Raw genomic sequence first — 993,046 nt, 5'->3', positions numbered from 1 at the left:
GAAATAAAATGGAAAATGGGAAGCTGTGCCCCTGCTTGCCAGAGCTTCAGGTAAACGGGAATGGAGCCTCTAGGCTAAGGGTGGATATGGCTCAGTCATGATAGATAACGGAGTACTCCATACCCAGGATGCTGCGACGAAGATCATGGATGACCGATCGGGCAGAAGGGGTGTAGATTGCTGAACCCAAACGGCTCCTCTACTTTGTCGAGTGACATTTTTAGCCAGGCCTCAAACCAGCCACGGAGACCTGTGGCTGTGCGAGTGGATGAAAGACTTTGCTGTTGCAGGTCCGAGCATTCAAACTAGCAAGAAGTTACCAATCTTTCTCCTATCGCTATTATTGTCGTCGTGCAGATTTCATGATCTGTGGCCCTTTCTCTCTTTGTCTTCATTAGCCGGCTCACGGACGAGTATTGTACCCGTGCGCTGCAATTCTTGGACAATCTCAATACCTTCATGGCCAAACCTTGGCTGGAACTAGGGGATGTAGCAAGATAGGCAGAGAATATATTTGAAATAACCATCGAGTCTAGCCCTCGTCACGCCGGTGGCCAGAAGTGATGCTTTCACACGTTTGTAATTCAAGATCTAAGTTAGTCGACGTCTGGAGTAGATCTGATCAAGTTTCGTTTGCAATGAGTTTCTCACAGGCTTTTTTTGGGTGGTAAGAAGCCACAATCGGCCAATTTTTCCGCATCTTCATCGGAGCGGACTGGATCTGGGTCCAATATATTGATCGGTGGGCAGAAAGATAATAAAGGGAGGGAATATCCAGGATCAGGCTGATCGTGGTCTTGGCAGCATCGTCAATGCAGTGGGTTCGAATCTCACCGCAGGAACCCTTTCGAAGATCTCAACGCCCTTGAATTGTCCGGTTAACTCCTTGCAACATACAGGCCCGTGCTGCAGGGGTTCGCTCTTGGACGACGGAAAGCAGGATTTGGTGGAATTTGCGACGAAGAAACGCCGGAATAGCACAGGGACGGTTGACAAATATCCCAGAAGGCTCATATGATGATTACATCTTCAACAGGAGTAGAAGGAGTTTGACCAAACAACCACACAAAGATCGCGTGTCGAATGAACCCGTAGTCTAACACAACCCGGCGGTCAGTGTGCCTGTCCGCGGGTGATAACAAGAGTTACTTAGCTCCTAGATACCCGCTCGGAGCCCGATTGATGATCTTAGCGTATTTCACCTATTACCTATTTTTCTCATCAAGAAAACCTTCTCCCAATGGGCGGGATTAAAGGGATCTGGTGATCAAAGTTCAATTGAAAATCCGGGGTTTGATCAAAGCGGGTGGTCATAGCTACATAATCTAGGTGGTAAGACAGCCACTTGACGTCAGCCGCTCCTTTGAGATGGAAGCAGTATAGTCGCCCAAGGTACACAATTCAGCAACGAATCAATTGGGCTGATTAATTGACTGGTGAATTGTGGCTCGCTGAGCTCGGGCCAGAACAGTCAAGGGAGGCCATTATTTTTCGGAAGATTGTCTGTCCGTTCCACTTCGCTCACTCCGGATGTAGAACCAATCGCCCAGACACCGGACGATGCTGGCTACAGGCTTATAACCGGCAAGCCTGCAAGATTGCCTTTGTGCGGCTGAGTATAGGCTGCGACGCACGGTCTTTTGGTAGAGTCGCCAAGATCAGCGGTGCAGAGTGCTTGGATAAGTAAGTGAAGCCTTCGAGAACACCATGGACTTGGTGGATTGGGAAAGTGGAGGCTTCAACCAGCGGTGTTATTCCTCGGCCGAGCCTGGAACGACGGCGGAGATGATAAGTCACAAGTGGCTAGGCAATAGCGGCTGTGGCTCAGTTCTTGCTTCGGGAGTGTGGCTCAGCAGCAATAGGGAGTGCGAGAGACCAAGAATAACGATCCGGCCAGGTCAGCGATTGTATGCGGAGTACACGCTCCCATTAGATCCGCGATACTGCACAAATCCCGATATTCCCCAAAAGGATCCCTGTTGCCTTTGGACTAAGCTCATGATTCAATAGGCAAACCCTGGTGACCGTAAGCCTCAGCTAAATACGAACTCTCAGTATAGTAAGAGCTAGTCTATCGATGAGCAGCCAAGCAGGGGAACTGTCAAACCCACCCACAGACACCATTCATTAGCGTCGCACCGGGTATAAACCTTGTTTCTTAGTGGCTTAATGAGAACCTATCCCCTTTGTCATTCAAGCTTCCTATCTGGTCCTAGCGAGGGGCTCCGTGAAATATCGACAATGAGAGGGGTCAATGTGTTATCGTTATCCATGTCACGAAAGATACTTCCACGCATGAGTGTACCTCTCATACACAGTGGTGTGGGCTCAGTAGTGGAGTTAGGACCCAGTGACTAAGTACGATACTGGCAGGTAGTTATGAGACTTGGTTTCAAGTCCCCACACATAGCATAGGCTAAGATATGGTAATTCCTAGCTTGCCTCGAGTCAGGAAAGTGTCATTGCGGTGGTTGATCAGGCGGATTACATTGTCGACAACATCCGACCGCAATTCCAGACTGAAGGTACTGCCATACATCTCATGGGGTGTTCGATTCAATGTATGGGCGATTGTTTTCTTGAAGAACACGGGAGGCCGGTTATTGTGAAAAGCCTTAGTACCTCATTTGAGGGGGGTGGGGGGAAAGCTACAGAAGTGCCTTTCAGAAGAAAGCCGTCTCTTGTCAGCGACTTCATGAAATGTCCACGATGGCTCGGAAGTTACAAGCAATGGAAACAGTCGTCACTCAGTCCATCAACTGGATGAAGTATTCACGGCCAATGGTCCCAAGACAGTACCTTATCAGCCCAAAAGTACTAGGGGGGAGCAAACAACGTGTCCGACCGATTGACTTGTCCAGCTGGTGGTTCTTTTTTTTCGCATGGAAGCAACGGGGTTCATGCCCAGAGGATCGAAGCATTGGCTGACGCGTGACGAGTCAGAAACTGCGCCGCCTCACCGGTGGGGAAAGCCATGATGAGGAAGAGTCAATGGAACCCCAAAAATCATTTTATGAAATGGCAGTTAAGCGATAATGACCAATACTCAGAAGTTCTGCCTGCTGGAATATCGTTCGAGTCAGTCAATGACCATCGGGAATGGGGGAGGCAAAAGCGAGAAGAACCAGACCAGTCATGAGACGAGAGACAAGCACCTGGTGGGGGAGGTGAATAGCAGATAGGCAGGTATGTATGTATGTAGACCGTGCCACACGTATCCGCTGAAAGACGTGGTACACACCAGAAAAAGACCACCCACCAGTCATGCTGGGATTTGGGGTGATGGCGGCGATAAGGACGATCGAGGTATGACTCGGTTGGGGGTGGGGAGGGAAAGAAAGAAGACCTGGTGACGCTGTGAGGAAGGCGTTGAGTGAGTGGCACAACTACTGGAATCGGCTAGAATGGAATCATACTGTGAGAGAGAGAGAGAGAGAGATGAGTGAGGGTTTTTTTTTTCCCTTTCCTTCTACGTACTTTGTTACTTACCAGTAACCACCGGTCGGTACCAGTAAAAACCAGGTACCTTACTAGGTTTAGTTACCATCAACATAGTTATACCTAATCAATTGGTACTTAGTCCTTAACTCAGAAGAGTTGTTGCAAGGTAACATACTATACGAGGTACATACTCGGTACCTTCCAAGCCCAGCGATTGAGAGGTACTGGGTACAATCGGTGGATAGAAGAAGCACTCACTAACCAACCCCCACATTCCACGGTGACTGGTACAGGAGACTACTGTGCTACGTACATCTTAGAGGACCAGAAGGTACCAGTGACGGACCACTATAGGCCACAAAACCCAGGCCGGAGCGTTCCTGGGCAAAGGGCCCGAGTGGCTGTTGGCATCTGGCAAGGCTGGCGGGTTTCTGATAGGTTCGGCTGGCCCACCTTTGGGGGCTGGAGGCCGGATTTCAAACCTGCAGGATCCAGCCAGTGTCGACCGCCCGCCCACTGGTCCAGGTGGATGATGTGCGTACGATCAGTGATCGTCGGCCAAAGCGCCTTTCGGCTGCTCTTCATGCCTCTTCCAGTCGATCCCAGAATGGGCGGAAAATGGTGGAAGTGAAAAGTACAGACGGGGCGTTGAATACGTGATCGCTCCAGTTGTAACCTCCCCCTCCCCAAAAAAGGTGGATAGGTACGCATCGCTTCTGCCTCGTTATTAGCTCCCCAGGCCTCAACAATACCTGCCTGCTGCTAATCAACATAGCTGCCAGTCCCCAATACAGTCTTCTTGCTGCACCATTCCGGTGGTGGTAATCGCACAATCACCCCCTTATATTATTATTATTATTTTTTTTTTCTTTCTTATTTTTCTCTCAAAAAGATTACCAGAGATACTCCTCTTGACTAGATCATGCTTCTCTAGCTGTGTAGTGGTCATACGTAGGTAGCCCGCATTGAGGTAGTACGAAGCACTCGGTCGACACGGGACTTGAATGGATGCAGTCTACGGGCCAACATAATAGACCCTTGGTGGTACCTACACACAAACCAGCCAAGTGGTGATCTTGGAAGAACAAGGAATTTCTTACCTCTCATGAATTCGTTCGGATCCTTAGTCCTGTCACTTCGGATCCCAAACTACTTCCCCGCGGTATGGAGGCCATGTTTGATCGGCTATTTTCCCGTGGCAATCACTTATCTAGTGCGTGGCCAACTGGTATATCGCCATTCCTACTTCATGTTCGAGTTTGGCCGGGTTTGGAATCAGGATGCGGCCTGTCTGGCAGTCTGCAGTCGAGAACCATAGAGAATCAGGGCTCGCCTGCAATCTAGCCCGGGTTTGCACAGACCAGAATCTAGCAAACGGTGAATGCCAGTGAGTTGTTGATCTGGGCATAAAACAGCCCTTCAGAACAGCCGATGCTGGCTCGGTTGGCTCGGACCATGGGACCATAGAAAATCCCCACGGTGGGCACTCCCGCGCGGGCAGTACCTGACCCAACGGACAGTTATCTCTGGAAGCCCCAAACTACGTTGCTTCTGCGTAGGGGTTTGCATACGATAATCGTAAGAATAATAGCGGTGTTGGCTCCTCTCGGGACTGTGGCTGGCTCTGTCTGTCTATCCTCTTTTCCTCTTTTAACTCTTTTTCGATTTACCTTCCTATGGTTCCCTGAAAAGTCCGTAAATTGATGGGAACTATTGTCATGCGTGTTGCCCTCTTCGGGCAAAGTTCACCAGATCTCGGTCGAGGTGGAGCCATTAATTTCGACGGTCTGAACGTTCCTGATAAATGACCAAAGGGCCTTTGAGTTAGTGTAGATATGCGATTATCAGCCTCCGGTTCCAACAATGAACGCACTGGCCGAAGCTGGCCTAGACGGTGGCGTTGAAACCAAAAAGGCGATCGGTGATAGTTATGGAACCTGTGGCGTAAGAAATGCACCTGAGCCGTGCCCCATACATGCCCATTGGTGCTAGTAAGGCTGGCATGGTGTAGATCCAAGAAGAATTGAGCAATAGAAAGAAGGTAGCATCGTTAATGTTTCGTGTAGTATTCGTAGTTGACGGTGGTGGTGGTGGTGGTGGTGATGATGATGATGATGATGTTGATGATGTTGTGAATGACGGCGGTGGTGGGTTTGTTTTACCCGTTACCGACCTACCAGATCGCTGCGTTGGTGACTTTTCCGCTTCATTTCTTTTTTGTTGCATAATTGTGTCTGGAAATTAGTATGCGTACATGTTTCATTGCCGAAGCGAAACCTCCAGTCGCTCCACATGGAGGTTCAGCGATGCCGATCATTCAGGGTCTTTGCGGTGCAATGACCGTGGGACAGACCACCCCCCGAAGGAATCGGTCGTACGACGACGCTGCTGGAGGAGGAATGGGGAAAAGATGAAATGACCTGGTATCTGCCGGTGTTTTACTTTCGATAGCCTACTTGCAGCCATCCCGAGCCAGCAGCTGGCCAGAGTAAGTTTGCGGTGGGTTCTTCTGCCCGGGGAAGATCCCGAGATTCTGGACGAGCTGATGATTACTATGATGATGTTGATCCAATTCCATGATCCGCGTTAAGGTTTAGTTAATCCCCCATGGCCCGCCTGGCCCCAGTGATGTTTCGCTGTGCGCTGACATTCGAACATTCCATCGGCGGTTCTCCTCCATCTGCGTCTCATGCATTCATTCCTTTTTCTTTTTCTGGTTTGGGAGGAAAGACAAAAGTGACGCTGTGGATATCCTCCCTCCCAGGAACAGTTTCGGGACTCAAAAGAAATTATGATCGGATTGGCGGGTTGCATTTGGTGGTATTCAACGCACGTACAGTAGGTTGGTTGGTAGGTAGATCGAAGTAGTAGTAGGAGGAATAGTAGTAGGGACTAAAGTTCTACTTACTACTTACTCCTCTTCTTTCTCTTTCCCTTTCTGAACCATGGTAGGACAGGTTGTGTGTATTCCCATTTGGTATCATTATCCTATTTCCCTTCAAAATTCGTCTCCCAATATCTCTGGAAGAAGATCATGAAGGGGTTCCTTTGGACTAGAGACTAATTCCAATTAGATGGGTTGGAAGGGATCTCGTAGAACGAAAGAAAATTCGTCCACACGCCCACTTGATCTGGAAAGAAGGGGCCAATGAATTCCATTTTGTTCAATACTACTTACTAGGTAGAGAGGGGAATCTTGACAACCACTTGCTTGAAACTAGTAGGAAAGGATATTGGGTGTATTGGCGATAGCTTTGGGATACCTACTTAGCTGGTACTCTCCTACCTGCTTACTTGCTTTCCCAAGCAATAATCCTAAATGATAAGAAGGTTGAACAGGGAATCTGATTAAAAAATCCGAGGCGATCAATAAGGTGGATTTTCCTTCGAGGTAGATCGACGTTAGTGGATTAAAAGAAGAAAAAATGAAAATAAATATAGACCTAGAAGTAGAAAGGGAAAGGGCAAGAAAATAAAAATAAAACGTAAATTCCAGGAAAATAAAAATAAGAAAGAAGGGTAAAAGAAAGAATAATAAAATAAAAAGAAAATCGACGAAAAGAAAATGACTGGAGGTGAGGGATGAAATCTGGAAATCAAAAATCCAAAATAAAATAGAAGAAAACAAAAAAGAAGACTTAGCTGGGAAAAGGTTCCTCACACACCCTCCGGGCCTGCTTCTTCGCCCGAAACAGTAAATCGACGATAGACTCACCAGAATGGGATTTAACATTTAACCTCCCACGGACTCCCCAGAATCTCCCCTGTGAACAACCCCGCCAGGAAAAGCTTCAGCCTTGGAAATCATCATCCCCATTATCATCCCCAGTGCAATATTAGACAAATTTACGTTTTCCATCTAATAATCCTAAGACATCCTTCCTTCCTACTTGCGTCCTCCACCCAATTGTATCCAGATCCCCTTGCTGGACCAGCCTGCCTTTCCTATAACTACATCCCTCCGCTGCAACTGAGACATCCTTTCTCTTTCTTTCATTGATTCAGACTGCTCCGCCTTGGGAAAGACAGGGAAAACCGAGCAAACCGCGTCGCAGGGCGGGCTTATCGATTGTCTCCTCTCCATTTATCGCCATCGCCTTGATCTCGAACCGCACACGCCCTCTTCCTCCTCCTCCCACCCCCCTTCTCGAGCTATTCCTACAACGAACCACAAAGCAACCGCGTCTTGTCTTTTAATCCAGAGACAGTCGCGCCTCCTAGGAAACGCTTTTCTCGAGGTTCCAGTCCAACCAGAACTCTCCATCCCGGACAATTGCCCCCCCTCTTCGTCTCTTCGCCCAACGGGGATTCGCCGCGGTTACTCCAGGAACTCTATAGTCTACATTCCTGGCCTTGCGTACTAGACCACCATAGGAACGCGACGCGCCTCTCTCTTTTTCCGCTTGACTCGGTTCTTTGCTCGCCCTCTCCTTTGGGGAACTACTAGGTAATGGCTTCTGGCTGTAAGTGCGATCGACCCTTTCCTGCCTTCCCTGATATATGGCCGGGAGATTTGTTTATTTCACCTCGTCCGTCCCTCCTCCATTCCCCAACCTCGACTTCAACTTCACACTCCCCATCCTTCCCTCACTCTCTTTTTGGCTTGCTCCCCTCTGCAGAGGCGACTTTCCCTTCATTCTTTCCCTGCCTTGTCTGCTACATCACCGTCCATCGTTCGCATTCTTACCTTCACTGTCCCTCAGTGCCTCTCTCTTGTCATCACTGGTCCCTCGCTGCACCTGCATTACTCCACCGTCTCTCACTTGTATATCGCCGCCGTTGCGCCTTGCCACATTCCCTCATATACTAATAATACACTGCACCCTCCTTGTGTCATACATTATCTTGTGCACCCGCATACCACCTTCAAAACTCTCTTTAATCTCATCCCCCTTCAGAAGACCGAAGTCGTTGCACCTGCACAGCTCCCCTACATAGTACATTCAATACTACCCACAGACACTAAACTATTCCCTGCACAGGTGGAAGAGTCGAAGTTCCTCCCGCACAGTCTCGAAAGGATCATCTCGTTGAAGACACCGAAGATATGAGATCCCAGGGTAACATGTCTGACCGCCTGACCATTGAAGTCGACTGTACCTCCCTGGGTTCCAACGAGTGCCCATCCATGGCTTCCAGCTTCTCGCCTATGGAATCACCCACGCCTACTCCTACAAGTGTGTACAGCCAAGGCTCTTTGGCTTCGCCCACCTGGCACGAAGGGGCCTCGTACCCGGGACAAGGCTACGAAAGGCACACTGGAACCACGCCCATGCGCAGTGCCTTTCGACTGGCCAGCATGACGTCAAACGATAGTATGGGAATGTCCTATGGACAAATGGAGGCACAGGAACGGATGCCAATGACCGACTTCCTCTCAGGATATGATGAGAACGTTGAACATTTCTGGATCCCCCAAGAGGCGCAGAAAGCCTACGAACATGGCGTCCCTGGACTCCCATACCCTCAGGCAATGCCTCAGTATCCCACTATGGGCCGGAACAGCTACCGACAGCACGCAGCACCCTACCTGCCCGAATCCGCTACAAACCCCTGTCTGTCGCGGTCGATCTTCCATCAGCCTGAAAGGGTCCCCAACTCAATGTCCATGGGCAATGTGATACCTTGGATGGCCCCGCCGGCAGACTCAATTGCCCCGCAAACTATTGCCCCGTCGCAGGTCGCCCCAGTCACCCCCCCGCCGTCATACTCGGAATTTTCGGGCTCGATCAATACCTTCAAGACACACAGCCCGACCACTCCAGTGCGTTCTTGTTCCTTGGGGACTACCTCTGGGACGGATACTCCCATGAGTCGCCTCTCGGGCGGGATGGATTACCTGGATGACTTCAACCAATCGCCTGTTTATCGCGATGGTCTCGCCCGAGTCCAGCGCCAGCCCTCCAGGAAAGTTGCTCGGAAGCAGTCGTCTAAGCAGAGCTTGAGTCTGGAGAACCTTCCATCTATTATCAAGCAAGTCCAATTCAAGTGCAAGGAGCCTGGTTGCAAGGGTCGCTTCAAGAGGCAAGAGCATTTGAAGCGACACATGAAGAGCCACTCTAAGGAGAAGCCGCATGTATGCTGGGTTCCTGGCTGCGAACGGGCTTTCTCGCGCAGTGACAACCTGAACGCGCATTACACGAAGACCCACAGTAAGCGCGGCGGCCGGAATCGCTATGTCGCGACACTGGACGAGAACAGCCCAGACTACAACCCTGAATATCGCGGCCAATTGACCGCTGACGGGCGACCAGTCTACAACTCCAAGTCCCAAGATCTCATGGCCGATGCTCGCGAAACGAGCGAGGAGGCGTGGTTGGAGTGAACGGATATAGAGTTTAATACGGGAAGGACCGAAACATGATACCCTTGGGCACCTGAGTTGCCCGTTCCCTTTTGGGTCATTAGATGGGCACAGACACAGGGCCCGACAGACCCCGGTCGGCGCTTCACGGCGTTCTTTGTAAAACATTTTCTGGCTATATACACCGGACGATTTCCTTTGTTAATTCGAGTGTTGCATACCTTTCCTTTGTGTTTTCCTTGACGATCTTATATTTTTTTCCCCACCCATCTGGGCCCCAAAATCTCTTATGCTTTGGAGAGGCACTTTCCATTTGGCTTCTTTCTCTTTCTCTTTTCTTTTCTTTTTTTCTTTTTTTTTTTTCTTCTTCTAAAAAGAAAACCTACCATTGGATAATAATGCGTTGAGATGGATAGGCTAAAACGGCATGGAAGGGAATGGTTTGTACACGATGGGAGTGACCTGACTGCGTTCTTTTCAATCTGATTGGTCTCATCCACTACTGAACACTATACGAGATACCTAACAAGTAATATGAATCCAAACAATTGCATGACTTGAACCATTCTGGAATAAACTGGGAAGCCTGGAAAGAAGAAACAAGGAAGCCACTGACTAGTCTTCTGTTGAGTCTGATGGGGTTCCGCTCTCTGGGGGTTTTGGTCTTTTCCAGAGCGACCTATTTTTGTCGGGTATCTGATGGGTCAGGTTTACGGAGGGGAGACAGATGGTGCTACGAGGCCTAGCGTGGCTTTAGAGATCCAACAGTGCGATGGAGCTGGAACGTATCACACTTCCTTCCCGGGAGTGCCGTCTCTCAATCCCATGGATGGGGTTTGGGGGTGGCCGCGGCAAAGGAAAGGGAGGGAAAAGATTACTCATCTACCATTACGAATGAAGTAAGTTAGCTAACAACTTACCTTTACTGTATTTAGAAGTTAGTAGTGTTGCCCTCGCACGGACTGACAGGAAGAGTGGAAGCGGGAGAGAGAGGAGGGGGGGCGAAGAGACTGGAGAGAGAGCGCTTCTGGTTGGTAGTAGTAGTAGTTAGTAGGGGACGAAGCGGATGGATGTATCTCAAGTCAGGCAGACGGGCTGTGGTTAGGGACTAAAGTAGGTACATACATGCATTAGCTTTTCGTCTCTTCTTTTTCCCCCGTCGATCTTCTTCCCCCCACCCAGTCCCACATTCCAGGAGTCTGGCATTATCCCTATTGGCGGCAATCCTACCGCTCGGTCAACTGGCCCCATGGTGTGTATCTAGTAAGTTATGTGCTACTAGTAAGTAAGTACAGTAGTATCTAACTTATCCATGGATGATCACGGCTGACGCTTCCTCGCGGTCTCCATCGATCTAGTATCTATCGACTGACACCCTACCTATATGGATCTTTCCCCTCATGCCCACCTGAATCTGAAGCAGCAGCTCAGCTGCTCAACTGAGTAAATCATCGACTAAGTTTCGACTAACCACGTACTTCTCATTAGTACGCATGTCCTGGAAATAGTACTAGTATTACTGGGGATGAATTGCTCTCCACTAGGAATTCCGGCAACCGGGATGCCATCTGAGCCTAAGGGTTTAGGAACAATAAATCCCCACATGCCAGGTCCCGTGAATGGTTACGAGGAAGAAGCCCGTGAGTCTGTTGGAAGTACTCTAGCTTGGCTTGTGCCTCTTCGCCATTCCGCCCTTCCCGTGGAATGACTCGGTATTCAACATCTGTTCTTAACTAGTCCACCACTAAGATATGGAGTAGATACTTCGTTGGTTACCCAGATGTTGAAGCTCTTCTCGGATAACTCAATGAGGCTCACCGCTCATCGACGGCTTTCCCCGTTATGTCTCGAGATCTCCCCTTCTCCTACTTACTTACATGCAGAGGAAATGAGTGCCCATTCCCCGTCACACGATAGCATCATTACTTTGTCGATCTTGCAAGTATGTCCACATTGGAAATTCTGTTTCGCTGTTTCCAAAGCTAGGACCCAGATCAGGCCACCGTCTTATCAGGCTAGATGACCTCCAAGCACTCATCGTCGAGGTGTCAGCTGTTGGCGAAGATTAACATTGCGGTGGCATTCGATCAAATCATCTTCCTTTCATGCCAAGGACACTTCCATCTCCAAAGAGAGGTAGGTTGCATTGTCTTAGTGGATCTGCTCTAGCTTCCCCACCTCAACTGATCTTACATTGGTGTTCAGGCGGCCTGGACGGACTGGGTCTCACAGTCTTTGACTCCGAGGTAGTACAAGCTGAGGCGGGAACCTGTAGCACAGAACCGAGACGAGGTTGGCTTGCTCAGCTACTCTCTGCGTTACTCATACTTCATACGCACACTCAACTACATGTATGGTTCCCACAAGCGTGCATCTGGACGTCTGGCCGGCCCATCCGTAATGAGAAGCTGTCGGTTTTGTTTTTCATACGCAGGTAAGAAGAGGAAGAGGACTTACTGGTGGTGATATGCAGCATGAACGTAGACCGCCTCACGCGTTCGCGGACTACCAGCATGGCCAGTTGAGCGTTTGTACTACATTCCTGCTAGCCGATGTATTCTGGTACAGGATCCAACAAATCAACAGATGTAGCTTTGTTGGCCAACCTACGGTGACCATGCCTAGGAGTTTTGTCTTTGCAGCCTTCCATTTTCCGACAGCCGATTGTCTCGTTAGTGAAGCACGATCGCCAGCAGCGGTAAGCTTTACCTCCGCACTGACCTTCTAGAGTACATCTGGAATGTGAACACGTCTCTCGACTCTCCGAACCTCGAAGAATCGCCGCAGAATGAGAATCTACGGTATACCACTTCACAGTCTAGATCGTTGTCCCGAAGTACCAAAAAAAGCACGCATCCATAGCCTTATCTCGGCATGAATGCTCTACGGCAGCGTTACCTTCTACCTTCTCCTTTCCATTCCATGCATTTATCTTGCAGTGCGCCTCATTTTACTCTCGAAAATCCGCAGATCAAACAAACATCCCCCACGAATGCCATTTCACGAGAAACTTCAGCCTCAAAACGCCATGTCTTCTACCCAACGTGCTGAGTCCAGGCACCCGCAGAACAATACGACCGGCAAGACCATCCGAAGTAGCAGTGCATGCTAACTACTACCATCAAATACTACCCTAACTTTTCAACTTTATAGAGTGGACTCACGAGCCGCGAGTGACCACCCAGCCTTAGATTACAAGTTGGAACAGCACAGCGGACAGCAGTTCCGATGCCACTAATGCAATGCAGGCAGACACTTGTGAACTACAGATCTTGCTTCCAATCTGTAAAACCAGGTAAGCATAATATTTCCGACAACCACCACGTATTGTGTGATCGGGTCCATGGGTGCTACAAGTACAACACCTACAGGCCGATCGTCTGAGTCTCTCACCGGCCTCTGAATCAAGAATATTTAATTCTCTCAAGCCTGCATTTCTCGTCCTTCCAGCAGCCCAGCACAACACGTCTAAATTTACACAATGGCATTCATAGTATGTGCGACCCCGGTACGCAGCCACACATCACTGGGATCCCGGGATCGTCCCATTCCCTACTTCTTCCAGAATGACCCAAATAAACTTTTGACACCCACTGAAACGGTTACACTATTGTCTGTATGTGATATCACATGTGGATTGCTCCTATTGATCAGTGCCTGCATGAATCTATCTTCTTAGCATGGCAATAGGGAGATTGCTTCCGCGGAAAATATTCCATGTTCGAAACCTCATGGGGAGGGTTTGGGTTGTACACGCCGGGCACAGACCTTTTGACCTGGAGCACACAGTATACTCCGCCACAATAATTCAAATTACGTGGATCATTCTTTCAGCTGAGGGGGGACAGTAAATCCAAAACAAACCCATCATTCATCATTGTTAAGAAGGTAACTCGAGCGATCGCTTGACTCTGGTCCTTCAATCCACTCTTTTGGCCTAGCATACTACGCGGCGAGGCAGGCAGCGCACAACTATGACTGCACAAATGACCTTACTAACCAATTCATGGCCCAGCTATTTCCTGCTTACATAATATCACCACATAAATACTCCCCACCAGCAAAAAATCTTCACCGTTTCTCTTTCCTCCTCATGCAGATGCCGTTCCTCAACAAATCGAGGTGGCTGGCAACCCAAAATGCCTTGGAAGATGATGTTTCTTGAACAGGCTTGGGACCTGATGATCTGCGGATATAATATACGCCGACCTTGATATGCGAGGAGGAATTCTTGGAAGCGCATAGCTAACAGCTTGGTTATGGGCAAGCTTTTTGACAAATCTTGGAAATTTTATCCGGTTATCTTTTTCTGAATTTACTCGCATTGTCTCTTCTACTATGATGACTTTCCTTCTTTTTTGGCATGATGCAGATGATCTGCGCTGAGTGCAACAAAAAAATTATCAAGCTCAACAGTCTGAGTTTTAGAGACATGCTTCTATTGTTTGTTTAGTTATGTCTAGTTTCGAAGAATTGAACTTTTATACACAAATAATCTTCCTCTTAATCAGGTCTATACCCCAACCAACCTTCTTTTTCCCACTTGCCCAAACCAGACATGCAAAAGAAACCAATCCCCTCCCATCCTCCCCCAGTAACCCACCTGTACAGTAGAGTAAAAAATAAGATCTACACCTCCCCAAAATCCAACCCCAAAAACACCGTCTCCTCCACCAAAGGCGTCTCATAATACGGCCCAACCTCCACAAACCCCAGACTGCGATACAGGCGAATCGGCCCTTCCATACTCCGCAACGTATCGAGTCTCATCCCCCGATACCCTAACTCCCTCGCCCTCGTCACAATCGCACTCACTAACGCCCGCCCCAGTCCCATCTTCCGCGCTTCAGGTGCAACATACAGCCGCTTGACCTCGCAGAGTTGCTGCCGCTCATCGTCCTTGACTGGGAGTGGACGGAGAGCCACGCAGCCCAGCGGAGAGGAGGAGGTGTCTGCGCTGCTGCTGTATGCGAGGAGAAGGTCACCGCCTTCCTGGGGACTGTATTTCCCGGGGAGAGAGGATAGCTCCGCCTGGAAGTTTTGGAATGTTAGGTCGATGTTGAGCCAGGCGGCGTAGGCTGTGAAGAGGGTGCGGGCGGCGAGGTGGTGGTGCGGGGTTGTGGCGGGGATTATTTGGTAGGTTGGGGGCATTTTAGAGTGAGTGTATGTGGGTTTTTTCTTGGTGTAGATGTAGATTCTTGGAGATGTTCTTTGGGAGTTGGTTGAAAGGATTTTGCGGGGTGGGTGGGATGGAGTTTAGTGATTCTTCTTGGTGGTACTATCCCTGCGAGTTGGCTGGAGTGGATGATTGGGTTGTGCGTAGTGTGTAGTATGTACATGCACTCGTCGAACTATGCTGGATTTTTCATAAGAAAGAACGCTGATATAGTTGCTTCAGTCTCTTGACTCAAGGATGTCAATCCCAATTGGGAAAAGGGCGCGATGTTGACCTAATCAGGTATGGTGTTGATACCTCAGGCTACCAGTCTGTCTTTGCTTGTCGGTATGAGCGGTTAACTCTCTTCCTTTTGTCTTTCATCGTTGTTTATCCTCAAGATTCAGTGTTTGGATCGAGGACTGCTTATTATGAGGTGATTGATATTATGCACCGGCAGTCGTACGAGATTGCATTCGTGATAGAGATACGCATTTTGCGTTATCTTGTCAACTGTCAAGCCATTAGTGCTCGTTAGACTAACTACGGAGTAGATAGCATGAGCCAAGACATCCTTCGCCTTCAACATTATTATCTCTAATTAAGTGCTTGCAAAATCGACTGGATGCGATCTCTTGGTACTCGTCTTTGATAGACTGCTGAAATTGCTGGTGACACGAACCTCGAACCACAAACTTCACTGCCTATACTATCCCCCCTTTACACCCGGCTTGTGTCGGATAATAGGCTGCTGCAGGAACTGGTCGGACATTCTTGCCTGTTTCTCATTCACCCATTATTTCTTCATGAGTTGGCTTGCCTCTAATCCTTGTCGTCAACATCAGCCAACACCAGCTCTGGCGATGCCATTCGCCCATTGCTGACGGGGTTGCCCGGTTCCTGAAATTAATCCATCCTCCGGTCCTGCAGATCACTCCGCCCAGAGCGAATCAAAGTTCTTCTCGACTCAAAAGCAAGAACAACTTCTGATACGCAGCTTGAGAGCTGATTGCCTCGCTCTTGGACAATTTGGCTGGTCTGCTCGCTCTACCCACTCTTCGGCCTAACCTCCGATGGCGCCCCGACGGCTCATCCTCCAGACCGACTGCAGACCACCGCTACACCGGTCAATTGGCCAATTCGGCAGCTCATCGTCAGCGGAGGTGCGGGTCCTCACGGCGTCCTCCGCTATCCTAAGGCTGCTTTTCTGATCGATTGCGGCAAATCAGCTCGTCCTTATCAGGGCATGTGCTATCTTCAACTTTCGGTGGCTGATTTCCCCGCTACCCACATGCGGTGGCCTGGTCGCTAGTCGGACAACCGACGCGGAGTATGGCAAAGTAACTGGCGTTACACGCTACCAAGGTATAAATTGGGTCAATTGCACCCGGCATTCCCGATTGTCATTCAGCCATTGAGTTCTCCCTCACGAAGTTAACGATCGGTTATTACGCATAATGTCTTTCCTTCCTTCTGTGGGCATGCTCGCCCTGGGCGCAATGCAGCTCAGCTCTGGTGCGCTGGCTACCATTGACACTTGCTCTTCTGACAGCCCTCTGAGCTGCCAGACCGACAACGAAGCTTCTTGCTGCTTCAACTCTCCTGGAGGCTCCCTTCTCCAGACTCAATTCTGGGACTACGACCCTTCCGATGGCCCGAGCGACTCTTGGACCATCCACGGACTTTGGTAGGACCGACACACCGGATCTCTGTATCATCGCTAATGAGCTTTCCAGGCCCGATAACTGCGATGGCACCTACCAGGAGTACTGCGACGACTCTCGCGAGTACAGCAACATCACTTCCATCCTCGAAGCGCAGAATCGCACCGAGCTCCTGTCCTACATGAAGGGATACTGGCCCGACTACGAGGGTGCTGATGAGGATGAGAGTTTCTGGGAGCACGAATGGAACAAGCACGGTATGTCTGATCAACTTGATTCGGGAACTGGCATATTGACTTTCTAGGAACTTGCATCAACACCATTGAGCCCAGCTGCTACACCGACTACTACGCTCAGGAGGAAGTTGGTGACTTTTTCCAGCAGGTCGTTGACCTTTTTAAGACCTTGGATTCCTACACCGTATGCAAATAACCCCTTCTGTTCTCATCTATAGGTACTGACAGCAGCAGGCTCTCTCCGACGCCGGAATTACTCCCTCCGAGGATGCCACCTACAAGCTGAGCGACATTGAGGATGCTCTCGCCGCGATCCACGATGGCTACCCCCCGTATGTCGGGTGCGAGGACGGTGCTCTGTCCCAGCTCTACTACTACTTCAACGTCAAGGGTAGCGCCATCGGCGGCACCTACGTTGCTTCTGAGAGACGTAAGTTATATTCAATTGGAATATAAGACACAAACTGATTTATTGTACCAGTCGAGGACTCCAACTGCAAGGACTCTGGCATCAAGTACCCGCCCAAGTACAGCTCCAGCAAGAAGATCTAGACTTGAGTTGCTCGCTCGATATAGCTTCTTCACTTGAACAACTTGAATAAATGAAGTATGCTGTAAGGTGAATCATGAAAAGTTGTGAATTGTGAGATTATTGCACATAGTAGGTAGCCTGCGAGGGAATGATTCTTAGCAGAACATTCGCCGCAATCATTCATTGCATGTATACTTGGAGACTTCAACTTCAATGCTCTCAAAGGAATTGCACAATTCCCTGTACATCTAGTAAATTCCCTGTATGGTTCAACTATATAACGCCTCTCCAGTTTCCTCTTGATCTTCCTACATCTCCTCTACCACAATACAGAAAACAGACCAAATCTGCTTTGATCAACCCAGCAATCTAGTTTTGTTTATCTCATCAATAACATGAGCAAACATTTATATTATTAAAGAACCCCAACTCTCAAATCTTCATATTTATGATAGAAGACCACTCAAGATGCTTCGATAAATCTCTGTAATATACAGCACAGCCATTATCACTGCCCATGGACATCGCATTCCAAGCAGATAGTGGCATGAAATCAACAACAGAACACATACTACATACCCTAAAGAAAACATAGCAATTCCAAAAAATGTGGCTCTGCATCCCGAAGGCACATAATATCCCTCATTCATTCGCCACTCCGAAGTATCTCTCGACAGTAGACCGAATCAACCCGGATCATCTTCACCAAGAGGCTACAAGAGCAAATTCCTAAGGGCTGAATTCAGACATATGGGAACAACCCTCCAGCTTCCGATCCTATCCTCCGTCCAAAGCATCATCAACAAGGACCCGCTGGAACATCTATCCTCTGAAGCATGCTCTGCTCCTACTAGCTAAGGTTACCATATCGATTGATTGCCCGATATGGTAGACATGTCCCTAAACTGAAATCGAAGTGTGATTTCAGATAATGAAGAAAGGAGCTATTACTTCCACAGAGGTATATCCGGCCAATATCAAGTGTCCGAATAGCTGCCGCCTTCCACTACTACCTAGGTCCTCTATCTACCTACGCAGAAAACCATATGCAAGCATGAATACTACATCGTCTTCTGCCACCATCATCCTAGCCGCATAGCCTGCCTTTACCGCTCACTCCTTAAGAGAGCATGACGGCATGGAGTAACGAAAAGGACAAAGGCAAGTTGTATGTGATGAGCTGATCCGAGAGCTTTACCGCCATTGACCAAACGATGTGCACTCATCGCACGTATGAAGGAACAGGTAGCTGCGATGAGGAAGAAATCGGAAATGGTACTATGCCTCAGACTAAATGGGACGACATAGAGCTACAAGAACGTATCTCCCCTATATCAAGATACGTAACAGCCTCTCCTGCGTTGCCCACTCGGTCACATACAGGACTGATGGGTTGTTCGGAGCGATATGGTCCAGCTTGCGATGAAGTATACCATTGAAGACCTTTGAGGTGGCTTGCGTAAGACCCAGTTTGGCATTATTTTCATCCGAATAGCTGCAAACTCAACACTGGCTGGAAAGCGGGATAGCAGTTTCAGAGATCAAGGGTCATTTGTTGGAGCAATACGAACCAGCTCATATACTTCGTACAAAACACCAATCTCAGCCGAGCAGCGTCATATCAGGCTTTGTGATTGGGACCCCGGCTCACAGGGGGATATAGGACGGATGTTCAGAATTATGAGAAACTAGGGATTCCACTAGAGACGGCGTGTTTTGCGATAAATGCTGTCTGCTGTCGTCTTATTATCTACTATCCTGATGTTCAGACAAGTGGGTTTTCGCTGGATTTTGAATCAACCCTTTTTTTCGCCAGTTCAATTCTGTGGCCCTCTGCGACAATTTACATGCCATGACGTGACGCCTATGATTTCTCTTTGCCAGGGAGAAACTTCTCGTTTGTTAATCCTAGCTCGCGGGAGGTATCGGATTAATGTCCTTAACCTCTAGGAAACCGCAGGCCCTTGAACATCTGCGACCTCGGTGGCCTACTACGTGGGCAAGGTTGATACCTTCCGGAGTCAGCCGAGTAGAGACAGGCAAATCACCTCGGCGAATCCGTTGACAGTCCGCCTGGGGAATAAGACATGGACTCTGTGCGGGCTCTCCCATTTCCTCCATCTCCCCCATAGTGAAGGGGATACGCGCAAGGATCCCTCGGGATCCCTGTACCACGAGCAGGAAGCCGAGCTTGGGATCTGCCTGGCCCAACAGCTTCTGAACAGACGTACCGGGAGCATTCTCATTATGTCCCCCTACAGAGCCCAAGTCGCCCTGGTGAACCGGCTTTGGGACTAGAGGTTCTCTGAGCTTCGGCCCCGCCCTAGGATTCAAACCGTGGATGCGTCGCAGGGGTCGGAGGCTGATGTTATCATCGTCTTGATTACACCGATATATATATCCTTTTTTCAGGGCAAAAAGCCATCACCGTTCGTCAATATCAACACTCTACCCACCTGGAAACTGCATACTTATGGCTGAGGCGGTAGATGACTGGTCACAAAAGCATGGCTGGTCAAAGCAACACAGACCAGTTCGTGGGAAAGTACACATTGGTGACAAAAGCGTTGCGTAAGTATTTTCTCTCCCAATATATTGCCTTGTGCTGACTATATGTGTATAGAACGACCTTGGTCTGGTTCGCCGCGAGACCCTCACCAGCTTTCAATAGGGTTGAAATATTGGGTCCGGCTTCTAAGAATGCTGGTCGTGGCGGGAAACGCAGCGGACAAAAAAAGGAATCCGCGGCTGGGTATGATATTCTTGTTACTAATTCACAAGACAAGGGAAATACTACCTAGGCATGTCCTTGACGTACAATCTGCCCGATTCAGCGACACTTGCTATGACAACCTTATACTGCCCCAACATATCGAGGCTTTGACGATTGCAAATCAGATGTCATGGCCCTCTGAGATCTCTGAACAAGCATGTACCACCAAGTGCATGTCATACAAATACGTCTCGCCATATATGTTGCTTCCCTCGAAGAAGCAAAAACCGCTCGAGACTGGCAAAGGTCGTCAGATTCACATATCTTAAAGATATCGAGTCCTTTTTGATAAAAGCTCCCCTGCCCCGGCACGAGAAAGAGCATAGAAATTGTACTCGTGACACACCCATTGGTTCTATCATGGAACCAGATACAGATTGTCTAGGGCCCCGTGTTGCATAATGCTGAGTCGAAGATTACTTTATATCGACAAGGAGAAGGCGAATCACGCCCATTGGCATATGGGACGCCTGCGAAAACTTATACTCGGATCATCTTGGCTCGGTTTTATTAATTTTGAAGCGAGCCTGCCTGTCCTGCGTTCGCACCGCACTGGAGGGCAAGACAGCGTAAAAGGCTTCTACGGCCGAACCAGGGAGAATCACCAGACGAAAGTATCACTGAATGATGGGGGTGGAACAAACTCTCGGAGCAGGTATACCTGTCAACTACCTGGTTTATCTATATGCCCCTGGCTAATCATCAGATAGCATAAACTACTTTAATGATGGCCTTTAATGCGATAATTCTGAACCCGCAGTGCAAAATCTTCATTGCAGGAATCCAGAAAGACCGAGCTCTCTACCTGTACCAATTGTACGAGGCCACCTGGTTACTCTATAAAGAGACGACCACTCATCAAAGAGGCGGTTTTGTCGCCCCACTGCTCCCAACCACATGCTTGCAAAACTCTATCCATGCATGATCTATATCTTTGTTGATAAGGCACTCCTTAGTAATTGGGTAAGTAAATGGGAAAGGTTCATGGATCCCATTTATGCTCTGATTAAAGAAATGGAATTTGTTGTGTGTCACAGGTCTATCTTCAAGAGTATGAATATTCAGAAGTTTGACAAGCGGAAGGATGGAAATCATCATGAAGCCTTTATCCTGCCTAAACATCTTCTTCTAAAGACCTGGATTGAGCTAAGTATTGCCTGGCAGTCTGGCAAAATCACCCTAGCTGACAAGAAGGAGTGAGAGATGATTACGCGTGACCTGCAGCTGGAGCTGCTGATCATACTCGCCAGCCCACTGATATTCGAAATTTGCGAGGTCCATCTGCGGCATAGTTTGTCCAAGACCAGGCTGAAAGGTCAGCTACAGAGAATCACCATCCATATTATGCCCATCGCGCGGACATTCTGCGACGAGTGCTACCTTTCCTTTAGTGACAGCAGCCCCATTGTCTGTATTCTCGACAAGTTGAAGGCATGCTGTAACCCGTACATTGGTTTCTTTCTGCTATTCCCTGCCCCTTCTCTAATATTCAATTATTCATGGAGCTCACAGAGATACTGGAGTGGACTATTAACCCGGCCACAGTATACCTAAACCATGAGTACCTTGGAGAGCTCAGGAAGCAGTCTAAGACGGCTTCTATAAAATCTAGGTAGATATTTTTTATTTGCCTTTGGACAGGCTCTGTGACTTCTTCCAAGCAACCAACTTCCTTAAATGCACCGCGAATGTGGTTCGGGCAACCATGCCTGAAACTCCCATTGAAGCATATCAAGGGCGTCGACAGCCCGCTCGAAGAGCCAGATTACCAGTTACTGGGAGAGCTCCGGAAGGAGCGCATGCAGCTGTTCAAGAAGGATGCCTTGGAAGTCAGGAGCAAAGCAGTATTAAAAGCCAAACTCGCGAGTATGACTCGTGCAGTTCGTGTCTGTGCTGCATTTCCTGGTCTCATCTGATATACAAAGCAGAATAATATTGTTTTTGAGAATATCACCACAACTGCGCCATGTATAAAGGATGAAGGAATCATCCCTCCTCCAGAAGATAGCCAGTGGGCTAATAATATCAATATGTTTCTGGAAGGTTCGACACGCTGATAATATCTTTGGATGCTTATTAGCAGTCTCAGGACTGAAGGAGATACTTACCAAAGCACCAGAGAAGCTGGTCATCCTCTCACAGTTTCCCATTGTCGCTGTGATTGTCTATCTGGTACGTCTCTTCTTCTTTGCTTGTTCTGACTGGCCGTACTTGTCAAATGAGAGCTGGCGATAACATTGCCGAACCAAAGCGCTGCCGCCGCCTCCCGACAGCTTTTGGAACTTTGTCATTTTGAGCGCGATATGGCAACTAGGCATTATCTTTAATATGCTCTGGTGGGAAAGTTCATTGCCAGTTATGTTCGCATACAGAGACCACGCGACTTCCATACGGTCAATCATCGCTATACTGAGCAGAGTAGCGCTGCAGGTTCAAACACGGGATCAAACTTCTCTTCTCTCCTTTCACCCCATGGATGGATCTGAGAAGATTGAAGGATTAACCTTCCTATCAGCGACGAACTTGGTGAGAGTTACTGAAGAGAATGACAGAGAGGTGATCTGCTATTTGTGTCTCTTCTCGCAACTAATGACAATGCGCAGTTTCTTGGGGTTGGCCTGGAGAGGCTTATGAAAGTCATGGACAAAACCAACTGATAAGGAAGCCTGGATCGTACAGCAGACATTCTGTTTCCTATCACATTGCGGGAAGATATAAGCCATCACTCCTCTTATAAATATGCTTGTTGTTCAGATATTCTGAATATGTTTTGATGAGCTTAAACCTACGTGGACTACATGTCCATTGCAGGCTGATCAAAGGTATCCTTAAGTCATCGATACCTCTGCGACGATATGAGGAAGTCCCTCAGATTTATGTGCATCTATTATGGCGATAATCGGCTCCAGAGAAGCAATTCTCTGTATATCCATGATCGCCTAACTAAAGACCACCCAATGTTTACTCCGGAAAGTGACAGCCGATACTCCGTGGTTCTCACAACCTATAACGCACTGGGAAAAAGACATGGGCTATCCGCTGTATCCGATTGGTATAATTCCAAGTATGCCCAAAATTTTAAATCGACTGTGGCGAGCTGGGAAAGGTGTTGGTAAGCAGAAACAAGCTACAAAAATGATGAATCTAGAAAAGAAATGGATATGTGGCAGTTATCTGCACATCTCAATCTAGCCTTGGACTGACACATACTAGTCTTCAAAATCCGTCTTTCGGCAGAAGGCATCTACAGATCAAGAAGAAACAGCTTCTTCTAAGCCTAAAAGTTCGATTCCATTACTAAAGATATCATCAGAAATCTTTCCGGGACTTTGACTAGGAACCTATGCACGACATGATATTCCAGCATCTCCTCACTCAGAAGATGTCCGCCTCCTTCATGGCTGTACCCACTGCAACCAGCTATACACGGTCCCTGAGCCGTTACGACACTTCACATCTGCAGCTAACTGCAGCATTTATCCGAGCATTGAGCGAAGTCAAAAGTTGATATGTGCCAAAGTGACTATGAAAGTTCCAGACAGAAAGCTGTATGGACAAGAAGGATGCTGGTGTAGTTATCAGCGGTGCTGATGATACGACTATCGAACTTCAAGCCGTTTCAGAAGTTGCTAAAGATACCACTGTCACTTCACTGAGATGAAATAGGCATGGGGCATACCAGATCGAGGTGAAAGTCTCACTACTATTGCAACTCATGCTGAAATGTCTGCGAGACCAGGTCTTATTCTAGAAGGTAAAGGGGCATAGTGTGGACTTACTTCCCCAGAGAAGAAGTGTACATCAGTGCCGTACTAACCGGGGCTGGTAGAAGTACAAGTAGGGGATTCTGCGGAGTGGGATGAGTTTTCGAAATGCTTGCATGGCGCTGACAAAATCTCACTGATACCGTAGATACTCGGATTATGGGGGATTGTTAAGATCATACATTCTCCTCGGGTACAGCTGGGTACGCAGGAAACTACCAAGTTCCGAAGGATATTAGCAGAGTATCGATTTGAGGAGCTTCAAATGACTATTCGAGGCTCCAATGGAGGAACTTTCTTTTGGGCTGTTTCATTTTCTCCCTTACTCCTTTTATTAGATGAAGGGACCAATTAAATACTATGTAGCTAGCTATACAGCGTGCGCAACCAATATCAGTCTATTGGATTAAGAAAGATTACCATCCTAACAATATCGTACATCTCCAAATTCACATGTCATAAGTCGTAACATCGCCCTGGCTGGCACTTACGCCAGTCATGCTAGTGCGATGCATAGGCAATATACGCCCATCCAACCAGCAGCATCTCCGCACGTAAGCGAACCGCCCAGTGCGGAGATGATTTGAGCCCGGTGGATCGAGCCGTGGGCACGTGTCCGGCACTACCTCCAGCTATGGATGATAGCTAATATACACCGCATCGGTCTTCCGTGCGGATTGCGGCATGTAGCCAGCCAGACCTGCAGACTGGAATACGTGCCCATTTGAAAAAGTCGTGGCCTGAAACAGTGGATCCGATGCTGAAGGTTCTGGCATTAGTCCGCACCTGCATGGGAGAGATTCGGACAAGGAGTTGGCCAGGACCGCGAGGCAAGTCAAGAAGCCAAAGGAAAAGAGCAAACGGAAACCGAAGCCGTTCAAAGCCCCTTCAGACGAGCATTTCTTCTCTCCTCGTCCATCTTGGCCCCCACACGGTCCAAGAAATCCATGCGACCCAGGAACCCCTCCTTCGCTTTGCTGTGCACGTTGAGCTCGTCCTTGATTCCAGCCTGGTCCACGTATGCAGCCCAGTCCAGACGCGATTTCTCGACCGTGTTGATCTTCGGTCCCCGGGCGTTCTCCTGCCCAGCCGTCGCCTCCGTAACGGGCTGTTTCTCCCAGCTCTTCTTGATCGTGCCGGTCGGATTCGGGTCGAAGCGGGAGGGTCGTCGAAGGGGTCTGCGCAGTTTGAGGGCGTCTTTGGCGTTCGCGGCGTGGTCGACATCTGCAGCAGTTACGGTCTCCGCGTCCTTCTCGCCCGCCAGGAATAGCTTAGCCTCCGCTGAATCCTTCGGCACAATTTTCTCTTCCGTAATCATCTCTCCGGCAAACTTGTACGTGCGCTTGATCTTCACCATTTCTTCGGTATAGTTCGTCTGGGGTTCCTGTGCCGAAGGAGTAGCATCGTCACCTCCTGCCGCTTCTCCGTCGTTCTGTCCAGCCGCAGGCGTAGCATCTTTGCTCTCATCCTGTGCTGACGCATCTACTCCCGAGTCTGGAGCGTTCATCTTCGCCCATAACGCATCCACATCAACCGTAGCGCCGTCGATCTTCGCGAGCGGTTTGCGCTCTTCTCCACTGTAGCAGTATCGTGTCAGTATAATCCCAGATCTAGTAGACTGTCAGACAAATAGACACCACGTACATTCGCATCTTCATCGCGCGCGTCCGCACGAAACCTCCTGTTCCCCCTTCCTCGTCATCATCAAGATCCACATCCACGTCCTCATCTCCCTTCTTCCTCTTCTTATTCTTCGCCTTCTGAATCATCGCCTCATCCCCAGACGCCAGTTCGTCATCATCGCCGGCTGTTTGAGCATCCTTAGTATCCTTCTTTCGTCGCTTGGGCGCTGTCTCGTCGACAGCCTCCTCTTCGTCGGAATCGGACATGCCCGAGTCGGCGTCATCTTGGGCTGCGTCGAGCTGGAAGTCCTCGTCTTCGGCGGAGTCATACTGCTCGTCATCCAGATCAAGATCGGCGGCGGGAGAACCCATGTCTGGTGGCATTCTGATAGATAACTGTGATGTATATGTCTGTTGCTGAAGTGGAAAAGTGAAACGCTGCGAAAGACGCGAGATTCTGCCAGGGCGGTGGAGGATACGATAGTTGATTATGTAATGAATACAGCCAATCGGAGCCAGGATGCGCCGATGGAGATGCAGTGATAACGCCGAGGTTGCTGCGATAAGGAGAAACTGTGGATGCCCTTCTACAACACCTTCCAGCAATTCAACAACAAAACTTACTTACACATTGTGTCAGAATCACTCATGCCTCCAATAAACGGCAGGGCATAAAGCTGTCCCATGAACCCCTCATCTCCATACTAAACCCTCTGTCAACGGGCCGAGCCGCGCGCTCGGCCAAATGACTACTAATCATTCCATCTACCGAGGATGACCGAACCTGGACCTCTATATCAACCTACGGCGTCTCGAGGTGCCTTTGAATATTATCTAGCTATTTTTTATACACAAAGCTTGGTTTATTCAATTGGCTGCCATCATGACTACTCGGTCTCCCAACCCCGTCGCCCTAGTCGTGGGCGCCTCTCGAGGCATTGGCCGCCAGATTGCTATCGACCTTGCGAAGAACGGATACACCGGTATGCCAGACACATTCTAATCATGTATCATCGCTAACAAAGAACACTTCGTACAGTAATCATAGCCGCCAAATCTGCCACCTCGCCAGATCCCACAGCACCCTTCCCACCAGACCCTAACTCCCCCGCCTCCACCATCCACACCGTCGCCCGCGAAATCACCCTCGCTGGCGGCACCGCCCACCCCGTCCAAGTCGATGTGCGCGATCCCAGCCAGATCGATAACCTGGTAAACGAGACTGTACGGATTAGCGGTGGTCGGCTGGATGTCCTGGTCTACAATTCTGGTGCGATATGGTGGTCGTCTGTTGCCAATACGCCTCTCAAGAGGTTCCAGCTGATGCAGCGGGTTAATCCGGAGGGTCTGTATGCGACAATCATGGCGGCGTTGCCGGTATTTGAGAAGAACGGGTGGAAGGGGAGAATTGTGGTGGTCTCGCCGCCGATTTATTCGAGGTTTTTCAGGGGAAAGACGGCTTATGCTATGGGTGAGTTTGTGGGTCGGGGAATAGGGTTCTGGGTAGTGCTAACAATACACAGGCAAGGTCGGGATGAGTGTACTCACTCGTGGCTTGGCTATGGATTGGGTGAGAGAGGGCAAGTCGGATATGGCTATTACTAGTATTTGGCCTGCTGCGGTATGTTGACTATCCTGCTTTGAGCTGTGGCTGGCTAACGGTTAAATGAATAGGCTGTTGAAAGCGCAGCAACGGAGATGAATCCTGCAAACAATGGCGATTCGCGAAAGGCTGATTTGAGGAAGCCGGTAGGTTCCTATCAGCATACACGTTCCATTGTGACACACACTAATATAACATAGACGATCTTCTCCGACGCAATCCTCGGGATCTTGAACACACCAGCACACGTCGTGAACGGACTTCTAGCCCTCGATGAGGACTTCTTGCGTGATTACTGCGGGGTGACCGACTTCTCCAAGTACTCCGTCATCCCCGGAAGCAATCCAAGACGCATGATGCCGAAGGAGATGCCCGTGCTAGAAGTCGCGGAGCAGGACGACGAGGGAGTGAGGATGGACAGTAGCAAAGGGAAGGGAGAAGCGAAGCTGTAACGCCCCAGCCTTACATTACATTCAGGAATCTAGTGAATACCCTATCATGACTATATCAATTTACCTATTACTCTCACAACACATCCACCAACACCAACATCACACCCAATCCAACCAACCCAAACCAGCCCACCCAATCACCTCACCTCATTCAAGTCCCAGGATACTTCTCCACACCCCCCACAGAAACCTTACTCTCCCCCTTCATCCCTCCCCCTGCCCCCATTCCACCCCCAATACCCTCCAACCCTCCACCAAACCTCCCCCTCAACCCGCCAACCTTCCTTTCAACCCAAACCCCTACACCAACCACCACCCCCATAACAACCTCCAACCCCAGCAACACACAAAGCAAGACAAATCCAGCGCTTGTGACATCACAATCCCGCTTGAAATGCACCGGCGCTGTAACATCACCCCCGGTAGCATTATAACTACCGCTCGTACTAGCACTAATAGTGCTATTCCCACTCACAGAATCATATCCATCCCTCACAACCCCCCACTTACACGTCCACGAATGCAGCGTCTCCATCTCACTGAACCCGCTCGGATGCTTCGCTCCGGGCTGGTAAATCACGAATATGAGGCCCACGAGCGCGGCGATGAAGCCCGAGAGGGCGGTTGCTGCGGCGAGGAGGTTGAGGAGGCGGATGTGGGGGCGGGGCTGGTTCATTATCAGTATCACTTGGATATGGATGTTGGTGTATGGGAACTCACGGAGGGAACAACGGCTGTAACGATGTAAAGCAAGTTCTGGAATGCTATCACGCAGCCGCAGGCGAGTAGGGCAATGGTGGGTCTGAGATCTAGGTTCAAGGGCCAGAGATCGAGCCACACTTGTGCGTATGGGGAGGTTTGGCGGTAGTGGTGGAGGGCGATGGCTTCGCAGGCGATCGTTGGAATGGTGATTAGGAAGGTGAGGATGGCGAGGGCTAGGCGCGTGTGTCGGAGGTGTTGGGTGCGGGTGAGGAATTTGGATTCTTCTTCGATGGAGGCGGTTGAGGTTATGGTGGTGGTTATGGTGGATTCGGTGGAGATGCTGCGGTCCATGGTGTATCTTTTCTTTTTCTAATGTTTTTTTTATGGGGTGGGTGAGTGATGGGGAATAGAGAAGTGTAGAGAAGAGGAGCCTTGCCAGAAGGCTGAATAGGAGATTGAATGAAAGAAAGAAGGGTATTAATGGCAGAAGGAAGGGTATGGATTGAAGCTATAGACGGTAAGGAAGGTAGTGTACAGACAAGATAAAAAAGACCCTGACGAGAAAACCTGCAGGCATCAACTACTTATGCAAGCAATGAATAGCCCATCTTAACTTCTGCAGCATTCTTCAGCTGCCAAAAATAAGAATGGTCTCACACAAAGCGCGAAGAGGTGAAACATCTTCACGAGAGCCCTTCAGCCATGAAAGCCTAATAGCCGCCCATGGGAAATGCGCCGCGCCTATTTGCTGTCTCCTGCATGAGCGCGAAGACGCAGGAATCCTTCAAACTGACTTGATGCAGCCTTGCCTCCTTCGGCGCTTAGAAGAGGTCGGTGCATCAAGCAGCGCGAATGGATGACTTGGTCTTGGACAAAGGCACTCGGCTTCTGTGTAACACGTCCGTCGCTTCCTGTTCTATTGGTGTGAATAAGCCCGGTTTGAAACGCCACTCATTTGTGTCGAACATCATGGATCAAAAGGAGACATCGGCTGATGGGCATGATAGCTGCCCGGTCCTATCGATGGTACATTCCTGCACCACTCGTTCCATCCTCGAGGTTGAGTTGAAAGTTGGGGCCTGCGCCCCTTCTAGTATGGGAGGGTTGAGCATAAGATTAATCCAGGCCAAAGGACTGCAGCTTTCACATGATCGGTTAGCATCACTGCATCCTGTGGCTTTGATGATTCCACCAATGCCAGACAGGCCCGATGGGGCAACTTATTCTCTCTGAAAGCGCATGCCTTGCTGGGCTACTGTTATGCCTCGATCTCTCAGAGTGCACGCATCTCAATCCCCAGACTCGACCATATATCAGGCTCAATCACATCATTTTGCTCATGCGCGGAGATTTCTCTGCATATTCTCCACATCCTGTTGGCCTGTTGGAGGTCTAGACTCCGCTCTGAAAATTGCCCTAATGGGACATTCTCCGCACCGTCTGTTTGTCCAGCTTTCTTGGGTATGCAGCTTGTAAATTTCCCATCACTAGAGAGCATCCACAGTGGTATGGACAATGAGACAGACGCCATCCACCTCAGAGACGTGTATACGTTATACAGGTGTCGATCATCACCCAAAAGTAGCGCGATGAAGAAGTGGCACGGGACCTGTATACAGACTATGAATGGGCCATGGACTTCATGTCCCACCCCCTAAAATAACGTCTACGACTGTTCCAAGGCGGATATTGATCGCGCAGCTCTTGGCTAGGCGAGCGATCAGCACTGCAATCTTCCCTTCGGCATATTCAGCCAGCACATGTCTCTTCTTAGTTTTCAGCCTACGGCGAAGTGAAGCCGATCATCCGAGAACAAGCGATTTCAAAGTAAACTTCCGGTCTCCGTGGAAAACTCATCTGGGGTCCCCACAAGCCACCATATAATTGAAACACGCACACTTCTCTGAGAGTGGGCAACGGGATAATTGCAGCGGGACCATGGGGTCCTCGGGGCCCGAAATTCCTGCCAGACAGCGCGACTCACAGTCAGTCTGGACCTAGGGCTGTAAACAGGCCTTGGCTTCGCCAAGCCTACGGGTATTGCTCCGTAGGTACTCAGTACACCTGCGCCAGGACCACGAGCTAAAGCCACCAACTTGTCGCGAATCACATTTGTGCTGATTGATACCGGATGAATATTAAGCCCTGATGTGCAGATCATCGCAGTTTTCCTCAAAGCCAAGCCAATCAGTGCCTTCTGGATAGTAATGACACGCGGCGTCTGGGGTGTTGGACTCTTGAGGGACATCATTAGGCGGTCTTGGCGGGCGAGCTTCATCGCAGCGTCCCCGCGGCCGATGGTCTTGGCCGGTGGGAGGGATTCGTCATCTTCCTTCCTGGCAAGTAGATTCATCACTTGAGCACGCTTTCGCTCATTTTTGGCCGGCAACATTGGATAGAGCAAGCAGGGATCAGTACACGCTCGTCATTGATTCTACCCACTGCTGACGACAGTTACTTGTCTTAGGAGTTTGGTATCGCTTCGGCAAGGGAACATACTCCGCGCAATGGCAAATTCGTCCGCGCCCAGATGGGTATAGACTGCACAGTACATCGGTAACGCGCACTTTGATATCGACTCTCATGATGGAGGGAGCAGCATATAAAGACCCTTCATCCGGGAGGCATCTGAGGGAGACATCCAGCAGAAAACAGTCTCTTCAAGGCCTCTCTAACTTCGACCCCCTGCAAATATCGCCTGTTTCTTGTCCAAATCTTTTGGACTTCATCTTTAAGCTCCCTCAAAATGCATGTCCAGAGCGTTATCAAGTTGGCCGCGGTAGGATGCGCAGTTCTTGCCACTGCTCATCCCGGCCACCAGGAGAAGCGCGCCAACTCTGACCTCCTGGATTTCAAAGCCAACATGCGTCGTGGCTTGGAGAATTGTGCTTCCAAGTTCGAGCGTAGTGGTCTTAATGCTCGTGCCGAGGCTCGCCGTAGGGCCTTGGTGGACCTCCACCGGAGGCGCCTTGCTGGGCGAGATACTGACTCGGTCCTCAACAAGTCCCATCTTGTGACCGGTTCTGATGTCACACCCGACTCCTCCGCCAGCGAGGTCTTTGCCAATACCAGTACCTGCATTCTGAACCCAGAGGGTGAGACTGGTCCCTACTATGTCCCTGGCGAGTACATTCGGTCGGACGTCCGCGAAGACCAGTCAGGTGTCCCCGTGGTGATTGAAGGCCAGTTCATCAACGTTGAGACCTGCGAGCCAATCACCGACCTGTACTGGGATATCTGGAACTGCAATGCCACCGGTGTCTACTCCGGCCTTGTCGCCAACGGCAACGGAAATACCGATGACACTTCCAACCTGAACGCCACCTTCCTCCGTGGTATCCAGAAGACTGACTCTGACGGTGTTGTCACCTTCGAGTCTCTCTTCCCGGGCCACTACTCCGGCCGTACCACCCATCATCACATGGTTGCCCACCTGGATGTGACTGTGCTTGACAACAACACCATTACTGGCGGCACTGTTGCGCATATTGGTCAGCTTTTCTGGGATCAGGATCTCATCAACGATGTGGAGGCTACTTACCCTTACAACACCAACACCGTCACGCTCACCACCAACGCAGAAGACCGTGTCTTCTCCGACGAGACTGAAAACTCCGACTCTGACCCTGTCTTGAACTACGTCTACCTTGGAGACAGCTTAGACGATGGTCTCTTCGGATGGGTGACTGTCGCTGTCAATGTGTCTGCCACCTATGACCCTAACTACAGCTTCGTCTACACCTCCAGCGGTGGTGTTGCTGTTGATGACGACTCTTCCACTCCCGGTGGTGGTCAGTCTGGTGGCAGCCAGCCTAGTGGTGGTCAGCCCAGTGGTAGCCAGCCTACTGGAGGCCAATTCTAAGAGAGCCCTGGTATAGATGCCACGGGAGATGACAGGATGATGCGGTGAGACTCGAGAGATTGAAGGCACTGTGTGTTTCGTGATAAAGCTTCAAGTTAAGAATGATAGCACTCGTTTGAATACAACTTATGCGTGATTTTCACAAAACCGAAACTATTGCCATTGGTTGTAGTAGACGGATGAACTGTAGTCCTGAAGGGTAAGCAAATAACTCAATGTAAGTAGATGTAGAGTCTGTTTCTTCACAGCGACCAAGGCCGTAATCATTTGACGGTAAGCGAGGGAGTATTAGCTATCAGTCATCAGAACACTGAGTTACGATGAGTGTAACGGCTGTTTGTTAGTTCATAGAACACAATAATCTTGAAAACCGCCTGTATCATTGTAAAATACCCTCCACATCCCGAGCCTTTCGGAGCGACGCGATGTAGAATGGAAGGCTCCCTATTTACCCAGGAGTAGTAAGCGCCAGGATGTCAAGCACCGCCGGCGGACACCCCCGTGACATCACATGCCCACACCCCACACCAACCAATCACAAGCAAGGCGGTCATGGATCCCAAATTCCCCCGCGACAAAAAATTGGCGGGGAAAAACCGGCCCATGGGAATTTCTTGTACGTATTTGATTTCCCCCATTTATTGAATATTATACATCATTGATTGGATTCAGTATTTGGTTCATGCTGTTTCCTCGAATCTTCAGACCTAATTTGGTTATACCTCGGTACTCAAAGTTCTACTATTGTTCGGGAAAAAGAATGCCTCTCTCCAAGCTGCAGGGCGTGAAGCTCCCCGCTTCCGCGGACTTTCATGGTGCGTACTATTTTTTCTACTGAATGACTGCCAATTGTGTCCGGTGTTGAGGGGGTTAGTTGCGCTTAGGAGGTTTCAACTTGGCTAATGGGGATTGGTGGAGTTAAGTGCATCTTCGCGATGGTGATATGATGGAGCTTGTTACTCCTACTATTAGACAGGGTGGTGTCAACACCGTTTTTGTTATGGTAAATTCAACACTCTATACCGCTTTGAACTTCTGACCATATTTATATGTGGTTGGTGGAACTGCTGCATTGCAATTGGGACAATATAGTAACTTGGATGTCTTTCACCAGCCGAACTTGGTCCCTCCCGTGACCACCGTTGACCGCGCGCTTGAGTACAAGCAGCGTCTGCAGGCCATTGAGCCCAATGTGAACTATCTTATGTCTCTGTATCTCCATGAGACTATAACCCCGGAGACCATCATCGATGCCAAGAAACGCGGCATCACTGGCGTCAAGAGTTACCCGGCCGGTGTCACTACTAACTCCTCCTCGGGCGTCATCGACTACACTCAGTTCTACCCCGTCTTCGCTGAGATGGAGCGTCAGGATATGATCCTCAACCTGCACGGTGAAGTCCCATCCAAGGGTGATGTGACCGTTTTGACGGCAGAAGAGCGCTTCCTGCCAACCCTGCTCCAGCTGCACGAGAAATTCCCCAAGCTGAGGATCATTCTCGAGCACTGCACCACCGCCGCTGCGGTTGAGGCTGTCAAGAAGTGTGGCCCTACTGTTGCCGGAACAAGTGAGGACTCTTTCCATAGCTGAATAATCGTACACTAACAGCTGTTCTAGTCACGGCCCATCACCTGTCGATCATCATCGACTCCTGGGCTGGAGATCCGTTCTGCTTCTGCAAGCCGGTTGCCAAGACGCCCGCGGATCGTGATGCCCTTTTGCGCGCAGCAGCCTCCGGTAATCCCAAGTTCTTCTTCGGATCCGACAGCGCACCTCACCCGGCCGTGTCCAAGAGAGGAGGCGATAAGATCGCAGCCGGTGTGTTCACTCAGCCCCACACCACCCAGCTTGTCATCGACGCGTTCGAGCAAGCTTGCCAGAATGGCGTCTTGAAGGAAGAAGACATCACCCCTGAGATCATTGAGGGTTTCATGAGCAAGTTTGGTCGCAATTTCTATGGCATTGGCGAAGAGCAGAAGGAGTTCATCGTCATCGATAGGAAGGATGAGAAGATCCCGAACATCTTGAAGTCGGACAAGGTGGATGTTGTTCCCTTCAGACGGGACCAGCAGACATGGAGCGTGTCGTGGTCTGCATGAGTTCAGTCGACTGAGTGAAAATAGATCTCCTTGATGGATTTGGAACAAAGAACCATCCCAGTGTTCTCGGTTCACGCCCTTTAGGCTGATTTCTTGTCTCCTTGCGTAAGCATTCCCGTAACAGCCTCAAGAGCCTGTGCCTCTGCAATATCGATCTTACGGCCAGCCACGACGGTAGTATTATCACTACCAACCGCCAGCTGACCAGCCCTTTCGAGGTGCAGCCTAACTCTGCTCTCGATGTACTCGCGTCTCGCATCGGCTTTGGGTTCCGTATCCATTTTATCTCCGGATTGTGGTAGAGTCGCCAATTTCGGCCGGAGTTCCTTGAGAAGCGCTTGTAGAGCAGGGAGCTGAGACAATATGAACGTGGCGTTCGTGGTGATCGGCGTATGTTGGGTGTTTGATCCGGTAGCGGCACCGACACGTAGCTGCTGTGCAGCTGGGCTAGAAATCAAGAAAGACAAGTCCAGGTTTGGTTGACCGTTGGGTGTGACACCATTCTCCTGTTTGGCGGTCTGCGCATTCGACAGGATGGAGCGTAACTGAGCAATTACGGCCTCATTACGTGCGCTTTCCTGTTTCAGCACCCGATTCAACTTCTTGGTTTCGTGTAACTTCTTCCGCTGGGCGGAGATCGTTTCTGGAGTGGGGGCATCGGAGGGGGGCTCCAGGTTCAGATTCTAATAAGGAGCCAGGCTGGTTAGAAGAGAAGGGGAGCTGGAAGATTGATAGGTCAACATACCTCGTAGTGCTTCAGCCGAATCCATCCCATCAGATCGTCGGGTACCTTGAACGTATTGCGCAGCACGAAAAGCTCAAATTTATCGAAAGTTTTGTCGACTGTCGCCTCGAGCAGTGTTTCTAGCTGATGTAGTCCATTTTCGATTTCCAGCTGTGCTTCTGGGTAGATAACATTCCCGTCTTCGTCGGTGTCAGGTATGGTCGAGCCATTGTTCGCATGCGAGAAACCCAGGCGCTCCGGAGGCGTGCCCAGTAGACCTGTTTCAAGACTTGAAATAGCTTGATAGATCAAGTTGTTGATCGAGTTGATAATGTCATCTATGAGAGACTGCGCCGAGTCAGCCTGGGTTGTTTTCAACAGCACGTCGCCAAAGGGCCATACGAACTAGGGGCGTATAGCTGAAATGCTCTGTGAGCAGGGAAGTTGTCGCGTCACTCATCCTGATATCTTCCTGTCAGGGTTCATGATCTAGATTTCGTATTGAGGGGAGAAGGAGGTTTCGGACTTCTTAGGTAGACGCGTTTGCGCGCGAATGCGGGTTAAAACAGTTGGTTTCGGTCCGCCGCGTGAGGAGACCCAACTTCCGTTGGAGCCAAGACTGTGTACCTTGAGGACGCGGGGTTCTGCCGCCCACACATTTAGAGATTGTTCTTAGAATTCAGTCTTACTTTCCATTCCGTTTTACAGCCTGGGTGTTCTTCCATATTCAATGCTAGTCAATCCAACAACTAGCGTGGATTTATTGATCAAAACTTTTGGTGATGGCTTATGATGCGAAAGCTAGCTCCGTTCTTCAACAAGATCCGATATGGTGTAGTGGCTAACATCGCCGTCTCTCACACGGCAGCCGGGGGTTCGATTCCCCCTATCGGAGCTCAAATTTCCTTTTTTGTTTATTACCGAGTACTCCATCCTATTATTATTATTACATTTCCTTTCTACGGAAACACTTGACTTACATTTTTGCACCTGACGCTACTCGATGTTGCTTCTCCTCGAATCTCCTCCTATGGTCAAATAGTAAATTGCCAAGTCTGACTCAACATCACTCATAATGTATACACTCGATCATGAGTCATATTTCCATCCCAGGAGTGCGCTAAGCCACGTTCATTCGACTCACTTTCCCGTTTCAGACTACGGCGATCATCCAGGGCATCAGTATAGTACGTGATCTGATGCGATGCGGTGGATCTATCAGGCCTTCCATGCAACATACTTTGATCATGCTTACACATATTGTTGGAATTGGCAATATGAGCAACATAGTAGACTTCCAGTTGATGGCCTTTGGTTATGTCGCACTAATTTTTAGCAAGAATATATAACCTGTGAACATGTCTTCAATCATCTCAGCATACAATCAAACATTTCCAGGAAAGTACCAGAACCGAAGAGTGTGATAGCTATTGAGATCATGGCTTCAGAACCATCGACCGAGACGCAGCAGAAAGTTCACGATGCCCCAGAGCAGGACTACGAGCGTAGCTCGACACCCCAGCCGAATGCTCAATCAAGAACACCAACGCCTACTTCCTTCGAGACGGGTTATGACTCTGTCACGTTAGGATCACAGAAGCCGGAGCCTGTGGAGAATAGACTTCGTCCTGCAGCAGGTATATTTCAAGACTGGTTCCCTGGCAGGGTCGCTAATTCAATCACAGACATAATCAACCGTATTATCTGGGACCCTGCCTTCGATGGTACCAATTACGTTATTGGGTATGAAGATCGATTCGAAGGACGCTTGGAGTCTGGTTTCAATGCGTGGAAGAAGGAGACAACCGACGAGGAATTTATTCCTCAACACCGGATCCTCTATATCAAACGTCGTTCGGATGGAGAGATCGTGTGGGACAGGAGACGGAGAATCGACAAGATATTCTATAGTGGCAACTCTGCCTTTGACTATCTTGGGTTTTTGGCTTGAGTGTGTTTGTCGGTTCCATTATGCGGACTGGCGATTATGACTGGGATGTGGTTATTCTATCGTGAGCCTCGTGCAACTGGTCGGTGGACACTTGTGCATGGCAAGGCTGATCCGTAGCTGCCTTCTGGGTGTACCGGGCAGCCCTACTGGTTGTGATGGCTAGTACCTGCCTATCTACAAAGATATAATCTACCGCGTTGGGAGCCAGTAATGGCAGGAAGTACTACCTCTTAGGAGTATCATATCTCCCGTCTAATCAGCGTCTCAACAACCATCGCAAGGAATCTAAGTCAGTCCTACATAACTTTTTATACTGCAGCAAAGAAATAGCGGGCAATCTTTACGAACTTCATAAACATCTACGCCGCAATGACCGCAAGGCGCCACAGGATTGACTTTTCCCTGCGAAGACGGCGTAACGATTTGTCGAACACGTCGTCCGGCAGTATCTCACCACCAGTACCTGTTCTCCAGTCACCTGTGACGTTTCAAGCATTTGCATCAGTTAATGTCTCCGAGGCAACACTCAAGCAGAAGAATAAACTAGAAAGGGCACCTGTGAGGCCATCCATGTTCTTAGAAGAGAAGGATGATGACGAGGCCCCGATTTCTGCTCTGACTGGCGGTGCACCTCTGGATGTCAAGCCAGCTCATGTAGAGCGGAAGAGTGTTGAGGAGAAGCCGATGACTCGAACGAAAAGCCAGTACTTCGAAGACGCCTTTAGCACAAGGGGTCCGTTGACCTCACCCAGAACCCAGATCAGCCAGGATTCGGTCGTGGTGGTAGAGATTAAGGTCAACACCAAGGTGCGTGATGGTCTATATCTGCTCATAATCCCCAGCAATGAGAGTATGATCATTGTATAGTTCTGACCCCAGGTGCAGGTCAAAGAAATGGAGTCGCTTGCCTCGAACATTTCGTCCCATATGGCACGCATCTTCCAGAAATCCGAAACACTTATGATGACCACCATTCAAGAAGACGCGTGCATCCAATTCGGGAGAGTGAATCTACCAGCCTACCTGATGAAAGTCTTTGCGCTACCATACCTCATCGCACCGATAACCAACCTTCGTAGCACCATTCTGATCCAGGCAGCACTGCAAGAAATCCTCCATGTGGCTCCAAACCGAGGAGTCATCTTATATATTCCAATTCCAGAAGAGAACTTCGCGACCAACGGAGTGACAATGATGGGTGAAATTGCCCGTTTGGAGCGTTCTTCCCCAGATCATGGCTCTGGTCTATTCAAAACCGTCTCACGAACCATGAGTCGAAGGCTGAAATCCACCAGCTCGCAGAGCGCGCCTATTTCGGTTGCAACTACATCTTCCTGGGCTTGTGGTGGCACACAGGCGCCATCGCCGGGCAAAGAGTCACTAGCAAGTGATGCTACGGACAGCGATGTCAAGTCGAAGTCAGGTACAAAATCCAGGGGCTTCCGTCATTTTCTTAACCGTCAAGGTTCAGAACGGAACGGAAAGTCCGGGGATACGCGGTAGTAGCCTACATTGACGTGACCATTACCCCAAAACATTTCTCTTGTTCATGTTGTACTTACACTCTTTGTCATTATCATTCACTTTCGCCATCCAACGAGCCTTTTGTATTTCCTTAACAGGTCACTTATTGCCATCATGAGCAAACTGTGCGGAAGTTTCAGCGGTGATCGATTGTATTCACGGTAGCTACCTTCTTTGAATTGAATTTTGTTTTGTCTATTGGCCTCTTTACTACCGCTGATAATTCGAACAACGCCCGTGACTTAATACTTCTTTCTTGTAATCCTTGTCTGCTACTTGGTCCCCCTGTCGCTCTCGAAAGAACGGTGTACCATATCATCAAACCTCAATCTCTTTCCCTCACACACACACACACACACAGCACACTCAGTACGTATGGAGCCAAGCAGCTCTACAGGGGGTCTCTTAGAGATCCAAGGTAGCCTGTTCGATGCTCCAGAGGGAGCAGCGCTGATCCGTACGTTTCTCTATCTACGAATATGAATGTAACTAATTGATGGAAACAGATGCATGTAACTGCCGTGGCACCTGGGGGAAGGGGATAGCACGGGTCTTCCGAAGCAATGTGCGTCTCTCGTAGTATTTCACCTAGGGTTCTATGCAAATCTGACTAAAACCTAACAGTACCCTGCTGCATATGAGGTTTATCGATCCTACTGCCGACAATTCTCTTCCAAGCCCAGATACAATACTATCACAACAAGCGATGGCACACGAAAAGCTCGACTGCCAGAAGGAACTGCTCTCATTATCCCACCGCAGAAGAGAGATCATGAGAATAATCGCAGGAAACGCCATTGGATAATCTGCCTTTTCACGTCACGAGGGCTCGGAAGGATGGTCAGTCCTGAAAATATAGTGCTGGAGAACACCGAGCTTGCCATTGCAGATATGAAGAAACAACTTGATCACATTGAAGACCAAGAGGGTAGTCTTCTTGAGCTCTGGTCGTGTCGGTTCAACTCTGGGTTGTTTGGTGTGACGTGGGCTCGCTCGAGGGAGATATTGGAGAAGTCGGGACTTGATGTTACAGTAGTGACACCGGCTGATGACTGAGCGCCTGTATCGGGTTTAATTATTGTCAATGCATAGGTTGATAATATTTGGTGCGGTCTGAGATCATTAGGACAGGGATGAGGTAGGATGGTGCATTCCATTGAATAGTGACGATATTCTTTCCGACTTCAATAGAGTTAGATCAATCACCACCGCTCATATATATCGTGTCTTAAGTGATAGTGTAGCTCGGTACAAAAAACCAACCCCACCCTGCAAGCTATGCAGCTCATTTCAAGTGAAAACAGTACAGTCTTCTATCAGCTACCTTCTATAAAAGACTGAGAACTAACAACGATGATAAACCCACATATATTGTATAGATAGCAAATCACCTGACCACGCGTCACGGACCCGCGCATCCGCGCAAGAAGACCAAATCCCCGCGACGAATACACCTTACCATCAATTGACCACCAAAGTAACGAACCTCGATACAAAGACCCAACACACCATGCCTCCCGAGCGAAAACCCGCGCAAAAGCGCAGACAACTCCCCTTCAAACCACCAAGCCGAACCTCCTCTACCGCCGCTGCCCCAGCATCATCATCATCAACTACCAGCAAACCCAAAGGCAAAGCCACAACAAAATCGACAACAACAACAGCAGCAAGCAAACGAGGTCCAAAACCAAAAGAAGCATCAGCCAAAGCCTCCTCATCCAAATCCGCACGCCCCCGACCATCATCACCCAGCCCTGCCGACTCCGACGAAGACAGCAACAACGACAACGACAACGCTTCTTCATCCCCCGCCCGCTCAGACGCATCATCCCCAGAGCCAGAGCCAGAACCGGACTACATTCTCGCGGAGATCATTCACAAGGATCAGCCTTCTGATGACGTGCTCACGAACGATCCTGTAATTCCACCGAAGTTGTTGACAAGGTTACTGCATCATCATTTCCAGAATGAGAAGACGAAGATCGCGAAGGATGCGAATACGGTTGTCGCGAAGTATGTGGATGTTTTTGTGAGGGAGGCGTTGGCGAGAGCGGCGTTTGAGAGGACTGAGGCTGTTGGGAAGGGGGCTTCGGTTGGGGATGGGTTCCTCGAGGTTTGTCTTTTCTCCCTCTCTCTTTCTCATGTTTTGTGTGTTTAGTTGATTTCGGTGTTTGTTGACTATGTTTGGTTTAGGTTGAGGATTTGGAGAAGATGGCGCCGCAGCTTGTTATGGATTTTTAGATGGGTTTTCTCTTCTATATGGGTTAGGTTGGAGTTTATGGGTTGGGGTTTATGCTTTTATGGGTTATGATACCAGTGATTGTACTGTAAGTGATGCTAAACCTGGAGATTTTCGAGCGAATTTAAAAATTATAAGTTCATAAACGTAGCTCTATGTACTATGTGCTCTGTATGCGTCTATATCTAACATGAATAGTAGCTATGCCCAACTTGGGTATAAGATGCTGGTCCCATTACTCCGCAAAAACACCAAATCTTGAAACGTGATATCAACCGCTCACCAGGTTGTCCGGAGTAGTCGCCGTGGCAGGCGTGTTAGCTGCCCCGTCCGTCTTCGAAGGAGTGGCAGATCCCTCTGCAGTAGGGGTGGCCTTTTCAGACGACTCGTCCGCCTTGGGCTTTTCGCTGCCATCGTTCTTCTTCTTCACAGTAAGCGCGCCCAGTTCGACAGCCTCCTCAGGCAGTGGTCGGATGTGTGGCTGGCAGATCCACCAAGGTCTGCCGTATTCGGCAATGGTCGCCTTGGATCCGGTCAATTCTTGGTTCGGGTCTTTCTCAAAGCGTTCCGGGAATTGCTCGTATTCCTTGAGACCCTTCTTGATTGCCTGCTCGACGAGAGCCAGGACATTCTCAAACGCTGGCATATCGCCAGGTCTCGATCTTGCCAACGCATCACGGACATTGGTATGCACAGAGACCATAGGGCGGAGAAGCTGGAAGAGATGGCCCTGCATGACACCGAGACTGGGAGAGGCCGCTCTCTTTGACTTCTCGCGCTTCTGCTTCTTCTTGGGCGGGCCGTCTTCGGTTTCCTCGGTTGTTTCGGTTGTCTGTTCAGGTTCCTCTTCCACTGCGTCCGATGGAAGATAAAGCGGCTTCCTGTCCGGAACAGGCTGTTCAAGCACGTACTTGTAGATGATGTCCAAGTACCGCCGTAGCATGGCGTCGATACGATATCCACCCTTTCCATCCCTGCCCCGCCAGTATTCCCTCCCTTCACTGCCAACTGGAGGGGGCTTGCTGAAGATCGATGGATCGGACAAGTTGCCTTCCGCACTCATGACACCATCAGCACCTGTCTCTTCCAGACAACGATCCAGATCCTCATAGTTCAAGTTGTTGCCATTCGCGAAGATGACCGTCTCTGGGGGAAGGTTATCGCGGAGATAGCGAATGTAGCTCCAATCAGCCAGTCCGGTATTGTGGCCTTTCTGTTCTCTTCTCCGTCCGTGCACCGTGATTATGTTCGCACCAGCGGACAAGATCATCTTCGCATATTCGAGCGTCTTCTCTTTCGTTTCCTGGATACGGAATTTGGCAGTGACTGGGATCGAAAGTTCGTTGTGAAGTCGGTTGATCAGCCTGTAAATCAGATCCCAGTCTTCCTGGAGGAAAGCACCGTAGTGACCCCTCTTCGCAATGCCTTGGGGACATCCCAGATTGAGATCAACCGCATCGCAGTATGGAGCCACATGGCGCGCGGCTTCCAAGAAATCATCAGGATTATTGGCGCAGAATTGTACGAATAGAGGCCGATCGAACGAAGGGTTTCCGTCGAGATATGGCGACTCATCCTCGCCTTTGCCGGCGGCAGCGCGAGTAGGGTGGAAGTGCTGTACGCGGACATTCTCTTGCTCACGGAACAAGCGCGCATGGTACATGGGGGAGTATGCAAGAACCTTCTTCTGGTCTTCCGGTGTCATGAACGACCTAGTGAGCATGCGCCACGCCTCCGGGACGATTAGTTGTGATCGAAAATCACGTTCATAGAGGAACCTACAAACTCAGACCGGTCCACCATAGGTGCAATAATGTACTTCGGGCTTCCAATACTCTCGTAGAACTGTCTTCCAAGGAGCTTCTTTCTCGGTTCAGCAGCCGCAGCTACAGGCGCATTCTGGTCTGCGACGCTTCCTTGCGGAGCGGGCTGTGTCTCCGGGACCGCCATTTTCACGTTTGGGCGTAGAAACTTGGGGATGAAGTGCCCCAGCCAGGGGGGTGAGAACCGAGGGAGACGAATCTTTACGAACTAAGAGATTCTTGTCCCCGAAAGGAGCGATCGAGGTAGCGGTTTGCGGAGGGTATCTGGAGTCTGGAAATCGCAAATGATGCGGATGGCGGGCGCTTTTTTGCCGACAATTAATTTATTTCGGAGGGGATCAATGTTGATCCTCTTATCTTATCCGGGGAAAGAACATGCACACGCCACTCAGCTGTCTTCTCAATATGCCTGTTTCTCGTCGCACAAGAGGTCAGATGTTTATATATTACATGAGCTAAGACTGAGAATGGATATTTCTCTCTTTCAACCTTTGCAGACTTTGTTGATGCGCATGGCTATCATTAGCAGCTGTCAAATTTGTGTTTTCATAGTACTGCTTACCTAATCTATGTGAAGCCTTGGCGCCTTCCAATAAAGTGGGTTCAGATAAATAATGAAACCTTCAAAACAGTCCCAGGACTCCGATCCCTGGAAGCTCGTGATGAGAAACAGTGTCTAGGATGCGCATGATACCAGGAGTACATGCACGCGCCATAATTTCTGTACTGCATCTCGACGGCAGTTACTGAACCTAGCTGCAGCTGAAATCAACAATGGACTCCACCGGAGCAGGGGGTGCGTTTATAACCGTTTTGGTAGCAAATTGTATCACTGATGATGATTTTAGTCTCAAACACAATCTCTCTATCCGAGGATGGCGACTATGCCGCGCAATTGAATGGCAAAGATCTTGTCATCCATCTGGACCCGGCATCGCCTGATTTCAAAGAGGTACAGATCGTCAAGCTTAAGGAAGTTGCTTCAAAGTTCTTGAAGTTCTCCAGATCCAAGCCTGTTTTACCTTCAAGCACGCACTCCTACGCAGGAGTGAGTTCCCCAGGAAGACGCGTGCTTTGTTCTAGTGATTCACGGATCCTGGTCTGGCAATTGGACCCGTTGCAATCGCTCGCAGAAATCGAAAGCATTGAGCCTGGCGCTACATACGTCGACTTCGGAGGCGATGAGAACGAGGTCGTTTTCTTTCATGCCTGGAATACGAAAATCACAGTCTTCGGATTGGACTCTGGTCGAAGCCAAATCATTAAAAGTCCCAAATTTTCGAACAGCAATGGCTTCGGGTACCGGCCCAAAACAAGGCAATTTGCTGTTCTTCTGAAGCCGGATGCAGTTGATCTATTGACAATTCACGAATTTCGATCTTACGAGCTTATAGGCCGAGCAGTGTTGCCTACAATAGACGCCCAAGGCCTCAAATGGAGTCCGGATGGGAGATGGATAGCCGTGTGGGATGCTGCGAGTGCGGGCACCAGAGTCCTCATTTTCACGGCTGATGGGCAGCTCTTCAGAACGTATAGTGGCCCTTCGGGCATCGATAGTTCGCTCGACCTCGGCGTTAGAGGGATAGAGTGGAGCCCTGTTACCGGGCAACGCGGTGTGTCAGAGCTTCTGGTCGTTGGTAAGGTCGATGGGACTGTCGACATTCTCAAAACCCGAACAGTAAGATTACTTCGGATGGCTGCTCTATGTATGACAAAGCTAATAAATCTAGTTTTCCTGTTCTGTCACACTGTCCCATGTCTTTCAGATAGAGCAGAATTCCCCCAGTGTCTGGCGGGAACGCTATGCAGCTGACGGAGACCTTGAATATGCCGAAGCATCAAGCTCCTCTGCGTTTGGTATGCCAGTCGAACCATCCGGGGCGCCCCGGGGGGTGTCGATCATGGCCTTTAGCGCCAGCGGGACACTTCTGGGCACCGTCGATCCGACGCGACCAAACATTGTCTGGATATGGGATTTGGAGAGCACCCCGGTCCTGTTGTCGGCGCTAGTCCACGAACATACTGTTAGACAGGTCGTGTGGCACCATTCCAAGACGCAATTACTTATAACCACGGCGAACACCGCCTACGCTGCTGTTCGGTACTGGTCGCCGTATAGCCAGCCGTTAGTTACGCGCATCCCCGTTCCGCGAAGCGAGACCGGACGATACGAGGTGCGATGGCTGTCTTTCGATAAGGATGATGATTCGAAGTTCTGGTTTGGAACCCCGGACGACTTTGTACTTGGTCACCTTGAGAGTGTCGAAGATTCGCCACAGTTCAAGGTTACCACTACCATAAATGGTAAAGTCAAGGGAAGTAGCTACGGACCTGGTACAAGTAGATGATTGTCTGCTGTTGAGGCGTGCTACGAAGCGCATTCATCCGGCTGAATGATCATATCTCCAGCTGGTCCTCTGTACTACCTTACACCTAATGGCTTCAAAGCCGGGTATGCTTTTACGAGGGAGATTTTCATGAGGGAAGCCCTATAACGAACTGATACAATACCTGTGTACATAGCGGAAACTATACTTAATCTTAATCATGCCGTTGGGTCCTACCAATGTTTCACAGACCCTTATACTTTAGTACTGCGTACTATACCACCGAGCATACAAACAGGTGTACCCCGACCGACCAATCACATCCGGCATTGCAGCAGCCAATGTTAACCGAGCGGCACCGACAGCCCAGGGCTTAGGGTTCATCTACACGTGACGCTGAGTCATCCCCCACTCGAATTTCGCACTTGGGCACTCAAACTTCAGACCGTTCGATCTGTTGTGCAGCTCTCCTCCGTCGAACAGCTACATCAGACAGTCAAAATGGTGAGTACCAACGCCGAGTAGCACTCGCAGTGCAGAAGGGGGAAGATGTATCAATACTAATAATATTCGCAGGCTCCTACCAGAAAGAAGTGGTCCAAGGGCAAGGGTACGCTATAATTCCCCGTTCTCCATCATCATCACCATCACCATCATTATTATTCCCCCCTATCGAGTTCAAGAGTCGAAGATCGCCTGTTATTGTATCGAACGAAGAGAAAGAAGAAGCACACCTGACTACATATTCCCCGATAGCGATGGATGGATGGATATTACACACAACGCACATGATGAATGAATGCGATCGATCGCGAACCGATACACAAAACCGAGATGAATGAACAGAGCATGATTTACTGACATCGATTTTTTCTCCGAATATAGTCAAGGACAAGGCCCAGCACGCCGTCGTCCTCGAGAAGCAGACCGCTGAGCGTCTCAACAAGGATGTCCAGTCCTACCGTCTGATCACTGTCGCCACTCTGGTCGACCGTCTCAAGATCAACGGCAGCTTGGCCCGCCAGGCCCTTGCTGACCTTGAGGAGAAGGGACAGATCAAGAAGGTTGTTGGTCACTCCAAGATGAACATCTACAGTATGTCCCACCTTGTCTCTTCCGATGTTTGACGACTTGTATGGTATATATGTGATAGAATACTGACATTGGTAATAGCCCGCGCCGTCACCGCCGAGTAAACGTATGACGCTATGAATATTTTTCCTCGCGTCGCATTTTTCTTTGTGCAACGATATGATATCACTCGAATGAAAATTCGGAAAGTCGGGCTGGGCGATTTGATGGACATGTCAAGTTAGAATATGACTGGCTGAAATTCAACCAAAATCTGTTCCAATCATTCTTTGTAGATGACCATGTTCATGGTTTAAGAATTGCGTAGCGAACTAGTCGAAGACTCGATACATGCACTCGTAACGATACCAAATGGCTGGATGGATATCTTCAATTTTCACATGATTAAGCATCTATCATTTAGATAACAAAATCCCAAGCGACGATAAACCCTCCCCCCTCCCCCACCAAAACCACTATCATACACCCTACATACAATTCAACCTACTACTTCCCCCCCTTCGCCTTCTCAACCTGCTCCCTGGTCATCCTCTGCTGCCTCGCAGCCGTACAAAGCTCCCTCTTAACGCCCTCCTCCTCCTCCCTCTTCACAACCTCCTCCAATCCCACAACCTTCCCAACCTCATAATACTTCTTATGATTAGCAAAGAACCTCATCCAATGCGCCACAGCCTTATGAATCCTCTGCTTAGCGATCCTCAAATCCTGCTCTCTCCGCACCTTCCTCTGTCCATTAGTCAACCGCTTCTCCTCCTCGGGATCATCGATCGGGATGAACATCTCCTCGACGCCGCGCATATCCGGCGTGAGATCTTCCTTGAAGCATCCCGTTACGAAGGCGCGCGTCGCATCCCGCCCCGTGAAGAAGTTGTAGTGGCCGCCGGCGCCGTAGACGAGCGGGTTCGCGGATACGTCGTAGATGGTGCCGTTGATGGAGAGGTAGATGGGTAGGGTGGGGTCTGTGCCGTTGTAGAGGGAGAGTTCGGCGGGGGTTAGGAGGAGGGGGCCTTGCTGTTGGGGATTGTTAGTAGATGTGTATGTGGTGTGAGTGAGGGGGTAATGGGGATGAGGGGATGAGGCATACGATGTAGCGGACTAGGACTGGCCAGCGGGTGAACCAGGGTCGGTAGTTCCAGAGGATGGATTCGGATGAGGTCATGTAGTAGGAGAGACCGCACGAGGCGATTAGGAGTGTGGCCAGCACACGGATGATGTCTAGGATGGAGATGCCATTTTTGGGTGATGAGGAGGATGATGATGATGATTTGGTGGTTTTGGAGGGTTTAGATGGGGTTGGTTTTTGGCGTTGGCGGAGTTCGGAGGACATGGTTAGTTGTTGCTGTATGTTGTATGTGTATGTGATGGTGGTGAGATAGTTGGTTGTAAATTACTTGTAGGCCATTGGATTGGGAGACAAGTAGAGGTAGGTATAGTAATGGGAGAAGAGGGATAGGTGGAATGGATAGATGGTTAGGTAAAAGGTAAGTAACTAGTAGCTGCTGCTTGGCTAAGTACCCTTAGTATTTCCGCGCTCTCCGTTGGCTTGTTTCGGGAGTCGCATGGTGTGACAGGTATAGTGCTTTTATTGAAATTTAAGGGCCAGAGGTACAGCTACGGTCTTGGTTTACTTGGAGAGGTATTTGTACAGATCATAATTCTTGCATTGTTTAGATGATTATCCTGACTAAAGCATAAAGCTACTGGGTGATCAGTAGCTAGCTGCTTCTGCGCCATGTCCATTATCCTGCACACTATAAGTATGCCTTGGTCTAGTAGTCCTTCTGATATCTATATCGAAGCAGATGTGCATCTAGAGTAACCTATAACTTTAATCCAGTTAGCCAAGTTCAACTACATAAGATCTGCAGAAGCAAAGGCAAAAGGCATTCAATCTCGTCAGACATCCAAGGAAGTATTGCGCACAGAGCACGTCTAGAATGGGTTCTCGCGACGGCTAGCGTGGAAACTGCGAATGTAGGAAAAGTTTTCATCATCGAGATTGGGGAGGGAAGCTTGATTGAAGCGTGTGCAATGAATTCTGTCGAACTTACCATAGAGATTGCTGATAAGATGATAACTGTAGGATTGATGCTTCGGGGTTAGTACGACATAGCCAGTCGCGAAATCTTCAATCCATTTTTGAAGTCGCAAAAGGTGCGTAAGAACCACAACTGGTGATGACAGAAAACAAGCGAAGAAAAGAATTTCCAGATGAATTTATGTTGCGCAGGAAGAAAGTTCCGCCGGGCGGGTCTCTCACGTTCGATTTGATGCCTTGATGCCTTACTACAAGGGCTACTGCGGGTCGAATGTTTACTTGGTAGAATATCACATTATGGTATTGACTACTAACTCGGATATAATACTATCAAAGTACCAGCCTCAGTATTGATCCCATCAAAATAGCGTGAAAACTACCAGAGCTTCACATATTCTCGACGTCGCAAGATAGAGGGCTCATCCGAGGTGTCATGCCATCCGAACCGTGCCTCAATACTCCCTGCTAAGCCCCAAAAGAGGGACGACGAAACAGAACAAAAAACAAGACAACCTCGCCAATGCAAATGAATTCGTATTTTACTCCTCGGTCACCACTCCGGGCTCTTCCTGGTCCTGCTCCCAGCTGCGGGAGAAGACATCATTGAGAGCTTCCTGGAAGGTACGGCAATTCATATCGATAAGGCCCTTTTTATCTTTCGACTCGGGGTTCCGGATAACGGAAACAAGACAAAGATACCTACTATCTGTTAGCATCGTCAAAGGAGGGGCAGCTCGTCCACATACTTGTTCATCTCCATGAGGTGGATCATCGTATCATCGTGCAAAACAGCGTGGCTTTCTGCTTCCTGATTCTGCTCGCCCTTGGCCTTGCGGTCGGGGTGATCCCAGGAGTACAGCTCCGAAATGTCCACAATAACGTCAATATAGTCGGAGCACATCTCATAGCAGGACATGTCGACCGGACGGGTGTCGGACGCAATGTAGATCTTGCTGAGAACGTCGAAAAGATAAGTCTTTTCAAATCCGCAATTGTTGGACAAGGTGTTGATCAGATTCTCCAGCGTAGACAGGTTGGGAATGAGTTTCTGAATGACCTTACTGAAGGCCTCAAAGACGGAGTAGTCGTAGATGGAGGTCAGGTAGTAATGAACCGGAGCATTTTCGTAGCCCGCATCACTGAGCTCGTCCGAAATGAGCTGGACAATATCCTGGAAAGTGTCGGTGCGGTATTCATCGGTGATACCGTCAACCTTGTGAATGAAGACCTCAATGTTGATGTTCGGATAGTACTGCTGAACGGTTAAGATCGTGCGATTGAGACGCGCCACCGACTCCATGTAATCGTCTTGAGCGTCAATGACCCAAACCAGCGCGCCCAAACTTCCGAAGATGCTTTCCAGATCGAAAGACGGCTCCAGGTACTCCAGCTGACCAGGGAAATCCCAGACCTGAAAGTCCATGAACGAGCTGTTTGCCTGTGTCAGTGCAGTATGGATCGTGGAGGACATGCGTACTCACTGGATCGAATCCTTCTGGATCCGGGTCGTTGATTCCAGGAAAAGGGTCTCGTTGGGTGGCATTTTGTGGAAGACCACGCTAGCGATCGATGACTTGCCGCTCCTAGGTAATGTTAGAATATGATACGGGACCAGCTACGGTAGGGATAGCTTACCGACGCAGGCCCATCAGCATCAGACGAGGCTTAGCATCCTGGGGTTTATTGGCCGACTCAGCGGACTGCTCCATAGATTGGGTAGTTCCCTGTAGAATATTCTCAAGCATTAGCTGTGCATCAGACTTGGGGGCTGTAGTATTCTCGCTTGGGGTCTGTTTGGATGCGCTCCCCCAGCCAGGTTCGATCCGACGAGGTAGCTCCATGATGACCAAGCGCGTGAGAAGCTTTCATCAAAGACAACAAAGACAGCAGAGAAAAGAATGCCCATGAGCTATCTAGTCCTCTCCAACAACATGAGGTGAAAGCGTGAATACAGGTCACGTGCCCCGAGCTCGAATGTGATGAGAACGTGAAAAAAACACCTGGGACTCGCCGGGCGTGTTTGACACGTGCATAGACTCGTACAAAACAGAATTGATTGCTCTGGGTGTATCCGAGCACAGAGAACAACTCATTTCTTGTTGAGCCGGTCGGGCGTTGAAGGTCATCTGCAGATACCTCACACAACACAGAGTACTTTTGACATGCAGGCAACAGCAACAACATAGAATAGAGCCAATCTGGGCCAAGCAGTCCAGCACAGCACTCAAAAAGACACCTCATTGATTCCCACAGCTCGACAGACGGTGCAGGCTCATCTGCAGATAAGAGAGAGGGGCATTGGAAGAATCCTTACATCCATGGTTTCAGACTCGGTTCAATCCTTGTGCTATTTCAGAAACGATGCTTTCCACCTAAGTAATCAGCTCAGCGAGTGCAAAAAGCAACTACATCCAAAGGACTTGACAGAGACTTACCACAAGTTCAATGTCTCACACGACACGATGATATGAGATGAGGAGAGGGACGTGTTTGAACAGATTGAGTTCAAGCAAATTGAAGCCAAACGAGAGACAGTGAAGTATGAAACGCAGTGTTTGCAATCTCCGCACCAGAACCCCGGAAAGATGATCGACGGAGCAACCAGGATATGGGCAGAGTGACTGGAGGGTGGCTTGTTGCACAGGAACGGATGGGAATAAGGAAGGCTCAGCAGTGTGTGAAGTGCATGGCTGGCAAATGATCATTCAAGCGAAAGAGGAAGGGGGTCACGGGATGAGAGGCTCAATACGTTCTCTCTCGCGATAACAATAATATCAGACCAAAGAGGATGTATAGGTGGGTAGGCACGGGGCAGAACAGGCTGGATTGGAGGGCTTGCACACGAACTTGGAGGAGATGTGATGCTAAGAACACATACAGATAGTGCAATGGGAGTGGCTTATACTCAGCAGAAGTCTCAATGCCTGACAGTGCGTTCCTGGATTGCCAATCACAGTGGATGGAAGTGGAGGACAGTGAAAGAGATGCGGTGCGTCCAATGCGATAAGCGCGGGAGGTGCGGCTTGGCACGGAGAGATGCTGCTCTCCGCCTTTGGTGCGTGATCCTTTCCGCATCCCCCAACCAACTACCAGGGCAGTTATCTATCTCATGCTACAGAGTACAGGTGGACAGCTGTCAAGTTTGCAGCTGTGATAGCGACGCAAATGGCTTCATGCCGGGATATAATACAGGGTAATCTTACAACATGTGGTAATTTGCACTGAACTGTTACCATGACCATGCGGTGCCCATACTGGGCGGCCAATATTGAGGGCAACCACGAATCTGACAATAGAATTCAATGGCGGCATTGACAGAGGGCCATTATTTATTTGACCCATAAGAAGGGCTCAAGAGGTGTATGGTTACGGAGACTTGATCGGGAAATAAGTGCGAGCAATATATGCAGTCGGTGTGCATGACAACCTGTCAACCACACCTATCTAAACTACGAGGATGATGGAGAAGACCACCTCTGGAAATTGACGTGATTACAGTACTACGGAGTAGTAGATTGTATTCAATCTCGTTGAGATGGTTAAGCATGATTGTTCACGGATTGTGTAAACAACACAACTTGATGTACTCGGGATATAGAGATAGTAGAGAGATGAACTCCAATGGTAGCAAAACAGGACAAAAAGGACCCTGATCAACAAGCGTTCACCCGAGGAACTTCCTCGTAAATTAAAGCAGGCACAGCAAATGGAATGAATGGAGAAAATCCCCGCGAAAAACCCTCGAAACGGCCTCGGGGTTCAGTGCCGCCTGTTGATTGGCTCCCCTCAACCAGACCGCCTGCTGGCGTCATCACCGCCTGTCCGGCCGTTGCGCCCATTGTCTTTCCTTCCATTTATTAGTCTGCCAGGCTCGCTCTTTACCTTTTCCCCCCTTGTCATTGACGCCGTCTCTCAAGTCCTGCCAGGTGCTTCACTGCGGACTGCCTTTCCAATGACAACTCTGGTCCCCCGTGAGCCTTACTCCCAGGAGGAGCTGGACCGGCTCTATCCTCGGGACCTGAAACTCCAATTGGTGCAAGTGGTAAGTGCCGGCAAATCAATCCCCCCGATTGCCCACGCAGGACGCTGGCTAATGCATGGTTCAGTTTCTCCGTCATGGTGAGAAGGATATACATATTACAATTTTGCTTGAATATTCCTGATCTAACCTCTGCTCTTTAGGAGAACGAACGCCCGTCTCTTCGCGTTTCCAGAATGTATGCGGTCCAACCCTTCCCCCCAGCTTATCTCCAGGCTAATATTGTTTAGGCAGGACTCGCTCCATGTAATTCGTCCTTCCACCTTGACGCATACGTTTGATCGGCCCCTCACTAACTTCTTTACTTCTGCAAAGACTGGCCGTACTGCAATGTTGCGCGACAGATGATTCAAATGGCCGCCAGCAACAAAGACCTCACATCGTGGAACGGGTTCGAATGGAGGAGGAAGACGGAGGCTTTTGGCGACAAGGACCAATCTGTGGTTGCAGTGGGAGCAACTGGTGATATAGAAGGCATCTGGCAAGTTGGACTTCAGCGATAAACTTTCAGGAGGTCCTGCTGACTGGGTACCAGCCAACACGGTGAGCTGACAGACAAAGGACGGGAGACCACCTTTGCCCTAGGCCAGCGTCTGCGACACTTGTATGTCGACCAGCTGGGTTTCATGCCCAAGGTCAAGTCCGATACCGAGGATATGTATCTTCGTGCCACTCCCATTCCCCGTGCCCTCGAGTCCCTCCAGCAAGCCTTCTGGGGCATGTATCCCGCCAGTGCCCGCACCCAGGACTTCCCACCCCCGGTGATCGTTGCACGCGCCGTATCGGAGGAGACTCTCTTCCCGAATGAAGGAAACTGCCGCCGTTTCAGGCAACTTGCTAGGCTCTTTGCGAACAAAGCAGCACTCAAATGTACGTCCTCTACTCAGATCCCCCAGTCCAATGCACTCCGTCATACCATAGTAGCTGCCAAGCATTTAACCACTAATAATCTAACAAACAATCTTACAGGGAACACCTCTGATGAAATGGACTACATCAACAAGCGCATTTCCAAGTGGATGCCGGAAAGCTCCCCTCGAGTCGCAGTAGACGGCCACCCTCAACTGTGCGGAATCAACGACACCATCAACGCTACCGATGCCCACGGCCCCGCAACCAAGCTCCCCTCCGAATTCTACGACCGCAAACTCAGAGACTACATCGACCAGATCTCCGTCGACGAATGGTTCACCGGTTACACCGAGAGCAACGAATACCGCAAACTCGGCATTGGCGCTCTCCTCGGCGACGTCGTCGACCGCATGGTCAGCGCCGCCGTTGACGGCGGCTGGCGCAGTGAGTCCTCCGCCTCGGGCTCCTCCCCAACCAACGGCAAAGCCATCAAATTCGCCATGAGCGGCTGCCACGACACCACTCTCGCCGCTATCCTCACCAGCACGGGCGCCTTCGACGGAAAATGGCCCCCCTTCACCTCTTCCGTAGCCATCGAGCTCTTCTCCAAAGCCGAACAAGAACAAGCACGCGCGACATCCACATCTGGCGACGCAACCAACAAGAAGGGCCTCTTCTCCTTCCTAACTGGCTCTTCCTCCTCCAGCACGCCTAATACCCCCCAACCCTCCGAAACAGCCCGTGTCCCTCTGTCCTCTCTCCCCGAATCATCTAAAGAATCCCTCCGCTCCCACTACGTCCGCATTAGATACAACGACCGTCCTGTCCGGATCCCCGGTTGCGCCGCTAAGGCTGAGAACCATCTCCCTGGTGACGAGAGCTTCTGTACGCTGGAAGCGTTCAAGGAGATCGTGGACAAGTTCACCCCCAAGGACTGGAGGTCCGAGTGTCTGCAGAATCTCGGTGAGGGGTTGTATGGTAAGAATGATGCGGAGAAGTCGGTGGCTGGGTTCTAGAGCCTACGATGGTTGATTTGCATCTGTGTATGCGAGGTTGCTTTAATCTGTACCTACTTCTTTTCTTTTTTTTTCTTGACCACTATTGTGAGATTGGGTGATTTGGTCTAATAGATATACATATTTACTACTGTGGTCTATTGGAAGACATAAACATGGTATGCAGTATGACTGATTTGCTCTTGAGCCGTAGTAATCTATTCTTCTTTGAAACCAAACTGCTTGACCGTAGTCAAACACCAATAAGAATAATAATACATCATGATAATATGTTCGAATGTTATATACTCTAATATGATAGTATTATCCCATATCTCCTACACTCTACTTACTCTTACTGCCCATCTTTACCAGCAGCAGCACTACCCTTCCGCTTCCTAGCATAATGCTCCTTCTTAATGCGCTCCCCCTCACTATCACTCCCACTCGTGCTCCACCCACTCTCACTCTCACTCGCACTCCAAATCGACTTCGACTTAACATCTGCCCCCTCCGGCTTCTCAACCTCCATCTCCTCAGCAGCAACAGGAATCTGCTTATGTTTCTCCTGCTTCTGCTTCTTCGCCTTCTGCCTATTCTGCGCGATCTGCTTAGCAGCCTCCTTCCTTTGTTCGGCCTTCTCCTCGCCCGCGCGTTCCTGGAGGTCAAACAACTTCTCGACGGCAGGCGCATACGCCTGAGCGATAGGCATATCGCGGACGCGAATACGCATGTAATCGAAGGCCGCGACGATCGGGACGGTGATCTTAGGACGGCTGGTGACCTTGATGTCGCCGAACATTTGGTTACGGGTGTTGTTGTTTTGTGTGGGCTCGTCGTCCGGAACGTCGAGACCGACTTGGCCGACGTGGTTGCTGGGCTCAGCGGCGGGTTTGTTGTTGGCTGTGCGAGAGGCAGGGGCTTCTTCGACTCGGGCGAGCTTTTGGTAGCGTTGGCTGAAGTGCGTGAGGAGAATGGCGCGGGCGTTCATGAGACGGCCGACTTCGAGGGCTTCGGAGAGGGTGGAGTGTTTCTTGGCGATGGCTGATACGGCCATGTCGTCTTGGAAGGTGGCTTCGTGGATTAGGACGGTGGAGTTGCGGCCGATGGTGGCGAAGCCGGCGGAGGGACGGCAGTCGCCGGAGAAGGAGATCTTGAAGCCGTCGGGGAAGACGAGGGACACGGCCATGGCGCCGCGGCAGTGGGAGACGCGGGTGGTGAGGAGGTCGGAGAGGCCGGTGGCGGAGCGGAGGAGAGGGGTGAGGGGGGAGGATTGGTCGTGGAAGCTGAGGCTGGTGGTCGAGGGTCTGGTGGCTTCGAGTTGGTGGCCGGGGTAGGAGCCGTCTGCGCGGCAGTGACGGTAGACGAATTGGGTGCGGATGTTGCCTTGGTGCAGGTAGGGGGAGGCGCTCAAGGGAATCACCTTGCCGAAACCGTAGTTCTCGACAGCAGCGTATTCCTCTAGCCAGCCTGTCATCATCTGTTCGGAGACAACGAACAGTCGCTTTTCCTGTAATATCTTGGACATGTCCATCTCTACCTCGTCTGTCTGCGGGATTCCGTCGGGGTAGTTCTCCTGGAACCAGGCTTTGATGACAGAAGCGGTGCCGAGATGGTGGTCCGCGTGAAGGTGACTGATCCAGATCATCCGCAGGTTCTGCAAGACTTCACGCAGCTTCTCAGGTGCGAAGACACGCTTCAGCTGACCAAGGGTGTTCTCACCGCAGTCGAGCAGGTAGTATCCGTAGCCAGGCACGTTGAGAAGAGTAGCGGAGACGTTGCGGTACTTGGATGGAGCGGAGGATCCAGTGCCCAGGGTAATGATCTCCACGTTGGCTCCTGGGAGATCCTTTTGGAAGCTCTCGAGCTTTTTCGTGAACGCCTCCTTCTTGACACGCTTGCGGATGGTGCTCAGGCGCTGTTCGATGGCCCAAGGCATCTGGCGCTGCACCTGTGCGGGCTCAAAATGCGGCTCGACTTCAGAGTAATTGAGCGCAAACTTGGGCTCCATGTCGATGATGACACCGGGCGCCACAGGTTTCAGGGCAACAGCTTTCGGTTCTGTGGCAGGCTCTGCAGTTCTAGTGCCGGGCTGCGGGAGGGACACATTGTCATGAACAAGGGTCGGGTAGTTGTCAGGCCTCAGCAAGCCCATCCGCGTGGTCGAGGTTGCGATGCTCTTCATAGACAGGTAGTTGGGACAATAGTCCGAACTGGACACGGTATGTTCGCACTCGGGGAATCTCGCAACAAACTCGTGGAGTCGTGGATGATCACCCACTCCAGGACCCAAAATCCACAGGAAGGTCTGCAGGCCTGTAGTAACGGCGGGGGAGTTCCACTCGGGCCGATTTACCAGATCATCGACGTGTGCTGGGGTAGGCAAATCGATGATTGCCAATCCCTTACCCAGTCGGGATGGGCCCAGAACCATGTCAGGAGTAACGGTCTTGCCATCTTGCGACGTCACGCTCTCTCCCTTGGTCAACTTCGCATAGTCTGGTCCCTTGCGAACATTCAGCTCCTGAGCCTTCTTCGGGTCGAACTTTCCCCGGACATCGTGGTTCCGGATGATATAGGAAACGGACTCCTGACACCAGGTAGTATGAGGGATCTTCTCGACGGCTGCACCGGGCCACGGTTGGCGTACGAGGACCGTGATATCAGGGAGTGGCTCATTACTTCCGGGGGCAGGTCCCTTGTACTGCTCAAGGTCTTTGGTGACGGGGTTACGAACGAACATCGCGGCCGGCATCTTCACATCCGCCAACTTGGTCTCGTGCAGAGCATCCAGTCTCCAGTTCGAGTTGAACATGTCCGTGATCACAGACTGCCTAATGACTTGGTCCCGGGTTCGCGCATCAATAGGCTCTGACGTATTGTTGCTCTCTTCGAACTCGTCGAGGCTTCGCTTCCTAGGGCTCATTGAGCGAACCTGCGACGTCGCTTGCAGGTGCGGGACGGGGGAAGACCTGATAGGCATAGCCCAGACCTTGATGTTGCTGTCCGACCATGTAGGCTGTTCGCAAGGATCCTCCGCTCCGAGGCGATCGGGTTTCGACATGCCCTCCGAATCATATTCGCGCGTGAACACCGGTGTACCCTTGCGAAAGACGAATCTCCGTGCGGTGGCTAGAGTGTGTGTGAGGTTTCTACCTCCGTGGATTGTCAGAGTTCCTCGTTGCGGTACCAATTGTCCGTCGTGAACCGCGTATGACATTCCATGCTCCTTTTTGGCAGCCGCATTGGCCTGTCCACTTTCTTTGATGCGTTCCTCTTTCTCCCGCGCAAGAAGTTCCAAAGCGTTATTCGAGCTGGCTATCCCGTCAGCCAGCGTAAGGATAACACCAATCAATCCTCCGGTATTGCCCCATTGTATCTGGCCGGTGAGGAAGACGTCGGTCAGATAGGTTATTTTAATGCCACGCTCCGTACATGCGCGCTGAGTGCCCTCCGACAGTTGACCGAAGAAATAACGCTTGTCCGGGAAGTGAAGAAGGACCGTCGTGCCTGGGGTATCGGCCGTGGGCGTGGTCAGGACCTCGTAGTAGAACTTCATTGGGGGATTGCCCGTCGGTGGCGTCGGCGGAGGACCGAAACCTGATGTCTGAAAAGACTTGGGATTGTAGAGGAGGAAATTCTGTCCGCGTCGGAAAGGTAGTCGAGGGGCAGGCAGTAGATAAGTGCCCGGTTCCACTGGCTGGCCAATCTGAGATTTTTTGGATGACGCCGACGGCCCACGCTTCTGAGCAAAATCGCGCTTCTGGGATAGAGCCTTTTTATGAGAGCCGCGAGAATCTCGAGGGATCGAGGTTCGGAGGAGGACTGGCGAGGGACGTCTGGGAGCGACGGCAACTCCGCGAAAAACACTGGCGAGTAGCGCCGCGGACCGCAAAAGGGAAGCCAACTTGATGGGAAAGGGAGATGTAGTTGGGCTTAGATAAATGCGAGCAGTGTCAACGGTCCGTCATCTCATAGGAATCAAAGTAAAAAGCAAGATAAAAGAGATGGTAGGAGATGAGAGGTTGTCAATTAAGTTGTGGATGAGTCGCAGAGCTTCTCCGCCCGGCAACTTTTTCTCGGGCCTGACAATCGCCACTTTCGATCACTTTAAGCCATGCAGCTCCTCCACACTAAGCAGTAGTCTGCCACTGGTCATCTATTTCCTTACTAATACGAACTATGCAAAAGGCTCGCAGATCCTAAGGTCATTCAACTTTTGATATGGAGTTAATTTGTATCTTGATGTGTTCCCTAATAGCCAGTCCGGACAATCCATAATTCCAAGCTCCCAAATTCCAATCCCAAGTAGCCTTCCCTCTTCCAGACACCAGAAGCCATTCCGTCGAACCCCTGAAAAAGAGGATGAAAAGAAAAGAGTAGAAGAAAAGACGAGCAGCAATAGAAAGAATAAGCGTAGACAGAAATGAGCCACGTCGTGGGGCAGAAGTATATAAACACAAGATCATTGACAAAGGAAAGACGTTGGTGTCTACATGGCAGGTTCAATAGTCTTTCGAACCACTAGCGAGAAGGTAAAATAGCAAAACCGAAGAACCAGCTTTACAGTACTTATAAGGCTCGAAAGTGCGCGACATGGGGAATCATGGAAGATGAGCAGTCATCATGGACACGCGCTCGAAAGCGGCTTCCATGCTGTGGCAGAGATGAGCAAATTGTTGGGCACTGTCCTTGACCTCGCCCTCGACAACAAGCTCAAAGGTCGACTTTCCGGTAGCAATGCCATCAAAAGCACAAGCAGATCCTTGCGATGTAGGGGCGGCAGGCAGATCAGCAAAGAGAGCGAAAGCAGGGTCCGACTCGTCCATCATGACATCAGGGTTCTCAACGCCAACATCCGACTTCTGCTCGGTTTCGGCAACAGCTGGCATAGAAGCGAGAACAGGAGCCTCGTCCTTGGAGCTGGCAACGCTGGGAAGGCAAGAGTCCACGATGCTGGAGGTCTTTCCAGAGAGGGCCTCGGTGTCAATAGCGGGCTCAGGGACTTCCAGGACGGCGAACACGGAAGGGTTGCCGTAGTTCATGTCAATACCGGAGTTCCAGCCACCGTTGTTCATACCCATGGCCGAGACATCGAGTCCCTGGTTGGGGACCATGACCATACCAACGGGAGGAGCTTGCTGCATAGGCGGTTGCGTCATGGCGGGCGCTTGCTGCTGGGGTGGCTGCTGCTGAGGCTGGGCCTGTTGCGGGTGCTGAGGGTGCTGGTGGTGCTGAGGGTGGGGCTGCGACTGCACCTGGCTCGGCAGGGGAAGACCGTTGGGGCCCATTTCGTCCAGGAACGAGGAGAAGTGAGGGGACGACAGGAGCATGCGGGCGAGGTCGGTGAGACGGGCGTTCTCCTCAAAGAGGGAACGGTTCTGCAGACGCAGTTCGTGGGCTTCATTGGTCTTGGCGGCAACCTCGCTTTCGAGCTGGCCAATGTACTCTAAACAACGGGTTAGTCACTTCATGTTCAGGTCATTACACCAACAGGGGATTCCATACCCTTTCTGCGAGACCGGAAAGCACGAGCGGAAACCTTGTTCCGGAGCTGACGACGTTCCTTGCTGCTGAGCTTCTTTCCTTCTTCGCTGGCCAAGAGTCTCTCATCCTCATCCATATCCTGCTCCTCCTTCTTGGCCTTGGCCATCTGAGGCAGGAGGGAAGGAGGAGAAGGGGAGTCGTCAGGCGAGTTCAAGGCAGACTGGCGCATCTGTTGCAAGAGGCGGGAGATGCGTTCCTCAACAGCCGGGTTGGATGGGCGAGGGGTCTGGCTGTGGGGGGCTGCATTGTGGTGCATGTGCTCGTCCATGCGGCGCTGTTGCTGGAGGTGTTGCTGGCGAAGGTACTCATTGTGCTTCTGTTGCTGAGCGGCCTTGGCCATGGCAGCCTGCTGCTGGTGCATACCCGGATACATGCGTCCAACCTGAGTGGAGGGACCCATGGAGGCCATCTCATGGCCGCCCAAAGCGTTGGGGTCGACGAACTGGCTCTTGTTGCTCGGGTTCGGGGAGATGAAGTAGCCAGGAACCGATCCCATGTTGTCGGACTCCAGGTCCATATCCGAGGTGTTGCGAGTCGGGGGGCTGTTGAAATCCATGGAAGGCTCCTCGCGCTTCAGTTGGCTGCTAGGGTAGAGGTCTCCGCCCATGGGGAAACCGGGACTCGGGGCACCGTATCCCATGCCGTTCATGTGGTTGTTGAAAGTCATGGCATGAGCCAGGGCGCCTGGAGGCAGGCCGGTCTGCTGCTTGTGTTCATCATACTGGTGACTGGGACCCTGGAAAGCAATCGGGGCTTGTTGACTTGTTGTCGAGGCAAAACCAGCACTTCGTACATCGCCAGCGTTGAACTCGGTGCTTGGTAAGGTGGGTTGAGCAGCCAGGGCGGTCTTTGCGCGGGCGGGCTCTGCGGAGGTGTATGCTAGTTGATCAAGATCGAGGAATGACTCGATGTCCTGGTCGAATGTTGATGGCGCGACCGCCGGATGTTCTGCCAATGTAGCCATGGTGATGAGGATGTGTAGATGAAAAGCTGTTCGAGTAGCGCGACCTGATAAACGAGAGCGAAGACCAGCGCGATTTGGTCAAGTGCACGGTCGGAGCAGAGAAAGGGGTGGGTTGGATTTGATAACGAGAGACGATGGGGGTTGATGTGATCCGAGGTAGAAAGGGGTGAGAGGGTTACTAGTAAGCAATGAAAGCGAGTAGTCTATGAGGGATATCGAAAAGACAATACACGTAACGATAGCGTTGGAGAGGGTAAAATGGAAAACAGGAAGGAGGAGTTAGATGGGTGAAGATGGATGATAGTGATAGTAGTAGTAGTGATTGATGGAGAGAGTAAGGGAAGAGATGATGGGTAAAATGGGAAGGGAGGGATCGACCAAGGTTGGCGGACGGGAGTTAATGAGGGAGGGATAACGTTACAAGACCGAGTGGGCAGAGCAGCAGCAACAGCAGCAACACAGCAGAGCGAAGAGACCAGATGGGCAACTCGTTTCTCCACGCCAGGAATAGAAATCCACCCAGAATTTCAGGTAACTAAAAAGGCTTGCGCGTCCTTTGGCTGACTCAGCGGCTACTGGGACCCGCCCCACCCATTTTAAGTCTGGGATTGGCTGGCCCCTTGGACACTAAGGCGAGTTCAGTGGGTTAGGGCTTCCGGGGAGCAGCACCCTACTCCACTGCTGGTTAGGGAGGGAATCCACTCTCTCCCTCCCCTCCCTGACTTAGTTTACTTGGGTAGTCGCACCGGTTTTCGCCCGTCTCCTCTTCCATGTACTGTGAACCAGGAACGCTACCAAACAGAATTCTACAGTTGGTGCAATCAGGAGATCGTCGATAAGATCTCCCGGCCTTGTTTACTTTTATTGTGTACTCCCCTTGACAGGTGTTGGATTGACCGTAATGGCCAACTCTCACCACCCAGCATACACTGTACAGTAGTACACATCCCTTGTGCAGACAAGAAGCATGTAGGCCAACCTAATGGAGCCCTTCCTTCCGGACAACTCTCTGTCGGGTGACTTTGGACGAGAATGGGAGGTGTGAAGGCCGGCATGCGAGATTTTCTTCGCGAGCCGCCCCCTAGATGGTTGCCCCGAAGTCTCTTTTCTCACCCCCATTGTGAATAATGGACCGTCCATGAATTATTGTGTCTTCCCGTCCCTCTTGCCTCCCTTTCTGACACCTTGCCGTTTCAAGTCTGTTTCTCCGAGGCAATGAAACGGCGGCACAGGTGAGCACAATCTCAATTCCTGACAATGTGCTTGCACCAATCACAGTAGTCTCCTGCAAGATTGTTCACCTGGAGTGGCCGATGTATCACCACTTCATGACGTTAGTGGCTCAGCCACAGCCAATGACCGCCAAGAATCAGCCGACGGCTGCGATCTGTTCACAGCAATTGTGATCACAGTTTCCGCGAGTCCACCAATCCACATCGGCATTATGATTGATTGGAATAAAAAGGGGGTGGATAATGTAGCTGAGACTGCATGAGTCTGGAATGCCATCAGTCTTCACCAATGTGATTGATGATTCGATCTATGGGACAGATGGGGTGGCCTCTAGAGGGGACAATGGGGAACAACGAACAAAACCAAAGTATCAACACAATTGTTGTGTGGTCGAGGGGAGCGAGTCCACTTCAAGGGCACTCTGGTTGATGCATCCAGATGTTCTAGAATGGCCAATAGTGCTGACCACTTCGATCTCGACTCTTCAACTGCTGGTCCCCTGGTGTGGATGCGCCGGTGTGGAATTCTGGTGGGTAAGAAACCCAGTTCCTGGCCGACAAAAGGCTCCGGAAGCAAAGCTTGGCGCCGGGCTGCCATGGAAGAAAAAAGCAGGAAACGCAGTGATTTGACTGTGAACTGATGGCCCTGGAGAGAGAGCCCACGACGAGCCACTCTCAACTCTTTGCTTTCTCGCTTCGCACCCAGTGGTTCGGTCTTGAAACTTTTGGGTGGTTCATCCCAGCGCTATCCATGGAGTAGATAGTCTGTGTATCTATCTCTTCTATCGGCTCTAGACTCCTACTAGGTGGGCTACTATCTAACCGTTTAGAAACTAAGCGCTGAGAAAAGACCCGGTCCACTTCTCCTCTGGAAGACCAAAGGATTCTTCCCCGGCTTAAGGCTTATTAGGGCCGTTTCACGCCTCAACGACAGTTGTGCAAAAGGTACTTTCTCATACAGTAGGCGTATCGCCCATGTCCGAGCAGCGCCAGTGGCATCTTATCATCCCGGCGCACATACTCAAAAGGAACATCGCGGGACGGGTGATCATTAGATAACTAAAAATTTGATGGAGATGGTTATGGCCTGACAGAGGTGGCCACGACTCGCTGATCCGGCCGAAACTTAACCCGCTAGAGTTCAATTCTAGGCCTTGACGAAGTCGCAACTTCTGCTTCAGATCCGAATCAGTGGAAGGAGAATGGATGAAACTCGTCCGAACGGAGAACCACCGATCACTGACCGTTCCATAAGTCCCAGATGGGAGACTGCACAGTTTTCGTCCAGCACCAAAACGGTTTTATCGAGTTGAATTGTGTTCTGCTCTTCTCTAGGCTCGGTAGTGCGGCACTCGAGGCTTGAGTTGGGCCTTAGGTTCTACTAGTTCGAGCAAATCTTTTCCTAGTTTCCAGAAACCCCTGATGGGCGCAGCCGGTGCCGCAGCATCACGATAACCTTAATAGGAAACCGAGACGATAAACTATACGGTTGCCATTGCCTAGCGCGCTTTCGATGGCAGATCCCTGCGAATAGCCTCGTGCGAAAACTTTTGCCTCATGCTACGGATAAAAGTATTCTATATCTATTTGCAGATCTGTGGCTGAGACTGTACACGACTGAGTTGAAGAAAAAAAAAATAGAACGCTTTTTCTTGGCCCGGAGTCTTGTCTTGTCTTTGGGTCTCCTGAATCTTTGCGCTGGATGCTTGTTTCAGTTGCCGAGCCTTATAAGGCTTTCTTCGAGGCTGCCTTGTTTGGTGCAGACGCAAATCGGCAGCGACCATAAGGCTAGAATCGAAGACTGCACTCATGGTCTGTTTATTCGCTGAACCAGTCTTCTGAAGCTACTCGTCCGAGCGCACAGAAACAATCCAACCTTTGGTAGATCAACTCTGTACCATGTTCAGTGAGCTGAGTGTGCCGCTTAAGTAATGCACACAATTTTCCACTGCAACGCCGTCTAGACTTCAGGCAGAAGTTATCGTTCGCAGCTCTACTATTTTCAGCAACATCAACGCAGCCGCTTACTGTAGCACATGAACCCATTGCAACTCTACAAATTGCCACCACATGCCAATTATCTCGGCATCAATGAGAGATATACAACATCATAAAATTCAAGGGGCGATGTTATGACCTCACATGATGCATCGAGTTGAACCGACCGGAAACGGCAATATTGTGATGTCACCCCACAAACCCCAGTTCATATCGATACTATCTATCCTCCCCAATTCAAGACTATCGAAGATTTGGAACAGGATTTGTTGTGTGCACACATTTCTTATTCGCCTTATGTATACTGGCGCTAGTACATACACTTTCTCATAAAATAATTAATAAAACAGGGCCCTGATCCTTTCATATCATAACGATCGTCAAACAAACATTTACCTCCACTCCACTAAGGAGTCAAATCATCACACTTGAGTAGTAGTAAAGAGATGATTTACTCCTCAGGTTCATCATCCTCATCATATTGATCGTACTGGGTTCTCGATCCGCCCTTCTGGCCAGCAGCACGGGCTCTAGGGTCTCCGGGTTGGAAGCTACCGCTGGAGGCCTGGCCACCTTGGGATGCGATGTTGCGCTAAAAGCCAGCCAAGTTAGTATCTTCACTCAACATTGACTAACTCAAAAATGTCTTCAGCATGAGTAAGGAATATATATAATATACCTGCTTATCAGGATCCATACTGGCAAATCCGCCCGAGTGACTTGACTGGCCACCCTTCTTGGCGATATTCGACACTTCGTCGTGGGACCGGTTGGCGAAGTTTCCGGGGTTGGAGTTGGATGCCATTTTGATCCTTTGGTATAAACAAGTGGTTTATCGTCTATTAGATTAGATAGTAATAGATAATAGTCTTCTGATTCTGATTCTGAGACCAATTCCAATCCCACCTCAACAGCATATATATACCCAAATCCCAACAACCCCATGAAGTCATAATGTCACCCATTTGACATCAACAACGACAAACCTCTTCCCTAAGTGAAGTAAAGTACGTAACCTGATGCAATTCGCAATTAACTTTCCACAACCCTCCCCAACCCATCATCATCAATAGTCAATTCAAGTTCTCCATGCTCATCATGCTCCATCCCATCCCTGATATTGGCTCGCCACGCGGGTTGAACTCTGGTTTCCGTGGAACATGAACCCCGTGTTAATGGTTGTCGCCCTGTTTGGATAGGGGAGTTGGTGGTGTCATGTCATGGTCACGTAGTACGTTTATTTTTGGAGATTGGATGGGTTGAGTCTAGATTGCGATTGCGCAATTGTGGAGGTGGGATTGGTTTTACTTTGTATGTTTAGGTGCGGGTTTTAGATGCGCTGCTGCTGTGTTTGCTTTGTTGGGGTAGGGGTGCTACGTAGATGGGGTGTCATTGTTTATGGGGTATGAGGTGGGTGGCGATTGGAGGGTTGATGTAAGTTTGATATTTTTGGTTTGGGAGGGACAGGGTTGAGGGGTGGTCTAGATTGTATCTAGGGATGATTTTATCTCGGTGTATCGATGATGTTGTTTTGTGGGCAGTTAGCTAAGTACTCGTTGTGCTGGGGTTTATTGTTGTGGCTTATGTGGTACTATTGGAGTGGATGGGAATGATGTGTTGGAAAGATACGAAGCTTTATACTCTCATTGACCCGAAATAACAAATATATGTACTAAGAGTATATATGGCTGGCGCTAGTATGTACCTTTCTGTCTAGCTGTACCACCTGCCATTAGTATTGTTCATCATTGTCGTGACTTCGTCATATGATATCTAAATTATCCATCTTCGTCGTAATATCTCGGCAGCAACTGAGGTATGTTTGAATTCAACTGAAATCCCCGGTTATAGGCAAGTCGAGAGCTGAGACAAAAGGTTCTGGTTGCAGCAGTCTAGAACAAAGGCATATAGACAGACTTTGTATAGTCAATATTGCTCTCGGCAGACTCGATACGCTCATGGCACGTGCCAAAGATCTGGTCCCACAGGCGAGTCTGCTTGCCATAATTATGACTCTTCCTCCATCCTTTGCGGTGGTGAAGGTCATGATCCTCAATGACAATCTCGGCATTCATCCACTGCAGCAACCAGCTCAGTGTTGATGGCACTGTCATGTGGACACGAAGACCGCTGTGTCCAAAGACCTCCGCGAATGCGACGTATTGATGGCAGATCCACCACTCATAAAAGCCCATAGGAAGACCCATGAATTTGAGGCTCATGTAGGTCATGAACGGCACACCGACCATGTCGAAGAACTCTTGCTCGTGGTCTGCATAAGCAGCGAGGAGGGGGTTGGGGTGTTTCGTGAGATGGTGAGTGCGATGGTACTTCCAGAGGAAGCTAACGTCGTGCATAATGCGGTGGTACCAGTAGAACCAGAAGTCAAGCACAATGCCATAGAGGCCGATCATTAGTGGGAGCCATGTCCAGTCCATGGCTATGGGTGCTTGGTTGTAGTAGGACAGATAGATCGCCATAACCAAGCGTGAGCCGGTCGTCTTGTAGAGCGAGGCGGTAACTTTCCCCACCCCAACATCGGGAATACCGTCGCGTTCATGCTGGTCACCGTCAAGAAAGCCATAGGTATGTCCGAGACGACGAAGCATTTTAACTTGGTGAATGACCGTCGCATTGAATGAGAAGAAGTATAGATTGAACAGAGCAAATGGGCCGAGGTTGTGGCCCATATATGAGATGTAGGCCTGGTTGATGGCGAGCGGAACAGCCGCATAAAAGAGAACCCAAAGGTTAAGAGACCACTGGGGCATATAAGGTAGCTTCTCCTGCTTGGAATGGACCGGCACTTCTTGATCAAGTGCAATGGGATGAACATTGAGCAGCTCCATCAGCCAGTGGCTGAAGCCCCATTCGTCCCGGTTGCCGGTACGCCATGTGGATTTCATAGAATCTTTTGGGTTGCCCGCAGAAGTCATGATGGCGGTATGATATTTTTGATACCATGGGATGCCTTTCCTCAGGAATTGAGGCCATGATGTTTTATACTATGTCTTTGGAGTTCGGACGCTCGGGCGAAAGACCTACCTTCATGTGAAGGATACCTTTCCATTGATAATTCCAAGCATCAAATAGCGGATCACTTTTCCCAACAAAATATCAGATGGACATAAAGGGTATCCTGACATCGATCATGGTGGGAGCCTCTTTCACCTAAAGAAGCAAAAGATAAACCTGGAGGGAAACTAAGTATTCGGCACATGAAGCCCGGCAGTGCATGTTGAACGCATGGAACGTGTAGACCCCGCATTACTGTGCCTCGGAGAGATGGAAAGCACCGAGGATCACCCGCAGATCGCATCTTCGCGTACCTGTCGCTTAGCAATCGCCAATCAACGATGGAGGGGATATTGGAGGGAGAAATTGATTGTCTGTTTGGGTCTGGAGATCTACAGGATACCTGAAGAAATGGTTGCGGCTTACCGCTTTCCAACCCAACAAGTTCGCATCAGTTTCCTTTCCAGGTCTAGACTGGCTCTCTTTTGAGTTTCCAGTTCAATCTACAGCATGTGATTGTCCGAGTTGTAGAACATTAGGCAGATATACAATTTCATAATAGTATTGTTAGACGTGGAGGAAACTGCCCTCCGAGTCAAGGCAATAAGAATGGTTGGGTTGAGGTTACATTGGGTCTGAGAAGATGAACCAGTATGACTGCACTAACTAACTAGTAGTCATAGGGTGAACACCGAGCTGCCTGAATTATACATTACCTGAACTGACTCTCACTTACAACAGCACTCTTTCACTCTTAGGGAATTGTAGACTCGTGGATGCTTTAGTCTCTTGCAGTAGAAAATTGATCCTTTGGTAAGTCCTCCAAGGCCAATGATGCTTTTCCTTGGCCTGATCAAGTCGCAGCCTGCTCTGCTCAGGAATGAATCCAGTGAGTTGTAGTCAGTTTATAGTCAAGTTATAATATTTATAATATCTCGTGATGTTACAGTGACAGGCTGACTATTCCTGTTTGGGACAGACTCTCTCGACTATGTAGTCACCCCTCACTTCCAACAATCATTCGCGTGCGGATTTGTCTTCTTTCAAAGATGTTATTCCAGAGCTATGACTATGTCAAGTCTGGTATTTATACAGCTACATCTATTGCGTGTAGATGAGGCTGCACTTGGTCTCGTTACTTAGTACACACTGGAGCTCTATTCAGGAATTCTGCAAAATGCCTTTAGTTATGAGATACCTGTCAACAAGCCGGGTTATAACCATCTTCAGGCATCAGGAGTGGTATGGATCTCGTTAGTATATCGATCATATAGGAATAGAACTGACATGACAAGTGCACTGCCATAGGTTCAAATATGTAGTGGGATCGACTGTCACGACATCCCAGCCTTGTAAGGCATTACACCAACTCCTGGATTCGAAGGACTATGGGATGTTCATAATATAACCTAAGGAGCCCACGACTAATGTATGTTTTGAACATAGCTGTTTTATACACTTTGAAGAGACGAAAGAAGCCGGGAAATCAAGTGCGTGTTTCCCTTAAGAGGCAATAGAAAAGAAGACGTGGCAAAAGCCGCATGAATACTGATATTGAATTCCAATTAGTTTGCCAGCCACGACTGATATCCCGAGCTTACGATGCATATGTCATAAACTACCCAAGCCACTGTCTTGCAATAGTCCTATTATCCAGGCCTTTGGGAAGGGTAACATGGCACCCGTGGCAATCAAGCAACAAGAACAGCCTCAGAAAAGAGCGGTGAACAATCGTGCTGGAGATATCATGAGCAGTTACCATCCAAATACGTATATATTCATACGACAATAAGGCTGTCAATTCTTTTCCTTTTGATGGCAGCTCTCTATGAAGAGAGCAGGAGGAAGAAGAGCCCTACAGGGAGAGGGGAAATGAAGCCGAAACCAGCGGGAGGCGAAGATCCAGTTTCGGCCCGCAGTGCTTAATCACGTTGCCGTCCCACGAATCCGCCAGCCGTTTTTTCTTTGCCGCAGGCTTTTTCGCTCTTTCTTTCTTACAAACACAACAACTTCTGAACAACCTGAGTCTTATAGTCGAAATGTTCGCTGCAATGGAATAACATACGCTTTTTCGCCGATTTTATCTTTCCAAGTTTGACTATTTGATCAAAAACTAGGAAATTCCGAACTTTGTTTTGCCTTCCCCAAGCTACTACTATCGCGACCCTTGCCGAAGATAAACCCTGCGTCTACTATTTACTGCTATCTATTGTAGCACTGCGTCGACACCAAAGCTTTCTACCCACTCATATTGTTTACCATTCAGGTCATCTTACCATCAGTGACCTTGACTGGACTGCTTATGCTACGACTGATCAGAAATCGAAACATGAATTATCGTACACGTCTAAGAACCCTTCAGAAATTTTTGCAAAACCCTTGTGGCTAGCGGTGTGCGCCCCCCACAGCCGCCTGATCTTCTTGACAAATCTTGCGCGCGTCGCAGCTTGCCAGCATGACTTGTAAGTCCGTCTTTGCTTGAATGCCTTCTAGGTGCCTTTCTTTCCCCGCTGTAATCCTCTAAATTGGCCTGGATCTTTGCCCCTTGCATATCATCATGGCTACGAAAGCAGCCAGAAGCATGTAAGAAAGGAGAGGCACTACTATATCCTCCATCTTAGATCCCGCAAACTAGTTATCCTCAGTTACTGACATGACGGATCTCTAGCTCGAGGCTGGCGGCAGCTTCTGAGTCGAAGCATAATTGCCATGCTTCCGCCATTCAATTTTCTTACACTTCATTATGTGTACTTCATTGCGACGTCCTTGATATGCAGCGTCATATTCTGGGGGTCCTCGACCCCACGGCGCAGTGTTTCATACACAGACTCTTTGTTTCTGTGTATCAGTGCTATGACGGGTGCTGGATTGAATACCGTATGTTGCTTCGGCTTGCTTCCCCCGCCAGAGCTTGTAAAGTAACCCGTAACAGGTCGACCTTTCTTCTCTGAATTCGTTCCAACAGTCTATTCTCTTTGCACTCTTATTGTTGGGCCATGCCATTCTCATCTCGATTACGGTGCTTTTCGTCAGGATGGGCGCGTTTCAAGCCAAATTCAAGGGCATCTCACTTGAACGTGCGCGTAAAGCATTCGAGCAACAAGGCATCCTACCTGGACGTGCCCATAAAGCGGAGCATCAAGACAATCCACTTGAATGTGCCCGTGAAGCATTAGGGCAACAACTAGTAGGAGACGACACGAAGGCCTACGATCATCAGCCTCAATCGACCTCACTTGAACCAATTTTGGAACACTATCAGCTGGCCAAAATTGACGGTGCTACTGTTGACGTTAAGCACGCGGTGACAGCCGGAGCTGCACCTGCGGGAAACTGCGACAGCGTACGAATTGACGACCAAATTCAATGGGTCGACGATGATCAAGTCACCCTCAGCCATATGAGGGCACGTCAGAAGCACCATCACCACCACCGCGTTTTCCCCATGGTAGGCGTTGGGGCCCGTCTTGACTTGAATAACCACCCCCGAGATGCTGCGCCAATAATGACTCAGAATGATGAAGAAGCAGACCTACCTGCGCTCAAAGGCCTTATCAAGGGCACACAGAAGTACTTCAGATCGAAAGGATCTATCGCACGAAACTCCCAGTTCCATGGGCTTACCCCTGAAGAGCGAGAGAGACTGGGGGGTGTCGAGTATAAGGCTGTTTCCTTACTGCTGGTCATTGTTGCCCTCTACTGGGTCCTATTCCTCCTTTTTGGTATCATTGGGATGGGTACCTGGATTGCAGTGAATCATCCAGATATACCTCGAGCAAACGGCCTATCGCCTTTCTGGACAGGCGCATTTTTTGCCGTGTCCGCATTTGTGAACAGTGGCATGTCGCTCTTGGATGCGAATATGACTGCGTTCCAGACAAAGTATGATCTCCCATGTGTGTGTTACGATTGAAAGTATGCTGATCGTTATATAGTGCGTACCCTTTGCTTACCATGGCATTCTTGATTCTATCTGGGAATACGCTCTACCCATGCTTTTTGCGGTTTATTATCTGGGCGATGAGATGCGTTATCCCGGATAAGCCGTCATGGGCGACCTGGAAGGTTACCCTAGACTTCATCCTTGACCATCCCAGAAGAGTATGCCAACAACCTCAGATTTCTGCACTGTTTCACACACTAATCAAAGCATAGGTTTACACAAATCTCTTCCCAAGGAGACATACATGGTACTTGCTCGGTACCATTATCATCTTGAATGCGATCGACTGGGCTGGCTTTGAAGTCCTCTCAATCGGGAACAAGGAGATCGAAAGCTTGCCGACGGGCTATCGGGTCCTAGACGGACTGTTCCAGGCCTGTGGTTCGTATCAAGCACAACTTCGCTATGGGTAAACATCTTGTCTAATACATTGTTTTGTCTAGCTGTACGAGCGGGCGGCTTCTACGTCGTCACGATTGCGAATCTCCGTCAAGGACTACTTGTTCTATATGGTAAGCATTTTACTCCCCCCAGACTTTGACCAGAACTATACTAACGTCCCACAGTTCTTATGATGGTCAGTTTATCAGTACTCCATAGCCAAAAGAAAATCACCAGACTAACCCCCTGTAGTATGTATCAGCATACCCAGTGCTAGTCACCATGAGGTTAGTAACAACCGTTTCTCTCCTTCCCAAACCCCCACTAACAACCACAGAAACACAAACGTATACGAAGAGCGCTCTCTCGGAATCTACGCCCATGACAACGACGACGAGGTCGAAGAGAAAACCTCTCCAAACATGTTCATCCAACTAGTCCGACACCACCTTCTCGGACGCCAAAATGCATCCACCCCCGAAGCATCCCGCAGTTACTTTGTCCACCAGCAACTGCGCTCCCAGCTGAGCCATGACCTCTGGTGGATCGCCCTCGCGGTCTTCCTCATTGCCATCGCAGAATCAGGCAACTACAGCCGCATGCCCGTGGCATATTCGACCCTGAACATTATTTTTGAGGTCGTCTCCGCCTACGGTTGCGTCGGCATCAGTGTGGGCTTTCCGAGCTCGAATGCCTCGTTCTGTTCCTCATGGCATACCATCAGCAAGCTTATCCTGGCGGCTGTTATGTTGCGCGGTCGCCACAGGGGTCTTCCGGTCGCTATTGATCGCGCTGTTATGCTGCCGAACGAGTCCCTTGAGTGGGCCGAGGAGGAAGATGCTGCTATGAGACGAGAGCAGTCTCGTGCTTGGGGGAGTGATAAGATGCCTATAGGTTCGGTTTAAGCTCACTCAATTTGATTGGGCTCGGTTGATGAATATCTGTGTTGTGGGGTTGTATGGTGAAGGTGATGTTACAAAAGAGGTGTAGTAAGATGTGGTGTGGTTGGTGCAGTGATTCTTTTTGTTTCTTCTGATCTGTTATTGTTCTTGTGATTATCTTGTTTGTGATTTTGTTTGTGAAATTCTGTGATTTCCTTCGAGTCTCTAGACTATACATTATGCGTTCAATCAAGTTATTGCACATAGACCTGTCCCGGCACTTGCAGCCTACTCGGTAGTTTTTGGATAGTGGTATACAGTATGGCGCAACATACGAACAAAACAGCTTTGACCACACACGTATTCTAACTTTTATATTGACACCAGCAGACCAGACAAGATATATCCCATAAAGCTACGACTGATATATAACAAGACAGTGAAAAAAAGAAAAGAAAAAAAAAGGGTACAAAAGGAGCCTGATTAAACAGCTTAATCCTCCTCTTCTTCGAACTCGACCTCTTCCTCATCTTCATCCTCCTCCTCCTCTTCTTCTTCTTCCTCCTCATCTTCACTACCGTCATCACCTGAACCAGCCTCGCTCTCATCCTCCACCTCGTCCTCATCGTCCTCATCACTGTCATCATTCTCACTGATCACATCATCCATAATGACATCCTTCCCAGCTTCCTCCTTCTCCTGAGCCCTCCGCTTCTCGTCCTCGCGTCTACCTTGCTCAAGAATCTTAGCCTTCTCCTCTCTCAACTTCCGTTGCGACTTAACGAAAGCCCCGAGCGGCGTAGCCTCCCAGTCCAGATCCTTCAGGAAAGTCTCCACCTCAGCACGGTTTCTCGGCGTGTAAGAGACGCTCAATCTGCGTTCCTCGATGAAGCGTGCATTGGCCTCCACCTTCTGCACGAGCAGCAGGATCATCTGATTGACCTTGGCGTTCTTGTTACCTCCCGACCGGGAGCTAGCCTGCTTCAGCCAGCGCTTCAGCGAGACGACAATGGGGACAGAGAGTTCCGGGAAGGCGATGTGTTTTGTCCAGAGGACGAAGAATTCGGACAGGAGTTCGGCGATTTGCTCGCCCACGCCGTCTTGGTAGACGCGTGTGCGGAGGTAGGATTTCGGTGCCCGGATGGCTGTGTTGAAGTCGAGTTGCCTCAGAGTGCTGGATTTCGGGGGCTTGCGCATCTCAGACAGGTTGAGGACTTCGAGGAGACTGGAGGCGAGGGGAATGTAGGTGCCCGTGCTGCGGGAGAGGCGGAGGAGGGAGCGGGTGAGTTGGAAGCGGAGAGGGAAGTACTGCGCTGTGGGGATTAGGCGCATAGCACCGATGGTGATTTGCACGACGGGGTAAATGAGGGGGCGCATGGCGGATTGTTTGCCTGCCTTGGCTTCGGCGAGGCCGTCGCAGTGTTGGGAAAGGACGCGGGACCAGAAGTCCAGACTGTGTACGTATTGCCAGTTGTAGACGGTCTTGTAAGATTCCTTGGACGTGTTGGTGATGCTGCTGCGAAGGTGCATGGCGAGTTGGCGGATGAAGTTGAAGCCTGTTGTGTAGGAGACGTTCTGGTCGACGCCCCAGAGCTCCGCGGCAGAGTTCTTCATGAGGTTCACGCCAGAGAGGGTGTGCACGGTCGTGTTGCGGCTGCCCTTAACAACACCTTCGTAGGAAGCCTTGAGGACGGTTTCCTTAATACCGGCATCGCCGATAATCATGAGACGGCGGAGGATAAGGAAGGCCGTGATGCGCGTGGCCTCGGTAGTAGCAACGTCCGCCCAGATGCCGACAATGGTCTTGATAAGGACCTTGAGTAGCTTTCTGAACTGAAGGAGGTAGGGAAGCATAGGCTCGATGGAGGAGAGGGTGAGCTTCAGAGTCTGTTCATCGGACAGGTTGGTGAGCAGCTCGTGGACCGACGATGTGTGCGACTTGATAAGCGGCGTGAGAGTCTTGAACTTCTTCGAATCCAGAGACACCTTGATCTTGCCAGAGGCGGTCTCCTTGACCGGAAGGTGGTGAGCGAGAACACGGGGAATGGTGCTGAGGGCTGTCACCAGGACCTGGTGATACACGTCGGGGTCGGAGATCGAGTACTTCTGCTCTTGGGCGTCGTCGTTGATATGAGCGGCGGCGCGGAAAGCAAGAACGGCCTGTCTCATCGCGCGGACCGAGTGCTGCTCCTCCATCAACTTCTGCCACTTCTTGACCATCGCAATAGTGAGGGTATTGTCAATGGTCTCCTCTTCCTCCTCCTTGGCTGCCTTTTTCTTCTTCTTGGCCGGTCCTTCTTCCTCTCCTTCGCTCAGCTCGTCCACTTCCGCAAGGTCTCCGTGGTCGCCGAAATCGAGCAGCTCGGCATCGTTTTCCTTCAGGTACTTGTAGAATTCAGGGTCCTTCTCCTTCAGCGCCTCGAGTTGGTCCTTGTGTGCTTCGAAGTCATCGGCGTCGCTGGACTGAGAGGCGGCGTCCTCGTCTTCGTCGCTAGCGCCTTCCTCCTCAGCGCTGGAAGCAGCAGAAGCCTCCTCCTCCTCCTTCTGCTCATCGGAGCGCTTGCGCTTGCCAATCTTGGGTGTGACATCCTTCTTCCGGGCTTTCTTCAACTCCGCGGCAGAATCAGCAATATCGAATCCGCCCGCGAAGAAGTCGTCGACGTTCATATCGGCGAAAGCATTTTGCTTCTGAACTTGTTCGGGGCTCTCCTCGGTAGCCTCCTCTCGATTGGCGCGGTCTTTGGCATTATCGGCCTTACGCTTGTCCTTGAGGTGGTTGCGCTGCTTGATCTTCGCATTGGCCTTCCGGCGTTCGAGAACGTCCTTCAGGTGCTTCTTTTCGAATTTCTTGGTGGATTTCTTCTGAGATCCGGCCATTGTGCCCGAGGTGCTTGCCTACCCGACCGAACGGATAGGATAAAATATGTGGGAAAAGTAGAATAAAGGACCACGACGGCAGTCGAGATACTTCGAGCACGCGGAAATTCCGCCCAAGAAAAATCTGGAGACGAAAAAAACATCCTGCGGCAGAATGGGGCGGTGAGTGGGTCCCCGTCATGGTGACCGCCTTCCCTTCCCCTCGCGATGATGCCAATCATCTCTTCCCCTCATCGCACCATCATGTATACCCAGCGACCGTTGGCGTACGCCCCTACGCCGTATAGCTATACGCCAAACCCGGCGTTGGCGGCATCTATCAACCTTGATGAAGTGAGTCGCCTGGAGGATGAAAAGGGTTGCTAGATCACCGACTAACTGTTGCGGTAGGAAGTAAAACTAGCTTCCAGCGCGGCGGAGCGGGATCTCTACGAGTCGTTGGCTGAGATCTACGGTATTATCGTGACTTTGGATGGCCTGGAGAAGGCTTATATCAAAGATGTGGTTACGGAAGCAGAGTACACGGAGACATGTACCCGGCTCTTGAAACAGTACAAGTCCAGTTTGGGCGATGAGACTGTTGCGAACGAGTTTGTCGATCTAGAGACCTTCAAACGTACCTGGGAGGTGAGTATCAACATCGTGAACTTATTGTACGATGGAGTCTGACCATTCGGCTTGATCCTGTGTAGCTGGAATGCCCTCGCGCCACTGAACGTCTCCGCATCGGCCTCCCCGCGACAGTCGAACAAGCCTCCCACAGCACACCCGCCGCGAATATGGCTCCAGCAGCAGCAGGACCTGCAGGAGCATCTGGTAGCTTGATCTTGACGGCTACCGAGAATTTCATCACCTTTTTGGATGCACTGAAGCTGAACATGGTGTCCAAGGACGCACTGCACCCGCTTCTGTCGGAAGTGATCCAGTCCGTCAATAAAGTCACCGACGTCGACTTCGAGAACCGGGGCAAGATCATCCAGTGGCTGATCACATTGAATCAGATGCGTGCGACTGAGGAACTCGGTGAAGACCAGGCCCGGGAGTTGGCATTTGACATTGAGCAAGCATACCTGGGGTTCAAGGCCACTTTGGGTTGAACTTGCCTTGCAGGAGTTATTCACTGGTATTAGTGAGGAATGGTGCCTGGCGTCTGGGGTGCGATACCAAAGTCGAGATTAGTTCTATTGCTTTAGAAAGTTGCTTGTTCTTGTTTGCCATTGATCCATGCTCTTATCTTGATCTCGGCCCATCTTTGGGGCGGCGACTCCGATCCGCGGAACAGTCCCCGCCGGCCTTTCCTCTTTTGGAAATCACGACTTTTTTTTTGCTGCCCTGCATCCAGAACCGCCCAATCTTATTTTGCCACAGGCACACCGATATATAAGACTGGAGCCTCGATTTCTCGTTCTCCGCATAGACTTACCACCATCCGTAGTCGGACTAATCAGCCCTCAGCCTTCTGCAACATGATAAGCGCCGATCCCGACGAGCCTCTCCACGGTACGTCTTCTCTCTCGGAACTTCCCCCTAACATCTCGGGGCGATAATGTACTGATAAGCCTGCTTCAGTGTTCGATCTTCCCCAGATCCATACTAAACCGTCCGGCACTGAGCTCATCCAAGCCCTCGACCTGCTAACAGTCAAACCGCGGAGTTTCGGGCCCGTAGCCCATGAAGCGACAAAGAGCCGGACTGTGCAGCCAGCCGGAGTGACCCGCTATCTGACATCTATCATTGCCAGCCCGCTGGCATGGCTCGACACTGACGAACTCCGGGAGGCCGTCTGGGACGCCGCTGCAGCACGACTCAGCGAGCGCTCCGGTCGAACCGGTACGCAGAACTGATATTATTTTTGTAGTACTTATTGCGCCATTGTCTTGCCGCATCTAACATGATGTCTTGCTCTTCGAGCGAATAGCCATGCCCGCCATGTCCCGAGTCTTCAGCATCCCTAGTACCACATCCGATGGACTCGAAGGCGAAGAATTCACACTGACCCTCCACGAACCCTCCTTAACAGCCGACAACCTGGGCATGAAAACCTGGGTCTCCTCATACCTCCTCTCCCGCCGCCTCCACAATCTTCTCGACTCAACTCCCAACCTCGTCCCTACCACGTCCACCACCCCGCAACCCCGCCCAGACAACAACAAGACACTCCGCGCCCTCGAACTCGGCGCCGGAACAGGACTCGTGGGCCTCTCTTTCGCCGCACTGCGCGGCTCATCAGCCACGATCCATCTCACAGACCTTCCGGACATTGTGCCCAACCTAGCCCACAACGCAGCTCTCAACGTTGAATTGCTCAATCGGACAGGCGGCGTCGTCACGACGGGTGTTCTTGATTGGACTGATACCCCGGACCCGCTGCCCACTGCACAAGAGCAGTACGATGTCATCCTTGCTGCGGATCCGTTGTATTCGCCTAGTCACCCGAAGTTGCTGGTCGACACGATCACTCATTGGCTAAGTAGGGGGCTGGATGCCCGTGTTGTGCTGGAAATGCCACTCCGGGATGCGTATCTACCTCAGGTGCAGGAGCTGCGGGACCGGATGGGACGGTTGGGGTTGGCAGTGGTGGACGAGGGCGAGGAGATTGGGTATGACGATTGGGAGTCGGCGGATGGGGGGGCGTTGGAGGTGAAGTGTTGGTGGTCGGTATGGGGATGGAGCGAGAAGCTCTAGGGAGGTCAGAAGAGGGCGGGGGAAGATATTATCCACGACGTCACGATGAAAAACGAGACACGATGATAGAGTCTAGACGTAGACTGATTGATTGCTTAGAACTATAGTTTAGATGCTAGAATAGAGCCACGGATCCGTTATACATGGAACACTGTTCGATTCGAAATGCTTGCAAGGTAATGATATAGAAACGATAGTAGAATGGTTGCATTGTTCAGAGCGAGGCTGCCAACTCGGGCAATATGCCTATCCCCTATTTTCAATGATGTGCCACCCGCATTTGCAGGTCTCCAGACCAAGATTGAGTATTATAACCAAAGTAGTCGCCTTGATTTGGTCTAGCCAAGCTCCAGCCAAATATAAGCATCCCCATTATTCTGTCACGGCTAAAGAAAAGCAGTCTCGTTGTCTGATACAGGGGACTCTGGAATACATGGTTCAACTGTCGCTTTTCTCGCATTCCTTCCGTTCCGACTAGACTACAAATAAATCCCAATAAGTATCAAGCTAGAGAATCTCAGTGCTAGGCGGACATACCTTCATACTATTACGAGTGACGAGCCGAGAAGGTGCTTCTATGTCGGTCTGAGAACCCCTCGACACACTAGGTCTGATGTCTCGAAGAGCCTCGGCGAAATGCTGGGCTTTAAGATGAGATTTGGTTGGGGATTTGATTTCGGTACCCGTTGACTGCGAGGATGTATCATCCATGGTAGAGTGCAACGCAGCTTGTCCGCAGAGTGAGCGCAAGTCTGAGCCAGATAGGCCGGCTGATTGACGTGCGAGGGCCTCTAGGCTGACTTGGGGGTCAATTTCTGATTCCTTGAGGGATGTCTGCAGAATCTTGAGTCTTTCTTCCTCGCCTGGAGGCTTTGTCATAACCTTGTTGGGAAATCGCTGCAGGAAAGCTTCGTCTAGATCTGAGGGCCGGCTTGTCGCGCAGAGGACGAGGGGCGTGTCTTCATCCTGGGATAGCGCATCCATTTCTTGGAGGAACTGGGCCAGGGCCCTTCGTCGCCAGGAGTGATCGTCAGCGGAGCGACGGTAAAACAGGGCATCGACTTCGTCGATGAACAGAACACAAGGTGATAGCGTCTTGGCTAGTGTGAATGCGGCATGGATCGTTTTCTCTGCATCCCCCTCAACATCACTGACGATGTCTGCTGGTTTGATTCGGAGCATGGTCGCTCTGGACTCGTTGGCGATTGCATGAGCTAGATGGGTCTTCCCAGTACCAGGAGGTCCATGAATTAAGACTCCTGTAGGCCTAGGTTGTTCCGGAGGTGTCTTTGAGGAATCCTCAAGTTGGGTTCTCGAAAAGTGCACCAATCGTCTTATGTGGCCCTTCACATTTTGCTCCAGAATAATATCGTCGTAGGTGTGTTTCTGAGTTTCTGCTACCCGGTAAGCCTTGGGTCAGAATCTGGCTATAGACGCCCTTACCTGGGTCGATGATGCATTCTGAGAGCCCTAGCTCGAACTTGTTGCAACTCTTCCTAGTTGTATCACCCGTTTCGGAGAAGCTGGGCTCCTTAACTTCCAGAGGCTCAGTTCTTGAGGGTTCTGGCGGCTGCGGTTGCTCGCAACTATTACGCTGCAAGACTTCGAGTATGTCACTCAGTTCCAGTACCCCTTTGACGCAAACCCGCCCCAAAACTTGACAAGCAATCAGCGTGTAGTCCATGTCATCATGGAAATCAGTTAACAAAGTGTCCGGTATATCCAAGTGTACGGCGTCGGATAGCAGCTCGGAAGCGAAGCCTATGGGCAGCCTTTCTCTTATAGACCCTTTCAGTTTTCTAGCTCTTCTCGCAATACCGAGCTGTTTCTTCTCTGTTTCTGATGCAATCTTGTGTTTTAGTGACTTTGGGTCATCGAACCAAACAATAAAAGAAGGTGTGATATTAAGTTCCCGTCGAGTGTCATGGTTCATATCGCTGATGATAAGCAATACAAGCTCATTATTCTTCCAACGTTCCATGATGGCATTTCTGAAGCTTTGAATGATACCGTAGGATATACAATCAATCTCGTAAGAGTTGCGAAGGTGGAGTATAAGTCGATCGCTTTGTCTTGAGGCCGTGCTCCGGGGTTCAGATTGCGAAGGCTTCTGTTCAATCTTCGCCAAATGAGCATTCAAAATAGATTCTATTGAGCACTGACTCCGTAGACTGTTTTCGTCTCCAAAATGATATTTGATCATCTGATCTCTATCCTCGACTATGGCGTAGTCAGTGTCACTATGGTCATCACTGAGACCGATGGCTGAGTCTGTAATCTCTATCGTCTCTTTAAAGAATATTGACGGCTTATTTTCACTTTGACACACAGGGTCTGCACAAAAAGAGCGGCATTCGTGATGCCGAGCCGATTCGTCTTGTTGATGAAATTCACGAGCAAGCTTATACAGATCCTCGGGCCCAGCCGAGATGCAGGATGCACCCATATCTCCTGCTAGGTGTTCTATGATGGCTGTAGCGCAGGCAGAACTTTCAACTTCCACTGCCATGCAAGGCCATATGCCACCTCGCTTCACTTTTGGAAACGAAGTCTTGCTGAGTAGAGCAGCAGCAGCAAGGTCATATAGTTCTGCGTATCGCTTCTTTTGGAAGACATACTCATCAGCAGCTTCAGTCTGGTCCTCGTCAATCCCATTCTTGCTTCTACCGTCTCCATTAGTATCCGTACAGGGACCCACTTCCTTATCGCTTTGAAAGTTAAGGTTACTACTTTGATGTAGACGGATTGGTGCCCGATGCTCTGATTTGGTTTTAACATTCTCCGCTACAAACCAGGCAGGAAGGGCATACGGATGCTGACGGTGCAGTGCTTTGTAAAGTTAATCGTTGCGGACCCCAGACACCAACAGTAACGAGTAAACAAGGATCACACTAGGAGGGAGTACAATCTTTAGGCTTACCTCTACCTTCATCGACCATTGTGGATGGCATCACAACCAGGTCCTCATTTGAGCCGCAGACGAATGCGAAGAGTTGCACATGGTGGTGGTCTTCATTCCAAGGATATTTGATGGCTTATCTAGACTTATATGAGAGAATGGCAGGGCTGTCACTATGAGAGGTGATTAATTCCTGTTTTAGACAATTTTGTAAATGCTGCCCCTTGCTGCTGCATCACACCCGTATGAATCATGCGACGGTATCAGTGACAGCCGGTACCTGAAGCAATTTGAGTCGGCTTGTTAAAATATGCATAGCTTCGAAACCACGCCCTGTAATCGAGCTGAATTGGCTCAAACTACGTATAATGTTAATTAGTTGTATCTCACAAAGTCTCGCCCAACAACGACCGACTCGCCAGAGCTCCAGGTAATGACATTGCTAGATTTCTGCAGCATTCCCGACCCTGAATGCCACATACCTATGGTAGGTAGCACCACCACTTTCAACGGTTGAGTCCACACAACTAACTGCGAGCTTACACTGATCACAATGGCAGTCGAATCATAACATTGTAATATAGTATCCGGATGATCATGTCGGCCTTGAGATGGAAGGGATCCCATAATAGTACCTGCAAAGCTTCCACTCCGTATATTAAATACTTAGTAATCTCAAATGGCACGTCTGTTCAGCCGCATAACCCTTGCGACATGGTATGGACTGCTTCATAGCCAATAACAACGCGGGCTCAGTACGTCCCACGAGTCAGCGTCCATATTTGGGAGGCCACTGAAAATGCCTAAGAATGATTGGCTACCAAGGCATTGGATAGAGCGCATGCCGTACTTATAATCCCCTCCTGGGATGCTCCAGAGAAAAGTAGTCATGATCTTTCCGTGTTGACTCGCGAAGGGAAGCGCATAGGATGTAGATGGATAGATCGGAGGGTGGAGACAACAAAGAGTAGTTGCTGGAGCCTTCGATGAGCCAGGCATCAATCAGGCAGCAACCCCGGTCAGCCACCGATGACATATGACGACGCTCGGCACCGCCACCAGCGATAAGTGATATTGGATTCTACGCCTGTACTTAATACAAACAAATATGATGCTCAGTGCTTAGCTCTCCCCAAAATACCGCTTCTCTATTAGTCAAATCGTCTACCTTCAATCTTCAATCAACAAGCGCAAAGAACCTAGCAATCAACATGGTTATCGGTCTCCTAGCAATTACCGCCATCCCCACCGTCACCGGCGTGGCCATGGGGGTGAGTGAACAGCGCAAAGCAAATGAGAGGAAGAATGATGAGCGACGCATGGCAAAGTTTAATATTGATGTCGCACCACCACCAAATGAGGAACCTGACGATGAGGTTCAAGGGTTACGGGTGGTGCTGAGGGACTTCAAGGTGCGATCAAGTGTTTTCGCTGCGATATAGTTCTTATTCTTTGTTGTTTTGTATGTCAAGTGAGTCTGATGAGCTGACTGATTTATGTTAATATAATAGGTTTATCTCGATGATCCTGTGCCCTCGAAGCGAAAAGTCCCCGCGCACACCGCGGCAGCGTTTTATATTGAGTACCCAGAGCCAGACCATATGAAGCACCTCAAGCGGGGTTTTGGATTAGCGACCACCATCTCAGATAACCCGCCGATGTTGGGTTGGCTATACGCCGATACTAACACACATGAAATGAAGTATGGGAACCGGTCATCGAGTTGCGATCATGTTGTTGGGCCGTGGGATTGGGAGGATGAGGAGACCACGGTGACACTGGAGGAGAACAGGCAGTTTGTGGCAGTGCAAGAAGACGATGGCTGTTGGGCGCTATACTACGATCGCGATGGCGATGATTTAGAGCGTGTATTGGAGGAACAGGGCAAATTGGATAATGATTTCCAACCCTTGCGATTGAAGCGGAACTTGATTGAACAGCCTGTACAAAAAACAAAAAATGATAATTCGTGATCTATATTGAAGTGCTGGTTTGGGGAATCGTAAGGTAGACTTTTCATATTTGTACAGAAACACCAACGGGTTAAGCACAACCCACATCCATAGGAGCCTAGTCCTCAAGTCCTTGCCAGCCCTGGTTGTCGTCGTCACTGCCAGAGTCTGCGCCTGACTGTGGTTGAGATTTCCTGTTGCGGCTGGCTGAGATGAGAGCCTTCTTCTTGTTCTCCTGGCGTCTCTCGTAACCACTCTTGGTACTAATCCTCATCTTCTTGTCGTCCTTCGTGCCTTGGGTCTGCCTGGCCTTGACGCCGTGCTTCTTGAGCTCCTCCTTCTTCTTCTTGCTGAGGTCCGGAAGAGCGTCCAGCAGCCACTTCTGTACCGACTTGTCTTCATTTGTGCCCCGTAGCTTCTCGCTGACGTCGATTACGTTGGCGATGCTCTTGACATAAGGAATATCCTCCTTGGTGTAGTATGTGACTGCAATGCCACCTTCACGGCCAGCTCTGCCCGTCCGTCCAACACGGTGGACGTAGACGGCAGCGGAATTCGGGATATCGTAGTTAACAACCCCGTTGATACCTCTGAAGTCAACGCCACGGGCCAAAAGATCTGTGGTGACGAGGATCCAGATTTCACCCTTTCGGAACTGCTTCATGATTTCGGAACGTTGGCCGTCTGATAGCTCAGAGTGGAGAACAGCAATACGTGACGAGCCACCCGCCTCGGGAGGAATATCGTAGCGCAACTCTGAGTGTAACGCAACTGCTCTGGGAATTGTCTGAGTGAAGATCAAGAAAGGTGGGCGTAAACGGATGTCCGTAGATGATGCTGCGGCGGGGTGCAGGAGCTGACGAAGACCGAGCAGCTTTCCTTGTTCGGTGGCAGCATAAACCAGCTTGTGCTTGATGTTTGGAATGGCAGAGTCCTTGAGGCCAACCACCAGACGAAGCAGCGGATAAGACTTGGTCTCGCTTAGAGTGTCCTTCCGCTCCTTGATCGTTGACTTAGCGAGGTCTTCGACATTCGACCCCATCGTCGCTGACCAGAGACTTGCTCGAAGCTCAGGATGCGTGCAGGAGCGCCAGATGTCAAGTGTTTGGTCGCGGAACAGAGGGTCCAGGAGAACATCAGCCTCATCCAGAACCACATTCCTCACCAGAGGGAGAGTCGCCAACGGCTTCGTCCGGTTTGCAGAGAGCGCGTTAACCAGAAGCAATGGTGTTGTTACGAGGATGTCGCTCTTAGTGACGGGCGCCTTCCCTTTGCTGTTTTTTGCTGTAGCCTTTTCATCATCTTCAGAGCCCGACGATTCCGAATCATCTTCATCTAGGACATCTTTGCTATCGTCTTCGTCATCACGCTCTACCACACGCATGCCCTTCTTCATCAGGGTGATCTTCACACCGGTTCCCAGAGCTAACTTGCGGCCTTCGTTGACGATTTGGCTAGCAAGCTCCTTTGTCGGGGCAATCACAACAGACAAGATACCTCGTTCCTCCGGATCTTCGTGATGGTGCCGGACAATCTTGTTGATCACCGGAATCATGAATGATAGCGTCTTGCCACTTCCTGTAGGCGCAACGACCAGTAGATCCGGTTCGATACTCTTCCCGGTGCCCGACTTCTGAGCCACCGATTGGTCTCCGAGCAAAAGAGGAAGACTTCCTAGTTGAACTTCGGTAGGGACAGTAAAGCCTTGCTCAGCAATGTTTTCCGCGAGTCGTCGGGAAATGTTGTACTTGGTGCGCAGCTGTTTGAAGGAAATCAAAGGCTCCGGAAACAACCGCCGGGCTTTCTTCTGCTCTTTCTTAGTGAGCGTTTGAGCAGGCTCCTCTTCCTGCTGCTTTCTCTTCTTCTTTTTCTTCTTAGATTCCTCTTTCTGAGGCTGAGTGGGTTGAACTTCCTCGAAGTCACGCATATCAGTGACCTTGATCTTGTGAGAGTTCAAGATCGTCCGGCGCTCGACTTCATCCATCGAATCATCGCCTTCGGAATCAGATGCATCTTTCTGCTCAGACGGTCCATCTTCATCCTTTTTCGCCGATGCGCTGGCCGCAGACCGTTTACCTGAGCCAAAGAAATCTAGATCGCCAGCATTGCCATCTTCTGCATCTGAATCACCCGCGGCTTGCGTGCGCTTCCTCTTTTTCCCGGAAGCATTTGACTCCAGGAGCGTTTCGTCACGGAAAAGCTGGGGGTTCTCGGCCTTGCCTTTGGAAGGCAGGGTCGAAGACAGGGTATTACCAGCCTTGAACTTGGTGGACCTTGTCAATAACTTGAACGCATCCATTTTTAAATATATATGAACTAACAGTCCATGCGACTAGGTATATTAGGGGGACACGAGCGTCCGAGTCCCAGCGATCGCGAGCTTGATATTGATGGTTGTCGAGTAGTCGGACTTAATGAGGAAAAAGTTTCGATGCTGAAATTCTTTACCGCACGGGCCAATCAGAGGCAAGCAACCCTCACCTCCATCAAACGGATAATTCTCGAAGCTCTCAGTCATCAAGCCCGAGATATTGAGTTGCCTGGTCTGACGCTCGTGCGCTTTATGATTTGGGATTAGCTACGTATATCAATAATGGACTTTGAAATCCTCGTGCTTAATTCAGATCTGATTCTTCATTGTATCCCACTGACACCTGAGGCAGAAATCGAGCTCAAGTATCGTGGTCATGACCGACTTTCAGCACAGACCGATTGAACTTTGTAACATGCCTATAGCCTTAAAATAGTCATAGCTTTGAAATACGATCATCAGTCACCTAAGGCAGTGCCGCTTTGATAGCAGACTGCCTGCTATGGTTCACAACATCTCCCCTTAAGCAGCCAGAATATTCAACCAAATAGCCGTCCCCATGCATGAACCTAAATCTAAGACAACAACAAATGAGACGTGCCCAATTGCTCGTATCGCACAACCTCAGACAACAGTTTATTCCATCGTCTATCATACAATAGTACAGCACACAAAGGAAAACGGGAAAGGGAAGGAAGACAGGCTAAGTCACGAGTGCTTGGTATTTATCTAGTGGTGTCCGTGGTGCTCAGGCTGTCCCTTGTAGCCGACGATGTTCATCCGACCAATGATCTCGCCAACGGTGAAGAAACCAACGATCTCCGCAGCGGTGACACCAGCCAGAGCAATCTCCTTCTTGTTGGCGGTACGAACGCGGGAGATGATGTTCGAGGGAGCAAAGCTGGAGTTCTTGAAGGCGGCAGGGTTACGGAAGGCGTTGGTCAGAGGCTGGAAGTAAGCCTGGAAGGTGGCCATGTTGCTATAATCCGTATTAGTTGACAAGGGTCACGGTTCGTTCAGATTAGTTGTGGGCGCTTACGGAGGAGTCATGTTCTGGCCACGGAAGACCAGCTTAGCAAGCTCGATTCCGACCTTCGAGTAGTAGACGGTAGGGGGTATCATGGCTGCATTGACACGACGAATGATTAGCAATGCTCCGAAAGATATGACAAAAATCCGGGGATGGCTCCACTCAAGGAGTGAATCACGACATGACGGCGTCCGGCAATGCCACCGTCATAGTATCATCCCAATGGATATTCAAAGGGGTTATTCGTTGCAAACATCATGGAGAGTCCGCTTACAATCGACAAAAGCGATGACTTTTCCGGTCCTTCCACCGACCTTCCTGAGGGCGCTACCGAGACCCTGGGCGGCGTTCGAGATGGCGGGGCCAGTCGTCGAAGAGACGCGAGAAAGTCCCTCAGACGCCTTCGAGGCAGCAGAGGAAGCAGTCTCACCAGCCTTGGAAGCGGCTTCGGAGGTCGAAGAAGCGTACCTGACCGCAGACCTGCGGGTCAGGAACTGCGATTGCCGAAGCACGGCACGGGACGCCGTGGCGGGCATCTTGAAGACCACTGGAGGATATAAAACGCTAAAAGGAAAGAATGACTCTGGAAAGTCGCAGGTGGAGGACAGAAGAGTCCAATGGCGGTAGGGTCAAGAGCCGGTGATACTGGATCGTCGCGCAATTGCAGGACCAGAATTGAGATTTGAAGTTCGGGAAGTTCAGGGAAGAGCCTCCACTTCCGTGTCACGTGCACCCGCGCTCATGCCTTGTTTATCAAACCATCACATCAACTTGATCTTTGCAAATCCAACACGCTTGGCTATTTCACATCTTCCATTCATCGAGACGGCCAACCGCGCATTGATACTATATCTAAACTTACTGGGTCAACTTCGTCGCCGGTGTATCCTGACAACATCCGAGGCTTCCGTTCTGCCGAATGGCCGTGCTAATCACTTCGCAAGCGACATGTCAGTTTGAGCTGGCTAATCCAAAGATAGAAATAATTCGCCCAACACCTGTGGATGCATTTTCATTTCATATAGAAAGTTTCAATGGGCATATGATTTCACATCAAGGAATATCACGCTATATGTCACGTCGCATCCATTTTAACCCATTCCCTAACACTATGCCTTGACAGCTACCGAGAGCCAGTCATATCACCTATGGCCAGTTACCGGCCTATCATACAAACCAGAGAACATGGAGGAGTATATAGCGTGACTGGCTGTCTGGCAATCTATTAAGAGGACCAGTTTGGGGTCTCTATTTCAAACACCTGTCGTGGTTAAGCGGACAGGCTATTGAATGTCAAACACTTCAAATACCCAGATATCGTCACCTGTGGGTACAGGGCAGCATTCAGATTTGCTAACGACATGAATCCTTGATGTGTATAGGGTTCCACATGTATTTTCGACAATGGACAAACCCCAGCAGTGATTATGCTAACACAGTCATTATAGAACGAATATTGTTACAAGACCATCAATTCTCTTCATATTACATCTCCTTTTGACATATCGATACCAGCCCCCGGCTGTCTATCATCCATGGCATCCACTATAATGAGATGAAAGCAGCCTTCTGTTCCGATAAAGCCTTGGCGATGCTGATCATCATTGTTCGATTGATTGCATCAATAGCTTTTCATCTCTTGGGAGCCTTATTCGTAGTCACTGAACGCACAGCAATTATTCAATGGATCATACAGTCTGACAGCTGCCCTATGAAACACTGGTAGCACACTTCCTTAAATGTAATAACACCTTGCTCTCTTATCTTAGTTGTTCTGCGTACAAGCCTCCTTAGCTTAGCAGCCTAACAAACCACTATACGAAATGATTGAAACAGGTGTACATACTGCTGACAACCCCAGCACAAGTACGAGACGAGGCGTATGTACTGAATCGCATCCAGTTCTTATGAAATACGATACACCAAACCCCCTATCACGGCAGCTTCTGGACTTCTCCAAGTACCCAGAGTAGCACACCAGCACACCAGCACACCAGCACACCAGCTCTATAATGCTACTCAAATCAGATGATATGGCAAAGCCCCTGAAGTCCTTTCTGCCAGGAGATATGATCCATGCGATATCGATGGTAGGAAATATCTCTGTTATAATGAAGGTACGTAAACCTAGCTTGGATCCCCGGGCTTTTCTCAGGCTACCTCAATGGGGATAGTGGATACTAGGATAATGGTACTGAGTAGGAGAACTCAAATCCGCTTTTCTTATGGCAAGGGCCTCCGGTATTTGGCTTAGATGCCGGACTCCACAGCTTTCACATGGAACCGTCGGGCAACGGCTCGTCGACGATCTTCAAATAGACGGAAGAGTAATCGTCTCTCTTGATGACCTTTCGTTGCTAGGGAGGAAGATACTGGGCCTGATTGATCAATTCGAATAGGTAACGAAGGTGTGTGCTGAGGGATTGGAGTCGCATTGATGGTTTTCATGGTGATGAAGGCAGTGATAATATATATATAGAGAGGTGGGGTGGGGGATAATGGAGGGATGTATTAGGGTTCTGTGAATAGCTTCTATGACTTAGTATAAGTAGCAATCAATATACTAATATGATATACACATTTCATGATTACGTCGACGAATCTTCTCATGTAGTTAGATTTCAGACTACTGAACGTATTGGGAAATCGCTCTCCTCCTGTAGGGCCCAGTATCCCAGCCCAGAAGTAACCGCATTCTCGTCGACTGCTACTTTAAGCGGAGACCTAAGTAGTACCAGTACAGTAAGTCACTTGGATCACTCTCCGGTAGGCTATCAGGATCAGCTCGAGGACAAGTTCACTAGCAATGGGACCCCAACTAGCAATGAAGCCAAGCACACGTTTGCCCATATCAGGAAGCACGAGTGCTCATAAACGGGCAAACGCTGTGATATTGGAATGGGTTTTAGATCGAAGCTGGTGCCAGGACTTCCAGATCAGGAGAAGTGAAAAGATAGACCGTCGGACTAATTAGTGTCCCGGGTATTCATTCCCATTGTGGCTGGTTGCTTTAGCCGACCAGTAGTCTAATCTGGAAAGTACTGTGGACTTATAGGGGTCAGATTTTGTTGTTTGATGTCGATCTCAGCCCTCTGGGTTCAACGCATGGCTTCTGATCTACTGATGAGGACCAAGGGTGGACCGATCCATGGAAGGGTTCTGGGAAGGATGGTTGGTGTTCCTGATATAGTCACGTGAAAAGCCTAATGTCGGGGATCCACATGCCGCTTAGTCATGAGGCGCCACCAACTTCAAGATTTCTCTTCACCTTTTTGCGTGTCGCGCCACGACGCAATCAAAGGTGGCTTTGCATTAGCAGTGCGCCCTGATCGTGCGACTGGTGTGACACCTACATCATCTCCGGCAGGAAAGCCCAGTTGAGGCTATTTTTACTGCGTGGCGCAGAACATCTGCTGTGTATACCCAAAACCAAGCCTTCAAAGGCGGATTAAGCTTTATCCTCCATGCCACATCAATAAGGTTCTGGCAGCTGAGCATAGGATGATCTCTTCGCCATTCCACAGAAAAAAAATTGTCCGGTTGATCTGCCCTGCTATCTTTTATCGGCGGAAAATTGAGTTGCTCTATTGATTCTGGATCCATTTGGTCGTCGGCACCACTCCGTGATGTTCACAAAATATCAGTCTCGCGAGGCATACAGACAGGCTCGGTTTCGCCCCCCTACTTGATCCTGCACACATACCTAGTTCAGCCCTCTCTAGTCCGTAATAGACAAGCAATGACAAGGCGCATCACAAATGCTTGCTGTTGGACACTAAATTGTCTGCCTAACAAGTGTATACGTAACGCCCATCGAAGCCAAGATCAGTGGGTCTCCACACCGTAGACCATGGTCCAATTCTAGAATCAGAATTGAGGAAGACAACTCACTTGATTGGGCTCTCTAACTCTTCATAGTATGGCTCGTTTCATGAACAGCGATGCTGAATGGATAGCCTTACATAGCTTTGGGCCCCATCTACCTGTTGTCCTTTGATTCTTAAGCCAGGTCTTCCCCTACGTTTGCTGTCTTTCTCTTGCATTGCATTTTCTGCACTTCAAACAATCAGAATCCAAAAGAAAAGACCTACTTCAGAATGTTCGGCGACAGTATTTTCAGCTGGTTCAAGTCCTCCAAACAGGAATCGGCCCCTGAGGCCACCTGGGACCCCAACACTGTTACGATGACCCAGCCTCAGAGCCCTGCCGGTCCTACCACTGAGGGTGTCGTTACCGGTCAACCTGTACGGTTTCATCCTGATCCTTAGCTTTCTTTGTCTCTTGACACTAACATGAACAAACTAGATGCCCAACAACAACATGGATGTGAGCCTTCGTGGTGGTGGCCCTCCCCCTGGACCTGGCGGTGACGAGTAAGTAACCACAACTTGAACCCCTAACTACAATACATTCGTTAGATTAGAACTGACAATGCATCTTGAATAGTTGCTGCTGCTGCCTCGACTGCTTCTGCTGCTGCGGTGACTGCTGTGGTCCCGACGGACCCCCTGGTGGCCCTGGCGGTCCGGGTGGTCCTGGTGGTCCTGGTGGCCCCGGTGGTTGGTAAAGAATACCAACGTCTACGATCATGTTTCTTTTCCTTCTTATCGTTTTTACTCGCCACGTTCGAACTTGATACCACTATACTGAATGTGATGTTGTGGCGCAATGGATGAGCGGGAGCTTGTTTGCCGGACGGAGGTGCTGTCAATGGTAAATAAGCTCTGTGTCATGGTTGCTTTGTATGATACTATGTTATTATTGGTTATGTTCTATGCAAGTCTCTCTCGAATCACCTATCACTTGGGGAATACTTCAACGTCCTTGCCGTATTATACTATAAAGACTGTATTCTAGTCCAAAGGTATCAACAATACGGCACAATGCAATATTACCTGATCTAATTGTTATATAAGCTTTGTATAAATATCACAAGACTTGCATAGGGTATATATTCCGCGGCACTTAATGCACAAATGCAAATGGAACTGCTATGAACACAGTGGAATTATATTCCTGCTTAGGCCAAGTAGCCCAACAATGTGAGCCTTACGTGCATATCGTCAAGATCAGGCATCCTGCATAGCTGACCGGTAGCACAAGGCCGAGTATGAGCTGCATAGAAAGACTCACTATTATCTATATAAGACGCAATATGTAGGATTCCGAGGTACATGATCGACCTAGTTCGAGTATCTAAGTGGGTTATAGTTTATCCAGTTAAAAGCTATCGTGTTCTACGAAAGTAATCAGAACCCGCGGGACAATAGATAAGAGCTAGATTCTGGTTGACATAGTGAATCTGGAATTCTCGAGCGCTTGAGAGCGCCTAACAAACGCTTTGCCTGATTGACTTCCGAATTTGATGTCCTTGCAGTTAAATGAAACCATAATACCTTGGTTAACAACAACATAAGGTCCACGACAACAGTAAGGTACATCAAACGCGTAATTGAAATCTACCAATAGAAGAAGATCATTTACTAGCCATCCAACAGTGGTACTACTACTTGGCAACCGCTGCTTCATTCCGCGGGCGTTTATCAAGACATTGGATATCATAGGTGGCTGGCTGGCTGCTAACCCTTGCCGCCTATCAAGCATAAAGCATTCCAATCATGTCACGCCCAACCCAAGTAATGATCATCTTCCACTCTCAGCCAACCAGCATCCAATAATGTATAAAATTCTGTTTACGATATCTCACCGCAAGAAGCAAGAGCAAATAATGATCACTAATGGAAGGTTCTCCGGGTGAATAATAAATAGCGACGAGGGAGGGCCATGATAAGAGGTTGCAGAGGATTTGACCGGGTGCACAACAGCCTACATAGTAGGGGATTTCTTACTATTATTTCGCATATCATGCGTTTTTTCAGCTTCCTCGTTGCAGCTACGTTAGCCTCATTGGCCATCGCACACCCAGGCCCTCATAAAAAAGCCACGAGAGCCGAAATTTCGCGTCGACAGGAGCTGTCTTCTCGTTGCGCTCACCATGCCGGAGAATACAACGCAAAAAGATGGAAGAGGAGCTTGGAAAAGCGGCAGAATATTACGACTATCGAAGCTACAACGGAAGCACCTTACTATAAGACGATTCAGAATGAAACCTGCGTGCTCACGCCCGACGTGACATCCGGACCTTATTGGTGGACAGAGTCTCAGACACTTCGGCAGGATATTAGGGAAGATCAACCAGGCGTGCCGTTGTCGCTTGATATTGGGGTGATGGATATGGCGACATGTGGACCCTTGGAAGGGGTGCTGGTGGACGTTTGGCACTGCAATGCTACGGGAAAATATTCAAGTTTTACTGGGCTGCGAAACGACATCCCCAAATCTGAAACGCTACAAGACCTTAACATGACCTGGTTTGAGCCCGGACAGTCGGATATTCATACGGATAATCAGACTTGGTTGCGGGGCATGTGGCCGACGGATAGTAATGGGATGGTGGAGATGAAGACTATTTTCCCAGGTCAGTTGTACAACAATTCTCTGGGAATTTATTGACATGCTGATATATGAGGAGTTTGAACTTGCAGGCTTTTACTTCGGAAGATCAATCCACATTCATATTCAAGTGCATACCGACTGGGTGCTGAGAGACAACGGCACCCTTGCGAGTGGGAATACCGTGAGCACGGGGCAGGTTTTTTTCGATGAGGAGCTTGAGCAGGAGATCATGGCGTTGGAGCCGTATTCTTCTGTGACAGGGATTCAGAGACTCGTTAATGGTCTTGATGACACGTTCCATAATGAGAATACCGACGGGTATAATGCCATTGTGTCGGTGGTCCCCATGGATGGGGTTGATGTGAGGAATGGGATGATCGGATATATTACTGTTGGTGTGGATACAGAAGCTGTTGACCCTGAATTCCCGGTTCGATAAACTTGGGTCAGCTGGAACAGCTCCAGGCTGGATTGATAAAAGTGTGATGGCCATGTTCTTGATGAAATTACCCGATATGATAATGTTGGATAGAATTATATGAAACGCCTAGCTTGAATGATAGACAAGGCTCGCTTTTACTTGAGTATGCGAGTCATAAAACCAATCAGTGATCAACGTACTATTGCCATTAGCTCCAGGACAGGGATTGATTTAGCTTCTTCCAGAAGGATCTGTGAAGCTCCACAGTTGGGCCCTCTTGTGCTTCGAACTACATCAAAACGTTATATTATTTTCTATGTTATTATGTTGATGACTGGGTCATGTATCCATGTTTTGTGCGTAAAAATGATGAGCCAGCATGCTACCTCCAGTATTGCTATTCTCGGCTGAAAGCCAGACGGTATCTCAGAAGCAGGAGTGATGTTCACTGTGTCAAAACAGTATTCAGGGACTCAAGGAAGACCCTATAAGGCTGCATTTGACGGATCCCTGAACTGTAGCTAGAAACATTAATTTTAAAAAAAAATCTATGAGCCAAGTCAATTGCCCATAGAGGTATTTAACCGATTGCACTATACACCATGTCGGTGTATATGTTTTATGAACCTGTTCCACATGCTTTGGTTCACATAGATTGGAATTACTCTCGACAAGACTTCAATGTGGCCATACCCTCAGCAACAGCATTATACCCGCAATATAACCGTAACTCCGAGTGCTGGACGACCTTGCATAACAGGGATAAAAAAGTAGAGATGGTGGATACGACATCCGTAATGCTCCACCACTGGGTGGATGGATCGAGTCCCGCCCACCGGAGAATTGCCACTCCGGGTAAATAAGGTGGGTTTGAAGTGTGCTCTTCTGGGTCAACAATCCGAAACGAGGTGGAAGCCGTGACTTTCCGATGAATGATTGGGGAGATTGAAGTAGCTAGAGGATTGTGTCTGGGGTGAAGTGGACGAGGGACTAAGAATAGACCGATCAAATAACCTTGTCTGGATGATTTAACCGAGTAGATGTTGTAGATGCTACTGTATCTACCACTTGGACAGGATGGGATCGGAGAATGACTGCGATTGTAACATGTAGAAGCATAATAGCAGGGATGACTGTATTGTGTATATTGAAGGTGACGATCATCATCTGATGGGTTTCTTCTCTAACAACCCTCTCAATATTGTTCCATCACTGCCAGTTACTCCTGTTGCCCTATACACCCGGCTTTGCACTTGGGGAAACAGAACCGACGCCCCGATAAGACGGAGATAAGAGCCCCCACCGGTCGGATTCCACAGAAAGCATAAGTTTTGACTTGAGCAACCTATACATTGCAATGAAGGCTGCCCAGAAAGTTCTCTAGGCAAGCCACCGTTTCTCTAAAGCTTACCTGTGCACCAAGCTCGTGTTTATAAGCACACTATCCAGGGTAGCAAGTGCGACATCCTGGCTCACGGATGGTCTTTGGGAATGCGACCGCCGGGCAGTCTGGCCCAATGGGGGAGAATCCCATAAATCATGCCCCAGACCGAACCCCGCGCTTCGAGGGGCCACCGGGTAAATGCCCTTCTTAGCTTCTATCCACTTTCTAACCCATCAGTAAGCCCATGATGGACCCGTCGCGTTACTGCTATTTGGCAATGCTCCTATCGGTGGCGAAGGAACCAGCTACTTGCAGCCTCTCACATTGAAGAAAAGATCATCCCTGAGCTTTTTTTTTCTCCTTTCTTCCCCTTCCTTCAATGATGGAGGGGTAGACCGCTGTTACAAAGTACTTAAGCCCGGTAGATCCTCTTTCCGCTTGCTTTCCCATCCTGCTCATCCCTTGCGTTCACCTCTTGCGACTTTTTCCCTCCTCCCCTTAATATTTCCCCTTCATTAGATTAGGTCATCATGGCTACCGCAACTGTTCTCGAGAAAGCGAACATTGGCGTGTTCACAAACACCAAGCATGACTTGTGGGTCGCTGACGCGAAACCCACGCTCGAGGAGGTCAAGAACGGCCAAGGATTGCAGCCTGGTGAGGTTACAATCGAGGTTCGCAGCACCGGAATCTGCGGGTATGTCTTCCGTCCCTCTCACGACTGGCTTTGTATTCCCTGGCTAAATATTGGTCATCAACATCCAGGTCCGACGTGCACTTCTGGCATGCAGGCTGCATTGGGCCTATGATCGTCACAGGAGACCACATCCTGGGTCACGAGTCTGCGGGACAAGTCGTGGCTGTTGCGCCCGATGTCACCTCCCTCAAGCCTGGCGACCGTGTCGCTGTCGAGCCTAACATCATTTGCAACGCTTGTGAACCCTGCCTGACTGGTCGCTACAACGGTTGTGAAAGTGTTCAGTTCCTCTCCACCCCTCCCGTCGACGGACTGCTGCGTCGCTATGTCAACCACCCCGCTATTTGGTGCCACAAGATTGGTGATATGAGTTATGAAGATGGTGCGCTCTTGGAACCTCTGAGTGTTTCTCTCGCGGGTATTGAGCGTAGTGGCCTTCGCTTGGGTGACCCCTGCCTAGTCACTGGTGCTGGGCCCATTGGTCTCATCACCCTGCTGAGTGCTCGTGCGGCTGGAGCTAGCCCCATCGTTATTACCGATATCGATGAGGGCCGACTGGAATTTGCCAAGTCGCTGGTCCCTGACGTCCGCACCTACAAGGTGCAGATTGGCCTCTCTGCTGAGCAGAATGCCGAAGGTATCATCAACGTCTTCAACGATGGACAAGGCTCGGGCCCCGGCGCTTTGAGGCCTCGCATTGCGATGGAGTGCACTGGTGTGGAGAGCAGTGTGGCTTCGGCGATCTGGAGTGTCAAGTTCGGCGGCAAGGTCTTCGTCATTGGTGTCGGAAAGAACGAGATGACCGTGCCTTTTATGCGCCTTAGTACCTGGGAGATTGACCTCCAGTACCAGTACCGGTACTGCAACACCTGGCCTCGCGCGATCCGCTTGGTGAGGAACGGTGTTATCGACTTGAAGAAGCTTGTGACGCACCGCTTCCTCTTGGAGGATGCGATCAAGGCCTTCGAGACGGCTGCCAACCCCAAGACAGGTGCCATAAAGGTTCAAATCATGAGCTCCGAAGACGATGTTAAGGCTGCTTCCGCTGGTCAGAAGATCTAAACAGTCGCACACTTGAGAACATACTTCAACTGCACATTTTGGGTGACTGGTCACCTCGGATACCTTTCGCATTCATGACACATATTTTTGATGACACTTGATGGATGGTTTATCCCATGTAACGTTTTCCTTTCTCGATGTTGTTAGAGATCCCTGCTGGCTGGAGGCATAGAGATGCACGTAGAATTCTATTCCTTCATGTTCAACTTTCACGACATCTGCATTTGACATGTGTTGCAGGTAGAGTAGCTGTCTCCTCGCAATGACAGGCGTCCGCACAGAATGAAGCGGGAGAGTAACCCAGGACTGTAGGTTGACTGAACACTGTCTTACATTCATTTGCGCACTCCCCAGGTCCTCAAGCTTCTGCCAGGGTACCCGACATGCTGGATGAGTGAGCTGCCCCTCGAGTGTCACTATAGTACTATCTGCTCAATGTCTTATGCCACTGCCACCTCAATTGTAAAGGCTTGCAGCACTTACATTAGCGACCGCCTCTTGACAGGTCAGAGCCACCTATCAGCTACAACTACGTATCAGGCGACCGAATCCGTTGCATCCGACGCTTTGCCTGACTCTTGGTGGGATTTGGAGTAAGCAGAAATATTCACTTTTGCCCATGTTCTTTGAACGATATCTGATCCTGATCCTTTGAATGTCTCAGTTTGTTTGTTTGCGGGGCGTCAAGCGGGGCACGTGGTGGGGGAGAGTGAGGAGAACCACCATCACCGTCACTTCCTCGGTTCCATCTCCATACTACTATTCCATGCCAATGCTTACCTGCAGAAAATAAGGCCCACCATCCAGAACATTACCGAGTGATATACCGATCAGACGTGTCCAAAGTCTAGGCTGCTGCACGAGATTCAATGGACGAGAATCGGTGTAAGTGACCCGAAATTATTCAGTCCCTGCATCAGCCCCAAGCCGATAGCGGCGAAGATCCCCGATATTTGACCGAGATGGGACGACCAGAGACTCACATTGTCTTCTTTAGGCAATCGTCTCCACGTTGCTCGGCTCTTCTCCCCTATGAATATTGCTTTTTCTCATTGCCATGCTCGGCTCATTCCGTCTCTTTGTCAGTTACATTCCTTGGCTTCGCTGATTGAATCTGCGGGGTCCGGTCATACCGCGCAACGCCACATTATGCACTTTGGCCAACGCGCCATGCATTCAATGTCATCAGTCCGTGCCCAAACACATATAAGCCGCTGTGACCTCCCGGTTTGGATACGAACTCAAGGCTTGTTGTAGTCCGGGGTAATCCTAGAGCCAACATCACAATGTTGGGGTCTTTGCTTTTTCTCTTACCCCTTGTGGGCGCTGCTGTCATTGGTCCCAGGGCAGGCAGTCAGAGTTGCCCTGGGTATAAGGCGTCCAATGTGCAAAAGTCTGCTAGGTCTTTGACTGCGGATCTTACTCTAGCTGGTGCGCCTTGTAATAGCTATGGCAAGGACGTGGAGGACCTCAAGTTGCTTGTGGAGTATCAGACTGGTGAGTGTTCTTGTGTGAATCAAGGGATCCCGACTGACGGCTTTCTCAGATGAACGGCTACATGTTATGATCTATGATGCCGACGAAGAAGTCTATCAAGTTCCTGAATCGGTCCTTCCTCGCGTGGGCAGTGACAAGGACTCTCAGGACAGTGTGTTGGAATTCGATTATGTGGAAGAACCGTTTTCGTTCACTATCTCCAAGGGAGATGAGGTCCTGTTTGACTCTTCGGCATCCACCTTGATTTTTCAGTCGCAATATGTCAGGCTTCGCACCTGGCTGCCCGATGACCCGTATGTGTATGGTCTCGGAGAGCACTCTGACCCTATGCGTTTGCCAACGTACAACTACACGCGGACCTTGTGGAACCGCGACGCGTATGGCACTCCGAACAACACCAACTTGTACGGCAGTCATCCTGTGTACTATGATCACCGTGGAAAGTCCGGAACCCATGGAGTCTTCCTGCTGAACTCTAATGGTATGGACATTAAGATCAACCAGACGACAGATGGGAAGCAGTACTTGGAATACAACCTTCTCGGTGGTGTTCTAGACTTTTACTTCTTCTATGGAGAAGATCCTAAGCAAGCGAGCATGGAGTACTCGAAGATTGTCGGTCTCCCGGCAATGCAAAGTTACTGGACTTTCGGTGTACGCTTCTCTCTTCCTGATTCTATAGTCCGAATTGTATGCTGACTCTTCAGTTCCACCAATGCCGTTATGGATACCGCGATGTCTATGAACTCGCCGAAGTGGTCTACAACTACAGCCAGGCAAAGATCCCATTGGAGACGATGTGGACAGATATCGACTACATGGACAAGAGGAGGGTGTTTACCCTTGATCCTCAGAGATTCCCGCTCGAAAAGATGCGGGAGCTGGTAACCTACCTCCACAATCATGATCAGCATTACATTGTCATGGTCGATCCGGCTGTGAGCGTGAGCAGTGAGTAACTGGATCACACCCAACTATTCTTGCAGCTTCCGGCTAACATGTGCTTTCTAGATAACTCGGCGTATCTCACCGGTGTGAGAGACAATGTGTTCCTTCACAATCAGAACGGTAGTCTGTATGAGGGTAAGTATGCACATCTTCCATACCTAGCAACATCAACTAAGCTCTACAGGTGCTGTTTGGCCTGGTGTGACGGTCTTCCCAGACTGGTTCAATGAGGATACTCAGGATTACTGGACTGCGCAATTCCAGCAGTTCTTCGATCCCAAGTCAGGAGTCGATATCGACGCCCTGTGGATTGACATGAATGAAGCATCCAACTTCTGCCCGTATCCTTGCCTTGACCCAGCGGCATTTGCAATCTCCGATGACCTCCCACCAGCAGCGCCGCCTGTGCGGCCAAGCAGCCCGATTCCACTACCTGGGTTCCCGGCGGACTTCCAACCTTCGTCCAAGCGATCTGTTAAGAGAGCGCAAGGTGATAAAGGGAAGAAGGTTGGGTTGCCCAACCGCAACCTCACTGACCCGCCCTACACAATCCGGAATGCCGCAGGCGTACTCAGTATGAGCACTATCGAGACGGATCTCATTCATGCAGGTGAAGGGTATGCCGAGTACGATACGCACAACCTTTACGGAACAAGTAAGTCTTTGGAAAATCTGCAGATATGATTCGCCATTGACAGGTTTAGTGATGAGCTCTGCTTCCCGCACGGCTATGCAGGCTCGCCGTCCCGATGTGAGGCCTTTGGTCATCACTCGCAGTACGTTTGCGGGTGCTGGAGCACACGTAGGACACTGGTAGGTTCAACATGGTTTTTGCTAGTACATCGCTAATTTGTACAGGTTGGGCGACAACCTTAGCGACTGGGTTCACTACCGGATCTCCATCGCGCAGATCCTCTCCTTCGCATCGATGTTCCAAATTCCAATGGTTGGAGCTGACGTGTGTGGGTTTGGTAGCAACACGACGGAGGAACTGTGTGGCCGATGGGCGTCACTTGGTGCCTTCTATACGTTCTACCGCAATCACAACGAGCTCGGCGATATACCGCAAGAGTTCTACCGCTGGCCCACGGTTGCCGAGTCCGCCCGCAAGGCCATTGACATCCGGTACAGGCTCCTCGATTACATTTACACTGCGCTTCACCGGCAAAGCCAGACCGGCGAGCCATTCTTGCAGCCTCAATTCTACCTGTACCCTGAGGATTCGAACACCTTTGCGAACGACCGACAGTTCTTCTACGGTGACGCCCTTCTTGTCAGCCCTGTCCTGAATGAGGGATCCACCTCAGTCGACGCATACTTCCCGGATGACATCTTCTACGACTGGTACACAGGAGCAGTGGTGCGCGGACACGGGGAAAACATCACGCTCAGCAACATCAACATCACCCACATCCCTCTGCATATTCGCGGTGGAAACATCATTCCTGTCAGGATGTCCAGCGGCATGACGACCACTGAAGTTCGCAAGCAGGGCTTCGAACTGATCATCGCACCCGACTTGGACGGCACCGCATCGGGCAGTCTGTATTTGGATGACGGGGACTCGTTGAACCCGTCATCTGTGACAGAGCTCGAATTCACGTACAGCAACGGGGAGTTGCACGTCCAGGGTACATTCGGACAGAAGGCCGTCCCCAAGGTGGAGAAATGTACCTTGCTGGGGAAGTCAGCGCGGACGTTCAAGGGCTTTGCACTTGACGCTCCTGTGAACCTTAAACTGAAGTAGTCAACACGTTGGATTGGAGTTGTGATGAGAGGGGGTAAAAAAGTAGTTAATTAGTGTCTCAGACAGATCGCTTACATCGTGCCCTTACAGCTAAACCAGATGATTGACATCTCTCAATAAGCATAAACTCTGTTGCAGCATACATAAGCACGTAGCCACTAGCCAGGGACGGGACAGGACAGGACAGGAAAAGCCAGTGGCAGGGGATCAAGGGATAAGGGATACTACTGCCCACCAAGGTAGTGAACATTCAAGTCGCGCCACCAAAAAAGATACTGTCCAATCCTCTGCAGAGGAAGAAATCGCCGCATAATCAACAACAAGCCATCAAATCAACAAATTACAGTTCCACTCCACATATTGATCTCAAACTCACCCACCTCAAATCAATCTGCTACATAACACAATGACAAAGTACATACATACATACCATGTGCCAACCAGCCGCCATGCCTCGAACCCGCAACGCAAGGGATCAAACAAGGACAGGACACGCGTCTACATACTATGCACATTGCACGTACCTTGCAAATCCCATCTATCCCTACTACACGAGACAATCCTTATTTCCGGGGTGTTCATTTCAAATAAATACCCTACCGGATCACCTCACTGACAAGCATAATTCCGCCATCAATTCCTCCATCTTCATCTTTCTCCATCATCTTGATTTTGAATAAAGAAAAGAATTAATAAAAATGCATCTCAAATCCATCTTCCTCACACTCGCCGCATCGACAACCCTCGTCGCCGCCGGCAGCGACTACTATTGTCTCATGGCGCAGGATGGCACGGGCATGATCCAGGATCCGTACTGCTGTGATAGCTTCTCTCCTACGCCGGGAGATTCGATTGCTCAGCAGGGGAAGAATTGTATGTTCAGATGCAGCATAGCTTGTGATACAGTGGGTGGATGCTAATAATTGTGTGTTTTTGTTGCAGGCCAGGCGATGGATGGATATGAGTGGGTGGATCAGTGTCCTCAGGGTGGGACTGTCAAGTGTTGTTATACTATTGTGAGTTGCTGTCACTATCTCTAGGTTGGTATGGTAGGGGTATATGCTAATGATGATGGTGATGAATGTAGGGACCCGAGTTCATCTGCACGGCAGAAGCAGAGCAGAACACGGATGATGATTGAATCAACAACTGCTACTTACTGTAGATCATTGGAAAGAAAAAGGTGGAAACTGAATACTGTTCAACATATAACCCATATACAACAAAATAAAATATCCAATTATTGTACACTACCACTACACCTTAATCATCTCCTAAAAGAAGAATGTTAAACACTAACCATCCTAACAAACCTCTCCCCCAACTCCTCCGCCGCCAACGGATTCCCCCCAGTCAACAACTCCCTACAAAGCGTCGTCTTGCCCAACTTCTCCCTGCCCCCCTCGACCATAACAGCCCCAGCATCCCTCAACTGACTCTCCACCTTATCAATCTCCCCCCTCAACAACGTCTCCATAACCTTCTCCTCCGCATCACTCCAACACGTAATTTCATAACCTTTATACACAAACTCCCCATCACCAACCTTCCTCGTACTCAACAACGCCAACGGACCATGACAAATCGCCGCTGTGGGCTTATTCTCCTGATGAAAATACCGTAGTATCCGTCCTAACTCCTCATCCCCACCTAGATCCACCAGCGGCGCATGTCCCCCGGGGATGAACACCGCCGCGAAGGTCTTCAGTTCCTCGTCGGAAATGCTGGCGAAGGGGCGGGGTGATGAGAAGCCGTTTTCGCGTCGCATGCGCTCGATGAGATCTTGTTCTCGCTGGCGCTCGTAGAAGTTGCCTGCGAAGGTGAGGAGGGATTCGCTGTTTGGGTCGGGTTGTGGGGTGAGGCCCTTGGGTGAGGCGAAGGTTACTTCGTGGCCGGCGGAGAGGAGTTTGGAGAGTGGTTTGGCGAGTTCCGGGAGGAAGAAGCCCGTGGGTTGTTCTTGGGTGCCGGTTGAGGTGTTGTGCAGGGGGAAGGAGGTCGCGTCGCTGAGGATTATGAGGACTTTTTTGGGGGGCATTTTGATTGTCCTTTTTTTCAATGTGTGGATGCAGTGTGGTTGGTAATTGGGGTTGATGTGAGGTTTGAGCTGTGGTGGTTGTGTTGGTGTTTATAGTTGATGTGGTGGTGGTGGTGGTGGTGACATCCCGATGACGTAGGGAGTGGAACAGGTTGTTGGGTTGGTGTGTTTGCTATGACTTCGTTGTTCATTATGATTTAATTGATAGTGAGGTAATCTAGATCTTGAATAGAATTAGTATGAGAGGGTAGTTAGTAGTTAGGTAGTGTTGAATTGCAAGGTGTATGTTTAGTCAGTGGGATAAATGGTATGCTTCCGGTTTGTATACCTCGGATGCTGGACTTTCAGGAAAAGATGTATAATTCAATAGCATCTCCATTTAACAGCTACTACCTTAAACAACTTTTCTCAATAATTCTCTTCCATTTAGTGAATGAAAACTAATAAATGCAACAAACGAAAGAGCATAGTATGAGATTACATCAGACACATATGACTTATTCCAATCTATCATGCTCCTATTTCTCTACAATAATACAATATTAATGAATATTCCACACAACAACAACCAGGGAATAATAGTAATCAATATGAACTAAAAGAACATCATGTATCCCCTACCAACCAACTACCCCACTCTAAGGGGCCAACCATCCTCTAGGCTTACCAAGTCACGAGAAACACCTACCTACAGCCCGCAGCTCGTATTCTCGATGGCTTACAAGCAAGCAACCCGTACACCTCATACACACAGCATGCATGCTGCAGCCATGAATCCTCCCATGCAAGTGCACAGACCCTGCACGAGTCGTACAGCACTACCCTAATCAGAGAACGAGTCAGCCGCTACATACATATCCACCTTGTAGTCTATAATACCCCAGACACAACAATCCCTAAGAACTAGTAGTAGTCTACTACATCAGCACATCGTATCAATCCATCGCTAATTATTCCCTCTCCAAGAATAGATGATAGATCCAGACTCATACCCCAAGCTTCTAGAACCTCCCGAACGGCCTGCATGTGGATCCAACCCAGATTCATCATCCCGGGGGAAAACAAGAAGTTGAACCCTTCTTCTCGCTTCCTTATGTAAACTAACTAGGGCTCGGTACCCGCGGATGAACCTAGCTCGCTCGCTCGCCTATTATCGGATCTGATAAGAACAGCCAAGAAGTCAAATCAAGGTAGATGGGTAATAAGTGTGGAAAAGGAAAAAAAAAATTTTTGCACTTTTCCGAGGAAAAGTATAACTCCCCCGTCAAACGAACCATACTTGGTAGTTATCACCCTGGGTTAGCTAGCTACGTAGTTCGTACAGGTATGTGTTGGTGTTTGTTGGCGTGCATTTCGGATTCTGTCCGAGGCTAATGTACTATCCGTGCACCATTGGGGTTATTCCTGAACTCCGGGCCTTTTGACTTCCCCGGGTACTTTTTATGGGGGAGGATATTACGGTTTTCCATCATATTCCTCCAGTAGGTCTTACATTATGGCCTCTATAATCTGGGGATTCTATTTATTTAAAGGAAAAGGCGTTCCTGACTCGCTTTCCGTGCACTTTGCCGGTCTCCACTGTTGCCGACGTCTCGGCAAATTCTACCGTAAATCCGATTACATGAGGCACTCAAGTTATACACCTCGGAACCTGGCCGAATTGGACAGCTCACTCGTTTCACGATCTGCAGGGCCGCTTCCTGATGGCTGGAAAATTCTGAATGACATTTCTTGGTATGGTATGCTATGCGATGTCGTAACTCGTAATAGGGGGGGGCGAATGGAGGCTGGCTGGACGCTATCAAATCAGAAAAAGAACTATATCCCCCTCAACATCTCTTCCGCGTTATCTCGAAACACCCGCTCCGCCAATCCAGGCTCCTTCGCACATATCCGTAGACATGTTTCGGTGAATGGTTCGATGTCCACGCCAGAGAACCGCGTATGTGGCCAGTCGGTGGCGTATATCACACGGTCCGGAGCGGCTTCAAGGAACTCCCGGGCCATCGCTTCCAGGTCTCGATACTCCTCGTCTTTACTGAGACGGTACGGGGCAGAGATCTTCACGTAGGTCTCTCCGCCTCGCAGAAGCGAGATTAAAGAGGAAAATCCCGGGAGCGTATAGGGGTTAAACGATTCCCCGTTGTGTTCAACTGCGGCCAAATCTGGCCCTCCAAAGTGATCAATACACAGCTTGACTCCGAGCTGTGGGACAACTTTCTCCAGCAGGGGAACCATATCTAATGATACGTAGACTTGGATAGTCCACCCAAAGGGCCGTACTATTTGCGCATGTTGCAGCAGCGTCTCGGTCAGCTCATGCTCGCTGAGCACCTTGCCCACTGATTTGAGATTCACCCGCACGCCGCGTACTCCCAGCGAATGCCATTCCTCCAGGGTCTCGGTGTCTATGTTGGTCGGATCAATCACCACGACTCCTCGCCCGCGAGAAGGTCCGAGGGTTTTGAGCGCTTCAAGTAGACAAGAGTTGTCGGTTCCGTAGATGGATGGTTGAACCAGTACAATTTTCTCGATGCCAAGGGTAGATTCGAAACTCATCGCATCGTCAACGGTATGTTCAGGGGGCTGATAGACTGCATTCGCGGAAACTGGAAAGCGCTCTGGTTCCACAACGTGCATATGTGTATCCCACGTCCCTCGGGGAATCCGATACTTCAGTGAGATAGGCTGGGGGGTTGCCGTTCCCTCCTTGCATATTTGTCGCTCCTCCTTCAGATGTGTAGTGCTGAATAGGGCCCTCGGAGATTCAAGCAGGCCAGTCCTGGGCTGGAACGTGGTAAGCATCGTGGGCATAGAGGACGAGAGCATGGTCAAGACGTCATCAAGGGCGAGGTGAAGAGGTTAGGTATCGGTAGGAGTGATGGCAGGAGGATAGCAGTAGGTGTAGATGTCCAACACAAGTGTGACAAACTCACAAGACAGCTGAGCCGGAGTGTTCCCACAGCTACTCTTAAGGAACATTTCTGCGACGATATCATGCTCTCTATTAGGCTAGGTGCAAAGCCAAGGACGACCCGTCTAGTCAAAACTGTGGATAAAGGCATTACGGCAGCTCATCGGCTTCCCGATTGTGTTACCGGACGGATGCCAGTGAACGTGAGGAATGAAACAGTCCCTGACCCACCAGTCACCAGCGAAAGGCGGGATGGTGTCGCTGAAGTACTACGAAAACCGGTATGATGAGGTCGGAATGTGGCCGCAAGGGAGCCACTCCACGTGAGCGACATTGGATATGTCCACTTGCTTTTCGCCTGATCGGCAACCAATGACAACTGAAAACGTTTGACTACTTGAACCGAGCAAGATCGGACGTGTATCTAAGCGAACTGCAGAGCCACGGGGAGCGGAGTTGTTCACAGGCAACGGTAATGGCCCGAGTGGATGCAGGCGGAACGACCCGCCCGATCTGACATGCAGGCGAAGTGTGCACGCATAGTGCTATTGAGAATTAGAAGAATTATAGTTAAGTTAGATCTAGATATAGATGTCACTAGATGAAGTCAGCATCGGAAATGTAGTTAACTAGATAGTTTAATATCAGAAACGGGAAATAGGTGCATACCAAGAATAAATGGCGTTCTATTCCAGAACGGTGTCTAGTTGATGCATTAGCGTGTGTACCAAAGAAAAAAAAGGAGGAGAGAGAGAGAGAAAAGAGAATTACGGAAGTTGACCGAGAGGCGAGTCACGCCCCTCTGGATCCCGTGCTTCCCATTCCCCCCCCCCTTCGCTCCTTCCAGTTTACCCCCTCTCGGCCCTCCTCCTTCCGAGTGGATATTCTCTCCTTTCCGAGTTTTGTTGCTCGCCTCGCTTGTTCTCCGTCCACTCGTCTGGCCTGACTCGTATCGTGTGGCTTGCCTCCTAATCATTCTCCCCCCGGCCCCTTCGGATACGTACCCAACAAGGCAGCAATCGGTTCAAACTGGAGCTTCCCCAGATTCACTCCATAGTGCTTAATACACATCTATTATCTCGTCGGCTAATATCTCCCAAAATAGCTGATTCCAGTTCCATCGCGGTTCCTCCCGCTTCGCCATCATGGGATGGAAGGCGATTGACTGGTCTCGGTGGACCACAAATCCCTATTATGCCTTAGTGATCTTTATTATAGCCTGTGGCAGCATTCCTAAAGGTAACGTCATCTTCACGCTGTGGTGTTTCATACCAGAGATCGCATTCTGACTGGTGGGATGGGACTGCAGGTTACGATGAGGGTGGCTACAGTGCCAGCGTCAAGCTCGAGTCGTTCATGGTCGACTTCAACCTCCTGTCCTCTAACTGGACTAACGATGCCACTGGCCTGGCCAACCGCAAGGCGAACATAACCTCCTTCAATGTGTTGGGTGCTGCATTTGGTGCGCTGTTCTCGCTGGACCTGAACGATCGCTTGGGTCGAGTACGGACATGGCAACTGTCTGTTTTGGTCTGGGGATCGGGCCTTTTCATCCAAGTCTTCTCCTCCGGCATCTATGGTCTATTACTGTTTGCTAGAATCTGGAGTGGTCTGGGCGCCGGTGCCTTAACAGTGACTACGCCCTTGTACCTGTCAGAGATCGGTAAATAATCTCGGAGATTAATGTACATGGACTGTAAAAGTGCTAATATCGACGATAGCGCCGGCAAGGACTAGAGGCTTGGTAGTCAGCGTTTATATGGTGGTCTTGCTCACCATCCTCACTGTGGGTAAGCTAACGCTCTCGTTAACCGCTAGTTTCACATGTGGCGTTATCTGACATGTCACCGACAGGGTTCTTTGTCAACTATGGGGCTGACCTGCATATGGCCCCTACCCGGGAACAATATCGCCTGGTCCAGTCGATTCCACTAATCCCTACGGGCCTAGCCTTCTTTGCTTCCTTCATTGTACCTGAGACACCTCGTTATCTGGTGTCCAAGCAGCGGCCCGAGGAGGCGCGAGCTGTACTAGCTCGGTTCCGTGGGAAAGACATTTCCGATCCCGAGGTTGATGAAGAATTTAGTACAATCGAAGCTCAAGTGCGCGCCAAGGCAGCAGACTTGGCGTCTGTCAGTCACTGGCAAGCTTTCAAGGAGTCCCAATTAAACCCTAATTATCGCCAGCGGTTCTGGCTCCTCATGACCATGCAAACTATCGCCCAGTGGACCGGAGGAAACGGTATCACTTACTACATCTCTAATATCTTCCAGTATGCTGGCATCACTGGAAACGCCGAATCTCTCATCTCCTCAGGTGCATATGGCATTGTCAAGGTCGTCTTCACACTGGCGTTTACTTGGGTGTTCATTGATCTCCTGGGCCGACGTCGCTGCGCGTTGACCGGACTTAGTCTCCAGCTGGCTGCTCACATCTACATGGGCGCTTACATGGGTCTGCAACCGGGCGCCGCTAATAACGAGAACGCTTCCAATGCCGCCATTGCATCTGTCTTCGTCTACGCCGTTGGCTGGTCCATCGGTCTCTGCACCATCCCGTACCTGTATGGTACAGAAATCTTCCCCACTCGCATCCGCAACGTGAGCTACGCTCTCAGCATGACTTTGCATTGGTTCTTCCAATTCGCTGTCGTTCGGGTCACACCCAACATGTTCGTTTCCCTTAACGTCTGGGGTGCGTACCTATTCTGGGCCATCATCTGCTTTCTGGGCATCATTATCCTCGGTATTTGGATGCCCGAGACCAAAGGTGTTCCCATGGAGCGCATGGGCGATCTCTTCGATTGCCCTTGGTACCTTCGCTGGCGTGCGAAGCCGAAGGATGTCGCGTCGTCTTCGGCCTCCACTGCCGGTGAGGGCAGTGTCGATGCCAAGCAAGTGGACAGCAAAAGTGTGCCTCTGTAGACATTTCATGCACATTACATCTCAAGAACATTTTCTATCTTCGATATATACCCGACATTTTTGATACCTCACTTTTACACTACCTTTTACCTATATATTCTTACACTCGTGGAGTTCCCATCTCTGCATTTCTGATGGGGACGATGTTGCATAATTACTTTCGGATGGAAACTGGGGCTGGTTGGTTTGGGACGGAGGACATACACAAGATATAAAAGCATGCAGCGTTATTACCCTTCATGCCACTCTAGATAGCTTATTATACACTTATATGATTGTTCAACTGTTCAATTGTAATTCTACACATTCAAAAACCTCGATAGAATTACATACAGGTGACAAGTACAGATGTTTGATTAATGTATCGAACTACTATAAAGCCAACTCACTTGCAATGAAGCATTGTTCCCCCGTAGCCTGCAGCTACGTCTTGCTCCTGGTATCAAGTATGTCTATCCCACCCATAATCAACTGTAGGTGCCATGTTCGTCGTTATAGGCTCCGCATAGGAAAAGGCTTCAAACACTTCAGGTGTGATCTCGTATGCGCCAGGGTTATCCAGTGTTAGCATGGCGTTCGGCATACCGCCTATCAAATGTGTAGCAGTCACTTGTGGCATGTTGGTCTGCGACAGCTCGAAGTCGGCAACGGGCGTTTGGTAATTATAGCCTGGTAACATTGAGGGTGCGGAGGTCACGCCAGCAGTGTGCATGGAGGTAATAGGATGGTCGGCTTGGGGCGGTTGCTGCTGTACAGGGGAGACGCGTTGAGAAGTACTGGAGATGCTCGAGGGAGGTGGTGTCTGGTGTTGGGAGGGAGAATGGCTATGATGGGTTCGAGGTCGCTGATGAAGTTGTGGTTGAGTCTGGGTTTCAGTTTGTTGTTGAGGCTGTTGAGTTTGGGCCGTTGGTAGGACAATGTGAATGTCGATTTGAAGCTTTTGTAGCTCCTGGTAGATGAGACTTAGGGCTGTGCTGATCACTGTTGTACACATTAGCGGCAGTTCGTACTTTTATCATAGGCAAACATACCAGGACTTGTCCCCTTTACTCGCTCCAATGCATAGATACAGTACTTCAACTTGTCGAGGGTCCCCGGCGCAGCATACTTCAGAGCTTGGATTTCGAGCAAGAAAATGGATGCTGCAGTGTATACACTGTAGGAGAGAGACAAGACGACGTGACTGTCACCAAAAGTACGACGGTACAGATCGAACAGGGTCAGAATCGTAGTTGCGGACGTCATGCATTGGATCAAATGACTTTTGTCGTTGGATTCGCGGTTCGATTTAGAGCAAAGGACGGGGCGATGGAGAAGGATGTTGATGGTATGGTAAAGACAGCTACAACAGCGTTAGAATGGTCGGGGATGGCGACAAAACAGGCAGGAAAAGGGCACGTACTTCAGGGTCACAATATGACTTGGCGGGGAATATGGAGGAAGGTCCATGGGCAGTAGCTTCAAATAATCGGGAAGCTCCTCCCACCAGTCAGCCAGATTAGCGGCTTGTTCCTGGATGCAGTTATAATATTCTACTTCCGAAACCTGTCGGAGAGGATCGTAGATATGGATTAATATTTGGTTAAGAATTTCTGCCAGGCCGCACATCTTCATGAAGCACGAAGTAGAGTGAGCCTGGGTGGGCGGATAGTGAGTGCCATCAGGGAATTCGACGCCATGAGGCGTCCAAAGCTCGACCTCGGCCGTGTCATCCAAAATCATCCGGGGAGGGCTGACCCGGGAGTGTTGCATGGTTGGGGCACGGCCGAAGTACAATGAAATCAATTTATCCCAGAAATAACAGCTCCAGAAGAGACGGTTTCTGAGCTCGATATCCTCATCGGTCAGGTGGGCGCTATCAGAGTACTTGCGACTGTCGATGTTTATGCCAAGGTCGTCCAGGATCCTGAAAGCCATTCCACTGTATAACCACGCCTGACTTCGGTTGCCTCGCCCGAACTCCTGCGCGCTCAGGAGAAGTAAGGTCTGAATTGTTGGGATGCCGACATAGCCGGCTTTGAGCGAGTCATGGAGACCTGATACAGCGCGATGGAAGAACTGCGCTCCGCCTTCGAAAGAATCCAAGATGGGCCCAATTTTAGGCTCCAATTTGCACCATCGTACTGAGTGGGAAATGAGGGCGTTCAACAGGGCGTCGGTATAATAGGGTCCGTTGACTTTCATATCACCTACAAGTTGTCAGAACATCGCCAGCATCAGCTAACGGAAGGGCAACTAACGAGTGAATGTAGGTCGATAAACGAAGCCAAAGAGCGGTTGTATCCAACACCAGTGCGAATCGAGGAGATACTGAAATGGTTCCTGTCACAGCGATAAGATCAACATTAACCCTTATCCACTATGTCTGATGGTTCGGCCGGAATAGACTTACGGGCATGGTGGCCATCTGCTCAAAGGCCCGTTCTCGCCATGCGTTGTTGATAAGCCGTTCTTTCCTTCCTTCCAATTGCATAGCCAAACGGGACGTCGAGGAAGTTTCGTTCAAGACGCCACTTGGTAGCTGGAATAAGCTGGTCGGGCCGTGGAACGATATTCGACCATCGTGTTCGACCTTGAGACCCTCGAAGTCTCTGGCGAGCTCTTCTTCATTTTCGTCTTCTTCTTTGATGCGGGTTCGGATACCCGGGCTGGCGCTAGACTCGCCGGGCGATGCAGGGGAGGCGCCCTTCCGCGACACGGGTTCCGGGGCTTGTTGGCTTCGTAGCTTGGAAAGAGCATCTTCCAGCTGGGCGACGCGAGCTTCCAGCTGCTTCGTATAAGATAAGGTTGGAGCTCTAGCAAATAAAGAGTCAATAGTGATCGACAATTTTGCCGATAGGGCAATACAAAGCGGGTCGGGCTGGTGGGGGTGGAAAGCAAAAGTCCCAAGAAGCGAGGGTGAACAAAAGGAAAAATAAGCCACACTCACAGACTATAGACGCACACCTCGCCGCGTGTCGCACATCGCGAACATGACGGACTGGCTCCGTTGCATTTCACCTAGCCGGCCCAGTCAGCACTGCCAGCGAAGCGAAGATGATGATTCGACATATTAATCTCGGAAGTCATCCGAGTCAGGAACGTAAGGGGGACGAAGGAACCCACCTTTCGCTTGCGACAAGCCTCGCAGGAAAAGGCGCTTTTCCGGGGAAGGTTGGACTTTGTAGGCACGTCGGCCATGCCCGACTGCTTGGATTCTACGACCATGGAATTGGACAATCCAGGATGGCCGTGGGGGACGGGACAGATGTCGCAGCAGCCTCCATGGAAGAGAAGGGAGAAAAAATCACGATCACGCGAAAGGGAAAGGAAGAGGGGGAGAGAGGGGGCGAGAGGAGAAAGGGAAGGGGACGAGAGGGAGGGCGAGTGGGGGTCAAAGGGAACCAGAAAAGTGAGACGACGATGGCCACCACAAGCTTAGGGGCGCACCTTAATTCCAGCCAAAAGACTTGAACCTTTCCCTGGGTCGTGGGGGGGGGTCAGAAGAGCGGCGCGATGATGATCAGATCAGAGGTGGGCCGTTGAGAAAAGCTTAGAACTCGTGTAAAGCCTTATCGATGGATTCTTTTGGCGACAAAACATTCAGAGAGTATGTTGATAGGAGATCACTCCAGTCATCTCGACTGTAATCATTCGCGTCCTCACGGGTCATTGTAGCCGTCGACGGGCACTCCGATGGGCCGATCTTGTAGCGGGAGAGGCGGCGCCGGAGCAATTGGGAAAGATTGGAACGCAAACCGGCATGACGATATCTCGGGCGAGTGCGACTGCAACACAGCCAATCAGGAGGCCGCACACCGGGGGCTCTAACCCTTTGCGGCCATCGAATTCAGGCAGCGGTAGATGGATCAGGCATGCAATTTAAGCTTAATCGAACAGTCACGTGGCACCCATACTCAAGTATACAGAGGCTGCGTGAGCCGATCCTCTCCCAGCCAACAGCAACAGACACCTTGCGTGCATACTGAATGGTTTCTATTATACATTGTTTATATCTACACGTCCTTGTTATAGTATTATACAAATTGCTCCTCCAGCTGCACCAGCAGTTCGTGCACGTCATCTACGGGAAGGGGAATGGCCCGAGGGTTCTTCAACGCCTTCTCGCCCAATCGTTGGGTCAGGATGTCTTGCAGCTTCTGCACCCCACGCTCAGGCTTGCTCTGCAGCTGACCTGTCACGTCCACCGTGATGCGAGAGGCAGCAACATCCTTGGGACCCAGGATGAAGATGAGGTTGTATTTCATCTGCTTGGCACGTTGGATCTTCTTGTTCAGCGATTGACTACTGCTGTCCACATCGATCAAGAATGTGGAGTCAACCGAGGAGATCGGCTGGGGCGCATCGGTCCCCATTTGGCCTGGCTGAAGGGCGCGGAATCCAGAGATCTTGGCAGCCGCTTCGTGAGCCTGTTGTACGACGGCCTCATCTTGGTTCACAGTTAGGACGATGCCCTGGCGTGGAGAAAGCCAGAACGGCCAGCGACCAGCGTATTCCTCAATGAGCAGCGCCAAAAATCGCTCCAGAGAGCCGAAATTTGCCCGATGGATCATGACCGGGGTCGCCTTGCCTGGAGTCTCCGGGTTGTAATCCTCCTCACCTTCAGCGACCTGGTACTCCAGCCCAAATCGCTGAGGGAGGTTCATATCGAGCTGAATGGTGGAAAGTTGGTGGTATTTGCCCGCTTTGTCTTGGAGCTGAATGTCGATTTTGGGGCCGTAGAATGCTCCGTCACCTTCATTCATGGCCCATTCCCTGCCCGTATTGTCGAGTGCCTCGCGCAATTGGGCTTCGGCACTATTCCACAACTCCAAACTACCGATAAAGTCCTTCTCTGGCCTTGTGGAAAGGACTAAGCGATACGGCCCCAGTCCGAATGTTGTCATGACCAAGTCCACGAATCCAAGCGCCGATGCGATTTCACTCTTGATCTGCTGTGGCCGACAGAAGATGTGCCCATCATCTTGATGGAAACGGCGCACACGAGTAAGCCCACTTAACGAGCCCGAAACCTCATTCCGATGAAGCGGGCTGAAATCGGCGTAGCGGATGGGCAGTTCCCGGTAAGAATGCGTCTGCGATTTGAATAGCAGGCAGTGGCCGGGGCAGTTCATCGGCTTCAGGCCGTAGGATTCATCTTCTCCCGCTTCTCCGTCCGTATCACCAGTGGCCCCCCTACCGCGCACCTCGTACATGTCATCTTTGTAGTTCTGCCAATGGCCGGAGACTTCCCAGAGGGACCGTTTGTAGATCGTCGGGGTCAGGACTTCGCGGAAACCGTATTGGAGGTACTGCGTGCGGAGAAAGGTGATGAGTTTGTTGATGATATGGGTGCCATTGGGGAGGAATAGAGGCGATCCGGGACTGTAGACCGAGGTTGTGAAAAGGTCCTGGGAGGTTCCCAGGGCGCGATAATCGGCTGGGGTGGAAGACTGAGTCTGAGGCTGGCCGGGCTGCGGGTCAGAGCACGAACAGAGCCGGGACGAAGTCGATGAGAGCCATTGCGCCCTCACTGATGGCCAAGGGGTCAGCCGTCCTCTGACCGGAGGTTTTCGAGAAAGCAAAGGCTGCCGTAACAAGGGCGACAGTCGACGCATGGTGGAACTTAGCGGACAGAGGCAGCGACCAGACGGTGAAACTGGAGGATTTTCCTCGGTCGCCCGTGACTGCCAACGCGAGTTCCCGATTGGGAATCGCGTTCCCGTGATTGTCCCCCACCGACTTCATCGGGTGGCTGGACGTTTTGAAAGACCGATCTAGATATACTATCGTCAACTAGTCCAGCTATCTGCCTCTTTACTTTGGGATCGGCGTCCTGGTTCACCGCCGCTCACTCACCGTTGTCGCTATACTAGTTCATCACTTAATCTGTCTTTTCTATGTAAGTACTCTTGCTTCACGTGAGCCACACCAGTAACCCAGTCCTGTCGCATTCTCTTTCTATTACGATAGCACGGTGCTACAGTAGAAAAAATCATTGACTGACCTTGCTAGTATCACTATATATTCGATGTTTCTCACATGCGCATGAGCTATTTGTCACAGTATATGGAATCTCATATCATTAACCCTTGCTTCCAACGGCTCGCGTGCGCGTCGTCAGTCCGCCAACACCGTGTAGTGACTCAAAAGCGACTAAAGCCTCATAAAGCTACTATTAGCCGGTCTGTATTTTATGACCACAGATCTTGATGTCTATCAAAAGTCCTCGCCCCCGGGACAGCTCATTCCTGGGCGAGTCTTGGGTTGTAGCTTCTCCTCATGAGGAGAATGGGCAACAAGATGAACGTCAGCCATCTGAGCCTTCAAGCCCGACGCCAGCTAGGAGGAACCGCAACTATGGAACTGAGTCCATGTCTACCTCCACTTCATCCGCCTCGGGACCAGAGCTGATCATGCCTTCAATATACGAAGCACCTCTATCAGAAGGATCTTGGGTTGCGCCCACTGCTCGAACCAAGCGCTCTCTCAGACGGAGGCCTCAAAAATCGCCGAAGGACTCGGCGCAAGAAGGGCAACAGCAGTCTCCTTCGCCCAAACAAGATGTCACGGCGGCAACGCCAACGCAAAGGCCTCGCCAACCAAAGGCAACCCAGCCTCGCGCATGGAAGATCGCGGAGAAATTCCTACGCACAATACTCAATTGCGCTCTTATTGCCGCCATTGCTCACATGCTCGTCCTTCCCGAGATAGTCCAGCAATACCAGACGCTTTGTTCCTCGGACAAAATAGCAACTCTATACCCAGCTAGTTGCATCCCACCATATCCCCAGCCACAACTCCCCCGCCACCAACCAGCCCCCCGGGACCCCGTCACTAACTCACAATCGCGGCTCGAGACCCTGCTCAATTCGACCCTTAACGAAACAGACCCTCTCGCCAACACACTAAAACAAAGCGAATCCAAGCTGCGCGACATCCACACCGACCTCAAGCACGCCTACCCAGGCAGTAAACACGAATTAGACCTCGAATTCACAGGATGTCTTCAAGCCACCCGCATCGCAGCGGGGAAATTCGACTCGCTCCGAGCCGACATCCGCTCAGCGGTAGATAGTCTGATCGCCAGCGGCGACAACATCCAGACCCTGAGTCAGGACGCGCGTCACGCCACCCAAATGGCCCGACGAGAACAATACCTCGACCAGCTCACCACGCGCATGCAGTCCAAAGTCGATTCCCTCTCCAACGACCTCGCCACGCTTGACGACCACCTCGAATCTATCGGGAGCATTGTAGCCCGCGAATCAAAACAATCCAAGCCAAGCTCTTCTACTCCTGCGCCCGGGCCTAATAATCCAGGGCCCGAGCCAGGACCGAAATCAGACCAGCCACCTCGTCTGCGCGCCTTCGTTGACTCCCTCTTGGGCGTCAACTTACCTGCCATCCTTCGTCCAATCACCTCGGAGTCGGAAAGCGCCATCTCCAGCCCCGATCCCTCACTAGCTGACATATTCCGAGAAGCGTCCACCAATCATCGCCCGGTCATCAAGGTCGTCCGAAACCTATCGAATCAGCTCCAGATGCTGCAACAAAGAAGAAACTCTGCTATCTGAGCGCAAACTATTGAAAAGCTAAATAACGTGAATATGAGACATGCATATGATGGATATTACTTTTGATTATGATTCGGACTGGCCAAGAACGAGAAGTTGGGGTAAACATGCAAGTCGGCGTTTAGTTTAATTCTTGGGTGCAGTGCGCGGCGCTATTTTCCTTTGTTTTTCTTTTTCTTTTTTTGATCACCTGGCTTTGTTACAGTCACACGTGGGTCTCACGTTACACATGGCTTACACCTACCTGTCAGGAACAGTTTTCTAGTCTAGGTACTGCTTACCCGGGGGGCGGGGGCCAAGAAACCACAGCGCAGCACGGCGCGTACGTAGTATTATTATATGTGTTACATGGAATTGGGGTTACATTGGATTTAAATTGATATCATTAAGTTTCTGAGCTGCTAAAATTAAGTCTTTGATTTTGTCCAGCAAAGGAGCGTTCGTCCGGGAAAAGACAAAATTAAAACCAAAGTTAAAAAAAAAGACCCATTTCGTAAAATATCGGCAGGTAGAAAAAAAAGCGCAAGCAAGATGATTCATTCTGAGATAACAACCGACAGCATTGTAAAAACAGTAGCAAGAAAGCAGAACAACTTTCTGTCTGATAGCCAGTGTAGGTAGGTGGGAAGATAAAACCAAATAGACAACTCCTCCTTCTTTCAGATAATATGTACTTCCAACGGTTCCAAATAAGCTATGCAGTGAAAGCAGGGGAAAGGGTGAGTGGGTGGGTGTAAGTTTCCAAACGACCCATGAAGAGAAGTGAAAAAGGTTGTTGCATCATGGATTGGGCGTCGATGATGAAGGGTGTGTCAAATTTACAAGAGGGCAGCGAGGAGACCAGCGAAGAGAAGGCTGGTGGAGGCGCCGACCTGGGTGGCAGCACCGGTGTAGAGGGGAGAGGCACTGGCGCTGGCGCTGGAGGAAGCAGAGGCGGAGCCAGAGGCAGAGGCGGAGGAACCGCTGCTGGAGCCAGAGCCAATCAAGGCAGAGGAGGAGCCGGCGGCGGCGGCGCTGGAGGCGCTGGTGCTGGACTCGGAGCTGGTGCTGGAGCCGGAGCCGGAGCCAGAGTTTGAGCTGGTGCTGGAGGTGGAGGTGGAGGTAGAGCTAGAGCCAGAGCTGGTGGAAGAGGTGGAGGTGGAGCTAGAGCTGGTGGTGGAGCCAGTGGTAGAGCTGGAGGTGCCGTTGTTGACGACAATGCTGGTGTAGTCGCCAGACTTGTCAGAGTAGGTATAGGAGGAGCCGGGGTTGTAGTTGGTGATGGTGACCGACTGGACAGTCATGGTGAAGGGACCGTCGGAGTAGTCAGTCTCACCACCGGCCCACTCGATGGTGCCCTCGGGCTCGGAGGAGTCACCAGCAGCCCAGATACCAAGCTTCAGGCGCATGGGAGTCTGGGGGTAGCGAGTACCGCTCTGAGCATCACTGTAGGCAAGGGTGCGCACGACAGTGCCGTCAACGCTCCAGGTAGTGGCGGATTCAGTCCACTCAATGGTGTAAGTGTGGAAGGTCTCCTGGGGGGTCGACACAGTTGCCCAAGTAGCACGGTCGTAGGAGGAGGTGTCACCCTTGCCGAAGTAGTTGGTCTCAATCTGAGTGGTGTCACCACCAAGAGCTTCCTGAATATCCCAATTTGGTTAGCCTACTACCCCATGCATATTGGGTGATAAGGGTGCAGCTGAGCGTGCATGATAGGGTTGGCAGGGGCAACAGGGGCAGTAAAATGATAAATTATGAGACTGAGAGGGATTTGAGAGCTTACCCAGTCGATCTCGTCGAGATCGTCCGACTCGAGGACGATACTGCTGCAGATACCGGTACCGCTGGCAGCCTTCATGACAACCTCAGCCTTGCCGAAGAAGAAGTAGAAGTCGGTCTCAATGGTAGGAGCTTCACCCTTCTCGCTGATGACGAAGTTGGCACCCTCATCGGTAAAGGTGACATTGTTGGCGGTAGCAATCCATCCACCGAATGAGCCAGAGGTGAAATCAGTGGTGAAGGTGGTGGAGCTCAGGGCCGTATCAGCAGGGCAGGTCTCTGATTGCTCGGTTAGCTCTGAACAAATATGGGTGTGAAAAAGAGCAACGTACTGTTGAGAGGGTCACAGTCCGTATAGGTCTGCGCGGTGGCCAAGGGCAGCAGCGCAGCCAGCGCGGCGGCAGTTTTGGAGAAGTACATGATGTTGTAGCTGTGGGGGTGGTAAATGCCAGAAGCGACAGACTAGAAGGTTCTTCTATGCTAACAACGAGGGTTAGAGCAAGAGACCAAACGAAGGAACAAACTCCTGCTTGTGTGTGTCCGGGGTATGAAATCGAAGAGGCGGGTAGAGTCGGGGGATGCCCAATGTATTAAATAGTAGTGAAGTAACTAGTAAGTGAGTCTAGCAGAGAAAGCGAACGACAGACCCAGGAACCCGGGCAACCAAAAAGGGAAGAGGAGGGGAATATTAGACTTCCGTTACGATGGACCGGGAAGTGGGCAGAGTACTGGTACTAATAAGGTCACAGTGAATGATGCTAGCCAAGTGGGTGCCGCCATGGAGACAAATTGTATGATATTAATACTTTCCCCTGAGGGAGACTTCATCCGCTACGGAGTAGTCACGACGAGCCAACTAGACCCAAGGATGATAACTGGGGGCAAAAAGGTTGTATCCCCTGGTTTGGCCTTGCGAGGATTCTGGGCAGGCACTGGACAAGGTCTGCGTCACGGCTGAGGTGGTCAGACACGGTGACTGAAGGAGGAGCAAAGGACGACATCGATCCAGTGGAGTCTCGACTGGAGACGGCCCCAGTGAGAAAGCCAGTGTTGGCGGCTGTGATAGGCGCATGCGCATCCGCAGAGGCTGGCATTATCCACTTTTCGACTCGGTCGGGAGGATCGTTCGTTGCGCTGACCGGCCGGGGAAAGCAACGAGGGCGTGTGCACTGTGTGTCCTGCGTAGTGCGTACACACTGTACTGTAGACTATACGAAGGCGGAGCGAGAGAGGAACAAAAGCTTGTGCCTGCCGCGTGTCTTACACACGCTCTGATTTGCTGTTTTCTTGTTTTTCTCCCTCGGTCCCCTGCGCCGCTTTCATCCTCCCTTTCCAGATGATTTTTTTTTCTCATCCCCCTTGTTCTCACCTGTCTTTTCCTCCTTGAAACCGAGGGTCATCAACGGTTTAGCCAAGGGTTGGAAGGAGTCCAAGATGTCATTCGCTTAGGGTCCGACGAAGGAGTGGATAATTACTACAAGGTGGTAACGATAGGGTCACCGTGGAGCAAGTTGGTGTCGGTCCTTTTTAGGCAACGATGCAATAACTCCGAGAGCCAAGGGGGCCAAGTATTTAACCACGATTTTGCCACGGTCGCATAATTGTGCACATATAATTTCCGCGCAGCTGTGATCCAACAGTTGGGTAATCCCGCTTGCTGATCCTGTCAGAGAAGTGTCGCAGCATTGACGCTGCGATGCAATTGAGGCCAATCGATGCGAGCCATGGATCAGGTACATTGGACCTGTGGTTCAACCATTAGAACAGACTGAAAATGTAAACACAGTCGTCCAATCTAATGGTCATAATACCACTAACATCCATTGGCCGTAAGTAGTGCGAAAATAAAAACTAGAAAATTAAAAATAAAGACCCTAACTAATTCAGGGTGCAATAAGCACAACTTTTGCCCTCGGAGGGACCGTTCCAAAACTTTCTACCGGCGTTGGACAACACTCCGGAGAAAAGATTATAAGTCTGGCAAATGAATAAATAGAAACTTCGTCTAAGCGCCAGCTCGGTTGGCCAAATGTTTTGGAGGTGAGGAAGAGAAGAATGTCTCAGCCGGATAATATTATAAACAAAGAGCTTGAAGGCGACTCGAAAAGGACCATGTTTCTGGCCCTGAGAAGGAATCAAGAGAGTCAGGAACTTACTTACCCACTCCCTCAGCCCATCAGCGATAAGAAGACGCATTCGGATAGAGGGTCCGAACTACCGAGCGCTTCTGGCTCAATTTCCTGGAGATTAGACCAGGGAATGAGCTAATAACGTGCAGGAGTCAGAAGTACAGGTGGACAGGGTAATCAAAATCAGAGGGTGTCTGTCAGGCGCATCAGCCTCAATCTGAGACAGATAGGGGAGGTCGTTTAATTCATTTAATTAACCCGTCCCCTGAAGGAGGGAGGACGACAGGAGCCGTCATGAACCCCTCATCCTTCACGGATGAAGCTAAAGGATGCAGTAGATGCAGCTTGTTGGATACTTGGATTGTCCAACCTTTCCGAGTTCCGCAAACCCTTCGGTCACCTGCCGTAATCTATCCAAACTATCTGTGGGGGCTGAACTTCTGCAGTTACCATACCATACGGGCTTATCTCACCACATGTAATCATGAAATCACGTGCCTCATTGTCTCCCGCCTTGATGCCTGGAGATGCCTGGAGATGCCTAGTTTCTGCCTACCGCGAAAGGTTGGGGAAGGCGTGCCTCAGGATGCGCATCTTGTTGGGCGAATCCCAATCCAGCGCCACGTTGATCACCCGACCCTTGTTTCCCCTCTCTTCTTTGCACAAACCCCTTATCTTCTTCCCCTCCCACCTTCTTGTCAAGGACAACTAACCCCCCCGGTCCTGCAAGGCTCAAGCCTCTGTCTTTCCTCCATCAGAATATGGTTCAGAAACCTAGCAAATCTATCCATCGCGCTAATCGGACTCGTTCTATCGCCGGCGCTGCATCCTCCTCTTCCCCGCTAGATCCAGACATGGACCGGAAAGTCTACATTCCGCTCTGCTTCTGTCTGATCTCCTTTGCGGTGATGGTCTATGTCAACTGATCGAAGACTGTGGGATTTTATCTACCACGGTCTTGAACGAACGTACTATCATCTCAGATCACGGCATCATACCTATCTACTCAGGTCGTAAAGCCATCGAGTCCACGCTCTTTTGACTCCCTACGATATCAACGATAATCCACACCGCATGCCCCACCCGAACGACGCCTCGGCATCCCAACGCCCCATCCAGACCGATAATTTTCACTCACTTGAAAGCCAGTCTGGGTACTGCTTTCGCAAAGCTCAGAACCACCATTCATCACCATTGTCATCAGCCACGCAAAATGAGTAGAAAGATCGCACCGTATGGGACCGCAACGGGAAAAGGCTGGTCGATCGACGACGCAAGCGGGAGGGCACTACGTATCCCACTTACGGGACCTCGGCCGCGCCACAGCGATCATTAACAGGTGCCAGCCAAACCATCTCGCAAAGCCGCGCCATATGCAGCTGCACCTGTCTCGCAATTTTCCGAACAAAGCACGAGAAAATCGACATCGCGCAACATGTCGGAGTTAAGACATTGTATTCGACACTAAAGAGAAATCCATCTGCTTAGTGACGTACGTACCCACGTACGCTGGACCGCCACTATTGCTTGTTTGTGTTTTGCTTCTCTCGGTGCTAGGCCAGTTGCCCCGCATAAAGGGTGACAACAAACAGGCCAGCAACCAGCCTCTCTTTTTCTTTCCTATGTGGAATTGCTATCATTTTGCATTTCATTATCTACTATACCCAATAAGGTGAAGAAATTCAACCTACTGCGCCATAGCAACTGTTACTATTACCCTCAAAGCCCAAAAATAACCTTATAACACCACTACCATGCATTAGTCCTTTCTAACTAGCTCATATGATCAATATCGTAATTCAAACCTTCGTATTCTATCTCCATAGTCCATATACACCACTACCCCAATAGTTAGAGCGTACTGTCTCTGTGGCCCAACCCCGCCCGAAACAAAATTTCAATAACCCACCCACCTAGCCATGCATTAGAAGATTCCAGTCTAGACTAGTAAAAGCAACATCTGCAGGAATAATACCGCCATCACAAACCGGACCGATAGCACGCAGTGCCCTAATTCCCCACAGCATGGATAAGACAACCGCCCAAAAATAGCCGGCATAACAACAAGCCCGGTAAAAAAAAAAAAGAACATGACAGTAATGAATGGAACGAAAAGAAGCAAACTGGACCACCCGGAAGCTTAAATTCAAGACATTATTTCGGGGCAGTGCTTCTTTGTCTTAGCTAGTCGTCTACTCGGAGATTGAAGGTCTATACATAGATACATTAGTGTCGGAGGAGGTTTGAGTTTAGTAGATACTAGATATCATTGTCGCAAATGAAACGTAAGACAAAACCACTATCCCAACTAAATACATAGATAGTAGTATCAGAGCAAGTACGCCTCATACTATCCCTCCCTCCGTAACAAAGAAATCATATTACTGCGCAATACGTAGGTAGCAACCAGCCATGTATGTGGATAAGCCTAATCTAAATTACAGTAATGTATGACCTGGCGAAGCGGTTCCTCTAGCCTTGGAATGGTTCCATTCTGAGAAACTTCTCCCGGAGTTCTAGTGCAACAGTTTAGTTCATTGGCTGGTTATCAGTCTAATTTGACAAGAACGAAACTGTTATCAATTGCTATTCATGTCTGCTGCTTTATCGGACAGCAAAAAAGGAAATCAGTCCAGGTCGTGCCCGGGATCGAACCGGGATTGCTGGAATCAGAATCCAGAGTGATAACCATTACACTACACAACCTTAGTTGTTGAAACGGTGATTATTTTGACTATATGATGCTACTCATAAAGAATAGAAAATTCCAGGTAGGTATGTATATTAGTTGCTTGTATGCATTGGTAAGAAAAGTGCCATGATGTATGATGGTGAGTGTTGTGATGGGCTGTTGTTCCATGTTATCATAAGGATCGGTGAGCCCATTTTCCCTGTGTTCCCCTACTGCTAGTACTATACTTGCAGGTGGTCACTTTTGTGTCACGCTGTTAGGTAGCATAGATAATTAGCATTTGTCATTCTATATCTTTGCATTCGGTATACTTACTCTTCACGGCTTGTGCTCGGTCTGACATTCCCCAATGCAAGGTACCTATATGTATGTGGTCAATCCCTCCACTTTCATTTCCAGCACCCATCCAATCGTATTCTCCGTGCCCTGGCATATCCCTGGCCAGTAAGGGGCACAATATCTATAGCCCTTGTGTCTGTCAACAATTCCTTCCTAGCTTTCGGGTCTTTGGCACTCCCAGGTACATACGGTTGACCGTCAGATATACTTTTGGTCTAGCCATATCAACAAGCACTGAATACGCCATTGACATCGTATATATCCGGTAGATAGCAATTCAGGTGATTGCTTGTTCTCCTTCGTCATTGATGCACTCTACACATGATACATCACTCATCACTGATCCAATCGTTGTCTACTTAGCAAGACCCGCACTCTGCCACCCACCAAGAGATATACTCTACGGTCCCATACAACTTTGATTCCCTTCCTCTATCAAGTAGCAAAAAGGTCGTACCCGGGATCGAACCGGGATTGTCGGAATCAAAATCCGAAGGGATAACCATTACCCCATACGACCTGGGAGCTTCGGAATTTCGCAATTTTAGAAAATTTGAGATTATGAAGCTGATTGTGTAGGATTGGGAGTATATTACGGGTGGTTGTTATGCTTGAGACTCTCTTGTGTGGATGTATAGATGGAGCATTGTGTAGTAGGCATGTTGAGTATCCTGGCGTGCGTTTATGGATGATAGTGGGAGGATGTTGAGTGGTTATAGCATCATCAGTTGTGTAGTATACTAGTCACGGGAAATATATAAGTAGCGTACTGAATGACATCACCCGAGGAGCCAACAAAATCAATGACCTGCCAGGACTTATCTAGAGCTCGACGAGATCACCCAGCACCTCCGTATCGTCTAAACATTTATAGTGGTCGCTGCCCATCACAATAGTCCCGAAACAAAAGACACAACCGCAAGTAAATCAACTCACCGGCATCGGTGACCCAAACGAAACACCAACCCTTTGTCCACCTGATCCACATGATACCGAAAGCATCCGGCCCTGGATCAGAACATATGAATATACTTTCCACAAAATCGGCCCAGATTACATATTAGTAAAGGTAGCCGAGCATTGGAACCAAATTCTCTCAGCCTCTCTGTACAAAGTATGCATGCAAGTCTATGCAGGGCAAACCCGTTGCTTTGTGTGGGCTTAGTTTCGACAAGTCTAGATCAAAGGCCTCGACCAGGTCCCATTATCTGGTCAGCTGTGGAACTGCCTCATATGTGGGGTGCGGCCCTGGCCAGACACATGGCCATCCATAGCTCGTGGAAGGGCTGTTGACGTATCTTCGGTAGGTGAGCCGTGGGACTAGCGGGTATGAGAAAAGCCGTTGGCTGAGGGGTCTGGACTTCCAAGGACTGGGGTTCCAGGGTTCTAGGGTACCAATGTTAGAGGTGTTTTGTGGTTGGTTGTTGGGTTGAATGGAATTTGTAGTCTGCTGGAATTTGGGTTGGGCGTGCGAACCCAGTAGGATAATTTATGGGCATGCAAAGGGAGTCAGTTAATGACGGTACACTGGTAATAGAGACACTCATGCATTACGATCATAAATGCCTGCTATTATGGAGGACTTGCAGGCAGAGGTCACAGGGGGAAGAAAAAAAGAAACACAAAAAGGTCGTGCCCGGGATCGAACCGGGATTGCTGGAATCAGAATCCAGAGTGATAACCATTACACTACACAACCGTATTTGTTGAAAGGAAGAAGCTACTTTGGTTACATAAAAGAAAATACAAAGACAGCCTACAATCATCTAAGAACAAGCACAGGATACCCTGAAGAATTACACACTATATATATATATTACGGATTCCCCCAGTGTCATCTATAAAGTACTTCTTGTCCAAATCAATGTGTTTAGTGCTAAAAGTACATTTTAGGTGTCACTGGAGAGGTCAGCCACTCAATTTTAACAATCCTGCACCAAGACACAGTGATGGGTCTATGAACAGTTAACCAAGATATTCCTGTCAATGATACTACACTACTTCTAGGCAATACGTGTGTTATTGTAGACATAGCCACGCCTACAGCCACACCCAAGTTCGAAGACCATGGTTCCAATTTGCGGGCCACCGTTGGACTTTCACAGTATACATCGCGGAAGTCCTGACGGCGTCATTCGTATGTTTTTGTTTCCTGCCAGGCTGAGCAAGTCAATTCGAGATTGTGTAGATCACACTTATTGGTAGCCTCTCACACAAGGAGGCATTTGTTCAGCAAGAATCTGAGACATCAAAACGCTGAGAGCGAGCAGGTAGGGCGTGGTCTTCATTTTGCAAGTAGTGCACCAGGTTTTCGTATTGTCTTAAGCAGAGGAACTAAACTTAACGGAATTGGGTCATGCAGTCTCCAGATATTCACTCATAGTTCTGAAATTTTTTTTGTATAGGATTTCTTCATCCCATAGTTCGGTCGACTGTGTCCGCTCAACAAAGGATTCGTTGGCATCGGTTGACGACGCCAACTTGGTCAGATGGGCGTACCCCATTCGATCCCATTTCAATGCATTTGAGTCAGTACCGGAGATCGCAGAGAAGTTACATCCGGCCCTAGAATTTATTGTCTCAAGTTTGGTCTGGCGAATCCATCAGAGTTGGGTGGAATAGTATCGCCTGACACGTACCAGGGTGATGTATACTCTGGGGCCGTGTCGCCTGGGAGGTATTCGGCAATCACAGTGACAAAGCGCCCGTATCCTTTCTCGGTGAGTACAAGAGCAACATTGAGCCCGATAATACCAGCTCCGAGAGAATGTGTAAATAATCAAATTAGGGTGAGACCTTAGAAGATAGAGGCTTACCCTACAATGACTATCTTGTTATTGCACATGATTGTTTTTGCAAGCAACAAATATTGACAGAGGACTTCCCACGACATATACATAACCGGGGAAGGACTGAGTATTATCCGATCTGATCACGCCAGAACAAAAGAATGGAAATGTGTTAATCCAACACTGAAATTGTATGTTTCCCCGCGCTAAATTCAAGAAATAGCTACTAGCTCATCCGCGATATTGTCCATGCGGGTACCAGCGCGATTCGCTGTTTTCAGCCGACAAGGCATCAGACCTTTTGATCATATCTAGTCTCCCTGGTAGTGATTTAGAAAATCCAATTTGTGATGAAGGTGGTCATGGGAAAAGATTGCTGCTTCCAGTATTTAATTCAGCGAAGACGGAATTTATCCCGTTCATATGATACTCGCGTACTGGGTGAGACTGCTACTATGTCCCTAGTGAATAGACATCCACATCCAGTATGTCTTGTGTAGTGTTCACCAAGTCGGAGAAATGATATTCAATAATACTCTAACATGCTCGACAGCAGACGGCTCAACGGTTTCTTGATTTTCTCCTCTTCTTCTGTTTCTTCGGTATCTCAGTATATGCCTGTACTCTTTTATCTCTTCTCATTTATTTTATTTCATTGCCATCCCCCCCTGCCTGTCGGGTTCAAGCCAAATGTGATAACATTGTGTTGAAGTTCTTAAATATCAGATAGCGACGCAACAACAAATTGATCAATAATCCTGCTAACTTCATCAGGGGCTTCTGTTGAAGGGAAATGATTGACATCTTTCAACATCGCGATTTCACACTTCTTGAAATCCTTCGCCAGCTTATGAGCCAATTGTTCCCCATTACCAGAGCCCTCATTTTCACCCATGATAATAATGCTCGGGATCTGGATCATCTCCAGGTGTGTCTCTTCGATAGCGAAATCAAGCATTGCCTTGGCGTTGTACCGACGAGCATAAGAGGGCCATTTGGCCGCTTCCAGCGCAATCCCTGGCCGAAGGCCCATTCCAGCGTAGAAATCAACGCATTTGGATGGTACATCAGCTGTCTCCACGAGCATTTGCATCGTGAATCCTTGCTCTCGGAGCCATTTCCCATCACGGTGGGGACCCAGATAAGCCACGCCGCGGATTTTTTCCTTGTGCTGAACACAGAAGCTAGTCGCGATGTTACATCCCATAGAGTGGGTGACTAGGATAATAGGCTGCTCTTTCTCCAACACTCTTGCCGCGAGGAGAACTGATTGGAGATCTGCCGCATGCCGTTCGATGCTGTACATCCCTTCTACCATAGGCTTTGAGGACCGACCGAATCCTCTATTCTCATAGCAAATGCATTGATACCGCGTGCTCAAGCTGGAAATAACCTCCCTCCAGATGTCGGTGATGCCGAAATAGCCTGACACAAAGACAAGAACTGGTCCATTGGAGCCATGCTCCTCGTAGTATATTTCGCATTCGTCGTCGGTGGGGGCAAACGGCATGGTTGGAAGGTGGAGGGAACTTGATGTTTTCCTAAAGGCGAATGGATGCAGGAGTGAATTTCAGGGATTGGATTGGGGTGAAGCACGACTGAAGAGTTGAAAAAGGAGCAAAAAAGAACTGACAAGAACGGGGCGGGTGTGTGCGCGCTTGACAAAACGTGGGACAGTGCGAAACGCGCACATCAGACTCAGCCCTTAGGGCTTAGGGGCTCTTGCATCTGAAATGATTAAGTTACACCGTCTTCCTTTCCTTTCCTTGCCATTCTGTTGGGATTCCGGGCCAGAAGTTACAGAGTTTGAAGGATATCCCCCGAGGCCAAATGGTATTTGCAGTTTACCCTTGTTCTGGGTTTTTAATGGCCATTTATGATGGCGCCCAAGAGTGAGGAAATGAATAATTAAAAAAAAAGGGGCTCCATGAGAAACGCATGAAACGAGCACTCTATACGTTCTGAAAGGAATCTAAGATCTAAGGATGTCCGTAATATAGCCCCCGTCTTCCCATCGCAGCCACTTCTCTCCCCTTCTTTCATGCAGACACACAGAACTGTAGGAAAGGAAAGAAAAAAGAAAGAAAAGAAGAGAAAAAACCCCGATTATTTCCTCCACTGTCTCATCTTGACTCTGTGTATCCACGTCACCAGGTATACAAGAATGTAATTGGTGATGCAAAAGCCAAGGAAGACCGCCCAATCTCTCCACCGATCTGCATAATAGTAGTTGAGTGTCTTAGCATAATCATCGCCAAGACTATATTTGCAGTAACCACAATTCTGTGTTGCTGCAGGGTTTTCGAGATAACCTGGGTTCCGCTCCATATAGTCCTTCAAGTATTGACCACATGTCTGACCAGAAGGCGGGTTGAAAACAGCCAAATCAGATGACCCGCATGTAACATTCACGCCATGTAAGACAGTGGAAACAGTTGGCTCGAAAAAGAATGTCAGCGGGTCTGCCCAGAATAACCATGGGTGATAGAAGCTGTTGAGCGCGCTGCGAGGATTTGCCGCCCCCGAAAACATCAGCAAGACCACCCAGAAGAGTGAATTTGCATATCCTGCCATTGTTCCATTGTGGAATAGAGAAGCCATCAAATAGGAGAATCCGAGGCCAAAAATGGACAACAGGAGATACATGAAGTAAACAAAGCCGGCGATGCTCGGAGTAGAGAAGAAGCCAAATGTCCAATATGTGCAAAAGAATATCAGAGTAAAGATGATAATGACCCACGGAAGTTCCACGGCGATCAGAGCAGTCAGAAGTGCTCTGAAGTCGTAGATACCATTGCGTTCACGGGCTTCGAATATAGACCACTTTTCAAACCAAATGGCTTGGATATCAACAGCCAGCGTAGGGATAACCCATGTTGAAAGAAGAATACCCAGCATATGATTCTGCAGTCCGGCAGGGCTATTACTGACATGAAAAAATGTAAAAGACACAAATAGCTGAAAGAATATACTTTTAGCCAGTCTGCCGAAGTTGTATTGGCCACTTCTCCAAACCGATCTCCAGTGTCGGTGCATTAGTATGATTGTTTGCGCGTATAATGGGAGAGCGTATTGTCTGGACCCTTTTTGGACTGGCCCATCTGGAGCAGGGGCCTTTGCAGCATTTAACTTGAGAATCTGCTCTTGTAGGATTGCGCTTTCAGGGGAGTCAATCCATGTTTGCGGCCAATCTCGGTCCCCTTTAGCGACGGCAGATATGATGAACTCCGCCGGATTATCTTCCGGTGCCATGACTGCACCATGTCGGGCAAAGTAGCTCCCAATTGTGGATGCATGAGTGCCTGTTTCGCCAAAATAGATCGTGCGACCGCCAGGAGCGAGCAGCAACACATGATCAAACATTTCGAATAGAACCCCAGAGGGCTGGTGAATGGTGCAAACGATTGGGATACCTTCTGCGGCGATTTTGCGTAGGAAGCTAACTATAGAAAAGGCTGCTTGACTGTCGAGACCAGAGGTTGGCTAGGATGGGTGAGTATTCAATTCAGACAGAGTAGTCGGGCTTAACTTACTTCATCGAGGAATAACAGAGCCGAGGGTCTCGCAGCCAGCTCGACGCCAATCGTTACTCGCTTGCGTTCCTCCACGTTCAATTGACCATCACCCGTTGTACCAATCAAAGCATCTGCGAGATGTTCAAGCTCAAGCAGGGAAATGATATACTCGGCATAGTCCAACTTTTCCTGTTTGGGGACATCGGAAGCCTGACGGAGAATGGCGGAAAATTGGAACGCTTCTCGAACGGTGGCGTTAGGCTCATGAATATCCTGCTGCATACAAAAGCCACAAGACCTTGCAAATGAAGGCCCAGGGGAGCTGCCGTTGACACAAATATCGCCAGTAGTTCGGCCTTCGGCTTTTCTCTGAGAAAGGTTGTCCAGTAGAGTAGTCTTTCCGGCGCCAGAGGCACCCATCAAGGCAGTTAGCTGACCAGGCTTCACGTAGCCACAAACATTGTTCAGAAGCTGTTTTTCATCCGAACTTGGTCCAACAAAGTAGTTGAGATTGTTAAAGGTGAAGTTGAAGTTATTTTCTTCGGTCGGCCTCGAGACTTGACTGGTACTGTCGCTGTTGTCGCGTGTCGTTGACTCACTCATTGTCAGCGAGTTCCGGGCTGAACTGACCGGCATTTGCTTCTCAATGTCGTCTATTCTCGTATTTTCCTGCTGCAGCGTGTCGGGTTCTCCCTTTCTGGTTCTTTTGAAGACGGGTCCTCCTCCTCCCTTCGAATCCCGTGTCATGAGCACCAAGCCCACGGCAGTCAGAACCATATAGAGAAACCACATTGCGAGAATGATACCAAAGTTGCGCCAAAGATGAGACCGGGTGAAATCATATGTTTCTTGTAGGTAGATCGACCCAGCAACTTTGGCGGAACCCGATTTGGCTCCGCTCATCGGGCATGCCTGGTGATTAAGATCATTGTATCCGGGCCCAGACGGAATGAGTTGCGACGGGGTACACTGGAGGACGATATTATAAAATTCATTTCCCATCAACGCTTCGATTGCGTATGGAGTAGGTGTTATTCTCCGAATCCATGAACCCCAGCGATGCATTGTTGGAACAGGCGGGGCATATCCAGAGTAAAGACAGGCAACTGGTAAAGCACACCCAGCCAAGAGATGTGAGACATTCAAGCTTGGGGACCATGCACCGATCATCCGGAACATGCTAGAGATAGCCGAGTAATGGATAAAACAGATCAAGACAAAGATGAAGAACTGGGAGGCTGAGAGACTCAAGCCAATAATGAAGTAGTAACAGCACGAGAAAACAGTTGTCTGAATCAAGGCAGATGGAATATCTGCAAGTGTTTGAATGACAGCATATGCCACCGGATGAATAAAACCAAAGTCGTGCTGTTTCAATAATATTGACCGGGCATTGACAGTCTTGACTACTTCTGTCAGTGCATTCAGACAAAAGTACGCGCCCGCAAAGAATAGAGCACCACTCCGCTCAAAAGAGCCAGAAGCAGTTTTCGGAGCATGGTAAAAGCCCGAGCCAGTAATCACTGCGTTCACAATGCACAATGCCACAATCGTGAAGAATGTGTTACGATCCCCCCAAAGAATTTTGTAGTATCGCTTTGTTCCAACCCACACTTGCTTTGCTATGGTGGCAGGCTCCGTGGAATTCGGGAGAGCAAACTTGGATCGAATGCTGCGAACATCTTGGTGAAAGTCGTGTTCGGTAGATGAGCCATCAAAGAGATCGTGATAAGCTTTAATATCAGATTGGAGTTGAAGGTAATGAGAGCTTTCGCGGAAGGCTGCCGCAAGAGAATCTGGGTCAAGGTAACGAGGTCCCTGATAGTCATCTCGGATTCTTCTTTCTGCTGGCGAAGTGATCGAAGTGAGAAAGTCTGGAGTGGTTTGACGCTGGGGGCAATAAAAGCCAAGGCCCTCAAAATATGACTTAGCATCTTGTGCCTTCCCACTGAAGATCATTCGGCCTTCATACAAGACCAGGGTGCGATCGAAACAGTTCTGGTACATGCTTTCTGAAGCCTGATACAAAGTCACCACGTTTGCCATGCCGTTGGACCGGGACATGTGCTTCAGTAATTGCAAGTACTCCAAAGCTGAAGAGCTGTCAAGTCCTCTGATTGGATTGTCCCAACAGGCAAGGGCTGGATTTATCGTCATCATTTCGGCGAGCGAGATACGACGTCGCTCTCCTCCGGACACGCCGCGAATGAACGAATCACCGACAATGGTGTTTTTGGTTCGCAGGATACCGAAGGAACTCAAGAGCAGATTCGTGTACTTCTCGGCAAATTCTAAGTCGGACATTGGGTTGTGCGTTGGCTTTCGAAGTCGCAAAGCAAAATCCAAGGTGTCCTTCACTGGCAGGGTAGGGAAGTGCATATCGTCTTCAGAACTGTAAACCACCTCAGATCGGAGGGTTTTCTTGACATCCTTGCCGGTCATCCATGCGTAGTTGACGCTCCCCTGAATACCTTCAAATGAATCAATGTGGCTTGAAATGGCCTTGAGTGTTGTTGTACATCCTGATCCAGGTCTTCCAAGCACAAGCATTGTTTCTCCAGGGAAGACCACACCCGACACGTCGTAAACAAGGTTTCGCGTAGACTTGGGCTTATTGCCTAGGATGGTATAGAGGACTTTCAGGGGAGTGGTCGCAATCCGCTGGAGCAGAGTAGGGAGGTCAAGGACAGTTCGATCACCTTGGGCACGTCCAGTCACCGTGACATGATCGAATGCAACGCCGAGGGCTCGTCCATTTGGGCGATATATCGGTAAATCTTGTGGAATTGAATGTGGCTGGCGCTTCTGTTTGATTGAAGTGATCAGTCATCGATTGAATGTTTAGGTCAGTAGAGATTATTGGGGCCCTACTTCAACCACAAGGCCACCTGAATCTCCTGCATGGCCCTTGTCTACCATACTTCGACAAAAGCCGTTCAACAACTTAAGCAGTACGGATAGAACTGCAATTTCAACCCAAAAGGAAGAATAGTACTAGTGATTAATAAAAAAAAAGTTCAAAAGGCTGTTTGTTGATACTAGTCCCCCAGGCCTCAGAACGAACTCGAGACAACGGGCAAGCATTTGTTTTTCTTTTAAATATACTACTACCAGTACTACTAACTAGGGATGTAGGTGCGATGCCCACGCAAGCTCTACGGAATTCTTCTACTCGGTCCGAGCTATAAGCCCGGACGACCCTGTGGCAGGGAACCAGTTCCATGACAGGCCCAATCAATTCCACTTGAATATGGCTGTATCCAGTATCCACCGCCAGATTCCCGCAGATCACCCGAAGATCCGATGAGAAAGTCCCCACCCGCGAACATCTGTCCACTAAAATCTGATGGCAGCCCGGCATTTGCGGATCTTCGGCATCAGCCCGAAAGTCCGAAGTTACATAACCGGGCCATTCCATTCTTCCTTAACACAACTTCTTCGGTACTTTTTTATCAACTTAGTAACTTCCTTCCGCCTTCCATAGTTCCATATGGGCATTATCAAGAACTCTGTCTAAAGGTCTTACTATATCTATTACACTCACCGCGTCGCAATCTAGTCGACGGTCCCTTGCCATGCCTGCAAGTGGATCATCCTCCTTCTCTCCTGATTCTCAAGACACTCGCCCCCGTAACCAGCGTGTCTCGTTAGCTTGTGAATCCTATCGGTCTCGGAAAATCAAATGCGATGGCTCGAACCCCTGTTCTCGCTGTCGGCGTGTTGGGCAGGAATGCGTTTTTCAAGGTCGGAAGAAGCGAAGGCCACGCAAACCCGAATCGCTTCCTTCTCGCTCCCACACAACTTTGGCTCCTCCAGATAATCAACGTGTCTCTCCTGTCACCACTCAAGCACTGAATGATCCTGTATACTTCAAAAAGCAATTGGAACTGCGTGCAGGCTTTGGGGTCTCTAATGCAGCCACCGGTTGTTTTCAATTCTATGGTATCTTCCCGTCCCGATTCCTGCAAGAATCCGCTTCTGATGGCCGTTAGGCCCTTCCTCACACTTCTCTTTCATCCAAAGGATATATCAGCGTATCAAAAGACAAACCCTCAATCGTCAGGACCAAACTTCGGCTACGGATGTCGATAATTGGGGCCTGGAACGTTTTATGTTCTCTGTTGACTCGGGTGAAGGAGTTGGACAAGGTCCAACACAAGCGTATGTTTCTAATGAGATGGGTATCAAGTTTATTGATGCCTTCTTTGAGATTGTCCATCCTCAAATGCCAGTCTTTAGTTATGAAGAGACTATAGCTTCCTGGAATTCTCTGTGGAATCCACCTCGGGGTCGTGAGCCAAAGAAAGGTCAAGAGATACTTTATATGATGCTAGCACTTGGAGCCCATTTGTCCCATTCAGAAGGACGGCAAGATTTGGAGTCATCGGAAGGGTGGTCGGAGTACTTCTATAGGTTGGCTAGCAGGGATGCAAGTGATTTGACGGACACGAGCTTGCGATCTACTCATTTTATGCTCTTGAAGGTAGGGATCCGTGGCATGCCTGATTGTCCATGAGTTGTTCATTCTGACTCTCACTGAAATTGGTTTCCAAAAAGTCGTTCTATGCCTTCCAAGTCATGAAATCCCATGAAGCCTACATATACCTTGGACATGCTGCTCGGAATGCTCTCGCTCTTGGAATTCACAGAGCGCAGGTTGTCGAAGGAGATAACCTCACCATCCATCGACTAAGGATAACATTTTGGACCATATACATGTTCGAACGATCGTGTTCCCTTTTCAGCGGGCGCCCATCATCCTTTCGTGATGAGTTGATCGATGCCCCATACCCGAATGACCTTCCCTTCGCCCTCGTGTCCGAGGGGCCCTCTGCACCTCAGTACCTTCACCCCACCTGCAAGTGTGCCTGGATACGCTCCATGGCGCAACTTGGTAAGATCTCTGATCGACTGTCTGTCGAAATTTACTCCTCCAACGCCATGACCAACCCCAAGGATATCCTTCAGGTTCGGCAAGCCACAATTGCTTGTGACCTCCAACTTCAATCGATCACCCACGCTTTACCTTCCTACTTACACTTCTTTGACCAGAATGCCCCCCTCGGGGATGGTTGGCAGGAGGTTCAAAGAATCATGATCGGAGCGCACTACTATACTACACGCATGCTTTTACATCGACCCGCCCTTGTATTCGCGACTCTCTTCGACTCGGGGTCTGACGCGGAGAAATGCTCCTCTGGAACTATGCACATCAATGATTCCATCGAGATCTCGGTAGAATCAGCCAAGAACCTCATCAATCTTGTATACGATGTCTTCTTCCAGCGGTATCCTAATGTAAAATTCGATGGAACCCCCGCGACATTTTTAGTATCCGCTTGCATTACCTTACTCTATTATGTTCTTGAACACAAGTTCGACGCAGACTACGTTCGCAATACTTTCTCGATTGTGGAGAAAGGCATTAGATGTCTCGATCAACTACAGCATATTGGCCCCACTAGCGGAAAGGCTATTAGTCTTGATATAATGAAAGTGGCGAAAGATGCCTTCCTCTCCATCAACAATAATTCTCAAGAGGAAGTCGATCCCGATTTCCTACGGCTTCAGTATGTTTCAATCCGAGCACTCCTAAGTACAAAGTCATCGCTTAAGTGGCCCAGCTAACACATTCTTTACTACTATATTAGACTGCCAGATTTACCTCCTTTGGAGAATTCGCATTTATCTCACCTGGACTCCATTCTCATTGCACCAGATGTCAACTATATGTCTCATTGGCTTGAAGCCGGGTTTCAACCAGGGGAAATACCTGATTGTCTGTTCTAGTCTTGATTGACCACTCACTGTAAAAGGTGTGGGGGGGAGGAGTAGGGGTACTATAGATCTATATATAGTACATACGGTAGTAAAACCAAGCGGAACAACGAATTAGTACTAGTACCTAAGACGATGCATGAGTAATTAGAACATGCTCGGCAACTTGGTACACTTACCCTCCTTCATCGGCCAATATTTGACCATGATGGCCCCAGCTACCGATGATTTCTGTTTAGTTGGGTCTTGCCATGATTCATTGTACGCATACTACAAATACATGAGCGACAATCCCCAACAGGACATGTAATACTCAATTATCAATAATCTCATTGAGGTCACAGATCAAAACGAGGCATCCAATGAGTACTATTATGTCTTCAATGGTCTCATGGACACAGACAACAAACTAACTAATATTCTCTATATTCGTATACACATATTACCCCACCCACACAACACAATACCGCTATTGTCCCAAAATCTCCCTCACCGCACCCCTAACCTCCCCCTCATCCATAATCCTCAAATCGAGCCTCTCATTCCAATTCCATCGCATAAACTCCCCACCCAAATACCCCTCCCCATACATCATCTGATAATAATAATTAATAATAGCCGACATATCCCCCTTCTTCAACCTCTCCTCCGACTCCTTAATAAGCTTCTTCACCTCAACATCCTCCGGCATCCCAAAATCCACCCCTAGAACCTCAGAAACAATCTTCGTCAACCCTCTCTCCGTAACCACAGCCGAGCAAACATAAACCGGCTGATTAGCGGCAGCTTCGAAATTAGTAGGCTCCAACAACTTAACAATAGCAGTAGCGATATCACTCAACAGTGAAACGGCGATTTTCTTCTCACCGCCATCGTGGAAGACAGCTTTCTTAGTCATGGGGTTGGGGCCCAAGACGCCAAACTTAAGGGCCATGTCGAAGAAAGCGCCGTTGTTAAGGGAGGTCCAGGTTGTTGGGGAGGAAGTGTCTGGAATGACGGAGTTCAGGTACTGACGGATTAGAACCTTTTCTTTGGCGATGGGGAGGTTAATGGTTAGAGGAGATTCCATCATCGTGGTGAATTCGGATGGGATGAAGCGTTTGACGGAGGCGGAGATGCAGGCGTCGATGATGGTCTTTTCGGAGGTGAGTTGGGGGGAGGGGACGGCGCTGTGACGGGGTTAGGTAGGTAGGTAGATATGGTGTTGGTTAGTTATGGACGCACCTGATAACGACGTCCTGGCCGGTGAATGTGGAGATCAGTTCGTCTTTGTTCTGATAGTCGACTTTGATGACTTTGAGGCCTGCGGGGGCTGGCTTGTCCGAGTCCTTGCGCTGGATGGCGGTGACTTCGTGGCCGGCTGCTGAGAGAGCGCTTGCAATGTGGGATCCGAGGGTGCCGGTGGCCTAGAGTGTATGCTTTGTTAGATATGATGTTTGTATAGGTTGATATGCTTGTGGCAGTAGTAAGTATATGACGTACCCCGATGATTGAAACTTTCCTGATAGTAGTCATTTTGACCGATGAGAGAGATAAGCGGATGCTCAGAGGAAATCAGAATAAGAATGCCTAAGAAATACTGCAAGATACTATGCAGATTGACCACTCTAACTGGTTTCATTCCTCATACTATATACTTCATATGGTGATCGTCTTCAACGGCGATGGTTCCAAATCGGCGTTCCGATGTACCGACATGCCGACCTTGGGGTTGAGATCAATCCCGAATTGGGCTCAGTTACTGCACTGCATCTGCATACCCACAGTAATTTGATAAGCAATCCCTGTGGGATTAACTAATAAAGTCGGAGGCTCGGAGTGTCGTTTTGTCAGCCAGCAGAATAGCATTTTTCCTGAGCCTCCGAGAAGAATATCTATAGCATTGATGGCCGTTTGCCCACTAGAGAGGACGTGATGCGACATGAATACCTACTCGAGTTTGCAAGACAGCGGAGCCGCCATGGGATACTCATCATATTGAGCACTATACCTTCTGGTCTCTTCTGCCATTCCTACAGTGTTTGATGATGTCGCCCATGCCTTGTCTTGAGGCATGTTACGTTGGGAAAGCGAAAGACGACCGGAGTCATTGCCTTTTACTCAAATCACTCATGCGCATGCAATGTTCCACCATTGTCATCATGACATTTCTAGCTAGCTAGCGTATTATGTCTCTACATTCGTTATACATCAATAGTAAGGAGCATGAACGACGTAAGCAGCTGCATTTCATCGCTACCCTCCGAAAACAGGACTCAAACCCGGGAGATATCCAAGCTGTCAGGCACACCGTAACGAGTGAGCCTCATGCGATAGCTTGGCTAGACGGCGCCAGCGCCAGCGAGTGCCATCTCCTCACGCAGACGCATGCATGTTGAAAACAGGATGATAGCACAGAATGAAGGCCGAATCTTGTGAGAGGCCAAGGGACCATGAAACATTTTAACATTGAGCGGAAATAGCGGAGGGGTCATCAAGGAGAGGGCTTCCAGGAACGGCATCCAGGGCGACGGCGTGTAATGCAGGCTTGCTTGCGTCTTGGATCAAGCCACGCTGGCGACGATCTAGCTGTTCCTTGACCCAGGCTGCCACTTCCTCATCTTCCGTTACATTGGACCCACCCTCCTTTGTCGAGCCGTTTGGTGCATCATCGGCATCGGTGTTCGTGGGAGGCTGCATAAGCGACGACAGCCAGGGATGGCGAAGGAGCATGCTGTACGATGGGCGGTTGTTCGGGTTCTTGTCCAAGCACGCGCGGACAAAGGAGTGTGCTTCTTCAGAGTAGCCCGTTTCAGGGAGTGTTGGCGCGTCACCATGAACGATGGCCTTTACAAATTGTCAGTATCCTGAATGACGAGGTAAGATACAAGGGAAGCAATGACTTACGTGCAACTGGCTGAAGATGTTATTGAAGGTTTCGGGCGGGTATGGATACCGACCAATGGCACACTCGATGATGGACAAGCCCAAGCTCCAGACATCGCTCTGGACGCTGTAGGTTCCGCCTCCACTTGCTCCAGACTGCTGCACACCCCCACCTGCAATGCGCTCAGGGGCCATGTAGCTCTGACAACCAATGTTTGTCTTGGCAATACTGGCAACCAGGTTGCCGCTCACACCGAAATCGCAGATCTTGACCTGTCCGCGAGAATTGACGAGGATGTTCGTGGGCTTGACATCGCGATGTATGATGTTGTGGTCGTCCTTGAGGGTCCTCAAGCCCATGACAGTGGATAATGCCACCTTGCGAAGGATGTTTTCGGGTATTCCCTCCTTGTATAGTTTGTCGATCGAGCCACCATCCATGTATTCAACACAAATGTAGACCGCGCCTTCTTGAAAGAAAGCGCCGTAGAAGTCGATAATGAATGGAGACACACAGCGGTGAAGAATCTCCAACTCCATGATAATCTGAGCGAACTTGCTCTCGTCCAACTCCAGGCGAATCTCCTTCATCGCCATGACAACTCCAGAAAGGTTACCTTCCGTCTTCACTCCGGACGTCGTAGTGGAGTCGCCATCCTCATTGCGACTTATAATCCCCCGTAATCCCATCCCAGGTTTGCGCATGTGAGGACGGCTATGGCGAACCTTGTATACCGTTCCGTAGTTACCCTTGCCTAGTTCATCCAGACGATCGACCTCGTCTAAGGAGATGCTGAAACTCTGACCTGATGAGAATTCGATACCGCCACCATGGAGGATAGCCTTGTTTTTGAAATTGAGCGTCCCCGATTTCGTATCAATGAATTCTGAATATTTGCTGAATGCGGTTTCGGGGGGAGCAGGCCCGCCGTTGGCAGGCTGCCCAGGCGACGGCGAGCCGTTCAGACCCGTAGCGTCCGATAACTTCAACCCCGGCTTCATACGTTTCGCGGCCAGACCACCGGGCTTAGGAGAGCTGCCACCCGGGGACCCATGAGGCACAGAAGGCGAAGAGACCCAGTTTTTGGTACCGGGACGAACAGCGGTGGGAGGTATCCGGCCTGCAAAAGCACCTGCCAAGGGGCCATTTGCGCCTGGTGAAGGCTGTACTGATACTGGACTGCCACCCGATGCCGCCGGAGAAGCCCGGGGCACTAAGCCAGTCGTATTGGCATGCGCCAAAGAGGGCGGGGCGCCCTGTCGAGACAATGAGAAAGCCTTCATCTTCGCTAATATATCCTGATTCAATCCCCCCGGCTGCGCGCCGCTCATTGAAGCTTGTGGGCGATTTTGGGGCGTCCCAGCACCGCGTCGGGCGGCGTTGAGTTGACCTAGATGTGTCGACGACGGGGTGATTGAGGGTTTATCGAGAGTCGGGCGGAGGGAGGGTACTGAAGCGTACGATTGTGTCGTGGCTAGGGAGGGTGAGAGGTCGTCGTCGGTGGTGTCGGAGCGGTTATCCATATCTGACAGGGGTCTGGACGAGATGTCCGTGATCGGCTCCCCTTCTGTTGCCATTTTGGAGGAAGTATTCGAACAGCACAATTGGTATCGGGAGCTGGAGCGCAGTAGTCCGAGAGTGCCGTCAAAACAGTCTCACGGAGGTCGGGGCACCTGGTGCATGAACGGAGGAGGGGATTGAAGAGAGGGAAGGAAAGATCGGAAAGAGCGGAAAAATGAAGCTATCAAGATGTGTGAGGATAGATGGTGATAAAATTGGCAGTAGAGAGGAAGTTCAATGTTGGTGGAGCCAGAACGCTTTTCCAGAGGGGGGAAGTGGAGGAGAGGAAAGCAGGTTTCGTCGACGCGGGGCACGCCTGAGGCTGTCCTCAAGCAAGCTGATAACAAGGCACAACAGGGACGGGGAGGATGGAGAACAGATGGTGCGATCCCTCGCAAAAATATTGGTCGGGCGGCTTGAACTCCGTGACCAATAAGAAGACAAAGAAAGGCAGGTAGAAGAGAGGTCAGGACTTAGTACAGTGGTAGAGGAAGAGGAACATGAAACAGACAGAGAGAGAGGGGGGAAGAGGGTCGATGACGGTACTTAGTGGGGGGTGGGAATGACAGGCAATAAAAATAACCGTGCAGAGAGGGAGAGATGGATGAACGAGCTGTTAAAGGAATCGTTTGGAGGCGAAACCGGTGGGGATGGATGAGAAGGGGGGGAGGAAGGATAGATATGATGCAGGCTCAAAAGAAAGGAGAAGCAAGATTTAGATAGCGGCACAGAGAGAGAGAAAGCGAGCAACGGCCGACAAGCCTCGGGAGGGGAGGGAAAGGTGAGGATAGGGAAGGATAAGTTAACAGAGAAGGTTATAAAATGGGAAAGAGAGGAAAGAGAGATTGTGATTAGTCGAGACAGATGGGGCCCAGCAAATCTGCCAGGCTTGCCTCCCGGTCGCCTCAGGCTGTCCAGTTCCCGACCGCCCAATCACACGTGCCAACACCGGCACCTCAGGCACAAAGTCAATGTCTACGCAATACTTTATTTAATCTCGCCCTTTTTCATCTCGTCTACGCTACTCAACCCTGCCGTTCAGCTGCGGAGTGTAAATTGGCTCACGCAAGCATCCGTGGTCGTCCTGAATTTTGAACGTGGCAACCAACATTGTTTCTGCCTGAATATCGCCACCCCCCTCGGCCGATGGATCCCCGATCTTTTTACCTTAGGCCGGGGTGAACCTAACCAAAGTACGGGTCCCATTCCACGGGTTGCAGTCCAAAGAGAAATAAATCATGTAAGCTGATCAATCCATCCCGGAGATACTAACAAGTAGTAGCATTACTACTCCCTACATGATTAGCCCGGGATGCCCAGGATCAGATATTGTGGCTTATGACATATGAAGCAGCTCGTTTACCACCCACCCCCTGTGTAACAGTGGTCCCCTCTCCCTCTTATCATAGCCACCACCGAGGATCGCGAGAATCTTTGCCTCCTACAAAGCAGTAGCTACCTCATACACAGGGATTTGAGCACCCATCAGTTCAAAGCCCGAGATCGTTTTCGTCGACCAAATTATGGCCAACGGTCGGTGATAGAAGCCCGAGATCCATGGGGATAACGGGGTTGGTCGGCAGTAGTAGACATCATCAGTGGGTGTGCAACGCCCTATCGGAGGGGTTCCCAATCTTCAGCTGAGGATCGGATGGGGCTTGTCCTCGGCGGGAGCCACTCGCAATAACTGGCATGATTGTGTCACCGCGATGATTGCAGCAATATCCTGAGTAATAGCCACCAGTTGATCAGTCAACCATTTTTCTTAATTCCCCGGCCCTGGGCGTTTTTATTTTTTTTTATTTTTTTTTGCCTCTGTCTTATCAGGGTTTCCCCAGTCTTGGCGACATATAAACGTTTCTCATTGTCGGGCTCGCACCCGGCTTCCTTCCCTGTACACAGCCCGACAACCTTGTGATGGAATCAATGCCCCGAAGCATCCCAAACTCTAGGAGTGGATCCTTGCTTCTATCCCACTGCACAGTTCCGATATGTTGTTGATGCCAAGAGGGCGCGCTATCAGTGCAACTACTGGAGTGGATCTGCTGTCTTGGGATTGAATGCAGGCCATACTACGAAGAACTCGAAAGACTATCTTATTGGCACTCTGTATATTGGGTGGTCGGCTTTAAGCCAGGTCTTCCGTATACGGATGGTAGGCCAACCAAAGACGAAGAAGGTACCGTTTCATCATGATGGATTGGTACAATAGTAGTGCTATTCATGCTGCAATATGATGGTAGAAAAAAGAAGCAGTAAATCTGCCCCAGAAGTCTATTAATAACTTATCTGGACTACTGTAGAGTTTAAGCAAGATAGGCCCCAACATCGACCTGTGAGTCCAAAGCCAATGCAGCAGCTAGCGGTGTCGATCCTCGGCAGCGGCGGGCAGTGTCTAAGTGGGGGAGGGAGAGAGAGTTGCGCAATGCCGCATTGGAGGAATGAGACTCACACCACTTCCATCCCTTGTGGTTCCGGACATCTGGGGAAAGTGGCAAGGTTTCGTGGAGATCGAACCACTTGTTTCAGGTTCTCAAGAAGATGATTGCGAAACAGATAAGGTTTCCCTTTGACTTGAATGGAAGCGGAAATGTGAGCTGGAAGGAAAAGAGAAGGATGACCAGAGAAGACCGGGTGTGATATCAGCTTGCATTATCATTGGCCGCCGATCATGACATAACCGCCGTGGGAAGTTTCATCATCATGAGTTGCTTTGCTTGAAAGTTGTCTCGTCGGATATTAACTATGTGGCAGAGTAATGGACAAGAAGGGATATACCAAATAGACCAGTCACGATTAGAATAGACACGTATGTGGTGATATTGCTTTTATTATACTAACTCTTTTCGTGATTATGAGGCTTGTTGGCTGTACTTTGGTGTAGTAGTTACACCACTCCTCCCGACTATTCCCACTATGGCCACTCAACTCGCAGGAAAGTTAACAACACGTTCCCTTCTCCTTACTGAGAAGGGTTTCATTCAGCCTCTAGTAGAATTCTCGCCAAGAGAATGTCTTATCTCGCGTTTAGTCTACCGCTGAAGGGATTCCGATGGTCGATACTTGTGTCGCACTGCCAAGCATCTCGAAGGGCAGGGGGAAGCAGAGAAGCTCTCTCCTACCTGGTGGATATTCTGCCGTCATCCGTCGGGAGGGACAAAAGTACTAGCCCGTCCTTCAAGAGCTTGCTTTTCGATGGCTACATATTTACTTATTCCCGCTCTCCATGACAGCTTCCTTTATAAAATTGAGCTCTCTTCATGAATCCTCATAGAGCTAGAGCAGTAGTAGTACTACTACTCTCCCATACTTGACTTAATTCTACCCGTACTAAAAAGGTATCTAGTGGAAGGCCCCAAGCCTTGGCGGGTCTGGGCGCAGCGCGAAACTGGGCTGGGCGTTCGCCTACAAACGATTCTGATTGGCCATTTGGGACCCTCCCGGGTCCAGAGAGTCCGGGAAAGCCTGACGATGATGTTTTGGGAATTCCTTGTAGAAGATTTCAACAGAGACAGAGAAGGCAAGACAGACAGTCAAAGACTCACCGACACGATCGGCTTTGGTTATTAAACCCGTCGGCGTCCCGCTTCATTCATTGGAGTCTAATTTAGTTATCTATCTATAAGTACTATCTTGGTGTGTATACTGTTAGTGGCTTTTAAAGGGTCTGTTCTGGCCCTTAGTCCTGTACCTACGCATTAGGTTGAACTGTTTGAATCCAATCGTGCTTCCGTGCAGTGCCAACTCTAAATCCTATTCGCCTACCGCCTGCCTACCTTTGTTATCTATCGGCGTCATCATCTTCGACGGCATTATCGCCATCGTCTCTCTCTCTGTTTCTGCCCATCAGGACTACCTTGTGGTTGCTTCCCGTTCGCGTCGTCATCCCCCATCATCCAAACTTCCCCTTTCACTTCCCTTTCTTCATCTTTCCTTCCCCAGATTTTTCCTAGAGTTAGTTGCCTGTTCCCTCTCTGCCACCCTGGCTGTCTCGTGCTCCCGCCCTCTTGTCGATGGCCATTTTTACTGCCCCTAGATCTCTTCAAAATGCCTACCCGTCAATCTCCTCTCAGTTCATGACCCAGATGGGCGCCAATCCCGCCCTCCTTCAAGATGGCAACCCACACTCGAGCCACCCCTCGTTCCTCAACCTCGTCCTTTTGGTCTTCGAAGCTGTCCTCGAGGTCATCTGTGTGAGTTTGCCGGGCTACTTTGCTGCCAAACAGGGCATGTTCGATGCGGACGCCCAGAAGCTGGTAGCGAACCTCAACGTCACTTTATTCACGCCCTGCCTGAGTAAGTTGTCTGGTCTCTTTGGCGGTTCTTTTCACATTTCAGCTGACCACAACCGTTAGTCTTCACAAAGCTTGGGTCCCAGCTCACAGCAGAGAAGCTCACTGATCTGGCTATCATCCCGGCCATCTTCGTTATCCAAACTCTGGTCTCCTATTCCTGCGCCTTCATTGTTTCGCGATGTCTCCGGCTCAAGAAACGCCCTTCCAACTTTGTCGCCGCCATGGCCGTAAGTGCAATGTCCAGTGCTTTGTACATTTTACTTCTTCCCTGTCTTTTCGCTCACCCGTGGCAATCCTCCTAGGTTTTTGGAAACTCGAACTCGCTCCCTATCTCCCTTGTCATGTCCCTGTCGCAAACTCTCAAGGGTCTTCACTGGGATCGCGTCCCGAACGATAACGATGACGAAGTAGCCGCTCGCGGTATTCTATATCTGCTCATCTTCCAGCAGCTCGGACAGCTTGTACGGTGGAGCTGGGGCTACCATGTGCTTCTTGCCCCCCGTGAACGTTACTTGGAAGAGGCAGAACCGGACCCGAATACCACCCTCATTGGACAGGGCCAGGAGCGATACACGGACAACCCGGAGCAAGTTGATCCAGATGAGCCGTTGGTGAGGACTCGAAGCTTCGATGAACAGACGCAAGCATCCGGAGCTTCGCAGGAGGACTCGGATGCGTTCGCTTCTGGTCAAGAAACACCCGTGACCGCACGAGACTATCCCTACTCCAAGGTGTCGTCCCGTAGCGGTGGCGAGGAAGATCCCGACCGCCCGCCCCTGCTTGATGCTCCCCCTGCGCCGTTCATGCCCCGACAAAGCTCCGCCGGGGATATGCTTTCATTCCCCGCTGTACAAGAGAGCTACGAGAAGAAGGGTCTGGTTGCCCGCGTCAAGGCGTCCCTTCGTCGACTCCGTAGCCGCATCGCCAGCGGATGGGCAAAAGGGACTGGGGCCATATTCCGACGGTTGCCAACGAGGATGCAGAAGGTGCTATCCGTGTGCACAGGCTGGATCGGAAGGTTCTTCCATGGGTTGTGGGAGTTCATGAACCCGCCCCTGTGGGCCATGCTTGTCTCGATCGTGGTCGCCTCGGTACCGTCGCTCCAGAGCTTGTTCTTCGACGAGGGCACCTTTGTGAGTAATTCTGTTACCCGCGCGATCAACCAGAACGGTCAGGTTGCTGTGCCATTAATCCTCGTTGTTCTGGGAGCCAACCTTGAACGCAACACGCTTCCTAAGGAGGCACTGGATGATGTGGAGCACCCCAAGGAAGAGAAGAAGTTGATTGTCGCTTCTCTGGTGGCCCGTATGCTTCTTCCTACAATCATCATGGCCCCTATCCTTGCGTTACTGGCCAAGTATGTGCCGATCAGCATTCTGGACGATCCGATCTTTATCATCGTCTGCTTCCTCCTGACTGGAGCTCCGTCGGCCCTTCAGCTGGCGCAGATTTGCCAGATCAACAATGTTTACGTTAGCGCCATGTCGAAGCTCTTGTTCCAGAGCTATGTGGTGTGGTAAGTAACATCAAGCTCGCATTCACAATTCAACCACTAATAACGACCTATAGGATCCTCCCTTCAACCCTTATCCTCGTAATGTGCGCCTTGGAGGTAGTCGAATGGGCGTCTGCCTCCTGAGATATGAAGCTTATCTTGTTCGACTGCATCGATCTATATTATTAGGGTGATCCGGCGTTTGAGTGTTCTTTTTCTACTTTCTCATTTCCTTGTTCACTGTATTATTGACAGCAGTATGGATTGGCATGGATGGGAAAGATACCAGATTGGAGCGGCCTAAGTGGCTGTACCCGATATGTTAGCCTAACAATGATGATTTCGAGATACCTAGTACATACCAAGTTTTGTTCCTACATAGTAGAATCTCAGGGAAAGCCACCAGATCCTGAAGAGCAAAGGAGCGATATGGTCAAACACCATCCCTGACTCGTTAAGAACCAAACCGCAAAGCAAAAGCGCCACAACAACCACCTTATCTACCCCTCCCCCCTCACAGAATTCTAAAGCAAGGGGGCATAATCAAGACAAATGCAGTAAGAAACGCGGGACCTATGACTCCCCGACTACAAAAACAAAGTACAATAAAGGGATATCACCTGCCCCCAAATAAAGTTCACGGGTAGCATGCAGCGTGACTCTTTGGGGGGAGTTGGTGCTTACCGGCTTTCCCGCTATTGGGAGCCCGAGAATTCAGTATGAAGTACTTATGCTTATTGGTTGATGTATTACGTAGTTAGTTGCTGCAGTTTTGATATAGTGATATGCTGTGTAGCGTTGGTAGGTGGTGGCTATCGGTACTTTGTAGTTTAGTTCTGAGTATAGGCTCGTTTCTTACGTGGCAGGTAGTGGTGCTTTTGCTAGTACTACTATACTTGATACTTGCGATCATTTTAATTTACTCTGATATAGTCGGGGAGGGTTATACAATAGCTACTAGTTTGTGATACTGTGGCGGTATGATATCATGGTAATTTTGAATCAGGTTATGGTGAGGTCGTGTGAGATAGTACTAGTACTTGGGGTGTTGTGTTTGTTGTGTGTTCATTGTTGGTCATGGGGGTATATCTGGCTGCCGGGTATATATTGTGTTATATATGTTGGGGATTATATATAATATATTACTATGAGAATAATATTGCTTGTTTTAGTAGCTGCTATTATAACAAAGTATTAATGTACTGATCTACATGTCCATCATCCTGTGCGCCTTTTATATCATAGTGGCAAAAAGTGTGTTTGGACGACGGTGGCGTCTAGGGAACAGGTTATGCTATCTAGATGAAAATCGAAATCCTGCTGAGGATAGAGAAAAGATACATGCCATATGTACATGTCAGGTGGAAGAAAAATGAATGCAAAAAAGGTCGTGCCCGGGATCGAACCGGGATTGCTGGAATCAGAATCCAGAGTGATAACCATTACACTACACAACCGTATTTGTTGAAAGAGGCAACCTTCTTTGGTTACATAAGCAGCAAGAAAATGGATATGGTCTTCCATGCAATACTGGTTCAGGTCATTGGCATCTGTCACTGATTTGATAAGGTTTTATATACAAGTATCTAGTCTGATTAGTCTACTGACTCACTATATCTGCAACAGCATGGCCATTCCGCTCGCCTGGTGCCAGATAATATGGCAGTGGAATAACCAAATCCCTGGGTTATCTGCTCGGAAGCGCAACACTGCGTGCCCGCGGCTGGGGATATAGACTGTATCTCGTAGCTGTGCGCGGGATAGGTCATATGGAGAATCTGCTTTTGATGAGCTACCGGAACTTAGAGCTAGACCAGGTGGATGGGCGTCTGTAAAAGGATTGTAGGCGCCCCAGCCTACGGGTGCTTGGTAGGTCCTTAGGATGTAGAAGTGGTGGCCGTGCTATTTGATGTTATCTTTGTGAAAAGACCAGTTCGACAGCGAGGAGGAAACATACCATGTGGAATGGGTGGCCACTATCGTCTAGATTATTGACTACCAGGTCGATCCACAAGTCTTGGTCATGTTCGGACGACAGGGGACGGGATGTAGTTGATCCTGTTGATAGCACGAGCTGATTTTCATCCCACTCTTCGCGAGGAAGATCAATGAGTGGTGTGTCAATCTGAGGCCTCCATGAAGTTCGATTGAAGAATCCATAGGGTACGTTGTGGTTTATGGAGAGCTTTTCGATCTTAGTGTACACCACGTAGGTTTGATGCGAGTTTGCGGGGAGGCCGGAGAGAAGCGACTTTCTCGTGGCGACTTCGGAGAGTGATATCGTATTGTTTGATGGAGATATAGTTGGCGCCAGATTGTTCGGCGATTTCTTTATATTGTATGTTTGGACAGATGTCAAAGCTGGGTTGGGGTACCTGAAGCACCTAACCGTCTGTTAGCGCAATTTGAACCATGGTACCGGGCAAGACGTACTCTTTATCTAGATCAATCGTCAACGAGCTTGGAGCTTTTTCTGGGCTCGGACGGAGTATGATGTCCATACGCTGGCCCGGGTAGAGTACGCCGGCTGAATTTGAATCTTGTTGTTCGACATCAATGTTGTCCACTTGAATGAGCGAAAATTCTCGGTTCTGAAAACCTAGCGTAAATCCTGCAACGGAGCTAGTTGCCAGTCAGCTATTATTTTTGATCATAGGCAGGCGTACAACTCACCCTGTATTCACCACTCGGACTCTGTACGCTGCGTCACCCTTCGCATCCAGGTATGAGACGTTCATATGTCGAAGGATACAGTCCACTGGCCGTGCAGGGACAGCCATAGAGCAATCAAAGTGACCCACTCCATTGATCAGTAGTGAATCTGGGACGGGCTGTCTGGGGTTAATCGTCGTACTCAATAAGACTATATGGCAAGACTAACTTCGTTCCCAAATGACCCGGCACGCATATACCAGGAATAGACCTGATCTGCCGATCGGTGATACCAATCCCCAACTAAGAGTAGAATGTCCTTATCATAGCTGCCAAGTTCCTGCTGATCTGCACGAGCCAACAGTCCCCGGACTGTTGACTTAGGAGAGGGTTCATGTACGATGAGCCCCCCATATAGGCCATCGGCCCTGAGAAGGCCAGAGTGAGCGTGGTACCAGAATGTGCCGCTTTGATCTGTGGGAATTGTGAAATTGTAGGTAAACGTAGACCCCGGAGGAATAGCGCGTTGTGTCACACCAACGGCTCCATCCATAGCATCTAAATGACTTGTTAGTCAAGCAGACCAGCCTATACCGAAGCACTTGACTTACTCTCAATATGTATTCCATGCCAATGGATGGAGATTGGTTCTTCCTCCAAAGAATTGGTAACGTTCACTATCAAGCGGTCACCAGATCGTGCTTCAACCGTCGGTCCAGGGAAAAGATCTATTTTATATATAAGTATGTGCCTTGACGTAAAAAGTGAATAAGGATTACCATTAATCAAATAAACCCTTTTCAGCACTCCATCCGGGCGTCGATGGTCGGCAGTCACTACCCAGTCATGATGTTGCGTTGAAGGATTGCGGTATATATGATCCTCCGGATGGAGCTCGATCAAAGGACGTGATACATCGGGCTCATGTACCGTTGGATGTATCTGGCTAGTCGAGACTCTCGATGGAATCAAGCGTTGTAGAGGGCTTGGCTGCGAAATTTGTGCCACGAATAGCAGAAGGATCAGGCCACATATAGTAGCCGGATACAATACAATACCCCATGGCAATCGTCGTAATCGAAACGACGGTGACTGCTGCGAGTCTAACAAAATACTCCCCTGTTCTTTCATCTTCTGACAGTCTGGTAGGTTGTTCTGCATTCTTCCACATCACCCATCAGACCCAGCATGCTTGTTCGATCCCCGTGTGTCTTTAAACCCGGACCATGACTATGAGCCATTTTGAATACATGTGGGTCCAGAAACAAAACAGTGGCTAAACTACAGAATAAATGTACCTGTCAGTATGAACAGATTGAGTAAGTGATGTTCAGGTCCGCCACTGACCGATGTTTTGAAACAAGATTCAACCAAGGTTCGGCCAAACAGGTGGCTTTTGTATGGACTGCCACCCTGCCTGCTGCCAGCTTTTCAAACTCAAATTGGACTCAAAGTTGGTTCCTGTTCAGTGGGCTCAGGTACAATGCCGATATCCAGGGCCATGGCGGTGTTGATATTAGCCGATAGAGAGACTGTTGCCATTGTGGATATATCAGAAAGGTCCACCGTGAAGACCGCCACCATTAAACCACCGCTGACTGATTATCGATAAAAAACTTAGTTGCTGAGAGCCCAGAGGGGGAGAGAGAAGGATGGGAAGCCAGAAGAATTGTTCCTGAGCAGAAAAACCAGTCGGACAGATTGCCGTTCGCTACACGTGCCCGGATACCGGCCAACCAGATCCCCTTCCATGGAGACTCATCTTCCGCTCAGTCCTCTGTCTCTTGATGGTATTATCGTAAGCAGATGTCATAAAACTTCTGAAACATCCATCTCCATCCAAAGTGGATCAGACTTTACCCACCATAGAGGACGATCGCTCTTCGTTTTAGGGCGGCCTAAATAATGGCTCGTCGAATCCGATCTGCAATAACAAACACTATCCCATGTTACGTCCCACTTTGGCAGATGTATTTACGACCCAGAGAGTTGGGATACTATGGATGCGTCGGGATTCATGGGTTATCAACTGTCCGGTGTTGCGGTCTTGTCTGGACCTAGACCATGCAAAGTCCCCACTTTCGCTCAAGTTTCTCGAGATATATAAAGCAGGTTGAAAGCACCTGAAGCCACACCATACAACACCCTCAAGAGTACTAGCCGCTTCAAAATGTTACTGCTTGGTTCTACTGCCTTGGTTTTGCTCCTCGGGAGCAGGTCCGTTTCCGCCGGGTCACTGAAGGACATCAAGCATGTTGTAATTTTCATGCAGGAGAATCGATCATGGAATAGTGTATGTCTACCTAAGCTCAGCAAACTTAGGCAAAACTAATGACTGTGTACAGTACTTTGGCACAATGGCAGGCGTCCGAGGATTCAACGACCCAAACGTGCAGGTCAATCCAGATGGATTACCTGTTTGGTACCAGTCAGTGTGCTTTCATACGTTTTCGAGGACCTGTGCTAATAAGAGTATTAGAAAAGTCGATCCTGACATGTCCAATGCTACAACAACCCTCCTCCCTTGGTATTTAGGTTATCAAGGAGGGAACACGACAGACGCGATCCAGTGCATGGCAGCGGGAGACAACGGTTACGAGGATAGCCATGCCTCGCTCAATGGAGGACTGAACAACCACTGGGCCCGCAATAACACCCCCTGGAGTTGGGGATATTTCAAGAGAGAAGATATCCCTGTTCATTATGCTATTGCCGAGGGTTGGACGACCGGCGATATGTATCAAGTATGTTCTGCTATCACACTGTCAAAGCTATGTCTAATACCCTACAGGAGTCCCAAGTAACCTCCACCAATCCGAATCGTGTTACTCTAGTGAGCGGCTCCGTCAATGTACCTGGTGGTCCTCAAAAACCTGATCAAGGCGGCGTATATATCGACAACAATGTAACACCTGGTACGTCTGCTCCGGCTACTCATACACTATATCATACGTTGGAACTTAGCTGACTGTTGACTTCTAGGGTGCGATAGCTATAATATCAACTGCTATCCCCTCAAGTGGAAAACAATTTTTGAAGTCTACGAAGACGCAGGCGTCTCATGGCAGGTCTACCAGGATAAAGACAACTTTGATGACAACCCCTTGGCCCGGTTTGAGCAGTACCAGAACGCTTCATCTTCCTCACCGCTTGTAGAGAAAGGCATGGCGTTTTTGGGATTGGAAACCTTCTATGAAGCGGCTGCCAACGGGACCCTCCCAGAGATCAGCTTTATTGTTGGACCTGCGGAATTGTCAGAGCACCCACCCTATATGCCCAAGGACGGTGCCTGGCTGCAGAAGAAGGTTGTGGATGCTGTGACGAGTAGCCCCAAATACGATTCTACGCTGCTCATGATAAGCTACGACGGTAAGCTACAACTGATCAGCCCCTTATCGAGCGAGTCTAACAATATGGTAGAATCTGGTGGTTACGGAGACCATGTCATTCCTTTCCACTCACCAGAAGGCACACCTGGTGAGTGGATGGAGGACCCTTATGGTGTATTTGGAAAACTATATGTTGGACCTGGTAAATCCCGCCATCAACCCATGTCATATTATTCATGCTGACTTTTTAGGCCTTCGAGTACCCTTCTATATGGTGTCTCCATGGACCCGTGGCAACCGCGTCTTCACTGAGAGGGCGGATCATAATTCTCAAATTCTGTTCTTGGAGAAGTGGCTTACGGCAAGGGGCTATGAGAATGTGCAGACGCCAGAAATGGTTCACTGGCGCCGGGAGCATATGTCCAACCTCGTCAATGCACTAGACCTAGACCATGTACGATAATCCCCCTCTATCCACCACATTGATATCGAGCTAATCTATAAAATAGCCTGACATCAGCCTCCCGAAATTGCCAAAGGCTGAAGAGCCTGAAGTGTCCTCGGGCTCTTACGTCGGCACATCAAACTGCGAAGCAACGTTCCCAGAGCCCCGTCCTCCTGTACCATATGGGAAGCAGAATGTGACAGACTCATTGTTTTTCGAGGACGGATACAAAGAGGTTGTCGGCTACCTGACTGAGGGACGGTATCTCGTTTTCGAGAAGTCTGGGTATGCGCTCACCAATACTGGAAACACAACCAGGTTAAGCAGCAGCGCAGCACGTTCGGACCACAGTGACAAGAAACAAAGATGGGTCATTCACTATTCCAGCGGCGAAGAGAGCCAGATATTCAAACTCTCCAGTGCACTGGACGGCAAGTGGCTTGGCCCACACGGAAGTCTGCTGCCCGCTGGTCGCCGGGGTGATGCTGCGGAAGTGAAGATTACCTTCCTGGGCAATGGTCACGGATATGGTCTGCAGTATGTTAACTCGACTGTCATCACACTGGACGGTCAAGGAGGCCTGCAAATGAACTCTACCAAGCACTCCCAAGATGGCTACAAGGTGTGGAGTGTCACCTACCACTAGGAAGTGGCTAAGGACTCGAGACCAGGCCGAAGGTTAAGAATTTTCCATGGCTGGAACTAGATTTCTGCTAGAGTAGCTGGTCTACTACCCCTGCTTACTTGCATAGCGACAATATAGACGATATAGACGTGCTGACACAAACACAAGAGGCTTACATGTAACTATACTCATCATTGGACGGATTAAACACTAGCTCAAGATGACCACTTGTAGTAGCGCGTAGCTTCTTCCGAATCCGACATGGATTGAGTCACAGACATCCCCGCAACGACAACAGATCGCAGTACATTTACTGCCTTCAAGAGTATCTCCACACAGAGTAAGAAAGAAATACTCAACTTATTGAGTAAATGATAATTAACTTGCTACAAAGACAAACCCTCCCAAATCAAGCCACAAGAACAGAAGACCCATCAAATCGAAGAGAGGACAGACACAGAATGTCTACCAGTATCCGACAAGCAACGCCCGACGACCAATCCATCATCGAGGCAATCATACAAGAAGCCTTCTCTATCTACATCGCTCGCATGGGAAGGAAGCCCCAGCCGATGCTAGACGACTACACTGCACTGATCAAAGACGGAGTCGTCTACGTGATCGAGCGAGACGGTGAAATAAAGGGCACCGTCATGCTTGTCCCCAAGGAGGGCTCCATGATCGTGGATAATCTAGCCGTTGCTCAGTCTGCACGGGGTACTGGGTTAGGTCGCAAGCTTTTAGAGTTCGCTGACGAGTCGGCTCGGTTGGCAGGCTATCACACCCTTCAGCTGCATACGAATGAGACGATGGTTGAGAATATAGCCATCTATACACGGATGGGCTATGCGGAGACACATCGTGCGGATAATAAGGGGTGGAAGCGAGTTTATATGGCGAAGAATTTGAATTGATGGCGTACTACCCTATCGATGGCTATATTTGTCAGTAAAGATAGTATGTTTAGATAGTATTATGAATGATGTAGATGGTGTATGAACTGGCTGAGAATCTTATCTATGACCGGTAATCTCTCATGTAGTAGCGCGTCCACTGTGAGTATTCACCATGGCTTTGAAAATGCGATCGAAATTGACAAAAGTGTCTTAGCAATATTGAAATATGGGATCATGAACATTATGAAGTGTGAGTTATCATTGGACCAAGATGACGAGATCACACTGGGCTTAGGCCGGCCTGCAGTAATGCCTGAAAAGACGGGCAGCCAGGAATACATTCCGGAGATGTGGCTTATTTCCCCCTCCTCGCCAACCCCTCTTTCTTTCCTTCATCTTTTCTCTCACTTTCCCACCGACACAATAAGAGTGAACGAAACCATGACAAGTGAAGCAAAGAATGCCCGTTGCGACTGCGTTTTCCAGTATGAAACTCATAGAGTGACCCTGTGCGACAAAATCTTATCCCGGCCTAATAACGGTGACAACAATTGAGGATTATCGATGGAGACACCACCATGTGGGCCTCTACCGTTGACCGTTTGTACGGAGTAAAGCAAACAACTGCTTCTTCCTGTGTCAAGATGGACCATCTATCTTCTAATCTAAGTGACACACTCAAGGCTTTTCCCCCAATGCGACTCAATGCAGTATGCCTGATCTACACCCAGATTGATGAAACGGTGCCAGTCTCTTCTACGGAATATAAGCACGGGCGTCTACATATGAAGTTCACGCCCATCATCCCGAGGTTGCGGTCAGGTTGCTTGCTGCTTATCTCCCCCCGGTGTGCGAGTGAATGACAACAACGTTTCGGTCCCCGGTCGCGACCCATACTTTGGTCCAAACAATGCCTCGGGATTGGTCCTAGTCGAGTAAAGGCCAGGAGGTGGGCAAACACCAGGTGTCGTGTGCCACCAGACTAGCTACAATATTCACCGTCCACATACGAGAGGTGTCCCCTTAGCAGCCTGCGTCTGTGGCGTTTCTAGCTGAGCATGGCTGAGGCAACATGGTACCTTTTTTGTTGAACGATTGAATCATAGCAGCAGACCCTGGATTATTGTGGGTTTGACGGGTGGAAACTGCCAAGTCACCTGAGACACACGTTGATTCCCCGTTCCTCAATGCTCCATCATTTTCCACCTTCGCGGCTCAACCTCTACGATCGTTCTTTTTTCTTCGACAAGCCACACCACACCGTCCTTCGCCACTCAGCCATCTGTCGTCAATTTTCGTCCGCCTTGGCCGTCACCACGTTTGTTGTTTATTCCTGGTGCGGTCTGAATTTGTTCAGCTTCCTTTTCATTGCGAAATTCTCAAGCTTTGCATCTTAAAAGATAGTGACGAACGGGATCGGATTCCGACCGTATTTTCCCTTTGCTGGACCGCTACTTATCTCTGTCCCCACTTGGTCGCATTTTTTCCTCCCCTGTGTGCCCCAAATCCATTATCCCCTCCAGTTCCGTTCGCAGTGTCAACTCCATCAATTCATCCACTATCCAGTTATCCTCTCAAAGACCACCTTGGGCCGTCCCTGAGCGTTCCAACTCCTGTGATCCGTTCTTCTCCCAGTGTACCCGCACGGACCTGGCATATAGTACGGAGGATCCCCAGCTCCAAATTCTCCGCCATTTTCCAGGTGCCGATTACGCCACGTCCAGTCGCAAAGTGATCTGCTTCCCGCACTTACGGCCTTGGATGGGTTACCAGATCACTCTATTTTCCAGTTCGACGTACTCTTCGCCATTGTCTGGACATGCCCTCAGTCACCGACCAGACCGGTCTTTCTGGCCTTGAATTTGATGGTAGGTTCCTTTCTTGGTTAACTTCCCGTCAACCCATTCCCCCTTTCCTTGGGCTCCCACAACCCCGTAGTCGTAGGTTCTCCGAGGCTCTGCTTCCGGGCCAAATGATCTCATAGCCCACTGCGACTGCTGGTATTCGATCTACCGTCCTAAACCCCTCCCTCTTGCGATCTTTTAACCTTCCCTGTCTGGACTATCCCCCTAAGTGTTGATGGATTCTGACCTGTCATCTAAAGGACCACAACCTATTTTGGGGACTGGTTTGAACGTCTCCCCCCAGAGGCATCACCACACAAATGGACACGAGTCTTCTGCAATTGGGTCAGAAGGGAATGCCTTCAGACATCGTGTGCCCGCACCCAAGAAATCGGCAGCCAGGTTGCCTACTCACCAGCCGGCTTCTCTAAGTAGTCAAACATCCAGCGTTATTACTGAGCCCGCGCATCGCCTTGAAAAAGATGGCATGTCGAAAAATGGCGAGGAAGACCCGCAGAATAGCCTTTTCGCACAAGTCTACGAATGGCTTCAGCGCGAAAAATCCAAACGAAGGTCTCACAAGGCGACAAACTTAGCAGCGATGGATGGTGTCGCCAGTGATGGTGACGACGATGACGATGACGGTGCTAGTGTCCTCGTGGAAAGACCTCTATCTTCGGGTGCCGACGCCGCAATGGCTCTCGACAAGCTGGAGAAGATTCTCATCCAGTACGCCACTTCCCGCCAGGGAACAGACTCTGTACATTTCGCTCGACGATCCGGTCGTCGGCGCCAATACTCCAAGGGGTTGCGGAGGGGTTCTGCGTCCGAGTCCGACTTTTCGGACCACGAGGCAGCCGCCCCTAGCGTGGATGCAGTGCTGGATAACTCAAAAACCCTCGCATATAGCGGTGGTGGTGGTACTGAAGATGACGACAATGAGAACAGTGTCAGTGCGAGACGCGCAAAGGATAAAGAAGCCTGGGCGCTGTTCAAGAGTGAAATTCTTCGTCTCACTCACACCATGCAGCTGAAAGGATGGCGAAAGCTTCCCATGGAACTTGCAGCTGATATCGGAGTCGTACGACTTAGTGGTGCCTTAACCAATGCCGTATATGTAGTTACACCGCCACAGAATATCCCCGTGCCCAAGGCCGAAGATGGATCATACTCACTGGTACCCAGAAAACCCCCACCGTAAGTGCCCCTATCTACATCACACACATCACCCAGAAGCTAACTCTCCGTAGGAAGCTACTGCTGCGTATCTACGGGCCACAAGTAGATCACTTGATTGACCGAGATAACGAGCTTCAAATCCTCCGCCGTTTAGGCCGAAAGAATATTGGCCCGAAGGTGTTGGGTATATTCAACAACGGGAGGTTTGAAGAGTACTTCGAAGCTCGCCCACTTACACCCAAGGAGCTCCGCGATCCTCCGACTATGAAACAAATCGCGAAGCGAATGAGGGAGCTGCACGATGGAATCGATCTCCTTGTAGATGAGAGGGAAGGAGGGCCCATGGTCTTCAACAACTGGGATAAGTGGGTAGACCGCTGCGAGCAAGTAATCAATTGGCTGGACAAGGAGATCCGATCTGAGCACAACAAGAGCAAAGCAGCATCCGAAGCGTGGCGTCGGCGAGGCTTTGTCTGCGGTGTTCCCTGGCCCTTCTTCAGAAAGGCAGTTGAAGGATATCGTAAGTGGCTTTTGTCCAGCTGTGGAGGCATGGAAGGAATAAAGCGACAGCTGGTGTTTGCGCACAATGATGTAGGTGATTTATTCCCATTTCTCAGGAACTGCGCTAATGATTTAGACTCAATATGGCAATCTGCTTCGGATGGAGCCCAGCCACGAATCACCGCTGCTTCGGCCTGAGAACGTGCATAAGCAGCTAGTTGTCATTGACTTCGAGTATGCGTCAGCCAACACTCCAGGAATTGAGTTTGCCAACCACTTCGTGAGTCAAGTGTTTTTCAATGATATAAAGTCCCTTACTGACCCCAATAGACTGAATGGTGTTACAACTATCATGATGCGGAGCGGCCGTGGGCATGCGACACCAGCCGCTATCCGAATCCAGAACAGCAGCATCAGTTCATTGAAGCCTATCTGAGCCATCGACCCGGATTGCGCGAGCAAGCCTCCCCTTCCATCACCCCGCTGATGCGAGGCCTCTCTACCAACACTTCATCACTAGCTCCGTTGAACCTGGATGACGGTCCGGATGTGGACGTGTCTTCTCGATTCGATATCGAGAAAGCGCACGAAGACAGCACCAGCGCTAAGATCCAGTTTTACGCGCGACAAACCAGGCTGTGGCGAGTACTCAACTCCGCGCAGTGGGTAGCCTGGGGCATCGTGCAGGCCAAGGTACCTGGCATGGAGGAGGGTATTGCAGCAGATGAAGCCGCAGCTAAAGCCCAAAACGGCCACCATGGTACCAATGGCAACGGTGTGCATTCAGACGTGACAGCCGAAGTGAACCACTCCACTGGAACTCCGCCAGTCGATGCTGATGTGGACGAAGCTGAAGAGTTCGACTACCTTGCCTATGCGCAGGACCGTGCAATGTTCTTCTGGTCCGATTTGCTGGCGCTGAAAATCATCCGGGAGGATGAGCTGCCCGAATCTCTGGTACAAGTGATCAAAGCTCGCATGATCGACTACTAAGCCTATTTTAATAATATCTTGCCTTTTACGATTATGAGTCGGATGACATGAATGACGAAGCGATTCTTCAACAGACGTCGGCCTTGCCACTGTACATAGATATGTCATAGTTATGAATCTCAACGGATTTACTAGGTAGAACCTTCATCTCCGGAGCTATGGAGACAGCGTAAGGATACTAGTAGGCATAATTTACCTCCTCATCAACTTCCTCTGCGTCTCCCCCTTCGCCTTCTCCACCCACTCCTCATACTTCCCCTCCCCCTGCTTCTCCTTCATCCCCACCACCCCCTTCAACACCTCCCCAATGAACCCCACAAAATTCGACCGTCTCAACGTATTCTCCCAAGCCCACGCCCTCCTCTTCCTCTCCTCCCTCTCCAACGCCTCCACATCCCCAATCTCCTTCGCCGTAACCCTCAAATCCCTCACCACAGCCATAAGATTAAACCTCGTCTCCCCCTCCGGATACCGCGCAATTCTCTGCCTCAACACCTCAATCACCTTCTCCGGGAACTCCTCCGCCGTACACCCCCCATGCGAAATCGGATGCGGCTGCAACCCATCCAACTCATACAACTTCCCATCAACAGGCGTGTACGCAATGAAATGGTATACATCCCCTTCCTCGTCCTGGTTATTCCGCACGGTCTCGTCGACGAATGGCGAGGCGCGCGCGAATGCGTTGTGTGCGCTCCGGATCAGTTCCGAGTTGGAGAGCGCTTCGCCGCGTAGGTCTGGTGGGAATCCTGCTGTGAAGTCCTTGAAGGAGTGGAGTTCCGGGCCGATGTTGATGGGGTAGGGGTTGCTGGAGGAGGAGGAGGATGAGGAGGAGTCGTTGTTCAGGATCACGGAGAGGATGGCTTGTGTGCCGCAGGCGTTTTGGATCGTTTGGTTCGCGAAGAAGAGGTTGGGGGATGGGTCGGTGTCGTAGGTGCCGGAGGGGGGTGAGGTCGTGGAGGATGTTGAGGTCGATGGTTGTTGCGTTTCGCGGGTCCATTTGAAGAGGAAGATTACGCCGTAGACGGGGCTGGGGTTGGGTGGGAGGAAGTGTTAGTGGGTGTGGTGGATGAAGGTGTTGGTGTTGGTGGAAGGTGGTATGGGGGTTACCTTAGTGAGCGGATTGTGTCTGCGTCTAGGGAAATCAGTTCTTCGAATTGGACGTCCTTGACGCCGAGGTTCTCGATGAGGGAGGTGAAGACGCCCTGATTGATGGTTTGCTTGTTAGGTTTGCTGGTAATGTATGCTGCGATGTGCTTGGTTGCGTACCTCGTCGGACTCGATTGTACTCCAGCCTCCGCCGTCGGCCATGATGTGTGTTATAGGATGGGATGTGCTGCGTAAGAAGGATTATATATAGTATATTGTGCAGCAGGGAGGAATATAGCGACGGGGTATGATGTCTATGCTGTACTGGTGGGCAGGATGTGATGTGATGTGATGGTGGATACCTTTGGAGCTGTTGTTTGGTGATGATGCAAACAGTACACATGTGCAAACATCCTCAGCCGAATCTAGACAACAGCCTTACATTTTGAGCCTGAATATTCAGGTGTCATTTACGTGCAAGAGCACTACTTTACTATTAGTAGAGTTGAATCGTCGATCTCATGCTCACTTGTCAACCATAACACTTGGCAGCTGAAATCCACGATGGGTTGTTCATACAAGCCAAGGAATATTATGGATCAGGCCTCCAAGGGTCTACTCAGCCTTGTCCACATTGCAGATCGACCCACGCTTATCCACCATCACCAATCGACATATGAACAGCGCAGCAGACTTCGTATATCTCCGTCTATCATTAACTCTAATGGGTGAACAATATAGCTGTTTTTAGCTCAGGCGTCAGGCGTCTGGAACATGTCTATTTTGGACTCACTCCGTTGGCTAACTAACTGGACGCCTTACGGGCCTAAATGTCGATCATCTAGTAAGTCTGTCTTCAGTTACAGCTACGAGGAGTCAGAAGACAATATATATTCTGCAGAAATGCCCCAGCAATATCTCACAGACTCACAGACAAGCAACGGAGATTATACAAGTCCATTTCCTCTCACATTCAATCCAAAGAATATCATCACCATGCAGCTTCTCTCCATCCTCCCCATCGCAGCTTTGGCTGGTACTTCCCTCGCAGTACACTGGAACGTGACCCTCTACACCGACACCGAGTGTACCGAATATAAGTGGTCATACGCCGGAAACCAGAGTTACGGGTGCTACTCGCTTGAAACATACAACCCAACCATTCAGTCTATCAGGGCTGAGATTCCCGACGATTGGGTTTTCGATGGAGCGAGCGGTGGTGCTTGCAATAACTTTCACACTTTCGGGGGCTCGGGATGCTGGACTCAGGGTCAAGGCTTCAAGTCTTTCCAAGTATACCCGCAGGCAAGCTGAGGTGATGGTGAGTGTATATTGATGAACTTGGTGGTTTTCATGTCACTGATTGTTGCTTCTCCAGATACCCGGTTTGGTGGAGAAAAAAAAATAAAGACTGGTTCGGCTATGAAGACATAACTATGCCAAATTTATATGCGGACCTTATTCATACTTCAGTTGTATCTACCTTTCATGTGCTCTGTACTAGATCTATACTAGTCATGAGCATTTGGTTTTCTATAGCAAAATCACGAGACCAGGTCTTTGTTGTACCTAGATGAGCTACAATGAAATCTCTTGCTCTCGCAGGATTCAAGCTTTTAGACTCGTTTGTCAAAGTTCTCAGGGACTTAATATAGCATGTGGATATTCGCTAGGTCATCCATACGAAGATGTAGGGTCGTTTTGGAAGGCAATAGTATATAGCAAAAGTCTCCAAATAGTATAGATTATACTCGGTTTGATTCAGGCTGTAGTTGTTCAAAGATGGGAACATTAACTTCCTTGCATGAATTGCTAATAGAGATCGCTTACCACATAACCACGTATATTTCCCAATCTACAGTTTTGACGGACAACTTCTCTTGAGTTCCCAAGAACAGGATTCATCAATATATCGTCGCCTTGTTATCATTGAATCACCTTTAATTATCCATACCAGTTTATCCGAGATATGTAATACTCATGCCAACTTCACCGACCTTGACTGCGATCCTACCTTCGAAAGCAGCCATCCACCATTCTGCAGTTTCTGGAACACCTCATCAGGGTCATACTTCGCAGCAATGCTCTTGAGCCTTGCTAAATTCTCAGAACCATAGCTGGATAGTGGATCTTGATCGCGAGACGCATAGTTTGAATACCGATATGGAAGATACGCGCCAGCCTGCTTTGCTGTCGCTTCGGCAACATCCACAATCTTGCGGACAGCTTCTCGGACGCGATCCTCGTCTTTCGCATGTTTCCAGTCGGCCATTGACAGACACCCTATATTGTCAGTTTCATGATCGAGCTATGGGAGGGGCAACATACATTGCTGGCCTACTGCTTCTAATCCAAGAGGCGTTCCGCCATTCTTCTGACTCTGTTTCATGGCCAAGGAAGACATGGGCTGGAATACGTTGGTCAGGACAAGGCCATCAACGTCACTCAAGGCCTCCTGTTGTTCTCGGCGGACCTTCTCTGTTGCTTCGTACAACTCTAAACACGGCCGACTGGACATGGTTCGGAACTCATGACTAAGGATCTGTTAGCATTCAACACACTTTGAAGTATTGTTTTAACCTACTGCAAAACCTCAGGTGAGATGACTGAGGCAACCGCCTGGACGAGCTCATAGATCGAGCGAGTGCCCGGCGGAACAAAATTCATCAAGAAAGCGATATCATAGAATGACTGGAATGCAGCAGGCTTCTCGACAGGGGCACAGTAGAAGAATACTAGAAGGATTGCCTGGCTGGTAGCATGCCAGACAAGAGATGCCTTGTTGTCGACTTCAATTGCTTCATGGTACTTCATGAGACCCTTGGCGAGCTCGGGGTAAGCCGTTGGAGGGTATACACGAGCTTCAGCCCAAGACTCGGTAGGCACTGTCACTAGGTCCATCTTGGTTACGATACCTTGGGGTTTTGTCAGTAATCAAACTATTATACTTCCGAGAAAAGGCTTACCGAAGTTAGGACCGCCTCCCTTGAGGGCCCAAAATAAGTCTGGATTTTCTTGCGCATTGGCATTGACAATGCTTGAGTCCGCGAGGACAACCTGTGATCTAATTAGCGAGGATTTGGAAGGAGTGCAGTACATGCAAGTCTACCTCATAATTAGTTACACCCATTGCACCCACTCCATACTGACTGTTTTGAAAGGAGATACCTCCTCCCAGGAGAAGACCAGGAACGCCGACAGTCGGAATCCGACCTCCTGCCACTGCAAGACCATAAGGATCGAGAGCCTTATAGACGTCAAGCCACCTCAGTCCAAGTCCTACATCAGCGGTAGACTTGTCTTCCGATAGCTTGACATGGTCGAATTTGCTAAGGGAGATGACTACTCCGCCATTATTGCTGGTGAACCCGGGGTTCTGTAGGTGACCACCACCGCGAACAGAGAAATTAATGTTGAAGAAACGACAGAGAGCAAGAGCAGTTGCAACTTCTTGTGCTGACGTTGCTGTGACCACAACTAATGGTTGGAGCCAGCAATTGATTGACCTGTGTAACAGAATCAGTCTGATTGCAAATGTGCTTCGAGGATGTGCAATTGTCATACCAGGGTACTTGACGTTGGGTATCATACCCATCCGATTCCCGGAAGATGGCATTTTCGCCGAAAAACAAAGGGAAAACTTGGGCAAGATAGGATGCCCGTACAGAGCCCTTTTCATCCTCCGAAAGTGCTGCATACTTGGACAGTACGTCCTCGATTGTTGGGGTTGTGGAAGTGTCAACGTTCGCCCCCTGAACGATCGCTGCAATGACTGCCGCACAGCTCATTATGGCTTGTGTGTGAGGCTGCAATGACAGGGTTGCTTACCAGATACCCCGGTCAATAAAGGAAAAGAAATGAGGATGTTCACGAAAAGGAGAAGCTACGAACGGTATCCACCGTGCTCATTAAATAGGACTCATTGGCAACGGACATGGAGCCGGCACGCGGAACAAAGCCCAGGATTTGCGGGGCTAGAACAGCCCTAGTCTGATAGTCACACACGCTATCCTACGCCAACCATTTACTTGCCTTTCGCGTTGTCCATTATAGTACAGGGATCTGATTCCTTCTCTATCAGAGATTTTCAACTTAATCCTGGTTAAATGCAATAACGGGGGACTTTTATCCTCGACATGCTCCCCCCTCTGGACTCGATATTTCTACCATGCCACACGAGCAATGACCGGTGTGGGACATTAGATTAATTGCAGGATGGACTGGACGGTCATACCACGAGATGGTGGTCTACCTACGATGACTACTACTGTCCGTATCATAGTCCTCGTCCTTGCTATCCCAACTACCCTGGTTTGCGGTCTCCGGGTATGTACCTGACGCCTGATAAGGATGAAAAGCACAACTCATGCAATGACATGTCTCATAGCTCTACCTACGGAAAACTGTTCTAAACTCATGGGGACTGGATGACTGGATGGTAATGGTCGCTCTTGTTAGTCACCCCAAATGCTCGAGCGATGTGAGACAAATTACTGAAGCAACAGCAGATCATGGTGAACGGATTCTCGGCGCTTGCATATACCATCACCTACTATGGTCTCGGAAAAAAGACCAAGGATGTTTCAGATGCGGACCTGCTGGTTTGGTGGAAGGTACGCTGAGATAACACACCCTCTATATTGGACAGCGGCTGAGGTCACAGGCAATACTTAGATCTACTATGCTGCGCTCTGCAGCTATTTGCTTGTTGCTGCATCGGTCAAGACAAGTTTAACTGTCTTTATAATGCGGCTGTTCCCCACCCGCAGCATTAGCATCGCTGGCAGATGCATATTGGGATTCCTAGCGGCCTTCACACTCGCAGGAGCTTTGGCTCTCGCATTCCAATGTCGACCCGTTCGTGCTGGATTCGACAAAACCATCCTTGATGCTAAATGCTACAGTGTTAACACTTCCTTTGCCATCCTCATGGCGCAAGGCGTTATCATGTTTGTGATGGACCTGACCATCCTCGCACTTCCGATCCGTCGCGTGTGGCAGCTTCAGATGCCGCTTGGACGAAGGGTCTTGGTACTTGGACTATTTTGTCTTGGTATGCGAAAGCCTCACCTGAACCAAATAGTAACTGACTGTTATGTCCGCTCAGGATTCACAGCGTGCATCGCGGCACTGGTTCGCTTCAGCACTTTGACCTATGCCAGGGACGAAACAGACTACACCTGTAAGTACAATGGTATCAGTGGTTTGATGAGGATATCCAGCTCGCTTACACATTATTACCAATAACAGACACGGCCGCTAATTCGCTCATCTGGATGGAACTTGAGTTCAACCTTGGTCTCATGTCCGGCTCCCTTTCGTCCCTGCGCAAACTCATTAAGCTTCGATCGCCTTTCGGACCGCGACAAACCTCCTCTTTCACGGGAAGCCGCTCCGCCAACGTCGAATTAGGGAGATATAAAGGCTGGGGTAGGGGTATAAGCAAGAAAACGGAAATCAACAGGGTTTTTGAGATCGTAGACAGCAGCCAGGAGCACATTGCCCCAATTTACGGTCAGCGTGAATTATCCACCACCACTAATGCGTTTTCCAATGGGAAGCTTAGCCGTTAGACTTTATCTTCGCACAGGATAGATATCTGTTAACTCTGTGCTATAATCAATCTCAAATGCAATTACCTTCGCTCACCCACGCAGCAGCGGTAGAAATGCACACGAACCGTTGCTGCTAAGGAGGAGGGGCCGCTGTCAAATAAGCACAGCTCCACTAATGCCACCGGCACAGACGCTAAATCGACCGGCCGTTAGACGGCGCGGTTTCATCATTCCGGCTGACTAGTCTCGACCTGCTTTCACTTTAACTATTGGACCGATTAGCAAGCTAAGTATTTGAGGAATTAACCTGATCAGGAGCAAAGAAGAGCGACAATGAACATCCGGGTTCCGGGCGATTTCCAATGACTCATCGACCACTGATGCCGAGGCCCATCGCATATTGTCGTATGATTGTCCGGTTTTGTACCAGTGTCCTTTGAGTCTAGTATGCCCTGCGAAATGTTTGCTGAAGACTGACTAAGTGATGCTAGTTGAACTTAGTATAATTCGCTTGTCTATTCATGTGGGCATCGTTACCAATGCTGTCTAAGGGGCTCACAGCCTGCATTGTTATAACGGGCAGTGCAGTGAAAGAGAGCACAGGCCAATTGGTGGACATAGCGGCCTGCCTTAAAATAGGTGATATGTTAGACATATAGGAATATGGGAGAATCTATCGTTTGCCTATGAGTTGTAGTCATAATTTGCATGGATTTGTGTAGCTCTCGTCGTCACGCTGATCAATAAAATAGTTTGAGACGCCCCTTAACATGCCACGTGATCACCAGCACGCGCTGTGCTTGGACCCCTTTGATGATCTTCTTGTTTGAGAACCATTGATATCACGTCTGCCTTGGAACTTCTCAAGAGAAAACCCGTGTAATGAACACTATAAGAACATCCATTCCTCGCTTACCTGCATTTCTCCGCAAGAAGCCATTTCCAGTGCCTTCTCCAGGACCGCCTTTACCGCCCGGCATACTCGTCGATGAAGAGATCTCGCCAGGATACAATTCCAAGCATTTCTACCCAGCGAAGCCTGGAGAGGTTCTCGCGGATCGCTATCAAGCTTTGGTAAAGCTTGGCTGGGGCGTGTCTTCAACAATATGGCTCGCGCGTGATTTGGAAGCGTAATTGATGGCCCCTTTTGATTCGCAGATTTTAGTATCTAACGCGCCTATAGACGTATAGAAGATCCAGAGAGCGTAGTGGCACTAAAAATAGCCAACAATAATGCCAGCTTCGCTAGTCATGAGCGTGAGGTTGAGGAGCACATCTCCACGGCTGATCCGTCACATCGGGGTCGTTCGCTTATGCGGACCTTACTGGGCTCTTTCGAGGTTAAGGGTCCAGAAGGTTCTCATTCGTGTCTTGTGTATCCTCCTATGAGGGAGACGTTATCGATGTATCAGCAGCGCTTTGACCATAGAAAGATACCGTTGCCCCTTGTCAAGACAAATATTCGTGCTCTTCTTACAGGGCTTGAATACCTCCACAAGGAATGCAGGACAGTCCATACAGGTAAGTCTATCTTCAATCTTGTTCTAAGTAGATGATGCTGAAGACTGGCAACTATCTAGACCTGAAGCTTGATAACATCATGCTCTCATTCGAAGACCCGACAGTGCTTGCTGAGTTTATGGAGACACAGCTTGAGAAACCAATGGCTTTCAAAGTTGATCCAACAGGACGACCAGTGTATCAGTCCCGTAATGACTTCGGACCGCTCAAAGGCCTACGGAGTATTCCACAGCTCGTTGACTTTGGGTTGGCAACTAATCTCGAGCAAGACGATGACTGGGGTGTCTGGCCTATTCAGCCAGACCGCTACCGGGCTCCAGAGGTAATACTAGGTATTGGATGGCAAATGTCTGCGGATATCTGGAACCTCGGGGTATTGGTACGTCTAGTTGCTCGCCAATGTTGTTGCATTCGCTGATATCAAGTTAGTTATGGGATTTGATCGAAGGCAAAGAGCTATTCCAGCACATTCGTGACAAACGAGGTCGCTACGATGCTAAACTACACTTAGCTGAGATGATAGCTCTTCTTGGTCCACCTCCCCCAGAGATAATGCAAAGGTACCAATACATGAGGGAATACTCATGGCCGGAGCCTGTCAGGCGAGGAGATGGCAGAGTATGCGTGGCCGCAGAGGAGTACTTTTGTGGACCGTTCTTTGACGACAATGGTAATTCTGAGTGAAATATCTCGCTTGAACGGCACCTAAACTGACTATAATATCTTAGGCCGCTTTCTCTACGAAGACCTGATCCCCGACCGGAAATTAGACGACACAGTCCACTTTCTTGAGGATAGGGAGAGGGAAGCATTTCTGGATCTTGCTAAGGGAATGCTTACCTGGCATCCATATAAGAGGAAAACAGCAGGCGAACTGGCTGAACATCCTTTCCTTCAGCAACAGCAACCGACTGCCTGAAGTATGCGAGTTTTCGGTCGCAGAAAATCTCGGAAGTGAGATCCTCCCAGTTCGACGGTAGCATCAGATAGCCAGTCCAAGCGTTAACGCAATACTCTTTTTATATCAAATTTACTATTGGTCTGCTTTCCATGGGAGAATAATGAAAAAGTGATTCGGTCAAGGAATTTCTTAGCGAGTGCAGAAACACCCTTAGCTAGAAGAATCACTGGTCACCAAATCCAGAGAATCTTACATGATTTCTAACAAGGAAAATTATCAAGTATTGAATGGCTTTACCATAAAGTTATAGCTACAGAGGGATTATATCCCTGATATCACTGATGGACTAGTCGAAATTCGACAGAACTTAAAAAGGACACAGGGACATAGTAGAGATCGTATTTGATAGTGTTTCAGGTCTACTGGAAAGCTCATTTACAGGTAAGATAGATCACTTAGTTTCTATTTCGTAGAATAGGAGGGTCAAGGCCTTGCTAGACTTCAGTAAGGTGTCACAGTGGATCTAGGTTCGCGCTCCAATGGCAGCCTAATATTGTGAACGTTAATTGGGCCAAGACAGACCTTGACGAAGCTCCAAGTTTTTCTTCAAAATGTAAGCCCCCGAACCAGGGTTATCTGCGTCATGTGTATCAATCCTGTATCGGTAAAGGTACCAGTGTAATATCGGTCCTGTATCTTTCAATCCCGATATCAAGTTCTTAGACGCACCATATGCCTTAACAGGCATACCTATAAAGTTCACGATGCATGTCAAACCTTAGTATCCACACTGGCCACCAAGGAGTGATTAATGACGCTCAATGATCTTCACGATCCAAAATCTGCAAAGCAATGTTACGTCCAGAGTGGCGACGGCAATAGTATTTTCACCACACATATGTTGCAATAGACGCTATAAAGGGGGTCTTTTAATCCGTCGATTTCTCGGACCGCGCGTTCACATATTGACATCAAGCAAGAAACTTCGAAATGGGCCTAGACTATCTCATGGTGTAAGTATACGAAATGACATATTATGCTAGCCATGCTTATTATCTAGACATTTGACATACAACATCCCACTCGCAGTGGTGATGACATTGGCTTACTGGCCTTTCTTTACGAAGTTGGATCTATACAGAATAGCCACCCTTACTACGGTATGCCCTCTCCATCCAATGTACAACACCTGCTGATACATCCAGATTGCGGTCATATCAACCATTCCCTGGGATTCATATCTTATCAGGACTCGGATCTGGACATATCCACCATACGCGATACTAGGACCGAGAATATGCTTGATCCCCATCGAGGAGGTTTTCTTCTTCGTCATTCAGACGTACAATACAAGCCTGTTGTACATTATTCTAACAAAGCGCTTTGTTATGCCTATGTATCTTGGACCCCAAGATGCACTGAAAAGAAATCTAGGAATTGTCATTATTGGCTCGAGTCAGTTTTTGGGACTGGCTAGTATATTTCATGGTGGACGGTATACCTACCTAGGACTCATTCTAGCTTGGATCTGCCCATTCATGATGATTCAATGGTAAGCATACACGATCGATGAATGGTGCACGCTAATTCTATTAGGCTGATGGCCTATCGATTAATTGTACGACTTCCACTTCGAGAGGTATCTCTGGCGATCTGTATACCTACTCTTTTTCTATGGGTTGTAGACACAATCGCCTTGGGAAAGGGGACATGGGTGATCGAATCCGCCACTAAGTTAGATATTCAACTCTGGGGGAGTCTGGACATCGAGTAGGTGCCTATGAGAGAGCAAGCATATCAGAGTTAATGTGTCTTAGGGAAGCGATATTCTTCGTTGTAACGAATATCATGATTGTGCTTGGTCAAATGGCCATTGACAATGCTATTGCATTGGGCATATACAACATGAGTACGACTTCAAAGACGGAATTTCCATCTTATGGACAGCTCTTCGCGCAGTTTATCACCAGACGGAATGAAGAGCTCAACATGAAGTATATACATGATCTAGGCGATGCAGTGATAAGACTCAAAAGGCGCAGCCAGAGTATGTACATGGGTGGTGCCATGTTTGAAGGTCAACTTCGCATTGACTTGATCTTTTTGTAAGTGCCTTGAGATGTTGTCGTGCCGCATACTAATGTGTATAGATATTCATTTTGTCGAGTGATAGATGATCTAGTGGATGAAGCACCAGACAGCAGTACGGCACGGTCTGTAATTCAAGAGTGTGCACTGCTTCTTGAGCAGAGGTTCGCAGGAAAGAACCTGGCGAAGGGCATACGCTCTGACCCAGCCCTGCTATCGTCCATCGAGCATCTTCCTGTTGAAAGGCTGTCGATCGAACCACTTCAAGGCCTGCTGAAAGGCTTCGAAACAGATCTTGAATTTAACACCAGCAATACCAAATCTCCAATTTTGACCGAATCAGATCTCGAGAGATATGCCTACCGTGTCGCAGGAACGGTTGCCGAGTCCGTCATCCACTTGGCCGTCGCCCACGGCCGCCCACAAAATCTTGATAAGCACACGCACCAGCAGACGATCACCGCAGGCGCACTCATGGGCCAAGCACTTCAATACGTCAACATCGCCCGAGACATTGAACGCGATGCAGAAATCGGGCGTGTGTATATACCCACAACCTGGCTAGAGGCGAAAGGGTTCACACCAGCCAAGGTTCTGGATTATCCCACTGATCCACAAGTACAGATCCTGAGGATGAGGCTGCTCGATCAAGCGGATGAGTGGTATAGACTGACAGAGGCGGCAATCGGGAGGCTTCCATTGGAAGCCCAAGGCCCCATCCGCGTCACGGTGGAGAGTTATATGGAAATTGGGAGATTATTGAGGCAGCTGAATGCGCCACGTACGAACGGGAAAATGAAAGTCCCGCTTTGGAGGCGACTGAAAGTGGCCTACGGTGCGTTGGCCGATGGTATGTAGGTTACTGTAAGGTTCATATTGCATCGATCTACATGCAAGGATTAGGAAATAAGTTTTATTAGGGGAAATGGGATAGACGAATCTAATGGGCCTGTTCACATCGCTGCTGCCACTTGAAAGATTATCTACAACTAAATTTTCGAAATTCCAGCTGGGGGTAACGGCGAGGCTTAGTTGGTATGGGCTAGATGGGAGATCAATACGAAGTAGTAGGAACTTATATACATGTAGCTGCGGTACTGTCTTACTACAATAAGAGTTTAGATATATCATTTGGAGAGAAGACGAATATTCCGTAGGGTATCAATTGTGGCATTTCTCTATAGGAGGCACATACCCAAGATAATTAGGAATAGCGGAAAAAGGACTACAGATATGATAGCCATGGATGCACCAAAGATCCCCCCCTTGGGCTTCCCACCACAATCCTCCGTGATCTGATCGCTTACCAGTTTACTCCCCGCAAGACACACTGGAACTCCCGTGCCAGGATGCGTGCTTGCCCCAACAAAATAAAGTCCCTTGATGGAAGAATGCTTACTCTTTGGACGGAAACTCAACACATTGAAGAATGAATGTGAAAGCCCTAGAATAGAGCCTCGATCGAGGTTAAACTTTTCCTTCCAGCTTGCCGGTGTCTCCACGTACTCGTGGAGTAGACTTTCTCGAAGTGCTCGAGCTCCAGTTCGTGTTTCGATTGTATCAAATACAATGTCCCTTGCTTTACTGACGAGCGTGTCCCAGTCTTGGGGCTCAGTGCTGTCCATCATATGGCCAGTAGGCACCAGTACAACCACCGCATCCTTACCATTCGGGGCAGCTGTAGGATCAATTCGACTTGGGACATTCACGTAGAAGGACGGTTCGTCTGGTAATCGGTGATGCTTAAAGATGGAGTCAAAGCTGTTTTTGTACTCCTCAGCAAGGAATATATTATGCACTTTTAACTCGCCGATCACACGGTCAAAAGACCAAAAGAATGAGATGCTGCTGCAAGATGCTTCGCGGTTGCTTAGACAGCGTGCTTCTTTGGATGCAGGGAGGAGATTGTTGTATGCATAGACCAGGTCTGCGTTGACCACCACAAGATCTGCCTCGAGTTTCTCACCAGATGAGAGAATAACGCCTCGTGCTGACTGGTCTTCCGAAATAATGATTGAGGATACAGGAGAATTGAGGCGATATTCGACTCCAAGGCGTTTGCCAATCTTCTCTATGCCCTCCAATATCTGGTTCATTAGCATGGCCTATGTTGACAAACTTAGATTCTACCAACCTTTTGAAACCCCCCAGCGGGATACCAAATCCCCCCTGCCAGTTCTGCATACTGTAGAAGAGAATAGGTCCCTGGTGCGTCGTAAGGACTCATACCTAGATACATACTTCCAAAAGTAAATATCCGTCTCATCTTGTCAGACGTGAAGTATCGACTGACACGACTATGAATACTTTGGAAGGGATGCATCGTAAACAGGGACTGCAGCAATCCAAGTCGCATCATACTTGATAAGCCGGGGAAATTTTGGCGCAAAACATGAATCATTGACAGATCGTAATGACGACCAGACTCTTCCATGAAGCCGAGAAAGCCACGAAAACTGTTTCCCCCCTCATGATGCTCTATTTGTGGCTTCAACCTTGTTATATCTGTTGTTAGATCGAAGTTGTCGTTGTCAGAAAACCAGACCCGGTAGTTTGGCTCGCATTTTAACAAAGAGATTCTTTCCGCTTCAAGGGAGGTTCCTAGGTCATGGAATGTCTCGTGGAACACCTCTGGCATCAATAAAAGAGAAGGACCTTGATCGAATCTCTGTCTATCGTTAGCAAGAAGATCCCCGGAATCAGGGGGTTGACGAGTAACAAACATAGCCGTTATGATGAATCAGAGAGCATCGGCCGCCAACCAAGTCGTTCTTCTCGACGACAGTGACATCGAAGCCTTGTTTTGCCAAACGAGCAGCAGTGGCTACGCCTCCAGCACCGGCTCCTATATACTGTTAGCCGGGTTCAGGTGAATTTAGATATACGTACCAACTACAATAACTTTGGGCATCATGAAATTTGTGGTCTGATTCTATTAGTGACCTTCACGAGTTAATAGTCAAGTATTTATGGCAACAATACCAACATCGAAAGATCATAGTTAAAGTATTACTGGCCCCCTCTCTAGTACACCAGAGAATGCCGTAGCCAAAACTATGTATCGGATCCCCCCTCGCGATAGGATCTACCGAAGCTCTGCAAGTTATCCCACTTGACCGATTTACCGGAAATTGATTCCAACTAATCGGGCCAGGAATACTCTGTAGACTATACTTACATATCGGTCTTACTGAGCACCTTGCTCTACGAGGCCCAGCATCTGACTCCGAAAAAGACTCCTGCATTCTTGCCGCTCCAGTAAACTAGGCTTTCCGCATTTTGTTTTCAGTGCATATTACACACTTGTATTATTAATATAATGTAAAATACGCCCCCAATATCAGTAACACATATGAAGAATTTGAAGTTCGTTTGAAAAGACCTACCTCAACGGATCTTCAAATTCAGCAAGGGCTGCAGTAAGAGAGTGAACTTCCATCAGACTGATCACTTTATGGCTTGCGGAAGGGGAGCCATCCAATCATCTCACCCTCTCCTCCACTACTAACCTGAAACTGTTGCATGGGCACGCAGCTGGAGGAACACAGCAGGCTAAGGCGCTTTCTTGTCTTGTCCGATCTACAAGCATGGCCATGTGTAACAATATATTCTTTTGTCCAAAGTTTATCTGTTACCCAAGGAGTTGTTCCACTCAGCACACCGCTGACTTAGACCAGCCTCTTTTGATCTCCTCGCTTAAAGGTGACGTTCAAATATCCAGACATAGCAATGACTCGCATTCTTTTACGATGCCCGGTTTCCTTCCAGAATTTATGGTATGACGTGTGGCGCAAGCAGTGTGTGTTGTAACATTCCAGATATTGCCATTTTTAAAGCAGGTTTTATATGTTTAGTCGCATATACCAGGATAGCCCAAAGATAGTGATGTTGATTGTGATGCTAGGTATTGGATACTCCAGGGCATAATTTGGCCTGTCAGCAGGATGTTCTTCAACCATGTCACTCACGACTCAAAAGACCCGCCTCATACAACCCTGTCGTCTGTCAGTATTAGCATGCTTTGTCCTATCTATTGGCTACTTTACTATGACTACTCAGCTCGGGTGGGTGTCTGTTGGGGTTGAATTTGTACATCACTGGTTGTTGTCTGGTGAACACAGTTTGTATGTAGCATGATGTAAATTGCATATGCACATAAATGCGCAAAGGTGTTCAATCGACCCAAGCGTCGTACGCCTTTTTGGCCTCTAGTTGTTGATTTGATTTGCACAGTAGCTATTTGCTATTAATTTCAATACGTCGACACCTTAGGTGCGTTAGAACGGGCGCTACACTGCTACTATGATTTTTCCACACTGGCATTGAGTAGACTTGTCCTCGATTGAGCTATACTGAGACTGTTGCATGATTGCAAGATATATTCATCAGCGCAATCTAACTTCGTTATAGATTATCCTCTCGCGTAATCAAGCGTCAGAATTATTAAAACCTAGCCTAATTCACTTGTCCACGAGTCAATAATGCCAATGCCCTACATTTGTTATCGTTACGAAGATATTATACAAAATAACATGTCTCAACAGCTTCAAACAAACAGTCTATTATGATGTGGGAATGTAGTAATAGTCAGATAGATAATTCATGTGCTGCATGTTGTGCACATTCAGGCAACATTTTAAGAACATTATCCCACATAGAATCCTGTAACCCTTCTTCCTTAGCCAATGTTGTCGCGGTCGATGGCCTGCATTAAAATGTTATCATGTCAGCCAATATTACTGATTAGCTTGGAGACATACGGCCTGAATTTTCCATCTGCGAAGAAGCAGCCATGCACCTCTACATCCATGCCCTCGATCGCCGTGAGATACTGCCATGCACCCTGATCAGGGGTGCGGCAAACTAGCCTCTCCAAATAATCTGCGATAGTCTTACCACTAAACGAACGGAAAAGTCCGCTGCGGCAAAATCCGGGTGTGGCGGACGCTATGAGGACACGTGTTGGATCTATTCTGCGTGCTAGCTCCTGCATCCATAGAATGACCAGTAACTTACTGATGTGGTATCTTGCATAACAGGGATATGTATCTGGCTGGTTGAGCATTTCCATCAAGGCGGTGAATGACTTTTGCTGAGGATTTGCCCAGGCATGTGCCTCGGATGAGATGATTAATAAACGACCTTGCGTTGGTTGTCGCAGTAACAGAGGCATGGCGAGCAGTGCTGTAGCACAGGTACTTAGAAAGTTGACCTATATTTCATGAAATCGAATGAGCGACTTTGATAGTATTGAAGTGGTAGATTGTCTTGAATATCGCTTATGAAGGATAATTCTCTCCTGCTTACCTGTAGTGTCTGTTCCCTACCTGTGTTTTCGCATCTGACAAAGTCGGTTTGGTAGATGCCTGCGTTCAGGATCACTAAGTCTAGAGATGGGTATTCTTGCAGGCGAGTATTGAAAGCCGTGATAGAATCTTCGGAACTCATTTCCAATTCCAAGACGTCCACTTTGGGTGTAATATGAAGAGGCTCTGTTTCTTTCATGATTTCTTCTCTCAGAACTTCGCCCTTTTCACTATTTCTTGCTGTCACGATTACATGGGCACCGGCACGAGCAAATGCTTTTGTGCACTCCAACCCACACCCACTGGTTCCGCCAGTGATTAGGACTCTCTTGTTGGCGTAATTCGAGAGGTCTTTCTCTAATACTGACCCGCATCTTGAAAACAAAAGACGATATAGAACAGCAAATGGGCCATACGGATCAAAAGTTAGTGTATAGGGATTTGAAAAGCTGAAATCCAGCATATGTAGCGAGGAAACTGGCATGGTCGATGGCCAAACAGGTCATACACTTGGTGTGCTGGAATCTTGATGATGGTGCCTGTGTTTGTGCTAGTGACGATGCCCCGGGGAATAAGTACGTTTCTGGCCCCTTTTTCATGTAAGTAAAGGGATGATTCAGTTTATCTACTCTGCAATCTGGAAGAGATGTGGATCAAAGCGAGATGGTTTCCAGGTTGTTCTATGATTGCTGATCACCGACCTTACTGCAAGTTATGGCTAGTATGACGTAGGCTAGTGACCATTGCTCCGTAGCACCTTGCATATGGTGTTCTGTACGTTGCCTACTGCGTCGCCTAACTATTTCAGCTAGTTGCCGCTGCAAGGTATCAATCCAAGACCCCTCACATTAGATGAAAACTCTATCGTGAAGGATGGGGCGTAAGTTCTTTCAAGGGTTGCTGTTCGTAGAAAATGATGTCTGTTGTGTAACATTGTCCATTACTGGGATAGTGGCCGTAGCATTTGTGATCACGATGTGAATGGGATTTATGATGAGAAAAAGGAAAGAGGAAGAGGCGAACAAGGAAGACAGTAGTCCATCGCCTTGGTATTAGTAACTTATAGTACTGCTTCATTCATGTAGAAGTTCACTGATGTCTAGACCATAGTCCAGTCGTTATGATATTGTCGATGGAAAGTGTCATACGTCTAATGGTAATGAGGTCGCGGGGTTGCATGCCGGGTTGGAGTACAGAAAGCGAGCGTCTTATTAAAATAGAGCTTTTGGCGATTAACATTGAAGTGGAGAAGGACGGCTTCATGTAGTCCACATGCTAGACGGTGTCGGCGATCGAAACAACCTTTATAATTGAAAATTATATACTTTTCCCCTCTTCTAAGTCCGTGCCCCAGCCGAATCATGTCCACGCGAGTCAGTTTGATCCATCTCCAGATCAAAGCTCAGATTCGTGAACCCTTCCTGTCTCCGCTGCACACTGCGAAGATTGCAAGTGCTTGACATCCTATCAAGCCTTCCGCCACTATCACTCCGCCATCCAAACGCATGGAACCTCAAAACTTGTCGGAACGACGGTACGCAAGCTGTGACGATGACTAGACTTGCCTCGACATTACTATTGAACCAACAACAATGTTAGCAACAATCAATCAAGCGTAAGAATGGAAGGGGGATAAAAGATCACATACATCCAAAGAGCCACCCCACCCAACAAATATGTCTGGTCTTGCTGCGTCAACATCGGCACCGTAGCCGCCAGTCGCAGTGTACTCGTAACTAGTGACCTGAACACAACCATAAGAAATTAGCCACAAACCCAGTCCAAACAAGTCCAAAGAGAAAGCTCAAACGTACAAACCTCCCAACCCAAACATAAGAATCAACCCAAACCTCTTCTTTGAGGTCATTTGCAACTTCAGAACAATAGGCAGCGGCATGACCAGCAATACCAAATCAATAAACATACTTGCCACCACGCCCGCCATGAAGATCGGGGCTTTACTCCAGCAGCGTCCGTCTATGTCAGGGTACCAAGACTTATGTACCGGCTCGCAAGTAAACAGAAATAAACATTCAAGGACAATCATGTAGGCGACGACGAAGGCGGTCATGCCCCATAGGGTTATGCGCCATTTTCGTTGCATATCGGAGAGCCGGTAGTAGAGAATAATAAGGGAGATTTTGGATAGACCGAGGGCGGGTATGTACATTATTGCGCCGAGGAGGAGGACCTAGTTGTTTTTGAGACGTTGTTAGGTGGTGGATGAGGGAGAAGGTTCGATCGGGGATGGGGTGTGTACTCGGACGGTTCGGTTGTATACGGTAGAGGTGAGGTCCCATTCGTGGACGCCTAGGCCGGCGTTGATGTACCCCCCTGTTGTATGGAAGTGTTTCAGTTAGGATTGAGCTGGGCTCGGTTAGAATGTAAGTGATGGTGCGTACATAGGAGTAGGGACTGAGTTAATACTGCGAAGATCTTTGGATTCATTATGATCAGTCATCGTATTGGTGTTGAGAGGGTGATTTACTAACCCATGATAATACAATGACGACTATATGAAATCTCCTGTAAGCAATTCATGTGACTGGAAATTCTCGAGGACATATTTGCATGCATCAATCATTAAAGTACATCGGGCAAACTCACCATCATCAAGCAGCCACTTCCGCACAATAACCACCCGCGTATATAGTCTCAACAGGAGACCTAACGTACTGATTGTTACACCTATAGTGACCACAACCAGATTCGCAGTATAATAGTGCTTCTCTGGACTGTCTAAATCAGGCGTTACACCCACAGGTGCAGGAATAACGCCCGTGCCAGTCCCTGTCGAGGCAGCGGTGCTGGTGGCGCTCATAGCAGCGGCACACAAACATTATCCAACAACGGAGAAGAGAAACAAAGTTTTTTTTTACTCTCCTCTCATATAGGTCCCAGGCACATAAAGCAGATTAAAAGGGCAGGGGTTAGGTACACATGTGAACTTTCCTGATCGGAAGGATTCCGTCCGTTCGCGTCCGAGAGTCGTCAGGACCGGTAGCTGGAAATAGGTTAGTTATTCAGCCCCTGCTCTAGCCTGATAATTCGTGATAATGGTATCCAATAAGAAGCGCAGTCTATTTGACTTAGTATGCAAGCGAACTGAGCGTCTTAAGCTGATCTGCAGGAGGGTTATGGCAGGCTTGACTCGGGAGACATGAGAAATTCATCTATTTGTGCTGGGCATGGAAGAACTTCGGCGGCCGAATCTAGATTGAACACTAAAGGTACAGAAGGATGAGAAACCTGGTTGGTTTTGTTGCTTAGTGTGAAGAAAGCGAAGGGACGAAGGATCTGGTTAGGTGGGTGAGGTTGGCCTAGTCTGATGTCTTAGCTTTTATTGGAACTATGAGGGGCGATCGCGGCCACATTCCGATACTCCTGATCAAAAGTACTGTGCACCCACTTTGCATAAATGACAGCTGAATAGTGGGGAGAACTGTTTATGCTTCTTGTTATGCTATCTGTAGGTTGAGTAACTGCCTAAACTCGAGACTGTATGATCACCATGCCAAACTTCCATCCGCACCCGCCTGTCCACAGTAATATGATAGTTCGTCTCCTCCGATGTGCTGACCCTCGGACTTGCAGTAGTACAAAAGGTCTTGGTCACTTAGTACTGTGCAATCCGGACATTGGTCCCATTGTTGGCTGCCTGTGTTGCGGTTCTTGTAAGAAGCGCAGGCCTTCTCCGTTGCTGCCTTATTGAAGACTTTCTGTACAAGTTTCCGTTCAATCAACAGAATTCCCATGGAAATTATGGAATGGGATAACTCACCACGTCCTTACCAGGCGAGTCATAGCAGAGGCCTGTGTAATGGAGGTCTGCTAGCGCACTGCACTATGTTAGTGGCTGAGTTGCATCTCGAAGAATGGAACCTGATGCCTACCCAGTAGCGAAGACTGTGACAAAAAGAGCTGCAAAATGCTTCATTGTGCTCGTGAACTCTGAGGAATGAGTGCGTGTCGTTGAATTCTGGTTCAGGGTAGTCCTTAATATCTTGTCGAAATTGACTGACTACAGCTCAGGAAAACCCGCAATATATGATGTCTCTAGCCAAGTCTTTCAGCATCTTCTAGAGCATCATTCCTCTCCGACTCTCCTACCACGTCGAAGGAACAGTAATTCCGAGTATCTTCCGCCATGATATCGCCACCGTCAAATTATTAATATACATCTCACCGACATGCCATCCTTCAAGCAAACCAAGACCAGCAACGAAGATCACAATAACCTGAAGAGAGACATCCTCAGACAAAATATAACTCAACCGCAACGTTCAAGCTATATCTATAATACTATCACATCCCAGAGCACATCACCTGAGCAGCGACTGACCGCAGATCCACATGCATGTCTCATCCTTTGCCAAGTAGTCGATCCGTGAGTTCTTCCTATCTCAACGGGCGGAACGCACATGGCACAACCCCCTGAGCTAAAGTAAATGGAGCAGCGGCAGACAGAATCATCTATTAAGGTTTTGGGGCGTGAAACGGGCGGACCCACTTGGAGCCTTGACTGGATAGATAGCGGCTCGATCCGTGGCTGAGATTGACAACCGGTTGTCTTGGTTAGGGCTACGGGCAAGAAGCGGATCGTGTAAGTTACTCGATTCGGTAGATATTGGCTGCATAACTAGTCTTGTGCGACTTGTGATTGTCGATCTTGTGTTTCTTCGGGAGTTCCTCGGGGACTCTGGGGGATCTGCGTAAAGGTTTCGGGCATCGTTGATCGATGTTGTATGTCGTGATCTTGGCGATATCTATACTTCTTGGCGGAGCTGGATGATGTAGTAGGAGTAGTTGTGTAGAGAGGTGATAATAGGCACTTTTAAGATGCCTGGGCATATATAATATATAAGTCCATACTATTCTCAATAGAAGATACGAGACAGACTCAGCAAGTTCGGGCGTTTAACCATCAGAAGAAGAACCCGATCAAGCAACCGGAACCATGAAGCTCCCGCTCCTCGTAACCCTCGTCTCCGCAACCCTTTCCTACGCCGTACCAATCGCCAATACAACCACCATCTGCGGCCCCGACGAAGCAATCATCCTCCTAAGCAACAACACCACTAAGACCATCAAGAAAGCCGACCTCAAGTCCCAGATCCCAAACCTCACCTATCTGCCATCCACCAACAATGACAGCACACCACCCCTCCTTATCACCAGCGCCTCTAACTCCAGGAACAAGACCACCACTAAGCGCGGAAGCTCCACAAACCTGATAATTCCTCTGGAACCACAGAGTTTCCTCGGCTGGGACATCGCCATGTCGACTATCACGCACGCCAACCAGGCCCCCGTCACCCTCGCCATCCAATCCGGCCAATCCATCGCAAACAGCATTACGACCGGCGCCTCGGCCGACTTCACTCTCATCGAAGACTTCCTCTCTCTCACAACGAGTATCAGCTACCAGCAGACCACGACGAGCACGATCACGGGCACCGTGACAATGACGATCCCCAAGGGCAGATGGGGCGCCATTGTTAGTAATCCGCTGACGCATCGGAGTCGTGGGTATGTGTTCAATGGGGAGCCGGGCAACGGAGGCAAATTTGAGTATTATCAGGCGGATAGCTATGAGGATACTAGCTATACATACGGTGAGGGGAAGTTGGAGTGGGTTAAGGGGGTGGTTACGACTTGCTTGGGGGATGGGTATCCGTTGAAGAGGTGTGAGGGTGATGGGGTTTTGGAGTGAGTGTGGAATCCTGTTTGTGGTTGTGAGTATAAATGTGCTTTCCAATTAGTTTATCGCTGGAGAGACTGGAATTTGTGTATCTCCATCGATGCTGCCAAGGCATCTAGAAACTCCCCTATGGTGTTGTGGCCGGAGGTGCTCGCTGTGAAGCATTGCCATCTGCCATATGCGGAGAGTGTAATAACATCTGTGTAGATGTTGTGTTTGTAGCTAAATGAGATTCAATGCAGTCCATGCGTAGCATACCAAAGCTTTCATCATTAGTCTATAGTGTGTTTGAAGGGACATGTGCCAGGTCCCCTCTAAATATATACTCCGTCTCCGCTTTGCGCAGTTCGCTTTTCGATATGATTCTGATTAAAGCGTCTACTTTCATGCAGCATCTGTATTGTTCTGATAAAACAGTAGTAGAATCGAGGCGTAGGCTTAAACCTGGAATTAGTGGACTTCTGCGTGAATGAAGCAGTACTGTAAGCCATGAATACCAAGGCGGTGGCCACCGTGCATGTTGACCGCATATCTCCCTTTGTCCGCCCCTTTCTCTTACCTCCCCATCATCCATCAAACTCACACCTTGATAACGAAGCCCCTGTTTGCCTAAAAGTGCCTATGCAGGATACACCAAGAGAGAAGCGTGACCGTTTAATACGGCCACCGCAACTATCCTTGGTGAGTGTATCATGATAGATAGATCGACCGTGCTAACACCCTATTGTTAGATCCTTCGCGATAACAATATTCTCCAACTGGAGGAGCAACAACTTCAAGATGCACTCGAAAAGAGTCGGGAATACTGGTATCAAATTGCAAATTTGGCCTTCCAGTTGCGGGAATCAGGCTTAAGTTCGGAGTTCACAAACCCTCGTCTCGCTCTACATAGAATCCCGAAACTTCAGGTCCGTTCTGAACGGCTCCACGTTCGCCCATATGGAATGACTCCTATACGCAGTCTTTGCTGTGAAGCTTCTTCAATCTGGACTCTGTCTACAGATCAGGATTGCGGCAAACTCAAGAAGCAGATATCACACCTCACCTTCGTCCAAGTTGGCACTGCTGCTGCTACATCTTCTAACTTCATCGAGAGCGCGTTCAGTTCATGGGACTGCTTGAGCGAAGAACATCACAACGTACCCAATTATCTGGGGATCCTCGCTCTTGGATGGTGCTATGTACTATCTGCACAGCTTGTTGAGATGCGAGGTGAAGACTCTTCTATGCAGTACACTGAATGCCAGACAGGATACGGCAAAGAAAGCATACCTGATCCCTCACAAGTCCATGTCATTGATGTTGGGGAGGTAGACGAGAGCGTAGCTCGCTGGTGGTCCGCAATACTCGCACCGAATGAAGGATGGAAAGCTACGGTGAAACAAACTCCCCAAGGAGATTTCCTGGCCCCGTGGTCAGTTTCCCGTACCTGCGAAACGCATTTCTCGATCAAATATAAGGAAGCCCTCTCGTTAGACCCTGACCCAACGCCCTTATCCTCAGAGAGAGGATTTGAGGCACTTGTCGCATTCGCACGTCTGCATGGATTGCAAAGCCAATTCCCCATTACTCTTACGATCGCTCTGACGATCCCTACGCATAAGTATTATAGATTGTCTGCCAAACTGCCTCTTCCACGAGCTACTGGTTCTAAACCAATTGAAACACCCGTGAATGCTGGATGGATGAACTTGAAAGAAGACTTGCCCTACTACATGACTCTGAGTTGCAGTCCCGAAGTAATGATGTCGACCTACTGTGGAGCATTCTGGGAGCAAGATGTCCCCTGCAACCTTGTCAGCCCATGGTTACATCCGATCATCAACGAAGTCCTAGATACTTTACCAGAGGATGACATGGAAGTCCTTGCATTGATCGGTGCAATTCGCCAGCCATGTTTCAGCGCATTCTGGATCGGGGCTATTGCCAGCGGCCTAGGCCCAGAAATCCTCCACAGAGTAAGAGGAGGCCATCCACCTCTTGACCGAGTCGCCTTTCCCTGGACGGGGTGTCCACAGAGCTTCATGGACGTTGCAGGATCGGGCCCGTATACTTGCGAAGATCCAAATTACATCTTGAGAGAAGATGTCTGGCGATTAACGAATTATCCTTCAACCGACGGGGACAATGAGAGCTATCAACATGGACCTAGAGTACCTTGGGCACCGTGCGGAGCGTCTCTCACAGAGGACTGTGCTCTCTATGTCACGACACACTTGGACTGTCCCAGGCATGGATATGAGTATGACCATTGGGTGTGGTACTTGCCGGATGGTACTATAATACAGGACCGAGGTTTCTCGGAACGAATAACGCCAGCTATATCAGAGAGTCATTTCGACAATATCCATTTAAAGACACGTAGGGAGTTTGAACGAACACAGCTTGATCAGGAAGCTTCGAGGGAGGCATCAGGGCAAGTGTTCTTATGGTTCTTTTTCGGTGGAGAAGGCTTACCCTCGGAGAGAATTTTTCAGGAGGAATGGCTCAAGGAGATATGGGAAAACAACATGAGTGAGTTTGGTGGCGGCGAGTTTGATGATGGAGAAGTACCGGAACCGGTCGTCAAATCTGGGGAGTTTGTTGATTCATGGCTGGATACTGTTAGTTGACACTGCCTGGGTGTCGCACAAATTGCTTATTGGGGGGAATAGCTTTTAGTAGGAAGTAGTTTACGGCACATAATTTATGATTGCCTGGCATATTCCTATCCTTACATGGCATTCATCCTTCTTGATGTCTTCCAGAGAAACTTCGCATCATCGATCACAATCACCTCCCGAAAGCTCACGAATCAGCCCGAAACCACTGCCACATATCTGGAACATCAATCCAGGAAAGAAGACCGAGGTCATCCTCAAACGTGCTGGGGCCAATACCAGAGTCTGTCCAATTTGATGAGTCAAGTCCAGGGGTATCTTGGAAGGATGACGTGTTCGGACCATCGAGGGCAGAGTAGGGTGCATCGGCTTCGTCTGTCAGATTTCGATCGGGATTCAGTTCCACATTAGGATTGGGCCTAGATGAGGGACGGCCGTGGATATTTTGACTGAAAGCCGCCTGTAAGAAGCGAAGCGATGTCCGTGCAGATTGGCTGAATGTACCCATGTGTGCGAGGATCTTCTCGCATTTCTCCCAGGCTTCTTGAACTCTGACAAAATCGATCGAGTCGGATAGTGAGGGTACTGAGTGGGCCATTATGAGGACGAGGGCACATGTTGATGTGTCTGTTTCCGATTGTCAGCGTCATTATTTTGCTTGTACCATGTGATGTTCTGGAAGAGGCTTGAGGATAGACAAGCACGTATCACCACAACAAGAGGAAAAAGAGAATGCGTGCCTACTTACAAAAGCCATTGTACCACCACGCATCAGTGTATGGTGTCGAGTATGTCTCATAGATCAAGTGAATAAGCTCGGTTGCAGTGGACACACAAGTAGCGGCACATTTATCTACTATGCAGGATTGTAGGGTGCTCTCGGCATCTTTCCAGGCCGGATGTTTGTCTTTTCGGGATTGATGTGAGTGCTGTGGCGAAGTATAATCTGAACAAACCTGGGTAAAGATTGGTCGGTAGAGAAGTAGCCGGATGTAGTGATACCTGAGACACTAAGTATATGTGATACTTTGATATTGGGCTACGGCGAGATTGCTTACCGTGAACGAAGAATATTTCGTTGACGCTCTATAATATCCGATTCCTCAAGGTGGCACTCTGGGCAACTAGAAGCGCTCCAGCTTAGATAGGGTGGTAGGGTGTCCTTGAAGGACTGTAGCTGCCGTTCCAGTTCTAAAAGGGAATCGAAGTTTCCTTCGGACCATGGTGTCGATTTTTTTGTTTCCTCATTGAAACGGCCTCGCCACATGTTATACACATCTGAAAGAATCCTATCCAGAATTCGATAGAGCTTGATGGTTGCCACGTAGAACCCCATAGTAAGAGGAACGTCCTTCCCTGTGGCAAAAGGCAATGGAATCGGGGCGAGATGGCTGGTCATGCTTGGCCGACCGTGTGTCATGCTCACGAACCTAGACAGTGAGTCGGTCAGGTGAATAGAGCCGTTCACAGTAGAGCACTTACACATCTAACATAACACACCCATGCCATGTCCTGCGCCGTACTTCCGTTTCTAATACTGTCATCGAGGACGCATTGTTGGTTTCATGTAAGCCCAGGCCTTGGGCGAGGCGGCATGCTAGCCCAATTGCATTCCAGCATCTACTGGGGTACGGGCTGCTCTGCAAGTATAGAGCGACAATAAGAAGAGTCTGAACCACTCCGACTGTATGGATCTCGAGGAGATCAAGTCCTACGAAGCGTTTGCAGCGGAGAAAGAATGAGTGGGCTGTTGCCTCTCGCTCCTGCAGCTGAAGGTCCGAGAAATGGCATCCAAGCGCAAACATTCCATTTAGAGCACAATGGAGCACAATCGACTTGGGAGACGAGTCAGACCTTCCTCCGAGGCCGATATGCATGTCTGGTAGCTTGTTCATACCATCCCTTTCCGACTTCCATAGGTTATCGTACGCTTTCTCGAAGCTGGGTCGATCGAAGAAAGGGTAAATGCAGGCCACACGGTCAAAAAAGCAATTCAGAAGGTGATCTGCTAGTGAGCGGGGTGGGAGTGTGAAGTCATTGAGTCGGTACTGTGTGTTAGGTGACTCGTGATACTGGTAATCCATTGGGGTATTGGTACCACCTTTGGCCCGGGGCGAAGATTGCAACGGAACAGACAACCGTGCAAATCTCATCAGTGATGCAATGGAGGAAGATCCATAGAATTCCCGAGGTGGAGCTGGAGATGCCAAGGTATCATCTGGCGTCGAAATCTGCCCCATTGCCGTGACACGGCCCGGGGTGTCAAAGTGTGGAGATGCGGATTTCTGCTCCCCACGGAGGGAATTGCGGTTCGGATAGTTCCGAGTATGGTTGGACATATTTTGAGATGTATCTTCTGCTTCCTGAAGAGAAGGTAGAGAATTCTGGGGCGGATGATCTCTTGGGACTGTTCTTGAAGTATGCAGGCTCCGGCCATCCGAAAGCCGCTCATTGTGGGGAGAACTGTTACTTTCTTGACACACTAGGCTACCTTGGGTAACCCCTGAAGGTGTCGACTGCCGATTCCGATTCAAATACTGAGATTCATGTGAAGGTGAGCCGTTCTGGTGTGGTGAGTCCCTGTGTAGATCCGGTGCTGACACCCCGGCCCGTAGACATAGATCCTCGAGTTCAGTGATGCGCGACCGTAGGACCCGGATGTACCTGTTCTGTCAGCGAAATCACTGACTACTTTTATTAGAACTAACTCACTCATCCTGACTAGCGGTCCTGGGGTTATCCATGCTGTATGAGCATTGGGCAATTCCATAGGACTTTCGGTCGCATGACCCACAGATCGGTTTGCCTCCATCACAGCGGATCTTTTTCTCCCGGCATGGATCGCACGCCAATGCGACTTTCCGTCGCATGGTACGCTGCTTGGCAACACCGCTAGATTTGGGGGGCATCTTGTCCCTTCCTGAGCTTAACTAGAACATTTGCTTTGCTGCCACAAGGTTTTGCATATTGATGTTATTCAGGAGCCAGCCAGCTGGTCGTTGTGGCACCGGTCAGCTGATCGTGGACGGGCCCCGGAACGATCCGAACATTTGCAGTTGAGACAATGCCCTTCTTTTGTGACTTCTGGGGTGCAGAGAGACAACCCGCCTACTTACAACACGCCATTTTTAGAGACCATTGAGGTTGTAGTATCACAAATTCTTATAATGTCTCATTTACAATGCAAACCAACGAGTAGTTCTGACCGAGTCCAACAGCTGGCCGGATATCTCGGCAAACCTGGTAAACCTTCTGCTCGGGATGCACCCGAGACGTGACGCAGTGGCTGAACTCAGATGATGTATTTCCCGTATATAATTTATACCTTTGATTTTCTGTCAATCATTCTCATCCTGTCAGTACACAGAGTACACTTTCTGAACCTCGCTTGTCTTAAAGAACAATGTCGAAGATCGATACCCATCATCATTTTGTGCCGCAGTTCTATGCCGAAGGTACGCCAAACCCACGTTCGCCCAGACTATATCCCATCATACATTGATACTGACTTAACTGTTTTGAATGGCCTAGCGGTCGAAAATGCAGGAGGTGACCCCTCCGGCTGGCCAACTCCGAAATGGAGCGCTGAAGCATCACTGGCTTCTATGAATAAGAATGGTACCCAGAGAGCGATCTTGTCTTTAACAGCCCCCGGAGCTGTCATCGCTCCGAACGACAACGGCCGGCGCGCCTTGGCCCGACAGGCAAACGAATTTACAGCCCAATTGAGGGACGAGCAACCAGAGAGATTCGGGTTTTTTGCGGCATTGCCATGCCTGCTAGACACCGAGGGCACACTCGAGGAAATTCGGTACAGTCTAGATGTACTCAAGGCTGAAGGTGTAACCCTATTCACCAGATACGGCACCGGAAATCACTATCTAGGTCATCCAGACTTCCGCCCCATCTGGGAGGAGCTCAACCGTCGCAAAGCTGTTGTGTTCATCCACCCTACTCACCCGGCTGATACCAACCGTGTTAACCCCCAGCTACCTCAACCAGCCATTGATTATCCCCATGAGACCACTCGCACTGCTGTGGACCTTCTTACTACAGGAACAAAGGCGGCCTTTCCTGATTGCAAAGTCATACTTTCTCACGCCGGTGGCACTCTCCCTTACCTTATTTCCCGCTTGACTACTGTCACCAAATTTCCCGAGGCGGAGTACAAACCCTATAGTCGTGGCCCAGAGGAGATGGTGGAAGACTTCAAGTCATTCTATTTTGACTTGGCTCTATCCAGCTCACCGGCTGTGCTGACTCTCCTAATGAGCCTTGTGCCTCATGATCACATTGTATATGGTAAGGACGCCGCCCCTTTCCCAAGACCAATCACCTATATATTGTGATCTGATGCTAACAGCTGCAGGTTCCGATTTTCCTTACGCCAATAACAACAAAATTGCTGGGTTCAAGGAGGCTCTGGATGAGTATCCTCTAGACCAAGACTTGAGGGACCGAATCTACTACGCAAATGCCCAGAAACTTCTCGCTCGTCACTGAGCGATACGGTGACACATCTTCTGGGATTCGCGAAATGCGTGAAAGCCTTGTATATATCCTTACGCTCATTATAGTACATAAAATGCCAACAAAAGCCCATCGCACTCTGGTAAATTCAGCAGCACATCCTTTTTTGGTGGCTTAAAAAGTGATAACATAATCAAGCAAAACGCTTGTAGAAGAATTGCATGTATCCCAAGCTGCACCTTCACAGGCAGGTAGCCTGATTATGGTTTTCTTCTGTTCAGCTAGGAATTCCCATTCCCATCAGTACCATTTCATTCGCACACCATGGCTACATCAACAATAGTCACCTTACAACAACGTCTGGGCTCTCTCAGACCAGTATTCCAAGAGAGTAATTATTGGCGCCAGACATTGCCGTTAAAATTTTTAAGAACGTGATATCGGAGCGCCATAAGGTCAAAAAGTACCAAGTAGACCACAGCCATGCAAACGAACAAGAAGAGTCTTGCTTCAAGACCCATCTGGCTTAGAGGCTTGGTTCTCTGCTGGGAGACCTAGTCCTTTTGTTCACGAGAGTCTGATCTTAACCAGTGACTGACCTTGAAGTCCAGCCAGACCAGGCGGGAAAGTTCTCATGTGAAGCATGGCTGGGGTCGCATGAGATTATGGTCTATTTAAAAAGTTGCCAATGTTGCCCTCAGCGCCACCTAATTATGTGACAGGGATTCTTTCCAATTGGGTTAATGTTACATAGAGCCTTACAGGTAGAAGCTACAGGGATCTTAGGTCTTCCCCCTAGAACCATCGCTCACGCACCATTGCTTGTAAGCTCTTATCCAATCTCATGTATCCTAGCTGTACCCAAAAGTGCGTATCTGCTTGCATTAGATGAGCTACATGCTATTTAAATAGATTTAGGTATCCTTAGATCTTATCCAATACAGAAAAAACTAGGCGAGTCGTGTTTCGAATGCAACTGGACCCTTTACCCCCCAAAAGTTACCCGCCTCTTTTAGCATGTCTAGGTTCGCTGTCATTCGGTAGATATAACTTAGGCGACTATTGAAATATTGTGTTGACGTTTTCGTGGGTCTACACGGCCATAGACTGGAAACAGATGCGGAACCTCCTAGCTCGATCAAGAACACTACTCTTCTTCCTCATTTGGATTTTTCACCACCCTGAACGACAGGCGCAATAAAAGCATCTCAGTAGCAGCTCTTGGAATCAATTATCCTGGCTCTTCGTGCATGCATCAATTCTGAATATTATGCAAATCATCCAGGGATTCATTCGATTAGCAGTGCCGCATATCCGGATTCTCCACGGAACCTTCCGGCGGTATAGCCAGGAGCCTCGGGTACGTCCCGGGTGCTTAGACATTCCTCAACTTGGCTTTCCTAGATTGTACGTACGATATCTTAAGAACCCCATAACATCATATGTATTCTAGTACTGTTGGATGACAGGAAATATGGACAAGGTTAGTTGCATAAAAAACTTTTGACTGGTCGCATCGGCCCTTGGAGTCAATAAGATTCACACCCAACATCGCTTTGTCCCTAGTTCTATGAAAACCATTGTCAGAGAGTAGAAAACTCAGAAACGAAACTCGAATGTGATGTTTATATCTGATGCTTTAGATGCCGCCAGCTACTTCGGAGTCATATTCACGGGCGATCAGGACGAGACGAGTCGGCTTCCAGCGATATGAAAGACTACCACCAAGGCCTCCGCACCTGGAGTGCTTCTCACCGGTTCATCAGGGGCTTAATCGACACTATTGCATAATCTAAAACAGGCCGATAAAGGATATTTTGATGTTGCCGGTTCCTGAGACATTTTATGGAAGACCGCGTATGTTGTGTCTGAATAACCACATCACGCATCGTATGGATCCTTGTAGAGGAACACAATGCGCCACTAAAAGCAACCTTTATGGTTTTTTTTCTGTATTTCCAACCTCGGACTTATCGCTCTCCGGATGCAACACAAATCGAGCACAAAAGCATCCTACAATGCTCGTAGCACTGCTGTGAGACCCCCAGCTTCTATTAGAGCATCCAGTTCACTTTCCTCCCTTCAACTGCTCATCTGTGACCTTGTGTTCACCTCTTACCTCCAATATCAGCCAGCCAATTCCGATGTCTACTTTATCATCTATTCAAGATAGCAGTGGAGCAGTATGTGATAAAGAGACTGTTGTGGAAGAAGTCTTGTCTGGCTCTACCTCATCTAGTGGTATAGAAGTGCCACAGCAGATAGAAACAGTCGGCTCACCGACATATCCCCCACTTGCCCAAACCATCCTCGTTGCCCTCGCTTTGTATATTGCTGTATTTCTCGTCTCTCTGGTAAGTTACGGAAAATCACTTTCTTAATCCCTCCAATGACTGACTCTATATCCGGGCATATGCAGGACCGTCTAATTGTGGCTACGGCAACTCCGAAGATCACTGATCACTTTCATAGTATTGGCGATATTGGCTGGTATGGAAGCTCCTATATGTTAGCAGCATCTGCATCTCAGCTTACATACGGTCGCATCTACACTTTTTATCCCATAAAATGGGTTTTCCTTCTCTCCATCTTTGTTTTCGAGGTCGGCTCCGCTATCTGCGGTGCTGCGCCCTCCTCCTTCATACTCATCCTGGGCCGCGCGATCGCAGGCCTCGGAACAGCAGGCATATACTCCGGAGCTGTTATTATCATCGCTCTTACTGTGCCCCTCCGCTTGCGACCGGTGTTTCAAGGAGCCGTTGGTGCTATTATCGGCATATCATCGGTGTTGGGCCCGATTCTTGGTGGGGTGTTTACCACAGAGGTCATCTGGAGGTGGTGTTTCTACATCAACTTGCCCCTGGGAGGACTTGCGGTGGTCGCCATATCCTTTCTGCTAGACGTTCCTCCACCGGAGAAAGGGGACTGGAGCCTTAGAGAGAAGTTCAATCAGCTCGACCCCGTTGGGAACCTGCTAATGGCCCCTGCTGTGACCTGTCTCCTTCTTGCACTTCAATGGGGCGGTAGCACGTACGACTGGAGCAACTGGCGCATTATCTTCCTCTTCGTCATGTTTGGGACGTTATTCGGCATCTTCGCATTTGCAGAGTACCGTCTCGAAGAGAAAGCAATGGTTCCCGCTCGCATCTTCAAACAGCGTTCAGTCCTTGCAGGAATTGTGTTCACTATGTGTACTAGTGCAAGCACTATGGTCATGCTTTACTACCTTCCGATCTGGTTCCAAGCCATCAAGAACGTCGATGCCGAGAAGTCGGGCATTATGAATCTACCTCTCGTTCTCGCTATGGTTGTGGGCTCCATCGGTTCTGGCTCCCTCGTCAGCCTTCTGGGTTACTACAACCCCTTCATGTTTGCAGGCGTTATTTTCATGTCTATTGGAGCTGGATTACTCAGTACATTTCAACCGGACACCGACCACCCCAAATGGATTGGGTATCAAGTTATCTTCGGTTTTGGCCTAGGTCTTGGTGTTCAACAAGCGAATGTCGCTGTGCAGACGTGCCTAGACCCTGTCGATATTCCGGTCGGCGCATCGCTTCTTATGTTTTCGCAACAGTTAAATGGGGCAGTGTTTCTAGCGGTCGCGCAGAATCTTTTCACGAACTTTCTTACAGCAAATTTGGATGACATCGAGGGTATCTATGCAACATGGGTCATTGCAAGTGGCGCAACTACCATACGAAAATTGGTGCCACCTGCAAAGCTGCCAGTTGTTCTTAAAGCGTACAGCGACGCCATCATGAAGACATTCGTTCTGGCGTTAGCCATGTCTTGTCTGGCTCTGTTCCCGACACTTGCTATGGAGTGGAAAAATGTAAAGAGGGTAGCTAAAGGTATTGAGAATGGTGATGATGCATCGGAGAGTACTGATAGCAAGAGGCAGCCTTTGGAGGCATTATGATCTATGCCTAGATAATTTGGAGGACGCAAGGGAGCTTCTTGCCTATATCTAGCGTTGTTCGCATCGATCAGCTAAGGTATTGATCTAAGAGGATATCTATACAGAAGTGCCCGTCTAAGGAGACATGAGCGTCTCACCCAGGTACCTATGCTATAAATACAATGTCGAAGTAGAAGCTTTTACCATCATTCCTTGATAAGCACTATGCAAATAACTTATTGTAACGGTGTAATCGGTAGGATCAAAAAGTAAGATTGCCGCAAGTTTGTCGATACTCAACTATTAGCTGCTGGGTACACGTCACATTGATACAGGTCAGGTGGTAGAGATTCGCGCTGTTTGCTTGCCTGTGCTACAACATACCTGCAGTGTACCCTCTCTCCCATTATCAACTATCGCGGGCGGTGCGCTTCGGAGTTATGGCAACACACCAATGATTTCATCCACATTTTCCAAACTCCTGATCTGATTATATGCACCTTTCTTGGATGGAGAGCGACCTGAGTCTAAATGACTCGGTATCTCTAACAAATATTAAGCGCTGTTAGTTGCCGACTGATGACCGGAGAATAATGTTGGCTGGGAGTGTGACCCTCGTGTATCTTGCAAAAGTTGATCATTCGGCGATGCTGATAGGTTCTGGGTTACAGGATACCCATACCACCCCGACTGCCTGTTAGTGGATATTTGAGCGATGATTTGAGGAACTCTCCAACACACCTAACACCGGTCTAGGGAGTGACAGTCATTTCGAACCAATGTTGAGCGCGCAAGAATGTGCGGGGGACGCCTGGGTTGGTTCTGGAATCCTAGGCTATAGCAGCAACTCTCGTCTCACTTGGTCCAATGAAGAAAACACCGCATTCGATCATCCAGAGCACATCAAAATGGGTGGCGATAGAAACCCCGCTTCAGGTTTGGGGGTGCATCCAATTCAGGAGGAAGGAAGTGTCCGGGTTGGATTCCAATAGGGGTCCCCATTACGCGCGCTTAGTGCGATGTATCCCACAATCACAGGTGTGATGGTTCTTGAAAGAGCGGAGACATATCCATGATCCAAAGGCGCATTCAGCCTAGCACCCGCCCACTCATACCGTCTGGGTCAGCCGGTGGCCACACATTCATGTCACCATTGTGAGATTGGCGTCTATTCTCGCTCTCATTCACTTGACCAACTCAGCCGCCAGCAGGCTTGGGTAGCCAAAAAGCGAAGCATAAGCGCCGTCCGGCAGGATCTCGTTAAATTCAGCGTGGTGTGTGGAACGGATACAGTGCATTAGCTTCCAGGCCGCATCCAAACGCAACCTAGCGGAATTTACGGAGCCTAATTGGCGAAAAGGGATCTTCGGACGGCTGAGCCAAGAGTTGTTATGTGGTACCCCGCTCTTCCGATCGAGGGAATGTGATGCCGTCAATGTAGCGAGATAACGCAAGTGGGCGTAACGCCTAAACTTCCCAGCCAGCTCCTACAGGGATCGGGGCGGCTAACCTGAGTCACCATGCGTAAGGCCATCAATCAGAATGGCCCAATTTATCGACGGTGTTCCGAAGGTCAATTTCAGCTGCAGTAGCGGCTTCTAGTTCTTAGCGGTTAGCTTAGCGGGAGACACCAAGCAGTATGCGGCACAGTGAGCTTGCAGGCGGGAAATAAGGCGCGATATTATCGCCAGGACAAGTTGTGATTCTAGACCCACCCTACTTCGTATCATCTGGCGGCATGAGAGAGCATCGATAATATTGCGTCGTTGACGACATTTAAGGAAGATGGCTCGCCCTTCATCGACAATATCTCAGAGTTCAGTTCTGGATGAGAATCTTTTCTTTTGACGGAATATTAGATCTACAGCGTCTCTCAACCAGTGCTTTCACAAATATTCTAAAGGCAATCCACGTAATGTTCGGTGCATTTCGCTGCAACAACAGTACGTCTAAGAATTTGGAGTTCATTGATTTATCGAGAAAGGTCGGTATGGATTCTCGCAATTCTGCTGTACTGGTAGGTGATCCATTCAGTATCGTCTGGGCGACATATATTGGCGATGCTGACATGTTGTCATCAGGCGTGTGAACCGTGCCGGGCTCAAAAGGTCAGTCAGTCAGCGATCAAACCCTGGGTAGGACTAATACTTGTATAGCTCAAATGCAATGGTGATCTGTATGGCTGCGAAAGGTGCCAAGAGTCATCTACCGATTGCACATACCGCACCCCTACGCCCGCATCCTCCACGCCATTAAGCTTGAAACATCCCGCCTCAGACCTCCCGGCACTTCCCTTGAAGCGGCGGCGGACCAATGGTGTCGGAGCACTGCGTATACATTGCCCGTCGCCAGTTGGACCAACCCCCAGAATACAGTCACCACTCGTACGGCCCGAGCCTGTCTTGATCAATTCCTACCAAGACTGGGGTCAATTTTGCAACATGAACACGACGGAGCACCCAGGGCTGAACTTAACTTTAGACGATAATATGCCCTGTTACCCAACGGCTCCTTTGATCTCAGAGGCACATCTGAAGCCCTCCCATTTGGTGTCGCCAGCTACATCGTATTCAAGTGAAGGCGGCCCCAGCGTTTTTGTTCGAAACCCTCATACGCCTATCACTTCACAGGACCCGTCTAAGAATCAGGGCCAGAATTGCAAGTGCATCCACTCGCTTGCCGACACGCTGGAGAGGGTTGGAGGTGACAACGACCAAAGGAGTAATATCGACCACAGTGAGCGTCTTGATTACTTGCTCACGTCTCTGCACACCGGTGTTGATACATGTACCCGGGTACTTGATTGCACCAACTGCAATATTTGTGCCACAAACTCAATGATTTTTATGGCACTAATTCAGCAGCTTGCCATAAGGTCGAGAGATCTTTGCGACCTACTATTATCGCTCCAAGACAAGCCACAGAGGACCTTGCCAGACGACCCAGCAGATCTCCAACCCGAAGCTAGCGTCTTCATAGGAAGGTATCAAATTCAAATTGAGGCTGTATGTCGGGAGCTCGTCCACACTTTGGCGAACATCCACTTCAGAGATCTTCGTCGCTTACTAGCACGACTTCCTGATATGATTGGGAAAAAGCCAAGGGCGAATAAGATGCTTACTGAGGCCACTGAGACTTCCGAGAAGGCGTCTCATATTCTTGAAGGGATTCTAGTCAAGCGCGCTGCTGAGAAGGCAAAGAATCACGAGTTATACGGCTTGATTACGCAGAGAGGTCCTTAAGGGGTTGCTCGTTACTTCTATGCAAGGTGAGCTAACATCATTCTTCTGATTGCGCATAACCTTCTCATAATGACCCGTTTTCATATATAGATCATCCCGTTTTCTCTTCAGTCACCAACTCGCTTGGCTTGACCACCAACACCAGTTCCAAGTTCTTCCTGGCAAAAACTATGGGACAAATTGCACATTCTCGGAGTTCGGGAGTTCATTGGGGAACAATGTTGGACTGAGCATTACATTGTTAATACAAGCGTTTTTCATAGCCGATTTTTCAGCGATATCAAACCACTTACATTCTGCATTATGCATCGTACATGAAGCACCGCATCCAACAACCCGACCTTACTCCTGAGTTGGCTTGTTCGGGGCACCCTTAACCGGAATTCTGATCGAGCCGTCCTCACGCTTGGCTGGGGCGCCCTTGACAGGAATCCGGATGACGCCGTCGGTTTCTTTCTCTGGGGCGCCCTTGACTGGAATTCTGCTTACACCGTCGTCCCGCTTAGCCGGAGCACCCTTCACAGGGATGCGGATGGAGCCGTCGTCACGTTCAGCCGGGGCGCCCTTGACGGGGATTCTGATAGAGCCATCCTCGGGTACCGGAAGGGGACTTGCTAGAGTGGTAGCAATGAGAAGGGCGCTTGCCTGGAGGAAGATGGCCGAGAGCTTCATGGTTAGGTTTCGAGTTGGCAACGATGGTAGTACCAAAATAATAGTAAATTCTCCTGTGTTTGGGGTTACAGTGGGAACTAAGTACAGTAGAGGCTGAGCGATACCGCTTGCTTATGAATATCCCATAGATTAATTTCTTATCCCTGTCGCCTAACAGTCCCATGCCTCTAGAACTAGTAGTAATAGCCATACAACCGCACCAATCTCAGAATCTCCCCCGTAACTCCGAATGAGCAACAGAAGGTCCAACCACAGCGAACATTGCGAAACACCTCCACTCCTCTTTTTAAAAAGGAAATTTCGCCCAGAAAGAAACAGCCTCTATAATGAGACAATTCACCCGAAGTGGCATAGAGCACCATGTTCGCTGCTGCGAATAAACCAACCACGTGCCATGGATAGGATACGCACATGGACTAATGCGAAACGCGCATATACTCGAACAGGAACGCATGCAGCCACATGAGAGGAGACAAATGCATGTTTATGAATTAGGAAGGTCGATAAATGGCAAAGGGAGGCCAGATCGCGCCGAACTGGTTCGAACCCCTCATTTAATATGCTAGTCTGGTGGGGCTGTCGGGGCTGAGTGTGATAGCTTCAGTTAGGCTGACTGCTACTACGGATGAGGTTTCGGGGATGTATGCGAATGAGGTGTCACATTGCCTTTGGATAAGGTAGCGTTGGTTCCTGGTTGGGAGGGCAAATTGGTATTGTTAGGGTTGATTGGTGGATTAGGTAGGTCTGGATACAATTGCGGTTATCCGATGTTCGGAGGGTGATATCGGCCCATATTGAGGCTAGTAGTGGCATAGCTTAGCTTAATATTACTATGAAAATGTCTCTTTAATTGGCGTTGTATGTGCTGTGCCGCAGTTACTTATCTTGTGAGTCTTTGAAAGCACACTGCATTTCTACATCCCCTTTGTCACACCCAAAATCCGGGCGATCCATTAAAGCCATCATGGGCTTCGAGTACGAACGGTAATCACTTCTCTCCCTACAATCTACACTACGCAGAGACTAACACACAAGAACAAATGAAGGGTAACCAACGCCCGCTCCGATCCTGAGCTGGCGACCCCCAAAGATGCAGGCGATGAAGAAGACGAGGCTCTCCTACAACCCAACACAACCAACACCAACAACAACAACTTGTCTCCCAAATACTACCCCTCTTACTTCCTCAACCACATAAAAACCCTCCTGCTCTCAACCCCAAAATCTCTCCTCCTCCGAAACACCCTCATCTTTTTCCTCGCCATCTGGGGCCTCATCAGCCTCTCACACACCCTCATCCTCTCCATCCTTCCCACAAATACGCACCCTCCCATCCCGAAAACCTGCCACTGCGGCAACTCCACCACCGAAGCCCTCACTCTAGGGTGCAAATTTGACTCCCTGGCCGCAGCCTGGCTTCCAGCACACTGCCGCGACGACGAGCTCACCTCGGAGTTTGAGCGCGCTGGGCCTAATCCCGACGGGAGCTGGACGTACTACGCAGACGATTACCACACCGTGCCCATGGCTATTGAGGAGGTTGCGGCTCTGGCGGATAATCAGTCTGTCAGAGTGCAAATGACGAGGGACTGGCATGTCGTGCATTGTTTGTTTTATTGGAGGAAGATGTTCCGCGTTAGGGACTTGGAAGGGGTGATTGTGGAGCCTAGCTTTGATCATGAGGAGCATATTAAGCATTGTATTGGGGTTGTGTTAGAGGATAGTTGGGGGACTGAGGCGAGGGTGGCGTTGGATACGTAGGTTTTTGTGGGGGAGATGGGGTGATTGTATTGTATTGCTACTATCTATGGGGTTCATACTATATACTATTTGCTGGTTATCACTCTGTGACCGGGTATGCAACTGGTCCGCCTGGAGAAGTTGGTAGTCTGGCAGTAAGGACCTCGACACCGTCTGCTGTTACTAGAAGGGTATGCTCTGCGGAAGTGTCAGTACACATAAAGCTTTGTATCCTTGTAGGGATATTTCACTCACCAAACTGCGCCGTCCTCTTCCCATCCATCGTCACCGCCGTCCAATTATCCGGCCAGATCATATCCCTATACGTCCCCAGAGCCACCATCGGCTCAATCGTAAAGCACATGCCCTCCTTTGCTGCTCCAACGGCCTTATTTCCTGCGTAATGCGGCACACTTGGCAAACAATGAAATACCGTGTTGATACCGTGTCCACAGAACGATCGAATCACACTGCAATCTCTTTTCCGCGCATGCGCTTCAATCACATCCCCATAAGCCCGGAACAGCGCCCCAGGCTTGACCAACTCGATCGCCATGTCCAGACACTCCCGGGCTGTTTCGACAACCCGGACGGAATCGGGATCCGCTTTCGCCATGTCCCCGACGTAGTACGTCTCGTTGAGATCGCCGTGGTACCCGCCGTGGTAAAGCGTGACGTCAATATTGAGGATGTCACCGTCCACCAACACGCGCTGGTCGGGGATGCCGTGGCAGATGACTTCGTTGAGGGAGGTGCAGACGGATTTGGGGAAGAAATTGTAGTTTAGTGGGGAGGGGTAGGACTGCATTTCTTTTGCATTAGCACCCCGGTGAGATTCTTATGGAGTTTTGAGAAATGGGGGCGTAGTTGGCTTACATCACGCTCTATACACGCCTTGTGCACAATCTCATCAATGTAATCCGTTGTCACCCCAGGCTTGATGGCAGCTGCTGCGATGTCTAGGACTTCGCGGGCGAGTCGGCAGACCTTTCGCATGGCATCCTGACCTGCCTTATCTAGAACGGTGAATTTGGCTCTCCGATCGTAAAAAGATTGTGCACTTTGTGGAATGCCACCTTGCCAGTAGTCTGGATGTTGGATGGTGGAGGGGACTGTGCGACGCTCGGATAGTGGGTAGACGGGTCGGAGCGAGCCGGTGAAGTTGAATGATGGAAAGGGATTGTACAGAATAGTTTCTTATATACTATTTAGCTCCAGATTGATGCTTTGGATAAGGCTGATGAACTTACGCTTAGCTTGGTGGACGGCTTTGTGTATTTTCTTGGTTGTTATCAGCTTTATTTATTCGATGGGTATACGGCGTAGTACTCACCCAGCTACGCTGGAAACAATCTTGTGAGCAGAAGAAGCTTCCTCTGATTTCTAGTTTGAGACAGGTGGGACATTGCAGCGTGCTACATTCATTGTCACACCCGTCACCCAGACATCTACGTTTTGCGACAAACTTGGAGGTCATGGTGTTCAGGTGGACGCTGCTGCGGTTGAGTGTAGCACAAAGTCGCTCTTGAGTATTTGTTTCTCTGGGTAAATGAACAATGTTGGACGTTGTTCGATTAATTATAGTACTCGTAGTTTTTGAGGGCTTCCCCGCACGTTGTTCCTAGATGTACTCCCTGCCATGTTGGGTTGCCTAATGGAGACGGGCAGACTACCCAGCAGAAGCCGACTTCGGGACACCGAAAAGTTCTCAAAACTACTAGTACCAGGCACTTAAAGTAGTATTACCACTACCATTCCTAGTCAGAGAAAGTACATCGTTGAGGTCGACTAATATAGTGTGCTGTGCCATCTCCGACGGATGTCCGGCGCGACTAAACTCCGCTTTTGTTGGTGATTCCATTGGCTGGAAGATAGAATACAACATCCAGCTGTATGGACCAAGTTGTACACTATATTTTACTCCAATTTTATTATGCATTTGATTTCCAGCATAACTCCGTTCTGAGAAATGGTACTCACGTGGAATATCGCTGCTAGGCCTAGGGCTCCGATCCCCCGGATTGACTGTTAATCCGCAGTGTGGTCCCGTGGTTGTATTTGCGGCGAGTGGGGCGGCGCTAATCCTAAAGTAGATCGGGGATGACTAGACTCAAGACAAAGAAATCGAATGTCAGCATTGTCTTTCTTCCTTCTCTTTCACCATCAGACCACTATTATCGTGTCACAGTTGATGTCAGTATCGCGCCTTGAGATTGCAACATGGGATCGAAAAGCCCCGAAGGCCACCAGCAGACTCCTGATGGTATGACACCTGCGAAGCTTTAAGAAGCTCCCTTCTGACCTGTCTGCGTCATTTAGGCTCCAACTCCTCCGAGTTCAAGCCTGCCAATCCCAACCCCAAGCCTTCCCGCAATGGCTCCCAGTCAGCCGATTTGGATGGCGGAAATCTCGGCGATGACGATGACGATGACGGTGAAGCGAACGAAGAAGTGGAAGTGAAGACCTCCGCTGCTAGTGCTGGTACGTTCAGACCCCAATCCAATCATGTTAACATCTGCATTTCTGACAAGATGATACTTATAGACAAGAAAAAGAAACGCAAGAGGTCTAAGAAGAAGACCAAAAAAGCAATCGTGCCACTCAAGCAGTCGAATCCTCCCCGTGTGCTGGTTTCGACTCTCTTCCCATCGGGATATCCCATTGGGGAGTGCGTCCCTTACAAGGACGATAATACCTCTCGCACTACGGGCGAGGAACTGCGTTATAACTCGCGTCTTTGGGATAAAGGATTTCTCGACGAGTACCGTCAAGCCGCCGAGATCCATCGTCAGGTTCGCCAGTACGCCCAGAATGAGCTCATCAAACCCGGCGCGAGTCTCACTACAATTGCTGAGGGTATTGAGGACGGGGTCCGCGCCTTGTCTGGCCATCAGGGACTTGAACCCGGAGACGGTTTCAAGGCGGGAATGGGGTTTCCTACTGGATTGTGCTTGAACAATGTTGCAGCCCATTGGACGCCCAACCCTGGTGCCAAGGATGTATTTTTGGATAAGGGTGATGTGCTTAAAGTTGATTTCGGCGTTCATGTCAACGGCCGTATCGTCGACTCGGCTTTCACTGTGGCTTTCGACCACACGTACGACAACCTACTGACGGCTGTAAAGGAGGCGACAAATACTGGCATCATGGTACGTTTTCCTTCCATGTACGATATTCTAGATACATAGCTAACTTCAACAGCATGCTGGCATTGACGCCCGAGTGAGTGAAATCGGCGCGGCGATCCAGGAAGTCATGGAAAGCTACGAGGTCGAAATCGCCGGAAAGACCCACCCTGTGAAAGCCATCCGGAATATTACCGGGCATGATATCCTTCAGTATAATATTCATGGTGGCAAACAGGTCCCGTTCATCAAGAACAACAGGCCGGACAAGATGGAGGAGGGTGAAGTCTTCGCCATCGAAACATTTGGAAGTACCGGCAGAGGCGTTCTTCACGATGATGTAGGTCTCTGTTCGTTCGATGTGTTTAGCAATACTAATGCTCCTCAGGTGGGCGTCTATGGCTACGGAAGAAATACTGATGTCTCCGGTGCAAACCTGCGTCTTTCCTCTGCCAAGAATCTTCTCAAGACTATCGACGCCAACTTCGGAAGCCTTGTCTTCTGTCGTCGCTACCTTGAGCGTCTCGGGGTGGAGAAATACCATCTCGGGGTAAGTAATGATGCAACTTACATGTCAAATAATTTCTGACTCATTATGCAGATGAGACATTTGATCGACAATGGGATTGTCGAATATTACGAGCCGCTTGTTGATGTGAAGGGTTCATACACGGCTCAGTTTGAACACGTAAGAGCTCCCCGCCAAATATTATCAGCTAAAGCCTAATAATTTCCAGACTATCCTGCTCCACAGTGGTGGAAAGGAAGTGATTAGTCGTGGTGATGACTACTAAGCATTTAGCTTCAATTGAGGCTAGATATTTGTCGTGACTAACTCAGGTCATGGCTCGGTCTGCTTGTTGGCTCATTCTTACATTGTGTACAGTCGCTATCTGCAACTGTGCAGCCTGCTCTCCGTCATGAGGCGAACATCTATGCACTCTTCAGGATGTCATAAAAAGATCCGAGTGTATATGTTCGTTGTGACATATCTCTCTTTTCAGGCCCATATTGTTTTACCATCTAGCTACTGAATATCAAGTTCAGTACATCATATGATTCGGTTATACAGGCCGTTCTCATCAATCGTAAACCTTCCGGATTGGTTTCTTACCTCCATTGCCTACGTAAAATACACCAAAACGCCATGCATGTCTACTATCCTGCCAAGGTGGTGCAAAATCACACTCGTTTGCTGATTCTCTCAGAACGGCTGGCATGCGACGAAAGCAGCAAAGCTCACTAGCAGCTTTCCTACTGCCTCGAAGCACAATTTCTTTGCTTAGGCGTAGAAGGAAAACCCTGAGACCAGGAAGCGTAAATGAAAGGCTCCATGATGCAAAAGAGTATTGTCAGAGGACTACTGGCAAATTAGCGCCAGCCTTGCTACCCCGCGCCAGCTGTCCAACACCACATCGTACCTTCCTCTATCACTGATACCGTACGTGAGGTAGAGAACCCAAACATGTCATCCGAAACGTCTAACCTTCAAGGAGAGCATGTCGCACGGGTTGTCTGGGCAGCGCATATTCTCGCCTATCTTACTAAAGGAAGAAGCCATGCGCAGGTCGAGAAGGTCGAAGATGACGTTGCCAGTGATACAGACAGTGAAATTGAGACTGAAGTGGCAGTTGACGACGAGATGGACACTGCGACAGCAAAAGCTGTACCTCTGTCTGCGTCAAGAGAGTCTGTTTTGCGGAAGTTTCTGGACTGCATTTGCCAGCTGCTGTCGCCGTCCAAGGGATGGGAAGGGGTTACTGCAGCTTCAATGCGCGAAAGCAGCGGCAGATTTTCTGTGGAGGTTGCACGGAATGATGGATTCGGTTCGGATTGCGGTAGCTTTGATCCTGCAACACTCGAGTATTGCCGGATGCTGGAAGAGTATTTAACCTCTTGTGTCAGTACTGAAGGTATGCATGTGGGGAGGGATATAGTTTGACGCGGTCATGGCTAACTGTATGTGACTGCTGACCAGAGACAAATACACCAGCAAATTCCATGGCGGAATTTGAGGCCGCTTCGATCAACTATACCGCTAGTCGAGTTGACTACTGGATTTCTGCCTGTCAAAGAACATACGCAAATAGTCATATTGACACGGATTGGCATCCGCAGGCATGGCCTGGACGTGAGTCGGCAGCTCAAACCTGGACATCGATGGCTGATCTTTTGGTGTGCTCTAATAGCAAGAGAATGGCCGCAGATATTAGAACGCTTTCGGTGCAACGGGCTTTCGGCTGCGTCAGTTCACCAGAAGTGCACCACTTACTCTTAGATGCACTTGGTCCGAAAGTTGGCTCACGGCTTTGGGTGGCTTTGAAATTCGTTGCCAGGCCCTTGACGGACTGTCAGCGTTTGCGAGAAATTACTCTTTGGGAGTCAGATCTCCGACATGCTCAAATTTCCCTAGTGCCTTCCGCGCCAAAGACGACACTGCGTATGGAACACGTTATTGATATTGTCACAGCTTGGGAGCGACTAGGTCTTGGGATTGCAACCGAGCCAGTCATCGAGTTGCTTGATCCCTACAGAGAATTGTTCAAACAGGCCTGTGCCGAGTCTCTCTCGTTGCATGCTGAAATGCAGCTCATATGTTATCATGAAGAGTGCCGTGGACGACGGAGAATGTTGCAATACTTTGGGTGTAGCAAGAAGTCATGTCTTCTTTGTGAAACATTCCTGGCTGCGATGCACGATCCGATTGAGACCCGGGGTAGGCATGGCGTGTGCTATCCTGCCTGGGGAGTTCCGTGCTTAAACTCGGATGCTATATATCTCGTTACCACCGAATTAGGAAACGACCTTGTGAACCGCATCAGAGGTTTATTCAACAGAATAATTCGACCGGGGGCGACAGCAAACGTCATGCAATCGGACTTTGTGTCAGACTTCTCGAAAATTACGCTGGAAGAGTGGCGACAGAGACAGAAAATTGTAGACATAGCTAGGGCGGAACAAACCACAAAGTGGACAAAGCTGCAACTTATGTGAGGCGACCCTGTTGGCTTTCAAGCATACGCGACTGTATAACTGACTATAACATGCCGTAGTGAGGGCAAGGGTCAAGACTTACACACCAGGGCTCGCCCACGCCCAAAGTTTGAGCCCGATAACTGTTGCGTGATGTGTAATAAAACGCCAGCCCGGCGATGCGGGCGCTGTCGCAGCACCCATTATTGTTCAAAGGATTGCCAGAAAAGCGATTTTTCTTCCCACAAGTTGCTTTGCAAGAAGCTTGCTACCCTACCTGACCGTCCATCACCAGAGCACAAGCGAGCCATTTTCTTCCCAGTGCATGAGACAGAGCCTATTCTAATTTGGATCCCTACGGAGCGTCAATATGAAGAAGATTCTAGGGTGTGGTGGACAGATGCGCTCGTACGTTCATACCTTGGTCCTGATTCACCAAGTATAGGGAGATTGTATGTGGAACACAACGACGTACGAGGACGAAATTTAGGGTCCGGTAAGTTTGGATCAGCCCTGCGCAATGAAGGATACTGTGTTACCCTGCTGCATCGCGATGGATATCTAAAGGACGGTTCGCCCCCAAATAAAAGCATACTGGCTTCTGTAAGAGCCTCTGGCGCCCCACGCCCTCCCTATGCGTACAATGGCCCGATGGTTGCAATGCGGGAGGTCCACCCAGAAGATTATGCCGATATACAGCTTTCCGACTTTCGGCATCTGATGGACTACCTAATAACATATGCAAGCACGGGTGTCAGGGAATCCGTTCCGGATCTGCAGTATCGGGCTCCCACGGTTGTTCGGGGCGTGAAGATTTGCTGCGATGGGGAGATAAAACTTCATGCATCCGAGCCGTTCGTTTCAATTGACGTGAGACGCTCAACCCGAATTCATCTCTCTTCTATCCAGGGCAATTGTAATTCGCCGATTTCCGCTCTCCTTGGCATACCGCTCATTTTCTGGAAAGACCCAGATGCTGAATTCCACGTTAACCCGCCCGGCTGGGATGCAACACAGTGGGCAAGCAGCAATCAGAATGTGGCATTCATGATGATGAGAACCAACCCTTCTGATACTTCATGGGGATGGGCTCCTCTGTATTGGAACTACGATATTGGAAATGTGTGGGTTGTCCGTGAAGACGGGCAGGATCTGGATGTGCGTGAAGTAGCGATGATGTGTCACTTCGCCAGGTTCAAGCTCCAAAGAATGTTTGAGGATACGTTAGAATCAGAAGAATCCACGCTTCAAGAGAGGAAGCGCGTTTTGAAATATATTACGCGCGAAAACATGCGAGCGTTTTGGGAGGAGACTGGTGGTGATGAGGCGGACAGAAGCCATGATGATCTGAGCGACTGACCTGTTACGGCTTGGACCTCATTTTCAACAGGGTCAGGAGTGGATGTAGTTTCCAGGGTCAAGCATCCCATATTAAATGAATCTTTTGTCACCTAGTCCTCCCGCCGAGCATCTAAATTCAACATGATTATGCATAACCCGGCTCTACCGAGTTCCTTATTTGCAGCAGGAAATGATGGCATTATTTAACTACCCATGATCCACCCCTTTCGTAATACGAAGTGAACACGTAAGAATTGAAGATATCTAGGCGATAATATGCTTGGGTAATGTCGTTGTCTTACCAATAGCCTGATCTACAGCCAAGAGTCAAAGCTTTGACATAGTAGCTCGCCGTCAGGCCCCAGTGGGAATGTTGAATATGTTTCTCACTGCACTGAACTAATTATCGTGAAGTGAAACTGGCTTTGCTCTTCCCTGTATGAGTAATAGATGAGCCCTCTGTTGCCTCTTACTGAACTTTGCTGTAGTTGGGTCCATCGCATTTAGAGTTAGGCATGTGGGTCAGTGCCTTGGAATATATCGTCTCATGCACAAAATATCATCGCGGCCGCGTTGAGGTAAACCATATTGATTCTTCCGGACCCAATACTATTACTTTGATGGGCATACTGAGTTGTTAGGCGACTTCTATCTTACGAGGTCATGAGGTGCTAGAAACTGGAGGGATGAGGATGATGTTAGGTGTTTATTTGTGAGCTGTACAGCCTGTTTGAGGAAGGTTCGATAGTATTCGTGTTCGTAGAGTTGATGCGCGGAGATAGAGCGCCCGGCAACTTTCGTCGGATCCTCGGTTGACGAGCTGATATCTGAAAACCATCGCAGTTTGCGATACGCATGACTGTATCTGGTGCCCATCTATCATCCAGCAAAGACAGTGATAATTGACTAGGTCGATGTAGATGAGCTTCCCCATTTGGATGACTTCTTCACAGACTCATGCCAATTCACGGAGAATTTGCCTGTCGGGGGTGGAGGCTGGAAACGTGCTGCTAGTGAGATCCCAAATTGGGCAGCGATAACGGCCTCAGAGGACTTATAAGAAGGCTCCTATAGGGACGCAATAACATGTCAATTACGAGGCGGGCGTGGGGTGAGAGGGGTTACTGCAACGCGACTGACTCGGTAAGACGCCTTAAGTCGATGCGGCATTCTCACCTCCCGGACACCTTGACTGCCCATCCTCTGTGAACCGTCTTACCACCAGTATTTGCTGCCAGACTATCAACCTCACCTTCATTCCACGAGTTTTCTCACATGATTGAGTGAGTGGTCTTCCAGCAACTGTCAGTCATGGGTCGATGAATCTGATACCAAGGTACGTCCAGTCCTAAAGGTACCAGCTACCATCGATGACCGTTTTTTCCGGGCTCAAGCCTCGCGCGGCAGGCTAGCCTTATGCCTAGGATCCTAAATGGCCATGACGGCTCCACATGCCGCCCGTCATGGCTATTGTTTCTCCACAGCAGACAACGTAGGAAGGCTCTTCATAGGTGTAACTGTCGAGCCGTTAGACCGGTCTCTAGCCGAGAGGCACCAGGAATTAGCTGCAGGTCTTACCTTCCAGCCCACTGGCTGCTCAATCTCCAGTCGTAAAACTTGCAACCTGGTCTTGGGAGGTGGGACAGAAAACAAGTTAAATATGGGGGCCCTCTGTCGTCTTAAGCTTCTTTGCAACTTTCACAATTCCGACCGTGGGCAGACGTAGTAGAACCGAACATGTCGCGCCAAGTTGACCGGATGGCTGAGCCAGCCGACAAAAAGAAGATGCGGCTCGTTGTAGCCAGCTGCAGCAGGTAATGAGTCTCCTGTCAGCGTGAGATGCAGACAGGCATGTCCTGGTAGCAAGACGAAGATCTTTCGGACTAACGGACGTCGATAACAGAACGGGTACTCTGGGTCTCCACGAAGCCCTGGAAACGCTTGGGTATACACCATATCACATGATCGACCTGATGCTCAAGGGTAGAAAGCCTCACATCAAGGCTTTCACAGAGGGCATCCTAGCTCATAATAATCGATTCTCTGGCATCAAGAGATATGAGACGCCAGACCTTGATCGATGGATAGGGAGTTTTGATGCATGTTGACCTTGAACCGCTATCTGTTTTACAGCCGGGTGCTGACTGCCAGGTGTATAGTGCTTGATGGAAATACCAAGCTATATTGGACTCCGAGCTCTGGCGGGTTATATTGAAGACCCGGACGTCAAATTTATCGTGACTGAGCGCTCGCCTGACAAATGGGTCAAGTCGTTCAATAACACAATTGGAGAAGCGATCATGGCAGGCCACAAATTTCCACTGAACATTTTGAGGCGCTTTGACTCGGAAGTGGGTCAGTTTTTCAATCTGGCCGATGTAATGTACTGGGCATACTCTGACGGCACAAACCCCGGCCATCCGAACAACGAGGCGGCTCTTCGAAAGAACTATGTCGAATAGTGAGTGTCGCTATTCGCTTTCACGGTGATAACTGGCTGATTATAAGCAATAGCATCCGGGAAGTGAAGGAAACACTGCCAAAGGATAGACTTCTTGTGGTCCGACTTGAGGATGGACTGGGCTGGGAGGAGATCTGTCCATTCTTAGACGTGCCCATTCCCGAAGAGAAGTACCCTCGAGGCAATGAGCCAGACAAGTTCCATAAGATCATTGAAGATTATTTGGAGCCAAAATTGAAGGCTGCTATGATCAATCTAGGCACATTTGTAGTCACAGTCGCCGGGATAGGTGGCTACTTGGGTTGGAGGTATTATCGCGGGCATTAGAATCATCAGCGCTCCCTTCTGGAGCGTCCTAGGAATATGAAATTGACATTGACCGTGAAATTAAGATTCTCAGTTGACTGTGGGGAATGGTTAATCTTTATAAATGTGATCTTAGCGCGATGGCGTGATTTGGCTGCAATATGGCTCATCCCCCGACCGAAGGATGGTCGAGTCCACAGCCTCACGGGAGTACGATATAATGCAGTATTCGTGAGGCATAAACCATGTATGAGATGTTTGTAGTTATTGACTATTGTATATATACACCCATTAGTCTCCGAGCAACACCAGTCGTGTGGTAGGGCCATATTGGGGGCAGATACGGATACCATTCAGACGCGACGCTATTGTAGTCTCTTCCCACACTCCCTTCAATCGGCGAGGAACAAGTGGCATACTATAAGAAAGAAGAGTACTGAAGAAAATTCAAACTTAATATGGGATAAGACGCAAACAGTTCAGTCGGGTACTTTTATGAACGGCAAGTTCAATTTTGTGGGACTCTAAGTGTACGGGGTAAGCTTCAGGAAGATAGAAGGTGGAGAGAGGATATGATTCTACTTTGTATACCTCAGGCCTCCACTTTCCCCACACCCACAGCCTTCTTGTGTCCATACCAACCATCAACAACCATCACTTAGGTTCAGTCGCATTGGTCCACCAACGAACACCGCTGATAGGGGCTCGTGTGATGGCTGCAACAGCTTACGATGAAAGTGGAGCAGAACTTGGGGTTGCCTTTATGTCACTTCTATTGTGAGTATGCATCTTCAAAGATTAAAGCAATGCGCACCCTGGAAGAAATCCAGATTGACACATTATTAAAAATGAACCTGATCGATGAAATGCAGTACGCTGATTCCAGGCAACAGGAATTAGTTCCGGATCATGAGCCACAGTGTTGAAGCTGGCAGAGAGGCTAGTTAGGCAGAGGAATAAGAGGTCCATGGTAAGAGTCCAACTCCTTGAGGCCCTTGGTATGGATTTGGTCTTCCACAATCCCAGTCAATCTTCTTTACTGATTCAAGCCGAGATTGATAGTTTAGTAACCATCTTAAAATATTGAACTATCCAACTGGAAGAGTGCTTTTCCGTACGCATACCACTGACATCATCCCGAGGGTTCCTAGCCCGGTGACCCGCATTTGCGATCTACTGAAGAAGTATCCGCGGCAAGCCGATCGGTCAAGACGAGGCTATATATATTCTTATCGCAGAGATACCCCTCCTAACCTCTCAATAAATCTCCATATAGGTACCAGGTTCTGTACACATCTCTCGCTTCGATGCTATAACACCGGGAAGAAAAGACCATCCGGAAACAATGCCATCATTCACCCTCGCCAGTCAAACTCCCCACCTGATAATACAGCCTTCCGACGCTGCTCTCTCCCCACCTGAGAGCTACTTGTTCGTTCAGGATGGCCTTATAATTAGTTGTGGCATTCTCTACGCCTTCTGTTACATATTTTGCATGATTCGCACGTACAGTGACCGGACATACCCGTCTGCGTCAGCTAAGGGGATCCAATTCATGAGTCTGACACTTGCCTACGAACTCTTCTACGCGGTAGTGACCACAACTACCACCTTTGAGCTCCTTGCATTCCTGGCTTGGTTCCTACTTGATGTAGGATTTGTGGCAGTGGCAATCTGGCGAGCACACGAAAAGCGCGACCGGGCGTGGTTAGTACGGAGAATAGTAGGCTTCGTACTTGCGGGAATGGGCGTACTGAAGGGGTTGACGATGCTGTGGCCCGATGAAAGGGAGCAGGTCACAGCATACTGGACGGGAATTCTGCTACAGATGCCGATCGGTTGGATCTGTTTGGCGACGCTGTGGAAGGAGTGGAATACGAAGGGCCATTCGTTGGAAATCTGGTATGCGGTTCGCAATTGCCTGCTTGCGTTTTTACACCGCTATGGGAGATGCTGACGGGGATACTAGGCTCATGCGATACTTGGGCTGCTATACAGCCTACGGGGTTTTCTTCTGGAGGTATTGGAATGTGCCACAAAACTGGGAATATGTGGCGTCGGTGTGGAGTACAGTGATTATTTTGTGGACACTGCTGCCTGAAACGGTCTATCCGTTTGTCTACGTTTGGGTGCATCGCACATCCAAAGTAAAAGGCGAGTAGACACATACTTGACTTGAGTTCTAGACATATTAGCAAGATAACTAGTGGTTGCGGTTCAGGGGATAAAATATACAGATACAATGTGAGGAATAAATACAAATCAGGGAATTTTCCAGTCCGAAAAAATTGACTAGAAACTTCACAGCGATAGACGCTCAAAGTGATGGGAAAACAACGGTGGCGGTGTTGCAAAGAAAGTCAAGAAACTCCAGCAGATGCGCCCGTGCACCAACCGACTTTTGGACGTTGCTGTCATGTGGATCGCGTCTCCACTGCGGGCGCCCGTCACCGATGCCTGAATTTCTAGCATGATCTCCCTCGAACTCCTCTGTTTCATACTAACTCACATCCTGTCCATGCAGCAACCTGCGCAATTGACTTTGCTCCAACCACTGGACTCGCAATGCTCTTCATGCAGCTACGACACCGAGTAACCATGGCGCCGAGACATTGGGCGGCCCGGCGAAGACGAGGCTTGGTTGTCGTAAGGCACAATTCGACAGTGTCTGTGAGAGAAAATGGGCGAATCGGGTCCACAAATCTGACGAGGCTACTAGAAGCCCATTATAGATCATAATCTTCTCTCAGGGCCCTCAGAATAGCATCACAATGGGTTGATCGCCAGTCCAGCACAGCACTCCGATGTGTTTCTGTTTCCCCGATTGCGGTCTGGGTTCTTGCCAGCTCATACCCACTTCAACCCGGAACACCGCCATCCCAATCAGATGCACACAACTTTCGTGCATTCCCAAACACGTTATGAAAGACAACCTTGCATCTACATATGCAACTGACGTGGTTTCTGGGCGCTAGTCCAGGCGGCTCTGAGTTGGCTTCGAGAGACTTCAGAGATCCACTCATCCGCCCTGCCCTTCATCCCTTTCTTAAAAGACAATCCGTGTCGCAGCAGCACAAACATTCCTCAATTCTCATACCTTCCCACCTCAACCAGCTTAACGACTCATCTCATCAGCCATTGGGCTAATTGATGGACACAATGGGCCAGAAGAACTACAAGCGGCTGTACTACAACCTCCTGCGCTCTCAGGAAAACGACGCACAAGTTCAGGAGATCCCGATAACAGAATACCCTCAGCCAGAGATAAGGTCAGCCAAATCATTGTGCTTTGCTCCCTGATGTACCTACTGACCTTGGCGCTCATCTAGCTGCTACACGACACCGATTGCCACCGTTGTCATCGGTCAAACACACTTCAAGATCGCTGAATACCACCTGCGCCCTTATTCAAGCTTATCACACAACTCGTCGGAACTTCATATCAGCGACATCAACGAAGATATCGGACATACGTTCATTCACTTTCTCAGCACCGGCTGCTATGAAACACTCAAGCCCACCGATCTTGGCCCGGAGAATTGCCCTTGGGCTCGCGAATTCGAGCGCAGCGTTTATGCCTATCATGCTGCGAGGCGCTACAGCATCTTCGGACTCGAGGAACACGCTAAACGGTATATGCTGACTTTCAGTGAAGAAGTGTCAACGCGACAACTTCTGAAGACTGTTAGCAAGGTGTACTCGGAACTTCCGGGCCACGATTCATGGTTCGAGAGTTTCATCCGGGACAAGCTCGCTGCTGCTTTCGAAAAGGATGAATTCAGCTTTAGGTACCGCGTCGTGCGCGACGGCCTGGGTTCTGATGACGATTTCAACCGATTCTTGATGTACACGACTTTGGAGATCTACGCGGATAAATTGACTTCGCTGCGGGAAACCGCACCGAACGGACACCACCAGACCAACGGCCATGCAGAAATCCCTTCGGAGGAGAAAGGTCCTGCTGAAGAAAAGCAGTCGACTACCGAATCTCCGGATGATAAGGATGAGAGCTCGCCACGGTACTCCAATGAGCCGCTTTCCGCAGATGACACGCCAACTGTCGTAAATGCTGTGAACTCACGGCCCCAATCGCCGATCCCACCTTCAACGGCTTTCTTAGCCTCTCCGGCCCAGAATGGATACAATTGGGCTTCATCTTGCAGTGATTCTCCCCCTAGGGAGTTTCCGGCATTTGCTCCTTCGCCCCCTTTGATTAGGCGAGAGACTGTAGACTGGGCAGATCCGGATCCAGAGCCAGAGCGAGAACCAAGCTTTCGGCCAGAGACGGAGCCGCCAATTACAGATCAAAAGCCAGATCGGGAGCTTGAGTCAGAGCAACCGCCAAAGCAGGAGCCCGAGCAGAAGCCAGAGCTGGAGATAGAGCAAAGACCCGAGTCGGTGCTGGAACAAGAGCCAGAGCCCGTACCTGAGCCAAAGCCCGAGCAAAAGCCCGAGCCAAAGCCCGAGGCGCAGCCGCAGACACAACCGCCATTGCAACCCCTCCCTCCACCGGACCTCAAACGAAAGACAGAACCCGAGCCCGTGATCAAAACGGAGCCAGAGTTAAAGTCAGTACCACTCCCGAAGCCGGCGCCTGGAAATCAGGCGGCACCGGCAGAGCAGCCCGCTCAGCCTAAAAAAAAGAACAAGCCCAACTCACACAGAAGGAAGAAGAAGAACGCCCAAATGCATGCAGCGGCTGCTCAGCAAGCTGGGCCACAAGCCAACGGGTCGGCCGCGAAGCCATAATTCTGATGGTAAAGATGCTAAGAAGCGGCCTGAGACTCTGCCGTTATTCACCAAGCCTAAATCCCACGCTCTTTTGGAATATTCTCAAGTCACCCATCGGTCACATATCCTCGGCTTATAAGGATATAATGGATATTATCCACTCGCTCGCTACCTTTCTTTTGTTGATGTACTATACACTCTTTGTTATCTATGATGGAATCGCTCGCTCGTGAGCCAAGATTCTGTCTATGAACCGTGTTTTAGAGGGAGGGCAACAGGAGATCTTCTACCTGGGCCTCTATCTCGCACATACCGAATTACATCACACAAAACAGTTCCACTGTAAAATTTGGAACGTTTACCATACTCCATCGCTTCTTCCTTCTCATAAATAAAGTTAACCCAATAGGACACTGTAGAACAACGACCCTGTAGCTAGAATGATAACTTATCCGAGCGATCGACACTACATCGGCTATCATTGCTGGGGAACAACTACAGAAATTAAGTACCCTATAGTCTCTATAGGAGTATTTAGGCAGACCATTCCGCTATGCGATGTTCCCAGTATATATATCTTGCTGCATCAGGAAGGTGAGGGACAACAAGTCCATCGGGTAAGGCTGACACGGGTGTCGTTGCCTTAGGCTCGGGATCAGAACGATGTAGACAATCCCCTCGGAATGACATCACATCTTCGATTCCCGCATTCGACACATGTTTATCATCCACGAACATTTCATACGTTCTAGAATGGTTTACCCCGGGCACACCCGCTTTTGCAATATGGAGCACAGTTTATGGTAGGCTGGGTGAGCTCCATGCCGAGATCCAGGATTGTCATTCTGGCGTCATGGGCGTCGCAGTAACCACCGCCATGAGAATTGCTCGCTACCATCATATTCACGTCATGGACTCAGACCACCATCTTATCAGGTCCGCCAGTACGCGAATATCCCTGCATCATCAAATTCCTAGATAAATATGTCAACTCCTCTGCAATTGACCAGTTTTTTGGTGTACATAGCTCCCTCCCGACTTCTTTCACGGCACATCCCATATCAGATCCGCCAAATCCACCGCAGGAAATTCTCCAGCCTCAATTCAACCGCTAATATGAAAATCGCTATCACCGGTGCCCGCGGCACCGTAGGACGCGCTGTTGTCAAAGAAGCCTCTCAGGCCGGCCATTCCACAGTCCAGGTTGACCGAACCGATACCGAGTACGATGGAACGCCCAATTCCGAGATGAAGACCGCCGACACGGCCAATGACTACGAAGCCACGCTGGAAGCCTTCAAAGGCTGTGACGCCGTTATTCATCTTGCTGCGATACCAGACCCCATAGGGAAGGACGACCAGCTGGTCCACAACAACAATGTTACATCGGCATTCAATGGTTTCTACGCCGCTGCGCAACTGGGAATCAAACGATTCTGCTACGCGTCGTCAGTGAACGCGATCGGTCTCGAATATGCCACGCAACCGCTGAGATTCGAATACTTCCCCGTTGACGAAGAAGCACCACCCAATCCAACAGATTCATACGCACTGGCCAAGCAAGAAGCTGAGACCCAAGCGAGAACATTTGCTCGATGGTTCCCCGGAATGAAAATCGCGTGTATGCGAATCCATGCCGTGGCGTCCCGCGAGGAGGCACAGAAAGGACACAAGGAGAATTGGGAGGACTCGGCCGTCAAAAGCTTGTGGGGATGGGTGAGCCCGGATGCGACTGCGAGAGCCTGCTTATTGTCTGTGGAGAAGGCCGAGAAACTTAATGGATGCGAAATTTTCAATGTTGTTGCTCCGACGACGACACAGGACACGCCGTCGATTGAGCTTGCAAAGAAGTATTATCCCGATACCGAGATTCGGCGCGAGCTCAAAGGAAATCAGTCGTTCTTCACGGCTGAAAAGGCAAATAGGATACTTGGTTGGGTCCATGAGGAGTGACTTGCCGGTAGGGCATATCGCCTATAGAAATATTTTCTGCCATATCGAAGCGAATGAACCAAATCTGTCTGTAATACCAACAAATAGCAATCATCACATTTTTAAGTTTAACAGTACGTGCTATTCTCGCTACTTTAATGGATATAGATTCTCCCCACGAGTCATGGTCGAATGGGGAATTAGAACTGCTTATCTTCCCGATCTCGCCAACTGGCAGGCTCATCACGCAACTGCACCCCTCCAGATGACGCCATTTCCACCAATGCACCATCTCCCGCTTCGCTTAGAAGCATTGATCAACTGCAATTTGAACGTAAACTGTGTCACAAGAAGAATACTCTGCAAACTTGAATTTTATCATAGTCTATCATTCTTGCTTTCGTTATTGTATGGCTCTTGCACCTTCAGAGGTCCATCCGACACACTCCCGATGAAGCAATTGGAGCCCTAGATCACGACTTAAAAACACGGCTGACTAGCCAAGAAATGGCCCTCGATCTAATCATGCATGAAGGGCCCTCGCTTAGAGTGGTTAGTATCTGATCACACGCGGTATGGAGTGCAGAACATGAGTGGCCTGCCATGAGGAGGTCCTTGCATTGATGCTCCGTTATCTCTCGTCGCGAGATATCTTGGAAATGGCGTGCCTTGGGTTGGTGGCTGCGAGCTCGCAGCTTGCATCCTTTAAAGCTTCCGATCGCGGCCTACGACGAGGAAAATATTGGGAGTATGCAGATTTCTGTCTACTACTGGCAACATGGCATCTCGAAAGGATGGCAGTCATGAAACTGCCGATCAATTCGATCAGCGGCACTACTCAGACTCTTCGCAAGACCTTCCCTCTCCGAAGGACAAAGCTCAGGTTCATACGCGCCCGTATGAAGATGCGACAGATGCGACCCTTGATAATCCCTTCGCAGACCCTGAGGTTGCGGAGCGCTATGCTCTCATCTATGAGAAAGCGCAGTATGAGTGTCGACATGTCTTTGATCCTACACTTACGTGGACAGCGGAAGAGGAGAAGGCGCTCGTCCGGAAGTTGGACTGGAGGGTGTGTCTATGGGCTGTATGTTAAGGTGAATCTGTTCTGCTTGGAAATATGCTCACTTCAGAGGATAGTGCGTGATGTTCTTTGGACTTCAGGTTGACCGAGGAAACCTTGTACAAGCTGTGTCGGACAATTTGCTGGATGATCTTGGTCTCACCACGAATGGTGAGCGCAACGCTTCTTTTGATTACAAGGTCTCTGACGTGTGCAGACTACAATACCGGAAACACCATTTTCCTTGTTGCCTTCCTTTTAGCCGAGCTGCCTTCACAACTGGTGTCCAAGCAGATTGGCCCCGATCGCTGGATTCCCACGCAGATGACCATATGGTCAATCGTTGCTGCTGCACAGGCTGCTTTGAGTGGGAAGAAATCTTTCTATGCAACGAGAGCATTGTTAGGAATACTCGAGGTATTCAAAATGAACTGAATCCATGGTGCTATATTCTGAAGTCTATAGGGTGGTTTCATTCCCGACATTGTCCTTTGGTTATCCTACTTTTACACAAGCCGAGAGCTTCCAACCCGCTTGAGGTAATTTTCTGTCTCCTCTATCTCAGTCCATTACTGACGGCCATAGTATTTTTTGGACTGCACTATCTTTGACTACTATTATTACCTCTTTCCTCGCATTCGGCATCCTCCACATGCGTGGTGTACAAGGCATGGCTGGCTGGAGGTACGTATCATGTTTTCCTTTCCTTTACAGGTCTAACAGAATCTACAGGTGGCTATTCCTAATCGAAGGACTCATCACTCTTCTTATTGGTCTAAGCTCCTTCTTTCGCATGCCTGCCTCTGCTGTCGACACCAAGAAATGGTTCCGCCCGAAGGGTTGGTTTACAGACCGTGAAGTCAGCATCGTGGTCAACCGGGTTCTGCGCGATGACCCCTCTAAGGGTACGTTTGCTTTACCATTGCTTTGAACATTTGACAATCATTCTCACATTCCTTAGGAGACATGCACAACCGGCAAGCCATAACTCCGCGTCGCCTTTGGAACTCCCTCCGAGATTACGACATCTGGCCGATCTACCTCCTTGGCCTAGTAGTTTATATCCCGCAGACACCAATGACGTCCTACATAACCCTAATTCTCAAGGGTGTGGGGTTTGGCACCGTAAGTGTGACACTTCTACAAAACCAGTATAGCATGCTAACATCAACTTCAAATAGTTCACTACGAACCTTCTCACCATCCCCTATAGCGTCGGCCACATCATCTGCCTATTATTGCTCACCCGTCTCAGCGACTGGCTTAAAGAACGCTCCTTGGTGTCAATGATCCAATCGATATGGACATTACCCTGTGTTATTGCCCTCCGCTTTTGGCCTGGTACAATGACCAACGCATGGGGGACGTATGCTACCGTGACCGTGCTACTCTGCTATCCGTACTGCCACGCTATCCTGGTAGGATGGTGCTCGAAGAACTCTAACAACGTGGGAACACGGACAATCTCAGCAGCACTCTATAACAGTGAGCTGACCCCTTCTGTCTTACTACACTACAAAGTGTGCTTGCTAATAAACTTATGACAACAGTGTGCGTGCAACTCGGCGCCATCATCGGCAACAACATCTACCGGGCGGACGATAAACCCAAATACCATCGCGGAAATTCCGCTCTTATAGGAATTAATATTCTGGCTATATTGCTCTTTATTGGCACGAAGATATACTATATTTATAGAAACAAACACAGGGAGCGCGTGTGGAACGCAATGACCGAAGAGGTAAGTATTGTGTTCCAGGCATTAGCAGAATAGTCAGCTAACTTGCCACATAGGAACGGCAGGATTATCTGCAGAATACAACGGACACAGGAAGTAAGAGGTTGGATTTCCGCTTTGCGCACTAGCATTTTCTGTATAGCCATCGCTTGCAGTGACGAAGAACACATCAGCCAAACCTTACAACAGGGTTAATAGTGATTAGTAGACAAATGAACTTACGTGCCTTCGTGTCCTTATTCAATCAATATAAAAAACTGAGTCGTAGAGAAAAATATCAAACATCCCAAGCCAAACTCTATACTACCATCATATTCCCAGTGTATCCTTCTATGATGCTGTGATGTACAACCCTATGTTGTGGACTTTAGATAAAATTCTGCTATTGTAGGCTATAGTACGTAATTTTGACGTGTTCCACAACCTGGATCGGTAGCTCAGTGGTAGAGCGTAGGATTGCAGATCCCGAGGTCACGCGTTCGAACCGCGTTCGGTCCTTTTTTTGCTTTGTTTGTCTCCATCTATCCATCGGCGGAAATAAATGGCAGATATGTACTAGTTAATGTTTTTATTTATTATTTGATCTTTAAATTTCATTTAATGTCTTTATCTCTCTTTTTGTTGATAAATAAACACTACTATGACAAATTTTACACTTAACTAACCAAATAATAAGGATTCACGGCTCAAATATCTCTAGCAAGAGAAAATAGCCCGCTGAAATACTAAGCTCTTCTCAGCTTCACCTGAGCTCAGCTCAGACTCTCTATTTTTCTAGCACCCTGTCAAAGTTTCGACCTCATCGTTGGGGGAAACTGTGCAAGAATATTTCCATTCTCAGAGACATGACAATCCACATATGGGACGTAGAGGAGTACCAGACACGGCTTCCCGCCCCTGTAGCTAGCTAGGTACGTTCAAAGACGCCAACCTCTCTGTTCGAGTTCGGCCGTGGGAACGCTGCAATAAACCTCTCCTTTCGGAGGTATGACCAAGCACAAAATCCCAGCACCTTCGGTCCATAATCGTCCAATTTATAATAGAGAGTTGTACCTGTAAACGTTGTCCCAATAAATTTATTGCTGTATCATGTGCTCATCGTAACTCCCCCACGTCACTAAAACATTACTGCCTAACAGTAAGTAGTGCTTTACCCCAAGAAAGGACAAGTAAAAGTGAAGCCTGAAGGGAAAATGGAGTTCTTGGCTATAAACAGTAAGTGGTCTAAAGATATCACTCAGAACCCTTACATGTGGATTCAGGGGACTGAGACTGGATTTAGGGCTGCAGCCTGGAGCCTTCAACCTCCACTTGGAGGCATTTTCATCCTCGATCTTCATTCGAACTCGTTCCAATATCTTAATGCAGAAGAGTGAGAGTACTGGACCCTTGGACCCCGGAATTTGTGCTGCCCCACTTGTCTCCGATTGCTCGTTTTCGTATATTTATTACCCAATCGGGCTAACTGAACGACCGAAGGGTATGTAGTTATGCACCGCAGCCTGGTCATAGGGCTGGAGGACTACTATATAAACCCTCATGCGACCTCTATAATATTCCTTAGAAAGTACTGTCATCAGCCCAAGGACAGGGTATATATCACATCATGTATTGTGGTACCAGCCTTTTCGCAACGCTTATTCTAGCAGTCAGCGGCATCACCAGCGCCCTGGACTGCAAATGTGTGAGTTTTCAGACAAACGTTACTTCCAAAACCTAATTTGCATGATAGACTAACTAACACTTTGAATTCCATTACCTCTGCAGTCCCCCTCCGACCCATGCTGGCCATCTGCAGATGAATGGACCTCTCTAAACCAAACTGTATCCGGAAGACTTATCCGAACGGTGCCAGCAGCATCCGTCTGCTATCCTAGAGAGCCCAACTATGACCCAGCAGCTTGCACAGCCGTCCTGGGGAACTGGACTACATCAAAATTCCATTCCTCAGACCCAGTTAGCGTCGATAGCCCGGTCTGGTCCAACAACAGCTGCAATCCGATCTATCCTGATGGAACTAGCATCACGGGAAATGTGCATGCGGAGCAGCAAGGCTGCAGTATTGGCAACTACCCAGTCTATGTGATCAATGCCACCGATGCCAGTCATATCCAGGCTGGGTTGCATTTTGCGAAGGAGTGGAATCTGCGATTGAATATCAAGAATACGGGCCATGGGTCTGAACGCAGTATTAATCATGGGAGTTTGTCGTAAGTTGATCTAATCCAATTTCTAATACATGCTACAGTCTTTGCTAACAGGCGGTAAAGCATCTGGACTCATCACTTGAAGAAGATCGAGTTTCACGAGCACTTCCAGCCTCACCAAAGCAGTGAGGTCGGGTCGTCCGCACAAACTGCGAATCTGACGATGATGGCTGCTACTCTCGGGGCTGGTGTGCAAGACGGTGAACTATTTGCTGCACTTGCTCAATACAATGCTACGGCTGTCGGCGGAACAAATATGGTAGGCAAGAGAATCTCTCGCAAAACTGAGGCAGGACCCCTGACAGAAAATCTAGGACGTCGGAGTCGTGGGCTGGGCGACCGGTGGTGGCCATGGCCTAGCCACAGGCACATACGGCATGGGCGCAGACAACATCATCGAAGCGGAGATAGTCACCCCAGCAGGCGATCTTGTCACCGCAAATGCTTTTCAACACGAGGACCTCTTCTGGGCTATTCGCGGAGGAGGTGGTGGCACCTACGGTGTGATTGTCTCGGTCACCGTCAAGGCGTATCCCATGCCTCTGGTAACCATGATAAACCTTTCTCTTACTTCCAAGAACGCTACCGGTGAGCATGAATGGTATCGACTCGTTGCGAAAGCCCACAGCTATCTTGCTGAGCTTCAGAACAATGGTGTCCATGGATACTACACTATGAGCAGCTCCCCGCAGCTAAACATGAACGGTGCCCTGCTATTGTACAATGCGAGGAACGGCACTGCTGAGAGGCTCCTCCGCCCTTTTCAGAACTTCTTGAAGACCCAAGAGACTATTGCGACCAGCCTGGTTGCGCCAATGATGACGCTGCCGCTTTATGATGTCGTGCAGATGATGCCTGTAGTTGAAACTGTCGGCAAGACGCAGGGTGTGCGGGCATCACGGTTCATCCCACGCCGAGCTGTCAAGGAAGATGTTGAACTCTTGGCCGATACATTTGAAGTCATCATGTCTCGCAACAATTCTGTCGACGTGAGTAGCCCTCATTCTCCCCTTTCCAGTACCCATAAAGATCTCTCAACGCTAAACACTCAACGCAGGGCGTATCCGCTCCTTCGATCTCCGGCACCATGACCGGCAGTGCCACACCAGTCGACAACGCTCTAAACACGGCTTGGAGAGATTCAGTCGTACACCTAATCGTCCAACAGAGCTGGAATGAATCCCTCCCGTCAGCCTTGGCCGAACAGACCATCTACAATATGACGTACGGCAGGGGGTATGCCCTCCGGCAGCTGGCCCCTGATACCGGATGCTACTTTAACGAGGTAAGCGCAGTGTTTATGGATTTACAGATAATGTAAAAGATTCTGTTGGGTGATTAAGGCTAACATGATTCTCGTTATTGTAGGCCAACGTATTTGAGCCAGAGTGGCAGACCTCGTTCTTCGGATCCCATTATCCTCGACTCCATGCGATTAAGAGCACATATGACCCTGAGGGCTTGCTTTGGTGCCGTCATTGTGTTGGGAGTGAGGCGTGGAAGGAGCAGGTGGATGGGAGGTTGTGCCGGGCTTTTTAGGGTGTATATAGAATGATGGCAGTGTACTAAGTAGAAGTGTAGGATTGGTTGTGGTATTTATATATAAAGAGACTTTAACTGATAAGAATTTAACATTGAAAAGTCGGAGTCACTCTTTGACATTTTGACCAAAAACAACTTGTATCCCTTACTATTCAATCTTAGAAGAGCCAATGCTTTCTTCCAAGCATTATCCATTCATAGTGTGAAGTCTAAAAAAAGTCGTCAAATCATTGGCTATCTTAAGATGTTGAACTCCAACCGAAGTGAATACTATTGGGAGAGTGATAAACTATTATAATTGCCATATATTCAACGATTAGTCAGTGTGGCCGAGTGGTTAAGGCGATAGACTAGAAATCTATTGGGTTCGCCCGCACAGGTTCGAGTCCTGTCGCTGACGTTTCTTTTTTGTTTTTCTTTTTTTGCTTCCCGCCTTATCCATAAATCACAATGAATATCTGTATATTGCAAATCAGTCATCCTTTCGGATGTTTTGTGTGGGTGTATTTGTTTCTGAATCCATTATTTTACCGTGATATTGGTCAGTTGAGTGATTCCAATTGGTAGCATAAACCACAGATACTAGTACCCAGTCACTCAATGAACATGTATCCTTTGCGCCAACAACCATGAAGATGATGTGGTACAATTATATAATGCAAGTGCTTTTATTTTGATTAAGGTTATATCTCTACTACCAGGCCTTAACAATGCACTCCACCATGCTAATCGCTATCACGCCTATACCTATTGAGTGAAATTTGAACCGATTAGTTGTGTTGGTGATCCCGCAGCCGCAGTAGCTCATCTCAACCGACAAAACAAGCGTACTATTCAGTACCCTTTGAAAGCATGAAGCATCGCAAAGCAGCAGACATGGAATTAGTCAATTACCAACCAGAAATAATGGCACAAGTTAAATATTCTACAAGAGTTTGCCAAAATCAACTCAGCCTCCGCCGTCGCCATTTTAAAAAGAGAGGCCAGACATCCAATCAACCGCTCCGATGGCGTCAGCAACGAGCTCTCTCTCGCAACCCTTTAGCGCAGGAACACCACGCGTCGTCCTTGATTCCCCCTCACTATACACTCAATTGACCAATAACTGAAACCAACAACATTAAGATACCCGTGTATAACCCCCGCTACTAGTACAAAGTAGTTATGCCAAATGCCCCTCATCGTCCCATCCAAATAAACCTTACCCGGATCGACAATTCCAACCACCTTCTAGACACTTATAATACCACAACCCCCATCCTCTTCATGAACAAAGAAATACACTCAACCCAGAACCAAAAATGACAATCAGAATTCTTCATCCCCAAACGCCCACAACCCTCTCTCCACCACCCACCATGCCACCCTCATCCCGCCCCAACATCGTCTTCATTATGGCCGACGACCACGCCTCCAAAGCCATCAGCGCCTACAACACCAACATCAACCACACCCCCAACATCGACCGACTCTACCACGACGGCATGAAATTCAACCACTGCTACGTGACCAACTCCATCTGCACTCCCAGCCGCGCCACCATCCTTACAGGCACCCACAACCACGTGAACGGGGTCATGACCCTGGACAGCAAGATCAACAAACACCTGCCTAATGTCGCCAAGCACCTACGCACCGGCGGCTACCAGACCGCCATGATCGGTAAATGGCATCTAGGCGAGGGGGAGGACCATGAACCTACGGGCTTTGACTACTGGAGCGTGGTGCCAGGACAGGGGAGGTATTTTGATCCAGAATTCATTGAGATGGGCGGGAAGAAGGTGGTTGAGCCGGGGTATGCGACGGATGTAATTACGGATAAGTGTTTGGGGTGGTTGAAGAATAGAAGCAATGGGGATGGGGAGAAGAAGCCGTTCTTCCTCATGTGTCATCATAAGGCACCACACCGGTCATGGGAGTGTCATCCTGCTCATCGGGGACTGTATCAAGAGGATGTGGTGATGCCGGATACCTTTGATGATGATTACAAGAACCGGGCAAAGGCTGCGGAGGTAGCTAAGATGCGGATTGAGAGTGACATCACGTACTTCGATTTGGGGCTGGTGCAGCCTGAGGGAGGCGCTGAGGTAGGGGAGCTGTTTGGGAGTCGGTCCACCGATAGGAAGATTCCGAATGTGTCTGATGCGGATATCGACGGGTTTCGATTGATTGATAAGGATACGGCGGAGGTGTTTACGTTCAAGAGTAATGAGGAGCTGCGCCGGTTCAAGTATCAGCGGTATTTGAAGCGGTATTTGCGGACGATTCATTCGATTGATGAGAATGTGGGGAGGTTATTGAATTATCTGGATGAGGAGGGGTTGGCGGAGAATACGGTGGTTATTTATACCTCCGATCAGGGGTTCTTCCTGGGTGAGCATGGCTGGTTCGATAAGCGGTTCATGTATGAGGAGTCCTTCCAGATGCCGTTTCTGATTAGGTACCCCAAGCTTATCAAGCCGGGATCGGTCTGCGATGATATTATCTCTAATGTGGACTTCGCGGCGACTTGGTTGGATCTTGCTGGGCTGCGGATTCCCTCGTACATGCAGGGAGTGTCGTTTGCTCCGCTGCTTAAGGGGAAGACGCCGGCGGATTGGAAGCAGGTTGCGTACCATCGGTATTGGATGCATCGGGATCCTATTCATAATGCGTATGCTCATTATGGGGTCCGCAATCAGCGCTATAAGCTGATTTATTGGTATGCGGAGGATTTTGACTTGCCGGGAACGCAGGAGGGTGGGCAGCCGAAGGAGTGGGAGTTGTTTGATTGCGAGAAGGATCCTCTTGAGTTGTTTAATGTGTATCACGACGCTAAGTATGCGGATGTGGTGGTTGAGTTGACGAGGCTGTTGGATGAGACGATGCTGGAGATTGGGGACACCCCGGTGCATTAAGGGATGTGTATAGTACGTATAGTTAAGTGGGTTAGACAATATTCAGGTAGAGTAGAAGAGGCGCCTAAAAATTGTGTATGGAGTGAGTAGGAAGTGCGAAATAGAGAGCATAGAGTGACTTCAGGATTAAGCCATGTATAATTCTATAAGTCTAACAGTATAGTAAAAGGATAATAACAACATGATTCCATGTTGAAGAGGTGCATCATAACAATGACTTCATTCTATCACAACGCCCTCGAGGATTCGAAGCCGTGGCGTTGGAATGAAAAACGGACTGAGATGAGTTATTGAGAAGTCGAATGCTGCTGCTTCAGTCTCCCCTTTACACATTATTGTTGTGCTGATTAACGAGTTATTCCAACCTACTGCGTCGTTGATACCGTCGGAAATGTTCGTGGTTGCCACCTTATTTTAAACGTACACTGTAAGCTAAATCTGTTATCATACATTTGCGACCAACAATGCTGGCAATAATGCGAATTCAGCGCGGCTTTGCACGTTCATGTCACACCCTGGTTGTTGGGAGTAGACTATGTCGCTCAAATGCCACTATTCAACACATTGGGAGAAGATACCGTTAAGCTAAAGTGCATTTCCTGCTTCTCCGTATAAGGGGCCCCAGGATCATACCACCCACAGCTCCCTAGGCCAGTCCCACCATAGCCAAGACTTTTACAGGCTAGGCAGGAACGAGTACGCGCCAGCTAACTCTTGGTACTGTGTAGCTAACAACCTGCACGTTTCACCGCCTATTTTTCTGTGATGGTGTTGACTCTTCACTCAAGGACGTTGTCTCGCATGCAGACGTCCAAGAGCTTCTCGCTTCGCTGGTAATATACGGAAATCACCAAAGAAGAAATAATTTTTCGAGATTGTATATGAATTAATCTTTACTTCGACTGTACCCTAGATTATTCCCGATTTCACGTTTCGAAATACGAATATACGAAAAAACCTGTATATTGCCCCCCCAGATGGCGCTGCATCGGACAAGACCAAGTCCGAGACTGAGTAGTGCCTCTATAGCCGACGATAGTGGACGGGGCATGTTACACACCCCCTAGAACCCCCCGGAAGCAGATGGCTTGCGAATCCCGTTCTGCCAAGAAAGACAGATAAGTTAAGCTCATTTACGGGTGGATAATTGTGCTTGACTCTGATAATAGTCTTAGAATCCCGCGAATACCACCAGCCTTGAATCTCTTAGCTATCTTAGACCTGCTCCACTCCGGTGTTCCCCTGCAACTCAAGAATCTGTAAAGGATGCATTCTGCTTCGTGGAAAAACCTTTGTCGATGGACTCCGTGTCTAAAGCAGTTCGCTCTTGCAGGCCCTACGGGTTGATCGACACAGCCCCTTCGCTTGGATGATAGGACACGAACCAGTGATGTAAGATGTATTAGCCACAGATGTATAATGATGCTCGACAGAGTGCAGTGATTAGCTCCAGCAAGACGGATCGTATCAATTTACTGGCGGTTGAGACCGCCCGGAGTTCGACTACACTTAATATCGCGGATTTCTTGGCAGGAAGAAGTCCAGTCCAGAGCTGACCTCGACACGGGTGAGAATATGTGACAAATTAACTGATATTAGGACGCAGATATTGGTTTCCATGCCATGGACAGCATCACTTTGTTCCAACCAGTGTGATCCCTTGGAAGTACAACGGGGTTGAGGTTTCACACTTCCATGGATCCAGGTTAGGGTTGGTGCCGACCCACTGCGGGCCCGGAAGATGAAGAAATTGAAGGTGAGAATAGAAAGATTCCTGCGACGCCACAGCCCACAATATCATCCCACTGCATTGCATTACCCCATGGGCTTGTAAGACATGAGATGGTCGGCTATCGGAGAAGCTGGCATGATCGCGTATCGGAAGAATGTCTGCGTTCGTGTGCACAATATTCCTTAAATTTATCCGATGATCAGCCGAGGAACCAGGGTCGAACCCCTGAAAGGAATGTCGCCGAAAGGATCAGCCATATTGATTCGCGGACCCTGTAAATGCCCTAAAGGGTCTCTGCCAGCGTCTCGATAGTGGGATCGGCAGTGGCAGTTTCTAGTCTCGTCAGTGCGGTCTTTTCCGACCGATCCGTAGTGTTGGTGGGTCCCAAAGCAGTCTATATCGATATCATCACCAAATTCCAAGGACCATCGGATGGCGAGGAATATGCATTGGCATTGAGAATTGCCGAGATGATACATGCTCTGCCGGTGCATCCACCAAGAATGTTGCGACAGAGTGAAACAGCGTGGATAAGCTGGATGGGGCAGATGGAGGAAGAGAGCAAGACACGGCATCAGCAGTGGAGATGCCGAGCAGTGCCGAGAGCCGCCGATGCTTCGACCTTCAGCCCAAGCGTCAATCAATGCCTTCTTGGGGCGAAGTTGGCCGGACTGTAAGCCCGTTAGCGTTTGGGATACGCCGGATGACACGAACCTTGGTGCTTACCAATGCTGCGATGCATGCAGTGCCGGCGGTATCCCTGGCTGAAGCGCCCATCGCCGTTAGAGATTGATACCCGGGTGGATCGGAGGGTCTCCTTGGTCTTTCCACCAATAATGGGGGTATCTCACTGCCTTGTTCAGGAACAGAAGCTTAGCATGATTCAGTATTTCACGTATAAAACTCTCCAGGACTTCCGTCGTTGAGATGCTCTATCCAACAACACCTCACTCTTCCACTCCTTCTCCTTTCTTTCTGTTGACCAGACCCCGTCCATTCTTTTGATCGAAACCTGTTCTGTTGACCAGAACCTATTCAAACAATCACCATGCACTCCTACCAGCTTCTTGGCCTGGCCGCTGTCGGCTCCCTCGTCTCTGCCGCTCCCGCTCCCTCTCGCGTCTCTGAGTTCGCTAAGAAGGCCTCCACCTGCACTTTCACCTCTGCCTCTGAGGCCAGCGAGAGCATCTCCAGCTGCTCCGATGTTGTCCTGAGCGGCATCGAGGTCCCCGCTGGCGAGACCCTCGACCTGTCCGACGCTGCTGATGGCTCCACCGTATGTATTTCTCAGCCGTCTCTCATCTTCGCCAATACGCTAACATCACCTAGATCACCTTCGAAGGTACCACTTCTTTCGGCTACAAGGAATGGAAGGGTCCCCTGATCCGCTTCGGTGGTAAGGACCTGACTGTCACCATGGCTGACGGCGCTGTCATCGACGGTGACGGTTCCCGCTGGTGGGACAGCAAGGGCACCAACGGTGGCAAGACCAAGCCCAAGTTCATGTACATCCACGATGTTGAGGACTCCACCTTCAAGGGCATCAACGTCAAGAACACCCCCGTCCAGGCCATCAGTGTCCAGGCTACCAATGTCCACCTGAACGACTTCACCATCGACAACTCCGACGGTGATGACAACGGTGGCCACAACACCGACGGTTTCGACATCAGCGAGTCCACTGGTGTCTACATCAGCGGTGCTACCGTCAAGAACCAGGACGACTGCATTGCCATCAACTCTGGCGAGGTACGATATCCTCACCACCACAACCATCCAATGAATGCATTTCACTAACAATAAATCTGCAGAGCATCTCTTTCACTGGCGGTACCTGCTCCGGTGGCCACGGTCTCTCCATCGGATCCGTCGGTGGCCGTGATGACAACACCGTCAAGAACGTGACCATCTCCGACTCCACCGTCAGCGACTCTGCCAACGGTGTCCGCATCAAGACCATCTACAAGGAGACCGGTGATGTCAGCGAGATCACCTACTCCAACATCCAGCTCTCCGGCATCACCAAGTACGGTATCGTCATCGAGCAGGACTACGAGAACGGCTCCCCCACCGGCACCCCCTCCACTGGTATCCCCATCACCGATGTCACCGTTGACGGTATCACCGGTACTCTTGAGGACGACGCCACCCAGGTCTACATCCTCTGCGGTGACGGCTCTTGCTCCGACTGGACCTGGTCCGGTGTTGACCTCTCTGGTGGAAAGGCCAGCGATGACTGCGAGAACGTTCCTTCCGGTGCTTCTTGCTAAATTACTCGCTTTGGAGGTGAGGCAAGACGGCGTCCCTAGGATGTCTGGTTGTATATATTGATCCACTTGACATGTACTAGTTAGGTGGGATTACTGCCATAGTGTTAGTGAATAATGGAGCTTTGCTCGATACATGAATTCTTGAAGACACGAATAGTTTGGTAGAGGTAATGGCCTTGGCATTAGTTAATACCTGGCGATGAAGTATTTCGCGAGGTGAATTTGAGCGAGCAATCCCAGCTATATAAGCCGTCATTCATCGCGCTCTAAACTCTCTCTTTCTTATATCTTCCAAATTAAGAACTACGCTTCCCCTTAGAACAAGGTCCTTCTCTGTCAATGTCAGATTTCGAAAGTACAATCCGCTATATCTTGGTCACCTCATGATAAGCTATGATAGCACGTTTGAGCAGTGTGCAGCAAGGAAACCTCAAGGTAGAAATCCATGATATACTGCCAAAGGCCGACAGCATTTCTATATGAATGTCGTCCTCCGCGGTCTAGAGATTCAAAATTTTAACTTGACGTTCGTAGTCCACAACGGGTAATATCCTAGTGCTGTTGCCCTGAAAAACAATATCGTATCGAAACGTTGGACGGACAAAGAGAGTCCACTTACGGCCACGGACCACGAAGAGAATACAGTGGAAGCAAGTCATTATACGGATGAAGATTACACAAATGTGAACTGTCTGCAGAAGCAATTATCCGAGGTACAGGCCGTGGTCAGAGCCGAGCAAAAAATCTTTCGACTTGATACCCAGAGACTAACGCACGATAATTATATGCTCATCCCAATACTTCAGTCGGAATATATCAAGAAGCCCCATGTGAGTTCGATCTACAATGTTAAGAGAAATCATATGGATGACTATATGAAAGCCCGAAAGACAGACTAGCTCCGGCAACTTTTGGATGGATGATGTGCTGACCCCAAAGCAGAAGATCGAGCTGAAGCGGAAGTCTACCAAATATGACCCGTCTGAAAACTACTGGAGGATTGTCTGTATCAACATGGCCCTCCATCTTGCCAAGAGGAAGGAGGCTCCCGTTGACCCAGTGATGCGGCCAAGCGACCTATAAAGGCGAAGAGGCTTGAGAATCTTGCTACACCAACGAAGTATTTCCACTGCAATCACTTCAACAATGTCTCAATCCACATTCTTCTTGAACATGCACTGGCACAGAGTAACTCGGATATTTCCGCAGAACAACCCCCATTCTCCGCATCCTTCATAGTGGACAGTGATACGGGAGATCAGCGGAGGGTCCAATGCCAACTTATAGGGCTGCTGCTTACCGATAATCAGCGCAATAAAGACCTTTATCGAGATACCACCTGCTGGTGGACGAGATTTTAAGCGCAGCTGCTATTCCGTGGTGCATCATCGGGCCCGTCAGAGGCAATGCTAGCCTATCACCGGATTAAAACGCAACCCATGCTATGTGCTTGGTCAATATCTGTGACATCATCCGCGGTGAAAGTGTCCTGTCTAGGCCTGGCGAGTACTCGGAGCGTTATTCTTATCGACTACATGATCAAACTGCTAAGCCTCTTTATGGAAACCCACCAAGTAGCCGGCTTCATGCAAGAGAAGCCCACCACAACACAATCGCACCTTCAGGCGAGGCATTGAAAGCGCCCGGACACTAATGATCACATCATACCGGACATGGGAAAGCTGGCATGAACCCCGGGCAGTCAAGGCATGGTGCGCAAAGACAAAAAGCGAGTATGACCCACTGTACCCCAAAATGCCGACATACTCCAGTCCCGTCTATTTGTCGCCGCCGCCGCCTACTACGCCTACTAATACTACAACCACAACTACAACCACAACTACAACCACAACTGCTACCACAACTACAACTACTTAAGGACCACGGCACTGGTGCCGCTGGCCGAGGAGGAGGCCAAGGAGGAGGAAGAGGAGGAAGAGGAGGAAGACGAGGAAGAGGAGGAAGAGGCCGAGGAATCGTTTGAGATTACAGTCTTTGACGAGGCACATGCTGCGGAACCCGACCTCTAGCCTATCCCTTGCGCTGCAGAGGAGTATATCCAAATATTGGGGTTCTAACAATAAAGATATCCTATTTATGCAGTTGGAGTTGGATAGAAACTTCATTGCTTCATATACAACGGGTAAAACATCACCATCTGACTAGCTCGACAGGACAGAATAAAGGCTGTATCGCACAGAAACGGGCAGACTCTACGTTTACTGGACCTTCTCAGTAAATTGCTCATAGTTCTCGGTTGAAGATGGATATGCTCAACTATGCACACACTGTACATCCTGCCAAGTTGCACCGGCGCAAGTTTATGTGTCGGATCAAAACCCAGAGGTATTTGGAAGCCAAGGTCGAGCTTCATTAATGGGAAATGAATTACTTCTGGCGGTTTTGAACGTTATCCACGGATGGGAAATTGAATTCCACGCTCTCGAGGTTCAAGGCCCCGAAGAAGAAGGAATTTGGTGCTAACGCCAGAATTCAGAATCAGATGTCACCAAGCGGCATCCCGAAATGTTCGCCTTTGTTTTCCTACAATACTTGTCTGAAGTGTGGAACATGGCCGCAGCACGCACAGTCACCGCTGCCGATCGATCCGCGATGGATAGGGCGCTGAATATATACCAAGGGAACATGCCTTACTATATTCTTCTAACTATTTGGTATAATGGCATGTTCCCTGGACCTGACATGCCTATGCAAGGAGGATCACCTGTTTTTGCTGTTAGAAATTACTGGGCTATATATCAGGCAGTCTGGTTGATGAATGCTTCTCTTGGTGAGTAGGTGACCACTCCGATATAAAATATCTAATTGTATGATGCCTGGGTATATGCAATCATATATGATATAAGTAATTTATTGCATATCCGCGGCTAATGGTGGAAACGCGACTTTACAGTCCGTAACGAGATTCGTTCTAATTGTATTCCTAAGGGACTAACTGTGTGGATTAAAGATAGTGGCTAATACTATTACCCAGTCTACAAAGGCTTCTATGTTTTAGGCGGTGATGCAGCTCGTGTTAACCGTGAGCAGTTACTTAATTATAAAGATAAGCTGGCAGATTAATTTGTATACAGATCAGTGCTGGTCGGAGCTAGAGCGCAGTTTGAATGTCCTGTTTTTATCTACCAGACTTATACCAATGCATGGACTGCTATTATTATACTAAACATAACTGACACCCGCACACCTGTTGCCAACCCCATAATCATCAATCCGCCGGCGATTCTGGACCAATAATAAAGACAGGCGGGAATACACGCAGTGGAAATCCCACAACCCGGTGCTCTTCGACGACGTCGACCGCATATGTCGTGTTCTCAGGGCCTCGAAGAGTGCCCCCTCACTTACTCGAACAGTGGGCAGCAAAGCTTGGTGGTGTGAGTAACGAATTGAAGGTTCTAGATTATTTCGGGACTCCTAGCTTCACATCAGGGAGCAGAATCGCAAGTACAAAGATGATATAGACTGATACAGGCTTCCCGCTACTCAGAAGATACATAAGTTATATTATGGGGGCTCGACAGGATAGCTGTCAGAGGCGAGATAGAAAGCCCAGAGTCATGAAACATCTTATACATCAGTACTTATCCGTGGTCAACGCCAGATAAGCCACTGCAATGATCACGCTCCTGCTCACCTTATAAATGACTGGAGAAGTCCCATAGCCTATCACTGACTTCAAACCAGGCACAGGTGGCCTCAAACGCTTGGTGTTCACAAAAATTGCGGGCCATGCTACTGGTTCTTCGTGAAAAAGTCCTACTAAGAAGGGAGAGGCCAAGAGAGAGGACACATATCCCAGGTGAGGGAGTATATATGAGTGCGACACTGATAGAAGAGGGGCTAGACCATGCCAATCTTCACGTTGTGTTGAGCTCCAAGGAGTGCAGTAACATGGCCATATGGTTTGTAACGGAGTGAGAGAGTTGCATGATCCTACTCAAGGGTTATTCAGTCAACTTAGCGGACATCAACCCACCTCTGTGCAAAGGTAGTCACCCGGCAGCCAAATAATTGCATGGTCTTAGTCATGAGCTACCTTATAAGCTCAGCCGGGCTTAATCTCCAGGGACTTTGCCACAATTTGCACCTCTTCTCCCCGGCCACCTCCGGGGCTATACAGAAATAGGCCGTTAAGCGGGCGCTCCGCGTGGGTCAGAAACGAACTGTTTTTGTCAAGTTCACCGTTGGGAACTTCCAGTACTTTGTCATAAATAAGGTGCGGGGGACTACATAGAATATTGGCTGTAGACAATAAAGAGACATATATTCCCACATCTTTACGTTGATTTCTAATTCAAGTTGTTTTATATTAGCTGAAATTGTACCATTTGTATCCTAGTACAATGTTTGTACGCGAATTAGTCTCATCACCAACCGGAAATAAACTTTCTAACCACATCTACTCGATCGTCTTAGGCGGGGAATGGAACAAATAGTATACTAGAGTGTCTACCGCTCAAAGACGTGAATCTAATATTGTACTGAATGCCGAGACTACATAGTCAGGGGAAAGACCAAAGGATGGAGTGGGCAAATATACGAATGGTAGATATGGCAAGAAACGCGTGTCTTGAATACCTTCTCAAAGTAAAATTCGATTTTATTCTTGGGAAACCAGTCTCCATCTAGAATGTGGATTCAAGTTCCGTCATCCTATCTGCTGTCATCTCCGCTCTGCTTGCTTTGGTAAACTGACCAAAAGACTACGGGAGAATTGGCAGCACACCGGCATTCTCATATGCACGCATGGTGTTAAGCCACGACTGGTAGGTATCATCGCTGTGGTTCCAACCAAACTGACGTGCTTTCACGACCGTAGTGATAAAGGGTTTCATGTTGGGCGCGGGTGTGATATACCAGTTCATGAGCTGGAAGGCGTCCAGCTGGAACGCCTCCGGATCGCCACCGTACTTGGCGACAATGCGCTCCCATACCGGCTTCTTGTCTTGAGCCCACTCGGCCAGATCAAATGGTTGTGTTGCCTCAGTAGGGGCCTCAAACTTGTCCATTGGAACCTTGAAGTATCTGGCTAGCAAATGCCAGAGGAACTTCCAGACGATCACATCCCCATCATCATGGTTAATGGCCTCATTCTTGCAGTGGGGCTGGGTAGCTGCCCAGATAGTAAGGTTGGCAATTCCAGGGGCGGACGATTGTTTCTCGACGCGGTGGTAGCTTTGCAGATTACCGGGCCAGCGTGGTGCGTCACCGAGCTCTCGACAGATCAGGAAGTATTGGGCTAGTGGGAGAGTTTCGTTGATTCCGAGGTCTGCCGTATTGAAAAAAGAGATTAGAATGTTAGCAATGGAAGCGAAAGGCGATAGAAGGGGGTTAATGCGTACATTGACAGCTGTAGCCGATGATGGCCCCGGGGCGAATGATGTTGTAGCTCCAGGCGTTGCGGCGCTTTTGAACAGCAAAAAGGTCATCTTCCTGCTCGTAGTAGAAGATGTTCTCTGGGCCTTCATAGCGAGGCATGTCTTCCAATAAGGGGGTTGTAATGTCCCTGTATTGGAACCCGTAATGCTGGCCAACAGTCAGAAGATATCATATGTACTGAGACCGAAGAGATTTGACATATCTTGCTTACCTTGGCTCCGGTTTGTAACACCACACGCTGCAGCTTAGGACAGGCAAGGTCCACCACTTCGATGAAGGTACGGAAAAGGGGACCATTCTTTTTGTACAGTACCGAAAAGTCATTGTTGTGGATGTACGAGGTGAAAAAAGCATGGGTAACGTCCTTGCACAGCTCCTTGATCTTCTCGACGATGGCTTCGGCCGGCGCAAGGAAGTCGATGGCGACGAATCGCACCCTTGGGTCGGTGTAAACGGTCTTGAGAGGACTTCTCGACGTGATGATTATCTCCGCCCTTAGGTAGTGGTGAGTAGGCGTGGCCTGCAGAGAACATGGGAGGGGGGATTAAATGACATACCACTCATTGGCGGGCTGCTTGATTAGATAGTCGACAATGGCACTGCCACTGATGCCGTTAACACCGGCAACAAAGGCGACTTTGCTGGCCAAGGGCCGGATGCCATAGATGTTGCTCATGGTAATGGAGAATCCGTTGGATATGAGGGACATCAGAACTTTCGGAGGGTGTACTTGGACCTTTATAACCCTCTCGCTCCCCTCACCACCCTGGAGCTTGCCAACGAATTGTCATACAGGGATTGCTGCAACATTTTTCATAGTATAAGATGGAGTCCAGTACAGGTCCCGTAAAGCCTTGGCAGTCTGTTGCTAAACCGCAACATGCAGCTGCCAAGCGCCATGGATCCGCTCATGTTCATGTTGTGGAACCGGATCAGGAACATCCGACCGCCGACCAGGTAGCATTTCAATTCCCTTAACCTGTCGACGCCTCCCACATTTTTCGACCCTTCAACTCGACTTCTTTTCCCACATTCTGCCCCCAAGAAACCCTCAAGTCACATGACTGGAAATGTATATTCATACAGCATCTGGCAAGATGAAAGAAGAAGACTACAAATAACAGGATGCAAAAATAGTCATCAAGATAATTCCAAGTTATGGTACCTTGAAATGATAGCTACTCTCATGGATATTATTTCAGACGTTCTCTACTTAACAATGCATGTATACATCTCTAAAGATATATTTGACCCCAACCATCTTTCCCATCTCACAGGCGGATACATTTGACTTCCTACAAGCTACCGGATACTGCAGATAACCCCAAATAGTGCATTACTATTCAGCGCAGACATGTTGAATGATCTTGAGCCCAGGGAATGACACTGGGGAGAATCACCTTCCATGACTTTTCAACTGAAAGACAGTGGCATCTGGCTTGGACAGAAAGTTCTTTGGGTAATGTGGTGTGCCGATCATCAGGCCTGTTGTACCTTTGAGTGCCCCTCAAGCGTAAGAAGTGATACGAGCTAAGTTATCAACGCCCCAAGGGCTGGGTCATTCTTTCAGTAAGTAAGAAAAAAGAGTATGATCGCAGGTAAGATGGGGCTAGATCCAAGGTATCATGGCCGGGTTCTGCTGAGACACTGGATAGGATCAAGTCTAACTCTGAAATTTTGCTAATGATGGTTCGCTGCTCAATCTCTGGTGTGACGACTGCCCTTGAGGCCTTAGGTAACTGCGTAAGCTAAGACCCACCACCACTTCGGTGTGCAGCGCCTCGTCTGAATCCTTTAATTATCTTGTTGCCACGGTTTTGGTTACGCCGAGACGTCTGCCGCCTCTTTCTCTATCGCGGTGAGCTCCTGGGCTCCGACGTCCTAGGTGGGTTCTCCGGTGATTGTTCACTAGCGTGACTAGCATACCGGATATATCGGCATAGGCTTATGATTTGTGATGATACATTGTTGGCTTTATCCACTATAAACGCCCACGGACTACCGCATTTAAGTATACAGGGACAGGAGACGCGCCCATGAGGGAGCAGAGGCCGACAGCGTTCAAAAAGTTGACACCAAAAGTAGCCCCGGACATATTCGACGGCAAGATCTTGACCATTGTCCTACCTTCCTTTTAGTTCCATGCCAGATTCACTCCCGATCAAATTATTCGACATATGCAGCAGTACCCAGAACGACATGGAACGCGGACTGCCCAATGATGCAGCTAATCATATGCTCTCTTTTGGTCGAGGTAGACCACATCCACCGCTACTGCCGGACCGCGAGGACTATGTCGTCGATTTTGACGGGCCAGATGACCCGGCTTTTCCTCAGAACTGGCCGATGCGCACTAGGTAGGAAGATCTCATTTCCAACTTCTCCGCGCCGCAACTGACAGGCTGTCTTCCCTGAAAATTCAGGCTGTATATCAGCGTCATGCTTGCATTCACCTGCATCAGCTCGACCTTCGACTCCGCCGTTTTTAGTCCATCCATGAGCGCAGTGGCCAAGGAATTCCATGTCAGTGTCGAAGTGGCGGCTTTGGCAAGCTCAGTCTACATTGCTGGCTATGCGTTTGGCCCTCTAGTCTGGGCTCCTCTGTCTGAGCGCCATGGTCGCCGGCTCCCTATCGTCGTGGCTATGCTGGGCTTCGGTATTTTCAATACGGCTGTTGCTGTGTCCAAAGACCTCCAGACCCTGATAATTTGTCGCTTCTTTTGTGGTGTATTCGGTAGCAGTCCGCTCATCAATGTTGCCGCTATCTTCGCTGATATGTATGACAATTCGACACGTGGGATCGCTATTGCCCTCTTTTCTAATACTGTCTTCCTGGGCCCGCTAGTTGCATCCTGTGTTGGAGGGTTTATAAACAAGTCATATCTTGGCTGGAGATGGACTGCTTATATACCCTCATTTATGGGATACACAACATGTATTCTTAATCTGCTATTTCTCAAGGAAACCTATGCGCCACAAATTCTGACTTCAAAAGCAATCAAAATGCGCCAAATTACCGGCAATTGGGGTATCCATGCGAAACAGGAGCAGGTCGAACTTACTCCACATGATTTGGTTGTCAACAACCTAGGGCGGCCACTGCAAATGCTTTTCAAAGAGCCGCTTATTATAGCTGTCACGATTTACCTCAGCTTTGTTTACGGCTTACTCTACTGCTTTTTATCTGCTTACAGTAGCATCTTTCAAGGTGTCTATGCCATGTCTCCCGGTGTCAGCGGGCTTCCGATGCTGTCCAATGTCGTGGGCCTGCTCGCTGCAACGGTTTACATGGTCTACGTGAATAAGACCTACAACGCCAAGCTAAAGGCCAACAACAATATCCCTATTCCAGAGTGGCGACTACCGCCAGCAATTGTGGGCGGCGTTCTATTTTCCGCAGGGCTCTTCTGGCTCGGCTGGACTGGGTTCACGGACACCATCCATTGGATCGTCCCGACCCTGAGCGGTCTCTTCACAGGTGCCGGTTTGCTCATGATTTTCATTCAATTGTTCAACTACCTTATTGATACATATCTCGCCTAGTGAGTGCCATTCCTTGATCTCCACATGCTTTCGACAACTTTTTCATTTTTCTTTATCGGAGACTCTCTGACATTCTACAGCGCTGCATCTGCGTTAGCAGCAAACACCTTCTGCCGCTCGCTCGTGGCAGCAGGGTTCCCGCTCTTTTCGTCGCAGATGTTTGCCAATATGGGCATTCAGTGGGCGGGCACACTGTTGGGCTGTTTAGCTGTGGCCCTGGTACCGATTTCTCTGGCATTCCTGCTTTATGGAAAGCGTCTGCGGTTAAGAAGCCAGTTTGCCCCAGTACTGGACAAGGAGTCGTAAGCTTAGTACATGCATCTGAGGCCGTGCTCTGAGTACAGCCAGGGCTTTGGTTAAATACCGCCTTAGAAGTAGAAAAACGAGCCCTAATCTGTGTTGGGATCCGGAGGCATGAGTCATTCATGGTTTAGTGCCAAGTGCATTGTGCAACAGCTGGCTATTCTCTCTTTACTATAACCCATGTTAATGTATTCATAGTAGTCATAACACAGCTTTAGATTGTTATGAAAAAGAAAATACTACAATACTCAATGAATATACTCGCATTCTGATAAGCAGATTAAAGGCTAAGCATGCATGCGAGCCGTCGATTTCCACCCTAGCAACAGCAACAAGGACATTTTCCCTGCTAATGAAAAGGCACCGGCTGTTACAGAAGGACAACTTTGAAGATCAGAGGTAGATTGCATGTTCAAAACACCCCACGTCCTAACGTTGACGCCAGATTCTAAGCAGCATACACAACCTTAATGCGTAAGGTAAAGTGGATAAGCCGGGAACTCGGCAAGTTGGTGAATCTGCGCCGATGTGACTGTGCCGGTCTTTCAAACCTTCACCCGGAATCTATTATGCCGGTCTAAGTCTCACTAATCATAGGAGGTCAAGGAGAGTATGCAAAGGGAACACACCGCATGGTTTTTTTGGTAAATGCCCTCCTTCTGGCTGGCATAGCGCCGGGCTGGACCGAATAAGCGATTGCCACCTGCGGGTCCCTTAGAAAACAGAGAGACTAAGTGGTAATCCAGCGATTAGTTGGACAGAGGGACCAGCGGATAGTGATTGCGGAGATCCCGAGATCTGCAGTTCTGTGATATCCGTGTCGAGGCGTGAGTATCCACTCCGTCCTGGTTGAGGAATGTGGGTGGGTACAATGATGGTCTTGCCACAGAATATATGGACTCTTACCATATGCCTGAGAAGGTAAGCTAAAGCCTGAAGAAAGGAGAGCACATCTTCAGGTGTAGCAACTGACCCGGTGTTCCTCCACTCATAATAATTCCTTACTGGTAAGATGACCCCACCAGATAGATGCATGTCCGCTCTAATTGTGAGTAAAGTACAAACAGACACACAGACACAAAGAGAGAGGGAGGGAGGGAGGGAGGGAGGGGACACAACCCAAAGTGGAACCATATCAAAACCGGGCGCCAGCGGGAGACCATGATCATCGACCCGTGTGTTGATCTGGACCTGGGTCCAAAGTGAGATAGCCCAAAGAAGTGCACCAATAATCAGCTACGAGTATATCCTTCTCGTCATACTTGCTTGGAAACAGGGTTACTACAGCCATACAGACCCCGGTTAACCACTTGTAAACACCGCACTTCGAATGGTATCCCGTGATGTAATTCTCAACGTCGAACCTGCGCTTGTACATTCCTTTTACCCAGTTGTTACTCGCTTTGGCACTCATTTTACCCTAGTAGATAGTATCTACGAGCTGATCCTGGAATGCGGTGCTGAACTGTGAGTTATCATTTGCCTTCCATAACTTACAAACACAATACGTGTGACCTGACTTGCTTCTAATGAGCTAACTCAAATCACTTCCGATTAGACTGCCTACCTTTCCCAATCTTCGGGAAACTTTGTTTATAGTACATCTTCATATGATGCACCTAGGGTGTCTAGTCGGATAGCACGGATGGCAGAGATGGAATCCGGTTAGAATCGGCGATCAGCATTCTAACTATCATCTGAAGCCGACGCAGTCTATGGACAGTCTATGCAAGGCGAGCCAACACTTCCATCACAGACCTTTAAATGGGGAGTAAAACCCACCGTGATATGGAGTACCATTCGCATCCACGCTACCGAACGGAATTTTGTTGCAACAACTTCAAGATGTTGGTGCTAAGTGTCCCCTTGCTTGACCATCCGGTTCATATGCCAGCGGTGTATTTGCCACTCCTCGTTCTTTCATTACTTGTACGTTTCTCCTCCCAGAATTGCCTGTTCCTTGACCTCCTACTAAACCTAGACAGATATTGAAGCAAGCGTTCTTGAGCCCCCTTCGTCATCTGCCTGGGCCGTGGTACACTTCCTGGACAGGAATTGTGCTTCGTTTTCAGGCACTGAAAGGCTACCGATCCCAATGGGTAGATGAACTACATCGAAAATATGGACCTGTAGTCCGTATCGCACCAGATGAGGTAGATGTATGTGACTTTGATGGATATCGGGAGATTCACAAGATCAGCAATCCCTTCCTGAAAGCTCCATGGTATATCAGGTTCCGCGAAGCAGTCAATTGCTTCACAGCTACTGACCCCCATGTTCATGCCCGTAAACGAAGACTGCTCTCCCGTCCGTTTAGCAAGAGCTCTCTCCGCGAGCATTGGGAACCTACTGTACGTCGGCTTGCGGCAGCAGCCGTACAAGGAATCAAGAAGGAAGCTGCAGTTGGAACCTCCGATGCGATGAAGTGGTGGACATTCATGGCCACTGATGTGACGGGCGCGTTGGTTTTCAGTGAGTCCTTCGGCATGACTGAATCCGGTCAGGTTAGTCTCCTCCCTATCAGGCCCAATATTTTGAGCCCTTGCTGACCAACTTCGGATTTTCTCTGATTCAGAAAAGCAAGTAAATCGAAGAGCTAGAGTTTGTCAACAAGGCTCGGGCGCTCCGCTTAGAGGTCTACGGCCTCTACTGTGCGCTAAGGACCTTTACCCTGGGCTACTTCGATCCTCTTACTCGAGCGGATCAATATATCGAAAAGAGAACAGCGGAGGTAGTTCAAAGAGCCTCAGAAAGAAAACTCATCAAAGCAAATATTTTTGCGGGTTTGAAGGGCGAGAAGAGCAGCGATGAAACAATGGCCGATCGGGAAGTGTTGCTAGAATCCGTCATATTGATTGTTGCTGGCTCTGGAACAACGGCAGTGACGATGACCTTCCTCACCTGGGCAGTGATGGCGAACCCTGAGATTCAGTCACGACTGGAAGAGGAAGTGGCAACCCTTTCGGAGGGATTTACAGACTCGGAGCTGGAAGCACAGCCTTACCTCAATGCTGTGATTAACGAGGCCCTTCGATTGTACGGCGCAGCTCCCTTTGGGTTACCTCGCATTGTTCCAGCTACTGGGTTCAGTGTGTGTGGACATCAAATTCCAGGAGGAACCATCGTTACCACGCAGTCGTTCTCTCTACATCGTGACGGAAATGTCTGGGCTGAACCTGATCAGTAAGTCGGCATCCCGACTTTCACGGGATACCTCAGAGCCTTTTAACACCCAATTCTTTTTATAAAACACAGATTTATCCCGGAACGGTGGTTGGAAAAGCAACAGCACCCCGAGGCGATTTTTGCGCCCTTCGGTGGTGGCAGTCGCACTTGTATCGGGCTTCACATGGCCCAGATGGAGCTTCGCTTTGCTACTGCTCTGCTCTTTCGTGAATGTGCGGGCATCAAATTGGCCCCATCCACGACTCCGGAGTCGATGGAGATTGCGCAATACTCCCTCATTGCTCCGAAGGGCAGAAAATGTGAAGTTATGTTGTAGCTGGCAATGCTTGAGCTATGCTGCAGCTCGCGAACATACTTATGATTGCTTAGCTCCATTTTTAACTAGCTCTACAATTTACCGCCACCCCTCGGATGATTAGTAGCTTCTGGATCCAGTTCTAGTATGCTTTTAGAGGTAGCCTAGAGTATTCACCAAGACGTAGAAGCTATGGCAAGCCAGTTCCTTTAATTATATCACCCATTCTTATAATAAGCAGCAATTCGGCGCCGCAGATACGGCGACATTGGAAACCGGACATACGCAACACGTTCCCGATAGCGATCATTCAGAAGTACATAATGCAATCCCGACGTTGCAAAACGTCTTAGCAACGCGCCTCTAGGGTCCTGATCAAGGGACCCCAAAGCCCGCAAATAAACCCAGCGTAGCTCGCGCTTGAGCATCTCGCGATCCTTGCCCGCCACAGCTTCGGTCGGTTCATCTTGCAATACACCCAGAGCTTCCTTGCCCAAATCCATAGAAATTGCATCGCATATGCTAGCCATTTCAAGTGCGTGATCTGTCTGCCCTTGTGGTCGGATACCCTTGCTGGCGAGAAGACATACAGCCACACCATGATTCCCTGCCGTCAACACCCTCCATGTAGTCATGAGTGTAGTCTTTCCTATCAAGGTCTCGCGGATTGTCGGGTCGACTTTTTCGAGATATTGAATGATGAACTGTCGCCACAGGTACATCTCCAGTAGTTTAATATCGTCCGGCTGAACACCTTCTAAGCGCAGCCCTTCGAGAACTTCCGCTAAAGAGTTTCCCAGAAAGCGGAAAGAACCATCTGCTATATCTTGTGGAGGAATCGCTATTTCATCGGAGATGGTGGAAAATGCGATGTACAAGTGCTTCCAGCGATGACCTTCCATAGATCCGTGCCAGTTGGCCCACCATTGGAGCACCTCACGCATGACTTATCGACACTCTTCTTCGATGCAAGTGTCGCCTTTGCCGGTGTGGATGGTGTAGTCTTTAATGTGGTGTCTGCGATAATTCTTGATGTATGCATCGATGTGATCATACAGCGATTGGGTCTCGTTGCATGTACATGGGGGGCGAGAAATATCGCCAAAGGCGGAGAATATGCGCATGCAATCTTCGTCTAGATCCACGCCATATTCTGTATTGCTGTTCTTGTCTGGAAATGACTTCAATTCACAGAGATGGCTGCAGAATTGTAGGAGACTGTTGGACTCTGCGAAGTATGTTTTTACCATATGCCACATGCTATCCATTTTTGACCGATTTTGTTCGAGAATGCCGGATCAGCCACCAATATGAGAAATGCTTGGGAAATGCAGAAAGAAAGTATGACGGCTGCCCAAACTAATCTATTATCTGATCACTACTTCTTCTCTTGTCTTTGTCTTCTCATTCTCACCCCTAGCACGCAGTCCTACACTTCTATAATGTCCACTGATGAAAAGTACTGAAAATCCTGCAAGGGATACAAGATGACAAGACAATCAGCTGTCCGCCAGTAAACTTCAGAGGCAATATGCATAGTGTAACTACAACAGTCGGTGTTATTGGATGATGATGATATGCCCGCTACCACAAATATGGGTTTGACGTCTACTCCCACTACCAATAACCTTCTTCGGGCCACATACAGGCTTTGGGTTGTGCGGTCTCTGAGATCTTCATTCTTCCCAAGCTGGGGAACAATGAGGACCTTCAGCCCCTTGACATATCTAAGCAAATGTTTGCTCAATGGTTATTTCTATCCCTAGCAGCAGCGTTTCTTAGTTATGACCCTTTCCTTATTTACTAGCATGCGCATAGACGACCCCCGATTACTTTTACGCACGATTAGACCCCAATGGTTAATCCTAATGGTGAGTGGATGCAGTTGCTCTGCTCATACCAGGTCAATAGAGTTTTACTAGGTATGTGCATTGCCATAATATTTCCACACCGTACCCCTCATGCTTAGTTGCCTACGTGAACATGGGTAGGTAGATACAAGCTAACGAACGAATGAAGGGCCTGTGTACCCCTAAATCCACACTTATCTCCGCTTATACCTCATCCCATGACTCACAAGCAAATACTTAGCAAAGAAATCCTCCGCAAAATCATCAAACGGCACATATTCCGCCCCAAGTCGATACGCAGCCGCAATGCCCGATATACAAGCTATCTCATGCATATTCTGCCTGCCATCAGTATCTGAAACACGCACTTACAACCTTGAAAATACACAGTACTTACCACCATCGTCCAACTCCCCGCATATAATGTCCGATTCTTCCCATTAATGAACATCATCCCCGGCACCACACGTATATAATGTTGCCAATTATGTCCGAACTGATGCCACCATTTCTTCGCAATGATTTTGTCCTTGTCGATGCTTTCCCACGTCCATAGATCCGACTCCTGCTTATTCAGAAAGATCGTCTGATACACATGCCGATCTGGCTCCAAGGACAGCGCCCCCTCCCCCAACGCCTCCCGGAACTGATGCTGATAGTTCGAACAATCGAACCCCATCTCGATCTTCTGCGGATCCTGATCATAAGAATGCGTATAGTACATAGGCGCAAACCCGTCCCACCCGTCCTTCCGACAGCGCGGTGTCTGCTTCGCGAACGAGATCTGCTCGTTGCGCGCCTCGCTCGACGCCTTCCCGCACAGATCACTCTTATATCTCGTTTCGAAGATACTATTGAAGTAGTCCGCATCGCTATGCGTGACCGTAATATCATCGTAGAACCTCACGCCACCTAGAACATACTTTTCCCTCCACGTCGCATGCCTACCCAGCAACTTCTTCGCCTCATCAGCCGGCACACACAGCACAAGCTCATCAAAGTGCTCATCATGCATCACCCCCTCCCACCTTCTCTCACCCCCATCCCCCCTATCCCAAACCCTCAAATCCACCCCCTTCTTAGTATCCCTCCCCAATATCTCCACCTCCGTCCCCAACCTCACCCTCACCCCCTTATTCTCCCCCAAATCCCCCACCCAATCGCCATAAAACCTCCCCAACTCCGGAAACGTGTACATCTCCGGCCGATTCGGCAACAACATATCGGGATCAAAATCCCACAACCTCATCTGCGGATCATCAAACAGCCTTTCCAACAACACACTCGACACATTCGGCGTCTGGTTTCCCGTGCCCAAGAACAGTGCAATGAGCGGAAGAACCATCTTACTTCCGAACTCTGCACTGAACCTGAACAGCCGAAGTACCATCTTGATAGGCATTATTCCAAGAAATGGCATCAACCGCTTAATCCACTTCAGCACGCGGCCGAGTTTCTCGATCTCGGCGGAGTATCTGTCCACGAGGGGGGAAGGGAACATGTTGGTGAAGAAGCCGTCGGGACCTTTGCCGAAGGATACTTGGAGTTGTACGGGTTGAGGCTCGTATCCGTAGCGTCGGAAGAAGTTGAATGTGTGGCGGAATATGGATGAGCCGCCTTGGACGCCGTCGTTGAGCCAGGTTGCGCCGTGGTTGGGCGGGAGGGGGATGGAGGTTGCTTGGCCGCCGGCGTGGGGGGCAGAGTCGAAGAGGTGGATTTCGAATTTGTCTGGGTGTTGGGATAGGGTGGAGGCGCAGGACTGTGTGGGTTTTGGTAGTTAATTTGGTGTTGGGGTTGGGGTTCGTGATTGGGAGGGGAGGGGAGGGGAGGACTGTACCATGCCTGCTGCCCCGGCACCTATGATGGCAACTTTCTTTCGAGGAGACGCTGATGCCATGGCCAATTGGTGTTTTCACTTGTTCGTGACTGAAGAGAGAATGCAGTTCGAGGAGATGTGATGTTGTCTAGAAGGAAACTGAAATACTAATCATGACGTCAGGTGGATTTCCGCTTCGGGTAATCTGTATACTCGAGTACAGAAGTATTGTATATGTTTTATATTATCATCTTTCTAGCGCCATGAGAACCTCAAAAGTTTAGGTGGGAATTCATTCCTGAGCACAACTGTGAGTATGTCTAGAGTCTGAGTGAGAATAAGCCATATCTGAAGCTAGTTTAACATGAAGCACAGTATATTTACGGTAAGACTCAGATTAGACTAACAAGGGCTTTAGTAATGCTAGTGTACAGTCAAAAGAGTGTAAAATACAATAAAAGAACGCGTGCGCTGAATAATCTACTTACAGACAAACGATGAAGCAATTGTAGGGTCTCCTCCTATATACTGCGCAGTAGCAGGATAGGGACAGAGAATCCTTGACATCCCACCATCCTCAGAGACAGACTGCAGATGATCAGGAGCTATGCCTCCTTCAACCCATGCCATCAATGACTCCATCAAACAAGTTGGAGCTGGTCCTTTTCCATTACCACAGTGCTCAACTCCTGGCGCCTCAAAATAGAGATAGAAATCCTGGACTGATGGATCACGCAGTTGGACCTTTCTGTAGTAGTCCACAGAGCCATTTGGAGGAACTTGCCAATCGGCCAAGCCATGCCAATGGATAATCTTTCCCCCTCTTTTCTTGAAGTCGTAGAGATCGGGATTATTAGCATCGGTAATTGCTTTGTATCCGGTGATGGATTGATAGAAGAGGGACTCAAACTCAGCTTGATCCATGTCAACCAAGTCGATATCGGGATCTTGAGCAACAAAAAATTGCAGCCAATCCACGCTCAAGTAATCGGGCAAAGAATGACATCGGTGATTCCCAATATCATCGGTAGCAGTACAGATCGTATAGTTCCATGGCGTACCCTGATTGAAACCGTACCACAAAGGGGTCCCATCTTTAGCAGTTAGACCTGCCCAGTATGACACTGCAAGTAATGCCACTTCCGCAGTAATTATACTGGGGATACATTCACACCAAACCTCCATCCCTATGAGAGTAAGGGGATTAAAGTTGCAAAGCGACGGCAGAGCAATGATTCCATCCACAACACCGTCCTGACCATCGCAGTAAGCGACTGCTGCATCCGTTATCTTTTCCATGACGCAGGGGGAGGGATAGACCCCAAGCTGGTTCATGACGAATGTTGGCCAGTAGTTTGCAGGGACGAACTGCGCCCAATTTATGGTTGGCGCCCCCGCCAATATGCCGTCGAATGCATCGGGCCATCGTTGGGCGATCTCCAATCCCTGCCGCCCACCAGTCGAGCAGCCGTTCCAGTAAGAGTAAGCAGGTAGTGTTCCATAGAACTCCAGTATGATATACTTGGCGAGAAGCGACAGCTCATAGAGACAGGTTGAGAAGAAATCAGCCAGTCGGGCGAAGTTCACGTGGCCCGAGGCATCCTCGAGAGCCCATGATTTTGCTGACCAAGGAATCCTGTCGTGGCCCATGTCAGACCCGGCAGCCGCAAATCCTTGATAGACAGGCAGAGCTAATGTGCCATAGTCCACAAGCCCTGCCCACCCTCCTCCTCCAACTGCCTGGAGCCGATTGTTCCATCCAGACAATGGTACCCAAACGTGCGCATGAATCAGGTCATCCCAGCCCGGATGCGTATAGGTAACGGTGACATTCCAGAAGCTGATAGTCACATTCTGCGACTGTATAGGATTCACCTGCAACCCCGTAATTGGGTAGTCCTGAAGTGGAAATGCGGTAATAGAAAGTATTTTCAAACCCGGAATATTCGGCTTAGGTATGTGATAGCCATTGGCAAAATGAGCGTAGAATGTTGAGAGAATAGTGGTCAAAAGCACCCATGCTTGACTTGCTTCGAGCAGCATCTGGTGTTGACGGAATGATACAAATGATCCCAAGTTACTAAGTGCAAAATGATCGTAGAGACAGGTGAGCCTTTCGCAGAGCTTGCGGGATTTTGAGATCAGGAACGGCATCTGATGGCGAAGAGGCTGGCTGCAGCTGTGAAGATGACAGTGTAGGAAGGAGCGAGGCATGATCGCACCACTGCTTGGACCGGGTTGCCGGTGCCTGCTGGAAAGCAGCTGCGCTACACATACAGTGTCTAATGCCTTGTCACTTTACGTTTCGCTTAAACACCCGACATTTGGCAGGAATTCTCAAGACTCTGACAAGATTTGGTGTATTGTGGGTCTCAGATCAGTAATGATACAGATTGCTACTTCATACAAGATTCGATTCAATTCAATTCAATTCTTGTTCTTATACACGATCGGGCGGCGTAGTGAGATGCCAGCTATGCACTTCATACAAGAGAAATGGTGAGGATATAGGTCTGCCCAGTACGGCGAGTGCAAGCTCAAGTCCTGGTTTCCTGGCTCCGAAATGTTGGTCTGTCTATCTCATTATTTCCACCGTTCAATCACACACTATGCATTTAACAACTTGTATCCATATTCCTGGCCACAGCCTATAATCTGATTGAGCCCACTATGGCTTCATCAGCCGAAGCAGGGGTGCATCTTAGAATGCCATTCAATGCATAAGGTAATGTGAAATCATGCATGGAATAAAGAGGATCATTGAACATACAGGGAACACGAGGAAATGCCAAAATTGGCTAGCCTGTTACGTGCAAGTCACCAAGTAATAACCCGCGACATGATATCCAGTTGATGAGACAAGGGAGTCCTACTTATCCGATCGCTGTGTTTTACCTCACTGACATAAGGGGACATGATATCTTTTCCCACGACCGGCCATGTCGGTTCTTAGAGGTTTCTTGGGGGTTCCCGAAGAACGGATGCGAAAGTGTCCAAGTTCTCTCGGGAAGATGTTCATAAGCATTGCCAACTTGCTCTGCAGGCTATCAAGCATCTCAAGAACTGACAAGGTTTCCGGCTGGCGAGCATCTGCACTTGGTGCCAATAAAAAAAAAATGCTCACTGGTGCTATTGCTTCAATCAGCACTCGGGATCAAATTTCTCATCGGACTGCTGCTGCAGCTCTCCGAAAAATGAAGGCTGGGCTCCATATATCATAATGATTGGAAAACCAATGATAGTCCAAATTAACTGTCTCCCCAACTTACAATTTGGAACGCTCGTGGGATACTTCGCCGTATCCCTTCCCGTTATTTTACGGAACTTCCTCGCAGATCTTATCTGATCTATGGCCACGTTTTCGTGGTCAATGGTGGCTTTGGGGCCCTCATAGGCGGTGGGGTATTTGTGAATGAAGCCACTCCTCGCAGCCCCAGCTCTATAACCTTGCAGGAAAACGTTAGCAACCTCAAAGCTCTGGGAATTGCAGTTATATCGGCCTACCTATTAGCGGCCACCATTGCCTGTGTGGCCAGTTCCTCGCATTTCTTCATTTCCCCAACCGTGGGAAGTCTTCCGCCCTTAGCACGGAATAGGGCACTACTTGCCCGCTTGAACCTCGCTCTCACGGCAGCAAGGTCCCTGCACACAGCCTTATACAAGTTATAGTCTTGCTTGACTTGTTTGGTATACGGCTGTGTGCACTCTACCCACGGTTGAGGCAGCTCGGGCTCTTTGGTGTCGCCATATGCGAAGCTTGAAGAGCGCTTCAGCTCTATTTCCTGGAAGTTGTATCCTCAATAGCAGCGCAGTGCTGTGCCGATACACAACCTCCGAGAACATCAAAACTAAGCTTTCATGGCTTGATAGAGATGGCCGGGTTGTAATTTGATGAAAGATTCAAAGGATTTCTCTTCAGTTGAAGGTATATCTGGCACAGAGGAATTACCCCTTTTCTGATCACTTGTGCATAGCTCTGTTAAATGACCATTGAGGCCCGAAATCCCCGTAGAACATGTCCAGTTGTGGGATCGTGTTCAAGTATATATATTTCTGACCTGGCAGTTAGTCTTGAGATCATGATATGCTATCATGCATTATTGAATCACTTACCGATGCAAAGTACGCTGCGATAGACAAGGTATCACCGGTACTGATGGTTCATATAGTATAGTTGCGGACTGAGGCACTGGGGTAGAGAGAGGAAAGCAGTTCACAGGGAGATAGCAAGGTTATTTATATGTTTCCTGGGCTGGAATATTCAATATTAGTGAGGAGTATAAGGAAAAGTAATTTCGCGATTCATAACTGCTTGTGTCGATGAATGACCGAAAACCACACATCCATTTCCAGCTAGACACAGGAAGGTTGGATTCTAGTGGAACAGTAAAGGGGTATGGGAGAAGCAGACAAAGAGATGAGGTATGTCACCTACCAAAGTGAATCCTCCATAAAGTATGAATCTGGTTGAGCTAAAAGCAAATTTGCGTTCACTGAATGAATTCATTGCGAAGCAGTTGCTCTATAGCTGACTAAAGTGCTTCATTGGCCGGTCGTTGAATAGACCCCGTGAGAACTAATGTGTTTAGACTGTTTTGGAGTTCGTTATAAAAGAATGATTGGGCTGATGATAGTTCCTGCTCAACGACCGGAAAACAAGGCCTTTTTAAAGATTGTGGCCGGGTTCTAGACCACCCGATCGTCGAAGGAAGCTTCCGGTCGAGCGTAGGAACAAGCCGTCGGGAAATCCAACAGATCGGAACCTTCCTGGTTAATTCACAATAATAGCTCACATTGCCGTAAGATCACGCATCTTACACGGCATTTTCCATTAAATGTGTCTCTACCAGACACTGGAATATTATCCGGATATTTAATCAATTGTGAACTGTGTAATCTGCTTAATATATCTATGCAGGCACTCAAAATGTTTGTATATGATTATTGTGCAAAAACATATTGTAGGAACAGTTGCGATGAATAGATATACGTAGGACCCACCAGATCAAGAAGAGATTGGGCCTGCTCCATGAACTTTGAGAGGGCTGTGTTGATACACAAATATGAAGTTAAAAGCAAAAAAGAGCTATAATATGAGAAGTCAACCTATTGCATTTCTAGGGCTCTACTAGAAGCGACAGGAGTTACGATTGAATTTGTGCCAAACTAAAACATAGATTACACCAAACAGGAACGCAAGAAAGTACGGGAATTTGACAAAGCAATGACACATAAGAATAGTTCAGAACACAACTGAGCATGCAGAAAAAACATGAGTAACTCAAAGACCAGAGATAACTGACAGTAGCTTCAACAACCCGGGGAGGACAAAACATAGCCGCCACATTACCCACCTTTTCTTTGCCCAGCTTTATAAGTTCCTTACTGCAGCGCCCCGAAGAGACGCCTTCGAGCCGACAGTTAGGGACGCGGTGGAGCATTGATCTTACCACGGAGCTTCTCTCTCTGATTGCGGTAGTTTCTCGCAGTTTTGAGGTTCTTTACGGCCTCATCATGATGTGTGCCTTTCTTTTCTAGGTTCTCATAGGCAGTTGGATACTTGTGGTCAAAGCCACTGCGAGATGCGGCCACTCTGTTTACATTTTTCTTTTAGCAAGTTCCTGATAAATCCACAATAAGCACTGTTCTGACTTACGTATTGGCAGCGGCTATCATGTCAGTGGCCAGTCGCTCACCCTGCCTCAGAGTCTGCATGGCAGGGCCCTGGTTACCAGAAACACCCATCGCACCAGTGGCGTTGTACTCCCGTCTGACTGCCGTCAGATGTTTTCCGGCATCCTTGTAGGCAAGGTACTCCTTTTCCACACGCTCTGGGTATGGCTGTGGTGCCTTGACCCATGGATCCGGCAATTTTGGCTCCTTAATGTCGCCGTAGGCGAAGCTTGACGAGCGTCCCTGTGCAGAGTTCTGGAAATTGCGGCCGTAATAGCTTGGGCTCGGTCGAACATTGACATGGGAGCTTGATGGAGTGCGGATATCGTAGTTGGCGTCCGAGCCTCTTCTCCCGGAGATGACTGTCTTCTTAGGATCCCATCCGCGTTGGCTCATTTTCGTTTGTTGAAGATGATATCAGCCAGATGAATCAGCGAAGAAAAGTGAAGAAGATTTCAGATAGTATATAGAATACTGATACAAGGAAAGTATATATAGTATTATAAAAGTATCAAAGAATTGAAGTGGAAGTTCGTAAATAATATAAAAGATAGCAGGAAAAAAAGAAAATAGTGTATATAAGTTTGGAATTACTGAGGAAACTGCTTTGATCTGAATGATGTCTTGTAGAATACGGGGAGAGGCAGACGGCGAAGCTGGTTTATAACTCTCTTGTAGAGCCATATCTAGAGGATCTTTTTATAATAGAATACCAGCCTCAGTCCCTGCGCTTAAATCCTACACATTGAATGCGCGCGCTCATTCAAGGGTAAGAAACATTGGTTGTTTCACCGAGTTTTAGGGCGTGGAGTTGATTGGCATCGGTGACAACTTTCCCAATGTGGTGGCTTCATGTGATTTATGACAGGAAGTGCGTGCATGCAGCAGCAGCGCATAAGTCTCACGTAAAGCGCTCACCACAAGGCTATCCTTAAAGTCAAAGGTGCTCAGAACCAGTGGCACACGCATGGTTGTATTCCCGGCGGCAAGGAAAGTGAAAGATTGGCGGGGAGCCGTTCACTCTGGAAGCGCCGATGCATCCTGACACCAGCTCTGTACGTCAGCCGCTGCATAAGGCGAGGCCAAATTTAGTTTGATGAAGCAAAGGTTGCTCATTGGCACAATTCAAAAACTCTAGTTCTAAAAATGGAGTTGATTGTATTACATAAGGCGCTTAATTCCAGTCGGCGACTAATTGGCGATGGACAATCGCATCAGCTCAAAGATGCGGCGGGATCATCTTCGTTTTTTTTTCCCCTCACCTCACCTTGCTTTCTCTTACATTTTTATTATCATATTTCACGCCATCCTCACCACCTCCTTACCATCAACTTTGGTCTGAAAGGAACAGGGTCTCAAATAATACATATTCCGAACATGGTTAGTGTATATTACCATTCTTGACGGTGCATGTGCTAACTTCAGATCAGGCTGTGCCCACCCTGGAAGGCATTCCAGTGGAACTGCGTATTTCTGTCCTATTTACCATACCTGATCCCGGTACACTGTGGTCGCTATTACGTGCATCGCCTGCGTACTATGAAGTTTTTGAGCTAGTGAAGAAAGACCTTCTTCGGAGCCTTCTACAGAAGCACCATGCTGGCCTGGTTGACATGACCGATGCAATAGCCGCCATCCGTTCCAGAGGCTTGTACGCTTCCGAGCAATCCAACAAAGAAAAAATAATCGCACTCCTTGAGAGCCGAAATTACAGCTACAAGACCCCTCAGCCGGAAACTCCACCTGCGCAGCTTCTAGATGAACCAGCGAATACCCAGGAGACAGTGCAGTTGCTGCATCTACATAACCAGGCCCTATTATTCCTAAAAGATTTCTGCAGAACCATTAGGCGACCGGTATGGATGGATGAGACCAAGTGGGAGAGCGACATCATACCTCTGGTCTTGACAGAGACGGAGAAGCGACGCATCATCCGTGCCTTCTATCGATTGCAGATCTACGGAAATATCTTCGGTTCAATCGAACGTACTGTGGATGCGGAGCACACCTCGGAGGACAACGATTGGCAAGAGGAGCAAGATGTATTCACTGGCGGGGAGATGTGGCGTCTGTTCTTTGGTCATATGAGTCCCTGGGAAGTTGAAGAATTCAGCTGTCTATGGGAACACTGCTGTTACCGATACGAATCGATACTCCGCGAAGTATCCGACAGCCTGGTGCAGACAGGTTGTATGTTCTTTGACGAGCTGCCAGAAGATCAACGACCTCCACCCGGTTGCTGGTACACGGACTGTGATGATTTCGAAGACCCAATGGACAAGAGAGAGAGCCTGGCCTCGAAAGGGCCCTCACTCCTATGCAAAATCTTGCGGGAAAAACAATTCCTCGCCCGCCGGAACCTGGTCCTCATCAACGTGCGATCATTTAGGTTATATTTCTATGACTTTGGAATCTGGCCCCGACCGAGCGACAATGATCAAATGGAACTGTTCTACCCTGCAGACAAATTCAATTTCGGCACGGACAGGAATGGACTCCGAGAATTCCTGAAATCATTACCGCCTTTTGAGCGGCCTAACCTAGCATGGGAGAGGATATGGCTTCGAGACGATCTCAATTTTGCCCAGGTCTTTTATGACATGTATGAGTTTGGGGCTACTAATAAGCACCGTCCGTGGCAATACGCTTTGTGGGACGACGAGAGACTCATCGAATGGAATGTACCAATTCTCTCTGATGACTATCCATTTTGGGACCCGCGGCATGACAATTAATACCTTTCGTTCATCGATTAATGGGCCTTCTGTTGTTTATCGAGCAAGCCGTTGTTTTCTTTTTCTGCTGATAGACCAATAACTTACATTTAAACACTACGAACCTTCCCACTTCTAGATATAAGTCGATTGACCCATAACAACCCCCTTTCTCTCCACCTTAATCTCACTTAGCGTGCATTTATTTCCACTGATACCTTCACAGCTCGCCTCTCTTTTCATTCCCCTCTGCTCATCTACCCGCTAGCAATAAATAAACTGATTGAAACCTCAAAAGTGTACTGGTTCTATTAAAAACCTACACAACATATCTAAAATCCTCAATCTCCAAATCCGTCTTACTCGACAACCCCAACGCCAACTCCTGACTTTCCGTCATCTGGCCCGGAACTCCATACAGGCGATCCCTCCGCTTATTCTCCCAGATATAATACACCAGCAAACACACCAAGAAGAATGCCCCCAACGCCAACCCCGAAGTAGCCGCCTTCATACCTGTCTACACATCGCCATCATTAGCCTACCGCCCCTCCATAAACAAATGGAAGAAAAACATACCGGATAATAAGGCTCCTCCGAGGTATAAAAGAACTGCGGCCCGACAATATTCCCCACACAGTATGCAACAAACAACAATGCGCTGGTGGTACTTCGTTTCGTGAACCCCGCGACATTCGAACTGATGATGCTCAGTGAAAGGGGAATATTGACGGCGAAGACAGCGCCCAGTGCCAGACCCGTGAGTCTGCCTCGACGGTTATCTTCATCGAGCTTCCAGACGAGTATCATGCCGATCAGGGAGGTGAGGGTGTTAAAGATCATCATGAGGATTCGGGTGTGTGGGACGAAGGTTGCGATGCCGGCGGTGAGGATGAGGAAGACGACTTGGGCGCCGCCAAGAGGCATTTGCATGAGGAGGGAGCGGATTTGGGAGAAGCCAAAGCCGTTAATGATTATGGAGGAGAACTGGTTGGTTATTGTTAGTTCGATGGGGGTTGGTACGTATAGTAGAGAGGAGGGGAGGATTACGCTTGTGATTCCGCCGTTGCAGAGGTTCACGGAGAAGGTGTACAAAACCAAGAACCAGGTTTGAGGGTCGCGGAGTGCCTGCCAGGCTTGGTCCCATCTGAAAGATCCCTCGTCCGCGACACCGGTTTTGTTGGCGAGGGTGCGGTGCATGGCGATGGCGCGCTCGGGTTTGGTGAGGAAGATGGCCTTTTTGGGGGAGTCGGGGAGGAGGAAGATGAGGAAAAAGGAGATGAATGCTGTGATGGCACCGAGGATGAGGAAGAGGAGTTGCCAGCTAGATACGGCGTTGGTTTTGATGCTGCCGATGCCGTAGGCTACGACACCGCCGATGACGGTGGAGATGCAGTTTCCGAGGAACCAGGCCGATTGCCTTGTTATTGTTAGTCTGAATATTGATATTAAATATTAAGGTTATGGGGGAGGCGTACCGTGCTGGTTGTTCCTCACGCTTGTAGAACATGCCGGTGATGAGGGAGAATCCCGGGGCAATGGCGGCTTCGCCCACTCCTAGGAAGAATCGGGCAGCCATTAAACCCCCGAAGTTCTTTGCTGCGGCGTGGCACATTAAGATGCCTCCCCATATTAATCTATTTGGTATTAGTGGTATTATGGGGTAGGATTAGGGGATGCACAAACACTGAGGCACTGATGTATTTGCCAATAGGCAGACGGACGATGAGATACGAGCTGGGCCAGCTCCAGGCAAAGTACCCGAAATAGAAGACAGCAGATGTCCAGGTATATTCTTGTCCCTTGAGGTTCTGTTTGAAGTTAATATAGATTATTCTTGCTGGGAATGGCAACATACCAAATCCTGCCTGAGGTTGAACAGAGTAGCTTGACTCAAAGCCAGCTTGTCCATGTATTGCATCATGTAGCAGACTCCCATCAGAGGAATCAATCTTGTTCGAGCAGTGAGAAAAGAACATTCAATACTATACAAATTACACATACATTATGTCCAGCTTTCGCAGAACCTTTCGTTCCTGCTCTGGGGTGGCTTCCACCTCCAATACTTGTCCCAGTCCGACATCCCGGGCCAGGGTTGCTTCTTCCTTCAGTTTTAGATCGTCTAATTCGGGGGTCACCCCGGGAGGGGGGTCTGTATGTTGCTTCTCCATGATGTTTGGGTTTCGTGAGAGCTGCCACGGCATGATGGCACGGAATTGGTTTACTGTTTATACTACTACCGGTACAGATGAGGCCCATCGGTTATAAGATAACCAATGAGCAAACCTTAACCAACAGTACCCACGGAATCAAGCGCACAACTTCCGCGATCAGCGATTGATACACGTACCTCCACCGGGTAACTTGACAAGCCGATACCGCTCTGATGCCCTGTCTGTGCTCATCACGATGGTGGCGAGGTCGGGGACTTGGCCGTGAGTCAAATGCCGGTGATTGACTTTCCCTATCTAGTATCTGTTTACATTCGGTAGACGATGAATGGCCCAATAAAATTGATGAAGCCATGTTGGTCGTGAAAGAGGAAAACGATATCCGTGCGGTGACTCGAGTAGGTTAGAATCTGGGGTTGCGATATGGCAGCAGATCCAAGCAACGCCGTCGGCAGATGCGCCAATACGAAGCGTCGGTCGGCAAGATGACAAGCAGGTTATCGTTCATCGCAATGCCGGCAGCTGAACCGGCAACTCTCCACCACGCTTATCCTTGGGTTTCCACTGGTTCGAGAACTTAATGCTGGGTCCATCTTCCGGGAAACTCTCGCGACTGCGCCTCCCCCACAGATTTGATCGTGCGGAGAAACGCCTCGTGTTGGTCAGGGACGAAGGACTCATTTAATACTTTGATCCACTGTTATCTGCCGAGCCAATGACCCTGATAAGTCTGATAGCGCGCGATAGCTTGATAGCGCAGATATTATTAATGGCTTATGCGCAGGGTTTCCCGTGGATGTCGGGGCGGATTTGATAACGACAATCTTCCGCGATGCGGGGTGCAGATGGAGTCATCGTTGCAAGTGACACTTGTTTGTAATGGTTACCCGAGTCATCCTATCATGGGTTTCACCTGAATGTCCGGGATTTGCCCATCTCGTCGGCCGAGGTACTCCACGCTTATCCCTTGCCGCGATAGCAAGGCGAGGATGGGGGAGGGAAGGACATATATGACGCCCCGGCAGACGATGTCGGGAGCTCTTCCCTGCATTTCAACCAGCTGAGAGCAAGATTGACAGACCATCGCCACAATGACTGCAACACAGACCATTACCCAAACCGTGCCAACGATCGACGAAGTGAAGGTGGCAATTGATGCAGCCTTGGAGTCGGCGAAAACATCGCTACGAGAGCTCAACCGAGAGGTGTGCACGTAACTCTCTTTCCCTTGGAATGATTCTGATCATCGACTCTACCACAGATCTGGTGTAATCCAGAAACAGCCTACCAAGAGCATCGCGCCCATGACACTATCTGCGACTTTCTCGAGAAGCAAGGCTTCACCGTAACCCGTCACGCATATGGACTGGACACCTCCTTTGAGGCACTCAGCGGATCCGGTGGACGCTTAATCAACTTCAATGCCGAATATGATGCACTGCCTGACATCGGCCACGCCTGTGGTCATAATCTCATCACTACCAGCAGTATGGCCGCCTTCCTAGCACTATCGACTGTCCTAAAACAATTTGGTATCCCCGGTCGCACTCAGCTTTTGGGTACTCCGGCAGAGGAGAATGGCGGTGGCAAGGCCAAGTTGATTGACTTGGGTGCATACAAGGGTGTAGATGTGTCATTGATGGCGTACGTATTGCCCAATCCTTTATGCGGCTTATCGTATCCATTGGGTTGCATTTCCCTTTCGGCATACTGACCTTCTCAGTCACGCAGGACCCAAAGAACTATTCCCTGGCGTTGTAGCGGACAGCGTCGGTGGTGTGCGAATGAACGCTCGGAAAGAGATACACTGCGAGTTCACAGGTCGGAGTGCCCATGCGGGCGGTAACCCTTGGGAAGGAATCAATGCCCTCGACGCCTTGGTGACATCGTACAACAACGTGGCCGTACTGCGCCAGCAACTCCGCCCAGATGAGCGCATACACTGTGCTTTCCTGGATACACCCACAGTGGCCAACATAATTCCCTCGTATACTAAAGCGTACTGGCAGGTTCGCAGCCCGACATTGAAAGGGTTGAACCAACTTATGGTCAAAGTTCGGAATTGCATTGAGGCAGGTGCATTGGCTACAGGTTGTGAGGCCAAGATTATTGAGTAAGTCTGTCATCAACTGGACGAAAAGAAGGTGAGCTAACCGGACCAGGAACGAGTTGTATACCGACATCAAGATCAACGACACACTGTGCGACCGGTATAAAGCGCACATGTCCAAGTACGACCGGAATGTCATTGCGAGTCTTGAGAAGGTCATGACAGGATCATCGGATATCGGTAGGTGTTCATGCTTGTTGTCAGGATACCTTACTGACTTCTCTAGGCAATGTGAGCTACCTTGTCCCGACCCTACACACCATGTTTGGTATCACGGATGAACCAGGCTCCTTCCCCCATCATCCCAAATTTGCTGCAGCGGCTGGAACCGATTACGCTCACCAAGAGGCGGTGATTGTAGGCAAGTCGCTGGCGCTGATTGGGTGGGAGATGGTGACGAGCGATGAGTTGTTCGGGATTGCGCAGAAGCAGTGGAAGGAGTGTATCCAGGAGTAAGGCAGGATACACTGCCTCAACGACATTCTCGGCATCGAAGCACCACCTTATCTTTCGAGTGCATGCTCGGAACCACTCTCATGCTTGATGTCTTACAGACAGCCATCAGGATGTTTCTCGGTATATCCTCGGCGATATTACTCGGAGAAGGTGAAACATGGCGTCTGTCACTATGTTTGTATACCCGATAGAAGTATAATCTTTCTCAGCGCAGATCTCGAACGCACGATTGATGACCTTGACCCTGGCGATGCGCCAGCTACTAGTAGCTATGCTCAAAACACGGTGACTCCTTAGTGGGCGTCACTAAGACCAGGATGTGGACTTTAGCTCTGCGACGGGGCAAAACTACCCCAAACTGAGATCAGACCCCTCTCCAAGTCTGTAGAAATTCACCTTTCAGAGAAGCACACTTTCTAGATACTTGCTACCATCTTCAACTACTTTCTGTCCCCTAGCCAGCCCTGTACGAGTCAGTTCCCAGCTGCCCTGCCGCTGACTAAGCGCCTGGAATGTCATTTCGCTTCCAGTCAATTTTGTGTCCCTCCGAATTTCTTTTTCCCGATGAACTTTCCCGCTACATCACCCACTGCCCCTCGCTTAAATTCGTGATATCGGCTGTCTTCTTCTGCTTTTTACTAATGCCTGCCGGCTGATCCGATTCCTTCACGAGTGGGCCATTCATTCCATGTCGGGTCGGAACGCGCCTCGCTCGAAGAATGGTATGCCAACCCTTGCCCGAGTTCCCCGGAGTTGGCGGAAAGCTCGGGAAAGAAAGATCCTAGCGGACGGACAATTGTTGACTGACTGACTGACTCGCATCTTACAGGCTGCAGCACCTGCCGCCGTCGTAAAGTAAAATGCGGGGAGGAGCGTCCAGTCTGCAAACGCTGCTTCAATCTACGACTGAACTGTGAATGGGGGATCCCCGTTAAGCGCGGCAAGGCCAATGCCCCGGTTCGGCATCTGCAGCCCGCGCAACCTCGTTGGCCGACCAGCGATGGCATCACCACTTGCTCCTCCCCATCTGCGACCACTCCCTCTCCTGTTCGCGCTGCCGTGACCAACAGCATTCTTCATCCTCATTATGCCAACACTCTAGCTGCCCTCTGGCATCGGCAGTCCCCCGGACCAGCCCCGGATTTGACCCCGGTTTCCCCAGATGTCAGTTTCCCCACGGGATGGCCGTTTCCGCCCTATGCGCAATCATCGCCACTCTATCGGCCCCTGCCCGGAACAGGTGCTCTGCCCTGCACCAATTCGCTCGTCTTGTCGGAGCATGATCAGAAATACTTTCAGTACTTCCCTTCCTCGTCCGTGGTGTTCTATTACATGAAGAACTGGCAATGGAGCAGCTTCCGCTATCTGTATGAGGGGCCCGCGGCTACCAGCAAGGTCATCATGCGCATGATCTTGGCTTTGTCTGCAAGTGATATGCATCGGAATGGCCTGGTAGTCCGGTCACCAGGTCGTCCGACCGCTGAGGATCATGGCCGGTACCACTATGGCATGGCCGTCAAGGAGTTCCGGCAATTACTGGAAACCCCTAAACCTCAGGTGTCGTTTGCGGAGCTTGAGATGATCTTCGCAACCATGTTTCTTATGGTCGCATACGAATGGCAATTCGGTCATTGCGTGCGTCATCTCCACCTCCATCTGCAGGGCGTGCGGTCTTTGCTGGAAACACATCCGGAATTGTTCCATGTGCGCGATGTCAACGAGGTGTTGCTGGCAATGGAGGCGGACCAACCCAGTGATACGGTATCTAGGGCTTCGTTCATTTCGGACCAGTTCTTGCTATGGATACTGTAAGTATACTTCCTGCTTTAGTAGGCGTCGCTAATCGATCAGATACATCGATGTCAATCGTCGGTCGATCGGAACTACAGAGTCGCTCTACGACTACGTGCTCAACTCCGGCAATGAATCCCTTCACCCGGACCATCTGTATCGCTGCGCGCGGCTCTGGAGTAGATGCTTTTGGGGGAAGCAATATCCGGACCAGGAGGTATCGGACGACATGGAGAACTACCGGGGGCTGGAGTTTGTACACGTTGGATACACATTATGGCATAAGCTCTGGAAATGCTTGGACGAGAAACACACCGAGTCTGGTGACGCACTGTTCGCCGAGATGATGACGGTTCGAGATGTATGTCAACCTCTGGTATTATCGTAATCTCCATGCTAACCAGTACAGAAATATTCCGACCTTCTTTTGACCGCCAAACTCGCCAGCCCAGGCTCCACCCGCCGCACGCTCAATACCATCTACATGGCCGTGAACAACTTCTACGCCCTGATCCTCTTTCACCGTCGTCTCTTCGATACAGCCCGCCCACCAGCCGCACTGCATCGCCAAGCCCTCAACAACATCATCGACAACGCCCACAAACAATACGTCGCAGACCCGCGTCTCTTACGACGACTACACTGGCCACTCCTAATGGCCATTGTCGAAACCGACGACCCAGCACAACGCGAGTGGCTACGTGAGCGGCTCTACGAGCTGCGATCATTCCACTCAGAGCACCTATGGGCCTTTCAACTCGCAGAGGAGGTACTTGCTCGCCAGGACGCGAGCGCAGGGGAGTATGCGAATTTGGCGGAATTGCTGCGCAACCACCAGATCCGTTTGCAGTGATACCATATATATGATACCTTGTACACCAGATACTTTAATATGTAACCATTATATACATCATTCCATAATTGTCCTGGATTTATGACAAATTCTCCAAGAAATACGCATCATACGCAACCTCCCCCTTTGCCCTCGTCGCCCGTCCCACAATCACCCGGTTCGACATCCACCGGTACTTCTCATGTCCTGTCTCCAGTTTGATATGTAGATGGAACCAGTAACTCGCCGGATCGACACCATCGCCTTCCATCAACGCCTTTAGCACTTCGGGGGGTCCAGACCGGGTTCCTTCCGTCCTACACATGACCATCAACATTAGCATATACCATCTCCAACTTCCTCTTTCAACCCTCAAATAGATCACAATAGAGTAAATACCAACCTAACATAAATATACGCCCCATCCTCACTCTTAATCACATAATTCGTGTTCACATGCGTCGTCTGATTCTCTTCGACTAGCCTACCCCTCACAGTTAGTCTTCAATCCCAATCCAACTATTCAATCACCCAGTGAGGTATGAGTATGACATGGGATTAGGTACATAAAATCCGCTCCTCCCGGAACAACCTCTCCCACGAGATACTTCCCCCTCACGGTACCAGACTTGATGGGCACGCAGCGGCGGCGGCCGTACGGCCCCGTGCCGATTTCGAGGGGTGGGTCGACGGCGCACCGGAGTGTGAAGAGGTGGGTTAGGGTTGGGGGTGGGGAGATGGGCTCCATATATCTCTTTCTTGTTTTCGGTGGAGGTCAATTGGGGGGATTGAATTGAAAGGGAGAGAGTTAAGGATTTTGATGTGGATGTAGAGGTGTAGATTGGGGGTGAGTAGGAGTGTTATATGTATGTGAACGTGGTTGTGGTGTGCGTGGAGTACACCGGTGGAGAAGTATACTAATGGGAACGGATATCGGCAGTCGGGTGTGGGGGCCTCGGAGTAAGTTGGTGGTGGTGCTGGTAGATGCTGTAGTGTAGGGAGTTGTCTAGTACTAAGGGGATTGCAATTGGATTATGGATGTACAGTTGGTTTGTATATAGAGGGTGATGGCTGGAGTGGTGACATCATGTTTAAGTTGTTTTGAGTTGAGTGCTGATCATTGGATGGTATGTATTTTGGGACTGGGGGTTGGGATAATGTTGGGGTGCGCCATGAATTTGTACTTATTGTGATTGATGCTTTGGCAGCATGACCATTGAGTCTGAGTCAATGGAAGTGAGGACACAGATATTGGGTATATCATTTAATTATAGGTATGATTGTGGCCAACAGACGCATTTGATTTAATAGCTTGCCATAATTCAATGGATATATTAACAGCACACCCTAACGCCTGCCCAGACTAATTATGCACATATGCCAGTTTCCAACGACTGGTCTCCGCGTCGAGCGAGACTGCATCGCAATCTGCTCATCCATCAGGCGGGTATATTGTTACACGCTCGTTTGAAGATCGCATCCGCATGCGCACCCAAGCTCGCGATTCGCCAATAAGGACATGATGACCTTATGATTCTTTCTTCGCTTGACACCGGATAGAATGGATGATGGAGTATTCGTTTACGCGCCACCGACGAGGACGTTGTTAACGGGGATGTGGACTAGATTCAGTCAGTTTACCGATCTAGCAGGGGTTATTCCAATTGCAAGAGCAACATACTCAGCTTGACAATGTAACCGATGAATCCCATGATCAGGAAACCAGTACCGACAGCCTGGCTGATCTTGATGAACTCGCGCTTGTCGGCTATATAGCAAAACTTATTAGCTTGGAATCCAGGAGTGCTGCACAAAGCAACGGGCCAACTCACGCTTCTGGCTGCGGTGGACAAACTGCACGCCATCCCTAAGGAACTCCCGAGGGACGTTGAGGAGCTCTTGCACCTGGTCGGACATTTTGACGAAGCGAAGGAATGGATGCTGAGGTGTCAATGGAGGCGAGGTGAAATGGGGATGGATGGATGGACGCGAATGGGCCAGCTGTGCTCTTTTGGTGGTCGGCGAATAATGGCGTCGCTCGGTCGGACTCGAAAGGGGCGGATTATCTACTTTCCGAGGTCCTGGCCACGTATCAGTTGGTTGGTCACGGGTGTGGCTGAGTGCTTGTGGCACGGTCATCAATGTGGCTGGGGAGGGTCCCGGTTTACCCCGGATCGTATCCCGAGTTGCTCCATTGGGATAGATACTCTTTTCCGATTGTGGGGGTTCTCGTTCGCACTCTTCTTTTCTTCCATAATTCATCCTCGAGTTTACCTGAACGACCCTACTGTACATTGATGATTCTCAGCTACTAAATGGGCATGAAGTGCTAATAGCACCCATCGAGCGATGATACTAATCCTGACATACTAATTTCGACAGCTGCTACTTTGGAGGCGTGATGACGGCCAACGAAGCAATGTGCTGCACCAGACAAACTTGGCATCGCTCCTTGGAATTGCTGACCAAAAAACAATTGCGGGACGCCCTTGATGCGCGTTTTTTATGATCCATCATAATGAGCTCCAGACGCATGTGTTCACAGGCTAAAATCAGTGCGTATGGCTGCCTGACACCAACACCCATCGGCTATACACAAGTTATCACTCTCGTCTCCCTGAGGCCTGCAAAATATTATTCACAAGATTGCATAAAGGCAATCTACATCCTACCAATGGCTGTTTAGCTACAAACATCTATCTGTGATCCAATCCCTCAGGTCGGCCTGCATCTCTGCCGGACTAACTACTAGTCTCACCCCGCCGTGCTGCATCCAAATTGCAGCTGGTTGCACTTCCCTATCCGAGCATCGTCTTGCAGGAGCTGAGCTCGGCGATCGACATGATAGTGCATCCCGACCAATTATATCCGCCATGACTACTGAGCTGATAAGCTCTACAGGCTTGATTCGTTCTCATTCTGTCAGCACCAGATCCCGATACAAACTACTAGTACCCATCAGCCATGGACTATTGCGATATTTAAAATACCCCTCTCGTTTGCTCAACAGCGAGCACCAGGGACAGCCGGATTAACAGGCACAATGTCTGTCCAAACAGCTTGGGAAGCCTGCGACAAAATCGATACGCTATTCATTCTTGTCTGCTCTGTCTTCTGCTGGCTTATTATCCCAGCTGTCGGGCTCGCCTACTCTGGCTACTCCACTCGATTCAATAGCATTGCTTCGTTCTATCCCGGTCTTTTGGCGGTCGCCGTCTGCTCGATCCAATGGTGGATGCTGGGATATTCCCTCGCCTACGGTGAAGGCAATGGCTTCTTTGGGGGCTTCAGCAAAGTGTTTCATATCGGCGTCCTCGCTGAACCAGTTGGCTCGATTCCTGAGATTCTCTTCTCAGAGTTTCAGCTCATCTTCTGCGCGACCGTGTGCGCTATTGCAATTGGAGGAGCTTGTGAGCGCGGACGGCTTCTTCCATTAATTCCATTTATCTTTGTAAGAGCAGTCTCCTCGTCCCTCAACATTTGCTCATTTCTCTAGCTCTGGTGTACATTCATATATGCTCCTCTAGCCCACATGGTCTGGTCGGAGAACGGCTTTCTCGCGAATCTTGGTGCTCTCGACTTTGCCGGAGGCACTCCCGTGCATATTTGCAGCGGTGCCACCGCCACAGCAATGAGTGTATACCTTTCCTACCCCCTGTTTCGGTCGCGACGCTCTCAGATTCGAACCCCGCAGCACCTGTTATTGCATCGGCCACACAACACTTTGTGCCAACTGCTAGCCCTGATCATCATATGGAATGCGTGGCTTGCCTTTGACGCGGGAACTACGCTCGCTCTCAACTTCAAGAGTGTCATGACCGCCTGCGTGACGAATCTCTGCGCCTCCTCAGGCGCTCTCACCTGGGCGAGTCTGACCTACTGGGAGACCGGAAAGTGGAGCTTGGACAGCACTTTCTTAGGCGCGATCGCAGGACTCGTTCTAATCACGCCGAGCGCAGGCTTCATCGACATGAGCACGGCAATGGGTTTTGGCGTCCTAGGTGCTGCATGCGGGTACCAAGCTCTCAAAATCAAGTTCACAAAACGAGCGAAGCTTCTGCGCTGGGTCGACAACGGGGACACGTTTGCTACACACTGCCTGGGTGGGTTTTTGGGCACGATTGTAACTGGCCTATTTGCGCAACGAGAAGTCGCAGCATACGACGGCGTCACCGACATCGTCGGCGGGTGTTTCTTCGATGGCAACTGGAGACAGCTAGGAATACAAATCGTCGAAGCGCTGATCGGGTTTGTATGGAGCTTTGGGGGAAGCTACATTCTGTATGCCTTGGTGGACTGTGTGCCCGGTTTTGAGGTATTGGCGACGGATGAGTACGTGCACCGCCCCCAGCTTATGAACGCAACTAACTTTAGTAGGGACGTGATCGCGGGAATGGATAAATCCCAAATGGGCGAATCTCTGCACGAGGAACAATGGGCTGGAGAAGAAGATTACCATCCCTTCGAGGGAATTCGCTTGTAACATTCAAGTCAGCGCTAGCGCCGTCCAGTCAGAGTAACAACATTATTTTCCATCCTCTATATACCACCCTACTGCCAAAAATATAATCTAGTTGAAGACAACAGTCTTGTGTCCGTTGAGCAGGACTCTCCGCTCAGCGAAGTATTTCACGGCCGTAGCCAAGACATTGCTCTCAACGTTGGAACCAGCATGGGTCAACTCCTTGGGGCTCATAGCATGGTTGACGCGAACAACATTCTGCTCAATAATCGGACCCTCATCCAAATCACTGGTGACAAAGTGCGCAGTAGCACCGACAATCTTAACACCACGGTCGAAAGCCTGGTGGTAAGGCTTAGCACCCTTGAAGCTGGGCAAGAAACTGTGGTGGATGTTGATGATCTTTCCAGACATAGCCTCGCACAGCGTAGGCGACAGCACCTGCATGTAACGGGCCAGAACAACCAGATCGATGTTGTGTTCGCGGATCAGCTCCAAGATGCGTCCCTCCTGCTGGGGCTTGGTGTCGGCGGTGACGGGGAGATGCAAGAAGGGGATGTTGTAGGTAGCAGCCAGGGTAGCGAAATCGGGGTGGTTGGAGACGATCAGAGGGATCTCGATGGGGAGCTGGCCGGTCGAGGCGCGGAAGAGGAGGTCGTTGAGACAGTGGCCGATCTTGGAGACCATGATCAGCACGCGGGGCTTGGAGGAGGCGGGGACGAGCTGGAAGGTCATGGTCAGGGACTCGGCGGTGGGCTGGAAGGCGGCGCGCAGGTCGTCGAGGGACTTGGCAGGGGAGGATTCATCCTTGAAGTGCACGCGCATGAAGAAGCGCTGGCTGGTCGGGTCGCCATATTGGCTGCTGTCGATGATGTTGAGGTTTTGTTGCACCAGGTAGGCGGTCACGGCGTGCACGATGCCCGGGCGGTCGGGGCAAGAGAGGGTGAGGATGTAGCTCATTGTGGTGGTTGCTGCTGAGGGATACCGAGGTAGTGGGGTGATGTTGAATCAAGCAGTGGGTTGCTCTTAGGAATGACTTCAGTTCCTGACAACGAAGCAGAATTGAATTTCGGCCGTTGGGCGCCCCGCCGCGAAACAGCGAGGATCTTTGCCCGGTTTCGGTCATGATTTGATGACTCAGGCGGGGTGCGGTGATTGATAAGATTAGGGCTTGCCGGTAGGGCTACCCTGCAAGTCACATGGTCTGCACTGGATTTCCTCTTTGGGCTCGTGTGATGGTTGTCCCGTGCGGATTGCCGGATGCACAACGGCATTGTCTCCTGCTTATTGTGGCGGCGCCACCAGGCTGCCGGATTGCCATTTTGGTAAAGGGAACGGTCTCCTTCGAGGTCGCTTGTCACGATGGCTTCAAGATTGGGCAACGAGGAAGTCAGTCTACTCTACGTGCCATGCCGGGATGCGGTCCGTATAGCCGTAACATGTCCGTGATCATGGAGTTTTGAGATAGGCAGCATACATCTGCGAAGGTATAAAGAGCTCGATCTTCCCCTATGTTCATCATCACAGCATTCGCATTCATCACAGCAGAACTCAGAAGCCCAAGAGCTCAAGCAGTGAATCGCAATGTCTTCCTTTCAGATTTACCGAGCTGCTCTGCTGCTCTCCATTCTTGCCACTGCCAATGCTCAGCAGGTTGGAACCTACACCACTGAGACGCATCCGTCTTTGACCTGGCAAACCTGCACCAGCAGTGGCAGCTGCACTACTAATGACGGCGCGGTGGTCATTGATGCCAATTGGCGCTGGGTGCACTCGACCTCCAGCTCCACCAACTGCTACACTGGCAACGAGTGGGACACCTCGATCTGTACCGACGATGTGACCTGCGCCGCGAACTGCGCGCTCGATGGTGCCACTTACGAGGCGACCTACGGTGTGACTACCTCCGGCGACGAGCTGCGCCTGAACTTCGTCACCCAGGGCTCCAGCAAGAACATCGGATCCCGGTTGTACCTCATGAGTGATGACAGTACCTATGAGATGTTCAAGCTCCTCGGCCAGGAGTTCACATTTGACGTGGACGTGTCCAACCTCCCCTGCGGTCTCAACGGCGCGCTGTACTTCGTCGCCATGGACGCTGACGGCGGCACCTCGGAGTACTCTGGCAACAAGGCCGGCGCCAAATACGGTACCGGATACTGTGACTCGCAGTGCCCCCGCGACCTGAAGTTCATCAATGGCGAAGCCAACTGCGACGGCTGGGAGCCCTCTAGCAACAACGTCAACACCGGTGTTGGCGACCACGGCTCCTGCTGCCCTGAGATGGACATCTGGGAAGCGAACAGCATCTCCAACGCCTTCACCGCACACCCATGCGACTCCGTCAGCCAGACCATGTGCGACGGCGACTCCTGCGGTGGAACTTACAGCGCCAGCGGCGACCGCTACAGCGGCACTTGCGACCCCGACGGCTGCGACTACAACCCCTACCGTCTGGGCAACACGGACTTTTACGGTCCCGGCCTGACCGTCGACACGAACAGCCCCTTCACCGTCGTCACCCAGTTCATCACCGACGACGGCACCTCCTCCGGTACCCTGACCGAGATCAAGCGGTTGTACGTGCAAAACGGCGAGGTCATCGCCAACGGCGCCTCCACCTACTCCAGCGTCAACGGCAGCTCGATCACTTCCGATTTCTGTGAATCAGAAAAGACTCTGTTTGGCGATGAGAACGTGTTTGACACGCACGGCGGTCTCGCAGGCATGGGCGAGGCTATGGCAAATGGAATGGTCTTGGTCTTGAGTCTGTGGGATGACTACGCCGCTAACATGCTCTGGCTCGACAGCGACTACCCCGTCAACTCGTCGGCCTCGACACCGGGTGTGGCTCGCGGTACTTGTAGCACTGACTCGGGTGTCCCGGCTACTGTGGAGGCGGATTCACCCAATGCGTATGTCACGTACTCGAACATCAAGTTCGGGCCCATTGGCTCGACTTACTCCAGTGGATCTTCTTCCGGGTCGGGGTCTAGCTCCAGCTCCAGCTCTACTACCACGAAGGCGACTTCGACGACCTTGAAGACTACCACGACGACCAGCAGCGGTAGCAGTTCGACTTCGGCGGCACAGGCATATGGACAGTGTGGTGGACAGAGCTGGACGGGTCCGACCACTTGTGTGAGTGGATACACTTGCACGTATCAGAATGCGTACTACTCGCAGTGTTTGTAGATACCTTCTGGATGATAGTCGAGACGACAGTGTGGGGAAGGTTAGGGATTAGGTAGTGAATGGTAGTTAGCACACGTACTACAATTTAGTTAAGATTAGGGAGCAATATGACATGATCACTTGACATCGAATCTACCAATCACGTTCCTCAAATCACACTACAATATACCAATACTATATTAAATTAACTTCCCGTACCCGACGCCCAACCTAGGCACAAACCAATCAATCGATCAATCAACCCTCACCTAATAACTCCTTCCCCTCTCCTCACATATCTGCAGACCATCCGTGCGGAAAGCCTAAAGTAGTGCTGACATGACCAGCGCCAACCCCAGACACACCACATGGCTGGACGGGATATTCTCCGCACCCAATACATGCATCCTCTGCAGGAAGCTTGGCTTTAGTTTTCCGTTCCATTCCCCCTTTCCCGAAGCGATGACGATCCGGTCCTTTCCGGATCAGCAAAGGGGAAGAGCATGAACCAAGCTACCTACAAACCGGTTGGTTCTGGGTTTCTTTAGCTCACCCGTGACGAATTCGGTCGCCCGTTCTTGTTTAGGAAATGGGCCGATGGGTTTCTGATGGAGTGTTATGGATTGTCGGTCCGGCTGCCGGGTAGTTGGATAGTATTCTGGCAGAATGTGCGATTGTTGGTGATGGCATGGATATAAATGACTGACTTCATCTGTCTTGAGAGGATGGTATGAAGCACAGCCAGAGAAGAGAAGCGGAATCTGTGTGACAGAGCAAGATGAAGACTCTCTCCCTTGTAGCTGTCCTGCTCGTTCAAGCCTGGACTGCGAGTAGCAGTCCGAGAGCGAAGCGGTCTTCGGGCTTTCAATGTACCTATTCTTCCTCTACTGCCCTTTCTGAAGACACATGTTGATAAGTGAGCAGGGTTCGGTAGCAACGAGTCCGGTGCTGAATTCGGCTCCGGGAATATCCCCGGCACTTTGGGCACAGATTACATCTGGCCTGATGCGACGGCCATCGAGACGCTGCATAGTGCAGGGATGAATATCTTCCGTGTGCCGTTTCTCATGGAGCGATTGGTGCCTAATGAGTTGACTGGTGCGGCGGATGCGACGTATATGGCGGATTTGAAAGCTGTAAGTTACCTTCCTGGGTGTAAGATGCGCTGATGTTGATGATTAGGGGGGTGTGGTGTAGACGGTGCAAACCATTACAGATCTGGGTGCTTATGCTGTGGTTGATCCGCATAATTTCGGAAGATAGTATGCTCTTCCCTTCCTTCAGTCTGCTTCCCTATGGAACTAATATGATATGCTATCCAGCTACGGTAACATCATCACCTCAACCAGCGACTTCGCAGCCTTCTGGACCACCGTAGCCAGCGAGTTCACCGATAATGACCTGGTCATCTTCGATACCAGTACTTACCCTACCCTAACCCCCCAATCTTGAGAAGTGTATACTAATAGCGAGATAGACAACGAATTTCACGACGAAGACCAAACCCTCGTCCTGAACCTCAACCAGGCCGCCATCACGGCCATCCGCGCCACCGGCGCCACCACACAATACATCTTCGTCGAAGGCAACTCCTACACGGGCGCCTGGACCTGGACCACCACCAACACGAATCTCGTGAACCTGACCGACCCCAACGACCATCTCATCTACGAAATGCACCAGTACCTGGACAGCGATGGCTCGGGGACGAGTTCGACGTGCGTCAGCTCGACGATCGGTGCGGAGCGCATTGCCGATGCCACGAGCTGGCTGAGGGAGAATGGGAAGCAGGCGGTGCTAGGAGAGTTCGCGGGTGGCGCGAACAGTGTTTGTGAGGAGGCGGTCACTGGCATGTTGGATGCGATGGTCGATGCGAGTGATGTTTGGTTAGGGGGGATGTGGTGGTCTGCTGGACCTTGGTGGGGGGATTATATCTTTTCGTTGGAGCCGGATGATGGCATTGCGTATGAGTATTATTTGAGCGTGTTGGAGGGGTATACTCCTGGTTCATCCTCTTCTGGGTCTTCTACTACGAGTGCAGTGACGAGTGCCAGTAGTACCTCTACTACTGGGAGTGCTACTACAAGCAAGGTGACTACTACCACTGCTGCTGCTACAGCTACATCGACTGCTGTGGCTGCGCACTATGCGCAGTGTGGTGGGCAGGGATGGACTGGGGCGACGACTTGTGCGGATGGATATACCTGTACGGTGGAGAATGCGTGGTATTCTCAGTGTTTGTAACTGCTTAGCTCCATGTCGCAATGGAGTGAGAATGATATGTGATGTTGTATACCAACTACTGATAGTTTGGAGAGCTCGGCTAAGCGCGTTCCCGGCCGGCAATGGGAATTGCCGCGGATCTGCCCCGAAGGGTTTATCCATTTCTGCGGGGTGTGATTGGGTGTAGTCAGGCATATGCAGTGAGACAGGGTTAAGGCTATTTTATGTTGAGAATCATGCGCAGTTTGCATGATATTGATATGTATTTTCATAGTCCCTTCTACTTTCTACTTTACTTAGGGATGTTGTGGGTAGGCTGTGAGTGAGGTGGAGCACGTGTCTTTTCTGGGAAGAGTCTAATTTAATTGTTGTGATTTGACCGAGGCAGTTCAGAGACTTTCTGATTCGAAGAATATGTATGAAACGAAGTAAATAGTAGAGGAGTTAGGCATTGGAGTGTGCTGAGAATACTCCATAATGAGGGCTGAACTGATAGATCTGGAGGATTGGCAGCGCACGTGCCATGCCTCAACATCCACAATGGTAGAACCAGATATCTCTCTTATTGGATAGGGCTGATAGAATAATGGACAGAATTCGAATACTATAACAAATCAAACGATAATTGAACCCTTGAGCATACTTGATATTTCTGCTGTATCGGCAACCCCGGATTGCCGGTCGCGGATGCCGGCTCCCCGCATTACCGCATTGGGCGAAATGTCGGCTGCGCTTCTCGCCTTCATTCCCGATCGCATCTTTGGCTCTTCCTCTTCATCTTCTCCTGTCTCCAGGGGACTATGTTCCGTGCCATTGCTCGATCATCCCTCTTCTCTACTATTCCTACCAAACGCGCACCCCTCCCTCTCACTCTCACAGCCTCCCTCTTCACCCCTACCGCCCCCGCCAACATGAAGCATCATCTTATGGTCGGTACCTGGACCCCTCCAGGCCGCATCTACACTGTCGCCTTTGACGATGAGGCCCTCACCCTTGACCTCGTCAAGAAGACCGACATCCCTGAGGCTGAGCCTATCTCCTGGATGACTTTCTCGGTAGGCATAGCCTTCAATGCGTCCTCCGCTGCTCCCCGCTCACTCCCCTCCAGCACGACAAGAAGGCCATCTATGGCGCCGCCATGAAGAAATGGAACAGCTTCGCCGTCCACAGCCCCACGGAGATTGTCCACCAAGCCTCCCACCCCGTTGCTGGTCACGGTGTGTATTCCTTACCACTAAACCACTTGAATCCTGCTAATTCCTCAGAACTCGCCGCCAGCGCCGACACCAACACCCGCGCCATCTTCGTCCTCGCCGCCCACAAGCCCCCCTACAACGTCTACGGCAACCCCTTCTACAAATATGCCGGCTACGGCAACGTCTTCTCTGCCGGTCCCGATGGCGCTCTCGTCGAGAACATCCAGAACTACGAGTACGAGCCCAACACCGGTATCCACGGCATGGTCTTCGACCCCACCGAGACCTACCTCTACTCCGCCGATCTCCAGGCCAACAAGATCTGGACACACCTGAAGGACCCCGAAACCGGCAAGCTGACCCTGGTCGACTGCATCGAGGCTCCCTCTCCCGATGACCACCCCCGCTGGGTTGAGATGCACCCCAGCGGCAAATACCTGTACGCCCTGATGGAAGCTGGCAACCGTCTGGCCGTGTACGTCATCGACGAGCGCACCCACAAGCCCGTCTTCACCCACATCACATACCCCCTGTTGCCCCAGGGTCTGCCCCCGCGCAACAAGTACCGCGGCGACGTTACCTTCACTACCCGCAGCGGCGAGTACCTCTTTGCCACGACCCGTAGCAACCACTTCGATGTCACGGGATACATCACGGCGTTCAAGCTGGGCCCGAACGGTAACATTGAGAAGCAGCTGTTCATTCACCCTACGTCGACGAGTGGTGGACACTCGAACGCGGTTAGCCCGTGCGACTTTAGCGATGAGTGGTTGGCGCTGTGCGATGACCAGCTTGGATTTGTCGAGATCTACCGCTTCAAGGATGAGACGTTGGCTCGGGTTGCGCGTGTGGATATCCCTGAGAAGGGATTCGGTATGAATGCTATTTGGTATGATTAATGGAAAAGTATATAGAATGTAAATAGATGATGATATGCTTTATGCTTTAGCAGAGGATATACCAAATCACTGCAAAATACAATACTAAAAGCGATAGTACAGGAATCACCAGAAGTATCTCCTACACTACTAACTGACTACAGAGTAGAACAACAATCCCGCAGAGAATGTAATTGACACCTCAACATAGGCTAATACAAACACGTACTTACTACCACATCTAGGCACACTCTACTATTACTAATTCTAGCTTACTAGATCAGATTACTGCTCCGATTCCGCCCTAACCGAACAGACACTCCCTCCCCAGAACAATCCTCCTACAGCTCCTAGACCTTATAATCAAACCAGTACAAAATATCTAGCAAAAGCGCAAATATACAATCACAATATGACAAATCAGAACCTTCCAAGGCACTTCCATAACACATTTTACATAGCAAGATATAATAGCACTGAATAATATGCATCAATACCCAAATCCCCTCCTATACCACGCTTGAAATAAATAACTCAACCCGAACGAACCCGAACAGGTCCAGAACCACAACCGCCCTTCTTCAGACCCCTTAGCTTCAAACCCCATCCAAGTTTCAAGATATAGATCCCGAATACAAATCCCGATTCACACCATACAATGTCCCTATAACATAGTATACTAATGGTGATATCTGCAAGCAATCCTTGGTTCTTGTTCCTTGGCTAGGACTGACTGTGGCCACTGTATAAATACCGGTGATATATCATATCATATCATATCATATCATACTATCCTGTCATGTCATGTCATGTCATGTTATGATGTACCCACTATCGGCTTTATTAATTATAAGTACGTCGCTAACGGCGGCAGGATCCTCTTACTGTTTATTATACGAATACGAATACTGGTAGGACGTCAAGTAGTATATTTCTTGGATTAGTGGTTAGTGCGTCAACACTTGCGCATACTATGTATATAATAGTAGAAATTGATTCCTCGCAACGCCGTTAACTGGTAATCAATCAGTAGTTTACACCTCCCAAGTACCATTACTCCAAGCTAACCACTCACTACTCTACAAAGTATAGATAATAGTAGTAGTAAACATACTCGCACCGGCTGTATTCTCCGCCCAACCGGGATGCATCCCGACTCGATACTTCAACTTTCCCTGCATATGCGAACTGTCGGCAATTGATTGATCGATCGGTCGATCGATCATCAACCACCGAATTTGATCTATCAATCGAGAAGTCCGGGGTTCGTCCGAAATGCCAGATCCCGATGCAAGTAAACTAACTCTTATCAAGCTTTTTGATCTGACGAGTCCACATCACTGCCAAGTCCTCTGTATAGTACGCGGTTTCACCATGAAATTAGATCAGTAATGAAGTAAATCATTATATTCATGCGCTCGCTCTATGCAACATGCTATAGATGCAATATATGCGATCATGTTCATTAATCCCAAAATATAAGGAAAAAGGAAAAAGAAAAGAAAAAAACAAAGGAAAGATCCACCCACTCCAGCCCAATGCAACCCGAATAACGTATACACCCAGGGGAATCAATCAATCGAAAAAAGTCAAAGGTATCAGTATCAGTATCAGACATGCTCCCTCACCCCCACAGTACTATGTGACGTGCCTCCCGAGGAAGTCTGCGTCACTTCAAACGTCCGATGGATACCTAATCCCATGCCTAATTCCAAATCAGACCCCTCGGGGATTGTTCCATGCGTCCGCTCCGCGTTGCCCGAGGATCCCGTCAGTCGTTCCTCGCTGCTGTTCGATGACCCGCCGCGCCAGAGTCGCGTATCGGGGTCCACCTGGCTTTGGATCGTCGTTACGGTCACTGCCAGTTTGTCTGGCCGGAGACGGTTCTGCACGGCGGCTTCGTCGAGCGAGCCTAGTGGGTAGGGCCGGTCGTGGCTGCGTCCCATGCCGCCACTTTTGCCGAGCGGGCGCGAGCCGGAGGGACCGGGGAAAGGGGATGCGTCGTAGTTGTGGTCGGCGCTGGAGCCGAGCCATTTGCGGAGAAGGGGGCGGAGGGTGGCGAGACTGCCGGCGGTGATACCTAGGCCGCATTCGATGTTGGACCAGAGGGCGATTTCGACGGTTGCGTCTGGCTGAGGTTAGTAAGGGGTTTGTGTGGGTTGGGATAGAGTGTGGGGGGCGTACAGAGGAAGTCCCAGTCCGCGAAGGTGTGTACCCATGGGATACGGATGATGGTAGCAGAGGAGGCGCTGTTGAGGTTGGTTAGTTTCGTCGGTTATGCTTCGAAGCAGCGAGGTAACATACATGCATGCCATACTCAGAATGCCCACCACAGCCATCTTCGTTTTATGCTTCATGTGCAACTTGCGCACAAGAAAGATAGGCAAAATGCCGACAGTAAAATCGCACAGTGCTGCGAACCCACTGTATACGTAGGTCATGGCGATGACGATTTGAATGTCCATGCAGTGGCCGTGAATATCCGGGTTGAAGGCCTTGCGAGTCCAGAAGTAGGCAAGTGGCTTGCACTGCAGCAACATGATGAACATGAAGACCATGCCGGCAACGACGGTCAAGACCATGACGGTCCAGAGGATCCAGATATGGAGGCGTCGAACAGTGATGCGCATCAAGAAGATGCAGACGGAGATTTTACAGGCGACGGCCGCAAAACAATATGCGATCTCACAAAACCACCAGTACTATATTCGGCCCAGGTTAGGTTGAATGTAGGGGGTGAAAGGAATGGGAGTACCGACCTCCATGGCGGTTACACGCTGATGCGCATCCAAGTCTTTGAAACGTCGTCCAGTACCGTATATACTGCCTCCAATCATGCATCCCGAGAACATGGCGTAGAAGCCCTAGACATGCTGCTGATTAGAACACCATCCGTTGAAGTCAATAGAGGATCAGACGTACCATGGCCACCACCATGGCCCAGTCATCCCAGCCGAAGGCTCGCACGATCCATCCGCGCACATAACATCGTAGTATGACAGTCACACATGCAACTGACATAAAGGCGGCCGCAACCGCCTTGACCTCGAGGCTGCGGTCATCCTTAGCCATGCTACAGACGCAGTCGAGGCATGTTCGAGAAAGCTCAGCTCAGCTCCCGCGGGGTGGGGATGACCCAATATATGAGAAGGCCCGAAATGCCGGGGAGGTCCAGAACCAGTACCGGGACTAGCAGTAGACACGAAGCTAATCGCGTCGGATCCCAAACGGTGCAGGACTAGTCGGGTCGCAGATGTTCATCCGTCCTCCGCCAGGAGACGGTGATGGGCTTGTGCGCACTCCTAAAAGAGAAGGCGATCTACGTAGGACTAACTTGAGCCAGGCGAGCTGAGCAGGCTCGCTTAGTTGGACTGCAGGAAGTGTCAATTTGTTTCTACTTTTGCAGATGTTGGACCGTGTCCACGGTCCAGTATAATTGCGGTGGATTCAGGGCTGGCAGGCCGTTGTTGGGTCTTGTTTGTGGATGGGAGACGTGAGCGGACTCCCTTCGAGTCAGGGCCCGTCTGCGAATGGCTTCTTGATTTCTTAAGCGTGTTTGCGATTAGTCCGAATTTGGAGGTGGAGGAGATGCTGCTCCAGCCTGTCGGTAGTTTCAGTGCATCAGTGGAAGTCGATTGGGTGCGTGGTGCTGTCGATCCACTTCGGTCGGATTTGCCACCAGGAAAGGAAGCATCCCCGACGGACGAGTCAGGGACGGTGCAGAAATTTTATACTCTATCGGGACAGGGGCCGTCCCTCTCTAACTGTCATGGGCAGGGAGTCCCCGAATGCGAGGGGTAGAACCATGGATGGTAGGGAGTTTAGGTTGTTGGTTTGGCACTTGGGAGTTGCTGTGGTTGCGGTGGATTGAATCCAGGGGCTGGGAAGAAGAGGAACCGCGTTGCTTAACCGACGCGTTCCCAGCAAAAAATAGAAGTAAATAAAAACAGTAGGAGAAGAGAAAAACCCCTCTAACTTTCCAGGAGTTACTGTCCAAATAATTCAGACATCTTGTGTAGCGAAATCCCCGCCCCGTCAGAGATTGACAGCCTCACGACTCAAGCAGATCCTCTGCTATTTGGGAAAAAAGAGGGCTTCACCGGGTCTCCTTCGCCGGCACGGAAGCCCATCCGGAGGGTGGGGATAGCCCGCCTCGAGGCACGGATGGCAAACAACAAATTGAATGAATGCAAATAATGTGGTATGAAATCTCCAGCCATCAAAAGGAATTGCCACTATTGACTGTCGCTCAGATCCAATGCGGCATGCATCAATAGCCGGCTTCTCGAACGGTGTTGAATGCTCTGTGTGGATCCCTTCAGTATGTTTTGATTCTGACACTGAGCCATATCGACCACTCATGCCAGAAACCATTCATTTCAACCCGGTCAAATTGATGCCTACCTTTAGTTAGCCCGGCGGATTACAATCCTGACTCCGACTGCAGGATGCAGGATCATCTCAGTGAGCAATCTTACTGCTCCTGCATGGGCCCCTCCCCTCCTCCCTCCTTTTTGTGCAGGTCCCAGGCGGACGGTAGCCTCTTGACTTTCTTTTCCCATTTGGAGGAAAGTCGCGGACGCTAAAATGCCTGGCACAGGAACACTAAGCGGATCTAACATGGTCAATGGAGCGATTGATAGAACGCAAGAGCAGTCGACTAGCAGCACACTGCAGACAGCAGGCCCGCATGCCGAAGTGTAATTTAAATTGGCGTTAATTTTAGAAAGAAGTCCCCGAGCTGATCCCCAGTCAAGGCCATTGTTCCCTCTGAGTCTGGCATGTGAGCCCGACCCAGAAAAGATAACAGGAAAATAATACCGGCACATATATGGGGACCACATTGTGTGGACCTTCTTTGACTGCTGGCTGACGTTGGTCCCCGACGGAGAAAGGGCCTGTCACCTAGAAATCCAGTTTGGCCGTTTCACCATCGACAGGCCATGAGGTGTCCCAACGTAATCCTCATCTCAGTGACACACAGGCGTGCGTAGGAAAGGACCATCTTGCCACATGGAAGCCATTTGTCCGAGCGCGTCCGCAGCACGTGGCGGATTTTCCAAAAAAGAAACGACCAAGACGATTGACTGCGATAGATCAGATGCTGCCACTATCCGAGTTCCACCGCACACAAAACAGCCGACCAGCAACAAGCAAACAAAATTAAATCCAAATGCTTCTCACGGGATCGTAGCCCTCGCAAGTCCGCGGAGGCCCGGCAACGTATTAGACCAGGGTTGTTCCGCAATCTCCGTCGATCGGAAACCGTTTCCAGAAAGGCAAAAGTCCCTCGCAGCTCGCCACACACACAAACAAACAAACAGTAAGCAATGGTGCAGCAGGAACTCCTTCCCCCCTGAAGTCCGCCTGTAATAATTGCTTTTTTGATCTTCGTCTTGATCTCGGCACGTGCAACGGACAGGGACTGGCGGGATGAGTGACATTCCTAGAACATTCCTGATCGGCTACTTAGTGCCTGTCTTGCTTTTTCTGCTTTGGAGACTAGTCTTCTGACTGGTCTTCTTCAAGGGGTCTCCAGTGACTAGCCAGGCTAAATTTTCGTATCCCTGCAAGGACAAGACGGCTAGGATGAACCCATTCCCGCTGTTATAGCACGGTTAGGAGAACTTTCTGCAGCATGAGCATCCCCTGAGGACGGCTCACGTCGAGAAGCTAGCGACTGACTGCCGTCTAAGTCTGCATGTTCGCGATCCAAGTACTCTGTCAGTCAGCCGTCTTTGAGCGAAGCTCATAGCTGTCTCCGAATGACGGCTCGCAGGACCCTTTTCGAACTCTCCACTGCTTGATGCCCAACAGAGTATTATTATAATGACATCCGGATATCCCCTCAACAGGAAATTCAATATGCTCAGGCCCAAGTACCATCTAAACCTGGTTAGCATCAGTTAGTCTACGGACAGTCGGTCTGCCTATGGCCCAGGCTGGCCGGAGTGACCTACACCGACCAGGTGCAAATCAATGCCAGAGAGACAACGACTTTACGAAATCGCGCCTGGCTCTGTTGGTACACCTCGTTGTTCCGTTCATCCGGTGTCTAGAAGTTGCAAGACCATGATGTTTCACGCATTCTGTCAGACAGATCAAGTCCCCTACAGCATGTGACTGTTTCGGTGGCAATCAGTGGAATCGACATCAATGAACAGACTGCCAGGTCAGCAGATGTCTGAATAATTAAAGTCACGACGCAGTCCTGCATGCACTCATCCTACCGATGGCTGCATACCCGGGTTTACTCAACCCGCCAATTGCTTTGACCGCATCCAATGGAGGCATGGCTTCATTGCAATTGGAACCTCGTCCAAACTCACTGTACAACCTCGTGTAAACTTCACGTAGGCACGGGCAACTACCCCCGGTCGGCCCTGAGTTTCCGGAGTATACTCATGCCGCGGCGTTGATACTTAAAAGGGGATATCATGCCATCAATCGTACGATTGTTGACCGCTGCTCTACGCACAGGCATAATGCTCCTATCAAGGAATAGTAAGGTTCCTCCTAGACAACATGTTCCTTTCTCGTCGCAGGGAACACCTTCCTCATCGCTCTTGGCGGCTATCGAGCATTACCCGAGGTTTTTGGGTTATTGCGTAGCACTGGCGTCTGGTATCCTGCTCTATAAGTATGATTTAGTTATCGTGGGAAATGTTTCCGCTATGCCGGAGTTTCAGTAAGCACTGTTTCGAGTTGTGTCTTCGTAGCATCTCTGACCTCGCGAGACGCGATTTCGGCCACCGATTGAACGGAGCACTCATCATTCCGTCCTTATGGCTGAGCCTATGGGACGTAGCTAGTCCCCTTGGCGGTCTGGTTGGCGCTATAGCCGCAGGACAGCTACAAGATCGTGCCGGACGTCGCTTTTGCTTGGCCTTCGCGGCTATACTGTCAGCAGCTGCAGTTGCAGTCGCGTACTTGTCGAACGTCCCGAATGATATAGACGCCCACCGAGCAATCTTTCTATTCGCAAAGCTTGTGCAGGGTCTCGCCGTTCATATGATCACATGCACAACCCAAACATATATATCTGAGATCTTGCCTCCCGTGCTGCGAGGCCCCATGCTGGCCTTCTTTCCGATCTTCATCCTCCTAGGTCAATTGATGGGTAGTGTAGTGGTGTACAAGTCTCTAGATATTGCCGGAAGCCGATGAATTAAGAATTGCTTCATCTCATAGTGGCCGTTCTCTGCATTACCATTGCTAGTTGCAGCTATTCTCCCTGAAAGCCCGACGTATCTCATTCGAAAAGATCGAATAAATGCCGCTCACAAATCATTGCGACGACTTTATTCAGGCCGTGTCGAGTCGCAAAACTGTTTCGAGCAACTACGGGCATTCATTGAAAAAAGAGGATCGAGACGCGGCAAGCAAGGCGATTAGGTACCGTGACTGCTTCGGAGGCGTCGACCGGCGGCGTACCATGATTGTCATGTTTGCGAACCTTATCCCTTCGTTTTTCGGTCTACCCTTGTTATCTAAGACCAGCCATTTTCTGCAATTAGTTGGCATGAAGCACCACAGGAGCTTTCTGTTTCTACAAGCTGGAATTGGATTGGGGCTGGCAGCTAACCTCATCAGCATGCAGACCTTGTCCAGATTTGGCCGTGTGCCTCTGATTATTGTCAGCTTAAGCGTCTCGACCCTCGCTTGGATGGGTATTGGGATTGCCGGCTGCTTTTCAGGAACTATTAGCGCTTGGTAAGTTGTCTGGAAATGATATGCAATAACCAAGGCCAATGGTTGTTCAGGTACACGGGAATCACACTAGTCACGGTAATCGCGGCCTGCGGTATTGGTGCATGGCCAGCATCCTACGCTGTCGGTGGAGAGGCATCGTCTCTGCGGCTTCGGGCCAAGTCCCAAGGTTTGGGCTGGTTCGTTTCCGGATTCTCCAGCGTCGTTTCCAACCTCATCTTACCGTACATCTTCAACTCTGATCAAGGTACCCTGCGCGGTAAGACCGGTTTTGTATGTGCGGGTTTCTCGGCCATTGCCCTCGTGGGAACATGGCTTTACGTGCCAGAAATGAAAGATTGGACGCCCAGCGAGATTGACGATATGTTCGAAGCAGTCGTACCTGCACGGCAGTTCAGAAAGTGGTCCCCACTGACTGCTGATCCACTTTCTTCGGATCGTTCCCCACAAGCATGACTAGCCGACGCAGGCGACCAATCCACCGGCGCGTCAGTCGAGTACGAAATTTTGTTCAGCCCGAGCTGTTCCTGGGTGAGAGCCTTTTGGGAGCAGATCGACAGAAAGCCCAGCCGACGGATCTTCTTCTCGGCTCGAGCCAGAATGCACGGCCAAGGACAGCCTTAGAGAAAGACGTGCCAAGCCATGGCAGCCTGTAGTACAACAGTTCTAGAGGTTAGAAGAACGACCTGAAGGCCATTTGCGAAGACGTATGGAACAAAGGAATCTGAAACGGCCACACAGAACCATAATCAACGGCTGTCACAACAAACCCACTTAAGCATAACTCGTATGATCATGAGCTACAAAACGTCATTTGACATGTGTCATTTCGTTATTTGAACTAGATACAGGAAGTCATAAATGAAATCTACTAGCCTTATCGTTTCGTATATAGCGTTTCTGTGGGCCTCACAACGGCGGCACGGAATGCTCGGGCACTGTGAAACGAGGTTTGGGGCAGAGTCCATGGACAGAGAACTTGGACTCGCCATTCCCCGAACGAAGTCCGTGAAATCAGTGGGGCGATACTTCGCATCTTGGTAAAGCAGCGTTGTTCGGCACGCTGCTGGTAGGTCGAGCTTTGATGAAAGGAGTCTCGGCAAGAGTGTGGGCTTTTGGTCGCGTCATAAATGAGACTCGCGGGCAAACCGACGGGCTGCTATGGAACCCAACCCATGTATAGGTACATATACCATGTGAAGAGGCCGATCATCCCTGAGCTTCAGCAGCAGCCTGAATGGTCTTCTTCTTGCCCTTCCTGTAGACACGCTCATCGTTCGGATCGAAGCCTCCGTTACCCCACAGCGCCCAGTCCTCGGTTTCTCTCATATAGTCCTCCGGCGTGAACGAGGTACCGTCGGCCTTCTCCTTCTCCAAGAGCTGGAAGAACCTATCGTAGTCGATCCGGGAATGCCACTTGCCATTAACGTGGAACCGCTCGGACGCGATGAGCGCGCAACAACTGTGAGCATGCTCAGCGGCGATACCATACTTCAGACCACGGCGCTCTAGTTCTGCGTTGAGAGAAGTGACAAACTGCTGGATTTCTTCATAGAAAGGAACGTTCTGCATTGTCAGTCCAGCTCCGGCACTGGTGCTGGTACCGCAGTAAGTCACGCCTTTGATTTCAATAAAGCAAGGCAGAGCCTTCTCAACCAGGTTAGCGTATCCAATCACTTCATCGTCAATGTTGAATCCCTTGACCAGCGTAAGACGGAACACCGTCCGCTGGTAATGACGCTTTTCCCGGAGGATGTCCAAGCAGCGCTGGAAACGTTCCCAGAAGTCGCGGTGCAGAGGCCGATCGATCTTACGTAGGCTCTCGCGGTTACTAGCATCGATGGAGACATAGAGTTGCGTCACCCGATGCAATGTTTCAAGCTGGTCGGGGTGTTGGGCGTTGCAGACAAGGAAACTGGAGATGTGTTCGCTGTGCAACATGTCCAGGAAACGATTAATATGGGGATAGAAGATCGGCTCGCCGACCAAGCTGAGAGCACAGTGACGGATCCGCATAGCCTCGGCGAATCGCTCCGCACGCACACCTGGGACACCACGCATCATCTTGATCTTCTTGTAATGGCCTTCCTTGACTCCATTGAAAATGAGTTCCGGATCATCCACCTTCCAACGCCAAGTGGTGCCAACAGGATTGGTGCCATGACGCCAGCAGAAGATACATTTGTTGCTGCAAGAAAGCGAAGGAGTTGCCTCCATGCACAGGTGAGAGCGAATACCGTAGAATGAGAACTTATAACAGGAGCCACGACCACGCAGGGCGGACTTGGTCCAACGACAGATCTTGACGCCAGAGTGCGAACCAACAATGGTATATCCTTGCTTAGTCAGAGAGGCATAGGTGGGCGAGGTCTTGGGCACCATCTCTTTCTCAGTGGCGGGCGCAGGCGTCTTTCCACCCGTAGTGAAATCCACTGGGATAGGGGATCCGGATGCAGCGTCCGAGCTGAACTTGATATCTTCCAGGTCGACCACCGATTGATTCTTGTTCTTCTTCCGACCGTTTGCCTTGTCAGAGTCCGAACCTTCGTCGTCCAAATCCTCCTCATCACTTTCGAGCGGATCACCACTACCGGGGACACCTTCACCTAGACCGCCATTTTCGACAATATCACCGAGAATATCCTGTAGGCCACGGGACCACTCCTTCAAAGCCGAATCTGCGTCGCTCTTGACATCTCCAAAACCAAGAGGGTAGGCCCTCTTCCTGCCTGTGAGTTTCGCCATCCAGCGATCCAGTTCCTTGGCCTGTGAGCAGAAACCTTCCTCTTCGGTAGGCCATCCTTCCCTGTCGCCAAACCCGAAGACAGAATAGCCAGCGAGACCAGACAGAGGTGCAGTATCAATGCGGAAGTCATGATGAGTTTCATCGAGGTGACCGAGGAAGGTGTTCAAGATGGTATCGATATTGTAAGTCGGGATCAGCATGCAATATACATAGCGTGTTCCTGGCGAAGTCGAGGGGGGCTTCGGGGCGCTGATGAAGTAGTCATCAAAATCGACATAAGACAGGTCGTGAATCTGGGGGGGAAGGAGGCCTCGTTCCCGATTGTCAGGGTCGGCCCGATCGCGCGCAGCAGCACGCAAATCTTCCAGCAAGACTTGGGCATATCTCTCGGTGTTTGCGGTCAACGAAGCGAAGAAGATGATGGGTTGAATGAAGGAGACAGGGGGTTCCTGGTCAGAACCTCTACGCCGGCCAGCAACCTTTAGCGGCTTCTTTCCTGTGACCCGCTTCGGACCGGCCTGCTTTTGCGACGCGTCCTTCTCCACGACCGAGGGCTTTGAGTCGGCTTTTACATCCTTCTCCGTAGACTGGCTGATGGTCTTTTCACGTTTTTCCGGGGAATGGCTGCGAGGCGACGACGGGATGGAGGAAGCAGTAGCAATCTTGGACTTGGGCTGCAGCTTACGATAAGCGCGAACGAGAACGACAAGGGTAGCGAGAGCGAGGAGGAGAGGCAAGCGGTAGGAATGCCAGAAGGCCAAAAGACCTATGAAGATGAACTATTAGTGCTTGTGAGGTTGCAGAGGACGAGCAAACCTACCTTCGTTTGCAGATGCCTCCATGTTGAGTGTATCAAGACGAACAAACGAGTTTCGTGTGACAGTGGTGGGATCTGGGACCCCTTGTGGCCGCGTGAAGACTCAAAGAGGCGGGCCAGATAGAGAGTATGGGCGGGGGAGCACTGGGTGAACTAGTAGAAGTGAGAGGGATTGACGAAGTCCTGGGGACACATCGCAGTAACCGACTGAATCGGTACTTGGGCGAAGGCGAGTCGCAAGGACCGAAAACGATGAGACTAAGTCAGCCCAGACCCTTCTCTTGAGATAGAGGTCAATGCTAGATAGTAAGTAGTTCTGGGGTAGGATGGATGAACTTCCTCGGGATTTTCGAGGAAATTTTTGGCTCCAGCGGCAAGGCCTCTGATTGGCTCCCGCACTGAACTACCTGATAAGGAAGGTACTTTGGCAGTGTGTGTTCTAGAATCTGAGCCAAAGAGATCTTGTATCTAGTATAGGTAAAATAATATAATATATTATTTCTAATACGATGTGATTACAGGATTGGTTTTTCAAATAAGAGATCCATTAAGAAAGGAAGAGTAAGATGTGGTGACACCAATTTCCGATATCCCTGTATTAGATTAGTCGGATGGTTGCCCTTTTGGCTGAGCTCCCGGGTATTAATAATATACTATATATGTATGGGCACAAGTTGTTCCAGTGTCAATGCTTCTCATTCGTAGTTCAATAAGATTGATCCTATTAGTTATTTCTGATAACATGAGATTCTACATACAAGTTCAATATCAATGTGATGCACTGATAACTGCTAAATCATAGAATAGCTAATCCACGGTAGATGGTTGGACCGCTGGATATGGTAGTAGTTCTAACCGAATTTGGCTATAGGAAAAACACTATCAAACAAAGATTGTATTGTGGGAAAAGAGGCTGTCTAGCTACGTGACATACAAATCATCACCCAGATTGATTTGCAACCATTTTTATTGATACTGGGTAAAGTCTGTACATGAGGATTCAATGTCAACAGAATCTAGTGTCAATTCAAAACATCACTAAGCTATTCTCCTCAACCGGGAAAACTTCGCCCCCCACCATACTATTCCTGCCCATCGCAAGCCTGCCTTGCTGACAGTATATGGACACAAAGTACACCAGGCTTTGTAAAGTATCAGAAGATTTCTTATCATGTAGACCTCTTTGTAGTTATAATACTTCACTCTCTATGTTCTTAGCCTCTTTAAGCTTGTCTTGCTCAATGTATATTCATGTAAGTCTTGCCATGTTCTAAAACATCCCCTTAGCTTCCCTGTCGGGCCAATATCCCTGCAAAGAAATTTCTGCTACTAAGAAATATAGGATGATTCTCACCAAACATTTCTTTTTCCAGCTGTAACATTTTGTCTCTCAATTCCTCAGCCTCCTCAAGCTTGCCTTGACTGCGGTATGTCCACACCAAGTTCCTTGTGCATCGATACACTTCGACCCATATATTCTCGGCTTCTTTGAGCCTGTCTTGCTCGCGGTATACTGACACAAGATTTGCCATAATTGGAAAAAACTGGTCCAATATCTCTTTGGCTTCCCTAAGCCTGCCTTGCCGATGGTAAATAGGTACAAGATTTACCATTCTTTGAAGAGTACTGGGATGTTCCTCACCAGATACTTCTTTTTGCAGCTGTAATACTTTATCTCCTAGTTTCCCAGCCTCATCAATTTTATCTTGCTGATGGTAAAATGACATGAGGTTTGCCATGCTCTGAAGAGTGCTGGGATGTTTCTCACCAAGTACTTCTTTTTGCAGCTGTAACACTTCATCTTGTAGTTTCCCAGCCTCATTGATCCTGCCTTGTCCATGGTAAATTGAAATAAAATCTACCATACTTTGAAGAGTGCTGGGATGTTCCTCATCAAGTACTTTTTTTTGCAGCTGTAACATTTTGTCTTTAAGTTTCCCAGCCTCATCAAGTTTATCTTGCTGAAGATAAATTGACATGAGATTTGTCATGCTCTGAAGAGTGCAGGGATGTTTCTCACCAAGTATTTCTTGTTGCAGCTGTAATACTTTATCTCCTAATGTTTCAGCCTTATCAAACCTGTCTTGCCAATAGTAGATTGACACGAGGTTTGCCATGCTTTGAAGAGTACTGGGATGTTTTTTACCAAGTACTTCTTGTTGCAGCTGTAATACTTCATCTCCTAAGTGCTCAGCCTTAATGAGTTCAGCATGCCGATATGGTTGTGGCCAAAGATATCGATATTCTAGATCTCTGCTGGAAAGTTTCTGAGCAAGTCTTTCTCCTTGTATCTGCGGTACCTCAATTGCGATTGGATCAACTTACATTGATAGGCCCTGCTCGCTGTATAACTGAACGAGACTGGCCATTCCTTCAAGAACATGGGGGTGTGTATCACCAAGCTTTTGCCGCCGTAAATCCAGTACCTTGATCGCAAAGGCATCTGCAGGTATAGGATCGCCTCTCGAAGTCTGTGGTCTTATGAGGCCCTTTGACAAACACAGCATTTCCTGTAACGTATGTTCGATGGTGGAGAGCTGGTATCTGGGATTTCTCTCTTTGCATATTGCCTCCAATACCTCGATATATATATCTTCCACTGATAGATTGTAGTTCGCCTGGACTGAGTTTTCCGAAGCAAGGCCAAGCAGTGCATACACTCTATCCCTTATATCTGAACTTTTATGCCTTCCATATGTCATCAGCAATTCCGAAAGTGGTAAGTGCTGGTCATCTTTGGGAAGGCTATCCCAGAGTATTTTCTGCGCGATCATCACCGAACCTGTACATTTTGAGATACCCAATGAATCATGGTGCACGACATGGGTTTTTATCGTCTGGCGAAGAGATGCCAACTGATGCCAACTAAAGCTTTTTGTGCCGCAGTGAAACATGACGTCTTTTGCGAGCATGAGCTCTTGGACGATCCATATTCGACTCCAATATGGTTGCTCCAGTAGACTTTGTAATGCTCTCCCCAAAGCTGATTTGGTTTCTTTACTTGGTAAACCTGGGTTTGCGATATATCTAATAGCGAGTTCACTGGAATCGGTGGCTTGGCCTAACCATACCACCGTAAGTTCTGCTCCGGCATATATATCCCTCATCATGTTGACTTGGTGATTTCGCTCCGAAATACTGGACTGATCGATGCATATTGCGTCAATCCAGAAGAGCTGCCATCTCCGGCATAAGTTCATGGTACTCAGAAAGTTCCAAAGATTTTCTTGCACGTGAAACTCCATATCATCCAAATCAATTGGTTGCCTGTTATGCGGAGAACCCCAGGTATATGATAAAGCAACGTAAGATGGACAGCAGGCTCGGTCGACAACATGTAGTTTGCAGCGAACGGTTTCAGACGGTGAAGATGGCAGTAATTCAAGAAGCCTAATACATTTAGTGGACGGATCCAAAGGAGAATAGGTGAAAGCTTGCGCCATTTGACAGATGTAAAAAATCGCTTTGTAGTTTGTACTAAGCTTGTTGAACTTGTAATACTTCTTGTGATAAATTGACCCAGCACTTGCAAGATGATTCTTCGTTAACTATTTATCCAGCCTAGTTATCTAGCCGGGCTGACAAAATCCTAGCCTCACAGCCACATGATGACGTGGTCGGGCACCCACATGTGACAGGGTCAAAATCAACTGCAACAGTGTCAGATGGTCAGACCGAAGCCGAAAAGAGTAACCTAATCAGAGTTGAAGAAATTCTGATATTGGAAGAGAACTAATACAATATAAACTTTTATTAGTGTCAAACAATCTAAGTTATATGGCCTCCGGGTCGATACCTGTATGCATACCCACATCGAATACCAGCGTTATGAAAGAACTCGGCATTCGTGGGTCCGATAAGCAAATCATTATCCGAACAGATGAAACCCATTCGGATGGCATAGAAGTGCTACCGTTAATGAGCCATGCTAACAAAGCTTGACTGACTGTCTTTCACATCGAAATACTACAGACTCCTTTTTCCAATGGGTTTCTACTATACGTGGATTGACATTCTTATCTGCGTTGCTGACATTGCCCAAAAATGTAAAATTGGCCACATAGATGTGATTCCGCTAAATGCGATCCCATTCTCACTGTAGTTGACACTACCCAAAACTGATTCATCTTCCGACTGCGTTCAGGTGAGCAACTGCGTGCTCAGTGTTCCTTATCCAAAACGATCTACGAGGCACCTCGCGTCCACCATCGATTATCATCATAGCCACTGTAGTAATCAAAGAACAAGTTTAGCCCATTCCCAGTGACGTTCATTTTTGGCCAGCGTAGAGCCCCGTTCGAGATAACCACTTTCATGTAGATAGTTGCCTTTCTTGTCACGTCATTGTTTTGGATTTTTGTAGTAAGGATGTACCAATTATTGCCAGATATACCGATACTTTTATTATTGGCGACGGCGAGTAGGTAGCGGAGGTGGAGGCGGCTGACAGTGTTTCAAACATACAGGTGGAGGCGTTGGAGAGCGTGATGGTAGTGCAATAGGTGAGGGCTGTTCATTGAGTTAGTACTTGTCTTTCTTGTATCCATTTTCAAAATGCGTCAACGTACAGTTCTCGGGGGCAACGGGGACGGCGGTGGAAGTCCCTAGTATGTTTTATGAACAGTTTACTAGTATAATCGTCAAAAGCGAACCAATGTACAGTGGCTTCGTGCTCGAAGAATATCTTCTAAAGTCTATACTAGCATCTTTTCACACACAGACAGCCGAAATTGGGGCATAATACCGAGTAGTCGAAATACTGCTCGGAGGTGCTATGTACAGGGCCCAATATTAGCATGGAGGTAGACCTGAGAATTGAACTCTCTCAGTCTAGATGACTGTAGCTCTTCCACTGGTCCATGTTGATAGTTTAACAGTACCTTCTTCAATGGCGCGAAAGACTGATAACTGCAACATGTAGAATATATATAGAGTAGAGATAATGAAAAGCGTACGATGGTAAGTAGTTAGACTCACTCTTTCATCGTATCCAAAAATGTATAAGAATAATCTGGTTTCTTAAACTCGGACAAACGGATGCCATGAGATGAAGCCATAAACGCCAAGTTATAGGCCTTTTATAACCTCCAGGTGGGTAGGTCCTCCCTATATTCTCATTCAGTAGACGGGTCCATGTCTATGCTAATATTCACAATTCATAGTGATACTTTATATATGCAATTCATTGTGGTTTCTTTTCTCTTGTCTTCCATGACAATTGAATTGACAACCGACCTGTGAATCCCATGAACCCATGGTATACTGAATACCTAGGTAGTAAAGGGTAATTTAAGGACTGTTGCTTACTGCATATTTGGCAATCTCTTCAACCCTGGCCGGGTAATACCGGTTATAATACTGCTCTTTCCTCCATTATCTGTTCTATAGATGCCGACAATATTGACCAACGCATATGCACTTTAGGAGTTCCAGTTGATAGGCGTATGTATGGTTCTCCCAAACCACGCACATCTTGCCTACACTTAGCAACGGCAACATATGACAATAGCCATACCGTTTTCGAAGTAGTAGAATCATTGTTCTGTGCAAGGAGAAGCTTCTGCAATTTACAGATATGGTCCCTTCGGGCTTTCTCAGGGTAAACCATGAAGTACCCACTTATCAGTAAAGAACGAAAAGACATCTCAAAACTGGAAGAGTGACTGCTGGCAGGCCCTTCATCTGATGCTTCTTACTTTCTTTGGGACGATATAGCTTCCGGCTAGTGACGTGAATGGGCAGGCGCCAAGAGTATGATTCAATACTGACAAGTGCTAGCAGGTCTTACCCTATAAGCCCCTCTGATGTCCCTCAGGAGCTATCTCTTCACTAATTCAGGTTTCCAAAATGGCACCAGGAGTAGAACCGTAAGTGGACAGTCACTTATATTTCTTGGATCTACTTAACCGCTTTATTATTGACTAGCATACGACCCAGCTCCGAACTACCAGAGGTTATTCCTCAAGCCAAGAACGACAGCTCAAATACAAACAAAGAGAAATCAGTGCATGACGTCCACAAGGAAGAGCCTGTACATGAGACGTTTAAGTCGTACTCATTTACTAGTAAATGCTAACACTGATCTAGCAGTCTTTCTCTACATCTGGCTCGGGCTCAGGCACCTTCCAACATATTTCAAATCCTCCTATGGTCGTCAGACCAGATGAGTTTGATTACTTGCACGGTAGGATCTCTGATTGAAGAGGATATAGTATATACTGAATACAGCGGTAGCCGCTCCTGGCGCTTTCAAGTGCGCTTTATGTCGACAGTGGCATACGAAGAGATGTCCGTGGTTGATCAACTATTAAAATAGCCTTATTGATACTTTGCTCGCTTACGTGACGTTGGTCCTCTTGAGGGGTGCCCTGTTTGATGTCAAGGCTAGTAGTTTAATGATTGTTTGTTGTTATTTGCCATGGCAATTCCCCGGTTATCTCTACGTACAAGGGATTTTTAGGCAATGACACAAGTAGTCCGAGAAACCCAAATTCAGGACAACTCATCCTCAACCGGGAGCGCCCCCTCCGCCTGCATCTGAAGGGCAACCTGATCCACATCTCTCCACACCCGCAGCAGGTTCCCGCCAGCAACTTTGCCTGCATCCTCGTCACTAACTCCGCGTCTCAACAGCTCAGCGATCAAATCCGGATACTTAGACACATCCTCAAGACCGCGTGGAACAGTAGGTATACCGTCAAAATCGCTTCCCAATCCAACATGATCGAATCCGATCAAGTTCCCAATGTACATGATGTGGTCCACCACGTGCTCCAGAGTTGCATGCTCGGGATCAAACTCAGGCAGGCCATTCAGATCGTCAGAAGCAGTACACGAAATAAAGTCTGGGGAGAAGTTGACCATCACAATTGAGTTACGGGTTTTGACCAGCTCCAGAACATCATCCGGGACGTTGCGGGGATGAGGGCAGACTGCGTACGCAGAGCTGTGACTGAACATCACAGGAGCGCGGCTACCAGCCCAATCGTCTTTTCCAGCGCCCAAGACATCCCGCATAGTGTCCACACTAACGTGAGACAGGTCGACTATCATGCCAAGCCTGTTCATCTCGAAGACAAGATCCTTACCGGCCTCGCTCACTCCGTGCCAGACCGGGTCTGCCTTCTTGATGCCGCCGGGTATTTCGACAAGCGCTGCATCAGCATAGCGATTGTGGCAATTATGAGTGAGAGTTGCATATGCCACGCCGCGATCATAGAAGTTTCGCAAGTGAGCTAGGGAATTTCCGATCGAGTGAAGGCCCTCCATCCCAAGCGGGGAAATGATCTTTCCCTCCTTGAAGGCTTGAAGGGCAGTCGTGCCATTGGGTGGCTCAGAAAAGACATTGGGGTAAGCCTGTTGCAGGCGCAACATGACATCTACCTGTTCGATAGTCTGGCGGACACCTGGATAAACAATGTTAGTAAGAGTAAGAAACGTACGGAGGCACTGTGACTATCGTACTCGTTGCATAAGTTGCGTCGGAGAAATCGCTCCAATTCTTCGGACACTCTACAAAGACACTCCAGAAGGTGCCGCCTACTTTGCCCTCAGCGAGCCGTGGCAAATCGACGTGCCCCCGCAGGTTGCCCTCGGTGAAGGGGATTTTGAAATCATCGCTGTAGATGTGATTTCCGAAAACTTCGCGGATGAAGATGGGTAGATCATCGTGGCCGTCTGTAGTCGTTAGACAAGGCAATTGTAGGCATTCAAACCAAGCTACTCACCTATCAACGGGGTCTCCGACAGGATTTTGTCCACTCGCGACTGTGCGGGTTGTGGGTGAGTGCATCGGCGCGCATTGGTCAGAGTGACCAAAAAGCACGCAAGAACAAAGGTCAGAAGCACGCTGCCCATGTTGCGCGCCAGAGAAGAGTGAGGTTTTGGCTTTGCATCTGAGGTTGCGTAGCCGCGCGACGACTCCAGATCTAGTTTGGAATCCATTGTGCGAAGGGAAGGAGGGGTTGTGTAACCCGCGCTTTCCCGGCGTAGCGAGCGATGTGTGTTGATATTGAAAAATGCGGATGGGGATGGGGATGGATGAAGCTCGTTGTTATCGCCGGGGAGATAACCGGACTCCGATGAGTCAACTTGCGTATAGCAGCTGCAGGATTCAGGCTTAGCTCACGGAGTATTGATAAGCGACCGATCACATCATGTTCTGCTAGACGAACAGCAGCATATCAGAAACAATGTTACTGCTCAACAAATTGAAGTCATTATGTTTGTGAGCATCGCAGCTGACCATTTGTCGCATCCATATGTCTCCATAGGAAGGTTTTGAATAGGCTCATTGGGACTTCTGGGTATGTCGGTCACGTGACACGTAATAATGGTCGATTCATGCTACATCTCTCATGAAGTGACCGAGGTATGAAGGAGGTATCAAGTCAAGGCCAGCTAAGAGGATCTCAAAGGAGCTATAGCTATCTAGTGTGGATCTGCATTGATGATGAAAGACGTGGGAGGTGCCGTTGCCATCTACTTGGCACAAACGCCGGCTTGGCTTCAACATGAGATACGAGCATTCCAGTATAAAGCTAGAGAGTGCTGTCCCAAAGTTACTGCGATTCTGTCAAATCTTGAACATCTTGTGCAGCAGACTCTTTAGTGTGCTCAACCACTGTCAGCGCCGAATAGTTCCTCTCGAATAACCTCCAAATCCAGAAGCAAATCATCGGCAGAGTCGTACTCCTTGTGCCAGCATTTGCGAGTGATTTCGCTGCAAGCATGCGTATCCTCCGGGAATTGCTGCGATGCAAACCTATGCTCGACTCTTTCAAACCATGCATTTTCTCCATCAATGATGTCAGGAAACATATCATGCCCCATCATAATGAAATAGATAGTGCATCCCAGGGCAAAGAGATCTGTCTGCACATCTGCGTCAAAGGGGTCGCGACGAGGGCAATAAAACCTGCAAGGCTCTCCGCTCCACCCATCAAGAAGCACGGTTCCATCCTCTGACAAATGCTTCCCTTGGAAGTCAGCTAGCTTGGCGCGTAGCATTTCATCCAGAAGTATATTCCTGGGCTGTATGTCACAATGAAGAACTCCCCTACTGTGAACCCATGCAATTGCTTCGGCTATTTCTTGGCACCAAGTTAGTCTCTGCTCAAGGGATGGTGGTGGATGTGGATGTGCTGGTCTGAGATAGTAGTCATCTAGGTTCCCGTTGATCGCCCGCTCTAGATATAGCCAGCCGTTGTCTGTGCATCCTTTCACTTTGATGATATGCTCGTGATGTCCGACAATCTCGAGGAGGCGTCTCTCTGTTTCGAGCCGACTGGTGTCTGTGTCTTCAGGCGCGAGAGGGTATTTCAATACTGTAGTTTCATCGACTTCTCCTATCCATGCGCTTCCACCTGACGCAATCACACGTTTGACTCCAGGGGGACAGTACTCTTGGTACTCGTTTAATTCAGGCTTGTCCATACTTCTGGGATCGCTACTTTGATAATTGCCGGCGAACTGCCAGATATCAGAACACGATAACAAGAGGCAGTTGACTCAGATAATATATTGGACCTGGAGGGAAAGCAGAGAGTGGAATGTCTCGACAAACAATATCAACACGTGCCTTCCCATTTTCGTACACGTGGGTGCACGTGCTGATCTAGTTTGCATCGATTCACCTAATAAGGCAATCACTACAATATAACAATTCAAAACAGATCACGTTTTGTATTCGCAAATACAATATGTAAAAGACTAAGCTAACAACAAACTCAAAACAAGATTAGCAGCAGAAGGTCTGTTGTAAAGTTATGGGCTGTTGCTAGACAGTATTTATGGGTCTCACATGTGTAGATGTCAATTTTCATGACTCGGGACCATTGGTGATGTTACAACATTCACCTGCCACAAAGACGGCATTTCATGATGGTCCCAGACTCTCGTTGACACCTAAGTCACAGGGTATTATTCTTTTTTGTTCCTCCGAGCAAACCAATTTGTAAAGAACCTGAGTCCTCTGCTTCTATCAGGCGAGATCTTCTCATCACCATCGTCTAGATATTATTAGTCTTCGGATCTTCTACACGAATCTTGATCACTTTGCTCATACCAGGAGGATGAACACAAAGTGGACAGGCAATTTCTCGATCTTCAATTATCTCGTGCGACGAAGTGGTCAACCCATCCTTGCCATCATGTCCATTGCAACCAGGTCCATCTGGATTACTGCAGGATACCTTAGTTACTTCATGGCATTTATGCTTGGGGGAAGCAGTGCAACTCTCGTATTCTTTGTAGATATGGTGAGTTTCACACCCACATCCCCAGAATTCTAGACCACCAACACAGCCCTCGCACGTATTATCCATTGTTGTAGGATTTTTTCTTTTTTTGAACTGGTGAGAGCTAATGCTATTGATAGTGTCGTGTTGTGGAGAAGATGTGTCCAAATCAAGTTAGAATCGTGGCACAGAGGCTTTATATACATCGAGTCGTCCTGTCTAGGAAGATTCTGTTAGATTCCTACACTATCTCTTATTGATATCTGAACCGTCAATTTCCGTCGCTGTCTATTGAAGACATCGAGGTGGATGATCCCTCATTATTATCTCTAGACGCTGACGGGAGCTGCCAGTCTCTAAATGGTGGTAGAAATTGGAGGAAATAACAGCGAAGCATTCTATATCCAATTGTTCGCGGCTATTTTTACATTATACGCTTTCATATATCTTCAAATGGTATTGTGGCATATTTTCGAATATGTCTGTTGTCACGCCCATATTTTTTATCTATATAAGGTTGATTTACGTATACACGAGACTGGTTTTGGAGCATACGAAGACATAATTCAAGGTTATTAATAGTGGCAGATGGCGGCGCCGCTAGAATGTACGCAACTATCAGGGAAAACGTATCCAGCGAATCCAAGGCACATGGTCCACAGCCGGGGAAGCTCTCTTCGTCATCGCAGATTGACCCTTCCTTCAAAAAACATCTCGCTGACCAAAACCCATGATCCAACTATCCGTGCCAAAAGCTTATGCAGCTTATCCAACCCCTATTTAGCCAGTGATCATGCGACTTGATCGAGATAAACCAGTTTCCAACTTCAGACTGAGCTTACAAGTCCTTTTCTAGCTTCAGGAGACACAGCGTGAGCTATCTATAACCTGTCCCCGCCACCGACATCACGGTACCATTCCAGCCAGCATCTAGGGGTGGCGTCTTATCGCCAGACTTAAGACTATCATTTGTCCAATTGGTCTTTCTGTCGATGCTTTTCCGGTTCAACAACTAGTGGGGATCGTCGCATTTTTCTCGCCAGGCTGCAGTGATGACTTCATAGTCAACAAAGGCTGGGCAACGCTGCATAATAAGCACTCAAAAGACGATGTACCTTGATATAAGCAGAAGCTCCTGCTAAGCTCCCCAACAAGATCGTCTCCCAGCGATCATCCACAGAACACGTTTGTGCCTCGTTATAATTTGATCACCGTTTCATCCTCAATCATCTGGTTTCCACTGGACGATCAACACCCCGAAAGAGCAAGTCACGCAAGGGATGCCGTTACTCCAGATGGAGGATTTGCAGCAGCATTCTTCGCATCCCATACCGCATCACCAACAAGGGCAAGATAGGCCTGGGAAAATCCGGTCACTTTGGTACATTGCGCAAGCAACCCGTTTTGTTGCCTCCCTTGCGATTGGCGATGGATAGATCATGTATTTCTCCGGGTCGAGATTTGATCGGAGTTGGGGAAAGCTTTTGCCCAGCGTGGCACTCTTCCCTGTTGGGGATCGGCCGCATTCCAGTGCCCCGCTGGTAGTGTTCTCTTTGGCCTTGGGAGAATTGATAGCTAAAATGCCGTGCGTGTATCGTGCTCCCCCATTGCATTGGATGTGTTATATAAATTTTCCGGTTGGGACTTGGAAAGTGCTCGGTTTTTCTTGTGTTTGGTGATTATCCCCTGTCTTATCACCAGAGGTCCGATGGAGTCAACTCAGACAACCCAAGAAACAACAAACACCAAGTCATCCGAGGACTATATTTCTACGGACAATGGTGACCATGAGAGCAATGATTCGGTCACGAATCCCAAGTTGAGCATTGATATCGATGCCGCCCCAGATGGCGGATATGGATGGGTGATCGTTGCGTGCGTGTTCTGGCTACAAGTCCACACCTGGGGTATCAATGGGGTGAGTACACTGCAGCAGAGCTACTAGCAAAGCGGCAACAGATCTTCTAACTGCACTAGAGTTATGGCGTCTTTTTGTCCTACTACATGGACAACAACATCTACCCCGGCACCAGTTCACTCGCCTACGCCTTTATCGGCGGTCTCGCTATCGGCTGCGCCTACCTGATGGCACCCGTCACCGTGTTCCTCATCCGCCGATACGGCACCCACGCGACAATTATCACGGGAATCATCATCCAAACAGCCGGACTGATCCTCGCCTCCTTTACCACCCGCGTATGGCAACTCTTTCTTACCGAGGGCGTCTGTTTCGGTGTCGGCATGGGCATCATCTACATGACCTATCTTGGCGTTCCGCCCCAATGGTTCGACAAGAAGAGCAGCGTTGCAAACGCCATTCCCGCCGCTGGTGCCGGAACCGGTGGTCTCATTTACTCCCTTGGGATTGAAGCGATGATCGAGAATCTCGGTCTCCCCTGGACATTCCGAACGTTAGCCATCATCTCTTTGGTCGTGAACCTCGTGTGCGCGGCCTTCCTCCGCGACCGCAACAAAGCCACCGCCAGTCGACATGTCGCATTTAACTTTCCTCTGCTAAAGAAATTTGAAGTTCTACTCCTTATCGGCTGGGCCATTTTCAGCACCTTTGGCTTCGTCTCCATTAACTTCAGCCTACCCAACTTTGCCATCTCGATCGGGTTGACCGCGCGCCAGAGCAGTGTGGTCGGCGCGCTGCACAATCTGGGACAGGGTATCGGCCGGCCACTTATCGGCTTATTCAGTGACAGACTGGGTCGATTGAACGTGGCCACAGCCCTGTCCCTGGTATGTGCGGTGTTCTGCTTCGCTATCTGGATTCCCGCTCGGAGTATGGCCGTGTGCTGTTTGTTCGCAGTAATGGGAGGCATGGTCTCGGGAACATTCTTTGCTACAGTGGCCCCCGTGTTCGTGGAGGTGATTGGGTTGCAGGATCTACCTGGGGCTCTCAGTATCCTGTGGTTGGTGCTGGTAGGGCCTGGGGCAGCAGGAGAGGCGATTGCGCAGGCGCTGCGACGACCGGAACAGGGAATGGAGGCGTATCGACAGGTGCAGATCTTCGCAGGGATGGTGTTTGTAGCAGCGGCGTTGTGTCTATGGGTGGTGCGCGGTTGGAAGGTTCAGCAGCAGCGGCAAAGAGCTGTCACTCATACAGCGGGGATGTGTAAGGAGGTGATGGAGGTAGAGGTGAGAGCAGAGGAGAAGTCGGGGTGGAATGTGTTGGAGTTGGCCAGGGAGATGGTGCGGTACTCTCGTGTATAGAGTACTACTAGGTGCGAATCGTGTCAACCCCTACTAGATACCAGGCTATTACTAGTAGCAGCAAAATTGTATATTAGTACTTGTCTAATTCTACTCAAACAATCTATGGTATAAACTAACAGAGTCAATTTTTCAATCCCCAACCACTACATCCTTAAGGGACTGCTGTTGCTGTCGCCGTCGTCATCATCTCACCACCCGTCCCCGAACCAGTCACCAGCACATTAGCAACAAGCCTCACCGGCTGCGGATGATTAAAGATATCACGAAACGTAACATCATACCCATAATCCTTCGCCAGTCGCGTGATCCGCATAGCCTTGATTGAATCCCCTCCCAAATGGAAGAAGTTACTCTTGGGTAAAACAAGACCGAACGCAACGCCCAAACTCTCCGCATACCATTTACACACCATATCCACCTGCGCACTGTAATCCCCCTTCACAAGTACATCGCCCCCATCAACTCCCCCCTCATCCAACGGCACGGCATACACCAGACGATCCTGCTGCGCCAGCCCAGCCGCAGCCTGTCGAAGTCGCGTGCGGTCGATCTTACCCGTACGCGTTTTCGGCACGTACAGGAGTGGGAACATGAATGTTGGGATGAACAGCCATGAGAGGGATTGTTTGAGTTTCTGGACCATGGTACCCATGATAGCTTGGAATTCTGCCGTGGGGAGTCCAAAGAGCGCCCCAGCAGCAGCATCAGCAGCAGAGTGCTTAGTGAGCCGGTCATCGTAGACAAACCCCACAAGCTGCTTCGTTTGATCCGGCAAGACGATCACATCGGCTACGACCATACCTCGCGGTAGATCTACAGCGTGCTTTAGACGAGCTTCTAGATCGTCTAGCTCCACTCGCTGGCCGCGGAGTTTGACCTGTCGGTCTTTGCGGCCGAGGAGATAGATTGAGCCGTCGGGGAGATACCGGGCTAGATCTCCGGTTTTGTAGCACCGCGATATCGTTGGTGCTGGTGCTGGTGTTGGTGCCCAGACAGGGACATCGATGAAGACAGCGGCGGTTTTCTCTGGTCTCTGGAGGTAGCCTTGCGATAAACGTCCACCTTGGACGACTAGTTCGCCGACGGCCCCGATGGGGAGTAGTTTGTTGTGGTCTGCTGGATCGACGATCCAGGTGCGTGGGCCGAACGAGCGACCGATGTTCCGGGGGTCAGATAGGGAAGTGAGGTCCGCATGTAGCGTGTCGAACATGATGCCTTCGGTGGTGCCGTAGCTGACGTTGAGGCGGTCGACTCGGGGTGCCCAGAGGGCTACTTGCTCTGCGGTTAGGACGTCCCCGCCTACCGTGAGGGTCTTTATCGTGGGCATCTCGTCCGGGTGGACCTGGGCTAGGACTGCAGCGGTCAGGAACGCGGTGTTGATGCGGAGTGCTGTGCCTGTCTCGGCGAGTCGGTGTAGTCGGTCGTCGTTCCCTGGGATGCAGACACATCCGCCACGGGATAAGGTGCATAGGGTTTCTACGCAGCTGAGGTCAAAGCTGAATGCGGCGAATTGGAGGAATCGGGTGCCGGAGTGTAGTTGCAGTGCTTGAGCCATTTGTTGTACGCATGTTACGATGTCTTGATGTGGCTGGACCACGCCTTTCGGGGCTCCGGTGCTGCCTGATGTGTACATGAGGAAGGCTGGCTGGGTCGGGGAAATGTCTCCGGATGACGCTGGGAGTGCCTTTTTCGGTAGCTGCTGGATTAGCGGTCCGGATATTTCCAGCATTTGGGGCGCCATGGCTACCCAGTGGGGTTCGAGCTTGGAGGGGGTGGTGGTGGTGAGGATGACGGATGTATTGGCCTCACGGAGCATGGATGAAGCTTGGGCGGGAGGTAGTGCGCTGTCCAGAGGCATGCAGGCTGCTCCTGTTCGCAGTACGGCTAGCATGATGACCACGGACCAGATGGTCTTGTCGAGAATGAGCCCGACGTAGGTGTGCGGACGCACGCCGGCGGCGAGGAGGTGGTCTGACAATGTCGTGGAGAAGTACTGAAGCTCGTGGTAGGTAATCTGTTCGTTGATAGTGCAGCAGGCAATGGCGTCGGGGTATTTGCTACTGGCACGGTCGATCAGGTCTGGGAGGCATTGCTGGCTCACCTCTAGCGACTGGGTGTTCCAGGATAGAATCTGGTCGCGACTCGCTCGGGAGAGGAGATTCAGGTCTTTGACCTTGCCTTGCCAGCCGTGGCGGACTGAATACAGGATCTCCTGGGTAGCGTCGGCGATATGACCGGCCATTGTTTCTGAAATGTATGCGGTGCGGAAGCGCAGGAAGAGACGCAGTCCTGCGAGGTCCCGGTTTGCGCCAAGGATGAGATCGCACTAGAGTGGGAGGTTATATGAGTATGATGGTCTTCAATTTGGTACGGAGGCTGCATTACTCACTCTCTCTGAGTCTGTTAGCGAAGAACCATTTTTGGGAGCCAGGTCAATTCTCCCATTCCTTCCGTCCAGCAGTAGTACCCCAGTGTTAAAAACCCAGGGGTCATGACTATCAGTCTCCAACAGATGTCCCGATCCAACTAGAGCGGTCAGGTCGTCTTCACGGTCAATTGTAGTAGCGTAGACGGAGGAGCAATGCTGCAATAGATATGCTGAGTCCCGAGTATCGGCACATTCTTCGTAGCCCATCACCACGCTGTCATCGTGGACAAACACGGAGAGGATGATGGCCCAGATCACGCGGAGCCTAGGCCCCAGATCAGGGCCCCATTGAGAGATACTGTTGTCCCTTTGGGGTATATCGATGGTATGCACCGCGTCGTCATCTCGACCTTTCTGGGGAGAGGGAGAGGAAGAGAGGCTGGGAAATCGACATGGTGCGGTCACAACCTTACCAACCATTTCGATTGATTGGTCAGGATGCCAATTCTGCTGATAGATAATAGACTGAATGCTCAAAAAAGAAGGAAACTAGAGAAAAGAAGCAGGCTAACAAGAGGAAAAAGATACCGAGAAGGATTCTTGTGTTGTGGCGCCATCCATGGGGGGAATTAAGCTACATCTGCTGTTATTCCCCCTGTCTAATCTCCTTGCATGCGGTTAGGGGGAGGCGGAACGCGTAGGTACAGGCTGGGCGCATCGCCGCGATACTCAATAGCGTGTATATGTCTTTAGCTATTCTTTAGCTTCCTGAAGCAATTGATAGAGCGTGTGTTTTTTGAGAGTGTGAGAGCGTGGGTGGGTGTGTAAATGATGCGATAGTAGATTGTTAGCTCGTCTGCAGTAACTGGAACACTCACTCCTAAAGTGCACTAGTGGTGGTTTCTGACATCAACGTGCTTCTTTAATATTTGCAATGTATCTCGAAGGTAGATCCGAGACACAATTTTCCATCATGCGCTAAAATCATTGCGATCTTACCAGTCAGGATAGCACCCCGTTGAACGGCCAGTCCAGAAAGTGTAATCTGAATGTGGTCTCTGAATCAACATAAAGAAATGCGCCCCCGGAAACAAGACATTAGTAGTCGAATTAGACTTAATACTGGTAATATTCAAAATGGATTTTAGCTAGTAGATAGGTACATTCTGAAGATCCACAGATCCTATATAATAATCAAAGTAATCTACAACAGTTCCTACCCTAAGACGCCGTTTCCAACCATATTAGACTTTGTTGGAACACATTACTATCAATCTTCCTAACAGGGGAAATATATCCTACAGCCGGACGGATACACATCTACAGAAGATTTAGCTTGTGGATCATTGTTGCAGATGTAGCTAATAGTAACAAGCCGCTGGATTCTTCTCAGTACAGTCAGGAAAGACAACCAATGTACCAGAGATATAAAATTTACAGCACTAGCATGGCATCAAAAATCCCTTGGAACTACTGATAATTTCCAACGAGCAACTTCTTCATGGTATCTAGTACTTCGTTTAGTAGTGATGCTGTGCTCTCCACTTAGTTTGTGTAGTTCTAGTTAATCTTCCCCACCCGCATCTGCCCCACAACCACCACATCAACATCAACAACAACTTCTTCACTCTCTCATCATCTCCCAAGCCTCATATAATCTCCAATATCGTCCCCCAACCATGGACACCACCAACCCCACCACCAAACAAGAAATACAAATATCCCCTCACCTCCTCCACAACCATCCCTTCCTCATCCACCCCCTCTCCTCCCTCCCCACCACCCACTACCCCACCTACACCGACTTCGGCGTGGGCGCCTACATCTTCATCACCACCTACCAACAAAACTCAAAACCACACCTTCTCCTCCTCCACCGCTCCCCCACAGACAGCTACCCCCTGCACTGGGAATCCCCCGGCGGCGGAGCAGACCTTTCCCTCGACGACACCCTCCTCCAGGCATTATGTCGGGAGGTACTCGAGGAGACAGGGCTGCAGGTGACCAAAGTAGTGGATTTAGTGGCTGTTGACGAGTGGAGGAAACCGCTTCCCGGGGTGGGTCAGGGAGAGAAGAAGGTGATCAAATGGGGGTTTCTAGTTGAAACTGCTTCGGGAGAGGAAGTGATGTTGAATCCGGAGGAGCATTGTGCTTTTAAGTGGGTGGATGAGGGGGAAGTTAGGGATGCTGTTAATGAGGATTCTGGGATGAAGTTTATTGGGGATCAGGGACGGAATTTACTCAGGGCTTTTGAGGTTTATCGGAGGTGGTATACTTCATCCGAGAAGGAAGGGAAAGGGGAAGGGAAAGATACGTGTTGAATGTCAGACTATACTATCAAGCAGCAGCTTATACTCCACTACTGGGGCGGGGGGGTCAAACCCCCCTCCTCTTCATGGCCAACTTAAACCCCCTCACAAACTCCGGTACATGTACCGGGTTCAACATCGTGGCATGAATGCCCGGACAATTATAGAACCCCACCTCAGTGCGTGCGAAATCCCTCCACGCCCCCAGCTTATTCTCTTCCCAGTCCTGTCTATCCAAGGCTGCATAGCTCGGTGGATCCGCTACGAACACATCCAATGTCTCGACCGTTCCCTGCGGCTCGTATGTCTCGCCATGGACTCGAAAATTCTCTCCGATGTCCGTGATTCGTTCCAATCTCTCTGCGTTGAGAGCTAGTGCGCGCACTCTCTCCTTATCAGAGATGTTCAAGACATGCACGAGGGCATCGTAGCGAGATAACCCTTCCCCTCCTTTGTTCTTCTCAAGGCTATGCAAATAGGTACCGGCTTCGCCCATAACCTCTAAATCAATCAATTCCAGGAAGAAAGCTATATGAAGCAATACATCAACCCAATTCTGCCCGCGCACGTACTGCCGGATATGCGGCGGATAGTCGATACTCGCCAGGAAGCGGACTTCCTGGCCCTGGGACTCAAGCACTTTGCCCACTTCGAAGGCGAGGGTCGAGCCGAGCGAGTAGCCCGCTATGGCGTAGGGGCCTTCGGGCTGGGTCTGCCGGATGTAGTGGGCGTAGGTGTCGGCTGTTTCTTGGATGGAGTGGAAGAAGCGCTCGTTGGTGTTGTAGCCGCGCGTGCGGAGGGCGTAGACGGGCCGCGTGGGGAATTGGGCTGCTAAAGCGATGAAGACGAGGATGTCGCCGCTGCCGGGGTGGATGCAGAAGAGGGGGATTTTGGTGCCGTTGGGTTGTAGGGGCACGATGGGGTTGTAGGTTGGTGGTTGGGAGAGGAGTTTGTCGATGGAGGCGCAGATAGCGGTGGTTGTTGGACTGGATAGAAAATGTTAATATGTGGGAAATTTGGTAAGGTTGAATATGGGCGAGGGAGTGGCTTACTCGGTCATTAGCACAGACATGGGAATTTCTACAGGTGCATTGACGGCTTCTTGAATCATGGCTTTGAGGAGGATCAGGTTGAACGAGGTAATTCCGAGATCGAAGATTGACATGTCCACATTGATGTCTTCGATGGGGATCTTGAGGAGTCCTGCTATGGTGCTTTGCACTCGCTTCTCGGTCTCGGATTGAGCGGGTCGCTGTGTGGAGTCGCGGTACTTTTGGACGATCTTAAGGTCTTCCTCCTCGAAAGAAGCATACTCGCCCTTTTCGAATGCGGTCCGCACCTTGATCCGTGAGATCTTGCCCAGCGAAGACTTGTCTAGCATCTTCCCCGGCAACGGGATTATATGGGCGGGTTTCCGCCCCGTTAGGAGTGCAACGGTCTTTGCTATGGCGGTGGCAGTCTCAAAGCGCGTTGCGGCGTCGTCAGCAGCATAAGCAGGGGAGTAGACAATGGCGATATCCTCGCTAGCGGAGCCTGGAGCACGACAAGGAAAGGCCACGGTATACGAGGGCACAACTCCTGGGATGTTCTCTTCTTCGATGGCCACTTCGATCTCTGTGGCACTCCATTTGACTCCGTTCACGATAATAGTGTCTCTAGTCCGCCCTGCTAGGTTCAGATATCCAGAGTCATCCAGCCAGGCGAGATCTCCCGTGATGAACCACCCGTCCTCTGTGAACGCGGCAGCTGTGGCCTCCGGGTTATTGAAGTATCCTGTGAACACAGCAGGGCCAGACAGTTGAAGCTCGCCAACTTCACCAGGCGCAGCAGGCTCATATCTAGCCGTGGGGCGCATCACGCGCATCTTGATGCCAGGAGTGCATGGTCCGAGACAGGCAAATTCGAGGCCTTTGGATAGATCGTAGGACGGTGATGCCCGTGCATGCACGCATCCGGCACATGTCTCTGTCATCCCAAAGCCAGGACTAATCACCTCGCGCTGGATGTTAAATCGACGCAGTTCACGAGTCAGCCCGTCGATAGTGGCGACGACATTGGCCTCGCCACCCGAGTTGATGCTCTTGAGACGAGACAGATCCGCTTGGAAGGTTGGGTTGGCAGCGAGAGCGTCCCGCACCTGCGTCAAGAAGAAATTGGGCGCGAATGTGTAGGCGATTTTGTGAGAATCAAGCAGCTGGATGAAGCGTATTGGATCGCGAAGCAGCTCCGAGGCTGGGATAAGCACTTGGTCGGCGCCCAGACTCACTGTGGATTTGTTAGCTGCTATTATGTTATAAAGGTAGAAGTGAAGAACATACTTGCATGCAAATGAATCTCGCAAAGACTAGCAACATGGTCCAATCCAACCCAGGTGAGAAATACATCCCCAGGTCCGGTTCCATGGTGATCTTTCTTGCCCTGCAGTGCCGTGAGAAGCTGTCCATGACGGAGTGGAACCGCCTTGGCGCTTCCAGTACTTCCAGACGTCAACATGAGGACTGCTGGGTCTTGTGCTTGCTTCTCGGCTCCGCAGAGTGGCAAAGTGTCAAATATGCCATTGGAGTTAGCAGCTTTGTCGAGCACTTCGACTGGAAGCACGCGAAGCTCATCAGTGTCCAGAAAGTCCGGGACAAGCCGCTCCGTAGTAAGGACAACGGGATCCTGCAGCAGCGTTTTAAGGTGACGCAGATGCTTCAGGCGCTGCGCGGGATCATGCACAAAGGGGGTTGAAATGGCAGGAAGGAAGCCTGCAAGAGTGGCAGCCCAGAACCATAGGATTGTGTCGTGATGGTTCTCAAAGTGCAGCAGGATAATAGAGGATGCGGAGATGCCATCGATTTGGCCTAAGAGCCGAGCTTTCTCCGTGGCTTTGCTCTGAAGGTCGGAGTACGAAACACGCGAGGCTTCTGCTCCAGGCGTGTAGAAGGTGAGTCCAGCTTTGGAGCTGGCTGCTTTGGCTAGGAGCTGGGCTAGGTTCTGTACAGTGCTGGGAGACTCGATAGTGGCCACTGGCACATCCTTTGCAGGAATTGACTTGAATGTTGGCTCAATAGCCTTGCCATTGCCCTCGAGAACATGGGGAGCCATCTTGCTTTGCAGTATGTTGATAATGAATAATGAGATTTTGAAGCTGTCTATGCTGTATAGATATTGAGGTGTCGTCATGCTGCTTAAATAGCTTTCAAAGCATCCAGCTGATATATCCAACCCCACTTGATGGCAGGTTATCCTTGCCTGTATCTCCCTCTCCCTCGCTTCTATACAATAAGCACGCCGATTCTGAGGCTCATCATCAGAGCACGCGCGTTCTGCGTACAGCGGCTACAGCTTGCTTCCCGTCAACGACTCCGGCCTCTCCTGCGAGATCAGAAATCCCTCAAAGAATTGGCCGATTCGTCTATATTTATCCAGACTGAACACAGCAGATACGTCTAAAGTTTGTCAGTAGATCATTCCAAGGCTAGTTACGACGGAGGCTTACATTGATCTGGACGGACAATGACGATAGCACCCTTGTCAGGGCTGATACCGAGATGCTCGTAAAGGTGTCCATGACCTCTGTTGTAGCTCTCGTCATCAAAGAATATTTTGTGAAGATCTACATCCCGGTTAGATTGATCTTTTTTTCCGAGGCATTTAACTCACCTCTGATATGGTTCTTCCCCGTGAATGGATAGAAGCTCTGCGGGATCTGTTCCAGCTCGACGCCATGCCGTTTACCATGTGCCACGAGAATTGGCTCGATAAGGCTGTCAGGTTCGCCACTTCTCGAGCGGAATCTCTGAAGAGGGCTGTCCTCGGAGCCGAGATACTCTCCAATCTGTACTCGGTCAGTATACTGCTTCATCCTGGCAAGGATTATCCCTCTAACGTACAGCTTGCAGTGCGGCCATATTCTGTGACACGCTGAGATCGCCCACAAACGCCATCACCCTCCAGCGGCCATCGGACTTGAGCGATGCAGCAAGCTGCAGCGGTTTGGCGTCACAGAATCGCACAACCTGCGCACTAGGCAACCTCATTCCAACCACAACGTTCGTGGCAAGTTCGGTCGACACGCCCGTATCGGAAGTAATAGGCGATTCATCATACTTGGCCGTCAAACCTGCAGTGTATTTCCCAGACTTGATAAATCCCTCTTGGAACTCCTGGGGTGTTGCACTCCCCTGAGAGGAGAACAACTTGGCGAAATACCGATCAAAGTTAATCAAATCAATAGCCACCTTCTGCCGCTCAAGCACATACGTCTCCAGCAATGAGGGATGCGCCAAGCCCTTTAGCACTGAAGCAAGCTTCCAGCCCATATTGTAACCATCTTGTAAGCTGACGTTCATGCCTTGGCCCGCCTTCGGCGAGTGCGTATGACAGGCATCGCCCGCAAGAAAGACACGGTAATCCTTGTGGAAGAAATCAGCATGGCGCTGCCCGATGGCGTAAGCAGACCACCAGACCGTCTCAACAAAGTCAATCTGGTACGGACTAAAAATCCGCTTCGCGGCGTTTTGAAGATCTTCCAATCTGACATCCTTCGCCTTGGTGCCAGTCGGAAGCTCAATGTAGAATCGGGTCAGATTGTAGCTGTCTCCTTCTCGGGGTATAATCAGCAAATTGCCTGCCTTGGACCGGATGCTGGATTTCTTCCGAATATCGGGGAAGTCCGTTCGTGGAACCATGTCCATGACACCCCAGACAGCATCGGTGCTATCTCCAATCATATTGTATCCTAGCGCTTTGCGCACCGTACTATGTGCGCCATCACATGCCTGATAACATCAGCAATAACCCTCTCAAAGAGTAAAAGATAACATACCAACGCATACTTCGCCTCAAAACTCTCCACCTTCCCATCCTTCTCCGCCGTGACTTTAACCGGATAAGCTTCCGGCCCCGCCGAAAGCTGACTCTCATCAACCCGAACATCCTTGACAGTATACCCGTAATCGATCTCCTGGTTGTTATGTTTCTTCATCAGGTCAATGAGAAGCCCATTGATGCGCGCCTGGTTTAGAATGACATGTGGCTGATGAGACAATCCGGGCTGCGTATCTGCTGTCTTGCCCGTGCGACGTATAACTCCCGAGCCACTATCATCGGCCCAAAACACGACCTCCACCACATGGTACGACTCGCGCAATAGCTCCTCGCCAATGCCGAAGCTCTCGAAGATTTCCACCGTACGGCATTGCACACCGTCTGCTTGGCCCATCGTCATGGGGCCATCCCGCCGCTCAAGCACTTTGCAGGTTATGCCATAGCGTGCGAGCCAGGTGGCTGCGCAGAGACCTGCGGAGCCGCTGCCACAGATTAAAACGTCGACTTTTTGTGTCATGTTGTGGGTTATTCTTCTTTGTGTTTAGATTTTTTTTATAAGAGGCAGTCAAAGAAGGTGAAGAGTATCCTAAATATGATGAGTTGGAATGCGCCTGACTGGTCATACTTCAATTGCCTCCGGGATCGATTCCGAACTACCCCGGAATCGATCCCGGGGTCGGCACCTGCGCGGCATGTGTCCGTGCCTCGGGCACCGTCTGCACCAATGATCTTCAGTGTATTCAGTAACCATCTTCTCCGCAATCCGGGGTCCGGAGATACCGGTGGCAGTACATTATACCGGCGTGCAAGTTGGTGTCTGAGAGTGAGAGGATGAACAACTATGATCATGACATGCCTTCGGAGTGACCGGCAGAGTATAAGACGCTAGGCCGAATTGGGGAAGGTATGCAAATGGTTGAGATGCCGAGACTCGCAGCTTTGATACAAATCACGATTCACTGCGAAGTACCACGTTTTGATTGTGGAGGGCTCTAATTTGGGTGTTAGTTATACCTGGATCATTGTGTCAAAGCTATGTTAACAAATGATATTCGGTCATTTGTCGACGAAGCGCTACATCATGATCCATCGGACTCTGTCCGAGCTTTTATTGTTCCATGACTTCTATGATACCTCTGGAAGCAAGGATATAAAGTACGATGTTGATTGCCAGAGACCCAATAGTGAGTTTCTAGACGGCCACCAACGTGTGGAAGGCGCTGGCCTCAGCTACAGTGGAAGGAGCAATGTTCATAACAATCATCTGATTCGTCATAGTTCGACTAAACAAACCCTCTGGACCAAGCTGTACCAGTATGCATAAAGGTGCCCTCATTAACTGTGTCCCAAATCGTAATATATGATGCTCGTAACCCGTCTTCACCCACAGTGCGTAGGCGCCATCTGTATCCACTCCCAACGCCAGCGCCGGTGCAGTAAACGCCTCATGTCTTGCGAAATGCAAGCGGACGAGAGAATAAAAAGCGTATCCATGCGATATCTTACAGGAAGTACTCACTGCGGCCCGGCCGCGACGTCGGCACATGTCGTTGATCGTCACTTACCGCGCTGAAGAGCTTGAACGTCGGTTTTAGATCGTCGTCGATCTCGCACACGGAGGCGAGGTTGCCGCATCGGTAGCAGTAGTTGGGAGCACTCCACACGGTGACCACGTTTTGGTTGGCGAAGTGATACTTGTAACCCTCGTTGACCAATTGATGGGCTCGGGCGATCAGGGTCAGGTCATTGACATGGCAGAACTCGTCTGCAACCTTGTCTCCGAACAGCCAGCCTAGAAAGGTCAGTAAAGAGAACTGCACATCTTATGGACGAATACGTACCAGCTCCTCTGGGACTCACTGCCCATGTCTCCACATCATCGGGGTCAGACCAGACCAGGTCACAAAAAGCACCTTCGTGCGGAATCTCTTGGGCTCTCGCGACCACCCGCACTTGATCCAGTGTTCTAATCTCTGGGCTCAGTCCACCGTGCACACAGAGCACCCTGCCGTCGATGATGGCGCCCAATGTCATGAAATCGAAAACCTGGCAGCAAGCCTTCCATACGGACGCATTGCCATACTTCTGAAAGCACTCCTCGTAGAAACCGTAGACTTGAGTGATCTGGCGAGACTCGTGGTTACCGCGTACCAGCGTAACCCGATCAGGATACCTACATATACGGTTAGAATCGGTGCACCCAAACCAGTAAGTATAACTCACTTTGCCTTGAGGCACAGCAGTAACGTGAGGGTCTCCAAACTGAAGTACCCTCTGTCCACGTAGTCACCAAGGAATACAAAGTTTCGATTCAATGTAACCTCATTCGAGCCTGCGCTGGAAGACCGACCGCGCTGGCTGTTATTGGAGCCCGTCTCATCTGCAAGATCATCCGAGTTTCCGGAGTTCCTCAATTTCTTGCGCAGCTTGGGATCGGTAATGGTGGAAGGGGGTTCGATGTCCTCCGAGGTGATGACGGAAGGCGACGTTTTAGGCGGCTCGACGTCAGGTTCGTCAGGCATGCCTCCAGAGACCCGGAACAGCTCTAACAAATCGTAAAATTGACCGTGAATATCTCCACAGATGGTCACAGGTGTTGAGACCGGCTGAATGTTCGACTCTGGAAAATGCGACCCGTCAGTCTCTGGTGAATCGGTCGCCACCTGCTCGAACTAAAGCCCACCTTCCATCATAAACTCCTTGACGATCTCACAAAGCTGTTTCATATGGGACTCCGAGAGGTATTTGCAGTCCTTTGCGGCCTCCAGCCACTCATCAGGGCCGGCATTGCGCTTCAACTTGGCCGGTCCCGGCTGAGGGACCTTACTGTCCACCATGATGAACTTGTGCGTATGAGTGAACAAAGTGGGACCAGTGCAATTAAAGGCAGTAATAAAAGTAGAGTAATGAATAAACTAGTCTTTCCAAGGAAAGTCGCTCGCATACACCAGAGCACACGGGTTGCTTAGCGGAATGCGCGCCGGCGGTCTTTCCCCGCAGGGGATGTTGGCTTTGGGTCAGTGAAGATGCTCACGCCAATTCCCGGGATCGGTCACGTGGTGCGGGCGGAATCTCCTGCACGATAACAGCTTCATCACTCATTCAGGCACAGCGCCACATGTGATTGCGGCTGCGGAGTGACAGTCTTTCTGCTTTCTTTCACCTTACACCGTACTATATATCTGTCGTTTCAGTACAACATTCTCATCCCACTCCCTCAGCGATACTCCCATCCTCTAGTTGGGGCGGAAGTCCCAACACATTAACCTATCGATCATGACGCAGATCCCTGCGGGCAAGTCTACAGGAGGTGTTCTCCAGATCCCCGCAGCTGCCACTCAGAAGAATGCCTCTGCGGCACCAAAGAAGGCTCCTAAGCCAGCTGCGCCCCGATTGAAGCTTCTCGTCAGACGTCTCCCACCCGGGCTAACACAAGCGGAATTCGAGACAGCGTTGGGCTCAGAATGGAGGGTTGGCGGTGGGAAGGTCGACTGGTTCCAATACAAGCCAGGAAAGGTCTCTAAAGAGTAAGCCAGCATTGCATTCTGTGAAGTCTTCCGCTAACAGTATGCTGTATAGTCCGGCCAAACCTTCTCGACCCTCGCGTGCGTATATCCATGTCATGTCCAGCGACCACACCATCCCGCTCTCGAACAAAGTCCGTCAAACGTCCTTCATAGACGCCCGTAATACCTCGAACGACCCTGTCCTTCTGGGACCCCCGTCTCTGGAATTCGCACCTTATGCCAAGATTGCCGGAAATCGGTCGCGCAAAGATGCCCGTCAAGGAACCATCGATCAGGACCCCGAGTTTATCGCCTTCCTCGAGAGCCTCACGCAGCCACTTGCCAAACCGCCTCCTGTCGATTCTGGCGCTGATGGTGAGGATAAGAAGGAAACGGTGACAGTTACACCTTTGGTGCAATACATTCGAGAAAAGAAGGCCAACAAGGCGAAGGAGTCCAGCAAATCTAAACACAAGTCGGACAAGGACTCCAAGGGGGAGAAGGTCCAAGCGAAGAAGTTGCTACAACGTCCTGACAGGGATACAAAGGACTCTGCTGCTTCAGAGAAACCAGAGAAGAAGTCCAAGTCGGACAAGGCTACCAAGGAAGCGGTGAAGGCCGCTAACAAGCAGGCTGCTAGTGTTGCTGCCAAGCAAGCCGCCAAATCGTCACCAGCGCAGAACTCCCCCAAGGATACGCCACAGACATCTACAGAGCGGAAACGCGAACGTGGAAGTGTCGCGGCTGCTGCCAAGATCCTCCAGCGCGACCTTGGACTCGCACCGTCCGGTCGCCGCAGGGGCAAAGCCGCTGCCGCCGATGGAGATACGCCCAAATCCGATCAGAGCGGTACTGCGACCCCGGATACGAACAAAAAGGAGACACCGTCCAGACCATCTAAGGGGGCGAATCGGGACAAGTCAAAGGGCAGCAACACCCAACCACCCAGTGAGCCATCCGAAGCGAGCACCCCAGTCAGTACTACACCTAAGCCGGCAAAGTCTGGGAAGGGGAAGCAAGCATCGGCAGGACCGGCGGCGACCGCTACCCAAGCATTCCTTAAGCACGCCAATCCATCTCAAGGCGTTACCGAGCCTCTCCTCGAAGCGGCATTCGCCCCGTTCGGAAAGGTTCTTAAAGTGGAAATCGATAAGAAGAAGGGATTCGGTTACATTGACTTTGCAGAACCTGACGGCCTTCAAAAAGCCATCGCTGCTAGTCCTGTCTCAGTGGCGCAGAGTCAAGTTGTTGTTCTAGAGAGAAAGGCCAACCCCGGTGGAGAGAAGGGTCGCGGCAAAGGCCGTGGTGAAGCCCAAGCATCCTCGGGAGGCGGAGGCGGAGGCGGCGGCGGCGGCGGTGGTGGTGGTGGTGGTAACAACAGCCGGGGAAATAAGACCAATGAAAGCGGCTCAGGGGGCAACTCGTCTCGCGGACCACGCGGAGGACGAGGGTCCAAGGGTAAAGGAGGCCCCAAGGGAGGCGGCGGCGGCGGCGGAGGAAACAGTGGCGGCAATGCCGGGGCTGCGAATGGGAATAACCCCGAGAACAAGGGGAATTCCGATAGTAAATGAGCCGTTATGATGATACATGTAGTGATGATAATACCAGCAGTTGCCTGCATGATTATCCCAGCTTTGATGATATAACTATTGATATCCACAGAATGATAGTAACTACTAAGTCAGCTTCGAATGATGAACAGCACATATTAGACAACTACATATATCAGTTGTATGTAAAATCAGGAATGAACAAGGATGTGAAAACCAAGCCTAATGCCAATGCATAAAAGCATACTCCACACACACACTATACAACTGTTCTTTTTATACTTTGTTCAAGGTACAACCTGCAGGGGCATCTGTGGGGCCGGGAAACGGCGCCCCACTCTATACTATACCGCTATGTATCCATCTAGATCACTTACATACAGTCAAGCCTTCATCATCACAGCATACCATGATTATCTCCAATCTATTAAATTAAACATTACTACCTAGTACTATATCAACCTCCCCAACTTACACAACAAATAAACCCCTCCCTACGGCACAACCCCCACCGTGCCCCTCTGAAACAACCTGAAAGCCTTCAAATTCTCCTCCCACTCCACCCTAGCCTTCTCCAAAGCCCCCCTGCCCCTACTACTACCACTACCCACCTCGTCTTCCTCCTCAACCTCTTCCAACACCACCGACCTAACCAACCCACACTCAACCTCCACGACCGTCCCCCCACCTCCCAACTCCCTCCTCAAATACGCCGGCCACTCCACCCCAAAGAACCCATAAATCCTCAACCTCCGCAACTGCCTCAACCTAGCCAACGCATGCACAAAGAGAATGTTATCCCCGAGGCCTCTCGCCTCATCGCCTGGTTCCATGTGCGTGAGCCAGGGAATGTTCGTGTCCCATCCTATCTCGAGATATCTTAGACCGATCGCGTGCTCGGAGAGGTTGTGGAGGAGGACGATCCACGACCAGATGGTAGAGCTGGAGTTACTCCAGGGAACGAAGATGTGGAGGGAGCGGAGGAGGGAGGTGTTGAGCGGTCCGATGGAGGTGAGGTGGTGGTGGAGTTGGGTTGGGTGCGTTGTTGAGAAGGTGTTTTGGGTGTAGAGGATGGAGAGGGCTTCGGCGTGGATTTGTTTGCAGGTTAGGAGGATTGAGGGGTGGAGGTCGTTGGTTTTGTTGTGGTGGTGGTGGGTGTAGAGGTGGATTGGGTTCAGGGTTGGGAGTTGTGGTCGGTTGTTGGCGATGTTGTTGGCAGCGGAGAGGGTTCGGCGGTGGTGGTGCTGGTTGGTTAGGAGGTGGGTGTAGATGAGGAGACGGAGTTCCGGGGGAAGAGTTAAGAAGAGGTTTGGTTTTGGTGGTGGTGGTGGAGCTGGAACTGCAACTGGCTCTGGATATTCTAGGAGTATAGTAGATGAGTAGAGACTAGGGAGTGTTGTTTTGAAAGTTGGAAGTTTACGTGTTAAGGAGGGTGGTGGTGGTGATGGAATAGGGTCATGGAAATTGTAGAAGGGTACTTTGGTGACATCTTCCACTGAGATGGCCATGACGGTGCTGTACTGTGCTGGCCTACATTGCGAGTTCCAACTGTCCTTATGATAGTAGATAAATCCAGAATGTTGGGCCGGAGAATATCGGTGAGATTGAGCGCTATCACATGATAGTACACCGGTTTCCTGGAAGGGCTATATACTTTCGGAATATACTCTACCAAGTAAGTTCGGAAGATCGAACCCGTATCATCGTTTCTACCGCCTGTCCTATGATGATGGCCAATAGCAGGCACTTACTTTATCTACGATATGATCATTGATGGAAAAGATTCCCGTCCTCTAAAAAGCTACAAATGCCGACTGCCGCAGACCGACATTGATTACTACTCACTCAAATCCTCGCATGTTCGGCAATGTACTTCATTACAAAAGAGTATCGGAGAAATCTAGCGTGTCAAAAAGCATCATAGTTAAATCATAATTTTCATGATATTGCGAAGTTTAATCCTATTAGCCTATGTTCAGCGAAACCTTCGAGAGCACCCTTTACACGCGTTGATTTGCTTGAATCTATACCTTCTGCGAAGGACTCAAGGTAAGACAGAGCAACAGCCATAACAATATTGGGCCGTGTTGTTATTCTGTGGAGTTACCTGAAAAGCTGAAGAGGAATCCACAAGGTTCTCGATATGGTTGATGTTGGCGTTAGGCCATGGTTATAGTTAAGATACATAGGTACTAGTACAGAACCAGTCACAGGGGAATTGACCACTCGTCATAACAGATGGCCATCACGTGGGGAAAGTGCAGGACTGGTCCAAACAGATCCATTCGTCTGTTCGCTTTCACTGTGCAATCGAGAGCGCTTAATCGTACTATTTTCAGAGGGAATATTCAGGTGTACAGATATCACTGCTACGAGCAGAAGTAGATATGGTTTAACGAAGAATTGGGTATCATTTGGCTATGCTAAGAATTCGCAAAGGAAAACAAGATTGAGCAACTCCATACTCTTGTACACCAACATTAAAGTGTAGAAGAGGGGACACCTTTCAGACCTCCTCGACACCCACCAAGTCCGACCGACCGAAGTCAAGACATCATGACAAGGTAAAGATCATCACCACTCCCTGGACCATCGCACCGACACCCGAAACAAGTCTACCGAGATAGATCGTAACAGAGCGTGCAAATGCGAAGTCGAGTCGGAAGTAAAACGGCTTCACTTTAGGGCATCGAGGACATAGCAGTCATCAGCAAGGGTGGAGATTCTGTGGCTCTTTAGAAGAGCTCAGAGGTGGGACGTCTACTCTAAAGTGATTCTTTGAACTGTAGGCAGAAAGTGGTTAGCTGATGATTCTCCAAATTTGCATTGTGGAAGGCTGAAAGGCTCTTCCCAATGTTAGGGGGGAGGGAGACTAACGTAGAGTCGCTTAATTTTCTAAATGAATGGGGGGAAGGAGCCTTTTATATCTGCGCGGTGGACGCTCGCTTACGCTAGCCACTAGCGAGGTCATGTGTTTCGCCCGTTTTTGCTTGCTGTGGGACTGGGTTGTCCAATCAGCGCCCGTGAAAACTCTTTCCTTCTACCGGCCAGACCGTCACTTGGAGGTAGAATTCGCGTGTTACTGCTTCATGAAGCTTCCATTGCCTGTTTCTTTGACTAACAATTATTATCTTCAGCTCCTGGTTAGTCCCGGACGGAACTTGCCTTCATGGTTGTGCCGCAGTAAAGCCGATGCATTTGGTGCCTGAGGATGGAAAGTATATCTATGAATCCGTTCGGCACAACCACTTTCATAAGTTATGCGTTGTACTGTGTATACATTAAACTCCAACAACACCAGCTCTACATCCTACTCCAAACCTTTCCGTTCCCCAATGAGTAACACTATAGCGATCTTTTCTAAGCGAATACGCGATACGTGCCCTGGCTGCATCTGACTTCAGCGCAAAATTCGGCCCGGGTCTCAGCTTGGAAAAGTAGTTCCTATATGGGTCAACACGGTATTCATCCTGAGACGTTGCTACCTCTGCGAACAAAAGACCTAGAAAAATTCATCTACTTTACACATGGTGTATACAGGGTTGGAACCTGCTACCCGAACAGTCTGTTTCTACTAGATTGACTGTCGGCTACCCTGCCGGGTAGCTTAGTATGGCTCATTTTTCAGTCTACATGGTGTCCCGATGAATGTATCAGGATCGCACCCCCTACAGCCATGACCGTTTGAGATTGATAGCCACTTCATCCCCACAGCACAGATTTTGCCATGCTTATACTTCCGGCATGTGGTCTATCTTCCGGGCACCAGGGTCCTTGTGCTACAGGGTCTGCTTCTTGGAGAAATGATGTAACAAGTTCCGAGGTTTATCCTGTCATGGAACACCAAGGTCATCGCTCGGCTATAGTTATCGGGAATTATTTGGTCAGAGACAAAGCATGCTAGGCGGCAGTCCCTTGTTGCAGCTGCTTGCGGGCATTGCTTTGCATTCCTCTAGATGAAGGTCTGGTGTATATCCTTAGTACAACTCTAACCATAAGCTGCAGGGATAACCATATAGTCTACGAGGAGAATAATGAAGAATTGAAAAAGTACACTATGTGATAAAGGCCTTAATATAACATGCAGACTTTCGGGGAAAACTCACTTCCTTGGATAAAGTAGAGAGTATCGACAGAGTTGCGCGGGTACGAGTTTCCGATGTAGAATAAGGATAACATTGTTATTTGTGCCAACTACACTGGCAATAAAGTTCGAATTAGGCGTTTTAAAGCCCGTTTCACGATCGACCCCCCGGGGTGAACAAGGCACGGACATCTTCCTGTTCGTTCATCCCTCATGATCGTCCCCGTTCCTGCTCCACCATTACCCAAGAATCGGTCGACTAGGGTCCTGGTGATCAGCAGTCCCTGATGCTTATACTTCCGTCGGGCTCCAGCGGCCAATCTTCCCACCAAAGAGAGCAACTCATGCAATGTTTCGACCAAAATTCGAGGCGGGTTGGAATTTTCCAGATCCCGAATGAACCTACAATCAACCAGGCGCTACATCACATTGTTTCAGAGAGACTGAACAAGTGCATCATCGATAGGCTATCAATGTCTTCCGGTTCCATGCCAGCCTTGACGGCCCGAGCAGCCAAAGGTATATAAACCTCTTCCTTGCCCACTGAATAGTTTCTATCATCATCAGCATCGCATCCCATCGCATCTCAATCTCATACTCTCAAACTCTCAACATCTAAAAGCAAGTCAGCTTTTCAACCAGCAAAATGAAGTTCACTGTCGGTTCTGCTATGGTGGCTACCACCTTCCTCTCCGCTGCGAACGCCGCTTTCCCCTCCATCCCCAACATCCCCGAGACCTGCTTGGAGATCCCCCAGGTCATTGGCAACAAGCCTCTCCAGCTGCTCTCCTACTTCCACAAGGAGGTCTGTGAGAAGAACTGCACTGCCACCATCAACCAGCACAACCAGTACCTCCAGGAGTCGGTCTTCCCCCAGATCATGAAGGATCTGGACCAGAAGCTGGACGTGCCCGCCTCCGAGCAGGCCTCTTTCCAGAAGATCCAGACTCAGATCAACTCCGCCATCGAGAAGGACTGCAAGTCTGAAGGCGACAAGCCCCTGTGCAATGACCTCGAGGGTCTGGCCAGCTACGGCCTCTGCGCGCTCAAGGCTAGCCAGCCCATCATCTTGAACAACATCGGCCAGCTCCAGGGCTCCATGAACATCACCGACGCCGACTGCACCAAGATCAAGCAGATCGACTCTGATGCGACTGTCTGGCAGAAGACCCTGCCCAGTTACATTGACAAGTTCGCTCAGGAGTGTGAGAGCGAGAAGTCGAACTAGAGGTAAGGCAGTTTGCCGATCCAATGCAAGCCCTGCTAACTGTTATCATCAAGGTTCGCGAGACCAAATCTTGGGTGATAGAAGCTTGCTATGTCGCAGGGACGTATAGTGTTAGGAGATCGGGAATCTTTGGCTTTTTGGATTTAGTCTGACGCTGTAGCAACATCTGGGATGCTTGCCGTCGCTCCTTTGGACGCGTCGAGTCGCAATGAGGAATGTCATTATGAGTGCCAGACATTGAAAGAATTTCCGTCGGGTACTCTAGTTTAGATTGTGAAATGTGATATTTTTGTTTTTTCTGTCCTCCGTACCTGCAGTGAAATGTCGATCGTAATTTGCTGGTGCCTGAAATTCGGGGTTGAACCCCTGGCACTCACGTGCCTGAGGATCATCCGCGGCGGCTTCCGAACTGCTGCTTATCTCCATCCGATAACTTCATCCGATAGTGTTCCCTTACCAACTTCATCAAATAAGAATCTCCACACACTCATTTCATTCCCCTTCAGACTGTCGTGGCACAATGCGGGGTGCTTCCAGTCTATCTCCTTGCAGAAAGCACCCTTGCCAGCCCCCGAACGAACCTCTCTGAGATTGGATCTAATTCACCGAACATCAGTGGCATCACGGGCACCCCAGACGGATCCACTGAGCATCTCGGCATGCCATCCTCGGTACCATGCCCCGCCCTAAAGTACACCCAGCCAACCGCCTAAGAGCCTACGAAGCTTGCAATGCATGCAGGTCAACGAAAAAGCGATGCAGTGGGACATTTCCATGTTCGAAGTGTATCAGGCTCGGACGCGCCGATACATGCGTGCCGAGTCCACGGTCCGCTGCTCAACGGCCGACTGCAAACACCCGAATCTCCGGCAATAGCAATGTAAGCTATGATTCTGGGCGTCGACCATCCACAACTCTTGGTGCGAATGCCTTGGCAGGTCGGGCAGACTCCGCTAGCTTCGAGGCTTCGGAGCCGAGTCGATCGACAGTAGATACTCAGCCTATGTCCCCCGAAACATTACATAGGACTCATCCGCGGATGCTCCGCAATCTCCGTGGCGAACGAGGTAATATAGCACTAATTGGACTGTATCAAGTGCTGTAACTAATCCGCATCCGGCAGTCTATGTGGGAAAGGCTGCCTCCTTGTCCTTTCTGCAACTAGTTCGGGACACTGTATCACAGTATATTGGGCCATCGCAATTCTCGCACAATATGAAAAGCGAAGATATGCTAGAGACGGAGACACCGCATGGAACACCACCCACGCTAGAGAGCAGTCTGGACTCTTATCAGCTACTCCAGTACTATCAAACATATAGCTCTGCTACGAGTGGCTTCATCTACGTCTTGTCAAGTGCAGAGGCTATGGAAGTTCTTGATGCTTTAATTGAGCCCAGTACACATCCAGACAGGACAGAAATGGCTGTTGCAGGTATGGTAATTGCTATCGGGGCACAGGCCAGCAAACGCACTGTATCGACCGAGCAAGCCGAGCGCTATTTCTTCTCCCGTGCTCAACGCAGCGCCTTTGAGGGGATGTTGGAAAACCCCAGCTTGACTCTGATACGTTTATTCCTGTTGATGTCCTTCTACATGCTCGGTGCTTGTCGTCGGAATGCTGCCTTCATGTACCTTGGAGTGGCTGTTCGAGCTGCTGTGGCATTGGGTCTTCATCTTACCGAGCTCGCGGATGCCGTGCCTAGCCCTGAGCAACACCAGAGAGCAAGGGTGTGGATGAGTGTTTATAACCTGGACCTCCTAGTAAGCTCTATCCTTGGGAGACCAGCTGCGACAGCTGCTCTGCGTTCGGAAACAGAAGATGGTCCTATCCGTTACGCGCTCCTGGAGGGCCATATGTCGATTGGCTTGGTTGCCTCCTATGGGGTCTCGAGGATCTTGGAAGAGATTATCTCGTCTATGTACAGCAAAGAAGGAGCCTCGGCTGAGCTCGCAGACTCGCTTCTAGCTAAGCTTAAACAATGGAGCGATGAACTACCGGGGCCATTGGTAGAGCCTCCTAATCTTGACTTCGATGAACCCGCTGCGCGAACCCACATCATCAACAATCTTCACGTTGCTTGCATTTACCATTTTGCGGTAATCACAGTGACGCGACCCTTCCTGGTGTCAGTGCTGGGCGTGCGACTGGCGCGTTTGCACAATGACTCCACGGACGGCGCACCGAGTGATTTGTTGCACGAGGATGCAGCACATTCCAATCTTGCAACTGCTTGCATTGATTCGGCGTTGTACATGATACAGACATGCGCTGAGGTGCACCGCTCTGGACTAATGCTAGGTAACATGTGCATACTGAAGGCTTTTATATTTGCTGCCGCCTTGGTTCTCGGGTTCTCGATGTTCTCTCGAAAGGAGGCTGAGCCCTCACATGAACAGGCTTACGGGGAAGCCCTGGAGATTCTTCGTGTGCTTTCGGAGCAGTCCGCCCAGGCAGGACATTACTTTGAGATACTCAGTTGCTTGGGAAATGCCGTGGCTGAGCAGCGTCGACGACTTGTACAGCATTCCCGCCAGACTAAGGGGCGATATGTCAGTAAGCTTTTTAGCCTGGATGATCGCAGGCCCTCGGTGGAGGTACAGGAAGGGCTAGACACGCCATTTAACAATGGCGTTTCTGCTATGGCCCCTGAAGCCGGCATCTCGGACCCATGGGCTGGCATACAACGCCTGGGCTTTATGGACTCTTTGGGGATTGATGCGGCATTATCTGGCCTCGACGGTATGCAGCTCCCGGTGTGGGATAGCTTTCCCTTTGTTGGCGAAGCTTTTCAGCTGCAGGGCAGAGTGGGTGATGTAACTTAATGTAGTATGGGGATGAGTAATACCGTAACTTATGATCTATTTGTGCATTATTTGGCAGGAGCGGGTATAGCGTTCCATGGCTATTTATCAGTTGTGTAAAAGTGTCCAGTGGTGTCGCGGGTACGCGACGTACAAGACACTCCCGAGCCTTCGGACTCCTTTATTCCTATTTTCTTTCTATTTGGTTTACTGCCTGGTGGGTGTTGTTGGCCTGTACTAGTAATGTACCTCTTCCATGGGCACCATTAGTAGTCCGAAAGAACAAGAGTCTGTGATATTCGAGAATGACAAGGGAAACCATATTGCGGATATATATACCTTAACCGGCCACCTACAGTACCTTTCCAATACAGACCACAACGACAGAATACTGCATAAAAGTACCAAGACAGGTCAAGTATCATATGCCTTTACACACTACAGGGCCACAGTGACCTTAATAAAAGCAAACTCGCATATTTACCACGAGATTGGATTATTCAAGAATTCGGTTCTCTTTGATGGTTCAACCTGTGGGGCAAGCGGTTAGCTAGCCTTATATTACAAATATTATGCGCTATTCTTCAACAGCTGGCCTGCTGGCCCAATGGTAAGGCGCTTGACTACGGATCAAGAGATTGCAGGTTCGAGTCCTGCGTAGGTCATTTCTTTTTTGATTTTCATCTTTTGTTCCCTCCCATTGTCTGCCGACTGACTATAAACACCTCGTTCTCTCTCTGTTCTCTTTACAACTCCAACAGCTTGGTGTCGCCGACCGTACCATCACACTTCTAAAGTTCATTGCAGTCAAGCGGTGCATGAGGTATGAGTAAGGCTCGTGTCAACCCTGCACAAAACTTTTCTTTTTTCCTAGACCCTACATATGCGCAGGAGCTGCATACTGACTCGTGTGAGTGATGCCTGACGAATGTTGTCAATGTCCGTCCGTCAGCCAGCCTCTGCATGCACCATGCTGCAGGATGCGAGCGAGACAGTTCATTTGCCAATAGTATCCGTCCTTTCATTTCCGACCCCTCCTAAAGGCTTCACGCGCTACAGTGAACTACTAGTTTAGATGGTGGTTGGTGGCTGTCTCGTCTCCACCTTCGCAGCTCCAGCGGCCCGCTGAGCGGGTCGTAGATGCATCGTGTCTTACTATCAGACAAGCCTGATTTGTCTGCACCTCTCCCTACAATAGCTGGGGAGTATGCTAATCCTCGCCGGTCTTCCTATTTCCCGCCCATTACTAGATCATGGCGTTGTTTAGCATGCTACTGGCGAATAATTCTCCTACGACTGCAGCCACTCCCGTTGGTGCAGGTAACCGGCGACGATTGAGGATGACGATGAGAGTTACAGTTGATGAATTTTCTCCTCACTTTTAGGGGCTGAGAGAAATGCACCAAGGAGTGCCACGGTCTCACCAGCCGTTACAGCAGATGCGCCGAGCAAGACTATGGCATCGTGCATAGACGTTCTAACGGCGACCGGCCTGGATCAGCTCGTCCTCACCTCCCTCCCCACGCCGATCACCGAGTCATGACCTTCATGGATGGCATTTATTCATCACGACAGACCATCTCAGCCAATGTATACCCTGTCATAAATGGGGTCTTCGGCAGCCGTGCAGCTAGTTGACGCTCAGCTATGCGTCTGCTATCACCTCCGATGCTGATACGGCTGAAATGAGGAGCACAAGTGTATGCACGACCCCCTCTTGACCCCGCAACATATGAAATGCAATATATCGTGCAGCGACAAGGATGTGCTTGCATTCCTCATTATACTTATGAGGGCATCCCCGTCCAAAGGACCCAGTTTTGCTGTTCACATCAAGAACAGCACACCGGCGGACCACTGAATCATGTCCCTGCTAGTGAGAGCCATTGTTGGCCTGCTTGGCCTTGTCATTCTCAAGTCCTTCTTGACCCGCAAAAGGTTTCCTGCCCCACTCCCTCCGGGCCCGAAGCCAAAGCCGATCATCGGGAACCTGCTCGACCTACCAGCCAATGGAGAAGCAGATTGGCTGCATTGGTACAAGCACAAGAAGACCTATGGTGCGTATAGTACTGACACATATGTGCCTATTCACAGCTAACGATATCTGTAGGCCCCATCAGCTCGGTACAGGTCTTTGGAGAGACCCTCATAATTGTTAATGATGCCCAGATTGCGGTTGAGTTGTTGGAGAAGCGTTCAGCTACACACTCAGACCGACCTAGCTTGACATTTATCGAGATGTTTGCAACCACAGCCCCCAGGACCGGCTATTTCGCTGCTAATAGGTGACTAGGTGCGGATTTAAGGATTTGTTCAGTCTGAGGAACAACAACGACCCGCGTGTCCGGACTGAGCGGAAGCTATTCTATCAACAGATTGGTTCAAACAACTCTGTTGCGCGGTTCAATCATATCCAAGAAGCCGAAGTTGGTCGTACCCTGCTTCGGGTGCGTGATAACCCCGAAGGTCTGCAGGACCACATCCGGAAGTATGCTTGCCATGTTAGGTCCTGGAAATGCACCGGCGCTGACGGTTATATAAAGGCAAGCAGCGGCAATCATCCTGAAGGTAGCATATGGATACAGCGTTGTACCACATGGGGATGACCCACTGGTGGATCTTATAGCCCGGGCGATGGGAAATCTCGGCGCGGCCCTTGTTCCCGGGGTGTGGCTAGTGGATTTTATTCCATTCTGTATGCACTGTAGCTCACCCTAATGGAGAATATGACTGACTGGATGACTAGTGAAGCACATCCCGGCCTGGTTTCCAGGTGCCACTTTCAAACGCGTTGCAGAGAACTTCAGAGAAAGCGCCCGAGCCTGGAACTGCCAACCTTACGAGTTTGTCCGGCATCAGATGTCGCAAAACAAGCACGCGCCATCCTATCTATCCGGTTTACTCGAGGCAAAGGGGGTTCCAGAGCCAGGATCCTTTGATGAAATCGTCATGAAATGGTCTGCCGCGGCAATGTACGGTGGAGGATCCGACACGGCAAGTCTACCACTCTTGAAGTCCGTAAACCGTATCTAATCATGAGCAGACCATATCCACCTTGGGCGGGTTTTTCCTCGCGATGGTTCTCTACCCGGACGTACAGCGAAAGGCACAGGAAGAAATTGACCGAGTTGTCGGGACAGACCGTCTTCCCAGCTTCAGCGATCGCGAGAACCTGCCATATATCGACGCCATGGTCAAAGAGGCCCTCCGTTGGCATTCCGTAACCCCGATGGGGGTTGTACACAGCTCGTCGGAGGATGACATGTACGAAGGCTACTTCATCCCAAAGGGTTCCCAGATCTTGCCGAATCAATGGTGACCCTAGCCCCTTTCCAGTCAATGTCGAAGTCTATGTCTAATATCTTTTTAGGGCCTTCACCCACGACCCAGATGTTTACCCTGACCCAATGGCCTTTAAACCCGAGCGATTCTTAGCAACTGAGAACCACGCCCCCGAGCGCGACCCCCATCTCCTCGCCTTCGGATTCGGCCGTCGCATCTGTCCCGGCCGCACACTCGCAGATTCCAACGTCTACCTGAGCATTGCGCAGTCGCTGGCCGTATATAGTTTCACCAAGCCCATCAAGAACGGCAAGGAAGTGGACGTAGAGCCGAAATTCCTAAATGGGGTGATCAGTCACGTGGCACCGTTCGAGGTGGGCATTAAGCCTAGGAGTAAGCAGCACGAGGCGCTGCTGAAGGAGTTGGAGATCAAGTATCCTTGGGAAGAGGGTCACGCGGCAGAACTCAGTCAGGTGAAGTTTTGAACAGATGAGTTCCTTGCATGGCTGATCGATAATGTTTGTCAGATCATGCATGATTTATGTGCAGAGTAGTTGGGGGGGCATCTCCCGTTGGGCAGAATGATCAGTTTTAGTTTGTCAGATGTTACCAACAACTTAGTTATCACGGGTAGCCAGAAATTAGGCAGACAAGTCAAAACCACCCAGTTAGTTTAGGTAACCGCGACCACCAACACCAACAAAATCATTAATTAAGTCACTGTAGAATCAGCGTGACAACTATCTGACTCATCCAGCCCCATTCTGGAGCCTTAACCAATAGTTAAATGAGGCAAAGAGATGAAACATAAGAATCGCCCAGCCACTACTTTTGGCTACTTATATACCCAATAGCCTTGATCTACATACCACACTTATTGATACTTATACTGTTTACCCCCGCAATTTCGCCACTCACTCACTGTCAACCACCAACTCTAACTGACCTGACATTCTTTACTACCTACTACTTATCTATCCACCTCTACCACAACTATACTATACTATACTATACTGCAACTACATCCACTACCATATCTCCATCTACAACCACACTATACCGAACACAATAACCATGACACTCCAACTCCCATCCCCACCACCCTCACCAACGCCCACCTCAAGATCAAATTCAGACTCAGGCTCAATAACCCTCCCCCGCTCACAACAAAGCATCGAAACCGATCTCGCAACACTCGAAGCCATGATCGAGGAACTGGGCGAAGCAGGGCGAAGGGGAAGGATTGGTGGAACTGGAACCGGAGCTGGAACTGGGAGAGGACGGAGGAGGACGAGGACGAGATGTGTGGAGAGGGTGGAGGATGTGATGAGTGGAGCGATGAGGGGGTGTATGATTGGGGGATGAATTTCCTGCTCTGCTCTGCATCACTTTTATTTATGGGTTCGGGATGAGCGATGGGGTTGCGCGGTGTTGGGTGGTTATTAATTGCGATTTTTTAGGAGTTCGTGATTGGGATTCTTTGGGAATTTGGGGGATGGTGTTGATGAAGGATATGTATATGGCTATGAATGTGGCTGTTTAGCGTGCTTTTGCTTGGGTGTTTGGGCTTGGTTTTAATCGAGGATAGATGGGTGGCGAATTTGCTGCTGCTTGCTTTGGATCATAGCTATGGTGTTTGGATTGTTTACTATCGAGGGATCTCGATCATAGAGTTGCTATGGTATGGGATGATAGTAAATGTATATTGTATATTGCTTTCAGATTACTAGATATTATTACATGGATGATCCAGCTAGATCCAGCTGTGGATGTGTGTTCGTGTCGTCGTATCAACGTAGATGTCGTATCAGTGCGTCGTACATGTAGCAGCCAGCTGCTACTGACATAGTTTCGCGTCAGGTATCCAATCAGTTGCATCATCTTGTGCGACTTAAGAGCGATGGACGTGCAAATAGCTGCCGTTATACTGTCACCACCGCGCGGTTTAGTAGCCTGACAGAGTTAGTTTGGCTCAAGCTTATTCTTATGTTGATAAGAGAACACACCTTGCACTCAGATTCCAAAGCAAAAAGACACAGAGGAAGATAAGCCCATGAATCAAAGCTGCACGCACGTTAGCTCATCTCCCAAGCAACAAATTCAGATGCAAACCAACCTTCATTCCCAAAAGATCTAATCATCTCCCAGCGACCACGTTTCTTCATCCACAATGGAATCAGATCCTTCTGACAAGTTCTCCCCTCGATGACCAGACACCCGCCCGGCTGTGCCCTACACTCCAGATGCCGTCTTCTGCGCTCCATGATCATTCGAATCGTCTTGTTACAAAACGCCTCGTCCGTCCGGAACGAGCATTTCTCCATGGGACAATCGAGTTTCTGCGAAAAGCGCTCGACAAACCAGTCGACTTTGAGGTGCACCCCGGTGTAGACGAGAGAGTAGAAATGACGACAGGTGTGTTTCAAAGCCAGTGCATCTGGGTATGGGAGAAATGTGGAAATGTGTAGATGGAGTTCTGTGGGGAGGTCCATCAGATTGAGGGAAGGAATGGCTGGGGTTTCTTGGAGTGATGATGAGTCCATTGTGTGTGTGTGTGTTATTTGTTTGTGAGGTGGGTAGTGTGATTTGGATGTAAGATGGAAATAGCAGATGTTGTCTATGAAGATATGAATTGTAACCAAGCTGTGAATGCTGACTGAATACCGTTCTATTGTTTGGATGCTCTAGACACCTTATTATCATCGGATATTTGGTTGCCTTGGGGAATTATTGAGGCAGCTTAATTGTTGCCTAGGCGCCGAAAATAAGATGCCTGATTGTGGCTATACGAGACTAGGCGGCAAAGAATTGAGCTGCTTCAAGCAAGCACTCGGAAGGTTAAATGAGTAAAGTGGATATAGGATGTAGGCAGAGAGATTGTCCTGAGTATCCAATCCATTAACAAGGTTCAAGTATATCTTAAAATAGAAAGTCTAGACTTCGAGTGGACACTCCCAATATACACCAAGATTAAGCAGAGATGGGTAAGGAGACACAACAACAATAACCAAGAATAAGATCCGGGGATGTCCTGCAGATCCGCCCACCCCGCTTTCCCCACCGCCTGCCTTTTCTGCCGGCGAGCTTCTTTTCGCCTCCGATAACCATCGACATCAACTAAATATCAAGCTACCATCCCTTATTCAAACCAACACGTACACACGCACATCCAGCACCACACCCATCTCCCATCAACAGTACCCAAAAGGGTACTCCCACAACCACAATGAGCACCAACAACAAGCAATCCTCCTCCGCCTACGGCACGCCCTCCTCGGACACGGCCTTCCGCAAAACCTGGGACCGCGAAGAATACGCCAAAAAAGCCGCCGACGATGAAGCCAAGCGCAAAGAAGAATCCAAAGCCCGGTATGAAGCCAAATTGCTAGGCAAGAAATGGCACGCTCCCGTGGATTACAGCCAACTGGAAGCCACGACATCGCGCAAAGAGCGACTCGATGTCGCTTCGATGGTTGGCAAGACGACCATTGTTGCGTCGGGATCAGCGATTGGAAAGAGAGGTCGGGGTGCTGGATTTTACTGCTCGGACTGTGACTTGACGTTCAAGGATAACTTGCAGCTTGTGGAGCATCTGAATAGCAAGCAGCATTTGATTGCGACGGGACAGAGCGGGGAGGTTACGAGGGCTACGGTGGAGGATGTGCGGGAGCGGTTGAGGATGTTGGCGTATCGGAAGCGGGTGCGCGAGGAGGAAGAGAGACGGGCTTGGCAGTTGGATCTTGGGGAGAGGCTGAAGGAGCGGGAGGAGCAGGATGCTAAGGAGAGGGAGGAGAAGAGGAGGAAGAGGAATGAGAAGCGTCGTAAGGGAGGCGATGGGATCAAGCAGGAGGATGACAGCTGGGAGGGCAGGTTGGGGATTATTGCGTAAGCTCGTGTGGTTGAGCTTGGGCATGTGCATGGTCTGTTTTGGAAATCGTGGTCATAGATGGGATGGTTTATCAGGGCTAAAAGCTGCAGTATACCCATGGCGTTTGGAGCTTGAGCATTTAATATTCGCAGACTTCCGTTTTATCCAAACAAGGAGAATATCATCGTCGCATGAGAAAGCGCAGAAATCCCATAAGCATATACCGACTGCACCGTTATCAACAGAGATTGCGGCGAAAATATTGTACCACTGAAAAAACAAGATGAACCCAAGTACCTATCCAATGCCCATTACCCGACCCGCATACTCCTAACCGATAATACCCAAGTGACCCGCTCAATCTATGCATTCTATGCCTTCCAAGACCCGCATAGCACGAGCACCCTCTCGTTCAAACTGGCTGACTAGCCTCTCGCACTCCTGCTTGAGTTTCTCCTCTCCGTTCTTTGCGTTCCACTTGATCCATTCCTCGACGGTCATCTTCTTCTCAGGGCTTGTCAAGTCACCCTTGACACTACGTAAACCGCCAAAGTCGATGTTCTCTTTGTCACCTCCAGCCAAGATAATTCCATCAATGTCAATGGGAGTCCACGGATGGGATGTCTTCAGGGAATTTGCATTCGCCCCTCGCTTGGAGGGGGAAGGAGTGCTGGCCGCAAGTGGAATTCGAACCTGCTTAGAAGGTGACGCTACTGGCGCCCGGTTCACAGACGGTTTCAAAGACGGTGGCTGATTCTCAGCGTCAGATGATTGCGGCGACAGTGACAGAGTGCTCTTGGAAGGCGAGGGAAGAGGCGACACCGCAGCTGGCTCAGGTCCTTCTCCCGGCTGATGGTTGTCTTCCGGCGCTGGGTCGACGTGGGAATTTCGAGATTCCGCTAGTGACCTGGCATATTGCTTCTCCCTGGGAATATCACTGTATCTTTCCACCGTCTTTGGAGGAACCCTAGATGATCTGCGGCGAGCAGATGGCTGATCTGGAGTTTGATTTTGAGACTTCTCTTGTTCAAGTTGTTGCGGGGTGTCAGGCTGTTCTGGCTCGTCTGTCGCCCGGTTCTCAGCCTTGGTGTGGCTCTCTTCGTGGTCAAGTTCTACATCGACCTTCTGTTCTGCCTGTTTGGAAGCTCGCTGCTTCTCCGCCGAAGCCTTTTTCTTCGTCTTCTTAGATTCCTTGCCATTCTGAGCTGCACCGACGCCTTGCTCTGAGTTCCTTGCTGGAATTTCCACAGAAACGAATGACTCATGTTCCTTCGAGTCGGCCCCAGCGTTAGTCGTAGGTTCAGGCTCTAGTTGTGTGACGGGCTGGTGAGACTCTTGGTCATGGCTGCTATGCCGAAGCTTATCGGAGACTCTTGCGCTCTGTCGTCTGCTTGTGCGGCGGGTCTGCTGAACCTCTTCGACTGGTGGTTCCGGTTCTGGTTCTGGAGCTTCCTCAGGCTCTGGAATCACCTCCTCCTGCGACTCCGGTTCTGTGCGCTGCTCTACCACTTCATTCGACGGCTCCGGATCCGCCTTGGCCTTCTTTTTCGATTTAGACTTGGACTTTTTCAACGGCTTAGTCTGAGGCTCCTCGCTTGGCTCGCCACTGGGTTTTTCCAGATCTTGGTCGACATCCATTGCTGCATCCTGCTCCTGGGTGGGAGGGATCTCCGACGCGGCTCTCGAGACGGCTGAATCCGTGGAGACCTTCCGGCTCTTGGATGTCGTTTTCTTCTTTGTTCCACGACTCTTCTTTGGCTTCTCTTCTTCGACAGGAGGATCATCCACTTGTACATCTTCATTGACGGCCTCCAGACTGCTGTCGTATTCCTGCTGTGTGCTGTTGCGTGACTTGGTGGCTCTCTTTTTGGCCGGTCGTTCAGGCTTTTCGACCGTCTCTGAGTCGACAAGTTCGGCATCGTCCCTGAGTTCGTCACTAGTTCTCTTCTTTCCCCTGGTGCGTTTCGTCTTTTTGGGTTCAGGCTGGCTGTAATCCGTGGTATCGATATCCATCTGACTGTCAGCGTCCACTACTTCTTCCTTCTTTGACTTTGTCTTCGATTTGGATTTGGAAGACTTCTTCGAGGATTTCGTTTTTGTGGTTGATTGGGACACAGTACTCTGATCTACCGGGTCGTCTAGTTCAGACACTGGCGCTTCCGATGCGGTGGATTGTGTGGATAGACGGGAAGCCTTCGAAACACGAGACTTTTTGGACCGGGAGCCTTTTCCTTTCTTTCCAGAGGGTTTGGCAAAGACAAAGAAGGAGCAATCTGACGAGCGACGGTAATGTTCATCACTGATCAAGTTAGCGATAGCCAGGAAGGAAGGAGCAACACAAACTCACAATGGATCATCCTTGGGTTCCCAACCATCCAGAGACAGTTTACAATACGGGCAGGTGGCCAAGTCGTTGCTCTCCTCGTTCGGACAGAAGTACCATCCACCTTCCACCATCTGTAATGCATTGCCACAGTTAGAGTCCCAAGGCGGAACCGGCACAGCAGGTACAGCAGCAGCACTCAACATACCTTATCGGATTGGCAGTACCAGCCTCGCTTCCCGTCATGTGGCCATGACTCGCCAAATGTGGCTTGCCGGGCTTGCGCTATCCGCTCGCTTGTGGGATCCTCGATCTCCGCAGGGTTGGAGCTGTGCTGTTGAATATCCATCATGATAGCCCAGCCACAGTCCCGCGTGTGCTTGAGATGCTCTGTAATAGGGTTGTCGTCTTCCTCCCAACCATCTAGTGCTCTGCGGCATAGAAAACATGTTGTGTTATCGGGGTTTGTTTCGTAAGGGTTATAGAAGAAACCTGCATGCGCAAGCTATGACCGTGTGACATATCAGCAAGTGTGCATTTCCTCAAGTTGCAGATGCCAACACCATACCTCAGCGGGAGATGGCCGGCTATGCGGCCAAGCGATCGGTTTCGCAGACTTCGCGCTGGATGACCTCCGTTTCTCGGGATACAACACCCGATCGAAACTGGCGAGGCGAGCTGCAAAGGTCTCCATTTCCTGGGCCATTGCTGCGAGAAATTCAGGACATGGGGATTGGTGAAATTGGGGTAAAATCGAGCTGTTATCGACTAAAGCGCGAGAGTTGTTGTTCGAGGCCTGCGCCCGCCGTCACAGCTCTTGTTTACGGCGTTGTTTGGGTCTCCGAAACGCGCCGCGGAGGAACGACACCACGTGACTTGCAAGATGTGGCTTGACTGTTTTTGGGAGTGTCTGGGGTCGGGATCGTGGCGAAGTCGGGCACTTTCCTCATCCGGGCTGCAATCGAACAGGCCGAGAACACCTGCCGAAGAGTACGTCAGACCCTCATTATTCTCATTATTGTGAACATTTGTTGTCGTCTCCTTCCCCCCAGGTCTACTCTCCACTCTTCCTTGCCTTCAGTTACCTTCCTCCCAATCTGTATCGATTTGGAAGTATGGTCTAAGGCGGTCATTCTCAGATGATTCTTGACTTGATTTCTAATTACAGCCCTCGCTGTGCTCAACTTTCCCTTCCCTTGGTGGACTCGCGACAATGCGCCAAGCTACTGTAAGAAGAGACACCGGGATGCCTAGACCCTCGGAGTACACCACCCGCTAGAGACTAACAGACACCTTGCTAGACTTTCCTTTTGAACACGAACTCAGGTTATGTGCGCCTGCGTTCGATCAACCCGTCTCTCCCGCGGCATGCGCGCATCCCGGGTTCTTTTCGCTCCTTCTCGGTTGACCCCTACTCGACTTCATCATCTCACGGCATCTCTTCCCCTTCGAACCGATCCTCTTCCCATGGTGTCATAACCTCGCAGTCCGCCTCTGCTGATCGTGGACTCCTGCTGCCCTCGTCTTCAGCCTCCTTCTCTACCTCCTCACAGCGGTCGGATCCCGGCGACTGGGATGCGAATCCGGACCTATCGATCTCGGCATTTTCGGAGTTACCTTCGAAAGACTTCGGTGTCAATCAGCATATGGTAATTAACCAGGAGTTCAAAGAAGCCTTGCGTCAGATTCTTTGGCAGTTCCGAGCCCCGATTCGATATGCGTTTGCCTATGGATCCGGTGTCTTCCAACAGACAGGCAGTGCGCCTGGCTCCAGTCAATGCCACCCGTCGGCCCCAGCAGCCATCAAGAACATGCAGCAGGGGCAAGGGAAAATGATTGACTTTATTTTTGGAGTATCATACTCCCAACATTGGCACTCCTTGAATCTGAGCCAGCACCGAGATCATTACTCTGGCCTGGGCTCTTTGGGCTCTTATATGGTATCCCAAGTGCAGGATCGTATCGGCGCCGGCGTCTACTTTAACCCCTACATCACAGTAAATGGCACACTGATCAAATATGGGGTCGTGAACCTTGACACACTATGCCGGGATCTCAGCCAATGGGATACCTTGTATCTTGCTGGACGGCTGCAAAAGCCGGTCAAGATCTTGCGTGACCACCCGAAGGTGCGACTGGCGAATCAAATGAACTTGCTATCCGCCGTCCGAGTAGCTCTACTGCTGCTCCCGGCCGAATTTACCGAATTCCAACTGTACAGTACCATTGCAAGCATGAGCTACATGGGTGATCTGCGCATGGCACTGCCAGCGGAAGATCCCCGCAAGGTGAACAACATTGTGTCGTCGCAGATGGCTAACTTCCGGCGACTATACGCGCCCCTGATTGAGAACTTGCCCAACGTCACGTTCAACGACAAGCGTTGCACGGAGGGCGATTGGATCGATGATCCCGAAGCCAACGTGCGCCTCACACAGGATATGGATCCGGTCAAGCGTGGTAACATGGTTCGCCGTCTGCCCGACTCCTTCCGTGAGAAGCTCTACTTCCAGTACCAGACCCGTTATCAAATCCCTCGGGTCGAGTTCGACCAGATGATGAAGGAGAGTAACAACAACGACTCCGACTTAGTGCGTCGGAGGCAAGGAGGTCCATTCGAACAGCGGATCGCCGATGACAAGAACCTCACGAAAGAAGTACAGACTACCATTGCAAAGACCATCCGCTGGCCCAGTACGGTGCAATCGGCGAAGGGGCTCCTCACCTCAGGAGTCAGCCGAACCTGGCGATACTTGCGCGAGAAGCAAGATAAGTACAAGAAGTCTGGCAAAAAGGCCAAGACTTCCGATGCAGCTAAAGAATAGAGACTTATGACTAAAGCATGATTGCCCGCTCGATCCGGAAGGGGCATGGGCAACCCTAGATGACATTTGTCTGAAGGCATTTGAGGCGTTGTTGCTTGTACGGCATTGGTAGTCATGTGTGTATCTAGTATATCATCTTGAGAGTCCGAAATGATCCAAAAATCAAGGACTGCCGACAGTATATAGAAGGCCTGGAGCATTACATAAGAGAAAGGATAGATAGATGAATAACAAACTGTACAATATTTGGATTAAGACTTATCTGTATCACCATTTTTTTCATACTCCGAACAACTGCCGCAGTACCTGGAGCGACACTCCCGCCGACACCGGGAGTTCCGCCGATCAACTTCCCCGCCACCGATGACTCCCCTCCCCGCCTAGCCATTCTTTCTTCCTCTCCCCACCACCATACTCTCGCTCATCACACATCCAATCCCATTCACAATGGCTCCATTCGATCTCGCCAAGTGCGCGCGCCCTAACATCCTCAAATTGCAGCCTTACCGTTGCGCCAGAGAGTGTGTTCCCCCTCCCCACCTCCCCGCTACCTGTGTGACGAAGGCACTAATGAGTCAGTGACTACAAAGATGATGGAACGAACGTCCTGCTCGACGCCAACGAGAACGCCTACGGCCCCGGCCTTGCCCTCAACCCTGAAGGTGCCCTGCAGGAGTCTACTGTAACGGGATCGTCGACGGGTTCTTCCAAGCCAGAAATTGATTTCCTGGGTCTGAACCGCTATCCGGATCCGTAAGTCTCGCTCCGCTCATTCCCTCGATCGCACAAGGTCCTTCCTTCACTACACACCTGTCGCTCATGTATATTGTGTGATATAATTGTTGTTGTTCGGATTGCTAAAGGAAGTCAATGTGTCAGTCACCAGGTCGAGTTGAAGAAGCTTTTCTGCCAGCTGCGCAACACCCACACCCACACCCAGAAGGACCTGGGGCCTGAGAACCTCTTCGTCGGTGTCGGATCGGATGAGGCCATCGATGCGCTGTTGAGATGTTTCTGTGTTCCGGGCAAGGATAAGATCCTCACTTGCCCTCCCACATATGGCATGTATGGGGTTAGTGCGCAGGTGAACGATATCGAGATTGTGAAGGTGCCTTTGGATGTGGACAATGGCTTCCAACTGCAGCCGGAGAAGATCAATGAGGCACTGGCGGCAGACTCCTCGATCAAGATGGCTTATATTTGCTCTCCCGGAAACCCTACCGCGAATTTGATTAAGAAGGCGGATATTCAGAAGGTGCTGGAGCACCCGACGTGGAACGGAGTGGTGGTTGTCGACGAGGCGTACATTGACTTTGCCCCCGAAGGCTCTAGTTTGGCTGAATGGGTGACTGAGTGGCCCAACCTGGTGGTCATGCAAACGCTGAGCAAGGCGTTTGGTCTGGCGGGTATCCGCCTGGGTGTTGCGTTCACCAGTCCCCCAATTGCAACTCTGCTTAACAGCCTCAAGGCCCCGTACAACATCTCTAGCCCTACCAGTGCCATTGCCACGGCCGCTCTCTCGCCGACCAACATGACCGTGATGAAGAAGTACCGGGAGCAGATTATTGTGCAGCGGGATCGGCTGGTGCAGGAACTGCCCAAGATCCCCGGTGTCGGCCGGTTCCTTGGCGGCCAAGAGGCCAATTTCCTCCTGGTCGAGATGCTAGATAAGCCGGCTAGCGAGGGCGGCAAACCTAGCAACAAGACAGCGCTGGCTGCTTACGAGGCCATGGCGGAGAAGAGGGGAGTGGTGGTGCGGTTCCGTGGCAAGGAACTTGGCTGCGAGGGTTGCCTGCGAATCACCGTGGGAACCGAGCAGGAGGTCACCAAGTTCTTGCAAGAACTGCGGGTGGTCCTGGACAGCATCCTCAAGGGGGGCGACATCCAGTCCCTGAGGGAGTAAGTAGATGAGCCAGAACTAGGCTTATCAGCATTCGTCGCGTCTAGACTTTTCATGACTGTTTGGTGATATTGTACATTTTGAGCACTACTGGATTATTTTAGACACATAGATAGATCAGGACAATGAAAAGGTCGAGATCCCCTTATCATTCGAGGAGGAGAACGTTCCGAGCCTTAGTACTTAATTTCATTGCATGGATCAGGCCTGCTTATGGGCCACGAGAGAGTTGCTCCCCCTGGCAGTTAGGCGTGTGTCCTCGGCATCGACCGGTCGGGACACCGACAAGTCCCCAAGTGCGCATCGGTTCCGACCGTAGGCAAAAGTAAGTAAGTAAAAGTAGTACGCCTTATCTCTGTGTTCAAAGTTTCAGGGAATCCCTGGTTTGGCCATGAGGAGAGAACGAATCATGTTATGACGGAGATAAACCGGTGCCTTGACATACTTTGCTTTTCTTCGGTTCTGCGCGTATACTTATGTTCATCCGGTCCATCGCCCCAGTACTAATATCTCACGTGTAACGAAGAGGATCAGTCAAATGAGTGCCTGATGGATTTGGAATCTGCTGTAGGGTTATTCTGGGGTAGAGAAGTAGAGAACGTCACTGAGAGGAAACATGTGAGGGATTTGAATCCAGCCATAGCCAACTAATTACAAGGCAGCCAGGCAGTGGAGACAAAACAGACACTTGGACGTTGCTTTGTTTTGTTTTAAGATTTGCCGCCCGGACAGTCTCCGTCTGTCTCCTCTCCCACTCCATCACTCGCTCTTTCTTACTTAACCTTTGTTTTGTTTGTTGGTTGTGGTTCCTGCTTAGCTCCCCTCCTGCGAGGGGAGTAAGAAAAGTAACTAACCCACCCAAGGTTCGTGTGTCCACTCCAACCACCCCCCATGTTTAGCTCCGCCCAGCTAATGTACGCTGTCAGTAAGCGGGGCCTGGACACTCGCCCTATCAGGGGCTTATCATTTCCAGCTGCTAGTACTTGCTACTGCTGTTGCTTGTCCACAGGACCGACCTTCCCATGGAGGAGAAATTCGGTGATTGGTGTTGGTTCCCGGCGCATCGACTGATCATCGGCCTATCGCCGCGGATAACCTCCTGTTCTTTTCACCGATCACAATGGCCAAGTTTGCTACTCTGTATGGAACGATAATCTCCACCTCGCAGGAGTCATGACGCTGGCAAGAACTGTCCACCCACACGATCGTGGCCCGAAATCAGCTGCAAATCATGTGGCAAACTCCCCATATCACAAGCAATCTCGTGAGCTGGACGATGGCTTCGTATCCGTCCATCCAGCCATTCCCTGTTCATTGGCTGTTTTAGACGCCATAGGTGAGCTAGGCACCAGTTACTACTAGCTTTCTTCCCCTGCTCTATCGCTCCTCTCTGGCTGGTCCACGCTCCCAAGTTATCTTGGTTCTTTTTTTCTCCGGGATTTCCCCCCCCCATCATTTCGCGCAACCTGGTTTCCCAAGCCTCCATTATTACATCCGGCGCCCACCGTTCCCGTCTACGTTATCTTCCGTTTCCCCCCCAGCGCGAAGTTTATCGAGCGCGCCATGACCCGTAGGCCCATCCCAAGTCTAGCGGATTCTCGCCATGCGAGCTTTAATATATTATGCTTCACCTTTAAGGTATAAGTGCCAGTGGTAGAGGTCCCCGTGTTGTTATCTCTAACCCCCTTGTTTGACGCGGCGCTCATCGCGCAATCTGATTGCAAAAAATACTTACTTCTCCGCTGATGTGACTTGCTGTTCAAGTCTTGCTTACTTCTTATAATTACTTACATTCGACGTCAGAACGGCGGTGTACTTGGCACCTCTTCTACATTGATACTACTCTCCCGGACAGAACTGGTTGGCGAAAGAGTCTCAAGCCTCCCCCGCAAATCCACAGAACGCGTCCGAGCTTCTTACTATTACTACTACTGTCATCGTTATTACATTCTTACCAGCAGGGACACACTCACGTCTACTGAAAGGAGAAAAGCTCTTGTCACCTTTTACTAGCAGCACCGTTTGCCGATCGCCATCTCCACCTGGTCTCGGGCGTCCTTGACAGCGACCATCGTAACTTTCCGGCTCCTCTTTGAGCTGGCTTCCCCACACCAGATCCGGAGTAGGGCACGTGCCTATCAGGTACCGATCCCAGTAGTGAACGATGTGAATGTACGAAGGAACGTCACGGCTTCATATCAACTGCTGCTGAAACTACTCGGGCATCTCTATTTGCTTTTGGGGATAGCTTCCACTTCACTGGCCCCTCTTCGGAGGTGGCACAGCGGCCATGAATGTACAGTGGATGCTTGAATCTCGTGGGCTCTTTTCCGATATTCCTCCGGATGCCCGGACCAAGGAGCAAAATAATCCCACTCTGCTCGTGAGCTGGTGGGCTACGGCTTTTTCAGTAGCCATCATTGTTGTCCGGGTTTGCGGTCGCTATATTCGGACTGAGCGTTTCTTCCGCGAAGATAAGGTGATGATGGCGAGTGTCATCCCGTTATTAATCCGCATGGCATGCGTGCATGTCGTTCTAATCTGGGGTACCAATAATACCAAGACCGTAGGCTTGTCTGCCGAAGATATTGATCATCGAGTCATTGGCAGTAAATTCGTTCTTGTGGCGCGCATCTTCTATGCTATCTTGTAAGTTGTCCCTCTTCTCGCCGAGTGTCTCTTGAGGATCAGCTCTAACCGTTCCCATCCGAATAGCATCTGGATAGCCAAGTTCACAGTATGCGAGTTCCTCAAGCGAGTGGCAGGCAAGATCTGGCGACGATCCCTCCGAATATTCCTCAAATTCATCTACTACTTCCTGGCATCGACATTGTTGGCAGTGATTATTGCTACTCTGGCTGAATGCCAGCCCTTCGACCATTACTGGCAAGTTGTACCGGACCCAGGTCCAAAATGTCGCCTCGGCTATGCCAACCTGATCACAATGGGATCCTGCGACGTGATGACCGATCTGCTCCTAGTCTCCTTCCCGATTCCCTTCATCGTGATGACTCACATGCCTCTGAAACGCAAAGTCTCCCTTGTGATCCTCTTCGCTCTGTCTTTGATTCTAGTCGGAATCACATGCTATCGAGTGCCCTCTGTCATCTGGAACGATGGCTCGCAGCAATACCGATCGCTCGTCGCGTCTTTGGAAATTTTAGCCGCCACGGCGGTCTCAAACGCGGTCATAATAGGTTCATTTGTGCGTGACAGGGGCGCCAAGAAGAACAAGTTCAAGAAGGCTCAAGGCTCAGCCTCCGTCAGCGAAAGCATGGATCACAGCTCCGTGCGTCGTCAAACAATCACCCACCACCAATGGGGAAGTGATTCAGATCTCGCTGCAGACCTGGGCATCCGACTGGACCCATCCCTATGCTCTGCAGACGCGAAAACACCCCGTCCTGCGCCCATTGCGATGCCCATCCATCCACTGACAGCCCGCGCCGGCACCTTAGACCCCAACTGGTCCTTCAACCAGCGCTCCGGCGGCAGTGAAGACGACCGGGCCTCCAGCACGGGCAGCTTAGATATCAAAGTCAGTCCGCACGAGTACATCGAAACCAACAAGACACCGCGCAAATCCTCCTCGACAGATACCACCAACCTCCGTATCTTTGACGTCGGTAGTCTTCTCAACAATCCTACCCCGACCTCTCCCACCAGTGCTCCAACTCCACAATATTCACGCTATGCCAGCAGGGCAAGCAACGCCTCCACGCAGGACATTGGAGGATCAGCCCGAACACTTCATCTCAATACTACCTCCTCATCCATCCCGTCCCACCAACTCCCTTTACCCTCATCACCCAACTTCTCCCGCCCTGGAGGCCTGCGCAGTAACTCCCATTCGTCTTCCAATCGCCGTCGCGGCTCCAGTGTTCACTTCAGTGATCCTCCGGAATCACCGGTCCCTTCCTATCGCTCGCAGGCTGATGTGTCAGCGCCTATCATTGAAGGGAACGAGGTTGAGCTTCAGGATGTGGGGAGATTGCTTTCCAGACGGTGATTGGTTGCGACTGGCCTGGGATGCTCCGAATGATTTGACGATCGATCACGACGTGCTACGTATATGGATGAGTATATGACTTGTAAATTCTTATCTTATTTTTGTATCAGCTGAGCAGTACTGGGACATGGTGTGTGTGTGTGCCAAGCTCAGCGTTGGAGCTGATGATGGACGTTATAAATGTAGGATATGTGAAAGACATAGTCAAGCGGCTAAGAACTGGGCACTGTGAGTTAATCTTTTAATTTTATGTATTATATATGACTGGTAGCTTCTTAGTACTTCTTTCGTCCTAAAGTAGAAGAATTGTCCGTTATGAGCCAGCAGAGAAGAATTTTTCTAAAGATAAACCAGACCCATCTTCTCAAGTCTTGAAATCATTCACCGAAAGCTACACTACAACATGACCGGGTAGACTTCCCTCTCAGTCATCAGTAATCAATCAGCTTGCTATAATGATCTTAAATTGGGAGCGAAAGACATCCAGAACATTATGACTTGAGGTGAAGAAAGATACTTATAATACATTACTATCCTTTTTTGATAATATAGGTATTCTATACTGAAAATACTCTTGGTTTATATAAAGTGTATTCACGCGAAAGTACGGACTGCCTATCAAACTAAGGGAGCGCGGTTTCTGGTTCTAGTTAGAAATATTTGATTATCTGCTCCGCCGGCTTTTCGGGGGATAAATTAATCATAATATAAATATGAATAAGCTAGAATCCAGATAGCTTCTGCACTGAGACTTTTTGCTGCCTCAGCATTACAAGCAGGTGCTATTGTTGAGTCAAGTTGTTATTGTGATAAAAACAAGTACCTCTACTACAGGGTTATAATTCTTTCTATCTCTTAATGCTAACTCTTGCTATGTAGCACCTTACTTTTCAACCTGAAATGGAGTTGGAACGCTTCGACCAGGTGCTGGATAATCATAGACCTTGATATCTTGGAAGGTTGGCTGCAGTGGAGCTTGTACTGATGGATGCTGCTTGAAGTAAGATTTGATTTTTTTCCTTTTCTTTCTTCCTTTTTTTTTTTTTTTTTTTTTTTTTTTTTTTTTTTTTTTTTTTTTTTTTTTTATTTTTCTTTTTTCTTTCTTTTCTTATGAATTCATTAATTTATTTATTTACTTTTTCTTTCTTAAAATTTGGAAATACACGAAGGAATTTCTGTGTATCTTACTCTCAAGTACTAACCTGGGCTGCTGTTCACACTATCAAGACCAGGGACTATGTATGGTGAAGCGTCCCAAAGAGAAATATATAATAATTGTGAGGAATTGAATCCTTACTAGTTACAAGGGTACCTAGGTACCCGCCTCCTCCCAGGTGTACCTGAGTACAGTATAAGGGATTCTAGGGGTCTGCAGAGTATAATCTGCGGGTAATGCCGGCCTTAGTATGGTCTTGGTTTTAACTTTTGCCCCTACATAGGTTCCTTACAGAGGTATATTAGAAATAGCGGTAATGAGGTGCAATAGTGATACAAGAGCATTGTTATTGATTGATTAATACTAGTTAGGACTAGGTAGGTAGTACAACAGTATATAGTTAATAAAAGTCAGATTTCTTACAGAAATATATTAGAAATAGTGGTAATGAGCTGCAATAGTGACATAAGAATATAATTATTGATTGACTGATTAATACTATTTGGGACTAGATAGGTAGTACAACAGTGTGTAATTAATTGGAGTCAGTTGACTCGTTGCAGCGTATGAACATCTAAATAGGTGGTCCTCAGAGCCACACTGGGAATTTTGCAGGAATCACTTAAGTAGTCTAGGTTATAACCTCTGTTTCTGGGAAAGCTTTTCTGAGTTAACGACCTTAATTTCAAGGATCTTTCTCATTTGGGACCGCCGAATTCTCTTTGCCAAGAGGAGTTATCAAAGTCCCTCCCGTCACTGCAAAGTAGCATACCAACAATGTGGAAATATTACAACGAGAAATCAGTCCTGGTGACAGGGGGAACTGGGTTTTTGGGAACAGCCCTGATCCACCGCCTCATAACAACGACATCGTTGTCATGTATTTACCTAGTCTGCCGAGGAGGGATAGAGTAAGCCGCTCAACACAACCCCAGCGTTATATCATCGCTTCCTAACACCACAAAAGCGACCTGCGTGCAAAATGGGAGGCGAATTTGTCGGCCGAGATAGCAAATATGCTATTGGAATCAAAGAAATTGGTTGTCCTCGAAGGTGATGTTACCTTCCCTAGCATGGGGCTGTCTAAATCCGATCAAGAAATGCTCCGTGAAAATATCAATATCGTCATTCATGCAGCATCTCCGATCAATCTAGGGAGGCCAATTCATACTGTGTCCCGGGGGATTATTGGGGCTACTGAAATGGTTGCCGAATTTGCGAGCTCATTCCGAGCCCTTGATCGATTCGTCTACGTCTCCACGGCGTATACCAATGCTCATATTCACGAGAAAAGTCCTGGTTCCGATCTGGTGATCACTGAGGATTTCTATCATCTGAACAAGGAAGGAAATCCGCTTGACGAATGGAGCGCAGTGCAAAAGTATGGAACGAGTGAAACGTACGAAGCGAACGACTTCCCCTGGGCATATGCCTATGCCAAGCATTTGACTGAGCGGCTACTGGCCCTTAAATTCGCAGAAATGGGCGGGGAAGAGAAGCTCCTTATTATACGTCCTTCAATTATTGGGCCTGCGCAACGCATGCCTTTTCCGGGATACTGTGTTCCAATGTCATCGCCATGCAGTGTGGTTGCCGCAGGGCTGATGTTGATCCCATCCTGGCGATTCCAGATAGCGACACAAACCCCTACCCCGGAAATCAATAACCATCACGATGTGGTTCCTGTAGACGTGGTTGTTGACCGTCTACTCTGTCACCTAGTTATAGGGACCCAGGGCTGTGTGCACGCGGTCAGTGGAGTTAAGTCTCGGTTTAGCTTCGAGACATTGTGGCAATCGATCATGAAGTGCCGCCAGATACCCTGGGACCTGCGTCCGGTGTGGATAGCTGATGGATGGAAATCACATAATCAGCATGAGATAAGTCGCCTATATACAGTTATTGGGACCTCATTCGCTTTCTCCGAAGACAAGACGGTCAGAATCAGCAACGAGCTCTCTAAGACGACATCAGATCTGAACCTGTTTACCGAAGTCGATATGGTTGGCCATCTCCTTGCACAACCACAGCATCTACGCTTCATCATGGACCGTTTTTCGCGTAAGAGCCTGCTTTCTCAGGTACTGGTCTGGGTCTTTTATCGCAATTATGGCAAACCATGTGCACACTTGTGATGTTATTTTGTGTAGACTCGCGTTTTCTGATTCCCAGCAATGGCAGCTTTCATGAACCCTAGGGACAGCATGCACTGAGAAATTACTGCACTAGAGACCACTGTCTATGTCTCACATGCCTCTTATTTGCCGGTTGGTTTTCGGCAATCAAGGATATTCACTGCAGTGCGTCCAATCTGTTCACACTTGCAGTTCTACACACAGTTGTTCTGCACAACCAGGTTTTATCATTTCTGCGCATTACAAGGACGCAAGGATAGGCAAGGTAGCACTATTACGGTACTTTCATACTATCATGGCACTCTTATATTCTCAATCTGCCCCTTTGTTCAGATAACGATGTGGCATCAAATGAAACTAGAGTGCAGATACAGTCCAAAATAGCGCTGTTGTGTCAAGATTCTGACTGTCTCGATCTAGTGGAAGAAATGATATAGTAAGACAGATTATGCAACATGATATCATGCAAGCTCTCGTTCTCCTTACTCGACACCTTGCGTCATCAACTTGCCGCTGTGAAGAGAACCATCTGTCGCATACCCCGCTGTCTCTTGCTGGAGTGATACTTCACATGCTTCTCAGCTCTTTGGGAAGAAAGCACTTGATTTCTCCAATTCTACTACTCCTTCTAGGATGTGTACAGAAAAATACCTTATCCCCACATGGTAAATAACAACCACATGCGTACCCGTGAATACGATGAGCACACTATGGTATAACGAATCTACTACAAATATTGGCGTTCGCTCTTTACTGATCGGATCATGACCCATATAGGAGCGCAAAACTTAATTGTCAGTCGCTGATAGTGCTTGGTACACTATCCAGACGCCGTAAACTCGGAAAGCAATATGGAGGCTCACAAGCTCCAACCCCTTAGTGAACAAAGAGTTCACATCTCACAGCTCCCAATGACGTGGCGAAACTGGTATAAGCACCTAAACTGGTGGGGAATTATCCTTACTATAGTAGTTCCTCTTTACGGCTGCCTCCAGGCAGTCTCGACACCTCTCCAGAAAGAAACAGCAATATGGTCAGTCCTATATTACTTTTGTACGGGATTTGGCATCACTGCAGGTAAGAATTTACCTTGACTTCGTTGTAGCAATCATCGGTCCACTGAAGGCAATCAAGACTATCATTGCCTTTGGCCGCATGCATCACATGGGGCCTTGGTACCTTTAAAGGTCTTCCTGGCCCTGTCCATAGCTCACTGGTTAGGAGAGCAACCATTCGATGAGCGGAGATAATCACGTGATCATGTGATTACAGCACTTCTTGCCTTGGGCGAAGGGTATCATAATTTCCACCATTCCTTTCCCTCGGACTATCGCAATGCAGAGAAATGGTGGCAATATGATCCGACTAAATGGATCATCTGGATATGGGGTCAGCTTGGGCTTGCTTATGACCTGAAGACATTCGCGGACAACGAGATTCTAAAATGTCGTCTGCAACAACGGCAAAGGCTTCTTGATCATGAGAAGCTGCAGCTTGATTGGGGAATTCCCATTGAGAGCTTACCAGTGATTCAATGGAGGGACTATATCTACCAGATAGAGGTCTCGAAGCGTCCTCTCATTGTCATTTCGGGTATTGTGCATGACGTGTCTCGCTTTATTGATACACATCCTGGTGGCCGAACTATGATCCAGAGCGGTATCGGAAAGGATGCCACATCCATGTTCAAGGGAGGTGTCTATATGCATGCAAAGTCAGCTCATAACCAGCTTGCGAAGATGAGAGTGGCTGTTATACACGGTGGTGGTGAAGTTGCTGAATATCAAAGACAAGAGGAATGAATTTATTGATTCTTGACACAAGCTTAAGATTGATACGTGTCTTGCTCGTTCGAAAATGCCGAGCAGCGATAATACGACAACAGTTGTGCATCTTCATGTCTTCTAACTGCTGCCCGGTGTCACCCATTGATATACCCCTTGATCAACGTTTATTCTAGAAGGTTTTCAATTATTTCCCATATCTCTATGTCGTTTTCGGTTTTCTGAAAGATATATCCCTGCCACAAGTAGTAGTCTACTGTCACTACCACCAGGGAGGGCAGGGTCACCGGTAAGCCAACCCCTAAAGAGTTTGTCCTACGGGTCTGCTTGTGCTCATGGAATATCATCTTCCATGTGAGGATAGCGTGTAGGCATTCAACACATTCATCCTATAAAACATGTGTGAGAATCAGTCGAAACCGGAGGCCGTCCGCCTGGCCTCGTCCTGCAGTTCGTGTCAGCGCGTGCGATAGTTACAATGGCCTGGGATGATGACATGATATCGATGAGATACCTCCGCCGCTGTTCAGGGTTTGTGCGCTCCGCTCCAAGGATATGCAGTTTGTCTTGACAGTCCTTCAGCTAGTTCTTCGCAATCTTACCTAGAGGGTGGATCTTTTCAGTAAGTAAAGGGCAGTTAAGAGTGAGCACTAAAATAGAAAGGGAAGATCATTGACTGTTCTAGAAAATCAAGTACATATATTGTGGTAATGTAAGTTTCGGTTATAACTTGATACCATTCAAATTAATCCAACCATTGTATGACTTGTGTAGATAGATAGATTTGTAGTTGGAAACTAATAGAGGTGAAACCGAAGCACACCTAAAATAAAAATAAGACGTAGCATAGACATACATACACACATACACCACCCGTTAAGAAACACACTTTCGAGAGAATTTTTCGCCTTTACGCCATGCTGCCCGATGCCTGTATTCGGTAAAATTTTCTTTTTCTTTTCCTTTCTTTTTCCTCCCCTCGCCGTATTTTCCTCTCAACCCAGCCTCTCTTTTCGTCTTGTTCCTTGTGTCTTTTCTTTGTTTTCTGCGTCTGTAATAGACTCCTTCCGGTGGGCAGATTGGGCCGTTTGGCTGGACCCGCATCGGGTAGAGAATTGCAACGCGTAACCTCCGGCTCAGCAGTAAGCATACCACCATAACCGGAGACAACTCATTCTTTTCATCGCAGGACCCTCGAAAACAACCCACCGATTATATAACCCACCGATAACTAGCATACCGACCAGCCGTCTCACTTCTGCGAATAATCTTGACGACCTGACCTCTGCGCAGACCCAGGTATCTAGCAACAGGATCAGACACCTGTATACGAGGCAACTGCGACTCCTTCAGACGGTAACGTTCCAACAAACGGGCCTTCTCATCGGGGCTAAGCAAAACGTGTTTCGGGACCAGTTCGTGACGGGTAATGTTGACCAGCAGATCCTGCTCCTGGAAATGCTCGCAGATGCGGCCGGGCATGCTGCTCAGCAGGCGCACAGCAGACGGCGAGATGGGAGTCTGGGTGATGAACACGCCGGTGTGGAAGTTGTTCTCGTCGACGAAGTGGTTGAAGGTACGCACTTGCTTGGTACCGACGCCGGTCGAGTCCGGGCAGAATTCGACGTAGATGGTGCCGCAGTCCGGCTGGGGGTTCGGGTTCGATTTGCTAGGCAGGGGCGTGTATTTCGCTTGCATGGCTTCCGTGGGCCGGGCGCTGATTTTCATCTTGTTGCGGCTGTTTGATGAAATATGGGGTTAGATGGGGGTTGACTGGAAATTATTGGATGGAATGAAAGGCGCGCATACTCGGGGTATCCTAGAGGGTCGGAATATTTTTGCTTGAATTCGTGAAGAGGCATTTGCACTTCATCTTCTGTCACCTCGTAGCCCTGTGGATTTGTTGAACTTGGTCAGTGGGATGATCGCGGGGTGGTTATTGGAAGCATCGCTTCGCTTGAAGCTGGAGAAAATCCTTACACGATCCAGAAGCATCTCAAAGACTGTCCTCCATGTGCGCCAGAGTCTGGTCATCTCGCGGTCGGCGTCCACGGAGCCTGCAGAGTAGTCCTCGTCCATGGTTGAAGGGGGATGGCACACCGCGGCGCGAAACTTGAAAATGGAAGAGATTAGATGTAAAGGTAGAAGAAGAGCAATAATCGGGCAGATAAACCGATCAAGCCCGGAGAGTGCGGAGCAGGAAGCTGTCTAGGCTGGAGGGGAGAGAGGCGATGATGGAAGCAAAATGCGGTTCTCGAAAAATCGGCGGGCCAGCGCTAAAAGCGCCAAACGGTAAGCGCCGCCTTTTGGACCAGCAAAGGCCAGACCAAGAAAAGAGTACCGACTTTCTTCTTCTCCAGCGTTCTCTTTCCATTCCTTCCCCCCTCAACCCCCCCTCCTCCTTCTCCCCCTTTCCCTTCTTCCCGCTCGTTGGAGCTTTCTTTTTTCCCGGTTGATTTCGGTCAATCGCGCTCTTTTTGTCGAGTGTTGTCTTATTATTGCTTTTCTCCACCTCTTACCATGGCCGCTGACGCCAAATCCGCTCCTGCCACGGAGCATAAGGTGAAGCCTACTAAGCCCAACGAGGAGGCCTTCAAGGCCGATCTCGCTCAGGCTGAGAAGGAGCATGCCGCTGTTCAGGCCAAATTGGTATGTGAGGATCTCTTTCTGCTTTAATTGGCATCGTGCAATCGCATTTCTCTTAGATGCGGTGATTCATTACCGCTCCGTGGCCTTTTCTTTGCCTAATTATCCATTCGGAATGTTTTGCGCTACACTGCATCTTTGCTGTTCCGCCTTTCATCCAATCGCAAGACCAATGCAACATATCATCTATCCGTGATCTCAGAAACTAATTATATATCAAAGACCGAAATCAAGGCCAAGATCGAGACCGCCAAGCCCAACAACCAGGACTCGCCCGCCGCGAAGAAGCAGCAGGAACTCCGCGCTGAGCTGTCTTCGATCCGTCAGAAGCAGCAGGGATTCAAGGCTTCTCGCTCCAGCACCCAGGAGAAGATCAATGCCCTCGATGCTACCCTCAAGGCTCGCATTTCCGAACAGAACAACTCTCGTACGCGCATGTCCTTCAAGAATGTCGAGGAACTCGACCGCGAAATTGCCCGCCTTGAGAAGCAGGTCGACTCCGGCACCCTCCGCCTGGTCGATGAGCGCAAGATTCTGTCCGACGTCTCCAACTTGCGCAAGCAGCGCAAGAACTTCGCCGGTCTGGAGGAGGCCCAGAAGGTTATCAACGACCTCAAGACCCAGATCGCTTCCCTCAAGAAGACCCTCGACAACCCCGAGGCCAAGGCTCTTAGCGACAAGTACTCCGAGATCCAGAAGGAGCTCGATGCCATCAAGGCCGAGCAGGACAGTGCCTTCAAGAACCTCAACGCCCTGAGGGACGAGCGCACCAAGCTCCACGGCGAGCAGCAGAAGAAGTGGACCGCCATCCGCGAAATCAAGGACAACTACTACAAGGCCCGCAAGGCCTACAAGGAGTACGAGGATGAGGCCTGGAGAGTCCGCCGTGAGAAGCAGAAGGCCCAGCGCGATGCCTTCGAGCGCGAGAAGCGCAAGAAGATCGCTGACAAGAAGCTTGAGGAGGCCTCTCGTCTTGCTTACACCGACGAGATCCTCACCGCTCAGGGTCTGATCCGCCACTTCAACCCCTCCTACGACTTCGTTTCTCTGGGTCTGGATGAGAAGAAGGACGAGGGCTCCAGCTTCCGTGCTGATGTCGGTCGTACCGTGGACGACTCCAACCTCAAGGGTATGAAGGTTCTCAAGAAGGAGGACCGCGAGGAGGACTACTTCGTTGGCACTGGCGGCAAGAAGGGTAAGAAGGGCAAGAAGGGCGCCAACGGCAGCCCCGCCCCCGGTACCCCGACTGAGGCCAAGTTCAACCTCAACGTTGGTGTGATCGAGGACTTCGCCAAGGTTAAGATTGACCCTCCCATGAACCAGTCGGATGTCCCTGCTGTGATCGAGAAGCTTGCCGCCAAGATCACCGAGTGGAAGAAGAACCAGGCTTCTAAGACCGAGGAGGTGAGTTAGACGCCTTTTCTTTACTCGAGATTCAACGCTAATACCTGTCCAGAACATCAAGAAGGCCCAGGAGGAGATTGACCGCCTCGAGGCGGAAGAGACCGCCGTCAACGGTGCCACCGACTCCGCCAAGAAGCCCGCTCTCAAGAACAGCGGTGTGAACGGCGAGGTTTCCGCTGACGCCGAGCTGAAGCAGGAGAAGGACGCTGCTGCCGACGTGTCGGAAGAGCTCCAGAAGGCCAGCCTCGAGGAGAAGGCCTAATTCAAGCGCCAAGCATAGAGTGTTGCATCGCATTGCATCTGCATCTTGCATCAGCCATGCTCATTGTTAGATCTGCAAAAGCTCGAGACTCGCATTTGACACATTTACACCCTGCGTGATCCTTTGGTTCCCTCTTTGCATCTAGGAGTCGTGTACCCCGACCCCTACCCATCTATCCCTACTAACTCCTCTTTCCTCTACCGAGATATGCCCATTTTGTCTTACGAAAACAGAAATCAATATGCACGGGTATTGGTTTCTTGCGTGATCCACCGTGCTACCAGCGTCGGTTGGTCTTCCACGGACCAAGCCCGGCTGGGTTCCTTTTTTCCCTTTCCTTCTGTGTAATTGACTTTTTCCTCTTACCTTTACCTTACTACCTATGCTTTCTTATTTCATGTCTTACCATATTCTCCTCTCTTATCTTTCCCAGTCCCGAGACTGGCGACAGCCAGGAGCATTCAGTCAGCGATTTGTTTAGCAGCGTGTCGTGTAAGTAACGAATGAGCGATTGGAAAAGCAAGTTGTACGGATCGAATGTAGGACGTTGAGCGATTTTCATTATGATGACATACCAAAGAATTGAATGTAGACTTGTACATTATCTTTGTCCTAGTGCTAATTTTGTACATGCCATCATCTCTATGATGCTTTATGTTATCGACACTGATCATTGGCCAAATACCATCTCATCAATCCTACAATGAACCCATAGACGGTGACAATTGAGCCAAGGAACAAGAAGAGTAGTCAATTGATATTACTATTATTACCATCATCATCATTAATACCCTCCCTGACCCCCCTGCTCCTTCTGACTACCACTACTACTACTGCCCCCCTCCTGCCCTCCACCCCCCTGACTCCCCGTCTGCCCATCCTGCCCACCACTCTGACTTCCCTCCCCTCCATCCTGCCCCGTCGTACTCCCCGCCCCAGCCGCTGTCGTCGTTGTCGTAGACGCAGTCACTCCATACCACCCCGCCGTCGACGACGCCCCCGCCACCGTACTAGTACTACTGCTCGAGCTATTCCCACTCGAACTCGTCTGATAAACCTTAAAGCTCTTAAACTCCCAATACGCATTGGTAAAGTTCGCCCCGTTTTCCGCCGCCCACTTCGTGCACGTCGACGGACAATCATACAGATCCGTGTAGTAAGTGCTCGCCCCCGCCAAATCACCACAGATATCGATATTGACGATAATACTCTGGTTCTTGAAATGCGAGCTGATGTCGCAGTTCGTATTGGGGAAGTCGGCGAGTGCTTCGCCCCAACTCGATGGGTCGGGCGTGTTGCTGCTGTTCGAGATGTCGCTGGGGATGGAGTCACGGGAGAACATCCACACGCGGATGCCCGCGGGGCGGAGTTCCATGGCGTAGATCTGGTAATTTATATTAGATGTGTGGGTGGGGGATTGAAGATGGATTTGGGGATGGGGAAAGAACGCACGCCACCACCGTTAGTGTTGAATTTCTCGCCGTAGGTTGCTTTCGCGCCTGTTACGCTGCAGCCGGCGTTATCATTGGCGGTGTTGAGACAGTTGGTGTATTTGGCTGTGCCGGTTTCTTTCCGCTTGACGTCCATTTTGCATCCGCTTGAGGTATGCAGGGTCATCGCGTTGCCGTGGGTGGCTTTGTTGTTGGATTCCAGCACGTCGATTTCGCCGTGTTCGGGCCAGTTGGATGGGTCGGTGAGCCAGAGGGCGGGCCAAGTGGCGCATCCGTAGGGCGTGTGGGTGATGTCGAAGATGAAGAGCCCGTCGTTGTAGGTTTTCTTGGAGGTGATGCGCACGGATTTTCGGCCGCTGGTTTGGTTGGAGGTGCTGGTGTCGACGCGCAGGACGGCGCGGGAGCTGGAGGCGTAGGTTAGGTTCATTGATGAGGCGGTGGTGCTGTCGACGTAGCTGGTGTAGGGTTAGTTGTGTTCTTTTGGATGTGTACATGGAGGGAGATGTGTGGATGGATGATGTGCACATACTCTACGAATCCATCGGTTGTGTCGGTGGCTGTGTAGTATTCGAACTCGTCGAAGAATGAAGAGCCCGAGTATGTATCTGCGAGCTTGTAGCTCAGGGTAGAGTAGTCGGGGTATGAGGATGATTTCGTGCCCTCATAGATGCCCACGACGAGCGCAACAATGATAACGACCAGACCCCCGGCGACGAGCGATTTCGTTAACACTGACCATGAGCGCGGGTCATACCACGGTCCTCCGGCGCCTTTTGCAACAGTTGCTTTCTGTGCTGTTTCTGCTGCTCCTGCAGCTGCAGGGGCCGATGCAGTGGCTGTATATGGCGGTGCAACAGGCACATTGTGTAATTCGTAGTCGGGGAGACCTGTCCTATCCGAGACGTCTAAACTGGATAAGTTTCTGTAGGACATGTTTTGGGATTCAGTCATCGCGTGCAAAATAGCCCTGGAGGATGAAAGACCCTCTGGGTCCGCACTCCATCTTATTCAAGCAATGACCTGGCAAGCTATACAATAGGCTTAGATTGTCAGGGTATCATGGAGCCCCTTAAGACAGAAAAAGTCAGCTAGTGCATAAGTAAAAGCATCAGGATTCATACCAGAGCTTTTCCATTGGTTTGTTGACCGGTCCCCCGCGGAGCCCGGCTCTTGCAATGACTTGATCGACCCGAAGGGATCATGCCGAAAAAATGAAGACATACGTAAGCGCTTATTCGGCTTAGCATAGATAAACCAACCGTTATGGCCGGTAGGCGTAGGGCTCGCCGAGAATAGCAAAGGGAAATTAATATGGTGAGGGAACGCGCTGTAGCTGCATGGGATCTGCGGGCCAAGATGGGTGGGTTGCGTCTTTCTACCAGGTTCCGAATTCTGACTCGTGCACAAATGGCCCCGTCAAATAATACAGCCATTAAGCATAACAGCTCATGCATGTTCAAACGGTAGAAAAGATGTTGATATCGATGCCACACATACTCGGTGGAGCGCTTACGCAATGCGGCCATGAGTTAGCGCGTAAGCCACGAATGAGCGGCTGGCCAGCAAGGCTGCGCGGGGTTTGTACCATAGCAAAAATATCTGAAGCGGGACGAGCGATATGGCTTATTGAGAATAATTGGTTGGAATTGTATCGGTCTTGAGTGTGTATACTTTGTTCGGAATCGGGTGATATGCCTTTTATGTTCCTGTTGCTCGGCGGGCTAGAAGTGCCGGAACTGGACTTGTGCTGAGCCCGAAAAATTGTGTCGAGTCCCATTATGCATTGATACAGACCCTTGCCCAACCTGGTGGACATTCCAAGGGTCTGATAGACCTCTGGAATCAGGGTTGTCCGGGGCATACGTATGCTCCGTAGCCGGCAGACCCGGGCAAGACCCGTTGCCAGAACATATCCATGGCTCGTCTCGAGTAATTACTGTCTATTTGCAGCACGAAAAAAGGCACCACACTGAACAGGATCCTTGTCTTGACTATCAGATCACGTCTAAATCCTCATAGTGTACCAATTTCCCGAGCTTCGACGTGGGAAAAAGGCGACTAACTATTTGAGATAGACTGATTTTTCCCGCGAATGTAGGCTGTCCAGCATCGTGAACCCCTATTCGCAAAGTCATTCCCTCAGTTGAGCTCACGATTGGAGAGAATGGCGTACTTACGTGTCGTTGTAGATGACGAATGCCTTCAATTAGGCTGCTGTGGCGGTGCTGTGTTAGCGTGCAAAGTAGACTCCAGACCCTCGTCGGCTCGCGATTAGCCTAGCTCTTCCGTGCTTGATCCATATTAGCTTCGGCGCAGTTTCAGATTGGGCTGAGCGATGATGACCCACTGTCCGTGAAATAGCCTTAGCACCATTCGGCATGTAGAATTTGTCAACCGAAGAAAGAAGGACAAGGAAGAATTATGTGGTGGAGGCAATTGCGCTAGTTTCTGAAGGTGCATAGAAGCAAAAATAGATGGAAGTGTGGTTGAATGTAAGAAGAGAAAATAGATAAAGGCAAATAGAATATCTTCCAAGCAGCTTTCCATACCCTAACATGCAATATGCCTTAACCAGGTCGATTTTGTCACTTTTCTCCTTTAGGTCTTACGCCAGTAATATCGTTGGTGGAAGCTGCTTGATTGGTGGTCCATTGTCTGTGGAATATATCAGTATTACTGATAGTCCTGTGGCCAGTAATAGTAAATTTCTGTCATTTTCTCAAGGCTCTGTGATTTGATCAAGATCATTGGGTTCTCGCTGTAATTATTTTTGAGGGTTTCTTCTTATTGGCTAGCTTCCGGGCAACAGTACAAGTTGAAGCAGAGATGCAAGTGCATTCAGAAGTGCGCCACAGCAAAGCATAAATACGTAAAGATAAATACAGATTTAATTCGTAACATGTCATAGAATAGGCTACTAACCATATATTATTTGTGAGTTCAGGTGACATTAGAGGATCAGGAATGAGTAACTAGCCATTTAATCAAAATAGTACTAAGAAGCTTACTGAAAGCGCATAGTTACTTATGGTCAATCTGTTTATATGACCAGCAAGCGAGTACAGAGAAGTGTGAATTAACTGTAATGGAAGCGTAACACGCCTAGGCTAGACATAAATCACTGGTTGCAAGGAATACAAGCGTGGCCAAACAATCCTTTTCTCTATTTATGTAAATTGAAATATCATCGGGCTCAGAAAGAATTGAAGGATGATTGGTGTACGCGCACATCAAACCTAGAATCTAGCTCAAGATCAATCATTCTGACTGGAGTTAAGCAGGATATGCGAAGAACAAGTTGAGCTTCATCACTGACCATCAGCCGAGCTTTCCGAGTCAGAAGAAAGACCATCGCTTTCATATTCTTCATTGATGTAGCAAAGAGACGAGTCACTTGAATAGCCGGCATCAGAATCTTTCTCAGCATCGTCATGTTGCAATTGTCCAGCTGACATATTGTGTGGATTGAACCGAATGGAGTAAGGCCTGCTGCCAGATTCAGGTCCAACAGCTAGTACATTGCTTCGAGCATCCCAGCATATTTTAAACCGAGGCCAATTTTCCGGGGGCAACAAGATGCTTCTCTGCTCTCCTAAGACCACCCAGTCATCTTGGATGGTTATTCTTGGAGTATGCGTGACATCATTGTGAGAGAGACACTCTTCTGGACTATATTCAGCTTCCTTACTCATGGTAATCTCATTCTCTAGATACTCGAGAATGAGTGACAATTTTTCCCGTCCCTTTCGACGAAAAGTGGAATACTCAGCTCCTCTCCAACGATACGATTTCAAAAGGCTGCATGGTCGTATGCTCCATATCCGGACAGTCCCCTTATCGTCTAGCCAGCCCAACAGTTTACTGTTGGAAGAAAACTGAAACTCATATGCTGCACAAGATTCCCGAATTGGCCGTCTTTTCTGTAGCGTCGCAACAGTCTGTCCCGTCTCTGCGTTCCACACCATGATGTCCCCGTCGTAAGATGCCCATGCCACCAGCTTGTGGTCTGGCGAAACAGTCACGGCGTAACCAGGACCACAATAACTAGGTATCTTGAATGTTCTTTGATACTCTCCTGTTTCTCCATTCCATGTTTCGATCACTCCCCTAATTTTTGCTGTCACGAGTCGGGAGCCATCCGTAGAAAGTGCCACCTTTCCGAACGATTTACCACCTTTCCGAACGATTTACCTTGTTCAAATGGGGCTTCGTCGAGCTTTCCAGGTACAATTCTCCATACTTTGATCGTTTTATGGATATAATTATCGGTTCCACTGGACACAAGAAATTGGATGTCCGAAGAGAAGGCTAAATTGCCATCACTGTCTGTGTGACCCTCCAGAGTTTGCACCAGGACACCCTTCCCTGTCTCTACCACTTGGATTGTCGAATCAGCTTCCACTAGTGCAATAAGCCTATTATCGGGAGAAACTGCAAGTATTTCGAACGACCCTGGTAAATCAATCTTGCGGTCCAGTTCCCACTCGTCTCTTTGCCGCCATATCTCGACAGTCTCTTTTGTTTGTAGCAGAAGTTTGCCGTCCCTAGAAAACTTGAATGCAGTCACCCCCCAGCGATCGATCACTTCCTGTACTTCGCCGAGTTCGGTGTCCAAAAACGCTATGTTATTCAAATCTATAGTAGAAGCGAGTAAGCGGTTATCAAATGAAAACGACAGACCCGCCGGTAGCTCACGTTCCGGACTTGCGTATGGGCTCTGGTATGTCCATTTCAGCGTCCATAAGGTGCCGTTTCTCTGCCATAGATTTATTCTTTCGTCCTTTTGAAAGCACGCGAGTAACTGGCTATTGGGAGATACCGCAAATCCCTTCGTAGCACTTGGGCATTCCACTATATGCGAGATTTCCCATGTAGCTGTATCCCACATATACATTTTATACAGTGTTAGTGCGAGCAACAATTGACCGTCTGGGGTGAAGGTGACGCAAGGCACATCTTTCTCCACCTTATAATCATGCTCCGACCTGAAATCCTCCTCAACGTCAATCTTCCTGACCATTCTTCCTGTTCTCGCATCCCAAATCCTGAATTCTCCATTTGGGAAACCTGCAATTAATTGATCGTCAGGTGACAGGAGACAGAACACGTTTCAAGGGCACACATAGAAAATGTGAAGGTTTGTAAAAGAGGCCCCCAATCCTCTTCCAACCTTGGTCCCTGGTCGATCCATTTCGGGATACTTCCTGTTTCTCGCACTAAGCTGGCCTTTGGTGTAGATATAAGCGCAGATACGTAGACTTGGAGTGGTGCGGTCATAATTAATTGTTGGTGCCTCCAGACAAATCGCTTTGCATCCAGCAAAAATTCGCGTACTTCAGGGTTTGACGTCATCTAAGCTTGATGTGTCAGGGACATAGTATAAACAAAAATCAAAGATTATCAGCCTTTACATACTGCGGGCGTGGAACTTAACATGTCAATGATTCCCACTGTTTCGGGCATGATTCTCATCAAGGCCAGCGCCTCCAGCCAGTGAAGAAAGCGCTGACGTAAAAAGCCAAGCAGGTCAATCTCTGTCTTACGCTCACCTTCCTTGAGATGGTACACCCAGTATTGACAAGCGTAGCGAATCGGTGCAAGTGGATCTTGTGAGGGTGTTTCAATCTCTTCTAAAGCAATGCAATAGTGAGGAAGCTGATATATGTTCTCACTCAACGTCTATCTCATTCCTTTCATTGAGTCTTTGAGGATTTCACGATGGATGCACTTCTCAAGTACACCAGGGTCTTGCGGAGACCCGTCACGAAGCTGGTGCTGGTTCAAGAGTAGCCAGTCCTGAGCAGATTGGTGGATGAAATTTACCGTCTCGCCACGAATACTCAGGAACGACCTGCACCCAATTACATAGTCCCTTCCTGCATTGACACCTGTTTCCATTCCCGCAAGTTGCTCAATTTCCTATAAACTCAAAGGCCGGCGTGCCACCATTGCAACACACAGAACGGTTTTACATTCTGACCAGGGCAGTTGCCTGAGCAGATAAGTGTATAACTCATTCAGCTGACGTGGGGTATCTTCAATGATTTTCTGCCACCGGGCCTCGGGTGCATTCTCTATCTCCTCGAACACCAAAGAAACCCATATATACGTGTTGCTGGCTCGATAATGTAACTAATCTTTTATCCTATGAACACGCTCTTGGTTCTGAGCTTTGTCTCGAAGCACCTGGACCTTTCGATCGATATAAGCGTCTATCCAGGGAATGAGGTTCTGATCATCCAACATCAGAAGTCTATGGTATTGTAGTGTTGACTCAGGTCGGCTGTCTGGAATTTCCAATAGAGGCCGACTGGTAATAAACCATTTGAAATGGGACATTCTTTCCTTGGTAATAATACCGTTCATAAATCGCAATAGTTGCCTGCGCGAACCCTCTTCACATTCATCAAGAGCGTCGACGGCAATAATGACACGAGCTGAATCTATCAGCATACTTGTCAAATATCACACCACGTAGCGAATTAATTGCAATCACTGATGATTCTTGTCCTGAATGAGAGAATTGCTCGTCAAGGTGTGAGCTTAGGTGGGGCTGTTGCCGGAGAAGCATCCACACCAGGCTTTGAAGTACTGCAACCCCGTTGTTCAAATCTGCGTCGGTGTGTTGGCAGAAGAAGTATAGAATCGTGGGGGGCTCTGGCTCCCTGAGGCACTGTGTTTGCAGTTCTTTTATAGTGCCTATTGAAAGGATTGTCTTTCCAGTTCCAGCCTGCCCACTGATCCAAAGTCGTCTAGGCCGGTCCTCTTCCCAACACATAAAGCCCTTGAATTGCTCAGTATCAAAACATCCAAGTATATAGGTCATCCATGACTCTCTCTTCTAAGTTTTCGATGGTTTTTACGGTAGCCTGCGGATCCACGCGGCGTATAGCCTGCAGACGCTTCTGAAACTCCTGGGAGTCTTCAGCTGTCTCGATGTCCATGATCATCGCTCTCATTTGACCCTTCATGTATTCCATGTCAAAAAGCGCGCAATCCCTGGCAAGTGCATCTTCTGCCTCATATATATGTGCCGGGTAGCGGATATTGAAGAGTGGGGGGGGCCCAGGCTTTGCCCGTGATCCGCAGCGGAGCGAGGACCGGTGTTTGGTATGACCCAAGGTGATAATGCCTCAGGTGTTGAGGCAGTTACTGACGGTGGCAGGAGGAGTTGTGCCTGAGGCATAAGTGCCAGTCTCACAGACCCACATGTAATAACTTTACCTTCTGTCTGTGAGACTTGAGACTCACAGAATTACCCCTTTAGGGGTAATTACAGAACCGGGAGGATCCACCGAAAGGATGGAGGGGCCCCCCGCGATAGGCGGGCATCCCCCTTAGGGGGAGAAGAGGGGGTAATCGTACGGTAAGTACGGGCGGTAGCCAGGAGCAGAATCCCAAAAAGGAGATTCTTGCCAGTCTCAGCGTATTTTTGCTGAGACGAGGATTACCTTCCTATTCGGGAAGCGGGGTAGATTGGGCAGCTATGATAAAAGGGCGATGCGCCCTCCTTTGTTGTTGCGATCTACAACAATGTCTCTCTCACGTCTTCGTTTGTCGTCCTTAAGTTCAGTGTCTGATGTGTCGGACACTGCGTCGGTAGTCAGTTCTCGTACCTCTATAGCGTCCAGCAAGGCGGAAGCAGCGATCCATTGTCGGACGGTGTTTTTGACATATGCTCAGTGTTCTTTAGAGAACAAGGATGAGTTCGCAGCGATGTTTAACGAAATGTTGGAGAGGAATAAGCTCTCCAAAGCTACGTATTACGGGTGTCGTGAACCGCACCGCGTGAATGGAATACACTATCATGTATTACTTAATTTTGGCGAACAGGTGAACTGGAGCTTTTCGACTGCTCGTAAGTGTCTTACTGTGCCGGGAAACATGTGTGATTCCCTCAACATCGTGACGCGACGTCGCGGGCAGAATTATCAAGATTTTGTTGTCAACCATGTTAAGTATTGCGAGAAGATCGAGGGTGGAGATCTTTTTGGGGAGCGGCCGAAGATGTCTGCGGATATAGCAGCCGAGCGGAAGCGGAAGTGGGAGGAAATTGGTCGAGAGCGGAATGCGGCTTCGAAGTTGGCGAAGTGTAAGGAACTTCTTCCGGATAAGTTCTACTGCTCTTTCAACAATATCAAGGGGGCTGTTGAGTTCGAGCATCAGAATGAGGAGGTTTATGAACGGTTTGAGTTGCCAAGCTACATCAACCCGTCGAATTTTAGGGTGCCTTTGGAAATCTGTCAATGGGAATTTGACAATCTTATCCACCCGAAGCCTGGGCGTCGTCAGTCTTTGATTATCGTTGGGAACAGCCGTACGGGCAAGAGCTGTCTTGCGGAGTATATCGCCTCGCAGCATGGTGTCTTCTCGTCGTTCGATACGGAATGGGATCTCGCGGCGTATCGTGATGGTATAGTATGTTCGGTTTTCCATGATTTAAAAAAAGACTTTCCTTATTGGAAAGCAGTTATTGGATGTCAGCCGTTTTTGACGGCACATGGGAGGTATAAAGCTACGCGGCGGCTTAAGTGGAACGTTCCGTCGATTATCACGTGCACCTACAATGAAGATATTCGCGATTGGGGAGAGCATGTTCGGTCTTACATTGAACAAAATTCTGTTGTTTATGAAATTCCTATAGGAGAGTATCTTTATCTTGAGGAAAAAGGGGGGGGCCCCAGGCACAGCCTGGGGGGGCGAAGCCCAGAGCGTTGATTATTCATTGTTTGTGTCGAATCGGTAGATTCAATATATAGATTTTCACGCAAGGTGGTGTTTGGCCAGGTGTTGGTCAAGCGGTTAGTAGTGAATCTCACAGACCCACTCTCTTATAACTTTGCCTTCTGTCTGTGAGATTCACTACTAACCGCTTGACCAACAAACAATGAATCATCTTGAATGTGTTTTAGACTGCCACTCCAATCGTCCAGGTCCAGCAATCCGCGAGCCCACACTAGGAGCTGATACCTTTTTTACTAGAAACAGACGCTCTTGATTTGATAGAACAGCAGTGACTCATACAACGACGTGATTCGCCCAGCTATGTCCTCTCGTATTCCGTGTAGCGACTGATCATCTTTTATGCTGTCCTCACATAGAAGTTTATTGGTCAATTTCGAGTACCACTCGATCCTAGAAACCGCATAAGCTACGCCGTTGTAGAGAGCTGCTCCAGCGCTGACTGGCTTGAGCAGTATCTAGTGGCATTGGTGGCTCATCAGTGCCTGTATTGGATGATTGATAGAAGGTTAATACAACTTACATCAACACTCGATGAAATCACGGCCCACGGCAGTGCAGTCTGAGAGACATTCTTCAGAGGGATGTCAAGAATGGATTTGACCTGCTTGATTACATTGATAGTGCTCTCCGAATGCTCAATAGCTTTCTTGTATTTCTCAATTCTCGAAAGGCCTTCTTCAACCACTTTTTTCATTTGTTCTTCTCCGAGGTGTTGAGAAGACTCGTTCGTTCCGACTGCTTTCTCGGTCGTGGATTGGTTCAAAAATACCTTCGCAAGCAGTTCCTCATACCTTAAGACGTATTCTGCCTTTTCCAGGTCATTCTTGAGGTTACTATAGGCCTTATCCCAGAGAGCTTTGTGGATAGAAACCGCCTGGTTGGTTGGTTGTTGTCGGTGGTGTGCAGCAGTGTTACCGATATCCGGTGATTGATCACCTTGTCGAACCTCTGTGATTTGACTAACGTTGCCAGCAGCGTCACTGCTGGGAGATCCTTTTGCCGGGGTGCTCTCGTCATTTTCCTGGACCTTTTGGTCGTCTGCCTCGTGCCTTCCCTCCTCTGCATGTCTGTCTTTCCTAAAACCCCCAAGCAATGTCGAAAGACACCCAGACTTGCACAGTGGCATTCTGGGACGCTGTGAGGTCTTGAAGGATTCTTGTAGTGCAATCGCAATAGAAACCGATCAGTGATAGAGTGCTGGACTGGATGTGTTCGGCTCGCGAGGCTGAAAAGAGGAAGGTTGACAGGCGTTCGTTGCCTAATTTAGATGCGATAGGAACCAAACATGCTGCTCAGCCTCGGGTTAGTGTGGTGACTGCTGAGTGGCTCTCAATGTGGGATCAATGGCGCTAAACATGCAGGAGGTACATGGGCACACGCTAGAAAGAATGGATATGATTATCATATGCCGAGTTGAGGAGCTTATAGAACAGATATATCGATCAATGTACTTGACTCTTGGTCCCAATCATTCTATCTCGCAAGTATTAATTTACTATGCAAGCTGTTTCACTGTTTGGAATTTCCACTGACCGTTCAATATATATACTACTAGTGCCGTGGTTAAGGTAACATCACTAATACTAGCGTACACATACTACTATCGTTTTAAGTCCACCTAACTACAAGATTAAATCGTATCAGGTACCACCCGAGTGTGGAAATAAAAAAAGAGAGTTGGTGTGCATTATTACTTGAGTCGTAGGTCTCTCCAAGAAAGAGGAAAAAAGAAAACCAAAAAAGATGATCCCCCGAACCAGAATCGAACTGGTGATTTTTCGGTTACAATAATTACCATTACAGCCGAACGCCATAACCAACTAGACCATCGGGGGTTCTCGTTGTAAGCTCGAACTTGTATTGCCATTATATCGAGCAATCTGTCACAAGGAAATACTAAAAATGGCAACCATTGTCAGCCACCACGCCAAGATAAGATATTCGTCATGTTTTCCCCTCTTTCCCCAACCACCGATTCGGTAGCGAAGTCACGTTCAGGGCAGCCTACGCTTCATCAGCAGCTCGGATGAAACAAGACGCTGTGTGACAGAGACACTCCAATGTTTGTGTGTTTCGTCTGGCACCACGAGACTGTAGACACATAAGCCAAGTAGTTGGCATCTGCACGACATCTTTGTCCTCCCCAACATACCCAATTCCGCCCGCGTAGACCGACATAGCCGGTTGCCTAATCCGGACCACTCGCCAAGCTGCCATCCATCGTTGGTTTCGCTCGGCGCTTCTTCTCGTCTCTTTTCCCGACTTTTTCTCCTCACATCCATCACCCTCCCCTCTTTTACCTCTCCGCACATTCCGCACTATAGAAAAGACTCTCATTCCTATCAGAAGCCTCAACTGCGCCGTCAGGCATTCCTTACCGCAACAAAAGACCGCATAATCACTGATCATCGCGTCTGAAAGACTTGCGACTGTCTCCTTATTAAAGATGTCTTACAACAAACCTGTATGTTGAGTCAACCTTCTCGCCACGTCTCACTACACCACTGACCGATATTGAACAACAGGACCAGCCTCCTCCGTCCTACCCTCCTCCGACCCACGACGCCGGTCCCTACCACCAAGGCGCATCGCAAGACTACTACCAGCAGGGCGGTTACCCTCAACAAGGCTACAACCAGGGATATCCGCCCCAGGGCTATGGCCCCCCGCCGCAGCAGGGATACTACGGTTCTCCTCCGCCTCAAGGCCAGCCGATGTACTATCCTCCGCCGCAGCAGCAACAAGGTTACTATGCCGGACAAGACCGGGGCGGATCCTCGGGAGGTGGTATCTGCGCGGGTATAATGGCTGCATTGGCTTGCTGTTGCTGCTTGGATATCCTGTTCTAGGATGAGAGGAGTGCTGTCTTCAGTGATTTTGAACTGCTGTTTGGATTTGGTGTCTGCGTTTTCTTCTCGTCTAGATTGGATGCGATTGCCTACTACTGATACTGTATTGCCATTCTTTGGTTGGGCGCAAGGATTCACGGAGCACGGTTCGCGCGCGGGGTTTTGTCAGTGTTTCTGTATATTTGGTTGATTTTCAGTCGGGTCAGTCAGGTCAGGTTAGGTTTGACTGGCGTCGGCGCTTAACGGCGCATGGTCTATGGATGACTACTCGAGTCGGTTTACTTTCGTTGAATCCAATCATTTCTATATCGGTAGTAATTAACATTATTCATTTCTAGTTCCGTGTGCATGGGCATTTTTGCGTGCAAAACTGACTCGCAATTCTAACATAATCATAAGAACATCACAGGGCAGGGTATCAAATCATCGTCGAAAGGACAGGACCAAATCACGTCGACAGCGTTATATAACAAATCACAATAGCTATCCCTCAACACACCCCCTACACAGGGTCCGCAACTACGACCTCAAACTCTCATCCTCCGTCAACCCCCCATACGCCAACGGATCCACAGCCCGATAGTGTCCCGGCCGACTGCGTCTCCTCCGCCCATGGCCCCCGGAACCCTCCACACTGGAATGTTCCTCCTCGACCTCAACCACATTCGACGGACCAGACGAGGTCACCGACTCCTCCACAACAATACGCGAATCTCTCCCCCGACTTGCTCTTGACCTGCGACTCCGCCGACTGCCCCCGCTCTCAATGACCTCCTCGACAACCTCGCGCCGCCGACGTCGCGGTGGTCGTCGCGAAATCGAGCTTCCCTCTTCCTCCACCACCACCTCTGACATTGTTGCCGACGTCGCCGTGCTGGGTTCGCTGGAGAAGCGCCGCCCGGCACCCAACGCCAGGAATATTAAGTATAGGAGGAAGATGAAGCCTAGGACGCTGCCGATGATGACGCCGGCGACGGCGCCGGGGGAGAGGCCGTGGCTGTTGTAGGTTCCGGGGATGAAGGCGGCGGAGGAGCGTTTGAGGGCGGAGGGGATGATGTTTCGGAGAGATATAGAGGATGATTGGAATTTTTGTGTGAAGGGGAGTGAGATGTGGAGGTTGAGGTTTGGTGGTGGTCGTGGTATTCGTGGGATCGGGATTGGAGTCATTGTTGTTTGTTGATGGTGGAGGTGGAGATGAAGATTAAAGTGGAGGCGGGGATCAACAGGCGGGTAGATCGAGTTGTAGTAGTAGTTGTAGTAGATGGATATGGTTCATCGGGGGGAGGGTGGTGGTGGTGTAGACATGGATGTAGTGGGATAATGACCTCACAAGGAGGAAGGAAATGCTAAGAGGCAGGGAATGGAGATGAAAAGAGGAAGAAGATGGAAAAGACGAAGTGATGGGGCGGAGCGCATTGACAGTGGGTTTTGGGGATTAATCGGTGGCTGGGATGATGAGATGGGATGCGATCGACAGCAAGGCTCGATGCTGGGATTCGCGAATCAGCGTGGAGGATGTAAGACACTGGGTACTGACTTTGTACCTGAACAATAAATTGAATTTTTTCTTAATTTGATTGATTGATACGTTGAGTTATTGTCCGCTCTATTGTCATTGAACGTTGGAATGTGATGGTGGATCAGGGCGCAGATCGCAAATGCTTGGGTGCCTTATCGATCTATGCTGTGTTGCTGTTGCTGCTCCACCGTTTCTTCTCCTACCGCTGTGTGTTTGGCTGCATGTTTACTGTCGCTATTTCCCCACAATCCATCCTCTTACTCGCATCTGACTGATGCATAATCATGTTATTCTGTAAAATTGTTCCATATTCTACAGGTGGACTCAGTTTCGGGAAGCTTACACTGCAGTAGCAACATGGGAAAACTATGCCTTCTACTCCGACAGTCCCTGCGCTTAACCGTCCCCTTCCCCTGTTGTGGCCTACCTCTCAGAGCCAGCCAGCCATTTCTTCCCCGTCGAATTATCGAGTATTCTCTCTAACTAGCTACAGAGAAACAGTACCCGTCAAGAAAACCACGCGTGTCCTTTACGAACCCATCGAAGATGTGGAAAGAATGGAATATTATGAAGCTGGGGGCTATCATCCAGTTACAATTGGGAACTGTTTCCACAATCGCTATCGGGTAGTTCATAAACTCGGTCATGGTACATATTCGACCATTTGGCTGGCCCACGATGAAGTTTCCAATAGATATGTTGCAGTGAAAATCTGTACGGCGGATTCGAATCCCCTCGAAAACAGCGTGCTGTCCAGGCTGTCGCAACCCCAACAATCGACACACATAGACCGAGATTTGATCCCTACTATCTCAGACATATTCAACATACAAGGCCCCAATGGCAACCACACCTGCTTGGTCACCAGGCCGGCACGAATGAGCCTGTCAGACGCAAAGAATGGGTCATGGATCAGTCTCTTTCAGCTTGGGGCATCCCGAGCGATAGTAGCCCAGCTCATAATTGCTGTTCAGTACATCCACTCCCAAGGAATTGTCCATGGGGACCTTCATCGTGGGAATATCTTACTTCGGCTTTCCCGTGACTTTGATGAGCTGTCGACTGAAATGCTGTATGGAATGTATGGAGAACCGGTACTCGAGCCAGTCAATCGACTAGATGGTCAAGGAATTCCGCCAGAGGTGCCACAACATGGTGTAGTACCTATATGGCTCGGAGCCGCAAGTGAGGATGTGGCGCTTCCAGAAGCCAAGATATGTCTTTCAGACTTTGGCGAGGCATTCTGTCCGACGCACGAACGGAAATTCAGGTCTCATACACCTCTGCTGGTCCGTCCCCCTGAGGCCCGATTTGAGCCAACCCGGCCTCTGACCTTTTCGTCTGATATCTGGACACTTGCCTGTACCATCTGGGATATTATGGGACAACGAACACTATTTGAAGGTCTCCTTACGAATGATGACGATATGACTAGCCAACAAGTCGGATTACTTGGCCCGCTGCCCTCCGAGTGGCTCACTAAATGGACAGAAATTCGAGACAAGGGTAGTAAGTCGACTCACCACCCTCCCGCATCTTCGACTCAGGCATGGGAGGATCGATTTGAAAAACACATGCAGCAGTCGCGAGTACGGGAAGGAATGCCGCCTTTTGAATCAAGAGAACGTGATGCTTTCATCTCGATGTTACGCTCTATGCTTCGCTTCAGGCCGGAAGATCGCCCTTCTGCTCAACAGGTCCTCGAGTCGGAATGGATGGTGAAATGGGCATTGCCCGAATATGAGAAGATTCGCAATACTGCTTAGGAGCAAAAGGTGGAATCGTACTTTCAATACTTGCAGCTTGGGTGGAGTTATGGAGACTGATAACGAGTAGGAAGCCTGTGGTATTTATGTGTTCTATATATCAAGAAGGAAAGTATATGTATAATAACCAATGGGTCAGTTAATAGCATGCTATTGATACCCAAGTTTTCCATAACGATAGTACGCAGTGTTGAAGCAACAAGACTTACCTCAGGCATTAGGGGTCCTAGCATCTTGTAGCTTTACAAACTAGACTGGAGACCGACAAGAAGCCTACGATATACCAGGCAGCTACCAGAAATAGTGACATTGTTTTTGACTCATATAAAACTCTGAGGATACCTCTCCCACTTTGTTTGCAATTGGATCCCGCAAATAGCAGCTCCCATTACTTGCATTTCATTCCCTATTTAAAGTATTCTTTTTTCCGAGCATAACAACGAGAATTCGACACAGAACCCCAAATGCCAATAATAGAACACATCTACCCTTAGTTTATGATTTATTCCCTACTCATTTGATACTGGCACACTGCGCGTATCTCAATGTTCTTGATAATCAAAATTCACCATGGAAACCTGATGACCCTGCCCAGTGTGAGTCATGAGGAAAGGTCCTGGCACTCGGTAGCACCAGGAGCAGTATTATAATCAGCAGTATCAGCACTATAGCACAGGCTCTGTAATTCCTAGTGATATAGAAGAAGAAAATGGTGATTATCCAATAAAGACACATCCGTGGTTTCCAGCGTAAGATCTGTAACAATGTCGGTATTACCCGAAAGTCCACATTAATGAGCTCTAGGACGCTGTTTGTGGATAGTCTTGAGACATTCGCTGATTTATAAGTAGTAGAATGTAGAGCTGCGTACTCTTTCATTCAAAGTATGATGTCTCCCTCGCAAGCCAGTTTTATTTCAGACAATTATGTGATGTTGTGGAACTTTTTGTTCATCTTTATCACCAGGAACTCTAACTCGGTGCAAGTTCCTGGGTCCCACTTCGGGCGAACGATCAATATGTAGATCCTCAGAAGTGAGGGATTTGAGTGTTGTGACAACAAAATGTTTTTCACCCTCTAGATGTTTCAGCGGGTCCTTCTTGGTGATGCTCTGGATCAAGTAACTGGATCCGTCCACCCGGACTTCATGTACATATCAGGTTGGCTCTATGCCCGCAACTCCAACAGCGACCTGAGCTGTGAAAGTTTTCCCAGAAGATCAGGCAGGATTGAACTGCTTACTCAATACTTGAATGTTGCAGTATGACCCCGCACGCACAGGTGTAATCCTGTGCATGTATTGAGGCAAGACAGGGGTTTGGACAGAGTAACTTAGACCACTTGGGCCAAGAGATTCCCTGTGTTCTCTGTGTACGACAGGCTCAGATATGACTGGACTGCCAAAAGATATAGTGACAGATCAGCCACGATTGGGCAGGACATCTGAAATATGCTTGGTTTAGTAAAGCCTATGAGACATGTTCTTGCTATTGCGCCAGATTCGCCTTTGCCTTTGAAGTCTGCTGCCTGGCAGCGGTGTTCTCTTGCTGGCCTAGGTCTCAGCTATCTTCGGGTTTAACACAAACGGGGTATATATTGTCCTCCGGGTTTGAGGTGAGCCATATCTTCTTAGTACAATATGTATGTCTCAGCAGTGAGCTTCCCCTTCCAACTCATATTTGAAACGGGCATGATCGTGATAGGTTAGGCAACACCGAACGATGATGCAAGCAGTATTGGGAAAGTGGGGAGGGAGACACTTTCTCTTGAGGAAGAAGTTTGTAGTGATTAGGTACCGACGGTTTCTTTACTGCCATTTCTAGGGCTTCGATCAGGAGACCTTTCAAGATATTGTCAAGACAGCGGCTGAGTTGCCTTTTCCGTACTGGTCCTCTTGTCAATGTATCGGACGTGCTATTTCTGTGTTGTCTTGTTCCATTCGAAAACCCTGACGATGTGATGCATCTTGGATCTTTATGGAACCCTAGACCATCCGTCGCGGTCGCATCGAAGGATCAAAACAGGGCCCTCGCCGCTTTGTAATGAATCGATCGTCTTTAGCTGAATTTCGTTTGGGCCCGCGGTGCTCATCTAGAAGTGCAGGCTATTCAGACTGGAGCAGTTGCTATTGCGTGAGCACTGGTTCTTGTATGTCCCCACATGTAAAGCTCGATGAGCGGCCCGATGCCACGTCTGTAAGCTTGACATAGACAGGCGCACATCCAAGCTTGCTCATGAATAGGCTCATAAGATCTGACAGAGCCCAGTAGGTAATCCAGTCATACGTCGATTGAGATATTAGGATCCCTGACCTCGCAGAATCTGGTTCCTGTGTACTCTGTTCGTCGGACACCGTAGTCCGATCAATACAGTCACCGCAGCGATTATATTCCACGGTAACATCGCAACCATTTGACCTCTTGCCGACCTCGGAGACGCTTAATTGTTTTGGGCAGGCTTCGCAGTAGTAGATGAAAAAACGGGCGAGCATTTGTCTGACCATTATCCGGCACCGGTCCCTAAGGCAGATATACGGCATGCGAAGGCTCACACCAATGATATCAAATATTATAGGTGACTCTCGTAGGTGCGCGGAATCAATCATGCAAACAGTCTTGGGTTCCCCATTTGAATGTTCGAATGATAAGTTAAGAGCTACTCCGCACGCACCGCAGGTGCCTGGGTGCTGGGTGTCTGGTATTTTCCTGATCTAGAAGGGATGGTTTATCAGCGACTGTGGAATACAGTAGAATCGGAGTAATCCGTGTTACCATAAGCAGCCTGAACTGCTTATAGATGGCTTTCTCAAATCCGCCAGTCAGGGTTAACACCGGCACCACCTTTTGCTGGATACCGTAAGAAAGTTCAAGCAAAATGGCGATACGGGTGTGGCTTCAACGACAGGAGGCTAATGGGGCGGGGTTTAACACGATCGATGCTCTGGGGATGAGAAGTAACAAGGTGAATGTGGGTGTCATCAAACTGGCCAGTGGTATTCCTTGGGCGTTGTATGGCGTAATAATTATTTTGTCCTCGGCCGGCAGTGTTTGACCTAGAGATATGTCGTGGTTTTATACCAAGTTCCTGGAGAAATGGATTAGGCACATGCTCTTTTCAATCTTCCTCGACTGCCCCATGAGCCTCGTCGACAGCCCCAACAACCCATATAACTCTTCCCTTTCTTTGAATATACGGGTTGGGTGCCTTAACCCATGGTTATGGAAGCTGTTGTTTCTTTATATCCAATATGTCATGAATTGGGTCCGTCTTTGTATGCCCCCTTATAGCTGCCATGTGCCTTCTCAGAGGGTTTATAGTATATGTGCCTTCGTTGCTTGGCTTATTGACAACGCCCATTTCTCCTCGATTTCTCCTTAAGACCGCGAGGGTCTTTCCAGCCCCTTTATAGTACTTATACTCTCTCTCTGTTTCCTTTGGATATAGATGAGAGACTTGACCCACGGACAGGGTAGCTCTGGTTCTTTGGTATCCCCATATGCAAATATTGGGGAACGCCACAATAAAACATTGGCAGGGTCGTAGCAATACTGTGTGGCTTTGCTAGTGTCCTTGAGTTTTGTATTAACTTTGTCACTGCTCGTCTCCTGATGACGATCTCAAAAGGCGTCCGTTCGTCGTTCTATAGGAAATCAACTTGGAGCCTCCAAAATGCCTCCAGGTCGAGGCAGAAGGGTATGAGTGTGGCAGAGGATGTAGGGCATCATGGTTACAATCATAAAGTCTATCTCATAGTCTTAGCAAGACGATGAGATAACATCAATACCCCATGTACATACCATTTATGACTCCCGAGGCAAGGATGTATCGATTCTTATAGCCCGCGTGGTGTGCATGTATTCGATCATTTTTCCTCCCAGACATAGTGAAGAGCTTTCGCAAGCTCTGTGATTCCCAAAGAACTGAATAATTCAAGAGCCCATTCAATTGATGGAAACAGCTCTAGATCTTTGGATTCGGGCGACAATGGGATGATGCAGTACCATGTTTTATGGGATGGATAATAGAACATGGAGGACGGGCCATCTCTTTATCAGGATCCGACAGGGTACGTAAGATTGAGATCGATCGAATGTGTGGAAGAGAAAGATGGCCGATTGGGGTTGGCTGCATCTTTATAATGATTGTTTTCGGTATTAAATTGCTCTTTCTGCTTATTGAATATTTTCCTAATGAATTAATATAGTACTCCAGTCTTTCATATGATCGGAGTGAAGGTCGGCATCAACGTATATGCACTATAGAATGGATGTGAAGATACGTGGCTTTCCTCAGGTGGTTGTACATAGATTCCCTCCAGATATAGACGATAGTGAAGGCGATCCAAGGTCGTCCTATCGCGAAGAAGAAGCGTGTAAGGCTTTGCCTACTTTCAAGAGAACCATGAGTTCTACCCGGATAGAGTCAGGAGATTGGTGCAAGACAGGAAGCCCTTTAATATGGGCACAGATGCGCGTTAAATCAATTGATATTTGTGGGATGGTCCGATCTAGCGCCGGCAAATTCCTTGGACATAATCCAAGCTCAAGTTCTTCCAGACTGTTCACTGCAAGCGTGGATGGAATATTCCGGATAAGTCCATATATTTCGGGTTAGTAGAAGGGCGTGAATAGCATTCTGGCAATGAATAGTAGCACCTTATACTCATACACTTATTCAAAGATATAAGGTGACAGGGACCGGGTTCTCCCAGAGGGAATGTGCTGATTAGGATGGGCCTCCGTACACTTCACAGACATAACTAGGGTATGCTCGAATAGGACACTCACCACAATTCAATGAATTTCGTTGAATGTCCAGAGAAACCCCCCCCCCTGCTAGTAAGCTTTTCAAAAGCTTGAACGATTCTATAGACTTTTCACAAGAACTATATATATTAATGGTAAAATAAGATAGTCTAAATATATACTGAAGAAAGTAGGGTTCCAATTAGATCCAAGAACCATCAGCACTAGCAACAGAAACCCCTCCAGGCCCCGATGGCTTCGCACCGGCATTGCTAGTCTTCCTAGCCCTGACCTTAGTCACCGAGAAACTCCGACCAAGACCTGGTGCCTTATTCGTCGGCTTAGGTTCGTTATTTTTCTCTGTGGTATCTTCAAGACGCAGCACTACCTCCACAGCCTTGTCATCCTCGATGACCTTGGGATGTCTCGTGGCGAAGTACCGAGCGTACTTGAAGAGGGACCAATAACAGCTGACGACGTTGATGATGAAGAGGACGATTTTGTACGGCATGTAGTAGAGGAGCAAGCATTTCCAGGTGACGGTTTCCTTTTTCAGGCGCAGATGCACCAGGTTGAAGATGATGACGTTCAGGAAATACAAGCCGTTGGTGACGCCCAACATGATGCCGCAGAATGCTGGTTGGACAACAAGAGAGATCGGTAGGACGAAGGGAGCGAGGAGGTATAGTAGCGTTTCATAGACCTGGTGTTAATAAGTCAGCAAAGATCTTGTTCTTGTGTCATGGCACAGCTCTGCAATTGTAAAACCTACCTCTTGAAAAACAAACAGCTTCGCACCCAATTCCCAGAATCCGAGATTCCAGCTGCACAAAATATACTTCATGTTGTACCACATGCCGTTGACAAAGAAGAAATTCCAGCGCGTGAACCTCTGCTTGAAAATGGTCATTTCACCGAAACCTCCTCGCGAGCCTCCTGAACTGAAGAAGACTGCAGATGGGGTCTCTGTCTCGACAAATACGGCGGAGCACATGGTAATGCGCCCACCTAGTCGACGGCAACTATCACCGAAAAACCAATCTTCAGACACAGAGAATCCTGGATGGTCATGGAAGGTCTGCTTGAGGAAGTCGGTCTTCCATAAAGAAATGGCTCCATGCGGGAACGTGGCGCTGCCTAGGATACCGGCAAATGCACGCTGAAGACCTGATATCTTGTACTCCAGGTCCTGCGCCTGCTGACATAGGGTTCCGCGTGAGGACTCTGGCCCAACGCTCTTAATAGTATATCCGATACATTGTATACGGCCTTTCAGTCGGTCGCTAACGACAGGGAAGTTCGGAGGCAGTGCGCAGTCGTCGTCAATCAGGAGAACATGGGGAAAGTCTTTGGCCGCGTAGCAGCCAACAAACTGGGCAATAATCTTGCTTCCAACTGGACACCAAAGATGGTTAACACCATATGGCCGGCATACCTCTTCAGTGTTGTCTAATGGCTCTGGAGAGTTGCCGTTCGCAATGACGAAGATGTTTTCGGGCGGAAAGATGTGTAGCGCCGCGTCGAGTGTAGGGCCAATGATATTGGCAGATTTATAGCAAGGAATCAAAAGGGCTGTACTTTTCGCTGAGTTTCGATTGCCCTCAAGGTCGGCCTCTTTGGAATCGCTGTTCACCGGGGGAGGGTTCTTCTCGAAGAGAAGTAACAAGGGAGTAAACGCGTAGCTTTATAGTAAGTCATTAGTTTTTTTGTCGTAGAGACGATGAGCGATACCTACAGAATAGCAATGCCAATTGTGATTCCCCATCCACCTGGGATGACAAACTTGGTACGCACTACGTAGTAGAGCCACCACACGGCACCCCTCCAAAGAGGCATGCCAATGAGGACGAAGTAGATGAAGGCCAAGAGGAATATATAGACCGTATATTCAAACAGGACCTGGACCCAATACTTTCTCTGCAGGGCGACACGCCTTTCTTTGGCTTTCTCGTACACATCGTATATACTGTGCCGGTTTGTCCTTTGGGGAGGCTCTTCTGTCGGCTCAATGCGGGAGATACGGTAACTGTGAGGTCGGGGTGGAAGAGGCCACGCGTCACCCCTCGTCGCCGGAATAGACTCGCTCAGTTGTCTGCTGTGTGCTCCGAAGTCGTCCTGGCCATGCTGCCACTGGACATGAGAAGATCCGTTGGGAGAGAGCTGTGCTGGTTCGATCTCTGCAATCGTAGATATCCCAGATACACTCAAGGGCGCACTCTGGCGCCGGAGGCGAGTATCCTTAGGCTTTTGTGGGTGCGAGCTGTTGACACTGGCTGATCGGCGGAGTTGACCAAATTGTCTTTCCAATACCTCATTGCGGATGGCCTGATGAACAGGGCCAGGTCCAGACGCAGAGGACTCGTCATCCCGAGCTGCCCAGGGACCATTTACTTGGGTGGTGGCGGCCAGGAGATGGGCAGGAATGACCACATCTTCGACCATGGAATTGCGAGCATGCTTGCGTGACATTTCCCCTTGTAGTTTTCGAATTATCTGGCCATCGAGATTTCTGGAAGGAACCGTCCTTTAAAGGCCGGAGCCCAGTGGTACAGCGTCCAGGAACAAATGCCGGTGTCCACTTAGATGTGCACTTGAACCCAACTGAAAGCTTTCCTAGTCGGGCTAGAAGCCGGTCCAAGTAATCATCCTCCGGAGTTATACTCATCATCTAGAATATTTCGTCAAGTGTGCGGATCGGCAATTCGAATTTACCAATGGGCTGTGATGACCTGGGTCTGAAATTGTGCTATGGTTGGACAGGAAGCGTGTCCAGGTCCTCCGCAGAGCCAGACAGCAATCGCCACCAGCCTAAAAACATGTCCTATGTAAGCCTGCGGAGCAGTTGAGCTAGGGGATCGACTCCATAGAGACTATGGGATCCGCCCCTACTCCGCCGTCCAATTCGAGAGCTAGCTTCTGTAGTGCCTGTACAGAGTCCATAGTAAGGCATAATGCAGTTCTTGTATTCGTTTTCGCACAAAGCAAGACATTTGACACTCCGCCTGCGGGAAACATTTTACGCAGCATCATAGACTCTGCGGCAATGGCTGAAGCCACAAAGCTTCAAGTAACCTTCGCAAGAGCCGTACAAGATAAACAAGGAATAACAAGGTCGTAAACCAAAACCAACAAGGCCAAGCTAGCTGTTACGTAACTAGCAAGCACGTTGGCTTCTATTTCAAGCGGAAGGTGTCGCAATCCACGGAAAGAAGATGGCATGGTGGTCCCAGCCCTCAAGTGTCGGTAGTTGGATGGGTCCGTTCCTGAGACATCCGGCCAGTTTTGTCTATTTTTGTGCGATTAAGTTTTGCGCCTCAGTACGTGGCGGCATGACCCGGCGGGCTTAGGGCTGGTCGGTGAGCGTCATCCACGTTCGCAAGATCTCCACTTAGCGGGCCGATAGCAATCTTCGGTTCCTGAATGAAAGAACAGGAAAGGATCAGCATTGTTTTGGTTTTTAAGACAGAAAGAGCACCGTGATTGGAGATGTCTCATCCGGTTTTCTCTAGCAGTGAAGATTCTTCTCGTTGACTTTTGTTAGTTTGGTACGCGAAATGAACGTGATCGCGTAGTATGAAGCCTATTGGCGATGATGGTGTTCGCTTAGCCAGGAAAAAACAAACATCACGCTAAAAGTAACGGAAGGAGTCCGTGGGACTTTCTAGAATACGAGCTGAAAGGAATGGACCCCAATGGCTGCACAAGGGTTTGAAAATAGCATGTCAGCAGGACCCTTTTTCGAATGGGGGCGAGATGCCAGCCAGGATGAAACAGCGATGGTGTGAGAGGTTGAAAGTGACAGCAGAAAGAATTCAGCTTCGTCATTTAGACCTCATGCTCTCCCCCTTTTGTTCAGAAAGGCACTTTGCCAGACAATCTGGCTTCCTGATGTCTTGTCTCTACGAAGTACCTACAAGATATCCGAGTTCAGAAATATACCCTCGAGTGGTCAACCACTTCCATATCATTACTAACATTACCACTATCAATTATGGAACCATCTCCGGTCGCGTCAGCCCAACAATAAGGCGCGACAACGAAGTGCCTAAGCACTAGCCTGCAAATCCTGGGCGATCATATCGGTCAGGTTGTTCAAAGTTGCCTTCTTGAAAAGCACGTCGAAGGGGACATCGACTTCGAAAGTGCGGTGGATAAACATCCGAAGCTCGGCAGTCAGCATGGAACCCATACCAGCCTCGTACAGAAGCTGGTTTCCATCCAAATCAGTCTCCGGCAGAAGGATGAGATTGGAAATCTTCTGCGAGATAATGGCGCGGACGGCGTCGCGGGCAAAGGGCTCAGTGAATGCGGCGTGGGTATCCTTCATGAGCGGCTCGACGGCCGGGAGTTGGTGCATGTATGCCACTTCGGAAGCCATCTTGTAGCTGATGGAGATCACCCGTAGGTTGAGTTGTTTGGGAAAGGAGGAAGTGTCGAAGAACGACTTGGCTGCGCAGTAGCACACGGAGATAGAAAATGCTGGGATGGGAAAGTCCAACTGAAGACCTCCTGAAAAGTTACAGGATATTGACCACGAAAAAAATGAAGACTGAGACTATTGCCTGGGGGAGCAATTTTAGCTAGAGCTCGCATGCCCTTCATATAGAGGTCAATATCGATGACTTCATGACTCCTTGCGCTGATTCTGTTTTCCGCTTCCGTCGTCGACAGATGCCCCGGCATGATGACAGAATGATCAGCGATAAAGTTGCATTCCAATAAGCTCTCCGGGGCTTATCAATGGCTGCTCATTCGACGAAAAAATTCCAAATGAGGTTCGCCTTGGAGCCGAGCCCCCCGGTTTTGGGAATGTTATGTGGTTGGGGATAGCTTCATGCTCGGACGGCCTTTTACGACAGCAATGACACTGACACAACAGCGAAAATAGGCAGAATACTGTAGCAGTAGCATGTGTCTTGGTTGCAGAATGAGATAGATGTAAGGCGAGATTTGTCCACAGCTATTACGACGTTCCGCCGCTTCCGTCCGACATTCCCATACCAGAGGACAGCTCCGCGGATTTTTGAGCTGAGCTCCGCGGATACTTATATGTACCAAGGGGCATGCCGTTCTTTCGCACCTGAATGTGCTAATATTGACCCAGAGGAATCCACAGTGTAGAGTACAATGGTGGGTTAGCAGTTCTGCGCTTTATCAAGAACTGATTCGTACTCAGCTGTTGTATTTGAACCCAGGAATGGCATGGTTACACTGGCCCAGCTGTACTTCCAGGAAGAAGAATGTTGTCTAATCGCCTCGAGGGTAGTGATTGGTACCTCTAGCGGTCGCATTCCCTTGAGTTCGGAAGGTAGATAAGTCTATCGAGATCTAAACTTCTCTTCCTGGTAATATATTCACTGAAGTTCATTGGACTGAATTAATGGATTTCGGGATAGACATCACAAATTCGGAAGGACCATCCTAGCCCTTCATCTATCCTCGACTCTGTCTCCAACTAGCAGTTTCTTATCATTGTGAACTACATAGTTTCTTCATCCTCACTAGCAACAAAGGCATCTAAGCACTCGCTCGCAGACCCTGGGCAATCATATCAACCAGATGATTAACCGTAGTACTTCTCTTCAAAAGCACAACAAATGGAATGTCAACCTCAAACATGCGGAAAATAAAGGTCCGAAACTCAGCAGCCAGCATAGAATCCAACCCAGAGTCACCCAGAGGCTGATCCGCTTTAAGGTCATTCTCTGGCAGAAGAATGAGATTCGATATTTTCTTCGACACAACAGCCCGAAGAGCATCAAGACTAGACTCCACACTTTGGTTGTCGCGCAGCGCCTGTGCAATATCCCCAAGGAGATGCGCGGCCGCCTTCTGTGTTTCGCTTTTGCCCTCGCCCGCGGCGCCGCGGGCAAAGGACGCAGTGAACAATGCCGCCCGAGGATCAGCAAGGACATGGTTGTCACCTTCGAATCCTCGTTCCCGCTGCTCCCGGAGACTGGTGAATTCCACACCGGTGAGAATGTGGCTTCCTGCCAAGTGATCGTAGCGAAAGTCCCATGTACATGGTTCTTGGTTAACGAGAGCCATATTCATGATCTGGATTAGTTCGTCCTCATTGATGGGGTGAACGCCTCCACGCTTCATGAGCGCTTCGATATCTGGGTGCTCGTGCAGGTATCCTACTTCAGAAATCATTCCGTAGCCGATTGAGATGGCTGGCAGCCCCAGGTGGTTACGATAGCGGGCGAAAGCGTCCAAAAATGAGTTGGCTGCGCAGTAGTTGCTTTCAGTTGCGGTGCCTATGGTCCCCGAGATGGATGAAGTCATGACGAAAAAGTCCAGCTGGGAGTCTCGGCCATTCTTCCTCAACGCATTGTGAAGATTCCAAGTCCCCTGCACCTTGGGACCCATAGTCGTGTACCATGCATTATGTGGCATATCACTCCATATAGCCTCGTTGAGTGCCATAGACGCCTGATTCACGCCTCCAATAGGACAATCTGCCGCTTCCACGGCCCGTTCGACATCCTCATAGCGGCAAACATCTCCCCGGATTACTATGATATGGGCCCCTTGCGCTTGTAGATCATCAACCAAGTCCTTCGCCTCGGATTTGTCAGTACCCGAACGGCTGAGGAATATGAACCGTCGAGCACCGCAAGATATCATCCACTTGGATATACTGCGACCTAACCCGCCCAGGCCGCCAATCATGAGATAGGACTTCTGGGCACTAAATGCTGTTTCATACTTCTTCGGGATGACCCTGATCTTGGTGTTCGGATCATGGAATGACACAGTCACTTTGCCCAGCCGAGTACCCAAGGAGAAGTGCCTGAATGCGTCGGTGATATCTGACGCTTCAAATGTCTTAATCGGAGAACAAGGCTCAAAAATATTAGCTCTCACTAGTTCAAGACTCTCTTTGAGTAGGGTCTTCCAGAGTCTGTGATGGGTATGGTTCTTCGAGAGATAGAGATTGGATAGATCGAATGCCATGAAAGAGACATTGCGACCGAACGTGGACATATCCAGGAGGCCATGATCAAGGATGTCACGTTTCCCAATATCGATGAAGCGGCCAAAGTCGGCACATGCTTCAAAGCTGCTGCGCATAAGGTCGCCGGTCAGGGAGTTCAACACCACGTCAACTCCTTGACCAGATGTGGCTTTTATGATGGCGGGAAGGAATGATGAATTGCGCGAGGTGAAGATATGGGCTGGATCTAAACCATTATTTTCCACGAGATATGACTTTTTAGTTTCATTCCCAACGGTGGCAAAGATCTATCATTTAGCTTAGCCGATTTATCGGAGCTTTTTACTGCGCCGCCTGCAAGTTTCTTACCTTGGCTCCAAGATGCTTCGCGTACTGGATCGCTGCCATTCCAACACCCCCAGCAGCGGAATGAATAAGAACGGACTAATTGAGTAAGCTCAGCCTTGCGAGTCAGAATATGCAGTGCTTACTTCTCCTGGCTGCAAATTTGCCCGATGATGCAGTGCATAAATGACCGTTGAGAATACCAGCGGAATTGTGGAGGCTGTCTGTATATATGGATGAGCTCCTATTCGCTGGTACGGACCTATCACTTACCGTAAAATCCTCTTCATCGCGCAATTTCAGCACTGCCCATTCTGGTAAGCGCTCGACGGTTGCAAAATGGCTTGGTGCCATTGCAACGACACGATCACCAATCTCGAACTCCGAAACATTGTCGCCCACTGCTGTGATTATACCGGCACATTCGCACGAACACGTTGCATCCTTAGTGTCCACCTTGGCGCTGATCGCATACAGATCCTATATCCTTTGTTATTGACAAAAAGGAAAGCTCTGAGCGTGAGATATACCTTTGCGTTTATACCCACACTCTTCACGCTGACCTCCACATAATCCGGATGCAAGGAGGTTGAATAGTCTTCCTGTACAAATTGGATTGTGTCCATGTGCCCCGGGTCCTTGATATCTAATTTGCATCGTCCGGCCATTGCTAAGGAAAGATTCATGGTTTCGTTGTTTTGCTTGAGGCGGAAGGTTTCATTCAGACGCTCGTCTGGTTCCCAGCGCGATATATGGAGGACGCCATCTCGTTGCGCGAATTCGAAGTCCGGTTCTTTTTCATAGATCAGTCGGTCTAATACCTTGACAATATTATGTAGACTTTCTCCAGATGATGCTGATTCATCGCCCACATCTAAAACCGCAAATTGAAGTGAAGGCTGTTCGAGCATTAGCGCACGGGAGAGCCCTAGAACCGGCGCGAACTCGGGCTTTTTTCCATCGATAAAACCGCCATTGACGACCCATACAATCTTGGCTACACGATCGGTGATATTCTTCAGCAGTGTCATTTCACGTTCGGTCATACTGGTTAGAAGCGGCTTCTGCTGTTCTAAGGCTGATACGACGAATGCACGGTCCGGAACGGTCGCGGGGCTGACCTGAGACAAGCTAACGATACTGACGAGAGATCCCAAATGTTCTTGTAGGATCTTCTGGAGCTTTATGTCTAGGGTTGTGATTTTCTCATCTCGGGTCACCTGCACCATTGTCAGAAATAGACGCATTCAGAGGTGATCGAAAGAGCTTACCACGACTGTCGGGATTTTGATGATCTTTCTCTGGCTAACGATGTCCTTTATAGTCCCAACTGTCACAGGGAAAGAATCACTTCCTCTTATAGTCTTTGTCCAAGTAACACCGTCGCTGGGAACATCCCCTATTGTGATGACAGTTGCCCCCGGCGCGAGTCTGCTGACAATATCCGGCGTCCAGAGGCCAACCTAGAGCACGTTAGTGTTAGAGTAAGTCGGACTTGCGCAAAGCTAAACATACCGAGGGGACGATAACTATATCGAACTTCTTGTCTTGCGGGATTTGATCCGAATTTTGCTCATCTTTTGTCTCCGAGAAACCCCCCACACCGACTAGATCGCCGTTTACCAGGACCCCACGATGATAGGACTTGTACCTTCTGAAAGAGGAGTCAACACCTAGTACGCCACGAACAGACTCTGAAATCTCCGTTTGACTCCCCAGTTCGAGGATGTTGCTATTACAACGTTGATGACAGGCCAAATCCAGGACACCGACCAAACACAGCACGTCGTTGGTCGCTTTATTAGAGCCGTAACCCCGAGTGAAATGTTCTAGATAATTATCAAGACCCCAATTAGTCAATGCAGAGAGATCTGGCTTCCACGCAGCTCTCAGCAGGGGATTGCGTTTTTCAGTGTTTTCCGCCTGCCTGTTCCCTTGATAGGCAATACAGCGAGCTTGGCTCATTCTTATCAACACTTCCCCAGACGAATTAAACAACTCTGCATCAATTCTATGCGTTCCAGAACCCACGACCTCTGACTTGGTGTCAACATACCATGGCTTATTCGTATCCATGTCAAGGGCCGACGGAGGCGCGACGTATACCGAGTCCATTGCAACAGGAACCGTAGCTCGCAGTTTGCTCAGCCAGCCACCAGTAGTCACAATGAATGAAGTTTGTAGCATTGCATCTATAGAAATCGGATGTGCAATGTACCGACAAAACCTGTCTCCGCGCTGAAGATGTGTAGTAGATGCTGCTATGGGCGCCGTCCGCGCGCGATCCCGGAAAATCTCCTCCATGACAGCGAACCGAGGGCCCCAGTTCAACCCTACTTGAAGGAACCTGTCGTACCAGACGCGGACTGCATCTTTCTGCATCTTTGATCTCTCAAGATTAAGTTTCCGATCTATACATGGCGAGGAATCCGCTAGCCGCACCGCCGCATTCATATGCAAAGTTGCCCGCGAATCGCCGTCGATCGAGACGACACTGAATTTCCACCAAGTGTCCGAATTCGTCACACTAGAAATAGCCATCGGGCGCATCTGGGAAAAGATCTCCACCGATGACTTCTTCTTGGGGTCCATATCGAGTGCTTTGACGAAATTGAGATCGCGAAGTTCCACTCCAGGACTGTCTTCCAGCTTTAGCCCTGCAACCTGGCACATTGCTTCGACTGTCATTGCAATATATGCCGCGGCGGGGAAGAATACCCATGCGCCCAGGCAATGGTGAGTCAACCATTTGGCCTCATTGAGGTCCAGTATATTGCGCCACGTCACACCTGAGGTGTTCCCTCCTGATACTTGTGATCCGAGGAGCTCGTGCCGTGGGTATTTGCGGTGACGAAACTCGACACTGGCGCGAGGCTCAGTCCATAGGGTGGGTGAGCTGTAGTCCCAGGGGTAAGGTGGCAAGTCGACTAAGACGTGAGGTTGGGGGGTATCTGCAAACATCTTGCGGTACTGAAGCTCATCATGTCCGTGCAAGAACAAGGAACCGACAAGTTGAAGGGTGGCTACCTGGGCATCTTGGTGGCGTATAAGAGCAGAATTGTAGGTATAGCGATTCTGTTTCATGACTGAGGCAGTCTGCTTTATGGGGAGCTGTAAGGCCGAGTGCGGACCGAGTTCTATCAGATCGTAACTCCCTTTTTCCAGAATGATTTTGATGGCCGCGTCGAATTGTACTGGAGATTCGAGATTCGTGCGCCAGTATTTCGGCGTCCCGACTTGACTTATACTGATTGGGCCACCGGTCGCAGTTGAGATCATGGTCACTGATGGCGTGGGAGTATCGCTTTGACCATCAAGTTGGCCATTAGCGTAGCCGTTGACTTTCTCACTAACATGGCCATCAACATTTCCATTAACGTAGCCGTTGACACTTCCATTATCATGATCATTAACATGACCATCAGAAGAGTCATTCAGATATCCATTGATGTGCCCATTAACTTGTTCATTGACATGACCATTGGCCTGGCCATCGGTCAAATACCAATAGCGCTTGAGTAAAGCCTCATATCTCGGCCCCACAGGCTTCATATGTTGCGAATGATACGCTGTACCCCCAGTCATCAATTTGCGTGCCCAAATATCTCTCTTCTGAAACACTTTGAGCAGAGAACCGATGGCATCCGCATCGCCACTAACGGTAGCACTTTCTGGAGAGTTCGCACATGCAACGATGACAGACTTTGTTAACCCACATTCCTCGACTATCGCCTGTGCCTGATATTTGCCAAGACCTACGGCAACCATAGAGCCTTCAGCAGATACCTCAGCAACAACAGCTCCGCGAAAGTAAGCCGCAAAGATGGCTTGCCGGGCATCGATAGCCCCGATAGCGTACGCTGCTCCTATCTCGCCAGAGGAGTGACCAACCACCGTTTCCGGGAAAACACCCCAGTCTTTGAGCATATCCGTCAGCGCGATCTGCACCGCAGTGCACAGTGGCTGCGATATTTCGGCGGCGCTGATATCACAGTTTTCGTCACCGCGCAGAATACCCTCAAGCGTCCAGGCGGGAGCTTCTTTCGGATGAAGAGCACGGAGGCAAGAGTCAAGAAAACTTATGGCTCTTCTAAACACGCTGCTGAGACTTAGAAGCTCCTTTGCCATGCCAGCCCACTGTGTACCCTGTCCGGTATAAACAAAGCACAACGATATTGGTTCTTCATTGTCGAGACCTCTCAACCTCAGGTTTGACATATCGAGCCCCTTGTTCAGACTCGCCTGAGATTCGATGAAAAAGCCACGAGTAGCCATCTTGGAGCGACGGCAACTCAGTGTGTATGCCAGATCATTGATCGGAATGGGTTGAGCGGAGTGAGAAACGAATTCAGCCAAATCACTAGCCATCTGTCGGAGGGACATCTCAGACCGAGCCGAAAGAGGCAAGAAATAGAGCCTGTCTGAATCTTCCTCAACCGGTGATTCCCCATATCCGTTGGTCAGCAGGCCTGCCTCCCATGCTTCAACAATAGCATGGCTATTTGAACCTCCGAAACCAAACGAATTGACCGAGGCTCGTGGAGCCCGGGATACCGGCCACACTTGATTCGCAGTGACAATGTCTACGTTCCATTCCCTGCATTTGATCCTCGGATTGATTACCTTTACCCCAACCGTCGCAGGGATTATCTTATTCTCGAGTGCTAGAATGATTTTGATTAGACCCGATAGACCACTCGCCCCCTCGCTGTGACCCAAATTTGGCTTGACCCCGCCAACGAGCGTCGGGCGTCCTGTTCGATGCTGAAAGACACCGGATATTGCCTCGACTTCTGTAGGATCACCGACTTTAGTGCCGGTCCCATGCGCCTTTCATTATCAGCATATATATTTGCCACCATTCCAGGAAGCGTACTTCGACATAATCCGTCTCTCCCGGATCCAGACCTGCCCGACGATACGCCGCCCGAATAACGGCCCTTTGCCCTTCCACACTGGGTTGAGAAATGCCCGGTGTTCGACCATTCCTTTGCAGCATGATTAGTATTTAGCCCTCCTACCAAAATGGACACTCACCCATTAACAGCAGTCCCCCTAATGACCGAACGAACAGGATCCCCATCCCTCAGCGCATCACCTAGCCTCTTCAAATAAACAGCGGACACCCCCTCGGCCCTCGCATACCCATTCGCCTTTTCATCAAAAGTATGACACATCGCATCCGGCGACAGAACCCCCGCCTTAACAGCAACCATCTGCTCCTCCGGCGATTGAATCAGATTCGCAGCCGCCACGACAGCCGCATCACAGTCCCCAGCATCGAGCGCCAAGCAAGCCGAATGCAAGGCATACAACGACGACGAACATGCCGTATCAATAACATGCGACGGGCCTCGCAAATCGAAGCAATGTGTAATACGATTTGCTAGCACAGCTAGTCCCGTTCCCGTGGCAGTGTATCGAGAGGAATACTCTGGGTCTTTGTACTGCATGTTCAGGAAGTCGTTGGTGAAATTGCCCACATAGACGCCGGTATTGGAGCCGTGCATTTTTTCCTGTGGTATGCCAGCGTTCTCAAGCGCTTCGTACGTTACTTCGAGGAGCTTTCGCTGCTGTGGATCCATGGATGTCGCTTCCAGGTTGTTGATTCCGAAGAAAACATTTTCGAAGGCGTGGATGTCTTCTTGGATGGAGTAGCCGCCGGTAGAGTTGATGCTCCCCGGTCGGTCGGCGTCGGGGTGGTAGTATCCTGCGGCGTTGTAGCGCGAGGGTGGGACGGGGCCATAGCCTGTTGCGTTGTTGATGAGGAGGTCCCAGAGTTTGGATGGGGATGAGGCTTGGCCTGGGAGGCGGCATCCTAGGCCAATTTTAGTATGAAAGTACCATCAGTTTGGGAGGGAGTAGGGTTTCTTACCTATGCCTATAATGGCGATGGGTTCACAGGGAGTAGTTGATGTTGAGTGCTCCATGCTAGGGCTCAGTTATGGCGTTCAAACCTTATCGACGATAGTTTGTGATAACATCCGATGTAAGAATAAGGGAGTGCTAATCGGACTATTTATTCGCGGCTTCATCAATCAAAACTATAAAAAGGTCAAGTTTCTAGATACATGAATCCTGGATTAAGAAATCTGTCGGAACCTGTCGATGAAGGCTGCGCGAATCATGATGAGACGCATTCCCGAATAAAACTGGAAAAGAAAGTAGAAAATCAAGACATACAAAAACTGGGACAATGCGTCAATTTTCCTGCTTCGGCATGCTTGGTCTGTTTGCTGGTACACGTCTCGGGTTCCTACAGGCTATCCACCATTTTTCTGCAGATATTGCCGCTGTCAGTAAAGTTTATCGTAGAATTTGCGGTATAAGAAGGAAATTACAAGATTTGCTTACAGTGTAGGTTTACTCCGGAGTAGACTTATCCTTGATTCGAATCCGGCTACTTCTCCTTGACAGGTGGTAGTTCTAGTACCCAAGCGATTTATATCGGTCGCATTTCTTATTTTGGGATATAGGAAAATCTACCAGGCATGTTATGTCCCATAATAAAACGCTTCGATGTGTTTCTAGTCAGTAGATGTCAAGCAGATATTACAAACATTAGAAGAATCATAAGAAACCCCCTATTCTTGACCCCATCCCAATGTAGCAACCACTACTCTTCCACCCCCAACTCCCGCAACAAATCCGCCTTAACATCCCTCAGAAACTCTTCCATCTGCTCCTCCGTATGATACGCCTCATTAAACACTACCCTCAACGTCAACTGATCCCGAAACGTCCAAACATACACCACGCCCTGTCTTGCGAGCATCTCCACTCCAAGCCCCGCATACAATATACTAAACCCACTCTCAGGACTTCCATACTCCCTCTGCAAATACTTCTCTAGAACCCCTAGACTACTGATATCAACATCACTTGGCGGCTCATCCGGCGCCGGAAGGTTCCGCAGCAACTTCACCAACAAGGTCGCATATTCGCGATGAGCGAGAACATACTCTTCATTAAGTCCCCGCCGATATTCAGCGTGATACTTGCGCGCATTCTCTTCCCAGGTACTTGAGGCGTCGACGTGGTACATCCAGCCGGTGGTGAACAGCGTGGCAGCTCCCGCCGGGCCGGAGTATGGTTGGGGCATGTACGGCCGCAGCGTGTGCCGGATAGTGCTAGTGTAGTGACGACCCTGGGCACGATGCTCGGGGATAGCATGCCGGAAGTTTACTGCTGCGACGCTTGCGTGCGTGGCGGCAGTAATGCCGAGGCCCCGGGCTTTCGTGGCGGAGAGAACAGCGGCGGTGGTCGCCGGGGTGAAGGTTAGCTCGGCGGCTCGGGTGCCCGTCGGGATGGTGGTGGCGTCTCCCGTGTATGGGATTCCGACGGCGCCTTGGGCGTAGGCGAAGGTCTCTACTGCTTCCTGTGCGATGTCCTTTTGCTCGTCTGTCGGGTTTAAGGGCATTTTGCCGGCTTCTTCGACGGATAGGGATAGTCGGGTGGTTTCTGTTCCCCAGGTGAAGGCGTCGAAGGCGTTGGGGAGGTTCCCTGAGAGAATGGTGTCGGCGTGAGTAGACATTAGGTCGACGAGCTGGCCGAGGAGGAGGAAGCCGCCTACTCCGTCAGTGCGCCAGTGTGCTGTGTGCAGGAGGAGTTGCGAGGATTTGGGGATGTAGTAGATTTGGGCGTCAGGGGCGGGTGCGATGGTGCGGATCACATCGTCGGCGGATTGGGCGTCCGACTTGATGAAAAAGGTTTGCGAAGCCCATTGATTGAGGGTGTCGACAGAGTCGGGAATTGTGTACACGAGGTTGGCGTTGGAGGAGTCTGGATGCGCTGCTAGACTAGGGTGTTGGAAGCGCAGGTGCAACCAGCTGTGGCGGATCAGGGCTGGGAGGAGATCGACTGCGAAGTCCCCGCGGGGACGGATAGTGATAGTGAAGTTCACTGCCCAGTTTTCACGGCCTAACGGGTGGCCAAAGTCACTGACCAGCTTGATGAACACCTCGTTAGGACCAAGGGGCCGGGTGAGAGTGTTCGCCGAGTGCTCTGTTGTTGTCCACGGCATGATTGTAATAAATGTGTGGGCTGTTGCGGGGTCGATGGAAGGTCATGACCTTGGGTTGAAATATATGCTTTGCAGCGAAGGATTTACTTAGCTCTAAGCCTCGTCTATTGGGGGCTAAAAAGATTAGTCGCTACTAGGACGACAAAGCATAGCCTTGTCTGTGCTCTCCCGATGAACGGTGAGACGGGAGGAAACACTGTCCATCATGCGATTCCCAGCGGAGAAGATCGAATGTGATATTTGACCAATCGACGACAAGACCCACTGCCAGTGGAGTGCGAGTTCTACTTGATCAAGCAGGTCATTTGACAAGAGTTAGCACTACCCATGCACTAGCATGCATAGCGCTCATTCCAGTCCGCTTGAGCCCCGCTGAAGAGCGATGATGATGCTGCCTTCTGCATTAGCTCGGGGTCACACAGCAACAGTGGTAAACCAGGAATATAAATATGACTTACATGCATTGAAAACACCCAAAGTCAGTATATAAGTCCCAGAGTTCCAATGCAGGTGGACGGTGTTTGGCCTGCTCCACTGATCCACCGAGATGTCGCATAAACGTCGAGGAAAATCTCCATTCATGGGTCCCGTACAAAAAAGTTCCAGGGGAAGACGAGGAATTTAGTACGAGAGCCGTGAAGCCTGATACTACGGATAGGCCCTCGGCCGCAGAACGTGTGCAAGCCAAGTCGTTCAATTATGGATGATGAATGGCAGAGGATTGCCCCGCATCTGACCCGTCAATGAGCAGACAGGGTGAGTTTAACATGAAATTAGCCAACAGCATGGAATAGCATTTCCATTATGACAGAATAAACTCACTGAATATTGTTATGTTGAAGGATCGCTCAAGGACCTGCTACGAATCCTTATCTTATCTGCCTATTGTTGCCCAAATTTGGGCGCATGCGGAGGAAGGCCAGGAACACAACAAGGAAAGTAGCCTTCGCGCCAGTGCTGAGAGGGTGACTTGGATTGGTGCATTACCGATGCATCTCACGTCTCCACTGCCACATCACAGCTGTACTATAAGTCTGTGTAGTGCTATATTGTGATGGGCGCTAAGTTGCAGTTTGCATGAACGCGCCGGGCCAATGATTTTCATCCACAATAGCAGCTGAATGCACCTCAAGCTCAGCTCCGCATTCCCCAATCGTTTCATGTCTACAATGGAAAGTTCACGTCCCAAAGATGTCGCGCCCTCGTCTGGTAGCTGCTGGAATCTGCTCCGAGGGGTGTTCTCTAGCGGGAAACAGAAAACCCAGACCACAGATCGGCCACAAACAGATCAACCCCAAGAAATTGGGCGGACAAACTCCGCTCAGAAGGTCCCGTTTAATCCTTCGCCCGAGATAGACTTATGGTCACCAGCACAACTGGCCATTCCAGCACCTCCACACTAAACGATAGACCCAGTATGGGATCGACAGCAGTCAAAGGTCTCTGGCAGGAGGCATATGAACTGCTTATCCGCGACCCAAATAACGCCGGTCTAGTCAAAGCCTACGAGAGTGCTCTCTTGCATGAAGAGAAGGAAGGAGAGGGTCCCGACAACGATGAGCACGGCATTAGCCCGCTTCTACACACGATCGTTCGCCGAAAGCTGGAGGATATCCGGTATTCTCTAACAAAGTTCCGTTTGGGAGGCAAAGAAATATTTGTTAAAGACCAGGTCCGTCGGGGGATCAACTTAGTTGTGTCGGTACAAGGTATTGTGACCACGGCAGTGAGTTCAGAGCCACATGCTGCGGTCCAGAACAACCGATTGGAAGCACCCTTTTTCTATATGGAAGTCTATAAATCCAAGAGGAATAGCCATTTCAGTGATGTCGACTTAAGCATGGTGGTCATCTAGCATAGGGTTACTCCTCAAGACCCTTTCAATACCCCTTACCGGCAATCTGCGTGGTGCAGCCCATACAAGGTCCTCATAAAAGCATCTGTAACGCTTATTAGCCATGAATCTCCGTCTTCTCTTGGCTTGGGGAACACGTAGGCTCCAGGGTCATAGGGATAGACGCTGAAGACTCTAGGTAGAAGGAACCGCATACGCCCCGCTCGAGTTAGCGGCGGGGGGTACAGATGCATAAGGAACATGCATGTTTAAAGCAAGATATAGACGACGAACGAGGAGAATGGCGACACGCATGCAGCTAGTTGGACAGCTGAACCATTCGTTCATACTTAATTCTGTATGACTGCGCTTTTGCTTCGCTTTTTCTGTATATTCATTTGTGCCAAGCTACGACTACGGTCTTTCTACGTCGTACCGTGCACTGCTTCGTGATTTACATATGGTTACGGTGAGGTATAGGTTTTCAAGGCATTCTGGGCCATATTCTTTGCTTCGAATGGTGAATAATCTGCATGTCTAGCATCGTCATCACAAGCCAGCAAGGCAAACTTTCCTAAATTTTCCCCCCTACTTCCACTTCCATAGAATCAGCAGCTACATGGTTCACTACATCGCTGTTTCATCTGACCTAACGCCACTCTCGTTTCACCAGCCATTCCATAAAGACCATTTACTAAACTCAAATATCTTCTTACTGCGTAAAAAGTAGAACAATATCCTCAGTGATCGATGAGAATTCCTTAATCGTCATAGAAAGGTCTCCCAAGGGTCCCAAGGGACTCTTGAAATCCACACAGGCGGCTTCATGATCGAGTAATATCTCAATGATTCTGGAACATCGTATCCTACGAACATAACACTGTGCTGTCAAAAGTCATTCTTAGAATATGCATGGGTTGGTTCCATGGGCCGAAAGGAAATCGAGACAACCACGGCTGCAATCATCTCCGATCTAGAATTACCCCATGGGGCTCCGCGCTTGAGCAGAAGCATACCATGGATACTGACCCCACATATGATGCGACATGAAGTGGATGGCTCAGTGGGCAATCCGAAGGACGAATCTGGACAGTAATCATAGCAGCTACAAATTGTAGAATGTGATTATGTTGAATCATGTGTCGCACCGTCTGTCTCAAGCAGCCCGTCAGCGAAACCACATCGGCATGGCCTACGTGGCAAATGTACAGTCCTATTTCCTTGTAGTAAGAAATAATAAACTGGCTCTAAAAAAACTATCTTATGGTGATTGAACTCATCCAGGAAACCTATCAATTAAGTGGATTGTCAATGAATAAGGTTTAGAAGACTCTTTTTGTAATTTTGTAAACTCAATATACAAAACAAGCTTTATGTTAATAAGAGGTCCGCCGCCGAGCGGCTATTATTTCCATAGACTTCTTGCCAAGACTTATATGGTCATGGAGTAGTAAAGGCCTTTCCTGCTGATCTGGACCGATCCATCGAAACGACGTGAACTCGTTTTATCTCTTGCCTTGCATTTCATGTGGCTTTACTTCGGGCTAATAACGTCTTCGAATACTATATCACGAGCTTTCTCAAGGTTTCTTATGACGCCCTTGGAGTCCACACGTCATGAAAGCCCACTTACTGAAGCTTATTTGCAAACGGCATGGAGACTTTAACCCCGGTCAAATGGAATGAGCTAAAGAGTCATCGACAAACACCAGACTTGATATGCTAGCCCCAACAAAGTGCCTTGTGATCGCGTCTATTTGTTCGAGGGCAGTCTAAGCTTGCGTTCTGGGCTTTACCAAGCTGCATGCAGTCAGCCGTTTCCAACCAAACCCTAATAAACTTGGAAGAAAATGCCGCATCGAATTCCATGTCAGGCATAGGCCGCATCATAGACGATAAAGAGACTCTTGCGGTCATCAGTATGCCAATGAGATTTTAGGAAGCGATTAGTTGTATCGTCATGCAATGGGTAGTGGGAACACTGGTACCGCTCTCAAGCCCGGTCATTTGCCTGCTATCAGGTTTGGCGCATAGAATTGAACCTTTGTCCTGAAACAACGGAACATGTATTATGGTACCAGCAGTACCCTTATACGTATAAGAACGTCGCGATATGCCATGGTATTAGGAATTGAGATATCTGTTATCGAACTTCCTTCCATTAATCAAATCTACCACATTCCGAAACAAGTTAGAACTTCACTTAACCTATACCCATCCCTGAGTGCCAGTCACCATGCCGACGTCTTATGGAACTTTGCAATGGGTGGCTCCAAATCGAGCAAATGCCAAATTTGATATCGATGGTGTGGACACCACATGCGCCATGACTATCAATGGCGCGGTTCCAAATTTCGGCTCCTCGGAGGCAACATTAAATTTTCAAGATACAGACCAACTCTCCGGCACACGAAGCTTCGATGGCCACATTGGTAGAGGAGACTTCGAAACCGATTTTGATAACGCTCCTAAGATCCAAGGCGACCTAAGCATGCCTATCGACCAATACATAACTGTTATGGGCAATGCAATCTGGACACGGTCCTTCTGATAATCAAAGTATGTACTTTTGTTAGACTTTACTGGTAGGTACATTCTCCTGGAGGAATCTTTTGAAACGCTAACAAGTTTGCCACAGAAGCTGAAGAAATATTTTGACTAGCCCGGAAAAGCAGGCTGGCAGGAGGCCTTCAATTCGGGACCTGTCTGTCTAAGTGTAACGTTGATTTCTTCAATCTTTGCAAGCCTCAGTACAGGTTTTTCCTCCTCAACCAGAGGGTTTTTTCCCTGCACTTATATGCGAATGCAGAGGCAACTGTAACCTAGTATAAGATGCTTTTATCAGCTTGAATATTATTTAGTTTACTCTATTCAATGAGATGAGGTCCCTCTTGTTATTTCGGAGTGAACTTCTTCTCGTCGCTGTATAATATTCCATACTCTCGGGGCCGTTTCGGATTGACTATAGGTAGTCATGCAGTATACCACCAGCCCAAGCACCACAACGAACCATCGAAGTATGGCCTCCCCTTTCTCATCTTCCAACATATTCATGGTCAAGTGCCGACACCCCGACTCAACCACCTCGCGCATTAGAACTACTGAAGTGAACATTCTTTCGGCCTCAGCTCCCCAGACTTCAGCGCTATCAAAATCACGTCGTATCGGCTGGAGAAATCTCTTGACAATTCATGAGAGGGGTGGGCAGGATATACGCGTTCTAGGAAGACAAGCAGGAGGGTGCCCTGGTGGGCTTAAATGCCTCCTTCACACGCGGGGATTTCAAGCCCTCATGCAGCAGGTATGATGAATTCGGGGAACCGAAGCCTTCTCCCTGGTCCCGGATGATGCATCTTTATCCGGCCTCCCCCAATCAATATCGCCAAGCACCATATAGCCAACAGGAATGATCAACCCAGATGAATAATCGTGCACTTGTCGATGATCTTGCCTGACGTCTTTGTTGCTATTCAGGAAGTGTCAGGACAAGATGCAATATCTCAATACGATGTAGCCGGGTCATCGGAAGCTACAGGGACCTGTTAAATGGAAAATCGGCGACCTCGCCGCCATCGGGGGAAGAGGATAATCTCGATTGGGGTTTGTTGAGGCGATGGGTGGTGTATTTTCGAGTTGATGGTTTCGCACAGCTGCGGTAGTTGCACGATAAAATACGTGCCCCGCCTGGTCTCGCGGAGAATGCAGTCAGCATTATCACTTTGAATGCCATTTGTATATGGCATTTGATGAGCTTCTGGTTACACGGCCTACATGTCTTGCCCGCTTGAACAGGTGGCTGAGCCGGCTTTCTCGTAAATTGCTGAGGTTGGGGAGCAATCTAGGAAGGTTGCTCAGAGCGGTGCAACTGTAGACCTTCGAGCCTATAAGTTTCCACAGGATAAGCTGAATAGAAGAACAGCTATACCAGAAGGTGGATGCACGTTCATATCTGGCTATATGGACGGATATATGTCTGAAAGATCGCATAAAGCCGGTCCATTATTAGCTAAAGCAAGGTTGTCATAGGACAGTACACATCATAAAGTGTTAGAATTAGGCGTGAGTAACCGGTAAAGAATATAACCTCTCATTGGAAAGACTTTAATTGCAAATAAATGGTCATTCCAGTCATGTCGTGACTGCACAAGATCAGGCAAGTGGGCCGACAGTACTTTGAGCATCGCTCCCGTGCACTAGATTGGGTAGGTGGGGCCAAAGGCTACTGAGTAGTCTCCCATCATTCGTAGGCTGTGAGAAAGAATCATACTAGTAATGCTAATTTCAAGATAAATCCTACTTCGCATTCTGAGGACAGCCAAATGTACGTAGTACACATGTTAGAATAAATTAGTTTGCTACTAATCCGAAACCTTGGCCATCACCCTATTTGCCCTACGACCCAGTCTTTGAGGGCAAACTTCTGAATGTAATCCCTGCTTTTGTGTTTATATACGGTGTTATGCGAGTAAAATTTGGGATGTATGAGGCTCCAATGATTAGGGGTAGAGTTACTCGGTCAAGCTACCTTGTCGCTGTTTGAAAATTAACCTGAACCACTTAGGAACGGTGGTCTTGTATCGAGTGTAATTGCTTTTCGAGACCCTTCTAAAATCCCTGAGCGACAATACGCGTGGCGGAGCAAGATCAAGGCCCTCATGAATGTACACGTAACGCTCATGGGCCATGGACCTTTTTCTAGAATTGGATTGGTTTTCTCCGCCAGACTGTCTTATGATATTGAGTATCAAACTTAGTTCAATCACTATTGAGTAGTGGCAGGATAAAGCTGCGAAGTCATTTGTCGATTGAGAACCAAAAGCACGGACTGATTTGCTGACAGCTAGCATCCTTAGGCGGGGTCGGGTTGATAAGCATTCCACTCGGCTGGACCTACTCAATCTATCATCATTCGCATACTACTTAGCCGACTTCGAAGTATTAATATGTGATAGCTTTGCCGCACCACACTCGCCATACTTGCCACTGTATAGAGAAACCAAACGGGCACCGAATTCTTACACATTTCACTGATGTCTGAACTTAGCGCGAGTTTCACAATTCATCACCTCGATGGATATTTCGAGCGCATTGAATTACCCGCACGATTTCGGCGCGAGCAGAACCCCAAGCTCGACCGAGGGCTTCTAGCAACTATCCAGGCCTATCATGTCTCCCACATCCCGTATGATAACACTGCCCTCCACTACAGCCCAACACCTTCCATATCGCTTCATATCCACGATATCTTTCACAAACTTGTGACAAGAAAGCGAGGGGGTTACTGCATGGAGAACAATATTCTCTTATACCATGTATTGAGACAGCTAGGGTTTGACGTGTACCTCACTGGCGCTCGTCTCTTTCGAGACGCAAACAACCCTAAACCGGGTTGGTCGGGCTGGTAAGTAAACCCCCCTTCCATATCCCAGATTGAGACTTAGCATATGATTCTCTAGGGAACACGCCGTGAACATCGTTACTCTCGCAGACAACTCCAACTACATGCTTGACGTCGGCTACGGGGGCGATGGACCAACCACCCCATTACCCCTAGTTCACACCCCCATCCCCATCCACAATATCGGCACGCAGGAAATCTGCCTCCAGAAGAATGGAGAATCGTCGGGAGATCGGTCACATTCCGCCAACGATCCTAGTACTAACGCTTGGACCTACCAGTTCCGCAACGGCAGCGAGCAAGCCTGGCGTGTGGGTTATGCCTTTCATGAACTCGAGTTCTTTCCGCGGGACTTCGAGGTCATGAACTTTTACACGAGTCAGAATCCGACCTCGTTCCTAACACAGCGGTTGTTGGTCATTCGGTTCCTGCAACGCGCTGACGGTGAGGTCTACGGGAAAGTGATTCTGGATCAGGATAAGTTGAAGGAGAATCGGGGAGGGAAGAATGAGCTGGTGAAGGTGTGTAATACTGAGAGTGAACGGGTGGACGTTTTGCGGGATGTTTTTGGGGTGGACCTTACGGAGGAGGAGAGAAGAGGTGTCTGTGGGAGGGTGTCGGCTTTGCCCGTCTAGGGTGTGTCCGTAGTAGAAGGGGGTATTGGACTATATATTCATTAACGTACATTTTTGTGATCAGACAGTTATGTGATCCATGATTTAGATCGTTGGGTTATGCAATAACATGCAATTCTAAGATAACTTACCATCTCTACTAATTTATTTGTGAGAACTCATCCGTCAAACCCACCTCTCACCTCATTTCAACTACTCAGCAACCTCAACAACAATATGCCCAACACCCCGAGAAACGCAAGCCAGCATCTCTGATTTCTGCTCCGATTCCATCAAGGCAGTCCCCCGATGCAACACCCGCCCACAGCGAACAGAAACCCTGCAAGCCCCACAATTTCCCACCTCACAAGAACTCCCAATCTCGAAGCCCGCACCTCGCACAACTTCAAGAAGCGACTGCTCAGCCCCTACCTGAAGTCCCTCTGACTTTCGACTTGGACCAACAACATCCACAGTGAAGGGGTCACCGGCGGCATCATCACCATCGAATGCCTCATAATGTACCTCATCAGGAGACATATCCACTGCGGTGGCCGTCTGTACCACGGCGTCGATCATGCGCTGCGGCCCACACACGTAAACATGGCTGTTCCAGATGCGATTTCGCAGGATCTCAGCAATGTCCATTCGTTGGCCCTGCGACTTATCGTAGATGGTGACATGCGGCTGCAGGTCCTCCAGCAGGGGTTGAAAGGCAACGTCAGTGGCGCTCCGCACCGCATAATGTAGGGAATAGTCCTGGTTTGTGTCCTTGAGGCGTTTCATCATAGCGAGGAGGGCGGTGATTCCTATCCCACCCGCGATAAAGATGTGATGAGACGCCATCTTGTCGATGGCTAAGCCCTGCCGTATCCCAGACCCCACTAAGACTGTGTCCCCCCGTTTGAGTGTTTGATGGATAAAGCTCGACCCGCCGCGGCTGCGTTCGTCCAGGGCCACCCCCAGTGTAAACCGATCCGTGTTGCCGTGAACGATGGAATAGGCGCGTCGTAACCCGCTAGGAAGCTTGAGCCGGGCATGACTGCCAGGTAATATAGCACCAGGTGAGGAAGCAGTTCGGCTAACTGCCTCCAGCTCCAGGCGCACTATGCGAGGAGTCTCCGCCGTATGACTAGCAACTCTGAATTGCCTCCAAGTCTCAGGCGGACGCTTAGCCGCGGCCTCCTTCTCCTGATGTGCTCGCCAGCGCTCGATGAACACATCCCTGCATTCATCCCCCAGGACCTCCATTGTCATGAGATGCTGCGTCACTGCCAAGTCTGTCTTGTCGCGGTGGACGTAATGGTGCAAACGGGCGATCGACCATCGCGGATGACTTCGACGAATAACGCTAATCTCCAACCCTTCTTGTATCCACCCTTCCTCTATGACACGGTAATACCATCCCGTCTTAGCCTCCTGGTGAGTGAGCGGAGCGAAGTTCTTTATCCCGAAGCGCTGGTTTAGCTTGAAGCACGGTTGGCGCGGGAGACTGACCTCCAGCACGCAACCGTTGCGGCCGCCAGTGCTCAGGGAGCCCGGTGGCCCAATGCGCACCCTATCGCCGATGCATACGGTCTGCTCGTTCCAGCCATCCGCGACGAGATTCTCGCCAAAGCCGCCCGGTACGAAGCGTGTACGAGCCTCGGGAAAGCGATCGGCCCAGAAGGGGTAGTGGTCTGAGCAGTACTGATGAATGGCTTTGTCGATGCCCCCGTGGAAGGTCAGATCGTGTTCGTCATCTTCTAGGCCGATTGTGGAGACGTAGAGCTGGCCAGGGCGGGTTTGCTTGTCGATGCCGGAGAGGACGGGGCCAAAGGAGCGGAGTTTGGAGGTGCGGATTTCTTGGAGGGTCGTTGGGGGTGGGATGGGAATAATGGGAGATTGTGAGCTGAAGTCGATGCGGGTCATCGTTGTAATGATATACCTGCGGTTGTTGGAGGCGGTCTCATTTCACCGTTGGTGCATTTTCGCTGGAAAATGAGCCTAGGGCTGCATTTATAGTATGACTCTCCGGATAGGACCAAACAAGTTAGTGATCCGTGGCTGTCGTTCCCGCTCACCCGAATAGGAAGTTATCTGGTGAGGGACCCACTCCTCCAACCCTGGTTTGTTTTTCCTTTTCCTCCTCACTCCCCGGCTCTGTTGACTATGGTAGAGCAATATGGCAACCGTGATTATTATGCTCATGAAGATTGGTCAATCAATCACTGGTTAGCCATCAGTCACCTTACTTGCACTGATAGCCTAATGTATCTCTTGGGCTTGCTTCTTCAAGCGGCGTTCGCTCAAGTGTAATAAAAGCCAGAGAAAGCGTCTGCCACACAACCCACAAGATCGGACATGATGCATAACATATCGAGCTCCTCCCTTGTCAAATGAGATCTTTGGCCAACGACTCACTGGGCCTTGCCTTTGGTGGTGCTGGCGCTGTGTAAGAGATGGTGGTTAAAGGGGCTTGCTTTGGTTATTTTCTGCCCTCTAGTAGTCACTGGAGTGGCTGAAAAGATAAACAGATACCAGCATAACAACCTATCGAAGGCAGTATAACCACCACCCTCTATTCTCAATACAGCAGAATTCCGAACTCCCACCCTTGTGTTGTGGAGATCAACCCAACGGGGCTGCATGCATACGGAAGCTTAATCTCTGGTGGGGAGTTGGTGCTCGGCAAGTCTCCTTTCGTCAGCAAAACCTCTCAGTCTCAATGCTGCTGCGCCTTTATCCTTCTCAAACTCTTACTCCGAAAGAATCTCTTTATCATATATTAATCCTCTCTTTTCCTCCTTGTTCTGGTAGATCAAAAAGGACGTATTCGTCGCCGCAGCAAAATGATCATTTACACTCTTTAAACATACATCCAGCACTACCCCAAATCCAGTCTAGTTCCTATTCCATCCACCCGATTTCATTGATCGAAACCAAAAGTTCCGCCCCATCCCCCCACCTGCCATCAACCAATAATCATCACCATTCACCTTACAGCCTAGTAAGTAGTAGTATCTACACTGACTCTGATACTGTGTAGTGGATATAATCCATTCATACATCTATCAAGCCAGCATCTCATCTCCTTACAGTCCATATCATCTCTTCTACCCTGAACATAAGTCTTTGCCTACCTCCCCTAATCAAGCCATTAACCAATCTGCCAATCAGTCAAGCTATATCACACAATACCATACTCGAGAAACGTGAACTTCGCTGCATTTTACCAACCAAATACCAAAATGGCCTGGTCCAAAGCAACCATCATCGCGCTGGTGACTCTGCTTGTAACGGGGCCTCCATCGCTGCTTATTTTTCGGTGCAGATGGCGGAGGAGATCTGAACGGGAAAATGATGGGCGTGACAAGGGGTATGGGGAAACGAATGGATGGATGGCTAGAAGAGATTCTAGGTATGATGTTCCAAGAGGTGAGTGAGCCTTTCTTCCCTTCTTCATTGGGATTATATGCTAGTGGAACTGGGATTGGGGTTGAGAGTTAGTTCTAACGGTTGAAACAGAGGTGTTCGTTTCGCAGAGGATGATCAATGAGGTTTGTGTAGGTTATAGAATTGTGGAAAGGGAGGTGGATCCGTAAAGGTTTATATGATATGCGTGGGTAGAGGAGATGAGCTTATATTGGTAAATGCATATTATAATTGAATAAAGCGTTAACAACCAAATGCCTATGAGTGTATATAACCTAGCAACCATCTCATCACATCGAAATGACCCTCTCGTTCTGCGGCTGTGGCAGCTCTACGACACACAAATGACAAGTTCGGTCGATCTCCATACGCATTCAAAAGTAACTGAACCATATCGAGATAGTCATGTTCCGCTGCTCTATCAATGGCCAATCTGCCATCAATAGGCGCTGCTGGGGCCGCCTCATCCGCCCCCTTGGCTAACAATCGCATGGCAAGGCCACAGTATCCGTGCATAGCGGCGGCTTGCGATGCCGTGGCTCCGCGATGCTTTCCTGGGTGGGCATTCACGTCAGCTCCATGGTCGATTATTAAATTTGCGATATCCACTTTTTCGCTCAGGATGGCTAGTGCAATGGCGTTCCTAGGTTATCTGTTGCTGGAGTATTTATTTCAGCTCCATTGTCCAGCAATAATTGGACGACGCTTAGTCTGGGTCCACTAACAAACCGCCTGACTGAACGTTGGAGTAGTGTTCCATGGTATAACGGGTTGTCGTCGTCAATGTAAGCAGCATTGATGTCCGCCCCGGCGTGGATTAATAGTCGGACCATTTCGAAGTCGGGAGCCCAGTCATTGTCCATCATAAGATGAGACATTATTGTTTTGAGTGATCGGGAGTGTTGCTCAGGGCAATACTGTGACATCAATGTCATTGTTCTCTTGACAACGCCCGCTTGGCCGACTTCTACCGCCGTCTCGAGCGCCGATTCCTTTCCTATGAGATTGTTGAAGCCGGGGCCATACGTCAATTGCAGATCGATAATATCAAGTGAGCATGTATTTTCAAGGGCGAACGTGAAGGCAGATGATGACACATCGTCATGGATAACAGCGGGGTTGGGATTAGTGACAAACGTTAGTAATAGCTGAATCATTCGGTGGCCTCTCTCTTCAATCGCATGACCCAAGGCAGTATATGTGGTATCTCCGGGGTGTGGTGGCAGGGCGTCGATATCTGCACCATCTTGTGCGAGAAATCGCACGCCATCGGGCCATCCCAAGTACACTGCATACTGGAGGGCTGTTTTGTTTCCGGCACGGAAGCAATTGTTCATGTAGGGTGACGACAAGGGCTTTGAAGGTCGCTCGTTCACGTCTGCACCTGCCTGGACTAATAGACGAAATGCTTCGAGGTCTTTATTCTGAATCGCAGCATGGAGGGCTGTGAGTCCATCCTCCGGCCCGGCTGGCGCATGCACATCTCCCTGCTTGTCCAGGATTACCTTGAGACTGACCAAATTACCAGAAAACGATGCCGCTTGCAACATGGTGATCCAGCCACGGAACCCTGGTTTGGCATTGATATCGGCTCCCATCTGTGGTAGAAATAATTCGTGTACTCATTTAAATTACCAGACCCAAAAGAGCCCCGTATCAGTACTGTATATATTGTAACTACCTCCCTGTGTCGGGATTGGGTACGGGTCATGCTTCTACGCCCTCGGCGTGCCAGGGCAATAGAACGGAAGGGACTCTATCATCAATTCGTCGGTTTTTGGCTACGTATGAGCGAGCGGGGAAAGAGAAAAGAACCCCGGACGTCGGCAGACAAAGCCTCACACCAATCAAAACGGAGCTTGTTGGCCGTCGGCCAACAAGCGGCATTTCGATTGGTGTGTTTGCCCATAGTCCGCCGTGCACGGTTGCTAGTTGTAAACAAATGAAAACCATCCATTTTCTTTCGGGACGAGGATCGTCTCGTTCCAATCCGGTAGCCCTCACATCTCACCTACACATCCAAGAATTTTGCCTGATGTAACCATCAATAGACAGGTTAGTGAAGGATCCGGTTCCAGCAAACTCATTTGCAGCACATTCTGATGGAGCCACCGCATATGGGGTCAACTCGGACAGCCATGCCGGGTTTGAGCTAGTGAGTTTCAGCGGGGCCCCATATCCGGTCGACGCGGGGAATGAAGCAATTGCCAGCCCGCAGCTGCGTTGTATCTGCCTTTGCTTCCAGCAGTCTCACCACTATTGTTAAGCTTCCTTGTGCCGCAGCCGCCTGGATCGCCGTCCGGCCAGAGTACTTTTGATCCAGGAATTCGGTTATCTTGATCCCTGTCCTGTGGTATTGGGTCGAAGATGCTTGGTTTATATTGACTAAAGCCAGCGGGAGGAGTCAACCAAGCATTTTCAATTGACGAGTCAATCGGGGATTCTTGAAGAACCCAGTCCTGCAGGAAAAGTTCGAAGACGTTCGTTTGGTTAACGGATGAAACCTCACGAGCGCCTCCCATAGCCCTATGGTTGAGGGCTAAATGGCCTGATTGGCTATATGATTGTCCATCTACCGGATTAAATGGTAAGTTGAACATGTCAACATTTGCGGCTGGTGTGCTGAATTATCGCACCACCGCAGACTGACTTTGATACTCGAATAATATCCAAGGGAGGTTATCAGTGCGGACCTCCCTCGTAGGGGCAAACGGCCTCGGCATCAGTCGAGGCGTACGAACCTCCACGCCCTCTGGTGCGGTGTCATTCTCCCCTATTCATCCGATAGCTTCGTGTCAGCCACGCCGCCTATCCCCAACCAGCCCATGAAGACTGGGAAAACTCGCCTTCCAACGCAAAGTTAGTAGCAGATGTAACATGTCTCGCCATTTCCCTCTTTGCCTGCTTAGCCGTGTAGATCTTCCCATGCATAAACACTTCGTAATCTTCTTTCCCCTGTAACTTTCGTTTGGCAACCTCTCGCTGCACAAACACCCTTGCTGAGGTCGTACCGTTCTTCCTCAACCCCCAAGCTTTGAGCTTCTTCTTGTACTCGGATTCCCTAGTACATCATGAGCACAGATCAGTATGCGGGCAGTAAATCCTACTTTCTGTGGAATCCATGCTTCGCGATCATATGTTTCATCATCCGGTTTAGTGGGTTCTTGCGGTAGAGGGATGAGACTTCTTCTTTGTGTTTGCTCCATTCAGCATCTTTTGAAAACATGATTAAACTTTGTCCAGTGTATACTGGAAAGAAAACGCGGCTGTTCTGATTACCGCCGGTGGTTCAAGGGAGGTCCAGGTAAAAGAGGTTGGCGCAGCTGGTTATTAGCCTCGTGCTCAGCCTCTCGGATATGGAGACGCTAAGAAGTACTTAGTCCGTAGTTTGAATAGAGGCACAGCCACGGACTTGCGGCAGGGATCCTCTTCCGTCAGGATTGGCGCAGAAGCTTGGGGGCTTTGCGCATTGAAACTAGACAAAGAGCCAAGGTGAGTTGGAAGTTATTACTATGGAACTCTTGTGGTTTCATATGCTGGATTTTTTGATGTTTTCGTTGTAGTTGTCGAGTAACAGTCAAAAATGGATCGAGTTGGGTATGTGTATCGATCTCTTTTTCACGGCATGCAATTGAAGCTCGCGGAATGAATATTATTTAATATTATCTTGCATCTACTTCACTGTTCATCCGGGATAATCACCCTGTCCAGCACGTTCAGAATGCTCCTCAAGGCTAAACTTAGATTCCCAACCTCGCAGCCTCCGCCCTTAGAATATCCGGCACTTCGTCCTCCAGGCTATTTTCTTGTGGCTTCCACCCAAAAACCCTCCGTCCTCTTAGCGCCTTGCCGCGCGAATTCCAACCCCAGCTTGCAGCCTCGAAGCCCGCCGGCGACTTGATCGCCTCTTCAAGCGAGAGCTCCTTAACATCCGGCTTCTCCTTCAACAGTCCTAAAGCATGTGCCTGCTTCCCCACCAACTTCGCCAGATCACCCCAAACATGCTCACCGTTTTCACAGAGAAAGTACCCCTTCTCACCCCAGATCTCCTTGTCAGCCTTCTTGCTAGGATCAAGCGCTGCATCAACGAGAGCCCCAAACAATGTACTTAAATCATAAACATGCACATTATTCCAGCGTGCCAGACCCTTGCCAATTTGAGGGGTGTAGCCCTGTTTCAAGATAAAGCTAGCAAGCTCATAAGCCTGTCTACCGCGAGAAGACACAGGTCCTCGTCCTTTCCCGTAGATAGTAGGTGGGCAAACAATGACTGTCTTGACCGTGTCGGGATGCTCGGTTCCCGTCTTGAGAACGATCTCGTCGACGTTGCGGTGGAACGCATCCGCGGGAAGATTGACAAGTTCACCTACTCCCTCATCGTCGTTGAATTCTTTGTCGTCATGCTCGCCATGGACTTTCTTCACTTCGGAATCAAAGTATGTCAGGATTCCGGTGCCGCCGGTGTGCAGCCAGTAGCCCGGTCTTTCGGGGGAATGACCCTCGATCATTCCCTTGGCGATGGCATTGGCCGCGCCGACATGGTCGGAGGCGTCGGCGGTGTCTATTCCATCAGCTTTCATGGTCTTTGATACTTATACACAATAAAAAAGATAAGGTAATGGAAAGGAGGAGAAGGGGCACTGTGCATACGAAGAACAATATCCGCCCAAGCAGCTTCTTTTACAAGAATCTCCGAATCATCTAGACTACCAATAACAGTGCGGATATTAGGGTATGCCTCGCGAACTCGGCTCGCTTTCTCCTCTGAGCGAATCAAGGCGGCATATTCAAAGTTGGGGTGGTGCTGTGAGAGGTAATAGAAGGCATCGCCGCCAATGTAGCCGGTCACACCGGTGATGAAAAGCTTGGTAGGCATATCGATAACCCTTGGGAAGTATTCAGGGATTGGGTGGTGCTGGCTAACTCACAAAGACCGATGTTTACATGGTGAGTTTGATGTTTAAATGCTTAACTGGTTCGGTGTGGGGCAATCCATTAGTTAGTACATGACTTCATAACTTACAAATCATCAAATAATCGTCCCCAAAACATTACCGCTTTTGTGCATACTCGGCCGTGTCCACGCAAAATAGCCAATCACATTCCACAATTTTGCGAATATGCGGGGTGCGAACAAGGCACCGGACAAGTTCTAGATAGCATATAACCAGGAAAGTCTCCGAGTTATCTAATCAGAATTGGCAAAAGCCGTAATCGGGTATCCAATCGAAAGCTGCTGCTGCATCGGCATTGTCAACGAGCCCTCTTGCATAATCATCATGCGCTGTCCATGGGCTGCAGCAGGGTTACTCTCATGCAGGAGAAGGTACGCTTCTAGAAAAGCCCTTGCGCTCCTCACACAAACCATCCGACTATACTCCTGCTTATCGCCACGCGCTCCTTGCAAGAATAATGGCATGTATAGCTGTCCTTTCAAGCTGTGAGTATGAACGAGGCGGAAGGACTGAGTTGCTGTAAGGAACCCATGAAGCAGAGCCCCAGGCCCATCAAACACTGCAGGCCATATATACTTCCAGTAAGCTCATCATTATTCAGAATTCAATGCTTTACTGAAGTAGGGTATTTTGCAAAGTCACCCGTGCTGAGAGCAAAGCAGGGTAAGAGACTTTCCAATTAGAGCGGGATGGCCGGTCTGGAAGACCCGAATGGCGTTATATCTTGGCTGTTATTTTGAGTAAACATATCAGTTCAGCAGATACCAGGTTGTAAATCAGGTAATTTAGGCCCTTATCGTCGCTCCAACGCTACATTGACCAAAGTTTACTAAAGAGTATTGATTCCTGTCATACTAATATCCCAAACATATATATTTCCATTAGAGTCTTGGCGTAATCTAACAACGAATGAGTGATTGAACAAAAAAGGAGATCGTGTTGTCCCGATAATTGTAGCCGTAAATTTAATACGACTAATCAGCCGCAATATACCGATATTGGACACATTGAAGTTCAGTCCATTAGCAACAATAATGCCACCGCCTCATGTAATTCTTTGTTGCCGTTAAAAACACCGTCACTGTAGTAGCATTGGACTTAGAGCATTAATTAGCAAACCCTTACATCAACTAGCATCATTGGTCTAGTGGTAGAATTCATCGTTGCCATCGATGAGGCCCGTGTTCGATTCACGGATGATGCACTCTCTTTTTTTCTTTTTTTTTTCTTTTTACTCCCTATCTCACTACCTGTTCCTTAGTATGGTTAACAACATTCCAATTGCTCCTCTGGTTCTATTTTTGATTTTCTGATAGACTCCAGTGCTACTCAAGTGCCGTAGCTTGAAATAGCATCTCATGATATGTTTGAATTTCTCGACCTCCCATGCACTTGACTGAGCCGACAGGAGAATATTTGGCTATCCTATGATAATACCAGACAAGTTGGACTGTGCTATTTACAGAACCTAGTATGCGCCCTTCCGCTTCTTGTACTTGGGCTGATCGACCGACTCGACTTCCCCAAGGGCAGTCAGCACCGGAGTGGTGTAACTCAACTCCAAGCTTTCCAACTTGCCTCCGGCGGAGTCGAGAGCCCACAGGGTCACCGCCAACCAGTTCGTTCCACGGTAGTTCAGAATTCCCTCAGGGACAGGGAAGCTGGTTTGAGGTCCGATGTTGCTGATGTATTTAGCATATTGGTATCCGTTGACGTAGACTTGCACGCGGTACGGGGATGGCGTAGTGCTGTTGCCGATGTTGAGGAACAGTGGCACATCCCATCCCTTTGGCAGGTCAAGGTCAAACTTGGCGCTATAGAAACCAATGCCTGCCTCGGAGAGTCCCTCAAGAGGGCTGGAAGACTTCCAGTTCCCGCTGGGAGGCTCAGGCTGGTGGAAGCCTTGGCGCTCAGCGTAGAGACCGCCCTCGTTCAGGGGGCCGCGAACCTTGTCTTCGTAGTCTTCGCCGCCGAGGTTTCCGGTCAGCTTCCAGCTGATGGCACTGCCCGGACGCCCAGCAAGTAGGAAGTTCAGAATACCACGCGGGGTCTTCATCAGATCCTCACCAACGGTCCAGTTCTCCTCGAGGCCCATGTTGTCGATCACGACGGTGATCACATAAGACTTGCCAGCCTGAAGCTGAGGCAGTTTGTAGGTGGCGTTGTAGTCGGAGTTTACGTAGAGACCAGTCCAAGACCCGAGGTAGGTTCCGTTCAGCCAGACAGAACTTCCGAACGCTGATCCACCCTGTGTATCGATCGAAAAGGTGCTCTCGTTGCCTGTGGCGGTAAAGTGTCCGCGGTAGAGCAAGTAGCCAGTGTGAAAGCCATAATCGGATGAGTACAGAGAGGTAGGAGTCGTCAGAGACCGAAGCGTATTCTTGGTCTGTTTGAGATCTGCGGCAGGCCAGAGAGAATCATCGTAGGAAGACTGGATCTCAGGAAGAGTGTCCACATACTTCCAGTCCAAGTCCTTCAGGCTGGGAAGCGAGATATCAGGGGCGTTGTATTCGACAGTAGCTGACCAGATGCCGTTCTTGTCAACGGTGTGCGACGTCTTGTCTCCATTAATGAATAGATTCTTAGCCGTAGACGGGACACCAATCACTTCAACGGAAGTGGTAGCGTTGAAGTCTGCGGTGAGGTAAAGACCGCTGCCCTTCAGGTACGCAGTCCGTACAAGGTAGCCCGCTTTGACGATGATGGATGAGGCGACCGTCTCCGATGTGCTGAATCCTGGTGAAGTGCCATCTGTGGCAAGTTGAGGCACCCAGTAGTTATAGGCAGAGTTTCTGTCTGCTAATAGTTAGCTTCAAGTGATTCAGCTGGGGAAGTGAACCTACCAAGGAGAAGAACCTTCAGGTCGCCAACTTGGATGATGCGGCGAGTGGTCGACACATCCCAACCTACAATTACAGACGAGGAGGTCTGTTTTGACGAAATACCAGATTCGGATCCTTCGATAACCGTGACATTCGATTTGGTTGAAATGGCAAGTTCGTGGTGTTCACCTGCACCTCCGTAAAGCACGAGAACCTTTCCGTCGGCAAACTTCTTCCAGGTGAAGACCTCGGCGGTAGAGTAGATAATGTTCGTTCCAGAGACATTGTAGTCGGTCACGTGTATTTTCGAATCGCGACCATTAAGCGTGAGCGTGCCACCAAGCTGAGGAATAGTCACGGTACCAGCACTGGTAGGAAGACGAAGCTTGTATGATGTTGAATCCTCGCTGCTGTAGTCCGAATGTCTAACCACGAAGAAAGAGCCAGTGCTGTTTCCGAGCAGAGGCGTTACAGTCAGGTCCGTGGTATCAGCATATCCGGAAGTTGTCAGATTGCCAGGACTGGCCGTCAAATAACCCGGAGACACTTTCGCGAAGTTGCCAAGAAGCTTGAGTTCACTGTATTTCTCGCGGGTGATGTTGCGAGATTCAGTCACAGCCGAACCATAGTCGTAGGAGGTGTATCCGTTAGGATAACCGAGGTTGCCCCAATTAGTTCCACCAAAGATCTACCCAAATTAGCCATATACTAGCCTAGGTTTCCAGCACACGTACCATGTACAGGTTCATAATGGCAATCTGAAAGCTAAAGTCGTTCTTATAGAACACTCTCTCGAACTCATTGTTCAGGAGTTCAGAGCACGCAGCGAATCCGGGTCCTCCCCAAGGGTCGTACGAACCACCTTGGAACTGCGAGGTGTTAAACGCGAAATGCTAGCAAAGGGTACGTATACTGACCTCAACTATCGCATATGGCGTCGTAGGGCTTTGCTCAAGATGAAGGGTACGGAAGTTGGTAGGCAGGTCACCCGAGGGCCATACCGTAGGGTTCGCCTGGACAAATTAGCTACGAGCACACCGAGACTCAAAATAAACGTACACAGTCAAATCCAAGCCTATGATTGTCAGCCAGTGTTCATGATCAAAAGTATGCTAAACTCACGGGTAGCTATCATGGCCGTAAATGTCGACTGCTCCCTCCCCGGTTCCAGGAGCATTGTGCCCCGAAGCCGAGGCATCGTTATTGATCAACGGTATCACGACACCGGCATTACGAGCCTGGTCTTCAACGTACTGCATGTACACCGGGTCGGGGAACTCGACACCGCAGCAGCCACCAGTGTACTCATTCTCGGGCTGATACAGGATAATTGGACCGCCATTGGTAATCTGGTACTTGGCAATCGTTGCAGCGATATGAGAAACGTAGCTGTGACAAAGTCAGCAGGCGCCAGAAGCCCCCAGGGCGATTTTTGCCGTACTTATCAGTAGCTTCTAGGTAGGCCTTGTCACTTGTGCGAAGAGTGCCATTGACTCTCTGCAACCATCCGGGAAAACCACCGCCGGAACTCTCCGCGTTGATATAGGGGCCTGGACGAGCGAGCAGATAGATACCTGCTTCCGAGGCCGCGTCGAAGAACGGCTCCAGGTCAAAAATGCCGTCTGCCCTGTACTCACCCGGCTTTCCTTCAACAAGAGCCCAGTCGACGTAGAAGGATACGCAGTTGAATCCTAGCGCCTTGACCTTTTGGAAGATGTCAAGCTGGAGTTCTTTTACTGGTAGTCTAGAGCGAACAAGAAACCCCGAGTCAAGACGAGTATAGAGAGAAGGAAGGGCAGTATTACCGGAATGGATGAAACTCGCCACTGAAGATCATGATTCTTTCGCCATTGATGAAGAGAGATTTGTCATCCCAAGTGACCTAGTAAACACCAAATCAGTTGCTAGAAGCGCTGCTAACCATGGAAGTGCATACGTATTTCTGCAACAGTTCCCGCTTGGCCGGGTCAGAATGCTCCGTCAGGGTGAAGCCATTGATTCGGTGCTTTATGGACGCCCCAGCAGCATGTGCAGCCAGCAAGGCAATAGCACAAGCGGAGGAAAGCTTCATGATGCAACACACCCGGGGCGTAAGGAAACGCCAATGGGTCGAAGGGCACGGGTGGTGTCAAATTCCGCGAGAGCTCGGGGAAGCATCATGCCAGCAGGCTCCGGGGGAATGAGCCACTTTATTGCCCTCATTCCACCCCCTCAATATCCGTCCCGACGCTGAATAATGTACGGAGCTGTGAACATACTAGCCGAGCCATGAGTCGGATCCTAGCAACACCGACATCATCGTAGGAGGGGAAGTGGGACCTGTCGAGTCAATTGGTGGTCTCGAGTGTCTAGCATGGGGTTAGTTGGGCATAGCGTAGCGGGCAGGGTCCGAACAGGGCCACGATGCTCAAGCAACCTCGCAAAAAGCAGTAAGATTGCAAGGTGAAGCAGGCAATTGGAATGACGATCCTCCACAGGGACGGCGCCTAATCCGGTTAGTCTGGCCTGGTTTCTCCGCATTGGCTCTCCCGCGCCGGCTAATTGCTTCTCTACTCTCCCGCTTCCCTCCTCTCGTCTGCAACTTGCCCATATATCCCTCCCCTATCTGCTGGTCTTTCAGGGAACTGTGACTATCTCATGCAGGAACGTTTAGAGATATGCTCCCTCTCTCCTGACGATCAGATGTCGGTTGGCTTTCTCATAGATGAGAGTTCTCTTTCATGGTGCCCACCCATTGCGGGAGGACCCTGGAGCCGAAGCCCCAATCAGCCTAAGCTTCCGGATGGCTGACCTGCGGGGTGCCACCGGAGAAATCTTGGTTTCTTGTCCGTGGTGGATATTGCGATCACTGACCTGTCTGGAAGTCTAGTCAGTCATCCTCCAAACTATATGACGAAATCCTTCGCCGCTCGCCAACCGAAATCATGCCACCAGATATGACTGGAGGAACAACTTTTGTATACATCTGCGTCCGAGGACGTGCGCACCCCAAAGGTAAAGTAGCAAGACACCAACTTCAAGCAAACAACACAGTTTAGCTGTCCGAGCTTGATTAAATTAGCCGACGGGTCCAGGCCAACTGGCGATACATGCTCTGACGTTTCTGCTCAAGTATCTCCGACAATTGTCCGAAGTCTAGTTATTTGAGTGGAATTGTTTAATCTGTTGAATGGGCTTCATCTTTGAGCACTAAATGCTCATCCATTTAGGCTTCCGGATAGTTGGCTTGCTTCCCGGACATACCGATCTCAAGGACTCTGAGCCCCACAGACAATGAATTACCATAGCAGCCATCAGATAAGAGTTGGACTGTGGCTTGGTTAAGTCACGGCGGATATTCGTTGGCCAAGCGAGGGTCTCCAGACGTCTTACTCTCTTCAAAGGACTCAACTTTGATCCGATACCATATTACTGGCTGTCAAGCAGCAAACGACTGCAACGTCATTTTACATGCAATCATGGTGCCGCAATCCCAAGATGTCTTCTACCAGGATCTTCAATAATTACATACAAGCACCAAATGTGTGGCTCTAAGATGCATTAGTCTGTTCGAATTGACATCGTAGTATCCAGCCAGAGCTTGACATGTCCAACGCGAGAAGAGCAAGCGCAATAAACGAAAGTGATCACTAAAACACTTCAATGTGCAATACACATTAACATCATCCAGGATTGTTAGGATCCAACTACTAGGTTTGACCTATTGTGTGAGAAGAGCCTCGTCTACAAAGGCGAACGCTCATTTCACCGCAATTTGTCCTCAATACACAAGTACCTGTCTGCGACGATACTTTCGGCTGGGGAAAGTAGGCTCTGAGCTTCTGAACGATGCTTCATTGTGAGAAGACCTCGAAGCTGGACGTTTAGACCAATCACACCCCTACTCTGTCCTTACCCATGACACAGGATTCACTATTTCGTTAATAAGCAGCCATGGATGTGAGCCCATCCAATTCCCAAATCTTACACCGTTCTCTCATCACATAAACTAGACCCTAAACTACCCTGCATAAGTAGGTCGCGGACATATAATGCAGCCAACACATGTGCTACCCAAGGTACTCAGACACGAGATGCTTGACAGGCATATTTCTCACAGCCCACTACTACAAGCCGTTGATCAAGTCAGCTCCACTTTCAGAAACCTTAGAATAGAGCTGACCGATAAGCTTAAATCAGGATCTTGGTCTTCTATCAAGATCGGGTACCTTGGTCGCATGGTTCTTTGTAACCAGATATCATGCTGAAAAGCGACAGGTAAGCCAGGAATTGAATGCAGAAGAAAATCTATAAATCTACAAAGCGGATGCCTGCACTACCTTGGATGAGCACACAACACAATCCTGACCTGACTAATGCAGCAAAATGCCTCGGCTCGCCAGCCATTACCCCGAAGCATCAAGCAAATGAGCAGCAGACCACTCATACGGCTAAACTTCGGGTACACCGAAGACCGACCGACACTATGCATGCAGCTTACCGGGTCATGGCCCACTATACTCACTATTGGCCTACAAATCTGCATCTTCCAGACCACCAAAAACCGTAGTGGCGAAGCATGCCCTCTTTCAAGAATCCAATCAGGGAAAACAGACCAATGCTAAGACGCTAACCCGCATCACCGATGTTACTAAACCCCGCACTTCCGCTGTGAATAGATGGCTAGTATTGCCTCTCCATAAGGCAATTGGACAAAAGGTGAGGGGCTTGATAAGACCAAATCCCTAGACTCGAACCAACGGGCTTTGTAACAAGCAAGTTGGATCATATGATGGTCGCTGCGGAAGACTAATCCTTAGTGTGCAGTGCATTATTAGCATACTAGACCTCGGGAAGGGGAATCATGAAGGATGGCTAGAGTATATTCTTCTGGCCTGTTACACATATGCGCCTTTAGAGATCTCTCCTACATGACACCCCTTTCTACCATACATGAACATCTCGCACTGCAAGCAACCCTTTTAGGACAACAACAACTAAGGACACTCCTATAAATGGAGGGCGAGAAGGTTCAAAGCAAATACAAATTGACCAATAAGATAAACCACCACAGGAGGGGAATCTGCAATAGTCGATCTATATGGCACGCTACTATGATGTAGATCTGCAAGGGTCAAGATAAAGAGCAAATAACTTAGTCTAGTAATGAGCAGGCTTGCGGGGTTGTGTAACACAGTAACTGACAGAAACAGCGATTGAAAGATCACACTCTATGTCTTCAAGACTGCTCGTATGATGTTTTTTAAATATAAATTTGATGAATAGAGGTATCTTATTCATCATCTGGCATCTTTAGTCCTATAGTTACCATGAATAACAGATCCTACCACTGCATAATCGTGCATCGATCCACCACCACCACCACACAGCTGAAACACCTAAAAGCGTAGTACTACGCAGCTAGATTTAGATGCAGCAGCAAATATCCTAGTACGTAGGGAACATAGTTTCAGCACATGAAGGATGGACAAGGAATGAACCATCCATCACGTGTAGCGTGCGGGGAGAGAAGGAGGGGGTTGCAGGGAAAAGAAAAAGAGGAGCTGTGAAGTAAGTAGTTACAAAGAGATCTCTTTTAAAGCCAAGGTAACCCCTCACCATCTATCTATCTACTATTTCATCTTCTCTTCTATTTTTTCCCAAGTGAAAGGCTTCATCCCTTACGTCTGCCACTCATCGTGTGTGACATTTGTACAACGTCCCATCTATCCTGCCCACCTAGCATATACCTATCAGAAGATTCTGAATATACCCTCAACTAAATAAACACAATGACCATCACCGAACCCACCACCTCCCTCCCCACCCACCAACGCGCCGCCATCCGCCAAGGCACCGGCCCGACCTCCACAACCACCATCTCAACCATCCCCGTCGAGAGACCCGGCCCAGGCCAAATCCTCGTCAAAATCACCTGGACGGGACTCTGTGGCTCCGACAAGGGCCTCTTGCATGACGAATGGGCCGGGTTCGGGGTAAGTATGAGGCCCGAGGCCAAGGGGATCGCCGGCCACGAGGGGGTCGGTAGAGTAGTTGCCGTCGGCGAGGGAATGGAGAAGCGATGGAAGATCGGCGACCGAGCAGGGATTAAATGGATCGCGAGTGTGTGTGGGGAATGTGAGTTCTGTTTGACGGGGACGGATGAAGTGAATTGCATCAATCAGAAGAACAGTGGGTTTACGATGCCGGGGACGTTTCAGGAATATTGTCTTGCCGATGGACGGTATGCGTCTAGGATTCCGGATGGGGTGAGTGATGAGGAGGCTGGGCCGATGATGTGTGGAGGGTTGACGGTTTATGTGGCTTGTAAGAGGTTAGTATTTCTACTCTTACTCTTGGGTGAGGGCTTGGTCTGATGAATAATGTCCTAGGTCGAATGTCAAGGCTGGACAGTGGATTGTCCTCCCTGGTGCTGGGGGTGGGCTTGGTCACTTGGCTATTCAGTTTGCGCGGGCCATGGGCATGAGGATCATTGCTATTGATAGTGGGGAGGAGAAGCGCGAGCTGTGCCAGCGGCTTGGGGCAGAGGTGTTCATCGATTTCCAGCAGACGCCCGATGTGGCGGCAGAGGTCATGAAGGTCACTAAGTATGGTGCTCATGGCATTATTGTGACGGCAGCCACAAAGGCTGTTTATGCGGCGGCACCGGGGTATCTGCGGCCGAATGGTACTATGGTGGCTATTGGATTGCCCAATGATCCTACGATCTTGGCTGGTGCACCGCCGCTGATGATAGCACTCAAGAAACTGAACATCGTAGGATCCATAACTGGTACTTTGCAAGACACCCAGGAGGCGCTGGAGTTTACTGCGAGAGGCATTGTTCATGTGAGTTCTGCTGTGGTCTATATTGGAGTACATTGTGCTGACTGTGGATAGCCCGTCTTGACCAAGGGTAAATTGGAGGACTTGGACTCATGGGTCGATAAGATGGCCAAGGGCCAGCTGGCTGGTCGTACTGTCCTTCAAGTGAGCAGTGATAACTGAGTCCAGCATCAAGGGGTCAGTTGCCTGGAACACTTGGTCCACGATGTTTTTAGTTGGTTCCTGTACTGCAAGACAAAGCAAGAAACCTGGGCATTCCTATTTCATGTGAGCCCTCGAAGTTAGGGTGCATTGCTCCCCTAGAAACATCAAATAAACTGTATATGCCAAAATAATATTCCAAAACAGCCAATGCTTTTCATTCAGATAACTGCCGTATATGCAAACAAACACCTAAAATTATACAGTCGTGTTAAAGCGGTCCTCCTCGTCACCAGCCTTCGAGTACGTCTCGCGTGTGTCCATCTGTTCTTGCTCATCCTCGCCCAGCTGCAGGTTCTCACGCTTGATCACCTCTTCCTCCGTCTCGACAGGAGCCGTGACCGGGGTCTCCTCTCCGTTAACAGCCTCAGTGGCAGGAGTAATCGGCGTCGACGACTGGGCAGCTCGCTTTTGTGTAGTGTTCACCAGGGGAGTGTCATCGTTGAACAGACGCTGAAGCATGGCGCGACGGTCCTCCTTGGGAAGCATGAGGTTGACGGAGTGCAGGGACCGCCAAAGAGGCAGGGTCATCCGCTCACTAGTATTTCGTTAGCTTGTCTGCAGCAACTTATGATAATCTGGAAGATGTCACTTACTGGAAAGTCTCGTCGGCATCCGGCTTGATGTGCAGGATACTGCAGCCCATGGGGATGTCTCTGACCCGCTCGCCGATCTCTCCAAGCTCCGTCCAGCTATCACCGTCGACCTTGGGGAACATCTCCACAAGAAGTCTGTGCAGAGTCTCCTTCTTGGTCAGGGTGACGGCCCTAGCAGGGCCCAACCAGGGGTTGAGAATCCTCAGTCCGTCAGTCTGGATGCGCCAGCGGCAGACCTCAGGACGCTGCACATCTTGGCGCACGAACATCTTGACACCGCAGTGCACAAACTTCATGCCTTGCTTCTCGTTCGCGGTCAAGATGTCGCGGGCCAGAGAGCTGGTGTAATAGATGGTGCGAGCCGGGATTGCCTCCGCGTTGCGCACCATGAAACGGTCCCGGGGGAAACGCTCAGAGATCTCGTAGAACTTGTAGATCGGGTCGAGCTCTTCCTGGTTGGGATCCAGATACTTGAAGGGCTCCTCAATAGGTTGGCCGTTCTTGCGCTTCTGAGGGGCAGCTTGCGGCTGAGCCTCTGCGGGGGCGGGTTTCGCGGACTCAGCAGGAGCAGGAGTCGCGTCAGAGGTCTCGACAGTATCGGACTCGACCACGGGCGCAGGGGCATGAACAGGGCGGTCACCCAAGAAAACTTCGGAGCCGTCCTCGAGTTTCGTCCTCTTCGCCGGAAGCTCGTCTTCCAGGCTGTCTGCATCCCTCTTGGCGGGGGAGATCTGGTCAGTAGCAGAGTAAGGGATCTGGTGGGTAGCCTGGGCAACGGATGCGTTCTTTTCGGCTTCCTTCTCAGCCTCCTGGTCAGGAGCAACCAAGTCGTCCAGCGCGCTGATCTTTTCCAGAGGCTGGCCGTCTCCATTCTTCTGCTTGAAGTCGAGCTCTTCCGTCAGGGCAGCAATGGAAGCCTTGGGGATGACCTTGGAGGAATCCTCAGGCTTGGCACGGATTTCAGACACCTTCTCCAGAACGGTAATGAAGAAACCGCCAGTGTCTTGCATGTGGGGGTAGATACGGATACACCTGTCGAGGGGCAGATCCTCCGTAGGCGGGAACATGCCCTCAGCAACCCGGCCAAGGCCACTGATACCCTCGCGCTCCTTGCGCTCTTCAACCTCCTTCCAGCTGTTGTACATGCGACCCTCACGGTCCATGACCTTCCATGTCTTCAAGCCAGAGGCTCTCTTCAGTCCCGGAAGCTCATTGCTGCAGTCGAGAATGCGGACATTGGCAGAGCCGCAGCGCTCCAAAGCGCTGGCAATGACGGCCTCGTTCTCAATGGGGTTCATACTGCAGGTGGAGTAGACCACGCGGCCACCGACCTTCAACATCTGCAGAGCGCGGACAAGGATCCGGACCTGAGTGGCGTACAATCCCAGAGCGTTGTTGTAGTTCCAGTCCTTCCAGACACCCCAGTTCTTTCTCGCCGTTCCGTCACCGGTGCAAGGCACATCAGCCAGGATGCGGTCAAACTTGAGGTACTTGTTCTTGACGGGCTTTCCTTCGGGAGCGGGCTCCGGAGGCAACTTGATCGAGGGGAACATCGTGGCGTCGTGGTTCGTCACAATCAAGTTGGGCGAGCTCAGTCGCTTCATCTGGTGGATCAACATGTGGGCGCGCTTGTAGTCGGCGTCGTTGGCGATCAGCAAGCCGGTGGTTCGGCCATCGTCACCCAGACCTTCCGGTCCCATAGGTTCGGCGGAAGCGGTGCCCTCAGCCACCTTCGCGGTCACTTGTTGCATGGATTCCTCCTCGCCGGCGTGGATCATCTCCATGAGCTGTGCGGACTTGCTACCAGGGGCAGCGCACATATCCAGAACGGTCATGCCAGGCTTGACATCAAGCAGAAGAGGAGGGATCATGCTAACTACCTCCTGTCTGCTGATGTTGCCGACCTCGGTCTCGGCGACGAGGAATTTCTGGAACGAAGCGAAGGGGGCGAAGCGCCGAACGACCTGCTTGGGGGTGGTCATGGACCAGGCGAGTTGGTCGGGGTACCAGGGAACGGGACGGGGAGGCTCGACATCTTTGCCCTCGTATTTGATCGAAGTAATTTCGGGGATGTAGAAGTTCTTGAGCTTTTCCTGGACGGCTAGCGCATGGCTTGAAGCGAACGTTAGTTGCATTGACTCGAACGATATCGCAGGAGCTGCTATAGTCCAGCGCAAGGATAATAACGTACCCACGAGATCCGGTGAAGCGGAAGCTGTTAGGCAGATCCCTCCTGATGGCCTCCCAGAAAGCCTCCCTCTCCTCCTCGGGGATAAATCCCTGCTCGTTGTAGTAGCTTTCGAACTTGGCGTTTTCCCTGGCGACTTGCTGCCAGTTTTGACGTTCGCGACCGCCGCCGCCCTGCCGAGATAATGAAGTTAGTCCCCGCCCACGATGGAAAGCAAATGCAAAATTGACGAGATAATTATAATCTCCCGGACATGGAGATTGTCTTACATACCTTCTTTCCACGCTTACCCATGATGATCAAGATTAATTGCGATGCGAAAGAACCAGACGAGCTTCCGCAATTTCTCCGCTGCAGAAATCAATCCATCGCCAATCGCGCCTCCAATCCGCCCGCCATTATGTAAGCCCGTCCCGCCATGGAACATCCTCGGGCCGGTACACTAACCGTATGTAGTTAGCCTTTGTTCACATAAATTCACCAGTTGATGATCGCTCATGAAACCAGACCCGACCAGACACCAAGGTTGTCTTCGGGGAATGACCAGCTGCATAGATTGGACGCCAATGTGCACAGGAAATGATGAACTCCGAATATATACATATTTACGATCATTCCCAGGGTTAGGTTATAATCACCGATCTGGACGGAATATGTAGCTGGAGCAGTGTCTGTGTAGTACCCTAGGAGCACAGCAGGATAGAACCAATTTCAAGCGCCACTTAGGCCAACCAGGCTCACTTCATTATGCTCCGAAGATCCTTGGCCTTATCAAATGCTGTCGGCCAGATAATGAGTGCAGGTAGCCCTTGCATTGATTGGCGTCAATATTTCCTATGCCAGCAAAGCAATCACCGCCTCTGATGCGGCCGTGCCTCTTAAGCGGTCATTGTCCGGAGAGCTCGAATCCGTGGGAACTCAATGTCGCCTAAATGTGCAATTATATCGGGGAAAGAAAATGGATACAGAGTTGTCGGTCTACTCAACATTTTCCGAGGAAACCACCGAGCAGGAAGATGACAGTATATACTACCCGGAAGGAGGTCTCCAGGCATGGCTGGTGGTCTTCGGCGCATGGTGCGCTATGGTCCCAGCCTTGGGCTTGATGAACACTGCGGGGACGCTCCATATCTGGACCAGCACCCATCAGCTCAGAGACTACCCAGAGTCGAGCTATGGCTGGATTTATGGTGCTTATGGATTCTTCCTTTACTTCGCAGGAGCCCAAAGTGGTGCGTACTTCGGCGTCAAGCTTTGAATATGACCGGCTAATCATCTTATTGACTGTTATAGGGCCAATCTTGGATACATGGGGCCCAAACTACATCATTCTTCCAGGGTCCATCGGCATGGTAGTATCGTTGGTATGCTTCAGTTTTAGTAAAGGTAAGATCCCGAGAGAATAACAGCAGCATCGCAACTGACTATGTGTAGAATACTATCAGATCTTCCTGTCTTTCAGCGTTTTGGGAGGAATATCGGCTAGTGCTCTGTTTACTCCGGCTGTTGCAGCAATCGGCCATTGGTTCAACGTCCGTCGAGCATTTGTCACTGGACTTGCTTGCACAGCAGGTGGACTCGGAGGTGTGATCTTCCCTGCGATCATTTACTTCAACGCGCCGAAGATCGGATTTGGCTGGTCGATCCGGATCATTGCACTCCTGAGCCTCGTCCTCTGTGCTATCGCGTGTCTTCTGATCAGGACCCGGCTACCCCTCGGCAAAGAAACCGGAGGCAGTGCGCTAGCAGATTTCAAAGCAATAAAAGATCCCAAGTACGCCGTCACCACAGCCGCAATATTTCTTGCTGACTTTGCCGTGTTCGTACCAAACACATATCTTTCTTCATATGCAGTCCACGTCGGGTTGAGCAACACAGTTTCATATCTACTGCTTGTATTCCTGAACATCGGACTGATCCCTGGCCGTCTGTTACCAGGCCTAGCTGCTGATCGCTTAGGGAGGTTCAACATGATGGTTGTTACCTCCCTCGTATGCTCAATATTGACCCTTGCATTGTGGTACAAGTCTGGAAGTAGCTTGGGCGCAATTGTCTGTTATGCCGTACTGTTTGGCTTCTGGAGCGGAGCTGCCATGAGTCTGTCTCCGGTCTGTATCTCACAGATCTGTGCAACCGAGGACTACGGAGCGCGGACGGGCACAACGTATACCATCGCCAGTCTCGGCGTACTCACAGGGATTCCGATCGCCGGTGCAATCATCCAGCGCGATCATGGGCAGTACGGCGGGCTCATCATCTTCGCTGGTGTGCTGTATCTCGCGGCGGCAGCAGTGTTTGCCGTAGCTCGGGGGATTTGCAGGGGTTGGTCGTTGAAGACCCGATTCTGACCAGGGTTCTTCGCTCGGAGAAGAGCTTAGCCAGTCTCAGCCATCCCGGGCCTGCCCCGTGCGTGGCTTAGCAGGGCTGAGTGGAAGCATCACTGCGATAAGCAGCGTACCATACATAAGAACAGGTAGTGCGGAGTTCAAGCAACAGCCTCTCTTGCCGTTATTTGCTTTTGTTGACAGGTGGAAGGTTCCGTACAACCGAAGCAAAATCATCCTTCTACTACGCAGTGTGTCCAAGGAGCAGACCAGCCCGTTAGTTCCCTAACTAGTGCCTAGCATCCCTGTCGAGCTCATCTCCGCGAACTCAGCGGTCTGGTTGTTGAGCCTCCATAACAGTGTCAACTGTCAATAGCAGTCACACCAAAGAATTCACTCTGGCCTGATCAGCCGCACAATCACACTACCTAGTCCGTCATTAGTGTTTTAGACCAAGGAATGGGAGCACCATTACCTACTAGTCACCATCATCCCAGCCCAATAAGTAGAAGCAGCAGCTGAACATAATTTAACTAACGGAATTGGCCAAGCAATGCACCCTATGCCATTGAGGCAGTGGCTGAAAATGAAACTATTTCGACCCAAAAAACACGGGCTCTAGAAAAGCTTAGATTGCATTGTTAGTGTCGTGTATTGTTGCTAAGTTTGTTCACATGGATAGACGGACCCTATCTATCTAGGCACACTAGGCAGAACCGACGCCCAAAAACCGCGGTCAATCAGTCAACCCGCGAGCGAGCCCTGATCGCGATCCACGCCCGTGTTTTCCTTCCCGCGATGCCCCTAAACACGATCTCGTTACCTAAACATCCACCCTTCAACCTTCATGTCTCAACCTTCAATACGAACTGCCATCTCTTCTTTCGGAATTAATCACCGCGCATCCTCATATAATACTCTTGTCTACCTTAAGACCAAGAAACCAAGAAAACCTAAAACAACCCCCCACCCCTTCACCATTTCTGACTGCTGCAAGCCCTCGCTTACGCCCTGACAACAACCCTGACTGACACCCATGTTTGAGGTTCCTGTTGGCCCCCAAACCGAAGGGCCAAAACCAGCTATCTAGATAGGTAGAGATAAACAGCCACTACTAAACTCGTCAAAACTAATTCCTTGGCCCGATTCCTATTCATCTACCCAAATCAGCAGCAGCCAGCGAACGGCCCCTTAGATTCCTGCCCTTACTTTCCCTATACTAGTCTAAGGCGGATGGATAGCGATCAACGGCTGTCTGTTTTTGGTTTCCTTGAACGCCAACCAACACTAATGCAAGGCTGTGTTCGTGTGTGGAGTCTGTCCTGGGGCTGATTTTCGTTTTGTCTCTTTGTTTGATGTGTGACTTATTTTTTTTTTTCTTCTCGAGTCACTGTCAGTGCCGTGCGATTTGCATCGCCCCCATGCAAGATCGGGCGTAATTGTAACCAGAGACAGAAGTTAGTTTAGTTATAGGGGGGGCATGGTGGGTTGGACAAGAGTTATAAGACCCGAGGAAGTATGCTTTGCTGACAGGGAGTCAGTATCACTTTCTTTTATTTTCTACTATTTTAAACATACTCGATTCCTTTGATTCTATACATACATACATTCGTTCAATTGTTTCTTTCTCTTTCCTATCTACAACACCCTTGAGATACCCAGCATATAAAACACCTTTTCGCTCACACCACACCATATACCCAATTACCTCACCACCACATCCAAACAAAGTAATTAATCAAAATGGGCGAAGGTCAAGAATGGTCCTCCGGTTTCTGGGACTGCTGCTCCCCTTGCGGCACCTGTACGTCTATCCTCTCCTTCCTCCCACATCAACAACCAACCCCTAATCCCCAAAAATAACCAAACTAAACAATACAATGAACAGGCTTCCTCGGCTGCTGCTGCCCCTGCTGCCTACACGGCCGCACCAGCTCTCGTTTCGAAGACCCCACCCTGAAAGATGATAGCATGATGAACGGTGGTGTACGTTCACCTACCTACCCCTCCCACCAAACCTATCTCTCCTCCCATACAATCAATCTAATACTGACAATGCAATTCAGTGCTGCCTCTACTTCCTCCTCAGCTACTGCGGCTTCCACTTCATCCCACTGATGATGAAGCGCGGTCAAATCCGAGAGAAATTCGGCCTAGAAGGGTCCGGATGCGGGGATTGTATGCGGGCGTGCTGCTGCCCGTGCTGCACGCTCATGCAGCATGAGAAGGAGTTGGAGAGTCGGGCGGCGTTGTTGGAGGGCGGTGCTGGTGCGCAGCAGGGGTATAAGGCTCCCGGGGGCATGCAGTATGCTTAAATCTCAACTTAGGAATAATTTTGGGTGATTTTGTGTTTGTCGTCGAAGGCATTGGGATTTTGGATCATAGTTTTTTTTTTCGGGATTGGTGTTTGTTGGTGTTTTGCTGTTTGATTATAATTCTCTTGGGGTGAAAATACACGAGAGGTGAACTGATAAACTGGCTGGTGTTGTTCTTCTACGGTGTAACGGTGCAAACTGAAACTAAACAAATACATTTTGATATAGCGACAGTTGTGTACTGTACATGACACGCTCCTTCGGGCACGACCACCGCTTCTATCTATTAGAAAATCACCAAAACAAGAAAACACGGGCCATAAATCTTCTTCTGCTTCTTCTCTCACTCGCACTCTCTCAATCCACATTCATGAGCTCTCCCTTTTTACAGAGAGTTGCGGCTCATGTCCGCACGGATACGGTTGTAGTCGAGGACGGCCTCGATGCTGCCGACAGCGCTCATGGCAATGTCCTGATCCCACAGCTTGCGGGAGGCGAAGTCCATGACATCCTTCTCGGTGATCTGGCCGATCGTGCGCTCGATGTCCTCGGGGCTGAGGCGGCGGCCGGTGGTGATGATCTGGCGACCAATGTCTTCGGCAACGGCGGTGGTGCCGTCAAGGGAGAGGAGGATGGAGGCCTTCAGCTGAGCCTTAGCGCGCTCAACCTCAGCGGAGGTAACGTTGTAGCTCAGGCGGGACCATTCACGGAGGGTGAAGTGGATGAGGTCCTCGAGGCGGGTGACGTTCTCGGAGGTCAGGTAGATACCCCACAGACTGTATACCAATCGATTAGCGAAAATCTTTAAGGACGGACACCATATAACCTACCCAGTGTCGCTGTAGCTGGTGGAGAAACTCATGAAGCTGTTGGCAAGGCCGTGGTACTCAACGAAAGAGCTGAGCTTGCTGCCAAGGTAGGAGGAGTTACCCATGGCACGGTCCCAGTTACCGACGATGGCCTGGGTAACAAGAGCGGTGAAGTAGTCATCGTCCTTCCAGCTAACACCCTCGACGGCAAGGGCAATGTGGGCAGTGGGGAGAGTGTCGTCACGGATTCTGACCTCGGAACCGATGAACTCGGGGATACGCTTCTGCTCGGCGGTGAGGGCCAGGGCAGCAGAGGTCGGGGGCTTGCTGGGGAGGCCACCGAAGTGCTCCTCAGCGAGTCTCACGAGCTGCTCGTGGGGGATACCACCGGCACCAACGAGGACCATGCGGTCAGCAGTGTAGTTGGTCTTGATGTAGTCGACCAGGTTGTCACGGGAGATGGTCTGGATGTTCTGCTTGGGGCCGAGGATGGTGCGACCGAGGGGCTGGTTCTGGAAAGCAGTGGCGTGGAGGTGGTCGAAAACAACCTCCTCGAGCTGCTTGTCGACCTCCTCCTGCTCACGGAGGATGACGTCGCGCTCACGCTCGATGGCAGTGGGCTCCAGCTTGGAGTTCTGAAGGATATCGGCGAGGATGTCGACGGCCTTGGGGACATCGTTGTTGAAGGACTTGGCGTAGTAGACGGTGTTCTCGCGCTGTAGTCATGCGGCGTTAGTTGCGATCCAAGGGAATTGATTCTTCCATGTTTCCGGGCCGTACCGATGTGTAGGCGTTCAGGTGAGCGCCCATGTTCTCGATCTCGAGCTCCAATTGGTGCTGGGAACGCTTGTTGGTGCCCTAGTTGATGTCAGCTATCGCATTTCCAGGCCACCAATTTGCAAGTTTTATATACCTTGAAAGCAAGGTGCTCCAGGAAGTGCGCGGTTCCGTTGGTCTTGTCAGTCTCTGCCCGGCTACCGGCATCGATCCACACGCCAACAGTGGAAGTCTGAGCCCATGGGGAGTACTCAGTAGCGATCTGGGGCAAGTCAGTGAGTTCCTTGAGCCATTGAGATAACCCATTCGGCGTACCGTGAAACCGTTGGAGAGAGTGGTGGACTGGGTGGTGGAAGGCAAGGTGACCGGGGAAGCGAAGCCACGCTTGACGGGCTGGATGGCCTTCAGGGCGGCCTTGCTCCGGAGAGCCTGGTTAAGGTTGAACGCTAGGCGCCGAGAAGCCATTGTGTGAAGATGGAGGTGGGTTGGGGGGAAGGAGGGAGGAATGAGGAAGGGTGCAACAAGACGGTCAGGTCAGCCCTGGAGATGCGAGGTTGAAGTTCGGGAGTCAAATTGTTCGCCCATCCGCCAGCCAATCACATGACCCGCTTTTCCAAACCACCGCATTCGCTCCGACTGTTCCCTAGCTTCTTTTGCTTAGACAGTTGTTGCTACTAGCACGGTCTGGAGACCGCCATTCAAAAAGTGTACAACATCAATTAAATCCAAACAGAGTCTATACTCATCAAGAGACATCAACAATCAAATACCAATCACCTATTTGATCCTCCTCACCATAATTACTACATATCACATGACTCCACTATACCCAAAGCAGTTAACCTCCATACAATGACTCCCAATAGCATATGAATCAATCACTTCCATTACTACCATCATCACCACTGAATACAACCTACTCACTCCCCAAACTCTTCGCATACATCTCCACATTCTCCCTCATTGATACGTCCCCCACAAACCCCAACTCCAACGCCCTCTTGGTATCAAAATTGGGCGTCCACGTCTGCACAATCCGATCAATATCCGCATCATACCTCTCCTCCACCAACCCTCTCCTCTCCTTCCCCCCAATACTCTCCAACGCATCCAGCATCTCCGCAATACTAACCTTCAACCCAGGCAAGTTGACTGATCTCGAATCTCCAAACTTCTCCGCCGGGATCTCCCTCGCCTTAACCAAATTCCTCACCACCGTCGCCGGCGAACAAATCCACATCTCCGTCTCCTTAGCAACCGGCAACACCGCAGGCCGGCCATTAAACGGCTCCCGAATAATATCACTCGCGAAGCTACTCGCCGCCTGTGTCGGCTTACCCGCCCTCACAGTAACAGTGGGGAGACGGACGGCACGACCATCCAGGAACCCGCGACGGGAGTAATCATTCAGCAGCGTCTCGATGATGAGTTTCTGAGATCCGTACGACGAGGACGGCACGGCGGGGAAGTTGCTCTCGTTAATGATATAGCCTGGTGGTGCGAGGCCGTATACTGCTAGACTGGAGGTAAAGACGACTTTGACGCCGGGTGTGACGGTGCGGAGGCGGTCGAGGATGTAGCGGGTTGCGTCGAGGTTGACGCGCATGCCTAGTTCGAAGTTCGCTTCAGATCCACTGGACATGATGCCGTGGAGGAGGTAGATGGTGTCATAGCGGTTGGTGGAGGTGATGAGGCTGTCGACTACGCTTGGGTTCGTCAGGTCTGCTTCGATGCATTGTGTGCGGGAGGCATGTTGGGCTGCGCTCTTGGGGACCGTGGGGAGAACAACGTCTGTGAGTGTTACTGTCGATGAAGGGAGGGTGGTGAGGAGGGCTGCGGCGAGTTCTTGCCCAACGTAGCCGCTGGCTCCGGTGATGAGTATGGACATGTTGTAGTTGTAGCTGTACTTGTAACTTATAATCGGTAGGTGTGTTGGGAGTTGCCAGATATGTGGATTGCTGCAGACTGGCTTTTTTGGGTAAGTGATAGTGATGTCGCATTATATGTCTTCTTATATAGTAAAGACAGTCAGCCTACTGCGGGGTTGAGCGGAGACTTCAGAACCGCTACTGCGAATGCAGTCATTCAATTGCCTCATCTTTAATCCAAAGTCCCTCACTCATCTTGAAATCGCTCAAAACGAAGCCCCTCATTAGTCCAGCATCATGGATCCACGCAGCAAGTCCGATTAGTGGAATTTATTGAGGCATTTCGGTCTGTTCTCCGCTGAACGGTCCGAGTGCCGAGATGTGGGCAAAAAGCGGATGGCCGGGGGAAGTCCGAGATGGATCAACGTACGATGGGCTATGGCGTATCGTCTAGCAACACTACACATTGTATTACACAAAAGAATGGTGAATCATTGACCAGCTTAATTAGCAGCTAAACTCTTGAACGACCAGAAACCGTAAACCTCGAAATTTTCTGACTCAAGAAGTACATCTAAGAAACCTGGACATGAGGACACACAAGGAAAAAATTCGAGAAAAATTGCAACAGATCACGGAACACTCGACGCCGTAAAAAGGGGAAGCATAATTATGACATGAGAGAGACAAAAGAGCAAAAACCACCGGATTCTTTTTGTTTCTTAAATTCATGCAGAGCGCTTGTAGATACCAGACACTATACAGTGGTCACGTTCGAAAGGCTCCAGGGTCAGCTGTTCCCTGGGCTTGATCCTCTCCTCTCTCATCTTCTGGACTTCACGAGCGAACACAACCTCGGGCTTGGCGGTACTGTCGATACAGTTGGCCTTGACGGAGACAATGACACCACCGCCCTCCTTGAGGAACATGTGGGCGTTCAGGCCGACAATACGGGCCTGGTCGGGCTGGGCAACATCGGCAAAGATGACATCGACCATGGGGACGAGCATGCGGTAGCGGAGAGGGTGTCTGGCGTCCTCGACAATGGGGATAACGTTGGTGCGGTGGGTAGCCATGCCGATCAAGTCACGACCGGAACGGTGGGAGAACTCAACGGCGTAGACGTTACCAGTAGGTCCGACGATATCGGCAACGTGACTGACGGAGGTACCGCTGGCGGAACCGAGATACAGGACCTTGGAGCCAGGGCGCATGTAGATGTCATCCAGACCACCCAGGATACCGGCAGCCAACTTGGAACGGAAGGGGTTCCAGACACGGTATTCGGTCTTGGTGACAGTGCCATCCTCCTCAGCGGGGGACTCGACAGAAATGCGCTTCTCACCGTAGACGGCCTCTCCGGGAGTAAGGTTCTTGGTGACGAGCAAATCTTCCTTGCCACCACGGGCGACGAAGACACCAGCGTGACGGTGGGGTTCCTATGCGAATTCCTGTTAGATTCCATCCAATTTCTTTCTTCTCGATTGGATAATCAGGGAAAACCTACAATGATGACCTTAGCACCACCCTTAGCACCCTTAGCACCGCCGCGACCACCGCCGCGAGGACCACCACGGCCACGGGGGGCACCACGACCACCGCGGGGAGCACCACGGCCACCACCGCCACGGCCACGACCACCGGCACCAAGACCGCCTATAGAACGTGAAAAGATTAGCGACACGTTCTTTTTTCCCTTAAAGGGAGAACCGCAGATCCGGCACGCGATTCGAGTCGACCATCAGAAAACCTGATATGCTCTTGGACAAGACAAAACTTTTCCATCGCAACATGCAGGATCAAACTGATTCGACGACAGCAATGCGAACAGATCACATAGACCCGCATGCCTTCCACGTTTCTCCCAAGATGAAATCAATCGATGGTGAACAAACCTCTACCACCACGGCCACCACCACCTCCACGAGGAGCACCACGGCCACCGCCACGTCCACCACGAGGGCCACCGAATGCCATTGTGATATATGTGATTTAAATCGGAAAAATGTCGATAAAGACGTTAAGTCAAAATGCTGTCAGTCCAGAAAAGTTATCGGACTGATGCTTCGATTCTTCGGTTGCGGTATAACCGGAGAATAGGAAAAAGAAAAATTGGCAAGGAAGGCCCGTTCGGGAGAAGGAAAATCCGAAATTGTCGAGTCTCGAGGACCTTGAAGAGAAGCTTTTGCAGAAAAAATGCACCCGCACTGGCGTTCAGTGTTCGGTCGAGGCCGTGCTGTTCGTCGTTGTTGCGGTCGAGATTTTTCAGACGGAGCCTTGGATTCTTTCGAAATTCAGTCGGCACTAGGCCCCGTTGGGTGCTAGCGCGGCTTGCTGCTGTGGGCACTGGAAGCACGTGACGGCGCTGGATAGCGAGGTCACCTGACGCTGGCCAGCCCTGCCAATCGGAAGGCGCATCGCTCTTCTCTGACAACTCGGCGCTTAAGACTGACCCTCAACAGTTGCAGAATTGACAGCTACGCTACCTAATGGGCCAGGATTACGCGCTACTGATTACTCTAACATGATGTATAGTGTACCTGTCATGAAACATTTCTTCAGTTCCGTCTATTTACAGTGCAACTGCTCTGTACCCCACCCTCCATCATGCCCCATAGAAATAATAATTGGCCGCATACTGCACAGTAAACACCGACTGCATTCCCTGACAGGTCTTCGGGGCTGAACCGGCAACCGTGTCTACTCGATAGACCGCTTCATACTCACCGACGGTACCGTTGATAGTGGTCAGGTACAGCCATTGGACAGCCCCATTGCTACCCTGAATAGCACTCGACGGAGCATCGATCGAGTCTTGTTTTTTCGTGATCGCAATCCCATACTGCCGAGACGCCAGAGTATCCAGGTTAAAAACTGGTGTGGTCGTATCTCTAAAGAAATGATGACCCAAGAGTTCAAGGTTAGCCGGCGGGAGAGGTTCCTCCTCGTTACTGGGCAACTGTTCCTTGTACACTATACCCGGGAGTAACGACAACATGTCTGGGTAATTGGCCGCAATGCAGGTTGCATTGTAAAGACGCGCCACTGCACCTATGGCTTGGGGTGTTGAGCTCGAGGTCGAAGTGGCACAGGTGTAGTTCTAAGGAGAGGGCTTGTCAGTTTGAACGGTTCTCCCCCTGCATTGTTTGTGTGACAGTAGGCGGGTCAGTTTCTGCTTACCTGGGTGCCACGGCCCACAGCCACATAAATTGGGCTCATCCCGGATGGTGAGGGCAGGCTGGATGCGTATGACGGGAGGGAGATCTTGGATGTGTCGCATGAGTTGACGCTCTTGATGAGCTCTTCTCCCGTGCTCTCGATGTACTTGCTCACTTTTCCGAGGTAGGTGGCTAAGTCTGACGAGTAATCGTATACGTCGTTTAGGAGAGTTGGTGCTGCCATGGAGCCTGCTGTCAGGCAGCCCAGGAGAAAGAGGCTTGCACGCATTCCGGATGCTTCGTACAAACGTGATGTTCTATTTCGAAGAGGGTGGCAGGATCAAAATAGCATACACTGTATGCAAGGATAGAATGAAGCTTAAGGATGGAGAAGTCGAGAGGAGGGAGGTTCTAACGCTGACGGATATCTCTTAAGAAGAATAGCAATCGTGAAGAGTTGAAGGAGAGGAAAGGAAGAGATGAGCTCTCTCCCCTGAGATGAACTAACTATTGGATGGCTGGGGACCTGAAGAAAAGAATAGAAGGGTGCATCCAGCTGGACGAAGGGCTATATAAGAATTATTTCGAACAGACCGACAGCCACAAGAAGAAGGCTTGCATGTGCAATCAAACGCAGTACCACACCGGCCTCTTGAAACCCATAATGTTGTATCTATAAACAGCCTCGACTCACAGCAAGCCTGAAGGCGCCCACAGCACGCACAAGCAATGTGAATCTCCCATTGGTGCAAGAATGGGCGCCAGGCATGAATCCTTCACGCCTCCAAAAGTGCCGAAAGTAACGGTATACGAGGGTGGGCCACGCGAAACACGGTCGTCTATCCTGGCGACTATTTCTGCAGAAGATAAAGTCGTTGGCGCGCCATGATTGGTATATCGAACGATCGAAGCCTTTTTGACTAACCCTGTCTAGTGACAAGGTTTCATTGGCGCCGACTGTTTAAAAAATGTCCGATCGCCTTTCACCGGCTATTAATAGAGCAGCCCTAATATCTCACCGTGAGGGGTCGGCGCTTAGCTTACTAGAAGCTTGCCAATGCCGGTTAGCCTGCAGATTCCCGTCCACACTCCCCCATGAACAACCTGACGACTACTAGTCTATCTATCCCACCCCCAGGGTGTGTGTATCCACAGTATGATTTGGCAAATCGGCGATCGCTGTAGGGGCTGGTTATTTTTGGATGATCCTTTCACAACAGGGATTATCTGGGCTTATTATAAGAGGGGCCTGTGCTCGACGCTTAGCTACGCTTCTAAGTGTAGGGCAACGGCTGTTATCTTGGACTTGACCATGGTTGAAGTTGAACTGAGGTTTATTATTGCCAATGCTAAATAATATAGGATGCAATGTGCTTGGTCAGCGTTGTTCCTGAATTGAAGCAGGTACTCATCAGAATTGACGTACTAGACACCCTCGTGGAGGTACCACCTGCACCCCCCCATACAGCACATGCCAGACGCAGGATGGCCCATCCCCATTCTGAGATAGTAGGTTCAATCCTGCCGACAGGGATTGTAGATTAAGCGGCATAAAAATAGGAACGGTAGACTCTATACCGGCTAAGTAAGGTTACTAGTCGCAATCTCGAAGCATCTCACGTCACAAGATCTCTATTCTGAGTCTCATGGAAGCTACTGCCGATCCTAATTCCCTCCCAACAACCAATTATGACATCAGGGCGTGCAGAGATAACCAAGCTTCTGAGAAAGCACACTGATACTCGTTCTTGTAAGCTCCACCGAAAGGCCAACCCCACAGCTTGTTGATGCCTGGAGATCCCCTTTCCATCAAAAGCAATTCTGCCCTACCACAGATGAGTTGTCCTGACCAAAAGTTCCTCTAGGCACCTACTAACCCATAAATCAAAACAGATTATGTGCTAATAGTACGTCTATTCCCGCAACGGCCGTCTTTGGCCCGAATGCAACCCTCTTATCTTTTATAGAACGGGCTCTCAGACATCATCAGCGGCACATTCCGCTTTTCCTAAGTAGCTTCTCCAAATAGCGGAGTCAGTCTCACTTCTGCAGCCATTGCACGACTAGTTCTGACTTCCGGTGTGATACCCTCAAGCCTGCAGCACAGTTGTCACCGTCTCCGCGACGGATCATCAGCTCCTCGGGTCATTTGAACCATCCCCGAAACCGTGAATGCCCTCGCTTCCCTGCTAACCCCCACGTATCATGCGCTATTTCTCGGAGATGACTCCTCTTGTGACTTCGCGTGCATACATAGTGTGTTTTTCTGGATTCATGGCTCGGAGAGCTTTCGGTCTTCGGCCTTGCCGTCTACGTGAAGAGGACCTTGGCCATCATGCGTGATTTTTTTGCATTTTGTGGAGTATCAGCTCCGTCTGTCCGTGTCTGATTAGGGATTGATGTATCTACGTTACTATTTATGTAGTTTAATGATGTCACCAATGTCTACGAAGTGGAAGATGTCGATGCTTACTCGGATAGAGCGGGTAAAAGGCTTTAGAAAGGTGGTATTGGCAGTGGTACTTGTGTTCTGATGAGATAGATAGACATGCGAATAGATGAAACCTTGTGTCCATTGCAAAGAACACGGTATCCCACTAATCCGCCACTTCCAGACACACCCATGCGTAGAGATAGACACATAAGTGATTCGGTAATATTATCCTTTTGTAGGAGCCAAGAACTGAATTGGAACCGGAATCCATGCGGATGTGACGGAAGCTCTCGATTTTTGCCCCTTTCCTTCAGTCTCGAGTGAGTAGTTAACCCGCTGGAGGTCTATGGATGGAAGGTCACACGCGGCTTGCTGAACGACTGGGGCTATTCTATACGCTTCAGGAGGTTATTAATCTGGAGGAAAACCCACAATTCGTTGTAACTCTCTTTTACTTGTTTGCTATGCTCTTCCTGTTTCCGTACCCTCGTAAACTACTTGTTCATATCCCTGGACCTTGCATTTGTCTAGGACTTATCCGGTGTCATTCTTCCAGTCATCACAGGTGATAAGTCCAAATACTCCCGCAATGTTGTCCGGGGATCTCGGACCACATGTGGCCGATATGAGCCCATTGGCAGGTTCTTAGCGCTTTCCCAATTCTATACAAAGCTTTTGTAATTGGAATTTTTTGTCCTTGTAACGGGTAGAGCATTTATCCCGAAAAATGGTGGTACTTTGCTAGAAGAAACTTCCATTAGCGGTGCACAAAAAAAGAAAAATAATTTATTTGTAAGATGCCTTTTTCGAACTACCATCAAAAGGTGGCTCTCGAGTCATTAAGCTGTCGTGATTATAATAAGCGGCTACTACACAACGGGTGGGCGTCCCTTCAAAGGACTGCTCACAATTCAATGTACCTGTGAATCGACATTATTATTCAATGTTTTCGCTTGTTATAAAAGCTGTAACGTGTCAGGTAGAACTCAGCCAGGCACATGTGAATAATCGGCATATCCCAGCACGGCCCATGTGCAGTCATTTTGATAATCGATGTTCGATTATAGTAACCGGACGACCGACGTCTCCAACGGCATATCAATCCCACTAGCAAATGGCACATTTCAACAGCAATCAGACTATGAAGTATTGCCAAGTGTACTCCGAAAGTGTCATCAAAATTTTTGCTTCCCCAAAATTATCTTGTCATCAAGAACACCTCATAGGGACTTTGGAGAGGTTCATGTGTATATGCATGAGCTGGATGTCGGAACTTTTCCGAGAGAACTGAGGTTATCGGTTCGGTTTCTGCACACTCTGGCATCATTTGTCTCGTTAGATCTCAGTTGTTTCTTTCAAGAAGGAACCTGAAAATTATCTAGGCCATCCGAGAGCCAAATCTCGATTTGGCAGGTTAGGGCTAAAGGGTGAGGCCTTCCTTCCAGGTGTTCTGCTGTAATAATAACCGTTCCTCAACACTTCCTTAATCCTACCGCATTCCCTGCTATTGTCTATCACGAATATGACCTTCTTTTCCATTATCTTCATAGCTTATTATTACTGACTCTTTCGTCATCTATCCAGAACGTCATTGTCTCCTCAACGGACGGTCCAAGCCCAAATCTGCTCGAGATGGCAGGCGAATGGTTTCGACGAACCCCTGCCCGGGAGAACATTGAGGCAAATGTCTGTGAGGAAGCAGGACAAGTTCACACCGAAGATGAGAGCATTGGGGGTGAGTCACCCGATATCTCCCATGTGAAGCAGCAGGCTAAAGCCATATCAAGCATCTAGAACGGAGTTTTGTGAAAGCGACGAGTCATTGCCATTATCTGAGTCCAGTCCTGAGCTAAGAAGACGATACCGCATCCTCACGGACTTGATCAACAGACTTATAGAAGCTAGACCCAGGATTGTCTTTCGGGCACACTACATAGTGCCTGGGTTCGAAAACGCCCTTCCGCTCTTAGACAGCAAGGCGCCTGATTCCAATCACGTCTATGGTCTCATACACTTTTTGAAACATGGTAAACCTACTTGGACTTCTGATGGTTATGAACATGAAATGAGCAAGGTAATATCTGCATGTTATCGCTGTGGTAAGGAGGGGCGAAGTAAAGGTTCATGGGTGATGGACTATGTCCGACCGCTCTTAGACTTGGCCATCGATGATCTGCCCTTGGATTCGTGGAGCGTGTAAGCCACCGTGCACAAGTCGCAGCAAGAATTTGGAAGCTGATAGACTCGGTTGTAGGCAAGCGGAGCCTGTGAGGGACAAGTATCTGCCTGTTCATAGTGCGAGAGGCATGTTCAATCATAAAGTTGATTTAGTCGTTGGTCTACCGAAAGAGCCTTGGAAAGAAAGTTATACGCTCGCCGGGATAGATATCCCCGATCGAGAGCTGAGTCACATCGAGCATCCGCACACAGGGAAAAGACTACTTGGCCTCGGCGTCAAAGTCAAAGGATTTGACGGTACTCGTGATGAAGCTCGCGTACAATTGGGAGTATGGATGGCTGGTCTAATGTCTTGGGCTCATGATTCTTATCGACATGTTTGTCCAGATATTCCCCCTCCACCTGTTATCGGATGCACAGTAGTGGGATCTGTTTGGAGATTCTACATAATATATGCGATGGGTTGTTCTTCTGGGAAGTTGAAAGATGTGGTACGCTAATTCATGCTTATCGCTTTGTATTAATTTTTGAACTAACATCTGCAGTATATCTGGGGTCCCATTCCCGAACTTGAGGGGGATGCCACAAGCCGAAAACGCATGCTTGAACTTGTCATCACCCTGAACCGTGTTATGCAGTATATTCGCTGGAATTATGCGCCGCAAATGTTTGGTCGCCTTGTCTTGAACGTCTGACGAGCCGAGTCTCACGCTGGTTCCATTTTCTTTCCCTCCATAGCGGGATTGGGCAATGGTCACGTTGACAGGAGTCTATATGTCTCTTCTAGCTAGTTAGTTTACATCGTGTCACTGACCAAGAATCTGAACGGTTGCTTCCCTCTCTAGATGTTGGGAGCAAGACTGACTGTCTTAGGAAGATATTAATCGGTCGGGGGGACCTAATTAAGACCAGCGTCACTTTACTTTAAATCACTTATATATCATCCTATTCTCCCAGGAAAGAAACGTTGAGGCATTGCATCATAATCCTCCTATTCCTTTCAATCTTCATCTAGACAATATTCTTGCATATCTTAGCTTTCCGGCGCTAACTTCCGTATTTGGTAGTACTTTGCGAGGTGCATAACCAGAGGAATTCATGGTGTGTTAGTCAGCTTGCTTAATTTGCATATCTAATCATTGCGATGTGTAGTATGTTGCAGTCTACCTAATTTCTTGTCACGACAGAAGTATTTGGTAATTGGGTAGTCCTACATTCTATCTGGGTTCTATCGTGATGTGGTATGATATGATAGATAGCCCGTAGAGCTAGTATAAATGGAAAGACCATTGTTTTATTGCCGCATTGTATGTATCCCCCTAGTCTCCATACATATATTAGAGTCTTCCGATATACAGATAACTAGTCTCACGCAACAGACGTCGAAGCCGAAGCCATCTTATGAAGCGGAAAGTTCCTAGGGTCACTGTCCTTGTTGTAAGTATGGGCGGCTTTCCACCGGCGACGTAGGAGCGTAAATACAATCAAGGAGATAATTGCAATCCCGGCGACGGCAGAGCCGACACTAATGCCTGCGATGGCGCCTTTGCTGAGTCCAGAGCTGCCGGAACTAGAGCTAGTGGATGTCGCAGCTGAGGTGGAACTGCTTGTGGTTGTGCTGGATGCGCAGATAGATCCACGCCATTGGTGGAAGGTGCCATCTTGGCCGGCACAGTCCCTGGGTTTTGTTAGACCTGGCTGGTAATGGTGTAGGGGAGGGAAGGGGAGGGGGTACAGACGAGAAGATGCAGTCCTGGGTTTGGGTGGCGAAGGAATCCGAGTCACAATAACAGGCTGTGTTGTTGCTGGGTGTTGGGGTTAGCTTTTGTGGCTTGAGAAGGGGGGCTAGGAAGGTATGGGAACGCACTAGTTGCTAGACGAGCAAACACCACCGACAGTGTCGGCGGCAGTAGACTGGCAGTCTAGGATGCAGCTACTCAGAGTTATGGTTGAAGTTGAGGCAGCTGCAGTTGCGGTGGTGGTAGCAGAAGATCCTCCGCACTGTGAGCCACGATAGGTGTGGAAAGATCCGATATCATCCGAGCAGCTCCTTTTCTCTGGGTTAGCATGTGTAAACGGTCACACTGAGAGTGATTTTCGTTCATACTTTTCTAGGCACCATTGCACATCAATGGGGAAGTCACCGTTATTGCAGTAGCAGCTGGTCTGATTACTGTGCGTTGATCATGAGATGCTTGCTCGAAGAAGCGGACGTAATTGTATTCGACTTACTAGTTACTGGTGCTGCAGTCGCTTGCTGCAGCCTCGGCTTGGCAGTTGAGAATGCACTCACTCAAGCTTAGCACTGTCAGTATAGACACAGTGTTAACTGTGGCAATTAGATGATACTCACCCATTGACCGCTGAGACAGCCCCGAGGAGTAGGACAGGGATAGTTAACTTCATTGGGGGAAAAGGGTGCGGTCTACTTCGAAAATATTTCTTGAAGGAAGAGCCAAACAACTGTTTGTATAGGACTGAGCAAGGTTATGAACTCGATGAGCACCTTGGCCGGCCTATACCTTTGCCAAAGATGAATAGAAAACTTGGGAAATGAAGAAGCTGTTCAAAGTGCAGTGCTCTGATACCCAATTCCAAGTCGTCTTGAGGCCGCTATATAATGCTCATTCTCGGAAAGAGCAATCCGAAAACGAAGTCGTCGTGGAGCTCCATCTCGCACCCCCTCATCTCTACAGCCAATGTCAATTGACATCCTATATTGCATCAAGACACGGGTCAAGGATGGAATTCTGGGCATCCGTCATGCGCTGTACAGCTGTACGGAGAAGGAAGATGCCAGTGAGAGTGGTGTGAGCTTGTAGACTTCCCAACCGAGATATGGAAGGACCAGCATCGGTTGCAGGGGTATCCTATATGCGGTCAGATGTGGTTGGATGGATTGGATGGTATGCCAAGCGCAGCATGATAGTACATCAGGGCTGAGTGGGACTGGCGAGCCAACCCAGGAGACACCTGGATCAGATAAGATAAATCAGCTGCTTAAATTGGTCCGGAACATCAACTCCGATGCACGGTCAGCATTGAGTACCCTTATTGGGAGCCATTACATCCACGGATTGCTGCCGGTCGTTCCGATTTCAGCCAACAACGTCCCCCGCGACCGAGTGGGTCAATAATACCCGGGCTGATGTATCCTGCCGACTGAGGTTGGCATCCGATGCATTGTGCCCTTGATATCGTTATCTCCGAGGCCCGAATATGCTTCCCGATTCTTGGATGGGACCGCGAGAGACCGAACGGACCACCCGGCTAATTCACAGGCAGGATGCCTGTTGGCTGTCTTATGTGCCGTGATGGCGACATCAAGTGAAATGTTCCAACCTACGGTCGGGTAATACTCCTACTACCTCCATGTGACTCTAATGTCGAAGCGCTTGTTCACATTTCCCCTTCCATGCCTCTAGTCTCAGCTGTGTGAAGTGGAGACCACGTCATCTCGGGTTTCTGCCCCTGAGAGACCCAAATCTGATCTACTTCATAAGGAGCTTGGCATGACTTCTATGTCGACGGGAGTTTCCTTTCCTGAGATATCGCCTCAGGCATCCAAGTGGTGTCTTTTCGACAGTCATGAAGCTCGATACCAAGCGGCTAGCTTGGGCTTTATTGCCATGGACGGTGGCATCCAGTCCATTCCCAGCCGAAGAACGACTTGCTGTGCCAGATGGCTCTACTTATGCCAACCACATCTTCAATGCTCTGCATAACTCCATGAAGATGTTCGGCAGCGTCATGCAGCACAATGGGATGTCCGTCTTCATTGCCACGGTGCCTGAAGGGACGGAATTCTACCACGGTACTTCCAGTGCATATCGTATCAACGGAACTGAGTGGCTGGCTTTTGAGCCGGAGCATGCCATGGCTTTTGCCCATCCTGGTAGGATTCGTCGTCAACAACCCTATAGGGCTAACAACCTGCCACTTGACGATGAGGAGCGGGGCAGTACGGGGAAAAGCCATGATAAGAATTGGAAAGGGTCTGTTAAACATGCAAATGATTTCGAATCGGAAACTGGCAGCTGGGTGCAAGATCATGCTCGGCACCGCGAACATGTGAAACCATATCGTGCAGGTTCTCGCGATAAGCATCAGAAAGAGTCGCTTCACCAGCAAATTGGCTCTGATTCGGGCAACAGTGGCTGGACACAGGATCATGCCCGGCACCGCGAACATATGAAAACATATCATGCAGATTCTCGCGTGAAGACAAAACATCACAAGGTTGACATGACTGCTGAAAGCGCGGCTCACCGAGGCCTCTTCACTCGCCAATGGAAGAGATTGCAGTCAATGGTCCAGTATTTCTTAACTGAGCAAGGGGAGTCCCGCAGAATATTGGTGGAAGAATTCGACACCCAGGCTCTTCATGCATCTCACGATGGTCACCATAACAAGCCTGGCCGCCAGAGCCAGTCAGACATTGAGGAGCATCAAGAGCAGTCATCCTCCATGCCCACCGAACCTACAGCTGAAGAACAGACGGGATATTTCCACACCTATCGCACTAAGCGTGAATTACGTCTTGTCTACTTTGATGGACAGTCAGCTGCAAAATCTCTCAAGGGTACCCTCGACATGCAAGACATCGTCCTTCGAAACGCAACCCTCTTCGATGGCAGCCCAGCAGAGGGTGACGACCTGCGTGCCGATGACCTGTGTGCCATGGCCCGCGATCAGTGGGACAATCGTGTTGACGGATTCATCCGAATGGTCGGTGGCTTCGAGGTTATTCTCTGCTCATTCGCCGATAACCTCGATGTTGTGAGCATCCTCAGCACCTACCCATCGCGCGATGGCGACGGAGGATCCCACCTCAGCTATGCCCGGGCACTTGCTACCCGATTCGACGGAATTGGGGGTGGCAGAGTGTCCATCAACTACGACGACTTTGTCACAATGTTCGCATACCCGGACGCGATGTACTTTGACGAGCAGGGCCTTCCCCGGGTGGTCGACGATGCTGCAAAGCTGGGGCCCGTACGCGCACACATTGACCGACTAGTCAGAGGACCTGACGCGACAGCCCCCAGTATTAACTGGCAAAACGTCGTTGACATGATCATGACCAGATACCAATACCGCATTAGCCTGGCATTGTCTCCAGCCATTTCAACTCACCATGAACTTCGACGTGGGCTCCACCTCGCTATCGAGCCCTTTATCGACGCGCGTGCGCGCAACTCGACTGCGGAGATTGAGCGTTGTGCCAAGCAGTTCTGGGTTTCAGGCGCTGATACTACCACTGTTCCGGCTCAAGCAGTTTCTCGGGTCTCGGAGCGATTGTGCTCGAGTCTGGTTGCTGGCGCGAGCGCAGAGACTTATGAGGAGGGCATCGCGATCATTGAGGAGCTAAAGCACTACTTAGATTGGGCGGTCTTCAGGGAGTGCAATAAGTGCAAGATAGACGAGGTTTGTCAGCTCCCTATTTGGCCTTCTGGCTCCAAGGAGGATTTCGTTCGGCCGCGGTGTGGTACCGGTCTGGCTCATGGCTCGGGTGGCTATTGGGACATGATGGGCAAAATCCGTCAGCATTAGTATGGTCCTATTGTTGTGTCTGGAACAAGGGGACTGGTATAGGTGGCCATCGTGTACATCGCATCGCGCTTGTCGTCCTAGCAGTATCTCATTTTATTGAAGGTTGTCTGGCTGGGTCGTTTCGTAGGCTTGGCCATTTCTGGGTGGACGATCAATGACGCATCTCTATTATGCATATAATGTAGCTACAGCCCTATGGCTCTTTGTTTAGGACGGGGTTAGTAACTTCATGGTTCTTTTCACATTAGGTGTAGTTATTGTTGTGTTACAATACTAGTCCCAATTATGCCGTTGGGTGTGAGTATACTCGCACGAGGGCCGATCATTGATTTGGGGCAACACATCCACAATATAGCTGAGGTGATAAGTGCTATGTCTGAAGTGCCGCGACGAGATTCTGCGCTAAATTGATGATAGTGTTGACAGGCTGAGGTTGAATGAAGAGCAAGTACCATCCATGTATAGTGGTAGGAGCAGCGGTACCCGTAAAATATATTCAGCCAACCTGTCCCTGACCAACAAGTGGTAACAGCACCCGACACTCAAGTACATCGCTCATTCTAGCTTGTGACTGTAGCCCGGGGGATTCCAAAGCTCAATAATGTGCAAACAGAGCAATTCATACATCCTCAGCTGTACAACCATGTATGACGAGTTTCATTATAGGGCAAGTAGCCCTCTGGAAACAGATGACGTTAACTAAGACTCATAGATCTTAAGGTACACCCGTGTTTCAACAAGCAACGCCCGGGTGGTCTAGTGGTATGATTCTCGCTTAGGGATACAAACCCAAGCATATCTGCGAGAGGTCCCGCGTTCGATCCGCGGCTCGGGCCGTTTCATTTTTTGGTTTTCTCTTTTTTTGCACTCCCTACAGAGAAGAAAAAGGATACAAGCAAGATAGATAGATAGATATAGATAATGAGGAAACTACATGCTTGCTACCTTCTTTATTAACATTTTTGTTCTTCCTCCCCAAAGCTCAGACCCCTGTAACATGCAGCTTCATTCGCAGTACCACCCGTAGGAACCGTCGTTCCTCCGTTCATTGTACCCATGTACCGCGCATCGCTACATCTGTAGCAGCTACGGTTCTAACCGATCAAAGTGTCTGAGTATCATATAGAAGTATTTGCATTATAGAACATAGGATATTCACATAGAAAAATATCAGCACAGATCGTAACCGCCAACCAACAAACGCCCTCGAATGATTCGTCGCTCCCAACGGGCTAGAATACAATGATAGTCATAAGATCAACCCGCGTGGTTGAAGCCTTCTTGCTGCCAATCGTCTCCATGGAGCTGCTGGCCAGTGTAGCCACCGCTACCGCTGCCCCCGCCGGCCATCGCAGCCGCAGCGGCTGCACCAAGGCTTGCGCTGCTATGCTTCTCGATCTCCATGGTACTCATCATATACAGCATGACGAAGATCAAGATGTGTAGAGCAAAGCAGTAGCCCGCAAAAAGGTTCCGGCTTGTGCGGTTAGCGAGAATGATTCGGGTAAGGGAGAATACGATCCGCTCCGGTAGGCTCATGCGCTTGTATGCACGCGTAGATTCACGGCCCCGGAAGGCGGCAAATGGTGAGATCTGAGCCTCATACGCGGATTGGTACCGATCGAGGGAGAGCCCTGACGGCGTGTCCGCCGATGGGTGGATGGACGAGGCATTGGGCCTGCTTGCGTAAGCAGAGGCGGACGATGATGCGCCTGGGCCACGGTTGTATGTTGAGACATAGCGTGTCTTCTCATAGAGGCTGAGGTTGTCTTTTTGTAGAGAGGCCACCTCCTGTCTCAAGGACTTCACTGTGCCGTACAGCTTCGACAGCTCTTCCTCCAGCTCAGCGTTCTTCTTCTTGAAACGATCACGCTGGGCTTGGATCATAGGCAAAAGACCCGAGCCGCCACCGACTGGCTCTCCCGCACGAATGGAGTCCATCGTGTTGGCTGAAGCCATGGACTGGTCAAAGCCCGAGATGATGGATGAGGTGGGCGACACTGCGCCCTTGCGGGACGAGTGTGGGTACTTGGAGGTATAAGTACCAGCAACAGACATCGCCGAGGACGGGAATGTGTTCGCAGCCTCCTCCTGTACACGGAGAAGATCATTCTCCAACGTGGTAGAGAGCTTCTGCGACTTCTCCAACTCTTCTTTCGTGGTGGAGAGATCCTCACGGAGGGTCTCTAACTGGCCCTGAAGGTCGCGATGGGATACTCGTAGAATGGTCAGCTCGTCTGTCAGCTTCTTATTCCTGGCGAGCAAGAGCTGCTCCAAGCTATTTTTGTTCTTTGACCCATCCTGGGACTTGATAGCCGCGCCGTTGGCGTTCGCAGCGTCTGTAAGATCGGCAGCATCGTCGTCATCACCAGGCGAGAATTCAATGGACTGGAACTGTCAGATAGCCAATCAGAATGGAAGGGTATTGAGATATTACCTTGATCATCTCCAGTTCCCGACGGATGTCTTCATAGTCAGCGACCTTCTCCAACTTTGAGCGCAATTCTTCCTTCTCAGCCGTAACATTTGTGATCTGCCTCTCAGCCTGAGAGTACTTGGACTCCCAGGTGTGTCGCTCAGACTCCTTGTCAAATCGTGCAGCTTCAAGTTTGCGCAAAAGGGACGAGTTCTCCGACTGAAGACGCAGGTAATCAGGGTCATCTTCGACGGACGCTGCGTGGCCCGATTGCGAGTGGGAGACGGCTTGAGCCAGCTCGAGCCTGAGTTGCTCATTTCTCGCCTCGACTTCCGCCAGCCTCAGGCCTGTCTTTTCCAACTCAGTCGAAACCAATTCGAGTTCCGCAGCGCTAGCTCCGTGGGTGCTCTCGCCGCCCTCCTCCTCCTGGCCCAAGCGTTGTGACACCTCATAGCTTGCCTTGAGCTCCTTCACCAAGCGCTCCTGGTTCTCCACCTTCTCCTCCAGACTCTTCTCCTTGGCCGTCCAATTGTTCGTCTTCTCCGACAGCACCGCCGACCACGACTCCTCAACCTCCTTGATTTTAGATTCCTGGTTCTCTTCTAGCTTCTTCCTGGCCGCCCGTTCTTCTTGGAGGCGCTTCTCCGTATCCTCTAGCTGAGAGGTGAGACGGTCGACGGAGCCTTGCAGGCGATCACGTTCCGAGGTCAGTTTAGGGACGGTTTCTTCGGAATGGACGAGGGAATCGATGGATGCTTCAAGGAGAGGGTAGGGATCAGGCGCTTCGGACAATGATGAGTAGAGCTGTAGGAAGGCGGACGAGGAGGCCTTGCCCTGGTTCGTGAGAAGATCAATGAACCCCTGGTAAGCTGTGAAATGTCAGCGACGGCCGGACGAATGCGGTTGGCCCACCACGAACCTTTCAGAAGACCCTTGTACTCGGCAAGCTTAGAAGAGTCATCTAGCTTCCTGAAGTCCTTTGTCTTCTGGGCGAGATCTTTGCGCTGGACGAGTGCATCGCGCTGCTGAGCGACGATGTCAGATGCGGTACTGTCTAGCTTTGCGACCGTACTGGCGAGATCGATACCTATATCAAGGGACTCGTTAGCTGCCGGCTACTTCGGCCCCAAATTCTAAGATCGAGGCGACAAACCTCGCCAGGCCGCAATGGCACGCTGGAACTTGTTGGCTCCTTCCGGTAACTTGCCGGCGGCGGGCTCGGAGTTGTGACCATCCTGGCTATTGTCAGGGACAATGCCTTCGGTAAGGGCGAAAGCGTCCATGGTTGAGATTTGGGAATAATCCGCTTCAATGGAGCAAGAATCAGCGCAACACCCCCATCCAAGACCGGACCGGCAACACCACGACTATCCAGAGAGGGACAAGTAAATGAAGCCAGTTAATGTGAAACTACAGCAATGCGGAGTGACACGCCGACCGGGCCGATGATCTTCCGAAGACAACAATGAGCAGAGATGCCCAATCGCGTGATGAGATGGCGTGTATATGCAAGGAAGAGGTGTCCTCTTTATGACAAGACAAGATACTGATAGTCAGGATTCTAGTGAGTTGACAATTCAAGATGAGATTCTCCTGGATCGATGCCGGTAGGTTCCTATCCGATCGTGGTTCAGCCCCGTTATTTATAGCGGCCACGTTCGTCTCAGATAGGGCCTTTTTCAGGTAAGGATATGCTGAAGAGATCCCGAGGAAGCAGTGGCTTGAGATGTATCATATGTGCTGCCTGCAACCTAAAGTCTGCCTCGTCAGTGATGATGAAGCAGCTGAAGCCGTCACAATTGCAGTCAAGACAGCTTAATCATCAAGACGCAGATCGATGCTTATACTTGCACATAAACACAGAATTGGATCAAGCAGACAGTATTCATGAAGTAGAAGATGACTGCCCATCAATTGCAGTTCTTCACAAGATATGACTATAGTTAAAGTGATAGACTGATAACTAAGTGCAATCATAGAATGGACTCCACCTGAGTCAGCAGATAACCCCGGGCGGGCCCACCCGCGCCCAGCCTCGCCCGACTGAAGCTCCTCCCAGTTCCTGTCCTGATCTTCCTTCCCCTCACGTCTCCATCTTGTCAGGAACCATCTCTCAAGACACCGAGCTGGCCTCATCATGGTGTCGGAAGAGGAGGGCATCAGCCCGCGCAAAAGGCGGAAGATTGGCCCTCCAAAAGCTGCACCTTATGTGTTCCGGTCTCTCTTCGACCAGGTGCCCTTGAATGCGGACAATGATGACGATGAAGTCCATATCACCTGCGTCGAGTATTGGAGTGCGTCCAGCATTGTTGATGATAGAGCCAAGCTAATTGGATGATTTCTAGATGACAATCTATACATTGGTACCTCTGCCGCCGAGATCCTGCATTTCGTCTGCCTTCCACCGGACCCATCGGACAAGTCGAACGAGCCATCATTCATCCTCGCCTCAAGACTACCAATCCCTTTCTCCCAGCCTCCGTCAGCAAAACTTCCGGGAATACAGCAAATTGTGTTACTGCCAACGGTGAACAAGGCGTGTGTGCTGTGCAATGGAACGGCTACATTCTACATGCTGCCGGAGCTCAGTCCGGCCTTCGGGAACACCAAGGTTAACAACTGTCGCTGGATCGGTGGGTTGGACTTGAATGCAACGGATGAGTCGGAAAACCCAGTTATCATGATCGCCGCCCAGAACCGCATGATGTTGGTCAGAATTGGCGATGATGCTCGACGGATAAGGAACATTGAGTTTCCTGGCTGCCTGGTGGCGGCGCGGAGAGGCATAATCGCCTGCGCTGCTGATACACATGCGTACTCTTTATTGGACGTGGAAAACCAACAGAAGATCCAGCTCTTTCCTGTCTCATTTTCCAGCGAGGCATTCGGCTCGGGTCCTGCCGGAGACAGATCTCCCTCGTCACCCTTCGCAACCTCGCCGCTGGAGAGCCAGCATGACAGAGGCTCCGGTCCAAATCCGTTCGCTGGGATGCTGCAGCCAAAGACTCATACCTCACCACATGATAGGTCTAGCTCTGTTACGCCAGAGCTGTCTCCTGCTGGAACTCCGCGACAATCTATTTCGAAAGACCGAGCCGGAAGTGCTTCTCCGAGGATATCTCCAACCCACTCGACCCGCGACTCCCAGTCAAGTCCCGATGACCGAAAACCCCTTCCACCCATACCTAAGCCGCCCACACAGCTGAAGCCTCATGTGCTGTCACCGACCTCGTCGGAGTTCTTGCTCGTTAGAGGAACCGATACAACTGAGCCCGGAGTTGGCATGTTTGTTAATGTAGATGGCGATGTGGTCCGTGGTACGATAACATTTCACAAATACCCCGAGTCAATTGTGATCGACAAGGGCGACGAAACTCATATGATACCATCACCGGAGAACACGCAGGATGAGCTTCTTCTGGCGGTTATAGAATCAGAACAGGATGGCCAGAAACGGAAGTTCCTGGAAGTGCAGCTCTGGGATGTCGATCCCGGGGAGGCGGAGGACCACAAAACCTGGGTAGAAATACCGTCGGCCAACGACATGCAGACTACCCATGCTGGTCTGTGCCATACAATTAGCCCAAGCAAGCTCGAGGTATCTGAACTGGGGAATCTGCTACGTATGGTTCGTCTAAAAACTCCGTTGTCGCCCCATGTACCGGCAGCCGACCCACGAACGCAATCATCGATCGAACATCTGCAAAAAGAAAAGGAGCTCTTTGAGGCTCAAGAATTGACGGACTCAGAAGGCTCAAAGGAGCGCGGCTGGGAAGCGGAAAGAAACGCCGAAGAAGCCAGGTTTGCGCGTGAATTAGGCCAGACGCAAAGCAGCATGGTGCTGTGGAATGGCAACCAGATATGGCGGGTGGTGAGAAATCCACTGACCACACAGCTCAATGATGCTCTACAGGCGGCTCAGGAGACAGGCGCTCGCGACTCCAAAGCTTTCCGGAAAGCAGTTGCCGATATCATTCATCATGTCCAGACAACGGATCCCAAGTCTGAATCGGAATTCTTGGGCTTGAATTATGTGAAGCAGAAAGCAAGCCTGCTTCTTTTCGCAGACCTCATTTTCATGGACCCGACTGTCCGAAGCGATGCGATCATTGATGACACAGAGCGAGCCCTCATAGTTGGAGAACTAGATCCGCGTATTGCGTTGCTGCTAGTTCCCCTCTTGCGACGCGAGGTTCTCCAGGGCCCGCAGGGAATCTGGGTTCATGCTGGTCTTGCTGAGGTCACGGAATCCTACGTGCAGCGGCTCGACAAGACAGAGAATAGCGGAGCTTCCGACGCAGCAGTTCTGGATATGATCAAGCGGTTCTTATTCTCCTGGCAGCAGAAGAGGGGTTACGGCAGTATCACGGATGAAAACTATGTATTCGACAGTGTCGATGCAGCTCTTCTGCACCTGCTTCTGGAGCAAGATGCACAATTGTCAGCCGAACAACGCGCGAAGTCTTCTATTCGCGCGGAATTGAACCGTCTAGTGGACAACTGGAAGGGTAGCTTTGACCGGGCAGTGTCGCTGCTGGAAAGCTACCGGCGCTTGTTTGTGCTCAGCCGTTTGTATCAGAGCCACAGAATGTCGGGGAATGTCCTCAAAACCTGGCGACGGATCATCGATGGCGAGGAGGATCGCGGTGGTGAGGTCACCGTGGGTGGAACCGAAGCGCAGATGCGACGGTACTTGGTCAAGATCAAGGACGCACAGTTGGTGGAGGAGTACGGAGCATGGCTGGCCCAGCGCAATCCTAACTTGGGAATCCAAGTGTTCTCCGACGGCACGAGCCGGGTCAAGTTGGAGACTACGGATGTGGTCAGCTTGCTCAAAGAGCGCGCGCCAAACGCGGTGCAGGTGTATTTGGAGCATCTCGTCTTCGTTCGAAATGTAAGCGCCATCCTCATTTATTTGAATCATGCTAACACGTCCAGCACACCCAATACGCGGACGACCTACTCTCCTACTACCTAGACACCGTGCTCTCCGTGCTTGAGTCCTCCCCAGAAGCGCGTGCATCGCTCGCAGAATCCTACTCTACGTATCGCGCCCTGCAGCCACCCAAACCCACCTACATGAATTTCATCACCGAAAACACACCCGCCGAGCCATGGTGGCAATCCCGACTCCGCCTGCTCCAACTCCTCGGAGGAGGCAGCGGCGGACACTTTACCTCCCTGCCCGCGCGCAACCTAACATACTCCATCCCAGCGGTGCTCGCGCGGATCGAGCCGTTCCAAAACGAACTGGTATCAGAATCAGTGATTCTCGACGGCCTACAAGGCCGACACCGCGAGGCACTCCACCTACTCACCCACGGCTTGGGCGACTACGACTCCGCGGTGCGATACTGCCTCTTCGGCGGCCCGCGCAGCACCAGCACGACAGGAGCCTTGGTCGAATTCGCCGAGCGCCCCCTGCAATCCGAGCTCTTCCGGTACCTGCTGGACGAGTTCCTGCTGATCCAGGATCCATCCGAGCGGCTCGAGCGGACAAGCGATCTGCTGGGCCGATTCGCAGCGTGGTTCGACGTGGGCGAGGTGCTGCGCGTCGTACCGGACGAGTGGAGCGTGGACCTCCTGAGCGGGTTCCTGGGGCATGTGTTCCGGGTACTGATTGCCGAGGGACGCGAAGTGCGGATCGAGCGGGCATTGAGCGCGGGGCTGAACCTGCGCATTGGAACAGAGTATATCGCAGGAGTGGAGAAGCTAGGTGGCTGGGTGGAAGACGAGAGTGGACTGCGCCGACTGAAGGATGGCGGAGCAGCAGCGGAGGGAAGTGATTTCGGAGAGATGGTGAATGCCGAAGCCGAAGCCAACACCAATGTCCACATTAACGAATGATGTATATACCTAATAAAGAATACATTCACATGACACTTATCAATTACATGACCCAGACCATACCAAAGAAAGGAAAAAGAAAATCAATCCAACTCCGGCACCGGCAACCCATTAACAATCCTGACCTTCCTCCCCAACTTATCCAACGCCTCCTTGGAATTCCTCGCCCTCAACTCACTCGTCTCCTCATCACTCACCAGCACAAAGTCATAAGTGAGGAGGGCATGATCCTCCGAAACCCCATACTTGGCCGCATACTCCGGCCCGGCCTTACCAATATCCACGACCAGCGAATCCTTGACCCCAAAGACGGCATCAGAAGTCTCATAGGGATCATTCCGGAGATACAGCGCCCTACACCACACACAGTTAGCCCAATCCCATACCCATACCCACATCCCCCCCTCCCCTCCGGAAAGAAAGTACATACGTAATCAAATGATCAAACCCCCCCTTCTCAAACATAAAATGCATATGACTCGGCCGATACGGATGTCTCCCCAACAACTTCAACAACTTCCCAACCGGCCCATCATGCGGAATCGGGTAGGGGACGGGCGTGATCGCCTTGAACCAGAACACTCCCTGGTCATCAGAAGTCATAATGCATCGACCGTCAGGTCCATCCCTCCCGGGGTACTGCACATCATAATGGCCCGTCGAATCCGTCTCCCAAATATCGATCTTCACGTCTTTCACAGGCTTCCCGTGGGTATCTTTCACCGTGCAGACGACGAGGAGGGGCTCGCCGGCGGGATCGTGGCTGATGCTGGCCCCCGGGGTGAGGGGCTCGGCGTCGTGCGTGTGGAATGGGCCCAGGACTGTGCCTTCGGTGCTGTTGGGGGGTTTGGGGTGGTCGATGGAGTCGACGAGGATGGAGAGGCCTAGTATATCTGAGAGGAGGATGTATTCCTGGTGTGGTTTTGGAGGGTTAGTAGCTATGGAAATTGTGGGGGAATTGGTGGGGGAAGGGGATATATACCTGTCTAACATCCGAACAAATCTTGCCTACTTCCGTGAGGAATCTCAACCCGGTCATCCATTCGTCCGTGCTAAGACGGGTTTCTCTTGCGAAGTCGTGGAGGTGTGTGACGAGTCGCTCGAGAATGTATTTCAAACGTTCGTCTTCACAGAGCGAGTTGATTCGGATCACGTTCTCGGTGATGTTGTCGACCGTTAGGTCTTTCATTGGGGGGATTTTCACTTTGCTGGGGTCCATCTTTCTTTTCTAATCTTTTCTCTTTTGGTGTAGTTATTTGGGTTAAGGGTGAGGATGCAATTGGGGAGAGGAAGAGGCACAATTGCACTGGATATGGAGATGGGTTGGTGGGGGGTGTTACTCTTCTATATGTTGACTGCGGGGACACCCCACATTTCCGATGGTGGGTGGTGGGTGGTGGGTGTAAATTGAGGGATGGTTATTGGTTGGGTTGGTTCGGATACGCTGCTACGTAAGCATCACTCAGCGAGGAGGGTCGGCTATGGCCATTCCCGAGTTCATTCTTATTGAGTGTTCGGATTTATGGGTTTAGGGATATATGCGTGTATTGGATCGAGGGATCGGGACGATCTGTGGGGTGCATGTATTGACTTCTCTTTGCAGTTTGCACGTAGTCATTGTATTCAGTAGTAGTGCCTGTTGACTGTTCAGCCTGTATGCGGGGTGCGGATCGCCCATCGGCAGTTGGTGCCGCGGCGGGAATGACAAACTCCGACACAATTATTCCCTGGTTCTGTACACTGTATGCATGCAGTCACATTATGCTATGCCCATCCATGCTATCCAATATCCAATATCCAATCCATCCAATCCATCATTCATCCAGAATTCAAACCGGTATATCCGCTAACTCGCTCAATCAAAAACCTAATTACAACTCCCTGTCCAAGTACCCATATCCAATCCATAATGTCCAAACAAAGTCGGGTCGTCAAGCTATGCCCGCACCAACTTCCGCTCCCGCTCTCGTTCTCGTTCCTGCTCGCGCTCCCGCTCCCGCTCATTGCTCACTTCATGTCCCTCCTTCACCGCCGCCGCCACCCGCGTGTGGTGGTCCACCGTATCCAGAATTGCCTGCATCAGCCGCTGGTTGGCATCCGGGTCGTCGTCGTCCGCCTCCGCGTGCCGATGCAGGCTGACTCGTCGCTCATGGCTCATCCCGCTGCTCCCATGCATCTCGCTCATGGCCCGCCGCGGTGACGTCTCCTTGGCTAGCGCCATCCCCGCAACCGGTCCTCCTGTCGGCGCGGACTCGCGGCGCACGCTATACTCGGACGGCACCTCGCGCTCACGAGGTCGCTGCTCCGTCTCGGGCAACATCGGTCCAGACACCGGTGTCGGGGCCGCCGTCGACGGTGGTGCTGCCACGGGAGTAGGCAGTGGATGGGTCGAAGAGGCCTCCTTGGACGAAGGCGGCTCCTCCGCTCGTTCCCGGGACGTACGGTCGACCCGTGTCTCGCGCAGCTCGTCCTCCTTGACGTCCTTCCAGGAACACTTGGCATGCTTCTTCGTGCACCCCATGCAGGCAGTCAGGTTCTTCAAACAATCCATGTGTAGCCGGCGACACCGATCGCAGGGCGGCAGGATGCGCTCGCCCCGTGAGAGTTCTTCCATGCGCGCCACCATCTCCATCTTGTGCGGGCCGCCGTCATCCTTTTCGTGGTGGTGGGACTTGGGCGGTGGCAGAAGCGAGGAGGGTGTATTGGGAATGGCAACCGTAGCGGGTGCCGGAGTGTACAAGTTGTAGTCCGCCGCATCCGACGCTCGCGGCCGCGGCCGGGACGACTGCCGACTACTGGAGCCGGGGCCCTCTTCATAGCTGCGCGCCTGGCGATCCTGGGTAGTAAAGAACTTCTTCATGAGCTCGGCGCGGGTCGTCGGCGAGGCGCCTTTGATAGAGGTGCCGTTAATGATAGTAACATTGTCCGTATTGGAATGCGAGAACATAAACTGCGACGACAGCGCATTCTCCTCCACAGTGGCTTCTCCGCCGCCGGGCCGGCCGGCATTCACGGCAACAAAACCAGTGGAGGGAGACTGGGCGCTGGCAGGGGTGCTACCATTCGGGTTCTGAGCATGGCCATTGGCATCGCGCCACGCAGGGCTGATGGAACGATGTTGTTGCTGCTGTCGCTGCGAGTGGAGCGACATGTCGTTCTCCCGACGGGTGACGATTGCCGTCCGGCGGTTCTTCAGACGGTGATTCAGTTGTCGGGCGCGGGCAGACACTAGCAACAATGGTTAGTTTAGCTTGTAGAAGATATCCATGTCAGACATACCCTGGTCGGCCATCTGGATGATCTGCTGGAGGTTCTTCTCCAGAATCTCCAATGCGCCCAATTCCTTCTCCTCATCCTCAATGATCGGCTGCGGGGGGATCATCTTCTGGGGCATCCCCGAGGCGATCAACACAAAATCCTCCTCGCTGATCTCCACCCGACACTGCTTGGTGTAGAATTGACACACTCGCACCCCGTTGCGCGATTTTTCCAGGTTGAACTGCTCGGGCTTGTTCTTGGCAAACTCGACCACATCCAGCCAGGTCACATTCGGGGAGTCCTTGCCATGCGACTTGAGCACGCGAGGCGGCCCATCGAACAAGCGCTCGAAGCGCTTGATCAGGATGGGCCCCAGCGGACAAGCGCCCAAGTTCCCGGCGATGCTTTCGTGACGATGTAAGACGCCGTCGTACTCGCCAATGAGATGCACAATGGCGGGCATAGTATCATCGACGGAGACGAGAGGAAGGTTATCCGGGTATTGGCGGGCGAGGTAGTTGATCTGCAGGTGATTCGAATGGGTTTTGGGAACCTTGGACGCGATAGGAGGGAAATCGCCGGAAGGTGAGCGCGGTCGTTTACTGGACGGCTCAGCCGTCGCGGTTCTGGACTCCATGGTGATGCCGGAGGTAGTAGGCGACTCCAAGGAGGAAGTGAGGTAGGGAAATCCGGGTGGATTGCGACAAAGCGAAGAGTCGCGGAAAATACGGGGCAGGGAGGGGGGGAGGGATAAATGGGAGGAACCCAGAGAGGAAAAAAGGGTTTATAGAGGAAATGAGTAATGAGAATACTGGCGAAAGACGGGCTGCCGATGGCGGAGCATCAGGCTCCAGAGTGCGGGTTCAGGTTCAGCCACTGGGCAGCGCGTGCTGCGTTCGAGTTAGGTAATCGGCGACCCCAACGGAAAAAAAAACTTGGGAAAATTGGGGGAGGGGGGAGGATCCAGTGTCGGAAGGGAGGAAAATGTGGGGGAGGAAGAGTACCCAGAGAAGAAAGAGTAGAGAAGGGAAGAAGTGGGAGAAAGAAGAGGGAGTGGAGGGGAAGGGGAGGAGGAAGAGGAGAAGAGGAAGAAAGAGAGAGAAGGATGGAGAGGAGAGAAGATAGGAACCGGAGAGGAGGAGAGGGGAGAGGAGAGAGGAGGGAGGGAGGAAGAGGAAAAGATGGGGGAGAGAGAGAGAGAGAGGCAAGAGAAGGAAATGTTAGGAGGAAGACGAACCGACAGGCAAAGGCGGACGGAGTTACGGCCGGGAGGAAGAGGGTTGGGGGAAGCCGTTGACCAGGTTAGTTTCTGAACTAGTAAGTAATGAATGATAAAAAAGGCGCAGGATAAGGACTGGATGGGACGATATCTATTTCTATTTACTAACAACTAACAACTAAGTACTACTAGCTGTAGCAACACCAGCAAAAAAGAATGTCCCAACCCGCAGCAGCAACAACAACACTAATCGATTGCAGGGACGGGATGGTGGAAGTGATGGCCAATGATACCGCCGAATGGATGCTGGTGACGCTGTGGATGGCGGAACGGGCGAGAGGATGGGATGGGATTGATAGGGAACTAATGAAAGGACTGGCAGAGGGAGTGACTGACGGACAAGATAGTAGTAAGTTACCTTCTGGAGATGCCGAGTGGACCGAGCTAAAAGGCCTGCAAGTGGGTGATGGCGATCTTCCGCAAAACAAATTGGTAGCCTGATCGCGCCTGGCCGATAGGGATGTCTTTCTTCTGTCTGTCTGTCTGTCTGTCTTGTATCCCCGCTGAGTTCCTGCGTGATCCGAGTCTTTATCTAAAATGGATTACCCCTTCCATAAACCATAGACTGGGGCAGTCTCTTGATTGACTTACGATGGCTAACAACACAGCAATCACTTCCACTCCTCTCCTGCCAAACCTAGCGAGAGGAATTGACGAGTGACCGGTTATCGCTTACCTAAGGTAGGGCGGAGTCCCGCCGGGCTCTTCCGCTGGTCATTTAACATACATAACATGTCATAACCATACGTCAATACGCCGCCCATGCGCCCGTTATCAAGGCAGTCCAGGCCGGGGCATCGAACCGACAACTTTCCAGTAGGGCCGGTTATTGGGGCCCTTGTTTGGAGTAAATAGACACCAACAATGAATGTATGTATGGCAGAAACTAGCGAGTATACGAACACACTAACTGACCCCGATGTTACATCTCCGACAATTCCCCTCTCCCCTACTCCCCTTATCATCAGCATTGACATGGTTCCGATTCCAAGCGTATGTATGTATGTATGTGTCTGGGGTTGCAATCCCCCTTGCGGCGGACTCCAGGGACAGACAAGTAAAGCAGGAGGAGGACGACTATCTGACACGTTGTCCTCTGGCGGCCAGGTGGAAGTTGCTTTGATGTTGGTGCTCCGTTTCCTTCCGGAACTTATCCAATGGGTATCGGTTTGGCTGGCGTCATGGGTTTCGTGATTGTGCACCAGTTGGAGGCCGCTCGGAACCCGGCCTGGACCAGCTCATCCTTTCGGACGGGGGTCGTGCTCCGCCCGTGCTGAGCCGGTGCCAGTCGATCAGGGAGCTTCGGGTTTCATACCCTCCCATAAGTTCTTATACTCGACTCATTGTTTGGATGTGCATGATAGCTGATGGAGAAGCCTCCCCTTCTTCTCAGTGTGAGACATTTCATAGGATCAATCGGATGTAGATGGTTGCCTAAAAAGCCTTTCATCAAACTGGACCAGCAAAGGCCGGGCTGTGATGGGCGCGTGTGTCCGACACTGGCCGGGTTCCAGCCCCCCCACGATACGCGCTAACCCGGGCCGGTGGTCAAGTACTGTCAATATCGGAAATATGACAGATGTTGTGTATTCTTACCGTCATTAATTGCCAGGAAGTTCAAAAGAGTTTTCCGATCTCCTCCTCCCAGCGTCCACAGATCCCGTGACTGGCTCAACCTCGTGATTCACGCTTGTTTTGCTTGTTGCTGCGCTGCTGCTGCTGCTACTGCTGCTTTTTGCTATTGCTGCGACGGCTGAAAATCCCTCATAGTCAGAGTTTCCTTCCAACAGCTTTGACTGACTGACTGACTGACTTCCTCCGCCCCCGTGAAATTCCCGTCCGGCCCAATTTGGCATTTTCGTCCACACCGGTGTGCCATTCCAGGGAGCTGCCGGCCAGTCCATTCCGATTTCCCCTTGTTGTTCCCATCTATTCACTAGTCTAGCTGGTTCATCTCTGCATTTCCCCTCCTTCCCCTCATTTTCTTTACCCGACACCACATTATCTAATCCACTCCCCTTCCTAATTGGACCAAACCCACCCTTTCACACATAATCTACTACTAAGTGCTTCCCCCCTCCCCAACCTAAACACTCCCTCCCAGCCAAGCCATGTCCGAAAGAGGCTCGTTCCGTGGAGGTGGTCGCGGCCGCGGCGGAGGCTATGACCGGTCTGGCGGTCGTGGCGCCCACAGAGGTGGCGGTGCTGGTGGCGGTGCTCAGCAGCAGCAGCAGGAGAAGCCCAAGAAGGAAAACATCCTCGATTTGAACAAGTACATGGACAAGGAGGTGCGCGTCAAGTTCAATGGCGGTCGTGAGGGTAAGACCCACCCTACTGTTACTTTACAATGCTTTGACTAATGATCATGTCCAGTTGTTGGTCTGCTCAAGGGATATGACCAGCTTATGAACCTGGTCCTGGACGATGTCAAGGAATCCATGCGCGGTAAGCCCCCTGCAATCTCCCCACTACTACTCCCTACTGACCATCACAGATGACGAGGGCAATGAGAACACTCGCTCGCTGGGCCTCGTCGTGGCCCGTGGCACCATCATCGTCCTGATCTCGCCCGCCGACGGCAGCGAGGAGATTGCCAACCCCTTCGTGCAACCCGAAGAGTAATCACGTGCTCTGAGGCCGATATCAGAGCAACTTGGCGGTTTGTTGGTGCCTAATGCGGTGTCTCCTTGGAGTGACCAGCCATGTGCATGCCCCGCACAATTGACGACAATGGTTGCAGCACTCGTCCGCCTCACGTCCTGCTGGATGTGGTCGATGAGTCTGCGTCTATCTCGATGTTGCCGTTCACCACGGACGGTGGACGGAATCTTACTATACACACCCTACGAAGGCAGATGATGAAATGTATTATGTGCGCCCTGAGCGTTGACTTGTACCTGCATGAAGCCATGCATAGCACAATACCAGAATATACTACATAGTAATGGCGGGCACTTGACTGCCTACAATCAGCTTACTTTCCGCCCTGTGTGTGGTCATGACATCATCCTCTGTCGTCATGAACAACCTGTCGATTCCTCCAATATGCTGCCGTGTATGATGCTGTAACCCACAATGTTAAAGTTAGTGCGTTTCACCATGATAATATTTGTATCTCCTTCATGATGTTACTGAGCATTAGGCTCAGCCCGGCAGAGGGGTCTAGGCCCAGCTGGCCTGCCCTCGTCTAGATAGAAAAAAACTGATCCCTGCAACGCAACACAACGAGCAGCATTGTCTGCAACAGACCCCATTAATATCTTCTCCATCACCATAAACTGGCCAGCCCATAATGAAAATCCCCCTCTGGGCCCTCGTGGTCTTGCCCTTCACCACCGCCCTCGTCTTCCCATTCCACCATAACCCTCTGCCCGAGCACGATGACAATAGTATCACCGTCACCGACGAGAATATAAACCCCGACCTAATCAATGGCATAACCACCACCCTCGCAACAGCCCTCGACCACCTCACAACCGACATCTATCCCACCATCGTGAACAACTACCTCAACTACAACCCTAGTGATTCACCCCATCTTTACGCCCAGCACGTCTCCGACCTCGCTCCGCCCTTCCGCCATCCCACTCCACCCCCATATCTCCGCCACCCCGCATCCAATAAGACCCTCTACGACCTCATCCTCTCCAACCCGGATACCTCCATCCTCGCCCACTTCATCCGCAACGACCATCACCTTACAACCTTTCTGAACAGTACTACCTCGACCAACCTCACCTTCTTCGCTCCCACCAACGAAGCCATCCGCAAACTCCACCACCATCACCACCAAAACCGCCATGAACATAATACCAACAACAATAAAGAAACCCACGCCCGCATCCACCACATCCTCACCTACCACGCCGTAAAGGGCTCCTATCCCATCGACAAACTCTTCCAATCACCCACCGTCCCGACCTACATCCATACTGAACATACTGAACATACCCTCCCCCAACGCATCACCGTCCGCCCAATCATAACCCGCGACCTGATGCTCAACTTCCACAGCCGCATCATCTCCCTGGATAAGCACGCCACCAATGGCATCCTCTACCACATCGACTCGGTTCTCATGCCTCCTCCTTCTACCATCACCATACTTAACAACCTTCCCTCAGAGTTCAGCACCTTTACGCTAGCACTGTACAGAACTGGTTTGGATAGGGTACTTACCAATACCAATACCCTAACCAGCAGAGCCCTCAAAAAAGCCCTACACCTCCAATCTAACGACCAAACAAAACCACAACCACAACCATCCACCTCATCCCCCCAAACAAAACCGAATGAAAACCAAGAAGAAAAAGGAAAAAGAAGAGGGTTGACCCTCCTCCTCCCCCCCAACCCCTCCTTCGTGGCAACATTCACCCCCGAAGCCCTCACCTTCCTCTTCTCCCCGGAGGGGAATAAATACCTCTCCGCCATCATGAAGTACCACATTGTGGTTGGCGAGACGCTCTACTCGGATCAGCTGTATACCAAACACGGTGATATGCTCACCTTCCCACTGGGGGATAAATCCATGTTTTATATAGAGATGGAGAGTTTATTACACAGATCTCAGTCACATAATGATAATGAAGATGATGATGGTAAAGGCAAGGCGGAGAGGCTCTTCATCGATGCGAAATGTCACCACGGCGCGTATCCATATCTCCGAATAAATGGGTACCAGGGTGTCTTGAAGGCCGGGGAGTTGTTGACTGCGGAGGGGAATGTGTTTGTTTTGAGTGGGGGGAGGGTGTTGGTGCCGCCGAGGAGAGAACACGGGAGGGAGGATGTGGGTGATGCGAGGGAGAGGGGGGATGGTGGTGGGTATTTGATGGGGGTGGAGGAGGTGAGGGAGAGGGTGGGGGGTTGGTTGGGTCATGGTGGATGATTGAATTATTTTGCTTTGTGAGGGAGATACTGAGTATCTATCGGTTTTGTAGATAGGGACGGTTAATGGTAGGGGCTTTTTTGATTTCAAGGTTAATCTATATAGTGGTGTTATTGTGCTTGTTACACTACACTGATGATATATTGGAATAAGCTGCAAGTGAACTTCAATCTCATACATTTCTAACTATGGCGTATCTGTCTTAATATTCTTCTCCGTCACTGCTGTATAAACCTGCCTTGATCCATCATCGGCCATTACATCAATAATGAAGTAGGCGTTAAGGATAAGTATCGTTGGCAGTAAAAATAGTCAATGTAGACATATCAGATCCTCGCTGGAACATAGGAAACATATTCCCTCCACCATGATTTCAATCCAAAATATCCACCCTCCCATCCATCCATCTGTCATTTAAGAATAGGCCAGCGCGAGTTGATACACTCATAACATACCATATTGGAGATATGTATGTAGCAGATGCATAGTGTCAAATCCTGTCAGACTACTCAATGCAGCCTTCTACTGGCCGAAGGCTTCAGCAGCGCCTGGAATGACGATTCCAGAGCTTTCTTCAGCTCCTTATAGCTGACCACGAAGCAACTCTGCTCGTCGCGGCTGATCAAGGTGATTTTTTCGTCGGTGCCTGCGTCCAGTTTATTCAGGCACATGATCACATGGCCCAGGTCGACGACTGGATCGCCCTGCGCGTCAACCTGGTGGAAGACGTAATCGCGGAAGATCTTCAAGAAGTACCGCTCGCCGTTCTCTGACCATTGACGATCGTGCTCGTATTCGGGTCGCTCGTTGATAAAGTTCAGCTTCGTCATGAGCCGGACGAGGCGACCGTTCTCGAGTTCGCGACTCAGGTCGGAGGTCAATTGGTCGTCGAGGTGAAGGGCGGAGTCGAACGTCGACATCAGTGTCGATGAGATGCCGGTGATAAAAATGTCAATATTCCTTTCCTGGTCCTTTTGGAGCCCGTTCAGCAGCCAGAAGACCGAGTTCTTCAGCTGCGCAGTGTATGCGCGTGTGAAGTGCTCCATGGCCTTGGTAGGGTTGTGCATAACATTGGGCTGGTTGGCGCCCAGGGTGACGATGAGCTGTCCAAAGTTGACCAAATCCTGCCGCTGCAGTTCGGCCAGAGATCGCTGGGTGTCGAATTGAACCACATCCATTATGGCGCAGGCGTTGAGACGAATGCGGTTTCGCCCAGTCAAAAGGATCTTGCTTGGGTCAATGATCCTGGCAGCCAGTTGACTGGCATGGATCGCTTTCAAAGCATTGGCAATCTGAGTCATGTAACCCCAGAGAACCTGTTCCGGGATGTGCGTGTTATGGCGACCTTGGAATCGGTTTCCGGCGCCAAGGTGTTGCTCAGCAAGCGTCTTCGACAATGGGTGATAGTCGGTGACAAAGATCAAGGAGCTGTCCTGAAAGCTTCGGCTAGTAAACGCATCGTGGACTGTCACGACACTACCGTTGCAGACACGCTTCCAAGCTTGCACGGAGCGGATGGCTTTTTCGTTCGTCAACCGGAAACCTATATACGAGTTAGTATCCTGATAACGGCATGGAAAGGATTACAGTACCCTCGAGTCTCCGGAGAGCGTAAAAGTTTCCGTCCTTACTGGACTGGGCTTTGTACACCCAGCTGGGGAAGCCAAAGATGGTAGCGTTCTTCTGATGGTTGAGATCGAGCGGGACAAGAGAGTGGAAGTAATCGACCTGAGCTGGAAGCTGAGTATCTAACATCAAGTCAGCATCGTCAACAAAACGCACTCATATGTCAGCAACGAACTTGGCAGTGTCTGGAGCGTGGCTGCCGCCTTCTTCTGCATTTCCTCCCGTAGGTCATTAGGGAGGAAAAGGTCGTGTACGTTTCGCTGATAGCCTAACGTATTCTGACTGTGAGGCCCAATCGGGGCATACATGTGATATTGGACCTAACGCTTGATTAGGATGATTTTCATACCACAGATAAAAAGTGGCTTACTGGCTGCTGGAATCCAGACTGGTTGGCGAAAAACGCTGCTCCGTTCAACGCTGCAGCAGTGTCATGCGAGAAAGGATTGGCCTGCACCGGGCCGACGGCGTTTGCTGCAGAGAGGGGATTCGGGGCGGTCACAAAAGGGTCGAAAGCGCTCGTGCTGGGAACACCGGCAGTCCCATTGCCTTGCAGGGAGCCCTAACCAATTAGCATTGCAAGCACGTACACTTCGAGCAGGATCACCACTGCAAATGACATGCGAAGCAGCCAACCTGCGTGGGGCACCTCGATCTGGCAGCCTTACCATATGTGCAGTATCAAATCCCTGAGGTACAAACTCTTGTACCTCTGCCACAGACCAATCGGGGGTCATTGTACCCGGGCGAGTAGTAGGGGTGCTGGAGTTGGATCCTGATTGTTGTCAGATTCCGCTTCGCATCCCGGAAACCGTTAGGGCATACGTGATGATATACTTCTAGGTTGGAAGGGAGCTGCGCTCGCAGCCTTGGGCGAGATCGTAGCCATTTTCTTCATGGTTGCTGATTGGGAAGTGGGCGATGATCCATTCGACGACAATATGGATGGGGTAAAACTAGGGGAGTCGACGTTCAGACGTTTCTTATTACTGCAAAATGAGTAAGTCATCCTCCTCTCTGACTCCAACATTGCGCGCCTCTCCCGGAAGTGCCAACCTGTCTGATTGATATCCTGAATTCACTTTATGCGGGTCGTGATTGAAGGCGCACCCTTCACAAGCAATCGGACGGTTAGACGGATCCTAGCGAGCATGAAGAGGAACAATAGGCAAGGAATGGCTAAGCACCTTTATCTTCGTAGCGACATCGGCCATATATGGTCACGTTGCGACACAGCGTATCTTTGGCGTTCTCTGTAAGGTCAGGATGACGACTATGTTAGCTGATACCGCCGAAAGAAGCAAAGGCCGACGGGAGCATTGAATCATAGTCCGTTGCCCGAAGCCGACATTTAAATCATAGTCCAACTAACCTCGTCCCTTCATCTTCGGAGACCCCGTACCACGACGGGCGTCTTCCAGCGTTGCAGACTTTCCCGTGGTAGCCATGATAAGTTCGTTATCCACAGTTGGGCGCGGATCAACGGACAGGTATGTCCATTGAGTCAAGAAATATCGGGCGACCTAAAATATCGAGAGGAAACCACATTCCTCTATGGAGAAGACCCGTAGACTAGCTCGACAATCCGAGATGCCCTCGGAGACGTTGTCGAGGCGATGTTTCACTGATGGCAGGGTAAATGTTCCGCAACAGCCAAGGACGGCTGGGATGGCGAGATTGGGCGCCCTTTCGAGCGTCAGACAGTGGAAACAGCCAAAACAATTGAGAATAAACGTCCGGAGACAGGAACGGACGAAGATCTCATGCCATGGATGGTGACAAGGCAGTAAGACCGCAAGGCAGCATCCGAACCAAGGGCGGCGCGGGGGGGAGGAGTGGGAGGGGGGAACTGGACGGGAGTGCGTCGAACTCCGTCCCGTGCACGGACCACTCGTGCGTCAAGCGCGCGTCTAGCGTGGCTCCCGGCCATGACGGAGCTGTCCTTCTGAGGCCAGCTAGTACTATCGTCCATTCCCCACGACTTCCCCTCCCTACCATCTTCCTTAACTACAGCCTGATTTGCATCTGTGGAGGTATTCTGCATGCCCTGAGCATTCTTTAGGAGCTGGCTACTTTTTCTTTTTTGAGCTCCCCCTCTATATTCTTAATAAATTGGCTATTCTGACGCACACGACTCCCCGCGGCTCATCTATACCTCATCATTCACGCCAGTTTCCCTGGCCTCGCTGCTCCTCTCCCAGCCATTCTGTTCATGGATGAGATCGTCAATTGACCATGTCCACCTCCGGGCTTGATATATCCCAACTCTCCGACAGCGAGAGGTCCGCTCTCGAGACGTATACTGCGGTCACCGGTCAGGAACATTCGGAAGCCATTCCTTTGTTGCGCCGCTCACAATGGAACGTGCAGGTAAGCCCGAATGACGACATACTACCTCTAGATGCCTTGGGAACTAAGCATTTGCTGCCTCCAGATTGCCATCTCCAAGTTCTTTGACGGCGAAGGGCCGGATCCCGTCGAAGAAGCCCGTGCTGCTCTCAACTCTCCTCCTCCGCGACCCGCCCGACAGACCCAAAACCTCATGAGTGATGACATTGCTGCGCAATTTACCCCGATTCCCCGTGCTGCTGAGCCAGCACCCCGGATAAACACACAGCCTGAAGACCAGTCGGTCTATCGCCCGCCCTTCATACTAGCTCTGCTGTTTACTCCGCTCAACCTCCTCTACCGACTACTCTACAGCTCCTTCCGCCTATTCGGTGCCTTGTTTCCCTTCCTTCCGCGCTTCTTTAACACGACAGCGAACCCCGCTCTTCAAGGCTCCCGGAGAAATACTAACGGTCGCCGGCCCTTGGGTCCCAAAGACACGGCCGCCCGGTTCATCCGGGAATTCGAGGAGGAATATGGCACCAACTCGATCAGTTTCCTCGAGAACGGATATAACATGGCATTGGAGAAAGCCCACCGGGACCTCAAGTTCCTCCTAGTTGTACTTCTTGCCCCTGAGCATGATGATACGAATGGCTGGGTCCGAGACACACTCCTGTCTCGCGAAGTGACCGACTTTGTGAATGACCCACAAAACAACCTACTTGTCTGGGGAGGGAATGTTCAAGACTCTGAGGCTTATCAGGTTGCCAACTCCCTCCGCTGCACCAAGTTCCCCTTCGCAGCCGCTTTAGTCCATACTCCCAACGTTTCCTCCAATGCGATGTCGGTTGTGTCGAGGATATCGGGAACAACGTCCCCTGCGGAATTTGTGGAGAAACTTCGATCGGCCATCTCGCAGCACAAGGAGCCTCTCGAGCGCATCCGGTCAACCCGGGCAGAACAGCAAGCTTCACGCAGCCTCCGTGAACAGCAGGACTCCGCCTACGAGCGTTCTCTGGCCATCGACCGCGAGCGGGCGAGACAGAGGCGGGAAGCTGAGGCGGCCCGACAGAGGGAAGAACAAGAGGCGGCCGAACGTCAAGCGGCCGAGGAGAAGCGCATACAGGATCTTCAGCAATGGAAGCAATGGCGGGCTCAAACCATTCCAGAGGAGCCTGGACCGGACGTCAAGGACGCTGTTCGCATCAGTATTCGACTGCCTTCTGGCGAGCGTGTCATCCGCAAGTTTGCGCCTGACGCGTCGCTTGACGAGCTCTACGCGTTTGTTGAATGTTACGATATCCTGAAGGAGCCAACAGAAAAGGCTGCAGAAGGAGTGAAGCCGGAGGGCTTCGAACACCAGTATGGGTTCCGGCTGGTTTCACCCATGCCGCGGGTGGTCTACGAAGTGGAAGCTGGGGGATCAGTGCGGGACAAGATCGGCCGAGGAGGGAACCTTCTAGTCGAACCGATCGATGACGGCAGCGACGAGGAGTCAGAAGAAGAGGCATAAGCTCTTGGACCCACGGTTGTAACTGTATTGTTTCCGAATCCTGGCTGCATGGCGCAATAATGGAGCTGTCGGGGTGATTTGCAGATACTTTCCAGCACTTTGACTATCTTAGTATGTAATAACAAAGATCACGATAATGACACGGAACAACAAGGTGCCAACGGGCCCAGTGACGCTATGCCACCCTGCAGAAAGAGCCTCTGTGCGTGGGAGTGGTTCCCAAACTCAATTTCTTGTACAAGATACTTTGAGTAGTGAGTGTGGTCATGTGCGGTTGATTCTCGCCGGGGAGGCCCGACAGCACGGGATCTTGGCCATCCGAAGGCAGACCGATGCTGATGCGTTACTAGCCTCAATTTTTTGTCTGCCAATTAGAACTGCTAGCTGCGTGTATGAGACATGATGAGCTCGTATGAGTCACATTGTTATCATTGTCGGGACTGCATGCTGATCCTGCCGTGGTTTAACTTACCGCACTTATAACTTTATATTGATTTCGGAATGATACAACACCCGATGGGCGCGAAGTCAGGACCCCGCGGTTCCCGAAAAGGGCAATCCCGCCAGTGATGATGCTCGGAAAGATTAGGCAGGGAGGAGCACCTACGTATTCATTCATATATTGGGCATGTTAAGTAAAGAATCTCACCGTGTTGGGCGGTGATTGGAAAATGTCCGGAGCTTGGACTCGAGTCTGGAGACGAGTCGGTGCGCTCTACAATGAAGGTAGGCGCACAGGGATGTGTGAAGAATATCCACATAGTTGATACATAGCCTGCTGTCAACTTAGGACCACAGGTGCCACATATTCAGCCCTCTCAGCAGCGATCATCTGTGGAGTGAGTTTATGACACAGAGCCGCTCTTATTTTGGTCCGTAAATGAGCTAGCTACCTTCAGGCTGCATATCTATAACTCCAAATCGTGCATTAAGCTTCTCATGTTCGAGCATAGCTGAGTCATTCATATAGAAAAGGGTGCATTAGGATCTGTACCGCAACATCGGATCGTGAGGTCTCCGATACGGTACCGTAAAGGGGGCAATTAGAGACTAAATGGCCGGGCCTCGGAAGGCTGGAGTCCCGCCCCACTCCGCCCCACCCAGAAGCTGCCATTCCTGTTTGGGACAATGGCCGCTCAGCCCCGAACCTCGTTTTCGCCACGTTTTAGGGAAAATTCGCACACTTGGAAGTCTGGAAAACTGGGTTTGCTTATTAGCCATCGGGATGAGTCTTACTTGACTCAGCTCCTGATTTAACTATTGCGCGAAGGATCCGACCCCTTATGTGATGATTCAGGATTCTTGTTAGTTGCTACGTAGCGTAAGCTTCTCGATAGGTCTATGTGCAGGCTTGTTTTGTTTTACTTTCTTGGTGGGTTTCTCAGGAATTTTTTCCGAGTACCTAACAATAGCTTGTGTGACATGAGCGACATGTGACTAGTTATCACTTATCTTCATGCATGCAAGCATCATGCCTAATATTGCCTGAAGCATACTTGATGTTGCTGAAGTACTACACTATACAATGTCCTTTATGGCGGTGTAAGAAGAGTAAAAAAGTAAAGCAGCTAAAATTCAAGCATTGTGATGATTGAGATCTCTGTGGCAAACCGTCAGGGTCTACTTATCACCATGGCCAGTGACCGTTACCAATGTCAGGGCTAGAGACAGATGATATAGATAGATCGCGGGAGCTCAATAATTTCCGTCCCCAGATCAAAGTAACATCGGACTTAGTAGCTAACAGGGGTATTGAGGTGGGTATCTCCGGGACCACCAGAAACCTTAGTGTAGTGCTCTGTACTGAAGTGTTGGACCTTTGCAGAGGGACGGCCTCGTTTAGTCTGGCGTAAACGGCGTATTGTCGTATTGCTGCCGGGGGGAATACGCACGGAGAGGCCTGCTTGAAGGTACCGAGAACAAGGCCCACCACCGGCGCAGTCAATCCTGGGATCCGCCCGGATAACCTCTCGTTCCTGGTCCCGATTCGTCCAGAAGCCTCTTCTCAAAACTTTCCATCTCAAGTCGCCATTCTGCGCTGCCTAACACTAAAAACGGGGGGTGAAGCCCAGACCTCTAAGACCCGCAACCCAAGGTTTTTCTGTCGCCCTTTTTCCTCTTTCATTATTCGCAGATATTACTTTGCAACTTACAATTTAAGAGTGTTCAGTGTATTACGGGGCACACGTCTTTTGGAGGGGGGGCCGTTTTCTAGTAGCTCCAGGTACTGGATACTTTTTATGCTTAGCGGCTGCCACTTATTTCTCGACTGCTGCTATCTATCAATTATTCCCTCCCCCTCAGTTTCACCTGTCACTCTTTCACTCGCCTCCACGGAGGATATCTCCCCCCTTCATCTTTCTTGATATTCCTGATATCTATTCTTATAATTCTGGATATCTCTCCTAATCGTCTTTTCTCCACATCTCCTTCTTTTTCTCTCTCCTCATACTTTTCTCCTATGCTATTGGCATCCTCTCGTTGACCGGCTCAGTCTGAGACTGCGTGTCTCCATATCTAATCACCATGTCGCTTCTAGGCACTATAAATCCTAATTTTAATCCCGGTCGTTCGGTGGAATCCCACGGCGGCCATGAGAACGAGAATGAAGGCGCTCAAGCCGAGAGAGCTGCTGCCGTGAACGAAGGAACTGAGCACTTGGTTCGCGAGGAGCACACAGTGTACACGACCCACCATGAAGAGCGTCACACAAGTCTCTCCCCAGAATCTGCCAGATCCGAGAAGAAGGGAACTGCCTGGGGTATGGACGGAAGCACCTTGAGCACAGCTGAAACCGCCATGGAGAAACGCGATTACAGCAGCGAGGACGCCGATGAAGATGAAGAGGAGAAAGCTGCCGAAGAGGAGGTCACCCGACTTGCACAGCAATTGACTCGTCAATCGACACGGTTCTCTGTCAGCAACAACGCGGAGAACTCGTTTCTGGAGGTGAAGGACGACTCCACGCTGAACCCGCACAGCCCCAACTTTAAGGCGAGGCACTGGATGAAGAACTTGTTGGCGCTTTCGTCTCGCGATCCGGAACGCTATCCCAAGCGTGAGGCGGGTGTCTCATTCCAGAATCTTAGTATCCATGGTTTCGGTAGTCCTACCGATTACCAAAAGGATGTTTTCAACTCGGTGTTGCAGGTCGGTGCCCTTATGCGCAAGCTGACGGGTACTGGAAAGCAGAAGATCCAGATTCTCCGCGACTTCGATGGTCTTGTCAGGAGTGGTGAAATGCTGGTGGTCCTCGGTCGTCCTGGTAGTGGATGCTCTACCTTCTTGAAGACCCTTGCGGGTGAAATGAACGGTATCTACATGGACAAGGAATCTCAATTGAATTACCAGGGTATCTCCGCCAAGCAGATGCGGAAGCAGTTCAAGGGCGAAGCTATCTATACCGCGGAAACCGATGTCCACTTCCCTCAACTGACTGTCGGCGACACCCTCAAATTTGCTGCCCTTTCTCGCTGCCCACGGAACCGTTTCCCCGGAGTCTCGAAGGAGCAGTATGCTATTCATATGCGTGATGCTGTTATGGCTATGCTTGGTCTTTCGCATACCATCAACACCCGTGTCGGTAACGATTTCGTCCGTGGTGTGAGTGGTGGTGAGCGCAAGCGTGTCAGTATCGCTGAAGCTACTCTTTGTGGAAGCCCTCTACAGTGCTGGGATAACAGTACTCGTGGTTTGGATAGTGCGAACGCACTTGAATTCTGCAAGACCTTGAATTTGATGACCAAGTACGCTGGTGCGACCGTCGCCGTGGCCATCTATCAAGCCTCCCAGAGTGCTTACGATGTCTTCGACAAGGTGACTGTGTTGTATGAGGGCAGGCAGATCTACTTCGGTCCTACCGATGAAGCCAAGGAATTCTTCACCAACATGGGATTCGAATGCCCTGAGCGTCAGACCACCGCTGATTTCCTGACCTCCCTGACCAGCCCTGCTGAGCGCATTGTGAAGCCGGGTTACGAAGGCAAGGTCCCACGCACCCCTGACGAGTTCGCTGCCGCCTGGAAGAGCAGTGAGGCCTACAGTAGGCTGAAGAGACAAATTGCCGAGTACAACCAAGAATTTGCAATTGGTGGAGAATCGCTTGGCAAGTTTATTGAATCTCGCAAAGCCATGCAATCGAAGAACCAGCGCGTCAAGTCTCCCTACACCATTTCGCTCTACGAACAGGTCAAGCTCTGCTTGATTCGTGGTTTCCAGCGACTACAAGGTGATGCCAGTTTGACCATCTCCCAGTTGGTCGGAAACTTCATCATGGCCTTGATCATTGGAAGTGTCTTCTACAATTTGCAACCGGTGACTTCTAGTTTCTATTCCCGTGGTGCCCTTCTCTTCTTTGCCGTCTTGCTCAACGCCTTCTCCAGTGCTCTTGAGGTAAGCTCAGCAATTCTCCTCTGGCTTCGCATAACCAATAGTGACTAACCGCGATGACAGATCTTGACCCTGTATGCTCAACGTCCGATTGTCGAAAAACAAGCCCGCTACGCCATGTATCACCCGTTCGCCGAAGCCATCGCATCCATGCTTTGTGACATGCCTTACAAAGTTGGAAATGCCATCATCTTCAACATTACTCTGTATTTCATGACCGGTCTTCGTCGCGAACCAGGCGCATTCTTCGTCTTCCTGTTGTTTTCCTTCGTGACGACCTTGACAATGTCCATGCTTTTCCGAACCATCGCTGCCTCTTCTCGCACTCTTTCCCAGGCTCTGGTGCCCGCTGCCATCCTCATCTTGGGTCTGGTCATCTACACTGGATTCACCATTCCTACAAGATACATGCTTGGCTGGTCGAGATGGATGAACTACATCAACCCCATTGCCTACGGTTTCGAGAGTTTGATGGTTAACGAATTTCATCATCGTCAATTCCTGTGCTCTGAATCGGAGCTGATTCCAAATTACTCGGGCGCTTCGATCGAGTACCAGATCTGTTCCACGGTTGGCGCTGTTGCTGGAGCCAAGTACGTCCAGGGTGATGACTACCTTCACAAGAGTTTCCAGTACTATGACAGCCACAAGTGGAGGAACTTGGGTATCATGTTCGCCTTCATGATCTTCTTCATGACTACCTATCTTCTTGCCACCGAGTTCATCTCGGAAGCCAAGTCCAAGGGTGAAGTGTTGCTGTTCCGCCGTGGTCAAGCTCCACCTTCGCTCGACGATGTTGAAACGGCCCATCACGTCGCCGCAGACGAGAAGACTGATGGGTCTAATGGCCAGTCGAGCGCTGCTATTCAGAGGCAAGAGGCTATTTTCCACTGGCAGGACGTGTGCTACGACATCAAGATCAAGGGCGAGCCCCGGCGCATTTTGGACCACGTTGATGGCTGGGTCAAGCCTGGAACCTGTACTGCTCTTATGGTAAGCCTTTCAACATGTTCATCAACGTACTATCGAGACTAACTAAGCTTGCAGGGTGTTTCTGGTGCTGGTAAAACTACTCTTCTGGACGTGCTCGCAACCCGTGTGACAATGGGTGTTGTAACTGGTGAGATGTTGGTTGACGGTCGCCCTCGGGACCAGTCCTTCCAGCGCAAGACTGGTTATGTTCAGCAACAAGATCTTCATCTTCACACTACCACCGTCCGAGAGGCTCTGCGCTTCAGCGCCATTCTCCGTCAACCCGCCCATGTCAGTCGTCAGGAAAAGCTCGATTACGTTGAAGAAGTCATCAAGTTGCTTGGTATGGAAGCATATGCCGATGCTGTTGTCGGTGTTCCTGGTGAAGGTAATTGATCCCCACAAACCCTGCTAGTGTGCTACAAAACTAATCCAATTTAGGTCTGAACGTCGAGCAGCGCAAGCGTCTTACTATCGGTGTTGAATTGGCAGCGAAGCCGCAACTACTTTTGTTCCTTGATGAGCCCACATCCGGTCTTGACAGTCAAACCTCCTGGTCCATTCTCGATCTCATCGATACCCTGACCAAGCATGGTCAGGCCATCCTGTGCACGATCCACCAGCCCTCCGCCATGCTCTTCCAGCGTTTCGATCGCTTGTTGTTCCTCGCTAAGGGTGGTAAGACCGTTTACTTTGGCGAAATCGGTGACAAGTCGTCGACTCTTGCTAGCTACTTCGAACGAAATGGTGCCCCCAAACTGCCCACTGAAGCCAACCCAGCTGAATGGATGCTTGAGGTCATTGGTGCTGCCCCTGGATCGCATAGTGATATTGACTGGCCCGCTGTCTGGCGCGAAAGCCCCGAACGTCAGGGGGTACTTGATCACCTTGCTGAGCTGAAGTCTACTCTCTCGCAAAAGCCGGTCGATACTAACAAACAGGACCCTGGCGAGCTCAACGAATTTGCTGCACCCTTCTCTGTTCAATTGTGGGAGTGTTTGACTCGTGTTTTCTCGCAGTACTGGAGAACTCCTGTCTACATCTACTCCAAGATCGCGCTTTGCGTCCTGACATCGCTCTACATTGGTTTCTCCTTCTTCAAGGCGAAGAACAGTGCTCAGGGTCTCCAGAACCAGATGTTCAGTATTTTCATGCTGATGACCATCTTTGGTAACCTTGTTCAGCAAATTCTTCCCAACTTCTGCACCCAGCGTTCGCTATACGAGGCTCGTGAGAGACCCTCTAAGGCCTACTCGTGGAAGGCTTTCATGGCCGCTAACATCATCGTCGAGCTTCCATGGAACGCGCTCATGAGTGTCATTATCTTTGTATGCTGGTACTACCCCATCGGTCTGTACCAGAATGCTGAGCCCACCAACGCCGTCCACGAGCGCGGAGCTTTGATGTTCCTGCTGATCCTGTCCTTCCTCCTGTTCACCTCCACATTCGCGCATATGATCATCGCTGGTATTGAACTCGCTGAAACCGGTGGTAACATTGCCAACTTGCTCTTCTCCCTGTGCCTGATCTTCTGTGGTGTCCTTGCCACACCTTCCCAACTCCCAGGCTTCTGGATCTTCATGTACCGTGTCTCGCCATTCACGTACCTGGTATCAGGCATGTTAGCCACCGGTGTATCAGGCACGACTGCTACCTGCGAAGCTGTTGAATACCTTCACTTCAGCCCTCCTCCTGACACCACCTGCCAGAGCTACATGTCCAACTACATCAGCAGCTACGGCGGCTACCTTGAGAACCCGAATGCCACCTCCGACTGTTCCTTCTGCACGATCTCCAGCACAGACACCTATCTAGCCCAAGTGAACAGCTATTTCAGCGACGCATGGCGCAACTTCGGCCTGATGTGGGTCTACATTGCGTTCAACATCTTCGCTGCCGTGTTCATTTACTGGCTCGCTCGTGTGCCCAAAGGCCAGCGGACCAAGGCATAAAAGTGTGAATTTCTTTGTTTTTTCTTCCTTCTTACTCCCATCCTTTTCTTCTTTGAACATAAATTCTTTGTTCTTGGTAACACTATCATGTATATTGGACATAATGCCTGTTAGATCCTACGTGAGATGGATATTTCGACATGTTTTGCTTATAAGCGTTTGCTAGATTTTCGTTATCATCATCTCTTGCTCATGATACAATATTTCACTCACCTCACCATTATTGTCTCTACTTTTCAATACACTACAGATGTATATGGCATATTAGATCGAATAATAGATACAACAAGCAACTCAATACTCGCTCAGATTATCAAACTCAAATTTTTTCATACTGTACACATTCCTAAACAGAAAGTCATCCTACCAAAACAACCCCCCACCCCTCTAACACCCCTCCAGCAGCCAGCAATGACCACTTCACCTCATCTGACAAGCACCCTTCCCCTCAACGTAGTACAAAAATACCTTAACCCATAATCCTTACTCTTCCACCCCGCCCCGCCCCACCCCACCCCGCTGCTAGTATACGTAAGACCAAGAAACACGCGCCATAGTTACCTAAACTGACTCACTCACGTTCACCTAGTTATTTGTCAGTATGAAGGTGCTCCATTCTCATACAGGAATAAATATCATCCACTGCATCATGTTATCATATCATCTACTGATTGTAGCGTTACACATAAATTATGTTTATGAGACTCCATCTGAATATCCAGAATATGGGTAATCAAATATTATTAGAACCCTACCCCACTTTGAAAAGGGGGAAAAAAAAATAAATAAATACAAAGAGGGATTTTCGACGCCATGATTTTGCATAATAAGAGACTATATGATATCATATACTTATATACATACTTTGTTTGTTACATCGACGGAGTGATGATCATGAGTTACTACATGGGAATGTGCATGAATTGTATGTGGATGGACTGTATAATTTTATATGGCTATATTCTTTTCTGATTTGTGCGGGACCATAGTTACTTAGATCCTTGTATAATGATATATAGTTGTGCATGTGCTGGACAATCTTTCTGAGGGGGTGGTTATTGCATGTGGCCAAAGTGCGTGACAGATATGTGTGTGATGGGTAGGGGGCTCATATGCAGTCGCGAGGATAATAACACCTTAAAACGATATGCCGCTGGAGGTGTATTGCCTGAAAAATCCAAACATAGCTAGCTAGGCTTTGAAGCAATTCGTACCATCGTGTGAAAATACCAACAGAGAACAATTGCCATGGGAAGTGGGACTAATAGAGGGGAAACTAAATATACATCTGAAGTAAATTTTTGAACGAAAGTCGAGAAGAGAAATTTTGGAACAAGAATCGAAGGTTAGTAAAATAAAAGGAATGAATATGTCCCAAGGCAAAGGTGGTGATTTTGTATGGTGGACTACCATGTAAAGGCTTCTTCGGCGAAATCGACGACGGCGCCCATTCCAATGTTGTTACGTGCAGCAGCACGCACCTCGTCTGCGAATGCACCGGGCCCGCAGACAGAGACAATGGTGGCACCCACACGTTGGGGAATGGCCTCGTTGAGAACGACGTCGGGGCGACACCGGCCTGGGAACATTTGGACGGTCGCACTGGGTGATACGATTTCGCGACTGCTTTTTGGTTTGGACACGAAAAGTTTGATAGTAAGAATCTCGCGCCTTGATGGAAGTCGGAGGATCTGGTCCATCCACTCCCGTACCCAGGCTAGATGTTCCGTACTGCGTACAGACCATACGAGGTAGATCTTCTGGGTAGCCACGCGACCCTCTGAAGAGCGTATGAGCAAGTCGCGGACGTATAGCATATGATGGGTAATGCCTGCACCGGCTGAGAAGAGTATAGCTGTACCATAGCTGCCCATGTTGCACGCATGGGACGCATAGGGTCCTTCAATAAGCCCCGAGGTGTAGAGTGTTTGTCCAGGTGAGGCCAGAGCTTTGTTGTACAACTTCCGTGTCATGCCTTGTCGAGCACCAACGATGAGGGAAACGGACGTGGGCTCCTGGGAGTCCCGCATATACTCATCCAAACTAGCAAGTGGCTGCTTTTCGAGAAGCGAAGGGTCGATAAGATCTTTTTCTGTCGTAGCAGGAACGGTCACGGAGCTGCTTGGGTCTACCCAAGCGACAGAAAATGGATGCGACATCCAAAAGGAGACACTTGGAATGTAGGCGTACACATGGCTTCCGGGGCTGATGCGCACACGCTTGGGCAAGTGAAAAGTCACTCTGCAGGCTTCACCTGGGAGGGCTTCCACGACAAGCCGTGTGGACCCTCTTCGGGGAGAGATATTCAAGTACAGCAGTCGACAGAGGCGGGCTGTCCTTTCCAATAGCCAGAGAAGACCCAGCGCTATTATCCACGGCTTTTGCGGGAGATTGTCGAGATCCAAGTGCATCAACACACCAAGGTAGGCTAGGAAAGCGGCGAGCTGGTGCAGATGCAAGAAGGTCTCATAGAAAGCATGCCGGATCGGGGATGGCGAGTGAAGACCCAGTGTGATCATGGAGCAAGTTCCCAGTAGGCCCCAGGTGAAGAAAGGTGTAGTGCGTAAACGCTCGAGCATGTCAGAGAAGCTGACCTCGTCGCAAGCATTTACTGCCCATGCGCACGTGTGCACAATGCTTTCAAGCACGACTATCCGGCCCAACCAACGATGAAGGAGATTATAGGTGTCGAAACTCACATGCAACAAGGGAATAAGCGGATTGTTGCGACCGGCGACGATGAAAAGGGGCACCATGTTCAACACTGCCAAGGTACCTGAACGTCCACGAAGCTCAGCCACAAGGGCTGCCTTGACGTTCGCATTGTAATCAAGCAGAGTACAATAAGCGACCTGACTCGCCAGATATAGCACGACTAGAATCACCTGGAATCTAGAAGGCAGTGTGCCGACGTTGATGGCGGATGAAAGTTGGATTTCTCGGTTGTGCCTCTTCCTGCCCAGGGGCGCATACAACAGATGCTTCTTGACGTTTGCCCAAAGCGAAGATACCTCAACGCTCCAAAAGGTCTGCTCCCTCCTGCTTGCCGTTAGAGAGGTAATTTGACGAAGATAGGCATGGCTGATTTGTCCGACACGCCCGCAAAAGACAACCAGGGCGACGAATATCAAGGACGAGAAGATGATCCGTGAAAACAGAACATCCCGCGGGACATCAACACCGTTCAGACCACGCGAGTATTCATAGACGTAGGTGGCATTAATCCCATAGCCTCGCGGGATGAGTCGATGGTGGGATTCATCCATTGATAGAGAGATCTACGGCCCAGCGTAGCACGCAGTCGCTCAAGATGGAGAGACAGAGCGGACAGATCGGACAGATGTCAACAAAGCTGAGCGGGGGTCGATAAGGGCAGCAAATTCTTGAAAGCCACGATTTCCAATTATAATTCGGTTACGGTCCAGTATGACGCAGATACTGAATGGCTAGGGAACACCAAGAATGTGGGGAGAGGCGCGTTATGCCCAAGGAATCTCAGACGGCAAACCCCCACAGCAAGAGGAGCACGATCAAGTTAAACGGCTCTTGTGTGTGGTTTTGATATACAAAAAGCTCGAGATGTCTCCCCTTCAAATAAGTGCTTGTTGAAGCCGTCCTGATCAGGCGGGAGAGGTGATGATGTTGGTGAGACGGTATGCGCAAATGACCAAGGCGTTGTCACGAGCAATTGCAGCTAAAGGAGCCGAAGAATGTTGGAAACACGGTACGAGGTAGCGAATCTGACGAGTTGGATCTTGCAAGTCCTCCAACATTGAGTCATTACCAGCGTCATAAGTGCTGAGCCAGCCTTCGATCATCACTTACCTCCACTTCCCTACATGCATGATATAAGAAGAAAAATTCCAGCAAGAGGACAGGGGACGCACAGCGTCGTAGAAAGAATCAGATAATTCAAACCGGGAAACTAAAGGTTCCCAAAGATAAGGTACTGTAAAAAAAACCTGACGTCTAGTGTTGTAGTAAAGAAAGTAAATTGCCCACCCCCACGATGAATGACGTTTAGATGTAGCGAGATGTAACCAATGATCGACGGTATCCGAACAAAGAGCGAAGACGGTCTACGCTCAAGAACACGAATGACAATGTCTTGAAACAATAGACTGACTCGCTGAATGGACTGGCCACACAATGAAAGAACGGCCACCAGCCAGCTGGCTCAGAGAAGTGAATGTGTTGGTGGAAATAGAAAGAACGAAATAAGGAACGAAGCACAACCTAGAGTGTAAAGTTGAAGAAAGATCCCCTGTCACCCGAAGGAGATCCACGGCGCAGCAAGAAACTTTAAGCGAAAAGGAAAGTCCAGCGCGGATCATACCTGAGATCATGCTGGAGGCCCAAGGGACCAATGACCCAGTCCACAAAACCTGCTAAAAAAGCAATAATGGCGTGGTCCTGAAGGGGTGTTGCCATGAGCGCCGCCAAGACTGGCCTCTGCGCTTGGTTCCGAACCTATCGAGTGGTCTCTACGGAGCAAAGCGCCCTGAAGGAAATGCATCGTTGTTTCTGATAGAGACAGCCAGCCCTTTGGGCTTGGCCGGTGTTTAGCGCTCTTGGCTTCTATCGACCAACTGCGGAAACGGCCGCTTGCAGGAACATGGCCGACCGAGGGCGTCAACGCAGGCCCTGTTTCCAATCCGCGCCCTCTTACCACCTTTCAATCCCACCTTATGATGCTTCCCATTACCAGCCAATTGTACCAAGTTCACCAGATAGCCGCTGGTGAGCATGATGTATTGGCCTTCGGTCTGGTTTCTCACGTTTCAGGTTCTGCAATTCGGACTGAAACGACCGACCCGTATTGGCCGTGATTTGCATGCTAAGCAGCAGCAACGGCCCACTGGAAATCCACCTACAACACTGCTCTGCTGAAGGGTTAGCTATCATGAACCTGCAGAGAAGGAGCAAAACGGTAGCCTGGGTGTTCCTGTCATCTTTGCTTGAACCCATGGTGAAACAAGGCTATCCATGAACCTCAAGTGGGAGGTGAACTGGAGAAAGACAAAAGAAAGGTGGGTTTGGCGATAAGGAGATTAATTGCCTAGAAAAAGTCACATGGCGGTCACGGGTCTGGTCCCTAGTCTGTCCCTGTTTAATCTAATTTGGTGTCAGTCTATTACTCTACCTTTTCTCCCATTGCCTGCCCACCCTTCTGGATCCTGGGTCCCTGGCGGACCTGCTTCATTATTTTCGGAAGAGTTTTCCTCACTTGCTATTATCTTGGTGGGGTCCCTTGGTAACGGATGAGACTATTTCCAATCTATAACCTTTCCAGGTGCCAGCGGTTCCCCTTGAATCGGTCATTTCATCCGGAGTTTCAATTAAATAATTCCTTTGTGCTCCCTTGGCGCCTAGCATAGAATGCTAGCAGAGATAACCAGTCTATCGCGACGAACGAGTTTCACCTAATATATCCTGAGCAGCCGCTAATCTGGTATGACAGACTAAGGCAAGAATGACCTGATAATAGCATCCTTCAGATATTGATTAGAAACCGCTGAGTACCGCGTGGTGTGAAAGCAAGTGTTTTACATCATTGGTGTATATTCCATCTATCACTTTCAACCAGACCCCTAGCTCAGCAAGGGCAAAAATGCAGACAAAAATAGTCAGGGGAAATAGGGACGAAAAGAAAACATGAAAACAAAAATTGCCGCCACAGAACTTTTTACCGTCCCATCCAACCGCCATCAACTGTGATAATTTCACCTGAGACATAGCTACTCGCTTGACTTGCCAAGAACACTATCACGCCCTTGAAGTCTTCTGGCTTGCCCCATCTTCCTGCCGGGATTCTAGCCATGATACCAGCATTGCGGTTGGAATCATTGATCAGGGCAGTGTTCATATCCGTGGCAATGTATCCGGGAGCAATTGCATTGACGTTGATACCCTTAGCTACCCATTCGTTGGAGAGGGCCTTCGTTAATTGCGCGACGCCTCCCTTTGACGCTGCGTATGCAGGTACCGTGATACCTCCCTGGAAGGTGAGGAGCGATGCGACGTTGATGATGGCTCCACGACGACCAGTTGGGAACTCTGACTCATCTCGCGCCAACAAGTATGCACCGAACTCTCGACATAACGTAAAGACGGACGTCAAATTGACTTGGATAACCTACATAATTCAATAGTCAGTATCTAGTCTTCAGCTCCACTTCAGGAGAAGGGAGGTCCAAAAATAGACAGAAGTAAATAGGTGGCTGAAAAAGGAGACTCTTTGACACATACCTCATCCCAATCTTCATCCGGGAACTTTTCACTGGGGTGTCTCCGTTGAATTCCGGCGCAGTTGAGTAGGATCTCAGGCTTGAGGCCTTGACTGGTCAGAGCTGGAATGACACCCTTGATCGATTCCCGATTCGACAACTCTGCCACGTGGATCCAAGCTTTCCTGCCAATGCGATTGACGATCTCATCGCGAGTCGAAGTGTTCGACTCGTCTCTCTGTTCGTAGAGCGTTAGTTCCACACGACGTTTCGGCATGGCTCCCCTGTCATTTCCGTAGTGCCAATGGGAAGGTCGCGGCTGTGCGCACCTGAATCAAGATGATATCGGCACCAGCTTCGGCAAGGGCAAAAGCCATTGCCTGCCCAATGCCCCTTGTTCCTCCTGTCACGATAGCGGTCTTGCCGCTGAGGGAGAATAACGACGCAACTGCGGCCGACATTGTGATTGTGTCGCGCTTAGATGGTTACTAAGAATAGTAATCTGCTGTCAAGCGTCCTTTCGTTTCTCAAAGTAGTATCGTTAGAGGTGTATCTTGCTGTGCAGCTCAGCGAGGGGGGAATCGTCTTCCAAATTCTCTTGCCACCAAATCAGTAATCGATGGCGACCAGTCATCCTTACTGTCCTGCTAATAATAAATAGCTGTCCCTCTTCCTCCGCGCGCGGGGCAGCAGCGACTAATTCCCTTTTGGGGTAATTACATTGCCGACACAGCGCTTCAAACGCCGACGCCCCGCATTCGGCTATTGAACTTTGTTCGGGGATGCTCCGGTTTGCGTCTTGTATGGTAACTCGTACAAATGACATCTCATGGAGTTTGGGGTGTATGGAAATGCTGGTTTCTTTGGCAAAAGGCACGGAATAATCCGGAAAATCATCTATGCTAATGCATTATCCCAGGAAAGTGTACAGAGTATGAGGTCATGCATTGAACATTTCCGTAATTGGTGTGTGGGAGCTGCGTGGCCATTTTAGACGATTGTTTGTACAAGCATCATTGCCTTGCATTCCACCATCCAATAAGCGGATCAATAAAGCAATTTAATCTATCTCGCTGATAGCTCTCAGGAATCTGATAAGCTAGGTGGCTCAATCATCTTTAAAGCTAATGATCTGGGGTTTAGTGATTCTCACAGATGCATTAGACAGACATTAGATGGATTCCTCATATGGTCTGCTGCAGGCTTTGTAGTATATATCCATGTGCTTGCCACCAGAGGCACCCCATCAGCTTTTCAACGAGAACCTAGGCTGCTATGATTTCAGCATCATGCAGTCAGTACTTCTGATTGAATTCAAAAGCAGCGCACGAACTAGCTCTAAAGATTGAATTAAGCTTAAACTCTTCGTCGAGATCAACAGCTGCCCGGTCTTGCATAGTGAAAGCCTTGGATTGCCGACTCGTTGAATACCCGTATGTATGGGATGAGTAATACCAGATTATTCCTTGGCCGTGGGTCAGGAAAAAACGCAATGCTCACAAGTCTGCAGCGTTTACAAATCCTTCCCCCCCGCAGCCTGGCCCTTCTCGACTGCTGAGTCGATGATTTGGGGTTACGAGGCGGATTATCACTTAGTGCGCAATTTGTACAGACTTGCTGGTGCCTTAAAAGCCAACTTGTGTGGGGAAGCCACGAGCGCCCGTCCGGAGCTCAAGTTACCCCAACAATCATATAGGAACTGTTCGGAGTCGAACAACACCCCGAGATCTCTCTTACACTACTCTGCAGAGAGTTCAACCTTGTTTCCTAGCATCAGGAGGAAAACATTCCCGACAATTCGTCTCTTACACTTTCCATCTTTGCAAGCAAAAATTGCAGGAGTGAATTTCTGACGCGTTTCGTTCCCAGGCCGGCCTGTCAGCACTGCTGGAATGAGATGTCGCATTGACATTCTATCACTTGACGCTGTAAGCTGAAGAGGCTAATGTGCTGTATGCAGCGATGGAGCAAGAAGATCAATCTCCGCCAGTCGAAGGGACCCCGACGTCAAGAGCCAAGGCCCGTTCAGATCATTTAATGAAACGCGTGTCAAGAGCATGTCTGCATTGTAGACAGCGCAAGTCGAAATGCGACCTGTAAGTCATGACTGTGACAGACGTTTCTCCCTCTATTTTTTTTCCCACGTTATTTCGGTCCAGCTTTTCCTGCCTGTCAGTGATCTTGGGAGGCTAATTACAATGTAACACAGGGATAGTAGTGGCAGCCCGGGAGTCCCACCATGTCAGCGGTGTATCAGGGATAACCGTGAATGTGTCCTAGGCAGTTCCAATCGAGGGGGACGGCGGATTCGCAAGAATAAAATCAAAAATTTCACACCAGACAGCAATTCTTCTGTGCGAAGGGATTCCGTCATTGAGGCACCAAGCCCTTCCAATTCAGAGACTCGTCAAACGACGTCTAGTTCTTACCCTGGTCCCGTTGTCTTCCTACCCCCTGATCCGCCGACCGCAACTTCAATCTCCGTTGATGATGATGAAGACGAAGCTTCTATCGGCGATGTTCCCCGCAATCCGTCTGATGCCTGGCAGTGTCTGACGGGCATTGCGAAGAGAGGTACAGAAGACCCGAGCGCCGAAACGGGCGTCGAACCTCTGCGTACAGGACCCAGTGCATTCTCATCATACACGGCACTTCAAGACAGTTCTGTTACTGGGTTTCAGTCAAATAGCGGCATCAAAGCGTACAGGCTAGTTCAATCACGCTCACTAGATCCGGGAACGGTATGGCAGTTAGTGGTTCGCTACGCTGAAAACTTCCATCCGTACCTTCCTTTGGTGCCACGAAAGTACTTTGATCGCAGTGCGCTAGATGCATTTGCTAATAACGAGAAGCATCTGCTTACTGCCGTCCTCACAATTGCTTCGAAAGATCTAGCCGAACGGCCGGAGATCCACGAGTACTGTTCTAAGTACATGCATGAGCTGATATCTGGAATTGCTGCTGGAGCCGATTGCGATGTTGAAGCTGTGGAGGCTCTTCTTATTTTGGCGGAATGGGAACCCCAAGGCCTCCGACCGCGCATTGAACGTGTAGGCCGTGGAGAGGAAGATCGAGCTGCCTGGATGCATGTAGGGCTCGCCTTGCGATCTGGTTGGTTTCTTGGCCTAGACAGGACGTCATTCAGAGGCGATTCTTCTGGAGACGCGGAGACAGAAGCTCGTAGGCGGCTAGCATGGACGAGCTGCTACGTATCGGACCGATTGATATCTGTTCGTATTGGACGTGCTTTCTGGTCTCGCGGGCCGGGTCCGATGACTGGCCTTGTCAGCCAAGACTTTCCATCGTTGCAACCCGCTAGAGACGGTGATGAGGATTATGCGAAGATATTTCAGGCTACCCTGGATCTGACGCAACTTTACGGAAATGTTCACGATGTGCTCTATTCTGGCATGCGTACGAGCAATCAAATGATGCTCATGGGCGACTATGTTAAGTACGTGGATGATTTTCGCCTTGCAATCTTGCGATGGAAGTCTATCTGGGGTTCTCTGTCCTGTGAGTGTCAGCTCCGACGAAGTTTGGCCTGATTGACTGACATTTCGTAGGTTCGCCGCCAATGAAAGCCACGTTACAGCTGTCCTACGAATACCTGAGGCTATACACAAACGCTTTTGCCTTCCAGGCGGCAATATCCCAGTCACTTGTGTCCAAGATCAGGAACGATGACAAGGCTCAAAGAGATCATCTGCGAGCAACGTTTAACAATGTAGCCTCGATGCAGGATGCTCGGTTTATCTATGAATCGGTCGATGCCGCAAAAACATACCTGACCATCCTTGTTGATGTGGTTCACCCAGAAAAGCATCTTCATTTTATGCCGTTGAGGTACTATTTATACGGGATCTACGCAGCCGTATTTCTGTACAAGGTAATTTCATTTATTATACGAATGTACATGTGGGTAACTAACAGTGCATTCAAGGCACGCTCATTCGGAGTAATGTCTCACTTGGAGGAGCTGAAAGTGCGGGATCTCGTGACGCGGACCACCGAAGTACTGAAGAGAGCAAGCGCTGGATCGGATGATATAGGATCGCGTTATTCTCGACTCCTTGAACTCCTTTGGAAACAGAAGTCGATGGCACCAACTTCACCAGCCGGAACCCATCAAAGCGGTGATGTCCTGATGCAGAGTAACAGCGCATTATCGCACCATTTGTCCGATCAAAGCAGCTACGTGCACTTCAGCCCTGCGAATGACTTCTCATGGCTGGATCTCGAAGCCGTTGGGGATTACGTCTCTGGGGATCAAATATCGGGAGCCAACACACTCGCATTAGATACCTTCCAGAACCAGGACATCTTGCAAGCGGGACAAGAGCGATCCCAGGCATGGCAGATTCCATGGTCGGGCGACATGAGCAGTAGCCTTCTCTTCTGATTTCTATGTCTCGCAAGATGGAGCGCAATCAAAAACTACCCTTACCCCCGCCCATTGAAGTAATTCATGTTTTTCTGGCGGCTCTGGTTGAAGACCCCACGGCGGTGCGGGGCTGTGGGGGGCGCCGGGATGGTACCGACGTGAGGCTAGATACTATCACATCGCTCGCATCGAAGCACGGCTATAAAAGGTGGCCTGCTTGTTTGGTATGATGGTGGCCCGATTGCGCTTCTGTTGATCTAGCTAATGGTTTCACGAACGCCTACAGGCCGATTGAGTTAGCTACCTGACTGATCACTGCTCATGCGGATGTCATTGCTGCAAAGCCTTTGTTCGATGCATACGGCCACGTAAGTTGCATGTGCGTGCTACATTATTTGTAGCCTAAACAGGCTACTATGACGGAGGAAATAAACATCAATTGTCGCATATACCTCGATCATGGCAGCGACAAGGGTCGGCCGGTGGGCAGCATATGGTGACACTCCTACTTACCTCATCAAGCGCGCGCTGCAAGGAGAATGGTGCCTTAAGCTTATGGATCTTAGACGAAAGCCTCTACAGTTTCAAGTAGGCTTTTTCGCTGACAGAACTCGGGAGATTGAGTGGTTGTCATTCCCTGAGGGTTGTATCCACGATTTCTGGGCGACGACCAGCTTTGGGAGCCAGCTGCTAAGAGGAGTATTAGATGGTGCAGGGGAAGGCTAGCAGATGCAGTTGCATGCAGCACCGCTATTTAGTGTGCATCTAAACTCTATTTGTCTACTATATAACAACCCTGCTCCTCAAGCTTGGGGATGCCACAGTTTGATGCATATATTGCCTTATGTCGAAACCCCTGGTGCTAAAAAGAGCGAGCGCTTGGAAAACGTCTTGGTCTCAAATCATGCCAAATCTCAGTGAAGCCGATTATGGGGCTGCTGCAAAGTCTTTCAGTCATACCGGTCATATCAGCATTCAGCCTCTCAAACGTGGGGAAGGGCGGGCATTCTCCGCATCGGGATTTGAGGCCGAGCGTCGATAGCCGACAGTGAACTGGAAGGATACGCCGGTCTCTCCACGGCCAGAAAGGAATACGAAACAGTCTTCGTTTTGATTGACGCTAGCTTGTAGCCTCATGATATATACTATGAATTCATAGTCAATGGCGGAGACGGATGTTTTCAGCATGTTTTGCACTGATATCAGTTTTGATGTAGTTATCAGTTGCCGAAATAATTGACCAGTTGGTAAAAGGGCATTAACTGCAGGGTGAATGAGCTGACTATGTATCCCAAATAGGTTTAGCGTCTGTCTGAACTAGAACATGATTCTATCATGCGACAACGATGAACAAAACGGCCAGCACCTCACTCCTTTAAGAAAAGGAAAATGACAGCATTACATTTAACGAATATGACATTTAGTTACTGAGAATAAGCAATGTAGATACTTATAAAGCCATCGATCGACGAAATTGACATCGAAGCAGACAATGAAGTTCCTACGGACCGAAAGCTACAGGGCAATACTGCCGGGCGGTGAAGCGGACACTTGCCCCAAGCCGCTTAGTGTTAGGGCTCCGATACCCTAGGCGGGCGCCAAGAGCGAAAAAGCGCACCACAACGAGCGAGCCTCGCGATCTCAAGTTCCAGCGGCCGACGACAGGAAAACGACAAAACTTCTCACCCGACATCGAGGACCACCCGCTCGGCAACCACATCAAGATGGTGAGTGCTATATTCGCGTTTGCTGCTATCGGTGGAAAACGGACATGTCAAAAAAGCAAGGGAAAAAAGATATCGTGAAAAGAAAGAACCGCTGCCCAACCTCTCGTTGTACCGGAATCCCTATCTATCATCTTCGATCCTGCGTTTTGGCCGATGAAGGAAAACTTCATACCGAACAATTTTCGACTCTCTCTCCCCCTGCTATGATGAACATCCGTCCACCGATATGCATATTTTATATGGAATTATGTGCTTGGGAAAGAGGAAACGAAGAAATGATATAAGAGGGATTGAATGAATGGTCTTGCTGATTGTTGGATTTTTCTTGTCGCCATCAGGTCCGTTACGCTGCTCAGGACATTCCGGCCGCTAAGAGCGCCCGCGCTCGGGGCTCTTACCTCCGTGTCAGCTTCAAGAACACCCGTGAGACCGCTCAGGCTATCAACGGCATGAAGCTGCAGCGTGCCCTTACCTTCCTCACCAACGTCACCGAGAAGGCTGAGGCCGTCCCCATGCGTCGGTACGCTGGCAGCACCGGTCGCTGCGCTCAGGGTGAGTGGATGTGTTTTTCTACAGAGTTTTTGGAAAGAGATGGGAATGGAAATTATGGGTCGACAAAATGAACCGACATGGGCAGAAATTTAAGGGATGGAAGGACTGGAGGATATGATTGCGGAGGATCTGGCAAAAACCAAGCGTTTTGGTAAACGAAGACGCTGACCGTCTTCTTTCTCTCTAGGCAAGCAGTGGGGTGTCAGCAAGGCTCGCTGGCCCGTCAAGTCCGCCGAGTTCCTTCTCGACCTCCTCAAGAACGCTGAGGCCAACGCCGACACCAAGGGTCTCGACACCGGCAACCTTGTTGTCAAGCACATCCAGGTCAACCAGGCTCCCAAGGGTCGCCGCCGTACCTACCGTGCTCACGGTCGTGTATGTTAAAACCGGAATCCGAGATATATCTCTTATGTCACGCATCCCCGCAAAACTGACATATGGATTAGATCAACCCCTACATGACCAACCCCTGCCACATCGAGCTCATCCTCACCGAGGCTGAGGAGACCGTCGCCAAGGCCGCCGAAAACAAGGAGGTCCGCCTCAGCTCCCGCCAGCGTGGTGCTCAGCTCCGCCGTGCTCTCATTGAGGCATAAGCGGTGTGTGGGTGTCGGGGAAAGTGTGAAGTGGTCAGAAACTGAATGGGAATGCCGGAGTTTGCTGTTGTACGGATCCAATACCTGGTCACGGAAGGAATACAAAAGAAATTATTACTTTTTTGACAAATGGAAAAAATTCGAAACCACCCGGCGAAAAAAATGATGGTGATGATGATGGTTTGTCTTCTGCTTTATGCAGAGACAAACATCTTTCTTTAGACATTGATCTCGTTTCATCCCCCGGAGAATCGGTTCGACTGGACAGTTTTTCCTTTGCAGTCCCTGGCCATGAGCTAAGGTGGCTGAAAGGAGTCCAGGGAAAATTATTCCTTCATTTTAGTGGATACTACTACATGGATGGCGTACATCGGTACGGCAGGTTTCGGACATTCTCCTACTTCAGGACACTTTTTGCGAGCGTTTAATTCATGATGGGATACGGAATTCATTTTTCATGAAGTTGTAAAGAAGACCAAGGAAGGATGATGGAAGTTCATCATCAGCCCTGCCAGTCGGACAGGATCGATCTACAAGCGTAGGATGATAAGGATTCCGTAGTACTAGTAGAAATTGGCTACTTTGCCAGTCCGTCATAGGTCTGTCTGTTCTAGTCTCCGACAAAGAGTCCTTTGGGGGCCCTACGCTGTGCATTTGTAACAGTCAACTGCGCCACAGCTGCTAGACCCTCTGATCTGCAGGCTGCAGCGTGTGGACAGGCATCCCCCGACTCCAGAACTCCATCTTCCCCCGTCAGCAGGTTGCATATGGGCAGGTCAGAGGGGAGGGAACTCTGGCTCAGCCAAGCGTGGCTGTGTGTGTGACCATCAACCCGTCACAGGCTCCAATCGGCCCTTGCGAACAGACCATCAGGCAAAGCTTTTCCCGTGTCGATGGGATTCTTCGTCCAATGCGGCCTTTTATCCCGACGAGGCATTCGCATCCCCATGACGACTGGAAAACTATGCTTAACGGACAATGGGGGGAGCCAACCTGCATACGTAGTTGTATGCGGTTGGTTGCGCTGACAGTGCGGGATGGTGTACGCATTGCAGAGTCTTGGTAGTCAAGCAGGCATCAAGATTCATAGGCAGACGTGGATCTTATTCTCTTGACTTCTCTACGTCAGTTCTGGATCGTCCCAAGAAACGCAAACAAGAGCGCTTGCGTGTCGCCGACAAAGCGCATTGCCACCGGATCAACTGCTTCAGAACATCAAGCAAAACAGAAGAGGTTTCGGGAGTGATGGGATGGATGGATGGATGGATGGATTGACTCTAATCTTGACTAAAATCTAAGTTTGGTTTAAAGGACCCTCCGCTGCTTTTTGCTCCCCGCGGCGCTTAAACCGGCCCTGCGAGGCTGCGACGTCTTTTTTAGTCTCGTTTGCTTGACGGCCCCCTTTCTTACTACTTAAATTTTTCGCCAACCCCATTTCCTACTGTCTATCTCTACCCAGCTGTGGTAGCTTGCGACAAGTCATCATGAAGCGCATCTTCAATTCCTTCAGCAGGCGATCCAGTGAGTTTCACTCTCCCACCCGTTGCTGATCGGCATGCGACGGTTGACAATGCTCACCTCGGAACAGGTCCCGCGCGCGACTCCCCTTCGTACCCCGAGGACTCTCCGGAAGGTATCATACTTAGAGAAGTGGTTCGTATTGATTCAAAGCTGTCATTTGGGCTCGTCCAACTAACCACATCTACGGTTTATAGACCGCGTTCTGCGAATCAGGCCCCAACAGCGCCGTATGTCCCACCCTGCGGACCCCCTCCCCCTTCCTTAATCGCCTCATTCCCATTCCCCGCCTGCTTAATAGAGACCGTACTTACAATGACATATTCAGAATGGAGACGAGTTCGTTCACCTTCCTGCCATTGTTGAGAGTGCCGAATCCAGCCCCAACGCCGCCCGCGAAGCCGCCCTTCGCATCTCCAAGCTGTTGTCCAATCCCGCCAAAGCCCGGAGCAATGTGCAGTACAATGCGATCATGCTCATGCGCATCCTCATCGACAATCCAGGACATACCTTTTCGCGAAACATCGACGCCAAGTTCGTGGCGACTTTGAAGGACCTCTTCCGTAACGGGCGGGATATGAACGTACACAGCTTTTTGCGGGACACGTTGGATTCTTTGGAAATGCAGCGGGCATGGGACGAAGATCTCGCGCTGCTCCTGGGGATGTGGAGCAAGGAGAAGGAAAAGTATGCACCTAAGAATACAGGTAATGTATGTGACAGACATCCCTCTACTTTGTCTCTACTTGTTCAAAGCTTCGCCAAGCTAATCTTATGATTCCCTACAGCCCGGCTTGACACAACCCCTGGTTCAGCCATACCGACAAACCCCGAACTACTTCAACACCCCCAACCAGAACCAGCATGGCGGACTACCACAGCCTGAAGAGCTCTCCGCACGCATCTCCGAGGCCAAGACATCCGCGAAGCTCCTCATTCAATTCGTCCAATCCACGCCTCCGGCCGAGATGCTCGAGAACGAGCTCATCAAAGAGTTCTCCGACCGGTGTCGCACCGCCTCCCGTTTCATCCAGAACTACATCCATGCCACAAATCCCGCCCCAGACGAGGATACCCTCGTGACGTTGATCGAAACCAACGACGAACTATCCGTCGCCCTGTCCAAGCACCAGCACGCCTTGCTCCAGGCGCGTCGCGCCCAGGGACAATCCGGCAGCCAGTCGCCTGCATCTTCCAGTCAGGCCTCATCCTCCGGCGCCGTGCAACCCCCAGCCCCGGCAGCAGCAGGATCTTCTGCACCGCCAGTTCCGCCTCGGAACCAAACGCAAAGCCCGCTATCCTCGGGCTCTTCCTCGACTGCTCCGGTCCTTCCGCGCACGTATAGCAACGGCGCAGGCCGGTTCGAGTACCGGTCGGAGGATTACCAGGTGCAGAACCCGTTTGCTGATACTAGCGCTACTGCTGCTACTGGTGCTGCTCCTGTGGCTCCTGCGGTATATGGTGATCAGCAGCAGGCTCGCCCGGAGGGGTCATCTCCTGATTGGTGGGCGGAGGGACAGCAGCAGCAGCAGCAGCAGCAGCAGCGACCGGTACAGCAACATTATTAAGATTGTATGGATTGGAAGGTGGTAATTTGATGACGATTATTATTGTTTGACTTTTGATGTATCGATACCTTTTGTGATACCTCTACCGCGAAATGAATTTGATTTGCCAGATGTGCTTGTTTGGTACGTTAGTATTTAAGAAGTGCCTATTGACATAAACACAGTATATCAGTAGGCAGTTTATCTAGTAAGACATTGTAGTGCGATAAAGCTTATTAGCGGGGTATCACTTCGTAGTGCTTACTGCTATAGTGTTGACAATATGGAACATAGGGGAGGGGCTATCTGCCTCGTGGCTTTGACGACTACTGTAACTTTCACTTTTCGCTAGATATTTTGATCTAGGTGGATTGTCTATTAATAATAGATTTATCTAATATGTATTTGTATGCTTAAAAAAGCTATAGATGTAAGTACATTACTACCCTGTTTTTCTATGCTCCTCCCGCACTACTAAGTACTACATTCATTGTACTATCCTCATGCGGGAAAACAAACCATACCATCGCCATCATCCATTTACAAGACAACCCTACTACTACTGTCTAACTAACAACATTGACGAGCCATATAAATATACAATAATCTACGTCTATAGTCTCCCTGTGAGCATTTAATCACACCACACTTATCGGGTGTTCTCACTACAATACAACTGCTGTGCTCTGCCGGTTATAGAATAATCAGCAGCCAAACAAGCACCCTTCAATCTTGAGGACTTTATGCAAAATCTACATCTTTACTACTCGTTTACATGACACAAACTCAATATACAGGCACATCTATTCACACCACCACTCTATCTAACAGCAACTAGTAACTATCTATACACCGCACCATCTTAGTTAGCGTACTTAAGGAGAGCCTTAAGCAGGCTAGCAACCCAAGTGAGCTGCTCCTCAGCGGTACCATCAGTAGGGATGGAGACACCCGAGGAAGCAGCAGCAGCAGCAGCAGCAGCGCTAGAAGCAGCAACAGGGGCGACGGTAGCGCTCTGCTTCACGCTAGTAGCGAGGGTAGTAGGGACGCTAGAGGAAGCGGGAGCGACGTTGTTGGCGGTGCTAGGGGTAGTGACAGCGGCGGCGGCAGCAGTGGTGGTAGTTTGCTGGCTGGCAGCGGCGGAAGAAGAAGACGAAGACGAAGAAGAGGAAGAAGAAGAGCCAGAGCCAGCAACAGTAAAGTCAATGCAAGACTCATAAGTCTGATCAATGGAAGCAGCGTTCCACCACCACTGAAGAACACAAGCACCGCCCTCGGTACACTTATCACCGAGATCATCGGGGATGGTGACGCTGAAGCTAGTCTCGTTGGCAGTGACACCGGTAGCGGTGGAGGCGTAAACGCTCCAGTAGATCAGAGGGGAGCCGATGACGGTGTTGGAGGCAGTGTCAACGACGGAGACGTTGGCGGTACCGGTGTGAGGAGCGCGAATGTCGACGGTGAAATCGACGGTCTCACCGGCCTTGTACGAGTAGACGTTGTCCTTGTTGTCGGCGTACTTGTAACCCTTGCAGAGCCAGATGTCACAGGCGTCGGCGTCGTAGTCGCTCTGGCCCGAGGCGATCTGAAGCTCACCCTGCACGTTGCCGTAGTTGTCGGCCTCCTGGTTGTTGTACACTTGCTGGCCACAGGCCTTCTCCATGGCGCTACCGGGCATACGGGCCTGAGGGGAGGTGACGAATCCGTGACCCTGGGCAAGGGAGACGAGCCCGGCGAGGGCGAGGATGGAACCAGCCTGCTTCATTTTGGTGGGAAGGTTTTTGGTTTTGTAGGAGAGAAAAGAATAAAGATAGTGTAAGGTCTGGTATACCGGTATACCAGATGGGATGTTTTTCAAGGAATGGAGTTTTGTGGAAAGAATGTGACGGTCACAGACCGGGGAAAAGAGAATGTGGGAAAGAGAGAAGTGAAAGAACTTAGACAAGCCTGCGTGCTGAAGGAAAAGAAGAGAGGAAGAGATGAGGGCGACGAGACGGCCGTTCTATATAGGCCGTTGAAGTCGGCCGGGGCGTTCTGGACCTGAACAAAGCTCTCCATCATGATCGATCGTGAAACGGTTCTAGCATCGTCGAGAGGGCCCTCCCAAAAGTCCCTGAAGATAATAATGACAGGGGAGACACTCCACCGGGAACTGGAGACTGACTGGACTGGCTCAAGCGCTGGCAGCAGCGCAGAGGTTTCATCTTGAGGGGCGTTGAAACGGTGGGTGGAGATGAATTCAACGCCGGCGGATTGACCGGGATGCTTGGCATCGCATGGGTTTCAGCTTCATTAATGCCGCGCCTGATCACTGCCAACCATTTGCTCTCTCTCTCCCTTTTTTTTTTTTTCTTTTCTCGGTGACCCTCCGGTTGTGCTTTTTCCTGTCTTGCATCTATAATGCTGCTTTCCTCTTCCTTCCTTCATTTCCGAAAGGGGCCCTCCCCCGTCATAATTGGATCTAGTCTACTCCCCATTTTGGCTTTTAGACTCGGGCCAAGGTTCGGGTTCCATCCGGAACGGCGCCAATCAAAGCCATGGCACCAGTCGGGACTCAATTTACTCCCGACAAGCATCAGCCCTGGCGTTATAGCAAGTTAGCAACAGCAGGGTTGAGGATGCTGGTATTCTTTCTTGGCTCGGACGTTGTCCACCCACATGTCTTGCCCTGGTTCATACATCTCATACCATTCACTCCTCAGGTGCTTCCTCCACTTTTCCTAGCAGGGTAAGGAGTACTGCATATCTCTGCTCCAACCAGGATGAGGATTTTTCCAAACCCCGGCCCCCTCTCCCCCTACATGGCAGGATTAATTTATTGATCAAGTCAGCAGATTGCTTTCTGTTCTTGCAAGTGCGAACGGTGAAAGGCTTCTCATCTGTCTCTGGATGCCGCCCGTCATTCAATAGTGCTGGCTTCAAGGTCCTTCTGGTTGGCCAAGCGATATGGCAGGTAGTGTTTCTGCTCCTGTGCTCATCCTTTGCAAGAAGCAACAGAATACTCCCGCAGATTTCATGAGGGTCATCTGATCAATCCAATCCGCTGGTGCCCAAGTCGGAACTCGATGGTATTGGGAACTGCAAATTCCCAGACACTGTCCTCCAGGTCGACCTCACACTACACTGGATGACCATACTGATCAGTCATTCTGGCCGATCGAACTCAACCAGCTCTAAGCCCTCTACTTTCAAAGGAAAGGAACTGGGGAAATCTTCGTTCTTTACACACATACAAATCCAAAGAAATGCAGATACGTATCCAGCATCGCACTGCTGCAATGCCAACCACTGAGAACTTGAGACAGATCAAATTGTGCTAACACTCAGAGATGGACACAGCTACATTAACTTCCAGTCAAACAAATAGCCACCGGTCCTCCCAGCTACACAGCCGAGTCAGGTTAGCCCTACCCTACGATGGAAAGAACCCCGAAAGCACCACCTCTCTTACCAAACAACACACACACACACATGACTGCGATCATGCGATCATATTTAATTCAACGAAAGAGAGAAAGAGAGAGAGCGTAACACTACCTTCCTTTCGCTCTACGACTACAATTCCCTCATTTCCCTTCCCCAAAGAACCATCCGCGCCCTAGAACATCAATGCAATAGAGTAATATCAGCATGCCTCTGCGCCCTTACTCATACAACCGAAAACAAAAGACCCTATATCCCTACCTCATCCATAATTTTACTCAATACTAGAGTCAATAGAACTAAATCATACTTCTTAATATCAAGAGAATAACCAACCACTGAACCATTCATAAACAACCAGAAGAAAACCTAAACAAACTGATCACACATCACAGAACAGTAAGCAAACTAGGTAATCTATCTGATTGATTGACTACAACCCTACTCATCTCCAACCCAACCATCCCAAGTAACCCACCTTAAACACAGACTGAGTGTAGGAAGACCCCTAATTATCAAACAATTAATAAATTTCTCAATAGACCTATTCATATCTGTTATTCAACAATACCCCACTACCCACATATTCATTCACAGGTACTCTTCAGCCAAGCTAATCAATGAAATAAACTACCTGCATAATAGCCATTGTACCATATACTGCAATAGGGTAATAAATGAATACAATGAATAAACACAATGTACAATGCAGAATAACTGAAAGAAATGTAACAATCATCCATCTGCTGGGATCCACATTGTTGGTTTGTATCTTTGTCTCTCTCGTGATGTTGGTCGTGTGGGTTGTTATTGTCGTGGCTTTTGGGTGTGATACGTAGTGAGTAACACCAAAGAATGATGATAATAAGAGAAAGAGGGACTTAGATGGAAGAATTAGTTGATAATACAGATACGGAATAGTGGAAAGATGGGTGGGATAGTCAGAGGAGGTTGGGGAGAGATGAAACGGTCTATTGTAGATGGATTATTTTAACTATCGTCGTTTATCTACTAAGAATTAGGAGGTAGTGACGGAGGGACAATGTTAATGCCCATGGGGGTATGGAATGTATCAATGTCAATGAACCATGTAAAGCGAAGAACTACGATTAACTTCGTCATAGTATGATAGAAACAATCTGATCATTGACTTTTATTTCAACTACTGTATAGCTACATGCGAATCCCCTCTACTGCTACCACCCCCACCACCTCAATTACCAAGCCAGTATGGAACAAATAGATGTAACGAATGGGAGTGAGAATAGAAGGATAAAATGATTGGACGTAGGCAAAAATATAAAATGTAACAACAAAGTGGTATATCCGTATGTGTTCCCCAACAATCAATCAACCATCCCAAATGCATCTAAGATCCCTTCCCTCCAAGGGCATCGAGGAAACAAATAACTGCTTTATCACTGTATGTATGTATTGTCTCTGATGTAAAAGCACAAATTAAATAGATGACGATTGCTCGAACAAGGCGATCGTCGAGCAGTATGTGCTCTCGTTACCCTCTTGCGGGACAAGGCCATCGCCACTGGACGAGGTGATCATGTTGGTGCTGGCCTTGGTGCTCAGTCCGTAGATGTGCACGTCGGAGCAGTCCACCTCAACAATGTTCTCCTGGCAGGACTCCGTGGCCAGACATGTCTGCGAATAGTTGTCGAAGAAGCTGTAGAGACCGGCACCGTAGATGTAGGTCTCGGAGCTGTTGATGATACGGAGACCCCAGGCCTTGCGGCAGGAGTCGGTCGTGCAGTACGAGAAGTCGGGGTCGGACCAGGAGGTCTGCGGAGTGAAGGGAGTCAGAGCGTTGGGGTTGGCCTGGTAGTAAGGAGTCTCGGTCTGGATCAAGCCCATGAAGACGTTCTTGGCGTTAGAGACCTGGTAGTTGTACAGCTGGTTGTGTTCGGCAGCCGTGCCATACAGCCAAGCTGGACCCTGACTCTCGAGGAGGATACCGCGGCCGTTGTAAATGTTAATCTGTCCGTGGCCGGAAGCGTCAAGGTCGTGGTCAGCAGTCCAGAACCAGGTGTTCTCCAGGTAGACACTGGCGTTCTGGGTGGCGTGGAAGAGGAGGAAGGCGCCAATGCACTTCTCGTTGGGTGTGGTGGTCTGGCTGGGGGTCTTCGCGCAGGTGTCGGACTGAAGCTGAGTGCCGGCAGAGCCACCGATGCGGGCATGGACATCCCACATACCAACAGAGCCTTGGGAAGCAGCTTGGAGGTTCCACTGCACCAGGATGGCACCAGGAGCGGGGCCCTTGGTCTCCAGGACGAGGTCACTGATCTCAACGGAGCCAGACTCACCGGCCTCACCGACCTGGAGCATAGGGATGGGGTTCTTCTGGTCGGAGAACTTGTCGCCATACGCCATGAGCATGGGCCACACCTCACCAGTGATCTTGATGTTCTTGGGAACCTTGATGGTGTCGGTGATGATGTAGGCACCGTGGTCGAAGTACACGATCTGGTCCTCGGTGGCGTTGTTCAGGACGCTCTGGATGATAGCCGTGTCATCGGTGGTACCGTCACCCTTGGCACCGGCCGACTTGACGCTGACGAATGACGAAGCGGCATACGAACCGTACAAAGGCTTGGACTTCTCGAAGACACTGCCAGAGCTGGTAAGAAGAGAGCTGGCCATAGCCTGGGAGGGAATGGTGGTCTCGATACGGGTCTTGGTGACGGTCTTGGTTGAGCACTGGCCGGTGGAGTTGCTGGATGTACCGAAGTAGGATCCGGAAGACGAGGTGCTGGTAGCAGCCGAGGCAGAGCCGGAGCCCTGGGCGACGATAGAAGCACCGGCCGACTGGGAAGTAGGCTCAGCAGGAGTCGAGCCAGCAGAAGTTCCGGCAGCAGGGACAGAAGCCTCGTTGGTGGCCGTGGTGGCCTGAGAGGTTTCGCTGTCAAAACCTTCCCAGCTGTAGCTTCCAGCGGCGGGGTACTGCACAGACATCGACGACAGAGGCACCACACCACCAGCGGCGGTCGTAGTCGAACTCTCCGCTCCGACGTCAGAGGCAGTTCCGAACGAACCCGCAGCAGTTTCAGTGGCGTAGTCGGCACCGCAGGCTGTGATGGTCTCGGTGATAGTCTGGGTAATCACCTGAACATCCTCGGCCTGAACGGCAGGGGAGCGCTTGGTGACGGTGCTGTTGTTGTTGCTGTTGCTGCTGCTGCCCGGGGTGTAGACATTGCCCTGCACGTAGTTCGAGACAACGGACCCACCCTTGAGGATGGTGTCGCCGTTCACACTTGCAATGGCAACTGTTGAGCCGGAGAAGTCGACGTTTTCGAGGACCAGGGCACCGCCACCGGTGGGGATGCTGTCGCTGCTGAAGGCAGTCACGACACCAGTAGGAGTGCTAGTGAACGTGCTGTCCAGCATCAGGACAGACCCCACGGTCTGGTTGGACGGAGAGGCGGACATGTTGAGGCCGACCTGGCAGTTGTTGATAGACACCGACTTGAAGGTCCAGGCCCAGTTCCAGTTCATGTAGATGGCGGTGTTACAGTCGTTGAAGGTCAGGTTGCGGGTGGTGAACTGCTGGTTACCGAAGAAGGCACCATAGTTACCGCCGTTGAAGGTCAGGTCGGACATGAAGCCACCGGATCCGTTGTCCATGAAGATACCCTGCTGCTTGTTGTTGGTGCCACCCTTGACCATCTCGAAGCGGATGTTCTGCAGACTGGTGGCCTGTCCGACCTGCCAGTGGATACCAGCACCCGAGGAAGCGGGCATAGCGGTTAGATCAATGACGAAGTTGCGAACGGCACGGAAGAAGTTGTTCTGGTTGGTGTACCAGTTGTCGCCATTGCTGTCGTAGGGGTCGGCATCAATGACGGCCATACCGCTGAAGCTCGAGGCAGCCTTGAGGACAGGCAAATCGTTGGCATCGCCGACCATCTGGGTGTAGTAGTACTGCACAATAGGCTTGGACACCACGTAGGTACCTGCGGGGAAGTACACTAGGGCTGGGGTAGTGGTAGACGAGTCACAACCGGAACCACAGCGGCCACCAGAGGAGATGGCCTTGTTGATCGCATCAGTATCATCGGTAGATCCGTCACCTGCAGTAGTCAGCATCAAATACCAGCCATGTAAGGAGGTCTTACTCACCCTTGGCACCATAATCCTTGACGTTGCGGTAGATTGCATAGCTGCTCGTGGTGTTGCCAAAGGGCACAGTGCCCTGACGCTTGATCGTTCCAACCCAGTAGTCGGAGGCGCGCACCGCGAGATGCGATGTCACGTCGACAGACCCGGCCGTAGGGACAGCATTGACCAAGGCCACTGGCACACTCAGTAGCAGACAGACGTACGACACAAACAACATGATGGAAGTGTGGAGAGACGCCATCGTCAAGACAGCGAGGTTCACTGGACCGGCAGAGAACTGAAGAGCGAGAAGGGACAGTAATATAGTAAGGAGGAACGCTGACGAGCGACCAACACTTCAGTAACCAGTACTGAAGTAATATCCAGACACGATCGTGTGAGCACCAACAGAAGTGGTCTGTCACACGACGGGGTCAGACGGTGGACTGGATAGGATGTTGTACTTGGAGTAGTAGTAAGTAGGGAAGAGCAAGGAATGTATGGGGGCGCAAATCAGCCGCCAGGGGAGAAAGATGTAGTAGAAAAGGAATGAATGTAATAAAACACACAAAAACACAACACACACAGCAAGACAGTAACACTCGGAAACTGCCTCTTTCCGACGACAAAGACAGACACAACTGACGAGGGAAAAGAAAGGACGGGGGAAAGAGAATAAAAAAGAAACGACAAAGCTAGGATATGAAGGGAACGGCCGATGTAAATGAAGGTTATTACACCCGGGATAAAGTGGAGGGGGGAGGGAACAGAAGATTTGCTGGCACCCGCGGGAGGGACCAATGGATCCAGGCACACAAACTTGCCCCGTTCCTGACCCGACGATTGGTTCTGGCTGGACTGCGATGCCTTGTCCGTCGCTGGAAATTACTGCTTGACTATCGCCAGATGGTGGAGGTCCGTCTGCAAGAAAAGCTGCTGAAGGTCCAATCACGCGCCCCGATCGCTCCACTCACACCAATTAGCTGCGATAGTCGTCGTCTGCCGACCGCTGCTTGAAACGCCTGGGTCAGGGGATGAAACGAGTCGATAAAGCACTAGACGGGGGTCAGTCGGGATTCATTGGTGGCAATCTTTCTAGCGGTCGCTTGCTATAGACATGATATTCCTCGTAGCGGGAGTATTGCACTCTGCCGAACTGCCTGGAGTCATGCATGGTGGGCCATGCAGAGAGCTTGTGTGTGGTGAAGATGGTGGTGATGGTGGGGAGAAAGTGCGGGAGGGGACAGTCTGCAATGGACTAATTACCTACCGAAGCTCGCGTGTGTAGTTGTATACACTCACACACACGCACTACTATACTAGTCCTACTCCTCAATACTGGTGGGCCAGATAGTCTAGGCTGCCGGATATTCAAGGAACGACCGAAGAGAGCGAATGGCAGAGAGTCGTGGGACTCTCTACTAAACCGTAACTAGTGACTGAACGAGGGATAGGCTACCTCCCAATGCTGCGTAGGCGACAAAGAAAACGAACGAAATCTGATCCGATCCGAAAAGCACAAGCCCAGGGAGTCGGAAAAGGAGAGGAGGAGGTGGCAGGAAGAGGAGGAAACAAGCCAAAGGAAAAGATCAAAATCCCCAGTCGATCAGCGGACCCGGTAGACTAATATACCTGGCAGGGTTTTGATCAACATATTCGCCGTGGCCCAGATCGAAGACAACTGGGCATTTCAATCGCTCGGCCATGGCTGCAGAGCCGATCGTCCGGCATGGCTTGTTGCTGCTGGAATTCGCCCGTTTGACAGCGCGCCAGGGCAGCGAGCTGGTCGCTACGCACTAGACTCAGGCATTGGTATGGATGGCGAACCCTGTGGACGGAACACCTCCTCTGCCATGCTGCATTTGACCCGCCATACGGTATGTCTCGATGGGGACGAAATTTCGGGCTCTCCTCACCAGTTTTCCACTGTGATTGCAGTGCTGGGGGAGGCTGCCTGATCGAGCAGGTCTAGACATTCCTCGTGGTCCATTGTTCCCCCGACGCCAGTCTGGGCAGTAATGTCGGTGCTCCCGGGCAGCCGTGGCATCCTCATCTCGATAAGCTTCACTTGCTGCGTCAGATATATCTAGTCCATGGCGAGAAAGCTAATTGTTCCATTGGCAGAGCCATAAGTACGTATACTCTCGGCGGATTATACTTTTGTACATGCTGTTTTAAGTATAGAATTAGTCGTCAGCCAGTCCCTTGGATTCAAGGTTGGTAGATACCTTGACTCAGGCGGGAAGAAAAAAAGGTTGGTCCTGCATGGACGGGTGGGCCCGGGCGAGGGAAAGAGAGGCGAGAAAGTGAGAGTGAGCTGAGGGGGGATCATCCAGGGGCAAAATCCAGAAATTAACTAACCATTTCTCTCCCACCAATAAAGAATGGGTTAAGGGTTAACTGGTGCTCTACTTACAACTTGAATCTCCTTCTCATATAGAGGTTACATGATACTACAAAGTAGATAGATAGCCAAGTCCACGGTCCGATATGTCTCAGTCTTCCCGTCTCTTTTCCCCTCGATCGAGATAAAAATATCCTACACGGTGGGTAAGGAATCAGTGCACCAAGCTTTCCGCAGAGGAGACAGTCTTCTTCCTTAATTAACCCAACCCGACTGATCGGCCGCTAACCTTGGGTCGTGGTCTGCCCGTGAAACACCTAGTCATCAACTAGTCTAGCCTCGGCAGCAGCAGTAATCACCTGCATGGTCCAGAAAGTTGTACAGCGTTGCGGACTCGACCAAAAGTCCTGATTATCTAGACGGTCGGCCCGGAAGCCGGATTGTTTGTTGAACTCCGCCATGTTTGGATGATTTAGCTAGACAACGATTCTGGGTTTGGAACGCGTGAAGAATGTGTGCGGTGCCCGTCTGATTCCGCAGCGGCATCCCTTGGCACAAGGAGTTATTTGACGCGTCCATTCCGGGCAGGAAAAAAAAAAAAGACCAAGGTTCCTCAAGCATTGTGCTGCAGGAGTAGGCGCTGAACAATGTGTGTCGGGAAAGCGTGATGTTTGGCCTGTAGCCAGTGATTCCAAAAGTGCCCTGACTGCGCTACTGCGGTCTATATATGCAAGTTGGCTGCAGGTGCCGTGCAGATGCTCGCCCCGAGTCATCTGCCTTCCCCGGCCTCGCGCCTTGACTGGCCGCCCACCGCCTCCGTCCGCATCACTCGACCCCAGGCCATTCTTTCTCATCTTGCGCCAAGGAGAGATAATCTGGGGCGTGACGAGTTTTCAACCTTTCGGCACTGACTGACTATCCTGTAACGGGGTGTGTGGTTCGTCCATAATCAACAACATACTACAGTTCTTCCAGACCAAGGTCGTAGGCGGTCCGATCCGCCCGTCCACCCTTGGTAGCCATCATCGCAGCGGCCGCCAGCATTGGGTTTACTTGAGAGCTTCACGAATGACCGATGCAAGTCGACGCACCCCCTCTTCGAGCTTATCCTCCCGCTCCCACGCGAAACAGAGGCGCATACCGTCGTCAAAATCGTTCTTGTCTCCTGCCGCATCTCCATCTATCCGAAAGACATTACCAGGTGCTACGATCAAATTCTGTTCGCGCAGTGCGATGGGTACAAGCTCGCTCGACCGTAATGGGTGTGGGAGTCGAAGCCAGATAAAGTAACCCCCTGCCACATCAGGAACTGGGGGAAGCCCCACGCCGAGGGGAACAAGATGCTCACGTATGGCAGACATCATCCGGTGGTAGCGGCGGGCGTACGCCGGTTGCAAAACACCGCCAATGAAGTCTTGTACAATCCCCGTGGGGAACAGCTGCGCGATGATAGCGGCGCACATATGCGATGGTGCGCCTCCGGACCGGCTTGAGCCTCTGTCCAGGGAAAAGTTAGCCTACCAGGTAGGGGAGAGTAAAGCAAGGGACAAGCGAGAGCAGCCAGCAAGACCACCTCACGGGATCACGCACGCTTGTGACAGACCATACGCTACCTTCTCGGTAGCCTCCGCCCAACCTGTCCGCATTCCGGGTCCGATCAGCTTGCTGAAACTTCCATTGCTCACTACATTACCCCAGTCATCCCCGGGTCCCCCATCCAGATAGCGGTCCACATCCACCAGACGGGGTAGATGCGCCCTGTTGGGCTGCGGTAATGTCTTAGCTGGGTCGGGTGACCACTGAAGGAAGTCATAGACATCATCGGCGATGATCAAGGCGTCAAATTCTCGCGCAAGACGAACCAGATTCTCCCGATCAGGCAAGGACATGGTGAGCGTCGACGGGTTGGAAAAGGTGGGGGTAGCGTAGATGACATGCTTGTAGACTTTACCCCATGGCCTAGTAGGTTTGTAGTTCTGTAGGAGTCAGTCATATGAGCCATTGCAGTCCCCTTAAACCCTCAAAATGCAGGACGTAAACGTCCATCTGCAGACCAAAGCAAACCAACGTACCGGTGCGTTATTATTTTCCCTCCTTGCCCGCTCCTCGGCAATAAGCAGCTCCTGTTGGAGATAGGCCAAATCCAACCCCGCATCACGCTGGGGAACCGCCCTCAGGCGACCAGTGAACCCGGAATCATCGAAGATGCGAAAGGATAGATGATAGGCGGGTGCAACCATCCAAACATTGCGTGTGTAGACAGGATCAGTAAAGACCTGCAGGATACAGGCTACATTCTGACTGGCGCCACCCGTGATGCAAATGCGTTCGGGAGTGATGCGGTCGCGTGGCTGGTAGAACGTCGTTAGCCAGCGAGCGATGTGTTCGCGCAACGGCTGGTACCCTTCATCAGGGCCATACATCAAGGCCGGTGTCCAAATGGCCGGGGTGGCCAACACTTTCGCAGAGGCCTCAGCCAAGGCCGTCGTGGGCAGCAAGGCGGGGTTGGGCCAACCACGGGAAAGATCGACCTGCTCAATGTCCATGATGTTGGTTGGTTGGTTGCGTGACAGGTCCAAGTACTACGAAATAGTAGTAGATAGTATTTCTTTGAATAGTGATTAGATCGGTGACTTGGATTGATTTGGTGATGAGTAATGGTAGTCGTCAGAAGCTCCAATATGCGGGGCCTGGCACGTATAACAGCAACTGTTATATATTATGTGTTGTCTCAGGTAGTGGTGTGGTTTGTCTTCCGTCGCTATATAAATTGATAACGATAGAGTGACTCTGGATGATGAACGACTCTACTTTCCCAGAACAGTCCTTGGCAGTCACCAAAGAAGTTAGTGGACTTAATTGGGGTGATATAGTATCTCTATCCAGTCACAAAATTAGTAAGTCAATGATGACTCGTTAGTCAAGAGAAAAGCATCGCGTAAGTAAGCGGATCAGGAGGGGCATTCATCCATGACTTTGGTGTGACTTCGGCTTCTGGAAGCAGTCTAAAGGGGGGAACAACGGAAGTTCCGTAGCCGACGGGACCAAGTCACGGGGTATTTGTTCAGGGCGCGGGGCAGATCCTGTCTTCGCACCGCCCGATGCCGGTGCGGCATCTTCAGGGCGCTCGGTCACTCCCCGTCAGGAGGAAAGAGGAGGATGAAAAGAACGGGCTAGTTTTGGAGATTAGATGGAGCAGTTTCAGAGGAGCATATTATCCATTATCTCTGTACGAAATAGTTAATATAACATTATTGATTATTAATTATCTATTATGATTATCGATTATGCAATAATTAACTACTGGGGAACGGTTGGTTGGAGTTGAGAAACCTTGACCACAGTAAGTACTACTAGTACGTATATAGGTAGTTGCCCCAAAGGGGTTGGCTGCTCGGGAGTTATGCAAAAGATGCGTGAGGCGGGCGCTCCGGGAATACAGACGGGGTACTATACATAAAGGAGCTGCCTGAGGTCCCAAGGCCCAGATCAATAAGGATGACACGTCCATTCCCCAAAGTAAAACACCCATGGCTCACCCGGATCAATCGAAATGGGCTACGGGGTCAAAGACCCGATCGGACAACGTCAACCTAGGCATCACTTTCAGGACGCAGTAACTTACGTATGTCCGAGTGCGTGGCTTCTATTTCCATGTCGGGTAATGCAGGCACAGCGCTAGAGATGAAGCATCTCTCTTCTGAGTTTTCCCCGTACAGTAGCGCCGCTGGTTAGCGCCTCTACTTAAGCAGGCAAGCCAAGCAAGGGAAAGAATCGCATAGAAATGAAAAGGAAGGAAAAGACAGAGTAGTGAGTAAGTACGGAGTAGATACTAGCAAACAAATTGGAAAAAAAATAGAATAAAAAGTAAAAGTAGGTACCACGAAGGACCGGTGGTGGTGGCTACTATTCTTAGCTTCTCCCTCCCTCTCCCTCCCGCCTCTTTTAGGTCTAGTAGCTTAGATCTTCCCAATAAGTTGCCTCTCTGGCAGGACGACTAGTAGATATTTTCTCTTGTTTATTACTTGCCAGTCCAATGAAAGAGGACAAGGCAAGCATGGCGTACTGATCTATCCATCGATTGGTACTGATTAACGATGGCGAGCTGTCGGTTTCTCTGCAGTGGAAATTGTCGGCAGGTTTTCTCGCTTGGCTGGATTCCAGTGCGACGTGCCAGCGGCAACTCAAGGTATGTTGTGTGAGTTTGTGGTAAGCATGGCGGAGTCCGATAGCCCCTGGATCGGAGATGCCAATCCACCTGTCATGGCTGCGGTGCCTCTCCTTTTGTCACAGACTTTCCGGTTGTAGACTAAGGTCGTAATCGCGCAGGTTTTCACTGGGCCAGAAAGGGGAGAGTGCGCTTTTTTTTTCAAACTACTATTACTACTAACTTCGAAGAGGGACCGTGTAGACGGATCCAAGCAGACTATATATTAAATGGTGAGGTAGACAAGTCAGTCGGAAACATGACCGACCAAGGAAACGGATCGAGTCCCGTCCATGGTTGGCCGAACCGGAGAAGAGAGAGGGGTGGAAATCAATGGCTGACTCTGAAAGGAGAATCAGACTATGAATGAGGAGACCCAACTTATGAATGGGAAAGCGCTTGTATCGGTGAGAGTGGATATCTGCCGAGATTCCGTCATCCGATCATCAGTCCGTATTGCAATTCCTGAGGCTGCAGGCACAACGCCTTGCGAGAGCATGAATGCGAATCGCAGAGGAGAGGCTGACGATGGATGTCACAGGGAAAAAAGTAAATTCTCAGGACAACAAGGGGAAATGTACTACAAAAGGTCCAGAAAAATGAACAGCATAGACAAAACCAATGAATGAAACCCCATGCAGTGAATGAATGTTTCTGCCTTGAGGTATACTTACAAGGTACATGCACCCGTAGACACAGTAAGCAATGCTACTCTGTTGCTTAAGCTACTACCAACCACGCAACAGGAGCCAGGAGAGAGCTGGGAATCCGAGGAATAAATAGAACGAACAACTGGCAGCCTTAGTAGAATAGTAATAGTGAGTAGGAGTAGTTAGTTGCAGACAACTCGTCCCGAACCCCCACGACGATTGCATGGAAGATGGAAGGAGGAGGGCCCCGTCGCATCCTGACTGGCTCTGACCCGATGAGCATCAGCCTCCTGAACCAGAAACACTGCACTGCCTCTGGCCAGCCCACTCACACTCACACTCACTCTCACTCACACACCTTGCGCCTACCGAACAAAGTGCGAGTTAAGCTAACAAACTCCCTAGTCTCCAGTCTCCAGTCTCCAGTAGGAAACCCACGGATGGAGGGGTTAGGGATAAGTAGTTTTAGTTGGGAAACAAACGGGAGATGGCGAGGAGAGCCAAAGGAAATGAGATCATATAAAGTGGTTCGATGGCAACCTCCGTTGGGCTTAAGTTATTTACTCCGTACAGTAGAAGAAACTGCTAAGAGCAACATTCCCCACTGGTCGAAACCCACCGGAAGCCCAAAGAACGAACAGCAGACCAGCTAAACTGGCCCTAGAACATCAGGATCATTATATTATCCAACACGAACTGGTGAATAATAAGAGGAACCACTGCGCCTTTTAGCTCTTCCTAGTTCGGGTCCTGCTGGATTTACTTCGGCTCTATAAATCATCACCATCATCACTTTGGGAGGGGGTCTCCCTGGAACCCTTCTGGTTGATTTTCCCTTCTTCTTCTTCTTCTTCTTCTTCTTCTTCTTCCACTTTTCCCCATCCATCCCCTAACCACTACACCACCACCGAACCATCAATCACATCATCCGTAGCAGAGGTTGTGATTTGAATCTGATGCACAATCAGAGTTCCTCAATCCCTCCTGCTGCCGTGGCTCCACTCGTGGGTTAAAAATACTCGTCCATTGGAGGGCTTAATAATAACCTGTTGCCTTCAATAAACCATACCAGCCTTTTCCCTCTCTGGGTAACATCAATACTTACTCAGTCCTCACTGACTTCTGTTTCTCTTTCCCCCTCTTCTGCTTTGCGTCTGTTCGCTAAGTTCCCGTCTCGTTGGGTTTTTATTTTTCGATTTTATTCTATTTTTCGGTTTTTATTTTTTTTCTCGTCCTTCGTTTGGGTTTCTTAGGAGAATATATTTTTCTTTTTTACCCTCTCTCGATATTATTGCCGTCATCTCCGTTCTTTTTCTTTTTCTTTTTTTCTTTTGAAGAAAAAGATCCTCTCTCGCTGCTTCTGGCGATAGCCTCAATTCTTCCCCTTCAGCTGTCTCCTCCATTTTTTGCTGCTGTATCCGGCTTCCGCGGAGAGAACCACCAAACAAACCACCAGCCCAGAAAACCTTTCCTCATTCCTCCCTCCTCACTCTTCCCCCCTCTTTCTGGATCCCTCCTGCCGATCCATTCCTCAATCCACGTCGAGCGACTTACACCAGTCGCCCGCCGCGGATTCTTCGTTCAAACCCGTCTGCTGTCTAGAGGGTTTTTGCATGGTTGGCCGCATTCTTGCTTTCTGCACTTGTTAAGGTAAGTGCCGTCCCTGCCACTGCCAGCGCCTGGTGGTGCTTCCCCGTCATACTTCCCCTCTACCCGACGGTGTGTCTTCGTCTCGACTTCTTGTCTTTCCTCGTCACCCCCCCAATTGTTTGTTCACGGCTTCGTGCACAACTCTCCATTGCGCCCGGGGAACTGACCCTTCTCTTCTGCCCCCCAACTAGCCAGCGGCCTTGAAGATGCTGTCTGCTCCGGTCAAGTCCGCCAAGCGCATCTCGTCCCTGTTTTCCCTGGGGTCCAACAGGGATAGCTCTATTCCATCATCGCCTGCATCTCCGAACCTTCCGAAACCCTCCTCCCCCGACCAGCTGCCGCAGGATGCACGCCCGCGAAGCGCCTCCCGACCCATTCGTGCAGTCTCCAACCCTCAAAGCGACTATGCAGACGCTCGGACGCCCGTATCCCCCATCCCCAACGATGGCTTCGATTTGGATGAACCGCTGCAGCCACCCCCGTCGCTACTAGCTGTGAACCAGGACCTGGCCAACAGCGCTCACAACTCTCCAGATGGCAGGCCCCAGAGCAGGGGTCGCGGAAGAAGTGGCAGTCGACCCTCCAGTGCCGCGGGTCTGTTTGTACCCGGTTCAGGTCCCGATTCGCGCCCCGGAACCCCTTCATCTTCATCGAAGAGACGGAGCTGGATGCCTGGACGGGCGCGCGCGAGCTCTGTAGATCCCCGACCGGCCACTACCACTGCGGGACCCAGTGCCTGGATTGCCGGGTTGGAACAAAAGATCCTCTACGATCTGGAGCCGTTGGCCCGGGGAGACCAGGTACGTACTGAAACCGCCTTGAGCTGTTGTGCGAAAACGCTACAGGGGGGACTTTTCCCGACTTTTTCGTAAGTTCCTGGCTAACTGTAACCTCTCTTGGCTAGATTCCCGAACTCTGGAACGAGAGTGGTGATACCTATGTCTACCTGTTCCCCCAGAACACCGGCAGACCTGCCTCCTTCAAAGTCCACCGCACGGTTTTTGTTGAATCACCATCACTACGTGATTTGGCTGTAAGCAACGATGTCAGAAATCTCAACGCCCTCGACCAACAGACTCGCACAATGTCGTTGAGCAGCCCCGTGGCTGGTCCGGGTTCGCCTCCGTTGACACCTCAGGATCCCTTAGCCGAAAATGACAACGACAGCTCCGGTAGCAGGAGAATGGCGTATATGGAGGATGACGGCCAGGATGAGTTCCAGGAGTTCCATCTCTATCTTCCAATTCCCTTGAACAGCGATGTGTCCAGCCCTAGTAGTCGGATCTCGCAGGAGGACACCGAAACCCTCCTTTTGTTCCGCAACCTTTTTGCATTCCTATTGGGACAATCTTTGATCGCCACCTCCCGGTCACCCTCGCTCTTTTCGATCTTCATGGACGTCGCTACGCTGCTGTCCCGGTTCGAGTTTACCAACTTCGATCATACCAACTTCGGCGAGACGGCAACTACCAGTTTTGGAAACTACTGCGAGGAGCTGAGGCTAGCTGATGTACGGAAGAGTCGTGAGAAGACCATCGAGGCTATTGTTCTTGGAGAACGACTCCGCTTCTTCCCCCTCTATCTCGAGGGGTTCGTGCATGGAGTCGGTAAGCTGGACGAACTGAAGCAGCTGAGAAGCCCCAAGTATGGCCTCATCAGCCCTGTCACGCAGAAGCGACTGGAGCGTGGTTTCATCGACCTGGACACTCGTCTGCGTGTCCTGTACAGTAAGCTTGATGACTTCGATTTCCCTTCCGTATTCTCCGGTTTCGCCAACTCGGCTACTTCGGCCGAAAGCAAGGTCGTGCGGTTCAAAAACTGGAAGATCGCATTTATGGAGTTCCGGCGATTCACCATGCAGTACTACCGGCAGAAGTACGGCTCGTGGCCGCCCAAAGCACGCTCCAAGAAGAATCAGTTCGAAGAAAGCGGACTCAATCGCCAGGTTGTCCGGGATCTCTACAATGACTTTGCTAACCTTTACGACATGCTGGTCGATCGTAACTCCCTAACCACTCGGACACTGGACATGGCTGCGGAAGGATCTGAAACGTCGGACCCTGATGAAATGATGACCCGGGCCCTCCGACAGATCATGAGCGAGTACGATCGGAGTACACCTCCTGTCCAGCCACCGATTCCTTTTGACATTCCGCAGTACCCCTCACTGCAGGCTCTGGAGCGGAAGCCTATGGATGCTAAGAAGGAGGCCAAGAAGAAGGCCAAGAAGCTCAAGGACGCAGACATCAACGCTGTGCTCATGGACTCGTATACACGGGAGGCTATGAAGCCCACCCCCTTCATCGAGGCCTTCATGCAGTTCGAGCGTCGATGCGCCCACGGAAAGACTGTCAACGACATGATCGATTTCCGGTGTGGCCAATGGATCTTCCTCTACTGTGTTATCCAATCGCTGCCCCTTGTCGTTGTTGATGTTCAGGACGTCAAGTACGTGGATGGGGTGGAGTACTTCCTCTGTATTGCCCCTCGCGGCGGTGCGCCCTGGATCGGCGGCGATAGCAAGACCGCGCGCAGCTGGTTTGGTGTCGCAGGTGGAGCTGGTGTTGTTAGTCTGCCCTCTGACGTTGTGATCAACGGAGTAGAGGGTATCTACCGACGCAGTCACTGCTGGCAAGTGGCCGAGCAGTGGGCTGAGAAGGATGCAATCTTGGCCCCTCCGACCATTGAAGATCCATATGACAACGAGTCGTCCCTTTCTTCCCCTTACCAGGCGCAACAGTCGTCGGCAGATTCGTCATCCGAACAGCCGCAGCAACAGCAGCAGCAACAACAGGGTCAAGGGACTCCCCTCATGAGCCCCACTGGCCTCACACCACCACCGGCTATTCCCCGACTGAACTCTCCTGGTATGAACCGGAGGGCGGAACATCGTCATTCGATCTACCCCGGTCTCGAGGCTCTGCCGCTACCCATGGGCGTAGCACCGATGGAAGCCCCGGCTCGGCCCATCAGTCGGTTCAACCCCAACATGAGTTTTGACGATATCCTCAAGCAGGTTCCCAACCAGAAGAAGAAATAAAAAAGTGCTGCGTCTTTGTGTGTGTATAATGTCTTTAGGGGGACCCTGCGCATTTTGTGTCCCCTTTTTGTTCTCAGCTGTTCTCGATCTTTGTTTTTTATTTCATCTTCTTCCCCCACCACTGCATTACTAACCATGGTCGTTTCAGCTTTTGTGTTCTGTTGTCCTTGCACTTTCCTTTCTTGTTTCTATTGCAAATTTTCCTACCACTAGTAATGGGCGTGCACAAGTGACTTTGAAGCAAAAGGCTGGAACGGCGTAAATGAGCATCTATCTGAATCTTTTTTCCCGGGTCAGAATTAACAGGCAAGACACGGCCGAATGTTTGATATTCGGCAGCATGCACGCATTGGACCGATGACATTGGAAGCATGACTTGTTTTCTTTTTTGATTATTTTCCTCTCCACCATCTCTGCCACGTCCCTCCTTCGATCGCATAGCCTGGCTTCGCTCCCTTGCCTTGTGCTTTTAATTTTGGCCGTTGTTCTTTCCATTGCCTTCGGTGACTGTGAAGGACAGCCCCCATTTGTGGTTATTTACTATTAGTCACTCCTAGAAGGGATAGAGATAATAGGTCCATGTGGGACCGATTAATATAGTGTACCTCTTTCGGTGATGATTGGGTTATGACATGAAGCCTCCCATATATTGCACGAGTAATCGCTCAGAGCATTGCCCAATTCCCCAATGTGGTGGATTGGGTACGTAGCATATTGCGTTGCGATATAATCGTAGTACTCCCTTGATAGCTTTCGATCATGTCCTCGTTCTTCGCAGTTGGAGATGCTATGCTGCTTGTCATGTGGGTTCATAGTCATCCTTGGTGTCATCATATCAATCATATATATGTCCCCACGTGTATGAGCACTACGCATACAGATTATCTAAATACAATTGAAGACTGCCACTCTCGAATCTAGTAAGCATTGGCTATCATATTACGGAAGGACAAATGCACGAGACGCCCAAGAAACAGATTCGTCAACAACTACGAAGAAGGCAATTGATTTCATTGACCTTGGTCCATGCTATTCAATTTAAAATAGTATAATCATCACTTGACTTCAGATTATGAATCTTGCCAGAATGTGTGAAATTCAAGGGATCGTGGTATGTGGGCCACCATCCTCCCTCCATTCCTTCTTTTGTCCGCCCTTGCCTTTTTTTATTTTCTAATTATTTGAGAGCTGGAGTATATATCTTTTCTTATTTATTAATTCATCGATGTTAATCTAATCATTTTTATTTTTATGTTCTTATGAATTTGTTCATTTATTTGGATTCTCACTGTAGCATATGCAAAATTGGATAAATTACCCCGGGCGGGGGAAGGAACCATGGTTGTTGGTGCATCGTGCACGGAATACTGGACTGTCCGATAAAGTTTCGATGCTACCAAAGTATCGATATTGCTTGTGTGGGCTGGGATTAATTCAGAGGCAGATATCCATGAAGAAGTTCCTTAATTGTCTAGCCAGTGAGATGGTAATTATTTATTTATCCTATGTTATCGAATGTCACCTTCTAATGCCTGCAATTGTCACGTGTAATTTAGCATGAGTTGTGGGATCATTTGCTCTTCATCTTCAACTTCGGCCTCACTTTCAGTTCCCTGTCGGCGGGAAATAAGAAAGTCTGAGGTGAGCCGAGAAACTCGCCGAATGCTGCAAAGAATCATTACGGGATACTTCTCTCAGGGTTCATGAACGAGTATGATCCAAGACCACTGCATGCATCCAGACGCCTGTCAGGAGTCTGGCCACGCAGGAACAGCGCTATCGCTAGTGAAGGACCGCCAATGAAGGACCCCTGCCACCCCAAGAGCTAGCGACGCTACACCAAAATTTAGACACATCCCGCGGTGGAGACATCCAGGCCCATCCTTCTCTAGACGGTCTCGATGATCGCTCGTATCGCGTGCGGCTCTGGCCAGTGAAATGTATCGCCGTCAGCCAGTTCTACCACTAGCGGCTGACACTTTTTACCCTGCAAAACTTTTTGACCACGCCTCCACCTCTACTTCTTCTTGATTTCGCCCAGAACTATGGGATAGTGAATCGCAGGAACCCCCAGGGTCTTCTCCTGCCAGCGTTATACAATGTCTAGATCACGGTCTAGTATGGCGAGCGATGGGCATGATCGTCTGGAACCGCGACTGCTGCGAGCAGCTGAGAGCGACCAGGTCGAGGCTCTGCAACACGTCGTGGAATTGGCTCGCGACAATGGCCAGCTCAGCGACAACTTCCTGCGGATCGGACTCATGCGCAGCTGTGAGCGGGGATCGATCGCAGCGACTCAATTCCTCCTTTCTCTCGGCGCAAAGACCGATGTCGCAAATAACCGCCCTTCACCGCTCCTACGCGCTGTCGAGCGCAATCACGTTCGCATCGTGCAGCTCCTACTGGACTATGGCGCGTCGCCGGAGATAACGGATAAGAAAGGTCGGACTGCATTGATGACGGCGGCATGGAAAAATCACTGGCATGTGCTCCACCTGCTCATATCGCGTGGTGCAGATGTCAATGCGAAGGACCAGAAGAAGAGGAATGTCTTGCACAATCTGGCCGCCGATAAGCAATGCGATTGGGGCGAGGATGTCATCGAGCTCTTACTACGCACAAGCTGCAAGCTAGACGGGGTTCAAGGTCAAGATGATTTGGGTCGCACCCCTTTGCATTGGGCCTGCGCGACGGGCAAATTACGATTCGCAGAGATGCTTCTTGCCCGACCGGAGGGGCCAATCGCAGATGTGAACGCAGTAGATTTCAGAAATAAGACTTCCCTCCACATTGCTGTCTCCCATGGTCGCGATGATATTGTTCAACTCTTACTCCGACATAAAGCAGATATCAATGCGAGGAGTGATGGAGGCTGGACGCCTCTTCACAATGCCTGTGACAAAGGAGCTGAATTAATTGTGCGCATACTGTTGCGGGAAGGCGCCCAGATCAACAGCCAATTGTTGACTGGAATTACTCCATTGCATCTGGCGGCGCAGGCAGGGCATCGGGAAATTGTTGAATGTTTGATGGAATTCAAAGACCTTAAAACCAGGATCCGCGACAATTTCGGCAGTACGCCCTTCCTGCGAGCAGCCCAATTCAAGCGCCGGGATATCGTGTCGCTCCTGGCTCCCTTTAATAATGTCGATGCGCTTACGCCGGAAGCAAAGGGGGCGTGTGAAGGCTTCGAGGCTACTGTTGTGGACTTCGGAAATTTTCACAACGAGAACCGGGTGAAGAAGACGTCCGTTTACAATCTGCTCTATGGTCGCGATCCAGGAAATCCGCGCAAACAAGCCTTTACCACATTACCAGCCGACAGTCGAGCGACCGACTTTCGCTGGATTCATCTGCCAGCTAATAATCTTACCTGGGTCGAAGCTTTGCTCACTAAATCATTCATCGAGGAGGGAGCCCACGATGTAGAGAGCTTTAAGGGGCTTGAAAGGTCGTTTCGATATCAACACCGCGGACAAAAAATCCATTCTCACTTTATGCGACCATTGTGTCAGAGTACCCCTCGCGCAGCACGACTCCGAGAGGAGGATAGCTTGGAAGAGAAGGAAATAATGTCTCCCCGGATTTTGGTAAATGGACAATCTCTGGAAGCGCCGAAGTCCCCAGCGGAGGGAGGTAGCCCGAGGGGGCGGAAACTAGGCGGCAAAGGCGACCGGTCAGATACCAATCTGCACAACGATAATGCCCCCTCTGGAAAGAAGGGAAAGAACACAACGAAGCACAGCAAGAACGGAGGATTAAAAAAGCCAGAATCCAGGAACCAATCCGTTGTCGCCCATGAGAGGCACCGGCCAGTGCTCTCACTGTGCAAGGAGCAAACCCACACAACCTGCAATGTGTGCATGTTCATGCCCTACTTGCACTTTGAAACGGACGAGCGAAGGAAGAAGATGCAGGAAGCGATTAAACGAGCTGAGACGCGCAACTTTGCTCACCCGGGTCTTACACGAACTCCCACCAGAGATGAGCTTCTTATCAGCGCGCACCTAGCGTCATCCACCTCTTCGCTGCATATCCGGCGCACGTTGGATCAGTTCTTCTACCCCAATATCGATACGCAGACTCGGGACCAGGATCAAGTCGTCTATCGCTATCAGACAAAGGGACAAGGTAGTGAGCGCTCTTGGGCCGAGCCCAAAATCTTCATGGTCGACCAGCTGTGGATGTGGATTGTGGGAACGAACTTGATTGTGACCAGTTTCCCTCAGCGGTGGGATCAGCCAAAGAATGACCCTCTCAATGTTCTCGATGGTATCATTGAAGACATTAATTCCAAGACTCGGGAGCCGGTGCGATCTGTTTACGATCTGGCTATCATTATCACCACCCGCTGCTCTGGCGTGTTCGATCGTCACCGCATGGGAGACGAAGAGTATCAATTCTTGGACATGTTTGAGGCCTCAATCGGTGTGGCCACGGACCGGGAGACCGTGCTCTTCAATCGGTTCAACCGAGCATCAGCGCAGGCATCGGATTGGCTAAAGAACCATCGCAAGCTAAGTCGCTTTGCCAGGGATCCGCTCACCAAGGGTGAGCCAGCCGAGAACGGCTTTGAGCGGTTTCTGAAAGAAGAGGAGGAAGAGGATGCGCAGCCCCTCTTTGTGGACAACTTGCTGGATATTGGCCAAGAGACCGAGCTTCTTTCGGAGGCCAAGGATATTCGCGACGAGCTCAACATGATCCGAACAGTCCTGCAACACCAGCAAAATGTCCTTTTGGACTTTCAGGAGGCTATTTGTGAGATTTACTACGGGCAGCAGCGGTCACAGCATGAGGTAAAGAAGCGGTTCAAGGAACAGCAGCGCACGATCGACATGCACCTGAAGGATATTGACCGGATGGACAAACAAGCCGAACGAATCTATTCTTCCATTACAGACTTGCTGGATCTCAAGCAGAAACATGCCAACGCGTTCGAGGCACGGTTCGCCCGCGATCAAGCGGCCGGAACGACGCGTCAGGGAAAGATCATGATGGTTTTCACAATTGTCACCATCATTTTCCTCCCACTGTCTTTTATCACGTCCTTCTTCGCGATCAACATGGCCGAGTTCGAAGGGGCAAACGAGCTGCATTTACCGTATGTGGCCAAGTACACGTTTGGCATTGGCTTTGCCATCTCTATTCCCTTGATCTTGGTTGCGCTGTCTGTCGATGACATTGGAGACGTCTGTCAGGAAGGCATCCGGCGAATGCGCCGATGGATGTCGCAGAAACGAGCGGCTGCATCCCCTGCTGGTATGCAGGATAATATCAGGCCGACGGCGTTCGAGATCGAGAAGATCCTCAGTGCTCGTCGGTCTCGGAAGAGTGTTGAAATGGACACGGATTTCGCGGGAAGCCTGCTTCCTGTGTCGACGCGAGAGACTACTCGGACTGTGCTGCTGTCCCATGGATGATTGAGTTGATGATACCAATGACCGACACGAATGACGAGTTTATGATTTTCGTAGGTAGATAAAAGCTATAGGATGTTGATCAGATCATGCCACTCGGCGGATTGACGTAATTGCTTGGAACTCTTGAATGGCATGACAGCATCCATTTCTTTATTGCAGTATATTAGTTCCCACAAGTCCAGTTGTTGCTCCCTTGAGCACTGCTGGTGATGATACATTCTCTCAAGTGTTCTTCTATTCAGTACGTGCCCATCACATGACTCCTTGTGTATTTTCGCTTCCCACTTCCATCTTCCCTCCAGCTTCTCCCACTTCTTCTCTCGCTCTCATCTCTCGTTACTCGTCACTCGTCACCCCCCATGAGCCTCTCCCACCTAATCCGAACCACATGTACGTACACATGCCTTTCCGGAATTCCATTCCAATCCGCCGACATCGCATGTGCCTAACTAGCCAAAGGGGACGACATCCACTTTTCTCGGGCGATCCCGGTTGCGAATCCGTTTAGGGGCCAGACCGAGATTCCAAATAAGGTTGAAGATCCCTATAGTTAGAACGGGAGAAGCAGATGCCGAGCCGATGCTCCAGATCGTTCAACAATGGACTCTTATCATTCCGGACGAAGTCTTCCATGTGCCATCGGATGGAACCGGGCGCACCAACCGTGACTCACATGTGGATCAGATCGACCACCATGTGTACATGTCTGCAATGAAGGGATTTGAGCTGAAGAGAGAAAAAATATGTCTCGGAAAGAGGATAGTATCCCCAACAAAGGGGATATTCGTGACGCGCCGTTCCGGCCCATCCATCCTGGCCGGGAATGATATCATCATGTGCTCAGCACCAGCCCTGACCCGACAATGAGCTTCGTATCGCATATCTACGCTTCATCTGCTGTTTCCAGCTTGAGTTTCACCAGAGAAGGACTCAATCTATACAGAGTGACCGATTTCTGCCGCTCAATGGCACAATGAGGCTACCGGGCTACTCCGTCGCTTGCAAGCGTCCATCCTCCCTCCTCACCTCCGTCTCCCGCTCAACCATAAAGCCCATAACCATCAGCAGACCTCTCGCAACACAGATCAGTCACTCAACCGCATTCCGCGAAGAGCACGACAAAGAACGCGTTGTCATTCTCGGTTCCGGTTGGGGCGGCTACAACCTCTCTCGCAAGCTCTCTCCGCAGAAATACAACCCCATCATCATCTCCCCTCGGTCATACTTCGTCTTCACTCCTCTCCTCACGGATGCCGCCGGCGGCTCCCTAGACTTCTCCCACATCGTCGAACCAATCCGCGACCCTTCCTCAAAGGTCGATTTCATTCAAGCTGCCGCGCGATCCGTCAACTTTGCCGACAAAACCATCACCTGCGAAGCCACCGTCGTGAAAAGCGGCGTGACCGAAACACCCCGGACCAGCGAAGACGAGGAATTCCAACTCAATGCCACCCAATCCGCCAGCCGCAAACGCACCTGGGAAACCGGCGAAACATTCACCATCCCCTACGACAAGCTCGTGATCTCCGTCGGCACCGTCTCCAAGACCTTCAAAACCCCCGGCGTGCGCGAAAACGCCCTCTTCTTCAAAGACATCGGAGACGCGCGCAAAGTCCGTCGCCGAGTGCGAGAATGCTTCGAACTCGCCGTCCTACCCACCACCTCCCCAGAGCTCCGCTCTCACCTCCTCCACTTCGCCATAGTCGGCGCCGGCCCAACAGGCACGGAACTCGCCGCCTCCTTACGCGACTTCATCGTAAAGGACCTCGTCGCCCTCTACCCAGCCCTCATAGGCATCCCCCGAATCACCCTCTACGACATCGCCCCCAAAGTCCTCTCCATGTTCGACGAGAAACTCTCCCAATACGCCATGGACACCATGCAAAAGGAAGGAATCGAGATCAAACCCTCCCACCACGTCCAGAGCCTTCGGTGGGGCGAGCCCGGTGCTGAACCACCCTACGAAATGGACCCTAAGCGCTGCCTCACCCTCACCACAGCGGAAGAAGGCGAAGTCGGCGTTGGCATGTGCGTCTGGGCCACGGGGAACGCAATGAACAAATTCGTCCGTGACGCCTTAACAACCGTCGACAAGTTTCCCTCCAACTCTGCCCTTCTGAAAGCCCCTACCTCCAGTGATACATCAAGCACCCAACAAACCACCACCCCCACCCCCAACACCAATACAACCTGGCACGTCAAAAAAGCTCCCAACGTCGGCGCCCTCCTGGTCGACGGCCACCTCCGCGTGCAACTCGAATCCTCCTCCTCCGATGACGAAAGTAACCCTCCCCAAACAGCAATCCTCCAAGACGTCTACGCTCTCGGCGACAACGCCATGCCCGAGACCGGCGCACCCCCAGCAACCGCGCAAGCGACCTTCCAAGAAGCAAAGTGGCTCGCGACGCGGCTGAACAAAGATGACTTTGCGACGGCGCCGCCCTTTTCGTTCCGGAACATGGGGACGTTGGCGTATATCGGTGATGCGAAGGCGTTGATGCAGATCCCGCATGACAATAAAGAGGATGGTGGGAGGTATTTGCCCGAGGGGTTGACGGGACGGATGGCTTGGGTGGTGTGGAATTCGGCCTATTTGACCATGAGTATTAGTTGGAGGAATAAATTGAGGGTTGGGTTTAGGTGGTTGCTCAATCAGATTTTTGGGAGGGATGTTTCGAGGTATTAACCTCCTTTCTTCCTTCCCTCACTTACTCTCTCTCCGGGTCTTTTTCTCTTTTTTATCTTATCTCTGCTCTTGAGAAGATGGGGGTGGGGTGTAGGTTGGTAGTATGTGTGTATGTCATGTATATACAGATATATGTATATCTAGGAGATGCTTCGTAATATCTATCTATCTATCTATAGCTTCGCTGTATCCTGACTCTTAGAATAAAACTCCTTCACAGCCCGATCAACCACCCCCATCGCCACGACCAGCTCATAATCATGCAATCTAGGCGTAATGACCTGCACGCTAAGCGGCGAATCAAGATATATGCGTCTATCGACGAGTTTCTCGTCCCCTGCATCCATCATACTCTGGTCAGCACAACACATCACAACACCCAAAGACACAATATCATAGAAAACAGGGGAATGGGGACAACATACACAACTCCCTATTCTTCGCATCCCAACTCCCCCTCACTGGATCCTTCATCTCCCTCCCCACCTCCAAATCCTCCATCTTCACCTTCCGCACCGGCACCACTCCCGCCGGGTAATCCAACAGTACCCAGGATGAGGTATACCCGACTGCATTATACTTGTCGTGTTCGGGGACGGGGTGCGGTGCGACGGGGTGGATGATTGCGTCTATTCTCCTCTTCGTCCTCTCATTTCCTTGGTTTTCTGTGGGTGAGGTATAAGTCCACATGCTCATCATCTCGCGCTGGACCTGTGCTCGTTGATGCTGCAGCTCGCATAATTCCGGTACCGTGAGTGGGTTACGGCGCTTCGAGCGGCCCTGGAGCCAGGGGATCAGGGGCTCGTTGGTCTGTTCGAGGAGGTCGTGCATGGGGTTACCGCCGTCGATGCCCATGAGTTTGTTGGCGATGGTTTGGCATTTGCGGAGGGCGGGTGGGGTGGGGAGGTCGATGAGGTCGATGTCATGATGGTGGAGGATGGTAGCGACTTCGTTGAGGATGTTGCGGATAGGAGGGAGGGGTTCGACGAGGCCGTCGGTGCGGAGGATGCCGATGGTTAGTTTCTGCTTCATAGTAGCTTGGGGTAAATTTGGGTTTAGTGTTGGGGATGGTCCCCAGTTCCCGGGTATACAGTCCTCTCCGAACAGCTCTGCCCTGGGCACGATCTCCGCCAATGCTAAACCTATGTCTTCTACGGAGTGGCCCATCACTCCTGCCACAGGCTGCAATGCGATACGGTTCTTCGCTGGCAGATGCCCGCTCTCTTGCTGGCCGCCGTATGGGAGTCGGCCGTGGCTGGGCTTGAAGCCGTATTTGCCTACGCACATGGGCGGGATGCGTACGCTGCCGCCGATGTCGGTGCCGAAGCTGAGGGTGGTGCCGCGGAGGGCGAGGAGGGCGGCTTCGCCGCCGGTGCTGCCGCCGGCGGTTAGGCGGCGGTTGAGGGGGTTCAGGGTGCGGCCGAAAAGGTGGTTTGCGGTATCGAGGGTGGAGACGGTTTGGGGGACGTTGGTCTTGGTGATGATGATGGCGCCGAGGGATTCGAGGAGGGTGACGAGGTCGGCGTCTTTGGTGGAGGGGTGGAAGGCGAGGGCGGCGAGACCGTTGGTTGCGTCGACGCCGGTGATGTGGAAGGTGTCTTTGACGGAGATGGGGAGGCCGTGGAGTGGGCCGATGGGGGTGTTGGTGTTGCGGAGGTGGGTGTCGAGGGTGCGGGCGCGGGCGAGGGCTTGGGTGAAGAGAGGCTCGGAGAGGCAGCGGGAGAGTTGTTGGGCGATGGCGGCGCGCTGAGATGAGGTGAGGTTAGGGATGTGATGTTCTTATATGGAGTTGGGTATACCTTGCAGAACGCGCGGGTGACTTCTTCCGCGGTGAGGCGTTTGGAGTGGAGTTCTGTCAGGAGGGAGCGGATGTCGTAGTCTTCGGTGATGTGCAGCTCATGAGGAGTGAGTAGCCCGCAAGTTCGTGGAATATCAACGACGTTGATGCTCTCGCTGTAGGAAGGGTTGGTGACGGAGTCGGCGACGGAGAGCATCCCCGCGGGGATTTGTGAGGCGTCGAGACGCCATTCCGGGGGGATGAGGGATTCCAAATGCTGCTGCTTGCGAGCTGCGATGGATTGATAGTCGGGCATGTTGATCCTTGGCTTTGATGGCTATTAGATGGGAATTGAGGTTCAGGTTGACGAGAACAGGAGAGAAGTAGAGAATGGTGTTATTGATTGATATTTGGGGAATGCGGAGAAGCAACGCAGCCGAGGCCCGACTCCACGTGAGGGGAGGACATTACGCCAGGGGACCGATGCGGATAATCGGTAAGCTTAATATACCATAGCTATGGAAGAATGTATAGGAATTGATTACAAAATATTTGAAATGGTGACTGGCTGATAAACTGTTGTACAATTGATGTAGAGGGGCAGCCTGGTGCTGCGAGTGTGCAGCTAAGAGTACATGTAGGATATGGCAGCGATAACAGAGGCATAAGGAAGCACCTCACATTCACAAATGCAACTACTCGTCCCACCACCTCGCCGTCAGGCATAAGTTTTGACCATGGCCAGAAATTTGATATCCCCCTACTGGCTCACCCCACCAACGAAGAAACACAGTAGTGTTGTCACTGCTGTCGTTATAATCGTCCAAGCAATCAGTGTTGCCGTAGCGGAAACGTTTCTCCCTTCCTCCACCACTGGACGTCGTCATTTTCGGGTGTCTTGGCGGATTTGGACCGAATATCACAGCGTCGATGAGTGGTAGCCTGATAGCCAAATAGCAGCCGCTCATCGAAATTCCCTTCGTGGCCTTCGGAAACATGCGCTGTTTCGGGCGAAGTGGAATCTTATCGTCAAATGCGTATCCTACCACGGGTAAGCCAGTTTTTCCTTTTATCCTCGTAGGCAAAAGAAGACTTACCATGGACGTGTTACCAGCTCATCCGTTCCGCAGCTTGCAAACGAGCAAAAGAAACAGCAGATTATGTTGAGTCGGAAAAGGCTGGTGGAGTGTTGATATTCAACTGAAAACAGCTTCCCGGGGCTTTGTAATACCTACATACAGGTAGGTAGCGATCTCGATACCGACAGTCTGTCTCAACAATCGAGGACTCCCTAGTGCAGTGAAATGACCCTTCCACTGATTCGGGACTGCGACCTTTGGCTTGGCTCCAGATTATCTTGAGCTGGATTATCACTTTCGGATACCTTGGCTGAAGGGGAGTATGAGGATTAATTACATAATATATAGACCCAAGCCATGAAACTCCAACACCTTGTCGCATATGTCCCTGCCAGCTGCGAGCAGAACATGGTTAGGGTCTTTATGCTTTTCGCGCGCAGTTGGTCTGTCTCAGCAGGTTCTTCGAGCTGGTCAACATCAAAAAGCGGATTCTCAGGGTCAAATTCGCCGCCATGGACCCATGACGCCTGGTCGTAATGGGCTATCTCTTCTAGCTTTTTATCCTTAGACAGGGAAACTTCTTGTTAGGCCCGAACCGTATGAACCAGCTGAGCCTACTTGAAGCAGTAGGTCGGGCAGAAACACTTGCCAAAGCAAGGATCAGCATGGTTCTTCGGTGGAACTGGCACGCGACTGCTCATGACATAGCTTGTCGAGTCACAATAGACTCTCGCATTATGGTCTACCATAAATAGAGAGAGAATCATCACTGCAGCCATAACCTCCTAGCCGCTTCCGAGAGGATTGCTCGACTCCGCATTCAAATGTGGACATGAAGTTGGGCTCCGGCATTCGTAGCCCAACATTTGTCATGCAACGCGAGTATTTGTGCGCATCTTTCAAGTCTTGCTCGTACCAAAATCTGCCCTGCTGCCCTCAACAACAACATTCCTCCGGTGTCGACATGTTGTTTAGCCGTCTGTGTCATCACGAGGAACGACGGAGATTGGTCGCTCCAGCTTCCATGCCACGAAGAGGGCAGTAGGTATGGCTATCTCCGACTGGGTCGAGAACTGCCACAGCTGGGCCAGAGGGGGGACCAAGGGGAGCTGTTTTGGTGGCTGTCTTTAACTGGGGACTCGTTCAAATGTCGCATGAGCCACTTGTAGACATGGTGAATGTTTATAACTTCAGTAAGGTAGTGTCGGCGTGGTTAAATTGATCACTAGAACAGTTAGTACAGCCATGAGAAGTACATATCTGGAGACACCTACACAATATCGAGGCGGGCATCGGAAGTCCCAGAGTAGCATTTTCCCTGGCCCTGCATGATGATTTGTCCTTCCCATTCCTGTGATCCAACCAGGCCAGCATAAAGGATGCTGGGTGATCGTCAGGGCGTTAGCCGGAGAAAGCTGGTGTATGTGATTCAGGGACCAGCTGTTGGTCGATTAACGGTTGCAATTTGGACCGCATTGCTTCAGCTCGTTGTCGTCTGTTGTCAACTGAGCGACAGGCCGAGCGTGGATGATTTGATTGTGGCTTCTTGTTTTTACAGTGCTTGCTCCACAGTTTTTGAACAGCTCAAATCCCAAGGAACTTCTTGTGGGCATTCGCCCGCATCTGTTGCATCAAGGTCTACATCGAGTAGTTCCTGACGCCTGGCTTGTCCAAAAATAGCTATTATCTGGGTGAAATGTTAAGTCCCTGGGAGCTTCAGCTGTTGCGACACCGTCCATGTAAAAACCACCACAGGTAGTGAGTGCCTCCTCTGGCTTTTCCAGAAGCATGTCGCCAAGTGCCAGCGGCCAATCCTTCGAAGTTATATACCGGTCCAAGAATTGTCTACATCGAATCCACCGCATACTAAAAGAGATCGAACAAATCCAAGAAAGTGGTTCAAGAGCGCATTGGAACAACAGTAATAAAGAGCTTGGCAATGGTCATCTCGAAAGGGATGGCGTTGCCACATCATGCATCTCAAAATACCAAACATAGGGAGCATCGGGTTTCAAGTGCCTGTGTCACTTTGAAATTCCAGGGCAACATCGTGACCACCGGGGAACTCGCAAAGTCGTTGGCCCGATATACCACGCCATGGTTATTGACGGAGCGCCGTAACTCAAAGATTGGATGCAATGTGGAATTGTCTGATTTTCCGAAGCCACATCGCGGCCACATTCTCGTCCAACTAGAGTGCGACTGGACAACCGTTGCGGTCTTCCAATACTTTTTTTCGTGATCCAGCATATTTCCGTACTGCCACCCAGAACAGCAAGAGCACAATTACTTGCTCCACTCGCGACCGTTGTGGTTTCAAAATGCCGCACTTGGTTCAGAACAGTAGGATACGTAGGCATGGCTGCCAGAGTGCAGGGAAGCTAAAGTGATAAGAACGGGGCATGAGGAGGGAAGAGAAGAAGAAAATACATGGCCTGACTTCCAACCGGGATACAACATAAACTTTCTCTTACGAGCATTATCATTCACATGTGCAAGACGTTATAAACCCCTTGGGACGGCAACATGTAAAAGATGTGGCATATCGTTGGATATGAGTGTCTATGGGCTGTCAGTCCCAACAAAGCACACTGGCAGGGAGGGTAGACTGACTGTTCGATACATGGCAATTCCAGTATCCTTGCGTGGTCCATAAGACTACCACGCTAAATGCAGATGACAGACACAAATTCGACGGTACTTTGCCCCCATATTAGTAGGCCTGCGGGAAAGCAAAGTGGTTGCCTGTATCATCATCTTTGAAGAAACCAGTTCCCTATCGTTATATCCTCCTCCGCCACATCCGAACTGCATGTCCTCCTTCTTATGTTGCCTGTTTAGAATCTCACAGCCCCAATGGCAACAGTCGTTCTGGTTTTGTTTGGTAGCGTTCTAGGAAGTGATTCGAGATCAGTAGCAAGGGCCCGCAGACTCCCAGCTTCGTCTTGGGTCGCAGGTGGTTCCAGAGCGATAGTCTCCATTGGGTCGAACCGCCCACACAGAGGCACCGACAGGATTATCAAGCGGAGACGATACTCCGGAGGGGACCATTGTGCTGTAAATAGCAGTTTTCTCCCGATGCCGAGCAAGATCTCCACAAACGTCCAAGCAAGCTATCGGACTCTGCGGTCTCAGTGAAAGTTGCCCACAGCATCATGTTCCAGCCTTACATCTGCACCATACTTCTGCTTTCTGAATTGAAATGCCGCGATGCGTCTTTTCACTACCTCAGTTCTGGTCCAGCAGCTACAGAGGCGACAGTTGTGGTCGATGAGAAGTTTCCCGTGCCATCTGAAGCTTTTTGTGTGGCACCGACCTTTACTCCGACTGCTCCTCAGCGGTACGGAGACAAATTTATTGTTGCAGCTCTTGGGAATGTGCTCAAATGGGACGATATACAATTCACAGTACGACTGTCGTCTGGTAATACCATCAATAAAGATACATTAGAAGGCGGGTGAGAAAAGGTAGGAACATGACACGTACTGGATCATGACTGTACCCATAACATTTTCGGGCTTGATCTTGCCTATCATCAGACGCCGAAACGTTGCAAAGTCCTTCGGCTTTTGATGACCCTGAAAATAGGCCCTTGAGGAGATAGAGTCCCTCCGGGGTATAGCTCGCTTAGCCACGATAGACCATGTTAATGAATACTCTCATCAGGCTGTGGTGAATCATTTAAGATGCGCTCTGCTGACTTGATAGCAATAATTCCGAGTCTAAGCGTACTCGTATCATTTTCGGCATTCTGGTATGCTGTATTTTGGATTCTCGAAGCTGAAGATTGGGCGACGAGACCCTTTGTCTCGATAGGTTGAGCGATAAAGCGAAAGATATACAAAACGAAGGCCACGTCGAATCTTGTTTTCGTTTATCTTTCAAGAGAACCAGCACCCCTGGTGTACAGTACAGTGAAAAGAAGTGATGCCTTGTAGAAGAACTGTGCATGATCACCTGCGCTCGTACGCGAGGTTGGCAACCTTGTGGAGTCTAAGAATGGATATTGTTCCAGCTCTCGAAACTCAGAATGATTCTCTGCCGCTGGAGATAGTAGAGCATCCAGCCCGACGTTCAGGGCAGACACGCTAAGCGAGCTTCATTTCCAGGGTGGTGGTGGCTCGGGGTTCGCCAACTCCGTAGTCGGTTTCGATGGTAATCATGCGTGCCATAATGTAGTCAAGGCCACATGCATGAGTACCCAGGTTTCTTCAGGTCCATGTCCGACACTCGATTACACCCCGAGATGGTCGACTTGACGCTCTCTCCGGATAGAAAGCTGAGAAATCAGAAAGGCTCGAGGTTTATCGAGCAAGTCACTTGATGTCAGCTGGAATATGATGAGGGGCGGTGTCGACGGTGACAATGAGTCTGAAGTGCAAATTCACAAGCAAGCTCAGAAGACGGTTGTATATACTAATAGTAAGGTGTGGGTGTATAAAGAGAGACTATTGCTGGTCAAGCGTATATATAAGGAGCTACCAAAGGAAAAGAAAAGGCATGCGCGTCGGATGATAGATGGAAGCGAGTACGCTCCCCATATGTAGGCAGATTCAGAGAGGAAAAATTACGCTACTCAAGCAATCTCCTGATGACTGCTTCCATTTCTCTGGTAGCACAGGGTAGCATTCCTTGCCACCCAACAGAAGCAGTGTCCAAACAGTGGCTTGATGCGACACCCGTTTGCGATGGAGACTCTCCCATCCATGTCCAACGATCAGGCCATTGCTACATTTCGGACGCATATACTTCAGCCCAATCATCATTTACAATCGCGCCAAATGATTCCCCCCATCGATGGGAATCACAGCTCCATTCATGTGGCTTGCTGCCCGACTGGCCAGAAACACGACCAAGCCCGCAATATCCTCCTTCCTGCCCAGCCTTCCGTTTGGTGACTTCCGTTCCAGATCCTCCAGTCCTCCCTTGATCTTGATCAGGCCATTGGCCATCTTGGACGGGAAGAATCCTGGCGCAATGGCATTACACAGGATGTGTCGGGGCCCCAAATCGACGGCCAAGTTCCGGGCGAGATGCATCACAGCTGCCTTAGAGGCAGAGTAACTGAAGGTTGCACTGGGGCCTAGACTGCCCAGTGTAATGCCCGCAGTCGAGCCAGTTACGATAACGCGCGACGGGTCATCTTGGGTGGCCCGTGCCGTCAGCAGGGGAGTGAATTTCTGGATGGTGTAGAAGACGCTCTTCACATTTAGGTCCATGACCTTGCTGAACTTGTCCTCTGGGTAGGTATCAAACTTCTCGCCCCATGTTGCACCGGCGTTGGCGAAGAGGATGTCGAGATGGGAGGTGGTCTTGGACACCTCTGCGACGAGCCGGTCTAGCTCCTCCATATTAGAGTTGTCGGCGGGGACAGCGATGGCGGTGGCGTGCGGGGGTTTGTTGGGGAGAGCATTTAGGGCCGCAACGGCTTCGGCGCAGGCAGACGCCTTGCGCGAGGTGATGTAGACCTTGGAACAGCCCGATTGGAGGAGACTAGATCAATTGGTAAGATCCTGGTTCATTCTGGGGCGATTGCTTCTGTCCTACCCACTGGCAGTGTGCAGACCTAGACCGCGAGAGCCTCCAGTGACGAGGGCCACCTTTCCCTCCAGGGAGAAGATGGTGGGGAAATTATCCAGCTGGACCTGTTCAGAGGCTGACATGATGGATGAATGACGGTGGAGGTGAGGGTTATGACGAGGACAGAGTGACGCGAGGCTACAGAAGTTATGTATTGACTCTCATCAGCTCAACTGTTTGGTTGCCGACCAGCATCCGAGGCTGTAACATCTCAACCCCGCACGGTATGTGACAGTTGGCCACTACGCATATTTTACCACCTTACTCCTTGTAGATACTTGTCTAGCTGCTCCTGGTTAGTCTGGAACTGAGGCAAGTATGGGTGAGTGGGGGATGCTGATTGGCCAGTGCAGATACCCTCCATGTACTCTATCCAGATGGATGGAAGTGAAAGCCGACCTCCAATCCATTTCCTCAGGGAGTTCCCTCAGAGTTGTCTATAATGAGGTTCTCAGCGAAGATCGCCCAAAGAGGGAGAATCTCTCTGTGATATCATCCAGTAGATCCCACTCTCTCTGTTCACAGCCAATGACGGGGATCGAAACTTGCTCAATCGTGCGCAGCAAGGTCCCCATCTGGACAGATCCCCCACCCTCGGATTGGTGGGAGAAGAGTACCTTGTAGGATGACAATGCCCTCAAAATGTCGTGATGGCTGAAATACCCCTCTTACATCCTTCACTCTTGAACATCTATCATCTCTCCTTCTTCCTTCATCAACACCACCGCCATCCCAACCTATCCAACAGCTACACAGCACAACCCAGCCAAACCACCCAACATGACTTCCAAATACACCCTCCCCGACCTCCCCTACGACTACGATGTAAGCCCTCCCCTCTCCCTGCCTCCCCATCAAACCCATCTCTTATCAAGAACAGGCCCTCGAACCCATCATCTCCAAACAAATCATGGAACTCCACCACAAAAAGCACCACCAAACCTACGTGAACAACCTCAACGCCGCCCTCGCCTCTCAAGCCTCCGCTCTCGACAGCAACGACATCACCCAGCTCATCAGCATCCAGCAGAAGCTCAAGTTCAACGGCGGCGGCCACATCAACCACTCGCTGTTCTGGAAGAACTTGGCTCGCTACGACTCCCCAGCCACTAAGCTGGAGCAATCCGCCCCGACCCTCAAAGACGCTATTGAGAAGCAGTGGGGATCAGTCAAGAACTTCACAGATGCGTTTGAGGCGGTACTGTTGGGAATCCAGGGCAGTGGATGGGGCTGGCTGGTGAGTTCGGGGAAGAAGGGATTCCTCGAGATTGTCACGACGAAGGATCAGGATCCAGTGACGGGGCCGATTCCGGTGTTTGGGGTGGATATGTGGGAGCATGCTTATTATTTGCAGGTGAGGACCCCTGTCCATTCTACTTGCGTTGGGTGGTGCTAATGTAATGGTGGTGTGGTGTAGTACCTGAACAATAAGGCTTCCTATGTGCAGAACATCTGGAAGGTGATTAACTGGGAAGAAGCAGAGCATCGGTATCTGAATGGTACGGACGAATTGGGCTCGTTGAAGTTGTAGTTAGCCTCTTTCTCTCTGTGTATCTATCTACCATCAGACTGTCGATAACAGCCACATACATGATTGATTGAAAGATTTATTCCTTCTCTTCTATTCCATATCTCTATAATCACCATATAAGGCACAACAATACAGAACAGATCAATCATACCCCACCACCCCCCTCCCCATATCCACAACCCCAATCCCATCCCCAACACCACCACCACCACCCAACCCAACCCCAACCCTAACACACCTCCCCACAATCCCCCTCTCAGAGACCCCCAACTCCAACCTCTCCGGCAAGGTAACCTCAAACTCCAATTCCTCCCCACCATCACCTTGCATCTTCATCATCGGTAATCGGAAACAATGTAACGGGGGAGATCTATTCTCTACCGAGAGATCTCCGTATTTCCTACACCACAGGATTAGTAACTATTCACACAGATAGACCCTAATACAAGTGATAGGATAGGATATGATATACATACTCAATCCGCATATACACCGCCGTACTCTCCTGAAATGATCTGCGAGTGAGAGGGTCTGGGACGCGGAAGAGGGCTTTTGTTCTTGTTGTTGTTATTCTCGACTCTTTCCCTGTTTGGGAATCTGACGCTGGGTGTGTGGTGTTTTTGAAGAAGAGGTAGTATGATGGGTTTGTTGTTGGTGATGTGGAGTCATTTGTAGATGTTGTTGATGATGATGAAGGCGAAGAGGGAGGAGAGGTTGTAGATGATGATAATGCTGATGATGATGAAGGGAAGATAACAGCGATGAGAGAGCCAGAGCTTGGGCGGGAAGGGCCGCACATCTTCAATGTCTTTTCTTTCTAATATATGTTCCTTGGGGATTTGTTTGTTCACACTGTACTAGGGGAGGGAATCTGTAAAGTTTGGAGTTGGTGGGTGTATGCGTGAGAAGAAAGAAGAGAGGATAGATGGAAGATGATTTGTTTATGGAGAGAAAGAAATAGGGACTACAGCTTCTATGTCTATATTGTCTAGCCCCCAAGGTACGTAAACACATAGATAGTATGCATTGGACATGGTCCCCAAGGTACTACTGAAAGCAAAGCTGCTCAAATGTGCGCATCTCTGGGTGTGGGGCGCCACCGACTATTTGTATGGGGGTGGGGCGGTGGATCACCTATCATCTATTGAGGATCTACTGAATGGGATAAAGAATGGGAGAGAGTATGAGCGAGTTTGCGGGGGTTTCTTGTCTGGAGTATATTTAGAACAAGGCAGATAGTATTCTGCTGAATGCCATGTCTCTATTGATACCATACACATCTCTAACAATGTCTACCCATTTATGTACTACTCACCCGCACTGGATGTGCCTCGGTGTTGAACACAAATTGGTTCCCGCTGCCGGGCTGCACTTGCCAGGCCGCATCTTCCGCAAACGCCATGTACGAGTATTTCATCACCTCGGCAAACAGGAAACTCTCCTGGTTGTCGTACCGGCTGCCGCCGTTGGCCGCGTTCACGTCCGTCAGACCTGAAAATCCAGAGCTGGTGCGGCAGTAGTCGTTGACAGCGCTGAATGCGCTCCAGATCCAATCCCGGTACTAAGATGTTGTTAGTTACTATTGACCTAATAGAATGAGGACTCAAGCTTACTGTTTCCTGCCCGGTAACTCTCCAGGCATAGTAGAAGCTTTCAATCACTTCCGGGCGCAGAATGTACGCGCCACTCGTGATGTAAAATCCGGCTTTCTCGTAGAGCGACTGCTGGCTCGAGGGAATGTCGCTGGTATCCCAGCTGAACGACTCCGGACCAATTCCCGTCAACGTCGAGTTGTACGTATCATGACACCCGCTCACCAGGTCCAGACCGAAATTAATAAAGTCCGTCCGGTTCAGCACGGTGCCTCCCAGCAAGAAGCTGCCTCCGTCGAAGCAGGTCAAGTGTTGCGAGCTCAATCCCAAAGTTCCGTTGTTGTAGGATGCCAGGAAGGTCAGGTCCGGGCGGGACGAGGGGTGCGACGCGAGATGCTGCATCGTCGATTGCGCCGCGGCCACCCAGCGGTCCTTGTAGAGACCGAACCGCTTGGGGTCGTACACGTACATCTTGATGAGGTACTCGTAGTAAGAGTCATCACCGCCATTCCAGCTCACCTGCGCATCTGTGAATTGACCATTGCTGATGTTGATGTTGCTTCCAACCAAGCCGGGGAACGGCTCCGCAGACTTGGGCTGCGGGTTGAGGAGGTACGACTCGGCCTTTTGACTCAGGTCGGCATACGTGGTGTCACCGGTAAGATCCGACAGGCGCGTCCATTCCAGCGCCAGTGTACCCGTCACGGCCAGACCATTCGTCTTGGCTCCATCATTCCCCCCTGAGGTGATGTTGAGGTTGTTGTACGGAACCCCCGAAGGCGTGTCGAAGGCGAATTTAAGCACGTCGGCGAGGTTCTTCGATTGGGTCAAGAGCACGTCGATTTTCGACGAGTTTTGTACCAGGTCGGACACGGGCCCCTTCAACAGATCGTATCCGGACAGCATGCCACCCAGATAACGGATGGTGGTCTCGAAGAGGCTCACCGTGGTGTTTGTCTTAGAGTAATCAATCTTGCCCACGTGGTCCAAGATCTGATTGACAATGGTGGCATTGCGCATAATCACCGCTGTGGAGAGTGCGTCCACGGCAGAGGCACCCCAGCCATTCCGGGAGTCGCCATAGCCATTCGACACGGGATGCAGCTCGTCATGAGGAAACGCGTATTGGAGGTAGCCATCCCAGGCGTGCGAGAAAGCAGCCTTGATGGCGTCTGCGCGCGATTGAGTGGTGTCGGAACTACTGTGCAGGACGGGCTGGGAGGAGCCAAAATGAGGATAAGCGGCAGAAGGACTGGCGATGGCCAAGGCCGTCAGGGACAAGGAAAGCGAGGGGAGATGCATGGTTTGGCGAAATGAGTGACAACCGAGTGAGCAGACCCGAAATAAAAAACCAAACTGGTCTTGCACAGACCACGAAAACAGGACGCAAGAATGAGAGCACGTCAACAAGCGGACGGAATCGGGTATAAATAAGACGATCTACCGGCTAAAGAATGCGGAGAAGCAGACGGGATCAGGCTGAGAAGGAGAGTTATGCTGCATCCATTTTGGGGGAGACCCGCAGACTACTAGTTTAGTTGCAGGATTCCATCGAGAGTGCCAGTGTGAGGACACACACAAGAACTGCTTGCTTTGCATACAATGACGGCACAGGGGAAGATGGAGGCGGCCCTGGAGTTTCCCAAAGAGGAAAGGCAGCCAGCAGTCCCTGGTTCCTGGGCGGGGCCAAGCCCCAGTCCGCTAAGCTGCTTTGGGCCCATCCCCACCGATCTGAGCCTCCGATTGGAGGGCCAGCCATGCAAGGGTGGATTCCTCTGCTGGTCCCCGAGGGGTATTCCTGATGTGATCGGTACTTGTTCCTGGCTGGCCGTGCAGGCAAGCCAGCAGGTACTCCATCCTCACTTCATACCCATCAGATACTTCAAGGTGGGCGCTTAATTCAACTCGAGACTTGGCGAGGTGCCACAGTCACATCGCGATGGCCAGTACGGAGGACTATTTAGTCGATCATTCGGGCAGGTCAGTCCGCATAGCAGATGATGAGGGTGGGCAGATGATCGCCTGGAGATTCGGAGACCTCAGACCGACTAGTGGAAAGTAGGTTTGAAATCGAAGAAGCCAAAGGTGATCGCCTAGACTAAGGGTCAGTATCTCTGGGCCGTTCTCGATATGGTTAGATCGAGCCATACGATATTCTTGTCCCTGTCTCACACGAGCTGCATCAGATGCTTGCCTTGACAAGGTGTGCCTGGGGTTGGGCGTGGGCTGACAACCCTGAGTAGTACTTGACTATATCCCCGCTTTCAAATGTCAGGACCCTTCAAGATTGGGGTGTCCTCGGCTGTGGGGTTAGAGTTTACTACATCAGGTCACCAGTCTACCTGCAGAAACATCGCATGTGCTTCATGATTGCAAGTGATCCACCTGGACGTGAACACCAGCGTCTAGAATGTGAGCACTGCAGAGCAGGTTCGGTCACCAGTTTCATCAAACTTTTCTTGTTGGCTTGTACTGTGAATGAAGGGAATATTCTCTCTCCCTGGAATGGGATACATCAAGGGTTTTTGACCCTTGTCTACTTCCCAGCAGGGGCTATGGTGCTGCCTCGGGACTCTCACCCAAAGGATATTTACTGTACGTTGACTGAAGACATTATTTTGCGCCTGGCTTCTCTTCACACAAACCCAGGAGAAACTGCAGTACCTGTTGGTTATCAATGCTATTCATACCATTGCCGCCGAGAGTGACAGCCTCTATAATAAGACGCTTCACTTTTACGGAGAATGACGACCTAGACACTCTTCATGCTGCCTCGCTGGGCAGCTGAAAAGTCAATACGCGATTATTGATGTTGCCTATGATTGTTGAGTGTACTGTCTTCATTCGGGATAGTAAATCGACCCGCTGGGGATGCTCGAATTGGAGTGATGCACTGCGAAGAGGCAGTAGATAGGACTGTCAGTTTATGATCTCTTAAGACATCCTGGCTGCAAGTAACTGTGGACATCTAGGAGCAGGTAATAGGGTAGTAGTAATAGCGCGCCCGATCGGCACTGGGGCCGACCGAATGCGGGATGAAATGCCGTAAGTTATGCCAGCATGTGGAGGTGACAGCATTCGGAGGATATTGGCCCATTCATTTGAAGCTGCATAGTAATTCCTCCGAGATTAATCGGCCCGTAGTGACCGCACGGAATTAGTGATAAACTGGATCAACTTAATCAACACTCTAAATTGAATCCGGTGGAGGGAATTGACGGGATCCCACAAGATTTCATGGGGACATGCCAACCCCGCCAACAGGATCAGTAGGAAACTCCCATTGAAGCAACAAGCTTCAGGAACATGGCTAGACCCGACATCTGCCCAAGGGAATTAACTCTGTGCGACCGTCAGCCATGGATAAAGGCATCCCAACACTGCCAATCCAATCAATTGCAAGGCATTTGTGGCGGGCGGTGAGAACCTCTCCGATGGCGGGGCAAAAGAACAGGAAGAAAATTGCAGGCGGAGTCTTTCTTTATCTTTGCCCCGATCCGCCCCGGACGGACTGACTCACTTTCTCTCGCTTGTCTCTCGCGTCTTCTCTCCTCAGTGTCCAACTGCTGTCTTTCTTCCCCGTCTTGGGGATCTTACTTCTGATTCTCTCTCCTTGAATATTTCCCCTAGAGAGTTCCCCTCTCATTGATCCATCATGGCCACTCCCCTCCTCGTCTCGTACGACCCCGCTTCCCCCTCCTCCGGCCTCTCCCTCAAGCAGATCGCCTACTTCGGTCGCGTCCTCGTCAAGGTCTCCAGCCTCGCTCAAGCTGAGGACTTCCTCAAGCGCAACTTCCGCCTCCTTGATGTCTACGTTGACGCTACTGCCATTACCTCCACTGGCGACCTCGTCGATATCCTCAATGCCGGCGCCGCCAAGATCTTCATCTCCCTCAACCAATTGACGGCTCTGTCCCAAGAACAGTCCGTCCCGTCATCACGTCTCGTCGTCTATGCCGCCGAGAGCCAGGTGGATGCCTTCAAGACCTGGGTGGGCGAGTCCACCGAACACAAGGATGCTGGCTTGTCGACCGACTCGTCTGCCGTCAAGGCCATCGCTGAGAAGCTTGGCATGAACCTGGAAGCCCAGAACTTGTACCGCACATACACTAGCACCCCCACGGAGGAAACGCTCAAGGACACCTTGGCCCAGGGTGGCGTCAGTGTTGTGTCGGCCGATGCATTGACCTTTGAGCACAAGGAACCTAACGGCAAGATCGTCGCCGCCTCTCTCATTGCTGCCCGTGCTGTCGCAGACCAGAGCAACGGTCTGTACGCCACCACCGTGACCGATGAGCGTGGAACGTGTCTGGGATTGGTGTGGAGCAACGACGAGAGCATTGCCGAGGCCCTCCGCACTGGCACCGGCGTATACCAGAGCCGGAAGCGTGGTCTTTGGTACAAGGGTCAGTCCAGCGGAGACGTGCAGGAGCTGATCCGCGTCGGCTTTGACTGCGACAGCGATTGCTTGGTCTTTGTTGTTAACCAGATTGGCAGAGGTAAGTCTAGAGTTCCCAGTTCGCTTGAATCTACTAACCATCTTCAAAGGTTTCTGCCACCTTGGAACCGCCAGCTGCTTCGGCCCCTACAACGGTCTCGCCCGTCTTCAGAAGACCCTGCAAGCCCGCAAGGCTGATGCGCCCGCCGGATCCTACACTGCCCGCCTTTTCAACGAGCCCAAGCTCACCCAGGCCAAGATCATGGAGGAGGCTGATGAGCTGTGCCGCGCCAACACTAAGGAAGAGATTGCCTTCGAGGCTGCGGATCTTCTTTACTTCGCTCTTACTCGCTGCGTCGCGGCCGGTGTCAGCCTGGAGGATGTGGAGAGGAACCTGGACCTCAAGAGTCTGAAGGTGAAGAGGAGAAAGGGTGATGCCAAGGGCCCTTGGGCAGAGAAGGCTGGTCTGGCCGAATCGAAGCCCGCTGCAGAGCCCGCTAAGCCTGCTGAGCCCGCTCCCAAGGCCGATGAGCCCATGCAGATGACCCGCGTTATTACCGCTTCGACCCCCGAGAATGTCGTCCAGGACTACCTCAAGCGTCCTTCTCAGAAGTCCAACGATGCCATCGTCGCTCTCGTCCGCCCCATCATTGATGACGTCCGCAAGAACGGTGACGCCGGCGTGCTCAAGTACACCCACAAGTTCGAAAAGGCCACTTCTTTGACCTCCCCGGTGCTTAGCGCTCCTTTCCCGCCTGAGCTGATGAAGCTGTCCCCCGAGACCCAGGAGGCCATTGATATCAGTATCTCCAACATTGCCAAGTTCCACAGCGCCCAGAAGGACAGCAACGAGGGCTTGAAGGTGGAGACCATGCCGGGCGTGGTCTGCTCTCGTTTCTCTCGTCCCATTGAGCGCGTCGGTCTCTACATCCCCGGTGGTACTGCCGTTCTGCCGTCGACCGCCATGATGCTGGGTGTTCCCGCTATGGTGGCTGGCTGCAAGAAGCTGGTCTTCGCTTCTCCTCCTCGCGCGGATGGCAGCATCTCGCCTGAGATTGTCTACGTTGCGCACAAGGTCGGTGCTGAAAGCATCGTGCTTGCCGGTGGTGCTCAGGCAGTCGCTGCCATGGCATACGGCACGGAGAGTGTCAGCAAGGTGGACAAGATCCTGGGTCCTGGCAACCAGTTCGTCACTGCCGCCAAGATGTTGGTCGCCAACGACACCTCCGCCGGTGTCAGCATTGACATGCCCGCTGGTCCCAGTGAAGTGCTGGTGATTGCGGACAAGGACGCCAACCCTGCTTTCGTCGCTTCTGACTTGCTGAGTCAGGCCGAGCACGGCGTGGACTCGCAGGTCATCCTCATTGCCATTGACTTGAACGAGGAGCAGCTTCAGGCCATCGAGAAGGAGGTTGACGTCCAGGCCAAGGCTCTGCCCCGTGTGGACATTGTCAAGGGCTCTCTGGCGCACTCGGTCACTTTCGTTGTGCGCGACCTCGAGGAAGCCATGGCTCTCAGCAACGACTACGCCCCTGAGCACTTGATCCTGCAGATCCAGAACGCCGAGGCGGCAGTTGAGATGGTGCAGAACGCCGGTAGTGTGTTCATCGGCCAGTGGACCCCGGAGAGTGTGGGCGATTACTCTGCTGGTGTCAACCACTCTTTGCGTAAGTTTTTCTGATCTCTTCAAACTAGTATAGTGAACCAAGCTAATAGTCACAGCGACCTACGGCTACGCCAAGCAGTACTCCGGTGTGAACCTAGGATCCTTCCTCAAGCACATCACCAGCTCGAACCTAACGGCAGACGGTCTGCTGGGCCTGTCTCGCACGGTGGAGCAGCTGGCAGCAGTGGAGGGACTGGATGCGCACAAGCGGGCCGTGAGCATCCGCGTGGCGCACATGAAGAAGCAGCAGGCATGATTTGTACCAGCGGTTTACGATTGACGCATGTAATATGAGCATAGCAATAAAAGGTCTTGATGATCACTGTACATTAATGGTATCTCGAACGCCTCTAGTAGACACGGAACTTTTCCCACCACCGATGCAACGCAGAATCATAAACTGCCGTAGCAGTATGAACAATAAACAAACCACAAACCAAAGGAAAGGAACAATATATCACTTCTTCCGCTCACGAATCTTCCACTTAAGACCATTTTTATTCGTGCCACCCACCACATTATCCATCCGACCACGCTGCCAATCCAGCTCGCGCTCCGCGGCCGTAATCTCCTTATACTGCTTCTGCAGCGACTTGAGCTTGTTGACCCGCGCCTCCGCCGCACGCTTCCTCAGCTTGCGAGCCCGACGAGCCTCCACAAGCGCCTGTCTCTCTGCCTCCAACTGCTTCCTCGACTTCTTCATCATCTGCTTCCCAAACGAATCATCCTCGTCCTCCTCATCGTCATCCTCATCATCATCTTCCTCCCGTAACTTCTTCTTCTTCAACACTCTCTGTTCCTTCCGATCATCCGCAAACACCAACTTCCTGCTCTTCTTATTCTTCTTCTGGTCCACTTCATCATCATCCCCGAAATCAAAATCAAAGTCCATATCATCGTCGTCCTCCATCACCTCTTCCTTCTTCTTATCCTCCGCACCCTCACCATCAAGAATTTCCTTCATCCCATCCTGCAACCGCACCTCCTCCTCCAACTTCTCCATCTGTCGCCGGATCCGCTCCCCGACTGTCCGCAGGTACCCCGCATCCTGTGTCTTGAGCAACTTGATAGCGTCGTGACTGAGGCCGCGTGCGGCAGCCGAGTCGCGATTTCCTGCAGCGCCGTGTTTGCCTTGTCGAGCGGACGAACTCGACATCATTCCGAAGGCGAATTCATCGGGATTGCGGTCGCGGACTTTTTCTTGTAGACGCTTGATCTTTTCTTTCTTTGTGTTGTAGTCTTTCGCGCGGAGGGAGTAGTCCTATACAGTCATTTTGTCAGCATGTAATTGCAAGAGAGGTGTAGGAAAATAGAAATGAAGGTATGTATGTACCTTGTGCTTTTCAAGAATACCCCATTTCTCACGACCTTCGAGCTGACCACGCTCGCGGTGGTTGCGCCGCTGGACGGCATTTCTCATGGAAGACATGATGAATCCCCTTTTTCTCTCCCTGCGTAAAGGGACTTGTAAAGGCAGTAAAAAGTACTGGTTGATTGTTGGGTAAGAGGATGGGGATAGATAGATAGATAGAAAGTAATGAAAAGTCGGAGTCGGAGGACACTAAACCCAATCGGGTAGTTGCCGACCAACCCGTCCGACTTCTTTCTCCGCTGGATTCTAACTATTCTAGCTGTGCTAGACAACGCATGATCATTGGTGTTGTTTCCTAGCTTTCTTCTTTTGATGCAATTGGTGGTATATGTTGGTGATGAATTGATACCCTGTGTCGGATTCTCGGATTGATTTACGACAACGATTGACAGTGCGCTGCACCACACACCATTGCTTCTCGTATACACGACAGATTGACACCACCACCACCACCAGCAACACCAACACCTCCTCTCTACAAAGACCTACATACATACATACATACATACATACACAACCTCAACACACCTCACCGATTCAAAATGTCCTCCACAACCCCCCAACCCGACTCAACAACAACCAAACCAAAATACAACCTCCGCAACCCCCTCCCCCTCTCCGCCGCCCAAGAAGCAGAAGTGAAGCAACTCTACTACAAGCGCGTGCGATCTCTCTGTGCGCCTGAAATCAAGGGTGAGAACCCCCATATACCCCAATCCCAATCCCAATTCATTCCCCTTCCTCGAACCGAAATGAAAGTTGTTCGCAACGCATACTAATCACTGGGGGCCATTGGTATAGCATTCGCCGAATGCGCCGTCAACCGCACAATAACAGCAACATGGGTATGTCGGGACCAACGACTAGCGATGAACTCGTGCATGGTAGCGCATGCGAAGCCGGAGGTAGAAGACCGGGCGAGAGAGGAGTGGTTTGCAACGCATGAGGAGCGGAGGAAGGCGAAGGAGGAGGAGCTTGCGAAGGTGGAGAGACGGAGGGAGGAGGTCATTCGCATGATGAGGGAGGATCAGGAGAGGCAGGCTGCTGCGAAAGCTGCTGCTGAGAAGAAGTAGAGGGAAATTGGGTGGGTGGGTGTGTATGTGTATGATGTGATGGGGATGGGGTTGTGTGCTGTGTGCTGTGTGTGGGTTGGCGTATATAGGGTTATCCTCCTCTTTTCTTCTGTTTTTTGTATTGATACTGCTGGTTTTGGCGTTTTGTTTGGCATTTACAGACTTAGTGTGTGTTCATTGGGACTTGTATAGTAAGTAGTTGTTGTTGGTGGTGGTGGTGGTGATGTGATGGATGGAGAGACGATAGATGATGGGTGCATGATGTTGAGAGGAAAAGTATAGCAAAGAAAGAATAGATGAATTGAATCTCCCGTCCTCCTGTCCAAGTACTAAGTAGGTAGTTATAGCAGTAGCAGCTAATTATCCTGCGCCCTAACGCCTCTATGCAGATACACACTCTCCACTGATCTAAACATCCGTCATATCCTTATCCCCATCCCCATCTCCCCCATCTCCATCACCCTCCCCCATAGCCGTATCCTCCCCAAAAACATCCTCCATCTTCCCATCCTCCTCCTCATCCACACCCTCCTCACCCTCCTCCACCTTCGTCCCACCCCCAGCACCACCACCACCACCCATGCCATTCTCCCTCCCAGCATCCCCAGCCTCTTCCACCTCCTCCTCACCCTCACTCTCCCACTCCTCCCTCATATTCCACCCCGTACCCGTCAAACAGAACCTCTCGGGCGGCAACCTCATCCCACCCATAACGACACTCTGATTCGCCGCCGCCGTCTTCGCCATCCCCTGACTATCAAACCCACGACTCGCACCGGGCAAAGCCACACGATTCCTCTCCGCCGCCACATCCATCAAGAACTCCTTCGGCAATCCCGCCTGGAACTGATAATGCAGTCGGGACGCAATAGCCAACCGCAGCGCCGGTAACGACACCGTATTGATTTCGGACGCGCCGGCGCGGGAGCTTCCACCACCACCAGCGGCCTCGGGACCACCGGCGTAGCCTTCTGTCGCGAGATGCACGGCATCTTGCAGCACCGAGGACGTGTAGCGGTAGGCGAAGTCGAGAAGTTGCAGTGGTACGCGCTCTTGGTATGCTGTTACTCCCAGCGAGGAGAGGAGCATGTGGATGAGTCGGACATCGCGCGGACGTCGTGATTTGCCGCTGTCTTTGAGGGAGGTGGAGGGGATTTGGGTCGGTTGGGCGCTGGGGTTGGTGTTCGCGGCGGGTGCGGTGCTGGGGTTGTTGGTTGCGGTTGTTGTTGTTGGTGCGGCGGGGGCGGTAGTGGTGGTGGTGGTGTTTTGGGATGCGGTGGGTTGGGTGCTTGATGGTTCGGCCGGAGGTGTGATGGGTTGAGTGGTGGGAGGTTGCGCGTGGTTTGGTGAGGTCATTTTGAATGATATTGAGTGTGGTGATGGGTGAGGTGGTAGTCGTTGACGGGATAGTAGGTGTAGCGACGCGCTTCGGAGGCTGGTCAATTGGTGGGTGCTGGCATCGCCTGCTGATCGGAATGGGATTCGAGGTTTCCGATACAGGTGTAGATGAGTGTATGCGCGAGGGTAGATGGTTGCTGGGGTTGATGAAGCTGGAGATGAAAGCTGCCGATGGAGGCAAAGAGAGTCGGTCGGCCAGGCATGTCCGCGCTAGACCGCCTTCGGCAGGTGATTGATTCCCAGCACTTGGGACCGTCGATGTACGTGATGTTGCAGCAGAAGGAGCAGAAAGTAGATTAATTAAGAGGAAAGAATTTGATGATGCAACAATTCTATACTGTGCAACTTAGTGTCTCGACTATCATACATTATGTGCCGCCCAACAAAAGTAATAATATGGCTATGCGACCGTGCAAACGCCCATCATGCAATTCTATAACACAAACACCTCATCCATGCGATAAATGTCAAGTCCCTGGCCTATGAGTTCGCCATCATAATGCAGTTGATGCATCTTGCTGCCCTCAGCGTTTGGGAGAGCCAGGGTTGGATTGGCTTCGACGAGGAGGGTCCAACTCCTCTTCCGAGGCGACCTCATCTTCGTCCTCGATGTCTTCTTCATCGGCGGCATTGAGATTAAGACTGTCCACCAGTTCAGATCCGTCGACCGAGTCCTGCGAGATGTAGCTCGCCCCGAGCTCTTCTCCGGCCTCATCCTCGTCAACATCACTTGCTTCCTCGTCACTCAGCTCCCCGTCGTATTCCTCCTCGTCCTCTTCCTCGTCTTCGTCCTCCTCTTGGTCGCCTTCCTCCGCTTCGCTGTCTGTGCAGGAAAAGTCCTCTAGATCCGGCGGAGGCTCTCTCCAATAGGTAAAGTCGGTATATTCTTCGCCGCCAGCCTGGACCAGCAGACTCACCGGCGGGAAGAAATGGTCCAGCAGCTCCGTCATCGAAACGTAACTGCTCTTGTACTTATTTAGACTAAGAAGATCCAGAACGACCTCGGCATTCGAATTGATCGTGAAGATCCTGGTGGACGGGATGTTCACCGACCGGTAACTCAGCGCATCAGTAAGACGGTTGCCGAACCCAGCGTAGAAGGGATTTTCTTTTCCATTGAACAGGTTCAAGATATCCCGCAGGCAGGCCATCTTGAACACCTCGGGCTTCCTCAGATAGATTTCTCGTCGGAGTGCTGCCATGGTTCGATCGGGACTCATGATGACCGGCCCCTTAGGCAGTCGCCAGCCGTCCTGATTTACGCCATACAAGTAGGCCCGCGTCGTATCTGCCTGGCCAACTGATCGACTTGTAAGGTACATGATGTTGTATCCGTTGTTGACAATGTCAGTATACAACTTGGCCACTCCAGCATGCGTCCAGTCACGGCCAATCATGTTCAACACATGGCCCAGGGCATCAGACCTACAATCTATTAGCGACTTCCGACATCCCAGGTCGAAAACACTTACTTGGTGATGGTTCCGTCAATATCGGAGATTACAATGGGAATATTCCCGTTCCACAGATACATCGTCGCCGTGCACGTAGCCCGGTTGACGCTGAACGACATGCTGTTCGCCCCAGGCTTCAAGTTCAGGGCCTTCAGCTGATTACTCGTGAGACGGAGGGTCTTTGCATAGTTTCGAGTTGGCTCTTGGGCTTCTGTCGTCGGTGACTGCGGCGGGGTTGGGAAGCCGGGTTGGACATCAGACTGGGTGCGATAGTGCCGGCTGGGTAGCGGCTTGTCCTGCAGAGACTTGTCGCTGTCACTGTGATATCCTGGGTCGGAGATGGCATGCTCGCTCATGGCGGAGCCTGGTCGCATCGCATTAAAGGTGGCGCGGCGATTGGCAGCCTCCTTTGCTTCTTCGCTACTGTAGATCCACAAGTTCCCATGTTCGTCGGCCCCAATGAGAGCCCCAATGTCGTAGGGGCCCTCCAATTCCTCTGCAAGGATCTTCCGCGCAAGAACTTCCGCTCGCAGAGCGTCCTCTTCGCTGCTCTTGTACCCGGTCATATCGAGCATGAGGTCTCCTGTTTCGGTGACGTGAGACGGAATATTCGATCCGGAGAGTTTCTTCGATAGCGAGACGGCACGAGACATCGCCTCTTCGGGAGTTAATGGCGGAGGGCTTCGCGAACGACCATCCTGGCCCAGATCATCGCTCGCAGCGCTGGCGCCAGAGGACTGCATCCCATATACTTGGTCCGCTACGCTGACACTGTTGGAGCGGCTCTTGGTCAACAGCACTGTATCCGTAGCCGTTCGGTCGATTTTGGTGGGAGTATCGCCGAAAGAGCCATGTCGGGACCTGCCCAGACTGGAGTCATCCGGCGACCGTGAAAGAGGAGTAAGGGTACCTGTCGCAGATGAATGTCAATAACATGATATAACATGATATATGGAAGTCAGCAATAGAACCCACCTAAATCGCTCGATGCCCGCATACTCCTCGATAGCACCGGAAGGGCTGTTGAAGATTTTCCATCTAGATTGCCCGTAGATGATCGATCGAGATCCAAATAATCGGGTTCCTGGAGCGATGGAGGGAGGTTCTCCTCACTGCGCATCTTGGGGCTGCTGCTTGGAGAAACCAGGGGCGAAGTCTGCAGCGAGGCGGGGATCTCGTCTGTTGTCTCAAAGACAAAGAAAGCCTCTCCGCCTTCGCCCAGCTTCATCGCATAGTCTTGCTTGACACCATTTACGGAAAATTCCACCTTGAACGTCTTAGTTATATGGGGTTTGCTGAGAGGATCGATGCGGGAACGGTACCTTCTTCTCGTACGGGCGGAGCAAAGAGAATTTGCCGAATCGAACATGGAAAGGTGAACAAGCCAGAGTTCCTATACGAGAGATTAGTGTCCGATTGACCAGAAAAAGAGGCAAACCACGAACCATCCTCTTGTTCAATCACGATCACATCGATTGCCCCGCTCAAGGTGGCTGGATTGATGGAGTTCCACGTCTTGGAGACGGAACCACTGATACTTCGGACGTACTGCATCCTGCGAGAGTAACAGGGAAAGTCCCTGGAGAATATTGTAACAATTCCCAAGCGATAAAGGCGAAGCACAAAACAAAGAACACAGCAGATAGAGAGGGGGGTCGGAGGTCAGACGGCGGAGGTGCAGGAATTGCCGCCTACATACGGCCCATGTGACAATGCCCGAGAGACATGCGCCGAAGTGGAATCACTAACGAGAGACGGTCACTTGCAAAGCGAATGAGTTGGCATGCAAGCATTTGACCACGATCGAAACCAAGCGAGTGGAACCTGCAGCACCAGCAGGGCGTATAGACAACAAAGGGAGACAGATAAGATAGGACAGCGAAATGGGAGAAGGAGTTAGCAAAAGGCGAATCTATGATTGTTGGGACCTGCAAGAAGGCTCAACAGCCCAACCGCTTCGTCTGTCTCTCCCCGGCCGGGCGGTCCGTCATGTGCTCCAGGCTGCTTCTTCCCTGCCTTCCTCGGCTTCAAGCGGGCACTAGGCCCCTTCCGGCTGGCGCAGGCTATTTTTTGAGGAATGTCCCAAAGTAGTTTAGTCTGGAACATCCCATGATCTACACCCAGTTGACTCAGAGCTGAGTCAGCAAGCAAAGTAGTCAGCTAAGTTATCTCAGTCAGGTGATTCTGTCCCACTCCTCTCTCGGCAGCCCTCCGCGGAGCATCGGATTAATTCCTCCTCGACTCTCACGGATTATCTAGGTGAATCGTCTGCTTGCTGACCCTTCACTGCCCCTCGACGAGGTTGCCAGTCCCCTCCCTCCTTTCTCCCTCTCCATGGGTGTCGGACGCTGGGATGTATGAGCCGTTGTTTCTCTCCTTCGACGCCTACCCCAGCGTAGTTCCCCGAGTGAGGGTGCGAGGCGTCATGGCTCTCTTCCTGGCTGTCACCATTCTCTGGGCTCTGATCTGGTAGGTCGCAAGGTCTCAGTTAGAGTGTAGAGAGCGCACAACTAAATTTAACTTCTCTCAAAGGCTACTGTACCGTGCGTGGCAGGTCTGCCAGACCCCCAACGACGTCCTAGTTGAAAAGCTCGGTCTGGATATTCCTCCGCCACCAGAGGTCACCCTCGAAGAGATTACCGCCCGTGAAATTCGCATCGCCTGGAAACAACCCGAATTTCACAATTCCATCCACAAGCACATCATCCAATTGAACGGCATCAAGGGTACCCTCGGCAATGGCTCCCTCGAATCTCTTTCTGTTGATACTAATGAGTTGTCAGTGGGCGAATCGAAACGAGCGGAAACTGCAGTCGAAATCCTGAACTTGGTTCCCGGAAGTATCTATCATATCTGCGTTCTTTCAGTTAGTGCTGCGAACTTCCAAACCCCAAGTGCAATCATCCATGTGCGCACAAAGTCTCTGCCCTTGTCGCAAACCCAACAGAATGCTACGGTCGGCAATCCTACCATTCGGGCGTCCATCCCCCGGTCTACCGCTGGTCTTGCTGCCCCCTCGGCGCCCGTGATGTCCCGGGAGCACAGCGGAGGACAGCTCCAAGCCAAGCGATCTTCAGCCGGGCGGAAACCGTCTCCTGCAGCGAGCGGGACGGAGGTCTCGCATGGCCATGCGGAGGAGACACAAAAGAGCACCACGAACGACGATCACGACGAGACTCTCGAACAACTTGCCGACCGATTGAAAACCCTGCAGCACGAGAACGAGACCGTCGAGAAGCAAACTATCGATGAAGAAGAGGAGCACATTGCTCTTCTGAAGGAACTTGAGAAACAGCGTGACGAATTGAAGAAGCGGGTCAAGGAAAAGGATGAAGCGAGCGGCGACCTGAAGAAGCACGTTTACAAACTGGAAAGTGTCAACCGTACAGTGCAGAGTGAGAAGGCGAAGCGTGAAAGACTCCTGCAGCAGAAGGAGTCTGAGCGTAAGAAGCGCAAGTCCGATATCGTCCGGTGGCAGGAGCGGGTTGAGAACATGAACCGTGAAGCAGCGGAATCGAAAGAGGAAAAGACACGGCTGGAAGAGGAGGGAAAGCAGCGTGGAGATGAGATTCGGGAGAAGATTGCCAAGGAGCAGGCAGAGATGAAGGTTATCGATGACGAAATCCAAGACAAGGGCGGGCGCGTCAAGAAGCTGGAGGAGGAGAGGCAAACCCACCAGGAAGCAGATAGCGAGGATGGAAAGGAGTTGGATCGCATTGACAATGAGCGAGCCCGCCAGTGGGAGATCAAGTTGAGCAATCTTCACGCTCGCTATGCTACCCTTGTCAACCTCCATACCCAGGTTAGTATATCTACAATAGCTTGGTTCTTGACATAGTCTCTAACTGGCTCTACAGGCTCAGCAGCAGTACCAAGAAGCGCAGGAGCGCCTGAAGTGGCTAACTACCCAACGTACCGGCAGCACAGGACCCTTTTCTCTCCCAGCTCTCGATCTTGATCTCTCCAACACTGCGACTATTCGCCCACGTCGACACCGCAGCTCACTCGCCAGTAATGTCTCATCTCCGATGAATTTCACGGCCATCGAGCCTTCATTCTCAGGTGGCATTAGCTACAACCCTCCTGCCACTGGGTCTCCCACCTTTGGCCCGACTTCTGCCTTCTTCAACATCAACAATGGAATGACCCTCCCGAGCCTTTCGGGCCAGTCGGATAGTACGCGGGGATACTCGGATATGTCGCTTGGAAACCCTCAAATGAGCCCTCGCGCCGACGCACTTCTTCCGTCCGATCTCCTCGGAGACGAGGAGTCGCCCGAACTCCCCCGTCCGGCCATCCGTTCTCGCTTCTCCAACCTCGAACAACCAAGCACTGCGCTAGAGTTTCCTCATGGGCCACCTTCGCCAGACTCTACCGGAAGCAGGCCGGAAAGCCTCTTCGCTAGTCCGGAGGACCAGACCCTGCCCAAAGATGTTGAATCGCAACCGGTGAATTTGGATGTAGGCGAGGCGCCCAAAAGTGCGTCGCGCAGGCTTTCGGGGCTCTTTGGCTTCCACCGTCCTCGCGGCAAGACATTGGCAGACGAGCCACCTCTACTGGGCAGTTTGAAACCAGGACAAAGTCAGTCGTTCCCCCGTAATCTGGAGGAGATGGATCCCATAGGGGCTAGACGTCGTCGGCTGAGCTATACAGGCAACTGGGCGAATCCGATGTCTCTGTTCCCCAGGAGCAACACAGCAGGTGTTACAACAGACAGCTCTTCCGATCATCTTCCCTCGCGACGCGCAGGCATTTCCAGCATCTTCTCACCCAGCCGATTTGGATTCGGCAGTGGACACGGTCTGCTCAAATCCAGTGAAACCTCCGATCATAGCACAGGATACAACCAGTTCAGTCCTCGTCATGATCCCATCGATCCTTCCTCCATCTTGGGTACAGTGCGCCGGGAGTCGTTGTCTCCGCGGCCCTCATCGACCTTCTCTTTCGAAAACCAGCTTCCTCATCCCTCCACCGATAATCGTCACTTCGGTTGGCCATCGGCAGAAAAGCAAGGCCATCGAAGTCCTTTGGGGTTTGATTGGACGTCCCCATCGACCTGGTCTCGGGTGCAGTCGCGCCGGCCATCTACACAGTACGGCTCATCGGGTCACCTTCCTTTGGGCCTTACTGGGGAGCCAGACTTTCTCCAAGATTCGTTCGAGAGACAAGGCCGGCCATTGCAGGCGCCGATCGGTACACGGCCATCATCTTCTCATCGGCCAGTCACTCCAAAATTGAATCCTGCTGCACCTTCCTTTAGGACCATCTTTGGGAAGCGGTCGGACAAGAGCAAAGAGAAGGAGGCAGCGAAAGACCGAGAGCTAGATGCTCCGTTTGACTTCCACATGGAAGAAGGCTCTCCGTCTGAATCGCGCACCTCGCGGGATTCTCGCTCTTTCTCTATGTACACAGGCGACTCGTATGAATCCTTGGAACGTATGCCCTCCGCAGGCTCGCTGGATAATGGAAGCTCGAAAGAGTCATTCATTCGTAAGATCACCCGAAAGGGCAGCTCCAGCAAGTTCAGTTCCTGGAAGGACCGGTCAGGGCTTTTCTCCAAGAAGGGTGACCCTTCGCAAGGCGACATTGACGAAGACGCACATAGCGAGGCGATGCTTGCCAAGAGTGTGGACAGCACCGTGTCCAGCGCCCCTTCGGCAGACCGATCAACTCGCAGCAGCCTGGGATTCTTCAGCCGCATGTCCAGGAAGTCCGATAAGGCCGCCAGTGAGACGAGTGAGCGCCCTAGTGAGCATGTTAGCGAGGCGGAGGATGAAGAGGCAGCGGAGGAGATCCACGCATGAACATACAACATCCATTCTTTCTATTTCATTTTTTTTTAGGTCGCCGTGTGGCGTTAGGCATTCTTTCAATTTCTTAGCTAGTGACGGTAGAAGTCATTTTGTGGCACATAGCATGCCTTTCTTATCCTCTCGATATGATCCACTTTTCTGTATACCTGCAATTTACTGTAGTAATCAAAGGCGAAAGCTCTAGTCGAAAGCATTGTCGTCGAAGTAGTTTATACCAACCAGAGATGCTAAGAGCAATTGGTGCAAAGCAGCGCAACGCTGGCCGTGGAGGGACGGTTCGGTTCGTCCCTCATCCCCACCCAAATCTTCATGATTCATCCTCCCTCGCCAGCCCGACGGCTTTTCCTGCACAACAATCATCGGCAGTTCCGAATACTGCGGTCTAGAGCAAGATGGCAAATTCCAAGTATGTTTCCTAATCATTAAATAAATCTTGAGAGCAGCTGCTAACCGCCACAGATATGAATATGTCAAGTCATTCGAGCAACCGGACGTTCTACTTCCCAATACATGGATTGTGGTCCGGATCGATGGCAGAGGCTTCCACAAGTCAGTGCATCTCCCTCTCAAGGCTTCAACATAATGCTGCGCTTTTCGAAACTGCTCTGAGCAGCTGAAATAACTCCTTATAATAAGAGCTGGCTGTTTACATGTCGCCAACTGACGGAATAAAGACTCTCTGATTATTATGGCTTCATAAAGCCCAACGACCGTCGGGCCCTAGACCTAATGAATGCCGCAGCCGTCGGCGTCATGAAAGATCTTCCTGATCTTTGCATCGCCTACGGTATTAGCGATGAGTACAGGTATGTGATGCGACATGCTCAGGGTCAAATGGGGTGGTATTGACTTGAGATTAGTTTCGCTTTTCATCCCAACTGCCAATTATTTGAACGGCGGAGTGCGTAAGTCATCTCCCCTTCTGCTGCAAAAAGTCAAGGCTGCCGGCAGTGTGGACTTACTCTGCTTGGAATACAGCAAACTAGTAACGACCATTGTGTCAACTTTCACGGCGCATTACATCTATCTATGGGGGACGTATTTCCCCGATACGCCACTGCAGCCAGCAGCTCTGCCTTCATTCGATGGAAGAGCAGTGATGTATCCCAACTCCAGAATTTTCAGGGATTATATGAGCTGGCGGCAGGTGGATTGTGAGTTTTGTCTATTCGCAGTTTCCAATCGTCGTGTGCTAATATGCTGTAGGTCATATCAATAACCTTTACAATACAACTTTCTGGTCTATGGTCCTGCAAGGTGGGATGGATAGAAGAGAAGCTGAACTTGAATTGAAGGTGAGTTTCTGGTGCTCAAAGTTTGCTACTGCTGCTAACAGTGTCGACTAGGGCACCCTGTCTTCCGACAAGAATGAGATCCTCTTCAAGAGGTTCGGCATCAACTATAACAATGAAGAAGAGATCTACAAGAAGGGCAGCGTCTTATATCGCCAGGTAAGTATGTCTCTACTGCTTCGTATGTGTGGCTACTGACCTAGGTACAGTATCAACTAGAGGAAAAATCAGACTCCAGCGTGCAGGAAGAAACATCACCATTGCAGGAGGACACGCCCTCCAAGACACAGCAGGAGAAGATCCGCAAACTGCGTCGCAAAGTGCAGGTCGTAGTCGACCATGTCGACATCATCAAGGATGAATTCTGGGAGAGACGACCTTGGATTCTCTCCGGCAAGCCCGGAAAGCTGCCTACAGAGGCGAAGGAAGTAGCATGATGACATGACGATTAACAAAAAATGATAATGAAAATGCAAATATTGTTCGTGAGAATATACAACCAAGTAGCACAGCCATGGGTATCTATAAGTCGAATCTATCTATAAACTGCCAAAGAGCATCCCTCTATCCCATTCATCCACATTCAATTCGAGGACGCCTTCTCATCCTTGGACTTTTTCGACTTCTTCTTCTTCGACCCGTCACCCGACGCAGACGTCTCTCGCTTCGTCTTCTTCTTCTTCTCCCTCTTGTCCTTCTTCACCTCTTCCTCATCCCTCCCACTCGACTCCGTCTGTTCCACCTCCGTCGCCGGCGGCGTAGGATACTCATCCTCAGGACCAGCCTTCTCCTTCTTCTCCTTCTTCATCTTCTTAACCTCCCTCTTCTTCTCCCTCTTCGCCCTCCTAGCCTCCTTCTCCTCCCTCTTCTTCTTCCTCTCCTCTCTCCTCTTCGCCCTCTCCTCCTTCCTCTTCCTCTTCTCCTCCCTCCTCACCCGTCTCTCCTCCTTGCTCTCCTCTCCCTTGCTCTTCTTCTTCTTATTCCCATCATCATCCTCATCCTCAGCCTTCCTCTTCTTATCCCCCAAAGTCCCCGGAACCGTCTCCCCTCTCACAAAATACCGATACAATTCACTCGTCAACGCATTCGGCGTGCGCTTCGCATCCCCCGCACTCTTATTCTCATCGCCCACACCCTTCAGCGCGTCCTCGAATCCCCGCAACCACCACTGATTCGTGGGATCCTTGGTCGTCTTCTTCCCCACGCCTTGGTTGCCTTGGCGTCGCGCAACGAGAATCGGTCTCGTCAGTCCTAGTCCGCCGTGTGTGCCGGGCCTTCGGTTCGGGTTGAGTGGGTTGCCGGGACCGGACCAGCCGTGGCGGAGGAGGTAGGCTTGGGCGTCCATTTAATTTTTCTTTGTGATGGGAGGTGGGTTGGTTCGGAAGTAGTAACGTCGGTAGGTTGGTTGGTTGGTAGGTAGGTCGTTCGTTGAATGCGACTGACTGATTCTCGACGGATGGATCAATCGATCGGTGGATTGCAAACGGCGCGTGCGTATGTAAATTAAGGAGAAGATGAAGAAGAAAGAGAGAAAGAAAAGACCGCTATGAAAAATAACCCCCAACACACACAAGCAAAGAAATGCGACGACCGCGAAGGGATGGATAGATAGATAGTTAGACAGATGGTCGTGTAGGAAGGACAGGGTGATTGAAAAAAAATCTAACTACTATCTAATCCAAACCACCACCAAGCCCGCTCGCTCGCTGGTTTGCAAAAAACTCCGCGCGATAAGATAACTAACCGGTCGGTCCCAGTTGAGTCTTTTCTTTTGGGAATATAGCCCGAAATTTTTCAAACTTTAAATCACAGTCGCGTGGTCTAATGGTTATGATTTCTCGTTCACATCATCATTTATTATCTGATGAGGTTCCGAGAAGGTTCCCGGTTCGATCCCGGGCGCGACTATTTTTGGTTTTTCTCCTTTCATGTTTTCTTTTTCTTTTTATGTTTATCTATGGTTCAACTTTAGGTTTGTAAGTTTGTGTGTGGGTTTTGTGCATAGTGGTACGTAGTAGGTAATATGCATATGGATATATATTTATTCATTTGCCGTTCGATATCATGATCCCTGTTAACGGGAAATAGTAGTAGGAAGCATTATTAGGAGAAGTTTGGTATGGATTTCAAATGGACTGACTGACTATGCTGGTCGCGCGGTCTCCTTCCTCTCTTTGACTAGTAGGTAGGTCACTGCTATACATTGTGCTGTTATTGGGTTATAGTATTGGTCGCTATGAAGCAATTGGTAAGTGATTAGTGAGTGGTCTAGATTGAAGGGGTATGTATGCATGCTATAGCGATGTCGGTGTTTGTACATGGTGTTGGGTATATTCATGTGGTAGTATGGAATATAAATACTCGGGTAAACTTGATGATCATGATACCACAAGAAATATTAACCAGCGACACGTATGCTAGGACACCGACAGAGTTGGTATTTGTTAAGTACTGCTATGTAGTAATGATATTAAGAACAAAAAGCTGGATGAATGCTAGGATAGTTGCTGGATTGTGGCAACCGATGCATGTCGACAGTGATGCTACTATTAATTCATCTCTAATTTGTACTACTAGTATATTTTCTTTGTTCTAATGACATCTCGACTAACTCCACTATGGGTTGATTGCGCCTAGCTAGCTATGAACCGTATTAATAAGCTATAGATGTTGAATTTATCAAAGAAAAATTAAACATATAAGGAAGCCTCCACGACGCGGTCTATCTACCTACCTAGAGCGGTAAGACATGCAGAATTCCTCCCTAGAAAGGGGTGATTTCTTCAGATGGAAAAGTCTCCACTCTGCCTGTCACCGTTCGCTAGTTCATCGTTCTAGGCTATGAAGGCGGCATGCACCGCCCGCCTTGCTGTATAAAACGCCGATTTAAGTACTTATGGACACGGCCATTTTGTCTCCACTCAGTGTGCAAGACCATCTTAGAGAGCGCGATGAGGACCGTGCCCGCTAAGAATTTTTCTGAATGAAAATCACTCACGGGCTACTCGGAGATTCGTTGTTAATAATACCTCAAGCCTCATTGCCGTTTTGCCTGACCGGACGCGGATCAATTCGTGGCTGTGGCTGGCGGTAGCCATTAGTAACTGAAAGTCTCCAGTCGTAGATACCATGTGATTTTTTGTAGGTAAGTACTCAGCTACCCTTGTCTGTATAAGGTTCAATGGTGAGCCTCATAATCGGGGCTCCTTTGTATGTCAAGCCATGCCTCGCTGATTGGACGGGAACCGTAACGGTAAAAGTAGCTGTATTTAATGATAGACGGACACGTTCCGCAAGGCAAACACGAATGCAAGAAATCAGACGGTAACTGCGTTAGCTGAAGCTCCCCCTACATAATAGTAGGTAAAATATAGTCACCAGATTTCGAAAGAACAGCCACAACAGACCGAGAGCTTTGCGATGCACGGCACCACAAATCGGCTTTGGTTATAACGAACAGACCGCAACTGGTCCCAACATCATCCCCGAAAGGAAGGTCGATTGTTGACGGGCAACGGCCGACTCCGAAGGCCAGACGGTTGGGCAAATCATGGGGCAGCAGTCGTATGGGTTGATATTTCCGATGGGGAACACTGGAAACCGGGCCGGGCGTCGACGGTGGATGAAGCCACGACGACTCCATTCTGAGGTCGGAGCAAGCAGGGGGTTTGTGCTTAGAAACCAACACCGTAAGTCTGTAGAGGTGAAGGGTAGGTATAGTTCTGCAGTGAGTGCGCATCTAACTATCGGGGCTATTAACTTGCTGGTCGTGTAATTAACCCAGAACTGCATAATCGAGTTAAACCTCGATGGGGCAAATTTTTTGGTCGGTAATTGCTGCCAACCATCTAGTTGGATTATGAGAGGGGGGCCTGAAGTACTAAGCCAGCTAGTATAGTACGTGCCCCGTGATGATTCCCCAAAGGAAGGAGATAGCCGGGAAGAAACAACCAGAGCTCTCACTCTCTCCCTTCCTTCCTTCCCGAAATCAACCCTTGGTTATTAGGTTGTGTCATTTAGGGTAAATAAATGCGAGCCTTGCAGCAATGTTGGTCTGCAGAGATTCGTGGAACTCAAGTCGGGGGTAAGAGGTTGACTTGTCAACGAACAATGGGAAAGTGAAGTGGCCATTAAGGAAGGTACTAGTAGCGCGGAGGAGCAAGCGTCAAAAAAAGTGCCTATCTTCTGGACGCATCCAGTAATGAATGACTTAATGCACGTCTGTACCACATACAGTAAAAATAAGAAATAAAATAAGAGGCATGACTTGTATGGTTCACAGCCATCAAGTAGATAAATTGAAAGACTAGTAGAGGTAAGAACAACCGAGAACCAGTCGTCAGTGCGTGTGATTACTGTGTGTGAAGGGAGAGAGGAGAGAGGAGAGAGAGGGAGAGAGAGAGAGGGGAAGGGGAAATCCCAAGTCTCCGGTGTATGCAGGCCGAGCAAGTGAGAACAGCCGGTTTGACCAGGCACCAAGTACAACGCATAGAAGGATGATGCATGCATCATCACCATCGACCCGAGAGTCTGGGAAGCGGTGAAACGATCAACATGAGATTCCTACATTAAGGCAACTGCTGTTCCCTTAGGCCAAACGCCAGGCTGGTTCGGGCGCCAAGCGGGCGGGTGACCATGGGATGGATTGGAAGGACACATGTACGATGTATGTATGGAGTACAGGAGGGACAACTTGCATACGGAGTACATACTACATGCGTCGACCTAAGCACATAGTGTGCCCGGCTCACGGCGCTGACCGTCCATCCCTCCGCCACCTGCCCAGTTCTTTTTCTTGCGCTCTCTTTTCCTCTTTGATTTTTTTGCTTCTTTTGGGAGAGAGGGAGAAAGAGAGAGGCAGACAGGGAGAGAGCCTTGGATCTTTTGTTCGGTTTTGAATTTAGCCTTCTTCTGGCTTTCCTCTTTTTATATTTATATTTTTATTTTTTATTATACTTATTTTATTTGACCTCCACACCCCCTCTCCCCTAACATATTGTTTGTCCAACCGTTCGGGATGAATCACAAGCCTCAGCTCCCAACGCTGATCCAGCATGTTGTCCCGATATATTGAGTTCCATGGTGCAGCCCGTCCAGGAATAGCTGGATGTAACGTAGCCCCCTCCCAGCCAGCCTCCCATACTTTCACTAATCTTCCAAGTGGTGGGTATGATAGATAGTACGGCTGAGGAACACTTCGAAGAATCCCGAGAATAATTGAGGTAGTACAGAGTAAAACCTTCTTTTTCTTGTCTGTTGGAGGTGTCGAGAAGGAGTGGGCTTTCCTTCCTCCCAACATGCCCCCACCTGAGGAGTTATTCCTGATTACCCGCAACGAGGTCATGATGTGATGAGTATCATGATAATCTCCGATCATGATCCTTTCCTGGCTTTCCTGGAAAGTCTTGTCCAATACTTAATAGGACCAGAACTCATGATGTCCATGCCCACAGCCACGGGCTACTAGTTAGTAGTCGTCCAGGATGGAGCCTGAGTGGAACCAACGACCAGCGTGCGTGTAAGGAGTCTGAGTCTCTTGTCTCTCTAGCCAGTGAGATACAATGTATCTAGCGCTACGAGAGACAGATACGGAGCGCCCTCAGCAAATTGATCCACTCCGGAGCGGCTGCACGCAATGCCGTGGGTTTAGTGACCCTGAACGATGGAGGGTTGGAACGGGTTTTGGTTTGCCTGTGGTGGGCGCTGCGGGCGCTACGGGCGAGGGTTGAAAGGGAAGCACGTCCGAAGCTTCAAATCCTTCAACCAGAGTGTTGGTAACGCTGCCTGACGCTTGCATGCCTGAGAATGCGGGCAGCGACCGCTAGGCCCACGGAGATATTGTGCGTTAGTGGCTCCCCCGAGGAAACTTTCCTTTATTCAACTAAGTGTGGGAGACGGTCCGCATCCCGCCCGGAAGTCACTTGGGCTAAATTTGATTGAGGACCCATCCATGGTTGCTGTCTTCCCTCGATCCTGGCTCGTTTCAATCTCTTTGGTTCATTATTCTTTTCCCCCCTCACAAACCTCCGTTTTATAGCGTCGGGCAAACTGATCCTGCCCTAACCTACTCTAAGCCATAAGACAAGATGGTTTTTGGTGGAGTTTTCTTGCCCAGGATTTTTTTCTTCTATTTTCCCTCATTTTCCTCTGTGATTTTATTTCCCTTTTGGTACACCCTCACACTCACTGTATATCCGGATGATCCCCCATTATTGTGATCACCGTTATTTCCTTGCTCGTCTTGTTACTGGTAAGACGGATACATACAAGCCGCGAACCGAGGCAATGGGAACTCGTATCAGAGCCTCAGGCCAAAAAAAAAGACGAAGGGTTGAATCTCCTGTGGTACCGGTTGGGAGGCAGGGTGTCGTACTAGAAGGACGGAATACCAGCGACATCTTCAACACCAATCATTTACCGCCAGCCTCGAACTGACCCAGAGTTATCAATCTGGGTGAGAACTGGTTTTTGGCGACCCGAAGTTAGTGTATCCATGCTCTGCTTCTTGGCTTTTTGGAAGCGAAGGGAAAGGGAGGGAAATGCTGAGGATAGAGAAGAAGTGGTAGACTAGAAAAGGATACCAATATAAAGAAATTCAATTCTGCCCGAAATGGGTAAAGCATATGGAAAAGAGAAACCGGAAAAGGGAAAAATCAAAAGCTCGGAAATACTAAGTAGAGGCCAAAAAGGGAGACAAAAACAAAAGAGGAAATAAAAAGAGGGAAGAAAAGAAAAACGAAAAAAAAAAAAGGAACAGCAAAAGGAAAGGAAAAAAAAAAAAAAAAAGGATAAAAGAGAGACAAAGACCAAATGGGAAGACGCTAAGCTACTTTACCTGCTTCGAACTCGTGGTGGATACAAGCTGTATGTATTTTATGCGTATGATATACCGACAGCCTATGTGTCCAGGATTATCCCCTGTGGATATAGCATGTAGTATGTAGGTCCGGGTGCACCACCTGGTAACACCTGGGAACACTAGCCAGACTCCCTAGTTAGTGCGTCTGTATGTTGTGGTAGTAGTGAGTTAGTTAGCAAGCTAGTCAATATGTACCATCCATACATACCTAGTACATCGTGCATCCACCCTGGGATCGGTACCAGACAGCAGGCACACAGACGTTGGACGTGTCGCCCTGAGGAGGCAGTGAAGCGCCATCCAAACGTTTATTTTTTTTTCTTATTTGTCGCTAAGGTAGGCGATAGTTTGATGGAATTGATCGATTGAATGATTGATAGGACACGAGGGACTGTTAACATGGCAGTAGCGGATCAATACCGGATTATTGATCCAGGTTCCGGATGTCAGTTGGAAAGAAAGGACCCTCACAGCAGAGAGAGCCAGAGACAAGTCAGGACCTTAGTGATCCGCGTGTAGCTGCCCAGAGGTGCTAAGGAAGCCATGTTCCATGGTTGCCGGAGGGGCTCTACTTCCGGAGGGAACCAATGATGCTCGGAAGGCGCCAGATCGATAGCCAGGCGCATTTCCCACCATCCCCGACGCATCCTGAACCCATGTCGGTACTCGACCACATCCTGACTCGCAGCAGCAGAGATGCCATCTACAACAAACCACTAAACTCTGGAACCTCCACGTCTCATAACTGGCAGTAGTTCAAACACAAATCCAAGCCAGTCTAGCTAGCCGCCAGATTGGTCACCTTTCTTACTGCTTGCCCTGATTTCTTTCCCCAAACCCAATCTCTCTTTTGCTCTTGGTCCACTCACTCACTCACTCACTTACTCACTTACTTACTCACTGCCTCTCACTGTCTGTCTGTCTGTCTGTCTCCCCTGCGTTTCCCACCATTCCAGCCCTTTTTCCCAGGCCCTCTAACCGCCCCGCCTTTGCGCCCGTGGGCCCAACGGGGTCAAGACAGCGGCTGCAACAACCTTAAAGGCAGGGTTGCTTTGCTTTTTGCCTTTTCTCCTTTGCCCTCTACTGTATTCCTCTCCCCCCCCTCCCTCCTCCCCTCCCCTTCCTCTCCGCCGTCTAAATGGACTTTCACTTCCGGGATCGGATTTTCCCTTTCTGATCCGATGATCCAGTCCAATTGACCTAATTCTCGATCGTCCCTCCCCCGATCCATGGTTGTTCTTTTAGTCGCTTCTCTCCTCGTAACGCCTGACTCCTACTTGTGGTTATCGATACTATTTATTATTCTTATTTTCTCGCCTATGCCGCTGCCGTGACCGCTACTTTCTCTTTTGTTCTCTTCCCCCGACGGTTTCCTGTCCTTGCGGGGAGGAGACTTTTTTTATTTTTTTTTTCCCTTTTCCTATTTAGTATCCTCATTCCTCCTTGTGCCTCGGCCGAGATTTGGGGATACTCTTCTCCACTGTGTGACAGTGTTTGTGTGTGTGTGCGCGCGCACGGGTGTGCGTGCATCTTTGCTCTCATACATATTTCCAAGCTTGGGGGTAAAATACACTATTGTGGACTTGGATCATTCTTACTTGCCTTGGCTTTTTGCTCTGCGGCTTTCCACTCCCCTCTTTCTTCCACTCCTTCAATTCCCTTCAACGGCCAGTGCTGGGTTCCGTTGAGGATATATTCGGCGAGTTTGTTGTTGCCATCCTTTCGTCCATCCAACCTTTCAATCCAATCATTGGCTCATTTGCGGCGCCGAACTTCAACTTCCTCTATGTGCCACCTGACTTTCGATACCCCGATATCACCCACAGCCTGCATACACCCTGTTGGCTAACATTGGCGTTTTACGTTACCGTCAACCAAGAACGCCGGTCTTTGATTGAACACACCCCTGTGTCCTTACCTTACCTTGAGCAGGAAAAGTCGGATTCTTTCTTAGTGAACCGATTCCTGGACTTCTGGGTCTCATGTTTGAAATCGGACGAGTTTTGCACCCACCAATTACCATGGCTTCGCCGAATCGCAATAACTACAGCTACCAAGGGTTAGGATCTTATGATTCCGGCCGTTCCAGGCAAAACTCGGGGGCCATGGACATTCACGTCCTCACAGGTCAAGAACCGCCTCGAGAACCCCCACCCAACGATGATCCTTATGATGGTCATGGGGGTCCAGATCAGACAAGCCGTTATACCAGGTACTTCACCCTTTCCCATACTGTGCACCCCACACACCCCGCAAAATCCCTATTCCTCGTGCTGTGCAAATTCGCTAGTATTATACAACTATCGGGCGACTAATTCAGGGATCTTCTCCTTTTGTTGTTCGTTTGATTTAGGCCTCCAAACAGATGGCTCTTCTATGAAGAAAATGGGAGAACATATCATGGTTATCGCAGAGGAGTTTACCCGCTGCCATGTGATGAAGAGGAGCAGGACCGTCTCGATATCTTCCATAAGCTGTTCACGGTAGCACGGGTGTCCGAGAGCTTAATTTACGCACCTCACCCCCCAAATGGTAGATTCCTAGATCTGGGATGCGGCACGGGGATCTGGGCCATTGACGTGGCCCATAAGTATCCCAATGCTTTCGTGGCTGGGGTAGATCTAGCACCTATACAGCCTCCCAACCACCCTGACAACTGCGAGTTCTACGCGCCTTTTGACTTTGAGGCGCCATGGACACTTGGGGAGAATTCTTGGGATCTAATCCACCTGCAGATGGGTTCCGGCAGTGTTCTGGGCTGGCCGAATCTCTACAAGCGAATCTTAAGGCACCTTCAGCCTGGGGCATGGTTTGAACAAGTGGAAATAGATTTCGAACCCCGCTGCGATGATCGCTCCCTGGATGGACTGGCACTCCGGGAATGGTACCAGTACCTGAAGCAGGCGACGCAAGATACTATGAGGCCCATAGCGCACAGCTCCCGGGATACCATCAGACACCTTGAGGAGGCAGGCTTTACTCAAATCGACCATCAGATGGTGGGGTTGCCTCTAAACCCTTGGCACCATGATGAACATGAGAAGAAGGTAGCCCGTTGGTATAACCTTGCAATCTCTGAAAGTATCGAGACGCTCAGCCTCGCCCCTTTCAGTCGCATCTTTCACTGGGACTTGGAGAGAATCAGACAAATCACGGCGGAGGTTAAGTCACAGGCCTTCAACAAGGAAATCCACGCTTACAACATCTTACACATATATCAGGCACGGAAGCCGGGCGGCCCGTCCCTTTGAAAATGCTGAAATAATTACGGCAGCGCCGGCTGTAATGCAAATTTCATTTCGGACACCCATATACAGCCTTTTGTGGGAGGCTCCTCCTACCTGTTTACTTCTTTTTTCTATTCCCTTTTTTCTCGATGAGAATAGGTGACAACCGATCCCGTCTCCTTGACGGAATCATACTGAGTTGCATATACACCAGAGCGAGCAGAGTCCACAAAACCACTCATGGACTTGAACTCGTTACCAATACTGCTTGTTTGACGCACGAATGCCAGGAACGCAGGCAGGCCTATCTTCGTTGTATTATTGCCTACTCTAGTGCAGACAGCCGAATGGCACAAGGATTTCGCGGACCCGACGTATATCGTCAATCACACTATGAGGATGATTGCCGTCTCAGAAAATACTGCTCGAGTTGAGAACATATTCAAGCTCTTCAAGAGGGTGAGATGCCGGTGTCGGGACTCACGGATGTGACAGGATGAATCTAGAGTATCAGCTCTGCCAGAACCCAAGAGCCACTCTCATCCTCAATGTTGTACTTCTTGGAAATATCTGCAACCAGGGCTGACTGCGCTCTGCGGCAATGGCACCATCGTGGCAGTTGACTGAGTGCTCGTGGTGACGGACCCCCTGAGGCCTCTCAACACCAGCCACTCCATTACGACCCAACAATCTCCAATCATCGTGGCGGTCCTGTGAAAAAACCACCTTTGTTTTGGTACTCCTTAATGAACTAGATGAAAAAGAAGCGAAACGGAGGGCTTGAAAAATAACGCAAAGCCCTTCAAATGGGTTCTATTGAACATTTTTCTCTCCCACCGAAACTCCACCGAACATGTACCGTAAGTATATCGAAGAGTATGCCATGTCCCTTGAGACAGCCTACCAGACGCCAAGAACCCTCTAACTGACATATAACCCAATAGATGACTCGCAAAGTAAGACAGAAGCAACACTCAGAACACTGAGAGAACGCAGTGTGCTAGCCCACACAAACTGCAACTTAGCGCCGCCGACCTTTCTGACCTCGTGTGCTGCTGTTCCTACCGCCACTTACACTGTCCTTCTCCCCATCCCCGTTGGCATTCGTTCGGTCTCGCGCTGCGCCTGGACTACGTCTCCTCATCGTCCCGGGTCCAACCGCGATGATATCATCCTCGCTTTCACTGTCCGAAATATCAAGAAGGACGGGCATGCGAAATGAGGTAACAATATCCTCATCCGCGCCGTCTTTGTTTACTTCGATTGTGAGAACGTCGGGGACCTCGTCTTCCTGGTCTAAACGGCGCTGGTGAATTTCCTCTGCCGGGTGGATATCGAATTCATCTTCACGCTCAACATACTCGACGTTCTCTTCGACCTCACCGAAGTCAGGGGCCAGGGCTGACCATTTCTGAGGCGTCACAATCGACCAGGTATAGATGCATCCAGATTCTAAGCCACAGGCAACCACCATCGGACGGCTAGGGTGCCACTCAACCACTCCTAGCTCTTCGCGAGGGCCTTCCAAAATCTTGACCAGGGAGCCGTGGCTCCGCTCCCAAACATAAATGTCAGGATTCATGAATGTGGACGCAGTAACAAACTCCCCGGTGGAAGAAAATGCTACATGGTTCCAACTCAAACGGTTCACCACATCTTGGAACTTATGTTCCACTTGGAGTTTGATGTTGGTAGGCTCCAGATCGATACCCAGTTGCGAGAGATCCGGCATGAGTATTGTGCGTATAACGCGATCAGAGCTGTTGACTAGTAGATCCCGACCGTTACTCGCTAGGCGAAGTAAGATCACCACACCATTGCAGAGCCGAGTGGAATGTATTGTGGTACAGGTTTGTGTCTCAATAATATTGATCCAACCCTTAGATGTACCCGCTATGATATGATTTCCTAGAGCAGTGAAGATCGTAACGCACGTGGAATGTTTCGCATCTTGAGCTGCTTGTTTCGCAGCAACGGCGGGGTCGATTTCTTCGTTCTTTGGAGGCGGAGGGCGAAATGGAGCGGATGGAAGAATGCGTTTGACGGGCTTGGGTAGCGAAACATCCACGAGGACAGGCTGATCTTCGAAAAGAGACGCTACAAAGAGCAAGCTGCAGGAGGGGCGCGTCAGCAATGTGCTAGCCGCTAAGCAATAGAAGGGCTGTCATACTGGTTATAAGGGTGTAGTTCTGCGATATAAACGGGTGCTTCGAAGCGGACGGTGCGGACCCGGGAGCCATCTTTCAAATCCCATAAAATACATTTCCAGTCCTGAGAAGAACTCAGAAGATAACGGCCGTCTCTTGACCAACTGTACAGCGATTGTAGTTAGCATCAATGTGCGTACGGCGGATTGCGCCGAGGGGGTGGTGAATGAACTACCTTAATGACTGAATCTGCCTGGTATGACCTCGTAGCTTTCGCGCAACCCCGTTGGTTTCCACATCAAAAATGACTACTGTTCCATCAACCTGGGACACGGTTATTGATTTGATCTTGAAGCAATCCCCGCATGTTGTTGGCAACCAACCCGTCCAGACGCCAGATAGTCTCCTTTGCGATTAAACCGTAGACAAGTCGCATGCCCACTTCCTGATATTGGATTAGTGATCACACCGTAGAAGATTGATGAAGTGCGACATACTCAGCTTCTCCGTCAACGTGTCTGGATAATCCTGAGCTAGGACAAAGGGATCAACAAGAGACAAATTCATGATGCTAGATTCACACAGAATGGTTCGGCAAGCGTCAAGTCAAAGTCAGCAAGTCAAACGACAAAAGAGGCGGTAAGTTCCCAGCCTGCGAAGAAGGCCGGGAGATTCGCTCGGGCGCAAACATCCAGTGTAGTCAATAGCCACAGATTTAATGAAATAAAGCCGGGCGGGGAATGGGAAATACCGGCTGGCAAAGTGAATTGAAGCCGAAGGGGAAATAAAGCGACGAGCGGGCGGTGAAGAGGTCACATAAATTTGTCAATGGCCTTCCCCAGTCATTGGGCTGTAACTGCACTCTGAGTGGCGGAGAGTTTACTGCCACCTCACATATGCCCCACTATTGGTTTAGCGTTGCGGACTTTTAAAGGGCCGGATGGTCGCGCTAGCTTGCGGCTCAGAAAACTCGTTGCCCCATCGCCGACTGACCTGACGTCCAACCGTCTCCCTTTCATCACCTCAACACGCCTCCTGTCCATCGCCCAACAACCCCGACCATCGCGCTTTGCATCGCGATATCACTTTCCGAGCTGGAGATATCGCCAAGATCGACCGTGACCCTCTTTTTTCCCGCCCTTTTCGAGCTTCGCGCAGTCGGTGGATAAGGTCGCAGGCGCCCTCGTGGCAAGGGCTGCCAGAGGCCTAGGCCGGCCAGTTTGCTCGCAAACATTTGCATCGTCGCTTCAGCCCATTTAGACTGTCTATAGATCAGTGCTTCCGACACGTCAGTTTCTGTCTTGCTCGGTCATATCTCGACTCCTTCGTCATCGCATATCCCCGGAGAACGATCAACCGACGACACCAACCACCATCATGGCGAACGTGTACTTTCCCTACTCCAAGGCGCCTCTGCGCACCATCAAGGAGATCCAGTTTGGTTTGTTCTCACCCGAGGAGATCAAGCGGATGAGTGTGGTCCATGTTGAATATCCGGAGACGATGGTTTGTTTTTCCTGAAGTGCCGCCCACACCGACTGAACGTGGCAAAACGCTAACGCGGTAACACAACAAACAGGATGATCAACGGCAACGGCCGCGCACAAAGGGTTTGAACGATCCACGCTTGGGAACAATTGATCGGCAATGGAACTGTGAAACTTGTGAGGAAGGCCAGAAGGAGTGTCCTGGTCATTTCGGACATATTGAGCTTGCCACACCGGTTTATCATATTGGTATGTTGTCGGCCAGCCAGGGGATTTTAGTCTCATATTGTACGCTTGCTAACGTCTGCCCCAGGTTTCTTGACTAAGATCAAGAAGCTGCTTGAAACGGTCTGCCACAACTGTGGCAAGATCAAAGCCAATACGGTTAGTCATCCCTTATGGGATGGCAAATCTATCACGGCATATTTGCTGACATGAAACCAGTCCGACCCCAAGTTTTTAGAAGCCCTGCGCATGCGAGACCCCAAGAGACGATTCGACCACATCTGGCGACTGTCCAAAGACGTTCTTATCTGCGAAGCCGACCCTCCCCCGGACGATGACGAGCCCTTCTCGAAAGAGAACTCCAAACCCGTTCGGATGCACGGTGGTTGCGGTAATGCCCAACCTCAGATTCGTAAGGAAGGTATCACTCTTGTTGGAACGTGGAAGCCGAATAAGATGATGGACGAGATGGACATGCAGCAACCTGAGAAGAAGGTTATCACCCCGCAGGTTGCGTTGAACGTTTTCCGTAACATCTCTTACGAGGACGTTCGCATCATGGGTTTGAGCAATGACTATGCCCGTCCTGAGTGGATGATCATCACCGTCTTGCCGGTTCCCCCTCCTCCTGTTCGTCCCAGTGTGCTTGTCGGCGGCAGTACCAGCGGCCAGCGTGGTGAGGATGATCTGACATATAAGCTGGCTGAAATTGTCAGAGCCAACCAGAATGTTCAACGCTGTGAGCAGGAAGGCGCCCCAGAGCACGTCGTGCGCGAGTTCGAGTCGCTCTTGCAGTACCATGTCGCCACTTATATGGACAACGATATCGCTGGTCAGCCGAAGGCCATGCAGAAGTCGAATCGCCCAGTCAAGGCTATTCGGAGTCGTTTGAAGGGTAAGGAGGGTCGTTTACGACAGAACTTGATGGGTAAGCGTGTGGATTTCTCTGCACGTACTGTCATTACTGGTGACCCCAACTTGTCTCTTGAGGAGGTCGGTGTTCCGAAGAGTATCGCGAGAACCTTGACTTATCCCGAGGTTGTCACACCCTACAACATCGAGAAATTGCAGACTCTGGTCTCGAACGGTCCGAATGAACACCCGGGTGCTCGGTATATTGTCCGAGACAATGGCGAGCGCATTGATCTTCGTCATGCCAAGAGAGCAGGTGGTCAACAGTTGTTGTACGGATGGAAGGTTGAGCGTCACATCATGGACGGCGATGTCATTCTGTTCAATCGACAGCCCTCTCTGCACAAAGAGTCCATGATGGGTCACCGTGTTCGCGTCATGCCCTATTCCACTTTCCGGTTGAATTTGTCTGTCACTACCCCTTACAACGCCGATTTCGATGGTGATGAGATGAACTTGCACGTCCCTCAGAGCGAGGAATCGCGCGCGGAATTGAGTCAACTGGCATTGGTCCCCATGAACATCGTGTCTCCCCAGCGAAACGGCCCGCTCATGGGTATCGTGCAGGATACGCTGTGTGGTATTTACAAGATTTGCCGGCGTGATGTCTTCTTGACCAAGGATCAAGTTATGAACATCATGATGTGGGTTCCTGATTGGGATGGGGTGATTCCTCCCCCGGCAATTCTGAAGCCTAGACCTCGCTGGACAGGAAAGCAGATGATCAGTATGGCGCTTCCTTCTGGTCTTAACCTTCTGCGTGTGGACAAGGATAACTCGCCGCTTTCTGAGAAGTTCTCGCCTCTGGCTGACGGTGGTCTTCTTATCCACAACGGTCAACTGATGTATGGTATGTTCTCCAAGAAGACGGTTGGTGCTAGCGGTGGTGGTGTCATCCATACTATCTTCAACGAGTATGGTCATGGTACGGCTGTTGCTTTCTTCAATGGTGCGCAGAGAATTGTCAACTACTGGCTTTTGCACAACGGTTTCAGTATTGGTATCGGTGACACTATCCCCGATGAGCTTACGATCCAGCGGATCGAGAACTGTGTGCGCAACAGAAAGAAGGAGGTCGAGTCGATTACTGCAAGTGCTACTGACAACACTCTCGAGCCTCTACCCGGTATGAACGTCCGTGAGACCTTCGAGAGTAAGGTGTCTCGTGCTTTGAACAACGCTCGTGATGAGGCTGGTAGCGAAACCGAAAAGAGTTTGAAGGATCTGAACAACGCCATCCAGATGGCGCGGTCCGGTTCTAAGGGTTCGACTATTAACATCTCCCAGATGACTGCTGTGGTCGGACAACAGTCAGTCGAAGGAAAGCGTATTCCTTTCGGATTCAAGTACCGTACCTTGCCTCACTTCACCAAGGACGATTACTCTCCCGAATCCCGTGGATTTGTTGAAAACTCTTATCTGCGTGGTTTGACCCCCACCGAGTTCTTCTTCCACGCTATGGCTGGTAGAGAAGGTTTGATTGATACCGCTGTCAAGACCGCTGAAACTGGTTACATCCAACGTAAGCTGGTCAAGGCTCTTGAAGAAGTCATGGTCAAGTATGATGGCACTGTTCGGAACTCTTTGGGTGATATCATCCAGTTCATCTACGGAGAAGATGGTCTTGATGGTGCTCATATTGAGAACCAGCGGGTGGACATCATCAAGTGCTCAGATGACAAGTTCCGTGATCGTTTCCGTGTCGATCTGATGGATCCTGAGCGCACCCTGGGACCAGAGGTACTGGAGCAGGCCAACGAAATCGCAGGTGATGTCGAGGTCCAGAGACATCTGGATGAAGAATGGGAGGATCTTCTTAAGGATCGTGCGTTCCTTCGCTCTGTGGCCAAGGAAGACGAGGAGATGATGCAGCTTCCGATCAATGTGCAGCGTATTTTGGAAACCGCCAGAACTACATTCAGGATCCGCGAGGGTACCATCAGCGATCTTCATCCCGCTGAGGTCATCCCTCAAGTGCGTTCTCTGCTGGATCGTTTGCTTGTGGTTCGCGGAAATGATATCATTTCGCGTGAAGCTCAGGAAAACGCGACATTGCTTTTCAAGGCCCAGCTTCGCAGCCGTCTCGCGTTCCGCAGATTGGTTACGGAGTACTCCATGAACAAGCTGGCATTCCAGCATGTTATTGGAGCTATTGAGAGCCGATTCGCCAAGGCTGGTGCCAACCCTGGCGAAATGGTTGGTGTGCTTGCTGCTCAGTCCATTGGTGAGCCTGCCACGCAGATGACACTGAACACTTTCCACTTTGCTGGTGTCTCGTCCAAGAACGTCACCTTGGGTGTTCCTCGTCTAAAGGAAATTCTAAACGTCGCTACCAACATCAAGACGCCCTCTATGACGGTTTACCAGGAAGCTGCTCGGTCATTTGACAAGGAGGGTGCCAAACAATTGCGTAGCGCTGTCGAACACACAAGCTTGCGTTCCGTTACGGAAGCAACCGAGATCTACTACGATCCCGATATCCAGACCACGGTCATCGAAAACGATCGGGATATGGTCGAGTCCTACTTCATCATTCCCGAAGATGTCACGGATGATGCGTCGCGCCAGTCCAAGTGGTTGCTCCGTATTATCCTCAGTCGGCCGAAGCTTCTGGATAAGGGTCTCACTGTGCAGGATGTCGCTTCTAGGATCAAGGCTGCCTACCCCAAGGATATCGCTGTCATCTTCAGTGATAACAACGCCGATGAGCAGGTTATCCGTATCCGTCAGATCCAGGATTACAAGGAGGACGAGGAGGATGACGACATTGAATACGATGTTACGCTCAAGAAGTTGGAGCAGCATCTCCTTGACACTCTTACCCTCCGTGGTGTTCCCGGCGTCGAGCGGGCGTTCATCAACGAGAAGAGCAAGGTCAGAGTTCTGGAAGATGGATCATTGTTCGCTAGCAAGACCGACCCGCTTTGCAAGGAGTGGGTTCTCGAAACAAGTGGCTCGTCTTTGGGTGAGGTTCTGGCAATCCCCGGTGTCGATGCTACTCGCACGTACTCCAACCAGTTTATCGAGGTTTTCGAGGTGTTTGGTATCGAAGCCGCACGGACAGCTGTTCTTCGCGAATTGACCCAGGTGCTTGCGTTCGACGGTTCTTATGTCAACCACCGCCATTTGGCGCTGCTGGTCGATGTCATGACTGTACGAGGCTACCTGACACCCGTCACTCGACACGGTATCAACCGTGCTGATAACGGTGCACTCATGCGTTGTTCGTTCGAAGAAACCGTCGAGATTCTGTTGGAAGCGGCCGCTTTCGGAGAGCTGGACGATTGCCGTGGTGTTTCTGAGAACCTTATTTTGGGCCAGATGGCTCCTGCTGGTACCGGAGAGTTCGATATCTACCTTGACCAGAACCTCATGAACACTGTCGTGTCGAACAATGCTCGCTTCGGTGTTATGGGAGCGATCGGCGCCAAGGATGCCATCATCTCCGACGGTGCTGCTACTCAGTATGACACGGGCTCGCCTATGCAGGAGAGTGCTTACATCGGCACTCCCGACCCCGAGTCGAACTTCTCTCCCATTCGCCAAGCCGGTGCCGAGACTCCTGGTGGCTTCACCGAATACCAGCCTACTGGCGGCTTTGGAGGCGGGTTCAGTCCGGCAGCTACAAGCCCAGCTGGCTATTCCCCCAGCAGTCCGTTCAGCGCGAACCCGACGTCGCCTGGCTACTCCCCGACCTCGAGTTATTCTCCCACGTCACCGGGTATGGCTATCACCAGTCCTCGTTTCATGTCGACGTCTCCTGGGTTCTCCCCAGCGAGTCCGTCATTTGCTCCGACATCACCAGCATACTCTCCTACCTCTCCTGCGTATGGCCAGGCATCTCCCACGTCGCCATCGTACTCGCCAACTTCGCCAGGGTTCTCACCGACGTCGCCGAACTACAGTCCTACTTCACCCAGTTTCAGCCCGGCTTCACCGGCCTTTAGCCCAACCTCGCCTAGCTACAGCCCGACAAGCCCTGCTGTTGGTGGTGTTGGCCGGCATCTGTCACCCACTTCTCCTACCTCACCTAAGTACACGCCTACTTCGCCTGGGTGGTCTCCTACGAGCCCCCAGACGTATTCTCCTACATCTCCCAACTTTGCCGGCTCGCCGACGTCACCTGGAGGACCAACGTCTCCTGGCTACAGCCCGACGTCGCCGGCTTTCAGCCCTACGTAAGTCACTCATGAGCAACGATTGAATATCATTTGGTCACTAACCAAGCATGCAGATCTCCACGCCAGTGAAATCCTAAGATGGTTGCTTTGCTCCTTTCTGACCTTCGCTGTATCATTGTACTATCACCTACCTCCCAGACGACCTCTAAGAGGAACAAAAGAAAAAAACATCTTGCATTGTATGTTGCGGAATTGGTTGGTTATTTCATGCAGAATTTGGGGCGCCTGTAGCCTTTCCCTTTCACCCATCCGTTTTTAAACTGTATGTTTTTCTCTTCTTGCGTCAGCCTGCAGGTCGATCCCCTTATTATCCCGTATTAGTTTCCTTTCCTACTTTTTCTTTTTTTCGAGCCAGCCTGCTGAAATTGCGAACGGTTTTGTGGGTTGGTGATATTCTGTGTTTTGCTTGCTTTCTTTCCCCTTTTTTTGCACATTGAACTACCAAGCGTTTAGACTTGAGGATGCTTGTGGACCATGACTCGGTTATGAGAATACGATGGTCCTCTCCGGAGATGGTGTTGTTTTCTCTGAGTTTGCATCGAGGACGAGTTATTGCGTGTATTGCTGCGATCGATCAGTATCCCTATGCTTTGTACACAGACGACTGCAGATGGGTTATGGACGAGACCGGAGGTCAATAATAATGAAAATGGTTGCCAACACATGTGCCATGTAGTGATCAAGAGTAGTAGTAGATGTGATTGTAGTCTAGATAGTAATGTAGTGAAGGAGCCAAGAACGTCGGCGAAATGAAGCTCCGCAACGCCAGGTGGCCCGTTCCGCATCGGGGCCGAGCAAGCAACTCCCCCGAGTCTCCAGTGCTCATCTTCACTGTCAGCTCCTCCCCCCTCTCTTACTTATCGGAAGTTCGAGCACAGAGTCGCCATGCGCCTCTCACTGTTCACTCCTACTCATCTCTCTCACACAACATGAAGAACTGGTGGCTGTGGCGTTTCCTGCCGTTGGCGCTTCGTGAGTCTCACTGTGGAGCTTAGCCGCATCACGCGATAGCTACTGACCTCCAAGCACCACTTTCCAGTGCTTCTGCAGGTGCTTGCGGTTGAACATAATGGACAGCCCGACAAACAAGAACCCTTAACAGATGTCGTTCCTGAATCATATGCACATGCTGAGTCCTCGAGCGGGCCCGAGGGCTCTAACAGCCTACCGGGACACGGTGAGCAGCCCTGTGCATGACGCCAGTGCACTCATCCTTGCTAACAACTAGATTCTTGATGTACCAATAGAACACGTCGAAAATGCCCTTCGAATCCTCCGAGAAAGCAAAATCCCCATAATCACTCACGAGAAACCGTCCGGTCTACTGGGATACACCTGGCATTACGCCCAAGAAGCCTTCCGAATCCTATTCATGAATGGACCTCAGCCGGATGGGACACACAAGCAGAAGCTCGATCCAAATGTTGCAAAGGCTGCGAACGAACTCAAGATTGCGGCGCAGGAGGACCAAAACCCCGATGCAATCTTCCTCTTAGCGGAAATGAACTTCTACGGCAACTTCACCCACCCGAGAGATTTCAAGCAGGCTTTCCATTGGTACCAGACCTTGGCGTCGTCGACTGGAAACGGTACGGCACAATATATGCTTGGGTTTATGTATGCAACGGGTGTTGGAGGTGCGGTGGAGCGCGACCAGGCCAAGGCCCTGTTATACCACACCTTTGCGGCCGAAGCGGGCAATACGAAGTCGGAAATGACCCTCGCGTATCGCTACCACGCTGGAATCGGGGCTCCTAGAGATTGCGACCAAGCGACTTATTACTACAAGAAGGTGGCCGACAAGGCTATTGATTACTACCGATCTGGACCGCCCGGTGGCAATACCATGATCCGCGAGTCCTACCGTTGGGCGGACGAAGAGGGTGGTGTTTATGGTGAAGGCGCCAGTGTATCGACACCTGCGCGCGATGGAACGCATTCGAGCACGGAAGCCAGCTTGGAAGACGTCTTGGAGTACTTGGATTTAATGTCGAGAAAGGGCGAACTGAAGGCTACTTTCAGCCTGGGCAAGATGCACTATGAAGGGGGCCGCGGCTTGCCTAGAAATTTCCGCAAGTCGATGAATTACTTCAGACAGGTCACCAAGCGGTACTGGAATAAAGACGGGTCGGTGAACCCCAACCATCCTGTTGGTGTTGAGAAGCTGGCTTCGAAAGCAGCAGGCCATATTGGCATGATGTACCTGCGGGGCGAGGGGGTGGAACAGAACTTTGCAACTGCCCAGACTTGGTTTAGGCGTGGACTCGCGAACGGTGATGCTCTCTGCCAGCATGAGCTCGGACTGATGTACCTGCATGGCTATGGCGTAACACCGGATGCATTCAGAGCTGCATCATACTTCAAGGCTGCCGCCGAGCAGGACTTCCCGGCCGCTGAAACGAGGCTGGGTGCCCTGTTTTTGGACCAAGGCGATGTTCAGACCGCCACCCGCTATTTCGAACTCGCTGCGCGCTGGGGCTGGATGGAGGCCTTCTACTACCTGGCAGAATTGTCCAACAATGGGGTTGGGCGGAAACGACACTGCGGAATGGCCGCGTCTTACTACAAGATGGTCGCCGAACGGGCGGAAGTCATCCATTCATCCTTCGAGGAAGCGAACACCGCATATGAGAACGGAGACAAGGAACGGGCATTCATCCCGGCGCTGATGGCTGCGGAGCAGGGCTACGAGCATGCGCAGTCCAATGTTGCGTTCCTGCTAGATGAGCAGCGGTCTTTGTTCGCCATTGATACCATCCTTCCAGGAGCCAAGAAGAGCAGACCAGCTCTGCTGCGAAATGCGGCGCTGGCTCTTATCTATTGGACACGCTCCGCCAAACAGGCGAACATCGACTCCTTGCTCAAGATGGGCGATTACTACCTAACGGGCATGGGCATTGCCGCGGATGCGGAGAAGGCCTCGACCTGCTACCACACCGCAGCCGAAGTGCACTACAGCGCACAGGCGTACTGGAACCTGGGATGGATGCATGAAAATGGTGTTGCCGTGGACCAAGACTTCCACATGGCCAAGCGATACTACGATCTCGCGCTGGAGACTAGCTCCGAGGCGTATCTGCCCGTGAAACTCAGTCTGCTTAAACTGCGGATGCGGGGATACTGGAATTGGCTAACGAACGGAGACATCAATCCCATCCAGGAGGAAGAAGGTAAGCAACCCCACCGTAATTATCGCTGAGAAGATCCGAACAGCCACACTTACACACCAACGCAGAAGTGAGATCGCATCGAACCCTGAAGGAATTTATCGCCACTTTTATCCAGAACAACGAGGAAGAAGAGGCCGCCTTCCGCGCACAGATGTACAAACAGGACGAGGAGGACGAACTCATGTCGAGCAATCGCCTGGACGACCACCGCGAAGACGGCTACTACGACGAGCTGGAGCTCGATATTGATGATAGCTTTCTGGAGGGATTGCTCATTCTCAGTCTTGCCGCAACGCTGCTCGTGCTCGTGTATATGAGACAGCAGCGCAACCGCCAGCGTCAGAACGACAACGGCGGCGCGAATGCTGCGGCAGGAGGCAATGCCAACAATGATCGGGGAATGTTTCCTCGGCCGGGCGAGCCGGGTTTCAATGATTGGCTTGCTGGGGCGGTAGGTCATTAATGATATAGAATATTGTGCATTTCGCAGTAATGTATATGCTTGATTTAGCTTAAGTACACGAATGATACCTTCCTAGTTACCATCTACCGAGTATGTAGAGAATTGACTGAGTATCTTATCTTATCAGCTGACTCGTCTTATCGATAAGCATATTTACTTTCCACTTCATACTTCTTCAAGTTCATACTTACACCATCCCCACAATCCATCCCAAATACACATCTACCTCATCCAAGCATTGAACTTCTTGAACCCAAGAAACAAGACTATCAGAAAGACACACACAATGAACCCAAACCAAACACCAACCCCCAATCCCAAACGCCGCCGTCTAAACACCACCACAACCCTATCATCACCCTCATCAACGCTCACGAAACCATTCAAATCGCCTCTGCGCAGACCAGCACCAGCCCAAGCATCAGCCCCAGATACTACCACCAACGCAACTACCACAAACACACCCTCTTCATCCTCCAAAGACCCAACAACCACACGACCCCAAATACAATCCCACACATCAACACCCGCCACCCCCAAACCCAACCCCTCATCTTTCACCACCCCAATCCCCAAATCCACCCCCAAAAATACCCCTACCCCCAAAGAAAAGCAGAAGCCAAAAGAAGAAGAAGACCCCACCCTCTCCACCCTCCGCACCACCCACCGGCACCTCCAATCCCGACTCCTTTCTCTCCGCACCGAACTAGAAACAGTCACTCAGGCGCAGCGCATCGAGGAATCCCACCGCGATGAGGAACTAGAGAAGTTGATTGTGAAGTGGAGGGGTGTGGGGCAAAGGGTTGCGGAGGAGGTGTTTGAGGGGGCGAGGGAGAGGGTTGTGAGGATGGGGGGTGTGAGGGGGTGGAAGGGGATGGAGATGAGTAGGAGTGGTGGTGGTGGTGGGTGGGGAGATGATTATGGCCATAATCATGAGAAGAAGGGTGGGGTAAAGGAGATGGTTTGTCTATCCTTTTTCTTGTTCTCGGTTGTGTATTGTGGATTGGAGATGTGCTGATGTATCTGTGTGGTAGGATGAGGAAGAAGAGGAGGAAGAGTTCACGATCGGGATGATGTTGAAGACGATGGGGATTGATTTCAAGGTTATTGGGTTTGATGGTGAGGGGCAGAGGTGGGTGTGATTCTACTGGGTCAATTGTATTGATGTGATTGCTGTATGTCTATGTATCTGGGAGAGCAGCCTACTTGCTAGGCCGATGATGAAAAGCCAGCTATAATATGAATAAAACAAGCATGTGATCAATTTATGCTAACGCTATACTGCAAATACTCCCTATTGTAACCGCAATTTGCAAACTCCTAACTCAAAATACCATCCTGGCCCATACATATTTTCTCAGCCTGTTTCACGCCATCCCGTATCGTAACTGCTCTGTAGAAAAGTCCATAACACAAAATGAACAAAGAAAAGAAAGGAAGCTCTATCCAGACAGTCTTCCTCAACATTTAGATGATGTCCATGCCATCAATATCATCACCATCAATGTCCTCCATATTGTCAGCAATAGCACCGCTCAGGGCCAATTGGGAAGGCTTCGGATCCTTATTTTCTCCGAAAGCTCCAACCATCTCCAGCTCGGGCCCGGCAATAATACGACCCTCAGTGTCGACTACCTCGCACAGATCAATCAAACTCTGCCGGCTTAGAGACTTGAAGCCATCGGTCCGAACAACACGTCCCCAATTGGCAAGGCAGAATTGAGCGGCACGACGCATCAGCCACTCTTCGTTCGTGCGCCCTGCACGCTCCCAGATGATTGCAGCGTTCTCTACATCCAATTCGCGGCTGAGGCGATTGACGCAAAGTAAACGCAACTTAGGCATGTCGTACATATTCGCCATGACGAGCATTCCCGCAACATCGATGATATCGGAACAAAACTCCAAATGACCGGCGATGCTATCTGTATACAGATAGTAGATGAACGCACGCACAACCGAGTACGGCTCGGGGATGTGCATCCTGTTTGCATGGTATTCAGCCATTTGAGCTGAATAAAGCCTTTTGAAGTGGGGCCATCGCAGCTGCAGAATAATCCGGTGCACATGAATCGGAGGCGAAGTAGGTGTGTTGGGGGAGAGGAAGGCTGGCTCTGATTGTGAAGTTGGGGTGTCCCCCTCATCGTCCGAGTCAACCTGATCGTCTGAATTAGCGGTAATGATAAAGTCTGCACCGCTACCGGACTCTGGTGATTGATCAAACGCTGCCGAAAGATCTGCTCCCAAACCGGACAAAGAGCCCATCCCTGTTGGTTCGGAAAGCGACGTTCGGCTTTGACTGGGCGAAAAGGCAGATAGCTCGTTTCCCAGCAAGCCGTATCTCTCAAGGTCAATGCAGAGTACCTCGCTCATGTTATTCTCATCACTATTTCCAGGAGTGGCACCGGTGTCGAGGCTACTACCAAGAAGCCATGCTTTGGTACCGTCAGCGTTCACAGTGCAATAATGCCATCTAAAGCCCGGCTTGAAGATTTCCTGCCCGTCAGCCAACCGCTGCCAACGTAAAGCGTCCAGATCCAGTGATGACAGGTTGCACTCATAGGTACGCACTGTCTCGGACGGAGTGATCAGATCCAGGAGCACCCCAGATGCATAGGCCTGGAAGTGAGTGCCAGAGAACAGTGCAGGAACGTGAGGGCCGGACTTGAACCGAAGACAAGAAATGGCGCCCGGAGCGATCGGTTTCCGACGATTGCCATTGCGAACTTGAACACTCCCGGAATTCGCTGCATAGCTGCCGGACCGGCCCGAAAGCTGCTGCGGGGGGCTACTAAAGATAGCGTCTGGACTATAAGTAATCCTGCTGGTTGGCGCTGGGGAATCCACGGTACCTTGTGAAGTTGCCGTTCCAAGAGACGGAATGCCTTTGAGATCTAGCCACCAGATATCCGTTGTACGTTCCATGTCAGGATCGAGACCTCCAAAGATCCAGAGGCGGCCGCCCCAAACCCAGGCGATGTGGTCGAAACGAGCCGTGAATCTCCAGGTGCGAGACCAGGTCCAGGTTTTCAGGTCCAGATATGACAAGTCGTCGAGAATCACATTGTTCTCTCCGGTTACTCCTCCCATGATGAAAAGCTTCTCATCGTGGATGACGGCAGCATGGCGAGCCCTTCCTCGGGGGATCGGTCCATGGATTTCCGGCTGAGTCCAGGTAGAGGTTGAGATGTCCAGGATGACAACGTCAGATAGATGATCGCGGTGTTCATTTTCTCCACCAAACACAATCAACTTATCACCTTGGTAGAGGGTAGCCGTATGACCTACAACGATTGAGAGTCTGAATTAGTACGATTTGCGTTTCCTTATCGTAAGTATTCAAAAATGTGGGGAAACTAACCCATGCGGACACCGGGAATGTCACCATAGTTATCAACCAGTTCCCACCGAAGAGTTTTGAGATTCAGACGCAAGACGTGGTTGTAAACTATTTTAGCAAGGAAGAAGCATTAGTATTAGACTTGTACGATGATCAGTGTGAGAAATAAGTATATGCACCTTCATCCGTGTACTGATCAAAGCCGCCGAAAGCGTAGATCTGGTCATTATTGCAATACGTCACCGAAGCATTGACCAGGCAGGCTGGCACATGGCCTTGTGCCTTGCGGATGCTTGGGCGGTAATCCGCGCCACTACGGCGACCATCACTGGGACTAGGTGGCATGAGGAATGTGGACGCCGGTCTCTGAAGGGTGGAGGAGAGGGGAGTCATCGGGTTAGGAGTCCTGGACGACCCGGTCCAACGCGGTGGGTCAGCGTGGAACGGCGAAAGGGGCGACGAAGCGTTACTATTCCTGGCGGTAGTGGAGGATAGCCGCGCCATTAGGGTCCGACAGTAAAGACGGGCCCAGGGGGTCAGAAAAGGAGGATAGCCGAAGGGCAAAGATGGTGAATCAAAAGATAAATCAGTAGTAACACACTCTCTCCTCACATACTGATGCTGATCGCAGTGACCCCACGTCTCTTGTCAGCGGCAAGAGGGAAAAAAGGGAAAATGAAAAGGGGAGAAACGGCAAGCGCCAAGCCGATCGTCGCCGAAAAGGGAAGAGCCGCATGTCAGGTGGCAATCTAACCTAAACGGGACTAGGGCAGCCGTACCTCCAGTAACCGGCGTTGCCATGGGTGAGCAGAACTATATCCTTTATTTACTCCCTTTTCCTCCTTCACCCCCGTCCCCTCCTCTTCCTCCTCTTCATCATCTTCCTTGTTCTTTGCCATTTATCTGCTACTAATTGCATACCATATTGCGTGGGATTGGTATTCCCTGCCTGCATTCAATACTACTGTATCGCAGTTAGGTCTTCTTCGTCCTGTGACCAAGCCAGCGTGACTGGGATTGGCCCTGCAAACGGACCTTGAAGGCACTTCTCTCTCGATACCCTCCCCTATCTCTCGAAAAGTAAATATATATCAGCATGGCTACACCTACAGTTTCGACTCCCGTGAAGACTCACCATGGGATCTTCTCCACTAAGACGGCTGGTGGCCGCATGCCCCTTACGCCTTCACCACGCACTCGCGCAGGAAGTGTGACGTCAAACCACTCCTCCCCATTCACACCTCCCTGTGGTGCTCAAGAATCGGGCAAGGAGCATGGAAAGTCTGTCTATGGTGGTAACCTCTCTTCATACTTCGCCAAGTCTGTCTCGAGGACAGCCCGCAACTACCGCGAATCCCCCAAGTCCAACATCGCCCGTGCTCGCACGCGCAAGTCTCCCAGACACCTTGAGCTGGGTGTATCAGAATGGGCCTTGACTGGCACTGGTCCTTCATCACAGACTCCTACCAAAGAGCGCCTGCGGAAAGAGGTCGTGAGGAAGGAGGTGACCAAGGAAGTGGCCAGGAAAGAACCGCCGAAGAAGGAGGCAATCAAGAAGGAGGTGTCGAGGAAGGAAGCACCTAGGAAGGAGATCACCACTCGGACTACGAGGTCAGGAAAGACAACCGTTCGCATTCCCCACAACGCAGGTGACAGATTCATCCCGAACCGTACTGCCAGTGAGGGACTTGTGACTGCTGGTACAGCCAAGCCAGAGGAAAGCCAACGACCAAAGACCAGTAGCAGCGATGGATCCTCCGTCCTTGCCAATGCCGCGAGTGCTTTCGACATTGGTGGCCGCGGAACAGATGAAGACATCACCGCAGCTCTGGAAAGCCTTGGACTCGAGGATAACGAGCCAACGACCTCATACACCAAGCCAGCACCGGATGCTGTTGCGTACGAGTCATCTTTGGCAGATGCCTGTGGTGTCAATCTGAACACTCGTATCCTGGCCTTCAAGCCGCCACCCCCAGAGTCTTCCAAGCCCATTGATCTGCGCGCCCAGTACAACCGCCCTCTCAAGCCTGCCAAATCTCAGTCCGCTCAGTTCCGCCGACGTGTCCAAACCGCTCCTGAGCGTGTCCTGGACGCCCCTGGTCTCCTCGACGATTACTACCTCAATCTGCTGGATTGGAGTTCTGGCAACCAGGTTGCAATTGGCCTGGAGCGCAATGTTTACGTGTGGTCTGCCGACTCAGGGTCGGTCAGCTGCCTGCTGGAGACTGCACCTGACACCTACGTGAGCAGTGTAAAGTGGAGTGGTGATGGCGCCTATGTCGGTGTCGGTCTCGGAACTGGTGAAGTTCAAATCTGGGATGTCGAGGAAGGAACCAAGCTGCGCAGTATGTTTGGCCATGACTCGCGTGTAGGTGTCATGGGCTGGTCGAAGCACACATTGTCTACCGGTGCCCGCAGTGGTCTGGTATTCAACCACGATGTTCGCATCGCACAGCACAAGGTTGCCGAGCTGGTCTCGCACACCTCTGAAGTCTGTGGTCTGGAGTGGAGACCCGATGGTGCTCAACTCGCCACCGGTGGTAACGATAATCTGGTTAATATCTGGGATGCTCGCTCTCTCAGCGCGCCCAAGTTCACTAAGACCAACCACCGCGCTGCCGTTAAGGCCCTCAGTTGGTGCCCCTGGCAGTTGAACCTACTTGCCACCGGTGGAGGTTCTTATGACCGTCACATCCACTTCTGGAACACTACTACTGGTGCTCGTACGAACAGCATCGACACCGGCTCCCAGGTCACCAGCTTGAGATGGAGCAACCACTACCGCGAGATTGTCAGCTCGAGTGGATTCCCCGATAACTCGCTGAGCATCTGGAGTTATCCGACTCTGGTCCGGAACGTCGAGATTCCTGCCCACGAGACTCGTGTGCTGCACAGCTGCCTTAGCCCAGATGGTCAACTCCTGGCCACCGCAGCCGCTGACGAGAGTCTGAAGTTCTGGAAGATCTTCGAGCGCAAGCCTGGAACCAGCGCTGCGGCCTCTCGGGAGGGTGGTGTTGGTAGCAAGGCTCAGATGACCAAATCCATGACCATTCGGTAAACTGGTTGGTCATCTGCAATTTCTTCTCATCTTGTTATTTTTCTTCTTCGATGACTATATTTCGGGTTCGGTATCGTAGACCGGTTTTGTCTTGATATCATTGGTTCTATCGGTGTTCAGTACATTGGGGGCACATATCCGGATTCATGGGATGGAAGGGGTGTTATTGGTAATTGGCGTTTGTATCTAGGTTTGACCGTATAATAGCTGTCAGGATTCTTGTATAGAAAGTCGCATACTCATAATTGCTCGTCTTTTCGCTCCTGCGTCTTAGAAGGGATAGAAGCTGGCCAGCACATAGTCAACCAGGGCTATGCGGCTAGTCCTTCAGAAAAATTCCGACTGGAAGGGCAAGTCAGAATCATTCAACAACAGATCCCACTGCAGGCCATCCATTTCCGGCGCCACATTGAAGAGATCAGACCACAGCTGACCCCAGCTATTCCTCCTTGCTCCGCTCCACATTGGGTCCTCGTCTTCATGACCAGAGCCCGGCATGCTGTTCGTCAAAGGAAGATGTCCGCTAGCCGCCGCACTTGTCATGTTTTCATCCACCCCGACAGGCCGGGACTGTGACGCAGCAGCGCTCGACATCGTCCCACCCGATCCTGAAGCCACGGCAATACTATCATTTCTCACAGGCGACCTTGCCTGTTGCTGCACTTCCCTCTGAGATTCCTGAAGAATAGACAACAACGTCTGCGTATTCTTCCGAATAGCCTCCATAAGCGACGCCGACTCATTCTGAGATTTCTCCAGTACATGGATAACATCCAACACTTCCTGCTTGCGGGTATCTGCGCCCGGAGCGGTAGGCTTCATAGAGACGTCCGTAGCCAGGACCATGGCGGCGAAGAAAACGTGGTTCATAACAAGGCTGTAATCGGAGGGGTTGAAGCCGGCGAGAACGCCTGTGTCTTTTAGCGTGCGGCGAAGGTCGAGGACCGTTTGGGCGGAGCGGATGCAGGTCAGTCGAGAGTAGGCGTATTTGGGGTTCGTTAGGCCTTCGCGGTGGTAGGGGCGGTGCAGGCGGCACAGGCGGACGTGGAAGCTTAGATGGGCGACAGTTCGTTGCCAGGCGAGGTAGGGTCGTTGTTGGGTTATCTCTTGGCTTTTTTGAATGCTGGCGGGGTCGTTTTGGAGGAAGGTTGGGAGGGATTGGACGAAGGTGTGGAATTTATGGTCGATATCGAGGAGGGTCTCGTAGTCGGGTTGGGAGGATTCGAGAAGGGTCATTCCTAGGGTGTCGATGATTTCGCGGCATAGTTCTGCGTAGTGGATTCTGAATATGAACACGGACATGGAGGTCGGGACTGAGAGGGGGAAGCTGTTTGCTGGTCCTGTGGGAGTTAAGGATTCGTCGTCGATGTTGCTGGGATGGTTTACTTTCATTTGATTTGGGTGGATGAGGTAGGTGCCTTCTTGTGGGCTTTGCGAAAATGCGGTGATCCTGTGGTTGTTAGTGTATTGGGGGGAAATGTGAGTCTGGAGGAGGTAAGGTGTACCAGTCGGAGGAGACGAGGTGCCACCATGCTCGTCTCTGTACCTCGACCTCGACGGCATCGTATCCTGAACGCTTTCTTTCGTCTTGCTTTTGAACTGTGTCGAGCAGATGGATTTGCATCGATCGGGCCATGCATATTGCGTCGATCCTGAGTGTTTGGGCTTTGTGGGAATACCAATCCGCATGAAAGAGAACGCGCGACAAGGCACTAATGGCTCCAAGAGCAGTTGTCGATGGCGGTATTGGCTTGATCGGGTTGTCAATTATACAGAGAGCTAAACGCGCGTATGTGGTGAAGGCTGCTTTGGCTTCTGCCTCTGTTGCGCTGAGCAACTGCAGAAGTTCTGGGGTTGCAACCAGAACAGCCCCAGCGAAGATACTGAAGAACAGTACCAAGACAGTAGGGCTTGGCTCCTCGCCCTCGAGTATACCCCTGTATGTTTCATCTAATAGTTCTTTTGTGGATGGGATATGGAAGACCCCGAATGTTGGCTGAATGACTACGTTGAAGTGGTCTAATAGTTGGCGAGCCTGGGTCCATGGGGGAAGACACCTGGATATGCTCTTCGTATCTCGCATGCAGTCAGAGAGATCAGCAATGCGTCTTTGTAATGTAGATAGGGGTAATAATGTAAGTGGAGTGACACATCCATTGCTCGAGCCTCGTGCCTAAGAGATGTTTCAGCTTGCGAAAGCAAGAGTTTGTAGAAGATACATACACCACTTATGACCAAGCCCTGGTTTGTGTTGCTGCCCTGAATACCAGTAGCCCTACCAGGCGGATCTAGATCTGCATTAGTTTGAGGCCCTTGAATAACCAGCCAGGTTGAGTGTCATCTCTGGTGAGTATTCGGGACGATCCCAGGCCCGTGACGATGGTTCTAACACGCTAGTTATAACTCACCCCGGGGAATATGAATTCGATCGAAGACTGCCTCTTCTAGCCTTGCGACCCGACTCAAGATATCATTCGTATCTCTTTCCAATAATGTCAGTAAGAATTACAATGACTCTCCCAAATTCCGGAGTCCACTCACGCAGCAGTTGTAGTCTGGCTATAGGTGGGTGGTATAGTTGGTGCAGGCTGTTGTGTGGAGACCGTCGCAGCAGTGGGCTGATTGCCAGATAGATGAGCTCCCCGCAGTTCGTCCGAACTATCCGATGGAGCCTGACCTGTATACTCGCAAGGTACCTTTCTCAGAACGCAATTGGAACAAGGTTGGGTACGATCACAGCGCAGCTTCTTCGCTCGACAAAAGCGGCAGGAGAGGGGCGGTCGAGACCATCGTTGCACCATGGCCTCCGGTACGGCGTCATTTTTCCGTTTCATATCTTATCGCCGGCAACATTAGGTTAATGCTATAGCAATCTAGATGGCTGGAGAACAACATGAAGTGGAGAAGACAAACGGTCAAGGTTCGGCTGTCAAAACTCCACCCGCGCCTTGCCGAGATCGGGTAAGCTCCGCCGGGCAGGTTTGGGGGAGAACCCTAACTGGTTGCCTGATAGGGACTCCCAATCTACTGCTTTCCAATCCATCTAGACTAGATGTAAAAGAAGACCACGAGGATGCAGGCTCTGTATATATCTGACTATATTTTGCTTCGTCGCTCATCTGTTTGCCTTCTGCTTGTGTACATTACAATTCGCATTCCTTCTTAGAGACCAGAAGATAAAGTTTCTCCTAGTTAGAGAGATGAGCCTGTACAACCAAGTTAATTAAGGACTACAGTACTACGAGTAGACTATATGGTAATTGTAAGTCAAAATGGCTGAAAGGGTCAATGCTTTCAAGCTAATAGATTAGCACACCCCAATCCAATCCGAGTACTTTCAGCGGAGGTATAACGGCTTGGAGAGCATGGAGGTAGTTTGCCAATTAGATCTTTTGTACGCGTGCTGATATCCATTTGAAATAGTTTGCACCAACAATCGATTTGTACCGTTTTGTCTGTTTCGTGACTGCTACCTCTTTTGGCGAGTTAACCATGAGTTTCCGGTGTTAATATCAGTTGTGGAGCAGCAGAAACATAAAGTGATATTCTGATATTGATACGCTGCATCCAAGCTCAGTTTTGGTTTGTCACTTCCCAATTAAAGAGACCCTTGGACTTGGAGCGGAATGTACTCTGCAATAGTATACTATTACTGGGGTTATATGAAGTCCTGAGGCTCATAAAGTCAGACGGTAGCACCCGAGGCCCTAATGCAAAGAAAGAAAAGTATGGTGATCCCCATGCAGACTTATATACTTTGCTTTCTGGCAAAGTCCGTTCTCATATGGGATTGTCCGACTTGAAGAGACGCTTCACAAAGTCATTTAAAGAGCCCCAGAAACTATTTAATGGCTTGTCAGCCACTAAATTGTGAGAGCGAAGAAAATCTTGTTTGAATACTTTACTATAAAACAAGGAGAAGCCTGGTATGGTTTTCTCCTTGTTGTGTTGTGCTCCACAGTGCTTAAGTCGGATTGATTAAGACGAAATTAAAATGCCATGAGGCCTGCATGAGCTGGACAGCAACCAAGAACGTTGATTCATCGCACAACCACGCGGCTGACAGATGGTAGATAATTGTGAGGTCTAAACGACAATACTTGGCAACCAAGGGATAAGTGAAGGAGTGGCGAGGAAAGGCTGAGCCCGCGATTACTGGAGATCTCAAAAGTCAAAAAGTCAAAGAAATAGCTCTTGCGTCGCGCCGGGGCAGATCCCCCGGACCTCCCACTAGGGACTAGCGGTGGTGGTGACTAAGCAGGCGGGAGGAAGGCGGATTTCGCCCGGAGAGAGCGACTTTCACCTCAACCACATCCCTCCGGCACGCCTGCCTTGCTTTCAACTCCCTTCCGGCATTCACCCGGCATTCTACGGCTCGTCACACGCTGAGACTCTGAATATTGAGTTCTTGAAGTAAGAAAGATCATCTACAGAAGCAGTGCAAGTTCGAGGGTGGTCGGAAGTAGTGGTTGTGGAGACTCAACTGTCGCATTCGCCCGTGGCAAGCGACCGCTGCGACGGCGAGGCTTTACCTGTGATAAGCCCGACAACCCCCATTCACGTCGAGCTCTCGCGTGTTAATAGGCACCCCGTTCTTTTTTCTATTTTCTTAGAAGACAGAGCAAATTTATTTGACCCAAACTTCATTAAATCTCCTTCACCTGGCTTGACAAAGCGTCTTCTCGTCCTTGTCTGATCCCAACAGCGATCATGTCGAACCAGCAGGTGGTGAGTGCATCTTAAAAAAACAAACCTTATCAGAGCTGGAGACTTCGATGAGCCCGGATTGTGGCTTGAAACTCCCTTCGAAGTTCTCCATTCCCCCGCTCTAACCCCATATCATAACCATGTGAGATGTTGGCTCATACCAGTTATCCCTAGGGCACGGTGTTCGATCGTGTCATCCAGGAGGTCTGTGATGGCTCCCAGGTGGACTTCGAGGAAAGTGGTGTGGACCAGCAAACACTGTTAGATTTGCGCAAGGTTAGTACTCCATCAAGAACCATTTTCCTTTGTTGGAGAGATTCTTTTGAGGTCAAAAGAAGTCGTGATGTTTGGGGTGATGAGCCCCAGGGGGAGACGCCCCAAGCGGGGTCCGAGAGGTGCGGGAAGGGCGGCCGCCTGGGGGCATCGCCTGCTTTTGAGTCTCTTTTTATACCGCGCCGCTTTTACCCGCCCTAGTCGGCCTGCCAAGCCGCTTCAGCATCGTCATTCGCTGCCCGTTTCCCCTTCACCTTCTCGGTCTCAGTCCTTTTTATACCTACCACTTGGCCCTTTGACTCCTTGCTCCATTCAATTCCTCCTGTTAAATTCAAACCTACGTATGCTAACCTTCGTTCCCAGAGCTGGCAGAAGAAGCTCTCCTCATTGGGTGTCGCTCACTTCCCTTGGGATCCGCCGCCGCCGCAAGCTGCTCCCCCTCAGACACAAAATATCCTCCCTCCCACCGCAACTGTGCCGTCAAATGCTCCTCGGCCTGGTCCACCCCCTCAGCCACAGCATCATGTTCCTCCTCCCCCTCCTCAACAGCAACCCATCCCTCAGTCCGTCCCCGCTACGGCACCTCCGCTCCAAGCTCCTACTCCGGTTGGGGCCGGCCCCAATGCCATGGGTCAACAACAACAACCTCACATCAAGACCGAACCTGGCGTCAACGGTCAGCCTGGGATGATGCCGATGAATAATATGATGATGCCAAACTCATCCAACCCACAGTCTGCTCAAGAACGGGCTGCCAATATGCTTCGTCAGCGTTACGGAGCTGCAGCCGCTAACTCAGTCAGTCAGCTGCAAGCACAGTCACAGGCCCAAGCAGCCATGGCCATACCTGGCCAGCCGCGCCCCCAACCTATGCAGCATGTACCCAACGGGCAGGCTCCACAGATCAAGCAAGAACCGGGGTATCCCCCTGTGTCTCAACCCCCTGTCGGCAATACTCAAACGGACGGTGCCGGTGATGATGCCTTGTCTGCATGGAAGGCTGAGGTTGCACGGAGGCGGGAAGCTGCCGAACGCCAGGGAGGAGAAGGTGATCGTCTCCTTCGTGACCATCTCAGACAACAGATGCTCCAGTTAGAAGGCGGTGGTCTGATGCTGCCTCTCGACGAGCATGACTACTCATCGAAGACTTCGACTCGTGGGCTGGTGGCTACCCAAGCAGAGCCAGCTGATGTGTCAGCAGTTGCTGGTTCCTCATCTCATCCACCCAAGGTCCTCGGTGCTCAATTCGACGGCCCCGGTGGTGATGATGAAAGGGATGAGGATGATGAGGATGCCATCAATTCTGATCTTGACGACCCTGACGACCTTGTTGCTGAGGATCATGATGCAGAAGATGCCGTAGGCCAGGTCATGCTTTGCACCTATGACAAGGTTCAACGTGTGAAGAACAAGTGGAAGTGCACCCTCAAAGATGGTATCCTGACCACTGGTGGCAAGGAGTAAGTACATCAATATCACTCATTCCACTTAACCTCCCGCTAACGAGTGAACAGGTACGTCTTCCACAAAGGTCAAGGAGAATTCGAGTGGTAGATGTGCGTAAGCATCATCCCATTACTCCGGATAAATCCCAGAACGTGTATTACATTTTCAATACCTCTTTCTATGTTCTACTGGCCTCGTTTATACTCAGCATGTAAAAACCCCAGATCTGACTCAGGATTCTATGAGCAACGAAACCCATATCTGGTTCCTTTTTCTTCTTCCAACTATGTCTGGATGGTCGGTGCAAGCGGAAATTTGCCTCAAATGACGATTTGATTTTCACGAAGTAAACAAACAACACCGGGATTCCTGTTTCTCTTTTTTCCCTTTTTGTCCTTGATTAACCCTTTTTTTTTTATTTACTTTCCTCATACTCTTTGCTTCTTCCCCACATTGGATGTATGAGGCGCTTATGAGGTGGACGGCGGTTCCTTTTCAAGTTCAAGCTGTACTAGAGTAACATATCTGAAATGAATGAAACAGATTGTTTTCTTCTATATTCTGAACATCACACTCTTCTAAATAAAGAGCAGCCGGGTAAAGTGGCCAAGGACCACCCTATGCTATCAACAAGTAAAAGTAATCGATCACGTACGTCCAAGTGAGATAGGAACTACGTCCCAACTAAATCAACGTCCCAAAGCTCACTCGATTACACCAGCGTAGCACCCAGATCAAGAATTAATTACATGATATTCATAATCGAAACCAGTAACTAGTTAACTAACCTATTAGTCGACTTTCGAGCATACCCGAGAGGTAATGATAATATGGAGTGAAATTGTTTCATGTTCAGACTTTTTTTGTTTAAAAAAAGAAAAGGAGCCCTTTTTCCGCAAAGCAAACAACATTACGTCAAACCTTCAACAATCGAAACGGGAATCTCAAAGGAGCAAACAGGCAAAACACTAAAAGCAACAAGAACATAGCGAGGAATAGTATCTATCAGCGACTCAGCCAGTCAGTTCGAAAGTCCCATGTTTCTCCAACAACACCACAGGCAAATAAGAACAAGAGACGCAAGAACGGGAGGAAGAAATGATCAGCAAAGATAAAGAAAAGGAAATAGAAAGACATAAAAACGCAGTGTAGGAGCCAGAAGCCGGTCTGAAAGAAAAAAAAAGAAAAAAACATTATCTACAAAACTGATTGACGCCAGAGTACCACCAGTAGTTACTTTTTTTTCATGGTCTTCCCTTGTCTCCAAGCAGCGAAAACCTCATTGTGCCAGAGAAAAGGCAAAGAACGACAACCACCGCGTTGCTCCAACTTTGCATATCCAGTAGAAACCATTGCGCTAAATTGCTTTTCGTTCTTTTTTCAAACCCAAAGTCGTCCCATCGTAACCGTACTCCAGTTTTTTCTGCAGGGCATGACACGCCTTTGAAGGTTCTGATTAAGTAATTTGGCACCGCGGATGGCGAAGGAGCCCAGGATTGGAGACGTGACAATGGAAGTCGACAAATGAAATACCCAACTTTCTGTTTTGATCCCGAATACACATAACCGTCAAAGCTAAGCAAATGCCAGGAGCAAGCAAAAGAATCCAGAGAATTCATGCCGATACGTCTATCGGCTGTTAAGTCGTGGAAGAACTTCTTCAAAGTCTTTGAAAAGGACTGATTTATTACCAGACCAAAGCACGGTCGTCCCAAACCGCGATTGACATGACGTTCATACCATTAACTCCAAGCCACCAAACCTGTCATTAAATCGTATCCCGCGCGACGAGGCCGTCAGAGATCGTCGTGTTGAATTAGTGTGGGAATAATGATGCGTAAAATTGGATTGCATGTCGTTCGTGATATGGGGAACTTATAAAAGACCCTCTTCACCGATGCCAGGTAGGCCAGCCCCAGCAACGTTGATGTTCTGCCCTTGCATGACGCCTCCACCAAAAGCCAAATTCCTGCCTGCAGCAAGCTGGAAATCAGGATTGCAGGGCGGCGAGTGCGACTTGTGGTATTTGAGACCGTTCAAGTTCTTGTAACGCTTGCCACAGACCTCGCAGCGGTAGGGCTTCTCCTTCTCCATACCAAGTGTTCCAGGATATGGCGTTGATGTCTCGGGGTTGACGATAGAAAAGGTGCCGTCTGCGTTGTCGTGAAGTTGCTGGTTGTTGTGGCCATGCTAGGGAATGATTAGACAAGCTAAGGATGGTTTGGCTTGGAAAAAGAACTTACAGCTTTGTGATATTTCAGACCATTTTGGTTCTTATACGCTTTCTCACAGCCAATGACTGGGCACCGGAAAGGCTTTGGTTCCTCGTTGGGAAGGAGAGCAGTGGTATCAGGAACACCCGCCAACAACTGTTGCTCTCGGATCCGTCGAGCAATTTCACTGTTAGGGCCATACTGTGCTCCACTGAGCTTAAAGTGAGCATTGGGGGTATTGATTCCGCCAGTGGGACTAAACAGTCGTTTGGCTGGTTCGTCGATACACAAGTCTACCATATCATTGTTGTTTCCGGCGAACCTTCCAAACTGAGACTGACCCTGCATCATCGGGTTTTGCATAGCCAGGTCTCCGAAACCACCAAGCATGCTGTCATCCAGTTCTGCAGGCGTCCCGGGGGCAGAGGAGTCTGGTGTGGTCCGGAACTGTGAGTTCTGTAGAGGGTTCGCCATCAAAGTAGGTGTATTGACGGAAGAAACCGTTGGGTTGTTCTGCAGCGACAGAGGGCGCCCAGAGGCAACGGGAGTACCGGGCTGAGAGCCTTTGAACCCTTGGTGTCCTGGAAGCATCGACAAATTCAGATGCGGAACCCTTTGGTTGGTACTGCCAAAACCTCCTTGGCCTCCATCACGCGACTGAGGCGCGAACAGCTGTGCAGTGGCGGCATCGTGATCACCCATTGGCTCATCAAGTTCCATGTCATCGATGGTATCCATATCCGAATGCTGCTGAGTGTGTGGAAGCTGACTCATTTTCCGCTGCAAGTCCAGAGTCCTATCTGGCTGCAATCCACGGCCCTGGTTATTGTTTTGCTGGCCTTGTTGCTGCTGCGCCATCGCCACCGCAGCCAGGGCCGCTCTACTATCGCCTTGACTGGGGCGGTGGCCCTGCTGAGGTGACTTGGTGGCGTGAGCTTCCTCATAGTGCTGCAAAAGATCGTGAAGCGTCGGAAGAGTCACCCCACAGCAATTGAAGTCGCGCATAAAGTTGGCTTCCAGCTTGGGTAAATATGAGGATGAATGAAATGACGGTGACTGAAAAGTGAACGGAGATGTGCCGGTCATGATTATACTAGATGATTCATCGTCAGCTTCCAGTGGCCAAAGCACTCGCGCGATCACGGGAAATCGTAGAGATTCCCATAACGACATGGACACTCACTCATCGCGAATCCAACTGCCAACAGACACACCACCCCAGCTCATCCCACCAACTAAGCTTCCTGCCAAAGACTCACGGCGGGGTTTATCGCGGTTGGAGCCGGACATTGAGATGGGCTTCGTTCCGTTGCCCCATTGTGCCGTAGCTGCACCGATGGAGTCCTTGCGAGGAGGGGGGGCCTTGAAGACGCTGAGACCAACACCGTTTGCATGGGATAGACTGCCTGTCCGTTCTCCATTACCCGCTCTCTGCAGAGCAGACGTCAGGTTCGACGCCTGCTGTCCGGGAGGAGAAACGGAACTCTGGCGGGTGGCGATGTCGATCGGAGCGGCTGCACCGGTCATGGTGTTGGTTTGTATGGGGGAGGAAGGAAAGAGAGGGAAATCGAGATCTGAATCGAAGTGAGGGTGTAGTTGCTGGTTGTCAAAGTACGGTGAGGACGTGTCGCCGCCGATGTCGAGTGAATTTCGAGTCCACGAGGAATCCGAGAGTAGCTTTTCCCTATCCGGTCTGCGCAACGGTACGCCAAACCCGAGGGGAGTGGTGACGGGGGTCGAATCCCTGGTAGAGGCGCAATCGAGGTCCCCGACAGAGGGAGAGTAATGGAGTGAGGGAGGAGGAGGACTATGCGTCGCTTCTGACGACCCGAGCATGAAGGAACGATTCCACGACGGCGGTTTTGGGCGGGATCACACAAGGAGTGTCCACCACCCTCGGATGTTGTCCCGCTTTGGCTGCGGAACTTGTGACGGATTCGGGAAAGGTGGCGGGACGTAACGATATTACTGATCGATTCGATCACCAGAAGGGAAGAAAACAAATTCTGAGATGCAGGAAAAGAAGGTGATGGCAATAGAAGTAGATGACGATGATGAGAAGATGATGATGATGGTGTAGAGATGGGGAAATTGAGTTGAATGGGGGGAAAAGGTGTGGGCAACACACACGCACACACGAGGAACAACAAGTCCAATTTCACCGACAAGCAGCGAAGTCAGGAAGCCCAGCAACTGGCGGCAAGCAAGCAACGACCGGAAAGGACCACCAGGTAATAATGACTAGACAGTGACTGGACCTGTCTTGGGAGAAGGAGGGGGCAATTCACGGCACCACACCTTCACTACTACGTACTTACTATTACTAGTAAAGGGTTGACTTCTCAAACATTACCGTTTTATTACAACCCAATCTGGTCAAGTCCGTCCATGACCTAAATTACGGTACATCCCGGACAATGGCCGCACTTAGCTGGATTGGGTAAGAACAACCTTAGTCATGGTCTGGCTGGGGCCACCCATAACTTATTTCCAGGCAATCAGAGCTGCCCAGCATCTGCCCAGTGCCCAACGACGAATCTTCTTGCGACTTACTATTACGTATGAGGATGGCGGAGGATCCATGGGAGGTTTCGACCACTGACTCCAGTGGCCAGCAAACAGCTTCTGGTTCCCTTCGGCTTCTAGTAGGTGGATCCCCCTTTAGTAGCAATGAACTTGACACCGCTTGCAGTCTAGTCGAGTCACTAGCGCTTCTTCGAAAAGTCGATGATGATGACGGCGGTGGACTGGTGTGTAGCTAACTGCTGCAGGAGATCCAGAGGGGCGTCACCCTTGTATCGTCTGTTTGTATGAAACTGTATTACCGGGGATTGGTCCCCGCTCCATTTTCCGGTCTCTGTATTATTACGGAGCTGGACCTACTTTTGGTGGTGGTGCTACCTACCTACTATACAACTACTAATTACTAGCAAGTTCAACCAGCTCATTCATCTGCGTTGTTCTTGCAACATCCATCCATCCATCCATCCCACTCTCGTCTCATCTCGTCTGTCCGTGCGGATATGTTTTTCTCAATTTCGGGCTCATCCGCTCTTCAGAAGAAGTGAAATGACTCGACCCTTCCAGAAAACAATATGCTTGTGCAACACTGTGACTCCTCTCGGAGCCTTGAATGTCTCGTACTACCCCCAGCAAGCACGCTACCTACCCGTGGTTCACATGCGCACTATATCCTGGTCGAGATCCCTCCGGGGACTCGTAGCCTATGATAGTACCATCACACCTTGAAGTTATCCGATGAACCGGTCCTAGAACCTGGATCATTCATTCCGGCGGTGTCAGAAAGGGTCCAAAGCTTGTCATGCCACACCAAGCCAGGTGCGTCGGTTAGACACTCTAACCAACGCAACCCCCACAGAACCCGAAATTCAGTACTCAACCCGGGGTCTTGATATTCAGGAACTCCTGTGGTGGAGGTGACCCGGAAAACGGAGGTCCAGGTGCAAGTCACTGCATATTTCAGCGCGCGTTTAGTATCAGGGGCTACAACGCTCTCCTATGGTGCTATTGGGTGATCTGGCTGGTGGTTAACATTGGCTACCTTCCTTATCATTCGCATCGGACATTCCAGGACCTCCGTCTATACTCCGCGATACCCTCTTCAGTAAGCCCCGATCTCTAGTAAGGCGGAGTTAGAACCGATATTACGATAAGCACGAAGCACGGCCACTTATCGCTCCTTTCCAGCACTGGCCATATATCAATGACATCAATATTATAGCAGCCTCACTTGTAAGCGAACGAGGCAAATGGGCGGTCTGTATGGGCGTTTCTTGAACGAAAGTACTGATAAATCGGTGTATCGAAGAGCAAGCCCTCACGACTTGGGCGCTAAAATGGCCTAGCAGTAGTAACATACACACCGTTCTCCCGCTCAGCATGGTCTGCTGATAGACCAGATCGCCTGGTATTGGCTGGGACGTGAGAGATCGCAGGAATGGGACCAAGCCCCTTTTCCTCCGGGTGCCGATCGCCACGAAAATCGGGGAGGATGAATTCTCATTCATTCTCAATCATGCAATTAGTCTAGGGCATATCCTGGGGGTGTGGTCTTGGCTCCAACACTAGAAGCACTGAAGAAGCATTTCTAATGGTTAGCGGCTACTTTCCGTCTTTCACCGCATTATCGGTCGAGTGACTTGCCATTTCGGGCGCAAGTGCTGACCATGCAACATTGATGAACTGATTCTGCTGTTGGATTGATAGAACTAACCAAGCCAATATCAACTACGCAGCTTCAGGTTACAGACGACATGGATGGTTGTATGTTCTGCAATCTCATACTCATCTGGGCAAGCTAAACCGATGCCCCGGCTCTACTGGTCCCCTACCCCTGTCAAGCGCCATCCGTTTGTTTCATCCATGTCTCAACCCTCGAATACCTCGGCTGCGTTTTACCGAACCTAATTCGAGTCAAGTGAGGCGCTTGTATCCACCAGGTATTTTCCCGACGACTGCGCGTGTACGCTATAAAGTATATACCGCTTTTCGGAGTATTGCTGCCAGCCGCACTCTGATTACTGAGCATTCCTACAGCACGCAGTAGTCGCCTTACAGCCGCTACTCTAATCAGGCACCTGCATTCTGGGATGACCGGGGAACACAAGTGACGGATCCCATACATGGTAGACAATGTACATGAATTAGTAGTACTCCCTTACATACATGGTACTACTCACAGCACATGATGCCTACCAAACAACCCCGGAGCTGAATCAATATCTTCAAATAATCTACGCATCGATGTCGTACAGTTGCGTAAGCTTACAAGAGTCATACAATCCCAGAAAGACCAATATACATAAGAAAGTACGTATTGTTCAGCAATAAATAGAACCAATTTGCCACCCTTGCATTTCCAAGTCCACGGTTCCTGGAATGCCACATGTGCTTTTTGTCCCTTGATGTGGATACCATGATCTATCCACCTTACAACAATTAACGAACCACAACCCCTTCAACCTGTACCTGCCTCATGCAGATTATACTGTGGCAACCCATACGCATAATATCCACCCATCCACATACGAAAAGGGGGCGGAGCGAAGCCAGTATACAGCATACGTAAATAGCACTCAGAAATTGCTCAAGGCCATAAACAGCCAAACACATACAGTAACTATGCACTAAACTACTTACTACGTACTTGAGTAAAAAGCAGGTGCCTTCCGACGTTTCCTTCCCTCCATTCCGTAAAGTTAGGCTTACACGACATACGAAAGTCAATGTATATGTAACATGATGCATGGGGGGAGGGTAGTTAATCCTCATCAGGACATATCAGATCAGCAGGTACAAGGCGCTAAGCAGAGTGACTAAAAGTGAGAGGCGCAGGAGATCTTCGCCATCGTTTCGAAATCACCCAATGCTAGAGGCGTATTCGTAGTCCTGTGACCTTCTTGCCAAGATGGAATTGACTTTCTGGGTAGTTACTGAAGTTTAAGAAGGGGAGGGGGTGCAGCGATAAATACTATATGTAGTACTAGTGAACGTGATGACTGAGGGCGGGTGTATGATGGTCGCCAGTCGGATATATCTCCGATGTAGTATTCTGTCTTCGATACTTTGTAGCATGGTGTTTTTTGTCCTCATCAGTATGTATGTATGTATGATCCTTGCCACTGTGGTGGATTGCGTATCCCACAGTCGTCGTAACATTCGACGAGTAACGATCGATCTCAGCGATGGGCGGAGCGACAGCATAGAACGGAGACTATGCCTTGATTGGAACCGCGATTGTGGGTGTGCTCGACGCGAGACCAAACGGCGTTTGCTAACTACTAAGTTAGCAAGTTAATTAACGACAGACAGGTGGCTGACTTCTCAGCATTGATCTACCCCCCCTCGATCAACCAGGTCGTTTAAGTTCTTCTAGAAACCCAGAAAATGTGAGCATTTGCAAGACTAGGTTCAACTTCGGTGGGGCTCTCGTTCAGTATGTAAAGTAAGATTACGCTAGTCTGTTCGACGTTTGTAATGGATGGGGGTGGAAGGAGGTTGCCCGGTAAGGCGACGGCAAAGGATCGCTTCCGTTTTACCGCGTATACCGCCCATCGTAACAGCACCTCAGGGATTGGCTGTCAGAAGTTCAGAACACAGCAGGTCCGCACCGCCACTACTAGTAGTACCTCCTACTAAGCAACGCCCTGACCGCCCTCCGTCCCGCCACGCTGGAACTGCCGCCAACGCCACTGTCAGTGCAAACTGTACAAACTGCACCCCTCGAAATTTTTGCCCGCATTAGATTGATTGATTGCGGAGATTCTCGAGGACCGACCGGCATCTTTTCGAATTCGGAAAGGGTCTGGATTATACGACGCGCTGATTCTAGCCCAATTGTCGCATTGCGCAGTTCAGCTCTTTTGGTGATTAAATAAGGTCGTTTTTTTTTTATCTTTTTTCGAGGAAAGCGACTGTTCGCAATGGAGCCAACAACCGCTCAGGAACAGCTGCCCGCTCCGGAGGTTAATGCGCCCAAGCGTGAACCGGAGAATGGCGATGCCGTTGCAGACCAGGCCCAGGAGCCACCCTCGAAGAAGGCCAGACTCGATGATTCGGCGGATTCTAATGGGCAAACGGCTGATGCGCCCGCCCCGCGCATGAAGGGCGTTGCTCCTATCAAGCCTGAGTATGTGGTGACCAAAACTGTATGCGATGCGCGCGGTCCATCCTAACTGACTTTCCCTGCTAGGTTCATTCTCGACCAACAACCCACGAGAGGCCAGAGAAATCCCGATGACAATGCAGACGATGCCGCGGAAGCTGCGCACCACGATGGACGCGCCGATGAGCAGAACGGGAAGAAGAACAAGAAGAAGAAGACTGGTCAGAATACGAACCGCACGTTCGGTCGATCCGAGGATGCGAAGGGATTGTGTTCTAGTGTGAACTTCAGGCCTGAATTCTCTCCTGCCGAGTGCACTTTTGGTGAAAAGTGTCGGTACGAGCATGACCTGCGGAAATACTTGAAGGAGCACAAGCGGGAAGATCTTACGACATTCAATGGCGTATGTCCTGTCTGGGATATCAACGGAAAGTGTTTCGTGGGCTGGAAATGTCGCTTTGTTGGTTCACACTCGGAGGAGCGCGAGACGGCCGATGGGAGGAAAGAGTTGGTTCTTATTGAGGATGAGGAGCGCAAGAAGAAGGTTCAGCGGCTTGTTCCCTTTGCTGGAGAGGACGGGGCTGTCAATGTTGCTTCGATGGAGGATAAGATCGCTTTGGCAAGGAGAAAGATGGATTTCCCGAGAGCTGGACCGTACAGTAATTGGTTGGAAAACACATCTAGAACCATTGAGAGGGAGCTCCACAAGCGCCATCGTGCTGCGCCTGTAGGAGCTGAGACCAAGGATGGAGAGAAGGATGCAGAGACCAAGGATACCGAAACTAAGGATGCCGAGAACAAGGACGAAAAGGAGGAAAACCGGGCTCTGTACGTTGAGCCGCCATTCATGCCATCGGAGAAGCGCCGACTGTACTTCGGACCCGAGACACCGGCACTGGCGCCTTTGACTACCCAAGGCAACATGCCTTTCCGAAGACTTTGCGTCGAGCTTGGCGCACAATTCACCTATTCTGAGATGGCCATGAGCTTGCCTTTGATTCAGGGTAACAAGTCGGAGTGGGCCTTGATGCGAGCCCACGAGTCGGAGATGCTCCCTCCCACGATGCTGCCCGGGGCAGACATCGTACAGGGTTATGATAACTCCAAGGACATGAAGTTTGGTGCTCAAATTGCAGCAAACAAGCCTTGGCAAGCCTTCAAGGCTACAGAGGCACTGGCTAAAGTCACTCCCAATCTGCGTGTCATCGATCTGAACTGTGGCTGCCCTATTGATCTCGTCTTCAAGGATGGTGCTGGCTCTGCTCTTTTGGAGCACCCGTCGAAGCTCGAGAAGATGATTCGTGGCATGAACACTGTCTCGGATCAGATTCCTATCACGGTCAAGATCCGTATGGGAACGAAGGACAACAATCCGAATGCCTTGAAATTGACGGAGCGTTTGTTGCTTGGAGGCTATGAAACCAGTCTGCTTCATCACGACGGCGCCGCAGGTGCAGCAGCTATCACTCTTCACGGTCGTAGCAGACAGCAGCGTTACACCAGACAAGCTGATTGGGAATACATCTCCGAATGTGCCGCTTTGATCAAGCGCTTGAACGAGAAGACTGACGCGGTGACGGATACCATCCGGGAGCCTGATGCCCGGACCCAGCCAAACGGTGGCAAGGTTTACTTCCTGGGCAACGGCGACTGCTACTCTCATGTTGACTATGATACCCACATCAACAATGCTGGTGTTGATGCTGTTATGCTTGGTCGTGGTCCTCTGATCAAGCCTTGGCTCTTCGAGGAAATTCAGGCGGGCCAGTACCTTGACAAGTCCGCTACGGAACGTTTGGCAATGATTGAGAAGTTCTGTAAGTATGGTCTGGAGGCATGGGGATCCGATGAGCATGGTGTCGGTACGACTAGACGCTTTTTGATGGAATGGCTGAGCTTCACTCGTCGCTATGTACCCATCGGGTTGCTCGAGCATCTTCCCCCCTACATCAACGACCGGCCTCCGGCTTTCAGAGGCCGGAATGAGCTTGAGACACTGCTGGCCAGTGCCAACTACAAGGATTGGCTCAAGATCTCGTAAGTACCTTCCTCTAACAGATTCAATCTTCGGACTTATTCTAACAGCCTTCTAGGGAGATGTTCCTCGGACCGGCTCATAAGGACTTCAAGTTCGAGCCCAAACACAAGTCCAACTCGTATGACGAAGCGGAGGGTTAAGCACATGCTTTCTAGATTAGGATTAACGCATATAGATGATGTACATACCACAGCCAGCAATCATATGCAGTCAATGAGAACTAGATACATACTTTAGATAAACCCTGTTGCTATGACGTAGACGGCAGGCTGAGCCGCGGCCGACAGAGTCACGTGCACGATCACAGCTCCGGGCGGTAATGACGTCTTCCTCTCACCAGAAACTGCAAAAAGACCACCTCATCTCCTGAGCTGCCTAACCTTCCTGCTCTGTTCTGGCACTGTTCATGCCAGTATACTAGCTAGGAGAACTTATTCGACAAACATTGTTCGCTCTACGCCTGCTCGACCTCTTGGGTTCCTCAACTCTTCTTGCGTGTTACCGTGTACTTTTGTTTATCTTCGCAAAACAAACCCCACAACCGCAGCTGGATTTCCAGCCAAACTTGCATATTGAAGCATCTGTCGGAAGATTACCTGGATTGCAATCTTAGACAAAATGACTCTCTACTACAGCCTTGTATGTATTGCCATTTGTTGTTAACCCTCGTCGCAATGGCATGGAACTCGGGATTGTTGCAGCCTGCAGCCTGCAGCCCCTGACCCGCGCACTCCCGGGCCATCAGATAATGTGTCGAACCAACATATGCTTACAACATGGTTATAGGTTTTTTGCCTCTTGGTGTTTGAGATGGCGGTCTTCATGGGCCTCATCATCCCTCTTCCATTCACCGTGAAGAGGAAGCTCTTCGCTTTCATTTCGGAAAGTCCGATAGTAGCTAAATTACAATATGGATTAAAGGTATGTAACTCGTCATTGTCCTGCTTTTGCAAATACTTATTGAGCTATAGATCACATTCATCTTTATCCTTATCCTCTTCATCGATAGCGTCAACCGCGTATATCGTGTGCAGCTGGAGCTGGCTTCTTTCGGCAAAGAGGGGGGCACCATGGGGTATGCTTCCGACGGTCCACACCCTTTTTAGCATTGCACTGAAACAATTACTGACCTAGCTTTCGCCACAGAGCCGCCGCTCTCGGTACCGATCGTATGGAAGTCCAGGCTCGCAAGTTCTACTCGCAGCGCAACATGTACCTCTGTGGATTCACCCTCTTCCTGTCTCTTATCCTGAACCGCACTTACACCATGATCCTCGATGTCCTCCGTCTTGAGGACAGAGTCAGACTCCTCGAGGGTGACAAGAAGGCTGGCGGTAAGGACTCCGCTCGTCTTGCGCAGGCCGGTGAGATCGGCGAAATCGGCCGTCTCAAGGAGGAGCTCGCAGCCAAGGACCGTGACATTGAGACCCTGAAGAAGCAGTGTGAGGGTCTCACCCGCGAGTACCACAAGCTTGGTGACGAGGTGTCTGGTGAGAAGGGTGAGGCTCCCAAGAAGGACCAGTAGACGACGCTTGGGTGTGCCGCGGGGAATACAATCGCCAGCCTGCTAGGCCAGTCGGGATTGTGAATTGATCGCTTTTATGGCTGATTGATAGAACATCCCGCTGTCTGCAAGCTACCCTTTCATGTGCATTTCGGTTACCATATCTTTCGGGTTTGGATGAGACGGAATGTTGACAACGACCACCTGGTGGTCGGATGAACCAGCTGTTATTTGAGCGCATTGGTGGAGTGAATCATACTGGTGCAATTCTCGTGGAAGAAGTTGTCATTGCAAAACTTGAGATTATCTGGGTTATCTGGGTTACAACTCACAATGGAGCAAAAATTCCACCGTCTATGTCAAAATGTAGGCATTCGGTAAATAGAAGAGCAGTACACCATGGATACGACCATATACCATACACAACATGCAAAAAATACAGTAGTAATCAGCTCTCAGGTCAGAGCCCAATGTAGAAAGAGGTACCAACAGGGCGGGCATCACGTCGAAGCACCTGCGCGCAGCTCCATCATTCTTCTATGACCAACACCGCAGCTTCCTTGAGGCAACAACCAAGCACAGAACTCAAACACTCCAATTAACCCTCAAGCACAATGTTTCAGAGCCAGAATCTTCATCTACTTGCTTCAAGAAACTTAAATTTCCTTTATTCTATCATTGAAAAAAGCAACAACAGCTTTTACTGTGCCGCGAAATCGTTTGCAACAACCTCCCCAACCCACGCCCCTCACAATGAAATAATCATGACAATCGGATGAGTCCACCTTACGATGAATGATAAGTGCTCTATTTACATCGTACAATAACTACAAGCTAAGCCATTAATCCCTCAACTTTCCCCTCAAATTCCGTCAGCTAACCTGCTCTAAACCTTAGAGACAAGTCAAGCAGATACCAGCTAACAGACGCCCCTCCCCCCACCTCACTAACGGATGCGCTGACAAGAGATGAAGAGAAAGACAATAAATGCATGGAGTGAGCAAGCGAGGGCGTGAAGAAAATCCACTGGTTCCCGCCCTACTCTTCCCGCCTGGGGCCGTTCCGAGGTGAGTGGGCCTGTCACAGGATCATGAGGTTTGGTTTGGTCTGCAGAGTTCGGTTGGGGTTCATGTCAGCTAACTTGGCATGACCAGGTAACTATATGTCTTAGACTAGGGATTGGAGTATTGGGTCTGTAGCCAATGTCGGCTGTCTGTTTCATTTGCTTCATGAGGGATTGGCTAGCTATGGTTTTGTTGTACTTTTCATGGGGGTGGTGGTCATCAGGTCTCCTTGAGTGGAACCTGGATTTCGCTTGGCTGCCACTACCAGGTATAAGGTAGTAGTGAGAATTACTTACATTGACTGGGATACGTCACAAGAAAACAAGGGGGTGGCGATAGCGCAGTCTGTTGCTAAGATGATTGGCAGGTATGACAGAGATGCGCGTGGGGTCTGACAGGAAGGATTTGTGCCAGGAACGCTTTTCCCGCAAGCGATGAGGTTTGTGGCTACATTGCCCCTGAAGGAAGTTTAGGCATGATTCTTCAATCGCTAGGGAGGAGAGATGCATGCGCTAATTTGGATATAAAACACTGCAGTCTTAGTGCCTGTTTCTGACAAATCGGTGGGCTCGAGGCGGTCTGGAGCACACGGTAGGACTCAAATAGTCGATCAAACCCTAAATCCTCACGGGCTTAGACCAATGCGAGTTGACAATGTTCTTCCGCGGCCCATATCTACAGCGCAACTAGACCAGGAATGTCCAGAAACTAGGATAGACGAGCTCCTCCTCGAATATCCGCCGCACCTGTGCGAGCACAAACCGTTCCACCTTGCCGACGTTCTTGAGGACTTGCTTGCCATCTTCTTTCCGGCCAATCTCACTTTCAACTCGGATTTCTTGCAGCAGTCCACCTTGTCGCTTTGCAGAGACGGTCGCATCCCCGCCAGACCGTGAATACTCGGCTTGAGCACCTACATCCGGCTGATCAGACCCAATCAGCGCGTCCGCGTCTTCGGATGACAGGAAGCAGAAGTGGACCCGCTTGCGGATGTACGCGACCACTGCAACACCATCAAACGTGATCCCTGTAACATTTAGTTTCAGGGGTAGTCCCACGAAACTGGGCATGGGATAGTCCAGAAGAATTTCCGCTGTTAATGACAGCCGCACATCACCCGCGTATTTGGCGTGACACAGTACTTGGAAATCCTCGGGCCGGCGCTCTCTCATTCGAGGAAATCGCAGAGGCTCTTCCGAAGTAGGGTCATCTAAATGCCCATGCTCTTCGGGGTGTGATCCGTGGTCAGGACCGCCTGCTCCATCACCATTGTTCTTATTGGACCCGGACGGATGAGAAGGTAACGTGCTGGATGTTGATGGTCGCGAAGTCGGATTACTGCTGTCAATGTCGGCTTCCGGACGCGATTGGTGGGCAGTAAAAATTGGAGGCGGTGGACGCCCCCTATTGCCAGGGCCCATCATCCCAGAATCATTCCATCCGCCTGCGAACGGGGATCCGCCTGCAACTGCAGCAAGGGGTGTCTGCGTTCCTGAAAGTCCACCAAGAGACATCAGATGGTAGCCTAGGGTCGATGTACCTCCGGGTATACCAGGAGTGCCGGATCGGAAATGCGGGTTGAGATGGTCGCTAAGAGCTATGGGAGACCGCAAGGCCGAGGGTTGAAAGCCTTCGGTGAAAGGATCACGCAGCGATTGATTTATCGCATTGTCGTCGCGGAAAGAAGATTCATTAAGCTCTGGATGAGTCCCATGCCACGGCGAACCGTGCCCGGAGACAAGCCCCTCGGATACATCAGACGCTTCATCATCTTCATCTTCTTCATAGAAGTCGGCGAACGGCTCGCAAAGGTCTTTGATCTCGAGCTCAGGCGGAATCGTCCCGAAGTCGAAAGAATGAACTTGCACTGATCGGATAAAGCGTGGCAGAGCAACCTGCTGGAACTTGTCATGAATGAAAGAGCGGATGCGCTCGGCCAGAGCCTCTCCGTCGGGACCGGAGGTCGCGGCGCCCCAGTCAACTTCTATGGACATTACATGTGCAAAACGGCCTTCTATCCGTGGGTGATGCCAGAGAGAAAGAGAAAAAAAAAAGGATTCGGAAATTGATTCTAGAACCCTGGAAGAGAATCTGAAACAAAGCGAACACCAAGCCGATTAGCTTTTCCAGACCATTCTTGTCGGTGACGTCGAGAATCGGAGAGTCGGAGTTGGCGCTTGTTTTTGTCGCGCTTCGGCGGTTCTCGCCGCTGGTGCGGGTCACGTGAGATCACGACAACGTGACCGCCATCAATACCCCAACGACAATCCAATGCTGCCACAATGCCTTCTTTTGGCCTCCAACGGTCACAATGGAGCCTAACAGTGACCAGACTTAAATGCTGGCTTTCCTAGGATCTACAAATGACCCTGGTACAAGTTTTGGTTGGCCTGAGCGGCGCAGTCGGTGCCCACACCGCTTTAGGTTTACTGTCCCAGCATTCTGGTTCCCCAGGTCCCTCCCGCCCATCGCCGGTCTAAGGGTGATGGCACAGCTCTGCGGCGCTGTTCTGAGCATTACTCAAGCGGTGTACACTGGCAGCGCAGGCCTGCTGCTCCAGGGGTCGCTCTGGGACCGCCGTACAACAATACTGTGACCAACAAGTGCTATTCATCGGCGCGGCTCGATCACGACTGAGCTAGGCTATCTGGGACCCAACACTGGCGAGTCTAGTACCAGCTACTATTGGCCTACTAAAGGACTTTCCCCTCTATAGAAGGGATGAACAGGTAAACCTGGCTTGCAAATGACCCCTCTCTTGTAACTTTTTAAACTTTTACCCCCGGTATCTGCCTTGAAGCCTGACCAGGTTTAACAACCTGTTAATTTACACCCCCCCAGCCGATCCAGGTGCCGTATGCCCGCGTTTCTCTCAGAAACAGAGCAGCCGATAACACATGAAGACGCGAAGGGGGTACGCCACACAACACTGATTCCTCATGTGGTCGGAACAATGCTCCAGAACCCGTACACCCCCATCACTTTGACGCTGTGTTCTTCTTTTCTACGCCAGCGAAGCCGGAGAAAAAGAGGGGCACAGCTACACTGCATGCAAATTTTCAAGCATTGTCGTTGGACACTGCAACCCCGACCTAGCGCCTGGCAGGCCCCAGTTGCACTGGATTTTCAGAATCCCCGATATACGCGCGGAGTTCCTACCCTTACTGGCTCCGAAACCCCCCATCCATCGGCGAGACTCGTTGGCACCAGTCAGCATCTCTTGCCACCGGACAACTCGCGTCTGTGCCCCATTTTCTGCATCTGATTTGCTCGTTGGACATCAGGTGATAAAAAGCGTATGCGGTGCTAATGCAGCCGGTGATGTGCGGTGCTAATCAGGGTCGAGGAGAATTTTCTCGTTAGTTGGTCCCCCCCTCTCGTGTAGGGTAGGAGGACCCATTGGAGCCTATCTGCATTCCGCGTACGCACACACACAAAATCGCTGCGAGACTTTTTCCCCTATACACCTGATGATGAAAATCGTAGATGAAAAATGTGGTGCAAAATGGAAGAGGAAGGGGAATCAACAGCATCCTTCCCCAGTATCTCCGAGAGTATTCCGGGTATTTTCCTCAGCAATGACAATGGTTTGCGCGGCAAACGTAACCATCGATGTGGAGGAATTCCCCATCCCGGTGACTCGCGCCACGAGGAAGTAGGGCGACAAAGGCAGCAGTGGTGGAGGATTTGTCACACCTAAGCGCCGTCAACCATGGTTCCATGGGCCGGATGGGTCTTGTCATAATCTACTAGTAGTCTAGTCGGCCCCTCCGAGTCAGTAGTTGGTTTTGGGTCCGACAGAATTGCCGCGCTGGTGTGAATCTTTTTTGTCTGTGTGTTCTCTCGTTCCTCGCATTGATCGTCCTTCTGCCTTTTTCCCATGTGAAACCAAATCATGTAGATGGAGGTGAAAATAAATTGAATGAGGGGGAAAAAAGGAGGGTCTTGTGCAAATCAAACCATATGATCAAGTTGCACCACATACTCCTCACATCTATTATAGTAGTATGAGATTACTAAAAAGTAGGTAAGTTAAGTTAGTTAGAATAACATAGTTGAGGGTGGCACCAGCAAGGCATCCACATCTCGTGAACATCATCATCATCGTTACCATCAATAAATAGTAGTAGGAACTAAATAGTCCCAATACTGGAGAATATAGTACTACTATCTAACAGGAGTGGGTAAACAGGAAAGTATCATCTGATGTACTACCTACTACGTAGTAGCTATAAATCACACCAATCTACTCAGATCCCAATATAAATATAGAAGAATAAAAAATGAGCGTCAAATAAAGCCAACAAGCGAACTGACTAAACTAACTAACTACTTGGTAGTTACAAACAAACGACAACAACAACAACAGAGTTCCACACTTTACAGCAGAGCAAAGCACACACCCCAATGCAGCGCAATGCCAAGTTGCGAAATACTATCGAAGAGAGAGAGACAAGATGCCGCCGAGAAAAGAAAACAGGATGATGATGATGGAAATAATAAGCATGATGGGGTTAGTGTTCCCTCCTGATGATCGACATGTGCCTCCCGAAAATAATAAACGAATCGAATCAAATCAAATCAAAGAATAGATTGAAGGAACGGGAAGGAAGTGGTATGAAACGTAAAGGGAAAAAAAAGAATAAGGAACAAAAAAACTAACGAACTGACTAACTTATGCAGATGATGCAAATCTGGGGTGTGTGCGGCAACGAGAAAAATAGGAAAAAAAAGAAAGCAAAACCGAAATGATCTCAATGACAACGACAGATGATGATGATAACGAGAACAGATGAAGAGACAAACAAACAGGATAATCAGGTGCGAGCGATGCCAATTCAAAACTTCAGATTGTCCTCCCTGGTGATTTTTTTTTCTGACTTTTTTTTTCTTTGCAATTCGCAACAGGCTAGTCGCGAACAAAGGGAACCAAAATATGAAATCGAAAACTGAAACTCAAAAAGGGAAAATAGGAAAAAAATAGACGAAAAAAGAAACAGAAGATGCCAGATAACCGTCCGTCCCCATCTCAGATCCGGTTGTCACTTTTGTCTCAATATCCGCCCCCATTGTGTCTGCGCGCGAATATCTCCAGACAAGACACACACGAGGGCGGATATCGATAATAGGTGAAAAAAAAAAAATCATTGTCATCGAAACAACCCAGATCTGGATCTCTTCTTCCCCTTCCTTCCTCTTCTCATACCTGCTTACTACCTTACTATGCCGTTCAATCTAGATAGTAAGGTAGAGTAGCAATCAACCCTGGGGCCAGAAACCGTTAGTTCACGAACGTATCCCTTCCCTTTGTGGATGGATCTGGGGCTGGAAGTTAGGCGCGAGTGGATCTTCGGCAACTCACTAACCTGTGGCACCCACCCCCCGGAGGGAGGGGGAAAGGGCATAGCATGGAACTATCTAGCCACCGTGGTTAGGGCAGTTGTAGCCCTCTCGGCGGCGGATCTGGTGTCTGACGCCAGTGCAGGAGGTGCCTCGCTTGGCGCAGTAGACGACATCACCCTCAGCGACAGTGCAGCCGCAGTCGTACTTGAAGAAGTACTGAGAGCACATAGTGGCGGCGGGAGGAAGACTGGAGAAGGGACTTGAAACTGGTGGATTTGAAGGTTTTCGTAGAGATGAGCACTTAGAAAGCGCGGGAAGTAGAAGTAAATAGGAAGTAGAAGACTGTGAGAAGAGATTGAAGTTTGAGAAGTTGTGGTCAGGCTGAGCTGAGCTAGCTGGATTGCTTTGCTTTGCTTGATTGCTTTGATGGATTGATGATGGTTCTGATTGTCCGATGGGGGAGTGCGAAGGGGGCTTTAAATAATTGAGGATGCAGTCTCCTGGACTACTGACCGGTAGTGGTGGTGGTAACAAGCGTTGGTACGTCCGTAGTAGGAGCAGTAAGTGTGGTTGTGGTGGTGGTGAGTCTCGAATCAGAATCCCAAATGATAAAGATGACTGCGGTTGACTGTGCCGCAACAACGCCAGTCTACGCCCACAATTGTTCAGTTGGCGTAGGGCCAGTTTGTGACTCAACCCGGCCAATCACGTTTAATGAAAATAATTTTTCTATGCAAAATTAAATGGCGGTTAAGTAAAAAAAATAAAATATTAAAATCATTTGTTGTGTTGTTGTGGCAGTGGTGGTAAGTTCGGGGGGGTTGTGGTGATCACATCGCAGCAAAAAGTGTCAAAAATGAATGGATGGATGACCGTCAGAAGAAGGTTAGGCAAGGAACGGGAAACTAACTACGGCTTGCATCTTGCTTTTTCTTCCTTTCTTTTCCCTGCACTCGGTTCTCTTTTCCCATTTTTTTGGGCTCAGCCCTCCCTCAACACGGACCAATAGAGCCGTTGAATCGGAGAATCAGTTGGTGATTCGATCTACATCACACTCGAATCATCCTTCCAAGTGAATTTTTTAATATAACAGTATCCCAACATATGATTCAGTCTGCATCTGCACCTCAATGCCTTTGGCTTTCCCCATGATGCTCCCCCTCCCTCCCAGCGGACTGGCGGCTATGCGAATCAGAAAGCCCGAGATCACCCCCATCTGGGATCAGCCTGGGAAGGCATCTTTTCCAAGATAGGAAAATGAACGTGTATCTGACTAGCATGGTCATGCATCGGCCGAAAGTGACGTGAGCCCCTCGAGGATGGTGGGGGGGTAAAGGAACGCATTAGACTTCCGCTGCTGCATCATGGGAAGGTTGACATCATCTTCACATCTACATGTCCTTCCTGCGGCAGGGAAAGACCCGTCAGGATATGCAGGCGCAAACCCAACAATTCAATTATCAAATCAGTCCCCGCAGACGACCAACAGTAGTTCGACTGCGAAGGGGGTCATGCTGCAGTCTAGAATGATTCCCGGACCAGAGCATCTGACGAATTCAAGACCAGAGAGGACCAGATCCACTCATCAAGGCGCACATCTGGCGACTGTTCTCTCGCTATCATGTGTCCTCGACACCGGATTGAACGGGAGTGGAAGAACCAGGATTGGCATGGCCACGGGCAGTCCAATATGATCGCGCCGATATCAGAGTTCGGGGAATCACCCCCACCAGCTTGGTCTGACCGTTTGGCACCTGGCGCTGTTTGGCTGGAGAAGGCTGCGCAGGATTAGTTGATCCATGAGCCACCTGCTCCTGTCAGGGGTCGCCGCAGTTCCCAAAAGCGCATCCTTTCCCACGTCAAACATCATCCTGCTGCGGGTCGCTGGGATCAACAAGGTGTGTCAGAGTCCCGGAGCCGACATGCGGAAGCTAAAGAGATGAACATGCAAGAACTGCTGTGCCGTCACAGGCACGTTGGGTCATAGCTCTGACAGTGACCAATGTCTGAGCCCCAGAACCTTGACGCAGTTGGTGATATCAGTGACATCCACAAAGCCTGAACACAGAGCCTGACTGCCTTTCCCTTCTCTTGGCTCCAGTTGTTGGGAATAGCTCGGGGGCCAGAAGTTATGCGACATCAGCGCGAGCCAGCAACCGAGCGGTGCTTAGCTTAGTCCCCCATGGGACTGGGGGATTACGGCGTTGGTGTGATAGTGAGCTAGGTCTGTCTACCATGACCGAGGCTTACTGGAGTAAATCGGCAGTGCCAGCCAGACCGTCTCCGCCTATCGATTTTCCATGATCAACCACCAGCAGCTAGGCTGAATGGGAAATGCCGGGCTGAGGCAGCGAGAACATGGAGTTCGCAAGGTCGGCACAGCACTTGCGGCGCTTTTACCATGGGCCTCTGCGTGTTTCACTGAGCCCTTTCAGCCGCTGAGTTGCCGCGCCACTCAGGGCGATACGGCGCAGGGCCCGAAGGCGCTAAAACGGCGACGGTCGACAGGTTTCGACCAGCGGGCACGGCCATCTTTTAGCCGCCGTTGGCTCCCGGGAGGGGGAACGGCGCCGGTGATGGGACCGACGCGCGATGGTTCCTGGCCTGAACCTGGGTTTTGGCCTGTTCCTGAAGGGGGCTTGGTTTTCTAGTCGCTGTGGTTGATTCTTGCGCGCAGCTCATGTCAGCCACGTGATCCCGGGCTTGTTTGAGCCGCTTGGCTTGCTTGGCTTCATACTTCCTTTGTCTTTTTTCCCCCTTCAGAGACTCCCTTCGTCTCGTTCTCACGCCTCGTTTTTATTCCAGGGAGGGGGCCTGCTAGTCGCATTAAATTGTTCACTAGTCAGTCCTTTCAAGTCAACCCTTTACCATGGAACCCTCCCCCGGACCACCATCTCCGCCCGTCGGGTGTTCCCAGCTTCCCGTTCCCTGAAGCTTCCGACTTCAACCCCGTGGTCTAATCTTCTCCACGAGCATTGCTGTTTTCTAGCGGCTTCTTTGGCTTCTTCCAAGCAAGGGGGAAAGATCCGGGTCATTTCAAATGAGAAGCAGATGTGGCTGCCCAGCTCAAGATTTCCCGAGGAAGGGAATTCTAGAAGGCGATCTCCGAGGGGAAGCAAGAAGTTGCAGCTGCGGGAAACAACCATGGAATTCCGGGGGGGTGGTCATGTGGCCTGGGGAACATAACCAGAAATCCACGGGGAAAGAATAGAAAAAATAAAAGAATGCGGCGACGACTTGGCAGGCCCGCTTCATTTTCCTCCCCAAGAATGGACACAAAACTCACTATGTTCCTGACGTTGCCTCTTATCGCCTCTTTACTCCCACGTTCCTCAGAACTCGTCACGGGACGGTTCGGTCTCAATCAATAGTGTCTTGGCCATGGCTCTTGGTTGCTGATCATCCGAGGCTGGGTTCGGAGTCGTGGCGGTCCTGATGCTTGTGTCGGGGACCCCCAGGCCCAGCTCGCCCAACCAGATCGTCCACCGCATCCTGCTCGGGTATGACTATTGCCAGAGCCAAGATATGCAAAGGAAGGGGGGATTTTCAAGGATGACGTTCTCAGCCCCTCCTTTGTGATAGTCCGTTTCGCAGGCATGTGAATTACAGCGTGTCCCGGTCCACCGTCGGGTATGAGGAATAGGCAAGCCACTGCTTGTTCCTCCACTTATCTGCTTTCTGCAGCTGGGCTAGAATCGGTAGCTCGCCTGATCGACACCATCTCCGGTCAACCCCTCTTCCCTGCGATAATGGCTTGGCTGAGCTCTGCCATAGCTATATAAGGGTGGCCGATTCCAGCCGATGAAGTGCTCATCCATCCTCTTTCTTCCAAGCAACTCTGCAAGAAAAGCTCTCTCTCTACTTGATTCCAAGTCACTTCAAGACTCTACCGTTTCAACTACTTCCAAAGACTCCTTGTCCGACTCATCCATCAATCACCATGTACTCCTACACCCCCACCTCCAAGTTCCTTGTCCTGGCCCCTACCGAGACGGCTCCTCTCTCTACCTCGACACAGGTTCGTGAGCGCTCCAGCAGCCAGTCCTCCACAGCCAGCGGAACCACCCAGCGCCCTGGATTCAGCCGTCTCCCCAGCGGCTTCCTCTACCTGGGCGTCGACACTCGCGACGCCGCTTCGCCCAGCAACTAAGCTTCTGGCAATAGAAGCAGTTTCAATTCGACGAATCGCGCTGGACACGATTTCCTTGCCTCGCACCTCATCGTCTGACGGGGACTAAAGTCTCACCCCGCAGACCGAAGGAAGATCACTACTAGTTCTTGTCACGGATATCTGACGTTATTGGACGAGCGACCATTCGGGGGAAACGAAGTGCGGGGCCCGATGTTTTCTTTTTTTTGGGTTGCAAGATTTATTACTTTTGCTTTTGCCAATATTACTCTACGCCAAGTCTACATCTCATGTTCATAGCCTCTTGCACAATCACAATGATACCATACTCCTTGCCTGGGCCGCGCTGCCCAGACAATCCTGAATGACTGCCAAGGGTCCATTGATATGTGCCAAGCATTGTGCCATCAGATAAACCGTAGTTCCTGTTGCACAGCCAAGCAATGATAGATTCTGCCGATCAACCCTTTTTGGACCTGCCAAGCCAGCGTGACCCCTTGAATGATTTGCCTTGTAGTCTACGGTGTACGATAAGAAGGGGGAGAAAAAGTAAACAGAGGAGCAGCTGAACCCTGAACCTAGTAGTAGTCCTGAAATTAGTTTAATTAAACATGGCTGCACACCGTACAGCGTACTCCGTCCATGCGTCGGAGTAAAAGGGCCCGACAGGGTTCCAGAGATAACTAGTGGCCATGGCAGCTAGCAGATATGCTATCTGGACCAGACCAGACCAGAACGGCGCGATCTCAGATCTAGCCCCAGCCCCAGCCCCAGCCCCGGTGACAACTTGCAGTATGGATGTGCTGGTCACGGGGTCTGCACAGAACTGCAACTTGCCTCTCCGGATGCTGAGATACGTACATCCGCTGCTGCTGCTGCTGCACCCAACTCAGCCCAACTCCCACACCACTCGCTATGAAGTAGGTTTACTTCTTATTACTGACCTTCTTTCTATATTCTTTTCCTTGGTTTGTTCATCTATCTATACGATGATTCCACCAATGCTATATTCCTATTACCAAATCGAGTAAACTTACGCACGCACCCATCTAAGCATAATAGCCATCTACTATAGTAATATTGATAACGAGTTATATCATATGTCTAATGGTGATACACACCTTCAATGACCTTATCATCCCACTGACCACCCCCTTCCTTCTCTAACCGAGCCCACACTTACATACATACTACATACACATTACAGAAACAAATGCATCCGGATATGCATGTCCGCGTACGTCTGCACACCGGACTTGGCTGTCCATGACACATACTACTGACATACTTGGATATTCCAGTCTACCTTGGGGGTAGTACTCCATGATTGGAAGAGCTTATGTTTACGAGACTACTATACTACGGAGTAAATAACCCTTTTATCCGAGTTATGACCCTCCCTTTCCCCTCGGATTGAATTGTCATGATGCAGGATGATGGACAAATGGATGGATGGGTGGATGGACGGACGGTGTTTCACCGAGATGATCATCTATTACTTGCTTTTCTTCCTGGATTCTTCTTGATTCGTTTGCTTTCCTCCTGTAGAAAATTTCCGGTCGGTGAAGGCAGCTAACTAACTATTGACGGGATTATATGACATAAGAAATAAGTAGGGTTTCTTTTCTATTGTCGTTTTGGACTGGATGGTGTGGTGTGGTGGGGGGAAGGGTAATGCTTATGCTTACTTATGGTTATGCTTACGCTCATGTTAAGGTTTATGTCCGTGGCTGGCTGACGAGGAAGAGGGAAAAGTAAAATAAAAAACAAAATGATGACAATGGTAAATGTAGAAACGATTAACAGCCACGCCACCTCCCCCACGTCTACAATAAGACATATCATATCGATCGGTGTGGGAAGGAGCAAAAAAGGAAATGACAAGAGTGGGATTCGAACCCACGCCATCTTACGATGATCAGGAAGCTGTGAAGCTGGGTATTAAGGTGGACCTTAACCTGACGCCTTGGACCAACTCGGCCATCTTGCCTTGTTCATGTAATATCTTCTGATTTAATGTATTATTAGTGGAATGAAGAGTAAGTCGGGGCCGACCATTACCATCATTGACTTGTTAACCCTCCGGTTTCGATAGTCCAGACTAGTCTGCTGGATAGTACAGCCCGAGTTGCGTGATTCGCGCTAGTTTCACCTTAGGATCCACTGCGATGGTATCATCTCTTGGGGTCGGAGTCGGATGTTTAATTGTGTTTCGGACCAAGGAGTGACCTACTGCCAGCTTGACATCCCGTCTGAAATATTTATGTTGATGTTGGAGCGTGATGGTCGCACGCATGGTTAGCAACATTACTTCATACTAGTCAATAAGTAGCATCTGTCTGGTCTCGTCGCTACCATGCAAGCGACTGCTGTTAGTTAACTAGTACTCCGTAGTGGTTTCAATATAGCCGAAGTCTCGCAGATCCAGTATATGATTGGTGCAAAAAGCCGAGATATTCTACCGGGATAGGATCAGACGCACCATCTACTGTCAGGTGAGCTTGTTAGTATATCGCTAGTTGAAGGCTGTGTAGTACGGAGTATAAAAAAATTCTAAATATACTTCAATAGTCAATTATCTACTTTGAACAGACTGATTGAATGGCGCTAAAAGACATGCTTACCAGGGTCATTCCTTCGCAACGGCTTCGAATGCGGCTCAAGTAGGGCTCGTCTCAGCTTCGTGCATGTATGAGCGGCCATGTGAATTTTGCTCAGTCGAGTGATGTGATCTCCATCGTCACTGCATTCTGTAGTGATGCTCTTCCTCTTTAATTTCTCTGACTGCTTCACCGTGTTGAGACAGGAATCATTTCGTATTCATCTCGTATTCACAGTATTGTATAGAGATTCACACGGTGTGGCCCGGATTCACGACTAATCGCTGCTCGGTCCTGTAGTATATAAACAATCATTTTTTCCCTCGTCTCGCGTGTTTCTTTCTTTATCATCCCTCTGATCTCACCAAGAAACTATCATCAGCTCGATAAGTCTATCTACTAGTATCTTCACTCGATTCCTTGGGCCTGGCTAGAAAGGGTACAACGAATGACTGGCATCTCTTCTAAATATGATATATGACTATGCCATATACAATGAATTGCTCATAGTTATAAGCTACTATCCCTGCTTTGCTATCGTGTTACTCTCACCAGTGAATGCCCGGAGTAAATGGTATTACCTTGATCCAAGAGTGTCGAATACATCTACAGAGTATTCGCATGTCCGGAGGATACACTTTAAATCAAGACATCAAAGGGACACCACGGGAAAATACCCAAGCTTAACAAAGTTACATCGTCGTCCCAAGACATAGAACACGACATAGATCATCGGGAATACCGTCAAGATCCTAAGAACCAAGGTCAAGAAAAGTATGTCATCTTCCTGCCTTGAGCTGGTGAGACGGCCCGCCAAAAGTGCACATGCTGACGTTTGCTCCAGCACTAGGAAACAGCGTTATGCCGCTTATCTTATCTCTCCACGTATACCTTTGCCAATAAGACATCGGAACCTGCTAGACGAATGTTCTAGCTGGTATGCTGTAACCAAGGCTATCGCGGCGTCGGTACAACTCATATTATATCTGGTCGGCGAGACTATCAACGCAGCCATACAGAACCACCCCAGTGGCTGAAGAGGCGTAATTCTCCACCCTTTGGTTGGTTTCACACCAACAAAGCGTATGGGCCAAGCTACCAAATCGACTCTTTTCTAGGAGCCCCTATCTCCAGGTGTCGGCCGACGGGCTGATCTACATGATGCTTAATATCTTCCCATCATGATATGGCCAGATCCCAACCACGGGCAGTAGCGCGGGAATGGATAACAGAAAGGGTCTTTTTGGCCAACTTCGAGTTATCACCGGGCCCTTAGAAGGCACATAACAGCAGCATTGGCCGAATGCCGTCTGTGGCTGCAAAACTGATTTAGGATATCTCGACATACATACCCCAGAGCACAAGGTGAAGAACTTCCTCATGTGGCACAAATATTTATTCTTTGGGTCTTGAAGAACAGGACCTGGGGTATAGATTTACTTTAGACCCATGTGAGTAGCAGCCTCGAGCACGCTTAATCTTTCGAGGCGATGCGCTATGGCTTCGCTTTTGAAGCACGCATGCAGGAAGCAATAGCCGACTGTGATTGGCTGCACCAAGACTACAAAAGAAACGCACATGCGGACAGCATTGCAACAATGTTCGAGGGCCGCGGTCGAAATACATGCCGATTAGAACAAAACCAAGCCCTTTGATGTGGCACACGCAAAACCATATTGCGTAAAGCTATGGCGAGATTGTCAAAGTCATGGGCTGCTCGGAACAAATTAATAGCAGCTTTAATCAACACTTATCAAACCACTTGCAATCCTTGGAAGCTGATCAAAGAATACACATTTGACTCCGAAGTCATTCTGAGCATAGAATGAACGACATTTGGTGTCAAATCACGAATCTGTAATGATATAGCAGCACCCACTGACGTTTTTATTCCACAAATGAAGACAGACAGTGAGGAGGATGAATGCACTTTTTTTAAGAAGCCTAGTAGTAACCTTACTACACGGCACATTGCCTCAACCTCTTTATCCGCCCGTTTTACGGCTCCATCCAGTACTCTTCTTGAACTCCGACTTCGTTCCTCTTCTTCCCTCTCGTTTCATGCTTGGCCATCAATAGCTGGAATGAAGCGATCCGGCACGCTGTAGCCGCCACACTGACCACCACAAGAATATTATAGAGCTTATTGGGAACGATGGCGAAGCCACTCGCTTGTGTGGATTCTAGTATTAACATCGGATGATGAATAAACATACTTCTGCATCACGCAGGCTGCTGCGACGAGTTGATGGTTGAAACTACGTTGACGATGGATGAAGCAACCCGCACCTGTAGATCAATGGAATCGGTTGTTCCTATACAACGGGTTCTCCAAAGAAGGATGCTGGGGTGTGTTGATCATCGAGATGACATGGACAATGGATGAAGCCACTCGATTCTGTAAGGTGGGGTTATGACGGTCCTGGCATTGTGCTTCTCCGGTCAATTATGTTGTCATTAACCTCTATACTGTGCTCTTGATATAAATCTCTAGGCATTATGGCATCCCCGCTCCGATCTGGATCTTCTATCATACTATTATCACTAGTAAATACTTCTAAGCTACTTAACCTAACATACTTACAAAACCGTCAAATCCTTGCCACCACCAACCCACACCACACCACCTTATCTAGAACTGACTATATTACAATACAACACAAAGTTGGTACAACACCTTGCCACGTTTAGACTAATCTAGCATAAACTAGCACCAAAATATCATCTCAAGGCAAGATGGCCGAGTTGGTCCAAGGCGTCAGGTTAAGGTCCACCTTAATAACCCAGCTTCACAGCTTCCTGATCATCGTAAGATGGCGTGGGTTCGAATCCCACTCTTGTCATATCTTTTTGGTGTTTTCGAACTCAACACCACGGACTACTGAGTGTGTATTCTGTTTTCATATCCATTGGTTATTTATTCGCTTTTATTTTAATATTATTTCCGAACTCTTGCCGATGGGCTTTTAGTAGATAGATGCATGCCTTGGGTAGTTCCTTATCTCACTGTGCTATTCCAAGTCAACCATCGTCTGTCGGTCTACCCTAACACCTGGAATGGTAATGTGTCTTGTGAGTAACAAGTAAGTAAGTAGATACATAACTGCCGTGGGGGCTAGCTAGCTAGCTAGCTAGTTAGTTAGTTACTCGCAAGGCTGACTGACATACATCACATCATTCACACATACACACTCTCGTCACTATCCACACCACAACACTACATACACCATGCATGCATCCATCCATCCCAACGAAACACCACCCCATTGGGGTCCAAAATCCATAATTATCCTTCCTTGTTAACTATCCATTTGTGCTAAAATCTGATCTACTGCAGCGTACACAACTAACTAACTTACTCATGTGCTAATCAATGTCAATGACCCAACAGCCAGCCAGGGTATCAAAGCAAGTAGTAGTAGATACATAAATGCCGCAACAGAAGTAAGTAAGCACAGCGGTTGTTTCAGATATAGTTCAATGCAGAGACAGCAGTCGACTTACTGTACTTACTGTACTCACAGACCACTAAGTAGCCGGCTGCATGATCATCGTTATCGCTGGGTCTATCTAGCTAGTTGGTTTCAGGTACAGCCTCAGCTGAAAGTGTCATCTGTAGATACTGGGATAGTGGGGATGAAAAGAGGGGTAGAAGACAGGACAAGACAAGGATAAGTCTAAGCCACGAATCGATATTTTTCTTTCTATTTCTTCGATGGGCTGAAGTTGGCTGCCGCTACGGCTACTATCAATAGATGCGGGCAAATAGATGGGGTAGCCGCTCACGCTAGACAGGGATTCTGCAAAGCCCCAATTACTATCAATCAAGGGTTGTGGATCACACTATACTCTGAATTGTGGCCCCCAAGGGCATGAAGTTATGGAAATAGATGCTAGGGTAATCGACATGCGCTCAATGCACTGGTAATGCTCCAACCAAGTCATCCTCACCCACCGGTTCAAAACAAATACCACATCAAAATCGACAGAGGCCGGGTTGTGTGATCACAAGAAACGTATTAAATTAACCACAAAATAATCCTGATCAATAGGACCGTAAATAGCCGTAGCACACCAAGGACACCACGTCCGAGAAGAAGTAAAGTAGAGAAAAAATGCGCAATAATCAATGGGGGAGTCAGAAAAAAAAAAAATCAATTTACAATCAGTACTATAGTGACAGGGAAAGGAAAACGAGAATTTGAACAAAGGAAATAAGGCTTTATGGAAAACAGGGGAAATTCGAATGCGAGATAGGGATATGTATGCGGGAACAAACGGTTGCTGGTACAATGCGAGGACAATTCGATAGCTGCAAGCAACAGAAGGGACGAATTTTGCGTGGGTATCACGGGGGTATCCAATTAACCATTTTGCTCTTCAATGCCGATTTCCAAGAGCTGGTCGCCTCAAAGGCCACCTCCAAACCGAGAGGCACCAATCGAGACCCGTCATTCCGTCGAACCCGTCCTCACTTCGAGAGGATCCTGGGTCTGCGGCGAATGCCAGAGCACCTGCGTCGCCTTCCTGGGCATTGCCATACGTTCAATTCCCGAATCGCAAGCAGGTAATGAGACGGGGACTGCTTGTCATTCGTCATTGTTCGACCGCGGTAACCAATTCTACACTGACCGGCTATGTCGCGTTCAGTGTTGTATTGTGACAAAATATTAGTAGATGAGCTCCAAGACCAAGAATGCCAGCCTATCGGTCATCGCCGGCTCTCGACTTTGCTCGTCGACGGAAGAAATCCATTACTTTTCTGGCGGCGCCAGAGCTGCCAGGCCGGTGCGCCAAGTCGCGTTCGTACTCGTAGGCGTCTGCGAACTTCCGGTGGTTCTTGGGTAAGACGCCAGTGCCTCGTCCAGGTCGACCAGCCTGCATTGACGGCCGTGGCGTCTTATCGTACGGGGCGGAGTATTCCTCGTAGTGGTTGGGTGCTGAGTGGTTGGCGTACTGGTTGCGATAATAATGTTCATTCTCATTCTGGTACACTTGCTCGGCCGAGGTCGCGCTGTAAGAGGTCGGTTGGTATATTCCAGATTGGTTCGAGTGTAGTACGGCAAACTGTTGGTCAATCCGGGCCTGGTAGTTGATGGGTTCGTCCTGGGTCAGGATTTCGTCTCCCGGAGCACCCTCAGGCGCCGCTCCAATGGCATCCTGTGTCCCATAGCTAGCTGCGCGCGAACGCGCCTGCATTGCGCTGGTCGACGGACGTGGTTCGACCCGGTTTTCCGTCGAACGGTCTGTTTGCGACTCTTCATCAGGAGTTTGCGATCTGCTGGAAGAGAAACCCTTCAGGGAGAATGATGGCGGTAGGAATGAGAACCTTCGAGGCCGGCCTTCCGCGCCAGATTCACTAGTCTTACGGTTATATCCATATTGCATGGAGCGTCGTGAATCCATCGACATCCGGGTGTCATCCCCACCGTATGGTTCCTTCATACTCGTAGGCGGATAACGCTTGCCATTCTTCTGTCGAGGACCGCTACCCTGTCCACCACGCCCTCCGAAAATGGAACCAGAGCGGCCAAACAGCTTCTCGCCAATGCTTGATACCGTGTTGGATCGCTTGTGGCCCTTCGGGGGCTCTTGTCGGGGTGTCGTGTTGAACTTAGCCGGCAATTGCTGTGTACTTGGTTGACCAATGGACTGTTGGGACGACGAATCTTGCTGGAGAGGGGCGGAGATAACGTATTGCTTGCTCTTGGGTTGTGCGAGCCGACCCTGGGCGTTCGTAGCGGCCACAGTTGGCGCAACCGGCTGTCCATAAGAGCCTCGTGATGGCAAACGACCGGCGTTGAACGAGGCCATGGAGCCACCGGTAGTGGGGCGGGTGGCATGGGTCGCAGATGTTGGTGCCGTCCCAGTGAGCGCAGAAGTATCGGATGTTGAGCGAGGCAAGTGCCCAGGAGCAGGTGCCGGCGCCGGGCCAGCGGCTGCCTTTGGCTCTCCAGTCCGCACGTTGGACGCGCCAGACATATCACGGGCCAGGGTGCCCGACGGCATATTAGGCACGATGGGCCGACTATTTGACCTGGCTCTCGTCGGTCGAGGCTCCGACGGCCCAGCTGGCTCCGCGATACCTGCATCCACTCCGGTAGGGACCTCGCCCCGCGCAGTTTGAGACTGAGGTGCAACATATTCGACCTGCACGGTTCGTCGTTTGGTGTCTCGAGGAGTCTTGGACCGTTCGACCGCCTGCTCTTGGGAAATGTCTCCTGCATGGTGGATCAGTCCTCCCACCGAGGGAACAGGGCTATTGTTGTATGTCTTCGGAGGCTCCCGAACGGATGCGCTGCGTGCCAGCGACGGCACTTCCTTGTGCGGTTCTGCCCGAGACACCGGGTTAGTGGCAGAGCCTGCAGGATTCCTGGCGGGATCCATACCCTGAGTGACGGTGGTTGTAGCAATGTCCGCAACCTTGGTCGTACTGCTCGTGATGTGGGAAACAATGTGCGAGTACTCGCTGAGCCAGCTGTGCCGGGCCACCTCAAACAGGTCTGCGCGCTTCCGAGGATCAGGCACCAAGATCCGCCTCAGAAGATCGCGAGCGTGGGGGGTCACATATTCGGGGAATGTTAGAGGGGTAGTGACAATGTACTTGTACAACAAGTTGATGTTATCACCGTCCGGATTCGCCGGGTCATCATCGAAGGGCAAATATCCCGCGAGCATAGCATACTATGAACCAATTAGCGCGTTGCAATTATTATGTTACGCGAGTGTCACTCACCAAAATCACGCCACAGCTCCACACGTCGACCTTGCGCCCAGTGTATAGCGAGTCGCTGACCACGAGCTCCGGCGCGGCATAACAAGGACTTCCACAACTGGTCTGCATCAGATCACCTCGCCTTAAACCCTTGGCGTTGGGCCTGTCCAAGCGCATCCGCTTAACAAACTCCTTGTTCGTCAGGTTATATTCGATCTCATCACCCAATTCGTCCATGGGGTCGAACGTATTCGCAAAACCAAAATCGGTGATAATAATGTTGCGATTCCGGTCCAGCAACAAGTTCTCCAGTTTCAAGTCACGATGGACAATACCCTTCTTGTGAAGATACCCGACACCCGAAACGAGTTGCGCAAACAGGCGACGAGCGGCATTGTCCTTGAGGTACCGATTGTTCAGAATATGGTCGAAGAGCTCACCCCCAGAGGCGTACTCCATGATAATACCGATGTGGCGGTCCGTCTCGACCATCTCGTGGAGCCGAACGATGTTCGGGTGAGCAAGGTCACGCAAAATTGAGATTTCGCGGTAGATCTTGGGTAACCGGCTAGGATTTGACCCAAGAGACTCCCTGCGGATGAGCTTGATGGCTACCTGTATGGTGCCGTCTCTCTTCCACCCCAATTTCACCTTGCCAAACTCGCCCTCACCCAGCGTCTGTCCAAGAATGTACTGACCAAACGTCGTCTCCTTGCGCTTGACAGCATGATCCGAGTAGTCGTGCCGGCTTCGTAGTCCACCTCGACCTCCATCATCCACACCATCGCTTCCCACCAAGCCCAACCCGGATGCCGGAGCGCTCTCCGTCGATGGGGATACCGACGAGCCGGCCTGCCGGACCTGCTCCCGTTCGATGTCCACAGACGGATCACTCACCAGGACCTGATTGAGTACTGCGCTGGACTCCTTCTGTAGCTCGCCCTGGCCTGCATAACCTTCCATGTTATCCTCCGAAGACGGTGCCCCCGGCGCGTGGGAGCTCGGACCCTGCGGGTATTCCTCGGGCATGTTCACCGGGCGAAATTGGCTGTCTTCCCCCTTCCTCTCACGGTGGCTTGCACTCCGGTCATCGGCTTTGTTCTTTCCGTGACGAGAACTCGAGGACTTTTCGGCGGAGGATGAGGAGGGTTTTGCACTCGAACCATGGTGACCGCGGTGAGTTGACGACGTCCTCGGCGGCGGGACGGGCGGAGCACCCAGTAGGTCGGGGTAAGCGGGAGAGCGGTTGTTGTCCTGCTCGGACGGCGCTGCGGGTGTCAAGGCTGGGGATGCATGGGTGGTGAGCGGCAAGGACTGCGATTGGGAGTCGTTCATAGCCGAAAGAAGCTGTCAGGACCGAAGAGGAGGCTAGCTGCTGAGCCGTTAGCACTACACGGATTGCGCTGTGTGACGCTCCATCGCGGCGACTGTCGCGCCAACGCTGACAGCAGAGTTGCGGCGCATAATTCGGAATGACGGAGCTGGAGGGGGAGGAATGTGGACAGGAGCAGCCACGGGGGAGGGGCAGACCAATGTGGAATCTCGGCCAACAGTGTAGGGCAGCACGTCACATACCTTCGTTTATTAAAGACGCAGCAGAGCCTTTGAGATGAGGACTGCTGCGTTTGCGGTCCGGGGACAGCCTCTTCAGGCAGACGCGAGACGGCAGATGAGCGATCACCTCGGTTCGCTCTGATGGAGCAATTGCGATCGGCGAGCTGAATTCCGACACGTCCAAGCCCTCCAGAGGGAGATAAAAAGAGGACGTCGTTGTTTTTCTTTTTTACTATCTGTTTGTGGGGGGAGACAGTGACCGATCAATCCGGAGCTAAAGGGTTCCGGTCGGGCAGCTGAGCTGTTGTCTCTCGAGTCAGTCTCAGTCATCGGAGGTCCCATTCGAACCGCCGATAAGGGATGAATGGTTTAGGGAAACAACTGACAGGGTACTGGGTCACCGACAAAAGCAGAAAGATGTTGGTATAAAGGACACCAGGTCGATTAGAAGCAGCAGAATATTAGTGCAAGCGACGTCGGCGAAAATAAAGAAGAGGAAGCTAGTCAATACTCGCGTTTGTCAAAGAAACGCATAAGCTGCTGCTTGTTGTGGATTTTGAATTTTCTCCCTTTTTTTTTTTTTCTTTTTTGATTTCTTGCGAACCCCTGGTAATATTGTAGGATCGCAGCAAGAAGGGGGGAAATATCTGCACTGCAGAATTGACTCTTGGACCTTGGCCTCTTCCCACGAGTAATGGCTACCCAGGTGGGTAATGGGTTGAAGAGGGAGGGGGGGAAGAGAGTCTGCGGCTCGAGAGATTGAGGAATTGGAGATCGGAGGGACGAGACCGACGCGGGCGGGAAGGGGAAGAGCAGCAGCCTCGGGAGAGACGCGAAATTAACCACCACGAGCCACTTTCTTACTTTAGCACGATGGACAGTCGACGACGGGAAAGCTCGCTTTGGACCTTTTCCCAGATACGGCACCAATTTCAACACTTCCGAGGGAATTGACAAGGCAGAGTGTATGCTACTTTGAATAGCATGATCAACAGGGAAGGGGAAATTGGGGGAGAGGAGGGGGGTGATGGTGAAAGGGAAGAGGGAAGAGCGAAGATGCAGCAACACGCAGCAAGCCAGCAGCCAGCAGTAGTTGCTTGAGCAGCGGTAGCAGTAGCGTCGCGACAAGAGGGGTGCTTGAAGCCTGGTGTGGAGTTGTCGTCCGTCTCTGGATCGGGGAGCGGACAGGGGGGGGCGCGGCGCGAGGGGAGCAGGAAGACCGGCGGGATCAAAGGACCCAGGGGGGGAGGAGGGCGTCTAAAAGGAAGAGGATCCCGAAACGAAGGCAAGAAGCAGAAATAACAAGTGAAGAGAACAAGAATCGAATGAAACCAGAACAAAAAGGACAAAGGGAACAAGAGAAGAGGAAGAGGAAGAGGATGGAGGGAAAGAGATGATGACGGGAAAGAAGAAAGAAGAGGGGATAGAGAGAAGGGGAGGAAGAGATGGCGGTGGTAAGTGTGAAGTCGTAGCAATACGAATAAAAATCATAATGATAATAATAAAAATAAAAATAATAATTTTGATAATGCTAGTTAGTCGACTACTACTAGATACAGCTAATAAGCCAGGTATTATTATTGCCCTCCTGCGAACGATGAACACCCACCCAAGCACTCTGACGGGGCCACCTGCTAAGTACTATCTGCTAACTGCTAACTACTTCATATCTGGTTAGTGAATGAATTGACCTGGTTACCTCGTGTCGGGAGTACGTAGCAGAAATGTCAAGTATAGAAATGAGGTTCCCACCTGAATTGGGGAGCCAGAGAAACAGCAGGGACAAATAATTCCAAGGCGAGTCGTGAGAAGGAACGGGCAACCAGTCCGTCAACCAGCATTTGCTTTGCGTTGCTTTGCTGTGCTGGCTGGGGAAAGCAAAAAAGCGGGTCAACGGGTCGGATCTCTTTGCCAGGAATAATCATCGCCGCCCCAATTTAAAATCATAAGCAACTTGCCAGAAGTTAAAAGCGCAACATGGCAGTTGCGAAAAGAAAAAAAAGAAGTAGAAAGAAAAAGGAATTAACCAACAGGTTAATGACAGATGAATGAAATCAAATACAGCTCGATCTTTACTGGAAAACCAAATTCTATTTAAGATATTCATATCTCAACCTCAACCTACATTTCCATAAGAGACCTACCTACATAACAGAACTACATCAAAAACAGCTGCATTGGGGGACCTCGGAAATATTGGGAGGAGCTAGGGATGTGACTGGACCATGGGAACCTTGAATACGGACGGAGGAGTGGGCTTCAATTGGGAAAACCCGACTGACTCTAGAACGTTAGTAGTGGGGATGACCGCCTTCCCTGGCTACCTAATATCCTCACGAGGTGGTGACGAAATGCTTTTTTGTTTTTCTTTTTCCTCTTCCTCTTCCTGTTCCCTCAGGCTTTCTCCTTCGGTTTCCTTCTTGGATGCAGAATGGGGCAGAAAGAGGGCGTAATGGACGCCCGATCCAGAGGAGAACCACTAAAACAAGGGCCTGAACGTGGGTGTTGTCCCTTGCCTGGTTCGACCGGCCGTTGGGATTCTCCTTCTGAGTCTGGTCATTCGTCCGGATGGGCGATCGTGTACCTTATGTAGTAGTGTTCACTAGAACCGACTATCTACTACGTACTCACTTGGTGTGCCGATTTATGCATGCTTTTCTGTCGATGACCACTATAATAATACCAAGCGGCCCTCGTATACTTAAATTGAGTCTTGCGCAGTGGTCATGATCAGCCGACACAACCCTTCTTCCCAGCTGCCAGCTGCCAGCTTCCCAACACACCAAAGCCAGACCGACAGACCAGAGAGAGAATAGACCAGAGACCAAGTGAGAGCATGAGAAGGCGCCAAGTCATCAGGGGCATCGAACCACTGTTTCAAGCCGGCACGAAAAAGGTCGCTACTGGAGCCGCTGGGGCAGCCGATCGTCATTACGGCGACTAACCGGGCAGTCATCGTCTGCGCCCAACTGCTGATTGGCTGTCCGGAAGATTACCGTCCTGGACACCTCAGGTACCGCCGGTCACGCCGCCCACTGGTACCTGCCTTAGGTACCACCGCCTAGCAGGGGACTTACAGTAGTCTGTTTTTGCTGGTTTGCTGGTTTGCTGTTTTAATTGTTATTCGACTTGTTATTATGATTTCCTCTCAGAATCTACTACTTACTGACTGGCTTCATGAACTCCCGATCGCTACCAAATCTAAGTAACTCAACTAAACGAACTTTAATCACATACACGTCAATGGATCATACCCGTCCCTGACCAAAGAAAAAAAAAAAAAAAAGCCCCCAACCACAGCGCTTAATACATCTACGTGCTCCTCTTCTTCCTCGGGTCATGCCCCATCCTTGACCCTTGGATATCCTATCCACGGTAGGGATAACCGCCATCCCTGGAGTTGTCCTTCTTACCATGATCGGTACTCCAATTATTTGCCCATCAAGGCCGAGCTTATTTAATGCTGGGGCACTATGAACATACCTCATTCCTTTTTTATCCCTTGGATGATGGATCATCATAATTCCTGATATCTTTCTTATCAACTGTCCTTTTCCCTTCTATCTACATGTTCGATAAATCTTCCATTCCTGAACCCCATCCTCCGCAACTCTACTTACTCCGCCCTCCAGTCTTGATAGCTACTGATACGACACGTCCAACCACACTAACCGGATTCTTCCGGAATGGAGTAGATATTCCCATGAGTGCAGCATTGGACTAACTAGCGCCAGCTTGCACGCCATTGGACCAACCACCCAATGCTAATGCTGTATCTTACTCCTACGTCTCCCGACATGAAACCGACCTTGATCAGCTAGCTACCTTAGCCTGCCAGCTAGGATGCACCTCATCCAGCTATTTAATTTAAAAGCTGACAGTCTAGTCTACTCGGCTTACCCGTGAGGGAGGGGAGGGAGGGGGGCCGTCAAGCCAATCCCTCTAAAATAGAAACTCTTGACAGGGATGTTCCCAGGGAAGCAACAAAACAAACCAAGACAAAACAGAAAAAGGCCCATGCTCAATCAAGGAGACTCTTATTGATTAGTTTTCGGCGGCCTGGGCAACTACCTTTGCAGTGTAACCCTCCGAGTGTACTGTAAGTAGTAATAAACCGGATCTACTCCGCATGACGACCGACGACCAGTTCGTTACCCCAGCATCGCGCCGATGATAATAGTGAGTTTCGGAGATTTCCCCCAATTACGTATGCGCTGTGAGCCTGTGACAACTGCTGATACCTACTGTACAGTACAGTAAACTCTAGCTAACTAACTAACTAACTAACCGATCTAATTATAATTTCAATTGCATCCCTTCATCGATCCCTTTGTTTGTCTGCTGCTGCTGCTGCTGGTTGTCGGGGAGATCTAATTTACCCTGCCAGCCTTATCGATGTCTTCTTCTGCAACATGATCAATGCTTGTCTGAGAAACCAATTTCAATTTACGCCATGTTTACTTTCCCAAATCGGGGTCTGATGGGCAACTATCTGTACATGGATGTCTGAAATAATCTCTGAACACATAAACACCACAGTTACGATCTTTCCCTTTCTTGGGCTAGTCGCGTGGAACATGTCCTGCATGCCTATATTACTTGTTGTCTCTGCATTGAGCTATGGGGTACTACTATGGCAGGGTCTGAGGTATACTAATTTCCTTTGCTTGATCTCCCCGGGAACGAGGCGGTCCTTCTCGGGGATGTACATATCGCGTGATCATCAAGTAGGTAGTTATCAACCTACATTATAGGAGTCTTGCTAGGATACCAATGGCTTTTTCACTCATCTCCGGGGATAGGGAATGACTCGCGCATCTCCGAACATAACCACATCGACTACTACCTACTGGCTAAGTAGCTAAACAAAGCTGTCTTACCCAATAAATCCATTATTGTAGTATAGCATCAGATATTCCCCTTTATACATGGCATTATGCCGAGCTGCAGCTGTAGATTGCTCATAGCCCATATGTGGTACTTATGCAATTCTCGCTCATTATGTTCGCATTGCTATCCCCGCTCTCCCTAAGCTACATACATACATACACGCACATAGGGTGTACAACATTACATTACCCTGTACATAAATCTCACATGCTTCCAATCAATCAATTAATAAAACTACTACTGCGTGTCGTACCCCATCTTCCCTCTTCGTCCGTATAGAGAAGCAGATCCCCACCTAACCCAGAGAGATATTCCTACCTACCTGAATCCTAAACCCTAGAGATAGACACTATCTACATCCTATGTAACATGAATCCAATGAATCGACATTGACACATAAATACTACCAAACATACATTGCACACATCCCATTCCCCAATAGACATCTAAAGTCTAGACTATAGATATACTCTATACCAAGAACCCATAATCTCAACCCCCATATGATAATTCTGGATAACCCGCCAGCCGACCCCACCCACGACCCACAACAACCACACAATGGTTACTTCCAGTTCCCACAAAAAGTGTCTCGGTAGAGAGAAGGGATGGGGGGGAAAAAAAAAAAAAAAACAAAAAGATATCGACAACAGTCGGATTTGAACCGACGCCTCCGAAGAGAATAGATTTCTAGTCTATCGCCTTAGACCGCTCGGCCATATTGTCTTATTGATGTTTAACAGCTCAAATTTTGGCTATATTAGGGGGAAACTAAGATAAGGAGGCATTTTTGGTGGTGTGGTTCTTGGGAACTTCGTGACGGAGGTGCTGGGATGCGCTGTATAGGGTATATTTTGGTTTGGTTTGTGTAGTAGCTTGCTTGGTACTACTAAGTAGTAGTAAGTTAGCTGGTAGTAATATTGTGTGAATTGGTGAGATGATGATACGAATCACATGCTAAGTAATATATATATTTACTGCGGCAGATAATGGTAGGTAGTAAGATGTGATGATTGGTTCCATCATGAGAGTGGTGCCTAGGTAACAGTAGAGCTACCACTGATTCAGGTAGACACAGTGTATGTTAGCATTGGACATGGTGACAGACACCGGTGCGAGAGCGAGGAGCAAGATGTATATATCAGCCAGCTGGGAATGCATTGGATTATGGGACATCGACTCGGATACATTCTTACAATAAACCTACGCCTAGTGGTATTGAAACCGTTGCAACTGTTCCTGGATATGGATATTTGTAGTAATTATACTACGTAGTAGACAGAAAGACAACATTGGTGATGGGTATCGAGAATCAATATTCACAACTAGTCTGGAGATAGAGTCGGTCTCTAGTGTAGTATATGACAAGAACAAATGTCACTGCTGTTTCCGTCTTATTGATGTGCCACCGTATATCAGGCTGCACCATATCTCCATATAAACAAGGACGTGTCATAAAATCATCCGAAAGAGCACAGAAGAGACGACACGCGGGAAATCACCAGCCCAGGGCATCAAGGTCATGAAATCATACATTAAACAGTGTAGCAAACAAATCAGAATCAAAGAACACACCGAGAGCATCCACGTCAACGCTTGCCCCCCGACATAGACATACCGCTCAATGAAGTAGTGCCTGGTGCACCGTATGCGGGTGGAGGGGTCGAGCTGGGAGACTGACGTCTTACAACCGGCTCACGCCCATATGCCTGACTTGGGCCAGCTACTCCAGCGGGGACATCACCGCCGTCGCCCGTGCCAACGAGGACCTGCTGCCCGTTGCGCATACGGCCGACGACCATGCCCCTCGCAACAGACTTCAGCACAGCTTTGCGGCTGACACCTGCGGCGTCGATATATACCAGACCGACATTCTTGACTCCGCCAGTGAGGTCGGAGGCCACCGAACCAGCCTGCTCGCCATAGCGATGTCCAATCATGGTGCTAGCTGCATTGGAGCCGGTGATCAATACGTTGCGAGCACCCTGCTCGATGCCATCCGTTAAAGTCGAGAACGCAATCAGCGACTTGTTCAGGATGCCGGGCTTGTAGTCGCTCCCGGACCTATTGACACCCCTCTGTGTACCATTGTCCTTGCGGCGGGCCAGGGAGGCGCCGATATTCTGGGCGTATTTACCCACCTGACCAACAGTCTTTGCAGACAGATCGGCAGCACCCTGCGAGAATGTACCGACCTTTCGGATCCGAGAATGTGTGGTGTCAGAGAAGGTCATCGGTTTAGGGTTGGGCTTGGTCTTTTTGGTGAAAGCTTCTGCGCCGCTCGTGATAGCGTTGGCAAGGTAGGAAGATCCGGTGACAATCAAGCGAGAGGCAGTCGCAGAGGTCTGAACGATCGTCGAGTCTTTGTAAACCGGATGACGAGCCATCCGCAGGTATTCCTCGGAGACATTGCTGACGTTGACTTGGTTACCCTCGGCCTCAGTAGGAAGTTCAATCTCCACGGGTCCTATTAAGTCAAGACTGTTAGCACATTCATGGGTTAGGAGGGAGAGAAGACGTACTCTTCGAGCCAGGTTTGACACCAGGCTTCTCAACCACATCATATCCTTCCATTTCACCAACGACGCTCCCATCTTCCTCGTCCACAAGAACGATCCGGCCATGGGCATCATCCTGGGCAAAGCCTGATGGGGCAACATATCCTTCGCCTGGCGCGTAAGTTGCGGGATTATACGGAGCATGATCGCTCGGCGGGGGAGCGCGCTCGAGGAACGCCGTGCATTGAGCCAGGATAGTCTCAAAGGTATCGATATCATCCTGTGTGACCTTATCCGGACCTGAACCGATACCCGGAAATTGGATGCGAATGAATGCGCCATCATCAGGGCCCACATCCCAGCGAGGGATCAAGTAGCTGTCTGGAGACTGGTGGAAGATCTGGGTGGTAGCAGGAAGCGCTAGGTCCAGTTCCGGTGGCAGATGCAGATGAAGGTAAAAGTCCTCCTCTGCAGATGCATCAGGGGGAGGCGTCGAGGGGGAATTGCCAGGGGAGGACGTTCTGGTGGGGACCATCAGGAGAGAGAGGGTCTGAGGCCCAGACGGGGTCAACTCTGTCTCTTCGCCATTTTGAATGTGAAAAGCACGGATGTTGCCGATGCTGTAGAGTAGCCTTGGATCGTGAACGGTAGAAGTCATGACTGAATTGCTTTGAAAATAGACAGTAAACACGTTTCAGAAACCGAAGACCCTGTCTTTACCAAGTGGAGGACTTTGCGGGGGCAAAGAGCTGATAACACGGCACAGCCGCTTGGCGGGGAAGATTGCAAGATGAGAGACGGTGTACTGTCCACAGCAACCAAGTAAAATTATGATAGTGAGTAAATGAGAGAAGAAGGAGAAGAGATGCGACAGCAGCACCGGGGAACAGGCACTAAATACTTGCCCGAACCCCGGGCAGACCGACGAGCTTCGAGATTAACCATTGAATGAATGGATGGCGGCCAAGAGGGGAGTGACATAATCGCCCCCGTCCGCTCTTGGCACTGCTGCTGCGCCACACCTCATCACATCACACCGCACCGCCACATATACTCACGGCGGCGCGTGAGTGGTCCGTCTGCTCACAAGAATAGAACAGCTTCGCGGCCGGCGGCAAGATTCACCCCCCATCCCTTCCCGGAAAGGCCCTGGTTGAGTGGAGGTGGCTCTCTTTCCCCTCTTTGACAAGCCAGTCAGTGCACACCCCGAATTTTCCAGTGGCTGCAGGGTTCTTGTTGGAGCCAAGGGCGCTTAGAGTGCTGAACAACTGGGATCGAGGGATAGACTAGGGAGGTCAAGCCCCTCACTAAAAATGGCACGGTTCCAGATCGTCTCCGACCTGCATCTAGAAAATCCCAAGGGATACGACTTGTTTGAGATTGCGCCAAAAGCACCATATCTAGCGCTCCTGGGAGATATCGGCAATGTCAGGGACGATGGCTTCCTCCTGTTCATCGAAGATCAGCTCCGCAAGTTTGAGATCGTCTTTCTCGTGATGGGAAACCACGAGCCCTTCCACTCTAGTTGGTTGGACGTGAGGGAGAAGCTGAAGCGGTTCTCTGACGATATAACACGCAAAGGAGCACAGATGCAAAATACCAAGTCCGGGTCTCACAACCTAGGGAAGTTTGTCCTTCTCGACCAAACCCGATATGATCTGGCACCAGATCTCACGGTTCTGGGGTGCACGTTTCACTCCAAGGTCAGCGAGATGCAAGAGGAACGGGTTAGCTTCGGCTTGAATGACTTTTACTACATCAAGAACTGGTCGGTCGAGGATCACTGCGCTGCTCACGAAGCTGACCGAGCTTGGCTCAACGATCAGGTCACTGAAATTGCAAGATCCAACCCCCATCATAGAATTGTGATCTTTACCCATCACAGTCCAACTGTTGCACCTCTGGCGGTGGATCCCGCGCACGCGAAGAGTCCTATATCATCGGCGTTCGCGACGGATCTCGCCGGAGAGGCGTGCTGGGAGAAACCCCAGGTGCGACTGTGGGGATTTGGCCATACGCATTACAACTGTGACTTTACAGATAGTCGAACGGGGAAGCGTATTGTGGCGAACCAGCGAGGCTATTACTTTTCTCAAGCAAAGGTGTTTGAGCCAGAAAAGGTGATAAGCATATGATAATTGATAGAGCGGGAATGGCATGTGAACGAGGGGTTGGGAGTTCATGTCTCGGGCTATAGATAGGCGCACTGGAACCTATTTTGACAGAAACAAGTTAGTAGTGACATTCAGACAATGATATCTAATTAATCTGGTATGGCTTCCAGTTGACAGGACTCGTAGATATGCCCCAGCAGGTGGTTAAATGCGGAGAGATGGAGCTGGAGCTGGAGGAGCTGGAGAAACGGGGAGACGGCTGATCGACGGCCCTCGGCCGCGTTTAACCGAGGCCCGTCTGCGCTCCTCACTCGTGATCTCTCCCCATCACCACCTGCTTTCCACCTCTTCCCTTCCTCCTCTCCTTGCGTGTCTTGCCGTGGCCTCGAGTTACACACTATAACCAGTTAATCCAGTCAGCTCCATTTCGATATGGCGTCTATTACCCGTGCGTTGCGGCCTTTGTCGCGCACTGCTACCTCCGCCCGCCTTATCGCAAGACCACCGTTGTCGGCCAGGCTAGCTGTGAGGTGAGTTTTGGCCGTCACCAGCCTTCAACAGGACAAGAGCCATAGCAATACACCCACGATTATGGCCGTTACTTATTGCTAACACCCTCCTCCAGCAGCACCCATGCGTTTTCCACCACCTCCCGCCGGCGGGATGTCGACCTGTCCGGACTGACGCCCACCCCGATCACCTTCCTCTCCGAAACAGAGTCCTTAATGTCCGAATCCGTCAATAAGTTCGCTCAGGAGCAAATATCGCCCAAAGTCAGAGACATGGATGAAGCGGAGACCATGGACCCTGCCGTGGTCGAGCAACTCTTCGAACAAGGACTGATGGGCATTGAAATTCCGGAGGAATACGGTGGTGCGGGGATGAACTTCACGGCGGCGATTGTGGCGATTGAGGAGCTTGCTCGCGTCGATCCTAGTGTCAGTGTTCTTGTAGACGTTCACAACACCCTAGTCAACACCGCTATCATGAAGTACGGTGACGCGCAGGCAAGACGCACATGGCTGCCCAAGCTGGCTACTGGCACCGTCGGCTCTTTCTGTCTGTCGGAGCCGGCCTCCGGATCGGACGCGTTTGCCTTGCAGACCAAGGCTGAGAAGACAGCCGATGGGTACAAGATCAACGGATCGAAGATGTGGATTACCAACGCCATGGAATCCGGCGTGTTCCTTGTCTTTGCCAACCTTGATCCCAGCAAGGGTTACAAGGGTATCACCGCCTTCATCGTGGAGAAGGATACTCCGGGATTCTCCATTGCGAAGAAGGAAAAGAAGCTGGGCATCCGGGCCAGCAGCACCTGCGTGCTCAACTTTGACGACGTCCTGATCCCCAAGAGCAACCTGCTTGGTGAAGAAGGCCAGGGATACAAGTACGCCATTAGCATTTTGAACGAGGGACGAATTGGTATCGCCGCCCAGATGACCGGGTTGGCCCTCGGCGCCTGGGAGAATGCCGCACAGTAAGCATCCCCCAACACCACCTCTCCATATCTCCGCGGGCCTCCCGTATCTCCGAGGGGACCTAAAGCAGTCATCCCATGGCCGATGTTTCCATTGCTAACACGTGTCACAGATATATCTGGAATGATCGACGCCAATTCGGCCAACTGATCGGCGAGTTCCAGGGCATGCAGCACCAGGTGGCACAAGCGTACACTGAGATCGCAGCCGCCCGTGCGCTGGTCTACAACGCGGCACGCAAGAAGGAAGCGGGACAAGACTTCGTGCAAGATGCCGCAATGGCGAAGTTGTATGCCTCGCAAGTTGCTGGCCGCGTGGCTGGCTCCGCAGTGGAGTGGATGGGAGGCATGGGCTTCGTGCGTGAAGGTATCGCCGAGAAGATGTTCAGGGATAGCAAGATCGGCGCCATCTACGAGGGAACCAGCAACATTCAATTGCAGACGATTGCCAAGTTGCTACAGAAGCAGTATACTCGCTAAGTGAAACGATACCTTTTTTTTCTTTCTTCTTATTTTTTCCCCACTTGTTCCATGTTATCATCCGGCATTCGATTTATGGTTCCGTTTCATAGATTGAGATCCGATCCATCCTAGATACATTCACATGACACATTATACTATACTACATTTATCCTCTTCTTATGTCACTTTATGTATCCTTATGGCTTAATATCCTCACATCCGAAGAAGGGTATGGAAATCAACGAACCTCGTGTCGATCTAGCCGAGAAACTCAAATCCCAAACCATGGGACTGGAACCGATTACATTCTCTACCATACATCCATATATCCATCCTCCAATATCCTCTCATCCTTATGTCCGACATCCGAATATGCATCTCAGATGTTAAATGGGGATCCACTACTTACAAAGCACATAGTTACATACATACATACATACATACATACATACATACATACATACATACATACGTAGTCACCCAAAAGAAAACATCCCCTCTTACCGCTATGTACTATTAATACCCGGAAACTACATCCATTCATTCCATAATTGGCCATGTCGGCAAACAAGACAATAGAAAAACCTCAGGCAAGACTAAATACTATTTGGGTAGGTATCATCGATTAACGTCTTAGTGGGGACCCTAGTACTTACAGTAAGTAGTCTTCCTTGCTAGGGAAAAAAAAAAAAGTAGTATAGTAGTACTTTCCTACCGGCCGAGTAGTTTAACCTTTCTTGTCCAACTGCACATCTACTATGCTAGTTAGAAATCCCGTACTTACAAAATAATCCATCTCAACAAGACAGTACTATTTATACTTCTACAGTATGAATAATGAAGTGCAGACAGAACCCATAAAATTAAACGCCGAATTCCCCGCGCCCCCTTCCCCGACATCCATCCCACATCCATCCAACTAAACTAAATCAACTAACCAGAATAGACTTAACCATCTACTATACTTAGACTAGATAGCCAAATAGATGGATAAATAATTTTAAGGGCTGCTGCAGCCTAGGTAGGCTGAATACTAGTACTACCTACTACTAAGTAAAGTAAGTAGACTCCATCCGACCCAGAGTTGAGTTGAACAAAGTTACGATCAACAACTACAGCCGTAACTTAGAGTAAGAAATATGATTAGTATAGTAAGTAGTAACTAGAGGTATCCGACCGATCCGACCGAAAGTACAATAATCATACCGAAATATGCCTGCATTAACTTCTTTTGATATATCATAATTTTTTGGACTCAGCCAAGCAAGCCAAGGCCAAGAGCCAAGCCAAGAAATTGAATCAGGATCATCAGAGAGTTTTGATGGAGGCTCGGTTGGAGAGGACAAACCCCCCCCCCTCCCCGATGACAGAAATGGAAAGCTGGGTACTGGGTACTGGGTATACTGGTTCCGATCGGAAGCTTACACAAGAAAGGGAAAGGAAAGAAGACAGTGGAAAGAACCGACAGAGAGAGGGTTTTCGGGAGTTATTCTGGATCCGATCTCCCCGGTTTGATCCTCTTTTTTCTTTCTTCTGTGTTGTTCTTTACTGTGCTAGTTTTGGATTAAACGCTTACTCTGCCGAGCTCGAATCATCGTTAAAGGGTAGGTGGATAGTAGTAGCTGGGGTTGATTTCTTTTGTCTACTTCGAGTAAAGTATGGATGGGCCTTGTAGAAAGAAAGGAAATCCGGTAGACGAGCCGGTGGGCGGCGGGCCGGCTGGGGAAAAAATAAAAGGAAGATTTGCTAATCGGATGGAAAGTGTGGTACGCAGATGGTTCTGGAAAAAGTAAAATTTTTACAAGATACATTCCATGAAGAGGAAAAAAGGGGGGCCAGTATACACTGGGTCATTCTGGGGCTCTGATGATGTTTACGATGATGAAAATGATCATATTGTGGTTTTCTGGTTGAATCTGAAACCGACCATGTGGATTCGTAGCATCTCGGTTATCGACTTTCTTTCTCTTCTTTCTTTCTTTTCTCTCTCAATCTAGATACTATTGACTAATCAGTCTACCATTGAATCATGTAATCTGATTCCTCTGCATCCCCCTCCCCCTCTCTATCCAAGCGAATCATGAGGAAAACGTGGAGTTGCCGTTCCATCATCTCCCGCCGGCAAATCTCGTCGTGTTCGCGGGCCGAAAATCACGGATTTGTTTCTGCTGGGGCGGGTCGTCGGGAGAGCTGGAGCTGGGACTGAACGGGTCAGATCTGCCCTGTTCCACGATACGGTGTGGTGACCGCCAGTGTCACCGAGATAACCGGACCCCTGGGAATTTTTTTTCTTTGGTGGACGCCAGGCAAGAGGCAAGCCAATTTCCGGATCCAATGAAGCGCCTTCATCACAAGTCTATGCAGACAAGTTGGAGATAGCCCTGTGTAATATGACCAGCCCGAAAGTATGTGTTTGTGTCGTTTTGCGTAGTTGCACGCAGCAGTGTTTCGCGTCCCAGATACCAGGTCCTCCCCGTGCGTTGAGTCGGAGAGTATTGATCGTAACCATCATCTGATAGCTTGCTGAGCCTCCAGGCAACGACCGCAATTGCCTTGGCCTCTTGCAAGAACCTCTTTCCTTTCGTGAGAGACCCACTTGCTCGTCCAGCGTCTCACGACTGATGCGGGTTCCAGGCATAGCTGTAGTCATTCCGTGTCTGAGGTGGAAGCGTATGTTGGTGATATGGCTGTGGCGCATGCACGAGAGAATATCCTGCCGGTCTTTCTGTGGGTATTGTCGGTACTGACATCGGCCGCTGTCCAGGCACGTAATGAACTGGTTGTGGAGGATGGGGTGCTAGGTCATCTACTGGTCCACGAGTGGCGTTCCCGGTGTGATATGCCTGTGCATACGATTGAAATGTCGGGTCTGGTTGAGCACCGACAGGCGCGCTGTAGCTAACCTGCGGTGGCGCGACAGACATGGCGCTCGCCGGCTGAAGTTGATTTTCGAACAGGTACGGTTCAGCCCGGTTCCCATAATTCGCCTCGCTCGATTCGCATGTTGAAGGTGACCGGTTTGTGCCATAAGGTGGCCATTCCGACCCTACCGAGACGCGACTGGACGTGGAGATGACTGAGGGGGCTCTAGAAGCTGGATTCATCCCCAGAGGCTCTGCAAACTGCGTGGCCGGGAGCATAGACCCGGGAGCATTGCTATAAGTTCCTTCTGTTGATGCGCAATGGATATCTGTCAGCCATTTCAGGTTCTTTCTGTAGCTGAAATAAATGAACGAGACCGGCCACCTACCCATACCCGGATATCCTTGCCTACCAGCCAGAGCGAGCTGATGCTTCAAAGCTCGAATTTCATGTTCCAACGCCACATTCCGTCGGACGACATCGTCAAATTGTTCCCCCTTGGCTTTCAACTCGGCCACTTGGTGCTCCAGCCGTTCAATGTGCTCCTTGGTCCGCTGACGAATGGTTCTTTGGGCTTCCCGATCGTTGGCGCGCTTCCTCTCCAGCTGTTCGGCAGAGAGCGACGTCACTTTACGCGCCCCAGCACGAGACTCGCGCTTTTTGGCCGTGGGGGGTTCTGGAGTAGGGCTCATCCTGCTCATCAAATCGTATTCAGGTGGGTGATGATGTGAGAAGAAGAGCAGAAGAGGGTTTATTGCAGGTGATAGGTGTGATTTGTATAGGCAACGTGATGCATCCCAGACAGGTGTGTGGACCGCTAAAGGTACTTGAGCCCGCCTCTCAAGATGCGACTATAGCGGTTCCAAGTGCGTGGGTCGCGCTAAACTAGGTATATATATACCCAAGGGGACGGACAGAGACCGTCTGATAGGAACAAGGTGGGCGGGTAGATACGTAGGTAGACAGTAGTTACTTACTTAGTAGGGGTTGGTGGTGGAATAATCTTTGTTGAGCGTTTGAACGAAAACGAATCAGGGAACTGCCCTTTTTGGGCATGGCTGCTAGGACCCATTCCAGCTCAGACAGACTCTGACTGGTGCAGGCAATTATTAGGCACGTATGGCCTGGGAGGATCTAGTCCTGGCTTGGTCTCCAGATCGTCCCTGTCTCTGCCTCAGACAGCTTGGAGTCTCCAGCTCCCCAACTTCCTTAGTTATCAGCAGTAAAACCAGTAAAGTAAGTAATAAACCGTACACTTTCGTTACCAACCGTTGGCTTGGGGCCCGAAGACGCGCCAATGAGCAGATCCCTCGAGCAGCCCAATCCCATGAAGGAAGGGGGAGGGGGAGGGGGGAAGCACACACGGCTTTGGTGCAGTGCTTTTCTTCAGGTAGCTCTTACGATGGGTCAGCGGCGCAGCGCTATGAGCACCTTCCGACCCTCCCGACCTACAAGCACGCTCTAATTCGCAACTTGGGGGGGTCCCCTCAGCACCCTAGACGGGTTGGCCTGGTTGCGTGGCGGCAGCGTACACCAGTCAAGTACCGACGCCGTTATGCCGGTTACCCCGAAAGAGCAGAGACAAATTGGCACGTTGTTGCTGTCCATCTCCTGTCCTAGAGCATGTCCAGCACGAAATCTGCATCTGGAGTAGCATCTATTGTACGGCATTTAGTAGTAGTATTGACCATCCGGTGGATCTTAGTCCTTCCGGGCCACATGGCAGACCCGATTCAGTAGCGGGTTCAATATTTCATTAAGCGAACGAACAGAAAAAAAAAAGATAAAAAAAAGCAAACCCCAAAAAGAGAATGTGGAAATGGAAATGGAGAGGAAAAAAAAAAGTACAAAATTAAACGAAGATGAAAACCATGGGCGACTGACGCCGCCCTGGGGCACATACAGAAGCTTCATGGCGTTCGTTCAACCTCAGGAGAGAGTAATCCTTGGCACCATGCCGGGGCTTAAGCCAAAAACAGAGATCAAGTTGAGGGTAAACCGACTGACCGACAGTCAGAAACTGGCAGTTGGAGGGCCGCTGCAGTGCAGGCGGGACGGGGGAATACCGAGAGCGACCAACTTTGTCCATAAGGCTAGAACGTCCAGAGACCAAGCGGAGCTGACCATAGGTGTGGGTTTTGGCTGTTCAGACTACCGACAAAGTACGACGGTGGCTGACCACCATTTTCCCAGCGATCTGCGGGTTTTGCATTGGTATGCACGATCCCCAGCGGTTCCAGGATCCCGAATCTCAGATTTCAGGATCTGCCAGGCTATCAGATGTGGACAAGACAGTCACTCCTGGCCCCATGAGTGTCTCTGTTGGAAGGGCTCACCCATGGTTGAGCAAATGACGTCTTGCCGCCTGTTCGTACCAGCGATTGCAGACACCTCCTGGATTTACCCGAATAGGTTTGTGAAATGGATGTTCCTATCGGACTCCTTAAGGGCGGAGCCTTGGGAAGGGAGTAAAATACTAGGCAAAACAGCCCCTTTGGGTTCAGGCGGAACCATGGTAACACTGGGGTTGTGCTCGCCACGAGGAGGAGTAGATCGGGTCCACACTCAGGTCCTCCATCACAACCAACTACGATTTGCTGCGCCAAGCGGAAGGTTGGTCCAGAAAAGCCCTTCTGAGTAATCAGAACCAATCGACTGCCGGATAGACTCGTGTCGGGAGACGCCCGGCGAAAGAAGCCCCGTAGAACATCGAAACCGACGGCTCCCGAATACCCTCTTCAGAATTATCACCACGGGAGGGATGGAGTGGGCAATGTGCCCGAGTCTAAACGGCAAAATCCGACGGGAGGGAAGGAAAAGGGAGCACCACCATGAGAAGGCCTTGAGAGAAATGGCTGGCTGAACGTGAATGCATGACGCACATTGTGCCTGCCTTCTCAGGTTAGTCGGTTTTAATCCTAAAGGTTCAAATGGAGTCTGGATCCCACTTCTGATTTTTCCCCTCCCTCGCTTTTGCTGCTCTTCCCTTTTTTTGCTTTTCCTGTTGCTCAGCCTCATTTCCTCAAAACTCGGCTTTGCAGGGATGAGCGAACATAGCCTCATATATCATTGACCACAATAAATTGTCTCAGCAAGAATCAGTTCAAGGCACAAGAGAGGACAAAATAATCCATGCGCTGGAGCTTGTTCGTAGTGTCAATGTACCCCGGACACGGAAGGCCAACATACCGGTCGTCGGCCGAATGGCCCTAAAAAATAATCTCCTAAGGTAAAGCCGTACTAAAGCCGGTCGGTGGGCCTGATAGCTGCATATCATTGTCCCAAGCTGCATCCGCACGGGAGACGGCCGTGTACTTTACTGAAACTCGCTGGTGATCATTCATTTCCCTCTGATTGATTGGTCTGTGGTGGGTGCGTTCCATGGTTTTTTATTAGTCGTCCGTTCGTCGTTCATGTCAACGCAAGCACCATAAACTCAGTATTATGTAGTAAGCGGCACAGCATATCTTGTGAGCTAAACCTGAGCTGACCCAACCGGTCCTTAGCTCGAAACAACGACGCATAGCCTAAAGCAGTTTCCTGCGTGGTTGTCCTACCAGGGGGGACACGGAGAACCTCCGTCCCCCCCGGGGCTCACCTTCTCATCCCTGCTCCAGTAGGAGTATAGTATAAGCATCTAGTGGCATGGTAGTTGTTAGTTAGTGCCCCCCATCATGCTTAGCAAGCTTCGTGGGTGAAACCCGGTACGCCCCCTTGCTAGCAGCTGGTTGGGCCCCCAGAGAATGTAGATCGGAAATATTGTGGAGGCTCCAGCAATGGCAGCCTGGCAGGTGGTAGGCTGTAATCAATTGCCAATGAAAACCTCGCACGCCACAGTCATGATCGGTCTGTCGCACATAAGCACGATAATTCGATACAGCTCTTGGCTGGCCTTCGATTTTTCTGACCTTTGTTTTCGTCTTCTTGCATCCCCAGCATGGGATCCATCACAAACAGACCCTGCGAATGCAGATTAAGCAGCAGATTGCTTTCTTTTTCTGTCTCCATGTCTCAGACTCTTGAGCACTCAGGCATATGAGCTCATTCTGTATGGCATTTTAAGCAATGTAATTGGGATGGACATTGAGATGGAGAACAGTGGATGTATGGTTAGTCACCACTTTGTCTGAACCAGAGACACGGTGATTGATTGATAAGTCGGAAAAATAATTCCCAGGCAGGAAAGATGGCAGAGGATGATTTGCTGAGTGGGAAAGAAAGAAGCCCATGGAAAAAGGTGAGAAGTCGACGAGGCAGACAGACTCAAGCACGACAAGCAAGAGGGAAAATGAGAATCGGTTTTTGGACGGTTTGAATCAGAAAGGCGGGGAGGATGTATGGATCTGTATGGATCTGTAACCAGATTACCATACTCGGTATTCCTCTTTCCAGGCACACAAGTGCCTCCCGTACGGCCTAACCCCAATGAGGGAAGTTGCTGGCCTGAGGTCCTCCAGACTAAAAGCGGCCAGATTGTTGTGTTCGCGCGTCATCGCATTTCTCACTTTACTTGCTTGCTTGCTTGCATTCTGCCTTGACTTGACTGACTTGTTGACTTGCTGCTCCCTACCTTGCGCCGGCCACGTCTCACTGTCGGTGGGTAGGGCTTCTAATGCAAGATTAACTCCAATCTATCTGCAGCTTTGCACACATTTGATTGTTTTCCTTTTCCTTCTACCCCTCCTCTATCGGTCTTTTGGCCTTTTTGGACTTCTGGTCCGAACAAGTAGCAGTAGCAGCTATGGATCCCAGCTACAAGGCTCGCAAAGAGGCCTTCGTGTCTGATCTTGCTGGTGGCAGCATTCTTGAGATCAATGCTGTTACATTAGTCGCACCTGTACGTTTCTCTTCCCCTTGACAGCTGTTCGATCCCACCCATCCAGAAGTGATGGCCTGGGATACGTCACACCCTCCAGGCAGTGGTAGCTGACTCTTTACGGGATTGGTCTAGGCCGCTGCTCTCTTATGGTCAGCGCTACAATCACGCCTTTCCTTCTTCACTCCTTACAGCTCAGCAGCACTGGTGACCGACTTTCTGCTCAATGTACTGGCCATTCTGTTTGCCACGACTGTCTACTCCTCTGCGCCATGGACGCTGAACGTCCTGCTGATCGCCCCCGCCCTCCTGCTGTTTCTCAACTCAAGACCTCCCCGCAGCCAGCAAAAGGCTAAACCTCCCCCGAAACCGACCCAAAGCGATAAGAATGCAGCGGACATGCCCGAATCCTTACCAATTCACCCATTTCTGACAACATATCGTGCAGCCATGATGATCATTACCTGTGTAGCCATCTTGGCGGTGGACTTCCAGGCGTTTCCACGGCGATTTGCAAAGGTGGAAAATTGGGGCACGTCACTCATGGATCTGGGTGTGGGATCTTTCGTTTTCTCAGGCGGGGTAGTATCTGCTCGCTCTGTGCTTAAGGGCCGAAGCAATGGCGCTCGGAAGACTCCGGTAGGCCAGCGGCTGATTGCTTCCACGTGGCACTCGGTCCCTCTACTTATCCTGGGTTTGGTCAGGCTGTACAGCGTGAAGGGGCTGGACTATGCGGAGCATGTGACGGAGTATGGCGTGCATTGGAACTTCTTTTTCACCCTGGGTCTTTTGCCACCCTTCGTGGAACTCTTTGACAGCCTGGCTGACATTGTTCCCTCCTATGAAGCCCTTTCGCTGGCAGTTGCTGTGTTGTATCAAGTCGCTTTGGAATCGACCGAACTGAAGAGCTATATCCTTGTTTCCCCTCGCGGTCCGAGTTTGCTCTCCAAAAACCGGGAAGGAGTGTTTTCGTTCCTGGGATACTTTGCGATTTTCCTGGCAGGCCGTGCCACTGGCATTCGGATCATTCCTCGCGGCACCACTACCCAACGGTCTCCCCAGCAGGCGAGAAGAGGCGTGCTGGTGACCCTGGGCGTCCAAGCGCTCGCCTGGTCTGCGATCTTCATTCTGAATTCTACCTATGCACTAGGCCACGGCGCCAACATTCCGGTCTCGCGCCGACTTGCTAACATGCCGTATGTCGTTTGGGTATCTGCCTTTAACAATGCTCAACTGTTTCTTTTCTGTCTCCTGGAGACAATTTTCTTCCCATCGGTACATCGGGCATCCGGGAAGGACGGTGAGGCCGATCGGGTGTCTTTCGCGACAAGCCGGATTTTGAAGGCATTCAATCGCGGCGGACTGGCTATCTTCCTGGTTGCCAACTTGCTCACCGGGGCTGTCAACCTGAGCGTCCCGACACTAGATGTCAGTACGGCCCAGGCGATGGCAATCCTCATCGCATACGCCGCGGCGCTCACAGGCGTAGCACTAGGATTGGATCGGGCCAACATCAAGTTGGCAATTTGAAATACAAGATGGGCAAAGACATAACACCTCTCTCCAGAAGGAGGGGGGAAATAATCAGATTATAATGAAGAATATTGTGTATATAGACCGTGGCCATCAACTACTTCTGGTCGAGATGCGGACCGAAATCCGGGGTCCAGTAGATAAGCAGCTGTTTGGGGTTCGGGAGCTGAGCTTAGCTTAGTGACGGCTGGCCGGTTGGCTTGGCGATCAAGCTGGAGGAAAAAGAAAGGAAGTTCTCCCCGTAAGTTCTTTCTTTCTTTTTCCTCCACTCTCACCGACACTTCCTGATCGCATCATGGGTGAGAAAGCTCCATTCATCCACTATCCAGAGGCCCGGCCGGGCCCCACCGTGCCGTACAGGAATGAGGAGCAGGTGATCCCCGTCATCCGCGGCCTTCCCTTGGCCATCGGCGCCAGTCTGTATGTCTTCTTTTCTCATCATCTTCCCTCTCAGCCACAACTGCTTAATCATCTCCCCTCTCTAGTATCCAGAACATTGGCTTCATCCAGAGCTATCTCTGGGGGACCACTGGCTTCGATGTCATCCGCAACCTCCCCCTCGACCAATACTCCGCCCGATATGATCCGACCGTGATTCCCGTCGCTAACCCCAATGCTCCCGCTGCCGACCTGCCAGTTCCCACGCCAAAGCGACAAAGCAATGCAGGCTACTACACTTCTGCCGACTATATCGCTCGCTACACTTCGGGCGAACTGACTCCCCTTGCCGTCGTCGAGACCCTACTGCCCCTGATCCGCCGCGATGCCAAACCACCCGGCAAGCACTCGATCGCCTTTCTAGACTCGCAAGTCGACAAGATTCGCGCCGCAGCAGAAGCCTCTACACAGCGGTACAAAGATGGCAAGCCACTGGGCCCAATGGATGGCATCCCCGTCGCAATCAAGGACGAAGTACATATGGAAGGATACCGACGAACCCTGGGCAGCAAGCTCGACTTCACCGGCGAGTTCACGGGCACCTCCTGGTGTGTGAAGCAATGGGAGGACGCCGGAGCCATCGTTATTGGCAAGACCACCATGCACGAGTTGGGTCTTGGTGAGTAGTGCAGCTCCCCACATACCTCATCTAAGCTTCCTAAACCAACTAACCACCATCTTCACACCCCAGACACCACAAACAACAACCCCAACTTCGGCACCCCCAGAAACCCCCATAACCCCGACTACTACTGCGGCGGCTCCTCCGGTGGCTCCGGCTACGCCGTCAGCGCAGGCCTAGTCCCCATCGCCCTAGGCGCCGACGGCGGAGGCTCAATCCGCATCCCGGCCTCCTTCTGCGGCATCTGGGGACTGAAGACCACCCACGGCCGCGTGAGCGGCTCTCCTACCATCTCACTGGCGTCCACCACAGGCGTCTACGGGCCCCTAGCCTCCAACATTGACGACCTAGCCCTCGCCTACCGACTCATGGCCACGCCAGCCCCAGAATCCTCAGACCCCATCTCAGCATCCTTCCCCTCACCACTCCGCACCCTCCCCTCCACCCCAAACAACAGCAACAACAACCCCCAGAAAACCATCGGCATCGTCCGCCCCTGGATCGACCGCGCCTCCCCGGAAGTCCTCGCCATCTTCAACGCGACCCTCGACCACTACCGCAAGCTCAAGAACTACACGATAATCGACATCACAATCCCGTACCTCCCCGAAGGCCAAAAAGCGCACGCCCTAACCATCCTCTCGGAAGTAACCTCATCCCTCACCCCATCCCAGATCTCGCACCTCACGCCCGCCAACAAAGTAATGGCTTCAATGGGCATGTGGCAAATCAAAGGCCAGGATTTCCTCGCGGCGCAACGTCTCCGTAACTGCCTCATGACGCATCTGGCTCACTTGTTCCAGAAACACCCTGGCTTGATGATCGTCACGCCGACGACGCCGATCCCGGGGTGGAAGATTGCGGGCGGCGAAGCGGATCTGAAGCGTGGAGTGTCGGATGGGAATTCTACGGTCAGGAATATGGAGTATGTCTGGTTGGCGAATTTCTCGGGCTGTCCGGCGATTAGTTGTCCGGCTGGGTATGATGTGGTGGATGGTGGAAGGAGGGTGCCCGTGGGTGTCATGGCTATGGGGGAGTGGGGGAGTGAGGAGGAGTTGATTGAGTTTGCGAGGGATGGGGAGGGTGTTTTGGGTGGGGTTGCTGCTGCTGCTACTGATGGTGGTGAGGGTGAGGGTGAGGAGAACTCGGGGTTGACGGTTCCCAGGGGAGAGGGGGCCGCTTGGGAGGATGTTATTGCTAAGGCTGGAGAGGAGATGAGCTCTTAGGATATGAGTTGGTGGTTGTTTCCGGGATTATTTACTGGTACTTTGTTACGGTGTTTATGACTGTCTTGTGGTCACTCTAAATAGCCATGCCATAGTGACCAGGGATTAATAATTCTGATTCTAATGACAATATGTTCGATTGCACCGGTGGTATCTGCTAAATCACATGATGCAATAGCAAAAGGGTAAACGAGAGATAAATCTGCTCACAAAAGCCGCGCCAAAGATAGAACAAGAGAAGTAGGATAGAACATATAGGAATGGAAAAGTAAGGGAAAGATGCACTAAGGATCATCTCTGCAGACAAGGCCCCCAGATAAGAACTGGATTCATGGGACATGGTCCACAGTCATGTATAGATATAGCCCGTTGATATGTCCCCCTCTATTGCATGGTTCGGTGTCACAAGAAGCAAGGAGCACCGGACATGTTCGGTGCAAAGTAGACAAGCCATGCTGGACTTGCGGTAACCGACATCAGATCAAGACGCTCTCGCCACGTGTGGGGACTCGAAATTCGCATCCTAGTCCAGCAGCTTGTCCCTGGGCTTTGAGTTCTTGCAGGATCCGCTCCTGAGGAGGTGGGCCATCATTCATATCGTCCTTAATATGTATGATATAGACCAGTAGTCCGGTCAGAGGTGGTTCTGGCCACTGGAGCACCGTGAGAGGGTCTGAACTTTCTGCCAGCGACACATCCATACCAACTTCGCTCGGAGCGTGGGAAACGGCTGGGCTTCCTTCCATGTTTTCGTCAATGTCTTCTACAGCAACTCTGGCACGCGTATGGCGACGTGACGTCCTGGCCGATCCCCGACGAGAGCCTCCTCCACTTTTCTCGCCAGCGAGAGCAGCCTTCTTTGACTTGGGACTGAGAGCTGGATCGCCGGCTGCCTCGGGGGCACTTGCACGTTTGCGTTTTCTTATCGAAAACGAATCTGGGTATTTCAATTCTGTAACCTTCTGTGCCAAAACAATCAATTCATCGATCAAGTGACGTGGGCACAAATGGCCGTATAAGGAGGCATCGTCAACATCATCGTTATAGGAGCATTCAATGAAGATCGCTCGCAGTTGAGAGGCAACAATCTTCGGTGCTGCTGCTTCCCACACGCGTCTGTTGCGTGGATTCATTGAGATCGAGTCAGGTTCAACGTCGCCGAAGATGATCACTTCTCGCTTTGTCGTAGGCTCACGGATGAAGAAAGCTGACGACTCCACGGTGGCCCAGCCATCCTTGCCGGGTACGCGATAGCCTGGCGAACGTGCTCCGGAAAAGTAGCCGGTCTCTGGCTCGTCGAATGACATCGAATACGCCCTTGGGTTCAATCTCATTGGGTCAACACCAAAAGGGGCGCTGCTCATCCGGCGTTGAATGTCATTGTCGACGCTTGATCTCTGCCTGCAACACCCGTGACTGATAGCCAGGCATTTTGCCAACAAGCCCTCGCAGACTCGCGTATAGCCTTTTTCATCACCACGCCCCATCATGGGGTTTCCGCCCTCCATTAGTCGCTGGTAGGTAACAAGGCCAGCACCGCCATCCTCATCAGAGAGGTTTGGCCAAATCACATCGTTAAACACGTGAGTCTTAATGGCAGCAACCACCGAAGGCAGGGCGGCCAACGTTTTCGCGCCACTTCCAGCCTCCAGAACTGGAGTGTTGATGGCAAACGCTGACAGGTGGTCTAGATGAGGATGTGTGATGCAGACAGCGCCGATAATATGCCGGAAAACATGGGCTGCATTTGCTGGTACATTGTTATGTGGCAGTTCGAGCCCAGCAAATGGCCCCTGATCCGACGACTTTTGGTTATTATCACATGGTTCCAAAGTGTCGATTATGCCACATAGAAGGGTGCCCGCATCAACAGCTACGATCGAGTTTGCGGACCATTTGGTGGATGTGGATCGGACCAGAAGTCCAGTGACTCTATCCTCACGGGGACCTCCTGTCGGACCCTTTCAAGGGAAGCGTTAGTGGTCGACCTTGAATGCGAAACTCGCCAGCGATGAAATGGGTTGAGGTGTAGTGAGAGATCGAGAACATGGCGCGGGGAGAAGTGTGAGACATGGCGCATCGATGCTAGTGATCGGACTCGCCAGTAGGCAGACTTTCAGGGTTCGCAATCATGTGTGTAAAGAACAACGTCATGGCCACACGGGACTGACAAACACAGCATGTGAGACAAAACTTACCAGCACGATTATCTGCAGACTTGGAGGACCGGGTCCATCTCCTTGGCCAGCTGCTTCTGGAGGGTTTGCGCCTACAAAAGGCAATTCAGACTCTTGCATCTTGAGTGTGAAGATGGCTCAAGGCAAAAGTCGCCAGGGCATCAATTGAACCAGCAATCGATGGGATGTGTTGGACTCCCAGTAAAATAGCCCTTCCGGACGAACTCTAGCCCTTTTTCAGAGAACCACTTGGGGTAGCGGCCGGACCTTGTGTGGATACCCCCAAGGATCTGGGCCAGGCGATCCTTACGCTTTTTATCGGAATGAAGCTATAAAGCAGTTCCCACAAACTGGAAACTATCGCCGTTGTTGCACTGCGTATCTGGTCGGAGAATAAGCAAGGGCCAAAATGCATATACTCCACCTAGGGCGGCTGAGCGCAGATATTGAATGCACACCACCCTCGCTTGATTGTGCAGATGTGGCTGTGGGCGGCTGTAACTTCCTCGATTTAGTGTACGTCAAGTCGAGAGGTGTGGTGAGGATGAGGTGAAGAAACTTTCCCCGTTCTTCTTGGAGAGCTGCGTGATGCTTTTCAACCTAGATAGCGGTCAGGCTGGCAGCCAGGCCTATGCGACAAAAGGTTGCCAAACCCCCAGCGCGTCCACTGTTGGGGGCGGCACTTCCCCGTGAATCTGGGGCAAAACTGCGTCGCACCAGGCCAGTTAGCGCACCAGTTGTTGGCGGTCACTCGCTCGCCACTGGGCACCTGCAGCACGCTAACGGCCGGGGCTGAACAGATGATTCAGTGACTGGAGGGGAAGTCGGAAATCACCGTTGGCGGCAAAAGCAAAATTGAGCGAGCTTGTTTAGGAGCCAATGAGTGATAAGAGGTATTGTTTAAAGTGAGAGAAGTAACTGTTATACGAATGACTCGTGTGAAGTCAATATATTGGTGACTGTTGTTGCTTCAAATCTGCTGAGTGATTCAACTTGGAGAAGATAAGGTTAATGGGAGGCAATGTCCGACCGAGAAAAGCAGCAGGGAAGGTGAGCCATTGCAGTACGAGGACCAGCCAAGGGACAAGGGAGGAACAGAAACTCTATCATATGCGTTAAGAGAAGATAACCAGCAAAGTCAGTCGAATCAGCCTATGGAAGATGGACGAAGATAATCGTGCGATGCAGTGCCGGTGGACGTCGTCTAGTGGGTATTTGGAGATGCATATCTTGCGTGCGAACGGAGAAATGCAATGTGGAGGATGAGAAAGGATGGAACATGATGATGGAAGAGAAAGATTGGGGGAGGGAGGTTGAGCAGAGAGTAAGTAGTCACTGACTGGCACTGATCGATGACGCGCTGGTTGCGGAAGGAGCAACAGAGGGACTGAGAAAGAGCCTTGTTCCCGGAAATAATCCCAGCGCTGTATATCACTGGATAATTATAGATACAGTTAGTATAATACTAGCTAAAGAGATAGCAGTAATGATGAATAACATTTATTGGGTCGAACATGTGGGGGAATGGGGCAATGGATGGACCGGTTCTACGAACTACGATCTACTGGCTACTTACTTGGTTAAAATACGCCGTGCTACTACCTGATTGCCCATATTCTTGATGTAAAATATTTCATTGCCGCTGGTTATACAGCGGCGCAAGAGGCAGATGACCACTCGATTGCTACACATACACAAGAAGATACAGGGAAGCGCAGACAAGGAATGATATAAATAGCCACTGTATGTGTTCAGCCATGATAAAATGTACTCCCAGACAAACACCGCGATAAATCCACCCAGTTCAATAGCACCCATTTTTGACACGAATTGCGCAAGAAAACAAGGTTATCATTGGAACAGTATTGTCCTCTCGTTCGGTCGATCAAGGCTGAGAAGACCCTTGCCAAACTGCCTCAACTCGAAGGGAACGTGAGCTTTACGGGATTCAGCCCTGCAAGGTGCCCACGACCTCAACCGACACAATTGTTCCAAATGACAAATGAAGACAGAAACGACCAGACCCTATATACGTAAAATTCATCATTGCCACGTCTAGCGGCGTAACCGTGAAACCTAACCCGTAGAATCCCGCCTGTGGAACGCCGACCGTGGCCGCTAAAATCAGGGAACAGTAGTAGAAATAGAACCAGTGGCTGAAACATGCCGTATACACATCAAAGAGACGCTGCGCCAATAACTGATGGATAAACGATAACAATATATGCGGGACCTCGGTCGCCTTTCAAGGAGTCTCGTTAGGATGCGTGCCGTGACCGTCGCGGTTGCCAACAGCAGCGTCGTAGCTAGGTATCGGAGGCTGTTCGTCAGAGTGTAGGTCTTCGCTGCCTCTCCGACTGCCGTCCGGACTGGAATACTCGGGAGGTGGGACTTGGTCGAGATCGTCTGTATGCAACAAGGGGACTTGCTCACCATCGACGACGTTGGTTCGACTGGATCCTTCGCCAACGTCCTCGTTCGACGGGATGTGGGCAAGCTGAGCCAAGGAAATGTCGGTGGGTGACCGCACAGGGCCGGGACTGGCAGATGGCGCAACACGGACAGTCGAACTGGTGCGTGCATTATTGGCATCCTGGTAAACCCGTTGGGAAATCTGAGCTGCACTCTCCCGACCCGACTCTAGTAGGATACTGCCTTGCTCGCTGCCGTAAGGCGGAGGCGGAGCCAGGCTACCAGTCATAGGGGCCAGACCCCATTTCTTGACGTTGGCCTCGATGAACACGAAACCCATCTGACCGAAGTTCACATGGACAGAGCAAGGCCCATTGGCTCCAACAGTGGGGAAGAAGTTTTGCGCTTTATGACCGTGAACGACGTCCTCCAGCTTCTTGCCATTGCGAGTGAAGAAGATCGTACCCGAGCGAGGCCGATACCCTACGCCGATCACATCACCTTGCAGAAGGTGAGGACCATATGGTGTTGGTGCAAACGGCTGGTTGTGCCTCCTATGACCCGTGGACTGGTATGCGACCGAAGTCTTGTGGAAGCCTGACATCATAAGCAACAAATTAGCGACCGTGGGATGACCGGTATCTCCCCCCAACGAGACACCCAAAGACGCACCTGGTAATTTGAACAAGGGATACGGTTTCGTAGTCATCCCAATACTGATAAGAGTATTATCAGGTTTGTCGTAGATCTTAGCCTCCCAGTAATAGACGTCATTCTGTTTCGGAACAGGCAAATTGGTCTGGACGCTGCATTCCGAGTCGTAGAACTCGATTTCCGTACGGCCTTCAACAAAGCAATTGGCAATTTCCAGCTCTGGTTGGAATTCCCAAGCCGATACTCCTTTTTCTTGTATCGCGAGGAATTGAGAGAGCGATATGTCGGTTTGTACGGACTCGGGCGGATTGGCTTCGATGAAGGCTGTAGTTGTATTAGCGACAAATGCACATACGTCATGCTTGACAAGACCCCATGGTCGTCGTTCGCCCAAGAGAATGGACAAAGAGCCGGTGACTTACCCTTCGCTCTCATATACTCCGATCGCGTGAGATCATCCATCGTCTCCAAGGCTTCCGCCTCCTCGCGCGCAAACGCTTGTTCATCGTCGAATTCACCCGGTCGGCCGATGCGATCGAGAATGATTCTACCACGCTGAGTGTATTTGAAGAAAAAGAAGACGGCGAGTACAAGCACTGCAACGGCAGCGGACCCAAAGGCAGAGAGGACGCCTATCAGGATACCCTTGCCGGTAGAACCCGACGAGTTGCCACTGACGCTAACTAGACCGCCATTGCCTTCTGACATGGACAACAAGACTTGCTCGATGTTGGAGGCGACTAATTTGGGATCGGTCGGAGGGGGTTCAGGAGCAGCGGTGGGATTGATTCCAAGGGACGTGGCAAGAGTCGAGGGAGCATCAAAGAGAGCACCGGGCCCCGATGCCTCAGATCCCCGCATCGTTCATTGACTGGTTGGAGATGTTGCGTCGACACGGACTCGCTGGCGGAGAGATGGTAACGCTAAGCTGAATGTTATGAGATAAGGAGGGAAAGCGACGCTAGGGAAATAGCGGGTAGATGAAAGGCGTAGGGGAAGGGAAGGAATGAGAGATGGGAAAGTTGCAGAGGAGTGGGAAAGAGATGAGGAGCGATGATGAGGGAGTTTCAAATGGGGAGAGTTGGAGGTCGGAACCAAGAAACCAGAAGCAGAAGCCCAGGACGAGAGTGAGAGAGAGAGACTGAGAGAGGCGCATGTGGGGGGCGAAAAGGCAGCGACGCTTCCGGGCGATGCGCTCGATGCTTCCGGATGACAGCACTCAAGGCATGTTGTGAACTCCTGAAGGAGATACAGAAATTAGATGGGCCACGTTTGAGATCAAATACACTCCTACATATGTCTGCTGGCCAACTAAGTTGTCCCCTCCAAATAACTGACCATGCAAGGTCCCAAGCAGTCCAGGGAAAAGGGATGAGGCACACTCCAAGAGTCCCTTTGGATGCCTGATCAGGGAACTTAATCATCCGTCACTCTTCAATCATCTCACAATTAAAGACGTATCTCTTGTCTGTAAGATACTGTATGGACAGTCTGGCCAGGCCATCAGTCACACCCTATCTCTGGTATCTTAGCTGTTCCACGACAGTAATAATACATGACCGATGGACTCCGCCGGAGACCCTGTCTAAACCCGATAGAGAGACACGCTATCGCTGGCGGTCATTCCTCGCCCTCTTTCTCCCTCCTCTCGCTTTCTAAGCGCTGTCTTATCTCCTCCAGTCCCTCTATCTCCCTTCCTGTGCCTTCATTCAGGTCCCTCACCTCTGTGACAGGCCTGTCTGTATAGGTCCTCCCATCCCCTTTCTGCCTGTAGGTCGTGGTAAGCAACAGGATGCGTGTTTCAATCCCGCCGGAGCTTGTCTCGAGCCTTGGTGCCTGCGATATCAGCGTAACGGTGCGCGGCGAAGGGATCGATAAGTATCCAGGTATGTCTCATGTTGTGACCCCAAGATATATACTCTTTTCCTCCCTCGCCTTGTCATTCTTCTCCTGCGTTAATCCTGGGGCGCCCAAAGACTAACAGGGAGTCCCGGCGCAGCCAAACAACATGCGCGCAAAGTCGCAATGAAGCTGGGTGTGTCCAGCGGCCTTATCTATCTGATTGGGAAACCAACCATCAATTGGGGCGATTCCGACCAACCACAACCCTTTCGACAGCGACGGTACTTCTACTATCTTAGTGGAGCCGATGAGCCGGACTGCTTTCTTACCTACGACATCAACAATGACTTACTGGTTCTCTATGTTCCGGACTTTGACCTGCACCGCGCAATATGGATGGGGCCCACGTTGACCACAGACGAGGCTGAACGGCGGTTTGACGTAGACAAAGTGCGCTACTATGCTTCCCTACAGAGCGATATTCAGTCGTGGGTAGAGAAATACAATCATGCCGCTCCAGTCTACATCCTTCATAGCTCTCAGCAGCCCCAATTCATTTTCCGGCAGCTGAACCTAGATGATCAGCGCTTGCTGCCCGCAATGGATGCGGCGCGGGTGGTTAAAGATGATTATGAGCTTCGTATGATCCGCCACGCCAACAAGATATCCGGGTTGGCCCATCGCAAAGTGCTCGAGAAAATCCACAAGATGTCCAATGAAGCCCAGATCGAAGGCCTCTTCCTCGACACCTGCGTGTCGCACGGAGCGAAGAACCAAGCATACGAAATCATTGCTGGTTCGGGACCCAACGCAGCCACCCTCCACTATGTGAAGAACAACGAGCCCCTCAAAGGACGACAGCTGGTCTGTCTGGACGCAGGTGCAGAGTGGGAGTGCTACGCAAGTGACGTGACCCGCACCTTTCCTTTGGCCGCCGATTGGCCCAGTTCATATGCCCGCGACGTCTACCAAATCGTAGAAGAGATGCAGGAGGAGTGTATCAAGCGCATTAAGCCAGGTGTGCGGTTCCGCGACTTGCAGGTGCTTGCCCACGACATAGCCATTAAGGGCTTGCAGAAGCTAGGTGTCCTCAAACCGGGCACCGTGGAGGAGATTCGCGTGTCGGGGGCGTCGGCCATTTTCTTTCCTCACGGATTGGGCCATCACGTTGGACTGGAAGTCCACGACGTGTCCGAGAAGCCAATCACGGGCATGGGGCTGCCTAACAGACCTTGCAGACCTGACTTCATCCCAGCCATGAGCCAGTCAGTACCCTTGCTCGAGGAGGGCATGGTGGTCACCATCGAGCCAGGTGTTTACTTCTCCAAGCTGGCTCTGGCAAATACCCGGAAACTGCCTCAGGCGCAGTACATCAACTTCGAGGAGGCCGAGAAATACATTCCCATTGGTGGCGTGCGGATAGAAGACGACATCCTGGTCACTCGGACAGGGTATGAGAATCTGACGACGGCGCCAAAGGGCGAGGAAATGCTGGAGATCATCCGGCGCGGGATCGACAATTAGCCGAGCCGTCATGTCAACGATTCGATTTTGCCTTGGCGGTGACAAAGAGCGACTTCTCGTTTCACAATTTCTCCATTTCCCGTCAGTGTATGACGATGATGTAGCCAGTCTAGACCCTCTTCGCATTTCTGCTTGTGTGGAGCGTTGCTGTACCACCTTCAATTACCGAGTCGCACCAAAATGGCATGATTGGTTGCTGAACGGGAATGCTCTCCATCTTCTTCATTCCCCTCAGCAGTCTCGATTCCGTCAGAGGCGTTTTTCCACCCTCCATACCTACGTAGTGTGTATCCCATTCCCATCCTCATCTCCTTTCTCCTTGGATAACCGGGAAAAGTATCTACCACACCTGTAGTACTCAGTAGGCCAGAAGCAAATCCCATCCATCATCACTTACCTAGTAGATACCTACTACCACCCATTAGTTGTCATACCTCATATCCTCAACCAAGGAACCAACCCAACCCCGAAACAACAACACGAATAAAGACCACCACATGAAACGATCATTCCCGTCTCAGGCACACATACACAGGCACATCCTCATCTCCAATATTAGCAACAACACGACACAACACAACACACAAACGAAGTCTCCGTCCCATCCCAATCCCGCAAATAACCGCCCCCATCTATCCACCATCCCTTCCTCCTCTCCCGAACTTCTTGTCTAGACCTAGTAGTTTTCCCTCCCAGTCTAGAAAACCCACGATCATTCCAAGCCAAGATTTCCCACCCACACAAAAACTCCACATATTCATTTTTTTCTCTTAGTCCTTACGCCCCCATCGTGAATAAAAGCCACAAAAGGGGGCGGTAGATAGTAGTGTGGAGGTGGTGGAGTAGGTTTGCCGTGCCCTAGGGCTTGCAAGGTACGTAGTACGTAGTAGTACTTTTTGTTATTCATGCGTGAACAACAACAACAACACCACCACCACCACCACCACTAGAAACAATAATAACAAACTGTGGTAAAAGGGGGAAGGGATGGGAGGGGAGGATTTGGATGGGTCACATCAGGGCTAGTTAGTTAGTTCATCGTGTTCTCCATTTGCGGGGGTTAGAAGAGAAAATGGGACTCCGACGGTAAGTAGGTAGTGTTGGAAATGGAGTCTCGGGGAAGACGGAAGGAGATGGGATGAGTTAGTACGTAGTTCCAGTGTGCCCACGTAGAAGCTGGACAGTGGACACACAGTTTGGGGGTCGGTTAGTTGGTTGGTTTAGTGCGATAGGGCTTTGTCTTTCTGTGAGTGAGTGAGAAAGAGGGAGAGGATGGTTTGTTTGCGAGTGTGAAGACGAAGTAGATGTGATGTTTAGATGGGCCACGTTCGTTGGGACTACGTGGTTGTGGTTGGAGTAGGATAGTAGTTATACTATAGCTATAGCTATGCATATATATCAGTTAGTATAAGCCAGTGGTACTAGGTTCGCAGTTTGCTTTCAATCCTGTCTGCCCTGCAGCTACCTACCCAACCAACCAACAATAAACAAACAACTTGAACAGGAACTCTACTCCGTGATTCAGGCATAGAACCTAAGTAAATAGATGCCAGTAAAACTTTGATATCCACTACTGCAGTATATTCAGGCATGCATCCTACTAGAGAACCTGTCTTGCCAGATGGCTTGCCAGCCACGCGCTACGTAGTCGCATATCGCAAATGGTTTGTCCGGGTCCGTTCGCCAGGAACAAACAAAAAGCACTCATGCTGCACAGAGAATAACTATCGATGCCAAAGGAGTATAGTATGGGACATGTGTCAAAGCCGGATTAGAGCCACGAAAGTCGGTCAAAGCAGAATTTTTTTGCGGCTTTTTTTCTTTTTTTGTACCGAGATCTGCAGAGATTTTTCCCTCAATTTTGTTGCCCCCAAGGTGAGTAAATTTGTGGAGGGGGGCGAGAATTTGATGAGTTTGAGGGATATACCTTGTTAGTTAGTTGAGCTGGTTGGGTAGGATGTTATTGATGCAGTTTTGGCTGTGTTGAGGCATTATTTATTATTATTGGGATTATCGAAAAGGGTGCACCCGTATAGTTAGTTGTTCCGTCCCGTCAACAATTGATCGACAAAAAGGGAAAATTGGATCTAGAATTATTGATCGATTCCCGCACAATAAAGACTACTGCTAGTACTATCTAAGTACTACTAGTAGTACCATCTATCAGCCATGTCGCTATAGATCGACGCGCGGAGTAAATAGGAAACAAAATCTGACAAGTTTGACAACTTAACTAAAAGATGCCCGATTTGCTCCGTAGTGAAAGATGCTGCCGAAGCAGCCGGGGTAGGATGTTGTTGTCATCTCCTGACTGACTGAAGTGATTGAACACTAAACTGCCTTGGACTCGACTAATGCAAGGTAATTTTGGCGCGTCATATACCCGCTCGGCCCGTACGGCATCCACCCCTCGCCACTCGGCCAGGCTGAAACGGCTTGAGCAAGGTGCGTGGTTGTAACCGGAGTCCTCGTGGGTTTCAAATGTGGTCCTGCAAAAAAGAAAAGAAAAGTGCGTGGATATAGATATGACTAAGAGAAAACTATGTCGATCGAGATCACATGACATCACAACTGGGGACAGCGGCATCGGAGACGGGTTTTGGTATTGTAACAGGAGTACCTTGTTTGCTCATCGCAGAGAAAATTTGGCTCATTCGGGGCCGAGAACCTCCTTCTACATGGCGTCAGACCACTGCATTTTGGGATAATATTTGACGACATATTTTTTTAATTTTTTGTTATTCTTTATTCGGTTCTCTTTTGACCCTTTGTTCAACGTCTCCTGATGGTCTAATAATTCCGTTTATTCCGATTAAGTTGCACCGTGGGTACTACTGACTGGGCCGCATTAAAATTCTTCTTTTGTTTCTGTTTCCTTTGCCAGGCGCACAGAACTAAAGATTTTATTCGTGTTAGGCAGCTAGGCTGAACCAGAATTTTCTCACTCATTGTGGAAGGCAGCGAATAGTTCTTACTGGTTCCATCACGATGGGAGGAGGCAAGGGAAAGAGAAAGAAAAAGGGTATAACCAAGAATAGTAGTAGACTAAGTAACTAGACTTTTTGTCGGGGAGTAGTGACTCAGGAGAACCCTAATTCGTGAAACTTCTTGTACTTACGGAGTCGCGCCCTTGTGCTCCGTAGGGCCACTAGAGATGATTTGGTGCGAGCCAAATCACTACGCAATCGCCCTTCTCCATGAGACCACATTTCACCATCGGCAAGCAGGGTTAGGTATTTCTGCTTCTAGACTGCATCAGAGTGGAGTTGGCACTCCCGACAGTAGGGGGATGCTTGAGTGGATCCCCCCCGAGCCGGATGTGAAGATTTTCGTCCTGCTTTCTGTGCCTTTGTAACCTTATTGGGATGTAGTGAGTCACACCACTGCTTTCCCCGTTTCGGCAATCGTTCGGGTTGCGCCATTCTCCATCCGCCATCCACATCTATATATACGCATGTTCCCGCTTCATGATCTCCTGATCCCCCCTTGGCTTGGGTTTTTTCCTCACCTCATCTCATCCTTCCCAGGGGTGATGGTCACTCCTTCCTTTCTAATCGTCTTATTATAAAAAAAAGACTTCTTCGGACAATAGATCCCCTCTTTATAACTGGGGACTATTGTCTTGAAAAAATACCCGCTTCCCCTACTACACCTTTACGACCTACACCCCGAAAAGAATAAAAAAGTTTCAACAAGCTATATATCCTCTTTTTCGCCGGATTGGACGGAGAATGGGCCAGAGACATAATCGACGTCGCACACGACCCCGATCTCGAAACCGCAGCGTCAATCCTCTACTTCTTCCGTCCCACCCTTTCCCACGACCTGTCAATACCTGCGCTCCAGCTGTTCCCTCCGCTTTCGACTGTCCTGAAATACCCGCCCCGACCTGGCACTATGGGCATTTGCTAGGGCAGAAGCGTGATCGTGCGCTGAGGATGGAGGCTTCTACGCTGGAGGCAGAACAGTATCGTCTCTTTGGCGGTGTCCCGGGCGACGATGTTGGTCTCTGTTATCGCATGTTGGAGTACTTCGGTGGACTCGACTATATCGATTGGTGAGTTGTCTTGACTCAAATTCTAGCACTGGAAGAACAATGACTAACATTTTCCTCATAGTCCACAATCCTTAAACGCACTACCTGGGTGACGTTAATCCTGCAGACGTCATTGGGCTTTCTTTTGCAGCAATCCTATAATTGTCGTCCAGGCGGTGGAAAAAATATTTTTCAACAAAACCAAAAAAGGGAAACGAAGGCATACCCAAATGGCACGCAATACTCAACCGATCGCCAACGGGCCCCATCCCGACATTATCGAAAATCAAAATCCGACATCAGCGAAACCAGAACAATACCAGCTCTCGAAATAAATGCGCGAGAACCAGTTTTCAATGGAGGACCCAAGTCAATGACTTGTAGCAATGAAGATCCCCTCTACCTGTGAGAAGGGAGAGGCGCGATTGGATTGGTCTTTTGAAAGGCTTGGCCATGTGAACGCTGGCATGGAGGAAACCGGCACGCTTGCAACGTCGAGATCAGAGGGTCTGCCATGGCGAGGGCTTAGTCGCTTTCGTGGGTCGAGTTCGTGCCCGACCCAGTCTCCGGTCATTTTGGCGCTTGAATTCCCTGCGAAGCGGGTAAGTGACTCACATTGTGCGGATTTCTTTTTGCATTTCCGTCTGTCTAGCGTGTAGGGGACCCCCGTTCCCACGCTAATACCCAGAGCTGGCTCTGATGCTCGAAATTTATGAGGAAACGAAAATTACCAAAAAGTTTGGGATGGCGTTAAAAGTTGTCCATTCCTGGGATACACAAAAAAGACGGATACCAGTTTTATGATGAAATGAAGCTTGGATGTGACATGCTTGTATACCTAAACCCGGAGATTTTCCTGTATCCTAGTAGATAGACCTGAGCGCTGTACAGTATCAGTATGTACGGCCTGACATTAGTCAAAAAAAATGTCACCATGATAATTCATTCATACAACAGAGCATTCAAGAAAAAATGTAGTCATCGCAATGGAGTCATCGACGAACTAGTCACGCCTTACGGAGGACTAGTTAGCTAAAAGTCAAAAGTAGACCCAAAACTAAGCACATGACCCTGAAAGCCTGAATAATTGGGACCAAGCCACCAATCCAATTCGGGCAGGCGGTGTAGCCCCCTACGGCCCCGTAAAGGACACGGTCGATCACAAGGTACAGCCGACGCCGATGCGGATAATCCCATCTTGTCGACAGTTACTCCGGCCTGCTCTCTCACCTTCCCTCCACCTTCCACACTCTTTTGTCACGCCTGACAGAGGGATAATGCTCCTCTATTATACTACTTGAATCCTATACTAATTGTCTTGATCTGCTGGACATATCTGTCACGCAGCGTACTCAGTGTCCGGGAGACACTCTTTTTGTTCCAGTCCTGCCCGCTGCGGGCGACCGTGTCCATTGTGAAATTGCTTCACCATGTCTACCGACTACAATTACGATGACAAGGTCAGTCGCCTTTTGGATCGGAAGCCAATGAAACACACGAACTGACATCTTCACTAGGGACAATTTTTCCCGTTCTTTGTCCTGACCCTCACCAGTCTTGTCACACTCCCTCTCACATATAACCTTCTCCGGCCGAGCAAGGGTTCGTACCAGCCTTATACCCTCTAGAGACTCCCAGGTTTCCACCGAAAGGTTGCTTGGTACTAATTCTCCAATGTCGCTGCAGGTCTCGAAAACACCGCTCCCCGGATAAAGTCCGAGTTCAAGCCAGAACATGCAGAGCTTATTGAGGCGCAGAAGCGCAAACGCCTGCGCAAAGAGCGCCGCATTAAGCGCATAATCACCGTTGTCGTGGGTTACGCTGTCATGGCGTGGATGGCCTACCTGATCGTCGTCACCGCGAGGACGGTGCCCAAAGTTTGGGACCCTTATGACATTCTGGGTGTTTCCAGGGTGAGCATTCAATCTATCCACCTGGCGTTTTGGTCGCCTCCACCAATAGGTTACGTAGCTGTACTAACTATGGCGACTTACAGAGCGCTGATGAGAAAGCCATCTCGAGACACTACAAGCGCCTTTCACTTATCTACCATCCTGACAAGATTCGGCCGGACCCCGCAAAGAATGAGACTATTGAGATGCTCAACGAACGTTTCGTTGAGCTTACCAAGGCATACAAGGCGCTCACCGACGAGGAAATCCGCAACAACTACATCCAGTATGGCCACCCTGATGGCAAGCAGAGCATGAGCATCGGTATCGCTCTGCCCACGTTCATCGTTTCGGAGGGTAACTCCAAGTACACTCTGCTGGTCTACGGTGCACTGCTTGGTGTTTTGCTGCCCTACATTGTCGGAAAATGGTGGTATGGTTCCCAGCGCTACACTAAGGAACGGGTTCTTGTCGCAAGTGCCGGAAACATCTTCCGCGAATACAAAGAGGACATCACCGATGGCGGCATCGTCAATGCCCTGTCCTCCGGCGCAGAGTTCAAGGAAATGCTTCAGGGACCTAAGACGGATGCTGGACTTGCCAAGCTCGAGAAGAAGGTTCTGGCTGAGGATTCCACTTTCCTGTCGCCCGAGGACCGCGAGATCATCAAGGGTTTGGACGAATCTAGCAGACGCAAGGCTCTGGCATTGCTGTGGGCTTACCTCGGCCGCGTTGACCTGGAAGACACTACACTTAACGGAGGTACGTGAACTTGCATCCAATGCGTCTCTTTAGAATCGGCTAACACTGGTGTACCTATAGAAAAGTACGAAGCTGCACCAATCGCTCTGTCGCTGAATGAAGCTTTCACAGCAATCGCTCTGGCATTCGGTAACGTCCGACCCATCCTGGGTTCCTTCCGGACCTCCCAGCATCTCATCCAAGCTGTTGCGCCTGAATCGTCCCCTCTCCTGCAGCTCCCCCACTTCACCGAGGAAGTCGTCAAGTCTGTTGAAGGCGCCGACGCAAAGGAACACTTCACCGTCCAGAAGTTCATGAGCATCCCCGAAGACAAGCGTCGCAGCCTCACTGTCGGTGCCGGCCTCATGTCCGAGAAGCAGTACACCTCCGCCGTTACCGTTGCCAAGCAGCTCCCCGTTCTCGAAGTCTCCCGTGCCTTCTTCAAGGTCATGGGCGAAAAGGTCATCACTCCTAGCAGTCTCGTCCAACTGGTCGTCAAGGCCCGCTTCATCCCTCCTGGCTACAGCGGAGACGTCCCGCCAGTCAACCCCACCGACCTTGAAGACATCGACCCCGACGAAGATGACCTCGACGCCATCATGGGCCGCAAACCCGCCAAGAACAAGACCACCAAGCTCGTCAACGGCGTTAAGGTCGAAGAGAAGGTCGAAGCCATCCAGCCTCCCCTTGCTCACGCCCCCTACCTGGCCCGCGACCACTCGCCCCGGTGGCATATCTTCCTGGCCGACGCCAAGCAGGGCAAGATGGCCGTTCCTCCCTTCACTTTCACTACCTTCGATAAGCCCCTCTTCGACGCCGACGGCAAGCCCACTTTCAACGTCCAGACTCTCAAGATGCAGTTCCAGGCTCCTCCCCAAGTCGGTGACTTTACTTTTGTCATGAACATGCTCTGTGATAGCTACCTGGGTCTCGATACCAAGATGGAAATCACCCTTCACATCGACGACCCGGCCAAGGCGGCCGCTCTGGATGAGGAGGATGATATCAGTGAACCTGACGAGGGTAAGCCACCCCCTTAACCCATACTCTCTAATTAAATCAACCTATACTAACCACAAAATAAACTACAGACTCAATAGCTGGCCAAATGCAAGCCCTCAAGACCGGCCAACCACCCAAGAAGAAGACCAAGAAGCCTTCTGACGACTCCAGCGACGATGACGAAAGTGATACCGACGGAGATGCAGGAGATACCAGCGACACGAACACAGAGACCGATGTTGATGACTAAAGCAGATAAGTGTGGATTTAAGTAGAGAAGAGAGAAGAGAAAGAGAAAAAAAAAGAAAGAAAGAATAAAACCAAACTCATTTTATTACGGGATACTTACTACTTCTACCACTACCACTACCACTACCACTACTAACTATACTACGGGAGTTTTCATTTTCCTTTTCTTTTATTTTTTTTTCATTAGCTACTACATCCAAGGAATCATTGTTAATCCGCGGTGATTTGTGTATCTCATCATTTGGATGGAGTATCTTTGCATTTGCATCATGTTGTTATTGTTGTTGCTGTTGCTGCTTGTGTTATCATCTTATATAACTTACATACCATGCCATACCATACCATACCATAGCATATTCGCAATGAAAGCAGGGGATATTTTCATATTTGCAATCTCAATGTTTATCCTGTAGTATCATTTACCTCTTCATACATTTATAATTCCAAGGTAATTAGTACTTATGCTTGTTCTTCCCCTTCTAGTTATTTGATTAATAGTTGGGCAGTTTAAGTTGTATTTGGTTCATATGGAAATACTTAGTTGTGATAAACTACGGTGGAAACGATTTACTTGTGATTAAATACTAGTAGTATTCATTATTCAGTCTGCTATTCGTTTTTTGTCTTTGGTTGCAGTGTGTTCTTGTTTGTTGTGTTATTTACTATTTTACTATCAAATGAATCCTTCAAATGTAGTGGTGGGGCAATTGCATAGCGTGATTGTGTGGCTTGCATGCTGGCTTGGCATCTTCATCATATGAGGCTACAGTATGTAGAAGATAGCGGACGAGTCAGCAACCTCCTCGCCTTGAATAAAGTAGCACACTAGTAGTACGAGGCCCCTTGCTTAAGTTTTGCTGCCTGAAATTAGTAGAAGTCATTTGCTGTACTGATTAGCTCTTATGGGGCGGTATGGTGTTAAGGGATGATTTGTTTTATTGTTTGTTCGATTCATTCATTGTACGCGCATCGCTGCCGAATCACAACCTAACCTTGAGGAGTTGTTCTCTTTTCCTATTGATGCATCATGCATGTTGTATATGTATGTATGGTGTAGTAAACTGCTCACTTATCACTTCTTTGTTCTGTTCTGTTCTGTTCTGGGATATCTGGGAAGAGAGAAAAGAAATGTGACCAGAAACGAGAAAGAAGGAAGGAAGAAGATAAGAAGTGCGAGTAGAGTAAAAAGAGTCGGTGTATCAAGTCCGAGAGAGACTATGAAGTGAAGTAAAGGCCTACATAGGCCCGTATCTAGTAGTAGTAACGAACGCATGAGTCGAGGAAGGTCAAGGAACAACCCCTCAACGCCTGTGACCTTGCCTGCTTGTACATGTCAGTGAATCATCCTGTCTCGGCTAGCTTGAGCCGATCAAAACGCCATGCCGGGTATGATATGATGTAGAATAAACCTTGCCGAGAGTTTCACAGGTACTCCATAAAGGGCTATGATAGAAAACAATAAACCGTACGCAGCACGATACAGAGCTAAAAAGAAAGCAGAATAGGCGGCCAAAAATGGCTGTCGGCCTGTATAATGTGCATGTACAAGGAACGAGAGATGGACGGCGTCAGAAGGCCGGTCCGATGGAAAGAAAGTGGGTAGAAAAGAGTATGAAAAGGACCGCAGTCACTTGATAGAGATACTATGATATGTGACCACCCCTATCCACATGTATATGTCCAGCCAGATGGAAGAGATGGGTAAACGGGCTGATGCTCCGGTACATGGAGGTTAAAGTCATTCATCATGACCACAGGAAATCCCGATGCGGTGGCGGGCTGGTGCGAGCCTGGCCTGGCTGCCACGCCAGCTTCCAGGCGGCTTTTGGGGGGCCCTTCATCACAGCTGGCAGCCATGTAGTAATAGAGGGGATGTCCATGGTCGGCCATAGAAGGGACAACTTCTGGGCATTTATCTTCACTGGAGAGGCCATGTGGCTCCAGGTTTGTTCGCGCCAACGGCATCTGGTGGTATACAGGATGAGAGTAACTATGAGGGTATTGTCCCGAGTGAAGGGGCTGGACAGGTTGCAACTCCCATTTCCAAGGCTCTGGCCCCTTGGAGGAGGTAGGAGTGATAGGACTGCAACTACTGGGAGTAGGATCCGGAGGAGTGGCTGGTTCCGGGGAAGGATCCGTCGTAGCACTGCAATCCGTCGAGGTGGACAGGAACCGCAGGTACCGCAGGTCTTCGGTGTCTTCCTCGGGCTCCTCTGGATTCTCTTCGGCCTGTTTGATCAATCCGAGACGATCCAGAATGGCATGAGTTAGAGGCTGACCGTCCGAGAGCTCGACGAGAGGCTCGCCGGGGAATCCTTCCTTGTCAATGCATAGTTTGTATAGCCTTTGGAGCGCCTTGACAACCAGCGAATGGTGGGATTCAAGCATCTCGACGAATCTATCCACACGCACAGCCACCAGTTAGTTCTGATAGACCACAATGAAAGGGAGCACACCAAAGAACGCAGAGTAAAAATCATGACCTTACCCTCGAGAGTATACTTTGGTCTGCGTAGCCTTCCGTTCCCGGAACAGACACGGATGATTGTAGGCCGAACAACGGTTGCACGGCTGTTTCCCATCACACTAACATGAATGAGCATGGCTGGCCATCGAAGTGCACTGAGGCCAAGGTAGAGGCGAAAGATGACAAAGAAGAACCCAGTACTTCACCAACCTTGGTCTTCTTAACTCTGCAGCGATCGCAAGCCTTCAACACATGCTTGCGCTTGACACGAAAGACGCGCTGGTCATGCTTCTCATCTCCCAGTCCTGCGCGAGACTCCAGTTGCGACAAAGACGATACCGCAGCGAGATTGTAGATGGCGTCTGGGAAGCCAGGGATATGCGACTTGGGTCGCAATTTAGGCTGCCTCGACATCTTGCAGGGGAGTGCCGGTGTGCAGTCAAGACAATAACAGAGATGAGAAGAAAGAACAATTGCGCACACCCTCAGAGGGAAGGAACAGAGAGGAAGATGAATGGAGGGGGGGAAGAAGAAGAAGAGGAGGAGGAAAGACGAGGAGGGGGTCTGATAGTGATATGAGACCTGACTAATAGATAAGTAGCAGGTTGCAGATGAGAGAGAAAGAAAGAGGAAAAGGAGGGGGAGGGGTAAGTAGATGATGAATGGCAGCTACTTGGAGCAAAGCAAAGCAAAGCAAGCAGGTGGGGTGCGAGATAATTGCTAGGGGGGGAGAGGAAGGGGAGGGAGGGATGTGACAGCAGAGGCTGAGAGAGCCTGTCTTGACTTGTCTCTGAAGGAATTCAATCAAGTTGATATCATTTTATGCCAGCCTGCATATCGAATGCCCCGCACCTCCCTTGAACTCTTGCTACCCCACCCTCCGACGACAAGACTAGACGAGACGAGACGTATATCGCCTGAGAAAATGCGATGGTGACGTGGAAAAGCGGCCTGTCACGATATCAACCGGCACCGGTCGCTCGACGTCCTTCAGGCCGTTGTGGCTGTGGCAGCCTAGCAGGTACACCCAGGGGTCCCCGCATATCTGTCCGGATATGCTCTTGACCAGCCCACTACTATGTGTTTGTTTGCTGATACAGGTGACCACCACCACCCCTACTCCTCCCAATTTTGCTGGCGCGAGACACGCCAGCAGTCATGCCTGTCGACGGTCCGAGCCGTCAGAACCAGAGAATGCCCATGGCACCGCTCATCGGCACTAGCCGGGCACAATCCTGGTCATTTGGGCAGCGAAGCGCAGAAATGAGCCTTCAAGCTGACCTTCCTGTGCCATGCCAGTGGTGGTCTTTCGGCATCAAGAGTAAACATTCAGGTACTCATCTCGTCGCGTCGTTCTTCGGCGACAGACTTGTCGCTTCCCTATTCCGTTTCTTTCCTACCCTTCGCCTGTCATCCTCTTGTTTTTTTTCGATTGTCAGTGCTGCTGGGTGAGACATGGCCATAGCACAGGAGGACCGGAGCTGCAGTCTCAGGCAGAGCTCGGGGCCGATGAGGGAAACATTGATACCACAGGTCTGTCTGGCAGGCGCGTATCGAATGATTTGCCAGCTGCTATTGGCACACGGATGACCGGCTCACTAACACTCTGACTACCGCCCATGCAATCGACGAGCGCGTGCTTTTCGCTGAGTTCAGCGTTACGCCAAGGGCGATGAGTCGGCGTTGGCCCAATGGTGTGGGCTGTCACTTGCTTTTTCTTTTCAAATTCTAACCCTTTTTTTCTCTCTCTTCCCCTTTCCTTTTTTCCTGCATTGACTAATTTTTTTCCCTTTCCCGCAGTTTTTCGGGCAATCACCTGCACAGGCATGTTTTGCTTAACTCGGCCTAGTAGTAAGCAAGAGACGTGCAGCACACTTAAGAATAATAATGTCAAGAAGAAAATGAGCGCGGCAAAGTCGGGTGGCCTCCATCCAGTCAAGAAAAGCCGCATAATGCTTTTGTTCATCGGCAGAGCTAGTAAATCATTCTGAGCTTTGTAAGCGCAGTATTGTAAGTAGTCGGTCTAAAACAGGCTCCGGGGGTCTATGTATTGCTAAGGTCCACTCCCGTCATATCAGCAAGGCCATTCATGGTGTGTGGCGTTGCTGTCATGCCGAAAATGATAGCGGCACGATAATGAGCCCTGTCAAAAGATCACCTGAAAGATAATAATAAACAAATAAGGAGAAATCGGGTTGCCAATCTATTGAATGGATGCCCCGCCCCAGGTCACTGGGAGGATGCGTGCAATGGCATTGTTGGTGACAGAAGTGTAATAAACATTGAGTAAGCGTCAGCGCGTCAGGCTGGGGTTGACTTGCCAGGTGCAGAGGGGTTGCACGGCGTGCGCTTATTGCATCTCTGCACGAGCTCGGGTCCGTCAGAGAGGGAATAGAAAAAAAAAAGTATCCGTGCATGTTGACCTGTATCGAAAACGTAACTGGAGTCCTGCTACCGAAAAGGGGGCGGGAAAAAAAAAAACATGGCATGGACATGGATATATTCGAATTCAATACATTTGATTAAAAAATTTTGCTTCCATCCTAATTTCTTGCAGTATCTCTGATTGCTGTCACCTTCGGGCCACACATTGTGTCAAGGGAGTTGCCTCATAGAGTCGATACGAGATCAGGCAAGCCCGGGCCCCAGGGGATCCGATAACACCGTCAAGTGTTTAGTAGGGGGACTAAGAGCAAGGCAGGATCATTGATGTGATTTCCCCTCTTTCACCCGCTTTGAATTGAGGGGGTCCGAGGATCCTGCGTGAGCGCAAGTCAAACCGCACGGGCGACTTGCAGGGAAAGAAAAGGTCCGCTCACCTGCAGGGCCTTGGACCTGAACGGAGGGGTTATGGTGGTGGTGGTGGTGGTTATGGTGGATTTCTCCGTCTGCTTAACCTTGGCCCCTCCAATTTGCCCTACTGAAAATAAACTTCCGTCAAGAAATGTTGAAATCCATACATCAGGAACGTCCTGGGGATAACTGTGGCGCAGGCAAGGCGCGGGGCATTCAGGATAGGTCATTTTTGACTGTCACCCCTGCTGAAGCTTAATCTCGGTTTGCGAACATCCCGTCGATCAAGCCTGGGCATCGTTCGGGATTTAGGCAGTAAACATCAGAATGACTGGAAAATAATCGTAAAGATGTCATAAAATGGACCGAAGACGGAAGGATAGAGAGAGAGAGAGAGAGAGAGAGAGAGAGAAAGAAAGGAAAATCGGGATTGGAAGGGGAGAATTGCGGATGGAACGAAGCACGAAAAGAAGCAACCGAACAGGAAAGAAGTGACGGATTGATGCCCGGCCTCTTGCCAAATGGAGCCAATCACGGCAACGTGACTTTACGTTCTTTCCCTATTTTCCCCGTCCGTCCATGATGACTTTTCAGTGCGACTCGTTCGTTTGTGCTTCATTCATTCTTCCCGCCATTCCTTGGTTGTTATCGTTATTGTTATTGTTATGACCGTGGGAGTCGTCGTGCTATCACTTCTGCCCTTCCGCCAGATATTTGTCTCCCCATCCCGATGGCACAGCGTCCATATGGTCCCATGACGATCCTCCTGATGACACAAACACACCGACAACAATAACAACAAAGACACTCTCATAAGAATTCCTGGGAGGCAAAACCCAGAGGGAGAAACTTGATAGAGCGCGCAACATAAAAACCGGTGAGAAACTTCGCGATCAAGTCTATACATCCCAAATCTCCTGCTGCGTGCCCAGGCAAATCCTGGCATCACCTGCATTGCATGACATAACCTAGCATGATCTCTGTCTACATTTTCAATCCACGGGAAAACAGCCAAGCCAATGGACAATCAAAGAATTGGAATTTCTTGGTTTTTTTTGCTCTAAACCTGGATGAGCGGCAGGGATTGATTGATTGAGTGAGTGAGTAATTGAGCCCTTCCCACTTTCCCATATGGCAAAGAGCAGTGAGTGGAAAGCCTGGGCGATTGTGGTTGGTCTACTACCATACACACCGCGGTACAGTAGTACTTAGTGCTGATGTGCTGATGCTGGGATAATAACTGTGGTTCTTCGGGACAGGCAGGCAACACCTCTCCTCGGCCCCGAAGAGCATGATCGCGCAGAAATGCTGCTGAATTGTCAGACTACTCAATGGGTAATGGTACATACCTACGTACGTACGTATACGTGCCGACGCTCTGTTTCCCACTCGTGGCTGCCACGAAGGCCACAGGGCTATATCCTTTTTCTTTTTCTTTTTTTTTTAAATTTGTTCCTTCCAACCGACAAAACTCCGTGACGACATACAACCAGCTATGTATGTAGTATTCCGACCAATTCTGCTCACCAGATGATTCTCTTGAGAGCTTCGGAAAACACTGGCCAACCTACGGAGTAAAGGCAGCCAAACCGAGGGAGAGATGTGCATTCTTTTCCACATCTTGCAGATCAAGAAAACGAATACACTTCCTTCCGGACATCGACCGATGCTCGTCGACACGGAGTGCCATAACTCCGAGACCCGTGACCAAGGGGACAACAACAAATATGCGAAAACCGGAGTGATCTCGAGTCAAATCGGCTACTACTCGTCAGAAGTCCAGCTGAGACCCCGGAATAAGCAAACAGAGGCGACTAATCACAAAAAAGATCTCATACAAATATTTCTCTCAACGAGCAAGTAGACAGGTCAGGTATGGATACGGAGATCGATGGTTCTTCTTTCTATGTATGCAATAAGACGGAAAAGGGAAGGGGATATCTTGTTTAAGAAAAAAAGAAAAAGAAAGTAGAGAACGGTGATTGAGGCAATAATAACGTAGTATACAGTAACTACTACTTAAGTAGTACTCGAACTCATACGGCGTCAACCAATAATAATAATCCCCTAAGTTGCCTTATTCCAGCTGACCAGCTGCAAAGGAGAAAGTGTCTGTCGAGTCCAGTTTACAATCTTCGCCAAACCTCCTTATTATGATTCCCCTTTTTTTCCCCTCATATAAAGAATGCCAGTAATTAGTAGCCTTAGCAATTGATAAGAAAAGACTAGAGCAGCAGACTGGATGACGGTTGGCGGCGAGGTCCGGCTTCGGCTCTCATCTCACCTCCTGTCTTAGTGAAGTAGAAGTCTTTCTATATTGAGGCAATATGTATCGTACACGGAATCAGTGCCAATATCTTCATCGAAGCGAAGAAGGAAAAAGTAGAATAAGTGAACAGCAACCGTAACTCCCAGCACACAGTCATGTAGATATGCACAAAATGACTGCCACATACACACCCCGCCATATAGGCTCCTTGGAACTTAAAAAGCAATGTTTCCACTTTCCCATCCCATGCCATCTCAGTCTCCAGTTCTGTACAGATAGACCCAGCCGAGTTAGTATATGCACATGTAAAACCCCGCGAAATCGCTATGCACAGCTAGAAATCAGAAGAAAAAGTATACCACAACGAGAGAGGACACCTCCCAGAAAGAAATGAAAAGCCGAGAGAAAAGAAGATTAAGCGGACCGAATCGCTTCGATAGCCGCATTGAGGGGGAACACCTGGGGAAGGCGTTGCGAAGGATAGCCCGGGATCCACTTTCGGAACGCAGTGCTGCAAGACTCCGGAACTCCTCCGAGGGCGACAAAGCTCTTCGGAATGAAGGGTCGGTCTTGAAGCGATGCGGTGAGAATTCCATATTCGTGCGCAAGGACTACCGCAGATGCGAACTCGGCGGGTCGGTTGGAAGCTTGGTCGCCCACGATCCTAATCAAGGGAAGAATGTTAGCAGTCGGGCGGTGAGAACAGGAAACGGGCACATACACATAGATCTCGAAAAAGGTATCAAGAACATAGACTCCCTTGGCAGTAATGTCCTTGAGGCAGAATGGCTCGATTTCCTGGACAGTGTCATTGGGCCGGATAACCGGAGAAGGCGAGCCTGAGCGACGCAGCCAGAACCCTGAACGTTGGCCGAGCTCGTGGTCGATACGGAAAAGCCGCGAGCGATATCGCTCGTGGTTGGGTTTCACACGCCAGTAGTCGGTGCTGGTATCGCCTATCTCTCGTTCCCAATGGGGAAAGACTTCGAAGAAGCTCTCTGGCTCCTCACCCTCAGCCACTTCCTCAAATTCACCGGTTAGCCCAAGGTCCATGCCAATCAGGCGCGCAGCACCAATCTCTTCGGCGGAGCTGCCCTTTCCCTTCCAGAGGAAGAGCTTGCCGAACATCGCAGAGATTACAAAGGGGTAGCCGGAGCTCAGATTGCTTGGCGAGAAGCTGACTTCATCGAAGACCATCTGACCCAAATGCTTGCGCCCGCAGAGCATGAAGATGGCGGAGGAGCTAGAGCGAGAACTCAAGCCGCGGCGAGTAATGAGAATGCCCCCCAGAGCTTGAATGAACCGAGCGGGTTCCTTGCCCTGCTTGATGATCTCCAGCTTGGATCCATTATCCTTGGCGACTTTGCGAGAGAAAGCCTGGGCATCATCGACTGCGGAGTCGGGAACATCATCACCACACCAGAGGTGCACTTCAGAGCGTACAGTGCCATCAGCCTCAAAAAGATGCACGCACAGGTACATGCTTCCTTCATACAAGATGTATTCCTGGTTGACAGGAAGATCCTGCTTCTTTCCATCTCCTGTAATCTCCCACAACTGTCTCTTCAAAGTCCTGATCTTGGCATTGTCGCTCTTATCTGCTAGCATCAACTGCGTATCAATGTTGACACGGTCGCTCGATTTCGGGAAGGTCTTGAAGAAATCAGATATGGCTTCCCAAGATTCATCGGCCTGAGGTACAAGAGAGGTTGAAGATCTCGAGGAGAAGCGGTCAACAGAGGCCCTGGACCCCTTAGGAGGAACCGGGGGAGAAGGCAAAGCTTTATCCCGTGGCGACGAGTTGCGTGAACCTATGGTGGAAAAGAGCGAGGACGCGGACCTCTGCTGTGTTGGATGAGTATAACTCTGATTGTCCCTGAAGCTTGCCCTCAAAGGCGAAGGAGAGGGTGAAGAAAAGTGAGTTGGCGAAGCCCGTGTCTGGTTAGAGACAGGTGTTGCTGGCAGTGGGGCTGTTTTCGGTGGCAAAGGAGGCTTTGCCGAGAGTGAGCTTCGTATACTCTTGAAGTATGCGCTGGCATTCTCTCGGATATTGGTAGCAGTCTGATCCAACACTGTTGAGGGTTTAGGGCTCGTGTCATCGGGCTTCTGCGGGGTCTCTCTCTCTATCAAACGAGGGATGCTCCTCTTGAATTCAGTCGGCTTGCTTGTTGCTGGCGTGTCAAGCTGACTCGGGCTCGCTTGCGGTTCGTCATTGGATTTGACTTCAGTATTAGGAAGGGGCCAGCCGCTGGAGGCTCCCGCAGGACTGCCAATGGGTGAGACGTGTGCTTCTGACCTCTGTGCGTCCAAAGTAGATGCTGGGGATTTCGGGATCGCCTCGGGTACTTCTGACGTAGAGTTGGGAAGCTCGAACTCTGCATCCAATGATGGAGACTTTACAGTACCAATGTTGTCGACCGAGGTTGGGCGTGCAGGTGCTGGCTCGTGTGCAACCGAAAGGTCTGATGGAGAGTTCGGTACTGCATCACCCGCCTCAGGAGCTGGACTTCTGGTTTCGGGTTCTTCTGCTTGTGGCGAAGGGGGGCTCAGAACAACATTCTTCTCTTCTGCGGCAGAAACCATGGGCTCGGGAACGTGCGCATCCAAAAAGGCCGATGGGGGCTCGTCCACCCCGAATATTGACGATGAAGGCCTATTCTCGTCCTCACTGGCCGACACATCAGTCTCGTCGTAAACCGGGCTTGTAGCTTCAGTTTCTCTGGTATCCATATGGACCGGTGACGGTGGTACATAAGTTTTCCTTTCCAAGATCGGGCTTGTAACTTCGAGTGTTGCCTCTTCCGCCTGTCCTGGCAGTCCTGAGGCATCAGGGCTCTCGAGAGCTAGGTTTGTAGCCTCAGATTTCTCGCCATCCGCAAGAGCTAAAGGCTCGGGCTCATAAATGCTCCCTTCTCGGACTGGGATCGCAGGCTTGGCCTCTTCATTTTCCAAAAGAGTCGAGAGATCTGGCGCTCCATTGGCATTTTCTTGGATCGGGCTCGTAGCATCAAGACCACTCATATCCGCAGGTGCATTGAGCACCGGTGCAGTGTGAACTTCTTCCTGGACTGGGCTCACAAGCTCAGGTTCATCTTTACAAAAAGACGCTGAGGCAACCGGTGCACCATTGATTTCCTCCTGGATTGGGCTTGCAGGTTCAGACTTCTTCTTACTCATAAGTGCTGGGGGCACTAGTGTATCACTGTTCTCCTCGTAGGTTGGGTAGGCAGGTGTGGCTTCCTCTTCCAGGGGCGCCGGGAGCTTTGGCGCCGGATTGACTTCGTGGATCGGGCTCACGGGTTCAGGTTCATCGTTATCCACTGGGTCGGAAATTACCGGTGCATTGTGGACTTCTTCCTGGAGGGGGCTCGCAGGCTCAGGTAGACCATTTTCAACAGGCGCTGAAACCACCGGTACATCGTTTATTTCTTCTCGAATCGGGCTGGCAGGCTCAGGTTCATCCTTTTCCGCTGGTGTATCAAGGACTGCTTCCTGCAGTGGGCTTGCGGGCTCAAGTTCGTCTGATACCACCGGTATATCGTTTACCTCCACGCGGATCGGGCTTGCGGGCACGGTTTCGGTTTTATCGGCTGGTGCTGAGAGCACTGGAACATCGTGGACTTCTGTCCGGAGTGGGCTCGCAGGCTCACATTCATCCTTATCAATAGGCGCCGAAACCATGGGTGCATCGTTCTCTTTCTGGACTGGGCTAGCAGGGTGAGGTTCCTCAATCTTAGGTGCTGAGAGTGCTGGAACATCGTGAGCTTCTGCCTGGAGTGAACTCGCGGGTTCAAATTCATTTTTATCAATAGGCGCTGGAACCACAGGTGCATCGTTCTCTTCCTCAATGACTGGGCTAGCAGGTCGAGGTTCCTCAATCTTGGGTGCTGAGAGCACAGATGCATCGTGGATCTCTTCCTGGAATTCGGTGGTAGGCTCGGGTTCTTCGTTATGGACAGGTGCTGAACGTTCGGGTGCATAGTTCATTTCCTCTTTCACTGGGCTATCAGGTTGGGGTTCCTCATCAATGGGTGACGACAGCTCTGGGGTATTAGTATTCTCCTTGTGCAGTGGGCTCAGGGGCTCAGGTTCTGGCTTTCCCACAATTTCCGGAAGCTCTGGTACATGCGTGATAGCCTTGTGGACTGGACTCGCAGGTTCGGGGGTCTTTTCTTCCATGTATGTCAATGGCTCTAAAGCATGTGTCGTCTCCGTGTGCAATGGCATGCCTTCGGCTTCATCTACATCCACATGTGCTGGCATATCCGGTGCATCACTTTCCTCCTCCGTCTCCGAGTACATCGATTCTGGTCTCTGTGCATCCAAAGGTGTTGGCGGAGACTCTGGTACATGATTGCTTTCATCAAAGAGTGAGTTCGTACCTTCCGGTGTAGTACCCTGGGGCAGGCGTCTCTTTGGCCCTCTAGCTCGACCCTTGGTCAAATGAGTGAGTGCGCCAGCTTGAGAGCCTTCCACTCCTGAGCTGCTTTCCCCAGCACTGCCGAAAGAAGGACCTTTCATGGACCCGTTGATCGGTGCGGGCGGGCCACGGGACAAAAGTCCCGCTAAGGCAGGGTTTAATCGGCCTGCGAGTTTACTTTTAGCAGCAGGACCCTCGGTCTCAGCAGGTGCACTTGTAGCCTGCATCAAATCCCCCGGTGGCAGAGAACGCACCGGATTGATGCCCTCCTCCTTTACCTCTTCAGCGTTCACCTCTGCCCCGTCTGTCTTCTCATGTTCGCATTCTCTCTCTTGTTCCGGCAGTTTTGGCTGGGCGGCCTCCTCGGCAGTATCATCAACGCCCGGCTTGGGTGGTTCTGGAGCGATTGGCGAGCCTTGGAACTTTTCGAGGGGCTCAGCGCCGGCAGGGGACAGTGGCGATGCAACCTGGAAGCCATGCGTGCTTTTTGGTGTGCCCGGCTCTCTAGGCGAGAGCGGCGAAAGCGGCGACGAAGAATCGGCTGCTGAAAGATTGCTTTTGATACTGCTGGACTTGGTCAAATTGTTCCGCATTGCAATTGCTTCAGGTACAAATTTGCCAGGAGCATCCTTCTCCCCCGCAGTATTACGTCTCAGCGAACCCCCACTGGCTTTGATTGCTTCTTTCTGCTTCAGGATGCTGTCTTTCAATTCATCCACTTTCTGCGACTTCTTTGGTCCGCCCGAGGAGTTCAGAGCTGCCTTGCCTTTGAGGATATTCTCTTTCAATTCGTCCGGCGGCACGTGTTTTGAGGACTCTGCTTTCTTCAGCCTTCCAAAGATATTCTTGAATTCCGGTTCCTCCCTGGGTGACTCATCCTTAACCACTTCCCTGCGTCGAAGGTTGGCTCTGAAATCTATCACAGGAGACAGAGGCTTGGGCCGATTCAACAGCGGATCACGAGGGGATGCCAGGGGCGCATCGATAGTGGTCTTGGTTATTGGGCTCAGGTTCGACGGCGTACGCTTGTGTTTAGTAGCCTCATCTTCCGTTTTCCCGGGCTCCGCCTCTGTTTTGGTAGGCGACTCTTCTTTCGAAGGAGAGGCCTCTTCGGTCTTCTCTGCAGGTGGTAAAGTGCTATCCTGAGTATCTGCACTTTGTACGGTGGTTTCGGGATCTGCTTCCTTTGTCTTCCCAGCATCTTGATTGGAAAATATGTCGGGGATGCCGGTGATACTGGAGGTCTTCGAGTGACCACCAGGAGCAGTAGTCCGCATAAGGCCCACGGGTGTGACCTCTTTGAAGCTTGCGGTTCGACCCAAGTCAACGCTACCTCTTGATTGCCGATCTTTGACCCAAGAAGCCTGTTGAGAGGGCTGTCGCTTATGCCTAGGTGATTCATCGCGGTTCAAAGCACTCTCGAGCCAGGAAGCTTTGGTCGGGCTCCATCTCTTGGGATCCATCGTTCTCGAAACTGACGGGCTTGATGGGGGTAGCGAGCCGGAATCCGTGCTTTTCTCAACGGTGCTGGTAGACCGCGTATGCAGACTCAGAGAGGGTCTGCGGTTCTCTTCATCTAGCCGCGCACCACTGCTGCCCGGAACGGGAGGTGTAGCCGGTCGTTCGCCATCTTTGACCGGATGAACGACAGTCGCTTCGCTATGGCTAGACCCGGGTCTGTGGCTAGAACCAGGCCTATGGCTGGAACCGGGTCGATGGCTAGAGGTCGGCCGCGAGGGCGAAAGACTTGCGCCATCCCTGCTCATTCTATATGAAGGCGCAGTGGAGAAAACATCACTGCCGGAAGGAGCAGCGAAGCTGTTGCGGTTGCTTGAAATTGAATTGCCCCGACTAAGCCCCGACGGCAGCTGAGCGCTCCAGCGTTTAGACACGCTATCTGATCGCTTCATCATGGCACTCTGCACGAATCCACCGAGCCCCTTGGTAGGAGACGTAGAACGCTCGGGAGACAAACGCCTAGGCGAGGGGGGTGATGTTATCTGGTCATCTGCGACGTCCTCCGTCTTTCGCGGCTCGAGTTTTTGTGCGCTCGTCAGAGGCAAAGGAGAGCCAAGCCCAGTGGCCGTCGACACAGAAGATATGCTCGAATACCGATTACCCAAACTACTTTCTGCAAACGTCGAGCTTGCCCTTGACGGAGACCGCGATCGCTCTTCCACGAGCTCATTATTTTCTGCTTCCTTCGCCGACTCCGTGGTGTGCTCCTGGTTCGCCTCCGACTCCTTGACGCCAGTATCAGGGTGCAGAGGGTGCAGTGAGTCTTCCTCTACCTGCTTTGCGCGGGTCGGAGACGGGCTCCCTCCCTCTGTGTGGCGGGCCCACGGTACGTCCTTGAACGAAGGAGAAGACGCGAATGGGCTCCTAGATACCCCATGATCATCATTAGACGTTGTGGACATGGCTCTAAAACGGCTCTCACGCGAGGGCGACGCGGAGAAGAAAGCCCTGCTGCTATCCCGAGACGTGGGTCTTTGTTGCCAGGAGAGAGTGCCGGCTCTGCTCCGGAAAGGTGAGATAGGTCTGGAAGCCGTCTCTCCATCGTTTGCCGTCAGAGTAGACCCCCTCCGGCCATTGTCGGTGGATATCGATGCGTCATCTCGAACCGAATCAGCCCCGTTGCCAGTGTCATGCCCCGGGGTGTGAGGGGTAGGCTCGAGGTGTTCCGGGGGGTCAATCGCTCGCTGGCTGAAAGAAGACATGCTCAACCGAGCGGGATCTAATATCGGTGAATCTTTCGTGGGGGAAATCGACCGTGCCCGCTCTGTATTGCATCCCAAAAAAACGGGACACAGTCAGCATTCCTGAAGATGACAGATTTGGAAAAGGACCAGCCAGCCGCCAGCCAACCGTGAGTCATGGCGACTGGGAATTTGCTTTGAAAGGGGGGGGCGCCGGGAAAAAAAAGCAAGGGAAATCAAATACCAGCTCTCCGAGCCTGTCTTTCCTTCCGACCCTGCAGAATTTCCTCCTCCAACTTCTTTGTGCGTTCCTCGTCCTCTTTATCGCGCTTCTCTCCTAATTCGCGGATGCGCAAAAGGAAGTCGTTGACATCCTCAGTGCCATCCGCGTCGGTTGTGGACGACATGGCCAGCTTGGCACTTGTTCAATGAGCCCAAAAATTGGGTAAAGAAGAAAAAAAAAGAGGGAACAGAACAGAAATGGCAAGTCAGAAAAAGAAAAGGTGCCCTTTCAATCCGAATAAACACCGACAAAAAAAAAGCCCCCAGGAACGGTGGGGTGTTGACAAGAGGCACCAGACAGAAGAGGGGAGGGGGGGAAGAGAGGGGGAGGATGATTTGGTTGTTTGTGAACCAGAGGTGTTGGAGTAATCAGGAAGAGTGGAGGGAGTGTCACGGTTAGCGGTGGTGGTGGTGGTGGTGATTGAGCGACACTCTGGCTCTTGCCCGCTTGAGGGACTTTCTGTGACTGATTCGTGCCGGATGTGAGCCTTAGGAAGGGATACTCGTGTGCCTCCAGCTCATTGTTGTTGTTGCTGTTGTTGTCGTTGTCGTCGTCTGGTTTACTCCACCTTTCACCCTGGGCGATCCAGTGTGAAGGAAGGAATGGCAGCGAGAGCCGGGCAGCGTCTTTTTCGTTTCTAGTGGTGGATCCGTATCGAAGGCCAGCTGAGCACCGTGAAGGCAAGAATAGTAATGCTCCTCCATCGTCAAATAAAACCCGGCGAAGGCACGCACATCAGCTGCCGCCCCACAGCCGGAGGCCCAGAGGAAATTAGGATGAGGCGCCCGACCGGATTGACACTTGCGCATCTCTCTCGCTCTACGGCTATGAGCTGATCCCCTTAACTTTCTCCCTCCCGGCACCGAATAGGCGAGATCAAAGCCCATCCTGATGGGGTTTATCGTGTCGCAAATCCCAAACAAAGAGAGATGTCCGCTCGGATTCCCCAAAAGCTTCATCATCAATTGACGAGGGGATGTTTGGAAGTTTCTCTACACGGAGAACTGTTTACTTTTCCGGGTCCGGCTTTTGCGGTGGAGCAAATCTCAACTTTCTCTGCCGCCCCGCGATCGGATACGCAATCAATTTTTACCTGGCTGACCGGCCTGCTTTCCAGTTTGTTCCCTTCTACTCGGGCAGCATTACTATCCTTGGGAACCTCGGTTGGGTCAAACTCGGCACACAAAGCTTGGTAACTTGGTGTGGAATCCACGGATGGATGGCCTTGAAGGGGAAAGGGGAAAGAAAGGTGGATATGCGAAGATAAGCGGGAGCTTCTTAGAAGTCCCATCAACCACCCAGCAGGATCGGGTCTGACGACATTAATTCCCCCTTCCACCCGGCGCAGGACTAGTATCGTGAGACACATTACTGGCGGCAATCCTTGCTGAAACCTCGTGGTTGACGTAAATTACGAGACGAGGCGCTCCCCTAGTGGGAACTGGGAACACCGTTGCCTTTACCATGTTCGACAAGGGCCATCGTAGTGTAGTTCGTGGACCCTGAAGGCGATTTGTCTGATCGCCGTTCCGATACCCGACCAGGCACTAACAGTTGAGACAGGGGCTCTGCTAGTGGTGCTTGGTAGTAAGTTGACGGGAAGAATGAGTGCAAGCCAGCATAGTACTAGAATGTTGTCTCCCTTGTAAACTATTTTCATAGGTTAGGAGTTATTCAGGATACACGAAGTTCAATCATGGGTATGGATGCATTAATAGTAGTGTGATAATTAACACGCTTAATAATGAACCCATCGCTGAATACTAGTACTACTAGTATGGTCAAACTTCCGTGAAGAATATATAATTACTACTAGTGCTTCAGTAGAGGAGGCAAAGTCTACTATTATCACCAGCACCTTCGCCAACGAATCATCAGTTTTCATATCAATTAAATGCTAGAAACATGCCTCTTGCCATTATTGTAAGACCATAAGTACGAAAATAAATCGAGAAGGGAAACAAATAGCATATCGCGGTCATCAAAGGGTGCCAAGCAAAGCCATAGACTTTCCACATCAGTTAGTACAGGAAAAGTCTATCTTTGGCGTCTTGGACAACCCATTCTAGCCCTTCATGCAGGTTCTTTCCTGTCATCGCACTGCAGGGTAATATCGTCCATTTATGTGTTTTGATAGAATCCAAGCCAAGCCGCTGTGGACAAGAACATCAGTCAATGATCGCTGGAAGACACGACATCAAGAGCCTAAAGCGATCGAAGAAAATAGAGCGAAGAGTATAACTTACTTGTCGAACCTCATTCTCATCCATACATCCCTCAACTTCGCTCTTATTTAAGAAAACCAAAAGACTTGCTCCCATCAAACGCTGCGTGACGGTTAGCCGTGACTGGCAAAACTCTTCTTGGGCGGCGCAGCGGTGCCGGCGGGGATGGCAACGAACCTCTTCCAAAAGGAGCCCGGCGAGCTCATCTCTACAATCATCCACTCTAAGACGGTCGGTCGCATCAACAACCCAGATTAATGTATCAGTCTTCTCAAAATAATTTTTCCAATAAGATCGGAGGGTCTTTTGGCCTCCAACGTCCCCTAATGACAGGTGATTAGTGGAGGCTGGGCGGTATCAGTGGTCGACATCCTTACATATGTTGAGTCTATATCTGCGTAAAAGTCAGCGAGTAACTCTGGTAGATAATCGAATTTAGAGAGTCATACCCCTGAAAATCTATCGTCTTGATGATAAAACCCAATGTCGGACTGACAGTGGTGACATCTTCATTCATAATCTGCTTGACAATGGTGGTCTTCCCGGCATTGTCCAGACCTCTGTGGCCATGGCTGTTAGTGAAGGTATTCGTTAGCTGTAAGTATCATTGGGTGAGACTCACAGCATCAGGATTCGCATCTCCTTATCCTTCAGCCGGGCTTTTCTCAAAATGGACAACATCTTCACTGGACTTTCAGTGATGTCGCAGTTTGTAGTTGGGGTAATTGAAGGGGAAAGAAAAATTGGACCAACGACAAGCTCGATATAGATCCCGCTCACGGTCGAATATACTACTACACCTCTTTCACATCACAGTGAGACATCATAGGCCATGCGTCCCATGCACAACCAATTACAACCCTAATGTAGTCCTACACTCTTGCGTAATAGTATTCCCAGTACTGGCTTTTCACTTTCTCACTTTCACAACAAGATCAAGAAATGTGAGCAGAGTCATTGCAGATATCAAATATTTGGAATATCAATGCATTTCCTTCACGTAGACATAACAGGCAACCACTTAATCCCAGCTGTATCAAGATTCACCATGTACGCATAACGTGACATTAGGGAGGAATCGATATTCGTTAAATAGTGCGCACATCGCATATGCCTCAGTATGTCTCTGTCCACAGTAGGGCAGAGTCTCCTCATCCTCATCCGTGTTGTCACTTAACGACAGAGGCAATTTAGGGAGTTAGAAGACAGCATCTTCTGTTTGATTAGATAGGGTCCTGTGATTCAGTCTTTTCAGAGGCCTCTAGCAGCAATAAGTGCAATCAATGACAAGTAGGATCCTCCACGCCTAACATGAACAACCTTGGGAGAGGTGATATGAGTGATACTAACCTACCTCACTGTTAGAGATGTCACAGAAGAACAACTATGACTATGACAGCCCAGACTTATGGGCGCGAATGAAATTGACACGTGATAGTGTATCAAGCGCCTCGATTTCCAATAAATACCGGTCTCCTGGATACCGGCCTTCGCAACGACGATGTGCCGAGAATAACAGTATCACTTCACCTCTGCACAATCCGGTGAGTCCGAGTCAGGCTGATAAGATGCAAGCGACTGTCATCAGATCGACAAATAGCACTGCAGTCACAGTCACTCGTAAAGCACACAAGGCGATCGCCACGGCGATTCCCAAGTGTTTTAAAGCACCTGAGCCGGTTGTGGCCACTAGCCGATCGCCTTTACATGAAAACAAACCCCCCTCATCACCCAAAATCTCTTCCAAAATAACTGTCAAGTTACCTGGGCCAGTGAGCAGATTGTGTGACAGTCCTCACGTATCGCCATCCACATCCACACCATCCCCCTATATCCCACCACACATAAGACCATACCAATATCAGAATCCCGACCAGCGCATCCTCCCTAGAAACAAAGGAGGTCAAGGGACTGAGCAGAAGAATTGGAGAAACACCGCACGTCCTTCTCACCCTCCTCTCATCTCACACGTCACAAAAGCACCCCAGAGGTCAAGTCAGTTAACATTCACTCGAGATACTTCGTCTGACCCGCCACATCAGCTTGCTCTGCCTGGTAAGTGATGAATGCCGCTTCCTCCGTCTTGACCATGAGATGTGCTAACTGACACCTGAGAAGCTATTAAGGGAAAAATGTCGTCCAGTGGTGACTCGGATTATGTCGTTCTGCGTAATCCCAGAGCCGAAACATTGCAGCCTCAAAATCAGGATGCTTCAGGACAGACTGGAATAGAGGCCGGTGGCGGTACCCCTCTTGGGGGCAGCATTCACCAGCCAGCGCGGGAACCATCCGAGGAGAAGCAGCCTACTACCCGTGCTGAGTTGCGAGCAGAGATCAAAAGATTACAAAAGGAGGAACTTGCGAAGATTTATCAAAATCTATACAAGGAGGAGGTCGAAACGGCTGATGCTGAAGTAGTAGCCAAATGCAGGGACGGCCCAGGCGTGGACCCAAAGTCGGAGGTCTATAAGGAAATCGAGGGATATCGACGTGTGCGTCCAATGGAAGAAGTCGACTTGAACGTCGAGGCTCTCTTTTTAGTCAATGATCTGGATGACAAACCAGAGGATGACCGCCTCGATAACCTCGAGCAGATTCGTAACGGCTTCATCGACGGCGATCGTCTAGCTCCACTGTGGGATGCATACGAAAGGCAGTCTTTCATTTACCCTAACATCATTAACGACCAAGTGACGCTATCTCCTAAGCCGACTGAGGCGCAGACCACCCTGCAAGCCAAATTTCAGAGACCCGAAGCTCATCCGTATGCCTCGCGAGGCAAACCTCCTACTTTCCCACCCAGCGCATATCAGACATGGCGAAAGTACGACCACTTGTGTGATTGGTGGTGGGCCCCTCCTATGCTTCCGTTTTACGATTTGTGGCTTCAAAAATTCCGTTCTTGGCTCGACGAGACAATTCAGGATGCCTATTACGCAGACATCTACCACAAGGGCTACTTTGATGGCACCGCCCATCCAGATGGTGTTAGAACCTTCATCGTCCCGAATCTACCAAAGGCTACCACAATCCTCAATCCCAACGATGAGCTAGCTCATAGACACAGACACGAGACGGCAGCAGGTCTCAGCTACAACTATGTCATGCACAAAAAAGCCGAAGCAGAGCTAGAGGAGCAGAGACTAGCTTTGGCGCGCCGCATGCAACTTGAATGCATGGCCACCTTGCCGCCAAATCCCAACACGCCAAGGGCAAACATTTATCTCAGACCGGCACACGCAGGAGACGCCAATCAACTCCTCCCCATTTACAACTGGTACGCCCAGAACTCCTTCGTGAGCGTCGACATCGGAAAGTTGGAGCCAGGGGACATCCGGCAGCGCATCCAAGCCGCCAAAGACGCCCGCCTTCCGTTTATCGTTGCCGTGGAGCGCGGTTCGGGAAATCAAAGAGAAAATATCTTCGGCTACGCTACTGCCAAAGACTACACCGGTTCAGAAACCAGTGGTAGATACACCGCTGAGTTGGAAGTATTCGTCATCCCAGAGCAACAACGCAAAGGGATCGGGAACTGTCTCATGGACAAGCTCTTGCAAGTATGTGATGGAAATCACAGAACCAAGGGCGGTTATGATTTCTACAACCATGGTCTCACTGGGTACAGCCTGGGCGGACGTCGTGAGTTCGCTCGGCTAATTTTCACATTCACCTACATCCCTGAGGAACGCCAGTCGAAGAGCTGGGTCCGGGATTGGCTGGCAAAAAATAACTTCGAACTACAAGGACGCTTGTGCGGAGTCCGCGCGAAGAACGAAAGACTGTAAGTGTTTATCCTGCTTCACTAGGATGATGATGATGATGATGATGATCAGCATTCAAACTGACTGACAACGATTCTAGTCTTGACGTTGCGTACTTTGTCAAGAATAACATCTTCGCCCTTCCATACCGATAGTCTGGTCCGGTCCGTTCCTTACTTTTAATTTATTATGTGATTCTTTTCCTTTGTGACATTCTCAACACAACAAGGATCCCTGCAGGACCTTGATAATAATCAACCTTATGACCGGCTTATGCGAACGGACCCCTGTGTTCGAACATGAATAAAACAACAAAAACACAAACGCATATGCAACAACACCAAAAAAGAAAAAAAAGAGTATGAAAAGTGGAAAAAGAAGGAAAGCCGACGCACCATAAGCGGCGCCGGACGTCAGTTTACAGTGTATCAATTATCTACGAGCATGCAGATAGGAGCTTTCTTACTTAGTGACTTAATGAAATTGAAATTGACATCTAACTACTTATAAAATGCACCCAATGCATAGCTATTTAGTAGACCTATTAAGTAGATATTCCTATCCAGAAATCTAAGGGAGTGGATCCCATATCGATAACCAATGCACCAATCACCACCTCCCCGACACCAGTAAGCACAACATTCTGCCATCGCAAACGGCCTCCACCGCCTTCGAAATTTGAACTTTTTTCTCCATCTTTATCCCGATACCAACATACATAACATAACCCATTGAATTGGAACATAAGGAGGGGTGCTTTCTTTTTCCTCTTATTTTCTTTCATTTTGATTCTGTTTTCCCCTCGGAACCTTGTCTTCAGTGACATTCACGGAACATCACATCCACAGAAAAAACAAGGGAAGAAATCTTTCATTCCCTCCCACACGCCAACCATGGCCGGAACGAAAAAGCGCGCGAACGCCGACGACGACTTCGTGCTCACATTGTCGGATGACGAGAACGACACGTTAAATCAGCTTGAAGAGGAAGGTGAGGGCGACGATGGTGCGCTAGCCTCTGGGTCGAAAACGAAGAAGCGCAAGAGAGATGATGCTGCGGCGGCGCAGCAGGAGAAGGGGAAGAATAAGAAGATGAAGAAGCAGGAACAACAGCAGCAAAAACAGCAGAAGAAGCAAGGGAAGAAGGCGAAGAATGTGCCTGTTGAGGAAGAGCAGGAGGATGAAGAGGAAGAGGAGGAGGAAGAGGATCAGGGTCAAGATGACGGCGCGCTCAATTCGGATTTCGAGTTCGATGTTGGCGGTGCTGCGACTGAGGTTAGGGATTTCGATGGATGGGAGATTAATGGTAATGAGGATGGTAAGGGTGGGGATAAGAAGGCTGTGGATATTGATGATATTATCTCGAGGAGGCAGGCCAAGAAGGAGGCTGAGTTGATTCGCAAGCAGAAGAAGAAGCAGAAGGAGGCGGAGGAGTTTAGTGAGTTGGAGGATGATGATGAGGAGGATGGAGGTATGGAGGTCGACTTTGAGGATGATGAGCTGCTTGCGGAGGATGGGTTCGGTATGGGTGTTGATGGTGAGGCGGAGGAGAGCGACAAGTCCGATGCGGAGGATGAGGAGAAGGAAGAAGGGTCTGATGAGGAGGCTGAGGGCAGTGATGACGACGAGGACATGGACGAGGATGATGACGATGCTGCTTCGGATAACGACTCGGTTGCCACTCCTGTTCAACACCCTGATGATGTTGCCTCTGACCGGGACTCGGACGACGAGAGTCAGGTCGACGCCGAGGAGGAGGAGAAGCGCAAGGCTTTCTTCGCTCCTGAGGAGGAGAAGACTTCGGAGTCTGCTATGGCAGATGCGAAGCGCTCGTTCCAGGAATTCAACCTCTCTCGTCCCATTCTTCGTGGTCTCGCCGGCGTCAACTTCTCAAACCCTACACCCATCCAGCGCAAGACAATCCCCGTGGCTCTCCTGGGTAAGGATATTGTCGGTAGTGCCGTTACTGGTTCCGGAAAGACTGCCGCCTTCGTCGTCCCCATTCTCGAACGTTTGCTGTTCCGCCCACGCAAGGTCCCGACGAGTCGCGTTGCCATCCTGATGCCCACCCGTGAATTGGCGGTGCAGTGCTACAATGTCGCCACGAAGCTGGCGACGTATACGGACATCACCTTCTGTCAGCTGGTCGGTGGTTTCAGTCTTCGCGAGCAGGAGAACATCTTGAAGAAGCGTCCTGACGTGATCATCGCCACCCCCGGTCGTTTCATTGATCACATGCGCAACTCGGCCAGCTTCACTGTCGACACTTTGGAAATTCTGGTTCTGGATGAAGCTGATCGCATGCTCGAGGACGGTTTCGCCGACGAGTTGAACGAAATTCTCACTACGATCCCCAAGTCGCGCCAGACCATGCTTTTCTCTGCTACGATGACGGACACGGTCGACAAGCTTATCCGCGTCGGTCTCAACCGCCCTGTGCGCCTGATGGTCGATGCTAAGAAGAACACCGCCGTGACACTGGTGCAGGAATTCGTGCGTCTGCGTCCTGGACGTGAGGACAAGCGACTGGGCTACCTTCTCTACCTCTGCAAGGAGCTCTACACTGGTCGGGTGATTGTCTTCTTCCGACAGAAGAAGGAGGCGCACCGGGTGCGGATTATCTTCGGACTGCTGGGCTTGAAGGCTGCCGAACTCCACGGTAGCATGAGTCAAGAACAGGTATGTTACTTAACCTCGACCCCCATTTTCTAATATGATTGATGATACTAACTTGGGTGTTTTCCAACTACAGCGTATCAAGAGTGTTGAGAACTTCCGTGAGGGCAAGGCAGCGTTCCTCCTGGCTACAGATCTGGCATCTCGTGGTCTGGATATCAAGGGTGTGGAGACAGTCATCAACTACGAGGCGCCGCAGAGCCACGAGATCTACCTGCATCGTGTTGGTCGTACCGCGCGTGCGGGCCGCTCCGGTCGGGCATGCACCATTGCCGCCGAGCCTGACCGTAAGGTGGTCAAGGCGGCGGTGAAGGCGGGCAAGTCGCAAGGAGCCAAGATTGCCAGTCGGGTGATTGAACCGGCGGTGGCGGATTCCTGGGCGGCCAAGGCGGAGGAGTTGGCGGAGGAGGTGGAGGAGGTGCTGTCGGAGGAGAAGCTCGAGAAGCAGCTGGCGCAGGCGGAGATGCAAGTGACCAAGGGAGAAAACCTGATCAAGCACGAAGCGGAGATCAAGTCGCGGCCGAAGCGTACGTGGTTTGAGACGGAGCGCGACAAGAAGGCGGCGCGGAAGCTGGGCGCGGCGGAGCTCAACGGGCCCGATGCCGGCCTGTCCAAGAAGGAGAAGCAGAAGCTCAGTAACAAGGACAAGAAGCGTCTGGATGACTCCCGCCAGCGCCAGGAAGCTGGATCTGGCTGGAAGAAGGGTCGGGCCACACGGGAGAGCATGAAGAATGGGCAATTGCCTAAGGCTAAGAAGGACAACAAGAAGAAGGGCAAGAAATGAGGCAGACGGTGACGGGTCTAGACTCAAGGGACCTAAAACAAAAAATTACTATTCGCATTAGCATATTGTGGATATACTGTATAGATATTTCCAATTTTTCTGCTTAGACTATTTACGATCTTCTACATAGTATATTTTCCCTTTCCCCCTTTTTCCTATTTAGTTATGAATCTATTTCTTCTACTGGGAACACATGGAATCATAGTAGCGGCTGTCGACGGCTATCGACGGAGACAGCGGGGTGCCTGAAGGGCGGCGAGGGACTCCGGTGTCGGCGAGCCGAGCATCCAGAGGAGGAGCGGAGAAGCCGATTGCCCTTGCAGTTCATCCAACCAGCCAACCGAGTTGATCACCGGTGGAGTGGGATTTCGTACCAGATTGCTAATTCTCGGCCGGTGATTGATTCGGGGAAAAAATAGAGAAGACCCATTGAGTTGCCAGGGGAGGGTGCAATAATTCTTAGTATAGTTTTACTTTGTATGTAACATGATATGGGAGAGAAGTTGTATGAAGAGGGGACACTGGCTTGGTACCAAATCAGAAGGCGATCCGCCATCCGCTGTCGGCGCAAATTTCGAGGGCCAAAGGCGGCGAGCGTCATTCCATTTGACTCATGGCGGCCACTCGCCCGTCGCCTTTAAATCCTACCCATTCTTCCTCTGCGTCACCGTTTTGTCTGACTCCCCCCCGTTCCTGGTTTCTTTTTAAGCTTCTTAACTTTTTTTTTCCTTCCTCATTGCAAGAATCACTGTCCTGACCTCTCTTCTTCCGTGAGGTGATTCACTACTAATATATCTACAACCTCTTCCATCACCTCCTCCTCCTCCCCCCATATCTTCCACCCGCATTTCCTCTCCTCTCATTTCCCCGCTGCGGATCCTCCCGCTTCTCCTCCATCACCATGCCTATGTACGTTCTCTCCCACTAATGCTGCATTTCCTCAATTCTAGTGGTGTCTGCGTTAAACAGATGCTTTAATTGCGGTCATAAATGCACGTCAATTGATTCTCATCCACTGACTGACTCCTCCTTGTCTCTTCAGGCTCAAGGACCCCTCCCAGAAATACAAGCGCTTTCAGCCCCTCCATCTTCCCGACCGCCAATGGCCCAACAAGACCATCGACAACCCACCCCGGTGGCTGGCCACCGATTTGCGTGATGGCAACCAGAGTCTGCCCGATCCTATGGTAAGTTCATTACATTGAGCAATGGGGAGAAAATTAGCATAACTCGGCTGACCACCCCTCTTTTGTGAAACACACAGGATGGGCAACAAAAACTCCGCTTCTTCAAGATGCTCGTCGACATTGGCTACAAGGAAATCGAAGTCTCTTTCCCCTCTGCCTCGCAAACCGACTTCGACTTCACCCGTAGCTTGGTCGAGACCCCCGGTCTGTGCCCCGATGATGTCTGGCTTCAGGTCCTCTCCCCCTGCAGGGAAGATCTGATCCGTCGTACGGTCGATTCTCTGAAGGGTGCCAAGAAGGCTATTCTGCACATCTACCTGGCTACCAGCCCCTGCTTCCGTCGCATCGTTTTCAACATGGACAAGCAGAAGAGTTTGGAAATGGCCGTGCGCTGCACCAAGTATGCTCGCTCAATCACCAAGGATGACCCGTCGACTGCCGGAACCGAATGGCACTTTGAGTTCTCCCCCGAGACCTTCTCCGACACCGAGCCCGAGTTCGCTGCTCAAGTCTGTGAAGCTGTCAAGGAGGCGTGGGAGCCCACGGAGAAGGACCCCATCATCTTCAACTTGCCGGCAACGGTAGAGATGTCCACCCCCAACGTCTTCGCCGATCAAGTTGAGTACTTCTGCCGCAATGTCTCTGAGCGCGAGAAGTATGTCGTGTCCATCCATCCCCACAATGATCGTGGCTGCGCCATTGCCGCTGCCGAACTCGCCCAGATGGCCGGTGCCCAGCGTGTCGAAGGAACCCTGTTCGGAAATGGTGAGCGGACGGGTAACGTGGACCTGGTCACCTTGGCTCTGAACTTGTATACCCAGGGTATCTCCCCCAAGGTGGACTTCTCCGATATCAACGCGGTCATCAAGGTGGTCGAGGAAAGCAACAAGATCCCCGTCAACGAGAGATGGCCCTATGGTGGTCAGCTGGTCGTCTGCGCCTTCAGTGGCAGTCACCAGGATGCCATCAAGAAGGGATTCAAGCTGCGCGAGACCGCCGGCCCTGATACCAAGTGGGAAATCCCCTACCTCCCCTTGGACCCCGAGGACATTGGCCGGAACTACGAGGCCGTCATCCGTGTCAACTCTCAGAGTGGCAAGGGTGGTGCCGCCTGGGTCATCTTGCGCAGTCTGGAGCTGGATCTCCCGCGCGCCCTGCAGGTCGAGTTCAGCAAGATCGTGCAGCGCAGAACCGAAGAAGTCAGCCGCGAGCTGCGTCCCTCCGAAGTTGTCGAGCTCTTCCAGGAAGCCTACCACCTCAAGTCCAACCCCCGCTTCAACCTGGTCGACTACAACATCACCACGGATCGTTCGCAGTCGCCTGCGCCTCCTGAGCCCGGCAAAGCCCTCAACACCAAGAACCTCAAGCGTCGCTTCACCGGTGTCATCGAAATCGACGGCATCCAGCACGCCATCACCGGTGTCGGTCCCGGTGCCATCTCCTCCCTGGCCCACGCCCTGGCCACTCTGGGCATCGATCTCGACGTCGTCGACTACAAGGAGCACTCCATCGGTCTGGGTCGTGATGTCAAGGCTGCGACGTATATCCAGTGCACTGCAGCAGGCAGCAAGGAACAAGTCTGGGGTGTTGGTATCCACCAGGATGTGGTCCAGGCCAGTTTGATTGCCCTGCTCAGCGCCGCCAGCTCTGTATGTTCTCCCCAAATAACTTCAATTATTGAGAATCACCCCCACTAACATTACTCTCTTGATTAGTTCCTGACCAGCCGCTCCGGCTCCCCCGCTCCCTTCCGCCCCATCCGCTCCAACACCCTCACCGACGACGACCTCCAAGCTCTGGAGATGCTGAACGGTCCCAACAAGCCCAAGGTTGACATTGAAGCTCTGACCCAGCAGGCCGAGAGCCAGTAAATCGTTCATCCCACATTAGCTAGCATACATCGGTTTCACTGTCGTCGTCATCTTCTACTTGCATTATATCTCGGGTCCGTGTTTTTTTGGTTTTTATTTTCTTTCAACATTTTTCTTCTCGGGGTTATTGGGAAGAGAAAAGTACGAAAATTTTGTTTTTGTCAAGGAGGGACGTATATGCGGAGAGGAGGTGGGAATAAATGGAAGGAAGACGAAAAGAAAGAAAGGAAGAGAGGAAGATTTTTGCTTCAATTTGTACAGATTTAGGAATGACGTGATATGAATCTAAATTTTATTTAATTTCAATAGCTTATGGTGGCATAATGTTACTTCCTTGTCTTTCTTAATAGCATTTGACTCTCGTACAATGTTGGACATTAGTGGTAGTAGTGAAATAGTTCAGTCACTACAGAGAAACAGTAGGGGACTACTAGTATCTAGTATCAAAAATTCATATCGTACTCCTTTTGGGCATGAATACAGTATGAAGTATGAATACAGCATAACTTTATCTATATAGGATGATATTGTAAGAAGAGCTAAGCTACTACTGCATGCATGCCTATATGATAAATGTGAAAATGCGAATGGGGATGCGGGGGGTATGTATGTACACAAAAAACAATCACAAACACATTTTGCATATCGGTCATCATAGATGGAAGGGGGAGGGGGAAATGGGAACGACACGTAGGCAGGTATATAGATAGCCATTTTCTACCTCTTATGAGAAAAGGGAATAAAATGCATGGGCCACAGGAGAAGACAACAAGGTAGAGACTGTGTATAAAGGGGAAGAATTTGGAAGAGGGGGGTCATGCAAACGTGTAGCCGTGATTTTCTTTTTATCGGGGCTATGCAAAAAGAAGACAAGCAGATAATAAGGATATGGAGAAGATGATGAAAGAAAATGGAATGCTAATCTTACTTCACCCTTGCTTATTAGGCATCAGGGAGCTGTTAGATGGTGTGTGCTTTTGTTGATGCTGCTGCTGCTGCTGCTGCTCATCAAGTATGTATGTACTAGATTTGGTTGCGGTGGTGGCCGTGGGCATCATCGTATCCCAGATTGGCCTGGTACATGAGAGCTTCTTGGGGCCAGTCGCCGGTACTTCCCTCCATTGGATCTGCGAGGGGTGTGCGGTTGTAAGAGTCGGTCCGAACAGGGTAGCTTCCATTGCTTGGGGCGCGTTGCGGCGCATCGTGAGCTGGGACATTGGTTCGGTAGGGGAGGCTCTCAGGCATAGGACCGTGGCCAGCAGGCTCGGTCAATGATCCTGCTGTGGCCGAGTTGGCAAAGTCACCAAAGTCGAAGCCAAAGTCGGGGTTGCTGATGGTCGTGGGGAGTTCTTTCCGTGGCACAGCGGGAGCCCCGTTCGTCGAGGCGCTGGTCGGCCGGGCTGGCTCTGCGATGTGCGGGACGGAAGGCATACCACCTTCGGGCAGGGTGCCAGTAGGGCTGTGGATGCTTGGCTCTGGGATAGGGGGATAAGATCCCATTGTCGCTTCGGCATGCTCGACCAGGACTGGAGCCGGGGAGCGAGGCATGAGATCAGGATCCGGTACGACGGTGGATCGCCGAGTGCTGTTGCCCATGGTGCTTCCGGGTTTCGAGCTGCGGCTGACACGATGCTGAGGAGCTTCAGCAAATGGGTGCTCGGGGCCCTCCCCGTCACGGATGCTAAACTGAGCAATGGTCCGCAGCTTCCGAGTAACCCATGACGCCAACACCTTCCCACGTTGTTTCTCACCGAGACGGGACCGAGGGAAGTCTCCGTGTGAAACAAATGCCACGATATCAGCGATGACCTGGTGCTCGTTGAGGATGGCGTCGACAATCACAGGGACCAGAGACGCTAGATAAGCCTTTCTCGTAACCTCGACAACGACCACGATCAAGCCTCCAGCTTGGAAGACAGCACTAAATAGACAGATTAGTAACAGGCATTGAGAGTCGCATAAGGCCGAAACTTACCACCCCCCAGATACGATATTGCGGTGGCATCGCTCCACAGAGTATTCGATGTCCATCGGGAAGTGATTCAGACCATTAACTTCGAAGGTTTCACCAATTCCTCCAAGAACAAACAGCACTTGCATCTCGACAGGCTGGCCACCAGGGCCAATGGGTCTGGTAACTGTGTGAAGGAAGCCAAGATCACCAGTACGCACGTAGGCGACGTTAGGATCGCCATCCATAACCCGACCATTGAAACGCTCCATATCGAAATCCTGTTTGGAACCGTAGAATGATTTGGCGCAAGCGTCCGACTGGATCCAGATCTCACCATACTCGCCGACGTGGGACAGAGTACATGTCTCTGGGTTCACGATAGCTATTTGCGTATTTACCGGGACCATACCCGAGTCTTGGATGACAAGAGCAGTGGGATCGGTGTCTGGATCCACAGGGCAGATCAGACCACGGCGCAAAGCCCTAATGTCGAGCCAAAGCTCAACAGGCTCAATGCACATGTAGGATCTGGTGACAACCATGGGGTTGAGGACGTGGGAATACACAATGTTGATGGCAGTACGGTCCAAGCTGGCAGAAGCAAAGTGGAGGCGCACTTTCTGGTCTGCAATCACGTTAGCGCTACAGCGTCTGACTAGGGATTTAAATTGGAAACGCACAAATATCAACTCTTGGACGGCCCTCGGCTGAGATCATCAAATTCTTCAGCTCTTGCATCTGGAAGCCCTTGCCAGCCATGGCACTCATTGCATAGTCCAGCATTTGGCTGGTAGCGTACGTGTCCTTGATCTTATAGCGTGAAAGGGTAACGAAGAGCGTCATGGGGTTCTGCGCAAAGTCGACAGGCGATACAAGGTACGTTGGCGCTCCTAAAGCCAGCGTTAGCCCTGCAAACATCGTAGTCCACAGCATAGTTCCTTCTACTTACCAACATAGATACCCATTAGACAGGTATGAAGGAACCCTAGGCCCAAAGTACTCCGTACGCTACCAAGCACCGGCCTTGAGCTAGTCATCTGGCAGGTCTCTTTCTGCACCTTGCACATGCCCATAATTGTATCGTGACCAATATGAACAGAGATTCTCCTCTGGTCCGGTGTCCAATAGGTCCACACCATAGCCGCCTGATTCGCACTCAGCCAGGAGCTCTTGACCGTAAAACCGAGGTCCCGGCAGCCATGCGACTGCTTGGTAGGCTTTGTGGTGTTGTATATAGCCGGGACACCGATTCGGAGTACTTGCGCAGACTGCTTGATGTGCTGCGAGACGAGCTTCTGTCTTAGAACATGGTCAACATCACTGTTGACAATGATGGCCTTGACATGGAAATCATTAATGACGTGAAGGAAAGCCGGAGCATCTTCGGAGAGACGGTTCTGATCAATGGGGGCGAGGGGGATGGCAACGACACCCAAGCAGAAGCACGCATGTACAGCGTAAACGTATTCTTCCGAATGAGTGTACATCAAAACCAAGTGATCTCCAGGTCGGACCTTAACCTTGTTCTTCAAATACATTGCTACGGCAGCAACCTTCAGGTCAAACTTCTTCCAAGTGATGCCCTTGCCTTCCTTTCCTCGACCGTCGATGGAACAATAAGCTAATTCTTCAGCTTGCCGAGAGACACGCCATTGGAGAAGGTCCACAATGGTGTTGAAGTTGTTGAGGGGCGTGGATGTGCGATCATCCATGACTACGTCACGGTAGTCAACGCCCGAATATTGCTTGTCCTGCAAGGCGAGCAGTTCTTGCCTTGACATCAAGGCCAGCGGAGACCATATACCGCCGACTGGGTCAACCCCAACTGGCAAGTTGAGGACAGATCGTTCAACACCGAACTTGACATGCACGCACGGCAGAGTTCCAGAATCAAACTCCTTGCGGCACAGCATGTTACCGATCTCCTGTCTCCCATTCTTCGTTACACGAGGAAGGGTGTTAGGAGCTGTGAGCAGCACACAATAAACCCGCAAGTGATGCTCCTGATAGAGCACTTCCATGCATCTCTCGGCAAGAGATTCGAGAAGAACAGAGTCCAGCTGCCGTGGAGGACCACCTGATGTCGTCGGTGCAGTTGATGCTGCATATGACTCTAATACAACAATGGGAAGATGTTCTTCGTTGACAAAAACATCGAAAGCCGTGCAGTCATGGATCTTGGGTATGTTTTTCAAAATACTGACGATCATGTGTTGGACAAAGAAATAACGATGTTCGACGATTTCTTGCCCGTGTTCTACCCACTCGACCTTCTGACGCAACCGGTCCTCATAGAGACCTAGCACGAAGATTTTGCCCTCAATGACACAGCCAAGCAGGCCTGTGCGAAGGAATTCTGGCTCAACCAGGATCGGGGTTGGATTCCCTTCTTCAAACTTATAAGGACGTGCATGGAAGATGGCTTCTGTGTGTTTCGGCAATGCCCAAAAGCCACCAGATAGAGACGGGGAGTCCACCCAGATCTCGCCGATGACGTTTGAAGTGCACAGCAGGTTGGTCTCAGGGTCGACGACAGCCAGTGTGGCATCAGGAATGGGATAGCCGAAGGAGCCAACACGCACGGCGTTGGGCATGGTCCCGGCGAATTTCCTAGCCTCTTCACCCATTGCCAAGACCACAATTTCGTTGCTCTTGAGAGCCTCTTTGTCCAGAAGGACCTCACCAAGCTCAGTCTTTCCTTGCTCTTGCGGGGCTGGCGTAGGAGCACCTCCTCCACCCAGTAAGCTACTGCCAAAACCACTGTTGTTATCAGCCTTTCCAGACCTTTTCTCCTCTTTCTTGCTATCTTCGCGCTCAGCTGGGTCCATCTCATGCGTCAAGGGACAGCCCATGCGCTCTTCGCCACCAAGCCAGTCTCGCATACTGATAACCATGCCACCGTGCTCGGGAAGGCACAGCATGGGCGCAACGATTTCTCTGGCCCTCGGGTTTCTCATGGGTCTCAACCACCGATCTGCAAGTATTTCATGGAACTCGGGGTCGACGGTGAGTGTATCTATAAGGCAGAGCTTCACTGTTCCGAAGTTTGGCTCTGAGTTTTTCTTGTAATGCCGTGTCGCCATTGGATCTTGCTGGTAATTGTAAGCGGCAATCTTCAACCCCGGATAGTCTGCAGCCATGATGGTTGCCCTATATTTTGTGATGAGGTGGGCATAGAGACCCGGCGTCTCGACTGCACGGTCCTCTAGCCAGACAGTGGTATGACCACCATATACGGTCATCAAGACGCCGATAATCATACCAATGCCTTGTCGAGGGTCGAGATAGCTGATGATCGTTTCACCACGCGGCCTAGCCATACCCGAGGACATAGGTACAGTTGAAACAATTGCGCTGAGGCAAGCCATTTGATGCATGATTGTCCGGTGGCTCATGACGACACCGCGGAGGTCGCCGGTTGGCGCTCTGGCGAATTCAATATACGCCAGATCTGGAACCACAAGGGGTGGGGTATCGTCCTTCTTCTTTGGGTGATAGCTGCCAAATTCATTGGTCTTCCACCATTCTACTCCCCGGGGCCAATTTAACTTCTGGGCCGTGATGTCTCTCTGGAAATTCTTTAGGTTGTTCTCTGTCGTTAATGCCAGATGTGCTTGGGTTGAGGTAAGAACCAGGTTGAGACTCTGGTAGTCCTCAAGACTATTGATGGGGACAGCAACGACGCCGGCGATGAAACAGCCCATCAGTGCGACAGCAAATTCGATGACCTCAGAATCCCGGTAAATCAACGCCACGCGATCACCACGATAGAGGTTGCTTTTATCACGAATGACCTGCGCCACCTTTTCAGCGCGACTGGCTAGTTTTTCCCATGTGATGGAAGCAATTTCTTTGCCCTTTTGGTCCAATACCCAGTATGCGGGCTGCTTTCCATGTATCCGCGCTCGATGCCGGAGAACGGCGGGAATGTTGTCGAAGTTCGACATTGGCGTATTCTTGTCATGAGGATCCTGTACAGCAAATGGAATGTCGCGAGGCTCCAGTGGTTGAAGGTGAGCAAGTGCCGGTCCATGAGCGAGTTCAGAAGCGGGGATCAACGGCGGTGCCATATTCGCCGTAGGGGAGAACGTATCCGACTGAGAGTAGCGGTGAAAGCCACCACCGTAGCTATCCCTATAATCATCTTGCTGTTGGCCGGCAAAATCAGAGAAAAACCCCTGCTGGGAGTCGAGCATTGTCGACTGTCGTGTGACTCCACCTGGCGGCATATCATAGGCTCCGATAGGCTCTTCGTAGGCATCGTGGTGATAGCCGGGGTTAAATGCATAGTTTTGGCTCAGAAGTGTGGCTGTACGTGAGCTCTCTTGCATGGGAGGTGCAGGTTTGTTCTTCGGCAGAAAAAGTGAATCGTAGGAGGCTGCCGAGGGGGCTCGATCAGCGGGCAGGAGCATGCTCTCTCTATCATATGAGCCCTGTGTATCCCCACTAACCCTGCGCTCATATCCGAAACTTCCGTTGTTGTAACTATCACGCCCATTGGCAAAGGACTGCGACGAGTCGCCCAGGGTTGTGGACTCCGCTGTTGGGGGTCGGACGTTGAGGATGGCTTGTGGAGGATGGGTTGAGCTTGTGATTGATGAAGTTCCATCCCTTGACGTGGGTGCGCCGAAATCAAGCTTCATATTAGGGCCAAAGAACTGCGACAGGAGAACGGTGCGCCGTTTCTGGTATCTTTAAACTAGGTCAGTCCCAACCGTCTATCGGTATATATATTTGAGCCGCCTGCACGGGCGATCAGGTAGACCATTTGCTAGGGCTAAAGTTTCACACTCAAATCCATAGTTTGTCTGAATACAGATAAAGACGAGTTTGCTTACCCCTTCTCCGTAATATCACCTTCCTGATAAGTAGTGAAAGGTTAGTTGGATCTGTCCACAGAACCGCGAATCTGCGGGGTAAAACTATAGGTTGCCAGGATCTCTTGCATACCTCCAATTCTTTATCAAGGTCGCGCAGAGCGGCGTGAAGCTCGGGATTATCGTCCGCCATGATTGCAGAAGCGTTGAGGGTAGACAAATCGAGGGGCTTTCATTCGAAGGCTCGGGGATGCTGAACGGCCAGGGTAAACGGCACCCTCATTGCAGGGTCCCTTAGGAGGGGGAGAAAAGAGGGAGGGGTCAGAAAGAGGCTGAGGGGGGAACGAGAGACTTCGGAGAGTCGAGCAGCCCCTTGCGATGTCCCAGTAGATGGATGGGGAATCCGGGAGTTTGTCTTGTCGCTTCTCCGCGCCTGATGAGCCACAACGTCACCTGCCGCGGCGGCTAGGGCCGGTGAGGCGGGCCGGGCACGCAGAAAGTGCAGCCAATCACATGCTCAGATGGACGTGCACCGCCACGCGTCAGGAGGAGAAAGTGCAAACAATCTCGGCATCCGGAGAGCACGAGGATCGTCCGCTTCACACCACGAACAGGTGGATGTCGACGGTCTGCACCCTCCGTTTGGTACTCGGACCTGAAATGACAGGGTTACACGTCATTCCCACATATCTCATCCACCCAATCTGACTCGGGAATATGTCTCGCTACGCCCCTGTGTGTTACTTGATTATCCCGTTTGTGCCTGATATCTTACGCCCTCGGTAGCACAAGCCAGTGTGCCTATTTTTATTCGATATCCTCCGCAAGCCCGCTAATAACGCTCCAGCTGTCGCCGCTTTAGCGGCAAACCAAAATTTGGTGCAACAGCGGTTGTGGACATCGTGCTAAAAGCACTTAGCTTCTTCAAATGAAAAACTAAATTATGACGGTTCCATAAAGACACCTAGGTAGATGAGGCCATCATGATCTCTTATATCCACTGCGCGTGCTAACCACCTTCGAATGTTCGACCGACGACGCTATCTCCATCCTCGGTATTGAAGACTCCGAAATCAAAAGAGGGTCTCCGCTGTACTATTGGCTTGTCAGTCCGTGGTGGGGTCGTCTACTGCTGTTGGTCCCGGCGCCAAGGTTCTCTCAACATCAACGTAGGGCAAAAAAAGGAGTATGATCATCCAAGTTCATGTTATTCACTTACCTTTTTCCGATGGCCAAAGGATATGCCTAAACCGTATGTCAGGAGTACTCAGGTTCTCTATCCAGATAATGATCAGAGACTCCCCTTGGTATTAAAGCAGACCGGAGACATCATTACTGAACGAATATAAGGAGAGAAGCAGCTGGAGACAATAACGGGAGCTCAGCTATGCGAAGGCGCCACTCTTTATGCTGATGGCAGCTCTTGGAAAAGTCTTTACACAAAGACTCCCGGCCGCATTTCTCGCTTGTGGGTCTCAACAATATTGCACAGTTTTCGGAAAGAGTGATCATTTGCGTAAGCCGGTCTGCTTGCTCATATGATGCATTCTCTCAATATTTCGATGCCTAGGCAATTGACCTAGCCCGTTTTTCACACTTAGCTGATCATATTCTTCAAAGTCATGCGCGAGACAGAAGGGTAGTTCATGCAGAGCTGTCCTATATGAAGATAACTCGAATTCATCTAGCTTGTCCTTTCAGAGAAGGCTCTTTATATGTATAATACTCGAATCAGTATCTTTATCGAAACAACGCCGTTAGTGGAGGATAAGTCATTCTTGATATACTTCTGTTTTATTGGTGTTCCCCCAGGGATACACGACCTCACAAGTGCAATGCATGTCACTATACAGAAAGAAGTCGGGGAACAGTGCATGCAATAGCTTTCCAGCTTCAGAGTTGCATTCATTGAAAGAGAATTCATATCAGAGTGAAATCTTCATCATACTACTAATGTTGAGCCGAGCTGCTGAGAGCAGGATACGGGTTCCCAGAAGGCCCACCCACATAGCAGGCGGCATGCGTGACCTAACGCTGAACCAACACTTGAGTAGGAAAGTACATTGAATGTGTTGTTTTATCAAGTAATTTCATGATCAGTAACTAGTAGGACTATATAAGTCAAGTAATAACACCACTTTAACACCTGCCGCAGGTCCCTGAATTGTTCGCATCTAATTAAGATAATAGTATGTCTTCTTGAGCTCCTAGGCTTTACTGTACGCTCTGATATATCACTATATTTAGCACCTATATAGGTGAAAACGTTGTACTGGAATCACGAATAGCAAATGTCTTGTCCAGGACATGTGATAAGCATCTTGTGTGCTTTTTTTGCTTTCCATAATGCGCTTTGCCAAATAGCCTATATGAGGCGAGGCGTCCGCTAAATCAGAGATAAACCATTGTTGTGTATCTGTATAATACAGGGAAGTCAACGGAAAATATCTAATGCACATTGAGATCCATTGTGGGTATATTGCTTGGAAAATGGAGGCGGAGAGTCAAAGTGAGCGCCAAATACTTGTTGATTTCCCTCAAAGCCGGTTGGATATTGTGCAGCGCTTAGTACCTCAAAGTAAGCGATGTCTTTGAATGCATATAGGCCGGGAAAGTTTCAACATAGTCCTTAAATTATGGCTAATGATGAGAATTTGATCAAAAGATGATTTGGTGTCCAAGATATCCTTCGTCAAGATGGACAATTCAAGCAAAGTGGAACAGCATAGGAAGTGATGACAACGTAACATTATTGCATGAGAAATTTCGCTTCGGTGCATACAATAGTATGCTCACTTTGTGAGCGTATCCGGCAGAAGACTGATGGCAATCTAAGATTGCATCTAGATCCATGTATGATATGGCGGGTTGGGAAGCGGAGCATTGGTGAACAGTATTGTAGGGGCATCAAGCGCTAGTCCTAATTTGGGATAGGGTGCCAGAATCCAGATGTGACCATCACATGACACCACCCGCGCCATTGGCGGTCAGTCCTGCCCTAACCCACCACCCGCTAAGCGAGGCGCACCTCGAATTTCCTTGCGCTCAGCGACACATTTCAGCCGCCCGACTGTATTCGTCGACGTTGAAGGATCACCAACGACACCGTCCGCCACCTACACGTATCCCTCCCTCGGCAACAGGTGCATACGTCGACCAAAATGTCTGAACACGGCGAAGTCGAGGTCGAAAACCCCGCTGCGGCCTTCCAGGTCCTGCCCAAGGAGGCTATCGCGGAGATGGGATCCGTGAAGCTGTTCAACAAGTGGAGCTACGAGGATGTTGAGATCAGGGACATCTCCTTGACGTAGGTGCTCCCCAATTCATCGCGATTTTGATTGTTCTACGAGCATGGGTTTTGTGTCGACCGGTGGAAAACGCCAGTATCTGTTGGGAGACAATGGACTCGACATGCACGGAGGAAAACGCACGACAAAATGGGATATCTGCGAAGGGAATCACGATGGAAAAAAAATTTGCGAATTGGCACAGAAACGAGATTTGCTGACTCGGCTTCACCTTTAATAGCGACTACGTCCAGATCCGCTCCCCTGTCTACCTTCCTCACTCCGCTGGCCGCTATGCTGCCAAGCGTTTCCGCAAGGCTCAGTGCCCCATCATCGAGCGCCTGACCAACTCCCTCATGATGAACGGCCGCAACAACGGAAAGAAGCTCATGGCTGTCCGCATCGTTGCCCACGCCTTCGAGATCGTACGTCACCTCTCATATTCTCCAATGCCTTCTGCACGCAGAACGGCTAGGGAACGCAAACCACAGAACCAGACACAGAAAACTAACCGGGTAATCCTTTGTAGATCCACATCATGACCGACCAGAACCCTCTCCAGGTCGCCGTTGACGCTATCGTCAACTGCGGTCCTCGCGAAGACAGCACCCGTATCGGTTCCGCTGGTACCGTCCGTCGTCAGGCCGTCGATGTGTCTCCCCTCCGCCGTGTCAACCAGGCTATTGCCCTCCTGACCATCGGTGCTCGCGAGGCCTCTTTCCGTAACATCAAGAGCATTGCTGAGTGCCTGGCTGAAGAGCTCATCAACGCCGCCAAGGGTTCCTCCAACTCCTACGCCATCAAGAAGAAGGACGAGCTCGAGCGTGTTGCCAAGTCCAACCGGTAAAGTGGGAATTTTGGGCGTATTCTCCGTTTGGTCCTGGTTTTGCGTGTACTGGAGTGGACGGGGGGTTTATTAGGATTCAGTCGATTTGCATGCATCTGCGCGACTGTACATACCTGAAAACAGTCACGGGAGGGAGCGAGATCCTAAAAATGAGAGAATCGGACGGCTTTCTTCTACAGTAGTTGAGATGCGATCATGAAGACCTCTGGCTTGTGAAGTCAATACCTTTATCTATTTTTTTACACGAAAAAGATTTCCCTGTTTCAACCATCGTTCCCCTGCCACCTCAGATCTGGCGACGAACTACGCAAACGTAGACACAATTCACCTTGATGAATATGTCAAGGAGCACAAAGAAAGTGTTCTAGATTTCCAGTAGATTACAACCCGTAAACGCTTAATATTGCAGAGACCATAAGAATCAGAATCCCTGTGCAGAAGTGCCCGTGCTGGCAAGTCCCAAGGGCTGGCTACGGCTTATCGATAGGCCAGACCCGTCGCTGCGAAAAAAAATGTTCGGGGCTCTGTTATCGGCCCTGGCAACCGTCGCCCGCCTTTCTTTTCCCTCAACCACCCACTTCATCCCCTCAGTTTCACCACTATAATACGCAAAGATGGTGAAAAGAAAGTTGGGAGCCTTGGAAAAGGTCGAGGCTGATCTGTAAGTGATCTTGTACCGTCGCTGTGTGGCTATGGACCCCCTCCCCAAGACGAAGAAATTCGCCTGTCGCTAACTCACTGCTTCTCATAGGCCCAACCTGCAGCACAAGATTCGGAGAGATTCCAAGTATGTTTTACTTTGAACAATGCGATTAGATGTCAATAATATCAGAATAGCTTGCTAATTGTCGCTTACTGGTGAAGATCCTACATTGAAGACTTCCGCGCTCAGCACTACCAATATGAGAGTCACCGAGAAATTTTCATGACCGCGCCTTCGTCGACCACAGAGACGGGTCTGATATCTCTTCGAGAATTGATCGACTTCATTGCTCATGTGGCCGACTGCTACCCCGAGATTACGAAGGACTTCCCTCAGCAACTCATGGATATCTTGAGCCAGCACCATCTGATCCTTCAGCCAGAGTTGCGCGAAAAGATCGTCGGTAGCTTGGTGCTTCTGAGGAAGAAGGAATTGTTGGACTCGGCGACGTATGTTTATCCATGGACTGCCAGATGCGCATGTGGCTGGTTGCTAATTGGCATCATATCTCCAGATTGCTTCAGACTCTGTTCCCTATCCTTATTTCCACCCCCAGCAAAACCCTACGAGCTCTGATCTTCCAAAAGATCCTCATGGACCTTCGTCAGGCCAATGCGAAGACCACGAACCACAAGCTTAACCGCACCATGCAGACCGTCCTGTTCAACTTGGTGACGTCGGACCGGACTTCTTCTAAGGGCCTGTGGGCTATCAAGCTTACGCGCGAACTGTGGAAGCGCCAGATCTGGACCGATGCCAAGGCTGTTGAGGTCATGAAGGAAGCCAGTCTGGCATCGAACGAAAAAGTCATCGTTGGCGGTGTTCGCTTCTTCTTGGGTGGTGACAAAGAGCGCGAGGAAATGGAAGATGAGAGCAGTGACGAAGAAGCCATTGACTTGGGGCGAGTAAAGCATCAAGTCGGCATCAACAAGAAGACCAGAAAGAAGTCCCGTGCGGTTGAGAAGGCCAAGGCAACCGTAAAGAAGAGGGAGCGCAAGAAGAACCAGCCGCATCCTCTGAACTTCTCCGCTTTGCATCTTCTCCACGATCCCCAGGGCTACGCCGAGTCCTTGTTCTCGAAGCATTTGCAGAGCACCAAGTCCAAGCTCAACTTGGACCAAAAGCTTATGGTGCTTCAGCTGGTGACCCGCCTTGTCGGATTGCATAAACTGCATATCATGCACCTCTACTCCTACTTCCAGAAATTCCTGACTCCCCGTCAGCCATCCGTCACGTCGTTCTTGGCTTCGCTGGCGCAAGCATCCCACGACTTGGTCCCCCCGGATGACCTGGAGCCCTTGGTTCAGAAGATCGCAAATGAGTTCGTCTCGGAAGCCTCAGCGTCTGAGGTCGCATCGGCCGGTCTTAACGCTATCCGAGAAATTTGCGCACGACAGCCACTCGCCATGAATGAGACCTTGTTGCAGGATCTTGTCATGTACCGCAAGAGTAAGGATAAGGGTGTTATGATGGCGGGTCGAGGTCTGCTCAGTCTGTTCCGGGAGGTTAACCCTGAGATGCTCAAGAGACGGGACCGCGGCAAGGACGCTTCCATTGGCCTTAAGGCTGGAGAGAGGAAAGAGAAGCGCTTCGCGGAACAAGAGGCCGGTGGCATCGAGGGTCTGGAGCTCCTGGAGAAATGGAAGGAGGAGGAGCGCCGGAAGAGGAGAGCTGAGAAGGGCTTGGCTTCCGATGCTTCTGATGATGAGGAGGAAGGCGAGGAGGACAACTGGGCATCCTGGAATGTGGAAGATGATGAGGACAGCGACGACTCGGGCGACTGGATCAATGTGCAGAGCGACGCTGAAATCGACATCAGCGATTCCGAGGACGAGAAAGACGGACCTCCTGCCAAGAAGGCCAAGTCCAGTGAAAGCAGCAGTGATGATAAGGCGGAGAAGGAGGAAGAATCGAAGGAAGAGTCTGCTGAGGCCAAATTCTCCAAGCTTGCAACGACTCGCATTCTCACCCCGGCTGACCTGGCCAAGCTCCAGGAGCTGCGCAATGAAGCCGCCATCAACTCACTCGTGCCAGGCGCCAAGAAGCGTGATCGTGACGATCCTCTGACGGCCGAAGAGATCGAGGGCCTGGCTGCTCTCTCTGCCGGCAAGGCCACGCGCGAGGAGCGGATTGCTCATGCCAAGGAAGGCAAGACTGATCGGTCTGAGCACAAGAGTATAACGGCCAAGCGCAAGGAGCGCAAGCAGGATCAGGGCAAGAGTACGACCAACAAGGAGAAGGCGCGCAAGAAGAACTTCTTGATGACCCTGGGTAAGGCCAAGAGCAAGAACAAGCGGAGTTTGGTGCAAACCCGCGCCGTCCTCAAGGCTCATCATGATCGGGCCAAGCGGGGAGGTCGCAGAGGAAACATTGGTTAAGGTATATATGGTGATACCCTATCGTAGATCTATTGTTTCGTTCCATGTTCTAGTTACTGTTGTATCATCGAGCCTCTTGGTTCATCTCCATTGGATGTCCTAAAAAGCGTGCCTTTTTGTATATAGAGCTCTTCTGCAATCACCGAACTATTAGACATGTTCTAGTAACTATCTGCATGTCCACAATGCTATTAGGATATACTCCGTAGTCCAGATACTACCTAATATACTTTAAATATGTGTACTTTCCCATAAAATATTGGAGTATTTCCATGTCAGTCCCAAAGAGGATAGATTGAAAGTGACACGTGCCGGGCGCGTCGTGGCGCGTCGCGTTCCGTGCCTCAGGTTCTTTCCCTCCCCAGCCTCTTTCTTTTCTCTTCCTCTTCTGCTATTAGAGATTCTATTCTCCCCCTCTCCCCTCCACAGCCCTTGCATTTTCTCTTACTACATCGCACATTCCAAACTACATCTCCTGTCAAATCAGAAGCCGTCCTTTTAGACCTAAGTGGTCCCCCACGATCATACAAACAGACTAGACCACTACAACTTCTCCACTCCCCGCATAGACAAAAGTCCCGTCTGTCTCTATTCAATTCAGTCCAACATGTCCCCCTCCCTCCAGTACCCCACCACCACCACCAAGGCCTCCGACCTGGCCTCCAAACGCAGACGCTTTCAGCCACCAATCACTAGCTTCTTCTCAACTACATCTACACCTCCCTCAGAAGACAATGACAACGTGACCACCGACCGCACCCACCACCTCTCTCACAACCACTACTCCGCCGCAACCTGCTCCCCCACCCCCATCGTCCCCACCAAAGTCCAAGCCTCCCTCCTCTCCGTCGGCATGCGCGTTCGCAAATCCGTCGCAGAGGGATACAAGACTCGTCTGGCGAAGCCCGACCCCAACTTCTCCGAGCTGGCTCCCTACAGCGGCATGCGCAGTCATTCCGCACCCATGAACCTTATCACCGATGACGAAGGCGACGCTTTCTCCCTCCCCTCCAGCAGCCAGGAGTCCAACGCCGGTGGTCAGAAACGCTCTTATGAAATGGACTTTGACCTCGACGATAGTGAGGACGATGACGTTGCTGCTTCGGGTTTGGATCTATCTACACACAATGCTACTCTGATGGGCCGGACCATCCTTGCGCCCAAGTTGAATCAGCAGCGAAGACGGTTCGTGACGCTGCGGAAACATGCCACTATCTCTGAGGGCATGGGTATGGATATTGATGACTTTGAGGAGGCTTCCTTCTTGCGCAGTCGCGAGGAGGTGGATATGGAGTATGGCTCTGTGAGTCGAAGCTCGGAGATTGAAATGGGTGGGATTTAAGCGTGTTATTACTATTGCTGGGGTTTTCCCATTATTTCTCTCGTCGTTTCTGGATTATCTTATTAGCCGGAGTTAACGTGGGTTGGGCTGGGTTTGGGTGGTTGTACTATTATCTGTTGTGCTTTTCGGTTGCGTGCAACGTTCCTTGTGGACACAGAGTGCCATAGGCTGGTTCTATGTGCTGGAAGACAAGCCGGATGGATGAATTGATGCGCCATGCATACTGTTCTTTATTTCGCCCGTTGTGTTTCTTTGCCCTGTCTGTCTGTCTGTTTTTCTATGCATATTCTTACTTGGCCCCTGCTTGCTCTACATTCTTGTTGTTTGTTATCAAGCACCCTGTACATATAACCCGATTGTGATGACTCTACCTGTTCAACCTTCCTAGTTAGGCTAATACAATAGCCAGCACCCATGCAACAGATTTGAATCTGGACTGCATCAAATAATAAATCAAAGAAACTTCCAAAAAAAAAAAAAAAAAAAAAAAAAAGTAAATGAACAGTCAAGTCAATTCTATCTATAGTAGTATAGTTTACATAACACCGACCAATGACCCCCCCACAGGGACTTCCTCAATCAGCGTGTAAATAAATTCATCACATCACAACAAGAAAAAGCAACGAAAGTGGCAGTAGTAACGCTCAATCCGAACTCCTAGTATTTTTACTTTATTTCTCTGGGAACCGATTACCTCAATTCCCATAAATCAGAAGACCAAGCTGCCGCTCGAATTACAGCTCATCCTTGCGGTTAGCCTTCTTATCTTCCTTCTGCTCTTCTTCCTTAGCAGACTTCTTCTGCTCCTCTTGCGCCTTGGCCTTCTCCTTCTTCGACGACTTGCCGTTGTTGTTGTTTTTCTTGCTCTGCTCCTTTCCGGACTTGGCTGCCGCCGCGCCCATCTTATCGTAGATGCGGTTCAGGACGCGCTCGAGCTCCTTGAGACGGGTGTCGAGTTCGGCGACGGGGAGGGCCGGGTCATCGGTCACGGTGAGCTGCTCCTGGAGAGCGAGCTGGGTTTCGAACCAGGTGTTGGTGGATTCGTAGGTCTTGGAGAGGCTGGTTAGGTCGTAGGGTTGGAAGATGGAGTATTTGGGACCGCTGGGCTTGGGGGTTGTGGTGGCCGAGGCGGTCTTAGTGGTGGATGAGGTGGAGGTAGTGGCGTAGGGGTCTTCGTCGAGGTCGACGGAAGAAGAGGATTCAGTGGTGGTGGATGAGGAGGTCGAGGACTCGGTTGTGGAAGAGGAGGAAGAGCTGGATGCTGCGACGCTGGAGGAGTAGAGGTCCTCGTCTTGCTGGATCTGTTGCTCCATCACGTCCATGACGGACTTGGCGTTCTTCAGGACTTGTTGCATGAGCTCAACGCGGGCCGGGCGCTCCGCGTTCTCCTTCTTTCTCTTGAGGGCTGGGTCGACGATCTCTTTCAGGGACTTGAGCTTCGCGCGGAAGTCGGCGGTCTTTGCGTCGTCGCCGTCGCCGTACAGCCAGTCGCTGGCTTCGGAGGCTCGCTCCTGCAGCGTGATCAGCTGCTCGGGCTTCACTACCTTGGCGAATTCCTCGTCGTCGACTAGGTCGCGGCTACGGTAGATGAAGGATTCCAGTTCGTTGAGTGCTTCTTCACGCAGGGCACGGTCACGGTCCGAGGCGTCGAAGGCAGCCAGGCGGCTCTTGATGCGAGCGAGTTCGGCTTCGGTGGGGGCGGGGATTCCCAGGGGAGATGAGGTGAAGCTGATAGAGATTGACTCCAGCTTGGTTGCGGGGGTGCTCTTCTTGCTCTCCTTGGCAGTTGTGGTGGAGGTAGCGTCATCTGCCGAGGAAGTCGTCGCGGCTTGAGGCTCCTCGGGCTCAAGAGTGATGGACTCGCTGGGCTCGCCTTCCTCCCCGAGAGGAGCTTGTTCATCCTTGTTACCCAAGCCAAAGAATCCCTTGACACCTTCGACCACGCTTCCCTTCTTGGCAGACTCCACCTCGCAGCTGACGGTACCGCTGGCGACTTCAGGAAGTCCGTTGACAGGGCTCAGGCGGATGGCGAACTTGGTGGTGATGTTGGCAGCCGTGCAACCGAAGTCTTCCTTCAATTTAGCAACAGAGGCAGTGAGGTTCTGTGTCTTCACACCCAGGATTGGGGATTCGACGACATTGCCGTCGACGGGGATCTGGTGGTAGAAGCTGAACTCGAAGTCGTCCAAGTTCTTCACGGTAACCTGCTTCTCGGGGCCGACCTGGGAAGTGGGAGTGAAAAGCTTCTGCTGTCTCTCCTTAGACTCGGAAGCCCACTTGAGTACGACAGCGTAGCTCGAGGCATCGCTTGCTCGAATGTCCTTAACGCGGAAGCTAGGGCTCAGAGCGGCTCCCTTGAAGGCAGCGCCGAACACTGCGGCTTCATCCGCATTGACACTGGTGCGAATCTTGTTGGCAGAACCGCAAACCCGCTCGAGCTCCTTCTGCACGAACGGTGTGCGGATGGCGCCACCGTGAAGGATAACGGAGTCAATGTCGCTCAACTGCAGTCCAGCAGCCTCCAAAGCTTGCTCCAGGGGCTTTCCGACACGTGCAATATGCTGCTCCGCGAGCTCCTCGAACTTGGCGCGGGTGACACGGTACTTGAAGTTGAGATCCTCTTCATAAAGACTCTCGAAAGAGGCGCCCGTCTCAGTGTTCGCACTGAGAACTTGACGAGCCTTCTCCGCATCCTTCCAGAGTCTCGCCATGGTCTTTCCGTGGGCCTGGACATCAGCCGGGGAAACCCGGTCCTTGAGCTTCTTTTCCTCGACGAGGCTGGCGATCATATCCTGAAGAATCAGATCGTTCAGGGCATCTCCTCCAAGAGTCTTATCCCAGCCGGTTCCGAGAACCTGGACTTCCTGGACGGTCTTATTGAATCGTCCCACATCCTTCACCGAGCGACTTTGGAAGCGAAGGACACTGGCAGTTGTAGAGCCGGCACCCATGTCGTAGACAATGTGGTACTCGGGCTTCTGGCCATCCGAAACACTGGGGAACGTGCGGCTGGTTGCGTAATTCAACCCGACCGCGAGATTATCGCTGATGAATGCATCGACGTTCAAACCTGCCAGTTCCGCGGCCAATTCCAGACTCCTCTTCTCCGCGGCGGTGTAGAACGACGGGTAAGTGATCACGGCGTCCGTAATGTCTGATCCCTTTCCAGCCAGAGTGTCGGCATTGGCCTTGATCTGCTTCAGCTGCATGGCCAGGATTTCCTCAACAAGGAAGGCATCCTTCCTTTCGGTTTCTCCCAGTCTGTTGCTTCGCAGGCCAACCGTGCCACGGTCTCCGGGCGCTTCTTCCAGGCGCAAGGCAGGATAGCGGTTGTGGAAACTTTTGATCAACTTATTGTCCGCATCGAAAGGAAGTCCAAGCAGAGTCTTGAGGTTCGAGTAGACATCATCGGGATACCGTGCCGCTAGCGCCAAGGCATCGCCACCGTAGAATCTCTCGGGGAACAAGGCATCGGCCTCGCGGGTAGGCTTGAACGCTACAGCGGCCGACTCCTTGCGCTTCGAATCTTTGGTGAGAACAATCTCAAGTGGAATTCCGGGTTTGACGAGCGTAGCTTTTAGGTACTCTGTACCGACATCGATACCAAGGACTGCGGAACCCGCAGCCGCGGCCGGGGAAGGAAAGCTGAGGACAAAGAGGAGAAACGGTAGAATTAGGGAGAGTACGGGGAGGGAGGTGAGCGAGGCATAGGACCGTCGCTGGCTGCCGGGAGCCATGGTCTGTATAATTCTGATGCTTCAAGAGTCAGTAAATCCTTCCGTCCCTGATAGTCGTCCTCCACACATTGTCGCATACCTTCTGCTTATCACAAAAATTCAATAATTCCCCATCCGATATATGAAGTAACAGCTTTTCTTCTATCGGTTATACTTTGAAAGAGCGATTGGTGAAAACAGCTATTGGTACATCGAATAGGTTTGATTCAGGGTCCGGAGGTGGGCTGAATAGTGAAAGTAGCTGTCGTGAACTATGAGCCGGTTAGCTGGCTGGAGGGAAGCATTGTGGAAGGAAACAGACCACGTACGCAAGATCTAGAACGACAGAGTCATCTAGGCCACAATCACAGTTGGAATTACTGGCCACCTGGCAGTAAGCGAAAGTAGGACCAAGAAATGAGATTCGCGATGAATGAAAGGCGCGATGATTGCACAGAGGCCACGTTTGGCCGACCGGTTCGCTGTTTGTTCTGTTTGCCCCCGCCGATCGCCGCCCCGATCGGCGTGCTTAAAAGGAACCAGCTGCTTCAGGGTCCAACTAGATATTTCCATCTGCAAGGTGTGATCAATGATGTTACAAGTACGATGCAAGTGTGAGCTATATTTTTTTCTTATAAGGCTAGTCATCGTCGAAGTCAGAATCGCTCATCCATCCTGTCTCGTATGTCTCGCGGATCTCGCCCAACCCATTGACCAAAGTTTCCCGCTCATCCACGCCAGCCACTCGTCCAGCCAATGTCTCATAGACTTTCAATCTCTCTGCCGTTCGCGAAGAGACAGTCAATGCGGCAAGAATACTGATTTTCTCCTTCGATCTGAGTTCCGGGAACATATTCTGAGGGAAGCTGTCCAGTACCGGGAAAGGTAGGGTCGTATGAAACCTATATGTAATGTTAACGATGTGACTGCATGGAACGAGTTCAGCGGGCTTGTCTGACCTCTGGAACATTGGTTCCGAGTTAAAGTGTCGTTTTCTGCGGAGGATACCCTGGTCCTCCCCGCCCGACTCATTCTCACGATCGGCAACTCCCCGTGAAACTTGAAGCTGGTTGAAGACATGGTGGGATTTTTGGCAGGTCAGCCCGTCGTAGGTAAAGTCCAGATCAAAGTCTTTCTTGATCGGCGAGCTTCCAGGTTCTTTCTCATCACTATCATCCGATGGTTTGGTAGGCGATTTGGCGGCATCTTCACCATCCTGCACGATTGTAGATTGCAGCTCGAATATTTTATGGATACTGTCATCACCTGCCAGGGACGCCTCAAAGTCGTGATATGGACGCAGTCGCGTGGGGAGTGACACGCTTTCCATGGCGGCGCTCACCAAGGCCGAAGTGTACCATTCCGATCGAGGATCGAGATAGATAGATCGGGGGATTCGACTTGGAGGGTCGATAATGGGCGCATACAGCGATGCCTGTGTGGAGATGGCATGTACAGACCGAGCTTTGTTCAAATCCCTCTTGAACTGAGTTTGCTGGCATATGATCCAGTGTAAGCTTCACATAGACCTAGAACATATCGTAGAAGCACTCACCCGATCGACCTTCTTTCCGTTCTCGATGGCCCAAACCCAGACGGACTTCTTGCCATATTCGTCCCTGATCCTGTCAATGTACTTTGCAGCAAAGCCGCCCCATGCGTCGTCAGAGCCGGTGAATATTTGCAGTGCACGCAGCTGATCGCATTCTTCTGCGAAAGGTCTGACGTCTCGGTCGAGCAAGTCATGCTCCTTGTCGAGCTCATTGAACAATTCTTCACCAATAGTCCAATCCTCAAAAGGCATGATTTTGGAGTTTAACTCATAGTCGTTGAGCTGCACAATGGAGCGAGGGTGATAGAAGAGTCGGTTATAATCCGACCAATACCTTACTGTCTCTGCAGAAAGCGTTGGAGCAGGTAGCCCCGCGTCGAGGCTCTTCTGGTAGTCACTCTGGGGAATTAGCGCTTGCTGTTGTAAAATCTCCTTTCCGTCCCTACAATTCCATTGTTAGTATTGCACCTGCCTCGGATAAAAGAGAGTACGTAGGAAGGTGAAAACCCACCATAGACCCTGGCCCGGGGTGGCATCTTCAGTCAATTCGTACAAAGCGTTGTACTTGCGGAGCGTGCCAAAGCCACCTTTCAGATCATATATGACAGTCCTAGGGGTGTATGTTTCCGACCCATCGGCGCCGACGCCTGGGCGAAAATGAACATCATGGTCTACTGGAGATTCCTCTTCCTCGTTGTAAGTGAAGTAGGATTCCTGCCAGAAATGTCAGCTATAAGATGCATATTTGATGAGAAGCGCAGCATGATAATTGACTCACTAACCTGGAGATTCCAAAAATGTGTGGCCAGGTAATTAGCTCGCTGACCGAGCTGTAGGGTGATGATTTCATGCATGGTCGGTGTTGACAATTACTATGTCCCACATTGGCGTTGCACCCAGAAAATATATGCAGCTGTCGCAGATTGATCCTACAGGGTGATGCACATGCAGGGGATTTCAATTCCAGAAAGGCTCCTGAAAGAAGTACCGAAATTTGCAGAAGCCAATCTCAGTGCAGTCCAGGACCTTCAAATTATCTGCGAGTCTAGAACACAGCACCCACAATCTCATAATCGTGGGCAACTGATGGCATCACAAGCAGTGGACGCACAGACCACTGGATGCGCTGGTTGCCTATCTGGGACTAGTGGAAGATTCTGTGACACGTGAACCCCGCCTTCCCAATACGGCTAATCATAGTTGTCCCGGGCAACGGTCACGGGACTGCGGCGCGAGCAACAAACAAGCGTGGAATCGGCGGGATCGGTTGATTGTTGTGGGTGCGTCACCGATTAGGGGATCATCAACCGAGCACTACTCTCCTCTCACCTCCACTCCAGGTGGATTTTCCACGGGGCTTCCTTCGGCACCTACTAGTTTCACAATCCCTCGAGACACGACTGTCATGTTCGAGTCTTGAGTGAACGCATCATTTTATTACACTAACCACCCACAGCAACAGCACATACTGCCGCGATGGATTCTCCATCGAGCGCGACGCCGAGCCCGACAAAGGCCCTCAATCCCCTGTCACCAGACCGGATGAACCAGCAGATCGGACTTGGCTCACCCTCAATGTCATCGGATATTTTCAACATGCAGCGGAAGACCCCCCGGGGGCTCACCGATGTACAGGCCAAGGTCGCGTATCTGAACAACTTGTCGCGAGGAAACAGCCCCGCGCAGGGCTCACAGCCTTCAGCAGCATCTACGGCAGCTCTCCAGCGGGCTATCCTTGGGCGCGAAGAGGCTGAGTCGGCGTTGGCCAATGTTTCCGCTCAACTTTCTGAAGCCCAGTCGCGGGAGCGTCGGATAAGTGAAAGGCTGGAGTCCCTGCTGGAAGAACTGCAAACAACAAAAGAACGCCAGGCCCACGAGCGATCAATCTTCGAAAAAGAAATTAGGAAGGCGAGGAAGGAAGCTTTTCGAGCTGGCTCCGTTCTGGTGAAAACACAGGAGGAGCTGAAAAACGCAAGAAACGAAGCAAAAGGATACAAAGACGAGGCCCAGGCAGAGCGAGCAGCAAAAGAACAAGCAAAACAGGAGGCTTTCGAACGCGCTTATGCTATTGCTGGTCTCACGGAGGAGATGGAGGTCCTTAAAGAACAGCTACGGGCCGTCGAGGCCAACAACCACTCGCAGAAGCTCGAAGCGCAAGCGCAGCAGAAGAAAAACGATATTGGACGAATGTCGCTGACTGAAGGCGATCTCAATCTCTTGTTGACACCTACCCCTCGGAGACCCAAACGTTCTGCAGAGGAAATAGCCAACCCGCCTCAAGCCAATGTCGCTGAATCTTCACCGGTCAAGGATACACCTCCCAAGAGACAAAGGATGTCAGACGTAACCCCTAGAAAGGAGGCCGCGGAGATCACGACACTCGATGTACATGAGGAACAAATCGCTGAGTTGGAGGAGACCCTCAGGCGCGAGCGTCAACTCAGAGTCGACGCCGAGGGAATGCTCGAATTCTTGCGCCTGGAGTGCCATTTTAAACGCTGCACTTGCCGCTTGGCAGAGCAGAAAAGCGTTCCTCATACCCATGAACCGCAAAGCGTGGATACGACGAAAAAGGATGAGCTGGAACACCCAAAACATCACAAAAATGACCAGAACGCACTTGCTGCACCAGAGAAGCCAAGTCCGTCTCATACTCCTAAAGGCGAGCCTAGATATGTGACAAGTGTCAAGGAACAAATACTGATGGAGGATCCTGCCGGAGAAGAAGCAGCCGAGCGCGAGGTGGCCGGGGATGATGTCGATGAAGATGTGGATGAAATCGTTGAAGAGGTCGAGGAGATCCAGGATGTTGACGATGACGACGACGATGAGCCTCCGGAGGAACCTTTGATAACATTCTCACCTGCCACTGGGACCTTCCACACCTTCCCTTCTCCTGTACGAGGATCTCCCCGAAAGGCCAACGAGGCTACTGCAAACGATCATCAGTCACCAGCAGCCTACGCTGAACACGGAATAGACGCCCGTGTGATGTCTGGTAGCCCTGCCCCGAAATATGGGTCTCTTCAGCGCCAGGCTCCGTTTGATTCTATAACGGATCGTGAAGCTACTCCGAAAGGCCACCCCTCGCCAGCGGTTGTTGATGTGCCATGGGATCCTGTGATGCCCATTGGACATGAAGCCGGCACCCCTGAGAGGCACAATGACCCCACGAAGGTTCCTCTGCGCGATGATGGGGGATCAAATCGCTTTTCCGACGTGCCTGGTACCCCCATCAGCCGAGAAGAAGCACTGGCTCAGATTAGAGCGCGGAGAGAGAGAGCAAACACCATGAAGAGGTCTGTCAGTGCCAGTGAAAGCGGGCTTCGCTCGGGAGGCATGGGAGTTACTCCTGTCCGAAGCGCTCGACGGTACCCTGGCGTCCAGAATTCAGATGCAAGCGACGGTTCCATCAGAAGTCGGAGGGATATGAGCGCTCCTATCCAAATGTCCCACTACTGAAACCGCCGTCCCATCACTGGCTGAACATGACAGCCAGGATCAGTGCGCTTGACTCAACGATCCAAAATCATCTCTCATTCCTCATCTTCTTGGTTAACGACTCAACTCTCTCTTGATACCCTGGTCCTCCGAGCGAAATGGCGTTTTTCTCTTTTTGGATGTTGATTTTTGTTGGGCATAAACGGTGCTCTCTTGTGTCCTTTTCTTCTTATGCCCATTGCAAAAAGCTACGACCATTACTTATTTCCCTCTTGCATATACCAAGAGGTTAATTTTCTCACTTGAATGCTTTGTTCTTCTGGTCCATTCTATCATTTATCCCAACTCCATGGCGAATGAGCATCGCTTATCAGCCTTGACATTCTCTTAGATCATTCTCTACTCTCCTTTGTCTAGTGATTTTTTTTTGATACTCTTTGCTTGGTGAACCCATCCTTTTTTGTATATAGGTTGATTTCTACGATGCCTGATTGGTGGATTTCAAGATGCTGTTTGGATGAAGACTAGAACCTTTATGATATTGACATGACAATTTCAATGTGAACTCGCCTTCTTTTAACAAAAGTCATAGTAGTAGTAGTAGTAGTAGTAGTAGTAACACTATTAGCCTAGCACGACTTCCTAGAAATGGACTAGACAGTCTATAAATGCTAATACCGGGCCGTATATACTTTCATGCGTACACATAGTGCCAGACAAGACGATCTCGAAATAAAGAATAAAGGAACGAACAAGAAGTAGGATGCATCTCACTATTGCAGCCCAACCAGCACATACACCATTTATATGATGGAAATACCGCAACATCTGATCCTCGCACTGTCCACACGTGCCTTCCGACCCCACCACAGGTGAACCAGTTCCTCGACAAACAGACGGTCAGCTGTGCTCCAGATATCCAGGCCCATCTCGGTCAGATCTTCAGAAGTGATCTTTACTGGGTCGCTATCGTCGTAGGAGGCTCTGGTGTCGCGCGACCCGGTCCCTGTCTGCTGTTGTAGCAATGGAGATCTGGAATCGTCTTCTTGGGTGGATTGTCGGCCAATGGTAAGGGAGGGGCCGGGACCTTCGTCGTCTTCTGGATCATCTTCGTAAGGAATGGTGTCCTCTTCGGGTATCTCTTCGTCGTCATCTTCATCGTCATCGGGGGAATTGCGGCTATCGTGCCGGGCAACTACGTCGGATAGAGTGATGAAGATTTGGGCTGTGAGGCGACGGAAGTACGCGACTAGGGCAATTTCAGGCGGCTGGGTCGACTCCTGCGCTTGAATGCTTCGACGGCCGAGAGATCCAGAGGGTGGGCTGGGAAGAGTTTCTACACTGGCTAGCAGGCGCGTGTCCTGTTCCATTTGGTGCTCTTCTTCCTCTTCTTCGGAGAGACCGTCGCGCTTCTCGCCGGCTGATGCCCACCATATGAAGGAGGTGTATGCCAAGCGTGTCCATGAGAGAGGTTCCACAATGGGACTGGATGAGTACGTCGAGGCGGCGTCCGAGTCGTCGTCGGCTTCAGTGGATGCTGCTTCTTCTTCTTCTTGGGTTACGTGTCGAAGACCCTTGCGAAGGGTAGCGTAACGTCGTGCGTCGCGCTGGGTTGCTTTGACTTCGATAGATTGGGGCGTCTTGCCCTTTGGCGGTTGCGTATGAAAGATGGAAATAGTAGGAAATACCTTCTCTGCGGCGTTCTTGGAGTGAGCGGGAGGTAAGGTGACAAGAACATCGAAGAGCTCAGGCTTCATGGTCAAAACGCTGTCTGTGCTGCATGCAATCCAGGCTGCGTCATGTTCTGCATTGACCGAAGTGCCCACAAAAGACGAGAGGTGAGGAATATCATGAATGCCGACGTTGAACAATGGGCGAGGTCGCGGAGAGGGTAAACCGTCTTGCGGCAGTAAAGGAAGGAGCGAATTAGGTAAGGAGGCCAATAAAGAAAGATCGTACACTGTTTGACTGTAAGCATGGGTGGAATGATATTGGATAGCAATCATACCATAGCTACAGGGCTCTTGAACTGGCGCCTCAGCCATGAAAAGGATCCTTTTGCGCAGCAGTGCTGCTCTGTACAGAGGAAATAGGAGAGGACCGAAGGAATCTAGAAAATTAGGGAGCGAGGAAGCTGGGTGGAAGGGCGTCAGGGCCGGCCTGGGCGTTTCCAACACGATTGCATCACTGAAAGCGCGGGTTCGATGGACGGCATCTCTTAGATCACCATGGGCCCGCAGCCGGAGACTGAGAGGAGACTCCATGGGGGAATCGGGTGGCATAGCGGAAGAATCACTTTCACGAATCTCGTAATTATCCCAGTACTCTGTTAAAGGTTGCGTATTCGACATATCCTCGGCATAGTTCCTGGAAGCGATCACGAAAGCGTCAACGGCCGGATCAAAAGGACAGCGCATGGCCGATTTCAACTTACGCCGCCAATTCTTTGAGCTTGGGAGCATGTCTCCAGCTTTTCCCCAACCTTCCGGAGCTTAATGGGACGAGAACCCCGATAGCAAACATCTTTGCATTTCGCTCCGCTTCCTCAGCAGGCCAATTGACAAACGCGCTGATGCCAGCATATTGCTCGTGGACGAAGTATCTGGCAAGACCGAGCTATTAGCAAGCATTCATGACCGGACGAAGCCGTAGTATACGTACACCAGATCTTCTGAGACATTGTGCAGACCAGATGGAAGCGACTTGTACTCCACAGCTCCTTCAACTTCAACTGTATGATCGGCTGGGTTAGGCGACGCTATATCACGGGGAGGACCGTTGAAGCAGCAGGGTGCTACTTACCCCCGGGAACAGTACGCTTCCACGATATCACGTATCTGCATTCCAGAAGAGCCGTCAGTAATCATAAATATTTGCGTGAGTTGCTGTTAAGACAGACTTGGAATTCCTCACCCGGCCTTGATATCGAAACGAATGACGAAGAGGGCCGCAATGCCAGGCGGCGACTCGACGACCGTAGCGGGGCGGGGCACGTCAAGCCCCAGGGGCTTGCGTCTAAAAGGACCAGGTGCCATTGCCGGAGAGCGCGTAATCAGCGAAGGTGACCGACCCCATGGAATGAGTGAGAGGAGCAGAATCACGGAGATGGCGACATCGGACGATACAAGCTGGCGTCGGTCAAACAGTTAGCGGACCTTTGGGGGGGAAGAGTTGCGGAGAAGCTGTCGTTGCCTGAGGACGTCAATCCCGCTAGCTCCATCAGGTTAGTCCCGTGCGGATCAGCTGAATGAGTTGCAATTGCTATTCAACAGCTGCTCCATCATGATATCCAGTTGTTCACAGAAAGAGAGCAAAAGGAGACGATTTGAAAAGAAATTCAGCCAGGGATACTCGCTTGAGAACATTGACTCCCCAGTCCAGTCGCTTGGGTAGGTCTGGTTATTTACTGTACTCTCTTTACCGAATAGGGAAAAATCAATTGAGCATCCCACTATACTTTACTCCGACCGACTACTGGAGCCATACATAAGTGAGAGACCTCTTCCTGTTCGAGCCTCTGTCAATTCCAACCATCGATCGCTCAATCGAAGGACTCAACACAATGACTACCATGGACTCCAAAGCTCTACCCCATCCCTACTACCCCCTCAATGCTCAAATCCATGGTTATGCTCCCAACGAGGCTTCCTTACTCAGTATCCTCAGTACTGCTAGCGTGGGCGCGGCAGCTTTACTGGGAATCATTCTCACCCTGACCAGTAGACTCCGACCAACGCTAAAGAATGCCGACCGTCTTGCTATTCTGTGGTTTGCCCTCTGTAAGTCGGACTCCTTAGTTACGTACGACTCCAACAGCGAGTCAACAATCCTCGATGCTAATTGCAGTGTGAACTCCCAGCGGGTACGATTCACTGCTTCTTCGAGGGTTATTTTATGATCAACCATGCTCGTATGGCATCCGCGCAGGACTTTTTCGGTCAGCTATGGAAGGAATATGCCCTGTCGGATTCGCGATACATGACCTCAGATACCCTTGTCTTATGTATGGAGACTATCACGGTCGTAGGTGCACCCGTGGCTGCAGGGACCCCTGCTCATTGTCCTCCTTAGCTCCGTCTGCGACACCGTTGCTAAAATACTGGAATAGCTTCTTTGGGGCCCGCTCTGTTATCTGGTCGCATACTTGACCCTTTCTCAGCATCCTCTGCGCCATCCATTGCAGATCATCGTGTGCATGAGCCACCTCTATGGCGATGCTCTGTACTATGCGACCAGCTTGTTCGATCACTACGTTCATGACCGACCGTACTGCCGCCCGGAGCCTTACTACTTTTGGGTGTACTATTTCCTCATGAATTTCATCTGGATTGTGGTTCCATTCTGTACGTTCCAGTCTCACGGCTCCCTTGCTTGTTTACCACTCGTTTAGAGCTGACGATGGACCTAGACTATCTCTACCGGAGTATCCGGACAATAACAGAGGCTCTTAGAGCCGTGGAAAATACTTCCAAACAGCGCAAGGACCGATAGAGAGACGTACAGTGAGAGATGATGTCACCCGTGTTATAAACGGAACAGCATCTAGATGAGGGGTAGTGCTGGCTAACGCAGACCAAGGGCCTTGACCTTTCCCTGACCATGCATGCGTTTAATCTCAGAGGGCATTCCCGCATGAGATGATCTTCGCTTCGGCCGGAACAGCCCTCTCTTGTTGAGTCTCCAATCAACAGCACCCGAGTGGGAAAAAGCAATCCGCATAGCCCAGTGCATGACAACGCACTCGAATTATCAATAAATCAGGTAGAATCCTTTTCCCTTTTTAGCCCACTCTGTGACGCGTAGCCCCCGGTGGATCGGTTTAGGCATTCCTGCTCTTCCGGCAAACAGAAGGTATAGCTCCGAAAAACACGTTAATTACACCGGAATGATCGTCTTACGGCTACTATTCCGCGGTGCAATATGACTGTTCTATTTATCGGAGTTCAAACAGAAAGAGATGAGAAACTTTCAAACGACCACGACATTGGGCGGCCAGGGTGGTGACAGGGTGCGAGGCATGGGATGCAAAGGCCGCAAAGTCAGGTGGAGATTGAGGGCCCATGTGCATCTCATCAGCCAGCAGCTATGACCATGACCGTGCAGGGTAAGCTGGAGTAAAGAAAAGAAAAAGAAGGGAAGGGATGGATAGATAAATAGAGGGGGGCATTTCCCTACAAGCTCTGGAATCTTGGATGGATGTACCTGATCCATTCGATTCCACTTGAGAGAAAAGGGAGGGTCGAACCACCGGTCGCGGAATGAATAATTGAGCTCTGAACGGTCGAGCCCAAGAGCAGCAGCAAATCATCATTTCTGGCGGAATGCGGTTGGCTGGTGCAAACTAAACTTGGGCGCCAGATCTGTGACGAACGGGGCATTCTGGCCATGGAATTGGTTGGGGCCCAGTGAGTGGCGCAGAGTTCAAGCTGGTTTCCCGGGCAGCCTTTCTGCCAAACCCAGAAGAGGGCCGAAAGTGTGTCCTTGTCCGTCTGTTGTCCGTCCCGCAGTTCCAGCGAAGTATAGAGACCACCAGAACCAGACACAATTGGATCAACACACTGGTGTGTTGTGTTGTTATTGTTGTGCATCCAGGCTGGCCTTGTGGATTATTGTTCTTGAAAGAGCCTCTTCAAACTCTCGGAAAGGAATGAGGGCCTCTGGAGACATCCAAATTAGCAACTGAATGTCCCCCGCGCCAGCTACTCGACACTCTAAACCAGCGCCGTCCGTGTGTACTAGACTAGTGAAGCTGCGCTGCCTACGTCCGGTCTCCATTCTGCACTTGACCGCCTATTCTCGCTCAATTCCTTGCTTGTTCTTGACTTTCGCGTTGCATATTCTGTCTTGAATTCGTATTTTGCTTTTGTGGTGTCCCAATTAATTGCTCTCTCCCCAGCAGAACCGCTACCTTGTGGTTGTTTACCAGGGTATGTGCTGTCGGTGTCTCGACCTCGAGTGAGCTTCCCCTCCCATAAACAAACACCTGGTGACGTCGGTGGGTGGATTCTCCTATCTTTCTTTGTTCACACTACCCTACAAAAAAAAATGTCAGCTCTGCGATCGCATCTATCCGCTGATTCCGTCTGACATCTCGATCAACCTCCGCGACCTCAATTTCACTGCTAATGCCTGGTTCCGGTCGCAGATTTCCATGCCGACTCCTGCCAACCCGCAGCGCCCCTCCAACCGTGGGGGAGGCACCAGAACATCCCCGACCAAGAAACCGCTCGACATTGGAGTACCCCTAGGCATTTACGATACGAATTCAGTGCGAGCAAAGGTTCGCAAGTGGCAGCAACAGGGGGGCGGGGTAATAACTGCCAATGATGGGGTTTGCTACGACGACGACGAGGAGAATTCAACAGCCGATACCAACCCCAAAGTGGTCGAAGATAAGGGATCCGGTAGTTCCAATGGCTCCGGAACGAGGAAACGCAGCAAAAGCACGCCTCGCAAACGAGTCATTAGTGATGAGCATTGGAAGCTGAACCGAACCCCTACCCAGACGCCTTCTTCCAGGCTCCCTCCGCCAAAACGCATTGCCGAGTATACCACAAATGACCGTCTGCGTTCTCCGCAGGGTGACGAGGCGGAAGGTGCGCGGGAGGATACAATATTGCCCTCTCCGTCCCGCAACAAGGAAAGGGGCAGGGCTGCTATAGCATCCGACCTCGCGACAAGAGAACGGAGAAAATCGAGGGCATCTCGAGATGTCGATACAATACCCGAGGACAAGGCCGAGGAGGAGAGTGCGTCTCACAATGGTTCTTCCAAGTCCATTTCGCGACCTCCAACCGCCGACAAAACCCATGTACGTGCACGGTCGGAGCTGTCGCAAAGTGCAAAGACAAGGGACGGAGGACTGTACGAGGACTCCGAGTGGGCGACAAGCGAGGCCGACTTCTCAGAACTCTCCAGGCGACGTGCGCGAGGTCCAAATCCAGTACCCCGGGGTGCTGCACCTAGAGGCCGGGGAACGGTGAAGCCCCCCAAAGGCGGCATATTCTCCCATATGCTCGATGAATCAAAGAGGATGTTCGCTAAACCGGAACCCCCGAAACCCAACCGAGGCGCTAAAATAGAGGCATGGCTTTCTGAAACGCCCGACCCGTTCGTGGAGGACATGGAGCCCGATGTCGAGATACCCGCGCCATTAAACACTAAAACCGGCAAGAAGAAGGATCCCGTGAAACAAGAGGATGCGCCGAAGGACAAGAGCGATACCGAGCCTCCCCTTGCGAGCGACATATCGAAGAAGGATGCTCTGCCAGCGCAGAGGAAAGATGGCCCGGCTACAAGCGAACAATCAAAGACAGCAGAACAGAAAGCAGAGCCCAAGAAGGACAGCGCTACTTCGGACAAACACAAGGCACCTACAGAACGTGAGGAGAAACCGCGGTCATCAGGCGCCGATAAGCTACCCGTTGGCAAACGACCCCGTGCCAACAACGATAATGCATCAGAGACTGAGTCCCAACTGTTGTCAGAGGGTTCTGAAGTGTCTGCGAATAACGCACCGGTGCCCCTTGGTCGTCGAAAGCCATTTCCCACGACAGGGGCCCATCCCCTCTCAACAATCGCATCTGTTGAATCTATGAGCACAACGAAGAATGCTACAGGATCAGGACAAGGTGCCGCATCGGAAAAACGGGAGGCAGAGTCCACCCAGGCAAAGCTCGACGAGGAGGAGAAAAGGGACCAATTTGACCCCAACTCACTTCCTGCAATCTCCTCCCAATTAAAGAGGCGCCTCACTACTCATGATGATTTGATATCAGTCCTCTCTGCTCCAAGTGGCCGGAGTAGAAGCCTTCGATCTGCCAGGAGTCTGAAAACGAAGAGTCGCATCACTACAGAAAACATTCCTGACCTTCTTAAGGAGTTGGCTGCTGACGAGGTAAAATACATGCGTGAGCTTAAGACCCTGGTCGGTGGTGTTATTCCAGTCCTCTTGACATGTGTGCTATCAAAATCCGATTCTGCTATTGCGGCTGGACTCTTTCGACCTTCTGCCGATCCGAAGGATGAGGTGAATTTCAGCAAGCCCATAGTGGACATGGGAGTTGCTATTGAGCGACTGAAAACGCTTCACAAGCGCATTCCGCAGGATGATGTGGAAGCTCTACTTACCTGGGCGAACGGGGCACAGAGAGTGTATCGTGAATACCTCAAGGCTTGGAGACTGGGGTTCAAAGACGTCATTGTCAACCTCGCGCCTCTTGAAGAAGGTGAGGCAGGCGACAATACCGACACAAAGAGTCTGGATGAGGGCATGGCAAGGGATGAGAACGGCGATGTGGTGGATAGTGATGGTGAGAAGGTTGACGTGGCTTACCTTCTGAAGCGACCTCTCGTACGCCTGAAGTACCTCGCAAAGACCTTCAAAGGAATCAAGACCATTCAGCCATCTCCCAAGGCCGAGGATGTTGCTGCGGTGTATCAGAGCCTTGTGACAGACGCCCGCCGCCGGGCGCGCGAAGAGAGAGCAAGGCTTGAGGATGAATCTGCTGCCAACGTTGACGCTACGCGTGCCAGAGATCCTGCGACCTTGGGTGCACTTCCTGGAGTTACTGTTGACAGAAGCCGAAGAGTCCGGGCCCGCGATTTCTTCAATCTTTCCTTGTACCACACAAGTGGCCAGATCATTGACTGCCGCGCAGAGCTCCTCTTGAGAGACGGGGCCGCTGGGATTAAGGCAGGCGGAGATCTACTAATCTGCGAGATCGATCATACAGATCGTTGGTTGCTATTCCCTCCCATCGAGGTTGGCCGTGTCTCTGCTCGCAACGGCGACGTGAAGGGCGAGATCGTGGTCATGCTACGCAGTGGCCCGAACCATACCAAATCCTGGCAAGAACTGCTGGTGCTTCAAATTGATGAAGAGGATATTGGATTTGAATGGGTTCAGATGCTGGGCTCGAATCCTCTCCCACCGGCTATCTGTAGAACCCAGAGCTTCATTGACAGGACCAAGCGCCAACGAGCAAAAACTATATCCTCAGCCAACGAAGCCTCTCAGGCACAGAAAGCCCCACCAAGTCCTTCAAATGTCAACGTTCCTATCGGAGAGAAGCCTACTTCTCGTACCTTGCGTCGATCCTTGACCCCTAAGGATCATCTTTCGGATCCAAGTACCGTGAGCTCCTGGATCAGTGAGGCCCGTACTTCACTGCAAAGTGCAGTAACTCCAGAATCGGACTATGCTATTGGTGACGAGTTCTCGATCAAGTCCCCGCCTCCGCAATCTATCTTGCATGCCAGGGAACCCCGAAAAAGCTTCACGGCTGATGACAGACCTTCCCCCGGCCTCAAACGGTCAAAGGCCAAGAGGGTCAACAGAAATGGAGAGATCATTCCTTCTAGCCCTACCACACCAACAGACCCAAGCTTGGATCGGGGAGCCCATCCAGTCCACGAGGAAGCCAAACGTTCAGAAGAGAAGAAACCCAAGCAGCAGCAGCAGAACCCGAAAACCCCAACGAAGAGTACCCCTGAAAAGAGTTCTCCCCGAGTGTCTTCCGTGCCGTCAATGGATCTTCCTCTAATTCCGAAACTCAGAAAGGGCAGCAGTCAGACATACATTTCGGACTCTTTGGCGTCCACCGAGGACGACGATTTCCCTCCTGTGGAATATGATGACATCCCTGAAACTCCTAGCAAGGACAAAACTCATTCTCGCAAGCACTCGGAATCGGACCAGGTTGACGAAGATGAGTCCCCTCCACCTCCGCCGACTCATTCTCGCTCACCGAGTTCTATTGGCTCCAGCCTGCCAAATACCCCTGTGCTTAGCCCTAGTGGTGTGCGGACTAGACGCCGTGGCTCCTCGCCGCTAAAGCATGAATATGAACCGTCTACTGCTTCGGATTCGTACTCAGATTCTGATACATCGACTGTGCGTCGGTATGAAGTGCATTCGGGCTCCGAGTATTCGGACACGGACAGCTCAGATGAGTCAGGGGATGAGCACGCATCACTGCCACCGTTTGAAGCTCCTACCAAGCCAAAAGCCCAGGCTCCAGAAGCCGCGTCTGCTAGTAGCTCTCTGTCACTGTCCAACTCCGCCTCTCAGGGCGGATATAGATCCGTTCCTTCGCAACCAAGCAAGTCGTCTACAGTGATTGCTTCGGTCTTCGCCTGGTCGGAGAAGGGCTCATGGGATAACATCTTCCCCGATGATTGCAAGGTCATAGTCAGTCCTGGGCTCATCGAAGCATATGATGTGGGCAATGCACCAGCCGGGATGGAGGAAGATGACAGCGACACAAAGAAAGCACGCCCACTGATTGCCCTTGAGCTCACACCCCTTGTGCCCATCCGTCGCGGCACAGCCATTGACATAAGTATTCGTTCCCCTCCGACCAAACGCTCCAAGATCAACTGGAGTAACAACATCATGTTTCGATCTCGAAACGCCGACGAGTGCGAATTCCTATACGGTCTCATCAACCAAGCGCGCATTAACAACCCAACCTACATAGCCCTACAGAATGCCCGAGGACCTTACGCAGAGCAGCCAGCGCCCGTGGAATCACCAACGAAGAATGGTGGTTTGTTCGGTTGGCCACGGCGCAGGCGAAGCTACCGTGCATCTGTTTCTCCACGGTCGGTTGCCGACAATTCTGAGAGTAGCGTAGGAACTATGAGCAGTGCATTCTCAGCACTGAAGCGGTTCGGAGGGGGAAGCAAGATGTTTAACATCTCTCGTTCCTCGCTCACCTCTCGCGATGGGCAAAATGAAGACAGCGTGTACTCAAGCTCCATTGGTTCCGGATCGAATGCCTCTCCCTCATCCGGCATTGGTCGTATCGCAGCCGCCATCAAAGGCAGTGATGGTATCGGTCTGTCCAACGCCAAGATTCGACTTTACTTGCGTGAAACTCAATCCAAGTGGCGCGATATGGGTGCTGCAAGACTAACGATTATGCCTGCGCCCTCAGCACCTCGTGCTTCTGATACGGCCAGCGGGCGCGGAGATGCCAGCAGCGTTGCAGAGGGAGCCGAAGATACTTCCCCAGCATCTGGATCCGTTTCTCCCCGACGCGGAGCGGAGCCCGAGAAACGCATTCTTGTCCGAGGCAAGACTCGCGGCGAGGTTCTCCTTGACGTCTGCCTAGGCGAGAGCTCTTTCGAGCGTGTTGCTCGAACCGGTATCGCCGTGTCCGTCTGGGAGGAAAACGAAGGCGGAGCCATGCCCAAGAAGGGCGGTGTTACCGTCGGTAGCTCTAAGATCTATATGATCCAAATGAAGAGTGAAGCTGAAGCAGCATACACCTTCGGACTTGTCGGAAAGTCCAAATACTAAAATGACTTCTTCGTCAGGAAAATGATATCTAACCCCGGATACTCATTCTAACCTTCTTTCTCCATTTTTCGAACATGTCCCTTCGTTCGTGCATTTGACTTTTAGCGATGTTCCTATATTTTACTGCAGGTGTTATTGTTATTGTTTCATGTGCATATTCATACCCCCTCTTGCTGATGTTTATTTCTCTCATTACTTTTCCTTTTTTTTTATCTTCCATTTCCCCATATCTCCTCCTCTTGCAAGCCCTCCCCCCTTTTCACGAACTTTCAGATGCCCATGTGTATATGAACCGGAAGACGAACTGCGAATGTGCGATGCAAATCTTAGAGTCTGATGAAATCCTATACCGAACTTCATCCCCATTATACTATTACTCAAGTCACATTAATGTTTCCTTACTCTTACTATACCTTTTCAGGCCTCACTGATTTATTTCTCTTCACCACACATGCTCAACTTCAAGCCGGCACTGTAATAACATAGTATTTCATAATCTCAATACTATTCTACCATATTTAGACTCTGTATATCCGTGCAAATACAAGTCCGTAGTATCAAGAAATGGAAAATAGGAATCCCAATTGCATACTTCTATATACACAAAAACACTAAGATCCACTTAGCCCATGCATGCATCTATTCGTATAACTATACTATGTGTATGTCGGTATGTATGCGCTTCTATGAGTACATGTGTATGTGTACGTAGGAAGTCGACATATGAATCAATCCGAATCCGGAATAACCACAACCGAAGAAGACGCCAAAGACCCGTCCTTGCCATCTTCTTTCGTCTTAGACTCAGCCTCAGCCTCAGCTGCTGCTGTGCTGGCCTTTTTGAAGACATATCCGATTCTATTACTGTCCTCGTCTTTGAGCAAAGAGAGAAGCACATCGTCGTCGATGGTTGATTCGACTAGTTCGGCGGTATCTGTATCAGTGGCGGTGAGATGGACGGGGTCGATGTGACAGTATTGTGATAGGGATTGCTGGATTCGGTTCTTTTGTTGGTTCGCGGGTTCGGTGTTGTTGTCGCCTTCATCTTCGTCTTCATCGTCGTCCTCATTTTTGGACCTCCCCGCCCTCGACCTGCGAGTTGTGGGTCGGGATCTGGATCTGGATCGGATTAGACGCTCTTGCTTCTCCATGTCTACTTGAGAGGCTTTAATGAGGGTAGGTAGATCGGGGAAGTCTTCGAGGGAGCTTGAGGATGAGTGGTCGTCTTCCTCGTCTTCGTTCTCGGTCGCCGTTGGTGGGACGATTTGTCCGTTACCTCCACAGTCACAGCCTAATAGCTCGTGTGTTTGGCACTTGCTTTCTTCGTCCAGACGGAACAGGTCTTTGAGCTCGTCCCGCGAAAACTGGGCCACGCTGTCCCTCTTCTCCATGACGCTGTCGGCGAGCCCAATTTTGGTTACTTGACGCTGCCAGATCTTCTCTTCGAGGCTGCCCTTGAGGAGGATGCGGTATATTCGGCAGTGACGCTTTTGGCCATCACGATGAATACGTGCCATGGCTTGGATATCAGTGGCGGGATTCCAGTCCACGTCGAATAAGACGAGTCGGCTGGCACCTATGAGGTTGAGCCCGGTACCCCCAGCCTTTGCGGACAGGAGGAAGGCGAAGCAGAGGTTCGATGGGAGGCGGTTGAAGTCCTCCACTAGTGATTGTCGTTTCTGAGCGGGGGTGGAGCCGTCCAGGCGGAGGAAGGGGAGGGAGAGAGATGTAAGTAGGTTTGCTAGTAGATTCAAGGTAGAAGTGTAGTTGGAGACAAGGACTATTTTCTCCGAGGTCTTTGTGCGTAGACCATCGAGTAGCTGATCCAGGACACGGAGTTTGGCACTTGATGAGGGAGTGAAGTGGCGTAGGAGATTCGGTGGTAAAGAAGATAAGAGAGCGGCGATGGTCTCGCTGGGCTTCTCATTCACATCTCTGGGTGTAAGCAGAGATGGGCTATTGCAGAGCTTTTTGAGAATAGTGATAAGTTGGAGAGCACTCTCCGAGTTTCCGAGGGCGCTTTGAAAAACTGGGGAGGCGAGGACGTTCTGGTAGATGGTCGCTTGCGTGCGCGTCGCCTTGCAAAATAGCACATACTCCGTCTTCGGAGGGAGATATTTGGCCAGGATATCGGCTGTTCTTCGAAGCATGAATTTGGAGGTGAGCTCTCGGAGCTCCTCATTCCTCGCCTCTCCCTTCTCTATGTCCTTTCTAGTCGCCTCGGGCTGTCGGCTCTTGACGATCGGGCCCTCGAATTCCCTAACAAACGACTTGAAAGTTCCCAAGACGCCGGGATTGACAAGGTCTACCGCGGCAAAGAACTCCTTCAAATCATTCTGAATGGGCGTACCGGATAAAATGATTCGCTTTGTCGTATTCAGAGATTGGATAGCTTGGCCACTCTTGTTCTGAAGCGTCTTCAGTCTGTGACCTTCATCGGCAACAATGATGTCGACCCCGTTGCTGTTGGCTAAACCTTCTTGCACCGATCTAAGCTTCTCATATCCCACAATCATCACACTGTAAGCCCTTCCTCTCGTAAAATCAGTGAGTCGTTTCCTCTTATCATCGAAGACAAAAACTCCAATTCGTTCATTTCCAAGCCACTTGCGAAATTCCTTCCTCCAATTATTAATTAGAGTGACCGGACAAACAATGAGAGCCTTCTTAACGACCGGGGGGCTGTCATATACTGGATTCTGCTTCAGAAGTGTCCACAAGAGGGTTATGGTTTGCAAGGTCTTCCCCAATCCCATATCATCTGCTAAAATAGCTCCTTCACCGTTGAAAGACCTCATTCCCATAACACATTCATACAAGAACTGAACACCCTCGCGTTGATGAGGTCGCAAATGTTTAGCCAGAAACGGATCGACGACAACATCAACAATTTGTTTACCCTTTGGCACCGAATCCGGTCGTTTCATGACCAGCGCTTCGGGCTGACTAGGATCATGGCGTGGAACAGGCTTCTCCAACGGTGTGGGCGGCAAAACAGTGCTGTCCAACAACGGCCTTTTGTACGTGCCAGTGACTGTTCCTTTCCTCGAAGCAGGGTTGGCGAGCATTGGTACATTAGGCTTTGCCGGTTGGCTCTTAGCATCAGTCGTCGAAGCAGAAGTACCAGTACTGCTTCGAACAGGAACGAACGCTTTGGTAGGCGGCGTTGTCGAAGGAGGTGGCGCCTTTTTCGCTTGCAGGTACTGACGACCAGACAAGTACTCTTTCTTAGACATTTCGGAATCGATTTCCACTTCCTTGCCTCCGATCGATAGCATAACACCAGGTTCGAGGCGGGAGCCATACATCACCCGTCCCATGTCTCTTCCGGAAACATCCTGCAAGTAGGCGTTTCCATCGCGTAATGTTAGGACCCCGTCGCCATCCCACGTTTTATTCTTCTTCGTAGTGACTTTGCGCCTTCACAGCTCGTTAGCCTCCATAGCTATCATCTTAGGACCGAATATAACAGGATAGACTGCACGTACCATAGGACATTGAAATACCTATCTCCAGAGACATCACCAGGGCTTCCTGATTCCACTGAGGGCTCCACATCCTTCCTGGGTCGAGTTACAGGCTTCACCAGTCGTCCAACGGCCGGAGTTGTGTTCTCAACATCTGCCGGATATTCTGGCTGTAAACGCGGCTTCTTAGCTGGACGGCCGTCAGCCTCGGAAGTCTCAGTTGGCACAGCTGGTCTCGAAACGGTAGGCTGAAGGGGCTTCCTCATAGAAGGAGGCTTAAATGGCTTGAAAACCATCACGATTGATGGTTCCTGATGCTTTCTGCTGGACAGTTGCACCGTGGAGTTGATGAGTCTTTTCTGCTGCACGCGACAGCCTCGAGACGCGCGGGTGTCGCGACATCACGTGATGATACAGTGCTTATTGCCTATTACGGCAGTAAGGCATGCCGTGCCTTGTAGAGTCTATATGTTATAGCATCTACACTGTCTACATTGGATTCAGTCTTTTATGGAAGCTTTGGAAAGCTTCTCACATAATCATTGGTTTTTGAGCACGGTGTTTTTCCACCTACGGAGGTCAACGCATTGCATTCGAACCGAATCAGTGTCAAGATTATATACAGCTCATAAATATTATTCTAGATATATGTGCGTCAGATAGAGCACAGCATTTAGTGATAAGCCAACAACATTGCTCGGTCTGATGCGCCTTATAGTATGTTCATAACCCAAAAACATCCTCCTAATCTAACAACGCTTAGTCCGCGTCGGCCACAATCACCTTGTCGGTCATAGGAATAGACTTGGGCCCCTCATATGTGTTCATGCGGAAAAGCCACCAGATAGACACGAAGATCGTCAAGCCTCCAGTCATCAGACTGGCGTAATTCATTGAAGCGGCATCGGTGGGCAGGGCGTAAGGGAAACAGAAGATCACAACAAAAGCGAGAATGTAGATGCATGCCAAAAGGTTGACTAGATATCCGATACGGCCCATCCAGAAATGACCGGGTGCAAACGAGGACCGGCGAGTAAGCATATGCGGAAAGATGGCGGCGAAATATGAGAGACTGGACAGCTGCACGAAGCAGCCAACGAAAGCGTTAAAGGCAGTGGTGGATCCGACGTAGATGCAAGCAAGAATAGTGACAATGCCACCGCATACCAGGGTGGCATTGAAGGGGTTGTGCATCCGCGTGTTGATATGTCCGAGCCAGCGAGAGAAAGGAGTTGCTCCGTCACGAGAGATAGTCCACAAGGTGCGACCAGCAGTGATGTAGCAACCAGCGCAAGTGATGACTGTGGGTATGAAAGCCACGATAAGCAGACCGATTGCACCGCCCCGGGATCCTGTTGCTTGACGGTAAATCTCGGCAAGGGGGAATCCGTAGACGCTATTGATGACTGCGTCGAGATCGGTGATTGAATAGAAAATGGCCATCATGTAGAAGATACCGGTGACAAAGCCGACGCCCATCTGAGCCAGAACAGCTTTGGGAATGTTACGGCTTGGCCTGTTCATCATTAGTATACCAAAGATATTATCGTCATGATAGGAAAGTTACTTAGGAATTTCCTCCGCGAGGTGTGACGAGCAATCAGGAGTGCCCACACTGTATGCTCCATTGAGCATACCGGCAACAAAAACGAAGCCCTGGCTAGAATAACCGGTGTCGTTTTCCCAACTACTCCAGACATCCTTGCTTGTGGCATAGCCTGAGCCCTTAACATGGGGCATGACCGCACACACGATGATGGTGATTAACACACCAGCCAAGATGAAGAACATGCCAAGATTGCCAATATGCGGGAGGAACCGGTTCATGAAAAGGACGATGCAGCAGCAAAGCCACGTGCAGATGATGAAGCTGACAAAGATATGCCATGCCTGAGGGACGAAGCCAGGATGCATGAGGGCATACATAGAGACAGTCTGCTGCCCTAGGATAGCGGACATGGAGGCAGCACCGAGAATCCAGGCGAGGGAGTTCCAAAAGCCAGCGAAGAAACCGCAAACACGACCGTATCTTCCCGCTGTGATCGAAGCCCAGTGATAGACTGGTAGTTCTGTCAGCAACCTAACAAAGTCATGATCAGTGTTTGTAGAAGAGCATACCTCCACTAGCAGAAGGCATTCCAGATGCCAGTTCAGCAATTGATGCTGCAACAAGCCAGTAGCAAACTGAAACAGCAATACTAGAATCACGATTAGTGACGGCTTGGGCCTTCCTCTAGGGTTGAGTGGCGTCATACAATTCGTAAATCACACCTGATGGTCCTCCATTGCTCAATGCAGTTGTCTAAGAAGATACTGTCAGTTGATTTACTCTACCATAAGTATGAAAAGCGTCGAGGCTAGCTTAGCATACCACACTGCCACCTTGAGCAATCCATGTATTTCCAGTCGTAACAGCGACAGCGCAAATACTCAGTAGACTGAAGTTCCGTTCGACTTCCTGACGATGACCTGAGGCGTTGACCACTTCAATCGAAGTCGAATCATCCCCAGCCTCGGCTGTTCCCACTTTCTCTACTTCCTTCTCGGCGGCCATCTCAAGGGACGGGGCGTATACGCAGAAGATTGTAACTGGATCTGGAGACGAAGAGACGAGACGGCAAGACGTATATGTCGATAGAGGCGTACAAATGAGAGGTTGTTTCCGAATTAATCAGCGAAAGACTGCTCTTGTGCTTGAGGTAAACGAATCCAGGCGACGGAAGCAATAGTGTATAGAGATCGACGAAGGAATGACTGAAGTTTGCGGGTATCGAATTAGATGGCAGCCTCGAATAATCAATTCAGGAGAACGTAGGCCCAGACATTGCTCCTTCGATGACCGTATGACCGTGAAGAAAAGTGAGTATGAAGATCAGGGAAGTGAGCAGCACTGGGATGAGTCCCAGTTTATAGTCGATTGGGGAAAGACAGGCAGGACCCAGGCAGGGCACCCTCCTCTCTCTCACTATACAGCAGGGAGTAGACAGTATGAGACCGACCTAAAGACCCGGTGGTTCTCCAACCGGTGGAGCATATTGGAACCCTCAGAGGGAAACAGTCCAATCATTGCCTGAAGAGACTGGCTGGTGGTGGCCAATCTGGACGGGAGCGGGTCGGGAAGGGCTTCTGACTGGCTCCCGCCGGTCACTAAGAGCAGCAGCACGCGGAGAGACACCATTCCCAAAGGGGGAGCTGTAGCAGATATACCTTCATCTGCAATCCACTGATCCCCTCGTGGTTGAGGTTGATTTTAGGTGTGCGATCATAATTTGGATGGAATGGAGTCCGGATGGCAGGTGAACAGGTCTTTTCCCCACAATGGGGTATCCGACTTCATCTGTGCTTCTTAGAGGTCTTGGAGTTGGAGATCATGTACATTGATATATGTATAGTACTGAAGACAGCAGATGGGTGTATCTGAGTGACAGTCGAGTGTATTGTAAGAGAGGTGGATGATTTCACAGCGATGTTCAGGCATAATGGGTGGTGGAACAGAATGCCTTATCTACTACTCATGGTTGTTCACTTAAGTCTAATAAGGAGCCCTGATAAGATACAACGACTAGAACATTTCGATCTTGATAAACGCTTCCAGACTGCTTCTGCTACTTGTGACATATTGATATCTCTTATCTATCTATATACGGTCAAATATAGTCGGAAAATTCTGCAGCGGTACCTCCGGGGGTATTCTTCATTGTAAGGTTCCTCGATGTGGAAGTAGCTCACTCATAGACCCCGTCTGCTTAATGCCACTGAGAAAAACCCCATGTAACCACAGCCTGCTGTTGCCAAGCCCTGAAGAGTGGAGACCCTCCGATTGTGGAAATCGCGCCACGAATCCATCCGACCGTGGGCTTGACTTTCTTTGTTCTCTATTAGACTAACCAAACAATGCCACTGACTTTTACATTCCCATTATCCATGATGATTATTCACAAGTTGTGATATGGTTACAAACTTGAGATAGTTCTCAGTATTTTAGCTGATGACGCTGAAACTCCCATAGGGCCGGGGTTTTGACCTTGAACGTTCTAGTGCGCCGAAAGAAGTCCACGCTATACTAGTAAGCCTGGCGCAGCGCTTACACTGGGGATGTTCGTTCGGCTCGGCCGGAGGTAGGACGTGGGTGCTTAGTGGGCAGGGGGGGGATTCAGCTACCACAGAACTAGACCCTCAGCTTGGGTTGTATTTTCAAAGGGTCTGGCCAACTCTTTATTTAAAATCCAGTATCATAGCGTAGTATGAATGAATCAATGGCTTGGAAGAACGGACAGCGACATACTTCCGTCCCGTTTTTAATTTATTAGCGCAATTACTGTGTAGAACGATGAAAAGGGCAATAAACATTGTGAGAACCCGTTTCTTCCAGAACCGAAGCTGATCTCTCCTAGAAACAATAAGCTGTCTCACTTCGCACCTTAGCGTTCAGATAATCTTCTCACTCAATATAGATCGAAGGATCTCTTGCAAAACGAAAACCCATCTACCATCTACTCGGAGAAACACCGGCAGTCTTCCTAGCCCTTCATCAACGGCCCCTAATTAATAGCGTAGAATTGATGCGAAACGGCCCTTTTCTTGGGTTAATAGTTCACCCAAAACAATGGTAGTGATGGCGTAGCTGCAGCGGGATAGAATCCCGCTGTTCCAGAACACGGACCATACTCTTGATGACGGTGGATGTCTAATGAAACCACACTATACAATCAAGTTTCGTTAATAATCCTCCGACTAAAACTGAGCCCAGTCGAAATCCTTCACCCTGACTGGCGTAACCCCCCAAAGTTTAATATAGTACATCCCTGCTAGTTAAGAATCGTCTAGGTTCACCGATCTGGTAATCGATCGTGTCCATCACCTTGATTGGATCGAAAGATTCAGTCTAAACACCACCCTGCAGCCCAAGCCGGTGGTGATGTCGCATATAGGCATGGTTTGTCTGAAACTAGGTTGCCTTCCTTCGGGGCTTCCGAGGGCTGCTACATTTATTGTTAGAGCATATTGAGGTCATTCACGGGCAGTTTCCGAAAGTATAGGGGGGGGGGGTTTAAACGAAAATACGAGGGATTGTATCGATAGAATGAATTGGGAGTAGCCATATTGCATACTATACTGAGCTGAAGTTTAATCGTTAGGGGGTTCCTTGGGTTGTGGTGTCACTATCCGAGTTTCAGAGGGATCTAGATGGGTAGACTAGATAGAAAGTAAGCCTGCAGCACGCAGCGCGGGGTACCTTGCAGGGTGGGATAACCTGCGAATGCATAATCTTCTTGATATTCAGAGTGTAAATTTTCGCATATATATTGTGCACAAACAAAGTAGTAGGATCATGCCATACAATAGAGCGAACTCAAAAGATTCAGGGACACTTGGATCGTCCAGATGGTTACTGAAAGTACTAACAGACCCCTGACTAAGGTAGCATTGATTAGCTCGAGGCAGCAGCAGCAGCAACAACTCAAACAACAAGCTCCCAGTGTAACACCTAATTGCGTACCACTCCTCGGTTAATCCACCACGAAATGGTGTCGCTTGCATCCATCGTTAATAGCCCTGGTTTTCCCGAGGCTAGCCCGATCCTGCCGGGTCCATGATGCAGCTAAAGCCGCAGATGTTGACGTAGAAAACACAAATAATTCGCCGCAGAGATTATTCGTGAGTGGCTAAATGAAAAATTAATTAAGAAAATACGGCTCAACCCACCAGCCAGTGGTTTGAGATTTATGAATGGGTATAACCGATCGCCTACTCCACGGGGGAGATGGATGGGCCCATGGCCCTATGACACCCTGGCGGGTTAAAGGAGGATCTGCTCGAGATCGGCTCACACGACCAAGGCAGCAGGATGAAAATTTCTACTTTTACTTTTTTACATTACAAACTGTAGTAGTAGTACCACGAACTGAAATAGTTGTACTTTGTAGGAGGGGCCGAGCCTTCTCTTTTCTCTCATAGGCTTCAGCTAACTGAATGCTTAAATTCTTTTCCCGGCATGGAACCGTCCCTTCCGTCTTGGTATGTGCAAAGAGCCAAGAGAGCTGGCCGGCTGGCAATATCGAAGCACAGGCTCGCTGTCTTTGCTGACTGGCTGAATTGTGGAGGAAGGGGGAGGGGGGGCACATTTAAGTTCACGGCTAAGTGGGCCCTTGATCCAAATTAAGTTGCCACTAGCGGGAGCCCACCGCAGAAAATCAAATAAATACACGCAGGCTGGTGGGTGACACAACTGTATTGTGTCCGTTTGGTGGAGTATTGGTCTTTGTGAATTAAATTGCACGTTCTTTGGTAGTCTAGTACTTAGGCGTGGTCAACGGTATAATTAGCTTCGCTCAAAATTCCCCCGTTGCCTGTCGCACTTGATATCGGGTGGGTTATGTCCACGAGCGAGTATATTGTGCTAAATTCATACTTCATAATACCTAAACACCTATCAGCATACACACAGAGGTTCAAAGGAGTCGCACAGTATACGTATGCAGCAGTGGAAGTGGGGTTCGATGGTCGATCGCTCCATTTTGTACCTGCGAACAATTGCTCCATGATTCAGGCGGCAAAAGATGCCCCTCATATTGGCCACTCCTCACCGTCTGTGCAGTTATTTCGGCTGTGGCTGCTAAACAGTCGGCTAGGAGTTGGGAAAAAAAAAAGAAAATAATTACATCCTCGTGAGAATAGTAGTACTAGTACTGTCACTCCAATGATACCTTCTCTCCCCGAAAGGAAGCAACAATGCTTGGTAAGGCCCAGGTACCGGACGAATGGGAATGGATGGAAGTCGGCAAGTGTCCATGGTATACTTTTGGTCAGCTCGAATTCAATATTCCTACTTCCTAGCAAGGAACCTTGGATCCCCACGTTAATCCCTGCTAGTTTGGCGTCGTGGAGACAACCCATCCAGAGGCAAGCAGTAAGCAGTACTAGTAGCCTACTACTGTACACAGTAGTAGTGGAAGTAGTGGGAGTCTAGCTAGAAGCCCCGCAGCCGACTTGGGCCACTACGGATCCGCCTGTCTGATTTACTTTACTTCCATTCGGGCACTGTCCGTTCTAACCCTGAAGGTGTTGCTGCTGTGCCCCATGCGCTGCTTTCTGTCCTCAGAGGGTGTTAACTCTTTGGTACTAGTCTGGTTGATAAACCCGGCCCCGGCTCGAGTCCATACTATTCGCCCATCCACCGATGCACACGCATCGTCAAGGATCGTTCCTGGATTCTTTCATCTACTCTACCCTGTCTCCCCTATCGCTACTATGTGGACAGCTTATACCTAAATCTGGATCGCTGATTGATTGACTCGGACGCATCACCCCTCGGCCAATGTGCCGGCCCTAGAACCTTATTATTGCAATATGTGCGTGAATCCTTTTATATCGGCCCATGTCCCTTTTGGCCCCTGCATATGTACCCCCTCCCTCAGGTGATTTCAATTGACCGGCCTTATCGCATTCCTCTAGGCTGCACTCAAGTGAGATGGCGAGCCTAGACTCCGCCTTTGCGACAAGCTTCGCAAAAGAGACATGGGCCCTATACAGCGTGGGAGTATTGGGGGCCATCCTACGATTGTGAGCTCCCTTGACCCAGAGAGATCTTCTGCGGATGATCGTGCATCTAAGTATTTCTTACTGACTGACTCCCTTTGTATAGCGTAGCACGAATACGTCGATTAGGTTACCAGAACCTTCAAGCAGATGATTACTTGATGCTATTCGCGGTCGTCTGGTATACCCTATTATGTGTCGCTCTCAATGAAGTCGCCTCTGGAGGCGGATCAAATCTGATGGACGAGAATGATATAAAGAACTTAACACCTGCCATCAAGGCGGATCGTGTCAGGGGAAGCAAATGGGTCTTTGTATCGGAGCATTCCTTCCTCCTCGCCATCTATGCCATGAAGGCATGCATGTTGGTTATATATGCCCGCATCACGTATGATTCTCTATCCAGCGACTACTATTCTGCCTGTCTAACAATGTTACCAGGGAAGGACTACGCCAACGAAAATGGGTGACTTATCTCGCTGTCTATGTCGCCATTGGCTTCGTTGGCAATGAATTGTCTTTGTTCCTAATTTGCCGGCCTTTATCGAATTACTGGGCCGTGCCTACTCCCTATGGTCAGTCGAAGCGATAAGCCCCGCGACAAATATTTGCCAGTCACTAATTTCTATTTAGACCAATGCTCGACATATCAGTACTATGAAATTGTTCAAGGATGTCTATCAATATCTGCGGACGTCTTCATGCTTATCATTGGCCTCCCACTTATGGTTCAAGTTCGAGTGCCTCTTAAGCAGAAGTTGATTCTCTTGATCCTATTCGGCATGGGAATCTTCGTCATTGTCGCAGCCCTCCTGAACAAACTCTATTGTCTCGTTCCTTCTCTCATCTCCTATGTTTACATGAACTGGTATTTCCGGGAAGCGACAGTAGCTATCCTGGTCACCAACCTACCCCTTGTTTGGTCCCTCCTTCGCGATGTGTTCCCCGCGCTCAAGAGTTGGACCGGAGGGTCACGACGAGGAACCACCGAACGGTATCGGACTGGTCCCTGGACAAGTAAGGGATCTGCATTTCGTCACTACGGTCCCCACAGTCAGTTGCAGTCTGGCGAATACAGCATGCACAACTACAACCAAAGCACCGTTGTTGCGCCCCAGAAGACTATTTCGGAAGTCAGCCTGGAGCCGAGCGAAGATCGCGAGCCCAGTGAGGACGGCTCCGAACGGGCCCTCAGAATCCGACAGGATGTGACGGTGACGGTGGAGCGCGAGACACGACCACCTGAGTATTGGGAGTCCAAGAAGGCCCAAACTTCAGAGGGCCGACTCCCAGAACCATGAAGGACACGATTGTTTCATGATACTTACTTCCTTTCTCCGTGAATTCATTTTCTCAACGCTTGTATAGAAACCTTTTTTCCTTTTTCTCTTTTTGGACAACACTCTCTTGATCAACTTTCTTTCCTTTCATGGCACCCCAGGTCCCGCTAGCGGACTGATCTGATAACGGTGTCCGCTTGACTATTGTACATAACTTGCTCGGCACCCCATCGCTTAACGTCCATATTTCCACTGATCATCGGCATGTGGGGGACCAAGATGCCGAGAAGGCATCCACTACGACTATGGTTCGGAAGATAGAGGGGGGGATGTTTGGCGCTTAGCGACGAGGATAGACAAAAACTTATTGTGATATAGTAATAGATAGACAATGGACTATACGTTCATATAAACCGGTTCCAATTTCAGGCCGCGTTTGGCAAATGTTTTCCAGAAGATCGTCTTCCCTGGGACTCATCCGTAGCCTGCCGACCCGTGACCTGATCTTCCTGTGACAGGCCACTTTGGGGTTTACGTGCGAGTTACCGTAATATATGCTTCTTTTGGCGGACTTGCTATGTAATAATGGAAATCATATAACAAAAGTCACCTGTCTCCTCTCCTCCCCAATGATGTGCCTGATTATCTTTCAGTTTCCAGTCCCTCTCTCTCTCTCCTCTCTGGCGATCACCATGCTGGCTTCTGCATCTCCAAACTTCAAAGGTGCTCTCCATTGAGACTATGACGTCTGGTACGGGGGCTGGTTTGACCGCATCCATTCCATGGTCTCACTAAGACTGGTTATCAGGCGATACTGCATCTAGTAAAAGATCAGGTATCACTCGTCTACGCTTCTCTTTTTGACAACTGCGAACTTTAACATTGGTGTCCGTGCCAAGAGCAGACAGAGGCTGGCTGACAGGAACTTAGTTCACGCTCTGAAGTTAAAGAACTCCTACGGCCAAGGGGCAGGTGCCGTCCGAAGAAGCCGGGGCCTGATAAACTTCGTGCTGACTTGGTCTGCTACTAGGTAGTAACCTTAACTTCTACCGCGGCCGCTTTGGCAAGACTGGGAACCCACTATCTTCCGCAAAACTCACCAGCCATCATAATCATCAGTCATCCAACCATAATAACTACCAACAATCATCAAGGAGCGTCTCAGTCGGGTAGGAATGTTCTTTGCTCAGATTGGCTGTACCCAAACACCTATCTGCGCGACTATTTGGCATGTGGTCCATGGGACCACTCCCCATCCCCCACCCAGCAGCAACCACTTTAGGGAATGATCTTAAGTTTAGATTCCCCGATGCCGAACTTCATCATTCGGCCCACGGGTCCGTTCAGCATGGACGGAAATAACTTGCTCAGGTGCGTACGCCGTACGGAAGGCATGGCTGAGTAGCAAAGCTTTCCACGAATCGAAGGCATGCTTTGCGCTGTAAGGTACAGCGACAGTAGCCGCAGCCGACTACCCCAGTGATCGACATTCGCACCACTGGCCAGCATCTCCAAGCCTGAGCCCAGTGGCACAAATCGCGAGCGTAGCGGGATTTGGAGAACTTCAACAAACCCCGTCATTCGCAGGGTTAGAATCGCGGTGTGGCGCTGGTTTGCCACTATACTACAGACTACACACTCGGTCTTTTCAGGTCGAAGTGAGACTAATATTGTCCCTCAAAACAACACCGTTGTCTCGCTTTTCCTCTTTTTTAGGTGTACAGAAGCAACTAGGCAAGGCTGCGCCAGATCTCGTCTCAGTTTCGGTGACAGCAGAATAGCAGATTGGTGTGGCCCGCTTACGCCCGTGCCTTACCTCTCAAAGTCTGCCGTTTGAACTATTGAAATGTCTCCCGGGATTGACCACAGTTGATCAAATGTCACTTTCGCCCATTTGTCCCGTAGACTTTCGGAGAACCAGACTTTCACTTGAGAGAGAGGGTCACCGCTAAAGGAGAAAATCACGCTCTATAATGAGCAGTTACTTGTCCCGCTAAGCGTTCGGTCCTAAGATAGTTTCTCTTATCCGAAAGCTTATAGATTCTTCAGAATCTTGTGACAGTTCATGCAACATGCCAGCACGGTCCCCAATGCTCGGCTGCCTTTGCAAATTTCTGAGCACCCTGCATTATGGGTGATGCCACGGTCCCAATAATACAGCTGTGCCTGGGATATTCAATATAAACTATCTTTCATAACACATGGGGTTCAACGTCTGGTCGCACAAGCCCACACCTACTCATACAGCATTTGAGTCTGTGTGGTAAATTTTAATTGAAATCTTACACCACGCGAGACAGTAGATTCGCGGTACAACCTCTGCAGTTCGTCTTTGTATGGGGACTGCAGATCCACGTGGCTTTAGTTCAACGCATGCTGATCACCTCGGTGCGAACTGCTGAATCCCTCACTGACTGATTTAGCGTATGTGGAAGGGAAAGATGACGAGTCCTCCTGTTAGCTTCATGATCTCAGTGTTTTGAGCCAGTCGATTAGCGTTCCCTCCGAATCATTCTGTGTTAGAGGATGCTTCGTCCGAGACATGGGAGACGCCGCTGAACTTTGTTCACGGATTTGAACATTTCCGACCACTGCACCCCGAATTTCTCCCGTGGGCAACATGGCGGAGAGCAACCGTGCTGAGTGTGGGCTTGATTACTCTAATCGGTACCAACTCCTTATCCTAACGCGAATGAAGGCTAGAGCGCTTTTCAGGAGCAGACGCCGTTTTCTTGGTGTGGATTGGTCTAATCTACTGTCGTGATAGCAGTATGCACTAACCAGCGTGCTTTGCAAAATTCTGCCATCCGTCGACTTTCGAGACCCAACCACTAATCAAGCACAATATATTGCACAGTACCAGCGCCACTGGACTGGGGTCTAAAAGAAATGGTGTGTTGGGCGCCGATATTAAGGAGACGCACGTTATCAGCATTGGCAGCATTCCTATTAGTGATGCTGTGTTGTCATGTACTACTTACCTTGTCCCGATTCGGCATGACTGGCACGTGATGCGGGGCTTCCTCTTCCCCTCCAGCTTCATCTATACGCTTCCTTTGCATGCCGATTGACAATTTCTTTACAGATTAGCGTTGAGTTGACCTCATCCAGAATCAAGAAGGATCGGTTCTGGTTGCATTGAAGGAAGCGGACCGTTCGACATTCTGCATGCGGCATAACTTCTCCCTTGTAAGCACTTGTACTCTTAGTCACTACTACCTTATCCCTGCAAACAGTATGCCCGGATCTGTAGACTAACCGGGTGGTATAGCTTACGAGCTACTGAAGGCGGACTGAGTCTCCAATTAAAAGAGATACACTGAAACTCTATCAGAAAAATATCCAAGGACCGTCAGGCTTACCATGTCTCCATCATTTCTAGGCCTTGAGGGCCTTCACGTCTTCGTCGCTGGTGCCGCAGGAGATATCGGTAGGCGAGCGGTGCAGGAATTTCTAGGTATGTTGCTTACATACTCTGTCTGTGCTAGTTGGAGGCAAGCCCCAAGCGTATCTTAGCCTACCATCTTTTTGTAGTTGATGACCGTAGTGACAGCCACCAGCTGTTGCTGAACTATTCTATATGTCACATTCCGCCTTTATGTGCCTTGTGTTCTGCATGAGACAGCTCAATACTAACCACATTCACAGACCAAGGATGCAAAGTCACGGCGTTTGATCTGCATGATGTGAGAATCCCTGAAACAAACAGAAACGATGTGCATCCTAGACTTCACGTCCTCAAGGGCGATGATACAAATGAAGACTCCATTCAATCATGCATTTCCCAAGCCAGCCAACGCCTCGGCCCCATCAATGTCCTCGTTGTCAATTCCATAACCACTGGACAAGGAAATGACCTCCCCATATGGGATCTTCCACTGGACCACTGGGAGAGAACGTCTTGTGCCAATGTACGGGGAACCTTCCTCACGATCAAACACTTCTTGCGAGCTGCTCAAACAGCCCAGCAGTCTGCCGGCAAGCAGCTAGAAAATCTTGCTATTGTTGTGGCAGGAGGCGAGACACCTGGACAGGCCAAACTGTACACTGAGTTGGCCCAAAGGGTGAAGAACGATATTGTCCGTCTCAACAGTCAGGCGAGGATCAACATCATTACCCCAGTTGAACCCGCAGCAGGGAAGCAAACAGACTCAATCCCCCGAACTATCGCATTCCTAGCCTCCCACCGCGCGGCCGGACACCTTACAGGCCAATGCCTCAACCTGAATAATAACACGCAAAACGAATCTACCTCAACCAGCCTTGCCCCGTCCATCCCTAGATCCCTCACCAGAGTCAGCAAAAAAATCCGCGTCGCCATAAGCATCGACCTAGACGCCGTCTCCGGCTGGCTCGGCACCGGCAAAAGCCCAGACAACATCCTAGCCGACTACTCAGCGGGCTTCTTCGGCGCGAGAGTCGGCGTTCCACGTCTTCTGAACATGCTCAAGAAGCTCAATCTCGCAGACCGCTGCACGTGGTTTGTCCCGGGCCACTCTGCCGAGAGTTTCCCGGACGAAGTACAACAAGTAGTTGACTCTGGCTGCGAGATAGCACTGCACGGCTACGCCCACGAAGGCGCCTACCAAATGACGCCGGAACAAGAGCGCGACGTCCTAGTCAAGTGCATCGACATTGCCAAGAAACTCACGGGAAAGAAACCAGTTGGCTATCGAGCTCCATTATACCAGCTCCGTGAATCAACTCTAGATCTATTGGAAGAATTCGGCTTCGAATATGGTATATTCCCCAACCCTCCTTGACCTTTCCTTCCACTCCATGTCCATCTACCACACAACAACCTACAAACTAACGATACCAATAACCAGACTCCTCCATTACCGAGCACGACAGCTACCCCATCTTCGCCCCTCGCCGCCCAGCCATCGAACCCATCGACTTTTCCAAGCCCGCCTCAAGCTGGATGAAACCCCTCCCAGCTTCCTCAGACCGGCGCCCTCTCGTTTGTGTCCCTTGCAACTGGTACATGGAAGACATGACACCAATGCAGTTTCTTCCTCATGCACCGAACTCACATGGCTACACGGACGCGCGGGTCATGGAGAACATGTGGAAAGATCGGTTCCTATGGATCAGAGAGAACGAGGAGGAGCCGCTGTTCCCTATTCTCATGCATCCGGATACAAGTGGCATGGTGCATGTGATCGGGATGCAGGAACGGTTTTTGAATTGGTTGAAGAGCTGGGGGGATGAGGTGGAGTTTTGTCAAACGGTGGAGGTGGCCAAGTGGTTTAGGGAGAAGGAGATGGGGAAATCTGCGTAGGTAATAAGTGATGAGACTCGTTTTTGACTTATGCTGGGAAAGTAGTAGCGTTGCGCTGGTACTCTACTCAGATATTAAAGGGGGTTGGTGATTTGCTTACGTCCATATACCAAAAGGTAGAAAACGGAAGAGGGTTTTGACTGAAAAGCAAAGGTCATTTTAGTAATGAAAAAGTGACATCCAGTCCAGTTTATCATTATTACTATACACACAAGTGCAAAGAAAAATGTGCATGTATGCCATCTAGTAGTTGATAGCAACAATCCCCATATTATCATATCATATCACCTCGATAGAAAATGCTATCAGCTGTACAGCCCAGCCCAATTTCTTCAAACATATATGCAACGCAAGTATGACACAAAATTAATCACAAAGAAAGAAAGAAATCAAGCAAGTTCATCATCTCATCATCTCATCGTAAAAGGAAACAATCGCTCAGTCAACCGATCAATCAATCACTTTTCCATCTACTCATCATACAAATCCATATCTCCACTACCATCCTCCATCTCCGCCAACGCATCATCCTCCTCATCGATCATATCTTGATCCTCATCGACCGGAATCTCATGATTAGGAAGGACATCAATGCGGCCCTCGCGCATGACCACCCTCGCGACTTCACCATCACGCACGCTACCGCGCAGAATCAGCACCGCCAGACGGTTCAGCACCTCGCGCTCGATGATGCGTCCTAGCGGACGGGCACCATAAGCAGGGGAGTAACCTGCTTCACCGAGGTAATCCTTGACTTCGTCGGAGCATTGGATAATGACGTTGCGGTCATTGTTCTCCAGACGGCGCTGCACCTCGTCCAGACGAAGGTCGACGATCTTGCGGATCTCGCGCTTGGTGAGACGGTTGAAGATGACGGTGCTGGAGATACGGTTGAGGAACTCAGGGAGGAAGTAGTCGCGCAGGGCGCCCATGACCAGCTCGCGGGTTTGAGGGTCAATGCGGCCGTCCTTGGTGGTTGGGCGGGAGAGGAATTCGGCACCCAGGTTGGAGGTCATGACGACGATGCAGTTCTTGGCGTCGACGATTCTGCCTTGGCCGTCGGTGATGCGGCCATCGTCCATGAGTTGGAGGAGGACGGTTAGGACTTCCTTAGCGGCCTTTTCGACTTCGTCGAAGAGGAGGATCGAGAAGGGTCGGCGGCGCAGGCTCTCAGTTAGTTGGCCGCCGGCATCGTGGCCGACGTAGCCTGGGGGAGCGCCGATCATGCGGCTCAGGGAGTGACGTTCTTGGTATTCGGACATGTCGAAGCGGATCATGGCCTTGGGGTCGTCGAAGAGGAATTCGGCCAGGGCCTTGGTCAGCAAGGTCTTACCGGTTCCGGAGGGACCGCAGAACAGGAAGCTAGGGGGTGAGTTGGGGTTGCTGAGACCAGACCGCTGGAGTCGAATGGCGTTGGAGACTGAGGTCACCGCTTCCTTTTGACCAACGACGACCTTGCCCAGGTATCTCTCCATGTTCAGCAGCTTGTCCTTTTCGGTGGTCTTGAGCCGGGTCACGGGGATACCGGTCCAACGGGCGACAATTTCGTTGATTTGATCGGGACCGACTGCGTCCGCGAGCAGAGCCTCGCCAGCGTCGCCCTGGCGTGCCCGTCGCTCTTCATCGGCCTTAGCACGGTCGATTTCAAGTCGCTCAATGAGAGCCTTGGTTTCGGGGATGGCGTAGTACTCGAGATCGGCGGCCGTCTGGGTGTCACCAGAGCGCTCTGCTTCATCACGCTTGACCTTGAGGGAGTCGAGCTTGATCTTGGCATCCTGGATGGACTTGCTGCGCTGCTTCTCGCTCTCGTACTTCTCGCGCATAGGCCGCAGCTCTTCGGTAACGTTGGCTGCTTCTTGCTTGGCGGCCTCCAGACGGGCTTTGGAAGCATCGTCCTTCTCGCGCTCGAGAGCGTGGATTTCGATCTGCAACTGACGGAGCTTTCTCTCCAGGTTGTCTAGCGCTTCGGGTTCGGATTCGCGGGTCACCCGCACGGCAGCGGCGGCTTCATCGATCAGGTCAACTGCCGAGTCGGGGAGTCGGCGTGCGGTCAGGTAGCGCGCGGCCAGCGTGGCAGCGGACACGATAGCACCGTCAAGGATGTTAACACCGTGATGCACTTCATACTTCTCCTTGAGACCACGCAGGATGGAGATGGTCTCCGGAACGGAAGGCTCCTTGACGAGGACTTGCTGGAAACGACGCTCGAAAGCCTGGTCCTTTTCGATGTATTTGCGGTATTCGCCCAATGTGGTCGCACCAATGCAGTGCAGTTGACCACGAGCGAGCATGGGCTTCAGCAGGTTGGCAGCATCCATGCCACCTTCGCCGCTGGAGCCTGCGCCCATGAGCAAATGAATTTCATCGACAAAGAGAACAATGGTGTCTTTTGATTCTTCGATCTCCTTCAGAACGCCCTTCATCCGCTCTTCGAATTCTCCGCGATACTTGCTGCCTGCAACAAGCGAGCCGACATCGAGAGACAGCAGCCGGCATTGAGCCAGGTTGGCCGGAATATCTGCGTTCACGATACGACGAGCCAGGCCTTCGACAATGGTGGTCTTTCCCACACCGGGTTCACCGATGAGTACTGGGTTGTTCTTGGTTCGTCGACTCAGGATGCGAATCACCCGACGGATTTCCTCTTCACGGCCAATGACAGGGTCAATCTTTCCCTCTCTGGCCAGAGCAGTCATGTCGATGGTGAATTTCTTCAGGTTCTCGTTTTCGCTTTCGGCGTCGGCAGTCTTGGAGTCGACCCGTTTTGTACCACGGATCTGCTGGACAGCACTGTCGATCAACTTGACGTTGGGAATGTTGGCATCGGCCAAGGCGCGCTGAACCTGCGAGTCCTGCGCGGCAGAGAGGATGAGGTGGTCGATGGCAACATAGCTATCCTTTTGCGTCTTGGAAAGTTCGGAAGCCGACCGGATGACCTTGGCCAGTGCGGGAGAGACACTGACAGTCTCTGGCGGAGGATCCTGAGAAGGAAGACGAACCAGCATTTTCATGAGGGATCGTTCCAGGAGTTGTGGATCGCCATGGGCGCGTTCGACGACCTGGCGGAAGAGAGGGGCGGAGGAGGTTTCGTGGGAAGGATGAGCGGGGGCTTGCTGGTCTTTGGATTCATCGGGAGAAGGGTTGAGGAGAGAGACGGCGAGATGAACAGGGAGGATCTGTGAGTGAGAGTATTGCTCTGCCAGACTGCTGGAGTCCAGCAAGGCCTTGTTGGCTCTGTCTGTGAATTGGGCGCCGTTCATATTGGGCGGAATGTGAGGGAAGAATGTGGGACGGAATCAAGCTAATCAGTGATTATGGTAGGTGAGGTGTATGTAAAGGTGAGAAGATTGAGGAAATGTTCAGAGATTATGTGGAAGCAATGTTCCGTGTGAACGAGAGAAATTGGTCTGCTGATTGAGTCTGGTGAGAGAGAAAGAGGGCGAGACGAAGATGATGCCGACTTGCATAATATAGAGCGTGACTTCAGATGCCCGATTGGGTTCATGACGACACTGGCAGCTTCCACCGCCTTCCAGAAGCACCGCCAATCCGCCAGAAGTCACGTGCTGAGGCCTGACCCTGCTGGCCTGTTCTGGCCTGATAGATCAGGCCAACAAGTGGGGGAATTATATCCAGTCATGTGACCTGACATTGGCCAGTTGCCGTTTTCGGAGCCGAGATCGCCCTGATCGAAAAGAATCTTGAAGTCAAATTCAAATTCCAATTCAAATGATATTATTGTGTGTCTCTCTCATTCATCAAAGTCTCGCTCAACTTGAAACGGCCAACTTCTCGTCGTATCCACTATCGCCACCTCTTTTTCTACGATGACTATGTCCCGGGCCATCTCATTAGAGTCTTGCCCTGACATTTCCAGGAATCTGTCCGGCGCTAACGGCGCCAGATTCACTCCTGGCGTGTTAGGATCGCCTCCAGCAATGGAGAGGAACCCCCCACGTTGGCGTCGCCCGGGCTTGATTGGCATGCAATCCTTCTGGTCTGGCCGGGATTAAAGTTCCTGGTCTTGTTGGTGGTGGTAGTGGTAGTGGTACTAAGTAGTGGTGGTCCATGACAACTTCAATGCTTGAGGACTTTTCTGCTGATACTTTCTCAGGACCCGGGAAGGGCGGGGAGTTAAACAGCCCTTGTTCTCCTGACACGAGATCGTGAACATTTCCTCCCCTGCCCTGCAACCAACAAATTCTATTTCTCCCCCCTGATAGATGATGATTCGGAGACATCTATCCCGATTAATTCTCTTCCGTGGTGAATATGATTCCCCCGCCTCACAACCCCTCCACGCGATCAGCGCATCGATATGGCCTCATCAGGTCATTCCAGGCCCGAGCGTGACGTCAAGCAGTGGGAACCCCCCTCTTAATTCTCTCCCTGGGATGCTCAAGCTTGGATGAGCCAAACTATTTCCCCTCTGCTATCGCCCGGGATCTCGTCCTCCGTGAAATGTGAGACACCCTCAAGGCTACGGACCCAGTTCCGACCATGAAATGCAGGCTGAGAAGAGATCTGAGTCCAAGGGGAATAAGCTGTAGATCGTAATTCGCAGTGGTTGCAGGGATCTGTTCGCCCTTTTCCGGAGTCTTTCTGCCGGCCGCCAAAACTACTTACTTCCCTTTCAACGTCATGACTATGACTTGAAGGATTTGATAAAGGTCTTATCCACCGCCACCAACAATGGCCTTTACAGCAGCGATATCGCAACACTGGCACATGAACTATCTTGCACCATCTGCAGACTACCAGGCACCGTTCAACTTCTATTCCTTATGCGGCATTAATTCAGAAGAGTCCAGGCATCAACAGTGGATAGCAAGAGGGGCTCCCATTACGTTTAACCCCTCGACTAGCCCAGCACCGTTGTCTGGTAGACAGTAGTGGTGTGGATATCGCACTCGTACTACTTGGGACTCGACGCTCGTAGGACTGACTGACTGGCTTATCTGGTCCATCCACGGGTCAACCTTCCCTGTTTTGTTTTGCCTGGCATTGCATTGGTCCTGGAGTTTGCAGCGAACGACCGTCCGTCTGCTTGTTGGAGCTGCGCTTCTGATTCGTGATACCTGCCCTTTTTTTCCTTCCCGCGTGGAGGAGGGCAGCCCGTATTTCCATTCATTCCCCTCCGTTGCCTTCAGCCTGGTCGACATTCCTATTCCGTCTTGAGAGTATAAAAAGCCCCTCTCCTCCATCACCGGCTGCTCTTCTACTCGCCGTGGTGTTTTTTGTTTTCTTGTGCTTGTATCTTCTGCTCGCCCAAAATCTACGGGGCATTTGCAACGACTGCCTGACTGGGCATTTGTTCTTGCAGATTATTGCATCGGAACAACAATACCAAAAAAGCAACAGCTGCTTCATCTTCTCTTTGGACGGGGACTTTAGTGTTTCCCAGAACAGTCCTCTACACCGGCGGTGAAATTCCCTGGTAGAAAGTAGTGTGCACTGTTGATCTTCTAAAATATCGACTCGGATCTGAATCGGAAACGGTTCATTTCTGCTCTTTTCCCTTTGGTGGACCAGCCAGTTATCCAGCCCTGGTTGCTCTTTCATCATTACATCGAATCAAGATGTCTCAAAAACCCATCTTCGTGGCTACCCATCCACGCGCCTGCTCTACGGCCTTTGAACGAGTACGCGTGATCCTCGCATTCCATAGTGCCGAAAAATCAAGAAATAAAAAATGAAGCACTCAAAACAAGAAGATAAGAACCTGCTGACACCTCCAACAGGTCTTCATGACCCGCCGGGATACCATTCAATGTATCCATGAGCCGTTTGGTGATGCCTTCTACTACGGGCCTGAACGCCTGTCGGCCAGATTCGCCGACGACGAACAGGCTCGTCTGGAGAGCGGCTTCAGCCAGTCGACGTTCCAGACCGTCCTGGCCAGAATCGAGCGCGAAGCTTCTGAGGTCCGACCCTTCTTCTTGGTCGCGTTTCTTTCTTTCTGCGTTCTACACTCTCTCATCCCTCCCTGTCTGTCGTTATGCGCCCGGCCGAGGTGAAAATCCCGGCTGGATGGTCCTTGCCCTGCATCGTAGAGGCCAGTTGCCAATCTTTTCCCTCCCCCTCCCCCCTTGATGGGCCTGGGACCTGCGGCATCTGCATGCCTACGCAGGTCCCTCTTCTATAATGATGCGCCTCTCCTACAAGCCCATGATCGCACGAGGTGGTCACCTCACTGTCATCGTCAAGATGGCGTCGGATCTCACCAGCCCCAATCGAGCCTTCACACTCTACTTCCCTACATAATTCTTACTCTACTCGGTCGCTACGAGATACTTACCACCAGCAGGGCAAGCGCATTTTCATGAAGGACATCATGCACTACCTCCTCCCGCCATACGGCAAACCCGCCAGTATCGCGCCATCTCTGAACAGAATCAAGCGTGGCGTGGGCACCGAGTCTAACGGAGAGACTGCTCCCCTTTCGGCCGTTGGCGCCAATGGCACCAACGGCCACCACGCCCAGCAGCTGAATGGCACAAGCCCAGTCCAGAACGGGACCAAGAATGGGCTGAATGGCCACGCTGTGCTGGACCACTCCACGCCGGTGAAACCGGCCACCACCAGGGAGCCGTACCCGTACGACACGGCAGCCGAACCAGGCAATCCCACCGTGATGCCCACGGAGATCCTCTCCCAGTTCCATTTTGCCTTCCTCATCCGCGATCCCCACCACAGTGTCCCCTCCTACTTCCGCTGCACCATCCCGCCCCTCGACCAGGTGACGGGCTTCCACAACTATGATCCCTCCGAGGCCGGGTACGACGAGCTGCGTCGCACCTTCGACTACCTGCGTAGCGTGCGCCTGGTAGGCCCTCACATTGCCACACAGGAGCGTGACGCCGACGACATCGACAACAAACTCCGACCGGTGACGAACGGCCTTAACGGGTACGAATCCGGAGCGGAGATCTGTGTCGTCGACGCCGACGACATGTTGCAGAAGCCGGCGGCCATGATCGAGGCATTCTGTCGTAGCGTGGGCATCGAATATACCCCGGACATGCTGTGCTGGGACACCGAGGAAGACCACCAGGTCGCTCGGGATAAGTTCGAGAAGTGGCGCGGCTTTCACAACGATGCGATCGAGTCGAAGGGCCTGGTTGCTAGAAAGCATGTAAGTTATCGGTAGACCCTACACAGCTTCACGTGTCCCCCTGTCTACATGCTATGCAAGTAGTAGTTAGTCACTAACACCACCCAACAGCCCCATGCCGTCAAGACAGAAGAAGAATGGGACGCCGAATGGCGCAAGAAATACGGCCCAGAGGCAGCAGACCTCATCCGACAGACCGTCGACGCCAACATGGCCGATTACTTGTATCTGAAGCAATTTGCCATGCGCGTGTAGGTCGAGTCAGGTCAGGATAGGACAGGTTGTCCTTACGGGCCACCATCGGGAGGAAAGAAGAAGAAGAAGAGAGACCATCGGACGAAGAACCGGGGGACCGGATGGATTTAAATAAGAAGAGGAGGAAGAATGATATGAAAAGAGGGGTTAATCCACTCTTTTAACTTCGGAATGGTATGCTGGGTGACGAATGCTCAGGCATGATGAATTCTTAGCTTTGATGACGCCATTTGATGTGATGATGATCTGTGCATGTTGATTTATTATTTGACTGATTTGTTTGTGATTTATTTTCATGAGCGATGCATGCATGCAAGTATGTCAAGAAAGGAAGGGTGGGAGATTGAATTTAATTCTGGTGGAATATGATTGATTCGCTATATTGGTGTGCTTCTTTGGTAGTGTAGATGTAGATGGTGATGGTGATGGTGTTGGTGTTGGGTTTGGGCTATCCGAACTGCTACATAATGGAGGAGCAGTAGTAGCGGTCTGACTCGTTGGTTTCACCAACCCTTTACTTCCTGTGTGCAATAGGACAGATCATACAGTCAGGAGTGGCTGTTCGATACAAGAATTATGCCTGGAAACGAAGTAATTTATTTGTCTATCCATTTTAAGACCTACTTGGATATAGACACTCTCGAGGGTCATACTTTTTTTGCCTGTTACTTCTCAGCCCGGTCAATGAGGTTCCATTACTACAATACTACCTACTACTAACTAATATCCAGAGAATTATTTGAGGATAGTTACTACGCTACTACTTAGATTAGATATTGACCTCATTTCAGCCGCCTATAATAGTACTGGTATTAACTATCTTACCAGATATTCTAGTAGTATCTTTACTTCTCCGATTTGTAGTCAGGCTGCCAGGTTTGCACCCCTGCTTTCCTTAAGTACTAAGTAGTCACTACATTCTTAGTATTCCTACAGTTGATATATTTCCCCAAATTATCACTCTCATAGCGATATTCCTTATACATACTATCTTATCGTGTCATATTCTTTATCCCACCATATAATAGAATCATCCTCGTGATCATCATCATCCTCTTCTTCGATACTAGCAACAACCTCATCATCCAACTATTCCCAAGCAAACAACATGACAAACTACACAAAGAAACAAAAAGAGCAATCAATCAATCAATCAATCTCTAAAACCCCCTAAACAGCACTATATCCCCCTCTAGATCCCGTCCCTTGCAGCGTGTTGACCACCCGCCGTAACCAGTCCTGGAAGAGGTAGGGAATATCGCGGATCGTGTCGCCGTGCGGGAGGAGATCCCACCCGCGGGCGCCGTAACGGTTGTAGTTGAGCCAGGAGCCGAAGATGAGGTATGCTGCGATGCAGAGGAAGAGGCTGTTCAGATGAATCTCGTTAGTTCGATCCGGTCTTTAACAGGGATAGTATAAAGGAGAGGGAGGGAGGGGGCAATTCATACATAATGATCAACCAAGTAAAGAAACCCCAATGACTCGACCCATCACCATTACCACCATCGGGATTCTTCTCACCCGGCTCATCCCTGTAATTATCGCACGCGTAGCGCGTCCTCCAGTTCAGCTTCAGCACGTAGGTATCATCATCTGCGGGCCCGAAGCTCTTAAACTGCAAACTGCGTCCGCCCTCAGGGATAGTACCGTTGTCATTATTCTCGTTGTCACCGTTCGTCTCGTCCGCCCGTTGACTCAGCTGCCACTGCCGACGACGCTCCTCCTCGGTGTCTTCGGTCGTCTGTAATCCCTCTAATCCCGACCGGTCGGGATCGCACTGGAACTCGATTACGGCGCCCGCGTTCTTCTTCTTCTGTTGATCTTCGTCGAAGTATTCGCCTCCGGCGAGTTTGACGAGGAGACCTTCTTGTTCGGAATCGAGCTTCTTCAGGCGCGTGATTTCAGCGTCTTTGGTGCCGTGGCCGAGGTGGTCGAGGCCGACGATCGGGAAGACGGTACTTTCTTCTTTGTGGCTATCAAGAGCGGTTTTGTATTGGAAGCCGCAGACTGTTTTGGGGTAAGAGTTTGGTTAATCATAAGAGCTAGGAACAATTTCAGGGGAGGGTGGTGGACAGGGTAAGCGTACTGTTCTTGGAGGTCGGGCATTTCAGGTGGCCGCGATGGGCAGCGCCCTTGAGGATGTTGCAGATATTGAGCACGTAGGTTGTGTTGACGACGTAGTCTTCTGTCTCGTCAACGTGGTAGAGCGTGTGTACTCCGCCGAGAGTGCTGAGGTCATATTTGTAGCTGTCGACGATAATGTTGTGGCAGTCGAAGCCGCCGGACGCGGAGGCTAGGCCGGGGAGGAGGGCGGAGGAGAAGAGGAGGGTCGAGAGGCCGGTTGGTATTCGCATGGTGAAGGTTGGATTGTGTGTTGCTGATGGGGAGGAACTGGATTGGTTTGGGGAGGCGATGAAGCTGATAAACAGATAGGTGATGACCGGAGCTCAGCTCGACAGTTAATGGGGTATGAGTGGTAAGAGAACAATGAACGGGGAAGTTTTCGCTAATTCTGGAGCCCCTGATTTCCAGTTCTGGTCTATAGTTGTGTGCAGAGGAGCTAGGTGCCCCAAAGGAGATGACGATGAAGATGGAGATGGAGACGCAACGGTATGGATGGAGCTGTTCCCGACGCGGAGGTCGGCGATGCGGTGGCCGGGAGTCTTGGTTTCTCCGAGGCGAAGCGGATCAATCACCGCTGAACCACCACAGTTGAACATGCAACGTCTGCACCTGACTATTAAGGCACAGGAAAGTTGGAACCGTCAAAGATGATCGTGTAGATGACGGCAAACAATCGAGATGGCTCGGCGATTGGGGTCATCTCTCGTGGCAGCGGCTGAACGTGATCGGCAATGCGGAGGGCACCTGACGGGGATGATGTCACACGACCAGATGGTGTTGGCGATATTCAATCGATGGGGATGGAAGTATCTCGATTCTTGCTGCAAAGGGAATGCATCGCATAAGTGTAGTGGTTAGTTGTACGGATATGGAATCCGGTTTTGATCTCAAATCAATATAGAAGCTATATCATATAGTGACAAAATGAAACCAAACCAAATGAAATCTATTGCCAGCCTCATACAGACATAGCAAAGTAGAATCACCGTAAATAACATAAAAACCATATCAAAATACACATATCACATCCTATGCACCCCAAGTAATTTCCTCTTCTCATCATTTAAATAACCATTATGGTACAATGCATAAACCCACCCACCACATCACCACCACCTTCTTATCCTCAGGCACCAACAATGAACCCGCACAGACCAACCCCAAAAAGCCCACCAAACCTTTAAAGCCTTGCAGCCTTACAAACCTCAGGCACCCAAAGCCAGCTCCCCTCACAATCATCACATTAATTAATCAATCAAATATCAATCCATCCCCATCCTAACAAACATCCCACCACAACCCCGCCAAGATGATGCAAACTCGCATGGTACGTATACCCCTTCAAACTCCTATACACAATTTGCGTATGAAATACTAAGAATTTTATCAGCTCACCAAAGAAGACGAAGCCCTCACGGGCAGCGAGGACAACGAAGTCCGCCGCGAGGACCAAGAAAAGATCAATCGCTTTAGTCGGCTGCACCAGCGCGAGACGCTGCTGGAGGAGCAGTTGAAGTTGAAGATGGTATGTTCATTCATTTTACTTTTTTCTTACATTCCTCAAGTAAATAATAAACGGGGATATGAATATGCATATGCATTATGATTCTAACCCCCTTATACACATTATTTTGAAAGAAAGAAAAAGAGATTGAATCTGACAACCCACCCCAGAAAGATAAAGAAGATTTAGAAGAAATCTCCACGGAACTGGAGTTGGCGGATGAGGATGAGCTGGTGCCGTAAGTTTTTCTTTTTCTTTTTTTTTCTTTTCTTCACTTAATCTCTGCGAGCCAGAGCTTGAAAAAGGAGGGATTAGGGATGTGCTAATTGCAATGCAGATACAAAATCGGAGATGCATTCTTCCAACTCCCCCTTGAAGAGGCCCAGTCTCTGCTGTCGACGGCAACAGAGCAGGTCGATGCCGATGTGAGCAAGCTCGAGGAGGGACTGAGTGATCTGCGGGAGGAGTTGCAGCAGCTGAAGGTGGCTTTGTATGCGCGGTTTGGACGGAGCATTAACCTTGAGACTTAATTATATCGGATCTTAGCTTAGTATCTACTACTGTTGTTCGTGTAATAATGAGACAGAGTGATGATGATTGCATTAGCATTAGCATTAGCATCCCCAATTGTAAACGCTAGTCCAATATGCACTATGCTATTGAAAATCAAATGTGATGGCTGAAAGGACAAGGAGAGAGGTGTAAGTCTAGGTTCGGCTATACACGCGTGTACTGTATACAAAAAGTCCAACATTATATCTACGTCGGTAAAACATCGCAGCTGATTCGTAATCCATGATCTCATCTCACATGCCTGTGGGGTTCTCCCACAATTGCCGGAACAGTAATACAAGTTTTGAGTAGGACAAGGGTCTTGTCCGGTCTGAGGGAAACGGGCCCCTCGCGTGCTCGCTCTCATGGCGCGGCCGGTGAGTCGCCTTCGTAGCGAGTCCGAACGTTAAGCTTCGGCCGTATTAAATGTGAAGGACTTGATTTTTTTGATGTTCATATCTGCCACATTGTGAAGTGGCATCATCGCGAGCGGTCTCAGATAATGCTCGCGATGGTCATGCGCGAATGAGACGAGCTCGACTGCGGAGTCGTCGCATCAGAGCTCGCGGTGGCTGATTCCGGCCCAAGATATGCCGTTTCCGCGGGCTTGGTACGATGCTGAAGATCTTGTTGTTGCTGTTGCTGTTGCTGTCTCTCGTGGAGGTATTGCACCGTCTGCTCTACCCACTTCCACCCCTCCCACCCTTCTGGCCCTGCGTTGGCCTCCGGATGGGAATATGCCACCGGGCTGCTGACTTTGGGCGACATCACTTCCAGCTGCGAGCCGGTCTCACTGCCCTGCCAGACCCAGTTACCTTCGGCGCTTCCTTGCATGTCGCCGGATACATAAACCATCAACTCTTCGTCACGCTCGAGCACTGCTAATTCGTTGCGCCGTAGCCGGTCCAAAACCACTTTGAGGAAGAACGCAAGATAGCGTCCACAGGCCATATTCACGGCGCGCGAATCACCAATAGCAGTACACGCCTGGACACAGACGAGAGCAGGAGCGAAATCCTGGCGAAAGAGGAGTAGAAGTGCACAGCGCCAGAGGTGCACACACAGCATGGTTCCTGCGGAGGACGCCAGCAGGGGCCTCCAGTCGTCACCGTTCGTGGCCGTAAATCCACTTCCAGGGCTGGATGGTGGTCGCATACAGCGGGACAGTAAGCGAGCGGTATCTTGGGCGGTGGAAACACAATAGTCCAATGATGATGTTCGAGTTTCAGGAGGACAGAAAGGAGAGATATTATGACGGTGGAGGATCAGGCGAGCATTTTGGAGGTAGAGAATCGGGGCGAGGGTGCGGGGGTCGAGATACTGGTCGGCTGTAGGGTGATATTGAGGAGGGAAGGTTGCGAGGCAGGTGCTAAAGTGTCGTTCGAAAGTCTCAAGGGTTCCGAGACTCATTGTCGGACTTTTCAACGTTCGGGACAGCTGGCCGATTGATCGAACCACATGAATGGTGGCCAGTAATGGGGACGTTTGGGGGCTTTCCGGTACCACACCGCCGTCTGAAAGATATTGCTCGTCGATGGGACACGGGAGGCCTACGTCGCAGTCTTGATCGTTGATGAGAACTGGTTTTCCCATCTCCAAAGCGAGAAGCCTGCAATTACTGTTAGCCGGATATCAAATGAGTGAACCATCGCTGGCAGCTCATACCTATCCCAGGTGTACATCCCCCACCATAACCGCTTCCGCATCTCACCTTCCAGAGGGGGCCAAGGGCCCGACTCCAAATGCAGGCCAATCTCCTGCGCGACTCGGATTGCGGACCCAATCCAGACCCAACTCGCCGACTGAGAATTAACCTCGTACAAGAAAATGCTGACCAGCAGCGCCGCCCGTGCCTGGTCCAGGGTGAAGTTGTCCTGCCATACATCAATCACCCCGCAACTAACGGTCACGAATTCTTTTCCTTCCTGTTCCCGATTCGCTTCCAGGGTGTGCAAACGCCCACATGCAAAGACTCCAAATAGAACCGCGGCCCATTCACGGGGCACGCCGAGGAGGGTTCCTGCTTGGTAGACCTCCTCAAATTGGGCGACAAAAGTCGGCCAATGGATTACAGGCAGGACGGAGTGAATGCAAGCATAATACTGTCCCAGCAAGCGATTGGCCAGCTCCTTCGGGGGAAGGCGTGGAGGATCAGCGGTGATCAAGGACTTGGGGCCCGGCTGACGGTATGGAGGTGGCACCCTCAGGATCCCTTTGCCGTATTTTCGCAGATTTGCGCGAGCCTCGGCCAGATCCTGCATCACAGGCGCTTGTGGCCGGCGCGGGGGACGATACCCGGCGTCCGGCAGCTTTAGCTGAGGCTGCCCCGCACCATCAATATCCAGATCCATCAGATTGTCCGATCGTAACATGCCCGACCGAAGTTGCTGTAGTTGTTGCTTGGTCGACAGCAGCTGCTTTTCGAGGTCTTGGACTTGCCTGCAGTCAGATTAGAAAGGCAAGATTCCCACAAATACAACAGCCACGGCACGAACTTGATTGAAGACATGCGTCGATTCGTCTCCTTTGTAAACTGGCAGCGCACTTTACGGTTGGTGCATTCTGTGCAACTGGACGACTCGGAAGCGTCACACTAAATGGAATGAGCCATGCTGGGTTCACGAGGGTGACCACCAGGGTCACCGTCACTGCGGCGTAACGTACCTTGACTTTGCGTTCCCGACAGGCATCACAACTGGGGTCCTTTCTTCGCTGTCGATAGGCCCTCTTTTGCTGCAAAGGCTGCTGTGACTGATGATGGGGGTGCGGTCCAGCCGCAGCACCTCCGCCCATCGGCTGAAGCAATCCGGGACCATTGAGGGGAGGCGCATCGGCGAGCATCGATGCGCCTTCAGCAGGAGAGCCACTCGACTCGTATGAACGAGCGTAGGTGGGAGCATTTGTAACGGGAGGTGGGGGGGGATTGGGCATATGTTGTGCCAACGGTTGCAGTAGATGGGCCATCCTCAACCCGCTGTCGGGTCGACTCGGCGGAGCGGAGAGTAGAGGAGCAGGTGCGGGCCCATGCGGTTGAAATGGAGCTGGAGGCGAGGTCACCGCGTGCACCGGAGGAAGTTCATATGACCCTCCTGGTTGGTTCGGGCTACTCGAGGAATGATAGTAGTGCGCCTGCATGTCGACACCCGCAATGCAACCTCATAAGGGGGGACACTTGAGGGGGAGGAGAAGAAGGAGGGGGGTGTGCAAGCCCGGAGCGATTGCGGACCAGACGAAGCTGCCCGCTCGTCCGATGGAAGAAGCACGGAAGGCGGGGGGAGAATCTGGATGATACAAAGCGAGCAAAATAAAAGCAGGAAGCACAAGCCGATGGGGAAACCGTCCTTCCTATAGTGTGCAACTCAAAATGCGACACTAGTGCAGAATGATGATAGCTGCAACTGCAACAGCAAACAACGATGGGGAGGGGAAAAGAGGGAGGAATAATTATTGGACCCCGAATCGACGGCAGAAATCCCGAGCGCCAACCCAGAAAGAGGCCCGAGAAAGTGTGGATTGAATCGGGAAGCTGGCCGCAGTGGCAAAAGATGGCAAATGGGGGGGGGGGGATGGAAATCAATCAATCAATGAACTGTCTCGATCGCGCCAAAATTACACCCGAACCAGAGAGCCACAGGGTTCAATATGCTCCAGACCAGAAAGTTAAGTTGGGACGATGGGGCTACCGTGGGGTCATCTAGAAGCGGTAGCTCTATTGTCGTTGGAGCGGACAGATGGAGATGAGTCGTCCTGTGGGCGCTGATGAAGCCATACAACAGCCAAATAGAAAAGATAGAGATGAAGTAGAAACACCGAGGTAGACGAGCTGCAAGGAACGTGGGCACGAAGCCAAGCACCAGACAAGAGGTCAGGGCACAGCGTTAGGCGAATGTATGATGATAGATGATAGTACTTTAGGCGGAAGCTGAGTTGGAGGGTTGGGAAGTTGGCAGACAAGGTAAAGTCAAAAATCGATGAATACGCGGGCAAGTTATTGTTCTCTTTGGGCAAAGGAGAGAAGAGGGATAGCAAGGAGGAATAGTAAGTAGTAGTTGTAGTAGTAGTAGTGGTTGTTGTTATTGTTGTAGTAGTAAGGAAAGAGGGAGAAGGGAATGACAGCCCGGGGACCACGAAGGTTGAATATAGTGTCAGAGGAAGAGAATGAGAATGACGGCCAACGACAGTCATGGAAGGGATGATAAGCCAGTCGTCAGTCAGTCTCGGTCATACTTTGGATGAACTACTAAAGAAGAACGAGCAGACGTCGTCAGTCATCCATCCTTCTTCATCGCCGCCTCGGAGCCTCTGGGATTTTCCTAAAATTTTATTTTATTATTTTTTAAATTGGGATAATAATTTTTAATATTATTACTACTGTTTTATTTTATTCGATCCGATTGTTTTCAGCTTCCCGTTTCCGAGCATCACTTGCCCTCTTCTACGACTAACTACTTACTAGTAACCTACTTAGATCTGGTCTATGAAACATAGACCCCTACAACACTACTGGAGCAGACTGGCTGTCTTCTCATGAACCTTACTTCTTCAAGAGTATCTGATTGCTACAAACATTCTCACCATCCCAGACAATTTCCGTCCATTCCGTTGGTGGCAGAACCAGCAGAAGAGAGGGGAGGGGGGAAACACTACTTACAATACCAGGGGGGAAAAGGGAACAAGCTCGACTCAAGCGCCGCTGCCCACTTTTTGCATGCGACCAGGCCTCGGATGGCGTGCCAGAGCTCCTGCGCCAGGGTCCTATCCATGCCCAGGAATCGGCTCCGAAAGTCTCTCGGCTGACCCCGGTTACAGAGTTTAGTGCTAAGCAGCTCGGCGGTTGACAAAAATATTCAATAATCCCAAAAGCCATGGCTGAAACGAGACCAGGTGCCTACGCAAATCGGATCGAAGGGGGGTGCGGAGATTAGCAAATGAGCTTACTGCAGAAGTCTATCCTTAGGAATCTGTTGCCGACAGCCTTCTTTTATTTTATTTTGAATTTTTTTATTTTTCTCCTTCTTGGCCCCGGTTCCCGTTGATTGACTGGCGGGTTGGTTTTCCTGCGTGGGCTTTTTAATTTTTATTTATTTTTATTTTATTCTACTTTTTTACTTTCTACTCTTTTTGTCTGGGTTTATTTCCATTTTATTCATATACTATATTATTTGTCGTCATCCTTGTCATTCCTTGTACTTCTACGGTCTTTTCTATGTCTGCTTTCACCCCCTCATTGCTTATTCAATGCTGATTGATGAAATAATTGCTTTTTTCTGATGGCCAGATGAGTTTCAACCTGATCCCACATTGGGTCAATTCGGAGGGGCAACACGAGCGGGATGACGATGACGATGCTGGGACCAGTTCCGGCGGTCCATCTGCTAAAATTATTATTGTCTCTCGATGCGAATGTTTCTCATATATTAAAAACCACTGGCCCTACGGAATAGCCCGGTGTGTGGGTTCTTTGTTTGATCGTTGCGACTTCTAAATTGCTTCCTGCGCCTCATGGAATTACTATTATTATGGATTACCGAGTTAGCACCTACTACTAGATAGATACTAACTACTTAGTACTAACAACCAGCGCTACAACGGCCCGTCGTCGCGTGTGTGTCTCTTTGCTGCACCACAGCCTTCCGGTAACAAGCTCCCGTGTTGGGCTCGCCGTTTTCTTTCCCTCCCCCCATTGTCCATCGCTTGGGGGCCTCTTTTTTTCTTTCTTTCGTTTTTTTCGTTGCGCTTACCCGCCCACAGGCTGTTGACTGTTGAGCTGGTTGTTCTTAGTAGAGGATCAGACCTCTGGCTAGTTGAGAGTATCCCGAGATCGACAGTGGCAGTGTCTTCCTGGGTACCGGCTATCCACAACGTGTCCGTCACAATTGTTTTTTTTTTTTTTTTTCAACCTGTCTGCTCGTCTTAATTTGGTTTCAATCTACCATTTTGTATTTCTATTATTTCTTTTTCATCTACGGTTTGCCCAGAAATTAAAAAAAAAAAAAAAAAAATTCTTGGTGAATCCATGGGCCACGAGGTCCCACTCAGGAAAAGGGCGGAACGGCTGAGCTTCCCAGAGGCTGGGACGGAAGAACGGTTGAGAGTAGTTGGAAGGGGATTTTAACTATGGTTCTGACTTCTGACATTCGTCGGTACGGAGAGCAACTCCGTGCTTAAATTCTGACCTGCAGCTGAGGAGGTTCCTTGGCCCTTGACTAGTCTTTTTCTAGTTTGTAATCCATGAGGCGGAATTGACATGGATCAGGTTGTTCTGGGCAGGACTGGCATTAGGCCTTGGCCGGGCTTGGATTGGTACGTCTCTCTCGTCTTCCAGTTCAGCCTGGAACCGCCGTGGTTCGCTGATGATCATCACGGCAACTCCTGGCACTCCAACTGTTAGCTAGGCTGTCTACAGTAAGCCTGTCCTCTCCTTCCCCCCTCCCCATTCTCCATCCATGGATGGAGCCCTGGGAGTCGTCAAAGCCGAGTGGCTTTCCACTTTCCTTCTTCCCCCCTCCTCTTCGCATCTACCCATCAGCTTGCTACTTTGGGTTGGTTGGCGTGTTCCAGGAGGACACAGTGATGACGGAGACATGGAAAGTCAAAGCCGCCTTTACCACCTGGTCGATGGGGCTCCTCAACGGTTTGATTGGATGTTGAAGCGGATCGTTTTTACTATTCTTAATTCTCCTCACCGATGCTGATGGAGTCCGTGTGTTGCTGGTTTCTCCCCCTGAGTACGTGGGAGGGATGTGCGTGAATTTGGGGATGTGTTTCCTGAAACGTCGTCGGAGGCGCATTTGCCCTCGGGCCGTACAGTTCGATAGTCTCCAGCAGCATGGTTGGCTGTCGGACAGTAACCTGCGCGCGCCACGATTGCCGGACCCTACTTAGTAGTACTACAGGGTACTAGTCAGTGACTCCCGCGGATTGACTCGGATGAACAGGGTGCTACATAACTCTTCAGGGCATACGTACATGTCTCCGAGAGTAGAAGAATGTGCAAGGGGAGACAAGACATTCATTCATTCATTCATTCATTCATCAGCAGCAGTATCATTATTCTCATTGGTTACTGGTCTACTATCTACTTCAACCATCCGTACCAGACGAGCAGTTCAGCATCGTTCTGACGATCGACTCGGAATCCCGCCTCCGGACAGAGCCTATTGGCCGAGCCACATGGACGCACGAGGCAGCAACCGTGGTCAAGTTCCACCGCAAATCCTGCATATTACGCGATGGGGAATAATAATATTAATGCCTCTTTCTGTCTCTGGGCATCCTTCTCTGTCTCTGTCAATTGAGCCGGTGAGCTGCTTTTTGCTGCTTGCTGCTGCTGGCTGACGATGACTTTGGATCACCGTGGCGGAGTTGGAGTCTTACAAGTGACGCCAGCTTCGGACGAAACACGGAAAAAACCGCCCGGGTGGTGGCCAGAGCGAAAAATCCCCGGCCCATCGTTTTTGTGTTTTATTTTTACTTTTATTTATTATTTATTATTTTTCTATTTCTGATCTATTTTCCTCTACGGATAAAGAGAGCGAGCGAGAGAGAGAGAGATCGGTTCGCCTAGAATTTGGTTATGATTGCCATTCCTCGGCCTTTGCCATATTCTTGCTCCTGCTGAATGTAGTTTAGTATGCGGGATCTGATGGGAGATTTTTCGTTCCTTTTTTTTCTCTCTCCGAGTTCCCCTCTTTCCCTTTTCCTCACTGTTGGCGGGTTAATCTTATCCTCTTTAGCTCTTCAGAATTTTCGCTTGGCGCCTTCTCCTACGCAATTCATTTGTCTTCGAGAGGCTTTTTGAGGCTTGTGTGGTCACCGTATCACTTGCCATCCACCGCCGTCAGCCTGGCCCGTGGACTAGCTTTAGCCGTCAGATCTCTGGGCCAATGAGGGGGCGTATGTTCCTTCTCCTCAGCAGTTGCCATTCAACCGTCGACTCGGGCGAGAGACTATCATCAGGTAGTCGAACTTGGCATCCCTATCCCAGTATCTAGTGGTGTGTCTGTGTCTGTGTGTGCGGCATCCATCAAGGCTCGGGCTCCTGACGGTCATGTCGATCCAACAATTAAACGGAAGGGAAAATAGTGGAAACAGGGTCCATTGCTTGTCGCACTGATAATCAGCAGACGCTCCCTCGGAGATGTCTCAATCCAGCCATCGATCGTACTGTAGGCATCGTGTTCCGAGTGGCTAGCTGACGAGGATGATATTTGGTTAGGCACCATTCTACTACTTTTCCCTTTCGGCTCGCGGATTCCGGAGAGCCCAGTAACTGACGCATCTTCCTGGTACCTACATATTTTCAAGGAAGCACGAGGACTAGCTCCGAGTCGCGATGACCGTCGACCGAGCGCCGACTATGACCGTCGTGTGCCTGCGCAGGACCAGAGAAGTTGGGCGGGGTGGGCACGAGCTCTAGCCGCATCATGGATCCAGCTGCATGCTGCTATTTCTTTCTACTGGACACACACGCACACACACACACAAAATGTTGCCCTGTCTGCTGCGGAAATGATATCCCCAGCCAATCTAGTGGGAGAGGTCGCACAGACGGACAACATCCGCATTCCTCGTCGGTGCAGGTTACGCATTCCCCCCTGTCTTGTGCCGTGGGCTAGAAGCCTTGCTTTCTCTTTTTCGGCCCCTCATGCTTCATTTTCGTGATTTGTTAGAAAGTATTACTCTGATCATTGTTTCTGATATTTTCGGTCTGCTTCTGGGCCTATCGAATCGAACATTACAATCGCTCAGGCCTATCCCTTTGTGGAGGGCCAGGCGCACAGCCCGGTCATACTAATGGGATTAGCAAAGCATAGTACGGAGTAAGACGTCGCGAGGTCTATTGTCGCGGAAGGATTCGTTTTTGAGGCCTGCGGGTTGGTTGCATGACGGCCCGTTGGCTGGAAGCTCGGCTCAGGAACCTGGACAGCTCTAGCTGGGCATCTAGGCTCGTGTCGAGATGATGCTGGCTTGGGTCCCCGCATCAGTATCAGCCAGGTGTGCTCAGATGCCTGATGGTGAGCCTAGGCTCCGATGTCGATTGCTGGATACCACATTGGTTATGCCGTTTTTACGAAGCGGAATTCAATAATATCCACCGAAATTATCATCATCTCGACCATCAATCACGGGGAATGAAAAAGGAGATTAAGAGGTCGTGACTAAGGATGACTAGCGACTGCAAGTCTGGTAAGGCCGGAGAGGTGGTGGTGGCATGTAACGTAGCCGGGCCGGATATTCTAACCGAGATCTCTAACGATGCGACGATACGGTTAGACCTTTAGAGCCCGTCTTGACGGTCCTGGAGATGACCGGAAATTAAATCAACACCACCATCATCATTCACCCATGATAAGACAAGCCACCTGAGGGGTAAGTAGATAGTCGACGCCAATGGGATCGATCACACAGTCTACACGAGGAATTAATAGGGATTCTCTATGACCTATAACAAGATGATTAAGAACAAGGTGGAGAGAGATGGTTACGATAGTCGTGATCTCTCTTCCCAATCCGTCTCCGAGACTCCGAGGGGGGGCTGTCATGTCAGCCAGTCGCACTTTCCGGTGAGCTAAAGTTAGCAGCCAGTCAAACGCATAGAAATGGGCGCAGATTCCGACAGCCGGACGGGAAAGGATCCCTTTGGAGTATGGCTAGATACGTACAGTATGAGACTAATGCTAATGTGGTCCGGTTTGGAGACAACCACCGGGTAACTGACCGGATGATTATTATTGGGTGAATGGTAATTTCTCTTGCTCTGCTAGTAGCAGCGCACAATCAATCAATTCCCAGGGTCCGGTGCCCCCCTCTCCCATCCCCTCCCTCCATTATCCATCCCCATGTGGACGGTCCATCCCGTGACAGTCTGCCGCTGCACCCCATCCTGTAACCATCTTTCTTAGATAGTTAGATGGATAGATGATGGTCTCATCTCTTCCCAATTCCTCTTTTGCGCACGCGCTGATTTACTAGTCAGTTTCCCTTCCCTGTTACATCCCACGGCAAGAGTCTTGGCTAGCTTAGTAGTAGTTAGCTAGCTGTCTGGCCAGACCGACCCTGCATCGCTTCTACTAGATAATCATTTCGTATTCTCAATGCTACTAATGCTGAAGGGGCGGTGTCATGAGGGAGTAGATAGGTATCTACTACTACCAAAAGTATACTAATCTCCCCTCCCTCCCTCCCTCTCTATCTATCTATTCCTCATTTCCTCTGGCGGCTACGTAAACAACTACTACTACTATCTAGTATCTAGCGAGCCAAGTAAGAAAGTAAACTTCCCGAGGTGTCAGCCCAGGAAACCTATCCGTCCATACAAGCCCGTCCGTCCGTCCCATCGCAAACGCCAAAATTCGGTGAGTTCCGGTCACCGGGACTAACCTTCTAACCCACAGTCACAGCAACAAGGGTCTCACACACAGACACACTCTCTTGCCAGTTGCCACTGCCTCCTGTTTCATCGTTTTTCGTCTTCCCCCCTCCCCCCTCTTTTCTTCCCGCACCCATCTCTGTAATCTGTATGCTGCTTGTCCACCGGCCCTCGGCACCACTTCGGTCGGCTCAATGCCCAATGATTGACGATTGCCCGTGAGCAGGGGGGCATCACGACCAGTCCACGTGGGGGATGGATGCATTGACCTCTTGTTGTTTGTTGTTGCTTGGGCCAGTGATGTTGGCTGATTTGATTTATTTTCTCCCTGTCGTCGTAATTCGATTCCACTTGGGATGGATGAGTGAGGTCATATCCTTTTGGGATCGATCGATCTGTCGATGAGTACTAGTACTTAAATAGGCGATGCCGATTAGGCAGTATTGTGATTGTAAATATGTGTATGTGTATGATTTAATATGTGATATAGTATTCACTACGAACAACAGCAATCTGTGATATCCTTCTACCGATTGTAAGGATCTTGCGAGATTAACATTAACACACTGGAAGTAGATACTAGATAGTAGTAAGTAGTGCTCAATCCACCGAGGATCAAAGATTCCGAGATCGCGCGGGTCAATGCTTACGAGGGATTGAGTGATGATTACCTACTCTACCTACCTACGTAGTACTCCAAGTGACGACACGAAATCAATCAGCAGTTGATGTAGTCACGCAGTATTGGTTCGATGAGAAGATAGTTCTTATCTAGACCAATTGATTGATAGTTATACTAAGTATACTTGTGTAGTCGTCGGCTATTGCAAGTAGTGATACTGTCTAAGCGATGCTCGTGCCCTACTACCTGCTAGTATTATCGATGTCGGACATGCGCTAGGCTAGTCCGCGAGGACTTTGTAGTTAGTGGTATTCCTGGGATAGTCTTTCTCCGGGGTCAGTGCTTCCAATATATCACACTAGGATGATGATAATTGATTCGTATGTTGAATTGGATTAATTTTTAATTGATGCAGTAATATACTGTTATCCGTCGGATGTGAGGCATTTTGTGATGCAGATTGCTTACTTAGTTGGTAGGGCATTACAACTTAGCAAGGATATAAATGAATATGAAAGTATCACTATGCACCCAGCCCACTCATTAATCTATACTAGTCTACTCCGTATAATGAAATAAGATCAAGCAACGCATGATCATTCCAGCATCCAACCTGTCTACATATTCCCTCCTCCTCCTCCTTACTACTTACCTATCCCATAGTATAGTGGATAGTGGATAGATAGTGTCGTGCTTCGCCTCGGCTATGACGATACCTTTCAAGTCTCAACAGTCAACTTACTAACTAACTAACCAACCAAGTAAGCAAGCTAACTAACTAGTCAGTCACCTAGCGAGGACAACACCTACACGGACAAATTTGACTCGACTGATCCTTTCACCTACTAACTAGTTATCTAGTCAGTTACCATCTAGCTCAATGATTAATCTAGACTAGTAATAACGCCCAAGCTAAGCCTCTAATCAAATGGGACAGCTCCACGATGAGTAAGTCTACTAGGTAGGTTGTGGTTAGCGGGTAGGTAGCCCCGAAATGATCGGAGGTGGTTCCGATAGTTGGGCCGGTAGACTACGTACTTACTCCGTACGGAGGGAGATGATTTGGGCGGGCTTGAGTGGATTGGAATTGGGATTGGATATGGAATTGGGGGTGGATGGGGCGGAGGTGGTAGGTCCGCTGCAGTGACTGACTGGACGTTGGTTATTGCTTCTCTCTTCGTATTAATTTGAAGTGCTAGGTGGTTAGTTGGGTATATCCGAGGTGTGTGTCGGAATGTCCGATGAGTAGTACTAGTGTAGTGATGAGGTATAATCTTCGTTTATTAGTAGAGTTATAGTACTCTGTATTATTTACGTGAGTATCATACTATGGATATATTGATTGATAATCAAACAAACACTCAGAACTAGAACAAGAAACTAACAGACAGACAGACAGAAGAAATAGAGAAACACCCAACTCCCCCAATGCCATCCATCATCATCCATCATCCCTCATCCATCCACCCCTTCTCTCCCAATACTACTACCTACAGTTACCACCACCATAAGAACACTCCAACCTAACAAGACAACTTCAAAACATGATAAAATCATATCTTCATCCCCTCCCACCCCCTAACAACAACCTCCACAATCCTCTTCACCCCCTCAATCTCCTCCTCAGCCATCACCCCCATCGTCGCAGGCTCAATACTCCCGCCCACATAAACAGGCGTCTTCATTCTCCTTGCGAGAATCTTCGCAATCCGGGCCGTGTATTCTACACTTCCCGGGGAGGAGTAGATGGTTGTTGATAGCACGTTTTTGGGATTCGTTTTCTGTAGTCTTCGTTAGATCGTTTTATACCCTCACTGCTAGTATACTAGTAGTATTTATAGTATACTATACTGAAGGTTGATGGGTATATATAGTAAGGAACGTATGTTGATAATTGCGAGAAGCAAAATGGTAGTAAGGCGGGGAGGGGGAAGGAATAGTAAGGATAAACTACTCACGTCTGGCATCGCATACACAAAACTTCCCATCGGCTTGATACTCCCTGCTGCATCGCCCGGCGTCGACGAGGTCAGGAATACTGTGCTGCAGGTTTGGTGTCGTGTGAGGTGGATGTGGGCGGTCGTGTGGGGGGTGTAAGGGAGGGGGAGGGAGAGTTCTTTGATTTCTGTTGTCATTTTCCTTTCTTAATTTAAAGATGAGATGGTATTATTATAGGGTGTGCAGATGCCGAGTATCTGTTGAGTATGTTTGTGGTTTGTAGTTCAAGATGGTTGTCTGCTTAGTAGCTAGCCAGCTGGTTGAAGTTTGGTGGTTTGGTTTGCATCACCGCTTTGAGGTCCGCATCTTCCCCGCCAAAAGTCAGTGAGTTTCTTGTGCGGGTCCCCCGCTACATTCTTTGCGACGGTTTTTGGGTTACCACTGTTGTTTCTTTCTTTGGCTACGGTAGGGGTTTGAACGTAGGTAGGTAGATCTATTCTTACTTGGCTACGGGCCTATCTAGTATTGGATTGGATTGCTGATTATTCAATTGCTAGTCACTGCACCATGGACGAGCACGAGGCAGATGAAATTCGCAGCTGGTCGGGCGATTTCGACCCCTTGGCTGATAATGCCGAGCGCCGTGTGCTTTTTGCTGCTTTTGATTCATTCAGGTGAGTCATTTACGATGTGACCGGTTGTGTTGTTAAACATAATCGGTGGTAGTCCGCGGGCATGTCTACGTTGCTAACACCCTCAGGCAATATCGGAGAACGGCGCATATGAACACCACTCACCGTCGTCGTCAGGCCTTTTATGCCCTACCATCTGCCCACTGGCAGATGTTGTCTGAGCCGCCGTTCTCCATCCTTGATAACTTCAACCGCGTGGATGACGCCATCGACGTGAACGCCGACATCGCAGATGCCATCCTGACCACCGGTCTCTCGTCATTCGGGCTCTCTGCGAACCCTGACCCCAATGACCCGCGTCAGAATTGGCACGGGACGGCCACTCAGTCCGATGTCAACAAGGCGCACTCCACCCTGAGACAATTCTACCGGGACTGGAGTCAAGAAGGCCAGGCAGAGCGAGACGTCTGCTACGGCCCTGTGCTGTCCGACTTGCAGAACGAGTTCGGCGCGCGGATTGGGTCCTCCGAAGACGAGGACGAAGTCAGGGTGCTGGTTCCTGGCGCCGGTCTAGGAAGACTGGTGTTTGAGATCTGTCGGCAAGGCTTCGCCGCGGAAGGAAACGAGATCTCCTATCACCAGTTGCTGGCGAGCAGCTGGATCCTGAACCACACGCTCGGCCCTCAGAAACACGCACTGCATCCATTTGCGCTGCATTTCTCGAACCTCCTGTCCCGGGAGCAGCAATTGCAGGAGGTCAAGATCCCGGATCAGCATCCGGGTACGGCTATGGTGGAAGCTCAGGCGAATTCGGCGCCATTTGGGCGCATGAGCATGTCGGCGGCCGACTTTACTGTATTGTACACCAACCCCAGCAACAAAGAGGTGTTTGATGCCGTGGCGACGGTGTTCTTCATCGACACGGCGCCGAATCTCATCCGGTACGTCGAGGCGATCCGACACTGCCTCAAGCCCAACGGGCTCTGGATCAACGTGGGACCGTTATTGTGGCATTTCGAGGACGGCAGCAACCGCAGTCAGCACGGAGGCAGTGAGGAGGGCCAAGGTGACCAGGGGATTGGGGAGCCCGGGAATGTGGAGCTGACGGAGGCAGAAGTGTTTTGCCTCGTGGAGCGAATGGGCTTTGCGATCGAGAAGCGCGAGGCGCCGCACGAGCGACCCATGTGTGGATATATCCAGGACCCGGACAGTATGTTGCAGCCATTGTATCGGCCGTCGCATTGGGTAGCACGGAAACAAAATGTATAAAGGATGTTATATACGACTGATTTTATTGAAGTCTTGTAGATGATGGCAGGTGATGATGATGGCGACCATCAAAACAGGCCGGTGTCGGTCGGGAGTAAGCAGCAAGCCAACAGGGAAACAAAAGAGGTGGGATGTTGGTCTGGTGTTGTGTCATGAAAGATACCATACGGAAATAAAACCAGATCGGCGATACGGGACACAGATTTTCAGCCGCAGACAACGAAACAAAGAAGAGGGAAAGAAGACAGTTGACAGACAGACAGACAGAGACAGAGACAGAGAGACAGACAAGGCTGGCGAAGGCTTAGCGGGCGTGGCTGAACCCGCCGGTTCCTTGGGGCCATTCCTTGGAGTGTGTCCACTCCGTCCATGGGAGGCTAAGTAAATACTAGTAAGTCAGAGGATGAGTGGAGTGGACGGCCAAACAAAGGACACAGTCCGGGCAGATGCAGATCCACCCACAACAAGAAGACGGATCGGCTCAACTGCCAACACTCGATTATAAGGGATCATCGGGTGTCAATCTCGAGTTAAACAAAAGTACTTTGGACGGTAGACGAAGAGGCTGGGAAGACGAGGATCAGGATGATCGCACGCGAAATACTTACTCTCATCTCACTGTAGATGGGTAATTTGTGGAGGATGAAATCAATTCAATCTCTCGGAAGGGTTCTTTACGCCGAGGCCAAACTGGGGGTTCCTTTCAGTATCAAACCATACCGTACTGTATGGTATCATACATCCATAATAGAATCAGGCTGAGAAAGAGAATCATGTTCAACCATGAATTCGCCAGACTCTATCTGGTCGAGATAAAATTATATTACTTGAATTGTTTTCTTTTTCTTTTTGATGGCATCCAGACCCGTCAAGACAGAACCCTGAGAGTTAGTACCGTCATTAGGAGTAGTCGGAGAATTTGGGGAAGGGGAATCCAGGGTTGACAGAACAGACCTGATCCAGTCGGGCGTTATCGCGACCCTCTCAATTTAATCATTCCAGAGCACGGATTCCCTGCCATCAAATCAATCCCAAATCTCACTTCATAAGCAATGATTGTTAGTTAGTGACTTAGTTAATTAGCTGGGCGTTTAGTTAGTTGGTTCTTTTTCGCTTTCTCTTTTTTCTTACCCTTACCCTTTCCATCCCCCTTTCGAGGCTGAATCTACCCGATCCTTGACATTCTCATCGCATCGCATCTCCCCCGCAATCAATTTGGTGACAAAGTTCAGTTAACTTTCCCGTCTGTTTGTGTTTAGTTTAAACTGTTGTTGTTGCTGCTCCTCCTCCTCTTCCTCCGACTCCGCCTCAATCGATTCCACGCCCACTTTTCCTGCCATTCCCATTCCATTCCTTTTGGGGGAGGAGAGAGTCACTCACTCACTCCCTTCTCTTGTCCTTCGTTCTTACCTGCTTTGCTCTGCTGCCTTACCCATCTGACCCGCTTACTCTCTCACACTCCCTCCCTCTCTCCCTCCATTCTTTCCCTCCCCCTCTTCCTTCCTTCCTTCCCTTTCCTCTCCTCTCCTCTCATTCCCTCCCCTCCTTCCCTTATTTCCCCCCCAATCTGCATCCTCCCTCCGTGCCATCATCCGGTCTTCCATATCGACCTGATGAGCTCACGGTTGAACTTCAAATCGTTCACCTTCGGGACGAAGCGCAACAAGAATCACTCGCCTGTGCAGCACAGCCAACCTGTGAACGCTCCTTCTACCAACACCCTCGTCGCCGCTCCCTCCTCGGCCACTTCGCCCAGCTCTCCTCCCTCCGGTACCAGTTCCTCGACTACCAGCCTCCCCATGAATAACCAGAATACTTTGGGGCGCCCCCCGAGCTACACCTACAACACCGCCGGCCGGCCCACCAGCCCTCTGCCGCCAGGCCAGCCTATGCCTCACCACCCTCCGCCGTTAAATACCAACCTACCGTATCCTCAGTCCTCCATGGCCCCCATGGGTGCTCCCCCCGGCTACGGGTTACAACAGCAGCTCGGTCCTGGCATGGCTCCCGGCCTTCACCAACCCCAATACGGCGTGCGGAACCCCGCCGTCGAAGTAGAAGGCGCCGGCCGGAGTAAAGCTCAGTTGATTGTGGGAATCGATTTTGGCACGACATTCTCCGGTGTGGCTTTTGCATTCGCGACCAACAACGAGGCGAGAGAGGACATCATCACAGAGTGGCCTGGCGCAGGCACTCACACCAAACAAAAGGTGCCGAGAAGCCCCCCTCCCCTCACTTCCGCACATGACCAGCTTACTGACCAGAGTCTTTGCTTGGCTCGTCTAGATCCCGACCGTTCTGTACTACGATCAGTACCAAAAGGTGGTGGGTTGGGGCCCGGATATCGCTGATGCTTTGGCCCCCACCGGATACCCGAAGCAAGGGGTACAGAAAGTCGAGTGGTTCAAGCTTCAGCTGATGCTCTCCGGAAACACGTACATTGACCCCATCAACCTGCCGCCTTTGCCCCCGGGCAAGTCGGAGATCGATGTCGCCGCCGACTACCTCTTCAAGCTGCGACAGGCCATGCGGGCCCAACTCCAAAAGACCTTGGGTGAAGTGTTTACCCGTGAAGAGCGAAACATTCGGTACTACATCACCGTACCGGCCATTTGGAACGATGCTGGGAAAGCAGCAACACGAGCCGCCGCCCTCCAGGCCGGCTTCCTGAGAGACGAGAATGACAACCGCCTAACCTTGGTGTCCGAACCCGAGGCAGCGGCTCTTTTCTGTGCAAAGACCGGTCTGCTGAACCTCAAGATTGGTGACGCCATCCTGATTGTCGATTGTGGAGGTGGTACGGTCGACTTGATTGCGTATGAGGTCGAAGAAGAGCAACCGTTCAGCGTCGCGGAATGCACCGCGGGCTCTGGAGATTCGTGTGGTTCCACCGCGCTCAACCGGAACTTTAGCAACATTCTCCGTGCGAAGATTCGCAAGATGAAATTGCCGGATGGCTCCCGCACGGCAGGCAAGGTTTATGCCAAATGTATCATGGACTTTGAGAATCGGATTAAGGCCGACTTCCGCAACAATGGCCAGAAATGGGCAGTGGATGTCGGAATTGAAGCCGACTTCCCAGACGCAGGCATCGAGGAGGGTTACATGACGTTCACCAACGAGGAGATCCTGCAATGCTTCGAGCCCGTCGTAAATAGGATCCTTGAGCTGGTGCGCAATCAAATCATAGCGATCCAAGCGCAGAACAGGTCACTTCAGGTTTGTACCCACCATCCGTCCGCCCAGCTGCATTGGAAAGCTAACCAGAATTGCAGAACGTCCTTGTTGTTGGTGGTTTCGGTGCCTCGGAGTATCTTTTCCAGCAGATCAAGCTCCACGTCCCTCCACAGTATCAGTCCAAGGTCGTTCGACCGATGGACTCGGTCGCTGCCATTGTCAAAGGTGCCGTAACTGCCGGAATCACCGAGCGGGTGATTACGCACCGTGTAGCACGACGCCATTACCTGATGGCCACGCTGCAACCCTTCAAGGAAGGATATCACCCCGAGCAATACCGTGTTCCTAGTCTTGACGGCCGCGACCGATGCAAGTACACAAGGCAAATTTTCGTGCAGAAGGGCGAGCGGGTGAAAATCGGCGAGCCTGTCAAGGTGAGCTTTTTCCGGCAGGTTGCGCCGGGAGCGACCCTCATGTACGAGGATATCCTGTACGCGTGCGATGAGGATGTTTGTCCCGAGTACACTAAGGATCCACGTAAGTTGCATTTCGGACTGGCTGCCTTGTTGATGGGGTGCTAACGTTGAATGCAGGTATCAAGGAAGTCGTCACCCTCACCTCCGATCTGTCCCGTAAGAACTTGGAGACCGATTTCGAGCGCATGGACACGCCTCAGGGTACTTTTTACCGAGTGTACTTTGACATTTACCTCACACTGGATGGTAGTGAATTCAGCGCAGAGCTTGTCTGTCAGGGCGAAGTGATGGGTCGGTGCCGGGCCAAATTCAGGTAGACGGCGCCCTGCTTGGGTTAGGCAGGCAGGCAGGCAGGCAGGCAGCAGAGAGCGCTCCTGTATGGATGGTCCGAAAAAAGAACCGACTGAGAGTACGAATCGGGTTGAATGTGGAAGTCCCAACTTTTGTGATACACCAATGATGATCAGCACTGCACTGGGAGGGCGTTTTATATGCTTGAGCTTGCGTCCGTGTGGACGATTTTGGACATGATCATTTTGTTGCGAGCCCCACCGATTTTGGGGCCAATTGTCTGTGTTTTCTTATTCCCCTGGATACCTCTTTGGATGAGCTTTTTGATGAATTCTATTTAATCCCATAATGGCAAAACTATCCATGATGGTTTCTTCCACCGCCGCTGTCACTTTCGGGACCTAGTCATTCTTCCGGGCCGACTACTACTGTACTAGACAGGTCAATAATTACCGTCCAGGTGCATATACCCAATATTAGGGACTACATGATTGGTTATGAAATTGTCCGACATTGAGTTATTTTTTCCCCCATCATGCCTATATTATCAAGAACCTCGGTATGAAGTACTGTGGTAATTATTGGGCACCATTATGAACAACCATACAATAGCCATCTCCATCACCCATACGGAGTAACTGGAGTAACTACTTCTTCTTTAGGTAAAGACTACTAAGCATATGTCAAATCAGACTCCCTCTCACACTCTCTACAGTAGGAAACCAAGATAAGCCACGTAGTTCCTTTTCAAAGAAGACGGATAATATAGACGTGTACGTTCATGCACGTCTGACGCTGGTGGCTGGTTTAGGAGGATAATGGATCAAGGCATCCATCATCCATTATCTGTTTTCAACAAATGAAGCTGTCACAACTACTGTATATAGAAAATGTGGGGTGCTTATTGGATGCATTGATAGATATATGCATGGGGGAGGACATTGGAGATAGCCATGTCCTTCCGGTCTTGTCTTGTCCTATTATACGCAAATCCATTGGTAGACAGGTGCGTCTGACCAGTTGGGGTTAATGGAATAGAATGAATGGATGGTAGAGCCACGTGTGTGTGTGGGTGTGTTTGTGGTGGGAGCCCGGGAATATGCGTGTCCTTACTCAAGAGGTAAATGCATAGAGTAGCAAAGAGAGAGAGAGAGACTAGAGGGAATGTTTGATGATATGCTTACAAGGGCTCTTTAGCAAGACGTAAGCAGCACTTTAGACCTGAATGGTCACTCCAGGGCATGGGGGTATCCAATTGTCGTAGCAGTAGACCCTGTCCCGCGCTGTTGATTGCACCGGGATGAAGAATGTCCATCTCTTGCCCCTTCAGGCCAAGAACGGCCACTTTGTCCAACCGTCCTGGAGGGAAAGGTTCCCGACCATCAAGACCCCAGGTGAAGCCCGGTTCGTCGGGGTGCAGCTCGTTCCACACATCTACCAGACCGTTGGTGGCCACGAGACTGTCATCCTCTGGGAGGACAGGGTTGAAGTCTCCTGCGACGAAGCCATGTCCGGCACAACGGAGACTATTTGCAACGATGGCGAGCTGCCGCGGACGACAACTTGGCTGGAAGGCAAGAGAGTCCAGATGCACGTTGACCAAACGGACACGGGTAGCGGATTGTGGCATGAAGACATCACAGCAGAGAGCGTCTCGGTCAAACTTACTTGGATAGTTAACTCGCCAGACTGGTCCGAGGCATGCTTTGTCTGGGTCCTGACTGTCTGTACTGAAACTGGCTTTGGATAAGAGTATCACGGTAATGAATGCGAGACCCCCGTAGTTGCTGAGGTCCCCCTCGTTAGTATACCAATTTTCGCGAATCCAGGGTTCATTGAGGAGGTAAAACAGTGCTGCCTTAGGGACTTCTTGGAAGAAGAGTATGTTAGGTGGGGTGGTTTGATTGCGTATGGTGGAAATGATGCCGGCCATACGGTCATCGGGAAACTTGGCGAAGGCATCTACATTCCAAGTTACAAGGTTAAGTGCAGGTATCTTTAGTTCCGCTTTGTCTGAGGCTGGCATTGTGCTCTCATCGCAAGTCACTGAGGTAGAGGGTGGAAGTGGGCTCCAACAGTTGGAGAGTGCATCAAAGGAGTACCATTCCTGAAAGGTTGGCGGGGCATCCGCATCAGCTGGTAATGGAGTGGACTGTGTGGAAACATTTGCTGAGGAAGTCATCGTTGTGCAGTGCAGAGACACGTTCCTCACGATCTGCCTAGATGACCCAATTGGGAGGAGTGGAGAGGCTTGGTGATGAGCCTGCAGTGGCAGTTTTCGTTGGATCCGAGGATGAAACAACGAGGGGGGTGACACAGCTGGGGCGAAGTGCTTGCTTGCTCCCTGGGATAGGGACGAGGGGAAGAAAGAAGAAGGAGGGGAAGATGCGTTGGGATGGACGTTGGAGCGAGCCTCCTTGCAATCACATGATGCAGGGGTCATTCACCAGCTGGATCACATGATGGCTTCCAAATCGCTCAAACAGGAAGGCCACTGCATCCACGTTTTCACTCTGCTGCGAGGAGACCCTCCAAACCTGTCTGTCGGGCGTCTTCCCCCTTCGTGGCAGCGTCTGTGTACCGTCGGCTCAATCGATTTCATCATCTTACTAAGATCTAGGCAGCGCCCTGTTCAGCTGCCTTGAAAAAGCCAAGGCCACTAGAGCCCCGTTCAGCAACGGCGGCAGCAAACCCTGGCCATCTGGACTACTTTCTCCCTCTACGAGACGAGACACGCCCTCCCCGATCTAAGCCCGAGTGGTAGCCGGTCTTGTACTTCTGATGCCAGAGGCTGGGTAAAACGCCCTGACACAAGTACGAATATCTTACCGTACAAGCTGCCCTTTAGGGCGACCGGCCAGTGGCTTATCAGTTACCAAGACCGGTGTAGACCTAGAACTAAGTCTCATTGCCATGCGGAGAATCGTGGAGAACCACCATGGTAGGACCGGCATAGCCGTCCGTGCACGGTGAGTCGATCCTCTTGGGACTTGGACCCAACTTGGGCCTAGTCGAGTCCCACAGCACGGAATTGCAGCTTCCTCGTCCACTCCGATGGCGTGGTCCAGAAAGAGGAGCCCTCGACTTAGTAGGCTCCCAAAGACTCAGACTAGGCCTGAGCTGAGTCAATCCGTCGCTACGGAGTAATGCCGTATGGCCCGCCGAGATTCTTGCAAATCCCTCTTCAATCATTCGACGATCACTGACGAAAGGTGGGTTACCACACCGTGCGCCGGTGTTTTTCTGAGGCCTAGAGAGTCTAGACATGAGTTTTGGCCTGTACCGTATGGACTAAGATAGTAGGCTGTGCCGAAAGGCAGACAATTTTGGGTCCGCAAGCCAGTCAGTCCACTCAGAGCGTCGTCGTCAAGTCAAGGCAGTAGACACTAGGAACTCCCCACTGTCCCATCGTTGCTATCGGCGAGCTGGCGTACAAAAAAGCAAGTTGGGGGCAATGAAAGTCCATTTCGGTCCGAGAGCCCGCTGTGTCTCGGAGGATTTGATACTCTCGGTGGATGGTTTTGGACAGATGTGACGAATGCAAACTGAAGAGGAGAACCCGAAAAAAGAAAAAGGAAATGCAAGAAAACAGGGTGATTAACCTTGATCTTCTGGCGGAGGAAATCTGAGATCGCCCCAACAATGATGGAAGGGGCAAAGTAAGCAATCCCGAAAGAGTATAGAGAGGATGGGAAAATAAAAAATCAAAAAAAGAAATGAGAGGAAAAGCAAAGAAACGCGGCATAAGCAACGTAAAAGATAAACCAAAAGTGGAAAAAGGAAAAAAAAGACTCAAAAGCCAGCTAGATGAGACGAGTGGGAGAAAAAGACGCATTCTTTCTTGAGACACCGCCGTCTTGTCGCACATTGAGAAGAGCAAACGTAACGGACACTGATAATTAGTTCCCAATTAAACTGGACCTGCGGCAAGCGCGCTTTGCGCGAACTGGGGCGGTTGCAGCGCAAAACCCCAGATGGGCTCATTTAGGAAGAGTGGAGAAAAAAACAAAAAGAGCAGATTCTGGACTCGTGCCGGAGGTGGATCGCCCGTCAGGTTATTTCATAATTTTCCATCACGCCCACGCTGAGCATCAACTTACCATGGATGGGATGCACGTCCCAACACAGTAAGTAGAATTACACTAGCGGATGAGTAGCGTATAGTCTGCGCCAGAGGCCTGGCAGGACTGCAAGGACACCTCACAGTACGTCAGTGCCGACCTGGGGCTTTCTCTTAACGACTTAGCTCCAATATAGTGGCATCGCTGCGCCGGAGCCGACTGACCAGTCGCAGCAACTGGAATGACTAGACTGCCAGCACGTCACTCGAAACAGATGGAGACCAAGCGGTGCCTTCTTTCCATCCCCAGCATGGTAGGCAGGTCCGTAGAATTTCATAGCCGGCTAAGAGGACGTCTATTTGCCATTACGCTGGGAGCTGATGACCCTCCTCCCACTCGGTACCGAGTGGGAAGCCGGCCCACGCAGCATCCCACGCGCTTTCCTTCGGTCATCGTGCCCTCTGTTGCACAGGTGATGATGTATGATTTTCATGCACTCCGGTCTAAAGACATGCTTGACTGGTCCCCGGAGGTGGTCCCAACATACCGGACTGCGCTATTTCTTTCTCATTTCGTAATTCCATCAAGTACGATGTCCCCGTTTCGATGTCGCTGCGTCTGCCCCGGGAAAGAAAAAAAAGACGAATACCGCTGGGGCGGAACCGCAGGAACCTGTTAGACAGGGGAATCATTTCCCCTAGGATCCGATCGGGTTCAGCTCACGAGGTCTTCCAATGGGCGCGCGCACGGACGATATACGCGTGAGCTCCGCCTGACGATTCCATAGGAAGAATGGAAGTAGGGAGTGGTATTATTGTCTCTGTCACAACCCTTGCCCGGCCTAGTACTCTTTCGTATGTGAGTAAGCGCGTTAACTTAGTACCATTTCCCATCCAGGCAAATCAAGACTAGTAGGCACCGGTACCGTCGCAATTGAAGTGACATCCAGCAGCTAGTACATGGGCCGGGCTGCGGATCCAGGGCGGAGACGGACCTGCGCATGGTTTGAGTTTCTCGTCCACATAGAGTTCACTCTCTGATGGATCCTCACCCCCGCGTTTACCACTAAGACCCAGTGGAGCTCGATTGAAATGAATGCTGAGAATTCAGTGGGATCATGTGGATGCTGTCAGGTTCCTTTTCTTTTTTCGGGGCGGCGAATTGCGGCTTTTGCGGGGAAAGACAGAACGTATCAGAACCCAACCCAGCTCCCTGAATCCGGAATGTAGTAGTCCACTTGTAGCTAAATCGTCTGACCCTAATGATGATCTTTGAGACTATGGCTTACTCTCCTGATTATAATTGGAGCCATTGTCCTCGCCGGGAGCAGAGAGTTTCGCCATGTTGAATTCTCCCATTGCCTCTTCCCATCAGACTTGCGACGTGGAGACCTGTATGCGTGAACAATAAAAAGCTTCATCGAAGATCCTCTTCTTTTCTTTTTCCCTTTTCTTCATTCCCTTTTGTTGTGGACTTTCTTCTCAACGGCAATGAATACCCTATCATGTCTTGCGTTGTCGATTTTTCTTCTTTCCATTATCTTCACCAGATACCGAAATAATCTTTCATCGTTATGGCGCACAAAACATGCCCAAGAACCGGGTTGCAACGATCTGAAGAAAATGGCTCCTTATCCGGCCCAACCCATCAAGGGCAGGGAGAGGTACCGAGTTATGATGGACGTTCGAAAATTGGACGTGGAGAACTGGCTCACCGTTGACAAGAACTATATGGACGAGCACGAAGTTAGAAGCCAATTGCTGGAGACAGAGAAGAGCAAGGTCCTCCAATGCCTCCCCGAGTCATACGATGCATGTTTAGAGGCATTGGAGGAGGTAGTTGAATTCCTCTGCCAGCGATTCTCCAATGTGTTCGAACAGAAAAAGTGCGGCGATGAAACGACTGTGCACAACAAGATGACCGGAGAGACATTTTGCTTTGGAGGGAAGAACAAAGACGTCGATCCTCTAGAAATCGCCGTCAGACTGACGATGGAGGACCTGAGTATTCTGATGAAAAACGAGGAGGACGAGTACTATCTGTTAGTCTTAGAATCCTGTTTCCGCATCCAAATTGACCGACTAACCGATATGAATAGCGCCGCCAGCGCAAGCCTTTTCCCCGTTGGCTGGACAGTTCAAGACCGCATTGGGTGGACCATCTCCAAGCTTCACAACCCTGTACCACTGTGGCATCAGCAGGTCGCCAATTCAGTCAGCAAGTAAGTACTCTGGATGTTTTCACTGGCAGTAAAGGCGAATTGCAGAAGCAAGGAGAGAGGCTAACATTCTTACTCCAGATTCTTGGCTCGGCTCACACCGGCATCGCCCATGGAAAGATCCAACTACTTCGTCGAAGTGAAGCGGCCCGATGAAGATTTATTTGAGATCCTCTATCGACCAACTTCTCTATCTGAGGAGAATCCGGATCCAACGCCGCAAGATATTGTCATTCGTCGCGAGCGGCAAACTTTCCGTCGACTCCCTCGTACCGGAGCACTCGTCTTTGGTGTCAAAACCATCTTGACAACCCTGGACGAGCTACCGATGCAGGAATTGCAAAACCTTGCCAAAGAGATTAAGAGCTGGCCAGAGTATGTGGGTGAATACAAGGGAAGAGAGGTCTGGGGCCCTAAGGCTCTGGAGTACTGTGAAAAGAAAAGCCGAATGTATCAACAAGACCCTGAAAAGATGATGGTGTAATGGTTGAAGATTAATGAGGTAGGGAAGGAGGGAAGAAGGGGAAGGCGGCGAAAAGGACGCCATCGCATGGGAGGCTTTCTGTTGCATTTTTTGCGTTTTGCATCGCTTCTTGCATTGGGCCATCAAACGGATGGGCGGCTGTCTGATTTGAAAAGTCTCCGGTCAAAGCATTGTTTCTTTATTGTCTGTATTATTCTGCATTTTCATGATACCGTTGACGATCTGCATGACTTGAGCAATCTTGATATATTATAGTTGTTCGCCTGGGAGACTTCAGACCAGCCCAGAATGCACACACTTCTACCTTTTCATGTGAGAAGGAGCCTACTACTTGCTCTCAATTGAAAACTATAGTATCCAGTAGCACCAATGTTTACAGTTGGACTATATGAATTTCATTTCAGGTGCCAGTAATATATGGATGTGCCCCAAGAGACCTACGAAAGAATCCGACGAGGAATGACTAAAGATGATGGAATCTGATCGGTTCGTTGCCGACTATACTATATACTATTAATCAAATCTATACTATCTAACATAATTTACTCGAGAATGCACAAATACGGGTATATCTACTACGACTGGACGTCAACAGCATGTGTCCTCATCAAAGCTTAGACCGAGGTGGCTCGTCTTGTTTGAGGCGCACGACTCCCTATAAAGCAACTCATTAGACGTGTCTTTTCAGTAAAAGCACTCATCACACATACCTCTTGGGTGCATGTAGCGATCAATGTTCCATCCTTTGACCAGATTTTCTGCAGAACCAAACCTCGTCCCTCACCGGCCCAAGGACTCTCCATTTCTGTAAGCATCCATTCGTCTGCCCGGAATGCCCAAGGGTTATGGAAGTGGATTGAGTGATCAAGACTGACCATCATGCCCACTTCCTTATGTTCCTGGGGTGGCTGGTTAGTTACTCTGTGCAAAGCGCCCTCCAAGCGACGGCGTAAATCTGCCGTTTCTTCTTCCTTCAGCTCCTTGAGAGCGCGCGCAATATCCTCATCATCCAGGTCAGACGGGTTCTTGAGCGCATTTAGTGCCTTCTTGAGTTCCTCTGGGGAAGAGAACCGAGGAATGTTGTGAACCCTGGACACAGTGCCAATGAAATAACTGTCGGTCATATATGCAAGGGCGGAAAGATGAGCCTGATGACCACCCGCATCGGAAATCTTGCCCCGTGACCGCATGAATCGTCTCGTTTTCCTCTCCTGAGGAGGACGGTTTCCTGAGACAGTCAGCATATAACCTCAAGCTCTACCGACACACTATGAAGACTGACGATCTATAACCCCCGCTTTCTGTGATTCAAATGGCCCGCCGCCTGATTCCTCGAACCTCCTTTTAGACCCCGGTCCAGGCTCCTCTGGCAGAGTGACAGCTGGCATCGAAGATGCATGCTCGAGCTTCTTCTTGCCGCCACTGTTGGCCTTGTTGAAACTCAGTGTTGTGGTGAAGATGGGGCGACCGCGCTGTTTGGCCTGTACCGTCCGCGTGATATAGCTCCTTCCATCACGTACTCGCTCCACGTGGTACAGTATAGGGATTTCGGAGTCACCGGCGAGGAGGAAGTAACAGTGCATGCTATGGACGGCAAAATCGGCGGGAACAGTTCGTAGCGCAGCGGCGAGAGACTGGGCGATGGCAGCACCGCCGTAGATGCCTCGCGCACCAGGCGGATGCCAAAGGGGTCGCGTATTGGTGAACACATCCTGTTGAAAGAGAGAAAACCGTTGGACTCGCGAGAACTAAAGAGATGGGAGGGAAAGACATACTTTCCCCACGTCAATCACCGGTGTCAGCTCTAACACATTCTCAACGGGCGCCTTGGTGGGATCCAACGGCGGAGGTTTGAAAAGAGTCGCTGATTCCGCCATATCTAGTGCTTTTCCGACTCCGAGACAAGTAAGGAGTTGAAACACAGGAATATGCACGAAGCAAAGGAAGAAGAAAGTCTTAAGATCTGGCGGGGGTTAAGGAGGCCGCCTTCACACGCCGGTTCGGTGGAGCACGGGCTTTCCGATTCAGGCAATAGCCGAGGCATCTCGATTCTTCATAATTTTATCCGGACTTGTGCACAGTTTAACATATATACTGCCATATGACGGAGCAAAGTGTCCTGCAAGTGCATAGGCACCTGATAATTTCTGAGTGTCCTATTGGAAGGATTTTTGGCAGTGGCCTTCTATGTCAACCAGACAGCCGAGGCTTTATTATCGCGAAAGCAATCATTTACTGAGTACGCGTAAGGCGACAAGCCAGACTTTCAGTTTGGAGCTATCCTCAGCTGCACAACTCAATGACTGCTGTGAGAGCAAGGCCAATGATCAAATTACGTATGAATCGCACTTAGTATCCCACATTCTCGCTCAGAAGAACCTATGGTACAAAAAGCCTATCTCACACCTGCAGATAGAAAGCAAGCTCACGAGACTGGACGACCACCATTTCGATAGAGCCACAATCTGCTCATTTGGTGCATCTTCAACTTCATATTCAGCCCAACTTTCATGTTCTGCGCACTACCGGAGAGTACCGAGTTCAAACTAGTGCCATCTACTTCCCCAGTGCCTGCGTCCAACAGCCCCGCTGCATCTAGGATCGTGACAGGCCTATCTTCTTCACGCCTATCATGCCGACGTACTATGACATCTGTGTCCATGAAGTCGCCCTCCCGTGGCTCCCGCGTAAAGCGGTTGGTTGGGTCAAGTGGGAACATCGTATCAAGATAATGCTGATTGAACTGGTGGCCTGAAGCGGGACTAACGAGCACTTTACCCATGAATCGATTTTCGCGGCGATCCTGGGGCTTACTGTGGTCGAAATTCAGCACCCCAAATCGACATGCAAAATCACGTTTGTTGGCGTAGTGCTCAATATGTAAGATGCTGCGATTCTGGACATTGCCAGTGATGTCTCCTGTGCGCACATAGCGCATCGCTGCGTTACACGATGCCGTGTCGCGATACGGGTTGTTGAAGTGATTTGCAAGACAGCCAAAGGTGTAAACCTCCAGTTGTCGGATGAGATCCTGTGGTACTTCATCAAGGAGCCAATCCAGGATCATTCCGCCCTCAATACCCCCTTGCGAGTGCAGGATTAACACAACCTTTTTTACCTCTGGCCGGTACAGTGCTCTTCTAACCAACACGTAGCAGTCTCGGACATCATTTGTCGCGTACAACAGACAACGTTGAATGAGGCATTGGATAATGTCAAATATGACACCCGTTCTAACCACTATCAGATATCCATAAATCTGGATTGTTTGAACCTTAACAAAGGATGGGGAAGCATACGTTTTATTGTGGACGCCGACTACTGGACGGTGGAATGTCCGCGATATGCGATCGACGTTATTCTGTAGCCAGTTCCTCCTGATTCGGTCAGTCTTATACTCACAAGATAGGATGGAAATGAACACTAACCCAACGCAAATTCCATTGAGGAATATCCAATACTCGTCCTCATGGCGATTCCACCGTCTTGAGAAATCATCCTCTGTCGACCTGAGACCGTCTGCTGGGATACCCCGGTTCAAAGCGTAGCAGATGAGCGTATTCAAGGCGAGAGCGGTCACAATATACAGAACGTAGATGCCGAATGGTAGCCAGATAAACAATGGGAGTGAGACAAGAAAGACGAGCTGGAGGACAAACAAAACACAATGAAGACAGATGTCGAAGATATTGGCTAGAGAAGGGTACAGCTCATCCAGACTCCCACATGGCCATGGCGTGAGAGGCAAGAAAATGCATGGTAGGTAGAAGATATTACAGAGGAAGAGCCACAGATCAGCGAGGAACAACAACAAGGGCGAACCAGTATATTTGGGGTAACTGTTGATGTCCTCACCAGATACGGAGCCATAGACTTGACAAGACCCAGCAGGCATGGTGACAAGTTGGCAACAAAGTGGTCAAGTGTAAAGCTTGTGAAAGTGATGAGACATAGTCTCCTGAGTTTCGTTGTATGAATAGTTGATGGCGGTAGATATAGTTTCCAAGACGTCAAATGATTGTCTCCTCAGGCATCTCATGTGGCAGCCTAGAACTTGACGCACTCGCCGGGATGACCGATCGGGAACCCCGTGGTTTGCCTGGTTTGACGAATGAAGTAATGGCTGGAGGCGCCACGGAATGCCTCAAGATGACCAGCCAAGGGCCCCGGATCGTCAAGCTTGAGTTTAATTGACCTAGATTCTCTTCGGCCTGAGGAGCCGAGATTCTCAAGCCACAACATGCCAGATTGTCTGCGGACCGTTACTTTACTTACATCCAGCCACAAAGTCAATTCAGCCTTTCTTTACACACCATTGAACTGGTGGTGTAGCTGCTTGCGGAAACTCTCTTCAGACGACAGAGTTAGTTCAGCCTTGACTATACGATGCGGGCGGGGTCGATTAACGCCCAGAAACATTTTTTTTCATATGAACATGACGATTGTTCTATGCCGCGACATGTGACGGACTGAAGACCTACTCGTATCGAAATGGGTGAGCAAGATATCCCATAGTCGTGACCAGCCCCATGCTCTTCTGTTACGACTTACTTTCGGAAGCCAAGGCCTGAAATAAGCTGACAAGGCGCCCTGCTCGATTTTGAATTCATCATATACCTGCCTCCGTAGATACTCGGTCTCAGAACAGACAATCTATCAACACGGATAAAATAATTGCAATGCAAGACGGAATCAGAAGTGCGGAGCACACAGTGAATGGGATGAACGGAGTGCACGATGGTCCAAATGGGGGCTCACCCTACAATGGAATTCCGTCCAGAAAGCCTCAAGCTCACTCCGCTAACGGAGCTGATAAGGGACCACAATCCCAAAGCCGTTTCCCCCGTATCTCGATGCCAGTAGAGCTCATGCGAGACTCCTACGATGTGGTGGCCATTGGTTCAGGGTATGGAGGGGGCGTGGCCGCCAGTCGAATGGCCAGAGGAGGGCAGAGCGTCTGCGTCCTCGAGCGAGGGAGGGAGAGATGGCCTGGTGAGTTCCCTGAAAAACTGGAGGATGCGGTGGAGGAGCTTCACGTCAGCGGTCAATTCGCTCCCGGCGACAGAAGAAGTATTCCTGGAGCTATGGTTGACGCGGGGAACCCAAATGGCCTATACCACTTCGTGGTAGGCGAAGGCCAGAACGTATATATGGGTAACGGTCTCGGTGGCACCAGCCTTCTGAATGCCAACGTGTTCCTTGAAGCCCATCGCAAAGTGCTGGAAATGGGAGTCTGGCCAGAGGAACTGAGAGGACACGAGGCATGGAAAAAGTGTAAGCATGCACTTTCGTGACCTTTAGATATCGCACAATTCCAGGACCCGGAATTGCTCTCCCTTGGACCCGTTTCTGATGATTTCCAGATTATGACCGCGCAAGGAGCGTTCTGGAACCTGCCAAGTACCCTCCGACTTTCCCAAAGCTTCTCAAAGCCGACCTTCTCAAAAGGCAATCGGAGCTCATGAGCTGGGGCGATAAATTCCACCGTGTTCCGCAAACAACTCGGTTTGAGGACGGCCCCAACTCTACGGGAGTCTACATGCAGGCGTCACAGCTGACGGGAATGGATGCGACTGGTGTCAACGACGGCAGCAAGTCTACAACGCTTGTGAACTATCTCAGTGATGCATGGAATTGGGGTGCCGAGATCTTCTGTAATTGCGAGGTCAGATATGTTGCCAAAGCCCCCGATCGTGAAGGATACATTATATACTTCGCGTGGCGCTCCTGTGGACGAGACCGTTTCAGCACTTTCTTTGACGACCTTATGTGGGTGCATGCAAGAAAATTCGTTTTCTTAGGAGCTGGAAGCATCGGAACAACCGAGATCCTGCTCCGCAGCAGACAGATGGGCTTGGACTTGAGCGATGACGTCGGCACTGAGATGAGCGGCAACGGGGATATGTTGGGCTTTGGGCAAGTTCATCGCTGCGCTTTTCATGGACACAGAACTGAGACGCTGTAACAGGTACAATACCGACTATGAAGCTAACTGCATAGCTCGTCCTGAACCTACGCCTGAGCGACCCGTAGGACCATGCATAACTTCAGTCCTGGATCTGAGGGATCAGGAAAACGTTCTGGATGGGTTCGTGGTAGAAGACTGTGCAGTACCATACGCTCTTGCCCCACTCATGTTCAGCATGTTGGAATACTTGCCAGATATGAAACGTCCCAAGTACAGTCCTATTGAGAGTGTAGAGAAGTTTGTCGCACGACTGAAAGGCAAGCTTGGGCCATACATACCCGAGGGAAGTGTGCAGAAGACTGCCGTATATTTGATCATGTCGCATGACAGTGAGCACCTTGCATGCTTGTCAGTTTATAAGAACTGTTTCTCACAATATTGCAGGTAGCCAAGGCAGACTATCACTCCAGAAAGACAAGCCGGTGCTAACATACTCGGGTGTGGGCCGATCTAAATCTGTATCTCGCATCCATGGTATCCTCGAGAGAATGACAGCTGCTGTTGGTGGAAATTTTATAGCCAACCCAGTCTGGAGTACTTTGGGTAGGCAGGAGATCACAGTGCATCCCATGTATGTTCATTAGCGGTAGACCCGGCACCAGTTGAAGTACCTAACATTTACCGCAGAGGTGGAGCGCGCATCAGCAAAGACAACACTGGGAACAATGGAGTGGTCAATCACCTTGGGGAAGTATTGAAGGGAAACAGCAGCGAAACGTATGAAGGACTGGTCGTGTGCGACAGCTCTGCGCTGCCAGCAGCTGTTGGCGTCAATCCATTTGCGACCATTACAGCCTTTGCTGAGAGATCAGTTGAGATGGTAGCCCGGAGGCGAAATATAGCTATCGACTATAACACGAAGAACGGTGGGTACTGGGCAGAGACGAAAACGCTTCTCCCTCGCTAACAGCCTCAGGTCAATTGGACATGTTCGGTACTCCGGCATATCGTTCTCCTCAAGATGCAGAAACCGCGCAACTTGCATACAGGCTTGCGAAAGCCACTGAAAATCAAAACACCGGTGTCGTGTTCTCGGAGATCATGACTGGCTTCATATACACTGGTCCTGACGTTAAAGACTTTGAGGTCGCGACGAAGCTTGCTCGAGGTCGCTGCGAGAATGCACGATTCTTCCTGAGCGTCAAAGCATGGAGTGCTGAGGAGCGTGAGTTTATGCTGTTACATATAAGCCTCTAGTCAAATTCCACTGACGCTTTACAGTGGTAAAGAGCAGCCAACATTTGGCAAACTTGACGGGAACATTTACTTGCAACACGCTTGGAGGTGTCTTCTTGGTCCACAGAGGCACCTTCCAACTGTTCAACTACGATGCCCGGCAACCAGACACAGCGAACCTGACCTATAACTTTGACATGATATCGACCAGTGGGAGAAAACTGCATTTTAACGGCTACAAAGTCGTGAACAGTGCATCCTTCCTCAACCCACTTGAACTGTGGAGACAGACCAGCACGCTGTATGTCACCATCACAGATGCGAGCAATATAGTAGTAGGCCGCGGTATGCTGCGCATTCTGCCAGACGATTTCGGTTACGAACTGAAAACCTTCGAAACAAGTGGGCCATCGCTGTGGACAAGGGCCAAATCGGCAGCGAGCTTTCTCGCCTACTTTGCGAAACAGCTTTCCGTGCCATTTCTTTCGGCGCTTGGGCAACTTCAGTGGCCAGACACAACGCTGAACTACGCTTCTAAAGAAGTAACTCCATCCTCCACCATTCCATTGACAGCATCTGACGGAGTCACCACAAACATGGTGATGTGGAATCCCACCTTCCAAGGAAAGGATATTCTGGGCCCTGCCCCAACCTTACTCTTTATACCAGGAGCAGCAGTTGACCACAAGATGTTCGCTCTTCCTACCATAGAGAGGAATGCAGTCGAGTACTTCCGCGAGTCCGGTTATCGTATCTACTGTATCACTCATAGAGTCGGACGAGCTCCGATCGCTCGAGAAGGGTACACACCGTATGATGCACGGCGCGATATACACGCTGCTCTTGTCCACATCCGCAAGGTTATCAGCACAATGAGTCCGTCCGAGCCTCCTAAGGTCTACGTGGTGGCCTACTGCGCAGGCTCCCTAGCACTGTCTTGCGGCCTACTGGACAGCACAATCCCTAGTGACTGGATTCAAGGAATCACCGCATCAATGGTTTTCATGAACCCCAAGTTTGGAAAGGTTGATAGTCTCCTGTCCAATTTTCCCACATCCCTATATGCCCGACTGGTCAGTCCGTACTGGGATTGCACCAGTAGCCGCAACGACACTTATATCCAGTCACTGTTGAACCAGGCGTTGCGCTTTTACCCTCAGGGGGAGGCCGGGGAGTCGTGCCGATCGGTCGTCTGCCATCGAAGCGAACTTGTATTTGGCCGGTAAGTGTTCCAAAGACGTCTGTGCATCCGCCAGCAACAATCACCTAACAAGACCGCAGTCTTTGGACCCATAAAAACCTCAACGACGCCACGCACACCCAACTCGAACGCTTCCTCGGCGGCACCTCAATGCGTTCCCTTCAATGGCTCATGGAGAGCGGCCGGAAGGAGAGCGTTCTAGCCAACGGGCCAGCTTTCACCAATCTCGTCACGCCGGAAAACCTCGAACGTTTGAAGGGAATTCCGATCTTGTTCCTATCAGGAACTGGAAACATGGTGTTTACTGCCGAGAACACGGATATCTCATACACGACACTTTGTAATGTGCACGGAAGGGATTGGTACGAGCGGGAAGTCTTCACGGGCAAGGGACATTTGGATGCCTGGATGGGCGCGACAGCCTATCAAGACGTTTATCCGAGGGTGAGACGCCATGTTGATCAGATCATGATGTGGGAACAGGGCCCGGCTGGAAAGATGAATAGGAAGAATATGATGTAGGGATATGAGTGGAACCAGAATGTCTATCTATGTATGTGCTGTTTGGTTTGCGTTGTATGTAATAGCAGTCTCTAGTAATATCTACCTCAGGACAGGGTAATGCGCGCTGCTTCAAGCCCAATTGATGTAAACACCCCAAACAAGTCAAATAGCTCAAACATCCTGAATACGTCACTTGTGGAACTATGCCATATGCGGTTAAAGCCTTTTTACCCGCATCTCCGCCTTCCTGCCTCAGGAACACCTCCGACTCCCTCCCCGAATGCGGCTTGATTGATCATCATTGCAGGTGTCTGCGATGGTTTAACATCCCATCACCGATCATGTTGACGCCCTACTCAGGACTCCTTCGAGTCCTGCCTTTACTTCTACTCGCCCTCACCGTCACAGTGTCCTCCGAACATACCTCCAACTGGGCCGTCCTCGTCTCAACCTCCCGTTTCTGGTTCAACTACCGTCATCTCGCCAATGTCCTCTCCTTGTATCGCACCGTCAAGCGGTTGGGCATCCCCGACTCGCAGATCATCCTGATGCTCCCCGATGACATGGCCTGTAACCCTCGCAATGCCTTCCCCGGAACCGTTTACAGTAACGCGGATCGCGCCGTTGATCTTTACGGCGACAACATTGAGGTCGACTATCGGGGGTACGAGGTCACCGTGGAGAACTTCATCCGCCTTCTGACGGATCGCCTGGACGAAGATGTACCACGCAGCAAGCGACTTGGCTCCGACGCGGGCAGTAATGTTTTGGTCTACATGACTGGTCACGGCGGCGACCAGTTCCTGAAGTTCCAGGACTCCGAGGAAATCGGAGCCTGGGACCTGGCGGACGCCTTCGGTCAGATGTGGGAAAAGAAGCGCTACCATGAGCTCCTGTTCATGATTGATACCTGCCAGGCCAACACTATGTATACGCATTTCTACTCGCCGAACATCATCGCCACCGGATCCAGTGAGCTTGACCAATCTTCCTACTCCCACCATGCGGACAACGATGTCGGGGTTGCGGTGATCGATCGCTGGACATACTATGTGTTGGAGTTTTTGGAGACACAGGTGACGAGTGCCAACTCGAAGCTCACGCTGGGCGACTTGTTCGACTCGTACGATGAGTCCAAGATCCATTCCCAGCCGGGCGTCAGATGGGACCTGTTCCCTGGCGGCGAGCAGGAGGGACGGCTTCGCACCGTGGCAGATTTCTTTGGGAATGTGCAGAACGTCGAAGTTGAGAATGTTAATGCGACCGAGCCAGGCTCGTTGCAGGAGGATTTGATTGAGATTGCCCGACTCGTGAACAAATGGCGCGCCCGCGACCAGGACTATCTCGCCCGGCAGAACGAGTCCTTGGTGTCAAAGGATGCCAGTGCGCATAAGGAACCTTCCCCGCATTACACGGTCAGGACCAAGGTTGGGCCGGCGAAGATGTCAGAGGAATCTACGTGGCAGAAGCGGTTGGTCGGGGTTTCCGTCGTGGGCGCGTGTGCTGCTGTCTGGCTTACGGGATCGATCTTGGGCGGGACCTCGGCTTGATCTTGGGGCAGAATATTGCATTTGATGCGTGTTATAAACTAATTCTGAGTTTACTGACCTGGAGGCTAGAGCATATCTGCACCCGGGGTCTATGTTAACCGGATAGCGCAGGGATGGCGTTTCAGGTGTCCTTTTCTTATCATACAATCTTCCACTGTTATAATCAGCATAGCATGTACACAGATGAATGCATTGTTTCTTGAACAGACATCCAGCCTAGGGCAAGGCAATATGCTTTGGGACTAAACCCAAGTTCAAGCCACGCTTTGAGGATAAAACCAACAATTTCGACAGCCAATTTAGGAAAGCCATTCCCATTGCCCCTCGAAACAAGCCCGTCTGCAGTGCAACATTCTGAAGAAGTGAAGAACGTGGAGACCTGCAACATGCCAACGAGCAGCGCCTTTTGAGTAAAATTGATTTTATTTGCGAAGAGTAAAACCCGGGCTTGGCGGGCGGACCTCCGCACGTGCCAGACGCGTCTTCGGGCTGGCGATGCGCGCCGCTCGATTATTACATCGCCTGGTTTCCGCAGAAAACACCCACAAGCAACAACAACATCAGGAAACAATGGCGTGGACGACTCTTGTCTCTTACCTCTGAGTCGCCGCCAACTAAGTCTACCTGCCTAGTTTCCTGTTCTACGACTCAGATTTAGAATTCTAGGCACTTCTCAGTACTCTCCGACACGGCCCTATCCCTCCCTCTCGTCGCCCTCATACTTGCCCACCCGCGTGCTTCAGCCAATTCCTCCTTCGCTCACTAACTGAATAGAACCACACCACCTCCTACCGCGACTGCTTCTTTCCTCACGGCCTGACGAGGGTTCAACAAAAAACCCCCATTCGACCCTCTTCACGCCGCGAATCCAATTCTAACCGCCATGTATCTCCCCCGCCAACTCATCTCCCACCTTTACCAACAACTCCTCCGCTCACACCACCCACTCTCCCCACCTGTTCTGATCCTCGTGGCCCTCGAACCCGATGCTCTCTGTGCCTGTCGGATCCTCACGGCGCTCCTGAAGCGCGACTACATCCCGCACAAGATCCAGCCGGTAGCCGGGTATGGCGATCTCGCGCGCGCGGGCGAGGAATTGGTCAAGCCCATGCGGACGAACAATGGCGGGAGTGGTGGGGTAGTTGTGTGTCTGGGGGTGGGCGGCCTGGTGGATTTGAGCGAGATATTATGCTTGAGCAATGAGGAAGAAGAAGAGGAAGAAGATATGGGCGGGGTTGAGGTGTGGGTGTTTGATGCTAGGCGGCCGTGGAACCTGGCTAATGTGTTTGGGGGTGAGGGGCGGCCGTCTGCGGCGGCTGATGCTATGGGGATGGTAAATCTGGGTGCGAGACGAGGGTCGCGCGGTGTTGAGAAAGGGTGTATTACGTCGGCGTATACGTCCGGCAATGGGGGCATTGTGGTTTATGATGATGGGGATATTGAGGAGGAGTTGGGGAAGGAGCGGGAGGCATATTGTGAGTTACTGGCTATGCCCGAAGTGGGTGAGGAGGATGAAGACGAGGATGAGGATGGCGACTCGGGGAGTGATCGCGACGAGGATCATCCCTCGAGTGCGGATTCCAAGAAACGCAAGTCGTGGTCGCGCGAGGATGAGGACGACGAGTCGGATGATGAAGATGGGCCTCCACGTCAGCGGAGAAGGAGTGATTCGGTGTGTAGTATACGTTCTTGCTGTGCTGAGGCTGGTGCTAATGTGCTCATTGTAGGGATCCTATATCATTTCGTCGCCGTCACGCCCTCCGCGGAGAGCTATGCATGATTCGTCCAATTCGTCTCGCTCGGTTACACCAACATCAGATTCACCGTCGCCGTTACAACCCAAGCCGCCGTCGGCGCGCACGTTACGACGACGATTGCTGCGCATGAAGAGGAAGCACGAGAATGTGCTACAGACTTACTATTCGTCAGGGACGTCGTATTCGGAACCGATATCGTCCATCGTCTATTCCCTTGCGTCCGAGCTCGGTCGTGAAGACAACGATCTGCTGTGGCTGGCCATTGTGGGTGTCTCGAGCTTGGAACTGAGTGGCCGTACCATGTCTGGAGTGGGTGTGTCGAATGCGCTGGAGTACGGCGGCTCGGCTGGCTGGGGTGGAGAGAGAGGCGAACGAATACGGCAGATCCTACGGGATGAAGTCCTGCGATTAAACCCTCCTGATCCATATGAGCGAGATCGCGACATCAGAGGCGAAATTAACGGCGTCATTCCGACTACGGCACGTTCTCCGACAGACAAGTCGATCCGGCTATCGCCTGAACCGCGTTTCATCCTCGTGCGGCATTGGTCGCTCTATGACAGTATGCTACACAGCCCGTATCTGGCATCCAGACTTCATGTGTGGACGGAGAACGGAAAGAAACGACTACACAAACTGCTGGCGAAGATGGGCATCAGCTTGAACCAGAGCCATCAAAACTATACCCATATGGATATGGAGCTGAAGCGAGTACTACGACAACGTCTCTTGAAATATGCGCCAATGTACGGCTTAGACGGACTTGTTCCGCCGGAGGCGTCTGGGCATGCTGTCTCTCGCGAGGGATGGGGTTTTGTGCGCTGTTGGGGCTGGAAAGCCTGTCTCTCTGCCACCGATGTGGGTGTTATCGTCGGTGCAATCCTTGAAGTCGGGCCTGAAGAAGCCCCCGGGGTGTGGGATGCCAAACGCGCGTCCAAGACCGCTACAGCGACCAATGCTGATGGGTCTACCGAGTCAGATCTGGCCAGCCTGCTGCCCCGTTTTTGGAGTGCCTACGACGCGCTGTCATTGACTTCAGAGTCGCCGACGCTTCTGCTGTCATCTCTCCCTCTTGCCCAGCACTTGCACCGGGCCATACTTCGCACTGGTACTTCCCTACTCGCAAAGCACCAGATTCGTCATCTGCGAGCGTTTCGCATCGCCGTTGTCAAAGATGGTCCGGACGTGAAGCTTTTCACCAATCCGGGAGCATTGACCAAACTAGCCTTGTGGGTTGCTGAGGCGATCCGGGTACAAGAGAGGGAACGAGGAGACTCCGTCAAGGTAGGACGCAGACGGGCCCTGGGCACACCGCTTGTTCTTGCTGGGCTTGACGAGGACCGAGGCTTGTATGTGGTCGTGGGTACAGGAGGAGGTGGCGGAGTGGTTGACTTTGCCGCCCTCGCCAAACGGCGAGAGGAACGAAGGAAAAAGAAAGAAGCCAAGGAGAAAAAGCGCAAGGAGCGGGAGGAGCGTCGGGCGCAGCGCGCTGCCGAGCGCGCTGCCAACGGTGAAGATGACGAGGAAGAGGAGGAGACGGAGGAATCGTCGTCTGAATCCGAGTCCGAGTCGGAAGACGAACAGGACCTGCGCAGCAACAAGCACCTTCTGCGGAATAGGTTTGGAATCGCATTCCAGGAAGTGGTGCAAGAAACCAGTGCTCGAGTACGCATTGATAGCTTTGAGCACTGCGTGGTTGAGGTGCAGAAGGAAGACCTGGGAGGCTTCCTGGAAGCGCTGAGCTTCCGCAGTGTTGTCGGTTGAAACAGTCCATCCTGACTGTCCCTTCTTTTTCTTTGCGTCATGCTCTTCATTCTACGTTAATCACAACGTGTCTGCTAATGCACTCTCCTATGTCGTGTCTAGGGTGGTTTTGGTTCTGCTTTGCATCAATTCGCGAGGATTGAGGTTAATTGGGGAGGAGTGTCGGGATACAACCAGGGGTTTTTGTCTTCTTTTTCTTTTTTTCTTTCTGCTTCTCATGGAAAATACAAGGGAGGACATGTATAATGACGGATTGGAAGCCCATATGTGCGATCATTGAATTTCCTTTTGTCACTTCATTTCAGTTCACTCACGATGACCGGCTTGCATTGCTGCACATGTCATGGCGCTTTGGGGGATTCTGCATGGGTTGCTTGTTTGTCACTGCCCTGATCTTCCTATGGATATAGCATGCGAGACAGGAGTTACCTTATTGAATCGACCAACATTTTGGATCCATCAGTTGTGTCCTGTTCATGATATCATTGCTATTTGGTGGAGATATCCAGCTGCATCGGCTTTCTCTCCGATCCCCGCTTCCCCTCCATTTCAACTCTTCTTGCTCCACCTCACATTATATTAAAGCATCTCAATTGCTTCTCTCCCCAAGTGAACTCCCCCAGAAACCCTCCCACGCAATTGACTAACAATGGCCACTCCCCGCGAATACCCCGTGGTGCCCCGCGAGAGCACCCTATCCCAGCTGCCCCCAGAATCCTCCCTCAACGCACAAGACCAAATCTCCGAGCTCCTCTCCACCGCGTCCCTCAGTCGTCTCGTCGTGCTCGACGACGACCCAACCGGCACCCAGACATGCCATGACATCGCCGTCCTCACAGTCTGGGACATCCCAACTCTCCAGGCCGAGCTGCAACAACCCTCCCCGGGCTTCTTCATCCTCACCAACTCGCGCGCCCTACCCCCCATCGACGCCGAGAAGCTCATCCGCAATATCTGCGAAAACGTCAAACAAGCCGCCAGCGTCGCCGGAACCACCGTGGACATCGTCCTGCGCGGCGACAGTACTCTCCGCGGCCACTTCCCCCTCGAAGCCGACGTCGCGCAATCCGTCTTCGGTCCCGCCGACGCCATCATCCTCGCCCCATTCTTCTTCCAAGGCGGCCGTCTCACCATCAACGAAGTCCACTACGTCGCCGAAGGCGATAACCTCGTCCCCGCCGGCGCAACCCAATTCGCCCGCGACGCCACCTTCGGTTTCAAGAGCTCCAACCTCCACGACTACGTGCTAGAGAAGGCGCCGGGACGATTCACCCCGGAGCAAATCCACTCCATCACCATCGAGGACATCAGAATCAATGGACCTAGCACCATCTGCGACAAGCTCCTCGCCTTGCCCAAGGGGAGCGTGGTCATCGTCAACGCCGCAGCGGAATCAGACATGCACGTCTTCGTCGCCGGCTTGCTCAAAGGTACCTAACCCCCCATCCCCATCCCCCTCCCTCAACCCTCAACCCCAATCTAATCAACTCACAGCGAAATCCCAATCCCAAAAACACTACCTCTACCGCACCGCCGCAGCCTTCGTCTCCACAACCCTCGGCATCCGCCCCCAACCCCCTCTAACAGCCTCCTCCTTCCCCTCATCCCAGACCGAGACCCAACCTACTAAGACCGGAACCCTAATAATCGCCGGCTCCTACGTCCCCAAAACCACCGCGCAGCTCAACCACCTAACGACCAAGCACGGCCCCGGTGGCACAAACACCCTCTCTATAGTCGAGCTCAACGTCGAAGACATCATCGCCTCCTCTTCGACAACAGAAGACCCCACTTCCCTGGACCCCATAATCACCTCAACAGTAACATCCGTCGAATCCTCCCTCCTCGCCGGAAAAGACGTCCTCGTCATGACAAGTCGGAAGCTCATCACGGGGGGAGACGAACTCTCCAGTCTAGCGATTGGGGGCCGCGTGGCGGAGGCGTTGGTGGAGGTGTTAAAACGTGTGAAGGTACGGCCGAGGGTGATTATTGCCAAGGGGGGGATTACGTCGTCTGATGCGGCGACGAAGGGGTTGGGGATTAAGCGCGCGATGATTTTGGGACAGGCGGCGCCGGGGGTGCCGCTTTGGAGGTGTGATGAGGAGACGGCGAGGCATAGGGGTGTGCCGTTTGTGGTTTTTCCGGGGAATGTTGGGGGCGTGGAGACGTTGGGGGAGATTGTGGAGGGGTGGAGGTGATGAATCCCCTTATGGGGGGTTAGATTTGTATATATGGAGGCTACTACTACTAGATATTTGCTCTGCTATAGAGAAAGTGGTGATGAGGTTAGAGTGGCCCTGGGCCACAAATTGTACCTTCATTTGCAACTAGACCTAGTAACTGTAACTGTAACTCTGGCATATACACACCAGAACCTAAGGCAGACCAGGGGGGAATGAACGCTATGTACAGCTGCAGAATTATCTGGCCGGGTCTGTCTCGCCTCACTCTCTCTCTCCCTTCCAGAGAAAAAGTCCGGCTCTTACAGCTGCTATCATATCATGGCTGGCCGTATTCTAATATACCTGCATGAGAGAAGAAAAGCAAGAAGCAAAAAGAAAAATGGGAACGCAATACGATGATGACAGTTGCGGCAAATGATGGTTGGTCAACAATGAAAAAGAGAAGAAAGAAGAGTAAACCAACCTTGTACATCTGACCTCCCGGTTATCCGAGCTGGTGATCGCAAAAGAAATTTGCAATGCACACCAGATCAACTGCGGTGATGGTCAGAGTCAGTCAGCTGGGGTTATTTGCTCAAATCATTAATGTATGCTCATCCAAATTGGTGGGATTTGGTTGGATTTCAAACCCGGATACCGTGGTGTTTTATATGGTTTGTGTCTCTTGGACTGTTTATGGGGGCCTGCCCCGGCGCGAGTGGGAGCTTCTTCAGACTTCATATGAACTCAATTCAGGCGGGCATTGCTGTGTTGGCGATTCCGTTGGAGGGGACTTGGCGTTTGGCAGCGGGGTGGGACGGGTCCTACGCAGACAGTCGATATCAGTCATACCCAAACACGGAGAACGATCGAGCACTAGGCGACTTGCGAAGAGTCGAAGTTCGTATGGTAGCCGGTTCGCTGCTCGTAAGCTACTTTGGCTTTCTTGCGTGCACTTACGTCCAAGGATTCGATGTTGCGTTTCTGGCCGCTGATCTCGGCTTTCTTGACGATCTTCTTCTTCGGGCGGGTAGGGCGAGTCTCTCCCGGTTGGAACACATCCTCGGGAAGATCAAAGCTGACGGGAGTTAATCGGAAACTTATGCTGCAGGTAACAGGCCACTCACTTGCGGACGTGGGTGATCGCTAGATCATTGATACCGGGCTGGTATCCTGGCCACGAGGTACACGTCGACTTGAAGATCTGGGCATCGGTCGAGATATCCAGCGACCGGGAGGCACCTACAAAGTCAGTGGATTCACAAAGGTGGCCGATCCTACGTACCTGGCTCGAGTGGCTTGAGCTCCAACCCGATATAGTAAGTCGTTGTGTACATGACGTGAGTGTCGTCAACGGGCTTATTCTCAGCTGCTGCAACATCAGTGTTCTCTGCCCCGTTCTGAGCCGCAGCCTGGTGGGCCGCATCCTTCATCTCATCGGTGGTCTCAGTCTTTGTTCCCTTATCTTGGTACTTGGTAGACCCGGTCTTGACAGCCTCGATTTCCTCCTCCGAAGAGACACGATGAACTCTCTCGAATCCCTTCGGGAAGGGGTGCGCGATGGCGATGGTTGCTTTCCTGTCCAGAGCTCCAACAAGGTGTCTGATCTTAGATTCAACAAGACCAGACCAGACCGACTCTGCCTCCTTGGTTCTGCTCGATGCGGTGATGCTGAGGTAGTATTTGTAGTCCTTCGTGAAGAATGTGTGTCGCGCGAACAGATCTTCCCAGCGCAGCTGTTTCAAGAAAATCTTGTCCACGATGTCTCCACCACGCTGGAGTTCACGAAGAATGACTGCTTTGGTGGACATGGAGACGTTGTGGGTCGCACACATGGAGGGGTAGGCAGGAGTGATGATAGGCATCAGGTGGAAACGGTCGCCGTGGTAAATCTATTTCTCATTAACGGCCATGCCAAAGCTCCTATGTGCTCCTGGGCCTTATCCTTACCTTCGGATTCCAGACCTTCATCTGCAGAGGCCCATCTTCAATCGGCTTCAATAGAACCGGCTGAGGCCAAGCCCACTTGTTCATGATCCGGAAGAATTTGCCCACAATCACCGAGCCAGTAGCCTGGGGGTACAACTGACACACTCTCGCGACTAACATGGCCCAAGCAACACCACCCGGGAAACCGACAATGTTCGAATAAATCGCACGGCCTGTGAAAATTTAGTAAAGCCCATCTTAGACAAGAGTAGAGCGCTTACGCTGAGCCCAAAGCTTAATAGCGCGCAAAGCAAGTCGGAATGTCTTCTGCTGGGGCACGAGCTCCAAAATCTCGTCCGTCACACGAGTGCCATTAAGCGACCGCACCTCCCTCTCATCCAAACCCCGCAAGTAGTCATTGTTCTTAAGATCCAAGTTCATAGGAATGGAAGGAATGATCAGGCGAGCAAAGATCAAATCGATACTGATGCCGGACAATTCGAGTTTGATGATCGGAACGTAGGCGTCTGGGACCGGAGTCATCTTTTCGATAGCTCCCGGAGCAGCCATCTTCTCTAAAATCGGGGGGAAATCCGAAAAGAAATCATCGATAATAACATGCTTTGGGCCGACAACCAAGGTATCAATATCCGAGCCTGGTCCATAAACACCCAGGCGATAACTTCCGTACGTGAAGATCTTCCCACCGGCGGCCTCGACAGCTGCTTGAGAGAGGCCCTTCTTCCGACTGACTGTTTTGACAAATTCGACGGTAACACGCTGGATGAGCTGCAATACTTGTTTCCTAAAGCGCAATTGCATGCTTAGCGCCCATGCCGGTTGACCTTCACGAAACCATCACGGATCGGCCTCTTACCTTCGCTCCGTCTCCGCAGGGCTCTCGAAATTATTCTGCACCTTCAACTCCGTGATAAGATCATCGTTTGCTGCAAGCTCGTCGGGGGTCGGTAGAACGGTGGAGATGGGAGGGGTAACTCCCCATTGTCTGACTGGTGGTGCCGCCATACTGAAAGTGTCCAAGTGAAATGAAGTATTACAGAAGCATGCGCTTGCGCCGTCGACCAACAGAAAGCAACTCGGCACAAGAACGGGATGAGAAAGGAACGACTGAAGAAGAAAATGAAGATGTACTGAGACAAAAGAGATATCTGACCGACGAACCAAAGACGAAAGAAACCAGCGAAAGGAAAGGGACGAAGGGAGCAGCGCAGAGGGATCGGAGTTGGGAATGAGGAGGCGCTGCCTGGCCGAAAAGAGCAAAGGTTTATCGCCTGCTGACTCAGCCTATCAGCGATCACGTGTGGCTACTAATAGGTATGTAACACTGGGGATGGAGGTGTCTAGACGCCACCAGCTGTTTTAATTTTGTGTATATTCAGTCTGGCTATATATATGTGTTGTGGCAGCGAGTGAATGAAAGAGATGTTGACTACAGATAAAGTAACACCAGGAAACTCGCTACAGTACTAAATCCTCAGTGATGCCGATCAACAACCAATCACTTGGCGTGTATCGATAACACAGTCTCCCGCTTATCGGAGGCAAAAGAAGAGGAAGACAAAGACATGAACAACATTCAATTCTTGTCAAAGAACTCAGCCAGCTGCTCATCCAGCCATTTGACATCCTCTTTGCTTTGCCCTGGACCGCCAGCCCAGTCTACAACAGTAAATGTTAGAGTAGATTTTTGTTGATACGATATGGAACACACTTACGTCCCCAGATCGAAGGAAAGACCTTCAGAGTCCCAGTCCCTCGCTGCATGAAAGCAACCTCGTATTCCGAGTCTTCCGGTCTGTGGACGGGTGTCAGCGGTGACCATGCCTAAAAGGACGGTACTTACGGGAAGTAAAGGTCCGTCTTGCTGGGTAACACCAGGGTTTTGGCCTTGATGGCGCCCAATGCTTTCTCAAAGTTGCCATTGTACGGCTCCTGTTTGGACACATCACCATTCTGCCATGTTTGCAGCATCGTCAAGAGGTTCCCAGGATCTAAAGCCTGTCAGTAACAAACACACATCGGTACAACACAGCACCATGCTGCTGACCGACCTTTAGAAAGCGCCCAAGTTTCCCAGAAGTTCTGCATAAAGTCCTCTAGATCCTTGAATCCCAAGGCGGTTTCATACAGCTTTTCCCGGTAAAATGCCTGTGAGAATCCCCTGCACCAGTCACTGCGTTAGCATACCAGCGGCAGACAAACAAAGGTCGGCCTGGCCCTTACCATCCTGCATACCCCCTGCCAAACGCTTTCAAACCAACCTCCTTTTCTGTGTCACTCCAGGTCCGCAAGGATTGCTCGGCCTGAAGGAGGCCGCCATTGCCGGACCCCGCCGATGGGATGTGCTTTGCAGCCAGCAGTGCACTCTTGACGCCCTCCAAAAAGATCTTATTATGAAGGGAAGTTCTTGCAGAGCCACAAAAAGGGACCGCCAGGTCCATGAAATCAGGGTACTGGGTGGCCCATTGGTAGGTTTGGGCTGCTCCCATCGACCACCCAATCACTGCCCTCACATGAGTGATCTTTAGATGCTGTGTCACTAGCTGGTGTTGGGCACGGACGTTATCATAAAGTGAACATTTTGGGAAATGTCCGGGATGGGCGTAGTTTGATGGAGAGGTCGATTGACCGTTGCCGAACAGCGCAGGGACGATGATGAAGTATTTCTTGGGGTTGAGGGTCTTGTCCTCTCCGATCAGCCAGTAGTTGTCGGAGAGCACTAAGTGAAATCAGACGATTGTTAATCAATCAAGAGCAGTCTACAGACTGTTTGGATATTTCAGAGATGTTACATACATCCAGAAAACCAAGAAGGATAGACAATTGCGGGGGAGGCGGGGTCTCCGAAGGTCTTGTATGCAAGGTGAGCATCAAGAAGCTTCTCTCCGCTCTGAAGCTCCCAGTCGCCCAGTTTGAAGGTCTCGTAATCTTCCTGCGACATTTTGAGTATGCAAGTTTATTGAACTTGGGTGGAAAATAGGTTGCGCACAGGTGCAAACTGATGCAGTGATGCAGCAATGCGTGAGGGGATGGATGGGGGGAAGATGGTGCTGATGGGCTTGGTCAATTGGCGGCTACAATCGGGCTGGTAAGTTGCCGAATCCCCTCCTCTCCTCATGTCTGTCTCTCTGTTCTAATCAAGGCTAAGTGTGATTATTGCCTGCACTTTCTACTACTATTATCTATCAGCCAGCTTATCACATGGTCTCTTGGAGTGGAGGTGCTTATCGGATGTTATCTACGGAGTATCCTGATAAGCCATTGCTGTCTCGCTGTCTGTGGTGCCATCGTCTTGCTGCTACTCTACAAGATGCTGGCAACCGGATATACCTGCTCAAATGCTATATTAAATTTATATGACACCTGCTATTTTATGCTCCATGGAAGCATCTGGTATAATTCAAGGACCCAGACTAGGCGCACCAGCACACATGAGATTCGCCCAGCTTGTCAACATCTATCAATAAATCCAAAGGTGAGAGTTGAGTCTCCAGGCAAGTACATGACTATAAGTCATTGTAGCTAAAGAAAAAATTATCAGCCATTAGGGGGTTTGTGTTCCAATCCATAAATAAGTAGTATACCGTATCCTGTTGGGGCTGAGCCATTGTAGGGCTTCTACACTATCCATCCAGACAGGTCCAGGGTATTGAATGAATGATGACCATGGACAGACTTCCCATTGTTTGGGAATATATGTGCTGCAGCCAAAACATTTTTGGAAGAATGACATAAGTCTCTCTCCTAGTAGTATCTGCCAGGATTTTACCGCGCAGTCAAGCTAGATCGTACGTACTAGTCATGCCGGCCTGTCACTGGTTAGATAATCGCCTTCCAGTGAGTCATTCATGCTACACCATACAATCCCACCTGCAGGCATCTCTAGTTAACAGAAACAGATATCATCATTCAAAATATCATCTTGTTTTCTATTTAGCTTAGAAAGATAGGAGTTTCAATTGAATTCATACATTTACTCAGTATATCACCCCTCCACCATGTCGACCACCACCAAGAAAACCCTCCTCCTCGGCGCCGGCTTCGTCTGCGAGCCCGTCATCCAAGCCCTCTCTGAAGCAGGCGTTCACGTCACTGTCGCCTGTCGCACTCTGCAGAGTGCTCAGACTCTAGCCAGCAACTACAAAAACACAACAGCCATCGCCATCGACGTTTCCCGCGACGCTGCGGGCCTGAACGACGCCATCACCAACACAGACATCATCATCTCCCTCATACCCTACATCTACCACGCCACAGTCGTGGAGGCCGCTATCACCCATCGCAAACCCGTCGTCACAACCAGCTACATCTCCCCCGCACTATGGGCGCTCGATGAAAAAGCCAAGTCCGCAGGAGTGACAGTGCTCAACGAAATCGGTCTAGATCCGGGTATCGACCACCTGTACGCTGTCAAGACAATCGACGAGGTGCATCGTGCGGGAGGGCAGATTCGATCGTTTACAAGCTGGTGTGGTGCACTTCCTGCTCCTGACAATGCGGATAACCCGCTGGGGTATAAGTTCTCGTGGAGTCCGCGGGGTGGTCTTCTTGCATTGTTGAATTCGGCACAGTGGTACAAGAATGGGGAGCTGGCTACGGTGGAAGGGAAGGACTTGATGGCTGCTTCAGAGCCACAGAGTATAGTTGATGGCTTTGATAACCTGGTTGGGTTTCCGAATCGGGACGCGGTTGGGTTTCGTGAATTTTATCGTATTCCTGAGGCGGGGACTGTATTCCGCGGGACTCTGCGCTATGCCGGGTTTCCAGAGATTATTCGTGCCTTGGTGGCTATTGGGTACTTCTCGCAGGATGAAATTCCTGCGTTGAGCGTGACATCGTCCGCCGCTGTTACTTGGCTGCAGTTGACTGCACAATTGCTGGGTCTGTCGGTCGAATCCTCCGAAGGAACGGTACAGGATGCTGTAGCGGAGAGGGTAGCTTCTTTTCTGTCGACCGAAGAAGTCAGTCGTGTGATCACTGGTCTTCGTTGGATTGGCTTATTCGATGCGAGTGCTGTGGGTGGGCGTGGTACGCCTCTTGACACACTGTGTGCAGTATTGGAGCGGCGGATGGCCTACGAGCCAGGCGAGAGGGACATGATCATTCTGCAACATGCGTTTGACATTGAATATGCGGGTGGGTCAAAGGAAAAGAGGACGAGCACGCTCGTTGAATACGGAGAGCCAACTGCTCCCGGGTCGCGCAGTGCTATGGCGAAATTGGTGGGATTGCCTTGTGCAGTGGGCGTACTGGCAGTGTTGGAGGGTCGGATTTCGCAGAAGGGAATGGTGGCACCGTGGACGACTGTAGAGATAGCGCGTTTGCTGCGTGAGGAACTGAGTGAGCGGTTTGGAATTGAGTTACAGGAGAGGGTTGTTGGATAGTTTTGAAGTCGATCGCAATGCGATATTGAACCGAGCAGCAAATTATGTTAGCTCCGTAATTGCCAGTATCTGACCAACATTGATCTGTCCTATACATGAATTCTTGTCTATGCGCAAGGGCTGCAAGCATGATGAACCGTGCTGCCAGGTCAATCCCCCAACAATAAAAGCAAGCGTCCAGTGTAACGCATAGCTTTTGACGGACTAGTCAACTGAGCGGCCAAATTCACTGCGATCATAATTTCTAACTGTTAGCTTGTCTACTGACAAATTCACCAACCCGCGAGATCAACAGGATCAGCCGTCGCGACAATGGCACTGACTGTGATCCCGCGGGCTTATCTCAAGCCTTGAAGGCCTGTGCTTTTCTTCCCGCCGGGCTCGGGCAACAACCCGACCTAACCTGGGGGTGAATCAACGCCCCCAAGCTTACTGCAGGCACACCTGCTGCAGGAATGTTTCACAGTGCTTCAGATGCAGCTTCTCAGAGGCATGTAAGCTGCTGGGCTGACTGACTGACTGACTGTTAAGCGGATCCCCGCACGGCTACCATCCGTCGATGGAACTGGGGAATTCGCCCTATCCATCCCTTATTCCCTCCCTCTCCATCAGGGTCGGTCTGCAATCTCCTATTTCGGCCGTCAAAGCGGTGGTCATGGCTCGGACTGTCCTTTCCTCCGTCTTGCCTATCCACTGGGTAATTTCTTCACTGTTCTAATCGACTAGTTTGTGGAGCAAGACGACTGCTGCTAGAGGATAGTCATACGCGCCAAGTCACGCCCTAGCCGGTCTCATTTCACACCATGACCAGCTGCCATTTTCGTGGCAGAATCATCAAAGAAATCACAGCATGGGAAGAAGTCAGAACAATCAGAGTCGACTGTGGATTCATACATAATTATAGATCTTCCCCGCACACGAGGAATGTCCAGCCTGCATGTTATCTGTGGCTGAGCACCGTCAGCCAAAAACGAGAGAATGATCGTCGTGAGGGAACTGCTCCGTGGCAGGAAATGAGGCCGGACGCTACTAAACAAGCGCGATGATCCACGACCTCACGCCATTCGTCCAATCACTCCAAAACCTGCAGTCCATCAGCCACCGGCGTGTGTTCAATCGTGATGGTGGTTGCAGGCTGATGCATGAGCACCCGTTCTATATTTGTCCTCCTTTTTTTTCTGGCTGGGTTTTCTTAGTAGTCTTTAGTTGTTTAGTCTAGAGTCCGTCGTCGAGGGTTTGTCCATCCTTGCTTATCACAAAACACCTTTAATATGTAGCTGTCGCATTCCTCACTCCACTGTCTGCTGCAGGCTGTGTTCTGCTACTACTTTACCCTCCGATTCCAGTGAATTAGCTGCCTTTCTAGTACCATTCCACACTCAATTATGATCTACTAGAAAGTTTTCCTACTACCCCATGATAGAGAACCCACAGGATCAGTCGTGAGCGACCATTTCGCAACTATGGCATATACCGTCGCTTCCACGGCATCAATGAGCACATATGGCTGGGATTCCACTCCAACTCTCTCACCACATTACTACAGTCTATCTCAGCAGCCATCACCTCAACCATCACCGCAACCACAACACCACCAACAGCCACATCTACAGCTACAGCTCCAACAAGATCAAACCGACCAAGAAACAATCAGCACATTCTGGCGATTCCTAGCCTCAAGTTCCTCCTATCTCGTGCTAGCAGGGTACGCAACCAACCCTACCTTCAATATTCAATCAACCTCCAACCTAACCCATCCAATTCAAAAACAATAGCTTCCTAGTCCTCCCCCTAGCATTCACCACCACCACCTCCTCCTCCTCCAACAATAACCCCAACAATGAAAATACAACAACACCATCCACCGACCCAACAACCACCATAATCGCCGCATCAGTCCTAATCGCAATCGGCTACACAATAACCCTCATGCTAATCTTCTTTCAAAGACACGAGCGCCAATACCTCCTCCACTCTATATACATGTACATTCCCCCCTCTCACCCTCCACATCCCTAATCAATCACGAATCATCCATTAACATAAAATTACCCAAAAAACAAAGACCAAACACAACAACCTCCCTCCTCTCCCTCCTCAACATCCTCCTCAACATCCTCTGCCGCCATCCAACCCAATCGCCCGGCCCATTATCCCCGGTGCAAACGACCAGCCTCGTGCTACCCAGTGTGTTCGCATTTCTGTATGCTCTGGGCGCGTTATCCATTTATGCAGGTGACATGTGCATCTTCACCACTACCACCACCACCACCAGCAGTGATAGAGGCCGCCAACGGAATAATTATAAGAAAAAAGGCAAGAACAATCAACTACTACCACTAACAGAGGAGGAAATGCAACGGCAGCAGCTGCAGCGATTGCTGGATCAGAACTCGAGTCCGAGACGTGGACCCAGTCCGAGGGTCGTGCAGAAGACGTTCCGTGTCAGTGCGCCGGAGAGGATTAATCCTGGGAAGGGGTGGGATACGTTTACGCCGGATTTGAGGGTTGATGGGGGTGGCAATGGGAATGGAGGTGAGCATGGGGGTGGGGGTGGGAGGTGGGTGTGATTATTATTGACTGTTTGGTTTTGGGGGGTGGAGGTTGAGGGATGGGATGGTTGGTTATGTTGATGTTGAGGTGGCCTACTGAGTGATAATAATAATATGAAGATAATGTGTCAACTGACTATAATTTATGGATGGTATGTCGAGTGGTGATATGCGTGGTGTTTGCTAGCTACGTTGCTGCACCCTCATGAGGCTATTCTATTGTATACTACATAGCCTTATCGCATGTCACAAGAATACGGAATGAGTTACTAACTACTCTTCAAGAGAACTGGCATCCTCAGTGTAAGTTCACTTTTGACTTTTCATATACAGACACAGATATCAGATGTTGCTCTATTCCATTTTGCGATCTCCAGACTTCTCTTTTTACCAGAAAAATCTATTGAAAACACTGTTTACGCAACGCAGGTCTAGTGAGCATTATAATACACCAAAAAAATTCCTTCATCACTTCCCCATCTATTTGGAGATCTCAACACCACCGGTGGCACCGAGGACACGCTTGATGTCACCGTAGATGGCGAACTGACCAGCAGTCAAGGTACCAACCATGAACAGACGAGCACCGATACCGGCGTAGGAGCCACGGAAGCCGAGCTCCTTACCGATCTTGATCAGACGGGAGACGGTACCCTCACCGGGCTCACCAGGGGTCTTGTTGATCTTGGAGAGCATGGTGTCGGCGGGCTGGGAGACAAGGGCAGCAGCGAAACCAGCAATGAGACCGGAGCCAAGGTTGATAGCAGTCTTGGTACCATCGCTAGCGGTGTTCTTGTCGACCATACCGTAGATAGCCTCAGCAGCCTTCTCGAAAACGACGAACTTGGCCATGGTGTAGGGAACCCTGAGAGATTTTTAGCATATGACTTGGTGTTTCTGCTGCATCAAGGGAACTTACTGCTTGAAGAGGATAGGACCGAAACCAGAGTAGAAAGCACCGACACCCTCGTTCTTGAGGATCTTACCGAAACCGCTGACAAGACCGGTAGCGAAAGTGGGCTGGGAGACGAGACGGATACGGGTGGCCTCAAGAGGGCAGAGAGCGATATCAGCGAAGAACTCAGCGGCAGCGGAGGAAGCAAGGTAGACAGCGGTGCGGTTGTTGGAGGCAGTCTCGAGACCGAGCTGGTTGATCCACTGCTGCTTGAAGAACTCGTAACCACCGAACTTGAAAGCACCCTGGAGGAAGTAACCGGCGGCGGTAGGGCCGAGACCAGTGAGGAGAGCGCCAGCACCCTCGTTGGCAATGACCTGACGGAAACCACCGATCATACCACGGTTGTAGGTGACGGGGTCAAGCTGGATTCTGGTCTTGACGCTGCAGGACGAAAGAAGAGCACGTCAGCAACGGGCTTCTGGATAAGGTGGTCGAGATGGAACAACAATCGAGTCGCACACTCGGTCGGAACAAGGCGCGATCGAAAGCGACAAATCGACAAATCGACAAACGGCGACATGATCCGACTTACACATCGACAGGGGTGAGAGCACCGTGGGTGACGGAGCAGCAGACAGCACCAGCGAAGGCGAATCTGGAGTACAGCTGGAGGCCGGAGAGCTGGGGAGCAGCAGGGGCGGCAGGCGCCTCCACCTTAGCGTTGGCAGCCATTTTGTGTGTATGGGGGGTATATGAAAAGAAGAACAGAAAGAAGGGAAGAGAGGAGTGTGGAGAAGAGAGGGAAGAGGAGAGGAGAGCGAAGCAATTGAAGCTTTGCAGAGTTTGGGAAAGAGAGGGAAGAAAATGGAGACCCGGAAGGAAGAGGATTTGAAAGGGATGGCCGGCGGGCTGCTTTGGCACTAGCGGCACCCGAACCCGAAAACTTTTCGCGGCCAATGCGTGCCTTGCCACAAAGCCTTTAAATCCGATCGCCCGGTCAACCAACAAATGAACGAGCGAACAATAACCCCGTCATTGAGCACCAGCGTTATAGTCCCCATCTGATTGACAGCCAGAGAGGACCAATCTCTCCCTCCGTCATAGCATCGAATTGTTTTTGTGTTTGATGTGTTGTTGAAGATCGGTCACCTGCGGTGTTCCACCCTTAACTCCGGTTCTTCCGGGCAGGGTCTTCATTAGGGTGACTAGGGTCAGGTGCAGGCCAGGTTAGACGGGGAAATGGCAACAATCTTCTGAACTATAACGGGGATTTCTATAGTAGAGTATCTTAGAAAATGACTTGCTACGATGTGCTCTTGAACCCAAACACCTATCATCTTCTCATCACTGTTTGATCTCTCGCGACTTAGTTTACCGAGGTCTAAGACAATAATAAGCCAGGTATTGCGACAACGGCAGCCTCAGGCATACAATGTTTGAAAATTCGCATCAACAGGAAACATCTTCCCTTCTCTGGCCATGGTTTCTGCGGCAAACTGAAACCGTCGAATCTATCCCTTTCGCCTCTTCCGAAACCTCACGACAAAGTTAAGAGAAGGGTCTGGTTCGGCAAATAACCATTCCATCCTCATCCTCAAGTGACGAAACCTGCCATGGCCGCCAAGCCGTGCTGCCCACTGATTGGTGCACTTTCTCCTTTCGGTCAACGGTAAGCCGACGGAGAACTTCTTGCTCGGTTCATAACAATTTTGTGCGCAGTCATCCCCTCAGGCATCAACATTTCATCCTCGGATTTGGTGTCTAGCGTTGCGACGCGATTGATGCGTTACATAGACCAGTATACGTGGTGGAATCTGCAAGGAACGCTCCAGAAACTATAGGAGAACTCACTGGAATTATGGTTTGCGCCCGACAGGCACAGCAACCAGCCCCATCTACTATTTAAAGTATCAACGCACTAAAAACAGGAGGCTTTAGTGGCTGTTCTTTGATCGACCATCATGCCTTAAGATCATACAAGACAGCTATCACCAATATGACGTGTTTTGCAGTATACAGTTGATACATCTAAGATCTGAACAACAGTGGAGGCGATTTTCTTTAGCACAAAATTCAATCCCTCGCAACTTCGCACTCAAATAGGATACCTGTCCTTCCTGTTCACCCTTTCTGGTACTGTTTCAAGAAGTAGGAAGTACTGCGTTTCTCCATGTTATCTTTCCTCCTATGTTGCCATCCTAAGAAGAGGAGGGAGAGACAAATATGGAAGCAGATTGAAGGTTAGTCTCCGTAATCATCAAGTTGCATCTTCTTAGGACTTGAACCCACGCTTATGTGTGTCCACCAACAGAGGAAGCTGAGCACTTGGATCAGCTTCCATCATGGGATGCTCCCGACAACACATTGATGTTGCAAGCCTTTGAATGGCACGTGCCAGCCGACCAAGGCCATTGGCGTCGTCTTCACCAGGCCTTACCAGACTTCAAGGCGATTGGTGTAGACAATATCTGGATTCCGCCCGGGTGTAAAGCTATGAATCCATCTGGTAACGGGTATGACATCTACGATCTGTATGATCTGGGAGAGTTTGGACAAAAAGGGTCCCAAGCTACCAAATGGGGTACAAAGGAGGAGCTTCAGTCCTTGATAGCTGCCGCCCAGGATATCGGTATAGGCATTTACTGGGACGCTGTTCTCAATCACAAGGCGGGAGCAGATTACACAGAGCGCTTTCAAGCTGTCAGAGTTGACCCACAGGGTATGCCAGCTCTGCCATTATTAGCTCGGGTGCACCTACTAACTTAGGGGCTTTAGAGCGTAATATGGAGATCGTCCCTGCAGAAGAAATAGAGGGCTGGGTGGGGTTCAACTTCTCTGGACGTGGCGACCAATATAGTTCGATGAAGTACAACAAACACCACTTTAGCGGTATTGACTGGGATCAGTTACGTCAAAGGAGAGGGGTCTACAAGATCCAGGGACATGAATGGGCGAACGACGTCGCTCATGAGAATGGAAATTACGATTATCTCATGTTCGCCAATCTAGACTACTCTAACGCAGAAGTACGTCGCGATGTTCTAAACTGGGCCGAGTGGCTCAACTCTCAACTGCCTCTACGGGGTATGAGACTGGATGCCGTCAAACATTACTCAGCTAGCTTTCAGAAAGAGCTTATTGATCATCTCCGAGCTGTTGCTGGGCCAGACTATTTTATAGTGGGCGAGTACTGGAAAGGCGAGAGCAGGCCACTGGTTGAGTACCTGAAGCAGATGGACTACAAGCTATCATTGTTCGATTCCGCTCTGGTTGGACGGTTTTCAAGCATTTCACAGACACCAGGGGCTGATCTTCGCAACATCTTCTATGACACATTAGTACAGCAGTATCCAGATCATTCTGTCGTAAGTTGATTGTTATCTTAATGGGATCTCTTACTGACTACTAGAAGACATTCGTTGCAAATCATGACACTGTGAGTCTGATGTTTCCTTTGACCTCACTCGACTAACTTAGGTCCAAAGCAACCAGGACAATCTCTCGAGGTACGTAAACAGCACATTTTGGCTTAACAGATTTGACACATGGCCAGGCACCAGTAACATCATTCTTTAAGCCCCTCGCATACGCCCTCATCCTTCTCCGTGAACAAGGGCAGCCATGCATATTCTACGGAGACCTCTACGGCCTCCAATCTGACGTCAAAGACCCAATGGCACCTTCCTGCAGGGGCAAGCTGCCCATCCTCGCACGAGCTCGAAAGCTTTACGCATATGGCCTGCAACGAGACTACTTTGACAAGCCGAACTGCATTGGTTAGTACCTGCTTCATTATCCTCTACCGCAGACTGACAGAATAGGTTTCGTCCGCTACGGCAACCGTCGGCACCCCTCTGGTCTCGCATGCGTGATGAGCAACACAGGCCCATCAAGAAAGCGGATGTACGTTGGTCGACGACACGCCAAGGAGACATGGACGGACATTCTGCAGTGGTGTGATCAGACTGTTGTCATTGATCCCAAGGGATACGGAGAGTTTCCAGTTAATGCGATGAGCGTGAGTGTGTGGGTAAATTCTGAGGCTGAGGGGAGAGATAGCCTCACAAATCATTTGTATGTCTTCGCTTGTAGTCTGGGTATTGATGATGTGCTGATGAGTACTGAACAGCGATGAGGATATATACAAACTGGCTTAGTCGCCTGGGATCCATGATATCTATATAATAAAGTACTACCCAAACGATACACTGCAGTCACAACCAGCAATCAAACCAACAACGGCGTATCAAAGCACCCAAACCCCTTAACCACACTCATCTCATCCACATCCGCAAATTTCGTCTTCAACGACCACCCCACAGTCTCATTCCTCAAAATATCCCCCTTCTTCCAAATACACAACCCAAACACCCCCAACTCCGAAACCACATCCGACTCCTCCACCCCCATCCTCGACATCAGCACATTCCGCACAACCGGGGACCTAATCCTCTCCATCAACACATACCTCCCCCACTCCGCTTCCGAACCCATCCTCAAAAGAAACCCCGGGATATCCTCCCCGTAAATATTATGCCCACCGCCTTCCAACGACGGCTTCAGTATATACCTCCACGCTGTCTCATGATTCGTCGCCAGCCCCCGCGCATATCGCCCCTCCTCAGAATCCCCATCCATCGGGTACATACCCACAAACGTATCCCTAATGACATTTACCTTCTCCTCCGAATTAAGAAACCTTTCCAGTACCCCCAGACCCATAATAGCCTGCTGCACCTTCTTAAACGTCAACACATGTCCCAGCACCGACGGACACTTAATAGCCCGCGACTGCTCCAACCTAACCCGACATTCTATCCCCACAGCATCATACTCATGTACTTCGAGCCCAGCGCGCAAATACACAACCGATATCTCCACCGGCTTGCTCCCTTCACCCTGTAAATGCGGATAAAACAGCAATTCCCGGTTCCCACCAAGACAAGTCCTCCCCAACACATCATCCCCCCACTCAACTCTATACGTCGGGACAGGAACATCCCTATCCCACAGCGCATACTCAATAGGTACCTCATCAGCAACGTTAAAGTTATCCGGCTGGACAACGAAAAGCACACCCGTCTTGGTAGCCAGATCACTCCTAACCGGGCCATATATATCATGCGCCGTAGCAAGAGAATCAGCTAAGCCTTTGATATTCTCATTCGTAGGCAAAGAGGATAGCGTAATTGGACTTTTCTCCCTAGATTCTTCCCCGTTCGCACTTGACAAAGAATGATCATACACCCCCGTCCTCGTCAAATACCGATGCATATCCACCACTTTATTCGCATGGCATCCTCCCGCGCACGCGATGGTGTTGAACTCGACTTGCTTGAGCCTCAATCCCGCATTTTCACTTTCTTTAAGGCTGATCCCAACTTCAACTTCAACTTCCTCCTGATCACCATTACCGTTCCCAAAAACATGAAGCATGTAATCCGACCGGAACAACCCCATCGAGATATCTGACCCGTACCCCCCTCCTCTTTTACCCTTCATCCGCAGATGGATCTCCCATAATATCCTCGAGAAGGAGTCTACAGGGAGGAGAGGTCTAATGACGGCATCGTACAGCCAGGACTCGTTGTCTGAGAGATGGGCGTAGAGCTCGTTGTAGATTGGTTGAAGGGTGTGTGCGTGGTGGAATAGGGCCCTTGGGAAAGGGGTGGGGAAGATGCTGGTCGAGACGGGGTAGCTGCTGCTGTTGCTGGTGGTTATGTTGTGGGAGAGTTGGGGTTGGTTGAGGTGGATGTGTTTTAGGTGCATACCGTGGGTTAGTTGGTAGTTGAGGATTTGGGCGGTTAGGTGGTGGTGGCTGAGGGGGTCGGGGGTCGTGGGGGGGTACATTTTTATGATGGTGGTGATTATGATGATGATGAGGTTGTTTTCGGGGTATGGGTTGTTTGCAAAATAGTACTAGCTGTGGTGTGGTAGATGTGGTGGAGGTTATGGTTTGGTTGTATGTTGTAGCTGAGGATGGGGATAAGGCTGAGAGTGCAATGTGCACTGCCTCGTTTTGTGGGTGATTGGTTGGTGTGAGAGGTGGTCTTATAGCTGCTGGTGTAATTTATATTCATGTCGTTAGTTTAAATTCTACGAGCTGGTTGTTCTGGCGTTTGAGATGGTTTACATTATCATACCTCCATCGAGGAAGATTGTTTATAGATGATGGTGGTACTAGCGAGTGTAGCGCGATGGGATGGTAAGTAGTGTATATATATAGTACACAGGAGTATGAAATCTTATACTTCTCTGCTCTACTGGTATATACTATAGCCTTCTTTGCCAGTATTACATCGGTAGTTGGATATTACTACTATGCACACTGCCGGATAGTGAATCTCAAATGGTAAGTTAGTACTGCTAGTAATATATTTCCAATATGAAGAGGGGTATCAGCAACGTCATAGATCCATCCCTCTCCTACTCGTTGGTGTGTAGTGACTGTCTCACGACACAACCACTTATGTACACACTTACTATCCAGCACTATCAGAGCTGGTTTGTATCACTGATCACCCATCAGAAGCCATGTTCTACAATCTGGCAACGGAGTAGAATCCGGCCGTGGATGCCGAGGACCTCGCATTGCGGGGTCCTTTCGGCGCTGACAAACCCTTATCGGCCCGGAAGTCGGTAGTCACGGTCTAATCCCACGCACTTTTCTACCTCCAAGGCGTTCCATTGGCCGTGGAATCTAGGTCCAACTGTGATCTGCGGTCGTGGAATTAAGCATCGGTCAACACCTGGCCCGGATGGAGTGAACACCTGCGCGCCCAACTAACGCAATGTCATCAGGACAGAAAAGTGTCTTTGCCATCCTCATGCGACGCTCCATCTTCTCTACAGTCTCCTTCGCTTCCAAGCTACCTGTCAAGTTTCAGTAAGTAACCCGTACAGCAGTTTCCCTGTCGCCGACCATCCTCGATTCACGGAGAATCGGCGCCGGTGGGAGTGCCAACCCCACGGTTAACCCTTGCGCATACTGACATCAGGCAGTAACTGCAGGATACCACCTCGTCGCCTAAACCTCCACAACCCCTCTCGATCGTTTAGCCAAACATCCACCATGTTCAGAGTTGGAGACGATTTCGAAAAGCTCCAAGCCTCCCGGCCCGAGTTCAAGCGTGACGTTCCCGTCACTTTCTCGCAGCCGCCGAACCCCAGCTGGAAGCAGGGAGAGGGTGCCAACGATGGCGGTGAGAGCCTGAAAAAGAACCACATCGAGATCGATCCCTACGAGGAAGGGCGACCGGCTGCCTCCAACTATAAGCTTTTGATCTCGGGTATCGTCCCTCGTCCGATCGCGCTCATGAGCACGAAGTCCAAGGATGGAAAGACGACAAATTTGGCGCCGTTCAGTTATTCGAATGTCATCAACCATGACCCTCCGCTTTTCACGGTCGGAATTGTTGGCTCCCTAGAAAAGGCCAAAGACACATTGAAGAATCTGGCGGAGACGGGCGAGTGTGTGATCAACATCATTTCGGAGCATTTCGTCGAAGCTGCCAATGCGACAGCCATAAACGCTCCCTACGGAGTCTCTGAATGGGAAATTTCCGGGCTCACCCAAGCACCTTCTGCCGTTGTTCAGGCGGCGCGTGTGAAAGAATCCATCCTGGCGATTGAAGGCAAGCTGGTGGAAACCAAGGAATTCGAGAGCCGGTCTACGCCCGGCAAGATATCCGGAGTGCTGGCGATCATTGAGGGTGTTCGTTTCTGGGTGAGAGAAGATGCGATCAACGAAGACAAGAGCATTGTCGACCTGAAGGTGCTGAAGCCTATTAGTCGGCTGGGAGGCATTTCGTACGGGCGGACCACCGACGCGATTGAAATCCCAAGACCGCAGTTCTAGATTCGGCTTAGATCCTGGCCGTTGCGATAAACTAGTGACCGTGGTACCTCGCTTCGAGTCAGGGAGGGGCCGTTGAAAGCTCCGTATAGCCTCGGTTCATCGTATACACTAGAATAGTCAAGAATAGATAGAAGATAGATTCGGTCAGCTAGAGACTTTGGAATAGATTGTGAAACTCAAAATCCGCTGAAAAGAAGAATCACCGCGATGTAGAAATAGCCGAAGCATAGAGATCGGAGAAGAGGCCGACCGTGGACTGAAGCGTGGGGATGGGGAAGTGGATACGTGCCATTTAAGGTAGGAGAAACTCCGGGCCTCCGGACGGAGAAAATGGAGGAGAGAGTCCACTTTTTCCCTCCCCAGACGGAGTCCAGACTCTAAGAGTCGAGGCGATCAAGATCCAGGTGCTTGGGACTTGGAACAACAATGCAAACAAGGCTTCTGGGATGTTTCGCCTTGGAACGAGGATAGTTGTCGTATCGTCCATTCCAACCTTCCTGAAAAGGCATAACTTCTGAGACTGACTGACTGACTCTGACTCGCTCATATTACTTACTCGTATGCAGTTCTTCCCTTCCACACAGTACTTATGGTACGACGGTGCACTAGTCGTCGTCTAGTCGGTACGACACGGTAGTTGGATCCAGTCCAGTAGTGCCCATAGCAGTCCAGTCATGGCTGGCGTGTCCCAGTTCTTAATAATAACTAAGCGGGTAGTTAGGTTAACTACTAGTTAGTTAACGTCAACACTTTGCAAGTCACATGGACCACCAGCGATGGGGCAAAAGACGGGGGTGACGGATCAGAGCCGGGCAGTTACTTTTCCCTCCGGGGAGGTTTTCTGCTGTGATCAATCCTTCAGTTCTGTCCCTGATCCCTTCGGTATGTAACGGGACTCCGCTTAGGGTCGGATCGAATGATCCTTGAAGGAGAGTTGTGGTTTCATCCTGCCTACTTTGTAGTAGTTTCCATCATCTTCCGAGTGAACGAATCAATACGAAAGGGTGAGAGGCGAGAGACGGGCCAAGCGAGGCCGGTCACTAGCTACTACTTTACTAGCCAGCGGTCATCCTCCCGCCTGGCCTTGGAGGGTTAAGAAAAAAAAAAAAACGAGGCATCTCGTGATCGGTAGAAAACAAAGAATCCCCATCGAATCCAGCATCCCTTCTAGGCGGTCAGGCTAGAATTGCTTGGGCCTTGCCTTTTGAGGTGGCTTATTTTTCCGACGCGCCTGAGGAGCGCAGGAGAACCAGAGCAGCCAAGGGCTTAGCTGGCCGATTCTCGACCCAACAATCAATCAGTCAATCAATCAATTCCTCTGCTTCCTTTCCCCCCCGGTTGACTTGCCTACCTACTGACTGTTAACCACTAGTCCCTTACTAACTTTAGTTATACTTCTGCGTGGTGTGTCCCTCTGGCGCAAGCGTGACCAGGTACACCTTCTACTAACTTTCGCTGCTCTGCTTCTCTTTTGCTGTTCCCGCCGACGCCCTACGGGGTAGAAACAAATAATATCATTCGCAGCATAAAAATTGCAGGGGATTATTGACCAAATAGGAAAAGAAGGGGAAAAAAGAAAAAAGAAAAAAAGAAATTCAAAACGAGAAAAATAAAATAATAAAATAAAAAAAAAATCTACTAACTAAAAGGAAAAAGAAAACGAGCGTGAGACAGGGAGTGAGTGAACTCACCCTCTTTTCTCCCCTCATCCACTTCCGCTTCCTTTTGCCTCTCTATCCCGCAACAGTCTTCACCGGACACGACGTGGGATCAAGACAACTTACGTCCATGGATTTTTCTCTCTACTTGGTGCTCCCATCCAAGGCTCTTCAATACCGCCGTTCTCCTCGACCTCTTCACTCTCCGCTGGCGATTCCCTTGTGTCTTATCCTTGGGAACGATCGTTCGCCCTAATTCCTACACCCTTACAATCAGATGCCCAATGTGTCGTGACCCCGGATGATAACTTGCTCGCAATGAGCCACCCTTCTCCCCAGAAGAACGGCGGCAATAATGTTCCCCCTCCAAGACAAATCCGCTTCGTTTCAACTGATGGGCAGCCCCAAACTAAGCGGCGACGAGTTAATGCGGCGTAAGTCATAATCGCCCTCTTTCCCCCCCCATGCCCCCGGTCTGCTCATCCTGTGATGAATCTAACCTGATCGCTCCCCCGTGGGGCCAACCATAGATGTCTGACGTGTCGCAAGCGCAAAATCCGTTGCTCCGGCGAACAACCAGGTAATCAGTGGCTGATATTAGACTTGATCATGGCTATCGTTTGACTCATTTGCTTGAATGCATAGTGTGCAAAACATGTTCCGATTACAATCACATCTGTCAAGGGTACAGCGAACCGTCTGCCCATGCCCGGTCACAATCCGACGCGGCATCACGAACTCCTACAATTGCCCCTCTACCGCCTCCCAGTGATGCGACTGCCTTGCGCGCGGCGCGGAAGGCCGCAAGTCGCTCCCCTAGTTCTCCGCGCCGAACCATAGTACCTATTACTGACGGTGCTGATAAGCCTTCCGAAGCACTCAAGTTGCTGGAGCCAAAGGAGGAACCCCTGCCGACAGACACATCTTCGCGGACAACAAAAGATCTCGAGCAACAGAACAACGGGGCCAGTCCAGAAAGCAGTATGTTATGGCACTTTTCTAGTTTCTCGAATGTCTTGTATGAGTGGCTATGGCTTATCAGACTCTTTGTTGTCTAGGTCGCACCTCGCTCAGTTCCAGCGCACGCACTCATGTGCCCTACTTTAGGTATTTTGGGCCAACAGCTATTGTCCCTGGCTTCAAACAGATGGTTCGCATACATACTCCAAGATAATGCCCTGAGGTCGCATCGGTTAACGCTCCCTACAGGTCGTCCAGGTGCGAGGATCGCGCAAGAGCAATCCGTCACTGTCATCAGGTCTGCACTCCTGACTATTTCACTTTTATTGGCTTCTGCAGGCGACTGGTTTGCTTTTTACCCGCAGGCCTATCAAGTCTAGCGACACTACCTTGCACGCCTAGCTAACCCATTGATTTTTCTCAATGCAGAGTCTCTGTCCCCCCTTCGTAGTCCCAAATTCGCAGATGCAGGCACGAACAACGTCAGCACATTACCCGATACCAGAGACACCCGTGATTACAACAACATTCCGTTTTATGATCGCGATGATTCCCTTTCTGTCAGCAACTTGGTGATGCACCTATGTGATCTATTCTTCGTGCATCTCGGGTGCAGTTTTCCGTTCCTGCAGCGAGACAGGTTTCTGCGCGACCTGAAAGACAAAAGAGTAGACACCATGCTTGTGGACGCCGTTTGTGCATTGTCCGCAAGATTCTCCCCGCACCCACTGTTGAGTCCGCCTCAAGCTCCAACCATCGATGGCTCTGAGCCGCAGATCGATTTGAAAAAGTCCACTCGCGGGCAACCATTTGCCCACAGAGCCATGAGCGCCCTCGTTGATACCCTCTCGTGTCCTACGCTTTCCGGAGTGCAAGCGTGTCTATTGCTTGCTTATGACGAGTTCGGCTCGAACCATGATAGTGGGCTTTGGATGTACCTAGGCATATCCATACGGATGGCCCAGGATCTGGGAATGCAGAAGGTTCAGGGTTTGGAGTATAATTATGGCCTGAGCGGGGTCACTCCAAATGCAGTAATGACTGGGCAGGCTGGCAAGTTGAGAGATGACCAGTATGATGAGCCTCAAATCTCCCCAGGGTCCGCCCGAGATGTGCAAGACACCGAAAGCCGACGAGCTCGGGAGCGTGAACGGGTTGACAGCTTCTGGAGTATCTTCTTCCTTGACCGAGTGATTTCATCCGGAACAGGCAGACCAGTGACCTTACGCGACGAGGACATAGAACTTTGCTTCCCACTCCAGTCCGAGTCCCGGTTGGCTAATGGATGGCCCGCGCCATTTCCGCCGCTTATCCGTATTATTCACTTGTACGGAAGAGTGACGGATCTCATCAACGGCATACAAGATGTCAATCATGTAACATCGGATACACTGAAAATGCTGGCCGGTATGGAGAGTGATCTGACAGGTAGGGCCAAAACCTCACGACATTCATTGACAAAAAGTTAAGAGAGATTTCCAGGCATATACCAGCGCCTGTCGCCTCGACTCCACTTCAATGCGGCAAATTTCCAGGCGTACGTCAAGGCGAAGGAAGGAACCAATTTTATCCTCCTTCACTTTGTAAGTTGCGCCCTCGAATGTCTTGTTTGCTCCAGGACTGACCTGAACGCAGTGGTTTCATACGCTGATCGTCCTACTTCACCAACCTACGCTTCTGAACTCTTTTGGGGGGACGATCCAACATCTTTATCCGAACAGCAGGGAGCTGTCGATGTCATCCGCTAAAACTATCGCCGATATACTGTCTTTCTCCGAGCTCGTAGACGGGAAAAGTTTCATCGGCAACCCTTTCACAAGCCAGCCAATGTACATTGCCGCATGTGCTTTCCTGATGGAGAGTGCTTATTATTCGTCACCCTCTTCAAGATCTGGCTCGCCTCCAACGCAGCCATTGCTGGCAAACCAATCTAGTGGATTCGTGATGCCGAATATGGATTCTTCAAGTGGAACTGATCGGAAGCCGACCGCCAAACACATACTCCTTGCATCGGCCGCAAAGGAGAATTACCAACGGTGCTACAAAGCGTTAAAGGCGCTCGAGACGTATTGGGAGGGCACCAAATATATTCTTACGGTATTAGATCAAAAGGCTAAGGGTATAGTTGATCCGCTCCTGTATACTACTGAGGAGATGGAGAGTGCAGTCGAAGTGTCTGCTGTCCAACCCTTTACTGCGCCCCCTTGGCGGCGTACGCAACCTTCCTTGCCCGCTTCAGGCGAAGGAGAACGTCCAGCAGATGTCCATACGCATTCGGATGGAGCACGGTCGCCAAAGATTGACCCAAGTCAAGGTGAGCTCTTTCTTATTTATCTTCGAAAACAAGGACGAGCTAATTCTTCTTAAGCTATTGGGTGGGCGTTGACGGGTGCAACCAATTCGTCTCAACCAAACCTGAGTCTTCTGTATCAGCTACCCGCCCAGGCTGAGCCCGTATCAGACAAGCCAACATACTCATCCCAGTATAGCCATAGCTACCCTCATCTTCCCGTACAATCTGGTGATAATCAAAACCCGAATTCTTATCCACAGCCTCTGGAGCCATCCAGAAATAGAGGGACTACGACGAGCACATCGATGGCACCCGGCCCGGAAAGATTCTCGCCTCTTGCATCCTCTGGACAAGTCACAACTTCTGACGCCAATTTGCTCCTTGGCTTAAATACTTCGTTCCCAAGTCCCGCCTCCCGACCCCCAAACACGCGACCAGCGTACAATCATCCTTCTTCTAGGTTTGAATCTCAGGCGCCTAGCTTTAACTATAGCTTACCCGCTGGCAGCGACCAGCAACCTGGGGACGGCCAGATGAACGCACGGACAGTTCTCCACCCTGCTGTGGGCTCACATGCAGGGGACATATTCATTCAGAGTCAAGACATTGACATGGCCACGCTTCAGCAACAAGATCAGCTCCCCTTTACTTTCACTGGAGAAATCCTTCCATGGCTGGAATATCTGCCGCAAGACGTTCTTAATTATTTTGGGGAGCATCAAAATTACCCTGCTCTGATGAGTCCTCATGATGAGACGCCACAAGCTCCCCATTGAGTGTATACTTTGCTTATTATTCATGCGATTTTACTTACCCGAGCGAGCGTTGTCATTCTTGTGATTAGAGTTGAGGTTTCTCTGGCGCCCGGGGGTCATATGGACACGTATTTCACGGGCGGGAAACTCAAAGCGATAAATCTGCTGGTTGGATGTCATTCGATGTATTTTGGCTCTGAATGTTTGGAAATGTTGCATGATCCAAGTCTTGCATTGGCGAGCATGCTCCAGGGTGTCTCGGGTCGATTACTGTATCATTCGGGGCAGTTTGTGATATAATGAGTGTGAGCGTGTTCGTATGTTATTATTGATGAGACGTGTAATTGTAGCTAACTATAACCCCGGACTCAAGTCTTATCACTTTCTGCCTTCTCCAGCTTTGAGCGTTAGTTTTCTAGTGATGATGGGGATCCCCAGAGTAAAGCGGAGCTCATCAGCCAGTCAGAAGCATTGCAGGGATGTGGTTGCCCATCACGACCGGGCGGTGAGACAACACGCAACAAAGCATCCAATCCCCCCCGATCGCCATCTCCAACAGCTTCCTCTTTAAACTGAATGGTATGCGACTTAGAATTCCATCTTGCTTCCATCTAGCGTGGCCCATCGAAGCTCAGCATTCTTCGTGAGATCCACAGGCTCACTGACGGCCTTCTACTGGTGCTCGGATAGTAGTGGGGAACCATTTCCTTTTATACTTTATCTTGGTCTATACGATTTTATGACAAACCTCCATGGACGACCACTCTGATGACCCCCAATTAACTGAATATGCAGTTCGTACAGGCGAACCAGCCGACCTATCTCAAGGCTTTGCCTACGACCAGCACCGACCGGCTTCCCCGAAGTTTTCGACGCCTCTATACGGACATCATGCCGACATCGGTCCTTCCACTGAAGATACACACATGTTAGTTCACGACGGCGGTTACAACTCCTCGGATTCATCTACACAGCTTTCTGGTCATCTATTGAACGACGATCTGAATGAAGGCCACGAACACCAACGTTCCAGAGCTTCGAGTCGCTCTTCGGTCTCGTCGATCCCTGCCTCGGTGCTCACAAACATGGCGGATGGAATGAAGACGGCCATACATGACAATATGCTCTCTCACAGTTGGCAGGACCATGATAGCAAGGCGCATAACGGACATCTGCGCTCGATACGGCACCGGGAAGCCGCTTTCCGGAAGCCAAGCTCGGTAAAAGCAATGCAGATGCACACGGAGGATGAAGGAGATGATGAATACCTGACCCCACCCAAGCGCAGAGGTGGCCAACGCTTTTCGGACATTTCGATCAGGTCTGCCGGTTCATCGCCGCTGAGAAAGTTCCATCATTATTCGCCGTCAGGGTCTGCAGGTAAGCCCAAGGTTAAAAAGGAGTATCCACTGGTACTTCTACACTGTAACCTGCTTCCACCCTCTCTTCCTGTGCCAGGCGCGACGGGTTACCACAACCAGAAGATACTCCAAGAGGTTTTGCCTCCGGAGTATTGGAGGCGCTGGAAGCTGCTGGAAGAGAAGGTCGGATCTGGTGTGCTCCGTGAGCGTGGGGTGCTTATCTCTCACCCGGAGGACCTGTACGACTTGCTAGAAGAGCGGCTACTGGAGAGTCTAGAGCTACAGCGCCCAAGGCTAGATCATGGCCATTTCCTGGGACATGATGAGAACGACTCTGATAGGGACGATCAGTCTGTAAGAGAGAGCGCTACGGACGAGGAAGAAGGGGAGGAGTGCCCCGATTGTGGAGGACACGTGGTGCGCCACAATAACGAAGGCAGAAAATGGGAGATCAAGGTATTCGCAGCCAATGGACTGATGAGAGCTGGGGCATGGGCAGCGGCTTGGAAGGAAATGGAAAAGGTCGATGTTGAAGTTGGCCTTTGGCTTCCTTCGGAGATCAGGAGGGAATTGGAGAGGCGACTTTTGGAGCAAGAGGTGGATCACTTTGAGAATCGATTGCAGGTGCCGCATTTGCAGGCGCCCGAACATGAAATGTCCGCTGAAGCGCGCCGCCCTTCGCTACATGGCCGTACACCTTCCTCGGCAATTGAGGAGCCCAGTTCTTTTGTTCCGGAACCTATCGAATCCGCCCCAGTTACAGAAGAAAAAGCAGCTAGAGAGCAACGAATGCCGGAGCCTCAGTATGTTCCGCGATCAAGTGACGATATCGATCTACAGACATTGCTGGTGAACTACGTTCGAGTATTGGCTAGTGACCGACGCAACGTCGCAATTGCCGTGCTCAGCCTCCTGGTTCTGTTCCTCGCGGTCAATTCTGGGCCCCAAGCAAACCAATCGGCTCTCCGGCCATTCCCCAAGGACATTCTGGAAGCCGCATCTGCTTCTACATCAGTGACGTCTCCGATGTATTCTTCGTCTGCGAGCTGGGATAGGCCTACGAGTTGCGCAAGTTCAAGCATTGAGGTCCAGCATATTGGAGAAATAAGCTCGATTACTTCTAGCTCTCGGGAGATTCTGCAAAGCGCGGCGACGCCCTTGAGTTCAGTAGTAATTGCTCCCGCGGAGATTCCCAAGGCTGTGTCCGATGATCCCCCACCGCCACAGGCAGAGCCCGAGGCAAGCTCTTCTGTGGAGAATCCGCTTGTTATTCGAGATATAGAGCCGGTGACCCCTTTGAGGCTAGAGTCTATGGAGAGTCCGGCGGCGGAGGCCCCACTACTAGACCGTCCAGAACTGATTCAGCCGGTGAGCCCGGCAATGGAAGTAGTCATCCATGCGAACCAAGAGGCGGACGACTGAACGACGTATATGAGCTATAATGCCGTTAGGATGTGATTGACGACCGATATGAGACATTTATTGTTTATTTTGTTTATTCTGCCTGACTTGTTTGTTTCTCTGCAGTTGGTGCCTGTTTCTGATTAATATCTCACTATGGACTCTGTATTTACCTCCAGAAGTAGCGACCATCAATATGTTTACATTAGCTGCACTGATCTACCTATCACAATGATCGGTCAAAGTTTAACACTAACGTTGCAAGCGCGCCACTGCAGGGCAGGCTTAAAGTGACAGGTCATGGCGATAACCCGCTTCCGGGTCAATAAGATTCGATAACCTAGCACCACATCGTCAATCTTTTCTTCTCTCCTTGCTGATATCCAACTAATCAGCTAAACAAATGACCAAACTCTGTATGTCCCGGGCCAGTTATCAGTGCAGTGGCAATGCTAACTTGTCGCCTTAACCCACATCTCCAGTGTGAAGTTCACGGGTTTTGTGAACGACATGCAGAATCCACATTATCGCGCATCCGCGACCTGCAATAATATCTAAATTTATTGGTTTCGCTAATAATTGAAGCTTGCGGTGAGCAAGACAGTCTGCACCCTGCTAGAAATGTTCGTATGCCGGTAGGCCCTGCATATGACGGATCCAGTATCTTGGCCATCGGACGGCATTATGACAAGCCCTAGTCATGAACCTTTCGCTATACGTCTCGGGTCCTCCATCCCTTGCCTTGACCTTCGGGCATCAATGGCATCAGGTCAATGTGCCTCTTGAGTTCTGTCATTATAAAAGCCTCAAACTTCTCGCAGGATGAAGGGAACTCAACCACGACAAACCAGTCCGCGACTCGGCCCTGTTCGACTGTATATATTCTGTGGAACTAGGTAGTTGGTTCCTTGTATATTTCTTTATTTGGTTTTCTGAGCCCCAGCATGAGTATATCTCAAAGCAGGCTGGCCCTGTTGGCCCTTTGCTTCGTGCAATGGGTGTCCGGCCGTGTTGTGCAGTTCCAGCTAGACCTGACCTATGAAGATGTCAGTGTCGCTGGTGATGTACACAAGGCTATTGTGAGTAATGGACAGATTCCTGGGCCCACGTTGTGGTTGAAGCAGGGTGATGATGTCGAATTTTTGGTCAACAACTCGATGTCAATCAATACTACGGTTCATTTTCATGGTGAGTACTACCTCTCAATTGTATGATCCTTTGGCTTCGATGTTCAGAACGCCTTTTCCTATAGAGCTTTACTAAAGATTTGTAGGTATCGAGCAACTAGGCACCCCGTGGTCAGATGGTGTACCTGGACTCTCGCAGGAGCAGATCAAGCCGGGCGAACAGTTTCTCTATAAATGGAAGGCAAGCCAGTATGGCTCGTACATTTATCACTCGCACACACGGGCTCAGATTGATGATGGCCTCTATGGGGCTATCTACATTGAACCGGCAGACTCCGTGGAGAGGCCTTTCCATTTGATCGCTGGATCTGATGCGGACGAGCAGCAGGCGATGTTGGCAGCTGAAAAGAATACACGGCCAGTTCTCATCTCGGATTGGCGAGCCTTTTCTTCGCATGACATTCTTCAGATTCAAACCGAGTCTGGTGTTGAGGCCTACTGTGCCAACTCTGTTTTGATCAACGGAAAGGGCTCGGTGATTTGCCCGTCTCAGGAACACATCAATGCTGCCACAACACCGCAACAAAAGCAGATCCTGGGCAACTTGACTTTGACTGATATGGGGTATGAAGTCCCAGGCCTTGATGATGGTTATAATGCTGATCTTGACCAGATGTCTGCCTCCCACGCCCGGTGTTGTGGGTCCGTACCCGTACGACCTCAGCAAGATTCCCAAAGGTTTCTACGAAGGATGCACACCTAGTGAAGGGCCCACAGAGGTTTTCAAGGTCAACTCCTCATCGCGGTATGCTAGCTTTGACTTTATTAGTATGGCTGGCTCGACTTCGCTTGTGTTCTCCATCGATGAGCATCCGATGTATGTTTACGCGGTCGATGGCCGTTATGTTGAACCTTTGCTTGTCGAAGCTGTTACTGTGCCTGTCGCTTCAAGATACTCAGTTATGGTGCCACTCAAGTCGGAAGACCAGGCAGGAGATTATACTATCCGCGTTGCCAATAACTATGCGAACCAGCTCATCAACGGGACCGCCGTCCTGTCGTATGACACCGCTACACCGAAGCAGATCGGTACCTCGCAGCCTTATATCAACGAGGCTGGCGCTAATGCCACTGCCTCCACGGTCATTTTGAACGAAACCGACGTGATACCCTTCCCCGTGGTAGCACCTGCTAAGAAGGCGGACCGGACTTACATCCTGAATGTCGAAAATGCCAATTCATCCTACACCTGGACCCTGGGCAACCAGTACCCCGTGTCGAATGAAGAGCTTCGCCCTCCTGTCTTGTTCAACCTCAGCTCAATCTCGCAGGCGTACTCGGCCATGACGGAGTACGGTACCTGGGTTGATCTCATCATCAACATCACCACCTCGGGCCAGCCTCAACACCCCATCCACAAGCACTCCAACAAGTACTTCGTGATCGGAACCGGTAACCAGCCCTTCATCTGGTCCTCCGTGGAAGAGGCAATGAAAGACATACCGGAGAATTTCAACTTCGAAAACCCCCAGATGCGGGACACTTTCTACTCGCCAAGCTCAAGCACAGGGCCGAGCTGGCTGGCAATGCGCTACCATATCGTGAACCCAGGGCCATTCCTACTTCATTGCCATCTTCAGATGCACCATGTCGGTGGATTGGCACTGGCCTTGCTGGACGGGGTGGACGCCTGGCCAACCGACATTCCCGAGGGGTATCGGTTGCCAGTGATGCCAATTTAGGGACTTTGACTCAATTGTACAGAGGTGGACGAGAGTATCTACTTTAATATGGCCATATAGCGCCTCTCATATAGATCGGATGTAATATTATTTACTACATAATGAACATGCTTGGTGACTTACCAATTCCCCAGTTATGGTTTCAAAGTAAAAGTGAGAGCAATCACACCAAATCAGGCACAGCAGTCAGTCGCCTGGCGTGAATTGCTGGCGGCGGTGTGTTACCGAAGCCATTCACTGCTGCTGGCCCTCTTCTTCGAATCGACTGTTTCTTTCTCACTTTGTTTACTCGACTTCTCTTCTATCCTTCCCGCCTCGTCGATACCACCGATACACTTTTCCCACTTCGTGTGATCGATCTGTCGGTAATCCAACGGTTCATCTAAGCGTTCACCATTATCACCTGCACACACTTTTCCTCCTTCTCGTCCACTCGTCATTCAAGAAAACATTAACTTCCACAACAATCACTATGAAGCGGGGCTACGCGCCGAGAAATGAGAAGATGCACTTTGGCATCCAGTCCGGCGGGCCCAGTGCCTGCAAATCTAAAAAGGGAGTAGTAGTGCCTTGCTTGCTCGGTCTCCCCAGTGAAATTCTCACTACTATCTTTGAATATGTGAGTACATCCCCGCGAGGTCCAAGACGCGTTACTGACTTTTTTTTTCTTTCTCTCTCAGTCTGGTGAAAAGAGCCTCTGTAGTCTGGCTGGGGTGTGCCAGCAGTTCCACGGCATGGCCGTGGCGCTGCTGTACCGCAACGTCCACCATGGCATTCATACAGATGATCCTGTCTACACTGAGAGATCCCTGGATCGGTTCACGGCTATGGTGGAGGTAGTGAGTACTAGCAACCTTCAGTACGCGTCTAGTGTCAAGAACATTGCTGTGAGGCATATCGCGCCCTACGAATCAGATAATAGACAGGGAGGTGTGGTCAAAAGGCCTAGTCAAAGTTACTACACAGGCCGGTATCTGTGTAGTCTTATTGCCATTACTCTGCGGAAGACGACCGGATTAACTAGCTTCAGGTAAGTACAAGACAGTCTTGAATACATGATAAAGTATTCGTGTGCTAACTTCTGTAGTTGGGATATTCGTTTGGAGCTCACACCCTCAGTGTACCAAGCGATCAGCCAAATTCCTGACATTCGGGACGTGCATATTCGCCTGCCAGCATGCACAACGCCAGGAGCCACTGATTCTACGCTTGGACAAATGCTCCAGACTCCCCATTACCACTTCCACCAAAATAATCCGCCTCCCAGGGAAATTCGACCCAGTTGCACCGGGGCCGAAGCTCAATTGCTGAAGGATCTCGACAAACTTCAGCATGAACCAACTCTTTCCCTTCTTTCGGGACTAAAGAATCTCTCGGTGTTGGATATTGAGGATCTGAAACTGGTGTTGCAGCTCCCACAGTGTATCTCGCAGTGCTCGTCAACGTTGAAGTCTCTCAAGTTGTCGTTTTCGGACGAGCTTGCAAAGTCGGCGCGGAAGAAAACAGCTTCCAATTCGGCGCCAGACGCGACGACGGCATTCGGGGATATGCTCAATTTCGCTGCACCCCAGTTCGAAGAAGACCTTCTCTTGGATCAGCAGGCCACTCCAGCCGATCCTGCTCTACCCCCAGATCCCGTGGTCCGAAGGGAGCGCTCCATTCAGGAGTCAATTCTGGCGTACATCTTCAAAGTGGGGGATGGCGACCGTCGCAACAAGTATCTGCAGGAAGCCCTGCTGGAAGGTAATGCCCGCAAATCGCAGGCGGAGGATAGTAGCGCTTCGGAAGAGGCAAGGGACCAAAAGTTTCTGAAGTGTGTGCGCTCAATGGTCCGCGTGCTGCCAAAGATGATGGTGCTTAACTCGGAAAATCCAGCCATCATCAACGTACTGCACAAACTCGACCAAGCTGCAACTCAGTATCTGGTCCGAAATGCCAAGCAGCCGAGCGAGAACGTTGTTAAAGCGAGCGCCAGCAATTCTGCCTCAGCCAGTGCTCTCAAGCCTACTCCGTCGATCAGCGGCAAGACCGAATTCTCTGTGAGCAAGAAGAAGGAGAAATGTCCGACCGACGTGATCGATATGGAGCATCCTGACGTTGTTGAAGAGGAGGGAGAAGATCAGGTGTTCGTCGATGAGAGACAGCGGTCAGTCACAGAGGCTAGTGTTCGGGCTTTTGCGCGTCAGCCAGTGCAGGCAGCAAGACCCAGTTCATCTGCCGATAAAGGAAAAGGAAAGCAGCCGGTCAGAAATCCTCCGGTCGAAAAGCGCACAGCAGAAGAGGCGCGAGAGTGCTATGTTCGCAACACGCATGGCATCCCACTGGAAAGCCTTTCAATCCATCTCATTCCAGTGACCGCCGGGGTGCTTAGCAAGGCCGTTGACCTGACCTCTCTCCACCACCTGTCGCTACTCAACGTTGGACCTCAAAGCACACTCTGGGCTTTCCTCAAGCGACTCAACCAGATCTACCCCCTGCCATTGACATCCATCCATACGGACAATGTCACGCCCGCGTTCTGCAGTTTCGTCAACAGCATGGACAAGATCACCGAGCTGTTCCTGTTCGAGCGCTACAGCAAAGCCAAGGTAGAGTCGCTGGCCGCCAAGACCACCATAAGCGCATTCACCATTCGCAGAGAGATCCTACACAAGCACATGCGCAACCTCCAGCGACTGGTAATCCGCAACGACGAGAGTGACAGCTGGGCTGCCGACCCAGCGACCATACTACAGATCAGCCAGCGGGGAGGCAAGCTGATCGAGCTCGGCGTTTCGGTGAACAACTGCGGCATGGTAAGTCAGCTGTCATCTTCTTTTCCAACCCAATCTGATATAATACTAACCTCAATAGCACTCTCTCATGCAACAAATCGGCAGCTTCTGCTCTCTCAAGGCGCTGCAAGTCTTCTGGTACCGCCAGGACATGTGCACGACCACGCTACGCGAAGTCCATCACAGCCTTATCGACGGCATCTATCACTATTGGCACCTTCGCATCGAATACGTGGCCATGTGCTATTGCATGCATGGACCGATCGCAAACGGCGCGATTCAGGTTCGCGGTCGCGTCAGACACCTGAACAAAGCGTGCGCGATTCTCAAAAAGGAAGCTGCTGCTGAAGAGGCTGCTTCTTCGTCCTCTTCTTCGCAGCCAGCTTCAACTAATAACGCTCCACACGGCACTATGTTTCCGATGGAGAACAGTGAAGGCGATCCAATGCCCCTTTTTGGGGTGGAACTGAGCACGCGGGCGTTGCTGAGCATCGAGGAGATCAGCGGGGTGAAGATGTGGGAGAAGGGAGCGTGGGAAATGAAGTTGTAGCCGATCCCAGACTGCCACTGCGGTAGCAGCCTGGGATCGGCTCGTGTGTATGAGTATGAGAAGTTTTCAGATGAAAGTTGATGAAAGTGGATGAAGATGTGATGGAAAGGCGGATGTGTGTGAGGAGGAGAATGAGAAAGGAAGAGAAGAGGGAGGGACAGCGAGCAGATTAAATAGTCTTAACACGCTTAGTCGCCTCGACGATGTAATCAAGAAGATATTCACAGTTGAAGTGACAAATCTCACATCGTATTCTCACCTTCTAACTACAGTTCTCACATCGCATTATCATCTTCTAACATATTCATCCTTACCTACCTCATCCACCACCTAAAACATCACGATACAACAAATACTCCTAGATAGATAGGAATATGAGGGCTTCCCCCATCACATGCCCATTTCCACCCCCTCTTAGTCATCTCAGCTCCACTTTCCCTCCAATTTCCTTCCGTCCCGGCCCATCAACTCCCGCCATAGGATGACATCGTTGCTTTTCTTTTTCTTCCTCTTTCTTCTTGCTTCCTAGCTACTTTTCCTACCTACTTACCTGCAACACTCACTTTTTCTCTCTTTCCCCTCCCCCACATCAATAACTACTGTATATACTATCCGCAAAAATGGGAGGCAAGAAGGCCGCCGGCGAGAACTCCAAGAAGGCTGCGGGCAATGCCCGTGTACGTTCACCTACCTCAGCTCTCTGCAAAATATTACCCCGCCCCCGCTCCATCACCACCTTTTTACCATCTTCTCAACCACAACCACTACGCCAACGCTAAAAAAGCAATGCTAACAAATCTTGATTAATATGGATATAGAAAGCCGAAGCCGCCGCCAGCAAAAAGGCCGCCGAGGACGCCAAGCGCGCCGCCGAAGAAGACGCCAAGTGGTCCAAGGGCGCGAAGGGTAACAACAAGCGGTACGCCATTCCCTTCCCCATGACCAACGGTTAAAAAAAAAAAAAGAAAAAGAAAAAAGAATGCTAACGCAATCTCTTTGGAAATTCAGCGAAGACGCCGAAGCCAAAAAAGCCGAAGCCGCGCGCAAGAAGGCCGAACGGGACGCCCTCCTCGCCGCCGAAGAAGCCTCCCAGCCCAGCAAACCCAAGAACACGAAAGCCGCCGCGAAGAAGAACGCCGGACCCAGCCGGGGCACATTGGATCTGTCGCAGCTCGACGATTCCCCGGCCAGCAAGAAGGCTTCTGCGCTCAATGCGTCTGGTATCGACAATGCGCTCGACGCTTTGTCGCTTACGGGCAAGGATAGCGGCAAGGTGGATCGGCATCCGGAGAGACGATTCAAGGCTGCGTATGCGGCGTACGAGGAGAGACGGTTGCCTGAGATTGAGGCTGAGAATCCGGGTCTGAGACGTAACCAGCGCATCGAGATCTGTAAGAAGGAGTTTGAGAAGAGTGAGGAGAATCCGTTCAACCAGGTGCATGTGGCATTTGATGCGAGTCGGGAGGAGATTGCGGCTGTGAAGGAGGCGGAGAGGAAGAAGGTTGAGGCGAGGTTGGCGAAATGATCTCTTTCATTTTTTTTTTTCTTTCTTCTATTTCGGTTTATATTTTGTTGTATGGGGGAGGAAGGGTTTGATATAGTTGGGTTTGGATGATATACCCGGTTTGCTTGTGGAGGGATGGATATTTCTAAAAAGCATAGAGCATATAGCTGATAGCAGATGAGATGATTAACGATGCAATGGTATCATGCAATCTATATCCATATCCAATACACAGAACACACGACACGCAGAATCAATGGACGGATGGAGGGAGGAATCGGGTTAACCCATCACTGCTCTCACATCCCACACATACAAACTCTCATCCCATCCCACACTCGCACACCATCCCTCACTCCCAAACATACACCAATCCACCCCCGTCACAAACTCCGTATGCCGACCCATTCTCCCCAACTCAACCCCCATATTCGGCCCCGGTCCAGCCCGCATCACATCGACATCGCCAACCGCCCCCGGCGGCGTCTGATCACTCCAAGCCCGACACGTCATATCATAACTGGCACTCAGCAACACATCCGACAAATGCGGCGACCAGGCCACCTTCCGCACGGCATACTCATGTCCCAGCATCACCGTCTGCGGGCCCTGCCCAGGCGCCCGAATATCAAACGTGCGAATCGTCCGATCCACCCCCGCTGTAGCTATCGTCGACGGGCGATACTTATTCCAATCCATAGTCAACGCCTCCGCCGGCGCCGTCGCCGCCATCGGACCCCCACCCGGCACTATTCCTCCCCCAGCGGCACCACCACCACCACCATGAATCGGCACCTGCAAAGTCAAATGGTTCGACGCCGACGCCGGCGTCCGTAGATCAAACACCCGTAGATACGAATCCGACGACACACACGACAATATATCAGGCGAATGCGGAGAAAACGCCGCGCTGTACGTGCAGCTATGCGTCGGCAAAGTAAGAAGGGAATGCGGGCGGTTTGGTGTCCACACGCGCACCGTCCCGTCCCAACTACTACTGCAGAAACGGTCCTTTGCGACGAGGTTCCAGTGCACGCTGAAGACTTCGCGGTTGTGCTCTTTCCAGTTTTGGATTGGGAAGTCGGCGACTCCGGTGTCGAAGAGCTTGATGCTTCCGTCGCCTGAGGCTGTGAGGACTTGGTTTTCGTGGATCTCGGACCATGCTAGGTCGTAGAGGGAGTCTTGGGTTGTGAACCTGGTTTTTTTGAGGCGGGAGTTGGTTAGATTTTGGGTGGGTTTGGAAGTGGGATGGGGATTGGGGGATGGGGATACCATTTGTAGGGAACGATTCCGTTCGGAGTCAGCTCGAGAATGTAGAGTCGGCCATTGCCGACGAGGCCAAAATTGGCGGATGAGGCGACGGCGAGGCGGTTGTCGAAGAAGGGTGAGTACTTGACTGCGCAGCCGTTGAAGCCTTCTGTGCGGAAGTGGAGCATTTTGGAAGGGTGTGGTGAAATGGAGTGGAGATGATTGTTGATAAGGGAGGGGGGATTAATTGGGGTAAGGGATCATGGCGTTATGAAAGTGAGGGGAAGGTGGTGGGTGGATTGTTGGTGTTGGTGTTGGTGTTGAAATGGAGAGATTAGTAGATCATGGAGATGCGGATGCAATTGCAGATGAAGATGGAGATGGACTGACTGCGGGGAGTCAACGTGCCGAGGTTCGGTCACTATTTGGGTCATTCTGGCGGCCTGAGGCACACAATGATGAATGCCTGAAGGGTATTGTGTGCCTCAGGCTAGCAGCGAGTAGATGGATCATATTTCTGCCGTTTTAGGAAATCCACTAGCCTCTCAACCAACCTCAACACGGGATGCCTTGTAGCTACCATCGACAGTGTAGAGTCTCCTTTGGTCTTGTATAGGTAGCAATATATGTGACACAGGTTGTTGTTGGCTATTAGGGTCAACGATGTACTATTACCGTAAGTGGACTACTCTGTAGTTCATGGAACCGTCATTGAAATAGGCTCCTTCAGGCCAGGGGTCCTCGCTTACAGTAATAGTATACTCAGGAGTAAACAGTCATACGGAGTAGTTGCATTCAACTGAGACACGGCATCTCCTTCAAACTCCTGACAGCACAAGCCACAAGTATTCTACTAGGGATCACCGACCATCCTCGTCTTCCTCCCTGGTGTTTGTTAGCACTATACGTTTCAATCTCTCTTCTCCTTCCCTACCCCAGACAATAACCAAAATAAACAGTGCCGTGTTTTCTTCTACCCCCGATCCTAAATAGTCAACGACACCAGAGAGCCTTACGAATGATGTGACGCCGCCGTTTCACTTGACGAAGAACATCTGCTCCCCCCGAAAGCATCCAGCAGGCGTGAACTTTCAGAATCGGTTGATAAAGCCCAACAAGGATCTCCAAAGCTATTTAGACTTCCAGCTGTTGACACCGAAGTTAAATTGCATCCACCATATGTTATGGCTCGCGGGTCTCCCGCGTGCAGGGTGCCCACTCCATCGCCAGAAACTGATGAAGCGTACGGTGATACTCACGGAGTCGCCCGATGAGCATCTAGTTTGGAGCCCCGGGCGAGTCCTCATCAAGCCAGTGCCAGAGTATCTCCTCGATCACAAGTTCTGGGTGCGAAACATCTGCCCCAATCGCGAGTTGTACGCCGTCGCGTGCGGGCTGCTTTTATCATATGCATGGCTCATCGCCGGGCTGATCGATCTCCGAATCGCCAAGAACGAGCACATTCTTCCCAGCGACGTCAAGTGGTAGGCCTGGACGAAGCTTGCCCAGGAGGTCCTCGAATGGAAGGACAAGAACCAATGATAATGATAACAGCAGGAATAGTCACCTACCCGCACTGAATGATCCTTCGGTCCAGCCCCAGCCTGCAATTAACAACAAACGTTACGAGTTTGGCGAGCTGCGTCTTAGTCGCCTGAATTATATATACCGGCTCACACCCTCGATATTTTCCATCCGTAACCTTCAAGTTGTTCTCGGGTTCATGCCGGGCTCGACATGGTACCAAGAGTTTTCTGAGCGCCATTTTTCGTGGATCCTGGCCGTACTCGTCTACCTGTCGGTCTTGTTATCGGCCATGCAGGTGGGACTGGCAACCGATACACTGCAGGGAAATCGGCGGTTTCAGAAGAGTTGCACTGTCTTCGCCTTGGCGTTTATCTTCTTCACGGTGAGTCTGCTGTGGATTATGCCGGTGATGTGGGCTGTGTTGTTTTGTTATCATTTTGGATTCACGATGTTGTACCATAGGCGGTTACAAAGGGAGGGGAAAAAAACTGTATAGGAAAAGTGTGTGATTATCCGGGCTGGGATGGTAGTGGTCAGGACATGTACCGAAACCCCAAATGGATTGATAGACAGGCTATAGTGCGGCTAAGCAAACCCCAGTAGTTAAACAAAGAAATGAAAGAAAAAAGCAAGCAGCGGAGGTAACTTTATGTACCTCGTTCTTTGTTCAAGATGTAGAACAATCTCCCTATCCCCGGATCTTCCCAACACAACCCATGAGAAGCAGCAATCGCTCATACCTACTTAAGAAGAGACTTCATGCCTCTCGTTCAGATGAAGTCTTCATTCTTCGTTTCCATAAGCCTTGGTGATTGTACCCTTTCTCCGGGTGGCTGTGAAAACTACTTCGTGCCCTAGCTCAGAGTTAAGGTGTGAGCACGGTTGCTCCTTTCTCCTCCTCTCGGCATTTTACAGTTTGACACTAGTACCTGCTTCTGAACTTTCCCGACGAGATGTCATCGGACTCTTCTCAGAAGCGAGTCGTGGAATCAGTCGACGATATCCATGATACGGGTTCCGACGGTCATCGGGGAAAGCGATCCAAGATTGACAAGCCCTTCACCGGCGTCTCCAGCTCCGTTCGAGACACGGAAACTTCTCCGAGCTCTCTCGTGCCTGAAAATAAAGCACACGATGTTTTACAGCCGAAAGGCGACCAAGCCGGTGACCATTCGGAGGCCATCTGTGAGTACAACACCTACTGTCGAGCCCCCCTCACCTCAACCGGAGTCTAACTTCTCATGTTATGCCCAGGCTCTCCAGCACCACAAGCGCTTTCGCCCAAACCTTTGGCTCCAGAACCTGTCCAGGACCCTCCCCAGCAATGCCACAATAATAATGACAAGGTCTTGCAGAGCACTCAGGAAGATAAGGCAGAATACATATGCTTCGGGATGGTACGTGATATGGATCACCTTTTCATTGCCTCCTCCTTTCCCCCTTTTGTTCATTTCTCTACCCATCCAGTATAGCTAACGTGGGATAGCTGAGAGATGTCGATATCAAAATCCAGCCTGTTCTGGGTTCGTACTCTCTAAGCGTTGATCAATCATTCGGGATACCTGATACGTTTGCTTCACTCACTCTCTCGATAAAACCGTCGCAGAGTGATTTTCTTTCGAGCGAGGGCGCTTGTATTGCGACGATAGAGTATGCAACACACCGTCGAATTAGCTCCATAAAAGTCGAAGAGGACCCGATCTGGCTGGGTGTGATTCCAAAAAAGAAAATCCGGCAGAAGATAAGAGCAGTGACCAAGAGTTTTTCTTCAGGATCTTACTCTCCATCCTCTTGGACGTACAAAATCAATATTCTTGCTATCGGCCTCTCGACTATTGCGAAACCCCTGGCAGACCAACTTACTCAGCCTCAGCATGGTCGGCGTCAGTTGCAGTTGCGTTGTCCAGTCCCAAAGCCCGACCAGATTAGGTATTATAATCCCCAATGGTCGTACACATTGGGACCACCGCCTTCCGAACAGTTGAAACCACCACATACACCGCGGATTGCTAATCAGAAGGAGTTGAATGGTTCTGACGAGGCGGGAGCGAACAAGCGCAGACTTCGAAGATGATCGTGGTGACGCTCAAGCGGTCCTTATAGAGTCCAAATAGTCAGTTCGACGGCAGGCGATAGCGTAAGTGGCCGCCCGGCAAATGCATTTTCGGGGGTACTTAGTGATGCAGCGGATGAAGAACATCATAAACGAAAATCCGGGAATGTGAATGTATGGCTTTACACTCAACTTGAGAGTCGGCTAGATATTTTGTAGTGTAGACCCAATGGCCGCTAAAGCCTAAGACCGTATTAGACTAACAGCAGAGTATTTCAACCATGTGACTACTACTCCTTACTGTAATAGTCAGTAATGCTAATACCTAGGTGACAAGTTTTGAAGTAGATCTATATTGTTTCCAAACGGACCATGTCAATAAAATAGAGGTATAGGGTATTCTCAAACTGAAGCCGCACCTACATGTCTCTTCCAATATATCCAGCTATGCGTGAGAATTACCGGTAATTCATTCAATTGCTAGATTAATCCACCGAGAGGCCTATAAAAATACACCAAGTATCACTTAATCTGCCTCAGGAAACGACAGATTCTTACCTGAATAACTTGAGTTGTATCTTTAGTGTAAAAGATCTGACATGGCTTCTAAATCAGTGAAATGTGCCTTTGTGCCGATATATATGTACTACTTAGTAGTAGAGGTAGATAGTACTACTAACTTACTTTCTTTTCCTACCTTTCTTTCATCGTAACATAGCCACAAAAATGCGACTGACCCCGTGATCAGCAGCTTCAGTTGGTCAGTAGCCTTTGTCGGCACTGAATACAGAGTTAACACAACTTAGTTTACTTAGGTATTACAGAATCTCTGAACCTCAGCACTCTGAAATAATTGCGGACTCACAGTGAAGTGGTGAAAGTAGCCATGGCTGTCATTCAGTTACTTCGTTGCCCCAAGTTATCAAAAGCGGCATCACCGGTTAGTAGGCACGCAGGACTTATACCTTAGCAAATCCCCAGTTATGTGACTTCTAATACTGCAATAATACCTAAATCCGAATAACCACATACTCCGATAATCCCGCTATCAATAAGGGCGATATTCCACTCCTCTACAGAGTGGTAGATCTATACTTTCCCAAAACGGATGTCAACAAAACATTGGCAGCTCCCATGTCGAGCATGTCACACTGACGCCACACCCACATTCCTCTCCATCCACTCATCACCCCCAACTAACTATCAATCAGATTAATACTTACTACTTACTATCCAATCAATCAATCACTCAAATTAATCCACCATGAACCCACCTACAACAAATCAACCACCACCTCCGACATACCACCCCCTCCCAGAATGAAACCCAAAAAAGAAGACAAAGATCCCACCACCCCAGCCTCCACCTTCCTCCAGACAGAACTCTACCACACAGCCTCACAACCAGGCCTCCGCTCCCTCCCACCCAGTCCCTCCCGCGACTTCCTCACCCTAACCTGGGGTCCAATAATCTACCTAACGACCTACACTCCTTCCTCCTCCCACAATCTCCTCTCCCGCTTCCTGCAATCCCTCAACTCCGAAATCCACCACGCCATTCGGCGCGTCCTGCCGGGGAATCCTTCCCAAACTCGACTTTTAGAATCCAGCTACGCGGCGAAGGTCTTCAGCGGGGAGAAGCTGTATGGGGATAAGAGCGTCGAGGAGATAAGACGGGTGTTTCATGATTGGAAGAGAGTGGAATTGGCGTTGCCGGCGGTGGAGTTACCTGTGAGGTTGAGGGTGTGTTTGGTTGTTGATAAGGGGGTTTTGGAGAGGTTTGGGAGGTTGGTTGATGGGGATGGGGATGGGGATGGGAGGGGAGGGGATTGTTGTCCGGTTATTATGGTGGAGGAGAACTTTCCTGATATTAGGCGGAGGGATTCGAATCCGGCTGATGAGGGGTTTCCGGGCTGGACGTGGGTGGCTTTAAGGGCGGTGGTGGAGGTGTACGATGGGTTGAGGGGGGCTGGGGGGTTGAGGAAGTATCATCGTGAGGGGGAGGTGTATTTGGGGGATGGGAGGTGGGGGGAGTTGGGGTAGGGTGGGTTGTATGGAGTGTGTATGATATTATGTGTATACTACTGGATCAGGAGTATGGTTGGACTGGTTAGATTGGCGTCAGTGGTGTGCTTTGGCTCAAGGGATGGGTTAGAATATTTATCGTACGATTGTCTTCGAAATGATTTTGCAGCTTACACATACCAAATTAGCAAGGAAATTATCTGGCTTATTTTACCCACTAAAACATTCAGAGTATGTTAAGAGAGCGTCTTGTGTTGCTGTTTCCACTCCTGATTGATCCCTCGATAATCATGCACTGTGTACTCCTCAAAAATCTCTCGCAGCCAGCTTCTCTTCCTCCATCTGCTAATCCCCAGGTCCATCAATAGCATATCCAGATACGGGATCGCATCAAATATCGTCTCTGGATACCAGCTCGCGAACCCACATGGGTGTCGATGCTTGCCATATCGACTGGTCAGTGCCGTCTGATAATACACCTTCGATCGGTCAATTGGGACTTGGTTGTTGAGATAAGCATAGGCCCAGAGAGCCTGCACCTCGACCAGAAGAGCGTTGCTTGGTCCATTAAGCATCTTCAAGAATGCAATGGACTGATTGCCTTTGGCTGTCAACTCTGGAGATGCAATTCCGCGGTAGAGCCGGAAAGGACTGAGCCCGAGCTTGTACGGAATCTTCACAGCTGGTTGGTCACGCAGACCTGGAAACCGATCAAGTATCTCTTCATCCGCAGCGCGGTCGAAACGATCCCAATCTTTTCGGTCTTTGGAGGGTTTCCTGGTGGGAATCCCCAGGCTGCGTTCTAGTCCCTCGGGCTCGTACTTGATGCTTGGTATTAGCTTCCATCCAGTTATTCTGATTACAGCATCGGTTTTTAAATCTGTTCCATCGGTAAAGTTGACTTGGCCTTCTGATAGATGCGATATGTCCTCTCTCTTTACTTTCACCTGCCCTGACCGAACATAATCATAGATATCCGTGGGATAATTGAGGACCCCCAGGCGGCCTGTCCAGAACACACTGTGACCCGCTGTTAGTCATGAAGTTTGGCTTTCGGTGATCTTACCTTTCATCTGGTTCCAGATTCTTCAACGCCGCTTCTTTCCGGTAGCCATTGACCTCAATGGCATCCCCGTTTAGTTTATTCCAAAATGATCGCACTAGCCACCTTCCCAGCGCTGTCCCATGGAGCAGTCCTCGCACCCATCCAAACCCATCACAATTTCCCCAGATGCAAGGACTGAACCAGGTGATTATTCTGGTGGTTGTTAGGCCTTCCAGCTTCAATCGCCAGGGCCCAAACCAAAGCCATGGCAATGCCATCCAGACAGCACCTCCTCCAGACTTACGAATGATCCATTCCACACGTTTACCATGAGAGGCCATAAGATACACGGCATCATATCCATACTTTGAGGCCCCAATCACCGTTACCGACTTTCCCGCTGGGTCATTGGCCAAAAGAGCGCCTGTTGTTCCGAGCTGAGAGTGATTCATGATGGGTCTCTCAAAGCTTTGCTGTCCCGGGATCGTGAATTCATTCGGAGTCGAGAAGAGTCCGGGGCTCATGATGAGTTTATTACACCTGTAGAATACCGAGCCGGTGTGAAGCGCCCAGAACCCATCAGCTTTTTCTACTGTATGCACACGAGTGTTGAATCGAGTCCGTCGTCGAAGATCGAAATGATCGATGAAGTCACTGAAGTACTGCTTGAGCGCGTATCCAGGGATGGGAGCTTCCGGTTGCACATCATATTTGGTTGGATCAAGCGAGAAACTCGAAAACTCATAAGTTCCGTAGAGATTGTTGGTATGAAGCCCTTCATAGCTGTTTTCTGCCCATACGCCGCCTACAGCCGAACGCTGTCAATGTAGATCAGTGGACAGCTGGATGGGCATTTGGTGCGGGATAGAATACCGCTTCAAGCATTAATAGATCCGTTTCTGGCGCCAGCTCAAGATACGTCTTTGCTGCTGCAAGACCAGCGAGTCCTGATAACCACGAGTAAGTAAGCAGTCTGAGAGTCAGACAATGGCAGGCGAAAAACACCCATACCTGCACCCACCACAATCACTTCGTGTTGTTCCTGAGGCTGCATCGTCAACAATTGCTGATGTTTCTATCTGATCAGCGTGGCATAGTAAAAGACCACCTGTCGCATCTCTCCAGAAGTCCTCTTCATGATGGCTATGACTTAGCTCAGGCAGATGACAAGCAGCAAAAGTACAATCAACTCCATTGTCCTGATCTATGACGTAGTGCGCTGATTGGCCACTTTGAGAGCAATCACGTGTCGATAAGGATATCAATTCCAGTTGCAGCAAACCTTCAAATAAACCTTCAACATCCCTCCCCAGCTTCCCCTCCATTTCCCTCATGGCTTCAAGCTCGACCTGGAGATCCTCTCCATGGATCGCTTCGTCTCCCGGAAGAGGCCCCGGAGCCCTCCACCACCAAGAACAACCGACGAGGAGTCCACCGACATGAAATTGGCCCTCCTGATGTCACTCTTCCCAACCATGACCCTGGACACGCTTATGGAAATCCTGGTTTCGAGCAATGGCTGCGTGGAAACAGCCTCATCTACCATCAAGGCTCAAACTCAAATCCAAATCCAGTCTGGCTCGGCGCCTCCGTTCAAGAAACGCGCAACAACCATTCCAGGAACCCCAGCCATCCAAACATGCTTAACCTCAACTTCCCCGACCACCATCCCCAAGCCTCTCACAAAGAAAGGCCAGACACTCCACCTCTACTCCCCCGCCTCCATAGCAGCCCACACCCCCTGCACCCTGATCCACAACTTCCTCCCCCATTCCCTTGCAAACGCCCTCCTCTCCGAACTCCTCTCCGAATCCCCGCACTTCACGAGACCCCACTTCCAACTCTTCGACCGAACAGTCCAAAGCCCCCATTCGGCCAGCATCTACGTTTCCACACCAGAAGACCACCACTCCCACACCTCAGAATACACCTACGGCGGCACCTACCGCTCCAACGTCCGCCAAATCACCCCGCACATGCGCACCGTCGCCGCCAAAGTCCAACGCACCGTGAACGAGCAGATCAAAGCCCGGGGCCCCAAGCTCCCTTTCCAATCCCCACTAGAATGGACTCCCAATGCCGCATTCGTAAACTGCTACGCCGGCCCCACAGAAAGCGTAGGCTGGCACTCCGACGAACTGACATATCTCGGCCCGAGACCCGTCATCGGGAGCTTGAGTCTAGGCGTGGAGAGGGAGTTTCGCGTGAGGAAGATCCTCCCTGTTGACACCGACAATGAGGATGAGAATAATGGTGATGATGGAGGCCAGATCTCCATTCACCTACCGCATAACTCCCTCCTCATCATGCATGCAGAGATGCAAGAGGAATGGAAACATTCTATTGTCCCTGCTAAGACGGTCATTCCGCATCCTGTTTCTGGTACGGCGAGGATTAACATCACTTATCGCTGGTATCGCGAGTCGTTGCATCCGCGGTATACACCCCGTTGTCGGTGCGGGGAACATACGGTGTTGAGGTGTGTGCAAAGGAAGAGGGAGAATCGGGGGAGGTATATGTGGATGTGTTATGCTGGGTTTGCGCCGGGGAAGAAGGGATGTGGATTCTTTCAGTGGGCGGAGTTTGATGATGATGGGGAGCCGGTGTGGGGTCTGAGGGGAAGGGAGGATAGTGGTGAGGATGCGCCGAGGTTGAGGAATTTTGTGGAGGGTAGGGTTGAGGAGGGGGATGAGGTTGGGGGTGATAGTGTATAGATAGATATGAATTTGTGATACCCTTTATGTAATTATAGCGGATACGGACTCATGTATAGTTCGAATGGAAGTCATATAATCCCGCCTCGATCTAAGAGACCGGATTCCGAGTGCACTGAAGTGATAGCCTAAAAAGCAGATTGATTCCCGCTTGTAAAACAGCAAACTGTTAACATGAAACTAAACGCCATAACTCCTGTACTGCCCTTCACAGAAGCATACTCCCTAAGCAACCATGTAGCCTGTCTGTGACTTATCACATGTATAGTGGCAGCCACATATAAAAGGTCAATCCTTTAGTGTAGTCCCTGGAAAATGAGATCCTTCGCTGACATAGGCCAAGTCGCGCCTTCGTGAGCCCAAACCAACCATGCCCTGTGGCTGTCCCAAAACAAGATTAGTCGAGCCTTTCCAACGATCTGCATCAGTATCATCTCAACCGAACGTCTCTGTCGAGCAGCGCTCCACATAAGCAGGGCCATTCAAAACTCAGTAATCGTCTCACGTCCATAATACCCCCGATACAGTGCACCAAAAGTCTACTCTCATACCCTCGAAGTCTATTCCATGAGATCCAAAACCGGATCGGCGATCTTCATACCACTCGACCAAAACCACGACAGCCTCGATGTCCAGAACCACCACCCCAACCAACCGCCTTCAACCATGAAACTTGGTTTGCAGACAAAACCCAATTCAATTCTCCTCCCGTCTGCGCAGCGGCTCCTGATAAGCAGGCGGGTTCCGACCCCGTTCAAGATCCGGCTGTGTGGAGTTTCGTTTCCCTTTCTGATGATCCTGCGGCTTGACCCAGAACACCCAGGTGACTGATTTTCGGGTGCTCCAGAATTCCGAGCAGAGGAGGGCGATGGCGAGGATGCTGCAGATGACGATGATGGGGACGAGGACTAAGAGGATGACCGTGATGGATGATTTGTATTGTGAATACCAGCTAGACATATTGGGTTATGGGTGTATTGTAGAAGGTATGATTTTGGTAATTGGATGAGTAGGAGGTGGTAGGTAGTTAAGATGCTTTTGAAAGGGGGTTAGAGGTAGAGTACTATAGAGGGGATGGATGTATGGATGGGTGTTCTGGCACCGCCACGAATGTGACGTACTAGGCAGGCACGATGGATGGATGGATGGGTCATGATGACAGCCTCAGATAATGACTTCTTGATTATGTATGAGATCAGGTCAGGTCAACTGAGCCACGATCGGGTCTATTAAGGGTATATAGAGTTACTCGCGCACTGCCTCTGTGCGTGGAATCATCATCTCTTTGACTGATGCCAAGGTGGATTCGTCGAGGCGGCTGAACCGGATCTGCGGACTTGTTAGCAACTGATCATTATCACACTGGGTATCAGGAATTACCATCTCCTCGACTCCTCCCCGTGTCGCGTTCCCATACAACATCGCATCCGAACTACTAGCCTCAATCTCGTTCTGCACCCGTCTGGCCCAAATCCCATCCCAATGCCAGTCTCCCGGGGACCTCGCCTGCGGGCTCCCCTTTTTCGATGCAGAAGCAGTGCTTCCCTTCCGATGAGCCTTCCACGCATGCCACGCACTCGGGTTTCCAGCTGCTTCCAGCGGTAAAGAATCAAGGACCGTCTCATTATCGAAAGTAGACCGAATGTAATCCAACAGCTCTGATACAGGGACGGTCTTTCTAGGCTCGACCGGTTTCTCTACCGACGACGGGGCGACGGCCTCGCCTTCGTCCTCATTCTCATTTTCGTCCTCTTCTTTCGACTGAGGCTCCGTTGGTTCAGCGGCGGTGCCGTTATCCCCGGACGTGCTTTCCCTGCAGAGGGTGTTGGATACCCCTTCGCTGGTAGCAGTCGAATTACGCACACTGGCGGTCTCTCTAGGCGGAGTGGCCGATTGTAATCCAGCTCGCTTTGCGCGGCCGAACCAGTGCGGGAATCCGTGCCGCAGACTGAACCCGCCAGGGGGTAGTCGCTCTTCGTCTGTTGCGCTGACCGGATCCTCGCTTGAGGCACCGGTGCTGAATGTGTATGTGGTGAGGGGGACGATTAAGGGATGGAAGACGTCAGTGGCGAAGTTCACTAGAGGAGGCATATCGGGATAGGACGTGGGGAACCGGATCTGGAAGCGGAGGACGGCGGAGGCATAGGGGCCTATACAGACAAGATTGTCAGATCGCGATCATCATGAGGAATTGAGTATACATACCGGAGCGAACAAAGATGACTCCTAACCAAAGCGTTGGATCGCCCGGGCTGAGGCTCATGTAAGTTCCCGGAGGAGCGGCATGTTGCAAGCTTGCGCTGCAGAGACAGTCAACACCACGATTTGGTCAGTCGAGTGGTATTAAGCATGCTCACAATTCTAGGAGAAGCTGCTGTTTCCGAAGCGCAGGGACGTTGGGCAAGCGGGTTGTCGACATGATGCTTGGGATTGGTGGTCGGAAATGCTCAGGGGTGCGGCGAGCGAAGATGAAGAGTCGGAGGTGCTTATGTCCGCTATCTCCGGCGGTTATCTGGGTTTCTATGGTAGCATCTCCACTTCACATGGGTAAAGTATACAATAGCGCTGGAAACAAAAGTCATTAGAAGTAAATGCCCCCTTACTGTGTAATAGTCATGTCACATTATAACAGTCTATATCTACGCTTAGAATACACATCCAACTTATTCAAACTACCTCATGACCGCGAAGCCTGCACAAAAGCCTTCCCCAGCTCAACATGCGACTGGGTGACTCCCATGATAATCATGCCCTCCGCAAATCCCTCGTAGATACCACCTGCAATGCTTGTCACCCACCACGCTGCAAGCTCCATCATATTCGCGCTCACTTTCCCTTCGTTGTAATTCAGGACTGCAGCCCCTACAACCATACCTCTTTTACCAAAGTTATCAGCCGCATCCAGAACCTTTGTTACGGCGCGTTCCGTTAACCGATGGGATCGCTCATATCGGTACAGATGGTACACGAGGATTTTCACATATGGCATGAGGAATTGCAACATTATGAAGAAGTAGACGATAGTCGACGACAGCAGTCGATGAAGGTAAGATCGCTCAGGTGGAGATTTCTTTCCCGTAAGCATATTGTGAAGCCCTGCCGCGGATGGATCAGTCACGGCAGGCGCAGCCAAAGATTCCTTGACACCAGCAGGAAGATTTTCCTGGATTATTATGGTTTCTTGTTTGCTCATATCGTCGGGGAGGCCGTCGAGGAGGTAACTCAAAGCATCAACGTACAACATCCGAGCCAAGCGACTGTCGCACTGCCGCTGCTGCGCTTCATGACAGGCATTTTGCAGGAGATTCAGTGCTGAAATTCTGTCAGCCAGACTTGTACTAGATACTTCAGTCGTCTGTTTTAATACTAAAATACTAAAAGAACAGAAATAAGGACAGGCGGTAAGACGAACCAGGCGCAATCCGATTCCATCGCAGTCCGGATTCTGCCTCATATTTCGGAGCCACTGGACTGAAGACACTGCTAGATCTACTGCTTCTGAGACTAGAGATATCGCTGAGCTCTTGTGATTTCTCAGTGCCAGGCGAGAAGCATGGATCTACTCCATTGCTAGCACTGCTTGCAGTACTGGGGCGCTGAAAGGCGGGCCCAGACGAATTATCAGGCAGCGATGCCACATCCAGCTCTCTTGGCTCAGAAGTCTGTCGCATTGCGGCCATCGCATCGCCTCCGGCCTCACCAGCTGTTTTCGCTTTGGCGCTGGCGCTAGCGCTGGCCTCTGACTTCACGGATCGATGCATTGATGGGTATAGTCTAGAGATCCGCCGTCGAAGCGAGGCCGGGATAACGGGAGAAAAGGCCATGAGTACTTGGCGGTAGACCATCGTATCGCTCAGTGCTGTTAAGTCGTCGAATTCATCCATCTTGCGAGGGTAGGGGCCTATACAATGAATATAAACAACAAGGGGTGAACCATGAGACAGTGCTGGCAGCGTATATCTGACGCAGAGAACGGCAACAGCGTCCACGAACGAGCAGATAGACTTTCTGGCGTTTCAGAAAGTTACTGAATGTCCAGCCATCGGTCGAAGCACATGGCAGGGTGAAACACAAGCAGGAAGCTGCTTAGGTGCATGGCGTGAGAGAAAAGTTCCGGCGCAAACTTCAGCCAGCGGCTTTCACATGTCAAACGGTGCGCCGTTTTGTTGGCCCCTCCGATAAGGCACCCAATTCTAGGCCCGTGACTCGGCGGTTCCATGATTCAGTGGCGTGGGTGAGCCAGCCAATCGGATTATTCGTGTTGTTTTACGCCCTGTGACACCACTAAAGTACTAGTATATACTGCACTGCGCCCTTCATGTTGTAAGCAAGGAGCATTCTTCGTTTTCAGTCCAAAGAAGGGTATATTAATTGTGGCTATCTCCTGTACATGCTCGCTTTCCCGTCGCACGAACTGAACGTTTGCAGTCGAAGAAATGCGAGAAAATCCCCGAAATAATTCCATCTCTCCACAAAAGCAAATCGAAGTATAAGAAACTTTTTGACCTCATGACCCTCTCAGTCATGGACTATCTACACTTGCCGCATATCTACAACACCGACTCCGTCATCAATCACCATTATATCTGCTCACGGCCCTCATGCATACCTGAATATCCCAGATCCCTCGTGGGCGCAAGCTCCTCGTTGGGACCCGTATCGGACACGAACACATCGGAGCTCCGCATACCAGGGATGGTTATGGGAGCGGAGACAGGTGTAGAGAAAGGCAGTGCTTTTCCAGTTGGCTCTACCTGATGTTGTCCAACGTTCCTAGCTCCAACTTCACTCTCACGCCTATTACTCTCTTCAAAGCATAGCCCCTGCAGATCGTCCAACGGTAACTCATCATACCGCTCATTCAGTTGTTGTAAGAACTCGGGATCGAACCCCATTTGCACGAATTGGTCAACAGATCCACTCAAAGGCGTGTTGAGGGACGCAATGCCAGCAGACAGGGTACTCCCCACGTCAGCCGACAGCCTGGAATAGGGCCGAGACGGGAGAAAGCCAGAACTTTCGGCATAGCTGCCAGTCGAGCTCCCAGGAGCACTCGCAGCAAAGGAAGACCGACCGTGCCCCATAAAGGCGGGGCTCTGGAGTCCAGAGTTGGGGGTCACGGGACTGAATGTGCCCTGTCTGGGGTAGAGCGGACTGGATAACATGCTGGTTTCGGCTGGGGCGTGTCTTAGGCCGTCAGCAGCAGCAAAGGGCGGTCGCATACCCAAGTCGGATAGTTGAATGTGCTCTGACCCAGGGAGAACTTCGAGTCCTGTGTCTCGCTTCAGCAGGCTGAGCCAAGTTGAGTTATCGGCGCACGTTTGGTTCCATGGGTCGTCGCTTCCATATATGATTCGCCGGCCTTCGTCCTGTATCATTCGATCTGTTGGGATGGTACCGGCGGCCCTCTGGTTGTGGATATATGCGGTGAGTTCACGCTGCAGGCGCCTATAACAATTCGCATCTTCTGGTTGAAGCAGATTGGTTGATTGTGCAGCATTGGGTGGCCTGAAAGGATTCAGAGTCTTCTGCTCGCCGCCAATGAGATACGGTGGCATTGCATTTTCGACCAGACCCTGAATAAAGGGTTCAAACCCCCAATCGCCCTGCCACTGCGCCATGGTACTGCCATTCTTGAAATGGGAAGCCAAATGGTCAACTCGGTCTTTCCAAGTTGTTAGACTCAGCCCGCAGAATCCACACCGAGATTTGAATTCTGTCAGAGTGCTCCTCCAGGCGTTCATGGATGAGTTAAACTTGACGTTGTGCATCAGTCTCAAGTGCTGGTTGAGGTGATCCTTCCGGTAAAAGGATCGCTCTGCGGGTGTCTTCTCTTGACAGATACTGTAATTGTGTGATTCTAGATGATCGTCGTTGGGATCAACAGCCATGCAGAATACACAACGGTTGGCGCCATCTATGAAGGCCACTCCCCCCAAAGGCGAACAGGTCCACTTTTCGAGAGCCAAGTGTAGTGACTTCTCATGGCGTTGCCAGTCATACTTGGTTTGGAAGCAGTCGGTGCAGAAAGTACATTGGTATATGCGGGCATTGCGTGCCTTTTGTTGATTGAAGGTGTTGACGGGAAGTGAGGGCTTGCGCCGGCGACGGCGTTCCTTCCGCTCCATAGAGCCGAAGGAACCGAGAGAGGATCGGTGGGAGAAGGCAGAGGCAAAAGAGAGGTCTGATATAGAAGAACGAGTGGCCGATTGACTTGTTTCCTGACTACTGACCGAGGGGGCATGGAACAAATTGGAGTTGGCATGGCTTGAGTCATTGCTAGACCCAGTCTTCCGGGAAAGGGAACGCACGTGACCTGGTCTGGATGCGCGCTGTCCGTCATGATTCAGGTCGGTCGTCACCAGGGCTCGCAGAATATCAGAGGTGGCAGCGGGTTCGTTTTCAGGGGGCGAGTGCTTCCAACGCTCGATGGGTGTCATGTAAGTGACGTCCACGCCTTTTTGTCCGGGAATGTTGATTGCGCCCGTCGCGGACGAGTTGCGCGGCCCAGGAGGAACTTTACCACGTCTCCGAGCATTAGCAAGCCAGTTGGAGATTTGCATCCTCTTCAGACCTGTGCGTTGCTGTAACTCGTCCTTTTCCTGCTCTGTTGGATAGGGGTGCTCCCAATGTTCCTGGAGCCATGCTTTGAGGATGCGGACCGCTTCCCGCGCCAGTCTTGACTTGTTCTTCCTCGCTCGGCCATCATCTTCAGCAATGAAGGACAACGATTTCAGCGCCTTCTTTCCGGTCAAACCACCGGTATGGATGTAGGTATTTTCGGAGATTGGATGTAAGGTATCCAAGAACTTGCCGGGTGCTCGAGCGTGGGTGAAGCTGCATTCGCGATAAAGCGAAATGCAGCAAGTACAACCATTCGGACGCATCACTCCACTCTTTGCGACAAAGCAATCGAGATTCATGTGCCTGCAAAAGTCGCATGGCTCCTCGGCACGACTCATGGGATAGACGCCGTTGTCTAGTTCACCGGCATCTTGCTCCGGTAGGTCGTTGTCGTTGGGAAACTCTAGGCTCTGTTCCTGGAAGATGGCGTTGTAGTTTTCAGCGGCCTCGTTCTCGTCGAACTCGAGATTGTCCGAGGCAACATCATCTTCACGCACGTTGGAACCATATGAGGCTTCATCGAAGTCGAAGTACTCCATTCTTGTCTGGAGTACTTGATGGAATTGAATCTATGATAAAGGGGGGTTCCAATTTATGGTTACAGTATGACACACGAAAGTAGTCTCGTCCTAGGTCGAAACACTGGGAACAGAGGAGTTATGGCGAAGAGATGGAGGACCAAGACTTAGGATAAGCAAGAGGGCAGCGGAGGGAGCCAGGATCCAAGGTAGACTATGTTTTTCGTCTGGGGTACCAAAAGCATGCCGGAACGGAGAACCCTGCCGGCACTGATGCTAGCAGGTTCCATTCATCCAGTAGGAATATCCATCGTGGACCTAGCCTTTAGGGGGGATGAGTGCTCGACTGCAAGCACTAGCAGTTTTCCAAGGGTGAGACTGATGCATGTCCATCGTGTTCGGTCCAGTCGGCTTGGCCGATGATTGACCCAGTCCTTGAACAACGGCAGGTGAGGAAGGCAGCGTAGTCGTAAGAACTGAAGGAGACGAGGGAGAAAACTGGATCACTGCGCGCCTGCACGCCCTTCCATTGACAACGCTTGCCCTTTTTCGGTTTACGCCCAGTCAGTGCGGGGAGCCCATTGGGCGTGCCGCTTAACCCAATCAGGCAAAAAAGTATGAATCATCGCGGCGCCGACGATATCGGACCACTGCCCCACTTCCCTCACCATGGATCATCCGTTGCTGGAAGGATGCAAAGGACGAATAACGGTGAGCAGATGCTAGTCTAAAGGAGTCTGATCCGTGCTATACCAGTCAAACCAATGCTAACAGCAATATGGTCCTGACATCATTCATAGTGTTGATCAAATACCCAGTTGATAATGAAAACAGAGGGTCAGTCAAACAACTACACCGTCAATAATCGCAAGAAGGCGACAATATGCGAAGTCGAATTACCACAGTTACTCGATTTAGATCAAACTGATAAGCCATTACATATATCAATTACCCAGATGTCTCAACTCTCAAGAACTGCGGTCAGGTCGTGATCTCCGCTAGCGTACAAGCCACATTCCGAAGGTTTAGCTGCCGGTTATAAAGTCTACCATGTGCATATGTGGTGGGGATGATGTCTACATAGTGGGGACAAGATAGATAGATAAGTAGTTCTTTGATTTCGATAAGCTGTAGGGCTAAAGTGGAAGGGGCCAAACTATATATCTTTCCAGTAATGGATAGAGTACTAGTAACAACCGGTGGTGAAGACTATATACAATGCTCAAGACTCAACTGTGAGAAGTGTCATCACAGTTACATGAAATTCCGCGGAAATATGGCATGCATGCATGCAAGAAGCACATGCAATGCAACCAGGTGGCCGCTTACTTTCTATGCACACAGTGACACACACCTCAATGTGCAATTAACCAGCGAGATGGAGGGGAAACATAATCATCTCGGAAGGGTGATTCAAGACTGTTCATTTACCATGTTCAACATTTTCAGGGCAGTATGAAGCTAATGAAGTCAAAGTATTAAATTTAGTCTGGAAAGGAGGGAGAAAAAAAAAATTATATTTGGAACAGTAGGTGTAGTAGGCACATGGGAAGGTAGAAAGGATTAAAAAAATAGCAAAAAAGGAAATTTGAGCTCCGATAGGGGGAATCGAACCCCCGGCTGCCGTGTGAGAGACGGCGATGTTAGCCACTACACCATATCGGATCTTGTTGAAGAACCGGGCTCGTTTTTGCTAAATGAGGCTAGCGCTTAGCGGATGCTACTAGTTGAATATCTCAATCACCTCTGTGGGATAGTAGTAGCTTGTCCCCGACATAGTTCTTTCCCAATGGTTCCCTATTTAGTTTCAATCTTTTCAGCTATTCTCAGCTATTTTCAAATTCTACCGTCATACAATGGAAATCTACTGGCTCTAATACTTATCGTTCCCCCCGGGAATTAAAATCCATGTTACTGCTATACGCCCAGTGTGAGCGGTATAAATTCCCACGATCTATGATCATTGCAAACCGGGAGACGCCTTTTTAGTAGTATCTTATTACCGACAGTCGCCCACAACAACATCCATGACGAGACCACGCGATCCCGATACCCAAACATCCCCAAGAGTTCCTCACTGCTAATACAAAAGGTCCTGACTCCAAGCCCAGCCACCTCAGGGCATTCAATGGCGGGGTAACGGCGCCACCCAGCAACTTACTTCGGATGGTTCATTCAATAGCGAACCAGCAGCGGCCATACCGAGCAATCATATTCGAGAACCAAGTCAACCTTAGCTTGTGGAAGCTTATAGCAATGGGTCCCGAAGTTGGCGTGTTCCCAAAATTCGGGAAGCCGCTGAACAACTCCGTTACCCCGGACCATGAACTGAAAAGGCCAGGACGACAATACATACCGTGATATGAAACCCAGAATACAAACGAAGACAGGTTATCAGAACGATAATAGCAATGGCAATTATGCGGAAGTTTCCGCTTCTCTTAAGAACAGCTCTTGAGGTTTTCTTGTGATGAGACCATCCATATCTGGCTTATCAGTGAACCCAATACTGACCCCGCACATCTCCACTTCTCCAACGATTGTCGATCCATCCTACATCATACCTCTTATCATCCGGTTCTCCAATTCGGGTACCAGTGCTTGGATGAGTACAGAAGCCGATAAAAGCTTGGGCTACTCCTTAGATATTAGGAGGGTCCCGCCCAAAGGAACACTGTGTCCCCGACCTATTACCAGTTACTCACAATGGAGTCCCTGAAGACATTGCTAGTCGCCAACCGCGGCGAAATCGCCGTCAGAATTCTGAAAACAGCAAAGTACGAGCAACTATGATCAGATTACAAGAAAATAAGCGTCTAATAACCCACAGGAAACTGAACCTTCGGACAGTGGTGGTCTATACTGAACCGGATGCTGCTTCTACCCATGTACACCTGGCAGATGAGGCCGTCCTTTTGCAAGGAGCACCATCCAAGGCCTATATTGACGGGTGAGCAGTATCCCACCTGACCCAAGCCCAAACAAAAGTTAATAGTTACATTTTGACGTTTACAGAGAACAAATAATCGATATCGCAAAGAAATACAAAGCAGATGCAATCATACCAGGATACGGATTCTTATCCGAGAATGCGGACTTTGCACGAGCTGCTTCTAGCTCAGGCATAGCCTTCGTTGGTCCTTCGCCGGAGAGTATCGAAGCCTTCGGACTCAAGCACACTGCACGAGATCTTGCTACAAAAGCCGGTGTTCCTATTGTGCCAGGCTCGAAGGGACTGGTAAAGAGCGAGGATGATGCTGCCACAATAGCGAAGGAGCTTGGGTTTCCGGTACACTTACTCAGCCCTATATGCTAAGTAGTGGAGCTGACAGCGACATAGGTCATGCTGAAGGCCACAGCGGGGGGTGGCGGAATGGGCTTACTTGCATGCAACACAGAGAAAGAAGTTCGTGACTCTTTCGCCACCGTTAAATCCAGGGGCGGGGCCTTGTTCAAGAATGACGGCGTCTTCATCGAACGCTACTATCCGTCAAGTCATCATATTGAAGTACAAGTGTTCGGAAACGGGGATGGTAAGGCCATATACTTCGGTGAACGTGAATGCTCCATCCAGAGGAGACATCAAAAGGTCATAGAAGAATGCCCAAGTCCGTTTGTTACCAAAAATCCTGGGCTACGAGAGAGACTGGGTGACGCTGCCGTCCGCCTTGCGGAGTCAATCAAGTATGGATCGGCTGGAACGATCGAATACCTTGTAGATGACGAAACTGGCGCATTCTTCTTCCTGGAGATGAATACACGCCTGCAGGTCGAGCATGGCATAACAGAGCTATGCTACAACATTGACCTGGTGGACTTGATGTTAAAACAGGCCAATGCTCAACTCTCAGGAAGAAAAGGCCTTGACGCAGCGTACCTGGCCAGCCTTGCAGTAAGCGCACCTTCAGGTGCCGCCATCGAAGCTAGAGTTTACGCCGAAAATCCGGCCAAAGACTTTGCTCCCTGCCCTGGTACCCTGCAGACGGTAGAATGGAAGGAACTGCCGGGGTCTAGAATCGACACATGGGTTTATAGGGGTGTTAAGGTGTCGGCAAACTACGGTAGGCTGCCAGAGCTATACGTTTACAGGAAAGTACTAATGCAAGATTCTCAGACCCGCTGCTTGCGAAGGTCATGTTTCACTCTCAAAGCAGACAGCAAACTATTGAAGGATTGAAGACAATATTGACAGAGTCACGTATCTGTGGCCCTCCAACAAACCTGGAGTTCCTGGCTGATGTTCTGGCGGATGACACTTTCGTTGCTGGGAGAACATTGACTCGCTTTCTTAATGAGTTCAAATACCAACTGTCTGCTATTGATGTTATTTCTGGCGGTGCATATACACTCATTGAAGATTGGCCTGGCCGTCCAACCTTGGGAAGGGGCTTTTGCCATTCAGGGCCTATGGATCCCATGGCGTTTCGCATTGCAAATGCACTTGTTGGAAACCCTATAGGTCTGGAAGCCTTGGAAATAACCCTGAGTGGACCGGAACTACGATTTCTGGGACCAGCCCTGATTTCATTATGTGGTGCTCCAATCGAAGCCAAGCTTGACGACGCACCCCTCCCGATGTGGTCGAGGGTGAAGGTCTCAGCGGGCCAGCGTTTGAAGATCGGGAAAACAACGGGTAACGGCTGCAGAGCCTACCTTGGTGTCTTCGGAGGGTTCTTGAATGTCGCAGAATGGTTTGGATCCAAATCAACCACTCCGGGTGTTGGCGTCGGGGGCTATCAAGGCAGACAGCTTGCCTCTGGTGATCTTCTTTCGATTACTACTCAATTACCAGAAGTGAGCGGTGACCTCCGCTTACCGCAGCATCTTATTCCTCAGTACCCTGATCACTGGGAGTTTATGGCCATGCCAGGACCGTATGATCAGGGATATCTTGTTCCCGACAGCATTGATATGCTTTACAGCGCGAACTTTAAAGTGTCGCACAACGCCGCTAGAGGAGGCATCCGTCTGCTAGGCCCGAAGCCTACTTGGGCTCGCACAGATGGTGGTGAAGGCGGTGCGCATCCTTCTAATTTGATCGAGTACGGCTATGCGATAGGATCTCTTAATTGGACGGGTGATGACCCGGTCATATTCCCCGTGGATGCGCCTGACCTGGGGGGTTTCGTCAGCAGTCATACAATCTGCAAAGCCGACCTATGGAAGCTGGGGCAGGTAAAAGCAGGTGATACTCTGAGATACCGTGCTACGTCTTTGGAAGATGCTCTGTCTGCTCGCAAAGAGCTAGAACGGTTTATCGACGAGATCGCTCAAGGTTGCCAAAGGGGTGACCTCAGTAACATATCGCCCGTCAAAGGGGACCTAACTCCAGAGCTGACAGCAGAGAAACGCGGACAGGGGGTTATACACCAGATCCAGGAAAGTGGGAGCCAACCTCTTGTTTCATATCGTCAGGTAACCCAGCAATTCATCCAGCCCCTCGTACTCGTTTAGCTGACATGTAGCCAGGCCGGCGACGACTATCTGCTGGTTGACTACGGCACTGGGTCCTTTGATCTGAACCATCGCTGTAGAGCTACTGCTTTGAAGAAAGCTTTGACTGAAGGAACTGACGATATTACCTTCGCGAACGGGCTAATCTCAATTATGGGAAGCGGAAATAGTAAGCTTTCCCTCACACTAATCCGTCCAAGACTATGTGCTGACTGTGGGTAGCTTTGATGATATACTATGACGGACTAAAAATCCCACAAAAGAAGCTCCTAACCTATCTCTGTGACATCGAGACAAAACTCGGTGACCTCAGCCAAGCAAAGTTCCCCAGTCGGCTATTCAAGCTCCCTCTCTCCTTCGAGAGCCAGAGACAGAAAGACGCAATCACCCGATACATGGATACCCAGCGTCCCTACGCTTCCTACTTGCCCGACAACATCGACTTCGTCGCGAAGAACAATGCCTTTAGTAGAGAAGAGTTCGAACGGATCTACCTAACCGCCTCCTTCATGGTTATAGCAGTTGGTTTCTTCACTGGTCTCCCGCTCTCCCTCCCAGTCGACCCACGCTACCGGATGAACTGCCCAAAGATGAACCCCAGCAGAGTCTACACACCAGCCGGCTCAGTCTCCTGGGGCGGAAGTTGCATGGCGTAAGCATCAAACCAGCCACACACACACGATCAGCACACAGACTAACAGAAAGCAGACTATACAACGTAGACTCACCCGGCGGATACCAAATGACCGGCATGACCATCCCGGGCGTCGACATTCTCGGCTCCAAGAAAGGCTACGAAGCCAACAGACCATGGCTGTTCGAAGACTTCGACCAGATCACCTTCTACCGCGTCTCCGAAGAAGAGTACGAGAAGCAGCTCGCTCTCTTCAACAGCGGCAGATATGAATACCAGTGGGAAGAGGTTATCTTCGACATGGCGGAGCACAATAAGCTCCTCCGTGACACCGCGGACGAAGTCGCAGCTATTCGGAGCAAGCAGCGACAGGCACAAGCTGAGATGGACAAGCTCGAGACAGAACTGCTTGAGCGGTGGGCGAAGGAGAAAGCAGAACGCGGTATCCCGATGGATACGATTGAGAGTCTATTGAAGGGTATGTCTATCTCCTTTCACACAGAAATTAATCCGAAACAGAACGGAAGATACTGATCGCCACTCTCTTTGGTCTAGACCCTGAGATCACCCCCATTGAAGCGCCATTGAACGCCAATGTCTGGAAAGTAGAAGTCAAGGAAGGTGATAAGCTTGACAATGATCAGCTGGTTGTTATTCTGGAGGCTATGAAGCTGGAGATTGCCGTGCGCACGGAGTCCCTCGCTGTTGGGTCTACCGTGGAGAAGATCCTGGTTCAACCGGGTGACTCGATAGAAGCAGGGAAGCCTTTGGTGTTGGCGAGGAGGGCACAGAATTAATCCTCTCACTCGAGCAGATACTGCTGCCAGAACCAGTGTATACATGCCATTAAGTACCCTATTTGGGCCCAATGAGCATGACGCCAAAGTAATGCAATCTTCTGTGAATAGTACACAATGGACACTTATGGTAAAGTATGGTAGACACATAAGTTACTACTCCCAAACAGGCAATCACCCAAAAGGGCAATCGCATTCGAACACAGAATACACCTGAATACCTCCCTGACCGCTTCAAATTCGAGCTCATGCACCTAAGTATACAACCAAAATCTATCATACAACTCGTATCAGCGATGAAGATAGTAGCAATGCTAAATCCACCTAACACCCATCCCACCAAAAACTAACCCCAATCCCACCCTTCAAACTCCTTACATAATGCCACCACCCAATGGGTATATACAGCATATCGCCCGGCTTAAGCACGGTCTCGACATACTCCGCATCCAGAAACCCAGGCCACAGCTCCTCCCAATAGTCCGCCTCAGCAGGGGACATTTCAATAGCAGCGAGATCAACCTGCGAGGTATTGGACATATCCACAAGTTCAGGTTCTTCTTGCTCGTGGTAGTGCTGATTATGAGTGTACTGATGAGGATCCTGCCCATCCTCGGGCCGTCGTCTAACGACGGGTTCTTTTCCCTTCGGATGGATCTGCGAGAGTGGTGTGTGAGGGGAATATAGTCGGAAGTATTTTTCGCCTACTACTTGCACGTAGATGTTGTGGTATGTGTCGAAGTGGAGGGGGGATATCGTCCATGAGGGACCCATCCAGATGTTCAGGTGCGGGCCATCGTCGTCGGGTTCGTGCGAGGATGATGAGTCGGAGTCGGCGTCGGATTTGGGTTCATGTTCTTGCTCTTGAACTTGGATGACTTCTTCTCCTACTTTCCGTCTCCGGTCTTCTTCCTCTCGCTGCTGGCGGATGTAGGCCGGGGTGCCGGGTTCCGCTTTGGGTGCGTCAATGTGAATGTAATCCGGGTGCATGAAATCCTTAAATAAGGTCGGCATGTGAGAAAACAGATCATGCTGCGCCAAGTACCCCGTCGGACCCGCATCATCGCTGTGTCTATCCCGATCGAGATACTTCTCCACGAAGTCCTTGAAGGGCATTAACCGCTGTCCCCAGTCCTCATCCGTATACGACCTCCCAATCTCCACAGGGACAAGTCTCCGTCCGCCAAAAGTGCGATGCATCCAGAACTCCCTAGACGCCCACGACCCCGTCGATATAGCCGGCCAATCTTTCACCGCATCAGTAATAACAAGCGGTGTTTTCTTCTGGCGCACATGATCACGGAAATTCGGCGACGAGGACGACGTACCCCACATCGGTAGATTCGATACTCGGGGTATAGGGAAACAGATCTCAGGCGTCGGCGCAGCATCGTCAGAGAAGAGCGGAGTGGCAAGTTCGTCGGGGTCCAATTCATCGGGGAATTCGAATTTAGTTGTGTCATTCCGCTTGGTCGTCGGGCACGCACCCTGCAGCGCATTAATCACCGCTAGGACTAATGCTTCCCTCAGTGGTGCTCCGGTCATTATAAATGCCTTGTCGAGCATGTGTATCGTAGGCGTGAGCCATTCTGCATCCGGGTCCACCTCAATCAGCTCCTTATTAGAGCAGGCATCGTCGATAATACTCAGTATATTTTGCCTGCGCGTGAGAGCCGTGGAACCGGGATGTGAAGGAGAAGGAGGGAGAATCGAGTGTCCGTTGCGTTCGCGGCGCGGAAACCCGCAGTTTTCGGCGATCGTCAGACATGCTTTCAAGATGCATGCGTCGGTGTAGTAGCGGCGCCAGCAGATGTCGACATCTTTGAAGGGGAATACGCGGAGCTTTGAGTCGGCTAGCTTGATTGCGCTGTCGGGATCGCCGAGAAGGTGGTCGTGAAGTGTGTCGAGGTTGTTGTCCGGGAAGCAGCGGAGGATGGGATCGTCGGGGCGGATATTGAGGATCTCGAGGAGGGTTTTGGAGAGCTGGAGGTGGATTGGGGAGTATCGCATTCTTTGCGGGTTATCTTTCTATCTCATTGTATGTGATTGGAGTAGGGAGTGTCTTTGCATGAAGATGCTGGGTTTGACTCAAGAGAGTGATGGATGGTTTAATGTTGATAGTGTTGTTCTGGTCGCGTCTTTTTCCGAAGATCAATTAAGTATCCCGATCAAGACTAGCGTGTAAACCCCGCTATCTCCGAATGACAATTTGGATCTATTCAGATTCTCATCAACTACACGTTGGGGATGCTTAAAAGGCGTTCAATTTCACCAAAAGGAGGAATTGTGGAGCGAGATTGATTGTGCTATTAGACCCAGTTGTCTCTTCATTCGGACATATTCCCTGTTATAAATACAACCGCCAAACCATCAACTCCGACCCTATGTTACAAACTCTTCATATATACACCTTTTAGGCACATTTAGTACTACTTATCAACTCTGATTGCCGTTGCTTAATCAAGCAAATCCACAACAAGCTTTGGAATGCCGGCAACTCCCTCGCCCCTAATGGCACTGACAGGAACCGCGCAGACCTTGTCTCTCCGTCCATAGGGATGCCCGCCCGGATGTTCCTCTTCGCCGTTCTTAACGGCGGTAAGATAGTCACGCAGTGTCTTGAAGCGTTCTTGAGTCTCCGGGAGATCGGCCTTGGTGGCTACCACAAACCATGGCTTGGTGTGAATTGGAGAAAGATTTAGAGCGGGAAGTTCGTCTTTAGCTTTTGACGCAACCTTGTTAAGCTCCTGAATTGCACTTTCGGACTGAAGTTCAGGAAGACCATGAGTGGGCGGATTCCAGGTTAAATCATCTCCCTCAACTTTCATCGACTCTTCAACGTCACGGACGCGCTCGTATTCGCCCAGTTCGTGCCAGAGACCCTTCAGTCCTTGCACAGGGTCACCTGCGCTGAGGTCAACGACAAACGCCAGGATACCAGCGCGCTCGATATGCCGTAGGAACCCCAGACCAAGGCCCTTATCCAGATGGGCATCCTCGATCAGACCTGGAATGTCGGCAATAGTGAAGTTCGTCCGCCGGGCCTTTCCTTTGGATTCCACCAACGGTCGCCCTTTATTATTGTCGATGACCACCGTACCGATATTGGGAGAAAGCGTCGTGAACTCCCAGTTTCCGACCCGGGTGCGACTGTTGGTCAACGATCGAAGCAATGTACTCTTTCCTGCATTGGGCTTCCCCACGAGTCCAACATCCGCAAGCAGCTTCAGCTCAAACTCAAGCTCCAGACGCATGCCGCCTTCACCTCTAGATGCGAACGTAGGCCGGTTCATATTGCGAGTCACAAAGTGTGGGTTACCCAAGCCACCGGCACCTCCAGCAGCCAACAAGATCGGCTTGTCCATATGCTGCGAAAGATCGAGGTAGATCGGCGCCTGCGGTTCCAGTGCAGCGATATGTTGTCTCCGGGGCGGATTATTCGGAAACACCGTAGTCAAGTAATCAGACGGGTTGGCACCAGGGTAAAGAACCCAGCGATCATGTCGTATAGACGGTAGCCCAAGCTCATCTATTTCATCACTCTCTTCTGCGCCCTCCTCTGCCGCAGCAGCAGCGGCTGCTGCAGCTTCCTTGCGCTCACGTTTCCGGCGCACGATTTCCTCCGTGACCGGGTCGTAACGATCGACTTCGCGAACGACAGTGCCAACGGGAACCTGGAGCAGGACATCGTTGCCTCGTTTGCCTCCTTTGCTTTTCCCCTGTCCGTTCTTCCCCCGACCGGCCTTTATAATTCCCCTACGAGCCAGCTTATGTAGACTCGTCATGCCTTCAACGGCCTGAATATAGATGCTCCCGCCACTACCTCCATCGCCACCATTCGGTGGACCCTCTTCGACATATTTCTCACGAAGAAACGAGACGCAACCATGTCCACCGGCACCAGCATATATCGTCGAGCGACATTTATCCTGAAAGATGAAACGCGAATAGTCTTCGGGGGACGGATTCAAATGTGACGGTTCGGAGATATGATCGGGCAGTGGCGTTTGCTGATGATACTCTGATCGCTTGGACTCGGCTTCGGTGCTATTATACCGCTGAGACCAAACTTTCAAAGCGCAAGCCGGTGTCCTAGCCAGAGGACGTAGTCGGACGGAGTGTTGGGGGAGAATGCGAGGAATTGAGCGGAGGAGCCATGTTCTGTGAGCTGCCATGTTGTAAAATGTGGAGCTTAGCTATAGCTCATTCTGGGATGACGGGGAGAGGCAATTATGCGAATTGAAGGGGTATTAATCAGCTGCGATGCATTTTCCTGCCTTGTTTCAGGAACTCAATAGCTTCTTGGGATTGGGATTGATGATGAAATCGGTTGTCGATGTCATGGCTCATGCCGCATTTCCAGCAAATCCGACCGGCACGTGACGTTATCGGCACCTGATGATAACAGTGTTTACTGTCTACAAACAAACATTCACATTCAATATGGATCTGTTTGCTATCTGCCATTGTCAGAATATACGAGGTCCATCTATTGTCTTCATCATGCATCCGAAGTCTACACCATTATTATTATCCAGATCTGACAGTCAACCCAATTCCAGGCAGATAGTCACAAACTAACAACAGCAGAACCAAAACCAAACCCATAACCACAAGACATACATACAGGAACTCCCAAGTGAACTGAAATTCCAGGACCATAACAGAACAAACTAAAACCACTTGAATCCCACAACCACCACAGAAAGTCTATACTCAACATACAGCAATCACCAAACTGACCATTCATCCAATTACCAACTCATCTGCAACCCCAAAGCCCGCACATCTTTCTCAGGACTGTCATATCAAACAAAAGAAAACCTCCTGACTCCATGCACCAATAGCTAGCTACAGTCAGCAGAGGAAAATATGCAACAGTATGTGTGTCAAGATTACTTACACTTACGAGTTTTAGTCAACGAAGAATGAAGGTTGGCTGGCTGTCTGTCTGTCTGAAAGAGCGGCCAGGCCCAACGATCAATCTTCACTTGTCTTGCACTACATCGGGCAGAACTTTTCCTTTTTGACGCACTCAAGCTGAGCTGAGCTGCGCCGGGCTGGGTCAGGTTGTGTCGGCTTACATTACAGATGCAGTGTGTGCGAGGGAGGGAGGGAGATGTGCACTGCACTGTGCTGCGCTGCCCTGTCTCTGTTGTGTTGCGGTGATATCTTGCGCGCGCATATATCGGCGACGATTCGGGAAGTCTCTACGGAGTGTACTTGGTTGGTGGGTTTTTTATCCTCGAGGGGGGTGTCTGATCTCTGATGTCAGGTTGTGGATTGGGGGTATTCGTATCTATATCGGCATTGGTGGTTATACCGGACTATAAACTCTGTTCTGGTATAGTATTTACTCTGTTATTGACAATTGAAGCAAGACACATTAGGCCTAGGCTACCATCTCCAAATAAGGAAGCAGAATGAAACCTTTGGCAAACTGAGACACGGGTTTATTTTCCCTTCTACAGACAGCCTACCATAACACCGACCAACGTTCACCAGCATAAGGGCGTACAGAAACAAACAAACAGACAGGCAAACCAGACGGGCAGGCAGGCAGGCAAGCAGGCATCAAGTCGGGCCACAACAACAGCAACTCAAGTAACCTGAATACTTATTTGATAGACAATATATCAACAAGCGCACCATGCGACATGCATAATACTCCCATCCCATACAGCAAGTATATCCCGAGGAATGATCGCACAATGATGCAATCCTATGCATAGTATACAGTAGACCGCTCAAATCTCACCGGGCAAATACCCAACTGGGCTGAATTGTAAGTCAGTCAGTCAGTCAGTCGGGCAAGTCAGGTGTTGTGTTACAGTATATAGCGGTAGCAGCTGAAGTACTTAGGTGGCAGCAGTGGTGGTTTCAACTGCAGGGCTAATGCCGCGCGGACTCGCCACACCCGGGAATTGGTTGAGTCGCATGGCACCATAGCTGTTGAGCCACATATCCTTGTGGTACTTCGTCTCTTCTTCCCTTGTTGCTGTTGGTATAGAAAGTGGTATTTTGGGAGTAATCTGCAGATGCAGTAGGGGTCATTGCTGCTGGATGGATGGATTAGTCGGTGCTTGGTTACTGTAGTTACTACTGTGTGCTATGCATCTATTGTGTAGACCCAGTTAGTTATTCATCATTCAGTTGGGTGTGTACCTGTATCTGCGATCTGGACCGATCCACAGTGGCGAAAGTGAAAGATAAAAATACTTCATATGAAAAAGAGAGTTGCTGAATTAGAAATAAGACTGCGTGATTGTGGATCGTGATTGAAGCAAGTCAGTAACTAAGTGGTCAGTGGGCTCTTCTTTGGACGTGTCAACTTTCTATTTTACCTTTCGGGGACCTGATCTGGACTGTCGGATTTAGTCAAATGTAGAATGGGTGTGGATGCGCTAAACTTATCGCAGTTAATAGATACTTGACTTGGCCTTTTCGTCGAGAGGGTGTGTGTGTGGGAGAGTGGAGATAGGACTTATGCATGGCTTTACATATTGTGGATATTCAGTTGTTGTGGACGCACTGGACAGGCTTAGATATTGGGGTGGTGTGTCCATCCATCTGTCCCTCGGACTAAATCAGTACATGCTGCTAGTTAACTAGTATCTACTTTGGTAGTAGATCAGCAGGGGGTGGATGTTGACGCACTCCTCATCCAATGAACCAGATGTCCATTTATCGCCGACCACACGACAAGATCTCCATCATGAAACCCGATCAACAAAGCAAACAGACAAACAAGGGCTCCATTCGAAATCTGGGTTATCATGACATCTCAGGGGGGAAGGAATAATGCTCCAATAGTGAGAGCCGGAGATGTCCTCCCGTCCCGTGTGGATGTATCAAAGAACCTAAAGTTGTGTAGAGTTCTGTTATTTCCTTTGGCGTGCGCGCGGATAGCCACTGGATGCTGTAAGTTGGGGGGGAAGAGAGCTGAAATGTGAGTGTCTACTTAGTCTAGCTGGTCTTAGTGTCCCGGATCGGATCCGGGTGCCCGGCTAGTTAGAATGCCTTTGCTTTTTGGACTTTTCCTGTTCAATGCTTCTGGGGAACGGAGGGAGGGGCGACTGGGAAATGGGTACTTTTGTCCGTTAGTGGCTGACATCCCTGCCCGAAGGATCGACTCGTCGTTCTATCCAGTCGAAGCTTACGCTAGCTTATCGGCCGCCTCATCTCATCTTGGATGATGCAGATGCAATGCATCCGGCGCGTAAAATGTATACTTCCAGCACCTCAGTCGATCACATGACGAAGGGGTGTTGTGTCTTCTGGGTCTGGCCATCCAAGTTTTGATTTAATAATTTCGGTCCAGAAAGGTAGCATTCTCCGGATCAGGTCCAGTTTCCGTGGTCCGGAATAGAGTGGGTGAGTCAATGGTTGGAAGCTGACAAGCACGGAATCCGCGGCGATCTATCCTGCACGAGCTGCCCTGGAATATATGTCTTTGCCCTAGGACACATTCCGGACCCGGTAGATAAGTAGTAATGCATTCTCTCAGTTCCTGCTCATCACCGCATAAGCAGGGCTGAGTAGATGCCCAGCTCAGTATCATGGTGAAGGCAGCCAGCCCGCAACTTGAAGGTGCATGCGGACAATTTCACAGTTAGTCCAATGCGTTGCCAGACTTGCGATGGAGGAAGGCGACACCCAACGTTGTCTAAATCTGACAGGCAACGGCCGTGAGACATATAACTAAAAAAGGAAGCCAGAATATCAAGTAATCCGATATGGTGTAGTGGCTAACATCGCCGTCTCTCACACGGCAGCCGGGGGTTCGATTCCCCCTATCGGAGCTCAAATTTCCTTTTTGATTTTTGCTTTCTTTTCATCTAGTGTCTCTCTATTCCATTTCTTCCCGCCCCGTTGTTGCGAAGAGATCGATAAATGATTCCTTCCTAGCGTCATTTCTTTTTTCCACTTGTTGCCTCGGTGGCGGCCTGTAGATTGACAGCTCGGCAAATATGCGACGACACGCCCGTTGGTCACACGTTACGACCAAATAGCGACCATTGGCAGTATTTTCCTGCGCGACGGCGCCTACCAAGTAGGCTACCTGCTCCCAGCCAGCCTGCGAAGCGGACTATAATTTCCCTGATAGGCAAAAGGTCCAAAGTACCGCAGGGAGATTACCCACCGTCACCACATTGTTACACTATCGGTGCCTGTCGCACCAGGGCCTCGCGACGAGAACTTGGTCAGGTGGTGGCCAAGTCCACCGTGCAAAGTGGGCTCACCGGCTTCGGTGCCGTATGTAGCACACCTTGTGATTTGTGTGACGTGAGCCCGGTTACCTCAATAGTAGCTGAGCATAATCTTGGTATGGCGAGTTGCACAGTGGGTCTTCTAGACTACCTTGTTTCCTGTAATGGCATGCCCATGCCGCTTCTCGATTGACGAAATGGAACATGGACATATCCACGACTGCATAATTCGTGGAGTTAAATGACCATTCGGGTTTATTACTGCACAGTGGACCGTCATTCCACGACCTACGATCTGCGAGTAGGATCATTATCGCAGAAGCTCGGTCGAGACACGGCAGATCATTGACAGGACTCCACCCGTCTAGATAGGCCTCGACCACCCAGTCGCTGTGCATCCCATGTGCAGACCTGGATGCTGCCAAAGTGACAGATCAAGGTCAAATCCAGAAATGACACTGGCTCATCTTGTTTCGGCACTACCATGCGTGGTGGGATGCTGTTCGCAGCAGACCGCCTGCATGACAATGCCATTGGCCTGGTTTGGGGTCTGTGATTGTGAACAAGGATGCAGTAGTTCGGCTGTCACAGGGATAGGCAGGCCCTTCTGCAAATCAGCGCCCGCGATCGACGAACTAGTCACGACGTCCATGAACAAGTTGAGATGCATAAAGTACCGGGCCATATTGCGATTTAAAGTTATGGTCCATTGTTGGCATCCCTGTCGGATACTACGGAATAGCGTACATACACTGTGTCGAGGGAGGAAGTCGAGGTAGGGGCTCCTCCTGTTGATGAATCCAGAAAGGCTAGATTCCGCACGTTGGGGCGAGGGACAAGTTCCCTCCGATTCATGTTGACAGGTACAAAGTACACAGTCGTAGACTCACTTACAGGGACTAGCCCACCTTGGCCTTGATATACAGCCGTTCAACTTGGTCTGAGGCTCCGCAGTGGATTCCAGAAGTGCAGGGATCTGAGCGAATGGGATGGGGTTCCTGGTACCGCCGGAAGGGGGAGGATGGGATTCCCCTGCAGCTCACATGATCAAAAAGAGGACGGCTATGATGGCTCTAAAATGGGGCGGAATGCAAATAGTGCGCCGTCTGAAAAAGCCAAAAGGCGGGAACAGGAAGGCGGAATCGATCAATCATGCGAGAGTCGAGACTAGCCGAGTGTGATTGGAGATCAGACCCATGGTCCTCGATTGTTATCCGTCGCCGCGGGACCGGATCCGCAATTCCGTTGGAGACGAAAGTCCTTCTTCGAAAGTTACTCCTTATTCAATCCGGGATTTAATTTCCCTTTACTGTTTAATGTGTATGTGAATGTGTATGTGGGTGCTGTGTTTGTGTGTGCGCTGACCACCGGTGCATCCTATCAAATGGTGGTGGATTTGGGGGTCAGCTTTGCCACGAAGACAGGAGGATAATGGCGGTTGTTGAGAACCCACTGACATGTGTAGGTGGTACAGGCATCTACCTGCCTACTAGAGCAGGTCGCCTACATACCGGAGTTCTTTCATAGGTCAGCATGAAGAGGACGAGTGAAATGAGTGGTTTTAGGAACCGAGACATGCTTAGTACTCTGTATCCGTAGGAGTAGACACATTATCCAGACTGAACCTTACTTGAGCCGTCGAGTCCGTCGATAGTTACGCCATTGTAGCGCCGCGTCCCCATAATTAATCCCAGCTGAAAGGATGCTTCCATCTCGCATTGCGATAGGTAGAGACGGATAGAAGACGGAGACTAGATGGAACAGATTCCATCCCGTCCCAGCTGATGCTGGATACTACTGTATGACACTTAATTAATTTAGAAAAGGAAAAAAGAACAGAGTAAGTGTAAGACGAAGACCGGCCAAGTCCGCAATTCCCTTCGCCCTTTGAAGGGGGGGCGCAATTGAGGTGGGGAAAAGAAAGCAGAGGGAAGGAAATGGAAAAGAAGGAAGGCATTTTTTTTGGTGCAAGTTGCCCAGCCCCGCTGGCTTAGCCACGGTGGCTCGATTTGCCAGAAGCCAGCGACGGGGAAGTACTATTCGCCCGTACTTTTGCCTCCAAATCCCTTCCGTCGAGCCGGCGTGTGATTGTGACGCAACGGCGAAAAGCGAGGAGGGAGAAAAAAGGATGAGATGAGATGCAATTCCCGCCCTTTTCTCGGGTTCGATGTTTCACATCCACCAAAATGTGCCATCCATCCACCTGACCGCTTATATGGTTTTATTGGTTCGGGGAGGTGAAGCCGGTTCCAGTGCACAAAGACCTTCGGTTCTGGTGGTGAACTAAAGGTACCTGGTGGATTCGTACCTCTCCTCAGCTCTATCTTTGGTCCGGTACTTCCTACCCGGTACTCGGTACCTTGGTTCGTTTCAAAGTCTATCCTACTATCCTACTACTCCTGACGTTGGAAGGGGGTTACGGAGTAGTGGATGAAGGTATCGAGGTGGACGAAAACAGCGAGGTGCTGGTCTCATGAGATAACTAGTTGTTCCATCTTCCAACCGAAAGGCGGGAAAGACTGCGGGTCTCTATTGGCGTTTTCCTCCTTTCTTTCTTTAGATTTCACACCATTCTCTCACTTTCAAAGTCTCAAAATTCCGTTTCCGCTTGGCTCTCTGACTCGAACTGACTGCGTTGCATACAGGTAACGTATGCTGGGTAATTATCGGCATTATTTAGCGATTAGATAAAGTAAGACCGAGAGACTCCGAGAATTAACATAGATGCAAATGCAACCACCGATGGAACGGATGCCTTCAAAGACACACTCCATTTACTCCTAACAGGGAAATCCCCAGTAGGTTGGTGGTTGACTGCGTATGACCTGCGCGGTTCCCCACATCGATCGAACCGATCATGTCCGTAATCCTGACAGAAGACAAGGGATCCCAGCTGAGAGACACTCCAGGATCTCAATTTTGGATCACTATTTACTGTATGGCTTTTCAGTCCTGCCACCGTCGTAGTAGTAACTACTAGTCTACTTACTGCTGGGGGCTTCTTTGACCCGCCACAGCCGCAGTCACGCTGACTGCCGGTGTTGACCGATCGAGCAATTGTCAACGAGTATCTTACTCGATCTTACATTATTGTTCAGCACCAATGGCATGATGCACAATAATTTACGCTGACGTCAACTACTCCAATAGGGGGGTTTTCTAGAAGCATTCGATACATCTGCTTGACGAAGCATCATGTAGTTAGTGACTGTTCTGGGAGGGGGGGTGGACCGTCTCTAGTAGTCGGGTAACCACCTCAATTACTATGAAACATGCGGCCATGCGCCGACAGTACCGACTTGACTTAGCCTAAGTCAGGACGGAACCGACATAACTAACTAACTGACAGACTAGTAGTTAGTTACTTTGTATTTATCGGGTGATCCGATCATGATGGAAGGCAACATCGAGAATGACCTAATTGAGAACTAGACGATCAGCAGGAAAAAAAAAAGAAAAGAAATCCAAACAGTGTGGGACTGGCAAAGACACTCCGAGTCTCATCCGCCACAGTATAGGATTCCTCAAGGCTCAAGAAGCGGACCCGACACTCTGGCGCGGGAACTGCGCCTGTAAAACGATCCACCGCAGACCGGAAGCGGGTGGCTTGTCCCTCCAAAGCTGATTCCAGGTGGGCCGTGGATCCCGAGAGTTGGGAGGGCGCTACGGAGGACTACTCAATACTCCATACGGAGAAAAGTTAATGGGATTCGCTGAAGCTTTGAGACATGTGCTGGGTCAGAGAGAAGGAATCGCGGCAACGTAAAAATCGCCCCGCGAGCGAAACTCAAGAGTTAGGAAATGTAATAGAAGAAAAAAAAAGGAAACGAGAGAGAAAGAGGCTGGAAAGGTATGGAGCAGAGACCTGCTGATAGAGTCAACGTCATGCGCCAGTAAGCCATGCATCGATGACTAGATAGAGTCCCATGCCAGTAATGAAGATGCTCAATGCTGAGTGTCGTTGCAGGATACTGAACGAATCGGAGAATAGGTGGGTTAGGTGATAGGGAGGCATAGTAGAGTTGATGTATTGTCGTTGTGATCAGACTGACAAGATCACTAACGCAAGACGCGATATGCTGCTTAGAGGGACAGACATACTCCAGGACAGCCTCTAACATCCTCTAACATCCTCCCGCAATACCGAAGAAGGATTATTGATGGTCGATGAATGGGCAGATGTTACGGTTCCTTTCCTTCAGCCTGGTTCTGACACCTCTCCCAACCATCCACTGCAGCAAAAGCGATGTACCGCGGGGCAGCCCAATGCCCCGCCGGTGCGATAACAAGAGGCATGGGTGTATGCCACCAGTAGCAGCAATCAATCGACCTTGCATGAGGAGTTGATCTAAGCCCAGCTGTCAAAACGGAAAACTGCTTCCCGAAGGTTGTTGCCAGCTGCCCTCCTGGCTATCGTGGCTGTGTATTGGATCAGCTTGTATGTGTAATGTTGGATCGCTCACCGTAAGTTTCTCATTGCTCCCTGCAAGGCGGACCAGGGCTGCTCCTGCTGCTGCTACTGCTGCTCCGTGAACGATCCCGAGCCAGCCAGGCATGATTCAAGCAAGCATCAGCGACTGCCCGCGCTTGGATTTCTGCCCAAAGCACAGCAGAGCGTTATTCTTCCTTTCCCACCCCCCCGGGGGACGGGGCAGCTGACCTATCGCAAAGGTTCTTGAAAAAATTAAAGACACACGAGGACTGCAGTAAGTAGGGTAAAACCGGCCAGGATCTTTGACAGACGTTGACAAACAAAGCCTGTCTGTCCCGCATTTGGTGGCACAAGGATCGTGATGCAGTCAGTGGTGATAGTTATCGGCCAACAATTTAGGCGGTCCGTACCCAAGTTACCCAGCAGCCTGCAAGCCCCTCCTCTCTCGGCTCTTCACCGCTTCCTGCCGGAATTTTCCTCTGTTTTGTTTTGGCGGTGGTTCAATTCAAGTGGTGAAGTGGGCAGTGACCGACGCTTTCCCCCTCTCTCCTCCCATCTCAGCTGGCACAAAGTTATTGCACCTGCAGGGCAGCGGCATCAGCGGGCACAGCACCACACACCGATGTTCCTCACTAATCAATCATCAACCTTTCCTTCCCTCTATTACTACTACCAACAGCACATCATAGTTGCCAATCATGACCGGGAACTCGTCGCCAGCTCCCATGCAATTAGCCTAGTTACAAGTATACACAAGTATACTAGTGGCCAACTGTTGCTGCTAATCATCTCAGGGTCTTCCCCCCCCCCTCTCGATCCACCCAATAATTTAGACTCGCCCGTGCTTCATTCAGCTGCGACGGGTCATGCTCACATGATGCACAGCAGCACGTATGTATCTGCTAAGAGACTAGGCGCATCGCGATGACATTTCACCGTCCGTTTCCTGTTTTCCTCCGAAACGTCCGAATGGTTATCAAGCTGGACACGATCGTGGTCACTCGAGCTAAGACCGCTGACCACTCGGCCATCTCCTGTCCAGTATCATGGTTTTTGAACCGACGCCATGCAGACACCGCCAAACCACGGGCCGTTTGGGTTGACGGCTCCTTAGCAAATCCTTGAAACCCAAACGAGGCACGTCGTCGTCTTTGCTTGTCAGGGAAATGAGGGGTAAGCTCCATCTTACTGGATGCAAGTAATGCATTCAACTCGAAAAATTAATCCTGCGACAGCACGTTGTCGCGAAAATCCCTAAATAGCCCAATCGGGATCCTCAAGGAAGCACTCGTATTGGCTTTGAAGACCCGACCCGACTTATCTTCGTTCGCATGCTCTCTCGGGTTGCGTCTCTCCCGCGTGGTATCTAGTAGCTAGTAGCTTGGATAGGGTTTCTTCTTCCCTAGCTGCTCCTTCGTCCGGCTCCTCCATGAAGCCGTCCGGCGGATAGAATTCCTACTGACTTCCTATACGTACGTATTTTTGGCCCAGAGCAACGGGGTCATCGGGTTTCAACTCGGCGGGGGGTGTTTCCGGATCCTCCCCATTGGCTTTGTGTACCAAATCTATCCCCCTCACCCCCTTTTTCACTTTCTTTGATGATCTGGTAGAGGTCAGCGGGTTCAGCTGCCTGCTACTGTCCGTCTCAAGTGGAATGACGTCGTCTGCTGCTCTGCAAATGCCTTTTGCTGAGCTGCCCGAGTTTATTGTCCGCCCTTCATCTTCTTTCCTGCTGGGCGGGCGGATGCTAATGGTCGATCGTCCGTATCAAAAGCGCCCCACTGGCCTATTCATCATGATGGTCAAAAGATCACTTGCAGCTCGCAAGCTTCCATTGTTTTTCTCCCCCTCTTCTTGACCCTCATTTGGCTCGCGTGGCTCCAGATCTCAACCGCGCTAAGTCAGGCACTATGAGATCCACAGCATGGTACTATTTACCTTATGCAGCGGTGGGTTTTTACCTGTTCCTCTCTCTTCGTTACCAAATACCACGTAATATTACATACTTGGTACTAAGTAAGTAACTTGGGCTTGTTTTTCACCCCCGCCCGCCCTTAGCGTTACTTTTATGTGTTCATGGAGAAGGCAGGCTACTACTTACTACTTTTCGGAATTAACTAGAAGACATAACGCGATCACAGTTGGCCAATGGCATTATCAGAGGAGTAAAATGACCAGTAAGTATCTTTCTAAACCCACCCCCCCTGGTCTGTCATAGTAGGAAATTTGGCCATGTCACCCGGAGAGCCTAAAGAGAGCCACGCGATTTGGGAAACAACACCAACGGCGGCTAATACTTAGCAGAACTTAGCTGTGGCTAGGTAACCTCGTAACTGGGGGATGGAGGAGAAAGACAGACGGACAGGACCTTGAAGGTTGCGTCGTCGGGTGTCAGGCTCATTAGCCTCATACCATTAGGTACCAGGAACTTACTTTTCGCATTACCCGCCGTTTCAGGTCTCAATTAAGAGGTTCTCCAAGCAACACGGGGAAAATCTCGAGCACTAGCCGTTGGACTAGTAGATAGAATGACGTCAAAGGAATCCGAGAAGGGATTTTACTGGGGACCCAGAGTCTGCGACGATGTCCATCACTCCACAGTCATCGGCAGCCCCAGGGATGCGTGGAATGATCTTAATGGGATTTACGATTGGTATCCAAACAAAATGCAGTTCGGTCAGTATGGACACCATGATTACTTACTTACTTACTTACTGTACACTTCCGTCTATCCGTTGGGACCGATAGCGCAGAAAAAAAAACCTTCAAACAAGATAGATAGAGTTCGGCGGGAGCTCCAATCAAACCCCCGTGATCACCTGCTGCAATGTTGTTCGCCCTCCTCGCTTCTTTGGCTCTTCGATCCTTTCTTCACATCGGAATTAGTTACAAGACAGGCCTGCCCTTGTTACTCATCCACACACACTCTCTTTTTCAGTCTCATTCCTCCAGAATTCCCCAGGTACTGTAAATGTCACCTACCAATCACCAGACAAAGCTAGTATGCCCTCTAAAAGATCGCATTAGAGTTCCGGGGCATTTGCTCGAGAAGCCGAGCGGTCATCACTTTGTAGTGGTTTATAGCATGGCTCGATCTACTCCCTGGGGTCATGAGCGAGGTTGGTCAAGTTGCTTGTTTGGGTACGGTATAACACCGTGGCCCTCGGATTTAGTCCATTTGCTACTTTAGGTGCCGAGCTCAAGGACAACACGCCTCTATAACGAGGGACACTTATTACTGATTATTACAACGATCATACAACCCTCTAAGCTTGTGGGCTCCTTGTATGTAAGCAACTAACCATGGGGTGAGAAGTCGCAATCCGTCTCTTAGTAAATACTAATAGTACTAGTAGTAGTAAGTAGGCTCTCTCTCTCTCTCCTTTTTGACGGGTGATCGCACTAAATGTCAATCGGTTTTCTCCCGATCACCCACCCCGTCTTTTGTCGGTCCACTTTCAGTCAAGCGATGGAATAATAGCGTCGTTTCTCACCGTAAGGGCTGGCTGTCGATTGCTCACCTCCCGCTTGCCGCCAGTCTTATTATCTGTCCCACTTTGGTAAATGGAGGATGATGGTATCTACTCTCTAACTGTGTATGGTCCCGTGTGCTGTGTATGTATGTATGTATGTACTATGTATGTGTGTATGTGGGCTTTGATTTTATTTCCATTCCCCCAATATTTACGCTGTGCTTTCTTTTTCACCTGTTCCTTTTTTTTTTTTGCTTGCTCCGCTCTCCCATCAACTTCCCTCAGCGATCTTCTTTCTTCTCGTCGCTCACTAATTACCCACTTCGCCAACCCCTCTTTTTCGCCCTCTCTTCTTGTTGCTTTCCCTTTTTCTTATCTTCGTTTGGCTAATCAGTATTATGCCCACAGCTTTGATTTTCCGCTCCCCCATATCAGATCACCAAACCCTCAAACCTGTCTAACTTACTGTACACTCTTTGATTTCTTGGCTCGACTTGCCGATGTGTATTCCTCCCTGATCTTGCACGATTCACCGCTTCTTACCATTAAGCAGCCCCCAAACAAGGCACCCCCGTTTTTATTGTTAGCTAATCGTCCATTGTAGTCCAACTGACTGCTAAAGTACAACCTTCCCTATATTTGATGTTATTCTGCTTCCTGATTTGTAATACCACGGTAGCTTGTGCTGTTGGATGTTGTCATGATTAGCGTAGTTCTTTGTTTGTCCAACATCAACTACCAACAACAACTACCGAGTGTGGACCTCAGTTCGTAGCACTTTTGATGCATACATTTTCTTTTTTTTTCCTTTTTTTAAATTTTTTTTGTAATTTTGTGGGCGATCCCCTTTTTACCTGATCCGTCAACTGATCAAGCATGAGGGTGGGAACCGGCTGGCTCTTCCAGAATTCCGCTCCTGTGGATCAGGCCGAAGGGAGGGAGGGAGGCAGAGTGAGAAAGAAAAAAGACATTTACTTTGTGGAGGGACAGCAGCTTCCCTAGTGTAATTACAGCCGCACATACACTCTCACTCACTTACACTCAACTCACTCGCCATTCAGTTTAGCCATGATAGGTAATCCCCTTTATTGAGACTTGAGAGGGGAGGGGGGGAGGCGGGCTGGTCACTGTGATTGAAAGTGGGCGGAGGTGCTGTTAGATCTATCATCTCACTAAGTCACACTAAAACCAGACTTCTGGAAAGCCGATCATCATTGCCTTACGGGCCAATTTAGCGCGCTCCTAGCTACTCAACTACTCACCTCTGACTGTTCCCCGGAGCCCGGGGCTCAGGTCCATGGGTCCTACCGGTCAATCTGCGGCGGCGGCTCTGGAATGGGGCAATTTGCGGTTTCTCGCTGTGTCTCTCCTTTTGCCTTTTTCTCTCCCTTTTTGCTTCCTTTACTACTATTATTTTTTTTTCTCTGTGTTTATTATTTTTATTATTATTTTCCTCCCCATTTTTCTTGATTTCATTTCATCCTGGAGTATTTTTTTTATCTTTCCTTTTTCGTTATTTAACATTTATTTTTTGTTCCCCAATATTTCCTTTTTGCTTACTTTAGTTTAATCGTCTTCCCCTTTGAGTGTTTAGTGTGGTCTGACAGTAGGTCTAGTTGATGGATACATTTCCAGCTCCGATCTCAATCTGATTTTTCCCCTTATGACATTATTTCTGTTTGATTCGATAATGATGATGCTGATTATTATTCCTGGCTAATATTTGCAATCGGGAAAATCACGGGCTGATTTATTTTTTTTCTCTCTGTGCTGTAAGGAATCAAAGGGCCATACCGCTCTTACATGGGTAACCGGGCGGTTTCCCTCTGGTTCCCTTTCTGCCCGGACACGGCTGGGACGTTACTGGCGAAGAGAAAAGAGAGAGCGAGTAATACTCAAGTTGTAACCCAAGGTGGGAGTGAACATGATGTATGCCCCGTAAGTACGTAGTACCTGAATGGAGAGAGAGAGTATTGTTTCGCTTCTGCTATTGGCTCCACCCCTTTCTCGGATTCCGGTTCTGCTCTGCTGCTTTCTCTTTTTCCTGCTACTTTTTCCCTTTCCGCCCACCTCAAGTCTCTTGTGGTGCCCCATTATTTTGTCTTGTTGCCTTGACGGCCGTGTCAGATGGTTCCGATCCATCTCTCGTTCCCTCCCCTCCGCGTAGTCCACCCGCATCATACCTTAAAAAATAAAAAAAATTCAAAAATCGAAAAATTGGATTTTTTTTATTTTCCCTTCCCTCGAGAAAATGAAATAATAACAATAAAATATTAATCATGCTAATAATGAAAGTGGATCCCCTTATTCCTCAGCTGTTTGCTGTCGACTGCATCCTGCATCCTTTTGTACAGCTGTAACCGAAATAGGCTTGCTCCATTGTCCCATACTTACTATCTTGAACCGTTGACGTTTTAGTCTTTTCGCCTGATCACATATCTAGGTAATCCACTGGAAATACTTCATTTAATTCCCTGCCCGTCCAGATTTCTCCTTTTATGTGACCTTCCCTCTTCTCTCCGCCATCTTTCTTAAATACAATCCACTTGCCTCCGTGGACTGCAGCGCTTTCTTTCTCTTCTCCTCTCCATCTGTTGCACTCCGCTACTATATCTGCTACCTTAGTACTACTTACCCATTAGCCCTACTCTCCTACCACCTCCACCCGCCAACCCATCATCATTATTACCCTTACACACACCCTCAAGTGAACGACGACGGACCAGCCTTTCTACTTCTACTCCTCTTCTGCTTCCAACTTCCTCCCCCTTGTGATTTTCTTTTATCACCGTTGGGGTTCCTCACCACTCAAAGTTTGCGTCATTGGATTCCCTTGCAGTTACACAGTCTAGCCGTTTCTCGGGAACAAGAAGCACGGAAAATAAAATCCAAAAAAGATTAAAAAGGATTTGCAGCATCGATTGACGACAGGGGGGTAGAAATGTTGAACCCCCTTTAACAAACCGAGTCCTCTTGTCTTCAGTCCAGCGATCTTATCATCATAACATTCCCTCCCTTCGGTTACAGCGGAGATTCCAGCCGAAGACACATTCCCCGAAATCATTGGCCATTGGCCTCGCATATTGTCTTGCTCTATATTATTATTGCAAGAGACGCAGGCCGATATCGCCCTCCGTGTTTGATCTCGAAGACTTCACGCGAACAACAAACACAACAACAATCTTCAATTCTTCTTTCCTTCTGTTGAGCGAGTGAACCAAGTGGGTGACCGCTCAACCAACATCATGTTCAAACGACCGTCATGTTTACAAGGCCGGCGGCATGGTGAGGGCAACGGTGATTGGACCGCCTTCCCTGTCCGCCAGCTCTTTGTGCTAGGTACGTTTTTTTTTCTACTGGACTGACTGTTGTGACAATTCCTTTGCGCCCAATTCCCAACCGTGATCGTGCATATGGCAAACAGGAATTTGTTTGTCCCTCGGCCCATTACTTTGTTTCGTTGTCAATCACTTGTTATTCTATTTCATTGTTTTTCTCTATTTTAGCTTTCTGTTTGGGTACCTGATTCCTGCGCATGCACGCACCCCTCTTTCATCTACTACTACCTCTTATTGCATGTTCCTTCACCCCACGCAATATCATACTAGTACTATTGGCCCCGCGATCCAATGGAGACTGACAGTGATACCAGCACTATGCCGCATCTGCGAACCAATCGCGTTTATGTCCATATTCCCCTATGTTTACCAGATGGTCGAATCGTTCCACGTAACAGATAACGACCGCAAGATCGCCCTGTATGCTGGAATGATTACATCGGCCTTCACCTTTGCAGAGTTCTCCGCAGGCATGTTCTGGGGTCGGATGAGTGACAAGATTGGCAGAAAGCCTGTCCTCGTCATGGGCTTGATTGGAACTGCCATTAGTATGGTTGTTTTCGGGTTCGCTCCCAACTTGCCAACTGCCATGATCGCCCGGGCACTGGGAGGCCTGCTGAACGGCAACATTGGCGTGCTTCAAACCACCGTTGCAGAGATCGTCACTGTCAAAGAGCACCAACCCCGGGCCTATTCCATCATGCCGTTCGTCTGGTGCCTTGGGTCGATCATCGGGCCTGCTATGGGTGGTGCGTTGGCACAACCATGCGACAATTATCCCGGATTATTTCAACGTGACACCATCTTCGATCGCTTTCCGTTTCTGCTGCCCAACCTGGTCTGCGTTGTCGTCTTAGTGTCCGGCATCGTTGTTGGCCTGTTGTTCCTGGAGGAGACCCATCCGGAGAAGAAGCACCGCCGCGATCCCGGCCTGGCGTTGGGCAATTGGCTCGTTGCGAAAGTCTGGGGTTCTCCCGAATCCCTCCCGGAGCCCACGGACGCCAAAGCGGAATTGACCGGAGAGGGAGAGTACTACGACTACGAGGATGTTCCTCCGCCAGAGTACAGAAGCACGGAAAGTTCGCCTCGTCTGGGTCCGATGAAGGAATCGGACAACCTGTCTGCGGATGACGACATTGAGGGGCAGATGAAGGGCGAGCCGTGCGCAACTCCCAAGGCTTTCACCAAACAAGTCATCTTCAACATCATTGCCTATGGCATTCTTGCATAGTAAGTCCCCTCTCGTTCCCCACTTCCCTTCCCCCCCGCCATTCTTCAGACGCTGACTTTTGCACAACAGCCACAGTGTCTCCTTCGACCAACTCATGCCCGTCTTCTTGAGCACCCCCAAGTCGGACGACGATGTCGTGCTTCCCTTCAAATTTACCGGTGGTCTGGGACTGGCTACGAGTAAAATCGGCTTCATGTTGGCGGTTCAAGGCGTCTATTCCATGATCGCGCAGCTGTGGCTGTTCCCATTCGTTGTTCGTCACTTTGGAACACTGAGAGTTTTCCGTTTCGTGTTGCTCGTTTGGCCGCCTCTCTACCTCATGGTCCCTTACCTTATCCTCCTGCCCGAACAGCTCCAAACTGCCGCTGCCTACGTCGCTTTGATCAGCAAAATCACGCTGCATGTCATCGCATTCCCTGCTACTGCTATTCTTCTCGCCAACGCTGCCCCGTCCTCTAAAGTCCTCGGTTCCATCAACGGTGCGGCCGCCTCGACAGCTAGCTTGAGCCGCGCTTTCGGCCCAACAGTTACTGGCTTGCTTCATTCTAAGGGTCTCGAAAGTGGATACTCCGTGCTAGCCTGGTGGGCTTGTGGAATAGTGTGCATCCTTGGCGCCATCGAGAGCTTTTGGATGGAGGAATCGGAGCGAGACCAGGACGTGGAGAAGAAACCCGAATGCGATGGCCCAACTTCAAACCGCGACTCGTTGCGGGGTTCCTTCACTGCAGGCAAGGAAGACGGCTCTCCCGAGGAAGTGCGGAGATTGCTGTCTTCGGCGCGCACCAGCATCGATGACCTGGACGTTCCCAACGTGGACTTAATGCAAGCCAACCTGAACGTCACTTCCGAGCCCGAGCCTGACAAGTCGAAGCTCAGCCAATAGACCTGTCCGACTCCTGTTTCATTATCGCGAGAAGCACTGTCGCTTCTTCTCGCACCATTGTCTTTTTTTAAAACTACTCTTGCTTGGAGGCTTATTTTTTTCGCTCAAATTCGCATTGCCTTGCCTTTGCTACTTTTGCTTTTGTTTGATTCTTGGCTCATATTGGGTGGTATAGCCTGACTCTTTTTTGTTTTTGTTTTTTTTTTTTCTTGACTTTATCACCCATGATTTCCTTTGCTCTCCATTATGTTTTAGATCATGATTTCCAAGATTGGGCGATGGCGCAGTGTATAGACTGGGTGCATATGTGACAAAAGCATGAGGGCCGGCAGTTCTGTCTTTGATTTTGGGGTTACCGCGGGGATTCATTGGGCACACATATGATTTCATGCATCTGGGAGGCTCGTTGTCATTATTGCTACATTTAACCGCACTATTTGCAGAGAAAGAAGAAGAAGAAGAAGAATTCATTGCTGGGGGCAAGGTAGAGAGCAGCAGCATCTCTCCTTAGCCCTGTCGATTTAAAGACATAACACAAAGTTTCTTGAACTGTACTTGGTAGTGTTCACATCAATATTCTTTAGTAGATACTGGCAATATCTTCGATAGTGATATTGACCTGCATGCTGGTACTATTCGTTGTACCTTGCCCCTCCGCTCGGTCGTCGGGGTCTGAGTGAGTTTTCCTCGAGGCTCTGACTGAGTAATGCAACCTTCCCCTCTTCCGACTAGCCACGCCTTGCAGCCATGCCACCTGTAGTAGTGCTGTCGCGTCCTCTGGTAGTGCGGGGGTGCAGCTGAGATCAACGAGGGGAGGGGGCTGGTGGTGGAAGGGTACCTAGCCACCATCCTTCCAACTAAACTGGCTCTAAGCGGTCATTATAAGAGCTCGCGTAGGAGGAATATGATCTAGGATTTGACCCTGAGTCTAGCGCACAGCACTACTGCATTGCTTCGAGTCCCGTAAACTGCGATCTTCTGGATTGACAGGAAGTGGAAGAGGTACCTATGAACCGTAGTGCTTCTCCATAGTGAACTAAGTAGCTACTTAGCTAACTACTTGTTAGTTCCTGGGACTGACAGGCCGCGGTTCGGATGACAAATTTCATCCGTGCCATGGCCCCAGCTTATCAGTAGCCAATCAGCACACTGTGTCATGGGGCGGTGTCACGTGGAACAAGTCCAGTGGTATCGGTATTGTCACCACCTCAGCTTCGGACAACTTCGCTTCAGCATCAACGGTGAACCTGGAATCTGGAACCTGGACTTGGTTTCCCTCAGTGCAATTCTTGTCATTATCTATATCGTTTACTTGACATCAATTGCTGCGTCTACATTACTGTCTTAGCATTGCCATGCTTCCCTAGCTGACACTCTTTGACTGACATACGTACGCCTCTCACTACTGATACTAGTGCCGGCTGGCGGCACTAACCACGATACTAAATGTTCCTACCTAGGTACCGGACCCAAAGGTGCCCTTCAAACAACTCCACCAAAATTTGCCCTATCTTGACTTTTGATGCTTGCTTTTTCTCTTTCTCACTCATCAGTCGTCCATAATCCAGCCCGTCCTTTCACCCCCCCCCGTCTAGCCTATCCGCGTTTTCCTGCTGCGACCGGTCTCCTCCGTCATGCGCAGCGACTGTGCCCTCCCGTCCAGATAATATCGCCTTTCAGTCCTGTCGGATCGCGGCACTAACGAAAAGTCCGAGCATCGGGACAGCACTGGCGAGTCAGCCCTCCGTCGAATCGCTGTCCCCGGATATCGAATCGGATACCCCGGTCTTCGAAGAACAAAGGCGCAAAAGCAGAACATATTAGCGCATGGGGGTTGTCTTATCATGAATGCTGATTCGGTTCTGGGTTTCCGGTACACCATCTCCGCATCTCGCTTGTCCGATTCCAAATTCTCCCCTCCGAGACATGGTCGCATGTCTACTCGACTCTTCTGCGTACCCTTCTCGTCATGCTGAACCCTGATTCTCCTCCTTCGCCGACCTCCATAGGGAGGAAACGTCCGCATCCGCCTACCGAGCCTGCCTCCGTCCCGCCAGAGCCGTCGGCGCAATCTCACCAGCAACAACAGTCAGCCACTGACGGCCCTGCGACTCAGTCCGCCGCCGCCGCCGCTGCCCCTTCTACTTCCAATTCATCCTCGTTCCGAAATGTCTCCGCCTGTAATCGTTGCCGTCTACGGAAGAACCGATGCGATCAGAGGCTGCCGCGATGTCAGTCCTGCGAGAAGGCTGGCGTCCGATGTGTCGGATATGACCCGATAACGAAACGCGAAATCCCTCGCAGTTATGTCTACTTTCTTGAGGCCCGTGTGGCGTATCTGGAGAAGGTATTGATAGACCATCAGATATCCTACAAAGACCCTGTCGCATTCGACGAGGAGGAAGCCGTGAAAATCGAAACTGGGATTGATACTGCGCCGGCCCCGGCAGTTGGCTCAGAAGGCTCGGTTCCGGCGGCCGGTGATGGAGCCAGCGGCTCGGATAATAACGAAAAGTGGGTGAAAAAGGAGAAGGATGGACTCGTGCTAAGAAGAGAAAAGAGCGATCCCACTGGTCAGACTTCGGAGAACAACAATCAGGACTCGCAAAAGGAAGACAATTGGCGCATACATAATCTGGTTTCGAACATAGGCATGGTGTCTGTGCAGGGAACCTCTGATCCCCGATATTTGGGCTCTACCTCTGGTATCTCGTTCGCTCGCGTGGTTTTTGCCGCCGTCAAGAGTTCTGTGCCGGGGAATGTTGCAGAGCGCGGGCCAATGCGCCCGAATGAACGTCTGCCGCATAGTGCTACGGGAACAGGTGGAAGTAGCATGCGTGATTCCTTCTTTGGATTACAGACCAGGTCTATGATGAAATGTGCTGCATTCCCGGATCGAGAATTGGCTGAGAGGCTGTCCAATCTCTATTTCGAGCATGCGAATCCACAAATGCCCATTTTGCACCGGGCTGACTTCATGGAGATGCTTGATCGTACATACTCGCTAGATGAAAAGAACCGCTCCCCTCGCAGTCTTTACATTCTCAATATTGTATTTGCCATTGGTGCTGGGATTATATTCGAGGATAAGCCATCCTCTGATGAGAAGGAGGATGGTCGCGACCACTCTCCTTCGGCTTCTTCCAAGCGACCCCGGCTTTCAAGCCATCAGCACCAGCCGGAAGAGTATCATGCCTCCGCAATCATCCATCTGGAGTCTTTCCTGGGTAACACTGCAGCCGGGGATGGATCTGGTGCTCTGGAAGAACTACAAGCTGTGCTTCTCCTCGCTAGTTTTGCCCTTCTGCGACCTGTGGCGCCTGGTCTCTGGTATATTGTTGGTGTGGCAATGCGGCTGGCAGTCGATCTTGGCTTGCATTACGAAGATGGAACCGACATTGACACGCTCGGGGAGGAATCAATCAACCGCGCACCCGGGAAGAGTGCAGAGAAGTCCAAAGCGCGAATCGACCACCGCGAGCTTGGACGTCGGGAATGGGTACGCGACCTACGCCGCCGGTTGTGGTGGTGCGTTTACAGCTTCGACCGTTTAGTCAGTTGCTGCGTCGGCCGTCCGTTTGGGATTAGCGATCAAGCCATCAGTACCGAGTTTCCATCTCTGCTAGAAGACAAATACATCACCAAGTCTGGAATTGTGACTCCCCCCGAGGGTGCTCCGAGTTATAAGCACTCCGCGCATCATTACTTCAAACTGCGTCTGTTGCAGTCCGAAATCCAAGATGTGCTGCAGCATCAGCAAGCCCGGTTCGTTCGACAGAGAGCCCCATCTGTGGGTAGACGACATATTCGCCCCGACATCTCCTCCCCTTTCCTTCAAGGCTTTGATTCGTTCCGTTCGTGGCGTAGAGACGTCCATCGGCGGCTTGTGGAGTGGCAGCAAAGTGCGCCCACGCGTCGCGATACTGGAGTCAGATTTCCTATCGAGTTCCTCGAGTTGAACTACTGGCAAGCGGTGATTATGCTTTATCAGCAAAGTCTGACTGTACCAGCTGAATTGGCGGATGAGATGATGCCGGCCGAGGATGTGTCAAGCCCGTCCTTCTCTAACGTGGATGAGGCAGAAGATGAAGATGATATCTACTATAAGGTAGCAGAGGCTGGACAAAAGGTGATCCGTATATATCGTCAGATGCACCGGGTTCGGTTGGTCAATTACACGTATTTGGCTACTCACCACATCTTCATGGCGGGTAAGTTATCTAGCTGACTTGGCTGTAGCGTATTGTTACTGACTTCTTTCAGGCATTTCCTTCTTGTATGCGATCTGGCACTCTCCTTTGGTGCGCAGTCGTCTGGTATGGCATCCACTAATTATCTGTCTTTTTGAGATCATTCTAACCATCCGCAGACCCTTGACGAAGTGGACTTCACCGTCCTTGCGGCCACATCCGTACTTGGCGATCTCATGCACAAGTGCCCGCCCGCAGAAGCCTGTCGTGATGCCTTTGAACGTATGAGCAAAGCTACGGTTCAGATGTGCTTGTCCACCACCGGATTTGGTTCCCAAGTAGACCTAACCCAGGCACCATCCCGGAGCACACAAAGACCGACAAACGCGCCACATCCAGACCAGAGCAGACCATATGGGAGGTATGCGCAGGACCCACGACGTGTTCCGGCCCGACGACAGGGACAGGGCCAAGGCCAACCGCGGCCATCGCGACCAATGCCACGATTCGACATGAACCTCGGAGACCTCTTCAACGACAACACAGCCGTCCCAGAACGCCCCAACAGTGGACCTAGACTGCCAGGACCCTATCCCGTTCGACCAGACTTCCCCGAAGCCTCTACTCCTACACCCACTTTCCCTCCCGATCGGACGATGCGGCCACATCCCCCGCGAACCCCATCAATGGAATACTATCCTCCCTACGAGACCACCGTATCTCCACAGCCCCAACTGCACCAGCCATACTACTACGGCAACTCCCCCCAACAGAGCGCGTCGCCAAACAGCGTCAATGCGAACCCACCCGCCACCCACTACCATACCCCGGAGAACGAGCACCCACCTTCCGGTTTGAGCCTAGATTTTCTCGACTTCGACCCCACAGCCGCTGAAGGCAGCCACATGGCTGGCGGGTCGGACGGACAGGGTGAATATGAATTCCAGGCGATGCCGTCATTGGGACATGGCGTGGGCCACAGCGTTGGGATTGACCTGGGCTTCGGCATGGCGATGGATTTCCAACATGATTGGAGCGAAAACGCCAATTACGATATTTTAGAAGGTTACTTTTTCGGTGGGGCAGGGAACGGACCATCTGGGGAAACTCAGTAGATATTATTTTTTCGCCATGTGGTGGAAGACATGAGGATGGTTGTTTTATATCTTTTTTACTATACTTTCATGTCTATACATTTCCCCTGGGTGATGATGTGAGAAGAGAAGAGGGACTGGATGATGGACGACTTATGAAAAACTTAACTTTGCCTACTATTTGTACATGGTTAGTTACGGTATATTATTCATATCATATCATATTCGTTAATAGTATTATAGCTAGTGTCTACAGTGTTATTCACCCAGAGCTCTTTATTTATAATCTGCACACCGCTACAAAAATATCAAGTAGTAGTCAGTAGTGTAGTGTGAAGAATACCACCTAATGAATCACAAAATAGATATTACTCGAGCCCAAAGCCCTACACAATTCTAACCCTCCCTAACTAATACCTAATATCTAACTATGCCTCTAAACCTTATCCGAAATGACGTTTTACTTTACATTTAGTGGCTGTTTCATCAGGCGGAGAAAAAAAGCAGGGCCCAAGACATAGTCCACCCTACTAAGAGTAACTATCCACCTATCTCGTAAGTTTGAATCCTAATCCACACCTTAAAGGTAAATGTGCCCAGCCGAGAGCAAAGGTGAGGCCAACGTGGATGGAACCATATTGGGCAGCAAGAAGTTAGTTAGTTTGTCCCCAGTCAGTTACTTAGTTAGTTAGTCACTAGTAGTTAGTAGTAATCCGCTCGCTTTGAGTTGGCCGCGGCACTAAAGTAGCCTGACTAACTAGTTAATTAGTTAACTAGTGTTAGTTGAGTAAAGCGATCGGGGATCATTCTTGGGTTTCTTTTGGTGTTAAGATGATATTCATCTTGTTGGCGCTGTAGGATGAGGTGGTATGTATGGAGAGGGTTGGAGCGGTTTGAGTTTGGGCACTTAGTAGTGGCGATTTTGATAGTCAGTATATAGTGTTAGGTAGATAAGGGTCTCATAGAGGGATGTTCAATTGTTTCATTCATCACAAGAAATGTAGGTAGATGCGTTGGAGATGCTGTAAGACTTGCCAATCCAGATCGCAAGTGGGGAAAGCACCAACTGGCATTTGAAACTGGCGGGCCAATCGGCGGGGCGCTTGGGCCACGCGAACCTGAGAAAAGTGGAAGCAAAGCAATCCCATCCATCCATCTGCATCTCTCTTTCTTGAGGCTGCCAGCTCTTTTTGTTTCCTCACCGGTCTTGCCTTGTCTTGTCGTCTCTCTTTTATTTCCCCTCCCTTCTTCTTTTGTTCTCTTTCTCTCTCCCTCTTCTTTCTTTCCTTGTGGGATCAACTACATTCTGGGAAAGACTGTGAAAGTGGGATCATGTGGTATTGCGCAGCCTATTAAGAGGGGGAAAAACTAAGCTGGATTTCGAGTGGAGCTCTCCATAATCAAAACACTCTTCTCACCCGGCAACGCTTCCAGTATTAGTTTGACGTTGCAACACAGGTGATTTTTTTTCCCCAATTTGCTTCAATTTTATTTCCCTCGTGTCTGCTACAAATTGTTTAAGCTTATTACCCATGCTAACCAACCAGGAAATGCCAGCGAAACGGTGAAACCCTCGCTCCTTGCTGTACTCCCCGCAACCCTTCGGTTTCCGGCTTCGATCGTTCGCTCGATCCTTGCGGGCACCTCGAATTTTCTCCTGCTCTTCTCACCATTGGACGTTGATTCTGCTTCTCTGCCGGTCTGCTCTTCTTCGCCACGCCTGTTCCTTTCCCTTCTTCTCAGCCCGACCTGCAGTGCCGTTCCTTCCTCGTGATAGGTCATGTGTACAACACGATTGAACCTTGGCGCGACGATAGTGGTACACTCTCATTTTAAGTGATTCGGGAACCCGTCACTCTCTCAAAATGGTCAAGGCGGACGTGCGGAGGGATTACTACGCCGACCTGGGTCTGACCCCGAGCGCGGAAACAGAGGAGATCAAAAGACAGTTTCGCAAGCTAGCGCTCAAATACCATCCGGATAGAAACCCCGGGAAAGAGTTGGAGTTCATCTCCAAGTTCCAGGCGATTCAGGCAGCCAATGAGATTCTCAGTGACCCTCAGCAACGACTGAAATATGACACGGATCGCTTGCGCGCCGGTTACGGCAAGCTCTACGGCCCTCCCAAAGCCAATACCGCTCGAAAGGCACCTCCGAATCCCTACGCATCCCCATATACTCCGAAACCTCAGCCTCCGAAGACCCGTCCCCAGTCTTTTCATCATAGTCCATCTGCTGGCGCTCAACGCTATGCTAGCTACGCGCGAGCGGCCCCGAAACAGGCATGGGAGAAGAGGCCAGATGAAGGGCAAACACGAGCCGACGCTTACAGAGGGTTCCAGGAGATGAAGGGCAATGCTATGCCGGGTGGCTGGTCTTCTTTTGACCCCCGCACCGGTTATGCTGGCACTCCACCTAGGCCTAACGGGCAGTCTCCGAGGCCTAAATCTGCCTACGAGTACTTCAAGAAATCCCCCAAACCGACGAGTCCCGAGCCGACTCGGACGCAGTCCGCAAAGAAGAAGCAAGGATTCGCCCCGCGCGCTGCTGGCGGCGATGAGCCCATGGCCGCCAATACTTCTGCGTATACGAGCGTTCCCCGGGCTGAGCGCTCGCAAACGCCAAATTCGTTTTACGCTCCGGCTCCCTCACCCACGGCTAGGAAATCGGCAGCAGCCGCGCAACATCGGGCAGAGAACACAAGTACCCCAGACATTGAACGAGTGAGAAGCAGATATGCCACCGCTGGCGGAGAGCGCACATTTTTCTCGAGTGCCGGGCTTGGACGCTCTGCTAGCATGCGCGATTCGACGGCGAGTCCTCAACCCCGTCCCAGGACCAACCCACCTAGCCCCACTCCTCCGGAGAGTGGCAGACACCGGAGCGCTAGTCCCAAGTTGAAGAAGGATAACCGAAATTATACATCTACAAGCTCGAGTGATTCGGAGGATGATGACTTCTTGGCGCGCAAGCCCAAGGCGGTCCCTAAAAGCCGGCTTCGTGCCCATAAGAAGTTCAGCGACTTCCACACTGAGAAGAGTCGTAAGACAACTGGTAAGCGATATCATCAGGAAGAATTAGTCTACCGCCCGCGGTTAAAAACCTTAAAAGAGTAGCTGGGCAGCCGAGTTGGTGGATGAGGATAGAATCTAGTTGCTAACGAAGACCTTCTTAAGGCCTTGACTCTGAGAAACCCAGTCCACCCAAGAATGTATTCGATACATCTGCATTCTTTGGCGACGGGAGTCCCCTAAAAGCGTATGTTGAACTATACCCATCAATAGGTCATAAGTTAACTGGTTTACGTGTATAGCTCCGGCGCCTCTAATGCGGACGCACATACCCCGAACAGGAGTTTCAAGAGCAGCAGCCATGAGCAGCTCCGTCAGCCGTTCTTTGCCCGGAGCTGGGAAGGCACAGACTTCTTTGGTGCGGCGCAGTCGGACAAGGAGTCGCAAGATTCACGCGCGCGCGGTCGAAGTGCAAACCGAGATATCTTTGGTCAAACAGCGGGCTCTACGGGTGCCTCAAACCCCAAATCGCCGCGCTCAGAGTCCGCGACTTCCCAACAACCCACGCCTTTCGCCCAGGCGAAGTTCTCTGCCGATGCATGGATCGAGGAGCTGCGAAAGGCGAACATCTCGTGGGCCGTTCCGACCGCTGACAACGCCAAGCAAGCACAGCCAACTGCCTCACAGCGCCAGAAGAGTCCCCGGAAGCAAACCAGGCCTGGTGCTAAACCCCGGCCCACTGCCCAAGCCAGTGTGACTACTGAAGCTGAAGAAGCCGGGTCCACCATCAATGGAGAGACTACTCAAGAGCCAGCCAAGACCGATACTGCCGATGTAGAAGCTATGGACGTCGACGATGTTCCGCCTGTCAACACCACCGCACCAGCTGCAGAGCCAGAGAAGACCAAGGAAGACGAGGTCAAGGAAGATCAGCCCAAGGAAGACCCAGCGAAGGCAATGCCCCCACCGAAGATGAGGCCAACCTCCAGGAAAGGAAAGGTCCATCACACGAAGTCATTTGACTTTTCCAACCTCACCAGCACGATGCCCTTCACACCGACCAGCAATGGCGGCATTGACGACCTGCAAGACATCCAAGCCAACCTCCCATTCGAGTCCCGCCCCAACGTCCCGAGGACAACAATGCGCGATGTCCGAGCTCGCCAATTAGTCTGTCCGAACCCACCAAAGCGACCAACTGCACCAGAACTAGTCCCCATCAGCGCAGGGTCCCAGCAACTTGGTCTCCCTCGAGCAGCATGGGAGCGCTACGCCGCAGAAATGAACACATACATGCGCGAATGGAACACCTTCAACCGCCGTATCCTGCGCCACTTCAACGCGCGCCAAGAAGCCATCGAGACAGGAATGGCCCCGAACTGGATCAGCGCCGTTGGAGACTCCGCGCGTCTCAAAGTAGACGCCCCGGACCAGGACGACGAAGACGACACCAAAAAGGCTGATGGCAATGAAAGCGACGATAGCATGGTAGCCGGCAGCGGGAAAGCCGGATTCAGCGCCTACTTGCGCGGACTGGATGAAGACGCCAAGGTCATGAAGCATTGGGAAGTCGCGAGGGAAATGCACAGAGAGTGTATTCTTAAGCTGGGGGAGATGCGCGAGTGGATTTTAAATGGGGGGAAGTTGGTATAGGCGATTAGAGGTGCATGAGCTTGAGTATAGCTCTACAGAGGCGTTTTAGAGACGGCCGAGTATTATTGATACTACTACTATTGATTGCATTGGGTATGGGCGTTGGCGTTATATTGCTTACTTACTACTTACTACTGAGGCATTTGGAAGACGGGAACACATACATGTATCATAGTCTATCGTGGTCATGAATTCGTTTGATATTGGATAGAGAGTATAATAACGGGTTGTCATCTCATCCCTTGTCTCTTCACGCCTCGAAATCCTACATACTGTTTTCCACTTAGTTAGTAGCAGGTCGCAGCATACTGCCACACTATATCAATTGTACCATCTACTGTCTTCACATATCATGTACCGAAGTCTGAAAGTGTTGAATCTACCTACCAGGTAATTTCAACGATGTCTCACGATTACTTGTCAATCTTGTAGTAGTAGGTATATATGAAAGACTAAATAGATAATTTCATTCTCAGTACTTACTACTCTAAATGGTACTCATTGAATCGAGACATTCGGTATTAGCACTACTACTACTACTACTACTACTACTACTACTACTACTACTACTACTACTAGAATGTAGTAAAAGATTGCGCAGCAAAACTAACCGTGATGTGGTTTCCTCATCCATACTCAGTCACTAGACATGGTGAAGACTCCATACTGTAGTTAGCGCATTCAGGAGGCTTAGGATGCTCTTCGCAATAAATAGTTCACTCTCTACCCCGTCTTTTCATTCCATCTTCCCCTTCCCAGTAGACAAATACGAACGGATAAATAGCCGAACAAACATATAGATCAGAGGCCCAAGATACAAGCCCCCCAACAGCAGCGCGCCCAAATGATCTGGTTTATGGAGACAGGGGAGCACAGTGTGCTGCATTTCAGCGCGGAGATCATCATCCCCGCCAACTGAGATGCGCGCATGCGGTGCATCATACGAAACGAACAGATAGCTCAAACCCAGGGTATACCCAATGGTAAACTGGGCAATCTGTACAGCCGTCAATGTCCGCTTCAGGCGGATGGGGATTGCTATTTTCATTGTCCGGAGAGCGTAGTATAGATACTGCATGATTACCGGGTTCTCCCTGGTTAGCACTAGTATATGTCTGTAGAGATACAATGTATCGAGCAGCAGCAGTATTGATGAGCTTATGGACTGACCATTAATGCATGAACACCGCTATTCAGCAGTGCAGCCACCAAGCAGTGAGGCGACGTCGAACGCATGAGCGCCCATGAACCGACCATGACTCCGGAATGGTGGTATGTTTGTAAGAAGGTGCTTTCTTTCCCCTTCAGGATCAGAATCATCGTGTCCGTTACCTCGTAAAACTTGGACATGTACATGGCCCAGCAGAAATATCCCACGCCTTTCTGCCATAAGCCATCACCATTCTCAGTATCCCATACAGCGGCAGTGACGTTTGGCACGCTGGTATAAAGAGTGGGCCTTCCTTCAATGTGACATAATGTCGCAGCCACATGCACAGAATATGATTCTTGCTTTATGGACGGTAGGTGTATGTAGACTGTTGAGAGCAATCCGCAAGATACCCAGGCAGAGAATATCGAGAGACCAATGTTATGGAAAAGCACGAGGTAGTGAAAGAAGCGAGTCTGACTCAGTCGCCATGGCTTGTTTCGTCTTTTGCGATTGATGGAGTTGAGATATATGATGATTAGGACATATGAGCTCGCAAAGATGGTTGGGAATGCGATATGTAGAGGATAGTCATACACCTCGGCAGATATGTTGAGTGGCCTACTCCAGGATCTTTTTGCATCTGCTGGACGGAAAATTGGGTTGTGATGGATGGATAGGAATTGGATAAGATTAACTGGTGGTAGAGAAAAGTGCAGAGATAGAGAGTTGTTCATTCTGGAGTTGTGGAGAGACTCGAGGGAAGGCTGCAGTACCTTCCTCTTCGAGTTGGACCACCTGGGACATGGCTCCTTCTTTAATATGCTTTACTAGTAGACAAGGGAAAGACGGAACATTCTTTGCCATCTAGGTTAGTTGTATGAATGCTGCTGTCAACGCTTGGAATCATCACGGCATGGTGTACGAACAATCAGCAGCAGCAATAATTCCAGATAACCTGTTGATTATATCCATGATTCGGCTTTATTTCTATTTTATAGTAGTATATATCATCTTGTTAATTACCGCACAGTATAAATCCTCACTTTTCGCTATTGTAAAATCAGTGACGAAAGTAGAGCACGTAGCAATGTAGCGTTCCTCGGGTGCTACTTTTATTGTGTACATCTCTGGCCAACCTCATGCCCGTGTAACCACTTGCATCCCCACTATCTACTGTGATGTGTAAACATTCGAAGTCTCACAAAAAAAATGCCTGTGAAAGTCTTCGAGTAGCATGTTCTAGTGCCGGGGGTCTGCATAAGGTAATGTCGTCCTGTCTTTAACATTCCGGAATGGATGTCTTCGCCATGCCCATTCATATGTCCTCCTTGTACCGTCCATCATCATAGCACTATACTTACTTAGCCAACTCACATCAATTGCTATTGTATAGATCTTGTATCAAACCCTCCCTAGTGTCTCTCCTCTCTGGAGGTGAGGGTCTCTAGCCGAAGTAGGCAATAATAACACACCTCTGCCGAGATCACCTGACTCAAAATGCCTCCAAATTGCCTAGCTTAGGGGTACGTAGGGCACTAATCTTCAATAGGCAATGGTGTATTGTGCCGTCCAATACCGCATCCGACCGACCCCGCCGCGGGGAACGAGCACCGGTACCGGCAATACGGAGACCCTAAGAAAGAAGTCATGGGGAGGAAGCGGGAAACACCGAAAGGCCCGCCCAACAACCGGATTTGAGGGTAACGGTATGGTAAGCAAGTAAGTAAAAGGAAATGGATTAGTAGTAGGAATCACTCATGGCTATCGTTTAGTTACTCTGTATAGTAAACTGTGGCTCTGCCTCTCTTGTCTCACCGAGTTCGTCCCGGCCCCCGCCGCTGGCTGAACTTGACTGCCCGCCCGCCCATATATCATTCTTTGCCTCCGCAGCCAGTTCCCCTCCGCTGGTTCTTTTTTCGGCTTTTGGATTTTGACGGTCGCGAGGTTTTTCTACGGAACCTACGTTGCTGCTCCAGTCACTGCAGATTATCTACACAAGATTTGTCTCAGTGTGCTTTAATTGATCTTTACTTCTATCCTATCCTCTTCTACTTCACTCTATTAGAGATTGTTGCTGCTGCTCTCTTGAGATCAGTGACTCATTTCATCCCGCATTCAGTGCCCCGCGTTGCCGTTCGATCTTGACTGACTATTTGTGTCTTCTTGCTTCGCACGCACACCAAACACATCTACCGCTGGGTAAATTCGCAATTGAGCTGCTTAATTGAGATATATTTCGTGGCTTCACATTCAATTCGATAATCATGGGTGTCACAATTGTTCTGGGTAGTCAGTGGGGTGATGAAGGTGGGTTGTCATCCTATTTACATGGCAGTTCACAGGTCGATTCGAATCGATTGATCGATCGATTGGAATGACAAAATTTGGGCATGGCTGATTTATTGCGATTGCAGGAAAGGGAAAGATTACCGACATGCTTGCGCAGGAGGCTACGCTTTGCTGCCGTGCCGCTGGCGGCCACAGTAAGTCTTTCCTCTTCTCTCTTCGGAGAATAATGTTTAATGGAATGGATAGATGCCGGTCACACTATCGTCCACGGTGACAAGACCTACGACTTCCACATCCTTCCCTCCGGTCTTGTCTCCCCCGCCTGTGTCAACCTGATTGGCGCCGGTACCGTGGTGCACGTCCCTAGTTTCTTCAAGGAGTTGGCCTCTCTGGAGGACAAGGGTCTGGAGGGCGCTGGAAAGCGCATCTTCATCTCCGACCGTGCGCACGTCTGCTTGGACCTTCACTCCGTCGTGGATGGCCTGGAAGAGGCCAAGCTGGGCGGTCGCAAGGTCGGTACTACCGGCAAGGGTATCGGTCCCTGCTACAGTGACAAGGCCGCCCGTCGCGGTATCCGTGTTGGTGAGATTCTCGACGAGGCTCTCTTCGAGCGTAAGCTGCGCTCTTTGGACGCCGGCTACCGCGCTAGATTCGGCGAGCTGGAATACAACGTTGAGGAGGAACTTGCTCGTTTCAAGGTAGGATGACCTTTCCCTCGCCATGTATTGTTGGTCTCGGAAGCACCTTTCCAGGAGCATCTAACAAAACCAGGATTACCGTCAACGCTTGGGCCCCTACATCGTCGATCAATTGGCCTTCCTTCAGAAGTACAAGGACGCCCCCAACACCCTCGTTGAGGGCGCCAACGCTCTCATGCTGGACCTGGACCACGGCACTTACCCCTTCGTGACCTCCTCGTCCACCGGTCTGGGCGGTGCCGTCCAGGCCCTCTCTCTCAACCCCACCAGCATCAGCTCCATCATCGGTGTCGTCAAGGCCTACACCACCCGTGTCGGCTCGGGTCCTTTCCCCAGTGAGCAGCTGAACGAATTCGGCGACAAGCTGCAGGGCGTGGGTAAGGAGTTCGGTGTCACCACCGGCCGTAGACGTCGTTGCGGTTGGTTCGACATGGTTCTGTGCCGTTACTCCCAAGCTATCAACCACTACACCGCTCTCAACCTGACCAAGCTGGACGTGCTCGATGACTTTGACGAGATCAAGGTCGGTGTCGCGTACATTCTGCCCGACGGCACCCGCACGGAGAACACGATGCCCGCCGATCCGGAAGTCCTGGAGAAGGTCCAGGTCGAGTATGTCACCCTCCCCGGCTGGAAGAGCAACACCATGGGTGTGAAGAAGTACGAGGACCTGCCTGCCAATGCTCGCGCGTATATCGAGTACATTGAGCGCGGGTTGGGCGGTGTTCCCGTCAAGTGGATCGGTACTGGTCCGGCTCGTGACCACATGATCTGCCGCGAGTAAAAGTGGTTGCTAGATACCGTTCATGACAAAAGGTTTGTGTTTTCTTCTTCATTGTGTTTGTTTATAATATCCAAAGACCCGGTGCAATCGGGATGGCTTCGTATGCAATGTGTATATGGATGATGTGATAACTGGCTCATTAGAGGTAGACGATGGTTGGGTATAGAGTACAGTTCGGAATTTACTTGTTATCTTCAAAGATGTAGCTGCTTTATAGTTAATAGTTGTATTCCATAATGCAGGTACCACGGTTCCAGCATCCTCCAACGTCTATCATCTCTCCTTGCGTGTAGTCTAACTCAGTGTCGGCAATCGGGTACGGTAGTAATGCCTTAGGCATGAACCACATGAGTTTCCTATCGAGTCGTCTAGCACAACGAGACCTTAGACAACAAATCCAAGTAAAGAAAGTAATTACCACAGCCTCAAAGATCACAAATCGGTCCTAAGCCCTACATAACCCCTTCGCACTGTCATACTGTGGTAGAATGATGATAGATACCTTTGCCGGCACATCGGCCATTTTCGGCTGGGCGGAGCACCCTCCACCAATCAGAGGCACGACAATATGATGACCGTATTCCCGATCGGACTCCCGAGGTTCCATTCTCAACTTCAGTTCACCTTTGCATCTGTCACTTGCTGTGCTTGTGTCTATCTAGCGCTGAGCATCGCGGTCACCACACCTCCCACCTCCTCCACTCCACTCCCTACAGCAAAAGCACATCCTGCAAAATGGCCTCCATCGCGCGCCAGTCTTCTCCCCTCCTCCGGTCGGCGTTCCGCGCTCCCTTCGCGACTAAGAATGTCGCGCAGGTTGTGGCTTTCCATGCTTCCGCTAAGAAGCAGATCTTGCCTCCTTTGCCTCGTGAGTTTGTCTATATATGAGTTGGATGCGATTGGATATTCTGGATGAGTTATGCTAATGGGTTGGTCGTTGCAGAGACTATTCAGGGAACGAGTACGTGATTTCTCCGGTTGCTCGGTTATTGGTTTTGGTTTTTGTCTACGGGAATTCGATATTCGGGATATCGATGTTGCTTGGACAGCCATGATCGAACTTGAAGGGCCGATATGCATAAAATGTCTGGAATATGCTCTGACAGCTCGACGCAGTGAACGACCCCGCTCCCATCCCCAAGTCTCACCCTACCGAGGGTAGCTACCACTGGACTTTCGAGAGGTGCGTTTACCCTCTAGTTTGATATCCATCGGATATACATGGATGGTTCGAAGGATTGATGAACAGGGGATATGAAAACTAACGATAATAGAATCGTCTCTGCCGGTCTCGTCCCTCTCTGCATTGCTCCCTTCGCTGCTGGTTCCATGAGCCCCGTCATGGACGCCGTCCTCTGCTCCGCTATCGTGGTTCACTCTCACATTGGTTTCCAGTACGTCTTTCCTCCCTCTCTTTGCCTTTATTAAGCCCCCCCGCGCGCGTGTGGAATCTAAGACTAGAGACTAATAAATAACAGCGCCTCCATCACCGACTACTTCCCTACTCGCCGTGTCCCCAAGACCCACACCTTCATGATCTGGCTGCTCCGCGCGTTCACCCTCAGCACGGCCGTCGGTCTGTACGAGTTCGAGACGAACGACGTTGGTGTGACGGAGGCTCTCCGCCGGGTGTGGAACGCATAGACTCCTAGGGATGTGTGTTGTTTTGTGATATGGTTTTAGTTTTTATTACTGCTTGTGGTTTGTTTTGGGCGTATGTGCCGCTCTCTGCCTCTGTGTACATGTTCTGATTCCTATATTTTGGCTCATCGAGCTATAAAAGATGTACTTTGAAATATACCTTTACTTTTTCTATCATCATCACTATATACATAGATACCCGTCCCCATTCCATCAATCCCTCAAATCCAAACTACTACTCCATATTATACTCATACTATAAGATTACTCCTCAACTACTCCTCCCCCTCCCCCTCCCCCTCCTCATCACTCCCCCCCTCCCCATCCAACAAATCCTCATCATCCGCCCTAACCACCACCTTCTCCATTAACCAAAGCGCCTTCTTCAACGGCAACCCCACAACATTATCAAACCCGCCCTCAATCCTCTCCACAAGAATACTCCCCAACCCCTGAATCCCATACCCACCCGCCTTATCCGCGCCCTCCCTCGTCCTCACATACGCCAAAATAACCTCATCACTAACCCCCTGATCAAACCACACCTTCGTCTCCTCCAGACAACTCTCCAACGCATAACCCGGCACCCTCGCACTCGCCAACGGCGTCATCGCCACAAGCGCCGTATACACCTTATGTTCCCCCGCATCCCTCAACCCCTTCAACATCGCGATGTGATGCGCCTCGCTCCGCGGCTTCTCTAATATACTCCCCGTGGAAGTGTCCACGATGACGGTGTCCGCTGCTAGAATGAATGGGTCGCCTTTCGGCGAGTCGATTTCCTGCGCGTACACGGCTTGTGCCTTTTGCGTGGCGGTTTGGAGGACGTATTCGAAGGGGGGGAGCGTCTTGGGTAGGTCTTCGGGGGTGTTGGAGGGGATTATTTCCATGTTTGGGAGGGAGAGGAGGGAGAGGATTTGTCGACGGCGTGGGGAGGATGAGGCCAGGATGAAGCGCTTTGAGCGTAGGTGGGTTAGGATTGGGAGGGAGAGCGGGGGTGGGCGGGGGAGTAGGGAGGCGCGTTTTTGGTGGTTGGGTTGGTTGGTGGTGCTGGTGTTGCTGGTGGTGTAGGCTGGTGGGGGGTCGTCGGATTCGGGCTCCGTTTGGGAGAGGAGGGATTGTTTGCTGTCGGACATTTTGGGATTGTCCCCTTTTGGGTTGGGTGGGAGGTTGGTTGGTGGTAGGAAAGGTATCTTAAGTGAGGTGTTGGGTATGTGCCAGTCGTGATGGGGGTATGGTGGTGGTGTTGAATTTGATAGACGGGCGGTGAGACTCGGCAGTTGTGATAATGCAGATAGTAGATAGATACGAGATAGTGATACGAGTTGGGCGTGCATGTGATGGTGGTCCATGCTGCATGTTTATTGCTAGGTTTGTAGTATGTTGAGTATTGGGGATTAAGGTTAAGCTTAATGCTTCAGGAGAGTTGGTGTGGTACAGATTGTCTCCCTGCATATGGTTTCGTTTATACTGTCTACTCCATATGGAAAGCTGCATGACAGTAATTACCAATTCCAGTCTGGCTTCAACATGTAGTATCTGCTAACTAAATAACTGAACTCATAATGCCGCCAATGTATATATGCAGCAGTGCAACAATCTCAACAGTAACATTCAGGACCTTCTCATCCCTATATACCAAATACAACGCCATCCCGCCTCAAGACCCTAGGCCGAGAAGCCTCCGTAGAGGCCAAAATGAAATTACCACAACCATCGCCCATTGCAATTGCACAATATCACCACTACCAACCAACCGGTCAAGACCCAGCGCCGGACTTTTTCCTTTCCAAATATCATTTAAGAGTCGCGTGACGCATGTTGCATAGTCTCATCCACCGCAAAAGCAAGTCATAATCATCATCAACAACAGCATGCCGCTCGGACCTCGGCAGCATCAGTTGCGAAACGAATCATCAATGCGCCCTCCACGACGCTCAATCTCCGCAATCAATTCCTGTCGTTCCTGCAGCTGAAGCTGGATAAAGTCCACCGTCTTGCGAAGCACGATACTCTCACTGCGACCCTGGCCCTCCAAGCCAGGCACCAGCTCGGTCAATCGATCGAAGCCCTCCCGAATTGCGGCGCGGCGTTTCTGCTCCGAAGCAATGTGGTTATTCTTCTTTTCCTGCTCGGTGAGCCGCGGCTTGTCCTTGTCTTGTGCGTTGGCCGCTGAAGAGGCCGAGGCGGGCTTGGAGGAGTTGCCGGTGGGTGTGGTGGATGGGGAACGGTCGTCGCGATCGTCGGAATGAGTGGTTGCGCCGCCGGGCAGGGGAGAGTAGGATGGTTCTGAAGAGCTGGAAGCCAGGGAGGCAGGAGGTCGTGCAGATGGCATCGTGGTTCTTCTGGGAGTATATAGGAGTGGACGAGAGAATGCGATTGTTGTCGTTCATACAGCGACTATCATGTGCTTCTTGCTGGGGTGGGATTTTCATGTGACAACCAAACAGGGTAGTTCTGCGGGGAAGAGAAGAGCAGAGAAGAAAACAAAGAAACAACAACAATACAGATGTGAAAGAGAGAGACTGAGTGGGAGATAATGAACGAAGATTATGAAGAGATATGTAAAGAGAAAGGAGACAAGACTAGAGATTCATTGCAGACTCCAGCTCATTAGGGGGGAACGAACTTGCTGGGTTTCTGGACCAATGGAGCGGAGGTCCATAAATGGGAACCGCGATCGACTTGGAGCGGAGTGTACCATTTGAGGGATTAAGATCACCGCCAACTGGCCAGTCCCTGGATCGCGGCCTCACCCGCGTAACGTCATCGATCGTTCAGGTTGCTTCTAGATTCCTTCAGATACCTTCTTCTCCTGCACCTCCCCATTATATTGTCTCCATTCTGCCTCCACCAATTCTAGAGATACAATTAGGCCTAGAAGCCTACTCTGAGGTCGCGTCCTCTCGGTCTTCGTTCTTCCAAATTGATCGACTCGATCTATGACTTCACACTAGCGCTGTTTCACTATTACTTAGATACCCCGATCGGAGATAAACGCCACAACATGACTAGTCACGAGCATCTCCGCGGCTCCTGTCAATGTGGGAGAAATCAATATCAGATCCGACTTCCCGACGACATAACTGACCATGCCCACGTTTACTTGGACACCGGCCGAGACAATCGTACGTCACCCTTCACCTAATATATACTTCAAATAGTAGCACTGACCACAAAATGGACAGGAAGATTCCACGCAGCTCCGCTGACAGCCTGGCTTCGAGTCCCTCTAACCTGGTACCAATCTCATACTCAATCCTACTTCCCAGATGAAACACACAGCACCATCCGTCGCATCTTCTCCCCGCACCATGCGCCACATACCCAGCGGGTCTTCTGCGGCTACTGCGGCACGCCACTCACATTCTGGAGCGAGGATCCGCGTGAAGAAGCAGACTACATGTCTGTGTCGATAGGAAGTTTGTTTGGCGATGGCCAGCGCATGTTAGAGGACTTGGAGCTGTTGCCTCCGGAATCGCCTCCCCATTCGTCTGATGAAGAGAGGGAAACAGAAGAGGAAGAAGTGGAGCCTGTGAAGAGAAAGGAAAAGGTTGTTGTTAGTCCGGCTACTGCGCAACAAGACACCCGCTCGTCAGATGTGGTCATTCCATCTGGGTCGGCGGTCTCACGGAGTTACAGACATGGCACACTGGGCGGGATCCCGTGGTTCGAAGAGATGGTGGAGGGCAGTCGACTGGGGAGGATGATGAAGACTAGGCGTGGCGTAGGGGTAAGTGATGATAAGTCTACGAGCTTTGAGTGGGAGATTAGCGAGTGGACGAGCGATAGTACGCAGGCGGCGGGGAAACGAAAGCGCGGTCATCATACTAATGTGGAGGATATCGAATCTACTTAGAGAGTTGATGGTCGATGTCTAATCTGGAGTCTGGAGGCGACTCGTTGTGTACTTAGTTGTTGAAGACCCTCTCAAATAAGATTATATCATAATTTGACTGTAAAGAGCAGAGATGTTATCTCAACTAATTCACGAAGCATGACAGTAGATGCATGTTCGTCCTGCACACAGATCGCTGGTTCACTGCATCCAAACCTAACAGGTGAACAGCAATCACACCAACAAGCCCATTAACCAGTAGATAGATTCAAATCACACCCCAAATTAACTCTGTGAGAACCATTCCCCAGGCGCGCCTCCCGTCACTGCAAAGCTTCCTATTCGGGAATCGCCTCGCCTAAGTTGCCGTATCTTCACAAAAGTGAAGGACAAGTTTGCCTACCTTGCACAACAAAAAACACTGAGAATCCTAATTCTCTCTTTCTCTCCTCTTCTCGAAGCCATGGAGGGTGATTGTGGCCCTTGTCCAGTCACCCTCCATGTCTTTATTCCGTTGTTCAAGTATCAAAGCTCTGGTTAGGGCATGTTGTTCTGGTTCTCTTTGAACTGGACGGGAACAGCATATCTCGGTGCTGGTGACGCGTCGTCACACAGGCGTACAGGCAAGGTTGCTTTGTGCAGAAGGGTATCTGCTGTGTAGGTTTTTGCTGGATAGCTTAAGCCTTGTTCTGCCAAACTAGGATGATCACTAACCATGATAATAGGTTGGCTGCATATGCACTCATGTTGACTTTGGATTCTTCTAGGCTGGACAGACAATATCCCAGATCGATGTTGTCTCTAATAGCCCTGATGGAGAGACTTGTGTCCTAAGTCCAAGAGAGGAGTCCAGGCTGGGGAGCAAGCAACCCCAGTGATGACAACCACCTAATGTGTCTGCTTGCATTATGCCCCGTGTCTGGAGCCCTAAGAACTCAATGCATCAGACAGCATGGACCACGTATAGATCACCAATGTCTAGCCCCTGGTGTGGAAACTGCCAGCTCTGTGTCATATGTTGCCATGCACCTTTGATCCCCAGCTTATGATAGCGTGTCGGACACGAAGGAATGAGGAATCCGTGGAGTAACTGTTGCTCGAAGTGGAATATCAAAGCCAAGTCAGTCGAAGCCTAGTCAAAGCGCAACAATAAATACGCACCGAGACTTAGTACTGCAGGTCCCTGAGACGGAAGCTATCGTCAGTTAAACTCATTATGTCCGGGAGCATTCTGAAAAGCAACAAGATTGGCAGCCTATGACATACAATGATCAGCCAGTCTTCAATGTCAAGATAAAATATTGGCTTAGCTGTCGTGCAGGTTTCCTGCCATAGAGGCCCGGTTATTGGGAATGACGCCAAAGGCAAACAGATTTCGAGTTGGCTAACCTAGGACGTCCAGACATTTCCGTTTTGCAGAACGGATGCTGTCAAGTTCCGACTCCCATGGTTAGTCAAAGAAGTACTGTCCATGACCACAGAGTATATGAGTGGAAGCAAGTGCAGTCTGAGATCTCTCTACCTTGTGGGTCTTTCTGTCTTTTATAGCCTGCCAGGAGCATATACATGCAACCTGGTAGCCAGTCTGGGCCTAGTCACCTGGTATCAGAGACCATTACGGCAGCACACCATACCCTCCCGGTGAATGCTGCGGACAGCCCTCTTGATGCTTGTTTCTTGCCGTCAATCTTACGCTCTCCTGTCTTGTCTTTTTGCAGGGAACACAGCTTTCGTTTGCTCCTTGACCAAACTGAGCAGGAGATGTCTTTTTGACTGATTCCCCTTGCCCGGCCAACACTCGCTTCTCCCACATTCTCTTCCGCTTCGTCTACTTTCGTTTCTCAGGCATCTTCAATAGCTTCTTCTGCTTCATCTTGCAGCTTCAGGTTTCCCTGTACTTGTTGATAAGCGCGTACATCAAGCTCTTCTGTCTGCTTGCTTGCTTTGGAAGATCAAGAACATCTAGCATCTCGTCTTCTCTTCTCATCTCTCGCGTCGTGTTCTGTCTTCTTGAGACTTTAACACACAAATTCCCTCACTACACTTCCTGTTTTCTTTACAACACGCTGAAGGTTGCGTTCATCGTCCGCTGTTCTCGTCTTCCCCTCTCGTCTACATCTCCTCTTAAGAACAACATCATCATAATTGCTTCTTACTGCTATCCCTCTTATTCTCATCTTCAGGAAAGCAGAGATACTCTCGCTGAGATACCAAGCATTCTGTGTAAAGACACAGAGTTACGTGTTTTGAGACTACTTCAATCTCTTCTACTTCTCTTTTCAAGAAGAACATCAGCATACTTCCTCTTTTCCCCTTTCATCCGCGTGTTCAAGACAGTCGAATACTCTTGTCGAGGCCTTCATCTTTCTCTTCTACGGACACAGAGTAACGTGTCTCATACTACAAACTTCTCTATGCATCTCTTCTGAAGAACACCAACATCATACGTGCTTGTTATTTCTTCCCCTCTCATTTTGATCCCAGAAACAGTTGAGATACCCTTGTGCCATCAGTTCTCTCTCCTACAGACACAGAGTTACGCGTTCTGAAACTACATCTCTCTCATATCGTCACATCCTTCGAGGGTCTTCTGCTACAGACACAGTAAAGTGTTCTGAAACTACACATCTCTTCTCGTTTCACTTCCAATCTTCATCTGTGTTTGATACACTCAACATCTCATATCTCCACTATGTCCTTCAACACGAAGAACATTTCTTTCAGATCTCCCCTTGAGGAAATTATCTCTCCTGCTGAGAACACCAGGGCCACGGGCCGTGAGGATGGTCGTCGGGAGATCAGAGGTAAGAATTGTCTTTTGATTTTGTGTTGTCGAAAGTAGGATGTGGTGTCTTCTGTGGGAAGCACTTACGATGGGACATGGCGTCGGTGGTTGTGAGCCTAGTATATTCGTGCCTGAGCTTATGTTCTACGCATCAATGACCGAGCTGTCCTAGCACAAAGGTGTTTCACATTCTTACTGCTCTGTGCTAATTACTTTCTAGGAGCCACACGGAGTGGTTACCCATACACCCGGGATATCAACCCGGCTCAGACGATCGCTTATCCATCGCCGTATAACCCTAGTAGGTACGGGCTGTCGGATCATGCAACACTCATGCTAACCTACAAAAAGATGATTCTACTTTCTGGCGGGACGCAGGAGTAAACAAATATACCGCCTTGCATTCCCACCCAGTCCACCCACTTCATATCCCCAGCGGATACACTCAGAACGTTGGCGCAGGACTCGAGTCGTATTCGCCACAAGGGACGCGTGCAAGCTATGAGCCGCGTAGTGCTATCCCCACTGCTGTAGACAGGCGCCAGGCATTAGCCGAGGAACTTGCTGGAGGTGCTCAGGTAGCAGAGGTGTCTTGCATGCCTCACTACCAACCTCTAATCGAAAGAGCTCGCAATGCACCAGGCTGGGATGACGACCAGCGCGAAAACCGCACTCCTCTCACGCAGCGAGTAACTCGTCTGCCACATGGCCCAACTCTGAAAATCGCATCTGCGGCCGACGAGATCATTTTGGGAACAGGCAAAAGTAACCCGAACTATGCCGTTACCGAATTGTCGGACCCCGCGAAACTTCGGTATGTTGACAGGCCAGTGTCAACCGAGCAAACAAGCAGCGAAGACGACGAATACTCTTCCGACTACTCGCCAACCACCCTCCCCCCAATCACCAAAGATGTCGACCGACCCCCCATCCCCCCTAGAAACGCCACAAGAAGCGGGGTTGGGGGCCAGGCACGACACAACAAACCAAAGCCAGCGCCCGAAAACCAGACAGAGCTCTTTTTCGAAGATGCACATGCGGGCGATGAGCCGCCACTCACGCCACGCCAATAATACATCGAGAGACCGTCTTCTTCCGGCGCTGGTACACGCAACCAAACGACCACACTAGTGAGAGCAGGAGACTTGACCATCACTTTGTCGGAGCCTGTCAGCCCTTTCCGTGCCCCTATATCTCGCAATACCTCAATGCCAGAGGTCACGGAGGGCGCCACAGCTCACGATAGGTTTCCACCACGATCAGTCTCTCTCCAGCCACTGCGAGGTCTCCCAGCCGAAATCGATAGCCACGGACCTCATACGACCTTCGATGAGATCATCCCGCCCGTCTCAAATGCAACTGCCCGGAAGGCCTTTAGCCTCCGTAGTATCTTGCAGAAGGCTCGGGGCGGAGAGAAGAGTCGTGTGGGCCGAGCTACCAAATCGAACTCGCGAAGCAGCAGTAGCGGTGCCGGCAAGACGGCTTTCAAGGGCAGGAAGTTTGGGAAGAACGCACGCAACCCAACGACTTCGCTTGGAGCTATATCAACGCCGATAGTTGTGCCTACTCCCTCATTGTTGCAGCAACTTGGAAGGAACCACATCGACCTTAGCCCAAGTCAAGACACTCCTGCATATCTTCAGCAGGCAGTGTCGACACCGTTCAAGCCCGCCACTCCGGAATCACCGAACCGCCATGCTCCGCCAACATCGTTTGCCACGCACAATATGAATGCCATGGCTGGGCATCACGAAACCCTGACCATGCCTCCACTTCCTCTGTCTCGCCCTACAGAACTTCGCAGACCAGAGGGAAACGCAACTAGTGATGCAGGAGTGCAGACCGAACCATCCGCCAACGGTTCGGCCTGGACCTGCGCACACTTCGATGCACTCAGTGAATCCGTCTGCAGAAAAGTCCGAGAAGCGAACACAAGTGCACAAAGAGACCAGTACCTTGAGGTAAGTCTTTCAACACTGTCCAGATCTTGTACAGATGACTGATAATGTAGATAGATGGCTCTTGAAGTTCAGAAGCTGCTCGTCGACTACCAGCGGTTGGGAGAGGTTGTTGAAGACACTTCTAAGTTCCTCAACCAGAAGATGATAGAAAGGAAGTCGATCGAGACCAAGCTTCGAGCTATGATGGAGGAGTCATAGGTTAGATTTTGCCTTCTGCTAATCAGTGTGTGAGCCAATTGAGCATAAGTGAAGGATATTTCCAGTCAGACTTACCAACAATATGTGGTATAGTTCCTTCCCTTGTCCCTCTTTTCCTTATTCTGTTTCGTTGCCGCCCCACACCTTGCTGAGGTGGGCAGAGAAGAAAGAAGATCATGAAAGGGAAAGAATGGAATTATGTCAAAGATTTGACAACCCAACTGCTGTGGCCTTGGTATTCATTCGTAGCTTTCTCATGTCCTCTTCATAACCTGATCCTAGTTCTGGTTCGTGTCTTCTCTACTACTGTTCATTATCCGAGTTCAGATAATATGACAGAAGTGGTCTTTGAAAGAACGGTAATTCCACTGAAAACACTAAGAACTAGGAATGTGAGCTGACGTACTTGAAGATGTCGATAAGGAACATACCTGACGCGAAATGATGATCTGGTGCATGACCACTCAGCCTGACCGGCGCCTGCCGGTCAGGCTGAGGCGTAGTAGACGGAGATGTAGAAACAAAGGCAGTGTGCGATCTGGGAAGAATTTCACAGGGGCGCGACCAACACAAGCGAGAAGTAGGCGCCTCAGGCGCGATGTTCGCATGGTGAATGAGCAATCGAATGAATGAGAGTGACTCGCCACACTCATCTGGTGCAGACAAGCTCTTTCTCTTTCGCTTCTTTCTCTACCGCAACAAAGCATCGCACTCTCCTTTGTTACATCGACACCCCGGCCAGGTTCCTTCCCTACGTACGCCCCCGAGTCTGACTTGACGCTGGTAGGGTCAAGTAAACTACTAGGTGAGTTTGTTCAGCTCCCTTAACAGTATCGGGTCGACTGTCTTGACCTCTACCATCTTTCGTTCCTTCCATTGTACTGCATCCTCACGATATACACGTCTGCTCACTATCACTTACACTATGATCTTTCCCCTGAGACTTGAGATCGAGCCTGAGATTCGCAGAACAGCTTCAGTGCCCACTTATCCTTCTGTTGAGCGCCTTGATGATACGCTACGCATGCTTGAGATGCTGACTCTCTCTTGATACCAGGGTCTTATCGAAGCCATCATGGCCAATCACACCAATAGAAGACGAGGAAACCGCAGACAACAGGAGGAGCCCTGCCAGCCAAGTCTGTATTGTGATCCGTCGACTATGCGTCAGAACACCTTTGGTCCTGAGCTCCCTGCCGTTGCTAGTGCATCTGTGCATAACACTTTCTGCCCTAATCTGCCTCAGGCAAGCCATCTCGCCATGCGATTGGATCACCAGCAGAAGGAGATGGAGAACTGGAACAGAATGCAAATGGAACAGTTCCGTTTTCCAGGCCCTCAGCCGGTGAGTATTCTCGAACTCGAATAATCATGTAGAGAAAGCTTCTAACAAGCGCTCTTTCAAGATGTATGAGGCACCTGGTCTAGCTCCTAATGGACCTCCACTCAGCCCTGAAACTCGTGCTATGTCACCAATGTACACCATGCCACCAATGCACTACGCACCCTACGCTTTGCCTGCCACTGGGCCCCTGATTGTGGGATCAGTGCAGCCCGGAATCTCTGGAGAAGGTGAAAGATTCCAGGGCCTCAATGCAGGGGCGAGCGGGAACACCAGAAACTGCTACCCCAGCTCTACTCTTCGTGGAGATGCACCTGAGTTCGTCCCGAAAGCGAAACGCCAAGTGAATGAGGCCCAGCGTTTGGTCCCAAATGCCAATACCGTGTTCATTGTCAGTAGCACCGGTCAACACATGATGCGAGGACGGTGAGACTTTGGCGACCTTTTCCGGATAATACACTGCGTTGTTATTGTCTTTTGGAGATGCCGAGGGCTTGCTTTGCTATTTTCACACTCACTTAGCTTTCACCTTTGAGACAGACTTCATAAACATTGGAGCAACATGGAAAGCTGGATCTCAGGATTGGGTCTCTCTTACCTGCTGTTTTTACTTGTGGTTCGTCTTCGGTAGAAGCTCAATCGGCTGGGTGCTCTCGCTTACGTGGGACTCTCATGGCTTCATTTCTGCTAGATAGATATCAGCTAATCGGAATGCTAATGAGAATATTACACCCGCTCTGGTTCTGGACCGTGACCTTTGACCTGATAAAGGATTGGCTGCATACCCTCCGGCTATATCTGCCACTTTGGGAATGACATGCTGGTTTGACTTGATTCCTTAGAGAGGTAAACTGCTTGTCCAATGGTTACTTGAGTATTGCCGCTACCATTCAGCAAAAGTGATCTTATCAGGCTGAAACTATAGCCCCAGTACCGGTTCTATCCCTGTAATCTACGTAGACAGACAACGAATGATAAAGATCCCGACGACTGTCACACGGGATGGCTTGTCACACCCCCAGATCAAGCTGAAGGCTTCTTTTGCAGGCCGTCTAACATTACCACTTCATCTTTGAATAATTTGAGATCAGTTTATCACTCAAACATACTTTCATTCATCCCACTTCAAACCAGAAATACCGTCACAATCTCAACAATGATGCTCGAAGGAGTCGCATTCATCACCGGTGCCGCATCAGGTCCATACTATCACCTACCCATCCCACTTCACTCCTCAAAGCAAACCAAAATAACCTAATACTCTACAACAGGCATCGGAAAAGCCACCGCCTATGCTCTCGCCCGACACGGCGTCCGCCAGCTCGCTATCGCTGATGTTAACTTCGCTGTGACACAGGAAATAGCCCAGGACATCGAGGCCCGCTTCAGTGGAGTGAGAGCGCTCCCGCTGTGCATTGACGTGACCGATCCGGTCTCTATCCACGAGGCTGTATCAGAGACGGTGAAGCAATTCGAGAGGATCGATTATGCGGTCAATAGTGCTGGGATTGCTGGGTCGATGGCGTATTCGGGGGATCATGATATCAAGGATTGGGAGAAGACGTTGGGGGTCAATTTGCATGGGGTGTGGATGTCGAGTCGGGAGGAGATTAAGGTTATGATGGGGCAGGAGAAGAGGGGTGATAGGTGAGGTTTTTAGTTTCCCTTGGAATTGGGATGATGAGGATGGGGTTTGGTCAGTGCTAATGTGTGATGTGTGCAGTCCCCGTTCATCACGAGGTGTCATTGTCAATGTGGCATCTGCATATGGTCTTGTTGCGACGCCGGTCAATATACCCATCGTTTCTTATACGGCTGCGAAACATGGTGTGGTTGGGATGACCAAGGCTGATGCTATTGTCTACGCGCCTCTGGGGATCCGGATTAATGCTATCTGTCCTGGTTATGTTCAGACACCGATGATCGATCAGATGCCTGATGAAGTGATGCAGAAGGAAGTGGCGAGAGTCCCCGTGGGGAGATTGGCGGATGCAGAGGAAATTGCGGACACGATTACGTTCATGTTGTCGCCGATGAGTAGCTATATGTATGGGTCTGCGTTGGTGGTGGATGGGTAGGTCGTTCTTTTCTTTTCTTGGAGGCTTTGCTGGATGGGTTTTGTGCTGACGATTATAGGGGATTTATTGCGCAGTAAGATGGGGATCGCGTGTGGGCGTTTGCTGTTGTGTATGTGGATGTGTAGCCTAAGAGGGAGAGTTGGCGCTGGCTCAGACCCTCGGCTGTTATTGCCATTCTGCTCGGCTATCGGGAATGCATGCATGATGTCCAATAGTGTTGATGATGCCAATGCACAGCTGACACTTCCGCGGGTTGCCTGAAAAATCCGAAAAGCTTTCCCCTTCGGGACGTTTGCTTTCCACGTCTGCTTCCTTTCGCTCATCATAGCGCAAATGCCTGTCAGGATGAGATTTATGAAAGTTTTCACTTTCACTCATCAGCTTGCCAACTCACAGCTGTCATATGACAGATGCTCTTAGGTGACTGGCTGCGGCGATGCCGATTTTATGATGGTTTCCATGCTGGCCTGTTCTTCAGGTAGCTGTGTGAAAAGAAGCACACCGGAAATTACTCGGTTTTTTAGCGAGTCATGCTAAGACAGCAGATCAACCAGTCTTTCCCACATGGACCATAAACATGCCCGATCAAATCCCGGGTTCTGGAACTCGGATAGCGGCCCGATAGCTCAGTCTTGAACAGCCCCTTCGTGGATAGTTCTATCCACAGTTCTACACAACACGGCTCCTGCGAGGGGCCAGTTCACCATCGGCGACGATCATTGCAATAACTCAGTGGGTCTGAGCAGCAGTTTTGGTCCAGGATGGCCAATTACTCGACGCCCAAGCCCCACAGAACTAAGATCACCCAATGAGACCGGTGCATTCCTCTTTGTATGGAGTAGCCCAGATCAGCTTCATCGAAGGTTTGCCCTCAGCCCGCCAGCTATGTGAGCTTATTGAGTCATGAAAGCAACATCTGCAGGCGTTCCAATTTGTCGGAACTTTTCGCCAGCATATGCTAAAAAAGCCACAGGCCCGTTCACGAACACGAAGTGAGAAACAAGGCATGGCAATCAGGCCTCGAAAGCAGCAAACTCATTTGCTTCTTTCTTGCCCCTTTCGATGAAATGGAACATATAAGGCAGGGTAAGCCACTTGGCTCTCCCTTCGGTGTTGGCTTGTCTGGCTGCGGCTGCCATAACTTCTAATCTTGCCTCCGTTGCTTGGAATGTATTCCTTCAAATTCGGACTGGCCTTATTGGCATCAGTCTTCTCTCTGCTCTCGTGGGCCAATGGCAGCAATCTCCACGTGCGTGCCACCGGTAACACGGTGCGCTTCAATGTCACCTTGACATGGGAGGACTGGGCGCCGGCAGGCATCCCTCGCAAGATGATCCTCATGAACGGCCAATTTCCCGGACCGGCACTGCAGTTGCGGCAAGGGGATAATGTCGAGTTCCTAGTTACTAACCATCTTCCTACAAATACCACAGTGCATTTCCATGGTAGGTTTTGCTTAGTTATGTGCAATAACCAAGACTAACCCCTTCAAGGTATCGAGCAGCTTGACACTCCTTGGTCCGATGGCGTCCCCGGTTTATCGCAAAGACCTATCGCGCCGGGCGACAGTTTCCTCTACAAATGGCGAGCGACAAATTATGGAAGTTATTTCTACCATGCGCACACCAGAGGCCAAATTTGCGACGGTCTCTATGGCGCGATTTACATTCTCCCGGATGAATCAGTGGAGAAACCATTTCATCTAATCACGAACAACACAAGCGAGCTCCAAGCCATGCAAGCAGCTGAGCGGAGGACTAAACCTATAATGCTGTCCGACTGGCGGTTCTTGACTTCCGAAGAATTGTGGAGTGCGGAGGAAGCGACAGGACTAGACGCGATCTGTATCAATGCGGTCCTTATCAACGGCAAAGGATCGATCAGTTGTCCGGGTCAGCAAGCCTTCAATGAGCTGGCCAGCGCTGAGCAGAAGCAACTCATTGGTAACCTAAGCCTAACTGACACGGGGTATGTGTAACACACCTGATGTGTAACCGGTATCTAACAGGTTTATCTAGATGCATTCCACCAACGCTAGTGTCCGCTCAAGGCACATATTCTCACAACTACAGCGCTATGCCGCCTTCTATGTTTTATGGCTGCCGACCTGGCAATGGTGGTACCGAGCGTCTTCTGGTAGACCCATCTGTCAGATATGCCAGTTATGACTTGATCAGCGCGGCTGGTGTCTCGATGTTGACGTTTTCCATTGATGAGCACCCGATGTACGTCTATGCTATTGACGGACGGTACATCGAGCCTACGTTGGTGGATGCAGTTACTATAGCCAACGGAAACCGCTACTCCATTCTTGTCAAATTGGACAAGCCTGCCGGTAACTATACTGTTCGCGCGGCGAATTCAGGTATCAATCAAGTAATCAACGCGACTGCGGTCCTCACATACAACACGGCAATCAAGTCCCAGAAGGGCTCTTCGGTGCCTTCAATCGACATCCACGGATCGCCTGTGTCTTCCAACTACACTCTGTTGAATGAGACTACGATCATGCCATTCCCTGCAGAGACACCATCTTCAGAGGTCGCCGCGACCCATATCCTCAGGATCGGCCACTACAATGCTTCCTACCGGTGGACTGAGGGCAACTCTAGTTTCCCACTTTCTCTGGAAGCCGCATCGCCTTTGCTCTTTTATCCATCTACCGCTAAGCCTGATCTCACGGTCAAGACGCTAAATGGAACCTGGGTCGATTTGATCTTCCATGTGAACGGTCAGATTCAGCCTCCTCACCCGATTCACAAGCATAGCAACAAATTTTATGTGATCGGTCAAGGCAACGGCGCGTGGAATTACTCATCTGTGGCTGAGGCGATGCAATATATCCCGGAGAATTTCAACCTTAAGACTCCTCAGATTCGGGATACCTTCATCACTCCGGCTGCGGCGACCGAAGACACGTGGCTGGCGATCAGGTACCATGTCGTAAACCCCGGTGCATGGCTGCTCCATTGCCATATCCAGGTGCATCTGAGTGGTGGCATGGCGCTGGCTTTGTTGGATGGTGTGGACGAGTGGCCTGTGGTTCCAAAAGAGTACCAGCTCTCTGATTCCTGATAGTCGGAGGACACCTATTACTAGTAGTGATGATGTGAAAAGCCTATACTGTATATACACCACATGTTTGTTTATATGATGACTGCATGCTTAACGTATTCCCAAGAGGCCTAGTCAATTTAGTACCATTTTAGCTGAAAGATAAGCACCGTCTGAGTGACGTAGGAGTAAGCACAGGTTTCAATAGAAGGATGATTTAAAATCTGCGTAAAGCATGGGATAGTAAGCCCATCCAATGACGATGATTCCAAAGGAGTTAAAGTCAAATGCTAAGCAACGCGACCATCGCAAGGGATACTCGATCGGGTTAGGGGTGAGATGCACGTGGACGCGGGGATCGCTGCGCCTCAGGCACCTCGGCCAGCAGCGACCAGCCTCAAACGTTCTCCGAAGTCCTCACTTCATTCATATTCCGCGCTCCTCGTCGGAAAATCCCAGACATGAAGATCATCAGATAGTTTTGTATTTGCCGTGACACTACTACAAAGTGTCTGCTGTACAAAGGTTGGAACCCTGACCTGCCCCCATCCCCTGAGCTTCGCACTGGTTACCCGATTCAGCTGCACGTCAAACTGGCCCCCGCTATCCTCCAAATCTGGTCAGGTCAGAATGTATACTCATGCTGGATTCTAGTTTGATTAGTCCACAGCGCCACATTGCATTCCGTGCGACGCCCCGCCCCTGTCTAGTATTAGACATGGTTTTCTGCGGCAAACCAAGCAAGGGCTGCGGCGAATGCCGGTCTCGCAAAATCCGGTGCGACCAAGCCCGTCCTACCTGTTCACAATGTGCCAAGGGCAACCGGGTCTGTCCCGGATACCGCGACCAACTATCCTTGATGTTTCGGGATGAGAGCCAGCAAGTTATCCGGAAAGCGCGGACCGGGACAAAGGCCCGCAGAGCCAAGTCTTCTAGAAAGACCGACCCTGGTAGTACTAGTACCTGTAGTGCCCCAGCTGCTGCTGCTGCTTCCCCCAGTGGCAGTGGCATGGTAGCTGCTAGTCCTAGTCCAGACCCAGTGTGTTCCCCAGCAGGCAGTAATCCATCTTTATCGACCGGCGATCTGGAACCGCCTGAGTTCGACGGTCCTGTGTGTCTATCCCCACAATTTGTCGAGCAGCACGCCATACAACAGCCCCTAGTGTTGCAGCCATCGTATCAACCGACCAAAAATGAGGCTATTTCCTATTTCCTTCGGCAGAATGCTTGGATCGGATCGTTCTGGTCGAAGATTGAAGCAAATCCCGATATCTTGCGCAGGGCATCGGCAACTAGCCATGACGCCCTGATGACCAGCTTGGCTTCTGTTGGCATAGCAATGATCTCGCGTATCAGGAAATCTGAACCGATGAAAATAGCCGCAGAGAAGGAGTATGGAAATGCTTTACAGCTCCTCACCACGGCCGTTGCAGATCAACAGCAAGCTAAGAACAATGCAACGCTTGCCGCAGTGCTTATGTTGGCTATCTTCGAGGTAAGTCGACCTTGCTTGATTCAAGTCCTGATTCTAATGTCTTCCAGGTGATTACCAGTAGAGGTTCGCGCTTTATTGACAGTTGGACAAATCACATACGTGGCGCTGTAGCGCTGCTAGAGCTGCGAGGTGTGGAGCAGCTCCAGGACCCAGATGGGCTGCAGCTCTTTTTGCAGCTGCGATATCAAATCGTACGTGATAAAAGTCTACTTCGCCCCTAAATCGAGCGTTTGACTAACTTACAATGTGTAAAAGATCATAGGCTGTCTCCAAAGGGAGGCGCGTGTGCCCGACTCAGTTCTTCACTGTGTCAAAGTTGCCATGTTTCTTCGGCCGCATACAGTGGCCTATGGTGACCGCTTGATTAACATAATGGGCCGGCTAGCAAACCTGCGAGCTGACATCAAGGAAAAGATTTTAACCGACCGGAAGAAGATGCTTGAATCTGCATACGCCATCGAGGCTGAGTTAATGTCATGGCTCACGTCCTTGCCAGGGAACTTCCCCTATGCCACTATCGAAGATCCCTGGCCTACTCTTAATTGGGGTCCCAAGCCTTATAACAACGTCTATCATGTGTATACTGATTTTTGGATCTGCAACTCGTGGAACCAATACCGAGTCGCACGGATCATTACCAGCGATCTCATTCTGACATGTATCCGGGAGTTGAATTCCGGCTCACCCCTACCTGCCGATCTTGTCACGCATACCTCTCAGATCCGCGACACTGCCCGACAGCTCGCCAGCGATATCTGCGCCAGTGTGCCTTATTACTTTACCGATAGTGTCTTCAAGCTCGCCACTGGACAAGCAGAAATGAGTTCCCGCTATGAGATACCCTCACAACAAGGCTTTGTTCGCGGTCTGGTGCTCCTCTGGCCGCTGTCCATGGCAGCCGCAACGCGAGGGCTGAATCACCCATTACGGCACTGGGTGTTGGACTGTCTCCAGCTGATTGGACATGGCATGGGTATCGATCAGGCGCTGGCCTTGATTGAACTCCTGATGACTGAAGATGGTGTCTTTGACACGCTGGCCCTCCCGGAAGACAACAGCCTTTTAATCGGCTCGACCGGTGCTAACTTCAGCACCGATAACAGTGGCAAACACTGGACAGGAGCCTCGCGAAGTACATATACCACTCAGGTGGGGTGAGTGTCTGCGACAATACCCACAAAGTGGCAGGCCACGTGTAAATACATCCGATTAATCTGTCTAAATAGCGTTGATGCGGTGTCTGACATCGTCGCACATACTATATACCAATAGGCCTTCACATGAGGTCAAATCTACATAGCAACAGAGATAATACATACTTCAAATCTAATTTAGCTAATTGATTATACCAACTAATTAACTACTCAATCTTCTGGTCCGTGTGCCGTTCCCAGCCTGTCAAACCTTAGTAGTAGTACAGTATTGTGCCCGATGGTGGCTGTGCCCATGCCAACAACCTGGCTCAGTCTAAGCCTTACTGCTTTTCTGCGCAACGCTAAGCCCCTCCCCCGCAACCACACAACAAGCAGAAGGCTGTGCACGGAACCTTCCATCCAATTTCCACACTATCCATTCATCTTCTTCACAGGGAAGTGATAAGCCAAGTAAGTAGTAAGCAAGGAGGGTATCCTACACAGCCCCCTTTCCCCTCTAATATTCCTCCCACGAACTCCGATTTGCCCTGAGACTGGTACCCATGCCTCATGCCTGCATACATGCATGCATGTGCAGTATGCCTACTAGTAAGTAGTAGGGAAAACATCCATCCTTGTAAGGCTAGGGTATGAATCACCGAACTGGCAACTGGACTACACCCTACTACTACTAAGCTACTAGCTAGACTACTTACTTTTGCAGTGCATGCAGAATTCTCCCCACTGTGGATGGAATACTAGTAAGTGGGATGTAGGTTTTACTCCTTACACATTGAGGCAGTGTCACAACAAACACGGCGGTGGCACATTCACATACTCCATATAACTGACATGTGGAAATTAAACGGGCGGAGCAAACCTTGAAAGTCATACATGATAGTATTCTACTACTACTATCGGCCTTAGGCTCCCTTGAGTTTTCTGCCTTGTGAGAGTGCAGCACGCGCTTAGTTCCGTGGATTATGTCGTATGCACGTATACAATGCTTGTTTTTTGTTTCGTTGTATGGAACTTATAGCATAAGTATTGTGATATGGTGTCGTAGATCCGGAGGATACTACTACTAAGTAGTACTGTGGGAAGTTCCGATGCAGTAGATTTTTGAATCTGCCTTGGTGTGCTGTGGGGTCGATAGTAGTATATATATTTTGTTGGTTGCGGCACTGGCTTGGGTAGTAGTAGTGGTGGTTCTTACTACTTCTTTATTGCTCAGTTGCTAAGTAGTGACTGGCAAAGTGAAGGTCTCACCTGGCACTGACATCAGCCTGACTACTTACTTACTTACCTGTTCGAACGGTATTGTGTCATTGTCAGTTTCGACCCGTCACACCTTCCTGCCTTTATTCTTTCTTCCTTTCTTCCTCTCTCCTGCATCCTTTATTTACTATCAACATGCCCGGACCCTTTATGCGAAAGAGCATCGACTCTTTGTCAAATCTTGTCAGAGGAAATTCGCTACGACGTCGCCAGACTCAAGACCAAGATCAGAACCAGGAACAAGAGCAGTATCAGTACCCGGATCAAGCTCATACTCGATCATCCCCAACTAGTGGCCAAGAAGCATCGAATATGGGCCACTCTCATTCTCGACAGAGCAGGCATCGGTACGACTTCTCCGGCTCTGCGAACAGAAGTCCAGTGTCCCAGTCAACTGGAAAAGCGGCCATGAATAGCAGCCAGACTCCAGATCCCTGGGCCCCTCCGCCGTATGAACCACAGGCTGCTGCTGCTCCTGCTTCTTCTACCATCTCAGGAAGCAGTGATTCTCCATACTCTTTCCTGCGGGAGTTCGATACGATCTTCATCGTGGATGATAGTACGAGCATGCTGACGGGTAACCGCTGGAAGGAGGCTGAGAATGCTATTGCTGCTATCGCGCCTATTTGTACGCAGTATGATCAGGATGGAATTGACGTCTACTTTCTTAACCATCGCCGCCAGGGAGCTGAAAAGATGAAGGGTGGGTATATGAATATCAGAACAGCAGATGATGTTCGTGAGATATTTGGGAGTGTGTATCCGAATGGTCCGACGCCTTTTGGTCGACGACTTTACGAAATCCTCAATCCGTACATGCGAGATTTGCAAAAGGCGATTTCGAAGGGTGATGGATCGCGTGATTCGGCTCAACTCATGAAACCACTTAATATAATTGCGATTACGGATGGGGCATTTACAGACGATGCGGAGAGTGTCATTGCAGGAGTTGCGCAAAAGCTGGACGAGAAGAAATATCAGGCGGTGCCTTGGCAGGTTGGAATCCAATTCTTCCAGATCGGAAATGATGCCCAGGCAAGGGCGTATCTGCAGGAACTCGACGACAATTTGGCCGATATGCAGAAAAAAGACCATCTCCGTGATATTGTGGATACCGTGCCGTGGAGGGGTGATCAGGGGCAGACGCTGAGCGCCGATGGCATTCTAAAATGCGTCCTTGGCGCCGTGTCCAGGAAATATGATAAACGCGAAGCGTCGTTTCACCGCTAAGGAAGATCGGTTCTGGTCTTCTCGTGCGCTCGTCCCTTATCATCTACACATTCGTTGCCTTCATGGTTTTGCTTTTCACCGGCCCTTTTAGGGGTTGGCCATGGCTTGAGTCTAGACTCGATCCCTCATCTTCTTGACCCTGTCGTTTGTGTAACAGCGGCAGGGGTTGGGATGAAACGCGTTGCAGCAAGCGCCGTGTTGCCGCCGGCTTGCCCGGACCAGAGCCCGTATTAGAATAGGATTTTGTGACTGGTCAATCTTCCTCAGATAGTGAGAATCAAATCGGTTGCTCTCGGCTTTCTTTGCTTTTTTCAAGTCTTGCGTAGAAGGTAATGATTAGCGCTTTATCTGTACTACTTGTGAACTACGAAGCCCAGCTGTGGCCCCCCCGGGTAGTCCCGCTAAAATGAACTGTCCACGATTCAGTTAAGCAGGGTTAACCGATTGGTTGGTCATATTATATGGAGAGGTGAGTGCGTCGTGCTAGGTATCTAGTGACAGCCATCTGTCAGAGGGGGCTAGTCTAGAGGATACGGTTTACTGTCATTAGCCTTCGACTATTTGTTGTCCTCCAAACCTTGAATTTCATGGGAGGCCGATCGATCCTAGTTGCTCGGCAGCCGGGAAGTTAGTAGTCAAGGGACGGATACTGACTGGTCGCCGGGGTGCAGCCAAAGGCGCTGAGCAGGCCATTGGGACTTGATCTAAATGAATCAGCGACGGAGGGAAATTGATTGGCTAAACACGGCCAGTCAGTCCCCTGGGCGCGTAGACGCGCTGGTCCGTGAGGATGGATCACCGGCCTTGTCCTAGACCCCTGTCCTAGTGCTAGTTCCGTTAGTACGATGGAAACACTGGGTCGGGAGGAGATGGAAATTGACAAATCACCTTCGGATTGACCGGCGGTTTCTTCGTTTATGTGTTGCAATCCGGCTGGTCGTCGGGACAATGGGGAGAACAGGGAGACAATGAAACCGGGGGGAAGATGCAGGAGAGATGCAGCAACAATGGCTGGCGGCTGCAGTAGAAGGATGGAGGGAAGAAGCGACTGGCAGGCAGGCAGGCAGGCAATCAAGTTCAGCCCTCAGGCTGCCAGGCACGGTATCGTATCATTGGGTAAGATTGTTTCTTTTCCTCGAGCACCACCTGCGGGTCTCTCACGTGGTGTGGAGAAATGAGATCGTCGTGTATGCGTAATGTATTGATGGTGTCCCCTCAGGGTCGACTGTTTGTTTTCATCCATTGACAATGGGATTGGAGATCTCTTCATGACTGGCTGAAATAGTGGGCTTGATATGGTGAGACGAGTATAGGGTCAAAGTTCGGCTATGAAGAATAGCCTTTTTGGCCTGTCTTGCAAGGTATCAGGAGGGTTCCTTTTTACTTTTGTCATTTGGAAATTCACCAGCCTCAAGTGGCGAAGCAAGGTTCAATACGGTACGGTTATGTTCAAGCACCAGCCACCGCACCCCCAAAGGGGTAATACAGCGCGGGTCCGTCGTGGAATTATTCCCACCCGCCGGCGTCTCTCCAAGCAACGCTCGAGTCAACCCGAGTCAATCAAGTCAACCACTGGATCGGTTTCGTGGCTGGCTGCTTTTTTGTGATCCATCGATATTAATCACTCGGGCTTCTTTCGGTCTCCACCAACTAAGTTCCGACTAGACGGCAGTAGTGGTCCCCATGGACTCCTGTGTACGCTGGTTCGCCAGGAGTGATCAGCATCTTTCCCAGTCTTTGGCCGGTGGATCGAATCTCCCAGGAACCATGCTCGGATCTCATCGTGCCTTTTTTCCCCTTAACCGGCCGTCCCTCTCTGGTTGCCATGAAAACCTTCTCCTCATCCATCCTCGCTTGCAGGGGCGATCCCCTTTGTGACGTGGTTATTGCCCTGTCCAGTGGATCTCTTGATAAGCGCGCCGTGCGAACGATCGATTCAGCTGCTGAAATTCCACCGCAAGTCCACGCACTGTGCATCGAGTCTATTTGGTGACTATCATACTACCGATTGGATCTGCTCCGGCCGTCCTGCGCGCCCTGAAGCCGGTTCAGCCTGGCTGTCACCGACTTGTCTGGACCACGTGTGAAATCTCTTAATAACTCAATAAGAAGTCTGGTTCAAAACGTCCGACTCCTGCAGCAAGCGCCGCAATTTCTGCTCTGCCTCTCATCATCGTCCTTGGGCTCAGTCTCCGCCTTGTCGGCGCTTCCTACCCTCCATCACCCTGCATCATTGGTCGTGATTGAACGTTGCAATCTCCCGACCAAACTTCCATTTTTAACTTCCGCATCCCCGCGGCTAATGATACAGTGATCTCCAACAGTCATTGCCCACTGTTGGTGTCAGAACGTCCCCTGGATTGTTATGGCACGGCGCTTCTAAGCCTCTTCCTCAAGTCTTATATTGCCTCTCAACCGCGCGGGCAAGCGCAATCCTTTGAACTGCACGGCTCGAGCCTTTTGAAAAGCACAGCCCGACTAGGCTTACAGAACACTCCTTCAGTATTGCGCATTTTGACTCTGTCCTGGCTGGCCTTGGACATTGTTCATCGTCTTTCCTTCTACTGTATAATACGCGCCGCTTATATCACGGACCTCGCTGCAATTGCGGTCTTCTAGAACCCAACCACTAATTCATACTCACTACCCAATCGACGACTGTCAACTTGCTTCGTGCGAGAATGGCTTCCACTACTTTGATGACGTTCCTCCTGTAAGTGTACTTTGACGATATAGAGGGACCGCTGCTGATATCCATCATAGCTCCACCCACCCCCATGTTCAATCGGTCAAGCTGCTAGGGTCATGGGATAACTTTTCACAGCCCTATATTATGGAGAGAGATAAGCGCGTTGGTGCAGGGCAGTGGCGAGGATGCCACACCTTTAGCAACATCGTCTGTGATGGCTCGCCAACGCACATGACGCCAGCACGCTCTGGAGGACTCAAAATGGGCGGTACTTACTGGTATTATGTATGTTGTTACCTAATCTCTCCCTCTCAGAACATTGATCTGACCTTCGGTCTAGTACTTGCTGGACAATGATGTAGAATATTATAATGAGGCAGAGCCCGTGACAACTCACTGTCCTCTCCTTCCTGGTCAACCAGTCAATGTTCTCAACGTCCCAGTTATCCTCCCGGATACATTTCCCACTCATACACATGCGAGGAGTCCGAGCTCACAAAAGGCGGATCACCGAACCATGAACCCTGAAGACAAGTACATGAATCCTCGACAGCCACCTAAGCCAAAGCTCCCTCGTCTTCGCACGTCTCCTCCTTTGTTGCAACAACCGGCTCCGGCTTGGTCATTCAGCACATCTCCTCTCGGAATTATCACTCACAGAGGTGCATCGCAGCCTAGTAGCGCAACCCCAAAGGCGAAGGGCCTGGACGCACCGAGAGCAGCCGGATGCAAAGCCGCTCGCTCTGTGTCGCCGCCTAGATCAAGGGGTCTTCGCGCCGCCTTCCGACATTGGAACACATCTTCACCTGATCTCGGGTCCACTGAAGATGACTGCCGGGCTAATAAGCCCGCTGCAAATCATGGGCTCAAGGGCCTATTTGGGAGGCAAGAAGAGCATTCCTACCTCGCAGTCCAACCGCCTGCTACTTTTGAGAGCTCCCCACTTGCTGCTCCCAGCAACGTTTATCAACATTCGACTGATTCCCTCCTCCGCACACCCGGAAACTCTGGAGAACGCCGCTCGGTGCCTTTGACAATTCAGGACCGGCGAGCACTCAACTCAAAGATTACAGAGAATGGCTCTCACAGAACTCCTCTCACCGTACAGACCAAACCAGGAAGCGAAAGTTCCGATAAACTCCCGACTCGGGAGGGACAGCGGCATATAGTCAGAAGATCACTGCCCATGGAGTCACCAGCGATGCTATCGACAGCTATTGGGCCCTCAACGTTCGATCTTACTACTACTCCAACCGGCTTCACGATCGATGAGAAGAGACTCCCGACATTGCCAAATACGCCGTCATCAGTCATGGATCAAGCGCTTCGGGACATCGATGAGCAAGAGAAGGCTCTCGACCCTGAGGCTCTAGGCAGCCACTTTTCGGACTTTACCGATACTGAGTCTGTGGCTGGCAGCTCCGTGTGTGAGCGGAGCCACTTTTCGGAGTGGACAGTGGATACGGATGTTCTGTCTCCCAAGTCTATGGCATGCTCAATCACTGTCACCCAAGATGCTCAGGTACCTCCCACGAACGACTTCGCTGGTACAATGGACTTCCTCAAAACTTCTATACCTGCGGATTTGAGTGATCCAGACACACCCCATCTTACAGTCAACTCTCAATCAGCGGCCACTTCCATCGCAGGTGATTCGCCTCGCTTGGATCTCCCTCTTCCTCGACTTTCCATTTCATTATCCCCCTCTGATCTTGACATCCCCGGTCTTTACATCGATGACGAAGATCGCGTGGAAAGCAACCCCAAGCGACACGCTGCCTTTTTCGGCGCAGACGAGTCGATCAAGGGTCTCGGCCTCTTACAGAGCCCCGACCCCTCGACGCTGCAATTTCCCGAGGATGTCACCAGCGACAAGACCCCCCGTAATTCCCAGAGCTTGGCTGCACCCTGCAAGGATTCTGAGCGCTTTAGCAGGGTTTCGTTACTGGGGCAATCTGCAGCAATGCGCGAAATGATGGATGAACTGAGCTATCTGAAGCACATGATAGATTCTGGCTCAGGTGCAGAATTCTGATACTATTGATGAATGGCGAGACATTGCTTATCGCACTTGTAAAAATACACTTTGAGGGGGGAACGGGGTGTGTGGATATATTATGTATATAATTATGACGTTGCATTTTAGCGATTAGAACCGATTCCTCATGATGGGCAAGTAAATAAAATTCAAATATTACACTTGCATATAATTATTGTCTCTCCTCCAAGGTATAAGTTAACATACTTTATTAGATGCTCTTCCCCAGTAGATCGGGAGCGGATCAACGCGAGCCAAACCAACGCGACAAACACCCGCATGCCAAGAGTTTCGGCCATCCGCTAGGGAAATCCATCCAAGACAACTGAACAACAGGACTGGACACGCGGAGTACAGGCATTCACAGCAATTGATTCCTTTCCCGTTCTATAATGGACTGAGGCCCCATTCAACTAATATGGCTGAAGATCATGATTCACGGCCGCCCCATGAGCCGCAGCTCACGCCTGTCGGGGAGAAGTCCTTACCCGCAAAATGTAAGGCAAACATTCTGACTTACTGTCCCACGATGGATCTCATCGCTCTGTCGAGTGAGGACGATGAACTTTTTGTCTACCGCCTGAATGGACAAAAGGTTCTTGGGGGCAATTTCAAAGGCGATCCCTATCTTGATGAGGATGATGGTGGAGGCGAGATTCGAGGACTGAAGTGGAAGAATACCGGTAAGTTGTTTACTTCGTAGTTGAGCCTCTGGACGTGCAGCTCTTCTGGCTCATCCCATCTTTTTGCTTTGGAGAAGACTGACATATTGGCAGGTCATCTACTGTCTGTGGCTTGCGCTGACAACACTATCCGGGTCATCAGCGCTTATAGCGGGAAAACCGTTCACCATTACCCTGCTTATCAGTCCGACGGCGAATCATCACCGCCTGTCAAGGTGACCTGCTTGGGCTGGGGAGTGAATTTCACCGACAGCAAAGCAGCAAAGAGGCACTTGCACGATGCTGCCGGGCAAGTCAACGTCGAAGACCTCTTGTCCCCGGACAATCATCCGTCCAAAGCAGCAGCTCTGCTTAAGGCTGACTTACCGCGAGAGCTAGCATTGCTTGATGTCGAGTCTTCACTCCCCAAACTAAGCACATTGCCAGCAACAGGCAGCGAGTGGGTCTCTCGTCCTTTCGTGCGTATGACGCAGCTAACACAGCATCTAGTGATGATGTATTCAGTTCGCGGGCGTCTATTGACGCCATATTCCATGCCATCTCAGAAAGCGCTAGCGACGCGGTGGATGTATTATTAGTAGGCTTTGATGATGGGACAGTCCACCTGCGCATCTTCGACTGCTTCGAGATTGGCTCTCTTCAGGTCGGAGGCTCTATTGGGAATTCGGGCCCCTGCCAGATCCTTCGTCATGCCTCGCATCCACTCAGCTCGACCCACGCACTATTGGCGCTGGCGCCGGAGGCCACCTCGAGCCCTTTACATCTCCTCACACTTGATCTTCGCTTTATTACCCGGTCAGGAAGATATCTGTCCCTCCTTGCGCACAAGACGACACAGCTACAGAATTTGCTGCGATATATCAGTCAGGTGCAGAGGCAGATTGAGCTTGAATGGAAGAATGCACAAGAACTGCCGACAAGGTACATGCGTAGTGTCAATGAGGATTTGCAGGAGAAATGCCACTGCGACTTTGTTACAGCTGCGTATCACCTGGTTGTTACTGGAGATTGCTTCGAGCCATTGAGGGAATTCTTGGTGGATATTGTTGGCGAAAGGGTATGCTTATGACGTGCTTTGCATCTATCGTATTTATATTGACCATACTACAGGGACACAAGAGATGGGAGAAGGCTGTTTCTAGCGGCTATGAGAATGTCCGACGATTAACCCACGAATGCCTTCTTCCCGCTCTCGAAAGGTGCGAAGTATTATTGAGCCGGCTGATTGGGCTATCAAAATTCTATAAACTGAGTGAAGTACTTGGCCTGGAAACATCAGACCTAACGGCGATCGTGGAGACCCTCGATTGTCTTCACCTTCTCGCCCACCACATCCTAATTCATGCCAACGAAGAGTTAAGCCAGTTTAACTGTTTCTCTAGATGGCTTCGACATGAGATAGACATGCAAAGTGCGGAACCAATGTCACAAACCCTAGAGGAACTGATGGAGAAGACAGACATGGTCGAATATCCTCAGACGTTGAAATACATACGCGGCGCTCTTACCAAGAGCAAGTTGCGGAACTTCATTCAGCAGCTGCCCATGATGGGGATGCCAAGGCCACCTACCACATCCTCAGACAAATGGGCTCCAACCGGCCAGGATAGGTCTTTCTATGACACATTCAGAAAGCTTCTCGAGCAGAGTGAGAGCCCCGAGGAGGCCAACTCGGTTGAACTACCCAAGATGAACGATCTTACGAAGCGATTGGGGCTACAGTTCGAGAGGGTCTTTGGGCAGATCGCATTGACACAACGCCGGGGAATACTTCATCGTTCACCTTTGGCTCTTCATCCCGACTGTGATAAGGATGTTATTGATATTGCCATGTGCAACGAGGTAAGACATTGCAGTGGTTTATGTAAGCATTATCGCTCATCAGGCATGCAGGATACCGAAAAGAAGGATCAATGTGTGATCTACATTGCTACTAGATCCATCAAGAAAAAGCATCTGCGTAAGCAAACTCCGGCATATGAAGGCCCTCCTATGATGGCGTACTGATTTATCCAGTGTGTTTTTATCGTGTTGAATTGGACTCCGAAAATGGTGTTAGTTCCACTCGACGAATCTCTACCGGAGCACTCGATCTACAGGAAGGAGAAGTCCGACAGGTTCAGTTTGTTGAGGATGGTACAGCCGTAATCTTGTGGTCGAACAATAGTATGCTTTCCCTATTTGTCCGTGGACCTTTCTCTTTCCAGATACGCTAACTTCTGCTGTAGAAGGAACCTCTTACCTTCTTAGCCTTCCTTTCCAGCCTGCTGCGACAATGAAAACTAACACGGTTGCCGAGTCTCTGGCGCCTTGTCCCGTGGACTATCATGATAGCCTGCAGGAACCTACATCGCCCGACCCGGTTACATCCGCAACGGTCGTGGACCTCATGTCTCCAGATTCTTCGTTTGCGGGTCTTATCAAGCATACTTTCACTGGGGCTAAAGCGAAAGCAAAGCCCATTAGAGTTGATGTCAATGGCAGACGCGGTCGCCGGGCGATCTGCGTACTGTATGGCGATGCTATGCGATATGAAGTTTTAGACCTAGATGCGGAACTGGAGGATGAGGACGAAGAGGAAGACGAGGAAGACATGGAGGAACTGGAGGAATGATAATAATAACAACAACAAGACACGTCCATCTGCTCTCTTCTCGCCTCAATTATCTTTCCGTGCACGGGGCACACACAACCCGAGAATACTCTGTTTGCTAATTTGCACTACGTCATGTCTCAGCTACCGGTTCCACTAGGATTCCAATCAGTTGGGCAAAGATTCCCTCGATCAACACCAGAGCTGATGAAGACCATCTGTCGATCAATGCTCCCATCACGTTAAGGGGAAAGGTTCAGAGTACGAAGTACTACGGAAAAGCTTTATCTTAGAGCAAGGCACCGAAACCAGGCTGTCAGGATAGTTGCGGTTAGTTTTTCTGACGATCCACGACGACCACCCGCGAATGATAGACACACAGAACCCAAAAGAATCTCTATGGAACAGCCACCCGGCACTTTAAGTGGACAGATATAGTTAGTAAAAACAATGCCTCGAAAAACAGCCGTGATGATTTGTGCGTTGGGGGGTTGACGCCCTGAGAGATGGAGCTGGTCGCCGGGGTCACAGTGAGTGGATCAAGGACCACTTCTTCAAGCAGCAAAATCAAAACAAGCAAACCCGTGGAGGGGAAAAATTTGGATTGCGGGAAAACAGAAATGACCAGCAAAGAGAGAGGGAGGGAGGGGCACCTCAGGCAGGCAGCCGGCAAGAATTGGCAGTTCCCCATTACAAAATACCGTATTTTTGCAAGGTGAAACTGGTGACGACAAGACCAGACCACCGCCCATGATTTGAGGGAGGGGAAAGGAACAGCAACTTCTCTGCAGCCCAGCATGCACCCCTCCCTGGAAAGTTTGTAATATTGTCTGATAGTACTTATCTACTAGCTATGTGATAGCTTAATGCAATAGAGAGGTTCTGCATAGTAATAATAAAATCTCCTGGGATCATATTCGCCTTGTCCTCTATTTTTCTCCGGTCGCTACGAATCTGGACGAGTCACTGACTAGCCGTCACCGACCACCAATTGGTCACGTGAAATGACTAAGCCTAAGAATTCCGCGGGTCTCGGCCAATAAGAGAGCAGGGTTCACAGGGCTCTGGCGGGCGCTGACTGGTCGATTCGCAGTTGCTCGTCCATTCTTCTGCTGGAACTGCAAATTGAAGGGAATCGCCCTCACATTATTATTGATCCCTCTCTTTCTCTCTCCTTCTCGCTTCTTGCTACTTCCTCCCCCCAGTACTTCCTTTTCTCCCCTCTCCTCAATCCGCATAGCTTCGACATCCTTGTCTTTTTATCCTACACCCCGTCCGTGTCTGTTTATCCGACCCTGGGGCTTTCCTTTTTACTCTTGTTTTGCTTGGTCCTGGCGTGCACCACCGCCGTCTTTTCGCCCTCCTCTACCCCCCCGGAAGACCTGGTGCATGCCTCGTCATAATCCACAAAAACAACCTCTGCCCTCCATCCTCCAGAGATAATCCCCCATCTCCTGTCCACACTACCACTCTTTTGTTGTGGACGGTCTTTAAATAGCCTGGTTCTGTCTGCTTTGTTTTCTCTTTGAGTCAGAACAGCTCCTTCACCTTCTCTTTTTTATTGTCCTTTTCGCTTGTGATCGCTTGCTTCGGTTTTCCGCATACGGCAACATGAACGTCACTCAGGTGTTGGAGAGTACCCTCTCGCCAGGTAATTTTTGCTCCCGCCCCTTCTTGTATTCAGATTATGTTCTTAGATTCAAGGCATCAGAATCACTAACAGGCTATTTTGCTGGTAATTATAGATGCGGCGACTCGTTCCCATGCCGAACAGCAGTTGGCCCACGCGGCGGAGGTTGACTTCGTAAGTTCTAGACTTGTCCCGTTGCTAGTGATTGGTCTTGTATCAAGCATACTAATCATGACTCTTTTTCGCCGGACTTTAGGCCCAGTACCTTGTCACACTCGGTCAGGAACTCGCAAACGAAGATTCCGCGTCCCACATCCGTACCGCTGCCGGTATCGCTTTGAAGAACGCTTTCACTTACAGAGACCTCGCAAAGCTCCAGGAGGTCCAAACAAAATGGCTACAGCAAATTACCCCAGAAATCAAGGCGCAGGTCAAGGAGCTTGGCCTCAAGACGCTGAACTCGAAGGACGGCCGCGCCGGCCAGTCTGCCGCCCAATTCATCGTCTCCATCGCTGCTATCGAACTTCCCCGGAACGAGTGGCCGGAGCTGATGAACATCCTCGTCCAGAATGTCGCGAGTGGTTCCGATCAACTGAAGCAGGCCTCCCTGGTCACCATCGGCTTCATTTGCGAGTCCCAGGATGCTGAGCTTCGCGAGAGCTTGGCTGCCCACTCCAATGCTATCCTGACCGCCGTCGTTCAGGGTGCTCGGCGCGAGGAGCAGAACATGGACATTCGATTCGCCGCCATCAAGGCCCTCAGTGATTCCGTTGACTTCGTGCGGTCGAACATGGAGAACGAGGGTGAGCGGAACTACATCATGCAGGTTGTGTGCGAAGCGACACAGGCCGATGATCTGCGTGTGCAGGCGGGCGCATTCGGTTGCCTGAACCGTATCATGGGTGCCTACTACGATAAGATGCGCTTCTACATGGAGAAGGCTCTGTTCGGCCTGTCGATCATGGGAATGAAGAGCGAGGAGGAGGATGTGGCTAAGCTGGCCATTGAATTCTGGTGCACCGTTTGTGAGGAGGAGTACGCTATTGAGGATGACAACGCGGCGGTAAGTCTTGACCATCTGAAAACAGCTATGCTGTGGTTATCGTAGCTAATTGTGAGTCAAATAGGCACAAGCAGAGGGTCTCCCCGAGGTCCGCCCCTTCTTTGGATTTGCCCGCGTCGCCTGCCGGGAAGTCGTTCCCGTCCTCCTGCAGGCCATGTGCAGACAGGATGAGGATGCCACGGACGATGAGTACAACGTCTCTCGCGCTGCTTACCAGGCCTTGCAGCTCTACGCTCAATGCGTGCAGGGTGATGTGATCCAGCCTGTCTTGACCTTTGTCGAGGAGAACATCCGTAACGAAGATTGGCGCCACAGGGATGCTGCAGTTGCGGCATTCGGCGCCATCATGGATGGCCCCGATCCCAAGGTCCTGGAGCCTCTCATCAAGCAGGCTCTTCCCGTCCTCGTCGGCATGATGCAGGACAGCTCCATTCAGGTCCGTGATTCGGTCGCCTACGCTCTTGGCCGTGTCTGTGACTTCTGCTCTGAAACCCTTGACCCTGACGTGCACCTCCAACCCCTCATCACTTGCCTGTTCAACGGCTTGGCAAGCTCTCCCAAGATCGCCAGCTCCTGCTGCTGGGCCCTGATGAACGTTGCCGATCGTTTTGCCGGCGACTATGGCGCCCAGACCAACCCTCTGTCCAAGCACTTCGAGGACAGTGTCAAGTCGCTCCTTGCTCTTACTGAGAGGTACGCCAGTAATCGAAGCTTCATTTAAAGGTCTAAGCCAGGCGCTAACTTAATTGCAGACAAGATGCAGACAACCAGCTCCGTACTGCTGGATACGAAGTCCTCAACTCCTTTGTGACCAACGCTGCAAATGACAGCCTTCCCCTTGTGGGCAACCTCTCCGACGTCATGCTTCAGCGCCTGGAGCACACCATCCCCATGCAACAACAAGTGGTTAGCGTTGAGGACCGCATCACCTTGGAAGAGATGCAGACTAGCATTACTAGCGTTGTACTTGTATGTTTATCCCATTTCTGGCATTCTTCCAGCTGTGACTGACTTTCTAGGCTGTCGTTCAACGTCTCGAGACTGAGATCAAGCCCCAAGCCGACCGCATCATGCAGGTCATGCTTCAGATCTTGGCCACCGTTCCCCCCAAGTCCAGTGTCCCTGATGTTGTATTCGCCACGATCGGTGCCATTGCGGGTGCCTTGGAGGATGACTTCATCAAGTACATGGACAACTTTGCCCCCTTCCTGTACAAGGCCCTGGAGAACCAGGAAGAGCCTGGCCTTTGCTCTATGGCCATCGGCCTGGTCAGCGACATCTCGCGTGCCTTGAACGAGCGGGTGCAGCCCTACTGCGACGGCTTCATGAACGCTCTTCTCACGATCCTGAGGGTAAGGAACCAATTTTCGCTACATGAAGACAAACAATTGCTAACACTGCTTTAGTCCTCGACCAACGTGCTGAAGCCTGCCATCCTTGAGACATTCGGTGATATTGCTCAGGCTATTGGCACCCAGTTCGACACCTACCTCAACGTCGTTGCCCAAGTCCTTCACCAGGCCTCTGTTGTGACGGCCAGCAACGACGTGACCCCCGAGATGCAAGAGTACATTGTCTCGCTGCGTGAGGGTATCATGGATGCTTGGGGTGGTATCCTCCTGTCCTACAAGGGCAAGCCTCAGGGTACGTTATTTTCATAAATGTAGCAACGAACACTTCACTAACGTGATATTAGTCTCCCAACTGCATCCTTTCGTGGATCACATTTTCCAGTTGCTCCACACCATTTCCCAGGATTTCAACCGCAGCGAGGGTCTGATGAGGGCAACCATGGGTGTCATTGGGTATGCTTCCTTCACTCTCACAATTTTAACCTCGTGACTAACATGCTTTAGTGATCTGGCTGATGCCTTCCCCAACGGCGAATTTGCTGCCTACTTCCGTAACGACTGGGTCACCAGTCTGGTCCGTGAGACGAGGACCAACAGGGAGTTTGGATCTCGTACCATTGACACCGCCCGGTGGACTCGTGAGCAGGTCAAGCGTCAAATCACGATGTCCACTGCCGCAGCTATGGCGTAAGCCGCTGTTATGTGCTGCTATTCAAACCCAGGTGCTCGCTTCCGAGACCGCACCCCTAGGAGGACGACCTCATCCGTCGGTGCTCTCAGGGTAGCAACGACATTGTCTCTGCTCCCCCGAGTACCCGTCCCCACACGGGAACCCAAGTCGCATTGTGCTACCGATAGCTCAAATCCTAGGGTTCACTAGGCTGTGCCCAGTGAATCAGCGCATAAGGGCTAGTGTTTCCACCGACCCCGTATATCACCACCCCTGCCCAACGACCCTCTCCCTATCACCGATGTATGACACCTTTTGAGCACCCTTACCCCTTTCCCCCCACCTTCCCCTTCTCCCCCTCCCCAACACCTCGGCCCTCTGTCCGGCACGAACCCCCTGCTTTCGGACCCCTGTTGTCATGACATCTCGCAATGCATGTTTGCACTTTTCCTTCCGGCCTTTTTGTTTCGATCTTCTCCTCTACTATTACTATCCACTTTGCCACATCTTTGCACCCCCACATCAGTTTTAATTAGACAGAGGTTCTTTAGCATTATCATGTATGCCCGAGAAGTCATGTAACCAACCCCCTTTGAGAAACACTGTCACGAATCCCTTGACCCTGCTCCACGTATCACCTCATCCTACCAAAAGACCTGTATAGAGAATGGTAAAAAGCAAGAAACAGCATGAGAGCAAATAGTAATGCGTAACTGAGTGATTGTCGGGATAGACTTGTCTTCATACCCGAGTCCATTACCATGGTGATCAAAGCCCAAGGTATGGGATGTGGCGTTACATTGTTTTAAACGAGTCAAATATGCGGCCTGCACGTAGATTAGATGAAGTCAATTTCCTTAAGAGGCTTATAGAAATTGATTTTCATTGAAATTGGTCATAAACATCCAACTTGATTTCCCAGTACAAAGTGAAGGCCAAGAAATGTGTTTCTGCCTGAGGCATCAATTGAAGCGGTGAGAAGCACGTGACTGATAAGGGCACGGATCGGCAGCCCTAGTGGCCGCACAGCGAAAACTTCTCACCTCCAAAAGATCCGCGAGATTCTTCCTCCTACACTCGATCTTACCGACGTCGTCGACACATCCCTCGAGGTATGTATCAATCGTTATTTCGCCCTATTCTACAGCCTCCCAGCTAGTCTGAGGAAGCAATCACCATGGAATTCCGCATATTCGGCCTTGCTGGTGTAGTAACCGACAGCATACGATGATCGGAGGACCGGGTGATACGCTTTCCTCACTACGGCACGGGCTGAAGAACCCTTGTTTATGCAAAAGGGGCACTCTTTGCGCTCGAGGACTACTGGTGGCTGACTATTATGGACCCAATTCCTCACCGATGGTGTGAGGACTGGGCATTGTAAATATTTAGATACCTCATATCCTTCGATTCCTCGATTTGAGAATCTCGATTCTACACCGTCAAAATGGTCAAGACTTCCGTCCTCAACGATGCGCTTAACGCCATCAACAACGCCGAGAAGAGCGGTCGCCGTCAGGTCCTGATCCGCCCTTCCTCCAAGGTCATCATCAAGTTCCTCTCCGTCATGCAGAAGCACGGTATGTTCATGTCTCCGCAATATCAAACGCTACAAGAAAGGAAGAGTTCCGGGCACTTGCAAGGTCGATCCGTCAAGGAGGTGATGATGAAAAATTCGGGTTGATAACTAGGCGACGGTTATAGACCAACCACGGCTTTCGCCCTTTAAGTGCCCGAGATATTGACAAGTGTTGTTTACAACATGGCGGCGATCTTACAAGTTTCCGGAACTCTTTTATTTCTTCTGTGTTTGGTTAACTTTTAAATCACCGCGACATATATGCTGATTATCTTTCCTTCTTCAGGCTACATTGGCGAGTTCGAGGAGGTTGACGACCACCGCTCCGGCAAGATCGTCATCCAGCTCAACGGCCGCCTGAACAAGTGCGGTGTCATCAACCCCCGTTACCCCGTTCAGCTCCGTGACCTCGAGAAGTGGGCCACTCAGCTCCTCCCCTCCCGTCAGTTCGGTTACGTCGTCCTGACCACCTCCGCTGGTATCATGGACCACGAGGAGGCTCGCCGCAAGCACGTTGCCGGCAAGCTCCTCGGTTTCTTCTACTAAAAAGTTTACCCTGGAAGATTTTTTTTTGATGGCGAGGATCTAGTTTGTGGTGCGAGGGATGAACTCTCGTGGCTTGGCGGAGTTGGATCGATACCCGGCAGAGATGTCTAGATAGTTATTGATCGAGTGATCTCGCGAATGAACTGATCCCAGTCATCATTATTGTCCCACAACATATGCAAGTAGTGTAATCATTAGCTGCAGAGTAGATCTGAGACTTGGCCGGGCCGAGGTCTGACCGCTGCCCCAAGTTTCCCCGCAACATCTCCCTTATCCATTTATCAACACCATCTTTAACCAGCCCAACTCACAACTACATCCACTCACTCCCTCCCTATCTTCTCCAATTTCTATACCTAAGTCCTGTAAACATGCCTCTAGACACAATATACCTCACCCGCCATGGCGTACGTCCACCCACCCACCCACCACATACTACCCCCTCCATATTCTATCCCAACACTAACAATATATCTCCAGCACCGCCTCAACTGGACAATCGACTACAAAACCGGCACCTACCACGCCCAATTCCCTACTCCAACCGGTAACCCAGCAGACCCAACCCTAACATCTCACGGCGTGCGCCAATCCCACGAACTGGCCGCCCATTTCACCAGCGACAACATATCCCCGAAGCCGTTTCGCATCTACAGCAGTCCATTCTACCGATGTTTGCAGACAATCCAACCCACAGTCGAAGCATTGAAGCAGCAGCAGCAGCAGCAGCAGGCAAACACCACCCCCGGTGCTACCAACGAACCCCCCGCAATCGACACCCACGCCGACTTAACCGTCCGCACTGAACCCGGCCTGGGGTACGTTGCCCCCTCCACACCAACTAAATTATACAAAAACCGATACTAATCATATAATAAAAATACATAGAGAATGGTTCGGCCCAACAACCTTCTTCCACCACCCAACCCCCGCACCGGCCTCAGTCCTATCCACTCACTTCCCTACCATCCTTCCATCCCAACATGAACACACCTACAAACCAATCCTCCACCCCTCCACCCGCGGCGAAACCATCGCCCAGCTCCACGACCGCGTCGCAACTACCCTCTCTGCCCTGATCACCTCCGTCGACGAGGAAATCTCCACTATCGAGAAATCACTCCCTCCTGCCCAACGGACCAGCAAAGCAATCCTGATCTGCGGGCATGCTGCGCCGCTGATCGCTATGGGACGGGCCTTGACGGGGATAATGCCGGGGGATTCTTCGGTTGAGGATTTTAAGGTGTATACGGCGGGGGTAAGTACCTTCGTCAGGAGGAGGGGAGGGGAGGGGGAGGGAGTTAGGGAGGATGGAGAGGAGGTAGGGGATGGGGGTGAGCTTGCGCCGGGGACGGAAGTACTACTAGATGGAGGGGTGAAAGTTCCTGATTGGAAGGGAGGTAAGGGAGTTGCTGGGGGGTGGGAGTGTGTGAGGAATGGGGATTGTGGGTTTTTGAGTGGTGGGGCGGAGAGGGGATGGTATGTTCTGTTCTCTCTTCTTTCTTTTCATAATATTCGTTTTTGTCTTGGTTTGGTTTGGTATGGTGGTTGGTTGCTAACTGTTCGCTGGTATAGGCACTTCGATGGTGATGAGTCGTTTGATACGGGTCCTATGGCTGGGCCGTCGGCTACCCCGACTTCTAGTGTGGAGTCGTCGGTTGAGGCTGATTTGGGGGGAAGTAAGTTATAGATAGAAGGGACTTTGTGTGGATGTGGATGTCATCGGGGATAAACTACACTTAGGCTGTAAGTAGTAGATATATTGCGCTAATAGACTAGATATCTTGCCGCATAAGGCGGTATGGAAAATATGATCGCAACTATCAATACATCATGAACTCAAGTTTCAAATCACCGAGTTTACTCAGTACAAATCTAATGGCTCCGCTATGGCTAATTCTCAGTTGGGGGTATCGTGTTGGGTGCGTTCTCGCCCGTCTCTCTCTGTTCGTTCTCGCCGCTCTGCTGAGCCTGTGTCTGTGCCTCACCAGTCGTGCCTGCGTTGGTGGCCTCCTCCTCCCGTCGACGCCGCTCTTCTTCCTCTCTCGCACGCTCTGCGTTCCGGGCCGCTTCTGCAGCGTTGCGCACTTCTACGTGTCTCTCGCCCACACCGGGAACCAAGCTTGCAATGAAGAGCGCCAAGGACCGTTCCACGCGTCGCAGCTGGTGTCGCAGTCCGGTTGGCTGAGCAAGAGGAACATTCCCTTGGCCAGTTGACTGCGTGCCAGATGGTGCTGGGGCCGGCTCGTCCGGAGCGAAATGAACCAGTCCTTCCAGGTGTCGTTGCACTGGCGCCACAAGCATTCGATACAATTGCTGTGGGACCCCGGTTTCTGACAGGAGCGAGACGAGAACGGCCAGAGTCACATACACCACGCGGGACCATGTGCCCGGTTCACTGAACATGTAGCAGAAGAAATACAAGCGCACAAATAGCCACATGCGTCGGAGATTGCGCGTGAAGCTCAACTGTCCGTTGTTTTCGAGGCGCTGGTTGAGTACGGCCTGTCGGACGATGTTCTCCATGACAACTGCGTTTGCATTGTGAATCTCCGGCGGGGCACCCGTACGAGGCGCTGAGGCTCCAGTTGGGGAGTGCATGGCTCGGAGCGCATCGAGAGACGACTGCATCGTTTCTGCGCCGCGGGGAGATGCAACCAAGGCTTGATAGCCATTTGGAGACGAGAGGAGGTACAGAGGAGCTTGCCCTGGTGTGGGATTGGGAGGTCCAGATAGAACAGGTGTGGGCGTGGTTCGAGCTTGCGAGACGCGGAGCTGGTCGGCGCGGGTATAGATGTTGAAGACGCGGGTAAGCAACGATTCAATCGAGCCGTCGCGTTCAGCATGTGGATTCTGATATTGATCGTCGAGCAGAGCGAACAATTGTGTACGTATGCGAATAATATGGTCCATTGGGGGCGCAACCCCTCGGTTCAGTTGCTCTTCGCCAAACGCAATCTGGTTTCTGAGGATCTGTAGGCGCAATCGGACTTCTTCGGGGAAATTGCTATTGGCATTGGTTGTCCCCGACAGGCCGGAAGCCAATGTGGCATCAGACGAGACGGACGAGTGTCCTGGGTGCGACAGACCGGGGGCTACGTGTGGCCATGCAGGTTGCTGAGCAAACGAAGCTGTTGTAGTCGTGGAAGTAGCCCCCGCGGTGCCTGCCGCGACGCCTCCCAACGGTCCGCCCCGTTCCTGCATGTCAATCTGTCGGCGAATGGCCTCGATATTCCGCCTCAGAGCAAGTCCGATCTCTGCCTCATGGGGAACCGCGGGCAATGCGGGGCCTCGATACCTGATCTCTTGTCCGTGGGGCAGGTGCTGCGGCGTGAATCGGTTCGATGCGAATGGACTCTGAGGTGCGGGATGTCCTGAGGCTCCCCGCGGAATTGGAGCAGGAGCTCGGGCAGAAGTTGAAGCATGGGGAGCTGGGGCGGGAGGAAGGACGAGGTGAATGGAATACTCGGTATCCTGGGAAAGCATCACTGTTAGTATCTGCCAACTACATGGGGAGCATGAAAACGGCAATATGCGCACATTTGATGACTCTAACACATCGTTCAGCGCTACTGTATCGTTCGTAAGGGGCTTTCCCCGGTATATCAGCCGTTGAGTCTCAGGTGATGGTTCGCTCGGAATGGTCTGCGCGATTCGAGCTTTGAGAGTGGAAATGGTGATGGACGGGGAGATGTCGTGGAGAGTGAATCGGTTGGGAGGAGGTAAAGATGGACATAGCACATGTAGTACTATGCTCTGTGGAGAGTCCGCCAGAGCGGGCTGGTTCTCAGAAGACGCGGTCATCCTGGAGTTGTTCTGTCCTTGCGGAGGGATGTTGGGAGTAGACGATCACAGGCGCATAATCGTAGTCGCAATGCTCACTGGAAGAGAGACAGCAGAGTAAATCAGAAGACACCAATGGTCTTCAGTCAGTTGAGTATGAGCACAATGGCACTGTGATAAGTGCTAACTGGCAGTTGATGTGCATGAACCAGACAGCCAGGGGACCGCGGGAGAAGTATACAAGAAGCCGGAATGATGACGGTGTCCTTTTCAACCCTGAGATGTGACTGGCCAGAACCACACGAGCCAGGCAATATGAAGCAGAACAGCTAGAATTGTCAGTTGAACACGATATCACATTCACGCCCACAAGCTGTCCAGAACAACGAAGCACCTAACCACACAGATCAACAAACCGATCGGAGACAGGCAACCATAATGACAAGTGAAGCCGCGCGGACGGAGGGGATTCTGCCCGGCGGTGAAGCAGCAAACCGATGCCGATCACGGGTTTTTGTGTTTTGACTGTCATAAGATCGACGATCCCATCCTGCAATCACAGCTGCTTCCTCGGTTGATCCCGGTTCCGTGATCAGAGGGCAGGTGTTTCGCACTTGTTGCTTTTACTTCCCCCCTCTGGGATGACTTGCTCCGAGTAGAACCGCATTATGGCCCTGTGCCTGACCAGCCGTTCTGCCCTGTGTTGCCGGAAGTTCGCAGTCTCCCCTCATGGGGAGAAGGTAGGATTGATGGAAGTCTCGTTGCGGGCCACTGGCCGTCGTAAGACCGGTGCCAGGCAGTTTTCACAGTCCTGGAAACAATATCAGTATCAAAATTCCCACGAAAACCCTTCCCCTCGAAGCACCTTTGGCTCCCGACTCCGTTTTGCCCTACGAAACACCAAAGTCGAATGGTATCCCATCCCCGTCGGTCTCGGTATCGGCTTGCTTGGCTTGCTGCAGTTTTACAAGGCCCAGCGGGCGGAACGTGAACGTGCAGAGAGAGAAGCTGCCGGCGAGACTTTTGATTTCGAAAAAGCTCCTCCCCGTCCAAAGCACCGACTGAGCGGACCATGGCAGGTCCAGATTATGTCCACCTTGCCGCTCAAGGCCATATCGCGGCTCTGGGGACGCTTCAATGAGATTGAGCTGCCTTATTATTTCCGTGTTCCGGGATTTAAACTCTACTCTTGGGTCTTTGGTGTCAACCTAGACGAGGTTGAGGAACCCGACCTTCACACCTATCCCAACCTGGCAGCCTTCTTCTATCGCAAACTGAAACCCGGTGTTCGGCCTCTGGACCCTGACACTCGCGCTATTCTTGCACCCTCCGATGGACGTATCTTACAATTTGGATTGATTGAACGTGGTGAAGTCGAGCAGGTCAAGGGTGTCACATACAGCTTGGACGCCCTGTTGGGTGCCGCGACCCCGAACCATGCCGACCACACAGATAAGTTCACAGACCACCAGGGCGAGCCGGCCCAGGGAACCGAAGCCAAAGTACTGGCGGACGCTGAGTTTGCCAAAATGAACGGCATCTCCTATACGCTTCCCACGCTCCTGGCAGGAGACCAGAGCGGTGCCCGGAAGCGTTCTGCATCTATCGATGCATCCACCCCATACAAGGCCTCTGCAGAAGCCGAAGTCAAGGCTGACCTGGCTCGTGGGGATGGTGCGCCGTGGTACGCCCCGAAGCCGACGTCCAACAATGCTCTCTACTATGTCGTGATCTACCTTGCTCCGGGTGACTACCACCGCTTCCATTCGCCAGTGCCGTGGGTGGTGCAGAGCCGTCGTCACTTTGCAGGTGAATTGTTCTCTGTGTCCCCGTACCTGCAGCGCCACCTGCCGGGTCTCTTCACCCTCAATGAACGCGTCGTGCTGCTGGGCCGCTGGCGTTGGGGTTTCTTCAGTTACACCCCCGTGGGTGCTACGAACGTTGGCTCGATCAAGGTGAACTTTGATGCTGAGCTGCGTACTAACAGCCTCACCACGGACACCGCGGCCGACATGGCAGCCGCCGCTGCGGCCAAGCGTGGTGAGCAGTACCCTGGATTCGTTGAGGCTACCTACCTCCACGCCAGCCAAACCCTGGGAGGTCACCCTCTGCAGCGTGGTGAGGAAATGGGTGGATTCCAACTTGGTAGCTCAATCGTGTTGGTGTTCGAGGCGCCGGTGGGCACCCGTAAGTCCTTCGACGCGGGCTGGGAAGAGGGCCGACGCGAGGGAGGATTCAACTGGACCATTGAGAAGGGCCAGCGCATTAAGATGGGAGAGAAACTCGGATTCGTTGATGTTGAAAACTGAGGGTGACATACGGGCAGAAGTTCACCACCAAAAAAAGTCATATAGACCAATTTGTGCACCACCGGACGAAGATCCGAGGCGCTTGTGTATCATACACTTTTTCTGTACATCTCAGCTATTAGCTGATCTAATAATTAAACTGTTTTGAACCTACTCATCTACATACTGAATCGTGGATAACCCGATAAGAAACACGTGACTGATAACGGCAGTCCATCCATGAAGCTTTCCATCCATTCTCCATCCAGCATCAACAAACACTCTCAATCTCCCCACGAATCATGGCCAATTCACAATAACTTGCTTCCAAACTGTATCCAACATGCCGCGTCACCATCATCTCCTCCGTCGACACCCCGCACCAGACACCTCCTCCCCCTCCGACAGCACCACCCCCCACCACGCACCGCAACAACCACCCCCGGCGCCCCAACGCGCCAATCGCTCGCGCCTCGGCCAGCACGCGCAATTCCAAACCCCTCCGTCCCAAGGCCTCTCCATTCCCACTCTCCATCCTTCCTCCGGAACCTTCGACCCCGATCATCCCCTCCACAGTCACCCCAGCCAGCATGCAGCCCACAACCCCGCCGCAACGGCCGCCCTGTTCTCCCTCTTCGGACGCGGCGTGCATGGCCGTCCGCCCAACCACCCAGCGGACCAGATGATGGACGACGAAGATGTTGAGGACGAGGAAGAAGAGGAGGACGACGCTATCCCAGAAGAGTATGACGGGGTCGGATTCAGCCATGAGACAACACTCAGTTCCATCGCCTATCAACGTACCCGACACCGACAGCGGCAGTTCCAGCGGTCTATCTCCGAGGAGGACGGGATGCTTCCCGCTCATGATGTGGATGTGGCGGAGCCTTCTGATATCGAGGAAGAAGACGAAGAAGAAGTGGAACATGATGAGCAGGTCGAGGAGGATGAAGAGGATGTGGAGATTGAGCCGGAGGCTGGTAGTGAGTCGGAGATGTTACATGAGCGAGGTATGTACCCTTTCCCACCCACTTATTCAACATATAAACTAATCATTCGATCGATATTAATGTACAGAGAAATCCCCAACCCCCCTCCCCGCTAACCTCCGCGAAATCTCCTCCCTAGCTAGCTGGACCGTCTCAACTCATAAACCCGGCTGCGGCGTGACTGCCCTCCGCCACCCGTCTCCAACGCAGTACTGGCAATCCGATGGTCCGCAGCCGCATACCCTCACTTTGCACTTCTTCAAGCTGGTGGCTATTGTGCGCATCAGGGTGTATTTGGATTTCGAGATGGATGAGAGTTATACACCTACTAAGATGACGTTTCTCGCGGGCATGGGCGGGAATGATCTGGTTGAGTTTGCTAATTGGGAAGGTGAGGGGCCGTGTGGGTGGGTTGATGTGGAGTTGGAAGGCGTGGGAGGGAGGAGTGGGGGGTGGGTTACTACTAGTGCGCAGAGGCAGGGTGGTGCTGGTTCTGGTGGTGCTGGTGGAGGGAAGAAGAAGAAGAAGTCGGGAAGGAGGAGGAAGGGGAAGGGGAAGAGAAGGGGCGGGTTTATCTTTGAGGATCCTGACGTTGATGTGGATGAAGATGAAGAAGATGATGATTATGACGATGACGACGACGAGGATGATCCGTATGCGGGGAATGTGCTCAAGGCCATGGTCATTCAGATGCGAATTATCGAGAATCATCAAAACGGCAAAGATACGCATGTGCGTGGGTTCCAGGTGTTTGCGAGAGATGATGAGAGAAAGAGGGTGGGGAATGCGCCGTCGGCGTCGGCGGATGGTCGTGTCCGGAGACACAGTGCCAGACGGTCGTTGAGAGCCAGTACGCATGAGGATATGGAGCGTGATGGTGTTTCCAAGGTGGTGACGAGTTTGGAGGAGCCGGATTGGATGGGCGAGCCTGTCATTCGGTAGTAGTCATTCATTGTCAGACTCGATTGATAGCATTTCGCGGAGTTTTAGATACCCCTTTTACATCAATATGTCATACACGCAGCAGCTGTCATACACTCTCCCCCCATAGTTAGTACGTAGTACCAGTAAGACAATCGCGAGACGGTAGCGTGGGTAGTAGTAGTAATGTAAATTATTATATTCATCATTTAGATCCAGTCATATCTCATGCGGGTCACCCGCCCAACAATCAATACTTTTTCACCCATCCCATCATGCCAAACTCAATTAACCTACTTCAACAACTTCTCCAGCTCGGCGGCAACAGCATCACCAACCTCGCTAGTGGTAGCCTTACCACCAATGTCACCAGTACGAACACCAGACTCGAGGACATTGCGAACAGCAGCCTCAATAGCGCGGGCCTCATCGAAGCGACCGAAAGAGTACTGCATCATCATAGCGACGGACAGAATGGCAGCAACGGGGTTAACAATACCCTTGCCAGCGATATCAGGAGCAGAGCCTGCACGCGATTAATTAGTAAACCGCACATCCACCCCAACAGAATGCAAAAGGGGGAGGGAGGGAAACATACCATGAATAGGCTCATAGATACCATTAACGCGACCCTTCCCATCGGGAATACCACTCAAACTAGCACTAGGCAACAAACCCAAAGAACCAGGGATAACACTAGCCTCATCACTAATGATATCACCGAACAGGTTACTCGTGACGATAATGCCGTTCAACTGACGGGGGTTCTTAACCATAATCATAGCAGCCGAGTCAATCAGCTGGTGCTCAATCTTCAACTGAGGGAACTCCTTCGCCATGACCTCAGTGACGGTCTTTCTCCACAGACGACTCGTAGCCAGCACATTGGCCTTATCCAGACTCCACACGGGGAGAGGGGGGTTGTGCTGCAGGGCAAGGTGTGCGGCGAGGCGAGTGATGCGCTCGATCTCGGCGCGAGAGTAGGGCTCCGTGTCCATGGCGTAGCCGCTGCCGTCGTCTTCCTTGCGGTCTCCGAAGTAGATTCCACCCGTCAGTTCGCGGATGATGTTGAAGTCGACGCCCTCGCAGACTGAGGCTTTCAGGGGGGAGTGCTCGACCAGGGAAGGGGCGGCGAAGTTGCACGGGCGCAGGTTGCCGAATGTGCCCATTTCTTTGCGCAGCTTCAGGAGACCTTGCTCCGGGCGGACGGCGCCGGTGCCCCATTTCTGTTCGCAGAGTTAGTTGTTGGTGGTGGTGGTGAGAATGGTGGTGGGGGGATGTACCGGTCCACCGATGGCACCGAGGAGAACGGCATCGGCGTTCTTGGCCGCGGTCAGGGCCTCGTCGGTCAGAGGGTTGCCGGTGGCGTCAATAGAGGCCTGTATAGTTGTAGTGTCAGCGTTTTATGGTCTTGTTATACATAGGATTTGATTGGGACGTACACCGCCCAGCAGGTGGTCCTGGAGGTTGAGGGTGATGTCATCGCGGCTCTTCTCGATGACGCGGAGGACCTGTGGTGAAGCATAGTTAGCATTGAGGAAGTCTGGAAGCTCAATTCGGAGCTGAGCATGATCTGCTAACCTTGATGGCCTCGGCGGTAACCTAGATTGACGTTGGCACTGGGTCAGTCGATTGTCCGGAGCTGTACAAGGGTATAGGCTCAGCGCGGACTCACCTCGGGACCGCAGTGGTCACCGGCGAAAACGACAATGTTGAAGGCGGGCATGATGAGGGCGAGTTGAAGAATTAGTCTGGCACGGGGGAAAGTGGACGATTGAGCGGAGGAGAACGAGGTATAAACTACAACTTATACGGACTGGCGGGGCAGTTGGCGAGGCTCCCCGCGCCGACACCGGAGCCACTGCCGGCCCTAGTCCACCCCCGGTTTAGCGCGGCGTATGTACTTTTACCCACGCTTACCACCGGAGTTACAGCTATTATTAACATTGACTCACTGTGAATGTGTCCACTCTAGTAGTCCCGATTAAAAATGCTATCGACGATGGCGGCGCCAATTTAATCACACGAAAAAAGCATTGAAACAAAGACAGAAGCCATGCAAGTAGAAAGTAACACAAAGCACGCCTCCAATATCGTCCCATTTTTGCCCTGAGACGTCTGTACACCTAGCCTTATATGCCGCAGTCCCGCCCATCACATATACTAAGACATGACCGATATCCTCGAGCCAGAGAAAAGAAATAGAAAAATGAAGAGAGACATAGGGTAAGAGAAATTATGGGGAGACTCCTGGACCACTCTGAGCTGTCCAGAAACAGCCAGAGCACCAGAACCATGCAGAAAATATCTGACCCGGTCGGGGAACATACATCACTCCTCCAGATCCCGGGAACGTAGCCCAACGGGCATTATCGAATTGACTGGTAGCTAGAACAAGCCTACTTCAGCCACGAACTGGCAGATCTTGACTTAGTTCTTCTTGCCATTGCGCATGGCCTTGCGGCTAGCAATGTCGCCCTCCACCAGCCACTTGCTCGCCTTGACCAGCTGCACAACGTTAATGAACTGCTTCAGAGCCATGACGGGAGCCGAAATGCCGGTGATCACCCAAGGCCAGAAGCTGTCGATCTTGTTGGCGCGCGCCATCTCCAGAGCCCCAGCACTCCATGGGCTGGCAGTGCTCACAGGCTGCAGGAGGGAGGGAGACAGAGTGGGGGAAGAGAAAGAGAGCAGGTACAGTCCAATGAAGAACAGCTCATTCAGCGCGCAGCAGATAAACAGAACGGTCTGTGGCGCATGTCAGCATGTTGACCGAAAGAGACGCAAACGAACAACGAACCCTGCTGTGGTAATACTGGTACAAGACCCAGCTGCGGCTAGCCTCCACCTTCTTGTGGCTCTGGCTGGAACCTCCCATGCTCAGAGTCGCGTACATGTGCATGTAGTGACTGGCCATGTCCAAGGCGATCAAGCTCTGGAAGATAATGGCCCAACGTGGCCAGGCGGAGCTCAGGAAAACCAGCAGACACGCGGTCGTGCACCGATCCGTCACCATGTCCAGCACCGCACCAAATGTGGTAGACTGGTTATAGTAGCGCGCCGCATATCCATCCAAAGCATCCAACAGACACGACACGCTGTAAAGGAGGGAGCACGTCCGCGGGTGCAGAGGCATATAGTAGAGGGAGGCCATCGTCAACACAACACGCGCATATCCTAATCCCATCCAAGTTAGGTGTTGTCAGACTGCAATAGGGTCGCTGAGCTCTTACCGATCAAGTTCGGGGCAAAAAGAAACACGTTTTCCTCCACATCACCATCAGCAGTGACTGCTGCACCGTTCTTTGGCGACTCCTGCAAGGTCCCGTTAACGGCCGGCGATGGGTCGGTTGCCTCCAGCCCAGCGGCGGCTTTCTGTGATCTAGTACGGGGGCCCATCGTGGCGAAAATAATATGAATGCTGAAACGGAAGTAGAAGTAGTTTGTAGGAGGTTCCGGAGGAAAAAAACGCCTGGGCGACGGGGAGTTGACGGAAGAAGGAGAAGCTCTATCCGAGGGGTTCCACGAGGACGGCGAGTGGACCGTGTCCGAAGCAAGCTTCGAGTCAATCGGAGCAGCAAAACTCAGTCGGGTAAGAAGGCTAGAGAGATGGAGACAGTAACGTTAGCACGTCTTACAGTGTCTCACTAGACATGGACCACGAGGTCAAGGCAAGTTCAGATGGGGTGAGAGAAGACGACGGCGCCGGAGATTCTCCTGAAAGCTTTGTGGAACACGTACCTTCTGCTTTTTTTTGCGACGCGCCTGTGGCAGAAGCCAAAGATCACAGGATTCAAGTCCACAACAGAGATTAATGTCACTGTACAGAGAGCACAACAGAAAGGAAGGTGTAACTATCTTAACAGCGCGTGGAAGGGCAGTCTGTCCACGTTGGTCAGGAGAGGAAAATGGCCATGTGTGAGGTTTGGCGATAAGGTTGGGGGGTGATAAGCAGGAGCCACTCACGATGCGGTCACCTTAATTCATCCGCCGCAATCCGAGAAGTGGTGCGATTGCACTGATCAAGACAGTTGATCACTGAAACTAAGTATCAATGTGCGACAACGAGTTCCAAGAGGAGCCAAGTAATGATGAGAGACAGATTTAGAGAGACGGGTGGTCAGGAGAAGCTGTTCTCTGTTTGCGGCCAGCCTTACATCCTCTTCCGGGCCGGTCCCGACCAAGAGTTGCCCGTGGACCCTGATCGACCCTTCCCATACATCAATCAGATTTCAACCTGCAACTAATTCATTACTCAAACCCCCGTTCTAAAGTAGTGGCGTGTAGACAAAACAAAAGAAATTAGTTGTCAAGGACTGAGTATGTACAGATGTAAACTATGCAAAGCTCTCTCGAGCAGCACGAACCAAACGAGCAGCAGAAGAAATAAGCTATATACAAACAGGCATATTCTCTATCAAATGTTAAAAAAAAAATCTTCATTATCATCTCCGTGACCTGCGCGGATCTGTCGCTTCTTGCCGACGCCACTCTCGAGACTCCTTTGTCCCCAAGCTGCCCAGTCCTCCCTCTAGCCGTCGCTCCCACCCGCCTAATCGGACTACCAGGCAGGTGGCATTGTCTCCTTCACGGGTCACCTCCGTCGCAAATTTGACCACGTCGGAAGCACCCTGGTCGGGGGTCTTGGCTTCCTTGACGATGTCGACGACCTCTTGGTCTAGGAGCGTGCCGCTGACTCCGTCCGACATGAGTACCAAGAATGAGTACTCGGCTGGGCCCATCTCGATGCGACGGATCTCTGGCTCTGCCGAGACACCGATGCGCTTGGACTGGACGTCTCCAAAAGATCGAGTGTTGGCAAGCCCGCTCATCCGCTCTTCTCCAAAGGAGTCTGTCACAAACGTGGTAGCGTACCGTCGTAACCGGGAAGCTTCAATAGGCGACGAAGGGTGATGGTTGGACGTGACCGGGATGGCTTGGCCGGTCAAAGTGGAACACAAGAGGATCCGGGTATCTCCGACATGCGATACAAGCAGGCTAGATGGAGCATTGGGGTGCCAAAATGGAGCGGGCGTCGGAGTTGAGATGAGCGCAATACTGGCCGTGCTGCCTCCCTTGAAGCGATTGACCCCGCCAATGTTCAACGATCGGGAGCGGCTTGGGCCATACAGGATATCATCCTGATGCATTGGCTGACCGACCTTGGTAAATTCATCGTCTCTTTTGGCCGCTTGCGCCGAGACGAACTCCAGATCAGTCCGGAGAAAGGCATACTCCAAGATCTCTTCGATGGTGACTCCCATGCCAGAATCCACATCGCTCGTCGAGTTTTGTTTTCCGGCATGTGTGAAGTGAGGTGGAACGAATCTCTTGAAATAGCCGCCAACCAATGTCTTCCAGTTCTGCACAAGGATCTTCTCTAATTCTCCGATACGCTTAGAGTTACCGCCTTGTACTATTGGCAACGCTCCGGATGAGGGATCCGCGCCCCGCGGGAACTGGCCGCTTGACCCTTGTCGGAGACTCGACTGTAATTCAAAAGCGGCCGCGGTATCCTGAATATATTCATGAAGCCAGTCCTTCAGGAAAGTACTGCACTCCGTTCCGCCATGGCCGTCAAAGACGCCGAAATAGAAGACCTGCGGATCCCCGCTCGCGGTGTCGGCCCCGCGGCTCTCTCTGGGGACAGGGATGGTGCCAGTCTTCTTGATCGTCAAAGAGGCCGGTGGACGCTTCGCAAAGGCGGGTATATCGATGACACCAGCCTGGTAGGCATCTTCATTGTAGGGCCGGGTGCCTCGTAAGCTGTGTGCACCAAAGTGGTGTTTGGCACTCCGCAGTGGGATGCGAACGACAGTGGTGTCCCGGTCGACAAGGGGCTGGAATGCGGCCGGAGAATGCGAGATCTCGCCCGTATGGGGGACCGACTCTGCACGAGGGAGTTTGTGGAAGGGGGCCAAAGGACCTCGGGGATCCGGATGTAGCGAGGACGAGGGCAGATGAGTGACGAAATAGTCGTGGAACTCGCGACGCCTGGTGGGGCGGATATCGTCAGGAACAATATACTTGGTCGAGTAACGACGATGCCGAGACCAGATAATATAGACTAGAGAGAAGACAAGAGGAGGTTAGCCAGGGGGGATGGTGAGACGCGAATGCAGGACGACCATGCAACTCCAGGCCGATCTGGCTGGGCGCAAGAAAGGCGCGGAGATAAGAGAAATCTGGGGGAGGAGGCGAACTCACGATAACTGTCAGCCAGGGTCCGGGCCTGGACGGAGACTCGCTTGGCGGGAGACCCAATCATGAAGGCCGAAGCATTGGTAGGATGATGTCTATGGAAAAAAGTCTGGGAGAGCAAAGTAGAAAAACACGAGCACACAAAGGGAGGTGCCGGACACGAAGCAGGAAGAAGGTTCTTTGCCTTTTATCGGAAATCCGCGGGGGCTGCTGATTTTGCGGGCCGAGCAATCAGCGCGGCGGAGAAACACAACGGCACTTCTTCTTACTACTTCTACTACTACTTAGTACTTCCACTGCTACTTGTTTTGTCTCTCCCTCCCTCGCAGCAATTCAACTGCAATGTTTGCTGCACCCTGTGGCTTATACTTCAGGCAACAGACTCGGTACCTTGTCAGTTGCTAAAGGATGGAAATAGTGGAACTCTCCAACTTCTCCCCCTTTCCTCTCATCAGTAATCAACGCTTGAGTCTTGTCTCCGTCTATTCGACTACATCATTGGAGCAGCAGACTGGAAGAGAACAAAAAATCTCACTTGCGGTATTCTAGACCGTCTCATCACTTCTTCAAGAAAAACAAACAGATCCCTGGAATAGGATGAGAACATCCACCGTATGCGCTCTCGATCAATGTCTCACTACATCAATCCCAGGTCCATCGACTGCACATCTTGACAACAAAACACACATTGAGATTCCTACTAAGCTATCTATTTACTCGCAAGAGCAATTGGATCAAAGTTACAGGAAAATATTTGCTTAGCTACCGTTTTGAGTCTATCATAGCGGTCAGAAACTCTCCAGTAAGCAGGAAAACGTGGCAGCAGCAAGACGGCAGCCATACACGTATATGTGATGCTACCAGTTGGGTCTCCGAATAAACACATCACGTCAATTAGTCGGAGAACTACCCGGTCTGATCCGATAATTCTTATCTGTCAAATTTGGGTTCTTCACATTGATGAAATGATTGTGGCTGGCCATGGTCGCGTAGTTGAGCTGTTAATTGACCTGAATTAATCAATGCTGTAGCTAATGTCCGTACGTAAGCAGGCGCATGAGAAGAGTCAGAGGATGTATGCCCTGTAAGCTGGATACGAAGACGGAGTAAGAAAGATGATGTGTTCTGTTTCATCAACTGAGTAAGCGATATGGTTAGGGGCTGGATCAGCAGACTAGTATGGATATATATCAGGTACAGTCGGGGTTTGTATGTATAGTACTGCGTAGATCAGTTCACACGCGAAGTATACAATGTGGACCTGCAGGCAGTGTCGTAGTATCAACCAGTGTCCCTGTTATACGGTGTTACACTCATACTTGAGAAAGGGGAGCAACGGGAAATGTATGGTGGCATCTACAAAACACTGGCAGTACTTCAGTGAAGAACTCAATGATGAAGTGATCAGTAGGCTTGAAATTACAACAATCTTTTCATGACTGACAATTGTCAATTAACAAGGTTACGAAAAAAACTATTTGGCGCTAACGCAATGTACAAATCCCTATAGACAAGATCATTCCACGAGGCTCTCGGCCTGATAGACAACCATAAAGGGTAAGATGTCAAGAAGACTGGCACCTACCAGGGGCAGTGTCATCCAAGCCAAGCACCATGCCGAAGCAACCGCTCAACAGTTCAAAGGCCAAAGTGTGGTCCGGCCGTCACAGATTGCACCTGGTAAGAGAGACAAATTAGATGTAATACCTACCCGTATGTGGTCATGGTAGGCACGGGCCGATGTCATATACTTCAGATCGCTTTGGTTCGGGAGAACAGACTGCTGTAGACAGCGTCGACGACGGGCTGGGCGGTGATCTGTCGACCACCAAAGAAACGCCCGTTCAGGCCCTTGATGGCGTTCTCGCCACCCTGGACGCGGTCGAACTTCAGGTAGATATCGCCTTGCGAGTTGGGATCTAGTGCAATGTGAACAACATGGCCATATTTGTCTTCGCACTCAGCGCGAACGTCATCCTCCAGCTCCTTAATCCAAGCTTCGCCCTCCTCCCTGTGATATTGTTAGCTTCCAGATACCGATCAAGAAAGCTATGACAGGACAACTTACTCGTTGGGGTCGAACATGTTGCGGAGCATGACACACCGACTTGCCATGTTGACGTTAACAGGCAGAGGCTTGGCCTCAGTCTTGGGACGGAGCACCTTTTGCTGGTCATCGGCAGCAGGCTCGGCTGGTTCATCTGTTCTTGCAAGCTTGCGCATCAATGCATCCCTACTGTAGTTGTTGAAATTTACACCGGCAACATCTGTATCGTCCAATGCACTAGCACCGGCCCCCTTTTCGGAGTCACGACCACCAGCGCGGTCGAAGTTGCTGGTACCGCCGGCTTGAACACCACGTCCTCCGTGACCCGAGAAAAGAGAGCCCTGGAAGTTATGTTGGTTTGCACCTTGGCTCTGCATGCGTTGTGCGTTCGAGTCAGGAGTGAACTTATCGTTGCCAAGGCCAACGCGGATTGCTCGACCAGCAAGGTCAAATCCATTCATCTTTTCCAATGCCTCACGAGCCTGGTTAGGATCACGGAACCTATACACGGTGTAAGCAACAGTTACTGACAATATGAGTAAAGAAGTAGGGGTAGAACTTACTGCACGAATCCATAACCCCTGCTGCGACCAGTCTCGTCCTTTTGCAGCTGGACAAATTCGAGTTCGCCAAAGGGCTCAAAGACGTTCTGGAGGTCACTTTCAGTGATGCTGAAATGAATGTTACCCACGTACAACCTGTGAAATGGAGCAGCGTGATTGTTGCCGCTGCTGGCCTCAGGATTGCGGGCCTGGCGGTTCTTTTCCGCTTCAGTCAATTGAGCGATAATGGGAATTCCTAGAAGTTTCTGTCCGGTAAGCTGGATAGCGGGTGCAACGGCGTCTTCGCTTTTGAACTCGACATAACCGACACTGGTGAAAGTCAGTTACACAGCTCTCCTATCATCTGGGAAGGAGATTAACTCACCCTTTAGACCGCCCACTGACACGGTCCTTGACGATCTGGGCTTCCTTGACAGGTCCGACTTTCTCAAAGAACGCAATCAGCTCCTTAGTTCTCAACCGCGCAGCAAGCTGCTGAACGAAAATGGTACGCCTGTCACGCTCATCCTCGGTGGGTTCCGGCGTCCTCTCACGGCTTCTCGGGCTCGGGCTTCGTTTGCGGTCACGGCGAGTGCGTCTGTCTTCATCTCGCTCATCGCGACGGGAGCGGCCCGAGGGGCGGTAATAGCGATCATCGTAAGGCGACCGAGAGCGAGTGCGAGCCCGTCCACCCCCGCGGTAGAAGTCGCCACCAGAACGGTAATCGTCACCGTAGCGGTCACGACGAGACCGACGGCGTTCGCTATCACGACTCCTGCTCCTCTTTCTGCTTCTATGGCTTCCGTTAGCACTGCCATGTTCGCTTTTCGGGCTCTTCATGTCTTCATCTCCATCGATGTCTCGCGAGCGACGTCGATCACGGCTGCGGTCCCTGCGCTTGCGGTCCTTCTCTCGTGACCGATCGCGGTCCCGGCGGTCATTGCTGTCAGTTTTCGAGGAGGAGCGGTCATCGCGGTCCTGGGAACGGGAAGGGTCTTGAGATGGCGGAGCGGCTGTGGACTCGAGGAGAGCCTCAACATCGAGACCTGACATCTTGGTATATATGCTGCAATTTGTCTTTTCCTGGGCTAAACTGAACAGAAAACAAATGCAACGAAGATTGCGCGGAAAGGATTGAGGTCACTTTTGGCTTGGTTAGAGAGTGACGGCGTATCAAGCTTGACTTGAGCGAACCCTTGTGTTTCAAATCCGGAAGCCGGCAAGTTGTTTCTAACACTGTAATATAGATATTCTCGATGCCGTATAATTAGGAGTCGGGATAAGCGGATTCCCTACAGGGGTGGTGCTGCAGCTGAGGAGTGAGGTGAAGAGATGTTGAAGATACTGTCCACCTCAATGTTCCGATGGCGTGGGATGCCGACACGTCACGTGGTCTTGGCGTCTTTGCCTCCTTATCTTTTGTCCTTTCATAATTTTTTTCTTCTCGCGCCGACTAACACGGCTATGAACCACGGGTCATCTAGCACTCAACCGTACCCCGGCTTGAACTCATTTCATCGATAGTGTATAGATAGGAGAATTATTATATTATAAGCGGCTATATGCTCTGTACAATAGTAGATAATGGTTTCACAAAAGCAACGAGAGTCATGGTCACATATCATGGAAGAATAACGTATAGTTTTCTTCATCCGGCCATGACAATCAATGTACATGAAAAGATTCACACAAGAAGCCCAACTCCGGATTGTCAGCGTGGGTAAGAATAAACACGCGTCGGCGACATTACTTCGTACATTAAAGATATGAATAGAGAGCAAATAATGGGGGAACACCGAGAAACCAGAGTATGAAGCATCAGGATGTCACGTATGTTCATTGGGTCTTCTTGGGAGACGGCATCTCAAGCTCAGTGCCGAAGACGCGGTCCCAAAAGCGACTAGTGACGCCAAAGCCATTGTCGAAGTCCGCGAAATGATGCTGGAGGTGGTACTTCTTGAGCGCCTTGTAGTAGGAAGGGAGGCTATAGATGAACATCAGCGGTTAGCAAATATTAAACGAAGAGCTTGGAGAATAGATTTACTCACTTGCGGTGGTGGAGGAAGTAGTGAGTCATGTCATAACAGACATAGCCGAAGACACCTCCACAGAAGACCGTCACAGCGGCATACCAGTTGTAGAAGAACACCGTGTGCGCTAACTTCCAAAATGGGGCGGCCAAGACGACAAATAGAGTCGGTGGCATGACCAACCGATACTTGTCCATGGGTAGGTAATGATGGATTCCATGTAGCAGGAAGTGAAGGGTAAGACCAACGCGGTTATCAGGAAGCCACCTACGAAGCATTAGCACCAGCAATTAGAGAGATGAATGGGGCAGAGCGTCATACTTATCGATGTGAAACAAGAACCTATGCATGACATACTCTATCAAGGTCCAGAGGAAAAGACCACCGACCCAATAAGCAGCGGCAGCCGGCACATTCGCCAGTCCAGAGAAACCAACGATAGTCCCATATGTGACTGGAGGAAGCCACATGATAGGAACAACATACCAAGCTGTCTTGCTCAAAGGTTCAAGGAAGTTTCCAAAGAGCGGCGCGGACTCCCCACCCTTGTAATGACGCGGGCGATGGATCTGGTCCAGGTAGAACTCCTTGGTGAACCCGCTGTTCCACAGCTGGAGAAGGAGAGGCTTGTTGAGATCCAAAAACTTATGTGTCTGATAATCCTTGGTAGGATCGGTCTCTACCGAAAGGTCCTCTTCGCAAGACAAGCCAGTTGTTGCAAACACCGCCTGCTGTTCTTTTGATTGAGGAGTGCACCCGTTTGCTGCCTTTCCGTTGGGTTCCGACGAGACAAACCCAACAAGACATTCGTCCAGAATTTCGTATGCCGAATCCGAATGGGCGTGGGATGCCGGATCGCGCAGTATCTCCGTCACATCTTTGCCAGCATATTCGAGGACCAACTCTTCACCACCGGGATGACCGGCGACAAAGTCAGTAACGTCATAGACCTTTGATCCCAGGGTCACATAGCACGAGTTGGCATCATTGTGAGACTCGACCTCGGCCGGGGTGAAAGTTGGAAGGGTTCTGCCAGGCATGGTCGTCGCAAGGCAAAAGCCTAAAGAGCCAGTACCGTGTTGCGAAATCGAGGGACGGAAGAAAGAGACGAAATTCTGGAGGTAAGGGGTGTAATGCGAGAGTCGTAGTTGGACGGTTAGCGATCAGTTGTGGTGCAAACCGCTATAAATGGCTGAGGGAGAAGTGGCGTGAGCTTCAAAATATCGAGCAGGGATCACGGGTCCGAGGCTCCGAAGGAAAAATTCGCTGAACCACTGAAACAACAGAGCACAACAATCGCAAAAGTCTGGCAAGCACTGCTACAACACAGCAAGGTCGATTCTGTGGGTTTGTGTGACTGAGAAAAAGCAACAAGTTCTTCTCTCCTCTATACAAAGAGCGACCGTGTGGCTCACCATAGAGGAGGCGCTTCCTCAGGCCGTCGGGGATACAACGGAAATCTGCGGAAGGCACTAGTCCGCTTTGGGAATTGCCCCTGAGTGGCCATCTTAGTAAGCAGTATACTGCCTTTTGTGCCTAAGGCCTATACAAGGCATCTATAAGGCAGCGACAGGAGCAGGAGGCTAGCTGAACGGCTGAAGGGGTTTAAGTGGGCAAGGTAGTACAGAGTACTACGGATACGAGGCTACAAAAGGAAGGCGCCCAGTTTTTGGGTCAAAAAAGAAACGCAGGTTTATGGTTCACACTTAATATGGAGCTCCTGCCAAATTAGCGACAGCATGCAGCAATATAACCCCCAAGTATAGCGCTAAGCAACCGCATTCCTCTCGCACTTCTAAGGCTAACCTTGCGACACTGTAGGTAAGACTGGCTACCGCTTTACCTAAGACACTACTTACTGTGGACTGTGTTGCTTATCAGATGTATGGCCCCAATGAGATATTATTACTTGGATGGTGTGGTCAACCCGCACGCATTGGTGCAGTGATGATAGCTGGGCGCAAAATGGAGCCATTGTGGTCTCCATCCAATATGGAGCGTATCTACGGAGTAAATTGCCCGATCACATGAGCCCATACAAGATAGTTGCGGATGCCGGTAGCGAGTCACTGTTGTGGTGCTGTCTTTCAGTGTCAGTGGTCTAGCAGTAGCTACTCCGCACCCACTATCTACATGATATCCGTCAAGTGATGGCCTGATCGTCAATAATCCTGCCTACTGGTTCATGCGACCAATGACAGACCAATCCGGTTTTTGGTGGTATTTGGTGGGACTCCATCCGGGATGTCTCTTTTTGCCTACTAGAGTACGGGTTTCGAGTGGGTTTTGGCTCTGGGTGTGCGAGGGAGCAAAATACTACACCGTACACTGTACCATCATATCTCGGTCTGTGGAGTTGGAACCCGGGCACTGGTCACTCGCCGTCCGAGGCAAAAGCATGGCGGCCTGAAACTGTCTCCAAGCGGATCTCCTCCCAAAGCATGCCTCTTTTACTATCGGGGGTGTCGTCAAAGCGTCGATGGCAGCTGAACACTGGGGCGGATCTGGGACGCATCACAAGACCCCCGACAGTCGGATGTATCACAGTACGTCTAGAGCTCTGAGCTTTGGGTGGCTTTTTTCGGAATATGAGAAATGAGGCTGTCATCCGAACAAGCAGTGTGGCGTGCCTGATGGTCAAAGTCTGGCCAAAACGAGCTATTATGAGCGGGTTCCGAAACCAAAAGTATAATAGCAACTAACGACGTTGAGAGTTGGGACATGAGATCGGCAAGCAAGAGACTATCTAGATAGTAGTTGACGGTTGAATAGGGAGGGTAAGCGCTGGGCAGAAAGCACTAGTAAGCGAGGATGGGGAGGACTCGAGTTACTAAACGCCCAGCCGAACCGAATTCAACGCCCGAACAGAAAAGTTCAGCAGTAAATTATGCTCCATTTCCACAATCTGGTGAAGCGCTACTGGCCACATCGCATCCCGTGTTCCTCATATTAGCTAGCTACTGCTATTTAAATCCATCTAGACTATATATACTTTCGTACTTGCCTTCGCCACACACACAGCCAGTGTAGTCACGATTTCTAAGTGGTCCCCCTCTGCCGGGAAGGGCGAAATTACGGGCTGGATAATGACCCGCCCGCTGCGTATGCGGCGTAAGTTGCGTAACATTTCCACTGTACCGGATCGCTCGTTCCGACAAGGCGGGTTCGCCCCTGTCCGTATGGGGAAAAGGAAGGATGGAGGCTGGAGCTGGAGTGGATGAAGTTGACGGGGCACTGGGCGTGCACTGGGCATGGCTGGACGAGTAGGACAAGCTCTTTCTGGTGGGTTACACTTGTGCCCAATAAGCGGACAGGATTGACTTGAACAATTGGAGAGGAAAAGAGAGAAAGAGAGAAATGGGGCAACCAAGAAAGAGAAAAAGGGAGAGGAGGGGGAGGGGGGGGGGAAGAGAGGCAAGAGAGGGGGGCCGAGATGGATGATGGACTGATGCCTTTTCGGAGGGAAAGACTTTTGATTTGAAAGTTGAAACCGGGTATGGAGTACTGTCGAGAAGTCAAGGCGATCTCCATGGATGGAAATCATTTGGAGATCATCAGAAGTGGAGGAGCTAAAAAGAAACTTGCAATTTGAATTGAACGGCTTGATTGGAAAGTGAGAATGCTCCATGGTTTATGGTGGCCATGGTTCACAGATAGATTACCTCTCACTCATGCACAACTCCCTTCTCTGTTGATGACTATTTCCCTGGTTTCTCGGTTTGGTTACTGGCCATCTCCGTACTGCGCGGTACTTTAGCATACAGTTTTCCTCCGTTCCAGCCGCAAAGTCAGTTCTCTGATCGGTAAGAGAATGTATCGGCCGGTGGGGAGTTTCTCGGTATTTCCCCGTGTCGCGCGGCTCCGTCTGTCGATGGAGTCTAGTACTAGTTGACTCGACTCGACCAAGCTTGGGATAAGGTATGTCCCATTCTCATTCATGCATTCATTCGCTCGTTCTTTCATTCATACCTCGCCCATCAATTCATGCTTTTTTCTGCCGCCTTCGTTTGTTTGCATTGGCCGAATTCAGGTAGCATTCAACTTATTTTAGGTGCATTTATTTTTCTCATTGGAATAGTAGCAGCCTATAAATTGATTAGCCAAATATATGAGTGTACGGAGTATGTTGGTGCCAGAACAAAAAAAAAAAAAAAAAAAAAAACAAATCACTGTAGAGCAAGCAGACTTCCCGTTAGGCAGATTTCTCTTTCTCTCGATTCCCCCTCTTATTGTACTTTCATTTTAAGAGAAAACGGATGGAGATCTGCTTGATCCGATTCCTCCTTCGAACCACATCCGAACGGGTCCCCCCCTCAACCCCTGTCGACTGATCATGTCGAGCTAAATGTCGGAAAAGTGGGGACGGTGTTCAATTGTCAATCATTTTGTCTCGACCGAGTCGACCAGTCAAGGGACTGGAAGTGGGTTTTACCTCCATTCTAATTAGTGTACCTCAGTAGCTCAACGGGAAGAAAGCTCCCTGAGCCAGAAAGTGAGGGAAACAAAGAAGAGAAGAAAAGACACACACACACACAGACATAGTTAACCTGTTCTTCCCCTCGTCCTCTTCCCAACCCTTTCATCTCTTCACTCACTCCACTCTCCCTCTTTCTCTTCCCTCCCTCTTCCCTCCCCCTCTCTTCTCTTCTTTCCCCTAAACCTCCGCCCCCTCACTTTTCTTGTCGCTTGTCAACCTTGTCTCTCACCACAATGGATACGTTTTCGTCGTCGGACAGTCCGTCCTTCCCCGGCAACCGCATTGTGTCCTACCTACGAACTTTGGCCAAGTCCAAGTCCGAACTACCTTACGGACTGCCTGTGTGTGTGTCTCCCTCTCACACGGTTACCAACACGGACTCGCTTCTTCATCTCGCGTCCTTGGTCGGCCCCCATATCAGCATCCTTCAGGTTCACGCAGATATCATCGATGACTGGTCCGAGGAAACAGTTCGCCAATTGACCACTTTGGCTAGAAAGCATGGCTTTTTGATCTGGGAAAGCGGTCGGATTCTCAATTCCACCGTTGACGTTGTCGGTCGGCAGAAGTCTGAATCGAGAGAAGTACGGAATGGGGTGGTCGACTTGATACGGAAGAAGTACACTAGGGGTGTGGTGAAGCCAGCATCATGGGCGGGCTTGTCGACAGCCTGGGCTTCGGGGGCCGCTGTTTACAACCAGGAAGCCGACATCTTGATTCCGACCTTGAAGGCTGCCGCTCGGGAGGCAGTGGCAGACGCTGTGCAGACCATCAGAACCGAAATCACCGCCGACAGTTTCGCAAATGAGCAATCCAACAGCGATCAAGACTCGGCACAATCCCAACATCTTACGGAGTATGTCGTTGACCAAAGTGGCCTGGGACTGCCCCCACGGAAGGCCTCGACGATCTCCCTTACCCAAACAATCACCCAGCATACCGAAGATTCTGCCGATTATCCCTTGGAATCACCTCAGTTCGAGCGCCATGGCTTCGAGTTTGGAACTTTGAGTCCATCTACGATACCTGAGGATCTTCCTCCCCCGCCTCTTCTGGCCCGTGGTCTAGTACTTTGTTTGCCATCCAAGACCGATACTTCCTTTACTCCCGACTACCGTCAGAGCTGCATAGCTGCTGCCCGTGCCAATCAAGATTTCGTGGTGGGATTCCTCTGTGGTGAACCATGGCATCTTGCCTCGCAGAGAAGCGACATCTTTGAGACAGGCCTGTCTGGTTACAACGATGAGCAGCAGCAGCTGAGCCCATACTCGTCGGATGACGACGAGGAGCTGCCACACTTTGCGCTGTTCTCTCCCATCTGCCAAGGTGGACAGCCGCTCGACGGCAGCGAGGAAGATGAAGGGATGGGAGAGGAGGACGAGACACCTCTGCCTGAGACCACGATACCACTTGAATCCCTCAACCCTCTCGCCGCAAAACTATTCTATGCTGCTGGGAAGGCATTCAAACTCCGCGAAGCAACCAGCCAGGAAAATGGAATCACGCTTAAATCCGACACCACAAAAAGTTGTCAGATCTTGCACATTCCTATCGTCTCGTTGCCGTGAAGAGGCACCGCTGGGAAATCCCTTACAGCATACGCCATATCTTTCCTTTTGATTTTGAATAACTAATCACCTATTCTGTTCGCACATATACATATTTATTTCGCTACTATGTCTTTTAAAGCAACAACATCGCACAAGGGAGGTCTGGAGTTAAGCGCTGTCAAAACCATTTCGTTCTGTCATGTTCTGTTATTACCATCTTCTGAGTACAACATTAGGGGGTTCAGAAATCATCTGTGACTACAGCCAAAGAGCATACCAAATTTTAGCATCACCAGGCTCGGGGAATACAAGAATTCCAAATACCAATGACCACTAAAACGTAAGCGTCCAATCGGGGCATATAGCAGCCCGAGCTAAATTGCAACGGCGCCATTTAGAAAGGTGTCTAGAACTCTAGATCCAATCCCTTAGGCTCTAAATTCATTGTAGCCTCATTCCCTGCAGCGGTCGGGACCGAGGCCGGCCGAGCACTCCTCAGGCATCTGGGGAGATGCTATAAGAGCCCCTTACGATGATCTTGATCCTTTTTGGGTTGAGCAGACTCTATGTGGGTACGAATGATAACATCTGGCCCGAACTCGAACTCGAGGGCCACGTATTTGCGGTCAAGATAGTACAATGGACTGAGCATTTCAATAACCTTTTTTTTTTTTATCTGGTTGACAGATTGGTTATTATCAAAGGCCCAATTCCATTGCCAGATAATCACTAGTGTAGTTGTATGTATTGGCCCATGAATGACTTGCTACTTACTAGTAGTAAGTACTAGTAGGTTGGCATGGGGCTCTATAGTCCTGACAGTATGCCGGGTACTATCCAGATAGTTTACTACTCGGATATTTATATGTCTTCCGTTTCAGTGAGTGCCGGTCATCGACGGCGATTGCAGTAAGAATAATACCACTCGCTTCTTCCAGATACAGTTAATTGCGTTATATACATTATTTTCGATTAGCACGAAAGTAGTCCACAACTGAAAAAGGAGGTGCCAAACCAAGATGAGGAGAGGAGAACGAACGGCTTTGAAGTATCCCCGCGGTGGGTCACATGACGATATGGCTCGAAGAGGCAATTCTTTCGATCCAACCACCACTTCTTTCGACCAACATCTCTTGTTTGCACACATATTGTTTCCATCATACTTTGAAGAATATGTTTGGCTTCTCGATATGAGAAGGCTGCACATAGCGTCATAATGCCAGAGTTGTTCCGGCCAGTGGCCTCCAAATGATAACTGAACCTCTGGCGGAAATCCCAATTCCTACCTCTGGCAGCAGGAGTACAGATTCCACGAAACCTTGTTTCGAAGCTACGAGGAGCTTGTTCAAGATACCCCAATGCTGTCACCAATTGTGCTGAGAGAGAGATCACCTATTATAACCTCCCCTAAGGATATCGCGAACAAATTAAACTGCACAAGATCAGCTCATCATGGACTCGGAAGGTGCCTCAGAATCTCAACAGGAGAGCTTAACTTCTGGAATAGGTAACCTGTCCATGAAGGCAGCCGCAGGCCATTCTGAAGTCACGCATCAGACAAATGGCGTGGCTCATTCGTTGCCTGACTTAGAGGAGTCGGCTGCTCCCTACAAAGTGATCCTGCAGACCGGCGACGTGATCATTGAATACTTCGATCCCGAATCTGATGTTGCGACACAATCGGAGGCGTGCCATCGTCGGTGGCGAGTCTCCAGCGATGATTTGACACAAAATAGTCCGTATTTTCGGGCCCTTCTTGACCCGCATAAATTCTCCGAGGGTCGACAACTCATGCAGCAGAAGATGATGCATCAGAAGCTTCTGACTGACGAAACGGTGAACGCTGCGTCATCCAACATCCCGAATGCAGAAGTGAGGTATCTGCCCGTTGTGATTCTCCCGAGCAAACATGTCGCATCGAGGCTTGGGTTGGATGCCATCAAACTTTTTCTGGAGATCCTGTCCTTCAACTCCTTTGAAGAGGAACAGCAGTGTTCATTTGATGCGGAACTGAAGTTTTCGCCTGTGTCTCTGATTGCAAGACTACTGGAGCTAGCGGACGCCTTCAACTCTCCGCATGTCGTCCGGGAATCTCTCAAGAGAGCCGGTTACGCTTATGGGAAAGGGAAATATCAACCCTCCAAATTTGATTCTTCTTTACTGAAGCTGAGTGAGGATCGCATCCGGCAAACCATCTTCGTAGCGCGGATACTGGACGAGCCAGTCATATACAAAGTGATGACCCATGCTCTACTGGTTCTTGGCTCGAAGACTTGGGCAAACGGTGTCGAGCCTCCGGTTACTCCTACCCACCCCTGGCGCTTTCTGCCTAACGGTATAGAAGGTATCCTCATCAAACCCGTCACGCCTTTTCCACTCCATTATCAAGCACACTAACCATACTCCAGAGGAGCTCTACTTCCGCCGACAATGTGTTCTGAACACTATTACCGACCTCCAAGCTTACTTCCTTCGGGTCTACGGCGCTTTAGAAGACCCCGAGCCCCCTAAACCTTTTGTCCCACGCCAGCCACTTGCACCAGCGATCAACCAAGCGCGTCCCTTCCAATGCCGCTACGGCTTTGGCAACTCCAGTGCCTGCGACGCCTTCCACCTAGGACAGATGACCCGATTCTTCTCTCTTCGCACGAAGACCATCTTTCTCGGCTCGACCTTAATTGATCCTGATTTCACCCTCGACTCAGACACTGACTCCACACCTGAACAACCACCGGCGCCTCCATCAGATATAACAGCCATCATAGCTTCCCTCAAACAATGTCCGGACTACCAAATAGACCCAAACCACGTCGGCTGCGGCATTCGCCGCCGCTTCCTCCCCCCACTGGATTGCATAGAACGCTTCGTAGGCGACGGACGAGGCCTCCTCGGAATCGACTTCCACTCATGGACCGGCCAGGAATGGCCCTTTACAACCTCGTCCTCATGGGCTAACCGCACTCTTCCTCGTGCAAACGTCATTGATATCCGTATCTCTAAATTGAGCGCTGTACATGGAGGAAGCGGTGCTCGACTTTCATTCACCTCTCAAGGCGAGAACGCCAGGTTACTATTCACCGCGAAAAAGAGGAACTGGGAGGCTTAGCCCAGCCTCATTCTAGGCTGAAGGTTAGCTTAGAGTCTAGCCTAGAGCTCTTGGCTTCCAACTTGCGCGGCATTCAATTTTCTACGTTCTGAGAGGGTTGGTTATGTGTTCTCGTACGGGATACAGATATGAACCTTGTGCTTGTTTTGATATGTTGATATTTACCACCCGTAATGGGAAACTTTGTGTATATAACTCAAGTGATTTGGATAGAGAACATTTACTACCCACGTGAAACGAACAAGGTGCTACTCTTTGCGACATACATCATAGTGTTTGTCAACCAGTCCGATAAAGAAACTGGAGGATATATGAACACCACGAAGGCATTCTTGTCACTTTGGGTGCACAGCATACATACGCACCCATGGTCAGAACACAGTAGAATGACTGTACTCGTGATTACTGCTATTTGTGACCGGAAAGTATCTATGAGGTATGTCATTGAGAATCAGAGTTATGCCTCACTTTGGTATCATTCCGGACCCTACTATAACTCCACATGAGATATTCTTCTTCTGGACTATGTTTACCAGGGTATGTAGCAACCGCTCTGAAATGCTAGATACGGACCAGCATGGATGACGATGTATGGCGCAATCTTATAGTGAATACATATAGAAAGTAAAAAAGAGAGAAAAAAAGAGGCTTATATTGGAGAATAAAACAAAAAAAAGAACCGTGGTCAAAAAGCATAAGACACAACTCGCAGAAACCCAAATGGGCAGTCCGAACGTCATTAGTACTCTATACACCCAAGCAACGGAGACATGAGAAACAAAAGAATCTACTCGATGACATATCCCTCGGCGACGCTCTTCACATCCTTGGAGTAGCCGGTGCTCTCGCCCTCCATCTCCAAAAGAGTGATGTCGTTTACGTCGACCTCGACGAAGGGGTTAGCCTTCGAGAAATGCACGTTCATGGGGAAGAACTCGTTCTCATCTCCGTCGCCTGTGGACTCGAACTCGAAGCTGCCAGATGCGTTGCTCTCGTCCACGGTTCCGATGTTCCAATCCAGGCTATCTCCGGATACTTCGTAGACGGCGTCGAAGCTGGACACTGCCGGTTCTGTGGCGCCGTAAGGGATAGTGACAACGACGTCGCGTAGAGTGTCGGATCCAGTCAGCTCGTACTCGATGGTAACGGTGGTCGAGTCGGAGCCCTTGTTCACCCAGACGGTGAACGTGATGGGGAGGATATCGGCGTTGTCCGATCCAGAGCTTGCGACACGCCAGCGTAGCACACCAATGGAGTTGTTAGCCGGGAACCTCTTGGACGTATCCTTCAATTGAATTGCGGAGGAGTTTGTGAAGACGGCTTTGTCGACATTAGGGTGGGTGCGGAATTGCGCACCATGCGTGGGGTTGGCGTGGAGGTCGAGCTTGAGTTTGGTGAAAGCTGGGTCGGAGATTCGGAGTTGCAGATCACCCTTCACCTCGAAGGATTTCAGTGCACCCTCACGTGTAAGAGTAGCAGAGATTGTCTCTGCGATTGTGATGTGGACAGGATCCCGGTCCGTTGACAGCGAGGCACGGGCGGAGGACACCTTTTCGGCGATCGGCGTCGAGGCTTGTGGTGTCACCAAGGGGCTGGACTCTTCAACTTCAGGACCAAGGTCGCCGCGCACTTTCTCGTATATGTCGGTGGTTTTGGACTTCTTGCCAAGTTGCATGCCCTTGCCGCGGGTGGGTAACGGCCTGGAGTGGGGGAATGTTAGAGACAGCGAGCAGAGATAAAGATGGATGCACGCACTTAGCGAAAGACTTCTTCTTCTCCGCCTCGTAGGTGTCGTAGGTATCGGGAACAGCTGGCCGGGAGGGGGGAGTATAGACGGGGTAGGAGGGCGCCCGGGGAGCCATAGAGCGGCCAGATTTGGCGGCCTCTTTCCGTTGCATCTCCAGCTGCTTGGCCTTCCTTTTGCGCTCCTCGCTGGCCTCGAGTTCTTTGTTCTATACCCAGCAATGTCAGCCATCCATTGACAGTATACCCAGGTGAGGGTATACATACTCTTTCGATAATCTCCTGAATTCTCTCCTCGTGACTCTCCATTTCCAGGAAGGTCTTGATCTGAGTAAGGGACAGATTCTCCCTGTACCCCAGAGTCACCAATTCATCGTAGGCACTAAGCAATTCGAAAGCATTGCGCAGAATCTCCCTCTCATCCAAGCTCTTACAGATGCTGGTGGTGACTTGGGCGAAAAGGTGGAGACTGTCGATGTCCTGCAAGATGTTCGACTGGCGGTTCGTGATCAGGACGATGTATAGCTCGTCCAGAGGCTGGTATACGAAGCGGACATTGTCCTGCTCCACGGTCGTATGCTGAGTACCGGAGTCGGCCAGTTTGGGGAAGGAAGCGAGCAGGGCCTCGATTCTTGAGCGAGCAATCTCACGGAATTGGCGCGAAAGTACGGCCTTGCCCCCGCGGGTGCATATGGAGGCTGCGAGGACGACCTGTTGTTTGTGCGCGATTGTTAGCAGAGCTCTGGGAATTAGTTGAATATCGGGGATCGAACCATGGCTGTAAGGATTAAGGTCAGGTGTCTAGTAAGAAGTGATAACTTTTCGTCCAGATGACAGCAATCTCCCGACGGACGAATGTCTGGTAGGCGTGTCTTGACGTCGAAGCCACGGGGAGTCGCTTGCTGTTCTCTTCGTCCCCGTTGGCCCGTGCGCCGCGCTACCCCCTCGCTTACCGCAGCACAAGAAGCTTCACTTTGCCTCGACCTCTCCATTTACACCTTACAAGTCAACCTTTTCCCTTTCACCTTTCCCCACAACTTATTCAGGGACCAAACTGTCGTCACCGGAGACGCAGTTGCACTTTTCACCGTTCCCGGGTGAATCCATTTCATAGTGGTAAAGGCAGTTCACAAAATCTGTTGTTGGGTTGCTTTCAGGCACACCCCGAGATCGCCACGCCGAAACTTTCGACGCGTCTCTGTCCTTCTGTTGTAACACCGATCGCATATCGATGACATGATAATCGCTTCTTCGCTTGCACCTACCAACATGGAGATCTCTGTGGCCGACGACAAGATGGAGATGGCTTCCCCCTATCAAGGGCATGTGGATGACTTCGATATTGATATCGATATCATGGAAGACCAGGCCTCCGTTACCGACAAAGATATGATGGTAGCGGACGAATATTTCGAATACGATCACGAAGGTGCTCCCGATGAGGATATGGTCGATGATGTTGCCGAGCCGACTATGGTTGATGCCGATGAACCTTATACCGGAGCCGACTACACCGTGGAAATGCAGGACGAGAATGAACGTATTTATGAAGCGGAAATGCTAGAAGACGACTACGAAGAAGACAACGATACCCCTATTGCTGAGGAAATGCCGACATCATCCGAAGCTCAGAACCAAGCGGTAGAAGGAGCGCAAGTGCCAGAACAGAGTGCTGTGATGCCCGTTGATAAGAACAACGCTGAGCAGGAACCCCAAGAGGAGCCCCGGACGGAACAACAAAGTCATGCAGATGCACATAATGACCACCCGCAAGATGTTGAACAACCTATCGACCAGCCAGAAGAGCATGTCCCACAGCAGCCCGAAATAGACACAGCCGAGTCGACCGAAATCAAAAAGCCCCTCGATGGTACCAACACGGTGGAGCCACAGTCTCATCATGTCGCGGAACAAGACGATCGGGAAGAGACCGCTAATAACGCCGACCAGCCTCGGGTCCTTGAGAGCGGTCCCAGCGACGTTGAACCTCCAGCTGATGCGTACAAGGATCCAGCTGAAAAGCTAGAGGGTACAGTAGAAGAAGAGCATGAGGGACAAGGCCAAGAAGGAGAAGGAGAGGAGGGGAAAGTAGAGGCAGAGGCACAGGGGGGTGAAGAAGGACATAATGAAGAGGAAACTAAGGTCACAGAAACTCAGGACCGCTCTGCAGAGGCGCAAGACGTCGATCACCTAGTCGAGCGAGAAGCTCCGGCGACGGAACGCACGCCTCTGTATCCGGTCAAAGTCTATTACCAAGACAACGAAATCTCACTGTTCCCTCCTCGGGAAGGCGACTCATCGGAGACGTTCTTTCTTGAGGATGAGAGCTTGGCTTTTGGGTCTTTCGGCAAACTGCTCGGTTCGTGCCGCGAGGTATTACGTGAACATATCGGAGATAGTGAGGTTCTTGTTGTAGATGTCGAGGCTCTGAATATTCAACTAACCGAGGTTTGTCACTCGTGAATCCCTTCTATTAGGCAAATACTAACCACGACTATAGGACTCACTTCACATTGACAAGGTCACACTACATCAGATTGTAGATTTGTACCTCCGTCTTTGCCACAATGACGGGGTGGAAGAGCCGGAAGCGCTCTATCTTAGCTTGAGCACAAGGCCCACAGTTGCTGCAGAGCTATCCTCTCTCTCTATAGCTGCAAACGAAGGGAAAGGTCTGTCGGAAGTTTACTGGGATGGTTACGGCGAAGCAGAGGCAGCCTCCGCGGAAGTTTACGAGGAGAACCAAGAAGTTGATATTCCGGACGATCTTCAGCAGGAATCCTCTGAAGCAGAGGATGCCCACAGTGATTCCGAAGACAACTACGAGCCTGATGTCGATTCGACGCTTCAGACAGGCGCTGCTGAACAACAGCAAGAAGGGCATGGCGACCAAGCCCATGAGGACCATGATCAAGCAGCTTCAGATAACGATGATGCAGTTGGCCCCGCTTCAAGTGACGTTCGGGAAGGCGATGATGACCAGGACAGCAACCGCCATGAGGCTCATCAGGCCGAACCCGAGTCTGGGGAGTCTGTTGATCAATACGAGCTGAACGAGTCGTATGAATCAGAAGAGCAGTCAGAGTCCACTGCTACGGTGACTCAACAGCCCCTGCCTGACTCAGCAGACGGTCTGGCCGATCATGATCATGATCATGATCATGACGAGCATGAGACTGAGCATTATGGCACGGGAGTTGCTGATGAAGAAGCCTACCCGGAAGAGGAAACTAATGTAGATGCTACTGAACACTACGACTATCAAGAAGATGCGGACGCAGCCGAAGCTGCCGATATTCCCGGAGAAGCAGATGTGGAATTCGATGGCGATGCGACGGCACCGGATGTGCAAGAACCAGACGATTTCCAGGAGATTCACGACAGCGATCAAGTCCAGGATGGCACAGTCGACGCTGACTTCCATGGCCTTGAGAACGATGACGGAGATGTCCAGCGTAGCGGTCCAGGCGAAGAGGCACCGAATCAGACTGAAACGGTTCCGGATAGTGTCTCCCAGAAAACCCCAGAGATCACCAACAATTCTGCCGAGGATTTGAAGGATGACTCACTAGGTACTGCGGAAGATCTGCTAAAGAGCCCCAGAAAGGAAGACAATCAACATGCCGCCGAGGACACTAATGCGGATGAGCTCGAAGAGCCGGGAGAAATCCACGACGAATCCGAAGAAGCACCCGCCACACACGATGACGCCGAAGAGTTGACATTCGACGATGAAGACTACTTGGATCTGGGAGTCCAGGATGAACTGGCTGCCGGCGATGAGGCCGATCTTGCCAAGTCACTAAGTCGCGGTCCAACGAAACGTCATCGCGAAGCAGAGGATGAGTTTGAGTTCACTGAAACCCCTTCTCCGGATGCAAAACGTTCTCGGTCGTCCTAAATTTCTCTTTCCTACCCACACCATCTATTTACCTTGCCCTTTTGCACACAAACAACTCCTCCTTCCCTGGGATTCGAGCTTTGCTTAGGCTCTATCTAACGATTCCAGCATATTGGGACCGGGCTGGTCTGATATGACGTTCACGATCATTGGGCAGCCCTGATATGTGACGAGTCACTAATGATGTTTCCGAAAGATGGCATCGGTCAACGAAGTGCGGAGACTCTGCAGCCATGCAATCCAGATAAGGTACGTGATACTTCGATAACTCCTCCCCCTCATGTTTCCTCCCACCGGACTGGTTTCGCCGGGGCGATGATTCAGCATCGCCTTGGGCACTCCACATACGGGGTGTAAAACTTAGGTTTGTACTTGATACCTCCCACGATTCCAAGTATTATTCTTGCCCTTGTGTTTTTTTTATTCCTCTTTGGTCAGTGATACCACCTATGATGAAGGTCTTTTGTGGCGTCTGGGAGTGGATACGCATCTCTACTGTACTCGATGCAAGGCGTTGTTGTTGTCATGTTGAATCCAGGTAGCTTCCGCGCTGGCGGGATAGCCATAGTTGAATTTCTCTGCGTCTAATCTCCTTGGGAGTTACAAAATGACAGATTTCTATTTTACTTTGATCTGAGTTGCAAACTTCATCAGAATGTAATAGATACACAGAAGCTTCCTTAATGAAGAGAAAAAATGTCCCAAAGCCGAGACATAGCCTGCTAGATAAGGAAGGAAGACGCTGGAACGTGCTCTGGGTTGATGACCGTGCTACTGGGTAGACGATCAACCATATCTAGTAAAGCAGAGCACTGCTGCAGGTGAGATTGGACAGGTCTAATATTCCGATAAGCTGCGAAGAATATAAGCTACTTCTACTGAGGTACTAGTAATAGGTGGATTGGTGTGATGAGTTCAATCACAGGCCATGCCAAGACGGTAGACACACGATGCTCAGACAGTCGGTAAACACCGCAGGGATTGAAGCTAATCCCAGGCAGGAGATGAAATTGAACCCCGGAACCAGAATTGAGGCGAGGGTTCCTATTCTTAGTCCGGCCACCTTACGTTTCAAAACGCCGATCGGATACTGAAACCAGGCTCCTCAAGGGGGGCCGGGCTGTGGCTGGCACGCCTTGATTGGGTCATTGGAATGGCCACCGTTGCCCTTCTTTTCAGGCTTCATTACACTGTACCAGAACTTGACCTTTTAAAAGGCATAACTACTAGTTAGTAGTAACTAAACGACTGGTGGTTATCTAATGCTCCAGTTATACGTACGGTATGTGTAATGCACCCGCTTTTCCATGTGAAGAAAAGAGCTCTAGTCTAGGAGAGTAGTAGTGGTGATAATATTGAGGAGAACAGAGACTCAATTACTCAATTGCATCAGCATATGGTATCAGCAGCTCTCAGGGATTAACTAAACTACTACTACCCTAGTTGTTGAGACAGGAGTTCTCCAAGTGGTGCTTACCTATATTTAGAGGGAATCTAGTAAGTTAGCAGCAGTAGTAGTAAGTAGTAATAGTAGGGATCATTCCTGGCTTGTACAGAAAATAAAGTACTGCCTGGGTATGGTAAGTTTTAATTAAACGCTGGTAACGCTGGAAACATTGCTTGGTTGCTTCAGCCGAGGACAACTTGGCTGGTGGGTGTCGGTCACGCTGTTCGCCAAAAAGGAAGATTAACTGGTGTGTCTGTCCTCTTTGGAACAACGGCGACCGCCTCTTTGTCTTCTTTTCCCTTTTGTCTACTCTCAGCTTATGCTTTTCCGCATAACTCCTGCTGTTCAAGTTCACCCAGAATCTCGCCCTTCTATCAGCCAAATCTCGCCCCCAGCCCGTAATATCTTGGGGGTTTGCCTCCCTCACTCGCTTCAACCACTTACGCGCGTCCAGATCCGGGCCGGTTCCGTCTGAAGGGGAAAAACCCCACCGCACGAGCGCAGGCAGCCAGCCTCTAGGATCAGACAAGGTCAACTAACAAGCTCTCCTTCGATCGCAGGAGTTCTCGACCCCCCCAAACTTAACTGCCGCATCAAGGCTGCAGCATCTGTCCCTGTCCGGCTTACTCGCTCCTTTCTGCCACCCAAACAATTTTTTTTTTCTTACTCTTGCCATTTGTTGTTGTTGTCGTTGTCATTGCTCCTCCAGTCCTTACCTAGGCGCTGTCGCTATTGTCTTTGGACTGCCGGTCATTGTTGGCGCGCGCTGCCGAATGCTTGGCTCCAGGTAGTCAAGTCAACTCAAGTCATCAACCACGCCAACCCGTCCACTTTAGCCTTCCCATCGCGCTTCCCTTCAGCTCCGGCACGGACTACACCTGTCCCAACACTCGTTAACATTGAAGTCGCTCAATTGCAAGGAGCATTCCGCTCCAAGAGTTTCTCACGATGATTTCCGAAAAGTATGATGCGATTTGTCTCCAATCTCTTGGCCCGTGGGGACCATCGTCGGATTCGCAATGTACTGACCGTGGCGTAGGTATATCGGCCTCATTCTGGCCATTACATCCACAATGGCGATCGGTATGAGTCTTTCATAATAGATTCACTCTGTGCAAGAGCTGACAAGTACTAGGTACAAGTTTCGTCATTACGAAAAAGGTTCGTTCGTGTCCAATCGCCGCCGATGACCTGCCGCGCGGAATCGCCTCTCGTCAATTTTATCGATCCTTGTCTCGAATAAACGACTGATATTTATCATATAGGGCTTGATGCAAGCATCCGAGAGGCATGGCTTTGAAGGAGAAGGTTTCTCATATCTCAAGAGTCCCATATGGTGGGGAGGAGTGGTTACATGTACGACAGGCCCTGTTCTTTCGATTGTCGCTCGAACGAGCGGAGCTGACTGGTGGTGATGTAGTGGCCGTTGGAGAAGTCGCCAATTTCGCAGCCTACGCCTTCGCCCCCGCTATCCTTGTCACGCCCTTGGGTGCGCTAAGTGTCCTGATCGGGTGAGCCTCCCCTTCACAGACTGAAGTTACTATACAATGGGCTAACAGGCCATAGTGCTGTTCTCGGATCATATTTCCTCAAGGAAAGACTGGGTACACTTGGGAAACTAGGATGTGCGATGTGCCTCCTTGGCTCCGTCGTCATCGTCCTTCATGCGCCCCCAGACAAGCCGGTGGAGAGAATTGATGAGATCCTGGGCTACGCGCTGCAACCAGGTATGGACCGACAAATCAATCTCATGTTCCGGTTGTTAGCTGACACATCTCGTTTATAGGATTCTTGATTTACTGTCTCGCTGTTGCCATCTTCTCTACCGTCATGATTTACCGCGTCGCTCCCGTCTACGGCAGAAAGAACCCTCTGATTTACATCTCTATCTGCTCCACAGTCGGCTCCGTCTCAGTCATGTCAATCAAGGCATTCGGTATTGCGGTGAAGCTCACGTTGGGAGGCAACAATCAGTTCACGCAGGCTTCGACCTACGTTTTCATGATCGTCACGGGTTTCTGCATTTTGACGCAGATGAACTACATCAACAAGGCGCTGAACCAATTTTCTACTTCAATGTAGGTGCATGTCGAGCTTGCAAGCCGTGTGCGTTTGCTAACGATGTCTGACAGCGTCAACCCCCTCTACTATGTCACCTTTACGACTGCGACCCTGTGCGCCTCATTTATCCTTTTCAAGGGATTCAACACCACCGATGCTGTCAACACCATCTCCTTGCTCTGTGGATTTTTGATCATCTTCTCCGGTGTATATCTTCTGAATCTTTCCCGACACGACCCAGATGGACGACAGATGCTCAACGCGAAACTTGACGATGAAGGAATCCCAACGGACGGAATCGCCGGATTCCAGACTCGGAGGTCCATGCAATCCCGCCGCAGCAACGAGCCTCATCGCCGGAGCTCTTCGGGGGCTTACATGAACGGGCACGGAGACCGTGAAGGGCTTATGCGTGCCTATGATGTCGAGAACCAGGCATTCGGGCTGTCCGACCTGGCCGGGGACAGCGACGGAGAGCCAGGTCCTACCTACAAGCGAAGCGAAGAAGTAGATCATTCTTCTCATCAGCCCAACAAGCAATCCGCACTATAGAATGATGCGACGCCTGACTGGTTTTTCATTTGCCTGCCGGCTACATTTACGACCCAGAATATTGCTGTGACGTTTTCCTTTTATATGCTGTGCTTCTCAACTTGCTTTTCTCCTTTCTCCACCCACTTTGTTCCTCCTCTCACCCCCCTCGATGACCTCTATCTATCACCCCGTGGTTTGTGTTGATGGCTGCTTATTGGATGCATTGTACTTTTACTTCCCTCTCCAAGCGCGAGGAAATACCAGGACGAGGAACAAGAGATGCCCATGAATGATTTGGATGTGCATTGGGATTGTTTGTTTGAGTTTGTTTTCTTTTTCCCTTTTACTATTGCTGGTTATCCTCTCTTCTGGCATAGATCGCGGGCGAATCGACTGCGATAGATCCGAACTGTATATAGGCCCTAGGATAAACTTGGCAAGATAGATCTTTGTGTATTGACGCGCGTGGACTTGGCTGTGAGGCCGTTACTCCAGTGGATTCTTTTGACTTGACTAGGTACACAGTAGATGTCTACTTATCTTCTACAAATAAAAACTAATTGACCACTTAGTGGCTGGGGCGCAGGTGACGTAAAGGGACGATGGAAAACCCCTCGCGATCGGGCAGGTTCTTGGTTTGTGGTTGGGTTTGGCCGCCCAGTGGGGTTGGCGGTTGAAGATCGATGATGTCGGCTTCTCTCTGCCTTGTTGTCCTGACAGGCGTTGGGATTAGTCTTGGACTAGTGCATCTACCGACCTTCGTTTGCCGGATGGCCTGTTCTACAAATTCCCCACTGCGGACGCCATAATTTTGAAGATATATGTCGAGTTATGGTGTGGATGGACAGGCTAGAAGAGATGTTCGGCTCTGCAGCAGCTTAGGCACCGCATCGTCCACTGCTGCTTCGCTTGCCTCGGAGCTCTTTGCGCTTCCCCACTGACCGCGACCGTCGCAACCCCGCGAAAGCTCAAGCGACATGCCGGGCTTGCTGCGAAAGCTAGTCATCGTCGCCGCTGTCGATGGCTTGATTCTTCAATCTTCCGGCAATGGATTGAGACATACTGGGAATAATGAGCCTAGTTCTCTCCGCATCGACTACAAGACCAACAAGGTCTCCTCGCTCCCCGCGCCGGCCTCGGACCTGGACGAGGACAGAGACTCCGGCTTAGAGGCTTATGGCCTGGTTGGTAAGCAGCCCATTTCTTGTTTGAATATTAGTGTAGCTGTTCTCTGCGCCGGATATTCCATCTTGCGTTGGCGGTTTATATCCCGATCAGTTACAGAGATCCCCATAGCTAACGTCCAACGCGCTGTTCAAAGGGCTGCTATCCGTTGCGTCATATTCTTTCCTCATCTCTATCACTCAGCGGCAACAAGTGGCTCAGATACAGGGCAAGCCCATTTATGCTGTGACTAATGTTGCGGTAATCCCGACCTCGTCGCAAGCAGATGCGATTCGCGCGATCTCTCAGGCAAAGGAGAGCCTGTCTCACGGAGAAGGTGGGCCGGGCGAGACTGCCTCCGATGATAGTAGCACGATATCGGACACCGAGACTGAAGGCGGCGACACTGAAGTTGGCACGGTGCCAGCTTCCCCTGAGCAGGAAGTCACCCATTCCCGGGCTCGCAGTGTCGGCAGCATCGCTGAAGATGTGATTGGGAAGAGAGTACGATTCGGACGTTTTGCTGCAAATTGGCTCTCAAGGAAAACTCTTGGTTTGCCCGGCCTTGGTACTGTAGGTCATAATCCTGCAGAGCCGCTCGTGGAAGATGACAATGGGGAGCCGGAGACCATATCCTCTGAGGTGAATGATGAACGTTCAAGCCCCGTTCCAGAGAGTCATGATGCAACGCCTAAAACACTTGGAGAGCCGTTTCCCTCCGATCCAACCGTGGAGTTGCTTCCGAAGTTGCTACGTTATACCAAGATGATCTTTTCTTCCCAGAATTTCTTCTTTGCATATGATTACGATCTCACCAGACAGTTCGGGACGCAGGAAGAGTCGTCTCTCAAAACTCATCTGCCGTCGCACAAGATCGTTGATGAACTGGTATTAGCCTTTCCTTTGTGACGGACAGTATGCACGTGCTAATTCATCGTCTTCAGTACTTTTGGAACCGGCATCTGATGTCTCCCTTCATCGCAGCTGATGCCCACAACTATGTCCTTCCGTTGATGCAAGGTTTTGTTGGCCAGCGAGAGTTCACCGTTGAGGCTGCCGAAACTACGGCTGAGAATCAGTCCTCAGACACGGAAAAGCCGGACGAGGAGCTCAAGGAAGGACGCATACTGGGTGACAAACAAGAGGCAGAAGCTGTTCAAACCAGCGAGAAGAAGCGTGATTATCTACTCACCCTGATCTCGCGACGATCTGTTAAGCGCCCAGGTCTACGATACCTACGTCGCGGTGTTGATGACTTTGGGAATACTGCCAACTTTGTGGAGACAGAACAGATTCTCTCCGTCCCGGATTGGGATCCGTCCCATAATGCTTACTCGTACCTTCAGATACGTGGATCAATCCCACTGTACTTTTCGCAGTCGCCATACGCTTTCAAGCCCGTCCCTGTACTGCACCACTCTACCGAAACGAACCAACTCGCCTTCGACCGACACTTCAGGAATCTGAGTCGGAGATACGGGAAGATCCAGGGAGTCTCCCTTATCGACAAGCAAGCCGGAGAGTTAAAGCTCGGAGAGCAATATGAGAAGTTCGCAAAGGCTTTGAATGAGTCAGGTGGTATAGATGGTGTGCCGCTTGCACTGGAGTGGTTTGACTTCCACCACGAGTGTCGCGGTATGAAATTCGAGAATGTGAGCCGCCTGGTGAAGCAACTGGAGGATAGTTTGAGCGAATTTGGTGATACTGTTATCCGCAACGACACTGTCCTCCAGTCGCAAAAGGGTATTGTGCGCACGAATTGCATGGACTGTCTAGACCGCACTGGGGTCGCGCAATGCGCCTTTGGCCAATGGGCTCTAGAGCGTGAATTGAAGCGTGAGGGCATCAACATCGATCTTGGCCGTGATTCTTCTACTCGGTGGTTTAATACTCTCTGGGCAGATAACGGGGATGCTATTTCAAAGCAATACTCCTCGACAGCTGCCCTGAAGGGCGACTACACAAGGACCCGGAAGCGGAATTATCGGGGAGCACTGAATGACTTTGGCCTGACACTCTCCCGTTATTACAACAACATTGTCAACGACTACTTCTCGCAGGCGTGCATTGACTATCTGTTGGGTAATGTTTCTACCCAGGCCTTCCAGGAATTTGCGGTAGAGATGCAGACTACGGACCCAGGAATCTCAGTTCAGAAGCTCCGGCAGAATGCGATCGACACCAGTTGCAAGATTGTTATTAGCGACCAGTCCGAAGAGTTCCTGGGCGGGTGGACAATGTTAACCCCCCGGCAGCCGAATACCTTGAGGACCATGCCATTCGAGGAGGCGGTGCTTCTACTCACAGACGCAGCTATCTACAGCTGTCGCTTTGACTGGAATGTCGACAAGGTGCTATCGTATGAACGCATCGACCTGCATTCCGTGACCCGGATCAACTATGGCACCTACATCACGTCGGTCTTGACCGAGGCCCAGGCCGACGAGCAGAACAATGTTGGGTTAGTGATTGAGTATCTTGCTGACGACGAGAACGCGCTGCGGGTCAACACCCGCTCCCTCCAGAGTCAGGTTACCTCGCAAACCCTCGACAGCAACGCGCGCCCCAGCACCGAGTGGAACATGTATGCGTGGTTCAAGGGGACCCCCCGCTCGACCACCCGACTCATCGCGTTTAAGGCACTCCCGCAGAACTCGACGGGGGCGACAGTGAGACAGCCGGATTGGGTGCGCAGTATCTGCGAGGAGATCGAGCGGGCCATGAGAGCAGGCAAGACACGACATGATGATGATGATGATGACGGAACGCAGACTTCCATTATCGAGTCGTCAGACATTATATCGGTCGAAGAGGCAAAGAAGCGGACAGGATATCTGGAGCATTTGGTCTACGACATCAAGAAATTGGTGTGGGCGTAGACCGGGGGGTGGTAGAGGTTTCGGTCATATATTTTGATAAATCAAGTGACTTTCTGCACAAGAGCATAGTAATAATGATGTTCATATTTTTCAGAAGGTAACCATCTATGGGTAATAAATGCATTCATTGTTGGAATACATACATAAGTACCAACAACTACCACCTACTTCATACTAGTCAACTTTCAGGGTTAAATAGATCACCGCTCCACTCTATGCACGCGATCAGGGCGGATGGAACTGTTTTCTGAGATACGTACGTAAGTAAGCTAGCTCTGAAGGGATCCCTCGTGGGAGGTGTGCACGATGGGATCGGAGTTCTCTCTCTGACAGGTCATTTCTGGCATCATGAGCCGATCGGGTCTCATGATGCGTACTGCTGGAAGACTGGGGTGTGGGTGCGAGTGTGGGTGGGGGGGAATATGATAAGTTACCGATTTGGACACTAGCATCCATGCATGGAAAGTATTAGGGAGGTATGTATCCTTGGTTTAAGGGAGATAGATACACCTTGGGGGGAATAGATGCATGGTTGGTTTAGCATGGAAATAGATACTATCTGTCGGATGTTATAGTAGGGAATCTTCAGGACTGTATCGAATATGAATACTATTGTATTTTCTTCTGTTTACTGGGGATATGTCTGCTGCCCCTCGCTAGGCTGTGTCCGAAGGTAAAGGTATGTATTAGAAGGTAACTGGGGGAAACAAAGTGTATCCGTCATAGTCGCTGATTACCATACCGGGCAGTTGGTTGCCTTCCTCTGCCTGGCGGTGGCATGTTTATTACCGTTTCGCTGGTTACCGCGGCCACCAGACCTCTGAAAGATAGAGGGAGTCACCCAGCGACGATACCAGTGATGAACATGAACATGTACATTCCTCTTCCATGGATGTATTCCTGCCCATCGCATCGTCCCAACTGGATCATCAGCTAGACCTCATCCCTCTGGCTGGATACAGAGGCAGTGGACTAGAATACTAGGTGACTTCCTCTTTGCTTCAAATACATATAGCCTGAATCTTTTTTCCCATCTTCATAACCAGCCAGCCAAATTTTCCCTACGTAAGGAAGGTGCTTGGAAGTACTGCTACAACCCAAGGAAGTATCTCCGGGTGCACGGCCTCTTCCATGTAAAGAACCAGTGCCAGGAGGACCACTACTTAGTGCCACAACCACTCAGAACTTTGGTAGCTTTGGTAGTAGTGGTGGTTGCTAAGTAGGATTGTCTGTCTCCTTTGCCTCTCTGCCTCTGCCTCTCTCTCCCTCTCCCTCCCTCTCTCTCAGTCTTTCTCACTCACAGTCTCTCTCCGCCAGCCAGGGGAATTTTCTCTTGTCGTCACCGGACAGCCTTCTGGCTCCATTGCGACTACTTTGGTCCACTTGGGAATATTTTGTGCGCTTGAATTGCGCTTTTTCTACTGTGAACATCGGATTGTTCTTTTTTTCTTTTTCTTTTTCTAAATTAGAATCCTTTGTTGATTCTATCAGATAATATCTTTTTTATAATTTATCTTATTTATTTTCCTTGTCTTCCAATTTTTTTTTTCTCTCTTAGCCTTTCCGGGGAAGAAGGGGCTGGAGCCGCTTCCCACAAGTTCACGGCGGGGTTTCTTTGGGCTACACAACGTCCCCTTCCACTCTCGGCCTCTCTCTCTCTCTCTGCCTCTGTCTCTCTTCCACTCCCTCGTCCTTCTACCCGCAATTGCTCCCCCCCCTCCCTCTGCCTTCCACCTTTGCGACATCATGGAATGGCAACCGCAGGACGATCCATTGAGGCAGCTGGCTTGCTGCCTCAAGGATTCCCTTAATCCTTATGATCGCCCCCTCCAAAAACAGGCCGAACAGGTGTGTCCTTGCTGTCGCTTTTCTCCCCTCTCTTGCTCCGCTTTATTTCCCTACTTTGAGTTTTTTTTTTATGATTCCCCTCCCCTCGACCACCTCAACAGAATGATGTTTCTGGGAGCTTTGCGGTCGCTGCAAGAGCGCCGGCTTCACCCCCTCTTCTGTTTAGCTTTGTTCTAGGACCTATCTTTCGCTTCGAAAAGTAAAAATTTGGCTGACCGAAGCTCTTCTCCGTCTTCTGTCGTCTGATAGATGCTAGTACAAGCAACCTCGTCGCCGGACTATGTCAACTACATCACCTACCTCTTCAGCACCCCGCAGGCTTCTCCGGTGCTGGGAATGGATAGCCAGACCTACGATATGGTCCGTTTCGCGGCTGCGATGAACCTGAAGACCAAAATTCACGTTGCCTACAACACGATCCCCCAACCCTGCTTGACCTATATCCGATCGGCCACCCTGCTCGGATTGCGCGACGAGAACCCGCACGTGCGGAAGTCGGCCGGAACAATCATCACAGAATTGGTGCAACAGGCGGGGCTATTAGCCTGGCCTGATGTGCTGCAGGAGCTGCTGACCCTCGTCGAAAATAGCTCCGGTGACATCCCGCCCATGGCCCAGGAGGCTGCCATGTCGGCTCTCTCCAAGGTGTGCGAAGATAATCGCAAGATCCTCGACCGTGACTACCAAGGACAATGCCCTCTCGACGTCATCATTCCCAAGTTGCTCGAATTCACCTCCAATCAGAGTTCCAAGGTCCGCTCAATGGCCCTCGGCACCATCCACGTCTTCCTCCCGCACAGACCCAAGGCCCTCATTGCTTCAATGGATCTGTTTTTGTCGCAATTGTTCCAGCTCGCCAATGATTCGAGTACCGATGTTCGTCGCACGGTTTGTCAGACTTTCGCGCAGCTCGTGGACTTCTCCCCCGAGAAGCTCATCCCCCACATGGAAGGATTGGTCAACTACATCATCATGCAACAGCACAACCAGGAGGATCCGGAGCTTGCGCTTGACGCCGCTGAGTTCTGGCTTGTCGCGGGCGAGCAGATCAAGCTCCAGCAGCCCTTGGCTCCCCACATGTCCAAGATCGTCCCGGTCTTGCTCCAGAGCATGGTTTATGACGAGGATGAAGCCATTCGGTTGACCGGCGAAGGAGATGATGCCGAGGACGAAGACCGCCAGGAAGACCTCAAGCCACAGTTCGCCAAGTCCAAGAGCGGTAAATTGGATATGTCCAAGTCTGGACAAGCCAATGGAAACGCAGCTCCCGAGGAGGAAGACGATGACGATTTGAGTGAAGGCGAGATTGAGGATTCCGAATTTGGAGATGATCCCGAGGACGAATGGACGCTCAGAAAGTGCTCCGCCGCCGCGTTGGATGTCTTCTCGAACGTCTATCACGACCCGATCTTCGAGATCATCCTGCCCTACCTGAAGGAGACTCTCCGTCACGAGCAGTGGCCTCATCGCGAAGCGGCTGTATTGACTCTTGGTGCTGTTGCAGATGGTTGTATGGATGCCGTCACGCCTCATCTCCCCGAGCTCGTTCCCTATCTCATCTCCCTGCTCAACGACGCTCAACCTGTTGTGCGACAGATCACCTGCTGGTGCCTCGGTCGCTACTCCGAATGGGCGTCCCACTTGGGAGACCCGTCGGAGAGAGCGCGCTTCTTTGAGCCTATGATGGAGGGTATTCTGCGCAGGATGCTGGACGGCAACAAGAAGGTTCAAGAGGCAGCTGCCTCTGCTTTTGCAAGCTTGGAGGAGAAGTCGGACGCGAACTTGATCCCCTACTGCGAGCCCATCCTTCGACAGTTTGTGCAGTGCTTTGGAAGGTACAAGGACCGGAACATGTACATCTTGTATGACTGTGTTCAGACTTTGGCCGAGTGCGTCATGGGAGAGCTGGCGAAGCCTCAACTGGTTGATATCCTGATGCCTGCTCTCATTGATCGCTACAACAAGGTCTCGGATCAGTCTCGGGAGCTGTTCCCGCTTTTGGAGTGTCTCGGATACATTGCGGCAGCCTATGGCGACGCCTTTTCTCCCTTCGCCACTCCCCTCTTCCAGCGGTGCATCAAGATCATCTATGAGAACCTGCAGGAGTACATGGCGTCCGTCAACAACCAGGCTATTGATGAGCCTGACAAGGACTTCCTGGTGACGAGTCTGGACCTTCTGAGCGCGATCATCCAGGCGATCGATCCGCAGAAGAGCGGCGAGTTGGTCGCCAACTCCCAGCCCCGGTTCTTTGACCTGCTTTGCTTCTGTATGGAAGATCCGAACTATGAGGTCCGTCAGTCGTCGTATGCTCTGCTGGGTGACTGTGCGATCAACATCTTCCCTCAACTCGAATCTTTCATCCCTAACATTATGCCCACTTTGATCAAGCAACTGGATCTGGATCAGATCCGGGATGATGATCGTCACACTGGATTCAGCGTTCTCAACAATGCCTGCTGGTCGTGCGGAGAGATCGCCGTTAACGAGAAAGCCGCGCTGTCTCCGTATATGGAGAAGCTGTACCAGGGGCTTTTCATCATCATTAACAATGAGGAGATCATCGACTCAGTGAACGAGAACGCCGCGATGGCCCTGGGCCGGCTTGGTATCTGCTGCTCCGATCAACTTGCAGCTCGTCTGAACGAATTCGCCGGAGTCTTCCTGAAGTCCATGAACAAGATCGAGTTCACCCGCGAGAAGGCTTCCGCTTTCCTCGGATTCAACCAGGTGGTGATGAAGAACCCCGCAGCCATGGAGTCTTGCCTTGGGGACTACTTCCAGGCCATCGCTGCCTTCCCCACCAAATCGATGAACCAGGAGGACTACCGTGACATTCAGACCTCATTCCAGCAGGTGTGTAGCCTTCCCCCCATACTCTTCGATATGTGTAACTGACTCAATGATGATGTAGGTGTTGCAGGGATATAAAAATATGATACCCAATTTCGATTCATTCCTGTCGCAACTTCCGGCCCATGTTGCTCAGAAGCTTCGTTCTGTATACCAGATTTAGATCTATATGTTTGTCATGTTAATGTTTCGTTTGAACGCAAAATTTCATGGCGAAAGGCGCATAAAATTGCATTTCCTTTTCCTTCTCCCACGCCGGCACCAGGCTCGGTGGTTGGCTTCTCCGGAATCATGGACCTTTCTCCGGGCGGAGGGAGTATGCACACCGTCTGATGATTAAGCCTTGATGTGGCGTGTTTGGAATCTGTTTCAATCGACTGTGCGTGGATCGCCGTGTCGGGGTCTGCATAGAGGGAGGGCTAATGGGCTGGCTGGACCGTGGGCAACCAAAATAAAAAAAGGGACAAACCGAAAAGAGCAAAAAGCGGATGGACATGAAACCCTGGGATAGTATAGCTCGGGACTATATAACCAGGAAGAAGAAAAGGGCAAGAGGGGAAATGAACAATGAGACATGCCTATCGATCCTGTACCTTTTTTTATTCTTCATTTAGTTATGTTATTAGATAGACCAGTAGAATAGTATATTAGATAGCCTTTTGATGCACGCAGGGGATAGTCGGCCGACACGACACCCGCTGTGTGCTTCTCAACCGTTGGCGTTCTCTTTTTTTTTTCACCGTCATGATGTGAAGTTTCTTTTATCTGCAAATTACGATGGAAGGGAGGGGAGAAGTGGGGGAGATATAGTCTATATATTCTATACGAATGATGTATATGAATTTAAGTTTGACATCATGATCGACAAACAGATGCCATTGCAAAGTGATGCATCAGCCAGCCAGCCAGCCAGCCAACTGCAAGTTAATTTCAGTTCTGGTCCGATCCACATGACAGTACTCATCAACAAAGAATAGTAACTGAACCTAAGTAGTAAGTACCATGAAGCACAAAATAGTATGTATGAAGTTATACATACACTATTCTTCATCCAACAATTCTACCTATCCAATCCCCTTTAAATCACCTACGTAGTACTAAAATCACTAGCAAATACTACTAGTGATGAATACTACGGAGTAGTCAATGCCTATCTCCGATCCTTCGGATCCGAACACACAATCAACCCTGGTCAATATTTTTTCTTCCCTTTCCTTTTAATCCCTGCAAATCCCGGGCAAGCCATCCAGGTAGGCATGCTAGCAGGGTACTTAGGGCACCCCCTGGAGCTTTTAGCGTTGCAGCATACATACTACTAACTAACTAACTAACTACTAGTACCCCAGTCGGTTTGGGACAGGTCATTTCTAGCACAGCACACACACTTTCTCTCACTTATGGGAAGTACAGGTAGGGAGGGTATGGTCTGGGTAAGGCCTCCACCATCATCATCATCGTCATCGTCATCAAGATAGAGTAATCATGAAGAAACGTATATCGGCATCTCCGATAGGATGGTTTGATTCATGTCTATAGGATAGGATAGGATATGGTGGATGGATGTGTACGACATGACAGATATTTTAATCCTTGTTAATAGTTGGGGGTGACTATTGATTGATTGATAATCCATTCTAAGCGATTACTTATTCTGGTGGGCTTGTCTCTTGAGTACTGACTTACAGTAAGAAGAAGTAAGCACTATGTATGGAGTAAGAAAGGAGGATGGTATGTGTGTTCGCTTGCCTAGCTTGCCTTGCTTGCTCCATTTGGGGGATGATTCTTCTGTGGAAGGTTCCATGCAGGTGGTGAGCAGGGGATATTTTGTTTAGTTTTGGGGGCTAACTAGTTAGTAGTTACTAGTTTATTAGTTGATTTAGGGATGGATGGATGGATGGAATAAGTCTGTGAGTTAGTGAGGTAGGTTAGTGAGGTAGTGAGATGGCATTATGGATGGCGGTATGGCGGCTTACTCTAGAATTGAATGATTTGCCTCATTGGAAATAACTAACTAATTGATGGTAATGAATCATCACTCAGCTACGGTCTACTACTTGTCTAGTATGGATTGATAAGACACAGGTAATCAATCATTCTCATCCATGTATGTACGTACGTACGCCATCTTGGAGTTAGCTGGAGTCGTCAGAGTAATTGACTCAAGTATGACTCCTACCCAATCAGGGTATCTTCGGCGAAGGCGAAAATGTTTCGGCCGCTAAAAAACTACTTACTGCAGGTGGTGGTATTTTAGTTGAGCAGGTTTTTATCTTCTCTTTCGGAGATTGGCCATTTCGCCGAGACTCTATCTCTCTCACTCTCTCACTGTTTACTGTGGTAGATACTGTGTACTCCGTACTTGGGTGGTCTGTCGGCTAATTCATCGTGGAATTGGATGGGGTTCCCAGTCATATCCATACTAGACTTAGTCTTCAATTTAGTAAACCAAGTTCAATGAGGCTGTGTGGCCAACTTTTTGTTTTTGTTTTTGTTTTTCCCCCCTGTGTACCCATTTCCGAGGACGGCGCAGTGAAAATTACCTTCCATAGGCGCGCCCGACGGGCTGGATCCTGGGGCTGGAATTGATGGTGATACTGAGCGAGAGAATAAAATCATCACATCACTGGTGGGTGATCGATCCTTCAGGCTGGCCACGAGGGAAACTGGACGAGTTATTGGGTTCTGACATGGTTGATCCTGGGCCGCGTGTGAAGTTGGGGGCTAGTTTTGAGTGTGGCAGTTATTTAGTAGCAGTTAGTGAGGTTGGTCGCCTTGATTTTCTTTTTCTGCTCATTGCTGATGGATGATGGTGAGTGAACATCATCCCATCTTTTTCTTTCTTTCTTTTTTAATCAGATGTGTATTATTCGATTTGTATTTTTTTTTTCTTAAAGTTGGCAGATCCCTATTCCGGGTTAGTGGGAAACACCTCTGGACTCCTCCCGCACTAACCAGATGCGGTTGTATCTGGCGAGATTGAAAACTGACTGAGAAGAAAAAGAAGACGGCGGATCTGCCGAGCCCAGCGCCTGTCTGTGACTGGCCCACTACTTCCCTGTTCTGGTCGCCATCCAAACTGATGCGGAGAATGGTTTTGTCTGCGTCATTGGCTGGTCGGGATCTGGGATCGGCTTGCTCCGACCGACAGTTGCCTGACTGGGTCTTACTGGCTGTGCTACCTGGGCTAGTCTTGAGTAACCTCGTTGACCCCGTGATCAAGGGTACTTTAGACTGATGGATCCCAATCAATCAGTATCAAGCGACTAACTACTCTTCGAGGTACTTACACAGTCCACCGAGTACGGAGGAGGTATGGAGTATACTGTGTACTAACGGATGTTTACTCCTAGTTTGGTGCGGCAGTCGGTCGCGATCTATTATCTAATTCAATCTGTCCATCTCTATCTTGCTGGAGAGCTAGTTGAACTTGGGAGCATCGTCCCAACGAACCATGGACGCCTTCCTGAAGATCGCTTCAAATTTAATTCTGACGGCCGAGAAGGGTCCAGCTGCTCCTTCCCAGTCCGCTCTTGGTATTAATCTACGAGTAGTGTACTCACTAGCTAAGAAATAATCTACAAACAACAAATCTCATCCCCTTCGCTTCTCCCTCCGACAGGGATGTACGTGCATAATCCCTACACTTCCCCCCCTCCATCATCACATGGCATATGCTCGATTTCTTCGGGATCTTGGGAACTCTGTCGCGATCTCCGGGACGAAAACGTGGCAATGAGGCTTTGTGCAACGATGCATGCAACCATCCAGCCCCCTTCCCTCACCCCCCTTCCATTCTCACCCCTCCATGGCTGATGCAGGTCGAGCCCTTTTTCCGCTGTCAGGCGGGCTCTAGACTAGAATTTAGCTTAGTTGAGACCGACCCGAGAGAAGACCGACTATCAAGAGAAATTGACTGGTGGATTCTTTGCTGCTCCTCCCCCCAACAAGGTTTCGGCCTCAGACCTTTTCCCACTCTTTTTTTTTTACAGTCTCAGCCTCCCCGTGACCGTGGACCCGGCCCGCAGCCCCGGATGGTTTGGCACCGTCAACCCTGGCTTTGCTTTTAGTCCTTTGGGTCATCTTCAGAGTTTCGATGGGTCCGGTGGATGACGGTGGTTGTGTGGTCGGACCAGATTGTTGGTCCCTCCCCACTAAACTGTGATTGTCCAAGCGTGGGCGAACTAAATAACGGAGTTCTTCTGGCCTCTGATCAGCTTTATCCATCAGCGCCCTCTCGAATCCTGGCTCCAATCAACACGCTAACAATGCTGGTCGTGGAGATTTCCCTTTAGCTTTATTCTAGTTTAACTTTACCCTCCAGACCGGTATCGCCGCCGTTCTTTGTTTTCTCTTTTCTGATCGTTGATTATTCTTTAAACGGAATTATTTTTATTTATTTATTATTTTCCCAATTCTCTCCTTTCTTTTTTATCTATTCCGCTCGACCGTTCCGTAACGGGCCAGATCACTCACTTACTTACTTACTACCACTAGACTAAACCACGACTAATCATCAATCGCTTGCAGTCCAGCCCTGCTAGAGTTTCCCGTCTGATGAAAGAAAAGAAAAGAATAGAATGGCAAAAATCACCGAGAGTCTGGCTGGCCATGAGGTATGACAGCTGACGCTGTTTCATCCGGTCGATTGGGAACCGACACTTGCAAGATCACATTGGCTTCCGTCCGTCGAGGCTGAAACCGTGTTACCTCCGTATCGTCTTATCCAGACTGTGCATGTGGACCAGGTCTGTCATACAGAAGACTTCGCCTGTGCATGGAGTGCGTTTAGAAGCAGACGATCTGTCCGCGTTACAGATATCTAACCAACTACGTACTAACATATCGGCTGAGGTAAGGCGCCATGCCACGTCCGTCCACTGCGCCTTCATCCTCGCGGTGGATCGCGCGTCTATCATAATCGACCGCCCGGTCTCTCCTGTAACTCCAGTCGCCCCACTTGATGCAATGGAAGGTCAGATTTTCTACGAAGAGAAGGCCTAAGCTACAAGGATCCTCTCGCGAGGCTCATCTTCCATGCCCCATGGAAGGTCCTGTCAGTCATTACGTTGGCAATCCTGGGTTGAGAATGCGCCCCGAACGGTCCATTACAACATGTCATGTACACAGTATCTAGTAGAGGGAGAGGGCTGTTGCTTTACAGCCTCGATCCCAAACTTTAGTTCGGCCGGGACTAGACTAAACCTACCGAGCAGCGCCAGGACCCAAGACTAAGGATGATGGACGCCTTCCAGCAGGGCAAAGGTTGAGTCGGGGTCTTGGGGTCTTGGCCGGTGACTTGGGTTTGTCATCGCCTAAATGCCAACTGATGGGCCGAAGAAGGTATCTCTCTGCAGGTTTTCTGAAGGTTGTACTTATTGTCTACCCCCCCTTGTCCCGCGGGTCGCATGCTGCATGGCTTGTCTGCACCGTTACACAGGGTCTTGCTCGGCAAAAGAGCAGGATGGCTGACTAGCAACCCCTGGGCACAGTCCCCTGCGCGGCCAATCACCGAAATGAATCCTGCAGATTGGAATTTCGTCTGCGCTTTGGTCGGCTGTCATGGCCAGATCCAGAGAGTCCTGCTGATGACGTCCTAAGTGTAAGTAAGTGTGCGCCCGTAAGGTATGGATAGGAGCGAGCGAGCTTGTGAAAGATCGCATCCTCCGCAGACGGTCCCATAGTCACTGCACATTGGCTCATTATCGATCCTTGGAACATGGTGAAACTGTGACTATCTACGGAGCCCAACGCGCTTGAATCATGGGTCTACTCCGGTGCCTATTCAGATCAAGGTAATCGCGACAGGGTGGTGACCCGCTGCAGTTATCGAATACCCACCCTGGCAGGGGGGAATTATCTCCCAACAGCCATCAGAGGGCCACAGGAAATCTACTAGCGACCGGTGCCTCCACCCTAGCGCACATTAAGGTTGTGACCTGGCTGTGAAGAGTACTTTAGGTAATCTGTTATTTTTTACTGCTGGTCACCCCTCCAGAGAGCGAACGGGGAGAAAGGAGGGGTTGTTGGGTCACCTTTTCAGGCACCATGAACGGTGCGCTCAGATCGCCCTGCAAGGCAAACCATTCGGTGTGTATATGTGTCAAGTGCAAGCGACGACTAGTTAAGTTGCTCAGTACTTGACCTGTCTTGGCGTCGGGGGCACACTTTGACGAAAGTTGACATCTCCACGAGAGGCTAAGTTAAGTAGCCAAGTACTTTGATGAATGCAGGAGGGGAGAAAGAGCAGATGATGGGGGGTGAGAGTGAATGACGAGCCAGGAAAAAGCAACAACGCCCCCCTAATTGGTATGAATAAGGGGGATAGAATTTACGGGCTGCCCAATCAGCGATGCATCGCTTATGGCAGACGACTAGCTAACTGCTAGTGACAACTGCCCGTCAAAACTCACAGACCCTGGTCATTTCTTGGTGTTTCCGATGAAGAGGGAGGAGGACCCTGGTCTTGCAATCCGCATCATCAGCGGCATGGCGATTTGTCGAAGTTTAGACCCGAGCAAGTCAAGTGTCGTTCCGTTTATAATCGTGGCAGCGATCCCAGCACGGGCGGACGACTTAGCTTCAGTCACTACTATAACGATCATCCTGGATGGCCCCAATGTGGTAGGATCTGTGGTCCATCGATCACCTTATTCGATGGTTCTCCGATTAGCATCCTTACCGGTACGTCAGCCAACGTGAACAGAGGAAAAGAAAAAAGGAAGGCGGCTGACACAGTTCGAGCGGGTCTGATTAGGCTTATTGCAGTCCCGCGGGGATGATCTGTCCGTCAGGTTAGGCAGAGGTAGCGAGAGGAAAAAGAAACCAAAAGAAGAGGACGGGCTACGTAGGTACCAAAGAGAAGCGCGGAGATGTAGGTACTAGACCAGGCCACAGTGATGTTGCCTACAGATTCTATTGCCCACTGATGGTTCATCTCCCAGAGTGGTCCTCACGACGAAGAAAGCCTGACCGGCCCGCCGCCTTCGATCCAAGAAAAGTACAACTCTTAGTGGAAGGTACTTGCAGCCGATCTGAATGATGATAGACGGACCAACTCCGCAGCAAGTGACAGGCTGTCTGTCCAACCGTGTGTCATTTGTTTTTATTTTTATTTTTATTTTTATTTTTTATTATGGAAAGCACAGCCCAATGGTGAACCAACAATGTGATTTAAGCCCAGCCAAAAGAGACACAGTGTCTGTGTGTGTAAGTTCCTCCGGCCCAAGTCTAAATGGAGGAGGAACCATAGAACAAGCAGACGCCGCTGGCTTGGTATGGGGAAGCGCTCTCCACCAATATCAAGAATGGAAATCGGAAAGGTAGAGCGCTTCGGAACCACACCTGTATCCCGCCAGAGTTTGGGTGAGGATTCCGCAGACCCTGTCCAGACTATCTGGACTCTAGACGACCCCCGGGGTTGCTCTACCAACTTACCAATCTATGTTGTTCGTTTGCTCGTTCACTTCTCTGTCTGTGTTCCCGCTGCGCCCGAGCCTTGGTGAGTGAGGGAATGAGGGTGGGAAAAAGAGGGAAAGCATTCCTCTGACGGACCCTGACCGCCACCACCATCTCGGGGGCTAGAAGGGCTGTGGCATGATTCTGGGTTTGGGGCGTAAAGATGATATTATTTACTTTTTATTATCTTTATTTTTGGGGATGGAAGAGGGAGGGATGGAGAGGGAGGGAGAGGGAGGATGACATTGCTTCTTCTGATGAGGAAGGGCGTTTGAGTTTCTGGTTCCGTCGATTCGAAGGCAGTGGGTTGGCGATGAACTCCAGATTGTTGCGGCTTAGACCTGAGGATGAGGAGGGCCTCTTGCTCCTCGGAGGCTTGTGAATCCCGTCCCGCCCACTGGAAGGGAAAAAGTGGAGGGATCACCATGAAAGAGGGGAGATGCCAGTCCTCGACTACCACAGACAGCACTTGAAACGGACAAGCCAGCAAATTGGTAGTAGAGGGAACGGAACCAGACCGAATCTAGGCGGGATGGAGCGAGCGAGGATCGATCAGGAAATTCCCACACCGGCCGTCAGTTCATCACCGGCAGAGTCAGCAGTACACTAAGTAATTAGTTACTCCATACTGCATTCTGCTCGGGCTACTAACTCAGGAGGGAGGGAATCTGGCGTGTTTCATTTGGACGGATGGCCCAAGCACTTCCACTGGCGGTGATGCTGCCATGTGGCCGCCCCGTGCCCTCGTCTTCATTGGCCCTGGGGTTATTCTAGCAGCCAATTAGCAGGCAGAATGCTCATCTCAAAACAGAATGTGGATTCCAGCTGCCTCGCCTGCGCTAAGCCTGTCTCGGCAGAAGAGGCTCAAGTCGTGCCAATGGAGAAATTCCCAGCGCGAATAATCCGGAAAACAGTAATCTCAGCGAGCCTGACATCCTTCTGCTGCTGCTGCTGCTGCTGCTGCTGCTGCCGCTGCCACTACTCACGATAATTTTGGTGGTCGGTTCTTCACTTGGCCAGATGAAATCATCACTTCTCACAATCTCACTCACAATCTTCTCTCTTACCCGAGTCATTCAGACCATCAACACACCCCCCCTGCCTGCAGCCATGGTCCGATCCTCCTGCTCCTCCCAACTTACCCTTCCCCCATGTCGGGGCTAGGCTCACTCGACGGATTTCATTACCCCCCCACCACCATCATGATCATGCTTTTTTCTTTTCCCTGGCTTGCTCAGTTTCTCTGAGCATCCAGATCGGCCATCGTGGTGGCAGTATTTTCTTTTTCTCTCCTTTTCCGGCACTGCTCCGTTCATGACTGGCTATGAGGACTGTCTGGAGATCAGCATCTGACCGGTCGTACCGTGGCGCTCAACATCTTGGCTTTCGCTAACCCCAGAGATTCCACCCTGACTGATTGTCTGGGTTGTGTTTTAATGATTATTATTATTATTATTTTCGAAATTATATTATAGTGGTTTTATTTTATTTTTTTGATTATTATTCTTTTCTCGTTTGATGTCTAGGTTTCTTGGCTTTCTTCTCCTCCCCTAAGGTAAGTATTTTAGTATGATTTCCTCTTTTTGGTATGTTTTATTATTTTCTTTTCTTTTCTCGTCCCCTGAAATGCAAACGATTTCGTTACTTATTCTAGTTACTTAAGTAGTATTTTCTTTTTCTTTTTCTTTTTCTCTTTTCTCATTCTCTTTTATGAATATAATTTATTTACACTTTCTTCCCTATAATTCCTTATTCTGGTTTCATTCTCTTTTTAAAATTACCAAATCCACCATCGCGGTCCCTCGACCCGCAGCTGAAGGAGGGAAAATTGTGGCTGCAGCTTCCTCTCGTCCTTTACCGGCCGGTTGGTCCTGACCTGTTGATTGTTCCCCAATCCTCCGCCTTCTTATACTACTTAATACCTGCTAGTATTGCTGCTACTGCTGGTCTTCCCTCCCAGTCCCCGCCTGACGACCTTGCCTCTTTTTGTCTTTCTACTTTTTCTTCCTTCTCCTCTATACTCCTTTCGGCTTGACGCAGGGACATCAGAGAGAAAAGAAAAAAGAAAAAGGAAAAGCAAAATTAAAAAGAATTTCTTTTACTTTACTGACTTGCCCTCCACCGTTTTCTCGTATTCCCCACGTGTGTATCTCTGCTGCTCTTCACTGGGGCTGCGGCTCGAGGTTATTTTTGGACGCCGCATTTACTGAGCCAACCGTGGGCTGTAAATTCTGGCCTCCGATCAGATTGGGTTTATCATCTTCTGCTCTTACTTCTTATAATATCCCGGCCTGGCCCATCTCCGCATCTGGTCTCTCCCCTCCCACCCCATCTTTCTTCCTGTCAACTGTCACTATTCCTATTACTGCTTCTCCTCCTTGCCTGAGACAGTCACTGTGCTCAAGCTTTGACTCTTCTGTGATTGTTTCATCGCTTCGTCTTTGACCCCACCGCACCTCTCTCTGTTCTCTCCCTCGATCCCACCGTTTCGTTAGCCTTCATCGTCGCCATGGCTGGTCCCGGTGGTGGCCCTCCTCGCAAGAGCCACACCAAGTCTCGCTTCGGCTGCAAGACATGCAAGCGGCGGCACATCCGCTGTGACGAAACTTTCCCACAATGGTATGTTTATCCATCTGTTGTTTGCTTGTCTTCTGCAGACTGCAGCTGCGTGGAATCGCTGCTGACCATCACAGCCGGAATTGCACCAAGCACAACTGTCGCTGCGACTACATGGATGTTGCCACGGTCCACGACGACGCATCCTCTATGCGCAACGTACCCGACCTGCTTATGTCCGCCGAAATCGAAATGGAGATCAAAAACTGGCAGTTCACCGGCGTGGCTCCGTTTGCTGAGCTGCTGCAGTTCCCGCGTACCTGCTGGACTAAGCTCTCGCTGACTGATCTGCGCCTGATTCATCACATTGTTGGTCTGTCTATTGATCTCCAGCGACGCGGTCTCGCTAGCTGCACCATCTGGGCGCAGAAGATGCCTACGTAAGTGCGGCCTGATGAGCAAATAGGGTGGCAGATTTACTGATGTTTGTATAGGTTTCTTGCTATTGCCATTTCTAACGACTTTGTCATGAGCGCCATCCTCACCATGTCCGCCTCCCACCTCGCCTGGATCACCCGCAACCAGGAGACGAAACAACTTGCCTACCACCACCGCGGTGTTGCTATCCAGGGCCTACATAATGCCCTGGGGGCGTTTTCGAAGGACAACTGCGATGCAATTCTGGCTGCCTCGATTATCTTGTCGTGGCATGCGTCGGAGTGGCAGAGCTGGGCGTCTTTGCAGCAGGGTCTTACAACGGTAAGCATCTTTAATTTGTACGCTGATGGCGAGACTGACCCGAAGCAGGTATTGGGTTCCATGCATCCGATGTGGAAGCAGGAGTCCGAGTTGGCTATGTTCCTCGAAAATCAGCGGTACCTGGGGTGCACCAACACTCCCGTCATGTCGGGCTATCAGTTCCAAGACGAAGACTTGGCCAGCCTCGACCAAACCGTCGTGGCACTCCAGGCCCTGCAGAAGCGGGTTGCACATAACCATGAGCACTACCGTCGCATCGGGGAACTCCTTGAGTTTGTACGACACTTCCAGCGAGATCTCCTCTCCCAGACTCCCGAACAGGCCTTTGAGCGCATGCAGCCGCTACGGAGATGGCTGTTCTGGCTTCCGCCTGCCATGCTGCGACCTGAAGATGCCGACATCGGCTCGCTAGCCATCCTGGCCCAGTTCTTCGGGGTTGGTGTGGTCCTCGATAGCCTCTTTCCGGACTTGGGCGGTGCCTACCTGGGCCCGCTCTCCATCAGCCCGATCGAAGAGATATACCGCATGGTAGTTGCTCGAAGCACTGCCGATCCTTTCCACCCCGATGCACACCTCGCATTGTCTGCCATGGACCTTCCCCGTCATATTGTCGCCAAGTACAAAAGCCGGCTCCAATGGTCTCCGCGCACCTCCCTTGACCACTACTCTCCTGCACCTCCCAGTCCGTATCACAGCATCCACGATTACCGCCTCGCTTCGTCCTCTCCGTCTTCCGCCTCCGCCACGTACGCCCCTTACACCCCGCCTCTGCAGTCCCCTCCCGAAGTGACCATCGCCAGCCCCCCGTTTGACGTCAGCGGAGCCTATGTGACGGCACCGGCGTCGCAGGCCTTGTATCCGAGCTCCCCACGGCTGCTCTCGGACCCTCGTGACGATCTCTCGGATTACAGCCACGCGGGATCTCTGCAGCACTCCCCTGCGTTTCCGCCCCCATATCTTGGCGACGTGGTGTGCGGGGGACTGCCACGGGTGAACAATGGCGGGCTGGGGCTAAACATGCAGCTGTACGAAGAAACTCCGGTGATGGTTGGGGGGTACAACACGGCACCCGAGAGGGGATGGCACTAGGAGAACCTTGGAGTGATTTCGATTCTTTTCCTATGTTTTAATTTTATCATCATTAGCTACGGAGCGGATACGGAAAACGGCATAAAGCGGGATCAGATGATCTGGGATAGGACCGCCAGGGTGTTTTGGTTTGGATTTTCTTTTTCTTTTGTCTTGAATTTTTACTTGGGATGGGCGAAATAGAGGGATGGGATTGGAAACTGAAGCTGCCTGCTTGGCTGGTTGGTTGCTTATTTTCGTACGCTAGCGATATGAGTGATTATTTTGATCTGCATGCATGCATGACTGACTGAACTGTTTGGTTGGTTGATTTGATTTGATACTTGTTTCTCATGATACGCTGAAGCGCGTGGGATGATGTTCCTAATGTGATGTGACGAATAACCGATAAGGTATATACCCAAACTAATGATGAACTACTCTCGAGATCGACTCGACTCTGCAATGCCAAGAAAGAAATAATAATAGTTGTAGATGAAACAACGACAGTTTCACCACTTATCTAAGCGACAGATCGTATGCATGATCACCGTGCCCGATGTCCTAGTAGGAACCGAGTATGTTGAGTAAGGATGGTTAGTACTTAGTATCTTTCTAATCAAAGTAACATCCCACCCATATGTTACTAAGGTACTCCCTGTTTCATCCCACCGATCCATACCAGCTGAACTAACCCTTATATAGTCTAGTGAATAATCATGTATATAATCCTCCAATTAATATACAAGGATTGTCATTTGTTCCTCCGCCCCTGTAGTCTAGATAGTAGTAGATACCCTGTAATGTTGAGGAGTGATCTACACGGCCCCCATGTAACACGTGTTTCTGGTGCTTTCTAGCGCTGGGACTAAGCATGGGAGGGGGTTCAGAAAGCTAACTAACCCCCATGCTAGTAGTACTTACTTACTTACTTGTTTACTTTAGTTAGTCTGGATTAGGAAGGTAAGAATTGGTTTAGATTGGTCGGGATGAGTAGGATGAGGATGAGGATGTGTGTGCATGACCAGGATGGGGATGTCTGTGCAATTTACTTGGCGAAAGTCATTTTAGTGATTACTTACTAGATACTAACTTAGTATGGCTGTGGTGGTGGTGTGATGTGACTACCTAGTAGGATTATTAAAATCCAACAGGGTTTCAGCTGAAACCAACAGTTACTATTTATTAATCTATATTATAGTGGTGGGTGGTGATTAACACTCCCACGTTTTCTTCTCCGTCTTCCGTCTTCCGTCTTCCGTCTTTTTAGTCGGGTTAGTTTAGGCTGTCAGCTAGACTAGCTGGTTAGTGAGTTAGTTCGGTATTACTAGGTGGTTATTTATTTGGCCACGTGTGTCTTAGTCTAGTTCTAGTCTATCCCGTTCTTCTAGTCAACTAGCCTAGTCTACTTCTATCTCGGCTAGTTACTTGTTAGGTGCTCGCTTATGACGTCGATGTTTGGTTCTCTTAGTCAGTCAATCTTGGTGATTTGCTTATCTGCTTGGCGGGTTTGTCTCTTGTCTTAGAAGTAATCTGCTATTACTGAGTGGAGCTGAGTAGTACTATATGGTAGTGTCTTTAATGGGGAGCTAGACTGCTAGTATGGCTGTAGCCTCGGGGTATTTCCGGATCGTAGGTGGGTTAGTTAGTTAGTTACTGAGTAAGTAGTTGCTAGGGATTTTTTGTGCTAGTGGGTGGTGCTGATTCAGGTGTTGTATGTGTGGTCTGTGTGTAGATGAGTCACCGCTGAACTACTTGCGGTGTTTAGATCATGTAGGATGTTTTGTTGGGAGCGAACTATGTCTGAATGGATTGGTGATTTAGGCCTACACTGCAAGGCTGTGGATGCTGTATGTCGTGATCAGTCATGTAGGTGAGGCTTTGCTGTCGCGCTTTGATACGCGTTTTGTTCTGCTTAGCTAGTGATCAAGACTTGTTGGTTCCCGGTCCTTCTCCTGAGTCATGACAGCGGAAGAAGTAGGCTGTGCTGTGCTGTGTTGGACATCTGAAACGACATCAAAGCTTTAGATGAGGGGTACTGCGGGATTATCTATCCTTCTGCTATGACAATCTGATATCATATTGGGCGATGGAATCCTTCCGTAGCTAGTCAAAAGTGACACACACTAGTTTAGGCAGTTCCTAGCAATGTTGGAAATCCGTTCAGATATCTGCAAATACAACACTGGTGCCTGGTCGATCATTCCTGCACTGACTGATCGTGTTGCTCGTCGACATATCGAAGTTGATGTGGTGTTTCGCATCGAGATAGCGGACTTCTCCTTTCTTTTTTGATATATTGGATATTGTTGTCATATCCTTATCGGGTAACTGTTTGAGGTCGAGTACTCTACCATTCTGCTCTCCTGGACGGTCTTGGGTATGACGGATATGTTTTGTTGGACGATCCAGGATAGTATGGTTTGGGCTAGCGAACGGTTTTGCTTTTCCGCCATGTCGGCTACCTTGTAGCTATTAGTCTCAGTAATGGTCACAGGCATCTTGGGGAGACCTACTTCTGGATCGCTCAAGCGGCCTGGTCGGTCTGCGTTCGGATTGACTGCGGCTACTGGCTTGCCGCCGAGTGGCTGGTGAGCCACTACGTGAATGCCCTTAATTTTGCAGAAGTCCACCAGCTCAACTTGGGGTAAGTATCTAGAGGGCCTTAAGTCAATCTGAAAGCACGCAGTGGGACAGCTCGAGTACGTACGGGTGAAGTTCGATCTGCTTGACTGCAGGAGGAATCCTAGAGGACTTGAGAAATCTCTTCAGTTTTAGGATATTGAAGTTGGAGAAACCTTATCAAAATGAGTGTCTGCATGCCATGTCAGGAGGTGCAGGCCTACCAATCATTTTCGCTTTTCCCTTATCGACCAGTCTCTCCATCGCTGCCCAGGTTGATGGATAGTCTCTCGACATTTGATAGTCAATGATTGGCCATCGTTTGAGAACCTTAGTACACCGTAGTATGATGAGGGGATACTCAAGGTATCTACCTTTCCATTAGGATGACGCATTGTGGTTTTATCCGGTCCAGGACTGTATGCATGGGGAACTTGATAGCTATTGGTGGTGGTAAGGCAGAGAAGGGATCTTTGCCATACAATGCATCAAATAGAGGTTCACTATCCACGAAGACCATCAGTATTATCTCTGGAAGTGATATACATCTATTATAAACAAACCATAGTCTAGTTGCAGCCTCTCCAAGCTGAGGTCGAGGGCTCTCTCGACATCGGAAACACAGTGCCACGTCTGAGCTCTGAACAAAGAGTCAGTTCCCCTAGTGTAGCCACAAGCGCAGGTGCTTACAGCTTAGTGGTAACAATGATCTCCTCCAGAGATATCCCGCTCTTCTTGATGACCTCGCCAACCTCCCTCTCATTTCCATAAGCAATAGTGGTGTCTATGTGTCTGTAGCCGAAGCGCAGTGCTTGTAGAACACCCTGCTTGATGTTTCCGTTGCCATCATCACTCTGAAAGGTGCCGAAGCCGACAGCTGTGCATGCAATGTCAGAGGTGAAGAGAGATGTGGGTGGCATGATCTTTGGATATGCTTGGAGGGAAGGAGAATGACAAAGAAACAAACTCAAGGATGCAGGAAGTACCCCGCCCAAGTACCCCATCCACCGACAGGGGTGCTGCTAATCTCCACTCCGTGGGCGCTTATCCTTTCGACTTACATGTCTGCTTATCTGTAGTACTATACTAATCAGGTGCATGCCATAAATGAAGCTATATTCGTCGAGCATATTTCTTCTAATGAACAAGCAAAGTTCCGCGCATTCTTCCGATACTTACAAGAAGCCCAGGGAAATATAGAAAAAACGTCATGATAAGACTGAACTATTGCGGACAAAAAGATATATATGCCTTGATGGAAGGTGCAGATGTTCGCAACCAAACTATGATAACTGGCCTAAGATACCTTAGATGCTGTCACAGAGCATCCTGGCATACTCCTCGTAGCCTCCCGGGTACTTTGCAACCAAATGTCTTATTTCTTCAACTACCCTGGTGGATGATTAGCAACCTAGGGCCTAATTAAGGTTGAACTCGACTTACGAGTTTCGAAAGCTAGTATCCTCGGGGAAGAGGGCCGCGGCTTGTAGATTAAAGCGCCTGTTCCGAATAAGAACTATTTCAGAAAGAAGTGCTTGAGATGGGTTCTTACATTGAATATAATGCAATCCTGTCATCATAGTCTTCTATTGGGGCAGTCTTTGGAATAATTGCATGATAGGCATCAAAGAAGCTTCTGTCAAACCCATTTCGCTCAGGACGCCAATTGCCCAATTCGTCTGCAGGAACACGTTAGTGAAACTCAGAACTAGACTTACAAATAGCACATACACTCATTGTGTGCATAAAAGCTCGCAGGATCATATATCAGCGGCCGCCCTGTGGCTGAATCGACTGCGACATTTCCGCACCACAGGTCTCCATGGACGAGGGATGGCTTGATGGACCGCCCTCCTGTTTCCATTGGCCTTAACAAGCGGGGGATCACTTTGTCAATCATAGCAGTGTCTAGGCCTTCCAGCCCAGGCCACGGCCCACCACGTTCTATGCTCATATTTATCATGTGCCTAAATCCGATCGTGAAGAATTCCTCCCATGTGTCAGTGTAACCATTCTCCTGAGGCAGGTCGCCGTTGTATGTCACGAGGTGGAACCCGAATTTGCCGTTTGGCGAATTGCTCCTCGAATGGAGAAAAGCGACCTTCTGGCAGAACTCTGCTGGTTTAGGGGCATGTTCCGCAAATTTGTAGAAACGACAGAGATAATAATGTGCTCCTGAAAGAGCACTGAAGGATCCCCATTTGATTGGCCTGGGAGTGAAGCTTCCAACTATGCTGTGGATTGCCAAAGTAGCCTCGAATTCTCCCTTGAGGGCTTCCCTGCCATGATCCCCAAATGATATCTACCAAGAACCTGTTTAGCAGAGCAAAAAGCGTGCGGTATTTTCGAATGTGTTTAAGTGCCATAGGAAGAGTTACCTTCATGAAATAGCTATCTGTCTGTTCCTGGGCCTCGACATCAATCCGATATCTCTGAGCCCAGGCCGAAGAACCAAGGCTAACGATTTTCAACGGTCGACGGAACAAAGCAAGTTCTGTTATTACTTTTGTTATTATCCAAACTTAGGGTGCAGATACGTCGCCAACACATTCATACCCGATAAAACAACATGGTCAATGACCCTTTTCTTCGAAATGCCGTCCGCCACAATTACTGGGGAGACTGGAAACGAGATTGCTTGACCATCGCACTGCAACATGATGGCTGCAAATTGAAAATGAGCCTGTATGAGGCAGATGCAGTCGATGCGCGATGTCGTTGAACTGATGTGGGACTGTCATAACCATTGAAAGCAAAGGAATGATTACCCCGCCGTGGTTGCCGTGTTCAACGAGCAGGGGTGTGATGGTGCCAATGTCCACCGGGGAGCCCACTTGCCTAGCTCCTACACATCCTCTTCCAAAGGATTGCGTTTCAATACACCTATGACTGGGATCAGTAGATAACGCGCTGACAAAGCAATACTTATTAAAGAACTACACCGACATCACTCCAATATTATAACGTTGGATCGCCCCCTTCAAAAGATGAAGAAAGCGCATGGATATTTGCAGATCAACATAATGGCAGCTGGTTATGTCGACAGTACACAAAATATCTGCGGAATGTTTTCCCATGGTCTCCTTTCTACTACTCGGTTAATATCAAGCATTAAAACTGGCTTGACAGAAATCAATAACACTTGAGGCTGGCAAAGAGTCGATCTACGAATCATACACTGCGCAGTGTGTCCCGCTGCATCCTATAGCCGCTCAGCCTGCATGAGTGCGATAGCACGGCGGGCAGCGCTTAACCGAGACATACGACTGGCTCGCGCAACGAGTATCCATTCGCTGCGCGCAGAATCTCAAAATAGCCCAATGCAGGGAGTCGTAAGCGAGCAGCTTCCAGTGAGGGGCACTGGTGATGGAATGTTTGGAGTTTTTATCCCCTACCAGCACCTGGCACCCCTGTTGTTTAATGATTTAGACGTCGAGACAGAATTCCGACGATATTGACATGCTTTTGTAATGGATAAGGTTGGCCTTGCAACTTTGAAAATTCAAAAAGCGGATGCTGAAACGAAACAGTCAGGAGGGAATGACACTACGGCGGAGAGTTATGGCTGGTTCAGGAGGTCGTTCGGCAGGCTCCGTATCGATCGAAGATCCAACGTTGCTCAAAGGCATACTGCTCTTAATGACAAGCCATTCCCTGAGAGTGAAGACGTCAAAGGACCTCTAGGTCTTCAACTGCTTCGCACCGTTTCAGAACCGCTCGTCGACTTTATCTTCATCCACGGCCTCGGAGGAGGGTCTAGAAAAACATGGTCCAAATCACCAGACCCATACCATTATTGGCCCAAAGAATGGTTATCTCAAGACCTCGAATTTGAGCAAGTGCGTATATATAGCTTTGGATATAAAGCTGATTGGGCCGAAAAAAGGGCCAGTGTTTTGAACATCCATGACTTTGCGCTGTCCTTGTTAGGAGAAATCAAATGCAATCCAGACATTCGTCGAAGCAATGTGAGTCATGCTCCTATCTATACTTATTCCAAACTGACGAATTAAAGACAAAATTGGTACTTGTTGCACATAGTATGGGCGGGCTGGTTGCGAAAAAGGTAGACCATTCCATGTCTAGTTCCGTCCGCTTCTGGGCTCACCATCCCACATGCATATATTCTCGCTCGAGAGGACCCTACTCTGAAGGAGATTGCAGCACGAATACATACATTATACTTCCTCGCCACGCCTCACCGGGGCTCCGATCTTGCAACGACTCTCGCAAATGTCCTTAGGGTGTCCTTTGGGCCTAAGCCGTTTGTTCTAGAGTTAGAACGAAATTCCGACTCAATCCAGTCTATAAATGACAGTTTTCGACATGTTGCGGATTACTTGCACATATGGTCCTTCTACGAGACTCTTCCGTGCAATTTCAAGTTGACAAGCGCTATTATTGTTGACAAAACCTCAGCCACTCTAGGCTACTCAAAGGAGCGATGCTCACTTCTGAATGCGGACCATAGGGGCGTGTGCAAATTTGACAGTCCTGCAGATCCAAATTATAAGACAGTTCGGAATGCTTTTGTCACTACCATCGATTCCATTGTTTCTCAGGGTCAGTAGCTTCCGCCGTCATACATGCCGAGGTTATTCTTACCATTACTATCATAGATTCTGAGAATGTGAAGGCGGCCCTGCAGAAGCTGTCCAGATTGACTGGCATCAGTGATGCTCCAAATAATGACCGTTTGGCGCTGGACGAGCTGCGGGCTACCGGAACCTGTGAATGGTTGACAATGAGGAAGCAATATGCTTCGTGGAAATTGGGAAACTCCGATCGGGCCATCTTCTGGCTCACGGGTAATGCTGGCACAGGGAAATCAGTCATTTCGAGCTCTATAATCGATGACTGCGTGAAAAGCAATTTTCGATGCAGTTATTTCTTCTTCAAGCATGGCGATCGAGATAAGTCTACAATCACCAAGTGTCTCTTATCACTTGCCTTTCAGATGTGTCGAATGGATAAGAAAATCCTTGGGCAACTTGCCAAGGTCTCACCCGATTCTAGCACGTGGGAGCAATTGGACGAGCGAACATTGTGGCGTGAGATCTTCCTGGAGTTTATCTTCAAGAAGCTGAAGCCTACTTCATGCTACTGGGTTATTGATGCTCTCGACGAGTGTCTCAAACCGTATCTCCTTATTTCCCTATTTACAGAATGTCCTCCGTGGCTGCGAATATTTGTCACGAGTCGCAACGGGCTGAAGATGTCTCGATGCCCTCCATCTCATTATCACGCCATTGAGGAATACACTTTACAGCCCCAGGATACAATGAATGATTTAAGGATATTTGTCAACTCGAGATTTCAGTACATCCCCATCGCAGCTGATGACGATCAGGGAAGTTTCCGAACCAAAATCCTGGATATGGCTAATGGGTCCTTTCTATGGTTATCCCTCGTAATTCGGGAGCTTGAGACCACATTCTCCGAAGAAAGCGCAGAAAAGGTTATCAGTGAAACGCCTATGGAGATGCACAATGTCTACACGCGAATATTACAAAACATACCGTCCCAGAGCCATGATTTGGTCCGGTCCATCTTTACCTTGACTTCGCTAGCGATGAGGCCGCTTTCCGTTGAAGAGTTGAAGCATGCCATAAAGATCGACACCGGTGAAACCGTACACAGATTGGAAGATGCTATCAACACCAATTGTGGACAACTCATTAAAGTTGGCCGAGGAAATGAAGTACAATGTGTTCACCAAACTGCTCGGGCATTCTTGTTGGAGCAGGAAGAAATTTCGCCCTTTGTCATACACAGGCCTACAAGCCAATTGCGGATCGCAGAGCTCTGCCTAAAGGCATTAAGCAACTTCATCGACAATGCGCCCGGCAGACGAGGATCAGACGCACGTTCTCTGCCAATCACTGCAGAGAGCAACATCGCTGATTATGCCGCAATTTATTTTTCTGACCATCTGAATGATTGCGCTATAGGAGAACCCAGCATATGGGATTCACTCCTGAAGTTTATGGAGGCTACTGCATTACCCTGGATTCAGTACCTCGCTGAGACAAGGAGACTACAGTATGTCACGCACACTGCAAGGAACATGGCCTCATTTTTGGCATGCAACAGTGAAAAGATTCCTATACCAAACGAAAAAAAGAAGCAGCTACGGAAGTGGATACACGATTTGCTAAGAGTGAATGCCAGATTTCGGGTAGCCTTGGACACTTGCCCTTCAGCAATCCATACAGTCATTCCATCACTCTGCCCTTCGGAGTCAATGATATCGAAACAATACACCTTGCGCCCTCGTGGCATCATACTCAAAGGCCTTGAAGATGATGGCTGGAGTGAATGCATGTCTCGAATTGATTATGGTACCTCACGGACGACTGCAATCGGCCATGGGAATTTTCACTTTGCTGTTTCGTTGTCCGATGGAAGTATCACTCTTTATCTTTGGGAATCACTGGAAAAGAAGGCCATTTTCACCCACGAAGAGCGAGTGACAATACTTAAATTTAGTGATGATGACCAGTACTTGGCCTCCAGTGGCCGGCGCAAAATCAAAGTCTGGGATTTGCAGACATTAAGACAAGTGCGAACTTATGATGTCCCGCACCAACCTCTAACCGTCACATTTCATGAAAATAGCAGTGTTTTAGTAGCCGCTACTCGAGGAAATTACACAACTTCTTGGATTCTTGAAGACGAAGAAAGCTTGGGAGACACTCGTCCATGGACCCAGCGTTTCCAAGAAGTAACAGGACAGACCAAACCAACTCAGCCTCCAGCAATGGCTCTCTTGTCCAATGATGGCTCTTATCTTGCAGTCAGCTACAAAGGCCGACCGGTATATGTGTTTGAGATGACGACATCGTCTCTCGTTCAAGCCTGTTACAGAAACAGTAATATGGCCATCGAATACATTGTCGATGGCATGATCTTCAACCGAAATCGCAATGTTTTGGTGGTCTCATATGGCGATGGAGAGCTTGTGGTCTATGATCTGTATACTGCTGAGTTATGCTACCGCAGACAGAATGTTTATGCTCATACTCTCGCCTGTTCCCCAGATGGTCGCAACCTTGTCACTGGCAGCTCTCGGGGCACTTTGAGTATCTTTGAGTTTACCGGGGCTCAAGGGACAAGCCTAGCACTCATACATCGAATTGATTCGTCTGAAGATGGTATCCGCGGGATTTCATTCAGCGCCGACAGCCTGCGGTTCGCTGATATCCGTGGTTCTCAGTGCCGAGTATGGGGACCGGATATTCTGATTTGGGGAGAGCACGAAGATGATAGTGAAAGCGACTTCAGTCAAGCAAGGACCCTCGAGACTACTTCAAGTCATATGGAACGAGCCGCGGACGTTCAAATAACAGTAATCCGTCCGCACTCAGATGGAAGGTACCTCTTCTGTGGAAAGGAAGATGGATCCGTCATGTGCTTCGACGGACAAACCATGCGACAGAAAGAAGTTTGCCGGCACGCTCTGGGTATTAGGATAACCTGCATGGACTACTGCAGAAGTGCCGGACTACTTGTCACAGCAGACGAGTCCAGTCGCATCCTTGTGTCCAAAATAGAGCCCAACGCGGATGAAGATGAGCTGATTACTACTGTGAACGAAATACGATCCGGGGAGCCTGTACTGGATCTGCTGTTCAACACGAGCGGAACAAAGGTCCTGATTGAGGGAAGACACTGGGTCAAGGTGTGGACGTTGTCTGGAGACCAGGTTGACTTTCGTCTCTGTCTAGATGACTTTAGCCATGACCACGAAATTCTTCAGCACCCTCAGCGTCCAGACTCTTTCTTGGTTATAGGTGCAGGTAAAGCCTATGTGTACATGTGGGACCGTCCTGAAGAGACGACGGGTGAAAAGTGTCTGAAGGAAAAGCCACCTAATGATGATAGAAATGATGGAATAGCTTCACGGCTTGACACCTTGAATAAAACTGGAAGACCAATGAGTGCTGGGAAATTCGTTGCAACGATTGGCGAAAAACATGCTTATAAGAAGGCTCCACATTCCAAGTTGAGAGTTTGGAAAGCAACTGAACTCCACCCGGACAACAAGTGGCCCAATGAATATCCTCTTCCAGACTTCGAGAATATATCCAGCAGAATACATCAGATTATCGGCGTCTGTGGGGGCCTATTTCTGTTTGTGGATAGCGACTTCTGGGTTTGTACTGTTGATCTGGCTCAATGGAATACCAACAGGCAGGGCGCATGGCGGCATTTCTTACTTTTATCAGAGTGGAGAGGAAGCAACGAAAACTTTCTTGTTGAGTACCTACCCGCCACCCGCGACTTTATGGTCATACAGAGGCATAACGTGCTTGTTATCAATCGCGGGCTCAATGTTGCGGTGCCGTTGGAACGGCCTGCAGCACTTGGTAGCGTTATCTCGGAATAAAATAGACAAGCCAGACTCGAAATAAAAGCTTGAAATGCAGAATCCTGCTACCCTGCAATTGACGACACGGAATTATTTCCACGAACACTGTGAGACTACGTGGCTTTCATCTGTTTTCCAGCTGTCGGCTAGTCATCCGTCCTTCACACACCATAGGTCTGGAAGGAAGAACGCATTTCTTGGCTCATTTGCCTGCATGCCTTCGCTTCTAGTCTAGAGATAGCAAAAATAAGGCAGACATAGATTTCCGGATGATTATTGGCCATACCTCCCTGTCAGGGCACAGGGCTGATATGCCGGCTCCGATCCCGATTCCGTTTCCGGCCATGAGTCCGATCCGGTTCCTCCGACAGCAATGCTGATTGGCCCGGTCGAGGTCGGTTCTATCTTTATTGCCATCTGTTGTTGGTACTTTCTCTGGATCCTTGTCCTGCTACTCTTCAAGGACCTAGCACTGACAGTTTTATAATCTGTTTGTTTCCTTTACAGATGGACCAGCTCAAATTCTTTTGTCACTTCCTTCCATGGTGGTCTGACGCGGTATTCCAAGGTCTTTTACTGAAGTGAGATGCACCGACAACATCGGAGGCGACATGCCTGCGCCAGGTGCATTCAACTCAAGGTTAAATGTGTTCCGACCCGAAATTCGGTCCCAGGTACACCGAGTTGCGAACGTTGTATGCGGCTCTCCCAGCCCTGTATCGCCCCAGAGAATCACGGGGCTGGCAATAACAGGTCAGCCTCATCACATTCCCAGGACATTATTTGAGGCTGACGCTCTGTTGAAAAGTAGGGAAAGCCGCATTGACACCCTACAGAAGCAAGTAGACAGTTTGGTCACCCAGGTGGCATCAATGAAGGTACTTGCTCCAATCCTCGGTAGTGAACCAACCTATTGAATTATCCTTACCAGAGAAGTAGTAATGACAACCTACCTTTTCGAACACCAAAACATCAATGCCACCTCAGCAAAGACGATTCAGGCTATAGCAATCATCATGGGTTACCTGCTGGTAACTCACCATCAGGGATGCATGCAGAAATGGACTTTATCTCTCGTGGGCTTTTCACTCTCCTAGAATGTGAAGAGCTTTTGGCAAAGTTTCGCTTGCACAAGATGCCCCTGTTTCCCTTCGTCATGATTCCCACTCAGCTGGGTGTTCCGACACTTCAGCAGCAATTTCCCTTTCTCCTGCTGTGCATCGTGACCGCCTGCCTGGAGCACAAACCATCGTTACAACATAAGATGGAACAAGAAGTCAGGAGGTCCATCGCCACTCGCTTGGTAGCCAACTTGGAGAGGAGCTTGGATCTGCTCTTAGGACTTTTGGTCCACGTTGCCTGGAGTTATAATCACTGGCCTATCTATGATTCCCAGTCTCCTATGTTTCTGCAAATGGCGGTCATCATTGTTGGGGACCTAGGCCTAGACAAAGGAGACTTTAAGATGCAGGCTTCTCCGGTGAACAGCCAGGTTGCTAATCAGATAGAGATTGACAGAGGTTTCTGGACCTCGGCGGCACAGCGGGCTCTTCTCGGATGTTATTATCTCTGTTCGAGGTGAGTTAGTAGGACTCCCCTTATTCCGGGAATTAGAAGCTTACGTTCATGATATCCATAACAGATCACTGTTCTTCCGAGGACAGCTAGCCATGAAGTATACTGAACGGATCAAGCGGTGCGCTGAGATGCTTGCACTAAAGGCAGAATACCCCACCGATGTAGTGCTCGGGGTATATACAAAGGAGTATACACGCTTCAGGACTGATTGGTCGCCTGTTGGGAAGCATTTCTTGGGAGCAGATGAGAGCATGGCCTGGCGGAAGCTATCTGACTCCCTCGCACTGCAACAAAAGCATACAGAGGAACTTCTCCGTAACCAAAATCTCTGGGACAACTGTGAGTCATCCCCTAAAAATATACTGCTGTGTCAGGCACTAACATCTACCAGGGGCTGTGCGCCTAGAGCTTAGTGCAACATCAATACTAGTTCTTGGGCGGCACCACTGCATTACCCACTGTGATCTACAGCAGCTTCAAGCATTATCCTCGTCAGCATACAATACTATCAACATGTTTCTTGCAATACCATCACCAGCCCTCGTTCACCTGCCTGCTTCATCATACAATATACTTTGGTACAGTCTTCTGCTTCTCTCAAAGCTCCACTTGCTATCTCATGCGCGGTACGACATTCCTGGGATCAAAGGACATGATGTACACACCCTCGGACTTGCCCTGATGAAGAAAATGGAAGGCAGTTTGCGAGAATATGACGCTTTAATGAACTGCAAAATGGTGTTGACAAGTATGTTGGTTTGGCTGGAGAATACCACCTGTGAGCGACAGCAAGAGCAGGTTGATCTCTCAACACAGGGATCGGGATATGAGCACGAAAGTACGCGGTTGCATCATCTCGGTCCCAATGCTTTGCGGGGGCACGCAAAAGAAGTGACAAGTAGCCGAACTGGTATGTGTGGATGTCGTTCTCCGACCGCCACGCATAAATCACCTACAGTGTATCCAGGAAGTGAAAGAGAAGATCGCGATATGACTTTGTGGGAGAACATGTTGGATGAGTTTGACTGGCACTAGGACCCATCCGGCTCCGATAGTAAATGACAACATGGTGGCCGGTAAGGAATTAATGTAACTAAAAGAAGATACAACTACAGTTTGATACGATTTTCGATTGATTAGATTAGATACGAGTCAAGAGCTCCACAGCTCATCATTGGTTCAGTGACGGCACAGATCGGCGGAGTTCCCCTGCACACAGCGGAAGTGGGACACGTCGCCACTGCTCGAGCCAAACAATAGCTCTGGGGATGATCCGGTTCTATGAGGAGAGTATGATGAATATTCGGTATTTTATGTACACGATGAACCGAGCGATCCGGTGGTTGATTCCTTCAAACGCATTCGAAAGTCTGTGCCCAGGTGCATACTGACTGTTCCACATTATTCCCTTTTTCCACAACCAGATGTTGAGCAACAGTTTCACGTGAAGCACTTGAAGGAAGGAGATGATTTCCGTAATGGCTACATGATATCCGACGTTTCACGGATTTAACCCTGGAATGGCAGCGGGACGACGGGGATTCTGCACAAACCGGGGCCGCTGCCGATCCACTCGCCAACCCGATCCAGCATCATCCGCCGATGTATGACGAAGCCTTCGGCGGACGGAGCTGATCTTAACCTCCGTTCCTGAACGACATATAGACATGGGACGATCCATTGGAACTGTGTTCCTGGCCAGACCTCTTGCGCTTTAACCATCCAGCATGCGTTATCTCTCCCTTCTATCCGCCCTCGCCGCCACCGCGCTGGCCCAGACGCCCCCGGGCAGCTCCCCATCCACCAACAAGAACTTTGGTGTCGCCTTTCCCAATGCCACCGTGACCCCTGGTACCTGGGTGAGCCCGGATGGTACATACTCCGCCCCTTACATGGTGTAAACTCAAAACTAACCCCAAGCGAAGACCTCACCAGCCAGCCAGCTATCTATGTCACCGAGAACCTGAACAAGGATGCCACCTACATGGTCGTGATGCTCGACCTCAACATCCCTGATTCGGATGTCACCACCGCCGCTTACTACGACACTCTCGTCCCCGGTTTGGCTGTCAACACCACCACTCGTTTGCACTGGTGGGGTGGCAACTACACTATCCAGAACGGACGGTTCCTTAACTCCAGCGACGCTATCTCCGAGTATACGGCTCCTCGTCCCCGCGACAGCACCAACCACACCTATACGCTGTATCTGTTTGATCAGCCCCAGGGATATGTGCCTTTTGAGGAGGCTGCGAACGGGACTTATTACTCACAGACTGCTTTTGCGCGGTTCAACTTCACTCTGGAGCCGATTTTGAAGGCGGTTGGGGGGCCGGTTGCGGCGAATTACTTTTTGAGTGATGAGATCTAGACTGTTACACAGCCTGGACTGGTAATATCTATGCTTCACGGTCAGCTCTTTGTGTATTAGTGTACCATACCCGTGATTGAATCTTTACTATGCAGAAGTGTATAAGGCTCAGTAACAGCCAAAAGGCACTAAGATAGGTGCAATGTAACGATTACCTGACCCGCTAAGCAAGGAAGAGACAAAATTAGATGAGTCCTAAACATCTCAATCAATGGGAATGTTTATGTGCTTGCGACACGCTTGGAAGCTTGATCAACGGTTATGTGAGAACTGGGTCTCACATTACCTACCTGTAGTGTTTCTATCAATCGAAGCTTATGAATGATGCGCATTCTTGGCTCCAAGACTCAGATGTCTTGTATACTGCCAAATGGTCGAGCGGTTAGCTCCAATGCACCATTGGCAAATTTACGCTTAAAATGCACTAGGAGCGCGTTCCGACAGGTGTCAACACGGGGTTGAACGACTAGCTCAGACATGAAGTTGTACTATAAATTGAAAAACAAAGGCTACAATAACCTGTATGAAGGAGGACAATGAACAGTTCATAGTTATGAGGTATATAAATATCCAACTTGTTATGTGAAGTTCACTAATCGAAAATACAGACCCTCAATTATGTGCCTCGGCAGAGTGGAGGCCACTAACCACTAGCCTTGGCAGCCAGATAAATGCCCCTCCGTGAACCACCACCCATAATCATTTAGTTTAAACTCTACTACTTCTTTGATCATAAGGTGTCCCCAAATATCCCCATCTCACCAACTACCAAGAAAGCCAAGGTCCACTGTGATAGGGTAGTTCGTCAATCCCACTGCTTACGCTGACACTCACAAGCATCCAACAAGGCTGAGAGCTACCCCTCCAAACCCATCATCATATATTTACCCCAATCTCACCCTACCCCCCCTTCAAGTGCAACCGTCAATTCATTCTCAAACAAAATGGCATCCACCGTCTACCCCAACCTAGCCAAAAAAGCCACTCTCTCCGACGGCACCACCTACGGCTACGTCCACGTCCCCGCCACAGAAGGAAAACCCACCTTCCTATTCCTCCACGGCTACCCCTCTACCAGCTACGACTGGCGACACCAGATCGCATTCCTACAGAAGGGCGGATACGGTGTAATTGCGCCCGATTTGCTAGGCTATGGCGATACCGACAAGCCGACGGACCTCAAGGCGTATCGTTTGAAGGTCATGAGCCAGCATGTGATTGAGATCCTGGATCGCGAGAATGTCGCTCAAGCGGTGTTGGTCGCGCATGATTGGTATGATACCTGTACTTCATTATATAAGTATGTCAATTGCATGAATGGATACTAATACTAGGGTTTAAGGGGCGTCGGTCTCGCCTCCCGCGTGGCTTATTACTATCCCCAGCGGTTCTACGGGTTCGTGAGCATTGCGGTCGCGTATAATGCGCCTGGACCGAAGTTCGATCTTGGTATGTCTCCATAAATTTAGTTCTATGTATGTAGCTATGATTGGAAATAGTTGCTGACAGTGATAGACGGTCTCCTCAAACACACCGAATCCCTCTTCGGATACCCCGTCTTCGGGTACTGGCTCTGGCATAACACCGACGAAGCAGCTGATGAGATGGCAGCTCATGTATGTACAATTCATCCATCCACACATCCTTATCCCCATCACTCCTCTCCCCAAACTATATGCTAATGAATATACAGCCCGAATCCGCTTTCAACCTCATCTACCCGCAAGACCCAGCAATGTGGAAAACCGACCTCGCGCCCATCGGCAAAGCAGCCGAATGGGTCCGCTCTGGCAAAACCACCCCTCTCCCGTCCTGGCTCACCCAGGAAGACTACGATATTCATCATCGCGTTTTCTCGGAGGGTGGATACGCTGGTCCGCTGTCGTGGTATAAGGCTGCGATTCGCGGCATCAATACCGAAGATGAAGCGGACATTGAGGGTGGAGTGGGGAAATGCACTGTGAAGAATCTGTATATTGCTGCTAAGCAGGACTATGTTTGTCGGATGGAGGTGGGGTCGCATATGACGACTACGAATGTGGTGGATTCGAGGATCGAGGTGGTGGATGCGGGTCATTGGGTGCAGTTGGAGAAGCCGGATGTTGTGAATGAGTTGTTGGTTGGGTTTGCGGAGGAGGTTACGAAGTAATTTCACTTTACTTCTTATCGAGGGGGGGTAGTTTCAGTATATATATCTATAAATTATGTACATGCTTGCAAACTACGTTCATAATCAGGCATCACCCACTTAGACATCCATTCCGACTGCAATACCTCTTCAATGGTCAGTCTCTCTTTCGGTTTAAACCTCAACATCCCCCGCATCAGCTCCAAAATAGCAGCAGTCTCATCATCACCAAAATCCCCTACTCTACCCTGCCGTCGATACTCCCTCACTCCCTGCTCAAATGTGAGGTCCAAAACAGGCCACACCTCGCGGCCTTCCACTGGACGCCCATCCTCATTAAAGAAATAGCTCCTCTCCTCCCATGCACTATACCACGTCTGCGGCATAGGCCCAAGTACATCAATCTGCTGAGACGTGACTTCATCCTCCGGCGCCTCGGTACTAAAAATAGCCTTCATGCCCAGAATCTCCCACACAGCAGTAGCTAAACTCCAAATGTCCGCAGGGTACGATAGAGGCGCCTGGGGCTCAAACAGAGCCTCGGGTGGGCAGTAAGGCACAGGGGTGTGGCAATACTCTCCAGAGCGAGGGGATGAGACGGGGGAAAACGCCTCTCCGAAATCGCTCAAAAGAACCTGGGCGTCTTGCAATGTGGATTCCTCGGCTTTTTTTCCGAGGTAAAGAGGTAGCACTGCTTTTGGTGGAATGTGTGGTGGAAGTGAGCCTCCATTGCGCTGTGTGATTGACACCGTCTCAGGATTCCCGTATTGTTCGTAGAATTTCTCAGTAGAGAGACTGTCGAAGCTTGCTGGTAGCTTCACCAAGATGTTACGAAGATGGATATCTTGTTTTTATCAGCATCGACTTGAAGAACTGGATCATAGCGATCAACTCTGAGCTTACCTCCGTGGACATAGCCTTGCGAGTGCATGTAAGCGACAGCTAGTATAAGGCCCCCCGATAACGCACGCGCAACGTCAAGGGGGAAAAGACGGCTGAAAGATACTTCTCTGAGGTTGCATCGTGCGGGTGTCGTCGTATAGCATGGATGCGTCCCGTTGGGACCAGTCACCTCGAATTCATCTAACGGTACTGGGATGGAGTCGAGGCCCGCCCGAACAGACGATGGCACTGAAGCGGGCGCCGAAAGAGCCCGCCAAATCTTTGTTTCATGCGGGAGGGAATTCGCTATGCCTACTTTGACGGCGACGTAGCGTTTCCGGCGGGTGTCGCGGGCAAGCCATACGGTCGAGTATCCCCCGTACCCGAGCTTGTCGACGATGCGATATCGGTCATGTAGTAGATCCCCTATCATGACGGGATGGTAGCCTCCGGGTCTATATTTTTCGAGAGACTCGGCGCCGTCAATCCAGTTGTACTTGGGGTATGGCTCGCTTGATGAGTTGTCACTGCCTGACGTCGTCATAATTGAGTAGTGGGTGCGAATACTAGAGTTGAATTGATGCCTTGGATATTTATTGAGAAGTGGGTGACACCGTGAGGTTAAGGGCTGAGGTGCTTTGGATGGTGAGAGAAAGGATGGACAGGTTGACTTAATCCCCTGGGTGTTTAATCTGGTCACTGTGGAGAGATCTTTGTCTGGTTCTGACTGGTTCAAGTTGTATTGAGAGAGCTGGTATTGGGGTTTGGGGGTTGTTGTGTAGGATGCGGTGTGACGCGTGAAGGGAATGGGTATTGGGTGTTTGACGCGTAGGGGAGGCCATCGTGGGGGCTTTGGTATCAATTGATAGATGCGCAGCATTGAATAACGCGTCGTGATGGATTGGGAGGGGTGGTGTTGAAGTGGTTGTCGGCTGTTGTTATGTATGGAGCAGCGATGCGGCAGATCTACACGGGGTCGTCGATCCTTGTGTCACCTGTCACTCCGTCGACATAGAATGGTCTTTAGTAAGTAATAATAAACGTGATAGGCGACAAATCTTCTACTAGGATATGCAAGTCTCACGCATATTCTAATAACGTCCAATTGATCTTCCTCCATGCTCAAAAGCGCAAAACTAACCCCACATCATCCCCCTCTCTGTAGAGTTGATCATCATGAACATCTACCAACGAATCAACATTGAAATCACCTCTTCGTCTCCCTCACCTCCCCCAACACCACAATTCCCAACTTCTCCCGATCCGACCATCCATTCTCATCCTCATGAATTGCTCTCGCAATCTCTGGCTCTCCCACTTTCGCCTGAAACCGCTTAAACGCAGCCTCATCCTCGAATGTCAATTCCGCTATCACGTCGAATGAGAAATCACTCTGTTGTCCGAGTAGCACGGTGGTAGGATATGTTCCCTCTGAAGACGGAGCAGTAGGACGATCAATGTAGCTTCGTCGATGAGAGAGGGGAAAATCAGGACCCGTAAGACGCTTGACTAGTTCGATGTGCGCTTCTAGACGGGATTTGAATGTGGAGGGGGAGGTTTCTGGAAGGCGAGTTGCTTTGAGGAGGATCTTGAATGGCATTTTGATTTTCTTGCTGTGTTTCTTGGCTTGATTGTTTGATCTGTTCTGATTCTTGGTTTGGGGTGCGGAACTGGGTTGGTGACGGGGGGATTGATGGGTTGATGGGTCGGTGGGTGGGGATTTCCCCTTCTCCATGTAAGGGGCATGGACAATACGTAGTCCGTTGCTTGGCGGATTTGTTACATTTTACGCTGACTACATGGCAGGATAATAGTATATGTACAAGTATGAAATTTCCTGTCTAAAGGTACTGCAGTTAATGCACATGAAGAAAGTTTTTCTAAAGTATAGGTCACAGGTGGACAATAAGATAAGCAAGTGAGTGTAAGAAAGCGTAAGCAAGATTTGTGAATGAAGGTAAGAAGGTAACATAGCAAGAGAATGTGTGAAGCATCGTACAGAAACAAGAGAGTGTGTGGAGGCATCGTACAGAAAAAGGAGGACAACAAGTTAAAGATTGGCAGCAAGGCTCAGCTCATGCTCGAGTTTGATCAATTAATAGCAGCCCCGCTAATAAGCAGGAGTCGCTTTAGGCATGACCATCATGGTGGACGGGGTATAGGCAGGAACTCCTGGTGTGCGAGAAGGCGTCGCCGCACTAGAGGCGCAGGAGCTAGATGTCTGGCTGGATGACCACAGCGCATTATCGGCCACACCACCATACCAAATTTGCCACACAGGTTTGTTACAGGCGTTCTCGTTGTACTGGAACAGCCAGTTGTTTTCACCATCCGTGCCAGTGGGCGTGTAGTAGTATTCAGCCGGCTCAGAAGTCAGCCCAAGAGCTTGGTTGACTGTTGATGCGATGCGCGAGATTTGAGACGCGTACTTTGCGCCTTGTCCGTTGGCGGCAACAGGCGTGCCAATGTAAATCTCAGTGCCAGGGTCGGGGTACGCGGCGGAGCCGGTGAGCTGTGGCAGCTTGAGGTTCACGTCGTTCGTCAGGTAGCTGATGATGTTGGTCTGGAATGCCTGCTCGTTGAAGGCGACAGTGCCGTTCTGGCTCGACACAAATCCGGGGAATTCCCACAGGTGCGCCTCGTACACAGCGTACCTGGAGACAACGTAGAGAACAGTGCATCCGCGAACATTGGCCTGGGAAAGGCTGCTTGTACCGCTGCCAAAAACAACGGATGTAGATGTAGTTACGCCGCTGGTGCTCTTAGCAAGGGGCTGTGCGGTCTGCATCTGGGTGGACATCCAGGTGAGGAAGCTGGAGGCCCTCTGAGCGAGCCCTCTGCTGAATAGACCGGACCGTCTGAATGACGTGCTTGAGGTATCGGTCGTGTCGTTTGACAGACATTCGGTGCATTGCGGGCTGCACAGCTCCGAGACAGCTGCGCTTGAGCTGGCAGCTGGAGAAGCGGAGGATGAAGTGGCAGGCGAGGTAGTGGTAGCTGAGCCATCATCAGAGTCACCAGAATCATCGCCGGTATCATCTCCGGTATCGTCACCAGTGTCGTCGCCAGTGTCGTCGCCAGTATCATCACCAGACTCGTCACCGGAGTCGTCTCCGGTGTCATCGCCAGTGTCATCGCCAGTGTCATCGCCAGTGTCATCGCCAGTGTCATCGCCAGTGTCATCGCCAGTGTCATCGCCAGTGTCATCGCCAGTGTCATCGCCAGTGTCATCGCCGGAGTCATCTCCAGACTCATCTCCGGTATCGTCACCAGTGTCATCTCCGGTATCGTCGCCAGAGTCATCACCGGTATCATCGCCAGAACCGTCACCAGAGTCGTCACCAGTGTCATCTCCGGAGTCATCTCCGGAGTCATCACCGGTATCATCGCCAGAATCGTCGCCAGAATCGTCGCCAGAATCGTCGCCAGAATCGTCGCCAGAATCGTCGCCAGAGTCGTCACCAGTGTCGTCACCAGTGTCATCTCCGGTATCGTCACCAGAGTCGTCGCCAGAATCATCTCCGGTATCATCTCCGGAGTCATCGCCCGATACATCTCCTGAATCATCACCAGTTTCATCACCAGAATCATCACCGGTATCGTCTCCAGTATCATCACCCGAATCATCACCAGTGTCTTCGCCTGAATCGTCGCCGGTATCATCCCCAGCGTCATCGCCAGTATCCTCTCCGCCATCCCCATCATCACCCGAGCCATCATCAGTCGGCTGAGCAGCTTCAGAGCTAACCGGGGTAGCACTTGTGGAAGTTGCAACGCCCGAAGAAATGATCGGCTTAGATGATGACACAGTATGAGATGAAGTCTCCATGGCACTGCTACTGGTTATGTGCGCAGATCCCGAGGTTATGGTGTGGGATGCAGTGTGGGACGCAGAGTGCGATGCAGAGTGAGATTCAGGAGTGGAGGTCGGGTGCTCAGACCCTGTGCTTGTATGGTGGTGTGCAGCGCTGGAGGACAATTGATGAGATTCAGTGCTCGTCGTATGCGTGTGACTGCCGCTAGCAGACGACCCTGGGCTTGTGGTATGACTGTGAGTAGAAGTGCCGGCCGCAGACCCCTCCGAGACTGTCCGTGTTGATGTCCCTGGAGTTGGGGTTTGCACGAACTGGCCTCCCGATGCAGAGGTCTCATGAGCCGCACTACTCGAGGTGCTGTGGCTCTCGGGTGTCTTGGTGCTCGTAGTGTGAGTAGGTGTGGCCTTGGTCGATGTTGAGATACTGTGGCTATCGGGTGTCTTGGTACTGGTCGTATGCGTAGGAGTGGCCTTCGTCGAAGTCGAGGTACTTTGATTCTCAGGTGTCTTGGTGCTGGTCGTATGAGTAGGTGTAGCCTTTGTCGAAGTCGAGGTGCTATGTACCTCTGGTGTCTTGGTACTCGTGGAAGTAGAAGTATCCTTGGTCGAGGTTGAGGTACTGTGAGACTCGGGAGTCTTGGTGCTTGTTGTGTGAGTAGACGTATCCTTGGTCGAGGTCGAAGTAGAAGTCTTGGATTTTGTGCTCGTCGTGTGAGTGGCCGTGTCCTTGGTCGAGGTAGAAGTCTTTGTCTTGGACTTTGTGCTCGTCTTACTCGACTTCTTGCTTGTCTTGCTGGACTTCTTGCTTGTCTTCTTTTTCTTCTTTCTAGCCACCAGCCGAGGGTGCTCGTCTTCATCCACCTCATGCTCAATGGCGGCAGAATCCGACTCAGCCAGCCAAGCTCCTGCTGCCGGAGCAGGAGTGATACTAGGATGAGAGGCTACTATATCAGTAGTAGGTAGATCAGCTCCCCAGGAGCTGGAAACCAGGCTGCCGGCCCACAGGGCCAGCAACAGCGTCCTCCTCAGTGTCGCAGGCATTTTCTGTGTTCACGATGCTTGGGAGACGGAAGTGAGATTGGCGGGTGAAGGCAATCTTATATGATCGCCCTGGTAACATAGCCGCATAGGATTCAGCCGTATCATGTTGAAACAGCTTTTTCTAGGGTCTTCGGCCCCATGTGTTGAATCTCTAGCTCATTAGTGACCGATAGATCTAAGAACTGATTTGGAGAGACTATCGAACCCAATGAGTGGTGGCCAACAGTGGGTCAACGGTCCTTCATATGGGGCGAAATTTGTTGCTCATTTGGTCTTAATAGTGTTGGGTCGGACGAACTGGCTGCGATTGACATCACTCATTCCAACTCGCTAAATTTATGTGTTTGTCATGCTTTGTTGCCCGGTGCTCCATTTCTACAGGTATCCTGTCTTGCAGAGCCGTACAGACGTGGACCAGTGTTTCTTCAAGGTTGGGAACCCGTGGAACTAGCTATTGTAAGTCACAAAGCAACCAAGGCAGAATGGGATTGAACTAACGAACTAATTGTGTAGCGAATGCGGCTGTAGTATGGGTCATTTCATCCAGAGACTAACAAGACTCATGGGACACCTCCAGCTAACTCGGAGAGTCCATTGCCCCTGGCGATCATTATTGAGCTAAGAGAATTTGGCCCCATGGCCCCAAAGTGTGCTGGAAAGATCAGGTGTTTGCTTCCTGTTTGTTTACTGTTTGCCTGGGGATAACATTTCCAACCAGCCTCAAAATCGCCCCCACATCAGCGACAAACACTGCCACACTAACATCAACCAGACAT

At 50.3% G+C, this 993,046-nt stretch overlaps 327 protein-coding genes and 17 non-coding genes across 344 annotated transcripts; 190 read left to right on the top strand and 154 right to left on the bottom strand.

Annotated features, from left to right (window-relative positions):
* Positions 1–7,891: 7,891 nt before the first annotated feature.
* brlA (C2H2 type transcription factor BrlA) lies at positions 7,892–9,766 on the top strand (the record flags this gene model as incomplete). Its single annotated transcript, XM_035499392.1, has 2 exons — positions 7,892–7,904; positions 8,424–9,766. 2 exons carry the CDS (start codon positions 7,892–7,894, stop codon positions 9,764–9,766), a joined length of 1,356 nt encoding a protein of 451 aa, XP_035355285.1.
* Positions 9,767–14,374: 4,608 nt separating this feature from the next.
* Positions 14,375–14,896, bottom strand: AtWU_04280 (GNAT family N-acetyltransferase; the record flags this gene model as incomplete). The annotated part of the gene is made up of 1 exon (XM_035499391.1): positions 14,375–14,896. One exon carries the CDS (start codon positions 14,894–14,896, stop codon positions 14,375–14,377), a length of 522 nt encoding a protein of 173 aa, XP_035355284.1.
* Positions 14,897–16,357: 1,461 nt separating this feature from the next.
* AtWU_04279 (T2 family ribonuclease) lies at positions 16,358–17,352 on the top strand (the record flags this gene model as incomplete). Its single annotated transcript, XM_035499390.1, has 5 exons — positions 16,358–16,587; positions 16,637–16,821; positions 16,869–16,984; positions 17,035–17,230; positions 17,282–17,352. 5 exons carry the CDS (start codon positions 16,358–16,360, stop codon positions 17,350–17,352), a joined length of 798 nt encoding a protein of 265 aa, XP_035355283.1.
* Positions 17,353–24,746: 7,394 nt separating this feature from the next.
* On the bottom strand, positions 24,747–25,875 carry swc5 (putative Swr1p complex component (Swc5); the record flags this gene model as incomplete). The annotated part of the gene is made up of 2 exons (XM_035499389.1): positions 24,747–25,446; positions 25,514–25,875. 2 exons carry the CDS (start codon positions 25,873–25,875, stop codon positions 24,747–24,749), a joined length of 1,062 nt encoding a protein of 353 aa, XP_035355282.1.
* A 499-nt stretch (positions 25,876–26,374) lies between these two features.
* On the top strand, positions 26,375–27,546 carry AtWU_04277 (short chain dehydrogenase family protein; the record flags this gene model as incomplete). The annotated part of the gene is made up of 5 exons (XM_035499388.1): positions 26,375–26,474; positions 26,531–26,962; positions 27,015–27,112; positions 27,166–27,240; positions 27,295–27,546. 5 exons carry the CDS (start codon positions 26,375–26,377, stop codon positions 27,544–27,546), a joined length of 957 nt encoding a protein of 318 aa, XP_035355281.1.
* A 151-nt stretch (positions 27,547–27,697) lies between these two features.
* On the bottom strand, positions 27,698–28,599 carry AtWU_04276 (uncharacterized protein; the record flags this gene model as incomplete). Its single annotated transcript, XM_035499387.1, has 2 exons — positions 27,698–28,213; positions 28,267–28,599. The coding sequence occupies 2 exons, from the start codon at positions 28,597–28,599 to the stop codon at positions 27,698–27,700; spliced, it is 849 nt and encodes a 282-aa protein (XP_035355280.1).
* A 1,471-nt stretch (positions 28,600–30,070) lies between these two features.
* AtWU_04275 (aminotransferase class-III family protein) lies at positions 30,071–30,640 on the bottom strand (the record flags this gene model as incomplete). The annotated part of the gene is made up of 1 exon (XM_035499386.1): positions 30,071–30,640. The coding sequence occupies one exon, from the start codon at positions 30,638–30,640 to the stop codon at positions 30,071–30,073; it is 570 nt and encodes a 189-aa protein (XP_035355279.1).
* Positions 30,641–30,994: 354 nt separating this feature from the next.
* On the top strand, positions 30,995–32,110 carry AtWU_04274 (intradiol ring-cleavage dioxygenase; the record flags this gene model as incomplete). Its single annotated transcript, XM_035499385.1, has 1 exon — positions 30,995–32,110. The coding sequence occupies one exon, from the start codon at positions 30,995–30,997 to the stop codon at positions 32,108–32,110; it is 1,116 nt and encodes a 371-aa protein (XP_035355278.1).
* A 760-nt stretch (positions 32,111–32,870) lies between these two features.
* On the top strand, positions 32,871–34,210 carry AtWU_04273 (dihydroorotase; the record flags this gene model as incomplete). The annotated part of the gene is made up of 4 exons (XM_035499384.1): positions 32,871–32,925; positions 33,034–33,113; positions 33,225–33,678; positions 33,729–34,210. The coding sequence occupies 4 exons, from the start codon at positions 32,871–32,873 to the stop codon at positions 34,208–34,210; spliced, it is 1,071 nt and encodes a 356-aa protein (XP_035355277.1).
* Positions 34,211–34,290: 80 nt separating this feature from the next.
* On the bottom strand, positions 34,291–35,394 carry AtWU_04272 (MIND complex subunit MTW1; the record flags this gene model as incomplete). The annotated part of the gene is made up of 3 exons (XM_035499383.1): positions 34,291–34,893; positions 34,956–35,282; positions 35,341–35,394. 3 exons carry the CDS (start codon positions 35,392–35,394, stop codon positions 34,291–34,293), a joined length of 984 nt encoding a protein of 327 aa, XP_035355276.1.
* Positions 35,395–35,757: 363 nt separating this feature from the next.
* AtWU_t110 lies at positions 35,758–35,829 on the top strand. The gene has a single exon. It is a non-coding gene; the product is annotated as a tRNA-Glu (tRNA).
* A 543-nt stretch (positions 35,830–36,372) lies between these two features.
* On the top strand, positions 36,373–36,885 carry AtWU_04271 (DUF504 domain-containing protein; the record flags this gene model as incomplete). The annotated part of the gene is made up of 2 exons (XM_035499382.1): positions 36,373–36,571; positions 36,620–36,885. The coding sequence occupies 2 exons, from the start codon at positions 36,373–36,375 to the stop codon at positions 36,883–36,885; spliced, it is 465 nt and encodes a 154-aa protein (XP_035355275.1).
* Positions 36,886–37,254: 369 nt separating this feature from the next.
* On the top strand, positions 37,255–38,388 carry AtWU_04270 (MIF domain protein; the record flags this gene model as incomplete). The annotated part of the gene is made up of 2 exons (XM_035499381.1): positions 37,255–37,692; positions 37,771–38,388. The coding sequence occupies 2 exons, from the start codon at positions 37,255–37,257 to the stop codon at positions 38,386–38,388; spliced, it is 1,056 nt and encodes a 351-aa protein (XP_035355274.1).
* Positions 38,389–38,784: 396 nt separating this feature from the next.
* AtWU_04269 (ADP-ribose 1''-phosphate phosphatase) lies at positions 38,785–39,465 on the top strand (the record flags this gene model as incomplete). Its single annotated transcript, XM_035499380.1, has 3 exons — positions 38,785–38,866; positions 38,916–38,974; positions 39,034–39,465. 3 exons carry the CDS (start codon positions 38,785–38,787, stop codon positions 39,463–39,465), a joined length of 573 nt encoding a protein of 190 aa, XP_035355273.1.
* Positions 39,466–39,919: 454 nt separating this feature from the next.
* AtWU_04268 (CENP-X/MHF2 family protein) lies at positions 39,920–40,650 on the top strand (the record flags this gene model as incomplete). The annotated part of the gene is made up of 2 exons (XM_035499379.1): positions 39,920–40,522; positions 40,603–40,650. 2 exons carry the CDS (start codon positions 39,920–39,922, stop codon positions 40,648–40,650), a joined length of 651 nt encoding a protein of 216 aa, XP_035355272.1.
* A 269-nt stretch (positions 40,651–40,919) lies between these two features.
* On the bottom strand, positions 40,920–42,598 carry AtWU_04267 (tRNA-dihydrouridine synthase family protein; the record flags this gene model as incomplete). The annotated part of the gene is made up of 2 exons (XM_035499378.1): positions 40,920–42,380; positions 42,431–42,598. The coding sequence occupies 2 exons, from the start codon at positions 42,596–42,598 to the stop codon at positions 40,920–40,922; spliced, it is 1,629 nt and encodes a 542-aa protein (XP_035355271.1).
* Positions 42,599–43,245: 647 nt separating this feature from the next.
* AtWU_04266 (YVTN repeat-like/quino protein amine dehydrogenase) lies at positions 43,246–44,819 on the top strand (the record flags this gene model as incomplete). Its single annotated transcript, XM_035499377.1, has 3 exons — positions 43,246–43,267; positions 43,320–44,149; positions 44,202–44,819. The coding sequence occupies 3 exons, from the start codon at positions 43,246–43,248 to the stop codon at positions 44,817–44,819; spliced, it is 1,470 nt and encodes a 489-aa protein (XP_035355270.1).
* Positions 44,820–45,299: 480 nt separating this feature from the next.
* AtWU_04265 (40S ribosomal protein eS25) lies at positions 45,300–45,994 on the top strand (the record flags this gene model as incomplete). Its single annotated transcript, XM_035499376.1, has 4 exons — positions 45,300–45,302; positions 45,375–45,408; positions 45,684–45,893; positions 45,972–45,994. The coding sequence occupies 4 exons, from the start codon at positions 45,300–45,302 to the stop codon at positions 45,992–45,994; spliced, it is 270 nt and encodes an 89-aa protein (XP_035355269.1).
* Positions 45,995–46,376: 382 nt separating this feature from the next.
* Positions 46,377–47,217, bottom strand: AtWU_04264 (putative heme/steroid binding domain protein; the record flags this gene model as incomplete). Its single annotated transcript, XM_035499375.1, has 2 exons — positions 46,377–46,901; positions 46,975–47,217. 2 exons carry the CDS (start codon positions 47,215–47,217, stop codon positions 46,377–46,379), a joined length of 768 nt encoding a protein of 255 aa, XP_035355268.1.
* A 1,250-nt stretch (positions 47,218–48,467) lies between these two features.
* On the bottom strand, positions 48,468–49,769 carry AtWU_04263 (GTR/RAG family Ras-related GTP-binding protein; the record flags this gene model as incomplete). Its single annotated transcript, XM_035499374.1, has 4 exons — positions 48,468–48,627; positions 48,675–49,358; positions 49,410–49,511; positions 49,564–49,769. 4 exons carry the CDS (start codon positions 49,767–49,769, stop codon positions 48,468–48,470), a joined length of 1,152 nt encoding a protein of 383 aa, XP_035355267.1.
* A 2,111-nt stretch (positions 49,770–51,880) lies between these two features.
* On the top strand, positions 51,881–53,835 carry AtWU_04262 (putative acid phosphatase; the record flags this gene model as incomplete). The annotated part of the gene is made up of 7 exons (XM_035499373.1): positions 51,881–51,970; positions 52,035–52,047; positions 52,111–52,145; positions 52,198–52,213; positions 52,283–52,429; positions 52,529–52,837; positions 52,937–53,835. 7 exons carry the CDS (start codon positions 51,881–51,883, stop codon positions 53,833–53,835), a joined length of 1,509 nt encoding a protein of 502 aa, XP_035355266.1.
* Positions 53,836–54,169: 334 nt separating this feature from the next.
* On the bottom strand, positions 54,170–57,373 carry AtWU_04261 (ribonuclease Z; the record flags this gene model as incomplete). Its single annotated transcript, XM_035499372.1, has 1 exon — positions 54,170–57,373. One exon carries the CDS (start codon positions 57,371–57,373, stop codon positions 54,170–54,172), a length of 3,204 nt encoding a protein of 1,067 aa, XP_035355265.1.
* A 1,045-nt stretch (positions 57,374–58,418) lies between these two features.
* On the bottom strand, positions 58,419–60,325 carry AtWU_04260 (bZIP transcription factor; the record flags this gene model as incomplete). The annotated part of the gene is made up of 2 exons (XM_035499371.1): positions 58,419–59,263; positions 59,323–60,325. 2 exons carry the CDS (start codon positions 60,323–60,325, stop codon positions 58,419–58,421), a joined length of 1,848 nt encoding a protein of 615 aa, XP_035355264.1.
* Positions 60,326–64,006: 3,681 nt separating this feature from the next.
* Positions 64,007–64,360, bottom strand: AtWU_04259 (general stress protein; the record flags this gene model as incomplete). The annotated part of the gene is made up of 2 exons (XM_035499370.1): positions 64,007–64,147; positions 64,235–64,360. The coding sequence occupies 2 exons, from the start codon at positions 64,358–64,360 to the stop codon at positions 64,007–64,009; spliced, it is 267 nt and encodes an 88-aa protein (XP_035355263.1).
* A 1,087-nt stretch (positions 64,361–65,447) lies between these two features.
* AtWU_04258 (sterol desaturase family protein) lies at positions 65,448–66,491 on the bottom strand (the record flags this gene model as incomplete). The annotated part of the gene is made up of 1 exon (XM_035499369.1): positions 65,448–66,491. The coding sequence occupies one exon, from the start codon at positions 66,489–66,491 to the stop codon at positions 65,448–65,450; it is 1,044 nt and encodes a 347-aa protein (XP_035355262.1).
* A 2,534-nt stretch (positions 66,492–69,025) lies between these two features.
* Positions 69,026–71,799, top strand: AtWU_04257 (putative potassium transporter; the record flags this gene model as incomplete). The annotated part of the gene is made up of 9 exons (XM_035499368.1): positions 69,026–69,032; positions 69,239–69,447; positions 69,503–70,452; positions 70,506–70,671; positions 70,726–70,894; positions 70,957–71,025; positions 71,080–71,090; positions 71,147–71,181; positions 71,232–71,799. 9 exons carry the CDS (start codon positions 69,026–69,028, stop codon positions 71,797–71,799), a joined length of 2,184 nt encoding a protein of 727 aa, XP_035355261.1.
* A 468-nt stretch (positions 71,800–72,267) lies between these two features.
* AtWU_04256 (mRNA-binding ribosome synthesis protein NOC2) lies at positions 72,268–74,652 on the bottom strand (the record flags this gene model as incomplete). The annotated part of the gene is made up of 1 exon (XM_035499367.1): positions 72,268–74,652. One exon carries the CDS (start codon positions 74,650–74,652, stop codon positions 72,268–72,270), a length of 2,385 nt encoding a protein of 794 aa, XP_035355260.1.
* A 243-nt stretch (positions 74,653–74,895) lies between these two features.
* On the top strand, positions 74,896–75,749 carry AtWU_04255 (ESCRT-I subunit protein VPS28; the record flags this gene model as incomplete). The annotated part of the gene is made up of 3 exons (XM_035499366.1): positions 74,896–74,985; positions 75,043–75,279; positions 75,345–75,749. The coding sequence occupies 3 exons, from the start codon at positions 74,896–74,898 to the stop codon at positions 75,747–75,749; spliced, it is 732 nt and encodes a 243-aa protein (XP_035355259.1).
* A 369-nt stretch (positions 75,750–76,118) lies between these two features.
* Positions 76,119–77,337, top strand: AtWU_04254 (S-adenosylmethionine-dependent methyltransferase; the record flags this gene model as incomplete). The annotated part of the gene is made up of 3 exons (XM_035499365.1): positions 76,119–76,152; positions 76,222–76,482; positions 76,571–77,337. The coding sequence occupies 3 exons, from the start codon at positions 76,119–76,121 to the stop codon at positions 77,335–77,337; spliced, it is 1,062 nt and encodes a 353-aa protein (XP_035355258.1).
* Positions 77,338–77,723: 386 nt separating this feature from the next.
* On the bottom strand, positions 77,724–80,276 carry AtWU_04253 (ATP-binding protein; the record flags this gene model as incomplete). Its single annotated transcript, XM_035499364.1, has 4 exons — positions 77,724–77,816; positions 77,875–78,731; positions 78,781–80,166; positions 80,258–80,276. 4 exons carry the CDS (start codon positions 80,274–80,276, stop codon positions 77,724–77,726), a joined length of 2,355 nt encoding a protein of 784 aa, XP_035355257.1.
* Positions 80,277–81,447: 1,171 nt separating this feature from the next.
* AtWU_04252 (uncharacterized protein) lies at positions 81,448–82,209 on the top strand (the record flags this gene model as incomplete). The annotated part of the gene is made up of 2 exons (XM_035499363.1): positions 81,448–81,648; positions 81,748–82,209. The coding sequence occupies 2 exons, from the start codon at positions 81,448–81,450 to the stop codon at positions 82,207–82,209; spliced, it is 663 nt and encodes a 220-aa protein (XP_035355256.1).
* Positions 82,210–82,306: 97 nt separating this feature from the next.
* Positions 82,307–84,487, bottom strand: rok1 (RNA-dependent ATPase ROK1; the record flags this gene model as incomplete). Its single annotated transcript, XM_035499362.1, has 1 exon — positions 82,307–84,487. The coding sequence occupies one exon, from the start codon at positions 84,485–84,487 to the stop codon at positions 82,307–82,309; it is 2,181 nt and encodes a 726-aa protein (XP_035355255.1).
* Positions 84,488–85,228: 741 nt separating this feature from the next.
* On the bottom strand, positions 85,229–86,065 carry AtWU_04250 (F1F0 ATP synthase subunit g; the record flags this gene model as incomplete). The annotated part of the gene is made up of 3 exons (XM_035499361.1): positions 85,229–85,478; positions 85,539–85,623; positions 85,804–86,065. The coding sequence occupies 3 exons, from the start codon at positions 86,063–86,065 to the stop codon at positions 85,229–85,231; spliced, it is 597 nt and encodes a 198-aa protein (XP_035355254.1).
* A 3,561-nt stretch (positions 86,066–89,626) lies between these two features.
* On the top strand, positions 89,627–90,096 carry AtWU_04249 (C2H2 type master regulator of conidiophore development brlA; the record flags this gene model as incomplete). The annotated part of the gene is made up of 3 exons (XM_035499360.1): positions 89,627–89,773; positions 89,835–89,902; positions 89,976–90,096. The coding sequence occupies 3 exons, from the start codon at positions 89,627–89,629 to the stop codon at positions 90,094–90,096; spliced, it is 336 nt and encodes a 111-aa protein (XP_035355253.1).
* A 1,298-nt stretch (positions 90,097–91,394) lies between these two features.
* On the top strand, positions 91,395–92,424 carry AtWU_04248 (intradiol ring-cleavage dioxygenase; the record flags this gene model as incomplete). Its single annotated transcript, XM_035499359.1, has 2 exons — positions 91,395–92,007; positions 92,075–92,424. 2 exons carry the CDS (start codon positions 91,395–91,397, stop codon positions 92,422–92,424), a joined length of 963 nt encoding a protein of 320 aa, XP_035355252.1.
* A 1,896-nt stretch (positions 92,425–94,320) lies between these two features.
* Positions 94,321–95,549, top strand: AtWU_04247 (NAD(P)-dependent alcohol dehydrogenase; the record flags this gene model as incomplete). Its single annotated transcript, XM_035499358.1, has 2 exons — positions 94,321–94,487; positions 94,556–95,549. 2 exons carry the CDS (start codon positions 94,321–94,323, stop codon positions 95,547–95,549), a joined length of 1,161 nt encoding a protein of 386 aa, XP_035355251.1.
* Positions 95,550–96,835: 1,286 nt separating this feature from the next.
* agdC (putative alpha-glucosidase) lies at positions 96,836–99,741 on the top strand (the record flags this gene model as incomplete). The annotated part of the gene is made up of 7 exons (XM_035499357.1): positions 96,836–97,046; positions 97,096–97,700; positions 97,754–97,997; positions 98,058–98,129; positions 98,179–98,649; positions 98,699–98,807; positions 98,853–99,741. 7 exons carry the CDS (start codon positions 96,836–96,838, stop codon positions 99,739–99,741), a joined length of 2,601 nt encoding a protein of 866 aa, XP_035355250.1.
* A 698-nt stretch (positions 99,742–100,439) lies between these two features.
* AtWU_04245 (bucentaur or craniofacial development family protein) lies at positions 100,440–100,882 on the top strand (the record flags this gene model as incomplete). Its single annotated transcript, XM_035499356.1, has 3 exons — positions 100,440–100,614; positions 100,684–100,757; positions 100,829–100,882. 3 exons carry the CDS (start codon positions 100,440–100,442, stop codon positions 100,880–100,882), a joined length of 303 nt encoding a protein of 100 aa, XP_035355249.1.
* A 147-nt stretch (positions 100,883–101,029) lies between these two features.
* Positions 101,030–101,776, bottom strand: AtWU_04244 (type 1 glutamine amidotransferase domain-containing protein; the record flags this gene model as incomplete). Its single annotated transcript, XM_035499355.1, has 1 exon — positions 101,030–101,776. The coding sequence occupies one exon, from the start codon at positions 101,774–101,776 to the stop codon at positions 101,030–101,032; it is 747 nt and encodes a 248-aa protein (XP_035355248.1).
* Positions 101,777–103,594: 1,818 nt separating this feature from the next.
* On the bottom strand, positions 103,595–104,605 carry AtWU_04243 (putative TIM barrel metal-dependent hydrolase; the record flags this gene model as incomplete). The annotated part of the gene is made up of 1 exon (XM_035499354.1): positions 103,595–104,605. One exon carries the CDS (start codon positions 104,603–104,605, stop codon positions 103,595–103,597), a length of 1,011 nt encoding a protein of 336 aa, XP_035355247.1.
* Positions 104,606–105,835: 1,230 nt separating this feature from the next.
* Positions 105,836–107,614, top strand: AtWU_04242 (putative MFS quinate transporter; the record flags this gene model as incomplete). Its single annotated transcript, XM_035499353.1, has 4 exons — positions 105,836–105,929; positions 106,000–106,353; positions 106,412–106,480; positions 106,545–107,614. 4 exons carry the CDS (start codon positions 105,836–105,838, stop codon positions 107,612–107,614), a joined length of 1,587 nt encoding a protein of 528 aa, XP_035355246.1.
* Positions 107,615–108,056: 442 nt separating this feature from the next.
* Positions 108,057–110,821, bottom strand: AtWU_04241 (putative C6 transcription factor; the record flags this gene model as incomplete). The annotated part of the gene is made up of 7 exons (XM_035499352.1): positions 108,057–108,595; positions 108,646–108,956; positions 109,017–109,803; positions 109,855–109,936; positions 110,007–110,409; positions 110,544–110,614; positions 110,720–110,821. The coding sequence occupies 7 exons, from the start codon at positions 110,819–110,821 to the stop codon at positions 108,057–108,059; spliced, it is 2,295 nt and encodes a 764-aa protein (XP_035355245.1).
* Positions 110,822–111,630: 809 nt separating this feature from the next.
* AtWU_04240 (threonine--tRNA ligase MST1) lies at positions 111,631–113,211 on the bottom strand (the record flags this gene model as incomplete). Its single annotated transcript, XM_035499351.1, has 1 exon — positions 111,631–113,211. The coding sequence occupies one exon, from the start codon at positions 113,209–113,211 to the stop codon at positions 111,631–111,633; it is 1,581 nt and encodes a 526-aa protein (XP_035355244.1).
* Positions 113,212–113,805: 594 nt separating this feature from the next.
* On the top strand, positions 113,806–115,170 carry AtWU_04239 (uncharacterized protein; the record flags this gene model as incomplete). Its single annotated transcript, XM_035499350.1, has 1 exon — positions 113,806–115,170. The coding sequence occupies one exon, from the start codon at positions 113,806–113,808 to the stop codon at positions 115,168–115,170; it is 1,365 nt and encodes a 454-aa protein (XP_035355243.1).
* An 818-nt stretch (positions 115,171–115,988) lies between these two features.
* On the bottom strand, positions 115,989–117,348 carry AtWU_04238 (glycoside hydrolase family 16 protein; the record flags this gene model as incomplete). The annotated part of the gene is made up of 3 exons (XM_035499349.1): positions 115,989–116,789; positions 116,933–117,207; positions 117,261–117,348. 3 exons carry the CDS (start codon positions 117,346–117,348, stop codon positions 115,989–115,991), a joined length of 1,164 nt encoding a protein of 387 aa, XP_035355242.1.
* Positions 117,349–121,691: 4,343 nt separating this feature from the next.
* Positions 121,692–121,763, bottom strand: AtWU_t109. Its single transcript has one exon. It is a non-coding gene; the product is annotated as a tRNA-Gln (tRNA).
* A 773-nt stretch (positions 121,764–122,536) lies between these two features.
* AtWU_t108 lies at positions 122,537–122,608 on the bottom strand. Its single transcript has one exon. It is a non-coding gene; the product is annotated as a tRNA-Gln (tRNA).
* Positions 122,609–123,715: 1,107 nt separating this feature from the next.
* Positions 123,716–123,787, bottom strand: AtWU_t107. The gene has a single exon. It is a non-coding gene; the product is annotated as a tRNA-Gln (tRNA).
* A 1,805-nt stretch (positions 123,788–125,592) lies between these two features.
* AtWU_04237 (alpha/beta fold hydrolase) lies at positions 125,593–126,387 on the bottom strand (the record flags this gene model as incomplete). The annotated part of the gene is made up of 1 exon (XM_035499348.1): positions 125,593–126,387. One exon carries the CDS (start codon positions 126,385–126,387, stop codon positions 125,593–125,595), a length of 795 nt encoding a protein of 264 aa, XP_035355241.1.
* Positions 126,388–126,983: 596 nt separating this feature from the next.
* AtWU_04236 (P-loop containing nucleoside triphosphate hydrolase protein) lies at positions 126,984–131,311 on the bottom strand (the record flags this gene model as incomplete). Its single annotated transcript, XM_035499347.1, has 3 exons — positions 126,984–128,360; positions 128,411–131,197; positions 131,264–131,311. 3 exons carry the CDS (start codon positions 131,309–131,311, stop codon positions 126,984–126,986), a joined length of 4,212 nt encoding a protein of 1,403 aa, XP_035355240.1.
* A 656-nt stretch (positions 131,312–131,967) lies between these two features.
* Positions 131,968–134,182, top strand: AtWU_04235 (zinc finger protein; the record flags this gene model as incomplete). The annotated part of the gene is made up of 4 exons (XM_035499346.1): positions 131,968–132,334; positions 132,385–132,875; positions 132,950–133,962; positions 134,044–134,182. The coding sequence occupies 4 exons, from the start codon at positions 131,968–131,970 to the stop codon at positions 134,180–134,182; spliced, it is 2,010 nt and encodes a 669-aa protein (XP_035355239.1).
* Positions 134,183–134,639: 457 nt separating this feature from the next.
* Positions 134,640–135,685, bottom strand: AtWU_04234 (aromatic alcohol reductase; the record flags this gene model as incomplete). Its single annotated transcript, XM_035499345.1, has 3 exons — positions 134,640–135,339; positions 135,395–135,576; positions 135,653–135,685. The coding sequence occupies 3 exons, from the start codon at positions 135,683–135,685 to the stop codon at positions 134,640–134,642; spliced, it is 915 nt and encodes a 304-aa protein (XP_035355238.1).
* A 927-nt stretch (positions 135,686–136,612) lies between these two features.
* Positions 136,613–138,613, bottom strand: pbs2 (mitogen-activated protein kinase kinase PBS2; the record flags this gene model as incomplete). Its single annotated transcript, XM_035499344.1, has 2 exons — positions 136,613–136,996; positions 137,057–138,613. 2 exons carry the CDS (start codon positions 138,611–138,613, stop codon positions 136,613–136,615), a joined length of 1,941 nt encoding a protein of 646 aa, XP_035355237.1.
* Positions 138,614–142,609: 3,996 nt separating this feature from the next.
* Positions 142,610–144,530, top strand: AtWU_04232 (Auxin Efflux Carrier superfamily; the record flags this gene model as incomplete). Its single annotated transcript, XM_035499343.1, has 4 exons — positions 142,610–142,892; positions 142,952–143,118; positions 143,194–144,407; positions 144,461–144,530. The coding sequence occupies 4 exons, from the start codon at positions 142,610–142,612 to the stop codon at positions 144,528–144,530; spliced, it is 1,734 nt and encodes a 577-aa protein (XP_035355236.1).
* A 1,241-nt stretch (positions 144,531–145,771) lies between these two features.
* Positions 145,772–145,843, bottom strand: AtWU_t106. Its single transcript has one exon. It is a non-coding gene; the product is annotated as a tRNA-Gln (tRNA).
* A 154-nt stretch (positions 145,844–145,997) lies between these two features.
* AtWU_04231 (multicopper oxidase family protein) lies at positions 145,998–148,169 on the bottom strand (the record flags this gene model as incomplete). Its single annotated transcript, XM_035499342.1, has 7 exons — positions 145,998–146,288; positions 146,344–146,770; positions 146,820–147,008; positions 147,060–147,217; positions 147,268–147,596; positions 147,650–147,766; positions 147,818–148,169. The coding sequence occupies 7 exons, from the start codon at positions 148,167–148,169 to the stop codon at positions 145,998–146,000; spliced, it is 1,863 nt and encodes a 620-aa protein (XP_035355235.1).
* Positions 148,170–149,208: 1,039 nt separating this feature from the next.
* AtWU_04230 (nonhemolytic phospholipases C family protein) lies at positions 149,209–151,458 on the top strand (the record flags this gene model as incomplete). The annotated part of the gene is made up of 8 exons (XM_035499341.1): positions 149,209–149,331; positions 149,384–149,466; positions 149,518–149,782; positions 149,830–149,953; positions 150,021–150,407; positions 150,459–150,569; positions 150,619–150,821; positions 150,877–151,458. 8 exons carry the CDS (start codon positions 149,209–149,211, stop codon positions 151,456–151,458), a joined length of 1,878 nt encoding a protein of 625 aa, XP_035355234.1.
* A 440-nt stretch (positions 151,459–151,898) lies between these two features.
* On the top strand, positions 151,899–152,351 carry AtWU_04229 (GNAT family N-acetyltransferase; the record flags this gene model as incomplete). The annotated part of the gene is made up of 1 exon (XM_035499340.1): positions 151,899–152,351. One exon carries the CDS (start codon positions 151,899–151,901, stop codon positions 152,349–152,351), a length of 453 nt encoding a protein of 150 aa, XP_035355233.1.
* A 1,801-nt stretch (positions 152,352–154,152) lies between these two features.
* On the top strand, positions 154,153–156,850 carry AtWU_04228 (putative choline kinase; the record flags this gene model as incomplete). The annotated part of the gene is made up of 5 exons (XM_035499339.1): positions 154,153–154,201; positions 154,438–155,374; positions 155,428–155,947; positions 155,994–156,137; positions 156,188–156,850. The coding sequence occupies 5 exons, from the start codon at positions 154,153–154,155 to the stop codon at positions 156,848–156,850; spliced, it is 2,313 nt and encodes a 770-aa protein (XP_035355232.1).
* A 192-nt stretch (positions 156,851–157,042) lies between these two features.
* AtWU_04227 (putative 26S proteasome-associated ubiquitin C-terminal hydrolase) lies at positions 157,043–158,161 on the bottom strand (the record flags this gene model as incomplete). Its single annotated transcript, XM_035499338.1, has 3 exons — positions 157,043–157,880; positions 157,961–158,055; positions 158,120–158,161. 3 exons carry the CDS (start codon positions 158,159–158,161, stop codon positions 157,043–157,045), a joined length of 975 nt encoding a protein of 324 aa, XP_035355231.1.
* Positions 158,162–158,842: 681 nt separating this feature from the next.
* Positions 158,843–159,253, top strand: AtWU_04226 (uncharacterized protein; the record flags this gene model as incomplete). The annotated part of the gene is made up of 1 exon (XM_035499337.1): positions 158,843–159,253. The coding sequence occupies one exon, from the start codon at positions 158,843–158,845 to the stop codon at positions 159,251–159,253; it is 411 nt and encodes a 136-aa protein (XP_035355230.1).
* A 664-nt stretch (positions 159,254–159,917) lies between these two features.
* AtWU_04225 (FAD-binding oxidoreductase) lies at positions 159,918–161,727 on the bottom strand (the record flags this gene model as incomplete). Its single annotated transcript, XM_035499336.1, has 6 exons — positions 159,918–160,222; positions 160,268–160,473; positions 160,524–160,854; positions 160,906–160,996; positions 161,049–161,445; positions 161,504–161,727. 6 exons carry the CDS (start codon positions 161,725–161,727, stop codon positions 159,918–159,920), a joined length of 1,554 nt encoding a protein of 517 aa, XP_035355229.1.
* Positions 161,728–162,196: 469 nt separating this feature from the next.
* Positions 162,197–163,512, top strand: AtWU_04224 (serine/threonine-protein kinase SRPK; the record flags this gene model as incomplete). The annotated part of the gene is made up of 6 exons (XM_035499335.1): positions 162,197–162,265; positions 162,327–162,392; positions 162,448–162,552; positions 162,614–162,992; positions 163,047–163,121; positions 163,190–163,512. 6 exons carry the CDS (start codon positions 162,197–162,199, stop codon positions 163,510–163,512), a joined length of 1,017 nt encoding a protein of 338 aa, XP_035355228.1.
* Positions 163,513–164,376: 864 nt separating this feature from the next.
* Positions 164,377–165,934, top strand: AtWU_04223 (putative protein kinase; the record flags this gene model as incomplete). Its single annotated transcript, XM_035499334.1, has 5 exons — positions 164,377–164,624; positions 164,678–165,015; positions 165,075–165,394; positions 165,445–165,685; positions 165,744–165,934. 5 exons carry the CDS (start codon positions 164,377–164,379, stop codon positions 165,932–165,934), a joined length of 1,338 nt encoding a protein of 445 aa, XP_035355227.1.
* A 972-nt stretch (positions 165,935–166,906) lies between these two features.
* Positions 166,907–168,862, top strand: AtWU_04222 (phytoene synthase; the record flags this gene model as incomplete). The annotated part of the gene is made up of 6 exons (XM_035499333.1): positions 166,907–166,929; positions 167,006–167,076; positions 167,204–167,468; positions 167,513–167,686; positions 167,734–168,021; positions 168,067–168,862. 6 exons carry the CDS (start codon positions 166,907–166,909, stop codon positions 168,860–168,862), a joined length of 1,617 nt encoding a protein of 538 aa, XP_035355226.1.
* Positions 168,863–169,182: 320 nt separating this feature from the next.
* AtWU_04221 (phytoene desaturase family protein) lies at positions 169,183–170,915 on the bottom strand (the record flags this gene model as incomplete). The annotated part of the gene is made up of 4 exons (XM_035499332.1): positions 169,183–170,091; positions 170,139–170,672; positions 170,728–170,849; positions 170,894–170,915. 4 exons carry the CDS (start codon positions 170,913–170,915, stop codon positions 169,183–169,185), a joined length of 1,587 nt encoding a protein of 528 aa, XP_035355225.1.
* A 1,676-nt stretch (positions 170,916–172,591) lies between these two features.
* AtWU_04220 (NAD(P)-binding protein) lies at positions 172,592–173,794 on the bottom strand (the record flags this gene model as incomplete). Its single annotated transcript, XM_035499331.1, has 4 exons — positions 172,592–172,709; positions 172,765–172,951; positions 173,021–173,216; positions 173,312–173,794. 4 exons carry the CDS (start codon positions 173,792–173,794, stop codon positions 172,592–172,594), a joined length of 984 nt encoding a protein of 327 aa, XP_035355224.1.
* An 853-nt stretch (positions 173,795–174,647) lies between these two features.
* On the bottom strand, positions 174,648–176,131 carry AtWU_04219 (uncharacterized protein; the record flags this gene model as incomplete). Its single annotated transcript, XM_035499330.1, has 7 exons — positions 174,648–174,885; positions 174,959–175,054; positions 175,125–175,501; positions 175,571–175,644; positions 175,713–175,746; positions 175,803–175,822; positions 175,918–176,131. 7 exons carry the CDS (start codon positions 176,129–176,131, stop codon positions 174,648–174,650), a joined length of 1,053 nt encoding a protein of 350 aa, XP_035355223.1.
* Positions 176,132–176,816: 685 nt separating this feature from the next.
* On the bottom strand, positions 176,817–177,247 carry AtWU_04218 (VPS28 family protein; the record flags this gene model as incomplete). Its single annotated transcript, XM_035499329.1, has 3 exons — positions 176,817–177,029; positions 177,092–177,149; positions 177,204–177,247. The coding sequence occupies 3 exons, from the start codon at positions 177,245–177,247 to the stop codon at positions 176,817–176,819; spliced, it is 315 nt and encodes a 104-aa protein (XP_035355222.1).
* A 1,020-nt stretch (positions 177,248–178,267) lies between these two features.
* AtWU_04217 (similar to An01g11250) lies at positions 178,268–179,023 on the top strand (the record flags this gene model as incomplete). Its single annotated transcript, XM_035499328.1, has 1 exon — positions 178,268–179,023. The coding sequence occupies one exon, from the start codon at positions 178,268–178,270 to the stop codon at positions 179,021–179,023; it is 756 nt and encodes a 251-aa protein (XP_035355221.1).
* A 609-nt stretch (positions 179,024–179,632) lies between these two features.
* AtWU_04216 (putative methyltransferase family protein) lies at positions 179,633–181,623 on the top strand (the record flags this gene model as incomplete). Its single annotated transcript, XM_035499327.1, has 2 exons — positions 179,633–179,692; positions 179,743–181,623. The coding sequence occupies 2 exons, from the start codon at positions 179,633–179,635 to the stop codon at positions 181,621–181,623; spliced, it is 1,941 nt and encodes a 646-aa protein (XP_035355220.1).
* A 175-nt stretch (positions 181,624–181,798) lies between these two features.
* AtWU_04215 (transcription factor) lies at positions 181,799–184,520 on the bottom strand (the record flags this gene model as incomplete). Its single annotated transcript, XM_035499326.1, has 5 exons — positions 181,799–182,238; positions 182,360–182,613; positions 182,670–183,041; positions 183,094–184,275; positions 184,324–184,520. The coding sequence occupies 5 exons, from the start codon at positions 184,518–184,520 to the stop codon at positions 181,799–181,801; spliced, it is 2,445 nt and encodes an 814-aa protein (XP_035355219.1).
* Positions 184,521–185,014: 494 nt separating this feature from the next.
* AtWU_04214 (amidohydrolase family protein) lies at positions 185,015–186,114 on the top strand (the record flags this gene model as incomplete). Its single annotated transcript, XM_035499325.1, has 3 exons — positions 185,015–185,066; positions 185,143–185,913; positions 185,981–186,114. 3 exons carry the CDS (start codon positions 185,015–185,017, stop codon positions 186,112–186,114), a joined length of 957 nt encoding a protein of 318 aa, XP_035355218.1.
* Positions 186,115–188,494: 2,380 nt separating this feature from the next.
* On the top strand, positions 188,495–190,003 carry AtWU_04213 (MDR family MFS transporter; the record flags this gene model as incomplete). Its single annotated transcript, XM_035499324.1, has 1 exon — positions 188,495–190,003. The coding sequence occupies one exon, from the start codon at positions 188,495–188,497 to the stop codon at positions 190,001–190,003; it is 1,509 nt and encodes a 502-aa protein (XP_035355217.1).
* Positions 190,004–191,897: 1,894 nt separating this feature from the next.
* Positions 191,898–193,224, top strand: AtWU_04212 (Zn(II)2Cys6 transcription factor domain-containing protein; the record flags this gene model as incomplete). Its single annotated transcript, XM_035499323.1, has 3 exons — positions 191,898–191,999; positions 192,064–192,090; positions 192,139–193,224. The coding sequence occupies 3 exons, from the start codon at positions 191,898–191,900 to the stop codon at positions 193,222–193,224; spliced, it is 1,215 nt and encodes a 404-aa protein (XP_035355216.1).
* A 342-nt stretch (positions 193,225–193,566) lies between these two features.
* Positions 193,567–193,896, bottom strand: AtWU_04211 (glycosyl hydrolases 31 family protein; the record flags this gene model as incomplete). The annotated part of the gene is made up of 1 exon (XM_035499322.1): positions 193,567–193,896. One exon carries the CDS (start codon positions 193,894–193,896, stop codon positions 193,567–193,569), a length of 330 nt encoding a protein of 109 aa, XP_035355215.1.
* A 964-nt stretch (positions 193,897–194,860) lies between these two features.
* On the top strand, positions 194,861–195,657 carry AtWU_04210 (uncharacterized protein; the record flags this gene model as incomplete). The annotated part of the gene is made up of 2 exons (XM_035499321.1): positions 194,861–194,880; positions 194,943–195,657. 2 exons carry the CDS (start codon positions 194,861–194,863, stop codon positions 195,655–195,657), a joined length of 735 nt encoding a protein of 244 aa, XP_035355214.1.
* A 79-nt stretch (positions 195,658–195,736) lies between these two features.
* AtWU_04209 (methionine aminopeptidase) lies at positions 195,737–197,113 on the bottom strand (the record flags this gene model as incomplete). Its single annotated transcript, XM_035499320.1, has 5 exons — positions 195,737–195,834; positions 195,892–196,438; positions 196,513–196,832; positions 196,887–196,917; positions 196,970–197,113. The coding sequence occupies 5 exons, from the start codon at positions 197,111–197,113 to the stop codon at positions 195,737–195,739; spliced, it is 1,140 nt and encodes a 379-aa protein (XP_035355213.1).
* A 743-nt stretch (positions 197,114–197,856) lies between these two features.
* On the top strand, positions 197,857–199,555 carry AtWU_04208 (putative methionine aminopeptidase, type II; the record flags this gene model as incomplete). The annotated part of the gene is made up of 7 exons (XM_035499319.1): positions 197,857–197,899; positions 197,956–198,117; positions 198,181–198,785; positions 198,838–199,101; positions 199,150–199,311; positions 199,363–199,449; positions 199,499–199,555. The coding sequence occupies 7 exons, from the start codon at positions 197,857–197,859 to the stop codon at positions 199,553–199,555; spliced, it is 1,380 nt and encodes a 459-aa protein (XP_035355212.1).
* A 671-nt stretch (positions 199,556–200,226) lies between these two features.
* AtWU_04207 (uncharacterized protein) lies at positions 200,227–203,093 on the top strand (the record flags this gene model as incomplete). Its single annotated transcript, XM_035499318.1, has 3 exons — positions 200,227–200,674; positions 200,740–201,751; positions 201,815–203,093. The coding sequence occupies 3 exons, from the start codon at positions 200,227–200,229 to the stop codon at positions 203,091–203,093; spliced, it is 2,739 nt and encodes a 912-aa protein (XP_035355211.1).
* A 1,719-nt stretch (positions 203,094–204,812) lies between these two features.
* On the top strand, positions 204,813–205,863 carry AtWU_04206 (uncharacterized protein; the record flags this gene model as incomplete). The annotated part of the gene is made up of 4 exons (XM_035499317.1): positions 204,813–204,889; positions 204,979–205,174; positions 205,235–205,536; positions 205,590–205,863. 4 exons carry the CDS (start codon positions 204,813–204,815, stop codon positions 205,861–205,863), a joined length of 849 nt encoding a protein of 282 aa, XP_035355210.1.
* Positions 205,864–207,187: 1,324 nt separating this feature from the next.
* AtWU_04205 (uncharacterized protein) lies at positions 207,188–208,004 on the top strand (the record flags this gene model as incomplete). Its single annotated transcript, XM_035499316.1, has 2 exons — positions 207,188–207,744; positions 207,812–208,004. The coding sequence occupies 2 exons, from the start codon at positions 207,188–207,190 to the stop codon at positions 208,002–208,004; spliced, it is 750 nt and encodes a 249-aa protein (XP_035355209.1).
* A 997-nt stretch (positions 208,005–209,001) lies between these two features.
* AtWU_04204 (membrane transport family protein) lies at positions 209,002–210,591 on the top strand (the record flags this gene model as incomplete). The annotated part of the gene is made up of 2 exons (XM_035499315.1): positions 209,002–209,111; positions 209,172–210,591. The coding sequence occupies 2 exons, from the start codon at positions 209,002–209,004 to the stop codon at positions 210,589–210,591; spliced, it is 1,530 nt and encodes a 509-aa protein (XP_035355208.1).
* Positions 210,592–211,689: 1,098 nt separating this feature from the next.
* Positions 211,690–212,526, top strand: AtWU_04203 (NAD-dependent epimerase/dehydratase family protein; the record flags this gene model as incomplete). Its single annotated transcript, XM_035499314.1, has 1 exon — positions 211,690–212,526. One exon carries the CDS (start codon positions 211,690–211,692, stop codon positions 212,524–212,526), a length of 837 nt encoding a protein of 278 aa, XP_035355207.1.
* Positions 212,527–213,283: 757 nt separating this feature from the next.
* On the top strand, positions 213,284–215,434 carry AtWU_04202 (allantoate permease; the record flags this gene model as incomplete). Its single annotated transcript, XM_035499313.1, has 10 exons — positions 213,284–213,592; positions 213,646–213,739; positions 213,786–213,985; positions 214,034–214,107; positions 214,154–214,252; positions 214,301–214,473; positions 214,530–214,693; positions 214,750–215,053; positions 215,119–215,309; positions 215,363–215,434. 10 exons carry the CDS (start codon positions 213,284–213,286, stop codon positions 215,432–215,434), a joined length of 1,680 nt encoding a protein of 559 aa, XP_035355206.1.
* Positions 215,435–215,732: 298 nt separating this feature from the next.
* AtWU_t105 lies at positions 215,733–215,804 on the top strand. The gene has a single exon. It is a non-coding gene; the product is annotated as a tRNA-Cys (tRNA).
* A 1,108-nt stretch (positions 215,805–216,912) lies between these two features.
* AtWU_04201 (FAD binding domain protein) lies at positions 216,913–219,052 on the top strand (the record flags this gene model as incomplete). The annotated part of the gene is made up of 6 exons (XM_035499312.1): positions 216,913–216,990; positions 217,074–217,516; positions 217,577–217,772; positions 217,828–218,502; positions 218,571–218,798; positions 218,882–219,052. The coding sequence occupies 6 exons, from the start codon at positions 216,913–216,915 to the stop codon at positions 219,050–219,052; spliced, it is 1,791 nt and encodes a 596-aa protein (XP_035355205.1).
* A 322-nt stretch (positions 219,053–219,374) lies between these two features.
* On the top strand, positions 219,375–219,455 carry AtWU_t104. Its single transcript has one exon. It is a non-coding gene; the product is annotated as a tRNA-Ser (tRNA).
* A 958-nt stretch (positions 219,456–220,413) lies between these two features.
* Positions 220,414–221,952, top strand: AtWU_04200 (sulfatase family protein; the record flags this gene model as incomplete). The annotated part of the gene is made up of 1 exon (XM_035499311.1): positions 220,414–221,952. One exon carries the CDS (start codon positions 220,414–220,416, stop codon positions 221,950–221,952), a length of 1,539 nt encoding a protein of 512 aa, XP_035355204.1.
* A 2,780-nt stretch (positions 221,953–224,732) lies between these two features.
* Positions 224,733–225,954, top strand: AtWU_04199 (glycoside hydrolase family 28 protein; the record flags this gene model as incomplete). Its single annotated transcript, XM_035499310.1, has 3 exons — positions 224,733–224,960; positions 225,014–225,433; positions 225,496–225,954. 3 exons carry the CDS (start codon positions 224,733–224,735, stop codon positions 225,952–225,954), a joined length of 1,107 nt encoding a protein of 368 aa, XP_035355203.1.
* A 1,653-nt stretch (positions 225,955–227,607) lies between these two features.
* On the top strand, positions 227,608–227,984 carry AtWU_04198 (polygalacturonase; the record flags this gene model as incomplete). Its single annotated transcript, XM_035499309.1, has 2 exons — positions 227,608–227,666; positions 227,834–227,984. 2 exons carry the CDS (start codon positions 227,608–227,610, stop codon positions 227,982–227,984), a joined length of 210 nt encoding a protein of 69 aa, XP_035355202.1.
* A 2,697-nt stretch (positions 227,985–230,681) lies between these two features.
* Positions 230,682–232,033, bottom strand: AtWU_04197 (SDR family oxidoreductase; the record flags this gene model as incomplete). Its single annotated transcript, XM_035499308.1, has 4 exons — positions 230,682–231,247; positions 231,321–231,504; positions 231,569–231,851; positions 231,915–232,033. 4 exons carry the CDS (start codon positions 232,031–232,033, stop codon positions 230,682–230,684), a joined length of 1,152 nt encoding a protein of 383 aa, XP_035355201.1.
* A 1,523-nt stretch (positions 232,034–233,556) lies between these two features.
* On the top strand, positions 233,557–235,206 carry AtWU_04196 (MFS transporter; the record flags this gene model as incomplete). The annotated part of the gene is made up of 3 exons (XM_035499307.1): positions 233,557–233,714; positions 233,781–234,899; positions 234,981–235,206. The coding sequence occupies 3 exons, from the start codon at positions 233,557–233,559 to the stop codon at positions 235,204–235,206; spliced, it is 1,503 nt and encodes a 500-aa protein (XP_035355200.1).
* Positions 235,207–237,048: 1,842 nt separating this feature from the next.
* AtWU_04195 (cytochrome P450) lies at positions 237,049–238,705 on the top strand (the record flags this gene model as incomplete). Its single annotated transcript, XM_035499306.1, has 4 exons — positions 237,049–237,132; positions 237,189–237,707; positions 237,800–238,386; positions 238,459–238,705. 4 exons carry the CDS (start codon positions 237,049–237,051, stop codon positions 238,703–238,705), a joined length of 1,437 nt encoding a protein of 478 aa, XP_035355199.1.
* A 197-nt stretch (positions 238,706–238,902) lies between these two features.
* AtWU_04194 (humulene synthase) lies at positions 238,903–239,628 on the bottom strand (the record flags this gene model as incomplete). Its single annotated transcript, XM_035499305.1, has 1 exon — positions 238,903–239,628. One exon carries the CDS (start codon positions 239,626–239,628, stop codon positions 238,903–238,905), a length of 726 nt encoding a protein of 241 aa, XP_035355198.1.
* Positions 239,629–240,728: 1,100 nt separating this feature from the next.
* AtWU_04193 (putative flavin-containing amine oxidasedehydrogenase) lies at positions 240,729–242,431 on the bottom strand (the record flags this gene model as incomplete). Its single annotated transcript, XM_035499304.1, has 3 exons — positions 240,729–240,872; positions 240,932–242,293; positions 242,372–242,431. 3 exons carry the CDS (start codon positions 242,429–242,431, stop codon positions 240,729–240,731), a joined length of 1,566 nt encoding a protein of 521 aa, XP_035355197.1.
* A 399-nt stretch (positions 242,432–242,830) lies between these two features.
* On the bottom strand, positions 242,831–244,564 carry AtWU_04192 (feruloyl esterase B precursor; the record flags this gene model as incomplete). The annotated part of the gene is made up of 1 exon (XM_035499303.1): positions 242,831–244,564. The coding sequence occupies one exon, from the start codon at positions 244,562–244,564 to the stop codon at positions 242,831–242,833; it is 1,734 nt and encodes a 577-aa protein (XP_035355196.1).
* Positions 244,565–247,771: 3,207 nt separating this feature from the next.
* AtWU_04191 (protein kinase domain family protein) lies at positions 247,772–248,419 on the bottom strand (the record flags this gene model as incomplete). Its single annotated transcript, XM_035499302.1, has 2 exons — positions 247,772–247,943; positions 248,007–248,419. 2 exons carry the CDS (start codon positions 248,417–248,419, stop codon positions 247,772–247,774), a joined length of 585 nt encoding a protein of 194 aa, XP_035355195.1.
* Positions 248,420–249,400: 981 nt separating this feature from the next.
* Positions 249,401–250,758, top strand: AtWU_04190 (uncharacterized protein; the record flags this gene model as incomplete). Its single annotated transcript, XM_035499301.1, has 2 exons — positions 249,401–249,403; positions 249,454–250,758. 2 exons carry the CDS (start codon positions 249,401–249,403, stop codon positions 250,756–250,758), a joined length of 1,308 nt encoding a protein of 435 aa, XP_035355194.1.
* Positions 250,759–251,056: 298 nt separating this feature from the next.
* On the bottom strand, positions 251,057–252,908 carry AtWU_04189 (MFS general substrate transporter; the record flags this gene model as incomplete). The annotated part of the gene is made up of 7 exons (XM_035499300.1): positions 251,057–251,257; positions 251,317–251,724; positions 251,788–252,157; positions 252,216–252,374; positions 252,424–252,548; positions 252,596–252,689; positions 252,742–252,908. 7 exons carry the CDS (start codon positions 252,906–252,908, stop codon positions 251,057–251,059), a joined length of 1,524 nt encoding a protein of 507 aa, XP_035355193.1.
* A 1,091-nt stretch (positions 252,909–253,999) lies between these two features.
* On the top strand, positions 254,000–255,474 carry AtWU_04188 (M20 family metallopeptidase; the record flags this gene model as incomplete). The annotated part of the gene is made up of 5 exons (XM_035499299.1): positions 254,000–254,113; positions 254,170–254,552; positions 254,632–255,021; positions 255,071–255,198; positions 255,245–255,474. 5 exons carry the CDS (start codon positions 254,000–254,002, stop codon positions 255,472–255,474), a joined length of 1,245 nt encoding a protein of 414 aa, XP_035355192.1.
* Positions 255,475–256,162: 688 nt separating this feature from the next.
* AtWU_04187 (Zn(II)2Cys6 transcription factor) lies at positions 256,163–258,118 on the top strand (the record flags this gene model as incomplete). The annotated part of the gene is made up of 4 exons (XM_035499298.1): positions 256,163–256,196; positions 256,304–257,282; positions 257,326–257,626; positions 257,675–258,118. The coding sequence occupies 4 exons, from the start codon at positions 256,163–256,165 to the stop codon at positions 258,116–258,118; spliced, it is 1,758 nt and encodes a 585-aa protein (XP_035355191.1).
* Positions 258,119–258,197: 79 nt separating this feature from the next.
* AtWU_04186 (DUF3237 domain-containing protein) lies at positions 258,198–258,845 on the bottom strand (the record flags this gene model as incomplete). Its single annotated transcript, XM_035499297.1, has 3 exons — positions 258,198–258,414; positions 258,501–258,581; positions 258,664–258,845. The coding sequence occupies 3 exons, from the start codon at positions 258,843–258,845 to the stop codon at positions 258,198–258,200; spliced, it is 480 nt and encodes a 159-aa protein (XP_035355190.1).
* An 833-nt stretch (positions 258,846–259,678) lies between these two features.
* Positions 259,679–260,014, bottom strand: AtWU_04185 (translocon subunit SSS1; the record flags this gene model as incomplete). Its single annotated transcript, XM_035499296.1, has 3 exons — positions 259,679–259,719; positions 259,779–259,865; positions 259,930–260,014. The coding sequence occupies 3 exons, from the start codon at positions 260,012–260,014 to the stop codon at positions 259,679–259,681; spliced, it is 213 nt and encodes a 70-aa protein (XP_035355189.1).
* A 1,126-nt stretch (positions 260,015–261,140) lies between these two features.
* AtWU_04184 (ammonium transporter) lies at positions 261,141–262,580 on the top strand (the record flags this gene model as incomplete). Its single annotated transcript, XM_035499295.1, has 3 exons — positions 261,141–261,548; positions 261,594–262,429; positions 262,475–262,580. The coding sequence occupies 3 exons, from the start codon at positions 261,141–261,143 to the stop codon at positions 262,578–262,580; spliced, it is 1,350 nt and encodes a 449-aa protein (XP_035355188.1).
* An 87-nt stretch (positions 262,581–262,667) lies between these two features.
* Positions 262,668–263,519, bottom strand: AtWU_04183 (formyltetrahydrofolate deformylase; the record flags this gene model as incomplete). The annotated part of the gene is made up of 1 exon (XM_035499294.1): positions 262,668–263,519. The coding sequence occupies one exon, from the start codon at positions 263,517–263,519 to the stop codon at positions 262,668–262,670; it is 852 nt and encodes a 283-aa protein (XP_035355187.1).
* Positions 263,520–264,143: 624 nt separating this feature from the next.
* cbhB (putative 1,4-beta-D-glucan-cellobiohydrolyase) lies at positions 264,144–265,754 on the top strand (the record flags this gene model as incomplete). The annotated part of the gene is made up of 1 exon (XM_035499293.1): positions 264,144–265,754. One exon carries the CDS (start codon positions 264,144–264,146, stop codon positions 265,752–265,754), a length of 1,611 nt encoding a protein of 536 aa, XP_035355186.1.
* Positions 265,755–266,511: 757 nt separating this feature from the next.
* Positions 266,512–267,977, top strand: egl2 (putative endoglucanase; the record flags this gene model as incomplete). Its single annotated transcript, XM_035499292.1, has 5 exons — positions 266,512–266,602; positions 266,658–266,869; positions 266,931–266,995; positions 267,056–267,153; positions 267,211–267,977. The coding sequence occupies 5 exons, from the start codon at positions 266,512–266,514 to the stop codon at positions 267,975–267,977; spliced, it is 1,233 nt and encodes a 410-aa protein (XP_035355185.1).
* A 779-nt stretch (positions 267,978–268,756) lies between these two features.
* Positions 268,757–270,051, top strand: AtWU_04180 (lactonase family protein; the record flags this gene model as incomplete). The annotated part of the gene is made up of 3 exons (XM_035499291.1): positions 268,757–269,011; positions 269,065–269,173; positions 269,222–270,051. 3 exons carry the CDS (start codon positions 268,757–268,759, stop codon positions 270,049–270,051), a joined length of 1,194 nt encoding a protein of 397 aa, XP_035355184.1.
* A 1,589-nt stretch (positions 270,052–271,640) lies between these two features.
* AtWU_04179 (putative integral membrane protein) lies at positions 271,641–273,102 on the bottom strand (the record flags this gene model as incomplete). The annotated part of the gene is made up of 5 exons (XM_035499290.1): positions 271,641–272,158; positions 272,215–272,279; positions 272,335–272,732; positions 272,790–272,894; positions 272,953–273,102. The coding sequence occupies 5 exons, from the start codon at positions 273,100–273,102 to the stop codon at positions 271,641–271,643; spliced, it is 1,236 nt and encodes a 411-aa protein (XP_035355183.1).
* Positions 273,103–276,467: 3,365 nt separating this feature from the next.
* AtWU_04178 (Myo-inositol transporter 1) lies at positions 276,468–277,197 on the top strand (the record flags this gene model as incomplete). The annotated part of the gene is made up of 2 exons (XM_035499289.1): positions 276,468–276,718; positions 276,768–277,197. The coding sequence occupies 2 exons, from the start codon at positions 276,468–276,470 to the stop codon at positions 277,195–277,197; spliced, it is 681 nt and encodes a 226-aa protein (XP_035355182.1).
* A 427-nt stretch (positions 277,198–277,624) lies between these two features.
* On the top strand, positions 277,625–278,196 carry AtWU_04177 (MFS general substrate transporter; the record flags this gene model as incomplete). Its single annotated transcript, XM_035499288.1, has 2 exons — positions 277,625–277,743; positions 277,794–278,196. 2 exons carry the CDS (start codon positions 277,625–277,627, stop codon positions 278,194–278,196), a joined length of 522 nt encoding a protein of 173 aa, XP_035355181.1.
* Positions 278,197–278,949: 753 nt separating this feature from the next.
* Positions 278,950–281,328, bottom strand: AtWU_04176 (flavodoxin and radical SAM domain protein; the record flags this gene model as incomplete). Its single annotated transcript, XM_035499287.1, has 2 exons — positions 278,950–281,252; positions 281,307–281,328. The coding sequence occupies 2 exons, from the start codon at positions 281,326–281,328 to the stop codon at positions 278,950–278,952; spliced, it is 2,325 nt and encodes a 774-aa protein (XP_035355180.1).
* Positions 281,329–287,795: 6,467 nt separating this feature from the next.
* AtWU_04175 (putative dipeptidase) lies at positions 287,796–289,247 on the bottom strand (the record flags this gene model as incomplete). Its single annotated transcript, XM_035499286.1, has 3 exons — positions 287,796–288,709; positions 288,768–288,980; positions 289,031–289,247. 3 exons carry the CDS (start codon positions 289,245–289,247, stop codon positions 287,796–287,798), a joined length of 1,344 nt encoding a protein of 447 aa, XP_035355179.1.
* Positions 289,248–289,919: 672 nt separating this feature from the next.
* Positions 289,920–290,738, bottom strand: AtWU_04174 (kinase-like protein; the record flags this gene model as incomplete). The annotated part of the gene is made up of 1 exon (XM_035499285.1): positions 289,920–290,738. The coding sequence occupies one exon, from the start codon at positions 290,736–290,738 to the stop codon at positions 289,920–289,922; it is 819 nt and encodes a 272-aa protein (XP_035355178.1).
* A 2,511-nt stretch (positions 290,739–293,249) lies between these two features.
* On the top strand, positions 293,250–294,760 carry AtWU_04173 (MFS transporter; the record flags this gene model as incomplete). The annotated part of the gene is made up of 2 exons (XM_035499284.1): positions 293,250–293,459; positions 293,519–294,760. The coding sequence occupies 2 exons, from the start codon at positions 293,250–293,252 to the stop codon at positions 294,758–294,760; spliced, it is 1,452 nt and encodes a 483-aa protein (XP_035355177.1).
* A 154-nt stretch (positions 294,761–294,914) lies between these two features.
* Positions 294,915–297,611, bottom strand: AtWU_04172 (nonribosomal peptide synthase; the record flags this gene model as incomplete). The annotated part of the gene is made up of 2 exons (XM_035499283.1): positions 294,915–297,089; positions 297,153–297,611. The coding sequence occupies 2 exons, from the start codon at positions 297,609–297,611 to the stop codon at positions 294,915–294,917; spliced, it is 2,634 nt and encodes an 877-aa protein (XP_035355176.1).
* A 1,199-nt stretch (positions 297,612–298,810) lies between these two features.
* On the top strand, positions 298,811–299,452 carry AtWU_04171 (NUDIX hydrolase; the record flags this gene model as incomplete). The annotated part of the gene is made up of 1 exon (XM_035499282.1): positions 298,811–299,452. One exon carries the CDS (start codon positions 298,811–298,813, stop codon positions 299,450–299,452), a length of 642 nt encoding a protein of 213 aa, XP_035355175.1.
* Positions 299,453–299,507: 55 nt separating this feature from the next.
* Positions 299,508–302,527, bottom strand: AtWU_04170 (NRPS-like enzyme; the record flags this gene model as incomplete). Its single annotated transcript, XM_035499281.1, has 3 exons — positions 299,508–300,426; positions 300,493–301,705; positions 301,759–302,527. 3 exons carry the CDS (start codon positions 302,525–302,527, stop codon positions 299,508–299,510), a joined length of 2,901 nt encoding a protein of 966 aa, XP_035355174.1.
* Positions 302,528–302,761: 234 nt separating this feature from the next.
* Positions 302,762–304,769, bottom strand: AtWU_04169 (putative phenol 2-monooxygenase; the record flags this gene model as incomplete). Its single annotated transcript, XM_035499280.1, has 5 exons — positions 302,762–302,871; positions 302,922–303,038; positions 303,086–303,260; positions 303,316–304,203; positions 304,251–304,769. The coding sequence occupies 5 exons, from the start codon at positions 304,767–304,769 to the stop codon at positions 302,762–302,764; spliced, it is 1,809 nt and encodes a 602-aa protein (XP_035355173.1).
* Positions 304,770–305,754: 985 nt separating this feature from the next.
* On the bottom strand, positions 305,755–307,089 carry sitA (TOR signaling pathway phosphatase SitA; the record flags this gene model as incomplete). The annotated part of the gene is made up of 4 exons (XM_035499279.1): positions 305,755–306,044; positions 306,094–306,425; positions 306,476–306,872; positions 306,936–307,089. 4 exons carry the CDS (start codon positions 307,087–307,089, stop codon positions 305,755–305,757), a joined length of 1,173 nt encoding a protein of 390 aa, XP_035355172.1.
* A 439-nt stretch (positions 307,090–307,528) lies between these two features.
* Positions 307,529–309,329, top strand: AtWU_04167 (putative nonsense-mediated mRNA decay protein Upf3; the record flags this gene model as incomplete). Its single annotated transcript, XM_035499278.1, has 2 exons — positions 307,529–307,779; positions 307,832–309,329. The coding sequence occupies 2 exons, from the start codon at positions 307,529–307,531 to the stop codon at positions 309,327–309,329; spliced, it is 1,749 nt and encodes a 582-aa protein (XP_035355171.1).
* Positions 309,330–309,802: 473 nt separating this feature from the next.
* On the bottom strand, positions 309,803–310,816 carry AtWU_04166 (berberine and berberine like family protein; the record flags this gene model as incomplete). The annotated part of the gene is made up of 1 exon (XM_035499277.1): positions 309,803–310,816. One exon carries the CDS (start codon positions 310,814–310,816, stop codon positions 309,803–309,805), a length of 1,014 nt encoding a protein of 337 aa, XP_035355170.1.
* Positions 310,817–314,038: 3,222 nt separating this feature from the next.
* Positions 314,039–314,620, top strand: AtWU_04165 (transcription factor domain-containing protein; the record flags this gene model as incomplete). Its single annotated transcript, XM_035499276.1, has 1 exon — positions 314,039–314,620. The coding sequence occupies one exon, from the start codon at positions 314,039–314,041 to the stop codon at positions 314,618–314,620; it is 582 nt and encodes a 193-aa protein (XP_035355169.1).
* Positions 314,621–315,296: 676 nt separating this feature from the next.
* Positions 315,297–317,446, top strand: AtWU_04164 (Zn(II)2Cys6 transcription factor; the record flags this gene model as incomplete). The annotated part of the gene is made up of 2 exons (XM_035499275.1): positions 315,297–315,687; positions 315,744–317,446. 2 exons carry the CDS (start codon positions 315,297–315,299, stop codon positions 317,444–317,446), a joined length of 2,094 nt encoding a protein of 697 aa, XP_035355168.1.
* A 572-nt stretch (positions 317,447–318,018) lies between these two features.
* AtWU_t103 lies at positions 318,019–318,090 on the top strand. The gene has a single exon. It is a non-coding gene; the product is annotated as a tRNA-Arg (tRNA).
* Positions 318,091–319,289: 1,199 nt separating this feature from the next.
* On the top strand, positions 319,290–321,192 carry AtWU_04163 (cytochrome P450; the record flags this gene model as incomplete). Its single annotated transcript, XM_035499274.1, has 7 exons — positions 319,290–319,482; positions 319,536–319,665; positions 319,719–319,913; positions 319,969–320,120; positions 320,172–320,419; positions 320,469–320,740; positions 320,796–321,192. The coding sequence occupies 7 exons, from the start codon at positions 319,290–319,292 to the stop codon at positions 321,190–321,192; spliced, it is 1,587 nt and encodes a 528-aa protein (XP_035355167.1).
* Positions 321,193–322,629: 1,437 nt separating this feature from the next.
* Positions 322,630–323,250, bottom strand: AtWU_04162 (F-box domain protein; the record flags this gene model as incomplete). Its single annotated transcript, XM_035499273.1, has 3 exons — positions 322,630–322,660; positions 322,714–322,771; positions 322,824–323,250. 3 exons carry the CDS (start codon positions 323,248–323,250, stop codon positions 322,630–322,632), a joined length of 516 nt encoding a protein of 171 aa, XP_035355166.1.
* A 683-nt stretch (positions 323,251–323,933) lies between these two features.
* AtWU_04161 (U4/U6-U5 snRNP complex subunit SNU23) lies at positions 323,934–324,596 on the top strand (the record flags this gene model as incomplete). The annotated part of the gene is made up of 1 exon (XM_035499272.1): positions 323,934–324,596. One exon carries the CDS (start codon positions 323,934–323,936, stop codon positions 324,594–324,596), a length of 663 nt encoding a protein of 220 aa, XP_035355165.1.
* Positions 324,597–324,932: 336 nt separating this feature from the next.
* Positions 324,933–327,604, bottom strand: AtWU_04160 (chromosome segregation protein BIR1; the record flags this gene model as incomplete). The annotated part of the gene is made up of 4 exons (XM_035499271.1): positions 324,933–326,874; positions 326,923–327,032; positions 327,107–327,403; positions 327,467–327,604. 4 exons carry the CDS (start codon positions 327,602–327,604, stop codon positions 324,933–324,935), a joined length of 2,487 nt encoding a protein of 828 aa, XP_035355164.1.
* A 507-nt stretch (positions 327,605–328,111) lies between these two features.
* AtWU_04159 (phosphatidate cytidylyltransferase) lies at positions 328,112–329,723 on the top strand (the record flags this gene model as incomplete). Its single annotated transcript, XM_035499270.1, has 2 exons — positions 328,112–328,126; positions 328,200–329,723. 2 exons carry the CDS (start codon positions 328,112–328,114, stop codon positions 329,721–329,723), a joined length of 1,539 nt encoding a protein of 512 aa, XP_035355163.1.
* Positions 329,724–330,170: 447 nt separating this feature from the next.
* On the top strand, positions 330,171–331,626 carry AtWU_04158 (histidinol-phosphate transaminase; the record flags this gene model as incomplete). Its single annotated transcript, XM_035499269.1, has 3 exons — positions 330,171–330,244; positions 330,303–330,476; positions 330,603–331,626. The coding sequence occupies 3 exons, from the start codon at positions 330,171–330,173 to the stop codon at positions 331,624–331,626; spliced, it is 1,272 nt and encodes a 423-aa protein (XP_035355162.1).
* Positions 331,627–333,913: 2,287 nt separating this feature from the next.
* On the top strand, positions 333,914–335,632 carry AtWU_04157 (putative integral membrane protein Pth11-like; the record flags this gene model as incomplete). The annotated part of the gene is made up of 2 exons (XM_035499268.1): positions 333,914–334,272; positions 334,339–335,632. The coding sequence occupies 2 exons, from the start codon at positions 333,914–333,916 to the stop codon at positions 335,630–335,632; spliced, it is 1,653 nt and encodes a 550-aa protein (XP_035355161.1).
* A 1,933-nt stretch (positions 335,633–337,565) lies between these two features.
* Positions 337,566–338,923, top strand: AtWU_04156 (male sterility domain containing protein; the record flags this gene model as incomplete). Its single annotated transcript, XM_035499267.1, has 2 exons — positions 337,566–337,699; positions 337,756–338,923. 2 exons carry the CDS (start codon positions 337,566–337,568, stop codon positions 338,921–338,923), a joined length of 1,302 nt encoding a protein of 433 aa, XP_035355160.1.
* A 2,996-nt stretch (positions 338,924–341,919) lies between these two features.
* Positions 341,920–342,786, bottom strand: AtWU_04155 (DNA-directed RNA polymerase core subunit RPB5; the record flags this gene model as incomplete). The annotated part of the gene is made up of 3 exons (XM_035499266.1): positions 341,920–342,445; positions 342,517–342,599; positions 342,688–342,786. 3 exons carry the CDS (start codon positions 342,784–342,786, stop codon positions 341,920–341,922), a joined length of 708 nt encoding a protein of 235 aa, XP_035355159.1.
* A 441-nt stretch (positions 342,787–343,227) lies between these two features.
* Positions 343,228–345,019, top strand: bfr1 (putative nuclear segregation protein (Bfr1); the record flags this gene model as incomplete). The annotated part of the gene is made up of 3 exons (XM_035499265.1): positions 343,228–343,356; positions 343,576–344,757; positions 344,810–345,019. The coding sequence occupies 3 exons, from the start codon at positions 343,228–343,230 to the stop codon at positions 345,017–345,019; spliced, it is 1,521 nt and encodes a 506-aa protein (XP_035355158.1).
* Positions 345,020–345,803: 784 nt separating this feature from the next.
* AtWU_04153 (glycoside hydrolase family 16 protein) lies at positions 345,804–347,421 on the bottom strand (the record flags this gene model as incomplete). Its single annotated transcript, XM_035499264.1, has 3 exons — positions 345,804–346,403; positions 346,472–346,925; positions 347,000–347,421. The coding sequence occupies 3 exons, from the start codon at positions 347,419–347,421 to the stop codon at positions 345,804–345,806; spliced, it is 1,476 nt and encodes a 491-aa protein (XP_035355157.1).
* A 2,357-nt stretch (positions 347,422–349,778) lies between these two features.
* On the bottom strand, positions 349,779–351,490 carry AtWU_04152 (WD40 repeat domain-containing protein; the record flags this gene model as incomplete). Its single annotated transcript, XM_035499263.1, has 3 exons — positions 349,779–350,587; positions 350,662–351,105; positions 351,166–351,490. The coding sequence occupies 3 exons, from the start codon at positions 351,488–351,490 to the stop codon at positions 349,779–349,781; spliced, it is 1,578 nt and encodes a 525-aa protein (XP_035355156.1).
* A 2,513-nt stretch (positions 351,491–354,003) lies between these two features.
* AtWU_04151 (uncharacterized protein) lies at positions 354,004–354,983 on the top strand (the record flags this gene model as incomplete). The annotated part of the gene is made up of 2 exons (XM_035499262.1): positions 354,004–354,883; positions 354,955–354,983. The coding sequence occupies 2 exons, from the start codon at positions 354,004–354,006 to the stop codon at positions 354,981–354,983; spliced, it is 909 nt and encodes a 302-aa protein (XP_035355155.1).
* A 465-nt stretch (positions 354,984–355,448) lies between these two features.
* Positions 355,449–356,341, bottom strand: AtWU_04150 (NACHT and WD40 domain protein; the record flags this gene model as incomplete). Its single annotated transcript, XM_035499261.1, has 2 exons — positions 355,449–355,670; positions 355,736–356,341. 2 exons carry the CDS (start codon positions 356,339–356,341, stop codon positions 355,449–355,451), a joined length of 828 nt encoding a protein of 275 aa, XP_035355154.1.
* A 621-nt stretch (positions 356,342–356,962) lies between these two features.
* On the bottom strand, positions 356,963–357,050 carry AtWU_t102. Its single transcript is given in 2 exon segments — positions 356,963–356,998; positions 357,013–357,050. It is a non-coding gene; the product is annotated as a tRNA-Tyr (tRNA).
* A 611-nt stretch (positions 357,051–357,661) lies between these two features.
* Positions 357,662–358,064, top strand: AtWU_04149 (uncharacterized protein; the record flags this gene model as incomplete). Its single annotated transcript, XM_035499260.1, has 2 exons — positions 357,662–357,679; positions 357,741–358,064. The coding sequence occupies 2 exons, from the start codon at positions 357,662–357,664 to the stop codon at positions 358,062–358,064; spliced, it is 342 nt and encodes a 113-aa protein (XP_035355153.1).
* Positions 358,065–358,583: 519 nt separating this feature from the next.
* AtWU_04148 (formyltetrahydrofolate deformylase) lies at positions 358,584–359,231 on the bottom strand (the record flags this gene model as incomplete). Its single annotated transcript, XM_035499259.1, has 1 exon — positions 358,584–359,231. One exon carries the CDS (start codon positions 359,229–359,231, stop codon positions 358,584–358,586), a length of 648 nt encoding a protein of 215 aa, XP_035355152.1.
* Positions 359,232–359,951: 720 nt separating this feature from the next.
* On the top strand, positions 359,952–361,349 carry AtWU_04147 (kinase-like protein; the record flags this gene model as incomplete). The annotated part of the gene is made up of 1 exon (XM_035499258.1): positions 359,952–361,349. One exon carries the CDS (start codon positions 359,952–359,954, stop codon positions 361,347–361,349), a length of 1,398 nt encoding a protein of 465 aa, XP_035355151.1.
* A 4,947-nt stretch (positions 361,350–366,296) lies between these two features.
* AtWU_04146 (glycosyl transferase) lies at positions 366,297–368,563 on the bottom strand (the record flags this gene model as incomplete). The annotated part of the gene is made up of 3 exons (XM_035499257.1): positions 366,297–366,797; positions 366,867–367,776; positions 367,830–368,563. 3 exons carry the CDS (start codon positions 368,561–368,563, stop codon positions 366,297–366,299), a joined length of 2,145 nt encoding a protein of 714 aa, XP_035355150.1.
* A 1,576-nt stretch (positions 368,564–370,139) lies between these two features.
* AtWU_04145 (acyl carrier protein) lies at positions 370,140–370,472 on the bottom strand (the record flags this gene model as incomplete). The annotated part of the gene is made up of 1 exon (XM_035499256.1): positions 370,140–370,472. One exon carries the CDS (start codon positions 370,470–370,472, stop codon positions 370,140–370,142), a length of 333 nt encoding a protein of 110 aa, XP_035355149.1.
* A 1,139-nt stretch (positions 370,473–371,611) lies between these two features.
* AtWU_04144 (polyketide synthase) lies at positions 371,612–379,309 on the bottom strand (the record flags this gene model as incomplete). The annotated part of the gene is made up of 10 exons (XM_035499255.1): positions 371,612–373,342; positions 373,404–373,478; positions 373,526–373,603; positions 373,653–373,859; positions 373,910–374,599; positions 374,651–374,842; positions 374,895–378,209; positions 378,256–378,367; positions 378,417–379,197; positions 379,255–379,309. The coding sequence occupies 10 exons, from the start codon at positions 379,307–379,309 to the stop codon at positions 371,612–371,614; spliced, it is 7,236 nt and encodes a 2,411-aa protein (XP_035355148.1).
* A 686-nt stretch (positions 379,310–379,995) lies between these two features.
* Positions 379,996–381,402, bottom strand: AtWU_04143 (uncharacterized protein; the record flags this gene model as incomplete). Its single annotated transcript, XM_035499254.1, has 1 exon — positions 379,996–381,402. The coding sequence occupies one exon, from the start codon at positions 381,400–381,402 to the stop codon at positions 379,996–379,998; it is 1,407 nt and encodes a 468-aa protein (XP_035355147.1).
* A 1,417-nt stretch (positions 381,403–382,819) lies between these two features.
* Positions 382,820–383,257, top strand: AtWU_04142 (uncharacterized protein; the record flags this gene model as incomplete). The annotated part of the gene is made up of 1 exon (XM_035499253.1): positions 382,820–383,257. One exon carries the CDS (start codon positions 382,820–382,822, stop codon positions 383,255–383,257), a length of 438 nt encoding a protein of 145 aa, XP_035355146.1.
* Positions 383,258–385,472: 2,215 nt separating this feature from the next.
* On the top strand, positions 385,473–385,787 carry AtWU_04141 (amino acid adenylation domain protein; the record flags this gene model as incomplete). The annotated part of the gene is made up of 1 exon (XM_035499252.1): positions 385,473–385,787. The coding sequence occupies one exon, from the start codon at positions 385,473–385,475 to the stop codon at positions 385,785–385,787; it is 315 nt and encodes a 104-aa protein (XP_035355145.1).
* A 2,479-nt stretch (positions 385,788–388,266) lies between these two features.
* Positions 388,267–389,269, top strand: AtWU_04140 (arylamine N-acetyltransferase family protein; the record flags this gene model as incomplete). The annotated part of the gene is made up of 2 exons (XM_035499251.1): positions 388,267–388,637; positions 388,693–389,269. 2 exons carry the CDS (start codon positions 388,267–388,269, stop codon positions 389,267–389,269), a joined length of 948 nt encoding a protein of 315 aa, XP_035355144.1.
* A 192-nt stretch (positions 389,270–389,461) lies between these two features.
* On the bottom strand, positions 389,462–391,159 carry AtWU_04139 (MOSC domain-containing protein; the record flags this gene model as incomplete). Its single annotated transcript, XM_035499250.1, has 1 exon — positions 389,462–391,159. The coding sequence occupies one exon, from the start codon at positions 391,157–391,159 to the stop codon at positions 389,462–389,464; it is 1,698 nt and encodes a 565-aa protein (XP_035355143.1).
* A 1,761-nt stretch (positions 391,160–392,920) lies between these two features.
* Positions 392,921–394,260, bottom strand: AtWU_04138 (ankyrin repeat domain-containing protein; the record flags this gene model as incomplete). The annotated part of the gene is made up of 2 exons (XM_035499249.1): positions 392,921–393,305; positions 393,392–394,260. 2 exons carry the CDS (start codon positions 394,258–394,260, stop codon positions 392,921–392,923), a joined length of 1,254 nt encoding a protein of 417 aa, XP_035355142.1.
* Positions 394,261–395,470: 1,210 nt separating this feature from the next.
* AtWU_04137 (Clr5 domain-containing protein) lies at positions 395,471–395,888 on the bottom strand (the record flags this gene model as incomplete). The annotated part of the gene is made up of 2 exons (XM_035499248.1): positions 395,471–395,723; positions 395,770–395,888. The coding sequence occupies 2 exons, from the start codon at positions 395,886–395,888 to the stop codon at positions 395,471–395,473; spliced, it is 372 nt and encodes a 123-aa protein (XP_035355141.1).
* Positions 395,889–396,402: 514 nt separating this feature from the next.
* AtWU_04136 (nucleoside-diphosphate-sugar epimerase) lies at positions 396,403–397,538 on the bottom strand (the record flags this gene model as incomplete). The annotated part of the gene is made up of 2 exons (XM_035499247.1): positions 396,403–397,223; positions 397,313–397,538. The coding sequence occupies 2 exons, from the start codon at positions 397,536–397,538 to the stop codon at positions 396,403–396,405; spliced, it is 1,047 nt and encodes a 348-aa protein (XP_035355140.1).
* Positions 397,539–398,750: 1,212 nt separating this feature from the next.
* On the top strand, positions 398,751–398,821 carry AtWU_t101. The gene has a single exon. It is a non-coding gene; the product is annotated as a tRNA-Gly (tRNA).
* A 264-nt stretch (positions 398,822–399,085) lies between these two features.
* AtWU_04135 (glycoside hydrolase family 35 protein) lies at positions 399,086–402,510 on the bottom strand (the record flags this gene model as incomplete). Its single annotated transcript, XM_035499246.1, has 9 exons — positions 399,086–400,413; positions 400,461–401,127; positions 401,174–401,308; positions 401,357–401,452; positions 401,499–401,514; positions 401,562–401,828; positions 401,881–402,183; positions 402,245–402,321; positions 402,376–402,510. 9 exons carry the CDS (start codon positions 402,508–402,510, stop codon positions 399,086–399,088), a joined length of 3,024 nt encoding a protein of 1,007 aa, XP_035355139.1.
* A 3,700-nt stretch (positions 402,511–406,210) lies between these two features.
* Positions 406,211–407,426, top strand: AtWU_04134 (zinc-dependent alcohol dehydrogenase; the record flags this gene model as incomplete). The annotated part of the gene is made up of 3 exons (XM_035499245.1): positions 406,211–406,752; positions 406,811–407,267; positions 407,319–407,426. The coding sequence occupies 3 exons, from the start codon at positions 406,211–406,213 to the stop codon at positions 407,424–407,426; spliced, it is 1,107 nt and encodes a 368-aa protein (XP_035355138.1).
* A 237-nt stretch (positions 407,427–407,663) lies between these two features.
* On the bottom strand, positions 407,664–410,543 carry AtWU_04133 (tRNA (cytosine-C5-)-methyltransferase; the record flags this gene model as incomplete). Its single annotated transcript, XM_035499244.1, has 4 exons — positions 407,664–408,003; positions 408,062–410,173; positions 410,253–410,422; positions 410,523–410,543. The coding sequence occupies 4 exons, from the start codon at positions 410,541–410,543 to the stop codon at positions 407,664–407,666; spliced, it is 2,643 nt and encodes an 880-aa protein (XP_035355137.1).
* Positions 410,544–411,207: 664 nt separating this feature from the next.
* On the top strand, positions 411,208–412,597 carry AtWU_04132 (monocarboxylate transporter; the record flags this gene model as incomplete). The annotated part of the gene is made up of 3 exons (XM_035499243.1): positions 411,208–411,481; positions 411,543–411,635; positions 411,684–412,597. The coding sequence occupies 3 exons, from the start codon at positions 411,208–411,210 to the stop codon at positions 412,595–412,597; spliced, it is 1,281 nt and encodes a 426-aa protein (XP_035355136.1).
* Positions 412,598–414,316: 1,719 nt separating this feature from the next.
* On the top strand, positions 414,317–414,888 carry AtWU_04131 (PLAC8 family protein; the record flags this gene model as incomplete). The annotated part of the gene is made up of 3 exons (XM_035499242.1): positions 414,317–414,377; positions 414,462–414,559; positions 414,640–414,888. 3 exons carry the CDS (start codon positions 414,317–414,319, stop codon positions 414,886–414,888), a joined length of 408 nt encoding a protein of 135 aa, XP_035355135.1.
* Positions 414,889–415,273: 385 nt separating this feature from the next.
* Positions 415,274–416,939, bottom strand: AtWU_04130 (mitochondrial processing peptidase; the record flags this gene model as incomplete). The annotated part of the gene is made up of 5 exons (XM_035499241.1): positions 415,274–415,664; positions 415,719–416,413; positions 416,478–416,555; positions 416,611–416,736; positions 416,790–416,939. The coding sequence occupies 5 exons, from the start codon at positions 416,937–416,939 to the stop codon at positions 415,274–415,276; spliced, it is 1,440 nt and encodes a 479-aa protein (XP_035355134.1).
* Positions 416,940–417,390: 451 nt separating this feature from the next.
* AtWU_04129 (SDR family oxidoreductase) lies at positions 417,391–418,362 on the bottom strand (the record flags this gene model as incomplete). The annotated part of the gene is made up of 1 exon (XM_035499240.1): positions 417,391–418,362. The coding sequence occupies one exon, from the start codon at positions 418,360–418,362 to the stop codon at positions 417,391–417,393; it is 972 nt and encodes a 323-aa protein (XP_035355133.1).
* Positions 418,363–419,070: 708 nt separating this feature from the next.
* AtWU_04128 (rRNA 2'-O-methyltransferase fibrillarin family protein) lies at positions 419,071–420,319 on the bottom strand (the record flags this gene model as incomplete). Its single annotated transcript, XM_035499239.1, has 3 exons — positions 419,071–419,781; positions 419,850–419,998; positions 420,238–420,319. The coding sequence occupies 3 exons, from the start codon at positions 420,317–420,319 to the stop codon at positions 419,071–419,073; spliced, it is 942 nt and encodes a 313-aa protein (XP_035355132.1).
* Positions 420,320–420,947: 628 nt separating this feature from the next.
* AtWU_04127 (uncharacterized protein) lies at positions 420,948–421,789 on the bottom strand (the record flags this gene model as incomplete). Its single annotated transcript, XM_035499238.1, has 2 exons — positions 420,948–421,442; positions 421,523–421,789. 2 exons carry the CDS (start codon positions 421,787–421,789, stop codon positions 420,948–420,950), a joined length of 762 nt encoding a protein of 253 aa, XP_035355131.1.
* A 3,777-nt stretch (positions 421,790–425,566) lies between these two features.
* Positions 425,567–426,807, top strand: AtWU_04126 (putative integral membrane protein; the record flags this gene model as incomplete). The annotated part of the gene is made up of 4 exons (XM_035499237.1): positions 425,567–425,669; positions 425,722–426,130; positions 426,189–426,603; positions 426,658–426,807. The coding sequence occupies 4 exons, from the start codon at positions 425,567–425,569 to the stop codon at positions 426,805–426,807; spliced, it is 1,077 nt and encodes a 358-aa protein (XP_035355130.1).
* Positions 426,808–427,480: 673 nt separating this feature from the next.
* Positions 427,481–428,518, bottom strand: AtWU_04125 (EGFR-like transmembrane domain-containing protein; the record flags this gene model as incomplete). Its single annotated transcript, XM_035499236.1, has 6 exons — positions 427,481–427,790; positions 427,852–427,917; positions 427,980–428,162; positions 428,220–428,285; positions 428,345–428,410; positions 428,466–428,518. The coding sequence occupies 6 exons, from the start codon at positions 428,516–428,518 to the stop codon at positions 427,481–427,483; spliced, it is 744 nt and encodes a 247-aa protein (XP_035355129.1).
* Positions 428,519–429,700: 1,182 nt separating this feature from the next.
* On the top strand, positions 429,701–431,665 carry AtWU_04124 (uncharacterized protein; the record flags this gene model as incomplete). The annotated part of the gene is made up of 1 exon (XM_035499235.1): positions 429,701–431,665. The coding sequence occupies one exon, from the start codon at positions 429,701–429,703 to the stop codon at positions 431,663–431,665; it is 1,965 nt and encodes a 654-aa protein (XP_035355128.1).
* Positions 431,666–432,410: 745 nt separating this feature from the next.
* Positions 432,411–432,501, top strand: AtWU_t100. Its single transcript is given in 2 exon segments — positions 432,411–432,446; positions 432,466–432,501. It is a non-coding gene; the product is annotated as a tRNA-Pro (tRNA).
* Positions 432,502–432,922: 421 nt separating this feature from the next.
* AtWU_04123 (CCAAT displacement transcription factor COY1) lies at positions 432,923–435,364 on the bottom strand (the record flags this gene model as incomplete). The annotated part of the gene is made up of 4 exons (XM_035499234.1): positions 432,923–434,053; positions 434,103–434,950; positions 435,001–435,168; positions 435,235–435,364. The coding sequence occupies 4 exons, from the start codon at positions 435,362–435,364 to the stop codon at positions 432,923–432,925; spliced, it is 2,277 nt and encodes a 758-aa protein (XP_035355127.1).
* An 854-nt stretch (positions 435,365–436,218) lies between these two features.
* On the top strand, positions 436,219–439,928 carry AtWU_04122 (putative TGF beta receptor associated protein 1; the record flags this gene model as incomplete). The annotated part of the gene is made up of 3 exons (XM_035499233.1): positions 436,219–436,375; positions 436,427–438,975; positions 439,020–439,928. 3 exons carry the CDS (start codon positions 436,219–436,221, stop codon positions 439,926–439,928), a joined length of 3,615 nt encoding a protein of 1,204 aa, XP_035355126.1.
* Positions 439,929–440,011: 83 nt separating this feature from the next.
* AtWU_04121 (intradiol ring-cleavage dioxygenase) lies at positions 440,012–441,117 on the bottom strand (the record flags this gene model as incomplete). Its single annotated transcript, XM_035499232.1, has 3 exons — positions 440,012–440,282; positions 440,359–440,840; positions 440,911–441,117. The coding sequence occupies 3 exons, from the start codon at positions 441,115–441,117 to the stop codon at positions 440,012–440,014; spliced, it is 960 nt and encodes a 319-aa protein (XP_035355125.1).
* Positions 441,118–441,864: 747 nt separating this feature from the next.
* Positions 441,865–443,823, bottom strand: AtWU_04120 (C6 finger domain protein; the record flags this gene model as incomplete). Its single annotated transcript, XM_035499231.1, has 2 exons — positions 441,865–443,156; positions 443,208–443,823. 2 exons carry the CDS (start codon positions 443,821–443,823, stop codon positions 441,865–441,867), a joined length of 1,908 nt encoding a protein of 635 aa, XP_035355124.1.
* A 2,753-nt stretch (positions 443,824–446,576) lies between these two features.
* On the top strand, positions 446,577–447,087 carry AtWU_04119 (putative small nuclear ribonucleoprotein (LSM7); the record flags this gene model as incomplete). Its single annotated transcript, XM_035499230.1, has 3 exons — positions 446,577–446,784; positions 446,839–446,910; positions 446,960–447,087. 3 exons carry the CDS (start codon positions 446,577–446,579, stop codon positions 447,085–447,087), a joined length of 408 nt encoding a protein of 135 aa, XP_035355123.1.
* Positions 447,088–447,757: 670 nt separating this feature from the next.
* On the top strand, positions 447,758–449,350 carry AtWU_04118 (fasciclin domain-containing protein; the record flags this gene model as incomplete). Its single annotated transcript, XM_035499229.1, has 1 exon — positions 447,758–449,350. The coding sequence occupies one exon, from the start codon at positions 447,758–447,760 to the stop codon at positions 449,348–449,350; it is 1,593 nt and encodes a 530-aa protein (XP_035355122.1).
* Positions 449,351–449,859: 509 nt separating this feature from the next.
* AtWU_04117 (PAN-complex poly(A)-binding subunit PAN3) lies at positions 449,860–452,424 on the bottom strand (the record flags this gene model as incomplete). Its single annotated transcript, XM_035499228.1, has 9 exons — positions 449,860–450,893; positions 450,943–451,098; positions 451,152–451,296; positions 451,347–451,538; positions 451,645–451,751; positions 451,802–451,965; positions 452,033–452,087; positions 452,164–452,229; positions 452,349–452,424. 9 exons carry the CDS (start codon positions 452,422–452,424, stop codon positions 449,860–449,862), a joined length of 1,995 nt encoding a protein of 664 aa, XP_035355121.1.
* Positions 452,425–453,211: 787 nt separating this feature from the next.
* On the top strand, positions 453,212–454,820 carry AtWU_04116 (clathrin-mediated endocytosis regulator UBX3; the record flags this gene model as incomplete). The annotated part of the gene is made up of 2 exons (XM_035499227.1): positions 453,212–453,346; positions 453,411–454,820. The coding sequence occupies 2 exons, from the start codon at positions 453,212–453,214 to the stop codon at positions 454,818–454,820; spliced, it is 1,545 nt and encodes a 514-aa protein (XP_035355120.1).
* A 2,526-nt stretch (positions 454,821–457,346) lies between these two features.
* Positions 457,347–462,133, top strand: AtWU_04115 (pleiotropic drug resistance family ABC transporter; the record flags this gene model as incomplete). The annotated part of the gene is made up of 4 exons (XM_035499226.1): positions 457,347–459,212; positions 459,273–460,202; positions 460,257–460,569; positions 460,623–462,133. The coding sequence occupies 4 exons, from the start codon at positions 457,347–457,349 to the stop codon at positions 462,131–462,133; spliced, it is 4,620 nt and encodes a 1,539-aa protein (XP_035355119.1).
* Positions 462,134–463,539: 1,406 nt separating this feature from the next.
* Positions 463,540–465,399, bottom strand: AtWU_04114 (ferric reductase family protein; the record flags this gene model as incomplete). The annotated part of the gene is made up of 1 exon (XM_035499225.1): positions 463,540–465,399. The coding sequence occupies one exon, from the start codon at positions 465,397–465,399 to the stop codon at positions 463,540–463,542; it is 1,860 nt and encodes a 619-aa protein (XP_035355118.1).
* A 354-nt stretch (positions 465,400–465,753) lies between these two features.
* AtWU_04113 (uncharacterized protein) lies at positions 465,754–466,564 on the bottom strand (the record flags this gene model as incomplete). Its single annotated transcript, XM_035499224.1, has 5 exons — positions 465,754–465,887; positions 465,959–465,968; positions 466,021–466,058; positions 466,136–466,212; positions 466,470–466,564. 5 exons carry the CDS (start codon positions 466,562–466,564, stop codon positions 465,754–465,756), a joined length of 354 nt encoding a protein of 117 aa, XP_035355117.1.
* A 1,255-nt stretch (positions 466,565–467,819) lies between these two features.
* AtWU_04112 (putative 2-deoxy-D-gluconate 3-dehydrogenase) lies at positions 467,820–468,821 on the bottom strand (the record flags this gene model as incomplete). Its single annotated transcript, XM_035499223.1, has 3 exons — positions 467,820–468,269; positions 468,383–468,598; positions 468,690–468,821. The coding sequence occupies 3 exons, from the start codon at positions 468,819–468,821 to the stop codon at positions 467,820–467,822; spliced, it is 798 nt and encodes a 265-aa protein (XP_035355116.1).
* Positions 468,822–470,322: 1,501 nt separating this feature from the next.
* AtWU_04111 (Zn(II)2Cys6 transcription factor) lies at positions 470,323–472,762 on the top strand (the record flags this gene model as incomplete). Its single annotated transcript, XM_035499222.1, has 4 exons — positions 470,323–470,456; positions 470,570–471,876; positions 471,927–472,249; positions 472,304–472,762. 4 exons carry the CDS (start codon positions 470,323–470,325, stop codon positions 472,760–472,762), a joined length of 2,223 nt encoding a protein of 740 aa, XP_035355115.1.
* Positions 472,763–474,468: 1,706 nt separating this feature from the next.
* On the top strand, positions 474,469–475,619 carry rpl17 (60S ribosomal protein uL22; the record flags this gene model as incomplete). The annotated part of the gene is made up of 4 exons (XM_035499221.1): positions 474,469–474,471; positions 474,810–475,023; positions 475,211–475,398; positions 475,470–475,619. 4 exons carry the CDS (start codon positions 474,469–474,471, stop codon positions 475,617–475,619), a joined length of 555 nt encoding a protein of 184 aa, XP_035355114.1.
* Positions 475,620–477,103: 1,484 nt separating this feature from the next.
* AtWU_04109 (GAT domain-containing protein) lies at positions 477,104–478,705 on the top strand (the record flags this gene model as incomplete). Its single annotated transcript, XM_035499220.1, has 5 exons — positions 477,104–477,140; positions 477,208–477,272; positions 477,335–477,367; positions 477,466–477,849; positions 477,926–478,705. 5 exons carry the CDS (start codon positions 477,104–477,106, stop codon positions 478,703–478,705), a joined length of 1,299 nt encoding a protein of 432 aa, XP_035355113.1.
* An 841-nt stretch (positions 478,706–479,546) lies between these two features.
* Positions 479,547–480,449, bottom strand: AtWU_04108 (lytic polysaccharide monooxygenase; the record flags this gene model as incomplete). The annotated part of the gene is made up of 1 exon (XM_035499219.1): positions 479,547–480,449. The coding sequence occupies one exon, from the start codon at positions 480,447–480,449 to the stop codon at positions 479,547–479,549; it is 903 nt and encodes a 300-aa protein (XP_035355112.1).
* A 3,116-nt stretch (positions 480,450–483,565) lies between these two features.
* Positions 483,566–486,476, bottom strand: exgO (exo-beta-1,3-glucanase Exg0; the record flags this gene model as incomplete). The annotated part of the gene is made up of 2 exons (XM_035499218.1): positions 483,566–486,186; positions 486,236–486,476. The coding sequence occupies 2 exons, from the start codon at positions 486,474–486,476 to the stop codon at positions 483,566–483,568; spliced, it is 2,862 nt and encodes a 953-aa protein (XP_035355111.1).
* Positions 486,477–487,679: 1,203 nt separating this feature from the next.
* AtWU_04106 (uncharacterized protein) lies at positions 487,680–488,172 on the top strand (the record flags this gene model as incomplete). The annotated part of the gene is made up of 2 exons (XM_035499217.1): positions 487,680–487,832; positions 487,885–488,172. The coding sequence occupies 2 exons, from the start codon at positions 487,680–487,682 to the stop codon at positions 488,170–488,172; spliced, it is 441 nt and encodes a 146-aa protein (XP_035355110.1).
* A 1,435-nt stretch (positions 488,173–489,607) lies between these two features.
* On the bottom strand, positions 489,608–491,104 carry AtWU_04105 (aminotransferase-like domain-containing protein; the record flags this gene model as incomplete). The annotated part of the gene is made up of 3 exons (XM_035499216.1): positions 489,608–490,055; positions 490,137–490,534; positions 490,631–491,104. The coding sequence occupies 3 exons, from the start codon at positions 491,102–491,104 to the stop codon at positions 489,608–489,610; spliced, it is 1,320 nt and encodes a 439-aa protein (XP_035355109.1).
* A 4,167-nt stretch (positions 491,105–495,271) lies between these two features.
* Positions 495,272–498,105, top strand: AtWU_04104 (uncharacterized protein; the record flags this gene model as incomplete). Its single annotated transcript, XM_035499215.1, has 2 exons — positions 495,272–495,865; positions 495,970–498,105. 2 exons carry the CDS (start codon positions 495,272–495,274, stop codon positions 498,103–498,105), a joined length of 2,730 nt encoding a protein of 909 aa, XP_035355108.1.
* Positions 498,106–500,204: 2,099 nt separating this feature from the next.
* On the top strand, positions 500,205–503,525 carry AtWU_04103 (ankyrin repeat protein; the record flags this gene model as incomplete). The annotated part of the gene is made up of 1 exon (XM_035499214.1): positions 500,205–503,525. One exon carries the CDS (start codon positions 500,205–500,207, stop codon positions 503,523–503,525), a length of 3,321 nt encoding a protein of 1,106 aa, XP_035355107.1.
* Positions 503,526–504,498: 973 nt separating this feature from the next.
* On the top strand, positions 504,499–506,211 carry AtWU_04102 (putative pyridine nucleotide-disulfide oxidoreductase; the record flags this gene model as incomplete). The annotated part of the gene is made up of 1 exon (XM_035499213.1): positions 504,499–506,211. The coding sequence occupies one exon, from the start codon at positions 504,499–504,501 to the stop codon at positions 506,209–506,211; it is 1,713 nt and encodes a 570-aa protein (XP_035355106.1).
* Positions 506,212–506,384: 173 nt separating this feature from the next.
* Positions 506,385–508,304, bottom strand: AtWU_04101 (putative general amidase; the record flags this gene model as incomplete). The annotated part of the gene is made up of 3 exons (XM_035499212.1): positions 506,385–506,548; positions 506,637–507,957; positions 508,011–508,304. The coding sequence occupies 3 exons, from the start codon at positions 508,302–508,304 to the stop codon at positions 506,385–506,387; spliced, it is 1,779 nt and encodes a 592-aa protein (XP_035355105.1).
* A 5,529-nt stretch (positions 508,305–513,833) lies between these two features.
* AtWU_04100 (oxidoreductase, short-chain dehydrogenase/reductase family) lies at positions 513,834–514,730 on the bottom strand (the record flags this gene model as incomplete). The annotated part of the gene is made up of 2 exons (XM_035499211.1): positions 513,834–514,560; positions 514,615–514,730. The coding sequence occupies 2 exons, from the start codon at positions 514,728–514,730 to the stop codon at positions 513,834–513,836; spliced, it is 843 nt and encodes a 280-aa protein (XP_035355104.1).
* Positions 514,731–515,427: 697 nt separating this feature from the next.
* AtWU_04099 (superoxide dismutase) lies at positions 515,428–516,178 on the top strand (the record flags this gene model as incomplete). The annotated part of the gene is made up of 3 exons (XM_035499210.1): positions 515,428–515,472; positions 515,528–516,001; positions 516,065–516,178. 3 exons carry the CDS (start codon positions 515,428–515,430, stop codon positions 516,176–516,178), a joined length of 633 nt encoding a protein of 210 aa, XP_035355103.1.
* A 1,300-nt stretch (positions 516,179–517,478) lies between these two features.
* On the bottom strand, positions 517,479–519,072 carry AtWU_04098 (glycoside hydrolase family 47 protein; the record flags this gene model as incomplete). Its single annotated transcript, XM_035499209.1, has 2 exons — positions 517,479–517,739; positions 517,792–519,072. 2 exons carry the CDS (start codon positions 519,070–519,072, stop codon positions 517,479–517,481), a joined length of 1,542 nt encoding a protein of 513 aa, XP_035355102.1.
* Positions 519,073–521,425: 2,353 nt separating this feature from the next.
* AtWU_04097 (histidine biosynthesis protein HIS4) lies at positions 521,426–524,130 on the top strand (the record flags this gene model as incomplete). Its single annotated transcript, XM_035499208.1, has 3 exons — positions 521,426–522,269; positions 522,319–523,875; positions 523,931–524,130. The coding sequence occupies 3 exons, from the start codon at positions 521,426–521,428 to the stop codon at positions 524,128–524,130; spliced, it is 2,601 nt and encodes an 866-aa protein (XP_035355101.1).
* Positions 524,131–524,331: 201 nt separating this feature from the next.
* AtWU_04096 (rRNA-processing protein UTP11) lies at positions 524,332–525,303 on the bottom strand (the record flags this gene model as incomplete). The annotated part of the gene is made up of 2 exons (XM_035499207.1): positions 524,332–525,135; positions 525,208–525,303. The coding sequence occupies 2 exons, from the start codon at positions 525,301–525,303 to the stop codon at positions 524,332–524,334; spliced, it is 900 nt and encodes a 299-aa protein (XP_035355100.1).
* Positions 525,304–525,788: 485 nt separating this feature from the next.
* On the top strand, positions 525,789–526,319 carry AtWU_04095 (uncharacterized protein; the record flags this gene model as incomplete). Its single annotated transcript, XM_035499206.1, has 2 exons — positions 525,789–525,939; positions 526,048–526,319. The coding sequence occupies 2 exons, from the start codon at positions 525,789–525,791 to the stop codon at positions 526,317–526,319; spliced, it is 423 nt and encodes a 140-aa protein (XP_035355099.1).
* Positions 526,320–526,727: 408 nt separating this feature from the next.
* On the bottom strand, positions 526,728–527,675 carry AtWU_04094 (putative transcription initiation factor TFIID, 31kD subunit; the record flags this gene model as incomplete). Its single annotated transcript, XM_035499205.1, has 1 exon — positions 526,728–527,675. One exon carries the CDS (start codon positions 527,673–527,675, stop codon positions 526,728–526,730), a length of 948 nt encoding a protein of 315 aa, XP_035355098.1.
* A 566-nt stretch (positions 527,676–528,241) lies between these two features.
* Positions 528,242–530,725, bottom strand: AtWU_04093 (putative lipin Smp2; the record flags this gene model as incomplete). The annotated part of the gene is made up of 5 exons (XM_035499204.1): positions 528,242–529,142; positions 529,190–530,081; positions 530,147–530,438; positions 530,494–530,564; positions 530,617–530,725. The coding sequence occupies 5 exons, from the start codon at positions 530,723–530,725 to the stop codon at positions 528,242–528,244; spliced, it is 2,265 nt and encodes a 754-aa protein (XP_035355097.1).
* Positions 530,726–531,524: 799 nt separating this feature from the next.
* On the top strand, positions 531,525–534,975 carry AtWU_04092 (Fibronectin type III domain protein; the record flags this gene model as incomplete). The annotated part of the gene is made up of 5 exons (XM_035499203.1): positions 531,525–531,640; positions 531,704–531,897; positions 531,955–532,973; positions 533,029–533,752; positions 533,825–534,975. The coding sequence occupies 5 exons, from the start codon at positions 531,525–531,527 to the stop codon at positions 534,973–534,975; spliced, it is 3,204 nt and encodes a 1,067-aa protein (XP_035355096.1).
* Positions 534,976–535,376: 401 nt separating this feature from the next.
* On the top strand, positions 535,377–536,713 carry AtWU_04091 (tRNA guanylyltransferase; the record flags this gene model as incomplete). Its single annotated transcript, XM_035499202.1, has 8 exons — positions 535,377–535,390; positions 535,444–535,533; positions 535,659–535,790; positions 535,845–535,889; positions 535,963–536,138; positions 536,191–536,279; positions 536,331–536,435; positions 536,486–536,713. The coding sequence occupies 8 exons, from the start codon at positions 535,377–535,379 to the stop codon at positions 536,711–536,713; spliced, it is 879 nt and encodes a 292-aa protein (XP_035355095.1).
* Positions 536,714–536,859: 146 nt separating this feature from the next.
* AtWU_04090 (uncharacterized protein) lies at positions 536,860–537,621 on the bottom strand (the record flags this gene model as incomplete). The annotated part of the gene is made up of 1 exon (XM_035499201.1): positions 536,860–537,621. The coding sequence occupies one exon, from the start codon at positions 537,619–537,621 to the stop codon at positions 536,860–536,862; it is 762 nt and encodes a 253-aa protein (XP_035355094.1).
* Positions 537,622–538,086: 465 nt separating this feature from the next.
* Positions 538,087–538,184, top strand: AtWU_t99. Its single transcript has 2 exons — positions 538,087–538,123; positions 538,149–538,184. It is a non-coding gene; the product is annotated as a tRNA-Val (tRNA).
* A 6,972-nt stretch (positions 538,185–545,156) lies between these two features.
* AtWU_04089 (class I SAM-dependent methyltransferase) lies at positions 545,157–546,386 on the top strand (the record flags this gene model as incomplete). Its single annotated transcript, XM_035499200.1, has 2 exons — positions 545,157–545,347; positions 545,489–546,386. 2 exons carry the CDS (start codon positions 545,157–545,159, stop codon positions 546,384–546,386), a joined length of 1,089 nt encoding a protein of 362 aa, XP_035355093.1.
* A 997-nt stretch (positions 546,387–547,383) lies between these two features.
* AtWU_04088 (Set1-mediated histone H3-K4 methylation subunit Swd1) lies at positions 547,384–549,076 on the bottom strand (the record flags this gene model as incomplete). The annotated part of the gene is made up of 5 exons (XM_035499199.1): positions 547,384–548,473; positions 548,533–548,673; positions 548,745–548,833; positions 548,893–548,954; positions 549,007–549,076. The coding sequence occupies 5 exons, from the start codon at positions 549,074–549,076 to the stop codon at positions 547,384–547,386; spliced, it is 1,452 nt and encodes a 483-aa protein (XP_035355092.1).
* Positions 549,077–549,886: 810 nt separating this feature from the next.
* On the top strand, positions 549,887–555,383 carry AtWU_04087 (DNA-directed RNA polymerase II subunit RPB1; the record flags this gene model as incomplete). The annotated part of the gene is made up of 5 exons (XM_035499198.1): positions 549,887–550,015; positions 550,089–550,245; positions 550,310–550,380; positions 550,441–555,311; positions 555,368–555,383. The coding sequence occupies 5 exons, from the start codon at positions 549,887–549,889 to the stop codon at positions 555,381–555,383; spliced, it is 5,244 nt and encodes a 1,747-aa protein (XP_035355091.1).
* Positions 555,384–556,243: 860 nt separating this feature from the next.
* Positions 556,244–558,947, top strand: AtWU_04086 (ubiquitin ligase complex subunit HRD3; the record flags this gene model as incomplete). The annotated part of the gene is made up of 4 exons (XM_035499197.1): positions 556,244–556,286; positions 556,354–556,491; positions 556,562–558,484; positions 558,550–558,947. 4 exons carry the CDS (start codon positions 556,244–556,246, stop codon positions 558,945–558,947), a joined length of 2,502 nt encoding a protein of 833 aa, XP_035355090.1.
* A 286-nt stretch (positions 558,948–559,233) lies between these two features.
* On the top strand, positions 559,234–560,089 carry AtWU_04085 (putative DNA repair protein Dds20/Mei5; the record flags this gene model as incomplete). The annotated part of the gene is made up of 2 exons (XM_035499196.1): positions 559,234–559,908; positions 559,982–560,089. The coding sequence occupies 2 exons, from the start codon at positions 559,234–559,236 to the stop codon at positions 560,087–560,089; spliced, it is 783 nt and encodes a 260-aa protein (XP_035355089.1).
* A 325-nt stretch (positions 560,090–560,414) lies between these two features.
* AtWU_04084 (Kelch motif domain protein) lies at positions 560,415–562,791 on the bottom strand (the record flags this gene model as incomplete). Its single annotated transcript, XM_035499195.1, has 4 exons — positions 560,415–561,751; positions 561,800–562,231; positions 562,309–562,395; positions 562,467–562,791. 4 exons carry the CDS (start codon positions 562,789–562,791, stop codon positions 560,415–560,417), a joined length of 2,181 nt encoding a protein of 726 aa, XP_035355088.1.
* Positions 562,792–563,383: 592 nt separating this feature from the next.
* On the top strand, positions 563,384–565,345 carry AtWU_04083 (WD40 repeat domain-containing protein; the record flags this gene model as incomplete). The annotated part of the gene is made up of 1 exon (XM_035499194.1): positions 563,384–565,345. The coding sequence occupies one exon, from the start codon at positions 563,384–563,386 to the stop codon at positions 565,343–565,345; it is 1,962 nt and encodes a 653-aa protein (XP_035355087.1).
* A 327-nt stretch (positions 565,346–565,672) lies between these two features.
* On the bottom strand, positions 565,673–568,179 carry AtWU_04082 (Zn(II)2Cys6 transcription factor; the record flags this gene model as incomplete). The annotated part of the gene is made up of 5 exons (XM_035499193.1): positions 565,673–566,795; positions 566,851–567,518; positions 567,569–567,633; positions 567,754–567,827; positions 567,887–568,179. The coding sequence occupies 5 exons, from the start codon at positions 568,177–568,179 to the stop codon at positions 565,673–565,675; spliced, it is 2,223 nt and encodes a 740-aa protein (XP_035355086.1).
* Positions 568,180–570,055: 1,876 nt separating this feature from the next.
* On the top strand, positions 570,056–571,879 carry AtWU_04081 (transcription initiation factor IIA large subunit; the record flags this gene model as incomplete). The annotated part of the gene is made up of 4 exons (XM_035499192.1): positions 570,056–570,073; positions 570,227–570,328; positions 570,689–571,785; positions 571,840–571,879. 4 exons carry the CDS (start codon positions 570,056–570,058, stop codon positions 571,877–571,879), a joined length of 1,257 nt encoding a protein of 418 aa, XP_035355085.1.
* A 1,767-nt stretch (positions 571,880–573,646) lies between these two features.
* AtWU_04080 (zinc-coordinating transcription factor SFP1) lies at positions 573,647–575,820 on the bottom strand (the record flags this gene model as incomplete). Its single annotated transcript, XM_035499191.1, has 3 exons — positions 573,647–573,961; positions 574,015–575,077; positions 575,168–575,820. The coding sequence occupies 3 exons, from the start codon at positions 575,818–575,820 to the stop codon at positions 573,647–573,649; spliced, it is 2,031 nt and encodes a 676-aa protein (XP_035355084.1).
* Positions 575,821–580,427: 4,607 nt separating this feature from the next.
* Positions 580,428–582,787, top strand: dus3 (tRNA dihydrouridine synthase DUS3; the record flags this gene model as incomplete). Its single annotated transcript, XM_035499190.1, has 3 exons — positions 580,428–580,633; positions 580,697–582,646; positions 582,703–582,787. The coding sequence occupies 3 exons, from the start codon at positions 580,428–580,430 to the stop codon at positions 582,785–582,787; spliced, it is 2,241 nt and encodes a 746-aa protein (XP_035355083.1).
* A 478-nt stretch (positions 582,788–583,265) lies between these two features.
* On the top strand, positions 583,266–584,172 carry AtWU_04078 (putative BAP31 domain protein; the record flags this gene model as incomplete). Its single annotated transcript, XM_035499189.1, has 4 exons — positions 583,266–583,286; positions 583,434–583,568; positions 583,619–583,722; positions 583,794–584,172. The coding sequence occupies 4 exons, from the start codon at positions 583,266–583,268 to the stop codon at positions 584,170–584,172; spliced, it is 639 nt and encodes a 212-aa protein (XP_035355082.1).
* Positions 584,173–585,901: 1,729 nt separating this feature from the next.
* Positions 585,902–587,209, bottom strand: mdm12 (ERMES complex subunit MDM12; the record flags this gene model as incomplete). Its single annotated transcript, XM_035499188.1, has 1 exon — positions 585,902–587,209. The coding sequence occupies one exon, from the start codon at positions 587,207–587,209 to the stop codon at positions 585,902–585,904; it is 1,308 nt and encodes a 435-aa protein (XP_035355081.1).
* A 7,289-nt stretch (positions 587,210–594,498) lies between these two features.
* Positions 594,499–594,708, top strand: AtWU_04076 (uncharacterized protein; the record flags this gene model as incomplete). Its single annotated transcript, XM_035499187.1, has 1 exon — positions 594,499–594,708. The coding sequence occupies one exon, from the start codon at positions 594,499–594,501 to the stop codon at positions 594,706–594,708; it is 210 nt and encodes a 69-aa protein (XP_035355080.1).
* Positions 594,709–596,565: 1,857 nt separating this feature from the next.
* AtWU_t98 lies at positions 596,566–596,677 on the bottom strand. The gene is made up of 2 exons: positions 596,639–596,677; positions 596,566–596,611 (listed from the first exon to the last, which is right to left on the bottom strand). It is a non-coding gene; the product is annotated as a tRNA-Leu (tRNA).
* Positions 596,606–596,983, bottom strand: AtWU_04075 (uncharacterized protein; the record flags this gene model as incomplete). The annotated part of the gene is made up of 3 exons (XM_035499186.1): positions 596,606–596,692; positions 596,749–596,829; positions 596,921–596,983. The coding sequence occupies 3 exons, from the start codon at positions 596,981–596,983 to the stop codon at positions 596,606–596,608; spliced, it is 231 nt and encodes a 76-aa protein (XP_035355079.1).
* Positions 596,984–600,017: 3,034 nt separating this feature from the next.
* AtWU_t97 lies at positions 600,018–600,130 on the top strand. The gene is made up of 2 exons: positions 600,018–600,056; positions 600,085–600,130. It is a non-coding gene; the product is annotated as a tRNA-Leu (tRNA).
* A 1,861-nt stretch (positions 600,131–601,991) lies between these two features.
* On the bottom strand, positions 601,992–605,337 carry AtWU_04074 (putative serine/threonine protein kinase (Kin4); the record flags this gene model as incomplete). Its single annotated transcript, XM_035499185.1, has 2 exons — positions 601,992–603,971; positions 604,024–605,337. 2 exons carry the CDS (start codon positions 605,335–605,337, stop codon positions 601,992–601,994), a joined length of 3,294 nt encoding a protein of 1,097 aa, XP_035355078.1.
* Positions 605,338–611,090: 5,753 nt separating this feature from the next.
* Positions 611,091–611,172, bottom strand: AtWU_t96. The gene has a single exon. It is a non-coding gene; the product is annotated as a tRNA-Ser (tRNA).
* Positions 611,173–612,035: 863 nt separating this feature from the next.
* On the bottom strand, positions 612,036–613,602 carry AtWU_04073 (senescence-associated domain-containing protein; the record flags this gene model as incomplete). Its single annotated transcript, XM_035499184.1, has 2 exons — positions 612,036–612,913; positions 612,969–613,602. The coding sequence occupies 2 exons, from the start codon at positions 613,600–613,602 to the stop codon at positions 612,036–612,038; spliced, it is 1,512 nt and encodes a 503-aa protein (XP_035355077.1).
* A 655-nt stretch (positions 613,603–614,257) lies between these two features.
* Positions 614,258–615,079, top strand: AtWU_04072 (Ser/Thr protein phosphatase superfamily; the record flags this gene model as incomplete). The annotated part of the gene is made up of 1 exon (XM_035499183.1): positions 614,258–615,079. One exon carries the CDS (start codon positions 614,258–614,260, stop codon positions 615,077–615,079), a length of 822 nt encoding a protein of 273 aa, XP_035355076.1.
* A 411-nt stretch (positions 615,080–615,490) lies between these two features.
* AtWU_04071 (acyl-CoA dehydrogenase) lies at positions 615,491–617,015 on the top strand (the record flags this gene model as incomplete). Its single annotated transcript, XM_035499182.1, has 3 exons — positions 615,491–615,588; positions 615,684–616,535; positions 616,649–617,015. 3 exons carry the CDS (start codon positions 615,491–615,493, stop codon positions 617,013–617,015), a joined length of 1,317 nt encoding a protein of 438 aa, XP_035355075.1.
* A 2,594-nt stretch (positions 617,016–619,609) lies between these two features.
* Positions 619,610–620,551, bottom strand: AtWU_04070 (bZIP transcription factor; the record flags this gene model as incomplete). Its single annotated transcript, XM_035499181.1, has 2 exons — positions 619,610–620,166; positions 620,248–620,551. The coding sequence occupies 2 exons, from the start codon at positions 620,549–620,551 to the stop codon at positions 619,610–619,612; spliced, it is 861 nt and encodes a 286-aa protein (XP_035355074.1).
* Positions 620,552–624,600: 4,049 nt separating this feature from the next.
* gwt1 (putative GPI anchor biosynthesis protein Gwt1) lies at positions 624,601–626,205 on the top strand (the record flags this gene model as incomplete). The annotated part of the gene is made up of 2 exons (XM_035499180.1): positions 624,601–624,696; positions 624,811–626,205. 2 exons carry the CDS (start codon positions 624,601–624,603, stop codon positions 626,203–626,205), a joined length of 1,491 nt encoding a protein of 496 aa, XP_035355073.1.
* A 298-nt stretch (positions 626,206–626,503) lies between these two features.
* Positions 626,504–628,494, top strand: AtWU_04068 (amidase; the record flags this gene model as incomplete). The annotated part of the gene is made up of 3 exons (XM_035499179.1): positions 626,504–626,628; positions 626,694–627,265; positions 627,338–628,494. 3 exons carry the CDS (start codon positions 626,504–626,506, stop codon positions 628,492–628,494), a joined length of 1,854 nt encoding a protein of 617 aa, XP_035355072.1.
* A 476-nt stretch (positions 628,495–628,970) lies between these two features.
* pdeA (3',5'-cyclic-nucleotide phosphodiesterase PDE1) lies at positions 628,971–630,791 on the bottom strand (the record flags this gene model as incomplete). Its single annotated transcript, XM_035499178.1, has 2 exons — positions 628,971–630,455; positions 630,693–630,791. 2 exons carry the CDS (start codon positions 630,789–630,791, stop codon positions 628,971–628,973), a joined length of 1,584 nt encoding a protein of 527 aa, XP_035355071.1.
* Positions 630,792–632,916: 2,125 nt separating this feature from the next.
* AtWU_04066 (SSH4 family protein) lies at positions 632,917–634,598 on the bottom strand (the record flags this gene model as incomplete). The annotated part of the gene is made up of 2 exons (XM_035499177.1): positions 632,917–634,061; positions 634,160–634,598. 2 exons carry the CDS (start codon positions 634,596–634,598, stop codon positions 632,917–632,919), a joined length of 1,584 nt encoding a protein of 527 aa, XP_035355070.1.
* Positions 634,599–635,529: 931 nt separating this feature from the next.
* AtWU_04065 (aminopeptidase P family protein) lies at positions 635,530–637,103 on the top strand (the record flags this gene model as incomplete). The annotated part of the gene is made up of 2 exons (XM_035499176.1): positions 635,530–635,623; positions 635,722–637,103. The coding sequence occupies 2 exons, from the start codon at positions 635,530–635,532 to the stop codon at positions 637,101–637,103; spliced, it is 1,476 nt and encodes a 491-aa protein (XP_035355069.1).
* Positions 637,104–640,834: 3,731 nt separating this feature from the next.
* On the top strand, positions 640,835–641,252 carry AtWU_04064 (uncharacterized protein; the record flags this gene model as incomplete). Its single annotated transcript, XM_035499175.1, has 2 exons — positions 640,835–641,160; positions 641,222–641,252. 2 exons carry the CDS (start codon positions 640,835–640,837, stop codon positions 641,250–641,252), a joined length of 357 nt encoding a protein of 118 aa, XP_035355068.1.
* A 1,317-nt stretch (positions 641,253–642,569) lies between these two features.
* On the top strand, positions 642,570–645,024 carry AtWU_04063 (J domain-containing protein; the record flags this gene model as incomplete). Its single annotated transcript, XM_035499174.1, has 6 exons — positions 642,570–642,599; positions 642,657–642,741; positions 642,826–643,052; positions 643,136–643,793; positions 643,854–644,795; positions 644,864–645,024. 6 exons carry the CDS (start codon positions 642,570–642,572, stop codon positions 645,022–645,024), a joined length of 2,103 nt encoding a protein of 700 aa, XP_035355067.1.
* Positions 645,025–646,685: 1,661 nt separating this feature from the next.
* Positions 646,686–647,904, bottom strand: AtWU_04062 (Zn(II)2Cys6 transcription factor domain-containing protein; the record flags this gene model as incomplete). The annotated part of the gene is made up of 3 exons (XM_035499173.1): positions 646,686–647,421; positions 647,512–647,609; positions 647,701–647,904. 3 exons carry the CDS (start codon positions 647,902–647,904, stop codon positions 646,686–646,688), a joined length of 1,038 nt encoding a protein of 345 aa, XP_035355066.1.
* A 5,062-nt stretch (positions 647,905–652,966) lies between these two features.
* On the bottom strand, positions 652,967–660,078 carry AtWU_04061 (putative gelsolin repeat protein; the record flags this gene model as incomplete). Its single annotated transcript, XM_035499172.1, has 3 exons — positions 652,967–653,216; positions 653,274–659,754; positions 659,916–660,078. 3 exons carry the CDS (start codon positions 660,076–660,078, stop codon positions 652,967–652,969), a joined length of 6,894 nt encoding a protein of 2,297 aa, XP_035355065.1.
* A 1,897-nt stretch (positions 660,079–661,975) lies between these two features.
* Positions 661,976–662,860, bottom strand: AtWU_04060 (ADP-ribosylation factor-like protein 2; the record flags this gene model as incomplete). Its single annotated transcript, XM_035499171.1, has 6 exons — positions 661,976–662,107; positions 662,201–662,281; positions 662,357–662,502; positions 662,557–662,573; positions 662,629–662,739; positions 662,802–662,860. 6 exons carry the CDS (start codon positions 662,858–662,860, stop codon positions 661,976–661,978), a joined length of 546 nt encoding a protein of 181 aa, XP_035355064.1.
* A 686-nt stretch (positions 662,861–663,546) lies between these two features.
* Positions 663,547–666,095, top strand: AtWU_04059 (GNAT family N-acetyltransferase; the record flags this gene model as incomplete). The annotated part of the gene is made up of 4 exons (XM_035499170.1): positions 663,547–663,951; positions 664,045–664,234; positions 664,298–665,960; positions 666,041–666,095. 4 exons carry the CDS (start codon positions 663,547–663,549, stop codon positions 666,093–666,095), a joined length of 2,313 nt encoding a protein of 770 aa, XP_035355063.1.
* Positions 666,096–666,833: 738 nt separating this feature from the next.
* On the top strand, positions 666,834–669,399 carry drs1 (putative ATP-dependent RNA helicase DRS1; the record flags this gene model as incomplete). Its single annotated transcript, XM_035499169.1, has 2 exons — positions 666,834–668,618; positions 668,692–669,399. The coding sequence occupies 2 exons, from the start codon at positions 666,834–666,836 to the stop codon at positions 669,397–669,399; spliced, it is 2,493 nt and encodes an 830-aa protein (XP_035355062.1).
* Positions 669,400–670,300: 901 nt separating this feature from the next.
* Positions 670,301–672,457, top strand: AtWU_04057 (2-isopropylmalate synthase; the record flags this gene model as incomplete). Its single annotated transcript, XM_035499168.1, has 4 exons — positions 670,301–670,308; positions 670,442–670,586; positions 670,664–672,235; positions 672,302–672,457. 4 exons carry the CDS (start codon positions 670,301–670,303, stop codon positions 672,455–672,457), a joined length of 1,881 nt encoding a protein of 626 aa, XP_035355061.1.
* Positions 672,458–673,480: 1,023 nt separating this feature from the next.
* Positions 673,481–679,421, bottom strand: AtWU_04056 (putative AMP binding domain protein; the record flags this gene model as incomplete). Its single annotated transcript, XM_035499167.1, has 6 exons — positions 673,481–674,378; positions 674,433–675,036; positions 675,092–675,301; positions 675,361–679,103; positions 679,250–679,272; positions 679,362–679,421. The coding sequence occupies 6 exons, from the start codon at positions 679,419–679,421 to the stop codon at positions 673,481–673,483; spliced, it is 5,538 nt and encodes a 1,845-aa protein (XP_035355060.1).
* A 2,968-nt stretch (positions 679,422–682,389) lies between these two features.
* AtWU_04055 (40S ribosomal protein uS7) lies at positions 682,390–683,362 on the top strand (the record flags this gene model as incomplete). The annotated part of the gene is made up of 3 exons (XM_035499166.1): positions 682,390–682,535; positions 682,757–682,940; positions 683,045–683,362. 3 exons carry the CDS (start codon positions 682,390–682,392, stop codon positions 683,360–683,362), a joined length of 648 nt encoding a protein of 215 aa, XP_035355059.1.
* A 614-nt stretch (positions 683,363–683,976) lies between these two features.
* On the top strand, positions 683,977–686,443 carry AtWU_04054 (SDA1 family protein; the record flags this gene model as incomplete). The annotated part of the gene is made up of 4 exons (XM_035499165.1): positions 683,977–684,023; positions 684,114–684,149; positions 684,227–684,514; positions 684,580–686,443. The coding sequence occupies 4 exons, from the start codon at positions 683,977–683,979 to the stop codon at positions 686,441–686,443; spliced, it is 2,235 nt and encodes a 744-aa protein (XP_035355058.1).
* Positions 686,444–687,050: 607 nt separating this feature from the next.
* On the top strand, positions 687,051–687,785 carry AtWU_04053 (uncharacterized protein; the record flags this gene model as incomplete). Its single annotated transcript, XM_035499164.1, has 1 exon — positions 687,051–687,785. The coding sequence occupies one exon, from the start codon at positions 687,051–687,053 to the stop codon at positions 687,783–687,785; it is 735 nt and encodes a 244-aa protein (XP_035355057.1).
* Positions 687,786–688,519: 734 nt separating this feature from the next.
* Positions 688,520–691,522, bottom strand: AtWU_04052 (Hsp70 family protein; the record flags this gene model as incomplete). Its single annotated transcript, XM_035499163.1, has 1 exon — positions 688,520–691,522. The coding sequence occupies one exon, from the start codon at positions 691,520–691,522 to the stop codon at positions 688,520–688,522; it is 3,003 nt and encodes a 1,000-aa protein (XP_035355056.1).
* A 619-nt stretch (positions 691,523–692,141) lies between these two features.
* Positions 692,142–693,907, bottom strand: AtWU_04051 (misato family protein; the record flags this gene model as incomplete). Its single annotated transcript, XM_035499162.1, has 5 exons — positions 692,142–692,403; positions 692,461–692,996; positions 693,057–693,495; positions 693,565–693,767; positions 693,836–693,907. 5 exons carry the CDS (start codon positions 693,905–693,907, stop codon positions 692,142–692,144), a joined length of 1,512 nt encoding a protein of 503 aa, XP_035355055.1.
* A 622-nt stretch (positions 693,908–694,529) lies between these two features.
* On the top strand, positions 694,530–696,515 carry AtWU_04050 (uncharacterized protein; the record flags this gene model as incomplete). The annotated part of the gene is made up of 1 exon (XM_035499161.1): positions 694,530–696,515. One exon carries the CDS (start codon positions 694,530–694,532, stop codon positions 696,513–696,515), a length of 1,986 nt encoding a protein of 661 aa, XP_035355054.1.
* Positions 696,516–697,297: 782 nt separating this feature from the next.
* Positions 697,298–699,529, bottom strand: AtWU_04049 (uncharacterized protein; the record flags this gene model as incomplete). The annotated part of the gene is made up of 6 exons (XM_035499160.1): positions 697,298–698,454; positions 698,503–698,861; positions 698,929–699,096; positions 699,156–699,225; positions 699,297–699,331; positions 699,408–699,529. The coding sequence occupies 6 exons, from the start codon at positions 699,527–699,529 to the stop codon at positions 697,298–697,300; spliced, it is 1,911 nt and encodes a 636-aa protein (XP_035355053.1).
* Positions 699,530–700,056: 527 nt separating this feature from the next.
* AtWU_04048 (EXPERA domain-containing protein) lies at positions 700,057–700,985 on the top strand (the record flags this gene model as incomplete). The annotated part of the gene is made up of 4 exons (XM_035499159.1): positions 700,057–700,273; positions 700,354–700,517; positions 700,603–700,837; positions 700,903–700,985. The coding sequence occupies 4 exons, from the start codon at positions 700,057–700,059 to the stop codon at positions 700,983–700,985; spliced, it is 699 nt and encodes a 232-aa protein (XP_035355052.1).
* A 1,660-nt stretch (positions 700,986–702,645) lies between these two features.
* Positions 702,646–707,799, top strand: AtWU_04047 (uncharacterized protein; the record flags this gene model as incomplete). The annotated part of the gene is made up of 1 exon (XM_035499158.1): positions 702,646–707,799. One exon carries the CDS (start codon positions 702,646–702,648, stop codon positions 707,797–707,799), a length of 5,154 nt encoding a protein of 1,717 aa, XP_035355051.1.
* Positions 707,800–708,527: 728 nt separating this feature from the next.
* AtWU_04046 (DEAD/DEAH box helicase) lies at positions 708,528–711,562 on the bottom strand (the record flags this gene model as incomplete). The annotated part of the gene is made up of 2 exons (XM_035499157.1): positions 708,528–711,219; positions 711,288–711,562. 2 exons carry the CDS (start codon positions 711,560–711,562, stop codon positions 708,528–708,530), a joined length of 2,967 nt encoding a protein of 988 aa, XP_035355050.1.
* A 463-nt stretch (positions 711,563–712,025) lies between these two features.
* On the bottom strand, positions 712,026–713,820 carry AtWU_04045 (putative choline transport protein; the record flags this gene model as incomplete). The annotated part of the gene is made up of 5 exons (XM_035499156.1): positions 712,026–712,782; positions 712,834–713,326; positions 713,385–713,464; positions 713,522–713,568; positions 713,638–713,820. The coding sequence occupies 5 exons, from the start codon at positions 713,818–713,820 to the stop codon at positions 712,026–712,028; spliced, it is 1,560 nt and encodes a 519-aa protein (XP_035355049.1).
* A 4,917-nt stretch (positions 713,821–718,737) lies between these two features.
* Positions 718,738–720,106, top strand: AtWU_04044 (uncharacterized protein; the record flags this gene model as incomplete). The annotated part of the gene is made up of 4 exons (XM_035499155.1): positions 718,738–718,829; positions 718,912–719,193; positions 719,247–719,380; positions 719,439–720,106. 4 exons carry the CDS (start codon positions 718,738–718,740, stop codon positions 720,104–720,106), a joined length of 1,176 nt encoding a protein of 391 aa, XP_035355048.1.
* A 3,342-nt stretch (positions 720,107–723,448) lies between these two features.
* AtWU_04043 (polysaccharide deacetylase family protein) lies at positions 723,449–725,369 on the top strand (the record flags this gene model as incomplete). Its single annotated transcript, XM_035499154.1, has 3 exons — positions 723,449–723,542; positions 723,734–724,825; positions 724,915–725,369. The coding sequence occupies 3 exons, from the start codon at positions 723,449–723,451 to the stop codon at positions 725,367–725,369; spliced, it is 1,641 nt and encodes a 546-aa protein (XP_035355047.1).
* A 470-nt stretch (positions 725,370–725,839) lies between these two features.
* On the bottom strand, positions 725,840–728,629 carry AtWU_04042 (ATP-dependent Clp protease ATP-binding subunit; the record flags this gene model as incomplete). The annotated part of the gene is made up of 1 exon (XM_035499153.1): positions 725,840–728,629. One exon carries the CDS (start codon positions 728,627–728,629, stop codon positions 725,840–725,842), a length of 2,790 nt encoding a protein of 929 aa, XP_035355046.1.
* A 2,319-nt stretch (positions 728,630–730,948) lies between these two features.
* Positions 730,949–732,738, top strand: AtWU_04041 (uncharacterized protein; the record flags this gene model as incomplete). The annotated part of the gene is made up of 4 exons (XM_035499152.1): positions 730,949–731,011; positions 731,111–731,293; positions 731,677–732,504; positions 732,595–732,738. 4 exons carry the CDS (start codon positions 730,949–730,951, stop codon positions 732,736–732,738), a joined length of 1,218 nt encoding a protein of 405 aa, XP_035355045.1.
* Positions 732,739–733,908: 1,170 nt separating this feature from the next.
* Positions 733,909–735,092, bottom strand: AtWU_04040 (autophagy-related protein 27; the record flags this gene model as incomplete). Its single annotated transcript, XM_035499151.1, has 3 exons — positions 733,909–734,104; positions 734,187–734,745; positions 734,825–735,092. The coding sequence occupies 3 exons, from the start codon at positions 735,090–735,092 to the stop codon at positions 733,909–733,911; spliced, it is 1,023 nt and encodes a 340-aa protein (XP_035355044.1).
* A 1,079-nt stretch (positions 735,093–736,171) lies between these two features.
* On the top strand, positions 736,172–736,896 carry AtWU_04039 (tubulin-binding prefolding complex subunit GIM3; the record flags this gene model as incomplete). Its single annotated transcript, XM_035499150.1, has 4 exons — positions 736,172–736,189; positions 736,253–736,387; positions 736,537–736,604; positions 736,704–736,896. The coding sequence occupies 4 exons, from the start codon at positions 736,172–736,174 to the stop codon at positions 736,894–736,896; spliced, it is 414 nt and encodes a 137-aa protein (XP_035355043.1).
* Positions 736,897–737,413: 517 nt separating this feature from the next.
* On the bottom strand, positions 737,414–740,053 carry AtWU_04038 (transcription factor domain-containing protein; the record flags this gene model as incomplete). Its single annotated transcript, XM_035499149.1, has 4 exons — positions 737,414–738,527; positions 738,584–739,357; positions 739,414–739,511; positions 739,583–740,053. The coding sequence occupies 4 exons, from the start codon at positions 740,051–740,053 to the stop codon at positions 737,414–737,416; spliced, it is 2,457 nt and encodes an 818-aa protein (XP_035355042.1).
* A 9,412-nt stretch (positions 740,054–749,465) lies between these two features.
* On the bottom strand, positions 749,466–750,047 carry AtWU_04037 (proteasome assembly chaperone 4 family protein; the record flags this gene model as incomplete). Its single annotated transcript, XM_035499148.1, has 2 exons — positions 749,466–749,693; positions 749,871–750,047. The coding sequence occupies 2 exons, from the start codon at positions 750,045–750,047 to the stop codon at positions 749,466–749,468; spliced, it is 405 nt and encodes a 134-aa protein (XP_035355041.1).
* Positions 750,048–750,417: 370 nt separating this feature from the next.
* AtWU_04036 (N2227-domain-containing protein) lies at positions 750,418–751,751 on the top strand (the record flags this gene model as incomplete). Its single annotated transcript, XM_035499147.1, has 2 exons — positions 750,418–750,524; positions 750,611–751,751. 2 exons carry the CDS (start codon positions 750,418–750,420, stop codon positions 751,749–751,751), a joined length of 1,248 nt encoding a protein of 415 aa, XP_035355040.1.
* Positions 751,752–753,364: 1,613 nt separating this feature from the next.
* Positions 753,365–755,721, top strand: AtWU_04035 (Hsp70 family protein; the record flags this gene model as incomplete). Its single annotated transcript, XM_035499146.1, has 4 exons — positions 753,365–753,961; positions 754,038–754,970; positions 755,027–755,465; positions 755,522–755,721. The coding sequence occupies 4 exons, from the start codon at positions 753,365–753,367 to the stop codon at positions 755,719–755,721; spliced, it is 2,169 nt and encodes a 722-aa protein (XP_035355039.1).
* A 1,154-nt stretch (positions 755,722–756,875) lies between these two features.
* AtWU_04034 (endonuclease/exonuclease/phosphatase family protein) lies at positions 756,876–757,877 on the bottom strand (the record flags this gene model as incomplete). Its single annotated transcript, XM_035499145.1, has 1 exon — positions 756,876–757,877. One exon carries the CDS (start codon positions 757,875–757,877, stop codon positions 756,876–756,878), a length of 1,002 nt encoding a protein of 333 aa, XP_035355038.1.
* A 3,501-nt stretch (positions 757,878–761,378) lies between these two features.
* On the top strand, positions 761,379–762,458 carry AtWU_04033 (heme-dependent oxidative N-demethylase family protein; the record flags this gene model as incomplete). The annotated part of the gene is made up of 3 exons (XM_035499144.1): positions 761,379–761,797; positions 761,855–761,977; positions 762,056–762,458. 3 exons carry the CDS (start codon positions 761,379–761,381, stop codon positions 762,456–762,458), a joined length of 945 nt encoding a protein of 314 aa, XP_035355037.1.
* Positions 762,459–763,065: 607 nt separating this feature from the next.
* Positions 763,066–764,335, bottom strand: AtWU_04032 (acyl-CoA thioesterase II; the record flags this gene model as incomplete). Its single annotated transcript, XM_035499143.1, has 4 exons — positions 763,066–763,113; positions 763,169–763,686; positions 763,741–764,170; positions 764,234–764,335. 4 exons carry the CDS (start codon positions 764,333–764,335, stop codon positions 763,066–763,068), a joined length of 1,098 nt encoding a protein of 365 aa, XP_035355036.1.
* Positions 764,336–764,883: 548 nt separating this feature from the next.
* AtWU_04031 (uncharacterized protein) lies at positions 764,884–766,353 on the bottom strand (the record flags this gene model as incomplete). Its single annotated transcript, XM_035499142.1, has 3 exons — positions 764,884–765,691; positions 765,758–765,835; positions 765,887–766,353. The coding sequence occupies 3 exons, from the start codon at positions 766,351–766,353 to the stop codon at positions 764,884–764,886; spliced, it is 1,353 nt and encodes a 450-aa protein (XP_035355035.1).
* A 784-nt stretch (positions 766,354–767,137) lies between these two features.
* AtWU_04030 (FAD/NAD(P)-binding domain-containing protein) lies at positions 767,138–771,325 on the top strand (the record flags this gene model as incomplete). The annotated part of the gene is made up of 8 exons (XM_035499141.1): positions 767,138–767,732; positions 767,822–768,374; positions 768,427–768,755; positions 768,811–768,997; positions 769,054–769,292; positions 769,343–769,591; positions 769,648–770,824; positions 770,884–771,325. The coding sequence occupies 8 exons, from the start codon at positions 767,138–767,140 to the stop codon at positions 771,323–771,325; spliced, it is 3,771 nt and encodes a 1,256-aa protein (XP_035355034.1).
* Positions 771,326–771,648: 323 nt separating this feature from the next.
* On the top strand, positions 771,649–772,857 carry AtWU_04029 (GPI-anchor transamidase; the record flags this gene model as incomplete). Its single annotated transcript, XM_035499140.1, has 1 exon — positions 771,649–772,857. The coding sequence occupies one exon, from the start codon at positions 771,649–771,651 to the stop codon at positions 772,855–772,857; it is 1,209 nt and encodes a 402-aa protein (XP_035355033.1).
* Positions 772,858–773,740: 883 nt separating this feature from the next.
* AtWU_04028 (cell division control 45 family protein) lies at positions 773,741–776,378 on the top strand (the record flags this gene model as incomplete). Its single annotated transcript, XM_035499139.1, has 2 exons — positions 773,741–774,529; positions 774,585–776,378. 2 exons carry the CDS (start codon positions 773,741–773,743, stop codon positions 776,376–776,378), a joined length of 2,583 nt encoding a protein of 860 aa, XP_035355032.1.
* Positions 776,379–777,027: 649 nt separating this feature from the next.
* On the top strand, positions 777,028–778,576 carry AtWU_04027 (uncharacterized protein; the record flags this gene model as incomplete). Its single annotated transcript, XM_035499138.1, has 2 exons — positions 777,028–777,808; positions 777,873–778,576. The coding sequence occupies 2 exons, from the start codon at positions 777,028–777,030 to the stop codon at positions 778,574–778,576; spliced, it is 1,485 nt and encodes a 494-aa protein (XP_035355031.1).
* A 716-nt stretch (positions 778,577–779,292) lies between these two features.
* Positions 779,293–781,495, bottom strand: AtWU_04026 (polynucleotide adenylyltransferase; the record flags this gene model as incomplete). The annotated part of the gene is made up of 7 exons (XM_035499137.1): positions 779,293–779,364; positions 779,501–779,618; positions 779,668–779,782; positions 779,826–780,432; positions 780,491–780,702; positions 780,751–781,274; positions 781,347–781,495. The coding sequence occupies 7 exons, from the start codon at positions 781,493–781,495 to the stop codon at positions 779,293–779,295; spliced, it is 1,797 nt and encodes a 598-aa protein (XP_035355030.1).
* Positions 781,496–782,066: 571 nt separating this feature from the next.
* On the bottom strand, positions 782,067–783,431 carry AtWU_04025 (homoserine acetyltransferase family protein; the record flags this gene model as incomplete). Its single annotated transcript, XM_035499136.1, has 6 exons — positions 782,067–782,149; positions 782,206–782,285; positions 782,334–782,481; positions 782,542–782,651; positions 782,714–783,209; positions 783,287–783,431. 6 exons carry the CDS (start codon positions 783,429–783,431, stop codon positions 782,067–782,069), a joined length of 1,062 nt encoding a protein of 353 aa, XP_035355029.1.
* Positions 783,432–784,488: 1,057 nt separating this feature from the next.
* Positions 784,489–785,874, top strand: AtWU_04024 (aminoadipic semialdehyde synthase; the record flags this gene model as incomplete). The annotated part of the gene is made up of 1 exon (XM_035499135.1): positions 784,489–785,874. One exon carries the CDS (start codon positions 784,489–784,491, stop codon positions 785,872–785,874), a length of 1,386 nt encoding a protein of 461 aa, XP_035355028.1.
* A 1,463-nt stretch (positions 785,875–787,337) lies between these two features.
* AtWU_04023 (uncharacterized protein) lies at positions 787,338–788,444 on the top strand (the record flags this gene model as incomplete). The annotated part of the gene is made up of 3 exons (XM_035499134.1): positions 787,338–787,579; positions 787,650–787,859; positions 787,940–788,444. The coding sequence occupies 3 exons, from the start codon at positions 787,338–787,340 to the stop codon at positions 788,442–788,444; spliced, it is 957 nt and encodes a 318-aa protein (XP_035355027.1).
* Positions 788,445–788,906: 462 nt separating this feature from the next.
* Positions 788,907–790,056, bottom strand: AtWU_04022 (putative mitochondrial phosphate carrier protein (Mir1); the record flags this gene model as incomplete). Its single annotated transcript, XM_035499133.1, has 3 exons — positions 788,907–789,291; positions 789,346–789,765; positions 789,917–790,056. The coding sequence occupies 3 exons, from the start codon at positions 790,054–790,056 to the stop codon at positions 788,907–788,909; spliced, it is 945 nt and encodes a 314-aa protein (XP_035355026.1).
* Positions 790,057–791,494: 1,438 nt separating this feature from the next.
* On the top strand, positions 791,495–793,481 carry AtWU_04021 (alpha-amylase; the record flags this gene model as incomplete). The annotated part of the gene is made up of 8 exons (XM_035499132.1): positions 791,495–791,564; positions 791,636–792,043; positions 792,100–792,689; positions 792,737–792,760; positions 792,810–792,830; positions 792,878–793,100; positions 793,146–793,398; positions 793,454–793,481. The coding sequence occupies 8 exons, from the start codon at positions 791,495–791,497 to the stop codon at positions 793,479–793,481; spliced, it is 1,617 nt and encodes a 538-aa protein (XP_035355025.1).
* A 70-nt stretch (positions 793,482–793,551) lies between these two features.
* Positions 793,552–795,174, bottom strand: AtWU_04020 (glutathione synthetase; the record flags this gene model as incomplete). The annotated part of the gene is made up of 1 exon (XM_035499131.1): positions 793,552–795,174. One exon carries the CDS (start codon positions 795,172–795,174, stop codon positions 793,552–793,554), a length of 1,623 nt encoding a protein of 540 aa, XP_035355024.1.
* A 941-nt stretch (positions 795,175–796,115) lies between these two features.
* On the top strand, positions 796,116–797,182 carry AtWU_04019 (flavin reductase family protein; the record flags this gene model as incomplete). The annotated part of the gene is made up of 2 exons (XM_035499130.1): positions 796,116–796,210; positions 796,327–797,182. 2 exons carry the CDS (start codon positions 796,116–796,118, stop codon positions 797,180–797,182), a joined length of 951 nt encoding a protein of 316 aa, XP_035355023.1.
* A 2,013-nt stretch (positions 797,183–799,195) lies between these two features.
* AtWU_04018 (putative C6 transcription factor) lies at positions 799,196–802,869 on the top strand (the record flags this gene model as incomplete). Its single annotated transcript, XM_035499129.1, has 8 exons — positions 799,196–799,274; positions 799,486–799,821; positions 799,899–799,990; positions 800,050–800,098; positions 800,230–801,228; positions 801,283–801,383; positions 801,436–802,114; positions 802,169–802,869. 8 exons carry the CDS (start codon positions 799,196–799,198, stop codon positions 802,867–802,869), a joined length of 3,036 nt encoding a protein of 1,011 aa, XP_035355022.1.
* A 731-nt stretch (positions 802,870–803,600) lies between these two features.
* Positions 803,601–805,631, top strand: AtWU_04017 (uncharacterized protein; the record flags this gene model as incomplete). Its single annotated transcript, XM_035499128.1, has 1 exon — positions 803,601–805,631. One exon carries the CDS (start codon positions 803,601–803,603, stop codon positions 805,629–805,631), a length of 2,031 nt encoding a protein of 676 aa, XP_035355021.1.
* Positions 805,632–806,554: 923 nt separating this feature from the next.
* AtWU_04016 (multicopper oxidase) lies at positions 806,555–808,479 on the top strand (the record flags this gene model as incomplete). Its single annotated transcript, XM_035499127.1, has 3 exons — positions 806,555–806,798; positions 806,884–807,361; positions 807,411–808,479. The coding sequence occupies 3 exons, from the start codon at positions 806,555–806,557 to the stop codon at positions 808,477–808,479; spliced, it is 1,791 nt and encodes a 596-aa protein (XP_035355020.1).
* Positions 808,480–808,951: 472 nt separating this feature from the next.
* On the top strand, positions 808,952–811,803 carry AtWU_04015 (F-box protein; the record flags this gene model as incomplete). Its single annotated transcript, XM_035499126.1, has 4 exons — positions 808,952–809,098; positions 809,160–809,509; positions 809,567–811,274; positions 811,333–811,803. 4 exons carry the CDS (start codon positions 808,952–808,954, stop codon positions 811,801–811,803), a joined length of 2,676 nt encoding a protein of 891 aa, XP_035355019.1.
* Positions 811,804–812,423: 620 nt separating this feature from the next.
* Positions 812,424–813,328, top strand: AtWU_04014 (DUF1014 domain protein; the record flags this gene model as incomplete). The annotated part of the gene is made up of 3 exons (XM_035499125.1): positions 812,424–812,480; positions 812,622–812,722; positions 812,812–813,328. The coding sequence occupies 3 exons, from the start codon at positions 812,424–812,426 to the stop codon at positions 813,326–813,328; spliced, it is 675 nt and encodes a 224-aa protein (XP_035355018.1).
* Positions 813,329–813,589: 261 nt separating this feature from the next.
* pex7 (putative peroxisome biosynthesis protein (Peroxine-7)) lies at positions 813,590–814,743 on the bottom strand (the record flags this gene model as incomplete). The annotated part of the gene is made up of 2 exons (XM_035499124.1): positions 813,590–814,502; positions 814,580–814,743. 2 exons carry the CDS (start codon positions 814,741–814,743, stop codon positions 813,590–813,592), a joined length of 1,077 nt encoding a protein of 358 aa, XP_035355017.1.
* A 1,048-nt stretch (positions 814,744–815,791) lies between these two features.
* On the top strand, positions 815,792–818,156 carry AtWU_04012 (uncharacterized protein; the record flags this gene model as incomplete). The annotated part of the gene is made up of 5 exons (XM_035499123.1): positions 815,792–816,039; positions 816,119–816,464; positions 817,009–817,267; positions 817,337–817,479; positions 817,569–818,156. 5 exons carry the CDS (start codon positions 815,792–815,794, stop codon positions 818,154–818,156), a joined length of 1,584 nt encoding a protein of 527 aa, XP_035355016.1.
* A 1,299-nt stretch (positions 818,157–819,455) lies between these two features.
* AtWU_04011 (autophagy-related protein 27 family protein) lies at positions 819,456–820,178 on the top strand (the record flags this gene model as incomplete). Its single annotated transcript, XM_035499122.1, has 1 exon — positions 819,456–820,178. One exon carries the CDS (start codon positions 819,456–819,458, stop codon positions 820,176–820,178), a length of 723 nt encoding a protein of 240 aa, XP_035355015.1.
* Positions 820,179–820,396: 218 nt separating this feature from the next.
* On the bottom strand, positions 820,397–822,259 carry AtWU_04010 (dimethylaniline monooxygenase; the record flags this gene model as incomplete). Its single annotated transcript, XM_035499121.1, has 4 exons — positions 820,397–821,180; positions 821,227–822,023; positions 822,079–822,152; positions 822,217–822,259. The coding sequence occupies 4 exons, from the start codon at positions 822,257–822,259 to the stop codon at positions 820,397–820,399; spliced, it is 1,698 nt and encodes a 565-aa protein (XP_035355014.1).
* Positions 822,260–822,569: 310 nt separating this feature from the next.
* AtWU_04009 (putative CUE domain protein) lies at positions 822,570–823,919 on the top strand (the record flags this gene model as incomplete). The annotated part of the gene is made up of 1 exon (XM_035499120.1): positions 822,570–823,919. One exon carries the CDS (start codon positions 822,570–822,572, stop codon positions 823,917–823,919), a length of 1,350 nt encoding a protein of 449 aa, XP_035355013.1.
* A 696-nt stretch (positions 823,920–824,615) lies between these two features.
* On the bottom strand, positions 824,616–824,879 carry AtWU_04008 (ubiquitin-conjugating enzyme; the record flags this gene model as incomplete). Its single annotated transcript, XM_035499119.1, has 1 exon — positions 824,616–824,879. The coding sequence occupies one exon, from the start codon at positions 824,877–824,879 to the stop codon at positions 824,616–824,618; it is 264 nt and encodes an 87-aa protein (XP_035355012.1).
* Positions 824,880–825,164: 285 nt separating this feature from the next.
* On the bottom strand, positions 825,165–826,338 carry AtWU_04007 (putative ubiquitin-conjugating enzyme; the record flags this gene model as incomplete). Its single annotated transcript, XM_035499118.1, has 4 exons — positions 825,165–825,248; positions 825,300–826,069; positions 826,125–826,219; positions 826,277–826,338. The coding sequence occupies 4 exons, from the start codon at positions 826,336–826,338 to the stop codon at positions 825,165–825,167; spliced, it is 1,011 nt and encodes a 336-aa protein (XP_035355011.1).
* Positions 826,339–826,596: 258 nt separating this feature from the next.
* Positions 826,597–827,803, bottom strand: AtWU_04006 (uncharacterized protein; the record flags this gene model as incomplete). The annotated part of the gene is made up of 2 exons (XM_035499117.1): positions 826,597–827,231; positions 827,332–827,803. The coding sequence occupies 2 exons, from the start codon at positions 827,801–827,803 to the stop codon at positions 826,597–826,599; spliced, it is 1,107 nt and encodes a 368-aa protein (XP_035355010.1).
* A 696-nt stretch (positions 827,804–828,499) lies between these two features.
* On the bottom strand, positions 828,500–831,082 carry AtWU_04005 (putative homeobox and C2H2 transcription factor; the record flags this gene model as incomplete). The annotated part of the gene is made up of 1 exon (XM_035499116.1): positions 828,500–831,082. The coding sequence occupies one exon, from the start codon at positions 831,080–831,082 to the stop codon at positions 828,500–828,502; it is 2,583 nt and encodes an 860-aa protein (XP_035355009.1).
* Positions 831,083–832,654: 1,572 nt separating this feature from the next.
* Positions 832,655–832,726, bottom strand: AtWU_t95. The gene has a single exon. It is a non-coding gene; the product is annotated as a tRNA-Glu (tRNA).
* A 1,041-nt stretch (positions 832,727–833,767) lies between these two features.
* AtWU_04004 (bifunctional urea carboxylase/allophanate hydrolase) lies at positions 833,768–837,946 on the top strand (the record flags this gene model as incomplete). Its single annotated transcript, XM_035499115.1, has 9 exons — positions 833,768–833,838; positions 833,892–834,011; positions 834,077–834,350; positions 834,402–835,122; positions 835,176–836,476; positions 836,531–836,684; positions 836,738–837,167; positions 837,224–837,627; positions 837,705–837,946. The coding sequence occupies 9 exons, from the start codon at positions 833,768–833,770 to the stop codon at positions 837,944–837,946; spliced, it is 3,717 nt and encodes a 1,238-aa protein (XP_035355008.1).
* Positions 837,947–838,270: 324 nt separating this feature from the next.
* AtWU_04003 (putative JmjC domain protein) lies at positions 838,271–839,956 on the bottom strand (the record flags this gene model as incomplete). Its single annotated transcript, XM_035499114.1, has 1 exon — positions 838,271–839,956. The coding sequence occupies one exon, from the start codon at positions 839,954–839,956 to the stop codon at positions 838,271–838,273; it is 1,686 nt and encodes a 561-aa protein (XP_035355007.1).
* A 446-nt stretch (positions 839,957–840,402) lies between these two features.
* On the bottom strand, positions 840,403–842,121 carry AtWU_04002 (GTP-binding protein Obg; the record flags this gene model as incomplete). The annotated part of the gene is made up of 1 exon (XM_035499113.1): positions 840,403–842,121. The coding sequence occupies one exon, from the start codon at positions 842,119–842,121 to the stop codon at positions 840,403–840,405; it is 1,719 nt and encodes a 572-aa protein (XP_035355006.1).
* A 3,555-nt stretch (positions 842,122–845,676) lies between these two features.
* On the top strand, positions 845,677–845,748 carry AtWU_t94. The gene has a single exon. It is a non-coding gene; the product is annotated as a tRNA-Glu (tRNA).
* An 11,558-nt stretch (positions 845,749–857,306) lies between these two features.
* AtWU_04001 (MFS transporter) lies at positions 857,307–859,513 on the top strand (the record flags this gene model as incomplete). Its single annotated transcript, XM_035499112.1, has 3 exons — positions 857,307–857,400; positions 857,714–858,629; positions 858,700–859,513. The coding sequence occupies 3 exons, from the start codon at positions 857,307–857,309 to the stop codon at positions 859,511–859,513; spliced, it is 1,824 nt and encodes a 607-aa protein (XP_035355005.1).
* A 1,969-nt stretch (positions 859,514–861,482) lies between these two features.
* On the top strand, positions 861,483–864,818 carry AtWU_04000 (positive regulator of purine utilization; the record flags this gene model as incomplete). The annotated part of the gene is made up of 3 exons (XM_035499111.1): positions 861,483–863,724; positions 863,777–863,829; positions 863,883–864,818. The coding sequence occupies 3 exons, from the start codon at positions 861,483–861,485 to the stop codon at positions 864,816–864,818; spliced, it is 3,231 nt and encodes a 1,076-aa protein (XP_035355004.1).
* Positions 864,819–866,662: 1,844 nt separating this feature from the next.
* AtWU_03999 (DnaJ domain protein) lies at positions 866,663–869,461 on the top strand (the record flags this gene model as incomplete). The annotated part of the gene is made up of 3 exons (XM_035499110.1): positions 866,663–867,851; positions 867,974–868,055; positions 868,111–869,461. The coding sequence occupies 3 exons, from the start codon at positions 866,663–866,665 to the stop codon at positions 869,459–869,461; spliced, it is 2,622 nt and encodes an 873-aa protein (XP_035355003.1).
* A 736-nt stretch (positions 869,462–870,197) lies between these two features.
* Positions 870,198–870,718, bottom strand: AtWU_03998 (ELO family; the record flags this gene model as incomplete). The annotated part of the gene is made up of 2 exons (XM_035499109.1): positions 870,198–870,533; positions 870,632–870,718. The coding sequence occupies 2 exons, from the start codon at positions 870,716–870,718 to the stop codon at positions 870,198–870,200; spliced, it is 423 nt and encodes a 140-aa protein (XP_035355002.1).
* A 2,160-nt stretch (positions 870,719–872,878) lies between these two features.
* On the top strand, positions 872,879–874,385 carry adB (adenylosuccinate synthase ADE12; the record flags this gene model as incomplete). The annotated part of the gene is made up of 4 exons (XM_035499108.1): positions 872,879–872,921; positions 873,029–873,097; positions 873,150–873,601; positions 873,675–874,385. 4 exons carry the CDS (start codon positions 872,879–872,881, stop codon positions 874,383–874,385), a joined length of 1,275 nt encoding a protein of 424 aa, XP_035355001.1.
* Positions 874,386–875,120: 735 nt separating this feature from the next.
* Positions 875,121–876,029, top strand: AtWU_03996 (CybS family protein; the record flags this gene model as incomplete). The annotated part of the gene is made up of 5 exons (XM_035499107.1): positions 875,121–875,253; positions 875,329–875,346; positions 875,502–875,568; positions 875,660–875,779; positions 875,864–876,029. The coding sequence occupies 5 exons, from the start codon at positions 875,121–875,123 to the stop codon at positions 876,027–876,029; spliced, it is 504 nt and encodes a 167-aa protein (XP_035355000.1).
* A 272-nt stretch (positions 876,030–876,301) lies between these two features.
* AtWU_03995 (nucleotide diphosphatase) lies at positions 876,302–877,162 on the bottom strand (the record flags this gene model as incomplete). Its single annotated transcript, XM_035499106.1, has 1 exon — positions 876,302–877,162. One exon carries the CDS (start codon positions 877,160–877,162, stop codon positions 876,302–876,304), a length of 861 nt encoding a protein of 286 aa, XP_035354999.1.
* Positions 877,163–877,923: 761 nt separating this feature from the next.
* AtWU_03994 (helix-loop-helix DNA-binding domain protein) lies at positions 877,924–878,361 on the bottom strand (the record flags this gene model as incomplete). Its single annotated transcript, XM_035499105.1, has 1 exon — positions 877,924–878,361. The coding sequence occupies one exon, from the start codon at positions 878,359–878,361 to the stop codon at positions 877,924–877,926; it is 438 nt and encodes a 145-aa protein (XP_035354998.1).
* A 672-nt stretch (positions 878,362–879,033) lies between these two features.
* Positions 879,034–879,885, top strand: AtWU_03993 (uncharacterized protein; the record flags this gene model as incomplete). The annotated part of the gene is made up of 2 exons (XM_035499104.1): positions 879,034–879,154; positions 879,215–879,885. 2 exons carry the CDS (start codon positions 879,034–879,036, stop codon positions 879,883–879,885), a joined length of 792 nt encoding a protein of 263 aa, XP_035354997.1.
* Positions 879,886–882,556: 2,671 nt separating this feature from the next.
* On the top strand, positions 882,557–883,722 carry AtWU_03992 (uncharacterized protein; the record flags this gene model as incomplete). Its single annotated transcript, XM_035499103.1, has 3 exons — positions 882,557–882,668; positions 882,870–882,950; positions 883,001–883,722. 3 exons carry the CDS (start codon positions 882,557–882,559, stop codon positions 883,720–883,722), a joined length of 915 nt encoding a protein of 304 aa, XP_035354996.1.
* Positions 883,723–883,857: 135 nt separating this feature from the next.
* Positions 883,858–884,808, top strand: AtWU_03991 (eukaryotic glutathione synthase, ATP binding domain family protein; the record flags this gene model as incomplete). Its single annotated transcript, XM_035499102.1, has 2 exons — positions 883,858–884,610; positions 884,665–884,808. 2 exons carry the CDS (start codon positions 883,858–883,860, stop codon positions 884,806–884,808), a joined length of 897 nt encoding a protein of 298 aa, XP_035354995.1.
* A 1,075-nt stretch (positions 884,809–885,883) lies between these two features.
* On the top strand, positions 885,884–886,580 carry AtWU_03990 (laccase TilA; the record flags this gene model as incomplete). Its single annotated transcript, XM_035499101.1, has 2 exons — positions 885,884–886,153; positions 886,215–886,580. The coding sequence occupies 2 exons, from the start codon at positions 885,884–885,886 to the stop codon at positions 886,578–886,580; spliced, it is 636 nt and encodes a 211-aa protein (XP_035354994.1).
* A 726-nt stretch (positions 886,581–887,306) lies between these two features.
* On the top strand, positions 887,307–888,305 carry AtWU_03989 (SDR family NAD(P)-dependent oxidoreductase; the record flags this gene model as incomplete). Its single annotated transcript, XM_035499100.1, has 4 exons — positions 887,307–887,349; positions 887,422–887,797; positions 887,874–888,224; positions 888,287–888,305. The coding sequence occupies 4 exons, from the start codon at positions 887,307–887,309 to the stop codon at positions 888,303–888,305; spliced, it is 789 nt and encodes a 262-aa protein (XP_035354993.1).
* A 1,091-nt stretch (positions 888,306–889,396) lies between these two features.
* Positions 889,397–891,303, top strand: AtWU_03988 (laccase TilA; the record flags this gene model as incomplete). Its single annotated transcript, XM_035499099.1, has 3 exons — positions 889,397–889,673; positions 889,722–890,196; positions 890,247–891,303. 3 exons carry the CDS (start codon positions 889,397–889,399, stop codon positions 891,301–891,303), a joined length of 1,809 nt encoding a protein of 602 aa, XP_035354992.1.
* A 697-nt stretch (positions 891,304–892,000) lies between these two features.
* Positions 892,001–893,935, top strand: AtWU_03987 (Zn(II)2Cys6 transcription factor; the record flags this gene model as incomplete). Its single annotated transcript, XM_035499098.1, has 3 exons — positions 892,001–892,777; positions 892,825–892,968; positions 893,033–893,935. The coding sequence occupies 3 exons, from the start codon at positions 892,001–892,003 to the stop codon at positions 893,933–893,935; spliced, it is 1,824 nt and encodes a 607-aa protein (XP_035354991.1).
* Positions 893,936–895,323: 1,388 nt separating this feature from the next.
* AtWU_03986 (uncharacterized protein) lies at positions 895,324–896,418 on the top strand (the record flags this gene model as incomplete). Its single annotated transcript, XM_035499097.1, has 1 exon — positions 895,324–896,418. One exon carries the CDS (start codon positions 895,324–895,326, stop codon positions 896,416–896,418), a length of 1,095 nt encoding a protein of 364 aa, XP_035354990.1.
* A 2,681-nt stretch (positions 896,419–899,099) lies between these two features.
* AtWU_03985 (uncharacterized protein) lies at positions 899,100–901,142 on the top strand (the record flags this gene model as incomplete). Its single annotated transcript, XM_035499096.1, has 3 exons — positions 899,100–899,131; positions 899,182–899,392; positions 899,448–901,142. The coding sequence occupies 3 exons, from the start codon at positions 899,100–899,102 to the stop codon at positions 901,140–901,142; spliced, it is 1,938 nt and encodes a 645-aa protein (XP_035354989.1).
* A 421-nt stretch (positions 901,143–901,563) lies between these two features.
* Positions 901,564–904,442, top strand: AtWU_03984 (putative anaphase-promoting complex component Cut20/Apc4; the record flags this gene model as incomplete). The annotated part of the gene is made up of 7 exons (XM_035499095.1): positions 901,564–901,828; positions 901,922–902,267; positions 902,318–902,885; positions 902,939–903,670; positions 903,722–903,788; positions 903,845–903,994; positions 904,057–904,442. The coding sequence occupies 7 exons, from the start codon at positions 901,564–901,566 to the stop codon at positions 904,440–904,442; spliced, it is 2,514 nt and encodes an 837-aa protein (XP_035354988.1).
* A 1,590-nt stretch (positions 904,443–906,032) lies between these two features.
* AtWU_03983 (karyopherin beta) lies at positions 906,033–909,157 on the top strand (the record flags this gene model as incomplete). The annotated part of the gene is made up of 9 exons (XM_035499094.1): positions 906,033–906,072; positions 906,167–906,225; positions 906,308–907,114; positions 907,179–907,807; positions 907,867–908,083; positions 908,134–908,466; positions 908,521–908,758; positions 908,811–908,919; positions 908,971–909,157. The coding sequence occupies 9 exons, from the start codon at positions 906,033–906,035 to the stop codon at positions 909,155–909,157; spliced, it is 2,619 nt and encodes an 872-aa protein (XP_035354987.1).
* Positions 909,158–910,583: 1,426 nt separating this feature from the next.
* AtWU_03982 (40S ribosomal protein uS8) lies at positions 910,584–911,261 on the top strand (the record flags this gene model as incomplete). The annotated part of the gene is made up of 2 exons (XM_035499093.1): positions 910,584–910,716; positions 911,002–911,261. The coding sequence occupies 2 exons, from the start codon at positions 910,584–910,586 to the stop codon at positions 911,259–911,261; spliced, it is 393 nt and encodes a 130-aa protein (XP_035354986.1).
* Positions 911,262–911,632: 371 nt separating this feature from the next.
* AtWU_03981 (phosphoglycerate mutase family protein) lies at positions 911,633–912,951 on the top strand (the record flags this gene model as incomplete). Its single annotated transcript, XM_035499092.1, has 4 exons — positions 911,633–911,668; positions 911,742–912,079; positions 912,150–912,740; positions 912,837–912,951. The coding sequence occupies 4 exons, from the start codon at positions 911,633–911,635 to the stop codon at positions 912,949–912,951; spliced, it is 1,080 nt and encodes a 359-aa protein (XP_035354985.1).
* Positions 912,952–913,154: 203 nt separating this feature from the next.
* On the bottom strand, positions 913,155–915,065 carry AtWU_03980 (uncharacterized protein; the record flags this gene model as incomplete). Its single annotated transcript, XM_035499091.1, has 1 exon — positions 913,155–915,065. One exon carries the CDS (start codon positions 915,063–915,065, stop codon positions 913,155–913,157), a length of 1,911 nt encoding a protein of 636 aa, XP_035354984.1.
* A 647-nt stretch (positions 915,066–915,712) lies between these two features.
* On the top strand, positions 915,713–917,353 carry AtWU_03979 (phosphatidylserine decarboxylase 1; the record flags this gene model as incomplete). The annotated part of the gene is made up of 1 exon (XM_035499090.1): positions 915,713–917,353. The coding sequence occupies one exon, from the start codon at positions 915,713–915,715 to the stop codon at positions 917,351–917,353; it is 1,641 nt and encodes a 546-aa protein (XP_035354983.1).
* Positions 917,354–917,675: 322 nt separating this feature from the next.
* AtWU_03978 (anaphase promoting complex subunit DOC1) lies at positions 917,676–919,263 on the top strand (the record flags this gene model as incomplete). The annotated part of the gene is made up of 2 exons (XM_035499089.1): positions 917,676–918,342; positions 918,410–919,263. The coding sequence occupies 2 exons, from the start codon at positions 917,676–917,678 to the stop codon at positions 919,261–919,263; spliced, it is 1,521 nt and encodes a 506-aa protein (XP_035354982.1).
* A 272-nt stretch (positions 919,264–919,535) lies between these two features.
* Positions 919,536–920,968, bottom strand: leu2A (3-isopropylmalate dehydrogenase LEU2; the record flags this gene model as incomplete). Its single annotated transcript, XM_035499088.1, has 6 exons — positions 919,536–919,768; positions 919,841–920,468; positions 920,526–920,621; positions 920,685–920,753; positions 920,824–920,844; positions 920,918–920,968. 6 exons carry the CDS (start codon positions 920,966–920,968, stop codon positions 919,536–919,538), a joined length of 1,098 nt encoding a protein of 365 aa, XP_035354981.1.
* Positions 920,969–921,672: 704 nt separating this feature from the next.
* Positions 921,673–922,641, bottom strand: AtWU_03976 (CDP-diacylglycerol--inositol 3-phosphatidyltransferase; the record flags this gene model as incomplete). The annotated part of the gene is made up of 3 exons (XM_035499087.1): positions 921,673–921,990; positions 922,043–922,419; positions 922,476–922,641. 3 exons carry the CDS (start codon positions 922,639–922,641, stop codon positions 921,673–921,675), a joined length of 861 nt encoding a protein of 286 aa, XP_035354980.1.
* A 1,046-nt stretch (positions 922,642–923,687) lies between these two features.
* On the bottom strand, positions 923,688–925,510 carry ptcA (type 2C protein phosphatase PTC6; the record flags this gene model as incomplete). The annotated part of the gene is made up of 2 exons (XM_035499086.1): positions 923,688–925,309; positions 925,450–925,510. 2 exons carry the CDS (start codon positions 925,508–925,510, stop codon positions 923,688–923,690), a joined length of 1,683 nt encoding a protein of 560 aa, XP_035354979.1.
* A 1,685-nt stretch (positions 925,511–927,195) lies between these two features.
* On the bottom strand, positions 927,196–929,085 carry AtWU_03974 (putative RNA splicing factor (Pad-1); the record flags this gene model as incomplete). The annotated part of the gene is made up of 4 exons (XM_035499085.1): positions 927,196–927,454; positions 927,512–927,991; positions 928,054–928,362; positions 928,418–929,085. 4 exons carry the CDS (start codon positions 929,083–929,085, stop codon positions 927,196–927,198), a joined length of 1,716 nt encoding a protein of 571 aa, XP_035354978.1.
* A 783-nt stretch (positions 929,086–929,868) lies between these two features.
* AtWU_03973 (fatty acid alpha-hydroxylase) lies at positions 929,869–931,102 on the bottom strand (the record flags this gene model as incomplete). The annotated part of the gene is made up of 3 exons (XM_035499084.1): positions 929,869–930,016; positions 930,081–930,329; positions 930,384–931,102. 3 exons carry the CDS (start codon positions 931,100–931,102, stop codon positions 929,869–929,871), a joined length of 1,116 nt encoding a protein of 371 aa, XP_035354977.1.
* A 3,670-nt stretch (positions 931,103–934,772) lies between these two features.
* Positions 934,773–936,107, top strand: AtWU_03972 (uncharacterized protein; the record flags this gene model as incomplete). The annotated part of the gene is made up of 1 exon (XM_035499083.1): positions 934,773–936,107. The coding sequence occupies one exon, from the start codon at positions 934,773–934,775 to the stop codon at positions 936,105–936,107; it is 1,335 nt and encodes a 444-aa protein (XP_035354976.1).
* A 1,434-nt stretch (positions 936,108–937,541) lies between these two features.
* Positions 937,542–939,195, top strand: AtWU_03971 (uncharacterized protein; the record flags this gene model as incomplete). Its single annotated transcript, XM_035499082.1, has 2 exons — positions 937,542–938,433; positions 938,498–939,195. 2 exons carry the CDS (start codon positions 937,542–937,544, stop codon positions 939,193–939,195), a joined length of 1,590 nt encoding a protein of 529 aa, XP_035354975.1.
* Positions 939,196–939,982: 787 nt separating this feature from the next.
* Positions 939,983–941,714, bottom strand: AtWU_03970 (coatomer subunit delta; the record flags this gene model as incomplete). The annotated part of the gene is made up of 4 exons (XM_035499081.1): positions 939,983–940,895; positions 940,951–941,147; positions 941,206–941,649; positions 941,712–941,714. The coding sequence occupies 4 exons, from the start codon at positions 941,712–941,714 to the stop codon at positions 939,983–939,985; spliced, it is 1,557 nt and encodes a 518-aa protein (XP_035354974.1).
* A 493-nt stretch (positions 941,715–942,207) lies between these two features.
* AtWU_03969 (uncharacterized protein) lies at positions 942,208–944,839 on the top strand (the record flags this gene model as incomplete). Its single annotated transcript, XM_035499080.1, has 2 exons — positions 942,208–943,386; positions 943,439–944,839. 2 exons carry the CDS (start codon positions 942,208–942,210, stop codon positions 944,837–944,839), a joined length of 2,580 nt encoding a protein of 859 aa, XP_035354973.1.
* Positions 944,840–947,234: 2,395 nt separating this feature from the next.
* Positions 947,235–948,899, top strand: AtWU_03968 (DUF803 domain membrane protein; the record flags this gene model as incomplete). Its single annotated transcript, XM_035499079.1, has 8 exons — positions 947,235–947,248; positions 947,326–947,369; positions 947,422–947,447; positions 947,552–947,642; positions 947,707–947,797; positions 947,853–948,013; positions 948,073–948,364; positions 948,419–948,899. The coding sequence occupies 8 exons, from the start codon at positions 947,235–947,237 to the stop codon at positions 948,897–948,899; spliced, it is 1,200 nt and encodes a 399-aa protein (XP_035354972.1).
* A 959-nt stretch (positions 948,900–949,858) lies between these two features.
* AtWU_03967 (SacI domain protein) lies at positions 949,859–952,924 on the top strand (the record flags this gene model as incomplete). The annotated part of the gene is made up of 3 exons (XM_035499078.1): positions 949,859–950,069; positions 950,203–950,933; positions 950,990–952,924. 3 exons carry the CDS (start codon positions 949,859–949,861, stop codon positions 952,922–952,924), a joined length of 2,877 nt encoding a protein of 958 aa, XP_035354971.1.
* Positions 952,925–954,670: 1,746 nt separating this feature from the next.
* On the top strand, positions 954,671–957,788 carry AtWU_03966 (putative importin beta-2 subunit; the record flags this gene model as incomplete). The annotated part of the gene is made up of 3 exons (XM_035499077.1): positions 954,671–954,772; positions 955,022–957,628; positions 957,687–957,788. 3 exons carry the CDS (start codon positions 954,671–954,673, stop codon positions 957,786–957,788), a joined length of 2,811 nt encoding a protein of 936 aa, XP_035354970.1.
* A 6,275-nt stretch (positions 957,789–964,063) lies between these two features.
* Positions 964,064–964,635, top strand: AtWU_03965 (uncharacterized protein; the record flags this gene model as incomplete). The annotated part of the gene is made up of 4 exons (XM_035499076.1): positions 964,064–964,306; positions 964,380–964,407; positions 964,474–964,496; positions 964,567–964,635. 4 exons carry the CDS (start codon positions 964,064–964,066, stop codon positions 964,633–964,635), a joined length of 363 nt encoding a protein of 120 aa, XP_035354969.1.
* Positions 964,636–967,589: 2,954 nt separating this feature from the next.
* On the top strand, positions 967,590–969,484 carry AtWU_03964 (putative C6 transcription factor RosA-like; the record flags this gene model as incomplete). Its single annotated transcript, XM_035499075.1, has 4 exons — positions 967,590–967,699; positions 967,774–968,076; positions 968,131–968,395; positions 968,444–969,484. The coding sequence occupies 4 exons, from the start codon at positions 967,590–967,592 to the stop codon at positions 969,482–969,484; spliced, it is 1,719 nt and encodes a 572-aa protein (XP_035354968.1).
* A 2,142-nt stretch (positions 969,485–971,626) lies between these two features.
* AtWU_03963 (aldo/keto reductase) lies at positions 971,627–973,005 on the bottom strand (the record flags this gene model as incomplete). The annotated part of the gene is made up of 5 exons (XM_035499074.1): positions 971,627–971,935; positions 971,980–972,118; positions 972,174–972,261; positions 972,649–972,725; positions 972,776–973,005. 5 exons carry the CDS (start codon positions 973,003–973,005, stop codon positions 971,627–971,629), a joined length of 843 nt encoding a protein of 280 aa, XP_035354967.1.
* A 387-nt stretch (positions 973,006–973,392) lies between these two features.
* On the bottom strand, positions 973,393–974,744 carry AtWU_03962 (aldo/keto reductase; the record flags this gene model as incomplete). Its single annotated transcript, XM_035499073.1, has 6 exons — positions 973,393–973,477; positions 973,529–973,585; positions 973,638–973,764; positions 973,817–974,387; positions 974,464–974,579; positions 974,642–974,744. The coding sequence occupies 6 exons, from the start codon at positions 974,742–974,744 to the stop codon at positions 973,393–973,395; spliced, it is 1,059 nt and encodes a 352-aa protein (XP_035354966.1).
* Positions 974,745–975,555: 811 nt separating this feature from the next.
* Positions 975,556–980,474, top strand: AtWU_03961 (WD40 repeat-like protein; the record flags this gene model as incomplete). The annotated part of the gene is made up of 5 exons (XM_035499072.1): positions 975,556–975,564; positions 975,616–976,053; positions 976,101–976,125; positions 976,172–976,648; positions 976,705–980,474. The coding sequence occupies 5 exons, from the start codon at positions 975,556–975,558 to the stop codon at positions 980,472–980,474; spliced, it is 4,719 nt and encodes a 1,572-aa protein (XP_035354965.1).
* A 1,030-nt stretch (positions 980,475–981,504) lies between these two features.
* Positions 981,505–983,069, top strand: AtWU_03960 (killer toxin subunits alpha/beta; the record flags this gene model as incomplete). Its single annotated transcript, XM_035499071.1, has 4 exons — positions 981,505–982,034; positions 982,099–982,373; positions 982,426–982,944; positions 983,002–983,069. The coding sequence occupies 4 exons, from the start codon at positions 981,505–981,507 to the stop codon at positions 983,067–983,069; spliced, it is 1,392 nt and encodes a 463-aa protein (XP_035354964.1).
* A 692-nt stretch (positions 983,070–983,761) lies between these two features.
* Positions 983,762–984,405, top strand: AtWU_03959 (YbhB/YbcL family Raf kinase inhibitor-like protein; the record flags this gene model as incomplete). Its single annotated transcript, XM_035499070.1, has 2 exons — positions 983,762–983,906; positions 983,960–984,405. The coding sequence occupies 2 exons, from the start codon at positions 983,762–983,764 to the stop codon at positions 984,403–984,405; spliced, it is 591 nt and encodes a 196-aa protein (XP_035354963.1).
* A 944-nt stretch (positions 984,406–985,349) lies between these two features.
* On the top strand, positions 985,350–986,554 carry AtWU_03958 (alpha/beta fold hydrolase; the record flags this gene model as incomplete). Its single annotated transcript, XM_035499069.1, has 4 exons — positions 985,350–985,678; positions 985,748–985,854; positions 985,921–986,021; positions 986,099–986,554. The coding sequence occupies 4 exons, from the start codon at positions 985,350–985,352 to the stop codon at positions 986,552–986,554; spliced, it is 993 nt and encodes a 330-aa protein (XP_035354962.1).
* A 53-nt stretch (positions 986,555–986,607) lies between these two features.
* AtWU_03957 (kinase-like protein) lies at positions 986,608–987,959 on the bottom strand (the record flags this gene model as incomplete). The annotated part of the gene is made up of 2 exons (XM_035499068.1): positions 986,608–987,377; positions 987,437–987,959. 2 exons carry the CDS (start codon positions 987,957–987,959, stop codon positions 986,608–986,610), a joined length of 1,293 nt encoding a protein of 430 aa, XP_035354961.1.
* A 663-nt stretch (positions 987,960–988,622) lies between these two features.
* AtWU_03956 (EthD domain-containing protein) lies at positions 988,623–989,015 on the bottom strand (the record flags this gene model as incomplete). Its single annotated transcript, XM_035499067.1, has 1 exon — positions 988,623–989,015. One exon carries the CDS (start codon positions 989,013–989,015, stop codon positions 988,623–988,625), a length of 393 nt encoding a protein of 130 aa, XP_035354960.1.
* A 510-nt stretch (positions 989,016–989,525) lies between these two features.
* On the bottom strand, positions 989,526–991,244 carry AtWU_03955 (uncharacterized protein; the record flags this gene model as incomplete). Its single annotated transcript, XM_035499066.1, has 1 exon — positions 989,526–991,244. The coding sequence occupies one exon, from the start codon at positions 991,242–991,244 to the stop codon at positions 989,526–989,528; it is 1,719 nt and encodes a 572-aa protein (XP_035354959.1).
* Between the last annotated feature and the right edge of the window lie 1,802 nt (positions 991,245–993,046).

This window comes from Aspergillus tubingensis, assembly GCF_013340325.1.
Source record: "Aspergillus tubingensis WU-2223L DNA, scaffold_6, whole genome shotgun sequence".
In the NCBI taxonomy this organism is placed as follows: domain Eukaryota; kingdom Fungi; phylum Ascomycota; class Eurotiomycetes; order Eurotiales; family Aspergillaceae; genus Aspergillus; species Aspergillus tubingensis.
This window is presented reverse-complemented; position numbering and strand designations above follow the sequence as displayed.